This window comes from Erythrolamprus reginae, chromosome 1 (assembly GCF_031021105.1).
Source record: "Erythrolamprus reginae isolate rEryReg1 chromosome 1, rEryReg1.hap1, whole genome shotgun sequence".
Lineage (NCBI taxonomy): Eukaryota > Metazoa > Chordata > Lepidosauria > Squamata > Dipsadidae > Erythrolamprus > Erythrolamprus reginae.
Genome location: NC_091950.1, coordinates 70,214,386 through 71,219,606, shown reverse-complemented (window position 1 = coordinate 71,219,606; position 1,005,221 = coordinate 70,214,386). Strand labels below are relative to the sequence as shown.

General features: G+C 40.2%; 5 protein-coding genes and 2 pseudogenes across 20 annotated transcripts; 3 read left to right on the top strand and 4 right to left on the bottom strand.

The window, feature by feature from the left end:
- Window positions 1-31,031: 31,031 nt before the first annotated feature.
- PAX9 (paired box 9) lies at window positions 31,032-101,620 on the top strand. Of its 2 annotated transcripts, XM_070755421.1 has the most exons (5): window positions 31,037-31,271; window positions 33,195-33,821; window positions 47,590-47,726; window positions 50,934-51,057; window positions 98,951-101,567. In XM_070755421.1, exons 1-5 carry the CDS (start codon window positions 31,268-31,270, stop codon window positions 99,073-99,075), a joined length of 1,017 nt encoding a protein of 338 aa, XP_070611522.1. In that variant the 5' UTR covers window positions 31,037-31,267; the 3' UTR covers window positions 99,076-101,567. The 2 variants fall into 2 exon arrangements, with proteins under 2 accessions (XP_070611513.1, XP_070611522.1); XM_070755412.1 differs by lacking the exon at window positions 50,934-51,057 and having other exon boundaries at window positions 31,032-31,271; window positions 98,951-101,620.
- Window positions 101,621-106,530: 4,910 nt separating this feature from the next.
- Window positions 106,531-421,332, bottom strand: SLC25A21 (solute carrier family 25 member 21). Of its 5 annotated transcripts, XM_070755370.1 has the most exons (11): window positions 420,920-421,332; window positions 401,298-401,384; window positions 229,246-229,294; window positions 185,034-185,117; window positions 137,867-137,933; window positions 131,220-131,279; window positions 125,531-125,638; window positions 117,437-117,601; window positions 114,263-114,444; window positions 109,160-109,212; window positions 106,531-108,209 (listed from the first exon to the last, which is right to left on the bottom strand). In XM_070755370.1, exons 1-11 carry the CDS (start codon window positions 420,984-420,986, stop codon window positions 108,148-108,150), a joined length of 984 nt encoding a protein of 327 aa, XP_070611471.1. In that variant the 5' UTR covers window positions 420,987-421,332; the 3' UTR covers window positions 106,531-108,147. The 5 variants fall into 5 exon arrangements, with proteins under 5 accessions (XP_070611471.1, XP_070611481.1, XP_070611497.1 ...); XM_070755380.1 differs by lacking the exon at window positions 401,298-401,384; XM_070755396.1 differs by lacking the exons at window positions 401,298-401,384; window positions 420,920-421,332 and adding an exon at window positions 410,491-410,541.
- Window positions 390,450-395,051, bottom strand: LOC139156795 (zinc finger protein 503 pseudogene; annotated as a pseudogene).
- Window positions 420,637-669,976, top strand: MIPOL1 (mirror-image polydactyly 1). 3 transcript variants are annotated; one of them, XM_070755340.1, is made up of 12 exons: window positions 420,742-421,525; window positions 431,173-431,240; window positions 500,494-500,734; window positions 505,547-505,664; window positions 508,460-508,565; window positions 523,275-523,404; window positions 526,622-526,655; window positions 526,915-527,085; window positions 559,579-559,686; window positions 608,488-608,582; window positions 637,447-637,677; window positions 669,275-669,976. In XM_070755340.1, exons 2-12 carry the CDS (start codon window positions 431,234-431,236, stop codon window positions 669,339-669,341), a joined length of 1,308 nt encoding a protein of 435 aa, XP_070611441.1. In that variant the 5' UTR covers window positions 420,742-421,525; window positions 431,173-431,233; the 3' UTR covers window positions 669,342-669,976. The 3 variants fall into 3 exon arrangements, with proteins under 3 accessions (XP_070611449.1, XP_070611441.1, XP_070611458.1); XM_070755357.1 differs by lacking the exon at window positions 431,173-431,240 and adding an exon at window positions 462,871-462,950 and having other exon boundaries at window positions 420,743-421,525; XM_070755348.1 differs by lacking the exon at window positions 431,173-431,240 and having other exon boundaries at window positions 420,637-421,525.
- Window positions 669,977-726,321: 56,345 nt separating this feature from the next.
- Window positions 726,322-742,525, bottom strand: FOXA1 (forkhead box A1). Of its 3 annotated transcripts, none has more exons than XM_070755310.1 (3): window positions 742,443-742,525; window positions 736,541-737,729; window positions 726,322-727,118 (listed from the first exon to the last, which is right to left on the bottom strand). In XM_070755310.1, the coding sequence occupies exons 1-3, from the start codon at window positions 742,512-742,514 to the stop codon at window positions 727,081-727,083; spliced, it is 1,299 nt and encodes a 432-aa protein (XP_070611411.1). In that variant the 5' UTR covers window positions 742,515-742,525; the 3' UTR covers window positions 726,322-727,080. The 3 variants fall into 3 exon arrangements, with proteins under 3 accessions (XP_070611411.1, XP_070611427.1, XP_070611421.1); XM_070755326.1 differs by lacking the exon at window positions 726,322-727,118 and adding an exon at window positions 732,663-733,603; XM_070755320.1 differs by lacking the exon at window positions 726,322-727,118 and having other exon boundaries at window positions 734,045-737,729.
- Window positions 742,526-757,219: 14,694 nt separating this feature from the next.
- On the top strand, window positions 757,220-878,909 carry TTC6 (tetratricopeptide repeat domain 6). Of its 7 annotated transcripts, XR_011559446.1 has the most exons (37): window positions 772,689-772,832; window positions 773,495-773,605; window positions 774,163-775,200; window positions 778,020-778,109; window positions 779,452-779,535; window positions 782,432-782,521; window positions 785,767-785,934; window positions 789,414-789,556; window positions 794,214-794,423; window positions 805,165-805,324; window positions 807,079-807,183; window positions 808,090-808,188; window positions 812,560-812,625; window positions 816,327-816,344; window positions 825,332-825,828; window positions 827,419-827,902; window positions 830,153-830,282; window positions 836,172-836,347; window positions 839,105-839,241; window positions 840,807-840,976; window positions 844,583-844,703; window positions 845,235-845,385; window positions 847,086-847,168; window positions 848,583-848,659; window positions 849,497-849,657; window positions 851,970-852,104; window positions 857,756-857,905; window positions 858,790-858,930; window positions 859,716-859,829; window positions 860,769-860,888; window positions 861,683-861,756; window positions 864,013-864,223; window positions 869,445-869,597; window positions 871,861-872,031; window positions 872,800-872,855; window positions 877,007-877,232; window positions 878,596-878,909. XR_011559446.1 is itself a non-coding variant. In XM_070755270.1 (36 exons), the coding sequence occupies exons 3-36, from the start codon at window positions 774,172-774,174 to the stop codon at window positions 878,730-878,732; spliced, it is 6,081 nt and encodes a 2,026-aa protein (XP_070611371.1). In that variant the 5' UTR covers window positions 757,220-757,238; window positions 773,495-773,605; window positions 774,163-774,171; the 3' UTR covers window positions 878,733-878,909. The 7 variants fall into 7 exon arrangements, 5 of the variants coding, with proteins under 5 accessions (XP_070611371.1, XP_070611362.1, XP_070611382.1 ...); XM_070755270.1 differs by lacking the exons at window positions 772,689-772,832; window positions 872,800-872,855 and adding an exon at window positions 757,220-757,238; XM_070755261.1 differs by lacking the exons at window positions 772,689-772,832; window positions 872,800-872,855 and adding an exon at window positions 768,523-768,544.
- A 91,641-nt stretch (window positions 878,910-970,550) lies between these two features.
- On the bottom strand, window positions 970,551-970,913 carry LOC139161208 (gametocyte-specific factor 1 pseudogene; annotated as a pseudogene).
- Between the last annotated feature and the right edge of the window lie 34,308 nt (window positions 970,914-1,005,221).

Genomic DNA, 1,005,221 nt, shown 5'->3' with positions numbered 1-1,005,221 from the left:
GCTGCAACGTTCTACCTGTCAATGACTACTTCAGCTTCAATTGCAGCAACACAAGAGCACGCAACAGATTCAAACTTAATATAAACCGCTCCAAACTTGACTGTAAAAAAATTATTTATTTATTTATTATTTAGATTTGTATGCCGCCCCTCTCCGCAACCGAGTTGTCGAAGCATGGAACTCATTACCTGACTCAGTAGTGTCAACCCCTAACCCCCAACATTTTCCCCTTAGACTATCCACGATTGACCTCTCCAGGTTCCTTAGAGGTCAATTGTCTCTCCTTATCTCATTTATCTTTTCTTCCTTTCAAATCTGTTCACCTATACTTTTATATCTTTTCTTCCATTCGTTTCTTTAGTTATATTACTATACATCTATTCTCTTCAATGTGTATTATGTATTGGACTAAATAAATAAATAAATAAAAATAAACCTGCCGGGTAACTGGCGCCGAGAAGAGAGATCTAGTCAAGTCTTCGTGAATTCCCAAGGTTGAAACTTTATGCTGTTTCTCATGGCAGTGAATGTATTGTTTGTTTGTTTGTTTGTTTGTTATTTATTAATTGGACTTGTATGCCACCCCTCTCCGTGGACTGGGGCGGCTCACAACATATCAATAACCAAACAGTATACAATAATATTCCAATTAATATAAATAGTTAATTTAAAACATTATAAAAAGCTAAACATTAAAATCATTCATACAAATACAAACCGTAAACATACTAAACATTCAGTGGTCAGAGGCTGGGATCTAATGCCCCCAAATTATCAAAAAGGAGATGTGGTGGGAAGGCAGGTTGTTGTTTGTTTGTTTGTTTGTTTGTTTGTTTAAAGAAGATGAAGTTTAAAGTTGAGAGGGGGGAGGGGGGAGGGAGGGAGGGACCGACAAAAAAAATTGGACAAGAATTAACAGCCTTCTTGGTTCTCCACTCCTCTACTCGCAACAGAATATCATACAAGCAACCAGACTTGAAATCCTAGGCTTAGAAAACTTAGAACTATGTCGCCTCAAACCTAAGTGTAGCCCACAAAATCATCTGCTACAACGTCCTTCCTGTCAACGACTACTTCAGCTTCAACCACAACAGTAAACGAGCACACAACAAACTCAAAATAAACCGCTCCAAACTTGACTGTAGAAAACGCGACTTCAGCAACCGAATAGTTAATGCCTGGAACTCCCTACCCGACTCTGTAGTTTCGTCACCAAACCTCCAAAACTTTACCTTTAGGCTATCCAGTGTTGACCTCGCCTGATACCTAAGGAGTCAGTAAGCGGCGTGCATAAGTGTACCAGCGTGCCTACCATCCCCATCCCTGTCCTAATGTTTCCCTCGTATTAGTACTCATTTCATGTATATAAACAGTATTATATCTACATATGCTACCAATATGTACTTGAGAAAGGAAGGAAGGAAGAAAAAGAAAGGAAGGAAGAAAAGAAGGAAGAAAGGAAGAAAGGAAGAAAGGAAGAAAGGAAGAAAGGAAGAAAGGAAGAAAGGAAGAAAGGAAGAAAGGAAGAAAGGAAGAAAGGAAGAAAGGAAGAAAGGAAGAAAGGAAGAAAGGAAGAAAGGAAGAAAGGAAGAAAGGAAGAAAGGAAGAAAGGAAGAAAGGAAGAAAGGAAGAAAGGAAGAAAGGAAGAAAGGAAGGAAGGAAGAAAGGAAGAAAGGAAGGAAGGAAGGAAGAAAGGAAGAAAGGAAGAAAGGAAGGAAGGAAGGAAGAAAGAAAGAAAGATCTGGACAAGTGGGATTTTGAGATCTATCAACATCCCCAATAAAAAGGAGGGGCAGCTCTTTGTTTTTCACCCTGGCTGCTAAGGGGGGGAAAAGACAGAAAGATGAGGGGGCCACTCTAAAGCCTCTTACAAACCCTGTTTGGTTTTCACTAAGTTGTTTTTTTTAAAGGGGCCATTATCCCAAACAAAAGTTGGGCTTTTTGAGGCCCTGCAAGAGAAGCATTTGATGTTGCAAGGTGGCATTTGAACATTTAGCCCACCAGCTTCCCGTTTATTGTTTGGCGCAACTTCAGGCACTTGGTCTGGGGTCTGGAGACTCGGTATCTGGAGAAGGTTCTAATGCTGGAAAAGGGGAAGGAAAAGGGAAGAGAATCAGCAGCAAGGTGGAGGGACTCAGTTCCAATAGCGATGGGGGCACTATTGGGAGACTGGAAGCCCAGGTTTGGGGCAGGTCCTCGTGGAGAAGCCGTGTCTCTATAAGTCAGGCAGATAGTAGATAAAGAGAGAGAGAGATGAGAGGCGTATGTGTGTGAGAGAGAAAGGAGGTAGAGGGACGGAGAAGAGAGAGAAGTAAGGCAGGGAGAGTGGGTGGGTTTGAGAAAGAGAGGGAGAGAGAGAGAGATAAAAAGGGAGGAGGGAGGAGGAGACAGAAAGGGGGAGAGAGGAAAGACACAAAGAGAAGGAAGGAGAGAGAAGGAGAGTGGGTGAGGGAGAGAAAGAGAGGGAGAGAGAGAGATAAAGAGGGAGGAGGGAGACAAAAAGAGAGGGAGAGAGACAAAGAGAGGGAGGGAGGGAGAGGGAAGATGCAGGAGAGAAAAAAAGAGAGAGGGAGTGTGAGGGAGAGAAAGAGAGGGAGAGAGAGGGGAGAGACAAAGAGGAAGGCCGGAGAGAGAGAAGGAGAGAGTCAAAGAGAGGGAGGGAGAGAGAAGAAAGACGCAGGAGAGAGAGAAGGAGAGAGTGTGTGTGTTAGGGAGAGAAAGAGAGGAGAGAGACAAAGAGAGGGAGGGAGAGAGAAGAAAGACGCAGGAGAGAGAGAAGGAGAGAGTGTGTGTGTTAGGGAGAGAAAGAGAGGAGAGAGACAAAGAGAGGGAGGGAGAGAGAGGGAAGTGGCAGGAGAGAGAGAAAGAGAGAGAAGGAGAGAGAGTGCGTTAGGGTGAGAAAGAGAGGGAGGGAGAGACAGAGAGGGAGGGAAGAAGAGAGTGGGGGAGAGAGAGAAGGAGAGAGAAGGGAGGGAGGATGCGTGAGGGAGAGAAAGGGGGAGAGAGAGGGAGGGAGGACGGAGAGGGAGAGAGACAGAGAGAGGGGCGGAGGAAGACAGTGGGGGAGAGGCAGGAGAGAGAGAGAAAGGGAGGTAGGAGAGGGTGATGCCCAATCAGTTTAGACTGTAGCTCTAACTTCATCTTTTTTTCAATTAAAATTAAACCCAGGTTCCCACCCTTTTAAAAACTGGTTTTAATTAGACGGTCTACCTACTTTTTTTCCACCTTTCTCTTTGATTGGTCTTTTATATGTGTATACAGTGCCTTGAACAATAATCTAGGTTTCAGGTGTAGAATCTTTTCTTTTTCTTTGAACAAAACTTTATCATTGCTATAGCAGCTCTTGAATTCTTTCAGACGAGACCCGGACACTAAACATATTTCCCATAAAGAAACGAAACGAATTCAAACATGAGGCCGCTAAGGGCGTCCTTTCCCGCTCCATCTCGCTCTGAAATCTCCTTAAAAGGCTGAAGCCCTTTCCAATTGCTGTACTGAACAGAGCTACTTCCCGGGGTAAAGTCTTTAATCAAGACACCTTCTCTTTCCTATATTGAACTGCGGTTTGGACAGTGCTCCGATACGTCCCAGAATGGATGGAGTCACACTCGGACGGGTCCTTTTTTCTCCTCCCCCCGCGTCCTCACTTCTAGTGTACTTCGGAAGAAAGCGCCTTCAAATCAGAAACGTCTGCAAGGATTCCACGGGGTGCTCAGTTCCATCATTTTCCGAGGCTCCCTCTAGGTGGCGCTCTAACCAGGAGAAACCGAGCCCGAGAAATTTGTTCAGTGGCGAACTTTGGCAAGGGCGGGCTATAATTGAGGACAGAACAATACAGTGGTACCTCGAGATACGAGTTTAATTCGTTCCGGACCTGGGCTCTTAAGTCGAGCAGCTCTTATCTCGAACGACTTTTCCCCATAGGAATTAATGTAAATAATTTTAATTGGTTCCAGCCCTCAAAAAACTCACAAAGTTAGTCTAAATTATGCAGAAAGACATGTTTTTAATGAAGAAATGTACATGTACATATAAATGAATAATGAAGTTTCTTTCTCTTAACTTGTAAACTTTCTTAAACTTTTAAATTTACATATGTTCAACTTCTCTGCCACCCAATCCTGTAGGACAGAGGTCCCCAACCCTTTTTGCACCAGGGACCGGCTTTAAGCGATCAAGAGAGGAATGGGTGAATGAATGGACGGAGGGTGGGAAGGAAGGAAGGAAGGAAAGAGGGAAGGGACAGGAACAGAGGAAGGAAGCAAGGAAACTTATGAAAGGGGAGAGTAAGAGAGGAATGAGTGAAGGGAGGGAGGGAGGGAAGAAGGTGGGAAGGAGAAAGAAAAGAAGAAATAGAGGAAGGGAAGGTAAAAGAGAGAAAGAAAAAGAGCAAGAAAGAAAGCTGCAAGCACCCCCCGACCCCCCCAGGCCGGCTGCAACCTTTTAAAACACGCGCGCCGCTTCGCAGCTGTCTCCTGAAGCCGAACGCGGAAGTTAGCGTTTGGCTTCAGGAGACAGCTCCTTGGCGCTTGTATCTCGAATTTGGGCTTGTAAGTAGAACAAAAATATCTCTCCCCTCCCAGCTCTTATCTCGAGTTGCTCTTAAGTAGAGCAGCTCTTATGTCGGGGTTCCACTGTAGAGATGTTTTGCTTTGGCTCTGAATTCGCAGAGCTTACGACAAATTTATATATTTTTAAAAAACATTTTAAAAAATTAGAATCGAATGTGCTTTTTTAATATGGGCCTTCCGCAGCTTTGAAAGTATAGACATACATTTGTTTGTTTGTTTGTTTGTTTACATATTTATTTATTTGTTTGTTTGTTTGTTTGTTTACTTACTTGTTTATTTACCTATTTACCCTTTTATTTACCTATTTATTTATTTATTTATTTACCTATTTATGTATTTATATATTTACTTATTTACTTACTGACTGACTGACTGATTGATTGACAGACATTTAAAATGCTTATTTCTCCTCGCATTATTTTTAAAAAGATGTGCCAGCTGCAAAGACGGATTCTCCTCCTCCTCCTCCTCCTCCTCTTCCTTGCCTCCTTTCCTCTTCCTCCTCCTTCTTCCTTCCTTCTTTCCTCCTCCTCCTCTTCCTTCCTTCCGTTCCTCCTCCTCCTCCTTCCCTCCATCCTTCCTTCCTTCATTCCCTCCTTTCCTCTTCCTCCTCCTTCCCTCCTTCCTTCCTTCTTTCCTCCTCCTCCTCTCCTCCTCCTCCTCTTCCTTCCTTCCCTCCTCCTCCTTCCCTCCTTCCACCTTCCTCCATTCTCCTTCTTCTTTCCTCCTTCTCCTCCCCCACCTCTCTTTGCAAAGGGCTCCACCAGGAATGTGTGTAGGCCAAGGAAAGAGAAGGCTAGCTAGTAGCACCATGCCGCACACCTCCTTAAGGAAACGTGAAGAGCTCCCATGCACAAAAACTTGGTTTTGCGATTCTGGGGCTCAGGGCCTGCATGAAAACCTCGAGCAGAAAAGCGCTGGACATGCATGGCTAACAGGAGACAGAGTCACGGGAGGAATCGTTGGAGCGATGTCCCAGGTGGGAGACAGTAAACTGTCCCACTTGGCAAACATTCTCTGGTTTATTGCAGTTGTTCCCATCCTGCAAATGGATTTAAATAAGAGCATGGTGTCAGAGTGGAAATGTGGGACAGGATGAAGCTTCCCCTGGGTGGGGAAAAAAATCCATATTACTCTTTTCCCCCACTGAGCCTTGGTGGTGCAGTGGTTAGAGTGCGGTACTGCAAGCTGCCTCTGCTGAGTGTTGGCTGCAGTTCAAATCTCACCAGGCTCAAGATTGACTCAGCCTCCCACCCTCCTGAGGTGGGTAAAATGAGGATCCAGATTGTTTGGTGTGATATGCTGACTCTGAACCCTTAAAGATGGCTGTAAAGCACTGTGAAGCAGTATATAAGTCTAAGTGCTAGTGCTAGTGCTATTCCCCCCAACTCTGTTGCTTTGTCCCCTGGACTAGGAAACTGTGTCCGGCTGTAGGTGTCTCCCTCCCTCCATCCCTGCTTCTCCCATCCCTTGTTTCTGTTGCTGATGAGGGACCCAAGGGCCTTCCTCTGGGCCATGTCTCCCCCCCCCCCCTGCCATCCCATGAATCTTCAGCTGGATTTATAGCAGCAGCACCTGAGCTTATGGGTTGCAAGGAGCCCACCAACTTTAGATCTGAATGGGCCTTCCTGGAGTGGGTCTTTGAGGGAAAAGGCAATTCTGTTGAAAAGGGTAAGGCCAGCCTGCTGAATGTGGGAAAGATCTAAAGTCAAGGGTGTTGTTGTTGATTGTTGTTTTTTTAAGCAGGGGTGTCAAACTCCATCTCATTGAGGGCCACATCAGGGCTGTGCTTGATCTTGGAGGGCTGGGGTTGGCGTGGCCACCTTGAAATCACTTGTGTTCGGGGTGCCCCTGTCAGCAAAAATGGCCTCCCGAGCTCCCAGAGTTTTCCCGCCGCGACAGCCTCCTGCAATCCTTGCTGGTTAAAACAGAGCTCGGTAGCCATCCTGAGATCTGTTTTCACTGGCAGAGGCCACTCCTTCACTATTTCCAGGGCACCCTTCCCTCCCCAGCCAGATCTAAGCAGCCCACGGGCCACATTAGCCACCCCCCAGGCCTTAAGTTTGACATTCCTGGTTTGAAGGCTGATCAACTCTAAATGACTCTGGAGTGCTTACACTCTAAAAGAGTCCAGAAGGAGTTGGGCAGCGTAGAAGTATGATAGATTGGATAGATGGATGGATGGATGGATGGATAGATATAGATAGGTAGATAGATAGATAGATAGATAGATAGATAGATAGATAGATAGATAAAAACAAGAACAATAAAAGATAGAAGCAGATCCTCTGGGTCCAAAAGAAGAGGCCTACAAATAAGAAAAAGAATCCCACAGAAGCTCAACTATTTCTCAAACTGAAGGCTGGAAAACCCTGGTTTCAAACCCTGGTTGTGAGCATCCTCAGGGTAGGAGACATATAGGATTTCTTTTGGGGAGTGGGACAGAGAAGACCCAGGCCCAAGAGATGGCATTACAGGTAGTCCTCAACGTACAACCATAATTGAACCCAAAGTTTATGTTGCTAAGTGAGCAACATGACCCCAGGACACTACAATGATCATATATGTGAGTCGGTTGTGAAGCATCTGTAGGTAAATCACATGACTGTGGGGATGCTGCAATGGTCATAAGTGTGAAAAATGGTCATGAGTTCGTTTTTTTCAGTGCCATTGTAACTTTGAATAGTCATTAAGTGAACTGCTGTAAGTCAATAACTACCAGAATTTAATCAAGGATACCTGGCATGCACACTCTCTGCACAATCCCTCCCTCCCTCCTCCCTTACTTCAGTCCTGCCCAAATCCAGATCATTTCTGGGCAACTCACAATGTATATTATATATAAATAAAAAAAGACAAATGAAAAGTCCTCCCAGAAGGACAGCATGCATTGCTCAAAAAAATAAAGGGAAAACTCAAATAACACATCCTGGATCTGAATGAATGAAATATTCACATTGAATACTTTGTTCTGTACAAAGTTAAATGTGCACAACAGCATGTGAAATTGATTGTCAATCAGTGTTGCTTCCTAAGTGGATACTTTGATTTCACAGAAGTTTGATTTACTTGAAGTTATATTCTGTTTTTTAAGTGTTATGCATGTCGCCCTTCTCTGAGGACTTTTCATTAGTCTTCTCTTATTTACACACACACACACAAATTTACTAACTACCGAAAATAAACAAAATGGCATCTTTTGCCCTGAGTTCCCAAGAAACAGGACTCTGGAATTTACAGGATGTCTGGCTCATTGGTATTTAGTTACAGAAGCTTGTTTTTTAAACTTCAAATGGCAAAAAGCCATTAAAACCTGGCTTTTCCAGCAGGCCTGGGACTAGGAATGATTGAGTATGCATAGTTTTGGGGGGTTATTTATGTATTTTAATGCTATTTGTTGTTTTTATTGCTGTTGTATTTTATACTGTTTTTATTTGGTGTGATTATTATGAGCCACCAAGAGTCCTTCTGGAGTTGGACAGCACATAAACATCACTAAATAAATAAATAAATAAATAAATAAATAAATAAATAAATAAATAAATAAATAAATAAATAAATAAATAAATAAATAAATAAACAAACAAACAAACAAACTTCAGCACATTTTTTAAAGTATTTGGAGTGGAGTGAAGTTGAGTTGAGTAGAGTAAAGAAAATATAGAAAATAGAATAGAAAATAAAAAATAATAAAAAATAGAAAATAGAAGAAAATAATAGAACTCTGATGCCATGTCATCATGTGCTGGATGCACACACTTAGCTGGGACCCAGAACAGACTTGTAGGAGAAGTACGGCTGTAGGGTACAGACCCTAATCTGGTTTTATCTGATAGAGCTTGATAATAAACCAATAGTCTAGGCCAGGAGTAGGTAAAGTTGGCTCTTTTATGACATATGGATGTCAACTCCCAGAATTCCATGATTGGCTCAGGAATTCTGGGAGTTGAAGTCGACAAGTCATGGAAGAGCCAACTTTGCCTACCCCTGGTCTAGGCAACAGTTCTTGACACCTAAAATGATGCTTATAAGCTGTCAAATTGTGAAAAGAAATATTAATTTGATTAATAGTAAATGATTTTACTTACTTGTTGAATTTTTGCAAGGTATGGAGCATGGAATTTCACTCCTTTTGCTTGTTTTTTCAAATATTGTTTGAAAGTGCAATTGCACCGTTCAATGATTACTTGACCAGTAGAATTATAAGGAATAACATAAGTAAAAACAATGTTCCATGTGGAACAAAAATTCAGAAAAGAAACAGAAGTAGAAGCAGGAGCATTATCAATCTACCAAGAGGAGGAGGAACAATTTGCAAAGAACTACATGGAGGAGGGGGATCTTTAGTAAGTTGATCTGTCATCTGATTTAATGGACTAACCTTTTTAACAGCATGATGACACTGATGCCAACAGTGAAATATTTCTGCTGCTGCATGAGGTCCTGAATGGAATGTTTTACCTATCCTTTCCCAATCTCAGATCTTCAAAGATCCACATTCAAGATACCAAAGACATTGTTTCCCTATCTCATTCCCCAGAGTCTTAAGTTGAGTATCAGAAACAGACTTGCCAGATTTCTGTACTAAATACTTGAATTCTTGAACATGCTTTTTCTGGGCATCAGATAGATTGCAATTCACCACAAAAAGGAATCCCAGAAGATGAAAGTGCACCTTGGAGTCTATTCCAGATGATGATGAGCAGGGTGGAGGCTTCTTAGGAAGTCTCTGTGCTGGGCGCCAAGTGTAATATTCATGGACACGTAGACATAATTCTTGAGCACAGCTTCCCAAGCTAAGAAGTCTCTTATAGCAAACTTCTTGTGTATGCAATTACAATGATTGATTTACCCCAAAGATAGAGAACTAGTAATAATTGGTGAATATACAGACAGATCATGTCAACCATATAAGTGAGTGCATGGTAATATTGTGCTAGTTTAACCTTTTAAATAGAACAATAGAAAGAGCTGAGGACCTTCACTCTAAATAGAACAGAGAACAGAATGTTTACTTGGTCAATATAGTCTCAAGATAGGCATTCTGTATCATTGATAATAGCCTACATCTCACCCCTTTCTGTTCTACTTAAGGTAGTATCCTTATATTCAGATTGATAATTATCATATACATTATTAAATTACTCATATTGTTGTAATTGTTTATATAATACACTAGGCTGAATTTTATGTAAAGTGCAGGTTTGTTGCTTAGGGGGTACAGTAAGAAATAATGTAAGGCAGACATTACATAAAACAGCAAAAGCAAATAAGTATAACAAGAATACCAAGAACATACCGAATAATGACTCTGAGCCATCCAGTTGGAAGCCAAGACTATAAAGCACTTCAATATCTGGTCTAGGAAACAAAAAGGAGTATAGGGAAGATCATATATCCAACTATCTACCTTTCTATGCATTGGAAAAGGATTCTGTGAAAAGAGAGTTTAATATATCCAAGCCAACCAAGGGATTGGTTTTGGCTTGATTGTCACCCTTCTTTTCCCATTCCCATTACGTTGGGTTCACACAACACTACAGAGGAGGTTTAACCTAATTTGGTGTGTTACATCACATGGATGTTGAAACCAAAACTATTGTATGATTTTATACAATTGTATTGAGTTAACGTGACAGGTTAAGGAAAGGTGTGGCTCTTTACATAACATTGAATGACCATGCCTCTTTTAGCTTCATTTAAGACATTTAAGCCTTTGTCCTTTTCAGGGAAGAATGCCCCCCCACACACACACAAAGGACCAGTACATGATTCTCAAGAAATGTGTGCATGGTAGTGTTGTGGTTAGCTCTGGCCCAGCTCCTGCCCCAAGGACTGTGGGGGAGACATCCACATGCTGCAGGCCTGTCCCCACCCCCGGTGGAATCTGATGATGAAGGCTCCTCTGACCAAGAAGACATGAGTGACATGGAAGAGGAGAGTGTGGCAAACAGCTCAGAAGGAGATCAATTATCTAGCTCCTCCTTGGATTCAGAACAAAAGTTAATGATACAGCCATGCATGCGGAGATCGATGCACAGGCAGCAACAACTGAGAGATTATTATCAAAGAAAATTAGGCCACCTGTGGTTGGGTGGGGCTGTGGTAATTAGTGAGGCTGCTATAAATAGCAGCCTGTGGGTTTGGCCATTGTGGAGAATTATCTGATCCTCGTGTTTCGTGCCTGCTTTGCTGACTTTGACCTTTGTGTCCTGATTTCCCCCTCCCGCTTTGAAACTAAACCAGAGCAAAGTGTGTTTCACTTTGTGAAAGAAGGACTGTGAATTGCCTCACAGTTGCAAGCTAAGTATCACAGAACTGATAAGGGACTTGTACGAATTACCAATTCGTTTGGAGACTAGTGCTCTTTGCCATACAAAAAGAGTGCTTCGTTTATTTGCATTTTTGGTATAAAGAACATTGTTTTGAATTTTCAAACGTGTGTGTGTCTGAAATTGTATCTGTGCATTTTTGGGAGGATTCTACCAGAGAGCTTGACAGAACAGGTGGTGGCGGGGAGATAGAGGGATTCTTGTTAATCTATGTTATTTAGAAGTACAGGTAGTCTTATGGCAGTTCATTTATGACTGTTCAAAGTGACAACAGCAATGAAAAATTTGATTTATGAGCGCTTTTCATAGTTACAACCTTTACCGCCTCCCTATAATCACATGATCACAATTCAAATGCTTGGCAACTGGTTCATATTTTTGACCTTTGCTGTGTCCCAAGGTCATGTGATTCCCCTTTGACAATTCCCCTTCTGACAATCACAATCAGTGGGAAAGCCAGATTCACTTAACCACCGGGTTACCGATTTAGCAACTGCAGCGACTCTCTTAAGAACCATGGCACGAAAAGTCATAAAACTGACTTATGTATTTCACTTAATAACAGAAATTTTGGGCTCAATTGAGGTCATCAGGTGAGGACAACGACTACCTGTAGGCTGCTTTATAGCACATCAAGTCATTTAAAAATATGTGTAGAGCAACATCTTTGATACAAAAAGCTCAAGGTTTGATTTGAAAGGCAGGGCTGATTACTGCTAAAGGAGGCATTAAGTACATTTGTATCTCCAGGTATCTCCAGGTAGCCCTAGAGATCCCAGTCTTTCAAGTTGACAGGTTGAGAGGCTTCACAGTAAGAGATAGAACATTACAAAGAATTATATGTATAAATGTATTAATGTAGAAAATATCGATATGAATGTAAATATATGGATGTTGATCCACCTGCAAGTACAAAAGTGTAAATATTCAAAAAAAAATCAATAAATATATATGCAGGGTGTCCCAAAAAATGTATACACATTTTAAATAATTGTAAACTTGGTATTTATTATAATTTTGTTATTTCAAAAATGTAAAAATATTTACAAGTATCATTTTATTGTTTTTTCACTGCATTTTAACTAATTTTAAATCATTGTAAATAGCCAATAATTAAACTGTTTGTGTTTATTTTGCAGATTCAATCCCTGAACACAATAATGACAGCTAGACTAACCTTCGAAAACAAATAAAAACAATAAAACAATAAAAAACAATAAAATGATACTTGTAAATATTTTTACATTTTTGAAAGAATAAAATTATAATAAACACCAAGTTTATAATTCTTTAAAATGTGTATACATTTTTTGGGGACACCCTGTATATTAAAAAAAGTTGAATGGTTGCTGTGGTTCTTGAGAAGCTTAAGGTTTAGTACAGTGATGGCAAACTTTTTTTTTGGTTCATGTGCCAAAAGGGTGTGTGTGTGTATTCTAGCATGCACGCATGTTCCTACACCCATTCCTTCCTCTCTCACGCACGTGTACCCTCCCCTGTGCTGCCCCTGTGTATGTGTACAATTCCCCCCCCTTCTCTGCACACAGGTCTCACTGAACACTGGAATGATGAAAAAAATAAGCAAATGGGCAAACCGGAAGTTTGGAAAAACGGACTTCCGGTTTGCCCATTGTGCTCTTTTTCACACTCCAGAGGCTTTGAGGTGTTCCCGGTATTTTGGTTACTATTAATATTATTAATGTTCCGCTGGCTTAATCTGCAGTGAATTCAGCATGGCAAGAAACAGACACATGGCTCAGAATCCCATTTGTTAACCATAAATGGTCACTCCTTCATAAAGATGAATAATATTAATAGTAACCAAGATATCCAACACAGGGAAGCTTCCCTAAAGCCTCTGGAGGGAGAAACGGACTTCCTTCCCCAAGGCCGAAAATCAGCTGGTGAGCACACACCTGTGTGCTGGAGCTGACATAGAGCAAAGCCTCTGGTGCTCTCCGATTTAGCTCCACATACCACCTGTGACACAAGTGCCATGGGTTCACCATCACCAGCTTAGGAGGTCCACATTGAGAGTACTATTAAAAAGCCAGCTCTGTCCTCCACTCCCAAAAAGTTTCTTCCCTACCAAACTGGGAAGAAAGGAAAGTTTTGAAGATTTCTCTTCTAATGCAGAAAGATGCTTTAGCAGCAAAACTTTGTCAGATGTTCCCTTGCAGCCACATTTCCTCCCATTGGGCTCTGGTTTCAAATTGAATCACTGCCCAAATAAGGAAAGAGACTTTCTGCAATTTGGGGGGGGGGGCGCTATTGACCGCAAATCACAAGCAGTTATGTGATTTCCATAGTGATTTATTGGTCTGGTTGAAGTAAGTGACTGAAGTTGCAATCCTATAAATCTCATGACCCCTCTTCGGTCCTAAATGTTATCTTCATTGTTTAGACTCCAAGTTTCCATCCTTTCCAATGTTCTGTCAAGCAAAGCCATTTCAAGACAGCAGAAGTTACGGCAGAGAGGCCAAGTTCTGTATCTCCTTAAAATTTATCAGAAACTGCTTTTGATTAGAAAAGTGGCTTTAAGGGATTGTTTCTTCAGCAGAGAGGGAACAGACAGCTACTAAAAATGGGCTAGGACAGGGGTAGGCAAAGTTGGCTCTTCTATGACTTGTGGACTTCAACTGCCAGAATCCCTGAGCCAATCATGCTAGCTCAGGAATTCTGGGAGTTGAAGTCCACATGTCACAGAAGAGCCAACTTTGCCTACGTGAAGACCTTCCTCTTCGTTTTTTCAAGAACACTATGATGAAGTGAAGGTTCACAGCTAAATCTCTTTGTGCAGGTGGAACAATACACTGACATGAATACTTTGTTCGGTACAAAGTTGAGTGTGCACAACAGCATGTGAAATAGATTGTCCATCAGTGTTGCTTCCTAAATGGACAGTTTGGTTTCACAGAAGTTTTATTTACTTGGAGTTATATTGTGTGGTTTAAGTGTTCCCTTTATTTTTTTTGAGCAGTGCATATAATAGTGCTGCATACTTAATTGGAAAGTCTGATTGGATCAAATGGATTGGTTCTGAATAAACCTTCCTGTAAAGATCACTGGGCAATTTTAAGTGCTAGGGTGTTTCCCCCCCCCCCCCCAACCAGGCTACTTCAAAAATACAGAATCACAGATTCTTCCAGGAGATTCCCTTAAGAATTGTTTGAGTGTGCCTGGATTTCTCAATTGGCCTCCATGTACAAATAAACGCTCCAGGAAAAAGGGTCAACAGCCTTTGTGCGGAAGTGCGGGAAATAATGAAGTATGACGGGGAGTGTCAAGTTCAAGTCCAGTCTTGAAAAATACAGATGTGAATGAAGTCAAATGAACTGGCATCTTAACCTGCAGCGTTCGTTTCTTTTTCTTACACTCCAAAATAAGCGCAGAGTTTTTGAAGGGAGGGCCATATTTCCAGTATTTAATTCCAGTATTCAATTCCAGTATCTATTGGAAAGGCCAGGAGATGCACCTGTAATAGAAATGCAAATAAGAGATTCTTTTTGTTCTTCTGATTGCTGAACAGAGTGAAGATGGATGAAATGGGAGATAGATGATAAGAAATAGTAAATAAACAATGACAACAAAAGTACTTTCCAACAATTGAAAATTGTGGTTGATGGGGAAACCTTCTAATAGGATTTTCTTGGGACAACTAGTCCCTTAAGGCAGTGATTCTCAACCTTGGCAACTTGAAGATATCTGGACTTCAACTCCCAGAATTCCCCAGCCAGCATTGGCGAATGCTGGCTGGAGAATTCTGGGAGTTGAAGTCCAGATATCTTCAAGTTGCCAAGGTTGGGAAACACTTGCCTTAAGGGAATTCTGACATTTTTTATGGGGACCCAGATTGTTGGGGGCAATATGCTGATTCTGTAAACCACTTAGAGGGGGGCTGGAAAGCACTGTGAAGCCGTATACAAGTGCTATTGATATTGAGCCGGAATGGTTAATGTGCAGTACTGCAGGCTGCTTTCAGCTAACTGCTAGCTGTAGTTCAGCAGTTCAAATCTCACCACTGGCTTAAGGATGACTCATCCTTCCATCCTTCCCAGATTGTTGGGAGCAATATGCTGATGCTGTAAACCACTTAGAGAGGTCTGTAAAAGCACTATGAAGCGGTATATATGCTATCGCTATCACTATCTCTGTCAGTCCATTTTTGATGAAGTTGATCTGAGAACTTAAAGGGGCTGTGAAGTAAATGGTTATAGCCACGAGCACGAATGGGACTTCGGATGCTAGGTGTGGCAGACTAGATTTAAAGGGCTGGGTGACCAGCAGAATAGGTCACCGGGAGCAGAGAGTGCTCATTCTCGGAGGTGGATGTTTTGAGTTTTTCTCGGACCCCATCTATCTTACTGATAGAGTTAAACAGGGGTCCCCAAACTTGGCAACTTTAAGACTTGTGGACTTCAACCCCCAGAGGTCTCCAGCCAACATAAGGTTGCCAAGTTTGAAGACCTCTGAAGTAAAACTTCAAGAGGGGAAGCGTGCCTTGAATTCTGAGCGGAATTCTGGATGGAAATGCCATAATTCCAAAGATCAAATAGAAACTCCAGAAAAGAGTAGGGAATGAGACCCAAACGGTGATTCTGTTAGAAGCCTCTACATGTCTGTGAAAGACACTACTCGGGTGACAAGAGAGGAGAGGAGGAAAGAAAGAAAGAGAGAGAGAGAAAGAAAGAAAGAAAGAAAGAAAGAGAGAGAGAGAAATAGAAAGTGAGAAAGAAAGAAAGAGAGAGAGAGAAAGAAAGAAAGAAAGAAAGAATGAATGAAAGAAAGAAAGAAAGAAAGAAAGAAAGAAAGAAAGGAGTCCCAGTTTCTGAAATTCTCTGCTTGCAATCCAGAAGGAGAAGGAAGCTCTGAATTCTGTGTGGAATGTGGACCCCAGAGTGGGTATTGTCCAAGAAAACTCCCGTGGGGGTCCAGCAGCAAACAGCGACGGCAGGTGAGATTGAAGGGAATTCTGCAGGAAACCGGCCCTGGAAATATTTGCTTTGGTAAGGTATACTGTCAGGCGCGCATTACTGCTCCTTCTCTAAATTGTGCTTCCTGTCACGGGGCAGGAATGTCAAGCATTTGACAGCTGCAGGTTTTGAACCGTGCCGTCCAAAAAAGTCGGGATTGTTCAACAAAAACACGCTTGGATTCCAGAGCTTTTGACAGCTCGATCTATAAGATCGGGGGGGGGGGGGGGTCTGTTGGCATTTACTCCCAAGCAAAAGCTTCTGGAAAAACTACATTTGGGGAAAGGCTCTTTCCTCTAATTAGCTCCCACGGAAAGTTAGCTGACCGGTTGAAAATGTCTTTGAACGTTAGTAGCTCGGGTTGGTGGAGTTTACTTTGCGCTCCGGGCTTGGCGATCCGCTTGTGAAACCTTTCGTCTCCCCAGACAGGTTCGGTGCGCTTTGGGTTGGGTACTGAAGCTGTTCAACCTCGAATGGGGACGAAGCGTTTTGCTACCAAATCGCCAAGCTTGGAGCTCAAACGAAGCACAGTTCTGCCAGCTTCACCAATCGTTTTATGGCAGAGGTCTTCAAACTTGACAACTCTAAGACATGCGGACTTCAACTCCGAGGGTCCTCAAACTCGGCAACTCTAAAACATGTAGATTTCAACTCCCGGGGTCCTCAAACTTGGCAACTCTAAGACATGTGGACTTCAACTCTCAGAATTCTGGGAGTTGAAGTCCACATGTCTTAGAGTTGCCAAGTTTGAGAACCTTTGTTTATGGAATTTTATTATTTCCTCTCTAAGCCGCTGTGCCGGAATTACAATGATCTCCAGCCTCCCCATACACACTCCCGTTCCGAGATTCCGGGTTATGGAGTTTAGGATAATGGCAAGGTTGACCACCCCACTCGTGGAAATTCACCAAAGAACGTTAAGTCCAGGTGATTCCGTTTGGAATCTGGTCATTAATATCCAGGGAGCCCAGTTTGGTGGAGCGATTAAAGGCACTTAAAACTAAGAGCCGGTGAGTGTATTCTAGTCCCACTTTAGGCGCAAAGCCAGCTGTGGGTGACTTTGGGCTAGTCCCTCTCAGCTCTAAGAAAGAGACGATGCCACAGGAAGCGAATTGGAAGGAAATTTCATTGAATTCAAAGGAACTGTCCCTGAAGTCGTAGTAATTTTGTCTTAACATCGAGGAGAAGAGCCGTGTTAGGTTTATTTTCTGCGACACACCGTCTTCCTTCAAATAGGCGAGAGGTTCGAACTCGCTTCCCACCCATCAGTTCAATATTTGATCGATCTCGTCTGTTCCCCTTTCTACTTTCAAGACAGATTATACTTCGGGTTTTTTTCCCCCTGTGAGGTCCGTGTACCCCTTCCCTTTCCCACAGTACTGTATTTCATCCCGAGATCAGTTTTAAGACTTTAAACTCCCCTCCAGTCGAAAACATAGGCGGTCATTAATGTCTCCTTGAAAAATCCCACTGAAATTTCGATTTTCGGAGTAACTCCATTAGATAGATAGATAGATAGATAGATAGATAGATAGATAGATAGATAGATAGATAGATAGATAGATAGTTAGATAGATAGATAGATAGATAGATAGATAGATGATAGATAGATAGATAGATAGATAGATTAGATTAGATAGATGAGAGAGAGAGAGAGAGAGAGAGAGAGAGAAAGAAAGAAAGAAAGAAAGAAAGAAAGAAAAAGAAAGAGAGGATAGACAGTATTTGATCTGGAAACAGATTTTCCCCCTAACACAGTCTAGTTTCCTACAAATTTAACTTTAGCAGACTTCTAGTTAACAGAAGTACTGTACTACTTTACTTTTTTTTAAAAAGGAGGACCAAGAGGAAGCTGCAATCGATGAGCTGATGAAATGGCTCTATCGAGTCTTTAGGCCTATTTCGCATCTTCCAAAGGGTATTCTGACACTTGTAAGCTTGCAACCCTCCCCCGCCCGTGTATTTCCTTCCCTCGGTCGTCCCCGCCCCCCCCCCATCCCCAGTAAAATTTTCGATTCATTTCGGCTCACGGTTATAAAAGATTGCTGGGTGGGGGACGGGGTAGAATTGTTTGTTTAAATTTGCTTTTCCTGGGGGCGGGATCACCTTGTCTGCCGGCTCTGTTTTGTTTACTTCGTTTGGAATCGCGACTCGTCAACTAAAGAACACGAGATTCTCCCCCGCCCCCCCCCCCCCCGCCCCGCGCCTGGGATTCAATTGAATAAAACGGAGAAGCCGCTCTCGCATCATTGGAAATGGAAGCCCCGGAGACACTCACACGCTGCTACCATCCTAAACGCTGTTGGGGCGGATTCATTTCAGTGTTACAAATTCTCCGAAGTTCTGATGCACCACTCCGAAATCAGTACTGGCGAAGGTGTACTGACGTCCCCTGTTTGATTTTACTCCTCCGAGCAAGATTCTTAGCAAAAGGCTTCCGAGGTAGCGATGGAAGAGGAGGAGGAAGAGGAAGAGAGGGGGGGAGGGAGAGAGAAAGAGAGGGAGATGGAGACAGGGAAAGAGAAAGAAAGAAAGAAAGAAAGAAAGGGGAGGGAGGGAGGGAGAGAAGGAGAGAGGGGGAGAGAGGGAGAAAGAAAGGGACAGGGAGGGAGGGGGATAGGGAGAAGGAGGGGGAGGGAGGGTGAGAAAGAAAGAGAGAGAGAGAAAGAAAGGGAGGGGGAGGGAGAGAGAGGGGGGAAAGAGAGGGGGAGAGAGAAAGAGAGGGAGATGGAAACGGGGGAGAGAGAGAGAGAAAGAGAAGGGGAGAGGAAGAGAGGAAGAGAGGGGGAGAGAAAAAGGGGGAGAGGGAGAGAGAGGAAGAGAGGGGTGAGAGAAAGGGGGAGGGGGAGAGAGAGAAAGAAAGAAGAAAGAAAGAAAGAAAGAAAGAAAGAAAGAAAGAAACGGAGAGACAGTCCTGTTGGAATAATCAGAGAAGGAATCATGTACCAGACCAACAAATTAGTGGAAAGGTAGATAGCTCCTTACGAAAACAGAAACTTTTGCTTTATAACCCTTTATTTCCCCTTTGAAAAAGGTCCCGTTATGGGTCTTCGGAGAGTTGGGTTTTTTTGCCCAACGCAAATACATTCAAGGTGGCATCTTTAATTGGCTGCTTGCCCAGCATAGTTTCCCCCCAGGGGAGGGATTATTTTCCAGTGTGAGCCACAGAAATCGCATCCGCCTTGTCGCGCGCGGCATTCCTTCAAGTTACGCTTTCTGTTCAGTCATTCTCCAATGCGCTGCTTAGGAGAGTCCAACATGGGTTATACTCTAGTCTTATTGGTAGGGACTGAGTTTAAGATTTAAATATTTAAATTGGCTACACCCCCCAACCGACCCCTAGGGCCCAGTTTTTTAAACTCAGTCGTAGAGTAGGGACGTAATAATTTTCTCTCCGACTGATTGGAATTCTACATGTTGGACTCTCCTTCACGAACTACATTGAGGTAAGTGAATCTCCACTCTTCTATCGGCTGGTTAACCGGTCCGCCGGCAAGAACCGCCAAGGATAAGCAATGGGTCCCTTTCCCCAGCGGATACTACCCAGGACGCTCCCATTCCTCCCTCTGAATGAAGCCTAACCCCCCGGGGCAAAGTTTCAGGAACCGAGGAGCGTCCCCCCCCCCTCCAGGCTCTTGCCCCCGGCGGGCATTGCCAAACTACGAGCTACAAACATTACGGTTGCGAGGGTCTTCTCTCCGCCGTTGAAAAGCTCGGGATATCGGCCCCTTCAGTTGGCCAGGGGGAAAACTCGCAAGGCTGAGCTCGCTGTCCTGTCGCCATTGCGAACAGAGGAAGGAGCACTCCGGTGGCCATCATCTTCTGCCCAGCTAGCTCAGAGTCGCAAGCGCGCACGCGCGAAAGCCGACAACCAGGAAGTCGGAAATTGCCGAGCTCCTTTGGCGCGAAAGCCTTCGGGAGCGCAGGCGCGGACAGCAGCCACTTTAAAAAGCAATTCTCGGCGTTTTTTTGCCATTTGCTACTGAGCGGCGCGAAATTCAAAGAGCGGCTGGAGACATCGGCTGGCGTTTGTGCCTTGGTCAGGCTATTGCTAACCTGACAGACTTGCCTGCCACTTGCTGCCTATCAGGATGGCTGAAGGCAAAGATCACCAGCAGGGGGCGGAGGAACTCTCAGCCCCCCCAGCGGTTGTTAGACCAAAGGACAAGGCTGCCTCTTCTAAGCCAAAGTCCAAATCATCCCAGCCTTCAAGCTCCTTAAAGGAGGCTGAAAAAAGGATTAAAGCGCTGGAGAAAATGATGGAACAGGCACAGAAGCAAACTTGGGCTTCATCCTGTGCACAAACCCAGCAACCTTGGGGCTCCACAACCCCTCAACTGCCTGCACCAGCCCATTTCCTGGCCTCTGCTTCAGACATGCCAGAACCTCCAGGAGCCACCACCAACAAGGACTGGTCTCCAGAGCGGGGCGAGTTGGGGTCCACGCCGGTCCCCCCTCTTCCCCCAGCTATCCCAGAACGGGAAGGTGGTCTCCAGGCCTCACCTCATCTAATGCCAAGGCCAGGAACATCAGCTTCCTTCTCACCCACAGCAGCAGGTCTGCGGTCTGGCCCAGACACTTGGCACCATCTTTCTCCATCGGTGCAGGACATGATAGCCAACGCCTACTCACAAGGCATTGCCACTGGCATCCAACAACGTCCTCCCACGCAGACTACGAACCAACCCCCAGAGGCTTGGTCCACAGCCAACATCCACTACCCTTACCAGGACTCTCTGGGGGCTCAGGCCCCATCGCATGAGGAAGGTAGCGAGCTGGAGGATGAATTTTCAGAGGATGAAGAGACATCCACAGACCATCCAGTGTTCACAGGCCTTTTCAAACCGGCCCTGTTCAAAACACTGTTGCACAAGGCTAAAATGACAGTCAAACTGGGATCCACCACAAAACCCGCAGAGGCTTCAGTGGGCTTGGATCCAACAGCCGGTCTGTTTTCGGAACCAGAAAGGGAACTTGACTTCATTCCCTCGTCTTCCATCTTCATAGACAATATCAAGCGCCCGTGGGAACACCCGACGGCTGCCCCAGGCCCTTCTTCTACCGAAAAGAAGTTTTACGGCTTCGGGCCGGATATTGAGGAACTACTACTGTTTCCACCAGTGGACCAGCCGGTCGCCAGCCTAGTGTCCAATGCCATAGTCCCCGCAGATATGGAAGGACTTAAGCCTGATGACCGCAAAGCAGAGGCTCTCATCCGCAAATCACACCAGTCAGCTGCCTGGGCCTTGCGGGCTGCGCATGCGGCTTCCTTCTTTAACCGCACGTCAATCATCTGGCTCAAGGAGATGCAATCCAGGTTGGGCCCAGAGGATGCCAGACTTCGGCAAGATCTAACAAAACTCCTTGCCGCAGCCGAATTTTCGGCAGACGCAACCCTAAACTCTGCTAAATTCGCGTCTCGATCAATGGCAGCCACTATGGCATCACGCCGTCTTCTCTGGCTCAAAAGCTGGCAAGCAGACTCCCGCTCTAAGTGGCGCCTGGCAGCAGCCCCCTTCAGTGGGTCAAAGTTGTTTGGCGATTCCTTGGATGCAGTGTTGGTCGAAGACAAGGATAAGCGAAAAGTCTTACCAAAGACTTATAGGCGAGCCGACAGAAGGTCGGCCCCTTATTTTCGTAGACAAACCTTTCGCCAGGACTCTGCCGCAGTATCTACCTTTCCACAAACCCAGAGACCCTACGGCCAGGGATCCTACCAGCAGGACAGACAGCCCTTTGCTGACAGAAGCACGGGAGGATACCGCCAGTATACCCAGCCTAAACGCCCCTTTCGAGGCCAGTCATACAGGAACTTCAGGAAGTCCAAGTGACTACCCAGCAGACATTCCCGTCGGAGGCAGACTACAACGTTTTCTCACACAATGGGAGTTAACATCCTCCGACCGCTGGGCTCTAAATACCATTCGTTCAGGACTAAATCTAGAATTTACTGCCTTTCCACCAAACCGGTTCTTCAGATGCCCGACTCCCACCAGCAAAACGGAACAAAACCTTCTGAGACAAGAAGTGCAACATCTGTTGGACATTGCAGCCATCGAACCGGTGCCCCTAGACCAGGAAGGTCAAGGGTTCTATTCACTTATCTTCCTAGTTCCCAAGGCCTCAGGGGGTCACAGGCTAATACTGAACCTCAAACAGCTAAATGTGTACATAAGATACCGCAGGTTCAAGATGCAGTCGCTCAAGTCCATCCTAGCCTGCATCCGGCAACACGATCTCCTGACCTCCATAGATCTACAGGAGGCTTACCTGCATGTACCCATACATCCAGCTCACAGGAGGTACCTACGTTTCTACCTGGAGGGGCGGCATTACCAATATCGAGCCATGCCCTTCGGACTATCTTCCGCACCAAGGGCCTTCACCAAGCTGTTAGATGTCGTAATGGCAAAGTTACGCCTCCAGTCGATAAGACTACAGGCATATCTAGACGACATCATCATCCTCTCCAGGTCCCCCAGCCAAGCAGAGGTAGACCTCAGGCACACCATTCAATCCTTGCAGGCTCATGGGTTTTCAATAAATGTCCCCAAGAGCCATCTAATACCCACGAGATCCCTCCAACACCTGGGCACCATCATAGATACGACCAGCTGCAAGGTCTTCCTATCTCCGGACCGCCAGTCCTCTCTGCTGGAGACGGTGGAATCAATACGACACAACCACAAGGTACAGCTATCCCTACTATCCCGACTCCTGGGGATATTTGTGTCCTGTATCGATGTAGTACCATGGGCAAGACTCCACGCCCGTCAACTGCAGTGGTTCCTTCTGCCCTTTCAGAAGGAAAGAACCAGTCATTCCAACAGACTGGTATTACTTCCCTCCAAGGTTCGTCGATCCCTTCGGTGGTGGACAACATCAGCCATACAACAGGGCACCTGTTTCAAGGAGCAGATGGGCATCACAGTAACAACAGATGCGAGCCTCTCCGGCTGGGGCGCACACACTGCCCAACAAATAGCCCAGGGCTGCTGGACACCAGAAGACCTCAGCAACAACAGCATCAATTTCCTAGAGCTGAGGGCAGTTTCACTGGCACTCCAACAATTCCTTCCCCGAATTGCGGGCCGTCCGGTACTCATCCTCACGGACAACGTGGCCACACGAGCGCACATAAACCATCAGGGAGGCACCAAATCCAGTTGCCTCATGAAGGAAGCAGAATCACTGATATCCTGGGCGGAAAGACACCTGCAGTCTTTGAGGGCGGAACACATAGCAGGAACCTCGAATACACAGGCGGACTGGCTGAGCCGGGCAACACTGGACCCGGCAGAATGGCGTTTGGATCCGAGCATTTTCCTCGACATCTGCCTCCGGTTCGGAACACCACAGGTCGACCTCTTTGCCACCAGGGACAATACACAGCTCCCTCGATTCTTTTCACGCTTCCCGTCCACGGACGCAGAGGGAATCAACGCCCTGAGATCCCCCTGGCCGAGGGGCCTCCTCTATGCCTTCCCACCAACCCCTCTCATTCCAAAAGTTGTCTCCAAGCTCCTGGAGGAGAGAGCGGAGTTAATATTAATAGCACCACACTGGCCGCGGCGCCCCTGGTTCTCCGACCTGCAGAATCTGTCGGTCTCCAGACCATGGAGGATCCCGGACAATCGGATAGCACTCTCCCAAGGGTCGGTCCACCACCCGGATCCTCAGTGGTGGCATCTCACCGCTTGGCGCTTGAGGGGTGTCGACTAAGATCTCTCTCGCTACCTGAAGATGTAATCTCGACAATACAGGCAGCCCGTCGAGCCTCAACCACCAGAATTTACGGTGCAACATGGACAACATATTTCAATTTCTGTAAATCGAAGAACTTGGATCCGCTTAAGGAATCGTTGGAACAGATTTTATCCTTTCTTCAGGCAGGACTGGATAAAGGACTTGCACCTAATACCCTCCGTCGGCACGTAGCGGCCCTCTCCACGGTAATCCACTTGGACAAGTGGAGATCTCTGTACCACCACCCTTGCATCCGGGACTTCCTCCGTGGTGCAGGGAACCTGAGACCTCAAGTGGTACACAGATACCCTACCTGGGACCTCACGCTAGTGCTACAGGCACTAACAGGCCCTCCATTCGAGCCAATAAAATCAGTTCCACTGCGCTATCTTTCAATAAAGACAGCCTTCTTGATCGCAGTGACGTCAGCCAGAAGGGTATCGGAATTGTCGGCCCTATCGGTGAGACAGGACCTATGTGTGTTCCACCAAAACAGGGTGGTGCTGAGGTTAGATCCAGCATTTTTACCAAAGGTGAACACACCTTTTCACCGGGCTCAGGAAGTCATTCTGCCGGATTTCTATGCGGAAACCACTGACCCCAACGAGCGCCGTTGGCACAATTTAGATGTCAGACGAGCCCTCGAAATATACATTCACAGGACCCAACATCTTAGGAAATCCGAGGCGATGTTTATCTCCTTCCTGCCGGCTTCCTTGGGTCAGAAGGTGTCTTCCCAAACCATCGGACGTTGGATACGCTCCTGCATAACTGAAGCATATAAGTCCCAATCCCTGCAAGTGCCACAGGGGATTACAGCCCACTCCACAAGGAGCGCGGCTACTTCCGCCGCTTGGAACACTCAAGCGTCGGTCGAGGACATCTGCAGAGCAGCTACGTGGGCATCCCCAACAACGTTTATTAGACACTACCGGCTGGACCTCTTTGCAGCGGCAGAAGCAGACTTTGGCAGGCGGGTCCTCCAGAGTGTTGACAACTCCACTGCTCCCCTGGCCGGACCTGTTCCCTCCCTGTCTCAGTAGCTTGGGTATATCCCATGTTGGACTCTCCTAAGCAGCGCATTGGAGAAGAGCCGTTGTACTCACCTGAACGGTCTTCTCAATGCGCTGCGTGGAGAGTCCAAACCCACCCGGCCTATCGGCTCAGGGTCGCAGTTATTGTTTTTATGTTAATAAAGTTTTATATATATTTATACTACACCTGTCTACGCCTTCGTTTAAAACTGGACCCTAGGGGTCGGTTGGGGGGTGTAGCCAATTTAAATATTTAAATCTTAAACTCAGTCCCTACCAATAAGACTAGAGTATAACCCATGTTGGACTCTCCACGCAGCGCATTGAGAAGACCGTTCAGGTGAGTACAACGGCTCTTTTCGCGCACCATGTTTCGCAGTTCTCATCCGAGTCGGGTTCCCCAGAGCCTGCTGTCCTTCCCACTCCTCCTTCAGTAGAATTCTTCAGATCCTACTAGAGCGAGTAAGACCAGGTTTCGCAATCTCTAACCGTCACGTGAATCGAAGCCCCCGAATAAAGCTGGTTAAATTAGGGTCACTTTGACACTTCCACCTTTTCCCATTGAACTTCACGAAGTGGGATTCCAAATTTTCTTTGGGAGGCCGTCGGGTTGACTTCCACCTTCAAGTTTTCCCCTGGGCCGTTTCACCGCTCTTTAACTGCCAGACTAGTTTGGGATTGGGTTATTTTTTTTTTTTTAAATTGTTTGTGTAAATCTAGCTCAGAACGGCTTGTCCCCTTGCCTTCTTTTATTTATCGACCCTCAAGGCCTAACCTGGTTCTTTTGGTCCTTATGTTTTTGTTAGCAGGGGAAAAGATGGTCAAGGGAGACCATCTGACTTCGTTTGCCTTCCCCTAACCAAATGGTCTCCAAAAATCCAGCCTGGAAAAATCAACAAGCATGGCGTCCATTTTTACTCTTCAAATTTTGAGGAAAATTTTCCCCACTTGCCAAACTCCTCCATTCCCACCCCACAATTCCTCTTTTCCAACTCTTTCTTCTTCTCCATTATTGCATTACAGTATTGCATTATTGCATTATTAATATTACTGTATTTCACTTTTCACTTTTCACTTTTCATTATTCATTATTCAATATTCTTTAAAAAAATTTTTTTATTGAGTTATATACATTCTATTATTATTATTATTCTGCACATTATTACAGAATTATTCCATTATTCTGTACCTGAAATGAATCTTCTTTTTTTTTTGGGCCAAGCAAGTCAGCGCGGATCGAGAGAGGCTGTTGTTTATGGCAGCGTTTGTTCCAATTGGCCCCGGCTCCCCTCGTTCCTCGCCCGACTGACTGTGGATGTGACCTTTGTTATTTCAGCCCTCCACTCAGCAGCTCAGTGGAAACAACTTGAGCACGTTCGAACCCTGATAAACATTATCCTTCGACCACTGGGGACCCGGGCAGAGTAAACGAGCTTTTCCGACAGAATTCACATCAGGAACACACATTGAGGAAAAAGGCCCGAGATACACAGAGCCAAAGGGGGGGGGGGGGGGGGTTGGAGCTGGGAGAGGAAGAGAGGAGAGGGAGCTGCAATTTTTTTGGGGGGGGGGGGGAATGAGCCAGAGGCGGAGCGGAGGACCCCCGAAGTAAGCTCCTTCCTTCAAAGATGCTCGGAGGCACGGCGAGAACAGGGAGTGCATTGGAAAGCAGAGCTCGGGATCAAAAACGAGACTAAGGCTGCAAGTAAAACTCGAATCTCTTGGGGAGGATCTTCTCAATCCCCGAAACCCCTCGACTTCGGACCTACGCAGGACCGCAACGCCCAAAACACCGGGATTGTATTGAACAGGTTTGAAGCTTCCCGGGGGATTCTATTTATTTTTGGCGTTAAACTTCAACTCTAAAACAATTTGCGCTTTAAAAAAAACCAACAACCAACGAACCCCAAGGTTGTTCGCGGCAGCCGTCGCTTAGGCGCGCAGATCCGAATCCTAGCCGAAATTATAATCCTTAACGACGGAGCTTGGCCGTGGGACCTGCTTCCCGAAAAGAGGAAAAGGGGGTGGCTGGAAATCCAAGCGGACTCAATTCGTGGACAGGATGAACAGGAGCGTCTGGGAATGATTAAGACCCCAGCGTCCCATCCATCCACCCCCGCCAGTCCCGTGGGTAAGCCTTCGCCTCTCCAGTGCGTAACTCCTCCAAAACAGTCCGAGGGAAGAAAGTGGTTTTTGGTGGGTGGTCCGGTGCAGAGGTGGCTGGGTGGAAACATGAGGTGTGCTCGCCCCCGTGGCTCTGAGTGCTAGCGGAGTCCGGCGCAATTCTGCTACTGCACCTGGGCAGGGAGCAAAATCTGCCCAGGTGCAGTAGCAGAATTGCGCCGGACTCCGCTAGCACTCAGAGCCACGGGGGTGAGCACACTTCACCCTTCCACCTTTACCAGCCCACCTCTGGGACTCCGGTGGGAAGACAATTCGTGGGTCTTGACCAGAAGGTCCCTTACAGCGCTCCAAACATTTATCCTGGAGGAAGGAATCGGGGTCGAGAGCGCCAGCCGGACCTCAACGAGCGAGAGGGGTCAAAGAGCTTCGCCCCTGACCGACTTGAGTGGGAGTGATGCCAAGGGGTGCGTGGGAGGGGCCGCTCCCTCCGACAGAACCTGGTTCAGGCCGAAAGGTGAGGATCTCTAGGTATTTTCCGGCGGCTCTCAAACAGACAGCTGACAAATTGATGCTGTGAAAGGCGCGAGGCTTCCTCGCCCAACCTTGGCTGAACCAACCCCACCCCCCTCGATTTGATTCCAAATTCACTCATTATAATTAAGTCATTATTTTTCGAAGCTTCTTGTTGAGTTTTGAGTTGCCGCCGACCTTCTTTCTACCTGATTGAAAGAATGAAGAAGAAGAGTCCATTTGGAATAGAGTAGAGTAGAGTAGAGTAGAATAGAATAGAATAGAATAGAATAATAGAATAGAATAGAATAGAATAGAATAGAATAGAATAATAGAATTGAATAGAATTCCGTATTGGCCAAGTGTGATTGGACACACAAGGAAAGAAAAGATACATTTGTCAAGAATCATGAGGTACAACACTTAGTGATTGTCATAGGGATCAAATAAGCAACGAGAAAACAATCAACATTCATAAAAAATCTTAAGGATACAAGCAACAAGTTACAGTCACACTGTCTGTATGATGGATTAGGCAGCATATAAATGCTACTAATAAAATATATAAATAAGATGGAAAGTGTGGGGGGGGGGAGAGAGAAATCACTCTCTCTCCCTCCCCTCGTGGCTGGTTGTAGAGCGGACTCCGATATTACGCTCCGCAATAGTTGACTCAAGTTTGCCTGTCGATAGGCAATATTCAATCGATATTCAAACCGGCATTGTTTCCAAGTGCTTTACGGAGAAACTTCGCAATGAGATAATTATTCCCTTCCCAATCAGAAGGAATTTTACAGGCGGTGTAATTGCCAGATTTACAAGGTTAACTCCTTCATTTAAAAAATACTTGTTGCTTCAAGGGCAAATCGCTTTGTTAACATTTCCCTCAAATCTCTCCTCCCCCTCCACTTAACCCCAAATACCGGGGCCCTCTGCAATGGTCTTCTACGAGAATGGGTGGTACTTGGACCTCTTTAAAGGTGGGACTGCGTGTTGTTTATTTATTAGAGTTGGAAGGGACTTTGTAGGTCATCTAGTTCTAGTCCATCCCACCCGTCCCCTTCCAGCGGGAGTCCCTACATTATTTCGGACAGTCCAATCTACCCTTGAAAGTCTCAAGTGTTGGAGCGCTCACAAGCCCCGCAGGCAAGCTGTTGATCGCTCTCGTCGTCAGAAAGTTCCTCCTTATTTCCAGGTTGAATCTCTCCTTGGTCAGCTTCCATCCATTATTCCTAGTCTGGCCTTCTGGTGCCCTGGAAAATAGCCTGACCCCTTCCTCCCTCAAGCATTGGGACACTGGTATCATGCCTTCCCTGGTCCTTCTCTTCGCCAGACTGGCCATGCTCAGTTCCTGCAACCGCTCTTCGTACGTTTTAGTTTCCAGACACCTTTTTCTACGGCCAGTTCTATTTTCTAAGCACAGTTACAATCTCTCCGATTTGGAATAGGAGCGCTGGTCTGTCAACAAGGTTTCCGAGCGTAACTTTGGCCATCCCCGTTCCTTCTCACGCGATAGTCCCCGCCTGAAGTTTGGAATCGGTTTCTGCCCTGCAGACAGAGCCCCCCTTTCGATCCCTTCCCAAAAGCGAAGTCAAAGACCATTCCTTTCATTTTTAGTCCCCTCCGCCCCCCTGTCATTCTCGCTAAGCGCTGCTACATGCAGATTTCAAACGCTGTCTACTATTCCAGACCTTAAACCGCCGGGGTAGTTAGCAGGGTCGATTTGTAGAAACAACTTTTGTTCCTCCAAAGAGCCTTACGCTAGGGAAGCGGCCTTGGTGCAAGTGCCCCCCTCCCCCGTTCTCCCTACTTGACTTTTCTTGCTGGAAGGTTTAGTCCCCTGCCGTTCACGCTGCGACCTAACGTTTCAGAAGACTTGCCCACCCGCTCTTAAACACGTTCTTTGAATTAAAGTAGAGTAGAGTAGAGTAGACTAGACTAGAATAGAATAGAATAGAATAGAATAGAATAGAATTCTTTATTGGCCAGGTGTGGTGGGGCACACAAGGAATTTGTCTTGGTGCATTTGTGGTGGTGTGGGTGTGGTGGCGGATAGGTTTTCTCCTTAACTAGGAAAGTTCAAAAAATATGTGTGTTTGTGTGTCTGCACGCAAGTGCCAAGGCCCTGTGCGTTATCCCGACCCACATCCAACTTTGCAAAGACCCCGCAGTTGAGCTCAAAAGTTTTAAAAAGCACAGCAGCTTTCACTTGTTTTCGCGCCGGGTGGAGCGGTACAACGCAGGCCTGCGCGAAGAGGAGATAAGTGACAAGTGGATGGGGCGTCTCGTTCTTGGATCCTCTACAACAATGTTTCCCAACCTTGGCAACTTGAAGACATTTGGACTTCAACTCCCAGAATTCCCCAGCCAACCAATGCTGGCTGGGGAATTCTGGGAGTTGAAGTCCAAATGTCTTCAAGTTGCCAAGGTTGGGAAACACTGCTCTACAATACCTCCGGAGCTGCGAGTGCGTAAGAGACCCCCTCCCCACCTCTCCCACCCCTTGTAACGTGTCATTGAGTTCCTTGGGCGAGGTTGATTTTCTTCTGTAAAAGGTTTCCGTCGGCTGGGATCCGAATGACGCAAAAAAAGAGAAGCCGTTCCATTAAAGTCCATTTACATTCTTTCACAGGGCGGGAAAAGCGCGTTTTGTTTGTGACCTTGTTGCAAGAGTTAACGCAGGCCATTGGCGTGATCCGCTTGTTTGTGGAGGAACAATCGGGGCGTCCGGTTTCTGGCAGCTAATAAACTCGATGACTTTCCATCAACACCCACCTCTCTGCTTAGCATCCTTTTGGGTCGAGATCCCTTGCCTTCTTTCTTCTTCTTTCTTCTCCTCCTTCTTCTTCTTCCTCTTTTCCTTCTGCTTCTTCTTTCTTCTTCCTTCTCCTCCTCCTTCGTCTTCCTCCTCCTCCTCCTCTTAATCTTCTTCTTCTTCTTCTTCTTCTTCTTCTTCTTCTTCTTCTTCTTCTTTCTCCTTCTCCTTCTCCTTCTCTTTTTTACAAGTTGTCGCTGCTGCTGCTGCTGCTGCTAATGATAAATCATGCCAGGAGGAAACAGAGCTGTGTTTTCTTGGAAAAATACAAAAGCAATTTTAAAAACCCCCGAGAAAATAGGATTTCCCAAGAAATATTATTTTTATGTTTTCTAAACTGAGGCACGAATACAAACACACAGAAACACACAGGAACACTCAGGGTCAGTGTATCTTCTTGAAAGTTGAACGCAACGTCTAACGACTGGGCGCCGAAAGCAGAAACTAAGGGGAGTCGCCTTTTGTGAAAACCAAACCGCCTTGAGTGGCTTCATTTCATCCTGTGAATACGTCTTCCACGTTCTGCTGTTACAGTGTTTCTCAACCTTGACAACTTGAAGATATCTGGACTTCAACTCCCAGAATTCCCCAGCCAGCATTCGCTGGCTGGGGAATTCTGGGAGTTGAAGTCCAAATATCTTCAAGTTGCCAAGGTTGGGAAACACTGTGCTATTAGATTCCCTTCTCAACTTCGGGCCTCCCGCAATTCGGCTTTCCCATCTCTTTCGCGCCGCCGCCGCAGTGTTGCATATGGAGCCCAGGTGCAAACATCCAGCTCGCCTGCGAAAGCAAACGGAAGGCCCCTTCCCAGGGCGAGCCTGCCTGTCACTCTCGCCTATCCAATCCGGGGGCGGATTTCCTTTTTAGGCCCACCTTCCCGGGGGCGTGTCTTGGGTGAGTGATGGCCTGAGACGCCCCGACCGACCGACCCAGCCCAGCCCACGTTGCTGCGAGATTGAAATGCGGGACTTGAGTCTCCTGCCTCGGGAGAGCCGCTTCCTCGGGGTCCTTCGGCTTGACGCTCTCGCCTTTTCCCGCCCTAGGAAGCCGAGCCAGCTGGGGCCTTCTCCGGAGCCGATCCCGGGCCAGCCGGGGCAAAGGACCCGTCCCACGCCGAGTTTCCTCCGGGGAATCTCCACGCACAGCCTGCTGAAGTCCAACCATGGGTGAGTGTCGCTGGAGGGGCGTCCGAGGATGGATGGGTGTTCAGGCGGGCGCGGGAGGGCAATCCCCGGTGGCTCAGAAGCTCCCCACGGGCGCCCGGCTGGCTTGGCTTGGGTGGCTGCGACTCTTGTGGTGGGACGAGGCGTTGAGAAGCGGCCGCAGAAGCGTCAGTGCTGGAGAAGGCGAGCCCAGAGGATTGGGGCTGGTGCGGAGGGCATCTGACCGACCCCCCAAGCTTCTGGAACCCCCGAACCCCCCCCTCTCTCCTTTTCTCTCCGTCCTTCCTTCTCTCTCTTCTCTCTCTCTCTCTTCTTCTCTCTCTCCCTCCCTCCTTCTCTCTCTCTCTCTCCTTCTCTCTCTCCTCTCTCTCTCCTTCTCTCTCTCCCTCCCTTCTTCTCTCTCTTCTCTCTCTCTCCTTCTCTCTTTTTTCCCTCTCTCTCCTCTCTCTCCTTCTCTCTCTCTCCTCTCTTTCTCTCTCTCTCCTCTCTCTCTCCTTCTCTCTCTACTTCTTTCTCCCCCCCCCCCCAAAGCTGGTTGTATTTCGGCGGGGGTGGGGGGACATTCCCGGGATGGGAAGAAAGTAGTCCCCGCAATCAGGGGCCACTTCCCACTTTCTCTTTGGGGAAAGTGAATTTCACTTTCTTTAGGCGCTCCGCTAGAAAAGTTCGCCTCGAGAGGTGAAGGAAGAGCCTGGCAGCCCCAACGGCGCGTTGACTAAGCAAATCCCGCTCAAGTTTTTCAGCTGGACTGATTTCCAAGGAACGCCTCGGCTGTCCTACCTCCCCACTCCCCCCCCCTCTCATCCCGCGAGTGACTCCGGGGGAATGTGTTTGGAGTGGCTTCCTCTCGAAATGTGCGGGACTCAGGGTCCTGCGAGGCTTGGCAACAGCGATAGCAGTAGTATTTACCGCTTCACGGTGCTTTGCTCTAAGCTCTAAGCAGTTTACAGAGAGTTAGCACAATTGCCCCCAACAATCCGGATCGTCATTTTACCGACCTCGGAAGGATGGAAGGCTGAGTCGACCTTGAGCCTACTGAGATTCGATCTGCCAAACTGCTGGCAGCCGGTGATCGGCAGAAAGTAGCTTGCGGTGCTGCACTCTAACCACTGCACCACCGAGGCAAGAAGTTGGTAAGGGACGGTCGCCCGGTGGGCTGCTGTCCGAAACGGTCAGTTGCACTCGAGAGAAAATCCTTCGGGAAATTCAAAGGGCCGCGAGTAGAAGAAGCCTGCGAGGACAAGCTCCTTGAAGGCGGAAGGTAAGCTAGGTGCGTCCTTTACTACGAGTCCAAAGGCCGCGGGATCTGGGCCGGATTTGCTTCCCAGGCAGTGGCGAGCAGATCAAACCTCAACCCGGAAAGGAGATGCGCCTCGAGCGTTTGGCAATCCGATGTCCGGGTAGGGGTCCTCAAACTCGGCAACTTTAAGACTTGGGGACTTCAACTCCCAGAATTCTGCTGGCTGGAGAATTCTGGGAGTTGAAGTCCCCAAAGTCTTAAAGTTGCCGAGTTTGAAGACCTCTTCAGACGTGGTGGCCAAGTTCCAAGACCTCTTCAAACCTGGTGGCCAAGTTCAAAGACCTCTTCAAACTCGTTGGCCAAGTTCAAAGACCTCTTCCAACTCGGTGGTCAAGTTCGAAGACCTCTTCCAACTTAGTGGCCAAGTTTGAAGACCTTTTCCAACTTGGTGGCCAAGTTTGAAGACCTCTTCAAACCTGGTGGCCAAGTTCGAAGACTTCTTCAAACCTGGTGGCCAAGTTCGAACACTTCTTCAAACTCAGTGGCCAAGTTTGACGATCTCTTCAAACTTTGTGGCCAAGTTTGAAGACCTCTCCATCCAGGGTCACTGCGTCCGGCTCAAATCTGGCCAGACTACTCCGGCCGCCTCTTCCAACGCGCCCGCTCGCTTCTCTTCGTTTTTGCAGAGCCAGCCTTCGGTGAGGTCAACCAGCTCGGCGGGGTCTTCGTTAACGGCCGCCCTTTGCCCAACGCCATCCGGCTCCGGATTGTGGAACTAGCTCAGCTGGGCATCCGACCGTGCGACATCAGCCGGCAGCTGCGCGTCTCCCACGGCTGCGTCAGCAAGATCCTGGCCCGCTACAACGAGACGGGCTCCATCTTACCCGGGGCCATCGGAGGGAGCAAACCCCGAGTCACCACGCCGACGGTGGTCAAGCACATCCGGACTTACAAGCAAAGGGACCCGGGCATTTTTGCTTGGGAGATCCGGGACCGGCTCCTGGCCGACGGCGTGTGCGACAAATACAACGTGCCCTCGGTCAGTTCCATCAGCCGGATTCTGCGCAACAAGATCGGGAATCTTTCGCAGCAGAATCACTACGAGGCTTACAAGCAGCACCAGGCGGCTCCGCAGCCGGCCTTGCCTTACAACCACATCTATTCGTACCCCAGCCCCATAGCTGCGGCAGGTGCCAAGGGGCCTACCCCGCCCGGCATGCCCACCATCCACAGCGCCGTCCACATGCCTCGGACCTGGCCCTCCTCTCACTCCGTCACTGACATCTTGGGAATTAGGTCCATAACGGATCAAGGTAAGAGGTTGAAGACTGGAGACCAGGATTGGTCAACCGAACCCTCGAAGCCCAACCCTTCCAGAGGTTCTACAGTCTGTTGGGTGGGCTGCGGTGATGGTGGTGGTGGTGGAATGGGGTTCCCAGTGGTTTCATAGAAATATAGAAGGTTGACGGCAGAAAAAGACTTCATGGTCCATCTAATCTGTCCTTATACCATTTCCTGTATTTTATCTTAGGATGGATCTATGTTTATCCCAGTCTTGTTTAAATTCAATTACTGTGGATTTACCAATCACATCTGCTGGAAGTTTATTCCAAGCATCTATTACTCTTTCAGTAAAATATTATTTCTTTGCTGACTAATCAATGCTGGAACCTTCGAAAACGTCTTAGAGTTTTTTCATCAAAAGGGGAAGAGATTCAGAAAAAAAGGCACGAATTTGCTTTTGTTGAGGATCACCAATTGCCTTAATTCCCTGGTCTTTGACTGATAGGCTTCGAAAGGAAGTCCTAGGTCAGATGTCTTCAAATTTGGCAACTTTTAAGGCTTGTGGACTTCAAACAATGCTGGCTGGAGAATTCTGGGAGTTGAAGTTAAAGTTGCCAGGTTTGAAGACCTCTCTCCTAAATTATTTATTTACTTACTTACTTATTTATTTATTTATTAGATTTGTATGCCGCCCCTCTCTGAAGACTTGGGGCGGCTTATAGCATATAATATAAAACAATAAATACTAAAGACAAATCTAATTAATTAAAACTGCATAACCTAAAATACCAATAGTATATTAAAAACCAATCATACAAATTCAGATCACAGCCATACTTCACATTTATTGGCCAGGGGACCAAGACCTAATTGCCCTAAGCCTGGCAACATAAGTGAGTCTTAAGACTCTTGCGAAAGGCGAGAAGGGTGGGGGCAGTGCGAATCTTGGGGGGGGGAGCTGTTTCCAGAGGGCTGGGCCCCCCACAGAGAAGGCTCTTCCCCTTGGCCCCACCAAGCGTCATTGTCTGGTTGACGGGACCTGGAGAAGGCCGACTCTGTGGGACCAAACCAGTTGCTGAGATTATATCATAACATCGCTGGGCTGTTGTGCTAATACAATGCCTGTCTTCATGCACACTGTTGGGTGATGCTTATAAATGTTATAAATGGTTTAGGGGGTAATGGCCTAGGTGGAAACTTGATTCTAAATAAATACCCTCTCTCTTTGACCTAGTGTTATTTTTCACCTAGCTGCAGGGCCTTCCCCTTTTAAAGGCATCAAGTAAAAATATAAGCATAATCCTATTGGATCAAAACCTGGGCCCATGAGTCTAGCGGTGTGGTCTTACACTAGCCAACCAGCTGTACAAGAAAGCCCAGCAGATGGCCTTCAAACACAGTTACATTGCCTTCAAAGTCTAAGAAGCCATTGATCCCCATGATGTGAAAACCTGTCTCAAATTTTATGTATCAGATACATTTTTCAGGAAAGATGTTTGACCAAACTTTCTGGTGGCCAGAGTTTTGTCTGCACAGGCTTTATTACCTGGGAGTGAGTTTAACTTGGAATTTCATGATTGAGCAACAAGGGATTTCCCCAAGTAAATTTCTCTCTCATACGTTTTATTGTTTAATTATAAAGGAGATATAAATTGAAAGGGGAAAGAAATGCAATATTTTCTTCCAATAAAAATATTTTCATGGCAACCCTTTATTTTGGAAACAAATGTGATAAAAATAATTGATTATATTAGTTTGTATGATAGTATGAACCAACATATTGGCAACCATGTAGATATTATCATATATCAGACCATGTCTGATACTACCATCAATCAGACTATGTAGATAGAATCAGTTTGGGGAGCACTTTTGTTTCAAAAGCAGAAGCCTAGGTTCATTTATAGTGAAGCTCTTGTAGGTCTCCAGTAGATGAACACATAGTGCTAAAAATAATAATAAAGGGAACACTTAAACAACACAATATAACTCCAAGTAAATCAAACTTCTGTGAAATCAAACTGTCCACTTAGGAAGCAACACTGATGGACAATCAATTTCATTTTGTTGTCAGCACATTCAACTTTGTACAGAACAAAGTATTCAATGGGAATATTTCATTCATTCAGATCTAGGATGTGTTCTTTGAGTGTTCTCTTTATTTTTTTAGCAGTGTATCACTGTGTTGAGATAGGAGCATTTATTCAAGACGGAAGGGAAAATGTCCTTGTTACATATAGATAAGCAACGCAAGGAAAGGTATAAACACTCTTCTACAATTCCCCAGTTTAATTCAGCTAACTAAAATCAAAGAAGCAAATGTAAACGAGCCCATAGAGACGTGCCCAAGAAGTTTTCAGATTTATTTACATGCATTTATTCGCATTTTGAAATAAAATCAACTCCACACTAAAAAAAAAAAGACAAGTTCCAATACTTGGCCTGTTTCCTTGTGTTGATCTTGACTGGATTGAACATCTGTGTAAACAAGTGTTGCTGATGCGTCTCATTTCTGGATTAGTTTGCAAGTACCTTATATTGGCTGCCGCATCTAATGTAGGGCTAAAAAGATAAATGCTGAATAGGGTCGGGAAAAGAATAACTTCCCGTGTTACTACTCGCACTTAGGAAAAAGAGAAGTAACTAGTATACACTGCTCAAAAAAAATATTAAAGGTAACACTTAAACAACGTAATATAACTTCAAGGAAATAAAACTTCTGTGAAATCAAACTGTCCACTTAGGAAGCAGCGCTGGTTGACAGTCAATTTCACCTGCTGTTGTGCAAATGAAATATTCAATGAGAATATTTCATTCATTCAGATCTAGGATGTGTTAGAGTGCTCCCTTTATTTTTTATTTTTTTAGCAGTATATTAGCCCTCTTAAAACATTAAAAGATCCAATGGCATTTTTAACACTAACCATTTGATTGTGTTAGTAGCTTTTGTGAATTATAGGAGTCTCTTAAGTGAAAGGGTGCCTTCCCAAGGCATACTGTGTTTGTGTGTGTGCATATATGTGTGTGTGTGTATGTATGCACACATACAATAAACATGTATCTATTGAGTAATGACACAAATTGTTACAAGGAAGAACAAACGCAGCTAACCTTTTTCATGGCCAAGTTCTTTTGGCTACCAGAATCGTTGAGCATACCTAAGCAACAGAAACACACATAATCCCCGTTCGGGTTATATTTACTTTTTTCTCAGGCAGGCTTTTGTGCTGCTATTTGCTCTCAAGTCAGGGCTTCTGTGACAAAGGCACCTCCTCGGAATTGCAGGGCAAGTCTTTCTCGAGTTCTCGCAATCAGGGCAAATTTGCTCAGACAGGAAGTTCAAATGTCACCTAATTGCTTTCGTTCTTCGGCTTCAAACTTTGTGGTGCTCCGAAGCGGTAGGTCCAGAAAACTGAAACGGCCTGTGTTTAAACTTGCGTCGAAGCCCCTTTCCGAGGCCCGCCCGCCTCCTCTCCCGATTTTGCTGCGGAATTCCAGACGGGCAGTTTAAGGAAAGTTTAAGCCGGATTGCCCGGAGCGGCGAGTGGCAAATAGGCACGGCCGCACGGACACTCGCGTTAAGGCCTCCACTCTACCAGCCGCATAGATCCGGACCGACTTAATTTCAGAAAATGTTAAAAGCGGGCGAGATCAATACACTGGTCCATTTTCATGAAATGTTGGCTTGCAACAAAGAGAGAGAGAGAGAAAGAGGGAGAGAGAGAAAGAAAGAAAGGGAGAGAAAGAGAAAAAAGAAAGGAGAGAGAGAAAGGGAGAGAGAGAAAGGGAGAGAGAGAGAGAGAAAGGGGAGAGAGAAATAAAGGGAGAGAAAGAAAGGGGAAATAAATAAATAAAAATAAATAGAGAGAGAGAGAGAGAGAAAGGGGGAAAGAGAGAAAGAAAGGAGAGAGAGAGAAAGGGAGAGAGAAAGAAAGGGGAGAGAGAGAGAGAAAAGGGAGAGAGAGAAAAGGGGAGAGAGAAAAGGGGAGAGAAAGAGAGAGAGAAAGGGGAAAGAAGGGGGAGAGAGAAAGAGAGAAAGAGAGAAAGGAGAGGAGGGAGGGAGAGTTATTTATTAGAGTGCAGCACTGCAGGTTACTTCAGCTAACTGCTAGCTGTAGTTCAGCAGTTCAAATCTCACCGTCGGCTCCAGGTTGACTCAGCCTTCCCCTCCTTCCGAGGTGGGTAAAATGAGAACCCAGATTGTTGGGGGCAATTGTGCTGATTCTGTAAAACCGCTTAGCACTACGAAACGGTATATAATGTAAATGCTATTGCTCTTTTATTTTATTTATTTATTTAAAAATGTACAAGACAGCAGATATTGGTATCGCTCTACTAGCTGTACGTGTACGTGTCAATGTGCATTTTGGGCGTATGTGTGAACAAGCCTGCGTTTGCACGCGCATGTTGCAGGTGAGAGAGAGAAAGAGAGAGAGAGAGAGAGAGAGAGAGAGAGAGAGAGAGAGAGAGAGAGTTGAAGCATAAGCAAAGTAAGTACAGGTCAATCTGTACAATAGGACAGCAAGACAGGGACGGTAGGCACAATGGTGCGTTTACGCACGCGCGCCCCATTAGTTTGTGTGAGCCCATAGTGCTGGGCACTCACACTGACAACGAGAAGAGTGCGCAATGCACATGCCTTATTGTCGCCAGTGAAAAAGACGCCTCCGTTTCCGAGTTCTCTTTCCTGTGTATCGCGTCGGGGCCGCACAATTTCCCTTTCCCGGGGCGCTGCTTGCAAAGAAGGCCAAGTTTGCGAGGCGGGAACGTCAGCGAGGGTCTTTGCGCACGGAGGCGCGTGAGGGGCAGTGCGGCCGGCCGGAGAAGCAGCCAGATTTCCCTGTTGATTAACCTCCCTCCCCGGGGTCGAGGCCACCTCTCTGGGTAGGAGGCCCGCCAACAGTGGGGAAGGGAGGAGGCGTTGGATTTATCTCCAAGTTCTCCCCCACCCACCCGGGTCTCCAACTCTGCTTGCGCGAAGCTTGACCCGAAGCCGTTCGGCTTTGATTTATTGGTGAAGTTGCCGCGGGAAGGATGCCCTATTCGTGGGGAAGGGAGGTCGACAGAGACGGGTCTCCCAGGCAGGCAGGCTCCGGCCTGGGCCTGCCACGCTGTTCGGCCGCGAACCTACGGAGAAATGCGGCCGGTCCGGCTGAGAGGCCATTAGAGCGCACGGGGTTTGGGTTGGCGTTGCCTGCAGGCCTTCTGCTATCCGCTCGAGCCGCCTTTCGCTTGGCTTCTCCCTCCCGGCTGCCTGTAGCCTCGGTCTCACAGTCCAGGCAGATCTGGTTAAAAGCTTGGATCGGCCAAAACTCAGAGAGCACTTTCCTCCCTCTCGTCTTATTGCCGCTGCTGGCTTCTACTTGGGAACGCACGCAACCCGTTGGTCTCAGCGGAATCTCCCTTCCCTAATACGTAGTTAAAAGAGTAGCACAATTGGAAGAGGCGAATCGCTGTACGTGTACGTGTCAATATGCATTGTGTGTGTGTGTGAAAGAGAAAGAGGGAGAGAAAGAGGGAAAGAGAGAGAGAAAGAGGGAGAGGGAGAGAGAAAGAGAGGGAGAAAGAGGGAGAGGGAGAGAGAAAGAGGGAGAGAGAAAGAGGGAGAGAGAGAGAGGGAGAGAGAGAGAAAGAAAGAAAGAGGAAGAGAGAGAGAAAGAGGGAGAGAGAGGGGGGAATGAGAGAGAGAGAGGGAGAGAAAGAGGGAGAGAAAGAATGTGAGAGAGAGAAAGAGGGAGAAAGAGAGAGAAAGAGGGAAAGAGAGAGAGAGAAAGAGAGAGAGGGAGAGAAAGAAAGAGGGAAAGGGAAAGAGAGAGAGAGAGAGAATGAGAGAGAGACGGTTTCAGAACGAGAGTCAATTCTAAGAATGGCTTCCAAGAGACTTTCTCTACATTTCTACTTCTCCAGCCCTGGGGATTCTTTTTATTTTTAATTTGTTCTTGTCTTCCCATCTTTTATTTGAAAAATAATGATGCCAGTAAGTCAGCAGAACTCCCCACTGGTTGGCAGCGCTGGAAGAGAAGGCCAATTTTAACCACATTGGATTTAAAAAAAAATCCTGTCTCCTTTTCCTCTTCTCCTGCTAGGAGGAAATAAGTGGGGACTGGGGGAAGAAACGGAGCTGTTGGAAACTGCGCAGCAGGAGGCAGGCCAGCTCTTCTCTTTGAGCCTTGTAGGATTATCCAGCAATAAATTATAATTTCGGCGCGTAAGGTAATTAAGATCAGGTTGTTTGAAACTCTCAGTAGGCTTTTTCGTCTTCCCCCACACGCTATAAATTCAACTCCTGCATAGAACTAAAATTTCCCTCCACCTGTGCCAGGTGGACCTCCTAAACTCACTTGAACTGAACTGGTGTGTGTGTGTGTGTGTGTGTGTGTGTGTGTGTGTGGATGATGAAGCCAGGCATGAAATCACAGACTCTGAACGGGCACTAAGGAAATAGATACGTTTCTCAGGGATATTCCCCCTCAAAGTGCTTTATTCACAGAAAGAGATATTTGGAGAATAAAAGAATGGCAGCGTTTGAAGAGATCTTGCAGATCTAGGCCTAATTTGCTGGCTGGGGAATTCTGGGAGTTGAAGTCCAAATATCTTCAAGTTGCCACAGTTGAGAAACACTGTTCTAGGCCTTCCTTGCTCAAGCAGGAGGCCGTACTAGAACCTGTACTGGAAGGTTCTACCATTTAGAACAAAGCACTGTCCAATTTCTTCTGAAAAGCTCATAGTGATGGAAATATCCATAATTTCTGAAGGCGACTTCCACGGATTAATTGTTTTGGTCAGGAAATCTGTTCTTAATACTAGGTTGAATTTCTCCTTGCGTAAATTTCTGTTGGCTACTTTTTGTCCTGCCTTCAGGTGCTTTGGAGAATAAGGTTGGCATTTCCCCCATCTTCTTTATAACAATTTATAACAGGAATGTTATAACAGAAATGCGGGCAGAAAATACGGTCAGTTCCTGCTGAGGAATACTTGAACAGTGTCCTCAACTCTCCTTGTCCCTACTTGGTAACTTTGGAGGCCCTTGCAATAATAGATAGATAGATAGATAGATAGATAGATAGATAGATAGATAGATAGATAGATAGATAGATAGATAGATAGATAGATAGATAGATAAAAAACCCTCCCGTAGGTAATAATACATCCTCAGTAGGAGGGTAGACTACATTATGGGGAAATAACTTCCTGTCCCTTCCATTGAAGGAAATGAGAATTATACATAACATACACACAGAGAGAGCAGTTAAGCCCAGCAGTGATTAAGGCCAGGTGGCCGATGGGTGGCACTTTTAGACATTAAAACTTAATGAAATTTAGCTTCTCTGGGCAAGAATTCAGTTTATCTGAATTTTTTTTGGAGAAGAGAGAGAAAAGAAAACCAGGTCTGGCCAGCTTCCCACTAAACTGATGGAAGAATAGAATAGAAAAAATAGATAATAGATAATGATAGATAGAATTCTCTATTGGCCAAGTGTGATTGGACACACAAGGAATTTGTCTTTGGTGCTGTAAGTGTACATAAAGTAAAAAGATGCATTTGTCAAGAATCATGTAGTACAACACTTAATGATTGTCATAGGGGTCAAATAAGCAATGAGGACACAATCAATATTCATAAAAATCTTAGGGATACAAGCAACAAGTTACAGTCATACAGTTCTAAGCTGGAGGAAATGGTGGGGAAAAAATTAGTAGTAATAGTAGTGCAGACTTAGTAAATAGTTTGACAGTGTTGAGGGAGTTATTTGTTTAGCAGAGTGATGGCATTCGGGGAACAAATTGTTCTCGTGTCTAGTTGTCTTGGTATGCAGTGCTCTGTAGCGAAGTTTTGAGGGTAGGAGTTGAAACAGTTTATGTTTCAAGAAGAATATTAAAATATTATTTAATATTTAATAATAATGGAGTATTAATATTATATTAAAAGGATGGGATGGGATAGAATAGAATAGAATAGAATTCTTTATTGGCCAAGTGTGATTGGACACACAAGAAGTTTGTCTTTGGTGCTGCAGATGCTCTCAGTGTACATGCTTTCCCCACCGTCACAACCACCATGTACCCAAGACTAAGCGACTGGAGATTTTAATTGTTTTAAAACATGCCTACATTTAAGAATATGCAAGTCTTTTAAAAAAAACAAACCAGCACGATCAAATTCCCATCCGGGAGCATTAGCGCGGTTTTAAAAGCTTCCTTGGGTTTCAAAGGAAAGGCGGAAAAGTGGAGAAGTTGTATATAAAACGGGGAATTGAAACCTCTAGGTAGGTAGGTAGACCTGCTGGAAGCGGGGCTCTATGGATTGCACGGACCTGGGTTATTTTATTTCCAGGGTAGTTCGGGATGAATTACCCTGAGTCCTGGGGTGAGAGGGATCTCTCAAGTCGGCCTTCTCGGGAATTTAATAAGATCCCAGAATCCCACCATCAGAGAGTGTCCGCTTTTAATTTTAGTGTTTTTTTGGGTGGGGGAGACGGGACGAGGGGAAGGCGTGCAGGCTTGGCTGCCGGCAGGATTTTTCTGGACTTCTGTTATTGACTCTCAGCCTCCGCATCTTCTCCACCCACCCGCCCCATCCCCAAGCACACAATGCTATTTGCTTTCGGAAGGGATCTCGTTCGAGTTCAAGGGCTGAATGGAACTCAAAGGAGGCGCTTCTGCTCATAATGCCTCTCCTTTTCTCTCTCACGCACAAGTTCCTTTAATCCAGGGGTCTCCAAACTCGGCCCCTTTAAGACTTGTAGACTTCAACTCCCAGAATTCCCCGGCCAGCAAAGCCAGGCATGAAACCACAGTCTCTGGCTGTAGGAAGGTGGCTGGGGAATTCTGGGAGTTGAAGTCCACAAGTCTTAAAGTGACCCAGTTTGGAGAATTTAGAATAGAATAGAATAGAATTATTTATTGATCAAGTGCGACTTGGACACATAAGAAATTTGCCTTTGGTGCATATCCTCTCAGAGTACATAAAAGAAAATATACATTTGTCAAGAATCATGATTGTCAAATAAGCAATCTGGAACATTTAGGAATATCTTTAGGAATATCTCAGTCACCCAGCTGCCCCCAGACTCCAGAATTATATGCTGTTATTTTCTTTTTACTTTGTTTAAGATGTTCGTTTTTATACTTGTTTGGGTTTCTTTCTTTCTTTCTTTCTTTCTTTCTTTTTCTTTCTTTCTTTCTTTCTCTCTCTCTTTCTCTCTTTCTTTCCTTCCTTCCTTCTTTCTTTCTTTCTCTTTCTTTCTTTCTTGTTTCATTTTCTTTCTTCTCTTTCCTGTCTTATATTTTCTATAATTTCTAAACTTCTGACACCTCAACTTGCTACAGAAACTTTTTCACAAATTATTCCTTCCTTCCTTCCTTCCTTCCTTCCTTCCTTCCTCCCTCCCTCCCTCCCTCCCTTCCTGAATAAACGCCTTATCGTTTTAAAGTTCAGTAAATCGATGCACTTAAGGATATCCCAGCTGCAGTAGTAACCGGCTTCAAGAGCTTGAGATCCGAGGTACTTAAGGTCACTACCAAAAACCGCTACTGTAATGAAACAGATCCCACCGAAGCTATAATCTTACTTAAATGGGTTTATTTAGTCCACAGAAAGCTTCACTGAAATTAGTGATAGTTTCGGTTTTGACGGAAAGGGTTTTAAAAAAAATCTGTGCAAGGATTCAGTCCTACAGTTCCTTGAAGTCATTTCCCCACTAATGATTGTAGAAGACAATTTAATCAATCACTGTTTGATATGGCAATAATGCCGCCCCGAGTCTTCAGAGAGGGGCGGCATACAAATCTAATAAATTATTATTAATTATTATAATGGGGCCAGCACGAAGTGCCGCCATAAATCACTAGTGGAAGAAACGGACGGGTTCTCTTGGGGTGGCTTTTTGTTGAAACGCACGGTCTACTTCAGAGCAAGCATTAGAATCTGATTGCACGTGTGAATGGGGTTGCAGAGCCTTCCAAACTATTGAGTTATTCGTGACTCTCCAAAATTCTTACCCCTGATTTAGACAGCAGCCTCCAGCAAAAATATTTTCACAGTGGACAAAGGTTTAAGCGGGAGGAGTAGAATTCCGAAGGAGAACTAAAGACTTTTTTTTTTTAAAAAAAATATTTTTTAAAGTCTAATTCGAGCTTTCAAAAGTGTCCTTGGCTATCTCCCAGTCTCCTTCTCCCGCCAGGATATTTTTCAGTGCCGCAAACCCTGTTCGAAGGAGATGACCTCGGAACTACAGTGCATTCACAGAAAGTGTTCAGAGCCCTTTCACTTTGATCACTTTTGTTATATTTCAGCCTGATTCTAGAGCCGTTGTAATTCATATTTCTCATTAACCCACACTTAGTACCCCCACCCATTGACAAAGTGAAAACAGAATTTGAGAAAGGTCTGTACATTTATTAAAAAGAAAAAAAAACTTAAATATATTGGCATAAGTACTGTATTCAGATCACATCAGTAGTTTGTTAAAGAACCTTTGGCAGCAATTAAGCCTGGAGTCTTTTGGGGCAGTGTTTCCCAACCTTGGCAACTTGAAGATATCTGGACTTCAACTCCCAGAATTCCCCAGCCAGCGAATGCTGGCTGGGGAATTCTGGGAGTTGAAGTCCAAATATCTTCAAGTTGCCAAGGTTGGGAAACACTGTTTTGGGGTATGACTAGCATGGCAAGGTTTGCACACCTGAGTTGGGGGATTGTCTGCCATTCTGCCCTGCAAATCCTCTCAAGTTCAATCAGGTTGGATGGTGGTCATCCATCAGTGGATAGCCATTTTTAGATCCCCCAGAGATGTTCAATAGGGTTCAAGTCAAAGACATCTACAGTGTTGTCCCTAAACCACTACAGTACTGTACTTTGTTGTCTTGACTGTATGCAGAGATGGGCTGCTGAAGTGGAACAGTGATGTGTGCTCCTCCCCCCTCCCCCCGTGGCTCTGAGTGCTAGTGGAGTCCAGCGCAATTCTGCTACTGCACCTGGGCCAGTGGTGCACCTGTGTGTCCGCACGTGATTTCACTACCTGCCCAGGTGCAGTAGCTGAATTGCGCTGGACTCTTCTAGCACTTCTAGCCACGGGGCTGAGCACATGTCACCATTCCACCTTAGCAGCCCACCTCTGGCTGTGTGCTTGTCGTGTTGGAAAGTGAACCTTTGGCCTAGTCTGAGGTCATGGGTGCTGTGCATTCAAGAATATCACTGTACTTTGCTCCAGTCAGCTTTCCCTCAACCCTGACCAGTCTTCCCGTCTCTGCTGCTGAAACACACACACACAGTACAATGACCACATATGCTTCACTGTTGGGCTGATATTGGGCAGGTGATGAGCGGTGCCTGGTTTCCTCCAGACTTAACATTTAGAATTGGGGCCAAATGGTTCAATCTTTCATCAGAATCTTGCTCCTCACAGTATCTGTCAGGGACTTTCTTTTTTTTTGCAAACTCCAAGGGGGCTTGCACCGAGGAGAGTCTTCTGTCTAGCCATCTGCTAGAAAGCCCAGATGGGCAGAGGGCCACGATGGTGGTCCTTATAGATCCATGTCCCATTTCCACATAGGATCTCTGGAATTCAGTCAAAGTGGCCATCAGAGTGCTGGTCACCTCTCTTACTAAGACCGTTCCCCTCCTCCCCCCATTGCTCAGTTTGACCAGGCCACCAGCTCTCGGGAGAGTCCTTGTTGTGCCAGACTTCTTCCTTTTGAGAATGTGAAGGCCAATGTGCTTTTAAGGAACCTTCAGTGCAGCAGAAAGTTTTACTATAGTTCTTTTTTAAATATTTTGATTGTAATACAAACAAACAAACAAACAAAACAAGACATATAAACATACCTATATATATATACAAATTCATTTGAATTTACTTAATGATTAATACGTTACATTTCTGTTTTTGTTATTGTTAATTCATTCCCCCCCCTTAAATATTAGTTCAATTTCTTTTTTTTCTATCCAATTATATAGTTTCCCCCAAACTCTATAGTAGTCCTTATTTTGTTTATTCTGTAATTCATATGTTAATTTACTTAATTTAGCACAGTCTAACATTTTCCTAATCACCATCTCTTCATTTGGTATCTTTTCTTGTTTCCAAGTTTGTGCGAACACCAATCTTGCTGACGTTAGTATGTGAGTTATTAAATACTAATCTTCTTTGCTATGTTGTCCTCTGATTATTCCCAACAGTTACATTTCTGGTTTTGTTTCTAATTTCTAATTTAATTTTTTTCCAAGCAATTTTTAATCCTGGTCCAAATTTTTTTTGCTTCCGGGCATAACCACCAAATGTGATAGTATGTTCCTATGGCCGTTTTGCATTTCCAGCATTTATTGCATATACTTGGATGGATTTTGGCTAGGCGTGCTGGAGCATAATGCCACCGATCAAACATTTTGTGTAAATTCTCTTTATATGATACAGACAGTGTCATCTTATAATTAATTTTCCATTTTTACTGTAGTTCTGTGCCTTGCCATAACCCTGTTTGTGAGCTCTGCAGGCAGTTCCTTTGACCTCATGGCTTTTGCTCTGTTACAGTGTGCATTGTCAGCTGTGAGGCCTTCTATAGAGAGGTGTGTGCTTTTTCAAATCATGTACAACCAATTTAATCTGGACTCCAATCAAGGTGTAAGAAACCTGTCAGCGACAATCAAGAGAAATGGGAGGCACCAGAACTAAATTTCAAGTGTTGTTTTGCAAAGGCTCTGAATACTTACAGGCCAATGTGATATTTCAGGTTTTTTTTCCCTTAATAAACTTACAGCCTTTTCACTTTGTCGTTATGGAGGAGAGTACCGAGTGTGTAGATTAATGAGAAAAAAACACAACTTTTGACAACTGAAGAATCAGGCTGCAAGCATAACAAAATTGATCGAAGCCCATAAAGAGGATAAAATGTAGAATTCAGAAGGAAAATTCCGATGCTGTCAAGCTGTATTAGTGGAAATATATTTAACGTACTTGATATGTACATTTTATTTTGTTTGTGTTTGTATGTGTATTTATTTATTTGTTTGTTTGTCAAGTACATATTGGTAGTGTACAAAAGAAATAACACTATTTATATACAAGGTATTGGTACTAATAGGAGAGAAACTTAGGACAGGGGACGGTAGGCACGCTGCTGCAGTTATGCACGCCCCTTACTGACCTCTTAGGAATCGGGGGAGGTCAACAGTGGATTTTATATTTGTGTTTCGTGGTGTTTTGTTCTTAATTTGGAAAACTTCCTATGCAAACGATTAAAGAAAAAACCTGAGCAAAGTAAGGGGGGGTCCGAGTACTTTCTGAATGCATCGTACGTCTGATTGATCCCAAGGATCGAGCCACAGAGATCCCGAGAGGAGAAGCAGCAGCAGCCGAGTCTGTCTGACGTCGAAGCTGCCAGGCCAAACACTCGCCATTAAAAAGGCCATCCAGGGAAACGCGGGACAGGATTGGCTGTCAGGGTCCATCCCTCCCTCGGGGGAAAGTCAGGCGGCCGACTCTCAGGGCGCCCAAAGCCGGCTTTTATTACCTCAAGGGAGAAACCCGGCGCCGCGCTTCAAGGTTTCCCATAGTTTGGCTCCCAAGGTTCGCTTCGGAGCCGCTAAGGCGCAGAGGGCTTCAAAACTTGGCGATTTTTAAAGACTTGTGGACTTCAACTCCCAGAACTCTCCCGGCTGGAGGATTCTGGGAGTTGAAGTTCCACGCGTCTTAAAAAGTCACCAAATTTGGGGAAACACCCCCCCCCCCCGCGCGCGCTAAAGGCGAGAAGAGGAAAGCCGCGCCCCTCACTCCGCTTTTGTCGTGTGTTTGCCCGCAGTGAGCGACAGCTCGCCCTATCACAGCCCCAAGGTGGAAGAGTGGAGCAGCCTGAGCAGAAGCGGCTTCACGGCCCAGCACGTGGCGGTGAACGGGCTGGACAAGGGCTCCCTCGAGCACGAGACCAAGTACAGCCAGGTAAGGGGGTCGGCTGCCTTGGGAGGACGGAGGCGGGTACACGTCCGGCCGGGGCCGGAAGGGGCGGGGCCTGGAAAGGGGAAGGGGGCCGCGCGCTTGCTTCGGGTGCGGGATGGGGAGGAGGTACATTAGGGACTTGCTTTTGAGTAGAAGCATCGCGCTCCCGTTTGTATTATATATACAGTACTGTATATGTATGTGTGTGTATATATGTATATGTGTGCCTATATATACATGCACACACTATACATATATAATACTGTATATATACACTGCAGTATATATACACTGCTCAAGAAACAGAATATAACTTCAAGTAAATCAAACTTCTATGAAATCAAACTGTCCACTTAGGAAGCAACACTGATTGACAATCAATTTCACATACTGTTGTGCACATTCAACTTTGTACAGAACAAAGTATTCAATGAGAATATTACATTCATTCAATTCTAGGATGTATTATTTGAGTGCTCCCTTTATTTTTTTGAGCAGTATACATACATACATACAAACATACATACATATATATATCACATGTTTTTGCTGAATTTTTTAAAATTACGGGAGACTAGGATAGCGCTATTTCGGCCTTATATATATTTGTGGGTTTTAATTGGGGTTATTTTAATTTATACTTCTTTTTATTGTTAATTGTACTTTTTTACATTGTTGTAAGCCGCACTGAGTCCTTTGGGATTGGGCGGCATAGAGGTTAAATAAATAAATATATATATATGCCACCCAACTCCCATTGGTCTCTGGGCGACTAACCAAAAACGACAGTTAAATGACAATAAAATACGACCTGCAATAATAACAGCAATTAAAAAGCAACCTAAAATACACTAATCACCCTTAAAAAGGAACCATACATACTGTCAATCGTTCGTGCTCCCCCCCCCTCCCCAGTTGGGCTTACGCAAGTAGCTTAAATGCGTTTTAGCTTTAACAGAATTGGAAGGAAACCTTGCAGGGCATCTAGTCCCACCACCTTGCCTGAGTATGTGCTTCAATTTAGTTACTGTTAAGGTTGATAGAGGTTCCCGTAAGTCAGTGTTTTTCAACCAGTGTGCCGGGGCACACTAGTGTGCCGCGAGACATGGTCAGATGTGCCGCGAAGCTCAGAGAGAGAAAGAAAGGAAGAGAGAGAGAGAGAAAGAAAGCAAGCAAGAGAGAAAGAGAACAAGAGAGAGAGAAAGAAAGCAAGAGAGAGAGAGAGAGAGAAAGAAAGCAAGAGAGAAAGAGAACAAGAGAGAGAAAGAAAGCAAGAGAGAGAGAAAGAGAACAAGAAAAAGAAAGCAAGAGAGAGAGAAAGAGAGAGAAAGAAAGCAAGAGAGAGAGAAACAGGGAGGGAAGGAGAGAGAGAGAAAGACATAGAGGGAGGGAGGGAGGGAGAGAGAGAGCAAAAAGGAGAGGAAGGAAGGAAGAGAAAGAAAGAGGGATGGAGAGAGAAAGAAAGAAAGAGGGATGGAGAGAGAGGGAGGGAGAGAGAAATAATGTGAAAGGGAGGAAGAGAGAGATAATTTTTTTGTCCAAACTTTTTTTAGCCCCCCCCCCCCGCTCAATGTGCCCCAGGGTTTCATAAATGTAAAAAATGTGCCGCGGCTCAAAAAAGGTTGAAAGTCACTGCCGTAAGTGACTGCCTGGGAAGTGGTGTGAATCCGGAAAATCCCAGAATCGGGTGAAGCAGTATTGTGTGAATGCCGCCAGTAAAAGTAAAAAGGGTCCTGTTTCCCTCCACAGCCTGTTCTGTGATGGGATTTTATCAGTTGGTCTTCCCCCTCCTCTTCCATTTTGCCATTTGTGTGGGAGGGGGGAGCACAGCAGCCCCACATTGGTGAACGCAAGAGACTTTAGCAAAATCTCTGGTTTTTTTTTTAGCAGACTTGTATTTTAAAGCCATTTCCGCAAAGGAACAAAAAGTTTAACTAGATCAAAGGTCTTCAAATTTGGCAACTTTAAGACCTGTGTTTGTCAACTATTCTGGCTGTAGAATTCTGGGAGTTGATGTCCACAAGTCTTAAAGTTGCCAAATTTGGGGACCTCTGATGCTAGATTGTTTGGTCCTGGCTCTAATTTGGGTATGCAGTGCAGTTTACTGAGAATCGTGTCATTTGATGGGTTTGCCCAATATGTTGGCTAAACTGTGGTTGTCTAACTTTGTGACATGGTGGTCAGTTCATGCTTGTCCCAATCAAATGTGATTTAATTCAGTTAGTCCTACTATGTGTGTTGTGGGAATTCTAGCTCTGTTTCTAATCCAAGGAAAGCCTTATGAAAGATAGTGGTCATCTTGGAAGAACCTCCTCAGTTGATGGGACTTCCCTCCCAGGCAATGTGTGTGTTCCAAACCTACAGTTTGTCTGGGGTAAATTTGTTAGGGGTCAGAATCGAAAGAAATGCTCAAGAGTCATTCCCACACATTTGTGGTCCTTGCCCGTTGACAGGAAGTGACAGGAATTAAATCAGTGGTTCTCAACCTTTCTAATGCCACGACCCCTTAATACAGTACCTCATGTTGTGGTGACACCCAACCATATGTCTAGCGCCAATTCTCCCAATAGAGCTTTAAGTTGATTGGCAGGAAGGTCAGAGGGATAATCCTACTGTAAATGCCTGATTGGTCAGATTGTAAAAAAAAATTCAAGGTGCCAGAAAAGAAGATTTCGTTCCTAACACCATGGGAAATTTGTCTTTTCCCATGGTCTTAAGCAACCCCTGTAAACAGTAGTTCGACCCCCAAAAGGGTCCCGACCCCCAGGTCAAGAACTACTGAATTGAATGTTGCTGGCAAGGCTGATTTCCCTATTTAGTAGGATGCATGCCCAACTCAGTTGGCTTTCAAAGAACCAACCCAGAATCAGATCTCTAGGCCAGTGTTTCCCAACCTTGACAACTTGAAGATATCTGGACTTCAACTCCCAGAATCCCCCAGCCAGCATTCGCTGGCTGGGGAATTCTGGGAGTTGAAGTCCAGATATCTTCAAGTTGCCAAGGTTGGGAAACACTGCTCTAGGCAAATAGAGGACTGCCAATGTCATTTCATTGATGAAGGCATAGTATAGTTGGACTATCGGTAGATCCTTGCAAGGACATTTTGAAGGGGCCAGTGGAAGAGAATATAAGTTACCTAGCTCAGGTTGAACTGTGGAGTCTTTGGTGCTCTCTGAGCTTGGTTGTTTGCTTGCAATGTTTCATTAACAGACAGCAAGCCCTTCTAGCATGGAAGACATTACATGGTCTGGAAACGCCTGGAAGCAAACAACCAAACTCAAAGAGCACCAAAGATTTGGTTTGGGAGAAGGTCAGATCTCTGCGCCTCCAGCTGGTAAGTTCCAAGCTGCTTTACCATGAAAGTGGAGCTGTTCTGAGATCTACAGCTGGGAGGGGGAATTGGGAAACCCGGCACTGGCAGTGATCAGATAAGAGATGGGATATAGCTCCTTGGTTCTTTAGCCAGAGGTTCATCAGTTCTTGGCTCAGGTGTGCTATGACAGGCCCATGTGGCCAGAATTCAGTTTTATTACTCTCTGTCCTTCCTTTGCCAGGTCTTAGTCCAAGTAAGCAGCTACTTTTCCAGACATTCCTAAGGCCTGTCAATCGGGGAACCAGCATAGGTCCTCACTTGACACATTCAAGGAATTATTGACAAGCCCCAACATTTTACCCTTAGATTATCTACGGTTGACCTATCCAGATTCCTAAGAGGTCAGTAAGGGGCGAGTACAACTGCACTAGAGTGCCTTCCGTCCCCTGTCCTATTGCTCTCCTATATCTCCTATACCTTTCTTCTATTCCTATATCTCTTCTTCTATTCTTTCATTGTTCTATTACTATACCTTCTTTTCTATTCTTTCATAGATATATTTTACTATGATTATCTCCTCTGTAACCTTCATCATGTATTTTACTATGTGTATATAGATATATACCCACTAAAACTCTCATTGTGTAGTGGACAAAATAAATAAATAAAATAAAAATAAATAAAATGATTGAACCAAATGCCTACTCAGGGCAGGAATACAGATTAAACCATCCATACAGATGTCTCCTGATATTCTCCTTTGATATATTCACTACCTCCCTTGGTAATTGGTTCCACCAAAGGGCTGCTGTTAATGTTGGAATTTGGGTGAGGTGCTGGTACTATTCATTTGGAGTATTTTTTTTCCTTGTAAAATAGTTTACTTACACAGTGTCTTGCATGTTGAAATAAAAGAGAACAGGCCCTGGGGCTGCTTCTCTTTGATATTGTTTCAGATAATTGAATAATGCTATCCTATCTCTTTCAGTTGTGTTTTTTAAAGGCTAAACATATTAGGTTCCTTTGGCTGTTCTTCAGATGGCTCTATTTCCATTCTCCTGATCAATTTCATTACCTTACAGGAAATACTACCCTGAAGTAAGGTCCCCACAATTTATCACTGAAGTTGCCCCTTCAAAATATTAGATTAGGTGGCAACATTCTTTATTGACAAACCCATGCTGACTTCTGGTGATTAATCACATTTTAAAAAGCTGCCTACAGATTTCTTTATCATCTGCTCTGTAGGCTCGTAAGTCATGGTGAATGGATCTTTAGCTTGAGGTACCTTCCTTTTCTTCTTTTTGATGATTGGTGGAAACGATTGGTTTGCCTCTGCTGAGGGAAACTTCTTTTCTAACAAAGGGCTACCAAAGTCGGAGGTGAAAGAATCGGTCTGTTGAGTATGTTGACGCTACTATCCTATTTATTTATTTATTTATTTGTTTGTTTGTTTGTTTATTTGTTTATTTATTATCTGTCTGTCTGTCTATTGGATTTCTAGGCCCCTCTATGCAAGCTTTCTTAAGGAAATATCCTGAAAGAACACAGTAATGTATACTTTGGAGGGAATATTTATTTATTTATTTATTTATTTATTTATTTATTTATTTATTTATTGATTGATTGGATTTGTATGCCGCCCCACTCCGTGGACTCGGGGCGGCTAACAACAGTGATAATCCAATACTAAAACAACTAAAAACCCTTATTATAAAACCAAACATACATACAAACATACCATGCATAAATTGTAGAAGCCTAAGGGGAAAGAATATATACTGGATGTTACTTTTAAGTCCTATTTCATGTGTCTATTGATAACTATGTGTCTATTGATAACTTTGCCAGCCTAGGAAGTCTGAACAGAAACTTGTAGAAATAAAGGCAATATTTGCTAGCTATTTTACAAGGTATCAAGAGTGTCCTTAAAATCTCTAGTATTTGTCTTATTTGTTTCACAGAATTTAGTCAGAGAGAGAGAGAGAGAGAAAAGGAAAAAGAGAGAAAGAAAGAAAGAAAGAAAGAGAAATGAAGCTTTTGATAGCACCATTGAAGCCATAAAGGTTTTTTTTACCATACCTGCGGACATCTCACTGTATTTGTATTCCACTGCCAGATACAATGGTACTTTTTATAATCATGATGCCATTAAGATGCCTAGCTGTTTCCTTAAATCTCTTTTCCTGAAATATTTTTTTGCTGAAATGTTCAACATGCTGGAATTATTCAAACTACCTATGAGTTTAGGGTAAGGGAAAGCAGGATTTTGAGAGACTTGTTCATACACCAGAGGGCTGACTGGTATTTTCTCCCTGGGAAGGGACACCTATAGTTTCAGATTCAAAAAATTGGCTGATTTATTTTTTAACACACCAATTGTCTTGATGTATACTGTTATCCCTGCCTACAATTTTTATGAAATAAATACATTTGTGCTAAGGAAATAAGTACTATTTATTTTTGGTGGATTTATTTCTTAAATAAGTTGCCACCTCTGAAAAATAGGCCAAAATATTAAAACAGATTTTAAAGTCAAATAGAAGTCAAGCATTTGTATTAAAAGTTTAATCAAAATTTACTGAAGGTAGTCTTAGTTCCTTGTTAAAGAAGATTTCAGTGCCAGCGTGTTATCATGACGCATTGAAAGCAAACATTACTTTTATTTCATTAATCTGATGACTAATATTTGGAGCGCCTTAGTTTATTTTCTGCAAAGTAAACTATGGACACTATGGAAGGAAGGATGATATAATGACTTTTTCAAATAAGTTGCCACTTTTGAAACTTGAATAGAAAATATTTTAAACTAAAGCACTTAATGTTAAGTATAAACTTAAATTTCTTTTGCTATCATTATGCTTTTAATAGTTGTTTATTTCTTAGACGTTGGACTTATTTTCAGTAAAAATCTGCATTGCAATTTCAAACTTTATTAATAAAATTTTATTTATTTCGTCCAATACACACTGAGGGTTTTAGTGGGTATAGGTTATAGAGGAGATACTCATAGTAAAATATATCTAAGAAAGAATAGAAAAGAAGATATAGTAATAGAACAAATCAATGAAAGAATAGAAGAAGAGATATAGGAATAGAAGAAAGGTATAGGAGATATAGGAGAGCAATAGGACAGGGGACGGAAGGCACTCTAGCGCAGTTGTACTCGCCCCATACTAATGTCTTAGGAATCTGGATAGGTCAACCAGAGATAATCTAAGGGTAAAGTGTTGGGGGTTTTGGGATGACCCTATGGAGTCCGGTAATGAGTTCCATGCTTTGACAATTCGGTTACTGAAGTCATATTTTTTACAGTCAAGTTTGGAGCGGTTAATATTAAGTTTAAATCTGTTGTGTGCTCTTCTGTTGTAGTGATTGAAGCTGAAGTAGTCGCCGACAGGCAGGACTTTGCAGCATATGATATTGTGGGCAATACTTAGATCTTGTTTAAGGCGTCTTAGTTCTAAACTTTCTAGGCCCAGGATTGAAAGTCTAGTCTCGTCGTAGGGTATATTGCAGACTGGGCCAGTATTTTAGAGTACAAAAATAGAAAGTGTCCTTTCTATTGCATTATAATATGGTACACTGGTTTAACTGTTGTGGAGAGGAAGGCAATTTGGCACAAGAAACCATTGGTTTCCCTCTAACACCACTGGATGACCTCGCCAGGTCTCATTGCTTTAGTAGAGTACGTCAGAGATGAGTCACACCCTGGTTGGTGTCTCTTCACACTTTTACCATCAGGCAGAAGACATTGAAGCATAGCCAGCCAAACAAATAGGTTTAAAAATACTTACTATCCTTGGCCTGGCAGACTCTTAAACACAATCACAATCACTCCACGCACATGTGGAAACATGTGATTAGTTTTTCTTTCCCTTTTTCTTTTCCTAATTATTTGCATAGGGGCTATTCTTATACTATTTATGTTGTTTGTATTTTTTGTCATGGATAGCACCAGTGAGGCTAAAACCAATTTTATTGCATGATATCCAATGTCAATAAAGGCTATACTATACTACCAACATGATACTTAATTTTTAAACCGCCTTCTGTATAATTTTTATGTTACTTCTTTCTTTTTTTTTAAAAAAAAAAGATGGTTTAGCTTTTCACCATTCTGGAAAGTAACTGTCAGATGTTACCTCTGAATCCTTCCATGTTGACTTGTCTGTCTTGGATTTCTGTCTTTTACAGAGTATTCTTTAAGTATACTTTCAGGTCAAAGATTGTATACTCAAAATTTGGCCTGTATTTTTATGGAGAAGGTATTAGGTAATAAGAGTCAATTAAATTTCAGAAGAAGTTTGTTTGTTTGGCCTGAGAAGACTCTAAAGAAATTCAGTCTGGCATCTAAGGGAAACAGTGAAATATAAATGTAATATTTGGATTTCAGCTAATGCTTCTCTTTGCCTTAATATTTGTCTGTTAGTACAAAATATATCAAGGCAGGGGAAAAAGTTGAGCTCAACTCTTGAGTTGAATTGCAACTTCGATATATTTCCATTGTCTAACAAAATGAATCTTTATGTTCTTAATCTCAGCAGGGGAATAAGAATACTTGGCGCTTTCTATGCTTGGTTGTTTTCTTGTAGACATTTCATTACCAAACTTGCATCCTCATCAGGCTAACATTCCTCAAGGTGACTTCTTCTCTCACTAACTACAGAGAACTATGGATTGCAGCCGGAGGTGGATATAATAGATAAACAAACAAACCTGACAAACCTATACATGTCTATTCAAAAATGCAATGCAGTGCAATGGGTTTTAAGTATATACAATAGGGATTTTCCAGCATCATTATTACCAGCAAAAGATAATATTTGTAGCTCAGGGTTGAAATGAAATGTTCTTGGTGCTCTCTGACCTTGGCTGTTTTCTTGCAGATATTTCGTTGACTAACGTAATATCATCAGTGATAGCATTGAGCTGCACCTATTCTTCTTTATTGGTAATAATGATATTGAAAAATCTTCATTCTATACGCTTAATCCTTACTATATCTATCTCCTGTTGCAACCAGTACAGTTCTCTGCTTCTATGTTAAAACCTGATGGTGCAGGTTTTACGGTGTTGGTGCTAGTATCTGCTCCTTTGCTTCTGTTCTGCTGGGCTCTCTGGTAGGAGCCATAGTTCCCTCTAAGCTGAGCAGTGAGCAATCGCTCACTTAAAAATCATCATCAACTCAGAGTTTTCCAAACCTGCCCAGAAGCCGAGAGAGAAAGAGTGAGAGGGAAGGAGAGAGAGAGGAAGAGAGAGAAACAGATAGAAAAAAGAGAGGAAGGAAAAGAGAAAGAAAAAGAATGGGAGTAAGGAAGAGAGAAAGAAAATCAAAATCTAGTTTGAAACTAGCTCAACTATTTAAGTGGCATTTTGATATTGATAGAATTGCCCTATTATGAGCTCACTGTTATAGACACACAGTACAGTATTTTATTTTGAAATTCTCTGAGGCAAAAACAGGGTGGGTTTTGTTTGTTTTTTTGTTTGTTTTTTTGTTTGTTTATTTATTTATTTATTTTTTATGTGCTGCCCAGTCCCAAAGGGACTGCCGCTCAGACACTATACTTTTCCGCCCACCCCACCAAAAAAAAAATTAGAGGGAACTCTGGTAGGAGCCTCCCGAAAATTCAAGGGTACAAATTTCAGACACACACACGTTTGAAAATTCAAAACAATGTTCTTGATCACAAAATTCAAAATAAACTAAGCACTCTTTTTGTATTGCAAAGAGCACTCGTCCCAAAACAACCGGGTAGTCTGTACAAGTTCCCTTAAGCAGTCATTAAATACTTAACTAGCAGTTGTGAAGAAACTTCACACCCCTTCTTCTTCCAAGGAAGTGAGACACACACACTCACACACACACACATTGCTCTGCTTTGTTTTCAAAGGCGTGAAAAAGCAACAAAGTCCAGAAAACGGCAACACAGGATTCCTGACGAACTACGATCAGATACTCTTCCACAACAGCCAAACCCACATGCTGCTATTTATAGCAGCAGTCCTAATTACTGTAGCCCCACCCAAACACAGGTGGCCTCTCTTATCTCCTGTAATATGTCCTTACTTGGTCTTTTCTACGCATAATTCTGCGCTTGAGTGGGTCCAAGACTTCTTCATCCAAATCAATGGAAGATAAGGGAGATTGACTGCCTGGGCTGTGTGCCAAGCCCCCCTCTTCCGAGTCACTCCCACCTTCTTTTTGGTCTGAGGAAACTAAACTCTGAACTGACTCTGTTGGCAATAACACAGGCCTATGACATGTTGAAGTTTCCCCTGCATCCACCTCCACATTCCCTGGGGCAGGAGCTGGGCCAGAGCCAACCACAATAGTTTCCATGGATTGCAAAGGGTCAGGATATACCAACATCCCAAGCTGGATGCATTCAAGTACCATCTTGGCTATGCACAGCAGCCTTAGTTGGGAAGACTGATCTATCTCTGCTGACATAAGGCTGAGATTAGGCATGACCATAATTAGTATTTCCACGGAGCTGGCTGTAGTGGTCCACTGCAGCAAAAAATCCTAATGGCTCTTGAACTAAATAGCTAAGTACTTATAAAAAGGGTGGTTAATAATTATTGCCAGTACAGGCTCCTCCCCACATCTGCTTTGTCACTTCATTAAAGGGACAGAAATTCACATGCATTACCATCCTGCCTTTACACATAAATGACGGGTTGATGAATTCCATGCATGTATCTTTTGGGGGGGGAGTAGGTTAAGAATTATCTGTTTTCATTTAGGAAATATATCCCTCCCACTAGGCTATTAAGAGAGATTAGCTGCATTTGATTGACAGGTGTAGAAGAGATGATAATCAGTATCTAGGTCTATTTTATAGGAAAGATGGGATTCACATGCATAGAATTTGTAAATTAAAAGTATATTAATTGGTATGCCATCAATAATGTTAAATAATACGAAGTACTTTGGGAGGGAGGGGAGATAATGCCTTGCAGACATTAGGAATGATTTTAATTTTACTCTGGCATGAGGATCTATGTCTTTATGCATTAGTATTAAGAGGACACTGATCATAATCCTTCAGAACGCAACGCAACGTCTTCATCACTATGAATGGGGCTTATTATTCTCATTTCCATTTGTAAGACTGGAAGTCTTAATTAACCGAAGCAATAGGACAGCCTTCCCCAACTGATGACCTCCAGATGTTTTGGACTTCAACATCTTTCACTGTCAGCCAGCATGCTCAATGTCCGCGTTGGCTGTGAATTATGGATACTGAAGTCCAACTCATCTGGAGAACACCAGGCCGGGGAAAGGCTGCAGCAGATTAATGAACTCAAATTAGCCTTCTTAGAAAACATTGTTTTAAATTGGCTACTTGGTATTGTATAGATCAGTGATTTTCAACCTTTTTTGAGCTGCTGCACAGTTTTTACATATACAAAATCATGGGGTACATTGAGCAGGGGGGAGGGGGGGGCTAAAAAAGTTTGGACAAAAAGTTCTCTCTCTCTCTCTTCCTCCCTTTCACTCTATTTCTCTCTCTCTTTCTCTCTTTCCCTTCCTTCCTCTCTCTCTCCATCCCTCTTTCTTTCTCTCTTCCTTCCTTCCTCTCTTTTTTGCTCTCTTTCTATCTGTCCCTCCTTCCCTGCCTTTCTTTCTCTCTCTCTCTCTCTTTCTTTCTCTCTTTCTTTCTCTTGCTGAGCTTCACGGCACACCTGACCATGTCTCACGGCACACTAGTGTGCCACGGCACACTGGTTTAAAAACACTGGTATAGATAGTTTTTAAAAACATTCACTTTATAAGGTAGTCTTTTATTTAGCAGTAAAGTTTTTGTTGTAATCTCTTTCACCCTTCTGAATCCTGAACAAACGAGACTCTAGCAACTAGACTGAGGTTTTGGTCATCTGATAATGTATGTCAATTTAAGCAATTATTGAACTCTTTATTCAACCAGAAGGGAAACAATTACTCAGTGAAAGATCTTGGCAGTTTTGATTGTTGCTTTCCATAAAAATAGGAGAGCAAAGTCTGTGTTTATATGCCTCGAAAGAAAAATATAATCTTTACAGTTCCTGTTCACCAGTGCAATTTGGATGCATATTGTCTTTCTGTGTTGTAACTAGGTCTGATTGATTATTTATTTAATTAGTTTATATCCTGCCTTTCAATGAACAGAGCAGATAATGTGATATAGAGACATTATAGGCATTTTTCCTGCCTCCTTATAGTCAAATACGTGTTTTGCCTGTGGGTTTTCCTAATCTGCAGAGTTTCCTGAATGAAACCTGATTACTCAAATTTTGTTCAGGAAGTAGTGGTTTTGTAATTGCCTCCATAGAATAGGGGTTGACCTAAAGTTAGTGGGACAGATTCACCACTTGAATATTCTTTAAGTTTACACCAGTTGCCACAGGTCAATGAAGTTGTCACCAATGTAAAAATATAAGGACTGTAACCCTGCATTTAGTGGGATAATTACAAAGGATCTTGCCTAAGATAAATAATATTTAAATATATCATTGCTCTGGCGTGCTGTTTGCTGATTAAAGTCTTTGCATTGGGGTTATTTGTGCTTCCCTAAGTGGTTTTATTTGAAAACTCAGCTTCTCAGTATATTTTAAAGTTGGTTCCTTCAGTTTGTACAGTGGAGTTCCCTTGGGTTTTGCATAATTCAACAAGCCATGGGTTAAGGTCGTATGGAAAGTCTTGCAAAACTGTCCCACATTTTCTTTTCTTTCTTTCTGGCATTCAGTTGCCTTTGGGAAGTTCTCATCAAGACAGGGAAAGAGAGCAGTAGTGCCCTCACTGCAGTACCAAGTGGTAGATTGCTCCTGGAGCTAGAGGCTTCATTTAGTCATCTTTCTTCTGCACTTTCTTTTGGTAAATGTTTATATGTTTTATACTCCACTTGCCATAAAGAATCACTTTCTCTTTGAATCGTAAATGTCCTTTTTGTGATTTCATGCACAAGTTATTGGCTTTTTCTCTATAATATCAGAAAGTTATTCTGGAATTTGTTTCACGCATGAGAATTTTATGATATAAAAGTCAAATTTCCATAAGTTTATCAAGTCAGCCTTTGTTTCTTTGCAAAAAAATATGTTATACAGTGCTACCTCTACATACGAACGCCTATACTTATGAACTGTTTTAGATACGAACCGGGTGTTCAAGATTTCTTTGCCTCTTCTCACAAACCATTTTCCACTTATGAACCCTCGCTTCTCTCTCGGTTGCTGCTGCGGCTGCTGTGAGCAACGGAGAGGGACAGTGAGAGGGGAAGCGGTGGCGGGCGGATGAAGCAAGGCAAACAGAGTGGGGAGAGGGACAGCGAGAAGTGGCAGGTGGACAAAGCAAGGTGAATGGAGTGGGGAGGGACAGCGAGAGGTGGTGGGTGGACGAAACAAGGCGAACGGAGTGGGGGAGGGACAGCGAGAGATAGCGGGTGGATGAAGCAAGGCGAACGGAATGGGGGAGGGACAACAAGAAGTGGCGGGTGGACGAAGCAAGGTGAACGGAGATTCATCCACCCACCACCTTTCATTGTCCCTCTTCCCACTCCGTTTGCTTCGCTTTGTCCACCCACAGCTTCTTTTTTTAGCCTTAAGGTTTTGGATTTTTCTAATGGGTTTGTACACATTATTCACTTTTACATTGATTCCTATGGGAAAAATTGCTTCTTCTTATGAACTTTTCTACTTAAGAACCTGGTCACAAAACAAATTAAATTCGTACGTAGAGGTACCACTGTGCTGTTTTTCTCATGCTGCAGCACCCTGTCTGTATAGATGTGACAACAGACCTATCTTTCCCAAACCTATCAGACCTATCTTTCCCATGCTTGGAGTGGGAAGTAGAATTTCAGGTCACAGAAGATGGCAGCATCCTGCTAGATTTGGCTGATTCCAACCACTCCCCCTTAGTTAAATAGGATCAGATCAGACTAAAAATGGGAGGCCACCAGGAGTTCTAAGAAAATTGAGAAAAAAACCTGGAAAAAGGCACTAATGATAAAGTGCTTCTTATCCACATGGACATATTCATTTCATCACTAGGGAGGTTTTTAAAAATCTTTTTAGCTCCTGGCAGGATATTTATGATCCCTTGTAGAGCCCTCTTGTGAACCTGCTTCTCTTTCCTGCAAATGAGCGGCCAGGATGCCTCGAGAAAAGCCAGATGAGAAGGACAAAGCCCACAACTGATGGATCTGTCAGGAAGGGCTAAACCTGAGGACATTTTCCTCAATTTCCTCCAAACCCTGCAGCCATCTTTGCTAGGGTTGTACTTGTTCTCTCTTTTTTTTGCTGAAGGGAGGAGGGGGGGCTCACTTTAAACCTTTGACACCCCAGCAGGTATCATGGAGAGAGGCACAGATTTAAATTGTTTCTTTGGAGATGGAGGGAATGAATTAAAAAACAAACAAACCCCCAAGCTGATTCTAACATCTGTAATTTAACAGTTCTTCTTGCCTCTGGTTTGATTAACAAACAGCATTTTATTAATTTTTTAATATAAAATTCTTGAATAGCAAAAAAATAAAAAAATAAAAAATGGTTTCTCATCTGGCGGGCCCCAGGGGAAGAGCCTTCTCTGTGGGGGCCCCAGCCCTCTGGAATCAACTCCCCCCAGAGATTCGAACTGCCCCTAACCCTCCTCGCCTTCCACAAAATGTTGAAGACATATCTCTGCCGCCAAGCATGGGGGAATTAACCCCCCTTTATGTTTGATCTCTGTATCATGATTAGTTGGACTGAATGTGTGTGACTGTGTAGTTGATGATTGCTATGATAATTTATTTTTTAAACTAGTTTTTTAACTTTTTAATATTGGATTTGTATTCATACTATATTATTGCTATGTTGTGAGCCTCCCCAAGACCTCGGAGAGGGGCAGCATACAAATCTAATAAATTATTATTATTATTATTATTATTATTAGTAGTAGTAGTAGTAGTAGTAGTGTTGTTGTTGTTGTTGTTGTTGTTGTTGTTATTATTATTATTATTATTATTATTATTATTATTATTATTATTATAGTGAGGAGAAAGCATGAGTTTGTCTGACCCAAAAATCAGCTGCCCGGCAGAAGGCACTCGAACATGCACAGAGAACCTGAGCTGGTCATTGGCTCACATGCAGAGAGGGCTCAGCATTCCATTTCTGGCACGCATGCCATAGGTTCGCCATCACGGGCAGTGTAGGCATGGCTTATTTTGTGGGTGTGGCTTGATGGTCATGTGGCTGGGTAGGAGTGACTTGCCAGCCATGTGACCAGGTGGGAGTGGCTTGACAATCATGTGATGGGTGGTGGCTTAAAGGTCATGTGACTGGGTGGGGGCAGCTTACCAACCAAGATAAGTTTTCAAATAAATGCTTTGACTCTTTTTCAGTTGATTAAGACACATTATTTGAATAGCCACAAAAAGGACAAGTGACCGACAGCATTATTTGTTGAAGAGCACAGTAACATTTTAAGGTTTTGTATTGAACCTACAATGTTCATATGATAACAGATGGGGCAAGTAGCTCAATTTACTTTAATTGCTATGAAAGTTCAGTTCTAGCTATAAAAGTTCAGTTAAAATGATTAAAGTATTTATGGGTAAAAACAAAACTATTTAATTATTTCATATTTTAAAAGTAATTAAGGATCATGCTAAGGTAGTAGAGAAAGAAGGATAATAAAGAACTCTTAAGCTTATAATGAAAACGTACAAAATGTTTTATCAATGGCATCTTGCTCCGACAAGACTGGCTAAAATCTACCCTGACTCATCCTGCAGATGTTGGAAATGCAAAAAAGAACTAGGAACTTAATACCACATGTGGTGGACATGTCACGGGGCCAGAACATATTGGAAAAAAATTCAATGGTGGTTAAGAGAAATTATATCATTTAATGTAGAACTAAAACCTGAAATATTTCTTTTGGGCATAACAGACCCCAAAATACACAAAGACATACGATACTTGATAATCCATATCTCAACTGCGGCGAGGATTTGCTATGCACAATGGAAGAAAGAAACAATTCCCACCAACCTACAAGTGATCAATAAAATATTTGTAGTGGCAGAAATGAGTAGGCTAACTATGAGATTAAAAGAAAAAGAAGATACGGATTATTACCAAATTTGGGATAAATGGTATAAATGGTTAGATAAAAGGAAGAAAACTTAATAACAGTATAAAGATATTAATTTCTGAGAACTTGCAGAGATAAGAGTGTATATAGACAATAATGAGTGAGAAAAGAGTGACTTAGTATAGAAGAATATTCTAACAGACAAGGGTGTAATGAGCTAATTTTAAAACGAAATATTTAATAATAAACTGAAGTGGAATTATATAAGACCAATTATGAAATGTAAATGTGTTAAACGATATGAATAACTGCATAAAATTCAATAAGAAACATTTAAGATTGGGATAGCCAAGAGAGAAATAAGATTTTTCTCTCTTCTCAAATGGTGTTTTTTGTCTTTTTTCTTTTTGTCCTTTCTTATTGACTTGTTTGCTTGTTAGTGTTACTATTATTGTGATTTTATATATTGTAAGTTATTCTTGTAAATACAAATAAAATTTAATATTAAAAAACCCTATTAAGTATTCCATCCCCCACTGTGTCCCCCCCCCCCGAATGAGGACAGCAGCTCATTACTGATCACAAGTAGTGTTGGGTGAACCGAACCTGCAAAGTCCGGGTTCGTGCCGAACTTTGCAGTGTTTGGCATGCCGAACCCGAACCCGAACTTTTTTAAAAGTTTGGGTAAAGTTCCGGTTCAGTTCGGGTTCGGCCGAACACCGCGAAACGCCGCCACCCGGGAGGAGAGTGGGGAATCCCTTTGTGGGATTTCCCACCTCCTTTTGTTTGCGGCACTGCAAGCAAAAGGAGGTGGGAAATCCCACAAAGGGATTCTGGGGGCGGGGCTTTGACGTCACGGAGACTACTTCCTGGGTGGCTGAAACGGGAAGGATGGAGTCTCCGTGATGTCAACGCCCCACCTCCGGAATCCCTTCATGGGATTTCCCACCTCCTTTTGCTTGCAGCGCCGCTGCGGCATCCTTTTCCGTAAACATAAAAGGAAGCAAAAGGAGGTGGGGAATTCCCCACCTCCTTGTTTATTTTTACAGAAAAGGACACCGCAGCGGCTTGCTGCAAGCAAAAGTTCAGGTTCGGGTTTAGGTTCGGCGAACTCACCCAAACTTCATGGCAAAGTTTGGGTGAGTTCGCCGAACCCGAACTTCGTTGGGTTCGCCCAACACTAATCACGGATATAGGGGAAGATCTGGCCCAGGGTGTGGAGGCTGCATGGATACCTTTTTTATATCTGGCTGATGGAAGTTTAGATGCAGACCTCCTTGAAGTGCTTGGTCTCCTCCATATTTCCACTAATGCAGCAATCCATCCTTTTCTCCTTCTGCCTGTAGGAATGTCCTTCCTCCTCAGCTCAGAAGTAAGCTAAGAATGATGTGAGGGGTGCTTGGTCCGTCAGGAGTTGGGTGGCCTATAAATCCAATAAAACTTAAACTCTCAGTGCTTGTTTGTTTTCTTGCAGATATTTCAATACCCAAATTAGATGATATAACCAGCGTCCTCATTTTAACTCTGAAGCTACACATATTCTCCACTATTGGTAGAAATGATTTCTCCCACTAAAGGAGAAGATTCTTTGTCTGAGCAGAGAATACCTTAGGCACGTCTGGATGATCTTTTGCAGCATCTTTTTGAGTGCTAGAAACATAGAAACATAGAAGACTGACGGCAGAAAAAGACCTCATGGTCCATCTAGTCTGCCCTTATACTATTTTCTGTATTTTATCTTAGGATGGATATATGTTTATCCCAGGCATGTTTAAATTCAGTTACTGTGGATTTATCAACCACGTCTGCTGGAAGTTTGTTCCAAGGATCTACTACTCTTTCAGTAAAATAATATTTTCTCATGTTGCTTTTGATCTTTCCCCCAACTAACTTCAGATTGTGCCCCCTTGTTCTTGTGTTCACTTTCCTATTAAAAACACTTCCCCCCTGGACCTTATTTAACCCTTTAACATATTTAAATGTTTCCATCATGTCCCCCCTTTTCCTTCTGTCCTCCAGACTATACAGATTGAGTTCATTAAGTCTTTCCTGATACGTTTTATGCTTAAGACCTTCCACCATTCTTGTAGCCCGTCTTTGGACCCGTTCAATTTTGTCAATATCTTTTTGTAGGTGAGGTCTCCAGAACTGAACACAGAACTTCAAGATCGTTGAGTTTTGGAGCTGGGAGTGGAGCTGCACTTCTCCACTTCTATTTTATTTATTGAAAAGACTTTTACGGCCACCCATCTAAAAATCACAACTCTGGGCAACTCACAACAGTTATATAAAAACCAAACATCATAAAACAATACAAGCAAAAACAATGAAACACGATCTGGCGTGCCAGACATGCCTGTGGGATGATTTTGCCTCTGGTTAGATTCATTCCTCCACTGGGGATGTAAGAAATAATACACGCTGATTGGTAGTGCTCTCTTCTATACCTTAGGACAGTGTTTCCCAACCTTGGCAACCTGGAGATATTTGGACTTCAACTCCCAGAATTCCCCAGACAGCGAATGCTGGCTGGGGAATTCTGGGAGTTGAAGTCCAGATATCTTCAAGTTGCCAAGGTTGGGAAACACTGCCTTAGGAATGTAGGAAGCTGTTGTTTTGCAGCATTAGTAAGACGAAATATTGTCAACTCTGACTGGCAGCAGTCGTGAGGTCAGAGGCAAAAAATTGATCTTTCTAACCCAAATGGTATGAAACTTTTGAGTAAAAGTCTCTTCTCAGTCTTATGCCTCAGAAGAGGCTATTTTTAAAAAAATAATTTTTATTAGCTTAGAATATAACCCAGGGGTCTCCAGCCATGGCAACTTTTAAGAGCTGTGGACTTCAACTCCCAGAGTTCCTCAGCCAGCTTTGCTATAGCCTATAAAGAAAAGGCAAAAGTTAATAGTAGGGAAAATAGGGAAGGGAAAAAGCAAGGGAACAGGGAGGGAAAGAAAAGGGGGGGAAGGAAAAAAAAGGCACTGACTTCCAACTCCCTTTCGTGCAGTCGAATAAGGCTTTAATATCAAACCTCATTTTAATACTTTTGTATAATTGTATTAACTAGCTATTTCTATAACAACAAATCTATGAGGGTTATCTGGAAAGTAAGGTTACAAGGCACGTAGCTCTCGCGGGGAATGTTCGCGGGGGAAGTTGGGATTATCGTGTAGCGGGAAGCCAGCGGAAGAGAACGAGCAGTGCCAGTGGTCAGTAGATCATTGACTGGCGTTGGGGTGAAGGTTAGAGACGAGTGTCCTCATTCTGTTTCCCTCCAAGTGTGAAGTGTGCGCTGTAATGCGCTATCTGAATGCTAAGGGTTGCTGCGATGGGTGCCCAAGATGTTTACTGAAGCACAGAAAATCGACAGAGTTAGTGCCACCCAAGAATTTCTTGACCGTGTTGAGATTGAAGGCGAGGCTTTTCTCAACTGTATAGTGACAGGAGATAAAAGTTGAGCTTATCCCCATACTCTGGAGAGAAAACGTCAATCAATGTAGTGGTGCCATACCCATCAGCGCAAATGGTATCATTCTCCTTCAGCCAAAAAAATTCAAAACTCAGCCATCAGAGAGAAAAATCTTGGGCACCCATCATGCACAAGTCTTGGGCACCCATCGCAGCAGCTAAAACCCACTTCTGTATGGAAGGGATATAGCTGAACATGCTGTGAAACATCCGAAGGGGGGTGATTATGGCGGCTTTGTTTATTGTTTTTATGATTATTTTGTTAAATAGTTTTATGGTCGTTGTAAGCTGCCTAGAGGTGCTTAAGATGGGCAGCCATATAAATTTAAATAATTACTAAAAATATTCTGAATGGCAGTCATCTTTTTAATCTTATGAGAAACAATCCCTAGAGACATTAGTTTTAAAACAATACACACCTACATTAAAAAGAGTGTTTACATTATTTTTTGACCATCTCAAAAGCATTCATTTCAAAGTGATCTCAAAGTGATCTATGGAGAGGGGCGGCATACAAATCTAAATAATAATAATAATAATAATAATAATAATAATAATAATAATAATAATAATTTCTTCTGAACATAGAATGTACTGAATTGAGACATCTCCCCAGGCTTATATAGTTTTATGTATGGTACGTTTGGGATGTATGGTTTTTAAATTATGGGTTTTTAGATACTTTCTTTTAAATATTAGATTTGTTACATTGCACATTGTTATTATTATTGTTGTGAACCAACCCCAGTCTGCGGAGAGGGGCGGCGTACAAATCCAATAAATTATTATTATTATTATTATTATTATTATTATTATTATTATTATTATTATTAATTGTAGCTTAGTGTGTAATTTGTAAGGGATAATGTGATGGGCATCTCTATCTGTTTGGCTGCATTTCTGCCAGTAGCAGTAAATTCTAAGATTCTATGAAACCTTCACTGCGGATGGTATTAAAATGTGGTAGTTCAAAACATTGCCTGCAGAACCAATGAGAATCAGGGATTGTGATAAGGGGCTTGTGTTGTTGGCCGTTGAAGTCTTCAAAATTAGAGATACAGTAATACCTCATCTTACGAACTTAGTTCCAGGACGAGGTCCGTAAGGTGAAAAGTTCGTAAGATGAAACAATGTTTCCCATAGGAATCAATGGAAAAGCCAATACAGTGATCCCCCGCTCGTTGCGAGGGTTCCGTTCCAGGACCCCCCGCAACGAGCGGGTTTTCGCGAAGTAGCGCTGCGGAAGTAAAAACACCATCTGCGCATGTGCAGATGGTGTTTTTACTCCCGCAGCGCTAGCAAGGAGCCGAAGATTGGGGGCGGCGCGGCTGTTTTAAAATGTTGCCGGCGGCATGGGGGGCTTCCTAGCAGCCCCCCAAACCCGGGTTGGGGGTCCGGGGGGTGCTGGCAAGCCCCCCATGCCGGCGGCGACATTTTAAAACAGCCGCGCCGCCCCCAATCTTCGGCTCCTCGCTAGCGGACAGGCAGGCGGCGGACAAGCCGCTCGCTGGCGCTGGCTCTCGCCACTTTCGAGCTGAGTCCTGGAGCGAATTTGCTTCAGGACTCAGCTCAAAAGCGCCGACAGCCAGCGCCAGCGAACGGCTTCTCCGCGCTGGCTGTCGCCGCTTTCGAGCTGAGTCCTGGAGCGAATTCGCTTCAGGACTCAGCTCAAAAGCGCCGACAGCCAGTGCCAGCGAACGGCTTCTCCGCGCTGGCTGTCGGCGCTTTCGAGCTGAGTCCTGGAGCGAATTCGCTTCAGGACTCAGCTCAAAAGCGCCGACAGCCAGCGCCAGCGAACAGCTTCTCCGCGCTGGCTGTCGGCGCTTTCGAGCTGAGTCCTGGAGCGAATTCGCTTCAGGACTCAGCTCAAAAGCGCTGACAGCCAGCGCCAGCGAACGGCTTCTCCGCGCTGGCTGTCGCCGCTTTCGAGCTGAGTCCTGGAGCGAATTCGCTTCAGGACTCAGCTCAAAAGCGCCGAGAGCCAGCGCCAGCGAACGGCTTCTCCGCGCTGGCTCTCGCCGCTTTCCAGCTGAGTCCTGGAGCGAATTCGCTTCAGGACTCAGCTCGAAAGCGGCGAGAATGAACGGCGTGGGCGGGCGAAGGGCGGGCGGCAGCGAGGAGTTTGCGTGGGCAGTGGGGAAACTCCTTGCTGATGCCCGCTGCTCACCCTCCCGCCAGCAAGAGGGGGAAGACCCAGGGAAGCCGCCCAGCAGCTGATCTGCCGGGCGCCATCTACGCATGCGTGCCCATAGAAAAAAAGGGCACACATGCGCAGATGGTGTTTTGACTTCCGGGTTGAAAAATCGCAAATTACCCTGTTCGCAATGGTCGGGGACGCAATAACCGGGGTATTACTGTAATGCTGCAATCCCATTAGGAAAATCCAAAACATTAAGGCTTTAAAAAAAAAAGCAGCGGGCAGACGAACAGAGTGGGGGGAGGGACAGCAAGAGGTGGCAAGAGGTGGCAGGCCAATGAAGCAAGGTGAAAAGAGCCTCTCTTGAGCTCCATGGGTCTTTCCCTCCTGTTTTTGCCCACCCCATTCTGCTCATTTCCCCCATACCTTTCTCCTCTCTTGAGCTCCATGAGTCCCTCCCGTTTTTGCCCACCCCGTTCTGCTCATTTCCCCCACACCTTTCTCCTCCCTTGAGCTCCATGACTCTTTTCCCCATGCAGTTTGGAAGGAGAGTTTGTCGCTGGGATTCAAAGCAGCGCTGGCAAAAATGAAGGGAATCCCAGGGAAAGGAGCCTCAGGGAAATCCCAGTGCTTCGGGATGAGTGGCGGCTGCTCGGGTTCGTAAGGTGAAAATAGTTCGGAATAAGATGCAAAAAAATCTTAAACACTGGGTTCATATCATGAAAAGTTCATAAGAAGAGGGGTTCGTAAGACGAGATATCACTGTATTTAAAAAGTCACAGTGCATGACTAGGGAAAACGCAAGTTACAGAAGAGCTGTAAAAGCAGCTTTAAGTCACCTATAGATCTCTTAAATCTTAGGCAGTAACTTTAGGAATTGAAGCAGAGGAAAGATCAAACAGAATTTATTTCAAGTCCTGTTTGCTTAATTCCCAAGCACAAATTCTATAATTGTTCATACAGCAAAACAATTGCAGAGGAAAAATGCAATAATATAAACAATAGCTCCGTTTTTAGTTTTATTAGTCACTTTAAAGAGCTGGTCAATCTTAAAATATTTTGTGAATTTCTCAGTTAAATTCTGCACAATGTAAAAATGAATTTTCCTTGTCCTGAATTCTCAGCAGAAGCCCACAGTTTATCGGGGGGGGGACCTCCAAAACCTGTCTTTTTTTTTCTTTAAAAAAAGAGCGTTCTCTGCTTTCCTGCGTGCCACAAATCACATCATTGTTTTGAGTTTAAACCAAGTAAATTGCAAACATGTAACCCTATTGAACCTAACAATAATGCAGTTAAACTGTCCCTATCATTATATGTTCTGGATGAAGGGGGAAAGAGCTCATGCAATCAGTCAGTTCCTTGCGATGTTTTGCCTGCACGCACCCTCACTACACATCAAGTGATTTTGGTTCTGCGCATGCACAGAGGGACAATTTTCCTTCTGTGCATGCTCATAGAGCAAAAAAATAGCCAAAAACTAGGGGGGGAAAGATGGCACTGCACACAGACTGGCAAAGACAGTACCAGAGTCGTCGCGTGCAAATTGTGCAATCGGTGGGATGCTACTGGAGCGGCGCCCTGGTAGGAATTCACCTCTGAACCACGTACACCTGATTCCTCCGCAGGAGAGCTTCGCTAAACCCCATTTGAATCCTAGTTGTGAGATCTGCTTCTTTCTGATTACCTGCTGTTCCTATGCCCCAAACATTGAACCTGACAAGGGTGCTCCATCTGGAGGAACCTAAGAGAGAAAGCCCAAGTGATGAGTGAATGGCACCAGCTATCTTTTACATTGAGCACCATCTGCTCATAGTCCAGTCATCGATTCTGATGACAACTAGGACACAAGAGATAAAGAACTTTATGGTGAGATTAATAACTGGGTTAGAACATTCCCCCACTATTTTCCCTTTTCGCTTTCACTCCTCAGTGCAATCTGACCTCTACGTATGGAGTATCTTCTAGTTCCTGGAACAGATTTGGGCAACACAGGGAAGCGTAAAGGGTGGGTGGGATTCAGCCAATTTGGACCAGTTCTTGCAAATTGGATTTTAATTTTAATCTGGTTAACAAAACCAGTTGTCCCAAGGACTGGCTGACCCTGAGCACCGTGCCCACCCCCTCCCAGGATTCTCCATGTGTCTCATTTTGGATGCCAGGGAAGTGAGCGGAGGCTCTGGGAGGATGAAAAATGGGCCTATTGGATGTCCATAAATGGTCCCATTTCTGGCCTCTGGAGGGTCTCCAGAGCCCGGGGAGGCCATTTTTGCCCTCCTGGAGGCTCAAGGAAAGCCTCTGGAGCCTGGGGAGGGCAAAAAACCAGGCTACCGGAAGTACTGGAAGTTTGGAAACCATCCCATTTCTGACCTCCGGAGTTCAGGGGAGGCCATTTTTGCCTTCCTGGAGGTTCCAGGAAAGACTCTGGAACCAGGGGAGAGTGAAAAATGGGCCTCCCAAAAGTACCGAAAGTCCACAAAAGGCTAGTTTCTGGCCTCCAGAGGGTCTCCAGAGAGCCTTGGAAGACCATGGAGGCCATTTTTGCCCTCCTCAAGGCTTGAGGAGAGCTGTTCTGTCTCCACTTAGAAACGTATCACAAAAATATGGTTGGAACTAAATTTGTTTAATTAATGAACCACTGGCTTAGCAGCGGTGAAAACACACAAATCAAAAGAAGCAATCCTTGTTTGCAGAAAGTCAGTTACTAATTAGTATCCATTAGCAACTGGCATAACTTCAGTCAGTCTTAGACAATTAGTTCTGGTTATCTTACATAATGTCTGAAGGCTTGGCAAAATGCCCAGGAGTGCTTCTTGATAAGATATCCAACACAGGAAAAATACGAGGCATGACGGAGATCTGAGTTTGGAACTAATTGATTCCAGCAGCTTTCCAGCTGGCCTGTATTGCTCTTAAATAGACTAGGGGGGGTGGCCAATTAGCCCCCAGTCTTACTCCAGAGGAGACCTCCTCTGGAGTAAGACTTCCTGCCTCTTGGCAGCCCTGTGTGCTTTTGCAGTCAGGAAAGGAGTAACCCCTCCTTTCTCAGCACTGCCAATACATACTGGAGGTTCCAAAGCCCATGGCTGCACAGGCTGCTAGTGGGCCACAATAAAATCCTCCAGAGCCTGGGGAAGGTGACCCCCACCTCCTGTGGTGCAGGAGGCAGAGTAGGCCACACCCACCCAGCAACCAGGCCACTAACTGATTGCTAAATTTTTTCAATCCTACCATTGGGCAGGGGGAGGGAACCCATCAAGGAAAAAGTCCTTTCCTTTGTATTATAAGGGTTCAAAGTCAAATAGTACATTATGAAATATACATCTTAAGTTATTAAGTCATATCACAGTATCATTATGAATGAATCATTTCGAGAAGGGCAGCATAGAAATCTTAATAATAACAATAATAATAATAATGATGATGATGATGATATAGCGAGGCGATACTGATTATCTGGACTTCTGATTAGATTCTCCAACAGGATATAACTATTCTCAGGAAATATTAATGAGAAACTAGATAATGGAGTAGGCATAGACTATTCCTTTACCCCATATTTTACCAACATATTTGATTTAATTGATCAATTTCTTTAATTTACAGGACCAGCCAACTCCCCCATAGACTGCCGTTATATTAATAATGTGTTATTTGTGCAATTTCAATGTCTCATATGATTGATTTAGGAAAATTGTTCATGTGCATGGAAAAAAGAGAAGCTGATACTTTTAAAAATCTATTTGTTACTTTAATGCAATCTTATAGCGGTGCTACTTTTGCTGAGGTCCAGGCAGGATCTTGTAGGGGAGAGGGGCAGGAATGAGGCTACATCTGGAGTACTTTGGGTTTTCCTGCTCTACTGTATCTAATGAAATCATGCCAGTCTTAAAAGATGCATAGAAGGATACCAATATCATTCTAACTCTGGTTTATGTCATGGTGACAGTACAAATATATTGTAGTGGTGATGCAATGGTTAGAATGCAGTATTGCAGGCTAATTCTACCCACTGCCAGGAATTTGATCCTGAACAACTCCAAGTTGACTCAGCCTTCCATCCTTCCAAGGCTGATAAAATGAGGAGCCAGATTATTAGGGGGCAATATACTGGTGTTTTAAACTGCTCAAAGAGTGCTGTAAAGCACTCTGGAGCAGTATATAAGTCCTATTGCTATTTTATTCCAAAGTTTTGTGTATTTCTTTCTAATTGGACAATCCAGATTTGTTCCTTACTTTTTTTCTTAATAACATTCATATTTACATACATATGAGGGTTGCCCAGAAAGTAATGCACCACATTTTTTCTCTTCAACAATTATTTCTTGAACACAATGAAACTTACCCACAAGAAAGAATGATGTTTCTTCTACACTCCCTATTTTTTCACACAATCTCCATCCCGTTCTATGGCCTTCCTCCAGCGAGATACAAGGGCGTGTATGCCCTGTCGGTACCACTCCTTGTTCTGGTCACGAAGCCATTTCTGCCATGTGCGTATCACCTCTTCGTCTTCTAATGGTCTCATCCTCTGTACCCAGCGACTAACCGTACTTCTGTCGAATGCAGATTCTCCACATTATATTTGTGAACGTTCCCAACAGTTTTTCTTCGCAGTGAGAAATTTAAGGACGACCCGTTGCTTGTAACGTACAGTATATCACTTACAGACGCCATTTCAAAACACTGCTGCAACTATGCTATCTGTCTGAAGAAATGCAAAATTTACACAGGCACTCCTGACAATACAAATAATGTATATCTAAAGTTTTGTATTTGTACCATTACTGTAGGCTGAGAAAAAATGTGTAGCAATACTTTCTGTGCAACCCTCGTACGTACATACATACATACGTACATACATACATATATACATACATACACACACACACACACACACACACACACAAAATATATATTGTGTGCAGATAGTGCAGAATGTGGCCCTGACAACAATCATGGGCCTACCTAGGTACACCCATATTTCATCAAAATTCCGCGGCCTGCACTGGCTGCCGATCAGTTTCCAGTCACAATTCAAAGTGTTGGTTATAACTTATAAAACCCTACATGGCATTGGACCAGAATACCTCTGGGACTGTCTTCTGCTGCACGAATCCCAGTGGCCGATTAGGTGTCACAAAGTGGGCCTTCACCGGGTCCCATCAACTAAGCAATGTCATTTGGTGGGGCCCAGGGGAAGAGCCTTCTCTGTGGCGGCCCCGGCCCTTTGGAACCTACTCCCCTGGAGATCAGAACCGCCCCCACTATCCTTGCCTTTCGTAAGTTGTTGAAAACTCACCTTTGCCGCCAGGCATGAGCAAATTGACACCTCCCCTAACTACTGTTTTATGTATGGTTTGATTGGGTTGTGTGATTATTTTATTAATAAGGGTTTTTAAATTGTGTTTTTAGATATTGGATTTGTACATTGTTATTATTGTTGTGAGCTGCCCCGAGTTCTCAGAGAGGGACGGCATACAAATCTCATACATCATCATCATCATCATTATTATTATTATTATTATTATTATTATTATTATTATTATATATAGTGATGCATACTTTGATCCCAGGAGCTCAATATTAAAAGCAAAGATGGCTAAATAGAGGAGTCTGCAGAGAGGGGCGGCATACAAATCCAATAAATAATAATAATAATAATAATAATAATAATAATAATAATAATAATAATAATATGCCTGGTGTCAAAGCCAGGAGTTCGATTGGGATATTTAATGTAACTGACGGAAGACAATAGTAGGTACATAGAGTAACAGTGCCAATCAAGTTTAATTAATTTGAACTACATTTAAAAGAACTTTAAATTACATCCAATGTTACGTTCTTAGCCAGGGCTAACTTTGAGAGTGAAGCCTCTAGCCTATAGTTCTGAAGCCTGGAATTGCCCCCAGTTTGAAAAATGCAGCACACCTTACCTAAAAGGCAAAGATGCAGATTTATGATTTGGCTTAAAGGCCAAAAAAGTGTCAACTGCAACGAATTGCTGCTGTAACAGTGATCCTTCTGTTTGGTTGTTGAAAGCCGTCATACCGGTCAGTCTCTGTGGGGTTTTGTGTTTTTTTCCCTTGAACGTTGAATATGCCTCTCTTTTCATATCTCCTCGTGTTGCTATTTTCATGCTCCCTAATCGAGGTAGTCCCGATGAGTGGACTCGAGAATGGATTTTTTCATTATTATCTTTTTCAAGTTCTTAGGCAAATAAAATAAAATTTGCTTAGAAAAAGAACCCAATTAATTTCCTCCGACCACATGCCTCTGTCAATGTTTGTGCTCTCCAGCACTGGATCCAAAATCAATAGTGGGCAGAGATGGTAGAATTCAGTGAAATTTTCCAATGCTAACCATTTATTCCGAAGTTTAGCTTTTAAATCAATGGAGCTTGCTTCTGGAAAAAGGTGTGAAGATATAACTACAGCCTTTTTTTCAGAAATAGAAGCCACCAGTGTTATAAATGTATCTCTACTTTTAAAAACTCACATCCATGAATAAGATCTTCATTATTTGCAGACTGATCAAGCTGAATTGGGAAATATATTAAGTCTTCTCCTGGGATTGTAAAAATTGGCTTGAATAACATCAAACCATCCAATTTACTATCCAGTAAAGCAAACCAATGTAGCATGTTCAATCCCAATATACCGGTATGTCTAACTCAGTTTTTTCCCAACCTTGGCAACTTGAAGATATCTGGACTTCAACTCCCAGAATTCCCCAGCCAGCATTCACTGGCTGGGGAATTCTGGGAGTTGAAGTCCAAATATCTTCAAGTCGCCAAGGTTGGGAAACACTGATCTAATGTATAGTTCTAGGTATCCTTTTGGGGTGAGGAATAATGTAGTGTAACTAATCAGAATCATGTTAAAGATAATAGAGCTGCTTGCAGACAGTCGACTTTCTTAGATATCATAAATAGCTAACGGCAAACTAATACTGTAATTTAGTTATCCAGTTGTGGGTTTGACTAGACAACTGTTCCTCTGGGAGTTGAAGTCCAAATATCTTCAAGTTGCCAAGGTTGGGAAACACTGGTCTAACTCACATTTTATATATGTATGGGTTAGACAGCATCACTATCAGATAGGTTGATAACTGGCTGACCAACTGCACTCAATATGTAGTCTTCAATGGAATTGCATCTATTTGGAGGGAAGTATGTAGTGGAGTACCCCAAGGCTCTGTTCGAGGCACGGTAGTCTTCAACATCTTCATCAATGACTTGGATGAGGAAATTTGCAGATGATACCAAGCTGACAGGAATAGCCAACACTCCAGAGATAGGTTTAAGATACAGGAAGATCTTGACAGCCTTGAACATTGGGCGCTATCTAACAATACAAAATTTAATGGTGAAAAAAAAATGAGGTTCTATATTTAGGCAAGAAAAATAAAATGCACAGGTACAGTATATGTGATACCTTGCTCAATTGTAATAACTGTGAGAGGGATCTTGGAGTTCTAATGGACAACCATTTAAATATGAGCCAGCAATGTACAGCAGCTTCCAAAAAAGCCAACACAGTTCTAGGCTGCATAAACAGAGGGATAGAATCAAGATCGTGTGAAGTATTAATACCACTTTATAATACTGTGGTAAAGCCACACTTGGAATACTACATTCAGTATGGGTCGCCATGATGTAAAAAGGATGTTGAGACTCTAGAAAAAGTGCAGAGAAGAGCAACAAAGGTTGTTAAGGGACTGGAAGCTAAAGCATTTGAAGAATGGTTTCTGGAACTAGGTATGTCTATTTTAATGAAAGGAAGGACCAGGAGAGACATGATAGCAGTGTTCCAATATCTCAGAGGTTGCCACAGAGAAGAGGGAGTCAAGCTATTCTCCAAAGCACTTGCGAGTAGAACGAGAAGCAATGGGTGGAAACTAAACAAGGAGAGAAGCAACTTAGAACTAAGGACAAATTTCATGACAGTTAGAACAATTAATCAGTGGAACAGCTGGCCTCCAGAAGTTGTGAATGGTCCAACACTGGAGGTTTTTAGGAAGGAGTTGAATAATCATTTGTCTGAAGTGGTGCAGCATTTCCTGCCTAAGCAGAGGGTTGGGCTAGAAGAGCTCCAAGATTCCTTTCAATCTTACACCAACTCTGTTATTCTAAAAAGGAATTGCATATATATATTGTGTGTGTGTTCAAATTGTGGTGAATATCTCTCAGCTTGTGTGGGGTGGTTTCCAAACATTTCATTATCAGGCTAGGTTACATCAGGAGCGGAGTTCACATGGACATCCCCTAAACTTCACTGAAGATGTTCCCTAGCCTGGTAATGAAATGTTTGGAAACCACCCCGCAAGCTCAGAGAACCAACCTTCACCCTCATGTTTGAATAGGTTTCGAAGCTCATTCTGTCAAAAATACAAGTATGCACTAATAGTGCTATGAGCCTTACTTATACAAAAATGCAGGTTTTTCTAGCTGTTCTGCGAAGGTTTTAGGTTCTTGTTTTGACAATCTGCTGGGCTGGAGGTTTCAAATGTGTAATTTGTTTGCAGAAGAGGTGGGATATCAGACTAATAAATATTGTATTGAAAGCTAATGGCCAATACAAAGCAACATTTCAGTACTGAAATATGTCACAGTTGAAAATTCTTCCTTGAGGAATGAGATCCATGTATTTAAGTTTAACAAACTTCGAACTATGGCTAAAGCTGGAAAGTTAGTAGGAGTAGCAAAAATGGATTATTTATCTAATGTGTGGATAAGCTTCTGTAGGTCAAGGGTCAAATATGAGTGTTCTGAAATAAATAGGCGGGTCATTTGAGGCTGGGGCAACAGAAAAGTAGTTGTGCTTAAAACAGAAAGTGAGAATGATAAAAATTATAGTCCATTAAATCTTAATCCTCGGAGAGTCCTCGGAGAGGGGCGGCATACAAATCTAATAAATTATTATTATTATTATTATTATTATTATTATTATTATTATTATTACTACTACTACTACTACTACTACTACTACTACTACTACTACCAGTGTTCCCTCTAATTTTTTTTGGGGGGGTGGGCGGAAAAGTATAGTTTCTGAGCGGCAGTCCCTTTGGGACTGGGCGGCACAGAAATAATAAACAAACAAACAAACAAACAAACAAATAAAAAACCCACCCTGTTTTGCCTCAGAGAATTTCAAAATAAAATACTGTACTGTATGTCTATAACAGTGAGCTCATAATAGGGCAACTCTATCAATATCAAAATGCCACTTAAATAGTTGAGCTAGTTTCAAACTAGATTTTGATTTTCTTTCTCTCTTCCTTACTCCCATTCTTTTTCTTTCTCTTTTCCTTCCTCTCTTTTTTCTATCTGTTTCTCTCTCTTCCTCTCTCCTTCCCTCTCACTCTTTCCCTCTCGGCTTCTGGGCAGGTTTGGAAAACTCTGAGTTGATGATGATTTTTAAGTGAGCGATTGCTCACTGCTCAGCTTAGAGGGAACTATGACTACTACTACTACCCACTAATACTTCTGTGTGATCAAGAGAGCTTTCTTGCTTCCTCATTCTAGTAGCATGATTTGAAAATGCAACTCTTGTTTTATTTATTTATTTATTTATTTATTTATTTATTTATTTATATTTGTATGCCGCCCCTCTCCGCATGTTCCCCATGTCCATTCTGTGGTCTAGAGGTTTTGGTCTACAGCTGTTATTTTCCCTTGGGGTGATAGGAGATACAGTCCAATAAATTTTCACTTTCTAAAATGGAGGATGCTGATATAAAAATATAATAATCCTTATTAATAATCCGCATGAATCCCAGCGACCAGTTAGGTCCCACAGAGTTCGCCTTCTCCAGGTCCCGTCAACTAGACAATGTCGGTTGGCAGGGCCTAGGGGAAGAGCCTTCTCTGTGTGGGCCCCGGCCCTCTGGAATCAGCTCCCCCTGGAGATTCATACTGCCACCACCCTCCTTGCCTTCAGCAAGAGTTTTAAGAGTCACTTATGCTGCCAGGCTTGGGGCCATTAGATTCTTGCCCCCTTGGCTGATGAATGGATTGTGAGACATAGATTGAATGGGAATGACTATTTTTTTATGCTCCTTTACTTTAAATTTTAGATTTAATTAATTGGACCTGAAATGTTATGTATTGTTTTCATTATATGTGGTGAACAGCCCCAAGTCCTCGGGGAGGGGTGGCATAAAAGTCCAATAAATGAATGAATGAATGAATAAATAAATAAATAAATAAATAAATAAATAAATAAAATATCATCAACAGTACCTGAGCATGTTGTTTAATATTCCTGTAAGTTATGTTTGCCCAATGCTCTTGTTGGTATGTGAATGTGAGAAATAGTAGGTTAAATTGTAGCTTTATTGTTTATTCATTTTATGAGCTTTGAACCTGGGACTTTCCAGGACACAATTTAATCTCTTGACAACTTCAGTATACACATTATTCTATGTTTAGCTTATACACAAAAGTGGTAGTCCAGACTTAAACATTGCCAAGAGCAGTAGACCCATCAATCTAGTGCAGTCAATTAATGTTAAAATTAATCTGGAAAAGGTTTTGGGATTTCCAGAAATGTAATAGCTGTTTAATGCCCCCCCCCAATCTACTTTCTGTGTTTTTTCATACATATAAATACAGAGTTATGGTTTTGTGCTGAGTCAGGATTTACAGACCAGGAGTTTCTTGTTTACTAAGAAGAATAGCATCATGGATTTGCTTTTTTTTCTTTGTTTTGCTCACTTTCTGCCAGCATCCTCTCTCTCTCCCATGAAGCCTGGCCTTATATTTTGCTAGGAGGGGGTCAACTCTCCTGCTTTCCCTATTTAGGTAAGCCCTGCTTTACTAGTCCATTCACAGGCAAAATAGTGTAGCCATATTCTGGTTTGGTTGCACAATTGCAAATTAAACCAAACCTTGCCTTCTTTATTCGTGCAAGCAACATATGAACTGACAGAGACAGAAAGAGAATTATAATGAAGGGAACATTTTTAAAAGGCTTATTTTAATGTAATCCAGTCCTGAATTTTGGCAAATACACACAAATATATACTTTTCCCTAAGCAAATGCATCTGCTTGTTTTCTATCTTCATTTCCGCCCATATTGGCATTGACAAGAGTCACGTATATGTGTCTCTTTATCTATGACAATTTCTCAAGGCTCAAAACTCTTCACTGTTGTTCATCCTAAAGGTGTTTTTTCCCCCCAAAAGGTAACTAGACTTTGTTTTTCCTTGAAGGCATTTCACTTCTCATCCAAGGAGCTCCTTCGGTTCTTACTGAATTGGTGGAGGCTTCAACTGAAGAAGTTTCTGATATGAGAAGCAAAATGTCTTCATGGAAATATGAAGTCTAGTTGCCTTTTCAAAAAGCACCTTTGGGACAACCATGACCTGGATAGCTGAGAATCTCCATAGACCTTCACTGTTGTTCAGTTTGAGTCCAAACAATCCTGTCCACTCCAGTCTGCAATCATTGCAAGTTGAGAATATTTTGTCCAGTTTGGATGCTGCTTATTTCTATGCAAAGATGGGCTGAAAGCTTTTGCATATAGATTATGACCCAGTACCAAAAAGCACAGGAGCAGCTCTAACAAGAATTACTCCAGGACTTCAAAACCTGGTATTTTATTTATTGTATTTACAGAAAAAACAATTGCTGCCAATCTGCCTTCCATTGAGGACTGTATACTGCACGAGTTAAAAAGAGGGCGGTGAAAATATTTACTGACCTATCACATCATGGACCCAAATTGTTTCAATTCCTACCCTCAAAACGTCGCTACAGAGCACTGCACACCAAGACAACTAGACACAAGAATAGTTTTTTCCCCAAACACCATCAATACTGTCAAACTATTTACTAAGTCTGCTACTATTACTACTAGTTTCTTCTCGTCATTCCTATTGACCCATTTCCTCCAATTTACGACTTATGACTGTAATTTGTTGCTTGTATCCTTAAGATTTTTTATTAATATTGATTGTTTCCTCATTGATTATTTGATCCCTATGACAAACATTAAGTGTTGTACCTCATGATTCTTGACAAATGTATCTTTTTCTTTTATGTACACTGAGAGTATATGCCCCAAAGACAAATTCCTTGTGTGTGCAATCATACTTGGCCATAAAGAATTCTATTCTATTATTCTATTACTCTATTACTCTATTATTCTATTCTATTCTATTCCATTCCATTCTATTTTTCAGAGTATAAGACACACCTTCCCCCCCTAAAAGAGGCTGAAAATTTAGGTGAGTCTTATACTCCAAATGTAGCTTTTACAAAGCTTCTTTTTAGCCCTAATGAGATGCTAATGCGATTTTCTGTGCCTTGCTAGCTAAGTAATCTTCCCTTTGCCTGCTTCTTTCATTGCTGTTCCCTCCGACCATCAGCTGAGCCTTTTTTCAGCCCTAACCAGGTGCTACCAATGAAGCAATCTTCCGTGCTTTGCTAGAGAAGTCCTTTGCTTGATTTTCTCATTGTTTCTCTCTGAAGAGAGAAGTGAAGTGTTGTATCCCACAACCAGGGGATAAAAAGCAAGTATGTGGGCTCAAAACCAGCAAACTAATGTGCTAAAAACTGACCGGACTAAAGCCAGATGAATACCTAAGTAGGCAGATTATTTTTTCCTTATTTTCCTCACCCTCAAATTTAGGTGCGTTTTATACTCCAATGAATCTTATACTCCGAAAAATATGGTATGAACAATGTACACAGAATGGAAAACATATAGCAAACATCAGTACTTTCTTTAAGAATATATTTTTTTTAAAAACTGAAGCATGAATTAGGGGCATATGGAAGACAGCTTATTTGTGCTGATGTAACCACAGTTATCATACTATGAAATATTTCTGGCTCTGATCATCCTAATCCCTAAGATTACAATAAATCCTAATAGTTCATATGTGTACATTCCAATTCATGAGTGGAATTAACCTCTGTACAGAACTCCTCTCCACCTTTTGATGTGCATCACATTCTTGTTTTTAGTTTAGAACCTTCTGTAGCAGCTGCTTCCTTATTCCTGAAACTTGATATATTCTGACAATTGCTCATCCATCTACCATTAATCTCTAATGCTTAGAAGTCTCTTTTCTGTAATGACTCTACCTTCTTTTGCTTGATGTTGATACTTGCTTATGAGCAGTGGTGACGCAGTGGTTGTTCTATCCCGGACCTACGCAGATGGAAAACAAAGGAAGAATCCACATGTTGATATTTCAAACCAATCTTTTTATATAAAAAGACTCATTTATACGAACCAAATTCATGCATGTGAGTCCATCCTGGCAGCTTCTCAGTGAGAGGAGTTAGGCTGCTGCCAAAGATCAAAATTAATTGCGAATTCCTTCATGAGATAAAGAGTCTCCAGTTTCGCTGACTTACATTTACAGCTTTTTAACATCTCGGCAGACAGGGCACTTTTACTCCAAAGGTTTTAGCAGGGAAATAACAGTTGGCTAGCATAACCTGGCTGAGACCTCAAACATTAACTGACTCCATTGCAAAACATTGAAACTCCACCCCAAATTTCCCATCTGCTACCCTTAAAAACCTATGGGGAGTGGTCAACAATTCCCTAGAGTTAAACTACAGACTACTGTACTTCCTTTTCTCATACAAGTATTCTTGTCTTTTTCTTAGTCATCTAAAGTGGGCATCCAGCAAAGGCTCATGGTCTTCCTCCTCCTCCTCCTCCTCCTCCTCCCCCTCCTCTTTTAAGTCAAACCCTACTGTCATTGGCATATCTACCACCTCTGGTCGTCCTTCAGGTTCATTCATGTCTATTTCTCCCTCCCTCACTCTCTGCATCAGCATTTTTGCCCTTGCCAGAAGCCTCTGGAGCCTGGAGCCTGTGAAAAACGGGCCTATTGGGCCCACCAGAGGTTGGTAAATGGACTGTTTCAGGCCTCCAGAGGGCCTTCGGTGGGGGTGGGGGAGGCCATTTTTACCGTTCCAGGCATTGAATTATGGGTTTAGGCACTCTCGCATGCACCATAAGACATCCATATGCACTTTCAGCACCCGAGGAAAAAAACGTTCGGCATCACTGGTCTAGGCTCTCTACATTGTGGCATCTCTGGAAAGCTGGTGGAGGCTTAATGTCCATTAAAATTGATCCTCTGCTCCTTTTCCCTTGGAAATAAATTTTGGATCTTTATAGTGATATAGAGAAGTTATATAAGCGCACCATGGTGCCTACCGTCCCTGTCCTATTGTCTACTATTGTTACTTTTTATCATTACTTATCTAATGTTTTATTTGTACAAATTACCACCCTATAATTGTTTGAGAAATAAATAAATAAATAAATAAATAAATAAATAAATAATTTTGAATTACCAGATGTAATCCAGGATTGTGATTCAAATATGAGATTCTCAAAAGTGTGCCTTGTTGAATTAACAGAGATAAATAAAAGCTTTTTCAAAGTAAAGTGTTTCTATTAAAAGACACATATTAAATATGTTTAATCAAAGCGCTCAAGTGATTTCCTCAAAGATAGCAAAAATGCAACAAACGCTATGGTTTTTGATAAGGAAAATCCAATTCAAAATATAATAGGGTAAAGGATTGATTAAATGAGACATAAAAATAAATGTTATCGATACAATGTACAGACCACAAGAAAAAAACATTTACAAATGAAATTTTACTGGCATGAGTGCAACTTGGCTAGGGTTAAAATTTTGCTTAAAGTAGCATGTTCTTGATTATCCGATCTGTCTGGAAGTAAGAATAATTGTAGATAGGAATAATTTGTGAAAGAGTTGCTGTAGGCAAGTTGAGGTGTCAGAAGTTTGGAAATTATAGAAAGTATAGGATAGGAAGGAGAAAGAAAGAAAGAAAGAAAGAGAAAAAGTGAAAGAGAGAAAGAAGGAAAGAAAGAAGGAAGGAAGGAAAGAAGGAAGGAAGGAAAGAAAGAAAGAAAGAAAGAAAGTGTTCTAGTTTCTGGTAGAACTTTAGCTATTACAAATAACTCTTACTAAATGCAGTATTTCATAAACAAAGAAACTCCATCTTTATTTCTCTTCCCTTTCATATTCAAAATACAGTTCATACTAGCACATTCCTCTTCCTCCCGTTATCTTTCTTAATTGCATTCCTCATACATTCCTCCCAGCCTTCTCCGTTTAACAAGATTTATGTACTCACAGCATGATTCAAAAACAGCAGAAATGACTGTAAAATAACATAGCACGCATTTGCTTGCTTGGGAGCTGAACGGAACTACCTTTCATTTTAGCCCTACAACATTGAAACTCCACCCTTCTTCCCCACTGACCCCCTGACATACCAAATACATCATTCCAGTATTTAACCCATTCCTCCCCTTAATATCTTCTTCCAAACACCTGTTCCTTACGTTTTTGGACCCTTCTGAATTTAGGATTGACCCAGCGAACGTCTGATTCTTCTTCGCTGGATTCTGGACTCATAGCCACATCCTGTGGCTGGCCTCCCACCTGTTCTACTACCTGTAAACCTGGGCCCACCACTAATTCATAAACACTATCTGTATCAGAGTCCTCAATTTCTTCATCATCCTTCAACTGATCAGGAGTATGTCCAACAGAAAGAAAGAAAGAAAGAAAGAAAGAAAGAAAGAAAGAAAGAAAGAAAGAAAGAAAGAAAGAAAGAGCTCTATAGAAAATATGGAAAATATCTGAAAAGGTAGTTGAGGGAAAGGGGGAAAATTTTGAGAAATGGTTTTTCAGTTTTCTTAAACAATACAGTACCTATAGAAGAAGAACCACAGTCACAACAGTAGAAAGGAGAGAAACGTAGAAAGAGAAGGAAGACAGATTTAAATTAGGATCCACCTAGTTTAGCACTGTATATCTCAATTTTGCACAAAGTCTAAACTGAAAATAGTTTTACAATAGAGTTGCAAAGTTCTTTACTGGTCTCCAGATGCTGGTCTTGAACTCGTCACATTGGAGAAGAAAAAAAGTTTTCTGATGGAAAAAGATTGGAGCTTTTGTTCGTGGGTATCCAGAGCCTTTATTTTTACTGGAATGAGTGAGGTTTCCATGAGACAGCATTTTGCATTTGTTTTAGCTGGTCATGTTTTCAATGTTTGAGAACATTTGATTCACACTAGCCCCAAAAAATAAAGACTCTCCTACTTCTGGGATGAGAGGATTATGTCAACATGGGTAAAAAGGAAAAGAAAAAATGATTAGTATTCAAAACGTGTGTGCTATTCTCTTTCTTGGCTCCTAAACTGGGAAACCTTCCTTCGTTTGGATAAACACCACTCCGGAGGATCTGTTAAATCCAATAAGACAGGGATATCTGCTTTTGAGACATACTTGCCAACAACTAATTACTTAGCTAAACATGCAGATTTAATTAAAGTTTGTTCCTTCTTTAGCCAAAAAGAACATTTTTACATTATTTTGGGAATCAGATTAGCAGCTTGAAACAATACAGTGAAATGTCCTGTCCTTCAGAACACACACAAAAATTTGTGACTAGGTCCAAATTGGAAAAGAACCACAGTTGAAATCCACTAATCTTTTCATTAAGTACAATATTCCCATACATATTCTGAGTAAGGTCTTTAAAAAGAAATGTTCCACAATACAGTGGTACCTCTACTTAAGAACTTAATTTGTTCCGTGACCAGGATCTTAAGTAGAAAAGTATGTAAGTAAAAGCAATTTTTCCCATAGGAAACAATGTAAAAGCAAATAATGTGTGCAAACCCACTAGGAAAGAAATAAAAGCTTGGAATTTGGGTGGGAGGAGTAGGAGGAAGAAGAGGAGGAGGAGGACAGTCGCTGCCAAAGGAAGAAGGTGAGGTGAGGGGTATCAAAAAAATCCAAAACTTTAAGGCTTTAAAAAAATGGCAGGAAACTGGCTGGGCCTTCGTGCTGCTCTCAAATTTCCTGGGAAATTTTTCCGGGCTCGGGTTCTTAAGTAGAGGCAAAAAAATCTTGAACACCCAGTTCTTATCTAGAAAAGTTCTTAAGTAGAGGTGTTCTTTTGTAGAGGTAACACTGTACTACTTTTCAGCTGTGTCCTACCTCCGCTGTAGCAATATCACTCTATTATGAGATAAACTTGCTGGATCCCCATAATATAACCATGTTGTCATCTTAGATTTCTGAAAATGTAATGCCCAACATCAGATATCTAACTGTAGAAAATGTAAGGTGGTGGCTGCTTTAAAAGCAGATTCAATCCACTGCCTTCATCTACCAGTAGATGTTCTATTGATGCCCAGTAGCGGGTTGCTACCAGTACAGTAAAGGACGCAACCCTGGTAGTGATTGCTGCACTGCGGTAGTGGCAGTAATAGGAACCCGCCCCTGTTGACGCCTAATTACACCTGAAAGCTGAACAGTGAAGAGTGGCAGGGGTTGATCTGATGCTGATAATTCTGAATAATAAACCCAACGGAACGGGAAGGTCCTAAATTTTGGCTAGCATAGCAAGTTCTGGTGCAAGGTGTCAGGCTGAAGCTGTCATGTGGAGTCAGTGGGGAAATGACTAGATGCAACCAAAGATTCTTTTCTCCGAGCCAAGGTCACCTTTTGTTCTGCCTCAACTGAAGAAAATGAGGAAGTTGATAAACCCCTGCACACGGACTGGCTCTCGTGATGAACTTGTGGGTGTGGGGGGTATAAGATGAACCTTAACCCAGGTGGGATTCTGGGAAGTATTCAGAATCGGAATGGCCACGGTTCTATTAATAAATCGAGCTCTGATCAAGAGAATTGGACTGGGACTTGATTTGAGTCTGGTAGTGAGTTCCATGCATCAACTACTCGGTTACTAAAGTTGTATTTCCTGCAGTCGGGTTTGGAGCAGTTTACTTTATGTTTGTATCTGTTGTGTGCTTGTGTGTTGCTGAAGTAGTCGTTGACAGAAGAACGTTTTAGCATATGATTTTATGGGCTATGCTTAGATCGTGCTTAAGGCGACGAGTTCTAATCTTTCTAAACCTAGGATTTTAATTCTTTAAGGCTCTCTGCACAGCTCACATGTTTTGGGACATATTTTTGTTGCTTTCTCCTGCCATCTTTTCTCACTCGGTTGTTTCACATGGAATTTTATACTATAAGACCCTTGTGGTAAGAACTTTGGAACAAATATACCTGCTGCATTCACAATGGCATTAGCCGGGGTGGTGCAGCAGGTAGAGTGCTGTACTGCAGGCCACTGAAGCTGACTGTACATCTGTAGGTCAGCGGTTCAGATCTCATCACCGGCTCAAGGTTGACTCAGCCTTCCATCCTTCCGAGGTGGGTAAAATGACCTGGATTATGGGGGCAATATGCTGGCTCTGTTAAAAATGTGCTATTGCTAACATGTTGTAAGCCGCCCTGAATCTAAGGGGGGCATAAAAATCTAATGAATGAATGAATGAATGAATGAATGAATGAATGAATGAATGAATGAATGAATACTATGAATGCATCCAGTGACTGTTTCCTGAACTATTAGTGCCATCTTGGTTCCCACACATATATGTATACATTAAATTTATGGCCAGAAATCTGTCATTCCCAGTTTTCAACAGAAACATGGATGTTCCTTTGGTTCCTCTAACACAATGCTTATGTGCATGGGTGGGGACCCTAACTCATGTTAATTCTGTTTACAGGTTTGAGCCCTCTCTCTACTTTGATTAAATTGGCATAATTGAGGGGTAACTCCCACGGCCGGCTCTTTGCACTGTAACTGTTGAGTCAGCTGCAACAAAATTGTACAAATACATTTTGCTAAACAGACAAACCATGAAAAAGGAAAAGACTGTTCTCTCTTCTGAAGTCCCACTTTCTTTGGACTGCTACAAAGCATTAATTCTGAGCAGCTGAAACAATTCAACATGTCTCCCCTGTGGATTTTGCTTCTTAGATATTGGGCAAAAAAGGGACTATAGATTCCATTCATCTACTAACAGATCTCCAATAATTCAGTTTCCTTTTATAAACAATGGCTTCAATTATGGTAGAATATTTACAGAACTTAAAAAAATGTTTCTGAAAGCCCAGCACTTAAGAAAAGACTTCTAAGTACCTTCAAAACCCATAAACACCACAGGGTTCTCTCAACTCCTGATTTCGAATTTTGGTATTCATTTCCTTCAACTGAAATTCTCTAGATGAATTATTGGCCCAATATATATAGGGTTCTGGAATTTAATCCCCTTCACTTCATTCGCAAGTGAATGTACTTCTTGTGTAAACTGTCACATTAACAAATGGGATTCAACTCCTCTGTTAACCCATGTAGGCCAAATTATAAGCATAGGTCATGTTTTTCTGACTATTTATTTATTAAATTGGATTTGTATGCCACCCCTCTCCGATGACTCGGGGCGGCTCACAGCATACATAAAAAAACAGGACAATAGTGTAAATCCAATTAATACTACAATTTAAAAACAATTAAAAGAAAAACTTATCGACCAAACATTCAACAATCATACTTAAGCATTCAGTGGTCAGGAGAAAGATCTAAAAGTCCCAAGCCTAGCGACAAAGATGAGTTTTTAAGCTCTTTCGGAAGGCAAGGAGGATGGGGGCAGTGCAAATCGCTGGGGGGAGCTGATTCCAGAGGGTCAGGGCTTCCACAGAGAAGCTCTTCCCCTAGGACCTGCCAGCTGACATTATTTGGTCGACGGGATCCTAAGGAGGCCAACTCTGTGGGACCTCACCGGTCGCTGGGATTCGTGCGGCAAAAGGCGATCTCGGAGATAATCTGGTCCTGTGCCATGAAGGGTTTTATAGGTCATGACCAACACTTTGAATTGTGCCTGGAAACTGATCGGTAGCCAATGCAGTCCACGGAGTGATGACAAGATGTGGGCATTTCTTGGAAGGCCCAAGACTGCTCGCGCAGCTGCATTTTGGACAAGTTGAAGTTTCCGAACACTCTTCAAAGGTAGCCCCATGTAGAGAGCATTGCAGTAGTCTAGTGGTAGTGTTCCAATAAAATGAATCCCATTGAATCAGTTTTAAGTCCATGGCACTTGCCCATTCTCCAAAGTGTCATTTGAATGAGATGTTGGACTCTAATACCCTATGTAAGCCAGTGTGTAGACCAGTGATGGCAAACTTGTTTTCCTTGGGTGCCGAAACAACATACGCATATGCTATTACGCATGCGGGAGTGCCCACACCCATAACTCAATGCCTGGGCAGGGGGAAAACAGCTTCCCTCACCCCCTGGAGGCACTCTGGAAGCTGGAAACAGCCTGTTTCCCAACTTCTGGTGGGCCCAGTACACTCGACTTCCCTGGAGCTGGGGCGGAGGGTAAAAATGCCCTTCCCCATTCCTCTGAGGCTTTCTGGATGTCCAAAACACCCTCCCAGAGCCTCTGGTGCAAGCCAAAAACCAGTTGGCTGGCACACACATGCACATTGGAGCTGAGCTATGGCAACTTAATTATCTTAATTATTTTAATATTAGATTCCTGCAATGCTTTCTACATGGGGCTACCTTTGAAAAGTGTTCAGAAACTTCAGATCGTGCAGAACGCAGCCGCGAGAGCCATCGTGGGGCTTCCAAGATTCGCCCACATTTCTTCAACACTCCGTGGCTTGCATTGGCTGCCGATCAGTTTCCGGTCACAATTCAAAGTGTTGGTCATGACCTTTAAAGCCCTACATGGCATTGGACCAGAGTACCTCCGGAACCGCCTGCTACTGCACGAATCCCAGCCAATGATAAGGTCCCACAGAGTTGGCCTTCTCCGGGTCCCGTCAAATAAACAATGTCGTTTGGGAGGCCCCAAGGGAAGAGCCTTCTCTGTGGCGGCCCCGGCCCTCTGGAATCAACTCCCCCTGGAGATTAGAACTGCCCCCACCCTTCCTGTCTTTCGTAAACTACTCAAGACTCACTTATACCGCCAGGCATGGGGGAGTTGAGACACCTTTCCCCCAGGCTTTTTTATACTTTGTTTTATGTTTGATATGAATGTGCTGTTTGGTTTTTTAAAAATAATGATAGGGTTTTATATGTTTTTTAATATTAGATTTGTTCCATTGCTATATTGTTTTTATTGCTGTTGTGAGCCGCCCCGAGTCTTTGGAGAGGGGCGGCATACAAATCTAATAAATAAAAAATAAATAAAAAAAATTGTCATATGCTGTTTTATTATTGTTGTTAGCTGCCCCGAGTCTACGGAGAGGGGCGGCATACAAATCTAATAAATAAATAAAATAAATAAACGGCTAGTGTGCCAGTAGATATGGCTGCCCTTGCTATCTGTGGCATCCATGCCATAGGTTCCCCATCACTGGTGTAGACCATTTTTATCCTTTGTCTCTCCCAGTTTATACCTTGCCTTAGCAACATTTTAGAACAGTGTTTCCCAACCATGGCAACTTGAAGATATCTGGACTTCAAATGCTGGCTGGGGAATTCTGGGAGTTGAAGTCCAGATATCTTCAAGTTGCCAAGGTTAGGAAACACTGTTTTAGAAGTCGTACTTGTGAGAGGGGTGTCCATAAAATATGCCTGAGGTGGAACAGGGAGTCATTGCTCACAGTCGCTCATGCCCTTATCACCTCGAGGTTCTATTACTGCAATGCTCTCTACATGGGGCTACCTTTGAAAAGTGTTCGGAAACTTCAGATCGTGCAGAATGTGGCCGCGAGAGCCATCATGCGGCTTCCTAGATTTGCCCATGTTTCTACAACACTCCGTGGCCTGCACTGGCTGCCGATAGGTTTCCGGTCACAATTCAAAGTGTTGGTAATGACCTTTAAAGCCCTTCATGGCATTGGACCAGAATACCTCCAGAACCGCCTTCTACCGCACAAATCCCAGCGGTCGATAAGGTCTCACAGAGTCCCGTCGACCAAACAATGTCATTTGGCGGGCCCCAGGGGAAGAGCCTTCTCTGTGGCGGCCTTGGCCCTCTGGAATCAACTCCCCCCAGAGATTAGAACGGCCCCTACCCTCCTTGTCTTTTGCAAGTTACTCAAGACCCACCTATATCGCCAGGCATGGGGGAACTAAGACGTCTCCCCCAGTCTTTCTTATATTTTATGTTTGGTATGTATGTGTTGTATGGTTTCTAATTGTTGCGGTTTTTTAATGTAATTTTATTATTAGATTTGTTTCATTATTATACTGTCTTTTGTTACTGTTGTGAGCCGCCCCGAGTCTTCGGAGAGGGGCGACATACAAATCTAATAAATAATAATAATAATAATAATAATAATAATAATAATAATAATAATAATAATAATAATAGTAATAATAGCAAAGTTGTGACTGCCAGATCCAGCCCTCCTGTCTGGCAGAATGAGCCAACTGTCTCAGGTGGATTGCAGAAGAGGCCTCCAGCCGTTCTTTCACAACCCTTCTGCCATTCCCCCTCTGCCTACGATCTACCCTCCAGCTCCGAATTAGTGCCTGCGTATGTGTGTGTTCTCCCATTCAAGAGCTGAAGTAAGGTACAAACAGTTGCTTCTGCATTTTGAATGAGGTGGGAGGGGGCAACATTTTTTGCCTCGCCTCAGGCACAAGATGTCAGCCCTGGCGATTAGAGAGGGATTTAGTATTATTTAGATGGAGCGAAGTGCATGCAAGTTTTTAAAAAGCACCCACATACCCTGCATAGCAAACTACCTCTGTCATTCAGGCATCTTTTTAAAAAGGCCCAATGGAACAAGGCTTTGTTGTCTTAAGAGAAAATTTCAGGAGCAGCCCATGGGCTGTAAGTCTGATTGAGGCAGCAGCAGCTGCAGGCAGAACTGTAGTTCTGGTACCACCTCAGTGACTGAATGGGCCTGTTTCATTCAAAGCCCATGAGGTGAGGATTTTAAAAAAATTGTAGGGCTATTATTAATTCTTGTTGGGCTTGCTGGATAGAATAACAAGTGTTGGGAGCTGGAGCTTTAGCAGTCTCCACTAGCTTTGTGTAAAGAAGCAGCCTTAGGTATATTTTTTGTAGAATTCACAAGGAATGGTAATTCGTTTAAATAAAGCAGGTCCATTGTTCAGACCGTTGCAAAATGACCTGCATCCTCACTTGAATGCATGCTACACAACAATTCGTTGTTGTTGTCGTTGTTGTTGTGTGTGCCTGAATGTTCTTGTTCTGGATATTTTATTTTTTTCATCCAGCATATACATCTTAATATTTATAGGGATTAAATTTCATGCTATTGGATTCCCCCCCCCCCCCCCAGCAGTGCTCAGTTGTGAAGGCAGAAAAGCAATTGGAAAGTTCTCCAGCTCAAATTCCAAAGAAATGAGCTCGGCAGTGTTCTTGCTCAGCTCCCATTAATTGAAATGTGGCTTGTCAAATGGAGCTCTGTAGGAGCAAGGCAGAGGTTAGGTTAGGTTTATTGGATTTATATGCCGCCCCTCTCCGCAAACTCGGGGCGGCTCACAACAATAATAAAAAAAACAGTACAGTACACAATACCAAATCCAATGCCCACCCATCCAGATTCCAATTGAAATTAATAATCTCATAAAAAAAACAAAAACAAAACAGTATATATAAAAAACAGGCACACAGTCAATCAATCAACAAAACAACATGGGCAAGGGGGAGGTGTTTTAGTTCCCCCATGCCTGACGGCAAAGGTGGGTCTTAAGGAGTTTACGAAAGGCAGGGAGGGTGGGGGCAATCCTAATCTCAGGGGGGAGCTGGTTCCAGAGGGTCGGGGCCCCCACAGAGAAGGCTCTTCCCCTGGGTCCCGCCAGACGACATTGTTTAGTCGACGGGACCCGGAGAAGGCCAACTCTGTGGGACCTAACCGGTCGCTGGGATTCGTGCGGCAGGAGGCGGTCCCGAAGATATTCTGGTCCGGTGCCATGAAGGGCTTTATAGGTCATAACCAACACTTTGAATTGTGACCGGAAACTGATCGGCAGCCAATGCAGACTGCGGAGTGTTGGAGTGATATGGGCATACTTGGAGAAGCCCATAATTGCTCTCGCAGCTGCATTCTGCACGGTCTGAAGTTTCCGAACACTTTTCAAAGGTAGCCCCATGTAGAGAGCGTTACAGTAGTCGAGCCTCGAGGTGATGAGGGCATGAGTGACTGTGAGCAATGACTCCCGGTCCAAATAGGGCCGCAACTGGCGCACCAGGCGAACCTGGGCAAACGCCCCCCTCGCCACAGCTGAAAGGTGTTTTTCTAATGTGAGCTGTGGATCGAGGAGGACGCCCAAGTTGCGGACCCTCTCTGAGGGGGTCAATAATTCCCCCCCCAGGGTAATGGACGGACAGATAGAATTGTCCTTGGGAGGCAAGACCCACAGCCACTCCGTCTTGTCTGGGTTGAGTTTGAGTTTGTTGACACCCATCCAGGCCCCAACAGCCTCCAGGCACCGGCACATCACTTCCACTGCTTCGTTGACTGGACATGGGGTGGAGATGTACAACTGGGTATCATCGGCATATTGATGATACCTCACCCCATGCCCTTGGATGATCTCACCCAGCGGTTTCATGTAGATATTAAATAGCAGGGGGGAGAGGACCGACCCCTGAGGCACCCCACAAGGGAGAAACCTCGGGGTCGACCTCTGACCCCCCACTAACACCGACTGCGACCGACCGGAGAGGTAGGAGGAGAACCACTGAAGAACAGTGCCTCCCACTCCCAACCCCTCCAGCCGGCGCAGAAGGATACCATGGTCGATGGTATCGAAAGCCGCTGAGAGGTCAAGGAGCACCAGGACAGAGGACAAGCCCCTGTCCCGGGCCCGCCAGAGATCATCCATCAACGCGACCAAAGCAGTTTCCGTGCTGTAGCCGGGCCTGAATCCAGACTGCTGAGGACCTAGATAATCGGCTTCATCCAAGGACCGCTGGAGTTGAAGTGCCACCACCTTCTCGACAACCTTCCCCATGAAGGGAAGGTTGGAGACTGGACGGTAGTTATTAAGCACGGCTGGGTCCAGGGAAGGCTTCTTGAGGAGGGGGCGCACAACCGCCTCCTTATAAAGTGGCGGAAAGGACCCCCTCCCCAAGGAGGCGTTGACAATCTCCTGGACCCAGCTCCGTGTCACCCCTCGACTGGCCGAAACCAGCCAAGAGGGACACGGATCCAGTAAACAGGTGGCGGAACTCACAGCTCCAATGGCCTTGTCCACTTCATCAGGTGTCACCAAGTCAAACTCCCCCCAGACAGATGGACAAAGACGTTTAGCCCCAGTCACCTCGACTGACTCATTGTCAGTCGACTCTGTTTCACAATTGGAGTCGAGGTCGGCCCGGATCCGAGCGATTTTATCAGCGAAAAAACGTGTTAAAATCCTCGGCACTACTCTGCAAGGGCTCCCCAACTCCCCTCTGATTAAGAAGGGAGCGGGTTACCCTAAACAGAGCGGCCGGGCGGGATTCCGCTGATGCAATCAAGGCGGCATGATACGCGCATCTTGCCGCCTTGAGCGCCACTTTGTAAGTCTTAATATGAGCTCTTACAAGTGTTCGATCGGATTCGGACTTACTCTTCCTCCATCGCTTCTCCAGACGTCTCTTCTGGCGCTTCAACACCCGGAGCTCCTCGTTGAACCATGGAGCTCTACGGGGTCTAGTGCCGCGGAGAGGTCGCAACGGCGCAATCCGGTCAAGAGCCTCCCCTGCAGCCTTGTTCCAGGCCTCAGCAAGAGACTCTGCCGAACTGTGGACAAGTGTATCTGGAATAACCCCAAGCGCCATCTGGAAGCCTTCTGGATCCATCAGGCGTCTGGGGCGGAACCTCCTAATTGGTTCCGCCTCCCTGCGGGGAAGGATTGGAGCCAGGAAGTTAAGCCGCAGTAGGAAATGATCTGACCACGACAAAGGCAGCACTTCTAAGCCCCTTAATCTCAGATCATTACTCAGTTGCTCAGAGAGGAATATCATATCGGGTGCGTGCCCACCCTCGTGAGTCGGACCCTGAACTACTTGAGTCAGGTCCATGGCTGTCATGGTGGCCATGAACTCCTGTGCCAGTCCAGAGGAACCGCCGAGCGACGGCAGATTGAAGTCCCCCAGGACGATAAGTCCGGGGAACTCCACCGCCAGCCCGGCCACCTCCTCGAGCAGCACAGGCAGGGCTGTTGACACGCAGCTGGGAGGCAGGTACGTGAGTAACAAGCCCACCTGAACCCCTAAGTCCAACTTCACCAGGAGGGACTCGCAACCCGCAACCTCTGGAGCAATGAGCCTACGCAGGCCAAGACTCTCCCTGGCTACAATAGCCACTCCTCCCCCCCTTCCCTGGGGTCGAGGTTGGTGCCATACCCGAAACCCAGCTGGGCAAATTTCAGAGAGAGGAACTCCTCCCTCTGGGCCCAGCCAGGTTTCGGTCACACAAGCCAGGTCGGCCTCCTCATCCAGGATCAGATCCCGGATGAGGAGAGCTTTATTTACCACCGACCTGGCATTGAGTAGCAACAACTTGAGCCCAGGGCCAGAATTACACTCATCACCAGTGCTTTGAGTTAAGCTCATGGAGCCTGAAGAAGGGATCGCTACTAAGCAGCGATTCCTCCTTCCCCTGGAACGGCTAGCTCCATGGCTTCCGCCATACCTGCCTCTCCCCAGCAAGACTGGGATATTTTGACCCTCTGCCACCCCAGAGATAAGTGTCCCCTCCCCTCCTGCCCCTCCAGCGTCAGGTGTGCCAAAAATTCCATTCATGTCATATTCATTCATTCCATACATATTATAATCCCTCTCACCCACTCCATTCCATCTATCACTCCCCTCCCATTCATTTTCATTCACAGTATTCCATTCATTCCAATAATTACTAAAATAGTCCCATTCATTCATGCCATCACTACCATCCTCCCATCCACTTAAAAATCCCCACAATAATTTAATTAAAAAGAGTTAATATAAAACTAATAGTTCATATTATTAAAATATTAATTATTAAAAATATAGATAAATATAAGTAATAAAAATAAATATATAGGTAGAAGATATTTCAACTGGTCAGTTAATTAATCAATTAAGCCAAGTTCATATAGATATCATCCAGTCTAAAAAGGTGAGTCTGAGGGATGTATGATGTTATTAGTAGGACAAACAGTCCTGAGTATAAACTCTGTCCTCTGTCGTCCCAGGTTTTCTCTTTGCCACTGTCGTTGTTATCAGCTTTCTCACCTCCACGACACCCCCGGTCTCTCATGGGTCGCCCCAAATGTCTACCAGTACCTCTGCTGTTATTTGAGAGGTATCTCTGTATCCCCTGGTCTTCAGTTATAGCATCCAGCAGCCACAAGGTTTTCATACTGTCAATTTCAATCTGGCAGTTTTATGGCCATTCTTCGGGAAATTCTGAAAGCACAGGCCTATATTGTTTTCACAAGCAATGCTAATCAGGCCTTTGAGTATGGTATGCCCTGTTTAAAAGAATCTGGAAAAGAAACATTTTAAAATCTGAGATGCATTGTTGTTGAGGGTTTTTTTTCCCTTTGGCCTTTCCCACTAGTGTTTACTGGAATGCAACCAGTTTCCCATAGCCAGGATCTGTTGAATTGGCAAAGGAGAAGCTCTGTAATATACAAAGGTTCTTAACCTGGCACAATAAGGTAAGGGGATAGTAATAACCGTTACCCAGCTGTGGCTGCCAGAATAATTGTGTTAGTTTTGATGAGACATTCTGCAATTCACCTGGGAAGTTCTGGTGCAGGTGTGCCAGAATTACTTGGATAGAGGGCTACATAATAAGTTGGTTGTACAGGGAGTTTAAGAAAGAAAGAAAAAAGTATCATGAAAAGTTAATTTATCAGAAAGTATTTATTTCAATTTACGAAAGAGGATAAAAGAAGACATCCTCTAATATCAGGGAGTTAGCAATTGAAATCCATAGATCCTCATCTGAGGCAGGGTGGTGCAGTGGTTAGAGTGCAGCACTGCAAGCTACTTCAGCAAACTGTTAGCTGTAGTTCAGCAGTTCAAATCTTACCATCGTCTCAAGGTTTACTCAGACTTCCATCCTTGCGAGGTGGGTAAAATGAGGACCCAGGTTGTTGGGGGCAATACACTGATTTGGGAAATCGCTTAGAGAAAATGGAATAGAATAGAATGGAATGGAATGGAATAGAATAGAATTCTTTCTTGGCCAAGTGTGATTGGACAAACAAGGAATTTGTTTTTTGTGCATATGCTCTCAGTGTACATAAAAGAAAATATACATCGGTCAAGAATCATGAGGTACAACACTTAATGATTGTCATAGGGGTCAACTAAGCAATGGGGAAACAATCAATATTAATAAAAATCTTAAGGATACAAGCAACAAGTTACAGTCATACAGTCATAAGTTGGAGGAACTGTGTGGTAGGAATGATGAGAAAAAACTAATAGGAATAGTAGTGCAGACTTGGTAAATAGTATTGAGGGAATTATTTGTTTAGCAGATGGCATTTGGGAAAAAACTGCTCTTGTGTCTAATTGTCTTGGTATGCAGTGTTCTATAGCAACATTTTGAGGGTAGCAGTTGAAACAGTTTATGTCCAGGATACTAGGGATCAGTAAATATTTTCACTGCCCTCTTTTTGACTCGTGCAGTACAGGTCCTCAATGGAAGGCAGGTTGGCAGCAATTGTTTTCTTCTGCAGTTCTGAGGGCTGTAAAAGCACTATGAAGCGGTATAGAAATCTAAATTCTAAATGCTATTGCTATCTGTAGTTCACATAAAAATACTTTAAAAACACATGCAAAATAGCTACTTTGGACCACCAAAGACCTGAAGAACTCAGGTGATTTTGAGAGGTTTTCAGGAATAATATAGATTTCTTAAGATTTGCCATGTATAAACTATTAAGCTTGACTCTTAAAAAGGTTTCTCCCCCCCAATAAAAATCTGGTATGAAAAATTTGACCCAGTTACATTTGGGGGACACTTGATGAACCCAAAGAGCCACATTGGTGTAGCAGTTAATGTCAGAAATTAAAAATCCCTAGGTAATAGCGTAATGCAGAAAGTAGGCCTCAGGTAATGCTTAGTCATTCAGAAGCAGTTGAGGGTGCAGCAACCTAGCAATTATGTGAAAGGTATTTAACTAGACAAGAGCTCCCTGCTCTTTCTCTCTGTCTCTGTCTGTTTGCTGTAAGCTGTGTGCTGTTGCTGTTCGTGGAAGTATGCTTTGAAGAAGCGGTGATGCTGTATAAGTTGGTTCCTGTGAGTTATTGAACTAAGATAGTTGTAGCAAGGTACTAGTAAGAGACTAGTTTATTGTATGTATAGTATAGATAGTAGTAGTAGGATAAGTAGTAGTAGTAGTAGTAGTATAAAGAAGTAAATATATTTTTCCACAACTTTCTACTGCTGCTGTGTTTCATTGAAGACTTCAACTCCATTTCTACTGGTCTGTGGCTGGCTGGCTGGCTGGTTGGGTTGGTGGGCTGGCTGGACTGGTTTGCTGCTTGGGCACAAACAGGCTAGCTTCCGCAAATGCACTTCTGATAGTTAAGGCACTGGGTTAGAAATGGGAAGAGTATGAGTTCTGCCACTTTAGGCATGAATCTTGCTGAGTGACCTTGGCCCAGTCACTCCTTCTCAGTCCTGGGAAGAAGGCAGGGACAAGATTCTTCTGAAATCTTGCCAAGAAAAATGCAGAGACATGTCTAGAGGAGCCAAGATTGACTTGAAAGTACAGTAAGGTAAGTTTTTGACCTTACTGTATCTTGGCTCTTCCCCGTTATTATTATTTATTTATTCATTCATTCATTCATTCATTCATTCATTCATTCATTTATTTATTTGATTTGTATGCCGCCCCTCTCCGCAGACTCGGGGCGGCTAACAACAGCAGTAAAATAGTACAACAAAATCCAATACTAAAAAACAGTTAAAAACCCATTATTATAAAAACCAATCATACATACAAACATACCATACTTAAAATTGTGAAGGCCTAGGGGGAAAGTGTATCTTAGTTCCCCCATGCCTAGTGGCAGAGGTGGGTTTTAAGTAGCTTACGAAAGGCAAGGAGGGTGGGGGCAATTCTAATCTCTGGGGGAAGTTGGTTCCAGAGGGTTGGGGCCGCCACAGAGAAGGCTCTTCCTCTGGGTCCCGCCAAGCGACATTGTTTGGTTGACGGGACCCGGAAAAGACCCACTCTGTGGGACCTAACTGGTCGCTGGGGTTCGTGCGGCAGAAGGCGGTCCCTGAGATATTCTGGCCCGGTGCCATGAATGGTTTTACCTTGGAGAGCTGAATATGTCATATCTGAAATCAGTTTTATATTAATGAAGACTTTTTAGGTGCTTCGTTCTTCTTTTCTTTTCCAACCACAATGGTCACCTCTTTTCTTCTTGTTGTTTTCTAGGCACCAAGCTGCCTTCCAACCGTCGGAAGCTTTGTCTCTGCACCAACAATGGCACCTTATCCCGCAGCAGCCCAGGTGTCTCCTTATATGGCGTACAGTGCTGCTCCTTCTGGTTACGTAGGTAGTCACGGCTGGCAGCATGCTGGGGGCACTCCTCTTTCACCCCACAACTGTGATATTCCGGCTTCCCTGGCTTTCAAGGGCATGCAAGCAGCCAGAGAAAGTAGTCACTCCATCACTGCCTCTGCACTCTGATATTGGAAACACGGCAGGACATCTGGTCCGATCCAGTCCAGTTCAGTGTCCTTTCTTTTTTTTTAACTCCCATAATTCTTCTTCACAGACTGACTCAATGAGCTGGAACTATTTTTCCATGATTTTCGTGCTTAAAAAACAAATAATAACTGCGGTTTGGTAAGTGTAAATAACATAAGGAAGGGATAAATGTGTTGTCTCCCTCTGCACTGCATAAAGAAGATTTGACTACCCTCAAAGGGCTTGTGTGACTGTTTCATTGGTAAAACCACACATATTTATTTTAAAGCTACAGGACTTTTTCAAATGTGCAATTGTTTCATATTTGTGAGAAATCATTCAAAGAAACCCAATAGATCAACAACTGCAATCAAATAGAAATTGACTTCTGGACCAAAAAGAAAAAAAGAAAATAGTTCTTATGGGAAAAAAGTATGGACGGATGAATAGTCATCATGGCTAATGGCTTGTGTTTTATAGCAACAAATTATAGAACCAAATGAATACATGGCTCTGTTATTTATCCTGTATTTTATTGTGATCACAAAGACAATAATGTTTTTTGTTTTCTCTTTGTAAATATGGACTTGGTTATCATCTGCATTTCCACCAGTCAACCGACTTCTGTTTTTCTTTTTGTTGTTAAGTGGTGACACATTAGACATGCTTTTCCCACTTTAGCATCCTTCAGTAGTCTTAGGATTGCACTTCCATAACATTCAGTGGGAATTCCATGAATTGCATTCCCTGTTCATCCAGAGTTTGCCAAAATGGGAAAGGATTTCCAAGCAATTTGCTGTTTCTTCTTCTGTGTGATGTCGTTTGCCTTCATGGTTCAAGTTTGGATAATTCTATGTTTGCAGCATAGTATGAAAGCTCCTGAAAGCACTTGGGTTTAATGAAAAGTATTTGGTTTTTCCCCCAGCAAAGAACCTAAAACGAGTACAAGTGGTGCTCATTTAGTGAACACAATTGGGAGTGGCAACTGGGTTCTTAGGTGAAGTGGTTGCTAAAGGAAATTGCAACTGTGCTAATGATCAGCTTTCCTTTGTTTACAGATCTGCAAAGGTTATAAATGTGAGGATTGGATGCAAAGTTATCTTTTTAAAAAATCACTGTAGTAACAATGAACAGTTCTAAACAAGGCAGTTGCTAAATGAGGACTACCTATAACTCTATATTCGCAGTGGGTTGAATTCAGAAAGTTTCTCTCACTCTTTCACAAATGAAAGGATGCCTTTTGCTTGTGAAGGCACTAGTATTCAATGAAAACTGCTGCTAAAAATAATAATACATGTAATAAATAAAAATAAGCAACATAAATTATGCCACAATCACCCATTCTATCCTCTTGGGTAGAGTCTTTGGCACAGCCTTTCAAGACATACAATAAATTATAGGAGGAGCAAATGTTCCCTTTTTTTCTTCCTTACTGTAAGCATCCTACTTACTTACTAGTATATCAACCCATTTATTTTAGTGGCAAATGATGGATTTTTCTGGCTATACTGTATAGAGAAAATATTTTCCATATGGTACCTAATCATCTACATTTGTAATACTGTAGCATCACTGACATGAAAAAGACACAGAGGGGGGGGGGACTAAACAAAATGGAAAGTTATCCCCTCTCTTTAATGTGAAATTGTGGGAGAGATTTTTAAAAAGCCAATAAGCCAATCCATAATAAGAATTTTACTTCCAGTTCCTTTCATTGGGTGTTTTGGTAGAAAGTGGGTGAATTATGATGCAGGTAACCACTGTGAAACCAAATTGTACTGTAATTTCTTTGCTTAGCTGAGTTCAGTAATTCCAGCTCCAGCCTCCCAGGTTATGTGGCCATTTTGAAAAGTGAAAAAAGAAAAAAAAATGTCTACCATTCCTGTTTTATTGAATGTAAAACAAAACTAGGCTTTTGGTAAAGTTTACATTATTGTACATAAGCATGTTTCATTCATAGACATATTGGTGGTGGTACTACAGATATTATTTATAATGTTAACAATATTCATCTTTTTCATTGCTGTATCCTTTATCAAGCAGCGTTAAATGGTCATTTGGGTTCCAATTGCTCCCTTATATTTTTTTCCCCAGTATAATCTTTTCAAGATGGTCTGTTCTCCTTGGACAATAATAAAGTTGTGAATATAGTTGGAATAAGCCTGCTCAAGCCTTGCCATTGTGTGTTGAAGATAACCATGAGAAGGAAAGATTTGAAAATCGACATTATCTCCTAGCATGATTAAATATTAATATATTATGTACTTTTGTAAGTCTAGTGCAATAATGTAAAAACACGTCGCTCAATACAGATTTTGAAAGACTGCTTAATAAAATTATCTATGTTTTTTTTTCCTGGCCATATTACGCATAAGCATACTGCTGGGAGAATAAGATAAGATCTTGTCTCTTTTCTGAGAATATCATGTTTTTATTTTTAAAAAGTCAACAAAGGTCTATCTCTAAGGCAATTCAAGGGAAATAATGTGTGATGTCATATTGAGGCTTCCTGAAAAATGTTCCAAAATATTTTCATTTTGCAATCATTTAATTGTAGATTGAAAAGAGAATATTCACAAACTGTAATTGGTATCAATAGACTGTTTTCAGACTCATATTTTGTTTTTAAGTACTGTACTGCTAGAATCACTTGACCAGAAAGTAAGTACAGCTTATTTGTAAGGCCTGAAGGAAATGCTTTCGCTTGTAATACGTGGTGCCCTTTGGTGGAATCCTTAATCAAATAAAAGCACTGTTACCCTGAGGCTTGCCAATCCCTTCAGCTGCAGGTGTCATTCAGAAGAATACTTGTTTTCATTAGTACTCTGAAGTTGAATGTCTATGGAGATTCTCAATCATCCAGGTCTTGGTTGGCTCAAAGGTGCTTTTTCAAGAGGCAATTGGACTTTCTCGTTTTTCTTTGAAGAAGTTGAAGATGCTTCTTGGTTGAGAAGCGAAACATCAGCCCAGAACCCAGAAAATCCAGTTGCCTCTTGAAAAAGAACCTTTGGGCTTACACTGGAGTTGGGGCTACAGCTATTGGCAACCCACTTGAAAATGAGCTTTCTTGAAATTCTTGTAATTCCAACAAAACTCCTCTTAGGGCAGGGGTAGGCAAAGTTGGCTCTTCTATGACACGTGGACTTCAACTCCCAGAATTCCTGAGCTAGCATGATTGGCTCAGGAATTCTGGGAGTTGAAGTCTACAAGTCATAGAAGAGCCAACTTTGCCTACCCCTGTCTTAGGGCAATTCTTGGCTATGCATCAAATGTCAGTGCTGCAAATCTGAATTTCTCACAAGTGGGGCAAAGCTGCTGCATCATGAAGGCCTCTTAAATGATCCCTCAAGAATTTGTTTCTTCTCTTTACATTTAAGCAATTCATGCTGTAGCTATTATGTCCATTTTCTTCATCTTAACAAGACTAGACATGCACAAGTAACCCGTGGTGTTGAGTGAGTAGTGCTTTATAGAATCAATCATCTTAAACCTAAAGTTTTCTCTGTTGACTATAGGACAAGGCAGATGTTCAGCTGGAAACCTTCAGATATTAGTGTTAAGTACTAGCCACAGAACTGAGGTTTTAAAATCCACTCTAACACTTTTTTCTTTGGTTAGCAAAAACGTTTTTGAGGCCTCATGTAGCCAGTGGTCATGTCTGTTATTTGCTGCAGATTCCAGAGTTTGGACTTGCTGAATTCTACACTCTGTGCAAATGTTGGACCACTGAGCTCTCTTTCTTTTTTTATAATTGGAAACATTAAATCTAGTTTCATGCTCAAGCATAAAGAGAAATGATTCATGTGGCAGAAGCATGCGCCTGCACATTTTGCATGGTTGAAAAAAGTGATATAACAGTGCAATCTCCCCTGTGCCTACACACATACATAAACCTCACTGAATTCAGTGGAATTTCAGTAGGCCAAATAAGTATAGGATAGAATTGCAACCTAGGATTTGGGGCTTATGCGCAAATCACTTAGCTTTGAAACTCTCTTGGGACTTGATGCTGGTTGGAAAAATAATAAGAAAAGTGGACTACATATAAATTGTAATTTCAAAGGAGGTAAAAGGTGAACATTGCTACATGTATGACATACTCTCCTTTTAAAGCTTTCTGAAATACTTAAGTGTCAAATTTGGCACAAGATGATGCTGTAGAAAAATGTGGGCACATATTTAAACCTTGTTGAGTAAGCATGGAATATGTTTTTTCAGCTGGAGCTACACATCTGTTTACTAGGACCACTTGTAGTTACAAGGAACTTATTTTCTCCAACTTCAAGAATGAGATTAGGTGGACATGGAAATGTGTGTAGCATATGTGTCCCTGAGTCTTAATACTACTACTCACATATCACTTTCCCAGTGTCTAACCATAAAAATCTTAGTATTATTGCCTTCATTGTTAGGTGTCTGGATTCCCCCCCATCATTTTTTCTCATTTTCATTCCTACCCTATTCATGTCACCTAATATAGTTTCTCTCTTTGGTAGTGTTTATCCAGAGTTTGCACATTTTTCCACAAATTTATACCTTGTTTTTCCAGTAGCAACGTTTATTGGAGTGTAACATGGAATGTTGTTAGGCAATGGATTCTGATTTCATACATACCTAAAGCACATTAGGTGAAGCAATTTATACTTTCTGATACATGCTTCAGCCCTTTCTCACCCTTCAGTCCACAATAGAAATAGAACTCATCTACATGTTCTTCCTAATTGAAAATGGAAATGGGGACAGCTACAGGGACTTTCTTGGCTGCACCCCAATTTGTTAATACTTAATTTGTAAAATCTTGTGACTCCTGCCTGCAATAAAGAATATGATGAAATACTACACTAATGGTTGAAAAGAATCAATGCTGATAGTTCTTCTTGCCACCAACTGATTTTAGAATAATTGTTTTTTCCATTCACAAAATATACTGCTCAAAAAATAAAGGGAACACTCAAATGAAACATCCTGGATCTGAATGAATGAAATATCCTCACTGAATACTTTTGTTCTAAACAAAGTTGAATGTGCTGATAACATGTGAAATTGCTTTGTCAATCAGTGTTGCTTCCTATGTGGACAGTTTGATTTCACGGAAGTTTCATTTACTTGGCGTTATATTGTGTTGTTTAAGTGTTTATTTTTTTTAAGCAGTATATATAATTTTGATTAGGATGCTGACCTGGGAATCTTGTTGAAAGGAACCTCAGGGGAAGAAATGGGGAACAGAAGATGACTCTATTGAAACTGGATTCAATGACCTTGACAGAATAAAAAGCCAGCAAGTAGACTGGATCTTTGTAATCCCTTTTAGGAGGAAGAGTGGACTTGAAATTGCCCATAAGTGTTCCATGCACTTGATCCTTGCATGGAGATTGCAAGACAGAAGTCTCTTGTCAATTTGGAGCTGTGGAAGATGAGGGAAAGTCAATTTTCCTCAAACTACGTTTTTCATTTTTACAGACTCTATAGGAATCTTTGAATTAGCAGCTTTTATAGATCCAGATAAGTTTCAATCATTAGCAAAATAAACTTAAAATACCAGTTTAAGAATTTAAATGTTTGGGAATAAACAGCAAAAGGGTAGTTAGGACTTTGATTTTGGAAAGATACAAATGGACTAAGGGTCGGGATAGATTTGAAATATGAATTTGGACTTAATTATAAGAATCCTTCATGTGGGGAAATATTTTTGTTTTGACTTCTGTTTAAAATCATCATAGGATAAAGATTGGACATTAGATGGAACTAAAAGGAGCTAAAAAGGTTACAATTAAAGATGTAATGGAACAGGAATAATTACTGGACAAAAATGAAACTGATCAGAAAGTGGATTTAAAAACGATAAGCTACATGAATATTGTGGAAAAAATGTCATGTTACCAGCAGATATAAAAAAAGTCAGCTGGTGTCTTCATAATTAAAGGTACATATAAATAACAAAACAAGAAAGTGACCGAGATAATTTTCCTATATTGGATATACTAAAGAGAATGGTTAAAACTTTGAAGAGTTTTGTGGGAAAGAACAAAATATTGAAAAAAAATATCAAATTCTGGGACATTAAAACAATATTTGAAGTGATGGGCTACCAAAATTTTTACTACCAAATTTTACTACCAATTGGGTGCTCTGGGGTGGAGCTCTAAATTTTGCTACCAGAACTGCGTTCCTGACCGTTCCCGTAGGAGCCCATCACTGTCCTTAATGTACATTTGCTGACCAGTACTGAAGAATGAGGGTTTAAGGTTTTTTTAATCAGGTAGTCCTCAACTTACGACCACAATTGAGCCCAAAATTTATGTTGTTAAGTGAGAAATTTGTTTAGTATTATCCCATTTTATGACTTTTCTTGCCTCATTTGTTAAGTGAATTACTGCAGTTGTTATATTAACAATATGGTTATTAAGTGAATCTGATTTCTCATTGAATTTATCTGTCAAAAGGTAACAAAAGGGGAATCACACGACTCATAAATGTAAACCAGTGGTCAAGCATCTGAATGTAAATCATCTGACCATGGGGTGCTGCAATTGTCATAAGTGTGAAAAATAGTCAAAAGTCATTTTTTAGAGTGCTGTTATAACTTTGAACGGTCACTAAATGAACTGTTGTAAGTTAGGACTACCTATATAGATAAGAGATCTAATATTGGAAGAGAAGATCATTTATTGTATTTTAAAAATGATGACACTGCAAGTTACTAAAATTTTTATACTTGTTGAATATATGCTGTTCAAAAAAATAAAGGGAACACTCAACACATTCTAGATCTGAATGAATGAAATATCCTCATTGAATACTTTGTTCTGTACAAAGTTGAATGTGCACCACAGAATATGAAATGAATTGTCAATCAGTATTGCTTCCTAAGTGGACAGTTTGATTTCACAGAAGTTTGATTTACTTGGAGTTATATTGTGTTGTTTAAGTGTTCCCTTTATTTCTTTTTGAGCAGTGTATTTCTTTTCTTTTTCTTTATTGCATCCTTATTCTTTATTTTCTGCACTATTTTTATTTTTTTATTTTTTTAGTTTGCATTTTTAATTTTTTAATTGTAATTTCTAATAAAATTATTATATTAAAAAGTCATCCTACTGAAAGAAGTTAGATTTATATCTAAACAATATGGTTAATACTAATCATGGTTTTCTATCACATTCTGCAAAGGTTATAGGCTCAGGCAAAAAAGCAAGTCTTTTTAATCATTAAAAATAACATTTATTTAGAATTAAATTATTAACTATCAAATTATTTTATTCGACTGAAAGCTGAAGTTGAAAATATACTTAAAGATATGTTGTAAACAAAGTACAGAAAAAGCTATGTATGTAAATGTATTTTATTTTTGAATTTTGAACAGGCTAAATTAACAGCAACAACAAAATAGAGAAATATCAGATTTCCTCTGAAGATGTTTATTTCCTGCATTGGAAACACTTAGCATAACAAAGCATTTTGTTGACATCAACTTGCTATGAACATTTTTAAAAAGCCAGTTTAATATAATCTAGGCAATTTTTTTACATGATTATGTCAACCCAAATATCTTTAAAAATACTAAGATATCTCCAGCTGTTGTGCACATAATATGCCTCAAACATCATCATAAAAATGTTACTTTTTAAAAAGAGAATTCAATTATGATTCTCAGTTTTCTTTGAAATTTTTAGCAATCATTTTTTAAATCTATATTTCATTGCCATCTTTCAGCATTATAGTCTTTTGAATGTAGTTTGCATTATAAACTAGTAATATGAACAGAGGAAATTTGAAACATAGGGGTTACAACTGAGAAGGACGTGTCTCTAATGGCTGTTTACTTTAAAGGTCATAACAGTGGGGAAGTAAGTAGGATCTTCTAAAATAATTTTAAAATACCAAATGATAATGTTTAGAATTTTAAAACCCTGAAGTACGGTACTTCAAATTGAGTAAAACATGAACTGACATGAACTGAGCATAGTTGGTGCAGAATGAATAAATCATTTGATTGTCCAACTTCAAGAAGGATAAGAAACATTAATTTATTTTATCAGGTCAATTTTTGGAGTAATCTTCAATAGAAATTCAACTAATAGCATGTAATACAACTAATTTGGTAAAGAGGACATTAATATTACAATCAGTAATAGAGTTACAGGTAGTTGAGAACTCCATCCAACTATTTGGTGCTATTTAGTGGTCAACTGAATTTTTGAAGCCCAAATCTGATAGCCCAGATATAGTGAGTTGTTTACTTCACCAAATATGTGGTGAAGTTAAATTTAGTGGGACTCAGTTCTCAGTTTAACTGTCCTCATCACCACTCAGGAAGTACTAATATAAGTACTGAATATAAGACTGGACTCTAAAATCAATATTTCAGTTTATAACAACTTTATAATATATTATTTGTTTGTTTGTTTATTCCCTGTCTTTGTTATTTTTATAAATAACACAGGGCGACAAACATCCTTTTCTCCTTCTATTTTTCCCCATAAGAATGAAGTGAATTGGGTGAGAGAAAGTGACTGGCCTAATGCCACCCAGCCGACTTTCATGGCTAAGATGAAACTAGAACTTACAATCTCCTGGTTTTTAGACAGGCATTTTAAAAAATAGGTTCGTTCAATCAATGAGATAGTTCAAATTAACACTTTTAATTTGCTTGAGAGTCATACATTATATTCTTTTAAAATACTTAGTGGAATAGGTATTTGCATACCTATCCCATATATATCAACTTTTTTTCCTGAAGAATATTTACCATTCTTCAATATACTTTGCAAATATTGTATATTTTGTAAAGAATACAAAATACCTTCAATAACCAAGACCATTCATTTTCCACCATTGCACAATTCTCCTTGCATTTTTTAAGTCTATAAATGCTGAGGCACAATTTTTTTTAACTTCATGGGGATTGTTTTACATTATTTTCAGTTTGAAATTAATACTTTTGGTCACCAGTTTTCTTGAAGCCACCCGTAAACGTATTCGTAAACCAGCAGCATCACTGCACCACCTAGAAAAGAAAGGGTTTTTTTTAATGTACATAATTTAAGAAGTGACACATCATGGAAGGAATTATGACTTTTCTCTACCAATCTGTTTAAATTATTTGGAAACAAAGTAATGTTTGGCTCTTGCCGAAGCTGGTAATTTGATGGGAATCTGTATAATAAATGCAGAACATTAGATTATGTATTATTTTAAAAACTAAAATACAAAAGGCAATTTTTCTATGCTTACTTGAATCATGAATATTTGTGATGGAAAATCAAATAGGTTTTCATGTTTTTTTCCTTTCAATTGCTTTCACTTTAACACATACCACATTTTGGTGCAGAACTTTGTACACACAATATTTATTATACACACAATGTGTATGTACTACAAGGGAGAAGCCATCCAAATGCAGCAAAGTTTTCTTAAGTCCACAGCATAAGTCTAATGACCATAGTGGTCAACCAGCATAAGAATATTCATATGAGTTCCACTCTCCACTAATGTGTTGAGTACCAAATTTGATAAGTTTCAAAGCAGTTGAGAACCAAGGTATAACTGTATATACCTTTGTCGTCAGGCATGGGGGAACTGAGATATCTCCCCCGGGCCTATACAATTCATGTATGGTATGTTTGTATGTATGTTTGCTTAATAATGGGTTTTTAAAAATACTTTAAATTGTAAATTATTAGATTTGTCATGAACTGTTTTATTGTGTTGTGAGCCGCCCCGAGTCTACGGAAAGGGGCGGCATACAAATCTAATAAATAAATAAATAAATAAATAAATAAATAAATAAATAAATAAATAAATAAATAAATTTACTTACTTACTTACTTACTTACTTACTTACTTACTTACTTACTTACTTACTTACTTACAGCACTAGATTAGTATGCCGCCCTTCTCCAGAGACTCGCAGAGGCTATTAATGATAGCATCAATAGTGAATGAGAACATAATTACCTGGTCCTAGCCTCATGACCTTGGGAACCAAGCCTTTGTACAAAGCTAGAAATCTGAAGAAAAGCAATGAAAAATGTCAGTTACATTGATCAGATTTTCTTTTAGGGTAATTTTTTTAAAAAAATTCTCCATACAAACATCTTCAATACATTTAGAAATATTTTCATATTATAATAAAAATTGTATCAAGTTAGTACATTCTTTATAGTTAATCTCCCCCCCCCAAAAGTTATTAGTTCCAAATTAATCAATCCAACCCACCCAATCTTGACATATAATTTTGTCATCTAGATACCTAATTTTCGTCTACATGAATTCAAGCTTAATTTCTTTTAAACCCTATTAAAATAATATTATTCTTCTTTAATACTTTAGATATGCCATAGTGCCTACTCATTCTTCTTATGTATTCTCCAAAACCCTTACATGAAAAAAGACTTTATCAACTACGAATAATAAAAAAGAGAAATTAGAGTTTTAAAAAGGGAAAGAAAAGAGCAAAGAAAAAAAAGGGGGGAAAGCCAAATAAACAAAAAGAAAACCAAACTCTATTATTATACCAGTGTTATAACAATATAAAAATTAACCAAATCATTATTTTAAATCTTCAATTAATAATCATCTTAATATAATCATATTTCATTTGAAATCATAATCAATTATTATTCAAATATTTATCACTTCATTGTCAGTCTTTCCCAATAATTTCAATAATCCAATAATCAAAATATATCTATCTATTTCTATATAATTCTATAATTCAATAAAATGTAATAACTTGAAAAATATCTTAAAAACAACACCTAATTAATCTAACTACATCATTTCATAGTTAATACATATTTAATAATCTGTCATCCCTCCTCTTTGCCAATCCTCAAGGCTTTTATTTTTTTATGATTTTAAACCCATATATTTTATCTTTGCCTCCCTTTTTACCAAAATATATAACTTTTTTCATTGTCATTCTGACTTCTTGCTTACTCTGCCATTTCTGGGGTGTCAGGTCATATCTATTCTTTATTTTCTTAGTGCTTAAAGTAGTGCTTAAATCATCATGACCGTCAAACCCATCAACCTGTCCTTCAATCAAACCATTTTCCAATTCATTTCTAAAAAACACTATTTCATTAATGCTGTGTCCTTTAATCAGTTCCTTTTGGGAATGCCTCTCCGGTGATACTTTTCTATTTCCATTTCTCTGTTGCTCATTCAATTCCAGTTGTTGAGGACTCTTTTCTTCTTCCCCTTCAATTTTACTACAGTCTTGCTGTGAGCTTTCAGTATAAAAAAGGTGTTTTCATTTCTGATTTCTTCTTTCCATTCCTGGATCTCTTTAAGTATATCCTTGAACAAATCTCTATGTCTTCCATCTTTTGCAAAGTTAATGTATCAAAAAGTTTTATCAAAATATCCAATTAACCTTTATAACATCCAGAAGCCAAATTTTTCAAAAAACAGATTATATCCTTCTTTCCTTCTCACCCTTTCCGAGTTCAAATAAAGGTCAAGCCCAAGATGTTCTCTTTCTATTTGTTTTTCAGTTCCTCTTTATCACTTATAACAGGAAAACAATCTGCCCAGCCTCATTGCATCAAGGACAAATTCAGTGAACAACAAGTCCAAACAAATATTGCCTCAACTTCATCAGCAGATGTTATCAATATGCAATCACGGTTACTCCCAGTTCTTCAATTCTGGCTTCTATAATCACTTTGAGATTTAAATTATGCTAATTCTGAAAATCCAGTCTTCTGTTTCCAACTTCCACAGATAAAAACAATTTGTAAAGTTCTTGGGTTTTTAAATAAATTTTAAAGTTCATTTAAGTGTCGAATAATATGTCCAAAAATAGTAGAGCCACAGCCATTTCCACTTCCGCCCAACTTCTGAAACAAAGAGATTTTTTAAAAAGCCAAATCAAGATCCCCTCTGGCAAAATCGCTCACCCTTTCCAACAGGCTTTTATTCTTCTCAACCTCCAGCACAAAAGCTTATGTTTCTTCTCCTTCCATATGACTCTGACGCTTCAAATCCTATCTTCCCAGCAAGTAGTCGTTTCACCCAATGCCGATTGACGTCGCAGCTCTATCTGTTGCGGGGCGTGCCAGCCCCCAAAACGACAGGAGACAAAGACCCTTTTTTCACCCCTACTCCAGGGAGGTTTTGGGGTGATCTGACAGGAATCAGCACCTCCCAACAACAGGGATTCGGCATCCCCCTGCGAGGGTGAAGGAGAAGCCATCTCACCGCAGCGTTGACCATGCTCTCTCGATCGGGTTTTCTTAACAGCCCATCAGTCTGCTTGCACCAAAACTTGAACTTAGCTGGCATATATACTTCTTTGAAAAAACAACAGATACTTTATTTTAGGGAATAGTGTCTTCATGCAAGGTTGAAAGCATTACAGTTGTACAAACCTGTACAATTCTAATGGCTCTCCTTTAGCTATGTTGTGATTGAGTTCTCACTTTAAGACTATTTGCATACACGAAGTTTGGAATCCTGGTGCTATATTGATGCCCTGAATTCATTAATATCATGTCCCTGATTAACTGTATAACAAGCAGATGTTGCATTCTCATTCCTCTATAGCGGTGATGGCAAATCTATGGCATGGGGCCAGAGGTGGCACCAGTGTGCCTTCTGTCCCCTGTCCTAATGTTTCTTTTATTTTTTACTAGTACCAGGCATATAAATATTATCATATCTAATGTTTCTTCTTATTTTTTTCTTTTTATTTTCTTCTTACTAATATCAGGTATATGAATATTATTATATCTTTACATACCTCCAATATGTACTTGACAAAACAAACAAATAAATAAATAAAATTATAAATATCTGAGGTCATGTGAGCCGCTGCCCTATGTCAGTTCCAGCACATAGCCAACTGATTTTTGGACTTCTTTTCAGCCATTTTTGCTCTCTCCAGGCTTCAGGAATGCTGGGAAGGGTGAAAAACAGCCCAATGGGCCTCTGTAAGCCCAGAGGCTTCAGTAATGTTCTGCCAGACTCTCTGATAGGAGCCTCCCAAAAATTCAAAGGTACAAATTTCACACACATGTTTGAAAATTCAAAACAATGTTCTTTATCACAAAATTCAAAATAAACTAAGCACTCTTTTTGTATTGCAAAGAGCACTCGTCCCAAAACAACCTGGTAGTTTGTACAAGTCCCTTATCAGTTCGTAAGTACGTAGCTTGCAGCTGTGAAGAAAGTCACAGCCCTTCTTCCATGAAGTGAAACACACTTTGCTCTGCTTTGGTTTCAAAGTGGTGAAAAGTCAACAAACAAAGCCGGAGTCAGCAAGACATTCATGAAACACAACGATCAGATAATTCTTCACAACGGCCAAACCCACATGCTGCTATTTATAGCAGCAGCACTAATTACAACAGCCCCACCCAACCACAGGTGGCCTCATTTTCTCTTGTAATAATCCTTTAGTTGTTGCTTCCTATGCACCACTCTACGCATGTGTGGATGTGTCATTAATTCTTGTTCAGAATCCAGAGTTGGACTGTCTGCCAAACTCTTCTCCTCCCTGTCACTCAGGCTTCCTTGGTCAGAGGAGACTTCCCCACATCCACCTGCACATTCCTTGGGGCAGGAGCTGGGCCAGAGCTAACCACAACAAGTAAGGGGAGGACAGTGTGGGAGATTGTTTGCATGTGGGGGGGAAAGTGCGGGAGTTGTGCGCATGCACAGGGGAAGGGCACTGCAGTATGAGTGTGGGCATGCAAGCTCACACTATCACATGCGTGCACATCCTTTTGGCACCCGAGCCAAAAATGTTCGCCATCACTGCTCTACAGGCTAGGATAGAATACTTATTAAAAAATTGCAGAAAGTTAGAAACATGGGAGGAAGTGTGGCACTCTCTGACGTCGTTCCTAGGATGACTTTGATTCTTCTGAAGTCTCATGCAAAACCCTTTATGATATATGAAAGAGCTTTTTCTATTCATTCTGTATAATTTGCACCCAGAAATAATCGAGATCTCATCAACCGACAGTTTTCATTGTGACCTCTAGGTCTGCTTAAAACCAAACACTGTTGTATTTTGGCCTCCACTAACCCCCTTTCAAAGAGAATTTGCATAAATCTCTGTATGCTTTTCTCCATTTTGAAAGATATTGACAAGCTGTCTTTCCTCAATCTCAATTTGGGCAAGCAGAATGTTTTTAGTATTTACAATTGAAACAATTAAATATAGGAGGCTACCTTGATGTTGGGGGAGGGAAGCCCACTCTTGCCCCAATACATCAATTGACATTAAGGTGCATAAATTGAATGGCCTGGTGTAGAACACTGGAGTCTTTTCAGAACAATATAATAAGAAATTTGTTAAATTGAAATTCAGAAAACTCAGGCTAAAGAAGAATTCTCTTTTAATTTCATATGTGCATTTGGAATTTATTTATTTTATTTATTTATTTTATTGGATTTGTATGCCGCCCCTCTCTGAGGATTCGTTAATTGTGAAGCTTTGAAAATATTTATTATTATTATTATTATTATTATTATTATTAATTAGATTTGTATGCTGCCCCTCTCCGTAGACTCGGAGGGGTGTGTGTTACAGCAATAATAAAAACAATGTATAACAAATCTAATATTTAAAATATCCAAAAAACCCTTATTTAAAAAGCAAGACATACACACAAACATACCATGCATAAACTATATAGGCCTGGGGGAGAAGTCTCAATTCCCCCATGCCTGATGGCAGAGGTGGGTTTTGAGGAGTTTATGAAAGGCAAGGAGGGTGGGGGCAATCCTAATCTCTGGGGGGAGTTGGTTCCAGAGGGTCGGGGCCGCCACAGAGAAGGGTCCTGCCAGATTACATTGTTTAGTCGATGGGATCAGGAGAAGGCCAACTCTGTGAGACCTAACTGGTCACTGGGATTCGTGCGGCAGAAGGCGGTCCCGGAGATATTCTGGTCTGATATTTGATATACAATACAAATATACAAATTCTATGCAGAGAGATTTTTAAGGACCTGATGAAAACTGCAATGTTGCACGTTGCGGATCTGCAATATGATCTTATGAACAAGTCAGAGTTCTAGATATTTACTACTGAAATGAATACTTTACCCTTCTTCTTTATAAACAGTTGCCATCGTTTTAAAACAGGTCCTGTACTTGATTTCTCCGGGCACAGGCTGCGGTCCTTGAATCCTACTCTTTGCAACATCAAAAGGGATGTTAATAATTGAGGCTATTGTTCCTGAGGCTAGCCCAATTCCAAATTTTCTGAGAAACTCCAATGTTGGATCCTGGATAAACAAACAATCAAAACAACAAAATAGCTGAGAGACGAGGCAGAAAAAATGATGGGTTGGGGGTAGTGAATGACTGATATAAAATGAACCAAGTTAAAATCAGAACAGAAGCACCTCAATTGCTTAAAGACTATGAAATAATATGCATTTAATCAGAAAACTTGCACTCCTGCTATTCTAGTGGAACGCATTAGGACTTCCAATGCCAGGGCTCCTTTTCCTGACAATTCGATTGGCTATGTTTTTACACATGGTCTAAATTGCTGGAGTACACATTTCCTCACACAGGATTTATAAACACAGTTCATAAAAGCAAGACCAGTACGGCATATGGGGATGATTTGTATAATTGGGCTTCACAATGTACTTAGTATTACTGTATCAAAACGGGAGAAATCTAAGCACACTATTAGCTAATTGGCCAGAATATTTTACAAATGACAGCCACTTCCACCATGAAGCCTACTTGTGCATTGGACCCCCAAATGCTAAATTAAATAAAGGCTAATCTCAGTCTGCTGCCTTCCTCCTCCGGGTTTAAAAAAAAAAAAACATTTAGCTTTGCGAGTAGCTAAACTGTAGCAAGGAGGCCTGGTTTCCTGCTATTAACAATCCAGCAAGGGCAGAATTGCAGGGCAGATTTCTATGCCCTTCTTTTATCAAGAACAGTAGTAATTCACAAAGCTAATTGGCTGAAGAATGTACAAAACATTTTGTCCAAAGACCACAATTTTGCCCTGCTTTGAAAAATTCAGAAACTAGCTGTACCATAAAGCCAATCTTGAAACCACAACTTTTTGCATGTGCTGACCCAATTCAACATTTCATGCTTTCTCAGATTTTATTGATTGATTGATTGATTGATTTGATTTGATTTTTATGCCACCCTTCTCGAGGCGACTCAGGGTGGCATACAACATTAATATAGCAATATATAAGAAATATAATATCTCTAAAATATGAAAATTTGCTAAGAATATTTTTTAAAACCCCCATGAACACTCACATACATTCATCCAATCCAATCATATATCATATCGGCCGGATATAGTCTCATCACTCACGGCCCCCAATGCCTGCTGGCAAAGGTAGGTTTTTAAGGCTTTGCGAAAGACCAGGAGGGAGGGGACGGTACGTATCTCTGGAGTTTGTTCCTGAGGGCCGGGGCTGCCACAGAGAAGGCTCTTCCCCTAGGCCCCACCAGTCAACATTTTCTGGCCGATGGGACTTGGAGAAGGCCGACTCTGTGGGACCTAACTGGCCGCTGGAATACATCTTCCTACCTACATTAGTTTAGTGAGAGTAAAATTAATAAAAGTTTTCATCTCAAGTGTGTGAATACTGGAAACTTAAAGTGAATTCTGTTATGCTAAATTTCCTGTGGAGCCTATTATACAACTTTAAAAAATTCTTTTTCCATTTTGTGCCATGCAAGTACCGAAAAGGCCCTACATGTCTTACAAATGTATGGGGCAATTTGCTGAATGAAGGTCCTTCAATGCAATCTTTCCCAGCCTTGCCAGATGGATAGACTTTCTAGTCACATTGCCCTCACATTGCCCATATTTATTGCAGCTGATGACAGTTGCAGTCCATAGTAACCGCAGGGCACCAAACAAAAGAAAAATCTTAGAGCAGCTTCATAGAGGAGGATGCCAGATTTGATGTGCTTCTCAATTCTCAAAAGCTGAACAAATACATGACAATCCTTGAAGTTCAAACCAAATATAATTTTCATATCATACAAATGGTATTAGTAACTTTTGGGCTTGGAAATGTCTCAAAGAAACATACAATTGGATCATCAGTACTGGAATTTGTATTTCCAGGACTCAAGTTTTAATGCCCTGTCTCATGGTGACATAGTTTCAATGCAAATCTAGTTTTTAAGATTCACATATACTACCTACTTTCGAACTCTTCCTATACGGAGGTCCTACCTCCGCCTGTTTATGTTCCTTTGTGAACATAGCAACAGTTTAATTATTCTGGTAGACATAGTCCCATTCGATTGGGCGGTACGGAAGTCAAATAAAACAAAAAAATAAATAAATATAACACAATGCAGTTACAGGTTAAAGGGCCAAGTTTTGGAGTTCGAACATTAGGTAACATTTGTTTGATGTACTCATTTGTGCCTCCGATGAAATCCATTTGTTCACAGGTACGTTAACTTATCTTATGTAAGTGGCGCAGCAGGTAGAGTTCTGTACTGCAGGCCATTGAAGCTAACTGTACATCTGTAGGTCAGCGGTTTAAATTTCATCACCGGCTCAAGGTTGACGCATCCTTCCATCCTTCCGAGGTGGGTAAAAATGAGGACCCGGATTGTGGGGGCAATATGCTGGCTCTATTAAAAAGTGCTATTGCTAACATGTTGTAAGCTTCCCTGAGTCTAAGGAGAAGGGTGGCATAAAAATAGAATAAATAAAAATAAAATAAAAATACTATAGTGCAGTTTTTAAAAAGTCCACCTCTGTCACATATGCACTCTGTAGCCTTAAGAAAAGCCATTTGCCCTCTTACATCAACACTGTACTTCCAAGTATAGCCAACTAAATGTCTTCAACATGTTTGTTTTATGTTAGCTATCATTATAATTTTAATTTTCAAGCCTGCTCACTTGCTGATGTCCTTGGGAGGTTTACAGGAAGTTAAAAGAAGTAATAACAGCCAGTACGAGAATAAGTAATAAATGATCATGTTGGGGCTAAAATATCAGTTTAAACAGTGGATTCAAATCACTTCTTGGTCCAGGGCCTGGGGGAAGAGTCAGTCACCGGGATCTTGGGTCTAAATGTAAGACATGGGACCACTATTGTTCCCTTTGGAAGGTCCATAGGTTTCCAGCTTTGGAAAAATGGAAGTTATGGAAAGATTTGGATCTCACCTGTAGCATTCTCAGCTTTTTCAACTGTTTAAAAAAAATTGAAAACTATCTGTATCTTAGATAGATCAGGAAAATTTTTTAAAATAATATACATACCTTATTGGCAGGAATGATGTTTTTCACATTGAAGTAGAATCCAAAATAGATCATATTAAAAACTCCATGTCGTCCCAAAGTAGCAGACAGGCCTTTGTTGAGTCCACTCAGACCCCACCCATTGGCCTGAATAATTTGGCGAGCTTTAGCAAAGGTGGACGGTTGCTATAGAAATAAAGCAAAAGACAAAACCACTCTATAAATATTTCAATAGTTTGCATAACTGGCTTAAATCACTCAAGTGAGTTTCCTTGGCTAGGAACAGACTTGAATTTGGATCTCTCCAGTCTTAGTAGAGTCTTGTATCTTTCACTCATTATTTTTAATTTTTTCTCATGAGCAATGAAATCAATTATGTTTTTTATTCATTCTTTTCCTATGTACATATAAATAGATTTATGCTTACACTATGTATGTAAAACAAATACAACTTTTACTAAGAAGTTCTGTTCAATTATCCTCATTCATTTGTGGGTTTCTGAAGTGTTCCATCTTTTTTCCCCTTACTTTCTAATTTAAATTTTTTCATTTTGAATTCCTAACATTTTTCCTCCTTGATATAATTTATCCAGACCTTGCAGTTTCTACCAACTTCATCTTTTGTTCTTTTAGTAACCTTTAGAAGACTGTAACATTGAATATTATGAGTCAGTGGATTCTGATTTCATGTATATCCAAAATAATCCAATGTGCACGTCAGCTTTTCATTAAAACCTATACCTTTACTTCCCTGTATATTAGACAAAGCAAGATTACTTTCATGTAGATACTTCCCTTTCTCTTAATTTCACAGCCAGGCAAATTATCTATGGGACTTTCATTCATATCCTTCTTTAACCTATCCTATTCACCATTTATTCCTTGTTTTATTCCTTGTATGTTCCAATTGGCAAAGGAAGCTGGGCTTTGTTTTTTCCCTTTGAAAACATTTTTGTTTCTCATCCAAGAACTGAAGAAGCTTCTTGGATGAGAAACAAAAACATTTTCAAAGGAAAAACAAAAACAAAAAAAAGTCCAGTTGCCTTTTGGAAAAAGGTTCAGCATGCATTCAAACCCAGTTGCACCTGTGCTCCATGTAGCATTCCTGCTAACAATAAAAACAATAAAGCTGAGTTGGGGCATATTTTGGCTAATGCCTCATGCATGTCCAAGTCCAGGTTTACTCCAAGTGGGCATATATAACTTGCTGTGCAAGTTGGGCCATCTAATCTAGAGACTACTTTGCAAGTCCACCAGGGGTGGGTTCTGGCTTCCCCATCTGCCGGTTTGCTCAAGGGTGAGCTGCGTGGGTGCACGTGTCATGCGTGCATGCACAGTACTTTAAAAAAACTTCTGCACATGCTCAGAAGTTAAAAACAAGATGGTGGCACCATAGGGAGAACAGGCTCAGGGGCATGGTAGGCCCGGGTCACTGCCGGTTCTAGCAACCCAAGCTACCAAGTTACCAGTTCTAAAAGAACTGGCAAAAATCAGGAGGAACCTACTTCTGAAGTCCACATATGGCTGCCTGCATATTCTTTCCTGTATTTCCCCAGCAAGGAAGCTTATACATCATACTGATAGAGTATCTAGGTCCTTAAGCTTTCAAACTTCCAACTCAAGCCAATGGATTGGTGTGGAAGATTTTTTTTTATAATTGTCTAGCCCCAAATTAAATATTTTTCTCTATTTATTTGCTTAGTTTTGTTGTTCACTAAAGTTATATTTGTGTAATCAAATATTTAATTAGAAAGGCAAAACATGATTGTCACAATGATGCTTGTACAGGGAAATAAAGACCATTTTGACTACACCTCTTTAAACGATGCTAATGTCATCATGTATTCATTTGTTTAATGACAAAATGTCATTAAAATGTCATATTGAAATAAATCACCCCAATGAATCTTGCCGTATCAAAGTCATCTGGTTTCTGCTTATTCAGGTGACAGATAGGTTGGATATTCTTTTAATCTATTGCTTCATTTTTATTTAAATACATTTGCCAGGTATTTATAACTTGAACTGGTAAAAAAAAGTGTAAAGAAGTTAATATCCTGTTGACTAGACCCAGAGAGAGGACATTTTGATTTAGTTATGGAAGCTCACCATTAGTTGAGCCATGAATTTAAACCAGAAACTCTCAATTCAAGCTATCTCTGTTTCAAAGAGTGACAGCAACTGGCAGCATCCTGCTAATTTTGGCTGATTTTGAAAAAGCTATGAAGGATCAGATTCGTTCCACTGGATAGATGATTATCATGGAATACTAAGGTTGTAGATCAAATTGAGAAGTAAAAAATGCACCACAGGAGGTAGTAATGGAAGGTCATGGCGGTTCTACTGTCAGGAGAACTACAAGGATGTCTTTATGTAGTTATGAGGAGTCAAACTAAGTTTGAGGGAGACTCTAAGTTATCCATTTGAAAGAGGGAATCCCATTTGTAGTATATTGTTTTGAACTTCTAGAGCAGTGATGGCAAAAGAGAGCGCGTGGGGTACCAAGTGCTGAAAAGAGAGCATTTCGCATGCTCGTCTGAGCTGCAACCAGGAAGAGGAGCTGCCCAGGGAGCATGCATGCATGCACTGGAAAATGAACCTCTGGTCAGCAAGTCTTCCAGTTCCTGCCACGCATGAGCATACACTGATCAGCTGATTGGCGCGCATACTCATAACGGAAAATGGAAGATCAGCTCTTCTGGTTTCTAGCACTGTCATTTGCACAAAGGCCAGCTGATCATTGTGTGTGCAGGTGCACCAGAAACCCAGAACAGAAATGGGTGATGCTGTGCGTGCCAGGCAACATGACTCCACGTGCCACTTCGGTCACACTTTGGCCACTTTGATCACTCTGCCATCACGGCTCTAGAGGAATTCACATAGTCCCATTATAGCAATAATAATAATGCTAATGATAATGATAATGATCCGCAGTCTGCATTGGTTGCCTATCAATTTCCGGTCACAATTCAAAGTGTTGGTTATGACCTATAAAGCCCTTCATGGCATCGGACCAGAATATCTCTGGGACCACCTTCTGCTGCATGAATCCCAGCAACCGATTAGGTCCCACAGAGTTGGCCTTCTCCGGGTCCCGTCGACTAAACAATGTCATTTGGCGGGACCCAGGGGAAGAGCCTTCTCTGTGGCGGCCCCGGCCCTCTGGAACCAACTCCCCCCAGAGATCAGAATTGCCCCCACCCTCCTTGCCTTTCGTAAACTTCTCAAAACCCACCTCTGCTGTCAGGCATGGAGGAATTGAAATATCTTCCCCAGGCCTATATAATTTATGTATGGTGTGTTGTGTGCATGTTTTTTAAATTATGGGTTTTTAACTTCGTATTATTAGATTTGTATTGTACATTGTTTCTATCACTGCTGTGAGCCGCCCCAAGTCTACGGAGAGGGGCATCATACAAATTTAATAAATAAATAAATAAATAAATAAACAAATAAACAAATAAATAAATATGATGATGATGGTGATGATGATGATGATGATGATGATGATAATAATAATAATAATAATAATAATAATAATAATAATAATAATAATAATTTATTAGATTTGTATGTCGCCCCTCTCCGAAAACCCGAGGCGGCATACAAATTATATTGCTATGATCATATTTAAGTGTTGCGGAGAATTGCTAGAGAAAGTACACTTAAGCATTTAGCACATCTTGAAACATATGAATCAGAAAACAATAAATTTGAGTTTTTGGTACTAATTTAATTATGAACTTAACGGAGGACCCTACTGACAAATTTTAATCTAGTCCGGATTGTACTATTCATTTTTCTGAGTTCAGCAAGAGAAAAAAAAAATGACCCTTAGTATATTCATCATTTTGCTTGTCAATGCATTTGTGGATTACTTTTTATTAAATTACATATTCTTATTAAGTGAATTTTGTAAAATTTAAGCCAGCAAAACTACCTTGCCAATTACCATGACCTTCGATAAACTGTGCTCGCACTTTTTAAATTAAAAAAATTAGGAAAGGATTTTCTACCACTTATCTCTCTTTCCTTTTCTTTAGAAAATTCTTGAACATATTCAAACATGTCAAGACGTATTGTTCACAGAGAGATTCATTTCTATTGCATTTGAAGTCAAACACCATGTTTATTTACTTAAGAACCCTGTAGAGAAATCATGAAGAACAGCAGAATTATTAAGTTTCAGAAGAGGGTTGTGAAGTTTCCCCTGTGAGTTTCTGAATGTTCCTAAATCATAAATGCACTTGCAGAACTTCTGAGGTGAAAAGATCTTTGCAACTATTTCAATATGTCACCTTGGCATGTGTCACTGTATTATATTGTAGCTTAAATCTGCAACCCCAAATAGAGTATATTTTTAATAATTAAGTTTGGTAGAAAATTGTGGGACTTGTGCTGGGAATACTTCTGAATAGCTTTGGAAGTACAACTTTTATTTATTTATTTATTTATTTATTTATTTATTTACTTACTTACTTATTTACTTACTTATTTTTGTTTTGTTTGTTTGTTTATTTAATTTCTATATGGATTTCCTATATGGCTCACAACATATAATAAACAATATACAATACAGTAATACCTCATGATACGAACTTAATTGGTGCAAGGAGGAGGTTCGTAAGACGAAAGGTTCGTAAGACGAAACATTGTTTCCCATAGGAAACAATGTAAAGTCAATTAATCCGTGCAACCAAAAAAACCCCCGCAAAAAACCGGCTTTCGGCGACTGCTGGGAAGCCGCGCGGCTGTTTTAAAAGGTGACAGCCGGCCTGGGGGGCTTCCCAGCATCCCCCTGAACCCGAGTTTGGGGGGTGCTGGGAGGCCCCCCAGGCCGGCTGCGACATTTTAAAACAGCCGTGCCGCTTCCCAGCTGTCTCCTGAAGCCGAACGCGGAAGTTTGGCTTTGCCGTTCGGCTTCAGGAGACAGATGGGAAGCGGCGCGGCTCTTTTAAAAGGTCGCAGCCAGCCTGGGGGGCTTCCCAGAACCCCCCCGAACCCGGGTTCAGGGTTCGGGGGGGTGCTGGGAAGCCCCCCAGGCCGGCTGCGACCTTTTAAAACAGCCGCGCCGCTTCCCAGCTGTCTCCTGAAGCCAAACGCCAAAGCCGAACTTTCGCGTTCGGCTTCGGGAGACAGCTGGGAAGCGGCGCGACTGTTTTAAAAGGTGACAGCCGGGCTGGGGGGCTTCCCAGCAACCTCCCGAACTGAACCCGGGGTTCAGAAAAATTTTGCCTCTTCTTACGAACTTTGTTCGAGTTACGAACCGGCGTTCGGGAGGCTTCTGGGAAGCCCCGCCGCCCGGCTGTCACCTTTTAAAACAGCCGCGCGGCTTCCCAGCAGTCTCCGAATGCCGGTTCGTAACTCGAAAAAAGTTCGTAAGAAGAGGCAAATTTTTTCTGAACCCCGGGTTCGTATCACGAGTTGTTCGTAAGACGAGGGGTTCGTATCTTGAGGTACCACTGTATCTTGAATCCAATTAATTAAAAATCTAAAACTCCAAAAAAGCATAAAAAAAACAATCATTCCATTCATTCAACATTCTCTCATCACATTCATTGGCCATGGGACAATAATCTAATGGCCCCAGGCCTGGAGGAATAAATGAGTCTTCAGACTCTTCCGTAAGATGAGGTGGGTGGGGGCAGTACGAATATCCGTGCGGAGCTGATTTCAGAGGGCCGGGGCCCCCACAAAGAAGGCTCTCCCCCTAGGTCCCACCAAATGACATTGTCTAATTGATGGAACCTGGAGAAGGCCGACTCTCTGGGACCTGACCAGTTGCTGGGATTCATGCGGCAGAAGGCAGTCTCGGAGGTATTCTGGTCCCATGCCTGGTCCCATCTGCAAGAGTGAAAATGGACTAGAGAGGGCACTTAATTATCTCCTCTATTGTAAGAGTAAGGAGGGAAATCTCATTTCTGAAGGTAGTCATGCCAAAGGGGCATTTCATCCCAAAGTGAGTATCACTCATAGATATGGCAAACTTGACCTTCAAACAATATTAGAACAGTATCTGAAAAAATAAAATTAAAATATTTATATATGGTTTAGATGAGGAAAACATTGATGGACAAACGAAATATCTGAATTTTTTTTTTACTAAATAAGAATTGTAGGCGGAAGAGGATGGAACAAAGCCTTCACCCTCCTTATTATGTCATGTAGCTTTATATTTAAAATTCAGGAAACTTAACAGTAGCTTGTGAGAAGACATATTTATTGCTCAAAGAGGCTGACTGACTGACTGACTGACTGACTGACTATAATCTCAACTGAGAATTCCCAGGCTTTTAAATACATATAGAAAGCGCATTTCAAATCTGTTTAATTGGTCTTATTTTAAAATGGTACTTTTCTCACAATCATCATTGACACTTGGTAATTGCCCAGAGATGTCCCTGCAGTTTTCTTGGGAAGATTTCAGAAGTGGTTTGCTATTGTCAGCTTCCTAATGGTTTATTTAGAGAGCGAGAGTGACTGGTTCCAGCTCAGCCAACTGGTTTTTTGTTCCTAACCAGGACTAGAACCCACAGAGTTTCCTAGTCTCTAGCCTGGTGCCATAACTGCTACACCAAACTACCTCTCTGTTTAGTCTAGTGCTTAAATATATAATTACTAAATTATTGTTATGTGTGATCACGCATACAGGGTTGAAAAAAATAGAAGGCTTTCCCCCCAAGTTTACTGATCAATTATTGGATAAATTTGATGGGGTGAATATGTGCAGAGATAAATCAACCATGTATGTTTGGTTCTACTTATGTTGGGTGGCCACAAATAAGAATAAAACAGTACAAGTATAGAAACTATTCTTATTAAGCATATAAGAATTTATTATTGTTGTATTATTATTTATTAGTGTTGGTAATGACCTTTAAAGCCCTACATGGCATTGGATCAGAATACCTCTAGAACCGCCTTCTACCGCACGAATCCCAGCGGCCAATAAGGTCCCACAGAGTTGGCCTTCTCCGGGTCCCATCGACCAAAAAATGTCGTTTGGCGGGCCCCAGGAGAAGAGCCTTCTCTGTGGTGGCCCCGGCCCTCTGGAATCAACCCCCCCCGGAGATTAGAACAGCCCCCACCCTCCTTGTCTTTCGCAAGTTACTCAAGACCCACCTATATCGCAAGGCATGGGGGAACTAAGACATCTCCCCCAGACTTTTTATATTTCATGTTTGGTGTGTATGTGCTGTATGGTTTTTAATTATTGGGGTTTTTATATATTTTTATTATTAGATTTGTCCCATTGTTATACTGTTTTTATTACTGTTGTGAGCTGCCCCAAGTCTTTGGAGGGGGGTGGCATACAAATCTAATAAATTATTATTATTATTATTATATTATTATTATTATTACATCTGGCATACAGATGCCCCCTCCGAACGTACATTTGTTCATTATATCTACAGATGTTAATGAATCAGGGGAACTGGCCAGCAGAGGCAATCTCTTCAATGATTTCACACACTCATATCCACGAATGGGTTACATGACAGAGTCCCATCCTCCCTCGATTCCCATAGGTGTCTCCCCCCCGATTCTCATAGATATCGAACATCACCTATTGCCCAAGAAATATGATAGTTTACTCAGGCTAATACAATTAAACTTCTAACTCTTCTTTCCAATATTTTCATTTTTTATTATACTGAGAGGTTTTTAGAAACTCCATCACAAAATTTTGAAGCCTCTCTCCTCCCCTCCAGTTTATTTTATCATATACTTCGCTAAAGTACAACAAGGACTTAGCAAGATAAGTTAGGAGGGGAAAAAAGCATTTCCCTCCTTTTCCATGCTTTCCTCCTGGTCCCTCTTTTGAGAGAATCTGAAATGCATTTTTAAAAAAAATTATAGCAAAACATAATCTTAAATTATTTGGGATTCATTCCTAAAAATCCCCCTTTCCCCTCCCACCCAGTTTATTTTATCATATATTGTATTTGATTTGTCATGTATTTTGATGGGACAACACTTACCCTGGGATCACCACTTATTTTTAACCAACTCAAGAAATCCCCTCTCCCCAGAGCTTAATGAAGATATATACATACAATTCAGCAGTCCCATTCCCCACCATATTTAAAAAAAAACACATTCCAGTTACTGTACCTCTTTGAAAGCATCCCGATTCGCCTGGAGGCTAACCTTGACTACTTCAAAAGGGTTAACCACAACTGCTTCTGTTAGCCCGGATCCCAAGCCCGCAACGGCAAACGTCTAAAAGAGTTAAATCAATCAGTTTTCATGTGCTATGGTAAAACATCTCTATACAGTACATCACTTTGTAAAACTGAGCATTAAGCTGACTAATATGATGAAAGTGGAGAGACCAATTCTTCTGCAGGAGTATGCCATTCCTAAACAGCTTTCGTCCTTGATTAGATGTTGACAGTTCATGCCGAAAAAAAATCACAAAAGCCACAAACCGCATTCCAAATATTCAAAATAAAATGTCAAAGTCCTATCAACAATGCATTTCCTTTAGCTGGAAAGAAAGCTTTGTGACTGTTTAAGAAATACATATGGGGAAAAGCATATCATCCACTTCCTATTTAGGAAGAAAACCCTGCTGCATCAGGAATACTTTACCCATTATTATGTACATCGGGTATTCACAGAAATATATCACTTACAGAAAGTATATAAAACAAAGAGATAACTCAATACTTTGAATGCCAAAAATGTACAGTACAATGTTGCTATATTCCCAATTAATTGAAACAATTCATTTAAGTAAGTTCTCCAGGACAAACTGCACAACCAAAGACATAATTGACTCAGTAACACTGAGTCAGATGTTCAGTTTAAGAAATACAGTGGTACTTCTACTTACGAACTTAATTCGTTCCGTGACCAGGGTCTTAAGTAGAAAAGTTTGTAAGAAGCAGCAATTTTTCCCATAGGAATCAATGTAAAAGCAAATAATGCATGCGATTGGGGAACCACAGGGAGGGTGGAGGCCCTGTTTCCTCCTAGGAGATTCCTAGAGAGGCCCCATAGATGTAGAGGTTTCTCCCTGCCTTTTCCAGCCCTGTTTCCTCCCAGGAGATTTCTTGAGAGGCCCCACGGAGACTTCTCCCTGCCTTTTCAAAAAAGTAAAATGGCGGAGCCTATGGTACTGCTAAGAGATCTGATTTGGGCCGTGGCAGGCCTGGGTCACTGCCAGTTCCAGTGACCCAGACCCAGAGGTGGGTTTCTCCCAGTTCCATAGAACTGGTCCAAACTGGATCAAGAGGTTTAGTAGGGTTATTCTCGGAATGAGTTCAGTTAAAGGAGCAACAATTTATGACAACTTAGACAGGGGCAGATACCTCTTGTCTGCTATTATTGGTGTGCTGTGGGCGCAGCATGGGGAGTGTTGCGTGTGCATGCGCTAAGCGTGTGCACTCCTGATTTTGCTTCCGCAGATATGCAGGAAACAAAAACACACCAAAATCTCATGAGGGAACGCATGCAAGCGTGAGATTTTGGTGGTTTTTTACTTTTGCCTGTGTGCGGAAGCAAAAGTCGTGAAACTCTCACACAAACACATGTTCCCTCACAAGATTTTGCTTCTGTGCATGCGCAGGAAGCAAAAAATAGCAAAAATTAAAGAAAAAAGATGGCGGCGCCTGAAGGACTGGCACCGGAGTGGTTGTGTGCAATTTGACGGCCGCTACCAGTGTGCAGTCGCCTATCATATCGGTAGCAACCCAACTCTGAATTTAGATGTAATCATCTATGCCAATCTATTATCATTTGAGACTACTGTTTTGTTTTTGGGTTGAACTGATTTGTGAGTGGCTTCCATCTTGTCAGTTTGTGTTCTAATGATTCCTTGAGCTACTTTCAAACTGTGATATCTTATTTTCAGTTGGGCTCATAAGGAGTTGGGCCCTACAGCAGTCCGTTATCTTCCTTGCAAACATTTAAATACTTTATGCAGGTGTGCTAGATGTTCTTGCCAAGTGCTGTTGAAAATGATGATGTCATCTAAGTTGACAATAGTATATTTTTCAATTTTCCATGCTTCCCAGAACCCAAACAAGTGTACTTTGCCTCTGCCCAGGTTACAGTATCATAGCCAATTTATAAGGCATGATAATTGCAAATTGGCCAAGCTCATGCTACAGTGGTTTTGGAACTCTTTGTGCAATCTGATCATTCAGATATGAAGATCCAGCATGTGGATTACAGGTCGAACATGCCTTGCATTAAGCATTCTTAATCCAGTAAGTGCCTGTTGGAATTGAAACCATTCATTGATGGGTATGACAGACCGTATAACCCTTCTGTACTCTGTTTAGCAATCAAGCGTATGAGATTTGTGGAGATTCTCCATGACGTGGATGTATATCTTTTGTTTTCTTCCAGACTCTTCATACAGAATACCTCTTGCCATTTCCTTCTGCTATGGCTTTTTAAATGTGTTATACTCTATGAACCTCAATGAGCCCCTGTATTATTTATTCCGAGTATACTGAGAAATTTATCCTAGTATATACATCTGCAAGATGAATTATTGTTTTTCTCTGTTAAAAAGATATGCAGAATCTGTAATAATTTACTTTATGTTCCTTGGAAAATATGGAGGTCCCATATAGGCAGCACGAGGGAATCTTTCGTGAGTCAAAGACAATTACAGTGATGTAACAGTAATATTCCTCTGAGTCTTCAGAAGAGCGGCATATTAAATAAATAAACAAATAAAGAAATAAAGAAATAAACAAACAAATAATAAATAATAACAAACAAACAAACAAACAAATAAAGTAGTTAAACACAATATGTTAAAAAAGTGAATCATGCCCATTTTGTAAAAACCTTCATTTCAATTGCCTGTTAATGTACATTTCAGTAGTTTTCCAGTTTATATGATAAGCAGGTATATGACATGCTTCTTAAGCTTGTCACAAAATTTCCACTCAAAGAGCCAGAAATTCAGCAAACTATGCCTAGTTTCTTAACCCATTTAAGTAAAAAAAAATTTTTTTCCAGATAATCAGGATTGATTAATTGTCCCTTTCAACTGCATTTTGCTAAAAATTTAAGAGTCATCTACATGGATTGATGGCTGGGCAGTCAACTTCCAAAAATCTTAAAGCAGATTTACTTTCATTGCCCAAGCAAGAGTCACATACAGAAGAGAAATAATTTAATGATATCTTGAAGCAGGTTTTACCAGAATAGCTATGGCTTGATTCCTTTCCTTTCCCCTTCCCCTCCACTTTCCTTTCTTTCTTTCCTTTCCTTTCCTTCCTTTTTCTCTTCTCTCTTTTCTTTTTCCCTCCTTTCCTTGTTCATTTGAACTTTTCTACAAAATTTCAGCAGAATGATTTTAGGAGGTTTTGGAGATGCACTAATGGATCAGGAGGCCGCATTTTTCCCATGGACTGTGGTTTGCTTTCTTTGTTCACATAAACAATTACAATTAAACATTGGCTGAAATTATATCAGAAGCCCTCCAACTGGATAAAGAAGTAAAAGTGAATATTGATGAGATATATAGAATTCAGACTAACTATATAAGGAAACACAGTTTATCAAGGGAAATACACATCAAATTTACAAAAACAAAAATAGAGAGAGAGAGAGAAGACATTTCCAAAGCCACAAGGACAGGACAAATAACAGATTCTAAGAAGAATTAGAGAGAAATGAAGAGATTTCTAATACCTCACAACAGTGTTCCCTCTAATTTTTTGGGGGGGTGGACGGAAAAGTATAGTGCCTGAGCGGCAGTCCCTTCGGGACTGGGCGGCACAGAAATAATAAATAAATAAATAAATAAACGAACAAACAAACAAACAAACAAATAAATAAAAAACCCATCCTGTTTTGCCTCAGAGAATTTCAAAATAAAATACTGTACTGTGTGTCTATAACAGTGAGCTCATAATAGGGCAACTCTATCAATATCAAAATGCCACTTAAATAGTTGAGCTAGTTTCAAACTAGATTTTGATTTCCTTTCTCTCTTCCTTACTCCCATTCTTTTTCTTTCTCTTTTCCTTCCTCTCTTTTTTCTATCTGTTTTTCTCTCTCTTCCTCTCTTCCTCTCTCTCTCCTTCCCTCTCACTCTTTCCCTCTCGGCTTCTGGGCAGGTTTGGAAAACTCTGAGTTGATGATGATTTTTAAGTGAGCAATTGCTCACTGCTCAGCTTAGAGGGAACTATGCCTCACAACCAAGTTGATAAGAAAAGAAATTGTATTTAGATGGTTAGTGCTGGAGAGACTTCTTATTATGTAAAAAGATAAATAGATAAAAATAATTACAATAGAGAAAACCAATCAATTCATTGAGCAGTACTTAAGAACAAGGTGAGAGCAGTATAGAAATGGAATTGCAAGGCCAAGAGGAACAAAGTGTAGAAGAAAAAGGGAAGCCAGAAAGAGAAAAAGAACAAAACAAGATCCAAATAGAGACTCAAAGCGGAGGATTAATGAGAGCAACAGCCAAATGGCAAAATGGAAAATTTGGTTAAAATTCTATCAGTTAACATAAATGGGTTAAATTCTCCGATTAAAAGAAGGCAAACATTCAATAAATTCCAAAAACAAAATTTAGATATAATTTATATACATGAGGTACATGTTAAAAAAGAACATAGTAAATTATCAGAAGCTTCAAAACTAGGGAAATTGTTCACATCATTAAATGATTCAAAGAAAAGGGGTGTTGCAGTATACATTAAAAATTGTTTATAGCCGAAACAAATATAAAGAAGGTAGAACACTTATTATAGAGATTCAAATAAATCAAAATAAAATATTACTTGTAACTATTTATACCCCTAACAACAAACAAAAGAAATACTCTAAGGAACTTCAGGAACAAATAATTAAACAATTATCACTTTATCACATGTGGTGGACCTGCCCAATAATTAATTTTTTTTTAAAAAAGATACACATCTGGCTCGAAGAAATAACGGAACAAAAAATTAATATGGAACCTGAAATTTTCTTAATAGGGATATTGGATCAAAAAATAGAAAAGAAATATTGGTATATTATACTACTGTATATATTTTGACAGCAGTGAGAATATGCCTGGCACAAAATTGGAAACATACTGACATACCATCCAACAGTATCATTATTTTTTTTAAAAAAAATTGGAATGTGCAGAATCAGATAAATTGATGATAGAATTAAACCAGAAAGAGGACTCAGAATATTTTGAAGATTGGAATTTTGGAAAGGAAGAGTAGAAAGAAAAAAAGATGTATAAATGTATATATTAATATTTAGTTTAAAAATGACTATAGGACTCTATAAGTTTGTATATAATAGATATAATTACTAATAGATTTATAGAAAAAAATGTAAAGGAAATACAGTTTATAAGTTTTATATATAAATGAAAATTTAATGTTAAGACAATTTACTGTAGAAGTACCTAGGAGGTTTTATATGAGTATTTGTACATGTATTGTTTGTTTTGTTTGATATCCACTTGTATTTTGTATTTTAATGGCTTTTTTAATGTTTACACTCAATAAAAACTTTTTTTTAAAAAAAGACTGCTCTTTTTTTCATTGCTGAGGCATATGAAAAATTGGAAGTGTCTATCAAAATGACAAAAACAGCACTGTATCTTTGCAATGCAAGCTCTGCCTGCTAGAGTCATATACATACAAATCTGTTTATATATGAATAAATAATTTGTTATTAGTTTCCAGAGCACTGGTATGTCATTCACTTTAACTTTGGCTTTCTTCTGTCTTTACTGTCTTACCTCAACTGAAAACAACATACTATGCAATGCAGTATATTATATGCATTTGTATATTCTGAATGGCAAACTACTACTTACCAAAGCTGGTGATAGAGAAACATCTCCAAGTATTTTTTTGTACTGTTCAAAGGTGAAGAACTGGAAAGTAAATAAGGAGAAATTTAAAACTCAAGAATAGAGATTTTTATCACAGAAAGCTGTTTACCTTTATTAGTCTAAGAAAAGACAAAGAATGATTTGATTTGGTTGTACATTGTTGAATGATTAGTGTTGCACACATGGTTTTGGTTAAAACTGAATTAAACAAATGTTGTTCTCAGATCATTTAAAACATTTATTGGAAAGATACAACACACACACACACACACCCTGGGAGACAGGGAGGGAGGGAGGCGAGAGGAGGGAGGGAAAGAAGGAAAGGAAGAGGGAGGGAGGGAAGGAAGAAGGGAGGGAGCGAGAGAGAGAGAGAGAAAGAAAGAAAGAGAGAGAGAAAGAGGTATTATGCAATTATCCAGTCAAATTTATAGTAGTTTCACATCTCAGCATTGTGTTCTTTAAACTTTATACTCCTTTCATCACACTTGATTTCAGAGAGTAAGCTACCTTCTGTCATGTGTTTATTTTCTTATTCTAAAAACAATATTCCTTTTAGTAAAGTACGATAATATTTTCTATTTATTCCAGTTAGAGAAAAGAACATGACTTTTTCCTTTATTTTTACTGTTTAGTATGAACAAAAATATACTAGCAAAATCTGTTGGCAGTAAAATTAGTATAATCATATAATGTAATCACTGTTGTACCAACTAATGCAATTCAAAATCATTCAAGATTTTTATACAAGGCTATTCTGTATCAAGCAGAATACCAAATTTTTAATTGGTCAGTAACACAATTGGTTTTTAAAATAAAATAAAAATGTACTGGGTTAGAGGCCTAGGAAGTTAAAAAGCGAATCATACAATATATTCCTCATGTTTCTGTTATTTTAATTAAAATTTTGCATTGAAAATATCAGTTGTTTTCTAAATGCATATTAAAAAAAAGTTATGTAGACATTTTGTTTTTTATTACATTTCTGAAGCTGAACATAACCAAAGCAAATACCCAATTGAACCAGAGAAAACAACTGAGTGCAAATTTAATTTCTCCCAAAAACCCAAAACACACAAACAAACCCTAGTAATTTTTATTTATTTATTTATTTATTATTTGGATTTGTATGCCGCCCCTCTCCGAAGACTCCTTGCATGGCTTACTATGATTTACTTTACTGAACATCTCTAAATATTTTTATTGCTTAAGAATTCTAAAAGTTCCGTTAAGTTTTTAAAAAATGCTTTCATCACAAAATCCAAAGAAAGATGGTGTCCATCTGGCAAAGACACTTATAAATCTTAAGTTCCACCAGGGTGGGGTTGGGTGGGGGGAAATCCGGTATTTACCATATGTCCCAATAACCTTAATATAAAAAAGTCTGGGAACACATGCAAAAGATGTGTATTTGCCCAACAAGATCATCTGTTAAGCATTGTACTGGCACTGTTCATGTCTTTTTCTTCAAGTCCAGACTAAATCTGGGCTATAAAGTTTGGCTTTTCAGAGTTACCAGCTTTTTCTTTTGGAAGGGTGGAGGAAGAAAGACAGAGAGAGGCACAAGCGCAGTGAGAAAGGATCTGAACTCTTCAAAATGAAATTGTCTTTGACACATGGCGTCCAAGTGACATACTACCTTAATTATAATGGCTTTATTTTTACATGCAAATGGATTTACGAAAGGAATAGACAATTATATTTTTCTTCTCAACAGGAACTCAGCCTTGTTTGTTTATCTGAATGATCTTTTATCAGCCCAGCAGTTCTATAATTCAAGGCAGATTTCTCTGAAAGTAACCAAGATGAAAATGGCAGGTAGAGATGCAGCTGTGCAAAATTACCACGATAGAACTTAAATTACAGTATCAAATGTGGAAGCGATTCCAAGGAATATCTGGTACATTCCCTGATCCTCCGAATGTGAAATTCTGTATTCAAAAAAAACCCCTGGCTTTTATTTCCATGAATAACTAATTCCCAATAAAACAGGACTATCTAAAATTCCCCAATGATTAAGCCACTATTTAATACTGAAAAGAAAATATGAACATCTTTTTCGAGAGCAAGTTCCTTTCTAAAATGTACAATGATTGAAGTCCATATTTAATGAAATGTTTGTATGAGCTTTGTGCTAGTTGCTGTGTGGGAGATATATTTGTAAGCATATTTTATTTGTCACAAAATGTGTGAGATGTTTGTGCACATGCGTGCAAATTCTCATTTTAAAAAACATCAAAATCAAGCACTCCATGTTGTTGTTGTTGTTTTTTCTTCTTCTTCTTCTTCTTCTTCTTCTTCTTCTTCTTCTTCTTATTATTATTATTATTATTATTATTAATTCCATCTCTTTTAGGAAGTAAAATCAGGCTGCTACTGCCAATAACATAGTGTGGCATCTGCAAGACGTTCAGCTTTCTATACTTTTAAAAATGGTTGAAGCAGTTTAGCTTACATTAAATGCTTCATAATCTCTTATGCTGTATTATATTATAATCTCTTAAAGGCACGGTCAGAAAGACCTCAAAAGACTTGCAAGATTTGCAGTTGCCTCTAACATAAAGGGAAAGTTTTAAAGGGAATGAATGTCATTATAGCTAATCAATGGCATAAAATGCCAACTCACTGTTAAACTACTCAATAGTGTAGGTCTAGCTCTGAGTTAAATAAGAGAAGATAGTGTTTGGTTTTCCTTTTGGATAGTGTTTTCCCTAATAGTATTTGTTCCCCAGAGGAAGAAAGATAAACTAGTTTGAAGATTTACAATAATGTATCTAGCATTGTTCCATACCCCCCCCATACCCCCAAAGCAAAATGGAAACCTCCTGAAAAAATATCCCAATTATGACTTCATATGTATAAAATGCTAACTCGCAGGAAGGAAGAAAAAGAAATGCAGGGGGAAAAAAAGAAGAAGGAAGAATTGAAACGGAAAGGCACAACTCTAAACAAAGACAATCAACACCATTGCAGTTTGTTGCAAAGCTCTACTGAAAGATGCTTAACTCTTCATTTATTTTCCAACAGATTCCAATGTTTGTGGACACAGCCTTGCCCCAGTGTAACATTTCCCTGATGGGCTGTTTATTTATTTATTTTTAAAAACAGTCTGGATTGTATCATTTATATATTGCCTTAATACGATTCCGCATAAGCACAGAGAAATCAAGTCCTAAGCGTTTTCTAAAATAAATGAATAAACTGGGCAGAAGCTGTGGGGGGTCGGGCTGGAGGGTTGAGGAGGCAGCCAGCTTCAGAGCTCGCTGCATTTTATTCTTATTCTGGCTATGGAAATGGAAGGGCTTTGTTTTCAAGGGATTCAACACTTCTCTTAATTTGCTGTGGAATCTCTGCTTTCTGTTTAAGTGACAAATCACCGAAAATGTCCATGCCGGAAACAGAAGGGTTATTGGTACTCACTGACTATTTTGACTATGTCCAAGGGACAGAATGTAGTTACCTATCTAAATTAAAAAAGCATATTTGGAGCCCATGCAGTAAATTTATGATTCAAAGCTTCCCTGAGACAATTTAAAAGTAAGATTGCACAGGTACAGTATATGTGGTACCTTGCTCAACGGTAGTAACTGTGAAGGGAACTTGGAGTTCTAGTGGACAAACATTTAAATATGAGCCAGCAGTGTGCAGCAGCTGCCAAAAAAGCCAGCACAGTTCCAGGCTGCATTAACAGAGGGATAGAATCAAGATCATCACCTCGAGGTTCGACTACTGTAATGCTCTCTACATGGGGCTACCTTTGAAAAGTGTTCGGAAACTTCAGATCATGCAGAATGCAGCTGCGAGAGCAATCATGGGCTTCCCAAGATATGCCCATGTTACACCAACACTCCGCAGTCTGCATTGGTTGCTGATCAATTTCCGGTCACAATTCAAAGTGTTGGTTATGACCTATAAAGCCCTTCATGGCATCGGACCAGAATATCTCCGGGACCGCCTTCTGTCGCACGAATCCAGTTAGGTCCCACAGTGTTGGCCTTCTCCGGGTCCCATCGACTAAGCAATGTCATTTGGTGGAACCCAGGAGAAGAGCCTTCTCTGTGGCGGCCCCGACCCTCTGGAACCAGCTGCCCCTGGAGATCAGAGTTGCCCCACCCTCCTTGCCTTTCGCAAGCTCCTTAAAACCCACCTCTGTCATCAGGCATGGGGGAATTGAAATTTCACTTCCCCCTAGGCTTATAGAATTTATATATGGTATGCTTGTATGTATGAGTGGTTCTTTAAATTGGGGTTTTTAAGATTATTTTTAATATTAGATTAGTTTTCATTGTCTTTTCATTGTTGTTAGCCGCCCCGAGTCTTCAGAGAGGGGCGGCATACAAATCTAATAAATAAATAAATAAAATAAATAAATCATATGAAGTGTTAATACCACTTTATAATGCCTTGGTAAAGCCACACTTGGAATATTGCATTCAGTTTTGGTTGCCACAATGTAAAAAAGATGTGGAGACTCTAGAAAGTGTGCAGAGAAGAGCAACAAAGATGATTAGGGGACTGGAGGCTAAAACATATGAAGAAAAGTTGTAGGAAAAGGATATGTCTAGTTTAATGAAAAGAAGGACTAGGGTTGACATGATAGCAGTGTTCCATTATCTCAGGGGCTGTCACAAAGAAGAGGGAATCAAATTATTCTCAAAAGCACTTGAGGGTAGCACAAGAAGCAATGAGTGGAAAGTAATCAAGGAGAGAAGCAATTTAGAATTAAGGAGAAATTTCCTGACAGTTAGAACAATTGATCAGTGGAACAACTTGCCTCCAGAAGTTGTGAATGCTCCAACACTGGAAGTTTTTAAGAAGATGTTGAATCACCATTTGTCTGAAGTGGTGTAGCGTTTCCCGCCTAAGCAGGGGGTTTGACTAGAAGACCTCCAAGGTCCCTTCCAACTCTGTTATTCTGTTTTCCACATTCCTGTGTCACATGATCCCATTTGTACCCTTTCCAGATGGCTTCTGACAAGCAAAGTCAACTGAGCAAGCCGGATTCACTTAGTAACTTCATGATTCACTTAACAATTGTAGCCATTAGCTTAACACTCACAGTAAAAAGATTGCAAAATCAGATGTGATTCAATTAACAACCACCTGGCTTGGACTTGGAAATTCTGCTCTGTTGTAAAGTCCTTGACATACGACCGACAATTGAGTCCAAAATTTATGTTGCTATGTGAGGAATTGGTGAAGTGAGCCTTGCCCTATTTTGCAATTTTTCTTGCCACATTGGTTAAATAAGTTGTTCACTGAATAACTTCGGAATTTGCTTTCCCCATGGACTTTGCTTCTCAGAAGGTTGCAAACAATGGTGGGTTCCTACCAGCGTGATCCAGAGCACTGCACCAATATGAACCCATTGATGATGCAATTTTTGGCTATTTGTTTCTGGCGTCTCCACCCTCATCCTATTGGTGACCTTTATTCTTCATTTGAAGCACAGCTGAGAAGCTCCTTCTCAGGAGACACCAGGAAAAAAAAATCACCAAAAATTGCAGAATCAGTGGGTTCATATCGGTGCGGCACTCTCGACCACATCGGTAGGAACCCACCACTGGTTGCAAAAGAGGGTCATGTGAACACACACACACCAGGACACTACAACTGTCATAAATGTGAGTCAGTTGTAAAGCATCTGAATGTAAATGTAAATGCTAGTTAGGATTTTTATTTATTTATTTATTTATTTTGTCCAATACACCAGTGTTTCCCAACCTTGGCAACTGGAAGATATTTGGACTTCAACTCCCAGAATTCCCCAGCCAGCATTCGCTGGCTGGGGAATTCTGGGAGTTGAAGTCCAAATATCTTCCAGTTGCCAAGGTTGGGAAACACTGCAATACCCAATACACATTGAAGAGAATAGACATGTAGTAATATATATAAAGAAAAGGATAGAAGAAAAGATATAAAAATAGAGGAGAAGATATATGAAAGGAAGAAAAGATAAATGAGATAAGGAGAGACAATTGGACAGGGGACAAAAGGCATCAGTAGAGTTCTTCTCCACCAACAGCTGGAGAGGCTTCTCCACTGCCTCCTAATGTCTTCTGGTCAGATAGTAATTCCAGTTAGAAGAGGATATTTGTAGCTCAGGGTTGAATTATGGAGCATTGATGACTGTACCTAGTTGCATAATGAAATGTCTGCAATGTAAGCAACCACACTCAGAGAGTACTTGAAGCGTGGAACTCATTACTGGACTCTGTAGTGTCATCCCCTAACCCCCAACATTTTACCCTTAGGCTGTCCACAGTTGACCTCTCCAGATTCCTAAGAGGTAAGTAAGGGGCGTGCATAAGCGCACTAGAGTGCCTTCTGTCCCCTGTCCTATTGTCTCTCCTATATCTCCTATATCTTCTCTTCTATCCCTATATCTTTTCTTCTATTCTTTTATTGATATATTTTATTTCTATATTTATTCTTCTTTTCTAAAGAGTGTATCCTCTATAACCTTCATTGTGTATTATTGTGTTTTGGACTAAATAGGTAGTAAGTAAGTAAGTAAGTAAGTAAGTAAGTAAGTAAGTAAGTAAGTAAGTAAGTAAGTAAGTACCTGGGACTCCACAGTATTCCCAGTATTGTAATTTTTCTCTCTTTGGGGAGGATGGAGGTTGACTTACCTTTACTGCTCTTTTGGGTGTTTCAGCCAGGATTGGAGGGAGGATACCTTTGTAGAAACCAAACAAGCTATTGAAGAAAGAAAGACAAAAAAGGAACATTTAAAAAAATCTATATATGAGCATTAGCCACATGGAAATCCTGTTTTCATTTCAGAATAAAACAGCTACTGGTAATCTCAAGGCTTTCTTAATTATTCAGGACAGCCCTTATTGTCAACAACTGAGTTCTCGTTTTGCTCCTATTGTGTATGCTGTGGCCCTAAAATTTCTTCTCCTGAAATAATACCACTGGCTTCAACAGGATTAAACTGGAATAAATTCTTTGAAGACTGTAGTCCAAATTTTAGTTTACCCTGAAAGAAGAAACCTAATTGCAGCAAAACACAAGCACAAGCCATAGAACCTATGCAGATTAGATTACTATTTTTGTAAATAGGAAGCAACTTTTTTCTGTGAAAGAGAAAACAAGGTGGGGGGCAGGAGGGATTTATTTACTGCTGACTGTTTAAGTAGTCAGGCTTCAGGCTGGCAACATCATTTTTAATAAAGGAAAATGATTACAAAAAGTGAAAAGAAGGCTTGGAGAACACATCTTGGCTCTTTGGAAATGTGATTCAATGTGCAAGTTGACTACTTGGCAATTTAATTTTATTATTAGATTTGAGCATATTTTCCTTAAACCAATCCAGTTCAATTACTTATGTCAAGTCAACTGAATCTGAGTTTTTGTGTTGAATCTGAATAGCATTATACTGTCCTCCTGTGGCCCTTTGTTACCATTTTATAACTCAATTTCCTTTACAGAAAATAGTGGAAGCAGATTCTGAAAGGCAGTGCTGCTTTCTAAGACACAACAAACGCATCTCAGTGTTTGCTTTATTAAAAGGCAGTCTATAGCAAATTCTGTGGGGTGGATCATACAGAGGAAAGAAATATGCACCGTGCCGCCTTTTCCCTCCTTCCCTCCTGCAGTCCCATATTCAACCTTAGATTTTCAAGAGGCAGGATTAAGAATGAACCAAAATCATATCAAGGCTTTGGTAGCTGCAATGGTTGCTACTCCATTTCCTAGCTTTGCTATTGATTTTTAAAGCTCTGGACAGCTGCGATATCTCAGGGATGCCTCTTCCCATTAAGTACTTGGGTTGCCAGGGAGCAATGAACAGGGGCTTCTAGTTGGCAGGCCTTTGCTTATGGAATATCCTTCCCAGGAAAACATGACTGATGAATGACTGTTCGAAGCCAGATAAAGAGATTTCTCTCCTCTTAAGTATTTTTTTAAAAAATCTGTATTCAAACTGAAGATGGACCTTGCTTTATACTGGAACAGTGTATTTTCTATGCTTTCCATGCTGCCAGTTACAATTACCACACTATGCCCATGTTACACCAACACTCCGCAGTCTGCATTGGTTGCCGATCAGTTTCCGGTCACAATTCAAAGTGTTGGTTATGACCTATAAAGCCCTTCATGGCAACGGACCAGATTATCTCAGGGACCGCCTTCTGCTGCACGAATCCCAGCGACCAGTTAGGTCCCACAGAGTGGGTCTTCTCCGGGTCCCATCAACTAAACAATGTCGCTTGGCGGGACCCAGGGAGAGACCCTTCTCTGTGGTGGCCCCGGCACTCTGGAACCAACTCCCCCCCAGAGATTACAATTGCCCCCACCCTCCTTGCTTTTCGTAAGCTTCTTAAAACCCACCTCTGCCGCCAGGCATGGGGAAACTGAGATACTCTTTCCCCCTAGGCCTTCACAATTTTATGCATGGTATGTCTGCATGTATGTTTGGTTTTATAATAAGGGTTTTTAACTGTTTTAATATTGGATTGTTTATGCTGTTTTTATTACTGTTGTTAGCCGCCCCGAGTCTACGGAGAGGGGCGGCATACAAATCAAGTCAAGTCAAGTCAAGTCAAGTCAATATTATTTTTCTTTTAAAGCTTCTAATATTTTGTCATTTTTACATGGCTTTTAGCAATAGACAGAAGCCTGACTGATATACATATGACCTAGTTTTCAGTTCAGATATGCCTGCATCGTGTGCTACTGTTGCACTGAGAAAAGCTTAATTTAAAGACAGCCAGTGTGTCCCAAAGGAGAGATAAACTCATTGCATATAGAAATTATAAATAGTACATAAAGAAAATACATCCAGATGTCAGGGGTAGTTATTTTATAGTCTCAGAATGAAGGAAATGGCCACTGAGAATTTTAAAAATGCAGGTAGGTCTGCTGCCCAAGTGTTAATAAAAATATATCCTTAAGTTTACAACAGATACCCCATTAGTTTTATCGTTATGAGAATTAGATTTAATCAAATGTTGTGCTGATGATTGATGAATAATACACAGATGGTTTTACAAATCTGAAATATTTTTTGTTTTATACTTATACTTAATACTTTTTCCCTGCCTGCTCCGTCTTTGTTTAGACTGCTTTTAAGCTTTTGTTGCCACCTAGGACGAGCCCAATTCCAGCGTCCAAGACCACATTTCTGAATTTGAAAGAGTTAACAGTTACATGTTATAGTGAAGTGCAGTTAAAATGCATTATTTTGTTTCAACATTAAGCATCTAAATGAACATCACCATTCAATTGTGTTCTGGGCAACCACCCAAATTCGTCTTTGCTATAGTTGATTTTGAAACATTACAGTCAATCATATCTTCCCAATTTGTTCTTCTTTAAGGCTTTAGGCATCCTTCTGGTTTCCATTTCTTGTTTGGAAGCCTTGAGTCATCCATTTTGGCAAAATGTCCAACCCAAATCAGTTATTTTCTCCAAATTATATTGAAATTGGGATCTTGCTTAGTTTGTTGTTTTCCTCCCCTGTCTCTCACATAATTTTCCCTTTAAGGATCAAATACAAAGCTGATTGAAGGCATGCATATAATATCCTCTTTCTTCAGTTGCTGTCAAATCCAAGCCTGTTACCCACATAGCTCTGTAATTGAAACAATGACAGAAAGTACCTTTAGGGCCATATTCACTTGCCTTGCATGAATCAGGGGTTCATATAATTTAGATGAATTACAGAGCTCTGCAGTGTAGATTCACAGAATGATCAGTGTGCTAAATGTACATTACTGGAATTCAGAGGATCTTTTCAGTCGGGCAAATTGGAGATAAGGGTTTGTGGTGGGTTTTGATTTTGATTTTGATTTTTTTTGCATTCCTTTTGCAACTCATATTTCCACTGAAACCTGAATACAGTCGGCCCAATTTTTATTCAAAAGAAGCCAAAGTCTGAAAGCTTTTGTTGTTTGCTTCTTTGTATTCTTTCTTTTTTGCTTTTATAGTTGTGGTGCACGAGTAATAAATCTGTAGGAATTAGGCTCCCAGTAACAAAATAAAATCAGTATCTGCATCTGTTTATCAGTTAATGTTTTATGACATATCAATAATTTGAAATGAAATATAATAAACTCTTTTAATTATCATTCTTTTAAATTTAAAAACACTATAGTGTGACTTTTTCATTAGATATATAGTAAAAAAAATGTAAAAACCATGAAAGGAAGAAAGATATATTACTTTGGACTAGCACATCTATCAATAAAAATAAATTGACGTGGTATATAAATGTTACAAATAAATAGTATTTATAGATAGGTTACAATTACTATCGTTAAAACAACTACTAATGCTTCCAGATGTTTTTACTTTGGTGTTCAGATAGAGGATGTTGGCAAACATAAGAACAATTTTATTTCTTCTTTTATATGTCATATCTAATTTGCATGCCACAACTTTATCTAAATCTTTTATTAATTGTGGTGAAATTCATCTCCTTTGCTGGTATCTCTTTTACTTTAATTTCAATCATTATTAGATGATGTATTATTCAAGATTATATGAATTTGCATAAATATATTTTAGAATTGTATTAGAAAAATGTTTTAAATGACAATATGTATAACTTTAATATTGTAATTACAACTGTACAGTATGGATGAAATTTAGCTGTAAAGCTTGAAATACAGAATACAAAATGCATATTCAACATGCAGTTGAACACAGACCTAATGTTTTAAGGACCACATCTCTTGCAATTTGGATGTATTAGAACCTCCAGATTTCATTCACTGAATTAAAGACATTCAGGATAGTCAGATATGAAAATATCCTACTTTAAGACAGAGAAATTTAGAATTTATTTGGATGCATTCTTTAAAGTGATCATTCTTTGATGTTTGTTTAATTAAAACCTTTAAAAATATATATGTGCCATATAGTCTCATTTTGCAGCCATAGGCAATTTACAAGCTATACATTAAAACATACAATAAATTTTGGACACATTTTTCTCAAACTATGAAAAGGAGATCATACTCGATATCTTATTTTGATATTATCAGGGAAATATCCTGAGAAAAACTTGCAGTGCCGTTTTCCCTTTTGTTATCTGGGTTTGGGTTTCTTCCTCTGTTCTGTTAGGTATTATTCTTATTGAGAGTCTGCAGGATCTTGGATAGATAGGCATGGATATGCTGAGTAATGAAAGACTCCAATAATACCAATAATACCTAATAATAGTACATATAAGCAATCTACGGGATTTCAAATAGCACAAAGCAATTGGTAATCCACATTTTGTCACCTACACATTTCTAAGTAAGAATGTTTTATGTTTGCACACATGTATCATAATAATGGTATTTCAATAACAACCTACTATAAAGTTTCTCTTATTATTTATAATGACTGTTTTGAAGTAAGCAGTTCCTTTGCGACAATAGTAAATATTTACTATTGTCGCAAAGTACCTTTGCGACAATAGTAAATATTTATACATTTATATATTATTCTGTACTGCATCAGCTAATTGTGCACTCCAATCATGAAGTCTGTTTGGCTAAAGCCAAACCTCTTTATTAAGATTAAATTCTTAATGAATCCCCCAAATTTCTTTGAGTTCATCTATTTTTCACAATATCTAAAAATATAGTTGTACATGCTGATAGCTTTTAATTCTTGACTTACAGTGGAACTTAGTGTTTGATCCTATTTAATAACTAATATAAATGATATACTGCATTGTACAGAATAAAAGTGCTGATAGAACATGAATTACTCAAATCAACAAACCTTATTTCAGATGAATTTCCAATCAGAGAGTAAAATAATACATGTAGAATGCAAATCTCTACTTCACATTCTGTACTTCATAAGAACATAAGCAGTGCCTGCTGGGTTAGACCCTGGCACAGCTAGTTCAGCAGTCTCATTTTCACAGTGGCCAATCAAATTCACAAGTCTCCAGACGATGGTTCTCAGAGACAATCATACAGCCATCAGGGCCATCATGCAATATTTGGGGGTAGGGGGCAAGATAAACTGAACTAACAAATCTCAAATGCCTGCCAATATTGAGTGTATTATCTTGATTCTCTTAACATGTATTGAAGCAGCTTTCAGGGGGGAAAAGATAGATAGATAGATAGATAGATAGATAGATAGATAGATAGATAGATAGATAGATAGATGGGTGGGTGGGTGGGTGGGTGGGTGGGTGGGTGGGTGGGTGGGTGGGTGGGTGGGTGGGTGGGTGGGTGGGTGGATGGATGGATGGAAGGATGGGTGGAAGGAAGGAAGGAAAGAAAGAAAGAAAGAAGGAAGGAAGGAAGGAAGGAAAGAAAGAAGTCTTAATATTTCCCATTCATGCAAACACCTCCACTCCTATACCTGGGCTACAGATATCCACCACTATTGCAAGCCTATCACTATTTTAAAAGAAAATTACATATATTGTGCAAAAAGGTTAGATGCTAAAATTAGAAAATGCTAATGCAGCGGTCCTCAAACTTTAAAAATTCTGGGAGTTGGAGTCCACAAGTCTTAAAGTTGCCAAGTTTGAAGACCTCTGTGCTAACGCATTATGTGAATTTATGTCACTCATAAACGTAACAACATATGAAAAGTATAGGATGAGCACAGAGATACACAAATATATAAGGAAGATGTTCCTTATGATCTCAGCTGTGTACTTTGCTGAAAATCTGAAATATTCATTAGTGGTTCAAAAATTCACATCCTGTTCTGAACTTTAGAATTTTTCCTCCCTGCTCCTTTAACTTAAAAAAAATTACAATTGCAGCCAATGTAGTATACTGTACTTGTGGCAGATATATATATTTTAGTAAATTGAGTTAAGTCACAAAGCAGCTATAAAATAAACAGTATTCCTAGGATTTTGACTCTGAATTAGTGAACAACTTCACCTAGGGCAATTCTGTACAGCAGCCTAAATTGTCTCGTGCTGTTCCTGGCCATTTCTGAAGCCAACTTTAAACATTCCAGTCCAGATTACAATTGTTTGGTAACAGGGCTAAACTGGTGCTTACTCTAGACTATAATCTCTACAGGACCTGATTTGTGGTTCCCATGCTCCTGTTTTTCCCATCCATGAAAGGAGGCAACCCTCATTGTCTCCTTTCGTGTGGGTGTCCAGTCCAGGAATTGTTTCCTTTTCTCCTTGTTCCTTCCCTTCCCTTCCAGGTTCCTTCATATTTGCAAATATGGAAGCCTTTACATGCCCATCCCAGATTCTCTCCTCTAATTCTTGTTCTGATCTCCGGCTAGGGCCACTGTTAATTGGAATAAAGGCTTGCTAAATGCAGAGATTTGTAAAAACAAAACTTCATCTTTATTTTTCTTCCTTCTGTTACAAACTGCATCATCTCGGTATGCAGTCTCTCTTATCTCAGTCTTTAGTAGTTAAGGCAGCATAAACATCCTCAAAGCATTCCCCAAGACATTCTAAGATTTATGGCTAGGCAGCGTTAGCCCAGGGTAATAAAAACTGCAATTAAAAACACATAAAACAAAGCTTACTTTCAGAGCCGCGGAACAACACCTCCACATTGTTTTATAGCAGATTGAGAACACCACCCTTCTCTTCCGCTGACACCTGGATGTAACAATTTAATTACTTAATTAATTAACCCATTCCTCTCCTAATATTTCTTCCCTGACACTTGTTCTCTTCACCTTTGCAAGCATCTGAAAGAAGGATTTACCCATCAGATATCTGTTTTTCCTTCACTTGAATCTGAACTCATAGAAACTTCCTGTGGTTGGTCTCCTCCCTCTTCCTCTGCCTGTAGATCAGGCCCTGCCACTAATTCATAAACACTTTCTGAATCAGAATCTACAAAATCTCCAAGCTGAACAGGAATATACACAACAATTCTAATCGAAACTCTCTCCTTTTTGTTACTTTATTGTAATATCATTGTTTTGATGCTGTAACCATTAAAGCAAAGGATACAGATTGTCTCATTTATTTTTATTTATTATATATTTGTCATACAAGTATAGAATTATAGTTTGTATTAACATAACAAAGGATAAAGAAGTGATAAAAAGGATAATAGGACAGAAGGACAGGGACGGTAGGCACAATAGTGCTCTTAGGCACGCCCCTTACAGGAGAGGTCAACAGTAGATAAATTTAAGGTTGAAGATTTTAGGGTTAGGGGAACAAACAACAATATCAGGTAGTGAGTTCTAGGCATTGATCACTCTGTTGCTGAAATCATATTTTCTGCAGTCAGGTTTGGAGCGATTTACATTTACTTTGTATCTAGTATGTGCTCTTGTGTTGTTGTTGAAGGTGAAGTAGTCACTAACAGAATGGACATTAAGGTGTGTGATGTTATGAACAACAGTTAAATCAGCTCGGAGGCGACATAGTTGTAGATTGTCTAACTGTAATATTTGTAGTCTGGAGGAGTAAGATGGTTTGTTTTGAGAGGAGGTGTGAAGGACTCTTCTTGTGAGGTATTTCTGGACTCTCAATTGTGTCAATGTCAGTTATGCAATGTGTGTTCTATACAGGCATCATCATTTCTATATTCTACTGTATGATTTATAGAAACCTTTCAGCAAAGTGGTGGTAACAGGGAAGCTTTGCAGTGCTATTGGAGAACATCAAAAAGGACCCTGACAACTAAAGTGTAAGTGTCTGAGTTCTGCAGTTGAACACTAATAACACCTTGTTAATGAGAAGCTGGGTTAACATTTGAAGGTAAGGCCTGAAGTTCGAAATAAATCATAATATTCATTTTTTCAGTACATTTTTAAGCAGATTCCGGATAGAACAAAGATTCCTTATTTAGACCTGGGGTGGCACAGGTTAATACGATGTGGATTTTTTTTTTCTGGTTTTTTTTGTGGATTTAGGTGGATTTCTATAGAAAATCCATAGACCTACAATCTTCTGTTGGGAATGTTTTCTCTGGCAGTTATACTACTGCAGGCTGAGATATGATAGAAATGGCTTTTGTTCTAAGAAGTTGCAATTTCTGTGCAGAGAAATGAATTAAAATGATAGTTTGGATTCTCTTTTTACCTGCCACTATTGTTAATGTTTCATAGGCAAAATATGCACTGCAAACATTATTAAGCAGTGGAATATCCTTGTTGTGATTATGGCATGGGAGTGTATGTTTACAGAAGCAACTGGTAACCATTGATCAATAATTTTAATCCTAATTCATTTGGCAGGCCAAGAGTGGAATACAGTCAAAATAATTGAACACAATTGATTGGTGTGGGAAACATGCTGGTAGGCAAAAACATTTTACTTATTTTTATTCATTTATTTTGTCAGAACATATTCAAGATAGCAGATATTGGTATAAGCATAAACAAAGTAAATACAGATAAATGATGGCAGTAGGACAGGGACGGTAGGCACGCTGGTGCGCTTATGCAGGCCCCTTTGGTGGACATAAAAAGGACAAGAGCAAAAACAATGTGCTAGTTTTGAGGAAATTAAGATTTCATGGTTGACAGAAGCCTCTCCTTCCATTTCCCAAAATGTGCTGACATTTATTGACAGCAGAAGCAGCACCGCAAAGTGCTAAAGACCCATCTCTGCCACCAGGCGTGGGGGGATTAACCTCCCCCACTTTTTCTCTGACCTCTATATTGATCAGCTGGACCGAGTGTGTATGTTTTTTTTTATACATGTATTTTAATTTAGTTTAAATTTTAATGTTAGATTTGTATTATATTGTATTACTGTCTTGTTGTGAGGTGCCCCGAGTCTTCGGAGAGAGGCGGCATACAAATCTAATCAATTCAATTCAATTCAATCAATGGCCAATTAGGGCTATTCTATTCTATTCTATTCTATTCTATTCTATTCTATTCATTTATTCATTTATTCATTTATTCATTTATTCATTTATTCATTTATTCATTTATTCATTTATTCATTTATTCATTTATTTATTTATTTATTTATTTATTTATTTATTTAGTCCGATACACAATGAGGGTTTTAGTGGGTATATATTTATATACACATAGTAAAATACATGATGAAGGTTATAGAGGAGATACTCATAGTAAAATATATCTAAGAAATAATAGAAAAAAAGGTATAGTAATAGACCATATCAATGAAAGAATAGAAGAAGAGATATAGGAATAGAAGAAAGGTATAGGAGATATAGGAGAGCAATAGGACAGGGGACGGAAGGCACTCTGGTGCACTTGTACTCTCCCCTTACTGACCTCTTAGGAATCTGGATAGGTCAACCGTGAATAATCCAAGTGTTGGGGGTTTGGGGATGACACTATGGAGTCCGGTAATGAGTTCCACGCTTCGACAACTCGGTTACTGAAGTCATATTTTTTACAGTCAAGTTTGGAGCGGTTAATATTAAGTTTAAATCTGTTGTGTGCTCTTGTGTTGTTGTGGTTGAAGCTGAAGTAGTCGCCGACAGGCAGGACATTGCAGCATATGATCTTGTGGGCAATACTTAGATCTTGTTTAAGGCGTCTTAGTTCTAAACTTTCTAGGCCCAGGATTGAAAGTCTAGTCTCATAAGGTATTCTATTCTGCTTCCCCAATGCCTTCTTAGAATAATGCGGAAACCCAGTGCAATAGTTATAAGGACATCAAGGAACCGCTTAAAGATAGGACAGGACAGAAAACTGAATTGGAAAGGAATGATCCAAAATAGTAATTTCAGGGCAAAAAAAAAGTTGCTACGGTGCTTTTGCAACCTGATGAGATAATCCCTAATTTGGAAAAAAAAATTACTGCAAGAAAAGAAGAGACTCTCCCTCCAAATGGTCCCCTAATTGCTGTTTTAAGCCAGCACTTAAAAAGTCATCAATTAAAAAGCATTAACTGTCAATTAATCTGTTGAAAATAAACACTGCATGTATTAAATGAATTAAAATTTATGATTTATATCCGTTAAAAACAGCTGAGACATATGTATTTGCTGAGTGTTAATTGTACTCTGTCACTTTCTCAAATGTACATTCCCCAACACACAAACTTCCTTGGCTTTTCCATAGTTGACCATCTATTTACTGGAGGAAAATGTAGACATGCCAAGAAAAACTTTACCTAAAGCTCCTTTGATAGAAAAATACCTCTTTATATCTCTGATTGTCAGAACTGGCTGAGTGCTCACTATGCATTTTTAGCTGTCCAAACACTAGAACAGCAAAAAAAAATAGAGTACGGTTCTTTTTGGCTTTGCTAACAAAATTGCTATTTGCATAACAGGTACAGCAGGAAGCAGCTACTGCTTAAATATTGTACCACACCTATGTCTATTTGGTTTGAAGAATGTAAGAAAATGTCTCTCAAACTTTTCTCATGTATAAAGATATAGCAATATTTTGTCTGACTTCTGATGTCTGAAAAGGCAAACCTTTGCAAAGCCATGCTTGTGCCTGCAGACAATTTAGTTGAACATACGCTAATAGGAACAATATCGAATTAAAGTCTTTAATAAGATCACAAAGTTTGGATTAAGAATGGCAACCTTTCATTACATAATAATAGCATTTGCATAAAATATTTATCAACTTTTGGATCTGTATATCCACATACATTCACTATGTGAAGCTAATGGTAACTAGCTGCCTCTTAAATCAAGAATTTAAGAGAGTAAAATAAAAAAAAGAATTTAAGACAGTATATGCCGCTCCGAGTCCTTGGAGAAGGGCGGCATACAAACAAACAAACAAAACAAACAAACAAATAAATAATGCACTGGATTTTTAAAAATTAATTTATAAGTTACATCCAGCATGTAACTTAACATTAAATGTGTAATTCTACAAGTCTTGTTTGTACTCAAGATTATTTAAAAGTTTCAATTTCTGTCTTAATAATTGATATGTAGAGAGCTATAACTACAGGTGAGTTATTTTGTCTGAAACTATTTGAATTTTCAAACACATGTGTTAAACACTTGTGTGCACAATATTTTGCATGTTTCTTGTTTACAAGTGCATCTCTCACTTATTTTGTATTAATTTAAGAACTTTATACCCACTGCAATCATGAAACTCTTGTGAGTAAGTATATTTCAATTTTTTGTTTGTTTGTTTGTCAAAGCATCTACAAGATAACAGGTATGGTATAAACGTAAACAAAAGCAAAGTAGGTATAGGTAAATCTGGACCATATGTATAGGTTGTTGTGGTTAGCTCTGGCCCACCTCCTGCCCCAAGGACTGTGGATGTGGGGGAGACATCCACATGCTGCAGGCCTGTTTTGCCCTTGGTGGAATCTGATGATGAAGGCTACTCTGACCAAGAAGACATGAGTGACAGGGAGGAGAAGAGTGGGGCAGACAGCTCAGAAGGAGATCAATTATCTAGCTCCTCCTTGGATTCAGAACAAGAGTTAATGATACAGCCATGCATGCGGAGAGCAATGCATAGGCAACAACAACTGAGAGATTATTATCAAAGAAAATGAGGCCACCTGTGGTTGAGTGGGGCTGTGGTAATTAGTGAGGCTGCTATAAATAGCAGCCTGTGGGTTTGGCCATTGTGGAGGATTATCTGATCGTTGTGTTTCATGACTGCTTTACTGACTTTGACCTTTTGTGTGCTGATTTTCCCCCGCTTTGAAACTAAACCAGAGCAAAGTGTGTTTCACTTTGTGAAAGAAGAAGGACTGTGAATTGCCTCACAGCTGCAAGCTAAATATCACAGAACTGATAAGGGATTTGTACAAATTACCAGTTTGTTTGGAGACGAGTGCTCTTTGCTATACCAAAAGAGGGCTTAGTTTAAGTGAATTTTCATTATAAATAACATTGTTTTGAATTTTCAAACGTGTGTGTACCTGTGAATTTTTGGGAGGAGTGTACCAGAGAGCCTGACAGAACATAGGTAAATCTAGAACAATAGGATAGGAATGGTAGGTACAATGGTGCGCTTATGTACGCCCCTTACAGACCTCTTAGGAATGGGGTTTACCAAGAATTGGTGTTAAAATTAGGTGGTGATAGGAACCTGTTATTGTACTGAAACTGACCACACCAGTTAAATCTTGATCCTGTTCGCATTTCAAGTATATCTTGTACTAGAATATTTCCATAGGTCTAGGAAAAGCATAAAACTTAGTGATTTAGATCAGGCTCTCCAACCTTGGAAACTTTAAGTCTGGAATTCCTCAGTATGTAACTGATTAAGCTCTTATCAATTAAGGGATTAAGGGCTCTACAGGATACTAATCAACTAATTAAGACCACAGTGTACAGCTTATTAACTTGTGGTCAGCATTTATTAGGAAAGCTTTGGACTTCTGAAAGAATCAGCTCAGGAAGAGGTACCCTATAAGCTGGACAATTTTGAATCTAAGGTGGCCTGCCAAATGGAAGACAAGAGGACAAAAAGGAAGATATTTCCTCCTTTTGAGTACATCTGATAGCCTATTACATCACACATCATATTAAGTATGAATTATGTAACTCTGAGTAACCTACAATTGGCTGAATTTCTACAATACATTAAACCATGTATACCTGTCCGCCCTTCAAAGTAGATGAGACTAGGAAACTAGACATTTTAATTTAAATTAAGTTTATTATACACAGGGTATAATGGATAAATGACTGTGTGTCTTTAAAAGAGCAGATCCAGATCCAGTATACAAAACAAACATGTTTTTCTGCAAACTGTGAAAATGCTTTCCCATAACCCTTTTCTTAACATATTGCTTACATATTCTATTGATTGATTGGCTGACTATGTTGTCCTCAAGTCAACTTTTAGAGACCATATCATTAGTTTAAGTTTAAGTTTAAGTTTAATCAGATTTGTATGCCGCCCCTCTCCGCAGACTCGGGGCGGCTCACAGCAATAGCAATACAATGTAAAACAAATCCAATATTTAAATTAATTTAAAAAACCCCACAAGTTAAAACCAATCATACACACTAGCGTACCATACATAAATTTTATAAGCCTAGGGAGAAGGAACATGTCAATTCCCCCATGCCTGACAACAGAGGTGGGTTTTAAGGAGCTTACAAAAGGCTAGGAGGGTGGGGGCAACTCTGATATCTGGGGGGAGTTGGTTCCAAAGGGTCGGGGCCGCCACAGAGAAGGCTCTTCCCCTGGGCCCCGCCAACCGACATTGTTTAGTTGACGGGACCCGGAGAAGGCCAACTCTGTGGGACCTAACTGGTCGCTGGGATTCGTGCGGCAGAAGGCGGTCCCAGAGATATTCTGGTCCAGTGCCATGAAGGGCTTTATAGGTCATAACCAACACTTTGAATTGTGACCGGAAACTGATCGGCAACCAGTGCAGACTGCGGAGTGTTGGTGTGACATGGGCAAATTTAGGAACGCCCATGATAGCTCTCGCAGCTGCATTCTGCACGATCTGAAGTTTCCGAACACTTTTCAAAGGTAGCCCCATGTAGAGAGCATTACAGTAGTCGAGCCTCGAGGTGATGAGGGCATGAGTGACTGTGAGCAGTGACTCCCGGTCCAAATAGGGCCGCAACTGGTGCACCAGGCGAACCTGGGCAAACGCCCCCGTCGCCACAGCTGAAAGATGTTTCTCTAATGTGAGCTGTGGATCGAGGCGAACCCTCTCTGAGGGGGTTAGTGACTCCCCCCCCCCAGGGTGATGGACGGACAGATGGAATTGTCCTTGGGAGGCAAAACCCACAGCCACTCCGTCTTATCCGGGTTGAGCTTGAGTCTGTTGACACCCATCCAGACCCCAATAGCCTCCAGGCACCGGCACATCACTTCCACTGCTTCGCCGACTGGACAAGGGGTGGAGATGTAAAGCTGGGTATCATCTGCATACTGATGATACCTCACCCCATGCCCTTGGATGATCTCACCCAGCGGTTTCATGTAGATATTGAATAGTAGGGGGTCTTCTTCATTAGGTCTTCTCCAGGACGATCCTCGCCTAATTTGGCCCACCAGGTCTTCTAATTGTGCACCCATCTCAACTACACAGTTGAGTTCATTTTCTTCCCTTTCCTTCCACCCTTCCCAGCATCAAGACATCTAGTCATCATGTAATGTGCCCAAAATTTGATAGTTTGAGTTTGGCCATTTGGGCTTAGACTGAGAATTCTAGACTGACTTATTCAATGGTATATATCAGTGACAGCTAAACTTTTCAGCATTGAGTGTTGAAACTGGAGCATGCATGCACTAATACCTGGAAAAGAGCAACTGGACAGTGCAAATGTGCACAATGGAACCCAGAAGAGCAGGTGGTGACGGCACATGTCCACCTGCCATAGATTCGCTATCACGGATATATAAGTTTGCTTTCTTGGATAACTAATGGATTCTCATGAATCTTCTCCAAAACCAAAATTTAACAGCATCAATATTCTTTTTATTCACTATGAGCCAAGGTGGCGCAGTGGGTAGAATGCAGTACTGCAGGCTATTCAAGTTGACTGCTAGATCTGCAGGTCAGTGGTTCAAATCTCATCCCCGGCTCAAGGTTGACTCAGCCTTCCATCCTTCCGAGGTGGGTAAAATGAGGACCCGGATTGTGGGGGCAATAGGCTGGCTCTGTTAAAAAGTGCTACTGCTAACATGTTGTAAGCTGCCTTGAGTCTAAGGAGAAAGGCGGCATTAAAAAATTGAATAAATAAATAAATATTTCAAAGTCCATCTGGAAAACCACTGCCTGCACGATTCTGATATTTATAAGTATAGACATCATAGCATATTTTTCCCAATGGTTTTTTTTTTTTGCTTTCTTGCCAAATGGTAGTGTATGGTGTGTTTCCTAACAGTTGTTTCATTTACAGTTGTTATTCAGTCCTAAAAAAAAGGAGACACTATTTATCAGTTCAATATCTTCATTGTCAGTTCTGTGTGTCTGGTTGCTGTTACCAGTTACCATTAGTCTGACTTTCTTTATACTGTGGTTTTATGTCCTATGTTATAGTTTGAGTAAATAAATACGTTCAAATTTTATGTCATTTTTTATAGTAGCTTAATGATGGATATATATTTTATTTCAGTGTTTATTGATGAATGCTAAGAAAAGAACACTCCATAGTTACTGGAACAAAGCTTACTGACTTGGAATGGATTGAGACAGGTAAACACAGCTGGGGCTTGTGTGACTCAATTAGCATTAAGCATCTCTGGTTCAGGTATGACCTCAGGTTTTTCACTATTCCAGGTGTTAAGAATCTGCAAGATTTTATTTTAGTGGTAATAATGAACCTAGGGCAAAAATATAAGGTGAAAAACCTTCTTTCCCTGTATGTTTTGAGACCCTAGAGCTGTAAATTACCTTAACCTTAAACATGATTCCTCTGAAATAAATTTCCTAAGATAAAGGGAGCTGGTTCATATGGTTAGGATTACCATGTAACGTTGCTATTTTTTGAAATTTAAGTCTGACAAATGGTACATTAGTACTGTCATTTCAGAAGTCACTCTGCTTACCCAGGTCAAAACTGAATAGCCATTAATACCACATGCATAAGCAAAGCCCTTGCTTTCTTTTTGGTATACCACAAACACATCATTAGTTTCCCACAAGAAATCCGAAGTAAAATAAGTCAAAATCCAAAATAAATAAGAGAGCCATGTCCAAAGTTTTAGCCAACTTCAACTGGGTCTGAAAACAAAGCAATGAACGAGGGAACTTAAAGCAGGCTAAAAATCTGTCAGTTCAAAATGCCAGGCGGGATAGGAGAGGATAAGCACAGACACATTTGCATTCTTAAGAAAAAAATGATTTTTAGAACATACAGAGATAAGGGAGAGAAGTATCCTTCCATTTTCCACGGGGGGATTCTCTAATTGTGCCCTCCATTTACCTTTGTATAATGTACAATCAACTGAGAAAAAGGGACCCTCTAAATCATATTTTTTCAAACCTCTCAACTTTAAGTGATATCCACCTCCTAGAATTATAATTTCTTAATGTATTAGATTTGTTTTGTACGTTTTGTTTCTATATTTATTCTGTGAGCCGCCCCGGGTTTTTGGAGAAGGGCAACATACAAATCTAAATAATAATAATAATAATAATAATAATAATAATAATAATAATAATAATAATATATAAAAATAAAAAAATAAATAAACAGATGAAACAATCAATCACATACTCAGCTGTTGCAAAAAGATCACACAGACTACTACAAGCATAGACATGATGCTGTGGCACAGATGATCCACTGGAACCTGTGCCGGAACTACCATTTACCAGTGGCAAAGAACTGGTGGGATCATAAGCCCGAAAAAGTGGTCGAAAATGAGCATGCAAAACTACTGTGGGACTTCTGACTTTAGACTGACCGAATTCTGAAGCATAACACACCAGACATCCTGATTGTAGAGAAAAAGAAAGTATGGATCATCAACATTGCAATCCCAGGGGACAGCAGAATTGAGGAGAAGCAGCTAGAGAAATTAGTGAAATACGAAGATCTAAAAATCGAGCTGCAACGACTCTGGCATAAGGCAGTGAAAGTCGTCCCAGTGGTCCTTGGCACACTGGGCGCAGTGCCAAAGGATCTCAGTGGACATTTGAAAACCATTGGAATTGACAAAATCTCCATCTGTCAGTTGCAAAAGGCCGCTTTACTGGGATCAGCAAACATAATTCGCCACTACATCACGCAGTCCTAGGTGCTTGGGAAGCGCCCGACTGGTGATAAAATACGAAATTCAGCATAGTGAGCTCGTTTGCTGTGTTATATTGACATAATAATAATAATAATAATAATAATAATAATAATAACAACAACAACAACAATAACAACAACAACAATAATAATAATGATAATAATAATAATAATAATAATAATAATAATAATAATAATAATAATAATGGGAATTATTATTTTATGGGAATAATGGGAGTTGAAGTCCATAGCTCTTAAAAGCTATGGGGAAAACTATTCTAACTTTTCCTAGCAGATGCTCTTTTGTGACCAACGCAGCTCTTAAAAACAATAAAATAAAATGCAGAAGTGTTTTAATTATGTCATGTTCAAGAAGATTGCATGGGCAAGAGAATATAGTTTATAGATAAAATATTTGCAAAGGAGGAAAATACATAAATACGCAGACTACAGGAATGTCCAACATCCCTTTGTTTCACTGCATTCCATTAATTTTGAGGGCGGATTAAAGATCAAAACCATTAAATATTAAGTTCTAGTCCCATGCATTTCTTCATTCTTGCCCTTTATTTTATTTTATTTTAAATAAACTGGCTTCATATCAAAGAAAATACCATGGGAAATTAGTATACAACAAAGACAAAACTGATATGAAAAACAACCATTCTTTATATTGATAATAATTGTTTCTGGTTTTAATTTATCTTTTTGTGAATACATTAAATCTTACATGAGAAAACAGGAAACAAAAATTATCTAAGGAAAAATCCCCATTCCTTTCCATCCTGTTATTGAAACCGCACAGCCTGCTAATCCCTTTTAATTTAAAAAAGGTAATGAACTCCAAGGTAAAATTTCAATAAAGTGTCAATAAATTTAATTGATGCAGTGGGTCTCCTCTATTTGCCTTAGCTCCTACGGTCTATTCCAGAAAGACTGCATGTCTAGTTGATCACCCTGTCCCTGGTCAGTTGACATCACGTCTCCATTTGGTAAGTCAGATTGTTCCCAGGACATTTACCTGTGGAAAAGTGAAAGTGCTGGTCTTCCTTTGCATTTATTATTGCTATCTAGCACTTAGAAACACATTTTCTGCTTTTACTATATGGTAAAATGGAAATATTTAAATCTATCACCTGTGAATTATCTCATATTCAATATCTAATTCAATAGTTGTTGCCACATGTAGTAATAATAATCTCTGCAGAGATTACAATTATATAGATACAGATTGTGTACCTGAGATTGTACAAATAATAATCTCTGCAGAGATTGTACAGATTGTAATCTCTGCAGAGATTACAATTATACAAATACAGATTGTATACCTGAGATACCTCAAACAACAAGTATACATATCCTGTATAATTTCTGAATAGCAGTATTTCTTGCTTTTACTATTCATTCATTCATTCATTCATTCATTCATTCATTCATTCATTCATTCATTCATTGGATTTATATGCCACTCTTGGGGCGGTTCACAACATATAAAAAAGAAACATGTCCACATGCCATAGATTCACTATCATGGATATATAAGTTTGCTTTCTTGGATAACCAATGGATTCTCATGAATCGTCTCCAAAACCAAAATTTAACAGCATCAATATTCTTTTTATCCACTATGAGCCAAGGTGGCGCAGTGGGTAGAATGCAGTACTGCAGGCCATTAAAGTTGACTGCTAGATCTGCAGGTCAGCGGTTCAAATCTCATCACCGGCTCAAGGTTGACTCAGCCTTCCATCCTTCTGAGGTGGGTAAAATGAGGACCCAGATTGTGGGGGAAATATGTTGGCTCTGTTAAAAACTGCTATCGCTAATATGTTGTAAGCCTAAGGACATGTTGTGAGTCTAAGGAGAAGGGCAACATTAAAAAAAAACAAAAATAAGTATGTGTGATGCAATAAATATTTTGTTGATCTTCATTACTTGTCCAAAGGCACTAGGACCTTGAGTCAGCAAGGTTCATGTGCATAAATTATATTCTATATACTTATCCATGTGTATTGTGGCCCACCAGCCACCAGCAGTGCTGATGAGAAGGAGGTTGGGGGGGGAACCTGGGCTAGATATGGAGTCTGGAGAAGGCTCTGATGGATGCTCTTCATCAGATGCAGAGATAGAGCTAGGACTGTCCAACATTTCCCACCCACCGGAGAGGCAGCTGCCTTTCGAGGCTGATATGAGTGAGGAGCAAGAACATCTGGGGCCTATTCCAGATGCACTTCTGTGCAGAGCAGTTAAGAGAGGTGAACAATGGAGGACAAGGAGACAACTCTGGAAGCAAAGCACATATGAACGCTGAATGGCCCCTCCCTGGCTGGGGAATAAATAGAAGGAAAGGACAGTGGTTGTTGTAGGAGACAACAGTTCGTATTTCTGAAGATTTTGCTCATTGTATTTCGTGTCTGAACTTAATTTGCAGCCTTTGGTTGGGAGCTCACAGCTTGCAATTATTGCAAGGAACTAGTAAGGTCTGTTACTGCAGCTAACTCCTTAAAAGAGTATTGTCTGGGCTTTTGGGTGAGTTTGGGGCAGTTAATTCACAAGAAGTAATTAAAGAGGGGTTTTTCGTGACCAGGAGTCCGTTTCGTGCTTCTGCTAAGGCTGAGTCAGAACAATGTGCATAAGTCATATAACCCTCTGATAGTTACTCTCACGTAAGTGCCACCTGGACAAACTTTCATTGTGGGTGGGGATGATATTTACATCTGGAACTAGTCATTATTGTATGTAACTAGCTGCCTGAAATCACACTGGATCATAGCCAGGATAAAAATTCCATGGATAATACATACACCCTCAATAAAATAGGGTATATTTAAGAATCTAAGGGGAATTTAAAGTCTATGAGGGGTCTGAAAGTCTTCAGTTCTTATTAATTTATAATACTCTGCCACCATATTTTTAGCCTTGTGATTGGAAACACGATGGCTAAAACTGTGCTGTTAATGGGGGCCATCATCCTGGGGAAATTACTATATATTACATTGATAAAGAGCCAGACTTCATATTACACGGTGAGATCAGCAGAACTCATTAAAATAAACTAGTGCCAGAAAACGATAGTATTATTATTACAATTCTGACATAGCTACGTACTCTGTTTCTGAATGAAACAATCGCCTGCTGGCAAGTTGTTTATAAAAGAGCTGGCGAAACAAAAGAGGGCATGTTGAGCAAGAACTGGTATTGCCAACGCAGATCCACCTATTCATTTCTTTTCGCTTGGAATCCAGGGCTAAAGCTGCAACAACTCTGCAATCCTGCTAAATGTATGGCTCTTTATCTTTTTCATAGCAGAACAAGCATTCATCATGCTGGAATAACAAAGCCGTAACCTGATCTATGACAAATATTAACAGCTTAATGGCTGATGTCCATTACCGATGGGACCTGCTCACGATTTAGAAAAGTTTGGCATTGAAGGATTACTGAACAAACAGAACACCTGAAAAAACTTGCATGCAAGAAAAGTCTGTCATCGGGTGTGATCGAGGACATTACCTGAGAAGGCTGGTTCTTATCTTCTGTTGGAAATGGATGCAATTGCCAACAATCCTAAACAAAGAGCTTCTGTCAAAGAAGGGTGATACCCTGAGCTTGGCAGGTGATGCTTTGACTCCTAGGACTTCATTCCTTTTTTCCCCTGATCACCTGACACCAAGCTTCAAGGGATGAGCAGCAACTCAGGCCCAGCATTAATAGCAGAAAACTGGTCTCATGGCTACACAATCAAACAAAAAGCACTGACGTCAATTTTACCGTGTGAATCATTGGGGGGTGGGGGGGAATCACCCACATGCAGGCCTACACAAATACATGGACCCATTGTAAATAAGTGTATGTGTTTTGCCGGCATGTCCCAACCACCTGCAATTACAGGGTAATTAGTCCAGAAAGATACACACCACATGATAGAAAGAAAACCAAAAGTCTTTATCAACAGAAAAGCAGAAAAAACTCCATTTTTAAATGTCAAAGGGATTTTCTGGTACACACAAGGCACAGGTTAAATGCAATCCAATTTCTCACCCAGTAACTGGGAAAATTGAGTCCAATTCCAAAGTCCAGAAAGTCCACACACAGCCTTGAACAGGGAAACAGCAAAAACCACGATCTTGACGAAACTATGAATCAGATAAACTTCAACAAGGCTAAACCAGCACGCTGTTCTTTTTATCTGTAGCACTAATTACAGCTCACTTATCTCCTGTAATAATCCTTCAGTTGTTCTCTCCTATGCATCACTCTACGCATGCATGGATCTGTCATAAGTTCTTGTTCAGAGTCCAGGGATGATAAGGATGATTGATCTCCTCCTGGGCTGTCTGCCAAACTCCCCCCTTCCCTGCTACTCACGCTTCCTTCATCAGAGGAGCCTTCGTCAGGAGATTCTATCAGGAGCAAAACAGGCCTGTGGCATGTGGATGTTTCCCCCACATCCACCTGCACATTCCTTGGGGCAGGAGCTGGGCCAGAGCCAACCACAACAGTATGTATCCCAAGCTTAAACCACACTGCTGGAAATTCAAAGAAAAATCAGGAACTTATTTCCATATTTGGTGGATATTATCCACCAAATATATTAAAAAAATTTGCAACAAAATACAAAATTGGCTAATGGAAATGACTAAATTGAAAATAAATAAAAAACCAGGAGCGTTCTTATTGGGAATAATAGACCAAAAAATGGAACAAAAACACGGTTATTTAATGTTACACGTACTAACTGCAGATACTGTAGAATTACAATAGCACAAATTTGGAAACAAAGCAAATTACCAGATATTATCAGATATTATCAGATAATCAGATATTATTACCAGAAATATTAATTAAGAAAATCATGGATTGTGCAGAGGCAGATATGTTGACATTAAAATTAAGAAATAAAGAAGACTCAGAATACTATAAAATTTGGAATTCATTTTATGAATGGTTAGAAAGAAGGAAAGAAAAGTTAAATTACTGTATAATAATTCATTAGTTATAAAAATAAGATTATTAAAATAATGATATATTAAAGGTATATATTGAAATAGAGGATTTGAATTAATTAATTAATTAATTAATTAATTAATTAATAATAATAATAATAATAATTTATTAGATTTTTATGCCACCCCTCTCCGAAGAAATATCGTACCATTGATTAAAATAAGGCAGTAAAAACATAACAAATATATATATATGAATTATTAACCAGAACAAATCTTTTCTATACCAACTGTATTTCCCGTAACAAAAACAAAAACAGAATGTGTTTAATGGCCTGAAATGTCTTCGTTTGTGTTAATGTTTGTTTAGGTATTTTTTGTGCATTACTTTTTAATGTTTAAATTTCAATAAAAATTATTTTTTTTAAAAAAGTGTAAGTGTCAGTGGTCGGTTGCTACCTGTTCACCCAGGATTGGGCGAACTGGTAGCAGTGGCGGTGGGAAATCAAAGAATTATCTGTTTATGCTTACTTACTTATCGGTAGCAAAAGTAAGTGAAACCCACCACTGGTATTTGTGGTTCTCTGTGCTCACATATTTATAAACTGCATTTAAAGAAAGAATGCAAACCAAACTTCCATTTCAACATCTTTACTATTTGCAGCAAGAAGTAGAGAAGGGCAAAGATATGCTTTACCCTATTGGTGAAGCAATGTCTCTTGATGGATCCTAGGACAGGTGTTTTCTGTCATGGCACCTGTCCAATGGAGTAGCCGCCCACCCCCAAAGATAGACAGCAGGAACACTGTTTAGGCATGAAAACCAAAATGCACAGGTACAGTATATGTGGTACCTTGCTCAACAGTAGTAACTGTGAGCGGGATCTTGGAGTATTAATGGACAACTGTGAGAGGGATCTTGGAGTATTAATGGACAACCATTTAAATATTATTATTATTATTATTATTAGTAGTAGTAGTAGTAGTAGTAGTGGTAGTAGTAGTAGTAGTAGTAGTGGTAGTATGCTGCCCCTCTCCAAAGATATAAGTCAGCAGTGTGCAGCAGCTGCCAAAAAAAGCCAACACAGTTCTAGGCTGCATTAACAGAGGGATAGAATCAAGATCACACAAAGTGTTAATACCACTTTATAATGCCCTGGTAAGGCCACACTTGGAATACTGCATTCAGTTTTGATTGCCACAGTGCAAAAAGGATGCTGAGATTGTAGAAAGAGTGCCGAGAAGAGCAACAAAGATGATTAGGGACTGGAGGCCAAAACATATGAAGAATGGTTGCAGGACCTGGGCATGGCTAGTTTAATGAAATGAAGGACCAGGGGTGACCTGATAGCAGTGTTCCATTATCTCAGGGGCTGCCACAAAGAAGAGGGAGTCAACCTATTCTCCAAAGCACTTGGGGAATAGAACAAGAAGCAATGGGTGGAGAGAAGTAACTTTGAACTAAATAGAAATTTCCTGACAGTTAGAACAATTAATCAGTGGAACAGCTTGCCTCCAGAAGTTGTGAATGCTCCAACACTGGACGTTTTAAGAAGATGTTGGATAACCATTTGCCTGAAATAGTCTAGTAGGGTTTCCTGCCTAAGCAGGGGGTTGGACTAGAAGACCTCCAAGGTCCTTTCCAACTCTGTTGTTATTATTATTACTGTTGGCCTTTGAGAGTCCACGAAAACCTGTTTTTTCTAATGGCTAATAATGTATAAAATTAACAGAAAATTTTACACGGGGAGAGATAAGACCCTCCATTGAGCGAGTAATGAGAAAAGAAAAGTTTGTATATGATTGATTTTAAGCATTGTTGCTGTGTTTATAACTATATATTGTTTTATTTCATGGTGGAGAAAAATAAAAAAAATCTAAAGTAAAAAATAATAATAATAAAAAAAACAAAAAAAACCCCTGTTTTTTCCTTCAGCCACTGGTTTCAGGATGTTAATGAAGCTCTGGGAAGGTTATGTTATTCTCTCTCTCTCCCCCCCCTCCCTCCTTTCCTCCCTCTCCCCCTCTCCTTCTCCCTCCCTCCCTTTCTTTCTTTCTTTCTCTCTCTTTCTCCCCATCTTCTTCATAGGGGGACTTTGGGTGGTTATGCTACTGTTGAGATTATTTTTACCTTCTTGTATAATAAAATGGTTATATTTTGGTCTTGTTGCCATTCACAGAATTAAGAGCTGGTACATCGGCAACCATTTAAAATATGGGAAAGGAGGGAGGGAGGGCTATAAATGCATACATTACATTATATGTGGGTTTGTGCCATTTTTATTTATTTTGCAGTAAAAAGAATACACAATATTTTGATTTATGTTACCGTGAATATAAAATAAATATAAGCTAGTATTAAAAAAAATGGTAAAATCAGCAGCAGTAAAAACATAGCCGTTCCTTTCGCTTTGCTTTATTTACTCTGAAGACAAATCCTAATTCTTCCTGTCAGCAGCAAATACTATCCAATGTGAGCAGTAAGGATTAGATTCTGCTCCAGGAAAACAGTAATTATAGTAAGTGCTGCAATCCTGAAAACATTTAAATATTTACTTACAATATTCCCACTGAAGCTGAAGGAACTGATTTTTCATATGTAGCATCAGGCTACTAAATTTTGCACTGCCAAATATTAAACTACCAGAAAATATTGATTAAATCCCTTCAAATTAACTTAACTTTTTTGAATCTTAAGCATATCAATTAATATTTATTATTAATCAATAAAAGAACCGTGGTGGCACAATGGTTAGAGTGCAGTACTACAAGCTACTTCTGCTGACTGCTGGCTGCTTGCAATTTGGCAGTTCGATTGTCACCAGGCTCAAGGTTGACTCAGCCTTCCATCCTTCTGAGGTTGGTAAAATGAGGGCCCAGATTGTTGGGGGCAATCGGCCGACTCTGTAAATCACTAAAGCACTTGAAGCGGTATAAAAGTCTAAGTGCTACTGCTATTTCTATTCCCATAACAAGAAGTAACAAGAATTATATGGACAAGTAGCAAGCTTCAACAAAACCCACATTTTTGCTTAATAAAAATGGATCTTTGATTCACAGCGACCATGATCCTAAATACTTTTCAATTGTTTACAGAAGTAGCACAAATTGTCAGAATTAATTTAGAAATAGATACATTTCTTAAGAAAATGACTGTTCAAAATTAAATGTTGTAATTCAAAATTCAAATTGAAATCCCAGTCTGCCAAAATGAGTATGAAATCATGCATGCTTGAGTACTGAATTGTAGCCCCATTTGACCTATTGTGTAAGTCAGTGTTTCCCAACCTTGGCCACTTGAAGATATTTGGACTTCAACTCCCAGAATTCCCCAGCCAGCGAATGCTGGCTGGGAAATTCTGGGACTTGAAGTCCAGATATCTTCAAGTGGCCAAGGTTGGGAAACACTGGTGTAAGTATTATTTCCTCAAACATTTAAATCCTCAAGTCCTAATGAACAAATTCTTTAGAATTGGCAGAACTTTGGAAAGCGTGAAAATACAATCTTTTCCTCTGTCTACTTTGCAGCCCCCAAAACTAGGGATGATCTTTCTTGAGCCTCTCATCCCCTCACTAACCAGTTGACGGCTATGGAGACTCTTATTGTTCCTTTGACAGTGTCTCTTTGCCCAGTTTTCCAAGATCTTTCCCACATAAGAATGCATGCATGTACCACTGGTGACATGAAGAATTATTCCTCATAGGACACAGCTCCATTTTCCCAGACTTTCTTGAAGTCTACAATTGGAGCAGCTTCTAAAGGGTCTGAGGTTTTATTTATGTACTAGGAAACTTTATTTCATTATCTGGTTGTAGCTTTTAGTTTGGGTTTAGAGGATGGTGTTCCTAATTGTCACTATAGGAACACGATCCTCTAAATCCAAACTAAAGGCTACAAGCATTAGCAAAAAAAGATTGTGGAGGTGTAATGGGAAGGGCAAAGCCCATGCTTGTGTGAAAACACACCACAAGAAAGTGAAATTATTTCAGAAATCATAATAAAATGTCAAGGAGATTAAGCCAGAAGGATTGACAGTCATGATTATTTCTAAATATTTATCTGAAGAGATTTGTTACAATTATTATCAAGGGAAATTTTACTGTTGTCATCAGAGATTATCATATGGTGGTGACTTAGGAAGCTGTGGTCCTCATCTTCTAGAACATCATTCTTCTCTATGAGAGGGCTCTTTTTCTGTGTTCACATTCTCTGTTGGCTCAGATAACCCCTAATATTCAAAATGGCATTATTTTTTATCTATAATTATTAGTAGATGCCTTTTATCAATAGTTGGTTTACTATAAGGGCTTTAACTGTGGGATAAAATTATATATACCACATGGAGTTTTCTATAGAGGTATGGATTCTACCAAGGATGCTAAAAGTTTTCCAATCATGCTAGTTTCATTGTATAGGATGACAATGTCTCCATCGGACTTTGGAGTTATATAAACAAAACTTATTTATTTTTATTTATTTATTAACTGGATTTTTATGCTGCCCCTCTCCGTGGACTCGGGGCGGCTCACATAATTTCAACCATAAAACAGCATACAAAATACACATTAGATCCAATTAATATAAATAGTTAATATAAAAACAGTATAAAAGCTGAATATCAAAAATCATTGATTCAACACTAACCAAATATACCAACATTCAGTGGCCAGAGGTTGGGATCTAATGGCGGCATAAATAAGCTTTCAAATTCTTATTAAAGGCAAGGAGGGTTGGGACAGCACGAATCTCCGGGGTAGCTGACTACAGAGGGCTGGGGCCCCCACAGAGAAGGCTCTTCCCTAGCCCCCGCCAAACAACATTGTCTAGTTGACGGAACCTGGAGAAGGCCAACTCTGTGGGACCTAACCGGACGCTGGGATTCATGCAGCAGAAGGCGGTCCTGTAGGTAATTTGGTCCAATGCCATGTAGAGCTTTATAGGTCATAACCAACCAAAACGTAGTTTTGCCATTCAGTGCTATTTCTTTATTTTGCTTTTTTTGTTTGCATTTTTTTTCTTGCCTAAATATTTTGCACGTTATTCTGAAGGAAGAACAGTATATATATATCTTCATGGTACTATAAGCAAAAATTAGTAGAATTGGAAATCAAGGATGAAAATGTAAGGACTGTACTTGAAAGAAAAATTAAAGCTGTTTGCTCATTATGCATGAAATGCTGACTAAATAGGATACAAACTGTGATTCCTCCCAACGAAAATAATTTACAAGCACACACATGTGGTATTATTTGAATTATGAAAGATGCTGCCAAACATCTCTTCACAACTTTCAGAAAAGTCAACCCACCTTTAAACGCTTAAATTGCAGTTTATATTGCATATATGATTTTCATATTTTGAAAGGAGCAGCTCAGCTTTGCATTCAAGAGAATTTCACATTCTCTGCCAGGTATTTCCTTTGCACATCTCATCTGAATCCCCTGGTTCTTGTAACTAGGGTCTGGTGAAGAAAATCCTGTCATAATTATAGTTCTTAGCTTCACATGCAGCCATTTTCTTCCTTTTTTCTTTTTTAAAAAGAATGCTTTAGCTGCATTGACAATCACATTTTACACTGATTCTTTCCAGATGAAATGATACTTTTTTCATATAATATGTTAAAATGTAAAGTCAGCTGTTTTGAAGACATAAAAATGATTTATGAGACATGTACTATGTTTAGAGATGCTTTTTTTTTGAAGTTTTCTTTTATAGAAGGAAATGAACAACAATCAGAACCACAATTTATAGGAAAATACAAATACGTTGTTTATTTTAAAAAACAATATCACTACAACAGTTGACGTGGATTATAGTCTACAATGTTTTGTTTGAATGAACTGTGGAAAAACATACATATTGTACTAGATTGTATATATGTGCATTTCTGCCAAACCAGTTAACACTTTAGCCAGTGACTTAAATGTTAGGTGTCACTGATATCAATTCCTTGAAATGCAACTGCATGGTTCTGAGAATTATACTTTGAACTACAAAGTACAAAGTTTAGAATGTTTTGGCTTCAGTTTAAAATCTTCTATTCCTCTATAACCCCAAGAAACACATTTCCTCTTTAAATTAGAATGTTGCAAAGTCTGCAAAAATTTCATTTCCCAACGTTTATAGAAAAATACATCTACAGTAGTAATAGCACTACCATTCTGTTCAGGTGGATTCATCACAAGTATATTCCCATATCTCATCCCTTATCTATAAACACATCCTTAAAACCTCCTCATTTTGCTAACCTTGACTGCCAAATGTCTATCATGGATTACCCTATCTATTTTAATTGATTAAATAAACCAACCTTATATCCTACCAGCCTTAAAATCAAATATTGTCTAGCTTTTTTAGTTTGTTGTAAGGTTGGTAGTGGTTGAGGGATTCTTCTCATAATAGTAATCATTCTTTCCCTTGTCCACTGACAGACTTGCAGTCTGAATTTACATTATTTTATGTTTCCAATAATCAGCTTCAATCCAACTAGCAAAGCTGTGATCACTGAATTATATGATTCATCATTTGTTTTTATGGTGACATTCAAGAAAAGCATTGTTGTTGGTTCCATAGTTTTGCTGGCAAATAAAGATTTGTTTGAAAAATATGGCAAGTGAAAAACCAATCTTTCCAATGCTGGAAAAAGTATTTTCATATATGTTTAGGTACATATACATATATATTTGCAGGGTTTTTTTACTGTGATTTTTGTTGTGGATGCTGAGAAAATTAAACAGTGTCCTTTTCTCTTCCCTATACCCAGAGGTGGGTTCTTCCAGGTTTGGATTGGTTCACCTGAACTGGTAGTGACCCACTGGTGATGTCACAATGACATCACATAAATGGTTCAGTCGGTGCCGGTCCATGGGTGCTGTCATCTTTTTTTAAATTTCTTTTTTAAAAACTGAATTTTGTTGATTTTTTTCTTCTTCTGAGCATGTGCATGCAGTCATCATCTAGTTTTTGGATTCTTCCCCTCCTCCTCTTCCTCCTCCTTCTCCTCCTCTTCTCCTTCTTCTTCCTTCTCCTCCTCCTCTTCCTCCTCCTCCTTCTTCTTCTCCTCCTCCTCTTCCTCTTCTCCTTCTTCCTTCTCCTCCTCCTCCTCTTCCTCCTCCTTCTCCTCCTCCTCCTCCTCCTCTTCCTCCTCCTCCTCCTTCTTCTCCTCCTCCTCTTCCTCTTCTCCTTCTTCCTTCTTCTCCTCCTCCTCTTCCTCCTCCTTCTTCTCCTCCTCCTCCTCCTCTTCTCCTTCTTCCTTCTCCTCCTCCTCCTCCTTCTCCTCCTCTTCTTCTTCCTCTTCTCCTTCTTCTTCTTCTTCCTTCTTCTCCTCCTCCTCTTCCTCTTCTCCTTCTTCCTTCTCCTCCTCCTCCTTCTCCTCCTCTTCTTCTTCCTCTTCTCCTTCTTCTTCCTTCTTCTCCTCCTCCTCTTCCTCTTCTCCTTCTTCCTTCTTCTCCTCCTCCTCTTCCTCCTCCTTCTTCTCCTCCTCCTCCTCCTCTTCCTCTTCTCCTTCTTCCTTCTCCTCCTCCTCCTCTTCTTCCTCTTCTCCTTCTTCTTCTTCTTCTTCTTCTTCCTTCTTCTCCTCCTCCTCTTCCTCTTCTCCTTCTTCTTCCTTCTCCACCTCCTCTTCTCCTTCGCTTTCTTATTTTTCTTCTGAGCATGTGCTGAAAGTGGGTTTCTGCTATTGTGCATGCAGTCACCATTTTGTTTTAGGCTTTTTGCCCCCAGATTTTTTTTAGCACTGCACACACACACAAGAAGGCATGGCCACGGAGCACGGGAGGAAGCAAACAGGCAGCAAGATAAATTAGAACCCACTCCTGCCTGCATCCATTTGCCCTCATTAATCCTGTTCTCCTTTGCCTACTCAGATATCTGGTAAACCTAAATTAGCAGTAGCAATAGCAATAGCATTTAGGCTTATATACTGCCCCATAGTGCTTTACTCTCTGGGCAGTTTATAGTATACAACCATTATTTGCATATTGCCCCCAATAATCTGAGTCATCATTGTACCAACATCAGAAGGGTGGAAGGCTGAGTCAATGAGGGAATAAAAGGGCAACTGATCAAATTCACAGACAACACCAAGCTGGCAGGGGTAGCCAATACCCTAGAAGACAGGCTAAAATTACAGAAAGACCTAGACAGACTAACACAGTGGGCCCACACCAACAAAATGATGATTAACATCGACAAGAGCAAAGTCCTTCACCTAGGCAGAAAAAACCCTGGACACACATACGACCTGGGAGAAACCCCTCTTAGCAGTAGCGACTGCGAAAGAGACCTTGGAGTCTTGGTGGATAATCAACTAAACATGAGCCAACAATGTGCAGCAGCAGCTAAAAAAGCCAACACAATCCTAAGTTGCATCAACAGGGGAATACACTCCAAGACCAGGGAAGTCTTAATACCACTCTACTACACCCTGGTCCGACCACACTTGGAGTACTGTATTCAGTTCTGGTCACCACATTGAAACTCTGAAGAAGGTGCAAAAAAGAGCAACCAAGATGATTAAGGGACTGGAAACCAAGACTTGTGAAGAGAGACTGAGGGAACTGGGCATGGATAGCCTAGATAAAAGGAGGGCCAGAGCGGACATGATAGCAGTCTACAAGTATATGAGGGGATGTCACAGAGAGGAGGGGATCACTTTATTCTCCAGGGCACCAGAGGGCCGGACTAGGAACAACGGCTGGAAGCTGACCAAGGAGAGATTCAACATGGAGATAAGGAGGAACTTCCTGATGGTCAGAGCGATTAACCAATGGAACAACCTACCAGCGGATGTTGTGAACTCCAACACTCTGGACATTTTTAAGAGAAGATTGAACTGCCACTTGACTGGTGTGATGGTCCCTTTCAACTCTAACAATAAATAGATAGATAGATAGATAGATAGATAGATAGATAGATAGATAGATAGACAGATAGATAGATAAATAACAAGCAAACAAGTAAGTAAATAAACAAATAAACAAACAAACAAACCTTGAGCTGGTCAGGATCAGAATCATGCCTACACTACTGCATTCTAAGCACTGAATCACCAAGGTTCCTTAGGTTAGCTCTTTCCCTGTCACCTTCCACTGAGAAGCCAAAACATCTCAATTATGTTTAATTTTCCTTTGAATATTGTTGCTGAAATATTATTTAATATTTGTTCTTGCAGTGGTAGAGGTGTAATATAAAAAAACCCCTAACAAATAACTAAATATTTTATGTCAGAATAATTCTATTGCTCTGGAGCTCCTGGCCCTTGCTCTTTTGGGGAATTGTGCTCTGTCCCATTAGGACTTTTTAGTTTCAGATTGTTAATAATAAAGTATTTCTTGGCATGGCAGGATTGGAAGGCAGTATGACAGCTTTGGCAAAAAGGTAGCTTTTAATCAGTAACAACAGCAGCGGTACCAATGCTAATACTGCATGAAATGAAAATGTTACATTTGCCAATTCCTTGGGAAAATATTACATTATGTTGCATTCCTCTCAGGACTATCGCCAGTCCTTTCTTTTGTGCCAGGATCAGCCAAATTTAGCATCAAAGGCCTGAAAAAGAACAGGTTGTGGTTTGCCTGCTCCTCCATAACAGAAGGCGAAATGTTTTGGAAGTGATTGGGACCCTCAAGGATAGAAACTCATTATGATTTAAACCAGCCTTTGTCAACTCAGTGAGCTTCTTAGACTATAGCAGTGCTTCTCAAATTATTTTTATTATTATTTATTAGATTTGCATGCCGCCCCTCTCCGAAGACTCGGGGTGGCATACAAATCTAATATGGTGGGGTGCACCTCCCTGGGGGGCTGTGGAGCGATGCCAGAGGGGTGTGTGTGACCCTGGGGAATATGCGTGGTCCCTCTCAATTGATTCCCCCAGACGGGGAGTGTTTTCCCAGTTGCACCCTGCACTGAGCCTGGAAGAGAAGGCAGCTAAGCGGGGCAGGGTGGCTGCATGGGTTCTTGTTGTTCTCGGCGGGCACCATGGTAGCCATGAACGGCATGGTGAATCTGTTGCTGGACAAGGGAGAACACCTTCTACAGCTGGGTGAAAGCTTTAAACAGCACTCTAAATAATAATAATAATAATAATAATAATAATAATAATAATAATAATAATATATTAGATTTGTATGCCACCCCTCTCCGAAGACTCGGGGCGGCTCACAACAATAGTAAAAACAATATTATAGTAGAACAAATCTAATATTAAAAAACATATAAAACCCTATCATTATTTAAAAAACCAAACAACACATTCATACCAAACATAAAACAAAGTATAAAAGAGCCTGGGGGGAAAGGTGTCTCAACTCCCCCATGCCTGGCAGTATAAGTGAGTCTTGAGTAGTTTATGAAAGACAGGGAGGGTGAGGGTAATTCTAATCTCCAGAGGGAGTTGATTCCAGAGGGCTGGGGCCGCCACAGAGAAGGCTCTTCCCCTGGGGCCCACCAAGCGACATTGTTTGGTCGACGGGACCCAGAGAAGGCCAACTCTGTGGGACCTTATCAGTCGCTGGGATTCGTGCGGTAGCAGGCGGTTACGGAGGTACGCTGGTCCAATGCCATGTAGGGCTTTAAAGCCTCCTTCGACACCATTCACTGTGAGTGTCTGGCAGAGGCAGCACTTTTTATTTATTTATTGATTGATATATTGATTTTGTCCAATACACAATGAAGGTTTTAGTGGGTATGCACATAGTAAAATATATGATGAAGTTTATAGAGGATATACTCATATTAAAATATATCTAAAAAGTTATAGTAATAGAACATATCAATGAAAGAATAGAAGAAGAGATATAGGAATAGAAGAAAGGTATAAGAGATATAGGAGAGCAATAGGATAGGGGACGGAAGGCCTTCTAGTGCACTTGTACTTGCCCCTTACTGACCTCTTAGGTATCTGGATAGGTTAGCTGTGGATAATTTAAGGGTAAAATGTTGGGGGCTTGGGGATGACACTATGGAGTACGGTAATGAGTTCCACGCTTCGACAACTCGGTTACTGAAGTCATGTTTTTTACAGTCAAGTTTGGAGCGGTTAATATTAAGCTTAAATCTGTTGTGTGCTCTTGTGTTGTTGTGGTTGAAGGTGAAGTAGTCGCCGACAGGCAGGACGTTGCAGCATATGGTCTTGTGGGCAATACTTAGATCTTGTTTAAGGCGTCTTAGTTCTCAGCTTTCTAGGCCCAGGATTGAAAGTCTAGTCTCGTAGGGTATTCTGTTTCGAGTGGAGGAGTGAAGGGCTCTTCTGGTGAAGTATCTTTGGACATTTTCAAGGGCCAGGCTGGTGACCCCAAAACATCAATTTGATTAAGCTGGCCTGGCCCCGTGTCAAAAGAGGGCCCTAATGATGGTAGCCTATGCCTGCCTAACTGAAAACAGGCTCCACTGAGTTCAGTGTCACTTACTCCCAAGTAAGTAGGTAGACCAGCCTTCCCTGAATAATAGTTTCCTTGCAGTTTATAATAAGTAAAATAATAAATATTAACAGTAAAATTCCATTGGGGCCCATATCAGAGATCTGGGGGGCGGGGAGGCAGGAAATCAACTTCTTCCTAAGAGAGGGGCATAACAGAAAATAATTGAGAAGCACTGGACTATAGTTATCAATTTCAACAGCAAAGTGGGAGTCATGACATTGTAAAAAGCCAGCGTAGATGATTGATCTACAGTGATCTTTTAAGGAAAAGCTTGTGTTTAAGTTTGTTATTCCTACCCGTTTTGCCTGCTTCTGCTAGTTTTTGAAAAAACCCTCTTCAGTTCTGTAAGTTGAGAGCCTCTGCTAGGAAATTGAGAAATACACGCTTTTATATATAAAAAAAATAAACACAAGCCCATCTTCCGATTGCTGCAATTTAAATCATGAAAGAAACATCTGGGAGAATAGGTAACTTTAAAAACCAAGAAAATACCAAACTAATACTGGGAGGGTAATGTGTGTACATTGTAACCCAAGAGTTTATTCACAGCAGGCAGGAGGTACCTAGGAAAAAAAAATTATGGTGAGGTATACGTGGACTGAGATGGGGAACCAAATTAGTAACATATGTACACAACCTCCCAGACATATCTCTGTTTAATTGAGCCAAAGAAAACAAATAAAAGCACTTTGTGTACGGAAACTGGACATTTCTTCCCATTCCCCCAATATCTACAGGTAGGATCTTACATGTAACATGTGAATCTAGACTTAAGGGCAACCAGTAGATGATACCAAACAGATTACACTGTCACTTGGTTTCCATCTAGGGGTCAGCCAGATTGCTGAAGTCAAAATGCCCCTGGCCTTTGCAGCTGTTTTAATCACAGCTCCTGTGAATGTTCAATGAAACGATATGTAGTACTGTATATTCATCATCATGCTTTCCAATGGCTACCTGCTTGTTGAAAACAAGTACCAACCTTGCTGGTACTAACTTTTCTTTAAAAATAGCTTTCTTGCAAAGCTCCATTCACTTCACTCTTTCCTATTGTTGTGGTTAGCTCTAGCCCAGCTCCTGCCCCAAGGAATGTGCAGGTGGATGTGGGGGAAACATCCACATGCCACAGGCCTGTTTTGCTCCCGATGGAATCTGCCAACGAAGCCTCCTCTGATCAAAGAAGCGTGAGTGACAGGGAAGAGGGGAGTTTGGCAGACAGCCCAGGAGGAGATCAATCATCTGTATCATCCTTGGATTCTGAACAAGAATTAATGATACATCCACGCATGCGTAGAGTGATGCATAGGAGACAACAACTGAAGGATTATTACAAGAGAAAATGAGGACACCTGTGGTTGGGTGGGGCTGCTGTAATTTGTGCTACAGATAAAAGTGCAACCTGGTGTTTTAGCCTCATGGCAGTTTATCTGATTCATTGTTTCGTCAAGATCGTGGTTTTTGTGCTGTTCAAGATTGTGTGTGGACTCTCTGGACTTTAGAATTGGACTCAATTTCCCAGTTATTGGGTGAGAAATTGGACTGCATTTAACCTGTGCCTTGTGTGTACCAGAAAATCCCTTTGACACTTAAAAAGGGAGCTGTTTCTGTTTTTCTGTTTATAAAAACTTTTGGGTTTTCCTTTTATCGTGTGGACTAATTACCCTGTAATTACGGGGGGTTGAAACACGCCAGCAGAACACCTCTGATATATAAACAATTTCATCCTATGCTTTTAGTTGAATTACATATCAAAGTATCTACTGGGCATCCAGAAATATAGAGAGGTGAGATTCTTCTAGAACATAAGAATATAAGAAGAGCCATGCTGAATCAGGCCAAAGCCCATCGAGTCCAGCATTCTGTGTCACACAGTGGCCCACCAATTGTACAGGGGGATCTTGAGCAGAAAGAGAAGGCAAAACCCTCCCTTTCCCCTGACCGCCAACAAATGGTACTCCAGGGAATCCTGCCTGCCTCAACCAACATAGAGGTGAGTTGTTGTTGTTTTTTACATGGTGTATATTCTGATTGTTTTGATCTATTGAGACATCCCATCCCCAAAAGGAGCAATTAAAGTTAAGTTGGGTACTGTTATTTGTTAAAAAGTTTATACCCCATGTAAAAAAAACCCAGAAGAATCGCCCCTCCAAGGGAGATGGTGGTGAAAGACATATAAACTCCATACACTTACAGGTGAAACTCAAAAAATTAGAATATCATGCAAATGTTCATTTATTTGAGTAATGCAACTTAAAAGGTGAAACTTAATATATGAGAGATATTCATAATATGCAAAGCAAGGTAGTTCAAGCTGTGATTTGTCACAATTGTCATAATTCAGCTCATGAAAACTCCAGAAAATTAGAATATAACAAGTGATCAATAAAAAAAGTATTATATATGGAACAATATTGGACCCCTGAAAAGTATAAGCATACATATACTTTGTATGTATATGTATGCTTATATATACTCAGTACTTTGTTTGGGGGCCTTTTGCAGCAATTACTGCCTTAATGCAGCTTGGCATGGATGTTATCAGCCTGTTGAGCCTCAGCACTGCTGAGGTGTTATGGAAGACCAGGATGCTTCAATAGTGGCCTTCAGCTCTTCTGCATTGTTCAGTCTCATGTCTCTAATCTTTCTCTTGGCAATGCCCCATAGATTCTCTATGGGGTTCAGGTCAAGCAAATTTGCTGGCCAATCAAGGACAGTAATCTGAGAGTCATTGAAGAAGGTTTTGGTGTTTTTGGCAGTGTGGGCAGGTGACAGGTCCTGCTGGAAAATTTAAATCAAAATCCCCATAAAGCTTGTATGCGGATGGAATCATGGAGTCCTCCAAAATCTCCTGGTAGATAGCTGTGGACTTAATGAAGCACAGTGGACCAACACCAGCAGATGACATGGCTCTCCAAATCAACACAGACTGTGGAAACCTCACCCTGGACCTCAAGCATCTTGCAGTGTGTGCCTCTCCATTTTTTCTCCCTGGTTTCCAAATGAGATGCAAAAGTTTCCACAGTTGGAGTAACTATTAAGAATGAGCCTAGAACTTAGCATGGGTATTCACAGAGTAGGAGCAAGAGGGCCAATAACTATGCATTGGTATTGGCCCCTCTTGCTCCCACTCTGTGAATGCCCATGCTAAGTTCTAGATTCATATATAACCATGGCATTTGCAGGAAGACTTCATCATCAGCATATTGTCTTGTTTTTCTTGTTTATTATGGATGTGTACAATGTTCTACTTCAAACCTGCATGACCAGATTTTTCAAGGTATTTTCCCCAAAGCAAAAAGATTTGCTGGGTTGAATGCCATAGGCTCTCTGCTGTGAAAGCAGTTGATTGGTCTATACTTTAAAAATCATGGTAATATTGCAGAAAACAGGGAGTGGGCGAGATTATTGGTGAAACTGTAGTAAACCAGTTAGCATTTGCTACTCAAAACCATGTTTATGAATGTAATAGGTAAAACATGTACGAATTTAGGTTTCCCCAGTTTTAATCATTCTTTAGTCTTTATCAGAAAAATACATCAAAATGATCTCAACAATTATTTATAGCATCTGACCATGCTAAAAAGATTTCCTTTCTTCAATACTTTGATTAATTCTCAGTTTCAAGCTTTGACTATAGTAAACATCAGATTCTGTTTATGTTTGCTATAAACTTGTCAGTCCTCAATAAACAGATGTACCCCACTGGCTAGCTTTGCTGTCAAAGAACTGCCAAAATGCACACCAGCTCTTAAATTAAATGCTATCGAATCCAGATAGGTTCAGCTATAAAAGTCCTATTTGAAGCAACTCATCCAACGCTTAGCCTTGCTACTGAGGATGGATATTATGTCATCAGCATCTACCGAAAAGTTCTAAAGGAATTTTACAAACCGTCTGCCTCACTTTAACAGAAAGCTAATGTGACCTTTAATATGCTGGTTAGACACAGCCTGACTCTAGTAAGTCTCAATTAAGTTTTATGCTTTGTGGCTCCCATTTTCTTGTATTACATGGACAAAGTTCAAGGGACGACTCCTACTTTGAAGATTTAAATTCCCCTTTGAGAGAATTTATTTCTACTTAGAGAGCTCTTGGGGGATTGTGTTTTTGAACTAGCCAGCACAAGTTGAGGAGAAAAGGACTTTGCAAACTCATGTAAGATTCTTGCATTTTCTAAGCTCCCTCCCTCCATTTCCCCCCTGAGAATTTTAGACAATTCATTTAATTATGGTGTTAATGTCCCCATTTTCTATGATAGATATTTCAGGCTGCTACATCTATTCAGGGTAGGTGCATTAGTGGAAACATTGAGAATTGACTAGATAACATTAGTTGCAAGCCTAAATACTCCAACCACCCCCCAACTCATGCTTATTAACTTGTTTATATCCCATATTTAGGGTCTCCAGAATTCTTTAAATTCCTTTGATTTACCCAAGCAATTTGGAGATTCAGAAGCCACAATATGGTACTGAACGTTGATGCATTTGTATATAAAACCTGACTTAGTTAAGGTCAAAAGAACTATCTGGTAGTTTTTTGAAATGATAATTTTCTGAAAGTTAAGATAGAGAAAATACATATATGCGGTAGACCTGTTAACAGTCCATGAATAATTCCACTGAAGCAAAAGAAATTATTCTACTCTTTCTCCCATGTTTTTTCTTACATGGCCAGAGCAACAAACTGGGTACTATTAGATGCATGAGAGTGATGTTCCTTGGGAGGCAACAATGGCTTAGAAGGGCTTTTGCCCAGCTCATTCAACAACTATTTCAGCTTCAACCGCAATAACACAAGAGCACGCAACAGGTTCAAACTTAATATCAACTGCAAAAAATATGACTTTAGCAATCGAGTTGTTGAAGCGTGGAACTCATTACCAGACTCCGTGGTGTCAATCCCCAACATTTTTCCCTTAGACTTTCCACGGTTGACTTCTCCAGATTCCTTAGAGGTCAGAAAGGGGCGAGCATAAGTGCACTAGTGTGCCTTCGGTCCCCTGTCCAATTGTCTCTCCTATATTTTATATATCTTTTCTCCCATCCATGTATCCTTCCTCTACTCTTCATTGATGTATTCTATTCTCATATCTCTTCTTCTATCCCTTCCCTGATATTTACTACTACACGTTTTTATTCTCCTTAACTTTCAATTTGTATTGGACAAAATAAATAAATAAAATAAAATAAATAAATTCCTCCTCTTCTCAAAAACACTATTGACGCCTCTTGCATTTCTGCATTGCCAAACTTCATTCTCTTTGGTACTATGATATCAACCTGATATTTCTCATATTTAGCTTGTTCCTTTGCTATAGCTTAATATTCCTCTAGTGTAAATTCTGTTTAACAGACTCAGGGTTTGTATTGCCTTGGCTTCTGCCACCTGGTCTCACCTTAAATGCCAACGCAGTATGTAGTTAAAAATTATGGATTAGAAATTAGAAAGGGTCAGGTTCTAATTCGTTCTCAGCCATGTTCATTATCTCCCTTTGTCATTTTCTCTCACTGCAGGATTCTCAGAGTATTGTTGTTGTAAGGAAAAATAGAACAAATATCATGTACATTATTTGGGCTCCTGAACCAATGATCAAATAATTATTGTAAATACATAACTTGTGGCCCTACATAGATTGTCTGATTTAGAAGAATGTTTTTTGTGTTGCAAGGATATTAATTTGACTAAAGAATTTGATTTCTTTGGTAGCTGACATAATTGTTTAAAATTTAAAAGTGAACCAATAATATAAAACAAATGTTGTGTGTAAGGATAAATACTTTTAAATGTTATAGATAATAAAAATACCAAGAAACAAAATGCATTATTTAAAAATCAGCCATTTCTATTTCAATGTGTGTCTCCAAGGACTGCCCAGGAGGCACAATGATAATGGAGAGAGAAATTCAGTAGAGCCCCTAACTCTTGGTTTGCCAATGTATGAACTAAAGTGGACCAACAAACAGGATATAGAATAGAATAGAATAGAATTTTATTGGCCAAGTGTGATTGGACACACAAGGAATTTATCTTGGTGCATATGCTCTCAGCGTACATAAAAGAAAAAGATACATTTGTCAAGAATCATGTGGTACAACACTTAATGATTGTCATAGGGGTCAAATAAGCAATGAAGAAACAATCAATATTAATAAAAATCTTAGGATACAAGCAACAAGTTACAGCCATACAGTCCTAAGTGGGAGGAAAAGGATGATAGGAATGATGAGAAAAACTAGTAGAAATAGAAGTGCAGATTTAGTAAAAAGTCTGACAGTGTTGAGGGAATTATTTGTTTAGTAGAGTGATGGCTAATTGTCTTGGTGTGCAGTGCTCTGTAGCGACGTTTTGAGGGTAGGAGTTGAAACAGTTTGTGTCCAGGATGTGAAGGGTCAGTAAATATTTTCCCCGTCCTCTTTTTGACTCGTGCAGTATACAGGTCCTCAATGGAAGGCAGGCTGGCAGCAATTGTTTTTTCTGCAGTTCTGATTATCCTCTGAAGTCTGTGTCTGTTTTGTTGGGTTGCAGAATCAAACCAGACAGTTATAGAGGTGCAGGTGACAGACTCAATGATTCCTCTGTAGAACAGTAACAGCAGCTCCTTGGGCAGTTTGAGTTTCCTGAGCTGGCGCAGAAAGAACATTCTTTGTTGTGCTTTTTGATGATGTTTTTGATGTTAGGTGACCATGATAGAACCTATGATATTCAATATATTGTAATATATTCCAGGCCAATATTCACTCAGCGCTGGAATTAACTATTTATTTTTGGATTTTCCTCCCTCCCACTAATACTCATCCTTTTTGGTTAGCTTTGACTCTATGATATCCATTGATTAGAACCCTTTTAAAGGACTTCAGAGCGATTTTAACGGTCCCGTTTGTGCACTTCTCATGCAAATGGTAAATGTTGGTGCGATTGAAATGCTTTTAACAACGACATCATCTCAGTGTTTCTTTTTCTTCTCTGAAGGCAGGTGCCCGTCTGCCTGTTGCAACAGGACATGCCTCATCTGTGACCTTTTGTGCTAGACTCTATGGCTAAAAGCGGGTTAGCTATGAAGGAAAATCACCTCACATTATGGAAATCCTGTGGAGCATGGTCAAGATGGCGGCATGTGTTTGCAGTTGTCTGGATTTCTTGCCTTAATTGTGTCTTTCAATGAAACAAAAATGTTGATGTTTCTCTTAAATGGCAAAGGGTTGCTTATTACTTTACATTTTGTACTCGGATACAGTTAGCCAAATATAATATTGGGTACATAATCAGTCAGCTTTGAAGTGCACATCTGTGTAGCAATGGCCACTTTTTTCCTTCGAAACATGCATAGCTCTCATGTGGGAAAGGTCTGGATGTATTTTTAATATTGTTTTTGTACCTGTCTGACATAACAAAGGCAAGATCACACAACTGTTTCATTTTTTCCCAATGCATTCTGGCATGCCAAATTATCACGGGAGGAAAAAATGCTTTTATTTTATTTTTGAAAAAGGAAAAAAAAAAAGCTGCTTTTGAACATACTTCAATGGCTCTGAAGACCAGTAGGTAAGCCAAGGGACATTCTTGAATCCCAAAAGTTTTTTTCTGACCAATCTCTTCTTAATCTATATGTCTAAAGCAGGAATAAATGTTATTACAGATTCTGCTACACATTCCTAGCCCATGATTCTGTGCTCTCCTTAGCATATACTACAAATCCTGTAACAAACTATATTCAGATAAAGTAACCCAATATGAAAGCCAGTTATTCAGCATGTTTAAATTATTGACTGTTGCTTGTCATTGAGCAAGATATTTACGTTTACTAAATGTCTCCAATAAACTAGCTAAACAAGCTTCCAAAATCAGAATTCCATAGAAAAGATTCTGCTACCACAGCCACTTATTTTTCTGAATGTAAATTTTTCAAATACAGATAATTTTTACAACAGTAGATATATAAATCCAGACAAAAAAGCTGCAATCCTTGAATTGCTCAGCTTTTTATTTTTTTTATTTTAAAAAAGGAAATACAGAGATGCCTCTACTTAAGAACACCTCTATTTAAGAACTTTTCTAGATAAAAACTGTGTGTTCAAGATTTTTTTGCCTGTATTTAAGAACCATTTTCTAGTTAAGAACCAGAGCCCAGAAAAAATTTCCAGGAAATTTGAGAGTGGCATGAAGGCCCGGCCAGTTTCCTTCCATTCCCCCTTTAATCCCAGCCATCTGGGCTGCCAGAGGAGCATTTTGGTGATGCTTAAGGAGGCTTTGGTAGTCCAGAGAGAACAAAGCATTTTCCTTTCTCTGAGCGCTTGGACTGGGAATAAACCTCTGCCAGACCCAGAGAAAAGAAAAGCTCCCTTCACTCTGGGCAGCCGAGGAGTCACCACAGCAAAGGAAAGCAAGCAAGCGAGGAGATGGGAGTTCTTCAGCATGGGAAGGAAGAGGCAGCAGGTAGCAGCAGCAGCAGCCAGTTTATGGGAGGCAGCCTCACACCGGGTGTACGGGAGGCGCGTGCTCCTCTTTCCCGCCTCAGAGTCCCTATTTTTTTAAAGCCTTAAAGCCTGGGATTTTTTTGATTCCCCTCACTTCACCTTCTTCCTTCGGCAGCGACTCTCCTCCTCTTCTTCCTTCTCCTCCTCCCACCCAAATGCCAAGTTTTTATTTCTTTCCTAATGTGTTTCCACACATTATTTGCTTATGGGAAAAATTGCTTCTACTTAAGAACGTTTCTACTTAAGAACCTGGTCACGGAACAAATTAAGTTCTTAAGTAGAGGTACCACTGTAGTTTTCTTTTCTGTAGAGAAAATAACACAGTGTTCTTTCTCTCTCTAAACTGAAGATGAAAATCTGAAAAAGAAAACAAAATTCTTCATGCTTCTTTCCTGTCAACATTATGGCCCGCCAGTCATTGATTGTGAGATTTCTAAGCAGCTCCCATCCAGACTAACACCAGCACAAAAGTTTTCATTTATTATTTGGCAGTGGCTAAGCCTGCAAAAGGACTTGCAGAGAGACTCATTAGAAAGGCCCATGTCTGCTTGTGTTAAAAAACGTAAGTGTTACAGTCACTAATCTTTGGTGATGACAGAGCAAAGTCTAGAAGCAGATGCTATTCAAAAGGCTATTGTCCTCTTCTTCCATACCAAGATTTAGTAAGTTGTTTTTATATTGTTTTAAGAACTACCTGCTATTGCCAGTATGAAAAAGACCATGCCTGCCTGAAGTAATTTTTTTTTTCAGACTAGCAGATCACAGCAGCAGAAAGAATAATATTTGACGTCTTGGATAAATGCATGCAAGCAATTGAGACAGGTTATTGAAACAGACTGAGGTCTGAAAGGCAGTATCAAACTTGCTAAATATCTGATTTAAGGCTCTAGCAAAATGGAAAGATAATTCAGAAGTTTAGAACATCATGGTTTGTTCAAAAATGGAAGTAGAAGCATCTGTTCTCCATCCATTTTTATTTGTTTTATCCAAGAGCTCATGAGACACCAAACAGAGGAAGATGCATGTTGACATTTTAGTACAATGTCAGTAGCCTTGAAGGAGACAGTAAAATGCCGTTACTGAAATGGCCCAGAATATTATACTAACTAACAACAACACATATCTTTCAGGGGATATGATTGAGAGAATGGATAGCTGTGCTCTTTCAGATAGTATTGGAAGATGCAAATTATCTTTACATTTTCAGTCTTGAGTTCAGACTTGATTTTAAACAGAGTCAAATCTGGATGTTTCATCTCCTCTGAGAAGAAGACAAAAGAGTAATATTCTGCTTATCATACTTGTTTGGGTGGTTTTAGAATGCTGTCCTATTGTTACATATGATGTAGGGTTCTCATATGTTCTGTACTTGAGTTTATGGTTATTCCTACAGGTGAAAGAGTTCCACTAGGATCAGTAGTTACACTGCCTCTACTTATACTTGATTAAGGAAATGAATCTTTTAAGAGCCTAGGTGGAAGAAACATGAAATCCACATTCCCCGGACTAGATTGTTAACACTCTATAACTGATCAAAGTATGAACCAATGGAACAAATGGCAGGGTAAAAGTAGGCAAACACAATAAAATTATTGAGCCAGTAGAAAATTACCTCAGCATAAAATTTGGAAAGCCCTTCTCTGCTTCAATAGTAAGGCCAGAAAATAATGCTGTCCTTGTAAATTTTTGGCTATAAGGAAAGAAATGTTTTTATTCCTCTAATAGTCCTTATCTATGGGGGGAGGGCTACCAATCACTTAATACTGGGTGGCTTTAGTTAAGGGTTAAGGCTCACAATAACAAATAATGGGAGATATTCTCTGCTTGTGACCTTCAATTAGACTATTTCTGAACAGAGTCAAGGAGGGAGGGAGGGGAGGGAGGAAGGGAAGAAGGAAGGAAGGAAGGAAGTCTTAACCAAACTCCTATCAAAAATAGCCCAGCTGACCAATTATAACTCTGGAGGAGGGTATGGGTGAGATTTCCAAAAATAATGTGGTCCATCTCGTCTGCCATTACACTATTTCCTGTATTTTATCTTAGGATGGATATATGTTTATCCCAGGCATGTTTAAATTCAGTTACTGTGGATTTACCAACCACGTCTGCTGGAAGTTTGTTCCAAGCATCTACTACTCTTTCAGTAAAATAATATTTTCTCACATTGCTTCTGATCTTTCCCCCAACTAACCTCAGATTGTGCCCCCTTGTTCTTGTATTCACTTTCCTAATAAAAACACTTCCCTCCTGGTACAGAGGTTGGACATAAAACAGCAAGGAACAACTGACAGTGAGTGAGTTAGAAGTGCAAGGAAATGGCAATGGTGACAATAAACCTAATTCTCATCTCATGGTTCTCTGGAAGTAGCCTATGGAGATCCATGTAGCTGGAATGAAATAGGAAAAATTGCCTCTGGATAATCAAAGTAATAAACAGTAGAAAGATTGTTCTACAATTGGTTATGAAATTAACAAACCCCAGTCTGTTTCCAGGTTTAAATTAACCTTCACAGATCTAACATTCTCAATCTGTTAACAACAGATCTAATGTTGTTTCAAAAAAGCAATAAATCTATTTCTACAAGAGGCTTTGTAAGACCTGAGAAACACTTTAGAAACCTAGTGTCAGGCATTAGGTAGATATTGCCAGATGTCGGTCTTACCTGTTATTCAATCTAATCATGGCCATGGAGGGCATTTCCACAAAAATAGACAGAGGGTACCTGCCCTATAAAAGCCTTAAATGACTAATGACTAGGAACTGAGCAGCTTCCATCTTAAATTACATCAACAGCTACATTGTCAGTGAAGGATACTAGATTATACCTAGGACCAACATTATACCTGGAGAAAGGGAAACTTTTGGAAATGTTAAGCTGCTTCATTTGTGGTCTGGGAAAGAGACAAATGTCATAAGGAGAGACATGTAAAAATGGCTATAAGGGCATGTTAAGAAGGATGTGATAATAAGCCCAGAGAATTTAAAAAAAACCAGAGCAAATAATGCTTAAAAGAAATAAATAATCCCTCCTGCAACTATCCTTAGCAACTTTAACTCTACCTTCCAGTTTCTACAGGCTTTGGGTATGAATTCTGAGACTCTGCCATATTAAATATGTTTTAATCTCCAGGTTCTTGTATTCTGCAGGCATCCAGCCAAGTTTAATTGACTGAGAAGGAAGAAACTCCTTAACTTCCTTTCCCTCTGAATTCAAATTGCCTGCCACTCATGGGACTAGTTAAAAGTTTTTAGGAGACCTCAGCGAAACAGCATGCCATTCCAGCTTAAGCATTAGTCAGATAGCCAGCATTAAATTTTCCTGTGATTTGGTTGGTTACATTTTAATTTTTCTATTTTAGTTTCTATTGAATGTTTTAAACATGCTATTAAAAAGTTTATAACATCAGCACTAAATACATAATGAATTAAAATAAATCAGGGGAAGGATCCATGTGAGAGGCTTATCATAAGGTCAACAGACAAAAATCCTAATTTCTCATTATTTGTACACCTGCCAACTATGCTATTGCTTACAACACTACCAGTTCTGATATTAAACAATTCGGAGAATTAGCACTGATAGATGCAACACTATCAAATCAGATCAGGGATGTCAAACGAAAGGCCTGTGGCCAGATCCGGCCCATAAGGTGCTTAGAACTGGCTCACAGGGCCACCCTCGAAACAGTGAAGGACCTGCCCACAGTTCCTCTGCTAGCAAAAATGGAGCTTGGGAGGACCACACCTCTTGAAGTCCACACCTCTTAAAGTTCCAAGTTTGGAAAAACACTGATCTACTTTAGCAAGAGTCCATCACAATCTAAAAACAACCTAGAATTGTGGATTTATAGTCCATCTGATCGAAATCTCAATTAGTGTAATAGAGGAAGAGCTAGAATATTAGTAACAAATGCCTCTCCAGCCTAGTCCTAAACACTTTCAATAAAGAAATATCTTACTCTCAAGGTCAGGAATAGGAAATAGCTTTCCTCCAGGGATTGCAGTTTCATTTTATTCTTAAATGTGTTTTGGCTTCTGAGGTCCACTCCTGATGATGGAATGATATTACTAGACTGTTTGGGACTGAGATTTTAGGCCCTTTTTTCTTGATTTTGGAAGCAGTTCATTTTTTTTTTTGTCTTACCCAAAACAGATATTTTATTACTCTAGAGACTGAGCACAGTTATTTTAAGCTTCAATCTATTAAATGTGGGAGAGGGAGGGGAAGCAAGAAAGAGGGGATCATGCTGCAAAATTTGGCAACGTATGATTTTGGGCGGGAGCGTTAGAGACTGCAAAAATGGGAGCCCACATATTGCTTCCCTCCTGCTCCAGATAATTGGAATCACTTTGGAACTTATGATATGATAGGGCTGTTTCCAGTCATGAGAAATGACGTTCTAATAATCCAAAAAAGTTGTTAATTGTCTGGAAGCATCTGTTACTACTCTTGAAACAATAGGGGGGCTGACCTCTAAATTAAGCATAAATTTCAAGAAATCTTTTCTTACTTTGCTTTTGTTTAAACGTGACATCAATTTACCTCATGTGATGTCAGTAAAATGGCACAGTATCATGATCTTTCTCACAATTAAAATACAAAAGATGGTTTCACGGTCCTACATATGCCCATTTTCTTAGTTCCTTAGCATTACTGCAAGGAGAATTTGTAATAGATAAAAGTTGTCATAGAAACATAGAAACATATGTAGAAGATTGACGGCAGAAAAAGACCTCATAGTCCATCTAGTCTGCTCTTATACTATTTCCTGTATTTTATCTTAGGATGGATATATGTTTATCCCAGGCATGTTTAAATTCAGTTACTGTGGATTTACCAGCCATGTCTGCTGGAAGTTTGTTCCAAGGATCTACTACTCTTTCAGTAAAATAATATTTTCTCATGTTGCTTCTGATCTTTCCCCCAACTAACCTCAGATTGTGTCCCCTTGTTCTTGTGTTCACTCCTGAACCTTATTTAACCCTTTAACATATTTAAATGTTTCGATCATGTCCCCCCTTTCCCTTCTATCCTCCAGACTATACAGATTGAGTTCTTTAAGTCTTTCCTGGTGAGTTTTATGCTAAAGACCTTCCACCATTTTTGTAGCCCGTCTTTGGACCTGTTCATTTTTGTCAATATCTTTTTGTATAATAAAACCATGCCCTTTACATTAATAAAGAAATACTGTAAACACTTCAAACCCAGTCACATAAATCTTTACACATCATAAAGTTTAATATACCAGAAACGTCTCAATTGATTAAAAATATTCTAATTACAATGAACAACCCAGTATGTTTTCTTTACCTTAGAACTCCAGTTCAGAATGAAAAAAGGTACAGATGTGAAATGAATGAAATCTTATTAATGGAGTAAAATCATAAAATGATAACGTATGGAAGTATTCTTACCCTTCCGTCCGGAATATTGTTTTAAAACTGTCTCCAAGGCTCTTGTACCCAGAGGGATCCGATTTTCCTCTTTGAATTTGGAACCTATGAAAGTAGGGAATGAAAAGTTAGAAGCTATACCAGGTTTAAAAATATACATTTTACAAGTGTTCTAAGAGTTTTCTGAATATTATGCTCATATTTTATCTCTTACTTCCTTCTTGAATGTTAAATTATATATTGTTTCAGATAATTCTTAGGGATGTAAAAGAGATCTGCCATGACTTTCTTTCAAGTGAAATAACATGGTCTACCAACATGGGCTCCATTACAGCATAAACAGGAACAGACCTTATAGAACACACAAATGTCTGCCTTGAACATTTTCTAAAGTACTTCCTAAACACTTTCTTAAAATATTTCCTTAAAATATCTGTATTAATGGTAGCAACAAACCAAGGAACTCTGATACAAAAGGGCATATATAAAAAACCCCTGAACAAAACACTATCTATCGGGAACGGTGGTTACAAATGTATATGGCCGTGTAAATTACACTAAATAAATACGTATTATTTTAACCAGACCACACAATCAGTCCATGCAGAACTTGTATCCCAATTCAACAGGAAGTTTCCAAGATTACTTTACAAGTTGTAAAAAATAGTATCTTATGTTCACAGAATTAAACTGAAATACAGCTTAAGTTTTCTATTGCATCATGACTCACAATATTTAAACATCTCTTATGTTTGGCTCTTTCCAGTTACTACATAACTTCAGATTTTACATGAAACAGAGGTCTTAGTGCGGTGAACTTTTCCTGTATCCCAGTTTTGCTAGAACACAAAGATGCACTTCAAATATGCAGTCCTTTTACTAGCTCTACATCTGTATATCAGGGGTGTCAAATTCAAGGCCCAGGGGTCGGATTTGGCCCGCAGGGTGCTTAGATCTGGCCTGCGGAGCCACCCTGGAAACTGTGAAGGACTGGCCTGCAGTGCCTCTGCCAGCAAAAATGATGCTTGGGAGGGATTCTGGAGCTGGAGACCCCTCTCTTGTCGATAACTACAGACCAATATCATTATGCTGTGTCCCATGCAAAGTCATTGAATCAATTATAAACAAATCAATTACTCTCCATCTAGAAACTAATAAATTGCTGTCTAACAAACTATTTGGATTCAGAAAAAAACTATCCTGCAACCTGCAGCTCTTCCACTGCAAAAATATATGGACAACTCATCTAGATCAAGGGAAATCTATAGATGGAATTTATATCGACTTCTGCAAAGCCTTTGATTCAGTGGTCCACGACAAACTACTCCTAAAATTCAAATCCTATGGCATCTCAGGATCCCTCCACAGTTGGATTACAGCATTCCTTTCAAACAGACAACAAGTGGTCAAAATAGGAAGCACCATATCCACCCCTGTCCCAGTTAAAAGCAGTGTTCCCCAAGGTAGTGTACTTGGTCCAACGCTCTTCATTCTCTACATCAATGACCTTTGCGACTACATCACAAGCAACTGTGTTCTTTTTGCAAACGATGTAAAACTCTTCAACACCACCAATAACACAACTACTCTCCAAAAAGACCTGAACTATGTTTCTGAGTGGTCTAACACAGAGGTCCCCAACCGCCGGTCCGCGGACCGGGACCGGGCCGTTGGGGTTTTCCAGCCGGTCCGCGGCGGCGCTGCCCTCCCGGCAGAGAACATTATGCAGGACAGGGTGGGGCATCGGGCAGGGCGGGGAGAATCAGGAGGCTCCTTTGGCGGCTGGGGGCTGCCTGGCTTTGTGATTTTGGCTGGGGGGGAGTTAGGAAGGTCCTACTTCTCCCCCCCAGCCAAAAACTCAAAGCCTATCTGCTGGATACGGGCGATGAGCGGGACGAGCGGCGCCGAAGCCGGTGGCTGTGGCAGCTGCTGCAAGAGGCTTCCGCGCCGCTCTGTCCCACTCATCGCCCGTATCCAGCAGATAGGCTTTGAATTTTTGGCTGGGGGGGGGAGAAGTAGGACCTTCCTAACTCCCCCCCCCCAGCCAAAATCACAAAGCCAGGCAGCCCCCAGCCGCGAGGTGCCCCCTCCCCTCCCATGGAGCCCTGCCCTGTTTGGTGCCTGCTGGCCGGGCAACAGCCTCCCTCCCTCCCTGCCTCGTGTTTGCAGAGCTCCGCCAGGCAAAGTTCGGACGCCTTCCGGGCGCACACACACATCCACACCTCCACCCCCCCGGGAGGAATTCGCCCCCTGCCCAGAATTGGCCAGCCCAGCAACGCTGCCCTGCTCCCTTCGGAGGTGCAGAGAGGGCGGGGGAGAGGAATTTAACCCCGAAAGTGGCCGGGGTTGCACAGAAATTCCCCCAACCTTCGCTGGTTTCGGGCCAGGGAAGAGGGGGCCGTGTTTACCTGGCTGATTCGGGGATGAGAGACCACCAGGAGCTCCGCAAGGCTGTGTGACTTGGATTGGGAAGTCCGAAAAAGACCCCCGGAATGGGTGAGTGGAGGGAGAGGGAGAAAGAGAGAGGGAGAGAGGGGGGAGAAAGAGAGAGAAAGAGATAGCAAGAGAGGGAGAGAGAGAAAGAGATAGGGAGAGAGGGGGGAGAGAAAGAGATAGCAAGAGAGGGAGAGAGAGAAAGAAAGAGAGAGGGAGAGAGGGGGGAGAAAGAGAGAAAGAGAGGGAGAGGGAGAAAGAGAGAGGGAGAGAGGGAGAGGGAGAAAGAGAGAGGGAGAGAGGGGGGAGAAAGAGAGAGAAAGAGATAGCAAGAGAGGGAGAGAGGGAGAGAGAGAAAGAGAAAGGGAGAGAGGGGGAGAGAAAGAGATAGCAAGAGAGGGAGAGAGAGAAAGAGAGAGGGAGAGAGGGAGAGGGAGAAAGAGAGATGGAGAGAGGGGGGAGAGAGAGAAAGAGAGGGAGAGGGAGAAAGAGAGAGGAAGAGAGGGGGAGAAAGAGAGAGAGGGAGAGAGAGAAAGAGAGAGGGAGAGGGGGGAGAGATAGCAAGAGAGGGAGAGAGGGAGAGAGGGGGGAGAGAAAGAGAGAGGGAGAGAGAGAGAGGAGATAAACGAAGAGGAGAGATAGAAAGGAAGAGAGAGAAAGAAAGAGGGATAGAAAGAGAGTGAGAGATGCTCAGTGAGCCTTTCTTTGAAGTTGCCTTTCTTTCTTTCTCTCTTTCTTTTGCTCTCTTGCTCTCTTGCTCTTTCATTCTTTTTTCTCTCTCTTGCTTTCTTTCTTTCTCTTTCTTTCTCTCCTTCCTTCCCTCCTTCCATTTCTTTCATCCCCCCTCTATTTTTATTTCTCTTTCATTCTCTTTCTTTCTTGCTTGCTTTCTTTCTTGCTCTTTTTCTTTCTCTCTTTTACCTTCCCTTCCTCTATTTCTTCTTTTCTTTCTCCTTCCTACCTTCTTCCCTCCCTCCCTTCCTTCAGTCTTTCCTCTCTTACTCTCCCCTTTCATAAGTTTCCTTGCTTCCTTCCTCTGTTCCTGTCCCTTCCCCCTTTCTTTCTTTCTTTCTTTCTTTCCTTCCTTTCCTCCCTTCATTTCTTGCTTTCCTTTTCTTCCTCCCTTCTTTCCTCCCTCATTCCCTTCTTTCACTCTTTCCTCTCTTACTCTCCCCTTTCACCCCTCCCCAAAGAAGGTAAATTTCATACATAATTGGTATGTCGCAAAATAAAGTAGTTTTAAAATGGCGGGGAGGGGGGCCCCCAGACACTTAGGCTGTATGGGGCCCCAAAATTCCTGATGGCGGCCCTGGCTCCACCCCTCCATAACCCCACCCCCATATGACCAAAGCCCCCCCCCCACCGGGCCATGGAAAACTGGTCTAGCTTAAAGCCGGTCCCTGGTGCAAAAAAGGTTGGGGACCTCTGGTCTAACACATGGCAACCCCAAATCTCAACTAGCAAATGCTGTGTCCTACACATTGGGAAAAAGAATCTGAACTCCAAATACGAACTGAATAATCAAATTATCACAGATAATCCCCACTCGGTTAAAGACCTCGGTATACTAATAACAAAAGATTTAAGTGCCAAAGCCCACTGCAACAACATCGCCAAGAAGGCTTCAAGAGTTGTAAACCTAATTCTACGTAGCTTCTGCTCTGGCAATCTCACACTACTTACCAGAGCTTACAAAATGTTTGCCAGACCCATCCTCGAATACAGCTCATCTGTTTGGAACCCATATCACATCTCAGACATTAACACCCTTGAAAATGTCCAAAGATACTTTACCAGAAGAGCCCTTCACTAAGACGCCTTAAACAAGATCTAAGTATTGCCCACAAGATCATATGCTGCAATGTCCTGCCTGTTGGCGACTACTTCAGCTTCAGCCACAACAACACAAGAGCACACAACAGATTTAAACTTAATATTAACCGTTCCAAACTTGACTGTAAAAAATATGACTTCAGCTCTGTTTTTGCTGGCAGAGGGTTGCAGGCGGCCATCACAGCTGAAAACGGTGCTTGGTAGCCTGTTTTTGCTGGCAGAGTGCTTGGGCAATCACAGGTGCTGACACGAGTGACACAGTCACACCAGCCCCCAGTGGTCAAGAACAACCCTGATACAGTCCTCAATGCAATCGAGTTTGACACCCCTGATCTATATTCATTCCTCTTCCCTTTAATTCTATTGTACATTTTGATATATTATATTGTTTCGGTACAATGGTATTTGAACAGTATTAATTTAATTTAATAACGTTCTATAGTTTATATGACGTGGAATATTGAAAATAAAAAAGGCAAAGAAATATATTGTTTATATACTAATTAGAATTAGAATTATCTATTAATTATAATTTATGATATCAATATGATGAGCAATATGATATACATTTACAGCAGTGAAATAAATCTTGTTCAATACTGAAAGAAAATATCTGGCTGAGAAAGACTTGGTGAATATGAACCAATGGCAAAGCGAACAGTAAACAATAAAAGTTTAATCAAATTTTAAAAAACAATGGCTCCCACACATACACTATATCACATAGCAAGGCAAATATAATTACTTACAGTTCAGTTTCTAAGTACTTAAATGTTTTCCATAGGGAAAAATAGTAAATTGGTATTCCTTTTAAATTATTTTTTCTGTTTTAATTTTTGATAAATTCATTTTGAGGATCTATTTTTTCCTATATATACATAGGAAAACATTTTTTTCTTTTTATTCAGTCATGTCCAATTGTCAGAGACTGCCTGGGCGAGTTTTCTTAACTTCAGAGTTAAGGTTTTTCAGAGATGGCTTGGCATTATCTCCTTTCTAGGATTAAAACAAAGTGATTAGCCAAAGTCACCGAGCTGGCTTTGTGCCTAAGACAGAACAGTCTCCCAGTTTCTAGCCTCAGACTTAACCACGACACCAAAGTGCCATGCATGTACCTGTACCACCACCCCCGCACACACTTATATAAAACAATTATACAATAGAGACTTTAATGCTGATGTATTCTCACTGGAAGTATCAAATATTACTCAGAAACTTAAGAGAAAAAGTAAAAAAAAAAAGATAATCACAAAACCTTTACTTCAGGATATTGATGCAATCTAAAACTAAACAAACAACTATGCAAATAAAGTACTAAGCAAACAGAGATGGGGCTTTTAACAGAGCCTCCTTTGATACCCTTCCACCAGCATTTTTGGTGGGAAGAATTCATAGGATTCCTTATTTGTAGAGACTTTGCCCTTGTGGCTCCAGTGACATAGAAAATCTTGTTCATATTCTCATACGGTTTCCTTTTTATATTGCCCCAGGATGTGCTCTGAACTCCACCATCATCTCTAAATTTTGGGGTCAAACTGTTAAAATTGTATGTTCGTTACTTTTTAAGAGCTGTTAACTCTGCACTCACGTTCTAGGTGGCCAGAAATGTTCACTAAGTCATACAATTGTGCAAAAAAATTTTGTAGCTCTGGTTGACCTAGTTTAGTTATGAAACATCTGCAAGAAAACCAAGCTCAGCAAGCATTTTTAATTAGATATGCTTTTTTAATAGTCTCTTTTTTCTTTCTCCTAATAAAATATTGCTACACTACATTGCCGTTTTCGTTTACTGTATAGACTGGTTAACAGAAATAAAGATTTATGACAATTCAATAAGAATATGTAGAAGGCTTATTATCTAGCTTTCATAATTCAAGCAGATTTTAACAGTGTTATATACTTTTGGTGCTTTTATTATTAAAATAAAATCAACTTAAATAAATTAAATGGTATGATCTACCTTAAACATTCAGCCTTGTGTCTTGGACTATTATTTTCATTCTTTCTAGTCACGATGGACAACAGTCAATGATTATGTAGTTATAATTCAGAACATCTGGAACAATCCAGATCAGGGGAAGATTGATATAAATGACTTTTAATTACAATAATTTCAATGAGAGATGTATTAAAATTAATGAGTCATAAAAATATACTAATGATGCTTATTTCTTGTCTCCTTTTTCCTGAGACATAATAAAATACATTTGGTGATTATGAAAGAAAATGCATACTTCACTTGAATGCGCTTTCAGTTGGGCCCCTAATAAAAATAGTTCTGGCACATCTGGAATTTCTGTCTATGGTAACTTCTTTTATTAAAGAAAAAAAACTGTTGCCAAGTTGGCAGGGCAGCAAATACTCTTCAGCAGCTTTACACTCCAGTAAGAATTGGTTGCATGTTGGGAGGATTAGAAAAATTCACATCCTTCAGTGGCATTGCACTTAGTACAAGAACATTAATCAACCAGAAATGTGTGTATGTGTGGGAATTTAAAATTTAAATATGCTATTTAAATTTATTTATTTATTTATTGGATTTGTATGCCGCCCCTCTCCATAGACTTGGGGTGACTAACAACAGTAATAAAAAACAGCATGTAAATCCAATACTAAAACAACTAAAAAACCCTTATTGTAAAACCAAACATACATACAAACAAACATACCATGCATAAATTGTAAAGGCCTAGGGGGAAAGAGCATCTCAGTTCCCCCATGCCCCCAGGGGTTTTAAGGAGCTTACAAAAGGCGAGGAGGGTGGGGGCAATTCTAATCTCCAGGGGGAGTTGGTTCCAGAGGGCTGGGGCCGCCACAGAGAAGGCTCTTCCCCTGGGCCCCGCCAAACGACATTGTTTTGTTGATGGGACCCGGAGAAGGCCCACTCTGTGGGACCTAACCGGTCACTGGGATTCGTGCGGCAGAAGGCGGTCTGGTATATGTATTTGCATGTGTCTGTACATGCGTATGTGTGTGTATATGTGTGTACATGTGTATGTACTATATGTATGTATGTATGTGTGTGTGTGTGTGTGTGGGTGGGTGGATGTGTGTGTGTGTGTGTGTGTGTGTGTATGTATGTAAGATATCTGTCTATCTTTTTTGGGGGGGTGTATAATTTTTTTATTGTTTATTGTTACAGAGATACAAATTCACATACCTTCAAATTAAAATTCAATACAATATAATATAATATCAATTGCCAAATTCTTAATCCAAATTTTCCTAATTATTTATCTATTTTATTTTGGTATACGTCATTCAGCTTGTGCTACCTCCTTTTCTAATTTTATCATCCGGATTTCAAAGAATATTTTGCGCCCTTATATGAGCAAAAAATGCTATTAACTAACAAAATTTCTCTTGGCTATTTGCTTCTTTCTACTAAAAACTAGGCCGTGGTGCTTCAATTCATTTCTTATATTCTTATTTATCTCATTCCTGCTTTTTAAACCCTCATTTTATCATAACTGCGCTTTACAAAGAAAGTTCCAAATTTACTTCTCTTTATACAACAAGAAAAATATTGATTCATATCATGACTTTGATCTAATTATAACAATAGCAATACACAGAGGAGGAAAGGTAATTATTAAGAATTTAAATATTTTCTTCTTTCTGTGCTTAAACATTATATCATTCCTTTCATTTTACAAATATATCATTTCTAGTTAAACAAATCATAATTATTGTGTAACATATTTTTCTATTTATTTTTCATAAAGAGTATCTTCCACTATCAATCCCAATACAGTAGTAATTTTCCCTAATCTATATACTTTTCAATGTCGTTCTCAGTGTAATAATCTTCCCTAATCTATAAATTCCACTGCCAAACCCAGTGTAATAATCTATCTATCTATCTATCTATCTATCTATCTATCTATCTATCTATCTATCTATCTATCATCTATCTATCTATCTATAAATTTGATAAGCCAAAAGCCACATAATGATGATGCATTGATGATTCCCCTCCACCCCCCAAAAAAGAACCTGATCAGGGAAGATAATCTGGCTGGATTTATACGACATCCTTTGTCACGATTTGAGGTCTATGGAGTTGGATTCTCACGCTAATTGGTACCAAAATCCAATGAGCCACTTTATGGTTTTGTGGAATCTGTGAAACCTAGACAGGATGTGTTTAATTACAGGTAGTCCTCAATTTACAATAGTTCATTTATTGTCCATTCAAAATTACAATGGCACTGAAAAATGTGACTTACGTCCATCTTTAATAGTTATATGACTTTCACAGCATGCCATGATCATGTGATCAAAATTTGGATGCTTGACAACTGGTTCATATTGATGACTTTTGCTGTGTCCCTGGGTCATATGCAATCATTTTTTGCAACCTTATGACAAGCAAAATAAGTGGGTATGGCAGATTCACTTAACAAACAAGTTGCTAACTTATCAACTGCCATGATTCACTTAACAACGGTGACAAGAAAAGTCGTAAAATGGGATAAAGCTCATTTAATGAATATCTCACTTAACAACAGAAATTTTGGGTTCAATGGTGGTCATAAATTGAGGACTGCCTATATAGAACATGATTTTATGTTTAAAAAGGGAGAAGCTAATCCAATGTTTCAGCAGCTTTGTTCTTTTTAACTCTGGGCAGTTGCTTCTAAAACTTCATTTTGTTAGCAAATACTATGCAAATATCCCTGCTAAACTGCTGTTTCCCAGCAGGGCACTTAAGGGATTCAGATACAGGAAAATCTGGTAGTGTACACTCACTTGGTTATTTGACTAAAGCATGTTTTACATAGCATATAAATCAGTGCACAAAACATGAGACTAAGATGGGAAAAGAAAAGAAACTCAGTAAGCATCCTCTGAGAACTTCTTCCTGTGATACACAAGTTTATGATTAACCAAGAACACATTTAAATATGTATTTAAAGCTTTATGCTGCAATTATTTATCTTTTTATCTGGAAACACACACTTATTCCTGAGTAGACCCATATATCACCGAACCAGTAAATGGCATTTCTGGTGCTGCTTATCATACTTTAGCTACCTTGTCATCATTTTTTTCCATTCCCCACCAATCTCTGCAAAGTTAATATGCCTAAATCCAAAGTTTTGGGGATTAAAACTTTAAAAATTTCTTAAATCAATATTACTTGGTACCAGGAAGTTCATGGCAGCCCCAAATCTGCAACAGTTGCTAATAGATTTTAAGTCTAACAAAGGTGGTGTTTGAAAGGATATCTATAAAGGCAGATGCTCACTTTTCTTAGCCAGAAATACATTATTTTGTTTAAAATCATAGTTCCATGTTAGAAGTAGAAATATAACTACCGGTACGTGAAAAATAAAAAGGAAGCTATCAGAAACCGATGTAGTCTTTGGCATTTTCATTTAGTTTGGTTTCCTTCCCTGAGGAAGAAAGCAGAAGCTAGATAGTGATGAATAAATACATAAAATAAAAATATCAAGCAAAGAAGGGTAATAAAAAAGAACTAACTTCATTATAGTAGTCCAGGATATAGATCAGGAGTGAGAGCAAGACAGTGGCACCAGATTCAGGGTTTGAATTGAGATAATAACACACCGGTAGCAAAAAATTCACTGGAACCTGCCCATGCTGTGTTGTATGTTTTCTGTATAAAAGGTTTATGTGTCCAATGTAATTTTACTGTGACATCAAGGATGTGGACCTGTAAGATGACTTAGGTTGATGATGAGATAGATAGAAGTTGTAACATCTTGAGAATCCAGAAGATAAAAATAAAAACTGTTAACTGACTTAAACATCTGGAACAGAATTTGTAGATTGTTTATTTAACTTACCTAGGATAATATGTAAATTGAGAATATATTCCTGCCGTTTATTTGAAGAATGAATCTTTCAGATCACTAAAAGATTTACCCTTGACAATATGAATATTCGAACTCAAGACAAATGGCTAATTATGTTAAGCCTCAGAGCTATAAATTCTGCCAATATGGAAGGTTCTACCTTAGTTGTGGTACTGCATTGATTTATTTTATTGGGCCTTTGAGTCAATTATTTGATTCCTGGCACCTGCCTGGTTATGTCCCTGCAATTTTCTTGGCAAGTTTTCTCAAAGGTGGCTTCCCATTGCCTGCTTCCTAGGGCTGAGAAAGAATGATTGGCTCCAGTACAGAATTTGGATTAAATTTAAATCTTGTGTTGCTTTGGAAACATGTACGATTGTACACATTATTGTATACTTTTGCACACACAAAAACTGCATGTGTCAGAAATAGACTTTAGACTTTTCCTAGATATATCTGTTTTCTATATGCAGAAGTGTTATTTTGCTTTACATTAAGTGCGCTTGATATGGAGGACATTTCTATTTAGAAAATTTATCATAGAATTCTCAGGAATGTAACTGTTTTTCTTTGGGTCAGTTTTTGATTTATAGCTATGCTGATTGTGATTCAGAGTAGTTTGAAGCCTAATACATCTGGTGGGCACCACAGTATGAAACAAGACACTGCTAAGGATTGTTGTGCTATAACGGGATAATTTTCTAAATCAAAGTCAAAATCTCACTGTGGTGTCATGCCAAAATCCTTTATATATCAACGTGTATAATACAATTTTCCCAATTTGTACTCATCTTTCCTCACCCCCAATTTTTGAGGGTTCATCTACATTCACATCTTTGACTTTAAACAATAGCATTTTTTTCTTTAAGATTCTTTACCACTTTCTTCATCACTAAATTTGAACACCCATGACATTTCTTCCTACAAAATATTTGTTATCCCTTGCTGAATCACTAATATTTTGAAATTTTAATTCATACTTCAACCCACTGCTGGTCTGCATTTATTCTTGGAGAAAACCTGAAAACCCCCGATTCTCTTGAAGAACGCTAATTTTCCAGACTCATATCAGTCTGAATTCAGTCTTGGTTTGGTGATCCAATAGGCTTTGGTTGCCCTTGGGGATGTAATTGTCAAACTTCACAACTTTGCAGGTGGACAGCTAGACATGGAATACACATTTCTATAAGGGGAGATACTTTTTATCATACACCCACTGAGTCAGATACCCAAAAGATGTGCTCCTTTCAAACATAGCTTCAGAGAGAAGCTATGATCTATGGCTGGAAAAGGGCAGAGAGTAATATAATTCCTTAAAGCCTTTAATTACATTCCACCTTAAGCAGGAATTTCTAAGAAACTAGAAAGTCTTGGAAAGTTAAAATAGAGGAGGGGTTGTTTCAATTAGATGCTACATCTAAAGTAAAAAAACAAACATTTTTTCTATGATGCTGTCTTGTAGTTTCATTATGTTATAGTATTATTTCTCTATGTGGGGTGTGATGCTAGTTTGCCTCCATGTGGTGCACCCTGGATAGCACCGTAGTGTGAACCAAACAACTAGCAACAATCGGCAACCGGACTACATTGAAGAATTGGCAGCTAAGGACAGTTGGTAGTCAGGCATGTTTGTAGAACTCCTAACTCTCTAAATACATGGCACCAGGTAAACAAAACAGGCCTTCTAAAGCCCAAAGGGTAAATGAGTACTCAATTACCATCATTAAAGCACTCTCAGCCTTTTGTTGGTCAGCTCCACCATGCTCTAAATCCATCCACTCTGGACGTTAACATCTGAACCACTATAAGTCCATGTATTTACCATACAATAAATAAATAATTTATCTATCTATATAAGTTTTTAAAAATAGAATAATCAGGGTTTTTAAATATTTATATCTCAGGTTGGAAAATAAAATATTAATATTATCTTATTTAGCAACTTTTTGTAATCTGTAACAATTTCAATCTTACTGAACTTCTTTACAAAGATTTTTTTAAATGTAACATACTAGCTTCATCTTGTGGTGTAACCAGAACATTGTATTTTCTTTTTGATTTTTAATTAATTAATTTGCAAGCATTTTACACTGTGATTTAAACAGCTTTGTATTTATTTTCCTCAATATTGAACATTACTTACTTAGTATCTTAGTACTTAGTACTTAGTATCTTATTTAGCAACTTTTTGTAATCTGTAACAATTTCAATCTTACTGAACATCTTTACAAAGATTTTTTTAAATGTAACATACTAGCTTCATCTTGTGGTGTAACCAGAACATTGTATTTTCTTTTTGATTTTTAATTAATTTGCAAGCATTTTACACTGTGATTTAAACAGCTTTGTATTTATTTTCCTCAATATTGAACATTACTTACTTAGTAACTTACATTTTAAAAATGTGTTTACATTTGGTGATTTCTTGTGAAATGAAGTTGGGTTTTTCTTATCTCTTCTGAGCTTAGCCAAGGAGAGGACATGGAGAAAGAGTGGAATCCTCTAGCCCGGTACCTCTACATTATACGATTAGAACAATGTTAGATAAATAATTTTGTTTTGTATTTTGAGCTTTTTAATCACCAGAAAAGCAGCTAGAAAGGAGTTTAGAAATAATGGAATGGAAGAATTGTTGAAGGAAGTGAAATGACAACTCAGTCTGAGACATGTGAGAGAGAGATACAAAACTCGATTCTGTTTGAAATAAGACTGGACAGCAAAAAACTCGGATGAGCTAGTATTATACATTAAAACAATAAAATTATATTCCTGGATTTCTGTTTCCTTATCTGCATTACCTCAAAGGACTGATAGCAGCAGAAGTTGTGAGAACTCTAATCTTTCAGACACTGGGATTGGGTGGGATGGGGCAGATGCCAAGGATAGTGAAAATGTCAAATTTTGGTAACATTAAAGAGCACTTCATAAATCACTGAAAAGGCCCTGCTATTCCTGCCACTCCTGATAACCTGATATACCACCATGTAAACAAATGATGTGAGCCAAGGGTCCTGCATTTCAAATCAGTTCTAATGTTACCAGATAGTTTTATCTGTGCATAAAGATAACGCAGAAATCCTTGACAAATTAATTATTATTAGACACAATTGTGTGCCTAATTATTATTATTAGGCATAACTAATTTGAAATGTACTTTGAAATATATAACATTAAGCTGAATCAAGCCTTAAATCTACTTTTCTAATTTTTCTTAGATCAATATATCTAGCATTATACCATTTTTACAAAAGACTTTTATTTCCTCTATGCCATAGGATTTCCTTTTTTAATAGGCAAACAGGGAATGGCAACTGAGTTTCCAGTGAATAGTTATTTTATTGTATTACTACAGTATTATATGTTGTTATTGGTCTTAGCATTCGACTGGTTTGGTTGCAGAGTCTGCTTGTTTTTGAACCATAAAGTGACAAGGGCTTTCATTTTTTATCTGGCTGGTCATACAGGACTATAGTGATGTGCACTAAGATGGAGTGATTGGTCAATATGCATATTTCTCCTGAGTCATTTATTTGAAATGGGCAGTACTCTCTCTCTCTCTCTCTCTCTCTCTCTCTCTCTCTCTCTCTCTTACCCCCACACTCCCCTCCACTCATCTATCTACAAGAGTCGCCCAGAAAATAATGCACCACATTTTTTTCTCAGCCTACAGTAATGGTACGAATGCGAAAGTTTAGATATATATTATTTGAATTGTCATGAGTGTGTGTGTAAATTTTGCATTTTTTCAGACAGATAGCGTAGCTGCAGCAGTGTTTTCAAATGGATCTGTAAGTGATGTATGTTACAAGTGGCGTGGCGTCATTGAATTTCTCACTGTGGAGAAAGAAACTGTTGGGAACATTCACAAAAATTTGTGTACAGTTTATAGAGAATCTGCAGTCGACAGAAGTACGGTTAGTCACTGGGCACAGATGGTGAGGCCATTAGAAGTGATTCACACAGTGCAGAAATGGCTTCATGACCAGAACAAGGAGTGATACCGAAAGGGCATACACACCCATAATACGGGATGGAGATTACATGGAAAAATAGGGAGTGTGAAAGAAACCTCATTCTTTCTTGTACGTAAGTTTTGTTGTGTTCAATAAATAATTGTTGAAGAATCAAAAGGTGGTGCATTACCTTCTGGGCAGCCCTTCCATCTATCATCTATCTATCTATCTATCTATCTATCTATCTATCTATCTATCTATCTATCTATCTATCATCTATCTATCATCTATCTCTAAATCATCTATTTATCATCTCACCCCAGACAAGAAAGCAAAAGTAATAAACTTAATATTACAAACTAAACAGCAGATTTTAACAACCTATATTTAAATTAGACAAAAGAAACTGGAATTGATGGAATGCTATTATAATGGTAGACCAAATGGTGATGATGATGATGATGATGATGATGATAATAATAATAATAAATTTATTGTCATTGTCAAAACAACGAATTGTCATTGGCAACAAAAGTCGTGTGACACCCAGAGACCAGTCCCACCACACATAAAATCAGAATAGGTAAATTTAATAGGTAAATGAGAGGAAGTATATGAAATTTATGAGAGAACTGTGGCTGGATGCAAGACCTGCTTCCACACATTGAGAAGCAGCTAGTTACAATGTAGTCACAATATATAGAAGTTTCCATCTCAAATCCAACACCCAAAGATAGTACATCAGATAGAAAGAAGACTGGCAGGGTCTGGGGATGTCAAAGCCACTGTCCTTGAAAAAACTAGAGTATCCATAACTAAAATACATCACACTCAAAGATGAGCTGCTAAGAGATTGCCTGAAACAGCAAGCAGCTGACATAGGAGGAAGAACAAGCAGAGGAAGCAGCTGACATAGGAGGAAGAACAAGCAGAGGAAGCAGCTGACATAGGAGGAAGAACAAGCAGAGGAAGCAGCTGACATAGGAGGAAGAACAAGCAGAGGAAGCAGCTGACATAGGAGGAAGAACAAGCAGAGGAAGTGTCAAAGAAAAAGAATGGGCTGTACGATAGCTGAAGTAGTTAACACTGGAAAATCCTATCAGTGGCTGGAAAGGTCTGGACTAAAAGACATCATTTAAACACTGATCATAGCAGCAGTAAAACATGTTCTAAACATCTGCTCCATAGAAGCAGTATAGAAGAATACTTCTACATAGAGTAGAGGTATTCTATGCTACATAGAAGAAGCATAGAAACACGAGACAGGTTTCAAGGTACAGATTGTGCACAGAGATCCCAGAGATAGAACAACATATGGTGGCAGGATATAAGATGCAGGCAGGAACAGCATACACTGAACAGGACAACCAATAGTTGGCATTGTGTAAGGCATATCTGCATAGCGTATAGGCTAGAGCAGGAGTCAGCAACACACGGCTCCAGAGCTGCATGTGACTCTTTCGTCCCTCTGTTGTGGAGGGAAGCAGCCAGGACTGATTCTCCAGCATCTCATCTCTTGCTTGGTCTCGTGGGCACTGCTTCCAGACCTTGTTGGTGCTGGGTGCGCCTCGGTCACTTGGGGAGGCATGCGAACTGCTCTCCGCCCCAAGACACAGGACCAATCCTGCCGCGGCATAGCTGGGGAGTTATGTGAATGAGTGAGTGAGTGACATGGAGTTGGCCATGTCCACCCAGTCACTCTGGCTGTTAAATTATTGGCTCCTGGTATTTTCTGTGGAAAACAGGTCCAAATGACTCTTTGATGTTTAAGGTTGCAGATGCCTGGGCTAGAGTAAGTCCAGATGGTAGATTCCATAGAAAATTGTCGAGAATAACAGAGTTAAGTTCCTGTGGAATTCTAGATCCAGATGGACTGGTAGGTAATGGCGAATCAACCAAACATTGTGGTAGTAGACAATGATCCAAAGACAGCAGAGGTAATGTAGTGTTGCCAAGTGATAGCAATGTCAGGAAGAAGTATGAGACACTGCAGACGTGCCAGGGCCTGAAGGAGGAACTCAACAAATAAAAAACAATTTGGCTCCAATGATAGTGGAAGCACGTGGGGCTCCTAAATTGGAAACTGGGTCTAACAGATCTCACCCTTTGTTCAGAATATATTCCAATAATATTCCAAGCATCAATTTCTGAATTAGCAGCAGTATATACAGCAATTTTCTTTTTGCTAATAGCTGTTTTAAAATATAATTTTAACAGTTTTAAAATAAAATTTTGACATTGGGTTCCTAAATAATTTTGTTCCTTCAGTGTATTCAAGTCAGATCCATAAAATACCATATTGTATTTTTTGTTACGATTTTGAATAATTTTATTGAAAAACTAAAACTGATATATCTGGCTCCAATATATACTGTCAAGTCGCAAACAGCTCTGTTAAGCTCTAGTAAGTTGTGAAATAAAATAATTGTTTAAAACCTATTCTGATCCACCAGCCATGCTCCAAAACTATACCTTTATGGCTTTATTTCTTTTTTCTTTTTAGAAGAGAGACCTTTGGAAAAATATTTTATCTCCGAGACCGCCTTCTTTCACATGAATCCCAGCGACCGGTGAGGTCACACAGAGTTGGCCTCCTTAGGGTCCCATTGACCAAACAATGTTGGCTGGCAAGACCTAGGGGAAGAGCCTTCTCTGTGGGAGCCCCGACCCTCTGGAATCAGCTCTCCCCAGAGATTTGCACTGCCCCCACCCTCTTCGCCTTCCGAAAGAACTTAAAAACTCATCTTTGCCGCCAGGCTTGGGACTTTTAGATCTTCCCCCTGATCAATGAATGTTTTAAGTATGAAGTGTTGAATGATTGATTTGATAAGTTTTACTTTCTTCTAATTGAATTTAATGGTTGTTTTTAATGTAGTATTAATTGGATTTATGTTATTGTTCTGTTTTTATATCTGCTGTGAGCCACCTCAATTCCTTGGAGAGGGGCGGCATACAAATCCAATTAAATAAATAAATAAAAATGCATATTTAAAGTGAGGAATGGATTCTTCCATTACTTTCCAGCTGCCCTGGTGAGTATTTATTTGCTCAGGAGGATTGGGGTACCTTCCGATTGGGAGAATGCCCTGGAAAGAAAATGAAAGTGAAAACAAAATACTATATTGTGCATGCAGAAATCTCCTTGTACAACTTTACATGTAGCCTTATGAGCAATCCAGTATGTATCTATTCTGAAAAACTATGGTCCCAAAAATACAATATTTATTTAAATTTACTGAGATTAAAATAATATTTAAGAATAATGTGCCATTTGCAAGGATGTCATCAAGTCATCCTGCAATCCTTCTCATCAACACACTAGCCAAGTACTGTAATTGCAAAAATTACTCCCCGTTATAATCTGAAGAATAGAAAAACATATGGAAACATGCACATTAAATGTTTATGGTAACTTCTAAATATTTATTTAAATCTGAATCTTTGTGCCACTCCTCTTCTGCCTATTCCACCCCACCCCACCCCAGACACACACAGTACAAAGATTAGATTGTGAAATCTAGTAACATTTGGCGTTTTCATTTTTACCACTAAGTTATAAACATATGAAAACAGGCTTAATTTCAAAATGGAAGCACCAAGAAATCCATAGCAGAAATGTGCTAACTGGCACCTTAATGAAACCACATGCTTTCTCTGTTGGGGGAAGCTAAAGGTGGAAGGATAGATGTTGCAAAAAGAAAGCTGCTGTTTTACCTATGACCATGAAGTGAAAAGAGAAATAATAATAATAATAATAATAATAATGACGATTAAAAAAAATAAAAGCTGAACTTAGCTGGTGTATGAAGCAATGCGCAAATCATCCATTGTAACGAGTCATAACAATGATTTGTGCTCTTCCAAGTTTTTATTTTATGTCCCTCTGTTTTTCCTTAAAGACAGGAGGACAAAGACTGGAAAGTTTGAATGATATGGATCATGGCTCCACTGCTATGTCTGGAATTTTCTTATAAATATCCTAGTGCTCGGAGATTCACAGACTTGACTAAAACAGCATGCACAATCTCATTTATACATTTATAGTTGTAGAGGGATTTGCAAGAGTTAACACAATTTTCCATAACATTTCTTACTGGCTGTAAGAGAAAAAGAAGCATTTCCCCCTTTTGTTTCATTACCATCCCAACTGCTGTTAAATTTAAAGGGAAACAGTTTCGAAGTTGAACAAAATTGTGCAATACTTTGTACTGATATTTTCACATTGATAACACTGTGTGAGTTTTGTGGAAGGGAGAAATATTCCAGCCAAATTATTACCCAGCCAATGATGTATGAAAGATCTGTTTTGCAAAGGTAAACAGATTTACTATCTGTTTTGTGAGAGGAGCAAACTAACTAAAGAACTGAGTTTTATATATATATAAATAAGATCAAAGAAAAATCACAAGGCATTGTTTGCAATATTTATTACTTCTTTGCATATTATTTTAGCTACCCAACACAACAGTTTCGTGTTTCCCTTTGTCTTTGTCAGAGTCACAAGACATTAAAAGCATTTAAAATATTGATTGATGATATTCATCTATCCTATTCCGTTATTCCCTTTCATGAAGTTGGGAGTGGATTTCCAGGAATTCATGTTTTTGGTTATACCCTATTCATGGTTGTACCCTAACTTTGGGTTTTCTAAATGTGTTAGATTAATGTTTCTTAACTCCTAGTCAGAATATCTTTCCATTTCTCCTATTAATAACATAGACAGAGTATTTAATATGCTCCCACAGTGTCCAAAACTTACCCTAGAATTAATGAGTGATTTATTCAGTATATTTAACCTGTTAACAGTGGTGTTCCCCAATGTAGCGTTTTAGGATCCACGTTGTTTATATTTACATAAATGATCTTTGAGATCATATTATAAGCAATTGCATTCTCTTTGCTAATGATGTAAAGCTATTTAACACCACTGATAAGACTGCTATCCTACAAAAAGACCTTGACTGTGTGTCAAACAATTGGCAACTGCAAATCCCAACCAACAAATACTCTGTCTTACACATTGGAGGAAAAAATCAGAATACAAAATACAAGATGGATAGATACGAACTAGTAGACAACCCTCACTCTGTTGAAGGCCTTGGAGTACTTATCTCAAATGATCTAAGTGCCAGAGCTCACTTTAACAGCATTGCCAAAAAAGCATTAAGAATTGTTAACCTAATCTTGCATAGCTTCTTCACAGATGATATTGGACTGCTAACTGAGGCATACAAAACTTTTGCTAGACCAATTCTTGAATACAGTTCATCTGGAACCCGCTCTACATATTTGACATTAATACTATCGAATGAGTCTAGGGATATTTCACGCGAAGAATCCTCCACTCCTCTGCTCACAACACCTTATGCCATCAGACTTAACATTTTGGGCTTAAACAACTTAGAACTTCACCGTCTTCAGTCCAGCCTAAGCATAGTACATAAAATCATCTGCTACAAAGTCTTTTCTGTCAATGAATACCTGCCGGTGTCTTCATCTCCGGCACGTTTTGCGGCAGGGCCAGGGGACACGATCTTCGGCGAAGCCGCCATCTTGGGAATGCCGAGATCTCGCAAGATTTTGCGAGATCTCAGCCATCATCAGGAGGCTTCGGCCTGCCTGATGAGGAGTCCAGGGCGGAGCCTGCCAGCCCTATAAAAGGGCTGGGCAGGCTCGAAAACCTCCTTTTTGCCCTGGACTCAGCAGCGAACACACACCCGCCCTCCCTATCTTTCAGTGTGCTACTGAGGGTCGCCCTAGGGGGCCGAATAGGAATTTTTGGCGGTCCTGGCATTTGCCACGACCGTTTTTTCACCTATTCCACACTGCGGCACCGGATAGGCGGTTAGGGGGTGCTTCGCCCCTGTTTAGGCTAATTGGCTTACCTTTGGTCATTTGGGTAGGCAGGTTAGGGGCAGAAAACTGGGTGATGGTTTAGTAACTGCGTGTTCTCCGTTGGGCATCTTTGGGGATGATTGACAGGTTCTCTCCAAAGGCTTGTGGTGTGAGCGACCTGAGCTATTGGGGAGAACCTGTCTTTGGGTCCCGCCCATTTAATTCCCCTTGTAGGGGTTAGCAGGTGGGACCTCCCACATGCAAGTGGATGGCAGGGTCTCAGGTGAGGGCGTGGTCCCTCACCTGGATCAGCATGGAGCTACGCCCATAAGTTGCCCCGGAAGTTTTTCTGATGTCATTTTCCGCCCCGGAAGCAATTGTTTGACCCTGCGGGTCCTTGTTAGGGTTATAGTTAATTATGCTAATTTATGCTAATTTATTTAATTAAATTATGCAAATTTAATTAATAAAAATGACCCAGTTTAAATCCAGCTCTTGTGTCGTGTCGTTACTCCGCCTCTTCTGCAATACTTCAGCTTCAACCACAATACAAGAGCACACAATAGATAGAAACCTATGGTAAACTACCCCAAACTTGATTGCAGAAAATGTGACTGTTAATAAAATATGACTATGTTAATAAAATATTAACAGAGTTGTTAATGCCTGACCCCAAAACTTACACCTTAGACTGTCTACTGTAGACCTCACCCCAATCTTAAGGGCATGCATAAGAACACCATTGTGTCTACCATACCTGTACTAATGTTTCCTTTTATTTGTACCCATTTTATGAATTCATAATCATGTTTATACCTGTATCTGTATTATATTACATGCTTGACAAAATAAATAACATTTACATAAAAATAAAAAATTAACATAATTAGTGGACAATTAAGCCAAATCATATTTGTAAAAAAACAAACAATTATGCATACTGGATCATTTTAATTAAAGTATGGATTCCTGATAATTAAATGCTCTTGCTCACTTGTACAGCAGATAGAAAGCTGTACTGCAGGCTACTGAAGCTGACTGTAGATTTGAAGGTCAGCGGTTCAAATCTCATCACCTGGATTGTGGGGGCAATAGCCTAGCTCTGTTAAAAAAGTGCTATTGCTAACATGTTGTAAGCCGCCCTGAGTCTAAGGAGAAGGGCGGCATAAAAATCAAATAAATAAATAAATAAATAATAAATAAACAAATAAATAAATAAACAAACAAACAAACAAACAAACAAACAAACAAACAAACAAATTTGCTTAGGAGAAATCTTGGATTCCAAGTTGTCAGAAAGGTCAGTTTATGGAGGCTGATTCCAAATCCTGATTTTATTACATAAGATGCTTAGATAATATGAAGTGGCTATTATTAGATCGAATGCATTTCTGTGCCTGACTTCATTAAAAATAAAGCCAACTTGAATTCTGCTGTTACAGCAGTCTCAACTGATGCCAATTCAGGTTTTGTATCCAAGAGCTAAGGCCATAATAACCACACAAATCACTGCATACAAACCTACTGTATACAAGCAGCATCAGTCCTTATATGAGGCATAGTATACAAATTGAGATTAAAAATTGAAATTAAATGTATTATAAGAAAACACGAAAATGCCAAAAAAATTATCAAAAAGGTTAAAAATAGATCATTTAATATGATCTTCATGCTGGAAAAAAAACCCTATAGCAACAAAATTCATTAGCTTCTGATAGAAAATATACTAACCTCGTTAGTATAACCATGCTTAGACGTTGATCCTTACAATTTTTCTTTAAAAGTTTTTGAAAATTCAAAACATCTCTTTGTGCTAAATTTGATGAATGTAGCAAATAGCATATTATGTAAAAAAATTTATGGCTACCATCACTTTACACACGTACAATTTATAGTTATTTTAAATTGTGACAGATATATGGATTGCTTTAGATTAAGTGTTGTATGCCACCCAAAATCACTTTCATGTAAGATAGGTGGCTATACAAATATGATATATAAATAAATATTTAAATAGTAAATATAGTTATGCTTCATTGATTCAATTACACATTTTTCAACTTACCTTAACTAAATGCAAATCTGGCATATTTATTGCTCTTAGACATCACATTGGACAGGTGTGCCGTAGAACAGCATAAAGTTAGAGGGAAATTCTAAATTCATCTTAGATTTATTTTTTTAAGAATGGGTAGGCACAAGTCTTTAAGGATTAATTTCATGCTCTAAGTTAAACTTCTCTCTCACGATAGGGCCACTGTTGCCTCAGGCAATGTGAATAATGAACCTGCCAAGGGATTAGCAAGAAAACGCTTGTGTTATTATAAAGCATGTACACTTGCCTTTTTAACCAAGTGCATATCGTATGATTTCTCTTTCTCTTCCACCTTTTAGTAGAATCGGAGCCTAGGAATGACCTGGAACAAACAGGGCTTGAGACAAGATTTTTTGCGAAGCACCAAGAACTATTAAATGTGGTTAAAAGAGAATATGGAGAATAGACAACATTTATTTTTTCAAGGTTGTATAATGAGCCACAAGTATCTTAGATAAGGTAAGGACCCATCCACCACAATCAGCTGCAGTGGACCCACAAAGTTCTTTTTTTGTTTTTGGTATTTTTAAATTTTTTCTCCACATTAAAATGTTAATATGTTAAAACCCTTTAACATATTTAAATGATCAAAACATTTAAATATGTTAAAGGGTTAAATAAGGTTCGGGAGAGAAGTGTTTTTAATAGGAAAGTGAACACAAGAACAAGGGGGCACAATCTGAGGTTAGTTGGGGGAAAGATCAGAAGCAACGTGAGAAAATATTATTTCACTGAAAGAGTAGTAGATGCTTGGAACAAACTTCCAGCCAACGTGGTTGGTAAATCCACAGTAACTGAATTTAAACATGCCTGGGATAAACATATATCCATTGTAAGATAAAAATACAGGAAATAGTATAAGGGCAGACTAGATGGACCATGAGGTCTTTTTCTGCCGTCAGTCTTATATGTTTCTATGTTAAAATCATACATAAATCACACATACCTTCAATGCAAATCAATAAGCATATGTTGTCTCTTAAATGCAATAATACAATAACTCACGTTCCATTTCAATTTTTCTATTTATTATTCAGTCTGTCTCAATTTTTCCTCTTCCCACTCCCCTCTTTCTATCTCTGGTGGTTATTCCACCTCTACCACCTATTTTCTTACACCTTCTCACCCCTTTTCTATTGCCCACATCTCATTCCTTCTTCCTTCTCTACCTCCTCTTCTATTCTCCCTCCTTCTTTACTACTTCCTCTTACACCTTATAAATCCTTCCCTGAGTAGGTAATTTTAATTCTATTACTTGACAAATTAAAAAGCTTCTCTACATTTTTACCCTTTATAATCATGATTCTTAGTTCTTTATTCCATATCAATTACATCTTTACTTTAGGTATATGTTATTTGTCTAATTATTATTATTTATTGGATTTCTATGCCGCCCCTCTTTGAGGACTCGGGGCAGCTCACAACATATAAAATATATAGTACATAACATTGCTGCCTCTTTTGTCTAATTTCGTCATCTGGATTACACCAATCTCATTTTCTTTCTTCCCATTCATATTGAATTTAATGGTTAAATCTTCATCTATATTATTTTCCAAACCATCCATAAAATTTCACGCAAATGGGCCGACAAAGTTCTGGAATGCAGTTTGGAAGGTTTGCTTCCGACAACAGGGGTGCTGTCTCCTTGGTAGTCCTGGAGGATTTTAAAACCCCTAATTTATATATTTTTTTTAATTTATTAATTATTTAGATTTGTATGCCGCCTCTCTCCGCAGACAATAATTAAATATTGGACAAACATATGCTAGCCCACATATTGATTCCTTGGTAAACAAGTAATTTATTATTAATAACTATCAGTACAAGTTAGTACAAGTTCATAATAGGCTAACTAATAAAATAGCAACAGATCCAGGTGCTTTCTGAATCATATCTCTTATTGACCAAAGCGTGCTTTAACATGCAAGACTGGGGAAGGGGGAGGAAGTACAATTGTCTTTCTTTCAAATCATTTGACACAGGTAATGTGTTATGCCTTTTAACAGTCTTTTCTATGCATTCACCATGAGTAAACACATTCACTTTCATTACAAATACACTTTCTATACAACAATGTATATGGTTTTGGCATGAACAAAAGAAATATTCAGTAATATTTTAAAAGTGCAAATACCAGGGGGGGAAAACAGTGCTGTCATGTATGCGTTCATTTTTAAAGTGCTAAGATTTTGAGCAGCAGCCAGCTTGGTTTAGTGGTTAAGTTGCCGAAAAGACACAAGAGGACCCCGAGTTCTAGATCTGCCTTAACACAGATAGTAGCTGTTGGGTGTTGTGACTCCGTCTGAGGCCCCTCAGGGAACGGCTGATCCTCTGCCGGCTTCCTGCTCAGAGGGGGAGGATGAGGAACAGGAGGTTCAGGCAGACGGGGAGGAGGAATCTCAGGCTGAGGGAGAGGGAGGACAGCCAGAGTCCCCCGAGAGGGAGCTCTCCCCAGCAAGCAGCCTGGATTCCTTAGATGAAAATGCACAAGCAATAATCGATCTCCGGCAGAGAAGAGCAACATAACGAAGGGGACAATTAGCCAGGTACTTTCAGCACTAAAGAGGCAACAGCTGGGTTTGGGTGTGGTGCTCTCTGGAAAGGCTGAAAAGGCAGACCCACCCTTCCTGGCTTGTGGAGTATTATCTTTGGGAGTCCTGGGACCTGGCTGTGATCTTTGGCGTCTTGGAATTCTGGTTTGTGACTTTGAATACTGAAACCTTGGGGGGAAAAGGTGTGGGTCTTATTCTCTACAGTGGTGGGTGTGCCAGCAAGAAGTCTGCTGTATTGTCTGGCCATCAGGACTCTGCTGTGAAGTCTCATAGCCTGCCTGTTGGGAAGAACAGGTTTTTCTCTGTGTTTATTTTTCAAACTATAAAGTGCTTTTGCTTTTACCAGCGTGTCTGGCTGCTTTTTCCAGTTGGTGTTGAAGTCTGGGGGCACCCAGACAGAACATTGGGTGACTTTAGGCCAGTCATTTTTCTCTCAGCCTTAGCAAGAAGGCAGTGACAAACCACTTTTTAAAATGTTGCCAAGGACATATAGTCACTGACTTGAAACATTCACACAAATTTGTTAATCATAATGTAGAAGCATCATTTACATGAATTCTATTTGTTGCTTAGGAGGCTAACAGAACTCCCCTTTCATACCAAAACATGTGTGGATTCTTCTTTGATGTATGGTCCTTCAATCAGTTTTGACTCCTGGAGACTGAAATTTTCTTGGATGTATTTTCAGAAGTGGTTGGTTGTGGAAGAATAATTGGCCAAACTCATCCAGCTGTCTTTGTACACAGCACTCATGATCACTGGTTTCTATCCACTCTATCCACTCTTTTCTATGGATTATTAAACCGTGATTATATAGGCTAAAGAATTCTATGTAATGGTAGGAGATAACTAACCTTCAAAAGTATTCTTATTGAAAAGAGAAGTATATTAATCCCAAAAGGGATGTAGATGAATTTGCCCATAGGCGACATCCAATATTGAAATCTATGGGCGCAAATTATCTCTTTTTCTCTAACAGTCATTCAGAGAACACAGAAAAGCAGTGCTATACATCCTGATGGCAGTATTTTCCAGCTAAGAATCTGATGACAGATAGAAGTGAGTAGAAATCTTTCCTCCTTTTCCTTTTCCCATCCTCCCTCCCTCTTGAGGAAAGAGTGAGCAAATTGCTTGTAGCCAAGAGATGTCACTTTTCCTTTAGCTTCCCAGAAGCTACCATGTATGTGCCTACAACATGACAACCCACAACCAGCTGGAACAAACATTTTTACTTATTATTTGGAGGGGGTTAAGATGTAAAATAGGTTCTGTACAGGGGTGGGATTCAAAATCTTTAGCAACCGGCTCTCTGTCCAGTTGCTGGGTGGGTTTGGCCATGGTGGCCGTGGCCTACTCAGCCTTCTGCCCCACTGTGGGGGAGAGTTTTGCCCTTCCCAAGCTCTGGAGGCTTTCCTTGAGCCTCCAGGAGGACGAAAACGACCTTCTCTGGGCTTTGGAGGCCCTTTAGAGGCTGGAAACGGGGCCCATTTCTGGACTTCCGGGAGGCTAATTTTTCACCCTCCCCAGGCTCTGGAAGCTTTCCTTCAGCCTACAGGAGGGTGGAAATGGTCTCCCCCAGGCTCCAGAAACTGAAGCCAGAAACAGGGCCTTTTCCAGACTTCTGGGAGGCCTATTTTTCACCCTCTCAGAGTCTCCACGCGTGCCCTGCACTTACCTGGCATCCAAAATGGGCCATATGGAGATTCCTGGGAGGGGAGATGTAAAATTAGCATCTTATTTGTCCAAATCAGTCTGAATCCCACCCATTTATAATACTTTAAAAACCCCATGATTCTGTCTTCCAACAAGAAAGCATGGCCTTATTAATTCCAAGGGTGATCTGAAAGTTCCAAAAAGAGAAGCCGAAGTGTTGCATATGACCACAATCTGCAAATCTTGCCTTAATGTTTAGCTTTCTCAGTCCATGAACTTCCAATCTACTATAATAGATATTATGGACTAAAAATCCTTAACTGTTGCTACGATGGCTAAGATTAATGGTGGGAGGGGAGTTGAAATAAAAAGATTCTTCGAAAGCCAATCTCTCCCATATTGCAGAGGGGAGTCCTTTCTCATGGCACCGTTACATTCTCATTCCCCAGGCTTCCACAAACTACTTGGAAATGCTCAAGCAAATATCTTTATTGATTGAAACCCTGAGAGCAGCTGGTGCTCAGCACAAAGCCAATCAACAGCAGAGCACCAGATCATAATTCAATCAAAGTCTAAACTGGCTGCACTATTATAAATCTCTCAACAGCAATCCTCTCCCACAATTTTCTATGTATAAAGAAACTGTTCTGGTTGACTTCCCAAAATCTGAGCTGGGAATGCAGAACTCTTCCTGAGCTTCAATGTGTCTTTTCCCTGCACTTAATATTATGTTTCCAGTTGTGGAGGTAACATGATATAGTGACACTTTTGTAGCTCTTCCGAACCACACACTTGGTGGAAGTTGGGATGAGGTGGAAACAGTGATGGAAATTACTTTATGTTCTTGAGCTGCTGTGATTAACATACACATTTCCAGGAAGTTCTCCTATTTTTAATATGCATTACATGTGATAATATATTACCAGCTCTGATTACCTAATTTGTTAATACGTATGTCTATTGTATTGAGAGTTTAATTTGTTTCCCTTTTTTCATTTTAAGATTTTAAATGAAGAGCAAAAGAATTTTAATGACTTAGAACAGCTTTGTGAATGGGTTCAAAATCTATCTGGTTCAACATTTTAGTCCTGTATGGGCCAGGATAAGTTCAGTTCAATAGCATCTTCCTACTGGTATTTTACAATCCCTGATATTCAGAAGGAAACTGTCCCTTGTACAAGATGTAATACAGATAACTAACAAATACTGATAACCTCATCCTCTTCGAACTTGTCCAATCACTGATCAAACAAGCAGTATCTTGAATTAAGAGGTACTTCCATTTGTTTATCCTGAATCTTTCCTTTTAAATTTCATTGGATGGCCCTAAGTTCTTGTAGGGAGATCTATCAGCTTTGTACAAACACAAGCGAAATTATAATTGCATCCTGCAAAAGATACATACCTTGAATTATGACTAATGCTCTGTTTAGATTTTTTTTCCACATTCTTTTAAAAGAAAGTTGGAACAATAAAAATGCTTCTTGATCTGCTGTGTGACACATTTTCAAGTTCAAAGCTAAACATAGACGGGTTCTTCTATCTCTGTTCATAGACCTGAGTTTCCAGACTATTTTTGCTCTTCTTTGAACCTGCACAACATTGCCTTGTCATGTCTCTTTTCCATTCTTTATTTGGCCCTTCTTGTAGGCCAGTTTAGTCTCTCCAATATTCAGTAAGTCTTCCTGGCATATTAGCTTCAGTGCATCTTCATTGTCCTTCAGATTTTCTGCCAATGCCTTTATTTCTTCAACTGTCTTGTATACTTGCAACTCTCCATGCCAATCTAATTTGCTTGATAAGTAGATTGGGTAGATTACAGGTATAGTTATTATTATACTCTTTAATTTGAAAATGGTACTTGGAGAGAGAACCTGTTTGCCTTACAGTCTCTGCTTACTGAACAAGAAGCAGGCACTCAATTATCCCAATAACAATCAGCAGCTCTCAAGGGCACACCCTTTATAGCCAGCAGATATTCAGGAGATGGCTTTACTTTTCACAGCTGAGCAAACATTACCCCAGAACACCAATTTCTCTGGTTCTTCTTGCCTCTTCCGCCTTCCGAATTCTGTGGCAAACTGCAGCTTCTCTCCCTATTAGCTTGTTCCATGAAATATGTTTGGGTCAACAGCTACTGAACCCTTACCCTTGCCTGTGTGAACATGTTACAATGCCCTGGTTGTAAGAGAGGCGGTTTCCATACTTCCCTGTAAGAACTAGCCAGATTTTTCCACTTTTTATGTTTATTCTTGGGTTATGTTGCCCTATAAAGAAAATAGGTGGTCTCTAAATATAATTTAAAAAATAAAATTCTGTAACAATATCTCAGAACTGTGGTAAAAACAATTACTGCCAACCTGCCTTCCATTGAGGTCCTGTACACTGCATCCTGGATATAAATTGTTTCAACTCCTACCCTCAAAACGACACTGTAGAGCACTGTACACAAAGACAACTAGACACAAGAACAGTTGTCCCCTGAATGCCATTACTCTGCTAAACAAATAATTCCCCCATCACTGGCAAACTACTCACTAAGGTTGCATTACTATTATTATTAGTTTTCTCATCATTCCTATCCTCCACCTTCTCCCATTTATGATTTATGACTGTAACTTGTTGCTTGTATCCTTATGATCTATATTAATATCGATTGTTTCCTGATTGCTTATTTGTACCCTATGACATCATTAACTGTTGTACCTCATGATTCTTGAAAATGTATCTTTTCATCCATGTACACTGAGAGCATATGCACCAATGACAAATCCCTTGTGTGTCCAATCACACTTGGCCAATAAAGAATTTCTATTCTATTCTATTCTATTCTATTCTATTCTATTCCATCCCATTCTATTTTGAGCTTCAGTTCAAACTGTCTGATCAAAATGTTCTCCAAAATAAGGATATCATGTCAATAACATGGGCAGTTAATACACTTTGCAAACTTTCTGTATTAATTTAAAAACTGTTTTAGAGCCTTCTTTGAAAACGAAGGGGTAGCTATGACCTGATATGAAAGATTGCCTTGATCACAGTTAAAGCCATACCAGACCCTGACATTTCTAAAGTAGATGAACTAACTTTGAGGCTGAGGTGTCTTCCTGTCCTGCAATATTCTCTCCACACCTAATCTCTGAAATGTCAAAGGGGATGCCTTGCAAATGGCCTTGTCTTCGAGGTAATTTAAAGCCTGCTGCCATGCTAAATGGAAAACACAGGGAGCCCAGTCTTGTCCAAATACAGAGTCAACAGCAACTGTCAAGAGGCGAAGCTAGCTCCAGGCAATCTGATCCTTCCACACACCGTAATCTCCATTTTATTTTAGTTAATGAGGCAGGAGTTAAAACAGTTGACCTGATGAAAGTCAGATGGCAGCCCTCATGGAGAAAACCCCCTGCTGTATTCTTGTCCCTGACACCCTTTGTTACCTCCAAGCGAGCTGAGACCAGGCTGTGAACCATGTAAGGAGGAGGTTTCTAGGTTAATGAAAAACTGCAACACGATTTCAGAAGCCGGGCTAAAAAGTTATGTCTTCTTAAACTATAGAAACATTCCTGAAGCTCAACTATAATAAAAATTTAAGGAATGCTGTTATATTCTGACAAACAGAAAGACGGATGTATTATTATTGCTATGATCATCATCATCATTGTCGTCATCATCATCTATTCGGTGGCATTTTATAATCCCTTAATAGCTGAAATTGAATTCTTAACAGGCTTCTTTCCAACATGTAGGCTGAAAAAGTATCTTGCGTAATGCCACACTTTATTTTATTAGCTTCCTTTCAAGGATGTTCAGCTCCAAATCAGTGTATTGTTATCAAATGGCGAGAAGGCATTTTAAGAACCACTGTTTTAATCCCTTGTGGAATTAAAGGAAAACGTGTTATGTTTTACACTATTTTGTTGTCATTGTTGCTGTTCATAATTTTTTTATAAAAGAAAACGTTTCCTTTTGACAGTTGCTGTTTGGTGAACTACAAAATGACATATAATGCTGATTATGAATCAACTGCCGTGATAACATTTTACTGCCTTGTATAGGGAAAGAAAAACAAAACAAAGAAGGCACAAAGGTTTAAACATAGCCAAATAACAATTTGCTACTTTTTATAGTCGAATTTCTAATCACTGAAATAAATGAAAATCTGGGCAATCAACAGCATAAATCATTTTCATAAATTTCAGTCATGATACAGTACACCATGAATGGTAAAAATTGATACTTATCAGCAGTGAAGGGCTACCAAATTTTTTACTACCACACGGTGGGCATGGCTTATGCAGGACGCCCTGCATTTTCTTTCAACATCTTTCAGTGCAAATTGGGTGCTCTGGGGTGGAGCTTCATTTTCGCTACCCCACTGTGTCGTCCCCCCCATTCGGGCAGTAGCCCACCCATGCTTACCTGATTAGAAAGGATGTATGCTAGAGTTAATCCTTCTAAAGCAGGGGTGTCAAACTCGCAGGTCGGATAATAATAATAATTAATAATAATAATTTATTAGATTTGTATGGCGCCCCTCTCCAAAGACTCGGGGCAGCTCAGAACAACAATAATAACAGTGTTACAATGTAAACAAATCTAATATTAAAAAAACATCTAAAACCCCCCCATCATTTAAAAACCATGCAACACACACATACCATACATAAAACTATAATGGATGCAGCACACTCTCGCCACGCCCACCCCCATTTTAGCGAAGGGGGGGGGAAACTATACAACACTGGTAAAGGAATATTAAATTTTACTGTTTAGGTCTTGTTATGTCATGTGGTGTTTTTTTAATGTTAGTTTTGTACATATGTATATTTGTATCTGTATGTTTTAAAAACTGTTAAAAACTGTTCAATAATTTTTTTAAAAAAAAAGATCCCTTACCACCATACTTTCATAAGATGTGAACTCCCTGTTTTTGCAAATTATTAGTCTAAAGTAATTATTTCAATTTGTTTGAAGGAGAGAAAGTAAATGAATAATGAGTGATTTATGTTGCTGGTCATTCTGAGAGCCTATGAACTGTCCAGAGAGCTATCAGATATTATAACTCAATTATAGGAAGGGCTTCTAGCCATTGAAACACTCTGCTAGCTCAGTTCACTTGCCCATGTCCGAGTTATGTTTGAAAGCTACTGGCTACTGGATAGGCACAGGAATGTGTGACACACGAACTCAGGAACTGAAGCTGATGAAGAATGCAAACAATTCAGCAGGAACTGGTTGAAGAAGTTTTACTCTTCAGTGTAGCAAAAATAGAATCTTTCCTATTCTTCTATTTACAGAAAGTACTTTACAACAACTATAAACCACAATACAGTGATCCCCCGAGTTTCGCGATCTCGATCTTTGCAAAACGCTATAACGCGATTTTTCCACCCGATGACGTCACTCCCTTCCTTTCTCATCTTTCTTTCTCTCTCTTTCTCTATCTTGCTTCTTCCTCTCTCACACTCTCTTCCTCCCTCTCTCATCTCTTTCTTTCCTTCTCTCTCTTTCTCTATCTCTCCCCCTCTTGCTCTCGAGCGGCGGGCGGCACCCAGGGAAGGTTCCTTCGGCCGCCCACCAGCTGATCTGCTCGGCAGCGCAGTAGCAGCGAGGAGCCGAAGATGGGGTTTCCCCTTTGCGTGGGCAACGGGGAAACCCCATCTTCGGCTCCTCGCTGCTACTGCGCTGCCGAGCAGATCAGCTGGTGGGCGGCCGAAGGAACCTTCCCTGGGTCTTCAACTCCCAGAGCGGCGAACAAGCGGAAAAGCGGCGGACAAGCGGGCAGGCAGGCGGCTCCTCAGCTGCTGGGTCTTCCCAGGTGCGGAAGTAAAAACACCATCTGCGCATGCGCGGCCATGGAAAAAGGGGCGCGCATGCGCAGATGGTGTTTTTACTTCCGCACCGCTACATCGCGAGAAATCGATTATCGCGAGGGGTCTTGGAACGGAACCCTTGCGATAATCGGGGGATCACTGTACATTAAACCAATCCAGCCACAATACTAACCCCAATACTAACCAACCAACCAGAACAACCACACCACTGCAAGTGTGCCTTGCTTCTTATACTGATCTGGTCCAATCAGGTTGCAGCTTAGTCACTATGACTCAGCAGTATGACTGCTTTGCATACTCACAACCTTTTTACCTTAAATGGAATATTACCTAGGATAGTACTGATCCTTGACAGCTCAGACACCACCCTGCAAAGGATTATGGGGTTGTTAAAAGACAATGATGATAGTAATAACTTTTCAAAGTAAATATGTTCACTTTAAGGATTGAGGTGAACCTATTATAAATGTATACACAAAAGTGCCATTCATTCTGTATTCAGTACAATTACATCTCCAAATAAAGACATATAGGGTGCGGTCCAAAAGTAATACAATTTTTTTAAAAAGTAATTTATTGAACAGATTTGCACAAACACTTAAAATTCTTCAAAGTACTGTCCTTGGGCCTCTACACATTTTTTCCAGTGACTCTGCCATGACTGGCACGCGCCCTGGAAGGTGTCTTCAGGGACCTCTCACAGGGTCTTAGTCATGGCTGATTGGATATCTTCTATGGACAAAAAATGCATCTTGCCACAACGCGCTTCGAGTCCGTGAGTTCCTGACCAAACACCAGGTGCCAATACTGCCCTCCCATAGTCCTGAGGTCACCCCAGCAAACTTCCTTTTGTTCCAAGCCCTGAAAGGAACCCATATTTCATCCATAGAAGAGATCCAATCAGCCATGACGAAGACGTTGCGAGAGGTCCCCGAAGACGCCTTCCAGGGTGTGTACCGGTCATGGCAGAGTCGCTGGAAAAAATGTGTAGAGGCCCAAGGACAGAAGAAGTAGTTTTCCTAGAGAAATCCTTTTGAAATAGTAATGTAAGATACTTTTATATAAGGTTGAAGGAGGAGGAGGAGGAGGAGGAGGCATACAAATCTAATAAATAAATTAAATAAATAAATAAATAAATAAATAAATAAATAAATACCATGTTGTTATGTGAATCTGGCATATCCAATGGGGTTTTTTTTTTTGTCATTTTTTTCTGGAAAATGACAAAAATATTGTAAATTGTAGTCCTGACTATGATATGCCACAAATCGAACATGAAAGCAAGTACATGGGGAATTAAATACACATAATATAATAATGTTTAATTCCTTTCAGTTAAAAAGAATATTCTTGCTTGTGTATAACTGAAATCATTTCTAGCACTTCCATATTACCTCAGGAAAAACCTCAAATCATAAATCAACATGAAACAGTAAAGAAAACACATGACTTTCTAATATCATATCATTTGTCAAAATAATAATAAAAATGAAAGCAGAAAGTTATTTTGGTAAGGGTATGAATTTGAGTGGGGGCTGTTCTAAGCAACAAGATATTTTATTATGTTTCATACTTTTAAAAACATAATACAATTTGCAGATTTGTCCACAGGCTTTCCAGAAATGAGAAATGGGAAAGGCATTTTTTGGAAGTTTGGTTATTTATACATTTATGTGGATATGTGCAATTCCTTTTCATCAAAAGAATTTCCAAGCAATGAAAATAAATATAACCAAAAATGGGCATGCAAACACAAAATGCAATATAAACAAATGTTATTCTGGTGGTTTTTAGAGTATTGCTCTGCAAAGGAATAGAATATTCACTAGAGTAATGACTACATTTGATCAGGAATTTGTGTCATTGTTCTCCAAACTGGCTTTGTTTGACATTAATAATAGTATCATCTAACCCGGGTACATGATTCAAAAAATGTGATAGTTCCTAGAAAAAAAAAAGTATAGAAAACATGGTGGAGAATTTCTTGAACAGTTAGCACATTATAAATCTAATACAGTGGTATCGCTACCTAAGAACGCCTCTACTTATGAACTTTTCTAGATAAGAACCGGGTGTTCAAGATTTTTTTGCCTCTTCTCAAGAACCATTTTCCACTTACAAACCCAAGCCTCCGAAACTGTAACCAGAAAAGGCAGGGAGAAGCCTCCGTGGGGTCTCTCTAGGAATCTCCTGGGAGGAAAGACGCCCAGAAAAGGTGGAGAGAAGCCTCTGTGGGGCCTCTCTAGGAATCTCCTGGGAGGAAAGTGGGCCAGAAAAGGTGGGGAGAAGTCTCTGTGGGGCCTTTCTAGGAATCTCCTGGGAGGAAAGAGGGCCAGAAAAGGTGGGGAGAAGCCTCTGTGGGGACTTTCTAGGAATCTCCTGGGAGGAAACAGGGCCTCCACCCTCCCTGTGGTTTCCCCAATCGCACACATTATTTGCTTTTACATAGATTCCTATGGGCAAAATTCCTTCTTCTTACAAACCTTTCTACTTAAGAACCTGGTCACGGAATAAATTAAGTTTGTAAGTAGAGATACCAGTGTATTAATGGTATTCAATATAGTAATTTTATTAACATTAAGTGTCCAGTATTTTAAAGTACAACACTACGCTAAACAATCACATGCCAACCTGGCATGTCTCAAATGTGTTCAACTTTTGAAAGTTCTGGTTCCAAAACACTTGGAAAAAAGGAAGTTGAGGAAACTATTTTTCATGCCTTTTACCAGCTTCAGGAACTGGCCTTTTATAATAAGCAACGATTAAAACATTGTAACTGCTTCTTTGCATCCTCTTGAGAAATGAACAATAAAATAAGACTCTTATTTTTCCAAAGACACACTGAAATATATCTATTTTTTTATCCATAAACTGCTCAATAAGTGGATTCTTGTTTCTAAAAAAAATCCCTTTAGACTTAGAATACACACTGCTACATCTGCTAACAAAAACATACTGAAAGCACAAAATGCAAGATATTATCTCAGTTTTATTCATTTACAGGATGGATTTGGCAACCTAAAGCATAATGCTGTTGTTTTAGATCTTTATTTAAATATAGTATTAATGGTCAGCTTTTTTGGGAACAATTGATGATGATATGGTTATGCAGAAATTTAACCATTTGCATTTGTCTTTTTTTGTACCTGCAATTTCTAGTTGTCAGTGAATTGAAATACACACGCATACAGTCACACACATCTGAGAAACTTCACAGACTCACATAACCAAAAGGTCATGTTAAATTATCTAATGTTAGCTGAGTGACATGAAAAACAGTTAAATATAGGGGACCTGATATTATCCTTAAAACAAAGTGGTTATTTAATGCACACATGGTCTATCACTGGTAAGAAATCAGGCATAACAGTGGTCTAATTCTGAATTTTCATCTGTGGGTAAGAAACTAGGCATGACCACAATCTACCCTGATTGTGATTTAATGTCTCATGCCACCAACAAATCATTAACATCTGTTAATAACCCACCCACCCACTCTGTTGAAATGTTTTGAAATATCTTATATGCACCATGGATGTCTCCAGAGTCATCCCATTTAAACTTTCCCAGTTGCTCGATTAAATTTCCTTTTCTAAAATGTACAGACAAAAAAGAACCCGTGGGGTTTGGGGGGGGTTGTTTTTCTTTTATTCATGCTGTGGCTTTCCTTCTCTAGTGCCAACATCTGCTTTCCCCCAAAAATTCATTTTTAAGGATATGTTTTTCTTGTAAACATAATCCACTGTACTTTCTACTATATCTTCTGATTCCATGTATATTTTTATGATTTTGTAAAATGTAAAGTATTTATGTCATAGGCACGTTGTAGTAGATTTTATCCCTGCTACCAAACCTATTTCTACTACTTTTTTTAATCTCATAAATTTGTTTGGAAGAAAGATATCTGGAAATGCAGAACAGGAGAAAAAACATATTTTTAAAAAATGGGATGAGATGCTCATATAACAAGGACTGTATTCCTTGTTATATTCCTTTGTTGGGGAGGAAGAGACACATTTTGATGGTAAAGGAATAGCTTAACTTGCACTCCATAGAGTAATTGATTTCACATCCGATTTAACAGGTAGAATCATAAGTTAGATCTTGATAATGTTTTAGATTAGGCAGAGGGGATTCTTGTTCTATGTAGCAAATACTATAATTCTAAAATAATTATGTAAATTGATGGGGCTGTGGCAAATAAAATACTGAAGAGTGATAATAGTAGAATAGAATATAATTCTTTATTGGCCAAGTGTGATTGGACACACACTGAATTTGTCTTGGTGCAAATGCTCTCAGTACGAACAACAATAACAGCATAAAAGAAGGAAGTTTGCAACATGTATTCATGGTGGCATACTTCTATAAATTTTTGGAAAACTGCCGCCAAACGTTTGCAAACAGGCAGATAAAAATCAACAGGCTGAAAAACTCTGATAGGTAGGAAAATGATAGGTTTGGAGATTTGGTAAGCAAGGCTGAGAAGTTGTACAAGCAAAGATCAAACTGGATTTTGTACAAACAAAAAATAATTATTTCAATATATTTTACCTGGTCCCTGAACACAATGCTCAGTCTACCTATCTGATTAAATATAAGGACATAGACAATAATATTTTATTCAGAAGGGAAAAGAAAGGTTAGCTGTGCTCACATCTCTTTGGCAATTTCATAGCCACAGGATAATAATAATAATAAATAATAATAATTTATTACATTTGTATGCCGTCCCTCTCTGAAGACTCGGGGCGGGATCCCATTCTAGAGAGCGTCTCAGTCCCATGAACAAGTTTTTTGTAAAATAAAACCTACATGTAGGGATAGGGTAGCAATATACCAGAACTATATGACAAACATGTAGGGGTAGGGTAGCAATATGCCAGAACTATATGACAAACTACTTCTAAAATTAAAATCCTATGGCATCTCTGGACCCCTGCATAATTGGATAGGTATATTCCAGTCAAATAGACAAGTGGTCAAAATAGGGAGTGCCCTATCAAATGTGTACCTATTAACATGGTGTCCTCCAAGGAAGTGTTTTGGATCAACATGCTTTATACTTTACATAAATGACTTTGCAATCATATTATAAGCAACTGTATTCTCTTTGCTGATTATGTAAAACTATTTAATACCACCAACAATACCACCAACAAGGTCAAAAAGACCTTGACTTTGTATCAGAATTGTCAAACAATTGGCAACTCCAAATCTCAACTAACAGATGTTCTGCCTTACACGTTTGTAAAAAGAATCAGAACACAAAATACAAGCTGAGTGGGCATGGCCTTGTAGAGAAGCCACACTCAGTCAAGGACCTTGGAGTACTCATATCTAATGATCTAACTGCCAAAGCCCACTGTAATAACATTGCCCAAAAGGCATTAAGAGTTGTAAACCTAGCCTTGCGTAGCTTCTTCTCCGGCAATATTACACTATTGACCAGAGCACGCAAAACAGCCGCTCCGATTCCTTGGAGAGGGGCGGCATACAAATCAAATAAATAAATAAATAAAACATTTGCTAGACCAATTCTCAAATACAGCTCATCTGTCTGTAACTTGCACCGCATATTGGACATTAATACAACTGAGCGTGTCCAGAGATGTTTCATGAGAAGAATCTTCCACTCTCTGCTCGCAACAGAATACCTTATGCCACCAGACTTGAAATTCTGGGCTTAGACAACTTAGAAATACACTACCTTTGGTGTAATCTAAGTAGTTCATAAAATTATCTGCTATAATGTCCTACCTGTCAATGACTACTTCAGTTTCAACCCAATGGTGGGTTGCAAATAATTTTGCCACCGGTGCGTGCTTGCACTCATGCACAAGCATGACACTTCTGAACATGCACTGAAGCGTCACGGGTAGGTGGGCAGAGCCTCCTACTGCCAGTGCTACTGGTTCTAAGAACCAGTCCGAACAGGGAGCAACCCACCACTGCTTCAACCACAACAATACACGAGCACACAATAGGTAGAAACTTAAAGTGAATCACTCCAGACTCGATTGCAGAAAATACAGCTTCAGCAACAGAGGGGTCAATGCCCCCAAAACTTTAACCTTAGACTGTCTACTGTTGACCCCACCCCATTCCTAAGAGATAAATGAGGTGCGTACATAAGCACACCAGTATGCCTATCGTGTCTATCCTAATGTTCCCTTTTATTCGTATTTATTTCATGTATTCACATCATGTTTATACTTACATATATATTATTTTATATATATTATTATATATTGACTGCTTTTTTATATAAATGGGTTTTATCACGGGGTTAATTTTACAGATTATATGCGACTTCTTTTTATTGCTTGTATCTTTTTGTATTGTATCATATAATTTTGTAAGCTGCCCTGAGTCCTTTAGGATTAGGCAGCATAGAAGTCAAATATATATATATATATATATATATATATATAGATAGATAGATAGATAGATAGATAGATAGATAGATAGATATAGATATAGATATAGATATAGATATAGATATAGATATAGATATAGATATAGATATAGATATAGATAGATAGATAGATAGATAAGATAGATTAGATAGATAGATAGATAAAGATAGATTAGATAGATAGATAAGATAGATAGATAAGATAGATAGATAGACAGATAAGACAGACAGACAGACAGACAGACAGACAGACAGACAGACAGACAGACAGACAAATAAATGCTACCTGCAGGTGAATTGGCTTACTAACCAAATACTGTACATAACTAAAAATGTAGCCTGGTGCTTTTATGAAAGACAATATTTTAAAAAGTATCTTAAGAAACAACTTTCCATAGAAAAGTCAGCAACTATCTCATCTGGCATGAGAATAGTGTTAATCAACTGCAGCTTTTTCCAGGGCAAGCAAATGTATTTCATATTTCAAGGAACTTTTTTTTCTGCCTTAGCCACAGAGATTGATGATACATGAACAATCAACACATTCTATGCCAGTATGATTTTTTTTCCCAATAAGGAAGTAATACTGCAAAGTGTATAGGAGAAAAGGAATCCTTTAGGCTGCTAATAAATTATTTAGAGCACCCCATTTGCTACTGGAAATATGTCGATTTAAATCTGGAATGGGAAACTCTGGCTCCTTTATGATCTGTAAACTTCAACTCCCAGAATTCCTGAGCTAACATAGTATAGTAGGAGAAATATTGTGGGAAGAGAAGTTGTCGCTACACCATCCTGTTGGAGGAGCAATACTTCAAAAACCTTGGCTCAGCTGGCCTGGCTGGTAGCACCTCATAAGGGCCTCTTTCCAGGGTTACAGGAGAAGACAGTTAACTGGTTTGAAGGTGGAAGAGGACTCTACACCCCAACGGCAGATAAAATGGCAAAACCATCTACTAGGAGAAGGAAAACTCTGATTCCAAACTTCCACTGCCTTGTGGCTAAATCCATTATTGGAAAAGGTTTCAAGAGTAAACCTTGAGGCAAAATCCGCAGCTGGAGTCACAGAAGCAGTTTGTGACTGTATGCAACCATAGTACAGCTGGAACCAATCTTATCGACTGTGCCATTCCATTGGATTATTATTATTATTACTCCAATTGTAAAGCAGTATTGGCTGACAACGAGTCAGTCGAGGTGACTGGGGCTAAACGTCTTTGTCCATCTGTCTGGGAGGAGTTTGACTTGGTGACACCTGATGAAGTGGACAAGGCCATTGGAGCTGTGAGTTCCGCCACCTGTTTACTGGATCCGTGTCCCTCTTGGTTGGTTTTGGCCAGCCGAGAGGTGACACGGAGCTGGGTCCAGGAGATTGTCAACGCCTCCTTGGGGAGGGGGTCCTTTCCGGCTCCTTATAAGGAGGCACTTGTGCGCCTCCTCCTCAAGAAGCGTTCCCTAGACCCAGTCGTGCTTAATAACTACCGTCCAGTCTCCAACCTTCCCTTTATGGGGAAGGTTGTTGAGAAGGTGGTGGCGCTCCAACTCCAGCGGTCCTTGGAAGAAGCCGATTATCTAGGCCCTCAGCAGTCTGGATTCAGGCCCGGCTACAGCATGGAAACTGCTTTGGTCGTGTTGATGGATGATCTCTGGCGGGCCCGGGACAGGGGCTTGTCCTCTGCCCTGGTGCTTCTTGACCTCTCAGCGGCTTTCAATACCACCGACTATGGTAACCTTCTGCGCCGGCTGGAGGGGTTGGGAGTGGGAGGCACTGTTCTCCAGTGGTTCTCCTCCTACCTCTCCGGTTGGTCGCAGTCAGTGTTAGTGGGGGTTCAGAGGTCGACCTCTAGTTCTCTCCCTTGTGGGGTGTCTCAGGGGTCGGTCCTCTCCCCCCTGCTATTTAATAACTACATGAAACTGCTGGGTGAGATCATCCAAGGGCATGGAGTGAGGTATCATCAGTATGCCGATGATACCCAGTTATACATCTCCACCCCATGTCCAGTCAATGAAGCAGTGGAAGTGATGTGCCGGTGCCTAGAGGCTGTTGTGGTCTGGATGGGTGTCAACAAGCTCAAACTCAACCCAGACAAGACGTAGTGGCTGTGGGTATTGCCTCCCAAGGACAATTCCATCTGTCTGTCCATTACCCTGGGGGGGAAATTATTGACCCCCTCAGAGAGGGTTTGCAACTTGGGCGTCCTCCTTGATCCACAGCTAACATTGGAACACCATCTTTTGGCTGTGGCCTGGTGCACAAGTTGCGGCCCTATTTGGACAGGGAGTCTTTGCTCACAGTCGCTCATGCCCTCATCACCTCAAGGTTCTATTACTGCAACGCTCTCTACATGGGGCTACCTTTGAAAAGTGTTCGGAAACTTCAGATCGTGCAGAATGCGGCCGCGAGGGCCATCGTGGGGCTTTCCAGATTCGCCCACGTTTCTACAACACTCCAAGGCCTGCACTGGCTACCGATCAGTTTCCAGTCACAATTCAAAGTGTTGGTTATGACCTTTAAAGCCCTACATGGCATTAGACCAGAATACTTCTGGAACCGCCTGCTACTGCACGAATCCCAGCAACCAATAAAGTCCCACAGAGTTGGCCTTGTCTGGGTCCCGTCGACTAAACAATGTTGTTTGGTGGGCCCCAGGGGAAGAGCCTTCTCTGTGGTGGCCCCAACCCTCTGGAATAAACTCCCCCCAGAGATTAGAACTGCCCCCACCCTCCTTGTATTTCGTAAATTACTCAAGACCCACCTATATCACCAGGCATGGGGGAACTGAGACACCTCCCCCAGGCTTTTATATTTTATATTTGGTATGTATGTGTTGTTTGGTTTTAAATGATGGGGTTTTATATATTTTTTCTCTTTTAATATTAGATTTGTTCCACTGTAACATTGTTTTTATTATTGTTGTGAACCGCCCCGAGTCTTCGTACAGGGGCGGCATACAAATCTAATAAATTATTATTATTATTATTATTATTATTATTATTATTATTATTATTATTATTTCAGCGACGTGGAGAGAGGAGATCTGCTGCTTGGGTAACAGTCTATCCTCTATACTAACCTACCTAGGCCTCATGCTCTGGAAAGGACATTCCAGCTTTGCATACAGCACTGAAACAACACAGAAAGCAGCAGTCACTGATTATAAGTCTTAGCTTGATTGGCACAGAGTGTGACACCAGAGGCCATCTTTGACGGTGGGGGAGGTCAATATGCCTCATTGGCATAATGACAGGCAGACTGATAACTTTGCACTGTGCAATAACCATAAGAAAACATTAGCCCTAAAGTTGGGCACTTGGGATGTTCGGACAATGACCCCTGGTTTCTTGATGATCTGCAAGAAATAGAAGACATAGTCTGCTGTTATCGATATCGAGTTGGGCAGACTGCAAATGGACATTGCTGCCTTTCGAGAGACAAGGCTTTCAGACTCAAGATCTATCTATCTGTTTGTCTGTCTATCTATCTATTTATCTATCTATCTATCTATCTATCTATCTATCTATCTATCTATCTATCTATCTATCTATCTATCTATCTATCTATCTATTAGATTTGTATGCCGCCCCTCTCCATAGACTCGGGGCGGCTAACAACAGTAATAAAACAACATATAACAAATCTAATATTTAAAATAACTAAAAACCCTTATTAAAAACAAAACATACACACAAATATACCATGCATAAATTGTATAGGCCTGGGGGGAATGAATATCTCAATTCCCCTATGCCTGACGACAGAGGTGGGTTTTGAGGAGCTTACAAAAAGCAAGGAGGGTGGGGCAATTCTGATCTCTGGGGGGAGCTGATTCCAGAGGGTTGGGGCCACAACAGAGAAAGCTCTTCCCCTGGGTCCCGCTGAACGACATTGTTTAGTCGACGGGACCTGGAGAAGGCCAACTCTTTGGGACCTAACTGGCCGCTGGGATTCATGCGGCAGAAGGCGGTCCCGTAGATATTCTGGTCCGATGCCATGAAGGGCTTTATAGGTCATAACCAACACTTTGAATTGTGACCGGAAACTGATCGGCAACCAATGCAGACTGTGGAGTGTTGGTGTGACATGGCCATACCTAGGGAAGCCCATGATTGCTCTCACAGCTGCATTCATAGTTCCCTCTAGGCTGAGCAGTGAGCAATCGCTCACTTAAAAATCATAGTCAACTCAGAGTTTTCCAAACCTGCCCAGAAGCCGAGAGGGAAAGAGTGAGAGGGAAGGAGAGAGAGAGGAAGAGAGAGAAACAGATAGAAAAAAGAGAGGAAGGAAAAGAGAAAGAAAAAGAATGGGTGTAAGGAAGAGAAAAAGAAAATGAAAATCTAGTTTGAAACTAGATCAACTATTTAAGTGGCATTTTGATATTGATAGAGTTGCCCTATTATGAGCTCACTGTTATATACACACAGTACAGTATTTTATTTTGAAATTCTCTGAGGCAAAACAGGGTGGGTTTTTTATTTGTTTGTTTGTTTATTTATTTATTTATTTATTTATTTATTCATTATTTCTGTGCCGCCCAGTCCCGAAGGAACTGCCGCTCAGACACTATACTTTTCTGCCCACCCCCCCAAAAAATTAGAGGGAACACTGGCTGCATTCTGCACGATCTGAAGTTTCCAAACACTCTTCAAAGGTAGCCCCATGTAGAGAGCGTTACAGTAGTCGAGCCTCGAAGTGATGAGGGCATGAGTGACTGTGAGCAGTGACTCCCGGTCCAAATAGGTCCGCAACTGGTGCACCAGGCGAACCTGGGCAAACGCCCCCCTCGCCACAGCTGAAATATGTTTCTCTAATGTGAGCTGTGGATCGAGGAGGACGCCCAAGTTGCGGACCCTCTCTGAGGGAGTCAATGATTCCCCCCCCAGGGTGATGGACGGACATATGGAATTGTCCCTGGGAGGCAAAACCCACAGCCACTCTGTCTTATCAGGGTTGAGTTTGAGTCTGTTGACACCCATCCAGACCCCAGCAGCCTCCAGGCAATAGCAATAGCATTTAGACTTATATACTGCTTCATAGTGCCTTACAGCCCTCTCTAAGCATATTGCCCCCAACAATCTGTGTCCTCATTTTACCAACCTTGGAAGGGTGGATGGCTGAGTCAATCTTGAGCCTACTGAGATTTGATCTGCCAAACTTCTGGAAGCTGGCAGAAGTAGCTTGAAGTACTGCACTCTAACCACTGCACCACCGAAGCTGGTACCATGATAACCGGAATGCTAGCACCAAACATGTTTGTGTTTTTAAATGCATTTGAACAAGTGGTACTTGCCACCCATAAATCTCTTAACTTGCCTGAAGGTGGCTACCATGAAATGTGGAAACAGAGGTTGAAATAATACTTTTGGATGACTTTTTAGAACATGACTAGTTATGTCAGGCCTCATCTGCGATCAATATTATTTTATTTCTAAAGCAATATGTCATTTCCAGCTTCAAGTCAAAACAGTTCCTCAGATGATATAGACAGTACATAGGAACACATATACAAACACCTTTTTATGGGGCCCTCCTCTGTTTTTTTTTTTAAAGAAAAAGGATCTCAGGCTGTCACATGAGGAGTGCATTTTATAAAGAGGTATTTAGCACCTCCAGATGACCTCCCAGCAGAAATGCATCATGCCATTTAAATTCTGCCTGTCAAACGCTATGAAAAAGATTAAGTAAATATAAATGCCATTAAAGGGAGAAGTTATCTTAGTTGGACAAGTTTGAGCATTTTGAATTCTGACAGCTTCCAATTTGGATGCCTTCCAATGTCAATAAAACTTGTTCAAGCAGAACCTTACCTGGTTTTCACCACATCGAGGGGATGCATCAGGCAAATTTCTACAAGACCTGTAAGATGATAGAAGAGAGAAGCCTGGTAAATATATTTGATCTCTACAACTATTGAAGTATCAAATGTTGTAGTGCTAAGCATGTTTAGCATGGGAAACAAGGATAACACAAAAGCTTGTTCTTTTTAGATCAGCCCAGTGTCTTCTTTTAAGACAGTCAGGTTTTGGGTGGGAAATTAAGCCTTGATTTATAAACTGTATTGAACTATTAAAACTTGACCCAAGACATTATAGGCTGAAATTAAAGATATCTCACTAATTCAATCTGCAAATTTACCAGTACAGTGGTACCTCTATTTACGAACACCTCTACCTACCAACTTTTCAAGATATGAACCGTGTCAGGCCGAAGTCTTCATGTGGAGTTAGAGAGTTCAGCCTGACGCAACACAAGGGGGGATGGGAGGGTAGTGAGTAGTCAGCATGGAAAGTTACTAGACACAACCAAAGATTCCTTTCTCCAAGTGAAGGCCACCGTTTGTTCTGCCTCAACTGAAGAGAAGAGGAAGTTCATAAGCCTCTGCACACAGACTGGCTCTTGTGATGAACTTGTGGTTGTGGGAGGATGTAAGATGAACCTTAACCTAGGTGGGATTCTGGGAAGTACTCAGAATCGGAATGACAATGGCGTAGCTAACATGGTTCTGTTAATAAATCAAGCTCTGATTGAGAGATTTGGACTGGGACTTGTTTTATTTCTCAGATGCTATTTAGAACACTGACATACAAATTCCGATTCTGAGTACTTCCCAGAATCCCACCTAGGTTAAGGTTCATCTTACATCCCCCAGGCCCACAAGTTCATCACGAGAGCCAGTCTGTGTGCAGGGGCTTATGAACTTCCTCTTCTCTTCAGTTGAGGCAGAACAAATGGTGGCCTTGGCTTGGAGAAAGGAATCTTTGGTTGTGTCTAGTAACTTTTCCCTCTGACTACTCACTACCCCTCCCATCCCCCCTTGTGTTGTGTCAGGCTGAACTTTGTAACTCCACATGAAGACTTCGGCCTGACAAACCGTGTGTTCAAGATTTTTTTTGCCTCTACTCACAAACCATTTTCTACTTACGAACCCTCACTTCTCTCTTGGCTGCTGCTGCTGCGAGCTGAGGCCAAAATGGTGCACATCCGAGGAGCTCTCTGCAGCCGGCCCATATCCCTGCCACTTTCCCCTCTAGCCCTCTGCATCCTCCACTCCCCATCCTGCTGCCAAAATCCCCCCTAGCCTACCGCTTCCTTCACCCCATCTCGCTGCCAAAATCACCCCTCCAGATGCTTCTAATGCCGTCCCAAATTGCTTCCAAAATCACCTCCAAACACTTCCTGTGCCACCCCAAATCGCTCCCAAAATCACCCTTCCAGACACTTCCTATGCCACCCCAAATCGCCTCCAAAATCACCCCTCCAAAAGCTTCCTACGCCTCCCGCTAAAAAAACCTGATTAAGTCAAGTGAATTGCACTTGGTATAAGATTAGCTAGGTGGGTAGATTACGATATTCAATAGTCCCTCACCTTTATTTTCTTAACTTGACCAATATATTGCATTGACTACTAGCAGAGCACCTACTTTCCAATTTATTTATTTGTCAAACAAGTATAGGATAGCAGTTTGTATAAATATAACATAAGTAGAGTAATGATTTAAAAAAGACAATAGAACAGTAGGACAGGGACGGTAGGCACAATGGTGCGCTTATGCACGCCCCTTACAAACCTCTTAGAAAAGGGGAGAGGTCAACTGTAACAATCTAAGGTTAAAGATTTTGGGGAAGAAGTAGTGCATTCCAGGCGTTGATCACTCTATTGCTGAAGTCATATTTTCTGCAATCTAGTTTGGAGCAGTTTACATTTGGTTTGTATCTGTTATGTGCTCGTGTGTTGCGGTTAAAGGTGAAGTAGTCACTAACAGGAAGGACATTTTGGTATATGATTTTATGAACTACAGTTAAATCAGATCAGAGGTGATGTAGTTGTAAATTGTCTAATCGCAGTATTTCAAAAACATCATCAAAAAAGCACAACAAAGAATGTTCTTTCTGCGCCAACTCAGGAAGCTGAAACTACCCAAGGAGCTGCTGATACAGTTCTACATAGGAATCACTGAGTCTGTCATCTGCACCTCTATAACTGTCTAGTTTGGTTCTGCAACCCAACAATACAGACACAGACTTCAGAGGATAATCAGAACTGCAGAAAAAAAATAGCTGCCAACCTGCCTTCCATTGAGGACCTGTATACTGCACGAGTCAAAAAGAGGACGGGGAAAATATTTACTGACCCCTCGTATCCTGGACACAAACTGTTTCAACTCCTACCCTCAAAATGTCGCTACAGAGCACTACACATCAACACAACTACACACAAGAACAGTTTTTTCCTAAACTCCATCACTCTGCTAAACAAATAATTCCCTCAACACTGTCAAGCTATTTACTAAGTCTGCACTACTATTACTACTAGTTTTTTCTCATCATTCCTCTCACCCATCTCCTCCAACTTATGACTGTATGACTGTAAATTGTTGCTTGTATTCTTAAGACTTTTATTAATATTGATTGTTTCCTCATTGCTTATTTGACCCCTATGACAAACATTTAAGTGTTGTACCTCATGATTCTTGACAAATGTATCTTTTTCTTTCATGTACACTGAGAGCATATTACCAAAGACAAATTCCTTGTGTGTCCAATCACACTTGGCCAATAAAGAATAGATTCTAAATTCTAATAAAGAATATTATTCTATTCTATTCTATTCTAGTACTTCAAGCTCTTTGACAGAGTGAGGGTCATCTACAAGTTCATTTCGATGAAGTTGATATTTAGTATTCTGATTCTTTTTACCAATGTGTAAGACAAAGCGTTTGTTGTTCCTCACTCTCTCATCAGCGTCCAGGATTTCTGTTCCCTCCCCTTGATTCTTCTTTGCCTTACATAGTGCCAGGCTTCAGAACTGTGTCCAATTATACGGTATTTTTTAATTCTTGCTCTTAGCCACAAGGGTGCTCCTGCAAATGGTGTAATTAAAACCGATAATAATAATAATAATAATAATAATAATAATAATAATAATAATAATTTCTATATTACCATTTGAGTAATACTTGTCCAGAAAATATGTCAGGTTAGCTGCACTTCTGACAATTTGAAAAATAGTCCAGGACTTTAAAGCAGTTTGTTCAGTCCAGATATTGTTTTTTGTAATAGGGTACAGTGGTACCTCAAGATACGAACCCCTCGTCTTACGAACAACTCGTGATACGAACCCGGGGTTCAGAAAAATTTTGCCTCTTCTTACGAACTTTTTTCGAGTTACGAACTGGCGTTCGGAGACTGCTGGGAAGCCACGCGGCTGTTTTAAAAGGTGACAGCCGGGCGGCGGGGCTTCCCAGAAGCCTCCCGAACGCCAGTTCGTAACTCAAAAAAAGTTCATAAGAAGAGGCAAAATTTTTCTGAACCCCAGGTTCGGTTCGGGAGGTTGCTGGGAAGCCCCCCAGCGCGGCTGTCACCTTTTAAAACAGCCGTGCGGCTTCCCAGCTGTCTCCGAACGCCAAACGCGGAAGTTCGGGTTTGGCTTTCGGCTTCGGGAGACAGCTGGGAAGCCGCGCGGCTGTTTTAAAAGGTGACAGCCGCGCTGGGGGACTTCCCAGCACCCCCCGAACCCCGAACTTTTGCCGAACTTCCGGGTTCGGGGTTTGGGGGGGTGCTGGGAAGCCCCCCAGCGCGGCTGTCACCTTTTAAAACAGCCGCGTGGCTTCCCAGCTGTCTCCGAACACCGAACGCAGAAGTTCGGGTTTGGCGTTCGGCTTCGGGAGACAGCTGGGAAGCCGCGCGGCTGTTTTAAAAGGTGACAGCCGTGCTGGGGGGCTTCCCAGCACCCCCCGAACCCCGAACTTTTGCCAAACTTCCGGGTTCGGGGTTTGGGGGGGTGCTGGGAAGCCCCCCAGCCCGGCTGTCACCTTTTAAAACAGCCGCGCGGCTTCCCAGCTGTCTCCGAACGCCGAACACGGAAGTTCGGGTTTGGCGTTCGGCTTCTGGAAGCTGCTGGGAAGCCACGCGGCTATTTTAAAAGGTGACAGCCGGCCTGGGGGGCTTCCCAGCAACCTCCCGAACCCCGAACTTTTGCCGAACTTCCAGGTTCGGGGTTTGGGAGGTTGCTGGGAAGCCCCCCAGGCCAGCTGTCACCTTTTAAAACAGCCACGCGGCTTCCCAGCAGTCACCGAACGCCGTTTTTTTGCGGGGGGGGGGGTTGGTTGCACGGATTAATTGACTTTACATTGTTTCCTATGGGAAACAATGTTTCGTCTTACGAACCTTTCGTCTTACGGACCTCCTCCTTGCACCAATTAAGTTCGTATCATGAGGTATTACTGTATTTGGAATTTCTGAAAACCTACTTTAATAATAAATGCAACATCTCATGGACATTTGCTATAACATTCATTATGCTTAGCTTCCTCTCCTCTCCTTTTCTTGCAGGCATTTTTCCAGCAAATAAATCAGATGAATTCCACTTCCATTGGCAGCAAATATATTTTGGTAATTTCAACATTTTATCTGCTTTTGTGTTTCTTAAAGGATAAAAATCTCTTCTTTGTTCTCATCATTTAAGTATACAGTAGTTTTGTCTAGTTACTTCATTTACCAAGACAGCATTCTCTGCATAATACGCATTAATATTGTATGCAGATATGGAAGAAGGATGGATGGATGGAAAGAGGGAGGAGGGGAAAGGCAAAAAGGGAGCAAAAAGAACAATAACCACAGCAACTGCAAGTGGTGTAATTAAAATCAATAAGACTCAAAATAATAATAATAATAATAATAATAATAATAATAATAATAATAATAATAAAAATATTCTATATTACCATTTGAATAATACTTGTCCAGAAAATATGTCAGGTTAGCTGCACTTCTGACAATTTGAAAAATAGTCCAGGACTTTAAAAGTGTGCTACTCTCTTACATAATACTCTACCTGTCAGCTTTGAAGCTTCTTTTTAAGATGTTATCATGACCAACATGACAGAATTGGAAGGAACCTTGGAAGTTTTTTAGTCTAACTCGTTGCTTATGCAAGAGACCTTATAGCAGTGATGGTGGCACAGGTGGAACGCGGAACCATATCTGTTGGCACCCAAGCCGTTGCTGTAGCTCAGCTCCAACATGCATATATGTGTGCCAGCCAGCTGATTTTAGGCTCATACAGAGGTTCTGGTAGGGCATTTTTGGCTTCCAGAGAGCCTCCGGGGATTTTAGGCTCACACAGAGGTTCTGGTAGGGCATTTTTGGCTTCCAGAGAGCCTCCTGGGATTTTAGGCTCACACAGAGGTTTTGGTAGGGCATTTTTGGCTTCCAGAGAGCCTCCGTGGATTTTAGGCTCACACAGAGGTTTTGGTAGGGCATTTTTGGCTTCCAGAGAGCCTCCGGGGATGGGAGAGAGCATTTTGGGGAAGCCTTCGGAGCCTGGGAAGGGTGAAACACGAGCCAACTGGGCCCACCAGAAGTTGGGAAACAGGCCTTTTTCGGCCTCCAGAGGGCCTCAGTGGGGTGGGGGAAGCTGTTTTCACCCTCCCCAGACATTGAATTATGGGTGTGGGCACTCGCGCACGTACGATAGCACACTCACCTGCTCTTTCGGTACCCGAGGACAAAAAGGTTTGCCATCACTGCCTTGTAGCATTCCAGACAAACAGTAGTTCAAACTCTTCTTAAAACCCTCCATCAATGGAGCACCCACAACTTCTGGAGGCAAACTGTTCTACTGATTAATTGTTCTGAGTTAGGATTTTTTTTCTTGTTTCTAGACTGAATCTCTCCTTGATAAATTTCCATCCATTACTTCTTGTCCTGTCTTCAACTGCTTTAGAGAATAGGTTGACCTTGTCTGCTTTGTGACCAGCCATTGATATCAGTCTTCTGTGAATAGAATACATGGAGCCTGAAACTGAAGCATTATCATACAATCACAGGCAATAGTAGTAAATAACAGCAGGATCCAGGGGCTAAATTATGCATATCCATTAAAATAAGGAAAAATCTGCAATTTTTTGTATCCAGATCTCAGTCAAATTGCTGAAATAGAATTTGTGTTTAAAACTGCTTTGAAAGATAAAGAAAATGGAAGTGAAATGTTCATGTGTGGACTAAAGCATTTTTGCATGTATTACTTATGAAGTATTTCAGCTATGTGCATAAATGTTATTTTCATCCATCTAGGGTTTCTCTATCATCTCATGTTTTTCTTAAAACCTAGCCCTTGCCTTTGCTGATTATGAGAAATATGGCCAACCAGAAAGGTTCAAAATGATATTAAATGTGTAACCAAAAACATGATGAATAGTAGGAAGAGGTGTTTGAGGAAAAAGTCATGACGTGCCAACATCACAAATTGTATAATCTTCATCATTTGTACAAGAACCATTGTTATCATTGTGACTAATAGTAGCAATCGCTACAACCTGCAGCAATAAGCTGCAAATAAGCTCAAAATAAGCTCAATAAGCTGCAAATAAGCTAAAATAAGCTCAAAAATAATCACAAACAGAAATTTGAATGAAATTCTCAAGAATTCTCAGAAATGTAAAAAGAAAAAAAGAAATCTCTTTTACAATAGCATCATAAGGCAGATTTCAGGAAATCATAAGAACCTCCACAAAGGGCATTTGAATATCAGTAATAAATGTACTCGGGAAGAGAGAATTTTCTTCCCTGAAATTGTGAGCTATAGATTTCAACCAGAAAACATCTAACACAATTCAATTAAGTTACACTTGTTGTGTTTCCAATATTTTCCAACCTTAATTTTCTTCTAGCAAACATTTTCTTACCAGTTTCATATCACATCATCAATACTCTAATATGAAGAAGTGATTTTTTATATAGAGGAATTTGAGTTGGTTTGAGTAGTACAGTTATAGTACAATACAATAGTATTGATTGGAGGAAATGTTTCTTCTTAAATTGGCAAGCTATTTTTTAATCGCTCACAGCAAATATTAGATGCTGATTCCTGCTTACTTGACTGTTGGTTAATAGGTGTGTGACAAGGGAAGATATGGTCAGACCTGTATCCTACTTTCTTTGACTTTTGGTTGTTCTCTTTAAAAGATTTGTTAATAGAGTTCATTTCAAAATGAGATCAGAAATTAGTTCAACAGACCGATTTAAAAAAAACATTTGGGGGGAAAAAAGGATGAAAACCAAGGTTAGAGAACATCAAGAACCCAACAAATCAACCCTGAGCTATATATAGTCCCAACTATTCCAATTTACATCTCTGCTTGCCAAAATAATCATTTATGCTTCTAGAATAGTATTTTCTCTGCCATATTAATTTTCTACTTCCAGTTTTGTGGGTGTGAGTTTGTGGCTCACATAGCATCCATTACTAGTTATTCTATCAAGTTGAGGCAAGATGGGCCAGTATGTTAGCTCAGCAGAGAGTCTATAGCAACCGCTGAGTTTCTCAGGGTTGCGTGCCAGGTTGTAGGGAAACTGCTTAGGGAAAAAAATATTGCCAGCCAAAAACTTAAAATACAAGTTTTAAAACAAGTTGTGAAATACTTTACAAGAGAAATTGCATAGATAGATAGATAGATAGATAGATAGATAGATAGATAGATAGATAGATAGACAGAAAGACAGAAAGGAAGAAAGAAAGAAAGAAAGAAAGAAAGAAAGAAAGATAGATGATAGATAGACAGACAGACAGACAGACAGGAGGAGGGACAGACGGACGGATGGAGGGACAGACAGACGGAGGGACGGAGGGACAGACGGACGGATGGACGGATAGACAGACAGACGGACGGACGGATAGACAGACAGACAGACAGACAGACAGACAGTTAGTTTCTGCACATTTTTCCAATGTCTTCCAATGTTTTGAATGATATCCATTCAGATTACAGTCTTCACTTTCTATGTTTTGGTCCTAGGTGCTGGGAGGAATGATCTGTGCAGTTTATTGCGGTACCCCCATCCCCTGACTCCCTTAGTGCGGAAAACATTATTCACCCTTCTCAGTGTGCTTTTCTTATTTTCCTGGAATAAGATAGTCACAGAGGAAACTGAACACAATGGAAATTTGCTCATAGAGAGAATCACATGTCAGGCACTGTATATTACATAGCTGGAACTTCACATATTTGTTTTGGCATCTGAATGCATACTGTCAGAATATACAAAATAATAATAAATATTGAAGTATGTGCCTTGCCTTGCCTTGTAAAAATACATCGGATTGTTAAACCGCTACACATGAACTAAAAATTAATTATTAGGTCTTGATTTATGAAAAATAAACCTTTAAAAAAAAAGGATGTTCTGTCAAAATCAATACCTTTGCTGCCAAAGGAATGCTACGTTACTTGATGAATGGCCGAAACACTGTAAATGTTTCTGCTGCTATAAAAAAGGTTCCGTTTGTAATCCCAATATGAAATAAAATAGATTAAATGATTAGTTCTGCATTATAGTTTCTGCACAGGGGTGAAATACTACCGGTTCAACTTAATTTGGTAGTGGCGGCTGCTGGTGGCTCTGAGAACCGGTAGTGGTGGCAGTGGATGTCACCATTTTATTTTTTTATTTTTTAAAACTCTCTGCGTACGCACCAACCCTTCTGTGCATACTCAAAGGTTGAAAAAGCGCACTTGAAACACGCACTTCTGAACCGGTAGGGAAGGTAAGTAGATTTTACCACTGTTTCTACAACATTAAAATGCCAGATCTGTTCAAATGCAAACTAAAAACTTTTCTTCTTCGTGATAATGAGATATAATTCTACAGCAGCATTAGACCTTCGGAACAGCACATCTTGTCTGTTTGCTTGGTTTTTTTTTTAAATCTTTAGTATAAAAATACAGTGGTACCTCTACTTAAGAACTTAAATTCGTTCCGTGACCAGGTTCTTAAGTAGAAAAGTTTGTAAGTAAAAGCAATTTTTCCCATAGGAATCAATGTAAAAGCAAATAATGCATGCAAACCCATTAGGAAATAAAAGCTCTGAATTTGGGTGGGAGGAGGAGGAGGAAGAAGAGGAGGACAGTCGCTGCCCAAGGAAGAAGGTGAAGTGAGAGGAATCAAAAAAAAAAATCTAAAACTTTAAGACTTAAAAAAAAAGAGGGGCGCTGAGGCGGGAGGAGGAGCATGCGCCTCCCATACACCCGGCGGAAGGCTGCCTCCCATACACTGCGCCAGAGAGAGAAACCCAGGGGGAATGGCAGGAAACTGGCCGGACCTTCGTGCCGCTCTCAAATTTCCTGGGAAATTTTTCCGGGCTCAGGTTCTTAAATAGAAATGGTTCTTAAGAAGAGGCAAAAAAATCTTGAACACCCGGTTCTAATCTAGAAAAGTTCTTAAATTGAGGTGTTCTTAGGTAGAGGTACCACTGCAGTGTGACAGTATAAAAAAGATATTCTCATCGAGGGGTGAAATTCTCCTGGTTTGCTCATGCTTGTCAGTCATCGGTGAGCTGGTAATGAAGGCTCTGCCCACCTACCTAGATGCAGCCATTTGGGTTCTTTTACCCTCTGCACATCAACATAACATTTTACACATGTGAAGAGAGTAAAATAAACCAAATGGCAGTGTCCGGGCAGGTGAGCTGAGCCTTGTGCTGCCTTCGTGACCAGCTCTCCAACGACTGACAGGTATGAGTAAACTGGGAGGATTTCAACCCTGTTCTCATCCCTATGTTAAACTTAAAGATGCAAACAGAACCACATATAGGAATCCACATCTTATAATAGTTGGTTTAATGACTGTTCGAAATTACAGCAGCACTGAAAAAAGTGACTTATTACTATTGTTTACCCTTATGGCCTTTGTAGCATTCCCGAGGTCATAATAATAATAATTTATTGGATTTGTATGCCGCCCCTCTCCGCAGACTCGTGATCCAATGACTCTTGTTTGTGCCAGGTGCAATGTCCTGGGGTCATGTGATCACCCTTAACTACTTTCTGACAAGCAAAGTCAATGGGGGAGCCAGATGTATTCAACAACAATGTTACTAACCTAACAACTGCATTCCCTTAACAACAGTGGCAAGGAAAGTTGTAAAATGGGGCAAAACCCATTTAGCAAATGTTTCACTTAGCAAGAGAAATGTTGGGCTCAATTTTAGTTGCAATTGAGCCCAATTGTAAGTCAAGGTCACCTGCACTTGTCATTTTTCGTCCTCCTCCCATCAGCCAGCCCTCCTATCCTGCAGAAACCTTTGGATGGATTGGAGTGCCAATATTGTCTGTTACTAACTAAGCACTTTTGGAGTAGGTCTTCTGTCAAAGTATTTAGCTATACAGAGAAGGTTGTACTAGCATTGCTGTAGACATTTGTGTACATACACACACACACCCCAATTCAATCCAGTTCATGTGTGGACCCTATAGTAACCCCATAGCTCCCAGGGTAAGGTTAAAAAAAGTACATGATGTAATTATTTAAATCAACAATAAGAGAAGAATAAGTTAAGAATCCAACAGGACAAAAATGTAGTTTGAATGTATGATTTAAGCATAAGTATATATTCATGCATAGACATAATAAAATAATGAAAATTAATCTATAAACGTGAATTGTTTGTTTGTAAATAAATCAATCATACTCAGCACAGCTGTACCTGACTTTATCAGAAGTAATGATTATCAGTGCTTTGATGGTACTCTACTCCAAATCCCTATGATTTCACACAGACAGGTGTTACCTCACCTGAGAAGAGGATGAAATGAGGAAATACAACAGAGCTCAATGGAGCCAAATATAAATCACCTACTGATATCTTCTACAGATATAAATAGAACTACCAGAGCTTGGGGTCTCCAGGTCTCAGTCTTGCCCCATGAATGTTATTGGTCTAATGCAGGGGTCTCCAAACTTAGCGACTTTAAGCCCGGAGGACTTCAACCCCCAGAATTCCCCAGCTAGCAAAGCTGGTTGAGGAATTCTGGGAGTTGAAGTCCACAAGTCTTTAAATTGCCAAGTTTGGAAACTTATGGTCTAATGCAGTGTTTCCCAACCTTGGCAACTTGAAGATATTTGGACTTCAACTCCCAGAATTCCCCAGCCGGCGAATGTACCAAAAGTCACAGAGAAATACAACAAAACCAACAAGGTCACATTCAATCTGTTTCTTTCCATTAACAGATAGTTCACCAGGGAGTACAAAATCATTTTCATCTCTAAGGCTGTCCTGAAAGTTGTAAAAGGTAGAAAAATGTATAAAGTTGGCTGCCATCTGTGTTTCAAGTATCTTGCCCCAAGATGATAGATTATTAGAAACCTAAATTGAACATTTTGCAATGTAACTTTTAAAAAGTTTCATTAGAAGTATGTAAAAAAAAAAATATTCTTGTTAACCTGCCAAACCATCTTTGCATGCTAGAATGGTTTTATATTAGATAAGTATTTTGTCAAGATTTTCTATAATGTATACATCAACAGCTACTGGTGATCTAACTGAAGATTCAAAGAAACCAATCAAAGTTATTTGAGAGTGAGCCAAACAAAATAGAGCTATCATGGATCTAATAAACCTTTATATCATTTACTATATCTGGATAGGAAAAGTAACACCATTATTCTAACCTAAGGTCCATTTAAACAGATGTTTTCTGGTCAATTTCAGGGTGCATATATGAGATAATTTATTTCTGTGGTCCCTACTAAAACTTGCAATTTATCTAAATTCTGTGACACCAAAAATGTCTCTTAGACAACTTTCTGTATTTTATACTCAATTCTTCTTCTGCAAAATCAGAACAAATAGAAATAAATGTAATGAAACATAGTAACCCTAATAGGAAACATGCAAAGGAACAAAAAAAGAAGGGCTATCAGTGGTGGGTTTCATTTACCTTTGCTATAGGTTCAGGCAGGGGAGAAAATCTGCATGTGCTTCGCATGCACATGACACTTCTGAGCATATGCAGAATATCTGGGATGATGTCTAGGTGGGTGGGTGGAGCTTGCCACCAAGACTGCTACCAGTTTGCCTGAACCAGGCCAAACCAGTAGAAATCCACCGGGGGGGGGGGGGTGTTGGGTAATCACATTTCAGAATAGTGTTCAAACAACATAATTATGGTAATGTAGCTTTGTTTTTAAATTTGCATTAAATCTAGTACTCTCTTTTGTTGACAATCCAACTGTGATAAAACTTTTGTTTATAGCTTGTTCTGCCGCCGTGTTTCAACCGCCCGTAATTACAGGGTAATTAGTCCAGGAAGACACACACCACATGATAAAAGGAAAACCCAAAAGTTTTTATAAACAGAAAAACAGAAACAGCTCCCTTTTTAAATGTCAAAGGGATTTTCTGGTACACACAAGGCACAGGTTAAATGCAGTCCAATTGCTCACCCAATAACTGGGAAATTGAGTCCAATTCTAAAGTCCAGAGAGTTCACACACACAATCCTGAAGAGCAAAAACCATGATATTGATGAAACAATTAATCAGATAAACTGCCATGAGGCTAAAACACCAGGCTGCACTTTTATCTGTAGCATTAATTACAGCAGCCCCACCCAACCACAGGTGGCCTCATTTTCTCTTGTAATAATCCTTCAGTTGTTGTCTCCTATGCATCACTCTACGCATGCGTGGATGTGTCATTAATTCTTGTTCAGAATCCAGGGTTGATACAGATGACTGATCTCCTGGGTTGTCTGCCAAACTCCCCTCTTCCCTGTCACTCACGCTTCCTTGGTCAGAGGAGACTTCATCGGCAGATTGTACTGGGAGCAAAACAGGCCTGCGGCATGTGGATGTCTCCCCCACATCCACCTCCACATTCCTTGGGGCAGGAGCTAGGCCAGAGCTAACCACAGCATAGCTTTTCTAAAAAATGTCAGTATCTTTAAGATGAGAATATGACACCATATTTGCACATTCTTGAGAAACAGGCTTAAAGCCAAAATAATGGAGGGGGGGGGGAGACACCAACCAACTTCTGGAAATATTAGTCTCTCAAAAAGTAATAGGTGAAAAAATATTTAATATTCCTTACAATCAAGCTAGTTAGAAGCCTAGCATTTATATTTCTGTTAATCGGTAATGTGGTAACTATGTGATCACAGCATTTAAATATGTGTCAAATTTACTGTATACTTGAAGATTTAGGAACTAAGAAGAAAGTTGGTGTTGATATGGAGGGCAAGATATAATTAGGGTTGATAACAATTTATGCAGCTGTGCAAAACCTAAGAAGTATTCAAGTACTGTACATTAAAATGAATCATTTATGCATATTAAAATTATTAGAATGGAATGGAATAGAATGGAATTCTTTATTGGCCAACAGTGATTGAACACACAAGGAATTTCTCTTCGGTGTACATAAAAGAAAAGATACATTTGTCAGGAATCATGGGGTACAACACTTAATGATTGTCATAGGGCACAAATAAGTAATCAGGAAACAATCAATATTAATATAAATTGTAAGGATACAAGCATAAGTTACAGTCATACAGTCATAAGTGGGAGGAGATGGGTGATAGGAACGATGAGAAGACTAATAGGAATAGTAGTGCAGCCTTAGTGAATACTTTGACTATCACTAATAGTAAGAGAAGCAAGAAGCAATATGGAAAAGCCATATCTGAAGATAAAAACAAAAGAAAGTTGTGAAAGCAAATATTGATGGTGATAGGTAAGGAAGACACTTTTTGTAACAAATTACAGAGTGGTAGTCCTGGCAATGAAAAAGGCCTTCCTCCAGTAACTCTCTAACCAGGCAGTGAAGAAGTTGCCTTCTTACCAGGCATTGTTCAGATAAAGGAATGTCTGCAAGTAAACACCTGAGCTCAGAGGGCAACAAGGATACATTAGCCCAGTGTTTCCCAACCTTGGCAGCTTGAAGATATTTGGACTTCAATTTCCAGAATTCCCCAGCCAGCAAATGCTGGCTGGGGAATTCTGGGAGTTGAAGTCCAAATATCTTCAAGTTGCCAAGGTTGGGAAACACTGCATTAGCCAAACATGACAAGATGAGTTGCTGGGAAAAAGAGCCTAGTCCCTCTTGCGAGTCTTCGGAGAAGGGCGGCATATAATTCCAATAAATAAATAAATTAAATAAATAAATTCCTTGATGAAGAAGAAATTCTTACCAGTAACATCTTAGTATGCAAGTGGGAAAATGCCCTCAACATTATTTTTATGTGTGCCTTTAAATTTCTTTAAAACCCGCACATTGAACTCTCTCTCTCTCTCCATCCTTATTAGAATAGAATAGAATAGAATTTTATTGGCCAAGTGTGAATGGACACACAAGGAATTTGTCTTGGTGCATATATAATAAACAGTTAGTATTGGGGTTTTTTGATAGAGCAAAAAAGGGTTTTTTTGGACATTTGCTGAAAGCTGTTTTAATCCTCCTATGTTGAAACTGAACTAACTGGGATAGTTCTTTGTGTGTCTGTCTGATTTCAGTAGGTTTAAAGTTCTCTAATGAACAAAGCTAACAGCTCGTGGCTGCATGGACTATCACCCTTGAGGGCCATGATGTCTTTGCATTTAACTGCCTTGTCCATAGAGGTTTGAAGAGTAGGTCAGATCAAAGAGGTGTAGCAACATAAAAGGCAGCTGTCCTTCATTTGCTCTTAATTAACTTCATCTGTCCAGACCATTGGCACAAGTTCAAATCTATATGACCTATGACCTGTTCCAAGGTTCTGTATCATTGCACAGATTTCAACAAAATATAAATCTGAAACTATTTATTAATTTAACTCAAGGAGAAATCTTGTCTTCAAGGCAGATGCAGTAAAACCAATAAGCCAGCAATCTTTCTGCTAAAATATGGCATCAAAATATTTAGCATTCCTAAACTCATGGCTCATAGGGATTGAAGAGATCTTGAAATGCTATGATCATTTCAGAAAGACACACACAATCATTTTTTTTCTGTATTCACAGGAAATGTATATTTCTTTGGTTTCTTGACCAATGGGATTCATGGGATTCTGGCAGCTGCCATCAATATCAATTTTGGATTTCATCCTAGTATGATCCTCCATTCATGGAAGGTTTCATAGTTTTGGTGTTTGGAAGGTGGAGGAAAACAATTTGCACAAATACTTCCTTTTTCTATATCACTCAATGCACTAGAGCAGGGGTGTCAAACTCGATTTCACTGAAGGCCACATCAGAATTGTATTTGACCTTGCAGGGCTGGGAAGAAGGAGCTTGGATGGGGTGGGCATGGCCAGATGGACATTACTCGTGTTGGGGGCACCTGTGGTGACCAAAGGCTAAGGCAGGATTTTCCCTTCCTTCCTTCCTTCCTTCTTTCCTTCCTTCTTTCCTTCCTCCCTCTCTCCCTTTTCCTTCCCTCTTCATTCTCCTTTCTTCTTCCTTCCCCTCTTTCCTTATTTTTTCTTCCTTATTTTCTTCCCATCTTTCCTTCTTTTCTTTCCCTTTCTTCTTTCCCTTTCTCGTTTTCTGTCCTTTCTTGCTTGCTCAAATGCAAAAGGGGAAACATTTCTCCTTTTTTTTGTTTTTATAGCCCATAACGGAGCTTAGGGAGGGTTGCATTTTTGCTGGCAGATCACCATCACCACAGCTCCATTGTCACTGGCAAAGTCACTGCGGCCAATCCTTTGTTGTTTCCAGCCTGGCCCCACAGGCCAGATCTAAGCACCCCGGAGGCTGGATTCGGCCTCGGGGCCTTGAGTTTGACACCCCTGCACTAGAGGGTCTTCCAAACATCTGAAGCAGATTTGGTACATAGCGGTTGCTGAGAGAAAGGAAAATCAACTAAAGTCCCTTTTCTACTGACCTTCACTGACCTGAAATGAGAGTAAATCACATGTGCTTGGACCCAGTCCATTGACAGAAATCCACTTACTGTAAAGATGCATTGATTTTCAAGGAAATGCTGCATAGTTGTATAAGCTAAGACCTCCTAATTGAAAACAATTCACCATATAATCTATAATTATAGATAAGATATATACATGCGTGGAGATGGACGAACTCACTAACTCAAGGGAAACAAAATCACAGAATCAAAATGAACATGGCAAAAATGGCATGAATGGGTTCAAAAGAGAATATAGAAACAATATAATAAGAAGCAACAGTATAATGGAAACAGTCTATAACAGTCTGTAAAAAGTTTTATTTACCAGTTATTGAATATAATAAATATTAGAGTATAAATGTATGAAATATAATGTATATAATGGAATGTAACAGGTAAAAATTTATTATAAGAATTTTAAAAGTGATGGTTTATAATCTGTAAAACAGAATAATGTGTGATTTGAACTATATGTGAAAAATCAATAAATAAATTTATTAAAAAAAGAAAGAAAACAATTTACCATATAATGAACTTTAGCACATCCAATGTATCCAATCATACTGTGATGTACTAATTGGAACAAGCAATTTTTTTCACTGAATCCAATTTCTTATCCAGGAAGAAACCAAGTGAAAGCATCCCAAACGGATGGTTGTCTAGCTCAGTGTTTCCCAACCTTGGCAACTTGAAGATATTTGGACTTCAACTCCCAGAATTCCCCAGCCAGCTGGCTGGGGAATTCTGGGAGTTGAAGTCCAGATATCTTCAAGTTGCCAAGGTTGGGAAACACTGGTCTAGCTTTCCCTTTAATAAAACCAATAAAGTGGATCTCATCAACTCAAATCCATTCTTCTGTGTTCTGGAATGAGATAGGACAGGTCTTGACCTTCTTCTTTATGGCATACTTTCAACTATTTGAAGAGTGCTACCATACCCTCTTACCCCCTGATTCTTTTCGTCTCAAGGATAAACATACATTTCATTTGTGCACAAAGACAGAGCTTAAATATGCAGAACAAATTTCCATTTGCTTGAGGCAGTGAACACTGTAAAAATAAATAAATTTTAAAATGACTTAGGAGAACAAATTGAAACTACATTTGTGGTTGATGTTTTCATCTTTAAAAGGGAACACATCTGTCCTTTTTGTCAAACTTCCTTCTAACATTATGCAACAAACAAGATTTAAGAAAGGGATGGTTATGAGTTACAATTTAAATTTTTAGGGCAAACCAACACTTACAAAGGATAAACCAATGCAATAGAATGAGTTGGGTCACCTATGTGGGTAGAACATTTTTTTCATGGGCTTTTGGATATTTTTTCCCCTCTCTGGGGTTGCAGACTGCTCCATTTCTGATTTAAGGCACTGAATTCAAAATGTATGTACTGTATTACCCAGAATACCTAGCATAGCAAGGTATATGTTGTTTGGAAATTTGTTCTACATTTTTAAATTAATTACTAGATTATAATAGACAGAATAATTTAAAAAAAAATATAATAATTGAAAGTCATAGCCTATGGATGATACAATCTCAATATAGGTTTTCTATCTGGCAGCAAAAAAACCCCCTGTATTATCCTACAAATTATCAAATTCTTTATGCTGTCTTGAGTGCCCAAGAAGCTGTTCAAACATTACTACAGTACTTAAAACACAAAATTATTCAAAAATGTGAATTTTTCAGATTTCACAATCTATTCTAAACCTATTTTATTTTTCTGGTTTTGTAAATGATCCATTTACTATCCCCATCCATAGTTTTAATATAGAGGTCACTGGTTAATTTATAGAGATCTGTCTTACTAATGACCTTTCAGATTCATTTAGAAACTAAACATCTTGCCCTTTAAGGTAAGATGATTGAAATCTAATCTAGTACTTTCTGAATCTCACAAATTATTTCCCACAGCTTCTCTTTAGTGTTGGGTAGAAGCCCAGGCAGTTGATTTTTGAGTCAGGGTGCGAAAATGTACCATATTTTTAGTAATCGATTATCCTTTTAAAAAAGGTCATTTAGAAACAGGAAAAAGGTACTTGTTGGATTTTCCACGAAATGCAAAAAATAACCAGCTATGGATTTTATGCATCTTGGTTTGTGCCATTTACTCTTCTACCTTAAGCCATAAGTCTTCGGAGTCTTTGGAGAGGGGTGGCATACAAATCTAATAAATAATAATGATGATGATGATGATGATGATGATGATGATGATGGAACTTGTGCCGGAACTACCATTTACCAGGGGCAAAGAACTGGTGGGATCATAAGCCCGAAAAAGTGGTCGAAAATGAGCAAGCAAAGCTACTGTGGGACTTCCGACTTCAGACTGACCGAATTCTGAAGCATAACACACCAGACATCCTGATTGTGGAGAAAAGGAAAGTATGGATCATCGACATCGCAATCCCAGGAGACAGCAGAATTGAGGAGAAGCAGCTAGAGAAATTAGTGAAATACGAAGATCTAAAAATCAAGCTGCAACGACTCTGGCATAAGCCCGTGAAAGTAGTCCCAGTGGTACTTGGCACGCTGGGCGCAGTACCAAAGGATCTCAGCGGACATTTGAAAACCATTGGAATTGACAAAATCTCCATCTGTCAATTGCAAAAGGCCACTTTACTGGGATCGGCAAACCTAATTCGCCACTACATCACACAGTCCTAGGTGCTTGGGAAGCGCCCGACTGGTGATGAAATACGAAATCCAGCATAGTGATCTCGTTTGCTATGTTGTACTGACATAATAATAATAATAATAATAATAATAATAATAATAATAACAACAACAACAACAACAACAGCAATAACAATAAGTTGTTTTGCTGTTGTTTTTGTTGTTATTATTATTATTATTATTATTGTTATTATTATTATCATCATCTCCTTCCTTTTCTGTCAAATGGTGTTTGAGGTTTGCATTTATCACCTCAGTACCTTGTACCTTCCGCAAAAAAGAATGGTTCATGAGGGAGAGACCTTGTGGTCAGAGCATCCACATAAGAGAAGGGCCCCCTAAGAAAAAAATACCTAAAAATACTCTTTTTAAATGGTACTTTAAGAATATACATTTAGTACAATCTCTGAGCTCATTTAAATTTGTAACCTAGCATACCGTCTTAACCCAGCTTTTTATAAACGTATAGTATCTGATGTGGGTTTCTGATTTTCTATTATATTTTTTAAAAAAAATCTAGCATTCATTTTTATTGTACATTATTTATAAACTTATATATATTTAAAAATACCTACGTGATCTATAATATGTATTTGTAAGATAACTGCCTTTGAACCTAAGTTGCTGCAACCAATCTGTATTTATTATTTATTAATTGGATTTGTATGTTGCCTTTCTCCGAGGACTCGGGGCGGCTCACAACATATATAAAAACATAGTAGTACATCTAATCCAATTAATATAATTTTTAAAAAACCTAAAAATCCTAAAATAATTTAAAACATTCATTGTCATTCAGGTATGCTAGGATACTCAAGGTTTTAAAAATTGCTTTGACCTAATGGAAACCCTACAATTGATTGACTTGTAGAAAGCCTTGTAGAAGCCAGGTAAATCTCTCCCCACCCCCTCAAAAAATAGCATTTTTGTGTTGAATTAAACCTTGGTTTTCTTCATAAGACTGGGTACAATAATAAGACTTGGATCAGTTTGCAGCAAGAAGTCTTTGCTCACTCTACTAATGAACGGAATGGACCCAGCTCCATCACAGTAAGCAAATTATGTTGCCAGTCCATTAAGCCAGTGTTTCCCAACCTTGGCAACTTGAAGGTATTTGGACTTCAACTCCCAGAATTCCCCAGCCAGCATTCGCTGGCTGGGGAATTCTGGGAGTTGAAGTCCAAATATCTTCAAGTTGCCAAGTTTGGGAAACACTGCATTAAGCTACAGCCCAGCCCCTCAAGGTCTCTCTTTTTTAAAAAACAGCTTTTTAAATGTCCTCTCTTACTGCTGCCATTACATTAGCCAAACATGACAAGAGGAGTTGCTGGGAAAAAGAGCCTAGTCCCCCTTGCAAGCTGGTGCTGAATGATAACTTTCCACCCCTCAGGGGTCGGTTGGCCTTGAGAGACCTCGTATTGACTGGTACCCATCTGCCTCTGGCTTTGTGCCAGGTAGTCTGGCTAAGGGTTAAACAAAATTTAAAAACCAAACATTTTTTTGGTCTCTCCTGAGGGAAACTGCTTCTATTACATGGATATAAAATGTTGGCGAGCCGTGCCAGTAATAGTTGCTTTCCAGAAGCTTCTTTCAGTGCCTGAGTCTGCTCCATTTACAGCTGCTTGAGTATGAACGTTTCATAAACACGTCAGCAAAGAAAGCGGGAACATTTTTTCTTATTCCCTCTACAATATCTTCTTCTTCCAAAAGGGAAGGGAAACCCCTCTGTCCTCACTCTCTCAAACATCTGTTTGAAAAAGGGGAAACCCCAATCTGGCTTGGTGAAATACTATATGCCCAAGGAAGCAAAAGTCCTGAAAGAATCCGTTCTAAAATTCCTAATGCAAAACAAAGGGCAAAGCATTTTATTCAGCAAATAAGCAGACACGCTTAGGATGCAAAAATTCAGAAGACTACAATCAGTGTTTCAGATCTGTAGACTGTGAAGGCCCGCATCTGCAGTTTATTTTAAAGACACAGATTTAAAAATTGCTGGGGTTGCCACGCTTTATTGTTACAAATTTGTGGCACTGTTTGCTCAAACATTTGAACGTATTTTACAGTATGGTTCTTTATGGATGTTATACTGAGATATCCTAGGGATGAATTGATTTTAGATAAAATTGAAACAATGAGAATAGAGTGGTACCTCTACCTAAGAACGCCTCTACTTAAGAAATTTTCTAGATAAGAACCGGGTGTTCAAGATTATTTTGCCTCTTCTTAAGAACCATTTTCTACTTAAGAACTTGAGCCTGGAAAAATTTCCCAGGAAATTTGAGAGCAGCACAAAGGCCCGGCCAGTTTCCTACCACTCCATCTCGGGCTTTTCTGAGCTGACAGAGGAGCCTTTCAGTGGTGCTTAAGGAGGCTTTGGCAGTCCAGAGCAAACGGAGCATTTTCCTTCCTCTGGGCGCTGCCTCAGAGTCCCTCTTTTTTTTTTAAGCCTTAAAGTTTTGGATTTGTTTGATTCCCTTGCACTCACCTTCTTCCTTTCGCAGCGACTGTCCTCCTCCTCTTCTTCCTCCTCCTCCTCCCACCCAAATTCTGAGCTTTTATTTCTTTCCTAATGGGTTTGCATGCATTATTTGCTTTTACATTGATTCCTATGGGAAAAATTGCTTCTACTTAAGAACGTTTCTACTTAAGAACCTGGTCACGGAATGAATTAAGTTCTTAAGTAGAGGTACCACTGTACTACAAAACAATACCGCTAGTCCAGAGTTAATGATCATTCATTCAGCAAACATTCAAATGTATGACAGTGCTGGACGAATAATACTTTGGGCTTGTCCTCAAAGTTCTGGCTGATACAGCATCCCTACAGTCACGTGATTGCAATCTGGGCACCAGTTCTTATTTACAATTGTTGCCGCATCCCGTGGTCATGTGATCATCATCTGAGCCCTTCCCTGCTCACTTCCCATAAGCAAATGGGGAAGCCAGCAAAAAAGATTGCAAGTTGTTCAAGTTAGTTTTTCCACTTTGGGAGCCTTGTGCGCATGCACTACCTTGGCCCCTTGCATGCCCACTCCCCACCTGGCAGAGTCCCTTATCTGCCTGTCCAGCCAGCCTACTTGAGAAACACCTGGGATTTACAATTTCTTCCCAGCTTTTCCGTCTGACTTTGGTTATTGCAAGTATGGAGGTCTTTGCTTAAAAACTTTGCTTAATGATAGCAATGGGGCCTGTGGGGATTGCCATTCAGTGGTGGGTTGCTCCAGTCCAGACTGGTTCTTAGAACTGGTAGTGCTGGATGCAGGAGGCTCTGCCCACCTGTCCAGGACGCTCCTGAACATGTGAACCAACAGCAAAATAATTTAGAACCCACCACTGTTTTCATTAACAGCATTAAGTATAATAATAATATATTTATTTATTTATTTATCAATTAAATTTATTTGCTTCCTATCTTGCCATAGGATTGCTAAGTGGCTTACAAGAATAAAGAGGAAGAAAATGAAAAGGGTGTAAACAGAGTAGAAGTAAAATAATAGAACAATAACATAAACAATGAAAAAGAACACAAGAGTTCATCAATATGATAATCAAAAAGATGGAAGGGCGGAGTCTGCCATCAACCCAGCAGGTTACACACACACACACACACACACACACACACACACACACACTGTGTGTGTGTTTGTGTGTATTCACACAGAATGTTACACAAAATGCAAAAGACTAATACTTCAAAATGATTTGCAATACAGTAATTTAAAGATATTTAACAATCTTCACATTGCGTACACCCTAGGAAACAAGCGATGACAGCATTATTATTTTGTGTTATTTTAGCCTTCATTACTCTTCCAAACATTTTTCACCGCTCTCAATTGCTGGCAGTATAACATGGCAGAATTTCAACAGAAATCTTGTGTGTTGACTGGGAAATACCACTTTTACAGTCATACCTAGAATTAGGTTTAGCATTTCCTAAGGAAACTGAAGTATTGCTACTCCAATGAAATCAGGAAATCCACCTAAACTGTAGCAACAGGGGCTTTAATTTCTGCCAGAAATGTGCCTACTATTCGGGAGTTCTTTTAAAAAAAATGTTTTAAGCAGGCATTTGAAAACACGTTCACTTGTCCAAAGAGTTAGAATTACAAGTAATACATGAATTATGAGCACAATTGAACCCAAAATTTCCAGTGTTAAACAAATAAATTGTTTAGTGAGTTTTGCCTCATCTTACAACGTTTTTATCACCACTGTAAAGCGAATTGTGGCAGTTGTTAAATGAATCATATAGTCATTAAGCAAATCTGTTTAATCTCCCTGCCAACATTAAGTTTGCTTGTCAAAAGCTGAGAAGGTTACAAATGGTGATAACATGACTATTGAGGTGCTGCCATGGTTGTAAGTTTGAAAACCGATCATGAGTCACTTTTTTCAGTGCCATTGAACTTCGAAGGATCACTAAACGAATGGTAGTTACATAAAGGGCTAACTTTGGTTGCTATACAATTGCACCCTTGACTTTGGACAGGTGCAATTTTTTTTCTACAGGAAATCTCCATAATTACTTTACAGTAATTACAGAATATAGTATTCTACAGTTTCTGTTTCAAGTGAAATATGTTTTCAATTTTTAAAAAAAATCCCAGACCGGTTTAAATTGGGAAAAAAAACCTAGATCTTTTATATTAATTTAACTTCTGTAGAATTTTTCAACTTGTACTCTGTTTTCCATCAATGCCAGATTCTCCCATTCTTATATTTCCCCTGTGCAATTCTTTATATGCATCTATGCCTAATCATGATGACACCACAGTGACGAAATGTGTGTGTGATATCATAATGCAAGTTTCAGGTTTTTGTACTTACACCGTGTTTCAATGTTCATCCGCTGTCACCTATTGTTATACAGTGATACCTCTACCTAAGAACGCCTCTACTTACTGTTCTGCCTGACTGGCTCAGGCAATGCGTAATAGTCCAAGGAAAAGAAATCAAACACACATGTGCTCTGCTAATCAGCAAACTTGTATTAAATAAACAAAAAAGGGTTACTCAAAACAGTTCTTAGTGTCCAAAAACAATGATAGTGCAAGGCTTACTTCAGCCGCATACAAAAACACAGGAAAAAACAAAGACAACCTGGAATGAGCAAAGACATTTCAGGAGTCCTTTTGAATCTTTGAAGCAAACAGCAAGTCCCAGAGTTTTCACCTCCCACTTGTCTGAAAAAGCTGGGTTGAAAACTCCAACGGCATGGAACAGAAACTTCAGAGCAGGAACCACAAAATAACACAGATAAACAGCCACAGTTTGCCTTGAGCCTCTGTTCCCTTTTATCCCTCATTAAGGAAACCACACCCAGCCCTCAGTATAAGAACCACACCCAGCCCAGGTGCTACTATGATGACTTGTAATACTCCTTCAATCGATCCCTTCTCTGTATAGTTCTTCTGCTACACAGATCAATATATTGATCTGCAGAAGAATCCAGAGACGAAAGACTGTCTAAGGAACTGTATGCCAAATCCCCTGGGCTGTCTGCTGAATCCTGCGTACCAGTGGCCTCGTCCTCCTGGCTGTCTGCCACGTCTTCCTGGCTGTCTGCCACATCTTCCTGGCTGTCAGCCAAGCTTTTGCATTCAGTGTGTGCCGTGTCTCTCCCATCTGTGGGAGAAACAGCTGGCCCAGGCCCAAACACAACACTTACGAACTTTTCTAGATAAGAACCGGGTGTTCAACATTTTTTTCCCTCTTCTCAAGAACCATTTTCCACTTACAAACCCAAGCCTCTGAAACTGTAACTAGAAAATGCAGGGGAAAGCCTCTGTGGTGCCTCTCCAGGAATCTCCTGGGAGGAAACAGGGCCTCCATCCTCCCTGTGGTTTCCCCAGTTGCACACATTATTTGCTTTTACATTGATTCCTATGGGAAAAATTGCTTCTTCTTACAAACTTTTCTACTTAAGAACCTGGTTACGGAATGAATTAAGTTCGTAAGTAGAGGTACCACAGTACTTTTACTGTATTTCTCTTACATGGATGCCAGGAACTTGTCTAAATATTCTATACCCATGGTTCAGTTCTACCCATGAGATACAGATAATTTTATAAATGTTTATACTATTGAGACAGGAAAGAAAGACTTACACTTTACATATTCTCCCTTTTTTTATAGCAAGGGTAGAACATTTCTGATATTTTATTTGTATTAAATACTAGCCATGATTATGATCACTTGCTAGAAAATGAGATATGCTCTGATTTCCAGATGAAAAGGAAACACTTTAGAATAACTGATTCACAGGAACAGATTCCCTGTGAACAATAACAGAATGCAGCCGCACGACCGGTCACGGGACTACCCAGACATGTCTAGATCTCCAATACTCCGTGGTCTGTAATGACTGCAAATTGGTTTCCGGACTCAATATTTCTAACCTTTGTGCTGGAAGTAAAAGGGACAAAAATCTATTTGGTTTTCAATTAAATCTGTTGCCATAATTATTTATCAGAAGTCCAGGAAATGACATGAGTTATATAATCTGAATCTAGAAACATAGAAACATAGAAGTCTGACGGCAGAAAAAGACCTCCTGGTCCATCTAGTCTGCCCTTATACTATTTTCTGTATTTTATCTTAGGATGGATATATGTTTATCCCAGGCATGTTTAAATTCAGTTACTGTGGATTTATCTACAACGTCTGCTGGAAGTTTGTTCCAAGGATCTACTACTCTTTCAGTAAAATAATATTTTCTCATGTTGCTTTTGATCTTTCCCCCAACTAACTTCAGATTGTGTCCCCTTGTTCTTGTGTTCACTTTCCTTTTAAAATCATCTATGGTGATCAATTCAAATTGCATACTAATTTGGATATTGTGCTCGCTACTGATTTAGTGATAATAAATCTCCCCTTCTTTTCTAACCATAGTATGATATTTTTAAAGTGTGTAAAGCTTTCTAAAACCTACACTATGCATAATGAAGGATGAAACATCTGAAGCCAGCAAGATGAAGATTTTATATTGAAATACTTCAAACCCACAACACTTATGATATATAAACTCAGTGTTGTGGCATTTTAGAACTATTTATTAAAGCAACATGAGCATTGTGAAATGTCCCAGTTTTGAGAGAGACCAGCTTGGGTTTCTGTAGATATATTTATTTATTAATTATATTTATTTATTAATTGGACTTGTATGCTGCCCCTCTCCATGGAATTCTGTTGTTTTCATGATAAGAGGATAATTATTACATAATTATCTTCGGGACCGATAATTATTACATAATTATCTCCGGAATCGCCTTCTGCGACCAGTTAGGTCCCACAGCCTTCTCCGGGTCCTGTCGACTAAACAATGTCATTTGGCGGGACCCAGAGGAAGAGCCTTCTCTGTGGTGGCCCCAATCCTCTGGAACCAACTCCCCCCAGAGATCAGAATTGCCCCCATCCTCCTTGCCTTTCGTAAGCTACTTAAAACCCACCTTTGTCGTTAGACATTGGGGAACTGAGATATTCCCTTCCCCCTAGGCCTATACAATTTATGCATGGTATGCTTGTGTGTATGTTTGGTTTTTAAATAAGGGTTTTAAAAATTATTTTAAATATTAGATTTGTTACATGTTGTTTCATTATTATTGTTAGCCGCCCCGAGTCTACGGAGAGGGGTGGCATACAAATATAATAAATATATAATTGTGGCTTTCTTTGAAACAAATATATCAGCATTGTCATAAGCTGTTCAGTGAAAATTAACACAAAACTGTATTTTGTTTAGTGAGAAAACAAAGGTGGTGTTTGCAGCTTGTAACCTTATAGCATCCAGGACAACTGAATGCCAGTTGTTAAAAAAGAAGAATTTATAGTCCACCATTTTAAGGAACCATGTATAAAAACAGTTGTGAAAACAACCTAATACTTTACCACATGTCTTTAACTCTCTTCTCAAGTAAGCTAATGGAAAACACACTTTTAAAATCTCTGTGAGTTAAATTGTAAAAAGTTCTCTTTTTCAGATTTGGCTTTTAAGTGTAGAACAACATGGAGACTTTTGAAACAGCTTTCCTTCCTTGACGCAAGGAAGAACAGCTATTTATCAGGAGTGGCGTGGGTAGGCTGACAGGATGAACTAATGAAGTCCATCTGTAGTCAAACAAGATAGAAGGAACAAGGCAGTAGGTTAGTTCTGTAATTCTCAGATAGGGCCACTTTAAAGATACAACATCAATTCACTAATCATCTGAGACACTAATATGGGATTTGAAGGCCAGACAAGTACTGTACTGTACACTTTTATTGATAAATTTTAAACAAAGATTCAGCTTAATAGCCTTTAACATGCATCCTCAGTGTGGGAAGGTAGCAGAAAAACTGAAATACTATTATAATTTCACCAAAAAAAAAAAACCATAACAAGAGTAATAATGGAATGGGTATTTCTAAACTGATTGTGTAAGAAAGATACTGTATGGCATATATTTTAATCATGAAGAAAATAAGCATAAGTTATATTCAGGTCAGAGTATCTATAAAGGGTGACACAAGAGTTTTGAAAGCCTGCTTGGAGAATATCATTTAGTTATAAATTTATTATTTAAATTTGTGTTCTGCCTTTCTCCAATGATGTTTATGGTGATTAAAAAATAACAACATGCAAAAAAACCAAGGTTTAAAAACAGCAACAGCAATAATAACATCCAGCCAGTGAAATACACATTTTTTAAAAGTTTCAACACATTTACTTGTATTCAATTAGGCTAAAAACTATTAAACTAAATAACAGGATCCAACAACAAAACACTCTGTAGCCTGAAGTGGAGAAAAGATCTTCTCTTTGAGCCTTCTTCTGATCCATATGCCTTGAATGTTAGTATGGTAAAGAAAATGGGCTGTCAAGATTTTAAAACAAGTCAACATCTGCATCAGAAGGCTTTGAGCCAATCAGGACAAACGCCAGACATTGGCAATTGCTTGTTCTGATAATTATTATTTTCCTTGCTTCATTTGTAAGTGCACATGGGGTGAAGAGCAATGGAAGCCAATTGATGATCTGTGCATTGGGATTTTGTGGCACAAGCCACATGATTTACATACTTGCGTCCCATGTCAGAACTCAAAAACAAAAGCCTATGGTTTGGGTCATAATTTGTTTCATCACTTTGCTGCAACTGTGGTTTGTACCACATGCCAAATTCTCCATTATAGGGTTTGGGGAATTGTTTGTGGGCTGGCTTTTATTTTTCGGTTTTGTTTTTTGTTTTAATAGAGCAATGTTGCAGCTTTTTGGAGTTTGTGCACAGTTAATTTGAGTAGGAAATTTGTCATGGCTTTGCTTACTAGATAGAAAGTCCTGTTAGATATAGAATATATTTTCTCTTCCTCAGCTTCAGCCACTGGAGAAAAGGGGCACTCTACCCACATCCTCACCTACAATCTATAAAGCATTTGCCTTCTGGAATTAGGTTTCCACTGAAAACTGGATGCCTCTCATCCTGTTCAGAGGTCTACAAAGAACTAGCTGTTCTCCCAGGCCTTGGACTAAGATGGCTGGAGCTCCCTATATAACAGAGCTATCAAAGTCCTGGCCTGCGGGCCAGATGCGTCACATGCTGGCCACAACTATGCTTGGTTTAGCAAAGGGAGAAAAATGTCCCAATATGTCACGTGACAATGCCATGACACTGTGAGTTTGACACCCTGCTATACAAGATGCTAGGTATTGATGGCATGTATGGAGATATCTGACAAGTTTGTCATCTTGTTCCTTCTTTTTCATTAATTCTAATTTGATTTTATATTAGTTATTTCTGTGTATTTTTTTTATACCACCTGGTGTATAATGAACCATCCAGTGTAATTTAAAGTTTGGAAGCATCAAATTCAATACAGTAAAAAATAAATGTCTCCTGAAATACAGACATCCTTACTTCAAGGAAAAGCCAATATCTAAGGCAGATTTCCCACAATTCAGTGCCATTCTGATTTTCTAGATTACAATACAGTGTTCCCTCGATTTTTGTGGGGGATGCGTTCCAAGACCGCCCGCGAAAGTCGAATTTCCATGAAGTAGTGATGCGGAAGTAAATACACTATTTTTGGCTATGAACAGTATCACAAGCCATCCCTTAACACTTTAAACCACTAAATTGCAATTTCCCATTCCCTTAGCAACCATTTAGATTATTACTCACCAGGGTTATTTATTAAAGTTTATTAAGAAAAATATTTATTAAAGGCAGACAAAAGTTTGGCGATGACATATGACGTCATCGGGTGGGAAAAACCGTGGTATAGGGGAAAAAAACACGAAGTATTTTTTAATTAATATTTATAAAAAACCGTGGTATAGACTTTTCGGGAAGTTCGAACCCGCGAAAATCGAGGGAACACTGTAATTGTTTTTATCCCACACTATGGGAAATGGATTTACCACGCTGGCAGATGGAGATTAAACTAAAGGACGTTATTTAAAAACTCTGTCTATGAACTTGCTGCACAATGCTCACAACTGTTATTTTATTTGATCTCTTCATGTTAAGAATGGTGAGCTGCTTAATTAGACTGCCAGTGTCTTTCTATCAGCCTAATCCATCAAACTGTACCTTGTGCAAGTAAAATGCCTGTTTTGCAAAGTACCCTTTTTTCTGGGTTTTAAAAAAAAATCATGCTGGATAGAAATTGGAACAATTTTCTAAGCTGCCCAAACAAGAATTTTTCTTCAGGAAACAAAAATGATTGATGAAAAAGATCCCTTGGCATTTTGCCCAGACAGGAATCAAGTCAATAATTAATTAACTGCTAACAACCTGGTTTTGAAAAAAAAACACCATTTCATGGTAAAAGGGAGAATAATTTTATTTGTTCAGAAGTTTTTTTTAATTCTTCCTATCCTTCCTTATTTTTTTCTAAGCACTAAGATTTATTATCAGCTGGTAGTATAATAGAGTTTCCTAAAAGGTTTTTCAGTGGTTCAGCAGTTTTTCTTTTTCTTCTGCTTGCTGACATTTTATAATTTAATAAGAAGGGTTGAAAGAACTGTGCTGTATCATTTGTTTAATATTTAGTTTAGTATCCAATATACAATGTTTCAGATTTGTGCAGCTGGTGAAGGAGTTTTTTCTCAGTGCTTGTAATACTAATTGGGCAACTGACTCTCTTCCCATAATATATTTTTAAAAAGCCTTACAGAGGTCTTCAAACTTGGCAAATTTAAGCTATGCTGCCTGGAGAATTCTGGGAGTTGAAGTCCACAAGTCTTAAAGTTGCCACGTTTGAGGACCCCCTACTGCTTAGCAAGTCCTCTGAGATGCCCGGTCCATTGAAAAGAAACCACCATTACAGATTTCACCGAAAGAGCAATTCCCTGCAATTTGACAGAAGTAGAATGAGTCAGTGAAAAGTGCAAATCAGGAAGGAAAACATAAGGAGTATCGGGGTTACAAGCGGTGTGCCACAAGGGTCTGTTCTGGGTCCTATTCTTTTTAATACAGTATGTTTGTGAGTGATATAGGGGGAAGGTTTGGTAGGGAAGGTTTGCCTATTTGCCAATGACTCTAAAGTGTGCAATAGGGTTGATATTCCTGGAGGGGTCTGTAATATGGTAAATGGTTTAGCTTTACCAGATAAATGGTCAAAGCAATGGAAACTGCAGTTTAATGTTTACAAATGTAAAATAATGCACTTGGGGAAAAGGAATCCCCAATCTGAGTATTGCATTGGCAGTTCTGTGTTAGCAAAAACTTCAGAAGAGAAGGATTTAGGGGTAGTGATTTCTGACAGTCACAAAATGGGTGAGCAGTGTGGTTGGGCAGTAGGAAAAGCAAGTAGGATGCTTGGCTGCATAGCTAGAGGTATAACAAGCAGGAAGAGGAAGATTATGATCCCGCTATATAGAGTGCTGGTGAGACCACATTTGGAATACTGTGTTCAGTTCTGGAGACCTCACCTACAAGAAGATATTGACAAAATTGAACGGGTCCAAAGACAGGCTACAAGAATGGTGGAAGGTCTTAAGCATAAAACGTATCAGGAAAGACTTAATGAACTCAATCTGTATAGTCTGGAGGACAGAAGGAAAAGGGGGGACATGATCAAAACATTTAAATATGTTAAAGGGTTAAATAAGGTTCAGGAGGGAAGTGTTTTTAATAGGAAAGTGAACACAAGAACAAGGGGACACAATCTGAAGTTAGTTGGGGGAAAGATCAAAAGCAACATGAGAAAATATTATTTCACTGAAAGAGTAGTAGATCCTTGGAACAAACTTCCAGCAGACGTGGTAGATAAATCCACAGTAACTGAATTTAAACATGCCTGGGATAAACATATATCCATCCTAAGATATAATACAGAAAATAGTATAAGGGCAGACTAGATGGACCATGAGGTCTTTTTCTGCCGCCAGTCTTCTATGTTTCTATGTTTCTAAATAGTTTTTAAACACATTAGCATTGGAGAACAGGGGAGGATTTCAATTCGGGAGAAACTTTTCTGCGGTCCTACAAGAATCGCATAAGGAATAGCAGAATATTTATGCCTTCTCTTCTGTTAGCAGGTGCCAGAAAGGCTCTTTCTACCAGCAGAAGCCTGAAGGTGGAATCTTTGCAACTGATTGCCCTATGCAGGCATTCAGACTGCTCCCATGAGGGCTAAAAGGATGCTGGAGGTGAGGGAATGCATGCCTTTTGCCCTCATATAAGCACACCTGCATTAAGCATTTGCTTATCTTGCATCTTACATGTAAAATGATCAGAACTGCACAATAGACCTTTTTTTTTTTAATGCACTGTTTTCTGCATTCATTAAAAGTCAAACTAGACACAGCTTTGCTTTCTATTTGATGTATTCTGTGCCGTTGTTTAGAAAATCAGAGGAACAAATTATTTCTCTAATTTAATCCTGTTGCCAGGACACTTTTTGTTCCGTGAATAGCTCGGGTTTTTAACCTCGCAGAATTGCTTTGCTGATAAAATATGCAGTCGCTTTCTGCATTCAATCATTTTCTGTATATGCTGTTTGGTAGGAAGATAGTGGAAATGATAACACACAATCTGGTATGCATTCTATAAAGCTCTTATTCTTTTACACAGTTCTGCTCCAAAGTAATCCAAAGTAATTTAGAAAAATGTATTAAATATTTCAAACTGTAACTCCTGGCTCAGAATGCTTCCTGGTGCGTCTTATTTCCTAAAGGTAAATCTCATACACTGTGTTTATCTGGTGAAACAAAGGTATCAGTTTCTGAAATGCTTCCCATCTCCTCAGTTTCCAACCCATGAATCACCAGATAAGGACCAGACAATAAGATGGGGTGGGGGTGGGGGAACAAGACCTGTGAGTTACAGGGCTCCTACGTAAATTGGTATCTGCCTTTACCAAGATGAATTGCAAACAGTCCCCTCCCTTCTTGTGATCCTTCTTCAAACAGTTCCTTCATTTACGCTGGGTATACTTCCTGAAAACAACAAATGAGTTGATGAGATATCTTCTCATTAAGACCTGTGAAGCTGCTGAATGGGTTGGAATGCTTCTTTTAACAATACTTTTCCTTCTCTTTCTCCTATCTTGTACTGATCTGGATCTCACCAAATCTCTTGTGGCTTCTAAAGCCAAGAATACAAACAGGCAACCTGAAGTCTAACCCGCTAAATTTGAATGCTATGAAGATGTGCTGAATATGCGAATACAGAAAATATTTCGTGACTACAAACTCAGGTTGCTCTGTTATCCTTTGGGAAGACAGGTAGGCTACTAATTAATCAGGGATGCATTTTGATCCCCCTGCTCTTCAACTTCCACGTTGTTTGTTTATTTGTGTCAGAGGCGTCACAATTAAAATAAGGCATACTATATAACAGAAAATTTGAAATACAAGATTAAAATGTGTACAAATTAAACAGAACTTGCCCAGAAACACATCCAGGTAGTGGTGGGCTACGAGCCGGAACACGAAATTGCGCTTGACACAACAGCTCGTAAGTTCTTGCGGAGCCAGCACAATTTTGCTGCAGCACATGTGGAGGCAGCAAAATTGTGCACAGAGCTGGAGATGCACCTGTGTTTCGGTGAGGTTTTTTTGCTTCCGCACATGCCAAAACACAGGCGCACCTGTGGCTCCATGTGCGATTTTGCTGCCTCCACAGGTGCAGCAGCAAAATTGTGCTGGCCCCGCAAGAACTTACGAGCTGTGGCGGTGAGCGCAATTTAGCGTTCCAGCTCGTAGCCCACTGCTGCATCTGGGTGTTGCCTGGGCAACAGTTTATAATTGGCTAATCTTTTCAACCCAGAAACATTTCAAGTGTAATGAGGTGCTCATTTCCACCTAATTTCTACATTAATGATATGGTAAAATAGTTAAATAAACTAAATCACTAACCTCCTCAAAATAGGGGATTGAAGCAACTCTGTTGCTCTATGCGGATGATGCTGTAATCCTGTCCAGGACATTGTTAGGTCTTAAAAGAGTTTTGCAAAGCTTGCCTAGAATGATGACAAACTAGCAGAAAGCTAACATTATGGCCTTTGCTAAAACTCTCACAGTATGTTAATGGACCTCACACAGAGGAAGTGACCACCTTTAAGTACCTAGATATGGTCAAATATGTGACAAACTCAAGATAAGTGCACTGCGGCTACCTCTGGCCAAATATCAGCTTAATACTATTCTCAATTTTTTTCTGCACAGAGGAAGGATACTAAGTTCTTGCCACAATTAAGGCCAGTCATTAGTGTTTCAATTGCACTGGACATAAAAGTTGAAGCAAGAATCTGTACAGCTTCCTTAAATCTTTCGCTAAAACTTAATTTCAATCCATAAGGTCTTGCACCATTAATCTTCCAAGATAAATTGTACTCTTCATGGATCAGGCCTGTTGAGCCAAATCTTGTTAAGCTAGGTTTTTTCCAACCTTAGTACTCAAAATAGACGACAAGTAGTCCTCAACTTACAACAGTTCATTTAGTGACTGTTCAAAGGTACAATGGCACTGAAAAAATGTGATTGATGAATATTTTTCACTCTTATGACCGTTGCAGGATATCCATGGTCACATGATTTACATCCAGATGCTTGAAAACTGACTCACATTTATGACAGTCGCAGTGTCCTGTGGTCAAATCAGCTCCCTTTGCAACCTTATGACAAGCAAAGACAATGGGGAAGCTAAATTCACTTAACAACCATGTTACATTTAAGAACTGCAGTGATTTGTCTAACAAATGTGGCAAGAAAAGTTGTAAAATGGGGCAAAATTCACTTAGTAACAAATTTCTCACTTAGCAACATCAATTTCGGCCTCCCTTGTGGTCATAAGTTGAGAAACCATGAGATAAAGGGGAGAGGGCATAGAAAGGCAAGCAGACTTAGCGAAAGCTCCATTGTTTCTGGTTCCAGATTTTCTATCAAATATACTGTCACCCTAAAACTCTCACAGTATGTTAATGGACCTCACACAGAGGAAGTGACCACCTTTAAGTACCTAGATATGGTCAAATATGTGACAAACTCAAGATAAGTGCACTGCAGCTACCTCTGGCCAAATATCAGCTTAATACTATTCTCAATTTTTTTCTGCACAGAGGAAGGATACTAAGTTCTTGCCACAATTAAGGCCAGTCATTAGTGTTTCAATTGCACTGGACATAAAAGTTGAAGCAAGAATCTGTACAGCTTCCTTAAATCTTTCGCTAAAACTTAATTTCAATCCATAAGGTCTTGCACCATTAATCTTCCAAGATAAATTGTACTCTTCATGGATCAGGCCTGTTGAGCCAAATCTTGTTAAGCTAGGTTTTTTCCAACCTTAGTACTCAAAATAGACGACAAGTAGTCCTCAACTTACAACAGTTCATTTAGTGACTGTTCAAAGGTACAATGGCACTGAAAAAATGTGATTGATGAATATTTTTCACTCTTATGACCGTTGCAGGATATCCATGGTCACATGATTTACATCCAGATGCTTGAAAACTGACTCACATTTATGACAGTCGCAGTGTCCTGTGGTCAAATCAGCTCCCTTTGCAACCTTATGACAAGCAAAGACAATGGGGAAGCTAAATTCACTTAACAACCATGTTACATTTAAGAACTGCAGTGATTTGTCTAACAAATGTGGCAAGAAAAGTTGTAAAATGGGGCAAAATTCACTTAGTAACAAATTTCTCACTTAGCAACATCAATTTCGGCCTCCCTTGTGGTCATAAGTTGAGAAACCATGAGATAAAGGGGAGAGGGCATAGAAAGGCAAGCAGACTTAGCGAAAGCTCCATTGTTTCTGGTTCCAGATTTTCTATCAAATATACTGTCACCCTTGCCAGTTATTTTAGCCAATTAGAGATAGCAATTAATTGGAAAGCTTTTTCGTTTGCACAGTCAGCCATTCTAGATGGCAAAGGGTTGAAACTGGTTGAAAGGCTTTTGCCTCTATGATTCTGTAGAGTGAAAACCTCTGTCCTTTTTTGCTACTCTTTTTATAGAGACATTCAAACAAACTTTATTTTCCCAATAATTAATAGATATCCTGGCCATTCTGATATTCATTTACATTCAGTGGCTGCTTAAAGACAAATGGATCGTAGTCAGCTCAGGTAACTAGATTCTGTGCAACAGCAGAACCTGATGAATAATCCACTATATATTTTTACACAATTAATGCACTAAATCTTTTGGTACATTATCACCATGTTGCATATTAGTATCTAATGACTATAGGCCTTCACAATTTAAGAACTAATATTATATTATATTATAGCGCCTTAGGCTGTGTTCTTGTATATGTACAACTGACAGATAGGATTCCAAATTATGACTTTAACATAGATTTTATTTGTTGTTATTTTATTCTATAATTTTTAACTAGATATTCTTTGGAATTTTTAATTGTACTGGTCTTTAACTGTACTGGCAATAAATATTTGACTTTGCTACTAATTAATCATTCAATAAAATCAGAGATGGTTACTTGAAAACTAGCCTGAGGTTTTATGATTAGTAACAGATGTGGTTAATCTTAGGAAATGACAATCCTTGATACTCTTCCTGAATATATTAAAATTTCACTTTTGTTTAGAAAACAAAAATTCTATCTGCAGACATACGGATGAATATCTTATGTGGACATAACAAAAATAAAACATTTTAAAATGCAAATGTTAATCTACTATTATAGATTCTTTGCTCCTTTGAACTTTAAAAAAATTACCCATTATTACTTTTCCTGAGGAATGGAAAGGCGTATATGTTAAACAGCTTAATTATCTTAACTAGAACCCTACAGTTTTTTCAGAATTATTCTTCATAAAATATTTGGAGAGAAATGTTTTGAATAAGTGGGCAAAAAGTAGTATTTGGGGAAAAACTCTCCAATAATATATAATAATGTAATGTAACATGAATTTACATGTTTTGTCTTCTCATTTTAGTTACTTTGGAATGTGTACTATTATGTACATTCTGCTAATAGAATGACTTTAACTTCTCCTGGATATTTTTCCATGCCTTCCCTCTGCTCCAGAGAATCTTTTGAGTGGATTTGGAATGTACGGAGGTACTGTAGGGGGAACGTAAGTAGATGCAGTGAGATTACACAAGCAGAAACACAAGCACTGAATGCTGCATGTATTTCTACAAATAGGTACATTGCTTTGGACAGAATCACCTGTGAGGTGTGGTTAAAAAAAATGTGAGAGTGGTGGCCATGATGATACAATTGAAAATGAATTAAGCTTTGATCGCAATAGATTGTGGCCACATTTCTGAAAAAGATTTTAACCATGGACATCCCTGGCCTTCAAGAAACTATGCCATAAGTCGTGCAATAATAGTGATATCCCAATATCAGGCATTTATTTTACTGCAATGAAGCATTAATGCTAAATACTCAAGCAGAAATGTGTGTAGTGTACAGTGGTGATTTCTCCAACAAAATATGTCAATAGTTTTTAAAATGAGTGAGTGAAATTAATAATGTACACATGTGTTTATATGGTATTCTATGGGTAAAAAAAAAGTACATTCAAACTTAAATTTAGTTTTAAATTTTCATTAGAATATTTAATAATCCAAATAAAGTTAATTATGGTCAAATTAAAGGGGAGAGGAATTTACTTCAATTTTGAACATAGAAAGGAACCTCACTAATCACATCAAAGTCTATTTCCATTTACCTTAAAGTCTATTTTCATTATTTTTACTGCATTTCCCTTGGTATGGGATCGATCATTAATTTTTGCTCATGATTTGTGACTTTAAAAGCTATAAAGCAAATGGCAATAGAGTGAATATGAGTTCTGCATTTGTGAATGAAACTTTCATCCCTTTTCTGGAAAAAAAATGACCCCCCCCCCCTATATTGTTCCCACACACCCCTTTGAAAGTAGTTTTCCAAAAGGTAGAGTTCTTCCCTATGGCTGTTTTTCAGTCTTTTCTCTTTAATGTTTACTTTTACGCTATTACTTTCTTGCACAATGAAGAAGAAAACTGCTAATGGAAAACAACAAATCTATCATTTGGGATTCTACAACTGTTATTTTACTTTACCTCAATGATTGAAAAGCAACCTCAGAGTGACTGCACTGCTAAGCTAGTCCTGTTTTCCTGGGGTCATTGGAAGTTGGCCCTGTATGAATTTTTTTTTAAAAAAATTCCCACTGCAGCGTAAAAGAAAACCATGGGAAAAGAGATACTGTTTTTCATGGCTAGACGAGACATTGTTAAAAGATATTTAACAGGATTTTTTTTTAATGCAATCTATTTCAGCTCTTCTGGCTTAAAGGAATTGTGTCTATCTGAACTGTTTCATCTGTAAATTTATTTCTCCTTTCTAGAAGGCAGAGGAGAATAATTGTCACTCACTGCCAGAAAGATGTATCCTCTTTAAATTAAATATGGAATAGAGTAGAGGCAATCTAGGCATTTCCAGAACACAGCTCATTCATCTCAGCAAATGAATACGATTTGTGGTCAAGAATGGTAGCTATAAAATGGAATTAATGCTGTACATGAATAAAACAAGCTTTGGATGTGGAGTCACAAAAATAATATTCTGGCAAGACCAGTGGCAATGAGGTTCATGCTCTACTAACCATTTTCTTTTTTTATAGACTTAATTAGCAGCTATTTGTAGTGGCTTTTTGAAAACTTGTGGCTGTTTCATCGTATACTCAAAATGTGCAGTTGCTTTTGTGTGAAGGTAAACAACATTTTTTAAGTCACTGGGCTTCTATGCTTCTCATATATTTGATTTGTTTGTTAATCACATCTGCAAAAAGAGGCCGTGTTTACAGGATAACAGAGTTTTTCATAACTTTGCTATTCTCCACTGACATGAGAAAATATTTTCAAAAGAGCTTCTTCTAGTAGGGTAGGTGTGAAAGACAGATTGAGTACAACAGCTTCAAGGACTGAAAACACATCATATAGCTGATCATAGTTAACTTTTGAGTTTCAAAAAAATCTATTAAGATAGATAACTTTACATGCAAACCATTTGAGTATCTATATATCCTAAGCATTTCTTAAGTAGCTCCTCCTTATAATTTTAATAAACACTTGTACATAACATTTAATTTTCATAACTTTTTCAAATTCAGTAAAATAAAATAGATCACATATGTTCATGTGCTATTGATACTGATATTTAAAGATAATTGTATATATTCTTATGAAGCATACATATTTTTATTGAAAAGTGTGTTTCTTCAAATGTTTGCAGCTTAGAAAACTATAGAACAAAAGGAAACAAAATGTATTACATTTTCAACTTTTATAATTTCTAAATTTATACAAAAGCACTTTCTCCAAGTTAGTCTCATTTAAAGGAGAGCACTTCAATATAAAGTGATATTTTCTGCCTGCAAACATGTGCATATAGTACTTGGTTTAAACACAATTTTCATGCAGCAAGTGTGGCAGTAATCTTGTCCCAATTATTTTTATCATTCAAGATAAAATAGAATAAGATCTTAATAGAAAAAGTCAGCATTGGCTACTTTTAAATATAAAATATTTATATAGAAGTGAAATACACATCCACACACATGTATACATATTCAATATATATGAAGATTAATATTATCATGAGGTATGTAATGTCATTAGTAATAAAATACCAAGGAATTTATGGGAAGGTTGTATTTGTTTTTTGAGCTGCATAATAATGTGAAGTGCATGGAATGAGAAATATTTTCAGAAAAAAAACTTTAAATAGGAAGGTATTAGACATTTAGTTTTGTCCTTCTCTCAACCCAAAATATTGGGACTCATTTGTGAATCTTTCAGATATATATATTCAAAAATGTTTAATCTTAATGCAATGTTTAATACATGTCTATAAAAAAATAGTTACCTATATGGTCATAAATCAACAATTAGAACCAAACTTAATTGAGAATCACAAAACTGGCAAAAAACACACACTGCTCTAGCATTTTTAAAAATACTTTGCAATTTAGGAGAGGAACTACAGAAATCTTGCAGAAACATTGTGACTACTTCACTAAAACTGAAGTCTTGCACAAGACTATTTATTTAGAAGGAGACTACATAAAGATCTATTCTCCATAAAACCTGGACTCCAGAAGATGGACAGGAGGGCCTGGAGAAACGTGGTCCATGGGACAAGCTTCGCAACTAACAACAAAAACATTGATTTTAATAGGACTCACTCCTATATATAATTTACAGGGTTGCCATCTGCGTAGTTTTGCAATATGAATCAGACTGTTAGTCTATTAAAATATTACTTACTGTAAGCAACTATTTTAGTAAGGCAAACTTCATTTTATAATGTAAAGCATGTTAAATATATAGGCATTGGACATTTCTCTGTTACAATTTTGTAACTGCAAAAGTACTTTTAACTTGTCATTATTATTACCCAAAAGACCCTTTTGTTTCTTGGTCTAATCTTGTTTCTTGCTTTAATCTGAAACTAGTGGTTTTAGATAGAAAAACTAAAATCAGTTTTATAGTCGATATTGCTGTACTGATTATAAAATACAATCGCCTTATTCCTGAATTAATCAAATGAAAGCTTCCACTTTGTATTATAAACTTTTTATAGCTTTGTTTAATTAACTGAAACAGATTTTTCCAATTCCTAAAAGACCCTTATAACTATTGGATAATCATTTCCTACTTACAAAACCTCTATGATGATTCTGGCACAATTCTGCATGGCAATTTAATCTAAAATGCTGTAGTAAAACAATGGAAAACAACAGAATATTTCTATTTGGGGAAATATACTCTTGTGCTATAAATCTGAACTTTAATCTTGCTGGCCCATGGGTCAACAATTGCCCTGGCTGATATATCACATTTATCATTAAGTGTTGTACCACATGATTCTTGACAAATGTATATTTTATTTTATGTACGCTGAGAGCATATGCACCAAGACAAATTCCTTGTGTGTCCAATCACACTTGTCCAATAAAAATTCTATTCTTCTATTCGATTCTATCAATTGTGAAAGTGCAATTTCCTTTCCCTTAACACGATGCAAATACAACAAGAGCTATTTCAGCAAGGTATGCGATTATGTATCATTATGAATATTGCTATAAATGTAAATTATTTTAATTACAAATTTCACTTACCTGTAAAAATACACTTGCAATCCCATTACATTACATTATTTATTTATTTTTCTTTTAGTAGTCCTGGCAATTAAGTTTTTCCTTCTCGTTTGTTATAAGCAATGTTACAATTCCTTATAGACAGTAAGTTCCCAGAAAATTAAATGGGCAAAATTAAATTAATTTTGTCTGCTAGATATGAATATCTGTGTCTTCATGAGAGAAAGAGTCTTTTTATTATTAAAAATGGTGAAATGAAATGGCTTAAATAGAAAAACCCTTGCATCAGTTTTTATATACCAAACTCCCCTTGCATCAGTTTTATGTACAGTTTTTATATATCCTTCCAAAATTCTGTCACCTTCTCAGCCAAATTGGAATTTACTCAGCCTAATGTTCACTTAGATTATCAGTGCAGTGTTTAACTTTCAGTGCAGTATATGGGGTCTATGAACATTCTAACTAAATTCCAAGTGTTAGCTATGGTAAGTCCACACATGCAGATTAATGGTGAGCATCCTCCTACATAACCAAATCCTGGATAAGAGGAAGCTTTGTCTATAAATTATTGTTGCAGCACCAATTTAATACACGAGAAATCCAAGTTTAGAACTCTGTAATAGGGCAACATCCTATTGTATACTCCAGAATCATAAGAAATATGGATTTTTTTCCTGCCATTCATGAACCCACAAGTGATTTCTAAATAATGTAATAAATGCTATCAAATACCACTTTGTGCTATAAAGAGCAAAAACATTTATTTTGTTTTGATAAATGTATAGAGCTTTTTTTACTTTGCTTAAAAAGGTGCTTTAATTTGTACTTTATGTAACTATTAAACTTTTCCCTTAAATGGAAATTATATGTTGTATATATCGTTTTATCATAAAAAACACTGTTGATAATTTAATTACAAATTAAATTCTAGATAATATTCTCACACCATGTGCTGCTTACATATTATCGTTCAGTTTGTAAACTATGATTATATAGCAACCACAATGCGTTAAATAGAAAATAAATAAATAAATAAATAAAAGTAACTTTTTATATTAACATTAAAACCTTTATGAATATTAACAATGAGATTACAATTTAAACATACTTACTGGGGAGTAAGATTGTTGGATACTAAAGTACTTACTTTTGAATAAACATGAATAGTTTTTTAATATAAAATATTCAGATTTCAGATGTTAACAGCTCAATTTAAATAGTGTTATTGTAACCTTTCAATTTCAATTTAAATAGGTTATTGTAGACTATTTCATAATTTATATAAAATGTAATATTTAAAACCACTTCGAGGATCTGAATTTGTAGTCTTAAACACCATGCAGTATATCCTGCTGAATTCAGTGATGTGCATTAATTTTCAGTATCCCTTCTTAAGAAATTTAATTTTAAAGAATTAATTTCTATTCAATGAAAATAAGTTATATTTGATCAAGTTTATTTGTTCTAACATGAGGAATAAAACAAATATTGCATCATATTTATATCTTTAAAAGATTTTATTTATATAAACATTCGGATGTGATAATGTTCAAATATTCTTCATTTCCTACCTTAAGAATGGCTCGTTTTCTTCAACTCTATTATTTATTCATTTGCTACTAATCAATAGTACAGTCCCCTAATAAAATCTATTTCTGAAAAGAGCAATTTAAAAAACATTTCTTCACAATAATATGAAAGCCACAGATAATTTCATAATATATAATATTTACTCAACTGGGCAGTACACTTTCAGCATTCTTTTGTTTAAATTACCTTTTCTTTCTCTTTTCTTTACCTTTGTCTAATAATAGAAAGGTGAAAGGGTTGTACTGTCACCTAGTGGATAAAGGTAGTAGAAGTATCTACCTACCATTTTACTCCTGCAAATTAGCGTTTTTTTTTCAGAAGTTCAAAATATAACAGCAAATCAAACGACTGTCGCTATTGTAATAGTTAAACTGAAAGGAAAAAGGTATGAGGTAACATAATGCTAGGGCTGATATTCTACTGTTATTCAGAGATTCTCCTTCAGTATAGATTTTAATTATTCATTCTTCATCATAAAACATGACAAAGTACATTTTCTGTAGAGAATAACATGAAGTAAACATGAGGTACTAAAAATAAAGTTTACTTCCACAGAGACTGTACTTTATACCTGTTTAGGCAAAATTTTCTTTTCTGTCCTGTCAGATGGAAACACTATTAATAAACGCTTGAAAGTAATAATTCTGCATAATTTTACTAAATTGTATTTTGTGCACTTGTTTGAACACTATTCTGCTTCCTTTCACTTTCGCTTAGAAGAAATATTTCCTAATTTATTATTCATCCAGTGTTTTTCCAGAAGCTTCCCTTGAACTCACACCCAGCAGTAAAAGTCACATTTGCTTTTCACTTTTATCTAAATCTCCAAACTTGGAGAGCTCGTTTGTTTTTACATTACCTGGGTTTTCAAAAGAACAAGGTATCTAACTGCAGGATGTTTGGCTACGTTCCCTCAGCATATATGATCTTGATAGGCACTTGGAATGGCAAATTCCCTGCTGCTCTATCATTGGATCTTCAAGATATACATTTCCTGTCAAAACCTACATCTTCAACTCGGAATCGCCTTACAGAAAAACTCGGCATTCTCATATATTCTCATCCTATACAAATTGGTCTTGTAGATTAGCTATGCACTATATACCAAAGATGGACCCATGTTGTCCCATGCTGTTCATTGTTGTCATCATTTCTAGTCCTAACAAATGATGATTCTACTACTGACAATTTTGCTTGAGACACCTACAGACACCTGTAAACTGCTTCATTAATTCTAAACTCATCTCCTGAAATCAATATGATCAATTAATCAATATGATTAATATGATAAATAACTAAGGAATATTGTATTCAGCTTTATTAAGCATTAATTCTTTTTACATTCCTTGGTTTCCTTCAGGTGTGTTTTTTGAAGCTGTTTTGCAATGTCTGTCATGTAACTTTAAAATTAAGTATACACAGGAACAATGAATTGATTTAAAACTCTGTTGAAATTAAACTTCATTAAACTCAATAGAGAATTAATGTCATGATTTAATCTTTATACATAGAGATAAACCGCATTTATACACCATTAAAAACATAGTTAAATGTAAGTTAAGAAGGAAACAAAAAGGCTAGAATATATCTTTCCATAACTCACACAGAGATAAGCCGAAATTAACACCAGACAAATAATCAAGCAGAGCAAATACCCTAATCAAGGAACTACCAAGGAGAAAACCACATCTCAAACACTGATTGGGCAAGCTACTGTATATAGCACTAACGAAGTTATTTAGCTAAGTAATGAAGCATCTGCAAGCAAGCAGGCAACTTTAGAGAGCACCAAGGATTCCGAAGTTCAACCCTGAGCTACATATGTATATTTTTGGTCAATCTTAACAGTATATTGAATTCACAAGTGATGCCAAGTTAAGGAACTTGATATTAATCTTATAGGTTGGTTTATTGTTATGCTAAGAAAAGCAGAAATGAAAAGAGAGAGAGAGAGACAGAGAAAGAAAGAAAGAAAGAAAGAAAAAGAAAGAGAAAGAAAGAAAGAGAAAGTGAGAGAGAAAGAAAGAAAGAATGAAAGGAAGAAAGAAAGAAAGAAAGAAAGAAAGAAAGAAAGAAAGAAAGAAAGAAAGGGATTTTTCATAGTGGGAGTGGAATTCCATTTAGCCTTCTCTAGATATATACCATTATATATGACAAGAGATTCTACATTGGTTGATACCCAAATGCTTATTGTATTATTTTTTCTTGCCCGATTGTCATACACAAAAGAAAAAAGAAAAAGAAAAATGCCAGTTAAAATATTGTCAGGGACGGCATACAAGTCTAATAAATTGAATTGAATTGAATTGTTGTTTTTTAAAAAAAATTAAAATCAATTTGGCTCCTTGTTTTGTAGGGCTCCCCCCCTCAAAAAAATTAACCCTATCAAATGAGTTCATTTTTTTAAATAAACAAACTGTGGATCTAATCTATTCTCTGCTAAATTTTTCAGTGATGCTAAGAAATAGAAGATTCACAATTAAATCAGTTATATAAAAGAAATATTAGAGGATCATTCTCTCAAAGGCATTATTTACACTGCCAAATGTCATATAGTTTATCTCTAGGTATGATTTTTTTAACCCTGTCATTGATTTCATCATAGTCAAGAGTTCTTAGTCTAACCAAAGGTACCTTCTCTACACACACATATGTAATTCATACAGAATTACAGTTTACTGATGAAAAGTTAGACTTTACTCTTACCACATACCTTATGTGCAGTCATGGTCTCACAGTATGTATATAAATGTTCAAGTTGGATAGATGTTCTTAATGCACTATTGACATAGGCTGACTTCCCCATTAAGGCTTTTAAAGTTTCATGTATGTCTCTTCATGTTTCATTATTTAAAGTCTTATTTTATTCATCTCAGCTTTGTTAGCACCATGATTGAGAAAATGAGTTTACATAGCAATAAAAAAATAAGATTGTTATGGGACAAAGGTAAACATTTATTTTCTTTCTTTCTTTCTTTCTTTTTCTTTCTTTCTTTCTTTCTTTCTTTCTTTCCCTCCTCCTTTGAAACAAACCATTAATGATTATTGAATGCTTAAAGAAAGATTATCTAGTTTCATCTACCTGGACTGTCTAGCAACATCATGTGTAACAATAAACGAGTGTTCTTAAATCACAGCATTTCATTGGAAATGAGGCAGAACCTGTGTATTTTAACAGCTTTTTACAACTTGTAACCGCTAGTAAATTTATTTTACTTTCTCAGGGAAGTCCTATGAAATGCCCCTAATTTAAACTAAACGGTCTTTCAGCCTTGAAGACAAAACCATTTCTGCTGAGCACCTGAATATGTACAGGTGAATCCAAAAAACGTATGAAAGATAGTTTGTCTCTTGGCCAGTCTGACTCACTTCCAGCACCACGATCATTTATTATCCAAAAAAAGAAAAAAAGAGCGAGGGGAGAGGGGGACTGGCTTTCTGCTTTGCAAACACTGTGGTGGTCTTCACTTTATGATGAATAGATTTATCATGTCTCCTTGATGACATAGAGTTTTCCTAAAGGTTTCCATGCTTCTCCTAGCACTCATGCCTGATGATACTTTTAATGTATGTGCCATGCAGTGTCAAGCACCTAGCTGTTTACCATTTCTTTTCCTCTCCAATTTGTTACACAAACTCAGAATGATTTGTACAAAATATGATACTTGTCTTCCTAGATTCACCAATTCCACACATGAGAGATGAGCTGACATACCTTTAACTTAAGCAGACGGTATAAAGGACAAAAATATTTCTACAATAAAGATAATGATCTCAAGGGCACCATAATGATATATCTGTTTTGTATTATTTTTTCTGCAGAAATCACTCTAATCATTTCTTATTATTCCAATAAGATGTGGAAGAGTCTGGGCAGGCTGTTTTTTGACAAAGAGAGAGGATTAGGAAGAAATTCATAGGAAAAGGGAAACAGGGTGAAAATATATTATAAAGAAGGTAGGGTAAGAAACAGATCAAACTGGGAAAATTTAGGCATACCAAAACTAATATAAGACAAATCTAGGAAATCCTTTTAAAGAATCCGTTCACTAGCTTTTGTTGTTAGTTGTGAAGTCGTTTCTATCCCACGGCAACCCCATGGACAACAACGTTCCTTCAGGCTTTCCTGTCCATTGCCATCCCCTGGAGTCCATTTAAGCTCATGCCTACTGCTTCAGTGACTCCATCCAGCTACCTCATCCTCTGCCACCCAATTCTTCTTTTGCCCTCAATGTTTCACAGCATTAGGCTCTGTTGGAATTAGCCTATGTTAAAAACAATGGGCTAAAAGGTCATGTGTACCGAGCATAGTTGCACGTACACGAAACTCAGGTAAACATTATCCCACAGGATACAAAGGGATTTTCTGGTCTTAATTACTTTGGACTTTTCCTGCTGACCATGCAGATAGTTGAGGTATAATAGTATTATTGGTTTAAATTTACCGCAGTTTTGACTTGTGTATATGCTACTGGTTCTTGTATAACTATGTCATGTAGTCCAACTTTCTATTGTTTGTACTCAATAAAAGAGATTCCCCCGACCTTGGTCGGGGTTGTCTCATCCCGAGGAAGCGCTTGTCCGAGGTCTTTCTTGCATGCGGCCCAAATCCACGAACGACCTGCCATTCGGGGCAGCGATAACGCTTCAAGGCTCTTCTCCAGTGAGTCCTTCCTTCTTTTATAGCTTGGATGACAGCATAAATAATGCTTAATTATTAATAAGTCACGGAAATTCAAACAACACATTTAGTATAGTGTTACTGGTTTGATGTTATTGGAAGTATTTATTGGCAAGAGGAATTGACAAGTTTTTACTGCCTCACTGCATTGATTTCAAAATTGCCTAATGGCAGAAATTAAGGTGACCATCCTTGAGACAACACAAAAGTGCTACATCTCAGGCTAGCCTCTCCTTCTTCCTCTGAACCCTTCATGCCCAATTTACAGCCAGCTGTGCATTTGGTGCTGAGTGATGACATCACTCCAGCTGTGCACTCCAGCTGACACCCTCCCCCTGTTGCTTGCCATTCCATCTGGCATCCAGCATTCCTTGATACAAAGTCAATAAAGACTATTGGGACAGAGACCTACAGACATATGACATGGATGATGACAGCAAGTGCATTTCCATTCATTTTTAGAAAGCAACTCTATATCTATTTGATGCCTGTTTGCTTTTATACAAATTCCAAGTTCTGCTTTGTTCCTTATTTTAAGCAGTGCCACTTTCTTTGAAATAATGATATAATAACCCAAATCAATCTGCTGGTGGTCTAGGGAATATTGAAAATGATTCCAGAAAAAATAAAAACCGGTCATACAAAATCTCCCTTTGGTCATACATTTTGGTACTGGTCAATAAACTACAGCACTATATATAAATAAAACATTCCTTTCAACATTATGTCAGCCTTTAAGAAAAAGGTCAGTTAGTCATTACAGATGTATGTTCCCTGCACCTGTAAAATCTGCTGTGCATTCTTTCAAGTTTTTATATCAACACCATGTCTGACAAAATAACACACACACCCCACACACACACCTCTAATGATCAAGCATTAACATTACTAGAAGTTTTCCAAAGTCACAAAATTGAATTAAGCTCATGCCAAGCATGAGTGTTATGAGAATTACTATGTGAATTTATGTGCTTCCTTCTTTCAGTTCAGACACATGTAAATCTTTTCCAATTCTGCTCGAACTCTGGCAGGGTTTTACAATACGTGAGCTGTTTAATTGTTCGAACATAGAGACTAAAACTTTCCTTGCACAAAATGATGAACCAAAACCGAGGCAGAGCAAATAAGGCAAGAGAAAACTCTCCAAGGCAATTGCACAATAAGACTGAAAGATCCTTTTCTTTTCTTTTCCTCCTCCTCCAGCCAGAAGGCTCTTGCCCCAAGAGAGGAGTAATAACTAGCATGGATACTTGGAAGTATCCTTATTTAGTGCAAGGTCACAGTATATGAAAAATCGGAGAACAAGGCTGTTATGTTTGCACGTTGCTCAATAAAGGAGATCACTGATGGGACCAGACGCAGCCAATAGGAAACCTCAGAGCCAACCAATAGGAAACCTGCAAAGCCAGCCAAAGGGAAGCCCCGGCGCGAAGCCTTGAAACAATGTCACCAATCCCGGCGCTGTCAACAAAGTATTTAAGGACAGGTTTAACTGTGGTTTTGCTAGATTATTTTCCAGCCTGCGAGCTGGACTATTGGGACGCTCCTGATCATTTAATAAAGAGCTGTTGTCACTTTTCCTTGGCCTGTTGCCTCTGATTTAACAGTGGCGACGAGGGGTTCGAATCTTCCAAAACCAGAGATGACCGCGACAATACCCCACACTTTGCCTTTCTTCAACCCCGAGGAAGACCAGTTTCAATGGGCTATGAAGGGTTCCCCTATAAAAATTCTGTTCCTTGATGCCATCACTCATTGCTAGGCAAGGTCAGCCTTCAAATCAGGGGTGGATTCCACTTACCTTTGCCACCGGTTCATATAGTGACATTTTGCACATGCTACAATGAGTGCATCCCCTCTTCCAATTCAGTTTCTGTGCATGCTCAGTAGCTATAATCAGCCCGAAACACACCTGAGGACCTATTCCTTCTGCTAAGGAATAAAGGCAGATATAAATCTGGGAGTGGGTAGGAGGGTTCTTTTTCAAGCCTCAGAAGAGGAAAAAAACTTCCAAACAGTAAAAAAAAAAATTGGGGGGGGGGAGACGGTGGTACCCATGGACTGGCACCAACCAAACTGGATCTGTAAAATTATCATGATGCCACCAGCGGGTTACTACCGCTTTGAGTGATCCGATCCAAACACCTTCTACAATTTGTTCCGGTTGTTAGCCAAGCATAAAACACTTAAATTAAATAAAATACTGAAGTCAGATTAGTAAAGTCTTGATCACCAAGTCTATAGCCAATGGGAGTGATAGGATAGCTTTCATTATTCTTTCATTTGTTTCAAAGGAAATACGACATCGTGGGTGTCAAACTCGCCACGTCACATGGTCATCGTTTGATGTTCCACAACATTTTTCCCATTCACAGAGCTGGGGTGGGCCTGGCCTGCAGGTGACACATCCGGCCCACAAGCCACCAGTTTGACCCCCCTATGCTACATCAAGTGTTTTGGTTATCATCTACTTGTGCTTTATGACTACAATAATTGTTTCTCAAGCTAAGAGAAGGTAAGAGAAAGAAAAGTTTTTCTTCTTTTCAGTAAAATTCAAGAATATGAAAAACAGACAGGCACATCACACACACACACCAAAATCGTGTGTCTTGACCAGGTTTTAGAATTGTTTCAGCTGGATTTGGTACTTGCCTACTCTTCACAGCTGTGTGAATCCTGCAGTGCTCACTTCACAAAACAGGCCCCCGTGGCTTGATTCACAGAGTTTGGAGGCAAACCAATCTTTCTGTGGCTGCTAGGAAATGCAAGCAAAGACTACATTTTGATTTCTTAGCAACACTCTCCGCCTAGAATATTGACCCTTTAATGTTCTAGCAATGACTAATAAAGACAGAGGTTTCCTCAGGCAGAACAGTAACAAATAATTACCTTTTTACACTTTAAAAGAGGACAACATGCAAACCTTTGAATTAAAAGATTGAGAGAACAGCATGTAAACCTTTGAGTTAGAAGTTTGAGAGGACAATATGTAAACCTTTGAGCTAGAAGATTGAGATAATCAGCTTGAAACACATTCAGTGTGGTTCAGGAAAAAAATTAAAGTGACAAGAATATAACTAGAAGGATGGAACTAAATACTGAAATAAAATAGAAGTTTAAAATAAGTTTTGGTAAACAAAATATGCTTGAAAAACACTATTTTGTATTCCAATTTTTCAGTTTTAGTCACCAGAGCTCTGAGAGAAATATAATTCCCAATTTAATTTGTAAATGTTTCAATGGTTTAATTCAAGTTATCAACTGTACTCTTCAAGAATTGTACCGTGTTTCCCCGAAAGTAAGACAGCGTCTTACTTTCTTTTTATCCCCAAAAGCCCCACAATGTCTTACTTTCGGGGTATGTCCCAGGCACCGGGGCCGGCTCATTTTTGGCCCGACCCCCTGCCGCCATTCCCGCTCCCCGATCTCGCTGACCGCTCCGGAGATTGCCATCCTATCCGCAAAATGGAGAAGAGTCCTCCACTGCACAGGAAATGTGAGACAGAAGGATTTATTTCCCTCCGTTCTAGTTTTTCTCTGTGGTTCTTCCGCAGATCTTAAATGTCACCTCCGATTGGTTCCTCCCCTCCCACCTCCTAAAGGCCCTGGAGCCAATCGCGGCCTCCTCTGGCCCGAATTCTCCGCCCCTCCCTTTTTCCCCAACCAGTACTGAGTTGCAGTCCTGAGGTGAAAGAGGGCTCAGCTCGCTCTCTCCCTCCCTCCTTTGGATCGTAAAAGAAGCCGCGGCGGGAAGAGCGCGAGGCACCCATAAGGTTAACGCGACGTCGCGAGCTGTAAACCGTCCTCTCCCAGCCCTTAAAGGAATCTCCCTTACGCAGCCTGGTGCCAGCTGGCGGTGGCGTGCTGCATTAGGGAGACTCTCCTGGGCGCGCAGCTCCCTCGCCAGCACCGCGAACTGCTCCGCCGCTTCGGCCAGGGCCGCCGCCTCGCCCGCCGGGTGGCCCAAGCTGGCGGTGGCGCGCTGCGCCCAGAGCTTGGGCCACCTGGCGGGCGAGGCGGCGGCCCTGGCCGAAGCGGCGTAGCAGTTTGCGGCGCTGGCGAGGGAGCTGCGCGCCCAGGAGAATCTCCCTTACGCAGCCTGGTGCCAGCTGGCGGTGGCGCGCTGCGTAAGGGAGACTCAAGCAAAGGACGGTGCTGGTCCGAAGCGAGCTGAGCGGACTCCCTTTCCCTGCCCCCGCCGTCCCGAGGCCATGTCCACGGGCTCACTGAGCGATGCCGAAGACCTCCCCGAGGCGGAGATCCTGGGCAGCCTGAAAATGGACCGCTGCCGCTCGCTGGCCGCTCCACGCCACAGCCCCACGCAAGGCTCGGCCGGCGAGTGAGGCTCCCCGGGCAAAGGCCAGGGCGCGGCGGCGAGCAAGGCGTGTAAGAAAACCCCGGGCAAGAAGAGCCCTCCAGGAACGGCTCCCTCCCCCCGGCAATACCCCCCGTGTTTCCCCGAAAGTAAGACATATGTCTTACTTTTGGGGTATGACTTATATTAGCCGACCCCCCTGAAACCCCCGATACGTCTTACAATTGGGGGTGTCTTACTATCGGGGAAACACGGTATGTTTCAGTTGCAAATGTATAAAATTAAAGCATTTACAGTTAGAGGGGCAACTATAAGTAGTTCTTTCATGCTACTTGGAGAAATATCCCAAGAGAGAAAAATTCTAGATTGCCTATGCTGCAAAAGTTTTTGCTTGTATGGAAATAGCAAAAATTTGACAATATTGTCAAATACTTGCAATTTTTAGTTTGATGTTTTAAACCAATTAAAAGCTAATTTCATTTTCCTTCTACGAATTTAAATTTCAGGTTTAATCAGAAGGAAGTGAAATAGTTACAGGGATAAGTTTAATTGATGGTCGTTATTTAATAAATTTAATGATTACATCATTTAAAATGCATAGCATCATAGGTCAGATTATAATAATATTAGTTATAATGTATTGAATATCAAAAGGCAATATAGTATATTTAAGATGGAGGAAGGATTTGGGGTAAGGATTTTGCCAATAGTATGAGTTTTATGTACTCTGCTGTACACTGATTTAATAAAATGTTTTTAAAAGTTGGATTCCCCCCCTTATTTATTTATGAATTATTTTGTCATTCCCTAATTTTCCAAAGGAAGGCATCACATGCACACATACACATCACACACATAAAAGTCTTAAGGGCAATGCTTACAAAGCCAGAACTGAGAAGACAGCAACAGATAGGAAAGGCCACCTTTGCAACGAAGCTGAAGAAACAGTGGACCACCTAGTTAGCTGCTGCAAGATTGTATAAATTGACTACAAACAATGGCCTGACAAAGTGGCAGCAATGAAGCACTGAAATATCTGCAAGAAATACCATTTGTCTGCAAGCAAGAACTGGTGGGACCATACAATGGACAAAGAAATAGAAACCAAAGAAGTTAAAGTGCTCAGAGATTTTAGAATGCAAACTGACAAGCACCTGCCACATATAATATTCTCAGAGTTAACAATTGTCGATAAGAAAGACAAAAAAGCCTAGATACTAGATGTGAGACAGCAGAGGAGAGAAAAGAAAGAACTGGACAAAACCACAAATCTGCAAATAGAAACAGAACAACTGTAACAAAAGAAAGCAAAGACAGTATATACAATCCCAAATAGCTGAGGCGCAACTTGAACACCATTGGCACTGACAAAATCATAATCAGTCAATTGGAAAAAACAGCTGTACTTAAAAAGTTTACATCCTATAATGATACCTTTAACAACATCAAACAATTGCATTGCCTATCCCAGGTCCTTGGGAAGGACTTGAATAAAAATGCCAAATCCAGCCTAAACATTTAGCTGACCAGTCATAACAATATTTCTTCTCCAGTGCATGAAAAAAAACCTTCTATGTAACTGCCCCTATGTTAACTAGTGTCTTAGATAAAATCCAATATTATTTATTATTTAAATAAATAATTTTTATTTAAAGGATATTTTAAAGGATATTCAGTCCATTGTACTTTTCCTGAAGTTATCTTACTTTTAATACCTTTGCTATTTGAAACCATATCCCCAGGGCCTGGGATTCATTGCTTGAATTCATTTCTTTGATGTAATATACTGATGTAATTCACTCTTTTTGGTTTGAGTTAATATGGAAATATTCGGTATTGAATACATTGAGAAATTATGTAGGATAACTTTATATGTTCTCCAATTTCTATAAAGTACCCTTCTTGATAATTTAAGTCCAGGGGCGGGCTACCAATTTCAGCCCTAGCAGAACGCGCCGGGAGTGCACATGCGTAGAAGCCAAATCTCACATGAAGACGTGCACGTGAGATTTCTGAAGGGGGTTTTGCACGGAAATTGGAAATTGGAGATAAGAGCTGCTGGTCACTCGTGACCGGCAAAATAAGGTAAGAGCTGCGCTAGCAGCCCCTGCCGCCCTGACGTGATGCTCCCCATCCCACTCCCATCTGCCCGCGGCGCTGCCAGCTGCCGCACTGCTTTCTGCCACGCTGCCACCCCCCGCACTGCTGGTTGCCACCCCCTGCCCCTGATGCTGGCACAAGCAATGGGAGCTGCTGGCTCCCATTGGTCCGCCGCGTTGCCAGTTGCCACTATGCCATCCTCCACACCCTGACGTTGGCATGAGCAATGGGAGCTGCTGGCTCCCATCGCCCCGCTGCATTGGCAGCTGCCACTACGCCACTCCCCACCCCCTGACAACAGCATGAGCAATGGGAGCTGCTGGCTCCCATCGGCCCGCCGCATTGGCAGCTGCCACGACACCATTCCCCACCCCCTGACAACGGCATGAGCAATGGGAGCTGCCAGCTCCCATCGGCCTGCCGCATTGCCAGCCACCGCCACGCCACCCCCCGACACTGGCACAAGCAACCTACCCGCTTCACCACACCACGACTCTTACCTGCTATCTCCTGTTCAATGGGCCATGGCGTGGGGAGCAGGCAGGGCAGCCCCGAGCTCTGTGCTCTGTCTTGTGCACCAAGAGATGCCTGCGGCATGGGAGAACAGAGAACAGGCCACCCATCCGGACCTCAGACGGGTGGCTGTTGCTTGCTGGCCCTAGCTGCCACTCTAGGTGCTGCAGCTAGATTTGGCTGCTGTGCATGTGCAGCAGCCGAAATCTCGCATTGACGTCCTTGCGGCAGCGAGATTTGGGTAAAAATTGCAGTTTCTTTGCTTCTGCGCTTGTGCAGAAGCAAAAAAATGGTATTTTTTACTGGAATCACGCCGGTTGCAAGTGCATGGCGTGTGCATGCCCAGTGGCAACAGAGCAGGCCTACACACTCTGTTGCCGCTACCGGAACCGTGTTCCGGGCGTTCTGGCTCTTAGCCCATCACTGTTTAAGTCATAGGTTTATCAACAGATAAAATATTTGTAAAGCAAAGTCTAGCATCATCAAAAATCAGTACCAAAATATTAATTGAAGACATTTTATTTAAAGTTCTCCTAAGAATAAAACCAGAGAAGGTCATTCATATTTCCTAAAAAAAAGAGTATCAAATCTGGGAGATCTCTTGCTAATAAACTGAAGTAACTGCAATAAGATAACTTGCTACATTCCAGATATTTTTGACAATTCTTTCCAGCTCCAAATATATGTTCAATGGTTATATCCAAAATGAAGGGCATTAGTTTTTGCATTTCTGTATTACAGAAAAGGAAACAAATAAACACATATGTACATCATGCAAAAGAGAGAGTTTAGACTGGAGGTTTTGGCTACCTAGCTAGATTAAAAATATATATATTTAGCGCTTTTTCAGCTGTGAAAAAGGTGCAAAGGTGCAAAGAAAACAAAACCTGCCTATTTATTTTTCTTTTGATAAAGATCTGGAGAACCTGTTATCTCTATCATATAGCATGGAATAAAATCAGGACAAGGATTTTCTTTCTGTTGAAAAAAGGATTAAGTAAGAATAGAAATTCCACATATGATAAAGTAGGATGATAGTAACAGGCAATAGACTATTTCAATTGTTGATATATCAAATTTGGATGGCAATATAAAAATAACACTGAATCTTATTGGGACCAAGGAAGCCAGTTGCCTCTCTACAGAAAATAAAATAAAAGTTCAAAGTTCATTTGGGGGGTGGGATTGCAATTGTTTTAGCTTTTGAAATTTCCAGAAATGTCGCAGCAAAATACCATAAAAAGCAGCTTCAGGAATAAGGATGACTAAAACCAAAATTAACAAAGAAGAATGTGGGAAGAGATGCAGCCATTTACATGAGGCTCCATCTGTGATGCTTAAATGGATTCCTGTAGAATAATAATACCATCCGTGGAATTGCTGGTAGTGGTGATGCCACACTAGCAGGGGTGGGCTGCTGCCCGGACAAGGGGGAATGCAGTGGGGTAGCAAGAATGGAGCTCCGCCCCAGTGGACCCAATTTGCACTGAAAGATGTTGAAAGAAAATGCAGGGCATCCTGTATAAGCCACACCCACAGCGTGGTAGTAAAAATTTTGGAAGCCCTTCACTGCACAGTAGCCATTGTTAGAATGAATCTAGAGGGAAATTTATGATTTAGAAACATAGAAACAAAGAAACATAGAAACATAGAAGTCTGACGGCAGAAAAAGACCTCCTGGTCCATCTAGTCTGCCCTTATACTATTTTCTGTATTTTATCTTAGGATGGATATATGTTTATCCCAGGCATGTTTAAATTCAGTTACTGTGGATTTATCTACCACGTCTGCTGGAAGTTTGTTCCAAGGATCTACTACTCTTTCAGTAAAATAATATTTTCTCATGTTGCTTTTGATCTTTCCCCCAACTAACTTCAGATTGTGTCCCCTTGTTCTTGTGTTCACTTTCCTATTAAAAACACTTCCCTCCTGAACCCTTTGACATATTTAAATGTTTCGATCATGTCCCCCCTTTTCCTTCTGTCCTCCAGACTATACAGATTGAGCTCATTAAGTCTTTCCTGATACGTTTTATGCTTAAGACCTTCCACCATTCTTGTAGCCCGTCTTTGGACCCGTTCAATTTTGTCAATATCTTTTTGTAGGTGAGGTCTCCAGAACTGAACACAGTATTCCAAATGTGGTCTCACCAGCTCTCTATACAGCAATATCACAATCTCCCTCTTCCTGCTTGTTATACCTCTAGTTTAGTTTTATATGCGCTACAGTAAAACAAAAAACAAAAAAAATCCTCAGTAGTTTTTGGTCTGCAAGCTGCCAGGATCATATCCCAAGGAAAGAAACAATGCCTTAGCGCAAAGATAATTTGGAAATCTCCCAAATGTAGCTGATGCAGAGCGCATAGCTTCACAGCAGCTGAGCTGCTCCTAGCTTTTTCCGCACAGAGAACGTTCCCTTGAGCGCCTTTCTTCAGATCTCCCCACCTGACCCTTTCTTTAGCTATAAGTCATTGTTGCGCCAATATCAGCCAGGAACTTGGCACATGAGCAAAATCGATTGTGACAGTCTCTTCATTGTCTGTGCTGTTTTCATCTCCTTTCTCGGAGCCAGTGAGAATACCAATTTTTTTAAAAAAAAAACGGGCTCCTGCTATTTGCCCTCTCTTCTGCTCTTCTCACCTTCCCAGCAGGATCTTAGCGATGAGACTTTTACTTAATGTGATGAGAAATGATTTACAGCTTGTAGGCCTATCCTCTTTCCCTTGTGTTGCTGCAAAGGAGGGAGGTCAAGTTTTCAAAAGTAAAATGTGGAATCCCTGGTAGCTTCCTGAGAGTTTAATCTGTTCCTCCTTTCTGGCAGTGAAACAAGGCTTTTCTTTGCCTTCCCTTGTTTTCAATATATTAAAGCAGGGAAAGAGAATGGGTGGATGCTACTATACTCTGTAACTCTAGCATATACATTTCTTGCAATTCACTCAACACAAAATAACATGGGAAAAGACCCAAAAGGTACCGCTAGATGTAGCTTCAGAGAGCAGGAGAACAAAAGAAGCACATAAAGACAAAAAAAAGTGGAATGACAAAATATCTTATGGAGAACTATAAAAAAGAAAACTTTTTTTTTTTTGCTGTTCAAGGGGCCAGAAATATGTGCTGAAATACTCATATACTCTGTGTGATTTGACATTAACTACGGCTTGTATTTTGGAGCTGGTGAATCAGTTTTGCAGCACAATGGATGTAAGCAGTAATGGGCAGCCAAAATTTTTACTGCCACACTGTGGGTGTGGCTTATTTTGTGGGTGTGGCTTGCCGGCCATGTGACCAGACAGGAGTGGCTTGAATGATAATCATCCTTCAAGTGAACTGTTAAGTCCTCGACTTACAACCTCACCAGTGTTGCTCTCTGGGATGACAATTTGCTTTGCGTTTCCTGTGCTCTCCATCCTTGGTCACCCCCTGCCTCAGGCTGGGTAGCCAGGTGAACGAGTGCCAATGAGCTGTTGAGAAAAGAGGGGGGAGGAAATGGGCCCCCTGCAACTTCTGCCAGTGCTGGTCTCTCTGCCACTTTCCGAGGAAGAGGAGGAGGATGGGAGGGTGGGATGATCAGCTGGAGCTGGGCACACAGCTTCATTTATGTTGTGAGCCGCCCCGAGTCCTCGGAGACACGCCGTCCTGCCTGCTGCCCACCCCTGGAGGTAAATATGTGTTTCTATTTGCACGAGAACATTTGGTTTATAGTGGAAGGAGAAGAAGCAACTCCAGCTTCCGCTCAGAAGGAAATATGTTCAGATATTTCCTTCTGAGCAATATACAAATATTAGCAATATATGGCATTGCCTTATATTGGTAATGAGTTCCAGCGAACTGGAATCTCAGGTATTGCCGGTGATGTGGGACAATAAGCATCTGCAGGCCCAAATAAATAATTTGGGATCTCTCAAAATGCAGATATGCCTCAGTAAGATCAATGGAAGAGGGGAGATTGCCCTCCCTAATGCCCTCTAATATGGTTGAAAGTGAGTGCATCTTGAGCCATTTGTAGATGATGTAACGGTTCGTTCATTTGAGGTCAAGAACTGCCCTCCACTCCCCGGAGGTCTTGGGAACTATAAACAAGACCGAGTAGAATCTTTGTCCACGTTGATCCTACAGAACTGTCTCGATGGCCTGGTGACCAGTAAGTGATGGACAGCTGTCTCCATGAGTGCTCTAGAAACCAGACAGCAGATACAAAACTCAGGGGAATTCTAGCAAGAGACTGGATCGAATTGCCTCTCTAATCCAAGTGTCTGAAGTGGACTCCTCCCATCAGTCCGCAAAATAGGCCAGCCGGCCACTGATGGGATGCTCAGGTGTACACTCTCTGAGGTCACCAGAAAGAATGACCTTCTCCCCCTCAAAAGGGCCAATGGGATTTAAAGGGGCAACCTCATTCAGGGCAGCCCTGTCTCTGCCTGGCCTTCTGAGTATAAAATCCATGTGTCTCTGGGAATTGGCACCTGGACAATGTCAGTTCAAGGAGAAATGGGAAGTAGCAATGAATGGAAGATGGTCACCACTGGACTAATAACTATCTTGTCATAGATGAGGTCCTTAGTTTACATCCCATCAAGCTACTGGACTAAGGAACATGGTGGCTCACATAATTAGGATGCTGAATTGAAGGATAACAAGCTCGTGTTCGAGACCTGAGTGCTGGTGTGGGTTGTCGCCAATGTAATAACTCTCAAAGCAAGGTTGAATCAAGCAAGGTTTATTTCGCTAACAGGACAAGGAAGTCAATTCAGTCAAGAAGCAATGGAGTATTGAGAGCTCTATACAATGACAGTTCTCCTATTTATACAATCTAGCCCAGCAACAGGGCAGTTTTACAAAGATACATTTTAAGCACCAAAAGAAGGCAACCAATCAACATGCAATAAACAAATCTGAACTTTTGACTTTTACCCTGTCTGGGTAGGTCACCCAGGCAAATATCTAACAGGGTGAGCGCCTGTCTTTCACTCCAGCTTCTGCTGGAGAGATGAATCCCTGACTGTGCATTCCTTGGAGAACAGTGATGTCATCAGGTAAACCTTTCAACCTGAAAGTGCCTTTGTGCTTTTGACCCAAGTGCAATGTACTGGACTTTTGTACTCAGCAAGTTAATGAATTCACATATGGAAAGCACAAGCTCATACCACCACAAAACTACTAATTTACAGGGACTACAGGACTAGAAGGGATGCTATCAAAATATTAGATGATTTCTAATAACTGCAAAGCACCTGCAGGACCAAATAAATAATTCGGGATCCCTCAGTATCTGCCAGTATCATTACTTCTATTTTCTTAAGCTGACAGGGAAACCGTACAATAGTTCACTGCATTGTGTTAGTATTTCTTCACTGAAGGACCGGATGCTACCCTAGCTTATGTGGGTGGAGGAAACAAAAAATGTGCATTTGTGGCGGGGAAGGCTGCCAGAGGATGAGGGGAGGCAGGGTTGCCTTCATGCACATCCTGCACAGCTGGAACTGTAGTTTTTACACATGGTGTCCAGTTACTTAACACTTGATATAGTCCCGAGGAATAAAACGTTGAAGATTCTATTTTTGTACATACTCTGAGAGAGAAAACTGTGACAGATAGTTACATTCTCTGATTTCTGTGCCGCGATAATGAAGTTCATGACTGATCTTTCCTGAATCCAAATCTCAATCTGAGATTTGGTGATAGTCATGCAAAACAGAGCTTTTCTGATGGAAGCTCCCCATTCGAACTGTGTGTGTGTGGTGGGGGATTTTGCAGAGAAATTATCATTTGAGGGAAATTTTGCAGGAAAGTTATCATTATCCAATATCATTTGGTGTCCATGATATTAAATCTCAGAGTCTTAGAATTGAAAAAGTAATTTGTATTACTCAGCTAAATTACCAACCCAGTGCAGGAATGCAAATTAAGTAATTTCCATTAGATGGATAGTTAGTTAATTTTAATTTAAGCACATCTATTAAAAGATAAGTTACCACCTACATGAGTGAGGGTTCTCACTATCAAACTGCTAGGATTTATTTCCTAAAAAGTTTATAACTTTTCTTCCTAGAACCTAAAATATTTATTTAGTAACCTGCATTCTAAAACCAAGCACAACAAATTTTGTTCTTCTAAGTGTTAACCTTTTAGATATTGGTAAAGGTGCTATGAAGCCTGCCCTTAGCTGCTTTTTTTCCAAAGCAAAACATCCCAATTTCTTTTCATATTATCTTTCATATGTTAACCTTCTTGACATTTTTGCTACCTCCATCTAAATCCATTCCATTGTCACAATATGTCTGGGTATTTAATACTTGTTAGATTCTTAAAATTTGGCAATCATATTTTGATTAATAGAACTTGTTGTCTGGAATATCTAGAACTTGTAAGTCAATATTTGGTAGAATATCAGATAGGGAAATTTTTCAATGAAGACAAAATTTTAGTTTTAAGAATTTTAGCCCTTTAATTTAATTACAGTATAGAAATATTCTACACTGAATATAATACACTGGACTATCTAGAATTTTGGGGGGAAAGTCCAGTATGAATGTCATAATTAATTCAGTAAATGATACATAGAATTAGAATTGCTCCCACTCTCCTTGCCTTTCGTAAGCTTCTTAAAACCCACCTCTGCCGCCAGGCATGGGGGAATTGAGATACTCTTTCCCCCTAGGCCTTTACAATTTTATGCATGGTGTGCCTGTATGTATGTTTGGTTTTACAATAGGGGTTTTTAACTGTTTATATTGGATTGTCATATGCTGTTTACCACTGTTGTTAGCCGCCCCGAGTCTACGGAGAGGGGGCGGCATACAAATCCAATAAAATCAAAATCAAATCAAATCAATCAAACATAGGAATATTCAATTATTTACATAGAAATAAATAACGGTCAGGTTTAACTTTTCAAGCTCAGAGCATCTTAAATATCATTTTAGGATTTTTTAAAAAAATCCAAGTGTTTTAAAGAAAGAAAATTAAGGGGAGTTTAGAACTGTCAATTTGGTTAGCTACATTTTTCATTAATCGCAACATTGTTATCTCCTTTCCAGTAATGGGTTCAACCCTTTGCTACCAGTTTGCAGGCACATTGGGTGTAGGCGGGTCGGCAGCGCCAGCCCCTGCCGACACTACCAGTTTGCAGAACCAGCCAGAGCCGGGAGCAAACCCCCGCTGCTCCTTTCTGCTTCTAATGTTACACTCTATAAGACTTCAAGTTATTTAATAATTAATTTGAAGTTATTATTAAAAATAAAAATACTGTATATAGATATAAGTTTTATAAATCACTGAAATTATCTAATCAAGAAATGAAAAGGCCAGGAATGTTAACATACCCTCTAGAGCAGTGTTTCCCAACCTTTTTTGAGCCGCGGCACATTATTCATATTTTCAAAATCCTGGGGAACACTGAACGGGGGGACGGGGGGGGCGCGGGGGGACTAAAGAAAAGTTTGGACAAAAAAAATATATCTTCCTCCATTTCACTCTATTTCTCCCTCCCTCTTTCTCTCTCTTCCTTCCTTCCCTTCTTTCTCTCTCTCCATCCCTCTTTCTTTCTTCCTCTCTTTTTTGCTCCCTTTCTCTCTCCCTCCTTCCCTCCCTCTATGTCTTTCTCTCTCCTTGGTCTCTCTCTGCCTCTCTTGCTATCTCTCTTTCATTCTCTCTCTTTCTCTCTCTTTCTCTGTCTCTCTTTCTCTGTCTCTTTCTTTCTCTCTCTCTCTCTTTCTCTCTCTCTCTTTCTCTGTCTCTCTTGCTATCTCTTTCTCTCTCTCTCTTTCTCTGTCTCTCTTGCTATCTCTTTCTTTCTCTCTCTCTCTGTCTCTCTTTCTCTCTCTTGCTATCTCTCTTTCTCTGTCTTTCTGTGTCTCTTGCTATCTCTCTTTCTTTCTCGCTCTCTATCTTTCTCTCTTTCTCTGTCTCTCTTGCTATCTCTTTCTCTCTCTCTTTCTATCTCTTTCTCTCTCTCTCTCTTGCTATCTCTTTCTTTCTTTTTCTCTCTCTCTCTTGCTATGTCTCTCTTTCTCTCTCTCTCTCGAGTGGGGGTGGGGGCTAAAGAAAAGTTTGTACAAAAAAAAATATCTCTTCCTCCATTTCACTCTATTTCTCCCTCCCTCTTTCCTCCCTCCCTCTTTCCATTGTATCTCTCCCTCCCTCTTCCCTTTCTATCTCTCCCTCCCTCTTTCCTCCCTCCCTCTCTCCTTTCTATCTATTTTCTTTCTATCTCTCCCTCCCTCTTTCCATTGTATCTCTCCCTCCCTCTTTCCTCCCTCCCTCTTTCCTTTCTATCTCTCCCTCACTCTTTCCTCCCTCCCTCTTTCCTTTCTATCTCTTTTCTTTCTATCTCTCCCTCCCTCTTTCCTTTCTATCTCTCCCTCCCTCTTTCCATTGTATCTCTCCCTCCCTCTTTCCTCCCTCCCTCTTTCCTTTCTATCTATCTCTCCCTCCCTCTTTCCTTTCTATCTCTCCCTCCCTCTTTCCTCCCTCCCTCTTTCCTTTCTATCTATTTTCTTTCTATATCTCTCTCCCTCTTTCCATTGTATCTCTCCCTCCCTCTTTCCTCCCTCCCTCTTTCCTTTCTATCTCTCCCTCCCTCTTTCCTTTCTATCTCTCCCTCCCTCTTTCCTTTCTATCTATTTTCTTTCTATCTCTCCCTCCCTCTTTCTTCCCTCCCTCTTTCCTTTCTATCTCTCCCTCCCTCTTTCCTTTCTATCTATTTTCTTTCTATCTCTCCCTCCCTCTTTCCTCCCTCCCTCTTTCCTTTCTATCTCTCCCTCCCTCTTTCCTTTCTATCTCTCCCTCCCTCTTTCCTCCCTTCTTCTTTCCTTTCTATCTATTTTCTTTCTATCTCTCCCTCCCTCTTTCCATTGTATCTCTCCCTCCCTCTTTCCTCCCTCCCCCTTTCCTTTCTATCTCTCCCTCCCTCTTTCCTTTCTATCTCTTTCCTTTCTATCTATCCCTCCCTCTTTCCTCCCTCCCTCTTTCCTTTCTATCCTTCTCTCCGTCCCTCAGTGGCGGCAAAGAAGAAGGAAGGCAGGCTGCAGAGGGCACCGAGGACAAGAGCGCTCGCTCGCTCCATCGCCCTCTGACTTCCCTCCCTTGCTGCTGAAGGGACGAGCGCGGGCACGAGCGCGCGGGCTGGCCCGTTGCAAGAAGTTTTTGTTTGTTTGTTTTTTCCTTCCCCCGGCTCACGGGAGAGAGAGAGAGAGAAAGAAAGAGCGCAGCCAGGGAAAGCGGCCTCGAGCCGAGTGCGAATTGCAGGATGCGGCAAAGGACTCCTTGCCAACCAAAAAGGGGGTGGGGGTGGTGAAGGCAAAGCCTGGGAGGCGGGGAAGGGAAGAGCGGGAGACCCCCAGACAGAACGGCTGAGGGGAAGGAAAGACGGAAGGAGGGAGGGATTGAGAAGCGAAGCTAGGGAGGGCTGAGAGAAAAGGGGAGCGGCGCGCGCGCGAGAGGGGGGGCGGGCATTCCCGAAACGGACGGAGAAAGCCCTCTCTCACAGCGAAAGCACTCCCAGCCAGGGGGCTGCGAGAGAGGGCTTTCTCTGTCTGTTTTGGGAAAGCCCGCCCCGGCACCCGCAGCGCCCCGCCCAGCTGGAGCTTCCCTAGGAGCTCCGCAGCACACCTGGCTGTGTCTCACGGCACATTAGTGTGCTGCGGCACACCGGTTGGGAAACGCTGCTCTAGAGCAGTGTTTCCCAACCTTGGCAACTCGAAGATATTTGCACTTCAACTCCCAGAATTCCCCAGCCAGCGGACAATTCTGGGAGTTGAAGTCCAAATATCTTCACGTTGCCAAAGTTGGGAAACACTGACCTAGGAAACACTTCTAAAGGCAATAGTATCAAATTCCACTCCAAAGTTCATGAGGATCAACAACGTTTTTTCCCTGGTTGCTGGCAAAGATCTTCTTCCAGTATGACCCAAACCCAATTGAGACAAATTTATACAAGATGTTTAATCCTTGAATATTTGTATCTGGCCAATTCATTCAGTACGTGTATAAAAAAGGGATGTTGGCCACAAATTATCTAGCTGTTCAAATTTTCAAGATCTGATAATTTCCCCCCCAAGAGGTATTTCACTATTGCCCCCTGTAATGAAGCTGGGATTGTTTATTCTAGAAAGAATGTATAATTCCTTATAGGTTGAACAGCCTATCTATCTACAAGACATAATGAGACATGATATGCATTAGTCAAGGAAATGAGTAATTGGTCACACTTGATAAAAAGAATTGAAAGTTTGGACCTGGATTACATAGTTCTCTGAATACTCCTTCAGATTAACTGCCAAAATTACAGGATCATGACAAATATGATCAATTGTATTCCCAGTACTATAGAAAGCTACCAAGGGTTCTATGTGATCTCATGCTGGACGAGGCCACAAAGCACTCAAAATACTTCCACTGGGTGATAAAGTTTCAAAAATTCTCCAGTTTAGTTTGAATCCCACACATTCCTAGGTAATTCCTATATAGAGATCAGATCAGATCAATCACGTATGCTACTCCAATTAGCTAGCAAAAGATATCGTTTGGTGTTCATTTATTAAAGACCAGAAAAATGTCAAAAAATTGAACTCGCAAATAGGAACAAGAATTAATTTGATTTGATTTGATTTGATTTATTGGATTTGTATGCCGCCCCTCTCCAGAGACTCGGAGCAGCTAACAACAATAAAAAAACAGTATACACAATAATCCAATAGTAAAAACAATTAAAAACCCATTAAAGTAAAAACCAAACATACATTCAGACATACCATGCATAAAATTGTAAAGGCCTAGTGGGAAAGAGTATCTCAGTTCCCCCATGCCTGATGGCAGAGGTGGGTTTTAAGTAGCTTACGAAAGGCAAGGAGGGTGGGGGCAATTCTAATCTCTGGGGGGAGTTGAGAGAGAAGCAGGAGTTGAGAGAGAACAATAGATGCATATATAGTATAGATAGTTTATACCAGTGATGGCTAACTTTTTTTTCCTCTGGTACCAAAAGAGCATGTACCTGCACTAGCGTGCATGTGTCAGTGCCCACACCCATAATTCAACGCCTGGGGAGGTTGAAAATAGCTTTCCCTGCCCCCTAGAGGCCCCCTGAAGGTTGGAAATGGGCACAGGAGGCTTGTGTTTCGCCCTCCCCAGGCTACAAAGGCTTTCCTGAAGCTGGGAGAGGGTAAAAACATCCTCCCCATCCCCTAAAGGTTATCTGGAAGCCAAAAACAGTCTCCCAGAGCTTCTGTGCAAGCCAAAAATCAGCTGACTGCCACACACATGCATGTTGGAGCTGAGCTAGGGCAATGGCTCGCATGTCAGCAGATATGGCTCTGTGTGCCACCTGTGGCACCCGTGCCATAGGTTCGCCATCACTGGTTTCTACTGTAATACTATAGCGCATATCAAAGAGACACAGAACTTTCCAGAGCCAGTTGAAAATAATAATTTAGGTGATTACAAGAAGAATCCCCAAATGAGTGACCTTTAAGGGTTAAAACGAGAACCTTGAATTGTACCCAGAAGCAAACTGGCAAGCAATACATTTATGGAACTCAGGTGTAGTTGCTCTACAAGCCCACATAACTGCCCACTCTGCTTGCATTCTATATTAGCTGAAGTTTCTGAATACTCTTCAAGGGCAGCCTCATATAGGTCTCATGCCAATACCTAATCTGGCATGAGTGACTGTCAGTGGTGGGTTGCTACTGGTTTGCACCAGTTCAGGAGAACCAGTAGCAGTAATTTGAGCAGGGTCACCACTCGCCAAACCAACAGTGACTGCTGGCTGGCCATGCCCCCAAACCGGGGCCCATCCTGATGCTTGCCCTGCCTTGCCTTTGCCATGTGCATCTACAGAACCGCCTCCTCCTGCTATACACAGGTAAGCATTTGCGCTAGCCTCCTCCTTTCCCGCCAGGCCAGCATCTCCCGAAGACACTGGCGTTGCAGCTGCGGTGGAGATGTGGGGCCTCAGCCTGGCAAGGCCCTTCACAGGCACATGACTACAAAGCTTGCTGGGCCAGGCAGCCCCATCCCTACCTGCAAGCTTCTCCTGAAACCACATTGTTGCAGCCACGGTGGAGAGGAGGGGCAGCCAGGAAAGCTTCACAGCCATGTGGCTATGAAGCTTGCTGGGATGGACAGCCCCCTCCCCATCTGCCAGTGTCTCCTGAAGCCACTGCTGTTGCAGTTGTGGATGCAAAGCTTGCCAGGCTGCCATCTCCCATTCCTTCCAGGCTAGAATCTCCTGAAGCCACCAGCATTGCAGCTACAGCAGGGATTGGGTGGAGGAGGCCTGGCCTGGAGGACCCAGGCAGCTGCGTCCTATGCTATGGCGAGCTGGAGGTGGTGGACCTGGGCTGCTGTGAGTACCACATCTGCTACCAGTGCTCTGTGCAGATGTGGGTGTTCTGTGGAGTCTGCTACCATGCCATCTGTTGGGAGGAGCTGGCCCAGGTGAGAGGCACCCGCAGGGGAGGGACAGCAGGGGGAAGGATTGCCAGGCCAACCATGACTCCCATGGGCCTCGGCAGAGGAGCACTGAGTGTCCCGGAAGGCCTTCCCATACCTCCTGGTGGTGCTTCATGTGGCTGTGAAGCTTGCTGAGCTGTGCCCACTCCTCCACACTGTTCTGCCTGCATGTGCCAACTGTCCTTAATTACAGGTTAATTAGTCCAAGCAGACACACACACAAGATAGAAGGCAAATAAATGTTTTTTATCAACAGAAGAGAAGAAAAAACTCCCTTTTAAACTTCAAAGGGATTTCTTGTAGCAACAATGCACAGTTGAAATACAATACAAGAACGAAGTCCAATTATTAACTCAGTAACTGTGAAATTGGGTCACAGATACTGTTGTCCAAACAGTGATAAACACTCACAATGAAGTATAATCCAAAGTCCAGGAATCCAAACACAGTCTTGAATACAATCAGGAAACAACAATTCACCTTGACGAACTATGATCAGATAATCTTCCACAACGGCCAAGCCAGCACGTTGCTATTTTATCAGCAGCTCTAATTACTGGAGCCCCACCCAACCACAGGTGGCCTCTCTTATCTCCTTATGTTTTAAGTTGTTCTCTCCTATGCATAGCTCTACGCATGCGTGGGTCTGTCATACGTTCCTCCTCTGAATCCAAAGAAGATAAGGAAGATAAGAAAGATTGATCTCCTCCTGGGCCAAGCCCCACTCTTCCATCACACCCACACTTCCTTCGTCATCGGATACTTCACTAGTTGACTCTATCGGGAGCAAAACAGGCCTGTGACATGTGGATGTTTCCCCCACATCCACCTCCACATTCCTTGGGGCAGGAGCTGGGCCAGAGCTAACCACAACACACACTGGGATAGCATCTCCTGAAGCCGCCAGCGTTGCATGTAGCGACTGAGAAATTTAGCTGTGCTAAATTTTTAGAATAATGATTTCTTACATTGTTCCAAATAAAATGTCTACATTTACCATTTTATATATCTGTCAACAAAAAGCCAGTGGAAAAAACCTGTAGATACAGTGTCTTGGGAAAGCAGTGGATTGAAAGAAATACAGACATCTCTAATACAACCAGTATGTGCTAAAATTAAGGGAAATTTTTATAAAATTATATATCTGTGGGGACCGTCCTACTTAGGCAAGGAACTCAGTTTCCCAAGCAAAACCACAATCTCCATATGCACAAAGACAGAAAAGATTGAGAAAGAAGGTCTCCATGCACAACAGAGGAAGAGGGAACTGATCAGACACTGACAGAGGAATTTACCAAAAATAATTTCTCATTACATGGCCAGAGCTGGGAAAGTATCTGAGAGCACAGCCAAATCAAGAAACAAACAAAACTTTATTGCGGTCAACAACCAGAATTCCACAAATACATAATAGAGTGAACAGTAAATAAAAACGAAAATACAAGTCAAGATGATCAAATCGTGGCAGTTCAACAAACAATAGAGTGTATAGATTTTTTTTTTAGATTCAAAGAAACAAAACTGTTTCGATCAGCCAGCAGCAACTATATATAAAAAAAGTTCTAAATGTCTAAATTAACAAGAAAAAGATTATAAAAATCTTAATTGTGCATGTTTCTAAAAGGAGAATAGTTTCACTGCCCCTTTTACCACAAGGGCAATTTTACTGCATAATCGGACATTCCATCAAGAACAGCTTTTGGAAGCACATTAAAGCATATTAAAGTTAGAAGTCTCCTATATTTGTACACAATTACTTGATTTGGACCAAAGACGATTACATTTATATATGTCTCTAGGAAGGCAGGTTGCTTTGGCTGTCCTGCCACATTCCTCAAACGTTGCTTAAACTCCATTATTGCCTGCTGATAAACCATCATCACAAAGACACGTTGTGAAAATCGTGTAATAATTCTATTTCTGTTGCAGGGATTCTTCCCAGGGTTTTACAAAGTTAACAATAAAACAAAAAAGCCTAAGACATACCCTGTTTCCACGAAAATAAGAGGTACCCTGAAAGTAAGGCATGTCAGAGGTTTTGCAGAATTTGCTAATATAAGGCACCCCTCGAAAATAAGGCGTAGTCAAGTTTACATACGGTACGGTGGAAAAACATACGATACCATTCAAAGCTGTTCATAGCGGTACCGTAATAATGTTGCGTCCCCTGCTGGACCCTTCCATCACTTTGTCTACTGCTGTCTCACCGCCATTACATTCTCCACTACAGTGCGTAGACTGTAGTTCCTCTGGTGGCCGGAAGCTGCAATAGCGGGAGTATACTGTTGTACCATATAAGTGCCGTCGTTTGTGTGTGTGGGTGCCATACTGACAGGTACCGTACAGTAATCAGTGTACCGTATGGTACACTTTCTTTGGGGGTGTCAGCTTTTCTGCCTGTGAATTTGTCTTATTTGACAAATATAAGGCACCCCCCGAAAATAAGACATAGCACAACCTTTGGAGCAAAAATTAATATAAGACAGTGTCTTATTTTGGGGGAAACACGGTAGGTAAAATGGTAATAAGAAAATAATAAGGAAAATAACAATGAGAGAAAATATATCTGCATACATTGGTCTCTAAAAAAGAATTATTGCCAACTTGCCTTCCATTGAGGATCTGTATATTACATGAGTTAAAAAGAGGACCGTGAAAATATTTACTGACCCCTTGCATCCTGGACATAAATTGCTTCAACTCCTCAAAACGACACTATAGAGCACTGCACACCAAGACAACTAGACACAAGAACAGTTTTTTCCTGAATGCCATCAGTCTGTTAAACATAATTCCCTCACCACTGCCAAACTATTTACTAAGGCTGCATTACTATTACTATTAGTCTTCTCATCTTTCCTATCACCCATCTCCTCCCACTTATGACTATAACTTGTTGCTTGCATCCTTACGATTTATATTAATCTTGATTGTTTCCTGATTGCTTATTTGTACCCTATGATAATCATTAAGTGCTGTACCTCATGATTCTTGACAAATGTATCTTTTCTTTTATGTACACTGAGAGCATATGCACCAAAGAAAATTCTTTGTGTGTCCAATCACACTTGGCCAGTAAAGAATTCTATTCTATTCTATTCTATTCTATTCTATCTATTCTATTCTATTCTATCTATTCTATTCTACTCTACTCTACTCTGCTTATTTCAGCCTCCCAATGCAGAACCCTAGTGGAGACACATTACGCAACTTGACACATATTAGGTATTTTTCCCTTCTCCTCTTGCTTTATTTTAAACAGTTTATGTGACTGGCTATTTCACTGCAGGAACTCTCAGCGGTGGACAGTAAATTAAACTAAAATCAACAATCCAAAATAATTAAAAACAATTTGCAAACCAAATATTAAGGACAATTTTTCCACTGGGGTTCAGCCCCTCTAAAATGAGTAGATCGTTCTGCTCTGTGGAACCTCCTTCCTCACAGAGATGGATTCTTATATTTTTCTCACAATGAAAACCTTGCAGCTCAAAATGAGAGGACACACTGGCTGGTTTCAAAGAGTGTCAATGAAAACTGCAGTGGCCTGTTGCCAATTGGATCTGGGAAGTTAAAATACTGTATTGGCTTTGTGGAAATGTTCTCCATTTAGCAGTTTTATATTCAATATGTTTAGCTACTCTGAGGGACTGAAGAATGTTGCTTTTGAGGTGGCTTTGTTTTTAATACAATACAGTGGTACCTTGATACTCATTGTTAATTGGTTCCAGGAAGTGCAATGAGTACCATAAACAATGTGTATCAAATGAATTTTCCCCATAAGAAATAATGTAGTGAGACACAAGGCAGCCAACGCCGACAAGTTCTAGCTTGTGTGTGGAGTACCAAACAAACAGTGAGTACCAGGAGAAAAATTTCACATCAAAATGCATTCAGTGCCAAATCTGATGAATTTCAAAGCAGTTGAGTACCAAGGTACCAATATACTTTTCTTTCTGTGCTCCCAAGCCTGGCTTGATCTATTCGCCTATGTGTTTTAGATGAGGGTTTGGTTTCAAAACTTGTTTCAGCTTGAGTTTTTTAGTGCCTGGATTCAGCTTGCAGCTGGACCTACCTCCCACCATCCCTGGGAATAGACTGCACAAATCTATGTTAATATGATTTGGAGTTCAGCATCATTGCCCTTCTTGACAGGATTCATCATTTAGGAAGGTGAAATTGTATGTATTCATTGTTAATGACCCAATTTCACACACACACACACAAATTCACACTGTTTTAAATTGACATGCAGATGAAGATGGACTCAAAGTGACTCAAGTCACAACTTTGTTTCCAGGTTTAAAAAGTCTACTGAACATTAAGTGTAGAAGATTTCTGAAGTGATTTTTCATCACTCCTTTTAATTAGTGGGGCAATGCAGAAATGATCAGTTTTATGTGTGCTTCTAATTTCATTGCCATCTGAGACAAATTCTGCTAGACTAGTCTTCTCTTTAAAAGAGGAAAGACAAGCTGTTTTCCACATCTGGAAAGTAGAACAGCAGCACAATAATTTACAATTGTCTGCAAGAAAAAAGAAACACCAGACTTTCTATTAACTTCCTCCAAAAGATACTGAGACGGAATGCAGGGTTTTTTTCATCTAAGAATGTTTTTTATATAGAATTCCAGAATGAACTCATTTAATATGCTCAGAATGAAAATATGTTTATTCAGAAGTACATCTTGCTGATTATAATTAGAATTACCTCCAATTATAGGGCTCATATTACTTGTAAAAGGTTGTACCACAGGCTACAATCTTACACAGGGAACAAAAGCAGCACAAACAAAAAACCAAAAAATTCATCAGTAAAAGTAATATATAATTATGATACCGTAAATAATGTAAAGAAAAATAAATATATAGACAACAGAAGTTTATATACTAAGACGAAAGTAGTAAATATGGAATAAAAGACAAAAGATACATAGTTAAACAACATTAGACGCATGGTACAGCTTTAGCAAAGTGATTCAAAGGAAATATTGCCATAAAAACAGAATTAGTACCTATACGTTTATCTAGTGACTGCAGAGGTTCATTCAACTCTATGTTCTATGTGTGAGCAACTGTGTTTTCACTTCATGAAGGCAGCAATCGGCTATTTTCCATACCAATAATGAATGCCATTATATCGCACAACATCCATTATATCATGGATTGCTTAGGCCAGTGATGGCGAACATTTTTTTCCTCAGGCGCCAAAAGTGCATTATTATTATTATTATTTATTAGATTTGTATGCCGCCCCTCTCCGTAGACTCGGGGCGGCTCACAGCAATGATAAAACAATATATAATGACAAATCTAATAGATAAACTCTAAAATAACAATAATACATTTAAAAAGTCTAAAAAACAAGAAACCCCAATATATATAAAAAACCACACATACAGTCATATCATACACAGAAATCTACATAGGCAGGGGGAGATGTTTCAGTTCCCCCACGCTTGATGACAGAGGTGGGTTTTAAGGAGTTTACGAAAGGCAAGGAGGGTGGGGGCAGTTCTAATCCTGGAGGGAGTTGATTCCAGAGGGTCGGAGCCACCACAGAGAAGGCTCTTCCTCTGGGTCCCGCCAAACAACATTGTTTAGTTGACAGAACCCAGAGGAGATGAACTCTGTGGGACCTAACCGGTCGCTGGGATTCGTGCGGCAGAAGGCGGTCTCGTAGATACCCTGGTCCAGTGCCAGACCCATAATTCAATACCTGGGGATGGTGAAAATGGCCTTCCCCTGCTCCTCTGGAGGCCCTCTGGAGGTCTGATAAGCCTGATAGGCCTGTTTTTTGCCCTCTCCGGGCTCCAGAGGCAAAAACTCCCTCCCCCATCTCCCCAGAGACTCTCCAGAAATCAAAAATGCCCTCACAGAGCTCCAGGCAAGCCAAAAATCAGCTGGCCAGCACACACATGTACATTGAAACGGAGGTAGGGTAACAGCTCGCGTTCCAGGAGATATGGCCCCGTGTGCCACCCGTTGCACCAGTGCCATAGGTTCGCCATCACTAGCTTAGGCTCTTTAATATCCTTCTGTGATTTGGAACTTTTTCTGGATTGTTTGATTTGCTCTTACTTTTATTATTCGTACTCCCTTTTGTTTTGATTGCCTTGTTCTTTTTCATGCTGTTCTTATTTGCATTTCTCATATTCAGTGATTCCACTGAGTTAATTTTTTTGAAAAGCAAGCCATGTATTGGTCCTTCCATGTGACATCCTCTTGCAGCAGCAAGGCAAATAATGGATGGATGCCAGGCAGCCCATGCTTAAATTGCCTGAACTTCCATTTCTTCTGTGGTATGTGCACAAACGTCTTTGCACAAAATGTACCTTATCAGATATTCCAGGGATTCAGTTCAAGATTTAAAATACTTTGGAATTTGTAATATTTGCAGTAATATTTACAGATTCATATCTGCAAAACAAATAACTCTGCTAAACAAACAATTCCCTCAACACTGTCAAACTATTTACTAAGTCTGCACTACTATTACTACTAGTTTTTCTCATCATTTCTATCAGCCAATTTCTCCCACTTATGACTGTAACCTGTTGCTTGTATCCTTAAGATTTTTATTAATTTTGATTGTTTTCTCATTGCTTATTTTACCCCATGACAATCATTCTTGACAAATGTATCTTTTCTTTTATGTACACTGAGAGCATATGCACCAAGACAAATTCCTTATATGTCCAATCACACTTGGCCAATACAGAATTCTATTCTGTTCTGTTTTGTTCTATTCTATTCTATTCTCAAAATATTTATGGCCTGGGATCATATAATCTGAGGGAGCATCACGTCATGATTACATTAAGTCATCCCATTAGATCTGGCAGAGGGATGTCAATGATAAATATATACAGTATACAGTTAGATTTATTGGATTTGGATTTATTGGATTTATATGCCACCCCTCTCCGCAAACTCGGTGATGGGCTACCAAATTTTTTACTACCACACTGTGGGCGTGGCTTATGCATTTTGTTTCAACATCTTTTAGTGCAAATTGGGTGTTCTGGGGTGGGGCTCCATTTTTGCTACCCCACTGCATTCCCCTTGTCCGGGCAGTAGCGCACCCCTGATTATTTACTATATAAATTATCTACTATATGTATGTACACACACAAACACGCACAGCTCTTCTAAAATTATACCCATTCAACCTCATTTACTGCTATAGGAAAAACATATCCAGAGCCCAGAAGGGGGGAAAAATAAAAAAAATAAAAATTTTGCTACCGGTACTTCATACCTGACCGTTCCCGTAGGAGTCCACCACTGGCAGTATATAAACAAACCTCTAAAGAAATATCCAACACTATTCTCTTACTCTCTGCTCAGTGCAAGACTCCACTAATAAATTCAATTTCATTGGTTTATTTCCATATTCTTCTCTTAATGTATTCAACGATCAATGTTCAACTGCATAACCTGTATGGTTGATATTTTGTCAGATCTTCCATTTTGGAGAAAGGTTGAAATGAGAATACAAGAACTTTCCTTTCAAAAGGCCATTCATCTAATTAAAAGCCATTCATCCTCTTGCAGTGTTGGTGTAATTGGGAAGATGCCAATCTCTTCTGAGGAGGTGGATTACTCTGAATCTGGACGTCATTTAGATAAGGGTTACTAGCCACTATCAGTGTGAGAAGCATAAATGTGTTTACATTTAAAAACAAAAATGCTATTTCTTCTTGTATAACTGGGACACAACCCAAAGATTTGGGAAGGAGATTGCTTACTTTCCTCCCAAAAGTCTGATTATGCAGCATTCCTGATTATGTGCAATACTAAAACCAGGTGCAACTATTGCTTATCTTCAGACTTTTCTTTCAAGATGGAGAAATGTTGATGGTGCCCAATTCTCTTTGCCCCTTTCTTTTGTACTTAGCAACTATGAGCCAAATAGAAACTATGAAAACTGGCCCCTGCAAAAAAAGCATCCTGGTAGCAGCCATACAGAAGAAAAAAGGGTGTGCAAGAAACACAGAGGAGGACTCAAGTCAAAAGGAAAGTACCATATTTTTCGGAGTATAAGACGCACCGGAATATAAGACACACCTTAGTTTTTGGGGAGGAAATAGGGAAAAGAATCTGCTTACCAAGTATTCATCTAGCTAGTGTCCTTAGTCTGGTCAGGTTCAGCACGTTATTTTATCCCCTGGCTAAGGTCTTTAAAAAAATTATTTTGAGAAAGTAACAATGAAAGAGCTTGCAAGCCATAAGAGCTGGGAACATCATTAGCACCTGGAAAGAAACAGTCTGAGCAAGTAGAGCAATGGAAAAAAACCTGCAAAGACTTACGGCTTGGAAAACATTATTCTTTGCAGAGAGTAACAATGAAAGAGCTTGCAAGCAGGTAAGAGCTGGGAACATTGTTAGCACCTGGTTAAAGATGGAAATAAACATTTGGAACAAGTTAGACCAATGGTGGAAAAACCTGCAAAGACTTAGGGCTTGGAAAACATTCTTCACAGAGAGTAACAATGAAAAGCTTGGGTACATTAATAGCACCTGGTTAGGGCTGGAAAGAAATATCTGGAGCAAGTAAAGCAATGGGAAAAAACCCTACAAAGACAGGGTTTGGAATACATTCTTGGCAGAGATTAACAATGAAAGAGCTTGCAAGCTGGTAAGAGCTGGGAACATTGCTAGCACCTGGTTAAGGCTGGAAATAAATCTACTCAGAGCAAGTTAGAGTAATGAAACAAATGCTGCAAAGACTTAGGACTTGGAAAACATTCTTCACAGAGAGAAACAATGAAAGAGCCTGCAAGGTAAGTGCTGGGAAGATCATTAGCAGCTAGTTAGGGCTGGGAAAAAAAGCTGCATACAGAGTATAAGACGCACCCTAATTAGCAGCCACTTTTAGGGAGGAAAAAGGTGCGTCTTATACACCGAAAAATACGGTAAGTCCAAGTCATCCAGTAATCATTAAGAATGACAGGAGGAAAAAAAAATTCCAAAGTCTCAGAAAAAACATCGGTAAGTCCTGCTACTGGGAAGGAAAGGGCAGAAGGCACAAGCTCCCAAGCACCTTCGCCAGCAGTCTGAAACTTAAGCCAAAACCAGTGACATGGGATCAAAGGCAACAGCAGTGCTATCTGCTGTTTGCTTAGAAACACCACTGGAGCAGATGGCCTTCCACGTGTTGATTCTCCATTCCTCTCCTAAACAGCCATTTTAAAGTAAGCATGACATAGCATGGGAGAAACATCTGCGCAGAGTCCAGCAGACCACCAGTAGTGCAGTGAAAGGAAAAGCAAGAGGAGAGAGGAGGAGGAGGGAAAGGAATACAACCATTCAGGCATGTCCAAAACTAGGTTTGGGATGGACACCCCGGTGAGTGGCATAACCTCAATGTATATACACGTGGATAGTCACTCACTAGTTGTCTTTTACTTTCCTTACACTTCGGGATGATTGCCTGAATGACTTCTCGCCCGTTTAAGTTGCCGAAGGTGGCAGGGTTGTTTGTTTGAACAATTTGGGAGAAAGCAGAGCAACTTAAATCTCTGAATAAGTTTCAGGCCCAATTCTTACTTTTGGATAGATTGTGGGTGTCTGCCGCAATCGTAATTTTACATCAAAATTTCCCTTTGAAGAAATGAGCCTGCTCACTTTTGTTATGGAAAGATTAAATTGTAGCAAAATGCACCTCTTTTACTACCAGATCTTCCCCTTGAGTTTTCTGTTCCTGCTGCCAGAATTTAAAAGAGCTAAGCAATGTATATTCTTTTTCTTTCATCGTCACAATGTACATGCAGCTTTTCTTAATTGCAGCCTAAGCCTGAGTGCTGATTTAAATACACTGTATACACTACACCTATATACTACTAAAACTCTTGTTGTCATGACCTTTAACTGGGTGAAACAGTGAATCATGCGGCAATGATTTCTGAACCAAGGTACTCAAATGGATTAATTTACAGAATGTGTCCCAAATCCATGATTCCTGAGAGAAAGAGGTTTGGGAAAGTGGTGACTGCTTTGGTGCTATTGGCGGCGGCGGCTGCACTGCTGAGCTGGTGCTGTAGTAATGTGATCTTCATTTTTAATGTTCGATGACAGTTTTCCAGCCAGTGTTGCATTCTTGCTCCCTCTCCCACCCAGCATCAGGCATTTACCTGTGGGAAGGGAAGGGAAGGGGGGAGGAGAGGAGAGGGGAGGGGAGAGGAGAGAAAGAAGAGAAGGGAAGAGAAGAAAAGGGAAGGGAAGCGAAGGGAAAAGGAAAAGGGAAAAGGGAAGAGAAGAGAAGAGAAGGGAGGGGAAAAGGGAAGCAAAGTGAAGGGAAAAGGAAATGGAAAAGGGAAAAGGGAAAAGGGAAAAGGGAAGGGAAGAGAAGAAAAGAGAAGAAAAGAGAAGAAAAGAGAAGAAAAGAAAAGAGAAGAAAAGAGAAGAAAAGAGAAGAAAAGAGAAGAAAAGAGAAGAAAAGAGAAGAAAAGAGAAGAAAAGAGAAGAAAAGAGAAGAAAAGAGAAGAAAAGAGAAGAAAAGAGAAGAAAAGATAAGAAAAGATAAGAAAAGAAAAGAGAAGAAAAGAAAAGAAAAGAGAAGAAAAGAGAAGAAAAGAGAAGAAAAGAGAAGAAAAGAGAAGAAAAGAGAAGAAAAGAGAAGAAAAGAGAAGAAAAGAGAAGAAAAGAGAAGAAAAGAGAAGAAAAGAGAAGAAAAGAGAAGAAAAGAAAAGAGAAGAAAAGAAAAGAGAAGAAAAGAAAAGAAAAGAAAAGAGAAGAAAAGAGAAGAAAAGAGAAGAAAAGAAAAGAGAAGAAAAGAGAAGAAAAGATAAGAAAAGAAAAGAAAAGAAAAGAGAAGAAAAGAGAAGAGAAGCCAAGCCTGCCTTTAGTCATTCCCTTTCTCTGTTTAGGTAAAAAAATATATTTCTGAAGTGATGATCCAACAAGGCATGTGTAGTGTGGTTGTACATATTAGTCAGCAATACAAGGGTCGCCCAGAAAGTAATGCACCACACTTTTTTTCTTCAACAATTATTTAATGAACACAATGAAACACAAGAAAGAATGATGCTTCTTCTACATTCCCTATTTTTTAACATAATCTCCGTCCTGTTCTATGGCCTTCCTCCAGCAAGACACAAGGACAATTCAGTACCACTCCTTGTTCTGGTCACGAAGCCATTTCTGCACTGTGCAAATCACGTCTAATGGCCTCACCCTCTGCGCCCAGTGACTAACCGTACTTCTGTCGACTGCAGATTGTCCATAAACTGTACACAAATGTTTCTGAATGTTCCCAACAGTTTCTTTCTCTGCAGTGAGAAATTCAATGACGGCATGCTGCTTGTAACGTACATCACTTACTGACACCATTTTGAAACATTGCTGCAGCTACGCAATCTGTCTGAATAAACCCAAAATTTATACACGCACTCCTGACAATTCAAATAATGTATAAATAAAGTTTTACATTTGTAGCTTTACTGTAGGCTGAGAAAAAAAAAAGTGGTGCATTACTTTCTGGGCGACCCTCATAGAATAGACTAGTGTTTCTCAAGCACAGCAACATAAAGATGAGCAGACTTCAACTCTCAGAATTCTGGCATGTTGCCTGAAGAATTCCAGGAGTTGGGACTCCATACATTTTATAGTTGTTGAGAATGAGTAACACCGATGTAGATAGACTTCAGTGAAATTACTATGATTACTTGTACCATTATTGACTGTCTGGGAAGACATTTTCAACTTAATCCTTCCTAAATGGGTTCTGTAAGTATTCTATCTACTGGAAGAAACAGATGATTTAAAAACAAAATAAAACTAGCAAACAGGCAGTAGGGACCATCCAAGGTTCAAATTTATCTTCAGCTGTGGCAAAGCTAGCACTAATGGTTTTGGGGCCATCATTCTCCCCATTATTATGACTGGGGGGGGGGAAATAAGGGGATCATGAATTCCTGGAGGTTAGACAAGGTCTATGTATAAGAAACCAGTAAAACAAATAAATATGATCGGTGGTCTGCTTCTTTTTTTATAGATGTTTTACATCAGAAGGCGGCACTTTTTTGATCAACTCACTTCGTAGTTATCTTCCAAACGTCTTTCCTGATTTAAGTGTATTGTGTCTTATCCTTAATTATATAAAATATAATGGTCACATACCAGAAATCATACCAGAACCTCAACATTAGTAAAAGAGATAACTAGCTTGCAAACTTTTTAAAATCATAGAGCCCTCTAATTTTCTAAACCACTTTGTAGTTTTCTAAGCTACTATGAAACTTTGGACATAAACTTGAAGACCAGAGTAGGAACAACAACATTTTCCTCTAAAATAGCATATACTTTTAAAAATCAACACTGCAATGTAGTGTATAGGAAGATTTTTTTTAAATGAAAAATGGAGCTATCAAAAAATACAAAGTCAAATTACCAAAATAAATTCAAAGGTATCATCGTAAGCAACTCCCGAACATAAAATTGTGCAAACCACTCTTTCAGCAAGGCATGAAAAATAGCTTGATTCAATTTTATATTAACACATCAACATATGTTATTGAGTTTTCTGTTTATTAAGATTAATGGGAGTTTTAACGCATCAGCACTTTTTTCAGAGTTGAGAGACATTCGGATGCATTAACGAATATCAGAGAAGTGGTTACACTCACAAAAAGTCTTAGGCGCTTCTTCAAAACAATTTTCAAAGCATGTACAAGCCTATTATCTATCCTATTTATTAAAAAATGATTCCAAAACAAGGTAAAAATATGCGCTCTTTGACAAACAATTTATTTATTTATTTATTGATTGATTGATTGATTGGTTTATTGATTGATTGATTGATTGATTGATTGATTGATTGTGAGTACAATTGGATACAAAAAATTAAAAAGTTTAGAACATTTTAAAAAATTATTTTTCTCCCCAACTTTCATATTTTTAAATCTTCCTACAAGTGTAGGGTATACAATATTGATCCATTGATGGTGACAGGAATTATAAAATCGGCCTATCACCCAAGGGTCTGATGTTGTGGTCTGAGAGCGACTGGCCAGAGTCTTCCATCTGGCTTTCATGTCTAAAATGGGATTAGAACTCAAAGTTGGCTGCTTCTAGACTAGTGCCTTAACTACTAGACCTAACTGGCTCTTTCACTTAATATTACACGATTATCTTTTTTAAAGAAAGAGGGAAAGATAAAGAAAAGAAGCCAACTTCTTGTCTCCATTTTTCACATTCTGGCTGAGTATGCCTGTTTTTAGTGAACAATTCCTGGTTCTTATATGCGTTACCATTTTGTCATGGGATGCAAATTAAACCCTTTTCTCTTTTCTTTCCCAGCTTCTCTCTACTGCCATGATGAAATTTAATTCATGCAATGGAAGGTTTATAGCCTCACCATCAAGTTGGTGAGGGGCTCAGTTTATTTCACTTATGGATCTGAAGCCTTGCCTGGTAATAACCCTACGTTATAAATGCAGGCCCGTAATTCATTGCAAGGGACATTAATGTGAAAACTAAGAAATGATGGTTTTATTCACCATTAAAATTTTGGCAAGAAACACTCCACAGAGAAGGGCACATTGTTTGGCTGCACATTGATCAAATGCTATAAGGAGCTGGGAGTGAATGAGCACCCCAGCACCACTTCAACCATTCAGTAATTCATTTGAGTAATATCGCTGTGTGATTTGACCAATGCAGAATAATGTGGAACTTTTATTCCCACATTTTGGAAACTTTACTCTGCTGAAATAGCCAAAAGCTATAGCTGCCTTTCCCACCCACCACCCCACAAATATATATATCACACTGCTGGTTTACCTTCCCTTTTCAATCAGCTACCAAGCCAGGCATCAGGCACATTTTGTAACATAGCCACCCCGAGTCCTTGGAGAGGGGCGGCATACAAATCAATCAATTGATTAATTAATAATAAATAATTTTCATATTGCCATTTATTCTGTCTCTTAAGATTTTACCTGTGTCACTCAAAATTGTGTCATCTGCAAATTTGATAAGCATCCAAGTCATTAAAAAAAATTAAAGAGAGGAGGACCAGGACTGATCCTTGTAGCCTCCCCCTTGATACTTTTCTCCCAAACTGACTGATACTCTTTTGAGTATTTTAAGTAAGCTACTTATCTACACGTCACACAATCGAGACTGTATTTAACTGTCATGTCAAATGTTTAATTTCTGTTAGACACTACCGTCAAATGTTTTGTTGCTGTTAGAATATATTACAGTGGTACCTCTACCGTTCCGTGACCAGGTTCTTAAGTAGAAAAATTTGTAAGAAGAAGCCATTTTTCCCATAGGAATCAATGTAAAAGCAAATAATGTGTGCGATTGGGGAAACTACAGGGAAAGTGGAGGCCCTGTTTCCTCCCAGGAGATTCCTAGAGAGGTTCCACGGAGGCTTCTCCCCGCCTTTTCGGGTTACAGTTTCAGAGGAAAATGGTTCTTGAAATTAGGCAAAAAAATATTGAACACCAGGTTCTTATCTAGAAAAGTTCGTAAGTAGAGGCGTTCTTAGGTAGAGGTACCACTGTATATCCAAACCTGTATCTTTTCCAATCTGCTAGGTCTGTAAGACAGCAGTCAGGAATGACGATTACAAAGTAACCCCTATATATTCAGTGAAGAAAGCATGCCAGGCACACCCCAAATATTCTAGGGAACCAATCGTATATAAACAAAGGGGCTGCCAGATTTGAACTGTATTCCTGAGAGCATTTATTAGCTGGCAAAACAATTATTTATATATACGAATACTTGACCAGGCAATATATTTAGATTTTGACATTAATTTATTTTTCTTATTGTTATTAAAATAATTCTTTTCTTCTTTCCCCCCCTCTTTTTGATGTTTATAGGACTATCTAGGAAAATACCTAACTATGAAAAAATGTCTCGCTGGCTTATTGATTCATTTTGGACTTTCATGGGAAAGTGAAAGATGAAAAATATCTTACCCATAGGCTTTATGTTCACATTTGACATCTACTGAGAACATCTGACTGTAGTGGGGGCCCTTGGTACCTGCTGTTGCTGTTTCTTTACTTGGTATTTTTCTTGGATTGGATTTGCAGCCAAATGGTTGTAATTGACCCTCTGTTGGGACAAGTTAGCCTATGAACATATGCTTTTTCTTTTTATTAAAAAAAAAGGTTCACAAGTAAAAAGAAGGGAGAGAGAAATATTATCAGTATTTACTTTAAGTTGCCTTCATTTCCAGTTTTCATGGCAGGACGCCAAGGTTCTGTCAGAAAACAGAATTTCGTCTAAATCCAACTCCTGAAGAATAGACAAGTTGAATTCAAGTTGAGCAAAATACAAAATGGCCAGCCGAGTAAAGCCTTTTCTTTAGCACACCTGAGTACGATGGGAGAATCCTGTATCTGAAATACAGGCAGCCAGGCATTCTTCTTCAGGACAAACATTAATCAGTTTGTCATATATCATCTGAACACCAACGACTAAATTATAACTGCGGATATGCAAGCCCCAATAGTCCTTTACCTCAGGCCAAGTATTTCTAAGCTAAACAGACTCCAGACCAAGGTTGAAGAAGGTCTCAAAAGAGACTCACTGGCTACACATTATAAATCTACGTGAACAAACCCATTCTTGTTCACAAATAATCTAGTTTTCAATAAACATCAGACAAAAGGTTGCCTGGTTTTAAACATCTTATTGGGGAAGAAAAACAATACAATGGGAATCAATTGTCAGTCTGGCTTTTTGTAGGGAAAATTGCGATCAAGAGCCAGGAGGTCTTTCTCTGATTTTAAGATGAGAAAATGAAACCCTCCCTTGAGTTCTTCAATTTCATGCTCAATGTATTTGTAATTTTGGCTGTGCCCTCCCTAGCCTCTCTGTCCATACTCTGAAGTTATTTGACAGAAAAGATTCAACAAGACAATATCTATTATTCCTTTTCCAGTAAAAGAAAAAAGTGGGGCTAGGCAGAGAATTTTTACTTCTGATTTTTAAAATTAGTTGAGGTACAATAAAAATGAATTGTAAATGAGGTTTCAACCATTGTTTTCTTAAAGAAAGGCAGCTGTTCTATGAGGCACCACAAGTATTGATTACATAAAGTCTAAGGTTCAGGCAGGCCTCACTGCATTGACTTAGAAGGCTGTCAAAAAGGAAGAAGGCTGGGCAATTCCTCTGAATCTCCAAAGAGCAACTGTCAGTCAGAACAGTAGTGCTAACCTACGTAGAACAGATAGTCCTTGACTTATAATCACAATTGAGCCCAACATTTATGTTGCTAAGTGAGACATTTGTTAAATGAATTTTGTCCCATTTTATGACCTCCCTTGCCACAGTTGTTAAATGAATCCCTGCAGTTGTTAGGTTAGTAACACGGTTGTTAAGGGGATCTGGCTTTCCCACTGACTTTGCTTGTCAGAAAGTTGCAAAAGTGGATCATATCATATCATGACCTCAGGGCTCTTCAACCGTCATAAGTTGCCAACCATCTGAATTTTGATCACGTGACCATGGGGATGTTACAGAAGTCTTAACTGTGAAAAATAATCATTAATCATTGTTTTCAATGCCGTTGTAACTTTGAATGGTCACTAAATGAACTGTTGTAAATTGAGGACTACCTGTATAGCTCAGTATGTCCAGATATACAATCTTAGACTATCTGTTGCATGCATCGCACAATATCTTTCCTAAATTTCTAAGTCAGGGGATAATCTAGGTTTCTATCGTTTTAATATCATAAATTTTACCCATACCCATACTAGTTTGACCATTTTAAAAATATTTTATTTTAATTCAGTAGCACTGTACTTTGTATATGTTGTTATGTTCAGTTTCATCTAAATTTTGCAAGCTAATTTTTTCATTTTTATGCTATTTTCTTGAATACTATATAAGTTTTTGTAAATATATTTTCTCATACACAGTATATAAGAACACTGAAAAATTCAGAGAAGAATACCTATGTTTTGCTATTCACAGCATTAGCTATTCATCTGAAGAATAGCTATGTTTTGTCAAATATCAAACATTAAAATGAGATAAATGCATTCCTCCTCCATCCTAACTTCAGTCCTAATTTAGTGCAGGTCCTATAATTCAGTTGAGCATACAAACAAGGAAGTTGTTCAGTGCCAAAAAACAACCTACTAGATATAAACATTTTTAAACATTATTAATTTGCACAGTGGAAAAGGGAGCCCATCTTTCTCAATTGAAATGACTTCTAGAGCCCTTTTGAAACAAATGATCAGCAATCTTCATGGTGAATCTGTCCCTACTCCTTCTTCGACACCTCTCACCCAAGAAGCTCAGACAGAACAAAAATTACAGTTAAAAAAATGTTAATATTCACTTTTGTTTTTTTGTCTCCCTTTTCTCTTTGATCGGGAAGAAAACCTAATTTCCTCCATACATTTGATACCTTAATTTCTTGCAGACAAGGGCTGTATAAAACTAATGGTATTAAGGAATATCAAAAAATTATATTAGTTTGACCATAAGTCTAATTTTTGACTATTCAAGTATGCTTAATTGCTGCAATCTCTTTCTTTCCTTTCTTTCTTTCTTTCCTTCCTTTCTTTCCTTTCTTTCTCTTTCTCTCTCTATTTCTTCTCTCTCTCTCTTTCTTTTTCCATAGAGTAAATCCATTTAATTCCATCTCTTCGTGTGGGGAAAAGCTGACAGTGGCATGACAAGGAATGTTTCTCTTTGTAACCCCCCACTTCCTCTCAAATGTAGCTCCAGCCTAATTGAAATGTTTCCTATTAAGCCCAATCAAGGCAGCAATTATCTAATTACTCACTTATGCTTTTCCATCCAAAAAATTGCCCAAGCAAATATATTAGAATGGCATTGTAGATTTTACATGTCCATTTTTAAAACAGAAGAGTTAATTTTTTTAAACCAGTCCTTTTTTAAACCAGTCCTTTTTACCAGTCGTTCATGTGTTTTCTCACATAAACACAAGTGGGAAAATCACTATGCACTGAAGTTATTCAGAAAATATACTTCCCTAAAAATAATGATATATTGAATAATCTATTATAAACAGTGTACGTCTCCCAAAATGCAAACAGTAAGTAAATAAGCATACCAGATTCACAATTATGTTTTCCAAATAATTATGGATCATTAATATAATGATAAATAATAGTTAAAATATGGTTAATAAACCACAAGAAGAAATTGCATCTACAGTGGGATAAAAGAGCCATCGTATTGTGTAAGGTGAATCCAGAAAATGGTCTCATTTAAATAATCATATATTTGTGACATTCCTTAGGGAGTTTTTGTTGTTTAATTTAACCCTTTTCTTTTCTTTTCTTTTCTTTCCTTTCCTTTCCTCTCCTCTCCTCTCCTATGTGATAAACTGGAAAGGCATATGATACCTATGACTACACCACTTGCCCATTAATACACCTCACCAGGAGTTGTTTTAACATTCCAATACCATGAGCAGATTTGGGCAGCTGCCATTTTAAAAACAAATTTATTTTTCTCGCTTCCTTTTAATTTTTTTAACCCTTCAAATTTCTGCTTCTAAGTTCAGGACCAGAAAAATGTAGAGATCAGGGTCAAAAACTTCAAAATATACAGTCATGGAAATAATATATGAAGCAAATTGGTGTTACTAGGCAAAGGCAACTCATCTGGTCCCATGTAGCAAAACAAGACGTCGAGCATCTTAAGAATAGAATATTTATTTTTTTGACAGACTTTCTTGGAAAAAAGTCTGACTAGTGTAGTTAGAAAGTATAAATCTGAATTTAAACTGGATGATGATGATGAATTACATAACAATATATAGATATAGGTTGTTCAAGTGCTTAAATACAGTCAATTTTAAACTGCAGGGGACTGATATTGATGAAGCTGAGGGACACCAGTGCATAGAGGGGTATGTGATAGCAGATTAGATTAATTATTCCTTTCCTCTAAAAAGTATAAACAAATGTGCATTCAGCAAGCATTGCTACAGTTACCTCTCTTCTGCATGATTAGCAAAACTGTTCACTTGTAACAATAGTAAAGGGCTGGCAAGCCTAATCTGTTCAATTTACCACAATGAATCTCAAAGCAAACATGATGTCAGTGTTTTGATGTAGGTGGTCTCTGAAGGCAATATGTGGATTTCATAGAACACAGATTTAATTTAAAATGTATATGGAAAGAGGCACTGCCTAGGCCCGGCACAAACCACAAAGATACAACCACTGTATATAGATGTTTAACCTGTAACAGGACACATTCCTTAAAATTAAGGTTTAAATTACTCCCAGAGGAACAGTTGTCTAGTCAAACCCACAACTGGATAACTAAATTACAGTATTAGTTTGCCATTAGCTATTTATGATATCTAAGAAAGTCGACTGTCTGCAAGCAGCTCTATTATCTTTAACATGATTCTGATTAGTTACCCTACATTATTCCTCACTGCAAAAGGATACCTAGAACTATACATTAGATCAGTGTTTCCCAACCTTGGCCACTTGAAGATATTTGGACTTCAACTCCCAGAATTCCCCAGCCAGCGAATGCTGGCTGGGGAATTCTGGGAGTTGAAGTCCAGATATCTTCAAGTGGCCAAGGTTGGGAAACACTGCATTAGATCACAGGTGGGTTCTAATTTACCTCTCCACCGGTTTGCTTCCTCCTGTGCGCGCTCTGTGGGGGTGCAGGCGCAGTGCCGATTTAAAAAAAATAAAATAAAATAAGCCCAAAACAAGATGGCAGTGCATGAATAGTGCCAGAAACGCAACTTCTGCACATGCACAGAAGAAAAAAAATCATCAAAAAAATCCAAAACCATCATTTTTTTCCAAAAAAAAAAATCCAAAAAGATGGAGTGACACCGACAGAACTGACTCCGTGACATCACAAGCGGTTTGCTACTGGTTGGTGCTAACTGAGAGTAACCCACTTCTGCATTAGTTACTTAGAAACTCATCCTTCATGTCCAATTTTTTCCCCTCTAAAGATTCATCTCCCTTATTGTACATGTGGGGATTCTGAGACAACTGAACTAATTTTTGTCTCTTTGTTCATATCTATCTGAAATAATAAAATTGTCAAATACATTAAATAAATTATACTTTTATATAATAAAAATCAATAATTTACTTTAATTTAATTTAATTCCCTCAACACTGTCAGACTTTCTACTCAATCTGCAAAAATTCTACTAGTTTTTCTCATCATTCCTATCACCCATTTCCTCCCATGTTGAATGTATGACTGTAACTTGTTGCTTATATCCTAAGATTTTTATTAATATTGCTTCTTCATTGCTTATTTGACCCCTATGACAATAATTAAGTGTCGTACCACATGATTCTTGACAAATGTATATTTTATTTTATGTACACTGAGAGCATATGCACCAAGACAAATTCCTTGTGTCCAATCACACTTGGCCAATAAAATTCTATTCTATTCTATTCTATTTATTGTGCCATTTGATTTGACTATGAGTTTGTGAGGGGTCCACAACAATTACAGAACATTATAATTGTTTACTGTGAACAGTTTAGAATTTGGACTGACAGTAAAATTCCTTTGAGGATATGGTGTCACTTTTGAATGGCATCTCAGTTAGCAAGTCAGCCTATTAAACTTTCAAAATGCTTGCCAACATATTCTGGAAAAAAATATGATTCATAAGTCATTTGAAGACTGAGGAGTTCTAGGCAGGCCAAAAATGCTCACTGTGTATTTGAACTGTTCATAAATGTTAAAGACAGTTAAATATTCATGCAAACTATTATGTGATTCCAATTATAGATTGTACTGGAGTCCAGTTTATAAAAAGAAAAAAGAAAAGGGAAAGTTGGAAAGAATAGCTGGTTCTCCTTTATGCATGCAGTTCCAGAGTCTAGTAAATTATCTAGCATCAAGATCCACCAAGGCTGGCAATGGCATTGGCAGACCAATATAGGAACCGATTCTCACATTAATAAGGGTAGACAATTCCAAAATAATCAACAGATACAATATGCCTTTCCTTCACAAGTCCCCTTTACTATACAGCAAGAATACATAGAGAAAGCTAACCAAAATATTACCATCCTAAATTACATATGTGAGGATTTCCTATTTGAAAACAATGTACCACTGGAACTCTGGTGTTGTAAATTTTCTAATACGTATTGCGTAATTGATTACTAATTGATAATAATATGATTACTAATATGTAATCAGAGACTTGTTTTCTGGATTAAATTTTGGTAGTCTATTAGCCACTTTGAATGTGACGAACAGAAAGGAACTAATATTAATAGAAACATAGAAACATAGAAGTCTGACGGCAGAAAAAGACCTCATGGTCCATCTAGTCTGCCCTTATACTATTTTCTGTATTTTATCTTAGGATAGATATATGTTTATCCCAGGCATGTTTAAATTCAGTTACTGTGGATTTATCTACCACGTCTGCTGGAAGTTTGTCCCAAGGATCTACTACTCTTTCAGTAAAATAATATTTTCTCATGTTGCTTTTGATCTTTCCCCCAACTAACTTCAGATTGTGTCCCCTTGTTCTTGTGTTCACTTTCCTATTAAAAACACTTCCCTCCTGGACCTTATTTAACCCTTTAATATATTTAAATGTTTCGATCATGTCCCCCCTTTTCCTTCTGTCCTCCAGACTAATGAAGAACTTCAGCTGCCTTGTACCCACTTAATTTCCAGACGTCCTCATCTCTAGACTGTCTGAACTTGGGATAGACCTAATTACTAAATGACAGGGTTTAGGGCATCTGCTTAGAAAATATCCTCTCTAGACAAATAGACAAAACATCGGAAGAAAATATAGTAATTAAAAAAATATTGGATTGTACAGAGATGGACAGGTTATCTAAAAAAATTAGAGGGAAAAGAAGATTCAGATTATTATAAAATATGGGCAAAATTTTGTGATTGGTTAAAGAAAAGAGCAACAAAGAAATAAATAAAAATTCATGCAAAGCAACACGTCGAATAACTGAATTGAAAAATTAATACTATCTGAAAGAAGTAAAATTATCTGATCGAACACCTAAAAAGTGGGGACTTATATACCACTTCACAGTGCTTTACAACCCTCTCTAAGTGGTTTACAGAGTCGGCATATCGTCCTCAATAATCTGGGTCCTCATTTTACCCATGTTGGAAGGATGGAAGGCTGAGTCAACCTTGAGCCTGATGAGATTTGAACTGGTGAACAGACAGCAGTCAGCAGAAGCAACTTGCAGTCAGGGCCACCATCAGGAATTTTGGGGGCCCATACAGCCTAAGTGTCTGCCCCCCCCCCGCCATTTTAAAACTATTTTAAGTCGCCAAGCCACTCCATCCCCCGGGGATCATTTCCCGCTTCACGCCAAGCGAGGCGGTCCCATAGGCCAGTGTTTCCCAACCTTGCCAACTTGAAGATATCTGGACTTTAACTCCCAGAATTCCCCAGCCAGCGAATGCTGGCTGGGGAATTCTGGGAGTTGAAGTCCAGATATCTTCAAGTTGTCAAGGTTGGGAAGCACTGCCATAGGATATTTCAGGAACTGGGTTAAGCCGATTGTGTGGACTCGTCCAGGAGAAAGAAAGAAGCGGGAGTGACAAGGGAAAGAAAGATCCTCCTGGCATTGGTCAGGCAGAGCGAGGCTTATTTACGGCTCCTTGGCACTTCTCTCTTCTTGTTGACAAAACCATGTGCTTTCTAGGGAGGGGAGGGGGGAGGGGGATCCCACACCCAGCAGCCACCGGCGAGCAGCTGGAAAGGACGAGAGGAGAGAAAAAGCAGGGTACCAGCAGTCGGGTGGGTGTCTTGAGGGGGCACTCCCATCTTGAAGGAAGGGAAGAAAGGCGAGGGTGAGCTATGAAGGAAGGAGGGAGGGTGGAAGGAAGGAAGGAAGGAAGGAAGGAAGGAAGGAATGGTAAAAGGGGCGATCAAGAGAGGAATGGGTGAATGAATGGACGGAGAGTGGGAAGGAAGGAAGGAAAGAGGGAAAGGACAGGAACAGAGGAAGGGTGCAAAGAAAGCAAGGAAAGGTGTGAAAGGGGAGAGTAAGAGAGGAAGGAGTGAAAGAAGGGAGTGAGGGAGGAAAGAAGGGAGGAAGGAGAAGGAAAGCAAGAAATGGAAGGAGGGAAGGAAAGAAAGAAAGAAAGAAAGAAAGAAAGGGGGAAGGGACAGGAACAGAGGAAGGAAGGAAGGAAACTTTTGAAAGGGGAGAGTAAGAGAGGAAGGACTGAAGGAAGGGAGGGAGGGAAGAAGGTAGGAAGGAGAAAGAAAAGAAGAAATAGAGGGAAGGAAGGTAAAAGAGAGAAAGAAAAAGAGAAAGAAAGAGAAAGAAAGAAAGAAAGAAAGAGAATGAAAGAGAAATAAAAAGAGAGGGGGGAATGAAAGAAATGGAAGGAGGGAAGGAAGGAGAGAAAGAAAGAGGAAGAAAGCAAGAGAAAGAAAAAAGAATGAAAGAGCAAGAGAGAAAGAGAGAAAGAAAGAAAAAGAAACAAAAGAAAGAAAGTGGAATGAAAGAGAAATAAAAAGAGAGGGGGAATGAAAGAAATGGAAAGAGGGAAGGAAGGAGAGAAAGCAAGATAAAGAAAGAAAGCAAGATAAAGAAAAAAGAATGAAAGAGCAAGAGAGAAATAGAGAAAGAAAGAAAAAGCAACGAAAGAAATTGTGATTTTTACTAGGCAGAGCGGCTGAGCCCGCCTCCTCGAAAAGACTACAACTCCCAAGAGGCACCGTGAGGGAAGTGTGGGTGAAGGGGGTGGGCGCCCGTGGAGTTGGTCGTGGGAATAGTAGCAGCCAAGTCGGCAAAATAAAGGCGAGTGAGTGAGGGAAGGGAATGTCGGGAGGGAATGGCTCATTGCTTTTCCACCCAGCCAGCCCCTTCCCACTGAGACGAGGGGGGTCATGCGACTGCGGGGCCCCCTAATTGTTCAATTTCGCCGGGCCCGTCACACCACTCCCAGTAGTACCAGTCTATCGGCGGCCCTGCTTGCAGTACTACACTGTAACCACTGCACCGCCAAGGCTGTAGTTGCAGTTCACCAAGTCTATACAGCCTATACCTGTCACGTGTACAGAACCAAGTCCAAACACAAAGGGTTGAAATTTATTGATGTTTTGATCAAGCCTATGCAAAGGAATCTCTTCAACTAAGTTTGCATCTGGGTAACACTAGATAAGACTTATCTCTGCTGGTCTATTTCCTACAATTCACCGGCAGAAGTGGTTTAATATATTTATTTATTTTTTATTGAATTTGTATGCCATTAATGTATTTAATGTCTTAATACTATCAATACTACAAATCACATCCACTCCCCCCCCCCATTCACCTGGAGAAGGACCAATGGCACACATTCATACTAGAGTTTCATTACCATGGAATAGCCTGCTTCCTAAAGTGAGAATAGCCTGCTTCCTAGGGTGAGAATGACTCTCACTTTCACCCTAGATAGTGATAAAATCATGGCTTTGTCAGGAAGCCTTTGAAAACTGACCATAGGAGTCATTGGTGACTGTATTATATAATGGTTTATTATAATTTTTATTTTATAGGATTCTATATAGTCAGAATTTCTAAATTGGGCATCTATTTTGCAATAGAGTCTATTTTGCGGGTGTCTTTATGATGTTCACCCCGTTTGATGTTGTGTATAGATAAAAATAAGTTCTTGATAGTAGTGCTTTCTTTTCTTTTCTTTTCTTTTCTTCTGTCCTTTAATTTTAGTCTAGAACCTAAAGTATGAAGAGTGGATTTTCTGGATTTCTTTCAGAACATAATATAAGGTCCATCATTAGCTATTATTGATCATGTCCAGGTTATCTTCATGTTCTACCAGATTTGGACTTCTAATCAATCTATTTAGCAGAATTATAGAATGTTAGATTGAATGAGTTGGAAGAACCTTAATAGGTCTTCTATTCTCGTCCATTACTCAGTGTAGGATCCATTGATTAAACCATCCTAGAGAGGTAGACCTAGAACTATGTTTGAAACCTGTAGCTGAGGAAAATCTTTTGCAAATCATTCACTGCTTAACAACTTATAATCTCAGGAAATTCCTCCTAATACTCAGCCAGAATCTCCTTTCTTATTTCTGTCTATTGATTCTTGTATTATCCTTGCTTTCAACAAAGAAAAGGTTTGTCCCTGTTGTATATTAATATGTACAGGCCCATATCTTACTCTTATTCAGGTGTGTGTATGTTGACTAGATCTCTAAATCTTCCAAAATGTCCCTATCCTTAAGCTTTTTTAAGACTTGGCACTATTTTGGGGGATAAATCTGTACACTCATTCTTCATAGAGATTAAGGGGAAATTTGAAGGGCCTCACGAATTTTATTGTAACTTACTGTCTAAAGTTTCTGCAAATTTGATATTTGGATAATAGTTAATATTTATTGATTTTCCATTTGATAATTGGATTTTAATTGTATTATAGCATTACATTTAGTAGAACCATTTTTATACATTAGGAGACCTTGGAAACATTGGCATCTGCCTTTGTAGCAAGCTTTCTTGAGAATATTGAATTTTAGGATTTCTTGTTTTTCATTCTAGGTGTTCCTCTACTGGAAAATCAAGTTAGATTTTAGTACATAAAATATATTGCAACATATGAAATGTTGCCTTCTTAGGTCTCCAAATTATCCAGGGAATAAAAATAAAAGCTCTAGGCCTATCCCTATTCCCAATTCAGTTTAAGACTGTTTCTAATATTTAGCTGATGCTTATTTTAATGGGGGAAAATAACTGGCAATTATTATAAAGCAGTGACCCACACTGCATGTAATCCAGCCAATCAGTAGAAAGAAGTTTAAGCTTTGTGCTATTTTGTATTTCTGAAAGCAGCTGTGTTCCATTTTTTCCCCATGATTTTGTTTTCCAAAACAGCTTTTTGAGATTCTTTCTGCCAAAAAAATGTTTTAGGGCCAGGTAGCTAATACATTAGCAAAATTAGTAGAAAGTATGTAGATGTATTGTGTGTATATGTGTGCAAATATGCCCATATATATATATAGAGAGAGAAGAGTCACATAATATCCACATACTGTGAATCTCTCCATTGCAGAAAATGAATACACTCAATAGTTGTGATGGTGAACCTATGACATCCGTGCCAAAGGTGGCATGCAGACCCATATCGGAGGGCATGCAAGCGTTGCCCTATGTCAGCTCCAGTGTACAACAGTGCACTATCCAGCTGATTCTTGGACCTGGGGAAGGCCGCCTTGCCCTGCAGAGACTTCAGGGAAATGGACTGCTGGTTTGCCTATTAGGCTGTTTTTTGCACTCTGGGGCTTCAGGAAGCTTCCCTGAAGGTTCCAGAGTGCAAAAAACAGCACAACGGGGAAACCAGAAAACCGTTTTTCCGAACTTCCGGTTTGACCATGTTTACACTGTCCCAGGCTTCAGTGAGGCCTGTGTGCAGGCACAAGGATAGGGGGGATTGTGCGCATGCGCAGGGGCAGTGCGGGGATATGCGTGCATGCATGGGAGAGGGAATGGGTGTGGGCACATCTGCATATGCTAGCACATGTATATACACTGTTTTGGCACGTGAACCAAAAAAAGTTCACCATCACTACTCTATAGGGTCCACATGCACTCTGCTGCTGATTATCTCTGCAAAAGTCTTGGGACTGATTTCATACTTTTTATTTTATTTTATTTTATTTTATTATTTTATTTTATTTATTTTATTTTTTTAGTCAAGTACATACTGGTAATATATTTAAATATAACACTGTTTATATGACATGGGTCCTAATAAGAGGGAAACATTAGGACAGGGATGGTAGACACACTGGTGCACTTATGCACGCCTCTTACTGACCTCTTAAGAATTGGGGGAGGTCAACAGTAGACAGTCTAAGGGCAAAGGTTTGGGGGTTTGGTGACAAAACTACTTGGTTGCTAAAGTCATATTTTCTACAGTCAAATTTATAGCAGTTTATTTTGAGTTTGTATATGTTGTATGCTCATGTATTGTTGTAGTTGAAACTGAAGTGGTTGTTGATAGGTAGGACGTTGTAGCAGATGATTTTGCGAGTTATGCTTAGCTTGTGCTGAAGGCGAGGTAGTTCTACGCTTTCTAAGACAAGGATTTCAAGTCTGATTGTGTAAGGTATTCTGTTGCGAGTAGAGGGGTGGAGGACTCTTCTCGTAAAGTATCTCTGGAGACTACTAATGTATTTAGGTCCGAAATGTGGTGTGGGTTTCAGACAGATGAGCTCTATTCAAGGATTGGTCTGGTGAAAGTTTTGTATGCTCTGGTTAGTAGTGTGATATTTCCACAGAAAAAAACTACATAAGATTAGGGTTAACAACACTTGAAGCCTTTTGGGTGATGTTGTTGCAGTGAGCTTTTGCACTTGGGGAATTGGGGGGCCACCAAGCTGTCGTTATTCTTGTGCTCAGGGCCATCTCTGGAAACTTATTAAAGACCAATAGAAAACTGTGGTTTAATCACTATAATTCAAGAATGTGGCTTGCCAATAGCTTAGATCAGTGATTTTCAACCTTTTTTGAGCCGCGGAACATTTTTTACATTTACATAATCCTGGGGCACACCACCAGCCAAAATGACACAAAATAACACTCTAAGATACTCTCCTCTCTTTTTCCATCCCTGTCCCCCCCCTTGTTTGTGTGTGTGTGTGTGTGTGTGTGTAAACACACTTTTGAACCATTTCCAAAAACAGGTGAGGGCTGGGAGGGGGGTTTCTCTCTTATTCTTTGGGTGCTTTTTATCATATGCTTTAAATCAAGAATAGCGCCGGCAGACTTACCCGCCGGCGGCGTTTGCGGGAGGGGCCGGGAAGACACCGGACCCCATGGCGGCCGCCATCTTTGTTCTCGGGCGAAGTCTCGCAACGCGAGACTTCGCCCGAGAGTCGGGCCTGCATAGGCCCGGCTGCTGATTGGTCCGGGCGGGGCTTGCTCGCCCTATTTAAGGGTGGGCAGGCCCGAGGCTCTGCCTTTTCGCCCGGACCATCGCCCCGAGCAGACGCTTGTTAGTTCTGCTCGCGGCGGCCATTTTGGGTGTGGCCTGTTTGGTGGGCGAGAAGGGCCTCTTGGAGTGTCGGCGCATTTTGGGCGGCAGGAGCTGCTTTTCCAGTGGCGGAGCCAGCATCGGCTGGGCTCCGCTCCGGTTTGACCCTCCGGTTGCCCCGGGATCGGGGGCGTGGGGGGGGGGTGCCCTTTGGGGGGTGCAGCCTGGTTTCCCCTTCAAGGTTGGGGCATTTCTTTGCGCCACACAGGGAGCCCTTAGGGTGGGCTAGTCCTCCAGGCCCCCCTTGCTGAAGCGGTGGGCAGTGAGGCCTTGCTCCCACTGCTGGGGGGGGTGGATTGGCCTTCGTAGTGAGGCCTACGGTGCTTAGGCCGGCCTTGCTTCCTCGGCTCGGGCCTTTTTTGGGCCAGGTTGCTTATTGATTTGTATTAACTGTAAAGGATGGCCCCAAAGAAGAGGCAAGCTCGGGCCCCACCGGCCCCACCGGTGGCGCGGCCTAGGAGGGCTTTGAGGCCTTCTGCCCGGGCTCGGGCTGGTATGGAGGGGCCCCCTGGGGTGGTCCCGTCTGAGGGGGCGGTGGGATTTATGCCCGCAGCCCCTCAACCCGAGGTTTCTCCCTCTCTCTCTTGGGCCAGGGTCCTGGAGAGGCTTGATGACCTGGAGCGCTGGCGGTCTGGAGCGGGCCCAGGCGGGCTCCCCCTGGCTGCATCGGCGGCCTGGGGCAGGGATCCAGAAGAAGAGGCAGCCCAGGCCGGGCAGATGGCCCAAACCGGGCAGATGGCCCAAACCGGGCAGATGGCCCAAACCGGGCAGATGGCCCAGGCCGGGCAGATGGCCCAGTCGGGGCAGATGTCGGCATTCCAGGGACCCGCTCGTATGGGCCCTCCGTGGATGTCTTCCACCCCATATGGGGCAGGTGAGGTTGCACCACACTTAGCCAACACATCGCTCCTCCCCGTGCGGGGTCCGGGGTTTAGCCCGCCTGCGTTGGGGAGTGGCAGTAGTTTTTTGGGGTCCGCTTCAGGCACATGTGGTCAAGTTTGGGCCCCGCCGGCCCCGCCGGCAGTAGCTCCGGGGGTGGCTTTCCCACCTGGGGCAGGGGTGGGGGGTTGGATCCCTCCTGCTCCTGCTATTATGCCCCCGCCCCCTTTAGTGTATCCACCGGGGCTAGGGGTGCTGGGAACGGGGGTCTCCACCGTGTGGGACCCGTTCGCCAGCATCAAGCCTGGGGCCATCCCTTGTGGGCTGCCTGCTACACCCTTAGGGTACCACCTCCACCCATCAGTGAAGGAAGCAATTTGGCGGAGGGAGTATGTGGACCTCTTCTCCCTATTAAATAGGGAGGTCCCCAAACAGGACAAAGATGTCGTGCCCGGGGAAAAGGTGAAGAAAACGAAGGTCACAAAGTGTTTCAGCTCTTGGCTGTACGCTTTCTTGACTTTCGCATCTGTAGTGATTCAGAGGCAACCGGTTAGGGCTGCTGCTCTGCTTAAATACATTGATTTAATTGCCAGGGCTAACTTCGAGTACGGTGGTACCATTTGGAGGCATTATGATAAGGGGTTTCGGATGCGCATAGCCCATGACCCCTCCTTGCCCTGGGATATGGTGGTCCCGGATCTGTGGTTCCAGGCCACTTATATGTCCGGCAAGGAAGGTTGTGACAGGACCGACAGCGGTCACTTCATGGAAGAGGAGCCCATGTCTTCCACGCCAGCCAAGGCGGCTGCGGGGGGGGGGGCGGGGAAAGGGGTTTCCCAGGCGTGCCATGAGTTTGCCGCAAAGGGGGCATGTTTTCATCCCTTTTGCAGGTTTAAGCATGCGTGCGGTAATTGTGGGGGGAACCATGCCTCTTCCGTGTGCCCCCGCCCCAAGAAGGGGGCGGAAAAGAAGGGCGGGGGTCCTCCAAAGCCTCCCCCACCAGCTGGGGGTAAAGGGGCCCAGCCCAATTAATTTACGTGTGCTTGAGGGTTGGTTAAAGGACTACCACCCTCGCTCGAGAGCGGCCACTCTCTTGCTAGGATTCCCTAAGGGATTTAGGACCCCTTACGTGGGGGTTAGGAAGGCCTTCATGTCCGACAACCTCAGGTCGGTTGTTGGACATGAAGACATTGTTAGAGACAAGATTCGGAAGGAGGTGGCCGAGGGCAGGGTCCTTGGGCCCTTCCCGGAGCCGCCCTTCCCGAATCTTAGGGTGTCTCCCTTAGGTGTGGTCCCCAAAAAGGCGAGTGGTGAATTTAGGTTGATTCACCATTTGTCTTTTCCAAAAGGTGAGTCAGTGAATGATTACATTCCTGACGAGCTTTGTTCAATCCGGTACGCGTCCTTTGATGCTGCCGTGGCTTTGGTTAGGAGGTGTGGGGTGGGAGCCCTTATGGGTAAATGCGACATTAAGTCGGCATTCCGGCTCCTCCCCATACACCCAGACGACTTTGAGCTGTTGGGCTTCCATTTTGAAGGTGGTTATTACGTGGACAGAGCTTTACCCATGGGTTGCTCTGTCTCGTGCTCTCTTTTTGAGAGTTTTAGTACCTTCTTGGAATGGGCGCTCAGGAGGCACAGTGGTCTGGGTTCGGTCATTCACTACCTTGATGATTTCTTGTTGGCGGGGCCTGCACGTTCGGAGCAATGTTTTGCTCTAATGCGGGACTTCGAAGCCCTTTGTGCTCAGCTAGGGGTGCCTTTAGCCTCTGAGAAGACCGAAGGCCCCGCCACCAGGATTACCTTCCTCGGTATTGAATTGGACTCAGAGGAGCAATCTTCTAGATTGCCCCTCAATAAGTTACTTAAAATTAAAGGGAAGCTCGATGAGGTTCTTGGTTGCCGGAAGGTCACTCTCCGGCAGCTCCAGGAACTAGCGGGGATACTCAATTTCGCCTCTCGGGTGGTGGTCTCGGGCAGGGCTTTTTCAAGGAGATTGTACAACGCGATGAAGGGGCTACGTTTGCCCCATCATCGTACCCGCCTCTGTGCGGGGGTCAGGGCTGACCTCCGCGTGTGGCAGGAGTTCTTGGACAGGTTTAATGGCCTGTCTTTTTGGAGGCACGAGCTTCTTTTGGAAGCTGAGTTGAGCTCTGCTCCGATGCTGCGGGGACTTGCGGTTTTGGGGTAGTGTTAGGTGACCAGTGGTGCTGGTCGGCGTGGCCTCCGGAATGGAGTGCCTCTTCTCTGGTTAAGGACCTGACTTTCTTAGAGCTCTTCCCCTTGATAGTGGCCTTAGAGCTTTGGGGGGAGCAGTTTAGGGACAAGACTGTGCATTTTTGGTGTGACAACCTAGCGGTTGTCCATGTGGTGAACGCCCTGTCCTCTAAGAGCGACAGGGTCATGCGGCTTGTACGCCATTTTGTGCACAGGTCCTTGTCCCTAAACACGTTGTTTTTGGCTAGGCATGTCCCCGGGTTGGATAACGGGGTCGCTGATGCCTTGTCCCGTGGTCAGTTGTCCAGGTTTCGGACCCTGGCCCCGTGGGCCCAAGAGTCGCCGAAGGCATTCCCCGGCCACCTTTGGAGTCTGGGGGGGCTCCCGAGCGGTGGAGAGATGAGGCATCCAGGGCAATCTCCCTATCTGTAGCGCCCGGCACCCTCTGGGCATACCAGCATGCAGGTAAGGAGTTTGGGGATTTCAGGCAGGGTAGGGGTTACCTCCTTAGTTGGCCTGCCCCTGTTGAGCACCTGGCAGAGTTTTGTGTCCAGCTTAGGCAGCGTGGCCTGTCAGTTAGGACTATTAGGTCCCGGTTAGCCGGCCTCGCCTTTCTGTCCAAGGCGGGGGGGTTTGCGGATTTTTCAGGTGACTTCCGCATCCGGAAGATGCTGGAAGGCTGGATGAGGGAGCATGTGGGGGCCCCTGGTGACACTCGTCGGGCTCTGACGGTTCAGCAGCTGTCTTTGATTAATGGGGCTTTTGACAGTCTGTGTGCCTCCTTGTATGAGGCCCGTCTTTTTAGGGCAGCGACTTGTGTCATGTTTTTTGGGGCCCTCAGGGTCAGTGAGGCCATGGCATCGTCTCAGGCTGACACGTCGCTCCGCGCCTTCCAGTATGCTGATCTGGCCTTTAGGCAGGGGGGGGGGGTATCCCTTGTCATAAGGCATTCTAAGACGCATCAGCTGCACAGAGGGGTTATTATCCAGCTTAGTGCGGCCGCCGACCAGTCGGTGTGTCCGGTGGCCGCCCTACAGCTTTATTGTAGCTTGCAAGGGTCTGGGCAAGGGTACCTTTTTAGGCATTGGGACGGTACCCCCCTGACCTGTTACCAATTTTGGGTGTTAGTGTCCAGGGCAATGGCCCAGGTAGGCATGGATCCCGCCGGTTATGGAACGCATTCGTTCCGTATCGGCGCCGCCACTAGCGCGGCACTTTCTGGTTTCCCGGCCCATCGGATTCGGGAGATCGGCCGCTGGCGGTCAGCGGCATATTTGGGTTATGTTAGGCCCGCTGAGGATTCTAGGCAGGGCTTAGGCTAGGTAACCTCTCTGTGTGTGTCCTCTTGCAGGTCCCCATGCCAACGCGAAACCGACGGCGCTGCTGTGTGGTCACAGCATGATTTTTTGGGCCGGCCGCTCAGCAGCCAGAAGCGCCATCGGGACCCAGTTGTCATTGGGACGTTGGGTCACTGTCGTTTGGATGGGCCGCAGAGGTATGCGGTGGGAGGGACTCCTACCGTCTTTGCTGGGAGGGCGGCATCCTGTGGCTGCGCCCAGATGGCTGGTCTTGCACCTGGGTGGCAATGACCTGTGCCTGCTTGGGGGTCTACCGCTGATCATCCAAGCGAGCAAAGACCTACGACGGCTTCGCGATGTGTGGCCCACCACGCAAGTGGTGTGGTCAGAGATCCTCCCAAGGATCGTGTGGAGGGACGCCCTTTCCCTTAGGGCCATTCACCGGGTCAGGCGTAGAGTGAATAAGGCCCTGGGATGGATAGTTAGGGAACTAGGTGGGGTTGTAGTGGCCCATCCCCTCATCACTGTAGATCGGCCGTGGCTTTACCGGGCCGATGGCGTTCACCTGTCAGAACAGGGGAACGCCATTTTCTTACAGGACCTGCAGCGGTCTCTGCGTGAGCTGGCGCAGCTAGAGGGGGGAGTCGGGGGGCCAAGATAGAGATCTGACCCCCACTCCGTGGCAGGTTAGGGGCGGAAAACTGGGTGGTGGTCTAGCAACTGGTGTTCTCCCTTGGGCATCTTTGGGGATGATTGACAGGTTCTCTCCAAGCTTGTGGTGGAAGCGACCTGAGCAGTTGGGGGGAACCTGTCTTTGGGTCACGCACCTTTAAGTCCCCTGTTAGGGGTTAGCCGGCATGACCCCCCTCATGCAAGGCATGGCAGGGTCTCAGGTGAGGGAGGGGTCCCTCACCTGGACTAGCATCGAGGTACGCCCATAAGTTGCCCAGGAAGTTTATGTGACGTAACTTTTCCGCCCCGGAAGCAATTGTTTGACCCTGCAGGTCCATTGTTTGGGTCATAGTTGTTATGCAATTTTTATGCTAATTTATTTGAATAAATTATGCTAATTTAATTTAATAAAAATGACCCAGTTAAATCCAGCTCTTGTGTCCGTGTCGTTACTCCGCCTCTCCCGCAATCACTTCTCTCTCTCTCTCTCTCTCTCTCTTGCTTTCTCTCTCTCTTGTTGTCTTTCTCTCTCTTTCTCTCTCTCTCACTTTCTCTCACTCTCTTTCTCTCTCTCTTTCCCTCTTGCTTTCTTGCTTTCTCTCTCTTTCTCTTTTTCTTTCTTTCTCTCTCTCACTCTTTCTTTCTCTCTCTCTCTTGCTGTCTTTCTCTCTCTCTCCTCTCTCTCTTGCTTTCTTTCTCTCTCTTTCTCTCTCTCTTGCTTTCTCTCACTCTCTTTCTCTCTCTCTCTCTTGCTGTCTTGCTGGCACCTCCATCCCAGCCCAGCCAGCGAGCCAGTGCCAGCCCGGCAGCGCAAGCATGTACGGCGTCCAGCAACACATCCAGCCACTGCCATCGGTGCCTCCGTCCTGGAGCTCCTGCTCGCAGCCGACCGCCCTGCCGTTGCCCCATGGCTACTGCCCGATGCTGCTGTTGCCGGCGTGATGTACTCTGTTGCCAACCACTCGCAGCTACCGCCCCGCAGCTACTGCCAAGTGCCGCTGCTGCCGGTGCCCTCCCACCAGGCCCCAAAGCTGCCAGGGAAGCTCCAGCCAGGCGAGGCGCTGCAGCTGCCGGAAAACCTGGAAGGAGTGAAGAAGGAAGCTCAGCTACTGGTCTCGCAACTTTTTGCTTTTCGCGCCCTCAGCAAAAAGTTGTGAGATCGGAAGCTGAGCTTCCTTCTTCGCAGCACACCTGACCATGCCTCACGACACACTAGTGTGCCGTGGCACACTGGTTTGAAAAACACTGGCTTAGATTATCTAATCAGTACCATCCTTACACAATTCAACTTCCTATCAGTACAGTATATGCTATCATCAGGTGGTCAAAAGTTCTCCCAGTGATTTATCTCACTGATAGAACCTTCACTGAATACAATGACAGCTTTTAAGAAAAGTACTTCAAATTATGCATGGAAGTACAGTTCTGCGTATGAATATCTGTTTGTCATTGTCTGTGCTGAAAATGCCAATCACCTGCTTAGGGAACACTAATTGGTTCCAGATGTCCTGCTTTGTCCCTATTGTTAACAAAGCTTTGAGGCGGGAAATTTTCCACTTCCATAAATTCACTTCCACTGAAGATACTAGTGGCATGAAACAGTTGAGTTTTCTAGGCTCCTTTAAGATTTTCAAAGATAAATATTACTACATAATCATATCACTATTGAATGCCATGCTGCTGCTTAGATAATTGCTTCAAATTAACACTTAAGAATTTTCTTCCCTAAATATTCAAGTTGAGAGATCATTTTATGTTTCACAGGAATTCATTGCTCCCCAAAGAATTTCCGGTTTCTAAACATTTAAAGCTGGATAAGGCCATGCATAGCCTGGAGGCTGTAACTGGAAGATTAAAAGAATTATTCCTTAGAAGACCTCACTAGTTACTTCACAACTTTCTTCACAAACTTTTCCATGCTGAATATAGGAAGCTGTCTTATCCTAAGTTCAATCACTGATTCCCCTAAATTAATATTGTTCATACTGATTAGTCCCAAGCATTTCTTTGCCCATCATGCCAATTTGCATGAAAGGGGCTTTTCTTTTGAGCTATGTCTTTCCTCCTCTCAGCTAAGCTAAGCTATGTCTTTCCTCCCTGCCTCTAAGCCAGTGTTTTTCAACCAGTGTGCATGGTCAGGTGTGCCGCGAAGAAGGAAGCTCAGGTTCCGGTCTCACAACTTTTTGCTGAGAGAGAGTGAGAGAGAAAGAGAAAGAGAGAGAGAGAAAGAAAGCAAGAGAGAGAGAAAGAGAGTGAGATAGAGAGAGAAAGCAAGAGAGAGAAAGAAAGGAGAAACAGAGAGAAAGCAAGAGTGAGAGAGAGAGAAAGCAAGAGAGAGAGAGAGAAAGAAAGCAAGAGAGGGAAAGAGAGAGAGAGAGAGAGAGAAAGAAAGCGAGAGAGAGAGAAAAGGAGAGGAAGGGAGAGAGAAATGAGCAAAAAGGGGAGGAAAAAAGAGAAATGAGAAAATGATTGAGACAGAGAATGAGAGGAAAGAGAGAGAAACAAGAGAGAGAAGTGACTCTTGATTTAAAGCATATGATAAAAAACACCCAAAGAATAAGAGAGAAACCCCCCCAGCCCTCACCTGTTTTGGAAATGGTTCAAAAGTGTGTATACACACACAAGGGTGGGGAGGAGATGGTTGGAAAAGGAGAGGAGAGTGTTTTAGGGTGTCCTTTTGTGTCATTTTGGTTGGTGGTGTGCCCCAGGATTTTAAAATGTAAAAAATGTGCCACGGCTCAAAAAAAAAGGTTGAAAATCACTGCTCTAAGCTACAGGTAGTCCTGACTTGATGACCAGAGTCATTTAACCAAAAGCTGGCAGATGTCATCTCAGAACCACTGCACCAATCTTTCAAAAATCCTGGAATACTTAGGAAGTACCAGAGGACTGGAAAAGAGCTGATGTGGTTCCCATCTTTAAAAAAGGGGGGGGGAAAGCTGACCCAGAAAACTACAGACCAATCATCCTAGCATCAATACCTGGGAAGATACTGGAAAAGATAATAAAAACAGATCTGTGAACACCTAGAAATGAATAAAGTAATAACTAGCAGCCAACACAGGTTTGTTAAAAACAGTTCATGCCAAACCAATCTTATTTCATTCTTCAACACTGTGACTAAACTAGTAGACCAGCGAAATACTGTGAATATAATATTCCTAGATTTCAACAAGGCATTCTACAAAACTAGAGAAAAGTGGGAAAGGCAACCTCACCACCAGATGGATCCACAATTGGCTGACAAACCACTATCTAGTTGACAGGACCTGGGTGCCTTCTCTGGGTCCCATCGACTAGACAGTGTCGGTTGGCAGGGTCATATGGGAGCGCCTTCTCTGTGGCAGCTCCGGCTCTCTGAAACCAGCTGCCCCGGAGATCGGCACTGCCCCCACCCTCCTGGCCTTCCAGAGAGCTGTGAAAACCTGGATCTGCCGGCAGGCCTGGGGCCGTTAAGCAATACGATCTAGCTCCGTCCAAGTAGGAATTAATGAATGATTTTATTTTCTGGGATTTTAATTGTTTTTATATTGTTTGGGTTGTTGCATGCTTCCCAGAGTCCGGCAGGAGTTGGGCAGCCTATAAATCCAACAGACAGACAGACAGACAGACAGACAGACAGACAGACAGACAGACAGACAGACAAACAAACCATATTCAACGAATAGTCCTTAATGGGTCTAACTCCACATGGAGAGAAGTAAGCAGTGGAGTATCAAAAGGCTCTGTCTTAGACCAGTACTCTTCAATATCTTCATAAACAACTAAGATGAGGAAATAGAAGGCAAACTGTTTGAAATTAAGATGCCCTCAGAAATGGGGCTTTACAGCCTGAAAAGCACTTCTGAGTCTCACAAAATGTCACACACACAGTCCTGCCGCACTTGGGATGCGCTGGCAAGAGCCAAATGTAATTGTGATTTCCACTCTTCTCTCTAGGGAGAAATCAATGGGGAAACTAGCAGGGAAGGTTGAAAGCTGCTGCTGCCTGCCAAAAGGATTCATTCTCATCTCTGAGGGTTGGCTGAAAGAGTTCACTGCAGCCAAAATCTAAGCAGGCATGTAGCTTTCAATCCTTCTCTCCCTGCATCTGCAAGGGTCTCTAAAGAGGTGGGGGAGGTGGGGGTTCAAAGCTATATGCACACCTGAACCTCAGCTGTCAAAATCCAAGCAGGAATGGAGCTCAACATCCTCTCTCCCTGCCTCTGCAGAAATTGCTCAACAGGGTTATGAAGAGGACTTTAAGCTCCATGCCTGCCTGGATTTTGGTAGCCGGATCTTGCAGTCCTTCTCTCTCTATCAAAATGTGATCAAGAATGAAATGATTTGCAGGCACTAAGAAGGCCTCTTAAGTTGTTCATTTAACAACTTGTGAAATTGCTTAATGAGGAGTGGGATTGCAGTCCCTGAACAAAATGGTCATAAGAACCTAAGAAGAGCCATGCTGAATCAGGCCAAAGCCCATCGAGTCCAGCATTCTGCGTCACACAGTGGCCCACCAATTGTCCATGGGGATCTTGAGCAGAAAGAGAAGGCAAGACCCTCCCTTTCCCCTGACCCCCAACAAATGGTACCCAAGAGAATCCTGCCCGCCTCAACCAACATAGAAGCGGCACATGGATAACCACCTATACACTTGGCATCCATGAATCATCCCACGTAATGACTGCTTTGCTCAAAGACAAAGAGTCTAGTCACAATTGTGGGTAGTGAAGTGGAAACTCCTTATGAGACTGGACAAAAAGTCCCCCCCCCAAAAGTGTTGCACCCTGAAAAACTTTTGGTGATTATGATAGACCTCTTTTTATTATTTCTTTTATTTTTATTTATTCTTCAATCTAAATACAAATATAACTTCAGACTGACTGCAGCATTTACAGATATTCAGTTCAGAATTTCAGAAATATGAAATTCACTTTTAATGACTATAATTATTTAATTGCATAATGTTTGTGACATGTTGCATGAGTTCAACAGCGCCAACAGCATTTAGCACTGGTTTTGGCTTGTATGAATGCATCATGATGCGGTGCCCAACAATAATCAGCCAACATGGATCAGGATTCCAGTTGCCCTGATATGCTTTTTCCATTGTAGCAATATCTTGGTAAAAAATGTTTGCCACTATGCACACCTAGATTTTCAGGAAAGAAATTCAAACATGAATGATTCTTCAGCGACATGTTGCACTTTATGATCAACAACATCCTTGAATGTTTTCCAAGTGATTGTTTCTGACCCCACTAACAGATATTTGAGCTGCTTGTCACTGATGATGTACAGTATCTTATCTGTGGAACAACTAAACTGCCTTTCTTAATCTTGGCCTCAGGTATCATCTGGGTCAAATAATGAAAACCTTCACCTTCCGATGGGTATTGACAGCCAAACTCAGCAGCTATACAAATTACTTACAGGCACAGAGGAAAAAATTATATCTAACATTTATAAATATTTGATTGAATGTGATAAATATGAGGGTGTAGTAAAAGGGCCGATGATCGAATGGGTGAAAAATTTTGGCCGCAATGTGCACCTAGCAGACTGGGAACAAATTCGATCTAGAAATATTAAATTAACTAAATTAACAGCTTACAAAGAGAATCAATATAAAATGTTTTATCGGTGGCATTTGGCCTCAAAAATATTGGCGAAAATATACCCAAATTGTAATCAGGCATGTTGGAAATGTAAAAAAGAGCAGGGTATCTTCTTTCATTTATGCTGGATGTGTCCCAAGGTGAAAAAGTACTGGAGGAAACTCCAAAAATGGCTACAGGAAATAACAGATACATGCTGGAATTCTTTTTGTTAGGTATTATTAGAAAACCATATTCCAAAAATATTAAATATTTAATATTACATATAGTAACAGCCGCAAGAATTGCCTATGCGCAAGGATGAAAAGACCCACAGACACCCATTGAAAAGGAGATTAAAAAAATATAAGAAATGGACCAATTAACGATGGAACTAAATGACCAAAAGGACTTGAATTACTACACTACTTGGACTAAATGGTATACAGTGTTCCCTCGATTTTCGCGGGTTCGAACTTCGCGAATGGCCTATACTACGGTTTTTCAAAAAATATTAATTAAAAAATACTTCGCAGTTTTTTTCTACGCCACGGTTTTTCCTGCCCAATGATGTCATACGTCATCGCCAAACTAATAATTTTTGCAAATAAATAACAAAAATAATAATAATTGTTAATAAATAATTATGTTTATAAATATCAGGATCACTAAGTGTCTTATTCAATGGTGAGCACCAGTAGTAATGGTGAGTAAATGGTTGTTAAGGGAATGGGAAATGGTAATTTAGGGGTTTAAAATGTTAAGGGATGGCTTGTGATACTGTCTATAGCCAAAAATGGTGTTTTTACTTCCACATCTCTACTTCGCGGAAATTCAACTTTCGCGGGAGGTCTCGGAACGCATCCCCTGCAAAAATTGAGGAACACTGTAAATGGACACAAAAAAGAAAAGAGATGGACAGAAAAAGAAAAGAATATCAAAAATGACTGTGTATACAATGTATAAATATATAATACTGTATATTAATATGAATGCAAATATCTGGATGTCGACCCACCTGAAAATATTAAAATGTAAATATTTTAAAAATCAATTAAAAATATGTCCAAAAAAAGGAAGAGAAAACCTTCACCTTTGTTACTCATCACTTTCACAAAATGTTTTATCAGTACAAGTTTTAAGTGAAGTGGAGGCAAAAATATCTTTGTCAAGTCAACCAATGGTTCGTGTGCCACATTTTTCTGTCCTGGAACCAAATTATTTTAGAGTGACCATTTTTAAAAAACATAATGAGTCTCTTGCACAGCTGTTCCATTCACAAATGTAACAACAGTCAGGCTGTGGAAAAATAGCTATTAAATCATCTTGCTTTTCCAAATAGCTGTCAGAATGACTACTAATAAGTCTGAGGAAAGCACGTTAATGGCAGTGCTGTTAGCAGCTGACCCATATTCAAAGAAAAGCATGGCATTGGATTCCAATGAGGAAAACTCAACTAGCTCATAGATTGCCACACAGTATTTTTCCCCCCATATGCAATGTCAGCATTTCTCATTTTGGAAATCCACATGTGTAAAATGTTTTGTCAATTCAGGAGTATTCAAAGGTCAGTCTGATAGTTCACAGGACATGCTCTAAAAGAAAATACAAATCAGAAATGCATGTGGAATGTATACACATTATACTGCTATGGAATTCCAGAAGAGAATGTATAAAGGATTTTTCAGTTCAGTCAATGATCCATCGTGATTGCAGTTTGCAACATACAAATAATCCTGTACTTTCTTCTATCTTTCCTTTAAAAAAGTATACATGAAGTCACTAAGACAGTCAAGACATTTTTAAAATTTTTGCTTTCTTGAATTCAGTTGAACTAAATGATTCAATGGATTAAAAACTCATTAGAATTAAATGGTTCTAATTTCATAAATATTTAGCCATGATAGTCTCCGCTCCGAGTCTCTGGAGAGGGGCGGCATACAAATCTAATAAATTAAATTAAATTAAATTAGCCATGATATAACATTAACTCTCTCTACTTTGATATGAAAATACGGCCTTTAATTGGGAAAAACACAGAATTTCCTAAGCCAATACAAGTTTTAAAGAGAGTAATAGAACAGCTCCTTTCCACAGTCCACACATCCTGTAGCATTTGCATTTTCATCAGTATGTTTGTCTTACAGACAAAATGAATATCAGATGGTGGATTTGAAAAAGGGCAGACCTAACATGAGGTGATTAGTTTCAAAAACAGATTTTATTCTCGATAAATTATTACCAAATACAATCATCTGTTGATTGAGGATATAGAACAGACTGACTTAGTATAACTCTGTTAGTTAAGTGGGGGGGGGGGGAGGAATACGATGTAATATGATTATTTAACATGGCTTGGTACTAAACCTGCAGAAGTACAAATTGAAGGCAAATAATTAGATATTCAATTTAAGGATTTGTAAAACCAAGTTTATTTTTTAACATCACATTTTTATGTTGGTGATTATTATTGGATTATATGCATAGAACAGGCATAAAGAACAATGCTTTGTAGGAGAGCTCTTTGAACTGGCAGGTTCAACTACAACAGAGAAATGGATTTGGTTGAGATAACAGGTAAGGATAATCAATCTACGTGTCTTGAATATTGGCGTCGGGCAAAACATCCTGAGCTTGAACACCTTTGAGGTCAAAGTAGCTAAAGTTATGTGTGTTGTTTTGGGCTTTTGGCTAAAGTCTGTTTGTTTGTTTTAAATTTGCCAAGCTAGGGAGATTTGAATGCATTCATCGGTGAAACTTCATGTAAGTTTTTCTTTGATTAAATAACTGAATGAAGGAGGAATAAGATGGAGATGAAGAAGAATTGGTTAAATTAGATATAAAGACTGGCTAGTTTGAATAAAAGGGGGGGGGATCCTACTTGGTAAGTAAAGTTACTGTTTTTCATGAATGCCAACTCAAGAATTCATGGATTGAAATGTAATATGGTTGTAATGTTCATTGTGCTTTTAATTTCAGACAGATTGTCAAATGGAAAAGTGCAACTGGTATTACAGATATGTTGTTGAGCTTTCAAATTTTTCTGTACAAAACCTATGAGGTTTTACTGAACTTTGCATTACAGCTTTTGTATTAATTGCATAATATGATCTATTTGGTAATTTTAATGTTTTTAACAAAGAACTACAGAGAATTATCAAATGTTAAGTACACAATGCAAAACTGGTACTGTTCACTGAAATATTTAACTTTACTATATTTCAAACCAATTCTTTGTTGATGTTAAAATTATCTTTCAAGTGAAGATATGCGAGGGAGCATGTAAATTTATAGAAACATGATTAGATTATTAGAATGAATGTGGCCCAAATTCAAGTCTACCCTTAACCATGAACGTTCATTGGATGATTTTTGACTACAGTGATTCCTCGTTTTTCGCGGGGGATGCGTTCCAAGACCACCAGTGAAAAAATAATTTCCGTGAAGTAGAGGAAAGGTATTTTCTTATGTATTTAATGAGTATTTGGACCTTTAAAACCCACCATTTGCATTAAACAGTCATTCTATAATGTTTCTCAGCTGGAACTACATGTGATATCCTACCAGTTTCTTTAATAGAGTACAGTAGTACTGCAGAAGAATTTTATGAATTTTTAATGGATTTAAAATTTTCAATGGATTTAAGCCCCCTTTGAAAACCCGTGAAGTAGCGAATCCGCAAAAGATGAACCGCAAAGTAGCGAGGGATTACTGTACTAAGTTTTTCTCAGCTCAATTTACCCCATAGGGACAAATTGGAGGTAAAATTAAGATTTTACATAAAATATCGTAAGCTCCTTGAATAATTATACTATATGAATTTACAGACCAATAAAGAAATAAATTCTGTAAATCTAAGTTTCCCCATGGTTTCAGGATAACATCTAGCAAAAGGCATGCATAAGGAACTGTATATGATATCCATTCTGTATATATGCTACTAAATATACATTTCTGAACAACATCCGTCAATAGCTTTGCCAAGAAGATTAGATAGACAGTCAATCTACTTCAGAAAGTTGGAGGAACCATCCGGAACAGGTTGGGGGGGGGCATGGAATGGACATAAGAAAGGGAAATTCTATAATATTATTCTGAATGTAGCCCATAGAAACACCGTGAATAAACTTTTGTTAGAATACAAACACTGCAAGTATCATCTAGATAAGAAATGTAAATGAACAGCAGCTATCTTATTTAGGTCAAATTCTCAGGTCAGATTCGGCTCTTATTTACTGGACCATTCCATTATGTATCTGATGAAGTAGAATCTAGACCAGTGGTTCCCAACCATTTTTTGGCCATGCCCCACCCAAGCATCTCTAAAATCCTGATGCCTCCACCGCATAACGTATAATTATAACTATTCAAAAAGTGAACTACTACATATGCAGTGGAAGCCTAAAAGGCCATTAACTTGGTTTAAACAAGATTCCAATTACCCCCATTAAAAACCAAATCCCCCCCCCCCCGGGAAGTGTGGGCCACATGTTGGGAATCAGGGATCTAGACCATGTAGTAATAAAAAGGCATATTTCCATGCATTGCTGCACTATCAGATTTTCATCATAAGATTCCTTGAATTTGGTTAGGGTTCCTAATTAATAACTTTAGTACCATTGTCATTTAGTGAAGTAAAAACAAGTGTTACATATAATCTTCACTCATAATTTTAAGGAGAGAATGTATTAACAGATTTTTTATTTCAAGAATTTTAAAGGGTCTTTTCAAAGGTCTAATATAAATGCTTCGGTAAAGCACGTTGTGCACAGCATGCTACCTCGCAACTTTACTTCTATGCAAAAGAGGTTTAGCCACATAACACTTTTTATCGTCTAGCAAGCAATGCCAGTATGGAATCCCTCTGTGAGGAAATGGGTGGTTCAAATATGTGATCAATAAATAAATGAAATTTTTCTGGAGATAGTTGTTTACGGCCACCAAGGATATAGCCTGATAATGCCATAGTAACAAGTATACATCACTCATAACATTTGATGTTCTCCTTGGAACTTAAGTTTGAAGTTTGAATTGTTGAACAGGAATAAACCCAAGAGGCACATTTTATGAAGCTCTGTGTAGCTTTTTGATAAAAGCCTTATTTTGATTGGTAGAGAAAGAGAATAAAAGGGAATGTAATTGCAAAACTATTTATTATTTATCCATTCTTTGGAGATTTTACACGTAAATTTGCTTCCACAGTAAGCCAATCTTGTATACCGGTCAGCATAGGAATAAATAAGAATGTCTAAAGCTTATTTGACTGGAATTTGGTTTTAATGGCAACAGGTGGGTCAATTGTTTAGCCTGTACATTTGGCCTCTGTCCTAGAAAGTAGAACACATACAAAACACAACAGTAGCCCTAGAGCACGCTGAGTGGCTCTGATAGTTCAAGCATGCAATTTTATAGCAGCCTGCAAACAAGCCTGGGAATTCAGGGTTAAAAACTAAACTGAAGTTTTGTCTTATACCGTAATGAAAGCTGACCAAGAGAGTAAATCAAATGGATCTCCTAACAAAATGAAAACAGCTGTTTGGCTGAGCTTGTCTCTGATTTAGGTTAGGTAATTATTGCTCTAGTGTGGTTCAAGGTTGTTCTGTGTTACTGAAATAGGATAGCATATGAAAAGCATCCAACTCCTTAATTTACTGTAGCATCAGAAATTCCACTGTACGCCATATAAAAATATCTAGAAATACAATCATCTATGGATATACCTATAGGCTTTTCTAAATGCCACTTTATTTTGCCTTTCAAGACACAATTACACAACACTTACTTATGTCATACTAAGGTAGAATATCTGTTCTAAGGAAATGATAATTTAAGTTTAAAACACTAAGCCATTCCAGTTGCTCAGAGGGGGAGCTGTCTTTTGTATTACATGTAGGTATTATGCATTACATATGGGCAATCGGTTTAAAAAAAAATGCACTCACTGGAGTTTGAAAACTAATGATTAAATATTTACTTTCAAGATTAATTCTGCATTAAAAACAACATTGGCTCCTAGAATTTTGTTTTTAAAGTTTAATATGCAAAGATGCAAAAATTGTCATTTGAACATTGAGAAATTGAGCTTTTACATAAAACAGCTTCATAGTATTCCGTGAAACTGAGTCACTATTACATTTGTTATATTTCTACTAAATTAAAAGAAACCCACAGTTTAAGCGTAATGTTGTCTTGGATCACCCTGAAGTGATATACAGAGTTCTTTAAAGCATCTGAGACTATAATCTAAATATTAAAACTTTACACTCAAGAGTTAGATTTTTAAGTACTTAGATAATTTAGTTTAAAATGGTGTGAAATTAAAAAACTTCATCAAAAAAGTTTGAAAAATCTTCAATATTCTTGCTACTGTTTCTCAAATAGTGGGGCGCCCCCTCCCCTGGGGGGGCGCAGAGCAATGATGACCCTGGGGAAAGTGCTTTTTTTTCCCGTAGGGAGTAGGCATTTTTTGCACCGAACAATAGCACACAGCACAGAGCAGGAGATATGAAGTGCAGATAACAAACCTTTAAGAGACACGATGCAAAAATATTTAACAGGGATGAAAAGAAAGGAGGAGAGAGACAGAGATAATGAGACAAATGTAAGTCTCCTGAAAGCTAAGACCAGAAATTATGACAAAGTATAGGAAGCGCTTGGATTCATTACGACTATGGTGGGAGATATGTTTGCTGGTAACATTTATGTTTACTTGTCTAAAAATGTTGGCAGCGGACAGCATGAAGCCAAATAAATTAAGGCATCACTTAAATACGCCAATCACACTGATAAGCCGCTTGAGGTTTTTTTTAGCAAAAACATGCCAAATATTGCAAACAATCACCCCAGTGGAGAATTTGGTGTGTGTGTGTGAAATGCTTACTTCTTCCTGGTGAGGGACAAAGCAGAAAATAATTGAGAAACAGTGCTTTACAGAAACTCTATCAAGTGCATCAATACCAATATATCCACTTTCATGTAATGGGATAGGCAGTGCAGCTGAATCCATGCTACACTAAGTCTCTCTCTCTATCTATATATATATACACTTCTCAAAAAAATAAAGGAAACACTTAAACAACAGAATATAACTCCAGGTAAATTAAACTTCTGTGCAATCAAACTGTCCACTTAGGAAGCAACACTGATTGACAATCAATTATACATGCTATTGTGTAAATGGAATAGTTGTGCAGATGAAATATTCAATGAGAATATTTCATTCATTCAGATCTAGGATGTGTTATTTGAATGTTCCCTTCATTTTTTTGAGCATAGTGTGTATATAACTCAGTGCTCTATCAACCACAGATAGTATATAGTGTGAGTTAATGTATACACCCAATCAGTTCTGAATGTGTACTCTTCCAAACTGATTTAGAAAAATTACTTTTTGTTATGAGAACAGTATTTTTCTGTGATTCATCCAAGTAGCTTAATTTCCCCCCCAGCTTCCATGAAAGCCTGAAAAAAGAGTTTTTAAAGAGTATTTTAAGAAATCCAGTAATAAAAGATTATGAGACTCTTAAAAGTAGCAACATCTTACTTCTTTCTTTTAGGCTTAAGTGGAATCCTGGAAAAAAAGTTGGGCTGCTTTAATGACTAGCAGAAAAGTACGTGCTTGTGTGAGGTCCAAATCACTTTTTAAAAATTCTTTTTGAAATGTGCACAACCCCTTTAACCCTGATAAAGTAAATAATGGCTTAACACCATTACTGAACCAGGTCGGTAACTTCCCTAAAGCCATGCCTTGTTCATAGTTTGAATGATTAGCTGCTAAAATACACTAAGGTGATCAGGAAACTACAAGTCCAGTTTAAACCGTGGAATATATTGAAGGATTAAATGGTCCAGGCTGCTCCAAAACACAATTCTTTTCCTTTCCAGTATTGTGCATTCTCCCTTTCTTTGATAAATTCAAATAATCCCTACTCAGACAAAACACCAGGAAAAAAAGGGCTGATTTTTCCTTCAACATAATCCTTTAGAAATGTGCCTTCTAACTGTGTGGTGAATTAGCATGTATGTTTTAGATTCCTATAATGCAATTAAGTGTTTCATGGAAAGAAAGAAAAAGATTCCAGCACGCTGTAGGTTATTAAAAGGATCAGACATTAACTCGTACTCAAATTCTCTTGAAATGAATCATAATCGTACTGTTAAATATATACAGGGCTACATTCTACTGTTTTGAAATGGAAACTTAATCTGAACCCCTCTCTGCATGATTCTCAATGTGGGAATGATTCCCAGATCCATGCTATTTAAAAACATCAAGGGGAAAGGGCAAAAATGATGCTCTCACTATCAATTGTCATGGATTAAAGCTCTCAGCCAAACATCCCCAGAAACTCTCGTGCAGCTGAGGAAGGGAAACAGAATTTAGAGGCCCCTTCTAGTGTTCAGAACCGCATCCCCACATGGAGTCAAGGTTAATTGTGACAAGCGCAGCACCCTAGCGCTTCTTCATCCTGGCATCCATTGGATAAAAATGGAAGGAAGAATAGAGTAAGGCAAAACAGGTACCCCATAAAGCTCTATTCTAGTGATGGTGAACCTATGGCATGGGTGCCACAGGTGGTACGCAGAGCCATATCTGCTGGCAGTAAGCTATTGCCCTAGCTCAGCTCCAACGTGCAGGTATGTGCCGGCCAGCTGATTTTTGGTTCACCTCAGGCTGTGGGAGAATATTTTTGACTTCCGGAGAGCCTCTGGGCACCCTCCCCCATCCCCACGTCCTTCCTGGAGTGCCCGTTTCAGCCGACCAGGAAGGATGTCTCAGTGATGTCAAAGCTCCGCCCCTGGAATCCCCTCATGGGATTCCCCACCTCCTTTTTCACCTCCCGACTGGCCGACAGCTCCCCGGCTGTTTGGGAAGGTGACAGCCAGGCAGGGGTGCTTCCCGGCGTTCTCCGGAGCCCAAACCCGAACTTTTGCCAAACTTCCAAGTTTGACGTTCAGTAGAATGCGTGGAAGTGCCACCGCCCAGCTGTCACCTTCAGAAACAGCCGGGGCGCTTCTCGGCAGTCACCCGAACGCCAAACTCAGAAGTTTGGCAAAAGTTCGGGTTCGGGTTTGGGCTCCGGAGAATGCCGGGAAGCGCCCCAGCTTCTCTGGAAGGTGACAGCTGGGCGACGGCGTTTCCTGGCGCTCTCCCAAACCCGAACTTTTGCCAAACCTTTGCAAAAATTCGGGTTCAGGTTCGGTATACCGAACCGCGCAAGGTTTGGTACGAACCCGAACTTTGCGGGTTTGGTTCGCCCAACACTACTTACGATCTTAATTCGTTCTGTGACCAGGTTCTTAAGTAGAAAAGTTTGTAAGAAGAAGCAATTTTTCCCATAGGAATCAATGTAAAAGCAAATAATGCGTGCAATTGGGGAAACCACAGGGAGGGTGGAGGCCCTTTTTCCTCCCAGGAAATTTCTAGAGAGGCCCCATGGAGTCTTCTCCCTGCCTTTTCCAGCCTTGTTTCCTCCCAGGAGATTCCTAGAGAGGCCCCACAGAGGTTTCTCCCCATCTTTTCCGGCCCTGTTTCCTCCCAGGAGATTCCTAGAGAGGCCCCACAGAGGCTTCTCCCTGCCTTTTGTGGTTACAGTTTGGGAGGCTTGGGTTTGTAAGTGGAAAATGGCTTTTGAGAAGAGGCAAAAAGATCTTGAACATCCAGCTCTTATTTAGAAAAGTTCGTAAGAAAAGGCATTCGTAGGTAGAGGTACCACTGTACTTCTCTTCACTGTGAAACTTGCTCAACTAAATTAAATTTCTAAATTCTATGCAGGCCTGAATAAAAAGAGAACAAAATGGCAGGCAGATATACTTCTCAAACTGTAATTCATCCAGACACTGAAGGAGTACACCCTATTATAAATTTAATTACTGTTCATCCCCAAAGTGTAAATCAGACACCAGTATGATTTTAGAGACGATATGATGAATGTTACATTGAAAAAAATGTTGGCAAGGATGCTTTCAAGTACTTATCCTGCTATTTTTCTAAAGAATCATGAAACTTGGCTTACAGATATTACCTTTCTTCTTGGAAACCAATTGGTCAATAGTTTGCTGCTAGAAAATATGTTTTGGCTTAGCTTATTAATAATACATATAAAATAGTACAATAGTATTTTAAAGAAATACCTCTACTAATGAAAACCATCCTGGAGTGCAGAGTGTTCTGCTTTGATCTAGTACATTCAACTTTTAAATCTCCACAAACAATTCATAACTGCGATGCTTGACTGATATCAGATAATTTGGGAGCATCAAACTCTAGTACATAAACTCCTGTTGGTAGTTGAACCTCAAAATATTTAATTCATATCTTTCATTTGCTCAGTTCCATATGCCGATCCAAGTTTTTTTCCTATAAGGGAAAGCGGGGACTACTTAGAACTTCTAAGGGATGCAATTGGATAAAACCAGACATCTTTCATGCAGACAAAGAATGATGGTAACAACAGGAACGTTAGAGGATACTATCTAATTTTTTAAAATTAATTCTGAATTTTTAACCCTAAATCTTTATCAATACCAGATCTGCAACGTAGCTATGTAATCAACATTACAAATAATTTTTTAAATCTCTCTTTATAAATATTTGAAATATATATAAACATACACAAATAAAAAATTATAAAACATTACATATTTGGTGCCTTAGCACAATGGAGGAAAGTTAATATAATTGAAAATAAAAGCAATAAAAAGTAATGCAGCATTTATGACCAAGACTAGACATCTGTTTTTTATCTGAAAAGCAAAGTTCTGCCTGAAAAAGAAAAAAAATGGCATAAAGTTAGAAGTCATATCGGAAAATGCCAAATAAACTTCCAAAGGTTTATGTCATTATTGAAAAAATGGCCCTCTCTATCAAAACATAGCAATGGTGGGATTCAAAAATTTTTACTACTGGATCTGTGGGCATGGCTTAGTGGATGTAACATGGCTTGGTGGGTGTGGCAGGGGAAGGTTTGTTTGTTTTTGATTTATTTATTTATTTATTTATTGATTGATTGATTGATTGATTGATTTCTATGCCGCCCTATTCCTCGGACTCAGGGCGGCTCACAACAAAACAATACATTACATGTAGAAATCTAGAATTTAAAAACATACTAAACCCAATTTCTTTAAAAACCACTCACTTATATTCAGGCAATCAAACATGAATTCATTTGTCAGTTGGGCCTAGAGTTGGTCTTAGCGGCCCCAAGTTTGTCGGCAAAGATGGGTCTTTAGACTCTTGTGGAAAGTGGGGAGGGTGGGGGCAGTGCAAATCTCTGGAGGGAGTTGGTTTCAAAGGGCTGAGGCCACCACAGGGTCCCCTAGGACCCACCAGGCGACATTGTCTAGCTGGCAAGACCTGGAGAAGGCCTACACTGTAGGACCTGACCAGCCGCTGGACACATTTATAGGTTACTGTAAAAATCTCCATTCCCACCCCACTTCCAGGGGGAAAAATACTGTAAAATCGCCATTCCTTCCCCATTCCAGGGGAAGGTTATGGCAAAATCCCCACTTCCTTAGTTTATTTATTCAATTTATTTTTTCAATTTAAGGTTTTTATTTATTGTTTTAATGTTTTATTCTGTATTTTATTCTCACCAAAGGCAATTCTAAGTGGCTTACAGACATTTTATTCAATGTCTGTAAGCCACATAGAGTTGTCTTTGGTGAGATGGGTGAGACACAAGTTTGACAGAGACAGAAACAGACAGGCTAGAATTTTCAAAGATAATCCGTGGAGGAGTTAATTCATAAATCCAGTTTAGATGTGCCTAAGATGTGGCCAGATTTGATCTCAAATTCACAATAACTGCCTTTAAATTGAACGGTAGTGTTAGAAAAAGCTGCAACAATTTGCCAGTAAATGTTGCTGGTTACCTCAATTACACCAGTCTGTGTTGTAATAAACATTTTATAAGTCCAAATAGTTCCACTTCTTGCCATGATAACGAAAGCAAGGAATAATTAACTTTCTTTTATTAGGATTACAGGTCATCCTCATTTAGCAGCTGCCTCATTTAGTGACCGTTTACAGTTATAACAGTGATGACATAACTGTGTTACTAATCCTTACATTTACAACCTTATTCACTCTGTAAGAAAAAATGAAAGCTGAAATAAGATGTTAAGCAAAGTTGTGGTTCCAAAGTTTGTGGAATCTTTTGACAATCATTAAGTGTTCTACCTCATGATTCTTGACAAATCAATATTTTATTTTATGTACACCGAGAGCATATACATCAAAGACAAATTCCTTGTGTGTCCAATCACACTTAGCCAATAAAGAATTCTATTTACTTAGTAACTACAGTATTTCATTTAACCACCAAGTTGCTGGTCCCAATTATGTTTGTTACATAAGGAACACCCAAGGGTGGGCTACTGCCCAGAAGGGGAGGAATGCAGTGAGGTAGTGAAAATGAAGCTCTATCCCAGAGCACCCAATTTGCACTGAAAGATGTTGAAAGAAGATGCAGGGTGTCCTGCATAAGCCACGCCCAGAGTGTGGTAGTAAAGATTTTGGTAGCCCTTCACTGGGAACACCTGTACACTTTGTGCTTTAATATGAGATCTTGGCAGGGCGCAAATTTTCATTCCAATTATTATCTCCACTGTTTACTGGCTTGAACTGTGCAGAGTACCGTAGTCACTTGGCTTAATTTACAGCCAGCAACAACTGTATTATTTACCCAGCTAATTTTCAGAGTCCAAAGACTGACTAAGACTTTTAGGAAACCTTTGGCCAGGCAGAAAATAGTACTCAGAAGAATGTTTTATTATTCTTGTTCCTGTGCAGAAAACTGTTCTTTTACAGCCTAGGTTGAAGGTTTCTAAAAGTGACTATGGAGTGCATTCACTGATACGCAGTACAGTGATACCTCGTCTTACAAACGCCTCGTCATAGAAACTTTTCGAGATACAAACCCGAGATTTAAGATTTTTTTGCCTCTTCTTGCAAACTATTTTCACTTTACAAACCCACCGCCGCCACTGGGATGCCCCGCCTCCGGACTTCCATTGCCAGCGAAGCACCCGTTTTTGCGCTGCTGGGATTCCCCTGAGGCTCCCCTCCATGGGAAACCCCACCTCCGGACTTCCGTGTTTTTGCGATGCTGCAGGGGAATCCCAGCAGGGGAATTCCAGCAGCGCAAAAACGGGCACTTCCCTGGCAACGGAAGTCCGGAGGTGGGATTTCCCAGCAAGGGGAGTCTCAGTGAAATCGCAGCATCGCAAAAACACAGAGGTCTGGAGGTGGGGTTTCGAGGACTTCAGTGTTTTGCGATGTTGCGATTTCACTGATGCTCCCTTCGCTGGGAAACCCCACCTCCGGACTTCTGTTGCCAGCGAAGCACTCATTTTTCCACTTCTGGGATTCCCCTGCAGCATTACAAAAACACGGAAGTCCGGAGGTGGGGTTTCCCATGGAGGGGAGCCTCAGGGGTATGCCAGCCGCACAAAAACGGACGCTTTGGCTGGCAGAAGGGGTGAGTTTGGGGCTTGCAAGCATTAATCGCTTTTCCATTAATTCCTATGGGAAACATTGTTTCATCTTACAAACTTTTCACCTTAAGAACCTTGTCCCGGAACCAATTAAGTTTGTAAGACAAGGTATCACTGTACTGAGATAGGCACTTCGCAGAACAGATGCTTGCAAAGTTCCTCTCTGCCGGTTTTGAATGTAATCTTTAAACAATTAAAATCAAATAAAGTCAAGGAGAACAGGAAGCCTAGTGTTGCAAAAGAGGGTCCCTGTGGAATTAAAACATATCAACACCCCTTCCCCCAAAAGGTGGGCAGGGATGACAGCCCAGGTGGCATTTGATTGATAAAAAATATTCATAAACTGCAAAATAGAAATTCAACATTATCATGCCTCAGACCTGTTAAAAGACTGATTTGGATATATGCAACTCACAAAGGAACACATGACTGAATAATTGTTTTAGTGTCCTATGCCATAGTAGTTTCCTGAGATCATTATTCATCCTGAATGGCAGCACTAAAATGTGCTCCACCAAACTGCATTGCATATGGATGTGTTCATCCTGAGTGGGTGGGCCCAATGGCGTCCCCGGGAATATTTAAATGAGGAATAGCTCCCCAAAGAATCAGAAATTCCATTCATCATATTTGCTTCATGAACTGTTCTTGCACACTCATTTTTTTTAAACATTATGTAGGAATAAACATCAGCGATTTTGATCACTTTTCCAAAAACAAACAAGATCAAAACAATTTGATTTTCTTTTCAGAACTGCAAATGAGGCCGTGTTCTTTATTCCTACACTAGTTATTTCTCTTCCTCCTAGGATTTAAATTAAAATTTAATCATTTCTTAGGGGGGGAAAAAATCACTGTCGCAGAATAGGGAATGATACTTAGGGCAGTTTAGCTGCAGCCATAAACAAATTTACTAGGGAGTCATCCCTGCACACTTAATTTCAAATAAACACTGTTAGAAGAACTTGGAATTTATCATTTTAAAGGCTTTTCAATGTTCAGTTTTCATTCTGACTCTGCTCATCCTTGTCTTGCAGAAGCCTTAAAAAAAAAAACTAGGCAGAAAACGTGGTCAAGCTGGTGTTTGACCTTTGACAAAAGTCTGCCCTCTCTCTGGCTTTTCCTAACAAACTAGGGCCAAGACAATAAGCTGCATTATAGCTATTAGTTAGGTCAATATGTTTCTCCAGGAAGACCTCAAGCTGAAAAGCCAACATGCCTGACAACCACAACCAAGATACCAAAGGTCCAGGCACTAGTCTTTGGAAAACAAATGGAAAAGCACACATGGCCACATCTGGAATCCTAATGGGCCACCAATGGTTCTCAGCTTAAGAAAGAATTACCACTGTTATTTTATCATCCCTAGTGCTAGCTTAGCTGTTTATGTACAGCAATAAATGATTTTTTAAAAACATATTTGGGTCATTATGTCATATACCACCAGCAAGTAGGATTGTTTTATTGTGCTTGGAATAAAAATACACTGCAATACCCAGATGTTGGGAGAGGTTTAAAAACTCTAGCTCTTCTGCCCTCAGTCCTGTCAGCCAAATTTTTTAAAAGTAAATTGAGAACTTTATAAACTGTATGCTCGTCTCATCAGTAACATTTGCAGCAATGTATTTTCACAAAATCCTTTGTCTTACCAGTTGTTAAATTGTTTCAATGATGTTAAAAAAAGATTGAATTAAAAAATTCTGAAAATGATGAAATCTATATTTTAAATTAGTTATAAAATCAGAAAGACATTTTTTTACTTCTGAACTCCAAACAGCTTAGACAGATACCATTAATGATATAGCAAGATAATTACTAAAATGTAAGCAAGATAATTACCAAAATGTAAGCAAATAAAACACAAAAGTTTAAATTTAATCCCACTGTAACCATTATAAAAATGTCAATGTGTCACATGTGCTACTAATATTGAGAATCTTTACAACAACATTAAATGGATAGACTGAAGATCTGTCTTAAAGAATGTTTCCAATATAACATTCACTATCACAAAAGTTTCAATTGCCTTTTTAATCTTGCTCTTTGTACCTCCCAATTTATAATTCTACTGTTTGTCATTTTTATTTGTTTCGTCCTTTCATATACTTGCCCAATACATGTGCAATTCAGCCAGTATACAGGCTTACAGGCAAATAATAAAAAGACACTTGAGTATAATAAAAACTATTGCACCAGAGGCAACTTTAAACTTTCCATAATAAAAAAGTCAGGATTTGTGACCCAGAGTTCAGAAGGGGGGGGGGATCAAGGTTTTGTAGCCTTTCTCAGGCAAAGCAACAAAGAAGGTATGTCCTCTGGATTTAAAACCTAGAACATTTTCAATATACGAAACAATGATGTTTCTGAAAGTTTACAAGAAAGTAGCATAAAAATAACCAGCCATTTATCACCAGGCCCAGCTTTCTCCAATAATGAGAAAGCAAAACATTTTATAGAAATTGAGGGATACAAGATCAGAAATTTTGAGGTTCTGACATGGAAAGTTTTGGGGATGCTACACAAGTCCATGTCTGTGTATTCGGGATTATTTAAACTGTTAGGTAAAGCAGCTCTTTCTGGAACAGTAGCAGAGCAAGGAAAACCTATCTCCCATTAAGAAGATGGGATGTTAAGGATGGGTGGGTAAAATAAGGACCCAGATTGTGGGGACAATATGCTGGCTCTGTTAAAAAGTTCATTGCTAACATGTTGTAAGCCGCCCTGATTCTAAAGAGAAGGGCGGCATTAAAAAAAATTGAATAAATAAATAAACAATAAATAAAATAAATAAATGTTGGGTTAATCTCGGGAATGTCCCTGAATGACAATGAATGCAGCTTATACTTTGTTATTTTTTCCCCACCAGTTACATAATTGCACACCAAGGCAAACCTCTAATTATTTGTGCTGCTGCATTTTGGACCACTTGTAGTTTCTAAATGGTGTTCAAAGGCAGTCTCAAATATAACATGTTGTAATCCGTATGAGTGACCAAGGCATGAATATCAGTAGGAATTCTCAAAGAGCCACGGTGGCACAGTGGTTAGAGTGCAGTAATGCAGGCTACTTCTGTTGAGGACCAGCTGCCAACTATTTAGCAGATCGAATCTCACCAGGCTCAAGGTTAGACTCAGCCTTCCATCCTTCCGAGGTGGGTAAAATGAAGACCCAAATTGTTGGGGGCAATATATGCTGACTCTGTAAACCGCTTAGAGCAGTGTTTTTCAACCAGTGTGCCCTGGCACACTAGTGTGCCGTGAGACATGGTCAGGTGTGCCACGAAGCTCAGAGAGAAAGAAAGCAAGAGAGAGAGAAAGCAAGAGAGAGAGAAAGCAAGAGAGAAAGAAAGCAAGAGAGAAAGAGAACAAGAGAGAAAGAAAGCAAGAGAGAGAGAGAGAACAAGAGAAAGAAAGAGGGAGAGAAAGAGAGAGAAAGAAAGTAAGAGAGAGAAAGAGAGGGAGGGAAGGAGGAAGAGAGAAAGAGCAAAAAAGAGGAAGGGAGGAAGAGAAAGAAAGAAGGATGGAGAGAGAAAGAAAGAAAGAGGAAGGAAGGGAGAGAAAGAGGGAGGGAGAAAGAAATAGAGCGAAGGGGAGGAAGATAATTTTTTTGTCCAAACTTTTTTTAGCCCCCCCCCCCGCCCCCCCGCCCCCGGCTCAATGTGCCCCAGGGTTTCGTAAATGTAAAAAATGTGCCGCGGCTCAAAAAAGGTTGAAAATCACTGGCTTAGAGAGGCTGTAAAGCACTGTGAAGCGGTATATAGGTAAGTCTAAATTCTATTGCTAATTCAGGAATAGGTACAAGTGGCCCAAAATATGGATTTGCTTAAAAATCCAAGTACCTCTTCAGGCAGGAGCTGTATATCCAGGAGCAGGATGAATGATGTTGGATTTCAAGCCTGAAATCCAATTGAAAGGAGTCTAGATAATCCATTTCCTATCGAGATTTCTTAAACTGCAACCAATTTCAACAATCTTTCATCTTGGAGTCAAGGTCAGAAATTGTCAAAATCACTGGGACCAGCAATGACTTCTTAAGAAAGGGGTACACTAACCTTCATTAGAGAAGTCAGTTAGCTGGCCTCCAGGCTGAATTTACCACTAATCTGCTCATTCACACATCACTGGACAGGCCTTGACCAATTAGAAGGAACATAAATTAAATATAAAGGGTGGCAATAATAACAACTCCCTAGGATCTGTGGACATCCTCAGGACCGAGATTTACCATGATCATTGGTATTTATTATATGTCTACCAAATTGGGCAACACTATTTATCATATTATGATAAAACAATAGGTAGCATTTTTTCCAGTAAAAGGAAACAATTTATAAGCAAGTCTCTCCCCATGCCTCCTGCCATATTAGCTGTCTACTTGCAAACTTTAGTTTATCTTACTTTAAGTGTATGTTAATTAACTGCATAACAAAACTACACATAATATCCCAAATCTAGAAATTTGGGTTTAATTGGAATTAATGTAATACTGTGATGTGGGAGCTCTACCTATAAACAATCATTAACTTAGGAAAAAAACTTAGGAGGAAACTGTAGATTGTTAGATGAAGATTTGCAGGGGCCAGAGACAAATGTGAATGGTATTTGCAGCAGTATATACAGATTCCTTGTTTCAATCTATTGTTCTCTCTTCCAGATTTTTTAATTATCTTCTTCATTTCCTTTATCCGACTCATGAAAAATTAAATCTACAGCTCCTTTAAAAAAATTCTGGATGAAGCGGTGAGCTGCGTAAAATCAAAGGACACTGTGAAATGAGTATCACATGAAGAACTACAGTGTTCCTACTCTAAGTCAACAAATGTTCCTACTCGAAGTCAACAGCACGTTTTAATGAAACCAGTAGGACTTACTGTATTTGTACTTATGTGTTTGTTTACTTTTATTGTATAAGTAAACGCATATCATAATTGTATTCTTAACACAACCATGCTTTTTCTGGATTGGAATTAAAATTTGTAGTGTAGCAAATGCAAATTTAGCCAGACAATGTGAGTAAAATGGAAGATTAGATGCTCCAGACCAGTGTTTCCCAACTTTGGCAACTTGAAGATATCTGGACTTCAACTCCCAGAATTCCCCAGCCAGCGAATGCTGGCTGGGGAATTCTGGGAGTTGAAGTCCAAATATCTTCAAGTTGCCAAAGTTGGGAAACACTGCTCCAGATTACTGGATATGTTCCCCTCTTTGTTGTAATGTCCTCTGTCTAACAGATATAGCCTTGAAATCAAATATATTTCTATATTTAATATAAATTCAGTCTTTATATAATTTCCCTTTCTCTGGTCCTTAGATCAGGAAAAGGAGGTATATGAGCAGAGATATGCTCTTCAGCCTCCTAGCGCATTGACATCGCCACTGGATAAGTCCAGGAAACAGTGCTTTCCTAATAGATGTTAACAGCAAATTAACAATTTTTACCAGAAATCGACAAGACCTTAATCTGTTACATGGTGAATTACTTTATCTCTTAACCTCTCATGAGCCAAAGCACTGGCACTAGATATTCCTTTCTCCTGTTGAGCTTGCTAACCAGCTTGCGTTCAACCAATGTCAAATGCCAACTGCTCTTCAATGCCAATATACTCTCAAGCACTAGAAGATGCACTTAGTAACATCAAAGCCATCAAATATCAGCTCTCACAAATTCCTCAAATAATGAATCAAACATGGGACAAAGCAATGTCATTTAATATTTAATAAAGATTCAGATTCAACATTTACAGATAGCAATTGCAGACAGGCAAAATCGTTTTGATTCTACTAATTATCCCTTATTTTATAACATATTTATATCATATGTGATATGATCAATGGTATTTTGTTAGTAGGAATTGTCATACCTATGGAGATTCTCAGACATCCAGATCATGACTATTATTATTATTATTATTATTATTATTATTATTATTATTATTATTTATTGGATTTGTATGCCGCCCCTCTCCGGAGATTCAAAGGTGTCCCAAAGGTGCCTTTTCAAAAGGTAACTGGACTTTCTTGGGTTTTTTTTTCTTGAAAATGTTTCGCTTCTCATCCAAGAAGCTTCTTTAGTTCTGAAGTAATTGGAAAAAAAGCCCCTTTGGGATAGGAATTGTCATCACCTTCATTTTACAAATTGTGGTTAAAAAAATATAGTTTTTTGGAAAATCCACATAAATTTGATCTATTTTTCGATCATTTTAAACTGAGAATTTTAATGAGAACTGATATATAAATGTTTTAAAGAAATTTGCAGTTGTGTACAATTGTCTTAATTTTGATTGCAGCAGAAAAGTAGCATATCTTGCTTATTTTTTAGCAGTCTTATTTGCACATATTTAGTAAGGAGGTTTTAAAAAGAAGATTTAGTAAAACAGAACACTTGATGTTCCTGTTGTCATCAAGCGACGCAGTTATCGATGTCTTGTATTACGATGATGGGCAACAGTGAATACTATGTTTAACTAATCGAGGCTGAAAACGGCTTAAGAAAAAGAGGCAGCCGATGAAGTATAATGAAGTTAAATTAACTCTGAAGTACTGCACCAAGATTACTAAGTCTGCGTCCACATAACCCACAGCAGTAAGCAATGTGTTTAAAAAAATATTCACAGCAGCGTTGGTACTAAGGAACTGCTTTTCAAAACAGTGTTCTTCCTGCTTTCTTTTCCTTTCATAAAAGTCTCTGGGTAACCCTGATGTGCCCTAGAAAAACAGACATGTAAATCTGATACCTGGTACATGCCGTTGAGTTTTGAAACAAATTCGGTAAGCAGAAAGCAGAATGTGAAATGTCTTAGTCTATCCTGCCACAAGGCAAATTAAAAACAGCTAAGAAACCTGCTTGAGGATTATCCTGATGTCCATTGATTTAGATTATTTCTAACAGTTTTGTTTTTAAAAGTTTCTCATTTTCTATCTGTGCAAAGCAAGCAGTGCCATCAAAATAAGCTACTCCTGCAAATTTCATTTTAAAATGTATACTGTACACGTAAAAACAAACCATTCAGTAGGCAAATATAAATCAAACATGAATTAGCAACACTTTCTCCAACTATATTCTAGATACTTTCCCCCCTTTCGTAAGCATGAATTAGATTTTAAATTCTTTGTTTTTCATCCAAGGATCTGAAAGTAGGGATGGTCTATCTAACAATTTCAGTATTACTTAGTTTCTTTAGTTTCTAGTCCATGTTCACATCAATAAATATTTGTAAATAGTCTGCATGAAAGTTAATATTCATTTAGTGCTATCTGGATTTTATATATAGTGTTTTTCTATGCATATCTTTAAAAAAATTTTTTTTTTCAATGTGTCTTTTAGATATTATCTGAAAAAATTCTGAATATTTTATTTGATAAGTGAAGATTTACAAATACAACCATATTTTAGCTCATCTATTGATTTTGAAATTGCAAATTAAGCATGTTCACAAATTATTGTAGGTATGTAATATTCTTGGATTTTTGTCGTATTTTAGTTTTATATTTTAAGACATACCTTACATTGTAGAAAGGGTTTTTTTAGAACTTAGAAGTGAAGGCATGTGCATTTTTTCTAATTATACTGGTAGATAATGATTATAATTATAATTATAATATAATTGAGATAATTATATTTCATATAAACCAAAAAAACCTCCAACACTTATCACTAGGAAGAAAAAATTCACTTAAAAAAACAGAATCAGGCAATGCTAAACATCTATTGTTTAGAACAATAGATTCTAAAGTTCCTGGCAAAAGACAAAAGAGAGCAGGTGTATTTCACTCCTGATCTTGTCATCAGGACTTTGTCAAACTATTAGAGATGAAAAACAAAAAGGAAGATCTGTACAGTACATGACTATGGATTTATTTTTCTATGTGTTGCAATCAACCATTGTTCCTTAGCAAATATGGTTAAAAAAATACAATAACAAAATTGGCCATTGCTTTTTCTTATTTACAATAGATTTTCAGTTGTAGAAATCATTTCTCAGTTGATAAAACCCAAGTAACTAATAGTACTGGAATTTAACACAAAACCATTTTACATTATCTTTCCAACACCCACCTCCCTGAGAGTGGTTCCTGTTTTATGTAAATTTGAAAGGAAAAGTTATGCTACTAAAAAATATTACACCATGTTTTATTGTGAGATTAGAAGTTTTACTAATATAAAAATGATGGGTAAGAGTACCAAAATCATGAGGGACTCATTAAAGATCAATTTTTCAGAGATCATATTTTGAAATTCTCTGCAAGCAGAGATACAACACACACAAGTTAATGAAGTTTGCATTGAACACTGCATTCAGCAAAGTCCTTTGAGTAACTACTGGAAGTTTCTGCTTCTCTCAGTGTAAATCTTTTTTATTTTACTTTATTTTATTTATTTGTCAAGTACGTATTGGTAGTATACATAGATATAACACTGTTTATAATAAATACATGAGATGGGTATTTATAAGAGGGAAATATTAGGACTGAGACGGTACTTATGCACGCCCCTTACTGACATCTTAGGAATCGGGTGAGGTCAACAGTGAATAGTCTAAGGCATGGGTGGGCTACTGCCCAGATATGGGGAGGGGACAGTGGGATAAAGAAAAAGGAGCTCCACCCCAGAGCACCCAATTTGCACTGAAAGATGTTGAAAGAAAATGCAGGTTGTCCTGCATAAGCCCCGCCCACAGTGGGGTAGTAAAAATTTTGGTAGCCCTTCACTGGTCTAAGGGTAAAGTTTTGGGGATTTGGTGACGAAACTACAGAGTCACGTAGTGAGTTCCAGGCATTAACTACTTGGTTGCTGAAGTTGTATTTTTTACAGTCAAGTTTGGAACGGTTTACTTTGAGTTTGCATCTGTTGTGGGCTCATGTATTGTTGTGGTTGACAGGAAGGACGTGGCTCAGCAATATGAAAAGACAGTCAAAGTCTAACAGTCTAACAGTCTCCTCTTCTATTCCAGATATTTATTGGATTACTCTGTGCAGGAATGCTAGCATAGGACATGAGGCAAACAAAAAGACTAGTGGATGGGTTTCTCCTCTCTCTCCATCTCTCTCTCTTTCCATCTCCCTACCCACTGTCAGTTGGCCTAGTTAGCAGAATCTCACAGGCCATATAACCATTAAAACACACTCTGATAAACTACTTAGAAGTGCCTTACTGCTTAAGGGATACATTTCATTCTCCTTTCCCCTTTTGGGGAAGATAGAAATTTGTCTGATTTGGACTTTTCCAGAAATCATAAATGCTTTGAACTATACATGTGCCAAAATTTCAGCTTCCTGGGTCTAAGAAACAAGGAAGGACTTAATGAGATCAACTTTTGAATGTGAGCCAACAATGTTGACATGTTACGGTTAAACCATAGGCAGCTGTCAGAGGTTAGCCAGAACTTGCCCAAGAGGATAAGAGTCAACAGAACATGTCTATGAAGCAAAGCCAAAGATTACAGCCAAGATAGATTTTGCTCTGTTGTTCTGACTAGATCTCAAACAGGAAGCTTCTTTTAGTCCAATATGGATCAAAAAGGTCACTTCTAAATCTGAGAACATCCACTATCAGGAAGATTTTCTAAATTATAATTCTAACAACTCATTATTGAGGGCAACTACAACTAAAAATACAGGGCTATAGTTTCTGAACGTACTGTCCTCATAGGTTTTAGATACTTAGCTCATCAGGCGAGCAGTTGATGAATGCCTCAATGTGAATTAAGAACAGTTTAACACCCCTGTTCTAGACCCAATAAATTATAAATTATTTTGGCACTTTTTCATAGTCCCTCAAAGCTGCCATTTTGCCATATTAATGATAGACAAAAGTCTGAAGATAGTAGGCTAGCTCAGTGGAAAAAATGACATACAGTCTTCTCTCCCAAAACTGTACAACCACCTTTTACTATCTAATATTTATTTGTTTGTTTGTTTGCTTATTTATTTATTTATTGGATTTGTATGCCGCCCCTGATACCTTTCTTTGGAGATTCTCAGTCATTTAGGTCAAAGGTGCTTTTTCAAGTGGCAACTGGACTTTGTTTTTTCTTTGAAGATGTTTTACTTCTCATCCAAGAAGTGTCCTCAGTTCTGAAGAAGCTTCAGCTGAAGAAGCCTCTTGGTTGAGAAGCGAAACGTCTTCAAAGAAAAACCAGAAAGTCTTGTTGCCTCTTGAAAAAGCACCTTTGGGACTTTGAATTTCTTATTTCACTGGCACATTTCTTTCCTGGCATATTAATGATAGGAATGTATTATGGATATTATATAGTTTGCATAAATTTGAGCAAATATTTTACAGCACACAAGAACAAATTTGGTTTGTGACCATACTGTTAAGGAGTGTACAGAAGCCTTGAGTTTTCAAGGACATGCACAGATGAAAATGTAGGATTCCAACAGATATCCAGGAGATATAAATAATTATTCAGTCACACAAGGCAGATACATGCAAGTTTATAAAATAGTGTTTACTGTAGAAGTAGCACAGTGAAGTTAAACAGTTCAGTCATTCACATTCAAATCAGTCAATATCTCTCAATACAACAATAATATTACAAGACTGTCTTTGTCTTACATATCAGACATACAGTACATTACAGCTTACAAATACATCAAACTAACACAGAGCTTACTACATCAGTCTCATTGAATCAGCAGAAAGAGCAGAGAATCATGCTTTCTGGCTCCCTCTTATGGCAACCTGCAACACTGCTTCTTAAAGCTACAGTACTTCAATACAAATAAACATTCATTGTTAGCTTGTTTATATATTGCAAACCCAACTGTTTTGTACATATTACTAACACATACCCATCTATTTCATCCCCTCTCCTTAGGGCATAATTATAACTCTGCAGTGCAATAATATTTTACATACAGAGGGCTTAGTTTCCATGCCAACAGTTTTATATGCTGTACAAGATTTCAGGAAGTTGAGTGAAAAACAGAAAGGTGCTGGAGCTGCTGCTAATCAGAATAGACAATGCTGAGCAAATAAGTCATCTTCATGTGTTCACTATTTATTGAGAAAAGTGGAGAAAGAAAACATTTTCAGCTGTGCAAGTTCAGGGAACGTTTTAGTGCTAACTTTTTTATTTTTTAATAAATCATACTTTGCATACCATCTGTCATTGCAATCACAACAATTTAGCCAGCTTGCCATATGTTTCCATGTGCTTCTGAAGTTAAATTTGGATTCACTTATGTTTACTACTTTCTGATCCAAGTATCTCCAGTGACATCAGAGGGAATGTACACATCTGGGAAGGGACTTACATAACAGCTGGAGGCCATGTAGGAGGGGAAGGCTCAAACATTTTGGGTGTGACCATGTAAAAATCTGAAGCGCTAATTACTCTTTAAGAGTTCATATCCATCCACCCTCCTACACATTATTAGAATAATTTATTAGTGTATATCATTGCAAGTTACCATGAAATATTTTTGGCTCACAACTAGATGTGAGAAGTAATGTCAGCTATGGATTAAGTACATGACATACTTAATTTGCACTGTCAAATAAGGTGCATTGTGCCAAAAGTACTGTAGCCTATAAAGCTCATATTATTGCAGAATATTCCCCAGCCAGCTCTTCACAGAGCAGATGTCAGGCTCCCTTCCCAAAGCGCGGGAATGTTTACTGCCACTTTCATTTTTTTCATAATCAAAATAATGCATTCAGCAGGTCCCCTCAGTAGCAGTATGCAAACAAGCCATAAAACATTTTTCTCAAGTGCAGCTGCACTTTCTAATTTCTAGAGTCACTTGTTTCATGGTCCTCCAATTCTCCAGTGATCTGGAGAGAAGTGTAACAGGGGCTTTTGGAGTAGAAAATGTGGTCAAAAGCTTGCAAAAAGTGATACCAGAATATTGATTGAATGGGATATTGGTTTTAAGGTGTAGCAATCTTGCTACAATTTTGTAATGTTTGTGCTTATACCAGTGGTACCAATACCTACAAACGCCTCTACTTACAAACTTTTCTAGATAAGAACCGGGTATTTTTTGCCTCTTCTCAAGAGCCATTTTCCACTTACAAACCCGAGCCTCCGAAACTGTAATTGGAAAAGGCAGGGAGAAGCCTCGGTGGGGCCTCTCTAGGAATCTCCTGGGAGGAAACAGGACTGGAAAAGGCAGGGAGAAGCCTCCATGGGGCCTTTCTAGGAATCTCCTGGGAGCAAACAGGGCCTCCACCCTCCCTGTGGTGTCCCCAATCACATGCATTATTTGCTTTTACATTGATTCCTATGGGAAAAATTGCTTTGTACAAACTTTTCTACTTAAGAACCTGGTCACATATAAATTTATTTGTCCCAAACCCAAGCTACATTAACATATAGTTTCTAAAATTTATAAATTTAAAAATAATATCCAGTGAAAGTTATACTTACAGCCACCCATCATCAATTTACGAACATGCTTCTTTTAAATAATTGAGATTAGTGTTGGGCGAACTGAACCCGCACAATTTGGGTCCGTACAGAATTTTGTGGTGTTTGGCATGCCGGACCCGAACCCAATTTTTTTAAAAAAATTGTGCTCCGGTTCGGCATTTGTGCCGAACACCGCGAAAGCCACCGTCCGGCTGTCATCTGCTGAGAAGAGTAGGAGGAGCTGGGCGCCGGTGACGGCGGAGGAAGGCGAACACCGGGGAGCTGTCGGCCAGTCGGGAGGATGGGAGGGAGGCACAAAAGGAGCTGGGGAATTCCTCCCATGAAGAGATTTTGGGGGTGGAGCTTTGACGTCACGAATACCGGCAGGTTGCTAAGGACGCCAAGGTGATCACTTCCTGGATTCCATGGAATACAGGAAGTGATCGCCTTGGCGTCCTTAGCAACCTGCCGGTATACGTGATGTCAAAGCTCCGCCCCCGGAATCTCTTCGTGAGAGGGATTCCCCAGCTCCTTCAAAGGGAGGTCTTTTTATGGAAAAAAAAAATTACGTGAAAGAACCACCCTTTGCTTGCAGCGCCGCTGCGGCGTCCTTTCACGTAAAAATAAAAATATGAATACACATAGTTGACCTTGGGCACGGTATAGGTCAGGGGTAGGCAAAGTTGGCTCTTCTATGACTTGAGGACTTCAACTCCCAGAATTCCTGAGCCAGTCATGCTAGCTCAGGAATTCTGGGAGTTGAAGACCACATGTCATAGAAGAGCCAACTTTGCCTACCCCTGGCCTATACAATGCCCAAGGTCAACTATAATATCTAGCATAGAAAAAGAACCATTTTCCTATGTTGAAAATCTCCCTGTAGTAAAATGTTTTTGGAATAGTACTGTAAAATTTAAAACAGTCTTGACGCAAAGCTGCAAATTATTCTGTTGCCGGGAGTAACTACTAATTGTGGAAATGAAAAGATTTATTTAGAGACATATATTTCTCATTGCTTTATAGTTAAAGGACAAAGTGGGCAAGTTTCTGTATGTTTTCTGTTAATTTCGTTTATAGTTCGATAGGGCCCAGACTTTGCTAATGAAAAGCATATCATAAAACGTCTAGACAACACTGATACTTATAGGAAGAGATCAATGCTTTTCACCAGTCATGCTTCACTTTTGCTGATGGGAAACTTTCCCACTGTAGCAGCAGGTTTTCTTTCCCGGTTCTTGACATTGAACTAGGGTGAATCTCGAGGTTAGAGCTGCAATAAAAGATCCTTTTTAACAAAAAAGACTGTTCCGTGCCAATCTCATTTTTAATGTATTAAAATCAGTAAATTAATCAATCTAAAGGTAATAGACTAATAAAAAGGGACAATTTGTATTAGATTAACAGATTAATTATAAGGGTCTATTGGACAGAGCCGTGGTGGTGCAGTGGTTAGAATGCAATATTGCAGGCTAATTCTGCTGACTGCCAGCTAACAGCAGTTCAGCAGTTCGGCAGTTCGATCCTGACTGGTCAAGGTTGACTTAGCCTTCCATCCTTCCTAGGTTAGTAAAATGAGGACCCAGATTGTTGGGGGCAATAGACTGATTCTATAAATCGCTTAGAGAGGGCTGTAAATCTCTGTAACTAGAATAAAGGAGTCAAGGGTCCCAATCCATTTCTTAAACAAAAAATAGTCACTAGAACAAGAGCATCACTTTTTTAATAACAGTTTTTTCCATCCACATTGCCCCAATCAAGTCTCTTTTTCCACTGGAAAATATATGGGAACACACACACCCTTTCTCTTGAAAGGAAAATCCAGTTTAATGGAGCAAATTTGAAAACAGAAAATAGCCAGAGGGGACCAAATTAAGCATCCATTCTCCCCTCCTTCATCCACTGCTAGTCATTCAGAACCATAAATATTAAGGTGAAGAGGGAAGCATAAATAGGCACAAAGCTATTCTGAAGCAACTACTCAGATGTGTATAGGTGTTTTTTTTACATTTAAAGCTGGGAATATATTCTTGCTGCTCAAAGTTCAAATTTGAAATGATTCTGATAGGCTTTTGCAAGTTAGCATCTTAGACTTCGCCAGCCTTTTTGCATTGTATTTGTAAGGGATAAAGTTAATTGTTTAACCGAGGATGAAGGTATCATTTGGACTATAACTTAAACAAGCATCGATAAAGTTTTTTACAAAAAGATGCTATCAGCAAAACAAACAGGGTATTTTGTATTACTTCAAAGCTTATTTATAATGTGTTTAGAAAAATTCAATGGAAACAGGAAAATAATGTCTTGATTTTCTAAACTTTACAACATCTGCTTTTACTTACTTGTAGCATTGTAAAGGTCTCTGGATTCAAATGGATGTGGGTTCTTTCTTTCTTTCTTTCTTTCTTTCTCTTTCCCTCTCTCTCATACCTTGTTAATCTATCCTCGTGTTAAATTATACACAGACATATTCCCATTTTCCACTTGTGAATGAAAAACATTCTTTTCAAAGTTTTAAATAAGATGTTACAGATTATTAAATAGAAATGACATTTTAGCAGAGTGTATATATTAAGCACAATGGAAACTATTTTAAAAAGTAGTTTTGAGGCAGCTATGTTTTATTTCACTTTCTGAACTCATTTACAGGTATGTCGTGAATTTATTCCAATTCTAGACTGCATAAACAGAGAGACAGAATCAAGATCATCCGAAGTGTTAATACCACGTTATTATGCCTTAGTAAGGCCACACTTGGAATATTGCATTCAGTTTTGCTTGCCATGATGTAAAAAAGATGTTGAGACTCTAGATGTTGAGACTCTAGAATGAGTGCAGAGAAGAGCAACAACGATGATTAGGGAAATAGAGGCTAAAACATATGAAGAACGGTTGCGGGAACTGGGTATGTCTAGTTTAATGAGAAGTACGACTTGGGAGACATGATTGGGAGACATGAACGGGGGCGTTTGCCCAGGTTCGCCTGGTGCACCAGTTGCGGCCCTATTTGGACCCGGGGTCACTGCTCATAGTCACTCGTGCCCTCATCACCTCGAGACTCGACTACTGTAATGCTCTCTACATGGGGCTACCTTTGAAACTTCAGATTGTGCAGAATGCAGCTGCGAGAGCAATCATGGGCTTTCCCAAAAATGCCCATGTAACACCAACACTCCGCAGTCTGCATTGGTTGCTGATCAATTTCCGGTCACAATTCAAAGTGTTGGTCATCACCTATAAAGCCCTCCATGGCACCAGACCAGGGTATCTACGAGACTGCCTTCTGCCACACGAATCCCAGCGTCCGGTTAGATCCCACAGAGTGGGCCTTCTCTGGGTCCCGTCAACAAAACAATGTCATTTGGTGGGGCCCAGGGGAAGAGCCTTCTCTGTGGCAGCCCCGACCCTCTGGAACCAACTCCCCCCGGAGATTAGAATTGCCCCCACCCTCCTCGCGTTTCATAAGCTCCTAAAACTCCACCTCTGCCGTCAGGCATGGGGGAACTGAGATATTCTTTCCCCCTAAGCCTTTACAATTTATGCATGGTATGCTTGTTTGTATGTATGTTTGGTTTTACAAATAAGGGTTTTTTTTAGATGTTTTTAGGATTGGATTTACATGCTGTTTTTGTTGCTGTTGTTAGCCGCCCCGAGTCTGCGGAGAGGGGCGGCATACAAATCCAATAAATAGATAGATAGATAGATAGATAGATAGATAGATAGATAGATAGATAGATAGATAGATAGATAAATAGCAGTGTTCCAATGTCTCAGGAGTTGCCACAAAGAAGAGGGTTCAAACTATTCTCCAAAGCACATTCTACAGCGCGCACTTCACACTTGGAGGAAAATGGAATGTGGATGCTCATCTCTAACCTTCACCACAAAGCCAGTTGATGACCTACTGACCACTGGGACTACTTGTTCGCTTCCACTGGCTTCCTGCTACATGATAGTAATACCAACCCCACCCCACCCCCCGTGAAAATTCCCCACAAGAGCTACGTATGTGCCTTGTAATCTTATTTTCTGGATAACTTTCAAAATTAATTATGGTAGTAGTAGTAATTCCAATTACATTTTAATATTTTATTGCTTATAGTAATGAGTGCATTGGCCAGTTTTTGCAAATGGATTGAGAAGATTTTTAAAATTTCAGAAGTGTCACTGACTATCAATACGTCATCAAAAAGGTGACTGATAACTCAACACAGTGAAGCACAACCAACCCAAGCTGTGAAAAGGATAACGCTTCCATACATCAAAAACTTCTCAAGAACCACCAACAGACTATTGCATCAATCGGAGCACAGAAACCAACCAAAGCCCTTAAAAACATCCTAAGTAAACCAGCAGCTCTACAAGAAAAAAACAGAAATTGTCTACAACATATAGTTTAAGGACTGCAGCAACCACTACATAGGACAAACCAGCAGAAAACTAGCAAAATGCATCCATGAATACCAACTAGCAGTTGGAAAATACATGAAAACTCTTTAATTTCACAAAATATGGACAGACTTGCTCCTGTTACCCAGTTGAAACTACTAAGCCAAGTCCAAAAATACACATCATTGTACTTCCCAACATTTTCCTAATACTTAATTACATATGTTTTCCACAAAAATATAAATATAAGCAGATAATTAAAACATGACAATGTTGAAAACATATTAGTATTTTTAGTTCAAATGATGTGTAACAGTATGAATTTTATTTACTAAAAATTAGTTCAGAATGTTATTTTGGCTTGGTTAATTGAAATGTTGAATAAAGATAATATTAGCTATAAGTCTAACTGGTTATATATATATATATATCAAGCTGGGTATTTCATACTCATCTCATACGCATCTCAGACATTAACACCCTTGAAAATGTTCAAAGATACTTCACAAGAAGAACCCTTCACTCCACCACTCGAAACAGAATATCCTACGAAACTAGACTTACAATCCTGGGTCTTGAAAGCTTAGAACTACAACGCCTTAAACATGATCTAAATATTGCCCACAAGATCATATGTTGCAATGTCCTGCCTGTCAAAGACTACTTCAGCTTCAACCACAACAACACAAGAGCACTGTTATGTCTGAAAAAATTAAATGGGCTGAAATTCACTGATTGGTTAAAACGCAGCTCATACAAAAAGAACCGCCAAAGTTAAACGGTTGTCTGTTTTGTTTTCCCGCCTAAATAAAAACGTATAAATAGGGCAACGGGTTAGCCGTTGCCCTTGTTGGGAGTTGTTTGTCACTAGTTGAAGTACTCTATTGAATAAACTTGTTGCAGTGAATCAGCCTCCGTGTACTGATTTAACAAGCACACAACAGATTCAAGCTTAATATTAACCGCTCCAAACTTGACTGTAAAAAATATGACTTTAGTAATCGGGTTGTTGAAGCGTGGAACTCATTACCGGACTCCGTAGTATCATCCCCTAACCCCCAACATTTTACCCTTAGACTATCCACGGTTGACCTCTCCAGATTCCTAAGAGGTCAGTAAGCGGCGTACATAAGCGTACTAGAGTGCCTTCCATCCCCTGTCCTATAGTCTCTCCTATATCTCGTATTTCTTCTTTACTATAACCTTCATTGTGTATTATTGTGTATTGGACAAAATAAATAAATAAATAAAAATACTGATCTGACAATTTCATATTTGTCATTTTGGTCTTTCATAATATTCACATTGTAGTGATTACAGAATCCTACACTGAAAATATTTTCTCCTTAAAGCTGGTTCATTACATGAAGCATTTAAACACTAGAGCAGTTGTAACAATCTCTTATATTGAAGAGGGAAGTATATATACTGGATGATCATTAGACATTATCTTGTGCTTTAGACATGGGACTCACCCACAGAATTGCCTCTTCCATGCAGAAACAGTTACAGAGTTTCAGCTTTCCTTGATTCACTTGATGAGAGGCTGGCAGTCATGCTAAATTATTTGGTGGGTTCATAATGGGCCTCAACAGTGACTGAAGACGAGACCACCAAATATACCCTCTTTTCAGGCTCAATGTGGAATTTAAATTAACGTTCCCAGGGGTGAAAGTCTATCTAACCAAACCATCTAGCCACTCCAATTACATTTTTCCTCAACCTAATCAACATTACATTGCTTAACTTAAATAATATAAACATAATAAGGGGGTTGCTCTGGCAGCCTTTATATATATAATTTATATACATATATATATATTATATTATATATATAATTTGAGGTAGGTCTTGTAGAAGGTTGATAAATGCTTAATGATTGGCATATTCATCTTCTTAGTCTTGAGGAGCACTTTTTTTCCATCAAGAAATATTTAAGTTCCAAAAGAAGTGTGAAATCATTCAAATGGAAATAGACAATGAAGCCCACTAGAAGACAAGTTTGTATGCTAAGATGGCTCTTTCTACAGAAAAGCCAGTTCTTATGAATACCAGAATATCTTCGAGACCGCCTTCTACTGCACGAATCCCAGCGACCGATTAGGTCCCACAGAGTGGGCCTTCTCCGGGTCCCGTCAACTAAACAATGTCGGTTGGCGGGCCCCAGGGGAAGAGCCTTCTCTGTGGTGGCCCCGACTCTCTGGAACCAGCTCCCCCCAGAGATTAGAACTGCTCCTACCCTCCTTGCCTTTCGTAAACTCCTCAAAACCCACCTTTGTCGTCAGGCATGGGGGAACTGAGATATTTCCCCCAGGCCTATATAATTTATGTATGGCATGTTTGTTTGTATGTATGTCTGCTTAATAATGGGTTTTTAAAAATATTTTAAATTGTAAATTATTAGATTTGTCATGAACTGTTTTCTTGTGTTGTGAGCCGCCCCGAGTCTACGGAGAGGGGCGGCATACAAATCTAATGAATGAATAAATAAATAAATAAATAAATTTCATCAACACTCTGACATCTGAGAAGTGGAACCCATGTTAGAATTACATGGATAACTGCAGGCTTAATTACTGGGGTAATCAAAGAATCTGAGTCAAAATGGGCGATTTTAGGCTTTATCCAACCTCCTGCTCAGTGTAAGAATTCAGCTTAAAATAATTTTGACAAGCAGCTGCCCCAACTTCACTTGAATACATCCAGGGCTCACCACATTTCTAAGCATTTGGTTTCATTGTCAAACTATTCTGAACATTAGGAATAACAGTAAACAAATTATGGCCTTTTGAGGGGCAGTAACCTTCAGGTACTTCAATGGTGCTATCATGTTCTACTACAACCTCTCCTCTGAACTTTCAACATATGGTAACCCTATCAGTCTGTCTTTTCAGGATTCAATCTGTCCTTTTAGGATTTAATTTCTAGTCTTGCGATAATTTTTGTTACTCTTCTCTGAACCCATATAGTTTGACTCAATCCTTTGTAAAATGTGATGTCCCAAACTTTACACCGTATTTAAGATGGAGTCTAATGTTTGCAGAATGGACTTGAAGTATTACATCCTGTTCTGTCTGGGTCCCCCCAGACGCCAACACTAACCAAAAAGAGTATCCAGACACACTGGTAAAAAGCAAATGCAGTTTATATACTGGAAAGCAAACACAGGTAACAAAAACTGTTCTTACAGACAGGAACACAATGAAGCTTCACAGAGGTTTCACGAAGGCCAGGCAATAAAACAGGATTCTTGCTAGCAAAAACAACACTGGAGATAATAAAACCCATGCCTCCCCCAAGTCTTTCAGCCTTCTAGGCCACAAGCCAAGATCAGAGACGCCAAGAATCGAAGCAAGGTCACAGGACTCCCAGTTGATAACTCTCCACAAGACTGTAAGGGCGGGCCTGCCTTTTCAACCCTGCTGAGGAGAACCACACCCAAACCCAGCTGTTGCCAATTCAGGGATGGAAATACCTTTCTAATTGGCCCCTTCTTTGAGCTGCATGTCTCTGCCTCATGTCTATTATAGCCTGTGCGTCTTCATCCAATGAATCCAGGCTACTAGCTGGGGAGAGCCCCCCCCCCCCCGGGGGTCTCAGGCTGCTCTCCCTCCTCCTCTTCCTGATGTTCCTCTCCCCCGTCTGCCTGGTCCTCCCCCTCCTGGTCACTGTCCTCCTCCTCTGGGCATGGATCCGGCAGAGCTCCAGCTGGTCCGTGAGGAGCCTCAGGCTGAATCACAACACATCCTATTATCTGAAAGCAATACTTCTATTGAAGTAAACTAAATTGCATTTAGCAGTTCATGTTTGGCTTTAGATGCAGTAAGTCAAGTGTGAAAGAGAACCAATACATGATAATTGCCCCAGATAATTGTCCAGAATTTGGAATTTATGCTATAATTGGTTGGAAAGGAAGAATAGAAAGAAAAAAGAAGATGTATAAATGTATATATTGGTATTTACTTTAACAATGACTATAGGACTCTATACTTTTGGACATAACAGATAGATATACTTACTAATAGATTTACAGAGAAAAACTGTAAAGGAAATACCGTTCATAAGATTTACATAGAAATGAAAATTTAACATTAAGACAATTTACCATAGAAATACCTAAGAGGTTTTATATGTATATTTGTAAATGTATTGTTTGTTTTGTTTGATATTTTTTGTAGTTTTTAACATTTTTTAATGTTTATATTCAATAAAACCCTTTAAAAAAAAGATAATTGTCCAGATGTCATATGACACCCAGATCCTTAATGGACTTATAAGGGAGCCAATGACAATACATGAATAGTGATGTCATTGTGGTACATCTGTTGTCATTTTGGCATCATTGCAGTTTATTATGTATTCTGCTGCTAGATATGATAAGCTTTTAGCTTATTTTATAACAGTGGGAAAGTAATCCTTCCAAAATATTTGATTGAATTACTTACTATTCTGTTCACTATTAGGAGGGAAAAATGGGGATCCTTTTGAACTCCTGATTATAGTTCACAATCAGACAACGTTAACAGGATTATAACAAATGCCTGTTAATTTAAGATATAATCATAGAAACAATTTATTGGGACTTAGCTCCATTGACAATTGTGAGTTTAATTACTAAGTAAGCCAGTGTTCATCAAAGTGGCCAATATCAACCCCTAAGAGTTAAGAGCTAATATTGGTTGTTGTTATTTGTAGTACTATTGTAATACTAGTATTTATTGAATTATTCTCTGTTATAATAAATGTTTGGGGATTGAGGAACACTTTCAAAGTTAGAAACATAGAAACATAGAAGACTGACGGCAGAAAAAGACCTCATGGTCCATCGAGTCTGTCCTTATACTATTTCCTGTATTTTATCTTAGGATGGATATATGTTTATCCCAGGCATGTTTAAATTCAGTTATTGTGGATTTACCAACCACGTCTGCTGGAAGTTTGTTCCAAGGATCTACTACACTTTCAGTAAAATAATATTTTCTCATGTTGCTTTTGATCTTTCCCCCAACTAACTTTAGATTGTGTCCCCTTGTTCTTAGGTTCACTTTCCTATTAAAAACACTTCCCTCCTGAACCTTATTTCTTCTTCTTCTTCTTCTTCTTCTTCTTCTTCTTCTTCTTCTTCTTCTTATTATTATTATTATTATTATTATTATTATTATTATTATTATTAGTAGTAGTAGTAGTATGCCGCCCCTCTCCGCAGACTAACCCTTTAACATATTTAAATGTTTCAATCAGGTCCCCCCTTTTCTCTTCATGAAGAGTTGATGAGTTGGAAGGGGCTAGGGACCCTTGCACTAAACAAACACAGGCATCCTATAACTGGTTTCTAGTATGCTGGACTAGGTCTTAAATATATTCAGTGGTGAGTTGCTACCAGTATACCCCGGAGCTCTGTTCCGGTAGCAGCCACCAGATTGCGCAATCTGCACATGACCGCTCTGGTGCTGTCTTTGTTGGTCCGGCAGGTGGCGTCATTTCTTTTTCTTAATTTTGGGCCCTTTTTTACTTCCTGTGCATGTGCAGAAGCAAAATCTCGCAAGGCGATGCTCACGCCCGGGAGATTTTGATGATTTTTTTTTTTGCTTCTATGCAAAAAAATATCTGAAATCACATATGCGCAAGCGTCCCCTTGTTAGATTTTGGCGTGTTTTTGCTTCTTGCACATGCACACACGTATGCAGTTAAGTGGAACCCGCCGCTGATTCAGCTCTATATGGTCACACTAGTTATTTCAATGTTTGATCATATTTACTACTATCCTTAAAATTACCAATTGAAGTTTACTATAAAAATACAAGCTATATAACCAACCCAGACATGGGTGATCAATTGTAATGATTACAGAACTTTAAACATCCATCTGTTCATCTATATCAGTTTGCATAATGAAATCACTTACAATAGGTTCCTCCCTAGAGTAAGTCTAATTAAGTCAGTAGAATATTTTACAGAACAGTATTTCAATTAGAGAATAGAGTAGAGTAGAATTAGAATAGAATAGAATAGAATAGAATTCTTTATTGGCCAAATGTGATTGGACACACAAGGAATTTGTCATTGGTGCATATGCTCTCAGTGTACATTTAAAAAGATACATTTGTTAAAAATCATGACATACAATACTTAAAGATTGTCATAGGGTAAAAATAAGCAATCAGGAAACAATCAATATTAATACAAATCATAAGGATACAAGCAACAAGTTACAGTCATACAGTCATAAGTGGGAGCAGATGGGTGATAGGTGATAGATACTGCTTGTTTATATATTTAAGATGGCAAAGATATGAGAAATGTAACTTGGTAGCACTCTCCCCTCACTTATTCACCCCCACCACCACCAGGGCTTATTAGTACAGGATCATCTTGTGAAACTAGGAAGTAATTAAAGTAATCAATATACTACAAGGTTTTAAGATGTTTCCAATCTCAAAATGCCCAACTTTCTTGGTTATTTTTCTCTAAACATTACAAACTAAACACTTTAATAAAACTTTACTAATTCTGTTCAACATTTAAGGTTTTTTAAATTCTAATTATACAATAAATAAGTATTATGTTTAAACAGAGCAGAATTCTAATCAGTTAATGTAAAAGAGAAGTAATTTGCATGAAAGCTGACAGTCATCCATCAAACCAAAAGTCTCTTTAATAAATGCCAATTATAGGGCAAATATGCTGAAAACGTGGATAGCATAAGCCATGGGATCATTTCCTTCCGAGAAAATTAGTGGTGAACAAAACTCCCAGGCAGTATAAACTACCAGTCTGCCCTACAGCAAGGGTTGCTCCTGATCAGAATACTAAGTACTAATTGCTATTTCTTTGTATTTTGTTGTGCTTTGCACTCCTATAAAAGTTTAGAGAAACATAGAATTCTGTTCTCAGAACTGCAAATTCCTTCACAATTTGTATAAAAGCCTAAACAAGCTATAAAAGGGAATTGGGGAGGGGGATGACATGTCTATAATGTATACAGTGTCTCTGACTTCCGCTGTATATGAGTCTTTTTCCTAACTTAATCATACTCAAATTTCACCCCTTTTAAAGATCCTGATTCAAAAATGTTCTCTCATTTGCCACAGTCCACAAATTTATTCCATCTCTTCCTGCGATACTATATGTGCATAAATTAAAAAAGAATGCTAAGGCCTGGATTTGACATGTGTAGTTTTTTGCTTGCACTTTAACATGGATTTTATAAATGTCTATATAATGTGTGTGTGTACGTGTGTGAGTAAGAGAGAGAAAAGAGGGAGAGAAAGAAAGAAGGAGGGAGGATTATTTTAGAAAAGTAAAACATAATTAAAACAATAAAATATATCACACCAGCATATACTCTGGTAGAGTGCAAGACTAGGAAGATTTGGATTTAAATCATCACTTGGTTTTGAAAATTAAAGGATTCATTCACCTTTCTACAGAGGAATCGAGTCTGTCATCTGCACCTCTATAACTGTCTGGTTTGATTCGGCAACCCAACAGGACCGATATAGACTTCAGAGGATAATCAGAACTGCATAAAAACAATTGCTGCCAACCTGCCTTCCATTGAGGACCTGTATACTGCATGAGTCAAAAAGAGGGCGCTGAAAATATTTACTGACCTATCACATCCTGGACACAAACTGTTTCAACTCTTACCCTCAAAACGTCGCTACAGAGCACTGCACACCAAGACAACTAGATACAAGAACAGCTTTTTCCAGAACGCCATCACTCTACTAAAGAAATATTTCCCTCAACACTGTCAAACTATTTATTAAGTCTGCACTACTATTATTACTAGTTTTTCCCCCATCATTCCTATCACCCTAACACTTTCCTAACACTTATGACCGTATGACTGTAACTTGTTGCTTGTATCCTTAAGATTTTTTATTAATATCGATTGTTTCCTCATTGCTTATTTGACCACTATGACAATCATTAAGTGTTGTACCTCATGATCCTTGACAAATGTATCTTTCTTTTATGTACAGTGAGAGCATAGTCTTCGGAGATTGGCCAAGCGTGATTGGACACACAAGGAATTTGTCTTTGGTGCATATGCTCTCACTGTACATAAAAGAAAGATACATTTTTCAACAATCATGAGGTACAACACTTAATGATTGCCATGGGGTCAAATAAGCAATGAAGAAACAATATTAATAAAAAAAACTCAGAATAGAATAGAATAATTATTATTATGTATTAGATTTGCATGCCGCCCCAAGTCTGTGGAGAGGGGCGGCATACAAATATAATAAATAATAATAATAATTATTATTCTATTCTATTTTATTCTATTCTAGATGTATCAGTCATGTCTAGACCTTCATGCAAACTACTCTGTCTAATCAAGCTTTGGTGCTCTTCATATGTGTTGTCCACCCTGAATTTCTTTCATTATGCCATCTTGCAATTCTGAGAAGTACTATTTATACATAATGTATTTATACATATCAAATAGAGGAAGGTTGATCCTGTCCTGTAGTTTATTCATTACACCCATGGGCTCTGTTGCTCATTTTCTTGTATAGCTGATTATTTCCATTCCTTAACATCCCCTGAATAGCATACCTTCCCTTTGCCACCAGGAGACCTCAAGCTCCCATCAGGCTTTCTGCGGCCATCGCATTTTATACATTGCTGGAGAGGTAATATGTTTTTAAGTATAGGATGTCACCAGCCTACATCTTGGGGTTAAGATCTAAGGACAAAAAAAGAAATATGTTTACTGGGCCCAGCAACCTTTTAAGTAGCCAAGTGTTTAATGACAGCATTAATTTCTTTGAAGACCACATTCAGCTCTCCTGAATCTACACAAGAGTCCTAGGTTGTCTTACCTAATTGACCTCTCCCGTGACATCTTCCATTGCATGGGCAGGCCCGTGCTCTATTCACTTATTTCCAGCTTGCCTGAAATTATGATGAATGATCTGAGCTCCATTCAATTATTGAAAAAGTGCAAAGAAACAGAAACAATGGAACTGGCAAAGCGTTCTGCATTCTTAGGAACAATTTAGGCTAATTAGCATCAACTTCTCCCCCATTCATCATAGCCCTTTAGAAATATAAACAAACTGTCAGCTCTAACCTAACAAACAGATCACTGAGCTACTTAACACAAATTATTCTTACATGAAAAGCTCCTTCTCAGGCAATATTCTCCTCTAGGGCATCTGGGAAGCTGAGCTATTAAAATTGAAGACATATGTTTCAGTCAAACTTAACTTCTAGATTGCAATGATCACTGTTGTGACAGTTTTCCGTCAGCGTACCAATTGCAGGCAGGATGTTACACACTTAAAACAAAATGATGAAACAATAGAGCTAAACGAGGCCTGTTTTTTTAGGACTGTATTAAACAAGGTTAATTATCACACTGAATCTCAAGCTCTCATTTATCATATGTTTCAGCTTTATAAATGGTTTGTTTCGTTTGCTGTTACATGCGGAAGAGTTTTTTCAACCTGCAATTGAGAAGTGACCAGAATATGTCAAGAACCAATCAGGGACAAAGAAAGCAACAAAATAATTTATCCAACCCCAAGAAAAAAAAGCAATTCTTGTTATCTTGCCACGTTGATCCATGGTTTGCTCAGGCAGGTTGGTATACAGTGTTCCCTCGATTTTCGCGGGTTCGAACTTCGCGAAAAGTCTATACCACAGTTTTTCAAAAATATTAATTAAAAAATACTTTGCAGATTTTTTCCCTATACCACGGTTTTTCCTGCCTGATGACGTCATATGTCATCGCCAAACTTTAATCTGCCTTTAATAAATATTTTTTTAAATAAACTTTAATAAATAAACATGGTAAGTAATGATCTAAATGGTTGCTAAGGGAATGGGAAATTGCACTTTAGGGGTTTAAAGTGTTCAGGGAAGGCTTGTGATACTGTTCATAGCCAAAAATAGTGTATTTACTTCCGCATCTCTACTTCGCGGAAATTCAACTTTCGCGGGCAGCCTCGGAACGCATCCCCTGCAAAAATCGAGGGAAAACTGTACTACCAATATTCTATTTGCTTGTCCTGCCAGATCCAACAAGATAAGCATGCTATCTGTGTTCAACTATGGTTTTGATGAGTTATAGTTGTTTTTTATTTTTGTGTATGTTGTTTGGTATGTTTTTATGTTTTGTGAATCACTCAACCACCCATTTTGTTGAAAGGGGCATCTGAATGAATGAATAAATGACTTCTAGTCCTCAAGCTTGTTTGAAAACTCAAGCTTCAAGTATACCTGGGACCCATGAGCACAATCTGTTGCATGTTTTCTTCTAAAAGTCGGTAGAATGAATGGAAACAAAGAAGAGCAAAATCTCTATGGATTTTGCCCTGGAGAATTTCCAGGGCCTGACTTTATTTGTTTTACCTAGAGCCACAAAAGAAAAAGGTACAATGTTCACTTATTGATTGACTGATACCTTTTTTCCCCATTCCTGTCTTGTTTACTTTAGCAGACATAATCTGCTCAAATTCCCAGAATTAATATTTTGGTAAACCTGCCAGTCAGATAGTGAACTTTTCTAAGGCCATATGAGATGCCTCTCTGTTTATGAAATATGTGCATGCTCCCTTGGCTATACATTTTGAGTGGATATTTCAAGCACTCAAAGACAGACAGACTATTCTCCGCTCCCATACACAAAATATGGTCAGAAAAATTCAGTTGGCAGCCAAAATTGTAGATTGTGGCTCCCACTGGGTTTTTTAAATGTGTGGCAGACATAAAAGAATGGTAGAAACTTTGATCGTATTTGCCTGGCTGCATCTTGACTTTTTGGATGGTAATAGAAAAAAACAGTAACTTACAAGATTGAAAGGAGATGAATTTTGCTCCCAATAATTGAATGATCCATTGTGTGTTTAAAGTAAACCACTAGACCTTTTAAAACATAATTCATTATCTATCTACTGTTTTTGACAATACTGAAGGCAGGTATGAGTTCTGGATGTGATCTCAGTCTAGGGAAATTGGTGTAGTTGTTATTATTATTGTTTTGGTTGTTTTAATTCTGGCTGGTTCTTTTTGTTGCATATTTTAAACTGCTTGTATGTTTTGTAAGCTGTCCAAAGTCTACTGGATGGTGGGTGGAAGGAAGGAAGGAAGGAAGGAAGGAAGGAAGATAGGAAGGAAGGAAGATAGGAAGGAAGGAAGGAAGATAGGAAGGAAGGAAGGAAGATAGGAAGGAAGGAAGGAAGATAGGAAGGAAGGAAGGAAGATAGGAAGGAAGGAAGGAAGGTTGGAAGGAGAGAGGGAAGCGGGGAGGCAGGGACTCAGGCATTTAGCTATTTTTCTGCTATTAAAATGAAAATGAAACAGAATTCTGCTTACTACCACATGTGGTGGCTATGCCCAGAAACAAGGAAATTCTGGATTATGGATCAAAATATGGTAAAAGAAATATTAAAATTAGCGTTAGAATTTAAACACGAGATATTTTTATTAGGAATAATCAGAGGACAACATGAAAAGGCCAACTATAATTTGATAGTACATGTATTGGCTGCGGCCAGACTGATCTTCACACAGAACTGGGGGTGAAAACCATACCAACCAAGGATATGGTAATTTAAAAAATACTAGAATGTGCAAAATGGATAAACTTATTTTACAGTTACAGTTATTCTACACCTGCCTGGGATGCTTCTGTGCATGTGCAGAAGCATTGTGGACATGAACCAGTGGCAAAATAATTTACAACCCACTATTGTTCTTCACCCAAGCAAAGGGTGAGGTTGGAGTCTTAAGATAGCAATGTTAGCTGCGTTGGAGGGGACTGATGGTGGCATTAAATTTTTGTTCTTGCTTTAAATTGTCGTTTTGGTATCAGTCTCCAGATGGGGGGCCACATACATTCTTTTTGATAGATGTTTTACAGGCCCTTTGATAAAATATGTATAAATAAATCAGTGTTCACAGCTAAACCACCTTTGTCCTCATTTGAATAATTTATAAACCAGGACAGTAGTTCTCAACCTGTGGTCCATGGACCCCTGGGGGCTGCAATGTCATCACAGGAGTCTGTGAAGTTTTGAAAAAGTGTTATGATTTAAATCTTGAATCAAGTCTTGATGGGCCTTGGCTATGGTCTCTGGCCACAAGTGGTATTTAAAGGTGTTCCGTGGTGAAGAAAAAGTTGAGAACGACGGATCTAGGACTCGTTGCCATATTCAGTTTTGTTGTTAATAAGGCTGGACTACATCAAAGTAAAAACTCCCTCTGGTTCTGCCTGATGTAACCCTATAATTGATTGGCAATTATAAACCATTGCCTTTTTCTGAGTTACATTTTTAAAAATTTCTCTAATGGTCTTCTATCCATGTCCTAAAACAGATTAAAATCCTGCCTGACTTTTGAAAATCGATCAAAGTAGATGCTGCTACCTTCACCATCGAGGGGGTGGGGGTTAAATACTAAAATAAAAAGAAAACTGGAAAGTGACAATGTTTAGAATCTGCAAAAAAAAATCTCAAAAAACACAAGTCACTCCCTCATGAGGTAAGCGCAATGAACCCAACAAATTCAACATTTGGGGACAGGATAGCAGTATACAATATACAAATCCCACCCACCGGTTAGGTCCCACAGAGTTGGCCTCTCCGGGTCCCGTCGACTAAACAATGTCGTTTGGTGGGACCCAGGAGAAGAGCCTTCTCTGTGGCGGCCCCGACCCTCTGGAACCAGCTCCCCCCAGATATCAGAGTTGCCCCCACCCTCCTTGCCTTTCGCAAGCTCCTTAAAACCCACCTCTGTCATCAGGCATGGGGGAATTGAAATTTTCCCTTCCCCCTAGGCTTATAGAATGTATACATGGTATGCTTGTATGGTATGATTGGTTCTTTAAATTGGGGTTTTTTAGATTATTTTTAATATTAGATTTGTTTACATTGTCTTTTTTATTGTTGTTAGCCGCCCTGAGTCTTCGGAGAGGGGTGGCATACAAATCTAATAAATAAATAAATAAACAGTACAGGTACTTGAGAGGTTGTCACAGAGAGGAGGGGGAGGCACACTATTTTCCAGGGCACCAGTGGGCCAGACGAGGAACAACGGATGGAAGCTGACCAAGGAGAGATTCAACTTTGAAATAAGAAAGAACTTCCTGACAGTCAGAGAGATCAACCAGTGGAACAGCCTTCCAGCGGAAGTTATGAGTGCCCCAACTCTGGACATTTTCAAGAGGAGATTGGTTGGGGTGGTATAGGGTTTCCTGCTTAAGCAGGGGGTTGGACTTGATGACCTGCAAGGTCCCTTTCAACTCAAACAAACAAACAAACAAACAAATAAACATTATACCCAATCATCCTTGTTTTAATTTAATATCAGCGATATGGTTATCTCATCATTTCAGTTCAGTAAAATTATTGTTAATCACTCTTTCTTCACTTCCAAACTAGAAAAAAAAATCTTTATGCCTGTCAACCAGCATTCAATTTATTTTGGGATAACAAACCACTCAACAGCAGGAAAATGATAAAAGGACAACTTAAAGCTGAAGGAGCAAGTTAAATCTCAGCAACAGCTTCCTGGCAGTAAAATCTTTGGGCTGCAAAAGCATCTGAAAAGGAAGTGGTGAAATCTTTTCCTCTTGGGACTCTTTAGATACACATTAGAAATCATGATAATGAGAGAGTAACCTTGTACAGGCAGAAGAATAATAAACAAAAAGATTATTTCCATCTCTAGCCTTTACACTGAAGTCGGTTCATAAGAACAATGGGGAAATGCCGATAATCAGCGGGTGGTGGTTGTCCTCTTCTTTCTCATTCTTGGAGAGATTAGTGGAAAGACCTTGCAGTCCTGCTCCAAATCAGCACATTGCATCTGGTTTCAAGGGATGCTCTAAGCTTGCGTCGGGGTTTTTTTGAGCATTTCACCCCAATTGGACTGGCAGCAAAGAATGCTGTCAAATAACAGCTTTAACACATATGCATTGTCAAGCGGAAAGATTAAAGTAGTGCTTGCCTCAGTGGGCTCTGTGTAATAAGAATATAACATTTGTATAGCCAGAAGGTCCATTTGCATTACACATACCAGTTTATAATCATGCAACATATGTCAGGATATGAATGTCTAGGGGGAGGGGAGAGCCCTGGTGCCTTCTGGCCCTTGTCTCTTCACATCTGTGTGGGATATTCTGGTCCTGATATGTACAATATGTACTACAGTTCCCCTGTATATACTCAATAGAGCAGTGTTTCCCAATTGTGGCAACTTGAAGATATCTGGACTTCAACTCCCAGAATTCCCCAGCCAGCATTTGCTGGCTGGGGAATTCTGGGAATTGAAGTCCAAATATCTTCAAATTGCCAAGGTTGGGAAACACTGCAATAGAGGACTCTTAGAGAGAGGGGAAAACTGGGCTCTTGAAAGAATTTTCATGCACACAACTTATGCATGTTTAGTTCATATTCAGAATCAGTCTTACATTTTCCTGCACCCTAATCTACACAAATGCCTTGGATAAAGGGTGCCATCATTTGAATTAAAAGTGGTAAAGAAGAGGGAAGGGGAGGAGAAGAGAGGATAGAAGAGGCAGAAAAGAGGAGAAGATCTTTATTAACTTAGCCAGCTGATAATATTAATGAATATGAATAGCGCAGGAGATGAAATATGAAGCAAATACAGTGGTACCTCTACTTACAAACTTAATTTATTCCATGACCAGGTTCTTAAGTAGAAAAGTTTGTAAGAAGAAGCAATTTTTCCCATAGGAATCAATGTAAAAGCAAATAATGCATGCGATTGGGGAAACCACAGGGAGAGTGGAGGCCCTATTTCCTCCTAGGAGATTCCTAGAGAGGCCCCACGGAGGCTTCTCCATGCCATTTCCCGGTGCTGTTTCCTTCCAGGAGATTCCTAGAGAGGCCCCACAGAGACTTCTCCCTGTCTTTTGTGGCCCAGTTTCCTCCCAGGAGATTCCTAGAGAGGCCCCACAGAGGCTTCTCCCCACCTTTTCCATGCCGGTTTCCTCCCAGGAGATTCCTAGAGAGGCCCCACAGAGGCTTCTCCCTGCCTTTTCCAGATACAGTTTCAGAGGCTTAGGTTTGTAAGTGGAAAAGGGTTCTTGAGAAGAGGCAAAAAAAATCTTGAACACCCGGTTCTTATCTTGAAAAGTTTGTAAGTAGAGTCGTTCTAAGGTAGATGTACCACTCTATAGTAAATCTGCAATGTAGTGGTTTCTATATGTGTTTTGATACTCATCACTGCGCATCAAAAGGTATCTAGCCCAATATATAGTTGTTTATTTTACTGCTATGCTTCATTTCTTTCCTAAAACTCAAGAAGCTGGTGTAAGTATGTTCCCTCTGCTCATTCCACTCAATTTGATGAAAATACTGAAAGGTAGCTATGTTATCCAAGATCGTTCTTATGACATTTTTAGTCGAGAGAGATATGGCTGTAATTTATCCATTAGACTACATTGTTATATTACATAGCTCTCTTTTTAAAACTCACAGGGCAAGCCACTAGAATATAAATTAAGAGTAAACCCCACTGCTTACTACATGGATGATGTTTGGTTATGAAACATCTGCAAGAAACAGCTGAGCTCAGGGAGCACCATAGAACCCTCATTTCAACCGTGACCTACAAATCATCTTCTTTATTGGTACAATGGAGGGAAATAGGAGAGTTCCCAGGTGCTTAGTAACTGAACTTGATATATTGCAGTAGCTCAGTCATGGGCTTAGTGGAAAAGGGGCTAATAGATGTAGCTGTAGGATACAAGTCATATACTACAGGGTTTCCTGTGGAATCGGTCTTCTGCATTGAGACCCAGTGCCAACATCGCCATATGTCAACTCTACTTCCTCCACAGGTTTTCTAATATCAGAGTACAAGGCCTCATAACTTAACTGCAATAAACAGCCCCAGAACCGAACTCAACGCAGATAAAGCTACTATTAGGGACTACTTGTGGGAGCTCAATGAGTACAAATCACCGGGACCTGACGGACTTCACCCCAGAGTCCTAAAAGAACTGGCAGACACCATAGCGGAACCTCTTCTCCTCATCTACCAAAAATCTTGGGCCACTGGAGACCTACCAGAAAACTGGAAATGAGCTGATGTAGTTCCCAGCCACAAAAAAGGTAAAAAGACGGATCCAGGCACTTCTATACCTGAAAAAATACTGGAGAAAATAATTTAAAAAAACAGCTTTGCCACTACCTGGAAACAAACAAGATAATATTCAACAGCCAACACGGGTTTGTCAGAAACAAATCATGCCAAACCAATCTCATATCCTTTTTCAACATCATAACCAAAATAGTAGACCAGCGCAACGTAGTGGACCTCATATACTTAGACTTCAGCAAAGCTTTTGATAAAGTTGACCACAATCTCCTAATCAACAAATTAGAAAAAGCGGGTTAGATTACAACACATGCAGATGGATTAACAGTTGGCTGACCAACTGCACCCAATGAGTTGTCCTCAACGGTTCCAAATCCACATGGATGAAGGTAGGCAGTGGGGTACCACAGGGTTCTGTCCTGGGCCTTGTGCTCTTCAACATTTTCATCAACGACCTGGACGAGGAAACAGAAGGGCAACTAATCAAATTCGCAGACGACACCAAGCTGGCGGGGGTAGCCAATACCCTAGAAGACAGGCTCAAAATACAGAAAGACCTGAACAGACTAACACAGTGGGCCCATACTAACAAAATGATGTTCAACATTGACAAGAGCAAAGTCCTTCACCTAGGTAAAAAAAAAACCTGGACACACATACAGCCTGGGAGAAACCCCTCTTACCAGTAGCGACTGCGAAAGAGATCTCGGAGTCTTGGTGGATAATCAACTAAACATGAGCCAACAATGTGCAGCAGCGGCCAAAAAAGCCAATACAATCCTAAACTGCATCAACAGGGGAATATATTCCAAGACCAGGGAAGTCTTAATACCACTCTACTACGCCCTGTTCAGACCACACCTGGAGTACTGTGTTCAGTTCTGGTCACCACACTTCAAAAAAGACATTGAAACTCTGGAGAAGGTGCAGAAAAGAGCAACCAAAATGATTATGGGACTAGAAACCAAGATTTACGAAGAGAGACTGCGGGAATTGGGCATGGATAGCCTAGAGAAAAGGAGGGCCAGAGGGGACATGATAGCAGTCTACAGATATACGAGGGGTTGCCACAGAGAGGCAGGGATCACTTTATTCTCCAGGGCACTACAGGGCCGGATGAGGAACAATGGCTGGAAGCTGACCAAGGAGAGATTCAACCTGGAAATAAGGAAGAACTTCCTGATGGTCAGAGCGATCAACCAGTGGAACAACCTACCAGCGGACATTGTGAACTCCAATATTCTGGACATTTTAAAGAGTATATTGGACTGCCATTTGGCTGGGGTGCTATAGGGTTCCTGCTCAGGCAGGGGGTTGGACGATGACCTGCACGGTCCCTTTCAACTCTAACAATCAATCAATCAATCAATAAAAAAAGTTTGTGGCTTGGTGTTAGCTACTGAACATAACTGATGGGATGACTATGTTTTCCCACAAATGGCTTACTTTTAAAATGGGTGGCTCAACTTAGATTCGCTTGAAATTCCTGTCCCGCTCTGCAGACAGGAAGAGCAAAGGGAAGAGCACTGCCATGCCACATATTTATTTATTTATTTATTGTATTTGTATGCCGCCCCAAATTTATTGTATTTGTATGCCGGACTCGGGGCGGCTAACAAGTGATAAAAACAGCATGTAACAATCCAATACTAAAACAACTAAAAAACCCTTATTTATAAAACCAAACATACCATGCATAAATTGTAGAGGCCTGGGGGGGAAAATATCTCAGTTCTCCCATGTCTGACGGCAGAGGTGGGTTTTAAGGAGCTTACGAAAGGCGAGGAGAGTGGGGGCAGTTCTAATCTCTGGGGGGATTTGGTTCCAGAGGGCTGGAGCCACCACAGAGAAGGCTCTTCCCATGGGTCCCGCCAAATGACATTGTTTAGTTGATGGGACTCAGAGAACGCCCACTCTGTGGGACCTAACTGGTCGCTGGGATTCGTGTGGTAGAAGGCGGTCCTGGAGATAATCTGGTCCGGTGCCATGAAGGGCTTTATAGGTCATAACCAACACTTTGAATTGTGACCGGAAAGTACACAAGTAATATCCATGTCCATGAAAGATTGCATTGTGATGGGTGAAAACCAATGTCACATTCATTCATTCATTCATTCATTCATTCATTCATTCATTCATTCATTCATTTATTGAATTTCTATGCTGCCCTTCTCCGAGGACTCGGGGAGGCTCACAACATATAATAAACAGTGAACAATATCCTGAATCCAATTAATTAATTTTAAAAAATCTAACACCTCCCCCCCCAAAAAAGCATAAAAAACAATCATTCCATTCACTCAACATTCTCTCAACACATTCATTGGCCAGGGGACAAGGATCTAATAGCCCCAAGCCTGGCGGCATAAATGAGACTTTAGACTCTTACGGAAGGCGAGGTGGGTGGGGGCAGTACAAATCCAGAGGGCCGGGGCCCCCACAGAGAAGATTCTCCCCCTAGGTCCCACCAAACTTGTTGATGGGACCTGAAGAAGGCCAACTCTGTTCGACCTGACCAGTCGCTGGGATTCATGCGGCACAAGGCGGTCTCGGAGGTATTCTGGTCCCATGCAATGTAGGGCTTTATAGGTCATAACCAACACTTTGAATTGAGTCCAGAAACCAATTGGCAGCCAATGCAGACCACGGAGTGTTGGAGAAATATACATATGTCTGGGCAAGCCCATGACTGCATGTGCGGCTGCATTTTGCACAATATGTAGTTTCCGAACGCTTTTCAAAGGGTAGCCCCTTTGTTTGGCCATCAGTTAGATTTTGATGTATACTGCTAATGCTCTTTAAAGCTGAGTGACTGAGTGAGTAGTTTGCCTGGGTGTAGGTGAGGACTAAAACAGATTCTTTGAATCTGAGGTATCTCCCCTAAGAAAGTAAACAATAATTTTTGTTTTTCGTACACTGGGAAATCCATAGGTTTTCATTTAAACTTTTAAAGCCAAATTTGCTATAGTTCAGCTGAAAGCAAAAATATTGTTTTAGGGGTAAAAATAAATTGAAATGTGCAACAGGTAAATGACTGCATCCCCTTTTCCCCTCCTGTGAGAAAGATTGTGGCAATTAATTACTAAAATTATCTGAAATTTGATTGATGGCTTAATTGTCCGGTAGTTACATAGTACACCTATTCTTATGTAACAAAGTTCTGTCTTGCCTATGTATTACATTTATTTCTTCATTTTGGGCCAAATGATATACGGTAATCACAGAAAAGAATAATGGAACTTGAAACATTTTGAGAATTCCACAGTTCACTGGGAATCTGGGCTTTTATTTAAGCTTGCAGGATTTTTTTCTCTCTCTCCTGATTTCAAAAAATACATATTAGTATACGTCAAAACATCAAATGCTTAGCTGTAACAGGAAACATGTGAAATGACTCAAGCAACTCTTATTTTGCCACACTCTTCTTTGAGAAGGAAATATACTGTATGTTCTGCCAGCCAGTTGTGGAGAGCAAGATGACAGAACAGAATGGAAGCATAAGACTAATAAAAACATGGTCAGGAAAAACAGTTTTTACTCTGAACTAATTTAAAGCTCCACAACCAAAAATATTGCATCTTGGAGAGGTTGCTGGTGATCTGCCCAAAATTTATTATTTTTGAAAAGTATTGGAAAATAGCAAATTCCCAGACAAATGGATAAAAAGAAAGAGTTAAAGAGAAAAAGGTGAAAAACTTTAAGAAAAAATATAGACCAGTTGTAAAGGCATGTGTGGGTGAACTCAGAGACCTAGGAGTAAGAGAGACATGAATCTCCAAAGAAACTTAGGGAGGACCCACCTAATTGTTAAAAGGGGTGGCTGGAAGTTTCTACTTTGTGAAGCCCAAGGAATCAAGAACAAGAGTTACTACAAAGTATTTTATTTATTTTGCTTGCCTATACACAGAAATCTTGCCAGACTAAAACACAAATACGCATAACTACTACATATGTCCTATGCACTGCTGTGTATATGTGCCTTTGCCCTCTCTCTGCATATCTAAAATTCCGAAATACTTTGCCTCTTTTCTCCCTGGAAAAATCTCCTCCCTCCTACACTTCTGGCATAGCTATATTCTATCACATCCCTTAAAACTTGCAATATTCTATTAAGGAACCCTTCAATAAAGAAGAATTAGCTCACGTAGTCAGGAGGGCTGACACTATACATGGATATCAGGTAAGATTCTAAAGCAGATTATTTTTCAGAGAAATCTGAAAGAGCAATTTAGGAATTACTAGTTTTCATATATGTATATATATATATGTATGTATGTATGTATGTATGTATGTATGTATGTATGTTTGCATGTGTATATATATATATATATGTGTGTGTGTGTGTGTGTGTGTGTGTGTGTCACATGTTTAAGCTGAATTTGAAAATTAAGGGAGACTAGGATAGATCTATTTCGGCCTTATTTTGGCCTCATCAGCTAGCCATACCCACTGGGACTTGAACCTGCAACCTTTGCCTGGTAAGGCAGAGAATTATCCTCTAGGCTAAAGTATCCAATCCCTTCAGCTCTGTACCAGGGAAGGGTTACATTTTGTGTCGAATCAGTTTTTATATATTCTTTAGAGATAGTGGTTTTTGCTGCATATGTGCCTTGATCTCAATAGAGTATTTGAGAAAAAAAAAGTCCATGGCATTCTGATTATGAGCTAATTACATTATTCAATATTAAATCCTATTTTTGTTGTTCATGCCATTTTTATTGATGACTTGGATGAAAGGTGGGGGAAATAATTCAAATTTGCTGTATCCTATGGAGGATTAAGAACATTTAATCTTCAGAAGATTTAATAAATAAATAAGTAAGTCAGTAAGTAAGTATGTGTGGGTGGGAGAGATATGATAACACTCCAAGTATCCTAAAGTATGTCACACCTAAGGAGGACCAAACACAATGATTGGACAGTATAAACCCATTTTATCCTCACAACTATTCTGTGAACAAGATTAATCTTGGATTTAAGCTGTTACCTCAGTGTGATTCCCAGACTACTCAACACTGACACTACAGGACAATAATTGCGAACCTATGGCACACTTGCCACAAGTGGTACATGGAATCATATTGGCAGGCATGCAAACTCAGGTCCAACACGCATGCGCTTGCTAATCAGCTGATTTTGGGACCTTCTGGGCCCACTGCGAGTTGATAAATAGGCTGTTTTCAGCCTCCGGAGGGGGGTGGGGAAGGCCCACTTTTTGTTCTCCCCAAGCTCCAGAGCCTTTCTAGGAGCATGGGGAGGGTGAAAACACCCCCCCAGAGGTTCTTCAGAGCCTGGAAATGGCCCATTTACTGAGTTCCAGTTGGACTGGAAATGCCATTTTTTTTGCTCTCCCCAGGCTTCAGAGCCTTTCTAGGAGCTTGGGGAGGGTGAAAATAGCCTCCCTCTGGTGGCCCTCCGGAGGCCAGAAATGGCCTGTTACAAGTTGGGAAATTCGGTGCATTCGGCTTTCACCTTCCCCAGACTCCTAGAAAGGCAATGAAGCCTGTGGAGGGGAAAAAAAACAGGACTTCTCGTCTAACCGGAAGTCGGCAAATGGGCCATTTTCTGCCTCCAGGGGGCCTCCAAGGGAGGATGGGAAAGACGTTTTCTATATATAAGATGTGAACATACTTTTAGTGTTTTACAATGTACAATGCAGACAACAATGTGTTAAAGGAAAACCCGAATATTGTTGATATATGTAATGCAATAAGAATTTTATTCATGTCTTAACAGTACAGTTCTCATACCCTTGAAAAAAAAATCCCATTGTTTGCTTTTCTTGCTACACAATAATGAAATAAACTATAATAACACTGTGATGACAAATGTTCCCAGGGATTGTATGCTTCTGATTATATTGGTATTTATCATTTTCTTTTAAAAGACAAATGTAATCAAAAACCTTAATGCAAAAAGATCTTGAGGGATATAAAGGGAAAACATGTTCAAACCACATTAAGCATTTTGAACCTGGAAATAGAGGGAGTGCAACTAAAATCAAACTTTCAAAGTTTGAAGAATAACAATAAAAAAGAGAAAACCCAAAAGCAAACAAAAAAAAAAAACCCACTATCATTTGCTTTGGATAATCAGGTCCCAGAGATGTTAGCAGAGGCGGCAACTTCATTTCCATGAGAGGGCAAAAATTGAAACTAAATATTAGATCATGCTCAAAGATATTTATAGAAACATTTCCTGGTAACTATGCATCTGTGGTGCCAATCTTGTGAAATTTTCTGGAGATAGTTGGAAGTAGTTGTTCAAGCAGAACAATCAACATTCAGAATAATGAGCTGCTGATCCAGACCTTCTCCAAGCTTGTAAAGGCTGAAGAAGGACTTGTAATTCGAGAGAAAAGTTGTATGCTTTTCTATATGGCATCTTTTCTTAAGAAATACCCACCTTCGAATTTCTTATTCACAGAACACAGAAGAAAAACACAGAATTCTCACAGAGAACCAAGCACGCTATTTCATGGCTTGGTATAATATTTACTAGACTCAGCAAAGAGCCACTTGATTTACCTCCTACCAGTGTGCCCTCCGAGGCCGTCGCAAGAGTTAGGTTTCGGCAATGTTTGCATTGCGTAAAAGCAAAAAAAATCAGCAAAAATCACCGAAATCTCACTTGCGCGAGTGTCCTCTCACAAGATTTCACTTGCTGAGCATGCGCAGAAGCAAAATCTCACACGGGCCGCATTGGGGGCACGCATTTGTGCAGGCACCCCGGAATTTCCTACCAGGACGCAGCACCCGAGCGTACTGTCTGCTGCCCGTCACTGACTAGACTTTTCCCTTTGGAAAGGGAAAATCCATTGTTATTGTAAACCAGTTCTTCCTAAAACTGATAAATACTGTATATTTTCAGAGTATAACATGGACCTTCCACCCTCTAAAAGAGGCTGAAAATTTGGGTGCCTCTTATTCTCCGAACATAGCTTTTTCAAAGCCTTTTCCCCCAGCCCTAATGCAGTGCTAATGATCTTTCCAGCTTGCAGGCTTGTTTTCATTGGTACTCCCTCCAAAAAAGGTGTTTTTTTTCTGCCCTAAGTCTTTGCAGGGTTGTTTTCATTGCTACTCCCTCTGAAATTTTTTTCCAACCCTAACCAGGGGATAAAATAACGTGCTGAAGCTGACCAGACTAAGGACATTAGCCAGATTCCTTCCTCCCTATTTTCCTCCCCCCAAAACTAAGGTGGGTCTTATACTCTGGTGCCTCTTATATTCTGAAAATATGGTCGCTAAACTATGAGCTAAGAAATAGATACTTAATCCAGAGAAGATCAAAAGCTCAGAAACAGATCTCAGAAAACATGCTGAACCTGTTTTAGATGGGTATTGTGGCCTCAAAGCTTACAAAGCTACAAATATTCTTTAGAACAATGTTTCCCAACCTTAGCAACTTGAAGATATCTGGACTTCAACTCCCAGAAGTCCCCAGCCAGCATTCGCTGGCTGGGGAATTCTGGAAGTTGAAGTCCAAATATCTTCAAGTTGCCAAGGTTGGGAAACACTGCTTTAGAAGAATCAATAAAAGTTGGTCAGAACTGTGCAACAAAGATCTGGGCTGATGGTCACCAGATGCAGCCAAAAGTAAGTTTTCCATGTGCCTTTATTCCATCTAAGGCAGTGGTCCCCAACGTTTTTTCCACCAGGGACCAGTTTCAGCAAGACAATTTTTCTATGGCCCGGTGGGGGTGGAAAGGGGTTTGGTTGGGGGCGGGATTAAGCATGGGGGTGCTGGTCCTCCCCGCCCCTCTTTCCCGCCATCGCCCTGTGGGCCGGCAGAACCTGCCTCCCAAGCCCTCTTGCCCAGCGGGGGCTAAGCGCTGGAGACAGGGGGTCAGGCTGGCCCTCCTGCCTCCCCCCAGCCAAAAATGCAAAAGCGCCCCGCGGCAGAAGCCAAAAGAGGCTTGAGCCTCTCGGTCCTTCCCGGCCCTCTGTCCCGTCCATTGTCCTGTGGCCGGCAGAACCTGCCTCCCGAGGCCTCTTGCCCGGCGGGAGGTGAAGCGCTGGGGGGGGTGGCGGCATGAGGGTCGGCAGCTGCTGACTCCACGGACCGGTGCAACATGCCCCGCGGCCCGGTACTGGTCCGCGGCCCAGTGGTTGGGGACCCCTGATCTAAGGTATGTGAATGGACAGAGAGCCTTCCCAATTCATCTGTAGAATTCCTGTAAGGATTATGCAAATCAGATTCGATTCCAATCTGAATAATTGATTCATATGGTCAAGTTGATTTGGAGTTGTCAGATTAAATGGTTGTTTTGACTGGGAAACCTGATTCAGTGCTTTCAAGCTTTATCAAATATTTGCACTTACCTAGTTCTATGCAATGTTCCTGACAGACCATGTCATTGTCAGGGTTCATTCCAAGGCGAACTATAATGTAACAATAAGACCTTGTTTCCAGGACTTCAAGCACAGACACACAATCATGTCTCTGCCATTTTCTTATCCCAGTCAACATTCAGTGCTAAGAAATATTGATTAAACATAAAGACATGAATCTGAATAAACATAGTCTCCTATAGTTATTAGACTACTGTATGCTAATAGATTAGAATTGACAATGGTGGCTATTTTTAGTAACATTTAATTTTCTTTTTAACCGAGATTGGATTTTTATTAGTGGAAGAGAAGGATTAGGGGGACGGCCCTCGACTTACAACAACAACTGAGCCCAAAAATTATGTCGCTAAGTCAGACATTTCTTAAGTGAATTTTGCCCCATTTTACAACCTTTCTGGTTCCAGTTGTTAAGTGAATCATTGCAATTGTTAAGTTAGCAACATGGTTGTTAAGTGAATCTGGCTTCCCCATGCTCGTCAGAAGGTGGCAAAAGCTGATCATGTGACGCCTGGGACACTGCAACCATTATAAATATGAACAGGTTGCCAAACATCTGAATCTTGATTAGGTGACCCTGGAGGATGCTGCAACGTTTGTGTGAAAAATGGTCAGGCCACTTTTTTCAGTGATGTAACTTCGAACGGTCACTAGGACCATCTGTATTTATAATTTCTAACAACCCTTATTGTATTTTGGCTAATTAATTTTATTTATTTATTTATTCATTCATTCATTCATTTGATTTTTTTTAAATGCCACCCTTCTCCTTGGACTCAGGGCGACTTACAACATGTTACCAAAAGCACTTTTTAACAGAGCCAGCATATTGCCCTCACAATCCGGGTCCTCATTTTACCTGTCTCGGAAAGATGGAAGGCTGAGTCAACCTTCAGCCGGTGATGAGATTTGAACCGCTGACCTGCAGACAGAGCAGTCAGCTTTGATGGCCTGCAGTACTGCACTCTACCTACTGCGCCACCTCGGCTAATTAATATGGAAAGCTAAAGTATTCATACACATACCATGTTTCCCCGAAAGTAAGACAGTGTCTTACTTTCTTTTTATCCCCCAAAGCCCCACTATGTCTTACTTTCAGGGTATGTCTTATATTGTCCCGGGCACCGGGGCCAGCTCGTCTTCGGGCTTCGGCCCAGGCGAGGCCTCTTCGGGCGCCGGAGCCGGCGGCGACTTCCTGACGCGCTACCGGCTGGTGTCGTCTAAGCTCCGCAAGCGCTTCCTGCGCAAGCCCAACGTGTCGGAGGCGTCGGAGCAGTTCGCGGCGCTGGCGAGGGAGCTGCGCACCCAGGAGAGTCTCCCTTACGCAGCCTGGTGCCAGCTGGCGGTGGCGCGCTGCGCCCAGAGCTTGGGCCACCCGGCGGGCGAGGAGGCGGCCCTGGCCGAAGCGGCGCGGCTCTGGCTGCAGCACAAGCGGGAGCTCCGACTGCGCTTCCTGCGCAAGCCCAACGTGTCGGAGGCATTGGAGCAGTTCGCGGCGCTGGCAAGGGAGCTTCACGCCCAGGAGAGTCTCCCTTACGCAGCCTGGTGCCAGCTTTCTCTTTCCTCTCCTCTCCCCTTACGGCCCCGTGCAGCTGGATGCCAAGAACAGCCCGCTGGCTCTCCTCGCGCAGACCTGCTCCCAGATCGGCAAGCCGGACCCGTCGCCTTCTTCCAGGCTCTCCAGCGGCGCCGACAAAGAGACGTCCAAAGCTCAGCGACATCGGCACCGAGGACAAGTCCAGCTTCAAGCCTTACTCCAAACCCGGCGCGGATAAGAAGGACTCCTCGGCCGGCGGAGGAAGCGTGGCGGCGGCGGCAGGCTCCGGAGGGAGCTCGGGTGGTGGCGAGAAGACGGGATTCCGGGTGCCGAGCGCCACCTGCCCGCCGTTCACGCCAAGGACAGGCAGCCCCAGTTCCAGCGCCTCGGCCTGCTCGCCCGGCCTCTTGCCCGGCGGGGAGAGCAAAGGCAGTGGCGGGAGTAGCGCAGGCGAGGCGTAGAAGAAGCGGCGGATAGCTGCGGCAAGGGCGCATCCGACGGCGCATCCCGCTTGGCTTCTTCCAGCGGCCTCTCCGCCAAGCTGAGCCAAAGCCACGAGGGCTCCAAGGCTACCCGGGCTCGTTAGCCGGGGCGTACGCCAGCTACCCCCCACAGTTCCTGCTGCCAGGCGTGGTGCTCGACCCCAGCAAAGCCGGCGGCGGGAGCGGCGGCAAAGCGGCGGGGTCCAGCCCTCTAGCGGGTTCCAGTTCCTGCCGCCGGGCATGGCGCTCGACCCCAGCAAAGCCGGATAACGAGCCCGGGTAGCTCATGATGGCCGGCGGCGGCAGCGGGAAAACAGTCTGGCCCGGCTTGTAAGGGGAGACGGGCGCCACCAAGTCGGCAGAGCCCCGCCTTGGAGCCCTCATGGCTTTGGCTCAGCTCGGCGGAGAGGCCGCTGGAAGAAGCCAAGCGGGACGCGCCGTCGGATGCGCCCTTGCCGCAGCTATCCGCCACTTCTTTCTTCTCCGCCTCGCCTCTGCTACTCCTGCCGCCGCCTTTGTTCTCCCCGCCGGGCAAGAAGCCGGGCGAGCAGGCCGAGGCGCTGGAACTGGGGCTGCCTGTCCTTGGCGTGAACGGCGGGCAGGTGGCGCTCGCCACCCGGAATCCCGTCTTCTCGCCACCGCCCGAGCTCCCTCCGGAGCCTGCCGCCGCCACCGCGCTTCCTCTGCCGGCCGAGGAGTCCTTCTTATCAGCGCCGGGTTTGGAGTAAGGCTTGAAGCTGGACTTGTCCTCGGCGCCGATGTCGCTGAGCTTCAAGGGTCCGCCTTTGGACATCTCTTTGTCGGTGCTGCTGGAGAGCTTGGAAGAAGGCGACGGGTCCGGCTTGCTGATCTGGGAGCAGGTCTGCGCGAGGAGAGCCAGCGGGCTCTTCTTGGCGTCCAGCTGCACGGGGCCGTAAGGGGAGAGGAGAGGAAAGAGAAAGCTGGCACCAGGCTGCGTAAGGGAGACTCTCCTGGGCGTGAAGCTCCCTTGCCAGCGCCGCGAACTGCTCTGACGTCTCCGACACGTTGAGCTTGCGCAGGAAGCGCAGTCGGAGCTCCCGCTCGTGCCGCAGCCAGAGCCGCGCCGCTTCGGCCAGGGCCGCCACCTCGCCCGCCGGGTGGCCCAAGCTCTGGGCGCAGCGCGCCACCACCAGCTGGCACCAGGCTGCGTAAGGGAGACTCTCCTGGGCGCGCAGCTCCCTCGCTTTTAGTACCGTGTTTCCCCGAAAGTAAGACATATGTCTTACTTTCAGGGTACGGCTTATATTAGCCGACCCCCCTGAAACCCCCGATGCGTCTTACAATCGGGGGTGTCTTACTATCGGGGAAACACGGTACATATGTATAGACACACAGAAATGTATTAGCTTGTAATATTAAGTATTACTTGTTAAAATAAAACTATGGAAAAAAGTAATCAACTAGAGTTCAAAGTGTCCTTATAAAAGTATCCATTCAGTTGAAGCCTAATTTATATACCATACCAAGGTACTGGTAACTTCCTGAGGCCTAATGCAAGTTTAATTGAACCCTCATTACTAATCTATACTTAGCTATATTGCCCCTGGGTCAAACATTTTGGGGGTTTTTTTGAGGGTTTTTTGGCCATAAATTCATAAATTTATTTATTTATTTATTTAATTTATTTATTGGATTTGTATGCCGCCCCTCTCCATGGACTCAGGGCGGCTAACAACAGTGACAAATACAGAATGTAAAAATACAATACTAAAGCAGCTAAAAACCCTTGTTATAAAACCAATCATACATACAAACATACCATGCATAAACTGTAGAAGCCTAGGGGGAAAGATTATCTTAGCTCCCCCATGCCTGACGGGAGAGGTGGGTTTTGAGGAGCTTATGACAGGCAAGGAGGGTGGGGGCAATTCTAATCTCTGGGGGGAGTTGGTTCCAGAGAGCTGGGGCCGCCACAGAGAAGGCTCTTCCCCTGGGCCCCGCCAACCGACATTGTTTAGTTGACGGGACCCGGAGAAGGCCCACTCTGTGGGACCTAACTGGTCGCTGGGATTCGTGCGGCAGAAGGCGGTCCCTGAGATAATCTGGCCCGGTGCCCTGAAGGGCTTTATAGTTCATAACCAACACTTTGAATTGTGACCGGAAACTGATCGGCAACCAATGCAGACTGCGGAGTGTTGGTGTGACATGGGCATATTTACGGAAGCTTTAAAAGTTTATACTTTTAAAGTTGTATCTTCCAGTCCTGTAACTTTCCACGTTGAAAACATTGATAAGAATGTATTTCCTACTCTGCATGACACAGATGACATGAAATGACCTTGCAGTACTTAAATGGGTGTTACTGTCTTCTGGAAATTTGGCTCTTGGCATGATTAGTTGCAAAGTCCAGACACCTGCCAAATGACAGTAAGGAGTTGAGGACTTCTGCATCATTGCTGCTATCTAGTGGCGGCATGGACTTTTCCAACCAATCATTCAGCATAACTGTCTTTTGTGTAGCTTTTCTTGTTGATTTGATCCTGCTTTTGGTCATTTTGTTACTTGTTTTATATTGTCGTTTTTTAAAAAATACGTTAATATTTTGCAATGTTTGTTAATTAGCCTGGATTAAATATTCAGAGAAATTATTTTGTGAGGAAAATATTCAAGAAAAGCTATATCATATTTTATATTTTTGTCCAAACTATGATTACCATCAGTGATGGGCTACCAGAATTTTTACTACCATACTATGGGCGTGGCTTATGCATTTTGTTTCAACATCTTTCAGTGCAAATTGGGTGCTCTGGGGTGGAGCTACAAATTTTGCTACCGGAACTGCGTTCCTGACCGTTCCTGTAGGAGCCCATCACTGATTACCATTGAAATCAAAATATTTTTTTTCTTATGACGCAATCTTTAAAGTTAATGAATCAGAAACCAGGCTTGATCTATCAATTGAACCAGTAATGGGCAGCCAGAAATTTTACTGCCACACTGTGGGTGTGGCTTATTTTGTGGGTATGGCTTAATGGTCATGTGACTGGGTAGGAGTGGCTTGCTGGCCATGTGACCAGGTGGGAGTGACTTGAACAATCATCATCATTCAAGTGAACTGTTAAGTCCTCAACTTACAACCTTACCAGTGTCACTCACTGGGGTGACAACTTGCGTTTCCCGTGCTCTCCTTCCTGGGTTGCCCCCCCCCCGGCTCAGGCTGGTTAGCTAGGCAAACAGGAGCTGCCAGAAGCATAAATACTGCCAGCACCGCTTTCACCCACACTTTCTGCTTGCATCTCAGGTGGGAGGTGGCCGCGTGAGGCCGGAAGGGAGCTGGGCAAGAGAGAGGGAAGCTCGTTCGAGGCCAGGAAGGAGGAAAGAGGAAAAAAGCAAGGAGTGCAGACGCAGCAGGGGGGAAAAGGAGAGCCGAGCCGAGACCAGTAATCCAGGAAGTGACAGCTGCTGATCAGCTGGAGCTGCACACTCATCTTAATTTCCACCGGAAGAATTGTATTCTACACCGTCCTGCCTGCTGCCTACCCTGAATTGAACATGTGTGTGTGTGTGAGGGATGGGGGGAAGGGAGGGGGAGTGGGAGAGAGAGAAAGAATGATAATATATGAGTTTATATAACTCAGCAAGTCTTTCATAGGAAAAAGGCAAAAATCTCACTAGTAACAAAGCTTTGCAGGAAATTGTTTCCAAGATAAGGACACAAGGTGAAAAAAATTCCATAAATATATGAGCGCTGACAACTGAAGGTGTTCATTTGGTAGATTAACTTTTCAAACACTTGAAAGACATCTGCCTCACACATGTGGCCAACTATTCATAAATTACAAAAATATACATGCAGTACCTGGACATATCAGAACTTCTCCATATGCACAAGGTTAAAAAAGTGGAAAAGAAATCCGAACACAGCTTGACCTGCCTTATCAATGCAAGTTAAAATGAAACAAAATAAAAAATGATGAAAACAGATTAATTTTAATTTCAGATCGTGCTCAGTCTTTTTCCTTGCATATTAACACGTAGGTCCGCCCATTCCAGCTTCAAAGAAAAAGAAGGATAAAATGAAGGAAAGGGGCAGAGGAGAACGAATCACCTGTGAAGTTGCAGTTTAATGTTATTCAAAGACGCACCCAGAAGTCATAAATACAGGCTTGGCTGCCAGAGAAACAAATAGATAATATAAAGTGTGCAAAAACAAATCCTAGTATGTTATTTTACGGCCATACATCTTTCAAAATGCTGAAAGTGTCAAAGATATCACTTCAAGAAAAAATAAGCAAAATGTTGCGGGAACATAAGCTCCTCACATAATAGCTGTCTGCTCTCATAAACTCTTTTGGACACCACTGGAAGATGCCAAAAACCGCCCTACTCTAAAATGCAAACCATTTTTACAAACATGCATTGCAATAACCATACAAACTGCTGGCATCATAGGATGTTTCTAAAATAGTCAGCCTATAGGTAATCTTACTCATGATCTGACATGGCTTTTATGCTCTCATTACTGGAAACTTTAAATTTATATATTCCACAGCTGTAAGAACATAACCTTCCAATTAAAAAAAAAAAAGCATGTTCCCATTTTAAACGTTAAGAATTAATATGCCCAGCTAGAAGTTATAGCTATGAAGAATTTTCTTTAAACACACACACACACATACTTAAATTCATTCCAGAGCAACGCAAAATCAAAGTTAGTCAGACATGATTCACCAAAAGTTCAACCACACTAGATGTACCCATCCTTGGCTAGACTTGAATGAAAAGATACAAAATATACATAACTTTTAGTTGAATCAACACTTGAATATGTTTGCATTTCTAAATGGAAATAGCACCAGCTCAGCGGTAGTCAAAAAAGCAACTCCTGTAATAAGTATAAACTGAAAAATTCCAAATAAGCCAACAGCTTTCCAGTGTGTGAATGTACTTTTTCAACGCAAAACCTGGCAAAGGAAATGAAAGAAGTAACAGGAAAATCCAATGTTCTGTGCAAATGGACATCTGCTTTCACTGTGGGCAGCCAGTGGGAGGACGCAGGCTAGAGTCTATCTCAGCCATGGAGGCTCACTTGGTAATTCAGAACTGCTCTTTCTCAGCTCTATCTGTCACACAGCGTTGTCATTGTGAGGATTATTATTTATTTATTTAGCGTACGGCATTGGTACCCGAAAGCCAGGAGTCTACAATGTTATTACAGAGTAGTAGTATGACTGCCGAAGATTGCTAGTTCATTCAGTTCACGCTCGCACGCTACCCAGGGTGCACCACAGGAGGCGGCCTAATTCCGCACGCAGAGCAGCTAATGGCATTCCGCGGGAGTCTCCATGTGATCCAGAGCTTTTTCTCCACTGGTTTTCACCTCGCATTTCAACCAATGTGGTAGGGGTTTTTTCCTTCTGTCATTAGTCCTGCCAGAGTGGTTCCTATTTATCTACTTGCATTTGCATGCTTTTCAACTGATTAGCAGATTAGCAAGTGGTGGGAACTCAATCCATCACGTGATTCTAGGGCTTGAACTGCCGGAGTGCAGAAAGTCCACCTTCTCTGGCCGACAACTCCAGCATCTTCAAGCCAATGATCCACCATACTTCACGATACAACAGCATGCTGCTGTGAGCTCTTGAATGAAAGGTTGGGACCCTATTTCTCACAGCCTCAGTGGCAGGTATCAACCTGTACCATTCAAGGTCAAGGTCTCCTTTCTCGGTTGTGCCAATCTGTATCCTTTATATGGCTGGAAAGAATATAATGATATGCAATTATATTGTTCTCCATTTCTTCACTTAATGTGACTCACTATATTTCAGAGATTATAGAACTAATTATTATTTTAAATCATGTTGCAAAATGTTACCAAATTTCTCTGACAAAAAACTAATTCTACTTATTATTGTTATTATTATTATTGTATTATTACTATTATACAATTATTATTATTATTATTACTACTATTATTAGTATTAGTATTATTATTAGTAGTAGTAGTATTACTAGTAGTAGTAGTAGTATTATTTAGATGTAGATTTAGATTTATATGCCGCCCCTCTCCAAGGACATACTGAATTATGGTTCATAATCACAAGACCCACATTTAAACTAGATATGAACCGTCTTCCACTTTAAATACTCATATGGCACATTACTCACCTTCATCAAAATTCAGTGCATCTTTTCCTTTTTACCTAGCAAATTTTGATGAAATGTATAATCTCAAATCTGACATTATAAATGTATAATCCAAAGCCTGACATATTATTTCTGCTTATTCCACTAAAATCGGTACATAGGAAAAAGAAGAGAAATACCTGCAGAAATTGGACAAACCTGTATCTATTTTTAAGAGATGCCACTCTTTATTTTGCTCCACTTGGTTAGGGAGGCAGAGAGTTCAGCCAGCAGAAGATGGAACAAAACCAATTTCAATGTGGAATATATTTTTTCTATGGGGGTTATGTGTTTATAAAACATGTATTCATCATTTCCAAACCTGGCTTGGTTTTAGCATGCAAAATATTCACATGATTTTTTTTTAAAGCAATGAATTCCTTTAATATGTATTCAAAAGCATGAGGCATTACTTTTAGTGGCAACACAGAGCTAGCTTTAAATTTTAAAAAATGTGCCACTTCTTTAAAAGACAACTTTCTTCTTTGGAAAGCATAATTTTTATTTTATTTATTTATTTGTATCCCACCCTATAATGCAGTGTTTCCCAACCTTGGCAACTTGGAGATATCTGGACTTCAACTCCCAGAATTCCCCAGCCAGCGAAACACTGCTATAATGGATGGCACCAGGGGCGGATGCCTCTTACTTGCTGCATTCTGTTCTGTTGGGCTCTCTGGTAGAATCCTCCCGAAAATTCACAGGTACAAATTTCAGACACACACACGTTTGAAAATTCAAAACAATGTTCTTTATAACATAAATTCACTTAAACTAAGCACTCTTTTGGTATAGAAAAGAGCACTCGTCTCCAAACAAACTGGTAATTTGTACAAGTCCCTTATCAGTTCTGAGATAGTTAGCTTGCAGCTGTGAGGCAATTCACAGTCCTTCTTCTTTCACAAAGTGAAACACACTTTGCCCTGGTTTAGTTTCAAAGCGGGGGAAAAGCAACACACCAAGGTCAAAGTCAGCAAGGCAGGCACGAAACACAATGATCAGATAATCCTCCACAATGGCCAAACCCACAGGCTGCTCTTTATAGCAGCCTCACTAATTACCACAGCCCCACCCAACCACAGGTGGCCTCATTTTCTTTGATAATAATCTCTCAGTTGTTGTTGCCTATGCATCGCTCTCCGCATGCGTGGCTGTATCATTAACTCTTGTTCCGAATCCAAGGAGCTCCTTCTGAGCTGTCTGCCACACTCTCCTCCTCCCTGTCACTCATGTCTTCTTGGTCAGAGGAACCTTCATCAGCAGATTCCACTGGGAGCAAAACAGGCCTGCGGCATGTGGATGTCTCCCCCACATCCACAGTCCTTGGGGCAGGAGCTAGGCCAGAGCTAACCACAATACATCCCCAGAGTGATCTTGCTTCTGCACATATGCAGGAAATTGCCAAAATCTTACGCACAAGAATGTTCCTCCACAAGATTTTGCTTCTGCGCATGCACAGGAAGCAAAAAATACAAAAAAATAAAGAAGAAAAGATGGCGGCACCCGAAGGACTGGCATCAGAGCATTTATGTGCAAATGGCAGGAACTGGCGGCCGCTACTGGTTCGCAGTCATCTACTGCACCAATAGCAATCCAACTCTGGATAGTACTGGTAGCTTTTTTAGATATATCATCTCCTTGATTTTTATGTTTAGACTTTTGTAGCCAAAATGGCACCACCCAAGAACAAAAGAATACATTTCCAAAGGCTTGGGGAAATCCTAAGATTTCCATCAATGATTAAAGGCGTGGGGAGATTAAGTGCGGAGGAAGGTATTCCAAAAAATACCATAATGAGGATTGAACATGCTCAATGTTTAATCAATAATTGTTTTCACAATGAAGAAAGCTGAGTAGAAGGGGAGAGGGGAAGAATGGTGAACTCAAGAGGAGGGTGCTGGACACACAAATCCCATTTAAGATGATCATCAATGTGATTATGGGGAAATAAAGCACATTTTCTTCAGCAAAAATATACTTCCTTTGTAAACATATCTTTAGCACTGCACAAACCAACAATGCTTACATTTGCAACTATTTAGAATAGACAAATTTGATTATAGTTCGGTTAGGAAGTAACTTTTACAATGCAGACTAACCAAATCAAAGCACCAACTTTTAATCTGAAATAAAATAATGAACTGAACGGCATTGACAGCAGCCAGAAAGAATATCTGGAGATCATCTTGAATTTCAGCTAGATTGAAATTCATTACTATTTACCAAGGAAGGAAACAAACAAACAAACAGAAAATTGTAAAAAGGCACCTTCCCAAATCTCCATCAAAATCTATATTTTGAAAATGTACTATGTGTTTGGTTTACAGCCTTTCGATCACTTACAACTCTAAACATAAAAGTTAAGACTGGCATGAAAGTTGTTACCATAATCCTTGAGCTTTTCTGTACTAAATAACAACGCGGGTCTCAAATGCTTGAATCACTTGCAAACTGTTAGCAGAATGTTGCTATAGGGCAATTTCTTTCACTGCCATTCTGGTGGGGAAAGCTCAGTATATATTACTCAAAAGGCTTGTGTATAAAATCAGCATTTATTTTAATAATACTCGACCACAGGGGTGTCAAATTGAAGATCCGCAGGCTGGATCCGGCCCACAGGGTGCTTAAATCTTGCTTACAGGGCCAGCCTGAAAATAGCGAAGGACTGGCCTGCGGTGCCCCTGGCAGGCAAAATGGGGCACGGGGGGGGGGGGGGACACTAATGGCTACCCATGCCCCATTTTTGTCCCAGATAGCCTCCTGCAGCATTCTGCTGGCCAAAAGGGACCTAGAATTAGAATCTAGAGGGCCGGCAGAGTGCTGCAGGAGGTGTCCGTCCAATCTCTCCCCCAATGCTGATCCGGCACTTGAAAAAAATCCAGTTTGATATCCCTGCTCTATCACACCATGAAATGTGAAAATGCAAGTATGGTATGTAGAAACTAGGAAGTGGCATTATATTAAGTGAGACTATATTTTTATATACACCATGACTGCGAACACACTCAGAATGCTTTCTCCTATATCTGCTACTTAATTCTGATTTATTCGATTCATCTAATTCACATTTATCCTCTCTTTTCTCCAAAAATTCAAGAAAGCTTACAGGAGAATCACTTTTCATTTTTTTCCCAGCAGACCTCTGGGATAAACAGATTGGACTAACAAAGAATTATTGGTTCAAATTCATCCAGTGATTTTCCATGGCTCGTGGTGGACTTAATCTTGACCTCCACGGTCCTAGGCATATTCTTCAACTCTAAAATCAACCTGATTCTTTTAGCCAGAATGGACAGTAGCTGAACCTAGGGGCCTTCTGCGTATGTTATCCACTTAAGCTATGCTGTCTGATGGTGCCACCCCCCTTTGAAGTTTTGCATGTTTAGAATGTCAGAAGGAAGGGCAGCATTGGCACTCCCTAAGCTTTGATGCCCCAGGCTAGTGTATGCTCATCCTAAACCCTGCCCTGATCTTATCACTGAGCAATCACTCTGGACACTTGAGAGAAAAATCTTAGTCAGACCTCATTGCCTGAACAATAATTTTGGATACTACCAGTGATTTTCAACCTTTTTTGAGCCACGGCACATTTTTTACATTTACAAAATCCTGGGGCACACCACCAACCAAAATTACACCCTAAGACACTCTCTTCTCTTTTTCCATCCCTGTCTCCTCCCCCCCTTGTGTGTGTGTGTGTGTGTGTGTGTGTGTGTGTGTGTGTGTGTGTGTGTGTACACATTCTGGAACCCTTTCCAAAAACAGGTGAGGGCTGGGGGGTTTTTTCTCTCTTATTCTCTGGGTGCTTTTTATCATATGCTTTAAATCAAGAGTCACTTCTCTCTCTCTTTTGTTTCTCTCTCTTTCCTCTCCTTCTCTGTCTCAATCATCATCTCTCCCTTCCTCTCCTTTTCTCTCTTTCTCTCTTTCTTTCTTTCTTCCTCTTTCTCTCTCTTGCTTTCTTTCTCTCTCTCTTGCTTTCTCTCTTTCTCTCTTCTCTCTCTCTTGCTTTCTCTCTCTCTCTCACTCTCTCTCTCTTTCTCTCTCTCTCTCAGCAAAAAGTTGCGAGACCGAAACCTGAACTTCCTTCTTCGCGGCACACCTGACCATGTCTCGCGGCACACTAGTGTGCCACGGCACACTGGTTGAAAAACACTGAATTAACCAAGTGGATCCAATTCTTCCTTACTCTCTGAAACTAGAATTAATTAAAGCATTTAATTAATTAAAGTATTTAAAATATTTAAGTATTTAAAAAATTAAAGTATTTTTTTGCTCAATTAAATATAACCCAATGTTTTATCTGAATCCAAACGCTAAGGTTTGATCAAATACCTATAATCAGAATTGTTCCTACAAACTACAGCTTGTCAATTGATGTCATAATATTATTAATCAATAATATTATTAATCAATATAATTATATTATTAATTATATTATGCTGATATTATTAATTTTTAATAAAAAGATTGTTATTAATCTATTAATAACAATAGCAAGAAAAGGAGGATGACAAGTGTATGATTTTGATTAATACAAAACAAAGTATTTGAATGCAAATAATATCTAATCTTCTTGAGAACAATCGGTTTGGTTTAGTGCTTTAAGGCATCAGACTAGGAACCAGGAGACTGGGAGTTCCAGTCCAGCTTATGCACTCTCTTTCAGCCCAAGTCACCTTACAGGGTTGTTGTGGGGAAAGATAGGAGAAGGAAGTAGAATTAGTCATGTTCAACAGCTTGAACTATTTATAAAAATAATAAAGGCAGAGATAAAAAATTATTTAAAAATTTAAAAAATTTAAAATGAATAACAATTACCAATCACTGAATATGTCAGTGCTTCCATTCTCCTTTGCCCCATCTTCTTCCTTGGCCTCATACCAGACTGCCAGACTGTCACGAATCCTTGGGAGGTGGGTGGGGACAGAGTTAGCAAGTAGGGAGTGAAGACAAAAAGAAACCAAAACCACTTCAAGTGCCTGCCAGAGACATCGACCGACCAACCTCAATGTCACAAACATGGGAATGGAATGCGGACCATGACTGAGCCCACCAAACCTAAGAACTGTTACCAAAACTATTCATTTGAATTCAATTGGACACAAGCGAGAGTGTTGCAGGGAGGACATGGGAAAGGTGAAAATAAATAGACAACTTTTGTGCACAGATCTTAGATCTGGCCTTTTCTACCTTGCAACCACTTGGCTTTAGTAAAAGTATTACTTTCACTATAAATGCAATTGAAGGCTCTTTCTATCTAAACGATGAAGTTTTATTTTATTTATTTATTTAATTGGATTTATATGCCGCCCCTCTCCGAGGACTCCCACAGCATGTACAGAAAAACAGGAAACAATAATAACAATCCAAGTTGGGACAAGCCCGACAGGTTTTGGCAGCGTCAGCTTCAGACAGCTGAGTATCATATTATAATAACAACAACAGAGTTGGAAGGGACCTTGGAGGTCTTCTAGTCCAACCTCCTGCTTAGGCAGGAAACCCTACACTACTTCAGACATTTGGTTATCCAACATCGTCTTAAAAACTTCCAGTGCTGAAATACAAACCAAAGAGAGAAAAACAAACATGTGATTCATTTCAGCCAAATAACAATTGTATAATAACATTATTTAAAATGCTACAAAACATTTTTCTGTTAAAAATTAAGTAATAGCCCCTAGGCCACATGGTCTGTATTAACCCTCACCTCACATTCAGCAAATTCAATGCACAAAAGAAATTAAGTGGTGGAAACCAATAAATAAAAGTGCCTTTGATGCAGGAAGGAAATATTTGGTGCAATTAGAGCTGCAGCAAAAGGAAGGAAAACAGAAGAATGTATCACTTCCTGGCTTCTCTAAATAGTTTCAGGGATTTCAGCTCAGGAGGGAAGATATTAGAAACTTCAAATTTATTCTTTCAACTGGGAGTGCCAGAAAAAAAAATTGTGTAAGGAAGGGAGGTGCATAGTGTATTAGAAAGATGCCATCTCCACTCTGGTGTACAGTATTCTGTTTTTTAACTTACTAAATACTGTGTTTCCCCAAAAATAAGACCCTGTCTTATACTTTTTGAACCTCAAAATAAGCACTTGGCCTTATTTTTGGGACGGTCCTATTATTTTGATGGGCATGGAGCAAGACTCCTCTTGCCATCTATCCTGATTTTCAGCTCTTGTCTCCATGGTATTTTTAGGTTAGGGTTTATTTTGGGGAAGAGCTTATTTTGGGGGAGGTCTTATTTTCAGGGAAATACAGTACAGTGGTACCTCTACTTAAGAACGCCTTTACTTAAGAACTTTTCTAGATAAGAACTGGGTGTTCAAGATTTTTTTTGCCTCTTCTTAAGAACCCGAGCCCGGAAAAATTTCCGAAGAATTTGAGAGTGGCATGAAGGCCCAGCCAATTTCCTGCCATTTCTCTCTCTGGTGCAGTGTATGGGGGGCAGCCTCGTGCTGGGTGTATTGGAGGCGTGTGCTCCTCCTCACTGTCTCAGAGTCCCTCTTTTTTTTAAAAAGCCTTAAAGTTTTGGATTTTTTTGATTCCCCTCACCTCACCTTCTTCCTTCAGGAGCAACTGTTCTCCTCCTCTTCTTCCTCCTCCTCCTCCCACCCAAATTCCGAGGTTTTATTTCTTTCCTAATGGGTTTGCACGCATTATTTGCTTTTACGTTGATTCCTATGGGAAAAATTGCTTCTACTTAAGAACTTTTCCACTTAAGAACCTGGTCTCGGAACGAATTAAGTTCTTAAGTAGAGGTACCCCTGTATTAAAATCGACAAATAATAAGTGTTTCAATGATTTTAGGTCTGCTTTTAGATGAGTGATGGTGAACCTATGGCACGCGTGCCACCAGTGGCACACAGAGCCATATTAGAGGGCATGTGAGGCATTGCCCTATGTCAACTCCAGTGCACATGCGCATGCTGGCCATCTGATTTTCGGCCTTGGGGAAGACTGTTTCACTCTCTGGGAAAGCTTCCTGAAGCCCTTGAATGTTAAAAATGGCCCAATGGACAAACCAGAAGTTTGGAAAAAGGGACTTCTGGTTTGCCTGTTATACTGTTTCTTGTACTCCGGGGCTTTAGGAAGCTTCGCTGAAGCCTCCAGCGTGCAAAAAATAGCACAATGGACAAACCAGAAGCCCATTTTTCTGAACTTTTGGTTTGCCTGTTGGGGTGTTTTTTTCACCACCCAGGCTTCAGTGATTGATCCGTGCATGAAAGTTAATGGTGGGCAAAAAAAAAAGAATGAGACAAAGCTGAACACAGTTGATCTAGCTCTCTGAATGAATGCTAGTAATTTAATGATAAATATAAATACTTATCTAGAAATAAATGAACCATTGTTTATTTTTGTGTTTTATTTTTTAAAGGAAATATATATAAAAATGGAAAATATGTATGGCAGCAGAGGCAGCAATACAGCAATTCAGCTCTAAAGCAGTGTTTCCCAACCTTGGTAACCTGAAGATATTTGGACTTCAACTCCCAGAATTCCCCAGCCAGTGAATGCCAAGGTTGGGAAACACTGCTCTAAAGGACAATATAGTTGAGCAACTATATTATAAGCTAGCAAACTCAAGACTGCAGTTGTGATGTTCTGTGCCCCTTTGTATCAGGCTTAGCATGTTGTGCAAATCAGCTGTTATCACTTCAACAAACCACGATTAAACAAAATACACCAAGCTTATAGTTTTTACATTTTATTTTCCTCCTTTTCTAATTCCTTGTGTACCCTGATTGTCGAAAGCTACCCTGTGTGTTTAAATGGACCGTAGTCCACAAAAACCTTTGACATGCTGAATTTATTAATTTTTCATTCCAAAAGTCTATTTTTTTATGAAAACAAGACATTTCAATCATGCACGGTTAATCATTTTGAAAGTTTCAAGTTAAAAGATATATTTCATGGGATAATTATTGCAATTGTTCTATATTTTAAAATTTTTAAATCCAACGTACATATCTGCTACTTTGTGACTTTAAACAGTAAATTATAGAAATTCTAAACACTTTGTTTAAAAGTTTTATTAAAATCAGTTGGACATGCTTCTATGTAAACATAGTTAGAATTCTTCTGTTTATTCAGGGAATTAAATTATAAAATAGTTAACATTCAGAATTAGAGGGCCTTCTACTGTCAGTATTATAAAATGCTCATTGCAAACCTATACCATTTTGGGAAGGGGAGAAATATATATGACATGGCAAACTTGCATTCAAATTCAAGTGACTTCAAAAATCTGTTTCTCATTTAACTTTTCCAGTCAGAAACTTTATTTTCATATGTAAACAACTGTTGCATAATCAGGACTTTTCTAAAATACAGACTGATGCAAAAAAAAGTCAAAATGTTAAAAATGCTATTTAATAAAGTGGTATGCTACGAAGATAAAACATTGATTAGTTTCTGCACTCAAACAGTCTCACTTATAAGGAAAGATTTTAAGGAAAATTTAATCTGGTGTCCAAATATAACATTACTTTAAATGTGAGGTCATCTAAACATCTGTCTCCAATATATCCATAGGGATTTAAATCAAAAGTCTGCTAAACATGTACAATCATTTAGAAAATAAATAACAGAACAAATTTTCTCTTGATTATGATTATCATGCATTTTAAGAGGAAACATTTATTCTAATAAGAAAAGTCTGAATTTAAAGTTTATTGACATTAAAGTAAAATAGTTTTTTTCCAAGAATATGACATTGATTTATATTTACTCTAATCCTGAATAATATCCATAATTCAATACTTAAGAAACAAGGCCTGTGCTTTGACAATTTTAGTACTCTAGGGCTCTATTAATATTATAATAGAAATGGGTGATCACCAAAATATTTATCTTTGCAAAGCAAAGCTTTAATCTCAGATCCATTTTTTTTCTATGTGGTGCAATTTGGATTGCAATTTTTGCAATTCCTGGGCAGAAAGGTGCACTAATACAGGGATGGTCCAACCTTGGCAGCATTAAGACTTGGGGTCTTCAATTCCTAGAATTCCCCATGACTGGGAATTCTGGGAGTTGAAGTCCTTAAGTCTTAAAAGTCACCAGGTTAGACACCACTGCTCTATCCAAAGAGCACCTAGTTTAGAAAGACGGTCCCAAGTCATCCCTCCATCAAAGAGACAAGATCAGGCAGAAATGACCACAATAATACCCGAGCACACAACAGATACAAACTCAAAGTGAACTACCCCAAACTTGAACTTAGAAAATACAACTTCAGCAACCGAGTAATTAATGCCTGGAACTCACTACTTGACTCTGTGGTTTCATCACCAAACGCCCAAAACTTTATTCTTAGACTGTCCACTGTTGACTTCATTCGATTCCTAAGAGGTCAGTAAGTGGCGTGCATAAGCGCACCAGCGTGCCTACTGTCTCTGTCCTAATGTTCCCCTCTTATCAGTACCCAGTATACAGTATAAACAATGTGTATATCTATGTATATTACAAACACATACTTGACCAAAAAAAAAAGTCCTTATGTAACTCAAATAGTGCCGCCAATGGGAAGTGAGCATGAATCTTCATCTTTGCTAAAATATGTAGCCTTAGGGACCTATATTTATTAAACTTTAGTTCACTAATAACTTCAGTTCTCTTGATTGACCGCAAAGCTATTTAACATACTTGACATAAAAACATCATTTTGGTGGTAGCTCCAAAGTTGTGAAACACTCTTCACAAAGGTTTTCACACAACTTACATTATGAACTTTTTCAGTACTTGGGAAAATCTAAGCGTCTCAGTATTTTAAGTAACATTTTGCATTTATAGAACTTCAGAATTTTAATGCTATTTCATTATTATTAATTATGCTTTCTTATTGCCATGATTATTGCTGCTCCTGATTTTTATTGTTTCACATTTTTAAATCTCTGTTTCTTTTATGCTGGTTTATATTATTGTTATATTGTTTCTTTTTATTTCTTTTTTCTATTGTTGAGAAAAACAATAAAAAGAAAGGAGAAAAAGGAGAAAAGCATACTTCTCCCATGCGCTAAAAAGGCTAACTATGTCTTCCACTATTATTCATTTAAATCAATTTATTTAACAATAAGAAACAAATGGGAAATTAAATGTATAAATTAATATACACAATCCAAATTTTAAAAAAAGTCCTGGCAGGAAAACTATATTGGAATATAAAAATAGAGGTGGATTCTTGTAACTATAGTGTAACTGATGGGGAAATGGGTGTCCCTCCTATTTTGTAGTATTTGTGATCTTACTGCAAATTTACTTAGTTACTTACTTACTTATTAATTAATTGAGATTTCTATGCTGGAGAGAATTTATAATCATTGTCTTCAAAAGAACACAGGCATAAAATTCACTAATAAATTTCCAATAACCTGCCAAAAAATTGACAATTACAACATAAGACTCCATTGTATGAAATTCTGTGTATTTTAAGACCCCCTTTTCAATTTCTCAGGGATGACTCCTGTTCTTTGGAATAATCTTCCCACCAGCTTACAATTAGCCACCACTCTGCAGGCCTTTGGAAATGCAGTGATGGGCTGAGCCTTTTCTGACTGATCAGTTAAAGATTCTGATCACTATTTCATCTTATTGTTGGAGTAAATTTAAATGAGGCACGGTGTTTTGTATTAGTTGATTAAGGTCTCTCTTATTTTTGTAGGCTATACCGAATCACCTGATCCGGCCACCACAGAAATGGTTTAATAAACAATTAATGGTTGAACATACCCATCTTCTGAAAAAATTTAAACATAGTATATTCTGCATATTCTTGTACGTCTATAAGATTCTATTTTACAATGTGTACAATTGTTTTTATGGGATTGTTACAAAGAGATGGTAAAGAGTTGTAAAGAGGCTTTAAAAGATCCTGTATTACACAGACTTCTGGAGCACTTAGGGCTGCAGGCTCATATCAAGATATTAACATTGTTTTAATTGAAGATAACTTTATTTTATACTTCTCAAACTGGAGTTGATCATTTGTTGCTAGAAGCAAATGAAGCTAACCTCTAAGTAATGCCCTGTAAATAATTGATTGGTAATGTAGCAAGCAATCTAAAGACTTGACTGAATCAATCTTTCAAACCAAGTATGAAGCAGTTTAAAGCACTGAGTCAAATTTGAATTGAAATTTGAATTGGGATTTGAAAACAATTGAAGCAAAGCTGACTGGAGAATTCAGGGAGTTGAAATCCACAAGTCTTAAAGTTGCCATGTTAGGACACCCCTGCCTTAGAGCGTCTAAAATTTTCAGTGTATGGACAAACTGGTTAATAATGGGAATTCTGATACTGACAAAAGTAGCCAACCAGTGAGTTTTATCACTTCCCAAATCCTATTAATCATATCAAATAAGGAATACTGCTGGTGTCTCATTTTTCTAATAGAATGTGTTGGAGGAAGGAATGGAGAGAGAGAAGTTCAAGATGTATTCTGTGGCTTTAAAAGGGGAGAGGGCAGTGTGTAATCCTCTATCCTTTCCCTAAGCCATTTATCCTTAATCTTCATTAAACCTCAGTCTATTCTACAGTATAGTCTGTTAGTTTAATGCGTGCAGTTCTTCAGCTAATTCATTTTTCAGATCCAGTCCTGCATAGCTGTCCCAAACATCATAACTTTTTTCAGATAACTAAATAAACTCGCCGCTTTTACCCTTCAAATCTCTAATGATTTTACTCAAAATTTATTGCTAATGGCTTTTTAATGTTTTCATTAACTTTCATTTCTCATAAAGATGCAACCATTAGTCTACTTTTTACATGAAGTTAAATAAAAATGATATCCCCTATTCATCTGCAACCCATCACTGAAGAAAAAGGATATTATTTTCTTAATCTTTGAATTTACTAAAAATATTAAAATAGCATTATACTGCCATCTAGTGGCCAGTTTAATGGATGCATATAAAACCATTTTAATGAGTGGTGGAATACATAGCAACTAACAATTACTGTAAATTTATTTATTATTTATTTATTTATTGGACTTATATGCAAGTCTATTCAGGAGCAAGTGAATATAATTTATTATCAGGTAAGTAGTAGGTATTGGGTCTTCACATGTGGCTTAGGAATATAACTGTACTAAACAAAAGTATCTAATTTGAATGAAACAATAGCAAAATTTTATTTTTTTTATTTATTATTTGGATTTGTATGCCGCCCCTCTCCGAAGACTCGGGGCGGCAGCTTCATATAAGTTTAAGTTTAAGTTTAAGTTTAATCAGATTTGTATGCCGCCCCTCTCCGCGGACTCGGGGCGGCTCACAGCAATAGCAATACAATGTAAGACAAATCCAATATTTAAATTAATTTAAAAAACACCAAAAGTTAAAAACCAATCATACACACTAGCGTACCATGCATAAATTTTAAAGCCTAGGGGGAAGGAACATGTCAATTCCCCCATGCTTGACGACAGAGGTGGGTTTTAAGGAGCTTATGAAAGGCTAGGAGGGTGGGGGCAACTCTGATATCTGGGGGGAGTTGGTTCTAAAGGGTCGGGGCTGCCACAGAGAAGGCTCTTCCCCTGGGTCCCGCCAACCGACATTGTTTAGTTGACGGGACCCGGAGAAGGCCAACTCTGTGGGACCTAACTGGTCGCTGGGATTCGTGCGGCAGAAGGCGGTCCCGGAGATATTCTGGTCCAGTGCCATGAAGGGCTTTATAGGTCATAACCAACACTTTGAATTGTGACCGGAAACTGATCGGCAACCAATGCAGATATAATGTAAAGAACATTTAAAGCCCAAGAAATATATTCTGAAAGACTGCCTCAGATATACATGGCTCAAGTTAATTAAATATATATTGAGGAAGTCTTTCCCTGATACATTATTTTAAAGAAGTAAACAAAATTTAGTGTCACTGTTGATAACAATACCCAATTGCACAAATATTACACAGCAATGAAATGGTTTGGATGAAAACCACAATAATAATAATAATAATAATAATAATAATAATAATAATAATAATAATATTTATTAGATTTGTATGCCACCCCTCTCCGAAGACTCACTGTTTATAACGAACGATTATTTAGCCAAACCAAAAGTTATGTTCAATATTGGTGTATTGTTGGTGTAGTGGTTAGAATGCAGAAGTGCAGGCTGCCCACTGCCAGGTATTTGATCCTGACAAGCTGAAGGTTGACTCAGCCTTCCATCCTTCCATTGTGTTCTGACCTAGGCATCCCCAAACCATGAAGCAGATTTTTTTAAAAAAACCCTTTTTATTAAGTGACTGTGACACAAAGTCTTTCAAGAGAGCATTTGCAGTCACAGACCTTATCTGCCTTGGAGAGCTGCCAGGCTTCAAAAATTGGCAAGAAGTCTCTGAGAGTCACAAACCAATTAAGTGAACTAATTGTTTCTTGCAAACTCCCCTCCCCTTTTGCTCCTCTTTTATTCCCTATGGAAGGGGCTGTTGCATCTGCAAGCCACGCCGTTTTTGCACAACTCGGAAGCAGCTCAGCCAGCGGGAAAATAAATGTGCGCTAATTGGATGCCTGTTGTGACAGCTGCTATATAAATATATAGAAAGTGAGTTGCCGATTTTGCTCCGTTCTTGTTGCTGGTTCGCTGTTCCCCTAATAAAGGCAGTGATGGGCTCCTACAGGTTTGAATTTAAACATGCCTGGGATAAACATATATCCATCCTAAGATAAAATACAAAAAATAGTATAAGGGCAGACTAGATGGATCATGAGGTCTTTTTCTGCCGTCAGTCTTCTATGTTTCTATGTTGGGAGTAATATGTTGACATAAAGCATTATGGAATGTTATATAAGTCTAAGGGCTTTTGCTATTAAGTTTAAAGTAGCACAAGTGCAGCGATACCATATAGAGGTTGAGAACTTCAGTTCTTCTACCTTCCATCACTACTCCTTCTATGCTTCAAGAACAAATCAAGCCTCCATCAGTTCTAAGAGTAGTGTTGTCCCGATTGCTCTCTGCTCTGCTCTGCTCCTAAACTAATGCGCGAATATGACTTTTAAGGAGGAAGACCTACCTTCTGTCTGGTTTTCACTAATGAAGCATTTGCAGAAAGGCGATGCAAGAGGCTACTAGACGGTTGGCACCGAACAGCAGAGGAAGAAATCAAACATGAGAAAAGGAGGTTAGTTGTTCTCTCTCGGGCAGAAGACCAATATGTGGAAATCTAGCTTTATATAAACACATTATTAAATCTCCCTGAAGAATTAGATTTGGAAATGGCAAATGTATATATGCAGAAAATAGGACGGATGTGTTTCTGTGTTAAGCCAGGCTTTGTTTATAACTACACTTTATGATTAAACCATAATCATACTTGGGTTTGAACAATATACCCACTGAATTGTAAAGAAAAATACCACACAGAATTCACATATCATATATATACAAATATATACAAAACTGTAGAAAACTCAAATCCCAAGAACTCTATGGCATCTTAGAATGATATAAAGACATTAAAATAATTTTATGATGGACATAACAAGAATTGGCTCAATTCTCAATAGGACAATTAAAGAAGTAAACCTGAAATGACTGATTGAGGTTGGCTGGGTAATAAGATTCTGACATCTGGTCAGATATAGGAGTTACTAATTATATATATACCAGGGTGATCCAGCAGAAAAAACATATAGCCCCTCCCTGGTACAAAGCTGAAGGCATCAGATCTGGTGGCCTAGAGGTTAATTATCTGCCTTACAAGGCAGAAGCCCCAGGATCAAATACCAGTAAGGGTATGGCTAGCTGATGAGATCAGAACAAGGCCGAAATAGTGCTATCTAGTCTCCCTTAATTTTAAAAATTCAGCAAAAACATGTGATACACACAGAACATAGTTTGCTAGCTATGAATAAATTTAACTGCCTTGAATAGTCCAGAGCGAACAAAGCATTTTCCTTTCCCTGGGCAATTGGAGAGGGAATAAACCTCTGCCAGCGCCCAGAGAAAACAAACGCTCCCTTCCCTCTGGGCAGCCCAGAGCGAACGGAGCATTTTCCTTCCTCTGGGCGCTTGGAGAGGAAATAAACCACTTCGCTATGATGACTCCCTCGTGCTGCCTCCCACACACTTGGCGCCAGGTTGCCTCCCAGAGCATCTAGGCACAGAAAGGCAAAAGGGGGCGCTTCACCCTGGCCGAATCAACTTGGCTTCAGCCAAACCGAGCAGTCACCACAGTGAAGTAAAGGCGCCGGCTACAAAGCAAGTGAGCGAGAGAAGAGGGGAGCCCTTCATTGTGGGAAGGAAGAGGAAGCAGGTAGCAGCAGCTGCCTTTCAGTCAAAGGAGCAGGAGGTTCCCCCTTGTCACCCGCCTGGGTTTCTCTCTCTGGCACAGTGTACAGGAGGCAACCTCGTGCCGGGTGTATGGGAGGTGCGTGCTCCTCCTCCCCGCCTCAGAATCCCTCTTTTTTTAAGCCTGAAAGTTTTGGATTTTTTTGATTCCCCTCACCTCACCATCTTCCTTCGGCAGCGACTATCCTCCTCCTCTTCTTTCTCCTCCTGCCACCCAAATTCTGAGCTTTTATTTCTTTCCTAGTGGGTTTGCACGCATTATTTGCAATTGCTTCTACAGTGGTACCTCTACATAAGAACTTAATTCATTCCATGACCAGTTTCTTAAGTAGAAAAGTTTCTAAGTAGAAGTAATTTTCACTGTGGTGACTCCTCAGTTTGGCTGCCCAGAGGGAAGGGAGAGTTTCTTTTCTCTGGGTCCTGGAAGAGGTTTATTCCCTCTCCAAGCATTCAGAGAAAGGAAAATGCTTTGTTCTCTCTAGACTGTCAAAGCCTTCTTAAGCACCATCGAAAGGCTCCTCTGCAAGCCCAGAAAAGCCCGAGATGACCGGGATTAAAGGGGGAATTGCAGGAAACTGGCCGGGCCCTCGTGCCGCTCTCAAATTTCCTGGGAAATTTTTTTGGGCTCGGGTTCTTAAGTAGAAAATGGTTCTTAAGAAGAGGCAAAAAAATCTTGAACACCCGGTTTTTATCTAGAAAAGTTCTTAAGTAGAGGCGTTCTTAAGTAGAGGTACCACTGTACTTACAAGCCTTTCTACTTAAGAACCTGGTCACTGAATGAAGTTCTTAAGTAGAGGATCACTGTATATGTAGCTAGCCACCACCGATTCTGTGAATAACCCAAAACACCATCTCACTGAGAGTTAGACCAAAAATGTGGGCCTTTTTTTGTGCATTTAACCATTTTTTGCCCCCGTCAGATCCCCTTGCAGCATATAACGTGGTAATTTTAAACCTCATGATCTTGTTCTTATTTATGTTTCACGTGATTTTATAATACAGTGGTACCTGAAGATACGAATCCCTCGTCTTACGAACAACCCGTGATACGAACCCGGGGTTCAGAAATTTTTTGCCTCTTCTTACGAACGTTTTTCGTCTTACGAACGCCAAACCCGAACTTCCGGGTTCGGCATTCCGGAGGCTGCTGGGAAGCCCCGCAGCCTGGCTGTCACCTTTTAAAACAGCCGGGGGGCTTCCCAGCAGCCTCCCGAAGCTGAACCCGGAAGTTCGGGTTTGGCGTTCGGCTTCGGGAGGCTGCTGGGAAGCCACCCGGCTGTTTTAAAAGGTGACAGCCGGGCGGCAGGGCTTCTCGGCGGCGGCGGCAGGTTGGTAAGATGGAAAACATTCGGGAGGCCGCTTTGGGTTTTTGGCTGGGAGGGAGGGCAGGAGGTCCGGCTGGGGGGGGAAGCAGGAGGCGCAGGATCAGGCGGGCGGCGGGCGAGGCGTGACGGGGCGGGCAACGGCTGGGCGCGGCGACGAGGGTGCGTCCGACTCGGGGCTGGCGGCGCCCGACACAGCGGGGAACATCAGCATGGGAGGCAGGAGAAGACCAGGCAACCGGAGCAGTGTCGCCGCTACTCCCGGCTTGGTTCCCTCGCCGCCGCAGGCAACGTGCGTTGCGATCTTCCGGGCCGGCCAGGCTCAGCGGATCAAGCCGCGCCTCCCGGGCCAGGCAGCTGCCTTCCGTCACTGGGCCTGTCCGGCCTGGAAGATCGCAGCCCGTGTTGCCTGCGGCGGCGAGGGAAACCGAGCCAGGAGCCGCGGTGATGCTCCTTCCGGCTTGGCTTTCCTCGCCGCCGCAGGCAACGCTCGCTGCGATCTTTCGGGCCGGACAGGCTCAGCGGATCAAGCCGCGCCTCCCGGATCAAGCCGCGCCTCCCGGGCCTTCCGTCACTGAGCCTCGCCGGCCCGGAAAATCGCAGCCCGTGTGGCCTGTGGTGGCGAGGGAAACCGAGCCAGGAGCCGCGGTGATGCTGCTCCCAGCTTGGCTTCCCTCGCCGCTGCAGGCAACGCTCGCTGCGATCTTTCGGGCCGGCCAGGCTCAGCGGATCAAGCCGCGCCTCCCGGATCAAGCCGCGCCTCCCGGGCCTTCCGTCACTGAGCCTCGCCAGCCCGGAAAATCGCAGCCCGTGTTGCCTGCGGTGGCGAGGGAAACCGAGCCAGGAGCCGCGGTGATGCTGCTCCCGGCTTGGCTTCCCTCGCCGCCGCAGGCAACGCTCGCTGTGATCTTTCGGGCCGGCCAGGCTCAGCCAATCATGCTAGTACAGGAATTCTGGGAGCTGAAGTCCACATGTCATAGAAGATCCAACTTTGCCTACCCTGTTCTAGTCCAATCCCCTGTCTTATAAAGTAAGATACTTTATAAAAGCAGGACTAGGGAACATCACAATGGTGGATCTGCTACAATATCAGGCCCAGCTGTCTCTCACTGAAAAGGGCAGATGATAGATATCCCACCTTAGATAGTTATCAGCCCCCACTTCACTTAGCCTTGCAGCTAACACGGCTAGCAGTCCCAAATTGAGAAAATAGCAGTTTTGTGCACCGGAGATAGAACACGTCCCTTTATTTATTAGTAGGATTCACTGGGCTATGGATTCTCTGTCTTTTGCTGTGAGTTGCATTGTGTTGGGGTGTGCATGAAGGGAGGCTCAGCCAATCTCATTGTACACATGTTGTACTCTGACCATGAAGGTTTGAAACACTGCCAAATCCTAATCCTAAATATCAGACTACATAGAGCAAGGCCTGCATTCTAAAACATGTAAAGGGACCAGAACAGACATAATACTACATTAATGAATGTATAGCATTTATTAATAAAGTGATTACAGTGATCCCCCGTTTATTGCGTCCCCAACCATTGCGAACAGGGTACTTCGCGATTTTTCAACCCGGAAGTCAAAATACCATCTACGCATGCGTGCGTTTTTTCTATGGGCACGCATGCGTAGATGGCAACCGGGAGATCAGCTGCTGGGTGGCTTTCCTGGGTCTTCCCCCTCTTGCTGGCGTCAGCGAGGAGTTTCCCCACCGCCCACGCAAACTCCTCGCTGCCGCCCGCCCTTCGCCCGCCCACGCCGTTCATTCTCGCCGCTTTCGAGCTGAGTCCTGAAGCGAATTCGCTCCCGGACTCAGCTCGAAAGCGCCGAGAGACAGCGTGGACAGGCCGTTCCTTGGCGCTGTCTCTCGGCGCTTTCGAGCTGAGTCCGGGAGCGAATTCGCTTCAGGACTCAGCTCGAAAGCGCCGAGAGACAGCGCCAAGGAACGGGCCTGTCCACGCTGTCTCTCGGCGCTTTCGAGCTGAGTCCGGGAGTGAGTTCGCTCCCGGACTCAGCTCGAAAGCGCCGAGAGACAGCGCCCCCCGGACCCCCAACCCGGGTTTGGGGGGCTGCTAGGAAGCCCCCCATGCCGGCGGCAAACAGCCGCGCCGCCCCCAATCTTCGGCTCCTCGCTAGCGCTGTGGGAGTAAAAACACCATCTGCACATGCGCAGATGGTGTTTTTACTTCCGCATCGCTACTTCGCGAAAACCCGCTCGTTGCGGGGGCTCCTGGAATGGAACCCTCGCAACGAGCGGGGGATCACTGTATATGTAAGAAACCTCACATACAAATAGGGCTAAGTTAGAGCCCCTGTGTGACACTCAGCAAACTTTTGCAGTCATCTATACTATTACGGCCTGTTTGAACTTTCCTTCTATTAAATCCCCATTTTAAACTATCTCCCAGTTCCAAAACTGCTTCATTGTCATGGGTGCCTAACTTCTTTCCTACCTGCCAATCTCAGTGCACCCCTTTCCTTCTCCTTTGCTCTTCTAATTCACAGCATTTGCGGCCCACTTTCCACAGCAAAATCTTCCAAAAGCATTTACATCATTGTTAATACATAGAAACATAGAAACATAGAAGACTGATGGCAGAAAAAGACCTCATGGTCCATCTAGTCTGCCCTTTTACTATTTCCTGTATTTTATCTTACAATGGATATATGTTTATCCCAGGCATGTTTAAATTCGGTTACTGTGGATTTACCAACCACATCTGCTGGAAGTTTGTTCCAAGGATCTACTACTCTTTCAGTAAAATAATATTTTCTCATGTTGCCTTTGATCTTTCCCCCAACTAACTTCAGATTGTGTCCCCTTGTTCTTGTGTTCACTTTCCTGTTAAAAACACTTCCCTCCTGAACCCTATTTAACCCTTTAACATATTTAAATGTTTCGATCATGTCCCCCCTTTTCCTTCTGTCTTCCAGACTATACAGATTGAGTTCATTAAGTCTTTCCTGATACGTTTTATACTTAAGACCTTCCACCATTCTTGTAGCCCGTCTTTGGACCCGTTCAATTTTGTCAATATCTTTTTGTAGGTGAGGTCTCCAGAACTGAACACAGTACTCCAAATGTGGTCTCACCAGCGCTCTATATAAGGGGATCACAATCTCCCTCTTCCTGCTTGTTATACCTCTAGCTATGCAGCCAAGCATCCTACTTGCCTTTCCTACCGCCCGACCACACTGCTCACCCATTTTGAGACTGTCAGAAATCACTACCCCTAAATCCTTCTCTTCTGAAGTTTTTGCTAACACAGAACTGCCAATGCAATACAGTGATCTCTCGATTAGCGCGGGGGTTACGTTCCAAGACCTCCCGCGCTAATCGATTTCCGCGTTATAGTGGTGCGGAAGTAAAAAACACCATCTACGCATGCGCGCCATTTTTTTCATGGCCGCACATGCGCAGATGGTGGAGTTTGCGTGTGGGCGGCGGGGAAGACCAAGGGAAGGTTCCTTCAGCCGCCCAACAGCTGATCTGCTCCGCAGCGCGGCAGCAGCGAGGAGCCGAAGATGGGGTAAAGGCAAAGGGGAAACCCCATCTTCGGCTCCTCGCTGCTGCCGCGCTGCGGAGCGGATCAGGTGTTGGGCGGCTGAAGGAACCTTCCCTTGGTCTTCCCGCCGCCCAGGCAAAGGGGAAACCCCAAGATCGCTTGCCGCTTGCCGTATTGCAGCTTGGAGCCTTGCTTCGCCTCCTTCGCTGCAATACGGCAAGCGGCAAGCGATCTTGGGGTTTCCCCTTTGCCTGGGCGGCGCTGGGGCCATGCGGAGCCGCTCATCTAGGGGGGCGTGGACCGGCAAGGTGCCCTCCGCTCTCTCTCTTTCTCCCCCTGTTACCGGTATGGTATAAGAGAGAGAAAGAAAGAGAAAGGAGGGCGACTTGCCAGTCCACGCCCCCCTGGATGAGCGGCCCCGCATGGCCCCAGCGCCGGACTCCGCCGTTGCCTCCGCCCTTGTTCGGCTCTGCAGCTGAGAGGCCACGTCCACCCCCTCCTCGGTGTCCCCGGCACCCAGCGTCCCCACGCCGCCTCCACCTCCCGGTAATGCGCCCGACCTCTGCCTCTCTCTTTCTCTGCCTCTCTCTTTCTCTCTCATATACCACGCCGGCAACAGGGAGAGAAAGAGAGAGAGAACTTATTTTTTAATTAATATTTTTTGAAAAACCGCGTTGCAGCGTTTCGCGCTAATCGAGACCGTGCTAATCGAGGGATCACTGTACTCAGATTTAGGATTCCTTTTCCCCAAGTGCATTATTTTACATTTGGAAACATTAAACTGCAGTTTCCATTGCTTTGACCATTTATCTAGTAACGCTAAATCATTTACCATATTACAGACCCCCTCCAGGAATATCAACCTTATTGCACACTTTAGAGTCATCGGCAAATAGGCAAACCTTCCCTACCAAACCTTCCCCTATGTCACTCACAAACATATTAAAAAGAATAGGACCCAGAACAGACCCTTGTGGCACACCGCTTGTAACCTGTCTCTGCTCAGAATACTCGCCATTAACAATAACTCTCTGATGGCTATGCTTCAGCCAGCTTGAAATCCACTGAACTATCCAGGGATTAAGTCCAATCTTCACTAATTTATCTATCAGCTCTTTATGTGGAACCGTATCAAAGGCTTTGCTGAAGTCCAGATAGGCAATATCCACGGCACCACCTTGATCCAACACCTTTGTGACATAGTCAAAGAACTCAATGAGATTAGTCTGACACGATTTGCCTTCAGTAAAGCCATGCTGATTTGGGTCCAATAAGTTATTGTTTTTTAGATGCTCATTTATCTTCTTGTTGAGTAGAGTCTCCATCATTTTAACTACAACTGATGTCAAGCTAACTGGCCTGTAGTTACCAGCTTCTTCTCTACTGCCCTTCTTGTGGATAGGCACAACACTGGCCATTCTCCAATCCTCAGGAATATCTCCTGTTAACAAGGATTGGTTAAACAAATCAGTCAGGGGGGTAGCAATGACAGATCTGAGTTCTTTAAGAACTCTGGGGTGGATGCCATCTGGACCCATTGCCTTATTTATCTTTAATCTTTCAAGTTCTTCTAAGACATCGGCTTCTAAGATCACTGGAGCTGAATCCGTACAGCTGGAAGCAATGCTATATCCCTCTATAGTATTATTTTGTAAGGTGTCTTTTGAGAAAACTGAACAGAAGTAGCTATTGAAATGGTCAGCGATCTCCTTATTCCCATCAATGCATGTATTATTCCCAGTACTAAGCTTTGTGATGCTGCAGTTTTTCTTCTTCCTATCACCAATATATCTGAAGAAGGTTTTATCCCCCTTCTTTACAGATTTTTCTATTTCTTCCTCTTTTGAGGCTTTAGCAGCATATATTATCTGTTTCGCCTCCTTCTGTCTCATTTTATACACCTCTCTATCAGCTATACTTCCAGACTCTTTATACCTCCTATAGGCAGCCTTTTTTTCATTGACTATAGCCCTTACATCATTGCTAAACCATAGCGGTTTCTTCTTCCTTTTACCTTTAGTTACTTGCTTTACATAAAGTCTTGTGGCTTTTAAGATGGCCTTTTTTAATACAGTCCACTGGGTGCTCGCTCCTGCCATTTTATCCCTCCCCTTTAATTCATTATTTAAATATTCCCCCATTGCATTAAAATTTGTTTTTCTGAAATCCAATACTTTGGTTGCAGTATAGGATTGCTCACATAACATTATAGCTCAGAGCAACACACACTTTAATAATTGATAAACATAGGTACATCAATTACCCTGTTTCCCTGAAAATAAGTTACCCCCAAAAGTAAGACATAGGAGAAGTATCATAGAATTGCCTAATATAAGGCATCCCCCGAAAGTAAGACATAGGAGACGTTTCATTTCACAGCATTCCCGAACAGAATATATATAACACTGCTGTCCATAAATTGCATCCCAAAATGCTACATCAATCAGATTTAAAACACATCCGACATGCATCCAACATGCAGCTGCGTGTTTGGATGCGTTTTTGCTGCAGCAGGATACAGAATACAATTCATTGGAAAAAAATAAGACATCCCCTAGCACATCTTTGGGAGCAAAAATTAATATAAGACACCGTCTTATTTTCAGGGAAACACAGTAGATATAGCAGGTTTAAAATATCCGAGTTCCAAAACTCAGGGCAATTTACTAGAGTGCAGAATTAGCATACAACAGGTTGGCTGGATCTCCAGAGTCCACATCTAACGCCTTTAGCCATCACAAAATGAAATACAGTATCTAAATCCCAGTCCTGCTTTTATTTATTTGTTTGTTTGCCAAACAGGTACAGCATAGTAGTAGTTTGTATAAACATAAGTAAAAAGTAACGATAAAAGAGGACAATAAGACAGTAGGACAGGGGTGGTAGACGCAGGCCCCATACAGACCTCTTAGAAATGGGGAAAGATCAACCATAGACAATCTAAGGTTAACGTTTTGGGGGTTTGGGGAAGAAACCACAGAATCCGTTTTTTCCAGGCACTGATCACTCTATTGCTGAAGTCGTATTTTCTGCAGTCGAGTTTGGAGCGGTTTACATTTAGTTTGAATCTATTACGTGCTTGTGTATTACTGACCCCTTGCATCCTGGACACAAACTGTTGCAACTCCTACCCTCAAAACGTTGCTACAGAGCACTGCACATCAAGACAACTAGACACAAGAACAGTTTTTTCCCGAACACCATCACTCTACTAAACAAATAATTCCCTCAACACTGTCAGACTTTTTACTAAATCTGCACTTCTATTTCTACTAGTTTTTCTCATCATTCCTATCATCCTTTTCCTCCCACTTAATGATTGTCATAGGGGTCAAATAAGCAATGAAGAAACAATCAATATTAAAATCTTAGGATACAAGCAACAAGTTACAGCCATACAGTCCTAAGTGTTGTACCACATGATTCTTGACAAATGTATATTTTATTTTATGTACGCTGAGAGCATATGCACCAAGACAAATTCCTTGTGTGTCCAATTACACTTGGCTAATAAAATTCTATTCTATTCTATTCTACTGCAGTTGAAGGTGAATTAGTCATTAACAGGACTACTGTCCTCATTTATCTGTATTTTACTGTTTATATTTATACCTGCTATCTTATTTATTTGTTTTGTCAAGTATGGATTGGTGGTATACAAAGATAAAACAATGTTTATATACATGATACTAGTAAGAGAAAAACATTAGTACAGGGGATGGAAGGCTGCTCCGAGTCTTGGGAGAGGGGCGGCATACAAGTCTAATTAATAATAATAATAATAATAATAATTATTATTATTATTATTATTATTATTATTATTATTATTGTGCACTTATGCATCATCATTATATGCTATCATTATATAGTATCTTGTATATGTTTTGTCAAAATAAATAAATAAAATAAACTAACTCCTTTTGAATGCAGTAGCCGACAGCAATGCATCACGCTAACAAACCTTCGTTTAAATTTTTTTTTAAAAAAAGTTTGCTCTACAAGCCACGTTTATAGGGGAAAAGCTCCCTCTACCTCCACGGAGTTTACTGTGGCGTAACCACGGTCCATCTCTCCCGAGGGGAGCAACAAGGGCCGAGAGCGCTACGGTCAACCAAACCCGGCTACCAGCGCGCTCAAAAATAAAAAAAGGAAGGGCGGGCCCGAGAAGCTCCGGAAGGTCACTGTTGGCTTTGGAGGAGGCGGGCCTAGCCGCGCCGCAAGGAAGGGAGACGGCTCGAGCCGGAGCGAGACTTCGCGGCCCCAGGAGAAAGTCCAGCGTGGAAAACACACGCGCGGGTCGAGTTTAAGAAGGCCTGTTTACCTGCCGAGCCGCCCGCGACGATTTGCTGCGACGCCTCGCGCCAGAATTTCCCGGGTTTCGCCGCCATAGTCGCGTGGAAGGAACACTCCGCGCCGCTTGGGTTGGAGGAGGAGGAGGAAGGAGGAGCGGCAGCAGTTAGCGGGGCTGTGACTCCAAAACCGGCGAGCCGGGAGCGCCTCCTTTAACCCGCGAGCGGGGCGTCCCACGAGCACGGAAATAGGAACGGGGAGGGAGCAGCAGCAGCCTCCTTAGCAGAGCCGAGGGCCCTCCTGCAAGATGCGCCGGCGGCTTTCCTTGCTCCAGAACTCCCCTGCCGGCCTATAACCTTTATACTGAACTTGCTTGGCATTGCGCCAACACGGTTCAGCCGGTGGTTGGACCCTTCCGTCCTGTGAAACGGAGGAGAGGCGGAATGAAGCGCTCCCCCACTTGATCCCGGATCAAGATTTGCCAGGCTGCTGCCTGATATTAAGTGTTTGATTTCCGTCGGGACTCGTATTGCTTCCCGCTCTCCCAAGAAATCTCGGAGAAACCGAGGAAGTGCCACTTAAGGGGTGATTTGGAGGCATCCTTCTGCTCTCTTATTTTAGTAGGGGGGAGATCTAGGTAAGTGAACTTTAGTTAAAAAAAGAAAAGAAAATTATAGGGACAAATCTAGCACACACACACACACACAAGTCATTTGTTCCAATATTCATATCTCATTTCTCCAGCCTGTCATTGTTGGAAATTGTGGTTTAAAATGAGGGTGCAAGGTTAAGGAAGTTTCCACTAAATTGGTGATGAAAATAATAATAATAATAATAATAGTAATAATAATAATAATAATAATAATGTATTAGATTTGTATGCTGCCCCCTCCGAAGACTCAGGGAGGCTCACAACAATAACAATACGGTACAAATCTAATGATTAAAACTATAGTTAAAACCCACTATCATTAAAAGACAATTAATATTACACAATCATAGCCATACTCAAGTCTTACTAGTCAGAAGGGGGTACATTAATTCCCACATGCCTGGCAACATAAATGGGTCTTCTAAGTCTTGCGGAAGGCGAGGAGGGTGGGGGCACTTCGAATCTCCAGCAGGAGCTGATTCCAGAGGGCCGGGGCCGCCACAGAGAAGGCTCTTCCCCTAGGTCCCGCCAGATGACATTGTTTAGTTGATGGGACCCGGAGAAGGCCAACTCTGTGGAACCTAATCGGTCGTTGGGATTTGTGCAGCAGAAGGCTATCCCAAAGGTATTCTGGTCCTCTCATCTCCCCCAAATCAGCTTTTACCCTGTTGAAATTGCTTGGCAGGGTAGTTGCTCTAAATAACTTATTTGTACAGGCTACCAAATTTATTATTTATTTGTTAATTTAATTTAGATGCCGCCCAACTCCCTAAGGACTCTGGGCGGCTTACAACAAAGAGCAAGAAAAACAGTCCATGGAAGCAATGAGTGTGAACCTTCAGGATGACTGAATCAAAAACCATAAAGCAGCCCCCAAATCCTTATTCCTGCCTTCTTAAGGTGCTCGTCCTTTTTTACTAAGCCTACTGGCAGGGACGAAATCAGTTCAAGGTCTTGTCATTTTTCAAAGGTTTCATAGTTTAGGGTAGGGGTCAGCAACCCACAGCTCTGGAGCTGCATGTGGCTCTTTCATCTCTCTGCTGTGGCTCCCTGTCATTCAAAATATGTGTCGCAATTGCCAATGTGCGACACCCCCAATGTGCAATTTATTAAGCTTTTAGACCCCTGGTAGGCCAACCATGGATATAGTATCCAAGAAAGGAAAAGTTTCAGAAGAAAACAATCTTATGCTAGTTTTGTGGCTGCTCAGGATATAGTCAGGCACCGGAATAGTTTTGTGGCTCCCGGTGTTTTCTTTTCTGTGGAAAATGAGTCTAAATGGCCCTCTGAGTGTTTAAGGTTGCCAGAGCTGTAGGTTGCTGATCCCTACCCTAAACTATGAAACCTTTGAAAAATGACAAGACCTTGAACTGATTTAGGGCCTGGATATCTGATAGCACCACCTTTCCCTGGTAACATAGGACTTTCCAATAAACTCAAGCAGGGTAGACTCACTCGAAGTCTCTTTTCTCAGGAGGAGCCATATGCAGAGACCTTGGAAATATGTCTTTTCAATTGCAATAGTGCTCTGGAATTGATTTATTTATTTATTTATTAGATTTGTATGCCGCCCCTCTCCGTAGACTCGGGGCGGCTCACAACAGTGATAAAGAACAATATGTATTGACAAATCTAATAATTTAAAATCTAAAATAGCAATTGTACATTTAAAAAATCTAAAAACAAGGAACCCCAATATAAAAAACATACATACGGTCATATCATGCACTAAAACTACATAGGTAGGGGGAGATGTCTCAGTTCCCCCACGCTTGACAACAGAGGTGGGTTTTGAGGAGTTTACGAAAGGCAAGGAGGGTAGGGGCAGTTCTAATCTCTGGAGGGAGCTGATTCCAGAGGGCTGGAGCCGCCACAGAGAAGGCTCTTCCCCTGGGTCCCGCCAGACGACATTGTTTAGTTGACGGGACCCAGAGAAGGCCAACTCTGTGGGACCTGACCGGTCACTGGGATTCGTGCGGCAGAAGGTGGTCTCGCAGGTATCCTGGTCCGGTGCCATGAAGGGCTTTATAGGTAATAACCAACACTTTGAATTGTGACCGGAAACTGATCGGCAACCAGTGCAGACTGCGGAGTGTTGGAGTAACATGGGCATATTTGGAAAAGCCCATGATTGCTCTCGCAGCTGTATTCTGCACGATCTGAAGTTTCCGAACATTCTTCAAAGGTAGCCCCATGTAGAGAGTGTTACAGTAGTCGAGCCTCGAGGTGATGAGGGCATGAGTAACTGTGAGCAGCGACTCCCGGTCCAAATAGGGCCGCAACAGGTGCACCAGGCGAACCTGGGCGAACGCCCCCCCTTGCCAAAACTGAAAGATGTTTCTCTAATGTGAGCTGTGGATCGAGGAGGACGCCCAAGTTGCGGACCCTCTCTGAGGGGGTCAATAATTCCCCCCCCCAGGGTGATGGACGGACAGATGGAATTGTCCTTGGGAGGCAAAACCCACAGCCACTCCGTCTTATCAGGGTTGAGTTTGAGTCTGTTGACACCCATCCAGGCCCCAACAGCCTCCAGACACCCGCACATCACTTCCACTGCTTCGTTGACTGGACATCAGCTTTACTCTCTTGAGTTATGAAAGTCCGATAAAGCATGACCATTTCCCCAGGCTATAGAGATTCAAATATTGTAACTGCTCCTCTGAGGGAAGAAATATTTTTTAAACTTTGGTCTAGTCTGGTAATGGTGGCAAATCATGTCATTTTTGGGGGGTAACACCAGCATAGCTCATTCTTGCTCAATCTTCTGAGACTGCAAAGTTTGTACTAGGACAGCCTTCAGACTCTGGAAGTTGCATGAGAGGGACCTGCTCTCATGTGGCCTCTGAATCTTTTGAAAATAGGGCAAGAATGGTGTGACTTCATACATTTTTCAAAAGCTGCAAGGCCACCCAACTCTGAAGTTTCCGGAGTGAAAGTGCTTTGCAATCAGGAGTTGCTTCGAATAAGCATTTTTAAAGGAGTAGCTAGAGCTGGGGCAGAATGTTCATTTGACAAAATATTGTACCATTTCAAACAAGGGCTACTTGTAAGCGATTATTTTAAACAGTAATAAGTAGTTTGGAAATGTGTGACAGGCAATGCTTAACAAACCTTTTAAATGTTAATCAAAAATGAGACCCAGCATAGCTGAATGACTGGCAATATCCAAAATTTATTTATTTATTTATTTATTTATTGGATTTGTATGCCGCCCCTCTCCAGAGACTCGGGGCGGCTAACAGCGACAATAAAACAGTGTACAATAGTAATTTGGTATTGATGATTAAAAATCAATTAATATAAAAACCAAACATACATACATACATACCATGCATAGAATTGTAAAGGCCTAGGGGGAAAGAGGATCTCAATTCCCCCATGCCTGGCGGCAGAGGTGGGTTTTAAGTTGTTTACGAAAGGCAAGGAGGGTGGGGGCAGTTCTAATCTCTGGGGGGAGTTGGTTCCAGAGGGCTGGGGCCGCCACAGAGAAGGCTCTTCCCCTGGGTCCCGCCAGGCGACATTGCTTAGTTGACGGGACCTGGAGAAGATCCACTCTGTGGGACCTAACTGGTCGCTGGGATTCATGCAGCAGAAGGCGGTCCCTGAGGTAATCTGGTCCGGTGCCATGAAGGGCTTTATAGGTAATAACCAACACTTTGAATTGTGACCGGAAACTGATCGGCAACCAATGCAGACTGCGGAGTGTTGGTGTAACATGGGCATATTTGGGAAAGCCCATGATTGCTCTCGCAGCTGCATTCTGCACGATCTGAAGTTTCCGAACATTTTTCAAAGGTAGCCCCATGTAGAGAGCGTTACAGTAGTCAAGCCTCGAGGTGATGAGGGCATGAGTGACTGTGAGCAGTGACTCCCGGTCCAAGTAGGGTCGCAACTGGTGCACAAGGCGAACCTGGGCAAACGTCCCCCTCGCCTCAGCTGAAAGATGTTTCTCTAATGTCAGCTGTGGATCAAGGAGGACGCCCAAGTTGCGAACCTTCTCTGAGGGGGCCAGTGATTCTCCCCCCAGGGTAATGGATGGACAGATGGAGTTGTCCTTGGAAGGTAAGATCCACAGCCACTCCGTCTTGTCTGGGTTGAGTTTGAGCTTGTTGACACTCATCCAGGCCCTAACATCCTCCAGGCACCGGCCCATCACTTCCACTGCTTCGTTGGCTGGACATGGGGTGGAGATGTATAACTGGGTATCATCGGCGTATTGATGATACCTCACCCCATGCCCTTGGATGATCTCACCTAGCGGTTTCATGTAGATATTAAATAGCAGGGGGGAGAGGACCGACCCCTGAGGCACCCCACAAGGGAGAGACCTAGAGGTCGACCTCTGATCCCCTACTAACACCGACTGCGACCGACCAGAGAGGTATGAGGAGAACCACTGAAGAACAGTGCCTCCCACTCCCAACCCCTCTAGTCGGTGCAGAAGGATACCATGGTCGATGGTATCGAAAGCCGCTGAGAGGTCAAGAAGCACCAGGACAGAGGACAAGCCCCTGTCCTGGGCCCGCCAGAGATCATCCATCAACGCGACCAAAGCAGTTTCCGTGCTGTAGCCGGGCCTGAATCCAGACTGCTGAGGACCTAGATAATCGGCTTCTTCCAAGGACCGCTGGAGCTGAAGTGCCACCACCTTCTCAACAACCTTCCCCATAAAGGGAAGGTTGGAGACTGGACGGTAGTTATTGAGTATGGCTGGGTCCAGGGAAGGCTTCTTGAGGAGGGGGCGCACAAGTGCCTCCTTATAAGGAGCCGGAAAGGACCCACTCCCCAAAGAGGCGTTGACAATCTCCCGGACCCAGCTCCGCGTCACCTCTCGACTGGCCGAAACCAACCAAGAGGGACACGGATCCAGTGGACAGGTGGCAGAACACACAGCTCCACTGGCCTTGTCCACTTCCTTAGGTGTCACCAAGTCAAACCTCTCCCAGACAGATGGACAAAGACGTTTAGCCCCAGTCACCTCGACTGACTCGTTGTCAGTCGACTCTGTTTTACAATTGGAGTCGAGGTCCGCTCGAATCCGAGCAATTTTATCAGCGAAAAATGTGTTAAAATCCTCGGCACTACTCTGCAAGGGCTCCCCAACTCCCCCCTGGTTAAGAAGGGAGCGGGTTACCCTGAACAGAGCGGCCGGGTGGGATTCCGCTGATGCAATCAAGGTGGCATGATACGCGCATCTTGCTGCCTTGAGTGCCACTTTGTAAGTCATAATATGTGCTCTTACAAGTGTTCGATCGCATTCGGACTTACTCTTCCTCCATCGCTTCTCTAGACGTCTCTTCTGGCGTTTCAACTCCCGGAGCTCCTCGTTGAACCATGGAGCTCTACGGGGTCTAGTGCCGTGGAGAGGTTGCAGCGGTGCAATTCAGTCAAGGGCCTCCGCTGCAGCCTTGTTCCAGGCCTCAGCCAGAGACTCTGCCGAACTGTGGATGAGTGCATCTGGAAGAGCCCCAAGCGCCTTCTGAAAGCCTTCTGGATCCATCAGGCGCCTGGGGCGGAACAACTTAATCGGTTCCACCTCCCTGCGAGGGAGGATTGGAGCCAGGAAGTCAAGCCGCAGTAGAAAATGGTCTGACCATGACAAAGGCAATACTTCTAAGCCCCTTAATCTCAGACCATTACTCAGTTGCTCAGAGAGGAATACCATGTCGGGTACGTGCCCCCCCTTATGAGTCGTACCCTGCACTACTTGAGTCAGGTCCATGGCTGCCATGGTGGCCATGAACTCCTGTGCCAGCCCAGAGGATCCGCCGAGCGACGGCAGGTTGAGGTCCCCCAAGACCATAAGCCTAGGGAACTTCACCGCCAGCCCGGCCACCTCCTCCAGCAGCACAGTTGACACGCAGCTGGGAGGCAGGTACGTGAGTAACAAGCCCACCTGAACCCCTAGGTCCAACTTCACCAGGAGGGACTCGCAACCCGCAATCTCTGGAGCAATGAGTCTACGCAGGCACAGGCTTTCCCTGGCTATAATAGCCACTCCTCCCCCCCCCCTTCCCTGGGGTCGAGGCTGATGCCATATCCGAAACCCGGCTGGGCAGATTTCAGAGAGAGGAACTCCTCCCTCCGGGCCCAGCCAGGTTTCGGTCACACAAGCCAGGTCAGCCTCCTCATCCAGGATCAAATCCCGGATTAGGAGAGCTTTATTTACTACCGACCTGGCATTGAGTAGCAACAGCTTGAGCCCAGGGCCAGAGTTACACTCATCACCAGTGCCTTGAGTTAAGCTCATGGAGCCGGAGCAAGGGATCGTTATTAAGCAGCGATCCCTCCTTCCCCTGGAATGGCTAGCTCCATGGCTTCCGCCATATCTGCCTCTCCCCAGCAAGGCCGGGATATTCTGACCCTCCGCCACCCTAGAGATAAGTGTTCCCCCACCTCCTGCCCTTCCAGTGTCAGGTGTGCCTGAAATTTCATTCATATCATATTCATTCATTTCATACATATTATAATCCCACCCACCCACCCTGTTCCATCTATCACCCCCTTCCCATTCATTTCCATTCACAATATTCCATTCATTCCAGTAATTACTAACATAATCCCATTCATTCATACCATAAATACATTAATCCCTAAAAAATAGTTAAATTAAAAATACATAATACATATACCAGAAATATAAAAATAGCCTAAATGTACTAATTAATTATCAATTACTCTAAAACTAGTACTGGATGTCAAATTATTAAATATTTTTAAAGACCAAAATACAGGGGGGGGGGGGATCAGTTAAAAATCAATTAGTTAGCAGTTCTTAGATCAACAGCTAGGTGGCGCCAGACTCTGAGTCAATTAAGTTCTGGAAAAAGTCCAGCATAAATGTCCAAGTCTTTAAATAATGAGTCCCTGGGGGAAAGAAAGATCTCTTTAGTGCCGTCCGTTGCCACCGCCTGGCACTCCCAGTTCGTAAATTGTGTCTCAAATTATTATTAACTCGGACTCCTGCGTCTCTACAGCTCCCCCGGCTCTCGGTGTTCACTCCGGTCACCCTGTGATAGTTACTGTTCTTACTGGGCAACAACTCCAGTTCTCCACACTCTCCTCTCACCGCGATCCCGCACAGTTTCTCAGTAATGCCGAACAGCCTCAGAACAGCTCCTCGCCCTCTCCTCAGCCTCGGCCATCCTTCTCTCTCTGCAGTAACCTCCTTTCCCTTGATAATGACAGTCCCCTTGGTAATGACAGCTCTAGTATAATCCTTCACTCCAACGGCTCCAACAGTCCCTCCGATGCCAGGCACCCCCACCATTTGGCGCCACAGCCTCCCAGGTCTGTCTGTCCGTCTGTCTGTCTGTCAGTCTTGGTCTTAAGGCCCAGCTCTCACTCTCTGCTACTCGTTTGCTTGCGGTGGCCACATGATTAAATGGTGGCCGCCATTTTCTGAATCCCAGCTGATCGAGTTCGGCAGCGAAGGGATGATCAGGAATGCCACGGGGAGCTAAAGCACATAGCATACAGCTCTTCCAAGGCATATAGGTCTTTTCTCTGGCTTGATCTTACAGCCCAGTTCTCAATCTCGGTCCCCTGATCACTAGCGGCAGTTTACGGCGGTTGCAGAATTAGATGGCAGCCGCCATTTTCCGAGTTACAGCTGATCGAGTTCCGATGTCTTCATTATAAATAGTGTTATTTTCTCTCAGACCGTTATATTTCACACTGCTTATCTTGAAGTTTAAAAAATTTACCACAGGAGGCTGAGCATCCATGGGACACAATGGGACAGAATAGTACAGGAGCAGCTCAGTAATGATGGCAGTTGGGATTGGAATTTCCATTGAGAGCCCAGTAATGTCAGCATAGCAAGTTATTTTCCTTAGGAAATGGCATCTGCAGTCTAATTATCCTTCTCATCACATTCTCTTGTTGGGTAGGGCCACATAAAAGACACCTAAGACAGGATCCTTTCAGCTGTAACTTTCCTTACAACCACACACTATACAATTTTGAATATCCATGAAAATATTTACTGACCCCTTGCATCCTGGACATAAATTGTCTCAACTCCTACCCTCAAAATGATGCTATGGAGCACTGCACACCAAGACAACTAGACACAAAAGTTTTTCCTAAACGCCGTCACTGATAAACAAATAATTCCCTCACCACTGTTAAACTGCTCTCTGAGGCTGCATTACTGTTACTATTAGTTTTCTCATCGTTCCTATCAGCCGTCTCCTTCCACTTATGAATGTAAGACTGTAATTGGTTGCTTGTGTCCTTACTATTTACATTAATATTGTTTCCTGATTGCCCCGAGTCCTCGGAGAGGGGCAGCATACAAATCTAATAAATTATTATTATTATTATTATTATTATTATTATTATTATTATTATTATTATGTCGTCAATACAACTCAGCAAACGAGATCACTATGCTGGATTTCGTATTTCATCACCAGTTGGGCGCTTCCCACTGCGTGATGTAGCTGGCGATTCCAGTAAAGCGGCCTTTTGCAATTGACAGGTGGAGATTTTGTCAATTCCGATTGTTTTCAAATTATTATTATTATTATTATTATTATTTGTCCCCAATGACAGTCATTAAGTGTTGTACCTCATGATTCTGGACAAATGTATCATTTCTTTTATGTACACTGAGAGCATATGCACCAGAGACAATTGGATTGTGAGTCCAATCACACTTGGCCAATAAAAGAATTCTATTCTATTCTATTCTATTTGTACTGTATATTGCATAGCAGTTTTAACATTAAAAGTTGTATTTTGGATAATTGAAGCTTACCTATGATATGTAAGTAAAGTATTATTTACATATAAATATGTTTATATACACTGCTCAAAAAAATAAAGGGAACACTCAAAGAACACATCCTAGATCTGAATGTATGAAATATTCTCATTGAATACTTTGTTCTGTACAAAGTTGAATGTGCTGACAACATGTGAAATTGATTGTCAATCAGTGTTGCTTCCTAAGTGGACAGTTTGATTTCACAGAAGTTTGATTTACTTGGAGTTATATTGTGTTGTTTAAGTGTTCCCTTTATTTTTTTGAGCAGTATATTTTCATTTTTAGTCTGAATTTATAAAGCTGCTGTATGACATGTCACAAAGCTGGCTTTGATTGATTAGGGCAGGGGTAGGCAAAGTTGGCTGTTCTGTGACATGTGGACTTCAGCTCCCAGAATTCCTGAGCTAGCATGATTGGCTCAGGAATTCTGGGAGTTGAAGTCCACGAGTCATAGAAGAGCCGACTTTGCCTACCCCTGGATTAGAGTGATGTCCATATGGGCTTTTGCTTGTAGGCTTCCTTTTCCTATATCTGTTTCCATGAAAGCTGAACCCTAACAGTTGGGGTTAGTATTAAACATACAGTTCATATGTTATAAGAAGTTTGTCTTTTGTTGTAGATTACTGAAAACAACATAACGGACCCAAAAGATTAATAATAGATTTTAAAAACATTTCAGCCACATAAGCATCTCTCTCATTCAGTCATCTTCCATTTGATCAAGATGTTCTCTTCCCTAATTTTTGCATGGCCATAGAAAGTACAAAAAATTAATTTTAAAAAAGGTTATGTGTCCCATTGTGACTTGGCTTGGAACTTCTGATATCTTGATATAGTCTTGCGCATGCTTACTTTTCAGGGTTTTTTCCAGTGCAATCTCTTAAACCTTTTATTGTCTTGGACATTAACTTATCCAAAACATGTACAGTAAGTCATGATTTATGATTTAACTACAGGAAAATACGATCGGCAAAGATATTGGACCATATGGTGATTTAGGGCATTAAAATACAATCTGCATTTCAATTGGCAAGTTGTAACAAATGCTATTTTTTCTAATAGAATTGGTCAAAATACGTTATTACTTTTCCAAGCAATTTTGTTGAGATTTTCACATAACATAGAAGCTGCTTTAACTTTCAAAGAGGAATGATTTGCTCCTACAGGCATGTTTCACAACTACCCTGTTTCACTGTTTCACCTTACTCTTACATCTAATGAGGCAAGGGTTAAAATATAGCAATATAGCTTGCCTTACTCTGTGCCAAAGGTTTACTACTCCAGTTTATGCAGACATTAAGAATATTGGAAAAAGACTGGAAAAGTTTTCTGTTTCAGTCTAATTTCACCTTAGAAACTCATTGAGTAACTTAGAGTCAGTGACACACACAGTACAATTTACTTGGCAGATTATAGTGGATATTAAAATTAAGATGACTTTTAAGTGATTTGCCTCATGCTTCTACAGAAAAAGTAATATAATGGTGGTAATAGTAATAATTATAGCTATTACTGCAAACTATCATAGTAGTTTACTGAACTCTATTTCTTGGGAATATGACCAATTCCATCACCTGCAGAAAAAGAGAAGTACAGTAGGTATGAACTCAGTGGAAACTGGCATGCCTACAGGAGGGATACTTTACTATTGATGTAGAGCCAAAAGATCCCAGTTCTGTCGTTAATCACTGCAAAAGATTGTATTTTGATTGCCTCTTTCAGGAATGGCTGTAGAAAAATATTTGCTCCAAGAAGCAAGTCATTTGGGACGTCAATGGGAAGAAGCTTTTGCATGCTGGTTCTAACCACTAAGCAGATAACTTTCATGGAATAAAACTCCAATAACAAAATTGTGTGATGGAAAATGCCACACCAATTAACTGCTTTCTGTAACTCTTGGCTACATTCCCTTTTATGGCTATGCTTTCCAGGAGTTACTTATTAATGGGTGTTCTTTAATCAGCTAATTAGATTTGCAGCAATAGAACCAATAATCTTTTAGACAGAAATTCCTCCTTCCATGTTAATCTTTCATCCTAATTCATCCATCCCATTACAGTCAATCACTCTGTAGAAGTCCCTTGTGCTTTTCTTTTCAAGAATCTTGGCTGATATATCCTGTTCTCTGTGAAGTGGACCTAGGTGCACCAGCCTTCGAACCCACAGAAAATTACAAGCTTAAGAGTCTAGAGCAGTGATGGCGAACATATGGGTGCCACAGGTGGCATGTGGAGCTACATTTATTTATTCATTTACTTACTTACTTACTTACTTACTTATTATTTATGTACAGTGAACCCTCGATCATCGCGAGGGTTCCGTTCCAGGACCCCAAGCGATGATCGATTTTTCGCGAAGTAGCGGTGCGGAAGTAAAAACACCATCTGCGCATGTGCAGATGTGTTTTTACTTCCACCGCCGCCCGCCCTTTGCCCGCCCACCCCGTTGCTCGCGCCTGGGGTTTCCTGGGGAGCGGATCTGGGGTTTCCCCAAGCACGCGCGCGTTGCTGGGGCCGCTTCCCAGCTGGGGAGCGGCCCCAGCAACGCGCGCGCTTGGAGAAACCCCGGCTCCGCTCCCCAGCTGGGGAGCGGCCCCACGCGCTTGGGGAAACCCCAGATCCGCTCCCCAGCTGGGCAGCGGAGCTAGGCTGCCCCAAGCTCGCGCGCGCCGCCCGCCCGCCCACGCTGTTGCCGGCTCCGCTTCCCAGCTGGGAAGCGGAGCTAGGCTGCCCCAAGCTCGCGCGCGCCGCCCGCCCGCCCACGCTGTTGCCGGCTCCGCTTCCCAGCTGGGAAGCGGAGCTAGGGTGCCCCAAGCTCGCGCGCGCCGCCCGCCCACGCTGTTGCCGGCTCCGCTTCCCAGCTGGGAAGCGGAGCTAGGGTGCCCCAAGCTCGCGCGCGCCGCCCGCCCGCCCACGCTGTTGCCGGCTCCGCTTCCCAGCTGGGAAGCGGAGCTAGGGTGCCCCAAGCTCGCGCTCCAGCCCACCGCCGCTGGGGTCTTACCGGGGCAAGAGGGGGAAGACCCAGGGAAGCTTCTGCCCGGCGGGGAAACTCCACCATCTACGCATGCGTGGAAGGGCACGCATGCGCAGATGGTGGAGTTTACTTCCGGGTTGAAAACTAGCGAAATAGCCCTTTCGCGATCCTTGAGGACGCGAAACTCGAGGGTTCACTGTATTCGATTTTTATGCCGCCCTTCTCCTTAGACTCAGGGCGGCTTACAACATGTTAGCAATAGCACTTTTTAACAGAGCTAGGCTATTGCCCCCACAATCCGGGTCCTCATTTTACCCACCTCGGAAGGATGGAAGGCTGAGTCAACCTTGAGCCAGTTATGAGATTTGAACCGCTGACCTTCAGATCTACAGTCACCTTCAGTGGCCTGCAGTACAGCACTCTACCTGCTGTGCCACCCCGGCTGCTGGCATATCTGCTGGCACGCGAATCGTTGCCCTAGCTCAGCTCCAACACACATGTGTGTGCCAGCCAGCTGATTTTTGGCTCACACAGAGGCTCTAAGAGGGCGTTTTTGGCTTGCAGAGAGCCTCCGGGTGGATGGGAGAGGGCGTTTTTAGCCTCCTCCGGCTCCAGGGAAGCCTTTGGAGCCTGGGGAGAGTGAAACATAAACCTACTGGGCATACCAGAAGTTGGGAAACAGGCCGTTTCTGGCCTCCAAAGGATCTCCGAGTGGGGAGCTGTTTTCTCCCTATCCAGGCATTGAATTATGGGTGTAGGCACTCGGGCATGTGTGATAACGCACACGCATGCTTTTACGGCACCCGAGGGAAAAAAGGTTCACCATCACTGGTCTAGAGCCATGACGCCGAACCTATGCCACCCTCCTTGCCTTTCGTAAACTCCTTAAAACCCACCTCTGCCGTCAGGTATGGGGGAACTGAGACATATCCCCCTTGCCTATGTAGTTTTTGTGTATGATATGATTGTGTGTATGTTTTTATATATTGAGGTTTTTTAGACTTTTTAATGTAAAATTGTTATTTTTAGATTTTAAATGTTAGATTTGTTACCGTGTATTGTTTTTTATCACTGTTGTGAGCCGCCCCGAGTCTACGGAGAGGGGCAGCATACAAATCTAATAAATACTAATAATAAATAATAATAACAATACGTGAGGGCACGTGAGGCATTGCCCTATGTCAGCTCCAGTGCGCATGTGCATGCTGGATAGCTGATTTTCAGCCTTCCGGAGGGGGGAGGAAGCTGTTTAAACCCTTCCCAGGCTTCAGAAGGCTTCCCTGAAGCCTCCAGAGTGAAAAATGGCCCAACGGGCAAAACGGAAGTCATTGAATTTTTCAGAATTTCCTGTTTGCCCATTGGGCTGTTTTTTGCACTCTGGAGGCTTCAGGGAAAGCTGAGGGGGGAAAATGGCCCAATATGGGGAGGGGGGCGTATGCACAGGGGTATGCACATGAACAGTGTGGTGCATGTGGGGGTTGTGTGGTGGCATGCGTGACTCCCATTTTTGGCACGCATGAACAAAAAGGTTCGCCATCACTGGTGTAAGGACTCCTGCTTGAGGGGGTGGTGGACTAGATGACCTACAAGGTCCCTTCCAACTCTGTTACTGTTACTAGACCAGGAGTCTCCAACCTTGGCAATTTTTATGTAATTTGCCTCATGCTTCTGCAGAAAAAGTAATATGATGTTAATAGTAATAATTATACCTATTACTACAAACTCTATCATAATAGTTCGGTTTACTGAACTCTATTTCTTAGGAATATGACCCATTCCATCTCCTGCAGAAAAAGAGAAGTGAATGATATGAATTCAATGGAAACTGACACACCTACAGGAGGGATACTTTACTCTTGATGTAGAGCCATAAGATGCCAGTTCTGTCATTAATAACTGCAAATGATTGTATTTTGATTACCTCTTTCAGGAATAGCTGTACAAAGTAGTTGCTCCAAGTATAAAGTGACCAGATTTTTACATTGTTAAAGAGGGACACCATTTGGGGGGGGGGGGGGGGGTGTTTCCTTGATTAAACATTTGGTCTATATGGAGCAAAAAAAAATATTTCTTTTTCTCTCAATCTCTCTTCTGACCTCCCTTACTCTTTTACTCCAATTTTAATTCCAGAATCTCACATCTAGCTTTGCTTTCACTCCTCGCTTTTACTCACGCTTGGGACTAATCTAGTACAGGGCTCTCTGATCTTGGCAACTTTAAAACTCATGGGACGTCCACTCCCAGAATCCCTCAGCCAGCCAAGCTGGTTCCAGGAACTCTGGGAGTTGAGGGTCTGTGCTAGACCGGTCCCGAGTGCGAGTAAAAAGGAGCAGCACGACGCATCATTTCTCTAGTCGCTTTTCCTTCCCGGCAAGATCTCATTTCCGACCTAAGTTGGGTTGGAAAGAAATTTAAGTCTCAACAACTCCAGAAGTCGATGGCTCGAGGGAGTCTTCCGATGATAATGAGTTGCTTACATTGAGCCGGCAGAGAAGGGGAATCCTCTCTGTCCTTCTCTTTTTGCGCACTTGGGCCAGTTCCGGTCGAAAATTCACAGGTAAACCAAACCCTTTGGAACACAGCTGCGTCATGCGCCTGGTTTTGAATGCCTCGCGCTTCTTTGAGGAAAATGTGAGCCCTTTGCAGAACATAGCTGGCTAATGAAGGTGGATTTGCAATAGGTGCTTCTTGTTCACACCGCATATTTCCTTTCAATCTCCTGCCCTCCCTTGAACCCTGTCTTCTGAGACAACATCAAAGGGGGGGGGGGTTGAAAAGCAAGCGGTGGAGGCAACTTAAGTTACTTTGATAAGTACCTTTTACTACTTTGGTGAACAACCGCATAAGCAAAACAACTAGAAACAAGAACAGGTGTTTTTTTTCCCAAACACCATCACCCTGCTAAACAAATAATTCCCTCAACACTGTCAAACTATTTACTAAGTCTGCACAACTATTACTACTATGTTTTTTTTCCTCATCATCCCTATCACCCATTTCCTCCCACTTAGGACTGTATGACTTGTTGCTTGTATTCTTAAGATTTTTATGAATATTGATTGTTTCTTCATTGCTTATTTGACCCCTATGACAATCATTAAGTGTTGTACCTCATGATTCTTGACAAATGTATCTTTTTCTTTTATGTACACTGAGAGCATATGCACCAAAGACAAATTCCTTGTTTGTCTCATTACACTTGGCCAATAAAGAATTCTATTCTATTCTATTCTTCAGTGAAGGGGTCCAATACCTTCAGCTCTGCACCAGAGAAGGGTTACATATTGGGATTGGATACTGTAGCCTAGAAGATAATTCTCTGCCTTACAAGGCAAAGGTTGCAGGTTCAAGTCCCAGTGGGTATGGCTAGCTGATGAGGCCAAAATAAGGCTGAAATAGATCTATCCTAGTCTCCCTTAATTTTCAAATTCAGCAAAAAACATGTGACACATACAGATAGAATTGTTGGCTATCAATAAAATTAACTGCCTTGGAAACGGTCCTGGGTTGGGCCGAGAGGCAAATAAGGAGCTGTGATGTTCCTTCAATACACCAGGGTGATTCAACACAAAAATATGTAACCCTTCCCTGGTGCAGAGCTGAAGGGATTGGATACTGTAGCCTAGAAGATAATTCTCTGCCTTACAAGGCAAAGGTTGCAGGTTCAAGTCCCAGTGGGTATGGCTAGCTGATGAGGCCAAAATAAGGCTGAAATAGATCTATCCTAGTCTCCCTTAATTTTCAAATTCAGCAAAAAACATGTGACACATACAGATAGAATTGTTGGCTATCAATAAAATTAACTGCCTTGGAAACGGTCCTGGGTTGGGTCGAGAGGCAAATAAGGAGCTGTGATGTTCCTTCAATACACCAGGGTGATTCAACACAAAAATATGTAACCCTTCCCTGGTGCAGAGCTGAAGGGATTGGATACTGTAGCCTAGAAGATAATTCTCTGCCTTACAAGGCAAAGGTTGCAGGTTCAGGTCCCAGTGGGTATGGCTAGCTGATGAGGCCAAAATAAGGCCGAAATAGATCTATCCTAGTCCCCCTTAATTTTCAAATTCAGCAAAAAAACATGTGACATATATATATATATACCCACTAAAACTCTCATTGTGTATTGGACAAAATCAATCAATCAAATAAATAAAAATATATATGAACTAGACCAGGGATAGGCAAAGTTGGCTCTTCTATGACATGTGGACTTCATCTCCCAGAATTCCTGAGCTAGCATGATTGATAAGTCCACAAGTCATAGAAGAGCCAACTTTGCCTGCTTCTGAACTAGACTGTGATGTTTCTTAGTGTCATTTTTATTTTTTATTTTATTTTATTATTTTATATTTTACTTTACTTCTATGCTGCCCAATCCCGAAGGACTCGGGGCAGCTTACAACAATACAAAAATACAAATACAATAAAAAGCAGTCAAATATGGGAAATCTAAAACTATAAACCCCAATTAAAAAAAACCCATAACTCAATCAATTCAGGCAACACACATACATATCAAACAATATAATTGGCCATGAGAGATGTCAGTTTCATGGTCCCCGGTCTGTCGGCACCGCCAGGTCTTTTTAGCCTTTCGGAAGGCCAGTAGGATGGAAGCAGTATGGACACCATGTGGGGGGGAATTGGTTCCATAGAGCCGGGGCAGCCACAGAGAAGGCCCTCTCTCGCAGTCCCGCCAACCTGCAATATTTAGTTGACGGAAACCAGAGGAGGCCAGCTCTGTGTGATCTTATTGGTCTCTGGAAGGTTTGCGGCAGGAGATTGTATGTGTGTGTATGTGGGTATATGCATAATGGTTATCTTTTGAGAGCTGAATGCAATGAAATTTCATGTTAATGTATGCTGATTAGTGTGCATTTAAAGTGACAACAAATTTTTGTTCTGTTCTTCTATTTTAATTACATGAATTGCTGTAATTAAAATAGAATTTGTTCTAATAGAATAGAATAGAAATAATTGTTACACAATCTGTAATTGTTACTGAATTGTGTAACAATTATTTAATATAGTCTTTTCCAGCCAGGTGTTGAACTTCAGCTTGCACAAATGCTAATCATCCTAATAAGGAATTAATGAGTATTAAAGTATAATACTTTTGGCATCAGGTTAATTATGAATGCTGAAATAATGGTTTGTTTTCTTTCCCATGGGTATGAAATTTTGAAGTCACAAAGTTTCTTTCCAATGAATTCATGGATATGCCATGTAGCTTTCTTGGCAGTACAGTGATCCCCCGAGTTTTGCGATCCCGATCATTGCGAAACGCTATATCGCAATTTTTCCACCCGATGACGTCACTCCCTTCCTTTCTCATCTTTCTTTCTCTCTCTCTTTCTCTATCTTGCTTCTTCCTCTCTCACACTCTCTTCCTCCCTCTCTCATCTCTTTCTTTCCTTCTCTCTCTTTCTCTATCTCTCCCCCTCTTGCTCTCGAGTGGCGGGCGGCACCCAGGGAAGGTTCCTTCGGCCGCCCACCAGCTGATTTGCTCGGCAGCGCGGCAGCAGCGAGGAGCCAAAGATGGGGTTTCCCCGTTGCCTGGGCAACGGGGAAACCCCATCTTCGGCTCCTCGCTGCTGCCGTGCTGCAAGCGAGCGGCAAGCGAGTGGCAAGCGAGCAGCCGGGCGGGCGGGCGAACGGGCAAGCGGCAAGCAATCTTGGGGTTTCCCCTTTGCCTGGGCGGCGGGAAGACCCAGGGAAGGTTCCTTCGGCCGCCCAACAGCTGATCTGCTCCGCAGCGCGGCAGCAGCAAGGAGCCGAAGATAGGGTTTCCCCGTTGCCTGGGGAATATGCTGCTGCTGGCCTGGATTTTTTTTTTCTGGCAATGAATAATTTGTGGTTGTTGTGGTTGTTGTTGCTGCTGTGTGTGTGTGTTTGTGTGTGTGCATTCTAGGATTTTATCTTTGTAAGTTGCCTGGAGTCATTATGGACGAGTTGGGTGGCTATATAAATGTTCAAACTAAAATAAATAAAATCAAGTGCCTTTTAGTCATTATTTCCTGCTCTCTGCTTGTTTATTTTTATTTTTATTTGGAGGAAATCCAATTGACTTTGCTGGTTATAAAGCAGATACCCATTGTATTGTATTCACTAGCATCCTTCCATAGATGCGCCTTTCTAAAGCAGACTTGGGAATATTCCTGGAATATGAAGAAATTGAAGAGAAAGATAGGGTAAAAAATAAATAGAAAATAACATAAACATAGAATTGAATCAGCTACGTCCCATACATAGAATTCTAGTTTTGTTCTAGGATTCAATAATTTTGTTCTATAATTCAAATAATTTTGTTAACTAACTATTTTAAAAATAAGATTATTGTTTAGAAATAATTCCTTAATTTACACAATTTTTAAAACATTCTAAATCTTATGACCAAATATATAAGGACTCCTGCATAATATCTATAAAATACCTTTTCTCTAAGAATGCCTTTGCACGAGAAAAAGAGAATGAATCCAAGCTGGATAGAAGCTATATGTACATTGCCTATTTTTTGGACTATAAGACGTACTCCCCCCCACCCAAAAAAAGTGAGTGGAAATGTCTGTATGCCTTATACACCGAAAATATTGCCCTGTTTTTGGCCTCCTCAAATACAGCCCCCTCCCCAGTGTGTATATCCTGTTTTTACCAAAAATGGACTCATTTTTGCCAAAAATGAGATACGTGAAGGGTTTGGAAGGTCTGCAGAGTGCTCCTGGGTGCTGGGGAAGCAAACACAGGATGCATGGGGAGGTTTGGGAGGCCAAAAATGAGCCAATTTTTTGAAAAAACGGGACACACAAAGGGCTTGGAAGGCCTACAGAGTGCTCCTGGAGGATGGGGAGGGCAAAGGCCAGATGTGCAGAGGCCCAAAACTTTTTTTCTTATTTTCCTCTTCGAAATCTACATGCATTTTATACTCCAGTGTGTCCTATATTCCGAAAAAATTCCTTCTATCCCTTTTGTGTTACTATTCTTACTGTTTTTCTGTTAAACATCAAAAAGTATCATACCCCTGAAATGATTATGTAAAGCAACATTAATGTTTATTTGAACTATTACTGAGAAATACTTTGGTGCTTACACCTGCAGAATTACAAGAAAAAACTATAAGCACATTAGTATCTTTCTCTCCAAGGGTGAATGAACTAAAGAAATAAATAAATCAAGGGAGCAATAATATATTATTAAACAAACACTGTGGTGTGAATATGATAGAAACATGGAAGACTGATGGCAGAAAAAGACCTCATGGTCCATCTAGTCTGCGCTTATACTATTTCCTGTATTTTATCTTAGGATGGATATATGTTTACCTCAGGCATGTTTAAATTAAGTTACTGTGGATTTACCAACCACGTCTGCTGGAAGTTTGTCCCAAGCATCTACTACTCTTTCAGTAAAATAATATTTTCTCATGTTGCTTTTGATCTTTCCCCCAACTAAACTCAGATTGTGTCCCCTTGTTCTTGTGTTCACTTTCCTATTAAAAACACTTCCTCCTGAATCTTATTTAACCCTTTAACATATTTAAATGTTTCAATCATGTCCCCCCTTCTCCTTCTGTCCTCCAGACTATACAGATTGAATTCATTAAGACTTTCCTGATACGTTTTATGCTTAAGACCTTCCACCATTCTTGTAGCCCATCTTTGGACCCGTTCAATTTTGTCAATATCTTTTTGTAGAACTGAACACAGTATTCCAAATGTGGTCTCACCAGCATTCTATATAGCGGGATCACAATCTCCCTCTTCCTGCTTGTTATACCTCTAGCTATGCAGCCAAGCATCCTACTTGCTTTTCCTACCGCCCGACCACACTGCTCACCCATTTTGAGACTGTCAGAAATCACTACTCGATTTGTCTCTTGTTCTGAAAATGTGAATGATGAGAACAAAACAAGTTACATTAATTATCTATTAATTTTTGAGTTTTCTTTAAATAAGAAAATAAATTTCTTTAAATACCGAGTGGAGGGATTGCAACAAATAAAAAAAAGTAGGGGATAAAATCAATATTAATTTGGAGCAGTTTGTCTCTAAATTAATATTACATGCCACTAGAGGGAGCAATCTGCTAACAGTTTGTACTGTACTAATCCTGCTTTCTGCTAAGGTTTGGTTTTGAGATGAACTTTTAGGGGGGGAAAGTGTAAAGATATTGTCAAAATGTATTTGTTTAAGAATATTCACACATGTATTATCAGTTATTGTAAACAAAGACGCAACTGCACCTTTCTGCAGGGAAACAGATGAACAAAAAAAAGCTACAGCATCAACAGGAAAAGCCATACTTTGCAAAGCAATTCAGTGCATGCAGTCCCAAATGGTGCGGATTGACAGTGTATCTTCTTTTGCACATGAATTAAGTAGAGAACATAAATAGCAAAATTCATTATCATTAGCTAGTCCCTATATAACCTGGCTGATAAAAACGGAAGAGTTGTGTGTGGCATTCCCTCTGTGTGTGTGTATTTGCAATTTGGTTGCGTTTGTTACACTTTCACTTGAAAACATATTGTAGGTACCTTTTTTTGGTATGCATTTTTTGGACATACACAATTAGTGCTGCTTTGGGTAATTTATTTTCATTTGGTAGACACACTGAACATTAGTGGAATACAACAAAATACTCTGCTACAGTGTTTCTCAATCTTAGAAAGTTTTAAGATGTGTGGATTTCAACCCCCAGAAAAGTTGCTGAGATTGAGAAACATGGCTCTGGTTTTTATTTTTTATTTTTATTTTCCCTGCCTGCCCTTAAAGTTTGCTTCAGTGGATTTCAACATTTCTTGGAATGAATAAGGCCAGAAGTGTTTCCTGAAAGGCAGGTACAGTAGTTCTCAGAAAAACGTATCCTTGGATTTCTGCCCGAATATTTGTTTCTGCTTATGATAAATCAATTACATTAAGCATCACGGAATGGCCCAAATATAATACAATTTTAGTGGCTGTTTTTTAAGAGAGGCTAGTAAAGAAACGTCTAAATCATTCCAAAGAAAGTATCTTTGAACTGACACTTAAGTAATTTGCATGTCACACAAAAACTAGGTGACCTGGATTTGACTAGCAGCATTGTAATATAATTATCCTCCTCCGCTATACCTGATATCCCAAAAGAGATGTGTAAAGTTTATTTTCAAAGGTTATGGATTTGGTTGAGTGATGTCATTGTGCGGCATACAGAACAGGAATCTGCAGAACTCTTTCGCTGATATTTATGCAAGTATAAACGAACACATTCAAGCTTTAAGGAACAATGTTAAGCATAAGGCAGGCAAAGGTAATGTTTTGACATTTGTCAAAGTGATTGAACAAAACAACTCAGAATTCTATTGAAATAGTACCTTTCCCTCGTTTTGCTTGTCTTTGATGGATAAAATAAATTTGAGCTTCTTAGTTGGATATTACTGGCTTGCAAAGATTAGCCATATGGATTTTCTTTTGCATTTGAACTTTGTGGTATTGCACCACAGTTTTAAAGCCAGGTTTTTAGAATTGATTTTTTTTAAAATGCAAAAGGGCTGCTAACTGTACCACGGCATGAATATGAAAAATGAGCACCTCCTGGGGCTGCTGCCCTTAGAGGATAGGGCTCCTCCTGTTTCTCTCTCAATCTTATGACAGAAAACCATTAAAAATTTGCTCCCACAGCAATCTCAATAGATTGAGGTTTCATGTTTTTGTTTCTGTAAGCTTATAAGAGGTTGTAAATTCCTGCTTCTGGTCTCCTCTACTCCCTCTGTTTCTAATCTACATGCAGAAATTAGTTTACTAAAATAAATGAAGTCACTCCACAATACTACCTTTTTTTCATTCATGGCAAGGTTATAATGAGTTCAAAATTGTAGCCTAAGGTATTTTTCTTCGGTGCGCACTTTCCTCAGAAGATGAACAGATGAACTTAATGTATTTGACAACATGCTGACAAATATTAAGCAGAAATCGCTATGTGAGGGCAATTTCACTTTCAGAATAGAATTTGTCTCCATTTCTCTTACTGGATGTAGAACCATCCCTTTCTTTTGGTTGCTTGGTTGGAATAGTAGGAAATGTAGCAAGATATAAAATTGGCATCAATTAGAGACTTCAAAGTGTGAAGGCTGTTAGCTATACAGTGTTCCCTCGATTTCCGCGGGGGATGCGTTCCGAGACCACCCGCGAAAGTCGAATTTCCGCAAAGTAGAGATGCAGAAGTAGATACACCATTTTTGGCTATGAACAGTATCACAAGCCTTCCCTTAACACTATAAACCCCTAAATTACCATTTCCCATTCCCTTAACAACCATTTACTCACCATTATTACTGGTACTCACCATTGAATAAGACACTTAGTGATCCTGATATTTATAAACATAATTATTTATTAATAATAATTATTTTTTTGTTATTTATTTGCAAAAAATATTAGTTTGGCGATGACATATGACATCATTGGGTGGGAAAAACTGTGGTATAGGAGAAAACCTGCGAAATATTTTTTAAATTAATATTTTTGAAAAACCGTGGTATAGGCTATTCGCGAAGTTCGAACCCGCGAAAATCGAGGGAACACTGTATTGTCCACTGTTTTACAAAATTGTTTGGTGCCCAGAATTTGGCACTCTAGTAAGGATTTTAAAGTGCTCAAACAATATGTGATCATTTTATATGCACTACTAATCTAAAGTGACTTTGAAAATTCATATTTAGTTTATATAGCTTTTAAGTGTCTTTACAATTTTTTTTAAAATTCTTGGATTGTTTTCTTTTTCAGTTGTGTTTTTGAACATGTTTGAACAGGAAAGATACTATTTAATATTTGCAACATCTGTTTTGTTTTTTGTTTGAATTTCAGTGGTTTGCAAACTTCCTTAACTCTAGCCATAATACATTTCTTAATATTAAGTTCATCCAAATGTGTGGGACGATTACGAAAGTACTGCATTTCAGATCAGTTTTTTTCCAGTTAAGCTTCTGGAATTTGAGATAAGGTATATAATTTCTATCTGGAGGGTATATGATTGAGAAGCTGATTCATATATTTACTATTATAAATTAAACAGAGACATGTTTCTTTATACATCTGAAATAATGCTCATTTCACAAGATGGCAAGAATGGATGCTATTTAGCAGGACTGTCTACCATGTCTATCCTATACTGGATGTGCTGCTTCAACAGACTGTATCATTTAGAAATTAAAATAGCACCATTAATCATAGCAACATAGAAGATTTACGGCACAAAAAGACCTCGTGGTCCATCTAGTCTGCCCTTATACAATTTTCTTTATTTTATCTTAGGATGGATATATGTTTATCCCAGGCATGTTTATTATTATTTTTATTATTATTATTTATTGGATTTGTATGCCGCCCCTCTCCGCAGACTCGGGGCGGCTAACAACAGTGGTAAAACAACATGAACAATCCAATTAATAAAAACAACTAAAAAACCCTTATTATAAAAAACCAAACATAAACACAAACATACCATGCATAACTTGTAATAGCCTAGGGGAAAAGAATAACTTAACTCCCCCATGTTTAATCACAATCAGAAGATTGAGGGGTTGATCACATGTTATGTCCAAAGTCAGTACAATTCATGCCTACCAGACCTTAGCTAGGAGGCTTTTTAAATGGATATTTCATCCTGGAACTATTGGAGATATGAGCCATGCCAGTTTCTGGAGAAATATGAATGAATACTTTTCAAAGCATAGAACGTTTTGCTTAAGGATCATAAGTACTACCAACTTTCCTTGAGAGCCTTTAGAGTTGATGTGTCTCTCTGAAAAGATATTCTTTTGAAATATGTTTTGGCTTTGTTTATATACCTAAGTCCTGTTGAATTCTGTGGAACTAAGAACTAAGTCAACATATGTAGCAATGCTGTTGCTGCTTAGTTACTCTGTAACTAAAGTTTGGGTTTTAGGTCTTCCTTTTGGCAAAACCGCTGTAGGGAAACAATGTTGAGGTTATCTAGGGTGATATCCATAAGCAGGGTCGAAAAAGGCAAGATAGCCCACGCAGCATTACAGTGAAAACTTTTTGCATGCATGTTGCTGAATTATATGGTCTTTCCATGGAAAAACCTGGATTTCCTCAAAGCTCAGCTTGAAGTTTAGTAATTTGAGAAAGGGTGTTTACCTGGTTTGCTTAACTTTTAATGAAATTTCTAAATTATGGAAACCTTTTGGCTTGCTTCGGCCACATTGAGTGAGGAGGAATTGTTTTAGTCCACATATAAAATACAGTGTTCCCTCGATTTTCGCGGGTTCGAGCTTCGAGAATAGCCTATATCACGGTTTTTCAAAAAATATTAATTAAAAATACTTCGAGGTTTTTTTCCTATACCACGGTTTTTCCCACCCGATGACATCATATGTCATCGCCTAACTAATAATTTTTGCAAATAAATAACAAAAAAAATAATTATTGTTAATAAATAATTATGTATATAAATAGCAGGATCACTAAGTGTCTTATTCAATGGTGAGTACCAGTAATAATGGTGAGTATCCCCCGCGGAAATCGAGGGAACACTGTATATAATGTTCTTAATGTATATAAATCACATAATAATGTTAAAAGTTTACAATCTTGTGGGGCTGTATTACTGGGTGTCTAGGGTCAGATACAGCCTATAGGCATTGGGTCTGTCCTAAATAGTCATTTGTTTCTTCCGCTCATCACCAATTTTGTTCTATGTTTTCTTCCTTTCAGGAAACAGCTTTTTTCTTACTCCATCTTGACAATGTTTGTGTTTAGGAGCAATGGTTAGAAACGATTAAGATAAAGACCACTTAATGTAATAAACTGGATATCTTTATTTTTCAAGAAATTGGCCTTTGTGTTGTTTTTGGGAAATGCACGTACATACTTATACCATGGGTCCCCAAACTTGGCAACTTGAAGACTTGTGGACTTCAACTCCCAGAGATCTCCAGCCTTAATTCGTTCCGTGACGAGGTTCGTAAGTAGAAAAGTTCGTAAGATGAAACAATGTTTCCCATAGGAATCAATGTAAAAGCGAATAATGTGTGCAATCCCAAAACTCACCCCTTTTGCCTTGCGCCGCTGGGAATCCCCGCCTCTAGACTTCCGTTGCCAGCCAAAGCGCCCATTCTTGCGCTGCTGGGATTTCCCTGAGGCTCCCCTCGCTGGGATTCAAAGCAGCACCAGCAAAAATGAAGGGAATCCCAGCAACGAACAGGCGCTTCAGCTGGCAACGGAATTCTGGGAGTTGAAGTCCACAAGTCTTCAAGTTGCCAAGTTTGAAGACCTCTATTATAGACAATCAAGTGTGATAAAAGCCACATTTTGGGAGGGGGGAGGCAGGTGGAATCTCCAGGATGTCTTCAACTGGAGATTGAGTGAGAAGAATAAAAAAGAAATGTACTCGAAAATCTTGACGCAATGCCCACTTTTCTTATCTTTCCCCACTTTTCTTATCTTTTGGATATTGGGCCAAATATCATTGCATCAGATTTTCCAGTGTATTTCTTTTTTATGTCCGTATTTGTTTTTGGAGTGGGAGGATCATCTTAATTTAGAGATTTTCTTCCTTTTGGGTAACACTGTATATCCTGTCCAAGAGATCTGATATTTTGCCCCATTGAGAGATTATGGGGCCTCTTTTTATTATATTTAAATGGCAACAGTTGAAACTAGTCTTCGTATGAATAAGCTCTTTTAAAATTTTACTGATGAAAGCTTTAATGGATTGAGGGTAGTAGAAAAAATGGCTTTTAGTGCATCCTTGTAGAGATCCTGTTTGAAACCAATGGCATCCTGTCATGTTCAGTAACCTATCTGTCATCATCTTCATTTTATTTCTTCAAGCCTAACAGTTTCATTCAGGCTTTCGCTTGGCCTTGTCAAACCACCAAGAACTTCATAATGTTGCCATAGAGGGTAGAATTACACCACCTGTTTGTGTGCCTATTCATTTTCACAGTTCTTTCAGTTAAGCCTCTATGGATGTGGATAGAAATCAGTGACTATACCTCAAAAATATTTTTTACAGTTATGGGTACAGTTGTTATATTGGCAGCCTTAACCAACCTTGGCCTTTCAGAAGCATTAAACTACAAACTCTTCATTTTCTCCTAACCATCATATACAGAAGTGGTTGGGCTGGAAAAATACAGCAGCATCAGTAGTTATGGGCATATAATGGTGTACCTCTTATCTTATCATATAAAATGTTTCAACTCCTACCCTCAAAACGTCGCCATAGAGCACTGCACACCAAGACAACTAGACACAAGAACAGTTTTCCCCCGAACACCATCACTCTACTAAACAAATAATTCCCTCAACACTGACAGACTTTTTACTAAATCTGCACTTCTATTCTACTAGTTTTTCTCATCATTCCTATCATCTTTTTCCTCCCACTTAGGATTGTATGGCTGTAACGTGTTGCTTGTATCCTAAGATTTTTATTAATATTGATTGTTTCTTCATTGCTTATTTGACCCCTATGACAATCATTAAGTGTTGTACCACATGATTCTTGACAAAAGTATCTTTTTATTTTATGTACGCTGAGAGCATTTGCACCAAGACAAATTCCTTGTGTGTCCAATCACACTTGGCCAATAAAATTTTATTCTATTCTATTCTACTATACAGTATTCTATTCTATTATATTCTTCTCTATATGAGCTTCCCAGATTACTAGTGGGCTGATAAGTGCAGTTCAAGATATTGGTTGTCTCCTACAAAGACCTAAGTAGTGTAAGGGCTAGATATTTGAGGTACTATTTCTCTCCCATTGTATTTTCTGTACAATAAAATTTGACATAAACTTTGGGCCCCATCCATTTAGTATCATCTGAATGGTATCTAGAAGGTACGTTGTGGAACAAAATTCCACTAGAGTTTCAAATATCCCCAATAGCATTTTTCTATAAATGTGCCTTGAACAGCTCTTTTTAAAAATCAGGTTGTGAGCTCAGATATGGTATAGACTCTCTGTGTGAGAGGTTTATAGGTTATTTTCATCTTTTTCTGTTTGTATTTATTGTGTTGTAGTTTTGTTTTTGATTTTTGTATGCAAGGAATCATTGTTAAATTGAGTTGTATTAGTGAAATAATACATAAATATGAGAGATGTAATTATATTTGGAAGACTGCCCTGCAAAATTTCCTGCAAAATGATATACCATCTGGAAACATTTTCTCTTTTTAAGCATAATTATGAAAATAAAAGTTTAGGATTGTGCAAAGTTGACTAGAGCTACTTTTTATTACCATAATCTATGCCAAGAATCTATGTATTAATTTCAAACCTTTTTATATTGTATAGTTTAAAAAACCTATTAGATTAGGTAGAGGAGTAATAGTATCATATAATATAAAATATACATTTGGTATTTACAAAAAAAATGCTGAGCAGCAGTTAAAAATCAACAAAATATTTGTGTTGCGCTGCCTTATTTCAAAGTATTAGAAATATTGGATCACTGGCCTGCCACATAATGAATTGTTCCTAAAGCCTGAAGTAGACTTTTTTAGCACTGCACATCAGGGAATGTATGTGTCTGTCATTTAGGGATGGTTGCATAAGTGTTGCATTTATATTTCTGCAAATGCATTGTTGTGCTTTGGGGGCACTCAAACAGCATAGTTGGTTCAAGAACATAAGAACAATGCTGAATAAGGCCAAAGCCCATTGAGTCCAGCATTCTGTGTCACACAGTGGCCCACCAATTGTCCATGGGGATCTTGAGCCGAAAGAGAAGCCCTTTCCCTTGACCCCCAACAAATGGTACCCAAGGGAATCCTACCTGCCTTAACCAACATAGAGGCGGCACATGGACATCTGTTTCAATAACCACCGATACACTTGGCATCCATGAATTTGTCTAATCCTGCCTTGAAGCTGTCAAGGCTGACAGCTGTCACAACCTCTTCTGAAAGTGAATTCCATAAACCAACGACCCTCTGGGTGAAGAAATATTTCCCTTGATTTGTCCTCACTTTCTTACCTATGAGTTTTAGGGAGGGCCCCCTCGTCCTAGTATTGTGTGATAGAGAAAAGAATTTTTCTCTATCCACCTTTTCTATGCATGATTTTATACACTTCGATCAAGTCACCCCTTAAACGCCGTCTTTCAAGGCTGAAGAGACCAAGGCATTGCAACCTGGTTTCATAAGGGAAGTGCTCCATTTCCTTGATACTTGTTGCCTTTTTTTGCATCTTTTCGAGTTCCATTATATCCCAAGTGTGGTCTCACCATCGATTTGTACAAGAAATTGGATCAACCAATTAGCACGCAGCATGCACACCTCTGCACAATGCATCATTGTGGAAGGCGTACACACTGACCCATTTGCAACTATCTACGCTTAGCAATCAACCCCTTCACAGCATACGAAACATACCCCTTCATATTGTGCAATGAAACACATGCACAATAGGGAACAATTCTAAATCTTTCTTTACATTGCAACAAAGTCTGTCAATGTTTTGTTTTTTAAAAAATGGGAAACTTGAAAAATATATTTGTTAATTAATATCTATTAATCTCCCTTTAATAGAAATTCCAAGAGGGAGCCATGTGCTTTGCTAAAGACCAGCAATGTGAGGCGTTGAATCCTTACTCAAAACAAAAAATAAATTATAAACGTTATTAATTTAGATTCAAACATAGGCATTTGTAATATACGCCTGGGCTGATTACCGAGAGAAAACATTATATTATAATGTAATTGCTTTATGTATTGATTAAATAAGAGCTTGGTACTCTCCATGTAAATCAGCTAACCATGATTTATGCATGGATGCTGAGTGTTGAAAACCATTTATTTAGGTCTGTGTATATAAATAATTGGTGAATGTGAGTGATTAGTATATTTTGGTACTAATGCAACTTATTGTAAGATATAGTTCAAGAAATGAAAAAAATCTTAAAGCCTTGTGCACTAAGCAAGGTGAACATAAAATTTGTCTTGTCTGTGTTATATGATGTCCTATTTATTTCTATCTACTTAAACATTACTCAAGAGATTAATATTAAAAGAGCCGGGGTGGCGCAGCAGGTAGAGTGCTGTACTGCAGGCCACTGAAGCTGACTGTAGATCTGTAGGTCAGCGGTTCAAATCTCATCACCGGCTCAAGGTTGACTCAGCCTTCCATCCTTCCAAGGTGGGTAAAATGAGGACCCGAATTGTGAGGGCAATATGCTGCCTCTGTTAAAAAGTTATATTGCTAACATGTTGTAAGCTGCCCTGAGTCTAAGGAGAAGGGTGGTATAAAAATTGAATGAATGAATGAACGAATGAATGAATGAACGATCGGACAAACAAACAAACAAACAAACAAATATTCTTGGAAATTTTCATTGCTCATATCACTTGATTGCAAAAAGAAAAAAGAAAGAAAGAAATTCTAATTATGATCTTTTTATAGTGTCCTTAACTATTTATTTTATTTGTTTTATTTTGTTTTGTTTTGTCAAGTACGTATCCGTGGTATACAAAGTTGTAATAATATTTATATACATGATACTAGTAAAAAAGAAACTTTAGGACAGGGGATTGAAAGCACTGTGGTGCACTTATGAACGCCCTTTACTGACCTCTTAGGAATCGGGAGAGGTCAACAGTGGTCCATTCTGCTCTTTGTGTAATACCTAGACGTTTTACAAGCTATGACAAGAGCTCCTTCCTTCCAACCTAGTTACTCAGAAAATTTGTGTGATTCAAAGTTTCCAATGTATGATTACAGTGATCCCCCGATTATCGCGAGGGTTCCGTTCCAAGACCCCTTGCAATAATCGATAATTCGGGATGTAGTGGTGCGGAAGTAAAAACACCATCTGCGCATGTGCGCCCCTTTTTCCATGGCCGCACATGCGCAGATGGTGGAGTTTGCGTGTGGGCGGCGGGGAAGACCGGGGAAGGTTCCTTCGGCCGCCCAACAGCTGATCTGCTCCGCAGCGCGGCAGCAGCGAGGAGCCGAAGATGGGGTTTCCCCGTTGCCCAGGCAACGGGGAAACCCCATCTTCGGCTCCTTGCTGCTGCCACGCTGCGGAGCAGATCAGCTGTTGGGCGGCCGAAGGAACCTTCCCCGGTCTTCCCGCCGCCCAGGCAAAGGGGAAACCCCAAGATCGCTTGCCGCTTGCCGCTTGCCCGTTTGCCGCCCGCCTGCTCGCTTGCCACTTGCCGCTTCCCGTTCGCCCGCCCGCCTGCTCGCTTGCCGCTTGCCCGTTCGCCCGCCCACCTGCTCGCTTGCCCGTTCGCCCGCCCACCTGCTCGCTTGCCGCTTGCCCGTCACCCGCTCGCCCGGCTGCTCGCTTGCCGCTCGAGAGCAAGAGGGGGAGAGATAGAGAAAGAGAGAGAAGGAAAGAAAGAGATGAGAGAGGGAGGAAGAGAGTGTGAGAGGAAGAAGCAAGATAGAGAAAGAGAGAGAGAAAGAAAGATGAGAAAGGAAGGGAGTGACGTCATCGGGTGGAAAAATCGCGATATAGCGATTCGCAATGATCGGGATCGCGAAACTTGGGGGATCACTGTACTTTGACTTGGCAATCTAGTATATTTCACAATCTCTTAGGCGTTACAATTTGAATATTGCTATTTCTTTGGAAGTTTTATACTCACTGGTAGTATATTCATTGAGTTCCGGGGTGAAGTCTAAGACAAGCAATGTCCCTGATTCTTATAACACTAGGCCCATCAGGAAAGATTTTCTTTTCTGCATTGTGTGGTTAAAAAGTGAAAATGATTGTGGAAATGTCTGATACTCCCTAGCTGCATTGAAGGTGACTGCTGTGTAAAGGCACCACAGAGTACTAAATTAAAATACAGTTTTCTCCTTGAAATGTAATTTGATCCATTCCTTTGCTGTTCTGATAAGGCTAATATTTGTCTCTAGCCTGTTTTTAGGGATTTGAAGTGATACTATCATCTCTGAAGGTTGCTAAATAATAGAATTACGACTCTATTCTCCTCTCTCCTGTCCCATTTATAAGCCGAAAAAGATATTTTGCACACAGTGACAAGTATTCCATTTTCTTGTGCAAGATTTTATAACAGGTAATAGACCATTGGCGAGCAGTGGTGTAAGATAAATGTACTTGAAGAATCATTGTTATTAATATTTCTATTGTGAGAAAGCAATAAAAATTCTTCTTCTTGATACTTGACCTTTTTAAAATATATTTTCCCCCCTGGTCATACTACATCTTAATGGTTTGGTTATCCTTTCAATTACTATTGGAATCTTAAGGCTTTCCATTAAGTTGATAGTAAAACGATGGCTCATCTAATCTTTCAGCCATTTTCATTTGTCTTTCAGCAGGTATGAATAGACAGCCACACACCTTTTGTGTGTTTGCCTTTCCTTCTCATATGTCAAGGGCTGCAAAGTGGTCTATTGATTAACCTCAGTATCCAGATCTTGCCACACAACTAGAATTCATTCATTCATGTATCAGAAAACAGAAATGAGGTCTTCTATGGTGTGCCTGTGTTTCGTGTGTCATTAGCCTCTTTTTGAAGGATTCTTCTGAGTGGTGAAGATGAGCTCTTATTCAACCCATTCAAGCTCTTATTCAACCGATTGTACTGAAAGCAAATTTATGCAGAATTTTTTTTCTCAAACCTGAAGTTTACAGCTGGCCTTTTCAGATTTTTGCTCCAGCCTGCACTGACCATTCTGATGGTTCTACCTTGTATTTGGAAAACAATATACAGTGGTACCTTGTCTTATGAACTTAATTTGTTCCATGATGAGGTTTGTAAGTAGAAAAGTTCATAAGATGAAACAATGTTTCCCATAGGAATCAATGTAAAAGCGAATAATGCGTGCAATCCCAAAACTCACCCCTTTTGCCTTGCGCCGCTGGGAATCCCTGCCTACGGACTTCCGTTGCCAGCCAAAGCGCCCGTTCTTGCACTGCTGGGATTTCCCTGAGACTCCCCTCGCTGGGATTCAAAGCAGCGCAGGCAAAAATGAAGGGAATCCCAGCAACGAACGGGCGCTTCAGCTGGCAACGGAAGTCCAGAGGCGGGGATTCCCAGCAGTGCAAGAATGGGCGCTTTGGCTGGCAACGGAAGTCCAGAGGCGGGGATTCCCAGCAGTGCAAGAATGGGCGCTTTGGCTGGCAACGGAAGTCCAGAGGCGGGGATTCCCAGCAAAAGGAGGCTCAGGAGAATCCCAGCGCTTCGGCAGCAACGGAAGTCTGGAGGCGGGGCATCCCAGTACCAGCGGCTTGGGTTCGTAAAGTGAAAATAGTTCGGAAGAAGAGGCAAAAAAATCTTAAACACCAGGTTCATATCTCGAAAAGTTCGTTAGAAGAGGCATTTGTAAGACGAGGTACCCACTGTATTTGGATTTGTCTAAAAGCTAAAACTGGAAACACACATTCAACTTCACTGAACTAAAACCCTTTCCCTAAACTTCAAATGGAGAGTTGAAAGATACAGGTACATTTGTGATATGATTTATTATTATTATTATTATTATTATTATTATTATTAATTAGATTTGTATGCCGCCCCTCTCCAAAGCGGCTCACAACAATAAAACAGTACAAATCCAATTGATTAAAACAATTTAAAAACCCTTAATATAAAAAGCAATCATACATCTCATATAAACCATACATAAAACAGAAACGGCCCAGGGGAATCAATTTACCTTTTATGAATGTCTGCTCATCCTGCAGTGGGTTGAGATTTTTGATATAGATGTTCTCAGTGTTTCCACTCTCCATAGTTTTCAGTGAAACCATGCTAGAAATATATTTCTAATCTATTTTAGATTATACCTATAGCACTACATCCCTTTTGACTATCTATATAGTAAGTTAAGGACAACCTATCATCCCACAATTTTTTTCTAAATATTTGTGCTTTTTAAAAAAACACTATGAGCTGTCTGAAATATCATTGATTTTTTTTTCTTGCTAGTCTTTTGGTTGCAACAAGAACTAAATGACTACTTTTCACCTGAGCCTAATATATTGGGCTGGAAAGAAAAAATGATTGGACAAGTCAACCAGCCAATTTTCATATCTTCAGTAGGACTAAAACTCACAGTCTCCTGTTTTCCAATATGGTACTTTAACTGCTTGACCAGATTAGCTTTCATTAAACACACCCATATACAATAATAATGTACAAAACAAAAAGGATGGAAAATCATTCTTCCCTATTGACTTTGCTCATCAGAAAGTTGCAAAAGGTGATCACATGATTCTAGGATACTGCAATCATCATATAAATGTGTCAGCTGCCAAGCGTCTGAATTTTGATCATGTGACCATAGGGATACTGCAGTGGTCTTAAGTATGACAACCAGTCATAAGTCACTTCTTTTCAGTACCATTGCAATTTTAAACAGTTACTAAATAAACTATTGTAAGTCAAGGACTACCTCTACAGATTTGCAAAAGAATAGACAATACTCTTTCTTCCCCCAAAATAAGACATCCTCTGAAAATAAGCCCAATTGTGCTTTTGAGGGAATGGCAGTAAGACCAAGCGCTTATTTCAGGGTACAAAAAAATCGAAGATGGTATTATTTTCGGGAAACATGGTACACGCCCACCACCTACTTTTGATTTCAGAAAACAGATTATGAATAAAAATGATATGCAGGTAAATATAATTATGTGTGAAATAATAGTATTTAGAGCCAGTGTTAGAAGTATAGGATAAGACGGAGTGGCTGTGGGTTCTGCCTCCCAAGGATAATTCCATCTGTCCATCTATAACCCTGGGGGGGGGGAATTATTGACCCCCTCAGAGGGTCCGCAACTTGGGCACCCTCCTTGATCCACAGCTCACATTAGAGAACCATCTTTCAGCTGTGGCGAGGGGGGCGTTTGCCCAGGTTCGCCTGGTGCACCAGTTGCAGCCCTATCTGGACCGGGACTCATTGCTCACAGTCACTCTTCTCTCATCACCTCGAGGTTCGACTACTGTAATGCTCTCTACATGGGGCTACCTTGCCGCCCCGAGAGGGGCGGCATACAAATCCAATTAATAATAATAATAATAATAATAATAATAATAATAATAATAATAATAATAAGATAATGTGTTCGGAAACTTCAGATCGTGCAGAATGCAGCTGCAAGAGCAATCATGGGCTTCCCTAGGTATGCCCATGTTACACCAACACTCCGCAGTCTGCATTGGTTGCCGATCAATTTCCGGTCACAATTCAAAGTGTTGGTTATGACCTATAAAGCCCTTCATGGCATCGGACCAGAATATCTCCGGGACCACCTTGTGCCGCACGAATCCCAGCAACCGGTTAGGTCCCATAGAGTTGGCCTTCTCCGGGTCCCGTCGACTAAGCAATGTCGTTTGGAGGGACCCAGGAGAAGAGCCTTCTCTGTGGCGGCCCCGGCCCTCTGGAACCAGCTCCCCCCAAGATATCAGAGTTGCTCCCACTCTCCTTGCCTTTCGCAAGCTCCTTAAAACCCACCTCTGTCGTCAGGCATGGGGGAATTGAAATTTATCTTCCCCCTAGGCTTATAGAATTTATACATGGTATGTATGAGTGGTTTTTTAAATTGGGGTTTTTTAGATTGTCTTTAATATTAATTTGTTTACATTGTCTTTTTATATTATTGTTAGCCGCCCCGAGTCTTCGGAGAGGGGCGGCATACAAATCTAATAAATATCTATCTATCCATAGAACTAGTATATTCCAAGGCAATTGCAAGCCCTTTCAATGAAGCTACCTTCTAATGAAAATGTAATATTATCTCTGGGACATGCCAAAGCTGAAAGCCAACTATAATATTTTGCAGTTGTTTAAGATTTTGAATGCTCCTCAGTAGCAGCCTGTATAATCTGTGAGGTAGTCCTCTTGTTATATGAGGAAAAAGGAATTTGTGATAATGATCGCATTACCGGCCCCCATGAAAAGAGGCTGCTGGTATGCAAGACAACACTACACAAATAAAGACAAGTCATTCTATAATATGAGTTTTGGACAAGGAGAAACCAAGAATGGGAGTGCAATTGACAACAACAATAATAACAAGTTTTTTATTGGCTGTTGAGGTAATGAAATAGCATTCAAAACGGAGAGGAATATGAAGGAGGGAAAATCTAATGATTATCATATTTTATGAGATCCTGTGCCTAAGCCTGTTATAAGTTAGAGGTGAAGATGGTATTCACATCGTTGAAATATAGAAAAAACAATTGCTGCCAACCTGCCTTCCATTGAGGACCTGTATACTGCACGAGTCAAAAAGAGGGCAGGGAAAATATTTACTGACCCCTCACATCCTGGACACAAATTGTTTCAACTCCTGCCCTCAAAACGTCGCTACAGAGCACTGCACACCAAGACAACTAGACACAAGAACAGTTTTTTTCCGAACGCCATCACTCTACTAAACAAATAATTCCCTCAATGCTATCAGACTTTCTACTAAATCTGCACTTCTATTCTACTACTTTTTCCCATCATTCTTTTCACCCATTTCCTCCCATGTTGACTGTATGACTGTAACGTGTTGCTTATATCCTAAGATTTTTATTAATATTGCTTCTTCATTGCTTATTTGACCCCTATGACAATCATTAAGTGTTGTACCACATGATTCTTGATAAATTTATATTTTATTTTATGTCCGCTGAGAGCATATGCACCAAGACAAATTCCTTGTGTCCAATTTGTGTCCAATCACACTTGGCCAATAAAAAAAATTCTATTCTATTCTATATGGAATATTTGTTGTAAAGGAGTGTTAAATTACCTACTACCCTTTATTTTTATTTTTAATGCAATAGGAATTTCTCATACTGTCTTTTGTTGAACTTTGGTTGATTTCATGATTGACCTTTTGATTTGCCAGCCTTTAAAAAAAATTCTAAGAAATGCAAATCCTTTTGTGAAGGATTTTTTTTTAATGACATCAAAACTTGGCACATATATGAGTGTTAAGAAAACAAACTGTTTGCTCCCCGGGGAAATTATTCTATAAGGTAGCTCTGTTTTTATATGCAGTTGCCTGGTAGATTAAGTGATTTAGTTTAGCTTGGCCTTAGGCAAAACGTTTCAGGATAATTTCAAAGATCCTGGTTTCTGACTTAACATTAGGGAAATAGGGAGTAGATTTTGCAGTCTTGGCTTTTATATCAGTTGCCTTAGCTATTTCCATTGTATCTTGCCCATTTAAAATAAAGCACTATTCAGATAAATGTGATCTATAGAAGAAACTCAAATCTTGATTTGGTGCTCAGCCAGATTTAGAGTTTCATAAATGAATAATTACTTTGAACATTTATTTTATTTTATTGATTGATTGATTGATTGATTGATTGATTGAATTTGTATGCCATCCCTCTCCGCAGACTTGGGGCGGCTAACAACAGTGATAAAAAAACTGCATGTAACAATCCAATACTAAACAACTAAAAAAAACCTTATTATAAAACCAAACATACATACAAACATACCATGCGTAAATTGTAAGGCCTATGGGGAAAGAATATCTCAGTTCCCCCATGCCTGATGTCAGAGGTGGGTTTTAAGAAACTTACGAAAGGCAAGGAGGGTGGGGGCAATTCTAATCTCTCGGAGGAGTTGGTTCCAAAGGGCCGGGGCCGCCACAGAGAAGGCTCTTCCCCTGGGTCCCGCCAAACGACATTGTTTAGTTAACGGGACCCGGAGAAGGCCCACTCTGTGGGACCTAACTGGTCACTGGGATTCGTGCAGCAGAAGGCGGTCCCTGAGATATGGAAATAGAGTGATGGGAAATAGAACATATGGAAATAGAGTGATGGGGGCAGGGTGAATCCCAAAATATATTAGCATTATGCCTATTTTAAACTCTGGTTCAACTGAATGTCTTCTGAAGAGATGCTTAAGGCAACTTGTCTCATTTTGATATGAAGAAGCGTCTGTGGGAGAGAAAGAGGATCACGAAGAACCAGAGATTCATCCAGATATGACTTTGAATCCCATCAGTTCCAGCCTGCTAGCCAATCATCAAGTGTTATGAAAAATATAAACCAGGAATAATAAACGCAGCCATAATTTTCCCACTCTAAAACAAGTGAAGCGCTAAGGTGGTAATGTGATCAAAATGCAGAAAAAGAATTAGGCATTAATAATAATAATAATTATTATTATTATTAATAATAATAATAATAATTATTATTATTATTTATTAGATTTGTATGCCGCCCCTCTCCGAAGAATCAGGGCGGTTCACAACAATAATAAAAACAATATTATAGTAGAACAAATCTAATATTAAAAACATATAAAACACTATCTTTATTTTAAAAACCAAATAACACTTTCATACAAAACATAAAACAAAGTATAAAAGAGCCTGGGGAAAAGGTGTCTCAACTCCCCCATGCCTGGCGGTATAAGTGAGTCTTGAGTAGTTTATGAAAGACAGGGAGGGTGGGGGCAATTCTATCTCCGGGGGGAGTTGATTCCAGAGGGCTGGGGCTGCCACAGAGAAGGCTCTTCCCCTGGGGCCCGCCAAACGACATTGTTTAGTCGATGGGACCCGGAGAAGGCCAACTCTGTGGGACCTTATCGGTCGCTGGGATTCGTGCGGTAGCAGGCGGTTCCGGAGGTACTCTGGTCCAAAGCCATGTAGGGCTTTAAAGGTCATAACCAACACTTTGAATTGTGACCGGAAACTGATCGGCATCCAATGCAAGCCACGGAGTGTTGTGGAAACGTGGGCGAATCTTGGAAGCCCCATGATGGTTCTTGCGGCTGCGTTCTGCACGATCTGAAGTTTCCGAACACTTTTCAAAGGTAGCCCCATGTAGAGAGCATTGCAGTAGTCGAATCTTGAGGTGATGAGGGCATGAGCGACTGTGAGCAGTGACTTCCGGTTCAAATAGGGCCGCAACTGGTACACCAAGTGAACCTGGGCAAACACCCCCCTTGCCACAGCTGAAAGATGATGTTCCAATGTCAGCTGTGGATCGAGGAGGACACCCAAGTTGCGGACCCTCTCTGTGGGGGTCAATAATTCCCCCCCCCCCAGGGTAATGGACGGACAGATTGGATCATCCTTGGGAGTCAAGACCCACAGCCACTCCGTCTTGTCTGGGTTAAGTTTGAGTTTGTTGATACCCATCCAGGCCGCAACAGCATGGACATGGGATAGAGATGTATAACTGGGTATCATCGGCGTATTGATGATACCTCACCCCATGCCCTTGGATGATCTCATTAGATCATTGGTGTCAAACTATTTCTTCCAGGGACGGATCAACATTTTAGTTCTCCTCTGTGGGTCGGACAGGTGGTGGGGGAGATGGGACGGACGCCTCCTGCAGCACCTGGCCAGCCAAAATCAGGCATGGGGGAGCTGTGTGTGCCTCCCCCCCTCCAAGCTACATTTTCAGCCTGGCTGGCATCCTGCAGCACTTTGCCAGTCAAAACGGGGCAACTGGGCAGGACACACGTGCTCCCCTGAACCCAGAGGTGGGTTCCTACCAGTTCTAATTTATTATTTATTTATTTATTTATTTAATTGGATTTGTATGCCGTCCCTCCCCAAGGATTCGGGGCGGCTCACAACATGTACAAAAGACAAGAATCAATAATAGCAATCCAATTAATACATTAAAAACAGTCTTTAATTGGTCTATAGAAGCAGTAGTAAACTGGTGGTGACATCACGGTACGTCTGTGACCACTGCCGTCTGTGACCACGGTCTGTGACCACTGCCGTCTTCTTTTTGGATTTTTTTTTTGCTATTTTTTGCTGGTTTTTGCTTTTGTGCATATGCAGAAGCCAAGTTTTGGGCACAGTCTGTCTGCCATCTTGTTTTTGGCTCTTTTTTGCCGGTTTTTGTTTCTGTGCATGGGCAGAAACCAAGGTTTTGGCACTACGCATGTACCTGTGCATGCCCATTTGGTGTAGCCTTGCAGCATGCAATGCACCCACAGCCAGTGGCATGGGAAGAAGTGAACCGGTGGGAAGGTAAATTAGAACCCACCTTGCCCCTGCACCCTGTTTTGGCTGCCAGAGGCACCGCTGGCTGGTCCTTTTCTATTTTCAGGCCAGTCCCCTGGCCAGGTTAAGCACCTTGCAGGCCAGATCCAGCCTGTGGGCCTTGGGTTTGGCACCCCTGCACTAGATAGATATTCATCGTCTCTTAAGCTTCACTGCAGATGTTACCTAGCATGGTAAGGACATTTTCAGAAACCAACCTACAAGCTCACAGAATGAACCTTCGCCCCCAGATATTTTTAAATATACATTGCTTGTTTCTCATTGGGGAGAGAGAGAAATTAAGTTTTCTGTAGGTCACAAGTAATATAAATTTTGTTATGCGTTCAGAAAAAAAGATAACTTTTTTTCTTATGCTCTTAACCAAATGTCAAATAGTATAGATTCTGAGCAATTGTTAAAATGTGGCCTTACATCAGGGACATCCATCCTAGGCAAGTTTAAGACCTGTGGACTTCAACTCTCAGAATTCTTCCGCCAGCTGGCTAGGGTATTTTGGGAGTTGAAGTCCACAGGTCTTAAAGTTGCCAAGGCTGGATACCTCTCTGGTGAATACTTCTCCCCATTTCTTATAATACTGTATCTTAATACAGCTTGTTCTTATGTTGATATTCCTGCAATTGGAAAGGGTAGAATAGAATAGAATTTTTATTGGCCAAGTGTGATTGGACACACAAGGAATTTGTCTTGGTGCATATGCTCTCAGCGTACATAAAATAAAATATACATTTGTCAAGAATCATGTGGTACAACACTTAATGATTGTCATAGGGGTCAAATAAGCAATGAATAAACAATATTAATAAAAATCTTAGGATACAAGCAACAAGTTACAGTCATACAGTCCTAAGTGGGAGGAAAAGGATGATAGGAATGATGAGAAAAACTAGTAGAATAGAAGTGCAGATTTAGTAAAAGGTCTGACAGTGTTGAGGGAATTATTTGTTTAGCAGAGTGATGGCGTTCGGGAAAAAACTGTTCTTGTGTCTAGCTGTCTTGGTGTGCAGTGCTCTGTAGCAACGTTTTGAGGGTAGGAGTTGAAACAATTTGTGTCCAGGATGTGAGGGGTCAGTAAATATTTTCCCTGCCCTCTTTTTGATTCATGCAGTATACAGGTCCTCAATGGAAGGCAGGTTGGCAGCAATTGTTTTTTCTGCAGTTCTGATCCTCTGAAGTCTGTGTCGGTCCTGTTGGGTTGCAGAACCAAACCAGACAGTTATAGAGGTGCAGATGACAGACTCAATGATTCCTCTGTAGAACTGTATCAGCAGCTCCTGTATGAGTACCTTCTCATGTTGCCGTGCTGTATCCTAAGCCTTGGGCCACCAGCTGTTTCTGGAGGGCAGAAAGGATGTCATGGTCCTCTACTAGCCCACTGTGAATGTGATCTCTTCCTATGATTTCCTGCTCCATGCTAAAAGTGATGTTTTCTGGCTTTTGGAAGCTCAGGTATCACTGTACAGTTTCACTGCTGTGCTTTCCTTGTAGGTAAATATATGTAATATGGTAAATGATTTAGCTTTACTAGATAAATGGTCAAAGCAATGGAAACTGCAGTTTAATGTTTCCAAATGTAAAATAATGCACTTGGGGAAAAGGAATCCTCAATCTGAGTATTGCATTGGCAGTTCTGTGTTAGCAAAAACTTCAGAAGAGAAGGATTTAGGGGTAGTGATTTCTGACAGTCTCAAAATGGGTGAGCAGTGTGGTCGGGCGGTAGGAAAAGCAAGTAGGATGCTTGGCTGCATAGCTAGAGGTATAACAAGCAGGAAGAGGGAGATTGTGATCCCCTTATGTAGAGCGCTAGTGAGACCACATTTGGAGTACTGTGTTCAGTTCTGGAGACCTCACCTACAAAAAGATATTGACAAAATTGAACGGGTCCAAAGACGGGCTACAAGAATGGTGGAAGGTCTTAAGTATAAAACGTATCAGGAAAGACTTATGAACTCAATCTGTATAGTCTGGAGGACGGAAGGAAAAGGGGGGACATGATCGAAACATTTAAATATGTTAAAGGGTTAAATAAGGTTCAGGAGGGAAGTGTTTTTAATAGGAAAGTGAACACAAGAACAAGGGGACACAATCTGCAGTTAGTTGGGGGAAAGATCAAAGGCAACATGAGAAAATATTATTTTACTGAAAGAGTAGTCGATCCTTGGAACAAACTTCCAGCAGACGTGGTTGGTAAATCCACAGTAACTGAATTTAAACATGCCTGGGATAAACATATATCCATTGTAAGATAAAATACAGGAAATAGTATAAGGGCAGACTAGATGGACCATGAGGTCTTTTTCTGCCGTCAGTCTTCTATGTTTCTATGTAAACGTCTGTCGCTCAAATCCTCTGGCAGGATGCCCCCTCACCTGGCTTGCTAGTCACTCCCTGCAGCTCTCAGATCTCTTCATCTGCAGCTACTGCTGCCAACTGTATTCCAGTAGCATATTTGTTTTAACTTCTGCTTGATGTGCCAAGTGTCACTGGTTAAAAAACCACCAGATTTTTTTTAAAAAAATATTTTCTTTCTTTCATTCAGTTATCCACTTTTCTGCCTTTTTAAAAAAATAAATCCACCCCTGCACCATTGAAATACTAGAGCTTTTCTTTTATTTCCAGATCAAATGTCAGGTAAAGCAATGAAATGATGCACCCGTGAACTTGCAAAAAAAAAAAAAGCATTTGAAAGACTATTGCAGGTAAAGAAATAGATAATTTATATATTGCTGCTGAGTTTTAAACTGGGAGATCCTGGGTATCTACCAAATGTTGTAACCACTATGCTACTGATAGAATAAGCCCTAAAACGATAGTTCAGTGCTTCCCTGCGGGGATTGTAGAGTGATACTGGGGGGGCATATGTGACCCCAGTGAACATACGTGGTCCTTCTCGATCGATTCCCCCGAACAGGGATTGTTTTCCCAGTTGCTCACTGCTCCGTCTGGGCAGGGTGGGGCGGATGTGTGTATTCCTGTTATTCGCGACAGGCGACACAGTAGCCATGAACAGTGTGGCGAACCTACTGCTAGACAATGAGGAGTATTCTCTACAGCTGGGCGGAGGCTTTGAATGGCACCTTAAAGCCTCCTTCCACACCATTCACTGTGAGCCAGGTCTTGATTGTGTTTCTAAAGGCCTACATGGTCAGGGGCAACCACTGTTGTGTAAGTGGGCAGATTATTCTCAAAAGAGTTTTCAGACACAGGGACAAAAATGTGACAGATGTACAATTAGGTACCATCAGTATAGTCAAGGTGCTGCACCCTATGCTCATGGTTGGTCCCTTCATGCATACATTAAAAAGAAGAAGAAAGTTGGTAAACTTGTGGGGCATCTCAATAGCATCTGAAACCAGCCCACTACTCCCTTCCCCAATCCAATAGGCTAGTTTAAAAGAATACCATGGTTGAAGGTCCTGTAGACTATCAAAAAATCAAGAAGAGCAAGGATGAATGCAACCCATCCTGAAACTCCCACAGACTAATGTCTCAGTACAAAGGTGGCTTTATTTATTTATTTATTTGATTTTTATGCCGCCCTTCTCCTTAGACTCAGGGCGGCTTACAACATGTTAGCAATAGCACTTTTTAACAGAGCCAGCATATTGCCCCCACAATCCGGGTCCTCCGGGTTTCAGCAGGTTCTGAGCACTTCTGGAGAACTGGTAGCGGGAATTTTGAGTAGCTCGGAGAACCAATAGCAGAAATTTGGGGTAGTTCAGAGAACTGGTAAATACCACCTCTGACTGGTCCCGCCCAATCTATTCTCTGCTTCTTGAGTCCCAGCTGATCAGGAGGAAATGGGGATTTTACAGTAACCTTCCCCTGACTGGGGAGGGAATAGAGATCTTGCAGTATTTTCCCCTGGAGTGGAGTGGGAATAGAAATTTTATAGTATCCTTCCCCTGCCAAGCCCACCAAGCCATGCCCACCTAACCACACCCTCAGAACTGGTAGTTTTTGAAAAAATTGAATCCCACCACCAAGGGGAGGAGCCTTCTATGTAGCAGCCCCGGCCTGCTGGAATCAACTCCCCCCCGGAGATTAGAATTGCCCCCACCCTCCTTGCCTTTCGCAAGCTCCTAAAAAGCCACCGCATGGGAAATTGACATGCCCCTTAGCTACTATGGTTTATGTATGGTTTGCTTGGATTGTGTGATTAATTTTTTATAAGGGTTTTCTTCTGTTTTTAATATTGGATTTGTACATTATGTATTATGTTGTGAACTGCTCTGAGTCTTCGGAGAGGGACGGCATACAAATCTAATAATAAATTATTATTATTATTATTATCATCATCATCATCATCATTATTATTATCATCATCATCATCTCAGTACTGTATCCCAGTCTAAAATGTATTCCTGACGAAAAGTTGTCTAGTTAATCCACTTATGCCAGGACCTTTGAAACTGATGGTTTGTTGAGGAAGCAGGTAATTCTGCTCCCTTTATCAGAGCTGATAAAATTTCCCTTTCTCACTGTGCACTATGCACTCACTATGCAAGGATGCATCCACATACCCTCTAATTAGAGAGCTCAATCAATCATGAAATGCATTGATCTAAAACAGTGTTTCCCAAACTTGGCAACTTGAAGATATCTGGACTTCAACTCCCAGAATTCCCCAGCCAGCATTCCCCAGCCAGAAGTCCAAATATCTTCAAGTTGCCAAGGTTGGGAAACACTGATCTAAATCACAGATTCCTATACCTATAGAACTAACCATCCTCAAGGCTAACATAATCAAACTCATCCCAGATATAATTGCAAAACCAAGTGAGACTCTCTCTGACATCTCTCTGATTCTATACTAGTTTGTCTATATGGCTGTTCTATTGTAATGACTATTGTGTGTAGTAAGAACTATATGTTCTAATGTTGGTCTGTATATGTATTAAGCTTGCATTGTATATGTATTGAGAATATTGCTTGCTGCATTTGTGTACAACTAGGAATGTGACTATGATATTTGCCTAATGTAAATAATATTTGTACATTTAAAGTATGTGGTCTGGTTATTTGAAGTACAGTACTGCTCATATCTCTGGAATATTAGCTGGAAATCTGCTACCTCCATGTTTTTATTCTGTGCAGCCTCTTAGGAGTAGCACAATTTAGTCTTTAACACCTAACACCATGCACCTCCCAAAGTCACCATATGTGAGTTGAACAGCCATATAAATCTGTTTAATAAATAATAAAAGTCAACATTCTGGTATCATTACTTTTAATTTATTTATTTATTTATTTATTTATTAGATTTGTATGCCGCCCCTCTCCGCAGATTCGGGGCGGCTAACAACAGTAAAAAGACAACATAAACAAATCTAATATTAAAAAATCTAAAAAACCCCAATTTAAGAAATCAGTCATACATACAGTCATACCATACATAAATTTTATAAGCTATGGGGAAGGGAATATTTCAATTCCCCCATGCCTGACGACAGAGGTGGATTTTTTAAGAGCTTACAAAAGTCAAGGAGAGTGGGGGCAATTCTGATATCTGGGGGGAGTTAATCAACCTTTGTATGATTCCCCCATCCCGCCCTGCATTTTGTATAAATATTAATCATCCCAGAGGACAAGAAGGAGCCCTTCGGAATAGCACAGAGCTACCTTTATGTGATGAGCACCATCTTGTGGAAATATAGAAACACAGAAGACTGACGGCAGAAAAAGACCTCATGGTCCATCTAGTCTGCCCTTATACTATTTCCTGTATTTTATCTTAGGATGGATATATGTTTATCCCAGGCATGTTTAAATTCAGTTACTGTGGATTTACCAACCACGTCTGCTGGAAGTTTGTTCCAAGGATCTACTACTTTTTCAGTAAAATAATATTTTCTCACGTTGCTTTTGATCTTTCCCCCAACTAACTTCAGATTGTTCTTGTGTTCTCTTTCCTATTAAAAACATTTCCCTCCTGGACCTTATTTAACCTTTTAACATATTTAAGATTAGATTAGATTAGATTTATTGGATTTATATGCCGCCACTCTCCGCAGACTCGGGGTAGCTCACAACAATGGCAAAAACAATACATATTGACAAATCTAATATTTACCAATCTAATTACAGTTTTAGGTTAAAAAATTAATAAAACCAATCCCAATATATATAAAAAACAAGCACACAATCAATCAAACACCAAAACAACATGGGCAAGGGGGAGATGTTTCAGTTCCCCCATGCCTGACGGCAGAGGTGGGTTTTAAGGAGTTTACGAAAGGAAAGAAGGGTGGGGGCAATCCTAATCTTAGGGAGGAGCTGGTTCCAGAGGGTCGGAGCCACCACAGAGAAGGCTCTTCCCCTGGGTCCCGCCAGACGACATTGTTTAGTCGATGGGACCCGAAGAAGGCCAACTCTGTGGGACCTAACCGGTTGCTGGGATTCGTGCGGCAGAAGGCGGTCCCGAAGATATTCTGGTCCGGTGCCATGAAGGGCTTTATAGGTCATAACCAACACTTTGAATTGTGACCGGAAACTGATTGGCAACCAATGCAGACTGCGGAGTGTTGGAGTAAAATGGGCATACTTAGAGAAGCCCATAATTGCTCTCGCAGCTGCATTCTGCACAATCTGAAGTTTCCGAACACTTTTCAAAGGTAGCCCCATGTAGAGAGCGTTACAGTAGTCGAGCCTCGAGGTGATGAGGGCATGAGTGACTGTGAGCAGTGAGTCCCGGTCCAGGTAGGGCTGCAACTAGTGCACCAGGCGAACCTGGGCAAACGTCTCCCTCGCCACAGCTGAAAGATGGTTCTCTAATGTAAGCTGTCTCTAATATACAGTTCTCCTCAAGCTTATGGCTCCAAAAGTTAAAGAAATAATAGGAATAAGCCTTGCTTTTGGTCAAAAGGATTGTTGAATAAGGTTTGTTGTCTGATAATACCACACACTGGCAACTATCTCTAATTTGTTAAACGATGTGACTGTGGAATAATTTGAGAACTGATATAATTATAAAGTGGGGACCCAGCAAAGGCCAATTCTGTGGGCTCTTATCGGTTGTTGGGAGATATGCAGCAGAAGGCGGTCCCGAGGATAGTCTGAGTCATGTAGGGCTTTATAGATGATAACTAGCATCTTGAATTGCGTTCAGAGATCAACCGGCAACCAGTGCAGCTCGCGGAGCATCGGTGCACAGTGGTACCTCTACTTACGAACTTAAATCATTCCGTGACCAGGTCCTTAAGTAGAAAAGTTTGTAAGAAGAAGCAATTTTTCCCATAGGAATCAATGTAAAAGCAAATAATATGTGTGATTGGGGAAAACACAGGGGGTGGTGGAGGCCCTGTTTCCTCCCAGGAGATTCCTAGAGAGGCCCTATAGAGGCTTCTCCCTGCCTTTTCTGGCCCTGTTTCCTCCCAGGAGATTCCTAGAGAGGCCCCATAGAGGCTTTTCCCTACCTTTTCCGGTTACAGTTTCGGAGGCTTGGGTTTGTAAGTGGAAAATGGTTAATGAGAAGAGGCAAAAAAATCTTGAACACCTGGTTTTTATCTAGAAAACTTCGTAAGTAGAGGCGTTTGTAGGTAGAGGTACCATGTACTTTTAATACAATAGTTTGATAATTTGATGGAATACAATAATTTGATAACAGACATACAGGTAATCTTCAAATTACCATGGTTCATTTAGTGATCATTCGAAGTTACAACAGCACTGAGAAAAGTGACTTTTTTCCACACTTAAACAACCGTTGCAGCATTCCCATGGTCATGGGATCAACATTCAGACCCTTGGCAACTAACTCATATTTATGAGGTTTGCAGTATCACTTCATCACCTTTTGTGACCTGCCAAGAAAAATCAATATGAAAAATAGATTCCCCTAACAACCATTCTGCTAATGTAACAACTGCAGTGATTCAGTTAACAACTGTGGTAAGAAAGGTCGTAAAATGGAGCAGAATTCATTTAACAACTATCGTGTTCAGCAATGGAAATTTTGGGCGCAATTGTTACCCATAATTACTAATTATAAAGTGGGGATGTTTGCATTGTATTTAAGCATACCCTGTCCACTTATATACATGTTTTTAATTGCAAAAAAACCCCAACAACCTAGAAACTCAATGATATAAGGCAGTGTTTCCCAACCTTGGCATCTTGAAGATATTTGGACTTCAACTCCCAGAATTCCCCAGCCAGCGAATGCTGGCTGGGGAATTCTGGGAGTTGAAGTCCAGATATCCTCAAGTTGCCAAGGTTGGGAAACACTGATATAAGGCAGTGATAATGAACCTATGGCATGGGTGTCAGGGGTGGCACATGAATAATAATAATAATAATAATAATAATAATAATAATAATAATAATAATAATAATAATAATAATATAATTTATTAGATTTGTATGCTGCCCCTCTCCGAAGCCATATCTGCCCGCATGTGACCCCTTGCCCTAGCTCAGCTGAGTCTTCGGAGAGGGGCGGCATACAAATCTAAGTAATAAATAAATAATAAAAAATAAAATTTTCAGCTTGCACGGAGGCCCTGGGAGGACATTTTAACTTTCCGGAAAGTCTCCAGGGGGGGCATTTTCACCCTCCCCGGGAGCCTGGGGTGGGTAAAAAATGGGCCTACCAGGCCCACAGAAGTCAGGAAACAGGGCATTTGTGGCCTCCAGAGGGCCTCTGCACAGCAGGAGAGGCCGTTTTCCTCCTCCCCAGGCATTGAATTATGTGGGCACTTGCAAGTGCGTGATAGTGCACACACACACTATTTCAGCACACAACGAAAAAAAGGTTAGCCATCACTGATATAAGGTGAATCTAAGGGCAAACCTTGGCAATATTTTATAATAGCTACCCCATCCTTTGTTCTGGAAATGCTGAAGTTCTATTCGAATAAATTATATTGTCATGTACAGAAATCCTGAAACCATAAAACATAGGTGTGTGTATCTTTTAATTGTTTGATTTATGAGAAGTCATTTTGCTTAAGAATACACTAATATGCTACTAGATTTTTTTTTTAAAGTCATCCAATATAATGTCTGAATCCAAATTCATAAAGAGTTAGAAAAATGAGATGTCTGAGCTATAGGATTCATAGGGATTTCCTATGAAGCCTATTTAATCAGGATAACACCGTTATTAATATTCATAGAGTCAGCTGGAACACAAATGACAGACTATAGAGCCTAAAAAATTACTTCGTGAATTTATTAAAAGCAGCTTAAAAAATTAATGGAATTCAAGTAAAGTTGGTGAATATGAAAATCCTATGTTAGCAGGAAAAGAATGTTTTAAACGAAACTTTCTTTTAATACCAACTTGCATTGATATTTTTGAGAGATTTTCATCAGTACTTAAAGGAGGAAGATGCATGAATGATCATTTAAAAGGATTTAAAGACATTGGCACATTAATTTTTACATGAATAATAAGTAGTTTCCAAAACCAATTAACTTACAGTGTACAAGATTTGAATAAGAAAATAAGACTGACATTAAAGGGCAAAGCAAATGTGCTCTACATTTTAAAATTACTAATATATCTTCTAATAAAATAATTTTATTCATCTCTTCAATGGAAGTGGTCCAGATATAGATTTTTATCCAATCTTTTTGTTTATGTTAGGGCACATAAAGATTAACAAGATACCTTTATGTTATTGTCGGAAGCATATCCATGAAGAGTATCTAAAACACAGCTTGACAGTTGAGAATTGTGCCTTAAACAAGAGGATGATGATGATGATCATCATCATCATCATCATCATCTCTTTTACTCATTAAACATGAAACTCAATCAACTCAACATCTTAAAAAGTGTCACAAATACCACTGACTGGTGCTAATGGTTGATATGGGTTGCTGCTATTATTATTATTATTATTATTATTATTATTATTATTATTATGTCAATACAACACAGCAAACGAGATCACTGCTGAATTTCGTATTTCATCACTAGTCGGACGCTTCCAAGCACCTAGGACTGTGTGATGTAGCGTGAATTATGTTTGCCGATCCCAGTAAAGCGGCTTTTTGCAATTGATAGATGGAAATTTTGTCAATTCCAATGGTTTTCAAATGTCCGCTGAGATCCTTTGGCCCTGCGCCCAGCGTGCCAAGTACCACTGGGACCACTTTCACTGACTTATGCCAGAGACGTTGCAGCTCGATTTTTAGATCTTCGTATTTCACTAATTTCTCTAGTTGCTTCTCCTCAATTCTGCTGTCCCCTGGGATTGCGATGTCGATGATCCATACTTTCCTTTTCTCCACAATCAGGATGTCTGGTGTGTTATGCTTCAGAATTCGGTCAGTCTGAAGTCGGAAGTCCCACAGTAGTTTTGCTTGCTCATTTTCGACCACTTTTTCGCGCTTAGGTTCCCACCAGTTCTTTGCCATTGGTAAATGGTATTTCTGGCACAAGTTCCAGTGGATCATCTGTGCCACAGCATCATGTCTATGCTTGAAGTCAGTCTGGGCGATCTTTTTGCAGCAGCTGAGTATGTGATCGATTGTTTCATCTGTTTCTTTAAAGAGTCTGCACTTTGGATCGTCTATTGATTTTTCAATTCTGGCTTTGACAGCATTTGTTCTAATGGCCTGTTCTTGTGCTTCCAGTATTAGTCCTTCTGTCTCCTTTTTGAGTGTTCCACTTGTAAGCCATGACCAGGTCTTTTCTTTATCCACTTTGCCTTCAATCTTCTCCAAGAACTGGCCATGCAATGCTTTGTTCTACCAACTGTCCATACGACATTGAGTTACAGTTTTTCTATACTAGTCCTTGGTTTGCTTTGTTTATTATTATTATTATTATTATTATTATTATTATTATTATTATTGCCATTCGATTAAGTCTTTATATTTGGCAAGTATATGTTTTATCATGTTTATGTTCTCATTTTCCTTAAAATCTATAAGGCACAAAATGTTTCACGCTGATCTTTACTTTGCTAAAGAAAGTTAGTGCTGAAGATTACTATCCATTTGGAAGTACAAATTTGAGAATGATTAAAATTAAGACTTTTAAACTTGATTCAACTCAAAATGAGTCACTCTGAAATCACGCTAAAGGATATACAGCATATACTTTAGAAAAACTGCTTAAAAGTAAATTTAGGTATTATTTAGTCTCCTTCTAAATTCATGCTGAATTGCCTTACCTGGCAATTCAGACTGAAATGCCTTACCTGGGACCATCCCACTTAATTAAAGGAGTGGGCTTGAATAAGATATTTTTCATGAGTAACAATGTGTGTATGTTGAGTTCAATGAGTAGCAAGTACAACTAGAATTGGATTGGCTGGAACCTTGTGAATAAAACTTAATATGAATTTAAATAGGGAGCTAAAATTCATTCATGTCATGATTAGGCCAATTTCATTGGTTCAAAGTTTATTTATTTATTAGATTTGTATGCCACCCCTCTCCATAGACTCGGGGCGGCTCACAGCAATAACAAAGACAATGTAAAAACAAATCTAATAATTTAAAAAACACTAAAAGACTAAAAACCCCATTATTAAAAGCAAACATACACACAACCATACCATGTATAAACTGTATAGGCCCGGGGGAGATGTCTCAGTTCCCCCATGCCTGACGGCAGAGGTGGGTTTTAAGAAGTTTACGAAAGGCAAGGAGGGTGGGGGCAGTTCTAATCTCCGGGGGGAGCTGGTTCCAGAGGGTCGGGGCTGCCACAGTGAAGGCTCTTCCCCTGGGTCCCGCCAAACGACATTGTTTAGTCGACGGGACCCGGAGAAGGCCAACTCTGTGGGACCTAAGCGGTCGCTGGGATTCGTGCGGCAGAAGGCGGTCCCGGAGATATTCTGGTCCGATGCCATGAAGGGAAGTTGAACATCTTCCTTCAATATACATTTTTAAGTATTTATCAGTTACTTTATTTAATAAAATATTGATACAGATGCACTAATGAAGACTCGGGAAACTGTTTTACCTGTCAAAAATGGTTTAAAACACACACACACCAGTGTACTCTGTTTCAAATAGATACCTGTTTAAATAAATAAAATAATAGAAGATATTTTAAAGAAACAAAATATATGTTAATAAAATATAGGTTAAAGACAAACTACATTAACTTATTTGATGCTCCCTGATTAGAAGAGGTTGTTCTCTTTTTTTACGTGGAGGCAGAATCTTTATATATTTTGCACCACAATCTTTATACATGCCAAAGTAGTCTCAAAGGCATTTTTTTTTTCAAAAAACAACTGGACTGTATTTTCCTGAGGAAGGAGAAGAAAATGAAATATTTCACTACTCATCCAAGAAGCTTGATCAGTTCTGATGGTGAAGGGATGGAAAGATTATATTTCTTTTCAGCCACCTGATCGTTAGCACTTTTCCTGAGAATCTTGAGGCTGCTTGGAGATTTATCTGTGGCCTCATGGTGAGGATAATGACCAGATGACTGCAATGAAATGCAATCCTTCCAATCCTCTTCCACCATCCCATCAGAACTCGTCCTTCCACCACCCCCACTATTTCCTCACCATCATAACTGATGGAGCTTCTTGGATGAGAAGCTAAATGTTTTCTTCTTCCTCAAGGAAAAATCAGTCCAGTAGCCTTCTGAAAAAGCACATTTGGGACAACTGTGACCTAGATGGCTAAGAATCTCCACAGGCATGCCAAAGTAAATCTTGTACCCTCTCTATCCACAGATGATAATAATAATAATAATAATAATTATTATTATTATTATTATTATTATTATTATTATTAATAATAATAATAATAATTAGATTACAGAGCGCTGGTGAGACCACATTTGGAATACTGTGTTCTGGAGACCTCACCTACAAAAATATATTGACAAAATTGAACGGGTCCAAAGACGGGCTACAAGAATGGTGGAAGGTCTTAAGCATAAAACGTATCAGGAAAGACTTAATGAACTCAATCTGAATAGTCTGGAGGACAGAAGGAAAAGTGGGGACATGATCAAAACATTTAAATATGTCAAAGGGTTAAATAAGGTTCAGGAGGGAAGTGTTTTTAATAGGAAAGTGAACACAAGAACAAGGGGACACAATCTGAAGTTAGTTGGGGGAAAGATCAAAAGCAACATGAGAAAATATTATACTGAAAGAATAGTAGATCCTTGGAACAAACTTCCAGCAGACGTGGTTGGCAAATCCACAATAACTGAATTTAAACATGCCTTGGATAAACATAGATCCATCCTAAGATAAAATACAAAAAATAGTATAAGGGCAGACTCGATGGATCATGAGGACTTTTTCTGCTGTCAGTCTTCTATGTTTCTAGATTTCTAGATTTGTATGCCACCCCTCTCCGCAGACTCGGGCCGGCTCACAACAATAAGATGTTTTGTAATAAAATGAAAATCCCACTTTTGTACCTGAAATAAATATTCAAGCTATTTGAATGAATATAAAAGCAGTATTTCCAAAATATGTGTATGTGCATAAATAAAACGCATGAGACATAAGAACTTTGCCATTAAAACCTTTCCTCAAATCTGCCTTGAAATCCTGTGATCTTTATTTGCAAGCTACGCAATTCTTACTAGCAATTGATTTTGGCAACCATACCTGGCGAACATATTTATGCATGCAGTGAATGGCTTTCAACCTCCAAGGTTCCACCATCTTCTCATCTTACTTTTGCATTTCTTTAGTTAAGTGTGGCTGTTTGAATGGATATTCACAGTGTGCATCCAGGAGAGGGCAGTATTTTCCTATACCAGGTGTATGAAAGAGCATGCCCTGCTTAGACTGCCAGTGTTTCTTGTAATTACTCCCAGTATATTTGTTGCTTGCTTATGAATTAACTTGCATTTATGGAACTAAATCATTCCAATCATTTAATTACACCTGAGGAGCTGAACTATAATTGCTTGCTTCCAAGTAGGATCTGATACGGCTTGAGCAGTATTAATTTGGTGTTTACTTTTCTGAGTGCTAAAAGCATTAAACTGATTGTGCAGTGGGATTACATTTTACTAATTGCTGGCATTCATTAGCTGGGTAAATGGTGATGAAGTATGACTGTATATTGTGAAGGGATAAAGCGGCGGTTTTAAATAGTATATTACTAGGCATATTAAGGCCTTAAGATGTATTTTAAAATACTCCAGAGATTATTAAAGACAGTAGTTTCTTCATCGCTTACGGTAAGAATATTTTATTAAAATGCTGTAATTATTATGGACCTTTTTGTGCAATAAGCAGAGAAAGGGCTTCATTGAATCCAACACATTTCTTTGATATTAATAACATCTTTTCATATTTTGAGCTAATCCAAGAATAAATGAGGAATTTAGGAAAAAAAATGCCAATCCCAAATCAACACAAGGGTACAAAATTGAAAAAGGTAAAGGTACTGCTTCCTCTGAGGCCTTTTCTCAGGAGCTCAGATGCTCTAAATGAGGAGTTTGTCCCATCTGCTCTCAGGAGAAGGCAAGACTTTACATAATACATCTTCTTTGAAATATTTAAAACACTGAAACAAGCCCAGGACAATGAAGTCTGTAGTTTCATGTTTGGACAAAATAATTCTTTTAAATTTTATAAGTATTTAGTGTGCTCTCACTTTTTACATGCTGATATAATTTTATTTCATTTTAATAATAATAATAATAATTTATTAGATTTGTATGCCACCCCTCTCCGAAGACTCAGAGATATTGATATTTTGATATGATATTTTCCTATCATGTCAGATATCTGATAAAATCTTGGCTTAGTTTTACACTGTTGTTTCTTATAAAATAGTCGTGTTTCTTTTATATGTTGCTGGCACGGTGGTTTATATAGAAACATAGAAGTCTGACGGCAGAAAAAGACCTCATGGTCCATCCAGTCTGCCCTTATACTATTTTCTGTATTTTACCTTAGGATGGATATGTGTTTATCCCAGCCATGTTTAAATTCAGTTACTGTGGATTTATCTACCACGTCTGCTGGAAGTTTGTTCCAAGCATCTACTACTCTTTCAGTAAAATAATATTTTCTCATGTTGCTTTTGATCTTTCCCCCAACTAACTTCAGATTGTGTCCCCTTGTTCTTGTGTTCACTTTCCTACTAAAAACACTTCCCTCCTTAAACTTATTTAACCCTTTGACATATTTAAATGTTTCGATCATGTCCCCCCTTTTCCTTCTGTCCTCCAGACTATACAGATTGAATTCATTAAGTCTTTCCTGATACGTTTTATGCTTAAGACCTTCCACCATTCTTGTAGCCCGTCTTTGGACCTGTTCAATTTTGTCAATATCTTTTTGTAAGTGAGGTCTCCAGAACTGAACACAGTATTCCAAATGTGGTCTCACGCTCACCAGCACTCTATATACCAGCACTCTACATAGTTATTTACTACCAATATTATAAAGCAACAGGAAAGTAACTGTTTTTGTTTCACTGGAACTGTTCATTCTGTTTTATAGTAACTGTTGTCAGGATTTTGTTTTGAGAATTAGTTCTCAATATTACCGTTGGATGCAATGGAAAGCAGAATAAATCACAATCTCACTGAACGTGTGAACAAAAAAAAAACAAACTTCACTGTGAAAGTCAATTTAATGTCACCTGCTAAAATAAACAAGTTTTATTGTCCTATTATAAACATTTTTTAGTCATTTGTCTTGTAATGCTCTGACAAATAAGGGCAAGGTATAGGTGTGCTCCGATATATTGTTTTAAGTTTATTTACCTAAACTTGGCTTTAGTTTAGCTCTGAAGTCTTGGAGCAATACACAGAGTCTTTGCCAGATCAAACAAGCTTAGCATATAGTACAAGTGAAGGACCGGCGAAATGGTAAATGACTTGTGAGATATTGATATATTGCCCCAGGGGTAATGTTAATGTTCGGCATTGCCTGGAATGCATTTGTTCTTGCCGATACGATTTAAAATATTAATAATGAAATTTTCTTATTTAATCTAAGAACGAAAGATTTGTGTTAGGTTAGGCAGATCCCAGGCTTATCTCCAAGGTTCTGATAGTGGTCACCTAGACGTCAATGGAAAGCTAGATGTAGGAGAGGAGAGAAGTTGTACCCTTCTGCTCAATTAGTGGAAAAATTAGTTTGGAGAGAGGTAAAAAAATATTGTATAGTGAACATGATAAGCGATTAGCCTTATCCTCCCTTAATTTCTATAATCCCTTTTTAATCCATTCAATTCAATAGCTGTCATTACAACCTCCAGTACTTTATTCTTGCAATGGGTAAAGTGTTCCTTTTTTAAAAAAAATCTGCCATTCAGCTTCATTGACGAATACCTTGGTTCTTCTGGGAACATAGTGGGGCCACAGGCTTGTGTCTTCTAAACAAAACTTTCCATTCTTCATACTAGCAGAGACTTTTGGAAGCCATCCAGCACACATTGAGAGTATCAACAGGAAGGAGCAATTTATATGGAGCGGAGCAAAATGAAAATAAGTACAAGGAAGATGAAGCTATTTCAGTGTCTGTAATTTCCAGCTATAAAATCTAGAAAGATACAGTTTAATAATTATGTTTAATAAAGCAAATATTAATATTTATTTATTTATTTACTTGTTGTATCTATGTGCCTTTCATTCCAAAGCGGACTCAGAGAGGCTAACAAATGAGATAAATACAATAGTATTAAAATGCAATCACAAATACATAATAAAATCAGTAATATAACAACAATAAATAATATCTTCAAAAGATATTATTATCTTTTGAACAATAAATAATATCTTCAAAAGAACCATACACACAGCAGTCAATCTAATTGCAGGCCAGGTCTTAACGACTTTCCGGAAGACTGGTAGGGAGTGCGAATCTCTGGGGGCAGTTGATTCCATAGAGCCGGAGCCGCCACAGAGAAGGTTCTTCCCTGAAGTTTCGCTAACTGACATTGCTTGGTGGACGGAACCTGGAGAAAGCTGACTCTATGGGCCCTTACTGGCTGTAATGAGGTCAAAAGCAGTCTGATAAATAGCCCCGAGCCATTTAGGTCTTTAAAGGTGATAACCAACACCTTGAATTGGTTTCAGAGACCAACTGGCAGCCAATGCAGCTCGTGTAGAGATAGAGTAACACAGGCATACCAATGTTAATAATATTTGCATATTATTAACATTGTGTTGAATAATTAAATATAATTAATATTTTATTTCAATATTGTGAATTCTTTTTAAAGAATTTATTTTCAAGGCAGATAATATACGAATTGGGCATTATTAAAACAGAATGGGTTAGAAATTACAACATCAAGTGATTCAAAAACTGGTGAAAATGGAGAATGCTTTGATAATCTTATTGATATGAAATATGTACACAGACTTCTTGACTATGTACTAGCATAGTTTCTCTAGTGCATGATCAATTTAGCTGTTTTATTTCAGAAGCTCATGGGATCAGCCATGGAGTGTGATGATACAGTACATGAATGAACACATAGAGTATTTGTGTTACAGTACAGTATTTTATCAGAAACAAATAGCAGGGTAATTTCTCCCATTAAACCTGCTTTGAGAAGTCTCTTGTTCAAGAAAATACAGAGATATTATTCAGTTCCCTCTTTCATCTAGCCTCTTTCTACTTATCCATTATATCACATTTCTGAATCTCAGCAACCAGTTCAGCTTCGGTACCTTTAGGGGTCACTATTCCCTAAGAAAGGTTAAAAAGGTTAACTCCTTCAAAGAGGTCATTGGGAGCATGTGTTTTTATACCTTAATTAATACCTGCCAGGATACTATTATGTTTAGACTTGAACTTGGTGAGCCATGTAATCTGTTGATCTATGTGAATTTGCTAAATTTATCAGTTGCTGTTAAAAATATATCTGAACATAATCAGTCATGTAATACAGATTTGAAATTAAGTTGATAACAGCATATTTTCATAATAGTAAGATGGGAACAATGTAGGACACTTAATGTCCAAAATTTAATCTTTGTGAAGCTTTATCAATCAGGTCAGTTGGAAAAAATATGTGTAAGAACTAAATTGTGTTTGTTTTTATACTGTAACTTCCTTAAAAATTATCCTCACAAGATTTTATTCATAACTGAATAACAGCTGTGAGAGGAATCTTAAGGGGATCATGGTATAATAATAATATAATTATCATTTTTAAAAAATATTCTCAAATTCTGTTTAATTACTGTGAGTGTTAGTATTTCTGGTTGTAGTGATTGAAATGATAATCAGGTCTCAAAATTTGAGAGTTTGGTCTACCAAGTGGAAATCCATGACTTCAATTCTTGCCTTAAGTCATCAAAGCCATTTGGGTAACTTTGTGCCAATCTCTTTCTCTTAGCTCAACCCAGGGTTGCTGTTTTGAGGAAAATAGGAGGAGGGAGGCACACTGGGTATGTTTGTGGCCTTGAATAACTTGTAAAAATGATAAAGGCAGGAATCAAATAAATCAAATAAGATAAACAGAAAATATTCCTAGTTTTGCAATCCTGTCTATTGGACTTACTTTATCCTCTGTCCTCAACCAAATTCGATTGCATAACTAACTTGCTATGAAAATCTAACGTAAATTTATCTTGATACTTTTTCAAAGAATAAATCAAGATAGTTACTTAAGGAAGTTTTCTGATACATTCTGGACATTGTACCCTATTATTCTTGCAATCCTTTATGATTGTTCATACTCGTTCTGGCTAATGAGAATTGTATATTAAAATCTCCATACAGTATTGCCTATTCTTGTTCTATCATTTTTAATTCATGAAAAATAGAATAGAATAGAATTTTTATTGGCCAAGTGTGATTGGACACACAAGGAATTTGTCTTGGTGCATATGCTCTCAACGTACATAAAATAAAATATACATACTTATTTAGTAGAATTTGAGAAAAAAGAGATTGCGAACCCTTTTTTGCTTACCGTAATGATGCTCAGTCATTTAAACAGCTAGTTGAACTGAATTAAGCTTCATATTAATAAGAATTTTCATCTCTCATTTTAAATTTAACTTTCTTTACCATTAACATTTTGTTATAATAATATACTCCCCCCCCCCTCAGGGTATGATAATTCCCATCTTCCCATGGCTTGTAAGATTTGTAACTGAAAATATCAAGGCAAACCCAAGTTTGGGGAGATTTACATTAGTATTTTGTCCAGATTTAGCTTTTTTTTTTAAAAAAAAAAAAACCTATCTTTTCCCCACCACATTGCTTGTTTTACAAATCTTCAAACAATCTAAGTAATTTAATAGCAACAATAATTTATATTAATAGAAATCTATTGAATCCTTATCGCAATGAACAATGGTCTGCTTTCCTTGAAGGAAAGACCTGTCTTCTCTTAGAATCAGGTATCTCCTTTAATTGCATCCAATTTCTACTTAGAAGAAAATGAAGATCCCTACCTTGCTCCACTTATATTGCGGAAAATGGCTGAAAATTTAACCTGGTTTATTAGGGGCCAAGGGCCACTGGAGTACTATTTGCAGTGCTTTGTGGGCTACCCACCTCAAAGGACTTGGCTCTCCTGTTTCTCTTTCCCGCTCTAAAGGATTGCTTGAAGGTTTTGGAATCCTAAAGACAGGAGAGACGGCTTCTGTCCATTTGGGACCAATTTTTCACAGCATGTCTGAGCCCTTTTGTGTATTTCCCCCCTCCCAAAAGTGAGAATGCAGGGTCTGGGGTGGGGAGGTGGGATGGGAGAAAGAAGGGTTAAGAAAATATCTTGGCATGAATAGACTTCTGTTTCTATTCAATCCACTGCACTCAGTAAAACTAAGTAAACATGGTTAAGATTGTGTTGTTGTGAGGGTAGCCCCTTCACTTGTACTCAGGACATTCAATGTATGTATGCTGAACTGTTCAGAATCTAGGGAGGAAATTAATAAACAAGAGAAAAAATGCAAGTTGTAATGTATTTAACTCAAAAAATATTTGTTTACCTTGATTAAGATTTTTATTCTAAGTATACCTTGATTAAGATTTCTATTTTCCCCCAGTCATTTATTCTTTGTCCTGTTTAATTCATTGAATACTTTAGAGCAGTGGTTCTTAACCCTGTTTGAGGTACCCAACCCACCAGTTTCATATGCACATTCACCGAACCCTTCTTTAGTGTCATCACAAATTTACATAATGAGTTGTGTGTGTCTTGACCTCCGTGGCGGAGGCTCCGCCGAACCCTTGAGACCAACTCACCAAACCCCTAGGGTTCGATAGAATCCCGGTTAAGAACCACTGCTTTAGAGTCAATGTATTGTGACAACAGTGTGGCTGTTGGAAAATTGGAGTAGGGATAGATATTAGATATGCTCATCAATATGACTTCTTTATATAAACTATATGAGAGCATATGCACAAAGACAAATTCCTTGTGTGTCCAATCACACTTGGCCAATAAAAAATTCTATTCTATTCTATTCTATTCTAATATGAATGAATGAATGAATGAATATTATTCCTAATAGAATTCAACACATTTAAAGCAATACACCCACTTCCCACCTTTTAAGATAGAGTTTGTTAGTTATAATTCATACAGCTTGTGTATATTAGGTACAATAGTTTATTGTCAAGACAGATTTACTTTTCTTAAATCTGCATTTCTATATTTAATGTACAGTTGGAACTAGGCATTGCTAATCGGGCCTAGATTGGGCCTAGATCCACTGAAATCAAGTTAGTCATAACACCTCATGCTGTACTGATTTTAGTGGATTTACTCCAAAATTCTAAACAGCCCAAATGGCCAAGGACTGGTTCTATTGAATTCCGTTGGCTGAAGTAATTCTACAAGCTAAACTGCACTCATTTCAAGATAGCTTGGGGATGCGGGGGGTGGGTGGGGGGGTGGGGTGGAATTGGAAATCCTGAGGAATCCTGAGCTTCCTTTAGAGTCCATTGTTTGAAGTTAATCCTATCCTCAGCTGGTTTAACATTGTGCCAGTGTTGTGTTTGGGAGAGTTAGGTATCACGAAAGTGTCTTGTCTTTCGCCTACCTTATTGTCCATCTCTTTTGGCTCTTGTCCAAGCAATTCTTCACCAGCAGAATAATTTTGCTGGCAGATCTTTTTGCCAGCAAACCTCAGGGTCAACCGGCAGAAAATGCTTTCGGCTGCCAGAAGGGAATCTTGGCCAAGGGAAGTGATTCATGCCTCATTTTTACAACCCTCCAGCTAGTACGTCCAAGTTAGGTTAGGCTGGATCAAACCCAAAAGCAATTGGCACTGTACATATCTGGAATTGTCCCGTATTCAATGTGCTTCTCCAATTAAAATTTCAGAAAATTATTTTATGTAACATAAGCATCTGGCTGCTCAGTAGGTTCGTAGCATTTTACCCAGAGGTATAAAGTTTAATTTTAGATTGCTCCAGGATTACTACAGGTAGGATGAAAAAGAGCAGAACAAATTTTTCATTAAAAAATAGTTTATGTCCCCTGAGAGATGCTTTAGAGATGAGATGAGTACCAGAGATTTTGCCTGCATGTTCAATAGCCTTTTTCCCCCTGCAAATAAAATTAATTGGCTCATTATTGTCAAAAGTGGCCTTGTCTGTAAGAAGTCTTAAAGTACAAAAATACAATCTTCTGTAGTGTGTCCTTTTGTGTTCTTGGGTCAATGCACGCTTACCTAATTTTATAACATTACATCTATTATATTAGCATTAATATTGGGTATAAGGAAGGATTTCTGTTTAATTAAAGGATATCCAGGGATGTAACCCTGCTTCATTTAAAAAATTAGATAATGAAGATTTGGTGAATTAATGAAAGCGTATACTGTATAATAAGAATGTGATCTGTCAAGTATCTCAGTAAGTATTTATAAAATATGTGTGCATATATATTGTGTGTGTTGTGCAGATGATACATATGTTCACCAATATTTTCTCGCCTTGTTTTTTTTAGACAACATAAATAGTACATTTCCTAAACAAATCCCGCAGCTACTATGTTTGGATATTATGTAGTAAATCCATATTGATTGTTATGAGATCCTGAACTTCTGTGTTTAAACTAACCTGCATTACATTGAGAGATAAACAGAATATTTACTTATCCCTTATGAGCTGCTGCTGATATGTAAATTTATTCTTCTACTTTGCACAAATATACTTTTGAGCTACTGCTTAAACACTTCAAGGTCCTTAGCCAAACAGTTTTAATGATGCTTCCAATATTATGAAAGTGTGACATTTGATTAATACCTTGCGTAGTTGTGGTGCTGCAAAAAAATGTAAACAACACACAAATAAAGCCCTATGCATCTGAGCCATTGTGCAACACCTAGATAATTGATAATTTTATTGTTTATATCCATCTTGACATATATTTTTTTTTATCAGCCAAAGGCAGGTTTCATTTGGATTCTTAATCTGAGATTTATTTGGATCTGGAAGTCATAGCTGGGGTTCCCACAGGAAATGGTCCATCTACCAACAGATTAAATGGCAGCCCTGCAGTTGTTAAGGGAGCTTTGCATTTTACAGACATGCAAACTCACTCGCTCAGCGCTGTGCAGAAAAATTAAAGTAGTAACCCAGGTTTAGGAACAATGTAGCTAAAAAGTCCCATATTTGCTGAATGACAAAGGGTTATATAGCAGCATTTTCATGTTATTATTCGTGCTTGAATTTCTTGTTTGCTTTGTTGAGTCTGCTGACGAATACTAATAAATGCCTGCAACAATCCAGACGGGAGATGCCTGGCAACAAAGCTATGCGTTGGACCTCCCTGATCTTCTCCAGTTCACAACCTGACCTTTTGAAAAATTGCCTGGGCTAAGCTGCAGAATTTGGGTGTAATGGTTATTGTTAACTCCAGCTTTAGGATTTATTAATTTGTGTGATCAAGATTTACCTATACTTCAAAGTTTCAAAAGACCAAACACAATCATCCATCCATTAGAACTAACATTGTGTTTCATTGAATTTACTCTCCCCGTCCTATTATCTGTCCAGCAATGCAGCTATTTTGATTGTACGTGTCAGTGGAATCTCAGAAATGCTTTTAAAAAGCACAGCAGAAAGATCTGTGGACAATTGAATTTTTCCAGAAATCTAATCCTGGAAAATAATACTGCGGTAATAAATTGTGGAAGGGAAAAAGAATAGCAAAACAATAGGAAAAAGCCAGTGGTATTTACACAGTATCTGCTTAATGATCACTCTTGACATTAAGTACTAAAATTAGGTTTAGCTTCAAAAAATGGTTATTGTTGTATTGTTGTGTTGTAATGGTTATGCTGTATTATCTAAACTAAGATAAAATTAATTAAACTTAAATTCTGTGCCTACTTATGTGAGAGTAAATTACACTTAAAATGATGAGATTCAGTGGTACAGATTTAGAGTATGTTCCCCACCTCTAAATTTTGTCAGTTCCAGAAAACCTGCTCACCTTTATAACATGGATGTATTCAGTAATGAGCAGCCAAAAGTTTTACTGCCACACTGTGGGTGTGGTTTATTCTGTGGGTGTGGCTTGATGGTCATGCAGCTGTGCATGCAGCTTCATTTCCACCGGTGGAACTGTGTTCCACCCCGTCCTGCCTGCTGCCCACCCCCGGATGTATTCCTGAATATTTTGCTTGCTGCTTGTTCTAAATGTATTTCTCTAAATATATTTCCAGAGCACTCCAAAGGTGCTTTTTCAAGAGGCAAATGGACTTTGTGGGGGTTTGTTTTGTTTTAATGACATTTCGCTTCTGGATGAGAAATGAAATGTCTTCAAAGAAAAACTAGAAAGTCCAGTTGTCTCTTGAAAAAGCATCTTTGGGACAACCATGACCTGGATGACTGAGAATTTCCATTGACATTTCAAGGGTACTTAATTAAAACATATTGCGATACATATTAATTAAAACATATTGCGATACAATCCTATGGTCAAGATTCAAAGAATCCCACCATCATTCCATTAGTGCAAGTGTCTTGCTTAGGTTAATATCAATCTTCCTATGCACCATATCCTGTACTAACCCAAAAACAGTTTTTCAAAAAGGAAAGAGGATATATTAAGGACGATGGAAGGCAATGAAATGTCAATGCAAAGCAAAGTTGCATGACTGTTTCTTTATTTAAGTCCTTGAGAAATGTTAGCATAGAATTATTATTATTACTATTATTATTATATCAATACAACACAGCAAACGAGATCACTATGCTGGATTTCGTATATCATCACCAGTCGGGCGCTTCCCAAGCACCTAGGACTGTGTGATGTAGCGGCGAATTATGTTTGCCCATCCCAGTAAAGCGGACTTTTGCAATTGACAGATGGAGATTTTGTCAATTCCAATGGTTTTCAAATGTCTGCTGAGATCCTTTGGCCCTGCGCCCAGCGTGCCAAGTACCACTGAGACCACTTTCGCTGGCTTATGCCAGAGTTGTTGCAGCTCGATTTTTAGATCTTCGCATTTCACTAATTTCTCTAGCTGCTTCTCCTCAATTCTGCTGTCCCCTGGGATTGCGATGTCGATGATCCATACTTTCTTTTTCTCCACAATCAGGAAAGTATGGCTCATCGACATCGCAATCCCAGGGGACAGCAGAATTGAGGAGAAGCAGCTAGAGAAATTAGTGAAATACGAAGATATTATTATTATTATTATTATGTCATTACAACACAGCAAACGAGATCACTATGCTGGATTTCGTATTTCTTCACCAGTCGGGTGCTTCCCAAGCACCTAGGACTGTGTGATGTAGTGGCGAATTATGTTTGCCGATCCCAGTAAAGCGGACTTTTGCAATTGACAGCTGGAGATTTTGTCAGTTCCAATGGTTTTGAAATGTCCGCTGAGATCTGGGACCACTTTCACTGGATTATGCCAGAGTCATTGCAGCTCGATTTTTAGATCTTCGTATTTCACTAATTTCTCTAGCTGCTTCTCCTCAATTCTGCTGTCCCCTGGGATTGCGATGTCGATGATCCATACTTTCCTTTTCTCCACAACCAGGATGTCTGGTGTGTTATGCTTCAGAATTTGGTCAGTCTGAAGTCGGAAGTCCCACAGTAGTTTTGCTTGCTCATTCTCCAATGCACTTGCAAGGAGAGTCCAAGATGGGTTATACTTCAGTCTGATTGGTAGGGACTGAGTTTTAATTTAAATAATTACTAGGCAGGCACCGCCTCCCCCCCTTAGCCCTCCAGTCTAAAAAACTCAGTCGCAGTAAAGGGACTCCTGAGTTACTTCTCTTGTAAAATTATTGTTTTTATTACTTATCTTTGTATTACACTAATCACCTTTCTCTTTTTCCTTTTCTTTTAGGTGCAGATGGGGGAATCTTACCTCAGGCGGGCCTGGGTTCAAAACCTCCCGTGGGTTTAACCCAGTTGCCTGCAGCTCCTCCCTACTCTAACCCACGCAGTCAGAGAGGACTCAGCAGGACTGCCCTTGTGGGTTCGGGAGTGAGCGCCCGGGTAGCCTACCTCCAAGGTGGCACCCGGAGGACGAGGAGGTGGTTGACGCCTCGGGGGGTCCGTCCCCCCCCTGGCGAATACACCACGGGGCCGAGAGGTGGCGCCTCTCACCAGCGGCCCGCAGGGGAGGCCGTTGCCCCTCCCAACGAAGGCAGGTGAGAGCCGATCCGCACCCCAGTTCGCTCAAAACAGCAGTGGATCGGCTCCGGAGAGAGAATTGGAGCCATTGCAGGGCGATCGCAGAGGGCAGGAATCGTCGGCTTCCTGCCCGATTATAATGTTGCGATCAGTTGCCAGGGTGACGGCCCGCAGCCATCTTGGTGGCATTGACGCAGCAACGAGCGGCGGCCATCTTGGGAAGGTCCAGAGCCTCCCGGCTGCCGAATCTCGCCCAAGCTGCCCCGGTTGCTATGGAAACCAGCCGGCGGCCATGTTGGTGAGGTCGCCGGCTCGGAACTGTGCTCGGCCACAGCCTTTGCTGAGGCTGGTAGGGAGGGCGCGCAGGCGCAAAGGGGGAAGATCCCTCTCATTTCGCTTTCGTTTCTGGGAAACTGCCCTCGATCGCACGGTGCTCCGTGGACAACGCAGCAGCCTTTAGACACTATTCTAAAATCGTGAGTTGTTCTTTTTGGGGCATGGCCGACCAGGCAGCGCCGGTTGGGGAGGAGACCACCGCTTCCAAGCCTAGTACCCCCAAAGAAAAAGCCTCTAAGTCAAAATCTGCGCAGAGCTCCTCACTAAGGGATGCAGAGAAGCGCATCAGAGCTCTTGAAAAACAGCTGGAGGCTTCACAGAGAGCATCAGGGCCGGCTGTGCCCCCCACTCAGCAATTACCTACCAATCCCTCCATTTCACCCCCCATGTTTTACCCGGGGGCAGCGACCTCAGTCTCAGAGAGGGATTGGTCCCCAGAGAGAGGGAGCCAGACCTGGCTACCACCCAGGACCGAACCCTATGGCCTGGGGAGGCAAGCTGCGGGGTGAACTTCCAACTACCCCCCCTCGCAAGCCTCGCAATACGCGCAGACAGCTACCTTCACCCCTACAGCGGCAGGCCTTCGCAATACCCATGATTCTTGGCAGAGCATGGACCAGGCCCTGCAAGAACTGATCACTACCACATATAACCAGGGCCTTGTCACGTGGGCACAACAACACCAGCAGGTTCCAGTGGGACTCCCTCCAATGAGGTCTAGAGACCCCTGGACGGCTCCTGCCACGCAGTCTTTAATGGAATCCATGGATGAGGAAGATGCCTACCGAGATGACTTCAGCGCAGCTGAGGATGACCTGTCTGGGGATGACCAGCCACTAGAACAACCCACCTACACGGGCCTGTTCAAGTCCTCCCTCTTCAAGGTGCTCCTGAATAAGGCCAAGCTGACTATCGATCAGGCTGGCGAGAGCGGCCAGGCGGTCCCTCCGGAGGCATCTCAGCCAGCAGGAGGCCTGTTTGTCTTCCCTAAGCAGGAGACAGTAAACATCCCTTCTTCCCACCTGTTCCTGGAGACCATTCAGCACCCGTGGGAAAACCCGGTGGCAGCCCAGGGACCCTCCAATCTTGACCGCAGATTTTACACCTTCGACCAACAGATGGAGGAGCTGCTGGAATTCCCAGCCGTGGACAAGCCCGTAACGAGCCTGGTATCTAATGCCCTAGTGCCTTCTGAGTCACAGGAAGGCCTGAAGGCTGAGGACAAGCGGGCGAAGAACGTGGCTCGCAGGACCCACCAGATGGCAGCCTGGGCCGTGCGAGCCGCTTCAGCGGCCTCGTTTTTCAACAGGGCCATGATCCTACCGATTAAGGAAATCCAGGCTAGAGCGGACCCAGAGGACGGAAGACTTCGTCAGGACCTCAACAAATTGTTGGCGGCCACCAAGTTTTCAGCGGATGCCACCGTCAATGCCGCAAAGTTCGCATCACGAGCAATGGCCTCCTCTGTGACCTCGCGCAGACTCATTTGGCTCCGCAACTGGCAGGCGGATGTCAAATCCAAATGGAGTCTTGCCTCCTCCTCGTTCAAGGGAAAGAAGCTGTTCGGGGAAGTCCTTGATGATGTCCTAATCGAGGACAAGGACAAGAAGAAGGTGATGCCCAGGGCTAGCAGACGGCAGGATAGGCGTTCCACTCCCTATCAGCGACGACAGCCCTTTCGAGCAGAGCCCTCCTCGACCAACTCCCAGACGACGAGGCCGTACTTCCAGGGCTCCTTCAACCAGGGAGCCTTCAGGTCGGACAGGTCCTACCAGACGGACCGAGGTAGATCGTACCAAGGTTGCCGCCCCTTCAGAGGAGGCAACAGGGGCTTTAGGAAAAACAAGTGACTTTCAGAGCGATGCCCCCTTAGGCGGCAAGCTGCGGCTTTTCCCGGGCATCTGGAAAACCACATCTTCAGACGCGTGGGCGACATTTACGGTTTCCCAGGGCCTGAGGATCGAATTCATTCGACCTCCCCCCCAGCGCTTCCTACCTTGTCGTATCCCGTCAGACCCACAAAAGAGGAAACTTCTATACCGAGAGGTGTCTCACCTCATAGAGATAGGGGCTATAGAGGAGGTACCCTTGACTCATCAAGGCAGGGGATTTTACTCGGCAATTTTTCTCGTGCCAAAATCCTCAGGAGGAGTGCGAATGATCCTCAATCTTCGGCAGTTGAATCTCTATGTGAAATACAGGAGATTCAAAATGCACTCACTAAAAACCATCCTGGCCTCCATAAGACAAAACGATTTTATGACATCTATAGACTTGAAGGAAGCCTATCTTCACGTGCCCATCTTTCCGCATCACAGGCAATTCCTGAGATTCTGCCTAGACGGCAGGCATTTCCAATACAAGGCGATGCCCTTTGGACTTTCTTCCGCTCCCAGGACGTTCACAAAATTACTGGACGTTCTCACGGCCAGTCTCAGACGCCAGTCGGTACGCGTGATGGCGTATCTCGACGATATCGTCATTCTGTCGAGAACCAGAGAACAGGCACACAGAGACTCACAACTGACAATCCAGATACTACAAGACCATGGCTTTACAGTCAATTGGTCAAAGAGTCACCTAACACCTACAAATCGCCTTGCCCACCTGGGCACCACTATAGACTCCAACCTGGGTATGGTTTTTCTATCCCAGGAAAGACAAAGAACAATCAGGACTCTGATAGGGGAGCTGGGGCCTCAGCAATACCCCACTCTTGCCCTTTTGTCAAAGATCCTAGGAACTCTAGTCTCCTGTATCGATATAGTGCCATGGGCGAGACACCATCTACGCCCACTCCAATGGTTCCTGCTGCCATATCAGAGACAAAAGACCAGTCACTCTCACAGGAGAGTCCCGCTCAGTACCAGGGTACGCAACTCTCTACAATGGTGGAGGTCCCCTTCACTGACCAAGGGCTCCTTATTCCTGGACAAGGACCTTATTACAATAACAACGGACACCAGTTTGATAGGGTGGGGAGCACACCTCTCTTCACACATGGTTCAGGGACTCTGGGATCCTCAGGACCTGCAAGAGATCAATATAAATTTCCTAGAACTGAAGGCTGTTTCATTGGCCCTCCACAGACTTGCTCATCTAGTACGGGGTCATCATGTACGCATCCTGACCGACAACGTCTCCACGCGTTCTCACATCAACCGACAGGGGGGAACACGGTCAAGGAGGTTAATGAAGGAATCGACATCACTCCTCAGATGGGCAGAGGCGAATCTGGCCTCGCTATCAGCGGAACATATCTTGGGAGTGGAGAATGTGTGGGCGGACTGGCTCAGCCGCCAGACACTCGACCCGGGTGAATGGCGACTGGACCCCGAGATTTTTCAGGAGGCAGTGAGGAGATTCGGGGAGCCGGTGATAGACTTGTTTGCAACCAACCTAAACACCCAACTTCCTCGTTTCTTCGCTCGTTATCCACACCCGGGCGCGGAAGGAGTGGATGCCCTAACCCTTTGATGGCCTCGGGGTCTTCTATATGCGTTCCCGCCTCTGTCCATCCTTCCCAGGGTGATTCGGAAGATCCTGAAGGAGAGAGCAGAGGTGATGCTGATAGCTCCGTTTTGGCCCCGTCGCATCTGGTTCGCGGACCTGGTGCAGCTATCGATGTCACCCAGTTGGAGAATACCGGACCAACGGATCTCTCTAACACAGGGGTCCTTCTCTCACCCGGAGCCACAGTGGTGGCAACTAACCATGTGGCGCTTGAGCGGGAATATCTAAAATGCCAAGCTTTGCCTGACACGGTCATCGACACCATACAAGCTGCCCGTAGACCATCTACAAGGCAAATCTACCAGGCCACTTGGGCTGCTTTCCACAAATTCTGTGAGCAACGGGAGATAGATCCTCAGACGGCGTCACCGCACGTGGTCTTAACCTTTCTGCAGGCAGGACTAGAGAAGGGCCTTGCCCCTAATACCCTACGCCATCATGTCGCCGCTCTGGCCACCATTATTTCGACAGACAGTTACCGTTCCCTTACCAGACATCCATGGATCAGGGATTTCCTGAAAGGAGCGACCAATCTTAAGCCACCAGTGATTCATCGTTTTCCTTCCTGGGACCTTCCCTTGGTGTTGCACACGCTGACAGGCCATCCCTTTGAAACCATACGCCAGATCTCGTTAAGGTTGCTGACTCTTAAGACCGCTTTCCTGGTTGCAATCACCTCAGCCAGGAGGGTTTCTGAGATAGCCGCTTTGTCAACAAGACCAGACCTTTGTCGTTTTGACCCAAACAGAGTAGTTCTTAGACTGGATCCGGCGTTTATCCCCAAGGTAAACACGTCCTTTCACAGGACTCAGGATATCATACTTCCGGACTTCTGTGCTCGTGGAACTCACCCATCTGAATTAAGGTGGCATAAACTGGACGTGAGACGAGTCCTAAAAATTTATGTTAGGAGGACTCAACCTGTTAGGACGTCAGAAGCCCTATTCGTGTCTTTTTCCACTAGGACCATGGGCACAAAGGTGTCTTCTCAAACTATCAGCCGATGGTTGAGGGAATGTATTTCGGAGGCATATAGGACCAAAGGATCTCCAATTCCACCGGGGATAACGAGACATTCGACTCGCAGTGCGGCTGCTTCATCGGCCTGGAGAACCCAGGCTTCTTTAGAGGACATATGTAGAGCAACTACGTGGGCAGCTCCGTCAACTTTTATCAAGCATTATAGGATTGACTCCTTTGCTTCGGAGGAAGCTGCTTTTGGGAGGAGGGTGCTGCAGGGGGTCTGTTCCTATGTGGAACCCCTGGTCCAGTCTTGTCCCTCCCTGTGATCACAACTTGGGCATATCCCATCTTGGACTCTCCTTGCAAGTGCATTGGAGAAAGACCGTTGAACTTACCTGAACGGTCTTCTCGATGCACTGCAAGGAGAGTCCAAACCCTCCCGACTCTGGGACCAGGGTTACTGTGGGGGGGTTGAGTTATATAGTTACAGTTTGGTGTTTGGAAGTTCAATTGTTTAATAAATGGTTTTTGCTTTACTGCTCCTTCGCCTTACTTTAGACTGGAGGGCTAAGGGGGGGAGGCGGTGCCTGCCTAGTAATTATTTAAATTAAAACTCAGTCCCTACCAATCAGACTGAAGTATAACCCATCTTGGACTCTCCTTGCAGTGCATCGAGAAGACCGTTCAAGTAAGTTCAACGGTCTTTTTCGACCACTTTTTCGGGCTTATGATCCCAATAAAAAATAATAATAATAATAATAATAATAATAATAATAATTATTATTATTATTATTATTATTTAGATTTGTATGCCGCCCCTCTCTGGAGATTCTCCGGAGACTTGTAGAATTATGTCTACAAATGGCTTTTTTTTTTTCTTTTACAGCAAAAAAGACTGTGAAGTAAACATACATTAAAAATAATGGCCTATTGTACTTTTAATAGTTGGTAGAATTTGTACATATACTATACGGGCAGCATGGCAACTCAGCAGTTAAGATACTTGTCAGCTGGGAAGTCGACATGACTTCAAGGCCTGAGCAACTGTGCAATGAGATGAACTACTTCTCCTGCCAATCTAGCAATTCGAAAGCATGAAAATGCAAATGGATAAATAGATAAAACTTTGGTGGGAAGGTAACACTGCTCTGTGATGTCGTGTTGGCCACATGACTATGGAAATGTCTTCAGACAACACTGGCTCAGTGACCTTGAAACAGAAACTCTATAATTGGCTATGACTAACTGAGTAAAGACTGCAATGCCTCCTTTTATGCTTACATAGGTTACAAAATTCAGAAACTATATTAGTTGAGGAATTTATATATGTATATATATCCCTGCCATCTCGTTCTCATTATATTTATGTTTGGCCCAAATTTGGTATTCCTACAAATGATAGGGCTACTCATAAAATAATATATATATATATTAATTATGTGCTCACGGTTCAGAAAAACAGACTAAGGAATATCATGCTGGCTGGGGAATTCTGGGAGTTGAAGTCCAAATATCTTCAAGTTGCCAAGGTTGGGAAACACTGCTCTAGTGTACAACACTTTGACTTATAATTTACAAAGATGGAGCTGGCTTCTAACGCGGTTTCTCTAGAATTGTGAGGTAAAATGAAAACTGCCCAAATATAGAATGCATCTTCCCAAAGAAGAAAACAGGGAGAGCAAATAATAGGCCTTGGAAGTGAAGGACGGTGTAGCCAATTATCCTGGCTGAGGGGTGTGTCCCTAAAGGTGGGTGATTGCTTTTAGTAGATGGTTGAGTGACTGCTCCCTACAGAGTAAGCAGAGGCTGTAGGGAGGAATATGTGGAAGCCACATTCCAGGAACAAACGTATTGAGCTAGTGAACAGAGAATGTAAACAAGAGTTTCCAATAGAGTTAAAAAGAAGTCTTTAACCATTTTTCTAAGTGGATAGTCTAAACCTGCCCAACCTGAGAAACAAGAAGAAATAAAAGCCTTACCCTGATAAGAAACAAGTCAATTATGAATGGGTAAAATTCTGCAGTTATGTCCTATATATTTAATAGCATGCTTGCATTCATAGCTGGATACATATATGTGCAGAAAATGAAAATTTGTTGTACTGCTTTAAGAAAAAAGAATAAAATTTAAAATGTTGGTGTGATGACTGTCTACCTTCAACAGATGATAAAGAGAAAGAACTACTGGGGAACTGCTTGCTGGCAGAGGAGTTAACTCTCCAAAAAGAAAAGAATTAAACAAAGAGTAAACCCAGTAGATGAAAGTGATAACAAGAAGAAAGCAATGTGAAAGCATGTTTTCATCTGAAAGAAACAGATTATGAACATTCAGGACAACAAAAGAAAGCATAGTAGAAAAAGAGAGAGGATGCGAGATTTAGGCGATAGATGTTGTTTCCTACAAAAGGAAGGAATGAAGGAAGGAAAAAAGAAAGAAAGAAAGAAAGAAACAGAGAGAGAGATGACTCATGGTAGATGACTCACTATTGTACAACATTGAAATAACTATGTGTGAATGGACACATTGGTTTGTGAAGTGTGCTGTCTGACAAGATCAAGGATTAAGAATGTAGAGGAACAACTTCCAAGACTTATCAAATCCAGTTACAATTATCTTTTCTTGTTAATCCACATGGGGCCAAATGTTAGGACAAAGAGCAGCTTCGGCAACTCTATCTATGGACTTTAAAACTCTGGAAAGGCTGAAACTTAAAAATATGAGACTCAGTTTTGCTCTCATCCATCCTTCCCATTGGTAAAGAAGACTGGAAAGAGAAAGAAGATTATTGCAAATGAATAACTGGCTACACAAACAGGATCAGCAGGAGAGATTTGGTTTCTGTGGCCATGGTCTTAGTTGCATGGTTGATGGATTATGTCACAGCATGGGTTTAATTTCATAAAACCTGAAAAAAAAAAGTTGATAATGGTTTCCTAGCCAGATTACACAACATTAGGAAGGAGAAATATATAGTATCTATCATTAGAGAATCTTTAACACAGGTGTGTCCAACATTTTGGTTTACCTGAGCCTCATTGAGTGAGGAAGAATTGTCTTGGGCCATATATAAAATATATAATATAGTTAATATATATAAAGTTCACAGAGAGGGGCGGCATACAAATCCAATAAATAAATAAATAAATAAATAGCTAACTAACTAACTAACTAACTAACTAACTAACTAACTACCATATAGTATATATTTTTATTACAACTTTATGGAGCCAAATTGCAAGCTGTCCAGGGTCACACCAGCCCACAGGTACGAATTGGATGTGCCTTACTTTAACTGTTCAGATAATTCTTGGAAAATCAACTTACCAAAGGTGCAAGATCAAAAATAATTTATGAAGCTTACTTACTGTTCCATATTCCTCAAGGCTGAAGATAAGACATAAAGATATTGGTTATCTTTCATATTATACTAATAGGGAGAACCTAGTTAAAGACTTCATATTAGGGTTCACAATACTGTAGAAAGGGAATATTATTATTATTATTATTATTATTATTATTATTATTATTACAATAATAACAATAACAGTTGAGAGGGACCTTGGGGTCTTCATGAAGAAAACTATATCAGTGATGGAGAACCTTTTTTGTCTCTGGTGACAAAAGGGTGTGCAGGTGCACGATAGTGTGCCCATGTATACCCACACCCAGTGATGGCGAATCTATGGCACGGGTGCCACAGGTAGCATGCGGAGCCATATCTTCTTGCACATGAGCTGTTGCCCCTAGCACACCTCCAATGTGCATGTGTGTGCCGGCCAGCTGATTTTTTGGCTCATACAGAGATTCTGGGATGGCTCTTTTGGCTTCCAGAGAGCCTCTGGGAGGATGGGGGAGGGTGTTTTTACTTTCCCCCAAGTCCAGGGAAGCTTTTGGAGCCTGGGGAAGGCGAAACACGAGCCTATTGGACCCACCAGAAGTTGGGAAACAGGCCATTCCCAGCTTCAGAGGGCCTCCGGTGTCACGCTGAATATTGCCAGCCCCAGAGACATTTAGTAATTAAAGAGTTAACTGTGTGTGCTTTATTAAGTTCCTCCTATTATGATGTAATATCCTGCCACATCTAACACTACTTCCTTCTTCATCCTAAAAACTCCATTCTTTCTATCCACCATTATGTAAGACTTATTTGTTATGTTGTCCACCGAGACATGTTTTATTTTCTACTTTTATAATAAAAGAAATCTTGTTTTGAACAAATGACTAAAAAGCTTCCTCCACGGTAATTAAAGTTCAAACGGACTTTAATCATTTTCACTATCGCGACATCCGGGTGGTGGGGGAAGCTGTTTTTGCCCTCCACAGGCATTGAATTATGGGTGTGGGCACTCACGCATGCACGATAGCTGGCGCACACTCTTTTGGCACCCGAGGGGGAAAAAAGGTTTACCATCACTGCCCACATTCATAATGCAATGCCCCCCTGCACATGTGCACACATACCCACAGCCCACACACATAGGTGCACAACCCCCACGTTGCCTCTTGCGCATGAACACAGGTCTCACTGAAGCATCCAGATTTCCAGTAGGTTCATTAGGCTGTTTTTCGCTCTCCCCAGGGTAAGGAAAGTTTCCTGAATTGGAATATTTTTCGCTGTCCTCAGATTTCAGGAAAGCCTGGAGACAGCGAAAAACGGCCAAAAATGAGGACCCAGATTGTGGGAACAAAATGCTGGCTCTGTAAAGCGGCATAAAAATCAAATAGATAGATAGATAGATAGATAGATAGATAGATAGATAGATAGATAGATAGATAGATAGATAGATAGATAGATAGATAGATAGATGAAAATCAGCTGGAGCTGACATAGGGCAATGCCTCATGTGACCACAGATATGACTCCGTGTGTCCCCTGTGGCACCCGTGCCATACATTCGCCATCACTGCTCTATGCCATTTCAAACAAATCGTCGTCCAATCTCTTCATAACCATATTTAATGTTGGAGCACCCACAAGTTCCACTTATTAATTGGAATCTAACTGTCAGAAAAATTCTCCTTAGTTCTAGGTTGCTTCTATCTTGAATTAGTTTCCATCTGTTGCTTCTTGTCCTGCCCCCAGGTGCTTTGGAAGTAACTTCAGGTGCTTGTCCTGCCTTCAGGTGCTTTGACACCCTCTTCTTTGTGTCAGCGCCTTAGATATTGGAACCCTACTGTCATAAAATATATAAGTAGGTTAAAAATATTAGTGTCAAATGTCCAGGTGTGTTAAAGATATAAAGGATATCAAATTACCAGTATTTATTATTTAATAGTATTCATTTTCCATATATATTTTTCAGATATATTTTCATTATCAGCAAAAATAAGCTACACATATAGATTATAGTTTGTCAGCTATGAAAAAAAAAGTTTAACTGCCTTGGATACGGCTCCTAAAGGGGCCGAGAGTGAAAAAGGAAGCAGTATACTCCTCCCATATTTGAGTATACCTGGGTGATTCAACAGGAAAAACAGTCGACTCAAGAAGGGCAGCATAGAAATCTAATAAATAAATAACTCTTCCATGGTACAAACTGAGAGGAGGAGAGCCTTTAGTCTAGAGGTTAAAGCCACTGCCTTACAAGGCAGACTGCAGGTTCAAATCCTGGTAAGATTATGAAATAAATCTATACTACTTTCCCTTCCTTTTCATTATCAGCATAAACATGCTTCACACACACACATACAAATACATATAGGGTTGAAAATGACATTTATTTATTTATTTTGTCCAATACACAATGAGGGTTTTAGTGGAGATATATATATATATATTTCGTAGATTTTCACGAGTACAGGTATGACGGTCTTGGTATATTCGGGTTTCTTCCCGTGTAGGATTTGGAAATTTCTGGCGACGTTTCGATGAGGTCCCACTCATCATCTTCAGGCTGGTGTTTCTGTCCTTGTTCTGAGGCGAATACAGCGAGACCTAAGCTGCCTTCCTTCTATAAATACTGGTGGCTGGGTGTGGTTTGATGGCTCAGCAATTGCCTGCACAGCAGTGTATATATACATACATACACACACACACACACACAGTAAAATACATGATGAAGGTTATAGAGGAGATACTGATAGTAAAATATATCTAAAAAATAGAAAAGAAGATATAGTAATAGAACATATCAATGAAAGAATAGAAGAATAGATATAGGAATAGAAGAAAGGTATAGGAGAACAATAGGACAGGGGACGGAAGGCACTCTAGTGCACTTGTACTCGCCCCTTACTGACCTCTTAGGAATCTGGATAGGCCAACCATAGATAATCTAAGGGCAAATTGTTGGGGGTTTGGGAATGACACTATGGAGTCTGGTAATGAGTTCCACGCTTCAACAACTCGGTTACTGAAGTCATATTTTTTACAGTCAAGTTTGGAGCGGTTAATATTAAATTTAAATCTGTTGTGCGCTCTTATGTTGTTGTGGTTGAAGCTGAAGTAGTCGCCAACAGGCAAAACCTTGCATCATATGATCTTGTGGGCAATACTTAGATCTTGTTTAAGGCGTCTTAGTTCTAGGCTTTCTAAGCCCAGGATTGAAAGTTTAGTCTCGTAGGGTATTCTGTTTCAAGTGGAGGAGTGAAGGGCTCTTCTGGTGAAGTATCTTTGGACATTTTCAAGGGTGTTGATGTCTGAGATGCAATATGGGTTCCAAATGGATGAGCTTTTATTCGAGGATGGGTCTGGCAAAAGTTTTGTAAGCTCTGGTAAGTAGTGTGAGATTGCTAGAGCAGAAGCTACGTAGGATTAGGTTTACAACTCTTGAAGCCTTCTTGGCTATGTTGTTGCAGTGGGCTTTGGCACTTAAATCTTTTGTTGTTAGCATAGTTCCCTCTAAGCTGAGCAGTGAGCAATCGCTCACTTAAAAATCATCATCAACTCAGAGTTTTCCAAACCTGCCCAGAAGCCGAGAAGGAAAGAGTGAGAGGGAAGGAGAGAGAGAGGAAGAGAGGAAGAGAGAGAAACAGATAGAAAAAAGAGAGGAAGGAAAAGAATGGGAGTAAGGAAGAGAGAAAGAAAATCAAAATCTAGTTTGAAACTAGCTCAACTATTTAAGTGGCATTTTGATATTGATAGAGTTGCCCTATTATGAGCTCACTGTTATAGACACACAGTACAGTATTTTATTTTGAAATTCTCTGAGGCAAAACAGGGTGGGTTTTTTGTTTGTTTGTTTGTTTGTTTGTTTGTTTGTTTATTATTTCTGTGCCGCCCAGTCCTGAAGGGACTGCCACTCAGACACTATACTTTTCCGCCCACCCCCTAAAAAAATTAGAGGGAACACTGGTTGTTAGTATACCGAGGTCTTTAACCGAGTGGGGATTATCTGTGATAATTTGATTATGCAGTTCGTATTTGGAGTTCAGATTTAATTCCAATGCAATGGAATTAAAACAATTAAAACAAAGCACCAGGCATAAACAGGTAACAAAAGCAAAGCAGATCCTCAGCAGATTTCTCCTAGGTGTCTATATTCTTTTTTTTTTGGGGGGGGGGGGTTATTACTCGATATATCCTGGCACGATGTGAAATAGGGCCACAAATTAATGGCTAGTACTTTGAGGACAGTGTCAAGATTCAACAACTTCTTGGAAAGATGGGATATGGGGCAAATCCCATCAAGATGAATTTTCACAGAGATATGCAGACATACATTTCAGTAGGAAAAAACCAAAAAGATGAATGTAAAGAGGAACACACTGAACAATCAACACCGTGATTGGAATCTGAATATTTTGGTGAATCATATGATGCACATGAGCCAATAGGGTGCGGCATCTGCCAAAAAAAGCATCCTAGTTTTTTTTAATTAGAAAAACAAAGTACCAAGGTTAAGGAAATTACATTATTTTCTATTCTGATTCAATCAGTGTAAGATTATTGCATCTAGTTCCACCTTTTAGGAAGCGCATTGATAAACTGATCAATGGAGAGCAATCAAAATGACAAGAGATCCAGAAGGACACTGCATGGTTAATAATAGAAATGGTTGGATGTATTGGTATGTTTAACCAGAAGAAAAAAGTGCAAGAAATTCTGATTATTTCGGTATGTCAGAATGTACTTCATGTAAAAGATAGCGTGGAATTGTTCTAAACCCTGGAAAAGAAACAAGGGAATTTAAATATTTCCCATATTTAAATCTGCTGATAATACAAAATGGGTCATGGTATCTCATAACCTAAAAGAGGGAAGAGACATTAAAAGCTATCTTATAGGTCAGAGACATGGGATGAAAATAACTGAATAAAATTGAAGGGAAACATGCAAAGTTCTTCCCTTAGGAAATGGAAATAAAAGTCGGCAGGCTAAAAGTCTGAATATGTGTGTTTTGTAATAAGATGTGTGAAAAGAAAAGAGAGTGCAGTTGACCAGAAGCTGAACACGAATTAGCTTTGGCACATGGCTGCTAAAACGGGCATTCACAACCAGATTCTGGTCAAACCACATTTCACACAATCTCTATCAAGATGCCCAAATTTATTAGTGGATTATGGGAATTGTTTGGGAAAGACTCTTCTAAAGTTCCTTTTCTCTGCAGTTTGGTTGCATAGATGCAGGATTTTTCTTCTGAATCAGAATTACTTTTTTTAAAAAAAATTAAAGAACTAAGAAACCTCCAGGCATATATAGTTTATGCATGGAATGATTGTGTTGCATGGTTTTAATGTTGGAGTTTTAAATGTTTTTTAATATTAGATTTGTTATACTGTGTTATTTTGTTGTGAGCCGCTCCGAGTCTATAGAGAGGGTCGGCATGCAAATAAATTAAATTAAATTATTAAAATGATCTTGCTTATACTTTTTATTTTTTAATCAGAGGCATTGTATAGCGCCATATTTGCTGGCCCGTGAGCCATTGTCTTAGCTCAGCTCCAGCATGTATGTGCATGTGCGCCAGCTTATTTTCGGCTCGCATGGAGGATCTGGGTGAGCATTTTTGCCCTCCCCAGGCTTCAGTGTGTTCTGTGCCAACCGCCCGTAATTACAGGGTAATTAGTCCAAGCAGACACACACACACTATTGAATGCAAATCAATGCAAATCTTTATCAACAGAAGAGAAGAAAAAACTCCCTTTTAAACTTCAAAGGGATTTCTTGTACAAACAATGCACAGTTTAAATGCAAACCAGTTTCTAACCCAGTAACTGGGAAATTGAGTCCACTAATGTTCTCCAAACAGTGATAAACACTCACAATAAAGTATAATCCAGAGTCCAGGAATTCCACATGCAGTCTTGAATACAAAGAGGAAACAACAATCCACGGTCTTGACGAAACTACAATCAGATAATCCACAATGGCCAAACTAGCACGTTGCTCTTTTATCAGCAGCTCTAATTACTGGAGCCTCACGCAAACACAGGTGGCCTCTCTTATCTCCTGTAATATTTCTTAAGTTGTTCTCTCCTATGCATAACTCTACGCATGCGTGGGTCAGTCATACATTCCTCCTCTGAATCCAAAGAAGATAAGGAAGATAAGGAAGATTGATCTCCTCCTGGGCTGTCAGCCAAGCCCCCCTCTTCCATCACACCCCCTACTTCCTTCGTCAGAGGATACTTCGCTGGCAGACTCTGTCGGGAGCAAAAGAGGCCTGTGGCATGTGGATGTTTCCCCCACCTCCACCTCCACATTCCTTGGGGCAGCAGTTGGGCCAGAGTTAACCACAACACAGGGAGGGTGAAAAAATGGGCCAACTGGGCCCACCAGAGGTTGGGAAACAGGCCGTTTCTGGCCTTCAGAGGGCCTCCGGGGCAATTTTCACCCTCCCCAGGCATTGAATTGTACTACGGGCACTCGTGCAGGCGCAATAGTGTGTGCGCACATGCTTTCGGAACCCAAGGGAAAAAAGATTTGCCATCACTGGTATAGGTTGTATTTTGTACTTAATTGTTGTTGTATTATCTTTAATTAAAAATAATACGTTGCTATCTTCCAAATAGGAACCTTTAATATGGAGCAGAATTCTGAACAAAAGAAGGATGCCTCTTTTTCTGGTTGCCTGAATTTTCCAAGTTCTCCAGTAAGGTTGCGGCCTAGAAGACAGTCAGCCATTTGGACAAACAAAGAACTAGTCAACTCTTCAGATCAACCCATAACCAACTTAAATGCTATTCAAACAGACTATGCTAAGACTTTGCATTTAAAAAATATTGCTGTGCCTGACAATGATGAAAGGATAAGGTAAGCTTTCATTCTAGATTGAACACAATATCTTCTATGTTTTTTACATTACTTTTTTATCTTTTCTCTCAACATTAAAAAAACCCCAAACGCTTAAGAAGGTAGAAACAGAGCAGTTTCACAGTTGTGGATATATCAGTTTCTTTTTGAGAACTAACATCTACAATGCTTCATAATTCTTCAAAATTTAACACCCAAACATCTCTGATGGGAAACTTTGCACAATATATGGTTTTGTAGTATTAATTGGGTGTATAATGTCTTAACATATTGTTAGTCAGATAGGTACAATCAAATTGATGTAATAAAAGTAGGATGCCAGTAAACTTGAAACAGTAATTACTGTATTTTTCTGAGTATAAGACACACCTTTTTGTCCCCTAAAAGTGGATGGAAATGTCGGTGTGTCTTATACACCAGATAGAACCCTTCTGAAGCCCTGCCCCTGTGTCTCATTTTTGCAAAAAATGGGCCATTTATTGCAAAAATAGGGTGCACAGAGGATTTGCGAGACCTGCAGAATGATCCTGGGGATTGGGGGGAAGACCGTTCTTTGCATGTTTTTGCCTTCCTTCAGTCCCCAGAAGCACTTTGCCAGCTTCCCAAACCCTCTGTGTACCCCATGTTTTGCAAAAAATGAGTCCGTTTTTGCAAAAAAATGGGGCACGCAAAGGGTTTGGGAGACTTGCAGAGTACCCTAGAGGCCGAGGAGGAGAAATGCTTTTTTCTTACTTACCTCTTTGAGACCTTGGTGCGTCTTACACACTGGTGTGTCTTATAGTCCGAAAAATACAGTAGCTTTTTTTAAAGTGATAATATTGTAGCTTAAAAATATATGCACTGAAACTTATACTTTTTCAATTATGTTCGTATTTTATGTTAATAAAGACGTAGTCAATCTTTTAGGGAGGTTGAAGAGCATCTTTGAAATGGTAGCCTTGTGTTGCTTTGCTTACCACCAAATGGCTGCCAAGATGAGCTCAGATTAGTCACAAACCTCCCATTAACCAGCGAATAAATTGGTGTAGTTGACCTGTTTCAGCAACCCAGAAAAGTTTTTTACCAAAAGGTAAATATAAAGACATCACTGAATTGCGCTTGACAGCATCCATGAATTTTTCTTGGTACTATACAGCAGAGGTCTCCAACCTTGGAAACTTTAAGACTTGTTGGACTTCAACTCCCAGAATTCCTCAGCCAGCTTTGCTGGTTGAGGGATTCTGGGAGTTGAAGTCCACAAGTCTTAAAGTTGTCAAGGTTGGAGACCTCTGCTATACAGGAAATGTAATCTACTCTTTGATCCTGTTACTGGGCACCTCTATCAACCATGCTTAGGTGCTTTGTCTGATGAGGCAACTTACTTTAGTGGTTTCAAACTTTCCTTTATATGAGTTTGCCTGCTTGGGTGTGCCTCTTACTGGATATGGTCTAGGCCAGAGGTAGGCAAAGTTGGCTCTTCTACGACTGGTGGACTTCAACTTCCAAAATTCCTGAGCCAATCATGCTAGCTCAGGGATTCTGGGAGTTGAAGTCCGCATGTCATAGAAGAGCTAACTTTGCCTACCCCTGGACTAGGTTACCAACAATCAAGAAAAGAAAAGCAGAAAAGAAAAAGGAAAGACTTAGCACCTTAAGAAACATCTACCTGGTTTTTAATGACTACAGTCATTGCCTACTGTTGAATAGTGAAATCAAAGAAAATTATTTATTTATTTATTTATTTATTACTTAGATTTGTATGCCGCCCCTCTCCGAAGACTCAGGGCGGCTCACAACACGTGGAAACAAATCATAAATAATCTAACAAATTTAAAATTAAAAGATTTAAAAGACCCCATATACTAACAGACATACACACAAGCATACCATATATAAATTAAACATGCCCAGGGGAAGATGTTTCAGTTCCCCCATGCCTGACGGCAAAGGTGGGTTTTAAGGAGTTTACGGAAGGCAGGAAGAGTAGGGGCAGTTCTAATCTCCGGGGGGAGTTGGTTCCAGAGGGCCGGTGCCGCCACAGAGAAGGCTCTTTCCCTGGGGCCCGCCAACCGACATTGTTTAGTTGACGGGACCCGGAGAAGGCCCACTCTGTGGGACCTGATCGGTCGCTGGGATTCGTGCGGCAGGAGGCGGTCTCGGAGATATTCTGGTCCAATGCCATGAAGGGCTTTAAAGGTCATAACCAACACTTTGAATTGTGACCGGAAACTGATCGGCAACCAATGCAGACTGCGGAGTGATGGTGAAACATGGGCATACCTAGGTAAGCCCATGACTGCTCTCGCAGCTGCATTCTACACGATCTGAAGTTTCCGAACACTTTTCAAAGGTAGCCCCATGTAGAGAGCATTACAGTAGTCGAACCTTGAGGTGATGAGGGCATGAGTGACTGAGCAATGAGTCCCGGTCCAGATAGGGCCGCAACTGGTGCACCAGGCGAACCTGGGCAAGCGCCCCCCTCGCCACAGCTGAGAGATGTTTTTCTAATGTGAGCTGTGGATCGAGGAGGACGCCCAAGTTGCGGACCCTCTCTGAGGGGGTCAATAATTCCCCCCCCAGGGTAATGGACGGACAGATGGGATTGTCCTTGGGAGGCAAAACCCACAGCCACTCCGTCTTATCCGGGTTGAGCTTGAGTCTGTTGACACCCATCCAGGCACCAACAGCCTCCAGGCACCGGCACATCACTTCCACCGCTTCGTTGACTGGGCATGGGGTGGAGATGTAAAGCTGGGTATCATCCGCATATTGATGATACCTCACCCCATGTCCTTGGATGATCTCGCCCAGCGGTTTCATGTAGATATTGAATAGCAGGGGGGAGAGGACCGACCCCTGAGGCACCCCACAAGGGAGAGACCTAGGAGTCGACCTCTGACCCCCCACTAACACCGACTGCGACTAGCCAGAGAGGTAGGAGAACAGTGCCTCCCACCCCCAACCCCTCCAGCCGGTGCAGAAGGATACCATGGTCGATGGTATCGAAAGCCGCTGAGAGGTCAAGGAGCACCAGGACAGAGGATAAACCCCTGTCCCGGGCCCGCCAGAGATCATCCATCAATGCGACCAAAGCGGTTTCCGTGCTGTAACCGGGCCTGAAACCCGACTGCTGGGGACCTAGATAATCGGCTTCTTCCAAGGACCGCTGGAGCTGGAGCGCCACCACCTTCTCGACAACTTTCCCCATAAAGGGAAGGTTGGAGACTGGACGATAGTTGTTAAGCACAGCTGGGTCCAGGGAGGGCTTCTTGAGGAGGGGGCGCACGAGCGCTTCTTTATAGAGTGATGGAAAAACTCCCCTCCCCAAGGAAGCGTTGGTAATCTCCTGGGCCCAGCTCCGCGTCACCTCCCTGCTGGCCGAAACCAGCCAGGAGGGACACGGATCCAGTAAACAGGTGGCGGAACTCACAGCTCCAATGGCCTTGTCCACTTCATCAGGTGTCACCAGATCAAACTCTTCCCAGACAGGTGGACAAGTACGTGCCCCAGTCACCTCGACTGACTCGTTGTCAGTCGACTCTGTTTTACAATTGGAGTCGAGGTCGGCCCGGATATGTCATTGTGGCAGAACGATATAGTAATATTGGTTGTTTTTTTAAAAAAAAAAATAGGCACGCCCCTGATGTTACTATCTTGAATCGGAGTCAAGGGCTATATCTTTGACAACACCATCTTCCAGAGTTCATTTAGAGGAAGCTAAGAGGAAGAAGAATAAAATAAAATACAATTCTAAGTGAAGTCTATTCAGATAACATTAGGCGGTATCACATTTCTTTCATTTACAAGCAAACATGCTCAGTTTCTAGTAAGTTATTACAACAGTTAGCAACGAAATTGTAACTTGTTACATATATGTTGTTTATGAATGCCTTGGGAAAATCCACAGTAAATGCATTTGTCTACTTCCTGGTTCCCTAGCATACCTGCCAGGCCTTGAGCGTGAACAATTCTGTGGTTTTTATTTTCATATCATATATTGCATATTCTAACTTTTCCTTAAGGCCTTTCAGGTTTATCCCTTTTTTATTTCTATTTCATCCTCTCAATAGCTGTAGCAAGTGATATGGTGTGTTTTTTTTAAAAAAACTTTTTACTGAGCTTTCTAAGAAATAGAATTGAAGTAGGTCAATTTGCATTTTACTGTTTTAAACATAACACAAATCTTAAGGTGCAGTGATAACCATGTGACCTTGTGGCAATATCTGACATACACTGTTTCAAAATCCAACACAGATGTCTGTCGTTTCATGACAGATGTCAATAAACGAACCTGGACTCACTTTAGATTATAAACCATGTGTTCTATGCTCTAGTAATGGTGGAAGGTCTTAAGCATAAAACGTATCAGGAAAGACTTAATGAACTCAATCTGTATAGTCTGGAGGAAAGAAGGACATGATCGAAATATGTTAAAGGGTTAAATAAGGTTCAGGAGGAAAGTGTTTTTAATAGGAAAGTGAACACAAGAACAAGGGGACACAATCTGAAGTTAGTTGGGGGAAAGATCAAAAGCAACGTGAGAAAATATTATTTCACTGAAAGAGTAGTAGATCCTTGGAACAAACTTCCAGCAGACGTGGTTGGTAAATCCACAGTAACTGAATTTAAACATGCCTGGGATGAACATATATCCATTGTAAGATAAAATACAGGAAATAGTATAAGGGCAGACTAGATGGACCAGGAGGTCTTTTTCTGCCGTCAGTCTTCTATGTTTCTATGTTTCTAGTGATGACTCTACCCTGAATTTGGCCCATTTGTGAGTGATTGGATGATCGTTTTGAATTTATCATTTTTCCTTTCTTTCTGCAGTACTTCTGCTGAAAAAGAAGAAGAAAAAGTCAACTCTGTGACTGCTAACTTAGATAAAGAAAAGAATATTGCATTTCTTTTAAATGAATTGGATGTTCTAAGGGCAAACAATAAAAAGGTACAACCTATTAATCTAGTCACAGATATCTGTATTCTTCATTCTAATTGACATTGTTCAGGATTTGTTGTTGTTGAAGAATGATTATTTATGATATAATTCATGGTCTGTTGATTTTAGGATATTACTTTTGTTTCCTTGATGTGTTAATTTTCTGTAAATGAATCCGTTCTAGTGCAGGGCTTATGACTGTGATCTTGATCTTTTTTCCAAGTGTTTCTGACTTAACAGAAATTTGAGAAAATAGAAATTGTTCAGGGTGTGCTGTGGTATAATTAAACATTCAGAATAATTTTAATTGTAGATAAAGACAGCTTAGAAATTATGTATTGATCTGTTTAATCTCCATTGATGGGAAGGAGATCCATTGTACAATGCTGAATTTTATATTTAAACTGCAATGCAGTCAGTCTGAGCAAACTCTTGAAAGGGAATTCATTACTTAAACCATCGTACAAATCAGTGGTTTTTAACCTGTGTTTCATGTATCCCAGGGGCGTGTGATGTCATCTCAGGGAGTAGGTGAACACTTGAAGAAATGTTATGATTTAAATCTTGGATTAAGTCTTGGGGGTCTGTGTCCACAAAAGCTATTTAAAAGGGGGTCCATGCAAAGAAAAGGTTAAGAACCACTGGTGTAAATGAAGATTGATATACCAAAGGAATCTGGAAGTTTGTTCCAAGGATCTACTACTCTTTCAGTGAAATTATATTTTCTCACGTTGCTTTTGATCTTTCCCCCAACTAACTTCAGATTTTGTCCCCTTGTTCTTGTGTTCACTTTCCTATTAAAAACACTTCCCTCCTGAACCTTAAAGGGTTAAATAAGGTTCAGGAGGGAAGTGTTTTTAATAGGAAAGTGAACACAAGAACAAGGGGACACAATCTGAAGTTAGTTGGAGGAAAGATCAAAAGCAATGTGAGAAAATATTATTTCACTGAAAGAGTAGTAGATCCTTGGAACAAACTTCCAGCAGACGTGGTTGGTAAATCCACAGTAACTGAATTTAAACATGCCTGGGATAAACATATATCCATTGTAAGATAAAATACAGGAAATAGTATAAGGGCAGACTAGATGGACCATGAGGTCTTTTTCTGCCATCAGTCTTCTATGTTTCTATCTATTTTCTTCATAAAATGAAGATTTGCAATGTATTCTTTTTCAAATACAATAGCAGAACTTATCAAAATGTCTTATCAAGGTCTCATTGTAAAATACAATAGAATCTCCTGAAATAGGAAAAATCCTGAATGTTTCCTGAGAACAAGAACAAAAATATTGGAGAAATTGGGTGAAAATCATGGTTGTGGTTCCAATGCTGAAAAATCAGATTTAATTTTGTTATTACATAAATTAAGCATTTATTTATTATGAAATCATTTAATCAGTTTTGCTTATAACTCTTTCTTATTTTAGACCAGACTTCTCTATGTAATGGTCTTCAGTGACCATGGGACTACAAACCTCATGATTCAAAACCAACACAGTCCTTAGGAGGGATACTGAACATGAATGCTGGGAAATGCAGTCCCAACACGTCTGGTGGAATAGAAAGCCATTGAAACCATTAGATTAAGCTTATTAATTTTAATAGCAGTGATTCAGCAGTATTATTTTGTAAAAAAAGACATGATACATAGACCTTCGGCTGTGGCTTCTCAAAAGTCTGAATTTCTGAGGCAACTTATGATATGACACCAACATTGTTGGTGGGAAAAGATGAGTGAAAAAGCCCAGTTATCAAGGTGGTTCTTTTTAGCTTCCATCTCTTCAGCCCCCGAATGGTTTTTCTGAACTTACTACTCCACAATAGAGAATTCATTCAGTTATAAAATGAGCAGTATAAAATGAGGCGGTAGGGAAAGCAAGTAGAATGCTTGGCTGCATAGCTAGAGGTATAACAAGCAGGAAGAGGGAGATTATGATCCCGCTATATAGAGTGCTGGTGAGACCACATTTGGAATACTGTGTTCAGTTCTGGAGACCTCACCTACAAAAAGATATTGACAAAATTGAACGGGTCCAAAGACGGGCTACAAGAATGGTGGAAGGTCTTAAGCATAAAACGTATCAGGAAAGACTTATGAACTCAATCTGTATAGTCTGGAGGACAGAAGGAAAAGGGGGGGACATTTAAATATGTTAAAGGGTTAGATAAGGTCCAGGAGGGAAGTGTTTTTAATAGGAAAGTGAACACAAGAACAAGGAGACACAATCTGAAGTTAGTTGGGGGAAAGATCAAAAGCAACATGAGAAAATATTATTTTACTGAAAGAGTAGTAGATCCTTGGAACAAACTTCCAGCAGACGTGGTAGATAAATCCACAGTAACTGAATTTAAACATGCCTGGGATAAACATATATCCATCCTAAGATAAAATACAGAAAATAGTATAAGGGCAGACTAGATGGACCATGAGGTCTTTTTCTGCCGTCAGACTTCTATGTTTCTATGAGCATTACTCCAATTTCATAAATCCTACTCAGTCGTTTATGACTGCAGTATTAGACGCCATCCCATTCAACTTGGAAGAACTAGTTTTTCAGCAGACTATCACAAAATATTCTTTCAAAATGAGCGATGTTGAGCAAAACCCCCCCTGTAATTATTGGTTTTCTGGGAAAATGGAAATTTCTTTTTTTTTCTTGTTTCCCATAAGGAACAAGTTTTAACCCCTTTTCTCATATATCTATATCTCTATATATGTATATATTGTAAATTAAGATGTGTCCATGTACTTTTATATTTTACATTTGTATTTATGTTTTACAATATATTTGTTCAATCCAGCTTCAGGATAACCTGTCTGAAAAAGACAAGGAATTGAAGACACTAAAACTGGACTTAGAGCTACAAGAGAGTGCAGCAGAAGCCAAGATCGCAGAAAAGGCGGCAGGTACTGTAGCCAAGCACTGAACAGATGGCAATATGGCTCTTGCATTTCACTTGGTTGCTATATAACACGGGGCCCATTTGATATATTTACTAAAGGAGGGCTGGCGTAGCTTTTTCTTTTTTTAATATGAGGTTGTTTAAAGTTGCTTAGAAAATAGGTGGCTTTAACATCCTGGTGCAGGTATTAGTGGGAGCTTTACCTGTATTCATACTGATTTTGGCATTAAATGCATTGTTAACACCATGTCAATCCAATCACAAAAACATTATTTGTTTTGTTGGAAGGTCCTGTACAAACAAGGGAAATAATCATTACCACGGTCGCTACCTTTCCAGCCAGCAGTTCAAATACTCATTTATTGTTTTAGCTCATTCAGAGTGAGGTTGCCCCCACACATCTTTGTTGGAGATACTCTTATAATCCCCCCTATGGGAGACTTGACCCTCATTTTGATAGATGGAGGAATATGATTTTTGATTAATGAAAAACCAGCTGTTTAAGGATGGTGGGAAAGTGGAGGTCAATAAAAAAAAGATTATTCAGTTGGAAAAAATCAACTGGATTTTCAGGGTGTTTTAAGTGACACCAATAAAGATAGGTTAGTCACTGTATAACTTGGGGAAAATATATATATATATATATATATATATATATATATATATATATATATATATATATATACACACACACACACACACACATACATACATACATACATATATATATAAATAATTAGGGGAATATATATATATATATATATATAAATGTTTTCATAGATTTTCCCGGGTATATGTATGTAGATTGTTCTGAGTTCGGGTAATATTTTGAGTGTAATATTTTGAGTGTCTACGCGACCTTTCAGTGAAATCACATTCACCATCATCAGGCTGAAGTTGTTAGCTTCGTTGGTGAATGTGATTTCACTGAAACGTCGCATAGACACTCAAAATATTACATGGGGTAAAATCCGAACTCAGAACAATTATATATGTATGTTTTTTCTGTCGGATGCAAAAACATGTGATACAGTAGTCCCTCACCTATCACTGGTGTTACGTTCCAGACCTGGCCGCGATAGGTGAAATCCGCGATGGGGAATTTATCGACTGATAGTACTTATTTAAGTATTTGGTAAGTTTTCATTGTTTTAAGTGTTTATAAACCCTTCCCACACAGTATTTATTTTAGATACAGTATTTAAATACAGTATTTACAATTTTAGATATATATTTTTTGAAAAACCTGCCGATCGAGTTCGGCGGGCTGTTTAAATCTGCCGATCGACTTCCTCAGAAACCCGCGAACCAGCGAAGATCCGCAAATGATTTTTCTCATTAATATTTCTTGAAAACCCACAATGAAGTGAAGCCGCAGTAGGTGAAGCGCGGTATAGCGAGGGACTACTGTATATATTTACAGCAGCACGAAGCTTATAACTTCAGCCTGATGATGGTGAGTGCGATTTCACCGAAACGTCGCATAGACACTCAAAATATTACACGGGGCAAAACCCGAACTTAGAACAATCTGCACACACAAACACACACACACACACATATATATATATATATATGTAGATTGTTCTGAGTTCGGGTTTTGCCCCGTGTAATATTTTGAGTGTCTATGCGACGTTTCAGTGAAATCACATTCACCATCATCAGGCTGAAGTTATAAGCTTCGTGTTGCTGTAAATATGAAATGTTTGTAACTGCCATTTCTTCCTTATATATAGTGTTGGGGGTGGAGATTTGGTTTGAATGTAGCAAATAGATTGGGTGACTATGTTTTAGTGATTTGATTGGTTGGTGGAATCACACTTACTTGGAAGATTGATATGGTGATTATTCTGATATGTTTTTTTTGTTTAAGGCTGGTTTCCAAATCTCTGGTAGGCGGGACGTATCATCCCTTTTATTTATGCATAGGGGGCGTTTCTCAATCTCTATGGCTTCTCTGGTAATTCTTCTGTATAAATTTTCTGTTTTGGAAAGTAATTTAGTTTTTTCAAAGTCAATTTCGTGCCCTGTTTTTTTAATGTGCTGGACAAGGGAGGAAGTCTTTTCTTCTTTTTTAACTGCATTCTCATGTTCTGCAATGCATTGGCTCACTCTTCGATTGGTTTGTCCAATGTATGTGGCTGCACATGTTTTGCATGGGATTTCATAGATTCCTTGGTGTTCTAGTCGGATTTTATCTTTTGGGTTCCTTAGGATGTTAAAAAAACAGGGCACGGATCACCCTGGTATATTGAACAAGGCCGAAATGGTACCATCCTAGTCTCCCTTAATTTTAAAATTTCAGCTAAAAACATTTGATACATACAGATAGATAGATAGATAGATAGATAGATAGATAGATAGATAGATAGATAGATAGATATAGATATAGATATAGATATATATGATATAGATATATATATCACATATTATACATAATCATTACCATGAACTGTTTGAATTAATGCCACAAATAACTTTCATGATGAAATTTTTTAGTTTGTATTCTTTCTTTGTCAGTGAATCCATAGAAATCCACATGCTTTGATTCAACAGGCTGAGTTCATGCACAGAATTGGAATTGTTTGTTAGGACTTATTAGTGCAAGGTTTCAGGCGCAATCTCATAAAGTACTTTGGAGCTCATGATAATAGACCTATAATGTCAGTTTGCATATTTTAAAGCAACTGTATATTGTGTGGGAAAGATATGACTGTTTTAAGGTATCCCGCATTCAGAGCAACATACAAACATTAATGAAAGGTGCTAGTTCAGAAAAAGTAAAATATGTTTTGGAAATCAAATCTAGACCATTGCTCAGCCCAATAGGAATTGCTTTTCCAGCTTTCTTTTGTTTCTTTGCTGAAATTTTATATTCATTCTCTGTCACACACAAAGTCTCAAAAGTGATTTTAATATAAGTGTCTGGATCCAAAGAATTTTATCTAATTTTTCTTTTTTTAAAAAAATCTATCAAATATCATTGAGATATTCTCTTACTTTGCTAGCTATTGTTCTTTACACATGGTGAAAATAGACCAAGTTTCAACTAGATGATATATGCAGAGAAGTTAAGGTACACTGCATTTAAGACTCTGACAACATCACAAGATAATGTTATAATAAAATGCACACAGACTTTGGGGAAAATGTCAAAGAATAATAAAGTTTCCATGCTGGAAAGACATTGGTAATAAAAATTGACAGGAGAAAGAAAGCAAACTATTGTAGAAGCTGTCAGAGGTATGAAGAAATGAAATTAGATTTTTACCTAATGTCACTGATGAAACAGGTTGCACCTGAAATTCAGAAATGGCTTGCCTGCAGTAGAAAGTTAACATTTTCTGTTTGTACTCAGCTCTGCAGAGCATATGCTTATATCTTTTGTTAGATGGATGCTGATGTTTGAGAAGAGGTTAGGAGGAGGAAAGAGTATAAGGGAGCAGATGGAAAAATAAAAACAGCAAAGCAATAGGAAAACATCCTCCTAATATGGTTGCCCATCTGTAGTTATCATACAGAGTAAATAGGCACAGATCCCAAGCTCAGAGGAAAGGCAGTGAACAGAATGAGATGCTTGGACACAGGACTGGTGTTCACACATTATCCAAGCAGCCCGTAATCCGGCAGCTTTAAGAAGGAAGGAATTTATTTATTTCAAATGTATTTATTTCCTTGCGGAAATAATGACAAAAATGACTTAAAGGTGGAATAATTAAAGAGCACTGTCTTATTTTAAAAACTGGCTCAAAATTATTATATTGGTATACTTATGCCTTTATGTGAAATTTGACTTTGGGGTTGGGCATCTTTGTCTGCTTTCTGCCTTTTTAGAATTGCTCCGACTTGATTGACTCTAGCCAGTTCTCTTAACAGTCTCCGTTTTCTGGCCACTAGAGGGTGCTGTTCCTTCTTACGTAGTGTTGGATTTTTAGAGGTAACCGGCTTTATACCCTTTCCCAGCTTAACTGTGGTTGAAGAAAAAGCAATATATCTAAGGTGGGAAGTGAACTTACTATTATTTAGGATTGAAGAAGAAGATTCAAATCATAAAAATACAAACATGGGGAAAGCAAGTAGAGAAAAAATCTGTAAGGCTTATGAAGAAAAAAAAATGCATATATTTCTTCAGTAGTGGGGCAGAAACAGCATTGGAGATGCATTTATTAAAACAGATAATTGAAAACAGATGAATGGGTGAAGCAGTCATCATCATTACTGGTATAACTAGTATATATATTGTAAGCTGCCCCGAGTCCTCGGAGAGGGGCAGCATATAAATCAAATTAAATAAACATAGAAACATAGAAGACTGATGGCAGAAAAAGACCTCATGGTCCATCTAGTCTGCCCTGTATTTTATCTTACAATAGATGTATGTTTATCCCAGGCGTGTTTAAATTCAGTTACTGTGGATTTACCAACCACGTCTGCTGGAAGTTTGTTCCAAGCATCTACTACTCTTTCAGTAAAATAATATTTTCTCATGTTGCTTTTGATCTTTCCCCCAACTAACTTCAGATTGTGTCCCCTTGTTCTTGTGTTCACTTTCCTATTAAAAACACTTCCCTCCTGAACATTATTTAACCCTTTAACATATTTAAATGTTTCGATCATGTCCCCCCTTTTCCTTCTGTCCTCCAGACTATACATAGAAACATAGATAAATAAATAAGTAAGTAAGCAAGTAAGTAAATAAATATTTTGGAATCCGCTAAAATAAATTCAAAGTGTCCATTGCTATACTTGGATTACTGTCCTTTTATTATTTTCATTAAGCACTAGCTCCCCCCCCCTTTCCTTACAGACTTTAAATGGCTAAATTAAAAGCAGTGTTTCTCAACCTTAGCAACTTGCTGGCTGGGGAATTCTGGGAGTTGAATCTTTAAGTTGCCAGTGTTGGGAAACACTGAGTTAAAGGCTAAACCTTCATTGCCTCTACACAAACCCCTTGTACACGACATCATATCTTTCCTTAATTTAAACTCAATTTGGGAGGAAACCATGGGTAAAAATGAAGGTTTGCTATTGCAGTGTGACGGTTTGCAGACATCATCAAAGGTTAATTTGATCGCACTATCGATGCCTTCCATTTTGTTATGGCCCGTTTCTATTTCTAAGGCAGCCTCAGGAATGATGATTGCAGCCAAACATCACCTGCAGGTACACAGCTAGAAAGGTTGCTCCTAGTCAGAGAGAGCCTAGCATGCTCAGAATCATCCCAGGAACAAAAGTTAGCTAGACAATTCTTCTCTGAAGAACAGTATTTGGAGATAATGTTGCCTCCCTCCTTTTGCATCAATTTTTTTTTTTTCATTTTGAGCGGTCCCCTGTGGTCTTTGTTTTTATGCTGGTACTGGCCCCATGAAACCTGACTGCTATTCTGTCCTTGTCTGCCTGGGAGTTGTTGTTTTTTCTCGATGCCATTGTTCACAGTCCTCCCTGTATCTCCAGCCTCTTGTCTCTCAGCAGCTCCATCACTCTGCTCCTGCTTGCTTTCCATTAGTTCCATCTCTATTGTTCCTCGCTCACCTGCTTCTGACATCTCTGCTCTTTGCTAACATGCCTGCTTTCATTCTTTCAGCAATGTGTACGCTACAGACGTTTACACTGAGTAGCCAGTAAGACTTTCTGCGTCTATTTTTATGAAAGGGTCAAAAAGTTGACAGCACTAGAAAGAACAGAGTTATAAAGGCCCAATGACACAGAGATATCCCATTTCCTTTTATGGGCTTTATTGGGCAGCTCTTACTGGATGTAACAGAGGCAAAAGAGACACAAACTGTGTGCATCTGAAGAGCCCCATGGGGTCCGAATGACCAGGATTTGCTGAGTTATTTTTTGCAGACCTCCTCAATAAAATAGCGCCGGTCGACTTACCGGCTGGCAGCCTTTGCCGGAGGGACCGGGCAGACACCGGACTCCCTCATGGCGGCCGCCATCTTGTTTTTCGGCCGAAATCTCGCGAGATGAGATTTCGGCCGAAAATCAGGCCCACGAGGCCTGACGTTGCTGCCGGTCAGGGGCGGGGCTTGGAGGCCCTATTTAAGGGCCTGCAGGCCCTGGGCCAAGCCTTTTCGCTGGGACCGGCAGCTGGAGCAGACACCCGCCCGCCCTCCACTATTTTGCAGTGTGCTACTATTGGGTCGCCCCTAGGGGGGCCGAATGGGAATTTTTTGCGGCTTTGCCCATTAGGCATGGCCGTTTTTTTGCCCATTCCACACTGGGGAGATGGATGTGTGGTTAGGGGGTGCTTGCATTTAATAGGTTGATTGGCTTACCTTTGGTCATTTGGGTAGGCAGGTTAGGGGCGGAAATCTGGGTGGTGGTTAGCAACTGTGCGTTCTCCCTTGGGCATCTTTGGGGATGATTGACAGGTTCTCTCCAAGCTCATGGTGGGGTGCTACCTGAGCAGTTGGGGGGAACCTGTCTTTGGGTCCCGCACATTGAAGTCCCCGGGTAGGGGTGCGCCGGCGGGACTCCCCTCATGCGAGAGCATGGCAGGGTCTCAGGTGAGGGAGAGGTCCCTCACCTGGACTAGCATCGAGCTACGCCCATAGTTGCCCAGGAATGTTGATTTGCTACGTCATTTCCGCCCCGGAAGTATTTGTTTGACCCTGCAGGTCCACTGTTTGGGTCATAGTTAAGCATGTTGATTTATGCTAATTTATGCTAATTTATGCTAATTTAATTAAATAAATTATGCAAATTATTAATTAATAAAAATGACCCAAGTTTAAATCCAGCTCTTGTGTCCGTGTCATTACTCCGTCTCTTCGGCAATAACTGTACACCGCTTCAGTAAATCTTAGAAGCCACTTTACAATTCTTTTTAACTTGTTCCACACTTGCAATAACAGACCAGGGCGTTCCAGATAAACACTGCCAGTCAGTTAGTTAATATTTGTTGTTTCATTAAAGTCCTTGGCACTTGGCCACGCTGTACTGAGAAAAGATATCAGCTAATTTAAGAGTCTGACTATTGCTACTGTTTGAAACAGAAATTACTATTTGGAGAATAATAATCAGCAATATTTCAAAACTCTGCTCCATCCCCTCTGTATGCGGGGATATTGTTTCATCTCGCTAAGACCCTTCTGTTGTTATCATCATTATAAGCATATGCAACACAATATCAGTCTATAATCTTAAATGATAATAAATAGAAGAAACTGTGAAACAAATATAAATTTGCCTTATATTCTTGAAGAGCAGAAAGTTTGGTGGCTGGATCTTAGAACTGAAACAAAGCTATCTCAAATTCAAAATATAGACAAATAGATTCTAAGCTAAATTTCTATTTATTAATAATACCACTATTTTACATGAGATGAAATTCTGAGAAACTTTTAAAACTGTACAAAAGCTGTAATGTTGAAGCAGTTTATTATTTTAAAACTACACAGTGGTTATATTTCATTTATTTAAATAAACGCAAATCTAAATATCTTACATTGTTATTTATCAGACTGGGCCACTGTGACCTTTTTGGGGCCTTAGATATTTCCTGTAAGGTAGTATTGGTCTAAATATAGAAAGAATTTTCAGATTTATCTTGGCAGAGGTGCAGAGTCACATCTGCGCTTTGATATGCTTCCTTACAGTCCCATTCAAAATTTCTAACATCACTCTGCCATTCTTCTTTTCAGTCCTTCAACTAAAGCATTAAAACTTTGAAACAGGACAAATTGTTTGGTTTTTTAAATATTTTTGGATCAAATTGAAACAATTTTATTGCAGTAAATAATAGGTTTGTGCTTGGTCCATTCAAAACAAAAAACAAATAGTCCTAAAGTTCTTTTATCATGGATATTTCCTTTTTCCTTTTGTCTCCACTGAAGAGAAAACTATATTTTTAGCTCACTTCGGTATTTCTTTTTAGATGCCATTTATTTTTCCTTCTTGCATGTCATCCATTAAAGATTAGCTGTGGAAGGGTGAAGCATGGAGAGATTATGAATGACAGAACAACTGCCGCAGAATAATAATCAGTTTTTGATATTTAATGCTGTTTGACTTTTGCAGACACATTTCTTATTAACCTTTGCTACAAAGAGAAATCCAGGTTCCCAATACCTCATGGAGAAGATGAATTTAAGATCCTCTTCCAATTAAACTGAAATAAGGCCAATATTGGGCTTTAGCCAAAAGTTCACAATAGTTCCCAACCCTGGTGTTTGTAAATCTAAATATCTATGACATTTTATTTTTGAAGTATGTAATATACAGGTTTTTTCCATATAATTCTACCCTAAATTCATTTTTCTACATGCAGAATACACCCAAGCCTATTTTTATTGTAGGTTTGTTGTATTATGCAAATAAATTTCCTAAATCTTTCATTATATGTGTCTTGACAAATCCCAAGACCTTTAATAAGCTATAGGTCCTGTCTCATTTCACTAAAATCAGTTGGAGTTTACCTAATGGACTTTAAGGAGGAGAGAATTTTTCTCTAAAGTTGTAGAACGTAATGCACCAGTATATAGGAAAGAAATGCACTTTTCCAAAACTAGTATAGGGGATGAGAAAAATTATTTCTTCTTAAACCTTATTTGAAAATAAGGTTATCCTAAAATGTGAATGTCTTTGTAGAATAACAGACATTCACACAGTTTGAATAGTGCATTTTGACTGTATGGAGTGATTGCTAATATAGCTCTCTAGTTTCTCCTACACACTCCCACCTCCACAGATATTGGTTATTGCTATTGTTTTGTTTTTAACTGTAGGAATAACTGAGACTAGTATTTTAGTAGTAAGTGTTGTATGTCAACCTTCCCTATCAGTAAAAAGAAAGAAAAACAAATCCAGGTATCCACTGAGAAACCATCCTTTTAAGAGCTATTTGTTTATGTACAACTCAAGTAGAATATCAATTGAGTTTAGTTGCAGATGTTTTTATGGGTGTGTATGTGGATGACTTTTGTCTTTGACTACTTTTGATAAGTGGCAGCACATAAGCTTTCAAGTCATGTCTACTAAAATGTGTACTTTAAAAGACGCAGTAAGTTTAGGGTTGCAAGGCAACTGGTTTTAGCAAGGAAATCAGAAATGTAAATACAGTGGAAGGAAATGTATACATTCTTATTTGCATGCCTTCTCTTTCATTTTCCCTCTGAGGATCTAAGTAAACAGGAAAACACCAGAGTGCAAAGCCTTTTCATTTACTTTTACAGGTATTGCTAAACAGTTTGGGTATAAAAGTAGGATCAATTAAATGCCTCAAACTAAATATATACAAGGCAATAAATGTGTTGGTATTTCTAGCAGTGTTAATGCACGTAGCTTTATCTACTGAGTCACTTTAAAATGTAAATGATTTGCAGTATGTAATATCTGGTTTTGTCTTCTTAAAATTGTTCTAATTCTGTTTCATTCTTTTTTTTCCCTGTAAGATTTCTATGTTTTGGTGATTTAATTAACATCAATCAATTAAGGGGCGTACATAAGTGCACTGGTGTGCCTTTCGTCCCCTGTCCAATTGTCTTTCCTTTCTCTCACTTATCATATATATTTTCTTTCTTTCATATATCCTCTCCTCTAAGTTCACTTTACCCTTATATATATTACTACATGTCTATTTTTCTTCCTATGTATTTGTGTATTGGACAAATAAGTAAATAAAAATAAATAAATAAAAATAAAAATCTGGTGTTTTATCAAATGGTTATGTCTGGAAACTACTCACGTTTGGTTATTTCGTAAGATCCCAATGCGAATCCTAGATGATTTTTCAGGTTTGCCAGCATTTTGCTAATGATGACATATGCAAGTTGATCATTTTATATATAAGCAAATAAATGCTGCTGTATATTCTAGCAACACTTCCATAAAGACACCTTTCACTCTTTTGAATTGGAGACATTTGCTTAAACCTGTAGAAAAATCAATTTTTTTAATGAGCAAAACCCATTTTCCCCCTCAATTTTCTTTTTAAAAAATTATAGGAATCTGTGATTCATATAATTTAATTTCAAATAAGCTTTATATTGCACTCTTCCCTATTTATTTGAAACGGAGACAAAATTAGAAATGTTATTTGTTCAGTTTCAGGTCGTTTACATATTAACTCTCTATAGTTTGTCCTTGAAAATATTTTTTCAGATTAGGAGTGTTTTATCTTTACTAGGGATAGCCTGAAAATAAAAAGTAGCTCAGTAGTCCTTCATATTGACTCTTGTGGGGAAAGATAGCTGTGCGAAGCCATTAAAAGTCTTGTGATCAGTCCTTAACCAGCTCTGAGCAAAAGCCTGGGTCACACAGAGTTCAACAGTCCCTAATCTTAAATACGAACTCCAAAATCACAAAATTCTTATGACAATCTGCATGCTATGGCAGATTTATTTTTCACTTAACCGAAAATACCTGTAAGAAATAGTGCAGCTAAAATCTCATGAAATATGCAAACTAAGGAATAATTATGGAGAGAATGGAAAATTTCTGAATATATAAAAACTCCTTGAGGGGTGATATGCTGTCTTTTTATTCCAGAAAAATGCAAAGCAGGGCTTCAGCATATAGGCAAAGTATCTACGACAAAAGATTATTTTAGAATTGCACATTACAGAACAATTGAAAATGTAGAACAATATCTTAATTATCTCGGTTTATTTAGAAATCTTATCTGTTTTCTAAACGGTTAAAGCTCTATTACCCCCACCCACTCTTCATGTCATTTGAGGTTTGCAGTACACTATCTAAAACTCCTAACTATTCCTTCTTTCCAGCATTCACTATTCAGTTTCTATATTTACACAGATGACCTCTAAGAAATCAGCAAACAGACATAGATGCCCTCTCTCTTTGCCTCATCCACCACCCCTTCAAGTTTCTGTTGTTTGGAGAATCGTGAACCAATGTTTATACTAGAATGATTTCTAACACCCTCTCTTGCTACTACTGTATTTTAAAGGTAGCCTGAAAGTGTGGCCAAAAGGTTTGCCAACAGAACTGGGTTTAGCTGAGAAAATATGTACACTGCTTTGACTCAGTAAACTTATACTGCAAATGATTCAGCTTCTTCATATTTGCTTTATCTCATATTAGAAAACAATTAGCTTACTAAACAAATTTGAGCATGGGGGTGGGGTAGAAAGATCTACTCTGAGTTTCTGTAATTTGGTTTAGAATTACAGAATATTTGATAAGCTTGTTTAAAAGTGGACATGTCCAAATATTATCGTAAACATCCAATGATTTGTTTTACCTGCAATATAAGTATTTTACTTAGTTGGCTTACATAGTCGCTAATAATATTTGTTAATGTAATTTAACTGCTGTGAACCTTTACTGAACAAATATTGAAATTTATACAAGTCAAAGAATGAGGATCTCTAATGACTTTTGTAAAGACTTCCTTTTAATAGTTAAAGAGAAAAGTTTATACAACACAGCCTATGCAGTAGATTTTACATTTAATAAAACAAAGAAATATACGTATTTGCTTTATTCGCTCTCGTATAATTTGCATTACTGTTATGGGTATTTAATGAGCAAATTCTAACTAAAATGCTATGTTGATTTTCTAAGTGAACTTTGAAATAGCTATGTACCTTAACTGTTTACAGTTATTATCTATCTTAAAAGTACAAGTCTGTTAGTCTTGATGGCTCTAGTACAATTGTCTTTCAGAAAAAAGCCATTTTGTAATCCAGATGTTTGGCTTGGTATGATACTCAAATTTTGACGGACTGCTACTACAGTAAGATAAGCTAGATTTACTTTACTAATAAAAATATGGAGTTTTTTTTCAGTCTCCTTAAAATACAATTGATTTGTTGGGTATACTTTTATGCCAACTTTCACTGAAAATAATAGACTTCTGGCTTTGGCAATGCGACTGATACCTTATTCCCTCCACATGACATTGAATATTTCAAAAAGCTTCATATTTCAACTAAAATGTCATTTTAAAAAAAATACTTAAACGAACTTGGCTTGGTTGAAATACTTTGCCAAGATAAACCTAGGTGTTCCAGGAAGTAGCAAAGGTGACTTTGATGCAATAGACCTGAAAATCTTTGCCCATTGTTCCGCTAAAGTCAAATGGATTACCCAGGGTTTTGGTGTGTGTTTTTTTTCTTTTATCAGTGTGATTATTTTCCCCTCCCTTCACACAGCAGTTTGTCCATTGATCCAATTTAAAATAGAATAGTATCCACTAATTTATATGATTAACATTTTGCTATATGCCACTTTGAGCTGTACAAGAGAAAATTAGGGTATAAGTCTCATAAAAGACTAACTATTTTAATGTCTTTTGCAGAAGCAGCTTCAAATGTTAGTTGCTCAAAACATAAGTTGTGTGTATTATAATATAGTTTTCTCCAAAATTGTAATAAATTTTTCAACAGTGGCATTATCTATAACCTGCTATATTATGATTGGGTTTTTTAAACTTTTAAATTATATTTATTGTGCTTTCATTCTTCATTGTGCTCTAGAGCAAGGACCTCAAGGAGAACTGAATTCATAATTCTAAATCCTACAGACCACTAATATGACCTGCCTAACGACTGACTGGGTGGGCATGGCTGGGTGGGCATGGCGGGCCACTCACGTCAAGGGGCGCCTCGACATCCTATACTCACTCCTCCCCTGGCAGTCACTCCTCGCCTCCCCTCCTGGGCTCATTACGGCCCTAACAGGGAACAGTTGTTGGAGCTAAGAAGCCATCACAAGAAAGAGTTGGCAAAACAGCTGGCTCAGTTCAAATTGATCTGACCAAGAAGAGGCTTAGCAGAAACACCTCACTGGAGGACTATGAGCATAGGCTTTCCAAGCAGAGAGAAGTCCTGTGGGAAGGGAAGGCCAGGTACTCGTGCCTGGAGGCTCAGAGGGCTTAGATGGTCAGCCAGTTCCAGGCCATGGTACAGTCACACTGGAACAAGGCCCTCTGGCTCTTCACCACTATTGGCACTTCCCTCTAGCCTTTGCCCAAAGCCCTACACCAGGAGGCTGAAGCAGACCCCAAATCAGAATTTCTGCCCCCTCTAATCCGTGCAAAAAGGGGGATCCCCTCTGCAGCAACACAAACATTCATTTCATGTATCTGGCCCAGGGGCCGTCGTTTGAGGACACCAGATTTAGTGCAATATAAAAAATGCAAATAATTTTTCTGTGGACCACCAACATTTTCTCATGGACCACCAGTGGTTCACGGACCACCGGTTGGTGACCGCTACTCTAGAATCCTTTGGACAAGACTTACATCAGCTATGATTTAAGACTGAGCTATTATTTTCAGACTAGATCTGAAATAGACCCCCATACTAGATAATATGGTGCTAAACAGGAGGAGGAGGAGGAAGAGGACAAGAAGAAGTGGAGAAGGGGGACGGGAAGGAGGAGGAGGATATTTATTTATTTATTTATTTATTCATTTATTCATTCATTCATTTATTCATTTATTCATTTCATTTCATTTCATTTCATTTCATTTGTATGCCGCCCCTCTCCGCAGACTCGGGGCAGCTAACAACAATAGTGAAACAACATATAACAAATCTAATATTTAAAAAAATTTTAAAGGTGGGTTTTAAGGAGCTTGCGAAAGGCAAGGAGGGTGGGGGCAATTCTGATCTCTGGGGGGAGTTGGTTCCAGAGGGTCGGGGCCACCACAGAGAAGGCTCTTCCCCTGGGTCTCGCCAAATGGCATTGTTTAGTCGACAGGACCCAGAGAAGGCCAACTCTGTGAGACCTAACTGGTCGCTGGGATTCGTGCATTATTATTATTATTATTATTATTATTATTATTATTATTATTATTAACAACAACTGTTCTTTGATTTCAGTGATCTTGTCTTTATAGCATAGTTGCATACCAGAACAGCGAAAATCTTGCAATATTACTTTTCTTTTCACTACAAATCATGTAAAATTTTGCTAATGGACCAAACATTTTGGCAATTTTGCCTCAAACCTTTCATAGGTAAACCATAGAAAATGCACAATTTTTATGAGCATCAAAAATCTCACAAGAACTTGATATTTGCATGTAAGCTGTCATGAGATTTCAAATGTTTTTTAAAAACATGGTTACTTATTAATTTTAAACACAGCGAGTGGGGAATACCATGAAATTTATATTTCTTACCTCTTTACCCTCAGAAGCAGGCAGTTATATAGAATCAAGGTGAAGACCAAATGTAATGACTTTGCATCATGTTCTTACTTTTACTAGAACTTTTCCCTAAAAAATGCTCAAGTTGCACTGCATGTGGGAAAAGATTATTCAAGTAGATGAGCCTTTGCTCTGATCCAGCATGGTTCTTTTTACATGGCAACTTTACATCAGTCTTGACATCTGGTAGAATACAGCATTTCCTTAAAACAGTGTTTTTCAATCGTGACAACTAGCAAGGCTGGGCGAGGGAATTCTGGGAATTGAAATCCACACATCTTGACACTGCCAAAATTGATAAACAACGCCTTAAAGGAAAAATAATTCATTGAATGCTTTCACCCCTTAAGCAAGCTTTAAAAAGATCTACATTAGGCTCAGCAATTCCTTCATTTAATTTAGAAAAATTTAATTGGGTCCTGACTAATATGGTTGTCTGTCTGAAAATGCTTCAGATGAAAGATGGTATAGTTAGTTCTCATGGATAAATAAATATCCATTAATTTAGAAAAGTTAAAAACATCTATAAAATAGATAAATTTCTTTTGTGAGTCATCTTAAACTATATACTTATTTACTATATTGCAGCTCTGGTAGAAGAAATTCATTCTGCACAACATAACCATGATGAAGCCATCATGGCTAGCCTGAAGTTGGCCAGTGAGGAGAAAAATGATGTGTGTAAACAAGTAAGGCTACTGGAACAACCTCTCGAAACGTATGTACACATCTAATGCTTTAATCTGACTACATAATGTCCACTGTTTTGTGGGAAAGCTCAACTGTATCTATCACACTTTCTTCATATTATGCAAATATGTATGCTGTACATACCTAACTCCATGCATACATGCACACATTTATTTTCTAGCTCCTACTTTGCTAGACATAGAAGAAAGTATGAAATAATTGGTGGATTTCTTTAGTAATTATATAACGTGTTTCTAATCTCCATTTTGTGAACATAGTTTGTGGGAATCTCTGTGGGCCCAATCTCTTAAGTTCTTGGTTCTCCTCCTTGGAATGATTAGAAAGAGCTACATTTCTACAGGTCTTAAGCAGGACACTGGTTTTATTTGCTACAGTTTAGATTAATTCATGTGTGATCTCAATCTTGATCCTGACATAGACAAGGTGATGATTGACTGAGTATGTAAGAGAGGGAAATCAGTATTGATTTATGCATGGATAATTAAAGGAAATGTCACATTTCATCCACGGGTTCAGAATTTGGACTACAAAGTTGTGAATTAGAAGTCTTACTTTATAGACAATCAGATCTTTTGAGGTCACTTTTCCATCAGAAACAAAGTAAAACAAAATACAGTAATACCTCATCTTACGAACTTAATTGGTTCCAGGACGAGGTTCGTAAGGTGAAAAGTTCGTAAGATGAAACAATGTTTCCCATAGGGATCAATGGAAAAGCCAATAATGCGTGCAAGCCGATTAGGAAAATCCAAAACATTAAGGCTTTTTTAAAAAAGCTGTCGGCAGACGAAGCTGAGGCGAACAGAGTGGGGGGAGGGAAACCCATGGCGATCCAGAGGGGAGAATGGGGCAGGACAGAGTGGAGAAAAATGGAGGAAACCCATGGAGATCCAGAGGGGAGAATGGGGCAGGACAGAGTGGAGAAAAACGGAGGAAACCCATGGAGATCCAGAGGGGAGAATGGGGCAGGACAGAGTGGAGAAAAACGGAGGAAACCCATGGAGATCCAGAGGGGAGAATGGGGCAGGACAGAGTGGAGAAAAACGGAGGAAACCCATGGAGATCCAGAGGGGAGAATGGGGCAGGACAGAGTGGAGAAAAACGGAGGAAACCCATGGAGATCCAGAGGGGAGAATGGGGCAGGACAGAGTGGAGAAAAACGGAGGAAACCCATGGAGATCCAGAGGGGAGAATGGGGCAGAACAGGGTGGAGAAAAACGGAGGAAACCCATGGAGATCCAGAGGGGAGAATGGGGCAGGACAGAGTGGAGAAAAACGGAGGAAACCCATGGAGATCCAGAGGGGAGAATGGGGCAGGACAGAGTGGAGAAAAACGGAGGAAACCCATGGAGATCCAGAGGGGAGAATGGGGCAGGACAGAGTGGAGAAAAACGGAGGAAACCCATGGAGATCCAGAGGGGAGAATGGGGCAGGACAGAGTGGAGAAAAACGGAGGAAACCCATGGAGATCCAGAGGGGAGAATGGGGCAGGACAGAGTGGAGAAAAACGGAGGAAACCCATGGAGATCCAGAGGGGAGAATGGGGCAGGACAGAATGGAGAAAAATGGAGGAAACCCATGGAGATCCAGAGGGGAGAATGGGGCAGGACCAAGTGGAGAAAAACGGAGGAAACCCATGGAGATCCAGAGGGGAGAATGGTGCAAGACAGGGTGGGGAAAAACGGGGGGAACCCATGGAGATCCAGAGGGGAGAATGGGGCAGGACAGGGTGGGAAAAAACGGGAGGAACTCAAGTCTGGAGGTGGGGCATCCCAGCGGCCGGCCGCAGGTTCGTAAGGTGAAAAAAGTTCGTAAGAAGAGGCAAAAAAATTCCGAACCCTGGGTTCTTATCTTGAAAAGTTCGTATGACGAGGGGTTCGTATCATGAGGTACCACTGTAAAGCATTTTGTTAATTTGAAATATAACATTTTTTGGTTAAGTTCACTTCATCTGGAAACCTTTTTAAAGGTGTTGCAAAATGATCCATTAATTTGTTAATATGCATTTTTGTTGTTGTTTTTGTTTATGCTATTTTTTAAATACAGACCTTTTGCAATTTTCTTTCATGTGTACTTTATATCATTATATTATTTTCACAATAGTTAGAGATATTTTTTGCATGTGGGCATGCAAAGTTTGAAAAATCTGTAATTTTATGGTGCACTGAGTTTTCATTTTAAGTGCAAAATTAGATAAGCTTGCATAAAAGCACGAATGGAAATATTCCACCATCCCTTGCTTCAATATTAATAGGTAATTGAGGAATGCTATGCAGTATTTCTACCATATGCAGACTCCAGCTTCATTGCCTAATCCCTGATTTGAATGATATCATAACTTGATTACTTGCTCTACTTATTGGTATAATTCAATTTTACAGAAAGGTTAAAATATATTTACAAGCTTTTCATTCAACCTTTTATAATGTTATATTTTTTTTAATTCATTACCATTGTTTAGAAGTGAGGTAGAACAAATGTTTTGAGCTAATAATGTGCAGTTCTGCAGAAAGATTTTGACTGCGCTAGTAACAACTGGAAAAATGCATCCATTGAAAAAACCGGGGTGCAAGTCTTTCTGCTTATCACATTGTTCCAGTCTAATTGTTTGGGGTTTTAGAGAAAGTTTAATTTCCTAAATTAAATTCCTAATTACTAAACAGTAATTCCTAAATTACTGTTAAGAAGTAAAAAAAATCATTAGACTTTGTTGCACTGACTTGTGATGGCAATTCCATGCAAACGTACTTGCAGATAAATTTCATTAAAAACAGTGAGCCTCGGACATAGAATTGGACAGCTGGAGATTTTTATTTTCTCTTTTATTTTGTCATGAGGGATGTGATAAAATTAAAATATATAATTTCTACCGGAGGTTTATTTATGTATTTCAGTGGGTGCAGAATTAAATAAATAAAAGGTGTCTCGGTGCCCCTGCCGCAGGGGAACTTTCTTCATCTAAGCACATATGAACAATTGATCCTTGTAGTCATATATAGCAGTAAACATTAATAACTTAACATTCTGAAGTCAGTGCTGAAGATATGGAGCATTATTGAAAGATGGAATCGAGCAGGTGGCACTTTAATATGTTCAGTGTCATGGCTGACTCTAAAGACCAGTAGAATGAAATTACTTGAGGGTTCTAAAGATTTAAAAAGCGAATTCATTTTGCTGCACTAAGGAAATGCTACTGATCAGGCTTTCTGTGTCCTTTTTTCTAGGCTAGAAAATATTAACCCTGAAGAAAATGACATGGTAAGCCATTCTCTGAGGAGATTTCTTGATGTCAGTCTTATATCTTAGAGGCTTAAGTTCAATTGAGTGGGTTTCAGAAACTAAGATGTGGGAAAAAGAAGAATTGACACACTAATAATGTACATCTTTGCAGCAGTATGAAAATTCAATAACTTCACTCAGTCAATTTACAATTCACATGTGCCTATTAATTAAAACCCTATATTAAATAAAGTATATTAAAACTTCTTGTCTGACTAACATAGAATGCTGTTGGTAGACATTACAGGAATTACTGAACAGAATAAACAATGCAGACACCGGTATGGCTATATGGAGGACAGGCGCTATAATTGTCGATCGCATATACAGGACTCAGAAACAGAAAAAGAAAATAACAGCTGAAGAAATTAATGCATTGATAGAAGAGCGAGATGCTGCACTGGCTCAAGTAAGTCTATGCTAGTTTATTTGCATCCATTCACAGATATAGCACCTCACCACCATTGCTAAAAACGTGGAAGGTTTGCAGTTTTAGTTTTTAGAAAATGTCTTGATTATCCTACAAAAAGTATCACAGTGAAATCAGTTGTACACAGACATACACACATTCAATACTGAGTTTTTCAGTCATTTTTTGAATTAAATTTAGATTATATAAGAAGTGAAAAATTCAGGAATTTTAAACTCTGAAGACTGAATCTAAATTACAAATGTCATTGGAAACCAAAAATAGAAAGGAACATATAGAAAGGTGAAAAAATACATCTAACAGGAACAGGAAACTATATATTTATTTTTTTAAATGTGTATGTAAGTACAAGTAGTGAATAAAAGCGATTAAAGCTGTTGAAAAACAATATTTAAGTTGAATAATAATAATAATACAAATCCAAATAATAATAATAATAATAATAATAATAATAATAATAATAATAATAATAATGTTGACCCTCCTTCCCAGAAAGTTACTTTCATGAAGAATTGGGCTGCAAAGTGGAGCCTCTATAGAAATTTACTATTTCTATAGCAGATTTTTTTTTCTCAAAATTTTGTCTGGCTGTTATTTTTTTCAAAATATAGGACACAAAAAGTAAAAATGAAGACAACAGAAGAAGGAAGTTTTATAATTGATCTATTACACATTTAATCTATTCAATACATCTTTTGCAATACACTTTCCAACATGCCTTTAGAAAGTTATTCTGATTTATAATTTGAAATGGTGCATATCTCCATCGGAAAGTCGGGTCCAAGCTTGTCTTTATAAAAGGCCTTTCTTTGAGCATTTTCTTGGCTCTAAACTCTTGGCACCTTGAGATATGTACGTCTGTCACTGTAGTATATGGGAGTTTCAAGGAGATAGGGCAAGCCATAAATGCTACTTTTATCTTAAGAATACTGCACTCCAAATATTTGATTCCAAGCAGTACTGCTCTGCTTGATATAGTTAAGAGATAAATGTATTTTATGGACTTCCCAGTTGTATAATGCCAGGCAATTAACAATTTTATTACATCGGAACTTTCAGATTTTAGTTTTTAGTTTGTTCCAATAGAAGAGAGTATAGGTAGCTCAGGGTTAAACTGTAGACTCCTTGGTGCTCTCTGAAATTGGTTTTATGTTTGCAGATATTTCACTACCCAACTAGCTAACATCATCCTGCACATGAGTGTGGGGTTTGTTCCCTGTTTATACAGTATAGCTTGCCCTGCCAGTGTTGATTAAAAAAAATTCTCCTTGATAATAATTGATAATTCTTTGATTAAGGTATTGTGGTTAGAATGCAGTACTGCAGGCTACTTCTGCTGACTGCCCATTGTTAGCAGTTCAGCAGTTTGATTCTCATTGGCTTAAGATTGGCTTTCATACTTCCAAGGTCAATATAATGAAGACCCAGATTGTTGTTGGGGGCAAAATGTTGACTCTGTAAACCACTTAGAGAGGGTTGTAAAGCATTGTGAAGCAGAATATAAGTCTAAGTGCTGTTGCTATGCTATTATACTCTTTTTGTCTGCTGGTGTTAATTCCTAATTTGCAATCATTTCCTGTAATGATCATAGAAAAATAAAATAGAATAGAATAGAATAGTTTATTGGCCAAGTGTTATTGGACACACAAGGAATTTGTCTTTGGTGCATATGCTCTCAATGTACTGTACATAAAAAGACAAGATACATTCATCAAGAATCTTAATGATGAAGATATCCAGGAAAAGTAGTATGTTGTAAATTTTATTCTTTTGAAAATGTTAGTCATTCACATGTCTTCTCTACTTGTTCCTTTTTTTTTATTATGATGAAGGTGTTGCTTGCGCACTGGATCAATCAGTCAGAAGACATAATTCAGTAATTTCATAATTCTGCAATTTCAAAATCTTTGGACAGACTTTTTTAACTGGAAAACCATGGGTAGCGTAAATCAAATTTAATTCCTAAAAAGCTAGGGAATTCATGGAAATTTGCCATTTCCAAATTCCAAAAATCAGCCATCAATCATCACATAGAGATAAGCCACATTTACACAATGTTAAACAAGACAAGAAAAAAAAAATAGAATACATTATCTCCAGCAATCAACAGATAAATAGGGATTAAAACGAGAACAGCAATCAAGCAGAAAATTATACCTCAATCAAATTACCAAGGGGAAAACCACACTTCCACCAATACTGGCAGAGCAAACTACTATATTTGAACAGAAAACAAATGCCACATAACTAGCATTGATGATGTTACCTAGTCAGGTAATAAAATGTCTGCATGCAGGCAACCAAGATCACAGCTCAGCAAATATTCTACAGTATTATTTATACCAGTATTTCCCTGGTATTTATTCCCTTTTTTAAAGTGCATTTTAAAACTATCTTCTGTTTACTCCTTATTTTTCTCTGAAGAGAATTTGACATTACAGCACAGTACAATATTTATGTTCTTTACTGTTCTTTGTCCCAGACATACTTTGCCAAATAAACGACGGAAGGATTTTTATCTTGATGAAGAAAGGAATTAAGTTGTCCATGGTCCTTTATTGTGTTGCTGAGGTGGAGACAAATTAGTATAAACTAGCTAGACAATTTGTGGATTATTGTCTTCAATAGCCAAAAAAGATTCCTCACGTACCCTCACCCCCCAGCCCCAGCCCTGTGTTTTAACCCAAACATCAAATTGGCAAGGTAATATTTATTTCCCAGTTGATAGAAACCTAGATTACTACGAGGATATAAAAGGCTGAATGCAGAGATTGACAGATGGTATCTTTTTGGAGGAGAACTTCCATAAATCCTGGGCAGCACACCTGATCATCATTTGTAATCTCCAATATGTGGATATTTTAAAAATATTATGTTTTGATGACTAACATTGGGCCTTCACCTTCAGTTCTAACCATTTGGAATCAGATAAAAGACATTGCAGCGATCATGCACTTCCATTGTAGTTTGAGTTCAGCTGGCAAAATTTAATATTCTTTACTAGCTACTGTAGTTGTTTGTAAGTATGCAATTATGCCCTGGGTGATCTGAACTAGTCTTGTGGGAATTGGCATTCCTTTCTTATATGATGCCAATTAAGTTGTAATTAGCTGATAATGAAGGTGCAAATATGCCCTTAGGAGTCTTAAATTAAAAGTGAAATTGAATGTTTTGAGTGTGGCCAGATACTTATTAAAAAATGTGTGTGTCTGCTATAGTCATCATAACACGATATAGTTTGTTCACAGGATTTAATGATACATGCATATATAATCAGTAATAGTTCACTAGATTACTGTACAAACATACAAATTACTTTTACTATGTACAAAAACAAATAAAATGGCATAAATTCAAATATTTGATATCACATGCATATATATTTTCAAATGACTATAAGCAAACAACAAAACTAAACATTGACAGCAGTCTTGGTTATTCACTTTTTTTTTTTTAGAAAGGAAAACTGTTGACATTCAGTTGCCAAGTTGTATGTATTAGTGAAGAAGTACTGTATGATCTCGTGGAATTTCTATCTTGGCTTTGCTCTTTGCAAAGGGAATGAGAGGATTGAAATAACGTGCTTAAATGAAGAAGTTAAATATGTATGGATTATACATGCTATTCCTTCCTCCCAAACACCTGTATTTGTGCTCATCGTAAAATATATTGCATTCATAGCCCAAATGGGTAAATTGCTAGATAGCTACAAGGACTCTGGAATATAGACTGCATTGTTCTGGAGGAAGGCATGGTAGATCTGGTAGTTCAGTCCTGCAATAATATAGACCCTGTTTCTTTTTTTTCCATTTCGGAGTGATTAAAGCAAGTGGATTATTTAGGGGGAGAAAAAGATTTCTAATTAGCTCTTCCTCTCAATGGCTTTGGTTTGAATAAATGCATTTGCCAGTAGTGGGCAGTATGATGAAATAACTCAGAACCACTGCTGGCCCTTTGCCATTTACACCTTCTGAACAGGAATGTTTAACATGAGCGACTTGGCAGCCGAGCTGAAACCTGGTAACAGAGGAAGGGCTACTGCTAGTTTTCTCTTACTTGTTTGGGGGCAGGGAAATGGTTATTTTTTCCTTTGCAAACCGGGAGTTCAACATTCTCAGCCGTGTGTTTATTTTTTATTTTTTTATATACTCCGGACCTGTGATTGTGTTACAATATAGCCAAAAGGCCAAAGATATTGAATTTGTTTTGTCGTGGTGGTTGTTAAAAGAAAAACAGTGTTGTTGTTTTTTTTCAGAGCTGGTGTGGCACTATTTGATACTCAGCACTGAAGCAATAACGTAATTGGCAAGCAAACCTGGTTTTCCAGCTCTGAATAGTTTGATCACATCCTGCTTTGCAGGAACATGCTCATGACTGCTCATGAGCAAAATTGGCACTTCACCAGTTCATCTGAAAAGAACTCTAGCCCCTTTCTCTTTGCCTGGCATGCCTGCTATGGGGCCTGCAGCTCCCGAGAGAGCAAAGGTTTTAAAAGCAGCGTAGCTGACTGCCCACCTTTATCAGTCCCAGATAGCAGCTTGATAAACAATAAGTATCAATAGAACTTGTGGGTTAGCTTTAAAACAGCCTTTTCGAAGGGTCAGCTTATCAAAGGGAAGCACAACCGTCTTTTTTTTTTTCTTCTTTTATACTTCCAAAGCATTCAAGCATTCTCGCTACAGGCAATTGAGCATTTCTCATAAAAGATCTCTACCTGTGAGGAACAGTAAGGGATTCCCCCACCGCTGCGTTAAAAACTTTTAGAACTTTTGCTGTGAGCCGCTTCCGAATCAACCTTGACCCAAGAGATGGGTGGCAAATAAATTTGATAAATAATGAAGAAAGAAATAGAATAGGAGTAAAAAGAGGGACCTTCATCTAGATTTGGGAATTTGCATATTTTATTTATTTATTTATTTATTAAATTTGTATGCCGCCCCTCTCCGTAGACTTTGAAAAGGACAAGAATTTACTGCCCTGCTATTACTTAGGTTGTTTTAAGATATAATGTATTGAGAGCTTTCCTGGAAATTAACAGGGACCAGGTGTTAGAATGTTAGATTAGGACTGGGCATATCCAGATTCCAATTGTCATCCAGAAAGTTCAGGACATATTGGTTGACTGTAGCAGTTAACTGAGATTAAAGGCTAGATGTTTAAAACCATCTTTTTGAGAAGAATTGTTGTGTGTTTACACCATGGTCTCACCCCCTGCTTTAGATTAGATTAGATTAGATTAGATTTATTGGATTTATATGCCGCCCCTCTCTGCAGACTCGGGGCGGCTCACAACAATGGTAAAAAACAATACATAGTAACAAATCTAACATTTAGCAATCTAAATTACAGTTTTAGGTTAAAAAATCCAAAAGAAACCCCAATATATAAAAAACAAGCACACAATCGAATCATACACAGAAACTACATGGGCAAGGGGGAGATGTTTCAATTCCCCCATGCCTGACGGCAGAGGTGGGTTTTAAGGAGTTTCTGAAAGGCAAGGAAGGTGGGGGCAATCCTAATCTCTGGGGGGAGCTGGTTCCAGAGGGTCGGAGCTTTAATTTCCAGGAGGCACTTGGTTTTTATATACTGACCCTGATATGGAAGAGAAATAGGACTTTCATGCTTTTTGCTACTTTTATACCAATTAATTACCAAATACAACACATGGATTAATTTCATTAGTGCAATTCCTGGTTAGACTGGCACCTAATTCTACTGAAAATAACCATTTTCCAAATCAATGTTCTTCTGCTTTATTTACTGGGATTCTCCTTTAAATTGTAGTCTCATAAGGAGATGGAATATTTCTTCTTTCAAAGCTTCAGTCATCAGCCTTCATCCCAAGTGCTTTTAAAATCATTTGGACTTCTCTTTTTCCACCTGAGGGAAGATCTGGAATAAAGTGTGCATAAACAGAACATATATCTCTCTCTCGGAAATGGATAATATTGGGTGTCTGAGTTTTCAACTTCTGCTATAGTGACCTTTAGCCAGTAGGTATCTCTAAACTATCTTTGGGTTGTCCAATATTGGTCCACTATCCTAGACCAGTGATGGTGAACCTTTTTTTCCTTGGGTGCCCAAAGCGCATGGGTGAGCGCTATCACACATGCGCGAGTGCCCACACCCATAATTCAATGCAAAAACAGCTTTTCCTGGGCCCCCAGAGACCCTCTAGAGGCCGGAAATGGATGGTTTCCTAATTTCTGGTGGGCCCAGTAGGCTTATGTTTTGCCCTCCCCAGGTTCCAAAGGCTTCCATGGAAATGGGGAAGGGTAAAAATGCCCTCCCCCATCCCCCCCGGAGACTCTCTGAAAATCAGAAACGCCCTCCCAGAGCCTTTGTATGAGCCAAAATCCAGCTGGCTGGCACACATGCATGTTGGAGCTGAGCTAGGGCAACAGCTCACGTGCCAGCAGATATGGCTCCGCATGCCACCTGTGGCACCTGTACCATATGTTCGCCACCACTGTCCTGGACCAAATTGCATCAACAGTATTTTTTATGTGTAGTATGCAGAATAATTAACAATACAAAATCCATCAAAATGAAATTTCCCAGAAAATCTTGTAGAGAACAGGAGGGGCTTTGGAATTTCAATTATGAAATTACAAATTATATCATTTATTTGTGAGGTAAATGTCTGATTAAAATTTAGAGAGGCCTGTGAATATAACAGTTCAGACTCTTATTACCATTACACCTTAGAAACTCAATTTTAAGAAAGAGCATTAATCCTTAACAGAGATATTCTAATTCTGTTACCCAGACCATTAATCGGGAATTCCAAACAAACGTAGTCTGAATTATGAATTTAAGCTCACAAATCAGAGCATCTCTCATGTTTCAAATATGCAAATAGATCAGGATATTGTCTCATTTGACGTATACTATATTCTTTCCTATCAAAAGTGATGCTTTTGTGGAACTTTGTCATGAGTTGAGACTTCCTTTTCTCCTTCTTTTACAGACGACAAATCTATCTTTAAAGGCCTTACTAGCTTCTAGAGTACATTTGCTGAGGCATTATTGAATACACATCATAGTTACAGCCCGGAAAATGCCAGGCTTAGAAATGACATGGATATTGTTTCTTTGTAATTGTCTTTATTTAATTAGCTTTTGTTCTATTGTTAATGTACTTATTCGCTTTGATTCGGTTTATTATAGTTTATTTGCTCTCAAGTTTCTGTTTTTATAATTGCTCTAAACTCCTATGAGTCATGACATTTGGCAGTATATAGATTTAATGAATAAATACCTTCAGCAGATATAGGCTAGAATTGTCCCATTTTTAAAAAGCGTCTTGAAAATCTAGATGTGGTTTTTAAAAAGAAAAAGAAAGTGCCTTGAATTGTGGAAGAGATTTGAGTTCAAAGCTGATCCCCAGTAAATATGAGTTTGACCTCTGTAACTAGTTTGTTTGTTTCAGATTTAAAGCTTCAGTAAAATCTCATGGGGGTTTTTTTCAGGGGGAGAGCCAAGAATACTCAGATATGTTTTCCTCACTTTATCTGACACTTCATGAATCACAATTACTGTAATGTGAAAATAGCAAATGCACAGTAAAATAGAAGACTTATTTGTTAGAATTTAATGTTTAAAATATTCATAATAAACGTGCTGATATAACAGTGACTGACAAATATAAATTTAAAGAAATGTAAAAAGGGACATGAAATTGCAGATTTGGAAGAGGTAAACTCACTTATTGCAGTCAGTCTAAAACAGTTGAGCTCTTTCTTCATTTCCTATTTGCTTTACCATTTTTTTGAACAGTTAATACATTTATTCTTAGAAACATAGAAGATTGACGGCAGAAAAAGACCTCATGGTCCATCTAGTCTGCCCTTATACTATTTCCTGTATTTTATCTTAGGATGGATCTATGTTTATCCCAGGCATGTTTAAATTCAGTTACTGTGGATTTACCAACCACGTTTGCTGGAAGTTTGTTCCAAGGATCTACTACTCTTTCTTTTGTTTCCCACTTTAGTTTTCCTGACATATGTGCAATTCTGGATTACTTGCGTGTGCTCTTCCTTAGTGACTTCATCTTTCTCCATGTATCTTTTTTTCTTTCTGTCTTTCCATGTCCTTAGCCATCTGGAAAACAATTCTCAAGTATAAACAATAGTAGAAAATAGGGGGTAGTTTCACACGTCACATTAAACCAGATATTGTTTTAGGTGTGGTCATTTTAACCAATTTTATTTCCATGTTTTTGGAATGACTCAGAGTTAATTGGTTCAGTGTTTAAATCAAAACAAAACTTGCAGCATTGTGTGTGTGTGTGGGGGGGGGTTTCAATACAGCATATGATCTTAATCAACAATTGTAATAGGTTCACTAAGATCAGGGCTCTCCAACGTTAGCAAACTTTAAGACTTGTGGTCTTCAACTCCCAGAATTCCTCAGCCAGCAAAGCTAGATGATTTTTGAATTTGACTTTGCAGAACTTTTTATGAACTTCAGTACTGGTATGTGTATAATATTCTGAATTTTAGTAAAGTAGAATAACATCAATTGCTAACATTTTCAGGGACTGGGGGGAGGATCTGAAAACCCCCAAGACCCCATGACAGACCAGAATTAAATAGAACAAGCATTTGAGTTACTGCAAGGTAGACTCCCATACTGCTGTATGTGGGAAAGTATATCAGAGTTCTGTATCAGAGTGCACGTATCAGAATCATTCTTGGTCAAGTTGCCATCAAGGGGGGGGGGGGAGGCCTTTCACAGCATTAATATCTAGGGTGCCTTTAAAATCTTAAGGACTGAATGTAAGATTTTATAAATTGGATTTACAAGAAATGGTATTCAAAGCCTTACATGGCTTGGGAACATATTACATTCAGCTTCTCCATCCTAACCACCTTGTGGTCTTAGTCAATGGGCTTCTTTTACAAATCCCATAATAAATACAATACGTTGCACTTTTTCTTTGTGGCTGCTCAGCAAGAAGGAGAAAGCTTGTCTTTCTAGAACAGATATCAGATAAGTTGTTATCTCATAAATTGGATTAGTGCTTAGAGACAAAATTACCAAGAGGAAGGAATAAAGTTAATTAAGACCTATCAAGGAGCCTATGGAAAGGTTGGTGTCCCACCAAGAGAACTGGATCAATTTGGGCAGAAAGAAAATCAGATTAGTATATTATGTGGAATGTTAGGTCTCTATCTTCAAGCAAGAGCATTTCTGGGAATAAGAAATTAGCTGGAATATACAAAAGATGCTTGTGATCGATTTTTCAATAAATATAAATAATAAATTGTGTTTTGTAAAAGTTGTCTTCGAACAATTTCAGAAGTGTCTTCTACTTTTTATAGCAATAGCACTTAGATGTGTATACCCTTCCATTGTGCTTTACCACCCCTCTCTAAGCAGTTTACAATGCCAGAATATTACTTCCAGCAGCCTGGGTCCTCATTTTACTAACCTCAGAAGGATGAAAGCCTGAGTCAACCTTGAACTTGTTAGGATCGATCTCCTGCCTATGGGCATAGTTAGCCTGCAATACCGTATTCTAACCACTGGACCATCACAGCTCCTTCTATATTGCTTACACTATTCTGATTTTGTGTTTATGTGTCTCTACATGTATATACATATATTTTGCACATATACATACAGTGTGTAAACCCAGAATTTTTCTCTTCTCCCTTTCTACATGGTGTATGCTTTTTACATAGTGTCACCAACTTTCTAAATATGCAACTAAGAATTTTTTGAAGTCATTAGCTTATTTTATTGAATTTTCCATTTATATTCACAATGTTATCAAAATTCTGCTTTGGGAGTCTAGTTACTTGTTTTATAAAATCACCAGTTGTATCTGTTCAGACGATGGTGACAAATTGCAAAACCCACATTTGTCTAGTGTTTCATGGTACAATTAAACTATATCTTTAATTACAAACATTAATTACTTTTTAAAGTAGGTGATTCATCTTCTTTCTAATTCCTAAGAACTATTGTACCTGTTAAAAAAAGACTTTAGGAAATATCCCCAAATTTTCATGAAAAGCTTGTTGGATTAATTGCTGTATGATTCTTCTGTAGTAGTGTTAAGCACTAAGTTCATCAGAGCAAACTACCTAACCACATTTTGGAAAGAATTCAAATATTTAATTTTGGAACCTTCGGAAGAAACGGGAAATAATTTTGCATTACTTGTAGTTTGTTTCAGCTATTCTTTTTAGAAAGAACTCTATGTATTTACAAATCATGTACAGTAATATTACATACTCAAAATAAATATACAGTGGTACCTCATCTTACGAACACCCTTCTAACGAACTTTTCAAGATACGAACCCGGTGTTTAAGATTTTTTTGCCTCTTCTTCCAAACTATTTTCACCTTACGAACCCAAGCAGCTGTTGCTGGGATGAAGGGGTTTCTTTTTTCCCCCTTTTTTGAAGAAAGAAAAGGGAGGGGCTGCTTGTAGTAGGAAACATTTTGCAGAGAACAACGTGCTTGCAGAGGCACTGAAAGGGTGTCTTTTGAAGAAAGAAAAGGGAGGGGCGCCCCCCTTGCCTTTCTTCCTTCCCACTCACCCTTTAGCCTAGCCTTGCTTCTTCCACCCGCCCCCTTTAGCTGCTCCTCCCTGCCCTCTGTTCGCCTCCCTTCTAAAGTTTGGGATTTTCCTGAAGGATTTGCACGCATTATTTGCTTTTACATTGATTCCTATGGGAAACATTGTTTCATCTTACGAACTTTTCACCTTATGAACCTCCTCCTGGAACCAATTAAGTTCGTATGATGAGATACCACGGTATTCTATTTTCTTAAAGAGCAAAATAGACATATCCTTTTACTCTTGGATTTCTTCTCTGAGTTATTCCAAAGCCCCTGGTTTGTGGAACGTGGATAATGAACTTTGAACTTTGTCCATGCTTTCTATGCTTAGGGGCTCATTTGAAGGGAAAATTGCCCTCTCTGTGGTAACTATTTGCATATGAAAAAATTCTACCCTTTTTATATGGTAGGATGGTAATTCAACTCCTTAACTAAGTCCTACTTTACAGAAAATTGGTAAGGCTACCATAGAACAATGTAATATTTAAAGGACTCTAGATAATTTTGAGATAAAAAACCCAGTAGAAGGAAAGCAGGGTTTTGAAGGCCCATTAGCTGTTCATACCCCAAAATACTCATACAGTGAACCCTCGATCATCGCGAGGGTTCCGTTCCAGGACCCCAAGCGATGATCGATTTTTCGCGAAGTAGCGGTGCGGAAGTAAAAACACCATCTGCGCATGTGCAGATGGTGTTTTTACTTCCACCGCCGCAGCGCGTTGCTGGGGCCGCTCCCCAGCTGGGGAGCGGATCTGGGGTTTCCCCAAGCGCGCGCGCGTTGCCGGCTCCGCTTCCCAGCTGGGAAGCGAAGCTAGGCTGCCCCAAGCTCGCGCGCGTTGCTGGGGCTGCTCCCCAGCTGGGGAGCGGATCTGGGGTTTCCCCAAGCGCGCGCGCGTTGCCGGCTCCGCTTCCCAGCTGGGAAGCGAAGCTAGGCTGCCCCAAGCTCGCGTGCGCCGCCCGCCCGCCCACGCTGTTGCCGGCTCCGCTTCCCAGCTGGGAAGCGGAGCTAGGCTGCCCCAAGCTAGCGCGCGCCGCCCGCCCGCCCACGCTGTTGCCGGCTCCGCTTCCCAGCTGGGAAGCGGAGCTAGGCTGCCCCAAGCTCGCGCGCGCCGTCCGCCCGCCCACGCTGTTGCCGGCTCCGCTTCCCAGCTGGGAAGCGGAGCTAGGCTGCCCCAAGCTCGCGCGCGCCGCCCGCCCGCCCACGCTGTTGCCGGCTCCGCTTCCCAGCTGGGAAGCGGAGCTAGGCTGCCCCAAGCTAGCGCGCGCCGCCCCGCCCGCCCACGCTGTTGCCGGCTCCGCTTCCCAGCTGGGAAGCGGAGCTAGGCTGCCCCAAGCTCGCGCGCGCCGCCCCGCCCGCCCACGCTGTTGCCGGCTCCGCTTCCCAGCTGGGAAGCGGAGCTAGGCTGCCCCAAGCTAGCGCGCGCCCGCCCGCCCGCCCACGCTGTTGCCGGCTCAGCTTCCCAGCTGGGAAGCGGAGCTAGGCTGCCCCAAGCTCGCGCGCGCCGCCCCGCCCGCCCACGCTGTTGCCGGCTCCGCTTCCCAGCTGGGAAGCGGAGCTAGGCTGCCCCAAGCTCGCGCGCGCCGCCCGCCCGCCCACGCTGTTGCCGGCTCCGCTTCCCAGCTGGGAAGCGGAGCTAGGCTGCCCCAAGCTCGCGCTCCAGCCCACCGCCGCTGGGGTCTTACCGGGGCAAGAGGGGGAAGACCCAGGGAAGCCTCTGCCCGGCGGGGAAACTCCACCATCTACGCATGCGTGGAAGGGCACGCATGCGCAGATGGTGGAGTTTACTTCCGGGTTGAAAACTAGCGAAATAGCCCTTTCGCGATCCTTGAGGACGCGAAACTCGAGGGTTCACTGTATACATAGATCAATTTGGCAGCTTTCTGCACCATGGGGAAAGGTATTGCTTTTTTATTTACATTACGGTACTGATTTCTAACTATATGTGTATACAGACAAATAAGTATGCTCTTACTTGTCTAGTCTTTGGTTGAAGTGGAAGATGCTAGCCTAAGATTACATGGACATATCTGTTCTATTGAACAAAAGAACCATGAAGATTGCATGCTGTATTGTTTTTAAAACTTAAGGATATGCTATATGTCTTGTATGCTTTGCTTTAGACTCTGGAAAGGAAATTGAGACATCAATGCTTTAAATTGATTCAAAACTCAGTCAGTGTAAGAAAAATATTTTATTTTGAATACTGAAAATAAAATGGTTCCTTTAATTCCTTTTTAGGAAATAAAGGAAGTAAAAAAATCAAAATCTTTTCCCATCATTATCTCATTATGAATTGCATTGATACATTTCCTCTTCTGATGTCATTCAGTTATGGAGAATGTAGAAAACAGCAAAACTAAAGTAATAAAACAAAGCAGTCATTGAAGCGCTTGATCAGTGAGCCTCGGCAATAAGGAAATGTATAAGGAGACCTGAAAGGTACAAATCTGAGAATGAGGAAAGACGAAAAAGGGTGTGGGGACTCTCCCATACTGTGGATTTTTCATGTAGTTTCACTTATGAGTCAATTGAAAGAGCCTTTGCTGATATATAAAGTGAGATTGCCTTGGTGAATTGTATCTGTCACATCTTCACAACAAATCCTTAAAGAGGTTTGGGCTGAGAGACAGTCAATGGTCTAACAATAACTAATGAGCTTCTTGGTTATATAGTGAATTCAATTGGGTTGTCCTAATCTGGCCAAACATTTATCATTACAGTAATTCCTCATCTTACGAACCCCTCTTCATACAAACTTTTTGTGATACAAACCCGGTGTTTAAGATTTTTTTGCCTCTTCTTCCGAACTATTTTCACTTTATGAACCCAAGCCGCCGCTGCTAGGATGCCCCGAAACGCTGAGATATCCCTGGGAATCCCCACCTCCGGACTTCCGTTGCCAGCCAAAGCACCCGTTCTTGCATTGCTGGACTTTCCCTGAGGCTCCCCTCGCTGGGATTCCCTTCATTTTTGCCAGTGCTGCTTTGAATCCCAACAACAAACTCCCCCCCCCCTTCCAAACTGCATGAGGGAAATGAGCACAGTGGGGTGAACTCAAGAGAGGAGAAAGGTGTGGGGTAGATGAGCACAGGGGGGGGGGCAAAAACGGGAGGCAGGGACTCATGGAGCTCAAGAGAGGAGAAAGTTCTGGGAGCCATGAGCAGAGTGAGGGAGACAAAAACGGGAGGCAGGAACTCATGGAGCTCAAGAGAGGAGAAAGGTGTGGGTGAAATGAGCACAGTGGGATGGACAGAAACGGGAGGCAAAGACTCACGGAGCTCAAGAGAGGCTCTTTTCGCCTTGCTTCGTTGGGACTGCCACCTCTTGCCACCTCTCGCTGTCCCTCCCCCCACTCCGTTCGCCTCAGCTTCGTCTGCCCGCTGCTTTTTTTTAAAAAAAGCCTTAATGTTTTGGATTTTTCTAATGGACTTGCACGCATTATTCGCTTTTACATTGATTCCTATGGGAAACATTGTTTCATCTTACAAACTTTTCTTCTTACGAACCTCCTCATGGAACGAATTAAGTTCATAAGACGAGGTACCACTGTACATTACTCTCATATTTGTCTAGCGATTTGAGCATGACATGAAAGTAACTGATACAATTGAGAAATATCTTACTCTTTGATTTTATTTTGGAGTTGTTAATACTAGGAGTTTCTTCTTCTTTTAAGCTTTAAGATATATATGGCAACAGGAACAAAACCCCATATCCATAAAGTTACATTATGCTTACATATTTGTTTATAATTCCTATATCCCATGTGGAAAAATCGCTCTGGCATATCCCAAACTGCTCCAAAAGAGCTGGGCTGAGACACATGGAGGAAATGAGAAAGCTGGAGGTCTAAAAGAAGTTCAGATACAAAGATCTCTTGGATGTACAAATGTGGTACTCAAGTCTTTGTGCCCATTAATATAGTGATAAGTTACACTGAAATCAGAATGTTTTCCTTTACATAACTAGCATTGTAGTCTGGAATTAAGAGAGGTCACCTTAAATGTCTGAAGCAATTATATGGTTCAAGAAAGTAAAAATATTATAGGTATCAAAAATAAACATGGTGTATCTTATTATACTTTAACTTGTCTCAGTCTCAAAGAAATCCTCTAGGACAGAGGTAGGTAAAGTTGGCTCTTTTATGACTTGTGGACTTCAACTCCCAGAATTCCTGGGCCAATCACGCCAGCTCAGGAATTCTGGGAGTTGGAGTCCACATGTCATAAAAGAGCCAACTTTGCCTACCCCTGCTGTAGGACCATGGTGGTGAACCTATGGCACACGTGCCATAGGTGGCATGAGTAGCCGTGTCTGATGGGCATGCAAGGCATTGCCTTATGTTAGCTCCAGTGTACATGCATGTGCTGGTCATCTGATTTTTGGCCTTTGGAAACACTGTTTTTGCCCTCCCCAGGCTTCAGGAGTCTTCCCTGAAGCCTTCGGAGTGCAAAAAATGGCCCAAACCTAAAACTTGAAGTTTGTTCTTCCAAACTTCCTGTTTGCCTCTTGGACCATTTTTCGCACCCCAGAGGCTTCATAGAAGCTTGAAGGTGAAAAATGACCCAACGGGAGATACAGTGTGGTGTATGTGGGGTTGTGTGGCACACGTGCGTGCTAGCATGCAAGAAGAAAACGTTTCTCCATCTCTGCTCTAGGACCCTTATTTATTTATTCATTCATTCATTCATTCATTCATTCATTCATTCATTCATTCATTCATTCAATTTTTATGCCCCCCTTCTCCTTAGACTCAGGGCGGCTTACAACATGTTAGCAATAGCAATTTTTAACAGAGCCAGCATATTGCCCCCACAATCCGGGTCCTCATTTTACCCACCTCGGAAGGATGGAAGGCTGAGTCAACTTTAAGCCGGTGATGAGATTTGAACCACTGACCTTCAGATCTACAGTCAGCTTCAGTGGCCTGCAGTACAGCACTCTACCTGCTGTGCCACCCCGGCTCCATTTGGGCAGCTACAGTAATACTAGAGTCCAAAGTCCCTAGAGGGAGGAAATGTTTTCCCTATTTCATGGGATTTCCACAGTTTTAGGAGTGGGCACTGGACAATATATATATGTTTGCTTTGCACTGATATTATTTCTCATTTTGTTTTGGTATTTTTGCATCAAATCTTTGTACCAGAATCAGTGACTTTGCCACTAAAATTCTGGTGACCCAGTGTTGGCCCATTGTCCAGGAGATTGGCATGCTTATAAAATGGAAATGAGTGTGTTTTGCTTTGAAGACATTTGAAGTGGCCCTTTTACTCTTGTTTTGATATTTTCACATCCAAAACATGTTGTTGGAAACTGAGGCATGCCAGTGTGCCTTGGGGGCTGCAGGTATGGTCATAGGAAACCTACAAAGTGTAGTCGTCCATTTCTGTGATGGATAAATGCAATGCCAAATGCATAGTGAAATAAAAAGTAAATGAAGTAGAACAAAACCAGAATGACTTAATTTTAAATGCAGCCCACTAACATTTTCTAAGCACTGAAAATCTGATTTTCAGTCTGACAAAGAACTACAACTTCCTGAGCAGGGGTAAAGGCAGTTATGTAGTCTTTGTTATACAGTGTTCCCTCAATTTTTGCGGGTTTGAACTTCGCGAATAACCTATATCGTGGTTTTTCAAAAAATATTAATTAAAAAATACTTCGCGGTTTTTCCCGCCCAATGATGTCATATGTCATTGCCAAACTAATAATATTTGCAAATAAATAACAAAAAATAATAATTATTGTTAATAAATAATTATGTTTATAAATATCAGGATCACTAAGTGAAGTGAATGGAGGCCTTCAGTGAAGGCCTCCATTCAATGGTGAGTACCAGTAATAATGGTGAGTAAATGGTTGTTAAGGCAATGGGAAATGGTAATTTAGGGGTTTAAAGTCTTAAGGGATGGCTTGTGATACTGTCCATAGCCAAAAATAGTGTATTTACTTCCGCATCTCTACTTCGTGGAAATTCGACTTTCGCGGGCGGTCTCGGAATGCATCCCCTGAGAAAATCGAGGGATCGCTGTATTTTATTTCTAGTTCGGCATTTATTTATTTTATTTATTTATTAGTTAGATTTGTATGCCGCCCCTCTCCGAAGACTCGGGGCGGCTCACAACATGTAGAAACAAATCATGGGTAATCAGACAAGTTTAAAATGTTTAAATATTAAAAACCCCATATGCTAACAGACACACACACAGACATACCATGCATAAATTAAACGTGCCCAGGGGGAGATGTTTCAGTTCCCCCATGCCTGACGGCAAAGGTGGGTTTTAAGGAGTTTACGGAAGGCAGGAAGAGCAGGGGCAGTCCTAATCTCCGGGGGGAGTTGGTTCCAGAGGGCCGGTGCCGCCACAGAGAAGGCTCTTCCCCTGGGGCCCGCCAACCGACATTGTTTAGTTGACGGAACCCGGAGAAGGCCCACTCTGTGGGACCTAATCGGTCGCTGGGATTCGTGCGGCAGGAGGCGGTCTCGGAGATATTCTGGTCCGATGCCATGAAGGGCTTTAAAGGTCATAACCAACACTTTGAATTGTGACCGGAAATTGATCGGCAGCCAATGCAGACTGCGGAGTGATGGTGAAACATGGGCATATCTAGGTAGGCCCATGACTGCTCTCGCAGCTGCATTTTGCACGATCTGAAGTTTCCGAACACTTTTCAAAGGTAGCCCCATGTAGAGAGCATTACAGTAGTCGAACCTCGAGGTGATGAGGGCATGAGTGACTGTGAGCAATGAGTCCCGGTCCAGATAGGGCCGCAACTGGTGCACCAGGCGAACCTGGGCAAACGCCCCCCTCGCCACAGCTGAAAGATGTTGTTCTAATGTGAGCTGTGGATCGAGGAGGACGCCCAAGTTGCGGACCCTCTCTGAGGGGGTCAATGATTCCCCCCCCAGGGTAATGGACGGACAGATGGAATTGTCCTTGGGAGGCAAAACCCACAGCCACTCCGTCTTAGCCGGGTTGAGCTTGAGTCTGTTGACACCCATCCAGGCCCCAACAGCCTCCAGGCACCGGCACATTACTTCCACCGCTTCGTTGACTGGGCATGGGGTGGAGATGTAAAGCTGGGTATCATCCGCATATTGATGATACCTCACCCCATGTCCTTGGATGATCTCGCCCAGCGGTTTCATGTAGATGTTAAATAGCAGGGGGGAGAGGACCGACCCCTGAGGCACCCCACAAGGGAGAGACCTAGGAGTCGACCTCTGACCCCCCACTAACACCGACTGCGACCGGCCAGAGAGGTAGGAGGAGAACCACTGCAGAACAGTGCCTCCCATCCCCAGCCCCTCCAGCCGGTGCAGAAGGATACCATGGTCGATGGTATCGAAAGCCGCTGAGAGGTCAAGGAGCACCAGGACAGAGGATAAACCCCTGTCCCGGGCCCGCCAGAGATCATCCATCAACGCGACCAAAGCGGTTTCCGTGCTGTAACCGGGCCTGAAACCCGACTGCCGGGGACCTAGATAATCGGCTTCTTCCAAGGACCGCTGGAGCTGGAGTGCCACCACCTTCTCAACAACCTTCCCCATAAAGGGAAGGTTGGAGACTGGACGATAGTTATTAAGGACAGCTGGGTCCAGGGAGGGCTTCTTGAGGAGGGGGCGCACAAGCGCTTCTTTATAGAGTGATGGAAAAACTCCCCTCCCCAAGGAAGCGTTGGTAATCTCCTGGGCCCAGTTCCGTGTCACCTCCCTGCTGGCCGAAACCAACCAGGAGGGACACGGATCCAGTAAACAGGTGGCGGAACTCACAGCTCCAATGGCCTTGTCCACTTCATCAGGTGTCACCAGATCAAACTCTTCCCAGACAGGTGGACAAGTACGTGCCCCAGTCACCTCGACTGACTCGTTGTCAGTCGACTCTGTTGTACAATTGGAGTCGAGGTCGGCCCGAATCCGAGCGACTTTATCAGCGAAAAACGTGTTAAAATCCTCGGCACTACTCTGCAAGGGCTCCCCAACTCCCCCCTGATTAAGAAGGGAGCGGGTCACCCTAAACAGAGCGGCCGGGCGGGATTCCGCTGATGCAATCAAGGCGGCATGGTACGCGCATCTTGCCGCCTTGAGCGCCACTTTGTAAGTCTTAATAAAAGCTCTTACAAGTGTTCGATCGGATTCAGACCTACTCTTCCTCCATCGCTTCTCTAGACGTCTCTTTTGGCGTTTCAACTCCCGGAGCTCCTCGTTGAACCATGGGGCTCTACGGGGTCTAACGCCTCGGAGAGGTCGCAAAGGCGCAATCCGGTCAAGAGCCCCCGCTGCAGCCGTGTTCCAGGCCTCCGCGAGAGACTCCGCCGAACTGTGGACGAGTGCCTCTGGAATAACCCCAAGCGCCGTCTGAAAGCCCTCTGGGTCCATCAGGCGTCTGGGGCGGAACATCTTCATTGTTTCCGCCTCCCTGCAGGGAAGGATTGGAGCCAGGAAGTCAAGCCATAGTACATCCCTGAATGTATAATTATCTAGAAAGACTATTAAAAATGTATGTGTGTACCTATTCTTCATCAAGCTAAATGATATCTCTTAAGTGACCTGAGATAATCTTGAAAAATTAAGTCGCGCCAGACTTGACTTTACTTGCATGGGAGAACCAGTAAATTCCAAGACTGTAATATAGACAGAGAGGTTAAACCTTGGAAGAACCCAGTGGCAAACAACTTCTATGTGGTTGCCAAAAAAATTGCATAATTACCAGGAATCAAATTTGATTCAAAAGAGATTTGACTTTTACCTATTACAGTACAGTACTCGTTTGATGCTAGTCTTTGCTAGAAAATCCCCTACTGGCAATAAATGCAAACAATTTAGGGACAGTTTCTGTCCCTGCCATCGGGTAATAGAAGTTCCAGTTTAACCTGCACATCAGATAAAAAACTGCATTTATCACATGTATTTATTCTTCGGAATCCACCGCATTTACAGACCTGTGCTCTTTTTTATTTTTATTTTACAACATCTGAGGTATAACAGTGCTTACTTAAAACACCAAAGCGAAAGTGAAATGCATAGAAAAGCTTTATAGAATTGCCTTGTGGCCAAATAAACAGAGAAAGAATTGCTGGAATGCTGTTTACAGAGCAAGGAGACTGTAAGACAGTGATGAGAGAGAGAATAAGGGTGAATGGCCGGCTCCTACCCATGTTTTTTTTCTAGCCACACCCACACTTGAGTCTTCAGTGAAGGCCTCCATCCCCTGCAGTCTCTCAATCCCTACTTTGGGGCTCCCCACCCCAGAAAACACTCTTTAGTGGAACGGCATGTCTTGGCATGTGATTAGCCCCAAATACAATTCTTAGTATCACCATTTAAAATACATTTACCCTAGCCAGGCTGCCAAAATCCATTAGTCTGTTAGTTTGTCCAGATTTGGCAGCTCACATTTGGCACATCTCAAAAGGTTTTTTTTAAAAAAATGGTATTTGTAATTGGAAGTATTATTATTATTATTATTTATTATTTATTGGATTTGTATGCCGCCCCTCCCCGGAGACTCGGGGCGGCTAACAGCAATAATAAGACAGTGTACAGTAATAATCCAATACTAAAAATGATTAAAAACCCATTAATATAAAAAACCAAACATACATACAGACATACCATGCATAAAATTGTAAAGGCCTAGGGAGGAAAAGCATCCTATCTGGACCGGGACTCATTGCTCACAGTCACTCATGCCCTCATCACCTCGAGGTTCGACTACTGTAATGCTCTCTACATGGGGCTACCTTTGAAAAGTGTTCGGAAACTTCAGATCGTGCAAAATGCAGCTGCGAGAGCAGTCATGGGCCTACCTAGGTATGCCCATGTTTCACCATCACTCCGCAGTCTGCATTGGTTGCCGATCAATTTCCGGTCACAATTCAAAGTGTTGGTTATGACCTTTAAAGCCCTTCATGGCATCGGACCAGAATATCTCCGAGACCGCCTCCTGCCGCACGAATCCCAGCGACCGATTAGGTCCCACAGAGTGGGCCTTCTCCGGGTCCCGTCAACTAAACAATGTCGGTTGGCGGGCCCCAGGGGAAGAGCCTTCTCTGTGGCGGCCCCGGCCCTCTGGAACCAACTCCCCCCGGAGATTAGAACTGCCCCTACTCTTCCTGCCTTCCGTAAACTCCTTAAAACCCACCTTTGCCGTCAGGCATGGGGGAACTGAAACATCTCCCCCTGGGCACGTTTAATTTATGCATGGTATGTCTGTGTGTGTGACTGTTAGCATATGGGGTTTTTTAAATATTTAAATATTTTAAATTTGTCTGATTGCTTATGATTTGTTTTTTACATGTTGTGAGCCGCCCCGAGTCTTCGGAGAGGGGCGGCATACAAATCTAAGTAATAAATAAATAAATAAATAAATAAATAAATCTCAATTCCCCCATGCCTGGCGGCAGAGGTGGGTTTTAAGTAGCTTACGAAAGGCGAGGAGGGTGGGGGCAATTCTAATCTCTGGGGGGAGTTGGTTCCAGAGGGCCAGGGCCGCCACAGAGAAGGCTCTATAAGTAACAGATTTCCAAACCAGTGTCCAGAGATTCATCATCTCTAGGCAAGCAAATCTGGTTATAAAAGTGTCACCTATCAAGCCAGGGAGTCTGGTCCATTTTTACCTTGCTTATAAGCAACAAAAAAATCCTTAGCTGGCAAATTTGCCTCCCACTGCTAAAGAGGAACCTGCAGGAGAAAAATTCATCACCCTATGGAGCACCGGCAAATATATGAAAAAAAATAAATTATCTAGACAATAGTAAATGGTTTGGTGGCTATGAGAAAGTACGCCATGGTATATATATTTCCTAAAGAGACGTCAAGGTGTTGTGCAAAGGGCAAGAACTGTTCTTGTCCTCTTATGCTTAACGGCCAACTTAATATTTAGGCAATATCTTTGTTTGCATACGGATTGCAAGAAAATCCATTGAAGCTTATTTGAAAACCAGCTCATTAGAATGACAGATTGTTTACAGAACTTTATTTTCCTGTCCATCAATTTACCTTGGTGGTGTTCAACTGAGCAACAATTGCAGTTATATGGAAAAGCTGCTTATGTTCCTGCATTAATCAAGGATTCTTCTATTTCATTGCTGAGGAATCATAGAACAAGCAACAGATTTAGTCAAATGTTTGCACTCAAATTATTGTCTAGAAAAGAGCAGGATACCTTTTCTGGGCTCAGTTGAACTCGCTCTCTCTCCTACACACACACATGCCCACAAAAAGCTCTTTTCTCTAATGCTGGATATCGCAGTTCTTATTTCAGGGAAAGACACTTTGCATATGCTTTTATGACTTTTTGTTCATTACTTCAGCCTTCCAGAGTTAAAGCCCAATATTAAAAAAAAATCCAGCTCATCATAATTGCTGGTGAATATATTGCCATTTAATCTGTGAGACCTTTCTTTGTCTACTGTCTGTTGTCAAGGTAAGTTGCCAAAGGTTTGGGGAAGAGACAAGTCTAATCAGATCAATTTTAGTTGGGATAAGTGAGGCTCAGAAAATGTGGGCCAGTGAGTTTGTCGCATAAATTTACATCTGATTGTGTTAATTCACACAAATTCCCTGTCATTGAAAAGGTTCATAACTTTAAGGGTTCCGGCCTACAGAGTGAATTGGGTGACCTCTGGATAGGTTGGCAGGGAGAATAGTGGACTGTTCCCTGGAACATAGATAATAAACATTTTCAATTCCAAAACATAATGCCTGCAATATAGTCTAAATGCTAACATGCATGTGAAAAGATTGGTGAAGGAATATGGCTTTTGCTACCAGTAATTTTTATAACCAAACCATTACTCTGTATGAATTGTGTATTGTATTTGTTGTGTATTGTATTTGTTGTGTATTGTAACAGGAATTAATGGAAATAGTCCTAATTTCTAGAGTGCACAGTCACATAAAGCCCACTGTACTGCTCTGGGTAACTGTTGTTCAAACAGTTCAATAATAATAATAATAATAATAATAACAACAACAACAACAACAACAATATGATGATGATGATGATGAGAATAAGAATAATTTATTAAATTTATATGCCGACCCTCTCCAAAGACTCAAAGTAAGTTCATACTCTCAAGGTTTAGGAAATGTGTGTTTATTTGAATGTCACGCTGTTTTAGAGCTTGAAAATGAAAGAATCACAGAATAACAGAGTTGGAAGGGATCTTGTAGACCAACCCTTACTCAAGTAGGAGACCTATACTAGCTGTCCCCAATCTTTCTGTCTTGGTGGACAAGTGAGGAAGGGAAACTATTTAACAGGGATAAAAAGAAAGGAGGAGAGAGATGGAGATAATGAGACAAATGTAAGTCTCCCAAAAGCTAAGATGAGGAAATATGACAAAGCGTATGTAGCGCTTGGCTTCACTGTGACTATGGTGGGAGATGAGGAAAGACCTGTATGTTTTCTGGGTCTAAAAATGTTAGCAGCGGACAGCATGAAGCCAAATAAATTAAGGCATCAATTAAACACATTACACCCCAATCACACTGACAAGCCGCTTGAGGTTTTTTTCAGGGAATATATGCTGAATATTGCAAACAATCATACCAGCTGAGAGATGGTGGTGGTGCCAAATCTTTACTTCTTCCTAGGTAGGGAGTAACAGAAAATAATTGAGAAACACTGAACTAGAGTGACGGTCAGGATGTGAGTGACTATCTCCAGGGCATCTAATGAGGGTAAGGTAAGGGCATAATTGGTACAGCAGCCAAAGATGAGCAAAGACCATAGTTTCTCATCACAGATTTCAAACGGGTAGAGTTTTCTTTCATCAAAATTGCTCAAATCACATATGAAACATTACCACCCTTCGTTGTTTGTTCCTGATAATCAGTGGAGAAGCTCAGAACCTCACATCTTCGCAAAATTTGGATCTGTTCTGAATTGGCTGAATCTGAAGAGAGTTGAGAATTTTTGGAGTAGCTAAGACAAATTACCAAGATGGCGCCGACAGAGGTTGCCTCGATGAAATGCTCTCAAACAGTTTCTTCATTTTCTACTATTCCCTGCAATTCTCAACGGATTTCCTACTCAAGAGACCATCTGCTAAGAATTAAGGAACATTTCTTTAAGGAGCAGCTATCTGCAACTTCACCCCCACCTGTCTTTACAAACACGGAGGAGATTTTAGCACAGGAGGAAGCCATTCCCCGGCAACCATGGATCACCAAAAACAAACGCAGCCGGCAGAGACGAAGAGGTAAAAGGGCGGGAATTTTAAATAGACTAAGGAACAAGGGAATTAAAAACTCTGCTCCATTCCATCTTCCTTACCAATTTACGTTCACTTGCCAACAAGATGGATGAAATATTGCTTTTAAATAGATGCAATTCTGGTTTCCACAACGCATATGCCCTATGCTTTACTGAAACCTGGCTAAACGAGGAAATTGATGATAATAGTATGCATTTACGGGGCTTCCAAATTTTTCGGGCAGATCGGAATGCAGAATTATCAGGGGGGGGAAGGGAGGGGGCTTATGTATATATATCAACAACAACTGGTCTCAAGACATCACCATTATACAAAAATTCTGTGATGAAAACTTGGAGTTTTTAATTATTTATTGAAAACCCTTTTATTCTCCTGTGAGATACATTCCTTCTTAATATCTGCAATTTACATCCCTCTGCAAGCATCTGTAAAAAAGGCACCAAAAACCTAGCTGATCAGATTACGGAGGCTGAAGCAAAATACCCTGATTCACTGGCCATTATTTTGGGACATTTAAACAAGGCAAACTTAAGAGATGAGCTACCAAAATACTTTGAGCATGTAAATTGTCCCACCAGAGGCAATAATATCTTAGACCATTGCTATACAACTGTAAACAATGCTTACCAGGCCCTACCAAGAGCAGCTGTGTGCCACTTTGATCATTGCATGATTCAGCTAAATCTTCCACAACTGAACCCATCCCATTGGGCTTATAACCCTAGTGGTCACAGAAAAGGAAGTGGAAGATCTATTTCACAGACAGAAGCCTGGAAAAGCACCAGGCCCAGACAAGATAACTCCTTGCTTAAAAGTCTGTGCTGACCAATTGGCCCCTGTCTTCACCTAAATCTTCAACAAATCACTAGAGTTGTGCTATGTTCCTTCCTGCTTCAAACGCTTGACTATCATCCCAGTGCCGAAGAAGCCCTCCATCAAGGAACTGAATGACTACAGACTAGTTGCTCTAACATCTGGAGTTATGAAAACCTTTGAAAGGCTAGTAATGTTCAACTTGAAAACCATAATGGGTCCACTGTTAGACTCCCTACAATTTGCATACCAAGCAAATAGATCAACAGATGATGCTGTTAATATGGCTCTACACTACATCCTTCAACATCTTTAATCTCCAATGACCTACGCTAGGGTCCTCTTTGTAGACTTCAGTTCAGCATTCAGTACCATCGTACCGGACATTCTCTTAACCAAACTCAATCAGCTAGCAGTACCTGAACACACTTGTAAGTGGACCACAAGCTTCCTAACAGACAGGAAGCAGCAGGTGAAACTAGGAAAAATCACATCAGATACATGTACAATTAGAACAGGTGCCCCCCAAGGCTGTGTACTCTCACCACTTCCCTTCTCTCTATACACTAATGACTGCATCTCAAATAATCCATCTGTTAAACTACTGAAGTTTGCAGATGATACAACAGTGATCGGACTCATTTGAGACAATGATGAATCCGCATACAGACAGGAAGTTGAACAACTATCCTTGTGGTGTGACCAGAAAAATCTAGAAGTGAACACACTCAAAACCATAGAAATGGTGGTAGACTTTAAGAGAAACCCTTCCACCCTTCCACCTCTCACAATACTAGACAACACAGTATCAACAGTAGAGACCTTCAAATTTCTAGGTTCTATTATATCTCAAGACCTAAAATGGTCACCTAACATCAAAAACATCATCAAAAAAGCACAACAAATAATGTTCTTTCTGTGCCAGCTCAGGAAGCTCAAACTGCCCAAGGAGCTGCTGTTACAGTTCTACAGAGGAATCATTGAGTCTGTCATCTGCACCTCTATAATTCTCTGGTTGGGTGCTGCAACCCAACAGGACCGACACAGACTTCAGAGGATAATCAGAACAGCAGAAAAAACAATTGCTGCCAACCTGCCTTCCATTGAGGACCTGTATTCTGCACGAGTCAAAAAGAGGGCGGGGAAAATATTTACTGACCCGTCACATCCTGGACACAAACTGTTTCAACTCTTACCCTCAAAACATCACTACAGAGCACCAAGACAACTACACAGTTTTTTCCCGAACACCATCACTCTATTAAACAAATAATTCCCTCAACACTGTCAGACTTTCTACTAAATCTGCACTTCTATTCTACTAGATTTTCTCATCATTCCTATCATCCTTTTCCTCCCACTTAGGACTGTATGACTGTAACTTGTTGCTTATATCCTAAGATTTTTATTAATATTGATTGTTTCTTCATTGCTTATTTGACCCCTATGACAATCATTAAGTGTTGTACCACATGATTTTTGACAAATGTCTCTTTTTCTTATATGTACGCTGAGAGCATATGCACCAAGACAAATTCCTTGTGTATCCAATCACACTTGGCCAATAAAATTCTATTCTATTCTTCTATTCAAATGTGATCCAGTCATACCACTGGTGATAATTGCTTTCTCCTGCTTCTTATTGGGAGGGACGAGGAATGCCACAGTCAAAATAAAAGGTCTGCTCATCTTCATGCAGATAAAATTATTTGTGAAATTTTGCTCCTAATTGAGAATGTCATCTGAAATTCTTGACTTTGTTGAATGTGCTTTTATGATTTTTCACAATAATGTTATATTTATTAGAAAGGAACCAAATATATTAAGTTTTCTTGGTCTTCTTGACAGTTTCAATTTCTGGCTGGATAGTAGTAATAAAAATAATGATTTCAATAGTTCTGGCTTCTGATTAGCAAAATATTAGAAATGCATCGCTTTTTTTAACTAAATCAAAACGTTTCTCTTCCTAATCAAATATAAATTTCTAAAAAAAGCAGATGTTCCTGGGGCCTGACCTTTACCAAAGCTCTTTTTAGTTGCTTTTTTTTTTCATGGCAATCCCGGAGATTCAATACATCTGAGCACTGAAAAAATAATCAGTTAAACATTCTTGTTGACTGCTTGCCAGAACTATACAGTTGTTACAATAAAAAAACCTTTAATTTAGAATTATGACCTAATTAAATAAATCTATCTAGGCCCATCATTTAGTAGAAGAGAAAAAATCCATTTCTTCTACATGGAAAAGAATAAAATCAATTTGGATAAATATAAGTGGTTCCAAACATCTGCTATTCAAACTACATAACTCACATTGACACCAAAGGTTGGTTTGTGTTTTGACTGGAAGCGGTTGATATTATTTTTGTCTGCAAAGGAAAGAGTTGTGTAGCATCCAAGTGGTGAGATATTTGCCCTTTAGGCAATCATGGTGGATTTGGGACAAGGAGAAGACTGTTTTTTTAAATAAAAAAAAATCACAGTGAAAAATTCATGCTTTCCTTTAGGAATCTTTGAGTTATGAATTATCTTCATGTGCAGATCTTCCAAAAGAAAATAAAGAGAAGCAGAAGAGAATAATAAAAAATAGCTTAAATCTGTTAGATGTTGGGCACAAATTGTAGTCTGTCTCTCAGGCCAAAGCCATCGTTTTGAGTTAGAGACTTTGGCCTGCCACAAGTAGAATAGTACTGGGGGAATTGGGGAGGGGTTTCATGTCTGCTGACTCTCAATTTGGATGGAAAGACATTTTAAAAATAAATCAACACCATTTAAGAACAACCATGGTCTGCTTGAGATACAGTATTCAATGCATTCAGTACATCTCCACAGTATTACTCCAGCTTCATTGTTAATCATAAGCATCTTTAATTTCTTTTGCTAGTGGCATGATTTTAAATATGTTTCTTTTAAATCCCTCTGGGTCCAGTGGGATTTACTGCCATGTCAAAAGGGTTATTCACGTGATCTTGATAGAATGACTCTTACAAGCAGATTATTCAACTCTTTCCCATGGAAGGCTGCATATCTAGAAGGGCTGCCAAGGGATGTTAGCAGCATAGAAATTATGTGCACAAACCCAGGACCCAGAAAATGAAGAAAGGGGGAAGTGATGGATTGGCCTATATGCAGCAAAGGGCTCCACTTACTTTTTCCTACTGGTATGGGATCTTGAGGCCGGTGCGCATGCGCCAGACACATGTACACATGCCACCGTGCAAGATTTCACTTCTGTGCATGTGCCCAAAGTGATACCCCACCAAGGATGCTTGCATGAGTGAGATTTCAGAAATTTTTGCCCTTTTTTTGCTTCTACGCATGCAAAAGTAGGAGATGTAGGAGGGGGACCCCAATAATCACAGTGCCTCCCATTCTCAACCCCTTCAGTCAGTGCAGAAGGATACCATGGTCGATGGTATTAAAAGCTGCTGAAGGGTCAAGAAGCACCAGGATAGAGGAATGACTCCTATTCCAGGCCCGCCAGAGATCATCTATCAATGCGACCAAAGCGGGCTTAAACCCGGACTGTTGAGGGTTGAGATAATCGGCTTCATCCAAGGACCATAGGAGTTGGAGTAACACCATCTTCTCAACAACCTTCCCTAAAAAGGGAAGGTTGGAGACAGGACAATAGTTGTTTAAAATAGGCAGATCCAGGGAAGGTTTCTTGAGGGGGGGAGCGCACAATTGCCACCTTTAAGGGAGCTTGGAAAAGATTCCTGCCTCAAAGAAGCGTTGGCAACCACCTGGATCCAGTGTTGCATCACCTCCTTGCTGGCCAAAACCAGCCAGGAGGGACACGGTTCCAACAAACAGGTGGCAGAGCTAACAGCTCCTATGGCCTTGTCCACTTCATCAGGTGTCACCAGGTCAAACTCCTCCCACACAACAGGACTGAAACGGGCCCCAGTCACCTCGACTGACTCGTCAGTCGACACTGCATTCCAGTTGGAGTCCAGGTCCGTCCAGATCTGAGCGACTTTATCAGTGAAAAACGTATTAAAATCCTTAGCCCTACATTGCAAGGGTTCGTCAACACCCTTCCTGTGTTAAGGAGGGAGCGAGTCACCCTAAACAGGACGGCTGGGTGGGATTCCACTGATGCAATCAAGGCGGAATGATACAAGCATCTTGCCGCCTTGAGCGCCACTTGATATGTCTTGATATATGAACTTAATAGTGTTCTGTCAGATCTAGATTTACTGTCCCTCCAATGCTTCTCTAGACATCTCTTCTGGCATTTCATCCCCCGGAGTTCCTCGGTAAACCAAGGAGATCTCCTGGGTCTACTGCCACAGAAACATCTGGTCTAGAGCCCCCTTTGCGGCCATACTCCAGGCTCTTACCAGGGACTCTGCCTAATCTGGTAACTCTCCAAGTGCCCTCTGAAAGTCTGATAGGTCCATTAGGCGTCAGGGGCGGAAGCACCTAATTGGTTCCGCCTCCCTGCGGGAAAGGATTGGAGCCCTAAAATCAAGCCATAGCAGAAAATATTCTGACCATGACAAGGGCATGATATCTAAGCCCCTTAAATTCAGATCATTACTCAACTGTTCCTGGAGGAACACCGTGTCGGGAGTGTGAGTCTTGTGAGTCAGGCCCTGAATTACCTAGATTTGTTTTTGTTGTGTTTTGTTGGGAGGTTGGGGGGTTTTTTGGTGGCTTTTTTATGTTGTTGTCTTGTAGTTCTGCTTGCTATCTACCCTTTAGAAATGTTTGGAAGGCATGGAACTGTCAATAACAAATAAAACAGTTTCTTTTTTAATGTATTGCTGCCTTATATGATTTCCACATTCATATCTTTGATGTTTCCAACTTAAATATAGTGCATATTTGAAATTCATTCTTCTAATTTCGGCTCAGTGTATCAGCATGTTGAGATCCTCCTAAATCCTGATGTCACCCTATCAATAACAGTACTATCTCTGTATCATCAGCAAATATGAAAATAATATTTTCTAAGTCTTCTAGAAATTCATGAATACATTGAAGAACACAGTGCATATAATGGAATCCAGTGTGCCTCCCAATACCTATAGCTATTGATATATATTTGTCAATATATTTATTCACAATTTGAATAATTAAAATATTCATTGAGTAAAATTGTTCAACCAGCCCTGCATTCATCTAATGGTAGCATGATCTAGTTTGTATTTTGTCATCTTTCCTAATAGTATCTTGCTGTAGTTTTATAATTTTAAGCAAAGTAGTCAGAACAAAGTTATGTTGGCATAAGAATGTAACAAAAAAGCTTTGCTAGTGGGCACACAGTTGTTAGTTTTACCTTTACTATCTTGCTCCTGACTAGTGCAGTTGCTAAACCAACCACCCATAGTATGTGGTTTAAATACAGGACACGTGATTGATTCTGCTTATAATTAACCCACCCACCCACCCCATCACCATAACCAACTAAATACATACAGTAATCATTCTAAGTACAGCTCATCCTAGGTGAAATGTTTACTATAAATTGACCACAGTCAAAAGAAGCAGCTTCCACTTCTATTTGCATTAACCAAGCATCATAATGGAAAGACTAGGCCTGTCTAAATAATCTAAATAATATTCTGTTTCTTGGGCAATCCCAACCCATCATAACTCATTAGTGGATTACTTCCCACACAATGCTTAGAGTGACAGGTATATCAGCTATTTGTAAAGTTATGTAAAACCTTTCAAAAAGAATATTCATTAGGAAGAAAATGAAATGAAGTTGCACACATGTATGTAAAACTGGGTGCAGTTTACAACACTTAGTGCAGTTGCTCAGGATTGAAGAGTGAGGTCTTTTGTGCTCTCTAAGCTTGATTGTTTGCTTGTAAATGTTTAGTTACCTAGCTAGGTAACACCATTAGTGCTGGTAAGAGGGCAGGATGGGGGGTGTTGCTCCCTATTTATATTCAGTACAATAGCCTGCCCTGTCACTATTGTGGTAGTATGGTTCTCTCTTTGGTAGTTCCTTGATTAGGGTATTGTTTACTTCTTGATTGTTTGTCTGGTGTTAATCTCTGCTTATCTGGGTGCTAGTTGCTGAAGAGGATGTGTTCTGATCTTTTTGTTTCCTTCCTAGATTTATATTCTCTTTTGAATGGTGTCAATGTGGTTTATCTCTATATATCTATTGATGCTGATTGTCTGAATGCCAAAGTTCCAGAAAATCCTTAGCATTTTTTTTTAGCTTGGTCACAGTTTCCCAGCTGAAGCTATGGTTGAGTCTGCCCGTGTGTTGTGAAATTAAGTTTCATCTAACCGGTCTTCCAATTGCTGCTTGGTGTTCATGGATGTGTTCTGCCTACCTCTCCTAGATCAGTGGTGGTGAATTTTTTTTTTGCTCAGGTGCCAAAAGAGCATGGATGTGAGCTATCGTTCATGCATGAATGCCCACACCCATAATTCAATGCCTGGGGAGAGTGAAAACAGTTTCTGCCGGTCCCCGGAAGCCCACTGGAGGCTGGAAACAACCTTTTTCCCAACTTCTGGTGGGCTCAGTAAGCTTGTGTTTCACCCTCCCCGGGCTCCAAAGGCTTCTGCAGAGCCAGGGAAAGGTAAAAACAGCCTCCCCCTGGAGGCTCTCTGGAAGCCCAAAATGCCCTCCCAGAGCCTCTGTGTGAGCCAAAAATCAGTTGACTGACATACACATGCACCTTGGAGCTGAGCTAGGGCAATGGCTCATGTGCCAGCAGATATGTGGCACCTGTGCCATAGGTTCGCCATCACCGTCCTAGACAGTGACTCTTTATACCACCACCACCAGATCTGCAGAGCAAAAGATCTGAAAGTCATCAGGGCCTCCCAGATGACAATTTCAATCCCACCCTATACCCTGACTTTGTTGCATCTCCTTCCTGCCAGCCTATGTATTGATTATACATGTCAAACCAGCTCCTTATTCACAATCCAATCATTGATGATTACATAGCAATCTGTTTATGCAGTTTGAATTAGACACAAACAGGCAACCAATGCAGTTCCCATAGAAATGGTGTTCTACAGCAATTCTGGGCTGCTGAATTTTGTACTGCTGAAGTTATAATTTCTTGGTGATCTTCCAGGTAATCCCATGTAGAGTATATCTTCTACTTCGAAAACTGCAACAACTGATGCATCATCCCAGAAAATGCACTTGGGCCACAGTTATCATCTGCAGTTCTAGCAGTTGCGAGTCCTCAGACTATTCACCAGTTCTTTCTGAAAGATTCCATCATTCTTTTCATTCAGTAGGATACCCAAAAATTAGATGTCAGTTAGATAGCTGAATATATCCAATATCTTAGACTTCGTCTTGACTGTTTAATTTCTTGGTGCACACTCTTTCCTAGTTGCCATCTTAAATGGCATGAGACAGTTTGTACAATGCGTAGAATCTATTTTGTTTCATTTTATTTCAATATCATACACAATTGCATATTGCATGTCTTCTCAATTTTTACATTGTACAGTAGGTATGTTTCCAATGGATATACTGCTTTTGTAAAATATGTCTTCCTTCTATTATAGACAACAAATTATCTCATTAATTTACATGTTATTCTTCTAACATTTTGCACCGGGGTAAACATTACAGTTCCATTTTATCCTCCCTTGATTGCAGAACTGTCCAGCAAGAGAATGACCAATAATCATATGAAATTTGATTTAGTGCAATATTCCTTAGAATAAATGAATGTATATCTTTAGCTGTGCATGTGTGTACATATACATATGTACTTGTATATACAAGTACATACATACATATGTATGTACATACATAAATACATACATATATACATATACATACACACATACATACATACTCACACACACACACCGTTTCCTTTACTTAATGGGATTCTTTCCTCGTTGCAGTGCAAACAGCTGGAGCAGGAGCTTCATCATATGAAAGAGCAGAACCAGACTTGTGCAAACAGCCCTAGACATCTGACTGCTAAAAACAATCAAGAACGTGCTCTGAAGGTAAATCTCCATTCCTTCTAGCAGGCAAATTAAGGTTGTAAGCCCTGGGTGCCAGCTTTCTCTGCTGCATAGATCAGTTGTGTACATTTCAGCAGAAGTGAGCTGTGCTGTTTGCCAACAACCTCTTCTTTAAACACAGATACAGCACCCTTCTGTTATGGTATTATTTTGTGCTTTCTCTCTCTCTCGGTCTCAGTCTCTCTCTCTCTTTCTCCCTCTCTCCCTCTTTCTATCTCTCTCAATGAGAGCAAGTGTGAATTCAAGAAGATAAAGCAATATTTTTTTCCCCAAATTTTGACCAGCTATCTTGTCCTAACGAACATTAGAATTGGATTTTGTTATATACTGTTTTATTGCTGTTGTTAGCCGCCCCAAGTCTGCGGAGAGGGGTGGCATACAAATCCAATAAATAAATGAATAAATAAAATAAAATAAATAAAATAGGAACGAATTATTTACAACAAGCAGAATTCCAGAACTACTATATTTGGAGAGAAACTCCTCTTTTTTGTCCAGTAGTGATTGTGTTTTTAAAAAGTATCGCTCCGTTTCCCATTTCCAAAATAATATCAGATGTATTAATATAAATATTTATCATATTGTACAAGTAACCGCGTAGTAACCACACTGTTGGCACTGATGATTTCCACTTCCCAGTCCCAGGTTTTTTTAAAAAATCATATTGTAAAAGAGAAAAGGGAGGACCTGCATAAAAAGGAGATGGATCAAGAGATGGATTTTACTTCTTCATTAATGTTCTCAAGGAAGTTGGTAAAAACCTTCATTTTTATGATGGAGTTTCTAAAGAGAGCTTTCCCTTTGGAATCTTAAAATATTTTTATAACCAGTTTTTATTTAACATTTTAGAGGAAGTTGGTGCTTGGGTTTTTGTTTGTTTGTTTTGTTTGCTTGCTTGCTTGCTTTGCTTGTTTGTAGTTAGCCTTGGGAATCCTTAGAAGGAAAAGCAAAATCTAAAGATTTTCAGAGACTTTTCAATCCCGATATTTTACATTTTGTTTTTAAAAGACCGAAAGAGGGAAATCTTAATTCATCTTAACAAGTATAAAGAAAAGAAAAAGAAAAAAAAATCATTGTCAATAAACCTATAATTTTTACCACCGTTCCTATCTATATCTACTGTTTAACTTTGTTTTCAATAGACTAGCATACTTGATTTAGGTTTTAGAGGTAAATATAGTTTACCTCTGTTTTATTTTTGAAATATGAAATAGGCGTCTCTATTAATAAATGGATTGCACCAACTCATAAAGCTGAGTTTATTCTTCTGACTTACTCTTTAAGTGTTGAGCCCAGGCAACTTTCATGAGGCAAGAGAGATAAATCTGCTGTCTGCTTGGTTGTCATGGGAATGCTCAAAAACGTCTTAGAGGAGAGGGAAATTTAGGCAGCTGTCAAATAAAGTAGTTCATCACCAACTATTTCATTTGTCTGTAGCTTTAATTCTTTCATTATCAAAATCACGGCTCACTTTTTAACATGATAAAACTGATCAAATTTCCATGTTACTACATTTAAGATATTTTAAACCTATGGCGGCATGGGGTATCATTACAACTCATCCAATTCATTTTTTTTCATTTAAAACTTTAATTTAATTATATTTATTTATTTAATTGGATTTGTATGCCGCCCCTCTCTGAGGACTTTATAGTCATTTAACAATCTGGGCAAATGTTTTTTCTACAATGTAAAAGACACAATATTTGAACCTACAATTTGAAAAATATTTTGTTTTATTAGTGCTAAAACATTTTGCAATAAATGTGGCAACTTTCAGTCTGGCTAAACTAAAATAATTAACTCATACTGTTGATCTCTGTAGTATTTCTTCCATGCACAAGGTTTATAGTTCTTTGAAAGACATGTTCATTTTTCCAGCAATGGTATACTGTATGTAAGTCTAATAAGTGTGTTTACAATGCAGATTGGTTAATATTTAAAAATTATCAGCACAGTTTCTAACACAATATAAATAAGTTGAACATTATTTACAATAGGAACAAACTGTTTTTGTTTACATAGATTGCTCAAACTATTGTTGCTTCTGTAAACCATGTGTTTCTGGCACATTTTACACAAGTAACACAAATAGACTATTAAGTCAAGTGGCCCATTTTACTTTTTTTCACTTTCAAGAGAGAAAATCCATAGTAGGATTATGACTCAGCTGATACTTACGTGGTGCTTTCTATGAATTATTAATACTAACTGTATGTCTGAATGTTTGTTTCACTTAAAATTGAAAGAGCAGTAGATTCGCTTTAGCCTCTTACTGAATGGACCTTGTGGTTAAGGAAAGGATTTTATCAAGAAAAATGTATTTTTGAAACCAAAACAGATTATATGAAAGAGTGGTGTTAATCTTAGCAAATCAATTGGCCTGCAGGGTGGAAATATAGTACACAGCATTAACTTCTTTATTCATAAAGACAAGAAAATTACATGTCGTAGAAAAGTTCTAGTATTGTTCCTACTTAGCTTTGGTTGTATGTTTAAAAAAAAAACCACATGTATCTAATTTAATTTATAGACAATCAGAACAACAGAACTCAGTAGAAATATATATCGATGTCTCATTTTTAAAAATCATTTATTCCAATGTAATATTAAAAAATTGAGCTTTTTGGAGGGGCTGATGATGACCAAAAGATAGTATGTCAGTTAAATGAAATAATAGAAGCAGAGGTTAGTTACTTAATAAGATCAGTATGTTACCTATCATAGCCTTATTTGGTCAGCTTCCTTTTTTATTCTTATTTAACCATTTCTAATTACACAGCTATCCATCTCACAAAGCAACTATATGTTATAAGTCCAACTCATGACTCCTAGCTAACTTAGTAATTGACAATATTAGCTGGACATTATTTGATCTGCAATCTCATACATCTGGAGAGCAGCAGCACTGATAGGGAATTCTGAGGTTTGTAGTCTCTATACATCTGAGGATTTATTGAAATGCAGGAACTAGGATAACAGAATAACAGAGATAATTCAAAGACATTGCTAAATATGCAATGGGAAAAATAAAGGGAAATCTCATTTCAGGCAGCCACTGCTGAAGTATAAATGGTTTGGAATAACTAGAGAATTTTTCTTTGTTTTAGTGGAAAACGCTGTCCTTCATATGCTATAGAACTAAAAAAAAATATGTTGAATAATAGTTAGGAAATATTGAGAAATGACTGGAATAAAATAGCAATTTATTTATTTTTTTAAATTTACCTTGAGTGCATAAGGATACGTTGTTGTTTGTCCTGTACAAAAATGCTCTTAAGTGGTTTCCTAAACTCTTTACCCCAAAAGTAAGACAAAGGAAGTTCTACATTACAAAGGTCTTTTTCTGTCCGATCTCTGACCTTCTTATCTGAAATACCATTCCAAGTTAATAGAATCTACTTTCAGTCTCCAGTAGACACCGAGGAGATATAGGTGGGACAAGTTTTATATAAATATTTCTAAGGTAGGGATTTTTCAAATAAATGGCACCTGAGACCCTCTACCTGATAAAGTTCAGTTCTTGTGTGTTGTACGCCTTGAAATTTGTAAATGTCATGCATGAACAGAGGAATTTTTTTTCTAGGTAGGGTGGGTCAGTAAAGGGAGGCCTTAATGTATTTCCAAGGCTTCAAACTGTCCTTGACACAATAGGTATCACATATTTGCATTTACCAAATCTCCTTTCATTGCAGATCACAAAAACAAATTCTGACTCATGCAACCCTAACTTATTGGCCGAATTCTGAAAGCAAAGTTAGCTAGGCAAATTCTATCCTGTGGCTCTCCATGAACAGGTTTCATTTACACATTGTCATAATTATATAATTAATATCAGAATTTGTAACTGTTTTCCACTGGAAAATTGAAAAAGTTGAAAAACTATTAGAATACAAATGGATCCAGGGTGAGCTATATAAAATAAATAACTAAAACATAAAGCTTTATGGATTTTAACATAAATAATATTCATAATACACCTCGATGTTTATGTTTAGATATAATTTGACTTTTAAAAAACTAAACAGCTGGTATCAAATTTCTTGACCTCACCTCTCTGTTATGGCAGACTAATTTAAATGATTTTCCTGTTTGTTGACTTATGGCCTTGTTTATGAATAATGAAAACTATTTTTTTCTGTGTGTGGCAAAGTCCAGCCAATGTTTTTTAAATTAATTACCATATTTTTGCTACCAAACTCATTAATCTGTGGTTTATTAAATTATTATTAAAAGGAAAAAAATGATATTAATATTGTTATAACAAGCAGGAACAAGCAGGTATAATAATCAGGAAGAGGGAGATTGTGATCCCAATGTATAGAGTGCTGGTGAGACCACATTTGGAATATTGTATTCAGTTCTGGAGACCTCACTCACAAAAAGATATGGATAAAATTGAACGGGTCCAAAGATGGGCTACAAAAATGGTGGAAGGTCTTAAGCATAAAACGTATCAGGAAAGACTTAATGAACTCAATCTGTATCGTCTGGAGGACAGAAGGGAAAGGGCGGACATGATCGAAACATTTAAATATGTTAAAGGGTTAAATAAGGTTCAGAAGGGAAGTGTTTTTTAATAGGAAAGTGAACACAAGAACAAGGGGGCACAATCTGAGGTTAGTTGGGGGAAAGATCAGAAGCAACGTGAGAACATATTATTTTACTGAAAGAGTAGTAGATGCTTGGGACAAACTTCCAGCAGATGTGGTTGGTAAATCCACAGTAACTGAATTTAAACATGCCTGGGATAAACATATATCCATCCATACAAGAAATAGTATAAGGGCAGACTAGATGGACCATGAGCTCTTTTTCTGCCGTCAATTTTCTATGTTTCTATATTTTAGGTTTTAACAAATTCCCCCTAAACAATGGGCTGAAATTGTACTAAATCTAAACAGTAATGTGGTTTATTTGCTTTTCAATTACCATAAGGCAGGGCTGCATCACGGGCTGGGCATGCCCACACCTGTTTTAGCAAAGAGGAGGAAAGTCCCGATATATCATGTGACGCTGCCGTGATGATGTGAGTTTAACGCCCCTGCTGTAAGGCATGGAACTATCATGAACAGCACGAATCCCAGCGACCGTTGAGGTCCCACAGAGTTGGCCTACTTAGGGTCCCGTCAGCCAAACAATGTTGGCTGGCGGAACCTAGGGGAAGAGCCTTCTCTGTGGGAGCCCCGCCCCTCTGGAATCAGCTCCCCCCAGAGATTCGCACTGGCCCCACACTCCTTGCCTTCCGAAAGAGCTTAAAAAGTCATCTTTGCCACCAGGCTTGGGACTCTTAGATCTTCCCCCTGATCAATGAATGTTTCAAGTATGAGTGTTGAATGATTGGTTTGATAGGTTTTTACCTTCTTTTAATAGAATTTAATGGTTGTTTTTAATGTAGTATTAATTGGATTTATATTATTGTTCTGTTTTTTGTATATGCTGAGTCCTTGGAGAGGGGCGGCATACAAATCCAATTAAATTAAATAAATTAAATTAAAAATTCTAGCTCAATATTAAGTAAGATTCAGGTCACAGCTGAACAAACCACAATTCTCCAAATTCAGACATTAGAGATAATATACAAGTTAGTTTTAAAGCTTTTGTCTGTTGCTCTAACATTCTAGAGAAAAAGTATGAAATGAAGAATCATGGATATCATCACAAATAGTCCTATAACAACTGACTTTAATCAAGGTCTGTGTGTGTGTGTGTGTGTACGCGTGTGGGTGTGGGTGTTTATTTATTAGATTTATAGGCCGCCCTTCTACTCACGGAATCAGGTGGCTGGCAGAAATGAAATACATATAGTAAAATACATATTAGTAAGTAGTTAATTATGAGCAATTAAAAAGAGTTAAGAACAATAAAAAACCAATATAAAACAGTCAATCATCTCTCATTCACACTACCGGGTGGAGCAGGAACTATACACACACGTACGTACATACATACATACATACATACATACATACATACATACATATACATACACACTTGCACACACACCGACACAAACTGTTTCAACTCCTACCCTCAAAACGTCGCTACAGAGCACTGCACACCAAGACAACTAGACACAAGAACAATTTTTTTCCGAACGCCATCACTCTACTAAACAAATAATTCCCTCAACACTGTCAGACTTTCTACTAAATCTGCACTTCTATTCTACTAGTTTTTCTCATCATTCGTATCACCCATTTCCTCCCATGTTGACTGTATGACTGTAACTTGTTGCTTATATCCTAAGATTTTTATTCATATTGCTTCTTCATTACTTATTTGACCTATGACAATCATTAAGTGTCGTACCACATGATTCTTGACAAATGTATATTTTATTTTATGTACGCTGAGAGCATATGCACCAAGACAAATTCCTTGTGTGTCCAATCACACTTGGCCAATAAAATTCTATTCTATATTATTTATTCATTTATTTATTTATTGGACTTGTGTGCCTTGTCTGTATTATGGTATTACAACACAAGTCACTTTTCTTATGGAGAAGGCATGCAATGCCAAGATGCACATACAAAAGAGATGAGGTCTGCTTTGTAATATCACATTCCCAGTTTGGCTTTTGCCTTCCCGCATGGATACACAAGTAACGAGAAGATGCAAAAAGACAAGTCCTGTGTTGCCTGTAGATATAGAAACTTCAGGTATAGTTCAAATAGGCACTACAACTATTTTCTAAGATGTTAACATTCTGCTAAATTTGCTGTAATGGCTCCTGTGATGTTGAAGGTTGATGATAAGTAGAAGTTCATCACTGGTAGGTTTCCAGTCACAGAGCTGCAGTTAAAGATGTTATATAGTTGAAAAACGGAAATATTGGCCCAAAATATTTTTTGCCTTCTCTACCTCATTATGCTCAGCGGTCTCGAGCATCTTGGTACAAGAGTGAATGTCCAGGGAATTTGTTTTCTTTTGTTCTTCATTTGCCCAAGTGGCAGGGCTGAGTCTGACAAATTCAAATCTGAACAGATGTGTAGCAGGAAGGGCTAAAGGTAATCTTCATTTAATGACCACAAGCTACACTTGGTACTTGAGGTTCTAGCCATCCCAGCATCCCTGTGGTTACTTGGTCACAATCTGGGTGCTTGGCAACTGGCTATCACAACTGCAGAGTTGTGCGTAAACAAAGGGGAAGCCCATAGGGCAATATGCTTTGGTAAACCACATGCACCCTTTCCTTCTCGGCAGCAGCCACTCCTGTAACTAGGTTCTGCAAGGACCATATAAACTCCTCCCTGGCAGCAGCCCCGCCCCCCAGCCCTGCCATGTTCGTGCCACAACTCACACCACATCTTACCTGCCTGTGACTCCCTTAATGACCTCCAGTCCTTGCTTAACAATGGCAATGGTGAATCCTGGCATTGCCCGCACTTAGCAATGACTTTACTATAGCATCACTTAGCAACAGAAATTCTGGTCCCAATTGCTACCACTAACCAAAGATTATTTGTAATAGTTTTAACTGAAGATGTTATATAGCAGAGATGAAAAACCTATGGCATGGGTGCCACAGGTGGCACGCAAAGCCATATCCCACGAATCCCAGTGACCGATAAGGTCCCACAGAGTTGGCCTTCTCTGGGTCCCGTCGACTAAACAATGTCATCTGGCAGGCCCCAGGGGAAGAGCCTTCTCTGTGGCAGCCCCAGCCCTCTGGAATCAACTCCCCCCGGAGATTAGAACTGCTCCCACCCTCCTTGTCTTTCGTAAACTACTCAAGTCCCACCTATACCGCCAGGCATGGGGAATTTGAGACATCTTTCCCCCAGGCTCCTTATAATTTATGTTTGGTATGTATGTGTTGCTTGGTTTTAATATGATAGGGTTTTAGTTATTTCCTTTAATATTAGATTTGTGCCACTATAATATTGTTTTTAATCATTGTTGTGAGCCACCCCAAGCCTTTGGAGAGGGGCGGCATACAAATTTAATAAATTATTATTATTATTGTTGTTGTTGTTATTATTATTATTATTATTATTATTATTATTATTATCTGCTGGCACACAAGCCATTGCCCTCGCTCAGGTCCAACGTGCATGTGTATGCCAGCCAGCTGATTTTTGGCTCACCCAGAGACTCTGGGAGAGCATTTTTGGCTTCCAGAGAGCCTCAGAGAGGATGGCGAAGAGCGTTTTTACCCTCCCCAGGATCCAGGGAAGCCTTTGGACTTGGGAAGAGTGAAAAAAGAGCGTACTGGGCCCACCAGAAGTTGAGAAACAGGACGTTTCCAGCCTCCAGAGGGTCTCCAGGGAGTGGGGGGAGCTGCTTTTGCCCTCCCCAGGCAATGAATTATGGGTGTAGGCACTCATGCGCACACAATAGCACACACCCACGCTCTTTCAGCACCCAAGGAAAAAAAGGTTCGCCATCACTGTTATATAGCATGCTATAGCAAAAATGGAATAAATATTTGCACAAATGCCAGTTGGATTGTATGGGTGTTGTCATCAGTTACACCTGGGGAATGTGGAGTTCAGAAAAGCTAAAGTATCCATTTTTCAAATTTTAAAAACAAATCAAGTATGTTACTTTCTGTCACATATTTATTTTACCCCAATTGCTTTCCTAAACTAATTTTTTTTGGAATCCCAGTCTAATAAGACAGTACCAACTAAAGCAATAAGACCTCACTGACTTGATTTCTACTCTGGCACAATTTGATAAAGCAGCTGGTCACTTTAACCTGCTCATGCTGACCTCCATCAGTGGCCACGTTTAGGAGTGTTTTGTCCATCTCTGATGAGTTTTGCCATTACATCCCAATGTTTTTTTTTGTCCATAGGACAAAAAATACCAGACAGTGACAAAATCAGTTGGTTTTTATTGTCAGTAGCTTTGAACTGTGTTGAAACTATTGAAAATAAGTCCTGCTGGCAATTGCTATTTGTATCAACATTATTGCTCTGTTGGGCTGCTAAGTGTTGGCAGCCGAGTGAGAATCCATTCCAGAGTTATTTGCTTCAGTATAATTCTTGGTATTTGAAGCTATTTCTAGGCATTTCCAGAATCCTTTCCCCACTTGCACCTAACCACTGCATAAACATTTTTTGATTTGATTTGATTTGATTTGATTTGATTTGATTTGATTTGATTTGATTTGATTTGATTTGAATGCCGTCCCTCTCCGCAGACTCGCCTAACATGCCTAACAAATGTTCCTGCTCCCTCATGGTTATACTGTACTTTCCTATTCTTCATAATCCATAAGTGGGATAGGTTTCTGTTGTCTCCATCTATATGAACATCAAAGCAGCATTTTTCTCCCTTATTCTTAATGGTTTAAGTGAGAGTTTTAAGACATAAAGCAGAGGTCTTCAAACTAGGCAACGTTAAGACTTGTGGGCTTCAATTCCCAGAATTCTCCAGCCAACTGGCTGGAAAATTCTGTGAGTCGAAGTCCACTAGTCTTAAACTTGCCAAGTTTGGGGACTCTCAGGGTCGATTACTGCTGGTGATTTCAAGGATTTCAGAGACAATAGGGAAGGAACAGGAAGGACAGTGGGCACCTAGTATAAACTATAGATCTCTTCAAATTCCAGATTCTTTCACAAAGATTAAGCACAATACCAAACATGTCTACTCACAGGCAAGACAAGTAGAATGCAGACCCATTGTGTGGAAGATATTAAAACAGGGCAAATACTTGGAGATCTCAGCAGAGACTATATTAGGATGTGTCATCCTTGCAGAACCTGATTGCTCAGTCCTTGAGTGTACTTGATTTTATTGTACTTATACAGAAATGAATTATTCAATAGGAAGCAATAAGCTCAGAGACGTTCTTTCCTCTTATAAGGATAAGAGGAAAGAGTTCAATTTCAGTGCTTTGAATATTCTTTTAACAGTTGCATTTTCAACTTTTACCCTTCATTAGACAAAAAAAAATGCAAATGAAAAAAGCATGTAGAACGTTCACCTGAAAGGTAAACTAATAGCAGCTCAGTTTAGGAGTAGAATTAACTGAACAAACACCACTTTCCTAAAAGCTGTCCATCAAGGCACTTTCAGGTGACCATAGCCAGTTTGCCATGCAAAACCAAAATGACAATTCAGAAAAGCCCAATTCACATGTTTAGATTTCTAAATACAGTAGATTGATAGCACAAGTAGGTCCATGTCTGCTCAAAAATAAATTTCCATGGATCCCAGAGGGATTATTTCTTTCCATCTATGAAATACATGGAAGTGTATGATTGAAGCTTTATTCCACTGGTAATCAAAAACAAATAAATAAATTAGAAATTGAGGAATCTCTAAAAAAACCAGTTGCAAATTTGATATACAGTAACATTTTTTAAGTGTTGATCTTTAAAATGAAATATAGGCACATCTCTATATAATCAGTACCAGTTCATAGAGACACAAATATGTGTGTATGCAGACAAGTGTGTCAGCACATGTGTGTATAGCCAATTCACAAAGCAAAATTGGGAGGGTGGAGGAAACATAACTAGTTTTTGCAGAACACAAATGGTAAGGTGCCTTCTTTGTTAAAAAGTTTATATTATACTTTCTTATCAAGAAAATTACAATTTCCAAAAAGTCCTTGTGTACCACATATATTGTCTTCCTTTTATGAACTGAGAAATAGATATTAGAAGCCCAGGCATAAATCCAAATTTAAATCCATGATATTTCCAGTGAATTTAGGCCCTCCAAATTCCTCCTACCCCCAACTCGCAAAATCAGTGGTGAGATATATTTAAAGTAGTAGTTCAATACTATCTAGAGGGCTACAAGTTTACATCCCTGAACTAAAGTTCCTTAGAATTTGGATATGATTTGGATTATCATCTTAGTTCTAGGCTGCTCAAATATTAGAATATGAAAACCAATGACTGTAACATAGAGTGTCTGTTTTTTCTAGAAATGTGAGTGGGATACATTCTCACCCAAATATAGAAGTGATCATATTTTGGTGTGTTGCCTGGAATTCATTCTTTTGTTACAGTATTAAACAGATATTGAATTTTATAATTAATGCAGTGCATAGTCTCTCTTGAAATCCCCTTAATTACAGATTGACTCCAAGGATTAGGCAGCATGGATTTTAATTTTAACTGAAACAAAAAAGAAAAAAAAAGAAAGCTCCTTAAAAATTATTCTGGCAGATCAATTGTCAAAACACAAAACAATTTAAACATCTTTTGACAATGTGAGCTTGTAAGATTCAAAACACTAAAACAAAGTTAAGTGAACCTTTAAACCTAAATTGTGTCATGTCGTTTTCCAAATGTTTTATTAACTATGACCTTGTAGAGGAATGTCTAGCTCTCTCAAAGTTTTGTTTTTTCAGTTTTTCTTCAGAAAAATAGACCACACTCTTGCTGAGCTTTGTTTATGTTCAAAGGAAAATGACATCAGCTTTCATGTTTTAAAAAACTTGCCCAGTGGAATTTACATGGTAGTAATAGCAGAAGCAGCTTAGATCACATCATTCCAACTTCCTATATACATATTTATAAAATACAAGATGGGATCTTGGCTCTAGTTTAGCAGATGTAATTCCAAGATTTTTTTTTCATAAAGTAGTGCAGAGCTATGAAATGTAGATTGGTAGATCAGCTCAGAAATACATGCAAATTAGCTTGGTTTACTTATGAAATATTAGCCTGACTTCCTAAAATATTTTTTTTAAATATTTTATTTTATATTTTTCTGGTGTTAACATTAATAATCATATTACTAATAGTCTTGTATCTTCCCACTTGACGCATATGAACTGACATCCAAAAAATAAAAATTGATATTTTAAAAAAATTAAAGAGGTGGAAAGAAGAAAGAGAGTACAAGTCCAGTTGTTAGTTAACAAATGAAGAAAATCAAAGTTCTAAAATTGAAAATTCTAGAAAAAAATGTAGTAAATACAATTGAATTATTACACTATAGAATCTCAACATTCAGAATTATTCAGATTAGCCTTTTCTTTTTGTTACTCCAAGCCAACATTAAGGCATTTCAATAGAATGTGAGCTGGATTGAGAAGTTTATTCTGAACTGAGTGTCAGGATTCCAAATAGCATCTAAATTGAAATCAGAGTCTGAAGCAATTTTTTCCTCAAAGTTCCAAATTATTAACAGAGCCAAATTGCTGCCATGTTGTCACATCTGGGTGAAACCTGAATTTAAAGTCCCACCCAGTTGAAAGGTCAAGCTCTTGCCCCCGTACCCTCAAGTCCATCACCTTGACTTCATCTTCATTTGCCAACTTGGCAGCAACTCCCATCCCCTTCCATGCAGGTGCAGAAGTGCAAAGATAAAGGATGACCTTGACAAACTAGAAGGGATTTGTTACGGCTACATGCAGACATCCCTCATGCAATTACTAGTTCCCAAATTCCCACAGTTAAGAATACATTTTAAAATAGCATAAAGGATGGCAGGCCAAAGACCCCAAGTAAAATGGCTTTGGCCTGACACTGAGTTTATTTTATTGAAGCATATATGTAAGAAACACAGTTTGTTTTCATATACAGCTGCTTGTAGACAAGGCCACCAGTCTTCTTCAACAATTGTGGCTCTGAACAGGCTTTCCAATAAGGCAAGAAACTCTCTTGAGCAGCAGAAATTGTGCAATTGCCTAATAAATGACCAATCCACTCCATATTTAGGTAGTTTATAGCTAAATCAGATATAAGTATCATATCCACAGAATTTGCAGAATCTCTGAATCAAAAAATGATATACGTCTGACAATATTGTTTAAAGTCAGTAGGAATTCCCCGAGTTTGTTTCTGTCAAGCTCAAGCTGGAATTCTGTTTCTTTGATACATGTTCACACACTTCCTGATAGAACCTAGACCAGAGATAGCAAATCTTTGGCACATGTGCCAGAGGTGGCACATGGAGCCATATCTGCTGGCATCCCGTCGACTAAACAATGTCAGCTGGTGGGACCCAGGGGAAGAGCCTTCTCTGTGGCGGCCCCGACCCTTTGGAACCAGCCCCCCCGGAGATTAGGATTGCACCCACCCTCCTTGCCTTTCGTAAACTTCTTAAGACCCACCTTTGCTGTAAGGCATGAGGGAATTGAGACATCTGCCCCGGCCTATATATTTTATGCACGGTATGTTTGAGTGTATGTTTTATTTTAAATAAGGGTTTTTTAGTTTTTTAATTATTTAGTTTTTTAGTTATTGGATTGTTACCGTATATTGTTCTTATTATTGCTGTGAGCCGCCCCGAGTCTACGGAGAGGGGCGGCATACAAATCGAATAAATATATAAATATATATAAATATATTGTCTTAGCTCAGCTCCAGCGCACGTATGTGCACCGGCCAGTTGATTTTCTGCTCACGCGGAAGCTATGGGAGGGTGTTTTTGGCCTCCAGGGAGTGGAGAAACCGTTTTCATCCTTTCCAGACTGCAGGAAGCCTGGGAAGGGCGAAAAATGGGCTTACCGGGCACACTGGAAGCTGGGAAATGGAGGAGGGGGTCAAATACACGTGTGGGAGGCAGGGCAGCACAGGGGATACACACACACATGCTCAGGGGCCAGGGGGATTGAATTGTGCACGCTTTCAGCACCCAAGGAAATAAAGGTTACCATCATTGACTTGGACCTTTCTTTCACCATCAAAATAGAAGTTGAGCAGCTCTGACGTTTTTCTTACTTACGTTATTATTTTGCTATCTTCTCTAAGCATTAGTTAGCCATAGTATCTGCTCAGCCCAGTCAACCTTGCAGAGTTGGCTTGCTTTAGATTTGTCTGATTAAACAATCTCATCCCAAAGAGCTGGGGTAGCACAGCAGGTAGAGTGCTGTACTGCAGGCCACTGAAGCTGACTGTAGATTTGTAGGTCATCGGTTCAAATTTCATCATTGTCTCAAGGTTGACTCAGGTGGGTAAAATGAGGACCCGGATTGTGGGGGCAATAGGCTGGCTCTGTTAAAAGTGCTATTGCTAACATATTGTAAGCTGCTCTGAGTCTAAGGAGAAGGGTGGAATAAAAATTGAATAAATAAATAAATAAATTTATTGGGATGGCCCTTTCTGCAGCAGTTTTGTTCTCTGGAATAATTTTAATGGCCTCCACTATCAAAATGCTGTGGTTTAAAGTAGACGTGAAGATCTAACTCTTTATCCTGGCCTTTGGTGAGAAAGAATGAGATTATTGACTTCCTTCAATTTGATCTCTCAAACTTGCCATCTTTCATCTTATACTGGTTTTTATTGCAGTTTCTTTGTTTGTTATGAGCTACCCAGAGTTTTTGGAAATTGGGCAGCATACAAGTTCAATAAATTATTATGATTGCTTGCACAGTCAGCCAGATGTTTAAACTGGATTTGACATTTTTATACACTTATCAAATCCTTTCCAAGGATCTGGGATAGGCTGATGTTGATGTTTGATGGTGTAATAGACTGCGAGAGCAATCATGGGCTTTCCTAAATATGCGCATGTTACACCAACACTCCGCAGTCTGCATAGGTTGCCGATCAGTTTCCGGTCACAATTCAAAGTGTTGGTAATGACCTATAAAGCCCTTCATGGCATCGGACCAGAATATCTCCGGGACCGCCTTCTGCCGCACAAATCCCAGCGACCAGTTAGGTCCCACAGAGTGGGCCTTGTCCGGGTCCCGTCAACTAAACAATGTCATTTGGCGGGGTCCAGGGGAAGAGCCTTCTCTGTGGTGGCCCCGGCCCTCTGGAACCAACTCCCCCCAGAGATCAGAATTGCCCCCACCCTCCTTGCCTTTCGTAAGCTCCTTAAAACCCACCTCTGTCATCAGGCATAGGGGAATTGAGATATACCTTCCCCCTAGGCCTATACAATTTATGCATGGTATGTTTGTGTGTATGCTTGATTTTTAATAAAGGCTTTTAGTAATTTAAATATTAGATTTTTTAATGCTGTTTCTTCTTATTGTTGTTAGCCGCCCCGAGTCTGCGAAGAGGGGCGGCATACATACATACATACATACATACATACATACATACATACATACAAACAAACAAACAAACAAACAAACAAATAAATAAATAAATAGTATTTTCCCCCTTTTATTATTAATATATTTTCATAAGCTACCTAGAGTCACTTAGGTGACATGGGTGGTGGAGATAGATGAATAAAATCTTAAAATAAGTCTTTTGTTCTGTTAACATTTTTTAATGTTAATAGATTTTTTCGTTCTGAGCTTCAGTTTCCCAGACTGACCCAAGTTGTAACTGACTAGGAGATCATAGTTCATAAAACTAAAAAGAAGTGACCCCATTGGGGACAAGGAATTAGTTAGCTAATTTCCCGGATTTGTGCCCTCTCTTCTTACCATATTAGTGCTTTCCAAGAAATTTATCTGCCAAATAAAGTAATTAGTAAAAAAAAAAATCATGACTAATTTTAACTTGGCTACATCTGAAAAGAAAGTTAGAAAAGGAACTATTTGCAAGAGATTTCTTAGACAATACTTTAAGCTCAGAGTTATTTTGAAGTGTTGAAAGGTGAAACATTTGACATTTTCTTGTTAAGCTCTCCTTTTAAAAAGAGAGGGCGGGAAAGAGGCATAGCTACAGTCGAGGGACGGGTGTTTGTGGTTGTCCATGACAGCGGCTCCAGTTTTAAAACACCTGTGTTTACTTTCCAGCTTTTCTCAATCTGCTGGAAGTGGCCAAAGAATGACACAGACAAACCTGCACCATGGCTGAAGTTGCCATCCGAAAGAAAGAGCAAGCGAAAGACAGATAGCAGGCCTTTAATGTAGCTAATCATTAATAATCCTTTTGACCCTAGTTCAAAATATTGTGAGCCTTTGCCGCATGTCTTTATGCTTATATGTTACCCTCAAGGGTAAAGAACCTATAGAATCTTTCCCGAAAAGGAAAATTAGAGTTGAAATATTTTAATCATCTTTGAAAATATATAGGTCAGCATTTCCAAATGTATCTCTTTTATGCATTTAAACAGAGTGTGCATGTGCGCGTAAAATCTTCCAGTTGAGTTGGCTTTCAAAATTGGATTGGTGTAACCATTATTTAGGAGTTTCTCGCAGATTTTATTTTTTAAAAAAATAAAATCTGTTTTAAAGTTTAAATAATTAAAACTTTTTAAATTGTTATTTTTTAAACTTTGTATTTAAGCTGACATCATTTTAAAATTTTTAACAATGTAATATGAAAAGAGGAATTAATAAATTATGTTTCTTGGATTTATTATAAATACTATAATTTATTTTAAAAATATTTTAGAATTCCTCGGTTTTTCTTGGCAAATCTAATCAGTGTCACTTTTTCCAAATTATTGTAAATTAAAGATTTTAGTTTAATTTAAGTCAGATTGAAGTACAGTTTATTTTTGAGTACAATGTTCCTTCGATTTTCGCGGGTTCGAACTTTGCAAAAAGTCTATTCCACGGTTTTCCAAATATATTAATTAAAAAATACTTTGCGGGGTTTTTCCCTATACCACGGTTTTTCCTGCCCGATGACATCATATGTCATCATCAAACTTTCGTCTGCCTTTAATAAATATTTTTTTTAATAAACTTTAATAAATAAACATGGTGAGTAATAATCTAAATGGTTGCTAAGGGAATGAGAAATTGCAATTTAGGGGTTTAAAGTCTTAAGGGAAGGCTTGTGATACTGTTCATAGCCAAAATTAGTGTATTTACTTCCGCATCTCTACTTCACGGAAATTCGACTTTCACGGGCAGTCTCGGAACACATTCCCCGTGGAAATTGAGGGAACACTGTATTACATAATGTGCCTTTGTTCTTACATATGTTAGCTTCTGATGTTTTTGAAATGTGTTAGAAACTTAAATATTAGGATCTTATGAGAAGTTTCAATATATTGATATCAAAGCAATCCATGAATATCAATCTTGGCATGTATTTAAAGATATAGATATTAAACTAACTATAGCAACAACAACAACAACAACAACAACAACAACAACAGAGTTGGAAGGGACCTTAGAGGTCTTCTAGTCCAACCCCCTGCTTAGGCAGGAAACCCTACACCACTTGAGACAAATGGTTATCCAACATCATCTTTAAAACTTGCAGTTATGGAGCATTCACAACTTCTGGAGGCAAGCTGTTCCACTGATTAATTATTCTAACGATCAGGAAATTTCTCCTTATAGTATTACTGTACTATATACTATTTATATACTACACAGTAGAAAATGGCAATCTTTTTAATTTCATTAGAAAAGGGCTGGATGTGTATTAATAGATGTATGCTTGAGCTCTGCTGCTTTGTTATTGCCCTGTATGCTAGCAGTTTTAGAGATTATCTAGGAGTCACAATTAAGTAATTCTTAAAACTTCATCATATGCCATTGTGCCTGTTTAATTTATCTAAGAAAGCAAGACAGTATTTTTATCCAAGGAAGAAAATGACCAGGTTAGAAGATTTCATTAATGGTTGTTTAATGTTTATCTACAGGATATATGAATATGAAAGAATATGTACTCTCAAAACCAAAACTACAGCAATATCATCCAAGGGCATGGGGTGAGGTATCATCAATATGCAGATGATACCCAGCTTTACATCTCCACCCCTTGTCCAGTCAGCGAAGCAGTGGAAGTGATGTGCCGGTGCCTGGAGGCTGTTGGGGTCTGGATGGGTGTCAACAGACACAAGCTCAACCCGGATAAGACAGAGTGGCTGTGGGTTTTGCCTCCCAAGGACAATTCCATCTGTCCGTCCATCACCCTGGGGGGGGGCTTACTAACCCCCTCAGAGAGGGTCCGCAACTTGGGCGTCCTCCTCGATCCACAGCTCACATTAGAGAAACATCTTTCAGCTGTGGCGAGGGGGGCGGTTGCCCAGGTTTGCATGGTGCACCTGTTGCGGCCCTATTTGGACCGGGAGTCACTGCTCACAGTCACTTATGCCCTCATCACCTCGAGGCTCGACTACTGTAATGCTATCTACATGGGGCTACCTTTGAAAAGTGTTCGGAAACTTCAGATCGTGCAGAATGCAGCTGCGAGAGCTGTCATGGGCTTTTCTAAATATGCCCATGTCACACCAACACTCCGCAGTCTGCATTGGTTGCCGATCAGTTTCCGGTCACAATTCAAAGTGTTGGTTATGACCTATAAAGTCCTTCATGGCACCAGACCAGAATATCTCCGGGACCGCCTTCTGCCGCACGAATCCCAGCAACCAGTTAGATCCCACAGAGTTGGCCTTCTCTGGGTCCCGTCAACTAAACAATGTCATTTGGCGGGACCCAGGGGAAGAGCCTTCTCTGTGGCGGCCCCGACCCTTTGCAACCAACTCCCCCCAGATATCAGAGTTGCCCCCACCCTCCTTGCCTTTCGTAAAGCTCTTAAGACCCATCTTTGTCGTCAGGCATGGGGGAACTGACACATCTCCCCCGGCCCTATACAGTTTATACATGGAATGTTTGTGTGTGTGTTTGCTTTTAATAATGGGGTTTTTAGTGTTTTTTAAATTATTAGATTTGTTTTTTACATTGTTCTTGTTATTGTTGTGAGTCTGCGGAGAGGGGCGGCATACAAATCTAATTAATAATAGTAATAGTAATAGTAATAGTAATAATATCAGGAAGTACTGGTCAGAATTTTGATTCTTGGGGCAAAAAATAACATTTCAAAAGGATAAACAATTAGAAAGAATGATAGAAAGTAATTATCAAGATTTTAAATTATCTAGAAATTCTATCTAGAAATCCACAAACTTGGGCTTGTTGCAAAAGACATATCTTTAGAATTGGCCTTGTGAGTCTACACTCTATGAGTTGTAGGAGCTACAACTGAGTTTTTTGACTGCTACAACTAAGATTTTCTCCACATTCTGCCACATTGCTGAGTACTTCCTAATCGCTTACAAAGAAGTGAAAACGATTCAACATTACCTTCGATCCAATTCTGATCTAACTAATACTAACTGAATTCAGAATATTGAATGCAGCCCCCAAATAAGTGGTGTTCCATGGGCCGAATAGCTAACACCATTTACAACTGGTACAGCTGCATTCGGTACCAGCGGAAGTTTCCAAATGCTTCTCAAGGGTAGCTCCATATGGAGTGTATTGCAGTAATTCAGACAGGAAGTCACAAAGGCATGAATGACATTGAACCAGAGTTTCTGATCCAGAGATAGGTGCAGTACATCCAAAGGTGTACTCTTAGCCACATCTACTATGCGTCCTTCCAATAGGAGAATGCGACCCTTCTAGATTGTACACCAGATTCATCTAGGGCAGCATCATCCCATGGAAACTTTGGTATTGGAAGGCCCAAACACACAACGCCACATTTTTCTTGATTGAGTCAAAGCCCATTGTGCTCCATCTAAGCCCCTACAACCTCCTGATATTGAGGTAGGATTTTTCCGAATCTGATCCTAATTAATAAGTCACATTAATTGCAAATATGTATTATCATTTGCCCTCCTTCATCCCCCACATTCGCTTTCTTTATTTTCCAACCATGTATAATCTCTTCTTCTATCATACTGAAGCTGATTTTTGTTACATCCTCCCAACCAGGAAAGACAATCTGACTCTTAATTTTTGCATTAATGCGAGAAACCAGAAACTTGATCAAAAATACCTTCCGTATATATTAATCAGCAAGGTCCCAGAGCACACACAGGTTAAGTTCCCACTTGGTAGATGTTCTTCATTTTCTACATGCTGTGAATTAAAAGCAGACTTCTGTACTTATTTCTTTATTGTCTGGCAGGAAAACAGTTTTACTCCAATAACGTGTTAGGGTTATTACTCTAATAAGGAGATAAGGAGCAGCTGCTCACTTGAGCAAATTGAAGGGCTCGAGATACAGATATGTAAAATAGACTATATCTTGAAACTCTTGATAGTTAAACAGTCATTGGACTTAGCAATCAACTGTAACGAATGTCGGAAAGTGTGGCAAACAAATATTTCTATCTTGATCATAAAATCTTAATCATTAAATAAAGATACCCGTTTTGTAAAACATCTGTTGTTTTGAAAAGTTTCCTTGGAGATAAAGAACAAAACCAGAGGAATAGAATAGAATAGAATAGAATAATAATAATAGAATAGAATAGAATTCTTTATTGGCCAAGTGTGATTGAACTCACAAGGAATTTATCTTTGGTGCATATGCTCTCAGTGTACAGTGTTCCCTCAATTTTCGCGGGTTCGAACTTTGCGGAAAGTCTATGCCACGGTTTTTCAAAAATATTAATTAAAAAATACTTTGCGGGTTTTTTCCCTATACCATGGTTTTTCCCACCTGATGACGTCATATGTCATTGCCAAATTTTCGTCTGCCTTTAATAAATATTTTTTTAAATAAACTTTAATAAATAAACAATCTAAATTGTTACTAACGGAATGGAAAATTGCAATTTAGGGGTTTAAAGTATTAAGGGAAGGCTTTTGATACTGTTCATAACCAAAAATAGTGTATTTACTTCCGCATCTCTACTTTGTGGAAATTCAACTTTCGCGGGCGGTCTCGAAACGCATCCCCCGCGAAAAGCGAGGGAACACGGTACATAAAAGAAAAGATCCATTTGTTAAGAATCATGAGGTACAACACTTAATGATTTTCATAGGGTACAAATAAGCACTCCGGAAACAATATTAGTATAAATCATAAGGATACAAGCAACAAGTTACAGTCATACAGTCATAAATGGAAGGAGATGGGTGATAGGAATGATGAGACAATTAATAGTAATCGTAATGCAGCCTAAGTGAATAGTTTGACAGTGGTGAGGGAATTATTTGTTTAGCAGAGTGATGGGGTGATGGTGTTAGGGAACATATCATTTAGAAAAATGATGAAAAACTACTGTACACTGATTTAAAAACAACAACAACCCAATACTTAGTTTTACAGTGTTGCCTTCATCATTAAGGAAGTGTTTTGTGTGAAGTTTTGAGAGGAATAACTTTACATAAAGCTCAGAAATTACGTTAACTAAATTTTAGCTGATCCAGTTTTAATTTTATATATTTTAACCAACTAAAAAATAATCCTGAAATAAAGGAAAAAACTTCCTAAACCCTTTAAATTCCATTTTAGTTACCAGTTGTAATCCATGAAATCAATGAAATACAATTTTTCTTTCCTTTTTAAATGTTTACAGGTATTGTAATACCTTGACCTCTTTTTCCTATCCTTACTGAAGCTTATGATTCATCCTGACTTATGGTTTCAGTGCCTGCAGCAACAAGTTTTTAAACCTTCATATCTCATCTACATAGATTTAATTACAAATCATAAATAACCCCCCTAAATAAAAAAAAAAAAGGCTTGAATAACCAGTGCTGAGAATAACATTGTGAAGGTCAGTTGTGACCTTAGCACAATTGCCCTGAAATATATTCCCAAATAAATTCATGCAGAATTCAAAATCTCATAATAATTGTTAGCAATTTTTAATGGCAGCTCAATCACATGTGTTTTTTAAAAGACAGTTTTCCATACTCTGTTTAATATTCAGGCTATTTATGCCCCAGTTCTTTCCCTCCTAGCAGTTTGAAAGCATGCAGATGCAAGTACATAAATAAGTATCACTTCAGTGGGAAGGTAACAGCTCTCCATGACATCATGCTGGCCACATGACTGCAGAAATGTCTCCGGACAACCCTGGCTCAATGGCCTTGAAATGGAGATGAACACCGCCCCCTAGAGTCAGCAATGAGTAAACTCCTTTTACTAGATTTATGACTTATGATAATTACAAAAAAATCTATGAAATGTTTTAATAAAAAGCTTCATATTGAATTAAAAGGAACAAATTTTACTTTTAAAGCACAAGATGGGCGTTTATTTCTGAAACTAATATGTTCTTCCTTATATTTGTAGCATAGCAAATTTTGACCATTAAGATTAATTATGTAGAAATATTCAGCAGTATATCCTGTGCAAAAAATCTAATAAAGGGAAATGGCTTGATGACTTATCCAAAAGAGAGTTCATTATTACATGTTATTGAATGCAGTTGAGAAAGAAACATAATTTTATTTATTTATTTATTTATTTGACTTCTATGCCACCCATTATTACACCACCCACCGCCCATAAATAATTACACCTTTAGCTTTACTTCAATTTATTTTGAAACATAGTTTCAGAAGAAGATTGAAATTACCTTATATGAAGATAAGTTCGTAATATTAATGCTATATTCATCAAAAATTTAAATTAAGCAATTCTATTTTTATCTCTTTAGAAGTTTTTCCCACTCCTTTTTTCTGTTTTAATATGAAGTTTTGGTAAATCCCAACTCAGATCAGAGATACAGTATGTGCTTAATGGGCTTGTTTAATAAAGGAGTAAATATTATGAGTAACCTAGTTTGAGCTCTGATTCTAGCTGTTTGTTATAAAGCAAAAACAAAAAAAATCCATATGAACAAAATCAAAATGCATCATTTGTATTTTGTTAGTTACTACTGTTCAACTTAGTATTAAAGTAGTTGAAGATGACACCAGTTAAACAGTTAGTTATTTTATCAAAGAGAAAAATATAAATATATATCTCGTGTCTATCTATCTATCTATCTATCTATCTATCTATCTATCTATCTATCTATCTATCACATTTTTTTTGCTGAATTTGAAAATAAAGGGAGACTAGGATAGATCTATTTCAGCCTTATTTTGGCCTCATCAACTAGCCATACCCACTGGGACTTGAACCTGCAACCTTTGCTTGTAAGGCAGAGAATTATCCTCTAGGCTACAGTATCCAATCCCTTCAGCTCTGCACCAGGGAAGGGTTACATATTTTTGTGTCGAATCACCCTAGTGTATTGAAGGAACATCACAGCTCCTTATTTGCCTCTCGGCCCAACCCAGGGCCATTTCCAAGGCAGTTAATTTTATTGATAGCCGACAATTCTATCTATATGTGTCACATGTTTTTTTGCTGAATTTGAAAATTAAGGGAGACTAGGATAGATCTATTTCGGCCTTATTTTGGCCTCATCAGCTAGCCATACCCACTGGGACTTGAACCTGCAACCTTTGCCTTGTAAGGCAGAGAATTATTTTAGAAAGCTTAATGCTGGTTTTGGTGTGCTCTGTGTTTTAATATATTGAACCTTCAAGTTGTGAGTTTTACAAACAATGCTTGTATCAATTTGATCCAATTCTACTGTTACAGCTTATACTGCATATTCAAATTAAGCCTTTGTATGCTGTGACTCAGTTACTACTTTATTTCTTTAGACATGGTTAACAGTCAATGCTATTCTTTAGGTATTGTTCATGTCATTTGAAAAAAATAACACAAATTTATTGAATACTTAATTTTTATATTCTAGATCTGAAGTTCAAAATTAGAGCACCGTTGTTATCTTTGATATATGATCAATAGGCAATAGGAATATTTAAATTAAAATTTAGCGTGACACTTAATCCCTTTCATCATCACTGTGATTGATTCTTTTCTGGGATAGGTTTATAGAAAAATTGTTCTTTGTCCTCTTTATCCCTTGCTCACTATTTCATTCTTTTCATGTCAATTATTAACACTCTGACGTTGCTTGTTGCTGCAGTAACTTTGTTTCAATGCAACTGTTGCCAGGAGAATTTTGTTGTGAGCTTGATTGTAGTGAACATATGCACGCACACACATATATACAAGCCAGTATTTTATTAGCTCTATCAAGACCAAAAGTATGGATAGCTTGAAGGACTTCTAAGATTTTATTAAAAGTTTCCCTATTCTGTCTTCAGATATCCTACAAACCTCTTATACCATATGGATGTCCTAGTACCATTTTGACTGATATTTTTTTAAAATAGGTATACTTTAGAAAAGGGGGAAAGATGAAGGAGGAAGATAGAGAGATAGACAGTATTAATAAGATTCACAGTAAGTAAGATTGACAGCAGGAAAAGACCTCATCTAGTCCATCTGGTTTGCCCTTATACAGTTTCCTGTATTTTATCTTAGGATGGATATATGTTTAACCCAGGCATGTTTAAATTCAGTTATTGTGGATTTACCAACCACGTCTGGTGGAAGTTTGTTCCAAGCATCTACTACTCTTTCAGTAAAATAATATTTTGTCACCTTGTTTCTGATCTTTCCCCCAACTAACCTCAGATTGTGCCTCCTTGTCCTTGTGTTCACTTTCCTATTAAAAACACTTCCCTCCTGAACCTTATTTAACCCTTTAACGTATTTATATGTTTCGATCATGTCCCCCTTTCCCTTCTGTCCTCCATTCATACCCCTTTAAACTATTTGAAGTCTCCCATTGGACTTCTACAGTGCAAATATTAGATTATATATACTGTAGTCACAAGCAGTACAAAGTACTATATATTTCAAGAATGAGTCTCACACTCTTCATCTTTATGTGCATAGCTATACACTCACAGGCGTAAGTGGTATAGTTTGTGTATTTGCATCTTTGGGAGTTTTTATTTTAAGTCTGTGAATTAAAGATATTTTAACCTTCCACTCATATTTGTTTAAACTAGATTTATTCAGGCAGTAACTACAGTTAAAATCCATTGCTTATAGATTAATGGCCAGAATTATCCTTATTATTGCCCAAACTACTGGTGTCTCAGCTCCAGAGTTGTCCTCTGGTAAGATGGGAGACCAGTAAATTTCATAAATAAATAAGTAAAGTATTTTTTATTTTTTTTATTTTATTAGATTTATAGGCCGCCCTTCTCCTCGCGGACTCAGGGTGGCTTACAAAGGTAGAATGAACCCGTTGAGGCCATTCCAAGAAAGGCAGCTCCAGCATCAAAAAGGCAGTGCCTCCAGGACTACAACTATGTTTCATGTGCAAAAGGATAGTTCAGATCAGTGATGGGCTACCAGAATTTTTACTACCACACTGTGGGCGTGGCTTATGCATTTTCTTTCAACATCTTTCAGTGCAAATTGGGTGCTCTGGGGTGGAGCTCCATTTTTGCTACCCCACTGCGTTGCCCCCGTCAATCCGGGCAGTAGCCCACCCCTGACTGTAAATTTACTGATCCAATTGCTTGCGATACAATGTCTAAGTTTCTCTGTTTTAGCACCGTGCAATAATTATGATATTACGTTGAAAAGGTACATTGCTCAGAAGTGTGAATTTTTAAAAATTGAACGTAGTTGATTTTAGAGCAGAGCAACATGTTTTAACCTTTTGTAGAACTATTTGAATGGATCTATTCTTATAAACTAGAATTATTTTGTATGAATTAGTTTATTGATAATTCATTACATTATTTTATGGTTAAATTCTCATTAGCATATTTTTTCTTAAAACAATGACTGTAAAGAAATAGTTTTATGATATTATACTATATCTTAAAAATACCTCAAAATTCATGTTTAAGCAGCAATTAAATACTACATTTAAACTCTGTTTTGTTTGATTTCTCAATTTTGCTCATCCGTTTTCCCCTTAACTGTGTTTGTTTAATTAACAACTATGTGATTGTTGTCAAGCTTAAATGTTGTCTGAACAGGTTTTCATAGTAATTCTGTCTGAGACATTAAAAGAGGACATGAAAATGAATACCTTAATCTTTGTTTGCAATAAGACAATGTATTTAAGTGTAGACTATTTAGTTAAAAGATTTGAGTTCTTTTTATAGTCCTTTATTGGACTGCTTTAAAAAAATAAAATTATTTTACAATCTTTTCTTTTTCTTTTCCAAAATACGTGTTTTAGAATTATAAACTTTGCGTCTCAACTTTTAAGCAGACATCATCACTTGTTTTTGTCCAGGACATATGACAAAAAAGTGTAAGTTGTCATTCACATCTCATAACCTATTTAGTTAAATCCTATTACAGTATTATTTCATGAAAGAAGCTTGATTTTCTGTTTAAGATATTTTTCTAATCTAGCACAATGCTATCCAAAAGAGCCTTGGTTCACAAAAGCCTTGCTTATCCTATTTAGCTAACCTGAACCACAAATAATGTTGACATTGGATTGCTGCTATAACCACTTAAGGTCTGCTCACTGCTGGCACAAATATTTAAGGTGGTGAAAGAGAGAATCTTACTTTTAAACGGAAAACCTATAAAGTAATTGTATTTTAGTTACTGAAACTCAAATATAGAAGCATTATGACATTTATCACCTGTATTATTAATAGGAGATAATTACTGCAAAACAGCTGGCTGTTGATTTTAGTGAGCATCAATTGTTCTCCTGCCCCAGCTGTGGGATAATAAGGACAGTCAACACATCTGTTTCAACAGCTGGTAATTAACAAAAGCTTAATTGCCACAACTCTTTTAACATCCAATCTGTGAAAAGAGTAAAGGGGGAATATTATTGACTTTGTATTCTGCACTTTCCTTTTTCCCCTCTTTCGTTTCCTTCTTTTCTTTCTTCCTTTTTCTTTGAACACCACAGCCTTTGTCTGATGCATTGAATGGCAGGAGAACACAATATGGTAATCCAGATCTTAGGATTTACATATCTTTGTTGGTGTTTCTTATTGCAACATTTCTTTGCTAAGTTGCAAGAGCAAGTAAATGAAAATATTTTGTCAAATTCAGTGCAATATCCAGAAACGGAAGCATTTGCAACCCATATCAGATTATGAGTGGAAGTTGCTGACCGCTTATGTGGCTTATATATATTTGTAGCCTTTCCTAAATAAAATTAAAAATCCTTAACAATCATGTGAATAATTTCACGGAAAGAGTAGTAGATCCTTGGAACAAACTTCCAGCAGACGTGGTTGATAAATCCACAGTAACTGAATTTAAACATGCCTGGGATAAACATATATCCATCCTAAGATAAAATACAGAAAATAGTATAAGGGCAGACTAGATGGACCAGGAGGTCTTTTTCTGCCGTCAGTCTTCTATGTTTCTATGTTTTCTGACTGTCCCAAGCAATTCGCCTATCTATTTAACTATTTCAATATAAACTTCCTCATATAAATTAAATCACTCCATATAAAGGCACGTTGGCAGCACTTTAGCCAAGCTTTTTGGTTGTTTAGTTCAGTGTTTCCCAACCTTGGCAACTTGAAGATATTTCGACTTCAACTCCCAGAATTCCTCAGCCAGCGAATGCTGGCTGGGCAATTCTGGGAGTTGAAGTCCAGATACTGTATCTTCAAGTTGCCACGGTTGGGAAACACTGGTTTAGTTTACAGTGTAGTGGAATTGGGAAGCAAAAATCTTACACAAACTAGCGATTTGGGATGGAAATGCAGGGAAGAAAGAAAACTAACCATCCATATGTTACCATCTTTTCTTTCGGTAATTTTCTTCAAAATGAATATTACTTTCCACTTCACAGAGCAGTCTGATACTGTCTTAGGTAATTTAGCTACAAGCACTACATAACCTATACCTGCCCAGATCTCTCTACAATGAGAATAGGTCTAGTAAGAAATTAGTAATTCAAACTAGGATTGTGAGAGTGAATATGCACAAGGTGGAACTATTTTTCAGGCAGTTACAGGGTCAGCTCAATGCCCAGATGGGAGACTGCATTATTGGAGTATTTTGTCGCCCCCTTTAAATTTTGGCTTGGATAAAAGTGAACTGGAAGAATTACCGTATATACCCGAGTATAAGTCGCTCCGACTATAAGTCGAGGCGCCTACTTTTGCCACAAAAACTGGGAAAATTTATAAACCCCTGTATAAGTCGAGGGTGGAAATTGCAGCGGCTACTGGTAACTTATAAAAATGGAAACCAATAAAATTACATCAATTGAGGCATCAGTAGATTAAATATTTTAGAATATTTATTTCAAAGAAAGCCAGTAAACTAGCTCTGTAAGTTTAAAAGAGGGTAAACAGGTATATATCCCCCAAGGCAGGTATAGGCAAAAAAAATGCAAGTACCTAGGTACTTACCTCAATCCCCTGCTCCTGCTGGTTTGGGTTAGGGTTAGGATACTTGACCTCTCCTTGCCTCAAAGAGATACAATTTCCCTCTATATTTACTATTACTGAACATCCAAAATATACTTAATTCTATGTATATATGCCATATGTGTAAATAAATATTACACACAGGCACACAAAAATATGCTGTACATTATCTACTATAATAAACTGTATGTGTATATACAGAGAGAGAAAGAGAGAGAGCTCTTGTAAAATTATATATGGTACATTCAACCTCACTTACTGTAATAGGAAAACAAACCCAGAGTCCACTTTCTGCCACACAGTTAACCATAACTAGAACATTACACATGTCTTCAAATGTACAGGTACTTCCCTAGCTTGCACATCACTGTTAGAGCTAGGAAATGTCATGGATTGAGTAAAATGTGGTGATTCTCACTTAACAATGCTTTTGCTTAACAACAAATTTTGAGCTCAATTGTGGTCATAGGTCTCTGTCTGTCTGTCTGTCTGTCTGTCTGTCTGTCTGTCTGTCTTCCTTTCCTGTCTGTCTGTGCCCCCCTCCTGTCCCCTCCCCGGGTAAATTACAGAGTCAATACTGTATTGTTTTTTTATTTAAGGTTACAAAGCAAATGAAGAATCATTTTGAGTATTCTTTAAAATTTCTTCAGTGAGATCCATAGCTAATCTGGCAAAAAAAAATTCACCTGGCAAAACTTTTTATTGTTGACATTAGGCACAGCCAGACAGATGTCTTAAAAGGCAAACAAACTGTCAAAAAAGTATGTTTTTAAAAAATATAATATTTTGGTTGTTGAATTTAATTCTACCTTGGCGCGGGGCAGCCCCCACAGATGGGTGGCTGACGAGGACCACGCATTCCCATCTTTGTGTCCGCTGGGGTTAAAGGAAAGTTTAGGGACCCCCGCCCCTTGGAGAAATGCCTCGTTGGTGACATTTTGAGCGTTTTTGCCTCCCCACTCCAAAAACCCCACTTTTCGGCAGCTTGCCGAGGCTGAGAGGAGAGTGATTTTAAAAGGCACTCTCAGCTTGGGGTTTTCTCCCCGCTGAAATGTTTCTCTGGCCACTGACAAATTGCTCGCTCGCCGCCCTCAACACCCGCTTTGTCCTCGACCCGGCAGAAGAAAACCGCGTCCTTTCCTGTTGCTCTCTTCCCGAGAGGTGGGGTGAGGGGGTGTTGAGAAGACAGAAGCAAGAATCCACCCCCCCCCCCCCCACACACACACACCTCATCGGCTTTTTCCCCCTCTAGCGCGGCATTGGAGTGTTTGGCTGGCTCCTTTTCTTGCGGGGAGAGGGGGGGAAAGCTGGGGGGGGTGGATTCTTGCTTCTATCTTCTCGCCACCCCCCCCCACCACACCTCACCGGCTTAGGAATGTCGTTGCCTCCCACAGCCACTTCCCCACGCGCTTCGGATGTGCCTGCCTTTCCTACAGCGAAGACAGGCGGCACCTTCCCGAAGGGCTCAGCTAAGCGGGTGGGGGAAGGGCTGGCCATTTGCCGCCTCTCTCCGCTGTAGGAGAGGCAGGCGCAAGCAAAGCAACGTTCCAAAGCGGTCTCCGGGAAGCAACCGAGGGAAAGGCAGTCGTCTGCCTTTCCTTCAGCTCAAAAGAGGAGGCAAATGCCCTGCCTTCCCCCAGCCGGTTAACCGAGCGCTTCAAGTTAACCGGCTGGGGGAAGGCGGGGCATTTGCCTCCTCTTTTGGGCTGAAGGAAAGGCAGACGGTTGCCTTTCCCTCGGTCGCTTCCCGGAGACCGCTTTGGGACATCGCTTTGGGAGAGGGGGCAACTGCTCCCGGTTTAAGAAGCAAGAATCCCCCCCCCCCAGCCAAACGGCTTTTTTCTTGTTTAGCGCGGCGTTCGAGTGGTTGGCAGGTTCCTTTGCTTGCACGCAAGAGCCAACCACTCGAACGCCGCGCTAAACAAGAAAAAAGCCATTTGGCTAGGGGGGGATTCTTGCTTCTTAACCGGGAGCAGTTGCCCCCTCTCCCAAAGCGATGTCCCAAAGCGGTCTCCGGGAAGCGACCGAGGAAAAGGCAATCGTCTGCCTTTGCTTCAGCTCCAAAGAAGCTCTGGGAGAGGGGGCAACTGCCCGGTTAAGAAGCAAGAATCCCCCCCCTAGCCAAACGGCTTTTTTCTTGTTTAGTGCGGCGTTCGAGTGGTTGGGTCTTGCGTGCCAGCAAAGGAACCTGCCAACCACTCGAATGCCGCGCTAAACAAGAAAAAAGCCGTTTGGCTAGGGGGGAGATTCTTGCTTCTTAACCGGGCAGTTGCCCTCTCTCCCAGAGCGATATCTTTAGCGGTCTCCAGGAAGCGGCTTAGGGAAAGACAGCCGTCTGCCTTTGCTTCAGCTCCAAAGAAGCTCTGGGAGAGGGGGCAACTGCCCGGTTAAGAAGCAAGAATCTACCCCCTAGCCAAACGGCTTTTTTCTTGTTTAGCGTGGCGTTCGAGTGGTTGGCTCTTGCGTGCAAGCAAAGGAACCTGCCAACCACTCGAACGCCGCGCTAAACAAGAAAAAAGCCGTTTGGCTAGGGGGTGGATTCTTGCTTCTTGACCGGGCAGTTGCCGCTTCTTTCTAGCTGAAGCAAAGGCAGACGGCTGTCTTTCCCTAAGCCGCTTGCGCCCTCTTGTGGTGACATGTCAGTCACCTGAGTATAAGTCGAGGTCGGGTTTTTCAGCCCATTTTTTGGGCTAAAAAACTCGACTTATACTCGAGTATATACGGTATTTGAATAATTTGTGATGACAGCTTTTTACTAAGTCTACACTTCTATTTATATTAGTTTTTTCTCATCATTCCTATCATCCTTTTCCCCCCACTTAGGACTGTATGACTGTAACTTGTTGCTTGTATACTGAGATTAATATTAATATTGATTGTTTCTTCGTTGCTTATTTGGCCCTTATGACAATCATTACGTGTTGTTCCACATGATTCTTGACAAATGTATCTTTTTCTTTTATGTACACTGAGAGCATATGCACCAAAAACAAATTCCTTGTGTGTGCAATCATACTGGGCCAATAAAGAATTTTATTTTATTCTATTCTGTTCTGTTCTGTTCTATTCTTTGTATCATAGTTCTCTAGTTCCAAAGGTGCTTTTTTCAGGAGGCAACTGGCGTGTCCTGTTTTTTCTTTTGAAGATGTTTTACTTCTCATCCAAGCTTCTTCAGCTCTGACAGGATAGTAGGGAATGGAAGGATTTATATTCCTTGCAAATAGCTGGTAATCTACATCCTTTTAGAGGGTCTTCAAGATGCTTCAAGACTCTCTAAAAGGATGCAGATTACCAGCTGTCTGCAAGGGATATAAATCCTTCCATTCCCCACTGTTCTGTCAGAGCTGAAGAAGCTTCTTGGATGAGAAGCAAAACATCTTCAGAAGAAAAAACAGGAAAGTCCAGTTGCCTCCTGAAAAAAGCACCTTTGGGACAACCATAGCCTGGATGATTCAGAATCTCTAGATTTTTTTATAACTCTCTTGTGTATTTATTCTGCTTTATTTCGTTATTTTAAACAGGATATCAATGTAGGTCTTAACCACAATTGCAATTTGCATGTTCTATTGTTCTTTATAATTGTAGGTATTGTATTTTAATCATTTTTCTTATTTTGTACCTAACTGAGATGCTTATAAGGAAATGTTTATTCAAAATCAGAAGGAAAATAAGCATATGTTTTTAAACCTTTACTAATAAATATTTTGATACTGTTCTAATTATCAAACACTTTCTTCAACAACTGTAACAGCTAATAAAATATAATGAAAGTTAATTAATAATATATATACTGCTAGGCTTTTTTTATCAACTTACCATAATACCTTCTATTTACTAATATTGCAGTTGAATCTGATAACTTGAATTTATTGTTTATTTTCTTTTCCTTATTTCCTTCCGTTCCCTCTTTTACCAGAAACTAGTATCATTCTATAGTATTCAAAATTATTTGATTAAACTTTCCCCAGTAACATTTCAGTTGGCAAATGCTACTGTACAGTCAGTTCCCAAACTTGATTATGTTGAAAACTATGGAGGAAATAGTACCCAAGTGCTTTCCATTCACTGAATAGCGATTGCCTAACTTTAAAAACGTTTCTGGCATGACAAGTTTGCTTCAGCAGGTGTTCAGGCACTAAACTGTAAGGTAGTCACAGTGACAGCAGATGAAATAATTGAACAAACAAAAGCAATATTATTGGCAAAGCCTCCAACACACAGAATAGAATTGGCATGCAGGCAAAAGTTTGCTGTTCAATTTTAAAAAGCAGGTTTATATGAGATTATCACAGCTGCACTGCACTGCAAAAATCCAGGTGACAGCTAGATGGCATCAAAGAGTTATAGAAATGTCTAACTGTAGTTAGATATTTACATAACACATAAGGTATACCTAGTCTTTGATTTATTTATTTATTTATTTAATTATTTATTGGATTTCTATGCTGCCCCTCTCCGGAGACTCGGGGCGGCTAACAGCGATAATAAAACAGTGTACAATAGTAATTTGGTATTAGAAATGATTAAAAATCCATTAATATAAAAACCAAACATACATACATACATACCATGCATAGAATTGTAAAGACCTAGGCGAAAAGAGGATCTCAATTCCCCCATGTCTGGCGGCAGGGGTGGGTTTTAAGTTGTTTACGAAAGGCAAGGAGGGTAGGGGCAGTTCTAATCTCTGGGGGGAGTTGGTTCCAGAGGGCCGGGGCCGCCACAGAGAAGGCTCTTCCCCTGGGTCCCGCCAGGCGACATTGCTTAGTTGACGGGACCCGGAGAAGATCCACTCTGTGGGACCTAACTGGTTGCTGGGATTCGTGCAGCAGAAGGCGGTCACTGAGGTAATCTGGTCCGGTGCCATGAAGGGCTTTATAGGTCATAACCAACACTTTGAATTGTGATCGGAAACTGATCGGCAACCAATGCAGACTGCGGACCACAACTGAGCTTAAAATTTCTGTTGCTAAATGAGAATGTTGTTTGCCCCATTTTACTACCTTTCTTGCTATTGTTAGGTGAAGCAATGCAGTTAAATTAGTAACAGTTGTTAAGTAAACTTAACTTTCCTATTGAAGTTGCTTGTCAGAAGGTCGCCAAAGGGATCTCATGATCCTGGGGCACTGCAACCATCTTTAATAGGAGTTAGTTGCCAAGTGTTTGAATCATGATCACGTGACCAAGGAGATGCTGCAACGTTGTAAGTGTGAAAAAGTCATAACTCACTTTTTTTCACTACCATTGTAACTTTGATTAGCCATTAAATGAACTGTTGTAAATTGAGGGATACCTGTAATTCATAAATGGTCATTTGTCCTGTGGTTCATAAAAATAGCACTTAGACTTATATACCGCTTCACAGTGCTTTCCAGCCTACTCTAAGCGGTTTGCCGGGGTTGGCACAGTGGTTAGAGTGCAGCACTGCAGGCTACTTCAGGTAACTGCTAGCTGTAGTTCAGCAGTTCAAATCTCACCACCGGCTCAAGGTTGACTCAGCCTTCCATTCTTCTGAGGTGGGTAAAATGAGGACCCAGATTGTTGGGGGCGATATGCTGATTCTGTAAACTGCTTAGAGGGGGCTAAATGCTATTGATATTGTAGAGTCAGCATATTGGTAATGACCTTTAAAGCCCTACATGGCTTTGGGCCAGAATACATCCAGAACCGCCTTCTACCACACGAATCCCAGCGGCCAATAAGGTCCCACAGAGTTGGCCTTCTCCGGGTCCCGTCGACCAAACAATGTCGTTTGGCGGGCCCCAGGGGAAGAGCCTTCTCTGTGGCGGCCCCGGCTCTCTGGAACCAACTCCCCCCAGAGATTAGAACTGCCCCCACCCTCCTTGTCTTTCGCAAATTACTTAAGACCCACCTTTGTCACCAGGCATGAGGGAGTTAAGTTATCCTTTCCCCCTAGGCTATTACAAGTTATGCATGGTATGTTTGTATGTATGTTTGGTTTTTTATAATAAGGGGTTTTTAGTTGTTTTTATTAATTGGATTGTTCATGTTGTTTTACCACTGTTGCGGAGAGGGGCGGCATACAAATCCAATTAATAATAATAATAATAATAATAATAATAATAATAATAATAATATTGCCCACAACAATCTGGCTCCTCATTTTACCAACCTTGGAAGGATGGAAAGGTAAGTCAACTTTGAAACAGTCAGGATCGAATCCTTGGCAGTCAGCTGATTTAGCCTTCAATACTGCATTCTCAACACTGTGCCACATTAATTTCTTAATGAAATTTTAGCTCTCTGGTATCTTTTTCAAGGTCACAACAAAAACAAAAATATAAATATTCTGCATAGTGTGTTTAGCAACGAATGCTCATAAAGTCTGTTACTATATTTCTTTTGAATTCTACAGAAAAATACATGTTGGTTTTAATGGGATTTATTTTTATAATTTAAGCCAGAGCATAGACAACAATATTTTTTTATCTTATGTATTTATCAGATATTTTACCCTTCTACTCCCAGTTTCAAGAAGCTAGAAAAATCAATACAGCACAAAATAGTTATACTAAATCAACACAATCCTTGAGAACAAGTATAAGTGCTTTTTGATAACCTATAAACATGTGTACATACTCATCACTCTATTCCCTTTGGGGTAAATTATACAAAATGCAGAAAAAGAGTGAGGAGTGGCAGACAATAAAAGGAGGGAAGGAGAGGGGGGAAATAAATCTAAATATATCAGATTTACATAAACAGCGTTCACTATACCTTTCTACCCCCAAAGATGCTTTTTCAAAAGGCAACTAGATTTTTTTTTCTTTGTTTTCTTTGAAGATGTTTCACTTCTCATTCAATTCACTGAAGAAGCTTTTTGGGTAAGACGCAAAATGTCTTGAACGAAGAGGTGGCATCTTGTTGCCTTTTGAAAAAGAAGCCTTGGGGCAGCCATGACTGTCCGACTGAGAATCTTCCTACCATGTTTCCCCGAAAATAAGACACTGTCTTATATTAATTTTTGCTCCAAAAGTTGTGCTACATCTTATTTTCGGGGGGTGCCTTATATTTCTCAAATAAGACAAATTCACAGGCAGAAAAGCTGACACCCCCCAAAGAAAGTGTACCGTACGGTACACTGATTACGGTACGGTACCTGTCAGTATGACACACACACACACAAATGATGGCACTTATATGGTACAACAGTATACTCCCGCTATTGCAGCTTCCGGCCACCAGAGGAACTACAGTCTACGCACTGTAGTGGAGACTGTAATGGCGGTGAGACAGCAGCAGACTGTGTCTGCTGTACTGTTTTTCCACTGTACCGCATGTAAACTTGACTATGCCTTATTTTCGGTGGGTGCCTTATATTAGCAAATTCTGCAAAACCTCTGACATGCCTTACTTTCGGGGTACATCTTATTTTCGGGGAAACAGGGTAGACATATATATCTTCTATATCTTCCTACGCTTGTGCACCATCCTTGTGTCCATCACATCCATATATCATACGTTCCTTAGGATCAAATCAACTTCATCCAACCACAGACTTACATTTTTAACCCTTAATATACCCCTTGCCATGCCATGCTTATTCATTATCTTTATGAAAACCAAACCATCTCAAACTACTTCTTTAATAGAAGTCACTAGTTATTGATCCAGCAAAAATACAAAAAAACCATACCTTCTCTGTGGGGACCCTGGCCCTCTGGAATCAACTCCCCCCGGAGATTACCTAAGAACATAAGAAGAGCCAAGCTGAATCAGGCCAAAGCCCATCGAGTCCAGCATTCTGTGTCACACAGGGGCCCATCAATCGAACATGGGGATCTTGAGCAGAAAGAGAAGGCAAAACCCTCCCTTTCCCTTGACCCCCAAACAAATGGCCCCCAAACAAATGGTACGCACGGGAATCCTGCCTGCCTCAACCAACATAGAGGCAGCACTTGGACATCCGTTTCAATAACCACCGATACACTTGGCATCCATGAATCTGTCTAATTTATAGATTCATAGTTTCATACTCCCCCCCCCCCCACTCTCATTTCCTTCCGTAAGAGTCTAAAGACTCATTTATGCCGCCAGGCTTAAGGCTATTAGATTCTAGCCCTCTGGCTGACGAGTGTAGGTATGTCTGCTGTTCAGATGAGAATGAGTGATTTTTAAATGTTATTAGGCTTTTAAAGTAATTAGCTAAATTAATTGGATTTTTAGATATTTATATGTACATAGTTTTTGATATGTTGTAAGCCGCCCCGAGTCCTCGGAGAAGGGTGGCATATAAATCCAATAAATACATAAATTTCTCTACTCATTTTCTTTAGCTATGTAAATTCCTCTATTTGTATTTGTTTTTCATTTGCAGTCTGATTGCTCTTGGGGCAATCCAACAACGTTGATCTTTGGTCCATTCATTTTCAAATTCGTACTCCTTATGGCATCATACGATCAACAGGAATTTAGGTGAAAATCATTCAGGTTTTCAACACACAATATAGCATCATCTGCACATTTCAGGCACTATCTATAACAGGAGTGTCAAATTTCATTGAGGGTTGTGGCTGACCTCGAAGGGCTTGGGGTGGGTGAGGCCAAGTGGTCACAGGCAACTGGGTAAGCAGCTCACCCTCGCTCACGTGAGGGATGCTTATAGTGGTCCAGGTCACATGGGGGAGATCCATTGTCTCTAGCATGCACCTAGGGAGTGGGGCGGGGCAGTCCCTTGCTGGCTCCAAGGTGAGCCCAGTCACTTGCTGGCTCCAGGGTAAAGCTGACTGTGTTCCAGCCCAGATGCCCGCTACCCAATTTTAGATCAGCGCCCAACAGGTCTGGGCCAGGGCCAAGGTGCCAGAGGCTGCTACCTCACTGTTTCCAGGTCAGCCCCAAAGGCCAGATCTAACCACATCACAAGCCAGATCTTGCCCACAAGCCTTGAGTTAGCAATAGCAATAGCGCTTAGACTTATATACCGCTTCACAGTGCTTTACAGTCCTCTCTAAGCGGATTACAGAGTCAGCATATCACCCCCAATAATCAAGGTCCTCATTTTACCCACCTCAGAAGGATGGAAGGCTGAGTCAACCTTGAGCCTGGTGAGATTTGAACCGGTGAACTACAGCCAGCAGCCAGCAGAAGCAGCTTGCAGTACTACACTCTAACCCAGGGGTGGGCAATTAATTTTTCCATGGGGCTGTATGAGAAATTGGGATGGTTTTAGAGGGCCGGACTAATATAATTAACTCAGTTCTACCCAATACTGTAAAGACCCAGACCCTGGCCTGACCTAAACACTCTACAGACCCCTAATTGTTTGCTTTATGGCAACACGGTGCACCACAGTCACTGCGCTGGAGTGTTTGCGTGGTTTCTGTGCTTGGCCGCTCTCGGTAGGAGGTCGGGGTTCGCTCCAGTGTGAGAATGAAAGAGCTCATCGTGTCTGCTGGGACTCCTCCGGTTCCTGCTTTCCTTATGATTCATCAGAAAAGCAGCAACCGGAGGAGTCCCGGCAGATGCGGTAAGCTCTTTCATCCTAGCACTGGAGCGGAGCCCAACCTCCACGGACCGGTCACAAATAGCGGGTGGGCCAGTCTCAGACAGCAGGCGGGCTGGATGCAGACAGCAGGTGGGCCGCCATTTGCCCAGGTCTGCTCTAACCAGTGCGCCACCATGAAGTTTGACACCAATGATCTATAAAGTGGAAAAAAATGTCTCTGGGACTATGACTATTGCCTATATCCCAACCTTGTCCTTTTTCCATTTTAATGCTTGCTTTTATGTGTTTTTTATTTATTCCTTATCAACTTCCAGTATAAAGTGAAAAGCCTTCCAGTGTGGTGCCACCTTTTCCTTTCAAAAAAATCAAGATAGCTTCTGTTGCAAGATGCTGGAACTAGATTGCAAAAGCTGTTGGTATAACTTGCTTGTACATCATATTCGCCAGAAAAAACAAATATCTATATGAATGCACGAATGTCCAACAAAAACAAGCTTTTCTACTTTTGTGGCTTTCTGACTAAGATATATGAAAGCCTTCTTTTCTGAGATCAGCATGGGAAATGAACACTTCCCTTTCTTCATGGCTAAGACCAGAAAGCAAGTAAGCTGTTGCAAAAGCAGCAGCAGTAACACAACTTTTTCACTCACCTAGATTAAATTCCTTGTCATTTTTGGCTCCCAAATGTACAAAACTGGGATAAGAGCCTTCTAAAGAGAGTTGTGTCAAAAGATAACCTCAATATGTAAAAAGTCTAAGATAGAATATCATTTTCAAGGCAACTATAATATTTATGAGTTTTATATTGTTAATTTCCACTACAAGTGCCTAACACCTTCAACCTTCAACTGCAACAACACACAAGCACGTAATAGATTCAAGCTAAATTTAAACCGCTCCAAACTAGACTGCAGAAAATACGACTTCAGCAATAGAGTGATCAACGCCTGGAATTCACTACCTGACTATTGTTTCTTCCCCAAACCCCAAAAACTTCAACCTTAGGTTGTCTACAGTTGACTTCTCCCCTTTTCTAAGAGGTCTGTAAGGGGCGTGCATAAGTGCACCATTGTGCCTACCATCCCATTTGCCTTCTTTTATCATTACTTTCTATGTTATGGTTATATAAATTACTATCCTATACTTGATTGACAAATAAATAAATAAAATAAATTCAATAAAAATAAAGATTCCATGACTAAAAACTGTAATGTTGAAAGGGGCAATACTTTTCTTTAAAGCTGAAGCTTATTTGTTTTCTTCTTGAAACTAACATGAAACTAACAATCCCAGCGACCAGTTAGGTCCCACCGAGTTGGTCTTCTCCGGGTCTCGTCAACTAAACAATATCATTTGGCGGGACCCAGGGGAAGAGCCTTCTCTGTGGTGGCCCCGACCCTCTGGAACCAACTCTCCCCAGATATCAGAGTTGCCCCCACCCTCCTAGCCTTTTGTAAGCTCCTTAAAACCCACCTCTGTCGTCAGGCATGGGGGAATTGACACTTTCCCTCCCCCTAGGCTTATAAAATTTATGCGTGGTATGCTAGTATGTATGATTGGTTTCTAAATTGGGGTTTTTAAATTAACTTAAATATTAGATTTGTTTACATTGTATTATTATTGCTGTGAGCCGCCCCGAGTCTGCGGAGAGGGGCAGCATACAAATCTGATTAATAAATAAATAATAAATAAATGACGTGGTAGCTAAATGAAAATTAAAAGTTATTTCTGGTCCAAATAGCACTTTAGTCACGATCCTGTTCAGTTTATATCCGAAGCTCCTATCTCAGTTCTCTAGTGCTGCACCATCACCCTTTTTCTGGCTATGTCATTACCATTATAATGATGGCTGTCAAAGCAACAAGTTGAATCAAGGTGGAAAAATTGGGCAGCAGACTCTTTCTTCCAAATAAGTCCAGAATCAAAGAGAAGCTACCTCTATCCACCTACGTCTCTGTTTTCAGTCTGGAAATCAGACTGAATTGCAGATACTTTTATGAAGGCTTCATTCTCGATGTCTAGAAGAAAAGAGATTATGGGAACAAAGCAGTTTTCAAACACTGCTATAAAGAAGACGGAAAGAAATAGTTATTTATTGCAGTGAGAGTAGAGTGAAAGACGGCAGAGTTTTGAGTAAATAATTTAAAATGAAACATTAAACAAAGGTTTCTAACAGAAAGATTAAGTCATAGAAACTTGTCAATGGGCAATCTTAAAGAAGGCCACAGATAAGCAATTGTTGGGGATTTCTGAGGTATAATGATTTCTGTTTTAGTGCAGGAAAGCTGTACGGGATAATCCTTGAGATTCTTTCCAGCACTGCAATTCTAGGTAAACAATACTGCCCTTTAGCTCTCCTAAAATACCATATTCAGTAAAACATCTCTCACTAAATTGTTCCATCATATAGTTAACACTAAAAAAATTCTTCTAGTTATCACAAGTATCATCTCACTTCAAAATTACTGTTCAAACAATTTAATATAATGTATATCCCATACAAATAGTCTTTCATGCCTTAGTAATGCATACTTCTAATCTTGCAGGCATCAATATAGCCTTTGCTTTCCAACTCAAATTCAATATTTATATGAAAATACCACAAAGATACCTTGACATCTACTAAAGCTCCATTTGGTATGATCAGATACAACCAAGATCCGATTCATGACTAGCTCATTAAGTAAGTAGAAAGTAACCTAAATAGAAGTAGAGGTATAAATAATAATACCTCTAATAAATAATAATAATAATAAATAATTAATAATATTAATTAATAATAATAATAATAATTCCCTTTAATCTTATCATCATCATCTTAAGTTCCAAGATGGCGCCGACAAAGGCTGCCTTGGTGAAATGCTCTCATACCAAGACAACTATACACAAGAACAGTTTTTTTCCGAACGCCATCACTCTACTAAACAAATAATTCCCTCAACACTGTCAGACTTTCTACTAAATCTGCACTTCTATTCTACTAGTTTTTCCCATCATTCCTTTCACCCATTTCCTCCCATGTTGACTGTATGACTGTAACTTGTTGCTTATATCCTAAGATTTTTATTAATATTGCTTCTTCATTGCTTATTTGACCCCTATGACAATCATTAAGTGTTGTACCACATGATTCTTGACAAATGTATATTTTATTTTATGTACGCTGAGAGCATATGCACCAAGACAAATTCCTTGTGTGTCCAATCACACTTGGCCAATAAAAATTCTATTCTATTCTATTCTATAAGAGCCACGGTGGTGTGGTGGTTAGAATGCAGTATGCAGGCTAACTCATTACTTACTCTAGGAATTCGATTCTGAATGGCTGAAGATTGACAACATAAGCCTTCCATCCCTCCAAGGTCGGTAAAATGAGGACCCAGATTTTAGGGGTCGCAATATGCTGACCAAGTAATCTGCGTAGAGAGGGCTGTAAAGCATCGTGAAACAGTATATACTGTACTTTTCAAAGTATAAAATGCAGTTTTTTCCCTTAAAGGGGGTGGAAATATTGATACATCTTACATACCGAATACAGACATTTTTGGCCTCCAAAACCCAGCCCTGCGAATCCCAGTTTTGCAAACGGGGCATGCAGAGGGTTTGGGGAAACTGAGTCCCACAGGATTTGGCAGCATATAAATATAAGCAAACAAACAAAATAGAGTGCTCCTGGGGGCTAAGAAGGGCAAAAATGAGTGAAAAACAACCCATTTTTTGTAAAAAAAGTGCTCCTGGGGTGGGCAAAACCCTTTTTGGTTGTTGTTAATGTCTTCAAAATCTTGACGCGCCTTATAGTCAGAAAAATAGGGTAAGTCTAAGGGCTATTGCTATTGCTATCTAATGGCTTATAATCTTCTTACCTAGCTCCCAGCATATATTATTTTTCATTTTGGTTTTTCATGACATTGAACATAAGCTCAAATGTCAAAATCTCTTTCTGCATACCAGATTGATGAAAATTTACATTCTACACTGGGACTTCTTTTTGGGACAAGATTCCCATTTCCTAAAGGGAGCTTTCCACTATATAACAGTATCTTTGAAAAGGAACCTTAACCATGCAAGTAACCATAGATTTGATGTTAACTTTCATGATCATAAGCATGCATTCTTGTTGATTTTCAATTATGGTGATTTTGATTCATTGTTGAGTATCCTTTAAAAATTTAATTTTCTGAACTTTTCAGTTTAATTTACTTTTTACCTCTTCATTTTACAGAAATTTTCTGATTGGAAATATTTTGTTTATTATAAATTAAGCTCCATAGCATTATGGTCACTGTTTCTAATTTGCTCAGTAGTGTTCTATCTCACACTACATTTTGAACTCTACATAACATCATGTCATGCCTCTTTTTTTTTATTTATTTATTCAGTTTGGATGCTACCCAACTTCAACTGACCCTTGTGGCTCACAATAGAGAAACATTACATTACCAGCTGCTCTAAGGCAGAATTATAAAAACGTTATAACTTCATCATAACCAGGATATGTTTGTAGCCAGTAGATGTAAATGTAGGTTAGAGTTCCCATAACTATGACCACTTCTGGTTGTTTTCTTATGTAAGATTAAAGTATTTTGGTCAGAGTACATCCCAAGTAACAAATTAGTTTGGAACTTGGTATTTTAATTTATACGATCTCTACAAAGAAATCAGTTTCTATTGACGCTTCTTTGTTATACACTTAGATGTATAGAAAATCAAAATTTACAGGTCTTCTTTCCCTACAACATTTAGACTGATTGAATACTATATCCCTTTCATTGCCTCCATTCTAACTCATTCAAAACTAGGACAGAAATGTATAACAATCACTTTGTGTTCAGTATGAAGATTATTTTGATGTCTGCACAACTACACTCCCAAAGGGGTGGGCCAGAATTAATTTTGTACTTTTTATTATTATCTTATTGCTTATATTTGATTATTGTCTGAATTTTGTTATTTTAAAGTTGTACTATTTTTAATATTTTATAATATGCAAAAGATAAAGAAGGAACAGCAATTCCACCTGTTTACATGACTAAGCTAGCAACAACTAAGCTAATTACAGGAGGGAAGGAAGGCTGTGGGCCTGTGACGGGGCAATGAGGAAATTGAGCAGCAGTATATCAGTATCAACTGTCTTCAATTGGTATTTTAAAACTCTGATGACATTGGTAGAGGTCTAACGAAAGTAGTTTTTAATAAATTTTAAATGTTCCGGAGATCGCAATGGCTGTTGCCTTTTCATTTATAAATACACCTAGAACTCTCATTTTTAGGACAATTCTTGATGAGATAATTAAGATATATAGACAAGATAAAGATGAGATAATTAAGATATATAGACAAAATAAAGATGAGATAATTAAGATATATATTACATATTTATTATGCAGGGTGAAGATTATTGCTTCTTTTGAATACTGAAAAAAAATGTATATCTTTTGTACACTCGGAGGTTGAGAGAAATGTAAACGTAACGTAGTTCTTCCCTTTAAAACAGTGGGTGACATGTTTATATCTTCGCTTTGTGGACGATGGAAGAATTCTTTGTAGTGGTTACTGCTTGGGTGTCTGAACTGAGAGCTTCTAAAGATCCCCACCCAGACTATTTATTTTATCTAACTTTTAAACTAAAATAAGGATCCTACACCGGTGATATATTTTTATGTATACATAAGGGGGAAAAAGTTGTAAGTGTAGCATTTTTGTCAGGCCATAGAAAGCTGTAATTCCCAATTCAAAAAACCTCTTAAGTCAAACTGGTGCTGAAATTATCTTTTCAGATGTCTATATTTTCACATCATGATGATGTTCGTCCAATGTGTTCGAGGAAGACCTTGACATCTAAATTCCAGAGTCTTCTGCCACACGAATCCCAGCGACCAGTTAGGTCCCACAGAGTTGGCCTTCTCCGGGTCCCGTCGACTAAACAATGTCGTTTGGCGGGACCCAGGGGAAGAGCCTTCTCTGTGGTGGCCCCAATCCTCTGGAACCCTCACCCCAGAGATCAGAATTGCCCCCACCCTCCTCGCCTTTCATAAGCTCCTTAAAACCCACCTTTGCTGTCAGGCATGGGGGAACTGAGATGTTCCCTTCCCCCTAGGCCTATACAATTTATGCATGGTATGCTTGTGTGTATGTTTGGTTTTTTAAATAAGGATTTTTAAAATTATTTTAAATATTAGATTTGTTATATGTTGTTTCATTATTGTTGTTAGCCGCCCCGAGTCTACGGAGAGGCGTGGCATACAAATCTAATAAATAAATAAACAAACAAACAAATAAACAAACAAATAAATAAATAAATTTGGTGTGTGTGTGTCAAGACAAGATATATTTTACATATAGCTTATTCAGAAATTGTTGTCTGATAACTTCCATTATATTTTTCCTTGAATCTCTCTTAGTTGCCCAGACAACAACTAAGAAGAATTTCTATCTTAAGTTTTACCAATTCAAATGGAAAGTAATGTTCTCACAAAAATAAATTAATTCTTCTTTAAAAATATAAAAGAAAAGCGTTCTAGTTTGTCTTGTTTTCTAACATCTAATTTTCTGTATATTCCCCAGGTTCAGCATATTTATTCTGCAGTGGTAGAAGCTTGACCGCTTTAATATGATTTAGCTTTACTAGATAAATGGTCGAAGCAATGGAAACTGCAGTTTAATGTTAAAGGGTTAAATAAGGTCCAGGAGGGAAGCGTTTTTAATAGGAAAGTGAACACAAGAACAAGGGGACACAATCTGAAATTAGTTGGGGAAAAGATCAAAAGCAACATGAGAAAATATTATTTTACTGAAAGAGTAGTAGATCCTTGGAACAAACTTCCAGCAGACGTGGTAGATAAATCCACAGTAACTGAATTTAAACATGCCTGGGATAAACATATATCCATCCTAAGATAAAATACAGAAAATAGTATAAGGGCAGACTAGATGGACCATGAGGTCTTTTTCTGCCGTCAGACTTCTATGTTTCTATGTTTCTAATATGATCGAGACTTCTCTTACTAATAGCATGTGCCTGTCTCCTAGACTAGAAAATTTCTTGCTGTTCCTGTTTCACTCAATGCTTCACTCCTTTGCTCTATGTTGAGAAGATTACGGCAAGTTTAGGATTTCGCTCCCCCCTTCTTTATTGTTATGCCTCAATCCATTTACCCCAATTCTTTTCTCCCTTCTGTTGCTGTAATCTGGGAACTATTCTTCTGAAGTATTGCCAGGTTCAGTAAGTGTATACTGTAAATTAAAAGAGGGTCAGAACTTATGTCTCCTGACCTTTATCCTAAAAGGTATCAGGTGTGATACCTCTCTAAAGAATCTTGCTGGTAATCTCTTGTTGAGTGGGAGTGTCTGCTACAAACATTTCCTCCCAGTCTACCTTTCAATGGCACTTCACAGTACCCTGAAAATTATCAGGGGCAGTTAATTATTGGCCTCTTGGAACAACCCACCCACTTTGATTCAAGGCATGCTTTCCCCAATATTTAAGAAGGTTATTTAGCAAACGGTACAGTATAATTACAGAAAGTAGTTTGGGTTGGTTAACATTTTTATGTTTTGCAGCTTCAGGTTCAAACTTTAAATGGCTCAGCGTGTGAGCAGAGTTTTAAGTGCTGAATGCCAGGAATCAAAATTTGCCTGTTAGAACTATGGGGGAATTGTATCACCAAACCCCATCAATAACGGGACTTGTGATAGGAAGCTGGTGCCACTATATTTAGAGCTGGGGTGGTCAATTAATTTTCCTAAAGGGCCACATGAGAAACAGGGACATTTGTGGAAGACCAAGCCAATAGGACAGTGAAAGTGCGTAGGCCCACATTTACACATACACACAACTTTTTTAAAAATAGCAGTCACCTCCAAAATAAAAACAATTCAGTTGTATCAAGGGTGGGCTCTAGATTGTTCTACTGCCACTTCACTCAGGGATGCGCTGCACAGACATGCACAGTACTAAAAGCTTCTGTGCATGTGCAGAAGCAAAAAATAAGATGGTGGCGCCTGTAGAGCCACCAAGAGAACTGGCTTGGGGGCATGGCAGGCCTGGGTCGCTGCCAGGTCTAATGACCCAGGCCGCCAAGCTATTAATGGTTCTATTGGACTGGTCTCAACTGGTATGCACAAACCTCTGAGTTGTATTGCATGCACAGCATACACTTATTTACATTTGATTTCTAATTTCTGATTGACTTCATATAGGTTGGACAGGGACAGCCAAAGGGATGGATAGATGTGCCCAGATCTGATTTAGGGTGAATATTTTCTTACACGTACATACTCGAATTCCCAAACCTACTTTATACCTGTATCTAATTATTCATACTTAAATATATTCTGTATTATTTATTTATTTATTTATTTATTTATTATTTAGATTTGTATGCCGCCCCTCTCCGAAGACTCGGGGCGGCTCACAACAAGATAGAACAAATCATAAATAATCCAAATAACTTTAAAACATTTAAAGATTTAAAAGAACCCCATATACTAACAGACACACACACAAGCATACCATGTATAAAATTGAACATGCCCGGGGGAGGTGTTTCAATTCCCCCATGCCTGACGGCAAAGGTGGGTTTTAAGGAGTTTGCGGAAGGCAGGAAGAGTAGGGGCAGTTCTAATCTCTGGGGGGAGTTGGTTCCAGAGAGCTGGTGCCGCCACAGAGAAGGCTCTTCCCCTGGGGCCCGCCAACCGACATTGTTTAGTTGACGGGACCCGGAGAAGGCCCATTCTGTGGGACCTAATTATAAATAAATCTTGGGGGCTAGGACACAATATAAAGATTACCATGCTAAAGGGAGAAAGAGAAAGACCCAAAATGCTCTGATTGTAATAATTTTTTTTCATAATATTAGTATACTGTTCCCAGCTAGAGCAGCTGATTAGAAAAAGTTAGACTGCAGGTATAGCTGCCTTTGAAAAGTTGAAAACTTCAAGCAACACAACAGCTTCCTTGATTTTGTTGGAGTTTATTAGTTCCTCAGAGGTCTTATATTAATTTTAAACCTTGACTGTCGTGAATCTCCTGCAGGTGGCCTTTAAAGGCTATGTAATTTCAGTGCCAGCTATTTGAAAATTTTGCTTTTTCACATCTGTGTTTAACTGTAAATTAAGCTTTTTCTCAGAGGACCTGATCCATTTACCCAGTTTATTTTAAAGATTGTGGAGGGTTGCATATGATAGAATATTCTCAGGAATAACAGCAGTCTTATGAAACTCTTGCCCTGGCCACCTTCCTCTCCACTTTTGAGAATTCTGCAAAGATGTGGATCTACAATACATGGGTTTCTGGTGAATATGTGTTGTTTTTCTAACTTTCTAAAACAAGAACATATACAAGCTCAGAATTACTATGACACTAGAATTATTTATCATGTTATAGAATGTACTTTTCTTTGTTTATTTACTAGATACTAGACTACAATGTGTTTCTCCAAGAGCTCAAGGCAGCATATGGGGCAGGTGGGAGTGGAGAGGGGAAAACTCCTTTAATTTTATCTGTATTGCAGCAATTTTATGAATGATTAGTCCAAAGTCATATCCATATCTAAGAATGGACTTGAATACATCCTGGTCAGTGATAAAGTCCTTTTACTACCAGTTCTATGGGTGTAGTGTGGCGGGCCTGCCTTGGTGGGAATGGGCAGGGGAAGGATACTGCAAAATCTCTATTCGCACCCCACCCTGGGGTCGGCCATAGGTAGTATTTGCTGGTATTCTGAATTACTCAAAATTTCTGCTACTGGTTCTCCGAACTACTCATAATTTCTGCTATTGGTTCTTTGGAACCTGCTGGATTTCACCCCTGGGGCTGGTCCAATAATTTAATTACTATACTGCACTCATTTCTTGTGACTGATTGAGGGACGTTTGCGCAGGTTCGCCTGGTGCACCAGTTGCGGACCTATCTGGATCGGGACTCACTACTCACAGTCACTCATGCCCTCATCACCTCGAGATTCGACTACTGTAATGCTCTCTACATGGGGCTACTTTGAAAAGTGTTCGGAAACTTCAGATCATGCAGAATGCAGCTACGAGAGCAATCATGGGGTTCGCTAGGTATGCCCATGTTACACCAACACTCCGCAGTCTGCATTGGTTGCCGATCAATTTCCGGTCACAATTCAAAGTGTTGGTCTTGACCTATAAAGCCCTTCATGGCATCGGGCCAGAATATCTCCAGGACCGCCTTCTGCCGCACGAATCCCAGCTACCGATTAGGTCCCACAGAGTTGACCTTCTCTGGGTCCCGTCGACTAAACAATGTCGTTCGGCGGGACCCAGGGGAAGAGCCTTCTCTGTGGCGGCCCCGACCTTCTGGAACCAGCTCCCCCATGAGATTAGAACTGCCCCCACCCTCCTTGCCTTCCGCAAACTCCTTAAAACCCACCTCTGCCGTCAGGCATGGGGGAACTGAAATATCTTCCCCAGGCCTATAATGTTTATGTATGGTATGTTGTGTGCATGTTTTGTTTTTTTTAAACTATGGGTTTTTAGCTTTCTAATTATTGAATTTGTATTATATATTGTTTTCTGTTACTGTTGTGAGCCGCCCCGAGTCTGCGGAGAGGGGCGGCATACAAATTTAATAAATATATATATACAAGGTGTTCGCCTGAGAACAAGGACAGAAACACCAGCCTGAAGATGATGAGTGGGACCTCATCAAAACATCGCCAGAAATTTCCAAATCCTACACGGGAAGAAACCCGAATATACCAAGACCGTCATACCTGTACCCGTGAAAATCTACGAAAACACACACACACACACACACACATATATATATATATATGTCACATGTTTAAGCTGAATTTGAAAATTAAGGGAGACTAGGATAGATCTATTTCGGCCTTATTTTGGCCTCATCAGCTAGCCATACCCACTGGGACTTGAACCTGCAACCTTTGCCTTGTAAGGCAGAGAATTATCCTCTAGGCTACAGTATCCAATCTCTTCAGCTCTGTACCAGGGAAGGGTTACATTTTGTGTCGAATCACCCTGGTATATTGAAGGAACATCACAGCTCCTTTTTTGTCTCTCGGCCCAACCCAGGGCCATTTCCAAGGCAGTTAATTTTATTGATAGCCGACAATTCTATCTGTATGTGTTATTCTGGAATAGCTAGAGTTTCTGAATGGCTAGTAGCAATGTATACCAAAGACTTTCACTATGCGCAGCCTCAAGATTGTTGAATAAAACCAGTGAGAAAGATCTGTTATGTCATTTCCTAGTCACAGGTTTCTTAGAGGTATATGGTTGATTACTACTGGATTTGAGACACTGAAGTATAACCTACCTTCTTACATTTGACTCCAAGGCAAAATTACCTATGATTCCATTATACTATAGCTATATTTATTTCTCAGAAAACCTCTGTAAGATTTTCTATTCTATTCACATAGTGCCATCTGTTGTAAAATGGTACTTTTTTCTATTGTTTAAAATATGCCTTTTTTGTTCTATTTCTGCTCTTTAATAGGAAAAATTGCTTGCTATGCAACAAGAGAGAGAAGCTGCTATTCATCAGTATAAAAGTCTAGAAGAAGAACTGCAGACTCTTCGTATTTATTACAGGTAATGCCATTTCTATTATTTTTATTTTTCATTTATTTTATTAAATTTATATGCCATCCATCTAGCTGTCCAAATCAACTTTGTGAAGTTTATAGTACAATGTGGAAAAATAATGCAATATTATTCCTAAAGATTACAAATACGCAAAGCAAAAATTAATTACTGTGTTTTTCAAAGTATAAGACGCACCCTTTTCCTTCCTAAAAGATGCTGAAAATGTGGGTGCGTTTTATATTATGTATGTATGTATTATTATTATTATTATTATTATTATTATTATTATTATTATTATATATTAGACTTGTATGCCTCCCCTCTCCGGAGACCTGGGGTGGCTCACAAAATACAATATTTCTTTCCAGCCCTAACAAGGTGGTAACAATCTTCCCTGCTCTTACTGATTTGCAAGCTCTTTCATTGTTACTCTCTGCAAAGAATGTTTCCCAACCCCTAAATCTTTGCAGGCTTTTTTTCATTGCTCTACTTGTTCCGAATATGTTTCTTCCCGGCTCTAACCAGGTGCTAACGATGTTCCCAGCTTTTACCGGCATGTAAACTCTTCCATTGTTACTCTCTCCAAATAAGGTTTTTTTAAAGCTCTAACCAGAGGATAAAATAATGTGCTGAAACTGACCAAGCCAAGGATGCTAGCCAGATTAATATCTGATTGCAATTTTTTTTCTCTAGTTTCCTCCCCCAAAACTAAGGTGCATCTTATACTCCAAAAAATATAGTAATATTCCAGATTCCTATCCACATTCCAATCCACATCCATATGTGTCCTCAGAGAGGGGCGGCATACAAATCCAATAAATAAATAAATAAACAAGCAAACAAATAAATAAATAAATAAATAAATAAATATATTTCCTTTTAATATAATTTCAGCCTGACAAGTCTGTATCTTAAAATCTACATGAATGGGATTTTTCAAGCCTATTGTATTCCAAATGCCAGTGAACAAGTGTCAAAAAGTAAGAAGCATTTCTGATGGAACATAATTTCTTGAACTGGAGATTAGTCTCAGGGGTTTGCAGATCTTAGGTTACAGATTGCCAATGTCAGTCAGCATCAGGGCTGTTACTTAAGATGCCGATATATCAGATTCAAATATCTTCCCTTTTCAGTATTTAAAGTCTCTCTGCTTATGTGTACTGCTTAAAATTAGAATCATAAGAAAAATGAGAAAGAAAAAATATTTAAAGAATCCAAAAAAACCATTGATTTAAGCCACTTGGTCCAACTCTCTGCTCAATACTGGAAAACAAGGTATAGTCTTGCGACAGAGGGCTGCCCATAACTGCACTTATTGTAATGAACTTTTCCATGACTCAACTGGAATTTGCCTCCCCTTAATATAAGCCCATGATTCCATGTGCTACACTTTGGGATAAATAAATAACAGGTCTTGGCCTTTCTGTATGTGACATCCTTAAGCTATATCTTTGAGCTCTATTTGCACATAATGTACAGGTGTATGGGACAGGTTTTTCAGCCCAATTTGGCATCAGCAGGAATTATTCTGGGGCAGCTGCCAGATGCCATTTCTACCTTCCTTGGGAACTCTATTTTTAAAACATAATTTTAAAAGAAGTGTAGGGCATGTACAATGCTTCTGCAGCTGTGACACCTCTTTCAAATTCCCCTCATCAATTCAAAATGGCAGTACTTCACTGGCATTATGGGTAATGGATGAGGCACCCATTTAACTCTTAACAAAATACTGTTTCTGCTTCTGTTAGAATAATATTTCAGAGATAAACACTTTCTTGGGTAAACACTTAAACCGAACAGCCGGGACAGAGATTTAATTGATACAGAACATTTCTGTCCCCAGCAATCTAAAATTAATACGGTTAACAGTGCACGCAATGTAGATGTGTGTGGGGGTACGTTTATAAGCCCTGCTTGTAAAGCAAAGCCAACATTTAAGAGTGAGTGCCATACCATGTGCACTAATCAAACAGGTGGCAAGAAAGTAGTGGCAGTCAGGCACAACACAGGTCATGTAGGCAGTAAACAAAGGTCAATCAAAATAGACTTAAATAGACACCAATGCACAGAGTATGAGGAATAAATAGGGTGAATTAGAAATTCAAGTCAATGAGGGAAGATATATAGTTGCCATTACGGAAACTTGGTGGGATGAGACTGACAAATGGAATATACAGGTAGAGGGGTTTAAATGTTTAAAAGGAGGTGGGGAAACTAGCATGGCTGCATAAAGAACTCTGTGACAAATTGAAAGACAAAAAGGACAAGTATAAAAAGTGGAAAGAAGGGGAAATAACTAAGGCAGAATACCAGCAAATAGCCCGAGCCTGTAAAAATGAAGTGAGGAAAGCTAAAGCTTATAATGAATAATGGCTTGCAACAAGAATAAAAAATAATTTTTAAAAAGCTTCTTCCGACATATTAAAAACAAGAAAAAAGTCAAGGAAACAATCGGTCCATTGCAGGGAGAAAGTGGCAAGAAGGTGACAAGCAACAAGGAAAGCAGAGCTACTTAACTTGGTTTTTTGCATCTGTTTTTATACAAAGAGGAAAAAAAAGTCCAATCAATCAAAAACAACATCACAAAAAATATATCAGGAACAGGACCAAATGGATTATACCCCAAAGTTTGAAGGAACTGGCAGACCATATTTCCGAACCATTAAACTATATCTTTCAAAGATCCTGGAAGACCGGAGAACTGCCAGAGGATTGGAAAAGAGATGATGTAGTTCCCATTTTCAAAAATGGGGAAAATATATCCAGGAAACTACAGATCTATCAGCCTGACATCAATATCAAGGAAGATTCTGGAAAAGATAATCAAGCAACGAATCAACGAACACCTAGAAGCAAACAAAGTAATAACCAAAACCCAACATGGGTTTGTCAAAAACAGATCCTGCCAGACTAATCTTATTGCATTCTTTGACAAAGTGACAAAATTAGTGGACCAGAGGAATGCTTGTCAATTTAATTTACTTGTTACTTCAGTAAGGCATTTGATAAAGTAGATCACAACCTACTATTAGATAAAGTTGAAAAATGTGGGTTAGATAGCAACACCACCAGATGGATTCAAAACTGGCTAACCAACCACACTCAATGTGTAATGCACAATGGAACTGCATCTACGTGGAGGGAAATATGCAGTGGAGTAACCCAAGGCTCTGTTTTAGGCCCAGTACTCTTCAACATCTTCATCAATGACTTGGATGAAGGGATGGGGAACTCATCAAATTTGTAGATAGCACCAAACTGGCAGTAATAGCCAACTTTCCAGAAGATAGGCTCAAGATACAGACATTTGCTACATTTTGACAATTTATGATGCGAAAGTAAAGAATATGTTATTCTAAATTTAAATTTAATTTAAATAAATCTCTTTTGTGTGAGAAGGAAAGAAGTACTGCAAAACAATATAAAAGGGAGACTATCTCAATTCTGTGAAAAATTGAGTCTGTGAAATGTATCCTGTTTATTATTAGTCATGAAAAGATTTTATTAACCTGATTCAATAATGGAGAACTATTCCTAAAAAATACTTTGCATAACTGTCATAAACTCTATATTGCCAGTTAAAATATTCTAATTTTCAAAGTGCTGTATTTTCTTGGCAACGATTAATACATATATAAAACTGACAGGCAGGTAAATTATAATCCTTCTTCCTGTCAAATAGAACACAAAAATGGAATCAAAAAATCCTAAAAATAATACAAAAATAATATATATTGTAGGCTTTTTAAAAACATAATTCCAGAAAATGTGAAGTTATTATTATTTATCTAAGCTATACAAAGCCTTTGAAAGAGTTGCTTTGCAATGCACAGGATAATGTAAGAAGCATCTCTTTTTGGATTATTAAAGCATCTATGTCTTTTGCAAGGCTCATGCAGTTGCTTTGGAAGCTGTTCTGCGTGCATCTGAGAAATTGGAGTAGTTTGCTTTAACAATGATTTAATAATTCATTGTTTTAATATATCAGTGCTTTAACAAGTTGAACAAGTTGTATGCCACCCTGAGTCGCCTTGAGAAGGGCGGCATAGAAATCTAATAAATAAATAAAATAGGGGTTTTTAAAGTGTCCTCCTTCTTTCAAAGACTTTGTACTCTTGAGTCTGTTAATGTCAGTCCCACTAGGTAGACCAGCCATGTAGTTAATTTCACAGGAAGACTAAAATTATTTTTAAGATTGGCTATAAGAACAGACACTGATTTGGTTGTACTTTTCCTTGTTTCCTATAGTCCAGTGAATTAGGGAGGTATCTGTTGGAGCTACTTTTGAGCATCATCGCAAAAGTCTGGAGTTTAAAAATTATTTAGCCATTGAAATGACCACATGCACAAATCTCAGCAAATTGTTCATTTAATGTACCAGCCAATTCCCTGGATCATCCAGTTTTCCATGCCTCTTTTCCTTACAACCTTATTGATGCATGCCCAGAAAATACCTGTTCACAGACTATTTAATTTTCAATATGAGAGCTTACTAAAAATGCCATGCCTTGCTACTAGCTTTTGGGAAATAAATAAACAAGCTTTCTATTCATGCAAGTATTAAAAGCAGCAAACAACAAATCAAAATCCAGTTAAGTTTGCCAGGCCAAGAACAACATAGAATAAAATTCAGTTGCTTATTTGCTCACAACCTAGAGAGTCTATACTAGAGGTGGATTCTAACGTACCTTGCTGTCAGTTCACTTCCTCCCAAACCATGTGGCTGCACATGAGCATATGCAATGCAATTTTTTTTTAAAGGACAAAAACAAGATGGCGACAGATGCTCAATGCTGGAAACCTTGTTTCTGAACATGCACAGAAGAAAAAAAAAGTGAGAAAAAATTTGGGGTGTGTTGTGGTTGGCACTGGGCCAACTCCTGCAGCGGGGAATTTTGATGTTGATTCATGGAAATCCTCAGTTTATCAGAGACCCTGCCAGTGAAATCAGACAGTGAAGTTGGTTCATAGTCAGGGATAGACAGTGGGGAGAGGAAACAGATTGGGAGATGGGTGTAGCCAGCCCACCAGTCGGTGCTCCAATTAGTGAGTCATCAGAATCGGAGGAGGACCCACTTGTGGATGCCCATGTGCGCAGGCTTGTGGCACGAAGAGAACAGTTGCGCAGGCATCTCAGAAGATAAGTGAGTGCACCTGTTCAAGAGGTAATTATGTTAATGAGTTTGTGATAAATACGGACGTTGGGAAGCGTGGGCTGTGGGCGTTTATCCGTTTGAGAAAGAGATACCTTTGGAAGAAGATTGCTACAGCGTGGAGAGCTCATAATATTCAAGGACTTTTAGTGAACTTTGGACATTTCATGGTTAAAGAACTTTTGAGGACTTTTGACTTTTGGCTGTGTGGATTTACAGCTATCTTATCTACTCTTTTGTTTTGGCATGCTTCTGCATCCAAGGACTTTCGGGTGAGAGTAATTTGACTCCTCTCGGAGCTTGTGTTTTCAAAACTGTTATATAAATTTGCTTTACTGTATTCCTTTTTGATTGTGTGTGTTTGAAACTTATTCCGAACTCACTGGGGGCTAATTGCCAATAGCCCGGCATAACAGGGTGAAAAACTTTTTTAAAAAATCAATTAAAAAATAACATGGCGGCACCCACGGACTGGCACTGACCGATCAGGTTCCATGACATCACCAGTGGTTTGCTACCGGTTTGGGCAAACTGGCCCAAACCAGGATGAACCCATCTCTGGTCTACAGTATAGATAGAATCTTGCCAGATTAAATCTATTTTTATTACAAAGTTTATATCCACCCTCATTCACAGAAATCTGGGTAATTCATATTTTGGATATCAGACATTCCAGAAGAAGTTAAATATGGCATTGAGTTATTGAAGTAATCTAACTACTGCATAGCAAAGAACTGATGATAATGTCTTTCATATCCAAATCACGTGCCCTTTACTCAGAGAAAATGACTGCTTCAACTCATAGCCACCTACATGAGTAGTGCTACTATTGGGACATGCCTATGATTACCAAGAAAGCTATGAATTCCTGGGTCTTTTCAGATCCCATCTACAGAGCATGAAAATTGAAGTTCCCCACGTAGAATCCCACACTAACTCTATGACAAGATCAGAAAAGTATATTGCTGGGCAGCAAGATGGATCAAGAGTTTCCCTAATTTGTCTCCACAGCCCAATTTATACCAGTCATCTATGGAGTCAAGTATATAACCGCCACATGCTGTCCTGCAGGATTATTGCAACTCCATCCCTGACCTGGAAACAATAGCTGCTAAAGTAGCCAGAAGGACAAATCTCCAATAAGGAAACATCCCCATCATTGTCTTTAGGATTCATGATGGCACAGTGGTTAGAATGCAGTACTGCAGGCTAATTCTTCCCCCGACCAGGAGTTCAATCCTGACTGTCTCAAAGTTGACTCAGTCTTCCATGTTCCAAGATTGGTAGTAAAATGAGGATCCAGGTTGTGGATTTATTTATTTATGCTGAAATTTATTAACCACTTGGAGAATTTACAAAAAAAACTGTGGATAGGTATATAAGTTTAAATGCTATTGCTACCCAATTTGGATGGTGGTGGGAACAAACAGAACTAGAAAATTTGCTCACAGTGAAATGAATGTGTCTATGTGGTTATTTAGTACTGTTCTCTTTATCTGTATGTCTGTCTACCTTTATACCATTTTGGAGATAACTTTGTAGAATAAGGATGAGAATTATTTACTGCAAAAACATACATAGATTAAAAGGGGGCATTATATACAATAGGAATGGTATTTGGACATGACAGTCTCATTTTATGGTTTAGAATGTTCCACAAAAGACATTTCACACTTATACAAGGTGGGAGACTAAACACTGGGAAGGAATAATCTTTTTCTCCTTTGCCATTACGAGGAGGTCTTTGTTACTCTCTACTCTACTTTGGTACACAATGTGATATGTCTCCATTTATTCTGTTAATGTGAAAGAACTTAACCTAGCGCAACCTGATACAGCACAATTGAAATGGTGCAAAGAAAAAATAAGGTAGTGCTAGGCGATAAATTATATCTTAATACGATATAATTTTAAAAATCAGTGTTCGCAATGCCCTTTTTATGTATTTTAATCTTAGAAAGTTTCTGATCATGTTTGGAAAAAGGCTGGGAAGATTTCAACAGTCATATATTCTATTAATTTGCTAATTTACCAACATTGCATGCACTAAATTCTAGATTAGGTATATGGCACACAAAACGCACATCGAACTAAGAGGTAGCTATTGTTTGACTACAAAAAGGGACAGAAAAACTTTCCTCGTGACCTCTGCAGACAAGTGTTTTTATTACAACAGGCTTTTCAGTGTTTGTTTTTGTATTGGTTAGATTAGACAGAGAAATTCCAAAAAGAACATGGGGTCCCCAAGTCTGTGTTTCCCTTGTAATTGTTACTGCAGAGACTGGAGGTGACTTGCCGAGGGGAATCAGCAGGAAGAAGAACAACCCTTCCCATGCCCATAGATTTTCTCTTCCAAATGCCTCCCAACAGTTTTAATAGCTTTTTGTTTTTTTATTCCTCCTGAACAGCTGGTCTCCAAAATCTCAGAGTTTAGCCTTCAGGAATTATGCTAGATGAGGTGGGGGAGACATATTTGGTAGAGAGTAGTCATCATTAGAGGTATTATAAAGCCCCTCTTTTCATCTTTGTCCCAAAGGTGTTTTTTTTTTGGTAGGACAACTATGACCTGAGAATCTCTACAGCCTTTCCATCTTTCTTTTCCAATAACTCCCTGAATTCCCAATATCTTTGCATGAGTGTTATGCCTGTGAATTTGTTACTGGCTTTATTAAACGAGCCTGCGGAGAGGGGCGGCATACAAATCTAATAAATTATTATTATTATTATTATTATTATTATTATTATTATTTTAACTGCTCTTTTAGCAGTTTTCCACCATTCTTAATTATTAATTTGTTAACTGTATCATAGTATTCAAGCAGAAAAAAGTAACAGTAGTAATTGCATTTTCCTAGGAATACTTAACAATGAATTCAATGAGTAGGTATGAATAAGATAGTGTTAGTGGACAACTTGATCTTTTCCACCTGGCAGTTGAGACTTCAGTTTCTTTCAGTGCTATCCAACATGGCCAAGCCATAGGATTGTGATCCAAAGCATCTGGAGAACACGAACTAGCTTACCAATAAGCAGATATATCTGCAGGAAACAGGTGTCAAAAAAGACAGGTTGCAATCTATATCCACATAGTTGAAACTCATGGCTTGTTTGTGTAGCTCTTCATTCCAACAAGGGCCATTCAATATGAAAACATTCCACACTAAGTTGAAGATGCCTTTATCAGCTATGACTCTTGAATGACAACCACGGCATTTTTACTTGGAGTCTTTAACTGATGTGAAATGTGTGTTATTTCTTATATCTTGTTACAAGGGTTATGATCATTCTGTGAATTCTATTGCTTTCCCAAAGTAAGATTATTAGCTCTGTTAGTTTTTACATTGCTGTAAATGAGGAATCTGTTGCTCACCAGTGAAATTGGAAAAAAAAAACCTCAGATTTTTTCATATTGGTTTTATGTTGCTTCAGAAAAAGCTGCTTTAAATTCTTCAACAAATTCTTTGAGAGGATAATAGTAAAAAAGAAAGGCAGGGTTTAGAAGGAGACCAGTGTGGAATCACAATAGTATGCCCACTGTTACAAGACAGAAGATAACAATAATATCACAAAAGCTAATCTATACTGGTATTAAAACTAATGATGTTATAGATAATAGAAGTCATCAGATCTTTAGATTTCCAGGGTGCAGTTCTCTGACCCTAAGTTAGTATTCTCTAATAATAATAATAATAATAATAATAATAATAATAATAATAATAATAATAATAATTTATTAGATTTGTATGCCGCCCCTCTCCAAAGACTCTCTAAAGTTGCTCTACCACCACCACACATACAACCTTAACAACTTTAGCTAGACATATAACTTTTTAAGAGAAGATAGTATTTGGTTTCTGTATTTTAATAATAGGAAGAAATGTGATGATGGTACAATTGAAGAACCAGCAGAAATATTTACATACAAATTTAATGCTAACTTATCCAGCTAAACTAGCTTATCCAGTAAGTTTTTCATCAAATGTGGTAAAAGTTTGTTTCTGAACTAAGCTCCGAATATATACTTATTGTAGAAGTTCAGTTCCTTAGAGAAGCAAAAGGATTAAAATTACCTCACATTGTGAGTCATAACTGAAATATAAAACATATTTTGTTGTTTTTTAAATTGCTGTCTAATCAGGAAAAGAGGCCTATTTTTTTTCTTCCAGTGCTGTATATCATTGGACAGCAATCCAGTGTGGTGGATTCTTAATCCGAATTTATTGTTTTAAAATTTTTCCTGTCCAAAGAAAAGCGATCTGAGGGGAAATGGTATTATGAAGGCCTCTAATTCCAAAATATTGTGGAAAAACAAACCTGCAATCCCTTCTTGGACATAGCATGATCAAGATCATTTCTGGCATTTTATTTTATATAGGAATCATTGGGGCTTCTCTCCCAATCCTACTTTCTCAACATTGGAGGTTTGGTTTGGTTTTGTTTCAAACAAATTAAAGGTATAATTTTTATTTACCCGGAAATCAATTGGATAGGTTTCACCTGAGAAGAACTAAAATACATTACATAGTATTTAGTTAATGAAAACTGGCAGAAATTGGTGGTTAAAACAACAGGCATGCAAGGCGTTTGGTAAGTTGTGTTTTCGGAAAATTAAAATGATAATATAAATGGAAAATTCTAACAGTTTTCCCACAACCCATTGGCATCATACTTCCATATATTTGCTTTCTTGGTTTATATCAGTGTTTCTCAATTATTTGAGAAAGAAGTAAACAACACACCCCAACTTTCCGCCAGGATGATTGCTTGCAATATTCAGCAAGTCTCAAGCGGCTTATCAGCGTGATTGGCGTGTAATGTGTTTAAGTGACGCCTTAATTTATTTGGCTTCATGTTGTCCACTGCCAACATTTTTAGACACAGCAAACATATCTTGGTCTCCCATCGTAGCCCCAATGAAGCCAAGCACTATATATGCTTTGTCATATATCCTTGCCTTAGCTTTTGGGAGATTTACATTTGTTTCATTATCTCTGTCTTTCTCTTCCATTCTTTTCATCCCTGTTAAATATTTTTCCATGGTGTCTCTTAAGGGTTTGTTATCTACACTGAACAATAGCACTCAGTATATAGCACTCTGTATTGAGTGCTATTGTTCAGTGCAAAAAAACCTTACTCCCTATGGAGGGAGGGTCACGCACTCCCCCTGGCCTCACTCCATGTCCCCCCCCGGAGGTCCCGCCACACTGTTTGAGAAGCACTGGTTTATATAGAGCAATCCCAAATAACACCCCAACAACACCAAATGGGTGGAAATCAATAGATATAGCATGGATTTTTAAAGACAATTTAGAAATTCCAAAAACTACTCTGGATAGTATGCAAAGATTAAAAACAAGGACAACAGTTCAATGCAGGATCTCCCGACCTTTAAGATGTGTAGAGTTCAATTCCCAGAATTCTCTAACCAATCATGCTGGCTGGGGAATCCTGGGATTTGAAGAATAGAATAGAATTCTTTATTGGCCAAGTTTGATTGAACACACAAGGAATTAGTCTTGGTGCATATGCTCTCAGTGTACATAAAAGAAAAGATAAATTTGTCAAGAATCATGTGGTACAACACTTAATGATTGTTATAGGGGTTAAATAATCAATGACGAAACAATCAATATTAATAAAAATCTTAGGATACAAGCAACAAGTTACATTCATCCAGTCCTAAGTGAGAGGAAAAGTATGATAGGAATTATGAAGAAAAAAAAAATATGAGGAAGAAATAGAAGTGCAGACTTAGTAAAAGGTTTGACAGTGTTGAGGGAATTATTTGTTTAGTAGAGCGATGGCGTTTAGGGAAAAACTGTTCTTGTGTCTAATTGTCTTGGTGTGCAGTGCTCTGTAGCGACATTTTGAGGATAGGAGTTGAAACAGTTTGTGTCCAGGATATGAGGTGTCAGTAAATATTTTCACTGCCCTCTTTTTGACTCATGCAATATACAGGTCCTCAATGGAAGGCAAGTTGGCAGCAATTGTTTTTTCTGCAATTCTGATTATCCTTTGAAGTCTGTGTCGGTCTTGTTGGGTTGCAGAACCAAACCAGACAGTTATATAGGTGAAGATGACAGACGCAGTGATTCCTCTGTAGAACTGTATCAGCAGCTCCTTGGGCAGTTTGAGCTTCCTGAGTTGGCTCAGAAAGAACATTCTTTTTTGTGCTTTCTTTATTATGTTTTTGATGTTAGGCGACCATTTTAGGTCTTGAGATATGATAGAACCTAGAAATTTGAATGTCTCTACTGTTGATACTGTGTTGTCTAGTATTGTGAGAGGTGGAAGGATGGAAGGGTTTCTCCTAAAGTCTACCACCATTTCTACAGTTTTGAGTGTGTTCAGTTCTAGATTGTTCCGGTCACACCACAAGGTTAGTTGTTCAACCTCCCATCTGTATGCGGATTCATCATTGTCTCAAATGAGTCCGATTACTGTTGTATCGTCTGCAGTAGTTTAACAGATGGATCATTTGAGATGTAGTCATTGGTGTATAGAGAGAAGAGAAGTGGTGAGAGTACACAGCCTTGTGGGGGGGGGGGGGCTGTGCTAAATGTAGTTGTATCTGATGTGATTTTTCTTAGCTTCACCTGCTGCTTCCTGTCTGTCCATGTTGCCAAGATTGAAAAACACCATTTTAACAAAACCTTAACAATAAAGACCACAAACACAATCCAAACCGTAGGGAACAACATCAACATTGCCATCAGAACTTGCCTAATCAAACAGAGCAAACAACTGGGAGGACAACTGGGTCTTTAATGCCTTAATGAAGGCTAGTAGGGTCAAGGTTTCCCTAATCTCTGAAAGGTTGTTATTCCATGGGCCTTTTCTTTAACCTGCACTGAACTCAGACCTTCAGTTATTAGCACTCTGGGAGTACCAGGCAAACAACACAGCCTACAAACTCTATTCTGGCCACAGTATTATGCAGTGCACAGTATTGAATTTGTTCTCCAATATTTACAAACCATTTCCCTTCAAAATATGCTGCAACACTACTAGTGTTGTGTTTTGAGGAGAAGGCTACAGGTGTTTTTGGTAGCATCTTCATGGTTACATGCATTGAACTTCACACTTAAATAATCATCAAAGAAATTTAGAAACATAGAAGACTGATGATAGAAAAAGACCTCATGGTCCATCTAGTCTGCCCTTATACTATTTCCTGTATTTTATCTTACAATGGATATATGTTTATCCCGGGCATGTTTAAATTCAGTCACTGTGGATTTACCAACCACGTCTGCTGGAAGTTTGTTCCAAGGATCTACTACTCTTTCAGTGAAATAATATTTTCTCACGTTGCTTTTGATCTTTCCCCCAACTAACTTCAGATTGTGTCCCCTTGTTCTTGTGTTCACTTTCCTATTAAAAACAGTTCCCTCCTGAACCTTATTTAACCCTTTAACATATTTAAATGTTTCAATCATGTCCCCCCTTTTCCTTCTGTCCTCCAAACTATACAGATTGAGTTCATTAAGTCTTTCCTGATACGTTTTATGCTTAAGACCTTCCACCATTCTTGTAGCCCGTCTTTGGACCCGTTCAATTTTGTCAATATCTTTTCGTAGATGAGGTCTCCAGAACTGAACACAGTACTCCAAATGTGGTCTCACCAGTGCTCTATATAAGGGGATCACAATCTCCCTCTTCCTGCTTGTTATACCGCTAGCTATGCAGCCAAGCATCCTACTTGTTTTTCCTACTGCCCGACCACACTGCTCACCCATTTTGAGACTTATACTAGAAAAGTTAGCTGAGAATGTAATAAAGGATCTTGGCTCCGCTATTCATGTCAGTGCTATTCTTTTCAGCAGTTTGCTTTATGCCTTACCTCTTTAAAAGTATGTGGATGTGTTTTAACTGCCGCAAAATTCTCCAAGCCAGTCATGGCCGACTGCGAGTGAATATACAAGTAAAAGAAACGACCTTAAAATAACATTAGCATTTTTACATATGCCTACAGAAGGTAGTCAGCAAGTCAGAGTGATCCCATTAGCTCAATGTGATCCCATTAGTTGAATTGTTCTGTCTGTCTCTTTTCATCTAAGGAACAGTTCTCACATTCCATTTGTCAGTACTTGATGAGGCAGGCTGCTGAAATTCTTCTCCACTAGATAGTTGTTCACTCTTAGAAGTTTGAACTTTTCTCCTTGGGTGCCCCTGACATTGTCTTTAAAGGGCCTCAGATCTAAATTTGAGGAAGAATGGTTTCATTTCAAGACAGAATTATTTGATACGTTTTCATTTTTGAGTGTATTTTTCTATGTTCTAGAAGATTGCAGTGCATTTAAATCTCTTGTGAATCGTACTGCTTGGACAAAGAACGCTTTTCATTCCAAAAAGACATTTTCTTGGGTTGACAGCTTTTATTGCCTCTTCACTTTTGATCACTAACCTTCAGAACATTAGAATTAGAATTATTCATTCTCAGAAGCTTGTAGGTATTTTATAGGTGAAAGAGCTTATGTAAAAATTTATGACTCAGTCTTGGTTCATTCTAAAATATTTGTTTATACAGTAGTCAAATTGTGAAGAAAATACACTACGTTCTATATTAATATTTGCATTGATTGGAATAAATATATACCCACATACTCACGCACTCCTCACTCAAACATAGTCAGTGCTTTCAATTCAGTCTCAACTGGTGGTGACTGTGCTCCTGCAGTTTTCTGGGTAAAATTTTGTAAGTGGTTTGCCATTGCATCTTTCATACTTCTGATAAACAATGACTGAACCAAGATTACCCAGATGTCTTTGCATTTAAAGTAGGATTAGAACTCACAGTTTTCCACTTTCTAGCCTGGTGCCTTAACCACCACCCCAAATTCATTCTCTTATAACCTTTACAGTAAATCTGTTGTTATTATGACTGCTGGAAAGGTGTTGAATTAGATTTAGGAAGCAACCTGGTTTTTTTCATATACAGTAATTTAAAATAGGTACTTCTACACTTAATAATTAGTGGTTATGCCTAAATAAGCCTGAAAATCTGTTTTGCTTAAAAATGAGTATTAATTGTCTCCCAATCAACAGTATTTATTTTAGAGAATATGGAATTATTCTTTGTTCTAATTTTGTTGAGAACTTTTGTTCTCCTTATATCCTTATGCTGAGGGCACATCTGTGCTGGGTTGCTCCCAGTTTGGCCTGGTTCTGTGTACCGAAAGCAACAGTGGGAGACTCTGCTCAACCGCAGGGACATCTCTGCACATGTGCAGAAGTGTTACAAGTGTGAACCAGGAGCAATGGATTTTAGAACCCACTACTGGGGCACATATCTCTGATTTCATAGGAAAGTGTATGGGGAGATATAACTAGCTGATGAAAGCAAAATAGATTAAAATAGAGCTATACTAGTCTCCCTTCCTTTTCATTATCAGCAAAGTTATGGTGTGTGTGTGTGTGTGTGTGTGTGTGTGCATATGAGTCTACGGAGAGGGGTGGTATACAAATAATAATAATAATAATAATAATAATAATAATAATAATAATAATGTGTATGTGTGTATGTCTTGCCGTATTCGGGTCTTTTGCCCTATACATCCATACATTTTCACATAGTATTCACATACTATAAGGAAATACACTTATAATTGAGCAAACTCTGGCTGCTAATTTTCACCTTTTTGCAAAATAGTATAATTAACATTAGCATTAACATATTGTAGAATTTATTTGAGTAATAAATGTAAGAGGCAGGAGCAATTCCTTCACCAAATGACCTATAAAATATTTATTCCCTATCTCATAAGGAATGAATAATCATAACCATCATTGTCTACTAGTATTTATATACACTAATGCTCTCTTCAGTTACTCACATTTGCTGTCACTAGATATTTAATTGTCTCTTTTACAAATGAGGAAATGCACTCTTTAAGGACATGTTTTATGCAGCAGCCTTGGAAAGTGCACAAGCAGTAGTGGTATTAGGGTGGAAGGACAGCAATAAATGGACAATCCAAAATTGGTACTGGTACATGGTGGACCACATTCACTTTGAAATTACGGAATCAAGATTAATTAACTGTGATGAAAATAAATTGGAGAAGCTGATGGCACGATGGAATAAGGTGAAAGATTATATTTTACGTAGAATATATGACGACAATGTGAAAAATAAACTCCAATCACTCTTTGTATGTAAAGAAATGTAAACCGGAGCCAAGGAAGAAATTGAAATTTACTGTAAATAACTGAACCCCCTAAATGGTGGAGGGGTTATTGGTGTTGGGCACTTTTTCTTTAAGTTTTTTTTGTTTGTTTGTTGTGATAAAATTTAATTTAAAAACTTTTTTTTTTTTAAAAGGACATGTTTTATGCAAGAGATAAACTTTGGGGTGCTTTTTCCCATGCTCAAAAAGTGAACATTTAAGCACCCTTCAAAATGTGCCTGAAACGCAGAGAATCGTTGTTCCTGAAGTTTTCCCAAAGTTAATTTGCACATAACTATAAGCCTCTTTAGTTAAGTACTTATTTAAATGAAGGCAGCCACAGAAACTAAACGGAATACCTTTGCTGAGTATGTAGATGTATAGCTGTAGCATTATTAAATAGGTAAGTACAATGGTACCTCGTCATACAAACGCTTCGTCATACAAACTTTTTGAGATACGAACCCAGGGTTTGGAATTTTTTTGCCTCTTCTTATGAACTTTTTTCATCTTATGAACCCCCCGCCGCCGCTGGGATGCCCCGCCTCCGGACTTCCATTGCAAGCGAAGCGCCCGTTTTTGTGCCCTCAGCAAAATCGCACCATCGCAAAAACACGGAAGTCCGGAGATGGGGTTTTGAGGACTTCCGTGTTTTTGCGATGGTGCAATTTCGCTGAGGCTTCCCTCGCTGGGAAACCCCACCTCCGGACTTCCATTGCCAGCGGAGCGCCCATTTTTGCGATCCTGGGATTTCCCTACAGCATCGCAAAAACACGTAAGTCTGGAGGTGGAATTTCCCATGGAGGGGAGCCTCAGGGGAATCCAACCAGCGCAAAAACGGGCGCTTTGGCTTGAAAAAGGGGTAAATTTTGGGCTTCCACGCATTAATCAGTTTTCCATTGATTCCTATGGGAAACATTGTTTCGTCTTATGAACTTTTCACCTTACGAACCTCCTCCCGGAACCAATTAAGTTCGTAAGACAAGGTATCACTGTATATAGATTCAGAATTATTAAAAATAAGCACAGAATCCATCAATATGAGCGGATGCTTATCTAAAAAACCAACTAAGCGCAAACCAATTTACAGGTAGTCCTTGACCTACTACAGTTTATTTAGTGACTGTTTGAAGTTAAACACAGATTTATATATTGGATTTAAACATAGGTTTGAAGTTAAACATAACATGGGTTTATGTAGGGTCTAAACAAAGGTTTAAATAACATAGATTTTTCATACTTATGATCATTATGCCATCCTTGTGGTCATGTGATCAAAATCTAAATGCTTGGCAACTGACTCATATTTATGATGGTTGCAGTGTCCCAGGGTCATATAATCACCTATTGTGCTCTTCTGACAAGCAAAATAAATAAGGAAGCCAGCTGTGTTACTAATGTACCATATTTTTTGGAGTATAGGACACACCGGAGTGTAAGATGCACCTTAGTTTGGGGGGAGAAAAATGGGAGTGGGGGATCTACCTACCAGGTATTCATCTGGCTAGTGTCCTTAGTCTGGTCAGCTTCAGCACATTAGGGCTGAAAAAAAACTTCTTTGGAAGGAGTAGCAATGAAAACAAGCCTGCAGAGACTTAGGACTGGAAAAAACCTTCTTCAGAGTATCAATGAAAAAAATTCTGCAAACCTCATTAGGGCTAGAAAAAGAACTTAATTTTTAGCCTCCTTTAGGGGGAGAAATATGCGTCTTATACGTTGAAAAATACGGTAATAACTTTCACTTAACGACTGTGGTAAGAAAGACCATAAAATGGAGCAAAACTAACTTAACAAATATCTCACTTGGCAACATAAATTTTGGGCTCAATTGTAGTCATAAGTCAAGGACTACCTGTATGTTATTAGAATTTAACTACTGAAAACATATAGCTAGCTATATAGCTTTGTAACTTCCTTTAACACAATTTTCACTGTTGCATTTTAAAATATAAAAATATGAACATTGCCACTTTCATTAATAGTATTATTCAGAAAAATGAAATGGTAGAACTGTTACCTAGAGAAATGGAGATAGATAGACATAAAATTGCTGTTCTTAGGAAAATAATACCTGGTGATAGGCGTGAATTATGTTGACACCATTGTTTATTTTTTCTTTCAATGAAATCAGTGTAGACAATAGATTACACTTGTCTATTGGTGGCAAACAAAAACTAACCTACTTAGCTTTGCTTAGCTGTTATTCTGTTAGCTCTAAGGAAATAAGTTAAATTGTACATCATATTAGTGTATCTATTTACTTATCGTACAATTAACTGACAAAAGTAGAGTTTTTCTGGGACATCATACACATTTCTGAATCAAGCTTTTGTCTTCCAAACAGACTTGGTGTTACAACAGCTTTAGTGCAAGTTATTACAATTCTCTTTGCATAAAACAGGTCATTCAGAGTTCATCTGTAGGTGGAGCAGGCAAGGTGGATTGGGGGACAGTTCTAATAGATCTATTTCAATAATTAAGTCGTGCATTTTTTTTCCTCAACAAAACCTGTAAGTCGGGTTTAACCAGGTGGGAACCAGGTTTTTTTAAATGGCTGTTATCTTTGTCAAAAGGAATATTATGAAAATAAGTAATTGCTGTGAATATTTTAACACTTGACTGAACAGAGGAATAATTCTACAATTCGTGAAACATACTTAGTTACCCACGCCCTAAATTTAATGCAGTTTGTATTTATTATTCCTTTATTCAGTATCTTTGAAATTATTAAGTAGAATTAATGAGGTTAACAGTAGAAATAGTAGTACCAACATTCTCATGCATTATTATATTAATACTGCAATTAATACTGTAATACTGGCATGTACTGAAAGGAACATTCTTAAATCCAAATTTTGGAAAAGTTGAACCACAAACCCACTTTAACTTTATAAATTTTGTCAGGGATCTTTTGAAACCAGAACACTACACAGAACAATAGTAACATTATTCTTCCATAGAATAAAAGATTTTTATCATTTTATCCAGAGGAATGAAATAAAGAAACTACATTATTGGAAATAGTGGGTTTTGAACAATGTCTCCTGTGTTATTTTCATAGGGTAAATTTTATTAGTCTAATTAATGGCAAACCACTTCTGAAAAATTTTGCCAAGGAAATTGCAGAGACTTGTTCAGACTGTCTTCAAGAATTGGATATGATTAAATGGAGGGAAAGGTGTACTTTAACTCACAGATATTCACACATATTGAGTAATGATTTCTTTAATATAAATGCAGAACAGACAACTAGGATTAAGAGAATTGTTTTAATAAAAGCTTATTTAAATAGGATGGCTTCTTTACAATAAACATTGCGGGGAGCTGCATAAAAACAAAAACAGTTTATACAGGCAAGGGTTCCCTGTCGCCAGTGATGTCGATGACAGGCGCGGGCGCATCCGTCAGGCATGTGCACATCATCTTCATTTAAATTTGTCTATAAGTTTTGTGATTCAGTCTGAGGCTCCTCAGGGAACGGCTGGAACTCTGCCGGCTCCATGCTCAGAGGGGGAGGACGAGGGACAGGAGGAGGAGGAGGACCAGGCAGACAGGGAAGAAGAATGTCAGGACGAAGAGGAGGGAGAACAGCCTGAGACCCCTGGGGGGGAGCTCTCCCCAGCGAGTAGCCTGGAATCATTAGATGAGAACGCACAAGCCATCATCGATATGAGGCAGAGAAGGGCAGCACAACGTAGGGGACAATTAGCCAGGTATTTCCATCCCTAATAGGCAACAGCTGGGTTTGGGTGTGGTTCTCCTCAGAAAGGTTGAAAAGGCAGGCCCGCCCTTCCTGTATTGTGGAGAGTTATCTTTTGGGAGTCCTGTGACCTTGCTTCGATCCTTGGCGTCTCTGATTCTGGCTTGTGGCCTCGAAGGCTGAAAACTTGGGGGAGGCGTGGGTTTTATTATCTACAGTGGTGTGTGTGCCAGCAAGAAGCCTGTTGTATTGTCTGGCCGTCGTGACTCTTCTGTGAAGCTTCATAGCATTCCAGTTTGTAAGAACAGTTTTTGTTATCTGTGTTTGTTTTCAAAGATATAAAATGACTTTGCTTTTTATCAGCGTGTCTGGCTACTCTTTTTAGTTGGTGTTGGCATCTGGGGGAACCCAGACAGAACAATAAGTGATTACTTTCCCTTCATTCAGGAACTTTGGGTGTACAAATGCCTCTAATTATGAGAACCAGACAGGGATTCCCCTATATATTTGCTGTTTTATTTTAATCTATACTGCTAAAATCAGGAAAGACTTAATAAACTCAATCTGTATAGTCTGGAGGACAGAAGGAAAAGGGGGGACATGATCAAAACATTTAAATATGTTAAAGGGTTAAATAAGGTTCAGGAGGGAAGTGTTTTTAATAGGAAAGTGAACACAAGAACAAGGAGGCACAATCTGAGGTTACTTGGGGGAAAGATCAGGAGCAACGTGAAAAAATATTGTTTTACTGAATGAGTAGTAGATCCTTGGAACAAACTTCCAGCAGATGTGGTTGGCAAATCCACAGTAACTGAATTTAAACATGCCTGGGATAAACATCCTAAGATAAAGTACAGGAAATAGTATAAGGGCAGACTAGATGGACCATGAGGTCTTTTTCTGCTGTCAATCTTCTATGTTTCTATGTTTCTAAAATAGATCATCTAACATGCTTACTTTATTTTGGTTGCAGCAAAGTTTAGTATGGGGTTTTTTATCACTAAGATCTTTTCTCACCCAAAATCTGTATTCAGCCTTGTACTTTTCAGTGTTTAAAAACTCCACCCTCCCAACTACACTGGTACCTCTACTTAAGAACTTAATTTGTTCCGTGACCAGGTTCTAGAAATGTTTATAAGAAGAAGCAATTTTTCCCATAGGAATCAATGTAAAAGCAAATAATGTGTGCGATTGGGGAAACCACAGGGATGGTGGAGACCCTGTTTCCTCCCAGGAGATTCTTAGAGAGGCCCCACGGAGGCTTCTCACTTTTCCAGTTACAGTTTCAGAGGCACGGGTTTGTAAGTGGAAAATGGTTCTTGAGAAGAGGCAAAAAAATCTTGAACACCCGGTTCTTATCTAGATTGAAAATCCTGCAATAATACGTGACTTAGCAATATGAGCTAGAATGCCAATGAGATCATTTCCATTCTACTCAAACTACAATATGGTGGATGAATGAGTAAAATTATTTTCTATGGAGATGTGCAGCTCTATAAATTTGATTGATAAATAATATAAGGATTGATCAAGAGTATGGATGTTCTTAATACATGCCTGGGTTACTGGTGAAAAATATAGCTTCCAAGTTTTCTTCCAATGTTAATTATATCTTTACCTGGCTGGATTGGCTGCAAACATTTTATTCATTTTGATGAAAATATCCAATCCAATGACCATGTACAGGAAAAAATAAATTAAATAGAGCCGGGGTGGCGCAGCAGGTAGAGCAGTGTTTTTCAACCAGTGTGCCGTGGCACACTAGTGTGCCGCGAGACATGGTCAGGTGTGCCGTGAAGAAGGAAGATCAGGTTTTGCTGAGAGTGAGAGCGAGACAGAGAGAGAGAAAGAAAGAAAGAGAGAGAGAAAGAGAGTGTGTGAGAGAGAGAAAGGAAGAGAGAAAGAAAAGCGAAAGAGAGAGAAAGCAAGAGTGAGAGAGAAAGAAAGCAAGAGAGAGAGAGAGAAAAGGAGAAGGGAGAGAGAGAGAGAGAAATGAACAAAAAGGGGAGGAAAAAAGAGAAATGAGAAAATGATTGAGACAGAGAATGAGAAGAAAGAGAGAGAAACAAAAGAGAGAGAGAAGTGACTCTTGATTTAAAGCATATGATAAAAAGCCAAAGAATAAGAGAGAGAAAAACCCCAGCCCTCACCTGTTTTTGGAAATGGTTCAAGAGTGTATACACACACACACACACACAAGGGTGGGGAGGAGACAGGGATGGAAAAAGAGAGGAGAATGTCTTGGGGTGTCATTTTGTGTCATTTGGGTTGGTGGTGTGCCCCAGGATTTTGTAAATGTAAAAAAATGTGCCGTGGCTCAAAAAAGGTTGGGAAACACTGAGGTAGAGTGCTGTACTGCAGGCCACTGAAGCTGACTGTAGATCTGCAGGTCAGCGGTTCAAATCTCATCACCGGTTCAAGGTTGACTCAGCCTTCCATCCTTCCGAGGTGGGTAAAATGAGGACCTGGATTGTGAGGGAAATAGGCTGGCTCTGTTAAAAAGTGCTATTGCTAACATGTTATAAGCCGCCCTGAGTCTAAGGAGAAGGGCGGCATAAAAATCAAATCAAATCAAATCAAATGAAATAAATAAATAAATAAATAAATAAATAAATAAATAAATAAATAAATAAATAAAACAAAAAAAATAAATTAAACCATTTTAATACATAAGAAGAAAAAGACAGTTAATAAAATAAATCTGCAGTTAATGAAAGCACTTTGAGAACTAAGAAGTCTCAGATTTGAACTCAGTTCATGCCATTTCCTTGGCAGGAATATGGAAGTGGTTTCCTGTTCCCTTTGAGGGTTATTTTTGTAAACTCAGTCTGGTTTCAGCATGTAATTGGACTATTTAATTGAACAAGAACAGGGATGGGCAACCTGATCTCTCTTTTTCTCTAGATACCTATCTAAGGAAGACTGTGGTTATAGTCCAAAATTCTTGATGACACAAAATTGTGTACGCCTGATCCCCTAATTCAGTTTAAAACAATTAATTGCAACACTCTGAGCTTCAATCCAGCTCATTATGTACCCTCCTGTTTTCAAAACAAAGCTCAGATTTTCGAAGGCATTTTTTTTTACAAAAATCTTTTTAAAGTAGAGGATTTTCACTGATAGGTACAGAGGGCACTTGGATATCCTTTTATCCAAAGTCAGCTGAAATAAATAAGCATTTTGCATCAGGGCTGAACAAATTCTGAAAAGAGAAGGAAGATAAAAGTTCTTTTAAGAGTTCTTTAAGGTATCAGTTTGATAACAACCAAAACACCTTTACTGCCATTAAATATTTACCAAGACTTGGCTTTCAGAAGAGGGGCAGTTTAGAGCAGTGTGCTTGGCTCCATGCTTTGGTATTGATTAGCTATCAGAAGGACATGGTTAATGAATAACTTTGGGTATCACTGAGCACTCAACATTGTTGTCAAGACTGCTCTTTTTTTCTCTTCTCTTACCTGAAAATGACCTAAATTAAAGTCAGTTGGAACTGACACTAACCCTGCCACAGATTGCTCAAGAATCCTAGGGAATAAACAAAAGACTGGAAAAATCAGTTGATCGATGTTTAAGCAATCCATTCTAGTGGCTCGTCATCCCTATTGGACTTTGGAACTAAACATGTTTACATTTAATTAGAAAGAACACACATTTTGCATCACATGGAAACTATCAATATCAAATTGGAATTGATTTCCGCTTTGTCTTGCTAGTGAATCACTATTTCCTTGTTTCCTGTTTTCTTATTTCAAAACATCAGCTTGCAAAATGAGCCATATAAATTTTAAAGCAGAATAAACCTATTGTGTAGAGATAATAACGAAAGTAAACGGCAACTAGTACAGCTGCAAATTGAGCTCCTTTTTTTAGAGGTTTCAACTGCTTGATGTGAATTGTAGTGTGAAGGAAATGGCACCAATGGTTCCATTAAATCTCCAAGATTTTGAGACTTTGCTATATATTGCTGTTAAAACATTTAACGGAATGGATTACCACGTTCTTCTTGGTGTTCTGTAAATTGGTAGAGCTATTAATATATGGCATGGACTCAAAAAGCTATAAAGCATGGACTCAAATGACGCTTTGTCAGAATGTTTCTGCAGAGTTTAGATCAGTGATGGCAAACTTATGGCATGCAAGCCACAGGTGGCACATGGAGCCATACTTGAGGGTGAGGAATTGCTCTATCTCAGTGCCGCCAGTTGATTTTTGGTCTTCTTTTTAGCCATTTTTGCTCTCCCCAGGCTTCAGGAAAGCCGCCTGAAGCCTGGGGATGCCAAAAAAGAGGCCAACAGGAAGTTCACTTTTATTTATTTATTTTTGTTTGTTTGTTTTGTCCAATACACAATAATACACAATGAGGCTTATAGAGGATATAATCAGGTAGAATGTATTAAAGGGGGAATAGAGGAGAAAATAAAGGAGTGAAATATAACTATGAGAGAATAGCAGAAAGAGATATAGGTATAGAAGAGAAGATATAGGAGATATAGGAGAGACAATAGGACAGGGGATGGGAGGCACTCTGGTGCACTTATGTACGCCCCTTACTGACCTCTTAGGAACTTGGTGAGGTCAACCGTGGATAGTCTAAGGGTAAAGTGTTGGGGATTAGGGAATGATACTATAGAATCCGGTAGTGAATTTCACGCTTCGATAACTCGATTACTGAAGTCGTATTTTTTAAAGTCAAGTTTGGAGCGGTTAATGTTAAGCTTGTATCTGTTGTGGGCTCTTGTGTTATTGTGGTTGAAGCTGAAGTAGTCTTTGACAGGCAGGACGTTGCAGCATATGATATTGTGGGAAATTATTTTTACTATTATTATTATTTATTAGATTTGTATGCAGTCCCTCTCCGCAGACTCGGGGCGGCTCACAGCAATGATAAAACAATATACAATAACAAATCTAATATTAAGAATCTAAAATAACAATTTAACATTAAAAGCCTAAAAACCCCATTATTTAAAAAGCATACACACAAACATACCATACATAAAACTACATAGGCAAGGGGAGATGTCTCAGTTCCTTAAGACGTTTATGAAAGGCAAGGAGGGTGGGGGCAATCCTAATCTCCGGAGGGAGCTGGTTCCAGAGGGTTGGGGCCGCCACAGAGAAGGCTCTTTACCTGGGTCCTGCCAGCCGACATTGTTTAGTCGACAGGACCCAGAGAAGGCCAACTCTGTGGGACCTGACTGGCCGCTGGGATTCGTGCGGCAGAAGGCGGTCTCGCAGATATTCTGGTCCGGTGCCATGAAGGGCTTTATAGGTCATAACCAACACTTTGAATTGCGACCGGAAACTGATCGGCAACCAATGCAGACTGCAGAGTGTTGGTGTAACATGGGCATACCTAGGGAAGCTCATGATTGCTCTCGCAGCTGCATTCTGCACGATATGAAGTTTCCAAGTACTCTTCAAAGGTAGCCCCATGTAGAGAGCATTACAGTAGTCGAACCTCGAGGTGATGAGGGCATGAGTGATTGTGAGCACTGACTCCCGGTCCAAGTAGGGCCGCAACTGGTGCACCAGGCGAACCTGGGCAAACGCCCCCCTCACCACAGCTGAAAGATGTTTCTCTAATGTGAGCTGTGGATCGAGGAGGACGCCCAAGTTGCGAACCTTCTCTGAGGTGGTCAATAATTCCCCCCCCCAGGGTGATGGACGGACAGATAGAAATATTCTTGGGAGGCAAAAGCCACAGCCACTCCGTCTTATCAGGGTTGAGTTTGAGTCTGTTGACACCCATCCAGATCCCAACAGCCTCCAGGCACCGGCACATCGCTTCGTTGACTGGTCATGGGGTGGAGATGTACAGCTGGGTATCATCAGCATACTGATGATACCTCACGTCATGCCCTTGGATGATCTCACCCAGTGGTTTCATGTGGATATTAAATAGCAGGGGGGAGAGGACCGACCCCTGAGGCACCCCACAAGGGAGAGACCTAGAGGTCGACCTCTGACCCCCCACTAACACCGACTGTGACCGACCGGAGAGGTAGGGGGAGAACCACAGAAGAACAGTGTCTCCCACTCCCAACCCCTCCAGCCAGTGCAGAAGGATACCATGGTCGATGGCTGGGGAATTCTGGGAGTTGAAGTCCACACATCTTCCAGCGGCCAAGGTTGAGAAGCACTGCTATAGATTTTAGAGCAACAGGCTCTGAACACCAATTATTAGGAACAAGTGAAGAAGAGTCTTTTTCTCATGTCTTAATTGTATCTCTGATGCACCTAGATGACTATGTCAAAGATTGTGGGGGTTTTTAAGTAACTGGACTGATCTTTTTTTCTCAAAACAAAAAGTCTGTACAGTTGCCTTTTCAATATTTAAAAAAAGCACCCCACCTTTGAGACAACTATGACCTGGATGACCGAGACGTACCTTTGTGCCTACCGTTCCTGTCCTAATGTCTTTTTATCTTTCCTATCTCTACTTTATACTTATATTATGTTAAATATACTACATTACAATACTATATTTGTATGACAAATAAAATAAATAAATAAATAAACTTTATCGACATCTGGATGACTATTTTATAAGTTAGCTTGATTCGCATGTTGTGTTGTTACATGGTAAAATATTATATGCCTTAGATGTTGTGCATACCAAATCAGTTATGATTTATCAACAAACATGCTTCTGAAAAGCATTAAAAACACATTTATGCCAGCAGGCCTGGAGAATCGTGAACGATAGTTCCGCTCTGGCCATCAAAATGAATGAGGGATGATTGATTTTCTTTATAGTGGGTTTTATCTATTTTTTTGTTATGTTTTTCCTAATGATTTAATTGTATTCTATTTTTACCTTGTTTACCTTGTTTTTTGCTTTTGTAAGCCACCCCGAGTCCCCAAGGGGAAGCACGGCCTATAAATCTGGATGGATGGATCAGTGTTTCCCAACCTTGGCAACTTGAAGATATTTGGACTTCAACTCCCAGAATTCCCCAGCAAGCATTCGCATTCGCTGGCTGGGGAATTCTGGGAGTTGAAGTGCAAATATCTTCAAGTTGCCAAGGTTGGGAAACACTGGGGTGGGTGGGTGGGTGGGTGGGTGGGTGGATGGATGGATGGATGGATGGATGGATAGATAGATAGATAGATAGATAGATAGATAGATAGATAGATAGATAGATAGATAGATAGATAGATAGATGTTTGTGTGTGTGTGTGTGTGTGCGTGTGTGTGTGTGTGTGTGTGTGTGTACTCAGTCACAGAATGCTAAACTAAAATGGGCTTTGGTCTCTAATCCAATAAGGTTTTTCTTAAATATTTTTTTAAGTTTTGAAAATAATATGCTCATTTCTTCTGCCTGTAGCTCAGAATACTACTTTGAAAAGCTGCTTCTTTTTCACTTATGGGAAAATCATGTTTAATATATTTTATCTGTTATTCTTCTACCGACTTTTTATTTTTTTATACATTATTTATAATTTCAAAATGTCCTTATTTAATTGAATAGATACTTCACATCATTTTCAAACAACCTCAGGTGGTAGGTGTAATGACATGCCAATTCCTTGACCTTTAACTTTTAGATTCCCATTAAATCAGCTGTATTTTACTTATGCATTCCTGGTGAGGTTTAATTTCTATATGAAATGGCAATCTAGTTGTGTTTCTTTTTTTGTTCAGAAACAAAAGAACATTGCCAATAAACTTAATTCAGGATTTGTTTGTTCTTCTTGCTTTTCAGTAGAAAAATATAGTTTCTATTTCATTTTACACTTATACAGTAATTTAGATATGTTCAGTGTATATACCCAATGTTTGTAAATAAACAAGCTTCTAACAAAACAGTGTAGGATATAAAATAAAACACTCATTTTGAAGAAAACATTTGTTTATAAATTTACTTTTGTTTGGGCTAATTAGAACCAATTCCAAAAATAGATATAAAATTTTGGTAACAATACAGGATTCCCGTTCAGTCATTAAAAAGGAAATAATCTGTAAACCGGTTTCTTCTTTCATAAAAATATTCCAAAAAAATAATAATTGAGGAATAACTCCAACTAGACTTCCCTGGAAATATTTTTAGGAAGAATGAAATAACGTATATATAAAACCCAAAGGTGCTTTTTCAAGAGTTCCCCTGAATCCTTTTAGAGTGGGTGTAATATAAATACAAATAATAAATGAATGAATAAATATATCTGAAAAGTTCAGAACTAAAGAAGCTTCCTGGGTGAAAAACAAAACGTCTTCAAGGAAAAATAAAGAAAGTCCAGTTGCGTCTAGAAAAAGTGAATCTATAGAGAATCTCTATCTATAGAAAAGAGGGAGGGGGAAGAGAAGGAGGTAGAGCCAGCGTAAGTAGGGTATAGGGCAGTGATGGCGAACCTTTCTTTTCTTAGGTGCCAAAAAAGCATGGGTACGAGTCCACGGAGAGGGGCGGCATACAAATCTAATAAATAAATAAAATAAATAAATAAATGCCATCACACATGCGAAAACAGCTTCCTTCACCCCCCTGTGGAGACCGGAAATGGCCTGTTTCCCAACTTCTTGTGGGCCCAGTAGACTTGTGTTTCGCCCTCCCTGGGCTCCAAAGGCTTCCCTGGAGCCGGGGGGAGGTAAAAACACCCTTCCCCATTCCCCCCGAAGGCTCTCTGGAAGGCAAAAATGCCTTCCCAGAGCCTCTGTGCAAGCCAAAAATCAGCTAGCCGGCACACATATGCACGTTGGAGCTGAGCTAGGGCAACTGCTCACGTGCCAGCAAATATGGCTCCGTGTGCCACCCGTGCCATAGGTTTGCAATCACTGATACAGTATAGGGTATGGTTGCTCCCCACGAAGGCTCCATGGGAAGTACTGAACCCCACCTGATTAGAGACCCTAATTAGGGTCAGAGGCTCTCAGGCGAGCGGTGAAGAAGGGAAGCACATTATGGTGAGCTGTAGTGAGAATATGAAGGTAGAATGTAGGCATATATATACATGAACCTCATTATAGTACGAACCAGCTCATTATGAAGTTGTTGCCTTTATTTTTTTCATTCAGATATTGCCTGTGAGATTGAAGCTCAAAAATAAATTTCTGCTATCTAGCTATCTCTATCCTCCTAAAGAATCAGTATCATTTCACTGAAGTTTCTCCCTGAGAAAGAATTCTTATGTTGACAAAGGCAAGAGATATGGGATTTATTGTACAAATCAGAAGCAACTTGTACCTGTAAATACAGAGAAACTCCTGAATAATATTTATTTATTTATTTATTTATTTATTTATTTATTTATTTATTGGATTTGTATGCCGCCCCTCTCCAGAGACTCATGCCTGGCAGCAGAGGTGGGTTTTAAGTTGTTTACGAAAGGCAAGGAGGGTGGGGGCAGTTCTAATCTCTGGGGGGAGTTGGTTCCAGAGGGCCGGGGCCGCCACAGAGAAGGCTCTTCCCCTGGGTCCCGCCAGGCGACATTGCTTAGTTGACGGGACCCGGAGAAGATCCACTCTGTGGGACCTAACTGGTCGCTGGGATTCATGCAGCAGAAGGCGGTCCCTGAGGTAATCTGGTCCGGTGCCATGAAGGGCTTTATAGGTCATAACCAACACTTTGAATTGTGACCGGAAACTGATCGGCAGTTTTACTTATAGAAGAAAAGGAAGAAAAACAGTCAAAATGCTCTAAAGAATTAAGCTGCTGAGTCAGGTCTATGTTAATTGAAATGTATTGTAAAACTATCATGAATGACATAACAGGTTTTCTTGTGTCACTTTATATACTTAATAAATGAATAAATGAATGTGTATGCCCATATTTTTGCCCCTTTGATTGATATATTTAAAATTACATTGTATTGATCACCGCTGATGTACATATTTTTTGTTTCACTAGTTTGCATCAAGCTCTATCCCAAGAAGCAAATCTTAAGGATCAGTTCAACTCCACAATTATAACATATGAAAAAGCTTTGGAAAAAAAAGATGATATTGTCTCCATGCTCTTTCTTCAAAATGAGGAGCTGGTGACTCAACTCCAGCAAATGGCAACAGAGAAAACAAGCATAGAATTAAAATTTCAGCAAACTTCAGATGTTTTGCAAGAGACCACTGAAAAACATCAAAAGTAAGTACGGTATATAGCCTTTCATTTTGAAAAATGCAAATAAACAAGATATTGTGCCTTTTTTCCATGGCATAAAAGCACAATAAAAAGATAGAAATAACTAAATGTTCTTATAATGCATTAAAGTAATTTAATAAACTTAATAGCAATTTATTTTAAAGTTTGGGGCCTTTTATAATCTTCAAATGGAGAATAGTTGCAAAATTTATTTTAAAGCTTGGGGCATTTTATAATCTTCAAATGGAGAATAGTTGCAAAATTTGCAAGAAGACAGGAAACACACAGGTACCACACAAACACAGAGAGAGAGTTTATATTCAAGATTTTATTGAAGATAGCTTTACGTATTAGAGATTGGATTAGTTGTTATGTCTAGGGACTACAACAGTTTTAATACAATTTTGTAAATATTCTTACTTATTCATATCTGACATGAGTCAATTCTGATCCACCTGAAATTGAAAAATTGAAGAAGGCATTATTTGTTTCAATAAACAAAATTTGTTTATTTTGTTTGCACATTGAAACTGAGGACGAGCCAATTGAAGTGAATGAATTGAGTGAGTCAGTGAATATTTCATTGGAATGACTAGTATAGCCAATTTGATCTGAGCCACTTTGAGATTTGAATTTGGGGGGAATACTCATAGACTGCTTAGTTGTTTGTTTATTTAAAAGGTATACGTTGCCTACTTTTCCAATTCCAAACATCTTTACAATATATGAGTTACACTGATAGAAACACCCATAAAACAAATAACAATTATAATGAAACTTTTCAAATTATAAATAGACATATAGCTGTCATCCAACAATCTCAAATAGTCCCTTAGAGCAGGGGTCTCCAACCTTGGGAACTTTAATCCTGGCGGACTTCAACTCCCAGAATTCCCCAGCCAGCATACTTAATAGATGTCATCCAACAATCTCAAATAGTCCCTTAGAGCAGGGGTCTCCAACCTTGGGAACTTTAATCCTGGAGGACTTCAATTCCCAGAATTCCCCAGCCAGCAACAGTGGCTGGGGAATTCTGGGAGTTGAAGTCCCCCAGCTTAAAGTTCCCAAGGTTGGAGACCCCTACCTTAGAGGATTGTTTCCAACACCATCTCAAACATCAATGTACACATACTTATTGTGCCAAACGAAAGAACTACCAATGGGAAAATCATTCTCTAATCTCAGGCCGCCTTCCTCCACATTTCTTTGGGGCATCATCAGAAAAATATCCTATTTCAGCTTTTGACATAATTATAAATGATAATAGATTTTTTTAGCCAAATATCTTCAAGAGTTTTATCATAATATATTTTTGAAGTTTACCTCCGTGTCTTTTTTTAGAAAGAGATTGAAGCTACATAGAACATAGAATTCTTTATTGGCCAAGTGTGATTGGACACACAAGGAATTTGTCTTTGGTGCAGATGCTCTCGGTATACATAAAAGAAAATATACATTTGTCAAGAATCATGAGATACAACACTCATAGGTTGTACAAATAAGCAATGAGGAAACAATCAATTTTAATAAAAAATCTTAAGGATACAAGCAACAAGTTACAGTCATAAGTGGGAGGAAATAAGTGATAGGAATGATGAGAGAAAACTAATAGTCATAGTAGTGCAGACTTAGTAAATAGTTTGACAGTTATGAGGGAAATATTTGTTTGGCCCAGTGATGGCGTTTGGGAAAAAACTGTTCTTGTGTCTAGTTGACTTGCTGTGCAGTGCTCTGTAGAGGCGTTTTGAGGGTGGGAATTGAAACAGTTTATGTCCAGGATGCGAGGGGTCAGTAAATATTTTCACAGTCCTCTTTTTGACTCGTGCAGTATACAGTCCTCAATGGAAGGCAGGTTGGTAGCAATTGTTTTTTCTGCAGTTCTGAAAATTTTCTGCAGAGATCATAAAACGGTTGACATTGTAGTGATGGAACCAGAAACTCTCTTATTCCAACTTAAAAATTAATCTTTCCAATACTCTAAAAAGTATATTCCTTTTATTTGTTTTTGACAGGTGCCAGGCTTGGCATTATTTGTTTGTTTGTTTGTTTGTTTATTTATTTATTTGATTTTTATGCTGCCCTTCTCCTTAGACTCAGGGCGGCTTACAACATGTTAGCAATAGCACTTTTTTAACAGAGCTAGGCTATTGCCCCCACAATCCAGGTCCTCATTTTACCCACCTCGGAAGGATGGAAGGCTGAGTCAACCTTGAGCCGGTGGTGAGATTTGAACCGCTGACCTTCAGATCTACAAGTCAGCTTCAGCGGCCTGCAGTACAGCACTCTACCTGCTGCGCCACCCTATTATACTAAAGAATGTCCATTGACTTGTCCTTATGGGTTCTACTACCTCTGTTAACTGGGTTTTCTAGGATGCCAGAAGATTGGCAGAACTGATTGGCAAGCTTGGCCATTCCTGTAAATAGCTCTCATCATTAATTTTTGAGAGATATCCAGCTGGCCAGAGCAGGTTAGCAAGGCTTGGTTTCTTCTGAGCAGGGCTGAGAAGAATGACCAAACTCTTAAGGAGTGATGGGCATTTGCTGGGGGTTTTTTGTTTTGTTTTTATAGATTTTTTTAAAAAAAATTATTAACAAATATACAAAATATAAAATTCAAAACAAAAGACATTTAAGTCTTAGTATGTTATAACAATTTATAAACATAGAAGTTTATGTAAAGAGTGAAAAAGAAGGGAATAAAAAAAAGAGGGGAAAGGGTGGAAAGAATAAAGGAGATAGAGAAAATAGAAAAGGTAAGAAAAGTAAAGGGGTTGGCGAATGTCCGAGGGAGCTGTATTGAAAACAGGAACCAGTTCCTAATTTATTAGCTCATTCCCTAGTATCGGGTTAGTCATCTGGGTATTTAAGTGCAAGCGTTGAGTTTATCTAAACATAGAGATTATAAGATTTAGTAATAAGTATTCTATTAACATATATCTAAAGTCTCTTATCACTATAGCCAAAAAAAATGAGAAAGCTATATATCGGATTTGTATCTGGTTGCGTTTATAACCATCATTTCAATTATGTAACGTGGTGTTCTCTTTTTTTCTCTAGCCAACTGTAGAAAGGATCCCAACAATTGTTGAATGAGGATGTTATTTCATTCCTAACTAGTATAGTTAGTTTTGTCATCTCTGCACAGTATTTAATTTTTTTAATTATTGCGTCTTTCGGAGGTATATCCTCGTTTTTCCACCACTGTGCAAAGGTTAGTCTGGCTGCTGTAACTAAGTGGACAATTAAATGTATTTGGGTTTTAGGCAGATTTTTGTCTAAGAATGCCTAGAAGAAAACATTCAGGGTTTTTTTCAATTTTCAAATTTAATATTTCATCGATCCAGAGTCCAATTATATTCCAGTACTTCTGAGCTTTTGTGCATTGCCACCATAGGTGGAAATAGGTGCCTATCTCTTGGTGACACTTCCAACAGTATGGTGAAAGTTTATTGTTTAATTTTGTTAGTTTTATCGGAGTAATGTGCCACCTGTAGAACATTTTAACTAGGTTCTCTTTATTTATTTATTTGATTTTTATGCTGCCCTTCTCCTTAGACTCAGGGCGGCTTACAACATGTTAGCAATAGCACTTTTTTAACAGAGCTAGGCTATTGCCCCCACAATCCAGGTCCTCATTTTACCCACCTCGGAAGGATGGAAGGCTGAGTCAACCTTGAGCCGGTGGTGAGATTTGAACCGCTGACCTTCAGATCTACAAGTCAGCTTCAGCGGCCTGCAGTACAGCACTCTACCTGCTGCGCCACCCCATTATACTAAAGAATGTCCATTGACTTGTCCTTATGGGTTCTACTACCTCTGTTAACTGGGTTTTCTAGGATGCCAGAAGATTGGCAGAACTGATTGGCAAGCTTGGCCATTCCTGTAAATAGCTCTCATCATTAATTTTTGAGAGATATCCAGCTGGCCAGAGCAGGTTAGCAAGGCTTGGCTTCTTCTGAGCAGGGCTGAGAAGAATGACCATTAACTTAACTCTTAAGGAGTGATGGGCATTTGCTTTTTCTGATTACTGGATTTTGTTGGGATGCCAGGAAGCTGGGTGTACTTGGTTGGTTAAGCTTGGCCCGGCCTGCGAGGGACTTCCCCACACACACCATTACCATCCTCAGTAAGTTGCTTGACAATACAAGGCCCTGTGGCAACTTTTATTTCACCTGGCCAGGACTTTGTTAGGTCAGGGCTACAGCTTAATGGCAATTTTCCATGTCAATTAGCAAAGGCAGTAAAACCAGCCTGGTACGATGAGATACAATGCCCAAGAGATAGACAAGGGTATAGAAAAATAAGACAAGTGCAGAAAAAGTCACGTTGTATGTTTGCACTATAAACTATTCTCAGAAACAGTAGAAGCTTGGCGAAATACTGTCCTAGCGTCCATTCATTCATTCTTGAGAGACAAAATACCCCCCTAATCTGTAGAATTTAAGAGGAAGATTTGATTCAAGAACTGAGTTGGACTGAGTTGTTACCTAGCGCATTAGCACAAATAAGTCAGGCCATTATTTGCTAATGTCAAGGGTGAATCAGTACTTGATTGGATCAGAAAAATGAACATAGACCAGAAATTTATAAATGAGAGTAAAATGACTTCAGTGGGAAAAGAATTAGTACAAATACTTCTCATAATAGCTAAGTTCTTCATTTTACTAATTTTATAATATTCATGTCTTTAAAGTTTTCATGAATATTTGCTTAGCATATATATTCAACCGAACAACACAAGAGCACGCAACCAATTCAAACTTAATATTAATCGCTCCAAGCTTGACTGTAAAAAATATGGCATAAGCAATCGAGTTGTCGAAACGTGGAACTCATTACCGGACTCAGTAGTGTCAACCCCTAACCCCCAACATTTCTCCCTTAGACTATCCACGATTGACCTCTCCAGGTTCCTAAGAGGTCAGTAAGGGGCGTACATAAGTGCACTAGTGTGCCTTTCGTCCCCTGTCCAATTGTCTCTCGTTATCTCATATATCATATATCTTTTCTTCCTTTCATATATCTCCTCCTCTATTTTTATATCTTTTCTTTATATATAATAATTCATGTCTATTCTCTTCAATATGTATTGTGTATTGGACAAAATAAATAAATATAAATAAACAAATAAATAAATATTATCTTGTATATTCTTACCGTGTTTATTTAGCTATTCTCAGGTTGTATATTTTGTACACGTTACTTGGGAGCATATTTCCATAACTCACTTTCATGCTTCAAAAAAATGAATACAGCTTGAGCATCTCAGATCCCCCAGTGTTTTAATTTCCCTTTGGCTAAATGAAAATGACTTTGGATTTTCAGAAGACCAGTGGACAAGTATTAGTTCATCAATCTCTTTATTCCTCTAATAAAGACTGCAATTCCCTTTTAAGACCATCAAATTAATGATTATTGTCAATCTTTGTAATAGTGAATTCTGTAGTTTGACAAAGCTGGTTGCCAGTTACTTTTTAAGTTACTTTTTAATTCCCTTTTAAGACCATCAAATTAATGATTATTGTCAATCTTGTAATAGTGAATTCTGTAGTTTGACAATGCTGATTGCCAGTTACTTTTCCTTCTGCAAATCAGTCTTCTTAACTGGAGTATCATGGGATCTGGTATTATGGAAGAGAAATAAATTGTTCTTCCTATCCAGGTTGTTTAATACTTACCGAAGAGTCATATCCATACTTCTCTACACATCTCTCGTGCCTTGTTATCCTTTTGTTTGCCTTTTCCCTAAATCAAAAAGCCTTAAATTTTTAAGTCTTACTTCACAACTGCCCTTACCTTGACAGTTCATCCAAACATTGCCCTTTGCTAAATCTTTTCCATTTTACAAAAATATTTTCGTGCGTGTAATACTTTATGATAACTATGTAAATGATTACAAATGAGTTAGGTCAGATTTTGATCAAAGCTTTGACATTATGATATTAACTGTTTTATTTTACATTATTTTCTTAATATTTTTGGCCCTAAATTTTCTGCCTTCACACCAATCATGTTCACTGCTCTGTTGAACTCTGAAAACCTATTCCTATTCAGTTGCCATCATTTTAGTTATTTATACATAAATTTAGCCATTCCTGTCCGGTTTGGATCACTACTTAGGTGGTATTGCATTTACCATGTTTATGTTCTTTTCCTCTGTTTAAAGAGAGCTTCTTGGATCACTGTCCCTTCTTGTTTTAATCACCTTAAATAAATGGGTAGCATTCACTAGTTTGAGCTACTTATTCATAACCTGAACAAAAATACTTTTTATTGGATTGCCCATTTACAGAACTTTTTTTGCTAATAGTATGTACATATTGCTCTTCCTTATTTTCTGTTCTTTAACCAGTTTCAATACAAAGATAACTCTTTCTTCCTTCATATCCATAAGCAAGGAGCTGCTTGAGAGTTTTTCCTTAAGGATATTAACAAAAGCCTTTTGAATATCCAAATAAATATTGCTGTTAAAACTCCATGTTTCGGTATACATCAAGCTCTTCCTATCTTAGCCCCTAGGATGCTATGAATGCAGTCATTATAAGCAGCTTGTCTAGTTCTTAACAAAAGAAATGGGATTATTAATCCTGGAAAAGCCTCTTGCTTTCTAACTGCCTCCATTCAAAAGCATTTTTTTTATTAGGCAGGGCATAAAACTTTTATTCTGTTGGGTTCTGGTTGGGTTTTAAATCTGGATTAATTTGTCTTCTGGCTTTGTCCCCTTTTATTTTAAGTTGTTGGCTTTATTCTTTTTGTATGAGAATATTTTGAAATTATGTATAATTCTAAAGGCTTTCTGAGAAGGAAATTGTGTGCATAAAAATTTTAATAAATAACATAAATGAGTTAAATATGCTGATGTCATAATGTAGTCATACATTATCTCAAAAGATACTATCTAGCTTTACTTTAATCTCCTCTACACTCCCATTTTCCTTTCCTTGGAAAAAAGCAAAAATGCTGTAATAGATTTTGGGATATCACCTAAACTATTTTTAACTTTAGTTTAGGATTTTCTTAGAAAAATTAATTCAATTTGACATGATTGACTACTTGGGAAAATGTCTAACCAGGTTGTAGTTAATGCTACAATCAGCTTCCCAGGCCTGTAGCAAAATTAAATAGCTGAGCAAAATCTTTTGACAACAACAACAGCAGGCCCTTTCTGTTAAAAAATACAAAACATGGAAATGCTCACTGCCACTTCCCAGCACCCACAGTCACCCATTCTATCTTATAATTCAACCTGCAAACAGATTAAGCAGCCGAGTTTGTGAGAAGTGTGTTTACTTTGAGCTAAGAATTCAGTGACACCTCTCAGAGAGCCACACAGACGGTCCTACTCATCCGCAGGAAAACCAAATTAAGAATTCACAATTGTTTTGTAATCTCAGCCACATCATACAGTCAAGTATTTTGCCATTTAGGAAAAACTATGTTTGATAGTCTTCATTAAGAGAGGGAATGACAGGAAGTATGCTTTGTTTTATGGAAGGAATTAACTGATCCTTGTCTTGAAAGTTTCTCAACAGGCTGGTTTTGTTTAGAATTTCATTGCAACCCTCCATAATTGTTCAAAGAAAAGGAGTAATCCTTGCCTGTCACTTGATTTTCTACATGATTTATGTGTTCCACTTCCTGAAACCATCCCTGAGACCCTGGCAAGAGTGCAACTTTTAATGAAACGTGGTGATGACTTCATATTTAAATAAGAATTTAAATAAGAATTATACCCATTCGGACTCGATCGCCTGAACCAGTAGTGGCATCACAGTCGGCGCCAGTCTGGGTGTGCTGCCATCTTTTTTTGAAATTTTTAGAGATTTCCCCCCCATTTGGATAGCTTTTCCTCTTCCGCTGCTAGAAAAAAGGTCATTCTACCTGCCCATGGGTTAATACTGGCCTATATTTCTTCACCCGAAGCACAGCTGATCAGCTCTTCAGCTGTGTTTCGTGCTAAATCCTGCTACTGAGCATGCACGAAAGCAAAATTGCATAAGGAGATATGCGCGCAAGTGGAGCGATAGCACGATCGTGAAACATTGCAATGCAAACAAGTGGTGAAGATAAGTGGAACCCACCCCTGAATTATATGTATGGGCTTTTTCAACGGTAGTATGTGCTTTGTGCCCATGGCAGAACAATGCTATTCTTACACACGTTATGTTTAAGTAAACCTTGTTTCCTTTATTGCAGTGTTTCCCAACTTTGGCAACTTGAAGATATCTGGACTTCAACTCCCAGAATTCCCCAGCCAGCATCCGCTGGCTGGGGAATTCTGGGAGTTGAAGTCCAAATATCTTCAAGTTGCCAAGGTTGGGAAACACTGCTTTATTGCATTTATTTTGGTGAGAATTATTAGGAACTAAACAGAACTATTAAAAAACATGGGTCTGTGTATTTTATACGTGTGATGGCTCTTGGGAACAATACCATATTTAGACAGATTGCTGAGTGTTAGAATCTTTGTGCCTGGAAAAAAAAGTTGCTCTACCATCTGCACCCAGGAATTGTGTGCATTTCACACCAATATCCAAGACATTCTCCAGTGCACCCTGAAGGAGATAATCTTTCCCAGAATATTTTAAGCAGCATAATTCAAGAACAAAAATGACTCTCTGAATAACTGCACCACAATGTGAGATGGGGAACTAGTCACTTATTCCTATGGGCCAGGGAAAGATGCGAGGTCCACTTTTTCCTAACATAAAAAGAATGTGGCTTAGAATCGAAGGATCGTGAGCAAAGGAAACCACGAGGAGAAGGGAATTTAGCACATGGGTGTCAGAGTGTCAGCTCCATGGATTCTGTCTGAGGGGAATGCCTGGATGATTGGAAGAATCGACCTTGGCAATGGAAACACAAAGCTCTTTTCATCAATTCAAGCTGGGAGTCTAAAGCTGCAGATGGTTACCTCCAGCACTGCCTATTCAGGGTGAGGGTTTATAAAACGGCACTTTACTGAATACTAATGGATCAAAACAAAGATTTAATTACATAAAGATGGCTTGTTCATTTTTAAATCAAGATCCAGGTCAGTGTTTCAGAAAAGAACTGTAGGGCTATCTTTTATATGTAGGTGTAAAGTCTGAGATTTTTAACTGCAAACATAAACATTAAAGTACAGATTAGTGTCTGTTAAATTGGGGACTGCTTCAAAGCTGGACTTGCTAATATTTATACACTTTCATTTCTTCTTTTGGTCTGGTTAGGAGCCTTCCTGAAAATCTGAATGCTTAGAAGGTATAAATATAACTTATCTCCTCTGGTTTTTTTTTTTCAAATTCAGAATGGGCTTGGTTAATAAAATAGTAAGTAGGAACAATACAGTTATGGGGTTTTTTGAGGTGAGAGTATTTGCTTTATGCAAGCTTTTTTTTTTCCTTTTTAAATTATAAAATTATATTATATACTGCTCATTTAACAGTTTCAGTTAATATGTGTTTTAATATATTATTTTATTAAGAATCTCTTGGGGGGGTTACACAAATTTAGTTTTTCTCATTAACTAGTTAAAATAATATCCTGAATGCATCACTGAAGTTTTGTTTCTCATGTTAGGGATCTGCCTAGAAACATTGTGATACCATTTTAAGGCAGTGATAGATTTTTGTTTCACAGAATTATAATTGTTAATTAAAATATCACATTTCCAGATTCCTCCTTCCATTTCCTAATTGATTAACTATAATGTTGAAAAGACAAATATTAACTACCGGTATATCATAAAATAGAACATGTATTATGTTGTACAGGTAGTCCTCAACAAGAGATGAGTTTCAGCAGGTTTTGACCAGTTCTGGAGAACCAGTAGCGGAAGTGTTGAGTAATTTGAAGAACTGGTAGTAGAAACTTTGAGTAGTTTGGAGAACCTGTAAATACCACCTCTGACTGCCCCCACCTCCATGTATCTTCTGCCTCTTGAGTCCCAGTTGATCGGGAGGAAGTGGAAATTTTGCAATATGTGTGTATGTGTGTGTGTGTTTTGTTTGTCTTTTGCAAACAATGAGGTACAAGTTACAAGTAAGAGAAAAAGCATTTAAAACATATCTTATAGAAACGCAACTAACTTACCACTGTAAATAACCAGGCGGCATCTTCCACTTTATCTGAGAACCAAGAACCTGCATGTCAATAGTCTTACTGAATAAAATATCTAAGAAATAAAAATTAATCTGATTGCTCTTCTCAGATAATTAAAAATAATTTCTGTGAAAAAGAAGGGGAAAAAAGAATTTAGGGTTATCATCCAAAGTCTGATACAATACCATGTAAGAACACTGACATTGTACAACATAATTGCAATCTTGCAAGATTTGGGCTGATTTTTAATATTTTTATTTTAAAGTTAGTATCTCCAAGGTGCTGTTGGGAAATCCCATGTCCCATGATTCCCATGCCACACGTTAGCACTAGTTTGACAAGTCTAGCTGTCATGATGGGATTCCAAAGCTATAAATCAGGGGTGGGTTCCTCCTCGTTCGGACCAGATTGCCCAAACCGTTTAGAAGACACACACACACACCGGTGACATAACATTGACATCACAGATCTGGTTCTGTCGGTGCCGGTCCGTGCATGCCGCCACATTTTTCTGAATTTTCACTGAATTCAGCGTGAAACATCACAATGTGAACCAGTGGCGAAAGTAAGTGGAGCCCACCCCTGCAAATGATGCAGCAGTTATCTGCATTTTTAAAAGGCGTGTTACATTACACTGTATTACAGCAATTCCATTCTTTTCATACTTCCTCTTTTTATTGAATGAGAAAATCAGAGAATGAACTAAATGCTTAATTTTGCCTCCGTTGGAATGCACATTAAGAGTTTGCCCTACATTTTAGTTTATTTGACAAACTTGCTTTTAGACACAAATAAATTGTTGCATACGATTATTTCAGACAATGCTTTTCAAAAATTATTGACTGGGAAGAAGCAGTTATCAATGGCTGTTGTTTTAAATCTTATTTATAACCTATAGATTATAAATGTTCCCACTTGCTGGTTCTTATACATCTAAGTAGATCTTCCTAAGCAAATAACTATAGCGTCTACCTCCATCATTCTGCTCCCAAACATATAAGGACTATCTGAAAAATTACATAATTCATGCAAACCTTCCTAGAACAGGAACAGAAGGAAATCTGAAAATGAAGAAAGCAGGTTCCCAATACGCACTATGATGAGAGTCCCTTTAATTGACATATGAATTATGGAATAAGTGAATAAAGGGCATAGGAAAGTCACTAGATTTTATGACAGTGGGTATGCAAACTAGGTCTGCTTTAGGGATTAAGGTTTGTGTAGAATTAAGACTAATACCAATGTATAAAGGAGGTTGTGTGTGATTCAGCTGAGAACTTACAAAGTTTGTTTAGGTATTTAAGATTGATTGCAGATATCATACTTGTTTTAAACCCTTCAATAATTCCAGTTATTACTTCATTTGGAACATTCATTTGCAGGGAAGCAGCCCACATGTATGGTATAGTTAAAGGTTTGAAAGAGAATCATCCACATACTTTATCAATTACCATTCAGGTATAACTAAGACCATATGCAAAGAAACATTTTTAAAAGAAAGTCCCATAGCTTAAAAGCAAAATATAACTGCAGAAGATTTTAAATACTGTCTACTACAGTATCATTATTCCAACTTGGAAAATTCTTAGAATACTTGTAACAGTGAGCATATTTTTTTAAAAAAAGAACTGTGCAAATCAGTCGACAAAACATTATTTTGACAAAAATAAACAATATTTAATAACCTTAAATCTTTGTTGCTTATAAATATTTTATTAACATTTAGTAAGTGATGAAATTGTCTTGCTGGATAATAATCTCATATGGTCTAAGGCAGTGTTTCCCAACCGTGGCAACTTGAAGATATTTGGACTTCAACTCCCAGAATTCCACAGCCAGCAAATGCTGGCTGGGGAATTCTGGGAGTTGAAGTCCAAATGTCTTCAAGTTGCCAAGGTTGGGAAACGCTGGTCTAAGGCCCGGGTGTCAAACTCAAGGCTTGGGGGACAGATCCTGCCTGTGGGGTGCTTAGATCTGGCCCATGGGGCCACCTTGGAAACAGTGAAGCACAGGCCTGTGGTGCCTCTGCCAGAGAAAACTGGCCCCAAGCTTCATTTCCAGCTGCAAAGGCCTCCTTCAACCTTCTGCCAGTGAAGAGAGAGTTCACATGCAGCACTCCCAAGCTGGCAGAGGGTTGCAGGAAGCCTTCACAGCCAGAAACGGAGCTCAGGAGCCTGTTTTTGCTGGCAGACTGCTTGGGCTGCCATTGGTGCTCTCAACAGGAGTGACATCGAGCAGGCCATACCTACTCTGGTCACCTCACCCCCTCCGAGGTCAAACACAACTCTGAGGCAGCCCTCAATTAAATCGAGTTTGATACCCCAGTTTAGGGTAACTGAAAATGATTCAAGAAATGGTCATCTAGAGCAGACCTCAGAGACATAATTTTAAATCCCGCGGACCACCAAATTCATAATTTTAAATCCCACGGACCCTAATTCATAACTTTAAGTGCCACAGACCACTAATATGATTTTTTTAAAGAAATACATTTGTATAATAATGACCAGAAAACTTTAATTTTATTAATATGAAATGCACCTATTTAACATAACAAAATTATAAAATGCTTATTTAATTATAACAAAATTCTAAATGCTTATTTAATCATAACAAAATCTTTAAAGCTTTCCTTCTTTCCTTTCCCTATCTTTCCTCTCCTCTCCCCTCTTTTCCTTTCCTTTCTTCTTCTGCCTGAACCCAGATTATCTTAGAATAGAAATAGGGAACTTTTGACCCTTCAAGTGTTAGTGAAACACAAAATCACCATCAGTGCTAAATACAGTGATTTACTAGAATGATTTATTACTTGGATGTACAACAATAATATTTCTAATTTTTATGTGATATTTGACTGGAAAGTAAATAAACTAAGACATTTGCAAGTTTCTCTTTTAAATCTTCATTGTTAGAGTCAGAATTTATTTATTAGAGTCATAGACCAGGGACCAAAACAAATAAAAACAATAAATATACAATTAAAAATTATAGAATGAAATAATAAATAACAGATAAAATCCATGATAAAATCCAGTCTGTCAATATATGAAACTCTGCCACAATGATAGCACAGTTCATTTTTACTGCTACCATCTGTCCAAAGGCTATTATATGCTTCTTTATATTTGATTTTACTCCTGCTGCACCTATTTAATATCTCTGGCAGCAATTACCATAGATACAATGATTTCAATTGCTTTCTGATCTGTTAAGAGACTTTTTAAAATGTATTTCAAAATGTCACACACCAGTGCGCCAGGTAGCCCTTTGCCAAGTTTTCAGTGTTCAGACATGTTTTAAATTCAGCTATATACGCTACATAGACTCTCCCTCTTTCTGTGTGCACTTACAAAAATAGAAATATTCTGCAGCCAATAATAGTTTTGGTGTCAAGTGTTTCTGCATTATATTTGTTTTGCAAAGCTGAATTGTGTGGGGTTTTGTGGAACACTTAAGCTGCTTTAATAAAGTATGTTTTGCCACCAATAACACTGGGGAAAATAAGAACTTTTTTCCAGCAATCATCTAATTTGCCTTTAAAAAACATTCAAGCACCTGTATATATAAACATTGAGTCATTTTTTGACCCTTTCCAAAAAATTAATCTTCTTAACAAAGCTATCCATCTTGTTGTTATTTCCCCCTCTGTCTTCATTGACTGCAGTTCAGTGTTATTCTTCTCTGTTTTTTTGCCCTTTTACCTCACGGCAAGGATAAAGTGAGAAATTTTTAATAATTTCAACTTTATCATTTCTGTCGTATCTTTTCTAGCAATCAAAACAAAAAACCCTGAAATATGTTTTCCTGCTACTTGCTTTTCTGAGACTTCTAGAAGAATTAACTCTAAAAACAAGGATGTCCTGGGCTACTTATCTGCCAATGGAAGAATTTATTAACAAGGAATTTATTAAGAAGGAAATAACAAAAAAATATATGACACAGTTAAACAGGTTAAATTTGGGAGGAAATTGTACCAAAGACATTTTTTGTTACCATATTTATTTAGCTTATATGCAGAAATTGATTATAAAAATGCTTAGCGAGAAGAAATAGAAGTTGTGATTGAATTTGCTCAGAAATCAATAACCGTAGATATGCTGATGATAACTTTTTAACAGCATAAAGTCAGAAAAAGCAAAGTACAGTAATCTCTTGTTGAAAATAAAAAGAAGTGGAAAAGCCAATCCATGATTAGTATTTGGGAGAGAAAAACCTAATGTTATTTAAATAACACAATTCATCCAATCATTGAAATAGTAACAAACTTTATCTTTCTAAGATCAACATTCATAAGATGGTGATTAAGTCATGAAATTAAGGATCATCTGTCACTAAGAAGACCATAAAAAATGTAGGAAAATATTAAAATGCCGAGACAACACACAGACAAAGGTTGCTGGGCTGTACTTCTCCATTAAGACTAAATGAAGAAGCAATCATTCATTTGAATTGTAGTGCTGGAGAAAATTGTTAAGAATATTTGGATCACTAAGAACAAAACATAATTCAATATGGCATGAAGTCAAATCCGATTGCTCACTGAGAGCACTAAATTTAAGCTTAGATATTTCAGAAACACAAAGTGAAGGAAAGATCCACTGGAGAAAACTGTAATGTTTGGAGTAATCCAGAGGTGGGTTCCTACCAGTTTATTTATTTATTTTTATTTATTTATTAGATTTGTATGCCGTCCCTCTCCATAGACTTGGGGCGACTCACAACAATAACAAAGACAATGTAATAACAAATCTAATAATTTAAAAAACACTAAAAACCCCATTATTAAAAGCAAGCATACACACAAACATACCATGTATAAACTGTATAGGCCCGGGGGAGATGTCTCAGTTCCCCCATGCCTGACGGCAGAGATGGGTCTTAAGAACTTTACGAAAGGCAAGGAGGGTGGGGGCAATTCTAATCTCCGGCGGGAGCTGGTTCTAGATGGTTGGGGCCGCCACAGAGAAGGCTCTTCTCCTGGGTCCTGCCAAACAACATTGTTTAGTCGACGGGACCCAGAGAAGGCCAACTCGGTGGAACCTAACCGGTCGCTGGGATTCGTGCGGCAGAAGGCAGTCCCGGAGATATTCTGGTCCGATGCCATGAAGGGCTTTATAGGTCATAACCAACACTTTGAATTGTGACCGGAAATTGATCGGCAACCAATGCAGACTGCGGAGTGTTGGTGTAACATGGGCATACTTTGGGAAGCCCATGATTGCTCTCACAACAGCATTCTGCACAATCTGAAGTTTCCGAACACTTTTCAAAGGTAGCCCCATGTAGTCGAACCTCGAGGTGATGAGGGCATGAGTGACTGTGAGCAGTGAGTCCCGGTCCAAATAGGGCCACAACTGGTGCACCAGGCGAACCTGGGCAAACATCCCCCTCGCCACAGCTGAAAGATGGTTCTCTAATGTGAGCTGTGGATCGAGGAGGACGCCCAAGTTGTGGACCCTCTCTGAGGGGGTCAATAATTCCCCCCCCAGGGTTATGGACGGACAGATGGAATTGTCCCTGGGAGGCAGAACCCACAGCCACACCGTCTTATCCGGGTTGAGTTTGAGTCTGTTGACACCCATCCAGACCCCAACAGCCTCCAGGCACCGGCACATCACTTTCACTGCTTCGTTGACTGGACATGGGGTGGAGATGTATAACTGGGTGTCATCCGCATGCTGATGATACCTCACCCCATGCCCCTGGATGATCTCACCCAGCAGTTTCATGTAGTTCAGACTAGTTATATAGAATCGGTACTAAAAATAGGGACTGGTTCTCCAAACCAGCAGTAATGGCAGCCTGGCCATGCTCCTGAAGCAGTCCCCATTTTGCTCGCCCTGCCTGCCCACTCCACCCATCTCTCCAACCAAGCTTGAAACTTTGCTTCAGAGGAGCAGTGGGACAGCGTTTCCCCCCATTTGCCCGCTGGATTTATAAACATAGGTATGTCCTTCAGTGTTGTGATTAGCTCTGGCCCAGCTCCTGCCCCAAGGACTGTGGATGTGGGGGAGACATCCACATGCTGCAGGCCTGTTTTGCCCCCCCCCCCGGTGAAATCTGCTGATAAAGGCTCCTCTGACCAAGAAGACATGAGTGACAGGGAGGAGGAGAGTGGGGCAGACAGCTCAGAAGGAGATCAATTATCTAGCTCCTCCTTGGATTCAGAACAAGAGTTAATGATACAGCCATGCAAGCGGAGAGAGATGCATAGGCAACAACAACTGAGAGATAATTATCAAAGAAAATGAGGCCATCTGTGGTTGGGTGGGGCTGTGGTAATTATAAATAGCAGCCTGTGGGTTTGGCCGTTGTGGAGGATTATCTGATCGTTGTGTTTCGTGACTGCTTTACTGACTTTGACCTTTTGTGTGCTGATTTTTCCCCGCTTTGAAACTAAACCAGAGCAAAGTGTGTTTCACTTTGTGAAAGAAGAAGGACTGTGAATTGCCTCACAGCTGCAAGCTAAGTATCACAGAACTGATAAGGGACTTGTACAAATTACCAGCTTGTTTGGAGACGAGTGCTCTTTGCTATACCAAAAGAGGGCTTAGTTTAAGTGAATTTTCATTATAAAGAACATTGTTTTGAATTTTCAAACGTGTGTGTGTCTGAAATTTGTACCTGTGAATTTTTGGGAGGAGTGTACGAGAGAGCCCGACAGAACATTCAGGCTGCAAAGTTGAAAGTTTTGCTTCCTTCTAGGAAACATGGCTTTTCCACACCCTAAATCCTCTGGCGGTCTATTTTTGGAAATTTTCCCCCTCTCTTCCCCCCTTTCCCTCTGTCAAAGTCCCAAAAATTTTTTCCACCATTTCAGTGGGCGTGACTAGATGGGCGGGTCATGTGATCGAGAGTGTGTGAGTGACATCAACTTGGCCACGCCCACTCAGTCACATACCCCCCCACTAAATTTTTTACTGCCCACCAAAGTGGTAGTAAAGCAAAAAAATTTAGAACCCACTTTATTGGGCCACAGCAGCAAAGCCAAGTAATGTTTCTGCCTTTACATAATTTATTGTGTTGCAGTTTTGGGACATAATTAATGGATTCTCTGGCATTCTTTCATCTCCTACTGAGTATTTCCTACATTTTTTTTTTCACAAGGAGTTTGGTGTCAAAAAAATCCAAACCTATTCATTAATCTATTGTCAGATATTTTTCTGCCTGCTGTTACATACTGTATTATATAAAGATACTGTGGTTGAGTGTATCATGTTCATTCCTTAGAGTAAAGTTGAAAATTGTGCAAGGATGGATTTTTCTGAATTTTTAGTTTGCTTATGTTTCCTGTCCTATCAGTTGCACAGTTTCAGTACTATTGGCTAGTTTTTCTTATAACCGACAGGAAGAAAAAATGTTGAGAGCTTCATCTGAACATTCTGAAAGTATTTTGTTCCTTTTTATTGGGGGATGGGGAATGTCTAACATACCCTAAATTTGTCAAAATCCTCCAATACCTTTTTCACAGGGTTTGTAGACATTGTATAGCTTTCTGCTTTCTTCTTCGCAAATTAACCATCTCTAGAGTCACTAATACCCCAAATAAATCTTACTCATTTATTGAATACTCATGTGACGTGTATGACCAAAGCCCTTTTTTCCCCCAGAGCCAGAGTATCTTTCCATGCAGAATTCAAACTATTCATTTTAATCTGAAGGGCTTTTGGTTGCTTAGGGCACACTAATATATTTACACATTTAGCAAGTAGTGAATGTTTACTAATATATAACTGTAGCAGCATACTTGAGCCTATAATTGAAAGTTTAGAACAGTGATTTCCAAACTTGACAATTTTAAGATTGAGTTGAAGTCCAACCGTCTTAAAGATGTCAAGCTTGAAAAACACTGGTTTGGAAATTCAGACGTCTTCTAGAAGCTCTTTGAATATATAGATACCATCGCTTCTCCTCTTTTTAGAACAGAACAGAATAGAATTCTATATTGGACACACAAGGAATTTGTCACTGCTGCATATGCTCTCTGTGTACATAAAAGAAAACATACATTTGTCAAGAATCATGTGGTACAAGATTTAATGATTGTCATGGGGTACAAAAAAGCAATCAGGAAACAATATAAATCATAATTATACAAGCAACAAATAACAGTCATACAGTCATAAGTGAGAGGAGATGGGTGATAGGAATGATGAGAAGACTAATAGTAATAGTAATGCAGCCTTAGAATAGAATAGAATAGAATAGAATAGAATAGAATTTTTATTGGCCACGTGTGATTGGACACACAAGGAATTGTCTTGGTGCATATGCTCTCAGTGTACATAAAAGAAAAAGATAAATTTGTCTAGAATCATGTGGTACAATACTTAATTATTGTCACAGGAGTCAAATAAGCAATGAAGAAACAATCAATATTAATAAAAATCTTAGGATACAAGCAACAAGTTACAGTCATACAGTCCTAAATGGGAGGAAAAGGATGATAGGAATGATGAGAAAAACTAGTAGAAATAGAAGTACAGATTTAGTGAATAGTTTGACAGTGATGAGGGAATTATTTGTTTAGTGGAGTGATGGCATACTGGAAAAAACCATTCTGGTTTTCAGTTGTTATTAAATAGTTGTAGAGGTCAAGAAAGAATGATCCTTCCAGATGTAGTGATTAATCATATCACTGGCTAAAAATAAAATCAGGGCCTATGGTTATCATGGATTTTCACACTGTAATTAAGAAATTAAGAAGTTAAGCAAAACTAACATCATTAATAACAACTTGGCATTAGTTATCTAAATATTACTTTACTTTATTTTAGTCAATGTTAGGCGTGTAATATGTTATGATGGTTTTTCTGAAGGCAGTATAATTCAAAATAGAAAGTGCTGAATTACAGAAGTAATTTGTAAAGTTTTAAGCCAATGATTAATATTTTACTTCCTCCTTGGATAATGTAGAAGGTAATTCTGAAATTTTCTAAGGATGGTAGAAATAAACCCTCCATAATCCTTTTACTTGAAGCAATTTCTCTAACCTCAATGATACCACCTAAATAGTTGTATTCGGAAGAATTTAAATTGTAGCCTGTTTTTTATTCTAAACAACTTTTAATAACATAGTGGACATGTTTGTAATGAGTGTTCCTCATAAACCTGAGTAGTTTTCAGATTCCATAAGCTGGAGATTTTACTTATTATTATTCATTTCATTCATAATAGTTATCTATATCTATATCATCTGTCTAGTTGTCTACATGCATACAGTACATACATATACACATACACTTACATATACATCATTGTGAAAGATTTTAAAGCCGTCCCAAGTATTGGCATCACAAATGATATAAACTAGATATAAATTCTAATCCAGTAGAATTTAAACAAGACATGATGATGTGAAGTTTATCTTAAAGCCATATAATTTGCTCACCCTAATCCTAACCCTAAGATTCTGTGTCCTGGACTATTTTGAACTGGGTATGGAGGGGTGGCCAAAAGGCCCAGTCAAACCTGAGTTCAAACAATATTTGACAAGGCAGCATATCAGCGCAAGGGGGAAGCCTATTGTGGGGCAAACACATTGTTGTACCTCTGACACTATGAGAGGCAATTCTAAGGGCATTGCATGAGGAGCATCCATCTAGGATGAAAGCTTTGTCCCAAAGCTTTGTGTGGTGGACAAACATTGGACAAACAGGTGGAGGAATGTATCATGGGGTACACTCTGTGCCAGGAGTCTACGCCTGCTCCTCCAAAATCCCCTGCATATGAATGGGAACAACCCAGGGCCCCATGGTCGGAATCCATATTGATTTTGCAGGCCCATTTCATGGGCAAACATTTATGGTTATTATTATTTATTATTATTTATTAGATTTGACAATGGCCCTCAACTCATGGCTATCCCATTTGAGGGGTTCTGAGCTGAATTGGGAATCAAACATATACTAGTCGCCCCCTTTCACCCGACAAGACGAATGCATGGTTTGAGCAGCCAAAGGAGCTTTGGGGCAGTTAGGGCCAGGAGATTGGCAAGCCCATGTTGACAACTTTCTCTTAGTGCAACACTTCTCTTAGTGCAACACTTTAAGCACCGTCACTGGGAAAAGCCCAGCCGAGTTACTTATGGGAAGGAAGCTCCAGTCCATACTAGACAGGTTGTACCCAGACTACTCCAATAAAAGAGACAAGATAGCCCAGTCAAGTCAGAATATTCCAAACAGATGATCCAGTGTTCACAAGGAACTTTGCAGAGGATCCCCTTTGGTTATCTGGGCAGATCTTAGAAGTAACAGACCCAAAGCCTTAGATAGTTCTGTTAAGTGATGGTAGAAAATGGTGGCGCTATATTGATCAACTGACCACTCTCCACCCAAAGCCAACGGCCAAACTGAGCTGCACAGATCAAAGAGGGTTCCACAACGTCCCACATATCTAAAGGTCTGTGTTCTAATGTGTTGGACCAAACCAAATGAGGTTTTGAAAGTGTAGACTGTTTATTCCAAGGTCCGCTCTAGAGATTGGGAAAACTGAGACCGCTGATTGGTTGAACCAGCCGGCAGCCCTCTACTTAAGGAGAATTTTCCGGTTGGTTCCTTTGCTGGATCTGTGTGTTATTCAATAAAGAGCTGTTAAGTCACTACTCTCTCCAAGTCTCTTCAATACCTCACCTTCTTCCTTCTGCAGTAACTGTCCTCCTCCTCTTCCCCTCCTCCTCCCCCCACCCAAATTCCAAGCTTTTATTTCTTTCCTAAAGAGTTTGCATGCATTATTTGTTTTTACATTGATTCCTATGGGAAAAATTGCTTCTTCTTACAAACTTTTCTACTTAAGAATCTGGTCACGGAACGAATTAAGTTCTTAAGCAGAGGTACCACTATACCTGCTAAAAATAATGAGTGACAAAAGCACCTAAAACTTAATTCAGCTAAGGGTGTTGGGAAATTAGTAAAATCCTCAATGCTTGACATAGGGACTGCATACACTGCAGAGACAAAACAGAAGAACATGGCATTCACTTAAGATGAAATAGAATATTTGATCGGAATATGTAGAGACCAGAATATGGTATTATGAGCAATATACAAATGTTAACCCTTTGGTACGTTCTCATATTTTCCTTGCACATCACTGCAGCGCATATCTGTGGCTATATATTTGTGTTTTTTTCCTTTTGTGTGAACCTCATGCAAGTCCAGAAACAATTGTGATGGCACTATAGCCTGGCATAAAGTTGGATAGGAAGAAGAATGTCTTCTTCCTACAGTTACAATTTGCTTTGGGAATAATTTCTTAAACATATATCAGAAATCTTCTCCTACGTTGTGGCTATGCTATGGAATATAATCTCTTGGAACTATTTCCTCGCACAGGCAAAAAGCATCATGAATTAGAGTATAGAACAATAGAATAGTGGAAGAATGAGTAGCCTGGGATCCCTGGAGAAAGTTATAGTGACACCTTGACCTAGAGAATGGAGAGGAAGCAATAGGAATAATGTCAGAGTAGGTCAGTGCTACCAATTGTAAATCCCAGCCTTCTCTTCAAATGGAATTTACATGTGGTTAAATGCTATATATCATTTGAGATTCATCTCATTTGGATAATCTGCTTCTAATTTGGGTTCATTTATTTAAAAAGTTAGCTCTCAAAAATATAAATGCCTGTTCCCAAATAAAACAAAAAGCGAAGTGGCCTTGCACTCTTTATATTTGGTATGCCTACCTTATTCTGATTATAGCCATCATCATTCATTTAAAGAGCAAGAGCCATGATTGTTAGGCCCCATTATTTTCAATGAGGCCTGACAGTTTCAAAGTTAAACAGAAGACAGCAACTTTCATCCAATGAGTATTTCTTTTCATACGTAGACAACTCTATTCTGCCTTGTCAACCCTACGGTTCCTCAAGTCTTCCCATTTATGTTTTAGGTTCTTGGGTTAATAGTATTGAAATTCATTGGCAAATGTTACTGAAGTTTCCTATTAGGCTTCATGTAGAACAGATGGCCTTCCTTCTGATGGAATGAAAATAGTTTTGTACATATATGCTAGTGATGAAAACAACAAGGGACTAAAAGGGTGCTGAGAAGATAGGGATTAAGTGAGAGATAAATCCCAAAATACAGTCATACCTCATCTTACGGACCTAATTGGTTCCCGGGGGAGGTTCGTAAGACGATAGGTCCGTAAGACGAAACATTGTTTCCCATAGGAAACAATGTAAAGTCAATTAATCCGTGCAACAACAAAAAAAAAAACCCACAAAAAAACACTGCCGCCCGGCTGTCACCTTTTAAAACAGCCCGGGGGCTTCTCAGTGGCCTCCTGAATGCCGAACGCCAAACCCAAACTTCCAGGTTCGGCTTCGGGAGGCTGCTGAGAAGCCCCCCGGCTGTTTTAAAAGGTGACAGCCGGGCGGCGCGGCTTCCCAGCGGCCTCCCGAACCTGAACTTTTGCCGAACTTCCGGGTTCGGCGTTCGGGAGGCCGCTGGGAAGCCCTGCCGCCCGGCTGTCACCTTTTTCTGAACCCCGGGTTCGTATCTCGGGTTGTTCGTAAGACGAGGGTTTCGTATCTTGAGGTATCACTGTAGTTACATAGTTAGTCTAATATTAATGACTTGGATGATAATCTTCCATATTTTAGATGTCTGTTAATCGTTATCTGTTGCCTTTAATTTTGGTATGCACTAGAGCAGGGGTCCCCAACCTTTTGGACCTCAGGGACCGCCAAGATCACAATTTTTAATCCCACAGACCACCAAATTCATAATTTTAAATACCACAGACCACCAAATTCATAATTTTTAATCCCACGGACCCTAATTCATAATTTTAAGTGCTGTAGACCATTAATATGAATTTTTTAAAAGATAAATACATTTGTAAAATAATGACCAGAGAACTTTATTAATATGAAATGCATCTATTTAACATAACAAAATTATAAATGCTTATTTAATTATAACAAAATCATAAATGCTTATTTAATCATGACAAAATCTTTAAAGGTTGTTTAATTGTAACAAAATTATTAACAGTAATGTAGTTATTACAAAATAATTGAAGCTTATTCGATGGTGGCTTGCTGATGTTGTTGGAAAAGTCAGTCCCACATTCCATAGCTGTAGCTGTAGTCCCTCCCCTCCCTTCTCCTCTTTCCTTTCCTAAAACTAGGTTTTACCCTTTACCATATTTTTCGGAGTATAAGATGCACCTTTTTCCTTCCTAAAAGAGGCTGAAAATTTGGGTGTGTCTTATTTTCCCAGCTTCCTATTCTCTCCAAAGAAGTTTTTTTCCAGCTCTAAGTCTTTGCAGGCTTGTTTTCATTCCGATTCCCTCTGAAACATTGGTGCTTTTCAGCCCTAACATGCTAACAATTTTCTTGGCTCTTTTTTATTGCTACTCCCTTGGAAGCAGTTTTTCCTGCCCTAAATCATTGCAGGCTTGTTTCCATTCCTACTCCTTCTGAAAAAGACTTTTCAGACCTAACCAGGGGATAAAATTATGTGCTGAAGCTGAACAGACTAAGGACGCTAACCAGATGAATACCTGATAGGTAGATTTTTTCCCCGAATTTTCCTCCCCAAAACTATGGTGCGTCTTATACACTGAAAAATACGGTATCTGAAGGGTGGGGGAGAGGGGCACGGTTTCCATTTTTTAGGTTTAGTTTTTCACCTCACTGAGGCCCATAGAGTATTTTTTGGAAACTCCAAGGTGATGGAAGTCAATTTCAACAGCAAATCAACATTTTTTTTGCTGAACTTCTTATTTTTAAAATAGATTACTTTAAAAATGAACAATTAAATAAATAACCTGGATTTTTTTAAAAAAAAAATAACTCAGACATATATGTGATGGGCTGCTATCACACTGGTTGGTTCCTCAAAAGGAGGGAGAGGGGATAGATGTGGCCATTGACAAGCATAATATTGCTCATCTATGTTTTCTCCAGGAATGCTCAAAATTAAATAACTATGAGCATAGTTTCACCTTTGTGACCTTCTTCTACCTCTGTAATTCTTTGAGTCCAGGCAGTGATCTTCAGCAATATAGAGAATATGAAAAATATTATTAAATACATATCTGGCATCATATTCTCTTACTCAAAAACTTTCTTACATTTCCCGCTGTCTTTCCTCCACAATTATTTTTTGGGTTAGTATATTTATACCCAATTGTATGAAAAGCTAGAGGTTTTCTGAATAATGCTATAAAATGCAAGCTAGTATCTATACTGCATAATGCTATGTAAGCAAGCTTGTATCTCCTGAAAAAAAAGTTACAGTTTTTGTATCTATTGCCCACCTAGGGATAATTGTTGTAGATCTCTATTTCTCATCCATAAGTCCTTAAAAGCTCTCTATTGGTCCAAAAAGAATGGAATTCCTTTACATATTGTATTAATATATTAAGCAGAAACTGCCAGGAAACCACAAAAGGTGTTGTGTATTTAATTTCCTATACTGATGGATTTATGCCCATTTTTGTTCTTGCATATTTTTATGCCACGTGTTTATGTGAAAAATTAATCTTCGGAAAAAGTTGTATAACACAGATAAAAGAATACGTAACTATTAAAATATCAGCCAAAATATGTTCAGTTTATAGCTATAGATCAGTTTTCCAACATGATTTGTTCCAGAGACATTTGGACTATAAATCCAAGAATTTCCAAGTGTCGTACTCAGTGTTCCCTTTAATTTTCTTTTGGGGTGGGCGGAAAAGTATAGTGTCTGAGCGGCAGTCCCTTCGGGACTGGGCGGCACAGAAATATTAAATAAATAAATAAACAAACAAACAAACAAAAAACCCACCCTGTTTTGCCTCAGAGAATTTCAAAATAAAATACTGTACTGTGTGTCTATAACAGTGAGCGCATAATAGGGCAACTCTATCAATATCAAAATGCCACTTAAATAGTTGAGCTAGTTTCAAACTAGATTTTGATTTTCTTTCTCTCTTCCTTACTCCCATTCTTTTTCTTTCTCTTTTCCTTCCTCTCTTTTTTCTATCTGTTTCTCTCTCTTCCTCTCTTCCTCTCTCTCTCCTTCCCTCTCACTCTTTCCCTCTCGGCTTCTGGGCAGGTTTGGAAAACTCTGAGTTGATGATGATTTTTAAGTGAGCGATTGCTCACTGCTCAGCTTAGAGGGAACTATGGTTGTACTATCAAAGTGTAGAAACCTGACATCAATTTACTGCTGTTCAGGGTGAAATAACAAGTTTAACAAAGATCAGGTATATTATTTGAAATGTGACTAAAATGTTGCTCTATTGTTTTCACTTTTCTTAACCATGCTACTTCCTCTGATAGGTTTTCCTAGAAGGAGTTATATACAAAATTAGTTAATCTTCATCTCGGACAAATTAGCACCCAGATACCAGTTGGTATTGTGTTTTTCCAAATATAGCAACAGAGGTCTCCATAATTCAATATTTCAGTGTCCATTTAAACATATATTTTGAGAGGGGGAAAATGTTTCAAATGTATATTAGAACATATTCCAGTCTTTTTCCCATCATAGACTAATAGAAAAATGGATAATGGGCAAATATCAGCATGAACTGACGGTATATTGCTTCAGCTTTGCCCTTTCTCTTAACCCTACTCAGCATAGTTCCCTCTAAGCTGAGCAGTGAGCAATCGCTCACTTAAAAATCATCATCAACTCAAGAGTTTTCCAAACCTGCCCAGAAGCCGAGAGGGAAAGAGTGAGAGGGAAGGAGAGAGAGAGGAAGAGAGAGAAACAGATAGAAAAAAGAGAGGAAGGAAAAGAGAAAGAAAAAGAATGGGAGTAAGGAAGAGAGAAAGAAAATCAAAATCTAGTTTGAAACTAGCTCAACTATTTAAGTGGCATTTTGATATTGATAGAGTTGCCCTATTATGAGCTCACTGTTATAGACACACAGTACAGTATTTTATTTTGAAATTCTCTGAGGCAAAACAGGGTGGTTTGTTTGTTTGTTTGTTTGTTTGTTTGTTTGTTTGTTTGGGTTTATGGTTAGGTTTATTGGATTTATATGCCGCCCCTCTCCGCAAACTCGGGGCGGCTCACAACAATAATAAAAAACAGTACAGTACACAATACCAAATCCAATGCCCACCCATCCAGTTACAATTTAAATTAATAATCTCATAAAAACAGTATATATAAAAAACAGGCACACAGTCAATCAATCAACAAAACAACATGGGCAAGGGGGAGGTGTTTTAGTTCCCCCATGCCTGATGGCAAAGGTGGGTCTTAAGGAGTTTACGAAAGGCAGGGAGGGTGGGGGCAATCCTAATCTCAGGGGGGAGCTGGTTCCAGAGGGTTGGGGCCCCCACAGAGAAGGCTCTTCCCCTGTGTCCCGCCAGACGACATTGTTTAGTCAACGGGACCCGGAGAAGGCCAACTCTGTGGGACCTAACCGGTCGCTGGGATTCGTGCGGCAGGAGGCGGTCCCGAAGATATTCTGGTCCGGTGCCATGAAGGGCTTTATAGGTCATAACCAACACTTTGAATTGTGACCGGAAACTGATCGGCAGCCAATGCAGACTGCGGAGTGTTGGAGTGATATGGGCATACTTGGAGAAGCCCATAATTGCTCTCGCAGCTGCATTCTGCACGATCTGAAGTTTCCGAACACTTTTCAAAGGTAGCCCCATGTAGAGAGCGTTACAGTAGTCGAGCCTCAAGGTGATGAGGGCATGAGTGACTGTGAGCAATGACTCCCGGTCCAAACAGGGCCGCAACTGGCGCACCAGGCGAACCTGGGCAAACGCCCCCCTCGCCACAGCTGAAAGGTGTTTTTCTAATGTGAGCTGTGGATCGAGGAGGACGCCCAAGTTGCGGACCCTCTCTGAGGGGGTCAATAATTCCCCCCCCCCCCAGGGTAATGGACGGACAGATAGAATTGTCCTTGGGAGGCAAAACCCACAGCCACTCCGTCTTGTCTGGGTTTATTTATTTATTTATTTATTTATTTATTTATTTATTTATTTATTATTTCTGTGCCGCCCAGTCCTGAAGGGACTGCTGCTCAGACACTATACTTTTTCACCCACCCCCCAAAAAAATTAGAGGGAACACTGCTACTCAGTATATGAAGCAGGAAAATTGAGAGTTGAAAAGCATTCTTATCACTACTTTGTCCATCCTTTGCTATGCTTGCTAAAGATGCCAAGTATTTTCCAGTCATTTCAGATGAAATAGTTGTAAAATCCTTTTATCAGAGATCATGGAGAACCATTGTCTTCTAATGCATCAAAAAGAAGATAAGTGCCAAAGGGTTGACTCATGTCCCAAAGGTGATCTTTTCTTTTTCTTTTTATAAAGTATCTTTATTGTTTTCCAGAAATAAAAAAGAAGAAAAGAAAAAAGAAAGAAAAAAAAATAAAAGAATAAGGAGTAAAAGCAGTATTTCTCACGTTTTGTTCTAGTTTAACAGATCTTAATCCATTTCTATTACCTTTCTGATACATTTCTTTATATTTTGTATATTTACATTTAATTATCATAAATAAAATTTACTAATTGATACAGAAAGAGATACATTGGGAAGAAAAAGAGTAATAAAAGTCATACTTCCTAAGGTAATTATTATCCTTCTTTTGTATACTGATACTTTGTATTGTTACATTTTCAGCCTTTGTTTCGAATCCATTCCTGCCATTTTTCCCAAATTCGTTTAGATTTTTTACTTTCAATCCCCTTAATTGAATTTGTCATTTCATCCATCTCAATACATTTATATATTTTATCAATAATTAAGCTCTCTGATGGAGTTTGTTCGTTTTTCCATGTTTGTGCCAATGAGATTCTGACTGCAGTGCTTAGATGTGTTATGTGGAAGAGCGTTTGTTTGGTATAAGATCTTTTCCAAATTCCTAAGAGTAAACCTTCTGGTGTGTATTCTATCTTCTCTTTTATAATTTCGGCGAGCCAATTATGAGTTGTTTTCCATATTCTTTGAATTTTGGGGCAGGACCACCACATATGAAAAAAGGAACCTTTTTGTTTTTTACATTTCCAACAGGTGTCTTGTAATGCCGGATATATTTTCGCTAATCTTGATGGTGGCATATACCATCTGTAGAAGAGTTTGTAATAATTTTCTTTATATGCAGGTGATCTTTTCAAAAGGCAACTGGATTTCTTTGTTTTTCCTTTAAGATATTTCACTTTTTACTCAAGAAGCTTCTAGAGCTGGGGTGGCGTAGTGGTTAGAGTGCAGCACTGCAGGCTACAGCTAACTAACTGCTAGCGTTAGTTCAGCAATTCAAATGTCACCACCTGGTTGGTTGACTCAGCCTTCCATTCTTCCTAGGTGGGTAAAATGAGGACCCAGATTGTTGGGGGCAATATGCTGACTCTGTGAACCGCTTAGAAAGAGCTCTCAAAGCACTATGAAGTGGTATATAAGTATAAATGTTAAATGCTATTGCTATTGAATAAAGCTTCAGTTTGGATATTCAAACTTCTTGAATAAAGCCTCAGTTCTGAACTGAAGAAACTTCCAGGTTGGAAAGCGAAGCACCTGGAAGGAAAAACAAAGTCCAATTGCCTTTTGAAAAAAGCACCTTTGGGACAACCATAACTTGAATGACTGAGACTCTCATGGACTAGTAGACTCATGTGCTTGTATCATTTACATATTCTCCATCACTGTGTAAAAATACATCGCAGTGTAGGTAAGAGGGGTTATGCAAAGATTCTTGAAGGAACTGTGGTAGCAACTAAAGATCTTTTTAGTCAAATGAAAACCATGTGTGTTCTTTAAAATAAATGGCTTGTACTGCATTTGAGAATATGGGAATCTTCAGTATGGGAGTCTGCAAGGAAAAAATGCTGAAATATGTGTCATAAATTCATCAAATGGTGGGGCACAAGTAGTTTTGTGTCTGCTTTCATCAAATGTGAGATACATAGATGTACAATCCAAGATGGTAACTTTAGACCAATCACTTTTTTGTCAGCCCTGTGAAGAAAGCAGTGTCAAACCACTTCCAATTCCTTTTCCAAAAAGAACTACGTGGATCTGTCAGTTATCAGAAGATTTAAAGGCACCTAACTAAATAAATTCTCAAGAATTGGAAAGAAAGCTGAAAGAAATGCAACCGCTCTTTTCCCTATAGTATTAGAAGTTGAATTAAAAACGTATGGTAAGAATGAGCAACAAGATATATCAGTATCAATATTTATAGTAGAATGGTGTTTCTCGACGTTGGCTATTTTAAGAGATGTGGACTTCAAGTCCCAGAATTCCCCAGCCAGCATAAGGAATTCTGGGAGAAGAAGTCCACATCTCTTAAAGTGGCCAAGATTGAGAAACACTGTAGTAGAACAACATTTCCCTCATGTTGCCTTCCATCATGCCTGGTAAGTACTGCTCCATTCAAAGAGTATCAAACTAGAAAAGGCTAATGGTAGGAGGTCGAAATAAATTGTAACCCTATAACAATAGCAATTGTAATACCGTCCCATAGCATCCATAGCCCCATAGCCCCCTCTGGATGATTTACAATATAGAAATATTATTTTCATATTGCCCATGTTGGCTTGTCTCGGTTAGGCTATGAAACCTTCGACAACACCGAGCAGGGAATTTTAACAGAGCGTGGATGTGTGATAAAGCCAAGACACAGACTTAGTTAAATAAGTATTATTTACATATAAACAAAATATAAACAATCCAGAATAAGCACGAAGCAAATACAGGATAATAAGCACTGAGCAATTACAAGATAGAAGCACAAAGCAAAATACAATATAGATAATAAGCATGAAGCTAATACAAGAAGATACGCACGAAGCGTAAACACAACTATATATGGTATGCCTGAGTGTATGTCTGTTAGTATATGGGGTCTTTATTAAATCGTTAAATATTTTAAATCTGTTTAGATTATTTATGATTTGTTTCCACGTGTTGTGAGCCGCCCCGAGTCTTCGGAGAGGGGCGGCATACAAATCTAAGTAATAAATAAATAAATAAAAACTCCCCCTCTCTCAGGCAAAGTGAAAAAGGAAGTGACTGAGCAGAATAATGAGCTTTTATAACTTCAATGAGGAAGTGATGAAACAGCCTTGAATATTAACTCTTCAAGTACAAGTTAACTCTTTGAGTGCACATTAACTCTTTAAGTACAAGTTTGGTACAAGTGTACAATATGCAGTTTACAATGGCAATCCCTAACAACCATGTACCCTGTACGAACAGCCCCCCCCCCAAACAATCTTGGTTCTCCTTTTACCAACCTTACTCGTAAGAGGTCTCTAAGGGACATGCATAAGCGCACCATCATGCCTACAATTTCTGTCCTAGTGTCCAAATTTACCTATACAACCCTTGCATCCTGGACATAATCTGTTTCAACTCCTACCCTCAAAATGCCGCTACAGAGCACTGCACACCAAGTCAACTAGACACAAGAAGTTTTTTTCCAAATGCCATCACTCTGCTAAACAAATATTTCCCTCATAAGTGTCAAACTATTTACTAAGTTTGCACTACTATTACTACTAGTTTTTTCCTCATCATTCCTGTCACCCATTTCCTCCCACTCATGACTGTAACTTGTTGCTTGTATCCTTAAGATTTTTATTAATATTGATTGCTTCTTCATTGCCTATTTGACCCTTATGGCAATCATTAAGTGTTGTACTCATGATTCTTGACAGATGTATCTTTTCTTCTATGTACACTGAGAGGATATGCATTAAAGATAAATTCCTTGTGTGTCTAATCACACTTGGCCAATAAAAGAATTCTACACCGACTTTCTTTTGTTTATGTTTATACCATATATATTTTCTTGTACACATTTTGACAAATAAATAAATAAAATAAGGATGGAAGGCCAAATCAACCTTGAGCCACGTGAGGATCAAATTGCTAAGTGCAGGCAGTTTGGTTGCAATACTGCACTTCAACTATTACAGGGCTTTTGTGTTAGCCATTCAACACTCTCCACCAAATTCTTCTTACTGAGCAGGGTGAAAGTATAATTAACAAACACATTTGTAAATGCTACTTTACATAATCACATTTTAAAATGTAAACTTCAGAGAGCCTCCAATTAAAGCTCACCTGCAATTGAGGCAGAAATGAAGGCGTAGTGTTTTATTAATTAGATATTCCATGTTAGAAAAACCACCACCAGGGTAGCAGGGTAGATACTTACATATTCCCCTCCACATACAAACACCATGAATTTTGAAGATGTTGCATGTGGAATGGCATCTCTACAAGAAGCTTCACACACTAAGTGTCAGAATACTGTGTAAACCTGGCGACATGAGAGCCTGAGATATTGTGTTTGTCACAGAGTGGAAGATAAATTAACACCCTCTTCTGACTGTGACAAGGCTGAGTTGTAGGTGAAAAGTTCCTTACAAATTGTCTGCATTCTGCCTTGGGAGCCTGTCTCGGTTACAGTAATGCTTTGTTTCTTCTATGACCACCCCTGGGTTGTATTGGTCCAGAGCAAACACTGTCTCTTTTCAGGCAGGACATTCCTAATATTAGTTTCCTTTTCTTCCTCCCCACCTCCCCCTTCCTCCATTCCAGATTGCAAAGGCTGGTGGACGTCCTAAGGAAGAAGATTGGAGCAGGGTCCGTTAGGATGGTGATCTGATAGAAAGCCCCAGTCTAAGGAAGCATTCACATCTGGAGGCCAGGCTGCTTCATTCAGTGCTGTGTAAACATTAAAGCTTTAACTTAGCAAACAGTTGTTAGAAGTGGGACACTCCAACGACATTCCAAGCCGAGATAAAATCAAATCATAAATGTTTAACCACTTGGCTGCTGAGATCTGAGATTTATCCAAAGGTATTTGGTCAAATTTACTTTTGTAGCAGATCTATTTTGGTCACATTTAGTGAACCGTGTAGTTGTCTGCGGGAGTCTGTGTTTAATGGTCAATTGTTCTTTATGGAGTTCTTGCTTCTTATTTCTAATTTAAAGTTCAAAATACTGTAGAGGGTTCCTAAACTTTTACATTCTCTGAATAGAAAATTTTAAGATTGGCAAAAGATGCTGAAGTGTAAAGTGTTTCTAATGAAAAAAGGGAAGCCCAGAGGAAAAAAATCTCTATTGCTGATATGCTGTCCACTGTCATATAACTTCTTAAGTGTATTGGGTTTTTTTTTTAATGAATGCCCTGTTGGTGAATGAAAATATTCACCTGCCAGAAAGGGGCATATACGCTGGGTTATGGGTTCTTGTTGAATATTTTATATGATTGTTGTTTGCCTAAATAAAGAAATAAAAGAATTGGTTGAACCAGTACTTAATTATACTTAAAGCTGATGGATGAAAATCAATGATAAATACCCTACACTATTTCAGATGCTATCATAAATCTTAAGAAACGCAAATTACTCTAAAAAGTACAATAAAACATTTATTCCACCAAATGATGCGGAACACATGAAGTTGAAAAACAGCAAATATTTATGACTTTTCTATGCATTATAAGAGTAGACTAGTATGGTTACTCTTGAAGAAAAAATAGGGAGGAAAATCTGTTAAAAATTCCAGTATTTTCATTTTCAACTCTCACTTTTTTTGCAAAATGTACTTTATAGAATCTTCTGCACATTTATTAATTTTTAAGATGTATGCCTATCCAACTCAAACAGTGTGGCTCTGAGCAGTGTAAAATATAATCAACACTAAAATTTTAAAAAAGAAACTAAACTACCACATATACAAAATATAAAATATAATATGGTGACCAAGTATGCAAGAAAAAAACCCAGAAGAGGACTCTCGCTCTATTGGATCCTAGTGCCTTGGGAATACCCTCTAATATGTGTGCAGTTCTTGTTGGATAAAGTCACTCAGATTCAGATAGACCTGGGCTCTGATTGGGCAATTTTGACCGAGTTAACAGGCAGGTCTTAGTTTTATTGTATGGGATGAATTTGAGCCTGTGACCCCTTAGGAAATTGGTGAGGAAGTAGGAGCAATGAGTTCCTCCACTTGTTGGACCCATGGCTGGTTTCTGCCAGCACCCCATCAGTTCAGTGAAGCAGTGGACATGATACCTAGGTTCCTGGAGGCTGTGAGGGTCTGGATGGAAGGAAATAGGCTCAGACTCAACCCTGACAAGGCCGAGTGGCTATGGGTTTTGCCTCCAAAAGATTATACTGAGTATCCATCTTTGGTTCTGGGAAGGGGAGAAATTATCCCCCTCGGAACCGGTTCACAATTTGGATGTCCTTCTGGATTCACAGCTTAAAATAGAACAACATTTAACAGCTGTAGCCAGGGAGGCCTTTGGACATGTTCACCTGGTATACCACTTGCGACCCTATTGGGATTGTGAGGCTCTCCTCACAATCATTCACGCCCTTGTCACCTCACGGTTAGACTATTGCAACATGTTCTACATGGGGCTACCCTTGGGGAGTGCTTGGAGACTGCAGTTGGTTCAGAATGCAGTGGTGCTATCTGTTTTGAGAGCACCTAGGTACGCCCACATTACACCAATCGTCCACGAGCCGCACTGGCTTCCAGTTAGTTTCCGGATTCATTGGTTATTGCATTCAAAGCCCTATATGGCTTAAGACCAGGTTATCTTCAGAACCACCTATTACTACATAGCTCTCAATGACTGGTAAGATCCCACAGAGTCAGGCTCCTTCAAGTTCCGTCAACTGGCAGGCCCACAGGGAGGGCCTTCTCTGTGGCTGCCCTGACTCTCTGAAATGCATTGCCCCCTGAGATCTGAACTACCCCTACCCTATTGGCCTTCCGAAAAGCAGTGAAGACTTGGCTCTTCCAGCAGGCCTGGAGCCATTGATCTCACCATTATATCCTTATAAGATCCAGGCAGAAATGAATGATGTACTATATGTTTCTTAATTATTTTTAATAGATGTTTTTGATGTTTATGATGGTTTGGATATTTACAATGTTTTTATCTTTTTTATGAGACACCAGAATCCTCCAGGAGTTGGGAAGCATACAAGTTTAATGAATAAATATCAAAGGATATAGGTTGCTTATTGCTTGCATAAATACATTTTTTTACTTTTTACTTTGATATCCTTACCCTTAAGAACTTAATGCTTATCAATATGAAAGGCAAATGTGTCTGGATAGCGGACGAGAAGAGAAAGAACTAGAGTAAGCCTGCATATAGAAGTGGTAAAGTTCTTCTAAGTGGTAACAGGTAAAGTTAAGGGATATTTAATCTGACGCCGTTTTGCTATATGAGAAAGCAGTTCTGCTCCCCACGTTGAATTCATGTGGACTGGAAGAACCCTAACACTTTTGAGGGTAAAACCTTGCCTGAGCAGGACTTCCTGGCTTTTATGTACCTGTCATTTCTACTATAGGAGGCAGAGGAACAAAATAATATCCCCTTTTCTCATTTCAGTGACAATGTTTTAGGGTTCTACAACAAGATGGCTTGAGAAGGTAAGAGGTAAGTCATATTACTTACAGCATACAACTCAATCAATGGTGGGTTGACCTTGAATGAAGGAATTTGTTGTGGCTAGTATCTTTCCCCTTCATGCAATCACCCCTCCCAATTCCCACAATACTATTCTACTTGTAGCAGGCCAAAGTCTCTAACTCAAAATGATGGCTTCAGCCTGACAAATTAATAGAAAGAAAGAAGCAAAAGTGCCACATAACTCTTCTGCCGCGCTCTCTGATAGGAGCCTCCCGAAAATTCAAGGGTACAAAATTCAGACACGTTTGAAAATTCAAAACAATGTTCTTTATCACAAAATTCAAAATAAACAAAGCACTCTTTTTGTATTGCAAAGAGCACTCTTCCCCAAAACAACCGGGTAGTCTGTGCAGTTTCCCTTAAGCAGTCATTAAGTACTTAGCTAGCAGCTGTGAAGAAACATCACACCCCTTCTTCTTCCAACGAAGGGAGACACACACACACGCTGCTCTGCTTTGGTTTCTAAGGCGTGAAAAAGCAACAAAGTCCAGCACACAAGATTCCTGATGAAACTGCAACAGATACTCTTCCACAATGACCAAACCCACATGCTGCTATTTATAGCAGCAGCCCTAATTACTGGAGCCCCACCCAAACACAGGTGGCCTCCCTTATTTCCTGTAATATGTCCTTACTTGGTGTCTTCTACGCATAATTCTGCGCTTGTGTGGGTCCAAAACGTCATCATCCGAATCAAAGGAAGATAAGGGAGATTGACTGCCTGGGCTGTGTGCCAAGCCCTCCTCTGCCAAGTCACTCCCACCTTCTTCTTCATCCGAGGAAACTAAACTCTGAACTGATTCTGTCGGCAATAACACAGGCCTGTGACATGTTGAATTTTCCCCTGCATCCACCTCCCCATTCCCTGGGGCAGGAGCTGGGCCAGAGCCAACCACAACAATAACACTACAGACTTAATGCTTATCAATATGAAAGGCAAAGGAGTCTGGATAGCGGACATGGCTGTACCTGGAAACAGCAGAAGAGAAGAGAAAGAACTAGAGAAAGTCACAAAATACAAAGCCTGCAAATAGAAGTGGAATGATGTGGTAAATGAAAGCATTTATCACATAATTCCACTTCTATTTGCAGGCTTCCAGCTGCTGCACTGGCTACCAATTGGTCTCCAAATGCAATTCAAGGTGATGGTTATTACATATAAAGCCCAAATGGCACTGGACCAGATTATTTACGGGACCGCCTTCTGCTTCATACATCCCAGCGACCGATCAGGTCCCAGAGAGTGGGCCTTCTCCGGGTCCCGTCGACTAAACAATGTCGTCTGGTGGGACCCAGGGGAAGAGCCTTCTCTGTGGCGGCCCCAGCCCTCTGGAATCAATTCCCCCCCAGAGATTCGGACTGCCCCCACCCTTTTTGCCTTTCGAAAGGCATTAAAAACATACCTGTGCCGGCAGGCATGGGGAAACTGATATACCGCTTAGCTACTATGTTTTTTTATGTATGGTTTGTTTAGGTTATGTGATTGTTTTTTATAATAAGGGTTTTTAAATTGTTTTTAACATTAGATTTGTATATTGTGTATTATTGTTGTGAGCCGCTCCAAGTCCTCGGAGAGAGGCGGCATACAAATCTAATTTTTTATTATTATTATTATTATTATTATTATTATTATTATTATTATTATTATTATTATCCCAGCGACCGGTTAGGTAGCACAGAGTCGGCCTCTTCCAGGCCTCATCAGCCAAACAATATTGGCTGGCAGGTCAGTGGGGGGAGAGTCTTCTCTGTTGTGGCCCCAACCCTCTGGAACCAACTCCCCCTGGAGATTTGTACCGCCCCCACTCTCTTCATCTTTCGGAAGGCATTAAAAACACACCTGTGCCAGCAGGCCTGAGAAACGTGAACAAGAGTTTCACTTTGGTCATTGTATGAAAGTAGGATGATTGATTGTTTTTACCATGGTTTTTTAAATTCATTTGTAATGTTTTAAGTTCTTTTTATTGTTACTGTTTCCAGTATATTCTTGTAAGTCGCCCTGAGTCTGTGAGGAGAAGCGTGGCCTATAAAGCCCTTCAAGGCATCGGACCAGAATATCTCCGGGACCGCCTTCTGCCGCATGAATCCCAGCGACCGGTTAGGTCCCACAGAGTTGGCCTTCTCCGGGTCCCGTTGACTAAGCAATGTTGTTTGGCGGGACCCAGGAGAAGAGCCTTCTCTGTGGCGGCCCCGACCCTCTGGAACCAGCTCCCCTCAGATATCAGAGTTGCCCCCACCTTCCTTGCCTTTCGCAAGCTCCTTAAAACCCACCTCTGTTGTCAGGCATGGGGGAATTGAAATTTCTCTTCCCCCTAGGCTTATAGAATTTATACATGGTATGCTTGTATGTATGAGTGGTTTTTTTTAAATTGGGGTTTATTAGATTGTTTTTAATATTAGATTTGTTTACATTGTCTTTTTATATTGTTGTTAGCCGCCCCGAGTCTTCGGAGAGGGGCGGCATACAAATCTAATAAATAATAATAATAATAATAATAATAATAATAATAATAATAATAATAAAATAAATAAATACCAATTGTAATAAGTGCAATCACAAAGCCTCTGAAGCCTCACCTGAACACCATCAGCATTGACAAAACCACTATCGGTCAATTGCAAAAGGCAGCTTTATTTGGAACAGGAGACATCCTGTGACAATAACACCATCAAACAACGTCTACATCTCTTGGGAAGGACTTGAGAGGTGGATAAAAATACCAAATCCAATCTGAACATCTGACTGACTCTGAGATGAACCATAATATAAAATGAATAGTATTTTTAAACATTTTGGTTTATTTTAAGAGGAGAAGAAGAACTGAAAGAAGTTGGAAGCAATATTATAGATACGGTTAGACTTCAGAGCCAAAATCCACGAGGTTCCAGTGGCTGCTTTGAACACAGTTTGTGAGACTGTTTCTAATTTTGCACTGAAAAAGAGTAAGTCCATTACTGTCCCAATTGCATGCCATTTTCTGGGTGACTATTGTAGGAACCAACATGTCAATCAGAAGGTCCAATCCTACACCATGCTTCCATTCTCTTGGAAACAACTCCCTACAACTCCTACCATGAGGAAACCACTTCACACTCTAATAGATGTGACACCGGTTCCTCAGCTCTGATTTAGTACCTCATTCTCTCTCACAACCTCTTGTAGCTATAGCATGATGACACTGAGCCCAAACTTTGACTTACATTGACTGCTTTGAACAGAGCTTGTGAGACTATTTCTAATTTTGCACTGAAAATGACTTTCCCTTTCTCAAAGTTCAAAGACAGATACTTTTTCTATCATCACTGTCCCACTGGCAAAGATAACAAATTTAACTACCACTGTGAATAGTGTTACTATTACTTCAATGCTACATAGAGATATTGTGTATTTTTCTGTGGGATTCCACAGTGATCTGTGAGCCATCCATGGTCATGTCATGGTAAAATATGTAAATAGCATCACGTTTCAGGGTAAGAATATTATTAAAGCTTTTCAGCGCTGTAATTAGATTCATGATAAGCCTTCCCTAAGCCCTTACTAATTAACTGTATTGCAACAAGTCAACTTGAACAGAGAACAACTGAGAACCTTTACCCATCCAACAATGTTTCCTATGCAGCCCTAAATCATTATGTGACCATCGTAATTTGTACAATAAAACTCTATCTCTCGATCCTGATGTCCTCTTACATCTTCAAGGAGAGCTCTGGGTGTACAGCATATCAAATGGCTTATTCAACCTAAACTTATAGGGTCTTGGATTTCTCTCTGAAGTTAGTGCCTTCTAATCATTCTAAATACTTTTATCTGCAGGTGAAAACACCTGTACCCAATCTGGATGCGCTGAATTAGGGAAGTTCTCATAGATAGTAATGCTTTCTCCACTAATTGTGGCACAGTTACCGCAATATTATGCAAGTTGAGCCATATGGACTGTGGCTGGGAGAGTTGAAACTGGTGACACCTGATGAATTGGACAAGGCCATGGGAGCTGTGAGCTCCTCCATCTGTTTATTGGACCCGTGTCCCTCCTGGCTGGTCTCGGCCAGCAGGGAGGTGACACAGAGCTGGGTCCAGGTGGTTATGAATGCTTCATTGATGGAAGGGGTCCTTCCCGTCTCCGTTAAAAAAGATGGTGGTGTGTCCTCTCCTTAAGAAGCCTTCCCTTGATCCAGCTATCCTGAACAACGTTTTAGGGAAGGTTATAGAGAAGGTGGTGACAACCCGACAAGACGGAGTGACTTTGAGTATTGCCTCCCAGGGATATGACCACGTGTCCTTTCATCACCCTGTGGGGGGAGTCTTTAACCCCCTCAGCGAAGGTCCCCAATTTAGGAGTCCTCCTCGATCCACAGCTGAGTTTGGAACAACTGCGGAGAGGGGCGGCATACAAATCCAATAAATAAAATAAATAAATAAATAAATAAACATCTTTCAGCTGTGGCGAGGGGGACATTTGCACAGGTTCATCTGGTGCACCACTTGCGGGCTTATTTGGACAGGGAGTCTCTCCTTACAGTTACTCACACCCTCATCACCTCGAGAATCGATTATTGCAATACTCTCTGCATGGGGATACCTTTGAAGACTGCAGTTAATCCAAAATGCAGGTGTGCAAGCTGTCATTGTCCTACCAAAGTATGCACATGTATCGCCATCACTCCACGAACTGCATTGGCTAACAATTGGTCATCGAACGCAATTCAAAGTGTTGGTTGTCACCTACATGGCTTAGGACCAAGTTACTTAGAGGACAGTCTCCTGCCTCACATATCCCAGTGACTGGTCAGGGCCCACAGAGTTGGCCTTCTCCAGGTCCAGTCAGCCAAGCAATGCTGTCTGGTCGGCCCTAGGGGAAGGGCCTTCTCTATGGCAGCTCCAAACCTTTCGAACCAACTACCCCCAGAGATTTGCACTGCCCCCACTCTCCTGGCCTTCCAGAAGGCTTTCAAAACTCACCTTTGCCAGTAGGCTTGGGGCCGTTCAGCATGGACACTCTGCTCCGTCCGATACCATGATTGAGATTTGGATTAATGTGGTTATATGTTTTTTTTAAATCACTGGGGTTTCAGATTAGTTTTATAATTGGACCTTATTATGTTTTCTGTATTGTTTTTTATATGTTATAAGCCGCCCTGAGTCTTTGGAGAAGGATGGCCTAGAAGTCCAATAAATAAATGAACAAATGAACAAATAATTAGTAATTTAATAATAATAATTTATTAGATTTGTATGCCACCCCTCTCCGTGGACTCGGAGCAGCTCACTCTTCCAGCAAGAAACATTTTTGTTTTCATATATATAAAATAGTATACACACAAATTGTATGTGTACATCACTTTCCTAAACTAAAGATTTATGAGCTAGAACTATTCAATATATATGTGTTTGTGTGGGTAAATATACTCACACTTTATTTGTAATGTTCTAGCAAATACTCAAAAACTTCTGACTTGTCTTACTTTGGAAGACAGTTTGTAGTTTTGCACAGTCTAGACTTTTCATTCTTCAGTTTTGTTGAAGCTGCACGTGTTCTATGAGGCTTTTAAACAAATAGTTGGAATGGTTGAATGATTTACATTGCCAGTGCCTAGCTAAATATGTAGTCTTTAGAAAAGATGTGGTTTATTTTGGCAGGGTTTAAAAAACTCAAATATTTTAAACATTTGTTAAGTTCAAGCCTGCACATTTGAACCAGGAGTATTCGTTCCAAAATTGAATCTCAGGTTACCTGTCTCTTACCCTTTTGTAGATTGTAATCCTTTTATTAAAATAATCTTTGAAAAGGTGGCTTTAAAAAACAATTCAACGTAAAGGATTGTCACCACATAAAGGAGAATCAGTATTAACTATATAAATTAGAAATGAGGGAATTTAAATCCTATGTTGCTGGTCTAGATTTCTTTTTCTTTAAGAATGCACTGGTCTATTCTCCAGTGCATCTGGAAGGAGAGTCCAACATGGGTATTACTCCAATCCTATTGGTAGAGACTGAGTTAATTTTTACATATTAATTGAGCACCGCCCCCTCTGCTCTCCCCATGAGCCAGTTTTAAAAACTCAGTCAAAGAGTAGAGACATGCTGAGTTTGTTAAGAGAACCTTAATGGGTTAAATTAGATTAATAATAGTGAATAAAATGTATAAACCTGTTTTAATCTGTTTCTTTCTCTTTCAGGTTGGAAGACAGAAGAGGAACAGGAGGATGGGGTCTCTGCCCTCCGTGGGCAGCACCCCCAACGATCCTCCTCAGGGGTTTTGTATTCCCCCCGAGGGAACACCCCGCAGAGGAGCAGCCAGCCTGGGGTCCCTGACCTTCGAGGTCATACCAGGGCTGCGAGCCGAAGGTGGAGGGGAATGCCCCTCCACTGGGAGGCTCGGAGGCGTCCCGGATCGGCCGGCATCGAACCGCCTCACAGCTGATCAGGAGATCAGCGCGGCGGCTGCCGCTGTGGCCACAGGAGCCGCCGGAACAGCCGCCGAGAGCCGCGAGCGGATGGAAAAGCCGCGGTCCCTCTCACGGAGCCGCGGAGGCCAGAGAGAAGCGGGTCCAGGCTCCGATCGCCGGAGCGACCCGGGAAACGGCCCGAACGCCGCGCAGGCGCGGGCGCCGCCATGTTGGGGCTGGAAATAAGCGGGCGTGTCATTAGGCGCGAAAACCGCTCCCCCCCCCCCCTCCGACGGCGGAAAGAGCGCGAAGGGCCAGGAAGCCCAGGGCGCAGGCGCAGACTCGAGAAAGACGAGGCGCCATTTTGCATGACTCGAAGGAGGCAGCAAACAGGCAACCGGAGGCAAAAAAGTCGGATTTCTGGACTCAACGAGCTTGTGGGTTACCAGGCACTGTGAGTACTATGGAGGATCGCCAAGTCAGCGATAAGCCCGCTTCCCCTAGACCACCAAAAGACAAGCCCAAGGGGAAGGGAAAGGAGAAGGCAAAGGCCCCTCATTCCCCTGCTTCCACCTCTTCTATTAAGGAAGCCGAAAAGCGCATCAAGGCGCTTGAAAAGAAACTGGAAGCTGCCTTACAAGCCTCTCCAGCAGGGCTACCTCCAGCACAGCGACAGGCATCAGACCCTGTGTCACCTCCAGCTGCCTTTGGGCCCATGGGGGTCCATCAGGAAGGGGACTGGTCCCCAGACCGACAGTTTTTGCCCATGCCTCAAGTCATGCCCTCCCCCAGCACTTCCTGGGCCAGACCAGGGTCAGCGGGGCCTTTGGAGAGGAGCTCCCAGGGACCATCTGCCACCTTCACCCCCACTGCAGCTGGATGGAGATCCCAGCCTGGGGCGTGGCAGAATTTACCCCCGGATTTGCAGGACATTATAGCCAATGCGTATTCGCAAAACATGGCCATGGGAGCACAGCAGCATGGCAGACAGTCCCATCTGGCAAGGGATTCATGGTCGGCACCGCCCCCCTCGGGCTTGGGGTCCTTGTTGGAAGAGCCAGATCAATTGGAAGGCAGTGACCCAGAATATGGCTTCTCAGAGGATGAGACAGCGCCAGAACAACCACCCACGGTGGGTCTATTTAAACCAACACTGTTTAGGCCCTTATTATGTAAGGCCAAGCATGTGATGAACCTTCCCGGCTCAGCCAAGGCAACAGAGACCACAGAGACTGGAAATACCTCGACCACCCTCCTTCAGGAACCTCAACCTGAGTCCGACCACTTTCCTGCCTCGGACATTTTTGTGAAAGGGCTCAAAAGACCCTGGCAGTATCCTGCAGCGGCACAAGGGCCTACCAACATCGAAAGGAAGTTCTACACCTTCGATGAGGAGGTGGAGAAGCTCTTGGAATTCCCTCCAATCGATCAACCTGTCGTGACGCTGGTATCAAGCGCCTTGGTGCCTTCAGAGACGGGCGACAGCCTGAGACCTGAAGAGAGGAGGACAGAAACACTGCTGCGCAAGACGCACCAGATGTCAAGCTGGAGTTTCCGAGCTGCGGCAGCATCCTCGTTCATTAACCGAGCCACACTGCTCTGGATACAGGAGATGCAGTCACGCCTCGGCCCGGAGGATGGACGTCTCCGCCAAGATCTAAGTAAACTGCGAGCGGCGACGGAATTCTCCGCGGACGCTACCTTACACGCGGCCAAGTTCTCCGCCAGGAGCATGGCAGCCACACTGTCATCTCGCCGCCTCCTGTGGTTGAAGAACTGGCAAGCGGACCTAAAATCTAAATGGCGGCTGGCATCCGGTCCATTCCAAGGATCCACCCTGTTCGGTGACCTGCTAGAAAAAGTCCTCGTGGAGGACAAGGACAAGAGAAAGGTCCTTCCCAGGTCCAACCGAAGGCAGGACCGTAGATCCACGCCATACTCTAGACGACAGTCCTTTCGTTGGGACACTTCAACCAGCTCCAACCAGAACCAGCGACCCTTCTCCCAGGGTCAATACACTTCACAATCCTACAGGAGCGATCGCGGCTCCTTTCAGGACAGGCCACGGGGCTACCATCAGTCCAGGAGGCCGTTTCGTGGCAACAACCAACGTGGGTTCAAACGTAACTCCAAGTGACTCAGCCACTTTACAGCCCTTGGGAGGCAGGCTCCAGGGATTCAGCACAGCCTGGCAAGCGACCTCCTCCGACAAATGGGCTGTGGCTACCGTGACACACGGACTCAAGTTGGAGTTTATTCAGTTACCTCCCAGTCGGTTCGTAAACTGCCCTCAGATAAAGGACTTTCAAAAAAAGCTACAATTACGCAAGGAAATAGCGCACCTGTTGGACATCCAAGCCATAGAACAGGTCCCCCAGCAGGAGGAAGGCCAGGGATTCTATTCCATGATATTCATCGTTCCCAAGGCCTCCGGGGGCTGCAGGTTGATTTTAAACCTGAAGCAACTGAACCTCTTTATACGATACCGGAGGTTCAGGATGCATTCCTTGCAAACTATTCTGGCTTCTATTCGACCACTGGATCTTTTAACATCCATCGATCTCAAGGAAGCCTACCTACACGTTCCCATTCATCCGGAACACCGCAGGTTTCTTCGCTTCTGCACGGAAGGCAGACATTTCCAATACAGGGCCATGCCATTCGGCCTTTCATCGGCACCGCGGACCTTTACCAAGCTCCTCGACGTGTTAACAGCCAGCCTACGGGCGCGGTCCATCAGATTGATGGCTTACCTGGACGATATCATCATTTTGTCCAGGTCCCCGGAAGCGGCCAGGAGAGACCTTACAGAGACCATTCACACGCTGCAACGACACGGCTTCACCATCAATGTGGAGAAAAGCCAGCTCACGCCCACCACCAGTTTGCTACACCTTGGTGCAGTCATAGACACCCAGACAAGCACGGTGGCGCTGTCAGCAGAACGACAGGACAACATACGGCGTCTGGTAGCCAACACGCGACGGGGATCAATCCCCTTATCCCAACTGTCAAAGATACTAGGCACCCTAGTGTCGGCAATTGGTATCGTCCCTTGGGCCAGATACCACATCAGGACATTGCAATGGTTCCTGCTCCCAGCCCAGAGGACAAAGGTGAGCCACTCACACCGGTTAGTACACCTGCCTCAGAAGGTAAAGGACTCCCTGGGATGGTGGACATCGACAGCAATAACCGTCGGATCTCCATTCCGAATACAAGACCAGATCATCCTGACCACAGACGCCAGTCTCACAGGGTGGGGGGCCCATGTTGGGTCCCAGATGGCTCAAGGTCTGTGGAGGGCGGAGGATCTATCGCCCATCAACATCAACTTCCTAGAGCTAAGAGCAGTTTTTCTTGCTCTACAGACATTTTCACAGTTGGTTCAGGGACGGCACGTGTTGGTGCTCACGGACAATGTCGCGACCAGGGCCCACTTGAATCATCAAGGGGGTACGCGGTCACAGCGCCTCATGGAGGAGACGAACAATCTCTTCAATTGGGCCGAACGTCACCTACAGTCCCTGTCAGCGGAGCACATTGCGGGTGTCAGCAATACGCAGGCAGATTGGCTAAGTCGGTCTACCTTAGACCCATCAGAATGGAGGCTAGAACCGAGCATCTTCCAGCAGATGATCGCCAGATTTGGAACCCCATCAGTGGATCTGTTTGCAAGTTCCCTGAATGCCCAGTTGCCAAGGTTCTACACAAGGTTTCCAGACCCGAGGGCGGAGAGGGTCAACGCCCTGTTGACACCGTGGCCCCCGGGACTACTGTACGCCTTTCCACCAACGAACCTGGTACAGAGGGTGGTGGAAAAGATCTTGCAGGAGAGAGCGGAGGTGCTGTTGGTGGCCCCACACTGGCCTCGCCGACCGTGGTTCTCCGACTTGGTGGCTCTGTCGGTGTCACCCCCTTGGAGGATTCCGGATCGGATGATTGCTCTCAGCCAGGGGAACCTACAACATCCAGACCCCCAGTGGCTGCAACTAACCGTCTGGCACTTGAGCGGCTCAGACTACGACAACTGAATATACCTGACAAAGTCATTGATACCATACAGGCTGCAAGGCGACCCTCCACGTCTCGCATTTACCAAGCAACGTGGGCAGCCTTTTGTGGGTTTTGCGAAAAACGCCGAGTAAACCCTAAGACAGCGTCGGTGATCTCTGTCCTCGAATTTCTACAAGCAGGACTAGAGCGTGGGTTGGCGCCTAACACACTAAGACGACAGGTGGCGGCCCTTTCCACCATGATACAAGTGGAAGGCATACGATCATTGGCTTATCACCCTCTGGTGAAAGACTTTTTACGGGGAGCGTCAAACCAACATACCCCGCCGGTTAGAAGATTTCCTTCGTGGGATCTCACGTTAGTGCTGAAGGCCTTAACAAAGCCACCATTTGAACCTTTAAGATCCATACCAATTCGTTTACTGTCTATAAAAACAGCCTTTCTAGTCGCAATCACGTCGGCAAGGAGGGTGTCGGAACTGGCCGCCTTGTCAGTTCGGCCTGATCTCTGCATCTTCTACCCTGATAGGGTGATACTGAGACTGGACCCTTCCTTTATTCCGAAAGTGAACTCGGAATTTCACAGGAAACAAGAACTGTGTCTTCCTGATTTTTGTACCCACGGTAACCATCCATCAGAGTTAAGATGGCATAAGGTAGATGTCCGCCGTGCGGTCAAGATTTACATTAGACGGACGAGGTCGTTTCGGCGAACGGAGAGGCTGTTCATAGCATTCTCTCAAGGGAAGAAGGGACTTGGACTTTCATCAACTTCAGTCAGTCGTTGGATCAGGGACTGCATCGCAGAAGCATACAAGGCCCGAGACCAACCCGTACCAACGGGAGTGACTGCTCACTCTACTAGGAGTGCGGCCGCTTCAGCCGCCTGGGCCACACAGGCGTCCATAGAGGATATCTGCAGAGCTGCCACGTGGGCAGCTCCCTCGACCTTCATAAGGCATTACAAGTTGGACTCCTTTGCTTCGGCTGAGGCAGCGTTTGGGAGACGTGTTTTACAAAGAGTTTGTGTTTCTCCAACGTCCCTGACAAGACCTTCTCCCTCCCATGGGCCGTAAATCTCTGGTATATCCCATGTTGGACTCTCCTTCCAGATGCACTGGAGAAGTACCGTTGTACCTACCTGAACGGTCTTCTCAGTGCACTGGAAGGAGAGTCCAAACCCACCCAGTATGATGAAGGGTGCAGGGACGCCGGAGTGGGCAGTTGAATCAGTTATTAGTTGTATTAATAAAAATTGGTTATCCTCTATCTATGTTTCGTTTTTAAAACTGGCTCATGGGGAGAGCAGAGGGGGCGGTGCTCAATTAATATGTAAAAATTAACTCAGTCTCTACCAATAGGATTGGAGTAATACCCATGTTGGACTCTCCTTCCAGTGCACTGAGAAGACCGTTCAGGTAGGTACAACGGTACTTCTTTCTTAGACCCATTTTACACATCAGCACAAGAAAAGAAATGTACCCCACTGCAAAGAAGACAAAATAATACATGTTGGCATAATATACATAAGGGAAAAACCCTAAAATATAAATAGTATAATAGAAACAGAGTTAAATATTCTACAATACAGTGATCAGAATTACGACCAGTTATCCAAGTATTGAATCAAGATTTCTGCTCTCTTATGGACTCGACCAACTAGTAACAAACAATACTAGACTCAACAACTGCCTTGACCTCATATTCTGCAACAGCAAAAGTACAATTTATGGAGTACAAATAAAATAATCCTTTTCCAACAGTGACCACAGTATGATAGACTTTGGCTTCAATCTACACCATTGTAAGAACCACCTTAATAATGGGACACCTAAGTACAACTTTTAAAAAGCCAGCTATGAACTCATAGACGCCAACTTCTCAACTCTTGACTGGAAAACTCTATTCTCTGGCTGTAACACTGCCGATGACATCTATAACATCTTCTTGCTCAAAATCAAAAGAAGTATCAAACTACACATACCACTAATAACCACCATAACCAAAAAAAACAACAACTACCCATATCAATAAAGAAGCTGCAATCCAAAAAAAAATTCCCTCTGGCGAAAAAACAAAGCAGACTATGTAGCTAACTTCAAAAACCACTACAAAAATATATGCCACCAAATAAGGATGGAATGCTCTAACTATCACAGCAAACAAGAGGAAAACCTGCACACAAAATCCAACCACGCCTTCTACACCTTCATAAATAACAAGCTCAAGGGCTCAAAACCCCTCCCACCATTAAAAGGACCCAACAACAAAGAATGCTATGACGAAACAGTCAAAGCTAACCTCTTCAACACATTATTTGGCTCAGTCTTTGTAAACAGCAATGGCTCATGCCCAAAATTTCCTAGACATACCACAAATACTCACTACGATTTAACACAAATAGATTCCGCTGAGGGCAATGTTGAAAAACCATTGCACAGCCTAAAATCTTCTCTGTCAGCTGGACATGATGGACTATGTGCATACTTCCTAAAAAAGCTCTCCACAGCCATAGCTGAACCACTAAGCATAATCTTTGAAAAATCCTACAGGACCAGTATTCTGTTGTGAGTAGAGAAGTGGAGGGCTCTTGTAGTAAAGTATCTCTGGACACTTTCTAATATATTTATGTCGACATACAATGTGGGTTCCAGCTTTATTCAAGGATTGGTCTGATAAGTGTGTGATATGTAGACTGGAGAAGAAGCTACATAAAATTAGGTTAACAACTCTTGAAGCCTTTTTGGCGATGTTGTTGCAGTGGGCTTGGGCACTTCGGTCATTTGATATGAGTATTCCAAGATCTTTGACAGAGTGAGGGTCATCTGCAAGGTCTTGGATAGAAATTGAAAATGTCTTTAATTATGTCAAGGAACTTGTTCTTATTCTGTTTAGAACCAATAACATCACATTGAGTTCTGTAATATCACTTCAGCTTAAAGTCCCTATTATTGTAGACTGTCTACTCTGGCACAGAAACAAAGAGACACAGCTTCCTTATTGTTTCTCTCTGTGTCTGTGTGATCTGGAATATTTTGCTCAATACCACAAAGTCTTTGTGGGTTTCTACGCATCTATATTGAAAAGCTGTGCCAGTATATTTTTCCCAGCAGAAGCCTGAATGGGGACTTTCCATATTACAAAGAAGATATCCCTATAATGTATTTTCTCCCTTGGTAGCATTTATGAATAGAATCTTGACACACTTCACAGTTTCCAAATATCCATGATTCTGGATGTTTAAGATTCAAGGTCACATGTCCGTACGCGATGACGATTTTAAAAAAAATTAATACCTGCAAATTTTGGTTTATTATATTTACAAGTCATGGTGTGTCATGTCTAAAATAAAGTAGTATTGATGTGTTTAATAACCAGCTATTCTTGGGTAATTTGAAAAACAGCCCATTATCTCAACTTAGTTGCTATCATATTGGTTGAACCATTCAATGCCTACCTTGTCCCATAGGACTAAAGGAAAATCTTTAATTAAGAAGAATTCTGCTGATAAGCGGGAGTGATATATCTGACAAATTTTACAATGAAAAATCCACACTTCAGTGTCAGAGTTCATGGAAAGCCAGTAGAATGTGTCTCTAGCACTTTGGGGGGGAGACTTCTCAATTCCTGCACGACCTTTATGTAGATGAGCTAAATTTGTGGTCATTTGTGATGCTTCACTAAATGGTTCCACTCAATGCCATTAATAGAATTTCAGGATCAGAGATTAGAATACAATAGAATTTTTATTGCCCAACCAAGTGTGATTGGACACACAAGGAATTTGTCTTGGTGCATATGGTCTCAGTCAGTGAAGGGCTACCAAAATGTTTACTACCATGCTGTGGCCATGGCTTATACCGGATGCCCTGCATTTTCTTTCAATATCTTACAGTGCAAATTGCGTGCTCTGGGGTGGAGCTCCATTTTCACTACCCCCCTGCGTCCCCCCCCCAGTCTGGGCAGTAGCCCACCCCTGCTCTCAATGCACGTAAAAGATAAGTTTGTCAAGAATTATAAGGTACAATACCTAATGATAGTCCAGGTACAAATAAGCAATTAAATAATATTAGGAATGAGTCAATATAAATTGTATGGATACAAGCAATAAAGTTAGAGTCATACAGTCATTTGTGGGAGGAAATGGGTGATGGGAACAATGAGAAGACTAATAGTAGTGCAGACTTAGTAAATAGTTTGACAGTGTTGAGGGAATTGAGTTTCTATAAATATTAATTACAATTTATATCAATATTACAGACATAAAATAATTTACTTTTTCATCCAGAATTGTGTATAACACACACACACACCACACACAGAAACCAAATACTAAGATTAGACATCCAATCTTTGTTGTATGATAAAAGTTTCAGATCTAAGCTTACTGTTAAGATGTTCATTTTATTATTACTCTATGCGTATGTGCATGCACACACATTGAAAAAATAAAGCAATTTCAAAAAGAATTAAAATACCAAAAATTGAAAAAAGAACAATTAGTTCTAATCTTTCCCTTTTTATGAATTTGCTTATTTATATTATGTTGTGGTTGGACACGTAAGCAGAACATATTATTTGTAGACATTTAGTCCCCCTTGGAAGCCACACTGTAAGTGACTATATTTGCTATGCCACATGATACATTTGTATGTATGGGAACCATTCTTGCTTAAATTTGGTTGACTACTTTTGTGTGTGTGTGTGTGTGTGTGTGTGTGTGTGTGTATTCGTAGATTTTCACGGGTACAGGTATGATGGTCTTGGTATATAGGCTGGTGTTTCTGTCCTTGTTCTAGGGCGAACACAAGACAGAAACACCAGCCTGAAGATGACGAGTGGGACCTCGTTGAAACGTCGGCAGAAATTTCCAAATCCTACATAGGAAGAAACCTGAATATACCAAGACCATCATATATATATGATATAGTTCTACCCTTATGCCATTCTTCAAGTTTAAGTTCCCAATCAGATATGAACAGAATTGTATCTTCCTTCTAGTGTTGAATAAAATTTATTCTCACTACTCTAAGCAAATGTCTCAATAAGTTAAATTTTTTCACTGAGTTGTGTAAGTTAATACCTAGTAAGAAAAGTGTTTCATTTCACATTTAAATTTTCTGTGTGTCTTTCTACTACTTTTATGGTTTTTACATATGACAAAATGTTCCTTTTCAACATTTCTTATTGTCTGATTTATCTATCATAAATATTATCGATGCAAGTCAGGTAGCATCTGTAGAATATTTTCTACCAATTTTATTTACATTGTAATTTGGTGTAATTTTTACAGATTTAATCCATAATTCTTCTCCTTGCTGTGTTGTAACTATTTCTTTAATAATTTTCATCCATTTAGTCTGTTGTTGTATCATAGTAAAGTAAAAGTTTACATGTGTGCCCCAATAGATGGTGTTGGTTTGTTGGGAACATTGATTTTTTTCCTTAATACCATTCCTTCCCTTTTGAAATCTGATGTTTTATTGTTCAAATTGTCAAGTCTTTCAACTGATATGTTAAAAAATAATTAATTAATTATCTCATAGCTGCTCAGTAAAGATGCAATTGTCCTTCTAGACCAGTGCTAACTTTCCCTGATCTAATAGTGCAGTAACAGTCACTCTGCAAGTTTTAGAAATGAGAATCAAGCAAAACAGTGATGATTAAAAATAAAGAAAGGCAAACTAATGTCAACAGGGACAGCAGCCAGTCTTAAAATTAACAATAAAGAGTGTGGTTTAGGAACAAATAGTAAGGAAATGTCCATCAGGAATACACCATGGACTTGAAAAGATATTTAGATGTCATAACAATATCTGCATCTAAAAGGATCACAAACAGTGCAAGTTTTCCTATGACACCCTAGGAAAGTGAAGTTGAAGTTCAAAGCGGCAGGTTCCAAAGAGTACTATGGATGCTTTTGAATTCAGGTGCTGGACAATCTCCTGAGAATACCATGAGTAACTAGGAAAACCAACAGATGAATTATAGGACAAATCAATCCAGAATTCTAATTCATGACAGGTGCAAATTACCATATTTTGGATGTTATATGAAGATGGATGTCTTTTGAGAAGTCTATAATGCCAGGGTGGGGAGGGGGGAAAGAGAGGGGAGCATTTGCAGCAAAATAAATGAACTGACACAGCAGAGAAGAGTTGGAAGACCTGAAGGATCAGAAGTTGGAGATAGACAGGTGGAGAAAGTTTCATAGAAACATAGAAGATTGACGGCAGAAAAAGACCTCATGGTCCATCTAGTCTGCCCTTATACTATTTCTTGTATTTTATCTTAGGATGGATATATGTTTATCCCAGGCATGTTTAAATTCAGTTACTGTGGATTTACCAACCACGTCGGCTGGGAGTTTGTTCCAAGCATCTACTACTCTTTCAGTAAAATAATATCTTCTCACGTTGCTTCTGACCTTTCCCCCAACTAACCTCAGATTGTGCCCCCTTGTTCTTGCATTCACTTTCCTATTAAAAACACTTCCCTCCAGATCCTTATTTAACCCTTTAACATATTTGTTTCGATCATGTCCCCCCTTTCCTTTCTGTCCTCCAGACTATACAGATTGAGTTCATTAAGTCTTTCCTGATAAGTTTTATGCTTAAGACCTTCCACCATTTTTGTAGCCTGTATTTGGACCAATTCAATGTTATCAATATCTTTTTGTAGGTGAGGTCTCCAGAACTGAACACAGTATTCCAAATGTGGTCTCACCAGCGCTCTGTACAGCGGGATCACAATCTCCTTCTTCCTACTTGTTATACCTCTAGCTGTGCAGCCAAGCATTCTACTTGCTTTCCCTATATCAAAAGTTAAATCCAGGTAATTAGATCTCTTGCTTGGAAGCGAAAATAGACCTCTGCCATTGAAATACTTTGGCAACATTGCCATAAACAGATGTCCCCAACATTAATTACTGAGGCTTTATTGCATGGACTATTTGCAGACATGGAAATCTATGCATGGGCTTCATTTTGCTCAGTTTTATTTAATACTAGATAACCTATGACTTGTTGAGACAAAGATAATGTACTTTGATGTGACCAGGATGAACATTACATTTTCCTGGATGGTATTGTTACTGCTTTGAGCAGAAGCAACTTCTGAATTCCTGCTAGCTCTACCTCTTATTTTGCTTGTGGGAAACTATCAGGAAATGTGAGAAATCATGATCTCACGACCACAGGAATTCTACAACCGGACTTTTCAAATTACAGTAGCTGGCTTATCATGAAAATTTGAAATCCACAGGAACAATGGCTTCTGATTTTTTTTAATGCATTTTTTAAGTTAATGGATTTGAGATATATTGATTCAAAAATTCTTCCAGTGTAATGCACCATTTGAGCTGATTACAGTATACAAAAAAAAACCATATACAGTAAGAGTTTTATTAGTGTATGAATGCATGTATATATACGTCATCTTCCCTCCTGATGCTAACTATATAGTGAGATCACAATACATCTTTTCTGGCCTTAGAAATCTCCTAAATTGTTGCTCAAATGTACAGGTTTTTCATCTCTTCATTTTTTAGTCACTGGAGTTACATCAGTGTTTTGTTGTTTACTAATCCATTCAGATAAATGTTTGGCAAATTATGAACAATGAATTCCTGACTTGGCTCCCTTGAGGAGTTTTTTTTTTTTGCTTCCATTTGTTTTTGCTATGACATCTATCAAAAAATACAGATGTACGAATACACATTCCTGGATTCAAGACAAAAGGAAAACAAAAACAAAATAAAACCTTTGGCCTACAGAACTCTGATAGTGCAGAGTATATTTCTGGAGCATTTGCTTAGAAATGAGACGTGTTGACCAACATTTTCCAAAACAAGACAACTGAAAGAGAGAATTCCAAAAATTAAGATACATGATACAAAACTGTCTGGGAACTGCTGAAACATGTATGTCTGGAGGTCTAGAGCTTTGTTCTTCAATATTTGACTTTCACAGATGTTGTTTTATTGTTTCACAAATTCTTTCTGTAGTATGGTGGGCGTGTTCTCATTCTACTATTTATAAAAATCACCCTCTGAAATATGAGGCCACGAGCAAGCAGGATTTTGAGACGTTTCAATAGGTTAGAAGAATCCCACACACACATTTCCCCCTCCCCTCCTGCAAATAAAATTAGCAATTCTTAACAGGGTCATTCGGGTTACTTGGCAAGAGCAGTTTGGTCGGCATCACTTAGCAAATAAGCTGCCTGCCTGCTTGTGTATAACTTCAAACGCCACACAAATAATTTCATAGCCAAAAGTTGAAAGGTTGTATCAATGCTAGGTTTGTTTATTTGATTATCTGTTCTCATGCGTCTTCTGAGAAATCATTCAGGTGGCGAATCTACGATGAATAATGCAGAGTAATGCAATAAAATGGGGATCAACTGGCCTCTCCAGCCTGGGAAAACTCAGAGGATCATAGTTATCCTACAACTGCCCAGTCAATCTGCTTTTAGGGATTTGAAGCGCTGACATTCTTTCCCAGTAAATCACTAATAAAAGTATTTCTTAAGAGAAAGATGTAATTGAACAACTGTGATTTTTTTTAAAAAAACAACAACCTTGCAGTTGAAAGAGTATCACAGTTTACATATGATGCTAAGCCATGGTTTAATCAAAGAATAAACCATTGTTGAATAGATTCTCACATATGGAGTCATAAACCTTGGCTGACAAATCATAATGGCTAGCATCAGCCATAGCTTGCTTATTTGGGAATATGATAAATTTCATTGTACTTGGTTGCTGGTTTTTTTACTTTTTGAACATGTTTAGTAATTGTTTGTTTGTTTGTTTATTTATTTATTTATTTATTTATTTACTGGTCTTCTATGCCACCCCTTTTTGAGGACTCAGGGTGGCTCACAACATATAATAAAGCAATACATGACATTTTGGGTCCAATTAATTAAATGTAAAAACTAAAACTAAGAACCCTAAAAAACCAGTCATTCCCATTCCCATTTTTCTCAGTCCATTCATCAGCCAGGGGCAGTAATGGGCAGCCAAATTTTTTACTGCCACACTGTGGGTATGGATTATTTTGTGGGTGTGTAATGGTCATGTGACTGGGTAGGAGTGTCTTGCTGGCCATATGATTAGTTGGGCATGGCTTGAACGATCTTGCAACCTTACCAGTGTCACTCGCTGGGATGTCAATTTGCTTTGCGTTTCCCACACTCTCCTTTCTGGATCGCCCCCTCCCACCTCACGCTGGGCAAACGGGTGCTTCCAGAAGCATAAATGCTGCCAGCACTGCCTAGAATCAGAAAGTGGAGACAGGATAGAATCAAGTAAGGAAGAAGAATATGACACAAGACAAATAAATGAGGAAAGAGAGAGGGTGAGCAGAGAATCAGAAGAAGAAACAAACAAAACAGCTTCCCCCACCCTCCCTGTGGCCCTCTGGAGGCTGTTCTAATCTCTGGGGGGAGTTGATTCCAGAGGGCCGGGGCCGCCACAGAGAAGGCTCTTCCCCTGGGGTCTGTCAGACAACATTGTTTAGTCGACGGGACCTGGAGAAGGCCAACTCTGTGGGACCTTATCGGCCGCTGGGATTCATGCGGCAGAAGATGGTCCAGGCAGGTCAGGTAAGAACCAACGCCCCTTTTCCCTCACATTGAAGGAAGAGTCCAGGATGGGATATACCAAAGGTAAGGAGTCCAGTAGGGTGGGCAAATACTATTCACAGATCCCCAGTGCCTCAAGCACCCACTGCAGCACCCACTGGCCAAGGCAAATGAGTCAATGTGATAGTGACAGATGGAGAAACCAACATCCATGTCACTTCCTGGCAAATCTCAACCGGAGCCTTCGTAGATCAGGCTGCTGAAGTAGCCGCACTCTGTGTCAAGTGCATTGTCACACCTTAAGGCACAGGAAGAGACTGTGACTGATATGCTGTAACAATGCAGGCTCGAAGCCACCTGCCAACTGTGGAAGATGAAATCTTGTGGCCAAGTGACGAAGTGTGAAAAGACACAAAACAAGGACTCTGTCTTGCTAAGGGAGGGGTGGTTCTGTGGTGGTAGATGCAAAGAGTCCTCCACACATCCAGAGTATGCCACCAGATCTCAACTTGTGACACGGGTCCAGACAGAGGTTGGGCAAAATCAACTCCTGGACACGATGGAAAGTAGAGTTGACACATGATCCAGCCATAGAACCACCCTGTCCGCATGGAAGACTCAAAGGTCCTTGCATGTCGACAATGCTGCCAGCTCCGAGATTCATCTCGTTGACATGATGACCACCAAGAACACCACCTTCCATGATAAAAGTCGTAGGCAAGCCTCCCACAGAGGTTCAAATGGAGGCTTGGTCAGAGCCTGTAACCCAGGGTCAAATCCCAGGAGGGATAGTGGTGAACCGGTATAGGCAGAAGATTAGAAGCCCCCTCCAAAAAAAGGCAGATTCCGTCTTCCCCAGAGAAGGGATAAAGTTTGCTGTCTCAAGGAGCAACATGAGAGGACATTGACTGGCTGACTCAATTGAGTCAGTCAACTCCAAACGGAGCACTGTGAGGCAGCCAAGGGTGAACCTTGAACCACATCCCAGGCCTGGCTCCAAAGGCAAAGTCTGTCTGCTGTACTGAGGGGAAAAGAAATTCAAACAAAATGTAGGCGCAAGCATTCTGAATGCTGTTGCTGAGCAGATTTTAAAACTCAAAATGGTGGCCACACTGACCTGAATGAAAAACAAAATGGCAACCACAATACCCACTGGAAAGGCAATTCACCTGTTGGCAACAAAATGGTGTTTGCACCAAAAAAAACCCCAGGGGAGCAGGCAGTAAAAATGGCAAAATTTAACTTTGACAGACAAGTGGCTGTGAGCCAGAAACTATTGGGCTCTGGAGACAGCACGCGAAGGCTCTAAAGCAGTGTTTCCCAACCTTGGCAACTTGAAGATATCTGGACTTCAACTCCCAGAATTCCCCAGCCAGCGTTTTCTGGCTGGGGAATTCTGGGAATTGAAGTCCAAATATCTTCAAGTTGCCAAGGTTGGGAAACACTGCTCTAAAGAGATGAAGTGGCCAGCCATAGCACTTCAAAGGGCTCAAGAGAGACGAAGCAGCCGGCCCGCACTACAGCTGAAGGCAAGTGAAGCACTTCAAAGAGTGGCCAATGGAGCAAGGAGGGCTTCAACCGGCAGCCAAATTCATCAGGAATTTGCCATCAACTTTGAGCAAGACAAAGATTTAAAAGGCCCGCTCCTCAGCGCAATCCCCGCAGCCAGCCTCAAGCAAATCAATAAAGCAGCCTGCTCAGGCGCCCAAGGACAGCACAAGACAGGCACATACAGTGAAAGTCACAGAGATCCTTAGGAAAAAAAAATGTCATTCCAGGAAAAAAGCAAAAATAAAATTCAGGGGAAGTCCAGGATGGATTAAGGAAGAGCACAACTGAACAACCCAAAGCTCACAGGAGCTGAAAGAAAAGGCATGTATGAACTGAGAACTGAGTTGAACGACTGAGGACGTCATGAGGGAGGCCGATCCTCAGAAAATTCAACACAATCCATAGAGTTATGGGGCTAGAGTAACCCATCCTAGACTCTTCCTTCAATGTGAGGGAAAATGGTGCAAAGCTCACTTAACAATTGTCTTGCTTTGCAACAGCAATTTTGAGCTGTATTGTAGTCATAAGATGAGGACTAGCTGCATCTGCAACATTAATCTAGTGTTGTGTATATGGGAGGGGAAGGTCCAAACCTGGTCTGGCTAATTCCTTAAACCAGCCTTGATACTTGGCTCACAAGTTTCAGCCCTGATATTTAGTGGTGATGTTAGCTAGAAAAAGGTATCAAGTTCTGACAAATAAACATACAGTGGTACCTTAAGATACAAACCCCTCGTCTTACTAACAACTCGTGATACGAACCCAGGGTTCAGAAAAATTTTGCCTCTTCTTACGAATTTTTTTCGAGTTACGAACCGGCGTTCGGAGACTGCTGGGAAGCTGCGCGGCTGTTTTAAAAGGTGACAGCCGGGCGGCGGGGCTTCCCAGAAGCCTCCCGAACGCCGGTTCGTAACTCGAACAAAGTTCGTAAGAAGAGGCAAAAATTTTCTGAACCCCGGATTCGGTTTGGGAGGTTGCTGGGAAGCCCCCCAGCCCCCCACCTTTTAAAACAGCCGCGCCGCTTCTCAGCTGTCTCCCGAAGCCGAACGCGGAAGTTCGGCTTTGGCGTTCGGCTTCAGGAGACAGCTGGGAAGCGGCGCGGCTGTTTTAAAAGGTCGCAGCCGGCCTGGGGGCTTCCCAGCACCCCCCCCGAACCCCGAACCCGGGTTTGGGGGGGTGCTGGGAAGCCCCCAGGCCGGCTGTCACCTTTTAAAACAGCTGCGCGGCTTCCCAGCAGTTGCCGAAAGCCGGTTTTTTGCGGGGGGTTTTTTGGTTGCACGGATTAATTGACTTTACATTGTTTCCTATGGGAAACAATGTTTCGTCTTACAAACCTTTCGTTTTACGAACCTCCTCCTTGCACCAATTAAGTTCGTATCATGAGGTATTACTGTACACAATAAAACTGCTGTTAATAGTATATCATCTGTTGTGAAACACAAATGCCACAAGTGGGATGATACGATGTTCTCTTCAAGTCCACACAATTTGTCTATAAAAACAGGCACATCCCTGGTTACACCAGAAGAGAAGAGAAAGAATATGACAGTGTCAATTTTCTAGGTACTTAATCTCCCAAAACATTTGGGAGGAGGGTTTCGAGGACCATCAGCCTGTTTAAGTGATCAGAATGAGAAGAGAAAACTTTGAGAACTGTTGGTCTAAAAGCATAACTTTCCTATCATAAGCCCAGTTTAGCTCTTGTCTAATTAAATTATTCCTTTTACAGAGCTTATTTTCATGAACAAGCACAGGCTGGCTTCAAGCCTACTCCACACAGCCAATGGCAAGCAGTGTGACTTGTCCTCCTCTTTTTCAATAATCATGTTATGTCTGCAGTGCTCCAGTCATTAACTGTCTGTCAAAAGAACAGCTCTCATCAGGCTGAATATTTCTCATTTAAAGCTTCACACATAGAAGTCTCATTTCCTTCGAAATGTCATAAGGTATGACATCAGGCTAACCTCTTTTTCCTTCCCCTCCCTTCTCTAATGAGTGTCAAATCGCTTCACAGCCATTTCAGGTTTTGTACAGATATTATCTAAATCCTTCCTGAGTGACATATTTTGGACAAAAAAACCTAAATAAATCTATCTCCATACATTTATAAACATCATAATGCTGAAGGTCTAACACGTCAGTGGGAAACTTTCCATGTAATCTTCCTGTAGATAGATAGGGTTTTTTCCTATTATTTTAACTTACTTTTTAATGTAATTATATTACATTTTTTTAAAAAAATAAGTTTAAAAAAATGCTTTTAATGTTTTAAAATGTTTAAAATGTTTTTAAAATGTTTTTAAAGTTCTTTTAAAAAGAAGGCAAAAACTAAAACTAATATAAAATAAGAAAATAAAGAAAAAGATATCAGAAAGCTGATAGTACAAGAAAGAATTTTAAAAAGAAGAAAAAATATAAAAAGCTGGCTGTCTATCTTTACAGCAGTCAATACAATTATAAATTTACCTTATTTTCTATGGTTACATGATTTTCTTCTTTCTATAATGTATTTTGTCTGATTATCCAAACCATGTCATAAATTCACTTTTTTTTCTTTTACACAAATAGTCCATAAGGGGTCTCCAGGTATTAATAAGTGTAGATACTGTCTTTCCTCTGATCAAACAAGTCAATTTAGCCTTCTTTGCAAGTTTTGTCATTCCTCCATTGAAGGTAATGCAAAATCTTTTCACCTTTGAACATTCCTTAATCTCATTAGTTATCATTTACAAAACAAAAGCCCCATAATTTTTTTTCTGTTGTTTGCCCATTGATTTCATGGCAACCCTCTGCTTTCTATTGTATATTTAGCTTTAAAATCCTCTGAATTAGTTTATGTATTTAAATCCAACATTTTCTGGCTTTTTTTTTACATGTCCACCAAGCATGTTATAATATTCCTGCTTGTTGTTCATATTTACACCATAAATGTGAAGCCCCTTTATAGTTTGTAAACTATTTCTCTGACATACACTATTTTATGTCATTTCACAAAAGATAGGTTGTATTTGTGGGATAAAACTTCAAAACAAATATTTTCCCCCACTAACAAACTTAAAGCAGTTTAGATCTGAGGAGACTGTACCACCTATTAATCCTTTTGAGCGAAGGAAGGGATTCCATTTACAACTATGATTGCATTTCTCAAAGCCCATCACTTGTTTTGTTGTTGTTTTTGTTATTCTCAAAGTGAAACTGACCATAGAATTGCTCAGACAATTCTTATGAGAATTCATACATACAAAGGGGCTTCCTTACAAAGCCAGCAGCCTATGAAGGAGGAAGAGTCTTGAAGGAAATTATACTTTATAACACAATCAAAGATTGTTAGGAAGGTGGCTTTATGTTCCAGATAATTTCAGCTTCTGCTGGCTAATGTGCTTTCAGAGAAATGTCAAATTAAAAAAGACAGTTAAAACAAACTTATCAAAAGTAATTTAGAAACAGGAAGTGCAGACTGGCACATAGAAAGTCTTTTGTGTATGAGTCAGCTCAAAGTTTAGGTGACTGGAGGAAAAGCCATTCACACTTTCAAATCCTCTTCTACCTTGACAGTAAAGCAGGATTCATAATTCTGTCCATCAAAAAGTGGAGGAGATGAGAAGCAGAACAAGGAATTATTCTTTTGTTGTCCAGTTTCTTTCTTTTCTTGCTCTGTTTACCCACAGTTAGCATTGTTTCTCATTCCATCAGAGGCAGCTGCAGGTAGGAAAATCCACTACCAATCATTCTGGGACAAGGGCTTGAATGAATGGCAGAATCCCAGGATGGGGGCTTTAGCCATTTCTCAAACTGCCCAACTGAGAGACAAAAGTGCTCCAAACTGGTACACTGACACATGGTTTATATCTAAACACAGGTCTATAGATCATCCTACCAGCCGGGCAAGCTTGATAACTTGTCAATTCTTATTCTGTAGGAGTGGTAATCCTCTATTTAAAAACAGGCCAGTGGACAGGGCAGTATGGCAGTGGAGTCATGAGGTGTAAACACCTGAACTTCCTCCATTCCATTAGTCATCTAGGCTATTTTGGGACAGATTTTTGGACGTTGAATCACAGCAACTGGACTTCTTTTCTCTTGGGTTTTCCGCTTATCTGAAGTAGTTTCTTCAGAAAAGAAAGGGGGGGGAGGCCAATTGTCATGATTCAACTTCCAGACAACTCTACCAGGATGATGGAAAATCTTCATTGGCTTTTTGGGCAGATGTTTACTCATACTGAAGACAGACAGATGTATTGCTCTTTCTGTCACTTAGGTTGGCAAAGAAAATTGGGAGAACACTGGTACTTACTTAACAAACTGTGTAGTGCAGGGGTAGGCAAAGTCGGCTCTTCTATGACTTGTGGACTTCAACTCCCAGAATTCCTCAGCCAATCATGCTAGCTCAGGAATTCTGGGACTTGAAGTCCACATGTCATAGAAGAGCCAACTTTGCCTACTCCTGGTTTAGTGTGATCTAATTCTGAAGGACACCGGATGCTAAAGATAAGAAATTAAAATTGCAGGATTCAATATAAACAGGCAAAGAGGTAATCATTACCTCTGAACTCCTGTGAGATTGCCCTCACCCACCAGCTCAGGCTATAGTCACCAGTGTTGCAAAAGGAATGCTGGCAGCAAGTGGAAAACAGTATCCAGGAACATTGCAGGAGGAGCCCAAATGGCAAAATAGCAAAGCCTTGCTGCACTAAGGTAGAGGGAGCAGGGATAAAAGCAGCAGCCATCTCATCCATGACTATGGCTAAAATCCATGACTATGGCTATTGAGCAGTACCAAGGGCTTTGCTCATTCATGAATTGGTGTGAATTGCAATACAGTGTTCCCTCGATTTTCGCAGGGGATGCGTTCCGAGACCGCCTGCGAAAGTCGAATTTCCACGAAGTAGAGATGCGGAAGTAAATACACTATTTTTTGCTATGAACAGTATCACAAACCTTCCCTTAACACTTTAAACCCCTAAATTGCAATTTCCCATTCCCTTAGCAACCATTTAGATTATTACTCACTATGTTTATTTATTAAAGTTTATTTTAAAAAATATTTATTAAAGGCAGACGAAAGTTTGGCGATGACATGTGATGTCATCGGGTGGGAAAAACTGTGGTATAGGGAAAAAACCCGCAAAGTATTTTTTAATTAATATTTTTGAAAAACCGTAGTATAGACTTTTCGCGAAGTTCGAACCCACAAAAATCGAGGGAACACTATATATCAAACTGATGGATATCCTGCTGCTGCAGGAAATCTATGACAGTGATGGCGGACCTATGGCACGAGTGCCACAGGTGGCACATGGAGCCATATCTGCTGGCACGCAAGTCATTGCCCTAGCTCAGCTCCAACGTGCATGTGTGTGCCGGCCAGCAGATCTTCGGCTTGCACAGAGGCTCTGGGAGGGTATTTTTGGCTTCCAGAGAGCCTCAGGGGGATGAGGGAGGGAGTTTTTACCCTCCCCAGCTCCAGGGAAGCCTTTGGATCCTGGGGAGAGCAATACACAAGTGCTACTGGGCCCACCAGAAGTTGGGAAACAGGCCATTTCTGGCATCCGGGGTAGGGACACAGTGGGGTAGGGAAAATGGATCTCCACCCCAGAGCACCCAATTTGCACTGGAAGATGTTGAAAGAAAATACAGGGCATCCTGCATAATCCACACCCACAGTGTGGTAGTAAAGATGTTGGTAGCCCTTCACTGCTTCTAAGTAAAAAATGTTAGTGGGAAAAGTTGCTACCAGACTCCAGATTGCTACGTAGTTGATTCAGAAGAAACATTGCCTACAATGAACTGAATGCCATAGACAGACTGCATAGCTCTCTTTGTGCTGGCAGAAATCAGAAAACTGACTTTTCTGAGGAACTACTGGATCCTCAGGTACTTCCTGTTCCTCGGGTACTTCCTAAGGAACGCCCTGTTCCTACTCTCTTCTGAGGAATTACAGAAACTGCCAACCAGGCAAACAATCATGCAGTATAAACAACTACCAAGGGGAAAATAATGCCCCCCCCAAAGAAATACAGATAGGGCGAGTTACTGTACATCAGGGGTCTTCAAACTTGGGAACTTTAAGACCTGTGAACTTCAAGTCCCAGAATTCTGGGAGCTGTGCTGGCTGGAGAATTCTGGGAGTTGAAGTCCACAGGTCTTAAAGTTCCCAAGTTTGAAGACTCCTGCTATACATAAACAAAGAGCAAATCCCACTCCCTTCTAGCAACTAAAGAGGCTACTTATTCTGAAAATAAAACATCTGCAAGTTGTCAAGCAAGCTCAGAGAATGCAAGGACTCCACCGACCACTTTTAATGTGCATCAAGGAAAGATAGAACGATGCTGTCCTTGCAATGGACCAAGGGGGTTATGCATTTACCTCTTCAACAAACAGCATGGCAACTACATGGCATAGGGTCTAGTTATCTGAAGGAACACCTGTCTCTCATAACATTTGCCTGGTCAATCTCATCCTACAGGGTTGGCACACTACAGGTTTCTTTGATTAAACAATTGACATCATTTCCCAGGACACTAAAAGCGCATGTTCTCTGCAGTAATGGCTGCCCTCTGGAACAAGATTTTTTTTATTTATTTATACTTTGTCCAATATACAATACATATGGAAGAAAATAGACATTAAGTAATATATATAAGGGTAGTAAGTAAAAGAGAAGAGAAGATGAGAGGGAGAGGATACATAAGATATATGAGAAAAGGAAAGACAATTGGACAGGGGACGTTAGGCACATCAGTGCACTATCTCTCACTCTGCTGTTTCTTAGAAGAGCAGGGAACACCTGGCTCTTCACCCAGGCCTTTTATCTTTTTTTTTTTTAACTTATTTTATTAGCATGTGTTTGATTGTTATGAGCTGCCCAGAATCATTGAAAGTCAGGTGGCATAACAATGCAAAATCACAGTTGCCAGTTCTTTAGCTTGTGTTGGCCTTCATATGTATCGAGTTCTTCCAAAGGACCTACGATGTTGTAATAAATCAGCATAGTATGTGAGCAGATCCAAGCAGTGTAGCCTTTTGCAATTGACAGATGGAAATTTTGTAAATATTATCATTTGTATTGGCACCAGCAGGCCATGCAGATGAGCCCTAAGCCCAGCCAGCCAGCCATGAGAGCAGAGCTCAATTGATATATGCCAGATAGCTTCCTAAGTTCATGAAAGACAGTCATATGGAAGCTTTTTCATTTCATATACATGGGCTTAAAAGCTCCCCAGTTAGATAGGCTGGGGTTTCAAGACGTTGAGCTAGATTTATTTTCTTTTTCTAGGGACGGTGAGAAAAAGAGACTGCTGGGAAGTCTCAAATTGTAATAACTAGCTAATGAACTTTGTGCCCATATGGACATTAAAATATGAACCTTTTACATGATAAATCAATGTTTTGGAAAATGTGATACATTTATTTTTGTCTTGTACTCTTGCAGCAGATAGTAGGGTTTCCAAGCTAGCTGGAATGTCCTTTTGAGGCTTACAAGTTACTGTATGTTCTAATGGATTCTAGGAGTGGTTAGTGTTGTATGTTAGAGCAATGTTTGTCAATTCAACAACTTTGGGTTGCATGGGCTTCAACTCCCAGAATTCTGGCATGGCTCCTGGGGAATTTGGGGAGCCAAAGTCTGTACATCCTAAAGTTGCTGAAGTTGGGAAAAAACTGCTTTAGAGTATTGTTGTGAGAATAAAATAGACATACAATTTCAATAAGTAATGGTGACACTGGTGATAAATATTACAGGTACCTTGTGATTCTAGGATGCTAAGGTGGAATTAAAAAGATACCAGAACTAGCTGCCTAGCTACCTGTCTCAAAGAACCTATAGTGTAAGAAGACGAAACAGGAAGGCTCAGAATCCTGCCCTGTAAAAGGAAAGTAGATAATCTTGTTAGTTCTGTATTTTGATGGTTTTAATTATAATGTAATATGAGCTAAATCAAAGGATTACCAAGTGCCATGAGAGCAATGGCTGGGTGGTTCGTGGTGGAATGCTAGTTGTTAAACAGCTGAGTTCTTAGCAGAAATCTGATGGGAGGGCAGGGGGAGGAGGATGTCGCCTGCCACCTTAGAACAAATGTGAGGAAAAGTGTTCCTGGAGTATAAGAAGAACATCAAAATCTGCAGGATGAGAGAGAAGACAAGAGTTAACTTTCTAGATATAAAGTGAGACAAGCTGTGGAGAATATTGACAGCTAGGATATTTACAGCCAAGCAGCACAAGACATCAGAACAAGTGGGCGCATGCAGATAATCTTTGATTTACAGCCATTTGTTAAGTAACTGTTCAAAGTTACAACAGCAATGAAAAAAGTGACTTATAACTAGTGTTGGGCGAACCCAAAGAAGTCCGGGTTCAACGAAGTCACTCGAACTTTGCCGTGAAGTTCAGGTGAGTTCGCCGAACCTGAACCCGAACCCGAGCAGCAGCAAGCCGCTGCGGTGTCCTTTTCTGTAAAAATAAACAAGGAGGTGGGAAATTCCCCACCTCCTTTTGCTTCCTTTTATTTTTACAGAAAAGGATGCCACAGTGGCGCGGCAAGCAAAAGTAGGTGGGGAATCCCACGATGGGATTCTGGGGGCGAGGCTTTGACATCACGGAGACTACTACCTGGCCGGACGAAACGGGGAGGAAGGAGTCTCCGTGACGTCAAAGCCCCGCCCCCGGAATCCCTTCGTGGGATTCCCCACCTCCTTTTGCTTGCGGCGCTGCAAGCAAAAGGTGGTGGGAAATCCCACGATGGGATTCCCCACTCTCCTCCCAGGCAGCAGCGTTTTGCAATGTTTGAACGAACCCCGAACCCCGAACCTGAACTTTACCCGAACGTTTTTAAAAGTTCGGGTTCGGCATGCCGAACTTTGTAAAGTTCGGTTCACCCAACACTACTTATAACCAGTCCTCACACATATGACGGTTACAACATCCCCATGTGATCAAAATTTGGACACTGGGAAACTAACATGTATTTATGACTGCTGCAGCATCCCAGGGTTGAGTGGTCACCATTTGCAATCTTCTCAGCTGGCTCCTGATGGAGAAGCAGATTTGCTTAACATGATTCACTTAAAAACTGAAAAAATTGTTGTGAAACTGAGTGTGACTCACTTAATTGCCTTGCTAAGCAACAGGAATTCTGATCCCTATAGTGATCACAAGTCCAGGAAGGCCGACAGGGTGGGGGCAGTCTGGATCCCTGGAGGTAACTGGTTTCAGAGAGCCAGGGCAGCCACAGAGAAGGCCTTTCCCCACTGACATGCCAGTCAGCACTGTTTAGCTGACAAGACCTGGAGGAGACCAGCTCTGTGGGCCCTTACCGGTCGCTGGGAGCTATGTGGCAGAAGGCGGTCTCGAAGATAGCCTGGTCCTGAGCCTTACAGGACTTTAAAGGTTATAACAACAGAGACCGATAGGGAGCCAGTGCAGTTTGTGGAGAATTGGTGTAATGTCCTTGTACCTGGGTGCACCCATCACAGCTCGCGCAGAAGCAATCTGGACCAATTGTAGTCTTCGAACACTCTTCAAGGGTAGCCCCATGTAGAGCGTGTTGCAATAATCTAATTGTGAGGTGACAAGGGCATGATTGACTGTGAGCACGGACAATTTCTCCCCCCCCCCCTTTCCGAAGAACCAAGGATGGACAGTTGACATATATACCTCTTTAGGAGGCAAAATCCACAGCCACTCGGTCTTGCCTGGGTTAAGTTGAGCCGGTTGACTCCCATCCAGACCCTTACAGCTTCAAGGCACTGGTACATCATATTCACTGCTTCACTGAATTGATGCAGGGTGGAGATATATAGCTGGGTATCATCATCATATTGCTGATACCTCACCCCGAATCGTCGGATGATCTCACTCAGTGGTTTTATGTAGGTATTAAATAGAAGAGGGGAGAGGACCAAGCCATGGGGCACCCCACAGATGAGGGGTCTATCTCTGCCCTCCTACTAACACCAACTGCGAACAGTCAGAGAGATAGGAGGAGAACCATCGTAACATGGTACCTCCTAACCCCAACTCTGTTGGTCATCGCAGAAGGATACCATAATCAAGAGCTTCTGAGAGGTCACGTAGCACCAAGGTAGTGGAATGACCTCCATCTCAGGCCTGCCAGAGATCATCCATCACTGCAACCAAAGCAGTTTCTATGCTGTAGCCAGGCCTCAAGCCAGATTTAAAAGTGTCTAGATAATCTGTTTCATCCAAGAGCTGTAGGAGCTAAAGTGCCACACTTTTCATTTCTGCCATGCTTCTGAAGCCAGACTTGCTTCTTCAAAGGGGTGAGTAAGTAGGAGTCAGTTTCATGTCACTCTAAACCTTAAACCTGGATTAACCAAATACAGTTCTTATGCTTCATTGAATAAAATAAACCATCCAAATAAATAAAGCTAACTATGGATTAATGTATTGGCTTGGTGCACACAACATGATAAGATAATGGTTGTGTTCCCACAGCTATATTAATCACAAACTACTAGCCCAATTTAATCTAATTTAACATTGTACAAATCCAAGCAATATTTACCAGGTCAATTCCTGTAATGTTGATTTGAAGGAAGCACCAGATTAATACTTTGCAGAAGTTATGCATTATTAATACAAAGTATTAAGAAATCGTGCATCAAACTAACAGAATATTCAGGTTTACTGAGCCTTCTTAAGTAATCTCCAAAATATTTTTTTAAAAATAGTCCTTTAAATCTATTCTTTTGTGTGCTAGGTGCTCACCTCTTCTTGGAATTTAACCTTCTTTTGAACCATGGTTGCTGAAAGAAAGGCACTTCAATGTATTGTTCACTTGCTCCACCCATTCAAACTCTTATCTAACAAGAGTCATTACTGCCTGTAGCTTTCTGATTTTGGCAGAATAAAACTCAACTCCTAACAAGTAAACTCTTATATATCAGCCCTGCCTTCTATGGGTAATATATTTAATTTCTTGGCTCTGGAAACAAACAAGATCTTTCTAGACAACAACATTTATATAATTAATTGTGTTGAAAAATATTGTTCAACTACAATTGTTTCTAAAAAATCACATTGCAAATTCTAGTTGTAATAATCTGCATGAGCCCTCCCAAATGGCTCACCTGATAATGTTTGTGTGTGGATATGTATGTGAGAGAGTATATGCCCAAACCAGGAACAAACAAAAGTTTTTCAGCTGAGTTGTTGCTGGTAGTGATGAAGACCTATGTTTTTGGAATGACACAGAAATGTAGACAGAGAAATCTTAAAATTAATTCCACCTGGAAAACGTCATTCAGTTTTCAAATAGTCAGCGGCTTCACAAAAGTGAGAATATATAAGTTGATTAGGTCTGTGGAAGTTATCTAAAGAAAAGGGGCATTGGTCTTACCCAATACGCCTTTTCTCGTAGGGAATGGAATAAAATTCTTTAGTGGCCAATTGTGAGTGGACACACAAGGAATTTGTCTTTCATGCACATGCTCTCAGTGTGGAACTCTCAGGGTGGAACTCTCATATAGGATGGGTTGATCTCGTCCAATCAGGTGAGAACTGAGTCTGTTAATACAGACTCAACATGGTCTTTACTGATGGTTCATGTACTAGTCCATGTCTAGGTAAGAATGTCTACAACAGTTCAGTGACTCGGTCATGCCTAGGTAAAAATAACTATATACAGTTGAACAACAATTCACGCCTGGCTGAACCAGGGTGAGACTGGATGATAGTTCCACCCTACAAGAAGAGGCGTATCAGGTAAGACCAACACCCTTTCTCCATAGTGGGTGGAAATATCATGCAGGATGGGACATACCCAAGCAGTCTGTCCTTGGGGGGGGGGGGGGAGAAGAGCTGGGCCCTCTTTATGTGTCGGCCTGAAGCACAGTCAGGATGACTGTAGAACCCTGCATTCTAAATGACACTTCATCTGAAGCGAACTTGTCAATTTTATAGTGCCTCACAAATTATAACAGGGAACCAGGCAGCTGCACGGCGCACTTCCTCCAGTGACACCTTGATCGGCCAGGCCACTGACGTAGCGACACTCCTCATAGAATGTGACATAATCCGAGGGAGGAAGGTCATGGCAGAAGGAATGCAGACTAGCCGCCCTGAGTCCCATGGGATTAGGCAGCATATAAGTCAAATAAATAATTTTTTTTCAAAAGTTGTACACTGCCACAATGGTGACCTGGAGCCACCGGCCAACTATAAAGAAAGAAGCCTTATGTCCCAGGGATGCCGGTAGGAAAGACACGAAAAGGGATTCCGTTCGACAAAAGGATGCCATTCGTTTAAGGTAAATGTGGAGAGCCCTCCCCACAAGCAACTTGTGCCACTTTTGCTCAAGATTGTGAGTGGGGTTGGGACAGAAGCTTGGTAAGACTAGTTCCTGGCCCCTGTGGTACCAGGAATTTACCTTTGAAACAAAAATGGGATCCAGGCAGAGGATCACTCTGTCCTGATGGAAAACACACAAATCATTCCTGTCTGAGAGGGCTGACAGTTCGGAGATCCTCCTGGCTGAGGTGATAGCCACCAGGAAGACCACTTTATAGCTCATATGAAGGAGGGCATCCATTTGTAAGGGCTCGTAAGGAGAGCAAGTCCAGAACTTTGGCCAGGTCCCATGTGGGAATTTGGTGTATTACAGAAGCTGCAAGTTGGAGGTGCCCTGATGAAACGACGGACAGGATGAAATTGTCCTAAGGATACAGCTTCCCCACAGGACAGGACAGAAGACAGGGCTGCAATTTGACTCCAAATGGTGTTGGGGGAAGAATCCCTTGTTAAGTCTATCCTGTGAACCATCAGTTTTGTTGCAACTTCAAACATTTATTAAACTTCAAACAGTCACTAAACAAACCATTTTAAGTCGAGCAGAGGTGGGTTCTTCCCAGTTCTGAGCGGTTCACCTGAAGCGGTAACAAAACTCTGGTGATGTCACAATGATGTCAGTGATTTTTTTTTTTAAATTTCCAGAGGTTATTTTTTTCTTTTGCATATGTGCAGAAGCTGAGTTTCCAGCACTGCATATGCATCACCACCTTATTTTTGGCTTTTTAAAAAAATCAGAATTTTTTGCATTGTGCATGTGCGCATGCGAAGCATGTATGCGTGGCAAGGGAGGAAGTGAACCATCAGCGAGGTAAGTTAGAACACATCTCTGAAATTGAGGACTATCTGTACATTATCTATCATAGTTCAGTTCTTGCTCATCCACCCATCAATTATTCCTTACTTTGAAAATGAATGTAGGCTGGTCCTTCCTGCTAAATAAATATCTTTCTCGGAAGGAAGGAAGGAAGGAAGGAAGGAAGGAAGGAAGGAAGGAAGGAAGGAAGGAAGGAAGGAAGGAAGGAAGGAAATTTTCTGCTAAATCCCTGCAAAGAAACTCAGTGGGGAAGCCTGCTGGAAATTGTTTGTTTGTTTGTTTGTTTGTTTGTTTGTTTGTTTGTTTAATTAGAGTTGACAGGGACCCTGCAGGTCATCAAGTCCAACCCCCTGCTCAAGCAGGAAATCCTACACCTCCTCAGCCAGAGGGCAGTTCAATCTCCTCTTGAAAATGTCCAAAGTTGGGAAGTTCACAATCTCCGCTCCACTGGTTGATCGCTCTGACCATCAGGAAGTTTTTCCTTATTTCCAGGTTGAATCTCTCCTTGGTCAGCTTCCATCCGTTGTCCCTCATCTAGTCCTGTAGTGCTCAGGAAAATAGTGTGACCCCCTCCTCTCCGTGGCAAGCCCTCAAGTACCTGTATACTGCTATCACACACCCCCCCCCCCGGCCCTTCTTTTCACTAGACTATCTATTCCCAGTTCCAGAAACCTCTCTTCATATGTCTTGGTTTCTAGTGCCCTTATCATTTTGGTTGCTCTTTTCTGTATCCTTTCCAGATTTTCTATGTCTCTTTTGAAGTGTGGTGACCAGAACTGAATGCAATATTCCAGGTGTGGTCTGATTAGAGCATTATAGAGTGGTATTAAGGCCTCCCTAGTCTTGGAGTGTATCCCCCTGTTGATGCAGCTTAAAATTGTATTGGCTTTTTAAGCTGCTGCTGCACATTGCTGGCTCATATTTAGTTGGTTATCCACCAAGACTCCAAGATCTCTTTCACAGTCACTACTGCTAAGTGAGGTTCCTCCCAGTCTGGATGCATGTCTAGGGTTTCTTTTTACCTAGGTGAAGGACTTTACTTTTCTCAACGTTGAACATCATTTTGTTAGTTTGGGCCCGCAGTGTTATTCTATCTAGGTCCTTTTGTATTTTGAGCCTGCTCTCGCTGCTTTTTTGCCCACCTGTGCTCATTCTGTTTCTCTGTTTAGATAAAGAAAGATCTCTGAAGCCATGATCTAGCAGGGCACAGATTGTCTAGTCACTATTAAATAGCTGACACATAGTTTTGTTTTGAATTGAAATAGAAAGCATATTTTGTGTGTTTCTAAAGCATACACAATTACTGTACAATAACTTGTATTCATTAAAGCTCATCTCATTCTTCACTGCATGAATCACTGTTCTGAAGATACAATTGGAGACAGGAAAGTTATTAAATAGATTGATGCCCATAGGAGAAGCTTTTCAGTGACCCACTCCATTTTTGTCTTTTGTTCAGTATGAGTCATTAACTGATTTTCTGTGGCCCGTGCCATGCCTTTTTGCATACATTTTATCCTTGTATATATAAGATGACTAATTTAACTCACAACGTACATGACATTTATGGAATACAAACAGCTTTCTGAGAATAAGAACAGCTCCTTATCCAATTGAGATTATAGGTGGGGAAACAGAAGTGAGGTGAATGTCAGTGTCACCCTCAGGACTGAACAATGTTATTTGAATTGATAACTTTCTTCTAGCCAAACACAATCCAAATAATATGGGACTAAAATTAAGAGATCTCCTTGTAAACCACCTTGAGTTCTGAAAGGAAACATGGGGTGAATGGCAATGATTATGGTAGGCAGATCTAGGAGCCAGAGCTCAGTTCTCCTAATCATTTTCTTTAGGCTATTAAAATCACAAGTCTACAATATTCTTGATTTCTCTTGAATACCCCTTTCTGTGTCTTACATCTTGAGGTGATGTTGCCCACCAAATTTAATGGTTATAATATATAATAGACTACAATAATGCCAGACAATATGATTAATGTGTAACTGAATTGTTTCAATTCAGGAAATTGTATAATTGTATAAGTGTGTTGTGCAATGCTAGCCAAAACCAGTGTGATCAATGGCACAATATATTTGGGTGTGGAGGGGTGGTGATGAGGGAACCAGGTGAACAGAAACAAAGGAAATAGACTGTGATAATGTTTATAAGTTCCTGAGAAAGAATTTTGCAAACAGTAAATATTCTTTCAAAAAAAGCTGTTCCGTTCTCCTATTCACCTTATTATTACGGAACAAAAGAAGAACTAACCACTCACCATAAACTGACCAAAAAAGAGAGCACCATTCTGGCTTCTAATCAGTGTATGCAAATATAAGTGTGCAGCCCTCAACATGTCTGTGTGTAGAAGTTTACTCCCTAATAAATGTCCTTACCTGAATCTTTACATTAAATTCTTTCCAGACTTGTCTTTAAGATTAGAGTTAATAATAATTATTTTATCACTAGTTTTGTTAAATAAAAATAAACCAGTTGTCTTATGTTCAATGTTATTGTTAAATGTGGTTTGTTCGACCCTATTGGAAACAATGATCAGATGCTTATGATATGAACACCTTGTCTTGTCAACACTGTTTTGTAGTGTCTCTTTGTATATATTTGTATATAACCAATAAACATTATTTTATTTAAAAAAAATTATAAAAAAAAATAAACCAGCAATAATTAAGTAAAGTTTGGATAGATGATTTTGCACTACACCATTCTTTAAAATAATTTCCTAATCAGTTTTGCTCCACTTTTGCATCATTTCATTTAGATTGAGAAGCTATTTCTCTTTATTCTTTCTGTTGAATAACTAACAAACAATATCCAAAAGAAATTGTATCCAAAATCATTGTATCTTATGATTTATGATTGTATTTTATGATTATGATCATGACTCATTGCCTGTATGTACATTGAGAGCTTATACACCGGAGACAAATTCCTTATGTGTCCATCACTCTTGGCCAACAAAGAATTCTATTCTATTCTATTAAGAAATGTCTCAAGGCTTTAGAAGGTAACCAATTAATTTTCACATTTATTAACAGTCAGGTCCAATACACAAGTATATCCCATTAAGATAAATAGGATTTGCTCTTGTCTCAATGTATATCAAAGACTAGCTTAATTGATGAAGCTTAAAATGTAGCAGTTATGTGTCACATCCTGCAAAGACATTCACAAATGTAATTTGACAATGCTGGCCATAGAGATTGCTTGGGAGGAAATGAGAGTCTGCCACATTAGCAGTAGTATGACCTGAAAATCACCAGTAGTGACTGCACATCCTAGAAATTACATTTGGAATCAGTCATCTTTGATTGGATTCACAAAAACCCATAAAGAAGAGAGCAACTGTTTCCTGTCAGGAATCAAGCCCATTAGCAACTTCTGTTTTGGAGTTGTTAATTGTTATGTCCTGAGGTTATCGGTACTGATAAACAACTGCTATTTCTCAACATCAGAAAAACATGATGTTGTATTTGCTTATCGGAGACATTGTAATGATGATATACATCATGCCTTCCTCATGCAGCTACATTGGGGAAGGTGATATGCCAATTTCTACAATTCAAGGAGTTTGCTTACGTTCCAAACTAGAACATCAGTAGGCACAATTTAGGTTGCAATATTTTATCTTCCTACCTACTTTGAAATAATCTCTATTGAATTTAGGCTTACTTCTGAGTTGACCTACATAAGGGTATTCTGTTGAGTTTCTTTAGCCCAATATAATGTTTGCTTTGTAGGAAGAAAAGTTAAGAACAGAGGAAGAGCAAATTTTCAACAGCCAATGAACTTCTATCAGAAGAATCCTTGTTATGGAATTTTTTAAAATAAAGCAGACCTATTTTGATCCTTACTAATATAACCAATATAACACTTTCATTTAAAGGGCAATCATTTAAGGGGAAAATTCAACTATTTCTCCTAGTAGTGATGGAAGAAAAATGCTGCCCTATCAGGCTCCTAGTTGTCCAGTAAGAAAGTGGGCTTAAAGGTCTCTTGCGAAATATGATGAGATATTAAAATTGACAGTCCAAAGACTTTATCTGGAGGATGCATCAGCCTGAAGAGAGAGTCCTTATTTTAATTCCACCACCACCACCACCACCCCATCTGATTTTGTTTTAACAGCCTGCCTGAAGAAAAGTTCTGAAGAAGTCAAATACTTGTTCTCAAAGTTGTAATGTTTTAGTTGGTCTTAAAAAGCTTTTGTCTTACTATTGGATATTTTTCTTCTTCAAATGAGCCAATACAACCACTATTGTTTTTTCTGGCTGGGTTCACTGACTGCAGCTTTCTCTCCCACCCACCTCCTTCCTATCCATTCCTAAATTGCAGGATACCCCTAGAAATTGAGAAAGCTAGCTCAATATTTTAGGACATTGGTTTAATGTAATAAATATACTTTATATATCTGATATGCTCTGATTAATGATCTTAAGTATGAAAGGTTTCCTGTGAACTGTAATAAAAATGAAAATATTTGCAATCCTGTGTCTAACATACAAGCAAACCTGCTCCAGCTTAACAAAGTACAGTAGTTCTTACCATTTGACTTTCTGAAAGTATTTGTTCCCTTTTAGAATTTGCTTTCAATGTAAATTTTCAAAAGGTGACAGTGTTGGGCAAGATCATTAACTTTTAAGAGTCCAAGGGCCTAGTGTAGAACCAGACTAAGCTCATTTTACACACCTAAAATGTAATCCGGGAAGGTTTAGGAGATGTATCTTTTCAGTAGCTCCCCTCTACTCAACTGATACGACTTTTTGTATATCTTAATCTTATTGAAACATTTGAGACAGATAGTTGTCCTTCCCCCATGAGAACTCAACAACTTGGAGCAAGCCTTTAGCATTTTGGCTGACCTAAGAGTAATCTCATTTCCAACAAAAAACATTTTTCCTCCTGTGTCAGACCCTGGAAGTGGATTGTGCAAAGGTTCCAGATAAAACCTGGCCTTATGAGGTGTGCATCATGACTGCATGCAAGACAGTGAAAGATGCTGCCAAATGCTAAAAACTGCTTGAAATGCACTTTCCTAAAGAGAGAAGGCTCTCAGATTACACACTTTAGGAAATTTATATCACAATCCTGTTATGGCTGTGAGACAGCAATAGTTCTTTGTTGGTGACAACAGCAAATATATTCTGCACATAATTAGCATATACCATGCAATATATTTTTGGCATTCATACTGGGCTTTGGCAAATCTAGTCAGAGTTTAAAGGAGATTCATTTGTGGTTCTTTAACCTCCCCTGCTTTCAGTCACACTAACTTGATCTCAATTGGTACAATCTCAGACGCTGGCTGGGCAACTAAAAAGCAGAACTGGGATTGTTTCATCCAAGCCTTTCTAATATTAGAAGATACAAATCAACCTATTTTAATATGGTGCTCTCAGATATGTGAAAGTACAGCTTCTATTATGGCCAGTTTGGAAAGATGGGAATTGTAGTTCAAGATCTCAAAATCCAATAAAGCTAAATTATGTGAATAAGCAGTGCTAGACAGTAATGTTCTTAGACTATCACTTAGATCTCACTCTTTCTCATTATTATCTTTCAATTTCCACACTTATGGAAGCTCCTGATGACAAGGTTATTCTCTGAATTTCTTTTTAATTTTTGCTTTCCTCTTTACATGAAATACCTAAAACCTCCAGTAGTGGCATCAAAGAACAGGAAAAAAACTTCCATTGCTGACATTTTAAAGTAAGTATGGAATTTTAACCACTAAACATTTATCACTTATTTAAAAATTGCACACTGCCTGTGGGTGAGGGAGCTGTCATTTATTGAGAAACAGTTTACCTTGTCTTTCCAGTGCTACAAAAGCAGGTCAGGCACTGCATTTAGCTTACCAAATAAAAATAATGTAGCATTTGTCTGCAGATTTGCACCCATTCACTCCAATAAAAATTCCAAACTGCCAACAATGATTTTGAAAAGAAATCAAACGTGGCAACCATAATTTTTAAAACTGCAGTTCAGACAGCTCTCCAGCCAGAATGGACTTGCTGGCTAGAGTGACAGTGTGGAAATCCAATATGTGTTAGAAAAATTGTAAATTGTTCTCTGCTAAATACTTTGGCTGCCTTTTATGTCTGCACAATTTGGGTGGTTGAAAAACTTCAGGATTCTTCTAATATATTTCCTACTGGGGTCTCTCTTTTTTTGGTTGTTTGTTTTTCCTTAAAACCTTTTTAGAGACTGCAAAGCAGAGCAGGAGTTGGTATTTTCTCTTGATTTATTAAACTGACTGAGGACAAGCAACTAACACTTAAATAATTGTCTGGAAGCCTTTTCGAAAATCAGACATGTTTGCTTTAAGTAATCACTTGTTTTCCACAGCAAAAAAGAAAAGGAAGGCCATCAGGACTGGCTAACAGTCCACTGCAAAACTGCTTTTTGGCCATCAATATTTTTACCGTCGTGAAAGCTGACCGGGGGGGACGGGACGGGGACAACAACATGCCTTTGTCAGGGGCCTTAAAACCGGTGGAAAAACAACCTCCATTTTCGAGGTAGGCCACCCAACCCAAGACGACGACGTTTCTCCACAACCCCCTCTTAAGCCCAGCTCGCACACCAGCGCCACCACTCCCGAAATTGCAAAGCAAGGTGGCCGGTCGCCTCCTTGGCTGGGTCCAAACCTTCTTTAAACGTCCCTTTATAGTCGGAGGTCAGGCTGGAAATTCGCCTCAGGCACACCAAGCCCATTTCCTGGGCCGTCTGGAAGCTCGGCGCTTGCTAGAAAAGCGCGTCTTTCCCCAAGGCCTTTCGGAGGGGCCTAACTCGGGCTGCTCCGGAGCAACCTCCGAGCGACCGGCTCCCCCTTCCCTCCCCGCTTTTCGCCCAGTGAGGCAGCTGGGCCTACGTGTGGAGGACGCACCGAGGATGGGAGCTGCCTCCCTCTTCCCCCCCCCCCTCCGAACGACCTTCCAGCTACTTCTCGTCACAAACTGGAGAGGCTAAAAAGAGGCCGTTGAGCTCTTAACATTTGGCTCCGGCCGTTAGTATGATCGTGAGGAGAACGTGAGGAGAATGAGTGCGATTGCAGCAGGATGTTATGACTTGGGTTTTACACTGGTTGTATAATTGGGCTTCGAAAATGTCTTTTATATATATATATATTTTACATGTCGGAAGCTGGCCTGAGTCTTCCGCAAGTAAGAGAAGGGTGGCATATAAGTCAAATGATGGATGGATGGATGGATGGATGGATGGATGGATGGATGGATGGATGGATGGATGGATGGATGGATGGATGGATCTATCTATCAATCAATCAATCAATCTATCTATCTATCTATCTATCTATCTATCTATCTATCTATCTATCTATCTATCTATCTATCTATCTATCTATCTCTATCATCTATCTAACTAACTAACTAACTAACTAACCTAACTGGACATTCATTACTACACAGTGGTTCTCAACCTGGGCCGTTTGAAGATGTGTGAACTTCAACTCCTAGAAATCCCCAGCCAGCGTTGCTGGCTGGCGAATTCTGGGAGTTGAAGTCCACACATCTTCAAACAGCTCAGGTTGAGAAACACTGAAGAAATTGTTGTTAATTTGGAAGAGTATCTCCTTGGCCTGAGTTCTCCTTGCACCTACATCACATCCAAGCTAAGGGAATTGTAATCCCGCTCATCTAGAGGTCAGCCAGGAAAGATGTTGAGGGAAGATGGTGGGAATTGCAGTCAAGCATTTCTGGAAGGAGCCTTACTACTAGGTATGTTTTAAAAAAGAAAATGTTTTATTAGATTATAGAATATACAAAAGCAAATAGGAAGATACAGTGGGGAGGAGAAGGGGAAAGAAAAAGGGAGGGAGGGAGGGAGGGTTTTGACTCCCTCTGTTGCAATAGAATAAAGCATTAACACTGGACTTCAACTTTTCCCTTTTCCATAATATAAATAGCAGTAGCGCTTAGACTTACTGGTATACAGTATACCATTTCACAGTGCTTTACAGCCTAAGTGGTTTACAGACTCAGTATATCGTCCCCAACAATCTGGGTCCTCATTTTACCCACCTCGGAAGGATGGAAGGCTGAGTCAACCTTGAGCTGGTGGCGAGATTTGAACTGGTGAACTACAGCCAGCAGTCAGCAGAAGCAGTTTGTAGTACTGCACTCTAACCACTGAGCCACCAAGGCTCATATAAACTACCCATTTCTGTAACAGCAAATCAATCTAATAAGTAAACCCCCAAAGCAAAGCTTTCCACCTCAAGCACCATAAGTGGTTGGTCTCCATGAAGCAACAAAAGTACTTACATTCTTTTCTTTTGATCAAAATGGCCAATTTAGTCATCTCTGCCAACTCCATCAGCTTCCGTAGCTATTCATCCATGGTAGGAATCTAAATGTCCTTCCATTTTTGAGCCTTACTAGATATGGTTGATCAATTTCTCATAGAGTAAGGCAGTGATGGTTGTTTCCCAAACCTTGTATTTAAAGTAGATTCGGTCCCTACTTGAGTTTATTCTACAGACCAAATCTACTTAAATCACGTCAGATACCAAATTTCAGCCTCCTCCAAGCCAGCCTCTCTCCAGCTGACTTATGGAAGCTAGGTTGGCAGTTTGTGCCATACCAAGTTGTACATCATGGGTTTGTTAAATAACTCATCAGTAGTTGACTTTGCATCTGTCATAATATGCATACCACTGTGACTGGGCCTACAAAACACGTTTCAGACAAACCCAATACATTATGGATGTATTTGTAGCACATGCAAATGTGCTATGAAAAACTGGATCATGGTTTACTTCCTTATTGAGTTGCAGGGTGCATTGAAATATAACCAGACTCTGGAATGCCAAAAAACAACATGTTGATCTGGTACAAAGGATGATCCCAGCCTTCCCTTTAGAGCAAGGGTCCCCAAACTTGGAAACTTTAAGACTTGTGGACTTCAACTCCCAGAATTCTCCAGCCAGCTATGTTGACTGGAGAATTCTGGGAGTTGAAGTCCACAAATCTTAAAGTTGCCAAGTTTTGAAGACCTCTGCTTTACAGGGCCCGGGAGCCCCAAATAGTGTCACACACTCTAACTGTTGTAGGAGTCCCTAGAAGTAAATCAAACTATTCACTTGCTTGCTGGATTCTGTTTTTGTTCCTCCTTAGATAAATCAAGGATTTCTGTAAAATTCCCTACCACCACCACCAAAAAAAGGGCAACTGGAGGCCACAACCCTGTGATCAAGGACAAAGCCTTGATCATATAACTTTGATCACCTTCTTGACTTTTTGATCCCCACAAATATCACTGTCAATAAACATCCGGGCTAAAGCAAGAAACTGTAAAGACAGTTTCTCTGTTTCTAACTTGAATCATTTGTGAGCCGCCCCAGTCTTCGGAGAGGGGCGGCATACAAATCTAAATAATAATAATAATAATAATAATAATAATAATAATAATAATAATAATAATAATAATAGTCATCATCATCATCCACCACCACCATCATCATTATCACTATCACTATCACTATTATTATTATTATTTGGATAGTTTAGCAACCCAGTACAAGCCTTTCTTTTTTTGGTGTCTTTTTCCCCCTATTAGGAAAAGAATGTACAGTACACATCTTGTTAAGACAAAAGGAAAGAAAGCCTATTATGATTTAGCACTATATGCAAGCCCAGGACTTTTTCAACAAACTATGGTGAAAACCGACTGATTTAGATTGATGGATAAACTCAGACAAAGACTTGGGCTAGATGGCTAAACTATTCTGAACCTATAAAACACCCCCAAACCCTGTTTCCAACAGAGGGTGTTGTTGTGCCTACAAAGCCTTCAAACTCCCCCCTTCAGCCACATTAATTTTCCAGGATCAGATGGGATTCCCCCACGCCTTTAATACTCGGAAGGCAAAAGAGGATCTGGTGCAGGCATTTCCTTTTTGTTTGTGTCGGGCAGGTGTCTTCTCTGCCCGGCCTTCTGGCCCCCTTCTGTTCTCCCCCCCCCCCCGCCCGTCCCCTCTTCTTCCAAGCAAATGTGATTATAGAACCGAGCTGGGGGCGAGCCATAAGTCCTCGGCCCCGGGAAAAGGAAATGTCAAGACCTCGGCCTTGTTCGCTTCGACTTGGCCGGCAAAGGCAGGAATGCGCAGTCAGAGACCACCAAACGCGCCTTGATCCTTGCAACGGCCCACTTCATACACTTCTGGGCATTAAACTGGGAGGGGGGGACCCCCTTCGCCTCGCGGATTGTCCGGCTAGGTGTTTTCTCTTTTTTCCCCCCGCCCATGCCCCCACCCCTTTGAAACGGCCCCTCGGTCCCTTTTCTTCTGAGCCCCTCGCTCTAATTCTGGAGGAGTATTGCTTTGCTCTTTTCGTTGGCCGAGCACAATTGTGTTATTGGAGATAATGAATTCAATCCCCATCAAAGCGTATTAGCAGCGCCCTGGCCGTGTTGCAAGGGCTTCTCTCCCCCCACCACCACTCTCTCTCTCTCTCCGAGCGGGGAATGAAAGGCAGGCAGGCAAATTCGTAGGGGAGCCTCTCCGATAGTGGCTTTTGAAATTAAGGGTTGTTTTTTGGGGGGGCTGAAGAAAGACTACCCGGTTTGGATGCGAAGCCGAGAACTACCTCGGAAGTGACCCGAGTTAGATCAGCGGCGTTTAGCCTACTTAGATCGAGATTTTTCCCGCAGGACTATTTTAAAAAAGCCTAAAAGGACCACGGATGCTACTTTGGGGGATGCGCGAGATGTTGGAGCATCGCTTCATACGGGAGGACGCTTAAAAGTATACTGCTCAACAAAAATAAAGGGAACATTCAAATAACACATCCTAGATCTGAATGAATGAAATATTCTCACTTAATATTTCATTTGCACAACCATTCCATCTGCACAACAGTATGTGAAATTGACTGTCAATCAGTGTGGCTTCCTAAGTGGACAGTTTGATTTCACAGAAGTTTGATTTACATGGAGTTATATTGTGTTGTGTAAAGTGTTCCCTTTTTTTTTTTTTTGAAAAATAAAGGGAACACTCAAAGAACACCTCCTAGATCTGAATGAATGAAATATTCTCATTGAATACTTTGTTCTGTAAAAATTTGAATGTGCACATCAGCATGTGAAATTGATTGTCCATCAGTGTTGCTTCCTAAGTGGACAGGTTGATTTTACAGAAGTTTGATTTACTTGGAGTTATGTTCTGTTTTTAAGTGTTCCCTTTATTTATTTGTTTTTTGAGCAGTGTAGTTTCTTTTCACTGGAGCGATCTGGCGGCCGCAGTTATAATTCAAGCCGGCTATGCTGGCAGGCTTCCTTCTTCAACGATGACAAACTCAAGAGATGGTGACCTGCACCAGTGAACGGGTTGGCAAAGTTTGTTAAGGGAACACGAGCCGAGATGTCGTGACGGCTTAAAACTAAAAACAAACGCTCGACAAAGTGTTTAGAGGAAACCAGCGTGGGATACCTAGACAGCCACAGCTGTGTATCTCTTTGCTGGAAAACTCAGGATTTAAGGACCTCTGTCTAAATTCTCACGCATTTTCCCACCTTAATCTTGGCTCGTGGAAGATTATTGGCTTGCAGTTTATTATGAAAAGTTGCTATGCAGATGCTACCTTCTTCACCAAAGGAAGATCACCCTGATCCCTCTCACTTGCCGCCATTAGCATATTTTCAGCAAGTTTATGGAACCCATTCAAACTATTGGGGAAGGGCTACTTCTCTTTCCTGGATGCAATTCTCCTAATGCTTTTTAAGAATCTCCTCCAAATTTGATCATTGGTTGCTGCTTATTTATTTATTTATTTATTTATTTATTTATTTATTTATTTTTTAGATTTGTAATCCCCCACACACACACCTTTGGGTTCTGAATGCTACACCAAACCCTTAACTAACCAATGGCTTTTGGCTGGTTAGGATGCAGTTCAGCCTGTTGCTGGAACAGCTATAAGCTTTAAGTCTTAAGTCTTAACAGCTTTAAATCTTAATTACCTTGCCGCATATGGAGTTCAGCAGAACCAGATACAACAGAGATCTCCTTAAAGGGAAGAGCCCCCCAACCCCACCCCAACCCCATTGAGTTAAGTGCACGTCCTATAGAATTGCAGTCTTCAAGGTGCTTACAATGCTACTCTTGGGACAGAAACCAAAGCCAGGTTTCTGCTCATTTGAAAATTAAAAAAAAATAAATTAAATGAAAGCATCCTCTGTGATTTAAGCTCACTATGTATTTGAGACATCTTGGCTGCCCACATCAACCTTTTCCTCCCTAACCACACATTTTTTGCACCCCAGACTCTGGTGGATTAACTTGTAATAAGGACCATTGTGGGGGGGGAGCCAAAAGGAGTGAGCACCCAAAGAGTCCCTGACCTTCACTAGACACCTCCTGTTTCCCCATCCCAGCAATCTGTCCCTTTCCCTGGGCTCAGGGCTCTCACCCCTCGGCCAGTGTTCCCTCTAATTTTTGGGGGGGGGGGCGGAAAAGTATAGTGTCTGAGCGGCAGTCCCTTTGGGACTGGGCGGCATAGAAATAATAAATAAGTAAGTAAATAAACAAACAAACAAACAAATAAAAAACCCACCCTGTTTTGCCTCAGAGAATTTCAAAATAAAATACTGTACTGTGTGTCTATAACAGTGAGCTCATAATAGGGCAACTCTATCAATATCAAAATGCCACTTAAATAGTTGAGCTAGTTTCAAACTAGATTTTGATTTTCTTTCTCTCTTCCTTACTCCCATTCTTTTTCTTTTTCTTTTCCTTCCTCTCTTTTTTCTATCTGTTTCTCTCTCTTCCTCTCTTCCTCTCTCCTTCCCTCTCACTCTTTCCCTCTCGGCTTCTGGGCAGGTTTGGAAAACTCTGAGTTGATGATGATTTTTAAGTGAGCGATTGCTCACTGCTCAGCTTAGAGGGAACTATGCCCTCGGCTCCTATTTTCATGCTAAGATCTCTATGGAGAGAGGGGCATGAAGCCCCCCTCTTTCTCCTGCCCTAGTTACCAATCTGTTGACATTTCCATCTGCAGGAGGAAATCTTCCTTGGCCAGAAGGCCTGACGGGTCAATGAATAGAGGCTGGGGAAGTCAATTTAGACTTGGATGATACTCTATTCAAGATCCTTTAGCTTGGATTCCAGAGAGCCAAAGTAGTCTTGGCTCAAGCCAGCAAATATGTTTCTGGGACTCCAAAGAGGTGGAAGAGGGAACCAGACTTGGTAACAAAGGCCCAGTAGGTCACAAAGTTTAGGCAAGTCTTTGGTACTTAGGTGGGAGTGTTAATACTATGTATATAACAGTTGGGTTTGGTAATATACTCTGCTCAGAAAATAAAGGGAACATTTAAACAACACAATATGACTCCAAGTAAATCAAACGTCTGTGAAATCAAACAGTCCACTTAGGAAGCAACACTGATTGACAATCAATTTCATGTGCTGTTGCACACATTCAACTTTGTACAAAACAAAGTATTCAATGAGAATATTTCATTCATTCAGATCTAGGATGTGCTCTTTGAGTGTTCCCTTTATTTTTTTTGAGCATTATATAAACAAGCTAACAATGAATGCTTGTATGTATTGAAACACTATAGCTTTAAGAGTTAGTGTTGGAAATTGCCATAAGAGGGAGCCAGAAGCCTGATTCTCTCTGTGTGTGTTTTTCTGCTCATTTTTATGATGATTCATTGTGACTGCTATAGTAAGTTCAATGATAGTTTATGTATTTTGTAAGCTGCACAAGTAAGGCTTGTAATATTGTTAATGTATTGAGAGATATTGACTGATTTAACTGTGTATGACTGAACTGTTTAACCTGATTAAAATATTGGCTAAAGTAAATACTATTGTATACATTTTAATGTATCTGCTTTGTATGACTGAACCATTATTCATATCTATGGACCTATCTCCTGGATATCTGCTAGAACTCCACATTTCCTTTGCATATGTGTATCCTTGATAACTCAGAGGTCAGTCTGTATACTCCTTAACGGGGGACCACAGGTCTAAGGGCCACTTGCCAGTTGGCAAGCTTGCTTTTTTGACAGAGAATCAGGGTCCACGATTTGGCTTCTGGGCCAATTTTGCACCTTTCAGAGAAACTGGGGAGGTAAAAGTTATGTGGGTGAAACTTTGCATTTTTTATGTGAAGGAGAAGTCTCATTTGCAGGTCTATGACATTGCTTTCCTATTTACTTTTTACCTTTACTACTCCCATGGAGTGTCTGCTGCTTGGAGTTGGCAGTGACAGAATTGCCTTTTAAGACTGAGTGAAGGAAAGAAAGAATGTCGTACATACAGTACATAAATTCCTTACTGTGGTTTTGAAGAATGGATGGGATGGCTTTGTCTCAGCCAGGAGAAAGATCTTCAGAGAGATCAGCATTGTGCCTTGCTTTCACACTGCAACTCCCTTAGTTTCTAATACCTCTAGTCAGGCATCCTGAACATGGTTCAGAATATGTGGCCATGATGCACCTGTTTCTGAATATGTGCAAGAGTAACTTCCATTCTGATTTTATCTATTGACTGGATTTAGACCCACCTTTCCTCTAGATGTGACTCAAGGAAGGTAACAAAATAAAAATGCCATTTTTTTTTACAAATATAATTGATCCATATTAAATGCACACACAATAGAAATTGTTTTATTGTCTGATTTTAATTTAAACACCTCAGTTGTAGATTTGGGAAGGATAAATACCATGGAAGAATGGTTCACGTATGTATAGAACTTTAATTAAACACACATGAGGACTAGACTAATATGAAATTACTATTCAGGAGATTTTAAAGACTTTTCGTCATCCCGAGAACATCATAATATTCAATTATAATTAGATTTTTCTATTCTGTTCAGTTGTCCTTATCATCTGGCAATTTGAGTAGTGGTAGCACATTATTTTTGGGAGAATGTGAAAAAGCTTTACTCATGTATCAAATCAGATTATGCTAGAAAATTCAGTTATTGCTCACAGTAATCTAACAATAAATATAAACATATAACTTTCCCCCCTCATGCCTATCACTTATTCAATTCCAGATTTTCACAAATATGAACCAAAGTTGAATCATTTTTAAATGGTTCCTTTTCTGTTGCCAAGGGATCTTAATTTAATTTGGCATAAGACAATTGCATATTGTTTATATTGATTATCCTATGAATTTCATATTCTAAAGTTGGGGATCTGTGGTCCTCATATTATTGGACTCCAACATCTATCAATCCCAGCCAGCCAGTAGTTATGGGAGATGGGAATTGTAGTCCAGCAATAACTTGAAGGTCATATATCCACCCATCCAGTATTAAAAGTTAATAAGTATTTGCTATTAGATCATGAGAGGTGATAGATTCCCATTGATATGAAAAAGTAGGGAAAGAATTAAGCAATAAACACTAAGGCAGGGTAATTCAGCTGATAACATTTGGGATAGCTGTAATTTATGTAATTTATATAAGACACATTACCTTTTCCTGAAAGCAGAACATTACTAAAAAGGATTTTGAGATGGGGTTAACTCTAAGTGTCTTAGGTTCATTTCCCCTAGCTGTGTGTTTTCACCCTCCTCTTACTTCAATTGGAGCTCCAGCACATGAAGTCTTTAGGCTGGAATGTGTGGGTTTGTTGACATTCAAATACTTGGCCTTCTCCGAGTTTCTTAGAGAGGTGACAGCTGAATTCATTTCCTTTGAGCACAAAGTTAGCAGGTCTTTACACACTTTCTGGAGAATCTGTTCAGTGGGACTTACTTCCAAGTAACTTCATGGAATCCTGCTGTAAGATAATTCCTGCATCAGATTTAGAGTTGAGAGAGTTGAATTTATTGTATAAATTTGTTAGTGGAAAAATCAAGTAGAGATGGATGTCATGTTGCTAATCTCCACTAATGATCCTGGAACATTGCTCCAGCACTAAATACAGAAGCATAAATTAAGTAGTAAATCCCACTACCTATAATTGGTCACTCAGTCACATTGTGTGCAGAAGAAAAGATTTGCCTATTAAGGAACATGTTGCATCTGTAATGAACTGGTTTTGAATGGTCTTTGGGAGTCAATAGGCCAAACCGTCAATTTTAGTGGCACCGACTTCCAAATAACTAGCCCTTAAGTAGAAATCTGTCAATTTTAGTGGCACCTACTTCCAAACGTTTCAGTTAACAGGAGGATCTGAATGTCATGTATTTCTCAAGAAATTATAATAAATTTTCTTGAGAGTTCTTTATTTTTAACAAGTATCTTGAAGATTGTGCAAACCTACTGTGACTCAGCATAGAAATGAAGCTGCTATAAAGCCCATCTTCTTTATTGTCATATCAGCACAACCACGGTTGCATGATGTTGTAAATTACTATGTATTTATTTTATTTATTTATTCGTCAGACAAGTATAGTATTATAGTACATATTAATATAACATAGCATAAGTAGAAGGTAGTAATAGAAAGGATAATAAGACAGTAGGATAGGGACATTAGGCACATAAGTGCACTTATGCACGCCCCTTACAGACCTCTTAGAAAAGGGGAGAGGTCGATTGTAGATAATGTAAGGTTGAAGATTTTGGGGTCAGGTAATGAGTTCCAGGTGGTGATCACTCTATTGCTGAAATCCTATTTTCTGCAGTCAAGTTTGGAGCGATTTACATTCAGTTTGTATCTATTACGTGCTCTTGTGTTGTTGTTGTTAAAGGGGAAGTAGTCACTGACAGGGAGTACATTATAATGTATGATTTTATGAACAACAGTTAAATCAGTTCGGAGACCAGGTAGTTGTAAATTTTCTAGATTTAGTATTTGAAATATGGAGGCTTAGGGTAATTTGTTACTTGAGGAGGAGTGAAGGATTCTTCTTGTGAAGTATTTCTGGATTCCTTCGATTGTATTAATATCTGATATGCAGTGTGGATTCCACACAGGTGAGCTATATTCTAGAATAGGTCTGACGAATGTTTTGTATGCTCTGGTTAATAAATCAGTGTTTCTAGAGAAGAAGCTACGTAAGATTAGTGATAAAATGCAGAATCCGGAGTTGATTCCTGATCACTGGTATATCAAGTCTGAATGTATTGCAAGCAAGAGCTAGCAAAAGTTCAGACTGCTTACAATCCTTTCCCTCCATCTCCCCACCTTAAAACCGAGTGTAGTGGTGGATCCTTCCTGCTTAGTAATGTTCAAATGTGAAGCAGTTTAACGTGTCAGTGACAATTTTAAATGGCAATTGATTGGGCTGCAGTAACATTGACACAATTCTTGCTTTCCAGCGGGAACAACTGACAGCTGAAACTAGATACTTTGCTAGATATCTATATCTATATCCAGTGTATATAATATGTAGGTCTTACTCTCAACATAAATGTACACAAGATTGCAATCTTAATTGCCGCGATCTCAGCTTTCAGTCCCACCCTACTTGCAATGCACTTTGCTTGATCTCCAGCTGTTGCACCGTTTGTCTTCTGCTCGGTTTCCAGTAGAAACGCCAAAGAGGTTGCAAAGCATTCCGTGTGGCTATTGGGATATATTCTTTGCCATTCTTTTTTCCCCTCCCTCCTCCCCCCTCTTTCCGTGGGGAATGAAAACGAAATCAAAGTGCAACCCTACATTGGGACGCGTCGTAAGCCAGCTTCAGTAAATGAGATCTTTACTTTGGGTTGCAAACCTATACACACACCCTCGGGAGTGAGTTTGATTTAATTCAATGGGTTTTTGTTTCTGACTAGACGTGTATAGGATTTCGTGGCTAATATACTTCGGTAATTAATCAGAGAGGGCTAGGGGGCTTCTTTCCAAGTCAAGGCAGTATTTGCCTATTTGCATTTTGCTCCTATGGTAAGGTGTTCTAATATATTGTACTTGGTACTTTCCTCCCTCCCTCTATTCTAACAGTAAAAACGCAGTCCTAGCTGTTTCTAAAGGGAAGAGAGAGGCTGGGCAGAATTTCTTGAAGTTCGTAATTTGATCAGAAAAAGGACTTTTGCCAGCAGCTTCACTTTGAGATAAATAGTGCAACGAGAAACTCTAAAATCAACTAATGATTTTTGCCGCCTCTCGTTTTAAACAGATAAATAAACACCTGTCAAAATCGGTGCAAAGATTTGATTTGAAAACAATACAACATTCTTCCTAGAGTTCTAAACTTTAAACTGAACTTCAGAGAAAAAGCTCTCACAGCTACAAGTCTCTTGTATCTTTGTTTCTAAGCGGGCTGGGCTAATAATGCAGATCCCCGTGAAACAAACGGGCTGGTACTCTGAGGTTAGTTGGGGGAAAGATCAGAAGCAACGTGAGAAAATATTATTTTACTGAAAGAGTAGTAGATGCTTGGAACAAACTTCCAGCAGACGTGGTCGGTAAATCCACAGTAACTGAATTTAAACATGCCTGGGATAAACATATATCCATCCAAATACAGGAAATAGTATAAGGGCAGACTAGATGGACAATGAGGTCTTTTTCTGCCGTCAATCGTCTATGTTTCTATATTTAGTGTGTGAAACATGAACCTGCCTTAAATGGATCTCTTATCCTGAAACTTGAAAGGAATCCCCCCTCCTGCCCTACCCTCTTCGTCGGTTCGACTCATTACTCCGCCTATTTAATATCCGGGTAGAAACAGCTGGTCTCTTAAGTGGAGTGGACTATTTCAACGTTCAAGATCGCAGCCCGTCAATTCCCACCGCCAGACTAGTTCAGCCCTTGGACGTAATACTGTATTAAATAAAGTGATCTAGGAATAATCAACGGCGATCTTAAGTGGATTGATTTCTGAGCAGATACGCATTGGATAGCCTGTCTTGAATTGGAGCAGAGTTTAAGTTACGTAACTGGACTTAAAAAGAAATGGGGGGGGGGGGGCTGCGATCTGTCTTTCCGGGACAGGACGACACGGAGAGCTTTAAAGGACGTTTGAACATAATACAAAAGAACTCCTGCACGTTGGATCTCAGATTCCCTGTCAGTCTCGACTTCCTTTCCGGTTAGGATTGCGGCAGGCTTTGATAGGAAGGGGGGGTTGTATTTGGCAGCAGGAGTCCTCCCCCTCCCTCCCCCAAGGACAACCCGTTTCCCTAAAGAGTTGGTGCAAAGGAAATTCAGCCTCCTGGGGAAAATTGTCAGGGACGAACTTGGAGGAATTGGGAATCTGAGATGCAAAAGCGAGTAATTCAGCCGCCACCAACCCGTTTTGGGGAAGCTGACAGGAAGCAGGAAGGGGAATTCTTTTGCCATTGCGACTGAAATGCGCAACTCCAAGAGGGCTGGGGAGAGTTTGCTCTGTCCAAAGTTCAAAACTTGGAATTCGCGCCCAGATTTGTCTTTCAGGCGCTCGGGCGCGCACACATGCGTCAAGGGAGAAGCGAGGGTCTCGCAGGCTTGGGACCAACGTGGCACTAACCCGGGACAAATATACTGCTCAAAACAAACAAACAAACAAGCAAATAAATGGAACACTCAAATAACACATCCTAGATCTGAATGAATGAAATATTCTCATTGAATACTTTGTTCGGTACAAAGTTGAATGTGCTAACAAAATGAAATTGATTGTCAATCAGTGTTGCTTCCTAACTGGACAGTTTGATTTCACAGAAGTTTGATTTACTTGTATATATTCTGTTGTTTAAATGTTCTCTTTATTTTTATTTTTACTTTTGAGCAGCGTAGAAACGCCGATCTCGATTCACCTGACCTTAAGCTAGCCCAGGCTGCAGAATAACGTTCGGGGTGGGGGCTTCCGAGAGGACAAAGGCGTCACCCTTCTTTCTTCGCTTGGCTTTTTCACTTCTGGCCTGCCGGGAAAAACGGTGGTCCGATCAGTAGCTTCTTCCTACTCTTCCTTGAGCTGCTTGGAGTGCAGTAGTGCAACCCCAGCAATTAAAAACCAAAACAACACGCGAGGTCGGAGGAAGGGATCCTGCCCTCCGCAGTAACCCAGTCCTTCAGACAGTTGCTTTAAAATTGAGTCCTACCGAATTGGGGAGACCGCTTTCTTCCAAGAAGAGGGGCACCGCCCTGCAACCCAGCATCCATGACCCCATGCCCTAAATGCAGATGTTTGGCAGGCAACCTTAGCTCCAAAGGTTGCCTTACTTTTGTTGAGGAAAGCTGCCAACTTTCCCTGCCCGAGAGGGCTATGACCCACTCCCGAAATCAACGGTGTTTTCCTTCAGACAAAATCAGCGGTGGTCTATACGGGCAAGATCCTGGAGCCAAGCTGCCCAACGTTCAACTTTGGTTTAACACCAACAGGGTTCCCCAGTATTTTGCGTTAAGGCTGGAGAAAAAAAATCAATACTAGATGCGTGAGTATTAATAACCACGTATTTTTGGCATAGGACTTTATTTTCACGGTAAATAATTCAGAATCCTGTAAAATGTTAAAGGCACAAACACGTTTAGATACCGAACACGTTCCCTCAATGCAATGCAAATCCATTCAAATTCCTTTCCTGACTTCTGTAGGATGTAGATGGCACTCAAAGATAGACTAACAATTCCTGCTAGAGAGATGTTTAAAAACAGGTTTTGCTATCTACATTATATTATATAGGAAGGGGAGAAGGCAAAAGGATTTCCCAGCAATCTCCCAAAAGGTTCAAGTAGAGTTAAATTGGTACTAATGAAGTAGCCAGTATCCAAAGAATCTTCACTTCAAAACTATTATAATTTTTATAAATTTTTAAAAATGCACTGTTGTAATGCTTATATATCATAATATCCTGGCATCCAAATTAAAGATTGTTTGTCCTGCTGGTTTAAATTTTGCTCCTTCTAAATCGGTGGCTTTGGATCATATTCTTGGAGAATGTGCTCAGTAAATTAACATCAAATATCACCTTGGAACTCAGGTTCCCAAAATTCTGAAATATTTTCCCCACAATATTTTCCTTTAAATTAAGTTGGCTTAGATTAAGTAAGGTAACATGTAAGAATTTGTAATATTGTAAATACATTTGTTTTAGCATCTTTCTTAAAACCTGTAGATATTTGTCCTGAAATCATTGGATGCACTTAAAAAAAACAAGGTTAATATTAATTTGCTGAGTCAATGCAATTTGTGATTATTCAGCCCTTTTCTCAAATCAAGCTTAAATTAAATCTGAGTACTACATCTTGAAGAACGAATTACATTATGGGTTTCTCCTTCAAGGAAGAATATTTCACTTATTTTATTTATTCATTTACACACTCGCTTATAATTTTAAAAGATGTTTCTGTGTAGCCAGGTTTTTGGCTTGACTGAATTATCTTCTGTTAATTTTTTTAAAGGAAAAACAATCTGTAAATGTGTCTGATGATTATATCTGGAAAGGATTTTAAAAAGTGGGATATTTTCTGGTCCACGTGATTTATTTTAGAATTTCGAAGTTGCTAATTACCTGGGGAAACGGCTACCCAAACTTCTCTCTTCTGGTCTGAACGCGAAATGTTATAAACCTCCCTGCCTCGCCCCCTCCTCTTTCGACTGTTTGGGTTCTTAACACCAGCCAAAATCCAGTTAGCTGTCTTAAAGGCTTCAGTAATATGCTGAATTACTCCCTGCTTGAGTTTAATGGAGTTAAATGAGCCTGAATGATGGCAACAGTTTTAGCTGTTCTAGCACGTGGCTTATTAAAGACGGTAATTGCATTTGAAAAGGAAAGACATTTCCTGGATCCCCAGGAAGAAAGTCCGAGAGCTTCTCCCCTCAAGCTGGACTCTACCTAGCTTTTTGGCGTCCAGCGGGCTCTTGTAGATCAACATTCCTCCCCTCCTCCGCCTCCCCCCAAAATGGAATTGACCTTGGGAGAACTGATTGATATTGCTGGGGGGGGGATTAGATACCCACCTTTAAAATTGAGATGAGATTTTTAGAGAATAGCCCTTGCAAGAACCTTTTTTTTCTTTTTAAAATTTATTTTAGAGAAAGAGAGTGAACAAACTTTCACAAACTTCCAGGGGAAAAAAAGGTACAGTATTTGTTTGCCTTCTGCTGGCTTGACGCTGACATAAAGTACATATGCAAGAATGGCTTTAGGGGTGAGCGCTACAAAAACAAAACAAAACTGTAAACTTTGCCCAGCGATGAATTCACTCTCATCTTCCACGCCCCCCCCCCCATGTTTTGATCTAGATTCAATTTTCTCTTTATATTCACTATTGGGGGGGATGTTTATATTTTAGGCTTTCTAACCGTTGTCATCTTTCACAAACTACCTTAAATTATATCCCCGTGGCAATCCGTCTGCTCAACTGATCTGGGGAAATCGATCCACTAAAAAAATCAAGAAAACCACACATTTCCTGGCAATTAGGAAAAAGCAAATAAAACCGTAGTCCATAAAATATGCAGGTGCGCGTGGCTGTAAAGATACTGATAGGCGCATGCATCTACTTATTCTCCCAACTCCTTTGATTAAGAGTAAAGGTCAGGTATGGATTGATTTTTCCCTTCCTCTTAGAAACGCCAGGCATTAGCCAGTAGAAGTTTCTGCTCCTCTTGGTATGCTTCGTAATATTAAGGGAGATTATTATTATTATTATTATTATTATTATTATTATTATTATTATTATTATTATTATTATTATTACAAACTCCCAATAGATGTGGTTGGTAAATCTACAGTAACAAAACATGCCTGGGATAAACATATATCCATCCTAAAATAAAATGCACGAAATAGTATAAGGGCAGACTAGATGGACTATGAGGTCTTTTTCTGCCGTCGGTCTTGTTTCTATGTTTCGATGGTGGTGGTGGTGATGATTATTATTATTATTATTATTATTATTATTATTATTATTATCAACAACATCATCATCATCCAGGCTCCTAGTATGTCTTCCAACAAAGCTACATAAGTTGTATTCTAGGCTGAAGGTTGAACCCCAAGATCTACCTTTTTAGCTCCTTCATTTTTGTCAAAAGAGGAGAGGGAAGAGATTCACTGCGGTAAATAATAAGCTAAGGTGAATTGGGGGGGAGTGTGAATGGTCAGAATCAAGCCATTAGGTTGCTTGGCCTGTTTTTCTTGGTCGCTTCATCTAGGAAGGTTGGGCGCTGTTGAAAGAATTGAGTTTCGTCATCAGAATGGGTTTAACTTTAAAAGAGCAGTCCACTTTTCACTTGCTACCCTTCAAACATGCCGGATCTCAAGTCTCGTTTTTCTCAGCCGGCTGGGGATTATGGTTGTTGGGAACCTGGAAGACATTTGATGGAGAGGAACTGAAGTGGAGGACGCTTTTGCAACCACTAACTTCCCCAGTGTTTTGCAAAGCGGATAAAAATGTCTCTGATGTGAAATAAAACGAGGTCATTTATTTTTCAAGGTCCCAGCCAAATTGGCGCTACTATCTTTGAGACCCGCGGTCTAAGTCATCTGAAAGCAACGGCCTTGAACATTCCCTTTAAATGTAGCAGCAAATGTAGTATTACACGTAGTAATGTAGTATTAAATGCAGTATTACATTTAAAGTGAATGTGTTTCTATAGGATGCAGATCTAAGACCCCACCCAGCCCAAAATGCTTTCTTAAATATCCCTGTACTCAAATAATCCTTTGAGTAAATTACTAAAACTTTACTGAAATACCCCTTTACTCAAAAGGTAGCCAAATCGGATGGTCTCAATTTCTGAATCTCGCCATTCGCTTTTGAGAAGGCCTCCTACAAAGTTAGTCCCTCTTTAAGTATTTACTTTTTAAGTAATTCTCGAAAGAAAGCAGGTTACGGCCCATTATTCCCCGTTGACTCGGAATTGGGGGATCGACAACGTCCCGAGAAACTTCATCCCCCCCCCCCTAAATATAAATGAATACTGGCTCCCTTCTTCCCACTGGAAGTCGATCTTGGTGGCTGGAGGGAGAGTCTTCTTGGTGAAGACGAAACACTTCTTCCCAATCCATTCCCGATCCTGTCTCTCTGCTCCGAGGCTCGGCCCCATCCCTCCGGTCGCGTCGGATCGAAGAGCTTCCGGGTCTGGCGGGAGGGTGGGTGGGTCGGTGGGGGAGCGACCAAGGCCCTATTGAGCGAAAGGCCGCGATTTGGGGTGAGTTAGAGTTGATCAAAGCCAGGCGCGAGCTCCAGCTGAGATCTCCTGGTTCTCGACCGGGCAGGATCACACAAAAGTGGGAGAGATCCGGAGCACGCACTGAAAGAGCCCATGGTTGTCACGGTTGCCAAGCCAGTCAAAGTAAAAAAAAATAACCCCCTCCAGAGAGAGAGAGAGAGAGAGAGAGGGAGGGAGGAGGGGGATAGAATTCTTTATTGGCCAAGTGTGATTGCACACACAAGGGATTTGTCTTTGGTGCATATGCTCATAGATAGATGATAGATAGATAGATAGATAGATAGATAGATAGATAGATAGATAGATAGATAGATAGATAGATGAAGGGAGGAAGGAAGGAAAAAGAAAGAAAGAAGAAAGAAAAAGAAACAAAGGGAGGAAGGAAGGAAGAAAGAAACAAAAGGAAGAAAGAAAGAAAGAAAGAAAGAAAGAAAGTTTGTCATGGGGACGAAGAAGCTTTTTAGGTCTACGGAAGCTGCTAACTGTCTCCCTTCCCCCTCCTCTCTATTATTAAATACAACCTGGTAAGATTTCCCCAATCCAAGAGCGAGAAGGAGAGGGAGAACAAGGGCACTGGTCTCCTTATGGTGACCAGGCAATGCCACTCCAAAGTCTGGAATGAAAGCCCTTTGGTTTTCGGTCTTCATTTCTTCCATCTTGCTTGCAATAACCTGCCTGAATTTCTCCTGGGGTCAACCTTTTGCTGAAGGTACTAGGGCTTACGTTTGAGTAAACGCAGGTGAAGGATGGCGCAGCCAAATTGGGGGAACTTGTGCATAAGTAAATAGCTTTGTAAATAGCTTTGTGGACCCTCCATTCTTCCTTTCCCCAAATTTGCCCTCGAAATTCTATCACTATTGTTGTATGTACACTGAGAGCTTATGCACCGGAAACCAATTGCTTGTGTGTTTACAATCACACTCCGCCAATAGTCCTCGGAGAGGGGCGGCACGTATACACTGCTCAGAAAAATAAAGGGAACCCTCAAAGAACACATCCTAGATCTGAATGAATGAAATATTCTCATTGAATACTTTGTTCTGTACCAAGTTGAATGGGCACAACAGCATGTGACATTGATTGTCAATCAGCGTTGCTACCTAAGTGGACAGTTTGATTTCACAGAAGTTTGATTTACTTGGAGTTATATTCTCTTGTTTAAGTGTTCCCTTTTTTTTTTTTTAGCAGTGTATAAATGTATATGTATATATATATGTATGTGTATGTCTATGTGTATATGTATGTGTATATGTATCTCAATCAATCTATCTAAACCTAAGGCCAACTGGAGAAAAGCGATTGGCTCCAAGCCCCACAAAATAAGACCCTCTGAGAGCTGGCTGCACTGTAGGATGAGGACACTTACCTTCTGCCCCCCAACGATAAGGACGGCGCCAACAGCAGCAGCAGCAACAGTTATAATACAATATGCGCTCATCAGGTTTTCAACTGATTTAGAAAGAGGAGAAAAACTCGTTGGGCCCAATACCGGTTAGCAACCTCGCTTGTGTACAATAGGGCTTATGCGTATGTAAACAGGCATCTGGTCTCTACTGTTGCGCCAGACTTAATAGGACTACTTCTCTGGTAACCGAATAGGATTGCAGTGTGGTGTGCTTGCAAGAGACCCAAATGTGTGCAGGTGTACCCATAATATTGTAGTGGCAACAACTTACAAAATTCTGTTTTGTTGTCCCCATAAACCGGTCTGGATCTTTCTTGAGCTTTAAGGAAAATTATTTAAACATTAAGGATGTAGACCTGTGCATGCGTGGGATACAGGGAATTCACCGGGATTTATTTGCCAAGGAAGGTGTCCTAGTGTTGAGTTCCATTTGTAAGGGCAAATACATTTTTCAATGGGAAAAAAACCTCATTAAATGGGATCGCTGCATAGCTTGATCATATATTAAGCTCCACCAAACAGAGGCCTGCTTTCTGCAGAGCACCATCAACACTCATGGCAGGATAAATACACCAATGCTAATTTTTTTTAGTCCAAGGGTTTAGTTCAGCATTATAATTTTGAATATTAAACATATACAGTCCTGAACCACAAATGTACAAAAAGCATGACCACATACTAACCAGCTGGTCCAATAAAAGCACGGCACGCATTGGGAAACACAGGAATATCCACCCCTCCCATTAATTTCCGAAATATATTGTGAGTATAACTTCATTTCAAGGGAAGTATAAATTGACCCAGAAACAGGATTCGAACTGTTTGTGTTTCCCTTATTGCCCCACTAACATGGCCAGTTAAATTCCATTAGTAGTAAACCTCCTAAGAAATGTACTCCCGACCTTTTGCGTCAAATACAACAAACTGCATTTTTGCAGAACTGTTTGCAAGGTTAATAGCCATTATCCACTAAGGTGTTAGCCTTCAGAATTGTATGACTAGATTAGGTTTAGAATGAACAACAAGCTATTCTTGGGGATTGGGGTGTGTGTGTAAAAACCACAAAGCACCCCATCCCAGAATTTACTCCTAGATTTTAAAAGTCTCCCTTCAATTGAAGAAGAAAGTCAAAATAACCCCCCTATTTTTTTTAAAAAAAAATAAACATTGACTAGGATTCCAGAGCTCACCCAACGCATTTCATTTTCCACTAAAACCAATAAAAATACTCCCATTGATACAATCATTACAGGTATTTTTCATGCCAAGTTGATATTCTAGTACTGGAATTGCTGGAATTTCATTCCTAAATAACAGAAAGGAATTGGTTAGGAAGGAAGGAAGGATTTCCCCCTTAAAACTGCGGTCTTGCATAATAAATAAACTTTGGTGTGCTTGAAGAAAATAAGTTCTGTTGTACAGAAATCCCCAGTTCAGGTTTTTTTAATTAAAGCAAATATTTTACTTTGTGACATTTTTAGTAGAATTGGTCTGATATTCAATAAGTGTAATAAATATTTAATATACATCTAATAAGGTGACTCTTTGGAATAAGGTGACAGAAGTCAGGGTTCTGTTATTGTTCTCTTAATATATTGCCTTGCCTGGAGAGGGAGAAAAACTGCCAACAATTCCTTTTGTTTACCCCTGTCTTCCACTTTGAACCTTAGGTTCATTTTTAACAGGCTTAGAAGTAAATATTCTTCCAATAATGGAAGTAAAGTAAAAGAAAATAACCAAAATCCACTCATTGATAATATTTGATTTATTTAAAGTCCTTAACTGGAAATGATAAAAAAAAAATTAAAAGGAGAGGGAAGGGGGGACATGCTCCATGGCTTATATTTTCATTAAAAAAACCCAAAAGAATCAAAACATTTTTTTCAATTACAATCACATTTATTATAAAATTAAGATTTTTTCTTTTTTCTTTAAAATGGCGCGTCGTTCTAAAACCGTTTCTTTAAAAGCACTTTCAAGCTGTCAAGAAGAAAGTATCAACCGTGCAAATAAATTAAGAATATTGTAAAGGCAAACGGGGGCGGTGGGGGGGGGATGAGATGAGAAGAGGGAACCGAAAAAAGGGGGGAGAAGGGGAGAGAAACCCGTCTGGCTCTGCTGAGACGTCGTGTAAAACCCGAAGAAAGTGCATTAACACTGGATGAACGTGCTAACAACAGTAGGGTAGAATGAAGCGACCTCCAAAATAATAATAAAAATAAAAATTCAGGACGGTGGTTTGACGGTTCTGATGGAAGCAGCCACGGGAGCGTCTCCCAATTCGGAATAATTTTTTCAGTCCTGGAGATCGAGAGCAGTGTTTCCCAACCTTGGCAACTTGGGGAATTATGGGAGTTGAAGTCCAAATATCTTCAAGTTGCCAAGGTTGGGAAACACTGTTCTAGAGAACCCACGGGGGGTGGGGTTGAGGATAGGGGAAGTGGAGGACTCCGAGATTAAATACAACCAAGTCCACCCACGTAAGTCAAGAAGTTTCCTGATGCTGAAGTGGGAGACTCAATTTAGTAACAGCTTGTAGGAAGTGGAGGCGTGTTTTTATTTGGGAGGGGGGTTAAAATAATAGTAGTGTGCCTCAAAAAGGCCGTGTGACCTGTGTACAATTCTGTGTATCCTATCCAGGTCCCATTGGGAATGCAGGAGACCCTTTTCTCTCGTCCTCTTATTTATTTACTTAGGTGGTTCCATTTTGTATGGCGCCCAAATTCCCTAAAGACTTTGCCCATCTGTCTTCTGTGCCTTTACAAGGCGAGGGGTGGGTGGTTCTTTTGGTCACCCCGGGCTTCCCTGGGGTCAATGGGGTCCGCAGGGGAGGGGAGGTGGCGAAACATTTCCCCCCTTAAGCTCTCCAAACGGAGGCAACTTCTACCGCATCCTTCAAAGGGGCCTAATCTAAAGTCAACTCTCCGCCCGGCTGTTCGCCTGCTTCCCGTGAAGGGAGCCGCACAACTAGGCAGGCCGGGAAGCGCGGAGGGCTCAGCTTCGGCCTACTGAATCCACTCAAGCCCAGGCAACCCTCCCCAGCGGGGCAGAGGCTTCCCAGAAGCCACCCACGCGCGGCGCGGGCTGCCGAGGTGCGGATTCGGCTCTTTCAAACAAGCTTTTCCCTATCGAGACTCTGCCCCTCCCCCCCCATCTCAGTCAGTTTTTGGCGGGATTCCTTAAGAGAGGAAAAAGGCGGGAAAAGGCAGCCAATTAAGAGTTTCAAAATGGAAGCCTTCCTTCAGTGGTCAAGGGTGGTGTGGGTGTATGGGTGTTTATGTATGTGTGTGTGTATAAAGTGTGTGTACGCGCGCGTATGTATACAAACATACACATCGAGTGGTGTTTGTGTGTGTGTGTAGATGTATATTTGTGTGTGATGGAAGCTGATGAAAGCATAATAAGCTGGCAATAGACCTATACTAGTCTTCCTTCCTTTTCACTTACCAGAAAAAAATATGCTGCATATGTGTATATGTAGGGATTTTGCTGTCGAATTCCTTTCCTTTCTTTTCATTATCAGCCAAATATGTTTGTTTGTTTGTTTGTTTGTTTGTTTGTTTATCTATCTCCGAGGTCTACATATATGCATATACATATACGCGGGTGGGTGGGTGGGTGGGTCGATGTGTAATATATTTTTGCTGATAAAAAAAGAGGGAGACTATGTATACATGTATATATATATGCACACACACCGTGTGTGTGTATATATACATAGATACATACATAGTCTCCTTCGTGTCTCTCTATGTGTGTGTGTGGGGGGGGTGTAACATATTTTTGCTGATAATAAAAATGAAGGGAGACTATGTATTCATGTATATATAGGCGCAGATACCGTGTGTCTATATACATACATCTATAGTCTCCCTTCATAGTCTCCCTTCATGTCTCCCTACGTGGGTGTGAGTGTGTGTGCAGGGCTTGTCTAGGAGAACTGGGCTGAGAATTTGCTGGATGGGTCAAGCAGAAACCGGAGGAATGGGACGCACTGGCGGCCTGCATTATGCGAGCCGCCTGGAGAATAAAGTAACAGTCTTTTTCGCTTTTCGGTTTGCCTTTTCTGGTTCTCTCCTCGCTTCCACGGGCTGCAGGCAAGCGGGCGGTCAGTGTGGGCAGCGATCTAAGGGGAGACACCGACGAGGGAGGGGAGGGGAAGGGGTGGATTCCGCTCGCTTGGACCCTCAGGCCCCCCGCGCGGCCGGCTACGAGGTGTTGAGCACCGGTCTGGAATACACACCTTGGTAGTAGGAGGGCTCCAGGGCCGAGGGCTCAATGGCTCCCCTCCCGCCCATGGAAGCGCCGCCGAGGGGCAACCCGCCGGGCAAGGCGGCCCCGTAGGAGGAATATTGCAGCGCCTGCTCGTAGGCTTTGAAGTCCAGCTTGTGCTGCTGCTGTTCGGAGGAGGACATGAGGTTGTTGATGGAGAAGGGATGGTTGAAGGGGTAGTGGGGGTCGCCCTTGAGGTGCAGCTGGGGCTCATGGGCTCCTCCCAGCGCGTGGACCGGGTGGCTCAAGGGACCCAAAGCCGGCCCGCCGCCGGGCACCACCGAGGCCGGCACCGCCACCGACGCGTGGGCCGCGGAGGGCTTCAACTCGTTCTGGTCCAGGCTTTGCGGGCTGGCGGCGGCGTGATTGGACGGGGCGGCTTCCAGCTGGCTTCCTTTGCCTTGGCCCCGTTGTAAAGGGGAGCCGGCCCCGCTGGCTTCTTTCCTCCCCTCGCCTCCTCCTCCCGACGCGCCTTTGGCCCCCGCTTGCTTCTCGCACTTGAAGCGCTTCTGGCGCCGGAGGTAGCAGCCGTTCTCGAACATGTTGCCCGAGTCCGGGTGGAGCGTCCAGTAGGAGCCTTTGCCCGGCTTGTCCGGCGATCGCGCCACCTTGACGAAGCAGTCGTTGAAAGAGAGCGAGTGGCGGATGGAGTTCTGCCAGCGTTGCTGGTTCTGCCGGTAGTAAGGGAAGAGGTCCATGATCCACTGGTAGATCTCGCTCAGCGTCAGCATCTTGCTGGGCGCCTGCTGGATGGCCATGGTGATGAGCGAGATGTACGAGTAGGGCGGCTTGGCGTGCGGGTAGCTCCGTTTGAAGCTCTTGGCGTCGCGGGCCCGGCTCAGGTTGGACGGCGCGTAGCCCAGCGGGCTCAGGCAGGGTCCCATGGTCCCGTAGGCGCCCAGTCCGTTCAGCGGAGCCTGCGGGCCGCCCATGGAGCTCATGCCACCGGGGCTCAGCGCCGAGCCCATGGCCGGCATGCCGTTGAGTCCCGCGCCGGTCCCTCCGGGGCTCAAGCCGGCGCCCAGGCTCGGGTTGGCGTAGGACATGTTGAAGGAGCCCGAGGTCATGTTGCCGCTAGTGTTCATGCTCATGTAGCTGTTCATGGAGTTCATGGAGCCCAGGCCCGCGTTCATGTTGCTCACCGGCACCGAGGGGTAGGCCTGCGGAGGGAGCACAGGTTGAGGAAAAACAACGGGATCTTCCCCACCCTCTCGCCAGAACGGGGAGGCATGATCGCCCTCGTGGCTTTGAGTGCTAGCGGAGTCCAGCGCAATTCTGCTACTGCACCTGGGCAGGTGCAGTAGCAGAATTGCGCTGGACTCCGCTAGCACTCAGAGCCACGGGGGCGAGCGTTCCACCCTAGCACCCCACGTCTGCCTTCCGCCCCCAAAGCCCCACCGGGCCAGGTTCTCATCCTTGGCCCCATAACCCCCCCCCCCCCGAAGATACACTTGCCCATGAGTAACCGCCTTCCCAGCGAATCCGGCCTTTCTAAAACCCTGAGCTTCCGCAGAAAAGGAATGGCCGAGCTTTCCCAAATGGATACTACTTTGTCCCCGAGCTTTCCAAATGGAGAGTACACTGCTCAAAAAAAATAAAGGGAACACTCAAAGGACACATCCTAGATCTGAATGAATGAAATATTCTCATTGAATACTTTGTTCTTTACATAGTTGAATTTGCTGACAACAAAATGAAATGGATTGTCGATCAGTGTTGCTTCCAAAGTGGACAGTTTGATTTCACAGAAGTTTGATTCACTTGGAGCTATATCGTGTTGTTTAAGTGTTCCCTTTATTTATTTTTGAGCAGTGTAGCACTGTCTGGTTGTTAAAGAAAACCGGAGAAGTGGCAGAAAACATACATACGGGTATTATTCGCTTTGAGAAACCGCCTGGCTTGGAAGCACTAGGCCAAGAATGATATAATGGAGTTTTAATATTGCCTTGTGTGTTTTGTTTTTCCGGTTGTGAGCGCCCAGAGTCCTTTGGGAGTTGGGCAGCATATAAATCCAGTTAGGTAGGTAGATAAGTAGGTAGGTAGATAGGTAGGGAGAGAAAGAGAGAGAGAAGGAGAAAGGGAGGAAGGAAGGAAAGAAGGAAGGAAAGGAAAGGGAGAGAGGAAAGAAAGAAAGAAAGAAAAGGAAAAGAAAGAAAGAAAGAAAGAAAGAAAGAAAGAAAGAAAGAAAGAAAGAAAAGCATTTTGGCTGCATTGGCCGCTTGGTGATTTGGGATACTAGAAAACATACATTTTATACAGCACAGGCATTCACAACAAGCCCAGGTTCCTTTTTCGGAAAAGAAGATAAATTTTGCCCGGGGTCAAAGTTTGCAGAGCTCCTTCCAGCAAATTGTAACTGGGATTTTATAAAAGAGGGCTTGGATTAAAAAGCGCCCAGGGTTAAAGAGGCTGGTTAGACGGGGAGAATATTCACCCCAAAATCACCAAAGGCCGCCAGCAGATTGGAAACCAGAAATTTTGCAAGGCCCAAATTTTTCCCTTTGTGTGTGTGTGTGTGTGTGTGTGTGTGTGTGTGTAATATCAACTATCCTAGGATCCAGTTCCCAAATCTGGAAAAGGGAAGTGGGGTGAGGCAACCTCCAAACCTGTTTCCCCCCTACGTTTGGCTTCCTCAAAGGCCCACCCAGGATTTTGTTTGACTTTTGTTTTTCCAAAATCTAAGGCCAAGTGAAGGCAAACCGAGGTTCTCCCGAGCTACTCTGAATTGCAACTGAAGAGAGTAGAAGAGGGAGAGGCCCTTTCCCCAGCGAGGCGGCCCACCAAGCCTGCCCCACAGACTCCGGGGAAGGGATAGCAGTGGAAGGAAAGCGGCCTAAACCGCAAAAAGTCGGATCTTCCCGGATCTTCACCGTCCCCGAGGACGCTTGAAAGAAGCCGAGCCCTCCATATCCGTCACGGATCCCCCCAAAAACCAAGATCGCCGTTTTTTCTCAGCCCTGCAACCCCTCGCGCCCTTCACTTGCTGCCTGTAGGCTTCTAGCGCGGCATTTTGGGAAGGGAAACAACCTGGGCGACATTGTTAGGAGCCGCTTTTCTTCTCCCAAGGGCCTTTGGACTGTTTCCTGCTAAATCCTGAAGGTTCCCCTGGGAGGAAGAATGGTTATTCGGATCAGGGGGACCAGAGAAGGTCCCCAAATCAAACCCACGACTCTGACATTTAGGGCTCTGCTCTTTTTGCCTTGCAAGCCTAGAAGTTTGGACTAAGCGATAAAAGTGACAGTCGAAACGCCAAAAGCTTTCCGTGGTTGAAATTAAAGAGCCTGCCGTCAGGAGCTTTAAACAAGGCTTAAAAAGAATCATCCTTGGCAAGGCTTAAATTTTCCCCTAAAAATAAATAAATATGGAATTACTTGGGCCATTGAGTAAGACTGTCTAGTTCCGGCCTAGGGAAAAAAATGAATGTTTGTTGAATGGCTCTTACTTTTGGGGGGTTTAACTGGTTTTTTTTTACATTGTTTTTACTTTGTTTGCACGCCGCCCAGAGTCCGAAATGAGTTGGGCGCTTTATAAATGTAATAAATTTAATTTAATTTAATAAATTAAATTAATAAATTAATCAACCCATATTGAAAACTGTACGGGCCTTATAAACTCGTCGCTTCCTTAGCTTCGAAAAATATCGCCTATATCTGAGCTATATTCTGGGGATTATATCGTCCTACGCTGTTACGATTATATACTGCTCAAAAAAATAAAGGGAACACTCAAAGAACACATCCTAGATCTGAATGGGTGAAATATTCTCATTGAATACTTGGTTCTGTAAAAAGGTGAATGTGCACAACAGCATGTGAAATTGATTGTCAGTGTTGCTTCCTAAGTGGGCAGTTTGATTTCACAGAAGTTTGATTTACTTGAAGTTATATTCTGTTTTTAACTGTTCCCTTTATTTTTTTAAACAGTATTAGCGGAAAATATGTCAAGGAATGGCGATATTTTGTATTGATTTTAATGCTGCAAGCCCCCTGAAGTCCCCTGGAGAAGGGCGGCCTAGAAATTTGATTAATAAGTAAGTATTTGAATGATGGGCTATGGCCACAATAGTTGCTCGCCTTGGGCGGAAATGTCAGTGTGGCTGCCTGCTTTTATTTTCTTTTTTCAAACCCTAGGAATCAAACCAAGCCTAGAAAAATCTGTGCTGTCTACCACGAATTGGGGAGGGAAATGTCTCCATAAGCACACGCATCGCTTCTTTGGCGCGTTTTGAACTGAATACGGAAGTCATAGGAATGCGCCAAATTCCTTTCGGTCTAAAAAAAAATACTTCCGTATTAAAAGTAGGATTTTAAGTTTGGCAAATTTAAGAGCTGGCGGATTCTTTGTCTTGCCGATCCAAGGATCCGCATTCGCCTAGGGTGGCCCCTTTTATTTTCTCTCCCACCCCACTGGAATAGCTCCCACTGATTTTTTTTTCTGAACCCCCTTTGACCCACCCCCATCAGCATTAAATTAGAAGCTCCCCTAAAAGGGGGGGGGCTCCTGGCCGCACGAGGACCCAGATTGTTGGGGCAACAATGCTGATTCTGTTAAACCGCTTTAGAGAAGGCTGTAAAAGCCCTGTGAAGCGGTATATAAAGTCTAAACGCTATTGCTATTTTGAAGGCGCAGCAAAACCCGGATCACAATTCCGGTAAAGCCGCGCACAGCCATCCCCTTCCTGCGCGGGTTTAAGACTATTTTTAATACGTCTCATCTCGCCGCTTTCGACTACAGTGCTCAAAAAATAAAATAAAAATAAAGGGAATACTTAAACAACACAATATAACTCCAAATAAATCAAACTTCTGTGAAATCAAACTGTCCACTTAGGAAGCAAACACTGACTGACAGTCAATTTCACATGCTGTAGTGCAAATGGAATAGTTGTGCAAATGAAATATTCAATGAGAATATTTCATTTATTCAGATCTAGGATGTGTTATTGGAGGGTTTTCTTAATTTTTTTTAGCAGTATACTACGTTTTCCTGGGTTGCAGCTTTTAAAATATTTTTTACATTCCACCTTTTTATTCACAAAAATGCCCCACTTATCCCCCTCCCCGTTTAAGGGGTTCGCCCAGGTTCCCTCCAGCCTTATTGTTCCTTATCGCCCCGCTTTTGATCCTTTACTTTCGGTTCTTTCTTTGGAGCATATTGTAAAATCAGGAACGTGGACGCGAACGGACAATGCAAAGTGAAGGTTCTGTATAGGGAGTCGGATCGCGTTCACGACTAGCGCCACCCGCCGGGCTCCGGGAGAATTGATTTCTGTTTTTCCTTTTTAAAATCTCTACTACCCCTCCACCCCAAACTCCGGGAAAGAAGCGTGCGGCGGAGTATACACACACACACGTACGCACGCACCCACAAATGGTTCTTTTTCGCCTAGTGGGAGAAACAATACTGGCGCAGGTGAGGAGTAGGAAGGGGGGACCAACCAAAGGTGAAACTGCTGCCCAAGGAGAGGAGGGGGCTCTTGAGGATTGCCCCCCCCCGTACGTATAGTAATCGAGGCCCTCAATGGAGGGTTTGGACTTTAGAAAACTCCTCCGCGGTTCCTCCTCCACGTAAATCCGAAAGCGGGTCGGTTAACGTCTCCCTCTCCCACCCAGCCTTCCATCGATTGCCACCGAACTCGCATTTCCGTCCCCACCCCCTCCAAACCACGTTTGGAAATTAAGTCGAATCCTTCCCGGGCTTTGCAGCCAGCTGGAGAAAACAGCTTTAGGCGCCGTCAGGAACAGGCGCTTCAAAGGTTCGATTCCCGAGAGCGGAAAAAGACCCTCTCCTTGAAGATGGGAACCCCCCCTCCCCGCCACTTTTGGGAGTCTCCCCCCCTCCTCCACCATCCACCCACCCCGGGGTGCGCTCACCTCCTGAGTCTCGGCGTAGTAACTGTTCCACTCGCTTGCGTCGTGACCTTCCATTTTCACAGTCCCTAACATCCTGGAGTCAACGTGCGCGGTGTAACCATTCAGCCCCCTCCCTCTTCTTGGCGAGCGCGAGGGAGGTCAAAAAATTTAAAAAAAAAAAACCCAACCGGAGCCCCCCCGAGCCTAGCAGGAAGGCGGCCCCCGGGGAGGGCTCAGTCGAGCGGGGACGTTGGGTGGCGGCGAACCGCTGGAGAAAGTGAGGAAGTGCCGGCTGGGATGCGAGCGGAGTTGAGCTGAGGTGGATCTTACGTTGCACCAGCCGCCGCCGCCGTTGCCGCCGCCAAAGCAGCGCCCACCTCCTTCTCCTCCTCCTCCTCCTCCTCCTCTTCCTCCCCCTCCTCTCCCCATTTGTCCGCCGCACAAAGACGTTCGCACCTACCCAGCCGCAGATGCACCTGCAAAGCAGGCAGTTCCACTCGGCTTGCAACTCCCCCCGGGGCGTCGCTTTATTTGCAAAGCGGTGTAATTGGTTTATGCGGGACGGCGGGGGGGGGCGGGGGGGAGGGAGGAGAGAGAGAAAAGGGCTGCGAGCGCCGAAAAAAGAAAGAAGGAAGGGAAGGAAAAAAGAAAGGTGGTAGGTAGGAAGGAAGACAGACAGACAGAAAGAAAGATGGTAGGAAGGAAAGAAGACCAACAGGAAGGAAGGAAAGAAGAAAGAAAGAGGGAAGAAAGGCAGACAGACAGAAAGATGGTAGGAAGGAAAGAAGACCAATAGAAAGGAAGGTAGGTAGGTAGGTAGGTAGATAGATGACAGATAGATAGATAGATAGATAGAAAGAAAGAAAGAAAGAAAGAAAGGAGAAAGGCAGACAGACAAAAAGATGGTAGGAAGGAAAGAAGACCACAGAAAGAAAGAAAAAAAGAAAGATAGATAGATAGATAGACAGATAGATAGATAAAAGAAAGGCAGACAGACATACAGAAAGATGGTAGGGAGGAAAGAAGACCAACAGAAAGGAAGGAAGGAAGGAAGGAAGGGAGAGAGAGACACAGAGAGAGAGAGACAGAGAGAAAGAAAGAAAGAAAGAAAGGAAGGAAGAGGTAAGAAAGGCATACAAACAGATAGAAGGAAAGATGGTAGGAAGGAAAGAAGACTAAGAAAAAGAAAGAAAGAAAGAAAGAAAGAAAGAAAGAAAGAAAGAGGGATAAAGGCAGGCAGGCAGACAGACAGACAGACAGACAGAAAGAAAGCTGGTAGAAGGAAGGAAGACCAACAGAAAGCAAGAGGAAAAAAGAAAGAGAAAGAAAGAAAGAAAAAGAAAGAAAGAAAGAAAAAAAAGAGAAAGAAAGAAAGGCTGAATTAAGGCGGGAGAGAGCGGCGGGGAGGGGGGAACAGAGAAACGAGCCCAGAGAAAAGGAGGGGGGAGGGAGGCAGGAAGGAAAAGGAGGAGGAGGGCGAGCCTTGGGATTTAACCCACCCTCCCCTCCCTCCCGCGGGTGAAGGCGGGGCGGGGGCACTTCCAGGGAAAGGCGGCACTCCTGACGGTGTTCAAAAGAGCCGAGCCCAGCAGAGCCGAGGAGGGCGGGCGGGCGACCCTGCGCCAGGAGGAGCTGCCCTGCCGGCTCTTCTCCGCCAGGAGGGGAACCGGGCGGGCGGGCGGGGCTGCGGGGAAAGCCGAGCCGAGAGCCTGCCGGCTCCTCTCCACGTTTAGAGTTTTAGGCGCGGGCGGCGGGTGGGTTAGCCAGGCTGCCGTTCTTTTTAAAGCCAAAGCGGCGGATCTCGCCAGGGCGCGCTTGAACTTTGGCGGCAGTTGGCACAGCGAGCAAGCAGCGGCGGGAAGCAAGCCGGGTGCCAAGCATTGCCTGCCCCTTCCACTGCTTCCAGTGATGAATATAAAGGAGCAGGAGGCTTTTTTCCTGCCTACGTTTGGAAGGGCGAGAGACCACTTCGGGCACTGCCCCCCCTCAATAAAATAAAGCTCTCCGCTTTGCAAAGGGGGAGGGGAATCAAGACACAGAATAGAATAGAAAATAGAATAGAATAGAATAGAAAATAGAGTAGGGTAGGGTAGATTAGAGTGGAATGGAATGGAATAGAATAGAATTCTTTATTGGCCAAGTGTGATTGGACACACAAGGAATTTGTCTTGGTGCATATGCTCTCAGTGTACATAAAAGAAAAGATACATTTGTCAAGAATAATGAGCTACAACAGTTAAATGATTGCCATAGGGGTCAAATAAGCAATCAGGATACAATCAATATTCATAGAAATCTTAAAGACACAAGCAACAAGTTACAGTCATACGGTCCTAAGTGTAACCTTTCGTGGGTATGTGGTCCCGGGTTATAACTCTCCTCCCTCTCTCCGTGGTACCTGCAGAAACAGAATAAGGTATACTCTAGTTCCATCTGACAGGGAAAATATGCCTGGGGGGGTGGGGGGTTTCAGCACCCGCTTCCTCTGGGCCTGATATTCTCCCTTTCGGACAGAGCAGCACCGGCTGGATGGATGAGTCACTCATGGTGACGCTCAGCCAGTCCAGGCTCAGCGCCTTGAAATCTGAACGGTGGATCCCTTGGCCTGAAAGCCTCCGCTTGGCAAAGGGCCCGGGTGACTCATGCCGACCATTTTCGTGGCTCCCCCAGCTCAACCTCCCGCTCCAGCCCCGCGCCTTGCCTGGAAAGCGTCACCTTAGGAACCGCCTGGGCGAGTCCATAACAGGTGATTGCCCCGGGAGATTAGGCGACTGAGCCAGAAATGGCTGGGGGGGGGGCACAAATCTTCGGCTGTCCTTTAGGCTGGATGGCGATTTTCTCTTGCTCGTTCACTCCACCTGCTGCTTGGAGTAGTTCTGTAAGGGCATCTCTACTCTAATGGATTTGTTAGACAGAGTTACTGGGCCCATAAACCTGTTGGGCAGAGAGAGTTTTGGGCACACGGAAGTTAACCCACCAAGTAGCCACAGTTCACCACTGTACCTAATTGAAGTCTTCAATGAAACACAGCAGCAGGCTTTCTTGTAAAAATATATTTACTTCTCTTTTATCAAACTGCTTCTCTAAATAAACTATCATACAATACTTTCATGTAACCCTTATCAAATCGACACCACTGCAACTACTAAACACTAACCACTAAACTACAAACCACTCTATAACAAACCACTCTCTGTAACAAACCACTCCATAACAAAGTGGTTTATTATAGAGTGGTTTGTTACAGAGAGTGATTTGTTACAGAGTCGTTTGTTATAGAGTAACAAACCACCCTCTATAACAAATCAGCCTCTGTAACAAACCACCCTCTGTATAATAAACCACACCCATGCAAGGGTGTTCCTTCTTATATAGGATACAGCCAATCAGATTGCAGCACAATTAGCAAGCCCATGATTACATGCTGATTATGGCTTACATCAGCCTCTCCCATGGTTACAAACTATTTGCTTGCATTGTGATGTTACCTTCAGAAATGAACTTATTTCTGACAGGATTAACACAACGCACAATGTAATAATGCATAAGGCAAAGCCCTACTGGTAGCTTTAGGGAGGCCTCCCAGCATCAAAGAGTTGCCCAAAATGTGCATCCTTGCTTGGTCTCTCCTGAAACCAGTGAGTTGGGGAGTAATGCCATTGGAAGACATTAAAGCAAGCAACCCAAGATAATTTTTCTCCTCAATGTCCCCACGATGGGTCTTGGGAGATCATGATTTTCTGTTGTATCCAAGCTTAAGTACATTTTCCTGAATCATTGCCTTCTCTTTCATTGACTTCAGTAGAATAAAATAATTTAACCCAGACTATTTGCAGTAGAGTACTATCAAGTGGACGTTTCATCGGAGTAGCTGCCTTTATTGTTTTTTTTTCCTATTCTGAACCGCCCATCTACCTCGAGAACAAATCAGTTTCCCTCAGAATGAAGGAACAAGTGTGCCTTAGGTCAGTGTTTCCCAACCTTGGCAACTTGAAGACATTTGGACTTCAACTCCCAGAATTCCCCAGCCAGCAAATGCTGGCTGGGGAATTCTGGGAGTTGAAGTCCAGATACCTTTAAGTTGCCAAGGCTAGGAAAACACTGCCTTAGATGCAGGATGGAAGATGGTGGTTAATCACCTCAACCCCACTCCTTGTCCTTTACACCTTTAAACACCCCAGGCCTAATGGCAATCCCAATCAACAATTATGCTGCAGCTTAAGCCAGTTGGAGAAAATAAGGTTCACTGAACTGAACTCCAGAGAGGGATCGGTTCCCGCAGAGCCCTTTGGCTCAAGGCAGGGGTAGGCAAAGTTTGCTCTTCTATGACTTGTGGACTTCAACTCCCAGAATTCCTGAGCCAATCATGCTAGCTCAGGAATTCTGGGAGTTGGAGTCCACATGTCATAGAAGAGCCAACTTTGCCTACCCCTGGCTCAAGGGATGCGGGTGAAGTTGCCAGCTAATTTCCAGAGGCGTCAAATTGGCTGGAAGCCCAGCGTTTTTAATTCTGCCAGGGTTGAGTGGATGCTATTCCTCCAACCTGCGTCCTTTTCGCTAGAATCCCAGGTTGTGTGTTTGTGTTGACGTGGATAAACCGAAAGAGGTGAGAATTCTGAGCGTTCCCTAATTTGAGCATCTTTTTCAACGGAGACCAAGGAAAAATATGGCACGGGAGCAGAATCACTCCCAGATGGGGCACATACAAGCAGCACAGCCACTGCTAGGAAAACTCCCTTGTGTGGAAGATGCCTTTTGGGTCAGCCGAAATGCAGGCGCTGCAATTGGAATCAGGATCCCCTCTTAGGAGAATTTTCCCTGGCTGTGTTAAAGAATTTGAATCCAGGACACTATTTCCGGTTTACTTGGGATGGCAAACCCATCTGTTTCTTTCTTTTGCATTCCTGGGATTTCCTTGAATTCTCCATCAAGCTAAGATTTGCCCTTATTGATTAACACTGACATGTAGTTCTATTAATAAATATCGATGAAACCAAAACAAAAGGGTTTCCCCCCCCCCCAGCTACTTGACATCCGTATTTTAAAATTGCTTTCACGTGCTAACAAAAAGCTCCTTCTTCTTTTGTTCCCTGCTGCCAAACCCCCCTTCTTAAACCTGGCAATAGAACGAAGTTAAATCCTTGATTCAAGCGAAGGTTTCATACCAGCAGGAAAGAACAAGAAGGAAATGTATGCTATTAAGAAAAGTAAAAGCCAAACACATTTTTGCATAGTAGGTTGCATTGCATTGTGAATGAAAAGTCTTGGAATAAAATGGAAACAGGTTTGCCATGGAACTATATACTGTAGCTAATAATGATCATTTATAAAACACTGGTTAAACTTTGTGATCCTAAATGCATAACCTGTGATAAAATACCCTTATAAACACCGTAAGGCAACATCAATTAAGATTTGTAAGGCTAATGAAGCCCATTGGGATGCTAACACTCACATTATGGCAACCCATGTGATGGAAACCAACGCCCTTTTAAAAACCTCAGCCCAATACGGTTCCAGAGCAATCCCACACATTTAAATTTGAATGCTTTGCAATCCTCTGGCTATCAGCCAATAAATAGGACTTGATATCTGATCTAAACTTGGATATTCATAAGACACTTGCAGAGTTCCCAGGGCCTTAATTTACTCATGGGTCTGTATAAGGTATAGTAGTGTATAGTGTGAACCAGTGATTTTCAACCTTTTTTTAGCCGTGGCACATTTTTTACATTTATGAAACCCTGGGGCACATTGAGCGGGGGGGGGGGGTGTAAAAAAAGTTTGCACAAAAAAATTATCGCTCTCTTCCTCCCTTTCACTCTATTTCTCCCTCCCCCTTTCTCTCCCTTCTTTCTCTCTCCATCCCTCTTTCTTTCTCTTCCTTCCTTCCTCTCTTTTTTGCTCTCTTTCTCTCTCCCTCCCTACCTCTGTCTATGTCTTTCTCTCTCTCTCCTTCCCTCCCTCTCTTTCTTTCTCTCTATTGCTTTATTTCTCTCTCTTTCTCTCTCTCTTGCTTTCTTTCTCTTGTTCTCTTTCTCTCTCTCTTGCTTTCTCTCTCTCTCTCTCTTGTTCTCTTTCTCTCTCTCACTCTTTCTCTCTCTCTTGTTCTCTTTCTCTCTCTTGCACTTCCTCTCTCTCTCTTGTTCTCTTTCCCTCTCTTGCTCTTTCTTTCTCTCTCTCTCTTGCTTTCTTTCTCTCTCTGAGCTTCGCGGCACACCTGACCATGTCTCACAGCACACTAGTGTGCCGCGGCACACTGGTTGAAAAACACTGGTGTGAACTACAGATAGAGAAGAATGGCATGGCATGGCATGGCATGGCATAGCATAGCATAGCATAGCATAGAATAGCATAGAATAGAATAGAATGCCTAAGCAGGGGGCTGGACTATAAGATTTTGTTGTTGTTGCTGCTGCTGCTATTATGATTATGATTATGATTATGATTATGATTATGATTATGATTATGATTATGATTATGATTATGATTATGATTATGATTATGATTATGATTATGATTATGATTATGATTATGATTATGATTATGATTATGATTATGATTATGATTATGATTATGATTATGATTATGATTATGATTATGATTATGATTATGATTATGATTATGATTTAGAGTAGAATAGAGTAGAATAGAGTAGAACAGAGTAGAACAGAACAGAACAGAATAGAATTTTATTGGCCAAGTGTGATTGGACACACAAGGAATATGTGTGCATATGCTCTCAGTGTACATAAAGAGAAAAGAGAAACTGGAAGAGAAATGACACTCCCAAATTATGTCTTGGTTTCGCCATTAATTCAGCAAACCTATACACCATTCTGCTCTAAATATAATCAGTGATAACGATGACCAACGTCTTGAAAAATTTCTTGGGGTCATCAAGGTGTTTTTACATTGGACCAAAGGGTTAAGAAATCGCAGCAAACTAAAATACCAGGCGGGCAAGAAATCGATCGACAATTGGAGCAATGGAAAAGGACGACTCTGGTTTACAACTCCTGCCTTTTCTTAAATACTGTACACTGCTCAAAAAAAATAAAGGGAACCCTCAAAGAACACATCCTAGATCTGAATGAATGAAACATTCCCATTGAATACTTCCTTCTGTACAAAGTTGAATGTGCACAACAGCATGTGACATTGATTGTACATCAGTGTTGCTTCCTAAGTGGATAGTTTGGTTTCACAGAAGTTTGATTTGCTTGGAGTTCTATTGTGTTGTTTAAGTGTTCCCTTTGAATTATTTTGAGCGGTGTATTTTAAAACCTTCAGCTTTGGCATCTCGGGGGCACCGCGGAGCCTCGCCACTTGGAGGAATTCGGGAGGCGACCCTCAGCCCGCGGGGGGAGCCGGTGGCAGAAAAGGGAAGGCAGGCTAGGCCTCCGGGCAGCCGCGGTGCTTTTTCTGTAAACGCGCAGCGCCCCCTGTCGTCGGCTTTCGTCTCCAAGAGCGCGCACCGCCAGGGCAACAGAGCGAGCGAGAGACGGTCTCTCCCCCCCCCCCCCAAAAAGCCTTTCCGACGGCTTACTCTGAAGAACGACGTCCCAACGCCCAGCCTGGCCTAAAGGAGCCTTTGGTAACTGACTTCCTTGGGTGTAATATGACCATCTGGGTGGGATGAATGAGGTGGTTTATTGCGAGCTTTTGGCCACGGGTGGACCGATTGGAGAGCCTCTTGGTGCCCCTTTGCCGCGATTTTAGAAGGAGCCCGCGAAAGGAGTCCGTGCTGGGGACGGCGGAGGGGCGGGAGGGAGGCGGACAGCCCTTCCCGAAGGCTGGGCGTGCTGCTGTCGGGTGGTGCCCTGGGGGCTCTAGACCAGCGGCCTCGTCTTCCCACCTCCGTCCTCAGCTGCAAGGGGGGCCGTGGCGGGGAGGGCGGTGTGCCAGAGAGAACTCCAGGAGAATTCGGAATAATAATAACAACTACTACTACTAATAATAATAATTCCTCTTCTTCCTCTCCCTCTTCTTCTTCCTCTTCTTCCTCTTCCTCCTCGTCTTCCTCTTCTTCCTCCTCTTCTTCCACTTCCTCTTCATCTTTCTCCTCCTCTTCCTCCTCTTCCTCTTCTTTCTCTTCTTCCTCCTTCCTCTTCTTTCTCTTCTTTCTCTTCTTCCTCATCTTTCTCCTCTTCTTCTTCGTCCTCTTCCTCCTCCTCCTCTTCTTCTTCTTCTTATTATAGTTATTGTTATTGGTGGTGGTGGTGTTATTATTACTGTTGTTATTGTAATAATAACAATAGCAACAGCAATAGTAATAATAATCGTTATTGTTATTATTATTGTTGTTGTTCTTATTGTTATACGGGGAGGGAAAGAAAAGGGAGCGAGCCCATGGACAGAAAATGCGCGCGCATGGGTGGGAAGCATGATTTGGAGCCGAAAGCAATAGCAATAGCACTTGCGCTTATATACCGCTCCATAGTGTTTTTACAGCCCTCTCTAAGCGGTTTTACAGAGTCAGCCTATCGCCCCCAGCAATCTGGGTCCTCGTTTTACCCACCCGGGAAGGATGGAAGGCGGAGTCAACCTGGAGCCTTCAGCTGAAGTAGCCTGCGGTGCTGCGCTCCCGAGAGGGAGGTTGCCTCGCTCAGGTGATGCGGCCCCAGCGGGAAGAAGCCGGTTTTTATTTATTTTATTTGTGCAATTTGTATGCCGCCCAATTGCAGAATTGGACTCTGGGCGGCCAGTGTAGGTCTCCCGAGGCCACAAAGGCTCCCCAATGGCCGTCTGCGCCGCCCTTCTTGGGCCAAGGGGCGCCACTCAGCCGCCTTTGCCGGCACCCAGAGCTTAACTTCATCACTGCTATAAAGTACTCGGCACGGGACTGGGTTACTCCTCGGGGGTGTTGGGGTCGTCGGGGTGGGTAAGTGGGTGGGACAACACACACACACACACACACTTCCAGTATTAGTTTTAGATTGGAGAGTCCAGTGGCAATAAGCAAGTATTCTACACACGGAGGAAAGGAAAGAAAGGAGGGAGGGCGGAAAGAAGGGGAGGGAGGGGAGGAAGAAAGGAAGGAAGAAAGGGGAAAAGGAAGGGAAAAAGGAAGGGGAAAGGGAAGAAAGGAAAGGAAGGAAGGAAAAAAGGAAGGAAGGAAAGGAAAGGGAAGGAAGGAAGGAAGGAAAGAAGGAAGGAAGGAAGGAAGGAAAGGAAATGGAGGGAGGGAGGAAAGGAAGGAACAGAAGAAAGGAAGAAAGGAAAGGGAAGAAAGGAAAGAAAGAAGGAAAAGAAGGAAGGAAAAAGGAAGGAAAGAAGGAAGGGAAGGAAGGGAAGGAAGGGAAGGAAAGGAAGGAAAGAAAGGAAAGAAGGAAGGAAGGAAGGAAAGAAGGAAGGAAGGAAAGGAAGGGAGGGATGGAGGAAAGGAAGGAAGGAAGGAAAGAGATAGATTTCAGTTTCTTCTGAACTTGGCTGGTTTTGAACATTTAAAAACTGCCTTCACGTTATCCTGGTGCCCAGGTGTATGCACATCCAGCTGTTCCAGATGTCTGGCTGGGAGGACAGCTCTACTCTTCCGAAAAACAGGAGGGGGTTCAGCTCTTACTCTGCCTTTTGGGAGAACGGGGGTAGTAGAAATGCTTTTGGCAGCTATAGCTATAACTACAGGGGTTGATAGTTAGGTAGGTAAGTATAGCTATTGGATTGGTAGGATGGCAGGAGAGGAGTATATTTAACCTTCCTAATGGAGTTCTGGGATTTTGCGTCTGAGCCTTGTGAAACAGGGGCGACTCCCAGCGGGAGACAGTCTTGGTTCACCCCTTCTCGGTTGTCGAGAAGGGCAATCGGATGGAGCAGATCGCAGTAGAGATGGCTAGAGGCGTCGTTTTGTACCCCTTCTCTCCAAATATTCCTTGACTCGAAGAGCAGGGCGACGCTCGAAATGCATAGAATGAATTCCCAAACTCTGGATCTTTATTTAGGGAAAGAGAATCTGGACAGGATCAGAGGTTTTGCCACAATTGAGATTATAGGCAATTTAAGGACAGAATCGCTATGCCCGGGGCTAATCAAATAGCGGTTTGGAGCAGTGTTTCCCTGGCTGGGGAATTCTGGGAGTTGAAGTCCGGATATCTTCAAGTTGCCAAGGTTGGGAAACGCTGGTTTGGAGGTTTACTTGGCTGAGAAAGACAGAGGGGGGATGAACTGCTCTTGAATAGCTGCTTTACTCTAAAAATACACTGCTTAAAAAAAATAAGGGGAACACTTAAACAACACAATATAACTCCAAGTAAATCAAACTTCTGTGAAATCGATCTGTCAACTTAGGAAGCAACACTGATGAACAATCAATGTCACATGCTGTTGTGCACATTCAACTTTGTACAGAACAAAGTATTCAATGAGAATATTTCATTCATTCAAATTTGGGATGTGTTATTTGAGCGTTCCCTTTATTTTTTTATTTTTTTTGGAGCAGTATTTATGTCCCCTGTTCTGGAGACCTCAGTTGGTCTCAGCAAATATTTTTCCACCCCTTAGCTCATCCTTTTCAGCAAACCGTTTCCTTAATTAGGAATAGCATATTCACCTGCAAGTATATTCAGGTGTAACCAAATACCAGCTCAATTATCTTGAAAAGCTGAATTTCAAAGGCGTGCGGTTTAATTCGAGTCTTGTCGCCCTTTTTACTTTAAGAACGCATTTCTGGCCTCCCCCCACACCTTCCCAGTGATCTGTCCCAGTTTATTGCCACTGGGAACTGTTTTATCATTTCTTTATTCTGAGGCTCCAATATTATTTTCCTTCCATTCTGGGCTTACTTATTGGTTACCTCCCCCACATTAAATTTAAATTTCAATAAAAATGCCACCCCTTTTCATTAGATCAAAATCTTCAGGAGCTGTTGCTCCGTTTTGTGTGTGTGTGTGTGTGTGTGTGTGTGTGTGTGTTTTAAGACATTCTACTGCATAGAGTCATTGATTGATTGATTGATTGATTGGTTCATTCATTCATTCATTCATTCATTCATTCATTCATTCATTCATTCATTCAGGACCTTTACGACCAGATGGACCAGATTTTCCAACAACATTCTTATGCACTAATGTACACCCAATACACACAAGAAATGAAGTGGTGGGGCAGTGTGGTCTAACAGGTTGAGGGGACCGATGAAAATTGCTGCTCCTTTTTCAGTTCAGGATACCTTTCAGGACAGAGGCGATAAAACGGCTCGATTTTCCCATTAAACTTCTCCAGGTGGATTTCGGAGGTCTTCTGAGACTTTGGAAACAATTCCAGGCTGATACCATTTATATGTGTTTTGCCAATGCACCTCCCCATCTAAGGAGTTTGCACCGAGGAAAGCCCGGTGTGCTTCAAGCTTCGAGATTCTCTAAGATCTTCGGTGCCCGGATAGCTTCAGGATAGCAGCTTAAATCAATTTTCCCCAGAGTAGATAAAATCGGGACGCGGTACCAGGGAACTTTCTTTATTTATGGAGGAAAAGGTGCTTTTAACAAAATTTGCTTTCCTTCAGTTGTTTTATTAGCGCTCTTCACTGCCAAATTATAAACCTCAGGGATGCATACTGAAGAAATAGTCAAATGACAGGACTACATTCGCTGCAAATTTTCATCCCTATTGGTCAGAGGGCGTGGCCAAAAATCTGATAAGATGTTATGAGTTTGGACCTGTTCTAAATTATTCGCTTGGACTAGGATTTATCAATGCAAGTGATGCCCAAATTAATCTGTTTAGGGAAGTTCGGTTTCTCAACCTTGACGACTCTTAAGATATGTGGACTTCAACTCCTAGAATTCCCCAAGCAAGTATGCTGGCTGAGGAATTCTGGAAGTTGAAGTCCACACATCTTGAGGTTATTAATCTAGTTACTTATCTCTTCCTATAGCTTCGTTTATTCTGATAACCCGTTCACTGACCTCTCGCATCTTGGACATACCTTGTTTCAACTCCTACCCTCAAAACGGTGCTAAAGAACACTGCACACTAAGACAACTAGACACAAGAACAGCGCCTCTCCTCTATGCCATCGCTCTGCTAAACAAATAATTCCCTCACTACTGTCAAACTATTCACTAAGGCTGCATTACTATTACTATTAGTCTTCTCATCGTTCCTATCACCCATCTCCTTTCACTTATGATTATGTCTGTAACTTGTTGCTTGTATCCTTACAATATATATTAATATTGATTAGTTCCTGGTTGCTTATTTGACCCCTATGACAATCATTAAGTGTTGTACCTCATGATTCTTGACAAATGTATCTTTTTCTTTGATGTACACTGAGAGCATGTGCACCAAAGGCAAATTCCTTGTGTGTCCAATCACACTTGGGCAGTAAAGAATCCTCTCCTCTCCTCCCCCTTCCCTTCCCTTCCCTTCCCTTCCATTCCATTCCATTCCCTTCCATTCCATTCCATTCCAGAAAGCTTCCGTTGTGGTTGGGATCTGAACAGGCAGTCCGGTATTTTTAAATATGATGTCTTCAACCTTGACAACTTTAAGACTTGTGGACTTTAACTTCCAGAATTCTCCGGGTGGCTGGAGAATTCTGGGATTTAAAGTCCACAAGTCTTAAAGTTGCCAAGTTTAGAGACCCCTGCTTTAGGGGTAGAACCCCTTTAAGCGTCCTATTTGTTTCAAATGCAACTAGTGCCCTCCCCCGCAGATAATGGAGGGGTGGGGTTGGTTATATATTGTGCATCAATTCTAAGCCCTCAGATTTCCTGTTCTATGCTATAGTTGCACACGGTTTTTAAGCAGGAAAGGGGCACACAGGTAAGGTACGTTCTATTCATGCAAGAGTGGCGAATATCTGCAGCTCGGGTGTAGGATGAGTGTGAAGGTTCGTTCTTCCCAGCTTGGAGAACTACACAAGCTCGGAGAACGAACCCCCGCTCTCCCATCCTACATTCATCCTGTCTATTACGTGAATATGGATTGATTAATTGTTCCCTTGTCACAGACGGGCAAGTTGCCCGAATACAAACGAAAAAGGTTTCTACTTTCTAGTATGTTTAGGGAATCGCGAGACTGTATCCAGGGACTGGCGACCCGTAGTAACTGAGGAGGAAGGAGCCACGGAAGTAAGGGCAAACTTGGACCCCCGTGGGACTCTCTCTCTCTCTCTGTCTCTCTGTCTCTCTGTCTCTCTGTCTGTCTGTCTCTCTCCCCCCCTCCCTCTTCCAGGTGGAGAGCAGGATCTGATCCGATCCTGAGCGTGTAACCTCTCCTCCTTTCTTGTAAGTGTCTCCTATAATAGCAATAGTATTTGGATTTCCATACCGCTTCATAGTGCTTTTACAGCCCTTTCTAAGGGGTTTACAGAGTCAGTCTATTGCCCCAAACTATTTTGCCCACCCCGGAAGGATGGAAGGCTGAGTCAACCTTGAGTCTGGTGAGATTTGAACTGGTGAATTACAACTAGCAGTTAGCTGAAGTAGCAGCTAAATCCGGGAGCAGCGTCTGCTACAGCGGTGAGGACACGCCACGTGTACAGGAATCCGGGTGTCGGCACAGCTTTTCTAGCAACCTTAGCCAAGAACAGGTGAGACTCGAACAGGCAATAGTCGGGCTGAACGGGGCATCCCGCCGTCCCAGCGGCAGTGGTCGTTTCTGTTCTTTAAAATCCCAAATTTTTTGCCAAATTCTTCTTCTTCATGGCACCTGGGATTTATTATAGGGGAGCGTTTCCCCCCAACTTTTGTTGAGATTACAACTCCTGAATTCCTTTAGAGTCCGGGATCTCCAACCTTGGCAACTTTAAGACTTGTGGACTTCAACTCCCAGAATTCCTCAGCCAGCAAAGCAAAGCAAAGCTAGTTGAGGAATTCTGAGAGTTGAAGTCCACAAGTCTTAAAGTTGCCAAGGTTGGTGATCCCCCTGCTTTAAAGGCTCCTGGATTGGGGAAATCTTACCAGAGTGTATTAATAGAGAGGGGGGGGAGAGGGGCCCTATAAATTGGATTAATAACTAAATTAAATAGATCTCAAAATTGAAACATACCTAACCAAAATTATTTACAAATCTTTCATACATTCATGATTTAATATTTTGGCATTGATAGGTGTGAAGAGTTCTCCATTCAAATCTCAGGCAGGTAAAAAGATCTATATCTACGGTCATCTTTCAACATCTTTCTATGTCACTCTACTAGACAATCTGTGACCCACTGGATCATCCTTTCATATATATTTCCTTCTACGTATGAGAAGAGTTTCATATATATTTCCTTAGCTAAATAGAGGATGTAAATATCAAATCATCAATATTATTCATATTGATTTTCTCCTGCAAGCTTCCTAGGCCCTTCCACTGACTTGTGGAAAGATGTCCAGGAAAGTTATAAATAGAGTGTGCAGAATGATCTCTGAGTTCTCAAAGATATACATATGCAGAGGAAACGTGGAGTTCTAGCAGATATCAAGCAGATAGCACAGAGATACGACAGCACAATATAACTCCAAGTAAATCAAACTTCTGTGAAATCAAACTGTCCACTTAGGAAGCAGCACTGATTGACAATCCATTTCACATGCTGTTGTGCACATTCAACTTTATACAGAACAAAGTACAGTGGTACCTCTACCTACTTACGAACTTTTCTAGATAAGAACTGGGTGTTCAACATTTTTTTGCATCTTCTCAAGAACCATTTTCCACTTACAAACATGAGCCTCCAAAACTGTAACCAGAAAATGCGGGGAGAAGCCTCCGTGGAGCCTCTCTAGGAATCTCCTGGGAAGAAACAGGGCCAGAAAAGGTTGGAAGAAGCCTCCGTTGGGCCTCTCTAGGAATCTCCCTGTGGTTTCCCCAATCGCACACATTACGGTATTTACTTTTACATTGATTCTTATGGGAATAATTGCTTCTTCTTACAAACTTTTCTACTTAAGAACCTGATCAGGGAACAAATTAAGTTCCTAAGTACAGGTATCAATGTAGTCAATGAGAATATTTCATTCATTCAAATCTAGGCTGTGTTATTTGAGTATTCCCTTTATTTTTTTGAGCAGTATAGTTTGGGATGTAAGGCACCCTGTGAGTCTTCTAGTCCAACCTCCTGCTAGTGCAAGAGACCCTACCATCCCAGACATATGGCAGTCCAGTCTCTTCTTGAAGGTCTCCAGTGTTGAGATGTTCACAACCTCCGCAGGCAGGCCATTACACTGGTTGATCGCTCTCACCTTCAGAAAGTTCTTCCTTATTTATACGTTGAATCTCTCCTTGGTCAGCTTCCACCCATTGCTCCTTTTCTGGCCCTCTGGTGCTTTGGAAAACAGTGGGATCCTCTCCTCGCTGTGGCAGCCCTACAAGTATTTGAAGAATGCTGTCATGTCCCCTCTGGACCTCCTCTTCACTAGACTACCCATGCCCAGTTCTTGCAATCTTTCCTTGTATGTTTTTGGTTTCCAGTCCCTTTATCATTCTGGTTGCTCCCTTCTGTACTTTCAATGTCTTTTTTGTAGTGTGGAGCCCCAAACTGTATACAATATTATTTACTTTGGTAAATATCTTAGTCAAGGACAGTCCTAGTCATACACAGTTAAATCGGTTAATACATATACAATATTACAAGTCTTACTTGTTCAGCTTACACATACATAAACCATATTTAACTGCAGCAGTCACAGAGAACATAATAGAAATAGCAGAGAGAGAGAGATAACTATGCTTCTGGCACCCTCTTATGGCAATCTGTAACACTAATTCTTAAAGCAATAGTGTTTCAATACATTAAGCTAGTGTTTCCCAACCTTGGCAACTTGAAGATATCTGGACTTCAACTCCCAGAATTTCCCAGCCAGCATTAGCTGGCTGGGGAATTTTGAGAGTTGAAGTCCAAATATCTTCAAGTTGCCAAGGTTGGGAAACATTGCATTAAGCATTGTTGGTTTGTTTTATATATCACCAAACCAAACCAGTTATGTACATAGTACTAACAATGGCAACACAGTGGCATGGCAGCATTAAACAGCAGTAGTGGCAACAACACTAAAACAACAAGGACTTCCAAAGTTTTGCTTCCGTGGGAGTAATGGGTTCTGGCATTCTCTAAGTTAACCCATCTAAGATACCTTGGTTGAAAAAGTTTTCCCTATGATGCACCAGTTCACTCAGTTAAAGGCTACAGCAGTGTTTCCCAACCTTGGCAACTTGAAGATATCTGGACTTAAACTCCCAGAATTCCCCAGCCAGCGAATGCTGGCTGGGGGGTTCTGGGAATTGAAGTCCAGATATCTTCAAGTTGTCAAGGTTGGGAAACACTGGGCTACAGACAAAAGAATTTTAGTAGTAAATATTGTAAGGTCTCTATTGTAGGTCCCATAGATAGAGCTCTCTGGTTGTCCCATTTGCCTCTGAGCAGTACTGCCTCTACTGCTAGTGAGACAACATTATTAGTATTGTTGTTTTGTTGTTATTATTATTATTATTATTGTAATAATAATAATAATAATAATAATAATAATAATAATAATAAGATTTGTATGCCACCATTCTCCAAAGACTCAGGGTGGCTCACAAGATACAATATGAACAATGCAACAACAAATCTAATTAATTAAAAAATTACAAACTAAAATCCCAATATATTAAAATTAGTTAGCCAATTCATTCACAACCACTCATCACATTTAGTAAAGGGGGGGGAGCTTTATCTAATTGCCCCATGCATGGTGACATAAATGAGTCTAAAGACTCTTGTGAAAGGTGAGGAGGGTGGGGGCAGTGCGAATCTCTGGAGAAAGCTGATTCCAGAGTGTTGGGGCCACCCCAGAGAAGGCTCTTCCCCTAGGCCCTGCCAGACAACATTGTCTAGCCCAGTGTTTCCCAACCTTGGCAACTTGAAGATATTTGGATTTCAACTCCCAGAAGTTGACTGGCTGGGGAATTCTGGGAGTTGAAATCCAAATATCTTTAAGTTGCCAAGGTTGGGAAACACTGGGCTAGCCGACAGGACCTGGAAAAGGCCAACTCTGTGGGACCTAACCGGTCCCTGGGATTCATGCGGCAGAAAGCGGTCCCATAAGTAATCTGTACACAGTATTGGATTAGATTGAATTAGATAGTCCACGACTTGAATCAGCAGGGAACTCTTCACTGCATGCAGACTGTAGTAAGATGAGAAATGATACTTTAAAAAAGCTATTGCTACACAGTTGCACCAATTTTTTCTTGCTTCACTACATCTGGCTGCCTTATGGTTTTGGTGTTTCTCTTATGGTCTCTTTTAATAAAATTAATTGCAAAAAAAAACCAATAAAAAGGAAGCGTTTATTGAAAGATGGAATGTTTGCTCATTTATTGATCCAATTTCTGCTCTGCTGCAATCAAATAACATCCAAAAACTTCCATAGTGCATAAAACTAAAAAAATTAAAGCCATTATTTTCAACCAGTAATAATTTCAACAAAACTTGTTCATACGTTGTGTACCACATAGCTTTAATTTCATTCCATCTTGAGCATTTGTGCAGAAAAAGTTAAAGCAAAGAGAAGCACCATTCTTCTGCCAATTTATTTTCTGAGACGGCTGCAACAACAACTGCAATAACAAAAAGATCCACCCATCCACAAATCAAACCAAATACTATTTTGAACTTCATGACATAACCAAGTTTGTGATTAAATCGAACAGTGAATTAAATAAATACATTATGCATAGGTCTTGTGGTATTAGGAAAATTTATCTGGATATTGGCAGGTACATTTATAACATACCACAAGAAAATCAATGCTAACTTTTTGTTTAATAAGCTCAGCAAAAGTTTCCCTGTAAAATGCTGGAAAATACGTTGACCAAGACATCAAAATCATGGACGGTTTTATTGACTTTAAATAAATGTTTTAGTTTTGGCTGTTAAGGAAATGTCTGTGTTTAAATTGGCAGCGAAATAAAGCAAATGTTAGGGACTTAGAAGGAAAAGGCATTGGATTACAAAATTATTTGAGTCTAAAATTGGCAAATGAGCAGAAAAGCCACAATGTGAAAGCATTTGTTTCAAGCTGTTCCTTGGTTAAAAAAAAAAGCCTTTTTCAAGCTATTATACATTTTTGGAGTTTATATGAGGAAGGGGCAGTCTTGCCTCATGTGATTTATTTTTTTCTCTTGCTTTAGGTTCTCTAGCTTTTAACTATTGCAAAAGATAGACAAACTTGTAGATTGAACCAGGGGAAAATCTTCACAACTTTAAAAGTTTTATAGAAGTTGTTTGGGCTTTTCCCCACTTCTTGAGTTGGTACCAAATAATCCTGGCACAATATTTGCTCTCCATTAACAATTCCTAATGCTTCAATTATATATGTTCTGAGTCACTGCCAAGTTGGATGGTCCTGATTTATGAGGCTTCATTACAGGCAAGCTAGTTGGTTTTCCCACTTGGCTCTGCTGCCATTCCCTTTTAGATGGCCACTAGACAGCAGGAAAAACATACTTCAATCAGGGTATACCAACAGGAATAGATTGTGACAGAGTTTAGGGCTCTGCTAGGTTCTTTATGCTAGCTTGCCTGCCTCTCTTCTCATTCTACATTTGGCAGAATTGATACTAGGGCTAGGCACCAGATCTTAGAGCAGTGATTTTCAACCTTTTTTGAGACGCAGCACATTTTTTACATTTACAAAATCTTGGGGCACACCACCAACCAAAATGACACAAAATGACACTCTAACACAGTACATATTATACATATAGTTAATGATATAATTCAAATATCTATATACACCATCAGGATAGACATAACCAGCTGAGGCTGAGGCTTCATCTAGTGGTGGCAACATTTACCTCCAGTCCTGACCAGGATTAGAAATCGGGACCATGGGGAGGAGTAGCACTTCAACTACTTGCCGCAGCCACACAACGACAAGTGTGCAGCAGCCCGAGCGGGGACCTTCCTGGGTGTGGATGAGAGGCGGACTGCTATTGGTTCATCGCTAATGGTAGGGATGAATCCTGGAAGGTGATTGGTCAGTGAGCGTTCCCTGTTCCTCCACTCTTTCTGTCGCTGATAGCTGGAGGGATTGTGAGGGGAATGTTTATGTTCGGATGGAAGCGGCTGGCGGCGGGCTGGATAAATGGCCTCCGTGGGCCGTATCTGGCATGCGTACCGTAGTTTGGGGACCCATGTTTAATTTCCCCACGGTACACCTGACCATGTCTCACGGCACACTAGTGTGCCGCGGCACATCTTAGAGGATGGCAAGATTCAAAAAACTTCTACAATACACAATATGAGTATAAAATCTTTTTTAAAAATAATTTTATTGATCATTACAATTATATGGATGAAAGCTAACACAAAGTATAAAAAATAAAAAATAAAAGATAGCAAGTGCAGAAAAAAGAATAATATAAAAGGAAGACTAGGAAAGAAAGAAGCAATAAGAATGTAAAAGAGTATGACAAAGAAAGAAAAGAAAATATAAAGAAGTAACTTCCCACTTTGTCTCAACAGTTATAAACAATTCTAACAAATAAAATTGAGGGTGAAGGATGACCACTCTATAGGATCTCCAGGATGTACCGTAACTCCAAGCAAAATCCCTAATAAGCAAGGCAAATAATGAATTAAGAGGAATGGGAAGGAAGACAAACTCAAATGCCAAATAGGAGACAAAGGAAGCATGCCCATAGCCAAGCACAAAGATCTCAAGTGCCTATACACAAATGCAGAAAGTCTGGGGAATAAACAGGGTGAACTTGAAATATTAATATTAATACATGAAGGCAGATGTGACATAGTTGGGATAACAGAAACTTGGTGGGAAAAAACCCACAACTGGAACATATTGATAGAAGGATACAAACTGTTTGAAAAAAAAACCCAGACCACAAAAAAGAAGAAGTGGAGTTGTACTGTATGTAAACTCTGTATTACTACAGAGTTACATGTAATCAAAGAGGAAAACCTCTTGGAATCCATATGGGTCAACATAATAGCAAAAAAATTGATGTGGCCATAGGGGTATACTATAGGCCACCCAATCAAGCAGAAAAGAATAGATATCCTTTTTTTCTAACCAACTTTTCAGTTTTGATTCTCTGCACAGACTCAGAATAGCAATAGTATTAAGACTTATATACCACTTCATAGTGTTTTTACAGCCCACTCTAAGCGGTTTGCAGAATCAGCATATTGTCCCCCAACAATCTGGGTCCTCATCTTACCCACCTTGGAAGGATGGAAGGCTAAATCAACCTTGAGCCGGTGGTGAGATTTGAATTGCCAAACTACTGTTAGCAGTTAGCTGAAGTAGCCTGTAGTGCTGCACTCTAACTGCTGTGCCACTCCAGCTCCAGAATTGTTTTCTCCCATTGGCTGACTTAGTTGCTATGTCTTTCATTGGCTGACCTTGTTAACATAGCTCTTCCAGTTCATAAATATCTTAACAAAATAAGTTCCTAACCAACCTAGCTGACAACTTTGTTGTCCAAAAGGTAGAGGAGGGAACTAGAGGGATAGCCATATTGGACTTAATACTTACAAACATAGAAGAAGTGATGGAGGGAGTTGGCATTGCAGGAACCTTGAGTGACAGTAACCATGTCATACTAGAATTCAACACAAGGCAAATGCAAACAATAGAACACAACAATTCCAAAGTCTTAGATTTTAAAAGAGCTGGTTTTGATAAACTTGGGGCGAATGTATGAAAGATTCCTTGGATGAAAGTCCTAAAAGGAAAAACAACACAAGAATCTTGGGAAACTGAAAAACATGATCATAAAAGCCCAGACCAGCACAATACCAATGAAAACAAAACAAAACAGAAAATGGCTTCAGAAAGATCTCTCTGACAAATTGAATGAAAAAAGGACAAGTACAAAAAGTGAAAAGAGAGACACACATAACTAAAGGCAGAATATCAACAGATAGCCAGAATCTGTAACGATTAAATCAGGAAAACAAAGGCCCAGAATGAAGAAAAACTTGCAACGAAATTCAAAGGTAATAAAAAAAGTTTCTTTCAACATTTAAATATCGAGAAAGATGGTTGGTCCACTAAAAAGAGAAGACAGCAAGGAAGTAACAGCCAACAGAGAGATAGCACAGCTGCTTAACACATTATTTGCATCATTCTCCACCGAAAAAGAAACTATAGCCCAACCTACCAGAAATATCACTAACCCCCCCTCCCCAGACTGTAAACTAAAGTAGGCTAAAGTAAGCAAAAAAAAAAGTAAGAGAACACCTAACAGAGGGATACAATCTAGATCAAATGAAGTACTAATACCACTCTATAAAGCCTTTGTTAGAGCGCACCTGGAGTATTGCATCCAGTTTTGGTCACCACACTATAAAAAAGATATTGAGACTCTATTGTTATCAGTAGGCAGAAATCTTATAAGACTAAAACATAACTTTGCTTAAAAATTAGATATATCCTGTGAAGAGGATATTAGAAATACAATAGAGAAGAAATGGTGTAGGGACTCCTGCGTGAGAGATGGGGTGGTGGTGGTTGGGTTGGATGACCTACAAGGTCCCTTCCAAGTTCCACTTTTAATAATCTAATCTAATCTTTGAGAAATACCCTCTCCCTTTGGCAACTCTGTACCACATTTTACCACACTTTCTCTCAAAATGGTACAAATTCTGTCTTCCTACCATACTACACATCTTATCTATTGATAAATACTTAAATCTATGTTGTTCAATCCTAGTCAGCAAAATTCCTTTAAGCATCACATATGTGGTAACGTAATCTATTTTAAACTTGATCAAGTAAAACAACTTTATCTTTCTTCCTTTTATTTTTTAACAATTTTGGTCTTTAATCCCTTCAAACATTGTCTTAGAACTTGACTTCTTATCTTTTTCTTTGTCCTTTTCACCAGGCCTTTTAAAACTTTAGTTGATATCTTTTTGTAAATCTAATATAGAAAAACTATTCAGATCATTCTCCAGAGTCCTCGGAGAGGGGCGGTATAGAAATCCAATTAATAAATAAATACATTTATTATTTGTGTGTCTCTTTTAATTACTAAAACAATATTGGGTTTTATTTTATAACCAGTATTTCATCTTTTTCCAGATCATTCTTGTAGCCAATAATTTTAAAATCCATGTTCAAATCCATTTTCATCTTATAAGGTAAAATCTGTTCCTGTTTGTAATATTGTCATTTACACACAATCTGTAATGCCAGACATTCTTAATATTAATTATTGCATCGTGCAGAATGCAGCTGCGAGAGCAATCATGGGTTTTCCCAAATATGCCCACGTTACTCCAACACTCTGCAGTCTGCATTGGTTGCCGATCAGTTTTCGGTCACAATTCAAAGTGTTGGTTATGACCCATAAAGCCCTTCATGGCACCGGACCAGATTACCTCAGGGACCGCCTTCTGCTGCACGAATCCCAGCAACCAGTTAGGTCCCACAGACTGGGTCTTCTCCGGGTCCCGTCAACCAAACAATGTCGCTTGGCGGAACCCAGAGGAAGAGCCTTCTCTGTGGTGGCACTGACCCTCCGGAACCAACTCCCCCCAGAGATTAGAGTTGCCCCCACCCTCCTTGCCTTTCGTAAGCTGCTTAAAACCCACCTCTGCCATCAGGCATGGGGGAACTAAGATACACTTTCCCCCTAGGCCTTTACAATTTTATGCATGGTATGTTTGTATGTATGACTGGTTTTTATATAATGGGTTTTAAACTATTTTTTAGTATTGGATTTTGTTGTACTGTTTTACTGCTGTTGTTAGCCGCCCCGAGTCTGCGGAGAGGGCGGCATACAAATCCAATAAATAAAATAATAAAATAAATAAATAAAATGTAGGTATTTTCATGTCGAGTTAACAGGTCAAATAGATGCTCTTATTTTTTAATTATAAGTTTTATAATTCCTTCTCCCATAGTGTCCAGCCTTCACAATTACATTTATCATACAACAACCATTTCCCAAGGGAAGGATTCTTTCAATTAATTTTGAGATCAATCAAGACTCTTAGTCTGTTGATAGCTTTCAAAAAACAATACCACCTTTCAGCTGTGGCGAGGGGGATGTTTGCCCAGGTTTGCCTGGTGCACGAGTTGCGGCCCTATTTGGACCGGGACTTACTGCTCACAGTCACTCATGGCCTCATCACCTCGAGGTTTGACTACTGTAATGCTCTCTACATGGGGCTACCTTTGAAAAGTGTTCGGAAACTTCAGATTGTGCAGAATGCAGCTGCGAGAGCAATCATGGGCTTCCCTAGGTATGCCCATGTTACACCAACACTCCGCAGTCTGCATTGGTTGCCCGTCAGTTTCCGTTCACAATTCAAAGTGTTGGTTATGACCTATAAAGCCCTTCATGGCACCAGACCAGGATATCTGTGAGACGGTCTTCTGCCGCACAAATCCCAGCGACCGGTTAGGTCCCACAGAGTTGGCCTTCTCCAGGTCCCGTTGACTAAACAGTGTCATTTGGCGGGACCCAGGGGTAGAGCCTTCTCTGTGGCAGCCCCGATCCTCTGGAACCAGCTCCCCCTGGAGATTAGGATTGCCTCTACCCTCCTTGCCTTTTGTAAACTCCTTAAAACCCACCTCTGCCATCAGGCATGGGGGAATTGAGACATCCCCCCCCCGGGCCTATACAGTTTATGCATGGTATATTTGCTTTTTAATAATGGGTTTTTTAGTGTTTTTAAATTATTAGATTTGTCGTACATTGTTTTATTGTTGCTGTGAGCCGCCCCGAGTCTGCGGAGAGGGGCAACATACAAATCTAATAAAATAAAATAAAATAAAATAAAATAAAATAAAATAAAATAAAATAAAATAAAATAAAATAAAATAAAATAAAATAAAATAAAATAAAATAAAATAAAATAAAATAAAATAAAATAAAATAAAATAAAATAAAATAAAATAAAATAAAATAAAATAAAATAAAATAAAATAAAAACTCCAATGACTCTTTGGCCATTTAGTCCCTTTTCCCACTTATTAAAATTGCTAAGACCTCAAGTTTCTTTAAATACTTCTTTCACAGAGGACTGAAGGAAATTCATTGAATGGATGCCATCAAACTTGCCATCCCAAAGATTCTTAGTACGTATTTGAAAAGTAGTAAATAAGTAACTCTGAAGATGATTAATAAATGATTACATATACTGTAGTCTATATCAGTGTTTCCCAACCTTGGCAACTTGAAGATATCTGGACTTCAACTCCCAGAATTCCCCAGCCAGCGAATGCTGGCTGGGGAATTCTGGGAGTTGAAGTCCAAATATCTTCAAGTTGCCAAGGTTGGGAAACACTGGTCTACATTATGAGTGTGGGCATAGTTGGAATCCATCTCTTCCCAGCCACTCCTCTACATAATTAACCGTGAAAACCTTGGTCTCTACACTCAATTTGTGAGGAGTAGCCTGTGAAGGGCTACCAAATTTTTTACTACCACACTGTGGGTGTGGCTTATGCATTTTTTTTCAACATCTTACAGTGCAAATTGGGTGCTCTGGGGTGGAGCTCTATTTTCGCTACCCCACTGCATTCCTCCCCATCCGGGCAGTAGCCCACTTCTGGGAGTAGCTATCTGGAATATATGTGCATGGTCCCACATGTTTTTCTTTTTCCAAAGAGATTTTACTGGTGAGAATCCATCGTCTGCCCTCTAATTTCAGTCATAACATTGTCTCTGCTTCTTCAGAATAATAGCTTGCCAAGTCCTCATTGGCAGTTCCCTGAAATTCTGATAATCTTCCCTCGTTTGTTAGGAAAACCTCGATTTCCAGAAACTGGTAATATTTCAGAAGCAAGAAAAAGATGTGATAGGAAAGTACTAAGTGAGTGAGTTATGTGAATATCAGCTATTAAAGTTATATCTAGAAAAGAAGTAAAGATACAATATGTACACCAGCATATCTGTGCAAGTGTTACAGTAAGTATAATTTTGCAGAATTGTTGCTACATGATAGTAGGAACTGATGTAATTAAAATTATCTACTGTGATTCACTGATTCACAGCAAATAGGGTGAAAATATCAGAGAAGAGAAAAAAATGTTCTGGTTTTAAAATCATAAGAGTCAAGTTTAAAAAATTCAAGAAAAAAAAAAGAAAAAAAAATTCCTAACAAAATTGGATGATGAGCAAAATCATAAGGGGAATAGTGTTCAAATAAAATTGATCTTTCATCTTTTCACTAAATCAGTTTGTACAGTTAGCATAAAGAACAATTCTAACTAAAAAATAATTCTGAAATGTGTGTAAACGATTTTATGAAGAGGAACAAGTTGTATAGGATAAAATATTTCTGAAATCACATAAACATAGAAATCCAGCAATGAATCAGTCATACCCTCTTTAGCAGATTACTCTCTGCTTCAGGAAGAAGATGGTCATATAATTCAGCCTATAGTGTAACATATACAATTAACAATAATCTGTATAATTAAAGGTGCTATCACATCATATTGATTTAGGTGGCTCATTGCTCATGAGAAAATAGCAAAAAGAAAAAATATTTAGTGTCTATGTAGAACCATAGTTACTCTAGATTTTTTATTTTAATCAAATGATAAATATTACATAGTAATTAGGAGGCAAAATTATCAATATGTATATAATTATGTGTGTGCATTCACAGAGAGATATATACTGTATTTCTGATAACAGAAATCTCATTGCATAAGATTTTTAAAAATACTTTACACACAGTAAATCAACCTTTTCTTTTCAATCTGATTGTTTTGAGCTTCAGATCAAGGACTCATGGAACCCAAACAGGAAGGAAGGAGGTTTTCATGGTAGAGTGCAAATTTATCCCTACTGACTGAGGTTAAAAACAGTATTCCTATTAATTTCAAAGTAGTTAGGATCAAACCCTTCCTGTTGTGCCCATGAATGGCTTTCAATTCACAATCCTTGCAAGAAAAGCAGACAATGCCAATTTCTCTGAAACTTTCTCCACCACTCCACCAGAATCCCAGCCTAGGAAGAAGCTATTGTCACTCAGGCTAATATGGCTAGCCAGCTGCCTGCCTGCCAGCCTACTGTGAGCTTTCTTTGGCATCCTGATGCAAATATGATCCTTTCACCACCTTCTTCCTGAGCTTTCCTGATGCTAAAACCTCTTGACATTCATTGCCATGTCATCCAGCTCCTGCTGTGATTCTTCCTGGAAGGTGTCCTGACAGACTAAAATGGTAATTGCTGCCCTATTTACTACTAGTTGTGGATTAATTTGCTCCCTAAAAATCCCATTGGTATGTATGATTCTTATCCCACTGTTACCTTAATTACTATCAGCCTTTCTCTCATTGACTCCCATGAGTAGGAGAGAAAGCTGCAAGCAGCTTCAAATGCAGCAGAAGGAGGAGGAGAATTATTTATAAAGGTTTGCAGCACACAACCAGCCTTTATAAAAGTGTACTTTTGCAGGAAATTGAAAATAAGTACAGAACAAAACAGTTGAACTGTAGAGGGCAGTACTTGATGGCAGAATAAATGATTTCAATTTGAATTAAGAATACAAATATTAGAAATTGATATTTTTTTATCAATTGCATATAAATTAAAAAAGTTGTCCAGGTAGATAACTACTGCATAATATTTTCTCTGTTTTGAATACTGGGCTAGTGCACTTAAGGTGTCCAAATTTATTTTTGTTTACATTTTGGGCATTTGCAATGGCAGTACGGAAATGCACATTTTCTCTGTCCTTTTTTTTTTGTAGTAATCTCTTTTAGTCTTTATTTTTTTCGAATTCCAAGTCTGATTACTGTTTGGAAATATGTTTCTGTATGTTGGGTCTCTGATATTAAAGTTTCCTAGAATTGAAAGGGAAAAACATATTAAATTAAATGAAAACTGTATTACTTCTACTTTTATATTTCTACTTTCAGATGGGACAGAATAGACATATAATCAAACAGATTTCATGTTGACTTTTAATTTTACTACTTTCCAGTTTTTGCTTCTCCAAGAAGATAAGCACTTTGACTTTCAAAATAGAGTAGCCAAGGAATACAACAAACCTAAGAAGAACTAGTGAAGCAATAATGTCATTCAGGAAAGGCAGGTTGATTTTTTTTAAAATAGCTGCATCAAAAATAAGTTAGTGTTGTTTCTGAACTCATAATAGGGCTGATAATGAAAAGGATTTTAACATGTCATATGGTTTTAAAAAGTAATTTGGTTCTGCATAACTAGAATATCTTCTGTTTTTTGCTTTTCCATGTTGAATCTAGTTTTTACAGTGTTGGTAAATTAAATTTAAAATGGGTGCTTTCTTTTAAAAAAATGCAAAAACAAAATCAAAACAACAAAAGTCTGAAAGGCCTGGGTAAAGATATTTTGGTGATGCTTAGAGGCAAGATTTTTTACATAATCCATTTAACTTTCTGCACTGTTTTTTTTTTTGAGTTTCTTTATTGAAGAAAGAACACCACCACCATATATATGTGTCTACATGTACATATCATAAAAGAAAAAGTTGAGCACGGGGAATATAAAAACATACAAATATATAGTTTTTGCATTAAACCTCTATCATAATAGGTAATTAATGTCTTAATTGAATGAAAAGAGGAGAACAGTACAACACATTAATAAAATGAAAAGAAAAAAGACTTTGATTTGCAAAAGGAGTTCACATGACTCCCACTACCAGCAAATCTACTACTCAGATCATTTAAAAAAGAAAAATCAGCATCATAATCAGGTTAGCTAAATCAAAACTCTCTAGGTCAGCGTTCTCCAACTTTGGCAACTTTAAGCCTGGGGAATTCTGGATCACTCCTGCTCTAGGTTTTCTCTCCTGCGGCTGCCATTAGTGCTTGTGCACTCCAAAGATGTAGTCCCACTCACTCCACCAATCTCTAGCCCCAGATGCATAAATTGCCAATGGCGGGCAAAGGCCTTTTCGCTCCTCCCATTCCTTGTTTGATTAGATTAGAGTTGGAAGGGACCTTGTAGATCATCTAGTTCAACCCTGCCCTGCCCCTCAAGCAGGAGTCCCTACTCCATTTCAGACAGATGGCAGTTCAGTCTCCTCTTGAAGGTCTCAAGAGTTAGAGCTGTCACAACCTCCATAGGAAAGTTGTTCCATTGGTTGATCGCTCTCACTGTCAGAAAGTTCCACCTTATTTTCAGGTTGTATCTCTCCTTGGTCAGCTTTACATCCGTTATTCCTCATCCGCCACACGAATCCCAGCACCTGGTCAGGTCCCACAGAGTTGGCCTCCTCAGGGTCCCATCAACCAGTCAATGTCATTTGGCGGGGCCTAGGGGAAGAGCCTTCTCTGTGGGGGGCCCGGCCCTCTGGAATCAGCTCCCCCCGGAGATTCGCACTGCCCCCACCCTCCTTACCTTCCGTAAAAGTTTAAAGACCTATTTATGCCACCATTAGATCCTAATCCCCTGACCAACTAGTGTCTTAGTATGTGTCTTAGTATGTTCTGTGGAGTGAATGGTGATGAATGGTTTTTAAATTATATTGGAATTTTTAAAGTCTTATTAGTCACATTCATTGGATTTTTTGATGTATTTACTATGTACTTTTGATATGTTGTGAGCCACCCCGAGTCCTTGGAGAGGGGCAGCCTATAAATCCAATAAATAAATAAATAAATAAATGAACGAACGAACGAACAAACAAACAAACAAACAAACAAACAAACAAACAAACAAACAATCTGGCTTTCCGGTGCTTTGGAAAACAGCTTGACCCCCCTCCTCTCTGTGGTAGCCCCTCAAGTATTGGAACACTGCTATCATGCCTCGCCTGGTCCGTCTCTTCACCAGACTGACCATGCCCAGTTTCTGCAACTGCTCTTCGCATGTTATAGTCTCCAGTCCCCTAATCCAGTGTTTTTCAACCAGTGTGCCGCGGCACACTAGTGTGCCGCGAGACATGGTCAGGTGTGCCGCGAAGCTCAGAGAGAGAAAGAAAGGAAGAGAGAAAGAAAGAGAAAGAAAGAAAGCGAGAGAGAGAGAGAGAGCAAGAGAGAAAGAGAACAAGAGAGAGAAAAAAAGCAAGAGAGAGAAAAAGAACAAGAAAAAGAAAGCAAGAGAGAAAGAAAGAGATAGAGCAAGAGAGAGAAAGAAAGAAAGAAAGAGAGAAAGAGAGGGAGGGAAGGAAAGAGAGAGAAAGACATAGAGGGAGGGAGGGAGAAAGAGCAAAAAAGAGAGGAAGGAAGAGAAAGAAAGGAATGGAGAGAGAGAGAAAGAAAGATGAAGGGAGAGAGAAATAGAGCGAAAGGGAGAGAGAGAGAGAATTTTTTTGTCCAAACTTTTTTTAGCCCCCCCCCCCCCGGCTCAATGTGCCCCAGGGTTTCGTAAATGTAAAAAATGTGCCGTGGCTCAAGAAAGGTTGAAAATCACTGCCCTAATCATCCTGGTTGCTCTCTTCTGCACTTTCTCTAGAGTTTCAATGTCCTTTTTTGTAGTGTTTATTTTATTTATTTATTTTGTCCAATACACAATAATATACAATGAAGCTTATAGACATATAGTAGAGAAGATATAGGAGATATAGGAGAGACTATAGGACAGGGGACGGAAGGCACTCTAGTGCGCTTATGTACGCCCGGATGCCAGGGTGTTCCCCTCCCCCCCCCAGTTTTGTAGTTGTGAGTGGGGGACTGGGATGGGATGTTTATCTCATCATACTGGCTTTCGAAAAGACCTGGCTTTGCCAGGGGACCGTGAATCTCAACATCTGACACACCCAAATTGTGTATGACTGGTATGTATGTTGTTATTGATTGGATTTAGCCGTTCCGAGTCCTCGGAGAGGGATGGCATACAAATATAAATATAAATAATAATAATGATGATGATGATGATGATTTTCATATGGTTTTTTTTAGCTGGGTTATAGTTAGGTTTTTTATAACAATTGTTATATTTGATTTCTTTTATTATTGTATTGTATTGATTTTTATTGTTGTAAGCCTCCCTGAGTCTTACTGGATTGGGCGGCACAGAAGTCAAATACATTAAATTAAATTAAATACCCCAAATTAAGAGTTAAAGAAGGCTGCAAGTTGGGCTGTACTGGTAGGAAGGGAAATCGCTCCCATGCAGTTTCTTGCAGCTGTTGAAGAAGCTTTTGCTTTCTTCCGAGAGGAGCCCATCCAAAGAGCCTCAGATTTTTCCCAGCGGTCTCCCCTCCAGCTTTTAACCCAAAGCAACTTTGTTTATTAAGCTTCGGAGATGGGCAAGGTCATCTAGGCGCTGCCACCGACGGATAACATCCCACTTTCTTTCTTTCTTGCTTGCTTTTTTTTTTTTTTACAGCCTGCCAATCCCTCTCCTCCCCCGGTCCCCCGTGGCTGAGGCCGTTGCTAAGAGACCGCGCGCGTCCCTCCTCCCCTGCGGAAGGCGCCGCGGTTGGCTGCGCGAAGTGCGTAGAGCTGCGCGAGCCCCGTAGCAACCGCTTCGGCTGCGACTCCGTCGCGCGGTGGGTGTGCGGCCGCCTCTGCCGGGCAGGTGAGCGCCTTTGCCTGAAGAGAGTAAGCAGTTTGTGTGCGTGTGCGTGTGTGTCTGTCTGTCTGTCTTTGTGTGTGTGTTTTTATGTCTGTCTCTTACCTTCCCCTCGTTTGTGTGCGTGCGTGCGTGCGTGTGTGTGGTCGCATCCCTACCACCGCTTCACCCCATCCCGAGTCCCCCTGTTCTCTCCATTAAAAAAAAATATTAATGGATATTTTTCTTCTTGAAAAAGCCAAATACGCGGGGGGGGGGGAATAAATTATAATGTAATTATAATATAATGTTTAATAACCATTGAACACTTAGTTCAGTTCCCAGTTAATTGGGCAGCAGACTTTTAAAAAGTAGAAAAAATGTTTTTTTTAAAAAATATAAGCTCCTATGAGAGAAGAGTTCCTCTCGCTCTCCAGGGGAACAAAATACATTCTTTAGGGAGGGAGGGATATTGTGTTTATTTGTAATGTTGCTATGTACTGTTGTTCAAATTGAAAAGCAGATAACTGCTAAAGCTGCAGAGCTAGAGGAGGATGTTTTTTTCCACTTTTAATATTACATTTGTTCCACTGTAACATTGTTTTTATTATTGTTGTGAGCCGCCCCGAGTCTTCGGAGAGGGGTGGCATACAAATCTAATAAATTAATATTATTATTATGATACTTAGGATGAGAGCTGCTGAGCTGCGTGGACCATCCTGCTGAGCAGAGAAGTATGGGATTGAACTGCAGATCTGCTTTCACTAACTAACCTAGTGACATCTATTTGGTCAAATGAGGTTGGTAGCAAATGTTCTCTGAATGGAAAAGAGGGAGGGGCTGCAAATAATCACATAGACAGGTAGTCCTCGACTTACAACAGTTTGTGGTCGTTTAAAGTGAAAATGGCCCTGAAAAACGTGTCTTGTGGTCATGTTTTCACAATTACAACCATTGTAGCATCCCCAGTTATTAAGTTAACAACTGTGTCACTTAGCAACAGAAAATGTGGGCTCAGCTGTGGTCATAAGTAGAGGACTACCTGTATATAGAATTGGATTAAGTATGTTGTACACCTGTTAGCCAATTATATAGTTTACTTGACATATGTATGCCAGATATAACATTTGGGAAGGAGAATTTGAAGGACATAATATCAAATGTCACTCCTATGATCATTATATTCCTGATTAATAGGTCTGCATCTTAGTATGGTATCCAAGATGTCTAAAGTCATTTGTAGCTAATAAATTCACACAAATATCTTAATTTACTAAGTTAAAGTAGAATCTTTCCATGTTGTTTAGATATTCCTGTTCAATTTTCTATTAGCAACGTGTTATGTTTATTTCCACAGGCTTTAAGAATGGCTAGAAAACACGAACATTTTGGATTAAGCTATTTGGAAGAATTGAATATAGTTAAAGAGCGTGAAAATATAAGCAAAGAAACTAGGCAGGATTTTTTGAAATTTAAACAAGAATATGTTTCTTCCCATGGAAATGTAAACAAAGCATTTCAAGAAGATACACCATCAGGTCAGTCACTTCAGATACAGTCAATAACTAGAAGTCCCGTTCTAGGTTCTGAAATCAAACAACTTTCTTCTGAGTGGGATACTTCTGCAATCCAGAAAAAAATAAGGACTGCTTCTGATGAAGAAGAAACAATCAAGATTGAAGATACTGCAAGTCAGCCAAGGAAATCTTCTAAGAAACAGAACCATACAGATGGTAAAAAAAGGGCCTTTCATTCTGGACATAAAAGTGAGAGCCCAGATGAAGGAGAAAAAATGCCAGTATTAATAGCCTCTTTCGTAGGAACTACCAAGCAGATAACCATATTGAAAAAACCAGAGCCACTGAAAGCAAAATCTGCAAAGGGACCTTATGCAAAATTACGGTTTAAAGATCAGTCAAAAGATAGCATTATTTCTATTAAACCATTTGAACAAAAAATATCATCGCAGCATATAATTCTTCCTTCAGTAGGGATTAGCTCTGCAGACTTTGATGATTCCTGTTCTGTATTTTCCAATGTAAGTGAAAAAGTTATAAACTTTCCTAAAGAAGCCTCAGAATTATATGCGCCCAGTTGCTTAGAAAGATCTTTCACTACAAAACGCAGTGTTTCATCTAGTATTAAATTTGCTCCAGCATATCTGGAAGAAAGCATATCTGAAAGTAAAGAAGGTTTTTCCAAATCACGTTTGAAATATTCATACAGCAAGTCATTCATAGCTCATTCCCTTTCGAAGATGCCTTCTGGAATTGTTTCAAGATCTATTGATGAAATAATTGAATCTTTAAAATCTACTGTTCCCACTGCCTCAGACTTAAAGATCAAAGAACTCTTGGAGAGTATTCTTGGCCAGGATTATCTCTCATTAGTTCAGGTAAGTAAACTAGAATGAGTTAAAGAAGTCTGGATTAGTAAGATTCTCTTTTACTAAAATTGCCTTTCAAAATGCTGCTTGTTGTCCTAAAGGTGCTTTTTTCCAAAAGGCAACTGGATTTCCTTAATTTTTTTCTTTAAAAATGTTTTCACAGAAAAAAAAAACACCAAGAAAAAAGTGCCTTTAAAGAAAAGCACTTTTGAGACTTCAAAAATAATGTATTATAATATTTTGAAAAATATAATATATTTAATAATATTTGCTATTACTTACTTTCTGATAGTACTTGGTTAAAAGTAACATTGATCACATTTAAATGGATTCTCTTTTGTAAGGATTCTTAAAGTGATACAGTGGTACCTCTACTTAGGAACTTAATTCGTTCCGTGACCGGTTTGTAAGTAGAAAAGTTCATAAGTAGAAGCAATTTTTCCCATAGGAATCAATGTAAAAGCAAATAATGCGTGCAAACCCATTAGGAAAATCAAAACTTTAAGGCTTTTTAAAAAAGCGGCAGGCTAATGGAGTGGAGGCGGACAGTGAGGAGAAATGAGGAATGGAGGTCCTAATGAAGGGTAATGCCACCCCAAATCACCTCCAAAATCACTCCTCCAGATGCTTCCTATGCCGACCCAAATCGCCTCCAAAATCCCCCCAAAAGCTTCCTACGTCACCCCAAATCGCTCCCAAAAATCACCCCCTCCAGATGCTTTCTATGCCACCCCAAATTGCCTCCCCAAATCACCTCCAAAATCACCCCTCCAAAAGCTTTCTATGTCGCCCCAAATTGCTCCCCAAATCACCCCTCCAAAAGCTTCCTATGCCACCCTAAATCGCCTCCAAAATCACTCCTCCAAAAGCTTCCTATGCCAACCCAAATCGCCTCCAAAATCACCCCTCTAAAAGCTTCCTACGCCGCCCCAAATCGCTTCCAAAGTCTTCCAAAATCACCTCTCCTTTCAAAATGCCTCGATTCTCCTTGCTGTCTTTCTTCACTCCGTTAGCCTTCCTTAGGACCTCGATTTGGGGTGGCATAGTAAGAGTTTGCCTTGTTTCTCCTTGCTGCCTTTCTTCAATACGTTTGCCTTCCTTAGTACCTTGATTTGGGGCGGTGTAGGAAGCATCTGGAGGGGTGATTTTGGAGGTGATTTGGATGGCATAGGAAGCGCCTGGAAGGGTGATTTTGGGAGCGATTTGGGGCATCGTAGGAAGCTTTTGGAAGAGTGATTTTGGAGGTGATTTGGGACGGCATAGGAAGCGTCTGGAGGGGTGATTCTGGCAGCAAGATAGGGCGAAGGAAGAGGTAGTCTAGGGGGGATTTTGGCAGCAGGATGGGGCGGCTGCGGGGAGTGGAGGAAGTGGAGGGCTAGAGGGGAAAGTGGCAGGGATATAGGGCGGCTGTGGAGAGCTCCTCCGACGTGCACCGTTTTGGCCACTGCTTGCAGCAGCAGCAGCCGAGAAAGAAGCAAGGGTTCGTAAGTAGAAAATGGTTCATGAGTAGTGGCAAAAAAAATTATGAACACACGGGGTTCGTATCTCGAAAGGTTTGTAGGTAGAGGCATTCGTAAGTAGAGGTACCACTGTATATGTATGTACAGTATATGTATAGTGATCTATGTATGCAAAGTATTATTTTTTCAAAGTCTTGATATACTAAAAGAAATATGAACAAAAGATAATGAATACTAAGTTAAAACCAGATCAAATTATAGTTCTGTGTGATGTTTGAACAAAACCCATGGAAATAAGTAACTTCGTTGTATTGCTCTATGATCAATCAAATCAGAAGTTTTAATAATTATTATTTTTTGGTTGCATCTTATCATCTAACAAATATATTATGGTTTAAGCTTTGAGGTGTGTTTTATTTTCTTTAGATTCATGGAGATCTTTGATGACTTATTTATTAGGTGTCTATTCCCACTTAGCTATATAGGAGAATTGTAGATGAATGAACAGCAGAAAGTAAAGATGGTGATGATTTATTGACAATAACCAATCCATTTTTAATTGAGGCGTTCTTGCATTGTTGAACTGATTATTACATAGTACTGTATATAAAAACTAGCCAACCCATGGCCCTTTAGGTTATAATTTTAGAGTTATTTCCTTATCTAAAAAGAGAAACAGAATGCATATGGATGGGCAAAAAATCAGTGGGTATGGGAGCTACTTCAATTTTTCTGTCAGCTTCTGTATTGAATTTCCTTGTAGCAATGAGCATCATAAATCCTCCCTCCCACTCTCCTTCCCACCCTTCTTTCTTGTTCCTTCTTCCCTTCCCTTCTTTTGTTTCCCTCCTTCCCCCCTCTGTCCTTTCCTTCTAGGCAGATAGGTGAGTGAATCCTCCCTCTCTGTTTCCCTTTTCCTCCTTCTCCCATCCCTGCCTCTTTTTATCTTTCCTTCATTTCCTCTTTCTCCTTTCCTCCTTTCCTCCCTCCCTTTTCTCCATCCCTTCTTTCCTTCCCTAATCTTTCCTTCCTTTCTCCTTCCCAGAGGTTTTTTTTTTTAAAAAATACTGTATTATGGTTTAGGGCATAGTCAATCCTACTGTATATTTGGACTTTACAGATTTTTGTTTTTTTTTCTTTAAGATCATTAGCTATAAAGAAAATTATCTGAGTTATTTATTTATTTATTTAGTATTTCTTACATATACATCAGCAATTAAGGAAATCCTTCAGTTTAATGAAGTTTATACTTAATATTATAAATAATATTTCATAATATTTATATTAGCAACTGCCTCAAGTGAAGTTTAACTATATTATATGAATTTGTGCTTTCTGATATTTGTATTATTTTCTTTTAAAATAAAGCAGCCAACTACCTCAAAAGAATTGCAGCCAAGCGAACAAGAATTACCAGCTATACGAATGGCACCAGTGGAAAGTGACATTATAAAATTGGTAAGGATCAACATGATATTGTATAAAGATCACAAGTTTGACAGTGACATAAAGACTACCCTAATAAAACCTACATTAATATATTTATCATTTTCTATCAGACTAGAACTTAGATTTTTATGAATTGTTCATTCATTTGAACATGGAATGTTCAGAGGAATTCCTTCTCCCCAATTTGCAATTCAGTGACTTCTCTGGAAATTTTAGAGATTTCTGAAGTATAAGTGCCATAATAAAGAGCTTCAATGCTATAGAGATTCCTGACCAGGGTTAATACTTCTAAGTGCATGTAACTATAATTAAATTTTACCGTATGTTACATTTATTATGTGTACATCCCAAAGGACTTGAGATATAAGAGGGGGAATCTTCTGTGGAGGATGCCACAATGGCTGGATTGATATGGCTTGGTGAGGAAGGCAGAAGGTGGGAAGGTTAGGAGTGAGAGTTGCCTATGAGTAGGAAGCAGATCATGGGACATTCCAGTATCTCAAAATTTGCAAGGGGCCTGTCACCAAGTTATTCAAGACCTTTTATTGTGCAGTCTCTAATTAGATGTGCTTTGAGATGGACATCCTGTGATGCTAGTGTTTTAGCTAGTGGACTGAATTTTTATATTTGGACTTGGGCAGCTATAAGTAAGAGAATGGGATTTAATATACTATTACTAAAGGTACAGATTCACAGTTATGGCTTCTGATAGGGAGGTAGGTGGGCCAAGGGCCCTTTGCTCAACTTCAGATGTATCATTTAGCTTCAGTGACTTGTGCCTTTGTTACAACCCATTTAGACTACAGCAATGCATGCCATATTTTAAATTTAAATGGTTCAAAATGTTTGGCAGTGGCCAGTGGGAATGTACATCATCTGTGCTATAGGCCCATCATTGGCTTCCTATAAACTTTCAAGGAGATTTAAAATGCTGGCATTAATCTACAGAAACTTTAATAGTTTGGCATCAAGTTCTTTTCAGGATTGCACTTGCCCAGTAGAATCCATTTGATCTTGCTAGGAAAAACTGCTAATCATTTTCCTTACTTGTAAGAGGCTCAGAGGTGCTATTTTTCTGTAGCAGTGCCAGTTCACTGGAATGGACTCAGATGCCTTCTGAAAGCAACTGAAAATAGAGTTATTTTGTATTTTTTATTATTTTAATCCTTCTGTAAATGTTGTAGAGGTTTTTATGTTCCTGAAAACTGCCGAGAGCCCTACAGCATTATGGCAGGGTGTACATGTAATAAATGATACATATATCCCTTTTATAGGATTAAAACATATTATTGAAATGTAAGATATTTATACTAGTACAGTACTAACTTATTTTTATTTTTTTAATTTGAAGAAGCCATCTCACATTAGAAAGGATCGATTTGTATCTCCATCTGCATACCAAGGTATACAGCTGATACCAGAAGGTTCAGAGCAAGTAGGTATATTTGAGCTCCTTTCTTAACTTCTAATTCTGTACTCTATTCTGAAGATAGGTCATTCAGTCTCCAAAGGCATAAACAGTGTCCACTGATGTTTTCCATAGTATCCTACCTGGCTGGCATATTTTAATGCAAAAATTATATATGAATAGGGAATTGGTCCATTTTCTTGATCTGAGTTGCTGAATCACTTAGATTACTTTTATTTTTCAGTAAAATAGGTAGACTAAACACATTTAAGGGCAGCCCACATTACACTGCTGTTATTCAGTGGACTGTTTGCTAGCACAGCCATGGAAGATTTCTGGGATTATAAAAGGGATGCTGGGAAGCTATTCATGAATTATAAAGCACCTATGTTTTATTATGACTAATTGGAATGAGTTTCCCAAACAGCAACTGCTTCTTTGGGGAGAGGATGTTTCCATTTTCAGTATTCCTAGAATAGAAGGGTGAATGAATGTCATGGGTGGGGGGTAGGTGCTCTTGGATTTCTGCCAGAGGCTCCCTGTTGTTTCCCTAGCCCTGCTTTTGCCAAATGCTGTGATAGTCAGATGTTGAAGCTTGTTCCTAGTAGCTAAGATATCTTGACTGACCAAACTACTGACACAGGAATGCTCTTTCTCAGTCCACATATTAGAAGAAATGACACCCATTAACATAGTATTTGGAAGTTACCTCATTCCTGGGCAAGTCTCAAATATCCCTGGTTACTGTCTGGCTGATATACAGTGATCCCTCGATTTTCTCGATCTCAATCTTCGCGAAACGCTATATTGCGATTTTTCCACCCGATGACGTCACTCCTTTCCTTTCTCATCTTTCTTTCTATCTCTCTTTCTCTATCTTGCTTCTTCCTCTCTCACACTCTCTTTCTCCCTCTCTCATGTCTTTCTTTCCTTCTCTCTCTTTCTCTATCTCTCCCCCTTTTGCTCTCGAGCGGCAAGCGAGCAGCCGGGCGGGCGGGTGAACGGGCAAGCGGCAAGCGAGCGGCTGGGTGGGTGGGTGACGGGCAAGCGGCAAGCGAGCAGCCAGGCGGGCGGGGTGAACGGGCAAGCAGCAAGTGGCAAGCGAGCAGCCGTGCGGGCGGGGTGAACGGGCAAGCGGCAAGCGAGCGGCCGGGCGGGCGGGTGACGGGCAAGCGGCAAGCGATCTTGGGGTTTGCCCTTTGCCTGGGCGGCGGGAAGACCCAGGGAAGGTTCCTTCGGCCGCCCAGCAGCTGATCTGCTCCGCAGCGCGGCAGCAGCAAGGAGCCGAAGATGGGGTTTCCCCTTTGCTTGGGCTCCTCGCTGCTGCCGCACTGCGGAGCAGATCAGCTGCTGGGCGGCCGAAGGAACCTTCCCTGGGTGCCGCCCGCCGCCCACGCAAACTCCACCATCTGCGCATGTGCGGCCATGAAAAAAAGGGCACGCATGCACAGATGGTGTTTTTACTTCCGCAACCCTACATCGCGAAAAATCGATTATCGCGAGGGGTCTTGGAACGGAACCCTCGCGATACTCGAGGGATCACTGTAATGCTGATTTGAGCATAGAAATATGAATTTGGCTAACTCTTAACAATTGTTGATGTGTGCACGTGTGTAAGTATGTGTATGTGAGAGAAACAGCTTCTACAAGGTTAACAGTCTATAGGGGTGATTGAAACAACAATGTTTTTTTTAAAGTCTTTTTAAAAGTTCCTTTCATGTTCTTTAGACGTAGGCAACAAGTAGCCACCCACAATCTGAAAGCCTACTGCCAAATGGAAAAGAGTTTATGGTTCTGTTTATCTTTTGTTTTTAACATTATATAATCACCATATAGTAATCACAGCTGAATTTGGAAATTTCTGGCGACCTTTCGACGAGGTCCCACCCAACTGTGTTTGCCTTAGAACAAGAACAGAAACACCAGCCTGAAGATGACGAGTGGGACCTCGTCGAAACGTCGCCAGAAATTTCCAAATCCTACATGGGAAGAAACCCGAATACACCAAGACCATCATACCTGTACCCGTGAAAATCTATGAAAACAAAAAGGAGCTGTGACGTTCCTTCAATATACCGGGGTGATCCGACATAAAAAACATATATACCCCTCCCTGGTACAGAGCTGGAGAGGGATCAGGTCTGGTGGCTCAACTGTTAATTCTCTGCCTTACAAGGCAGAGGCTGCCAGATCAAATCCCAGTAAAGGAAGGGTGTGGCTAGCTGATGAGGCCAGAACAAGGCCGAAATGCTCGTCTCCCTTAATTTTAAAATTTCAGCTAAAAACATTTGAGATACACACACACACACACACTCTGAGTCTTCGGAGAGCAGTGGCGTATAAATCCAATGAATAAATTAATAAATAATTAATATATGTATATATGTATGTTTATATGTATATATATATATATGTATAAATCTACAAAAACAGAAATGTATATGTATATACACACACACATACATTGTGTGTTTGTAAATATATGTAAATATACATATACTTATATGTTGTGAGCCACCCCGAGTCCTCGGAGAGGGGCGGCATAAAAGTCCAATAAATAAATAAATAATAAATAAATATACATTTACAGTGCCCTAATGTTTCTCTTTTACTACTATCATGTATATAAATATTATTATATCTCTGTATACCACCAATACGTACTTGACAAAACAAACAAACAAATAAATAAAATTGTCAAGCCTTATATGTTTCTTGGCATCCTTGATATGCATCAGGGACAGGAAATAAATGTTATTGTTTACAATTTATCCATAATTCATTGGTACTTTTTTCTTTAGGATTCTATGCTTCAGTTAATCAAGAATATGTAGAGTCAATTTCAATTTATTGGATATTGGATTGTATTATGATGGTTTAGTTCATGTAAAAAGGTAGTTTTGTCCTGTATTATGTTTTTCAGGAGCTACCTGAACGCTCCCAGTCAAGGTTCGTTTCTTACAGTCCACAGTTGCAACCCTCTGAAGTGAGAGAATATATTGCTGGAATTGAGGTTAATTCATTCTATTCTCATTTTGCTATTGCTGATTTTTTCTTTCAAGCTGCTTTGTACCATAAGTGTTTTCCCTTCATGTGATTTCAGGTCCGTGCCCCCCCCCCCCCCCCACACACAGACAGGAAGTTCATACTAACCTAAAATTGAAGGAGGGGGGAAAAGTTACGGCAACCAGGACTATGGTATCTTTGGTAGAGAATGAGGAAATATGGGACTTCCCACCAGCACTTCAAATGATTGTAAATAATGAGAGGGGATAGGTCTTCAAATAGTGTCTGCGTTGATTGGGCAAACTAAAGACATTACTTATTGGAGACATCAGACATTTTATGGAAAAAATGTTTCTAGCTGTGTGTAGAAGGCTTTTTTCTTTTATACTGAATAATAGTGACTGGGTGTTTCCCATAAAAGATGAATGAAAAACATGAATAAGTCACTTTGGCAGCCCCAGGTTTCTGTCCTTGTATTTTTAGAAATTGTCCATTGTTTCATCTCTCGAATCAATACATGTGGCACAGTTGTGGAATACTGGGGCAAAGTAGATATGCAAATATTGCATGCATTTTTAATGAATATGAATTCCACAACATTAGCGCTTTTAAGATTTGGTCCCTATGGACGATCCAGTGTAAATCAGGACTCCCATTTAGTACTGTTGTAAGGAAAGTATATGCCATTGCTTACATGCTAGCAGTGTTCTCAAATAAATTGATTTTAGTTTTTCCCAAACCTCACATACTGTAATATTTTCTCCCACTATGTAATTCTCCATACATATTTTCCTTAACTGACCCAAACTGTGATTAAAAAACAAACTGGAAATTCTTCTTCAAGTTGGACTTAACTCCTGGCAATTTCCTGGACATGCAAATATACTTTTCTGGACAACAATATGGGAGTTGTTTGTCCCTGTTTTCTTCCTCAATATTTTTCTTGATTTCTCTGTCTAGCCCAGTGTTTCCCAACCTTTTTTGAGCCGCGGCACATTATTAATATTTTCAAAATTCTGGGGAACACTGAAGGGGGGGCGGGGGGCGGGGCTAAAGAAAAGTTTGGACAAAAAAAAATCTCTTCCTCCATTTCACTCTATTTCTCCCTCCCTCTTTCTCTCTCTTCCTTCCCTTCTTTCTCTCTCTCCATCCCTCTTTCTTTCTTCCTCTTTTTTGCTCTTTCTCTCTCCCTCCTTCTCTCCCTCCATGTCTTTCCCTCTCCCTCCTTCCCCCCTCTCTTTCTCTCTCTTGCTTTCTTTCCCTCTCTTTCTCTTGCTTTCTTTCTCTCTCATTCTCTCTCCCCTCCTTTTTCTCTCTCTCTCTTTCTCTCTCGTTCACCATGCCGGCAACAGAGAGAAAAAGAAAGAGAGAGAGAGAGCTGGAGAGAGAATGGAGGGCGCCGTTGTCTTCGCCTCCGCCCGCCGGCTCTGCAGCTAAGAGGCAACAGCAGCCATCAGCCTCCTCGCCCTCTCAGACGTTCCCAGCGCCCGGCCACGCGCCGCCTCCCGTTAGCCCGGCTGACCTTTCCCTGCTGCCGTTTTCTCTTCATGGCGCAAAGCCACACAGTCCCGGACTCCCGGATCGCTCGCTTTTCCGGCCAGCAAGCGCGGCACGGCGCTTTCCTGGGCAGATGGCTTTGCTGACCGGAGAAGCGAGCGATCCGGGAGTCCGGGACTGTGTGGCTTTGCGCCATGAAGAGAAAACGGCAGCAGGGAAAGGTCGGCTGGGCTAACGGGAGGCGGCGCGTGGCCGGGCGCTGGGGACGTCTGGGAGGGCGAGGGGAGCCGGCGGGCGGAGGTGAAGACAACGGCACCTTCCATTCTCTCTCCGGCAGTGAAGGAGAGGGGGCGGATCACGCCCCAAGACAGGAGGCGGCGGAGGAGGAGGAGGAGAGTGGGCGGATCGGGCGGGCAATGGGGCAGGGCAGAGAAGCCAGGGGCGCGTTTGGCCAGAGGCACCGTGGGGAGGCAGGGGTGGCCGCGGCTCCCTTTACTCCTACTGCCGGACCTCCCCGCCCCTGCCTCCTTTTTCCCGCCTTCCTTCTTTGGGGCCCAGCCGGAAACAGCTGCATCGGGCAGTGGCCGGGGGACAGCTGTGAGTGTCGGAGGCACTGGCGGTCCGGCACTGGCAGTGCCCCGCCCACCTGGAGCTTCCTGCGGCACACCTGACCGTGTCTCGCGGCACACTACTGTGCCGCGGCACACCGGTTGGGAAACGCTGGTCTAGCCTACAGAGTAGGATTTTCTGCTTGTTTCCTACCCCGACCAAGTCTAGCCTACTTAGCTTTCCAAAATTAGCCAAGCTGCCTAGGTGTTGCAGGATCAGCATTATATTATTTGGTTGAAGCACAATTATTTCTATGAAAAAATTCTCTTGGAATGTTCTTTAAACTTTTCTTTTGTTAACAACTCATAGTTTCACAAATTAAAAATTGTATTTTTAAAAAATGGGAAGGGCAACAATATATTGAGGAGAGTAAAGCCTGATAAGGAACTCTAGCATTATTTTGACTGAGTTACAAAAGATTCCTAATAGAAGAGACAACTTCAAAATTATAAATACCTAGAAGATAATGGCAGGATATTGAACAAGATCTACAGGTATTTAAGGTTAAATACCTATGTAGGTATTTAAGCAGGAAATATTGTGCAAATTTCAAAAGGGGATCAAAAATTGTTTTTAGAAAATGACTGCAAAGCATAGTACCAGGTCTATGTTTTCTCAATGCAGGTTACAAGAATATCATAATTTAACTTTTGAAAAGAATGTGTCTGAAAGGTATCCAGTGGTTCTCAACCTTTCTAATGCTGTGACCCCTTAATACAGTTCCTCATGTTGTGATGACTCCCAACCATAAATCTAGCGCCAATTCTCCCAACATAGCTTTAAGCTGATTGGTAGGAAAGTCAGAGGGATACCCCCACTGTAAATACCTGATTGGTCAGCTTGTAAAAATATGTTCCAAGGCACCAGAATAGAAGTTTTGATTCCTAATACGATGGGAAATTTGTCTTTTCCCATGGTCTTAGGCAACTCCTGTGAAACGATTGTTTGACCCCCAAAAGGGTCCCAACCTCCAGGTTGAGGACCACTGGTATAAGCTGTTCCAATTTTAAGGTATATCTTTATTGTTCTTATTAAGTGACTTCATTGTAGAGTTACATTTGATTATTAAAAAAATAAGGACAATTTAAAACGGTTTGTAAATTTCAGTGGAATAAATCTAATATCTTGATTAACATTCTCCCTTAGGTTCCAGATATTAAAGACGAATCAGGGCATACCATTAAAACAGTTTCATCAGAGCAACAAAGCACACATGAAAGTGAAGAAGATTTACTTTCAGAGGCTGAAGTAACATTAGCAATTGCTGAAAAGTCTGAAAGTTCAGTGCATGTCTCTGCTGAAGAAAAATTAGAAGTAAGAACAATCATTTTTCTTTCCTGTTGGATAAATGAAGGCTCTGCTTGGTCCATGCATTAGAACTAAAGCCACAGTATGACATTGGGGACCAAGAATGATTCAGGGAGTCTGAGTAAGCATCCAGCTATGTCCCTCAGTAAAGGGAAAAATAGTCTATTCATGGGGAATTCTGATGCATAGCAAACATTGTGAGTGCTTACTAGTAGTATGTGAAATATTTTTGTCTTCTCATTACTTTGCCTTTCAAGAAGGCAAGAGAACTTGACTCAGATCCTGGAATATAATCACCAAAGGGGTTTAAGGATTTCCCAGGAATACTATGAAGCAAAATAGTGGGCATAACAGATATACAAATGGCAAGGCATTAGGGGGGAGAGGAGAAAGGTGTTACCTTCAGAGGAAGGAGGTTGAGAGGGAGTTCAGGAGTTTTAAAGATAAAAAGACAATAATTAAGGCACCCATGGTGCCTCTTAAACCTCTCGCTTCTGTGCAAATGGACAGACTGACAGACTACAAAAAAGATGCTAGCAAACTAAAAGAAGTTTAGGGAGGCTCTGGAACTATTTTAAGTTTTAATTTCAGTTTCTTATCTCTTATCCCATTATTTAGGAGCTTGGTAAATATATATATATGTACTGTCAAAATCAGACATGAAATTGATTTTGACAGTACCAAATTAATTTCCAAAACAGAACAATATAGCAAAAGAATAATCATGGAAGCCATCGAGATAGAAAAACATCCCCAAAATATGAACAAGTGGGATGATAGCTCCCGCTTACCAGACATCTGGAAACCAGCCCTCAAACGTATCCCAGCCATAGAAACCAGACTCAGAACACACATTGCAAAACAATCAAGGAGTCTGCAAGCTCCAACTACTCAGGATATCACGCTTAATCTACAACCATTAACTAATCAGCATACCTCAGCTACATCAACGACCCCAGATGTTACCCCACTGACTCACCAGGAAGTTTCTACACAGCAGGCAATTGCTGAGCCATCAAACCACACCCAGCCGCCAGTATTTATAGAAGGAAGGCAGCTCAGGTCTCGCAGTGTTCGCTCTAGAACAAGGACACCAGCCTGAAGATGACGAGTGGGACCTCGTTGAAACGTCGCCAGAAATTTCCAAATCCTACACGGGAAGAAACCCGAATATACCAAGACCGTCATACCTGTACCCGTGAAAATGTACGAAAACACACACACACACACACACACACACATATATGGCTTTTAAAAGTTGGTAACGTTTTCAGAATTCAAGATATTTCTTCCTATTGAACATTATGAGTTAAGAAGGTGATATGCTTGTAAAAAGGCAAAAGCAATTTTAAGCCATGTCAACAGAAGCAACTATTTTATACTGCCTGATAGATTCAGTCTCAAGTACTGTGTGTATTTTTGGGGTTTTCACTTAGAAGGAGTCAAAGAAAGTCAGATTTAGAGTTTCTGAGGCTGACCAAGAGAATAGAAATGACGTTTTGAAGAAGGATTAAAGGAATTAAACACGTCTAACCTTGAGAAGAAAGGTCTGAGGGGCATATAATAGTCTTTTTAATAGCTGAAAGGGTGACATACAGATGATTGCGATAGAGAAGATGAAATGAAATCATGGATTTATAGTATTGGTTGCCCAACTCTACAACAACTCTGAGCACATACAACAATAACAATAATCATACAATTATTAAATTCCAGAAGAAAGCAATCAGTAAAGATAATGAGATATCAAGACCTACCACTTATTCAGTTCACAGACTACGAAAAGCCATGCTTTCAAAGCTCTTGTATAGAGCAGAGATCAGACAGGGGGATGGTGTTCCAGGTGATAGAGAATAGCAGTAGCAATAGCACTTATATACTGCTTTATAGTGTTTTAAGCAGTTGTACAGAGTCAGCATATTTATTTATTTTATTTATAGTTAAGAGTTGAAAGGGACCATGCAGGTCATCAAGTCCAACCCCCTGCCTGAGCAGGAAATCCTACAGCACTCCAGGCAAATGGCAGTCCAATCTCCTCTTGAAAGTGTCCAGAGTTGGGGAGTTCACAACCTCCGCAGGCAGGTTGATTGCTCTGACCGTCAGGAAGTTCTTCCTTATTTCCAGGTTGAATCTCTCCTTGGTCAGCTTCCAGCCGTTGTTCCTCATCTGGCCATCTGGTACCCTGGAGAATAGAATGACCCCCTCCTCTCTGTGGCAACCCCTTAAGTACCTGTAGACTGCTATCATGTCCCCTCTGGCCCTCCTTTTCTCTAGGCTATCCATGCCCAGTTGCCGCAATCTCTCTTTGCAAGTCTTGGTTTCAAGTCCTCTAATCATTTTGATTGCTCTTTTCTGCTCTTTTTCCAACAATTTGGGTCCTCACTTTACTTGCCTCGGAAGGATGGAAGGCGGAGTTAACCTTGACCCTGGTGAGATTTGAACTGCATTGCTGGCAGTCAGCAGACGTAGCCTGCAGTACTGCACTCTAATCATGGCACCACTGTGGCTCATGTCCCGTCAGGTGACACTGGGGCCTGAATGAGATATGGAGCATGCCCTGATTGAATAGGCCGGTGATGGCGAACCTTTTTTTCCTCAGGTGCCAAAAGAGCGTGTGCACGTGCTATCGTGCATGCACGAGTGCCCACACCCATAATTCAATGTCTGGAGGCCCTTTGGAGGCTGGAAGAGGCCTGTTTCCCAACTTCTGGTGGGCCCCGTAGGCTCATGTTTTGCTTTCCCCAGGGTCCAAAGGCTTCCCTAAAGCCAGTGGAGGGTAAAAACATCCTCCCCCATCCCCCCGGAGGCTTACTGGTAGCCAAAAGCGCCTTTCTAGAGCCTCTGCGTGAGCCAAAAATCAGCTGGCCTGTACATACATGCACGATGGACCTGAACTAGGGCAACGGCTCACGTGCCAGCAGAACCTGTGGCACCTGTGCTATATCTTCACCATCACTGGTATAGGCCAATCAAGACATGGAAAACCCGCTGTCTTTTTAGATAATTTTTCCTTAATATTAAGAACACTTCAATGGTAGAACCGCTTGTCTACCAAATATCTTCACTAAATATCTTCAAGCAGACAACAGATGCTCTCATGTGGTTCCTTTTCATAAAGCAAGATGTTGGAATCAGTAGCTTCAATGTATGTTACAAGTTTCCAGTTCTCTGCTTTATGTTCAATTATTATAATTGCATAATTAAATGATAGAATTGTTACATAACAATTATTATTATGTTTATTCCTAGTGAATATTTCATTTTCCAAGATGAAATATAAAATCTTAGTTTGTATGCCTATGGTTAAATTAAAGCCTGCTTCAATTTCGAAATCCATTTTTGTGTATATATAAACCAGTTTTTACTATTTTTAATCTACAAAAAGACAGACCCAACAACCCCAGATGAAAATTTTCAGAATTTATTTTAATCAAGATTTTAATCATATTCTTAAACAACTTGATTTCATTATTGTTTTCTGATAGGATTTTGCATCTTTACGTAAGGATTTGAAAATACAAGGAAAAGCATTTCCAAAGGCTAGGCCAGTTGAAACTCAGAAAAAAGTAGATGACCTTCAGTATCAACAACCAGTGTCTCTCCTTTCTACATGGACTACGAAGATCAAGTGAGCTTAAGATTTCTTTATGTAATGTTACTAATTAAAACTGTATGGTTTTATATTTACATTAGCTTCAGGCTGATAAAAATGATGTTTTAAAAGAACAAAAAATGGGGAGAGGCAGATATGGCAGGAGCCATGGAGCTAGCCGTTCCAGGGGAAGGAGGGATCGCTGTTCAATAGCGATCCCTTCTTTCGGCTCCGTGAGCTTAACCCAGAGTACTGGTGACGAGTGTAATTCCTTGCCCTGGGCTCAGGCTGCTGCTACTCAATGCCAGGTCGGTGGTAAATAAAGCTCTCCTCATCCGGGAATTGATCTTGGATGAAGAGGCCGACCTGGCATGTGTGACTGAAACCTGGCTGGGCCCAGAGGGAGGAGTTCCTCTCTTTGAAATTTGCCCAGCCGGGTTTCAGGTATGGCATCAGCCTCGACCCCAGGGAAGGGGGGGAGGAATGGTTATAATAGCCAGGGAGAGCCTTTGCCTGCGTAGACTCATTGCTCCAGAGATTGCAGGTTGTGAGTCCCTCCTGGTGAAGTTAGACTTAGGGGTTCAGGTGGGCTTGTTACTCACGTACCTGTCTCCCAGCTGCGTGTCAACAGCCCTGCCTGTGCTGCTTGAGGAGGTGACAAAGATGATTAGGGGACTGAAGGCTAAAACATATGAAGAATTGTTGCAGGAACTGGGCATGGCTAGTTTAATGAAAAGAAGGACCACGGGAGACATGATAGCACTGTTCCAATATCTCAGAGGTTGCCACAAAGAAGAAGGAATCAACCTATTATCCAAAGCACCTCAGGGTAGAACAAGAAGCAATGGGTGGAAACTAAACAAGGAGAGAAATAACTTAGAACTAAGGAGAAATTTCCTGACAGTAAGAACAGTTGATCAGTGGAACAGCTTGCCTCCAGAAGTTGTGAAAAGAAAGGATTTTTATAGCAGGACTGAAGTTCGAAAATGGGCATGACTTTCAGTTAAATAACGGAGGAGGGACTCAGAGAAAAAGAATGCCAAAGTTTATGAAATAGACAAATGGCATTTAGATTATCTTGTGCATGCAATTCTTATCTGCATTGCTTTAAATGCATTTAGTTGGCAAGATTATATAATAAAACAAATAATGACAGCAGACAATGAGTATTTTACTTTAATAAAAGGTCACTGCCAAATTATCAGCAGTGCAGAAAAAGCATGGATTTGTGGAAAAAAGACCTATTGAGTGAAGTTAATGTAGACCACACACATAGTATTGTTTTTCTTGTCTCTTCTTTCAAAGGATGATAAATAGACTGCTTAACGAGAGTATGTGTTGTAAAAACACACACCTTTGCCTATAAATGTACTTTAAATATTTTTGTTTTTACTATGTATTTCTATTTTGTTTGCTCAATTAATCTGCTTTTGGAGATCATGTTGGACACTGAAACTAGTTAGATAAAAGTAAAAATACTAACAAAATGTGCTGGACATTAATTTTATTCCATTCACTTGTACAAATATTTTGTAAAAGTACAGAGTAGTTCTCAGGTTAAGACAAAACAAAGACTAGAATCTAGAAAAAAATGGAATGTGAAAGTAAAGCTGTTTTTATTGTGATTCATACACTTTGTTTCATAGTTAATCAAGCAATCTTTATCTTTTTTCACTACCCACATTCATTACTGGTTCATTGTGATATGTCAGGAGGTTTTCAGTCTTGTCATAACAAACCCAAATGTGATTATCCCTATAGAATAAGAAAGCTAGTCATCTTTGTTCCTAAAACATGCCGGATTCTGTTTTACTTTGTCATGGCAAAGACTTATATAGAGCTGCAAATATGTATAGAGTGGCCGGAAGGGAGGGAGAGAGAGAGAGGGAGAGAGAGAGAGAGAGAGAGAGAGAGAGAGAGAGAGAGAGAGAGAGAGAGAGAGAGAGAGAGAGAGAGAGAGACTTTTGTTGTTGCTTTTAGTTGCAAAATTGTGTCCGACCCATCGTGACACCATGGACAGCATTCCTCCAGGCCTTTCTGTCGGAGTCCATTTAAGCTCATGCCAACAGCTTCAGTGACTTTATCCAGCCAGCTCATTCTCTGCCATCCCGTTCTTCTTTTTCTCTCAATTGTTCCCCACGTTAGGCTCTTCTCCAGTGAGTCCTTCTCATTTGGTGGCCCAAGTATTTGTGTTTCATCTTCAATATCTGGCCTTCTCAAGAGCAATCAGGGTTGATTTCTCAGTCATACATAACAACTGGGAAAACCGTAGCCTTGACCATACTTGACTTTTGTCATCAGGGTGATGTCTCTGTTTTTCAGTATGCTGACTAACTTTGTCATGGCTTTCCGTCCCAGGAGCAACTGTCTTTTAATTTCTTAGCTGTAGTCCCTTTCTGCAGTGATCTTGGAGCCCAGGAAAATAAAATCTGCCACTACCTCTATTTCTTTCCCATCTTATTTGCCATGAATTGAGAGAGTCAGGTACCAGGACCTTCATTTTATTAATGTTGAGTTTCAAGCCAGCTTTTACACTATCTTCCTTCACCCACATCAAAAGGCTCTTTAGTTCCTCCTCACTTTCTGCCATTAGAGTCGTCTGCATATTTGAGGTTGTTCATATTTTTTCCAGCAATCTTAATTTGGACATTATCACTTAGGAGTGTACAGTTGTACCTCTACCTACAAACGCCTCTATGGACGAACTTTTCTAGATAAGAACCGGGTGTTCAAGATTTTTTGCCTCTTCTCAAGAACCATTTTCCACTTACAAACCCGAGCCTCCGAAACTGTAACCGGAAAAGGCAGGGAGAAGCCTCTGTGGGGCCTCTCTAGGAATCTCCTGGGAGGAAACGGCGTCTACCCTTCCTAATGTTTCCCCAATCACATGCATTATTTGCTTTTACATTGATTCTTATGGGAAAAATTGCTTCTTCTTACAAACTTTTCTACTTAAGAACCTGGTCACGGAACGAATTAAGTTCGTAAGTAGAGGCACCACTGTACTCACTTTTGTTGCCAGCAGTTTAGACATTAATGACTGTGTGTTGCGTTATTTTGAGCACATTTGCATTGTTTATACAAGCTATATATTCACAACTTTTTATTGTAGCCAAGTGTAATTTCTTCAGTGTTGTCACATAAAAATATATATTTAAATATTTACAAAATGTGAGGGGGTGTACTCACTTCTGTGACATATGTAGAAAGGAGTATAGGCTAACGTTTGGCTTTAAGTTTGTGCTTTCCCAAGAATCTTTTCGTCTCACTTGTTCAGTTCCATTTTTTCCAGTCCAAAATGTCTACTCTCTTTATTACACGGTCACTGTCCAAACCCTGTTCTCTCCTTTTCTCTGCTCAAACCTTGTGATTTTAAAGTTCTTTCAAAGTTCTTTCCTGCTCAAACTCCTCATTCAAAGTTTTTCAACACAGACTTTGTTGTCAGTATCATTTCATCACAAGCAATTTAAAGTATGGAGTCCCCCCCCCCATTCTTTTCTTCCCCTTTCACTTAACTGTCAAATCTTCTCCCTCTCTTTCTGCTCCTACTGCACAGTTGCTGCTTAATTCACTTGAAGGCTCACTTCACAGCTCTTTAAAGCAGTGGTCCCCAAACTACGGCCCGGGGGCCGGATGCGGCCCGCTGAGGTCTTTTAACCAGCCCGCGATCAATATAATAAGAGGGAGAAATAGAGAGGGAGAGAGAAATGAAGAGGAGAGATAAAGCGAGAGAGAGAAAGGGAAAAATAGAGAGAGGGGGAGAGAGAGAAAGTGTGAGAGATACAAAGAGGGAGAGTTAGAAAGAGAGGGAGTGAGAGAGAGAGAAGAGAGAAAGAAAGAAAGAGAAAGAGGGAGAGAGAGAGGGAGAGCGAAAGGAAGAGGGAGAAATGGAAAGAGAGAGAGAGAGAGAACGAGGGAGAGGAAAATGAAACAAATGAAAGAAAAGGAAGAGGGAAGAGAGAAGTGGAGAGGAAGGAGGGAGGGAAGGAAGGAGAAATGGAGTTTGTTGATTTAAGTTTAAATTTACTTGTTAATAAAGAAGTATAAATTACTTTATTACTTAATTATTAATTACTTAATTACTTCTTTATTTTAAATATTGTATTTGTTCCCATTTTGTTTTTTACTTTAAATAAGGTATGTGCAGTGTGCATAGGGATTTGTTCATAGGTTTTTTTAATAGTCCGGCCCTCCAACAGTGTGAGGGACAGTGAACTGGCCCCCTGTGTAAAAAGTTTGGGGACCCCTGCTTTAAAGGATCCACCTTCTTTCCAGAGTCAATCGGAGTCTCTTATCATCCAATTTAAAACTCTGAAACATTTTACTGTTCCACTCTCTTTGCTTCCATTCCGTCTCTACGAGAGAGTCATGCCTCCAAACCAGACCATATGGTCAGTCTCTTCCCTGCCAGATTTGTGGGTCTTCTCCTTCAGTGACAGGACCATCGCCCCATGCCTCGCCACCTCTGAAGTCTCCCCTTTCAGTAAAGAGAAACGAGTACTGTTCTTCCATGCCACCTCATCACGACGTCACCCAGGAAGTCACTCGTGGTTGCTCTCTTATGTATACTTAACTTGAGTGAGTGAGAGACTTTTAAAAAATATATTTAAGATGTTTACTTGTTGAAGAGTTGCTTTATAGTCATAATATACTTGCATAAGCTGTTGATATGATCTTTATTTTTTCTCCCCAGAGATGTGGATTACCCACTTATTCATCTTCTGTGTACCACCTCTCCTGGATTTGTGTTGCCCACTAATCTACAGCTAGTTTCTAGAGTCCATCATACCATAGACAGAAATGGTCATGATATTCCATTACCACCTATGAATTCTGACTGCTACAATTCTGAAGATCTATTCCCAGTATCTACTGTAGTTGACAAACAAATTTTCGGAAGAAGGTAAGCATTCAGTACATTATGATATGCTTATATTTATCAGAATAATACAGTTTTATAGCGTGATTTCCCCTCCCACCACCCACCACCCACTCCCATATCTTGTATGCTGATAGTTCTGGTGGCAGGCCAAAGTCTCTAACTCCAAATGATGGCTTTGGCCTGACAGGGATTTATTTCTCAGATGTTATTTGGGGTGCTGACATCTGGTTTCATTCACCCTGATAAAAGGTGAATGAATGAAATCAGAATTGACCAAACTATCCTTAATTTCAACAATTACATAATGAAATATGCAATTTGTATAGTATCTCTTATTTTAATATTTAATCTTATTTAATATGACTCCTGTGAAGTAATATGTGAAAATGTCTATCTGCCCATTCATCCATCCAAATTGGGTTTGGACAGATAGACCTCCAAGTGCCCTCAATGACTCTAAAAAGGATGTAAATGACCAACTGTCTACAAGGAGTACAGTATAGATTCTTTCATTTCCCACCACCCTGTCAGAGCTGAAGAAGCTTCTTGGATGAGAAGTGACATGTCTCCGCTTCCCATCCAAGAAGTGGAAGAAAAACAAGAAAATCTACTTGCCTCTTAAAAAAGCATCTTTGGGGAAAACTGTGACCTGGATGACTGAGAATCTCCATAGACATTTATACTAATGGCAGTATTGAGGGCTTTTATCCTCAAAGAATCTTATTAATGTGCCATAGGAGACCTATTTCATAAAATGCACTTAATTATCTGAAAATACTTTTATCCAGCTGGGAAACCTGTGCTAAATAATCTCTTGAGGATGCAACAGAATTGTTTCCTTTCCAGTTTCACCACTTGAAGTGCCCTTGGAAATTATGGAGAATAATCATTGCATTTCGTCACACCATCATTTAGTTAGGATTGTTACAGGATTGCTAGTCCAGACTTTTGGAAAAGATGTTTTGAGGATTTCAGTTTCTGATGAAACTCCACTCCTTTCCCCAATTTATCTGTTTACAGTATCTAGCCTCTTTCTTCTTCTCTCTCCTTTCCCAATCTCCCTCTTCCCTTGCCCTCTCTCTATGGCTTAAAATGCAATTCCCAATGTTTAAAAGTCATGGCTTTTGGGGTGTGCCATCACTGCTCCTTTAATGTGCAGTTTACATCCTGCTGCCTATTGATGCAAATTGCCAGCAAATTGCAGCAGCTGGCTTTCACGAGTGCTACTTTATTCCCAAGCATAAAGGGTACCAATGCAAAAAACCTTTCTGAATGGTAACAAGGATGGTTTCTCATGGGCAAGCCTACCTGGCATCTAAATTAGTATATGTTCAGTGTGAAGTCAACATTTTTGTTAATTTTCCAGGAATTTTGCATTATTTTAAATCAAGGTGAACTCATGGGTATCCACAAGAGATGGTAAAATAATATTGCCACTACCTGGATCAACTGGAATCCCAAATTTACAACCTTTATTGAAAACAGTTTCTTAAGAGTTTCTAAAATATGGGAAAAATACATTACCATATTTTTCATGTATAAGACGCTCCGATGTATAAGACGCACCTAGATTTTAGAGGAGGAAAACAAGGAAAAAAGCATTCTGAACCAAATGGTGTAGTATTATATTGTTTAATAAAATACCAGTGTAGCAGAATACTTTTTAAAACCATGTACACTTTTTACAAACTTCAAACTTGACAGCTTCAAGACTTGTGGACTTCAATTCCCAGAATTCCTCCACCAGTCATGCTAGCTGAGAAATGGGAGTTGAAGTCCACAACCCTTAAACTTGCCAGGTTTGAAGATCCTTGCACTCCTAACCTCTAACTTGGGGGTCTTCCAGCTTTCAGCTTTAAGACTTGTGGACTCTCAGAATTCCTCCATCAGTCATGCAAGACTCGGCTCTCCTCCTGGTTGTCTCCCCCTCCCTCCCTACCCACCCCAGGGTTCAGATTCACACCCCCTTCTGCTCTAGTTGGTCTTAGAGCTGGCATTGCTCTGCAATTGCATGACAGCTCCAGGCTCTGAAGACATAGCAGCCACCAGTGGGCAGCCAAGCCCTGCTGAGGAAAATCTGATGAAGATTATGCACCTGGGATCAGCTGTAGTGTGAGTTCAGCTGGGGGCAGATAGCTTTCTACCAAGTTCTTTTCTTTTAAAGAGAGAGAGAGAGAGAGAAAAGTGGGTGGGCGAATAACAAGCTTCTCTAGAGAAAGAAATGTGTATCTCCCATCAATTGCAGTGTAATTCTGTCTTTCTTTCTGCCTTTCTGTCTTTACAGTGCAATTGATGGGAGATACACATTTCTTTCTCTAGAGAAGCTTATTATTCACCCACCCCCTTTTCTCTCTCTCTCTTTAAAAGAAAAGAACCAGGTGGAAAGCTAGCCATCCCCATCTGAACTCACACCCCAGCCGATACCTTCCACAGAGCTTCCTTACATTTCAAGTAGAGCAATGGAAAAAACCCTGCACAGATTTAGGGCTTGGAAAACATTCTTCTTTGCAGAGAGTAACAGTGAAAGAGTTGAAAGAAACTTACTCAGAGAAAGTTAGAGCAAGTAATGAAACAAACCCTGCAAAGATTTAGGGCTTGAAAACATTCTTCACAGGGAGTAACAATGAAAGAGCTTGGGTACATTAATAGCACCTGGTTAGGGCTGGAAACAAATATCTGGAGCAAGTAAATGAAAACCCCCCTACAAAGACAGGTTTTGGAATACATTCTTGGCAGAGATTAACAATGAACCAACTTGCAAGCGATAAAAGCTGGGAACATCATTAGCACCTGGTTAGGGCTAGAAAGAAACATTTGGAGCAAATAGAGAATGAAAAAAATCAAAGGCAGGGTTTGGAATACATTCTTGGCAGAGATTAACAATGAAAGAGCTTGCAAGTGGTAAGAGCTGAGAACATTGTTAGCACCTGGTTAGGGCTAGAAAGAAACTTACTCAGAGTAAGTTAGAGTAATGAAACAAACAAAGACTTAGGGCTTGGAAAACATTCTTCACAGAGAGAAACAATGAAAGAGGCTGCAAGGTAAGATCTGGGAAGATAGTTAGCAGCTAGTTAGGGCTGGGAAAAAAGCTACATTCAGTGTATAAGACGCACCCTAATTATCAGCTGATTTGGGGGAGGTAAAAGGTGTGTCTAATACACAAAAAATATGGTATTTTTTCTGATTTTGTCACAATCTTTTGGCTGCCTTTCATTTTTGGGAGCAAATGAATGAACAGTCTTAGTAATGTATGACACACAGAAGAATTGAGTGCTGTGTTATATAAATAATTCAGCAATTCAGACTTTTGTTACAACTCTAGTAGTTTTGTGGTAGTTTCTATGCAAACAGTGTCATGAATTTGAAATTGGAGTTTTTGATACTTTTACACATCTGTATATATATGCAATACAGGCAGGAGTGGGCTTCAAACAATTTAGCTAAGGGTTCTCTGCCTGGTTGCTGGGTGGGGATGGCCATTGAGGGCGTGGACTAGTTGGCCTCCTGCACCACAGTGGGGAGGTGTTTTTGCTCTCCCTGGGCTCTGGAGGTTTCTCTCAAGTCTCTGGGAAGGTGAAAATGGTCCCTCCAGGGGCCTCTGGAGGCCGAAAATAGGCCCATTTCTGGCCTTCCCAAACTTCCAGTAGGCCCATTTTCCACTCTCCCTGATCCTCCACATGCACCCTGCACTTACCTGCATTCAAAACAGGCCACATGGGGTCTCCTGGGAGGGATGGGGTGGGTGGGGACAGCCAGCAGTAGGATTTGGGGGATCTTTGAACTGCACAGAATCTTAGCTAGAGGTTCTCTCAAATCGCTGAGAACCCCCAGCAGCCCACTCTGAATACAGGCAGTAATCCAGTTGATATCATTGTTTCACAAGTTATCATTGTTTATGGCCATTTTACAAACAGTAGGATGATGACTAAAACTGATTTATGTTGATCTTAATATTGTCATAGTCTCCTACTTTTCGTTAAGAGAATCGGAGTATATATTGGAATTGAAGGGCTGGGTGGATTTGTAATACATTTGTAAAGTATTAAACAAGACCACAAGCTGCACTTTATTTTTTTGCTCAAAAATGTCAATTGCAACTAAAATGTTGGGGGTAATTGTGAGGAAATATGCATTGAGTTCTAGCTCAATGGATGTAATTCGATCACAGGTTTTGGATCATGATGTTACAGTGCACATCATCGTTACCGCCTTTCCTTTTCTTTTCCCTTTGCCTTGTTCCCCAAATACTTTAGTATTCCTGAGAATCTAATGTGTCACTTACAGAGCAGAGACTGGGGTGGTAGTAAGATAGACCAAGTGGCATCATACAACTGAAGTAAGTTAGGAAAGAATATATTTATCAGCCGCCCCGAGTCTTCGGAGAGGGGCGGCATACAAATCCAAGTAATAAATAAATAAATAAATAAATAAATAAATAAATAAATAAATTATATCCTTTTAGACTCCATTAGACATTTTACTAGACATTAGTAAATTTCGATCTGCTCTTTGACCAGGGACACCTTTTCATTTAAGTTTAAACATTAATTTATTTTCTTTATTCAAGCCATGATATCAACCACTCTTTGAAGATTTGAAAGGCAGAAAGAAATAATTGGGAATCTATGAAAAGAGATTTTTTAAATCACTTCTCAAGGTCAGGCTGTTCTATTATGGTAGATTGCTGCCCACACTTCTTCATTATCACATTTCTATTTTGTTATGGATTGCACCAGTAGAAGCTAAATCAATTTTGTTGTATATATGTACAATGACAATAAAGGTTATTATTATTAAACCACACAAATTGGTAGTGTAGCCAGGTAAATATTTGCTGTAGGCAATTGATATTTAATTAGGTGAAGATTTTCAAATAGATACTTCAAATGTTTACACAAAATTAAATCAAAATTAAATCCAAATAAATCTTAAAAAATTATAGAAATAGACTGAACAGAACGAAATTTAACACAGGGGAGTACAAAGTACAATAGTGCAACTACAAAATTTGTAAGAAGCAAAACATTAAGTGTAGAGATATATCATAAGAGATATCTGGTTGGATATTTGTATAAAAGAGTAGTTGATTACAAACTGAGTATGAGTCAGCACTGAATTGACTCATTTTTAAAATAGATGTGCATATAAAAAGGCAAATCCAATTTCATCAGAAATCTAGTTTTCAAATCATTGGATATAACAGTTTTAGGACATTCCTGCAGATCCGATGGTAAACTGATGTCTTGCTGGTTTTTGCTGGCTAGCAGGACAGATTTTATGAAGGGAATTACCTCTTGATGCTGAATTGAAACAGGCATAATCACCCCAAAACAAAGGAGAGATTATTGACCTCATCTATGTGATCCAAACAGTGACTCCTAGTTAATAGACCATAGAAACTTCTCTTTTTATGGTCAGCTTATGAGTAGGGTGGCTGAGAGTAAATATGCGTGAAGCCCACACTTACAAAGCAGACTTTACAAACTGCTTGACCAAGGTTTATATCTTAAATCATTTCTGGATTTTTGATTAAGACTCTTCAAACTGGCCAGGTTTTCTTGCATTTATTGGGTGAGTTTCTGCCTCCATAAAAGATGATGGTATAAATTGAATTCAAAAGTTTTAAAAATACATTATTCTTTAGACTATGCAGTGAAGGACGCTTAATATAAAGATTTTAGAAAGTTAATAACAAATTAAGGGGGATTTGGAATGATAGTTTTAAATTATTTGGAAGATTTTTTCTTATAAGGAAATGTTGATTGCGTTCACAATTTTTAATGATGAGATTGTGAAGAGCAGAAGAGCCAGAATCTCAGAGTTGTTTTTCAAAAGCAACTGGACTTCTTGTTTTTCCCCCTTAAAAACATTTCACTTCTCATCCAATAATTTTTTTTAGTTCTGTCTGAATGGTGGCGAACAGGAAGATAGAGCCAGAAGATAAAGAAAATAGATCCGAAATCCTAGTGCAAACTTTTGAATACCTTCCAGCCACGTTTCGGGACAGAATGTATCAAATGCTTGATAAAAATAGGTAGAACATGTTTTATTGTGGTTGTAAAGCAAGAATAACCTGCAATGGAAGCCTATAAAATCAGTTTTAAAGCAACTTAAACATAACACAAATGGATCTGATTGATGACTCATTTTCTAAGGAGAGATGAACAAATATTAAACCAGAAATGGATCTGGATATTTTTCTTCTTCTTCTAAGAAAATCTCTTATCTCTTCTAAGATTTTGAAGGACTTTTTTTAGAAGGAATAAACAAAAAAATAACCTTTTTATTGATACTCAAGAAATCTGTTAAAGTTCTGAAGGATTTTTGTTTTGAAACACAGACCAACCGCAAGCTATCCCTGAGACTTATTTTTTGAAAGGATTAAAGAATAATTTTTTAAAAATTAGAAATGTATAAATGGGCAGTTATTAAGGGAGGACTACCTTTAGAATAAATTGTAGGAAAGCCAATTCATACTGAATGCTAGAATAAAACTTTGTAAAAGTGGAATCAGTTACATAGAGAAGTGGCGAACTTCCTTTCATCAAATGTGCTCAAATGGAGGGTGCAATAGACAGCCATTTCATTTGGGTCCTGCATTAATCTGGGGTAGGCTCTAGATAAATGGCCCCTTCCAACTCTATTATTATGGAGTTTTTCAACAACTGTTACTAGCAGAGCAGTTTGTTAGTTTACTTAGTATTATGCCCGATATTGCATGCATGAAATGTATAAAGCTTTGCTGGCTGGGGAATTCTGGGAGTTGAAGTCCATTTCCTGGGGAAATGCTAATTGCAGCTATTAGTAAAAAATAATACTAGGGATAAATGATGATCAGAGTTACACAAGTGACATACTCTGAATTGAATGGAATATAACCATCTTGTTCAAAAATTCTATTTTGCCGTACTATGATTATTGTTTTTAGCTACAGAAATAGGGAGTTTTACCATCCTTTCTTTGGTAAAAAAGCTCATGAATTACCAGTAGAGGTCACTGTTGTAATATCCAAATGAGGTGAGAATAAAATGTGTATGCCAAGGAAGTTATCAAGTTAAATGTTATATAAGGCAGAGGAAAGGAATGAGAAATAATGAGCAAATGAAATTAAAAGTAAGCTAAATAAAAAACAAATATGATTAAATCTATTTTATATAATATTGTATGATACTTTCTATTCTTGCAAAACTTCCTCCCTTTTCCACTATGCCTGTACAGGTAATCCTCGATTTACAATCATAGTTCCCTCTAAGCTGAGCAGTGAGCAATCGCTCACTTAAAAATCATCATCAACTCAGAGTTTTCCAAACCTGCCCAGAAGCCGAGAGGGAAAGAGTGAGAGGGAAGGAGAGAGAGAGGAAGAGAGGAAGAGAGAGAAACAGATAGAAAAAAGAGAGGAAGGAAAAGAGAAAGAAAAAGAATTGGGAGTAAGGAAGAGAGAAAGAAAATCAAAATCTAGTTTGAAACTAGCTCAACTATTTAAGTGGCATTTTGATATTGATAGAGTTGCCCTATTATGAGCTCACTGTTATAGACACACAGTACAGTATTTTATTTTGAAATTCTCTGAGGCAAAACAGGGTGGTTTTTTTTATTTGTTTGTTTGTTTGTTTGTTTATTTATTAATTAATTATTTCGGTGCCGCCCAGTCCCAAAGGGACTGCCACTCAGACACTATACTTTTCCGCCCCCCCCCCAAAAAAAAATTAGAGGGAACACTGTTTACAATAGTTCATTTAGTGACCATTTGAAGTTACAGTGGCACTGAAAAAAGTGACCTATGAGTGATTTTTATGTTGCAGCATTCCCAAGTTCACATGACCAAAATTCAGAAGTTTGGCAGACTGGTTCATATTTATGACAGTTGCAGTGTTCCTGGGTTATGTGATCAGCTTTTGTGGCCTTCTGACAAACAAAAATCAGTGGGAAAGCCAGATTCACTTAGCAACTGTGAAAAGAAAGGTCATAAAATGGGGCAAAATTCACTTACAAAATATCTTACTTAGTAACAATATTTGGGGCTCAATTGTGGTTTTAAGTCAAGGACTATCTTCTATACATACATTTTTTTCATAAACATGTCCTCATACACTGCTTTTCAGTTTGAGGGAACCATCAACACCATCCAACTATGACTTTTGCAAGTTTTTCCTTGTCCTCAAGCCACATCTTGGTTCACATATTTATTTTGCGTCCAGTCCTTATATAACCACGTTATATATAACAATGTTGGTTCAATGTATTTTTAGGTCTCTTCTCCTTATTGCATTATAGAATCTGCCTAACATTTGCTGCAAATCTTTAAGGACATAGTTATACAACATTCCACAATTAAATCTTATTCATATTATCACACACTTTCTCTAAATGAAAAGGGTACCATTTTATTTGGTTGAACAAGAAGACATTTGAGATCCCTTACAACTCGGTTATTCTATGTTCATAGGGACATAACTAAGGTAAAAATATTGTCTGCAGATCCCCTGCCAACATAATACTGTATTCAGATACTACTTTTCATGATGGATGACCTCATCCAGTGGTTCCATGTAGATGTTAAATAATAGGGGTGAGTGCATAAGTCCACAACTGGTTTCTGTGCTATGACCCCCTCCCCATTGTCAAAACTGACTGGAACCAACTTGTCAGAGAAAGGTTGAGGCTTCATTTATTCCGCAGTAGTGCATATTGTCAGATGCTATGCGAAGTGCATAGCCGCCCAGAGTCCTTTGGGAGTTGGGCAGCATATAAATTTAATAAAATAAAATAAATAAAATAAGTATTTCTTCCATCTAAATGAACTGAACTTGAGTTTGTAATACCTAATGAACAAATTGCACATATTTCAGAGCAAAGTTCTGATCTCCATACTCTATGTCCCAGATAGATAGCTGGGGATGTGACTGAATCTGTCTTAACATTTTGTTTTTACATTGTAAATATCTTTTGGTGTGTAGTATTTTTTTATTTCTTTGTCGGAAATGCTGTAAACAAATGAGGGAATTGCTGGTCTTTGGGTTGCCAGCTGACCATATATATACATATAGAATGGGAGAGGGGCGGCATACAAATCTAAGTAATAAATAATAAATAAATAAATAAATAAGACAAGAAAAATCAGCACAAACCTGGTAATAGTTGCTGAGGTAATATTTAAGATTGATAATTACCCATCAACTGGAGGTTTTCATACCTCCAATTTTTATGTCCAGAAAAATATTAATGGAATTGACCTTTTCCAACATAATTCTGTATTTACATATTCTCTCATTTCAATTAGACAAACAATAGTAGATTATAACTGTTCAATAAGAAAGATGTAAAATAAAATTAAAAATGCACTGTGTGAATGTTCATGATAAAACATAGAAAATTGGTGATGTAGTCATGGCACAGTAGAAAGTATCAAAGGCTGTTAAGAAATTACTGTATGAAAACAAAGTGCTTCACTTGAGCTTATATTAAAATCCAATATTTATACTTATATTCATTCATCTAGCTGTAGGTCAAATTGTATGTATTCGTAAGGATTCAGTAAAGCCATTTAAGACAGCACCAAAACTCTTCAGCTTTTATCTAGGAAAGATATTGATAAGTGTGCCTTTACTTCATCTAGAACAGGATTATATATTTCTGCTGCCAACTCTAGTAGCTCATTTTATTAAACTCATTAAGCCATGTATGTGGTTTTTGACTCAGAATGATATATAAAGGCATTCCCATATGAATCAGTCAGTGCGTCTTGCTACAAAGATAAATGTAAACTTCTGAAAATGGCGGTGAAGCAACCAGTGGATGTTTATTTCTGCAGGACTGTATTTGTCCTACAGTAAGGATTTGCTTCCTCACTAAACTTCAACAATTTAAAGTAGAACTATGCATATATCTTCAGGATTTAGCATTATCTAATATAACTCCAATTGTGTATTTAGAATTTGATTCTGGGCTGCTTATCAGGTAGGGATGAATTAAGCAACTATGCATATTTTCATCTAAAGCATCTTAACAGCTTTAGGAGCTTCAGATTCACCATATTTTTTGGAATATAAGAGACACCTTTTTTCTCCTTAAAAGAAGCTGAAAATTTGGGTGTGTTTTATATTTCGAATGTAGCTTTTTCTGAAGCTTTCTTCCCAGCCCTAACTAGGTGCTAACGATCTTTTCAGCTTCCTATTCCCTCCGATGAAGGTTTTTTCCTGCCTTAAGTCTTTGCAGGCTTGCTTTCATTCCTACTCCCTCTGAAAAAGGCTTTTTCAGTTCTAACCAGGGGATAAAATAATGTACTGAAGCTGAACAGACTAAGGACGCTAGCCAGATAATACCTGGTAGGTAGATTCCTCCCCCTATTTTCCTCCCCTAAAACTAAGGTGGGACTTATACTCAGAAAAACACGGTATGTGATAGTTGACTCTCTCATCTTTATATTTGTCAATATGTTCTAAAATCACAATTGTGGTAACTTCAGGTAAGATATTGTTACTTGATTTTATTCCTGAAATTGAGTTATGCAAAAGGAATAAATAACATAGCTGTACCTATATAGTACAGCTTCAGTCAGTGGCTGAAGTTTTGCTTTATACTGATAGAAGATTCATTTCTTAGTGTTACTCATTAACACACATTTAGAAGAAAAGTTGTACAAATCTTGTATCCGCTAACATACATGCTTTAATTTGGCTTGGGAAGAGGGACCCTGAATGAATGTTGCATGGTGGGCATTTTAAATAACTCAACAGCTTCTGCAAAATATATTTTATTTCAGGATTTATACTGAAGGACTTCCCATTTCTGAAGTATGTGAAAGCAGTCAAGAAGATGGAATTCAAGTTTTACCTCCAAGGTCACCAAGAAGTATGCCCGAGTGGCAAAGAATAGCTGAATTCTATGTTGAAAAACCTCAGCTGAAATTATTAGGAAAAAAGGTATGGCTTCATTCATATTTGTAGTAATTTATAAGAAAGCTTGTAGATATTTTTAAGAAATCCCATTTTTGAAGAGTAATTGAGATTGATTTTTTAAATCTCACAAAAGCAATCATAGAAAATTGCTTGTAAAAATATGTGAGTCTTACATTAATGTAGGAGGTCTATCACCAGACGGACTTATATATTTTTTCTTTTTTGTCAGTACTCTGAGATCAAGTTGATTGAAAATAAGAGGCCTGTCCTTGATAAAATTTTCTAAAATTATTTCCCTATTTTGTGGCAAACAACAATACAGTAGCGTCTCAGTTATCCGACATAAACGGGCGGCCTGATAGTCGGATAGCCGAAATGTCGGATAATCCAGACTCCACTGTACTGCTTCCATCCTTGGCTCTCTCTCTCTCTAGCTGCTTCCCTTCTCAGCTGTCTCTCTCTCTCACTTGCCTGCTTCTGTCCCCGGATATCTCTCTGTCTCTCTAGCTCACTTCCCTCCTCCCAGCTTGCTTCCCCATTGTGGCTATCATGTTTGGGGGGGTGTCTCCAGAGGCACAGAAATGCCTACAGCCACGCCCCCAACAGCCGTAATATCAGATAATCCAGAGTGTCGGATTATCCAAGGACGGATAACCGAGACTCTACTGTATGTGGTTAATGCCACTTAATAGACACGTTGGGAAACATGCAGTTTTAAAGAAGCCAAAGCCATATACTGTATTAAAAAGTATACGGGTTTTTACTTTAGCTTAAATCATATACAGTGATACCTCGTCTTACAAACGCCTCGTCATACAAACTTTTCGAGATACAAACCTGGAGTTTAAGATTTTTTTGCCTCTTCTTACAAACTATTTTCACCTTACAAACCCACCGCTGCTGCTGGGATGTCCCGCCTCCGGACTTCCGTTGCCAGTGAAGCACCCGTTTTTGCGCTGCTGGGATTCCCCTGAGGCTCCTCTCCATAGGAAACTGCACCTCTGGACTGCAGAGGAATCCCAGCAGCGCAAAAACGGGCACTTCGCTGGCAACGGAAGTCCGGAGGTGGGGTTTCCCAGCGAGGGGAACCTCAGTGAAATCGCAGCATCGTAAAAACACAGAGGTCCGGAGGTGGGGTTTCGAGGACTTCGGTGTTTTTGCGATGCTGCGATTTCACTGATGTTCCCTTCGCTGGGAAACCCCACCTCCGGAGTTCCATTGCCAGCGAAGCGCTCATTTTTGTGATGCTGGGATTCCCCTGCTGGGATTCCCCTGCAGCATTACAAAAACACAGAAGTATGTAGGTGGGGTTTCCCATGGAGGGGAGCCTCAGTGGAATCCCAGCAGCGCAAAAACGGGTGCTTCGGTTGGCAAAAGGGGTGAATTTTGGGCTTCCACGCATTAATCGCTTTTCCATTGATTCCTATGGGAAACATTGTTTCGTCTTACAAACTTTTCACCTTAAGAACCTTGTCCAAGAACCAATTAAGTTTGTAAGACAAGGTATCACTGTATTTGAAACATGGAACACAGCACTCTTCTAAAAGCTCTCTAAAAGGGATAGACAGTCCTGAGTTCACATTGAAAGTTACCTGGTGAGAAGGTGATATGAATACTTTGGATAGAAGGTTTTTTTTAACACCCTCCAGCAATCTGTAGTAGCACATTGCACTATTTGAAGACAGCAAAAATGTGGATAACACACAATGTACGTGATGTTCATTTAAGCAACTTGTTTAGAATAAATGTTTAATAATTTTTCAAATTATTTTTTGAAGATGAAACTTCAGCCTGGATCGCTTAAAATGTTTTGGACTCCAGCTCCCCATAAATTTTCTGCTCCTCTTTCTGTTATGAAGGAAATCTTGTTTTCCAACTATGAGGTAAACTTTTTGAACATATTTGAAGACCATGTAAAATTTAGCATCGGGTTTGTGTTTTCCTAAATATGCAGCTATGCAGAGAAATGTTTTTCTGTATCAAGATCTACTGTGTATTAAATGTGCAAATTACAGAACAATTAAATATTTAATTAAAAACTATGATATATTGTTCTGCAATAATACAGAATTTATTATAAAATTTCCTTTTAATAATTATATGTATCTTGCCATAATCATAGACATATTTTCTATTACTAAATATTTTACTTTCTAGATTCTCAGTAGAGTATTTGTATAACTTAAAGATTAGCAGTGTCATCTCATTGAGAAGTATACACAGCCAGATTTTCCAGTTCTATTTATTTATCTGTTTGTTTCCTTGTTTATGGTGAAGTATTAAGCTGAAGTAAAATTGCCTACAATATTTATTGTTCCAGCTTTTGTTCTAGAATATTTATAGTTTTGGGGGAAAAAAACCTTGGAGGTTTGTGGGATGCTAATATAACCATAATTAAGTTCTTAAGACAAAAATGAACAATTTTTCTCGATGGTGGATTACCCACTGAGCCTGATACAAATCTAATTAATAATAATAATAATAATAATAACAACAACAACAACAACAACAACATGTTGTAAGCCGCCCTGAGCCTAAGGAGAAGGGCGGCATAAAAACCAAATAAATAAATAAATGAATGAATGAATGAATGAATGAATGAATGAATAAATAAATAAATATTGTTATTATTCTCACCTAAACAAAATTGAAAGCTTGTATGTTATGGCTGAAATTGGCAATTTAATTGTTTTCTTGAACTTAACTTTAGTTTTTGTAGTCTTGGATTACTGTTTATAGCTACCTAGTAATTATCATACAAAAACACATTCTCTTTATTTTTTTTCCAGAGCAATTTGTTTAGTGGGATTGTTTATGAAGATTTTTCCCTTGATCTTGAAGACAAAGAAAAGGAAGAAAACGAAGATGACTTTGACTACTTATTTTCTGTAGGTATTGTAGTTTTAGGAATTATGATAATGGTTTTCTTAATATTTTAAAGAATGTCATCCAGCTTTTATAATATCAAGTTCTGTGAGGTTAATCAAAAGTAATCATAAATATAGTTCACACAAGTATAGAAAATTTAATCGTGATGAAGGAATGGATTCCTAAAAGTATTTCTCCTGGGTCCATCATAGAAACCAAGCCACTATCAATGGAGGTGTTTTCCTTTTCTGCATGTAGAACAATAGTCTCAGTGAAGTTATTTCAGATCAGTAACTTTTGTGTGTGCTTTATACAGATATTAGAGATGAGCATTATTCTGTCACTTTCTAACAGTTAGCATCCTTTGTGCTGCCCTGGCAAAACATGAAGGCAAATCCAGAGATGGAAAACTATAGGTTTGACCTATGACCACAATTGAGCCCAAAATTTCGGTTGCCAAATGAAACATTTGTTAAGTGAATGTTGCCCCATTTTATGACCTTTCTTGACATAGTTGTTAAGTGGATCGCTGCATTTGGTAAGTCCATAGTCTGGTTTTTAAGCAAATTTGGCTTCCCCATTGATTTTCCTTGTCAGAAGATTGCAAAAGATCGTGTGACTCGGGACGTTGCAGCCATAATAAATATGACTCAGTTGCCAAACATCTGAATTTTGATCATGTGACCATGGGGATGCTGCAAAGTCATAACTGTGAAAAACAGTCATAAGTCACATTTTTCAATACTGTTGTAATTTTGAATAGTCACTAAACAAACTGTTGCAAATCAAGGATTACCTGTACTGTCTTTTGGGGATACTTTGCTTCTGTATTCCCTCATAACATTGTTGTCTACTGTTCTCGCTAGCAACCCTTAGGTACCTCCATCCTTTCATTAATTTTAGCTGTTTTCAATTTAGCTCTTACTGAGCTCTCATAATTTGCCTTTCTCTGCCTCTCAAAAATCATTTATGGGTTTAGAAATTCTTCCAGACAATTTCTTAAAACAATCCCTATATGGAGTATAAAATGAAACAGGATAAAACATAAAACACAATAACAAATAATTTTAAAAGAATCTGATTAAAAATTGTGCAGTTTCCAGTATCAGGAGAACATATTGTCAGGCCAAAGCCATATTTTATTGAAGCCTCTGGCCTGCCACATTTAAATGATTTAGAATGTTTCTTGCTGTGGGACTTGGGAGGGGTGGCTGCATGCCATGACACATTCCTTTTAGGTTTTCAAGGTCAGCCTTTGTTCAGTATCTCCCAGAAGCTGCTGATGTATGGTTCATGTGATGGACTTGTTGGAGGAGATGCAAGGAAATTAACTTTAACCTGGGTGGAGAAACCTTCATAGCTTTAGATTGGGTTTCCCCAGTTGTTTTAACATGGCCCTGTTAATAAATTGGAACTTTGAAGAGGGCCAAGCCTTGGACTCTGATTTATTTCTTGGATGCTATTTGGAACACTGACACATATACATCTCAAAAACAATAGAGAAGGGACTTCACATCTAGCTGAAAGGGGTGCATTCCAAGGAACAATGATGAAAACTAAAATCACCATCAGACTGAAAAGAAAATATTTTAAATTCTAAAATGTTATTGGTGATGCAAGTAAGTTCATTTGGAGTATGATGCTCCCTGCCCACCTAGTGTTCAACAAATAGTGTGGCATACTTTGGATCTATTGATTGATGTAAAACTGAATTAAATAGGAGTACAAAATTATCTTTATATTCTCTAAGTAAGCAACCACATGTTCTCTATGCATTCAAGTAGAATAGAATTCTTTATTGGCCAAGTGTGATTGGGCACACAAGGAATTTGTCTTTGCTGCATATGCTCTCAGTGTACATAAAAGAAAATATACATTTGTCAAGAATCATGAGGTACAAGACAATGATTGTCATAGGAGTTAAATAAGCAATGAAGAAACAATATTAATATAAATCGTAAGGATACAAGCAACAAGTTACAGTTATACAGTCATAAGTGGGAAGAGATGGATGATAGTAATGATGAGAAAAAACTAGTAGTAATAGTAGTGCAGACTTAGCAAATAGTTTGACAGTGTTGAGAGAATTATTTGTTTAGCAGAATGATGGTATTTGGGAAGTGGGTTCTAGCTCTAAACATTAGTCTAAATGACTAACTAGGGTGGGGGCTGAAAAACAGTGGAAGGGAGATTAGACAGAAACATTGAAGATGTATTTAATTAAGTCTGTTGACAGCATATTTTATAAATAGCAATTCAGCTAAGATGGCAAGAAATCCACGAATAATCATTTAAAATCCTCCAAAGAGATTCAATTTTAATGAATTCACTATGAATGAAGATTAAAAATTCATCTTGTAGTTCCCACAGTTCTATATTTACCACAAAATTGTCATTGAAAATATTTTGTTAATTCTTGTTGCCTCTACTTTCCTCAGTTTGACAAATATTTTTCAAACTGCTATTTTGCTTACTGGTTATTGCTACTTACTTACTTACTTACCTACCTACCTACCTACCTACCTATCTTTTATCTATCTATCTATCTATCTATCTATCTATCTATCTATCTATCTATCTATCTATTGGATTTATATGCCACCCCTCTCTGAGCGACTCACAACATATAAAAGAACAATGCAATACAAATCCAAATCTAATTAATATGAACCTACTAATCTAAATTAAAATCCCCATTATTAAAAATCAATCATACCCACTCAACAACAACATACATGTCATTCGACGGCCAGGGGGCTAGAGTCTAATGGCCCCAAGCCTGGCAGTATAGATGAGTCTTTACACTCTTATGGAAGGCGAGGAGGGTGGGAGCAGTACAAATCTCTGGGAGGAATTGATTCCACAGGGCTGGGGCCTCCACAGAGAAGGCTCTTCCCCAGGTCCTGCCAAACAACATTATCTAGTTGACGGGACCTGGAGAAGGCCATCTCTGTGGGACCTGGAGAAGGCCGTCTCTGTGGGACCTAACCAGTTACTGGGATTCATGCGGCAGAAGGTGGTCCTGCAAGTAGTCTGGCCCAATGCTGATAGGTCATAACCAACATTTTGAAACCAGTCAACACAGAGTGTTGGAGAAACATAGGCATGCCTAGGAAGGCCCATGACCTTTCGCGCGGCAGCATTTTGCACAATTTGTACTTTCTGAACACTCTTCAAAGGTAGCTCCATGTAGAGAGCATTGCGGTAGTCGAACCTTGAGGTCATAAGGGCATGAGTGATTGTGAGTAGGGGCTCCCTGTTCAAATAGGGCCGCAACTGGTGCACCAGGCGAACCTGGGCAAACACCCCCCTCGCACAGTTGAAAGACTAACATCCTCCAGACACCAGCACATTACTTCCTTTGCTTCATTGAGTGGACTCTTCCTATTTAATCTGGCAGATTTTAGGAGGAAAAAAGAGCTACAAATAATAGTATCAATATATGGCAATCAGCAACATTATATAATGTATGAGGGACATGGTACAACATTGCCTGTCTTAATAGGAACATGTGGGAGGGCTGATATTCCATAAACCTGTACAAATGATGTAGTTTTTTGATTGGAGCCAAACACAGTTACTTATTTTAAGAATAACTTAATTCATATTATTGTTTTGTTTCTGTGTGTTCTTTACTGTAGCTACAGCTGTTATAAGTCTTTTGAACTATAGGTTGTATTGGGACTTTTCCCCCCTTCACTAAACCAGGCTTGAGTGTATCCAGTGCATGATGCATCTGGCCAGTAGTTTGACAGCAGAATGTTCATCTGTAGGCACAAACATCCACAAACAAAGACATTGTCATTAGCAAGTTTGCACTGTTGTTCTAATTGAGGATACAAGTAGATTTAGTTTAGTGTAATAAGGATGCTAGGCAGCCACATATTTCCAACTTCTATCTGCTACAGATCAAATTATCCATATTCAGTCTTGGATTTTTAATATATTTATTTTCGATATGCCACTATAAAAAAACAACTCATTCGAGAAGGATGTATTTCATTTATGGGAGGGTACTATTATAGTAGTAAAAAGAAAAAAGTTCTAAATTGTCCTATCTTTTACAGCCTTTGTTTCTTGAAGGATATTTAGGTTGATGTGAACTAATAATTCCTCTTGGGTAACCAATTATTGGAAATAATTCATCTAAGTTATGAAAAAGTATGTGCTTTGATTTCTTTCATCAATATTTGTTAACTTTAATAATAAATATAAATAATAAATAAATTTTCCTGATTTAAATAATTGTAATTAACCAGTTCCAATATCAATGTCATAACGTTCGTATAGATTGCTTACAGGATCAGAATCTAAAACCATTTTTCAGATAAGAACTATAGGCTTTAAAAAACCTTATTATTGTAAAAATATCAATTTTGTTTTTATTGTAGACTCTAAGTATACATGGGAGATGTAATTCCTTTCCAGAACTTATGCTACCCACAGCTACTATAAAGGTATCGTACTTTTAAAATTAGAAATATGTTTCATGGTATGATTTTATCTGTGGTTTGATTATATACTCTTAATAAGAAACTATACTGAAAATTAAATTGCAGCATTGTGAACAAGTAAGAATAATCATACTTAAAATTTGATTTCCTTTTTGGTAGCTACATATTGGAAAGTTGATTTGTTAAAAGATACACTTATTTAATAGTTATATTCAAAGAAAAAAAATCTGACTATTATAGTAATTATCTGAAATTTACATACAATTCCCAGTCATGAGATGATGTTGATGTGGCTGTGATGTTTAAAGTTGAAACACTCACCAAATAAATTGAATCAAGAGAACAATTACAGTTAACAGATCATTCAGAAGGAGGCAGTTATTTTTCCCAATGAAGGATAGTAGTATAACATCTAGAAACATAGAAACATAGAAGTCTGACGGCAGAAAAAGACCTCATGGTCCATCTAGTCTGCCCTTATACTATTTTCTGTATTTTATCTTAGAATGGATATATGTTTATCCCAGGCATGTTTAAATTCAGTTACTGTGGATTTATCTACCACGTCTGCTGGAAGTTTGTTCCAAGGTTCTACTACTCTTTCAGTAAAATAATATTTTCTCATGTTGCTTTTCATCTTTCCCCCAACTAACTTCAGATTGTGTCCCCTTGTTCTTGTGTTCACTTTCCTATTAAAAACACTTCCCTCCTGGACCTTATTTAACCCTTTAATATATTTAAATGTTTCGATCATGTCCCCCCTTTTCCTTCTGTCCTCCAGACTATACAGATTGAGTTCATTAAGTCTTTCCTGATACGTTTTATGCTTAAGACCTTCCACCATTCTTGTAGCCCGACTTTGGACCCGTTCAATTTTGTCAATATCTTTTTGTAGGTGAGGTCTCCAGAACTGAACACAGTATTCCAAATGGGGTCTCACCAGCTCTCTATACAGCGGGATCACAATCTCCCTCTTCCTGCTTGTTATACATCGGCAAATAGGCAAACCTTCCCTACCAAACCTTCGCCTAACAATCTTATTTGTTATTGTTTCAGAAGAGGCTATATTTTTTTTCATTAGTATTATATTCTGGTCAAGGCTGGATGGTGGATGATTTCTGCCTCTATATCTGATAATACCAGAAGAGGAGGGAAGCTCCTCATCTTAGACAGTGAGCTTCCAGTTTAAAATGCCTTTCTCCAAGCAAAAAGAGAGAGGGACAGTATAACAGAGTTGGGAGGGATCTTGGAGGTCTTTTAATCACACCCCCTGATCAAGTAGGAGATCCTATACCATTTTAGACAATGACTGTACAATTTATTTTTAAAAGGCCCCAATAATGGAGCACCCACAATTTCTGAAGGCAACTCATTCCACTGTCTTATTGTTCTCACTGGCTGAACATTTCTACTTAATTGCAGGTTGCTTTTCTCCTTGATTAGCTTTCATCCATTGCTTATTGTCTTTCCTTATGGTGCTGTAGAAAATAGATTGGCACCCTCTTCTTTGTATCAGACCCTCAAATATTGGAACACTGCTATCATGTTGCCCTTTGTTCTTTTCACTAGACTGGCCATACCCAATTTCTGCAACTGTTCTTCATATTCTTTGCCTCCAGCTCCCTAATAGTCTTTGGTGCTCTCCCTTGCACCCCTTCCAAAGTCTTAACATTTTTTTGTAATATGGTGAACAAAACTGAATGCAGTATTTTTGATAGGTATGGTGCTAATTCTTCATCTGACTTTGATTCTATCTCTCCTAATGCAGCATAGGATTGCATTGGTTTATTGGCAGCTGCAGCACCTTGCTCTAGAATATTTAAATGATTATTCACTAGATTTCCAAGATCCCTCTTGCAGTTACTGCTGTTTAACAAAGTTTCACCTAATCTGTACCTGTACACTTGTTTTTTCTTGCCTAGGTGCAAAATTTTACTTTTCTCTACACTAAATTTCTTTTGGTAGATAGAGCCCATTGTTCAAGTTTGTCAAGATTCCTCTGGATATTAAGCCTATCTTCTGGGATGTTGGCTATTCCTGCCATCTTAATGCTATCTGCAAATTAGATGAGCTCCCCTTTTATCCCCTCACCTAAATCATTTATGAATATATTGTAGAGTACTGGGCTTACCTAATGAGTGCCATTTGTCAGTCAGATTTCTGGTTATAACTTCATTTGTTCTAGCACTGTGTTTGGAGTTCTGTTGCTTGATTAGTGTTTCCAAGGTTTCCCCAGGTATTAATGTCAAGCTAATTGGCCTGTAGTGTCCTAGATCTCTTACCATTATCTTACCTATCTTAATTTGAATTCCCAATCTGTTTTTTACAGTTCTGTCTTTGGTAGATTGGGTTATTTTTTTTTCTTTTTTGTGTGAAGAAAGATGCAAAGTAAGAATTAAAACAGCTTTACTTTCTCGCTGCTGCTTGTCACCTCCTTGCCATCTTCTACTGATGGTTTCATTGACTTTTTTCTTATTTTTAATATGTTTTATATGGACCATTGTTTTCTGCTTGTGCTTTCATAGAGAAACAGGTTCAATGTAAGAGAAATTAAGAAACACCTGTTTCCAGACCATACTTTCTTAGTTGTATCCCCAGGGAAAGCAAAGTGTGTGTGTGTGTGGGATGGGGGAGATCTTTCCCTTGGGCTGCTATATTCTAGAAGAGGGAGTCTACAAATTGTATATGTAGATTCTCCAGGTTGAGGGCTATCTCCCTTTCTGCTCTAGAAAATCCCTTGTCCCTTTGAATAAGATTTTCTTTGCCTCTTCTGCCAGTGAGAGTCTCCTACTCTGTATATTTCTGATTCTAGCCATTCCTTAGTTTAAAAATTCATAGCAATGGATAACACATATAGTATTTCCTGGCTAAGTTTAATTATACTGAATCATGCACTAAATAAATAAATAAATAAATATAAATAAAATTCAAATATGACAACCCTTGGGATGTCCACCAGTTCCCTCTCAGACCCAATCAGGTCTATCAATCACCAGGGGCAGCCTGCTCAAATGGGTCCAACCTCCCTGAAGAGGGAGCTGGCATAAAAAATTCTCATAGATACTAGAGGCTGGACCCATTTGAGCAGACTCCCACCTCTTCCCTTATATATTCTGCTCCCTTCCCATAATTTTATGCATTTTTACACAGGCACACCAATACATACATTATATTTGTTTGTTTGTTGTAAGTCACCCAGAACCATCTTGTGATGACATGGACAGCAAACTAATTTAATAAATAAAACAAATAAATGAAATATGTCAAAACACTTAATATTTAGATAACAGGACATTGAAGATAAGAGAGAGAAATATATCAGTATTAATGATGACTTAGAATTCGAATATTAATCATATGATTTATCAATGAGTATATAATTATTTATCCTTTTCATCCAGAAATAAATATAACATTAAAAAACTTCAGCAGATTGCATCAAAGTACAGTATGTGTTGTATGATTTTTTTAAATCCTAAGTATTAAGATCAACTCTCTTTTTAACTAATATTATCCATGCATGTTGAAGATTCTTATTATTTTCTGCACTATGAAAATAGATTTATGTGAATTATTAATAATCTCTTAGTAAACAGTTTATGAGCATGTAAAAATTATCTTTGGACTGTAAAATCGGAATTGCTTAATTATTTAAAATTATATTTATTCTCTCTATATATTTTGATAACTATTTTGTGTTATAGGATGAAGACATCATATGTGTAAGTAGTCTGCTATAGAAGAGTGAAATAGCAAATAAGTATGTTGGATTTCTATGTTTTAATCAATTCATATGACATTATTTATTTATTTGTTCAATTTTTTATGCCGCCCTTCTCCTTAGACTCAGGACAGCTTAGCAAATGTTAGCAATAACACTTTTTAACAGAGCCAGCATATTACCCCCACAATCCGGGTCCTCATTTTACCCACCTCGGAAGGATGGAAGGCTGAGTCAACCTCGAGCCGGTGATTTGATTTGAACCACTGACCTGCAGATCTAGCAGTACTGCACTCTACCCACTGCGCCACCTCGGCTCTATTAATATGTATAATAGAGCAATAATTTTGTGTGAAGCTTATTACCAAAATAAGAGATTATCTGAAATAAAAATATGAAAAGAGATGCATATTTGGAAACTCCCTATATAATTATACTTACCAGAACATGAGTAGTGTTATTTCCAACTTATTTAGTTTATAGTTATTCTCTTTACAAAACAAAATTGGAAGTAATTTATAACAATTCTGAATTCATACCAGAAGTACAGGTTTTTGGTCTGTGCTATGGTATATAGTTCCACAAAAGTTAGAAATTGAAAATTGTAATGTATGCTGTTATTCCTAAATATAGGTAATCCCTAAATTATAAATGTTCCCTTAGCAAATATTTGAAGTTACATGATAAGCACCCCTTAGTGTTTTATGAACAAGTCCTTTTTTTTCCAATATTTTTTTATTAATTTTCTTAAAATTGACACACAGACTTACAAACATTCAACATAAAGTGTGGGGATGTATCTTCCCCGCTTTTCTCAAAAGTATAAATGCAGATATAGAAAAAGGAATACATAGTTAAATACATAATTTGATACTACTAATACAAAAATATCTAATAAGGAAAAATTGATATTATATAAAAGAAAAATAGTTGTAACTAATATAAAACCAAACAGTCTTATCAATTCTATGTATATAAACTAATTCTAGTATTGTTCTTAAACAGAAAAAGGAAAATTTAAACCAAAACATCTATATTTATTTTTAATTTTCTGTTATTTTTTTTCTTATCTATCCATACATAAACTTTGTTCCATGTTTCATAAAATTTCGTTTCTTCTTGATCGTTTAAGCGTCTTGTCATCATATCCATTTCCGCGCAATCTAATATTTTTGTAATAACTTCCTCTTCTTTGGGGATATTTTCCCCTTTCCAATTTTGCGCGTAAATAATCCTTGCCGCTGTGAAAATATGTATAATTAAATACAAAACTTCTTTTTTGTAATTTTGGTTAGTAATTCCTAGTAAGCAGAACTCCGGGGTAATTTCTATGTTTTGCTTTACTATCTCTTTTGTCATTTTCTCTATCATTCTCCAGTACATTTTAGCTTTGTTACATGTCCACCATTGGTGGTAGTAGGATCCTATTTCTTTCTTACATTTCCAACACAAAGGTGATGTCTTGGGAAACATTTTTGCTATTCTACTTGGTGGGAGATGCCATCTATAGAACATTTTAATTTGATTTTCTTTTAAAGAAACTGATTTTGTCATTTTCCAGTTGTGCATCCAAACTTTCTCCCATGTGTCTATATCTATTTCTTTGCCTATATTTCTACACCACAGTATCATACTGTTTTTTAAAGTTAAATCAATATTCTTGTGAGCAATCAAGTATTTGTATATTTTCCCAATTACTCTGTTTTGATTTATAGTAATTAAGTCACTTAATAAATTTTTATTTTTATTAAATATGTAAAGTATGCTGTCTTTCTGGTATCTAGATCTAATCTGTGCATAGTGCCACCAATCAATTTGTATCCCTTCCTCTTGTGATTTAATTCTAGTTTTTAATTTCGTTTGATCATCTAACAAGTCTTTATATCTTATTATTCTTGTATCCTTGATAGAATTTGGATGTATTATTGCATCCAATGGGGCAACCCAATCCAGAATTGTTAAAAAGTGGTTTTTCTTTATATCTTTCCAAACATCAAATAAGTATTTTCTTAGTGTATGTCTTTTAAAATAAGAATGGTTTTTATCTTTATCATACCATACGAAGGCATGCCAGCCAAGCATAAGGTCATGTCCTTCTAATTTTAATGTTCTCTTATCCTCTAAGGCAGAGGTCCCCAAACTACAGCCCGGGGGCCACATGTGGCCCGCTGAGGCCATTTATCCGGCCCGCGGGTGATGACAGGAGCACAGGATGTGTCCGTATCCTGTGCTGGCTACTGTTCCCTGTAGCCTGTGTGGTCGCATGGCCGCGCAGGCAAAAAACAAACTCCTAGAGCCGGTGCCATTTCTCTGATCTGCTGTTGGCTGGGAGAAACCCCCGTGGGCTCTGAGCCCCACCCAGCTTCTCTGGCTGTGTCTGGGGACCATGCCCCGCCCACTCCTACCGATATTCTTCTCACTACCGGGAAGAAACAGGAAGCAACACCCCCCCCCCCCCAGGAAACAAGAGGCAGCGCTTGGATGGCCTTGCCACCTGTGTGCAGAAGCAGCACCCTGGGGTAAAAGCGGCGTAGACTTGTGCCTACACCAGAGCTGTCACCTCGTCCTCTCTCCACCTTTCCCATAAGTTGACTTGGGGGAGTCTCATTTTTTCAGCAGAGAGAGAGACGCACCCCCTCAAGTTCATGGCCAAGCACAGAGGTTTTGTGAGAGAGAGGGAAAAGAGAGAGAGAAAGAAAGAAAAGGGAAAGAGGGTGAGGGAAATAGAAGTGGAGAGGAAGGAAGGAAGGAAGGAATGAAGGAAGGAAGGAAGGAAGGAAGGAATGGAGGGTCAGAGGAAGGAAAGACTGTTTGGGGGGGGGATTTTTTCAAATTTTTCTCTTAGCATACATTGAAACAATACAGTGTACCATCTAATTTTCGATGAAAAAAATGTGGTATTAGTAACTAATATCAATCATCAAAAAAGTTTTCTTTTCTAATTTTGTCATCCAGTTACATTCATTTTCTTTTAATTAAATTCCCTCCTTAATGTTCCTTCAAAAAGTACAACACCAATTATATTTCTAACTTATTACCCATTATGCCAAAGTGCTTCCTTCTTTCTTTATATATTTTTCTATAAGCCAAGAAAACCTTTTATAGCCAATCAGATGTTAACAAAAGAAAATTAAAAACAAAACATAAACTTATATGAATTTCAGACTTCTTCCCCCCTCTAAATAGTATGTTCCCATTTTGTTTTTACTTTAAAATAAGGTATGTGCAGTGTGCACAGGGAATTGTTCATAGGGGTTTTTTTATAGTCCGGCCCTCCAACAGTCCGAGGGACAGTGAACTGGCCCCCTATGTAAAAAGTTTGGGGACCCCTGCTCTAAGGTTATCCAATTTTTAATCCATGTTAAGGCGGCTGCCTGATAATATAATTTCCAATTAGGGAGGGCAAAACCTCCCCTCTCTTTTATATCTTCTAACATATTTATCTTAATTCTTGCCTTTTTGCCTTGCCATAGAAATTTTCTAACCACATTTGTTAAATTTTTTAAAAAATTTGCCCCTGGATTTATTGGGATCACTTGAAATAAAAATAAAACCTTGGGTAAGATATTCATCTTAATTGTGGCAATTCTTCCTAGAAAAGATATTTTTAAGTTGTTCCATATTTCTAAATCTTTTTTAATTTCATTAATTAATTTTATATAATTATCATTTTTTAATGTTATTGTTTTGGCTGTTAACCATATTCCCAAATACTTTACTTTTTTAACTATTTGTATTCCAGAGATACGTTCTAAATTCTTTTCTTGTACTTTATTCATGTTTTTTGTTATAAATTGTGTTTTATTTTTATTTATTTTCAGACCTGCTACCTTACCATATTGTTCTATTGTCTGGATTAGTCTTGGTGCTGTAACTATCGGATCTTCCATTATAAAGGTCAAATCATCTGCAAAAGCCTGGACTTTATACAGTGATCCCCCGCTCGTTGCGAGGGTTCCGTTCCAGGACCCCCCGCAACGAGCGGGTTTTCGCGAAGTAGCGCTGCGGAAGTAAAAACACCATCTGCGCATGTGCAGATGGTGTTTTTAACTTCCGCAGCGCTAGCGAGGAGCCGAAGATTGGGGGCGGCGCGGCTGTTTTAAAACGTCGCCGCCGGCATGGGGGGCTTCCTAGCAGCCCCCCAAACACGGGTTGGGGGTCCGGGGGGTGCTGGCAAGCCCCCCATGCAGGCGGCGACGTTTTAAAACAGCCGCGCCGCCCCCAATCTTCGGCTCCTCGCTAGCGGGCTTTCGAGATGAGTCCTGAAGCGAATTCGCTTCAGGACTCAGCTCGAAAGCGGCGAGAGCTAGCGCCCAGCCCCGTGACATTCGCTTTCCTGCCGCCGGCAGCCGAGTGATCCTGGGCTCCTTCGCAACCTCGGAGAGCTTCCTGGGCATGAAAGCTCACGAAAACCAGGAAGCTCTCTGAGGTTGCGAAGGAGCCCACGATCACTCGGCTGCAAGCGGGAGGAAGGCGAATCCCACGGGGCTGGGCTCGGTTATCCCCTCGGCTCCCCTCCTACCAGCCCCGCCGCGGAAGGCTCCATTCTGTTCCCTGCCGGCCCGATTGAGCGGCCGGCGGTCTCCATTCAGGGAACAGAATGGAGCCTTCCGCGGCGGGGCTGGTAGGAGGGGAGCCGAGGGGATAACCGAGCCCAGCCCCGTGGGATTCACCTTCCTCCCGCTTGCAGCCCAGTGATCCTGGGCTCCTTCGCAACCTCGGAGAGCTTCCTGGGCATGAAAGCTCACGAAAACCAGGAAGCTCTCTGAGGTTGCGAAGGAGCCCACGATCACTCGGCTGCAAGCGGGAGGAAGGCGAATCCCACGGGGCTGGGCTCGGTTATCCCCTCGGCTCCCCTCCTACCAGCCCCGCCGCGGAAGGCTCCATTCTGTTCCCTGAATCACTTTGAATCCAGCAGCTTCTGCTGGATACGGGCGGTGGGTGGGACGAGCGGTGAGGAAGCCAGGGGCTGTGGCAGCTCGCCCCCCCATCGCCCGTATCCAACAGAAGCGGCGGGATTCAAAGTGCTGGGGTGGGGGGGTGTGTCCCGACAGCCCCCCACCCCAGCACTTTGAATCCAGCAGCTTCTGCTGGATACGGGCGGTGGGTGGGACGAGCGGTGCGGAAGCCAGGGGTGTGGCAGCTCGCCCCCCCATCGCCCGTATCCAGCAGAAGCGGCGGGATTCAAAGGGATTCAAGGCTAACTTCTGCGCTTGGCTTGAGGACTCAGCTGGGAAGCGGCACGGGTGTTTTAAAAGGTCTCCGCCGGCATGGGGGGCTTCCTACCCCCCCCGAACCCCCAACCCGGGTTTGGGGGGGTGCTAAGAAGCCGCCCATGCCGGCGGAGACCTTTTAAAACACCCGTGCCGCTTCCCAACTGAGTCCCGAAGCCAAACGAACCCGGGTGGCCGGGTGAGCAGCGAGCAAATGGCGGGTGGCCGGGCGAAGGGCGGGCGAACGGAGGGCGAGCGGGTGCTGGGGGGCTTCTCGCCCTCCCGCCAGCAAGAGGGGAAAGACCCAGGGAAGCCGCCCAGCAGCTGATCTGCCCGGCGGGGAACACCATCTACGCATGTGTGGCCATAGGAAAAAAGGGCGCACATGCGCAGATGGTGTTTTTACTTCCGGGTTGAAAAATCGCGATGTAGCCCATTCGCAATGGTCGGGGACGCAATAACCGGGGGATCACTGTATATCTCTTTTCTAACGGTTAACCCTTTTATCTTTGGATCTGCTCTTATTTTTATTAATAGTGTTTCTAAAGTCATAATGAACAGGAGGGGTGAAATAGGACATCCTTGTCGAACTCCTTTATTTATTTTAAACGCTTCCAATTGCTCATTGTTTAATATAATTTTTGTTGTTTGTTCTGAATAAATAGCATCTATTAAATTGACAAATTTAGGGCCAAATCTCATTTTATTTAGTTGCATTTTTATAAATATCCAATTAACGTTGTCAAAGGCTTTTTGAGCATCTAAAAACATTAATGATAATGTTTTATCTGGATGTTGCTCATAATATTCTAATACATTAATAATTGTTCTAAGGTTATTTTTAATCTGTCTGCCTGGCAGGAAACCATTCTGGTCTGAATGAATTTTACTATTTATAACTGTTTTCAACCTATCTGCATATATTGCAATAAATATTTTATAATCGACGTTTAATAATGATATTGGTCTATAGTTTTTAATTTTTTCCATTGCTGTATCCGGTTTGTGAATTAAAGTTATCAAAGATTCAGACCATGATTTAGGAATTTTGCCATCTAACCTGCATATTATTTCTTAATGTTTAATTTTCTATTTTATACCACTCTGCTGGAATGGCGTCTGGTCCTGTGGCTTTATTATTTTTTTGCTTCTTAATAGTTATAAGGAGTTCTTCCAGTGTTATGGGACTCTCCATCCTCTCCTGTTGTTCTTCTGATAACTGGGGTAATTCCGAACTTTCTAAATATTTAAATACTTCATCTTCCTCTATATTATCATTTTTATACAATTCTTTAAAAAAAAATTTGTACTATATTTGCTTTTCCTTCTGTATCATATTTTATTGTTCCATCTTTATCTTCTAATTGTTTAATTAATTTAGATTGTCTCTGTTTTCTCAGTTTATATGCTAACCATCTACCTGGTTTATTGGCATGTTCAAAATATTGTTGCTTAGCTCTTTTTATTTTTTCCAGCATTTGATTCTGTTCTTCCAATCTAATTTTATGTTTAATTAAATTTATTTTTTTCCCCAAATCCTTATTTTTCATGTTTTGTTGTGATATAAATTCTAGTTGTTTTAATTCATTCAGAGCGGAACGGGGGTGGAGATCAGCAGCGGAGTCCGGCGTTGGGGGCCTGGGGCCATGCGGGACTGCTCATCCAGGCTTGCCGGTCCACGCACGCCTGGATGAGCGGTCCCGCATGGCCCCAGCGCCGGACTCCGCTGCTGATCTCCACCCCCATTCCGCTCTGCAGCTGAGAGGCGCGTCCACTCCTTCGCCCTCCCGGGCACCCAGCGTCCGGCCCCACGCCGCCTCCACCTCCCGGTAAAGTGCCCGATCTCTTCCTGCAGGAACGGGTGGTGGGGCGCCGCGAAGGGCCGCGCTTGAAGGCCACCACGGCGCCGCAGTCCCAGAAAGTGGCGTGCTTTTTAAATGTGACGCTTTCCTTTCCTGCATCAGCCAGCAAAGCCGGGCAGTCGGCTTTGCTGGCTGGAGAAGCGAGCGATCTGGGGCTGCGTAGTTTTGCGCAGGGGGGACAGGGGGACAGGGCAGTCCCCGCCACCTGTGTCAGCGGCGAGGTGTGCTCGCCTTGTGCCATGGGGGGGAGGCGATGGAGGTCAGAGGTTTTCAAGCAGCCGCCTCCCCCCCCCACACAAACTTAGCCATGGTGCACTTAGCTGTGACTTTCAGTGGACAGTTTTTCAATTGCCAATCGCCTTTTCATGAATTTCGCATCCACTCACCGTGGAGGAGGAGGGGAGGAGGAGGTGGAGAGGCAAGGGGGTGGGGAGGGAAGCGGGCCTGCAATTGGCCAATTTCTTTCTCGCCTTTAGGGAGAGGAACTGTTGCTGCTCTGCCATAGGGCAGCAACAGTTTCTCTCCCTAAAGGCGACAAAGGAAGGGGCCAATTGCAGGCCCGCTTTCCTCCCCGCCCCCTTGCCTCTCCACTTTCTCCTCGCTGAGCAGCCGACCGCGGTGAGTTGACAGGAGATTCGGGAGCTTATTTTATCGACCAGTAAAATCTCGTGAGCTTGCCACGGGCCGGTTAAAAGACCTCGTTGGGCCGCATCCGGCCCGCGGGCCGTAGTTTGGGGACCGCTGCTCCAGAGTGATGCGTGCTCCCTCTGGGACTGTGTTCTCTTCAACAAAGGCCTCTCAAGCCCTATGGAGTTCTTTGAAGTAGAGCCCCATAGGCACATAAACACTTTTTGGTCAGAGGCTAAAGCTTCTGTGAGCCATGATCTCCTGTGACTTTAGGCACCTATCCACTTTTTGTAGAGAATGAATGCCTGAAGTTTGCGAGATTAGGGCATCCAGAAGCTCCTAGTCTGTACACGAAAATTGTTTGCATGCCAATGGGAAGCTTGAAGCCTTTGGAGGAGAGCCACCAAGACTGTCCACCTCTCCTGAAGTGCCAGGTAGCCTTGGTGAGTCAAAGAAGCCAAGCAGGACATACTCATCCTGTTCTCTCTCTACTCTCATCACTCACTCGGAGCAGCAAAGAAACATATAGGCTGGAGAGTAAGTGACCTGGCGCAGCAGGATGGGGGGGAGCAATTGAGATGGGGAATGAGATATCTCAGTGAGTCAGGGGAAGTCTTGAATGGTCTGAAGCAGGTGGCCTCTTCTGTCACTAGGTCCCCCGATGGCATTCCCCCCCATGAAATAACTCAAGTGCACTTAATGAGCCACGCATTTAATTAGCAAATACATGGCGAAAGGAGGGAGCTATCGCATTCAAGTTATGCAATTCACTCTTATGAAATATCGGGTTACGAATGGAATGGGCAGGCTACATTAAATTTGTAACTTGAGGACTACCTGTAATAACTCATTCCTGACCCAGTTCAGCCTGCAAGGAGTTTCTGCAGTACATTTCTGTAGATGAAACATTTAAAAACAAGCTGCCCCCTCCCCCCCCAAGTGTGTGGGTCTATAACTCCCACAATTCTCAGTTAGTTCAGGAATGTGAGTTGTCATATGTTTCATCTCATACAGCATAATTATTTTATCAATACCCATTGAGTTTTGTTTGTTGATCATTAAGGCTTTTCGGTTTGGCCATTGCAATGTTTTCAGTGAAGGTAAATGTATACCACATCTAGATATACTATGCTATTATAGCAATACTTACAGTAGATTGACTAGCTTGGACAACTGTAAGATTCACATGGAACTTTGATTAAAGGGTACTTCTTGATTTAAACTGTCTTACATATCAATGTGTTTTCCAAAATGATGTCCATAAAGTAAAATTTACTTTCTTACAGGAACATTCGATTAAAAGGACAAATAGTGCACCAGAATTGACCTCATACAGAGACAAAACACTTATAAAGATTTCTTCAAATTTCCAAACTGCTATGGACGAACTTGATATCATGAGCAAGCATGTTCCTTTAACAATACCTTCTACTGTAGTACAAGAAGCTGAACCTCCTCTAGAAAAGCATACCTTTGATGCTAACCTTTCAGGAATTAGTTTTAAACCTTCAAAAGTACCTACAGAGCCAGAGAAAGGTTCTGAAACAGCTATGGGAAATACCGGTGCACTAAAAATTCCTAAAGGAAATCTTTTTGAACCAGAGCCTGCTGAAGGTGAAATAGATCACACTGCTCTTGCTGATGAATGTCGAAAAGCTGGAATTAAGTACATCATTTTCCCAAAGAAAAAGAAAAAATCAATGAAAATAGGGAAAAGTATTACTACCAAAATACTGGATAGTATATTTCAAAAATTAAATGAACCTCCAAAGATTCTTAAAAGGTTGTTCATTTCATAATAATTTTATTATACATTAATTTAGACAGTTGGACTTGACAGATTTAAACCACAGATCTGTTGGTTAAAGATGTTTGGATTGGGGAAGATGTCTGCTGGAGCAAGATTGTATTAATTGCTATAGAGCTGCAAACTCAATTTGTTCCCTCAAAAGTTACTAAGATCCAGATCCTCAGCTTTGTCAATCTTAATGTACAAGTTTGGAACCAATGTGGGGGAATGCAGTCAAAACAAAGCTGACAATGAAATCAGCAGGAAAAAACCATTTTCTTATCGTTATTTCTCAAGGCACTTATTCTTTTTATTGCAGGCAAAATTATTATTATTATTTGTTTTTTTGGTCAAATAATCCTCCTTTCACAAGCACTAGTATTGCATCAGCAAATATATTCTTCCTATTGGTATAAACCAAGCTTTATTTTGCCACTGTGAAGGAACTAAATATTTATAAGCATTGCTAGGTTTGTGATAACTCTTTTTTAAAAGCCACTATTTTGGAGAAAATGCTAAACTATTTGTATGCATCTTATATTCCTTAGTATGTTTCTGGAAGTTGCTCATTTCTTTGAGTGATCACTCAGATTCGGCATTGTTTACAGAGGATATTCACATCTCTGGTTGTGCCAGGTCAGCCCTGAGGAAAATACAATGGGGGGGGGGGAAGTATTTAGTCAGCCACCTATTGTGCAAGTTTTCCCACTTAAAAAGATAAGAGAGGTCTGTAATTGACATCATAGGTAGACCTCAACTATGAGAGACAAAATGAGAAAACAAATCCAGAAAATCACATTGTCTGATTTGGAAAAAAATCTACAAATGTCAAGGGCTTGCACATAAGATCCCCTCTGTAGTCATGATATCCATGATATCTACCTGCCACTGGCCCATGTGATGTTACATTTGCTGTATACTACATGTATACTAGATAGTTCTTGCTCTGGTTATGCCATGGTTCAATGAATTCTTTCATTGATCAAAATTAGATATTTCTTTCATGCCTGACTCAAAGACATCTGTCACTTCACCTGAACTGGCATTATATACAGCTGACAAGTTCTGTAAGCATAGGAAATGCATTCAGGCCCTTTCTGCTATGAAAGGGAAGTTGAATGAAAATATGTGTGCAAAAATTAAAGGGTTGTTCAAGCTATATGAGATTGTCTTTGTAGGAGTAAAAGGAATCTTTTGTTTTACAGAATAATTGTAGTTCACTGAGGGAGATACTATTTCGAGTTTCCCTTTGAACTTGCAAAATAGATTGAATTATCTTCATCAGAAGTCAATTATTTATTTGTGGGGTGTATGCCATTCTACATGATTACAAAGTTATATACTTCCATACTAATGGACAATTCTACTTGTGTTTCCATAAGAACTTTTCTTACTATAATTTTAATATTATGTACTTAATTTGGGTAGTCCTATGGCATCTTAAATCTGTTTTAAGGTTGAAGTAGCATAAAGTGTTAAATACATAAAGAACAAGCTATTAAATATTGCAGTTTGTAACATTTTTTCAGTAATCTGTCATTACCTCAGTTACACATTGATTGTAATTTTGCTTCTCCTTTTTAGGTCTGGGTCTTTGACTGTTCAGAAGCTTAAGGTCCATAAACAACACTCTATTGAGGTATCTCGAGCAATTAAAATTTATAGAAGCCCCAGTCTCCCTTGTTTGCTAAACTTTGAAACATTTGCCAAAAAACAGGGTAAAAGATCTGAAGATTCTGATCATCTTTGGGCCAGGCTATTGTGGAATAAATGGTTTGAGGAGGTGTTTGTTCCCAAAAACAAATTTGCTGAAGATAAGCAGACATTGAGCAAACGTCTTTTGGTACAGGAAAAGGAGGTTGCTTCAAAAGAAAAAGAATTACCAAACTATGTGAATCCTTTTCTATTTGATGGCAAAAAAGAAGAACTTGAACAGTGTGAGCATGAGATTGAGAGAATAACCCAGGCGATAAATAAAGGATGTGCAAAAGCATTTAACTATTGTCGCCGTGGAGCAATATACAGAAAGATTGGAAAAATGCAATCAGCTTTGGATGACTTAGAAAAGGTTTGTTAAAACAAATACTTTCTTCATAAATTTTATTTATCTTATTGTATAGAAAAAGATTGTTAAGGGTGCCTCTTCCTCTTTCTTCTAGTATTCACTTTTCAAAAGAAAACTTTCCAGTTTTTAACATTAACTATTTTTGTATTCTAAATTGTTTAGCAGACAATGTCAGTGTTTCCACATGTATTTGCTTTCATATGCACATATGTATATATATAAGTACATATACACTTATTATACATATATATAAGTACATGTATACTTATTAGAAGGGAAGTTGACAAGAGACATAAGCAAGAAAACACAAATTTAGAGCTCTGAAAAGGTGCTTCCCGTTAAGACTTTCTGATTGTTTGCAGATTTTGTCATTGAACAGTATCAGCATATTTTCTCACATGCACATATTAATATAGTACCAAACTTTGGGCTTGTTGCATTTAATTCAACATGTGATATACCGGTGTAAAATAGTAATCATCTCTCATTCAATCATTTAAAAGTTAAGAGGAAGTAAGGGCCAATTATGCAAATACATAATTAAAAAGGACTTATTTGGACTGTTCCGAACCAATGTACCCTCTAATTTTTTTTCAGTGTGGGTGGAAAAGTATAGTGTCTGAGCGACAGTCCCTTTGGGACTGTGCAGCATAGAATAAATAAATAAATAAATAAACAAACAAACAAACAAACAAACAAACAAACAAATAAGAAACAAATCCCTTCTTTTTTATTAAAAGAAATTAATAATTAAAAAAACCAAAATCCATTACTATTAAAACTAAATCAACCAGCAAAACCAAAAACATAACTATTAATAAAAACAGGTGAGGGCTGGGTTTTTTTTCTCTGTTATTATTTAAGTGCTTTTACCATATGCTTTAAATCAAGAGTCACTTCTCTCTCTGTTTCTCTCTCTTTCCTGTCATTCTCTGCCTCAATCATTTTCTCATTTCTCTTTTCTCCCCTTTTTTCTATCATTTCTCTCTATCTCTTCCTTCCACTCTTCTGTCTCTCTCTTGCTTTCTCTGTCTCTCTCTCTCTTGCTTTCTTCCTCTCTCTCACTCTCTTCCTTCCTCTCTCATCTCTCTCTTTCTTTCTTTCTTTCTCTCTCTTTCTCTCTCTCCCCCTCTTGCTCTCTCTCTTTTTCTCACTTTCTCTCTCTTGTTTTCTTTCTCTCTCTCACTCTTTCTCTCTTGTTTTCTTTCTCACACTCTTTCTCTCTCTTGTTCTCTCTCTCTTGCTATCTCTTTCTCTCCCCCTTTCTCTCTCTCTCTCTTTCTCACTTTCTCTCTATCTTGCTGTCTGTTGCTCTTACTCACTCTTGTTCTCTCTCCGTTCTTCTCAGCGGAGGCTGGCGAAGGTGATATTCAATGTCGGGGGCGCGTGGGCAGTTGCGCGCGCTCCCTATCTCCATACCAGCCCACTCGGAACATTCAAAATAAGAAAAGCAATCGCGCGCGCGCCCACGACATTGAATATCATCTTCGCCGGCCTCCGCTGAGAGAACGCCTGCCCCGCCTCTCCTGCAACCCCCTTGCTGAGAGCCCGGGACGAAAGTGCTCTCGGCAAAGGGACTGTGAGACGGGCAGGGTGTGTGTTCCGGGTGCGGGAGGAGCCGCGCCCAAAGGCAGGAGGCGGTGGAGGAGCAGAGGGGGTGGATTGGGTGGGCGGGGGGCAGCGCTGAAAGGCTGAGGGGGCCGGAGGCACCGGGGGGAGGCAGGGGCGGCCACGGCTCCTTTCCCTTCTGCTGCCGGCGCCTCCCCCCCGCGGGCTGGCAGGGGGATGGGGAGCACGCAGCCGTGGAAAAGGGTGCACGGGGGGTATTTTGGGACGTACGCGCGCACATGCGCGCAGCTTTCAGGGAACAATGTTACGAACTATGTCAGCCTAATAACTTTGACTTATCACAGTGGCTACTCATCATGGAATCTGGAAGTATGTTACACCTCTCCCAAATTTCTGAAAACTTCCAAATAAAAAAAATTATACTTACCGTAATTGCGTGGAAAATACTAAAGCTTTGCAGTTTTATCAATTCATAGTCAACTCTCACCCAATCCAGAGATAGCCTCCCCATCCCCCAGGCCTCACTCAGTAGGCCTGTCAGCACCACATTCGATCAGAACTAACAACATTTAAATAATACTTATCATCAGGCCAGTATTTATAATATTTTCTTCCACACTATTGAAGTATAGAAATAACGCAGAAATAAAATAATCATTCTGATTAATTATGTCATATTTGTAGGCAATACATTTGGAACCATTTCTGGTTAATGCCTATTGGCACAGACACTTAATATTTGTTTATCAAAACAAAATTCTTCCAGCTCTAGAAGATTTGAATTTTATAATTAAATGCAACATAAGCTATACAGGTAAGTGTCTTTAAATCCTGTCATCAGTACTAAAATATGTTGCATATAGTGTGATATTGACTATATGTAACATATATCAGACCATATATAATTACTGAGATAGACTACTATTTAACATTTTGGTTAGTTAAATACAGTGGTACCTCAAGATACAAACTTAATTGGTTCCAGGGGGAGGTTCGTAAGATGAAAGGTTCGTAAGACGAAACATTGTTTCCCATAGGAAACAATGTAAAGTCAATTAATCCGTGCAACAACAAAAAAACCCCCGCAAAAAATAACGCTGCCGCCCGGCTGTCACCTTTTAAAACAGCCGGGGGGGGGGGGGGGGGCTTCCCAGCAGCCTCCCGAACCTGGAAGTTTGGCAAAATTTCGGGGTTCGGGAGGCTGCTGGGAAGCCCCGCAGCCCGGCTGTCAGCTTTTAAAACAGCCGGGCATGGCGGTGACGGCGGCGGTGCTGCTGCTCCGGTCGCCCGATTGTCTCCTGCCTCCCGCGCCCTTCGCTTTGGAAATGGACCCCGGCGGGACTCGGGAGGAAAAGTGGGAAGGGGCGCCAGGGAGGAGACCCTTCTCCGTGGGGATGCTGGTCCAGTCATCCCCCCCGCCCACGAGAAGCGGGTTGCGGTTTTCCCCGCACACCGATGAAGGTTGGGGAGAGCGGGAACCCCGGATCCGCCCCCTCCCCAAGTCCAGGGGGCAAGGAGCGAGGGGGCTGCGAAGGGGCGCGCGCGGCAGAGCTCCGGCGGAGGAGCCGCGCACAAAGGCCGAGGCGAGGCTGAGCAGGAGGAGAAGCCAACCAGCGAGGCGGTGGGCTGGGAGCCGCAGGCGAAAGGAGCTCGGGCATCGGAGCGCGGCGCCAGGCATTGTTCTCTGACCCCGCCCGCTCAGCCCCGCGGCGGCCCTTTCCCTCTCCAGGCTGCGGGCGAAGAAGAAGGGGAACCCCGGATCCGCCCCCTCCCCAACCCATTTCACTTTTTAAACAATGCCAGGGAAGGGACGTCTCCTTCTTCTTCGCCCGCAGCCTGGAGAGGGAAAGGGCCGCCGCGGGGCTGAGCGGGCGGGGTCCGGAGAACAATGCCTGGCGCCGTGCTCCGATGCCCGAGCTCCTTTCGCCTGCGGCTCTCAGCCCACCGCCTCACTGGTTGGCTTCTCCTCCTGCTCAGCCTCACCTTGGCCTTTGTGCGCGGCTTCTCTGCCGGAGCTCTGCCGCGTGCGCCCCTTCGCAGCCCCCTCGCTCCTTGCCCCCTGGGCTTGGGGAGGGGGCGGATCCAGGGTTCCCGCTCTCCCCAACCTTCATCGGTGTGCAGGGAAAACCGCAACCCGCTTCTCGTGGGCGGGCGGGTGACTGGACCAGCATCCCCACGGAGAAGGGTCTCCTCCCTGGCGCCCCTTCCCACTTTTCCTCCCGAGTCCCGCCAGGGTCCATTTCCAAAGCGAAGGGCGCGGGAGGCAGGAGACAATCGGGCGACCGGAGCAGCAGCACCGCCGCCGTCACCGATGAAGGTTGGGGAGAGCAGGAACCCCGGATCCACCCCCTCCCCAAGCCCAGGGGGCAAGGAGCGAGGGGGCTGCGAAGGGGTGCTTGCGGCAGAGCTCCGGCGGAGGAGCCGCGCACAAAGGCCGAGGCGAGGCTGAGCAGGAGGAGAAGCCAACCAGCGAGGCGGTGGGCTGGGAGCCGCAGGCGAAAGGAGCTCGGGCATCGGAGCGCGGCTTGTCAACCGGCGGCGCTCCCACCCTTCTTGAAAGCTTTCTGTGACGAAGCGCTGGGGGAGTGTCAATTCTCCAGGTCCGGAGGCCCCTTCGGCCCCACCAAGCTTCATACAAAGCCAAGCTTCCCAGCCAGCAGAAGCTGCTGTGGTGACGAAGGGGGTGTCAGGAGTTTCTCCCCACGGTGTCCTTGCCCTCCCGATCGGTGGGGAGAAGCTCCTGATGCTGCGCCCCCCTCACCTCCACAGCAGCCGGCTGGGAAGCTTGGCTTGGCCAGCACCCAGCTCTCCTGGCGGCCGCTTTCGATGCGGAGGCTCCCATGATCTCTCATCGGAATCCACACGCCTCTGCCTCCTGCTTTCCCTGGCACTTTGCTTGCCTCCTGCCGACTGCCCGCTTCCCCGGCTCACTGCTCCAGTCAGCTTCTAAGGTGCTGGCTTGAGCGAGCAATTCGCTTTGTCCCTACGGCACTCGGGACAGGGGGCTGGGCTGGATTGAATTAACCTGTTTCTCCTAATCATCTCCAGTTTTTTTAAAATTGGACACGGATTCAATTCCAATGGGTAGATGCCAGAACACTTAGAATCCACAGTAAGGAAAGGAGGAAGTCGTTAAGAATGCAAAGCGTTGGGATAGGCAACCGGCAGGCAAGGCAGTCCGCCCTGGGAATCCGAAGCCTCGCTAGCCTGGGTTGAATGAGCAGAAACTCCAGTGCCTTGAGCTTGGCTGTTTTCATTAGAAGGGGAACTGTCAAAAAAAAAATCCTGCTCATTTTAGATTCAAAATAAGGAAATTAGCGTTTAATTTTTTCTAAAGGGGGGATTCCGGAGTTGGAAGCTTGTAGAAGAGGAATCTGACATTGCCAAGGCACAAAAAAAAATCTAATCAAATTGTTGCCCTGAATCATGCATGGTGTTAATTCAAAAGCAACTCTAAATGGCTCTCCAGCTTCAGAGAAAAAAGGGGGGAGGTCTCATAATCAACCACAACTGTAAAGAACTTTTGCAAATTGGTGTTTTTGTTTTAATCACTCACGGTGGCCAGGCGCACGTACACGCTACCCAACAAGCTGCTGATTCCCCCTTTCCTTTCTCCTGTTGTTGCTTTGAAAATGCCAGATCGTAAATTGCTAGCGTTTTCACTGAGGGAAAAGGAGAAAGTGAAAGGGAGGGGAGTTAGCTTCCTGCTCCGGGAAGACAGAGAGGGTGGGGGCTGGGAAGGGAGTTCCCTCGAATGACAATCAAGGACATCAAATCAGTCTTTGCAACTGACAACTGACCCCCTTCTCTATCTCCATGCAAAGCTCTGCAATGCAAAGTCAGTAGCCCGGGTGACCTGATTCTCTCTCCACTTTCGCCTTCTCCTTTCCCTCGTCGAAATCGCAGGCAATTTATGGTCTGGCATTTTCTTTCTGTCTCTTTCCTTCCTTAATTCTTTCTTCCTTCCTTCTCTGCCCACTTTCTTTCTCTGTCTGCCTGCCTTCCTTCCTACCATCTTTCTGCCTTCCTTCCTTCCTAACTTCTTTCTTTCCTTTTCCTTCCTTCCTTTTCTTTCCTTCCTTTCCTTCTTTAATTTCCTTCTGTCTCTCTTTCTATCTTTCTTTCTCTCTCCCTTCCTCCTCTTCTCTCGGCGTTTATCGATCCATTGCCTCTCTTTCCTCCCCACCCTTTTTAATTTTGTGGAGAGCCGAGGTGACAGAGGGGGGAAGGGTAGGAGAGGGCGGTTTCTGTCTCTTTCCCCTCCTGTTCACTCGGGACTGGCGATGAGAGTCACGCACCAGCGCCTGTGTTCCTGCGCTCTCTCTTCCTCCCTCTCTCCGCCAGTGGAAGTCAGCGGCAAAGGGTGGGAGGGATTAGTTAACTTGGGCAGTGTCGAGGAGGGGAGTTCTGCCTGCCCAACGCACACGTAAACCAGGCGAGAGAGAGCAAAATAGGCAGCATCGAGAGTTGGGATCCCATTTTTTCCCCCTCCTCAGCTCTGGAACTTTGGCTGTTTTTACCCAGCTTTCTGCCTTCGCTTCAGCCTGAGTCACTTTCGCAGCTGCAGTCACCGTTTGCCTCGGGCCGAGGCGGTCCACCTAAGGGGGAAAAGCTGCCTCCCGAGCCCTCTTGCCTAGTGGGAGGCGAAGTGCTGGGGTGGGGGTACCAGGCCAGCCCTCCTGCCTCCCCCCTGCACTTCGCTTCTCATCGGGCAAAAGCGCTCAGGAGGCCACGGGTGAGGGGCGGGGAGGATCGGGAGGTTAAGTCTGCAGCGGCTGTTGCGGTGGGGACCTTTGGGTTTTTGGCTGAGGGGGAAGGTGAAGCACTGGGGTGGGGGTGTTAGGCCAGACCTCCTGCCTCTCCCCCCCAGCCAAAAACCCAAATGTCTCCGCCGCAGCAGCTGCTGCAGGAGGCTTCCTCACCCCTCGCCCGCAGAGCGCAGAAGAGCACTCTTTCCTGACGGGAGGCAAAGCGCTGGGGTGGTGGGTGTCAGGACAACCCCCCACCCCAGCTCTTCACCTCCCACCGGGAAAGAGTGCTCGGGAGGAAGTTCTGCCGGCCACGAGCGAGGGGCGGGGAAGATTGGGAGGCTTAAGTCCCTTATAGTGGCGGCTGCGGCAGCGACGCTTTGGATTTTTGGCTGGGGGGAGGCAGGAGGGCCTGCCTGACACCCCCCCCTCCAGCACTTCACCTCTCACCAGGCAAGAGCAATCGGGAGGCAGTTCTGCTGGCCATGGGCGAGGAGGATCGGGAGGCTTAAGTCTCCTGCAGGGGCGGCGGCGGCAGCGAGGCTTTGGGTTTTTGGCTGGGGGGGGAGGCAGGAGGGTCGGCCTGACACCCCCCCTCCAGCACTTCACCTCCCGCATGCAGATGGATGAGGAAGGGGGGCATCTGGACCGGGTGCTTTGGCGGGGAATCCCGGCGGGTGGGGAAAGTAATGGGAGAATCCCATCGGGGCAGTCACAAGGCAGGGGAATCCCTCTGTCAGTAACAGCGCACGCGCAGTAAGAGAGCCCACGAACCCGGGCTCAGGTTCGTAAGACGGAAAGTGTTTTTATGACGAGGCAAAGAAATCTTAAACCCCGGGTTCGTATCTCGAAAAGTTCGTATCACGAGGGGTTCGTATCATGAGGTACCACTGTATTTGTGAAATATTTTCTAGGTGTGATCGTAACAACAATGATAATTTAGATCATGAGTGGCCAACCTTTTGGCTTGCCACTTGGCTGCACTGAATGAAGAATTGTCTAGGGCTACATCTAAACGTGTGTGTGTGTATGTATAATGTGTACACACACACATATATATAAAATAGGTGTCCACCCTATCGACCTGCCTTGGATGTACTGAATGAAAATGGACAGACAGATGATAGATAGATAGATAGATAGATAGATAGATAGATAGATAGACAGACAGACAGACAGACAGACAGACAGATACTCTGTTTCTACCAAAATAAGACATTCCCTGATAGTAAGCCCAATTGAGCTTTTAAGTGCATGGCAATAAGGAAAAAGGCTTATTTCAGGGTTCAAAAAAATATAACACAGGATTTATTTTCAGGGAAACATGGGAGAAAGAGAGAGAGAGATTGAGGAATATATATACATATGTATGTATGCATGCATGCATGTATGTATGTATGTATGTATGTATGTATGTATGTATAAGTGTAACATATTTTTGCTGATAATGAAAAGGAAAGGAGACCACTATAGATCTATTTCAGGCTTATTTGTATATGTATATATGTGTGTGCGTGTGTGTTTGTGTATTTACACACATACACATACACACATATATACTTACATACACAGTATATATGTATAAACACACACACACACACACACATATAGATGCATACACACACACACACACAAACACACACACAGCTAAATGAACAAAGCAAAATTTACTCTTAACATCAGTGACTGTTGGTGTCCCCTCACTCATTCTCAGTCCAACACTCATAACAGGATTGTTGTTGTGGGGGAAATAGGAGGGGGAAGAAATATTAGGTATGTTCACTGCATTCATCTACTTATAAGGTAATAAAGGTAGGATTAAAAATCTAATAAATTATCCAATTTTCTATTAAAAGTTTAATTACATTTAACAGAAATTATTTTAAAAAGTGGATATGAATGGTATTAAATGCTATTAATATATAAGATATTTTTCTCCTAATTTGAACCTGTAGATGCTTATTTGTCAAGAGCTCAGATATACAAAAACCAGGGAAATAATCAATTGGCCATGATAAATTACACTTTGGCACTGAGATATAGACCAACAGATCCTGAAATATATTACAAGAGAGGTGAAATCCATGAAGAAGAGGGTGAGTTAATACTGGCAATGGAAGATTATTCAAAGGTATGTATTATTATTTTTAATTTCATTATATATTGACCAGCTCTTAAAGAATTACATGATTAAATCTATGCACCAAAAGAATTAATTAAAAGAGCAATTTGTTTTAAAGAAAATTCAACCATGATAATAATACCTCTGAAACAGTATTGGGCAGCCACATACTATTATTATTATTATTATTATTATTATTATTATTATTATTATTATTATTATTAATTATATTTGTATGCCGCTCCTCTCCAGAGACTCAGAGTGGCTCACAACAAAAACAACAATGTGACAAATCCAATATATTAAAAGATATCTACTGCGCTAACTGGATGGTTCTCAGTGGCCGGTGCAGGCGTGCACACTCCCAACATGTGCGTGCGCTTGCCCCTTGCGAGATTTCAGCTATTTTCACCTATAATTTTGCTTCCATGTATGCGCAGAAGCAAAAAATCACGTAAATAGCCGAAATCTCACAAGTGTGAGATTTGGGCTATTTTCACTGGTATTTTTGCTTCCACGCATGCACAGAAGCAAAAAACTGGTGAATTTCGGTCCGGGAATCTGTCCATTTTGCCATTCCCGGGCCAAAATCTTGCTGTTCCCTGGCCATTTCCACTGAGGACTCCATGACTGCTCTGAAACCCAGATAAGTTTTAATGTACCATATTTTTTGACTATAAGACGCACTGGTGTATAAGATGCACCAAGATTTCAAAGAGGTAAGTAAGAAAACAAGTATTTGTCCTCCCCAACCTCCCCAAAGCCCTGCATGCCCCATTTTTTTTTTTTTTGCAAAAATGGCCCCTTTTTCCCACCCATTTTTTGGTAAAAAATGGAGTGGGCAGGGGGTTTGGGAGGTCTGCGGAGAGCTCCTGGGGGCTGCTGGAAAGCAAAAAGGGCCCCATTTTTTGCAAAAATGGGACACGGGGGGCAGGGTTTCAGGAAGCCAAAAATGGCTGTATATAGGACGCACCAACATTCCCACCCTCTTTTTGGGGGGGAAAGGTGCATCTTATACTCGAAAAATATGGTAATTTGTATTAAAGCATGGTGGTATGTTGTTTAAAGAAAACAATAGAAATATATAAATAGCTTTAAAGTTAAAATAGGAATAAAATAAAAATAATAAAAAATAAAAAATAAACTAAAAAGAATACCAAAACAAACAAAAAATTCAAAGGGCCAACTTGATGGACCACTGGGTCTTTTTCTGCCATCAGATTTCTATGTTTCTAAACAAAACCAAAGCTGGATAATCTTCAATTTGTCTATGTCTGCAAGTTAAAATAATAATAATAAATAAATAAAACAAATGAATAAAGAAATAGTTTCAGATTGTTCCTTAATCCCCAAACATTGATTATATGAAAGTAATAAAAACATATAACATTGATTACCGGTATATGAAAGTAATAAATACTACTCTAATAAATATTACAAATAATAACAACAAATAACAATACTTTTATCAATTTTGGGGGTCAACTTGAACTGATATATGTCAACTCTGAGAACTCCATGCAGGTACAGTCATATGAAAAAGTAAGTATGACCTCTTTGACTTATTTGGTTTTACATATCAGAACATGAGAAAATCATCTAGTCTTTAGCAATTCTTAAAAGTTGGTAAATGCCACCTCAGATTAACAACACATGACATACAGTATATTACACAAAAAAGTAAGCCAAATGGAGAAGCCATGTATTATTGTTCATCACAACTCTTTTTAGAACTGCTAAGGACCAGATGATTTTTATTATGTTCTGATATGCAAGATCAGAGAAGTCACATAACCAGGAGTGGGCTGCTGCCTGGATGGGGGCGGGGGGGGGGGGGGCGGAACACAGTGGGGTAGCGAAAATGGAGCTCAACCCCAGTTTACCCAATTTGCACTGAAAGAGGTTGAAAGAAAATGCAGGGCATCCTGCATAAGCCACACCCACAGTGTGGTAGTAAAAATTTAGGTAGCCCTTCACTGCACATAACTGTATGTCTAGATTGGGGGAGGACCTGCACAGGCAGAAGAAGCCATTCACCCACACCTCCCATGACTAAAAGCCAGGCCTCCGTCCACTTTTATCAGTTTTCCTGCAACAAAAGAGGAAGCAATGAAATTGCCTTCATATTAGCAAGCCTGCTTTAGATGGCTGGGTTCCTATTCCTGTATGATAGCTAGCTGAGGGTACCTTTGATGGTGAGGGAAACACTGCTTCCACTTTTTCTTCCAGTAACTTTCAGCAACTTAGCAGTCTCTTCTCTGCTCTCCCAAGTAGCTCCTTGATCAATTGGTTTTGGAGTCTTCTCCTTGCAATAGCACTCCTCAGCTGCGGAACAGTCAAATGAGCAATAGACTGCCATCACCTGCTGGACACCACAAGGGGTAGTTCAGCACCTGCAGGCTATTGCACAGTTGTCTGCTGAGGCCAGAGCTTATTTAAACTTGTTATATTCTGAACAAAGTAAATTATTCAAAAGCACTGTAAATGTCAGCATTGCAATATTGTTATAATGCAATTTTATATGTTTACGTTAGAAGTAAAAAGTCCCAATGCACAAAGGGATTTACTGGCAAGAAAATATGAACAGCACCAACGCCTCTGTATTTCAGGCAGAAAACAAATCAAAAACTTAGAATCTGATCTATCGAAAGCAATTATTTATTACCTTTTAAAATGACTGTTATTTGCATTGTTTGGAATTCTGATGAATATTAAAATAAGGGTAAGCTTTATCAAATGTTGTATGCATTTTTAAAATCAATGTAGTGCCTTTCCTATGATCCCCAAAGAATTGATGCACGTATGAAACACGGAGTATATTATTTTAACAAATCTAATTGGAATGTAGCTATGAATGATTTTACAACTGTGATTAAAAAAGATCCAAAACATGCAGAGGCAAGGTAAGCACAAATTATATTTTATCTGAAATACTTGTAGTCTGTAAACTAATCTACAGATATCTAATATAACGCCCTATTTTATTATTTGTAAGCATCCACAATTAATTCCTTCCACAATTAATTCCCTCCTCTGCAAGCTTAAGGACCTGTAAAATAGGTTTAAAGACATTTTTATTTGACTAGCAGGTTAGTGAAGGGCTTACAGTATATCCTGTATAAATGATATAAAACAAAGATAAAGTTTATCTTGTGACAGATATGCTTCACTATTTTTAAAGCTATGAACATACATATAATATTAGTTTGGTAGTCAAAATAGATGAAAAGTTCAGAGGATTGAAATAGAATCTTAGATGATTGAGTAGCTTTCTCTGAACTTTCTCATTTCATCTCTTATTTATTTTTCATTAAGAGAGGGTGCAGACTTAGGGTATTAAGTAATCCAGCACCTTCAATGAAGTCCTCAATCCTAATATATTTTGAGGTTTTATATATATATATATGTGTGTGTGTGTGTGTGTGTGTGTGTGTGTATGTATGTATGTATGTATGTATGTATATATACATATACATATACATATACATATATACATACATACATGGAAATTTACCGTTTCTGGTAATTTCTGTGAAACAGAAATAATGCATTTGCTGAAATATTTGAATATTTGAACAATTCCCAAATGCAAATATACAATGGACTGTAAAGAACAGATAAAACTGAATAGTAAAGATCTTCCTATGTTTTTTGATGAGGTATGGATGAAATAGGGAGGGTTTTGTGGAGTATCTGAATATGGGAATGACATCAGGCAAATCCTAGAATGTCTTGAATGAAAGTTTGAGCTGACATTTACTTATTATTGTAAAGTTAAACTTATATGGTGACTTGGAAATATAGAATATCGGTATAAATTATATCAGCAATCATTGGACAAATATATACACAAGTATATTTGCTGTCTTGGAAGCGACTGGGATAGCTGTTGTTTCTTTTATACCTTAATTATATAAGGAGAATTTGGGGGGAAATGTTCCTTCTAGCTCTTTAGGTTATGTCTTACCTCCAAGGTAAGAACTTCTCCCACCTGTCTATACTTCTGCAAGAGCCTGAAGACCTGGCTGTGCCAGATGGCCTGGGGACCAGATGGGGAAATCCCACACTGGCTGCTGGATTGATAACAAACTCCACCCATCCTCCTTGCTCTCTGCTCTCCCCTCATATATCTTTTTGTTATAATATTGAGCTATTCTCATGTTCTTTTTCATTGTTTATTTCTTTATTCTATTATTGTACTCCTGGTCTATTTACATTCTTTGCCTTTCTTCCTTTTTATTTTTGGTAAGTCACTTAGAGTAACCCCATGGTGAGATAGATGGCAAATGAATTTAACAAATACATATAACAAATTATATATAAATAAATATAAATATATAAAATATAAATTATGTTTAAAAATTTAATTCTTACAGAAATACATAATTGCTTTGTCAGTTCAGATGCTGTGTTTTTAAAAAGTTTTAAGTAGAATGACTTGGAAATAATGATGCAACTTTCTTTCCAGAACCTACAGAGGAAAAATATACATTAAGCAAGAACAGTATATGAATGCAGCTGAAGATTTCGCTGCTGCAATTCATTTGAATCCCCGTAATTGGATTGCATTCTATTACAGAGGTTGCATTTTGAGGAAAATTGATCCCAAACAGTCTCTACAGGACTTAAGTGTTTCTGGTATTACTATTTTAATTTTCATAAAAAACATGGAAAAAATGTTTTTGTTTCAATGAATTTGTTTTTTTGTAATTATGAGAAAAATATTGTATGCATTTTGAAAAATTTATTTGTGTTTGTATGAAATTTTGAACTGAAATTACAGAACTCCTAGTTATCTACTGTATATCTTATCTATCTAATTATTCATTATAGTTGCCTGTTTCTTCATGTGATCCTGTATATTGTTTATTTAAATGTAAGCAATGCTAACATGTATCATTTTCTATGCAGTTTGTCCAAAATATATACTGAATTGATATACACTTTTCATATGAGGGCCATTAATATGATAGTTTGACATTTGAGATGAAAGCCACTTTGCTGAGTTCTAGTCCAGCTTAGGGCACAAAGCCAGCTGCATGATTTGGCCCAGCCTCTCTCTTTCTCTCTTAGTCCTAGAGGCAATGGCAAACCATCAAAGTAGGCTACTGGAAACCATTTCTTGCTAAGAAAATCACTAAATCTTGTCCAGACAATGGGCAGGAGTCAACCCTTACTTGAAGCCACACACACACACACACATACAAAAGTTGATAATGCAATTTCCCCCAAACATAACTTTTTTATATGATCATAGCCAAGAAAAATTGGCTTATACAAGGCCAAAAACTAGTTTGTTGCCATAGTGGCGATCATTCAGGTATTTCAGGATATTTCATTTTTTAGAAATCTGTGAAGGTTTCTTTTACATTTCTTAATAGTCACACATGCAAGCACAGAGACATAAGGACACTTTTAGATATTACTAGATTCTGCTTCAAATATTGGTGAGCTATTTTATAATTGGGACTTCAATAAAATATTAATATGGTTTAAGTTTCTTGTATATAGCAAATATTATTTTTCCCTTTTCTTATCAAATTATTAATTTTTAATTAATAATTATTAATTTTTCTGAAACTCAATTCAAATTCAATATTATAAAAATTTTGAAATTTCTACCAGATTAGTGAAGAGCAAATTAACTTTTTGCCTCTTTCCCCCTTGTGTATTGCCTCTTTCTCTCCCTTGGTGTGTGTGTATGTGTGTGTGTGTGTGAGGGGGAAGCAAGGCTATCAGGCATTGCTTTGAAAGTACTTCTCCCTGCTTCCTCCCCCTTATTGAATAATAACAATGAGGGGGAGGGAGCAAGGAGACGTACCTTCAAAGCAATGCCTGATAGCCCTGCTTTATCTTCAGGAAGAGAAAGAGGCAATATGTCAAGGTTCCAGGTAGCATCCAACTTAAATCAGAGTCTAAGTCAAAGTATTTCTCAAATTTCCTATTTATTGCCGAAACCATCCTGGCACCTACACTGGGAAACCCGAATCTGAGCTTCCCACCCAGTTGAAAGTTCACATGCCTTTCCCCTCACTAACAAACTTGTCACGTTGCCCACTCAGATTGTCCCAGCATGGCAACTCCTCCTTCTGCTTCTACCCATTTTTTAAAAGAATGCTTTGTGGCTGCATCTGCTCCCTCATGAAAATCACCCCTACCAATTTCACATAAACATCAGGCTTTCTACAGATAGTGTGTCAAGCCACTAATTTTTCACCAACTTTTGCACCGGCTTGACAGGTGGCCTTCCCTCAAGAAAATAGTGTATCCTGCATTGGAGAGAGAGAGATCACAAGGGGTTAACCAGTTTAATCACCTTCCCTCCCTAGGGGGACCCTTGGGCTTATCTGGGTATTTGTCATGAAATTGTTTAACTAATATATCCGCTTTCACTTTCCAACTTTTTACCCATATGGATTCAGACAAAGGGTACCCCTTCCAATGAATGAGGTATTGTAACTGGCCTCTAATTACATGGGAATCTTTACAGGGACCCCTTGCAAAAGAGCCCCTCCAATTTCTAAATCAATACATCTATTTACAAATTATTAGCTAGTCATCTATTAATGAGAAAATAGTTAACAGGAAGAACAATAATAACAATAATAAATAAAGACAAAGTTAAAATGTCAAACCCTCTGTTACTCAATTGTTATTGTAATCAACTTGTAGAAAATTTGCTGTGGCATCTTATCTATCCCAAATCATACCAAAAATTAAGAGTAATTCATTCTGGATCCAATATTTTTTGCTCCTAATGGCATACCTTATCATATTTTGTCTATGTCCAGATAGAGTGATTTCCAGATAAGTGTAATAAATCCATTCTCCAATGTCCCTCAGTCCTCCTGAGGGAAAAAACCAAAACAATTGATCATTTCTCCCTTCAGCCAAGTTAATAGTATTGTAAAAAAGGAGGAGTTAGTTCTCCATCTGTTGGGTCCATTTTTCTTTGGTCTGAAACCCTCACATCAGAATCCTTTTATGTAACATAACTAAAAGTACATACCTTTGCATACTTTCTATGGCCATTATCGCCTCATCAATCTATTTAGAAAACTTTAAAGTTGCATGTTAGTAGAAAGTCTTTTCTTAGATTTCAGTAACTATTGCTTGTCTATATAATATGATACATTGTTGCTCTGTGCAACTTGATCAGGGAACAAAGAACGCTGAAGCAGAAGGAAATAGGAAAGTTTTTTTCTGGATCTTTCAATCTAAGATTAAAATAAAAATTAAAAAAATCCTGCAAATGTTTTGCAAATACAAAAAATGCAAAAATCCTGTGGTGAAAGTCCAATATTAATGTAAATCAGATGAAAGCACTTCACCATCCAAAAACACGCCACATTTCCTTACAAGGAATGTGAAAGTTATTCAAAACGACATAAATCAAAGGAAAAAAAATAGCTAAAATCCAGTAGGAATTGAAATAATTCAGCTTTTAACCAGCTGGTCAACTTTTAAATACAAAAAGCAAAGTGAAACAATGCATTCACAATACATCCAGGTGGGTCCATCACAAGAGTGGGTTCTAACTTACCTCGCTGCTGGTTTGCTTCCTCCCATGTTGCGTGGCATGTGCAGTGCCCCCTCAAAAGTTGAAAACAAGATGGTGACACATATGTAGTGCTAGAAACTCAGCGCCCATCAACCTAACCGGTTCTGTGACATCATTGTGATGTCACCAGCAGTTTGCTACTGGTTTGGGCAAACCAGTCCAAACTGGCAGAAACCCACCTCTGGTCTACCACCATCCAAAAATCATTTTGGGTCATTACAAAGTGCTTATGTTCAAATCCAGGGAGCAGCACTGTAGGGAACTAGTTTTGGCAGCAAAAATAGCAGATCATTGGTAAGAGAGTAAAAAGCAGTCATGAGGAGATGAACATCAAATTAACTTGAAGAATATTATTAAAACATACAAGTGAAAGTTCAGTTTACCAGACTTTAATGCAGTAGATTTTTAATGCAACAGACTAAATTCTAGTATGCTTTCCTTTACATTACAACATTGTGATGCAGGTGGCAGTATTTATGTTGTTTGTGTCATGTAATGCAAATAACATTTGTGTAGTGATGTCACATATATGATGTAACATTGTCTTGATGATGCTTTCTTCAATTGATCCCAGAAAAGAATTGCCTCCTTTGAATTAATTTATTAAAACAGAATTTATGAAAGCTGGATTTATAGGCACATTTAATGAGTGAAAATTTAATGACATTCTTCTTCTCTTCCAGTCCTTCTCAATCACAAATTTGAGAATATTGGTTCTTTTCTTCAACGTGGGATCTTGTATGCAGAATTGAAACAGTGGTCCCTGGCTATCTGTGATTTTGAAAATGCAATTACTTTGGACAGGTATTTTTTACTGGCTTGCTCTCTTTTCTTAATTACTCGCTCTTTACTGTAGCATTTAGTCATACAAACCAGTTGCAAAAATAACATGCTACACAAAACAGCCATCAGAAACATTTTTTTCTACAAATTTGGAAGGGCGCAACAAGGTAGCACCCTCTAATGTAGTATCACTTACAAGTCTTGAAATTAAAATAAATATTGTTATGGTAATTTCATAAAATGAGTCCAGTATTCTATTTTATCAGGTACATGCCTAACCCCAAAGCACTCTTAATACAACAGGAAATTCTGCCATTCAAATAGTGTTACCCATTCTCCAATAAAAGTCCATTGTCTAGGAACTTATTTTTCTACAATAGCAGACATGATGTTTTTCTTGTTCTTCAGGAATAAAGGTGAAATGAAAGAAAGTAGCATGACAGAAATACTTTTTGTAAAACTTACTTATCTGTGCTTGAAGACAATAAATTCTATGAAATGAATTGCTGCAAAATGTAATACTGTATTTATACAATTTTGTCTATGTATTAGGAGTCTTACAACACCTTATATAAACATTGGATTGATTATGATGTTGCATTCGGATCAGTATTTTGATGCTGTTATGAAGTTCACTGAAGCCATTCGGGTTGATCCATTAGATATTAGACCTTATTTGTGTCGAGCTCAAGCTTACCAAAAGGTATTTATTTTACATATTTAAGAATTATAAATATTTATTCCCAAGCAGCCATTTGTCTACCATGCAATAGTGAGAGATTTTTCATTCAGGATTTTTGTTTTTCTGAATTGTTTATGAATTCAGCTAGTTTTAAAATTATATAATTGAAATGGAACAGGCCTTCAGTTTTATCATAAAAAGATAGGCAGCTGTGTTGAATTTCTATTACAGAGTCCAAATGTCCTTCAACAATTATATTCCATCATCTCTTTAACATTTTTATCCTAGTTTGTCCATGTTTTCTCTCTTTGGTCTTTGTCTAATTGCAAACCTGGGGACCAGAATCCTAGCTGTTAAGTTATTTTTCTTGCTTCTTGTAGCAAACCCCTATGAGTTTGCACTAGTTTTCTCATTTTTCCAACTTTATTGCTATCCCCTAGTTACATTGAACTTACGATTTGACTAAGGATTTCCAATGCTATAGACAAAAAATATTGATATGAACATATGTTTAAACAAAAATAGAATTAAGAAGGAATAGTAATTGGAGAAGATGATTTCCTAGAGAAGGAGGGAGGGGAAGGATATTTTTGTTATTAGGCAATGATGCTGATGATGTAACTGAAAGTAATCTAAGCCAATATTTACTGAGAAATTTGTTCTACAAAGTGGGCTCTTATCCAAACCAGATCCTCTACATTTTCTTTTCTCCTCTGCACATCAATATTCAAATTATGTGTCTTTCATAGTAATCCAGGTTTTGTCATAATATTCTGTTTTACTAATCTCTTCGGTTGAAAATACTTTGTGGTGGATTACATAGTGTATGTGCTGCAGTATCAGATCAGTGGTATAATCAACTACATACTAAGGAAGAATGGGAAACTGAACAGTCAACAGTTTTAGAGAAGTGGGAATTCATCTAGACAGAAGAAAACTTGTTTAGTGTAGTCATGAAGATATCAAAATTGGAAAGGGAGAGTGTGAAATCTATTTTAGGCATGAAACCAGTTGAGTGGTCTTGGGCCAGCCATTCTGTTCCAGGCCTAGGAAGGAGGCAATGACTGATAACTTTCACAACATTGCCAAAAACCCTGCAGGGACTAGTTTAGGCAATTGCCAGATGTCAGAACATTGACTCAAAGCACTAAAGAAAAGGATGGTCCATGTCAGATGGCCCACAGCTGGCACGCAGATCCATATCTGCTGGCACGCCCTAGCTGTTGTCCTAGCTCAGCTCCATTGTGCTGTGTGTGCCCGCCAACTGATTTTTGGCTCGCACAGAGGTTCTGGGAGGGTGTTTTTGGCTTCCAGAGAACCTCCGGGGGGGGGGGAGCATTTTTACCCTTCCCCGGCTTCAGGGTAGCTTTTGGAGCCTGGGGAGGGCGCAACACGAGCCTACTGGGCCCACCAGAAATTGGGAAACAAGCTATTTCCAGCATCCAGAGGGCCTCTGGGGGGTGGGGAGAACAGTTTTCATCCTCCCCAGGCATTGAATTATAGATGTGGGTACTCGCGCAAGCGCAATAGCACACGCGCATGCTCTTTCGGCACCCGAGGGGAAAAAGGTTCGCCATCACTGGTCTATGTGATCTGGTTTGATCCTAAATGTTAAAAAAGGAGAAAAATATTTGTTTTTAAACAGAATGTACTTAATGTCCTACTTAATGTCTCAGCATTCACTACTGAGAAATAAAAATGTTTCTTTTAAAAAAACACAGATCCATGATTTAAAGAGTTCTGTTAAAGACATAAATAGAGCCATTCATCTCCATCCCAACTTACCCCATTTATTGTTAACAAGGTAAGCACTTACGATAATTATCAACATCAAAGTGGCATTTCAAGATTTTTTTTTTCATTTGCAGTATAAAAACAAATTTTCAGTGTATGATAGCAAGGGCAAAAGATGGAAAACCAGGTCACCCCTCATATCTTTCTCATCTTTATGCAGTTTCGTGATTGGAGCCCAAACATTACAGGGTCAATGAATAGATTGTAGATCTTCAAAAAGTGTATTTCCTTAGAAAAGTGCTCAATAATTGTGTGCCGTGGAAATATTAACAATGAATCAAGAATCCATTTAAATTAAGTGTTTTTTAGATGAGAAGTTTTGGAGTGGATAGGAGCATAAAAGCAGTACCTGTTTTGCAGTTCTTTAAAGCAGCCATAATATTTGTTGGGATTATGCAACTGCTGTTTGGAGCTGGTAGTGTTCCCAGAAGAGTTGCATTTATATTTCATGAAGCATCTCTTTGAAATGGAGTCTAAAACTCTGTACAGTCACAATAGTTGACTATACTAATTGTATAGTTGAATAGTTCTTAGGGTGTATGAATTGGGAAAAATAAACTTTGATGAAAATTAATTTATTATTTATTAATTGGATTTCTATGCTGCCCCTCTCCGAAGACTTGACAAGAACTTGGATAAATAAATTTCTGTGTAAAACTAGAAACAAATAAAATTTGATAATTAGAAAATAAAATTAATTGCATATTTATTAAATTGATAGATCACTTCCAAAAAAGTAAAAATAACTTAAGTAAATGAACTATTTTTGATGGGTCATTAAACTCAGGAAAAAAGTGAATGTTTTGGGGGGGTAATTATATTTAATAGAACATTTCTTACCATAAAGGTGATTTAAATGAATTATGGAAATCCTAAAAATGTTTTCTTATTTCTGTAGAGGAGTAGTAATGGGCGAACCCAACGGTGTTCGGGTTCGACAAATTCAGACGAACTTTACGCAAAATTCGTCCGAACCCGAACCAAATCCAGGAAGTGATCACCTTGGCGTCTTTAGCAACCTGCCGGTGACGTCAAATCTCCGAACGCCGAACGCAACCCAGAACTTTGCCTAAAGTTTAAAAAAAAAATGGGTTCGTGTTCGGCATACTGAACACCGCAAAATTCGGTACGGAGCCGAATTGTGTGGGTTCGGTTCGCCCATCACTATAGAGGAGTACCACTGGGAGAAAGGGATAACCTTCCTATGTCCGTGATCATAGTGTTAGCATAGAGTCCTTTCTCGTTTTGTGTTAGGAAAAAATGTGGTGAGCTCTTGAAATTTAGTTATTTATAACTGCAGGCTTCCCACTGAAACCAATGGTGGATTAAATAGAATGTTCGAATTTTGAAATGTCTCTTATAAATATATATAGTTAATACATTCACAAATATAGTGAGGAATTTGTTAAAATATTTTATTACAGGGGACAGTATTTATTACAAATGAAGCAGTTTCAACTTGCAAGTTTCTGTATATACCAAGTGGCAGAAATGGACAAAGGTATAGCTCTTTCAAAATACTGGGCAATTTTGATTAGATTTAGCATGTTTTGTTTTCTTGCTTTTATTTTTGTATAGTACAGGAGTCTCCAGACCTGGCACCTTTACGATTTGTGGACTTCAACTCCCAGAATTCCTCAGCCAGCCATGGCATAGTAGATCCACTTAACTGACTGTAATTTTTTGAGATATCATGGGCAGCTATATAAACAACACATACTTCAAGTACTGTGGCTCTCTGGATCCTATCCATCAATTACAGTTTAATAATACTGTACTATGTAAAATACAGTGTTCCCTCGATTTTCACGGGTTCGAACTTCGCAGAAAGTCTATACCACGGTTTTTCAAAAATATTAATTAAAAAATACTTTGCGGGTTTTTCCCCTATACCACGGTTTTCCCCACCTGATGACGTCATATGTCATAGCCAAACTTTCGTCTGCCTTTAATAAATATATTTTAATAAACTTTAATAAATAAACATGGTGAGTAATAATCTGAATGGTTGCTAAGGGAATGGGAAATTGCAATTTAGGGGTTTAAAGTGTTAAGGGAAGGCTTGTGATACTGTTCATAGCCAAAAATAGTATATTTACTTCCGCATCTCTACTTTGCAGAAATTCAACTTTCGCGGGTGGTCTCGGAACACATCCCTCGCGAAAAGCGAGGGAACACCGTATAATGTAATGTTATAATTGATATGCCATACTTTTTTGTTTTGATACTTCCTCAATGAAGGCACACATCCTCTTTTTTCATTGTCTGTATACCAAAGTGTAGTAATAATAACTTGGTCTATTACAATTACATTTATTATTTTTTAAATCTCCTACAGGATCTCTTGGATGTTCACTTGTTCAAGAAGCACTTGTGCAGTCATTTTGTCAAAATTATAACAAGGCTATTGAGTGCGCAATTGCAGCCACGAAAAACCAACCTGAGCCTGCTATCTTTTGTCTACTTGGAAAAATCCAGATGAAAGCCAAAAAGTTTAAGGTTAGGAAAACAGTTATGTTCATGAGTTTTTCTTAAATCAAGCCCCTAAAGAATGAGTATTGTATAAATACTATTTGTTAAAATTGGATTTGATTAATATTTGTTTCCTTCTGCAGCTCTAATTCTCTTATTTCCAAATATTTTATTTTTCTGTTTTGATAGCTAACACAAAGCACTTTATTAATTAACCTGTCATCTCTTTTGTTCAGTAGCTTTTTTTTAAAAAAACCCCAGAGTTTCTGGTTTCATTGGACTCCAGGAAGGACGTCTTCATGACATCAAAGCTCCGCCCATGGAATTCCCTATTGGGATTCCCCACCTCCGTTTGAGCCTCCCGACCGGCCGACAGCTCTGTGGCTCTTTTGCAAAGCTGACAGCTGGGCGGCGGGGCTTCTCAGCGTTCTCCTGAACCCGAACGCTGAACCCGAACTTTTGCCGAACTTCCGGGTTCGGCATTCAGGAGAACGCCAAGAAGCCCCCCGGCTGTTTCAAAAGGCGACAGCCGGGCGGTGGCGCCCAGCAGAGTGCCATTTTTGCAGGGTGTGTGTGTGTTTCTTGCACAAATTGATTGATATTCCTATGGGAAACATTGTTTCATCTTACGAACTTTTCGCCTTACGAACCTCCTCCGGGAACCAATTAAGTTCATAAGACAAGGTATTACTGTATTTGTTTAAAAGCAAGGGTCCCCAGCTCTTCGGTTCATCAACCCCTCCATGAAGTTTCAGATCATCTATAGATTCCCAAACATTTATTATATGATAATTATTTAAAAAATACTACTTTAAATAAGTTAAAGTTAAATAAGGTCCAGGAGGGAAGTGTTTTTAATAGGAAAGTGAACACAAGAACAAGGGGACACAATCTGAAGTTAGTTGGGGGAAAGATCAAGAGCAACATGAGAAAATATTATTTTACTGAAAGAGTAGTAGATCCTTGGAACAAACTTCCAGCAGACGTGGTAGATAAATCCACAGTAACTGAATTTAAACATGCCTGGGATAAACATATATCCATCCTAAGATAAAATACAGAAAATAGCATAAGGGCAGACTAGATGGACCATGAGGTCTTTTTCTGCCGTCAGATTTCTATGTTTCTATGTTTCTACTTTAACTAACTAAACTACAAACAATAACAATAATGACTTCATAAAAATAGGTAATATTTAAAGTATAGAAATATAAGATTTAACATACCTTTATTACTGAAACTGTTGACATTATTAATGGAAAGGATGCATCACACAAGCATCAACGGCACTGATACCTGACTGGAGAATGGGAGATTGGGAATGCTCAGTGTGGGAGGTGAATCCTTCCCAGGAGAGGGGAGATTAGAGAGACAAGGGGCGAGCGGAAGGCCCACAGACACACAACACAAAGCAAATAGGTAAATGAGACCAGCTGATAAAGATCATTCCAGGTGACTCTTGCTGGTGGTAGTCAGTGATGGCTTGCTACCAGAACAGTAAGGTGCTACGTTGTGGTAGCGATTTTGGGGATGCACACGCAGCTGTGTGTCATTGATGCAGCCTGTGTGAGATTTTAGCCGCCCCGAGTCTTCAGAGAAGGGTGGCATACAAATCTAAATAATAATAACAATAATAATAACAACAACAATAATAATAATAATAATAATGATGCAAGCAAAATCTTGTGTGAAGGTGCTCGCGTGAGCACAATTCCAGTGATTTTTGTCAATTTTTTGCTTCAACGCATGCTCAGAAGCAAAAATATTGCCAAAAATGGATGAAATGTCACTCACATGTGCATCCTCACATGAGCTTTGCACTTGCTGTGCATGCGCAGAAGACAAATCTCACGCTGATGGGTGTACGTGTGCTCGCAAGATGCGCATGCACCTGCAATGGCCTCGGAGGGTGCGCTGATAGCACCGAAGACGGCAGTCCTTCACTGGTGATATCCCTGTATTATCCCTGTCCCTTTTAGGACTATGGACTTGCATGGAGCTCTACAGAAACCCCAAAGATTAATGGATCTGAACTGGCCTTCCATCGTTTATTGACCACTTATAAATCCTAGATACTTACTGTTGATGCCCAGCCATGAATACTTAGTCCCATCAACACCATGGATACTTAATCCCATCAACACTTTGGGATTGATACCAACCCCTTTGGGGAACCCTGTTAATGATGTTGGATTCTGTTTGCAATCTCTCTTTGTCATATGCTGCTTTTCCCTGTCTTCCATCCTAGGACAAAAAGATTAATGGAATAGCTCTGGAGAAATGCCACTTGGCTGCTTGGTGCTATCAGTTAACTATATGCTACTTTTTTTTTTTTACAGGATGCTCTTTCCAGTTTTAATGAGGCTTTGTTGATGCATGGTGCCACTGAAAAATTTCTTCCTAATACCGTTGAGGCTGCAGAAATATATTTTTTAATGGGCGAGTGCTACATGGAGCAAGTTTTTCTATTAGAGGTATGCATTTTGACTTTAACCTGGCTCAAAATAAAAAATCAGATCACTCCAAGAATTGCATGGCCATCTAATTCATCCCATACCCCAGGGGTGGGTTCCAGTTATCCTTCCTGCTGGTGCGCATCGTGACATTTTGCGTGCATGTGTCCCCTTGTGCAATTTTACTTCCACACATGCACAGAAGAACGTTTAAGCCTGAAACACAGCTGAGGAGCTGCTCAGCTATGCTTCGGATGAAGAAATAAAGGTTGGTATTACTCCAGGGACGGGTGGGAGGGCTTTTCTTCAAAGCAGAGGATGAGGAGAAGCCATCCAAAACAAAAAAAAATAGCCGAAAAATCCCCCCAAAAGATGGTGGCGCGCACAGACAAACACAGACAGTACCAAAACCATCATGCCAAAATTACATCACCAGTGTGCACACTTACTGGTCCACATCATTGGGAACCCACCCCTGCCCTACCCATATTCATAAACTGACAATTGTTATCATTAACAGCCTGAAGTATTAAGATCAGGCTGGCTAAAGAACTGTTTTTTCTAACATGATATTCCCACCATTTGCTCTAATGGATGATCTCTGGCAGGCCCGGGTATCCTTCTGTGCCGGCTGGAGGGGTTGGTAGCACTATTCTGTAGTGGTTCTCCTCCTACCTCTCCGGTCGGTTGCAGTCGGTGTTAGTGGGGGGTCAGAAGTCAACTTCGAGGTCTCTCCATTGTGGGGTGCCTCAGGGGTCAGTCCTCTCCCCCCTGCTATTCAATATCTACATTGAAACCACTGGGAGAGATCATCCAAGGGCATGGGGTGAGGTATCATCAGTACCCAGTTGTACATCTCCACCCCATGTCCAGTCAGTGAAGCAGTGGAAGTGATATGCCGGTGCCTGGAGGCTGTTAGGGTCTGGATGGGTATCAACAGGCTCATACTCAACCCCGAAAAGACGGAGTGGCTGTGGGTTTTGCCTCCCAAGGACAATTCCATCTGTCCGTCCATTACCCTGGGGGGAGGAATTATTGACCCCCTCGGAGAGGGTCCACAACTTGGGCATCCTCCTCAATCCCCAGCTCTGACATTAGAACATCACCTTTCGGCTGTGGCGAGGAGGGCGTTTGCCCAGGTTTGCCTAGTGCACCAGTTGCGGCCCTATTTGGACCGTGAGTCACTGCTCACAGTCACTTATGCCCTCATCACCTCGAGGCTCGACTACTGTAACGCTCTCTACATGGAGCTACCTTTGAAAAGTGTTCAGAAACTTCAGATCTTTCAGAATGCAGCTGCGAGAGCAATCATGGGCTTTCCTCGATCTGCCCGTGTTACATTAACACTCCGCAGCCTGCATTGGCTGCCGATCAGTTTCCGGTCACAATTCAAAGTGTTGATTATGATCTATAAAGCCCTACATGGCATTGGACCAGAATACCTTCGAGACCGCCTTCTGCCACATGAATCCCAGCGACTGATTAGGTCCCACAGAGTTGGTCTTCTCCGGGTTCCATCAAGAAAACAATGTCGTTTGGCAGACCCAGGGGAAGAGCCTTCTCTGGAATCAGCTCCCCCTGAAGATTAGGACTGCCTCAACCCTCCTTGCCTTTTGTAAACTCCTGAAAGCCCACCTATGTCGCCAGGCATGGGGAAATTGGTTCCCCCACTGTCCTGCTTTATGTATGGTCTGTTGAGCTGTGTGATTGTTTTTTAATAAGGGTTTCTTAATGTGTTCTGTTTTTTTAATATTGGATTTGTAGACTGTACTGTTGTTGGAAGCAGCTCCGAGTCCTCGGAGAGGGGCAGCATACAAATCTAATAAATAAATAAATATGTAAATAATGTCTAATGAACCAAGGAAGGGGTGTTTTTAAAGGGTATTTTTCAGATTTGGAAAAACTCAACCCCACTTTTGTCAATTTGCTTCATTGGCAGATTTCCTTCTCTTGAAGCCAACTTTTGATCTAGCAAATTAAACTTAGTTTTGTCCCTGAGTAGAATTTAATTTATATTACTCTTAATTGCGGTGCTATTATTACTTCCTATTAAGTTGCTACTATTACTTCCTATTAAGTATTATACACTATATCAGTGATGGCGAACCTTTTTTCTTTAGATGCAGAAAGAGCGTGCATGAATGCCCACACCCATAATTCAATGCCTGGGGAGGGCAAAAACAGCTTCTCCCGTCCCCCAGAGCAGTGTTTCCCAACCTTTTTTGAGCCGCGGCAAATTATTAATATTTTCAAAATTCTGGGGAACACTGAGGGGGGGGGGCTAAAGAAAAGTTTGGACAAAAAAAAATCTCTTCCTCCATTTCACTCTATTTCTCCCTCTTTCTCTTCCTTCCTTCCCTTCTTTCTCTCTCTCCATCCCTCTTTCTTTCTCTCTTTTTTGCTCTCTTTCTCTCTCCCTCCTTCCCTCCCTCTATGTCTTTCCCTCTCCCTCCTTCCCCACTCTCTTTCTCTCTCTTGCTTTCTTTCCCTCTCTTTCTCTTGCTTTCTTTCTCTCTCATTCTCTCTCCCCTCCTTTTTCTCTCTCTCTTTCTCTCTCGTTCACTATGCCGGCAACAGAGAGAAAAAGAAAGAGAGAGAGAGAGCCGGAGCCCCTCGCCCTCCCAGACCTCCCCAGCGCCTGGCCATGCACCGCCTCCCGTTAGCCTGTCCGACATTTCCCTGCTGCCGTTTTCTCTTCATGACGCAAAGCCATACAGTCCCGGACTCCCGGATCGCTCGCTTCTCCGGCCAGCAAGCCGGCTGCCCGGAAAAGCATCGCATTTTTTCAATGAGCGGCGCTTTCCTGGGCAGATGGCTTTGCTGACCGGAGAAGCGAGCGATCCGGGAGTCCGGGACTGTGTGGCTTTGCGCCATGAAGAGAAAACGGCAGCAGGGAAAAGTCGGCCGTTTTCTCTTCATGGGGCAAAGCCACACAGTCCCGGACTCCCGGATTGCTCGCAGGAGGCAGGAGGCGGCGGCGGAGGAGAGGGGGCGAATCGTGCCCCAAGGCAGAAGGCGGCGTCGGAAGAGAGGGGGCAGATCGCGCCCCAAGACAGGAGGTGACGGCGACGGAGGAGAGTGGGCAGATCGGGCGGGCAATGGGGCAGGGCGGAGAAGCCAGGGGCGCGTTTGGCCAGAGGCACCGTTCCTACTGCCGCACCTCCCCACCCCTGCCTCCTTTTTCCCGCCTTCCTTCTTTGGGGCCCAGCAGGAGAACGCCGGATACGGCGGTCCGGCACCGGCAGCACCCCGCCCAGCTGGAGCTTCTCTAGGTCCTAGCTTTGCGGCACACCTGACCGTGTCTCACGGCACACTAGTGTGCCGCGGCACACCGGTTGGGAAACGCTGCCCCAGAGGACCTCTGAAGGCAGGAAACAGCCTCTTTCCCAACTTCTGGTACGCCCAGTAGGCTCATGTTTCTTCCTCCCCAGGCTCCAAAGGCTTCCCTGGACCCAGGAGGGTAAAAAGGCCCTCCGTCATCCCCCTGGAGTCTCTCCGGAAGCCAAAAACGCCCTCCCAGAGCCTCTGTGCAAGCCAAAAATCAGCTGGCCGGCACATACATGTACGTTGGAACTGAGCTAGAGCAATGGCTTGCGTGTCAGCAGATATGGCTCCACGTGTCATTTGTGGCACCTGTGCCATAGGTTCGCCATCACTGCACTATATCATTGATATTTAGCTCAGCATATTTCAGAAGATATATGACCTTTCATATATTTCAGAAGATATATGACCTTACATTGACCTTTCCAGACACGTTGCTTCCCTACATAATAGCAATCATATAGGGAAGCAACGTGTCTGGAAAGGTCATTATTATTATTATTGATATTATTGATATTATTGTTCTTGTTCTTGTTGTTATTGTTAGTATAGATCACAGTTTGGCATTGTTCCTTCCTCTCCAATCTGCTTTCAAAGATTGTCTGCTTGATTGTATGTGTGAGACAATGATTATATATTCCTTTTATTTGTTTCTTACATATTCCAATTTTATAGGAAAAAAACTGTTAGTTGATTATCTATTTGTTAGAAGAACATTCCGGACATCGAATGAATATTGAATAACATTCCGTTAAAGAAATACACTGGGCAAGCTCCTTAAAAAGAAAGCTATTTTATCTGAGAGCATAGAGCTACTTAAGGTAGCTACAATTTGGGGGGCAAAGGCTAATAATATTTATAGGAAAGGTCATCCTTTGTGAAATGTTTGTGAATGGGCTGTTTGAAGGTTTTTGTTTTGGTGGACATGTGGCCCTAGTGAAGATGTACTTATCTAACTTGGTGAATGTGCAGATCTTTCCCTTGGTGTAAGGTTATAGGCCGATTTTAGGCGCCTCATTTGTGTGTTTAGAAAAACTCTGTATCTTTAAGGGAATTGTCTTGTTTGCTATTCTTTGTGAAGGATGCAATTTAATCAGTTCAACATTCTTGTCAATTATTAGGTTGAAAGAGGTTAAACATGCAATCTTCACAACATTGTATTGTCTTTGTTTGCAACATAGCTTCTTCTAATCTCCTTATTTGCAAGTTATATTAATAATTGAAAGGAATTTCAAAAGGCAGCGCAGGAATAAAATTATTCCTGAATTAAAATTTCTTCCAACATACTCATGGAAGAATGTCTACAATCTCAATTTTAAAGTAGATTTAATAAAATATGTCAATTATCAATTAGTCTTTGTAATAGCTTTATATCAATGGAGAGGCAAGACCAAAAAAATCTGATTCTATAAAGTCTAGATTTAAGTCATTATTTATGAACTATGTAAATCCCAATTTGGAAAAAAAAGAGAAAATCATGTAACCTTAGTAATTCAGTAATTATTTCTTTATCTATTTATAATTTGACTTTGAGATATAGATACATGTATTTTGCAAAAAAACAATGTCACTTATTTAAGTGTTTTTCTTTTATATATACCATCACAACATACACTTATATTGTTTAGATATATCTGGGTTTTCTGCAGTTAATAACTGCTGTTTAATAACTGTTTGAACTTACAACAGGGTTGAAAAAGTAGCTTTTATGAACAGTTCTTGAACTTAAAATTACCACAGCATTCAGTCACATTTCAACTTGCATGCGTTTATGATGGTCGTTAAGTGAGGACTATGTATATTCTTAACTCAACTCAAGAGTAATATACATTATTATAGTAATACAGTAGTACCTCTAGATACGAGCTGCTCCACATGCAAGTATTGCAAGATACGAGCCACGAGGGGAGAGAAATTTCTGTTCCAGACCCAAATTCGGGATACAAGCTGAGCGTCCACTAGGTGGCGCAAGAATCCTTGCTTTTGGTTATCTCGGAGGGGAAAAACAAAGTCTAAAACCATTTGTTCCAGATACGAGTTGTTCGACATACAAGCTCCCTTCTGGAACGAATTAAACTCGTATCTAGAGGTACTACTGTATATTTACATTATTATATTGATTGTTATTTTTATATAATATCACAGTTTTAAAGTTTTATAATATTTTTAAGTTTTCCCTGAAGATTATGGTAATTTCTTTTTTTAAAAAATGGGATTGGAAATAAAATATCAATTTATTTTCCAGAATGGAAATAAAAATGAAAAATAGGGAAAATTTTCTCTGTTTTGGTATTTTATTTATTATGTAGAAACATAATTCAATTAAACCTAATGTTGAATCATTTTAGGCCTGCGATGCTTTTACTTCTGCGGTCAGAATATATCCACGATACGCAGATGCATTTTACGAGCGAGGGCTTTGCAGAATGCAGCTCCAACAAGCTAAATGCATCTTAGATTTTAACAAAACACTTGCTATTGTACCAAAGCATTTTCAGGTAAGAGAGATTATTTTGTATTTCTGAAGATTTAAAAATAATCCTTAATAGTAAAGTTTTTAAAATAAAGGCTTAAAAATACACCTGAAACAATCTTGCTGTTTATTAATTGACTAAAAATGGAACATTTATTTTTTTAAAAAATCCAGCTCAATTGTTGAGAGGAAGATAGTCATGACAAGATAGGCAGGATATGTTATGAATCACATCAAGGACAAACAAAAAATATACAGTGGCGACAACTCCTTAATTTAAAAAGTTATAAGAAGGGAGTGGAAGCACAATCAAACTTGCAAGATTTTTTTAATTGTAGCCACTCTAAAAAAAAAGAAAGTCATGGCCTTTCTGTGAATTGATTCTTGACCTGATCTATTAGATTTGGCAGACATCAGTTAATCTGCTTCAGATCATCTCTTTTTGTATACGTAGATAAAACTTCATATGCTAACTACATTTGTTTAAATACTGTCAGGATGTCCGCAAATGAGAGGCAAAAAAGTCAAGATGTCCACAAAGCGGGTTCTAAACAGGCAAAGTGACACATGCAGATCCATGATGCAGGTCCTCTTCCTTATATATGCATGTGAAATTCAAGATTCCACGGAACATTAGTACACAAAAGTTTACTTTGGGTACCAATGGAATAACCATTATAATTACAGATATGATATGCAAAATAAAGCACATCATGGAAGGTTATCAGAAATTAGGAACAGGCTATTGCTGTCCTCTATAATTTGCAGATAAAGAAGTAAATTAGAAATAAGCACCTATTACCAATGATAAGGCTACACTTGCATAAATTCACTGTTGTCTGTTCCCAACTAGATATTCAAGTATATCATTTGTAACTATTATGATAATTTGGGTTTTTTTCTGTTAAGGCTTATCTAAGTCGTGCTGCTTACTATGGTAGCAAAGGAAGATACTCGAAAGCAATAATGAATTGCACTGAAGCCCTCAGAATTGAGCGACATAGTGTGAGAGCATATCTTTACAGAGGCGTACTGAAATTTTACAACAGGGTAAATATGCTTACTCTACTGGTGTCTTAATTTGGGATATATAAATGAAAGCTTGGCAGTTGTCTTATGAGTACAAAAGGATATTTGAACATCAGAGCTGCTTAGTACAAGATTAATGCTAACCCCGAGTCTACAGAGAGGGGCGGCATACAAATACTACTACTACTACTACTACTACTACTACTACTACTACTACTACTACTAATAATAATAATAATAATAATATCTTAAATGAGAAATCTTAATTTGTAGACCATTATTGATGGGGGTGGGCTACTGCCCGGACCGGGGGTGGGTGGGGGGTGGAATGCAGTGGGGTTAGCAAAAATGGAGCTCCACCCCAGAGCACTCAATTTGCACTGAAAGATGTTGAAAGAAAATGCAGGGCATCATAAGCCACGCCCACAGTGTGGTAGTAAAAATTTTGGTAGCCCTTCACTGTATTGAAATTAATTTTAACAAAACATGACTTATATATGGTAAAATGGTTGTTGTTAGATGGAAAAATGATGCATACACACCAAAAGAAGGTGAGAAAGGCAGGGGCTTAGAAAATCAGGGCTGTGGGTAAGTGGATTCCTTGGATATGCTGTACATCAGCTGAAGATTCTGAGAAAAAAACCAAAGTGCTAAAACAGAGAAGTGAGGGCAAAATCCATAATCTTTTCCTTATTCACTCCTATTGCTTCTGTTTTGTATACCTCCCTCACAAAGACTGTAATAACATAGTACCTTATTCTATGTAAAATAAATAATAATGCTATTACTATGTCATTTTTTGATAGACTTACAAAAATGCTGTTGAAGATTTAACTAAAGCTATAGAATTGGATAAGAGTTGCACTTTGGCATATTATAATAGAGCAATTGCGTACCAACAATTGAAGGACTATGAACATGTATGGTTTGTTTCTTTAATAGTGGTTTGTTATTATGTTGCTTGGGTACTGGATGTCTATTTTCAAACCTGTTTTCCTGTCCAACCCAGATTTTATATCCGATCCAGGGACAGGTGTTAATGTGCGTGCAGAGCAACCATTGAGTTATCAAGGACATACACATAGAAATGGGATATTGCAGTAGATATGAGTAATTATCCAGTCACACACAGAGATACATTAAAGTACATATAATGTACACATATGTACATATAAGGTACATATTTAAAGAAATAGCACAGTCAAACAGTCCACGTCATACACTTTCAAATCAGTCAATCTCTTGAAATACAATAATCTTCTTACCAGTTTGTCTTTGTCCTATACATTCAACAAAGATACTACATTTTACAAACACATCAGAATATCAGAGAGAATAACACAGGGATCACTTTCAAGGTTTGAGTCTCAGGAGAAAAAGTGCATATAAATCAAATACATAAGTAAATAAGTAAGTAAATAAATAAATAAATAAGTAAATAAATAAATATAATCAAAGAGTCAATCAGAATGAAACAACAGAGAGAATAAGCCATGATCTCTAGCTCCCTCTTATGGCCACTTGCATTGTTACATTCAATCAGAACATAGCATACATTTAAAAAGCTATATTACATCAATCCATACAACCATACATTACCAACCCAACCATTTGGACAGAGTACTAACAACAGGGTTTGACCGTGTAAACTTCTATGGCTTTTTCCAACTGTTTTTTCCCCTCCTTTCCACAAATAGTGTCATTATTACATTGAAAGGAATACAGTTTTAATCAGCTCAAGATCCTGGCATATCTATTTTTTTGAAATAGGAAGTAATTTCATACTTTACAAAAATTATCTATGCTTTTTATTTCACCAATTCACAGGTGACTTTGTGGATTCTGTTTATTTATTTTAGAGTTTGATAGATTATAAGACTGTTCTTAGTCTTGAGCCAAGCAAGGACATTGTTTTGAAAGTGCTGAAAAATCGTGCTCTACTTTATATAGAAATGAAAAACTATGAATATGCACTAAAGGTATTTTTTTCTAATATTATAGATATATTTGTTTCTAGATTGTAGATTGGAGTTGTTTGAAAAATATTTTGTAATCTCTAGTAAAAAAAGTGACAAAAGAAACAAAACAATACTGCCTGCAGACATGGTTAATATGCATTTAGAAATGTAGATAACTGCAACAAAGGAATTTCTGAACAAATAGTTAATTTGCAATAAAAAATATAAATTTTTCTATTAATTTTTCTAGTAAAAAAAGTGACAAAAGAAACAAAACAATACTGCCTACAGACATGGCCATATGCATTTAGAAATATAGATAGCTGCAACAAAGGAATTTCTTAACAAATAGTTATTTTGCAATAAAGAAATATTAATTTTTCTATTGTCATCATCAATGTTTAAAATTAATTTGTCCAAAATGTTGGGTTGAAAGAATTTCTTGGGCTTTTAGATGTGTGAAATTTTAGAGCCTGTAGGTGCATGCATTTACTAGAGAATCACATGTGTAATATCCATTTTATTACGTTTTTGTATATATTATTTAACATATTTGTATATTACTGTATCTCACATATTACATCCTAAGGCTGCTTACAATATAAAAGTTAGATAATGAAAAGGGAGTAAAAGGAAAGCAATCATTACTTGAAGAAATGAACATTTCCCGCCTCACCTAAACAGTAGTGGCTTTCAGATTAGGTATCTCTACATAGATGGCTGTCAATTTTATTGTTTTTGCTGCAAAAACAATATGGCTAAACTTATATTTAATGTAACACTGTTGTAACGAAAGTGTCTTTCTGCGTTTCTAGGACTTTGCAGACGTGGCAGTGACTACACCCAAAAACGCAGCATTACTTAATGCTATTGGACTTTGTTATCACAGGTAATGTTAATCACTGCCAAGTAAGATTTGGGAACATGTGTTTGATTCTTTTGTGTTATGGAGCATTTCTGTGTACCAGATTTGGAGAAAGGAAGGCAATAGAGGTGACCCAAGGCATTTTATTTCTTGCAATAGCATCCAAATGCCTTACTCCCCAGTTCTGAACTAGAATAAGCATTTCTAAAAGCCACAATGCTTAATTCAAACTGTCAAACATTCAATTTCTGTTTTCATCAGTTTTTCTCCTGTGCAGGACAGGGCAAGCTCAGACATGAGACAACTTTCAATCTATTGTTTGGTGGTATTGACTTACTGCTTCCATCTCTCCTATTTGTCAAGTAGTTACCATGCTATTTGGGATGGACAACTGTTATATTGAAACATATCTGGAAGTCACTAAGCTGGGGAAGGCTGATGAAAGGCCTACTTTGTTCTCCAGAATCCAAATGTCATTTCTTAACCCATTTTCACTATTTGGTTCAACTTCTAACCGTTATTTGGAAACAGCATTCCATAAAGGATAGTACAGTAAAAAATCATGTTTCTGATATATCTTTTTATGCTATATTTTGAGAAATTGAATGGTGTACATTCCCCTCCAAGGTACTTATGTTATTGTATTTCTCACTACTTGATAATAACACCATCTTATTTATTGTGAATCTACTTTCTACAAGAACATTTGCTATGAAAATTGCTTGGTTTATGTTTTATGTTTTAATCATGTTCTTATTTTTAAATTCACCTGCAAAGCACTAGGTTGAGGAGGTTTGATTTGCAGAGAACATGTAGCATATAATAGAATGAGTAAATGCATGTAAAACCATATCATATTATATCATTCATTCATTCATTCATTCATTCATTTATTCATTCATTATTTTTGTAATAGCCACCCAACCTTAATGGACTTTGAGAAGTGTACAAAGTCAACAATAACAACAATAAAAAAATAAAAAGAACTCAGCCTGGATTGAAACAATAATATGGGAAACAAAATCCACAATATTTCATTGCCAGGGTTAATTTGAGATTATATATTTAAAATCTATCTATTTATCTGTCTGTCTGTCCGTCCGTCCATCTATTTATCTCTATCATGATATGCATATAAAAAGTCTTTAAAAACCATATTTATAGAAAACAATCACTGTTATTTCCTAATTATAAACAAGCTGCATTCCACTTTAACCATAGGCGGAGCCTAATGAAGCGTCCTCTAGATGTAATATGACAAACGATTTAGCTTTACTATATAAGGGATCAAAGCAGTGGAAACTGCAGTTTAATGTTTCCAAATGTAAAATAATGCATTTGGGGAAAAGGAATCCTCAATCTGAGTATTGTATTGGCAGTTCTGTGTTAACAAAAACTTCAGAAGAGAAGGATTTAGGGATAGTGATTTCTGACAGTCTCAAAATGGGTGAACAGTGCAGTCAGGCGGTAGGGAAAGCAAGTAGAATGCTTGGATGTATAGATAGAGGTATAACAAGCAGGAAGAGGGAGATTGTGATCCCACTGCATAGAGCGCTGGTGAGACCACATTTGGAATACTATGTTCAGTTCTGGAGACCTCACCTACAAAAAGATATTGATAAAATTGAATGGGTCCAAAGACGGACTACAAAAATGGTAGAAGATCTTAAGCATAAAACTTATCAGGAAAGACTTAATAAACTCAACCTGTATAGTCTGGAGGATAGAAGGGAAATGGGGGACATGATCGAAACATTTAAATATGTTAAAGGGTTAAATAAGGTTCAAGAGGGAAGTGTTTTTAATAGGAAAGTGAACACAAGAACAAGGGGGCACAATCTGAGGTTAGTTGGAGGAAAGATCAGAGAAAATATGATTTTACTGAAAGAGTAGTAGATGCTTCCAGCAGACGTGTTTAGTAAATCCACAGTAACTGAATTTAAACATGCCTGGGATAAACATAGATCCATCCTAAGATAAAATACAGGAAATAGTATTAGGGCAGACTAGATGGACCATGAGGTCTTTTTCTGCCATCAATCTTCTATGTTGCTATGTTTCTATGCTAATGGTGCCATCTCCTTCTGATGTAAGACAGCTGAAAACAAGGTTTGAGGATATCATAATCAATAATGGATGGGGGAGAAGGTGGCTACAATTATATTTAACTTCTGTTTTCTTCACTCCTGCACGTTTCCTTGTTCAAATATGCACATCTCAATATACAAAACATCATAATCAATGTTAAAACATTAACATTTTAATGGCCATTGATTTCAGACTTCAGAAATATGAAGAAGCTGTGGAATCATTTTCTAAAATTCTTAAACTCAACCCCTTTTGTTTGGATGCCTATATTGGTCGAGGAAATGCATACCTGGAATATGGTCACAGCAAAGGTACCAGACAAGCCCTAAAGGATTTCTTGACAGCAGTACATATCAATCCAGTGTGCATAAAAGCTAGGCTTTGCTTAGGATACAGCTTACAGGTAATATATTTGTGACTGTGTCTTTCTGAAAACTAAAACAAAACAAAAATAATAATTGCTGTTTGACAAGGAGCAATTTAGACTTCATTACAAGACTTTCCTGCTTATTACTTTATTTTAATCAGTTAGTTCAGATCTATATTAATTAATGAGAGTATGGTGATACCTTCTGCTGTATAAATTAGTAAATGCTTTTGTTTTTGGTCTTAATGAAACATATGAACATATACATTTTTAACTTCAGAAAAAATGTATTTCCTGAAAATTATCCCAAGTAAATAGGAAAATATTTATTGCTCACATTATATCTCTTTCTAGTTCTACACTGTTTGAAATAAATGTGAGTGAAAAGTTGAATTATTTCCATGTGAAGTTCATTCATTCAGAAACAAGAAGTGGTGGGACCTTTTGGCAGCAATGGGGGGAAAAACAGAATTCCCACATATGGGTAGACCTTGCTTAAAAATAACCTGTTTAAGCAACTGTTCATTATGATGATACTGAAAAAGTAACCTTATTTCTCTTATTTATGACCATAACAATATCCCTACAAATATGTGATTGAAGAATTGGAGCGCTTTGCAACCAGTGGGCATTTATATTTGTTACAGAATCCCATGGTCTTGTGATTGCCATTTGTGCAGTTCATAGCTGACTTCTGATAAGCAGACTCAATGGAGAAATTGGCATTAAAATGTCAGTGTTGCAGTCACACAATGTCTCCCTTAACAACCATTTGGAAATGATGTTGTAAATTCATTGCAGTCCAATGATATTTCACTTAGTGACCCTGTCACTTAGCAATGTTACATTCAAATACTTTTCCTATATTGCTATTTACATTTTACATAATTGTGATTCTCTCCTCGAGGCTCGACTACTGTAACGCTCTCTACATGGGGCTACCTTTGAAAAATGTTCAGAAACTTCAGATCATGCAGAATGCAGCTGCGAGAGCAATCATGGGCTTTCCCAAATATGCCCATGTTACACCAACACTCCGCAGTCTGCATTGGTGGCCGATCAGTTTCCGATCACAATTCGAAGTGTTGGTTATGACCTATAAAGCCCTTCATGGCACCAGACCAGATTATCTCAGGGACCGCCTTCTGCTGCACAAATCCCAGCGACCAGTTAGGTCCCACAAAGTGGATCTTCTCCGGGTCCCGTCAACTAAACAATGTCGCTTGGTGGGACCCAGGGGAAGAGCCTTCTCTGTGGCGGCCCTTGCCCTCTAGAACCAACTCCCCCCAGAGATTAGAATTGCCCCCACCCTCCTCACCTTTCGTAAGCTCCTCAAAACCCACCTCTGCCATCAGGCATGGGGGAATTGAGATCCTCTTTCCCCCTAGGCCTTTACAATTCTATGCATGATATGTATGTATGTATGTATGTATGTATGTATGTATGTATGTATGTATGTATGGTTTTTATATTAATGGGTTTTTAATCGTTTTTAGTATTAGATTACTATTGTACACTGTTTTATTGTTGCTGTTGGCCGCTCCGAGTCTCCGGAGAGAGGCGGCATACAAATCCAATAAATAAATAAATAGATAAATAAATAAATAACATTTTGAATTACTGTAGTATTTAGTACACTTTAATCCAATTAGACCATATTTATACAATATTGAGAGTTAAGCTGAGGTGACAAAAGCAGTTGAAATTACAGTTTTCTAGGCTCCAGAATTTATAAAATTGGCAAGTGTGAAAAAAATGATTTAGAGAAGACTAACAAAGGGTAAAAAAGCATTGAGAGGTTTGGATAAGTTGATGGAAAACCCAGATGTTTCAAGTAAGACAGATTTAGAAAGATCATCACAGTGTATTCTCTGTTACGATATATGGGTGTGAGGAATGGATTCTGCACAAAGTCATAAACAAGAAAATTGACTTCTTTGTGCTATAGGGTTGAAGAAATTTGTACCACATTCCTTAGACAACCCAAGAAAATGAACTATTCAGTAAGAGAAGAAATAAAGCTAAAATATTCTTTAGAAGCAAAGATCATGAAGCAAACTCTTCTATACTTTGGATACATATGAAAGGCTGATGGAAACAATAATCATGCTGGGCAAGAGAGATGAAAGTAGAATAACAGGCTGATAGATGAGATGAGGTACTGGAGTCACAGAAATGGCACCTGCGAGAATTGCATAATGTGGCAAAAGGCAGGACAGCTTGGAGAGCTTTTATCCAAAGAGTCACCAGGAATCAGCTATGACTCAACAGAGCATAACAATACAAGGATTAAGCCCTGTTAATGAAGATGCCCAAACAGGCAGAAATCCTTTACACTTAATACAAAGTAAAGCAATGCAAATCCTTCAAGGGCATGCTTCATTAAAAAAAAAAGCTTTGATGAAATAACTCTATTAAGACAATTTGCATATTCAAGTGGAGACCCACTTCAGTGCAATGAATTGAAACAGGTGACTGCGAAACACTTTGCAGCATTTCAAAAAGCATTGCCAATTTAATTAGTTTTGTACTGTTTCTGAAATTCTTACATTTGGTTATGTTTCCTATATGGAAAATTCTGGAGAGAGAGGAAATTGAGTGATATAGTGGCTTTGTGATTTAAGACTTTACTTACTTATTTATTGGACTTGTATGCCGCCCCTCTCCGAGGACTCGGGTTGACTCACAACATATCAAAAAACAATATGCAATGAAAGATCTGAAATTCAATTAATATAAATAACTAATCTAAAAACTATTATAAAAACTCTGAAACATTAAAAAAAATCATTCATTCACATTCAAACAACAAGCATACAACATACCCATCGGCCAGAGACTAGGTTCGAGTGACCCCACGCCTAATGACATATAAGTTTTCAAATTCTTGCAGAAGGCGAGGAGGGTGGGAGCAGTACGAATCTCTGGGGCCAGAGCCCCCACAGAGAAGGCTCTTCCCCTAAGCACCGCCAAGTGACATTGCCTAGTTGACAGAACCTAGAGAAGGCCAACTCTGTGGGACCTAACCAGTTGCTGGGATTCATGCAGTATATTCTCTGAAGATGTTATAAAGAAATATGTTTATGGTGTCAGCATAGTAATAGTACTCAAAAGTACTCAATTATAAAGCTCTCCCAAACATTAGTAGTAGAGTACAAGTAGTAGAATATAGAGGCATGTCAAATAATAATCTTATTTCAAGGAGCAACAGTCTTCAAGCAGTATCATTCAGAATTTAGTTTATAGATAGACAAACTGCAAAGAGGTGCTGTCCATTTCCAGTTCTTCTAGATGATCCATAAATATATAATGATTAATCATATTAAAAACACTAAGTTAACAGCAACTAACAGAATTATATGCTTTCTGTAAATCTCTAAAAAGTTACCCATAAGACCAGCACAGGCAGTCTCAATCTCATAATCAACTTTTAAACAATTTGAAATGGGCCAAAATATTTGCTTTCATGAACCTATCATTCCAATTGGCTTATCCCTGTAAAAGGATATAACAAATATTTTTAAATTAATGTTTTATTCCAGGTCAATGCCTGCAATACACTACCTGACACTGGTTTCTTCCCCCAACCCCCAAAAGTTTAACCTTAAACTATCTACTGTTGACCTCACCCCATTCCTAAGAGGTTTTTAAAGGGGGTGCTTAAGTGTACCAACGTGCCTACTGTCCCTGACCTAATGTCCCCTTTTATTTGTATCCATTTCATGTATCAATTACCATGTTTATACCTACATCTGTTATCTAATACATGCCTGACTAAATAGGTTGGTAGGTAGGTAGGTATATAGATAGGTAGATAAAATATTTCCCAAAAAATCAGAATTATAACAGCACAATTCCTCAAAGTTTTTTAGCAGAATGATAGGAGCAGTGCAAGTCACCCTCACCCCCAATCTGAAACAACTCAGCAAGCTACAAATCAATACATGAAGAAAAAAACACTACGTTTTGCTGCATACATGTTCATAGCATAACCCATCAAAGGGATAGCTCATAACGGAGAAATGTGGTCATAAGGAATCAAATATGGCTTGATGGCATATAACCAAGTAATCAATCAATCTATACCCATCAAGTGGGCTTTATATCTTTTTTGAGTGGGTTGAGTTAAATCTTGCTGCCATCTGCTTATAATAACTTGCCTTTCAGGTTCAACTTCCACAGTTAATCAATATATCAGGAGTAATACAGTATTTGAGGCAGATCAGAAAGGGCATTTGTGAATTATGATATGAATTCTCCTAGTAGGTTCATCATTTCAGCTATTAACCAGAGCATTCACAGAATTGCTGATCAGGCTGACCAAAACCCTTCAAAGAACATTTGGAATCCAAATAAATCCAATTGCTTTTTTGGAAAACTATCCAACAGATCATGACCCTTATGAAAATTAGATGTTGCTCAGAGGTGGTTTTCTCTTAATATCCCTACCGATTTGCGTGCGTTACATCTCGGTATTTACCCTCTGCGCATGCACAGAAGGCTTTGTGCATGTGTAGAGGGTTTGTTGCCAGCTGCTTTCAAGAAGCGGCGACTGGGGAACCAGTTCGGGGACGTGCCAAGCTGGCCATCGCTACCGGTTCTCCCACCAGCTCACACAACCCGGTAGCAACCCATCACTGATGTTGCTACTAATCCAGCCATATCTAATGATGATCTGCCACAGTGAAGCATTGCACATGTATCATCTGTTGACACTGTAATTAGTTTGAATAAAATATTGTTGTTAGGGTTGCTATGAATCCTGAACCATTCCAAACAAAGCAACACTCAAATGGATATGAGGTTGGGGAATTTCAACATCAGTTCTGAAAACAAGTCATTGAGATGAGTAAGAAATTCCATTAATGTGAAATGGGTAGTGTACTAATAGAATCCTTAGGCTGTTCCTAGTCACAGAATTGAAATTTCTGCTGACTTTCTCAGTCTAGCTCTACTGAAAGGTATCTAGTGGGAAGTAGCTGGTCCTATACAACCTTCCTACTTCACTCTGCCAGGTCTCTATTACCCATCCCTAGTAAAATATTTAAAGACATGATGTATTCCATTACATAGCTAATTTAATCATGATTACTTAGGCACTACTGAATTGAGCTTGACTCCCAATTACCAAAAGAACGTACTTTGTAATTTGATTTTCCTTCAGTAATAACTTGCAGCTTTTCTAAGAACATTCCAGTAATATGTTCAATCTTCTGCATTTTCTTTATTTATTAATGTTTTTGTTATATTACTTCAGGCTCTTGGAAAATTTCAGAAAGCGTGGACTCAGTTTTCAGCAGCCATTCATTGTGATCCTACTTGTCACAACGCTTACGATGGACGTGCTATAGTCTGTCTGCAGATGGGGGACATTTTTGCCGCTTTTCAAGATACAAATGCTGCACTAAAGGTAAATAGTTTTGTTTGTAACTGAGTGGGGTTGAAGATTTTTCTTCCCTTTTTAATTTATGCCTTTCCTCAGAGTTTGGGTTATTCTCATTCACAAGGCCTTTTCAGATCTTTAGAAAATCCTCCACTCGAAACAGAATATCCTATGAAAATAGACTTACAATCCTGGGCCTAGAAAGCCTAGAACTATGGCGCCTTTAACATGATTTGAGTATTGCCCACAAGATCATATGCTGCAATGTCCTACCAGTCAATGACTACTTCAGCTTCAACCGCAACAACACAAGAGCACGCAACAAATTCAAACTTAATACGAACCGCGCCAAACTTGACTGTAAAAAATATGATTTCAACAATCAAGTTATCGAAGCGTGGAACTCATTACCGGACTCAATTGTGTCAACCCCTAACCCCCAACACTTCTCCCTTAGAGTCTCCACGATCGACCTCTCCAGATTCCTAAGAGGCCAGTAAGGGGCGTACATAAGTGCACTGGTGTGCCTTTCATCCCCTGTCCAATTGTCTTTCGTTTCTTTCACTTATCTTATATATTCTCTTCCTTTCATATATCCTCTCCTCTAAGCCCACTTTCACCCTCTTTTATATTATCACATGTCTCTTTTTCTTCCTATGTATTTGTGTACTGGACAAATGAATAAATAAATAAAAATAAATAAATAAAATGCAGGCATGCGAAAGAGAAAAACAGGAATAGGTGCTTCTCCCTGTCCCCGATCCCTTGCTATTTTAGAGCTGGGTTTTTCAAACTTGCCAACTTTAAGATGGGTAGACTTCAATTCCCAGTCAGCATGGGGAACTCTGGCCTGAACGAAATTGGCCTCATCCTAATCAGCCTTCTGGGAGACCTTTGAACTTGGCTTCTTCATCAACCTTGGAGATCCTCTGTTAAGCCTACAAGATGGCTATATAACATCAAATGTTCGTTTTTCTCACATGTTCTTGTTTTTGTAAATATTTTTAATGGGATCAGTATATTTTATGAGATGGGCAGTTACATAAATCTAATAAATAAATGACATTTGATGGATATACTTCAGGGGTGGGTTGTGGATCATTTTGCTGCCAGTTCATTCAGAGTCGCAAACCCACAGCAATAAAAAAAATAGCTTTTGTGCATTCTCAGAAGCAAAACCCAAGATGGCAGTGCCCCCAGACTGGCACCAACAGAACCAGCTCCTAGTGATGGGAAAAAAATGTAGCACTCCAAAACATGTTCCACATTCATGCACTATTACCACATTATGAAAGAGAGATTCAAGCATTCCATAAAACCCACATTGTTTTATTTAGTTTCTAACCAATGCCTACCTCCTGTGCTCATGGGAATAAAAATCCAGCTTAACTGCTGTTTAAATTTATTATCATGAACAAAAAGGGAGAATGTTGTGGTTAGCTCTGGCCCAGCTCCTGCCCCAAGGACTGTGGATGTGGGGGAGACATCCACATGCTGCAGGCCTGTTTTGCCCCCGGTGGAATCTGCTGATGAAGGCTCCTCTGACCAAGAAGACATGAGTGACAGGGAGGAGGAGAGTGGGGCAGACAGCTCAGAAGGAGATCAATTATCTAGCTCCTCCTTGGATTCAGAACAAGAGTTAATGATACAGCCACGCATGCGGACAGCGATGCATAGGCAACAACAACCGAGAGATTATTATCAAAGAAAATGAGGCCACCTGTGGTTGGGTGGGGCTGTGGTAATTAGTGAGGCTGCTATAAATAGCAGCCTGTGGGTTTGGCCATTGTGGAGGATTATCTGATCTTTGTGTTTCGTGACTGCTTTACTGACTTTGACCTTTTGTGTGCTGATTTTTCCTGCTTTGAAACTAAACCAGGGCAAAGTGTGTTTCACTTTGTGAAAGAAGAAGGAATTGCCTCACAGCTGCAAGCAAAGTATCACAGAACTGATAAAGGACTTGTACAAATTACCAGTTTGTTTGGAGACGAGTGCTCTTTGCTATACCAAAAGAGGGCTTGGTTTAAGTGAATTTTCATTATAAAGAACATTGTTTTGAATTTTCAAACGTGTGTGAGTCTGAAATTTGTACCTGTGAATTTTTGGGAGGATTCTACCAGAGAGCCCGACAGAACAGAGAATAATATTCTTCACTGGATAATTCCTGGGCAGGAATATTTGGGGCCATATCTTAAAACTAACTACCACTTTAAGATGTACTTTATACATAAGGAATATTTTATAATCCTTTATGCATTTTAATGTAAAATCTTATTTGTCTGCATTTCAGATAACCACCAATGCAGAATTGTTTACAAACCGAGGTGTGATTAATCAGTTCATGGGATATTTAAATTGTGCTATGCATGACTATCAGCAGGCTATCACCAAAGACCCCAGCTATGCTTTAGCCTACTTCAATGCAGCAAATGTCTACTTTTTAAACAAGCAGTTCTCACAGGTTTGTAATTTGGTTCTGTGCTGGCATGCTTGAGATCTTTTAAAAAAATCTCCTTTGGGGTAGCTTTTTTAAAATTGTAACTACACATTGCTAATTTTTCTTTATTATATTAGTGAATAATAATATATATTTCAAATATATGCTATACGATAAAAAGTTGAGTTGACAATCTTGAATGTCAATTCCGCTATTAATAATCTTCAGAGAAATGAAAATAATTCCATGAAAATATATAATCCTAGACCAAGCAATTCAAGGAAACTTAACTAAGTTACTTCAATTTTTTTTTGTCCTCACAGCCTTTGGCCACTTTTAAAATACTGTATATCCAGTACGATAAATTGTTTGCATTATTTCTTTACTCTTTGCAAAGTGGCAAATGACTCACAGCCTACTTTTGCAACTTTAGTTTACCTTTAGAGAAAAGGGCAGTCAGAGGAAATTAAGATCTATCTCAGTCTATCTCACACTAGGGACTGACAATGTACCATATATAGATAACAGGCAGTAAGATTTTTCAAGTGTAAAAAAGCTATCAAAGATGTTGACATTTTGAATGCAAAATTTGCAGAAATCTCGGAAGGGTAATAATGAATTTAATTTATGGCAGCTGTGACATTATAGGGAATCCTGAGAAGGTTTGACAGGTCTGTCTTTTTTACACAGTGGTACAATGGGTTGTCAAGAGAATGCTAGTTTACTTTTACACATGTTTCAAGCAAGTCATTGCTTATCAAGTGCAATAAATTTAAAATATGTCTTCTTCAGATTCTGTCTAAAATGACAGTTGTGCCATAAGGCCTGGGGACTGGTGAACTATTGAGGTATTTTTAACATCTCTTCACCTAATATTTTTTTACTTTACTGTAAGTTTTGTTTGTTCTAGTTTTTAGGGTTGTTAATGGCAAAAGGCAGCTTTACTTGTAATAGCTTACATCCTGCAATGATATCTTTAAAATTATTAAATAACATCTATCTATTTAAGATCCTTGGGAAGGACACAGTAGTGGACAAAAATGCCAAATCCAGTCTAAATACCTGCTAACTGTGTGAACAATCCTAATAATTGTTTAGTGTTTATTACGTAACAGGGTTTATTTTAGCCTTGTTGTAAAACTAGCCTGAATCACTTATTGTGAGATGAAGGGGCATGTATATTTGATAAATAAATAAAAATATATAAGGTTGTGGATCTACTTGGGTACATTCACATAGTACACACTGAGAATTAGATGATTTATTAAAAGAAATGATTACACTATATTAAAATATTCAATGATATACTAAAATAACTATGGTTTCAAAATAATTAAAAGTATCTGAAGGGCCACCTGTTCCAGATTAAACCTTTCCATCCATTTATATCTGTTGCCTTCTGTTAGGGAACTACACTTGGCAAATCTCAGGGAGGGGAGTCTTATTTTCTGTGTGGCACCCACCTTTTGGAAATCCCTCCCTCTGAAAGGAGGCAACCGTTAGCTCCATCCCTGTTAATATTCTGGGAGCCCCTCAAGACCTGACTATGTCATATGTCGGGGGGGGGGGGGGGGTTGCCAGGAGACTGGTAACATTCTTAGACGTCTGCATCATTATAGTTATTATTCACTTTCTTTTATAGCTTTTAAAAACCTTTTAATAATGATTGCTTTATATTTTTATTAATGTTTTTACTTATGTATCAATTTATTAATTGTTGTACGCCATAAAATAACTTTCTGTGCAGCTATATAAATTTGGTACATAAATAACAATACAGTATATACAATATTTCAATTTAAAAATGGCAACTGATCATAGCGCTGTTTACTAACATTGAAATAATATAAGAATGGTCTATTTAATATTTCTGTAATGAGAGGGAAGGTGAGAAAACTACCCTGTTATCTATCAGCTGGTTATACCCAGATTAGCTTTTTTACTGTTCTTTCTATCTTGGTTCATTTGTCAGTAATGCATACATTTTATTTGCTTACACTTTGATAGTACAGTACAATACCAATATAATACAGTTTAGTTGCTCATACATTTTTGTATGAATGCAGAAAATGAATCGTCAGGGGTGTATTGCACTTGTATGCAGTAAGAAGTCTCAACCAGCTGAATGTAGTTTATAGCTTTGTAGCTGCCAAGAAAATTTTCAATGACATCCTTGAATGCTTTCCAGATGATTTTTTTCTGACTCCATTAACAGAGCTTCAGACCACTTGTCATTGATGATATATCTGATATTTGCACCAAACAGAATGCTTTCCTTAATCTTGACATCATTCTTGGAAACATCTGTCTCAAATAATGAAAACCTTAACTGTCCATGTCAATACAGAAAACAATGTTAGATACAGATTAACAGGGTTGGAAAGGACCTTGTACTGTAGGTCATCTAGTCCAACCCCCCCGCCCAAACAAGAGACCCTACACCATTTCTGACAAATGGCAGTCCAATCTCTTCTTAAAAGCCTCCAGTGATGAAGCTCCCACAACTTCCAAAAGCAAGATTTTTCATTGTTTGATTGTTCTCACTGTCAGAAAATTTCTCCTTATTTCTAAGTTAAATCTCTCCATGATCAGTTTCCATCCATTATTCCTTGTCTGGCCTTCAGGTGCCTTGGAAAATAGCTTGATCCCTTCATCTCTGTGGCAGCCCCTAAAATATTGGAACACTGCTATCATGTCTCCCCTGGTCCTTCTCTTCACTTGACTAGCCATTACCAGTTCATGTAACCGTTCTTCATATGTTTTAGTCTCCGGTCCCCTAATCATTTTGGTTGCTCTTCTGTGTACTTTTTCTAGAATCTCAACATCATTTTTATAGTGTGACCCAAACTGGATGTAGTATTCTAGGTGTGGTCTTACTAAGGCTTTATAACTAAGGCTTTGATTGGGGTACAGTTGTCAACCTGTCCCCCAATCAGAGAACTCCCAATAGTTTCCCGCTAACAGTTTGCTGCTAACAGTAAGCAGCCCAACCAAACAACCTCCAAGACCACTCTCACCAATGCTGACGGGGCAAGCCTTTAAAATATAAATTGAGAGCAAACTCCATTCCTTACTAGCACTGAAGATGATACCTATTTTGGGTAATGACACATCTGGAAGAAAACGATCACGCTCAGAGAGCATCAAGGACCCCTCATTTCAACCCTGAGCTACACTATTCTCCTTTATTACTACCGTGTTTCCCCGATAGTAAGGCAGTGTCTTACTATCTTTTTACCCCCAAAAGCCCCACTGTGTCTTACTTTGGGGGTATGTCTTATATTGTCCTGGGCACCAAAAACCAATTAAATTTGCAATAAAAAATCTTCCTCTCCCTTTCTTCCTTTCCTTTTCTTCCTTTCTTCGCGCCCTCCGGGCTGAGCACCGAGGGAGTGGAGGTGGGGGGGAACCCGCTCCAAGTTTTCCCCAAAGCACTGGATCCCTTTCCCGGACCGGGATCCTGCTCACTTAGTCGGTCCTTCCGGGGCTGCTGAGGACCACCCGCACGCTTCCTCCCCCCGCCATTCCCGCTCCTGCCTCTCTCTGCAAGAAATTTGGATGGATTCTCACGATGCCTGCGAAACACGGGAATCAGCCACCTGGGCTAGAGCTGCGGTCGACGCGCGTGCAGCTGCCGGAGCCTCCCGAGTCTCGCAAACCTTGACGCCGGAGAAGTGAGTCGTGTGGAGGCAACGCCGCTGTTCCCGCGACTGCCGGGTCGATCCTCTCTTCCCGCCTCAATCTTTTCCCCTTCTCTCGGAGGGAATCTTCCTTGGTGCATAGCCCCCCTCCAGACAGCCCCCTCTTTCCTGCACGGGATGATGGGCTATGTGGTCCAGCACACCAGGAAGGCACCAGTTGGAATACCGCCTCCACCGCCCCCCCTCCGCCTCTTCTGGATCTCCTCACCTTCGAACCGGCTTATCTTAAGAAGCAAGCGAAAGTGAAGGCAAAGTGGATGCGGAGCGCCCGGGAGGCATTTATCCGCCCGGGAGGCATTTATCCGTCCTTCGCTTTGACGGCGCTGGTCCGCCCGCTCGGCTCGCTTCGGACCAGCGCCGTCAAAGCGAAGGACGGATAAATGCCTCCCGGGCGGATAAATGCCTCCCGGGCGCTCCGCATCCACTTGCGCTTCTCCTTCTTCCCTCTCGCTTCGCCGAGTCAGGCGCAGAAGGCTTAGCGGGGACCAGCGCCGTCCTTCGCTTTGCCAAGCCGGGGAAGAGGCGGTGGCGCCGCGGCAAGGCGAAGGACGGCGCTGGTCCGAAGCAAGCCGAGCGGAGGGGAGCGCCGTCCTTCGCCTTGCCGCCACTGCCTCTTCCCCGGCTTGGCAAAGCGAAGAATGGCGCTGGTCCGAAACGCCACAACCCCTTCAGCGGAAGATGGAGAATTCTTCTATGTTTCTAATCCAGGCTCGCCAACCCGGAAATGCGAGGCGAAGGACGGCGCTGGTCATCGGGCTCCCCCCCCGGCAATACCCCCGTGTTTCCCCGAAAGTAAGACATATGTCTTACTTTCGGGGTATGGCTTATATTAGCCAACCCCCCTGAAACCCCCCATATGTCTTACAATCGGGGGGGTCTTACTATCGGGGAAACACGGTAGCTTCCATTAGACAAAAACTGCCCATTCCTGTTTATAGGCCTAATAATTCTTTTGACGAGATGAGATGATAATACTATGGTTTGTGGTTTGTTGCAATGTAGCTTTTCTGCATCTACAATTCAATTACACTAGAAATTAATGTATTTAAAAACAGAAACCAAAAAATGTGGAGGTGCAACAGTCATCTATCTGAATTCTCCAGAAGAAATGAATGAACAAATGGTATAATGGGTGAGAAAAACAGCTAACAAAACTGGTTTGCAGTATTGTTATAGGAGATCTCTTGAAGATCAAGTTAAAATGACTGTATTCTACTTATATCTTATCCAAGGTATTACTGTTTTGACAAGGCAACACTAATAAATAAATTAAAAAAACATTTTATTTAATTTTATAGGCAAATGACTATTATACCAAGGCCATAGAACTTGATCCCCAAAATGAATCTGCTTTTCTGAATCGAGCTATTACAAATACGCTCTTAAGAAATTTTGAAGACGCAAAAACAGATTTTCAGAAGGCAGTTTCCCTGTCTCCTTTGTCTGCAGCAATATATTTTAACAAAGCAAATCTCTATAGCATGTTACAGCAATATGAGCAAGCTGAGGAAGACATTTCAAAAGGTACTAATAACTGAAATATGTACATTTCCTGACACACTCGTCATTTAAAACGGGTACTGCAAGACTCCAGAATGAGATGGCTTGACATAACGAATCACTTGTTGGGGCTGGTGGGAGTGATGGGTGAATTATGTTAGTGTGAGGGTCTCCTTCATCATTTTGACAAATAGATCATCAGTGCTGCTCAAGCTTTCAGTATGAGCCATCTGTTCAGCATGGGAAATCCTTGCATCCTACAACAAATTGCAGTGTGCAGATCTTTATAGATCAGAACACACGGGATGATTTATTTTCCTGCCCCACCACTTTTCACTGTCTCTGCTTAGAGATTTACAAAATCCAAAGATACTTTTTAGAGCTAATGCTAGGCCTCTTGCTTAGACTTTTATTCATTAAACTGCAGTTTAATGTTTCCAAATGTAAAATAATGCATTTGGGGGAAAGGAATCCTCAATCTGAGTATTGTATTGGCTGTTCTGTGTTAGCAAATACTTCAGAAGAAAAGGATTTAGGGGTAGTGATTTCTGACAGTCTCAAAATGGGTGAACAGTGCAGTCAGGCGGTAGGGAAAGCAAGTAGGATACTTGGCTGCATAGCTAGAGGTATAACAAGCAGGAAGAGGGAGATTATGATCCTGCTATATAGAATGCTGGTGAGACCACATTTGGAATACTGTGTTCAGTTCTGGAGACCCCACCTACAAAAAGATATTGACAAAATTGAACAGGTCCAAAGACGGGCTACAAGAATGGTGGAAGGTCTTAAGCATAAAACATATTAGGAAAGACTTAATGAACTCAATCTGTATAGTCTGGAGGACAGAAGGAAAAGGGGGGACATGATCGAAACATTTAAATATATTAAAGGGTTAAATAAGGTTCAGGAGGGAAGTGTTTTTAATAGGAAAGTGAACACAAGAAGAAGGGGACACAATCTGAAGTTAGTTGGGGGAAAGATCAAAAGCAACATGAGAAAATATTATTTTACTGAAAGAGTAGTAGATCCTTGGAACAAACTTCCAGCAGACGTGGTAGATAAATCCACAGTAACTGAATTTAAACATGCCTGGGATAAACATATATCCATCCTAAGATAAAATACAGAAAATAGTATAAGGGCAGACTAGATGGACCATGAGGTCTTTTTCTGCCGTCAGTCTTCTATGTTTCTATGTTCATTGGAATTCACATCTTACAGAACTGATTTCTATTCTGTTCTACAGGACTATTTCCCAAAGGGAAATACATTGATTAATTTTTAAAGAATTCCAAAGATGAAATGTGTGTAGTATTTTGAGTAGAAATGTTAGCATATAATTATTATTTTCTTGAGAAATCACCTAATAAAATGTTACCTTTTACAGCACTTTCAATTCAACCTTATGATGCCTTGTTTTATAAGCTCAGAGCTGATATTCGTGGCAAAATGGGATTAATTAAAGAAGCAATTGCTGATTACAAGAAAGCCATCAGCATCCAAGAGCTAATCAGCAGCAATTGAAAAAATGAACACTAAAAATATGAATAGTATTATTTGAAGCTGGACAACATTTTCTCCTGATATAGGTAGCTTGCTCTAGTGTTTTGTACTTATAACAGTTTTAAAATATGTTCATTTCTGTACTTATTTGCACAACTCAACAAGAAGCATTAAATAAAGCAAAATACTGTTAATGAATGAAGTAGTAGTATTTTTTATTACGTTAATTCTTCTATTCTGTTTTTCTTAACAGACAGCTTTGTTTAAATCCCAATATTGTCAATACAGTTACTGTGTTTAAATTCATATTTTGCATTTTGTTTTAGACCAACTGCATGTCTGGAAAGTCTGGTTAAGGGGCCTGTCAGATACCTGACTTTTCCCATGGTTGCAAACACTAGTCCTTCATAGACCTTATCCAGAGTTTTCTTCTTATTCTCTCAGAATAGATAAGCTTGTCCAGGCACAGTTTAAAATAACCTGAACATGAGGCTCAGCTGTGAGGTGTGCAATAATTTAATAACTTGCTTTATAAACTTGACCAAGCTACCTAGATAACACACCTTTTTACAGGAAATTTTAAGTCTTTCTTCTCCTCACAAAACCTTGAACATTAATTTAGCCTTGAACGGAAGAGGATAGAGATGTAATTTATATTCATACAGTGCTTAAGAATCTATTGTTTCTTGTGATATGAAAACAATTTCTGAAGCTACTGTAATTGCTACAAAACACCTTAGCCTTGAGGTAAAATGTTCTCTTCTGGCAGAAAGTACTGATGTAGACATTTTGGCAGCAGAAGACATTTTTTACCCCAAAACCAAATTTGTTACAAATTGTACAATGGATTGTAGTGGTTCTTTTTTATATTGCCTTGGTGAGTCTTTACATCAAATATTACATTCAGTTCTGGATGCAACATTTTAGGATGGTTATTTACAAATTAGAATGGATTTACTAAAGAATAAGAAGGAAAAACAAATGAGAAAAAATGAGAGAATATAATTAGAGATGTTATAGCTGTTTAGAAGTATCTGATAGATTGTTGCAGAAGACAGAACAATAATCAGTGAGTTTAAATTACGGGGAAAGAGCTTCCAGAATAATACTCCTAATGCTAAGAGCTGTTCAGCAATGAGACAGATTGTCACGGGAAGCAGTAGATTCTCTATAACTGGAATTGTATAGAAGACAAGTGTCCATTGGTGATGTTGTAGGTCCTTGCACTAGTCAGATAGTTGGACCAGAAGATCTCCCATTCTTACATTCTGATTCTAGGCATTCTGGTTGTTATTTTAGTAATGATTTGAAGGAAGATTTTATTGTGGTGGAATCCAGTATATGAAATTACCTACCTCTGAAATCTGGAAGGCTTTAAATATACAGTACATTGACAACTGGTCAACATTGGTCCTGAATTCTCTGACTAATCATTCTTGGTCCTCAAATATAATGACAGTAATTATTATAGCTTATCTCTCTTTGACATACAGTCCTGGACTCACAACTATTCATTTAGAGACTGCTCAAAGTTACAACACTCAAATAAGTGATGTATGACCCTTTTCCAGACTTATGACCATTACAGCTTGGTAACTGGCATGTATTTATGACAATTGGACTGCCCTGGGGTCATGTGATCACCATGGTGACCTTCCCAGCGGGCTGCTGACAAGCAAAGTCAATGGGGAAGTCAGATTCACTTAATGATGGCAAGATTCACTTAACAACTGCAACAATTCATTGAACAACTGTAGCAAAATTCATAAAATGGAGCAAAACTCACTTAACAACTGCCTTGCTTAGCAACTGAAATTTTGGGCTCAAATATGGTCATAAGGCGAGGACTACCTGTAATACTAAATTTATCTTCACCTACTTTGTTCATTTTCTTGCTTGCTTTACTCAGAAAGGGTGTATTTATGCAACTCATCATGCTTAATGTTCCAGATAACTACCAGTAGATGGCAATATAGAATTTCTATTTCTGTATGAGGGCTGTGGAATAACTGTATTTTGCTTGTACTTCACATATCTGTTGCTAATATATTCACCCATAAATATCTGTACTGCATACCTTATATAATAAAAGATTTTCTTTTGGCTATTTCTCTCTCTCTTTTTAATATGCATTACAAAACAAAGGATATATAAGCACCTTGGCACAAATATAGTCTAGAGGGATTTATGGTCTAGATGGATTCCAAAAAGTGAATGATGGTTATATCAACAACTCTATTTTCTGCTAGCTAAGGTAATTGACCATAAATCCAAGCAGTCTTGGTTGTGTGAATATATAACTGCAAAATGACTACTGTGGTGGATCTTTCATAAATAAGAAGACATTAATGCAATAGGAGGCATACAGAAGTGAAGCAGCTAGAATCTACAGAAGGAGGGAATTAAACGCTAGGTGAATTCTGTCTGCCCCCACCCTATCGAGGATAAAGTTAGAAAAGAAAAAGCAGTGGCCTTTCTCCACAGATTTATTGAGATTTCTTTATCAAGCATTAATTTAGAAAGTTATCAGAAATTCACCATGTGTAGTAGAATTAAATGTTGAGCTTCTGAAAGAACTGTTAAGGAGAGAATCAACATGATACATACCGATGGGAGGTTGAACAACTAGCCTCGTGGTGCGACTGGAACAATCTGAAATTGAACACACTCAAAACCGTAGAAATGGTGGTAGACTTTAGAAGAAACCTTCCCATTTTACCACCTTTTACAATACTAGACAACACAATATCAAAGATAGAGACCTTCACATTTGTATCTCACATCTCAAGACCTAAACTAGTCACCTAACATTAAAAATGTCATCAAAAAAGCACAACGAAGAATGTTTTTCCAACTCAGGAAGCTAAAACTGACCGTGGAGCTGCTGATACAGTTCTACAGAGGAATTGTTGAGCCTGATATGTGCACCTCTATAACTGGTTCGGTTCTGCACCCCAACAAGACAGACACAGACTTCAGAAGATAATTAGAACTTCAGAAAAAAAATTACTGCCAACCTGCCTTTCATTGAAGATCTGTATACTGCACAAGTCAAAAAGAGGTCCATGAAAATATTTACTGACTCCTTGCATCCTGGACATAAATTGTTTCAACTTCTACCCTCAAAACGATGCTATAGAGCACTGCATACCAAGACAACTAGACACAAGAACAGTTTTCTTCCTGATGGCCATCACTATGCTAAACAATTCCCTCACCACTGTCAAACTATTCACTAAGGCTGCATTACTATTACTATTAGTCTTCTCATGGTTCCCATCACCCATCTCCTCCCACTTTATGGGGAAGGTTGTCAAGAAGCTGGTGGCGCTCCAGCTCCAACGGTCCTTGGAAGAAGCCGATTATCTAGGCCCTCAGCAGTCAGGATTCAGACCCGGCTACAGCACGGAAACTGCTTTGGTTGCGTTGATGGATGATCTCTGGCGGGACCCTGACAGGAGTTTATCCTCTGTCCTGGTGCTTCTTGACCTCTCAGCGGCTTTCGATACCATCGACCATGGTATCCTTCTGCGCCGGCTGGAGGGTTTGGGAGTGGGAGGCACTGTTCTTCAGTGGTTCTCCACCTACCTCTCCAGTCGGTCACAGTCGGTGTTAGTGGGGGGTCAGAAACCTCTGGGTGAGATCATCCAAGGGCATGGGGTGAGGTATCATCAGTACGTGATTATACCCAGTTGTACATCTCCATCCCATGTCCAGTCAATGAAGCAGTGGATGTGATGTGCCGGTGCCTGGAGGCTATTGAGATTTGGATGGGTGTCAACAGACTCAAACTCAACCCTGATAAGATGAAGTAGCTGTGGGTTTTGCCTCCCAAGGACAACTCCATCTGTCCATCCATTACCCTGGAGGGGAAATTATTGACCCCCTCAGAGAAGGTCCGCAACTTGGGCATCCTCCTCGATCCACAGCTCACATTGGAGAAATATCTTTCAGTTGTGGCGAGGGGGACATTTGCCCAGGTTTGACTGGTGCACCAGTTGCAGCCCTATTTGGACCGGGGGTCACTGCTCACAGTCACTCATGCCCTCATCACCTCGAGGTTCGACTACTGTAACACTCTCTACATGGGGCTACCTTTGAAAAGAGTTTGGAAACTTCAGATCGTGCAGAATGGGGCTTCCCTAGGTATGCCCATGTTACACCAACACTCCGCAGTCTTCATTGGTTGCTGATCAGTTTCCGGTCACAATTCAAAGTGTTGGTTATGACCTATAAAGCCCTTCATGGCATCGGACCAGAATATCTCCGGGACCGCCTTCTGCCGCACGAATCGCAGCGACCAGTTAGGTCCCACAGAGTTGGCCTTCTCCGGGTCCCGTCGACTAAACAATGTTGTCTGGAGGGACCCAGGGGAAGAGCTTCTCTGTGGCGGCCCTGACCCTCTGGAACCAGCTCCCCCCAGAGATTAGGATTGCCCCCACCCTCCTTGCCTTTCGTAAACTTTTGAAAACCCACCTCTGCTGTCAGGCATGGGGGAATTGAGACATCTCCCATGGCCTATATAATTTTATGTATGGTATGTTTGTGTGTATGTCTTGCTTTTTAAATAAGGGTTTTTTAGAGATTTTTAATATTAGATTTGTGATACATTGTTTCTTATTGTTGTTGTGAGCCGCCACGAGTCTGCGGAGAGAGGCGGCATACAAATCTAATAAATAATAATTAATAATAAAATTGCCAAACTTTTTTTGCAGCATCTAGTAGATATCTGAATTGTTGTAGGCAGCTCAAGAGAAACGGGCATGTCACATAGTAAGCACTCCCTCAAGTATAACAGTATTTCTAACCAAGTCTCTGCCTCCTTAACATTTCACATGTCTCTATTGGCCTCAAATTTGAGTATCATTGGAATAATTAAGCCAGACTAAAGATTGATTAAAAAACAATTATATTTGAAAGCGATTTCTCTTTAAACAAACTGATTAAAAGTTCAAACTGAGAATGGTATACACTGGATTTGTCTTTAAACATTTGAAAAAAACCCAACACATGCTTTCCATGTTATTGATAATCTTAGATAAGAGAGAAAAAGAAGTATAGCTGCAAAATAAACTCATGAGAAATGACAGGTAAAATGTAAGCTGAAGTATTTTTGTTGAAATCATTGAAACAAGCTAAATATAGTCTCCAAACCTTGCAGTGTGACTGCAAGTAAGTGAAGCGTATTAAGAACTACATTCAGCAGGATTTAGATAATGACAAAGCATTCCAAAAAAGATATTTTTTCCCATTCTGAAGCTTTATGTCAATTTTCAGTTAAAGGAGCTAACACTTTATTTTTCTATTTTTAAACCAAACTGAGCATTCTACTATTTGCAAAGAATGATCAATTAACCTCATGAAAATTAATTATATCAGCCTATTATACAACCACGAAAATATCCAAAAATTCTATAAAAATATATGGGGGTTTGTCTATAAAAAGGACTAGAAGGGCTGCTGAAACTAACGAGAAAATTATTAGATACAACTTTAAAAAGATTGTGACTTATGATCATCAATAACTAGTTATTTTTGAATGGGGTTGAAAAGAATATTTTCTCGTATTACAGCTCGAGTGGCAAGTCATTTACCATATTTTTGGGTGTACAAAAGAGGCTGATAATTAGGGTGCATCTTAAACTCTGAATGTAGCTTCCCTCCTCCCCAGCCCTAACTAGCTGCTAATGATCTTCCCAGCTCTTACCTTGCAGGCTCTTTCAATGCTTCTCTCTGTGAAGAATGTTTTCCAAGTCCTAAGTCTTTGCAGGGTTTTTTTCATTGCTCTTGCTCTGAGTAAGTTTCTTTCCAGCCCTAACCAGGTGCTAACGATGTTCCCAGCTCTTACCGGCTTGCAAGCTCTTTCATTGTTACTCTCTGCCAAGAATGTCCTCCAAATCCTGTCTTTGTAGGGTTTTTTTTCATTGTTTTACTTGGTCCAGATGTTTCTTTCCAGCCATAACCAGGTGCTAACAATGTTCCCAAGCTCTTTCATTGTTACTCTCTGTGAATAATGTTTTCCAAGCCCTAAGTCTTTGCAAGATTTTTTTCTCCATTGGTCTAACTTGCTTCAAATGTTTCTTTCCAGTCCTAACCAGGTGTTATCAAAATTCCCAGTTCTTACCGGCTTGCAAACTCCTTCACTGTTAACTCTCTGCAAAGAAGAATGTTTTCCAAGCCCTAAGCCTTTGCAGGGTCTTTTCCATTGCTCTACTTGCTCTGGCTGTTTCTTTCCAGGTGCTAATGATGTTCCCAGATCTTACTGGCTTGCAGGCTCTTTCATTGTTAACTCTCTGCAAAGAAGAATGTTTTCCAAGCTGTAAGTCTTTGCAGGGTCTTTTCCATTGCTCTACTTGCTCTGGCTGTTTCTTTCCAGGTGCTAATGATGTTCCCAGATCTTACTGGCTTGCAAACTCCTTCATTGTTAACTCTCTGCAAAGAAGAATGTTTTCCAAGCCCTAAGTCTTTGCAGGGTCTTTTCCATTGCTCTACTTGCTCTGGCTGTTTCTTTCCAGGTGCTAATGATGTTCCCAGATCTTACTGGCTTGCAAACTCCTTCATTGTTAACTCTCTGCAAAGAAGAATGTTTTCCAAGCCCTAAGTCTTTGCAGGGTCTTTTCCATTGCTCTACTTGCTCTGGCTGTTTCTTTCCAGGTGCTAATGATGTTCCCAGATCTTACTGGCTTGCAGGCTCTTTCATTGTTAACTCTCTGCAAAGAAGAATGTTTTCCAAGCCCTAAGTCTTTGCAGGGTCTTTTCCATTGCTCTACTTGCTCTGGCTGTTTCTTTCCAGGTGCTAATGATGTTCCCAGATCTTACTGGCTTGCAAACTCCTTCATTGTTAACTCTCTGCAAAGAAGAATGTTTTCCAAGCCCTAAGTCTTTGCAGGGTCTTTTCCATTGCTCTACTTGCTCTGGCTGTTTCTTTCCAGGTGCTAATGATGTTCCCAGATCTTACTGGCTTGCAAACTCCTTCATTGTTAACTCTCTGCGAAGAAGAATGTTTTCCAAGCCCTAAGTCTTTGCAGGGTCTTTTCCATTGCTCTACTTGCTCTGGCTGTTTCTTTCCAGGTGCTAATGATGTTCCCAGATCTTACTGGCTTGCAGGCTCTTTCATTGTTACTCTGGCAAAATAAAGGTTTTTTAAAGCCCTTAACCAAGGGATAAAACAATGTGCTAAAGGTGACCAGACAAAGGATGCTAGCCAGATGAATACCTGGTAAGCAGATTCTGGTAAGAGATTCTTTTCCCTATTTTCCTCCCCCAAAACTAAGGTGCGTCTTATAGGCCAAAAGATATGGTATATCTACATGAAACAAGCATAACAAACTACAGTGTAAATAGTTCTAATGGAAGAGAATATCTGGGGTTCAAGGATGAACTCTGGAATTGATGCCCTTTGAGCTTGGTTGTTTGCTTCCAGACATTTCATTACCCAACCCATGAGCAAGCAAGTGTGAGTGTAGAGATGAAGGCCATGTGGAGGGTGTGTTCAGCATGCTGCCTAACTTAAGCGGGCCCCTTAGGCCTACATAAGCTCACTCAGTTCACATAGGCAGGATGATTTAAGATACTGTTTCTGGCTGGTATGTGATCTCATCTAAGTTGTGTCAGCAGGATGTTCTTAAGCAGCGGTCCCCAAACTACGGCCCGCGGGACGGATGCGGCCCGCTGAAGCCATTTATCCGGCCCACGGGTGACTTCCAGCGCCATTAACCATCTGTTGCTGGGGGGCGGAGACCATGGCGGTTGGGAGATTGCTGTCGGGGCAGCAGGGGCCCGCTGACATCAAGCCCTGCGCCTGCCAGCAAAGCCGGCCACCCAGGGAAGCAGCGTGCTTTTCAAACATGCTGCTTCCCCGGGAAGTCAGCTTTGCTCGGCGCCACCGGGCTTGACATCAGGGGGCCCCTGCTGCCACGACAGCAACCCCCTGACTGCCGTGCTCGCCTTGTGTCATGGGGGCAGGGGGCGCCTCTTGCAAGCCCGGGGAGGGCGACACACGGCATTGGGGCTGCTTCCAGGCTGGTTAATTAAAACAAAGCAAGCCGGCAGGGGGAGGGGACGGATGCCAGGGAAGCCTTTCCTCCCATCCTCCTTCATGCCTTTTCGGCTGGGGAACGAGAGAAGCGGGGATGGGCAAAAGGTGGACACACATGCTCAGTTCCCTTTGGAAGCTAACGAGCTGCCAGGGCAGCGCTGCCTGCTGAGGGAGCCTCCTGGTGGTCAGCCATGGCCACAGCAGCCCCCCTTGCGAGCCTGAAGCACCCAAGTAATAACAGGAAGAAAAACCCAGCCCTCACCTGTTTTTATAAATGGTTCAAGAGTTCACAGACACACACACACACACACGGGGGAAGGAGACAGGGATGGAAAAAGAGAGAAGTGAGAGAGGGAGAAATGAGAAACAAATGAGACAGAAAAGGGAGAGAGACAGGAGAGAGACCCAGAAATGAGAACAGTGGTAGAAATTTGAGGAGGGATGATTGATTATTAAATATGGATTGACTATGGCACATTGGTAAAAGATATATTTAGGTGTTGTTTAATATTAGGATGTATTAATTTAAAAAATTAGAATTTTAGAACTATAGAATTACATAGGTAAAATTAATGGAAGATACATATGATAAACAAGGGTTTTATGATATGTACGGTATGATTTTATGACTTTGCATTATGCATTTAAAATATTCTTGGAAATGTAGAAGATTGATGAAAGTTAATAATAGTAAATGCTAAGTGCCTGAAAATTAATTGAGCTTGGAAATATTGAATGAAATTATAGAAAAGTATAATTTATGGAAATATATTAATTGATGCAGTATTTTTCTATTAGTATTTTACTTTTTCATAGGTTTTTTTTAATACTCTGGCCCTCCAACAGTCTGAGGGACTGTGAACTGGCCCCCTGTGTAAAAAGTTTGGGGACTCCTGTTCTTAAGGATATGTTCTGGGAAAATTCACCAATGAAAATGCTGTTGTGCTTTTCTACCTTTTGCTGCTTAGAAAACTGTATAAAAAGTAATAAAAACTGCAATGGCAGTCAGACATCTTTGCATGATGCCATGATTTTTCCCTAATTCCACCATGTGGGGTTTGCTCCTTGTTTATATACCTGTTCTATAATGCCCAGTGATGTTCCTTAATCTATAAAAATCACATTCATTCAGACAAGGTCTTTTCTTCTATGATAGCAAAAGTTCAGCTTCGAAGTAGCAGGAAAAAGTATTGACAATTTTGAAGATTGGTGTTAGAGAAGACTCCTGGACAGTGAAACAAAAAAAAAAATCATAGAGCAAACGAAACCAAATAACTCACTCTTCCTTTGATCATGCTGCCCCTCTCTCCTCCACAATTTACCAGATAGGACTTTGAGGACCGCATGGTGATAAAGTTGGGTGGGGCACCTGGAACCTTGGTTATTGAGGTACATCCGTGTTTCTCTGGAGCCCATATTCATGATCTGTTGCTCAAAAAATGCTACAGCAGTCACTTGAGAGCAGGTAAGAGAATTGGGTCAAGAAACATATTAAAAATGTCGTTGAGGGGGCGTATAATTCAGAAGTGTGTTCCTCCCAGTTCGGATCAGTTCACCTGAACCGGTAGCGACTCATTGGCGATGTCACAATGACATCAAGGAACCTGTTCAATCGGCGCCGGTCTATGAGCACCGCCATCTTTTTTTGGAATGTTCTTCGATTTATTTATTTAGAATTTTTATTTATTTATTTTTTTCTACTGAGCATGTGCAGAAGCCGAGTTTCTGGCACTGCGCATGCATCAGCATCTTGTTTTTGGATTTTTTGGGATTTTGTTGGGATTTTTCAGCACTGTGCTTGCGCCCATGTTGTGCATCCCAGCGGTGCGAGAGGAAGCGAACTGACAGTGAGATTTTGCTTCTGCACATGTACTGGAAAAAAAGTCTTGCGAAGGGATGTGCCCGTGTGTGAGATTTCGCTGAATTTTTTTGTTTGCACACATGCGCAGAAGCAAAAACTTGTCAAAATCTCACGCGCGAGTGAATCCCCTTATTAGATTTTGTTTCCTGCGCATACGCAGAAGAGAAATCTCACTCAGATGCACACGCACGCCTGAGCTGTGGAGATGTGCACACAACTGCATTTTCGCTATTGGTGCGATGGTGTCGACTGTACCGATAGGAACCCACTACTGTGTATGCCCCACCCTTCTCCCAAAAGACCCCTATGAAGTTAAAGAAAGAATAAATGAAAACCTAAGGCATAACAGTAAAATATTATGGTATGTGGTCCGTCAATGAACAGGTATCATGTAGAATCTCCTTATGAATTTCTATATTAAATTTGTATATTGAATAGGATCTGATGGTCCTTCCAGACCTATTACTACCAAAGAATTAAAAGCTGAGGTTCGACTACTGTAATGCTCTCTACATGGGGCTACCTTTGAAAAGTGTTCGGAAACTTCAGATCGTGCAGAACGCGGCTGCGAGAGCAATCATGGCCTTCCCTTGTTCTGCCCATGTTATTCCAACACTCAGCAGCTTGCATTGGTTGCTGATCAGTTTCCAGTCACAATTCAAAGTGTTGGTTATGACCTATAAAGCCCTACATTACATCAGACCAGAATATCTCCGAGACCGCCTTCTACCGCACGAATCCCAGCGACCGATTAGGCCCCACAGAATCGGCCTTCTCCGGGTTCTGTCGACAAAACAATGTCGCTTGGCGGGACCCAGGGGAAGAGCCTTCTCTGTGGTGGCCCCGGCCCTCTGGAATCAGCTCTCCCCAGATATTAGAACCGCCCCCACCCTCCTTGCCTTCCGCAAACTCTTGAAAACCCTGCCTGCCAGGAGGGAGATTTAGAGGTTCTCCAAACTGCACAGAATCTTAGCTAGAGGTTCTCTCAAACCCCTGCGAAGCCCTAGAAGCCCACTCCTATCTATGTGTGCTTGTGAGTGTGCTCACAATGGACTGGTATGTTAATATACTATACATCTCAGCCAGGGGTGGGTTGTTGATCATTTTGCTGCTGGTGTGCTAAGGGCACCTCCGCAGCAATCAAAAATCCAAAATGGTGGCGCCCATGGACCGGCACCATCAGAACCAGCTCTGTGATGTCACTGGCAGTTTACAAACAGCTCTAAAGTACTGGTTAGAACCGGTAGGAACCCACCTCTGATCTCAGCCAATCTAAGCTGATATGCCTCTATGCATTTTCATAAGTGATTGAAACAAAGAAGTACACATTCCTAAGGTATCAACAATGTTGACAATGTAATATGATTCAAACTTATTTGGTGACTTTATAGTAAACATGCTGCCAAGGAGATAATCAGCACTTTGAGAGCATGGAATCTGACAGGTTCTGCCTGACAACATAGAGATGATCAGGAGGGGGTTGAGCTCAGAAAAGTCAAGATGGTGATCATATTTATTTATTTATTTATTTATTCATTCATTCATTCATTCATTCATTCATTCACTCGCTCACTCACTCACTCACTCACTCACTCACTCACTTATTTATTTATTGGATTTGTATGCTGCCCCTCTCCGTGGACTCGGGGCGGCTAACAACAGTGATAAAAACAGAATGTAAAAATCCAATATTAAAACAGCTAAAAACCCTTGTTATAAAACCAATCATACATGCAAACATACCATGCATAAATTGTAGAAGCCTAGGGGGAAAAGAATATCATAGTTCCCCCATGCCTGATGGCAGAGGTGGGTTTTGAGGAGCTTACGAAAGGCAAGGAGGGTGGGGGCTATTCTAATCTTTGGGGGGAGTTGGTTCCAGAGGGCCGGGGCTGCCACAGAGAAGGCTCTTCCCCTGGGCCCCGCCAAATGACATTGTTTAGTTGACGGGATCCGGAGAAGGCCCACTCTGTGGGAGCTAACTGGTCGCTGGGATTTTAAGTACCACCCCTTTTTTATCTTAAAAAAGTGGCCATGTTTCGTTTCACTTGTAAATCACAGGAGTGCATAAAAATACCATATGTATTTTCATGTGGATTTTATTTTTATCACAAGTTTTATTCAAATAACTATAGCAATGAAATGTATTGAAACACAAAAAAACTGAAAAACGAAGTTTGAAATTGCACAGCATATTTTATGTATAACATACTGTATAACTGCCCTACTATTTTATTTGCTTTAGAATGAGCATGCAATCCTCTGGGCCCTTTTGCTCACCACCTCTGCAGATACATATTATTAGTGCAAAGGAGAAAGAAATTGCTTAATGCAAAAATTAATTTAAAATTTAAAATTCCAGTAACTGTATCTTGAACCAGATGGACTTTAGAGATATTTTTGAAATAACTGTAAAGTATAAAACATAGTTACTCAGTTCTGACTTGATTATAACCTGCATAATCACATTCAAGTTCTGGTATTCTATTGCTCTGTATTCTTGGTAACTGAAGAATTTCATAGTTAAATGAGAATATGGCATACAATTTTATTTCTAAAGCCAGCACTGCCCATAGTAATAGTTGCAACAACTAACTCAATTCTTGTTATAAACTGATTCAGAGAGTGGAAGGCATATCTAAGTATCCAAAAACAAAAACAAAAAACACCCCAAACCCAAAAAACTATTCAGCAAGATAATCAGAAGTTAGACTTCTAATGAAGAGCTTTGAAAATCCAGAAAGTTGTTATGACTTTGAATCTGTCTAATGAAATGCTGTAATGTGGTACCCTGAAATGAAGAAAGATGAGTCAATGAACATTAGGTAAGAAAGAACTCTGTTTTGGCTTTAAGGAGATGTAAATTACAAGGCTAATGTATTTGGAAAATGATTACCCTTCATCTAGGCATTCCTCTTTACTCCATAGAATTGCTGAGTATCACACGGTTGGAATGTTTATGTTCAAAAATAATTTCTTTCAATTAAGCTCATAGCTATTTCCATGGAATAAAAGTCATTTTGGAGGCCTGTTCTAATTAGATAGAAATATGACCTCCGGCCTTAATTAGAGCTGTCATAAACAATCCTTTGGGTATTACTAATTCAAAGTAGTCTTGCATGCCCTCTCAGAGGCATTTAGTTTTTAACTTTCCAGGGAGCTGAAAAAACTTTCAGGATCATAAATCCTAAAATTACATACTGAAAAGTACATACTGAGAATTACAATGCAGTTGCAGTACTATTAGTACTGCATACAATGGAAACAGCCAATGCTTCATGCAGAAGAATATCTCTGATTACTTGTTGACTCTTTTAATCAAAAGCATACACCAGCCAATTGCAAGGTAGATGTTAGTAGCCAGAGGGCCAAAGATGATCAAACTACTTCCTGCTCCAGGAAGAAAGCCTATATTGTAATTTGAAGCCCCGACTATCTTCATCCGTTTGGATCCACTCAGTGCTCAAGGAACTGATTTCAGATTTTAAATAAGGCTGTTATTCATTTGATGGCCACCGAATCTTTTCTACATTTACTTGATGAAAAAAACAAGCTTTCTTGCTGCATTTTAATGCCTACTTTGGCAATGCTTTTACTGTAGAAATGCCTTTAAAAATCTGATCTTCTGACTTGTATACATTCTATCGCTACTGCCGTTCTGTATATTAGTGAGCTATTAGGAATCATGGAACAATACTTAATGGAGTCAAATGCAAAACACTTCACTTAGGAAGAAGATGTCAAAAGTAGGATGAGAATTCCTGGTTGTAAAAAAAATTATTAGACTGGTTGATTCCAAACTAAGGATGTTAGCCGTATGAAGTGGATGTGAAAAGGGAAATGGAAATTTGAGCTAGAAAAGCAAACTGTCCAAAATGTCAGAGCTGTACTCTATTCTCTCAGATGCTCCCTTGAGGATAGCGTCCCATTCTGGGATTGATTGATTTATTGATTTATTGATTTATTGATTTACTGATTTACTGATTTACTGATTTACTGATTTACTGATTTACTGATTTACTGATTTATTGATTTATTGATTTATTGATTTATTGATTTATTTGATTTATCTGATTTATTTGATTTATTTGATTTGATTTGATTTGATTTTTATGCCGCCCTTCTCCTTAGACTCAGGGCGGCTTACAACATGTTAGCAATAGCACTTTTTTAACAGAGCTAGACTATTGCCCCCACAATCCGGGTCCTCATTTTACCCACTTCGGAAGGATGGAAGGCTGAGTCAACCTTGAGCCTGTCACGCTGTAGATTGACAGCCTCCAAAGACATTGAGAAACATCCAGTAGTCAGATAGTTAACTCTGTTTATTAATGTAGCTCCTCCTTTGTGATGTAACTGCTTTGCTCACATCCTCCTCCTTCAAGGAAGAGAAATAATTAAGCCGACTTTGCGTTTTACATTCTCTAGCAATGTAGATGTCCATTTTATGTCTCTTAAGACAAACTTTATTTTTTCTACTTTTCTAATAAAAGTTTAGTTCATTCGAACATGCTTTGTTTGTACTTTAATAGCCATCACCTCCGGAAGGTCCTGGCTCAGTCCTAGCAGGCTGGGCACCTTGCAAAGGTAAGGGCCCTCTGATCCAACAGAGCCGGTGATGAGATTTGAACCGCTGACCTTCAGATCTACAGTCAGCTTCAGTGGCCTGCAGTACAGCACTCTACCTGCCGCGCCACCCTCGCTCGTTTATACTACATCAGTGCTTCTCAAATAGTGGGGTGTCCCCCATGGGGGGGGGGGGTTTCATAGAGCGATGCCAAGGGGTGCATGTGATCCCAGGGAACATACATGATCCTCCTCAATCCAGTTTCCTGGATCAATTTTTTGCCTTTTTTGAAGATGGGGACTACATCACCTCTTTTCCTCTGTCAGTATCCCAGTGCTCCAGGATTTTTTAAAAAATTTCTTTATTTGTCATACAAATATAGTATTGCATTGTAGTGTGTTTAACATAACATAAGTATAAAGTAGAGATATAAAATATAAAAAGACATTAGGACAGGAACGGTAGGCAGAAAGGTGCACTTATGCACGCCCCTTATAGATCTCTTACAAAAGGGGAGAGGTCTATTGTAGATAATGAAGATTTTGGGATGGGGGAGGAAACCACAGAGTCCGGTAGTGAATTCCAGGCGTTGACCACTCTATTGCTGAAATCGTATTTTCTGCAGTCTAGTTTGGAGCAATTTACATTTAGTTTGTATCTATTGTGTGCTTTTGTGTTGTTGTTATATACTCACACACACTCCTCAACCTTAAAAATCACTACAATTTTTTCCCTAAGAAATCAAGCACATAACTCAGTGGCCATTCTACAAAAATGTTATTAACTTTACTCGTAATCTTTCTAACAATCATTGAAGCCTCTGAATCTAAATATGATAAATTCATGTGGACATGATACATTCATAGCAATATGAATGTAACTATATTGTTAAAGGTTTTTTTTAAGTTTTCCATCATTTTCTGTTTTGAAATTTTAAAATATTGTTAATGCTGATATGGAGGTTATGGGCCCTTCCTTTACCATTCTATCACTGGGACAGCCATCAATTTACCCTTGACATAAATCACAATGTGCTGATTTCACAAGGGTCCCAATTTTCCATGTCAATATATCACATACCTCTGACATTAATAGCAGTTTATGGCTTGCACAACTCTGAATCATACTTGAGTGGACTTTTGTCCTTCAACATGAGCTTTCCGAGAGATTTCCAGCTCACAAAGAAAGTTGTGCTATTAAGGGGACAGCCGTTCATATGGTTTATGTTCCTGGGAACATATTGGTGTGCTTAGCAGGATTATAAACCCTTCCATGGAATTACTTATCCATGGAAGTAAAACAAGCCTCTCCCACTCTTTTGTTTTTATTCAGTTGCATAGGCTACTGCAGATAACTTTTCAATCTTATACTGTAGCATCCATTTCTCTGTTTTTATCTATTATATAGACATTTTTATTTTTATATTTTCAAGTCCTTAGTAACTGTTGTGGTTAGCTCTGGCCCAGCTCCTGCCCCAAGGAATGTGGAGGTGGAGATGGGGGAAACATACACATGCCGCAGGCCTGTCTTGCGCCCAGTAGAATCTGCCGACGAAGCCTCCTCTAACCAAGGAAGTGTGAGTGATAGGGAAGAGGGGAATTTGGCAGACAGCCCAGGAGGAGATCAGTCATCTGTATCATCCCTGGATTCAGAACAAAAATTAATGACACATCCACGCATGCATAGAGTGATGCATAGGAGACAACAACTGAAGGATTATTACAAGAGAAAATGAGGCACCATAATTATCAGCCCCTTTTAGGGAGGGAAAAGGTGCATCTTATACACAAAAATACGGTAATTCAAAGAGCACCAAGAACCCAAGAGTATATGAAGTAGCTAGTCAAGAGAATTCACTTTACAGTTTCCTTCTCCCTTCTTTGCTTCCCCCTCCCCTTTCACTTCCCCTTCCCTCTTTCCTTCTCATCCCATTCTGCTAAAGAAGTTATGTACCAATACGTGATGAATTTTATTTATTATACAAAGTTAGCCAGTATAATTTAAGGTTCATGCCAACCCAGAATATTTTGTTAACTGCATAAACCCTTGTTGATCATGGTTGAGCATGTCATATGAACACAGTTACTTTCTTCTGCATTTCTGTTTTCCTTTCCTGAAATAATATTTTGCAGCTCATTGTCCATTCAGCATTTGAGGGAGTTTTCAGCAGAGTCACTAGTTGTGATTACCAAATTTGTTTCTGAGTTGGGATAAAACAACAACAACAAGTAGCTGGATGAATTAAGTTTTTTTATTTGTCACCTAAGAGCAATGAAAAGGTGTTAGGTGGGCAATACAGGAAGCTTTCAATTTGGCACAGCTTATACGCAATACAATCAACTTCTTCTATAGAATACAAATCTCTTATTCATTCACTTATTCCCCTCACATCTTTCCATATGTTCTGCTGGCGTGTCTCAACCGCCCGTAATTACAGGGTAATTAGTCCAGGAAGACACACACCACACGATAAAAGGAAAACCCAAAAGTTTTTATAAACAGAAAAACAGAAACAGCTCCCTTTTTAACTGTCAAAGGGATTTTCTGGTACACACAAGGCACAGGTTAAATGCAATCCAATTGCTCACCCAATAACTGGGAAATTGAGTCCAATTCTAAAGTCCAGAGAGTCCACACACACAATCCTGAACAGCAAAAACCACGATCTTGATGAAACAATGAATCAGATAAACTGCCATGAGGCTAAAACACCAGGCTGCACTTTTATCTGTAGCATTAATTACAGCAGCCCCACCCAACCACAGGTGGCCTCATTTTCTCTTGTAATAATCCTTCAGTTGTTGTCCCCTATGCATCACTCTACACATGCGTGGATGTGTCATTAATTCTTGTTCAGAATCCAGTGATGATAGAGATGTCTGATCTCCTTCTGGGCTGTCTGCCAAACTCCTCTCTTCCCTGTCACTCACGCTTCCTTGGTCAGAGAAGACTTCGTTGGCAGATTCTACTGGGAGCAAAAGAGCCCTGTGGCATATGGATGTCTCCCCCACATCCACCTCCACATTCCTTGGGGCAGGACCTGGGCCAGAGCTAACCACAACACCATATAAGGAAACTCCTTCCTTGCCAGGGTTCCTAAAGCTTCCAAGAATAATTCTCCAAGGGGAATCCTTGGATGTAAACCTTATCTATCCTTTTAGTATATCTTATCTTACTTCCCTGTGCAAAACGTCTTTCAAGTCTTTGGGAACAATGAAATCTAAGACAGTCAACTAATCTTAAAATAAAACAAAAAGAGACGTGGTTTCTGAGCCTTGATAAAAGTGTAGATGTTCAGAAACCATGTAGATGTTCAGAAATCATTTTGTTACTTTTTTTTTTTTTTAAAGTTCTAACACTCACTTGGTGCCTGCCAGTGGATTTCTGGCTATAGGTTTACTTATAAGTAGCAGTCAGCAACCCAATTTTTTGCTACATGGCTTTACTGCATGTCAGAGGCATTGTGGGCAATTATATGAAAAAGGCCATCCACCGCAGCTGCTTCCAAGTAAATAGCCATGGCTGTGTAATCCTAATGTATTGTGCAGCTGGAACTCTGGGTCATGTCTTAAGAGCTGCTTGAAAGTGCAGAGTTTTGAGATTAGACGTCAACACACTGTTCCTGCCAGAGGAACAGCACAGACCGAAGGTTCTGAAATAATTGAGAGACAAAGAGGGAAGGAGAAGAGATCTTTCCTTTCAACATTTAATGATCTTAGAAATTAGTGCTTCTGTGGCTTTTACAGTTGTGTGGTTAAGAGGAAGCAAAGAATAGGGCATATAACCAGGGCATTGGAGAATTGCTACTAAGTAGCTCTCATGCCAATTCATAAGAAACCTGCTAAAAAGGAGGAAATAGAGTAATTTGTCGGAATAGATCACTCTGAGAGTGGAGATTCGGGGCATGGAAACCTAAAGGCATAACAAAATACTCATTTTTCACCATCTCCCATCTTAACTTTAGGCTCAGGACTAAATATTTCAGAATGTTGTACAATTATTAGAGTTGAAAAGAACCATACAGATCACCTAGTCCAAACTCCGTCTCAGAGAATAGAACAACTATTCTTTTCATTTACTTTTTCAAAAAATATAAAAATGTAAATAAATAAAATAGCATTTTGCATTTATATATTCATGATAAATAAATGCAAGACTCTAAGACTTCTATGTTATTCTGAACTTTTTAATTGGCAAACAAAGAGGGCATGAACGATCACATTAGAATAGGCTGGTTAAAGCTGTTTCATAATCAAGGAGGCACAATCTGAGCTTAGTTGGGGGAAAGTTTAGGAGTAACGTGAGAAAATATTATTTTACTGAAAGAGTAGTAGATGCTTGGAACAAACTTCCAGCAGACGTGGTTGGTAAATCCACAGTAACTGAATTTAAACATGCCTGGGATAAACTACTGTATATCCATCCTAAGATAAAATACAGGAAATAGTATAAGTGCAGACTAGATGGACCATGAGGTCTTTTTCTGCTGTCAATCTTCTGTGTTTCTAATCTGTTCATACTTGAGTTTTTAAAACTATTATTCATCACTACAGTATTATTTAAACTCAAAACAAATTGATTATGCTGCCTTTCTATTTTACAGATGAATATCAAGGATAACTATATTTTAATTAACATTTACAGGAACCAAGAAACTATCCCTGAAGAGGTGTGTGATAAATTATTGTTAATATTTCTATATGTGTGTGACAATCATGCGACACAAATATTATTTCACTGGACCAGACCACAGTGACAGATACACCTTAAATATTATACAAGGATTATTGTTAAATTGAAGAATAGGGTGCAAGAACTAGAGTTATAATAACACATTATTATTGTTTTAATAAATGTTGGATTAATGGATGCTAAAAGCAGCTGCATCTGATTCCTAAGATTCCTTGTTTCAATTTTTATGTTTTTCTTTCCTACAGCCAGGGTACGCCCAGAGTATAGGAAAACAATTTAACACGCTAGTCATCATAATTACATTATTGTTGCTACCATTTTAATTTTCTTTCACTACAACCTGCAGACATCCATGCCCATACCGCCCATTTTGATTAGTTTGGAGTGTATATTCAGTCTTACGTTCGTTTACATCTTTCCCTGGGGACAGGAATATTTTAGATAATGGGCCTCCACAAGCAAGTAAGAAATGGAGTTCTAAATTGCATTAATGGCCCATGTGGGTCTAGACACTGACAGAACCTGGATTTAAAACTCTTAAGAGCATGAGACCATAAACTAACCACTCTATCTCCAGCGCAGCAGCCAACCAGCAAGAGAGAACTTTAGAAAAGTTTCCTAAAGACCATCTCTGAGGCCTATTTTTCATATGCATGACAAATGGGAATGGTCCAGATCCACCTTCAGCTCATTTATGGAATGTAAAATGCTTCCTTAATTCTGATACTGTGGTGCTTGTGGGATCTTTAAAAGGGGTTTATTAAAAATGGCAGTCAGGAGGGTTCTGGACAAACACCAATTCTGAATAAGGTTTGTTTGGCTGGAAGATTTAGCAGAAGTCTCATTCATTGGAAATTTTCAGTTATAGTGTTTTAGGACAAAGGATTAGAAGCTGCACTTTGGAATTTTTTGTTTTGTGCTAGCTTGTTTTCCTCTCCTATCCCCATCCAAGTCAATTTGGATCAGAGTTATCATAGCTCCAGCTGTAACATTGGAACCAGTGTTAAACACAAGAGATGAATTATCCAACAATTTGTCAAGAATAATCTAAATCATTGATCTGAAGAATTTATTTATTATTTATTTATTTATTGGATTTGTATACCTCCCCTCTCCGAGGACTCAGAGTGGCTCAAACATATCAGAACAACATAACAATACATCTAAAAATCCAATTAATATGGCTAAAAAGACTTAAAAACTCTAATATAATTTTTTTTAAAAACATTCATTACCATTCACTCAACCAAACATACTAAACATTCATTCTTGTTTTTATTCTTTAATTATTTAATTTATAATAATTAATATTAATTAATAATATTAATTAATTAATTTAATTTATAATTTTCAAGCCTGCCTTCCACCCTTGGCTAGCAGGTTTCCCTCCCACTAAGCGAGTTAGTAACACAAAGAGAATATCTCAGTTATAGTTATGATTTTTTTAAAAGATAAACAGATAAACCAGACCGGAAACAGAACTAGATGAACTAATTTTACTTTATTGTAAGGCAATAGTTACAAAATATTGCAAGTCTGAAAGTACAAATGTCTGGCTACCATTTTAACTGCTTCATCCATTTGAGCAGGTTCTTGTAAGTTTCTTTCTCTGACTGTTAAGTAACTGGGGGCTTGTTCCCTTTCCTCTGATTGTTTACTACTAGGCAGCATCTCTTCTGTTCATTTCTGAAGATTATTATTATTATTTATTAGATTTGTATGCTGCCCCTCTCCGGAGACTCGGAGTGGCTCATACATCAGCTTTTAGTAAATCTACTAGCACAGTAAGAACTTTATGGTACATTAATAAAAGAACACTCAAGTAGCAATATAATTTTCCTCCTTCACTCTTCCACAATGAGCTTATTGTCTGTACCAACACCTCCTCTACAACTGCTGTCATAAATCTTCACTCTGTTTTCCCCTTCTCCTTCCAGCCCCAACATCTTTCTCTTCTGAAATCTCATCTTCAGATTGCTTCTCAGGTCTTCACACCCCATTGAATTGGCTGCCAATTGTTCTCTGACCTTCCTTGCCCAAGGCTCCAGATTTTCCCTCCTTCAGCTCTTGCTCATGATTTATGTTGATGTTGATCCACTCCAAATGTTCTTTTTCTCTCTTTCTCTTCTATTTTGTTTTCCTCAAGCCCACTCTCTCTTCCTTCTTATATGAAATCTTGAACAATTCTTCAGGATTCTGTTCCCCACCATCTGTTATCCTCCATTCCATCCCCTGTCCCATTTCTTGACCTTTACGAAGAAGGCTAGTTAAACTGCTTCCTATAGTTGATTACCAGGGGTGACTTGATCGAAGTGTATAAAACCATGCATGGGATAGAAAAGGTGAATAGAGAAAATTATTTTCTCTATCCACCTTTTCTATCCCATGCATGATTTTATTCTTTTCTCTATCCATTCTTTTCTCTATCACACAATACTAGGACAAGGAGGCACTCCCTAAAGCTCATAGGTAGAAAGTGAGGACAAATCAAGGGAAATATTTCTTCACCCAGAGGGTCGTTGGTTTATGGAATTCACTTCCAGAAGAGGTCGTGACAGCTGTCAGCCTTGATAGCTTCAAGGCAGGATTAGACAGATTCATGGATGCCAAGCATATAGATGGTTATTGAAATGGATGTCCATGTGCCACCTCTATGTTGGTTGAGGCAGGCAGGATTCCCTTGAGTACCCTTTGTTGGGAGTCAGGGGAAAGGGAGGGTCTTGCCTTCTCTTTCTGCTCAAGATCCCCAACGACAATTGGTGGGCCACTGTGTGACACAGAATGCTGGACATGATGGGCTTTGGCCTGATTCAGCATGGCTCTTCTTATATTCTTATGTTCTTACCATGTGAATCATGTAACTCTCTTTCAAAAATAGCTCAGTAGGCACAACACAAGTATGTCTGTGTGTTTCTTTTCCTTTTTAATAATCTTTATTAAATTTTCACATTTAAAAAAGGACTACAAACAAAACAGACACACAATGAAGACAAACAAAAATGAATATTTACAAACCACAATGATAAATACAATGCATTTACAGCATTGTCAACACATTTATTTCACATCTATGATTAATAAATTGCTTATTCTACTTGATGGTGTATATCATCCGCAATTTATTTTCAACTTATAGAGAAGGGGTATGCAAGGGTGTTTCTAAAATTCAATGGGTAAAGCAATATGATAAGATACTAGTCTATTTAAAAGCACATATTTTTTTCAAGCTTTAATATATTCAGAAGTGGTACTTCTGCTCAAATCAAGAGACTTGGCTAGGATCACAAGAGAGGATTTTTTCAATGGCAGTGTATATATTTGTATGAGATATCTAAATCTGCCTGATTCCATGACAGCTCTACGCGACTTGTTGCAATAAGAACGATATAACAGAAGAAAAACAATGACCTCTCCTCCTTTCTAAGAGGTCTGTAAGGGCCGTGCATAAGCACACCATTCTGCCTAACGCCCTTGTCCTACTGCCCTATTGCCTTTTATCATTACTTTTTATCATTACTTTTTCTAATGATATGTTTATACAAACTACCATCCTATAATTGTTTGACAAAACAAACAAACAAACAAACAAACATTGCATGTCCAGAAGACAAAAGCATCCAATTCTATCTGTATCTATATACTACTAAACTCTCAGGTCTGCAATTATTAAATTAGCAAAGCAGTGTATCATAGGGCAAAACCTTTTCAAAGTATCTCAAATGGGCTAACTAACAGAAGGTGTCCAAAATCTGGATTGTCTCATTCCCATGGAACTGAAATTTGACAAAATGTATGCAATGTTTTATTATATAGAATTTAATGACCTAATATCAAATGTCATAAAACATTTCCTATGGTCAACAGCTGGTGTTTATGCTATACAGTTCAACGTGAGTTACTTCCAAGACAGACACCTGAATATCTCCATAAATTTTTAAGAACTATTCAAGTACATTACAAGCTCTGCCAGTGTTAAAGGCATTGAGGAATCTGGTAAGGAAATGTCTCTGAAAGATGATTCCCAGGTATGAGAATTGCCTAATAAACCTATAAGAAACATGTCATCCATCCCAAATCAAGCATGGGGATGAGGAGCCATTTTAAACAACCTTTAAACATTTTTTTATATAGCATAGATAGATGACATACAATCTTAAACTTTAGAATTCGTATTAAAGTGAGATCAGACTAGCAGACTAGACCAGAGGCTATTTCTACTGAATACTGTCTAATACATACAAGTTTTACCATAATTTGCTCTATGGATTAAAGGACCACCAAGTGAAGCCCAATTTTGTTGTAAGGCGCCCCGAGTCCATGGAGAGGGGCGGCATACAAGTCCAATTAATAAATATAAATAAATAAATAAATAAATAAATAAATAAATAAATAAATGTTTTAAAAATAAAATTTTACCTTCTTCATCTATAGTTGAAAACAATCAACCACATAAATTATATACAGTACACAGATATCTGGGATGAATGTGATTGAATAGGGATGAATGTAACTGCATGATTTTAATGAATAGGGTTGTTTAGATTTGTTCACTGATTTTAGCATGTTTGATGGATTCAGTTTTTAATCTTCAATTTCTACTGTTTTAACTTATTTATTTATCTTTATGTTGTAAAGTGCCCTGAGTCTCCGGAGAAGGGTGGCCTAGAAATCAAAATAATGAATGAATGAGTGAATGAATGAATGAATGAATGAATGAATGAATGAATAAATAAATCTGATCTTCTCCAAGAAGGATAATTCAGCGATGAGACCAAACATCAAGTTTTAATTCTTGCAAATGTTTTTTGTATCTCAACATTCACTGATATTTCCATGACCTGATGATCTGAAAAAGTTCCTGCAGATAAAACAAAAATCAACTTTATAAAAAATGAAAAATTACTGTGAAAGGAATTGATTTCTGTTTCTGCAGACCTTTTTCCTCAAAAAAAGAAACATGGTACTTGTTTTTAGAGCGCATGACACATTCCATTACTTCCTTCAGTCCCTTGTGAAGGTAATTTCAATACTTTAATCAACTAATGTCAGCTAGCAAAACCTGACATACAGGCTGATTTCCATAATAGTTCCTTAGTTAGGAAGAATTGCAATTTCTTGTGAACTATCTAGAAGGCAGCCACTGTTTTTTATTGTCAACCTTCAGGGAAGAACAATTTGAAAGTCCTCTTGCTTCTGATAGATACACTTTCTGAGTTTTATCCTCTCAAATCTGATAGGTAGTCTTATCAGCAGAGAAAGACATTTGGGGAGATTCCAACAGTAGCCTTGAAGACAACCCACAGGATACAGACAAAGCTATGTGCCGTGAGGAAAGACAAATGAAAATCTATATATATTACTTGTGACAAGGATAAAAAACATTGATATTTTATAATCTTTTGAAAGGGCTCCTCCCTTTTTCCTCCTCCATTCTTTCAACTTTATCTCTAAATATTTTAGAAAGTCTAGTCCCTCCAAACCAGAACATAACAGCTTTAAAGATAAAGAAGAAGAGAAGGAAGATATTTATAGTTTGAAGAATTTAAGTGGGGTTATCTGATAAGCTTTTTTGGATGCTGCATTCAAACATAAAATAAAATAGATACCATATTAGAACTGTGTGTGTTTCACAGACTATTCAGTTGAACTCAGTTGAATTTCTGCAGACTTAGTTCAAGAATAACTTCTCTCTCTTTTTCATTCTTGAGTCTGCAGAGAGGGGCGGCATACAAATCTAATAAATAATAATAATAATAATAATAATAACAACAACAATAATAATTAAAGCATGCACGTCCTTTTTTGGTTTCCATGTAAGCTGGAAAAAAAATAGGCTGTTGCTTTCATGACCTGTCTACCCTGGTAAAATTTCTGGTGCTAAAGGGTACATGAAATCAATATTTTGATGTAAAATTAGAAAAAACACCTTTGTGCCATTATACTGTATTCTATATGGTCTTCTAATTATTCACAAGTGGGTATTATGAATATTTAATCTGAGATCCATTGTTAATAAAATATTGTTTTTTGTTTGTTTTTTAAAAAACCCCAAATAATCCAATAATTATTGCATCTGGCCAAATCATATGAATTAGAATTTCAATTCATTCCTTTTTTTAATTGAATTTTAAAAACAGAAACAAAATACAAAACAACAAAGACATTAAATTTTAAATAAATTTGTACAGACATAACAGATGCTAACAAGATGAAAAACAAAAAAAAGCGGAAAAGAAAAAAACATAAATAAAACACACATTTGGGATATTTACATCCCATTCCCATTCAGAATTTCAATTCATTTCTAATGAGAATCTTTCTTAAATTATTTTGAAATCAAGTTGAAAGAATTTGAATTTGGCCAAAGCATATGAATTAGAATTTCAATTCATTTCTAATGAGAATCTTTCTTAAATTCCTTTGAAATTAAGTTGAAAGAATTTGATACCTTTAAAGGAATCGCATAGAAAACTGGCTTTCTATCCTAATTCCCATAGACAGGAATCTCCAAATTGTGTGGTAGACGCAGAGTGGCTCATTCTGCCTGCTCATTTTCAGTCCTTTTCATGGCTGTCTTTATTGCCAGAAGTAGGAAGAAATTAGAGGGTAGGATTATATAAGGCAGGAAAAAATCATGCATACTTTATTTTCAATCTCCATATGAAATGTGTCCAAATCTCAACGGGATGACATAGTTCTGTTGTGGTTAGCTCTGGCCCAGTTCCTGCCCCAAGGAATGTGCAGGTGGATGTAGGGGAAACATCCACATGCCGCAGGCCTGTTTTGCTCCCGATGGAATCTGCCAATGAAGCCTCATCTGACCAAGGAAGCGTGAGTGACAGGGAAGAGGGGAGTTTGGCAGACAGCCCGGGAGATCAACCATCTGTATCATCCTTGGATTCTGAACAAGAATTAATGACACATCCATGCATGCATAGAGTGATGCATAGGAGACAACAACTGAAGGATTATTACAAGAGAAAATGAGGCCACCTGTGGTTGGGTGGGGCTGTTGTAATTAGTGCTACAGATAAAAAGAACAGCGTGCTGGTTTAGCCTTGTGGCAGTTTATCTGATTCATTGTTTCATCAAGATCGTGCTTTGTGTGCTGTTCAAGATTGTGTGTGGACTCTCTGGACTTTAGAATTGGACTCAATTTCCCAGTTTTTGGGTGAGCAGTTGGATTGCATTTAACCTGTGCCTTGTGTGTACCAGAAAATCCCTTTGACATTTAAAAAGGGAGCTGTTTCTATTTTTCTGTTTATAAAAACTTTTGGGTTTTCCTTTTATCGCGTGGTGTGTGTCTTCCTGGATTAATTACCCTGTAATTACGGGCGGTTGAAACACGCCGGCAGAACAAGTTCTGACTTCAGATAATTTATCAGAACAATGAAAAATTGTATTATGGTTTGAATTCATTATTTGTGGGAATGTGGGAACATGCCATAAAATAAATGTACTACTTTATTTCTCTATAAAACCATTTGATTACCTTGTAAGATTGGCACGTAAACCTGTTTTTCTCGTTTTATCTACCCTACAAATGTTGGGAAGCTGAAGTTTCGAGATTATCTTTTAAAATGCCATTTTAAATAGAAACACAGAGCGAATGACAGAGAAGAAAACCATTCATTCCTTTGTTCAGTAGACTGCTGCTCTTCAATGTGGACAGAAGATTGCAGACTAATCACAGCACAAATCATAAGCCTGATTGTTTAGAATATAGCACGGTATATTAGAAGGGAATGGAATTTCTTGCATAGACAAAGCGATCAAGACTGGCATCAGAGTGAATTAGCCCCAGTGAATGAAATGCATATGTTGCATCAGGCCAGAGTTTTAAAGATAGGCAGAGATCATTATAGGAGAGGAAGAAGCCAACTTTATTCCATGAGCAAATGCATCAAAAGTTTCCAAACAATCCTTCGATACAATCCAGTATTATATAATCCCATTCCATCAGGCAAAATCCTATCAAGCAATTTTCTTCTTCTTCTTCCCAGCCCATTTTCTTATAGGAACGTTATATCTATGCAACTTTTGCTATGTGCATGTGCAGTTTACATGATGCAATCATTCATATACACAGAACAATGAGCATTCATGATGTTACAAAATGCAAAGACAAATCTAGGAAAGTTTTGGCAGTAATTTGATTTGATTGGATTGGATTTGTATGCCGCCCCTCTCCGTAGACTCGGGGCGGCTAACAACAGTAGTAAACAGCATATGACAATCCAATATAAACAGTTAAAAACCCTTATTGTAAAACCAAACATACGTACAGACATACCATGCATAAAATTGTAAAGGCCTAGGGGGAAAGAGTATCTCAATTCCCCCATGCCTGGTGGCAGAGGTGGGTTTTAAGAAGCTTATGAAAGGCAAGGAGGGTGGGAGCAATTCTAATCTCTGGGGGGAGTTGGTTCCAGAGGGTCGGGGCCACCACAGAGAAGGCTCTTCCCCTGGATCCCGCCAAGCAACATTGTTTAGTTGACGGGACCCAGAGAAGACCCACTCTGTGGGACCTAACTGGTCGCTGGGATTCGTGCAGCAGAAGGCGGTCCCTGAGGTAATCTGGTCCGGTGCCATGAAGGGCTTTATAGGTCATAACCAACACTTTGAATTGTGACCGGAAACTGATCGGCAACCAATGTAGACTGCGGAGTGTTGGTGTAACATGGGCAGCTTTGAGGTGTCAGCAAATGCACTCCTGTTACATTTTGCTACAAGCTAGAATTTCCCCAGGACAGAATTTTTCCCAGGCCTTGAGGCCTACCCAGAGCTCTGTGTTTGCAAAGCCTAGGGTTCAAAACTCATGCTAACTTATGCTAACTTATGCTAACAGCATAAGGGGACAAAGCAACCATATGTGATTAGGAACACATTAGGGCTTGCCCAACAATGTGACCTTAGACCCACACAAGGAATACTACATGCATATTTACGGGACCGTCTCCTGTCACATACCTCTCAGAGACCAATTAGAGCACACAGAGTTCGCTTCCTTCAGGTCCCATCAGCTAAACAATGCAGGTTGCCGAGACCGTGGAGGAGGGCCTTCTCTGTTGCTACCCCGGCTCTATGGAATCAACTCCCCCTCGAGGTCCGTATTCCCCCACCCTGCTGGCCTTTCGTAAGGCCACGAAGACCTGGTTATGCCGGCAGACCTGGGGCTCTAAATCAACCACTAGCTTGTCCATGTGTATGAATCGGTATGAATGGCTAGTACGCGTGCTGCTGAATTGTTTTAGTTTTAATTAGGGTTTTAGAATTTAGTTTGTTTTTTCCCCTTGACTTCTTTTTATTGTTATTTGTAATTTACATTACCCTGAGTCCTTTGAGATTGGGTGGCATAGAAGTTGTTGTGTCCAGAGGACAGTTAGGCCTTGTACCCGCCCCACATTCCTTGGGCGGTAAAATACTGCAAGGCGATTGGTTGGCTCAGCCTGGCAGCCCAGCATATATATAGCTGCCAGGCACGGCCATGTTTGTCTCATTTCCAGTTCTGTAACCGTTACTTCTGTTAATAAAGAACCGTTACTTATTACAAGATTGCAGTCCTTCATTCCTGCAAGGATCCAACAGAAGTCAAATAAAATAAAATAAATAATAAATAAATCCCCTCCGAGTGTCCACCACCAGCTGTCCTGAAGAAGGAAGAGGACACAACGACCATCCACAGGGAGCGTTTTAGAAATCGCTTTGCCTGATTTGCAATATTCAATGTTTGTTTAGATTTGTTGCTCTTTAACAAATATTCATTATTTGTTTTTAATCCTTCTAGGCAGCTGTGAGAGGACAGATATCCTGAAAGGAAGGATTGCAATACATTCCTGTAAAAATGCCATAAATCCAAAATCATTTCATATTCCATTTGACCTTTGAGCTTACGAGATTCTTGGGCTCAGGAGGAGTTATTTTCTGAGGTAAAGGAGGGTCTGTAAGCAGAGTCTATATTCTAGAAAGCAGGTGATGTAGAAAATACTCAAAACTTAGGATAAACAGTTCTTCAAGAGTGGGTCTTCAAGACAGAAGGGCCTTAAAAATACAGAGTATGAGGTACAACAATCACTGGGAGCAAAGTCTTTAGAGACTTAGAGATCCTATAGTTATAAGTAGAGCTGCAGCACAACTCAGTTTGAAAGCAGAAGCTTTGGCTACTTCTTTGCTACAGTGCTGCTAATGGAAGCTCTTGGTCAGCCTTGCAGGGGGAAAATGCAAAAACTTTCCCTACTGGCTATGTGGGCATGGCTTGGTGTGCATGTGAGTGTGTGGATGAGCATGGCCAAGTGAACGTCACTTCTTTGTCATTGTTGTGAGAGGTGTGTGTATTATATATGTATGTATGTATATGTACATAGATACCTCGTCTTACGAACCCCTTGTCATATAAACTTTTCAAGATACGAACCTGGGGTTTAAGATTTTTTTGCCTCTTCTTCCGAACTATTTTCACCTTACGAACCCAAGCCACCGCCACTGGGAAACCCCACCTCTGGACTTCTGTTGCCAGCGAAGCGCCCATTTTTGCGCTGCTGGAATTCCCCTGAGGTTCCCCTCCATGGGAAACCCCACTTCGGGACTTCCATGGTTTTGCGATGCTGCAGGGGAATCCCAGCAGGGAAATCCCAGCAGCGCAAAAACGGGTGCTTCGCTGGCAATAGAAATCCGGAGGTGCGGTTTCCCATGGAGGGGAGCCCCAGGGGAATCCCAGCAGCACAAAAATGGGCGCTTCGGCTGGCAAAAGGCGTGAATTTTGGGCTTGCATGCATTAATCGCTTTTTCATTGATTCTTATGGGAAACATTGTTTCATCTTATTAACTTTTCACCTTACGAACCTTGTCCCGGAACCAATTAAGTTTGTAAGACAAGGTATCACTGTATATGTATATGTAACATATTTGTGCTGATAATGAGAATGAAGGAAGATTAGTATAGATATATTTCAAGCTATTTAGCTCTCATCAGCTAGCCATACCCTTACCGGGATTTGAACCTGCACAGTCTTCCTGTAAGACAGTATCTTTAACCTCTAGGCCAGAAGTTCTCTTCCTGTCTTAGCTGGAAGCATGCCAAAAGCCAGTAGAGGCATGGATAATCATTTTTCAGGGGGAATTGGCTTGAAGATTTGTGTTGCGGTACATCTCTCATGATTAGGTAGCATCAAAAAAAGCAGTGGCAGTGGTATATCACCAGTGGAGGACCAATTGTGGATGAAGGGCCGTGGTGTATTACCAGGACTAGGGAGACTTCTTTGAAAAATCACAGTCAATAGAAAATGACAGCAGAATGCCAAGATATTGATAGAAATCACGGCCTTTTGTATGCACATCATGACTGAACATAAATCCCTAAGATGTGTGGTTCGTATTATCATATTACAATGCACATTGCCTCCTCTCCTTGTGCTGCTCCTGTCCAGATGTGACATGTGAGTCATTGTTATTTTTCTGGCTGTTATTATGCTAGATTACATATGACCTTGCTCTTTTGATTGCTCCCTGTATTTTATTATTATCTCAGGCCATAAATATGAGAGTATATTAGCTGAATATCAAAAATCGCTGTCCATCTACTTGACCATGGTCAGCTTTTTAACTGTGTAGCCACTGACCCACAGATAAATTGTAGGCAGTGAATCAAAGGCGATCAGACTTTGAAGGAGCAGTTTAATAGCTAGTCCAATGATGGTTGTGGTTTTGCTACTTTTCTGAGTAAAGTAAGGAAGAATTGTAACAGCAGCAGCAGCAGCAACAACAACAACAAATATTGCAGTGTAGAGTGTGTTCCCTGTTTACAATTTGGGTGAATTTTGCTTTTCTTTTCACTTAGCTTTTCATTATAATCCAGTAGTCACTCAGATTTCCATGATCAGTAGATAGCCTCCTTCCTTTTTAAGCTGTGTGGTAAATTCACCCACAAGCTTACCATTTAGATACGTAATATAGTGATACCAATAAAGGAGAATATTTGTAGCTCCAGGTTGAAATGAGAAGTCCTTGGTGCTGAGGTGATTGCTTTCTTGAAGTCATTTCATCATCCAAACTAGCTAACACCATGCGTGCTAGTAAGGAATGGGGCTTTTTCTCAGTTTATAGTCCAGCGGCTTGCTCTGTCACTGTTGTTGGGGGTGGTCTTACAGCAAGGGTCTCAAACTCGATTACATTGAGGGCTGCATAGTGGAGGGAGACCATTCCTGGCCCTACCAGAATGCGCTGGCAAGCCAAATCTTGCACGAAGATGCGTGCGTGTGAGATTTCTGGGTGTTTTGCTTCCGCGTATGCGCAGAAGACCTGAAAACTAATCAGAAGAGCTGCCAGTCGCTTGGACGCGACTGGCAAAACAAGGTAAGAGCTGCCAGTCTCCTCCTGTTCGCTCCGCCACGTGGTGAGCCCGCGTTCTGCTGCTCCCTAGCGCTGCCATGAGCTGCCTGCCCATGGCAGCTCTGTCGGCTTGCCCCTCCACCATGCTGTGAACCTCCACCATGCCGCGAGTCCCTGACATGCCACCCGCCACCCCGCCACCTCCTGGTGCCACCACAAGCGGCCTGCCTGTTCTGCCGTGAGTGGCAGCTCTGTCTGCTCGCCCCTCCACCATGCTTACCTTGCTCTTCCGTGATTTTCTGGTCAATGGGTCATTATGCGGGGAGCAGGCAGGAAGGTGGCCCCATGTGCACTGAGAGATGCCTGTGGCATGAGAGAGCAGAGAGCAGGCCACGCGTCCAGTGCTCGGGCAGGCTGCTGTTGCTACTAGCCCCAGATGTTGCTCTAGGCACCACAGAAAGATTTGGCTACTGCGCATGTGCAGCAGCCAAAATCTCACGTGGACGTCCTTGCGGCAGCGAGATTTGGGCAAAAGTTTGCCGATTTCTTTGCTTCCACACATGCGCAGAAGCAAAAAACCTGGTAATTTTTACCGGAATCATGCTGGTGGTGTGTGCATGGCGCATGCACGTCTGGTGCCAATGGAGCGAGGGTATGTGCTCCATTTCTGCCACCAGAACGGCGTTCCGGCCGTTCCGTTTGTAGCCCATCCCCAGGGCCGCATCAGGGTTGTGTTTGATCTCAGGTGGCCAGGGTGGGCATTACCAACTCGACATCACTCGTATTGGGGGTGCATATGGTGGCCCAAGCACTCTGGCAGCAAAATCAGGCTCCTGAGCTCCATTTTTGGCTGTGATGGCTTCCTGCGACCCTCTGCCAGTAAAATTGGAGCTCGGGAGGGCCTCCCACAGCCCTCCTGAACTCTATTTTTGCTGGTGGAGGCAGTGCTGGCCAGTCCTTTGCTGTTTGCAGGCCAGATCTAAGCACCCTGCAAACTCAAGGTCTGGATCTGGTCCCTGGGCCTTGAGTTTGACACCCCTGTCCTAGAGGGTCTATAGTAATATAGAGACTAGACTAAAACTTCATGGCAACAATGCAAGGTACTTCCTGCTCCATCTTTGGGTCTCAAGTCTTTTTACTGAATCTTTGGCATGAATACTTGCTTTCTGTTACTTCAAAGTTCAAAGATTTGGGCTATTTTAATACTTTTAGACTCTACAGGGAATATAAGCGATACAATATCTGAGGATATGTCCTGGCACTCCTTATCCATTATTTGATTGAACCACTGCCAGGATATTTTGAAACAAAGATAAAGATATTTTATTGAGATAGTTTGTCAGTAATTTAAAAGCTGACAGTTACCCCCTTGCCAAAGCAATTTTCATGTGAGAGATTATTTCTACTCTACTGCTACTCCCTTGCTTTTCTGTAGATGTCAGATTAGTAAGTGCTTATTTTTCTTTTTTATCTTAACTGTTACAAGTAGCAATGCTGATAAAAAAATGTGAGAATGGTTGTAATATAAGTTTACGATATAAGCAGAAGCCATTAGACTTGTATTGCAATAATTTGCTAAGATTTATTTTATTTTATTTTATTTATTTATTTATTAAAGATACACTTTAAGCAGAAGTTTCACTTTATATGAGAGAAACAGAAAAAGTGGATTATATTCCTACATTTCTGGGACATGCCACATGAGCCCCAGCAAACAGTCAGGTCCGACAGAGTCGGCCTTCTCCAGGTCCCGTCAACTAGACCAGTGTTTCCCAACCTTAGCAAATTGAAGATATCTGGACTTCAATTCCGAGAATTCCCCAGCCAGCAAATGCTGGCTGGAGAATTCTGGGAGTTGAAGTCCAAATATCTTCAAGTTGCCAAGGTTGGGAAACACTGAACTAGACAATGTCGCTTGGCGGGACCTAGGGGAAGAGCCTTCTTTGTGGGGGCTCTGGCCCTCTGGAATCAGCTCTCCCCACTTGAAGACCTGCTTGTCCCGACAGGCTTGGAGACACTAGACATCAGCCATAAAGTGCAAGAGGATATTAATAGGATGTTAAATATAAGATGGATAATTACTAAGGAAATGGCAGTATTAGTCAAAAGTAATGAGATGGGAGAATTTAGAGAAATAACACAAGCAGCGATAGAAAGCGCTCAGGCCATAATAGTCTTGGGTTGGAAAGATGCAATAAAATGGAGAATGCAAAATTGGTAACAGTACATGGTGGACCACATTCAATTTGAGATTGAAGAGAGATTGATCGGAGAGGGGCGGCATACAAATCTAATAAATTATTATTATTATTATTATTATTATTATTATTATTATTATTATTATTTATTATTATTATGGACAAAAGGATGAATTTGGTTAACATTTCTATATTTTCTGCATTCTTTTTTCATTTTTATTAAACTTTATTATAAGCTAGAATACAAATAGAGACAAAATAGAAAATGTTACAGCGAGACAAAGAGAAGGTCAGAAAGAAATGAAAAAGGAAGGGGGAAAAAATACTGACTTCCTGCATTGCAGTCATTCTAATACTTGAGAAGACCCTGGCAGAATTTTGTGGAATCAGAGGTCTGGCTCTTGTTCTTCTCCTTGTAACTCAAAAGACAAAGAGCATCTTTGCTAAGCTAAAACAAATTTTCCAATCAAGAAGCAACCAGCCAGCCATGTAATTAAGCAGTGTTCAAGTTCTATTTCATCATAGTTTGGAAACAACATTAAAATGAGCAAAGAAATTTTTGGTAATTGATTTAACTCAACAACGCAGTGACAGTGAAATGATGTTGCTTATAAAAGACAAGACATTTTTTAAAAAAATCAATAAACTTGACCCAAAAATGAAACCACAAAAACCTCTCTTTTGAATCAGTTTTGCTTGGGGGAAGAAAATGATTAATTTGCATTACTCAGAGAAGTTGTAGCTCTTTTCCACCCAAGATAATAATTTAGACTGGGAAGTTGTCAGGGGAAATGTAGGTGTTTTGCTTGATTGCTTTTACTCTGGAAATAGAACTGCAGGTTTTGTTTCAGCAGACCAAAGATATAGATGGGTTTATAGATAGGACTGGAATTGCAACAAATGAAGAATTGCTGCTTCCCCTGATCTCTTCTTTGGCAATTCAAGCCATTTTATCTCACATCAGAGGTACAAGAATTTGTTGTATATGAAGTATGAAACTATTTGAAGACAATGACAACAATGTTGGTGAATTATACTGTTCTCATTATGATTGCGTTTATATTTATGAGAAGGCAGGCTTGCTCCATGTAGCATTGATTTTCTTGCCAGGTATTTGGGGCAGAGGGAACGATATTGTGACAGTATTGTTTCACGAGGCTAATAAGTCTCTAGCAAAAACTTCTGTAGGCGATAACTCTCTGGATGACTCTCTTGATATTCTGGCCTTCCAGATGGCTGTTAAAATCTGGCGTTTTCTTCAAGCATCACAGGATCCCAATACACAAATGTTTGTTTCTATGCTATATAGTTATATTTTTATGATATGGTTTTTATGATATGTTAGGTAGGAAAATGGTTTATTATTTGTTGCATTGAAATATTTTAACTAATTAGTTTTTTTAAAAAAATATTGTTTTGTAAGGATTTTTAGTGGCCAGAATTATGTACAGTGGAACCCCGACATAAGAGCTGCTCTACTTAAGAGCAACTCGAGATAAGAGCTGGGAGGGGAGAGATATTTTTGTTCTACTTACAAGCCCAAATTCGAGATACAAGCGCCAAGGAGCTGTCTCCTGAAGCCAAATGCTAACTTCCGCGTTCGGCTTCAGGAGACAGCTGCGAAGCGGCGCGCGTGTTTTAAAAGGTTGCAGCCGGCCTGGGGGGCTCGGGGGGGTGCTTGCAGCTTTCTTTCTTGCTCTTTTTCTTTCTCTCTTTTACCTTCCCTTCCTCTATTTCTTCTTTTCTTTCTCCTTCCCACCTTCTTCCCTCCCTCCCTCCCTTCACTCATTCCTCTCTTACTCTCCCCTTTCATAAGTTTCCTTGCTTCCTTCCTCTGTTCCTGTCCCTTCCCCCTTTCTTTCTTTCTTTCTTTCTTGCTTGCTTGCTTTCTTTCTTGCTCTTTTTCTTTCTCTCTTTTACCTTCCCTTCCTCTATTTCTTCTTTTCTTTCTCCTTCCCACCTTCTTCCCTCCCTCCCTCCCTCCCTTCACTCATTCCTCTCTTACTCTCCCCTTTCATAAGTTTCCTTGCTTCCTTCCTCTGTTCCTGTCCCTTCCCTCTTTCCTTCCTTCCTTCCCACCCTCCGTCCATTCATTCACCCATTCCTCTCTTGATCGCTTAAAGCCGGTCCCTGGTGCAAAAAGGGTTGGGGACCTCTGTCCTACAGGATTGGGTGGCAGAGAAGTTGAACATATGTAAATTTAAAAGTTTAAGAAAGTTTACAAGTTAAGTGAAAGAAACTTCATTATTCATTTATATGTACATGTACATTTCTTCATTAAAAACATGTCTTTCTGCATAATTTAGACTAACTTTGTGAGTTTTTTGAGGGCTGGAACCAATTAAAATTATTTACATTAATTCCTATGGGGAAAAGTCGTTCGAGATAAGAGCTGCTCGACTTAAGAGCCCAGGTCCGGAACGAATTAAACTCGTATCTCGAGGTACCACTGTATTTAGAAATACATAAAGCAATTATATGGAATGAATATATAAATAAATACGTACATACATACATACATATATACATACATACAAGGGTGAGGTACATTACCTTAGTTGTATCCTTGCCTACCGAAGAAAGAAGAAATACAGTAAAGGACCATTTTTCTTATCACAGTTGGCTTTCATGGAGAGCTGAAGGAAATATCACGAGTGAAAAGCAATCCATATAATTACTTCTTGATTTTTAAGTCAGAATATAGAAGTACTCTATCTAAAAATATCTATATGCCGAAATATGTGTAACATGTTTACATTTCAGATAAAGAAGGTGCTAAATGCTTGGCACATAAAATGCCTTTCCCTGGTGTTTATCAGTAGTGATGGGCGAACCCAACGGTGTTCGGGCTCAGCAAGTTCAGACGAACTTCAGGTAAAGTTCAGCCAAACCCGAACCAAACTCGAACTCCAAACGCTACGTGACATCAAAGCTCCGCCCCCGGAATCCCATCGTTTTTTATTTTTATGGACTTTTTATTTCTATTTATTTTTATTTTTACGAAAAAGGACGCCGCAGCGGTGCGGCAAACAAAGGGAGGTCCTTTCACGTAAAAATAAACATTTTTATTTTTATGTGAGAGGACCGTCCTTTGCTTGCAGTGCCACTGCGGCGTCCTTTAACATAAAAATAAACATTTTTATTTTTACATGAATGGACCACCCTTTGAAGGAGCTGGAATCCAGGAAGTGATCACCTTGGCATCCTTATCAACCTGCCAGTATATGTGATGTCAAAGCTCCACCCCTGGAATCTCTTCGTGAGAGGGATTCCCCAGCTCCTTTTGTGCCTCCCTCCCATCCTCCCGACCGGCCAACAGCTCCCCGGTGTTTGCCTTCCTTTGCTGCCACCAGCGCCCAGCTCTTCCTCTTCTTCTCAGCAGATGACAGCCAGACGGTGGCTTTCGCGGTGTTCGGCACGAACGCCAAACCGGAGCACAAATTTTTTTAAAAATTCAGGTTCGGATCTGGCATGCCGAACACCACAAAATTCGGTATGGACCCAAATTGTGTGGGTTCGGTTCGCCCAACACTATTTATCAGAAAAGCAGGAAAGATAAATTTTAGTATTTATTATTTATCATGATAGAAAATGAAACCAAAATTCTTAACATTGTTTGCTGTTGCTAATAAGGAGGCAGGAGCAGGGATGCACTAGTGCCCGGATGGGGGGGAGGGGAACGCAGTGTGGAAGTAAAAATGGAGCTCCACCCCAGAGCACCCAATTTGCACTGAAAGATGTTGAAAGAAAATGCAGGGCGTCTTGCATAAGCCACTCCCACAGTGTGGTGGTAAAAAATTTGGTAGCCCTTCACTGGGTGGGAAGGAGGGGAGGAGAAACACAATAATTGTGTGCTGTCAGTCCTATGGACATAATACCTTTGTGGAATAATTCAGTAATAGTAAAACGTGTAACTCCTTTTGCCAAAATGCAATGTTGTTATTGGAACTTTAAGTCCTATAGACTCTAATCCTCAGAGAACAAAGCTCTGGAACCAACTCCCCCCAGAGATTAGAGTTGCCCCCACCCTCCTTGCCTTTTGCAAGCTACTTAAAACCCACCTCTGCCATCAGGCATGGGTCAATTGAGATCCTCTTTCCCTCTAGGCCTTTACAATTCTATGCATGGTATGTATGTATGTATGTTTGTTTTTTATATTAATGGGTTTTTAATCGTTTTTAATATTAGATTACTATTGTGCACTGTTTTATTGTTGCTGTTAGCCGCTCCAAGTCTCCGGAGAGGGGGGGGGCATACAAATCCAATAAATAAATGAATGAATGAATGAAGGAAGGAAGGAAGGAAGGAAGGAATAAATAATTAAATAAATAAATAAATAAATAAATAAAGGCTGGGGTTATAATAAAGGCACATTCTTTCAGACCAGTGATCCTGTGATCCACTGAGTAATCTTAAAAGCCAATGAGATACAGAATGAATATCTGACAAAGTTTGCAATAAATCTGCCAGATGTCGACCCTGAACATGGGAAGTTAAGGTTAGGCCAAAGCAGTGATGGGCTCCTACGGAAACGGTCAGGAACGCAGTTCCGGTAGCAAAATTTGGAGCTCCACCCCAGAGCACCCAATTTGCACTGAAAGATGTTGAAAGAAAATGCACAAGCCACGCCCACAGTGTGGTAGTAAAAATTTTGATAGCCCATCACTGGGCCAAAGGAAGAGGTAAGGATATGCAGCAATTTGGAGCACCTTATTACACTGAAGATTCAGACAAGTACTTTACATCTGCCTTCCTAAACTTGCTGGATTCTAGATGCACTGGGACTACAACATCCAATTTTTCCCCAGCCACAATAATACTTTAAGATCCATAATTCAGAACCTGTATTTATGGCTAAAACCACTTGAGGGCCAGGCAGCTACAGTTAATCAATTCTATTCTTAGAAATGGTATCTATGGTAACTTTTTGTGAGATGCCAAATGTAGCACAATAATGTTTTCCACAATCATGAGAGTAGATTTTATGCATTGCCTATAGACCCAGTTCCAGGAAGCTATGAAGGGTGTCCCTGCTGTAAATTCAATATTTGCTTTTGCTCAATTAATTTGTATTGCTTGTTTGTAAGGAGCCAGTGTAAATAAGCTGGGAACATTATTAAGGCAGTACTTAGAAATAAAAGTAGCATTATGACTACTTCGTACTTGCAAAAAGAAACTTGGAATCTCAGTTTTTCAGTCCATGAAGCCATGCGTATACTGTGCTACAAAGTCTGATACCAGCCATCAATCAGCATTTATTATTTTCTGGCTCACTTCCTGATTTCTGACCCTTGGTTGATGGCATATTGTAATAAATCTAATTTCTTTTGTGAAACTGGAATGTTTTTAGGCATGCCTTTTTGTAACACGGTGTACAGCTGACTTGGAAATGCAATCCTTCTATTTACCAATTATGCCAAATATAGAGAACTAAATGGCATCTGTTCTCCAAATGTTAGCTGTTCTGAGAAAATAATCTAGGTAGAATGCTGCATCATTGCATGTTCATATGCCCAGCAACCTGTGAAAAGCTCGGTCACGCCAAGTGACTTTGAACACTCTTCTTTCTCTACCGATTTTCAATCAGGGACAAGGACCATGAGTAGTGTCAACATATAGGCTTAATCTAGGTGAACTTGGGGAGAGTTCACACAAACAATACATCATTGTATATAATAATAATGTATCAAGGAGACTGTGTGATTATTTACCATAAGTTAGTAAAATTTGTCTGGTGGGTACTAATTTAGAGAGGGTTCCTTTCATGGAAGATTTCTATCAGTGGATACTGATAATATTAATGCACATGGATTGCATCGTTTCTTCTAGCAGATATTGAAGCACAGTAAGAATCCTTCTAGAATATTCTAAATACCGTACACCACTTTTCACATATTTTTAGTACATGTTTAAAATAATGGAATTGACTGGGATTTCCTCGAGGTTAGTTGGGGGAGACCACATTTGGAATACTCTGTTCAGTTCAAGATATTGACAAAATTGAACGGGTCCAAAGACGGGCTATAAGAATGGTGGAAGGTCTTAAGCATAAAACTTATCAGGAAAGACTTAATGAACTCAATCTGTATAGTCTGGAGGATAGAAGGGAAAGGGGGGACATGATTGAAACATTTAAATAAGTTAAAGGATTAAATAAGGTTCAGGAGGGAAGTGTTTTTAATAGGAAAGTGAACACAAGAACAAGGGGGCGCAATCTGAGGTTAGTTGGGGGAAAGATCAAAAGCAACATGAGAAAATATTATTTTACTGAAAGAGTAGTAGATGCTTGGAACAAGCTTCCAGCAGACGTGGTTGGTAAATCCACAGTAACTGAATTTAAACATGCCTGGGATAAACATATATCCATCCTAAGATAAAATGCAGGGAATAGTATAAGGGCAGACTAGATGGACCATGAGGTCTTTTTCTGCTGTCAATCTTCTATGTTTCTTTCTCCCAGCAATTATCTTGGGAAATGTAAGCCCTTCAAGGTAATTGAGACAGGAAGCATAACAAAGTTACATTAACAGAATCTGAAAGTATTTCTCTCTTCCTTTCCTTCTACTCCCCAAAAATTAGTGAGGGTCTCTTCTGAAACACTTCGAATATGCTCTCTACTTCTGTGATACCTTTTGTGTGGGTTATCTAGTTTGTGGCTCTTCCACTTGTCTCCCAAGGCAATCCCAACAGACCATTAATGAAAAACTGTGTTACTTCATTGTGCATCTCTTTTTTTCAGGCTTTAACAACATTTTTGCATTCAATGAACACGATAAAACATTTTGCAACTGTGATTTCCAAGTATCCATCCTTCTCAACTTTCAGTGAATAATTATTTGCTGCTTTACCAACAACCAATTTAGAGAACTGTAATTTTGTTTGGCAGTAATTAACTTTTCTTTAAACAGATGGTTCATAATATATCACAGTACCATGAAGGTTACAATTATGCCTTCCCTTCCAAAATGGTGGTCAGTTTCACTCTGGTATCACTTGCCAGATGGTTTATTGCTTTTTGGGATTGTACTAGGTTATATAAATATCCCTCTGCTGAGTCACACACTGATATTATGGCACTGTAATGATTTAAACCTTGGGAAACGCAGCTGCCTAAATGGGCTACTTCTAAATTAATGCAACGAAAGATAAACTTTTCACATATTAATTGCTGATTTGCTGAAAAAACTAATGATTCTTTTAAAAAAAAAACATATAATAGCCTGTCTTAAATTAAAATTTCTGCTAAGCATTGCTAAAGCCTTGCCTTGCCTTTGGAAAATGCTGGATTCTTATTATTAGAAGAATGCTTTTGGTTGGCATCAGCATCTAGCAGCCTTGGTACTTGTCCTTCATACTTTGATGGCCAACAACTGACATCTCACCTGCCACACCCATTAGGAGAAAAGGTTCTGATCCTAGTGTTCTGTCTGGGTGCCCCCAGACTTCAACACCAACTGGAAAAAGCAGCCAGACACGCTGGTAAAAGCAAAAGCACTTTATAGTTTGAAAAATAAACACAGAGAAAAACCTGTTCTTCCCAACAGGCAGGCTATGAGACTTCACAGCAGAGTCCTGATGGCCAGACAATACAGCAGACTTCTTGCTGGCACACCCACCACTGTAGAGAATAAGACCCACACCTTTCCCCCCCAAGGTTTCAGTATTCAAAGTCACAAACCAGAATTCCAAGACGCCAAAGATCACAGCCAGGTCCCAGGACTCCCAAAGATAATACTCCACAAGCCAGGAAGGGTGGGTCTGCCTTTTCAGCCTTTCCAGAGAGCACCACACCCAAACCCAGCTGTTGCCTCTTTAGTGCTGAAAGTACCTGGCTAATTGTCCCCTTCGTTGTGTTGCTCTTCTCTGCCGGAGATCGATTATTGCTTGTGCATTTTCATCTAAGGAATCCAGGCTGCTTGCTGGGGAGAGCTCCCTCTCGGGGGACTCTGGCTGTCCTCCCTCTCCCTCAGCCTGAGATTCCTCCTCCCCATCTGCCTGAACCTCCTGTTCCTCATCCTCCCCCTCTGAGCAGGAAGCCGGCAGAGGATCAGCCGTTCCCTGAGGGGCCTCAGACGGAATCACAACACCTGGGCTATCAGCATGTTCAAGCAGCTGCAATAGCTCTCATTTTAAATTTTCATTCACTCATTAAAATTGTGTCTACAGTAGCATTTGATGATAAGGTATCCATTTTGCCAAAGCTGTTTAACCTAAAATGTTACATACATGTTGAGTAATGATCTGGAAAGTCCAGCTTTAGAACCAGGAAGTCTACCATCACCACAATTTGGTAGGAAGTCTACCGTCACCACAATTTCCAAATTGTTTATTTCACAGTGCAAAATAGAAGGGGGAACATCTGGTCCCCTATTTTTCACTTCAGCAGCTGATGCACCCATACAAGGTTTAAAGATGGAATCTCTTTATTCCATTAGGACTGTACATGCTAATTGCCCATATTATTATTTTCTAGGTCCTAGAAAAGTTTTGCCTCTTTTTGAGAGATAGGAGAGGGAGGGAATGGTTGTTTCTCGCCTATTGTTCACATCTGCCTATTTTTGCCTGCTTTTATTTCATATCTGCCAATTATTATTTTTAAATATTTGCTTATGTTTAATAAACTTCTAACAACATGCTATCACATGCGTGTGCATGCTTTTGGCACCTGAGGAAAAAAGGGTGTCCCATCACTTGTGTATGGTATGTGTAAGGTAGATACCAATAAAGGAGAATATTTGTAGCTCAGAGTTGAAATGTGAGACCTTGGTGTCCTCTGAGCTAGGTTTCTTTCTTACAGATGTTCATTATCATCCAAACTAAGTAACATTATCAGTGCTTAAACACTGGGTAAAGTAGATTCAGATCAATTCAAGTCTACATAGATCAAGAACATGCTGTCAATATGTAAGATCCCTAACTTAAAATTCCCTTTTAGGGAAAGTGATGTCAATGTAATAGAGTGGTACCTCTACTTACAAACTTAATTCGTTCCATGACCAGATTCTTAAGTAGAAAAGTTTGTAAGAAGAAGCAATTTTTCCCATTGGAATCAATGTAAAAGCAAATCACGCGTGTGATTGGGGAAACCATAGGGAGGGTGGAGGCCCTGTTTCCTCCCAGGAGATTCCTAGAGAGGCCCGATGGAGGCTTCCCCACGCTTTTTCCAGCCCTGTTTCCTCACAGGAGATTCCTAGAGAAGCCCCACAGAGGCTTCTCCTCGTCTTTTCGGGTTACAGTTTTGGAGGCTTGGGTTTGTAAGTGGAAAATGGTTCTTGAGAAGAGGCAAAAAAATCTTGAACACCCAGTTTTTATCTAGAAAAGTTTGTAAGTAGAGGCGTTCTTAGGTAGAGGTACCACTGTACTGCCATTTTCTATATTGGTTATTTTAATCCTTCAAGGGCAGAAACCCTGCTTGGCATCATTGGGCAAGACAGACTGTTAAGCTCTGATTTGATTCCATGTTATAAATCTATGACACTAATGATAGAACCATAGCCCTCTGATGCAGCATTGGATGATTTACTTCTCAAAGTTCTGTATGTTTTCACCTTTTTCCACTCAGCAGGCAACAACAACAAACAAAAGAACGATATGCTAATAAAAATAGTTCCCTTCTATTGAGAGGTGGCTGTCTTGGCATTGTGTCCAGAAATCTACTTCAAGGGTATAAATTGTCTTGGGCATTGTGAGACCTGCCATTAAACATCTAGAAGAGTTTCACTTTCACAGTTAATTTATTTTATTTAATAGCACACAAAATAGGAAAAAAGAAATGTTCTCATCCACATGTCATTCTGAAATTGGCATCCAGAATACCAAGTGAGGAAAGATCAGACTGCATTTTCTACAGTGTTACTTTCCCTGTTTCTATCCTCCACGTATGTACCCACCATTAAGCAATCAAATATGATAACCACTATTTGCAGCAATCTTGAACTGTAGATCTGATTCACTACATCTCCATTTTAGAAAATGGGATTTGTGGGATATACATACATTTTATTTTATGTCCATAATATGGGCTCCACATCCATGAAAATAGCTTGTACAAACCACATATTGTCAAACTCCCTGACTTGAAATTGGCATTCTTATGAGAGGATAGCTATAAATTTAGATAAAGTCACTCTGATTTCCATCTATCAGTTCTTTTTCTTGATTTTCCCAAGGATTATCCACTGTTGAACCTCTCCCGATTCCTAAGAGGTCAGTAAGGGGCGTGCATAAGTGTACCAGCATGCCTTCCGTCCCCTGTCTTAATGTTTCTTCTTTTCTAGTACCATGTACAGTGGTACCTCAAGAACTTAATTCGTTCCGTGACCAAGTTCTTAAGTAGAAACGTAGAAGCAATTTTTCCCCATAGGAATCAATGTAAAAACCAAATAATGCTTGCAAACCCATTAGGAAAGAAATAAAAGCTCGGAATTTGAGTGGGAGCAGGAGGAAGAAGAAGAGGGGCGATAGTCGCTGCTGAAGGAAGAAGGGGAGTGGACGGGAATCAAAAAAATCCAAAACTTTAAGACTTAGAAAAAAAGAGGGACTCTGAGGCAGTGAGGAGGAGCACGTGCATCCCATACACCCGGCGTGAGGCTGCCTCCCATACACTGCGCCAGAGAGAGAAACCCATAGGGAATGGCAGGAAACTGGCCGGGACTTTGTGCCGCTCTCAAATTTCCTGGGAAATTTTTCCGGGCTCGGGTTCTTAAGTAGAAAATGGTTCTTGAGAAGAGGCAAAAAAAAATATCTTGAACACTCGGTTCTTATTTAGAAAAGTTCTTAAGTAGAGACGTTCTTAGGTAGAGGTACCACTGTATACGAATATTATTATATCTTTGTATACCACCAATACGTACTTGACAAAACAAACAATATATTTAATGGGGATCTTGCTTCACATTTTTGTGGCTTTAGGCAATGTGGCAGTTGATGGTCTGGAAGCATCAACCCCTTCTGAACTAATTTGATCACTGACTAGGATTGGAATCCCAAATATTAAAAAACATCAAATCTAGAATCATATAAAAATCTGACAAGAGTTATATTCTAAAACACTTAATTCATTTAAAAAACCCAATCATCTATTTTTCATGCCAGCATACATTATCAATTCATGTTGGTAGTAAGGATTCAGGCTTCCAAACTGAATTTGGGGATTTTTCCAATAATTTGGTAAACAGGCCAGAGCAATCAATAAATTTGTCCCTGAATATATTTTCAGTGCTTATGAATCCCAAGCAGTAAAGGGCTACCAGAATTTTTACTACCACACTGTGGATGTGGCTTATGCAGGATGCCCTGCATTTTCTTTAAACTTCTTTCAGTGCAAATTGGGTGCTCTGGGATGGAGCTCCATTTTTTGTACCCCACTGTGTGTCGTCGTTCCCCCCCGTCTGGGCAGCAGCCCACCCCTGATCTCAAGCAATTCCTCAGTTTACTGAGGAGCTCCAGAAGATGAAGCAGCAGAAACAACAGGCTGAAGCATTGGTGCAGGAAAATTGAAATTTTTTTTATTAACCACACAGAAATTCATTATTTGAGTTTGTATTGGGGCCAACAACCTTTTTCTGCATAGGGACAGGAACATTGTCCATGAGTGTGTGGTGGGCAATAGCCATCTCTACAGGTAATAAATCAAGATTATAGTAACAACAATAATATACCAAAGGTAATAATAGTTGAAAAGAAAAAAAAATTGAATAATTGACCTGGCAATTTTAGAGGATAGAATAAAAGACAATTCAGTAGAATAAAAGACAAAAAAATGGAGAAAATAACAAAGTATCAAGATCTGAAAACTGACATTGAACAATTATAGCACAAGCTGCCATATTGATGCCAGCTGTTACCAGCACGCTCGATATCATATTAAAAATCTTGTATAGCACTTACAAACTTTGAACATTGACAAAATTTCCATCAGTCAATTGCAGAAGGTCATGCTACTTGGAGCCACGCATATACTATGACATTATGACTAGTGTTGGGTGAATTGAACCCGATTCCATGGAATCCAGGAAGTGATCACTTTGGCATCCTTAGCAACCTGCCAGTATACGTGACGTCAAAGCTCCATCCCCGGAATCTCTTCGTGGGAGGGATTCCCCAGCTCCTTCAAAGGGAGGTCTTTTAATGTAATATATATATATATATTTGCGAAAAAGAACACCGCAGCAGCGCTACAAACAAAGGAGGTCTTTTCATGTAAAAATAAAAGTTTTTATTTTCAAGTGAAAAAGCGTCCTTTTTTGTAAAAATATATTTTTTTTACATGAAAAGACCTCCCTTTGAAGGAGTTGGGGAATCCCTCCCACGAAGAGATTCCGGGGGCGGAGCTTTGGCACCACGAACCGTTCAGGTTCAAGTTCGGGTTCAGCCGAAGTTTGCGTGAAGTTCATCCGAACTTGCCGAACCGGAACACAGTTGGGTTCGTCCATCACTAATTATGACATCTAAGGTTCTTGGGAAGAATTTGCTGAATATGAAATACAGGGAAATAAAGAAATCAATGGCTATCTTTACGGCTATTATTATAATGATCATCATAATCATAGCTAGTATAGTAATCATTCTTACAAAAAGTAACAGAAAAGTATAAAGTTGTTTGAAAATAATAAAAGCACTTTTACAAATTAATGTTCTTACAAATCACTCTCAACAGCAGTCTATTCTTACTTCAATTTTTGTTAGCAAAGGTAACAGAAAATTTATGTTACTTTTATTTATTTATTATATAGTATTGCTTCTTTGAAAAATTTGTTCTTCCAATTTTAATTAAACTCAGCATTTAAATTATGTATTGTACAAACAGACAATAAAACCTCACAGTTTGCTATAAATTATACTGTTGTGCCACAAGAGGAAAATATACAAACAGACAAAATTCATCTAATTCTGAGGAATCCAAACTAAGGCACAAAGGAGTAAAAGTGGGCAGGTAATTCTTGACTTGCAACCATTTGTTTTAATGAGCATTCAAAGTTTTAACAGCACTGAAAAAAGTAACTAACCACTGGCTCTTACATTTACAACTGTAACAAGCATCCCCATGGTCACCGGATCGCCATTTGCAAACTTCCCAGTTGGCTTCTCACAAGCAAAGTCAATGGAGGAAGCCAGATTTGTTTAAGACGGTGGCAAAAATGTCATAAAGTTGAACGTGACTGACAATGACTGCATTGTTTAAAGATGGAAATTCCAGTCCCAATTGAGGACTGTAATTTGAGGACTATCTTTAGGGGTTTAGCAGAGTGACAGATAAAATTAAAAGGCTCATAATATTGTTCAAATTCCTAACAATTTATTAAAATAATGCAGTTCCACATAGAATTACACACCTGGATTTCTTTTAGGATATAAGATGCACTTGAATATAAGGGTTTTTTTAAATACAAAAACCTTAGTTTTGGGGGAGGAAAATAGGGAAAAGATATTCATCTGGCTAGCGTCCTTAGTCTGGTCAGCTTCAGCACATTATTTTATCCTCTGGTTAGGGCTTTTAAAAAAAAACTTATTCCAAGAGAGTGACTATGAAAGAGCTTGCAAGCGAGTAAGAGCTGGGAACATCATTAGCACCTGGAAATAAATATTCAGAGCAAGTTAGACCAATGGGGGGAAAAAAACCCTGCAAAGACTTGGGACTTGGAAAACATTCTTTGCAAAGAGTAACAATGAAAAAGCTTGCAAACTGGTAAGAGCTGGGAACATTGATAGAACATGATTAGGGCTAGAAAGAAACTTATTCAGAGCCAATTAGAGCAATGAAAAAAACCCTACAAAGACTTAGGGCTTGGAAAACATGCTTTGCATAGAGAAACAATGAAAGAGCTTGCAAGGTAAGAGCTGGGAAGATTGTTAGCAGCTAGTTAGGGCTGGGGACCAAAAAAGCTACATTCAGAGTATAAGGCACACCCAAATTATCAGCCTCTTTTAGGGAGGAAAAAGATGTGTCTCTGAAAAATATGGTATGTAAATATGATATTTCTTTTAGGAACTATGGGCTGGATGATAACAAGTGGTGAGCTGTGTCAGCTCAGAGAACATACTTCGCTGCCCACGGTGGCAAGGTCAACCAAATGTTTGCATTCTTGCCTTATTGTGCCAGTGAATTGTCATTGCTCAGTTCCATTTAACCAAACTCTACCAGGGAAAGACAAGCAGGAATAGATAACTTTCTGGCTGCTGTAATGTTTACACAACTTTTAGAAACATAGAAACATAGAAGTCTGACGGCAGAAAAAGACCTCATGGTCCATCTAGTCTGCCCTTATACTATTTTCTGTATTTTATCTTACAATGGATATATGTTTATCCCAGGCATGTTTTAATTCAGTTACTGTGGATTTATCTACCACGTCTGCTGGAAGTTTGTTCCAAGGATCTACTACTCTTTCAGTAAAATAATATTTTCTCATGTTGCTTTTGATCTTTCCCCCAACTAACTTCAGATTGTGTCCCCTTGTTCTTGTGTTCACTTTCCTATTAAAAACGCTTCCCTCCTGGACCTTATTTAACCCTTTAATATATTTAAATGTTTCAATCATGTCCCCCCCTTTTCCTTCTGTCCTCCAGACTATACAGATTGAGTTCATTAAGTCTTTCCTGATACGTTTTATGCTTAAGACCTTCCACCATTCTTGTAGCCCGTCTTTGGACCTGTTCAATTTTGTCAATATCTTTTTGTAGGTGAGGTCTCCAGAACTGAACACAGTATTCCAAATGTGGTCTCACCAGCATTCTATATTGTGGGATCATAATCTCCCTCTTCCTGCTTGTTATACCTCTAGCTATGCAGCCAAGCATCCTACTTGCTTTCCCTACCGCCTGACTGCACTGTTCACCCATTTTGAGACTGTCAGAAATCACTACCCCTAAATCCTTTTCTTTTGAAGTATTTGCCAACACTGAACTGCCAATACAATACTCAGATTGAGGATTCCTTTTCCCCAAGTGCATTATTTTACATTTGGAAACATTAAACTGCAGTTTCCATTGCTTAGACCATTTATCTAGTAAAGCTAAATCATTTACCATATTACAGACGCCTCCAGGAATATCAACCCTATTGCACACTTTTTTTATAAAGCTCTTGCAATAGACTAGCTATACTGTAGTTCAAGGTTGAACTATAGATTCTTGGGGCTCCTCGTGCTTGGTTGCTTGCTTGTAAATATTTCGGGTTTTAGGGTACTGTTTTCTCCCTGGGTTGTTAATTTGATGCTGTTCTGTATTTATGATGGGGATATGTTTCTGGCTTTTATTTCTTTTTTAGGCTTTTGATTGTATATTTGAAATGATATGTAAATGAGATTTATCTCTCTGTATCTATGTTGTATTTGATTCTGGCCCAGCTCCTGCCCCAGGGAATGGGGAGGTGGATACAGGGGAAAATTCAACATGTCACAGGCCTGTGTTATTGCCGATAGAATCAGTTCAGAGTTTAGTTTCCTCAGACGAAGAAGAAGGTGGGAGTGACTCGGCAGAGGAGGGCTTGGCACACAGCCAAGGCAGTCAATCTCCCTTATCTTCCATTGATTCAGATGATGGAAGTCTACGGAAAGGGTCTAAGAGTCTACGGAAAGGGGCGGCATACAAATCTAATAAATAAATAAATAAATAAATAAATAAATAAATGAATGAATGAATGAATGAATGAATGAATGAATGAATGAATGAATAAATAAATAAATAAATAATATTTTGGACCCATGCAAGCGCAGAATTATGTATAGAAGAGACCAAGTAAGAACATATTACAGGAAATAAGGGAGCCCACCTGTGTTTGGGTGAGGCTCCAGTAATTAGGGCTGCTGCTATAAATAGCAGCATGTGGGTTTGGCCATTGTGGAAGAATATCTGATCGGAGTTCGTCAGGAATCCTGTGTCTTCTGGACTTTGTTGCTTTTTCACACCTTGGAAAACAAAGCAGAGCAACGTGTGTGTGTGTCTCACTTTGTTGGAAGAATAAGGGGTGTGAAGTTTCTTCACAGATGCTAGCTAAGTACTTAATGATTGCTTAAGTGTAATTGTACAGACTACCCGGTTGTTTTGGGACGAGTGCTCTTTGCTCTTTGTTTATTTTGCATTTTGTGATAAAGAACATTGTGTGTCTGAAATTTGTATCCTTGAATTTTTGGGCGGCTCCTATTAGAGAGCCCGGCAGAACAATCTAGTGATGGCTAATTTGTTTGAACACCAAGCTTTCAGCAACTGGTTAGCAAGAAACCATCCCGAAGAAACCATCTAGAAGAAACTGAAGCTAGCATGTCAAGCTGCTAAACATAAGCAGTTATAACCCCACCCCACCTCCTCTGACGATATTACATAGCAAGGTAATGCAAGATGTGTAAGAAAACAACCAAGCTCAAAGAGCAGCAACAAGCCAACTGTTTGGCTAATATTTGACAAATACTTAAGTACAACCTTTTGTCCTATGCTATGAGTGTGCAAACCTGGTTTGTGAAAATGATGGTTAGACAAATAGTCATCTGCATGTGGATAAATAACAATGTGTATCTAGAAACATAGAAACAAGGAAACATAGAAGCCTGACAGCAGAAAAAGACCTCCTGGTCCATCTAGTCTGCCCTTATACTATTTTCTGTATTTTATCTTAGGATGGATATATGTTTATCCCAGGCATATTTAAATTCAGTTACTGTGGATTTATCTACCACGTCTGCTGGAAGTTTGTTCCAAGGATCTACTACTCTTTCAGTAAAATAATATTTTCTCATGTTGCTTTTGATCTTTCCCCCAACTAACTTCAGATTGTGTCCCCTTGTTCTTGTGTTCACTTTCCTATTAAAAACACTTCCCTCCTGAAACTTATTTAGCCCTTTAACATATTTAAATGTTTCGATCATGTCCCCCCTTTTCCTTCTGTCCTCCAGACTATACAGATTGAGTTCATGAAGTCTTTCCCGATACGTTTTATGCTTAATTTAAAATGTAATTTATTTTCAGGTAACAGAAGAAAATGGAAAAAGATTTTAAGTGGTCCACATCACATAGTGAAGAGAGTTTTAAGCAACTGCTGGAGAATTGATTTCTCATTTAAGTGTTTTGTTTTGTAGTGAGGGGAGATTGTCTGAGGATTGCTGCTGCTAAACAGTGCTTGGAAATTAGGCAGTTCGTCTATCACAGATGTTTTCTTCTCACTCCAGTTTGCACTGCAGAACCAGTGTGCAGAAAAAATAAAGCTTGTTTTATTTATTTGTTTGTTTTGTCAAGTACCTATTGGTAATATACATAGATATAACATGGTTTATATATATGAGATGGGTACTGATAAGAGGGAACATTAGGACAGGGACGGTAGGCACGCTGGTGCACTTATGCACACCCCTTACTCTTAGGAATTGGGTGAGGTCAACAGTGGAGAGTCTAAGAGTAAAGTTTTGAGGGTTTGGTGACAAAACTGCAGAGTCAGGGAATGAATTCCAGGCATTAACTACTCAATTGCTAAAGTTGTATTTTCTACAATCAAGTTTAGTAGTAGCCGCCCCGAGTCTACGGAGAGGGGCGGCATACAAATCTAATAAATAAATAAAAAATAAAGTTCACTTTGAGTTTGTATCTGTTGTGTGCTCATGTATTGTTGTGGTTGAAGCTGAAGTAGTCATTGACAGGAAGGATATTGTAGCAGATGATTTTATGAGCTATGCTTAGGTCGTGCTGAAGGCAATGTAATTCTAAGCTTTCTAAGCCAAAGTTTTCAAGTCTGGTTGCGTAAGGTATTCTGTTGCGAGTAGAGGGATGGAGAGCTCTTCTCGTAAAGTATCTCTGGACACTTTCTAATGTATTTGTGTCCAATATGCAATGTCGGTTCCAGACAGATGAGCTGTATTCGAGGATTGGTCTGGCGACTGTTTTGTATGCTCTGGTTAGTAGTGTGATATTACCAGAGAAGAAGCTACAACTCTTGAAGCCTTTTTGGTGATGTAGTTGCAGTGGGTTTTGCACTTAGGGCATTTGATATCAGTATTCCAAGGTCTTTGACAGAATGAGGTTTGTCTGAAAGGTCTTATATTTGGTGTTCTGATTCCTTTTGCCAATGTGTAGTACAGAACTTTAGTTGGTTGAGATTTGGAGTTGCCAGATTTTTGCCCATTCTGACCCAAAGTCATGGTCTTTTTGGAGGGTAGCAGTGTTATTGGTGGTGTTGAAGAGTCTTACATCATCAGCGAAGAAAACATAGTCGCTTGTAATGTGTTTGCAAAGGTCATTTATATAGAGCAGTGTTTCCCAACCTTGGCAACTTGAAGACATTTGGACTTTAACTCCCAGAATTCCCCAGCCAGCAAATGCTGGCTGGGGAATTCTGGGAGTTGAAGTCCAGATATCTCCAAGTTGCTAAGGTTGGGAAACACTGATATAGAGTATAAAGAGATTTGGTCCTAGTACGCTGCCTTGGGTTACACCATTGTTAACAGGAACCACTGTTTACGGGAAGAGATTTGGAAGATCCATGAACCAAATTAGAATCACACAGAAATATAAATGAATCGAAGCAGCAATCCTATAAATTATTTGAGTCTGCATTTTCCCAAAGCCTGATTAGCAATTCAAATTCTGAAGGGACACAGGAATAGAGACATTATCCTTGTTCAACCTTTACAAATGCAGAATACTTATTATCTGCTCTCCCTTCATCATTCTGGACATGTCTATTTGCTGCAGATAGTCCTGTTTGTATCTTTGCTGGTAAAGTCAATTGCATTCTGCAAGAGCCAGGATGTAAAGAATTAAGTTTTATACAATCCAAGAACTCTTCCATTATTGACGTCAAAAGTTTGTCATCAAAAGTAAGGTAGTGCACTCAACCAAAGATGAATAGTTTCTTCATTTAAAAAAAACCCCAGCATTTCTTTTTTAAAAAAGCATTTCTATTCTGGCAATGGTTTACCCATTTTTACATCATGACCACATCTACTTTGCAGACTTGGAATGCTTATGATTCCTTTGGGGGAATGGAGTTTAAGAGGTGTCTGTGTGCCTTAGAGCTATGCAAATTGTAAAACAGCCATTTGGTTTTTAAAATACACAAGCAACTAGTGTTGGGTGAACCGAACCTGCAAAGTTCGGGCTCATGCCAAACTTTGCAGTGTTCAGCATGCCGAACCCAAACCCAGACTTTTAAAAAAGTTCGGGTAAATTTCGGGTTTGGCTAAATACTGTGAAACGCCGCCGCCTGGGGGGAGAGTGGGGAATCTCACAAAGGGATTCCAGGGGCGGGGCTTTGATGTCATGGAGACTACTTCGTGGCCGGCCGAAACGGGGAGGAAGGAGTCTCCGTGACATCAAAGCCCCGCCCCCGGAATCCCCTCGTGGGATTTCCCACCTTCTTTTGCTTGCAGCACCGCTGTGGCATTCTTTTCTCTAAAAATAAAAGGAAGCAAAAGGAGGTGGGGAATTATTTTTACAGAAAAGGACACCGCAGCAGCTTGCTGCAAGCAAAAGTTCGGGTTCAGGTTTGGGTTTGTCGAACTCACCCAAACTTCACGGCAAAGTTCGGGTGAGTTCACCGAACCTAAACTTCGTTGGGTTTGCCCAACACTACAAGCAACAAAACAATGGCTTCAACATTTTCTTCTCAGCCTGACCCAGTCTGTGGTGCATGTGGTCCACAAACTACAACTTGAAATTCTTGTATAAGTACCAATAAATGTTTATTCTGCATTATATGTTCTGCCTTTAATAGCAGGATTTAGTTTGTTTATCTTATGTGGGTTTGAGTTTGATCCACCCAAAAAAGCTAATTATGTCTCACAGACTGTTTTAGGTTTAATAGGACAAACACTAGCTCATTGCATCAGTTGACACCTCTGTTACTTTGCCTTAATACCAAGGATTAGTCTGCAATAAATCGGTTACGCATTGTTATTCTCAAAGATTTTTCTGATTAGCAATGAATCTGTTAGTGATAAAGATTTATGTTAATTAGGCACGGTTAACTTAAAATTTATTCTTGATAATTTATTATTTTGTAATTTATGACAAAAATCAGAGCAAAGGGGAAAGTATTATTAATCATGTTTTTGCTATGCTAAGACATTTCTGTATCAATTATATTTCCTAGGAATTCTCTTTCAGTCCAATAGATTCCTAAGGAATTTTAAAAGATGCTGTCAAAGCATGCCACATGCTTTGTTGTATGCAAAATATGTTGTGTGCCATATCAAGCATACAACGTATTTACAAATGGCATATAAACGTTAAAACACCAAGATATAATCAACAGTTGAAAAACTAACTTATTCCTCTTTGTATATTGTTCAACTACCAAAGATTCTCCGAGTCTGCGGAGAGGGGCGGCATACAAATCTAATTAATAATAATAATAATAATAATAATAATAATAATAATAATAATAATAATTTATACATAGTATGCTTGTATGTATGAGTGTTTCTTTAAATTGGGGTTTTTTAGATTGTTTTTAATATTAGATTTGTTTACATTGTCTTTTTATATTGTTGTTAGCCGCCTCGAGTCTTTGGAGAGGGGCGGCATACAAACAAACAAACAAACAAACAAATAAATAAATAAATAAATAATAACAACAACAACAACAACAACAACAATAATAATAATAATAATAATAATATTCAAATATGCTAAAAATGGAATCAATCCCCCTAGGTCAGTGATGGCAAACCTTTTTTCCCTCAGGTGCTGAAAGAGCATGCGTGCATGCTTGAGTGCCTACACCCATAATTCAATGCCTGGGGAAGGCGGAGCATGTGCGAGTGCATACACCCATAATTCAATGCCTGGGGAAGGCGGAGCATGTGCGAGTGCATACACCCATAATTCAATGCCTGGGGAGGGTGAAAATAGCTTCTCCCCCCCCTCCCGAGGCTCTCTTGAGGCAAAAAACGGCCTGTTTCCCAACTTCTGGTGGGTTCAGTAGGGTTGTGTTTTGTCCTCCCAAGGCTCTAAAGGATTCCCTGGAGCTGAGGGAGGGTAAAAACGCCCTCTTCCATCCCCTGGGAGGCTTTCTGGAAGCCAAAAATGCCCTTCCAGAGCCTCTGTGCAAGGCAAAAATCAACTGGCTGGCACACACATTCAAATTGGAGCTGAGCCTCATTCCAGAAGGCAGGGAATGTCATATTTTCTGCACTCCGATATCTGGATGACGTTGTTTAATCAAAGCCAAGCCTGTTGCGTTGTATTGCCTGGAAGACACCACAAGACATATGTGATGCCTCAGATAATTAGGCCTATTTCACGATGAATGGATTTTAGAAGCTATAACCTCCATAACATTTTTTTTCAAACCCGGATTTTATCTGCATTTTATTCTTTTGTTCTTTTTCCATGTTCTGTCTTCAAAGTGCTCTATAATAAAGGGTACTGAGTTTTAAATATGTTCACTTTCATGGTAATTACAAGATAAAAGAAAATGTTTCACTTTGTCTTGTGAAACTTCATCTATTCAAAAATATATTTATTTTTATACAAGTGACTTTGAAGTACATATGCTAAAATTTCCCCATTCTATTCAAGGAAACTATTTCAAGCCTGCATAAGAGGGGGCTCTTTTCAGAGGAGGCCATGTGGGTTTAGAGATATATTTTTTCTTTTTTCTTTCCTTGTCCCCTGCCTATTTTTATACTTGGCAGACTTCAAGCTCGGGCCATGGGTCTTAAAAAAAAATAAAAATCTTATAATTTTACCTAAAAGTAACAAAAGCCAATCCAGGTTGAAAATGTCATTTTGTCAGATACAGCAATTTCCTCTAATGTGTCTGTTTTCCTACCTGGAATTGGATCAGGGCAGAATTTTAAGTCCCCTTTCCCCCATATTTTGAAGGATAAATGAGCAATAAGCAGGTTCTTGACTTGATTTCCTTGACTATACTGTACTGTTATTCTGCATTGATCTTTGTGCACCAAATTGAAGGGAGATTTGTGTCTATTCATCACAACATTTTGGAACATTTTCTAACTGAGGGGGATTGATGGAGTCCCATCCCCAACTGACTAAATATCACCACCTATCAAAATCGTATCATTATATAAGAGATAACATGTAAGAGAAGAGTGAACTAGGTATCTCTCTAGTTTTTAAAGGTTTGTGTGTATTCATGTTTGTCTTTTTGTAATGTATATGAATTTACCCTTCCTAATAAAATTATATTATAAAAGAACATTTTATCAGATCCTTCTCCCTGCCTACAATAATCCTGTCTGCTTTATGAAGACCATTTTCTCTGTTGTGGCTTTTTTTGAGAATTTTTTTCTTCAACTGTTTTTCTTCATCTTGTTCATCTTTTGTTCATTATGATCCCGCTACATAGAGCGCTGGTGAGACCACATTTTGAGTACAGTGTTCAGTTCTGGAGACCTCACCTACAAAAAGATATTGACAAAATTGAACGGGTCCAAAGACGGGCTACAAGAATGGTGGAAGGTCTTAAGCATAAAACGTATCAGGAAAGACTTCATGAACTCAATCTATAGTCTGGAGGACAGAAGGAAAAGGGGGGACATGATCGAAACATTTAAATATGTTAAAGGGTTAAATAAGGAAAGTGAACACAAGAACAAGGGGACACAATCTGAAGTTAGTTGGGGGAAAGATCAAAAGCAACATGAGAAAATATTATTTTACTGAAAGAGTAGTAGATCCTTGGAACAAACTTCCAGTAGACATGGTTGGTAAATCCACAGTAACTGAATTTAAACATGCCTGGGATAAACATATATCCATCCTAAGATAAAATACAAAAAATAGTATAAGGGCAGACTAGATGGACCATGAGGTCTTTTTCTGCCGTCAGTCTTCTATGTTTCTATGTTTCTATCTTCAAAACCAAAGCTTAGCTCTTTTCATTTATTAGCCTCCCTCCTTTCCTTCTTTGTTAGGATTCTGTCATCTGGTCTGTCTTTTGAAACTACTCTTGAGATTTGAGGGTAACTGTCTTCCCATATTTATAATTTTATTATGTTTAGAGCAGTGTTTCCCAAAGTGTGGTAGGCGTCCCCCCAGGGGTACAGGAAGAATTTGGTGGGGTATGCATTCAGAAAAAGTTCTGAAATACACCTTGCCTTTTCCAACTTCATATTTATGTGAAGTTGCTTTTTCCGCATTTGTAGACATTAAGTTGAAAAATAGGAATAGACAATTGAACTTGGAACCGCATCTCAGATTAAAATTACCAACCATGGAACCAAATTCTGATGATCTGTCATATCAGCGCAAACAATTTCATCCTTCCCATTGATCCAATAAATGTTATTTATAATATAACTTTTATTTATATTTTATTATGAATATTTTTATTTTTTCTTTATTATTTTGTGTATGTACCAAAAAAATAAAAAATAAAAATATTTTGAATGTTATTAAAATATATCCATTCTTTTTAACGAGGGGTACTAAGCATTATGAAAATTGAAATGAAGTGAGACCAGACAAGCACTCGGTAGACAGTTCCTTTATTAGCTCTTTTTGAAAGTGACATTCAGCATGGAACTCGTCTGGGCTGTCAGTGGAAAATACAGCTCTATTTATACTGTTTGTGGCTCGCGCCAAAAGGAACTGTCATGCGTCTGAGCCAATCAGACGCGACCTTGTTTTATTTACATTTTCTGCCCGGAGACAGCATTTCTCCTCAGTTAGACTTATTTACATAGACTCAACAAAAATTATAGAAGGGGTACACATATGTCAAAAGTTTGGGAAACACTGCTTTAGAGAAATGTGTATATATATATATATATATATTGAATTGTGCAATCATCATTCAAAAATCTGTCGGGATTCTCAGTCATCCAGGTCATGTTTTGGATGAGAAGTGAAGTTTCTTTTTCTTCAAAAGAAAAAACAAGAAAGTCCAGTTGCCTCCTGAAAAAGCACCTTTGGGAGAACCATGACCTGGATGACTGAGAATCTCTACAGACTTTCAGCTATACAATTTGGGATGAACACCCTTTGAATGATGTGGGAGTAGGAATTAATTTCCAGAAGAAAAAAAATGCATACTATAAGAACAGGGGCACTACTCAAGCAACCCTGAAGACACAGATAAACCTCCAAGTGCTTCAACAATCCTCTAAAAGGATGCAAATTACAAGTTGTCTGCAAGGAATATAAATCCTTCCATTCCCCACTATCCTGTCAGAGCTGAAGAAGCTTTTTGGATGAGAAGCAAAACATCTTCAAAAATAAAAACAAGAAAGTCCAGCAGCCTCCTGTAAAAGCAGCTTTTGGTCATCATTCAAAACATCATTCCCTGAGCAAACTGAAATCTCACTTATTTCCTTGTTTTCTGCCCAAAAATTAGAGTCCCAAAACAAGCTTGAGGTAGGGGCATAGAAGCAGCTCAGAACTATTTTAAAATGGTGGCCAAGATCCAGAAAATATTTCTTGCCTGTGCTCTCAGAATTAATGAGACATTCTCCCCAGCCTATGGGATTATTTTACTCATTATTTGCCATTATTATATCTTTCATGTTTACCTTTGAATATCTCAGAATGTGATCATGACTGTTGTGCTCTATTGTTCATTTGTTATATATCTGAGACAAAAATAGAATTATATGGTCAGATGTACTGTACATTTCATTCTGTCCATCCTACTCACTACCTCTGATGCCTGAGAATGAAATTAGCAATTTGCTTCTCTTAAAAAATGCAGGACATGAAATTGAGATGAAAATGGTTTCAGCTCCATTTGGCAACAGTAGAGAATAAAGTCTTATTATTCTGCAATTTGTTGACCACCAAACCGTATAAATCTGCAGTATTAGAAGAAAGCTAATGTTTCGTTTCTTTAGTAAAATTTTGGTCTTATGCATATAAGAGTTACATAGCGTATGCATGCAACATCACACTCATTGCAGGAAGTAAAATAGGACAAGTCTGGTGCAATTGCTTTAATGTCACATTAGCTTAATATACACAAAATGTACAGTAGTTCTCCTCTCTTTTCAATTCTTCCCCTGCTTATTCCCTCACCAGTTTTAGGTCAATAATAAGGAAAATAAGAAGCTGCTAGACCTCCACATCATATTATGCCATATTTTTTAACCATAATTTGAGATCATCCAACCCATTTGGTCAAAATGAAAGCCCATTATTGTTTAATGTGTTGCATAAGTTCCTTACCACAAAGTTAGAATATTGGACACTCCAAGGCTGCAGAGACTCCCGGAAAGAGTTAATGATGAACCATCTCCATACCACTGCCAATTAAACTACATGAATATATCTATGTAGTACCCAGGAATTGACTCAAGATAGGTGCTGAGAAGTTACATAGTAGCATGGGGAAGAGAAGTGGATGTTTTTTCTTCCTTGTTTTAGTAGAACTTCTCTCCACAACAGGACAAAGAAGGACAAGTATAAAATGTGAAAAGAGGGGCAAATAACTAAGGCAGAATATCAGCAAATAGCCTGAGCCTGTAAAGATGAAATGAGGAAAACTAAGGCTCATAATGAACAAAGCCTTGTGACAAAAGTAAAAAATAAGAAAAAAAGCTACCGGTAATTCCAACATGTTAAAAACAAGAAAAAAGTCAAGGAAACAATTGGTCTATTGCTGGGAAAAAGTGGCAAGAAGTTGACAAGCAACAAGATAAAAGCATAACTACTTAACTCATTTTTTACATTTGTCTTTACACAAAGGGAAAAAAACATCTAACCTATCAAAAACAGCACCACAAAAAAACAGATTAGGAACACAAGTTAAAATGGGGAAGAAAGTGATAAGTGAACACCTGTCTACCTAGATGAGTTCAAATCACCAGGACTGGATGGATTACACCCCAAGGTTTTGCAGGAACCCAACATAGGTTTTTCAAATACAGATCATGCCAGACTAATCTTATTGCATTCTTTGACAAAAATTAGTGGACCAGAGGAATACTGTTGATATAATTTATTTGGATTTCAGTAAGGCATTTGATAAAGTAGACCATAACCAACTGTTAAATAAAGTAGAAAAATATGGGCTAGACAGCAACATCACCAGATGGATTTGTAACTGGCTGACAAACCACACTCAATGTGTAGTCCTCAATCGAACTGCATCAACATGGAAAGAGGTATGCAGTGGAGCATTCAAAAACTCTATTTTAGGCCCAATATTGGTGAAGGACTGGAAAAGAGCTGATGTAATTGTCATCTTCAAAAAAGAGAAAAAACAGATCCAGAAAACTACAGACCTATCAGCCTAACCTCAATACCAGGAACCATTTTGTGGATCAACTTATTTGCCAAAGCAACAGAAGGCAAAACAAGAAATAATGGATGGAAATTAATCAAGGAGAGAAACAATTTAGAATGAAGGAGAAATTCTGAATGAAGAGATATTTAGTTCTATTTTAAGAGATACTGAAAACTTGTTAATGTTAATCATACGTAGTAAAGATGAAGGGGGAGGTTTCTTTTTCTATTTTTCTTTCTTTTTCTTTCTTTTCCAGCACTTTTTAATATGTAAAAGATATTATTTCCCTATGGTATAGTTTTATCTGTTTGTGTAATATGCTTTTTAATAAAATTATTAGGAAAAAGAATGTAATCATTAATAATAATTCTCAAGTCCTTGGGAAGGAGTTGACAGTTAGATAAAAATATCAAATCCAGTCTAGACATTTGGCTAACTGTGGAACTGTAACAATAATAATCATAATAACACAGTCACTTCTTCAGCAAACAGAGCCCACAAGCTATTGAATCCTCTCAGCAAGAACATACTACACACAGAGTTTTGAACATTAAATAGCAGCTGGCAGACAAAGACCATTCTGTCTAGGCTTGTGAGCTTCCCGAATGCTATGTATGGATTTATGTATGGATTTAAATGATTTACGATGCCGTGTTTCTTATAGTAATGACTCTGAGGCATGTGCAAACATTAAAACCATTGCAACAACTCATTCTCAAGATGCCCTGGTTAAACAAGAAGTCCTCAAACAAAACTACAGCTCTAATATCAACAGATTTTACTTTAACTGCCTGGCCCTGAAGAACAGTTAGCGTCTCACCATATTACAAAAGGTCAGCAAGGTCAAAGCCATCCAGATCTGTGGAGGATGCTGTTCTACAGGGTAGGCACAGACAGGGAAGCTACAAGTCTGGTTGGCCTTGGTGTGATATAGAATGCTGGAATAGATGGCCTCTGGCTCGACACTGCAGCACTCTTAATATATGATCTCTTTACAATTGGTCAGGACTTCTGCTTGGAAAACATTTACATGCAAAATAGGATGTCTTGTTTTTTTTTGACATAGAGGTGGGTTCGCCTCTCGTGTCACACATTTTCATTTCTACAGCTTTATTTTAGCATGAAGTAAAAAGTGTCAAGAGCTACTCTAGTTTATGGCAAGAAATAGATGAATACATTTTCCAGTCATTACTGCTTGCCGGATTTTGTTGGTAACATGTCCTCCAAACCATAGATAATGTGTGAGAGTGAAATTTCATTCTCCAAGCTAGTTGGTTTCCAAAACATTGTATTACCACACTAGGTAACAGTAATGGGCAGCCAAATTTTTTACTGCCACACTGTGGATGTGGCTTATTTTGTGGGTGTGGCTTAATGGTCATGTGACTGGGCGGGAGTGGCTTGCTGGCCATGTGACCAGGTGGGAGTGGCTTGAACAATCATCATCATTCAAGTGAACTGTTAAGTCCTCGACTGACAACCTTACCAGTGTCGCTTGCTGGGGTGACAATTTGCTTTGTGTTTCCCACGCTCTCCTTCCTGGGTTGTCCCCCACCTCAGGCTGGGTAGCTAGGTGAACGGGTGCTGCCAGAAGCATAAATGCTTCCAGTGCCGCTTCCACCCATGCCTTCTGCTTGCACTTCAGGTGGGAGGTGGCTGTGTGAGTTGGAAGGGAGCTGGGCAGGAGCGAGGAAAGCTCATCCGAGGCCAGGAAGGAGGAAAGAGGAAAAAAGAAAGGAGTGCAGACACAGCAGCAGCAGCAGGAAAAAAAAGGGAGAGCTGAGCCGAGACCAGTAATCCAGGAAGTGACAGCCACCAATCAGCTGGAGCTGCACACGCATCTTCATTTCTGCCAGTGGAACTGTGTTCCACCCCATCCTGCCTACTGCCCACCCCTGCTAGGTAACATCTTCAGCAGAGTCTAGGGCCATGATGGTGAACCTATGGCACGTGCAGGTTCAGGAAAACGCACTTCTGGTTTACCATTGTGCTGCTTTTTGCACTATGAAGGGTTTAGGAAAGCTTCCTCAAGCCTCGGGGTGCAAAAAACAGCACAATGGGCAAACCGGAAGTGCACTTTCCTGAACATCTGGGAGTTTGGGCATTTTTTTCAGCTACCAGGCTTCAGAAAGGCCTGTGCACATGTGCAGGGGTGCGCATGCATGGGGGGAGAGAGGGAAAGGGTGTGGGCATGGGCATGCATGCTAGTACCCCCACCCACCCTTTAGCACGCAAACCAAAAAAGGTTCGCCATCACAGGACTAGGAGATGTCAGGGTCAGCGTTCTGTTTATAACGGCTTCAGGTTTGGGCAGCAATGGGTTGCAGTTCTTAGAACCGGTAGCACCAGCAGTAGGAGGCTCCACCCATCCACCTGGAATGGTTCTGCATATGCGCAGCAGCATCACACGAGGGCACAAACTAGCAGTAAATGGTTTTAGAACCCATTACCGGGTGTGGGTGTATAGATAATGTGATTTTCATAGGCACTGAAATTTATCTAGCGCTATCAATCCCCAGAGTGATATTTCTTTCCAGACTTCCTTAGTAAGAGAGAGAAAAACAAAACAAAACTGAGCTTTGTAAAGTAGATTGATCTCACTGTGTTAAAAATTAAAGAAATGTTGTTCTTCATAAAAATTTCATCTGCTGATTTTTCCTTGCAAAAATAACTATGGATGTTTCACACAGTATAGTATTTCAGCAGCAGACTCCAAAATGGTGACACTTTAATCTTGCAAAAGAAAGTGTCACAGCGACAGCTGCTGATGCACATTTGGGAAAATTAGCCCATAAGCACAGTTCCTAATGGAATAGGCAACATATGTTAGCAGATGAGCCTGCACTCATATCCGAAGGGCTGTAATTAATAATAATAATAAATAAATAAATAAGAAAGAAAGCAGTATTTGTAATACAAAAACGAATTTCCAAAGTTTTCTTAGTTGAAATTCATAAGGCTACTGTTGAATTGTTGCTTTTCTTAAAAGTAGATGCCACCCTGATTGTTGTATTGAAGAAAGTCACAGAGACGCATGACTACATTTTAAAAACAATATTAAATGTCTAACTAAGCTAGTTGAGAAAGTACCAAATATAGTACACAAATTCAAAAACATAAGGAAGTATTTGTAAAATCAGATAATAACCTAACATAAAAAATGTCATCAAAAAAGCACAACAAAGAATGTTCTTTCTGTGCCAACTCAGGAAGCTCAAACTGCCCAAGGGGCTGATGATAAAGTTTTACAGTGGAATCACTGAGTCTGTCATCTGCACCTCTATAACTGTCTGGTTTGGTTCTGCAACCCAACAAGACCGACACAGACTTCAGAGGATAATCAGAACTGCAGAAAAAACAATTGCTGCCAACCTGCCTTCCATTGAGGACCTGTATACTTCACGAGTCAAAAAGAGGGTGGTGAAAATATTCACTGACCCCTCGCATCCTGGACATAAACTGTTTCAACTCCTACTCTCAAAACATCACTACAGAGCACTACACACCAACTGGACACAAGAACAGTTCCCCCCCCCACCCGAATGTCATCACTCTGCTAAACAAATAATTCCCTCAACACTCTCAAACTATTTACTAAGTCTGCACTATTATTGCTACTACTTTTTTTCTCATCATTCCTGTCACCCATCTCCTCCCACTTATGACTGTATGACTGTAACTTGTTTGCCATTGCTTCCCTGGAAAACACCAAATAGGACCTATTTCCAAACACACACACATACACAAACACACAAGAAGCAGTCTCCCTTCCTTTTCATTATCAGCAAAAATATGTTTTACACACACACACACAGTATATAGGGTTGCAAACTAAACACCGAAAACAGTTTTTGAATTAGCATGATAAATAGATTAAAAGTTGGATAGCCACCATAGAAAAAGTGTAATGATTAATATAATAACTGCTGACTTTGGGTTCTTAATCAAGTTATTGAATTACTGCAGCTTCTATGTTCTATGCAAAATCAAGCAAATAACTGTTTTAAGACGGATGCTAATTTAAGACAAATGATTAATTTAATGTAATAAAAGCAACTGGTAATTCATGGATTAGAGGTGGGAAATATTGGTTTTAAATATAAATGTCAAACCATCTTAATGTTTTAGTTTCTGCTTATGCACACTTTCTTTCCTACCATCTAGTTACTAGGATACTGTTCTATGACAACCTCTTCATTAAAAATCAAGTGGGAGTTGAGAAAGGTCAAGATGTCCTTTTCAATAAAAGCAGAGGGAATAAGGGACTGGCCTTGCCTGAATGAATCCTTTCTCCAGCCACTGCTTGGAGGGAGGCAGGGAGAGAAAATTATTGTAAACATATTCCACAAGTGCATCTAGAGCATTTCCAAGAAAACCCATATGAACAAATCCAGAGTGCAAACATTGAAATATAAAAATGGAGGAAGGAGGAGGGCTCTTGTGCTCAATGATGCTCAGTTTCCAGTTGATGTCAGCATGGAGCAAAAATTAACATCTTGCCATGAATGTGGAACAAAACTGCAGACAACTGAAGGCAGGAAATGCTATTGTCAGATCTGCCCTCTCTGGCTTTGCACCTTGCTTGCATCCTGCCATCAAAGGACAAGAGGGACAAAGCAGGGGGGGACAAATGGGCACTCAACCTCCTTAAAACCCACCTCTGCCATCAGACGTGGGGGAACTGAGATATTCTTTCCCCGTAGGCCCTTACAATTTATGCATGGTATGTTTGTTTGTTTGTATGTATGTTTGGTTTTACAAATAAGGGTTTTTAAACTGTTTTAGTATTGGATTTACATGCTGTTTTGTACTACTGTTGTTAGCCACCCCGAGTCTATGGAGAGGGGCGGCATGCAAATCCAATAAATAATAATAATAATAATAATAATAATAATAATAATAATAATAATAATGTAAGGGATGGGAAATTGGGAGGGTGGAATGTCAGCTTGACGAAGAGCAGGGGTGCCCAGAACCAGTTTGTACAAGCACCCAAGGCCATGGACTCTGAGAAAGAATGTGGATCACCGTAAACATCTCAGCATTCTCAAAACACTCCGGGAGAACCCTTATTGGCTGAAGATGGACTGGTCATTGTGGAAGGATTGGGGTGTGGGGAAACTTTCTTTATCTTTTGAATGCTGGAAATTTAGTTCTAAACTGACTTGACTGAAACCAACATCTTTTAGTAAAAGAATCTATCACTTCAATAAAATGGAGTTGAGAGTCTTTCTTTCCTAAGATAACACATTGGGGAAGGTCTGACAGTTATGTATTCACCTTTAAAGTCCATGGGTATCATACAGATATTACACAGAGGGGCTGTAAACTGTCTTATTATGAAGGTCTCCCAAAAGCAATGCACTACATTTTTTTCCTCAGTCTACAGTAATGGTACAAATGTGAAGCTTTAGATATACATTATTTGAATTGTCAGAAGTGAGTGTGTAAATTTTGCATTTCTTCAGACAGATAGCATAGCTGTAGCAATGTTTCAAAATGGTGTGTGTAAGTGATGTACGTTACAAGCAGTGTGTCGTCACTGAATTTCTCACTGCAGAGAAAGAAACTGTTGGAAACATTCACCAATGTTTGTGTACAGTTTATGGAGAATCTGCAGTCAACAGAAGTATGATTAGTCGTGGAAAACATTTTGAGGATGACAAAGAGGTGATTCACACAGTGCAGAAATGGCTTTGTGATCAGAACAAGGGCTGGTTACCGACAGGGCATACACACCCTTGTGTCTCGCTGGAGGAAGGCCATAGAATGGGACAGAGGTTACATAGAAAAATAGGGAGTGTAAAAGAAACATCATTCTTTCTTGTGTGTAAGTTTCATTGTGTTCAATAAATAATTGTTGAAGAAAAAAATGTGGTGCATTACTTTCTGGGCGACCCTCATACATGACTGAGGTAGAAACATTGAAGACTGACGGCAGAAAAAGACCTCATGATCCATCTAGTCTGCCTATTTTCTGTATTTTATCTTAGGACGGATAAGGTGGCAAATTACAGACACTTTTTCTGGAGGAGGTTCTGGTGGGTGGAATCAGGTGGGTAGGAGAGGCGGTAGCAGGGTTGGTCAGGAATGGCCAGAGTGGACAGGTACTGAAAGTCCATGTCTTAGGAGCAACGCACCATTAATCTCCAGTGACTTGCATTGTATATTGCTTTAGCTGCCTAAGTAGCTAGCTTCTAAGTATCTTTTACCCATTTTGCATTTTTCCAATGTTTAAACTTGCAGGCTCAGAAACAGAGGGAAAATAATGGACAGCAGTGACAATGGGAAGGATACAGTTGGGTCACGGGCTTAACATAAGTGTCTTGTCCAAGGTCAGAATGATATGGCTGCTAATAAGAGCAGTTTCTTTTTTTTATTACCTTCATTAGAGGTTATCTTAAATCTGCAAACATCTTCTTGTTCTATTAAAACTCTGTTGATCCCAACAGTTAAAGAGCTGAATATGCAAACTGCATTTTATCTTGCATAATTAACAAGCTAGTCTCAGTTCTGCATAAGTCAGCCTTATGGGGGGTTTAATAGGAATCAACTTGCAGAGATTTGAACAGAACGAAATCTCTTTAATTGGAACCACAATTATACAGAATGCAGCTGTTTTAAAAATATGAAATACAGCTCAAACAAGAAGGTGAATTATTAGGTAGGCAACCTGAGGTCTAAAATGTCCTTTAATGCAATCTTCAGCCATAATTGTGAACGAGTGAGCCAGTTAGAGCTGTGTGTTTTGTACAGCTCCTAATTACTACTACTAGACAAGGGAAGAGTTAAGTGCCAAATGTTTTCACATGTTCAAACATAAAGCAGAAAAACAGAGATAAAATTTCCACCAGCATAAAAAACTGGTGTGATCAGATGAGATCTATTTTTCATAAAATGCAGTCAAGAGTTGGTGTTAAGTTTATCAGAGCCTGATTCTATACAAACATGTAATATATATGATATAGTGATTAAGGTGTTGCAGCAGAAATTCAATTCAATTCAATTCAATTTATTAGATTTGTATGCCGCCCCTCTCTGAAGACTCGGAGAAATAGAAATAGAAGGATGTGGGTTCAAATCCACCATGAGCCATGGGAACTCACTGGGTGATTTTTCAGCCAGTCAGCAGCATACATGGGGAAGAGGGGGCTAAAAAATGGTGATTCCAATTATGCAGTCGAGTGGTCAGTGTCACATAAAAAGATAAGGCTTTGATTGCACAATCTCAATTGACATCTTTTTTTCTTTTACTAAACCCTCTCCCTATGAAACTCCTGCTGGAGTCCATTATCCTTGCTCAGCTCAGCTAACCTCATAAGGTTGTTGATGTGATGAAAACTTGTAGGAAAAAGTCCCATGTAAACTGCCTGGAACTCTTATGACCAGTTTTTTTAAGGGTCTTAGAGAAGGTAAAACTTTGAATGACCAATCAACAAGAGAACCAATTAGCTGTTCAGAATTTATGTATAGGTCCAAATGAACAGCCAGTCACAAGAACAACTGATCATACTGACACACAAGATATTTTTAAGCTAAGGAGAATAGGACAAGAAAAACCATCTTCTGATGTTACCTAGTCTGATAATGAAACAATCAGAAATTAAATTGAAACAAGCTTGGAGAGCTACAAGTAGTTTCTACTATTTCAAAGTAAAGCCTATTCTGGATTCAGGTAAACAGTTTAAGAATCATTTAAAGGGGGGAGAAAAGGGCAGCAATTGTGGGGGGAAATATTGACATTGAATTGGCAAAAGTAGAGTTGGTTTTTCAACAATTGCTTTCAACAAGTATAGTTATACACTTAACAAACAAACAAACAAACAAACAAACAAACAAACAAACAAACAAACTTCCTCCTGAAATTCTAGCAGTAACAATGGAATTAAAATAGGGATATCTGGAAACAGTGATTAAGCACTTGTATTGCCATCACTTTTCTAATCTACCATACATGCTTAACAGATAAAAAAGAAACTAATATTGAAGTACAAAAGTTACACACCTCTAAATATAATATTAGGCTAAGGCCCAATATCAGTTTTGTAGAAACATTTATAGTATGTCTCTACAGTGTTAAGGGTTTTTTTCCTTTCTATTTTGGCTTGCCTGTGCAACCATCTTTTAACCTTTCAAGAGAGCACTTATTAAAGAGTAACATTTTATAATAATCTGCCTAGGGCAAGGATGATAGCGCTAAGTATGCTCCAGTTTTGGCATATCTCTGCCAATTAATTGGTGACTTGAATTGGTTCTATAGAACCGGTAGTGGAAATTTTCCCCCAGTCAGCAAACCCAGAGCGGTCGCTGGTTGGCCATGCCCCTGAACCGGCTCTAATAATAGGTGCTGCCATCTTGGTTTTGTCTTCTGCGCATGCTCAGAACTTGGTTTTCAGCATGCAGTGCAGGAGGAAACAAACCGGTAGCGAGGTAAGTTAGAACCGACACCTGCTTGTTACATTATCTCAGAACAGAAGGTATGTTGTATGTGATACTCAGCTTTAATAAATGGGCTGCATGTATTGGAACGGTTCAAACTCAAACAAAGAATGACAGCGGTTTCTTTTGCTGTTCTCTTGATATAATACTTAGCAACCTGAGACTTAGAAAGGTTATGGATTTGAGAAGCAGACCAGCACAAGATCGAAACAGGTTGTTTCAGGAAAAATATAACCAAGGTAGAGCAAGTGCAGAATTAGTACAAAGAACAAAAATGTTGTTTGAGGTACCAAAAGAAAAATAGGGATAAATAAAGCTAAATCCTTAATTACTGATTCCACAAGATGGCAGTATTTATTGACTTGATGGTGATTCATTAGGACAAATACAAATACAGTACAGTGTTTCAGCTAAGGAAGTTGGGGTATATATTCTGTACAGATAGTCCTCTATTTACAACAGTTCCCTTAGTGACTATTCAATTGCAATGATACTGAAAAGAAGTGACTTATGATTGTTTTTCACACTTAAGACAGTTGCAACATACTCACAGTCACGTGATCAAAATTCAGAGGCTTAGTATATTTATGCCAAATACAGTATCCTGAAGTTATATCCTTTTTTGATCTGCTGATAAGCAAAGTCAATGGGAAAGCCAGAATGACTTCACAACCATGGGACAAATGGAACAATTGCAGTGATTCACTTAACAAGTATGGCAAGAAAGTTCGTATAATGGAGCAAAAATCACTTAACAAATATGTCACTTAACAACATAAATTTTGGACGCAATTGTGATCGTAAGTCAAGGACTACTTGTATATGGTAAATTTTAAAAAGTCAAGAAACTTTGTCCCATTTTTATTTTGTTTATGGAGTAAGATTGATCAGAAATGGTGGCACATTGGTTAATAGGAATTAACCACACACAAAAAAGCGTTGGGGGGGTTTTCTGCTCTGGTTTAGATAAACACTATGAGATGTAGTACAACAAATGGATGAAAGATTTTTAATTAATAATAAAATTAATAATAAAATCCATATGTCTCTTAAGTAAGATTGTGCATATTTATACAGACATTAATTCAGAGCAAACCGATATTAGCATAGTAAAAACCGTCCTGGTGGAAAGAGAGAGGGAAAATGACACCATGGTTGTTAGAAAGAAAGGGAATCCCCAGAGATGGGGCTAGGTAGGAATTCCTGTCAATTGAAAGTTATCATTTTTTTCAGTTCTGGAGGGAACAGTGCAACTTTCACCAAATTCAATGAAATTTAATTCTGAGTAAAAATGCCTAAGGATTCTTATAAAAGGCTGAAATTTATAATGTAAACCTTAACTGTCTGTACCTCCATTCAGCAAATTTTATCAGACTGTTTTAGAAACCAAATCCAAATAATCTAAGAGAAAGAAAAAAGGGAAGGAAATATCTATCTTGTATATTACCGTTATCCATGGTTTATTATAATATATTGTTATAAAATGAGCAGTGCTGTACAAAGATTAAAAATTTTATTTCATACTGACCCATGCTATTACATTCTTTGATAAATGGAAAGTATTGGCTTTCCAAATAGGCAGACCATACATTTCCAAAAACCATTCCTTATCATCTGAAATATCCTTTTTCAAACTTTTCAGTATGACTTCTTTAGCATCTCCTGCTCAATACAACATAATTCCTGATAAAGACAGATTCCAAACATCACTTCAACATCTTTATCATTTAAATCCCATACATCCTATTCCATACTTTGATACATAATCCCCCAAATACATCAAATGACCCCCTAATTACATCACATAGGCCAATGAACTCTTTACACTTCTAGCATAGAAATCTGATGTCTGTCCCTACAAATACATTATTTGGGGAATCTAAGAAACCCTAAATAAATTTTAATGAATTAACTTTAATGTCAGATCTGTAGAAACCATTTTAACATCTGGAGGCTGATTATCAGATTTTTAACTGCGTTATGTGCCATTGTTGTCTCTAGTGAAAGCCACTTAAAGTTCATTCATTGCTATTCTTCTCCAGTAATTCACAAAGATCAGTGACATCAATTTTCTCTTGGGCATATTCCAGCATATGCCATATGCAATCATTATTTGGCACTCACGCTAAGTGTTTAACTTTGTTCTATGACATTTCCACTGAATAACGTGGATATGCACATCCCAACATACAAACATGTCCATCACAATCTCCCTTTTTGGAATAAGCAGCGTTACATATGCAGAAGTGTAACAAGAAATTAAAATAAGGCATGGGATACAGTTGAGGCTAGCTGACCCCAAATACTTGAAGGGAACTTTAAAGGTCATAATACTAAATTGCACCCAGATGCTAACCAGTAACTACTCAAGCCCTTGTTTGGCTACATATGGCAAAACAAGATACATTTATAGCTGTTCAAGTTTATTTATTTATTTATTTATTTATTATTTATTTATTCATTCATTCATTCATTCATTCATTCATTCATTTGATTTGTATGCCGCCCCTCTCGATAGACTTGGGGTGTTACAGTTGTTACATCAAGATTACCTATGGCTTTATTTAAATTTATCTATATTGCTTTATTTATTTAAGTTATTGACTGTAACTTGTTGCTTATATCCTTAAGATTTCTATTAATATTGATTGTTTCCTCATTGCTTATTTGGCCCCTATGACAATCATTAAGTGTTGTACCACATGATTCTTGACAAATGTATCTTCTTTTATGTACATTGAGATCATATGCACCAAGACAAATTCCGTGTGTGTCCAATCACATTTTGCCAATAAAGAATTCTATCTTCTTCTTAAGGATAGGCCTTTGTGCAGCGCATTGAAATAGTCCAAGCAAAGGGGCTGGGAGGAGAGGCCCTGCTCTTAAAGGGCAGAAATTGGCCCCAAGCTGGAGCTGTGCAAAAACCTTCAAAGCCACAGCTGCCTCCACCTCCTCCTCACGAAACAGGACTGAAAGTCAGTGAGAATATACTAATTATAAGCAAGTTAGACTTAAATTTAGAATAACTATTGTACTTTGAATGTATATTAATTGGCATACATTAAAATGAAATTTTGTTGCATACAGCTCTCAAAGGGTCTCCGTCAAGTTCATAATCCCATCCAGAACAACAGATGGAATCTACCCTGGAATTAGAATAATTCTAATTCCAAGGCTTCCCTGCCTTGCTGAGATTAAGATTAAACCTGTTCCTCCCTTTTCAGATTTTACTGGACTCCAAACTCCAGGACAATCTCTTGATGACAACACTTACTGAGTGTAGGATCAAGAGGTAAAATCCCATTTGCATACTGATGATAGGCAACGTCAATCCATTATTTTATCCATTGGTTTCTTATAGACATTAACCATGAGAAGAGAGAGAATTGAGTCCTGTGAAGGAACCAACGGCTTGGTGTCTCCTTTTCATTTCCTGGCTCATGCAATTGTTGTGAGCCGCTCTGAGTCTTCGGAGAGGGGCGGCATACAAATCTAATTAATAATAATAATAATAATAATAATAATAATAATAATAATTGGCAGCCAAAATGCAGCTGCATGGCAAGCAATTGGAGCTGAGGCTTGTAGAGGTGCTGGGGAAGGAACCTACATTGTGGAAGAGATATGGCCAAAAAAAATGAAGCAAGGAGATGTACAAGGAGACTGGCCATATTGTGTTTGGAGCAATGTGTTTGAAGCAAGGTTGGTGAAGGTGATAGGAAAGTGTTGCTGGAGAAAGAAGCAGGCAAAGAAGAGGCACAAGGAGATTACAAGCATAAGCAGACAGGAGAAGAGACAGAACTGGGGTTGGAAAGCAGGACAACGTCCAAGTGCTGCCTCTATGTTGGTTGAGGCAGGCAGGATACCCTTGGGTACCATTTACTGGGGGTCAAGGGAAAGGGAGGGTTTGCCTTCTCTTTCTGCTCAAGATCCCCATGTACAATTGGCGGGCCACTGTGTGACACAGAATGCTGGGCTTGCCCGATTCAGCATGGCTCTTCTTATGTTCTTATGACAAAAAGCATGCATGGGATTTATTGGAGACCAAGGAAGTGGTGTAAGCTGACTGAATCAGTTTATACTACATTCAATTATATATTATACTTATATTGCATTCAATTTTGGTCACCCCACTACAAAAAGGACATTGAAAGTCTAGAGAAAGTACAGAAAAGAGCAACTAAAATGATAAAGGGACTGGAAACCAAGACATAGGAAGAGAGGTTGCTGGAACTGGGCATGGATAATCTAGCAAAAAGGAGGGCCAGAGGGGACATGATAGCAGTATATAGATATTTGAGAGGTTGCCACAGAGAGGAGTGGATCACACTATTTTCCAGGGCACCAAAGGGCCAGACCAGGAGCAATGGATGGAAACTGACCAAGGAGAGATTCAACATGGAAATAAGGAAGAACTTTCAGACAGTGAGAGCGATCAACTAATGGAACAGCCTGCCAGCAGAGGTTGTGAACGCCCCATCACTTGACACATTCAAAAGAAAATTGGACTGCCATCTGGCTGGGGTGGTGTAGGGTTTCCTACTTGAGCAGGGGGGTGTACTTGATGACCTGCAAGGTCCCTTTCAATTTTAATAATAAATAAATAATCAGAAAACACACAATGTCGTGAAAAGAACGGAGAGAAGAACCAGAAACCTGGTCAGAAAATTGAAATCATAGTACAAGTTAGGATCAAGAGAATAAAGAGCAAAACCAGATGCTGAAGAGTAGGACTCTCAGGCCATCTTCCCTGCTTCCTAGCATCCATGTTGGCCAAGGGGATACTGGGAGGTGAAAGTGTTGTAGGAGAAAGAGTCTGCTATTGCAGAATTTGCAAGCCCTGTGCCCAGTGGGACATGATCTGCCTATATCGAGGAGCCTGGCTCTGAGGCCATGAGAGTCCTGTTATTACCCACCAAGCAGAGGTGAGTTGCTCCAGGTTCGGACTGGTTTTATAGAACCGGAATTTATACCTGCTCGCCGAACCGGGAGCAATCACTGGTTGGCCATGCCCCCAAACCAGTTCTAATGGCGCCATAGGTGCCGCCATCTTGTTTTTGGACTCTGTGCACACACAGAAGCTGTTTTTTGCTTCTGTACAAATGCAGTAGCTTGGTTTTTGGCACTGTGCCTGCATATGGTGTGCAATGCATGCGCACCCACATGGCACAAGAGGAAGCGAACAGACAGTGAGGTTAGGACCCACCCCTGCCACCAACCAGAACTTTTCCTTTTAGGAAGGATGGTGAATACCACAAAAGAATGCCCTCCCACTCTAAATGTGGTATCACATTTGATGATATTAGAAACTATTGAAAGATTAGGGAATACCCAAAGGTCATCTAAATCACAGTCAGGTCTATATCTGTTCCCTTTGAGTCTTTCTGAAACTGCATTCTCACCACCAATCACTCACTTTTGTAATCAAACTATATAATTTCAATATTTATTATTTATTTATTATTTATTAATTAGATTTGTATGCCGCCCCTCTCCGCAGACTCGGGGAGGCTAACAACAGTAAAAAAGACAATATAAACAAATCTAATATTAAAAGTAATTTTAAAAACCCCAATTTAAGAAAAACCAATCATACATACAGATATACCATGCATAAATTTTATAAGCCTAGGGGGAAGGGAATATCTCAATTCCCCCATGCCTGACGACAGAGGTGGGTTTTGAGGAGCTTACAAAAAGCAAGGAGGGTGGGGGCAACTCTGATATCTGGGGGGAGTTGGTTCCAGAGGGTCGGGGCTGCCACAGAGAAGGCTCTTCCCCTGGGCCCCGCCAAACGACATTGTTTAGTCGACGGGACCCGGAGAAGGCCAACTCTGTGGGACCTAACTGGTTGCTGGGATTCGTGCGTCAGAAGGCGGTCCTGGAGATATTCTGGTCCAATGCCATTAAGGGCATTCTTGATCCTCTGCCTTTTTCTTTGGATGCACATCCTTCTTATGTATCCCATTCTCATTGCAATTAGCTTAGTTATATGTTGTCTTAATATCCTGAACCGTCGCATCTTTTTAAAAAATGGTCCAAAGCAGGATCTTATGCAAAACCATTTTCATTGTTTTTATCATATTTTCCTTTCTTTTGACAGACTACATATTACTGATTTGTGTACCAACATTTGAGACCTTTAAAAGATCTCCACCCATTTCTCATTTCTAATAAGTATTCTATCCATGTACTTGCTCTTGTTTTTCACCATTAATGTGCAACTTGCAATAGTTCATTCCATTTTTCCTGTCAAGCACCAGTACTTTGGTTTTGATGCATTAATTTTCAAATCCCCAAGGTTTCAGCCAAAAACATGACATCATCTGAATACATGTCTGCATATATATGAACATTGCCAAGCAGTCCCCCCTTAACACTTGTAAACAAGTTACACAGCTGCTTCCTCGGCAAATCACATCCATATTTTAAAGTTCCTTCAATGATACCGTCTACACCTGCAGGCTTACCATTGTTTGATATTTTTGTATTCATCAATATAGATAGGATCAGAATGGGACTGACTTAGTTACTGTGCATCCTAGCAGCCTTCATTTGACACAACAGTCAGGAGAATCAACCTTTTCTCATAGTGTGCAAATAGATATTTATTTATTTATTTATTAGATTTGTATGCCGTCCCTCTCCGTAGACTCGGAGCGGCTAACAACAATAATAAAAACAGCATATAACAAATATAATATTTAAAATAACTAAAAAAAACCTTATTAGAAACCAAACAAGCACACACGCAAACATACCATGCCTGACGACAGAAATGGGTTTTAAGGAGCTTACGAAAGGCGAGGAGGGTGGGGGCAATTCTGATCTCTGGGGGGAGCTGGTTCCAGAGGGCCGGGGCCACCACAGAGAAGGCTTTTCCCCTGGGTCCCGCCAATCGACATTGTTTTGTCGACGGGACCTGAAGAAGGCCAACTCTGTGGGACCTAACTGGTCGCTGGGATTTGTGCGGCAGAAGGCGGTCCCGGAGATAATCTGGTCCAGTGACATGAAGGGCTTTATAGGTCATAACCAACACTTTGAATTGTGACCGGAAACTGATTGGCAACCAATGCAGACTGCGGAGTGTTGGTGTAACATGAGCATACCTTGGGAAGCCCATGATTGCTCTCGCAGCTGCATTCTGCACAATCTGAAGTTTCCGAACACTTTTCAAAGGTAGCCCCATGTAGAGAGCGTTACAGTAGTCGAACCTCGAGGTGATGAGGGCATGAGTGACTGTGAGCAATGACTCCCGGTCCAGATAGGGCTGCAACTGGTGCACCAGGCGAACCTGGGCAAACGGCTCCCTCGCTACAGCTGAAAGATGTTTCTCTAATGTGAGCTGTGGATCGAGGAGGACGCCCAAGTTGCGAACCCTCTCTGAGGGGGTCAATGATTCCCCCTCCCAGGGTTATGGATGGACAGATGGAATTGTCCTTGGGAGGTAAAACCCACAGCCACTCTGTCTTATTAGGGTTGAGTCTGAGTCTGTTGACACCCATCCAGACACTAACAGCCTCCGGGCACCGGCACATCACATCCACTGCTTCGCTGACTGGACATGTTTTCCATAGATGCACAAATAAGAACATTTCAGATGCAAGCTTTTCAATCTCATTTAGATGAGATTGCCAGATGTTTAAAGATACTACTTCCTCTGTTAAGACTTAAATTATATCCTGTCTTTCCTCCAAGAGCTCAAGTCTTTAGTAATAGACTCTGAAGTTCACTTCCACAACTAAACCTTAAGAAAATCCAAATCCAATTAAGCTCACCTCTAACTCTTTTGAGATCAGTGTAAATGAAGATATTTAAGTACCTGAATGGATCATAACCCAAGTAAATTGCTATTTCCCCCATAGATAGAATTCCTCTTAGATAAGAACAAAGGAACATACTGCATTTCAATTACAAGATGATCAGACTGGCAGGGGAAAATTAATGGTAATGGTAGTTGAGGTTCACCTTCTGTCATTCATCTATCTGAGCTGGACAAGATAAAGGGCTAAGTAATTCCTCTTTCATTCACACTCATGTAACCTCCATTGACTTCTGTAAAGTTCATTGGTGCTTCTGCAGTTCTGGAAAAATACTAACTTGGGCACAGTTAGTACTACAGCTCCTATAGATTTTTGGCAACTGTGTTACATTTCTCCTGCAATTTTGAGACCATATACCTGTTCTGCCGGACTCTCTGGTAGCAGCCTCCCGAAAATTCAAGGATACAAATTTCAGACAGACACACATTTGAAAATTCAAAACAATGTTCTTTATCACAAAAGTCAAAATAAACTAAGCACTCTTTTTGTATTGCAAAGAGCACTCTTCCCAAAAATACCAGGTAATCTGTACAATGTCCCTTAAGCAGTCATTACGTACTTAGCCAGCAGATGTGGAGAAACTTCACACCCCTTCTTCTTCTAATGAAGGGAGACACACACACATGCTACTCTGCTTTGGTTTCAAAGGTGTGAAAAAGCAACTAAGTCCAGCACACAAGATTCCTGATGCAATTGCAACAGATATTCTTCCACAATGGCCAAACCCACATGCTGATATTTATAGCAGCAGCCCTAATTACTGGAGCCCCCCCCAAACACAGGTGGCCTCCCTTATTTCCTGTAATATGTTCTTACTTGGTTTCTTCTACGCATAATTCTGCGCTTGCGTGGATCCAACATGTCATCATCTGAAGCTATAGAAGATAAGGAAGAGTGACTGCCTTGGCTGTGTGCCAAGCCCTCCTCTGCCGAGTCACTCCCATCTTCTTCTTCGTCCGAGGAAACTAAACTCTGATCTGATTCTGTCGTCAATAACACAGGCCGGTGACATGTTGAATTTCCCCCTGCATCCACCTCCCCATTCCCTGGGGCAGGAGCTGGGCCAGAGCCAACCACAACAATGCCCAGTTTTGTTTTCTATTAAATTTGAGGCTGAACTCAAAATCTATATGAATAATGGCTGTTTCTCCTACAGAAAACGTACTTCAGGAAAATGACCCAAAATTAACATTTAAGAAATCTCATGCCACTTCCAAATTTTGTAAGTCAGTGTATATGAATAAATTTTCAAAATATCATTAAAAATTTGGTACAGTATTATGAAAATTGGAGCACTTTAAAAGAAAAATCATTGGCACAAGGGCACCCATCCCCTGAAAAATATATTACCCTCTTTCTTGGCTTGTATTTCAACTCATATGTATGTCCACACTAGAGAATCTATAATAGATCATTACCCATGTCAATTTTTGCAAATTTATTAACTTCTTCTGATCTCAAACCTCAGTGGAAGTTTTTCTCTGGTTCTACACACCTTCTGGGAGCAATATTTGGTGGTGATGTCTTAATTTTATAAAGTCTTCTGTAAAAATCTAAGACTAATGTCATTATCATTCTGATTTTGGACTAAAGCATATTCTCTCAGATATCTTAACGTTTTAAAGTTGATTTATGATTTGCCTGTTTTGCAAGAGTTTTTTCCTTGCCCCCTTCTGATTATTTTTATTTATAGTATTTAGCATTTAGACTTGTATACCATTTAGTGCTTTTACAGCCCTCTCTAAGCAGTTTACAGAATCAGTATATTGCTCCCAACAATCTGGGTCCTCATTTTACCCACCTTGGAAGGATGGAAGGCTGAGTCAGCCTTGAGCCTGTGGTGAGATTTCATCTGCTGAAGTTAGCTGAAGTAGCCTGCAGTGCTGCACTCTAACTATTGTGCCACCCAGTGAAGGGCTATCAAAATTTTTACTACCACACTGTGGGGGTGGCTTATGCAGGACGGCCTGCATTTTCTTTCAACATCTTTCAGTGCAAATTGGGTGCTCTGGGGTGGAGCTCCATTTTTGTTACCCCACTTTCCACCACCCCCATTTTCGTCAACCCATCCCCCCCCCAATCTGGGCAGTAGCCCACCCCTGGTGCCACCTCATCTCTTATGATGCTATAGTTATATCTGGTTTCTAATATGCCACCCTGTTACATCTGAAGATGAATAGTGGAACAATGTTAATAATGATGATAAATGATAATACAGCCAAAGGAAATGTAAATTGCTTCCACCTATTTATTAGATAATTTCTGCTTTTCTCTCGGAGCCCAAAGTTCACAATATGAATGGGTAATAAACTTCAATGTGCGAAGATATCCAAAGCACTGCTCTCTTTCTCCCTAAAATCTGACTGCAGCTTTAATTAAAAATAAAATATAATATGCATATTGAATTAGGTCCTGGCAGATGCTAAACCTCTGTGTTCTTATTCTCATTATTTACTGAATGTTTTTCATGCCTCGGAACACAGTGACCTCATCCTCAGACTTGTTTCATGTAGTCTCTTAATACCTTTAATCATCTATTTGCATATTTTCTTGTTCACACAGGGGTTCATGTCCTTACCATTTTGTTGCTATTATAGATGCAACCATAATTAGAGAAAGGATATGCAGCGTGCTTTGACAGTGACACGCATCAGTTTTCTATTCCTGTGAGTAAATATATATCTTTAACTGAATGATGTGACATTAAAAACTGGGAATTAATCAAGCCTATAAAAACAGAGGTTTTGGATCTTGGAACTGTTAAAAATATGCAGCTCCCTTTAGCACACTTAAGGCTGTTAAGTGGAAAAGTTGTAGTGCTCTTTCTTTTGTCCAAGTATGTTTATTTCAATCCTATCAGGAAGGATAAACACAGATTGAGATTTTATTAGAATAGCTTTGCTATCATTGGCCCATATCCAGTTCAATAATTAGTAGCTTTTTTATACCCTGCGTGCTTCACAGAGATGTGATCTGCTCTAAGAATGTATTGCATAATATTACTAATAGAAACATAGAAGATTGACAGCAGAAAAAGACCTCATGGTCCATCTAGTCTGCCCTTATACTATTTCCTGTATTTTATCTTAGGATGGATCTATGTTTATCCCAGGCATGTTTAAATTCAGTTACTGTGGATTTATTTACCACGTCTGCTAGAAGTTTGTTCCAAGCATCTACTACTCTTTCAGTAAAATAATATTTTCTCACATTGTTTCTGATCTTTCCCCCAACTAACCTCAGATTGTGTCCCCTTGTTCTTGTGTTCACTTTCCTATTAAAAACACTTCCCTCCTGAACCTTATTTAACTCTTTAACATATTTAAATGTTTCGATCATGCTCCTCCCTTGATCAACATCAAGGTTTGGCTAAACCACTATACAATTCCTTGCTCCTGTAAAAATCGCATGGGCACAATGTTAAGATTATCATCTCTGATTCTTGTAAACAATAGCTCTTCCGTTTAGAGATATAAATTTATAGAAGAGACAGGTAATAAAGATCTTATGGGAGGAAGACAACTACTATTTTAATATAATTGATTTTGAAATAGGATCATATCCAGTGGTGGGATTCAATTTTTTTTTGCAAAATATCTATTTGCTCACCACTCCAGGGGAGGGTTACTGCAAAAATCCCCATTTCCTCCCCATCAGCTGGGGCTTGGGAGACAGAGAATAAGTGGAGTGGAGCCAGTCACAGGTGGTATTTACCGGTTCTATGAACTACTCAAAATTTCTGCTACCAGTTCTCCATCTGGTCAGAATCTGTTGAAACTCACCTCTGGTATCACCAGCAGGCCTGGGGTCCATGAGAATTAACATCTAGTCACGCCCAAATTATGATTTGCTTGGCTTGTACGTGTGTATGACTGTGTAGCTTAGTTTAGGGGTTTTTATTGATTAGTTTAATCAGGGTTTTATTGCTTTTTACTGTTTTATACTTGACTTTACTATATTATTGTATTATATTACTGTTGTAAGCCACCCTGAGTCCCACAGGATTGGACAGCATATAAGTCAGTGGTAAATTAAATTAAAGGAAGAAGATCAGTTCTGTGAAAATATGGAGTCCCTGAAGCACTGATGAGAATGATAGCAAAGTAGTTACAAAAAAGTTGAGTGGTTTCAGAAAAACTGAAGTGAGATAATTATGTTTTCTATTCCACGCTATTTAATTTACATAGTGTAGGATATTGAGAGAGAGACAAAAAAGATAGTAGAGATTAAATGAGAACCTGTACTTGATATTCAGTAAACTCTATATTTCCCTGGGAAATTACGTACCTAATTAAAAAGATACACATGAAGTCTTACATTGTTCTTGAAGGAATTTTCACCCCTAATTTTACCTTCTCTGCCTAATTTTTAGAAATTAATATACACATGTCCCGCAAAAACCTACCTTTTGTGATTCTATTTCAAGCTCTCCCACCTTTTCAAAAATCGGAGTGAAATTTATGACGGGACACAATTGTGTATGTATGTATGTATTTATGTATTTATTTATTTGTTTGTTTGTTTGTTTGTTTGTTTATTTATTTATTTATTTGTTTATTTGTTTATTTGTTTATTTGTTTATTTGTTTGTTTGTTTATTTAGTCCAATACACAATGAGTGTTTTAGTGGGTATATATCTATATACACATAGTAAAATACATGATGAAGGTTATAGAGGAGATACTCATAATAAAATATATCTAAGAAAGAATAGAAAAGAAGATAAAGTAATAGAACATATCAATGAAAGAATAGAAGAAGAGATATAGGAATAGAAGAAAGGTATAGGAGATATAGGAAAGCAATAGGACAGGGGATGGAAGGCACTCTAATGCACTTGTACTCGCCCCTTTATGAGGTTGGATATGAAGTGTGGACAAGGAAAGAGTTGAGTATTCAGGTAGCTGTGTGAACATGTATACAAGCATGTTTGAGATGAGATGAACAACAAGTAAGTTGGCAATAGAGTACATGAGTGAAAAGAAAAGAAGCAAAATGAGGGAATAGACTGAATAGAAGTAGAGCTAGCAGTCAGAATATACCGGTTTCATATCACTTTTAATGATAATCCAATAATTGGTCATCTGACCCGAAAAAAGGAATGCAATGGCAATCACTGCACCTTGTTGAGTTGTTTTTCTTAAATTTACCCAACTATCAGCAGGATTTAAATTCTCTTTAAATGTAAGCCTTTTGTCTTGAACTGTTTTTATTGCTTCTCCTGTCTCTAATTGTAATCACCAGTAGTAGGTTCCTACCAGTGCGAGAGGCGACTCCCTTGCAGTAGCAGGCGCTAGATTGTGCAATTTGCGGATTAGTGGTTTTTAATTGGTGGTTTCACTCTGAAAGCCTGGGAACAGAACAATATAGATATACAGAAAGCATTTCTGAGGCTGTCTTTCAACCGGTTTGTATGCATGGTATTAGTTGAAAAAAATACAACTGTGTCCCTTGAATTTTCTTCCGTGAAGGCATTCAGCCAGTATAGCACTTCCATCCTGTTTAAGTTGCAGTAGACAACAAGAATGATGGTTAAATTTTAATTCAGCATTGGGCTAACATAATGGCCATATCTGAGGAGAAAATAATGTAGAAGGTATTAATAGACTAAGATGCAACCATTGTTGTTGTTTTTTTGCTTGACTTGCTGCCCAATTTATCTGCATCCTGACATAAGCATTCTGGTGTATGATAGAAATATTAATTCTTCATTAACCACTCATCTTTTTATTTAGCTTTTTACAAATTGATAAATGATATATGACTTTGCAAATTTCATAGAGGCCTTTAAAATCAAAGAAGTAATTGCAGAAATCTCTCCCCCCCCCCAAGATGTTCACAAATAGAAATGGAAAAACTCACACATAGTATGATTTTGCATATCAGGTTCAATGGGAACAAGTTTATTTTCTGTAACACTGCTACTCTACAATAGGTGGGAGAAAATCAGACAGATATTAATTGAATGAGACACGGTGATTAGCAGGCTGAGCAACATTGGTGCCCTTCAGGATCAATTTCTAGGAGCCTCTTTTCTTGACTCTAACAGTGCGCTGGTCTTGATTCTTGTTTGCCAGTGATTCCTTAAATACTTCTACAAATTGAGACATGAATTGTTGCAGACAACTGTGAACCACATCAAATTCTAAATGTGATTTTTACAGCTTGTAATTGGCAGTCCACTCATCTTGCAACACAATACACATTCATCAATCATTTTTAAAAAGTCAGAATTTGCTCCCAGAGAAATGTATATAGGATGACTGTTGTGGTTAGCTCTGGCCCAGCTCCTGCCCCAAGCACTGTGGATGTGGGGGAGACATCCACATGCTGCAGGCCTGTTTTGCCCCCGGTGGAATCTGCTGATGAAGGCTCCTCTGACCAAGAAGACATGAGTGACAGGGAGGAGGAGAGTGTGGCAGACAGCTCAGAAGGAGATCAATTATCTAGCTCCTCCTTGTATTCAGAACAAGAGTTAATGATACTGCCACGCATGCGGAGAGCGATGCATAGGCAACAACAACTGAGAGATTATTATCAAAGAAAATGAGGCCACCTGTGGTTGGGTGGGGCTGTGGTAATTAGTGAGGCTGCTATAAATAGCAGCCTGTGGGTTTGGCCATTGTGGAGGATTATATGATCGTTGTGTTTCGTTACTGCTTTACTGACTTTGACCTTTTGTGTGCTGATTTTTCCCCGCTTTGAAACTAAACCAGAGCAAAGTGTGTTTCACTTTGTGAAAGAAGAAGGACTGTGAATTGCCTCACAGCTGCAAGCTAAGTATCACAGAACTGATAAGGGACTTGTACAAATTACCAGTTTGTTTGGAGATGAGTGCTCTTTGCTATACCAAAAGAGGGCTTGGTTTAAGTGAATTTTCATTATGAAGAACATTGTTTTGAATTTTCAAACGTGTGTGTGTCTGAAATTTGTACCTGTGAATTTTTGGGAGGAGTCTACCAGAGAGCCCAACAGAACAATGACTATCCAAAAGATATACGGAAACAACAAATATCCTATCAACGAGGGATTTTCCCTAACTTGATTCTTATCATTAACATTTTTGTGAATATGCCCCTGCAAGAAGATTCTGTTGGGATGATGATTTAGTAATTCACAAAATACCAAGTCCATTTCAGATACACAGTTCAGCTCAAGGGTGAATGTATTTTTCAACTTTGGAACCATCATCTCTTAGTGATCATTTCATTTTTTTAAGCCTTATTATTATGGTTAGTCACACAGTCCATATTATGTGGATGTCAAATGTTTAGACTGGATTTGGCATTTTAATCCACCTATCCAGCTTCAGATCATCCATGTAAAGAAGGTGAGACAGCTTGGCAGATGATTTTGAAATTTGATAGCTATACTCTGACATGTTCAGTATTGTTGACATAGGAATCAGTGCAATAGCAAATGGTGGTGGTGATAGTGAGTCTCTTGAAAGATTCCTCTTTTCATATTAACTTCTCTACGTCTGTTGCCGTTGGCCAGCAGCTGTGTCTTCCATTGTGCCATTGATCTCTGCATAAAGTTTCAGATGTTTCTACTGACTCCTGTTATTTATAGGCAATTGATCATCCAGTCTTGTGGCAGCAAGTCACATGCCTTCTTACAGTGAAATTTGATTAAATGTACAGACCGTGATATTTATTTATTTATTTATTTATTCATTCATTCATTCATTTATTTTTATTTTTATTTATTTATTTATTTATTTTATTTATTTATTTATTTATTTATTTAATTTATTTGTATGCCACCCCTCTCCGTGGACTCTTTATTATGCTTTATGGAATAATGAAGCTAAACAATTTTCAATTGGTAGATTGTATGTAAAGCAGGATGATATGAAGTGCTGTTCCACCGGCGGAAATGGAGTTGTGCGCGCATCTCCATTGCCTCCCGCTGTGCACATAAAATTCAGCTTCCGCGCATGTGCAGTGACAGCGCCCACTGCTAGGTGGGCCCAGAGAGCTCAGCGCTCATACAGCAGGCATGGGGTGCCTTTGCCGCTGCTGCAGCTGGGGCCAACCAGCAGCCATGGGGTTGGGTTCTGCGAGGCGTGGCGGCAGTCCCATCAGGGAGCCACCAGCCAGCAGGAAGAAATCCTCCAGGGTGGGGCATGTGGACGGGTGTGGCTGGTAGCCAGCAGCTACATCGACCACCTCTCCGCGCTGCTCGCCCAGGAGATGCGCTCGCTGACCCACGACATCAGCCACCTCTCCAAGCTACTGGACAGCTCAAGCAGGCGGGGCGGCTGGCACATCTCCTGGCCGAGCAGCCCAGAGAGGTGCCCAATGATGCAGCCTGCCCATCAAGGAGCTGCAGGAGTCCAGGGAGGAGACCACCGAGGTGCTGCTGGAGTCCGGGCCGCCCTTGGCCAGGCACAAGCAGCAGGAGGGCTGTGGGAAAGCGGGGCCAAAATCCAGAGATGGATTTTGGCTGGGGCGCTTCTGGTCCGGGCATCCAGTGCTTTATTTCAGGTACGAATCTGCGCATGTGCAGGAGGTTAAAGGATTCATGCACAAATGCACACTCCAACCCCCAAACAGTAGGGCCGCAAATGGCTGCCCTTTACTGGATACGTGTATACATTTTGGAAGCAACTGTTACAAAAAGAATAAATAAGATCAAGAAGTATCTTTAATTAAAAAAACCTGCAAAATTTCAAAAGAAAACTCGATTTGTTTTTTCTAAAAAAATATCAGATTATTCAATTAGTGGGCTGTTTAATATTTACAGGTAATTGTGTGAAATGAGTAGACTTATCTCTCAAAATCAAACTTGAAACATTTCAGAAGAATAGATAGAGAACATCCTGAATGAAGAAATAAATGATGCCCCTGTGTTTCTGTTGTCAGTTCAATTGGGGGGAGGGACAAAATTTGATAGATACAGATGTTGACATTGGCCAAAGTAGACAAATCAGCGGTGAGTTCCTCCTGGTTCAGTCCGGTTCTAAGAACCGCTAGTGCCGGTGGTGGGAGGCTCTGCCCACCCACCTGGGAGCTGGGACACTTCTGAGCATGCGCAGAAACATCACACGCACACATGTGAATCATTAGTAAAGGGTTTTAGAACCCACTACTGAGGCTGATGTATTCATTAAATTTTATATGAAAGCAATCAATGTTATACTTTTCTAGAATCCATAGATTCCAGCAACTTCTTTGAATATTACATTTAGAAAAACATTGGGGCTCTAGATTAGTTCTGAAATGATTGATTGATTGATTGATTGATTGAAAGAATTTTTAAGGGTATCTTTCCCACATAGTGATTCCATGTACCTCAAAGCAGCTGAAAAAAATGACAACATAGAAACATTTATTACTACCATCAAATTTACTGCAAGACACAACATACAAGCCAGAGGAGTTTCTCTAATCTGGTGCTTATCAGATATGTTGGGGTCATATCTGCCAAAATCCTCCAAAATCATCCCAGGATCATAGTGACTGCACAATTTTTGGTTTTGCAGTACAGTACCTCTGGAGGCCTACATCAGAACCACAATCGAATGCCAGCGACCGATTAGGTCCCACAGAGTTGGCCTTCTCCAGGTCCCGTCGACTAAACAATGTCATTTGGCGGGTCCCAGGGGAAGAGCCTTCTCTGTGGTGGCCTCGACCATCTGGAACCAGCTCACCTCTGAGATTAGAACTGCCCCCACCCTCCTTGCCTTCCATAAACTCCTTAAAAGCCACCTCTGCCATCAGGCATGGGGGAACTGAGATAACTTCCCCAAGCCTATACTGTTTATGTATGGTATGTTGTGTGCATGTTTTTTTTTAATTATGGGTTTTAGCGTTCTAATTATTGAATTTGTATTATATATTGTTTTCTGTTGCTGTGAGCTACCCCGAGTCTGCGGAGAGGGGCGGCATATTAAATAAATGAATGAATAAATAAACAAATAAATAAACAAACAAATAAATAAATAAATAAATATGACACAAGACTGACACCTTAGTGCAGTGTTTCCCTTGGCTGGGGAATTCTGGGAATTGAAGTCCAAATATCTTCAAGTTGCCAAGGTTGGGAAACACTGCCTTACTGTGTGTTAGTATGAAAATGTTTTGAATTAGATTTTTCAATAATATAGAAACATAGAAACATAGAAACATAGAAACATAGAAGTCTGACGGCAGAAAAAGACCTCCTGGTCCATCTAGTCTGCCCTTATACTATTTTCTGTATTTTATCTTAGGATGGATATATGTTTATCCCAGGCATGTTTAAATTCAGTTACTGTGGATTTATCTACCAGGTCTGCTGGAAGTTTGTTCCAAGGATCTACTACTCTTTCAGTAAAATAATATTTTCTCATGTTGCTTTTGATCTTTCCCCCAACTAACTTCAGATTGTGTCCCCTTGTTCTTGTGTTCACTTTCCTTTTAAAAACACTTCCCTCCTGGACCTTATTTAACCCTTTAATATATTTAAATGTTTCGATCATGTCCCCCCTTTTCCTTCTGTCCTCCAGACTATACAGATTGAGTTCATTAAGTCTTTCCTGATACATTTTATGCTTAAGACCTTCCACCATTCTTGTAGCCCGTCTTTGGACCCGTTCAATTTTGTCAATATCTTTTTGTAGGTGAGGTCTCCAGAACTGAACACAGTATTCCAAATGGGGTCTCACCAGCGCTCTATACAGTGGGATCACAATCTCCCTCTTCCTGCTTGTTATACCTCTAGCTATGCAGCCAAGCATCCTACTTGCTTTCCCTACCGCCTGACTGCACTGCTCACCCATTTTGAGACTGTCAGAAATCACTATCCCTAAATCCTTTTCTTCTGAATTATTTGCTAACACAGAACTGCCAATACTCAGATTGAGGATTCCTTTTCCCCAAGTGCATTATTTTACATTTGGAAACATTAAACTGCAGTTTCCATTGCTTTGACCATTTATCTAGTAAAGCTAAATCATTTACCATATTACAGACGCCTCCAGGAATATCAACCCTATTGCACACTTTAGAGTCATCGGCAAATAGGCAAACCTTCCCTACCAAACCTTCCCCTATGTCACTCACAAACATATTAAAAAGAATAGCACCCAGAACAGACCCTTGTGGCACGCCGCTTGTAACCTGACTCTGCTCAGAATACTCGCCGTTAACAATAACTCTCTGATGTCTACGCTTCAGCCAGCTGCAAATCCATTGAACTATCCAGGGATTAAGTCCAATCTTCACTAATTTATCTATCAGCTCTTTATGTGGAACTGTATCAAAGGCTTTGCTGAAGTCCAGGTAGGCAATATCCACGGCACCACCTTCATCCAACACCTTTGTGACATAGTCAAAGAAATCAATGAGATTAGTCTTACATGATTTGCCTTCAGTAAAGCCATGCTGATTTGGGTCCAATAAGTTTTTGTTTTTTAGGTGCTGTTTTATTCTCTTTTTGAGTAGAGTCTCCATCATTTTAACTACAATTGATGTCAAGCTAACTGGCCTGTAGTTACCAGCTTCTTCTCTATTGCCCTTCTTGTGGATAGGCACAACATTGGCCATTCTCCAATCCTCAGGAACTTCTCCTGTTAACAGGGATTGGTTAAACAAATCAGTCAGGGGGATAGCAATGACAGATCTGAGTTCTTTAAGAACTCTGGGGTGGATGCCATCTGGACCCATATTATAGTTAGAGATCATTGTTTTTATTATAAAAACATATTTTGATATGTAGGTTCATATTGTTCCAGATATGACACTGAACCATTATTCCAAATTTGGAACATGGCAGATTTAACGAAATAAATTAGTCAGGAAATTCAGTATATCTGAGCTAGCCAAAAAGTCAGGGGGTGCTTATTTTCTCTGCAGGTAACTCTTTTTAAAAAAATCACAAGGAAGGGAAGGAAGTAATTCAAAATAGTATTAAAATTACTGTATTTGTGACTGCAAATTGTTGGGGATTTCATCAGTTTAAATTGATGGATAAGTTATAGTTAATGTAACAATAATAGCAGCTGCTTACAGTTAACTTGTGACCGTCAGAATCAAAACACATTCAATTTTGAAATAATTGAACTATAGCAAATTACATTTGTGCATGGTTACTGATGCTATTAGCATTGTCACACTCAGTTATGCTTCTCAAAAATCCATTGCCTTGGATTGGTGATATTAAAACTGTCTCTGGGTAATTGGATGAAAAGGGCTTTACATTTCACCTTTACTACATTTTGTGTGGAAACAATTTCCTCTGCTTGATTTTTTTTGCAATTAACTTACTTGTTAATACTTTTGATTAGGCAATGGAGTAGACAGGAACTGATCGATTCTTGGCTCAGCCACAAATTTTCAAAATAAATCAAACACTTCCATTTATTCTGCTATTGTCATTATAAAGTTATCAAGCTGCTTTGATCAGGCAGCCAATATGTCAGTTATTCTATGAGGGAGTCTTTTAAACAGCAGTTGTCTATTTTTATCAATGGCTTTATTGGTTTATCATCCCTTTGCATATATGTTGAGTTGATTTGATTACCTCAGTTTTGAGTCAAAAGGTATTTTTAATATAATGGGCTTAAGAGAAAACACAAACCCAGAAAAATCTGTCACTCTAAGTGCCTTGATTTTTTAGAGGATCAACTGCAGGGCAAATTCCAGGACTGGAAAAGAGGATAATTTAGGATTGCAGCAAAGTTTTGCCAGGATGATAACAACAATAACAGCAGCAGCAACAACAACAACAGAGTTGGAAGGGATCTTGAATGTTTTCTGGTCCAGCCCCCTGGTTAGGCAGAAAACCTACACTACTTCAGACAAACGGTTATCCAACATCTTCTTTAAAACTTGCAGTGTTATAGCATTCACAACTTCTGGAGGCAAGCTATTTCACAGATTATTTGTTCTAACTGTAAGAAAATTTATCCTTAATTCTAAGTTGCTTCTCTCCTTGTTTAGTTTCCACCCATTGCTTCTTGTCCTGCCCTCAGTGCTTTGGAGAATAGTTTGACTCGCTCTTCTTTGTGCCAACCCCTGAGATATTGGAACACTGCTATCAGGTCTCCTCTGGTCCTTCTTTTCATTAGACTTACTATGCCTAATTCCTGCACTCATTCTTCATATGTTTTAGCCTCCAGTCCCCTAATCATCTTTGTTGCTCTTCTCTGCACTCTTTCTAGAATCTCAAAATCCTTTTACATTGTGGCGACCAAAACTGAATGCAGTATTCCAAATGTGGCCTTACCAAGGCATTATAAAGGGATATTAGCACTTCACATGATCTTGATTTTATCCCTCTGTTTATGCAGCCTAGAATTGCGTTGGCTCTTTTGGCAGCTGCTGCACATTGCTGGCTTATATTTAAACGGTTGTCCACTAGGACTCCAAGTTACTTCTGTTGAGTAGCTGTTTACCTGATCCCCCTTTGCTGTAGTCTGTAGTCGACAGTCTGTAGTGCTGTAAAGGAGTGGATGTAAAGGGCTAGAAATGATTTCAATAGACTGTTTTTGCAGAATTGTTTCCGGTGAAGAAGATATAAAATTTCTATTCTGTGTGCGAGTGGACTGATTTTTCCCCCCAGCTCCGTAGCATTCTTCTATTCATTCAGCTCTAATTTTAATTGCTTACATTCAAGATTGTTCAGATTATTTTAGCAAGATCTACTGAGAATTGGAGCAGACCAAATTCTCTAGCGTTATTACTAGTCTCACATTATAATGCCATATCATCTTTGAAAAAATGGAAAGAAAGCAAGGAATCTCAGCAGCCCAGAAGAACCGAAGGAACATACAAAGTGTCCAAAATCTCTCCAGCAATACGAGTATCTTTATAAAAGTTACAGGAATGAAGGAGTTGAAGAATGTGGGTTTTGCGTGCATGCACAGGGGGAGGGCATTGCATTATAGGTGTGGGCACATACACACCCGTTATTGCCCCCACTCGTGCCCTTTTGGCACCTGAGCAAAAAAAGGTTTGCCATCACTGCCCTATAAAATGGCTGAAACTTTCTGAATAGGGCAGTTGGACTTTGATTTTATTTATTGATTTTATTTATTATTTAGATTTGTATGCTGCCCCTCTCCGCAGACTCTGTTCTCACCTTCTTCATCTCATCTCAGATTCAATTTAAGGAAGACCATTGCTCATATCTGTGATATGCCATCATGTAATAATAATAATAATAATAATCATCATCATCATCATCATCATCATCATCTCTCCAGATTAAGTTGCTGGCATTTCCAGGCAGGGTGGAAATTGTTTCCTATTGGAAATCCATGAGCTATACTATTATTATTATTATTATTATTATTATTATTATTATTATTATTATTATTATTTAGATTTGTATGCCACCCCTCTCCGCAGACTCAGGGCAGCTCACAACAACAATAAAACAGCATACAATAAACAAATCTAATATTTAAAAAATATCTAAAAAACCATTATTTTTAAAAAAGCATACAACACAAGCATACCATACATAACACTATATAAGCCTGGGGGAGATGTCTCAATTCTCCCATGCCTGATGGCAGAGGTGGGCTTTAAGAAATTTTCGAAAGGCAAGGAGGGTGGGGGCAATCCTAATCTCCGGGGGGAGCTGGTTCCAGAAGGTCGGGGCCGCCACAGAGAAGGCTCTTCCCCTGAGTCCCGCCAGACCATATACCAGACAGCTTCCTATGTTCTATTTTCATACTTGTATAAAAGAAGTTGATGTGTGCAAAGTCATTCCTCTGTATCTTAACAGCTTTTATAGTTGAATTTTATTTGTTGCTTTGCATCTTTTAGAAAAAGCAGATTCTCTGTTAGAAGAACTTTGGAGTGCGAGCTTCTTAGCATAGGGATTGTTGGTGGTGGACAGGACACTGAGTTTCATGACTTTGCAGTTCTCTGCTTCTATAATTCTAAATGCATCCATGCATGGCAACCTTTCCTCTGTGTTCTGCTTGGGACATTGACATTTCAAAACCTCAGCCAGAAAGAAGTGTTAGTTCATAATTAGAAGCCGGAAGAGCTAAAGCAATGAAATCAGTTTAGGAGGATGCTGTGCATTTTAACAGGATCCATTAAACGAGTTTGTCATCTTTAGAAACTGCAAAGAGATGTTTAGATGTAATCTTATTATTGTGCTTTTTGTCATCACGATTTCTGAAAAAGTCACAGTAAAGCTTCTTTTCCGCCTGCCCTTGCTTTATTATTACTATAATTATCCTCGTAATTACCACTATTATTCTTACTTTAAAAACAGATTGAAGACAGAAAAGACTCATTACGTTCACTCGCTTTGGGGTAATTTTTGTCAAACAGAGGCAAAAGCACAAGCAACATTATTTTTAATAAAATGAAAATAATGCCAAATGCTATTTTTCTGGGCAGAACATATTTTCCGTCATGGCTATGCAGTCATCCAGAAGTGGATTTCAAGTAACTTAGGGTACCCATATACCACTTCTCAGCAGCTTCAAAAAACACACAATCCTGGGGAAAATGCATTTGATTTAAGGAAGAGCCAGTAAGTATAATTTGTTCATCCATATACCTGGATTTTTTCTTTTTGAATCCAAATCATCTAAATCTATTTTTTTTGCAGTTGGAGCTAACTTTATTTTCAATTTTATTAAGTTTTATTTGAATAAAACATATTTTAACAAATTTTAATGTTTAAAAGGATAGCTTTGAATTTTAAAAAAATTGTCCCGATTTCTTCTTCCAATGGGATCTTCATGATAAAACCATTGAAGTTGTAGATTCTACTTTTTCTGTGCAGAATAGCTCTTCCCAAAAATAAAAACAGGAGCAGGATATTTATCAGCATCAGCTTCCCAGTCCTCCTGCGGTGATGGGCATTCCATACCAGTTTCCTTTTTGAATCTCATGTTTATATTGGTAGCTCCTTTGAACACATCCAAATCAATTTTATCCTCACAGGATTCAAGATGGGAATTGAATTTTTCCTTGCGAATTCTATGGCGAGCATTGTAGGGACATGTTACCATTCTTTTAGCAATCTTCTCATTGTTCTCCCTGCACTTCACCAAGTGATAAGGGAAGTGGCTGGCTCTGATCTGATGGTTTTTGTCATAGGGACACTGAATCAGAAATTCCGGATCCATGAGGGATGTGGGAAGACTGCTGGGTGGTTGTGCTCCTGCGTGACTCCTGACTCAGCGGTTCACCAGTTGAAGCTTCTCCCAAATCATCTAAATCTAGATCACTAGTAAGAGCTCTACTTAGCAACACTTTTCTGACCAAATCAATAAACACGAGAATGGTGGATGGCGAAGAACCAACCTAATTCTTGCCATTGGTTCTTCTCTTCTTTATAGAACCAAGATTTTTACAGATCTCCATCTTACCACTTTCTAGAATATTTTTGAAGGACCTTTCCTATTTAGACATGTATAATCATTACGTTGGTCCATAGGGTGGGTCCATTTCTTTGGATTGGTCTCATCCATCAACTAGCAACATCCTATTCTTGATTCTGGACATCAGTCCAGTTCAGGAAATCAGTACATGACCAGGAATCCAGTGTTCCTTCCACACATACTGTAGTCAGGTTAATGTATTTCAGTTGTTTTAGTTCTTGTGTCCTGAACCTCCTCCCTGTTCCTTATCACTGTCTTTCTAAATATTATGCTGCTTACTGGGCCCAAAATTTTGGTTACACGATCAATTTAGTAGATTGGGAAAAAACATGGACAACAAATTATAAAATGACCACAGCAATTTCCTACAAAGAGAATCAATTGAAGATGTTCTACCGATGGCATCTTCCTCCAGCAAGATTATCAAAAATGTTTCCAAATTTCCCTGCCAACTGCTGGAAATGCAAATTAAAACCAGGAACTTATTACCACACATGGTGGACCTGCACCTACACCCAAAAATTTTGGAAAATTATTAAAAACTTGATAGACCAAGTCACCTCAATTAACTTACTTTTTAAACCTGAAATCTACTTATTGGGTATATTTAGACAGAAACTTACCCAACCAGAAAAATATCTCATCCTACAGATTATAATGGCCGCAAGAATCTCATACGCACAGTATTGGAAACAAGAAAAAACTCCTCCAATATTAACAATCATTTCTAAGATTATGGAATGTGCGGAGAGGTCAAAAATCACAATGGAGATTCATAATAAAAAAGATTCTGATTACTATAATATGTGGGACAATTGGTATAAATGGATTACTGCAAAAAAATATCTAACTTTCATTTTATAAACTAATAAACTTCTCTTATCTCTCAGTGTTTTGAACTCAAAACACCATTGATCAATAAAACAATTTCAATACCGACACAATAAATAAATAAATAAATAAATAAATAAATAAATAAATAAATAAATAAATAAATAAATACTTTTAAAATGACTATAGCTATCCTCCTGGTTTTCCCTCCCCCTTCTCATTTTAATAAAAGCAGCTGCTATTAGGGGAAGGATAGTCAAAGGATGGAAGAACCATTTAATTCAAAGCCCCTTTAGACTTATCCTGGCAAAATAGAATTAATTTTTAGAAAGTCTTGTTTCCCCTGCCCCGTCTAGTCACTTATAAAAACAAATTTCATTAAAATTAAATGTCATCTCACTTGGTAATTACAAATTACTGTAATTTTTAAGTTTCTCATGTCGGCCACAAATTGAGTCTTGTGGCTGGAATAAGTAGTGTTTTTTTGTCAGCTTTCCAATTGAAGTTCAAAATGTAAGAAGACCAAACAGGATTCCAGACATTAACTATCTACACTGATAGTGCCACCAAAAAAGATTTATGTTCCTGATCAAGGACTTTACTTACTACATGAAGGACTTCTGGGAAGAGATAGTCTATATATTACAAGACTTAAAAACTTATGTTTGGCACATGCCTTGCCAATTTAATCAGGAGATGGTTAAATGAAGGCCACAGAGCTGGCCTTCTCCAGGTCCCGTCAATGAAACAATGTTGTCTGGCGGGCCCAGGGAAAGAGCCTTCTCTGTGGCGGCCCCGTCCCTCTGGAATCAACTCCCCCCCGGAGATCAGGACTGCCCCCACCCTCCTTGCCTTTCGCAAACTCCTTAAAACCCACCTCTGCCGTCAGGCATGGGGAAATTGATTCCCCTGGGCCGTTCCATTTTATGTATGGTTTGTTTGGGATGTATGACTTTTATATTAATTGGTTTTAAACTGTTTTTAATCATTAGATTTGTACTGTATTTTGTTGTTGTGAGTCGCTCCGAGTCTCTGGAGAGGGGCGGCATACAAATCTAATAAATAATAATAATAATGAGAGCAAAAGGAAGAGCAACTAAACCCAGAACCAATTATCCACAGGATCTGGGGCCAACACCCAAGAGAAAAGCATGATGGGAGAGGGAAAACTTGGACAATGTGATCTATGATCATGAGGGAGGGAATCATCAATTCTTTAATTATACTGAAACCACAGGGAATATTTAGAGCTGGTTTAAGGTCAAGATTTCGACTAACGAACCCAACAAATTTATCACTCTGAGAATTTCAGCATTCTCAAAAAAACCTGTTTTATTAAGTACATCATTTTGGCACACTTGAAAACGAGACCAGCTCTAAATATAATTAATGGTTTCAGTATAATTAAAGAATAGATAATTCACTCCTTCATGGTCACAGGTCTCATTCTCCAATTAGGTGTTCTTTTGACGTCTCCTTGGCAACTCACCTCAGTCTCTGGCCAGCACCTGTTGAGATTGCCTGAGTTCCCACAGGTTGGTCTGTTGTTGTTGCCTGGTCTGACCTGCCAGACTTCTCCCTCATGCGCTTTGTGAAAATCTGAGAAACTGAAAGATGTCTGCAGCAGGCCTGAACTGTTTTGAAGTTGATAACTACAGTGAAACCAGCAGAAGGGACTACCACTCACAATCTCAGGTGATGGGGAACAGACAGGAAATACAGGAGGATAAATACAATATTACAGACATTACTGAAACCACATATGGATTGGGACACAGCCTGGTAAGGTTACACTTTAGCTAGAAGGAACAGATTCAGCAGGAAAGTAGGGGACGTTGCACTGTAAATATGGCTGTATAAAAATAATTTTTAGAGAACATCCTGCCTGTCAACGATTACTTCAGCTTCAACCACAATAACATAAGAGCACGCAACAGGTTCAAACTTAATATCAACCGCTCCAAACTTGATTGTAAAAAATATGACTTTAGCAATCGAGTTGTTGAAGCGTGGAACTCATTACCAGACTCTGTGGTGTCAACCCCCAACCCCCAACATTTTTCCCTTAGACTTTCCACGGTTGACCTCTCCAGATTCCTTAGAGGTCAGAAAGGAGCGAGCATAAGTGCACTAGTGCGCCTTCCGTCCCCTGTCCAATTGTCTCTCCTATATTTTATATATCTTTTCTCCCATCCATATATCCTTCCTCTACTCTTCATTGATGTATTCTATTCTCATATCTCTTCTTCTATCCCTTCCCTGGTATTTACTACTACATGTTTTTATTCTCTTTAACTTTCAATTTGTATTGGAATAAATAAATAAATAAATAAATAAAAATAATAATAATAATAAAATAATAAAATAATTTAAAAAAATAAAAAAAATAATAAAATAAAATAAAATAAAATAAAATAAAAGAATGAGATCCAGATGAGAATATTTAGGTAGGAATAAAAGGGGGGAAACCCAAAATGATATTATCAAGGGAACTTATTATAGATCAGTTCATCATGCAGAAGGTATGGATAAATTTCTTACTTTATTTTATCAGCAGTGTTTGTGGCACTGGGACATTTCAACTAGCATGACATTTGGTGGGAAATTAACTCTGCCACGAGTCAGAGGTTCAACCAACTCCTGCCTCCTTCTGCTGACAACTTAATTTGTCAGACAGTGGATAAAGGAAGAGGAGGTTGAAGAGAAGGAGGATGAGAAGATTCGAAGGGTTCTAGACAGGCTTCAACAGTGGCATAAAGTTTTAACAGGACAACGGCTGATGTGGAAGCTGCAGCTGCATTAGGTTCCCATTCTCTATCCTGCAGAGATTCTCACGTGATGGTGACATGGAGGGTCCATGACAGCCATCGTATCACTTGCCAAGCCTTAATGTTACCATGTTTTCTCCATCTTTTAAAAAACTAAATTTTAGTAAGCGATGTGCAAAGCTTCAGATGCAAAGCTGAAAATATGCTTCAAAATAATTGTGGGTAAACATGCTGCATCTATAGCGCTCCAATTTAAAAAAAGCTGTATCTTTCACTGATCTTGCAATAGTTGTATGATGTCAGGAAAAGTTGCATTTGAGTTTAGGGAATGCTTACAGCATACCCACACCCATTATAAAAGCAGCTTGCTATACCGTGCCAGAATTGAAGCAACAATTCCTCACTAAACCCTATTTTCCTTGGATCATATGGCTACAAGGCAAGTCTAAGAAAAGAGGCAGCTTATTTAAAGAGGTATCAAAAAGTGTGGTTTGCATCTTTTCTGCCTTAAATCCCTATATTTTCTGTTTTAAAATTCTGTTTTAAAAAAAAACATTTGTTTTTTTAGTTGGGTTGTTTTTAAAGCTTGTTTTTTTCTTGCTTTGTAAGGATTTGCTGTCAGATCCTTTGCAGTAAGGGCTTGTTTAAGAATATTTTATTAATTGACCAAACAGCTAAATAAATAATACAAGATACAATGCATAATTAGCATTTGCCTCGATCATTTTTTTTCTAAAAAAACATTTCTTTCTGCGCCAACTCAGGAAGCTCAAACTGCCCAAGGAACTGCTGATACAGTTCTACAGGGGAATCACTGAGTTTGTCATCTGCACCTCTATAACTATCTGGTTTGGTTCTGCAATCCAACAAGACCAAAACAGACTTCAGAGGATAATCAGAACAGAGGATAATCAGAAAAAATAATTGCTGCCAATCTGTCTTCCATACTGCACGAGTCAAAAAGAAGGCTGTGAAAATATTTACTGATCCCTCCTATCCTGGACATAAACTGTTTCAACTCCTACTCTCAAAACGTTGCTACAGAGCACTGCACACCAAGACAACTAGACACAAGAATAAGTTATTCTTGAATGCCATCACGCTGCTAAACAAATAGTTTCCTCAGCACTATCAAACTATTTAATAAGTCTGCACTACTATTACTACTAGTTTTTTTCCTCATCACTCCTATCACCCATTTCCTCCCACTTATGACTGTATGACTGTAACTTGTTGCTTGTATCCTTAAGATTTTATTAATATTGATTGTTTCCTCATTGCTTATTTGACCCCTACGACAATCATTAAGTGTTGTACCTCATGATTCTTGACAAATGTATATTTTCTTATGTACACTGAGAGCATATGCACCAATGACAAATTCCTTGTTTGTCCAATCACACTTGGCCAATAAAGAATTCTAATCTAATCTAATCTAATCTAATCTAATCTAATCTAATCTAATCTAATCTAATCTAATCCAATCCAATCCAATCCAATCCAATCCAATCTAATCTAATCTAATCTAATGAGCCGGGGTGGCGCAGCAGGTAGAGTGCTGTACTGCAGGCCACTGAAGCTGACTGTAGATCTGAAGGTCAGCGGTTCAAATCTCATCACCGGCTCAAGGTTGACTCAGCCTTCCATCCTTCCAAGGTGGGTAAAATGAGGACCCGGATTGTGGGGGCAATAGCCTGGCTCTGTTAAAAAGTGCTATTGCTAACATGTTGTAAGCCGCCCTGAGTCTAAGGACAAGGGCGGCATAAAAATCGAATAAAAAAATAAAAAATAAAAATAATATAATATAATATAATATAATATAATATAATATAATATAATATAATATAATATAATATAATATAATATAATATAATATAATATAATATAATATAATATAATATAATATAATATAATATAATATAATATAATATAATATAATATAATATAATATAATATAATATAATATAATATAATATAATATAATATAATATAATATAATATAATATAATATAATATAATATAATATAATATAATATAATATAATATAATATAATATAATATAATATAATATAATATAATATAATATAATATAATATAATAATTTCAAATTATTGGTTGTCATTTTATTTGGGTAATGTTTCTTAATTTGGATGTGTAGAAATAAAGTTTGTTTCCAATATTTCACAGAATACCAGGCCCAATGAAAGGGTGACTACTACTACTATTATTGTAATTCAGTTTAAATTTTTCAACTTACCTCCCCCCAAGAAATTCACACAATGACAGAATTAGGACACAATTTGCCACACAGACAAGCAGAAACAGAGGCTCAGCGGCTGGTAGAAAGCATTCTCAGCCTATCCTGCATTTCTAAGATACACGGAGCCTTTTCATTTCACAGTGGATGATCCAAGACTTTCTGCTAATGTGTTTTGTCCTTGGCCATGACCCATTTGCAGAGCCCATAAAAAAAAGATACAAAGATAGATGCGTGTATGGTTGTCAGCCACACTCATATGCTAATATAAAAAATATCCCCACCTGAACTGGAATCAGCAGCTTTGTACTACAGATGATCATAAGTCAACTTAACACCGCAGTGAAATGTGTCAAGTTAAACTAACCTATAAAGCAATTCTGGAAAAGATTTGTGAAGTTCTTTCATTTTGCAATTCCTCTCTTTCCCCTCCCCTCCAAAACAGGCTGATTAAAATTAAAGCCATATGCATTTTTAAAAGGCAAAAACAGGTGTTTTCTTTGATTGAAGTATCTCATCAGTTTCTGAGAATAAGGAGGAAAGTTAAGTGTATAAACTGTCTCTCTCCAACTAAGTGGAAGGAACAGATTTTTTTCATAACAACAACAGATAGTAGTTATTTTTCCAACTTGGCTTATCATATCGAAAGAACCATGAGTATAAAAATAGACAAGGCTAAGTAACATAATGGACTTTTCTGCTTAATGTACATAAGATATTTTTATACCTAGATGAACCTGGTAGGTGATCTTTTTTAACACGGATAAAGATGTGTAGGTTTCACTTAATGAGCAAAACCAATATTTTTAGTCTTGGAAAGAGGCTTGCCCCACTCTCCAAAGGGGGGGGGGGATAGCAACATCGAAAAATCTTGTTTTGGGGTGCAGAATTTTAGCAATGCAGTTTGGTGGTATTCTGAGAACCACAAGGTCCACAAAATAGGTGCTGGGGATGATGAACAATCCACAATCATTCCTGTGACAAAATCTGAAAGCCAAAATCACTCAGTTTCGGATCGATTCCTGAATGTGTACTACTTACAATATAAGACAATTGCAAATTTCTAGGCCTTTTTCATTTCTATTGGTGCACAAATATTCATAACACTGAGTCTTGGCAAGATTCCAGAGTCAAGCAGCCACTCAAGGCAGTAGATTTAGTGATGTAATGAAAGGCAGCAGATGTTAAATTGAATTTTCCATGATTGCTGTTAAAATTGTTTGTCTTGACCTTCTTTGTGTGCATGAGCATTCCCGAAAGCAAGACTCAGATCTGAGCAATGATTAGCAAAGCAGGTTTATTACTCCATAGGTGAAATACTCCCAGTTCAGGCATGACTGCCGGTGGTCGGAGAGCTGGTAGAGATGGTAGAGTGAGACTTTGTCCACCTACCCAGATTCCACCATTTGGGTTCTTTTAACGTCTGCACATGCACATAATAATAATAAATAATAATAAATAAATAAATAAATAATAATAATAATGATAATAATAATAATAATACAAGAAAGCCTTTGAACTACAAGAAAGCCTTTGACTCATTGCCACGCAGCTGGATCATAAAATGCCGGGAAATCATTGGAGTCAATGAAAACATCAGGAAATTCATAGAAAAGGCGATGAAATATTGGAAGAGTGAGCTTTTTGTTGGGAAGGAAAGCTATGGACTGATCAACATCAGAAGGGCCATCTTCCAGGGGGACTCTTTGTCCCCATTGCTATTCATCATCGCTATAATCCCACTGTCACTCATCCTACAGTATACAAACCTAGGCTACCAAACTGCTAGGAATTCACCAAAATTTTCACACCTGCTGTATATGGATGACCTGAAGTTGTAGTACTTGTAGTTGTGGTACTTGGCACGCTGGGCGCAGTGCCAAAGGATCTCAGCGGACATTTGAAAACCATTGGAATTGACAAAATCTCCATCTGTCAATTGCAAAAGGCCACTTTACTTGGATCGGCAAACATAATTCGCCGCTACATCATGCTTGGGAAGCGCCCGACTGGTGATGAAATACGAAATCCAGCATAGTGATCTCGTTTGCTGTGTTGTACTGACATAATAATGATGATGATGATGATGGTGATAATAATAATAATAATAATAATAATAATAATAATAATAATAATAATTTATTAGATTTATATGCCGCCCCTCTCCGAATAATACTTTGCACATGCGCAGAGGGTAAAGAACCCATGTGTCCAAGCAGATGGACGAAGCCTCACTCTACCTATTGGCTTTCCAACCACAAGCAGGCATGCCCAAAGTGGGAGGATTTCACCTCTGTATTACTCTAGCATAAAGGAGATTTATTTATAGGGAATGAATGGTATTACCGAGTTAAGCAGAGTCTAGCACCCTGCTAACTACATGCGACTGTGAAAAGACTCAAAGATCTCGTACTCTATTGGGGTGGGGGAAGCAGAAGGAATTAATCCCATATTAGGAATCCCTTGGATAAACAGCAGGCAGAATAAACAGATAAACAGCAGGCAGACAAAGAGAAGAAAAGCAAAGAGAAACACAGATGGTATTCGTAACTTGTTGCTTGTATCCTTAAGATTTTTATGAATATTGATTGTTTCCTCATGGCTTATTTGACCCCTGTGACAATCATTAAATGTTGTACCTCATGTGTTCTGCCGGGCCGGCGTGTCTCAACCGCACGTAATTACAGGGTAATTAGTCCAGGAAGACACACACCACATGATAAAAGGAAAACCCAAAAGTTTTTATAATCCAATTCTAAAGTCCAGAGAGCCCACACACACACAATCCTGAACAGCAAAAACCACAATATTGACAAAACAATGAATCAGATAAACTGCCATGAGTCAAACATACCAGGCTGCACTTTTATCTGTAGCACTAATTACAGCAGCCCCACCCAACCACAGGTGGCCTCATTTTCTCTTGTAATAATCCTTCAGTTGTTGTCTCCTATGAATCACTCTACGCATGCGTGGATGTGTCATTAATTCTTGTTCAGAATCCAGGGATGATATAGATGACTGATCTCCTTGTGGGCTGTCTGCCAAACTCCCCTCTTCCCTGTCACTCATGCTTCCTTGGTCAGAGGAGACTTCGTCATCAGATTCTACTGGGAGCAAAACAGGCCTGCAGCATGTGGATGTCTCCCCCACATCCACCTCCACATTCCTTGGGGCAGGAGCTGGGCCAGAGCTAACCACAACACTCATGATTGTTGACAAATGTATCTTTTCATTTATGTACACTGAGAAAAAATGCATCAAAGACAAATTCCTTATGTGTCCAATCACATTGGCCAATGAAGAATCCTATTCTACTCTATCTTAAAGCAAAGGGATTACACCCAGGAATGAAATACACCAGTTCTGCCTGATTTGGGTGTACTTGTAGATGCCGCTGCTGGTGATTTAGAGCAGTGTTTCCTAACCTTGGCAGCTTGAAGATATTTGGACTTCAACTCCCAGAATTCCCCAGCCAGCGAATGCTGGCTGGGGAATTCTGGGAGTTGAAGTCCAGATATCTTCAAGTTGCCAAGGTTGGGAAACACTGATTTAGAGAACCGGTAGTAGCAGCAGCACAAGGCTCCGCCCACTCATCCAGACATCGCCATTTTCTTTTTTTAACCCTCTGGTCATGTGCAAAGTCTTCTGTACATGCACAGAGGGTGAAAAAGTGCATGCGACAGTGATGAGCATGTACAAAGAGCACGCACAAAGCACGCACTTCCGAACCGGTAGGGAAGGTAAATACATTTAACCACTGGTTGCACCTTAAGAACAAGTAAGGCCCAAGGAACAATGAGTAGGCCTATATAGAAATCCATGGAAATTCTGCCCATCTAGAAGGGAGACTGAGGCCCAGGGAAAATATCTTTGAAGACCCAAAATAAAATAACAGCATTCTATCTATTATATCTATTACCCTTAGAGTCTTTCATTTTAATACTTTTTTGTTAAACTGATATACTTTTTTGTTAAACTGATATGTCTATGCTTTTGTAAATGGAATACTGGTCATTGGTTGTAATAAAGGATTAACTGAGTAGATCTAGAAACTTCAGATATTGGATTTTTCATCCTGAATTCAAGAACAGCCCTACCCCACAATCCTAGCATAAGCGAAGTTTAATTAAATCATCTTTCTCCAGGGCCACTCTGTTCTCTGGGAAATTGAAAGGACAAATGAGGAGGATGGGATTGACTTAGAAATTTGCATTTTAGAGCTAGAGACAGAAAGAATGAGGTTACAGTCAGACACTCCTGTTCTAACATAGAGATTTCCGAAGCTTGTTATCACGATGCCCGTTAAAAGGACCATTTAATAAAATCACACATTTAATGCACTTTAGTACAACACTTTCAAACTTGGCAACTTTAAGATGTGTTGACTTTGAATTCTGGTAGTTAAATGCAGACATTTTAAAGTTGCCAAGTTTGAAAAAAGAAAAATACTGGCAAGCAATGAATGCAATTTGCTTTAAATCCTGCATATTCAATATGGCTCACCTCTGTATTTGATGTGAACCTCGAATGAGAAAAGGAGCTTTATTTTCTAGCACGTGCCAGGGGACATAGTGACCTCTGCCCTTAACTACTGCTTCTGGCTCAGGAAGAGGGCAAGGGCTCCGTTTCCTCTCTCTTGGGTGGAGGGCAGCGGGCGCCGATCAGCCTTTGACAACAGCAACATGGAGAGGCACTCTCCAGGAAGGACGGGAGAAGCTGATCTTCCTGGAGCAGCAGCTCTGCATGGCCCAGTCTCTGCGGTTTGTGCGTGTGTGAGAGAGTGTATGTGTGTGTTTGTGTGTGTGTGTGCGTGCGTGCGTGCGAGAGAGAGACAGAGGAGTATGTGAGTGTGTGTGAGAGGGGGGGGCGGAGCCAGGCAAGGCACCACTTGACGTGAGTGACATTAAGTTGGCCACACCCACCCATGAAGCCATGCCTGCCCAGCCACATGACCATGAAGCCACATCCACTATCATTTGACCATCGAGTCACACCCACAAAATAAGCCACGCCCACAGAGCCTGTAGTGAAAATAATATAGATCCTAACAGTAGCGGGCAGCAGCCGATGTGCCCAAGTGCACAGCTGCGGGATATTTATTTATTTATTTGTTTGTTTGTTTGTTTGTTTGTTTGTTTGTATGCCGTCCCTCTCCACAGACTCACGGTGGCTCACAACAGCAATAAAACAATTCATGACAAATCTAATAATTTAAAAACATTTTAAAAAACCCGTTATTAAGCAGACATACACACGAACATACCATACATAAATTGTACAGGCCCGGGAGAGATATCTCAATTCCCCCATGCCTGGTGGTAAAGGTGGGTTTTAAGGAGTTTACGAAAGGCAAGGAGGGTGGGGGCAGTTCTAATCTCCAGGGGGAGCTGGTTCCAGAGAGTCGGGGCCACCACAGAGAAGGCTGTTCCCCTGGGACCCACCAAACGACATTGTTTAGTCGACGGGACCCGGAGAAGGCCAACTCTGTGGGACCTAATCGGTCGCTGGGATTCGTGCCCCTACACATGATTTGGCTTCTGTGTATACACAGCCAAATCTTGCATAAGAAGGTGCGCAAGAGTGAGATTTTGGTGATTTTTTGCCGATTTTTTGCTTCTGTGCTCCGGTAGGAGGTAAGAAGTGTGGTCCTTCACTGAATCCTACCCCTACTTCCAAGATTAATAAATAGAAGATGCAGATTGTTGGGGAAGGGGCAATATGCCGACTCAGTAAACCACTTAGAGAGGGCTGTAAAGCATTGTGAAGCAGTATATAAATCGAAGTGCTATTGTTATTGCTACAGTAGTGGGTTGCTACCACTATGGTAAAGGACAGCGCACCAGTAGCGATCGCTGCACTGTGCGCACAGCTTCAGGTCTCTTGCATGCATGCACATTGCAGCATGTTTTTGTTTCTGTGCATGCACAGGGACCAAAATCTCACGAGGCGACACATGTACTCATGAGATTTCGGTGATTTTTTTCCTTACGCGCTTGCACGGAAGCAAAAAAAATCGCCAAAATTTTGTGCGGGCATCCCCTCGTGAGATTTCTCTTCCTGTGCATGTGCAGAAGCAAAACCATGCTGGGATGCATGCACAAGCATGCAAGGGGCCCGAAGCTGCGCGCACAGCACAAAGATAGCAGCCGTAATGGGAATCTGCTGCTGGGTTGCTATATTGGGCAACTCTGCACAAGGGCTCTGTCCTTCAAGAATCCTGGGAAGGGCAGAAGAAAGCAAGGATTTCTGTTGCTTTGAAGGATCGAGAGCTTCTTTCCAGTCGATGCAGTGACAGTTGTTCTAAGTGATCTGTCAGAGTCTTCTGCCTCTCCATCTGCCCTGCCATAAAAGAAAGCAGTGATACTTACAAAACTAAAGCAAATATGACCATATTGAATCTTTACATTCTGTGCTGTGAGAACAAGACCTTGGTCCTGTTCAGCTTGCTCACAATCACCCAAACTGGTCCTGGGCAAGTGTTTTTGCTTGAACCCTCCTGAGAACTTTAATCTCATCGTTCCTATCATGCACCTCCTCCCACTAATGACTGTATGCAGTAATGGGCAGCCAAAATATTTACTGCCACACTGTGGGTGTGGCTTAATGGTCATGTGACTGGGTAGGAGTGGCTTGCCGGCCATGTGATCAGGTGGGAGTGGCTTGAATGATCATCATTGTTCAAGTGAACTGTTAAGTCCTCGACCTACAACCTTACCAGTGTTGCTCGCTAGGGGTGACAATTTGCTTCGTGTTTTCCGCACTCTCCTCCCTGGGTTGCCCCCCTGCCTCAGGCTGGGTAGCTAGGTGAATGGGTTTTGCCACCCATGCTTTCTGCTTGCACCTCAGGTGGGAGGTGGCCACATGAGGCTGGAGGGGAGCCAAGCAGGAGAGAGGGAAGCTTGTCTGAGTCCAGAAAGGAGGAAAGAGGAAAAAAGCAAGGCGCGCAGATGCAGCAGCAGCAGCAGAGGAAAAAAGGAGAGCCAAGCAGAGACCAGTAATCCAGGAAGTGACAGATGCCGATCAGCTGGAGTTGCTCACACATCTTGATTTCTGCTGATGGATCTGTGTTCTACCACGTCCTGCCTGCTACCAACCCCTGACTGTATGACTTTAACTTGTTGCTTGTATCCTTATGATTTATATTAATATTGTTTCCTGATTGCTTATTTGTACCCGATGACAATCATTAAGTGTTGAACTTCATGATTCTTGACAAATGTATCTTTTCTTTTATGTACACTGGGAGCATATGCACCAAAACAAATTCCTTGTGACTGGGTAGGAGTAGCTTGCTGGCCATGTGATTAGGTGGTAGTGGCTTGAACGATCATCATTGTTCAAGTGAACTGTTAAGTCCTCGACCTACAACCTTACCAGTGTTGCTCGCTGGGGGTGACAATTTGCTTCGCGTTTATGCGCTCTCCTCCCTGGGTTTCCCCCCCCCTCAGGTTGGGTAGCTAGAACAGAATTCTGTTCTGTTCCGTTCCGTTCCGTTCCATTCCATTCTATTCTATTCTGTTCCTTCTGTCTCTGCATCATTTTAGATTTGAACAAAATGTCCTTTGACATTCCTTTCTGCTGGACAAGAGCCCAAATTACCAGTGAGGATATGAACTTTAATGATTATTTCTTGTCTACCAGACTGGCAATTGTCCATTCCGAAGAACAGCACGGGGGTGGGGAGATATGGAGGTGCTTCTCATAAAAAGGACATGTTATTGATTGAAATTAGCTGAAAGAGAAATTGCTTCTCACAAATTGTACGGAGTGTAATGAGTTTTTAAAGAGGTGATTTTGAGAAAAGATTAATGGCCCTAGGTGGTGGCCTCTAACTTAGAATGACCAATGGGAAACAATGTTTTCAAACTTATATAAAGCAGATGGACTAAACTTAAGCCATTGCAAAGCATCTACTGTACATCTAAATCATTTTATTGTTTTGTGTGACGCATAAAAAGGCAAGTGCATTCATTTAACAAATTGCACTCTTCTGGCAAGTGCTATTGGGGGATAAAACTATCTGCACAGGTACACACCAGAACGTAGGCCAAAATTTTTGTTGCTAAGCAAACAGAACATTTGTTAAGTGAGTTTTGCTCCCCTTTATGACTTTCCTTGCCCCAATTGTTAAGTGAATCACTGCAGTTGGTAAGTTAGTAACCTGGATGTTAAGTGACTCTGGCTTCCCCATTGTCTTTGCTGGTCAGAAGGTCCAAAAGAGGATCACATGACCTTGGGACGCTGCAATGGTCATAAATATGAACTACTGGTAGTTGCCAAGTGACTGAATTTTGATCACACCATCACTTTGCAGCGCTGCTGTAAACGCTGTAACTGAAAAACGGTCATAAGTCAAATTTTTCAGTGTCATTGTAATGGTCCATTAAGTGAACTGTTGTAAGTTGAGGACTATCTCTTTGTTCAGTGCAATAGCAACATTGCGGGAGGGGGAGAGAAAGGCTGTATGTTTATGGACAATTTTAGAAAACAGTGTAGACCATAAACTATGGAGGAAGCTAACATGAACAGTGATAAGTGATATGAAATTTTTAAAAAGGGGATGTTGGTTATGTGTATGCAGCACTGCCAAAAAAGCCATCACAGTTCTAGGCTGCATTAAACAGAGGGATAGAATAAAGATCACGTTAATGCTACTTTATAAGGCCTTGGTAAGGCCACACTTGGAATACTGCATTCAGTTTTGGTCGCCGTGATGCAAAAAGGATGTTGAGACTCTAGAAAAAGTGCAGAGAAGAGTGACAAAGATTATTAGGGGTCTGGAGGCTAAAACATATGAAGAATGGTTGCAGCAACTGGGCATGGCTAGTTTGATGAGAAGGACCAGGGGAGACATGATAGCAATGTTCCAATATCTCAGGAGTTGCCACAAAGAAGAAGGAGTTAACCTATTCTCCAAAGCACCTGAGGGTAGAACAAGAATACCCTACAAAAGCAGGCTATCAATCCTAGGTCTAGAAAGCTTAGAACTACGTTGCCTAAAACACGATCTAAGTATTGCCCACAAGATCATATGCTGCAACGTTCTACCTGTCAATGACTACTTCAGCTTCAACCTCAACAACACAAGAGCACGCCACAGATTCAAACTTAATATTAATCGCTCCAAACTTGACTGTAAAAAATATGACTTCAGTTGTCGAAGCGTGGAACTCATTACCTGACTCAGTAGTGTCAACCCCTAACCCCCAACATTTTTCCCTTAGACTATCCACGATTGACCTCTCCAGGTTCCTTAGAGGCCAGTAAGGGGCGTGCATAAGTGCACCAGTGTGCCTTCCGTCCCCTGTCCAATTGTCTCTCCTTATCTCATTTATCTTTTCTTCCTTTCAAATATGTTCACCTATACTTTTACATCTTTTCTTCTATTCTTTTCTTTATTTGTATTATTACATATCTATTCTCTTCAACGTGTATTATGTATTGGACAAAATAAATAAATAAATAAATAAAATAAAGAAGCAATGGGTGGAAACTAAACAAAGAGAGGAGTAATTTAGAACTAAGGAGAAATCTCTTGACAATCAGAACAATTAATCAGTGGAACAGCTTGCCTCCAGAAGTTGTGAATGCCCCAACACTGGAAGTTTTTAAGCAGATGTTGGATAACCATCCATCTGAAATAGTGTAGGGTTTCGTGCCTAAGCAGGAGGTTGGACTAGAAGACCTCCAAGGTCCCTTCCAACTCTGTTGTTGTTGTTCTTGTTATAATGGCAAGATGAAGACAAAAAAAAAAAGGCTTTCATACTATGAACAGCAAGGTAACAATTTACATGATCAATGGAGGAAAGGAGAAAATTGTATCGACAAAATGAAAAAGAGACAACATAAACGGGGAGCCACATTTTAAGTATGATTCTCCATCCAATCTAATCTACTTAATAGACACGCCATCCAGTCCATTCTTAACTAGCTTGCTACTCAGCAAATTATGGAGTGCTTTATCAAATGTTTTGCTAAAGCTAATATATATTGTGTATATCTATTACAACATTACTGAGGAATTGCCCTGTTAAAATCAATTTGAAATAAAAGTAATCCTACAAGGCTTACTCTTGCCAATTTCGCTTGCAATCATTTTAAGGCTTCAATGAAAAATTGCCCTTACTATCCAGATGAGATTGCCTTTGCTATTTTATGATATCGACTGAAGAACTTCTAGGAAGTTATTATTGCTTCTCAAATAACTTATGGTCTCTGCTTGCTCATCTGCGACCTCTGAGGGACAACATTCTTTTTTTTAATGCTGTTGAACAAATTTTGACTCCAAGAACTGCCTGGACAAATTTTCTTGGTGAGATATTTGGAAGTGGTTTGTCATTGCCTTCTTCCTAGGATTAGGTAGAGAGAAAGAGTAACTGACCCAAAGTCATCTTGCTTTTCCTCCTTTTGCTGTTGTTCAGTCACTAAGTCATGCCCAACTCTTCATAAACCCATGGACTATAGCACGCCAGGTCCCCTGACCTCCACTATCTCACTGAGTCTGCCCAAACTCAGATGCCCACTGCATTGAGGACACTAGATAACCATCTCATCCTCCGCCATCCCCTCCTCCTTTTGCCTTCAATCTTTTCAAACATCAGGGGCTTTTCCAGTGAGCTCTCTTTTCTCATTTAGTGGCCAAACTATTTGACCTTCAGCTTGAGTACCTGTCTTTCCAAAGGACAGTCAAAGTTGATTTTTTTTAATGGATTTTTTTTTAGGATTTAGATTTTCCTCCTACTTAAATAAATAAACAAACAAACAAACAAACAAATAAATAAATAAATAAATAAATACATTTATGCTTTAAAAATAGACTAAAAATAGACTAAAATTCCCGGTTTCTAATCTGGAGTCTTCAGTCAGTACACAAACATGATTCTCAAATATTATTTTCTGCCGTAGTGGGAAGACAGTTGAAATTCAAGGTATTCTGTAGGAGAAGCAGTGATGGGCCCAAGTCAAAAGAAGGAAGACCTTCCCACTTGATTCACTTGATGCTTTGAGACTTTGCTACTCTGTGTACATGCTTCCATGTGCATCCTGCCTGCCACTGCTGGCATTTACCAAATTTTAAATAAAATTTCTTGCAATTACTTCTCAGTCTCTGTTTTTGTGTGTTTGACCCATGACTCTTCCCTTCCATGACTAACAATCGAGTTCTCAGAGGGCAAATTTGAGATCACAATTCTAGCCAAACTTTTGATTTTATTCATTTTTTTAAAAGCATTTCCTTTTTTATGCAAACATTCATGGATTAAAGCAACCTTATCCCACCGACAACACCCCATATGGTTTCAGATTTCTCAGCCAGTGGCCATGCTGGTAATAGTTGTATAGCAATATGACAAAGCACCATCAGGAAAGAGCAATAAATACGATAATTTATTTCTTATTTTCATCCATTTACAGGTAAATTATAGAATCAAATTTGCTTTATGAATGTTTTGGCTGCATTCTCATTTCTCTGATATGTTTTAAACGCAATTGATGATACAGAAGGCCATGTTAGTATCATTGATTATATACCATCAAACCAATGTCAGCTTTTAGTGACCATTTAGTGGTTATGACCTATAAAGCCCTTCATGGCACTGGACCAGATTATCTCAGGGACCGCCTTCTGCTGCACGAATCCCAGCGACCAGTTAGGTCCCACAGAGTGGAACTTCTCCGGGTCCCGTCAACTAAAGAATGTCGCTTGGCAGGACCCAGGGGAAGAGCCTTCTCTGTGGCGGCCCCGGCCCTCTGGAACCAACTCCCCCCAAAGATTAGAATTGCCCCCACCCTCCTTGCCTTTCATAAGCTGCTTAAAACCCACCTCTGCCTTCAGCCATGGGGGAATTGAGACCCTTTTCCCCCTAGGCCTTTACAATTCTATGCATGGTATGTATGTATGTATGTTTGGTTTTTTTATATTAATGCGCTTTTAATTATTTCTAACATCAGACTACCATTGTACACTGCTTTATTGTTGCTGTTAGCCGCCCCGAGTCTCCGGAGAGGGGCAGCATACAAATCCAATAAATAAATGAATGAATGAATGAATGAATGAATGAATGAATGAATGAATAAATAAATAAATAAATAAATAAATAAATAAATAAATAAATAAATAAATAAATAAATAAAGATTTACAAGAGGATACATCCTCAACTTGGCCTTTTCACAATGGTGCATCTATTGCTGATATAAAGGACTCTATCTACCTTGCTATCGTTCATTTTTACCTTTCCAGCATAATGGGCTCTTCAGAGAAGCTGTGTTTTTGCATACTGTGTCCAAAATAAGATAATTTCAGCCAGTTTATTTGTACTTCAAACTGATTTGTTCTATTATTGGCATTCTCAAGAGTCTACTTCAACACAAAAGTTCAAAAGCATCAGTATTCTTTCCTGCTTCTACAAAGTCCACAATTTTCATTCTCTTTGAGGGAGGTGTATGCATGATTTTTGAATTTTGTCAATCACATGATCTAAAATATATTTTTCATGACATCCCTTGCTATTTCACCAGGTGCTAGACTGCATATTTCTTGTCTGTTCTTGACTATTTTATTTTGTGTTACTTTACCATTAACAGTAAATGAAAGGCAGGGAGCTACCCATTACTTCCATAATTTATTGCCAATTCTAAATCCAGTTGCTTTGATCTTTTGTATATTTAGTCTTAGTCTCTGTTGTGGTTAGCTCTGGCCCAGCTCCTGCCCCAAGGAATGTACAGGTGGAGACATCCACATGCCGCAGGCCTGTTTTGCTGTTGAAGCCTCCTCTGACCAAGGCAGCATGAGTGACAGGGAAGAGGGGAGTTTGGCAGACAGCACAGGAGGAGATCAATCATCTGTATCATCTTTGGATTCTGAACAAGAATTAATGACACATCCACGCATGCACAGAGTGATGCATAGGAGACAACAACGAAAGGATTATTGCAAGAGAAAATGAGGCCACCTGTGGTTGGGTGGGGCTCCAGTAATTAGTGCTGCTGCTATAAATAGCAGCGTGTGGATTTGGCCATTGTGAAAGAGTATCTGATTGCAGTTCGTCATGAATCCTGTGTTGCTGGTTTCTGGACTTTGTTTGTTGATTTTTCACGCCTTTGAAAACAAAGCAGAGCAATGTGTGTGTGTCTCACTTCGTTGGAAGAAGAAGGGGTGTGAAGTTTCTTCATAGCTGCTAGCTAAGTATTTAATGACTCCTTAAGGTTAATTGTACAGACTATCCAGTTGTTTTGGGATGAGTGCTCTTTGCAATACAAAAAGAGTGCTTAGTTTATTTTGAATTTTGGGATAAAGAACATTGTTTTGAATTTTCAAACGTGTGTGTGTGTGTGTGTGAAATTTGTACCCTTGAATTTTCGGGAGGCTCCTACCAGAGAGCCCGGCAGAACAGTCTCATTTTTTCCACTGCTATTTGATGTACATTATTAGAGCTTCTAACTCATTTGAATTTTAGCTTTTCAAGAGGCATCATAAGCATAGTGCAGGTTATTGATGTTTCTTCTCCCCATTTAAAACCAAGCTCATCTTCTAATTCAGTTTATCTCAAAAAAATGTATAAATTGATATAAATAAAGAGAGAACATATAGTCATGTCTCATTGCACAGCCCAGCTGCTATCAGGTTTTTTTCACCAAGTTTTTCAGATTTTGCCTTCCTGACCTACATAGTTTCATAGCAAATAAAAAGGAAATCCATTTTTCTAAATATATTCCACAGCTGGCTATAGTTAACACAATCAAAAGTCTTTTGATACTTAATGAAGTACATGCAGTATTGATTTCTAGGAGTTTCTCACTTATTTAGTAACAATATTCTTGTTCCTTAAACACAATAGACTTTCATTTTTGTTGAGTGATCCTAAGCATTATTTTACTAGTGTAATTAGAGTGCTATGCAATAGTTTACATACTTGGCTCGGTCTCCTTTTTATAATATTGATTTGTAGACTGACCTCTTCCATACTGTTGGCCCAGGAGAGCAGATCTGTTTCTGAAAACTCATTTGAAGCGTGCATTCATACAACTAAACAAATGAAAGCTGTGCTGTACATTCTGGCTGAGCCCTAGATTCACTTCTATGTTGATAATATGCATAGAATTCAGAAAGACCTATGCCTGGAGAAATAGCCATACACCGTAGGTTTTTATCAGTATAAAATATTTATGAAGTGAAAAACTGCTACCAGCTTCCACAGGAAAATTAAAAGGCAGAAGGTGGTTGATCAGAAAGGCACTATAGCTGAAGCTGGAGACCTTTCTCAGCCCTCAAACAACGGCATGGTTGTGTAGAGCAGTGATTTTCAACCTTTTTTCAGCCGCAGCACATTTTTACATTTACAAAATCCTGGGGCACACCACCAACCAAAATAACACAAAATGACACCCTAAGACACTCTTCTCTCTTTTTCCATCCCTGTCTCCTTCCCCCACTCATTGTGTGTGTGTGTGTGTGTGTGTGTGTGTATGTACACACTCTTGAACCATTTCCAAAAACAGGCGAGGGCTGGGGTTTTTTTCTCTCTTATTCTTTTGGTGCTTTTTATCATATGCTTTAAATCAAGAGTCACTTCTCTCTCTCTTTTGTTTCTCTCTTTTTCCTCTCATTCTCTATCTCAATCATTTTCTCATTTCTCTTTTTTCCTCCCCTTTTTGCTCATTTCTCTCTCTCTCCCTTCTTCTCCTTTTTTTTCTCTCTCTCTCTCTTGCTTTCTTTCTCTCTCTCTCTTTCTTTCTTTCTTTCTCACTCTTGCTTTCTCTTTCTCTTTTCTTTTCTTTCTCTCTCTCTCTTTCTCTCTCTAGTGACAAATCTAATATTTACCAATCTAATTACAGTTTTAGGTTAAAAAATTCATAAAAGCAGCCCCAATATAAATAAAAAACAAGCACATAATCAATCATGCACCAAAACAACATGGGCAAGGGGAGATGTTTCAATTCCCCCATGCCTGACGGCAGAGGTGGGTTTTAAGGAGTTTACAAAAGGCAAGGAGGGTGGGGGCAATCCTAATCTCTGGGGGGAGCTGGTTCCAGAGGCTCAGAGCCGCCACAGAGAAGGTGTGGTGTGCTTTCTTTCTCTCTCTCTCATTCTCTCTCTCTCAGCAAAAAGTTGCGAGACTGGAACCTGAGCTTCCTTCTTCGCGGCACACCTGACCATGTCTTGCGGCACACTAGTGTGCCACGGCACACTGGTTGAAAAACACTGGTGTAGAGAAACAATTGACAAAGGCATTTATGGGAATATACTCAGCATGTATTCTGGAACATGGTAAAAACACTTCCACTCGGAAAAGACCACCAAGATTTTAGATGAGCTTGCAGAAAAGAGTTTGGAATATTAGCTACCTATTGTTTATCACTGTTTCTAATTTCTCCTGGCCAGACTCCAAGGAGATCATCTTACTGAAGCGATGTTGGCAGGAGCTTTTTCTTCAATCAAGCTCTCTTTTGTTTTCCTATGTCATAAATCATGGGAGTAAATATCCTTTCCAGAAGCAGATTTAAATTACGATATTATAATTATTTCTAATCATGGAATGTAATTGTTCCGTAACAACCCTTTCAGTCACGTCTAATTTGGCAGATGGGTGGTGCATTTGCCTCATGAACAGAAAAAGATATTTGTAAGGTTTTGATCTTTAAACTTACGTTCCCTGCAAATTATACCTAAGTGCCCTTTATTTTGTATGCATTTACTGATCAATTATGTAGCCATGTTTAACTTAAAAAAACAAACACCACCATTTCTTTTATTGTAATTGATTTGGATTTTTTTTCAACTTCTTTTATATCCTCAAAAGTTTTTCCTATGTAAAATGAATTTGTGTTCCTTTCTAAATGAAATATCGGGAAAGCCGTTTGGATGTCAAGGAAGATACATCCTAAAAAGCAAGAAGGGAATAAGATAGTAAAAATGGGACATAGCTTTATTAAATATTAAGCCATCGCATTACGAAACACAAGTGTATTCGTTACATTTGAGAATTCTCACTGGAACATCTGCTGCAGGCAGCTAATTGAGATATGTAGTAAATAGGAGATTGGTACATACTTTTTCTATCCCCATCTGCCCTACTTATTCCTTCACCATTCAATTAGGTTTACCTGGAGTGGAACATTTTTTGCTGTTTGCTGATCAGTACTAGATCAAACTTTTTAAATTTCATCTGCTTTCAATTGAAGCTGCTATAATAATTCCCCTCAGCGCCCCCAAATTGAGTCGGTAGCTCCCCTCTTCTCTGAGCCTTCCCTCAGAAACCCTGAAGCCTAGATGCTGCTACTGTAGCTCGGTTCCCGATAGATAGATAGATAGATAGATAGATAGATAGATAGATAGATAGATGGATGGATGGATGGATGGATGGATGGATGGATGGATGGATAGATAGATAGATAGATATCAATCCATCCACATCTCTATCCACCTATCCATCTATCCATCCATCCATCCCTCTATCCCTCTATCTTCAACTGGCCGCTGCTTCTTTGGCCAGGGAGACAGGCAGTCCCCACGGGCTCTGGGGGAAGTGGAGGTGGAGAAAGGGGGGCATCTCGCCCAGCTGCTCCGTCCTCTGGCGTTTTTCACCAGCTGGCATATAACCAGCTTCCCAGCTTTCCTTGGCCGAAAGCGGGCGGACAAGCCAGGCTCTCCCTGCCCGCTCAGAGGGACCCGTGGACGAGCGACGTGGCTTCCCGAAATACAGGCCAGTGAGAGCCGAAGGGGCCCCGGTCGTCTTTTGTCCACCCTTAACAGAAGGGGCTGCCTTGGTTTCCCCAGCGAGGAATCAGCCGGGATGCTGCCAAAAGTTTAAAAGAAAAATTTCAGGGATTTTTAGGAGCTGGCATGGATGGATACTGACACCCATCATTCCCAACCAGGAGGAGGAGGGTCTGCCTTTCCGCTTAGCATCCTGGACCCCCTCCTCAAATACCCCCCCCCCCCCACTGCTTTCCAGACAAGCAAATGGGAAATTCCGGCAGTGGCGGTTACAAGGCAGGGGAATCCCTGCAGTAGTAAGAGAGCGCACGTACCCGGGCTTGGGTTTGTAAGGTGAAAATGGTTCTTAAGAAGAGGCAAACAAATCTTAAACACCGGGTTCATATCTCGGAAAGTTTGTTAGTAGAGGCGTTCGTAAGTAGAGGTACCACTGTATGTGCTTCTCTGGGCCACCAAATTGGTTGAGTACCACACATTTTACAAGATATCTTCAAAATCTCTCAGGTCACCTACAGTCCATTCAATCTTTGTAAATATATTTATGGTGCGTGTGTGTGTGTGTTTGATCTCAACCCTGTTCATACAAAAAGGTTGCTAAATGAAATTAAAATATCTGTGGTACTATTATTATACAATAGAAAAATGTCCCTGGTAAAAGATATCAGCAAGAGATCTATATTTATAGCACGAAGACGTCTACTGACCAATAATTATTATAATTATATAGTGAAAGCTTACATAATTGTCAGCCATCACCAACAAAATTAAATTCAGCCATCAAGCACCCTCCAGGATAATCCTCCAGACTTGAATCCTTTCAAGAAGACGGTCAAAGTGGCTGCCAATCTTTCTAAAAGTAACAGTGCAATGTCTTCTTCCAAGAGGCAGGTTATACTTAGAAAGGTGCTCATCAAGCCCACTAGTGTTTTTTCCTGTAATCTCACTGCCAGAAGCATCAGTTTGCCTCATTATAGTTCTGCAATGTTGAATTTCAATGCTGCTATGCCATTTTTTCCATACAGAAAAATAACTTCCCTCTTCCTTGAAATGAACTGCCAAAAACATGTTGAAGAAACCTGGTCATCACTCTATGCTAGTCAAGCAGCAATTTGTTTAATTCCTCTGGCTTTCTTTTTCTCCTTTATAATGACGCCAAAGGCCTAGCATATACAGTGATACCTCGTCTTACAAACGCCTTGTCATACAAACTTTTCAAGATACAAACCCAGGGTTTATGATTTTTTTGCCTCTTCTTACAAACTATTTTCACCTTACAAACCCATCGCCACCGCTGGGATGCCCCGCCTCCGGACTTCCATTGCCAGCGAAGCATCCATTTTTGCGCTGCTGGATTCCCATGAGGCTCCCCTCCATGGGAAACCCCACCTCTGTACTTCCATGTTTTTGTGATGTTGCAGGGGAATTCCAGCAGGGGAATCCCAGCAGCGCAAAAGTGGGCGCTTCGCTGGCAACAGAAGTCTGGAGGTGTGGTTTCCCAGTGAAGGGAGCCTCAGTGAAATTGCAGCATCGCAAAAACACAGAGGTCTGGGGGTGGGGTTTCCCATGGAGGGGAGCCTCAGGGGAATCCCAGCAGCGCAAAAACGGGCGCTTCGGCTGGCAAACGGGATGAATTTTGGGCTTGCACGCATTAATTACTTTTCCATTGATTCCTATGGGAAACATTGTTTCGTCTTACAAACTTTTCACCTTAAGAACCTCGTCCCGGAACCAATTAAGTTTGTAAGACAAGGTATCACTGTATTATCCAACTTGTGACTTTCATGGCCTTTTGAACATTGGGATCTCAGAAATCTGTAAGGAGGATTATGCCCATGAAATCACTGAATAATTTCCATCAATCTCTCCCTAGCCTAATGTTTTGCACTATCAAATTATAGAACTGTTATTTTCCAAATCTAGGCATGCAAATGCAATCATCTGCTCTCCAGATCAAAGTATAGATATTTCCCTTCCCTTCTCTTTCCTTTCTTTTATTTTTTCTCTTCTCATCTGTTCTTTTTGCCAATGTACTGGTTTTATAAAACATGGCCTTTTTTCTAAGCTGGCAGGACTTGCTCATTTATTGTGAATACCAATGACTAATTAGGCTATTTATAATTTAAATTGTTTATAATGCTCCCACCAGTTAGAGGCAATTTTTGCTTCTTTCTTTGCTATATGTATAACTTTGCATACATTTAGAGAGCAAATACTTTTGTTAGAAGTCAACCCATTTGATATATAGTGGAGCCCTTTTCTTGGTATCATGGGCTGATATTCTTCGTCACAAAGTTCTGAGATAAAGAGTCAGCTCCCTTTCTAAAGCCAGGCAAGTCATTCCCATTGGCCATAATGGAAATATCAAGAAATACTCCCATACATTTTTATTCAAAATTGAAGTTTATTTTTATTTTTATGTGAAAGGACTGCCCTTTGCTTGCAGAGCCGCTGCGGCGTCCTTTTTCGTAAAAATAACAATGTTTATTTTTACGTGAAGACCTCCCTTTGAAGGAGCTGGGAAATCCCTCCCACGAAGAGATTCTGGGGGCGGAGCCTTGACGTCACCGGCAGGTTGCTAAGGACGCCAAGGTGATCACTTCCTGGATTCCATGGAATCCAGGAAGTGATCACCTTGGCATGCTTAGCAACCTGCCGGTATACATAACATCAAAGCTCTGCCCCCGGAATCTCTTGGTGGGATTCCCCGTTCGGGATCAGGTTCGGTTCGGGTTCGGCCAAATTTTGCGTAAAGTTCGTCCGAACTTGCTGAACCCAAACACTGTTGGGTTCGCCCATCACTATTCCTGATGCTTTCCCAACATCCTCATTTTTGATAGCCTTTAATCTTGTGTATTTTGGAGTAAGGGAAATACCATATAAAACAATAGTGGGATTAAAAAAAATTTTACTACTGAATCTGTGGGCGTGGCTTGGTGGGTGTGGCAGCTGAAAGATACTATAAAATCTCCATTCCCTTCCCACTCCAGGAGAAGGTTACTGCTTAAAATCCCCATTGCCTCCCAATCAGCTGGGACTCAGGAGGCAGAGAATAGACAGAGTGGGTCCAGTCAGAGGTGGTATTTACTGGTTCTCCAAACTACTCAAAATTTCCACTACCAATTCTCCAGAACTGGTCAGAACCTGCTGAATCCCACTTCTGGTATAGAAGTAGATGAAAACTCTTCTTTCTTAAATGTACTCAGCATGTAATTCTGTACTTTTTTAAAAAATGATTCAAATCATTATACAAGCAACATATGGCATCACAGTAGCTTTTCATACTGAATGTAGATTCTCAATTCATAGAAAATTTAGCACATGTTTGCCAGTTCTAAATCAGACACTGTAATAAAGCATATGCTATTCCCCCAATCTATACATTACTAAAATACCTCAGTGCAGTAAGATATCAATGGCAGAAAACATAAGGAAAAAGGGTACATAATGTTAAGTCTATACCAACAACAACAAACATCCAAAATAACATGTAATAGAGCAAAACCACTATTTTGTGTAAATACGAAATATAAATAGAAGGAGATATTCCCCAAAGATTTAAAGTTCAAATACTGTAGATCCAATTTTGAGACTAAGGAGCTACGTCTTTTTTACAAACTATCTTAGGATTTTAACCATGACTGTCAGATCCTGATCCCCAATGCCCCCTATAACCTTTCCAAAATGTCACCGAATTGTAATCTTTAATGAAACAAAAGGAGGAGATTATTAAATGACTTGGAGTCTTAGTGGACAACAAACTAAACATGAGCCAACAATGTGCAGCGGTGGCTAAAAAAGGCAACACAATCTTAAGCTGCATAAAGAGAGGAATACACTCCAAGACAATAAAAGTGCTTATAAAATTCTGTAATGCCCTCGTTAGAACACATCTAGAGTAGTGCATTCAGTTTTGGTATGGATCGTCTAGCAAAGAGGAGGTCCAGGGGACAGGATAGCAGTCTACAAATATTTAAGAGGCTGCCACAGGGAGGAAGGGGTCACACTATTTTCCAAAGTACCAGACAAGGAGCAACGATTGGAAGCTGTCCAAGGAGAGATTCAACCTGGAAATAAGGAGGAACTTTCTGACTGTCAGAGCGATCAACCAGTGGAGTGGCTTGCCCCCAGAGGTGGTGAACACTCCAACACTAGTGACCTTCAAGAAGACAATGGACTGCTATTGGACTAATATGATGTAGGGCAGCGTTTCCCAACCGGTGTGCCGCGGCACAGTAGTGTGCCGCGAGACACGGTCAGGTGTGCCGCAGGAAGCTCCAGGTGGGCGGGGCACTGCCAGTGCCGGACCGCCTGTGCCTCCAACCTGGAGCTCCCACTCGGAACTGTCCCCCGGCTACTGCCCGATGCAGCTGTTTCCGGCTGGGCACCAAAGAAGGAAAGCGGGAAAAAGGAGGCAGGGGCGGGGAGGTCCGGCAGTAGGAGTAAAGGGAGCCGCGGCCGCCCCTGCCTCCCCATGGTGCCTCTGGCCAAACGCGCCCCTGGCTTCTCTGCCCTGCCCCATTGCCCGTCTGATCCGCCCACTCTCCTCCTCCTCCTCCGCCGCCGCCTCCTGTATTGGGGCGTGATCCGCCCCCTCTCCTTCGCTGCCGGAGAGAGAATGGAGGGCGCCGTTGTCTTCGCCTCCGCCCGCCGGCTCCCCTCGCCCTCCCAGACGTCCCCAGCGCCCGGCCGCGCGCCGCCTCCCGTTAGCCCGGCCGACCTTTCCCTGCTGCCGTTTTCATGGCGCTCGCTCGCTTCTCCGGTCAGCAAAGCCATCTGCCCAGGAAAGCGCCGCGCCGCGCTTGCTGGCCGGAAAAGCGAGCGATCCGGGAGTCCGGGACTGTGTGGCTTTGTGCCATGAAGAGAAAACGGCAGCAGGGAAAGGTCAGCCGGGCTAACGGGAGGCGGCGCGTGGCCGGGCGCTGGGAACGTCTGGGAGGGCGAGGAGGCTGATGACTGCTGTTGCCTCTTAGCTGCAGAGCCGGCGGGCGGAGGCGAAGACAACGGCGCCCTCCATTCTCTCTCCAGCTCTCTCTCTCTCTTTCTTTTTCTCTCTGTTGCCGGCATGGTGAACGAGAGAGAAAGAGAGAGAGAGAGAGAAAAAGGAGGGGAGAGAGAATGAGAGAAAGAGAGAAAGAGAAAGAGAGGGAAAGAAAGCAAGAGAGAGAAAGAGAGGGGGGAAGGAGGGAGAGGGAAAGACATGGAGGGAGGGAAGGAGGGAGAGAGAAAGAGCAAAAAAGAGGAAGAAAGAAAGAGGGATGGAGAGAGAGAAAGAAGGGAAGGAAGAGAGAGAAAGAGAGGGGGGAAGGAGGGAGAGGGAAAGACATGGAGGGAGGGAAGGAGGGAGAGAGAAAGAGCAAAAAAGAGGAAGAAAGAAAGAGGGATGGAGAGAGAGAAAGAAGGGAAGCAAGAGAGAGAAAGAGAGGGGGGAAGGAGGGAGAGGGAAAGACATGGAGGGAGGGAAGGAGGGAGAGAGAAAGAGCAAAAAAGAGGAAGAAAGAAAGAGGGATGGAGAGAGAGAAAGAAGGGAAGGAAGAGAGAGAAAGAGGGAGGGAGAAATAGAGTGAAATGGAGGAAGAGATTTTTTTTTGTCCAAACTTTTCTTTAGCCCCCCCCCCTTCAGTGTTCCCCAGAATTTTGAAAATATGAATAATGTGCCGCGGCTCAAAAAAGGTTGGGAAACACTGATGTAGGGTGTCCTGCACCAGCAGGACTAGATGAACTGCAAGGTCCTTTCCAACTCTAGTAATAAATAAATAAATGAATGAATGAATGAATGAATGAATGAATGAATGAATAAATAAATAAATAAACAAACAAACAAACAAACAAATAAATAAATAAATAATCTAGTCCACCCCCCACCCCCCCGTTAAAGCAGGAGTCCCTACACCATTTTACACAAATGGCAATCCAATCTCCTCTTGAAAGATGTCTTATGACTATTTTCTACACTTACCAGCATTGTAGCATTCCCTATGGTCATATGATCAAAATTCAGACCTTTGGTGGCTGACTCATATTTATGACGGTTGCAGTGTCCCAGGGTCATTTGATCACTTTTTGCAACCTTTTGACCAGCAAAGTCAACTGGGAAGTCAGATTCACTTACCCACCATTCTAGTAGCTTAACAACTTCAGTGAGTCACTTAACAACCACAGCAAGAAAAGTAATAAAATAGATCAAAGATCATGTAACAATTGTTTCGCTTAACAACAAAATTTTTGGACTGAATTGAGGTCATATGTTGAGGACTAACCATGCAGGATTTTTTTTTCTTCAAAAGAGCAAAGTTATGGCACTCCTGTATTTTGTTGTACTTCAGGGGCTCCGCAGAATTTCCAATTAGCAGAATTGCTTCTCGTATCATTTCTGGCTAATGGGACGGCAAAAGAAGCTCTCAAACAATGCAAAACATGTCAACACAATGAGCAGGAATAGTAGCATGCTGGGACTAAAAGAATAGCATCATAAAGGACCACACAAAGATAAAGTGTGTTTTGAAGAGACCTAATATTAATACGAGTATTATCTCTAATTACACTGTTAAGTAAGAACCTTGTGCGATCACAAATTCGGATTCCTGCAGGCTTTCCCATTGTCTTCGCTTGTGGTAATCTGTGACCAAAGGGGCACTGCATCAATAATTTTGATAAATAATCAAAACTACCACTCGCCACAATTTCTAGTGGTCATTAAATGAGAAGCACCTGAAACTTATTTTAGTTTAGCTTTATTATACTCCTTGTACTCACCTCCTTGCTTCTATTTTTGGCATACAATTTCTACCGAACTATCCAAAGACCTGAGGCAATTCACAACCGAATCAGGATGTACAACCTGATTTGAATAAATTCTTGTTCCCAGAAAAGTGTATGCAAAATTATTCCAATTCTGGGTCAGAATTTTGCAAAACAAATCCTGTTTCCGGCTTGAAATTAATGTATTTTGTTTATTCTATTTAGAAAATAACTGTAGGTAATTTCCAGTGTAATTTCACTGAGCATCGAGAATGTTAGTTCCTACATTCAGATCAGAGCAAATGCACAAAGTGCTCAGTACAGTTGGTTAAAAAAAAATAGAGCTTGATATTTATTTATAAAAGTTCAAAAACAAGGAAGTGGTACAAATGAGATAAAAGTGGGGGGAAAGCAGGAAAAGAGAGACAGAAACACCAAACAGCAATTTACATTATATATACTGGTATCCATTAGAAACAATGATACCAATATCATTGACAAGACGGAGTGGTTGTGGGTTTGTCCTCCCAAGGACAATACCATCTGTCCATCCATTAACCTGGGGGGGAATTACGGACCTCCTTGGAGAGGGTCCGCAACTTGGGTGTCCTCCTCGACCCACAGCTGACATTGGAACATCATCTTTCGGCTGTGGCGAGGGGGGCGTTTGCCCAGGTTCGCCTGGTGCAGCAGTTGCGGCCCTATTTGGACAGGGAGTCATTGCTCACAGTCACTCATGCCCTCATCACCTCGAGGTTTGATTACTGCAACGCTCTCTACATGGGGCTATCTTTGAAGAGTGTTTGGAAACTTCAGATCATGCCGAATGCAGCTGTGAGAGCAATCATGGGCTTTTCAAGGTATGCCTATGTCACATCAACACTCTGCAGTCTGCACTGGTTGCCGATCAGTTTCCAATCACAATTCAAAGTGTTGGTTATGACCTATAAGGCCCTTCATGGCATCGGACCAGAATACCTTAGGGACCGCCTTCTGCCGCACGAATCCCAGCGACCAGTTAGGTCCCACAGAGTTGGCCTTCTTTGGGTCCCGTCAACAAAACAATATCATCTGGCAGGACCCAGGAGAAGAGCCTTCTCTTTGGAAGCCCCCGCCCTCTGGAATCAACTCCCCTCAGAGATTAGGACTGCCCCCACCCTCCTTGCCTTTCGCAGACTCCTAAAAACGCACCTCTGCCGCCAGGCATGAGGAAATTGATTCCCCTCGGCCGTCATGTTTTATGTATGATTTGTTTGGGATGTATGATTGTTTTTATATTAAGGGGTTTAATTGGGTTTTTTTAATCATTGCATTTGTATTATATATTATTGTTGTGAGCCGCTCTGAGTCTTCGGAGAGGGGCGGCTTACAAATCTAATAAATAATAATAAAAAATAATAATAAACAATACTGGGAGTAGCATGGACAGTCTGAAAGAAAATGGTCTTTGTTAACTTCAATTCCTTTATCATCATAACAGCAGAAGAGATGGAATGTAAGAACAACACTCTTCTATTCTATTATACAGTAATACCTGTTCTGTCTGGGTTTTCCCAGACCTCAACACCAACTGAAAAAACAGCCAGACACTCTGGTAAAAGGCAAAAGTATTTTATAGCTGGAAAAAATTAAGCACAAAGGAAAACCTGTCTTCACAACAGACAGGCTATAATACGTTACAGCAGGGTCCTGATGTCCAGTCAATACCATAAGCTTCTTGCTGGCACCCCCCCCCCCCAAGGTTTCAATAGTCCAAGGCACAAACCAGGATTGTAAGCCACCAAAGTTCACAGACAGGTCTCACGAATCTCCAAGATAAAACTCCACAAGCCAGGAAGGGTGGGTCCGCCTTTTATCCTTTCCCAAGAGCACCACACCCAAACCCAGCTGTGACCCCTAATGCTGGAAATACCTAGCCAATTGAGTCCGTCTCTGATTAGCTCTCCTTTGTCGCATATCTATGATGTCTTGAGCATTTTCCCCTAAGGAATCCAGGCTGCTTGCTGGGGAGAGCTCCCCCTGGTGGGACTCTGGCTGTCCTTCTTCTCCAGCCTGGGATTCCTCTTCCTCGTCAGTCTGCACCTCCTGTTCCTCAGCCTCTCCCTCTGAGCTGGAAACCGACAGAAGGTCAGCCATTCCCGGAGGGGTCCCAGACTGAACCACAACAAATACCTTATGATACGAACTTAATTGGTGCAAGGAGGAGGTTCGTAAGACGAAAGGTTCGTAAGACGAAACATTGTTTCCCATAGGAATCCGTGCAACCAAAAAAACCCCCGCAAAAAAACAGCTTTCGGCGACTGCTGGGAAGCCGCGCGTCTGTTTTAAAAGGTGACAGCCGGCCTGGGGGGCTTGCCAGCACCCCCCCAAACCCGGGTTCGGGGGGTGCTGGCAAGCCCCCCAGGCCGGCTGCGACCTTTTAAAACACCCACGCCGCTTCCCAGCTGTCTCCTGAAGCCGAACGCTAAAGCCGAACTTCCGCGTTCGGCTTCGGGAGACAGCTGTGAAGTGGCGCGGCTGTTTTAAAAGGTCGCAGCCGGCCTGGGGGGCTTCCCAGCAACCTCCCGAACCGAACCCGGGGTTCAGCAAAATTTTGCCTCTTCTTACGAACTTTGTTCGAGTTACAAACCGGCGTTCGGGAGGCTTCTGGGAAGCCCCGCCGCCCGGCTGTTACCTTTTAAAACAGCCGCGCGGCTTCCCAGCAGTCTCCGAACACCGGTTCGTAACTCGAAAAAAGTTCGCAAGAAGAGGCAAAATTTTTCTGAACCCCGGGTTCGTATCACGAGTTGTTCATAAGACGAGGGGTTCGTATCTTGAGGTACCACTGTATTATCTATTATAGCATTAAAGAAACAATTTGGTGGTTGGGGATAAAGTATCTAACATGTATTTAGGATGATTTTCCTGATAGGCTGAAGCAAAACTTGCTCAGTAGATTTCTCCAATATGGTTGAACCATCCCTGAGACCGATATTGAGATATTATAGCTGGATAAACAAGCAACATTTAATAAAACATGTTTTCCCCTGCATATGCATGGGAATGATAATATATTTTACTTCTTATTTTTAAATATTTTTCTTTCTTTTTTATATAAAACACATCCATGGCACATCTTTTTATTTACTGGGAGACAGGCCAAATGTTTTATTTGTATTTAGCTGGTTCTTCCAGTCTGCTAAAAATCTTTAAATAACTGCAGAGGTGACATGAAAGAGACCAATAAACAATAATGTTAACCAGTTGTGGTCTGTTTGCAAGATTATTTGTGCTGGTTGAAAGTGCTGATAATTTCTGGCTCCCACTGGCTTCTAGATTTCCAAAGCAACAAATAGGTGTATTTGTTGTCCTTGACTGATTTAATATGAAACATAAATCCTTTTAACATGTAGCAACGTATGATTTTTCTTAGTTTTCTTCATTCTATATTACTGCCATTTGTGAATGATAAAGTTTTGCCTAGCTGCTAGAGTTTTATTTTTTTATTACACCTGTACCGCATGCTCTAACCAGAACTAAACTGCCGTCAGCGTGGCCACACCCATAATGCAATGCTCTTCCTTTATGTATGCATTCACAACCTCCCTTTCGCTCACCCCCACGCATGCACGCAGATGTCACTGAAACCTTCAGAACCTAGGGTGATGAAAATGGGCCCAACGGGCCTACCGGAAGTTCATTTTTGAATTTCACTAGGTCCGTTGTGCCGTTTCTCACCTTGGCCAGACTTCAGGAGGCTTTCCTGAAACCTGGAAAAGATGGAAATGACTTCCTCACGGCCCATGGGAAGCCAAAAATCAGCTGGCCAACGTGAACATATGTGCTGGAGCTGACATAGGGCAACATTTCGCGTGCCCTCAGATATGCCTCCGCATGCCAACTGTGACACTCATGCCGGGGTGGCGCAGCAGGTAGAGTGCTGTACTGCAGGCCACTGAAGCTGATTGTAGATCTGAAGGTCAGTGGTTCAAATGTCATCACCGGCTCAAGGTTGACTCAGCCTTCCATCCTTCCGAAGGTGGGTAAAATGAGGACCCGGATTGTGGGGGCAATAGCCTAGCTCTGTTAAAAAGGGCTATTGATAACATGTTGTAAGCCGCCCTGAGTCTAAGGAGAAGGGCGGCATAAAAATTGAATAAATAAATAAATAAATAAATGAATGAATGAATGAATGAATGAATGAATGAATGAACGAACGAACGAACGAACGAACAAACAAACAAACAAACAAACAAACAAACAAATAAATAAATACGTTCGCCATCCCGGGTCTATAATAATTCGAGTAGCTTCACAGAAATGTATCAGGAAATAAATGGATGTTATTTGTTGTAGAGCTGTTAAACTCCTGGGCCACAGGCCAGATGTGTCACAGTTGGCCACACTTATGCCCAGTTTAGCGAAGGGGTGTGGGAAAGTCCTGATATGAGTGACTGAGCATAAGGGCACCTGTTCCAGGAAAGGGTATAACTGGCACACAACAGAATTGTGCAAAGGCTTTCAAAGCCACAATTGCCACCTGCTCTTTAATCAGCAGTCACAAATGCAAGAGAACCTCCAAATTGCATAAGAATTCTGTCAGAGCTAGTGCCACCCCCATCCAGAACTAAAGATGTTAGAGTCTCAGATATCAAAGCTCCACACACCCAAATCCATTTGGCCTTATCAGGATTCAGCTGACACCTATTGTTGCCCTATTCAAGCCCTCACAGCCTCCAAGCACCACTAGAGGGAAATAACA

What these genes read in the sequence shown, in the direction of transcription:
- PAX9 (XM_070755412.1), top strand. An exon ending in TAGGTCCATAACGGATCAAG is followed by an intron (nt 33,822 to 47,589) that starts GTAAGAGGTTGA and finishes GTTTGCCCGCAG; the next exon opens with TGAGCGACAGCTCGCCCTAT. An exon ending in ACGAGACCAAGTACAGCCAG is followed by an intron (nt 47,727 to 98,950) that starts GTAAGGGGGTCG and finishes GTTGTTTTCTAG; the next exon opens with GCACCAAGCTGCCTTCCAAC.
- SLC25A21 (XM_070755370.1), bottom strand. Translation starts at nt 420,986, where the DNA reads ATGGCGGCGAAACCCGGGAAATTCTGGCGCGAGGCGTCGCAGCAAATC. An exon ending in ATCGGGATGCTTTCAAAGAG is followed by an intron (nt 117,602 to 125,530) that starts GTACAGTAACTG and finishes TTATTTCTATAG; the next exon opens with CAACCGTCCACCTTTGCTAA. An exon ending in ACTGTTTATAAAGAAGAAGG is followed by an intron (nt 109,213 to 114,262) that starts GTAAAGTATTCA and finishes GCTTTTCTTCAG; the next exon opens with ATTTCTAGCTTTGTACAAAG.
- MIPOL1 (XM_070755340.1), top strand. An exon ending in GAGATGCTGCACTGGCTCAA is followed by an intron (nt 527,086 to 559,578) that starts GTAAGTCTATGC and finishes TCCTCGTTGCAG; the next exon opens with TGCAAACAGCTGGAGCAGGA. An exon ending in ACCACTGAAAAACATCAAAA is followed by an intron (nt 637,678 to 669,274) that starts GTAAGTACGGTA and finishes CCTCCATTCCAG; the next exon opens with ATTGCAAAGGCTGGTGGACG.
- FOXA1 (XM_070755310.1), bottom strand. Translation starts at nt 742,514, where the DNA reads ATGTTAGGGACTGTGAAAATGGAAGGTCACGACGCAAGCGAGTGGAAC. An exon ending in ACTACGCCGAGACTCAGGAG is followed by an intron (nt 737,730 to 742,442) that starts GTGAGCGCACCC and finishes CTCCCTCCGCAG; the next exon opens with GCCTACCCCTCGGTGCCGGT. An exon ending in GGAGCCCTCCTACTACCAAG is followed by an intron (nt 727,119 to 736,540) that starts GTGTGTATTCCA and finishes TTTTTTCTCCAG; the next exon opens with CCTTAACGCAAAATACTGGG.
- TTC6 (XM_070755270.1), top strand. Translation starts at nt 774,172, where the DNA reads ATGGCTAGAAAACACGAACATTTTGGATTAAGCTATTTGGAAGAATTG. An exon ending in GAGCTCAAGCTTACCAAAAG is followed by an intron (nt 845,386 to 847,085) that starts GTATTTATTTTA and finishes AAAAAAACACAG; the next exon opens with ATCCATGATTTAAAGAGTTC. An exon ending in TAAACAAGCAGTTCTCACAG is followed by an intron (nt 872,032 to 877,006) that starts GTTTGTAATTTG and finishes TTAATTTTATAG; the next exon opens with GCAAATGACTATTATACCAA.